The 1,153,433-nt window shown below is 40.5% G+C and overlaps 2 protein-coding genes, 1 long non-coding RNA gene, 2 other non-coding genes and 1 pseudogene across 8 annotated transcripts; 3 read left to right on the plus strand and 3 right to left on the minus strand.

Moving 5' to 3' along the window:
• Nucleotides 1–6,341: 6,341 nt before the first annotated feature.
• Nucleotides 6,342–950,303, plus strand: CTNND2 (catenin delta 2). Of its 3 annotated transcripts, XM_053592979.1 has the most exons (23): nt 6,749–6,973; nt 171,452–171,588; nt 319,904–320,016; nt 470,457–470,491; nt 470,869–470,985; nt 485,915–486,090; nt 497,861–498,425; nt 519,260–519,454; nt 535,327–535,582; nt 647,713–647,845; nt 689,110–689,323; nt 751,561–751,744; nt 791,941–792,058; nt 797,596–797,781; nt 815,075–815,248; nt 829,752–829,826; nt 830,796–830,946; nt 896,488–896,698; nt 904,571–904,655; nt 931,539–931,665; nt 935,532–935,663; nt 940,355–940,428; nt 949,499–950,303. In XM_053592979.1, exons 1-23 carry the CDS (start codon nt 6,937–6,939, stop codon nt 949,757–949,759), a joined length of 3,756 nt encoding a protein of 1,251 aa, XP_053448954.1. In that variant the 5' UTR covers nt 6,749–6,936; the 3' UTR covers nt 949,760–950,303. The 3 variants fall into 3 exon arrangements, with proteins under 3 accessions (XP_053448955.1, XP_053448954.1, XP_053448956.1); XM_053592980.1 differs by lacking the exon at nt 829,752–829,826 and having other exon boundaries at nt 6,342–6,973; XM_053592981.1 differs by lacking the exons at nt 6,749–6,973; nt 171,452–171,588 and adding an exon at nt 296,220–296,500.
• On the minus strand, nt 38,764–38,879 carry LOC128591949 (U5 spliceosomal RNA). The gene has a single exon (XR_008381713.1). It is a non-coding gene; the product is annotated as a U5 spliceosomal RNA (small nuclear RNA).
• LOC128587034 (60S ribosomal protein L26-like) lies at nt 833,316–833,804 on the minus strand. The gene has a single exon (XM_053592982.1). The coding sequence runs from the start codon at nt 833,779–833,781 to the stop codon at nt 833,344–833,346; it is 438 nt and encodes a 145-aa protein (XP_053448957.1). The 5' UTR covers nt 833,782–833,804; the 3' UTR covers nt 833,316–833,343.
• On the plus strand, nt 886,207–886,324 carry LOC128591757 (uncharacterized; annotated as a pseudogene).
• Nucleotides 950,304–1,095,138: 144,835 nt separating the features above from the next.
• LOC128589838 (uncharacterized) lies at nt 1,095,139–1,116,983 on the minus strand. 2 transcript variants are annotated; one of them, XR_008381137.1, is made up of 5 exons: nt 1,116,826–1,116,983; nt 1,109,060–1,109,265; nt 1,106,866–1,106,980; nt 1,098,137–1,098,262; nt 1,095,139–1,095,417 (listed from the first exon to the last, which is right to left on the minus strand). It is a non-coding gene; the product is annotated as an uncharacterized LOC128589838 (long non-coding RNA). The 2 variants fall into 2 exon arrangements; XR_008381138.1 differs by having other exon boundaries at nt 1,098,087–1,098,262.
• A 7,045-nt stretch (nt 1,116,984–1,124,028) lies between these two features.
• Nucleotides 1,124,029–1,124,218, plus strand: LOC128591693 (U2 spliceosomal RNA). Its single transcript, XR_008381628.1, has one exon. It is a non-coding gene; the product is annotated as a U2 spliceosomal RNA (small nuclear RNA).
• Nucleotides 1,124,219–1,153,433: the final 29,215 nt, after the last annotated feature.

The following is a 1,153,433-nucleotide window of genomic DNA, read 5'->3' on the forward strand; positions in this document are numbered from 1 at the left end:
CTCCCACAATAAGCAGCTCTGGAAGTGGAAGTCCCACAGTGGTACAGGCAATTTTCAGTTTTGAAGTCTCCTTCTACCTTAGGCTTAGACACTTCTTTTTGTTTTTTTAGAGACAGAGTCTCACTTTATTGCCCTCAGTAGAGTGCTATGGTGTCACACAGCTCACAGCAACCTCCAGCTTCTGGGCTTAGGCGATTCTCTTGCCTCAGCCTCCCAAGTAGCTGGGACTACAGGCGCCTGCCACAACGCCCGGCTATTTTATGTTGCAGTTTGGCCAGGGCTGGGTTTGAACCCACCACCCTTGGTATATGGGGCCGGCGCCCTACTCTCTGAGCCACAGGCACCGCCCCGGCTTACACACTTCTGATTCTTACAGTCCTTTCACAACCTGAATTGCAGTATACTTTTCAGATGTAGGAAGAGAGAAGAAAGAACCAGAAATGGGAAGCTACTGTTTTGCAAAAACAAAGTGCTCTCTAACTACCTCATCAGATTCTTGTTTTTGTCTCAGTGACAGATTGCATGTAGCTGAAAGGGAGGCTGGGAAGTATTAGAGCTGGTCCCATGGCATGCTGAAAAAAATTTAAGTCCTGTAAGTAAAGAGGAAGGGGAGCATCGATGTTGACAAGCAATGCTATTAGGTTTGGGCTTGATCAGAATAGTGAGTTAAGAAAGGAGAAGATAGGCTGGGTACAATGGTTCAATCCTAGCACTCTGGGAGGCCAAGGCAAGTGAATTTCTTGAGCTCAGGAGTTCGAGACCAGACGGAGTAGGAGCCAGACCCCATCTCTACTAAAAATAGAAAAACTAGCAGGCTTTCATGGTGGGAGCCTGTAGTCCCAGCTACTTGAGAGGCCGAAGTGGGAAGATCGTCTGATCACCTGAATCCAGAACTGAGGAGTTTGAGGTTGCTGTGAGCTCTGGAGCCACAGCACTCTGTCCAGGGTGACGGAGTGAGACTCTGTCCAAAAAAAAAAAGAAGTAGAAAATACATTAAGTTAAAAGGTCAGATGAGAGTTTTGAAAGAAAGCAACACACTAGGGAAATGTCTAGAATTAAGGAGAAAACCGGGCGGTGCCTGTGGCTCAGTCGGTAAGGCGCGGGCCCCATATTCTGAGGGTGGAGGGTTCAAACCAGGCCCAGGCCAAATTGCAACCAAAAAATAGCCGGGCGTTGTGGCGGGCGCCTGTAGTCCCAGCTGCTCGGGAGGCTGAGGCAAGAGAATCGCTTAAGCCCAGGAGTTGGAGGTTGCTGTGAGCTGTGTGAGGCCACGGCACTCTACCGAGGGTCATGAAGTGAGACTCTGTCTCTACAAAAAAAAAAAAAAAAAAAGAATTAAGGAGAAAACCTATAACACTGAGAAAAACCTCAACATTGATTTGTAGATTATTTTCAGAGACCCAGATTGATTTTGAGCACTACATATTTGATTAACCATTAATTTTCTTTTCTTTTCTTTCCTTCTTCTTTTTTTTTTTTTTACAAACAATCTGATTCTAAAAGACTGTTGGGGAGGTAAACTTTTGTTAATGAATCCAGTTTTTCTTCTTCCTGGAGCCATTAGTACAGAGGATCTCAATATATGCTACTGATATTCCAAAGAGAATCTTGTGGGTATTTCATTCTCAAACCTATTGAAACCCAATGTCCATTTTTTTATAACAAATATTGTCACTTTGCTATTCTGAAGAAAAAGTTCGCAGATACTGATTTTTAAATATTGACATACTACTTCACATAATATTGAGAATAAAAGGAAAGTTATTTAAAATGTTATGTTTTTCTTTTTGTAAATGCTTGGGTGCAACTATGATAGAAGAGTTGACCAAATACTCATATACTTACCCCAAATGCAGCATCAACATAACCATATGGCCATAAAAACAGATTGATACAGAAGTGTTTATTGATTGAGGTGTATACATGTATTGCTAATAATGGGAACAAATTTTAGTCAATCTCTGAAAAAGCAACATTAGAAATGTCCCATAATTTACATTCTTATAATACTCATGTGTATTAAAACAATGCAAACATTTTCCTTGGTTGTTTATAAAATAGAGTAATTAGGCTTAGATACTGATGAACAAGTTCTTCATAATCATTAATGGCTAATGGGCGCATAAAGTTGGGAATAATGCAGATATTCACTCTTGTTTAATATTTGTGGTTAGTGACCACTAAATGTTAGTGACAATCAGAAAATTCTCACGCATTTCTAAAATACCTGCTGTGAAGGCAGGAATGCTTCTATTAAGAACACTGACCTAGATGTTTGGTACAGTAACTGAAATTTTGCTGATGAAATTATTCTACTAAATCAAATCTGCCTTATGTTTCATCTAGAACTTCTGAATGAACCTTAATAAGAACTCTCCTCTTCCATTCTTTGGATCTCATTTTATGCAGTCTCTCTTTCCTATTCCTTTTTGTAGGCCCCAAGCCAACCAATGTGGGGAGCCAATTCCTTCTTCTAGAAGCCCTCTAAGTCTATAAGCATTGCTGATAAGTCAGGTCACATTCTCCTTACACCAATGCCTGATATGAAGATTCTGTGCCCAGATTAAGGTCTGTAATTTGATATTTTTATTCTGTATATGTAACTCATGAGTGCCTGCTAACCTAGATCCAATTCTGATCAGTCAGTGTGCCCTTCTCTATGTCTGATCAGATCACATTGAATTTAGACCTTTTAGTACCAGGTTGTGACCTTTGACACATGTAGAGGCCTTCATTGGACCCTCACTAATCTCTGAGCCCTCCGTTCAGGGTAACTTCTGGCTTCAGTGTATCTGCAAGGACTTCAACTGTTACCAATATGGTTTTTTTTTGTGTGTGTGTGTGTGTGGTTTTTGGCCGGGGCTGGGTTTGAACCCGCCACCTCCGGCATATGGGACCGGCGCCCTATTCCTTGAGCCACAGGTGCTGCCCTGTTACCAATATGTTACCAAACGCCCTTTCCTGACTGTGCTTCAGGACTTCACATCCTGTTTCCTCATCATGCTATCTGTGTCCTGGCATAAAAGACAAATCCCTTGAAAAGGAAAAAAATCATGAGTAAACATTGGAAGCAAAAGAATTTAGCAAACAAATCCTCAATACCCCAAAGCACGGACAATTAGAAAGAAAGGAGGATGTTTGAGTATCATCCGCTTCTGGTGGTTATTTCTTTGGGGTGCTATATTTTCTCCTTCTGCCCAGTATCCCCAATTCATAATTGAACTCTGTGAGGCCAGGGAATTTGTCATCTTTATTGTTCACGTTTCATTCTTGAAATTTATCCCAGTACTGAACCACTGAGTTCAGTGGTTCAATTTATCAAGTAGACGCTCGATAAATATTTGCTGAAAGAATAAATGAATGATACCGTTGTAGCAGTAGAAGAAAGGAGTCTGAGTGAAAGAGTGAAGTTTTGAAACAAATAGTGAAATGCCCCATACATTGTCTAAACGAAAAGTATTAATTCAAAATAGCTACTTTTTATACGGCTTTCAAACACACAGTAACTGTTTCAAGTAACAAAGGCCATATCTTCTATGATTAACAGCAGAATGTTTATAAGTCTCCCAAAATATACACACGTCTAGTTATGACAACACTACTGGGTTAGTATTCCATCTGATTTGATTTAAAATTTAAATTGTGAATGTTAAAGTAATACCACTATTCTCCCTATTTAAATGCTAGACAGCAATAATAATCACTCACATAGTTTTATTTCCCAATTTGAAAATTGTTCTTACTTTTTAATCAATGAGTAATTTACCTCAAAATATTTAAAATATTATCTTCTATTTGAACCTGAAATTCAAGATACAATTTAAGCAGCTTTGACGCCAACGAAAATGCCATTCTCCAAACATTGACTTACTTTGTAAAGTATAACACATTAATTTATAAACACTATTTTGAATTACTAGATCTCATTTCCCCAAACTAAGTAAAATTTCCATATAAAATATATTTGCTTCAGATTTGAAAAATCAAAAGGTAAACCCACAAGGTTTTTGACAGGATTTCTGTATCCCAGAACTCTACTGATGCATACACAGAAGAAACGCGATACAGATTTTTCATTTAGCATGTAGCACTGTAATTTGAATATAACGCACTGACCATTTTCTGGTCTATAGAGAATGAGAGGTTTCAGACTATCCCTTTTTACAGGAACTATCCAAAGCAGGAGGCAAAAGATGGCAGCAGTGAGTCGTTCCAAGATCTAACATTACATACGATCAGTTCACTTTTCCGCATTATCTAATTGTGAATTTAATAATATCTTAAGTTACAAATCATTGTAGAAAAATAGAAATCATAAAGGTTTCAATGAAATGGGGCACTAAGCAAATTAAATGAAAGTAGTCCACAACCTTAGCTGCCACTGCTCTGCTTGCTGCGTAACCCCCTCACGCCCTCCCAGGGGAATCTGTAGGGGCCACCTGTAGGTCATTCCCAGGCACACAATTAGTGAGTGGTATTTGCCATCACCCATTTCAAAAATAGCTCTAAACAGCTTTAGAAAATTATTTTAAATTACATCTATTTAAGCATAAAAGACACATGTATTTTCTATGCATAGTATTTATGCACTTCCTTCAATTTTAATCTAAAGCATAACTGATATTGCCTCAATATTTCCCTCCCCACTGGCTTCCTGAGTGAAAAGATAGAAAGAGAAGCCCAAACAGCAACAACAAACTGAGTAACGCCAAGGTTGGAACAAAAAGCCCTAACCCTAACCCCGATCTCTTAAAATATAAGGTAGCCCAATGGACATGGCACAGCTAATTCACCTTACACCAAGGATACACCACTGTGGAATTGTCTTCCTGAGAACTGAAATCAAAAATAGAGTTCAACATGTGCTGAAAAATAGCCCTGAATGTCTTCCCTAACAGGCATCAGGATATTTTAATATCAAACTGGCTTTAAAACGTGGAGCCAGGTTGCAGAACTCCTTTTGCTGCTGAGGCCAAGCTTGTGCACATGCAGGCAAGCCCTAGATGGCAGGAAAAAGTGAACATTTGCACTCTGTCAATAGTCCTGCCAATCTGCTCCTGGCATTTATTTTTCACCCATATACCTTGTTTATAACTTTTGTCTTTTACTATTACTTTGCTTACATTTTAACTTGCTCCAAAGCATAAGAGAAACTAGCCTTGAATTAATGTTCACATCATTTAACTTTGTTGGAGCCTGAAGCCACGAATCCCTCGATTTCCTGTATTCTGCCATGCTGGTCTGTGTCTCAGAAACCAGCTCTGGGGAGGATCACGACCCCAGACAGTCTGGGGTCTCCAGGGTTAGGAGCCGCTGCATAATTAGGTGAGACTTCACCCTGGTCCCCCAGCAAGCCGTGTCTGGTGGATGCAGCAGAGGTGAGCCCCCTCGCGACTCCTGAACCCGGGAGGCGGGCGAAGGCCCAGAGGACTTCCCTGGCACATGGCAGGGATCTTGTCATCCAAGACTTCCAATATGGTGTTCTGCTCGCTGTATTTCACAGTAGGAAACACACAGGGAAGTCCCGACAGAGCCAAAGAGCAGACAAACCGCGAGGTGACATGAAAACCAACCTGAACAGGGAGAAGGGAGCCATGCCGGGTGGCCAGGGGTTCCCTATTGGCCTGGGAGAGAGGGGAGAGCAGGAGGAAGAGAAGCTGCTGGAGGCTCAGAAGACAGAAAGAAGGGAAAAGTGGCACCAGAAGAAGAGGCCGAGAGGGATCACTGTAATCTATTCATGTTTCACACAGGACAAGGGGCTTTCTTGCAGAAAGATTAATATATTCTAGATCCCAAACCTGAGTCGTTTTACCTAAGGAGAACGTCTCACCACACGCAGAAAAACATAATCTGAACACTGGAGGTGATGGTGAAACCGGGCGAGCTCTGTGGAGTAGACTTCTGCTAGACGTCACGCCTTCTTGGCTCTAGAACCACAGGGTCTGCCAGAGCGCCCACCTCCGCCCACCAGCAAGGACTGTCAGCCCGTGCCCTTCTCCCCACCCCCCACACAAGCTATTCTAGAACCCTCTCCACTTCTGCCCCTTTGTTGACGGCCGACACCTGCCCCACCAGATTAAACTGTCAGCAGCTTGCACGTGAATGAGGCACAGGTCTAACCCGGAGTCGCATCCCTTCCCCGGGTCCCTTCCAGCTTTCGCCTGGCTCCGGAGCATCCACCCATCTCTGGTCCAGGGTGTGCGTTCCCAAGGATGCTCGGCCCTCTCCCAATCCGCGGCCTCCTCCCCTCTCGCTTGCCGCTGCCGCTGCTGCCACTAAAACCAGAAGTGGAATGCGCGTGGCGAGACGCCGCGCTGTTGCGGTGGCACTGGGCATGCTCGGCAGCCAGGGCCGGTCTCGGCGGCGGGGCGGACGCTTCCTCACTAGCCGGGCGCCCGAGCCGGCCGCCGAGGCATAGGTGGACGCCAGGGCAGCCGCGCGCCGCGGGAGGAGCCTCGCCCTCGGCGGCGGCGGCGGCGGTACAGGTGGCGCGGGCTGCGCGCGGGGCGCAGCACGGGAGCGCTCGGCACCGGGCGCCGCGGCGGCCCCAGGCTCGCGCCCGCGGCGGCAGCCGGCCGAGCGGAGCGGCGGGCGCGGCGGCGGCTCTGCCAGCCGGGCTGGCGGCATCGGCGGCGCCCGGAGCCCGGAGGAGCCGCGAGGAGCCCGCGGAGCCCGCGGAGCCGGGCAGGGGGCGCTGCGCTCGCCGCGCTCGCAGGGGCCGCCTGGGCGGGCGCCGCGCACTCGCGTCGGGAGCCGCCTCTCGCCCGCGGCGCTCGCCCCTGCTCCCCGCCAGCATCACTTGTCCCGCGGCCGCGCTCAGACAACAAAAGCGGAAGATGCTGCTGCAGTTGGGCAAGGTCAGGACCTTGCCCTGAAACCGGGCGGCGGCGCGCACGCCTTTCCCCGCACTGAGGAGCTGTCGCCGGCGGCGGGTGCATGTTCGCCAGGAAGCAGTCGGGCGCTGCGCCGTTCGGTGAGTTGCCTTTGCTGGGCGGCCGGGGCCGGGCGCATCCACCTCCTCGGCGTCGTCCTCCTCCTCCTGCCGCCGGTGGGGGTTGGTGCTCCGCTCCCGGCTGGCGGCGGCGGCGGCGGCTGCTGCGTGGTCCTGCCTGCCGTGGCGAGGACCACGATCGCGCGGGGCCCCCTTGGAGGACGGCTGTGCCTGGAGTGGGGTCCAGGGTTAGTGCTTCCCTCGGAGCGGGTACCAAGTGGTTTCTCTGCGTGCTCCCCCTCCCTGCCACCCGTCTCCCCCGAGGCAGCGTATATAGGGCAACACCAACAATACTGCTCCCCGCCACCCTCCAGAACATACCCGGTGCATTCACGACGTCCCTAATATAAGGGAGAAGACGGGGTGGGGGTGGGGAGGACTTCCCTCCAGTCTTCTGCCCTTATGTTCAATGTCATTAGGATGTTTGGCTAGAACAAAATGGAAAGACTTAGTCATATGCGTCCACGCACGTTTCTTCAGTCTCCCGCGGCTGGCCAGACCCAGAGCCCCCTCGGTCTATATTTAGTGGCTTCAGAGGAAGGCTTTTCAGCTCGATTCACAGGTTTCGGGGGCTTCTGCGTCCTGACAATAGAGAGGGAGGCTCTGGAAAGCGCAGCCTGAAACGCAGTTTTGGAAGACTGTGCGTGTGTATGGGAGATCGCGATGCGAAATTTGGGTATCGTAATTCATGGCTGAAGGCAGAGCTGCCTTTCTCCCCACACCCCCGACCTTCCTCTTATTCTGGTGTGTGATGTGTTTTCATCGATTCCTACTCAGCAGGTTTGAGCTACTACATTTAGAATTAAGTCACTGGAAAGGTGCTGCAGCCTCCCTGGTCTGTGTGGTGGGAAACAGACTTAGGGATTTGGTGTGTGTGTGTGTGTGTGTGTGTGTTTCTCACAAAGAACAGTTACTTCCAAAATGCTCAAAGTTGTGTTTTGCTGTCAATGTGGCTCCAGTGAAGGGTGTGGATCATGAGAAAGGGAAGGGCCAGTTAGGATCCCAAGGTGTTTTTTAACCGCCTCATGTGCCTCATTTGAACTGAGAGGATTTGACAGGTGTTATTAACATGTGTGCCTAATGTTCTTGAGAAAATGTGTTGGTTTGGAAAAGAGGTATGTTACCAGCCTAGTATCAGGCCTGCCAGGCATAGATTTTCACTTTTCTGAACTATGTGACCAATATTTAAGATGCTTGGAATTTTCTGCCATGACTTCCATGAAAATAGGGAGGTGCTGAAACTCCCTAGGAGTTATCTCATTGTGCACCCTTATCCTTCCATCAGTGGCTGAGTTCAGCTCATCTCTGCCGTTAGTCATTCACCTACATAATTAAAAGGCTTTGGAGCTGCACCACTTCTGAAATCCCAGGGAGAAGTGTTTGTATGGCTCATGGTGAATTATGACCATGGACCTGTACAGGATTTGGGGAGGTTGCTCTTTTGAGAATGACGATTGATTGAGGAGTGAATCCTCACATATGGACTAGACTTTAAGCTGCCCTGAAATCTCTTTGCTGAACCTGTCTTTGCCATATGCAAAAACCATGCTTAATGTTATTGGCAAAAACGTTAAGTCGAATCCTTACAGGTCTGTGGATTTACAGGGTCTCAGGGCTTGAATGAAGACGATTACATTCAGAGTTCGATGTTGAAATTTAGGAGGCCTGTAATTATACTAATAACAAGTCAGCATTGCAAGATCTAGCAAGATCTGTATAGCTCAAGTTAACGGAACCCTGTGATTGGTTTACCAATATTGTTTTAGCTTCATCTTACCCACATTCAGAGAACTTGCCAAGAATACTTTGAGCACACTATGGGCTCCTTGCATTGTTTTAATGTAAAATTTCTCTCAAAAAGAAGCAGTGAGATATCCTTTCCTTTTCTTTTTTCCTTTGAGTCTGATGTTCAGTCATAAACATGATTCTCAGAGAGCTAGTCCGTACTGCTCTGTGCCTAAGAAAAACTACATACGCTATCATATGTATGAGTTTTATGTGATATTGTGTGTTTAAAATGGTATTACCTGATTGAATGGCAAATGTAGGAAGTACAAGAGATTGTTGTACTAATAAAATTGTCATAGTCTTGGAGAAAGGACTTATTTAATTTGCTATACCTTTGTATAGTTGTATAACCAAATCATTATAGATGTCACTAATGTTTTCATTGTTTATAATAAAATTCATGCACTGACAGATTACAGTAGTCCTATCCACATCTTTCACAAAAAAGAATGCAAGCCAATTCTTTCTCCCAGTGAAATGGTTTGTTGCAGAGAAAAAATGAAATTAAAATGATATTAGTTGGAAAATGCAATTTATAGTTTTGTTAAATAATTTCCGAGGGTAATATCACTATCATTATAGCCCCTAAAATTAAAAATGAAGTTATAATATTCTCAAATATAATATTACTTTTGGCATGTAATTGAATAAGCAGTGCCTTTCCCAAAAATGTTATAGAACTTGCTATTTTCTGTTATGCTTTACCAAAGTTCTCTTTTATAACGTACGCATTTATGTGGAATTGTTAAAGGGTTTTGGAGGGTAATTTAATCAGCTTGTCTTTATATAAGAAAACATTACTTTTGCATTTGGAATAATTTGTTGTAATTTGTCTGTGGATTCAGATATACTGGGTATGGACCATGATATATCTAGTTGTAACAAACCAACTGAGCTCCAACAGGAACTGTTAAATTTTGAACTTACAAAAATGTTTTTGTTTTCCCTCATGATTATCCATGGAAGATGGGAACACCCATTTATGGTTGCTCATCTATGTGAATGTTATTTTCACTTTCTTAGAGCAAAATTGGCAATGATGGTATCACTGTTTCTAATGTAGTTTTCATTTTTAAAAGATCCCATATAGTTGAGAGTACTTAAACTTGAATGCTGTAATTGATAGTGATCGATAAACAAGAATAGTTATTTCGAAGTCCAGTACTTTGGTTTAAGGTATGGTACTGTGGTCTTTTCTGGCAGATTCACATGTCAGAAATATACTTTTGAGCCAGATTTGGCCATTGGCTTCCATGATGGTTTTCACCATCCATATTCTGAAGGTGTTCTGACATCCACAATACTTTCATAGTGTGGGGGTAAGTGCTATGTGTGGTTGTGTGTAAAAAGTTAATTTCAGTGGGAACGGTTCATGATACTTGTTGCTGTCTTCAAGTTTATCTGATTATGTGCCAAAGCAACAGTTTTTTATATTAATATAAAATATTAAACATGTCATAGATGAATTGGTTCTATCACATTGTCTGCCAATCTAGCCTGCTGATTAATAAACTGCCCGGTTGGGTTTAATGAATCCAGTTATATTCACAAACAGTACCTCCAACACGGGAAACTCACAGCAATATTTTATCATACTGTGCTTTTAGTCCATTAAATGTTGACTCAAAACAAGAATGTGTAGTTACGTACAGGTGTTTATTTTTTGATCACATAGCAGTTAAGTGTAATTTCAAGCTCTGTATCATGATTAATTGATTTGTAGGAAGTGCTTTATGTTTATTAGAATACTGGAGTTATTATTTGTATCAGTTAGTTTTTGAAAAATGGAGATACTGACTAAATAAGTCAACCATTGCTTTCTAGAAGTTTTCCACCTTAGACAGATATTCACCTGTGTTCCTTGGAAATTACCTGCAAGTTGAACTACATGTATTGAAATTTATGTTCCTATATTATGTATTCCAATATTCATACAAATATAAATAAACACAGGATAAAGGGTAGAGCCCAAATACTTCTCTAACAATGTATTTCTCATCTGAAATGACAGCTATTTGCAAAATAAATTTTAATAGTGTAATGCTATTTTTCATTTTACTTCCTGTGGGTAAAGAGATGTGGAGGGAGCACTGACTTTGGTGAGGTCCTGGCTCTGTCTCTTCTTAGCTGTGCGTGATCCTCAGATGTTAACTTAGTTTTTCCAGCTGTAAAATGGGCACAGCAACATAGTATCTCCAAAGATTGGTTTGAGGTTAGAGTAAGTGAATGCGTGGGTAAGTGGCTTATAAATTGTAAATACTATGTAAACACAAGATATATACTTATGTTTCAAATATGTATGTATTATTAAACAGGTTATACAGGTCATCACCCTCTCCACCAAAGGTTTTTTACGTGGTTATAATCTTCTTACTCTTGTTGGAATATTGCTTTATTGTGTAGATTTGCCCATAAAATATGCCAATTTTTCTATTCTGAAACGTACCAGTCTTTTACATATTAAAACATATAATACTAAAGCTAAAAGAGAAGTAAAATATATCTCCTAGTGCCATTGTTAAGAAAAGATTCTAATCTAATAGTCAGAAATTGCAAAACTTTGGTATTCTTTATTAGTGTATTAGTTACCTGATTAAGATCAAATTCTGCAAAGATTAATGTTATACAAAGAATATTATAGACAGTTTAATAAGCGTCACTCTCTGTGGGGTCAGATATTAAACATCTGCTCTGTTTAGAGCCATTCAGCATGAATCCCTTCATAATGTCATTGTGACAGAGAATGAGAGACCTGGGACAGCTAAATTCCTGGCATGAAGGGAAGACCTCCCCCCTTATTAACATCAAATCCCTAAAAAGAAAAAGAAAGTCTGTGAATTGGTACATTTTTGAGAATAAACAGTCCTTTTCACTTGTCATTTTCCTCTTAGGAGCTCAAGTGAAGATACAGACATACTTCATGGGCCCCCAACTCCCTCTCAATGTACCCTGCTCGTTGGGCATCATCAAACCCACAGGAGTTTGATGTGGAACTGTGATCTTCAGCTTTGATGTATGTTAGAATTTGTTAAAGAATATGGCCTGTGTAACAAGGGACTAATTGATTTTTCAGCCAGAGAAAACATTTTGATAATAAATATGGTTATTTCTATTCAAGTGTTTGGATGGTGGGAACTGCCAATGATAAGTTATTAGAGTGAAATACAAGTTATAATAAGAGGTCTTTCTGTTTTGTGGATCAAAGTAAGCAGGTGAACCAATTATATTTGTTTAGATAAATATGTGTCAAAATTTCCAAAGGATTTGTATAATACGGCCATCTTACTAAATGGGATGATTAGTTTACATAATTAGATGATGAGGAGGTGTTAATTCTATCATTGCAATTAATAAATACATTTATCCTGCATACATAAAGGCCAGGGCTTTTTTGCTGGTATCATTTTTTGTTATTATCACAACTGCCATTAGAAATTTTATCCAATGAATATGTAAATACATTTTGTATAGGTTTTACATAATTTCTTCTTTTGGTTCAGGAACCCCTTGATAAGCATAAAATGCATATCTTAGTATCTCTTCTCAAATGTGGTTTATGGGGTTTGATAGTTAAGTTCATGAACTCATCCTAGAAGAAGTGCTGCATACCTCATTGCTGAATATCTCCTTGGAAGTACTCCCCTTGGGAAGCTATGCAATGACTGTAAGTAGTGCTTAGTCTACTCTTCAGAGCAATTTTGGAATGTTTTCTGGAATGACCATCAGAACTGCCATCATATGGCATACAAAACCACACAGCAACAATGATGAGTGAAACTCAGCAAGATACCACCACATACTGGCAGAAACACATCTTTGAGATACTGATATACCAAGGTTATGAAACCCTAATGAATTGTTTGTACAGTGCTGCCAATGTGCGCACGTGTTGGCAAGTTTGCAAACTTACTGTCAGATCTTGTATGACAACATCTCTGATGATCATTTCTGAAAAAGTTCCAAAATTGCTTTGAAGGGGCCTAGGTGCTAGCATCGGTGCATAGCTTCCCAAGGGAAGTGCTTCAAAGTCAACCATAGTGATATTCAGCAATGAGGTACACAGCACTTTTTCTAAGACAAGTTCACAAACTTAATTGTCTGACCTCATATATTTACCTCAGAAATTGTAAAATGTGGATTGTTGGTATTTTTAAAGAATCAAATAGGCAGTACCTCATTGTTTACAGAGCTTTTGTACTTATATTTTTCAGAGGAAAAAATATTACTGTAAATTGTAAATAGTCAATACTTAATTGTATTGTATGCAAATCTGTGACTGTTGGCAATGTCATCTTGAAGGAACCGATAAATAAAGCTTATTTACTATATATATAAAAAAGAATCAAATAGATGTCAAACACTCCAACAATTGCCTCTTCCCCTTGAGTGAGTTGAAATATTGGAAGGTACTTAAGTGGCTGCCATGGATTAAAATATCAGTTTTGATTGGATGTGGCTCAGTGTGATGGCTGAGTGACACCCCAAGTCCTCAGCTTTCTTTGCCTCCTCCTTCCCCAAAGGAAAAGAGCTGCCTCTGAGCTGGTAGGACCAATCATTGCTCTTTGCAGGCAGGATGATATCCAGAGGAAGAAGGAAGAAGCAAGGCAATCTGCTCCTATATTCCTCAGAGACTGAAAAAAATGAAGAGTTGGAGAAAGGCCAGAAGTGTTACATTAATTAAGTTCCCTTTACCTGAAGGAAATACCAGAATAGGAAAGAAGAGTTCCCCATTGACATGCTTTATAAAGAATTCTGGTGGATAGAATTCTGGATAGAGTAGCTTTCACAGGACTCTCGTTAGTAGTTGAGCTCTTTAAATATTTCATGGTATTTTGACACTGCATAAAGAATTTTCAGAATTGTGTCTCATGCCCTGGTTGATGTATGGTGAATATAGTCTGTGAAATTCAATTGATTTATATAGAGAGAACTTTAAAATAACTCACCCTTGATGTTTCTTCCTTATTTTCCATGTAAGTCTTTAAGTGTCACTAATTGGATGGCCTTGTAAGTGGTGAGAATTGGGCATAAAAGGGACAGTGTCAAAAATGACTTCCTAGACCATATGCAAGTGAACATCCAGGCAAGCTATTATCCATAGCACTTTCTACCTCAGTGTAGGTAATTAGAGTTTGGCTGGTGTTTAATGTTTCACTATTAATGGGCAAAATCATGAGCACAGTCAAGAAAGAGAAAGAACGATTACATTTCTAAACAGATATGATATTTTATTTCACTCTGAGCATGACTATTCAACCTAAAAATCTTACTTCTTAAAATAAATTTTATTCTTCACCATCAAATATTTTATTTGAACTTTCAAATATTAGAGTAACATAGCAGTCATTACCTTCAGCAATATAGAATAATTTATATCCTGAAAGAGCAACTTCTTTGGCAGTTCCAAATATTAAAAAGGCCTCCGTTCAATCTCCCATCTATAAAATAGCCCTCACTAGTGTGGAGCATGGTTGCTGAAGTCATGGAGAAGCTGGATGAGGAGGAAGAGGAGTTCTCCAGAAAGGCAGGCAGGTGAAATGTAAAGTCTCAGAGGCAGAACAAATCCCCACATTTGCCTAGGACCTGGTGTGTGGTGCAGGAAGGCTGGGGCTTGTAACGTGTAGATCAGACTGAGTAGCTTGAGTTCAGTTGGGAGAGAGTTATGTTAGAGCCCTAGAAGGTACATAGACATATTATGGTACCTCTAGCAAAAGAAATATCATGCAGCCATGAGTTATCTTTTCAAATAATTGTTAAGTACATTGGAAATATTCATGATGACTAAGGCTAAGAAGAAAATCAAGGCAAATAGCTTCACTGAATGTGATAACCAGCCCATTATACCCACGAACACACCCGTATACCCACGAACACACCCGTATACCCACGCACACACCCTTGACAGTATCTATGTCAAGGTTCCTAATGTTTTATTCTTTATATACCATTTTCCCACTAAATATATCACACTTTAATATTATGTTATATCTGTAGAATGAAGAAAAGCATGCCTTTACATTCTTGAAAATATTTGCTGATTTCATTAATTAGCTGAATGCATGACTTCAAGTTAACAAGATTTGTTCTTCATAGAATGTATATTCTAATCAGCCTTGCTTATGTAGTCTCTGTTTTACATTTGAGATGTATGGAATACATTTAGTGAGTTGGTACTTTCTTAAGAACTCTAGAGCACTTTAGTGAAATGTTTTCTTATTTTCAAATAATCATTTTTTTAATTTCAAAAGTCATGCATGTGCATTAACAATTTGAAAATATAGAACCGATAAAAAGAGGTCAAAGTTCATGCATTTTCTCAAGCCCCAGCAATGACTCCATTTTTAGCAAAAATGTCAGTGGATGTAAATGTTTAAATTTAGAAAAAGATTGCTCACATTCTATTTTGTTACCTATTAACACGTAAGGCAACATTTCTCTTATGATTAGTATTCATTTTTAGTTTCTGTTTCCTATAACTTTTATAACATTATTTATTTAAATAGCTATTTTTGGAGACTGACGGGATTTTCATTTTTTGAAAGTTCTATCTGGTGCTGTGATTAAGATCCTGATAGCTAAATAGTCTTCAGGTTATTTACTCTAGATTATGTCCTAGAACTGGGACTTTACAAGGCTGTTGATACATGTTGACAAGTTGTCCTCCAGAAAGGTTGTGTAATTTATTTTTCTCTGTAAGGCAAGAGTGTGCTCTTATTTTCCCATGATATCAACAACACTGAGTATTGGGGGAAAAAGACTTTTCCAGTTATAGAGAGGAAAGGTTTGTTTTCCTCTGATTTATTGACTTCTCTTTGAATATTTTAAAATGTCTACTTCTAATTCTTTTCATGAATTGTCTTTTCATAACTTATGTGTATTTCTCAATTGATCCATTTGCCTTTTTAGAAATTGGTATTTATTCTTTGTCTATAATAATTACTTCACCCTTTGTTATGTCTTAATAGTTTATTCCTTATTTTATTATTATTTGGGAAACCTAATTCTAAAGCCAGAAGTTAAATTTATCCACCTTTCCTAGAGGCATTCTTCTTTAAGGAAACGTTCCATGGCTCATGCGTTTTGTGTGTCTCTGTATTAAATATGGCAGTGGAGCAAATAGTGGAAGGAAAAGCTTGAACGTCATACCCCCCAAACTGACTGAGTTAATATCCCAGCTTTACCATTTTTTATTTTTAGCACATGTATGTATTACTACTGAGTGTCTTTGTCAATACAGGGGAAATAATAATTCCTCTGTCTTCAGGTTGTTGCAAGTGCAAATTAAAATATATAGCAGAGTACTTGGTGTATTAGGTATTAAAATACACATTAGCTATTTCTACTGTGAAAGAATAAAGGTGCCAGATACCTTTCTGTCAATCTGGTCTTTATTTCCTACATGAAACATAATTAGGCAACTGTGCAGATTCAGGGACCCCTGTGTCAAAAGGCAAGGTGTTTGTGGCAATCTGGGGCTCACAGGTGGAAGCACTTTGTATATGAGATAGACACTTCACTGTGTGTTCTCCAGTGGTACCTTACTTCTCCAGTTCAAGTTCCTTGGGAAGAGTCAGCTAGGACTCCAAGACAAATATGTGATTTTCTATATTCTGCTCTCACTCCCAAGTACATGTACCTTCATCCCTGGTCACATAGGACTGTACTTCTCCCCAGTCCCACCCTGTATTGGCAGTCTGTCTTTTTTAGTGTTGATCCCTAATCCTAAATAATATTGGCCACATAGTGAACACTCAGTTAATTCTTTTAAGCTATGTGTATACTTTTGCTTTTATTGTCAAAAATGATTCTCAACCAAGGTTTATTTGTTTTCTTTGGGTTGGTTTTGGGTACCAGGCACCGTGGCACTCTGGAAGAATATTAGATTGGATTAGAATTCCATGTTCTGGGATCCAAATTAGCATTAGCTTTGTCTTGTGACCTTGAATCTATGTCAATTTTGTCATTTTCTCATTGCAACCAAAACTCACAGGGCTTTTGTGAATGTGATCCAATGAGTCACATGAAAATGCGCTATCGTATTAGGAAGGATAGTCATGACAAACATTTAATTATAAGATAGGATCACTGTAGCTTTTGATGTACTTCAAAAATAAGCTAATTTTTTTTTTTTTGTATGAGTTGGGATCAAAAGATTTTCTTGCCTGTAAAACTAAATCTCTGAAGTCCATCACTAATATGGTTATAGAATGTCCACTATCCTAATGGTTGTGAAGATATTGCATGCTCTGTTTCATGCTATCGGGCATTGCCAAAGGAAGAATTCTCCTTTTTCCACCAGTGAATGTAATTCTTGTTATTTCTTTATACCACTTCAGAAACTGTAAGTTACACCAGATTGGCTCGGAAATGTTCCCTGCACGTTTTTCTTCTTGCACAGATACTGCTGCTCAGAGCAGGGAGAAGAGCGAAGCTCTATTGTTCCTCAGGAGTGAAGTCTGTACAGATGTCTCCAGAGGATCATTTCCTCTCTTGGTGGGCTGCCGAGTCTGACACCTAGGAGGTTTTATCAGAATGATTTTAGAAGTGTGAACCATAGTTGGCTTCCATTTTTTTGAGTATATTTTCTTCAATACTTTGAACAAAATTATGGAGAATTCTTATCAGTCTAACGGTAGCCTGCAATAGGAAGAAATCTGGTGTAAGTTACAACAATTGTATTTGTTCCCTGTTCTCAAAACTTCTCAGGGAAGTAAAGAAGAGAAGTTAAAACTCTGTCACTGCGTTTGGGGCAGGTGGTGTGATAAACTGTGTAGAGACACCATATTTCTTGCTTCAGAAGTTGAGAGGATACGTGGGGTGCTCTTAGCCTATACTAGTGTACTCAAGAAAGAAGAATGTGGGAGGAGAGAGGACAGAGATGGGGAGAGCGATGCTCAGGTGACATCTTTCCTCCTCTGCAGATGTACACACAGGAGACTGAGCTTCCTCTCGTGAGCTCTGAGCTGGGGACTGGACTTTCAACCAATGGGAAGGAGCAGGGAGCTTATGCTAGTTTTGGCCATACAACTTTTATAACGGGCTGGTTGGCTGTCCCTTGATTTATCCATCTATTCAATAAGCTTGACTGAATATAAGTTTTAGAGAAGCAAGAAGTTTTAAGTAGTAGAAACAAGACGCTCTGTGTGTGCTCCTTCAGAGCTAGATAGCCTGACTCTCTCTGAGTGTGAGTGTTTTAGCCTTTTCCTCTAGTTGGAAGGTGGCTACTTCTGTTCTTTTCAAACTTGGATTTCAGACTTAGGTGGCTTTGCAGCCTTCATTCCTACTATCCCATCTCAAAGCCTTCCCTGTCTCTGGGTACCAGTTCTCCAAAAATGCATTAATTTCTACTAGGATTCAAGATCTTTTGGTACTGAAAATAAATGCTCCTCATGGCCTGACAAATTGTGCATTTTACAATGGTGCAGTTAAACCTGCAGAATGGCGATTGACACAGAACTGCAGGTGGGAGAGCCAGTGACAGGGCTGGAAGCCTTGCTGCCTTGACTGGAACAGAGTGTGGGAGGAAATATCAGGCAAGTTATTCCTTTGAGTTTTATAGCATGTTAGTCTTTGCAAGTGCTTTCTCATATTTTATCTCTTGAAAGTTAGGATAAGAACTTTGAAAGCAATGTAACAGATTTTTGGAAGAACAGTAGATTTTCTCGTGTTCGTTGATTCTTGGAATACCCTTGGGTGATAGTCATCTGATTTTAAATATACATGCTGTTCCTTACAGCTATTTATCATTTTAGCTAATTGAGATGTGGTGGGCTGGGATTTGGTGGCTATATGTTTTTTTTAGCTCAGACTCAAAGAAGAGTTAACTCTGAAGAGTTATTTTCGCAGTTCCTCTCAAGATTCTTTCTGCTTACACAGTTGTGTTTCTTGCCCGTGGCCTTTCCTCCTTCTTAGTATTATTTAGAACAAAGTTGCTTTGGGGACTATGAGAGAAAATTTGGCTTCTTTGCTGCAGCTTCTCAGTTTTCAGCATATATACTAATGATTTATGTTAAATCACTGCTTATATACTGTGGGAATGATTTAAGTTTTTGTGCTGAATAGTTTTTATATAGGTAGAGCCTTGTTGCCTATATGTTCATTGCTAGTACGCCTTTGAAGGTACGTATTGCTGATCAGTTGGAGACATGATGCTTCTCCATCCATGACAATTCCTTCAGAAGGGCAATTGAGGTGGGCTGGACATCTGTCTATCTGTCTATCTATCTATCTATTTATCTATCTATCTATCTAAAACACTTTGCAATGATACGGCTGTCATGTACAAAAGTTGAACATTGTCATATCAAGAAACTAAGCTGAGTATGCCTATTGGGCTCAAAAATAGCAACACAACATGAGACTTTAGGTGTTGTGATGTTCAGTTGTATGCTTATTGAGAGTATCATGATGTCCGAAGCTGTTTACAAATCAACAGTAAAAGATGGCAGAACAGTTTGACAACAGACGGGTCGACTCTTCTGTAGCACTGAGTAGATAATTGAGCACCATACTGAATGGCATGAATGTTATCTAAGTCCAAATTTGGGAACCGACTTTATTCCCTTTTACCGTAGGAGTCAGGGAAAACTTGTCCAGTAGCAGGAGACAGTGCAACCTGGCTTTGGAAGGATTTCACTAAATTCTTCCAAGGCTGTCTTAGTCAGCTGGGGCTCCCGTAACAAAATACCAGAGTCTGGGTGGCTTACATAACAGACATTTATTTCTTGTAGTTGTAGAGTCTGGAAAGTCTAAGAACCAGGTGCCAGCACACTCAGTCCCTGGGAGGGCTCTCTTTCTGGCCTTTTAACTCTTTCCTCACATGGCCTTTCCTGAATCTCTCCATTTTCTTCTTATAACACCACTAATCTGCTTTCGATGGCCTCATCCTTATGATTCATTTTAACACGGTTTACCTCCCAAAGATCCCATTTCTAATTACCCTCACATCATAAGTTTGGTGGGGGATGTGGAGAGGACTCAGACATTCAGTTTGTAACAGAGACCATTACCAGGGCAAAACCATCATGGTCCCCAGTGTCTAGAAGTGCCAGCCTGTGGTGGCAGATTTTAAGTCTTTGGTGTTGAATTATTTTTTAAATGGATGAGAATTTATGATAAATAATGTCAGTCATTCTTTGAGCTATTTTAAATGATTCTTCAGTTCACTTTAAATGTTTTGCTTTGATTTATAAAATACCATCTGTGACATAGAGAACAATGTGCTATATAAAGTACCTGGACACACATGTCTATATTTGCTGACATAATGGCGTTCCAGAATTCTTTTCTATGCATATTTTTCAAAATTGCATAGATGCTTCTCATGTTGGTTGGACCTCCCACTTCTTGTCACCATCACTCTTAAAAGGCTGATCCAGCTGCCTCATCACTACCCAGAATTTCTACAACAGGCTCCTGGCAGCCACTTAGCCCTCCCTGCGCCTCCTGTAGCTCATTCTTAGAGCTGCTGGAGGCTCCTTCCAACCCACTCACGTCTTGCCTTTGCTTATAACCCTGGCAGTGGCAACCAGAAAAAAGTGTAGCTCTAGAATAAATCTTCTCTCCACTCTCTGTCCCCCTGGTTTATCAGGCTGCAGCTACTTTGTCCATCTTGCTGTTTCTCCCAATCATATGGCTAAAGCAGACGCTTCTGTCCTAACAGTCAACCTGTTCTATCTTCTTCATATCATGTATGAGCACTAGAAATCCTCTCATTTAGTAATCGGTTTACAAGTTTGTTTTCTTGTTTCCCTCTGTTAGATTGCAGACTCCTTGAAGGTTGATCATTAAAATGAATTTAACATTTATCATTTAGTGATATGGTACAAATAGGAACTCATGTGCATTAGTGCATACCTGGCTTCTGTGTAGATGCCTTTTAAAGAGATGATCATCAATGAATCCTATCATAGATGCATGTTGAAATGACAAGACAGGATAGGAGACAGATAATCTATCACTGAATGGATGTGTGAAATCATTGTGAAGGTCCTTGTGCAGATCTACGGGAGAGCCTTTGCCTCTCGAGTCAGGGGCGGTGGATTTCCTGGCATCCTCAAACAGAGCAGGTTGCTTCTGAAAGCCAGGCTATTGAATAGTAAATGGAAACTGCAGCAGGAGAATATTTAACATACTTTGAACAGGAACCGAAATAGAACCGAAGAATAGAACGATGCCAAGTTTATGTTCTCATGGACCACTAATTATCATCTCAAAGAACAGTAGTGGACTGTGAAACACTGGTAAGTGCTGATTAGGTGAGAACTTTGAGGTTATATTTTTCAAGACATCATAAGAAGAGATAGTATGGGTGAATCACAGCAAAATTAGAAACAACAGCATACATAATTATCAAAAGTAGATTTCTTTTCTCAGGTTTAATTTATATTATACTTCCTATTATATTTAAATCAAAGGTACTGCCCATGATTTGGAATATTGTAAACTGAAAGAAAAGTACATTTTTAAAAATTACTTCAAAATCATGCAAATGTTAATATTGGCATATGCACTATTAGGTTGAATGGTGTATGTTGAAAACATTGCAATGTCCTGTATAAAGAATAATTACTAACCTGTTCCGACTATAGAACATTTAAAAAAATTTTTTTTAGAATATTTTTTTAACTGCTACCTAATAAAATGTTGGAAGCTCATTTATATGACTTTAAGAGTGGTATTTTGGTAATTTCATTTTTAATTTTATCTCACTTAGGCTATCTGTAATTCAGAGTTAATATAAAATGAAATATTTGCTTTTTTAAATTTTAATACCTCTCTTTTGGACTCCATTAACACAAAATCTCCTTATTTATTTAAATTAACTATGCATTTAGTGAATTATGTCTTTAAAATATAAAACCTGCACAGAGAAAATGCTTGAAGTTATCAAAAATATTAGGCAAGGAACATTTCTCTTGCCTCACGAGAGTATTTTAAAGTGGTTCCTTTTTGATGTTGAAATTGTGGCTACCCACTGAAACAGTAATTTAGATTAAGTTGTTTCTCTCTTGGAACGTTGAATTGGCTACAGGTTTGTGCATCTTTAAGTTTTGAATCATCTGTAAATCATTTCTTAACATTAGTGACTCAGTTGAGTCTTAGAGAGCCATTTGGAGGTTTGTAACTGAAAACATGTCATCCGTGGTGTGTCCAGATGCTGTCGCCTCCGGGCTCCATGGAAGGTAGCCTTCTGGCCACTTCTCACCATCTTCAAATGCGTTGTTGATATTTTGCATGTTGTCCAATTATTTTAGTGTTTGGCTTTCAGTCTTACAGAAAGAGGGAAAAGTGACCCTCATCTGATTATTTCTCAAGGGTAGTACATGACTTGAAAAGGTTTCTTTCTGTTAAGAGTCATCCCGGAAATTTGAAAAATAAACATCTGGGCCGACATTACTATGTTGCTGTTGAGACTGTGGGATAGGCTTCATGTGAAATTCCTGAGTTCCGACTTTGACTTACCAAAATGACTGTCTCAATCTAATCATTTTCATTCTCCTTAAGAAGCTAATTAATAATTGAAAAAATAACATTTATGCTTCCCCCAAAAATAAAATCTCCATTTAGTGGCTTAATAAATAAGAGATTTGAATTCTCATGTGTTTTCAAGTCCTAAGGGAGATGTGCCAACTCTTAGGTCATGGGGGAAAGGATTGTTTGGATTGGATTAAGACTGGCAAGGCTGGAAGAATTAACTTGAGTCCCTGAGCAACTTAAAGAACCACGGGCTGGAAGGTTAGGCCCTGGGGAGTGGGTTGCAGGCAGTTGCCATCTGCCTCAGGCAGCTGTTCCTCGCCTTCAGCAACAATTCTACCTTTGCTGAGTTTTTTTCACTCTAGCTCTAAGGTTCTGACTTTGGTCTTTAAGCTACAGAAGATTTAATTAAAGGACAAATATACAGGCTGTTCCCAGAGCTACGAATGAGATAGCCTCTGTCGGTTAGTTCTTAAGCTGAAGGTGTATGTAAGTTGGAACATGAACACTCACCTATTACTATAAATCACCTCTGTTCCAAAGTGTGAGTCGTACATTAGTCAGATATTTGTAACTTGGGGGTTTATTATAATAGTCCCTGGTGGTAAGTGCGGGGTATTTTTAACTTGGGGACTACCTGTAATGTTAGAATACCTGTCTTTGCATGAGGCTATTCTCTAAGATTTAATAAGTCTTTTGTGTTTTTACTTTAAAATATAGGGTGGCCATAAAGTCCACTATTTTAAATTGCACATGAACTTTATAGTCGCCTGTATTGTGTGATAATTCCAAATGAGGTTAGAATTCACACGAAAATGTTATTCATTTATAAAATTGAAGTCCTGAGTCTTGTTCAAATGTTTACTTCAAATTGTATGTGCTGGTAATGCCAAGTTGGGGGCTTTAAATTATAATTTAATATCCATGACTATGAGTAAGCAATTCATAAAAATTTTCAATTTAAAAAATCTAGTTTATACTCTCGATATGATATGTTGAAAATGATACTTTATACTTATGGCCTCCTCCTCAAAGCCCATAACCTCAGTCTAATATTGTGGAAAACATTCCAAAAAATAACCAACCAGTATGACTTTAAACTGTCATGGTCATCAAAAGCAAGGAAAGTCTGAGAAATGGTGAGAGGCAGGAGGAGCCCAAGGAGGTTTGATGACTGAATGTAGGGTGATATTCTGGATGGGGAAAAATCAAGTACAGCCTTTAGTTAATAACCCTGTGTGGATGCTTGTTAATTAGTTGAAAACGAGTGTACCATACATATGTTAATGTGAGATGTTTATGATAGGGAAAATTGTGTCTTAAAGGATAAAAATTGGTTTTTGGATGTAATTTTTAACACTGTATGGTTTAAAATGCTTGCTCAAAGTTTGTAAACACCCGGATAAAGGAAAGGATGTTTTTATTCAATTTTAATAGGCTGGGACTGTGTCCTAATATTTTATAAGTGTTATTCAAGGGGATTTGTTTGTTCTTAAGTAATAAAACATCATAAAATATTTGTATTTTATGTCATAGGCTTGTGGCTAAGGTGAGGGGAGTGAGAATAAGTACTCAAAATTGTTGTAAAATAAATAAAAAATAAAACTATTTACAGTAGAACCTCCATAGTTGACCACCTCCCTACATTGACTACCTCCTTAAGTTGACCTAATTTTCGTAGACAGGACGTGCACCACAGTTATGTATCAGCACAGTAGGCCTCGTTCCTTATGTTGACCAGTTTGTGACAGCCCCTTAGGTTGTCACCTTACAGAGCTTCTACTATATCTTGTTTGATGATGGTTTTGAAACTTAAAAAGCAGATAACTCAAAATTTGCAAAATGTCTCAGGTATGGTATTTTGTTTAGACAGAGTATAGCTTTTATAGAAGGAAGGGGCATTTTTATAGCTTGTTTGATATATTTTAGGAAATGAGTAGGAATGTTTTCTTCCATTTTTAAGACCAAAAGTGTAATTAGTCTTTATTTTATGAACCACCTTACTGCTATCTGAAGATAAATTTTGATACCTCCCACCAACACTTATACACAACCTACACAATCCCCAGATTGTACACAGAGTTAGGGTAACTAGATTTAGAAAATCAAAATGCCTACTTTGAATTTCAGACTTTTTTTTTGTTATTTTTGCTCAGTATAATTGTCTCTCAGTGTTTTCATAGGACACACTTAACACCCCCAAATTATTTGTTGTTTCTCTGAAATCCAAATGGAACTTGATTTCTTCATGGTTCAGTCTTGTTTATTTAATGTCTCAGAATTTATCCTTTTCTTCTGTTTTCCAATTTTTTGGCCTGTAGTTGTTCATAATAATCTCTAATGATCCTTTGTATTTCTGTGGTACACATATCAATTGTAATGTCTCCTTTTTTATATCTGAATTTATTTTTTCAGTATTTCCTTTTTTCCTAATATAACTAAAGGTTTATCAGTTTTTTTAACTTTTCAAAAAAACCAATTTTTTGTTTCCTTGATATTTTGTGTTTTAATTTTAGTATCAATTTCATTTATTTTTGCTCTGATCTTTGTTATAATTTTCCTTCCACTATTTTTGGGTTTGGTTTGTTCTTGCTGTTATAACTTTTTTAGGTACATTTTTAGCTTATTTATTGAAATTTTATACTTTTTTGGTGTAGGTACTTATTGATATAAACTTTCTTTTTAGTACTGCTTTTGTTGTATTCCATAAGTTTTGAGTACATTTTTTCTATTTTTATTTATTTCAAGAAATTTTTATATTTTCTTCTTTATATCTTTACCATCCCATTGGTCATTCAGTAACACATTTTTAAGGTACGTATATTTGTAATTACCTCATATTTTTGTTTTCTAGTTTTATTCCATTGTGGTCTGAAAAGATGCTTTATGTGATTTCAGTTTTTAAAATTTTGTTGAGAATTGTTTTGTGGCCTAATATATAGTCTGTCCTGGAACATGTTCCATGTGCTGACGAGAAGAATATCATTCTGAAGCTGTTGGTTGTAGAGTTCTGTAAATGTCAGGTCCATTTGGTCTGGACAGTGTAGTTGAACTCCAATATTTCTTTGTTGATTTTCCTTCTGGATGATCTTTCCATTGTTGAAAGTGGACTGTTGAAGTCCCCCACTCTTATAGTAGTGCAGTTTATCTCTTTGGTTAGATTTGTTAATATTTCCTTTACATGTGAGGATGCTTCAGTGTTACACACATATATATTTATGATTGTTATATCTTCTTGCCGAATTGACTCCTTTATCATTACATAAGGACCTTATTTGTCCGTTTTTGTGGTTTTCTACTTATTCTATCTGATATAATTATTGCTAGTCCTGCTCTCTTTTGCTTTCCATTTGCATGGAAAACTTGAACATAACAATAATGAATAATCATATTAACTCAACAATAAAACATTCTCCCCAAAAATACAGGTCCAATATTCAATGGCCACACTACTGAATTCTAGAAGACTTTTAGAGATAACTAATACTAATTCTTCTCAATCTAGTCCAAAAATTGGATGGGAAGTTATTTTTCCAAACTCATTCTACTATATCAGCTTTACCCTGATACCAAAGTCAGACAAGAACACAACAAAAAAAGAAAATGACAGGCCAATATCCCTGATGAAGATAGAGTCAAACATTCTCAAGAAAATACTAGCAGACCAAATACAACAGCGCATCTACAAGATTTTGCACCATGATCAAGTGGAATTTATTCCAGTGATGCAAAGATGGTTCAACATTTGGAAAGTAATAAATGTGATACATACTATCAACAGAATGAGGGATAAAATCCTTATGATTATTTCAGTAGATGAATAAATATATTTGAAAGAATTCAATATCCCTTTATTATACAGCTCTCAGTAAACTAGAGATGAAAGATTATGCCCTAAACAATAAAGACCATGTATGACAAACCCATAGCTAATATTACACTGAATAGGGAAAAGTTGGAAGCCTTTTCTTTAATATCTGCAACAACACAAGTATGCCCACTGTTACCACTTCTTTTTCTTTTTTTATTTTCCTTCACCACTTCTTGTAAACATAGTGCTGGAAGTCTGAGGCATAGAAGTTATGCAAGAAAAAATAAATACACAAAAGGCATCCAAACCAAAACTGAAGAATGTGAAACTGTCCCTGTTTGCAGATGATATGATCTTATAGTTATATAAACCTAGATTCCTCCTCCAAAAAAAAAAATAATAACTCTTGGGTCTGAGAAATAAATTCAGTAAAATCATAGGCTACAAAATCAACATGTAAAAATCAGCATGTTTTTATGTGCCAAATCTGAAAAGGAAATTAAGAATGTAATCTCATTTATGATGGGTACAAAATAAAATCCTAGGAATAAATTTAACCAACGAGGTGAAAGATCTTTATGATTAAAACTGTAAAACAGGGCGGCGCCTGTGGCTCAGTGAGCAGGGCGCCAGCCCCATATACCGAGGGTGGTGGGTTCATACCCGGCCCGGGCCAAACTGCAACCAAAAAATAGCCGGGCGTTGTGGTGGGCACCTGTGGTCCCAGCTACTCGGGAGGCTGAGGCAGGAGAATCGCCTAAGCCCAGGAGTTGGAGGTTGCTGTGAGCTGTGTGAGGCCACGGCACTCTACCCGAGGGCCATAAAGTGAGACTCTGTCTCTACAAAAAAAATATAAAAAAAAACAAAAAACAAAAAACTGTAAAACAATAGCAAAAGAAATTGGAGAGGTCATGAAAAATAGAAATATATCCCATGTTCATGGATTGGAAAAATTAATATTGCTATGTCCATACTATTCAAAGCACTTCATTGCCATCTTTATCAAATGTTCTTCAAAGAAATAGAAAATGATGCTAAAGTTTGTGTGAAACCACAAAAAACACCAACTAGCCAAGGTAACACTGAGCAAAAAATACAGACTGGAGGCATCGTATGCTTGATTTCAAAATCTATTAAAAGTTATTATAACCAAAACAGCATGCTATAAAAAGAAACACAGAGGCCAGTGGAGCAGAATAGGGAACCAGAAATAAATCCATGCATCTCGACCAACTGATCTTTTACATTGGTGGGAATGTAAAATAGTACATTCATTATGAAAACAGTGTGGAGGTTCCTCAAAACCCTAAAAGTAGAACTAACCTTTGGGTGTGTATCAAAAGGAAAAGAAATCAATGTGTTGAAGAGGTATCTGCACTTCCATGTTTATTGTGGCACTATTCACAATATCCAAGATATGGAATCAGCCTAAATGTCCATCTGTAGATAAATGGTTAAAGAAAATGTGTTACATATACACAGCAGAATTTTATGGAGCCATCTAAGAATTAAATCTTGTCTTTTGCAGCAACACGAATGAGCCATGGAGAGCATTATGTTAAATGAAATAAGCCAGGCACAGAAATGTAAATATCTCATGTTTTCCCTCACCTGTAGGAGCTAAAAACATTGATCTCGTAGAAGAAGAGAGTAGAATAGTGGTTAGCAGAGGCTGGGAGGTGTTGCAGGGAAGGAAGGCGTAGGGAGAGATTGGATAATGGGTACATTATAGTTAGATAGGAGGAGTGTGTTCTAGTATTTTACAACACAGTAGGGTGACTATAGTCAACGATAGCATTGTATATTTCAAAATAGCTGCATCAGGGGATTTTGAATGTTACCAGCATAATGAAATCATAAGTATTTGAGGCAATGATGTGCTCATTACCCTGATTTGATCAGTGGGCATTGTGTACACTTATGAAAACATAACTTTTACTCCATAAATATGTACAAGTATTATGTGTTAATTAAAAAAAAACAAATTTTAATTACCCATGCATAGCTCCTTGGACACAGTGGGACCATCAGTCCATGCCCTTTAATAGTGGTGATGGTAATAATAGTGATAAGAAGACTGTTTGAGGTTGTATTGTTTGCTGCTGACTGCCACCCCTCACTGTGATAGAATGCCTTCTTCTTGGTCTACTGATTTCTCAACATCACTATCCTAAATTCCACTCTTGCTGTGCTAAGCCTTTCAGTCTTAAACTCAGCCCCCAGTGAATTCCTAACAGAACTTTCATTTTCCGTTTCCCACGGAACACTTCATATCTAGCCTTCTATAGTCGTCATTTCTAAGTTTGTAGACACTGAAGAGAGAGTCTATAATAATTCTCTGGATGCCTAATAAAAATGACCATAACGATTGCAAGAGGGACTTTGCCTAACTGTTGCAATCAATGTAACCTGGCTTATTGTACCCTCAATGAATCCCCAACAATAAAAAAAATATATTTTATAATTGAATAAGGGGATTACTAAATTATTCTCCTTTAGCAAATAATCCCCAGTTTCAGCAGCTCCAAAGCGTACATTTTTATCAAGGTTTGGCAAAAGGGGTCTTGGCTAGTTCTGGTCACTTGGGGCCTCAGGCCAGTGGATCCTCTATCCCCAAATGGTTTTCCTGACTACTGTGGTAGGAAAAGGAAGTGGGAAATGAGTCATGCGTCACTGAGTTTATTTCATCAGGAAGTGAACTACACAGCCATGCCCAACTTTAAAGGGAGAGGGAAGTCCAGGCCTACCATATGCCCAGGGGACAGGAAGAAGGAAGAGCATTGGAGAACATGTTTTTGTGGAATTCTTGAGAGTTGGCTAGCTTTCATGTATTACATGTGTGTGTATATGTATATATATATATACACGCACTTTACATAGACGTATATATACACACATACTGTACGTACACATACATGTACACGCTTTCACTTTGTGAGCCTATGCTTGTTTATTAATAATATAAATCTCACTTCAGAATTCGTGTACATAAGGTAGAAACTGAGATTATTGGATAAGAGTAAATGAATGTCAAAGCCTCATTAACAGCACAGACTAGGACGTGAGTCATGACTGGGAATAAATATTATGATAATATGCTCAAATAAAATGATAGCATCTTCCAAAGCCATTTTGCTATTTTTTTGCTATTTCCATGAAAATTAACTTTCCTAAAAATACTGTTCCCAGAAATCAAGAGAAGGCAGATCAAACTTTTCTTACATTTTGTATATATACGTAGGCAGGTATGTGTGTGTGTGTGTGTACACATAAAATAGACAAAATAGTCATCTATTTTGTACATGCACTTTATGGACACCCTGTGTGTACAGAGAGAGAAAGAGAGAGGTTTTCATAAACTTGAAGAACGGAGTTTTGTTTCCTTTTGGTAGAAACAGTGACTCATATGCAGAGAATTTCGCCCATTTTCACCATCTTTCTCATCTCACTTTGCCCTGCTTCCCTGCTGCTCCGGCCTCCCTCCACCTGCCTCTCCTTGCCGACACTTCCATCCTGAGGATTGTGGAGGTCGAGGTGCTGCAGTCATGTTCTGCTGAGCCACTTGGCATCCGTCTCACCCTTCCTCTTCCACGGAGCACTGTCTCCATGGTAACCGCGGGGTGCTCTGCAGGCAGCTCTGCCATGTGGGGCGGCTGGAGCTGGCAGAAGCAATCAAAGAGTGGGGAGGCCTTGAGGAGCCCTGGAAAAAGCTTCCAGTGTAATTGCAGAGACAGAAATGAAAAATGGGATTCATTTGAAACATCCAGGCTAGCGGTGAGACTCCCAGGAGGCCCCATCTCTCCTCCCCACCTTGCAAATGATGGTACTTTCATGTCCACATGTTTCTTTCCCCCTGGCTTTTCTCTGCTGGAGTCTTAGGAAATATGGGTGGGCAGGTTTGAGTCTCAGCTTTGGGCCACTGCTAACTTCATGGAACAGCAAGGGCTCTGAGGAGAAAATCGGAAGAGGTGTAGACACCCAGTCTCGAGTGTGTCTTACCTTGCAAACTTGAGCTCGGACTTCTGGCAATAACTTCTAGACACTTTTGTAGCCATATGAGCTTTGCAGCAGGCTTCCGATGCAATTGTACTCAGTTTGAGATTATGGAACACTGATAAACCTTTGCTTCGGTTTTGTCTAACCATCGGTCTATTCTGAAGATGTGAAGTAAACTGAAGTACGGTTTCTTTTCTTCGGCTCCTGTGAACCCTGCCTTACCTTGGCCTGACCTTTTCTTTAGAGAGTTCATCAGAGAGAAGACAGCAAACTTTTATAAGAAATAATACACATATGTACGTAGGCAGGTATGTGTGTGTGTGTTGCCAGAGTGAAAGCCAAGAAGAGATGGAAGAAATTTTTAGGAGCCAGAACCAAAGAAAATGTGTGATGTTGATGGTAGATACACACACACACACACACATTTTTATAACACACTTTATTAATGTACACTGTTGACGTTGTTCAAAGACACAATGAAAAACAATTTAGAAAAGATATAATTGCATTTTTGAGTATATCTTTGATTGCTTCTAACATTTTTGTTCCTCTGTGTGTGCGTTTAAATTGTTAAACTGTTCTATATTTCACTTTAGAAAAGAAAGCTTAGATGGAAGATAATTGTCTTCTGAATTTCTTGTTTTTGTTTTTTTTTATAATTGAGATTTATTTACTGGATTCTACCATATAGGAAGTCTCAGAATTTTGCATGCTAATCTTTGGAGCTTAAATATTTTTTGATATTGGGTGGATTTCTGTACACTTTTATGAAATTCGGTATTTACAATTTGAACTTTTATTTTTTCTTTGTACCATAGCACTACTTCCCAAGTGAAATAAAGTAGCAGGTCTTTAGATCTTCACATTCTGATACTCTTATATCTTTGTCTTAGAGATAAGCAACAGCCCCCATAGAATCTGGTGATGATGATGGAATGACATTGAAGATGGTGATGACCATCATTACCGAAAGTGAGGACATTTTTTCCCAAACCTTTGATGTTCTTGCTGTAGATTTAGGCAGAAATATTAAATAAAAGCTTCTGAAAACATTAAACATCAGAGATCTCCAAGAACATTCAAATATTGGTGATATAGATAGTTTAAAAATTATTTCCGTATCTTTTGAGTATTGTTTCTTTTACAAATTAAAGATGACTGATTTCTTATTTGCTTGATTTATCATGATCATTCAAAAGGGTTTACTTTTAAAAGTTAATTTTGAGACATAATAATGAATTTTAGAAATTAGTTATAACTGAATGCCAATGTAAACAACAAAGAGCCAAAGGCAAAGAATATAGCTAGTGTAATAGGGAGAGTGCAATTTACTGGGAAAGAATAATAATGATAATTTCAAGAAATTAGGGGGAAAACATGGAAGAAGAGGAAAGAAAGCAGCTGAAAACCAGCTGTTATAAACGTGTACATTGCAGTTGTTCCTAAGAGCCCAGGTATGATTTAGCAATTGAAATTCATGTAATCACAAACCACTTCAGTGTTTACAACAGAGGAAATTTAATGCTGGTGATAGGTTACACCTTTGATAGAAAAGCTGAGAAGTTAAACAAAAGGACAGAGAAGTAACTCAAGGAGGAGCCTCAGGAAGGCACTATCCTTGCCTTAGAGAGGTGGAGACGAAGTTGACACCCCCTGCACCTCCTAGAAGACATATTTGATTGTCACGACTGGGCAGAGGGTACTACTGGTGTCCACACTGTGGAGGGCAACGGTGCTGCTGGACATCATGCAAGGCACAGGTCAGCCCTACAGCAAGGAATTATCTGCCCCCCAATTGTCTGCAGTACTGAAGTTGAGAACCCATGGCTTAGAAAGGTAAACTGCAGGCCTGGGCTACTCTGGGAGAATAGCCCATCCCAGGAAACTCAGAGCCATGGGAGGGAAGGAACAGCCATCAAAGAGTCTGTGGTCACAGAGTAGGAGGGAGAGCCATCTTCTGGCTCCTGCCTCCTCCCATCAGGCCAGGGCCTCCCAGTGACTGAAGTCAACCTAGAGGCATTTGCTATAGATGCACAGAAAACGGCCAGCAGGGCAGCCCCACACTGCAGGACAAGCCTGGAGAGAGAGGCCAGAGCTGGGGTATGCACAGGAAAGGACCGGCCAACAATTACTGTAATTCACAGTGCTGAAAGATTAAATAGAGAAAACAAAGATCATTTCAATCAGTGCTTAAAAAATGATAAATTCCACTCCTGATCATGATTAGTTACATCAGTAAACTAGGAATTAAAGGAAATATTATAATCTAAATGATACTGAAGTCTTAGGCTTATCAGTATAGTCACAACAAGCAAAAGCATCTGCTAACACAGCTTCTTTAACCAGTCATTACAATAAGGCAAGATCAGAGATGAGGAGCGAAGGCTGGAGAAGGAGGAACAGCCTAGAATCATGTGCAGTTTATATGAATACTTGTGTACAAATGGCAAGGGACTCTTGGGATTAAGATTAAAAATTTTAAAGGAAAGAATTTAGCCACGTTTTGTGGATTAAATATGGTGATATTAGATACAATTTATTTCTTTGATGTTTAATTTATACTGATAATTTAAAATTACTTTTAAAAGTTAACATAGAGATGTCATAGCCAATGTTGGGAAATGTCGTAACTCAATTCCAATTTGTGAAGGTGTAAAGCAAAGCAGCGCTAACTTTATACATTTGTTTCAACCCCATGCGATTATCAAATGCTTATAATGTAGCAGGTCTTAAAAAAAAAGAAAAAACTTTTATTCAAATTAGGCTATCAGACTCTTACTCTAAGCTTTCCTCGCCATGCAAAGTTGATTCTGTTTCATTTAAATGTTTATATATTTTTAATTATTTGTATGTGTATGTGTATGTACACACACACCCCCCTAGTGAATTTGATGTGACTATGATTATATAGATTTTTGTTAAATGTTTACATGGTAAGCCTGTTGATTTTTAGGTGGAATTCTTCTCTGTGAAGTATATTTGTGACTTAAGTCACCTTGTGGGAAGATTGTATATACAACCTGTTTTCTGTCTATCTAGTCTAGATACCTATCTAAAATCATAACATGACACCGTCTGCCCATCTCTCGAGGGAGTAGCGATAGAGACTGGATCTTGTCTTCTGTTTCTTTATATGAGTAGCACCAAGTTGACTCTCTTATAAATGGGAGCCATTCAGTAATGTTATTCACGCATGATGTGGCTGTGATGAAAATAGAGAGTTTGTACACTTTCTACACAATTTCATCTGGTTCATTCCTTGGCAAGGATAGTCCCAGTGAGATTGTGCGGAAGGAAAAGTAAATGTGATGGTGAAGCAACACATGGTCTTGAACTTGACTGTGTTCTCGCCAGTATTGGTGGGTTGGAAACTCCGTGCCCCATGGAATACTTGGGGTAAAATCTGGAGTGTATTCAGGGTCACTGTGTTAGTCTGCCTAGGATGCTCTAACAAAATGCCATAGACTGCATGGCTTATAAAAAGCATCATTTGTTTCTCACAGCTGTGAAGGCTGGAAAGTCTAAGACCAGGTACCAGCAAGGTTGGGCTCTTGATGAAGGCCCCGTGCTGGCTGGTAGACTGCTGCTTTCTCACTGTGCCTTCGCAAGGGAGGGAGAATAAGTCTTGGGGTCTCTTCTTGTACGTAGTATAGTCCCATCGGGGGGCCCACCCTCATGACCTCATCTAAGCTTAATTTCCTCTTAGAGGCTCCACCTCTAACATCCTATCACCTTGGGAGTTGGGGCTTCCATATATGAAGTTTGGGCTGGTATTCAATCCGTGATACTCTCTAATCCTAAATGCTCATCCACTGCCTTGGGCAGGGTATGAAGATTTTGGATTGAGCTACATATTCATAGAGGAACAGCCATAAAAAGCAAAGTGTACTTATACAAATTCAATAGTGAATTAGGGGGTAAGGGAGCACAAAGTGAGGTTGGGGGGTAAGAGAGGGAGGTAATTTTGAAGCTGAGGAGCTGAATACAACAGTAGGCAAGTGTTTGAAGCTCAAAAGAACACAGGTTAGAAACTTTTGTTTCTAAAAGGGTAAAGCCTTTGTTATTTTATAGGAAAATTATTTTTACGTTATCCACCTAAGTGCACGGATATAGTTATGAATACTGTGTAAGATCAAAATTCTTATTTGTTCTATTGTGCAAACCAATTCGAGATTGGATAATTTACATTTTTTTCAGATTTGTTTTAAAGTATCAATGCCATCACTGGTATATATCCATTGTTTCATAGCTAACTTAATGTGTGTCTGCCCTATATTTTCCCTTGGAAATTGATGGTGAAATTTACCTGACTTAGTACAGCTATCTGGGTGAGGGATCATGATGCTGATTTCCTGAGTTAAATGGTATCATATTTCCCTTATACATGGTGTCATTTTTCAGGTTTGGGTTATCCGGAGTCTACCTCAGTCTGACAATATTAAATGGAAAATCTTAGAAATAAACAATTTACAGGTTTAAATTGTGCACTACTCTGAATAGCATGATGGAATCTCACTCTTCCTGTGGTGCCAGTCACCCCTTCATCCAGTGTCCTCATGCCGTCCCGCTGCCCACCCATTGGTCACTCAGCACTAGATTGGCTGTCAGGATATTGCAGTGTTTGTCTTTAAGTAGCCCTTATGTTACTTCATAATGGCTCCAAAGCACTACATTGGTGGCACCTTGTTATCCTTGTTCTATTTTATAATTGCTGTGGTTACTCTCTTCCTGTGCCTAATTTATAAATTAAACTTTATTGTAGGTGTGTATAAAATAAAACAGTATATATAGACTTCAAGACTATCCCTAGCTTAGGCATCTGGGGAGGACCTGGGTCATGTTCCTGAGGGTAAGGGGCCCCTGTGTTACAGGGTTTGGCTGTGTGATATTTGGTATCACTTGCCTTGTCTTGTCCAGCACAGAGGTTATGAAAAATTGCTCACAAAGAGGTCATAAGATGAGAGAATTTTATCCTTAAAAGTCACTGTTTTAACTTAAAAATAGGATAGGATGTGAATGTATGGTTAATGAATTCCAAAGTTTCCGTTTATTTTTCTTTTCCCTCAAAGCAAGTCTGTAAAGATGCTTAAGACTGCACTCACCCCTGAGTAGGGCCTGCCCGTCCAGGTGGGAAGGGAATGCCCCATCCTGACCGTTCCCCCTTAGGCAGCAACATTAGATTGCCTTTTCTGAGTCCCCTCTCCCTTGCCTTTACTTTTCCTTGCCATCGATGGGGAGGGGGGTGTCACTTGTCAGTCTGTCTTTTGGCTTGAATGGGTATGTTGAAGGTTAGCATTCTCGGCAAGGCAGCTGGCAAGCCCCACATGTTTTTGTCACCTCCTCCCTGGGCAGCTGTCACAGGGATGGCCTCCCGTCCAGCCCTTTGCTAGCTGGGAAGATTTCACGCAGAAAGTGCAGTTGCAGGGCGGCTGTTTTGGCATCTATCCCAAGGTGATAATTCACCCTTACCAGCAACAAAGTGGATGCCGTATTTTTAATTCCATCTGATATTTCTTAATTGGTTTAGAATGAAGAGGTGACTTATACACACCCTGTGTATATTGATTTTAACATTATGATAAAGTGGTAAACTCAGATAGTCAATAACATCTATTTGTGACCCAATTCACCTTGAAAGATAAATCTATAGGAGCTAGAAAGAAGGAACATCCGCCCTCCCCAGAGGCACCTTTCTCACTAGTCTTAGAAGCAGATGCACTGGACTTTAACCTCTGTGCTACCTCGTTTGATTTGGAAGTCTGGTCCTGTTTGGGGGTGACTGTTTCCCTCTATCATTTAGGTCATTTCAAGCAGATTCATGCCATTGATGAGCTTTTAAATACTTGTGCTTACGTGTGCTCTGCTTGAACACTGTAAACATCTTAGAACTACCTTTTACCCTTTTTGTTATTGCATCTGTGTTTTGGTTAACTATGTAGAAATTAGTAAGTTTTCTGCAACAAATAATCCGGGAATTGTCAAACCAAATTTTTCTGCATCTTTACCCTTCTCTCCTCTGAAAGTGTTTAATTATTTTTCCTTCTCGGTAATAGAATCAGAAATCTGCCAGTGAAAGCTCTTCCTGCTATAATTGTGTCTCATACTAACCTAATCTCAAGTCTCAGGAGGACTTGTGAAGAGTTGCTTCATTTTAAGTGAAATTACTAAAATATTACATTACTAAAATATTAACAACATCACAGGGAGGAACCAAGTATTCTTTGAAGATCATTTGGAGACAAAAGGAAAACCTCTAGAGGGTGCCAGAAAGTCTTTCTTTGGTACAGGGATAATAATTTGGTAAACTGTCAGTTACATTTCTAAAGATTTTGCCATCTTTTCTTTTTCAAATGAAAGCTTGTTCTGAATCTTATAGTTCTGAAAGGAATGAAAGGTTAACAGAAAGGAGGGAATCCTTGAACCAAATGACCAGCTTAATCTGGTCTTACTAATTTATAGCATCCTGTCTACTCAACTTGTGGGTTTGAGAGTAAAGTCTATTATTGGTCCATACATTTCAGAAATATTTGTTTGACATTGACAGATCTCTGTTAATTATTTCAAATTATTTTGGGTTTATCTCTCTACTTGTATATGACATACATTATTGATAATTTCGGTAAAAAGTAAATACTGTTTTTAATGGTAAAATATTCCTCCCCCCAGAACACTTGGAATGCTTTGATGTGATGCTGCGAGTCCAGTCCCTGAGCAGCCAACATTTTCATTTTCAGCCTGTCCTGTAGGACCTGAGGTCTTTTGGACCTCAGCTTCCTTCTCTCTAAAGTGATGAGATTGGCTGTCTCTAACATTATAGCAGTTTAATGTCTAGATTTTATAAACATAGATGTAATGCTTCTCATGTGTCACCTGTTATTGTAAACCCTTATAGATATTAATGTTAACTCCCTGCATCCCACCAATAATCCTACGAGACAGGTACTGTTCTTATCTCTGTTTTGCAGAAGGGGAAACCGAGGCACAGAGAAGCAGAGACACTAAACAACTCGTCTGCCTTTACATGACATCTTCTATAAACCAAACCATGTAAATATGAGAGGTGGCTTAGAGAGAAGCTGTCTTGTTCAGTTTGCACTGCTGTAACAAATCACCACAGGCTGGGAGTTTACACGTGGCAGAAATTGATTTCTCACAGTTCTGAAGGCTGGAAGTCTGAGGATGGGGCTCTCTCTGGGCTGCAATCAGCTGACTTCCAGTTATATTCTAGTGGGGAAAAAGCTAGCTAACTCTCCAGCCTCTTTTTATAAGGGGATTAATCCCATTCATGAGAGCTCCACCTTCATGCCTTCCTCTAACCCCAAAGACCTGCCAAGACCCCCATGGCCAGATCCCATGACGTCAGGAATTAGCATTTTGGCATATGAATGGGAGGGGTGCAAACATTCATTCTGTTGAGTCTCCAGCAAAGGTTCATTTTCCACAAATTGATGTTACAAATGCATATCTTGATCAGTAATGAGAACATTTGGCCATTGTTCCTGACTGTTTGCATCTGCAGAAGTTTCCCTGCGGGCTTTAACTTCCATTTTCCTGGCCCTTGTTGCCCCAGTGTATGCTGAGGCCTCATCTGCCTGGCTGACTTGAAGGAGGGGGGGGAGGAGCCTCCTCTGCCCTTTGCGGGGTGTGTTGAGGACAGGTTTTCTTTCTCTGCCCTACAGGAGCCCGCCTGGCACCTGATGCATTTTAGCACTTCCCTCTTACAGGGAATTAAGCCAAGGAAACCTCTGTTTATTTAAACCTCAACAAGTTCAAGGAATTTTGCAAAAGCAAGTTCTTTGTAAGCAAATCTGGGTCTCCAGTTTTTCTGACTGTAGGGCTCCATCACATGTGCCAGGGTCACTTCATTTTCTCAGACTGGCCCATGACAAGGCTCAGCTTTCCAGGTTCCTCCACCTGGGCACGATTTTGACTGGCATTATGGGCTGGATAGCGGTTGGTGGGAGGAGGCTGTCCTTTGCATTGTAGGCTGTTGGTGGCATCCATCCCAAGTTTCTGCCCACGAGAGCCCACAGAACCCCATCCCCTGGTGTTACAACGATTAATGCCTCCTGGGCAGAGGGGAATAGTATCTCCTGTGTTTGAGAATCACTGATGTAGGTTAGTAGAGGCTTCACATGGCCCCAGCCCCTTCAGGAGTCCTGCGTGTGCTGTCCCTTTGGGTCCTTCCTCTTGTGCCACAGTGCCGGCTGTAGTGGAGGGACACGTGACCTCTTTCCATTCCAAGTCGCTCTGCATGTGACTATTTGCCAGATGGTTTTCATGCTCCATCAAGGCCTCCCTCATGTTCTCAAGGTGCAGGCAGTTTGAGATTTTCGTCCTAACACCCATCAGCTGCTTTGTCAAGGGGATCAGACTATTACCTGCTTTCTTATTTGATTCTTACTTTGATTCTAATACTTCATTCTGGCACTGGAAAAGGAAACCCACTTGTACGTGTATTTTGGCCAAACTGATCTGTCTCCTCACCTCTGGTGCACCTCTTGGGCAAAATGCTTTTAAAAAAGACATATGTTTTAATTATGGTGAAATATACATACCATAAAATTTGCCGCTTTAAACCAGTTCTATGTTTACAAGGCTGTGGCATTTCATACCTTCACAGTGTTGTACAACCATCACCACCATGCGTTTCCGGAACTTCTTTGTTTTTTTTTGTTTGTTTGTTTCTTTTTTAGTGAGTAGCCTTGCAAATACAAGACCTCAAAAACTTGGGTAAAGACTCAGAATTATTCCTCTCCACGGAAATCTGTAGTAAAAGGCAAAAGATTTATGCGCTATGAAGAGAAACCAGAGTATCCTGGAACTTATTTCAAATAGCTTAGTACTCACTAAACAACTCCCTATTCCCCCTCCAGCCCTGCAAAGGGCGTCTACTATTTCTGTCTGTGAATTTGGCTGTTTTGCTCCTTCATAGATGGAATCATATCCTGTTTGTCCTCCTTGGCTAATTTGACTTAGTGTAATATTTCAAGGTTTGGCCATATATCCTGTATCAAAATTTGGTTCATTTTTGTGACTGAATAATATTCCCTCCTTCAAATGTGCCATGTTTTGTTTATCCATTCAACCATCTACGGACATGTGAATGCTTCTATCTTCCAGCTATTGCCAATAATGCTGCTGTGAATATCGGTGTACAAATATCTATTTGAGTCCCTATTTTCAGATCTTTGAGTTATATAACTAGGACTGGGATTGCGGCATCATATGGCGATTCTGTGCTTAATTTTTTGAGAACCAGACTGTTTTCCATGTTACTTGTCCCATTTTTATATTCCCACCAGTGATACATGAAACTTAACAATTTCTCTGCATTCTCGCAAATGTGTATTTTCTATTTTGTTCTTATAGCCATCCTAATGGGCCTCAAATAGTATTTCACTATGTTTTGATGGCATTTCCCTAATAACTAATGATGTTGAGCATTTTTTTTTTAATTTGCTTTTGGTCATTTGTTTATTGTTGAGTATATTTTCTGTTGCCCACAACAGAATACCTGCTATTTGTTAATGTATAAAGAAAAATAATTTATCTTGTACAATTATGGAAGTTAAATCCAAAGTAGGGAGTTGTTTTTATTTTGTTTATTTATTTATTTTTTTGTTTTTTTGAGACAAAGTCTTGCTCTGTTTCCCAGGCTAAGGTGCCATGGCATTAGCCTTGCTCATAACAACCTCAGACTCCTCAGCCTCCTGAAGAGCTGGGACTACAGGCACCTGCCATGACACCTGGCTAGTTTTTCTATTTTTAGTAGTAATGAGGTCTCACTCTTGCTCAGACTGGTCTTGATCTTCTGAGCCTAGAGTGCTAGTATTACAGCACAAGCCACCATGCCTGGCCACGTTTCCTCTACTTATAAAACCACCAGTCACACTTTCATGGTAACCTGTTCATCTTTAATCCATAAGTGAATTAACCCATTTGTGAGGATAGAGCTGTCCTGAGTGCCTCTTAATTGCACTCTCTCTCCATTTTAATGTCACAATGAGGATTAAAATCTCTCAACATGAGTTTTGGAGAAAACAAAAATTCAAGCCGTAACAACCTTTCTTGGAGTACTGTCTATTCAAGTTTTTTGTTCATTTTGAATTTTGTTTTTATTGTTGTAAATTGGATACTTTTAAAGAAAAGATGAATTCCATGATCTTCGTTCTGAATATCCAGTCATTTAATATCAAAGGCCATTAGTTTGAGCCACGGATTGTAAGTCCGTTTCACCCTCATTTGAAGGTATAAAGATGCTCAAACTGGTAGCTTTGTACTGTCATTAACATGTCCCGCCTCAGATTCCCCTAAGATGGAAGTTTCCACTACAGTCAGACGTCCCAGGAACTCCTGAGGACTGTGCTGACACAGCAGGGCAGTAGCCCAGCCCCAGGTCTGACATGTGGCCAGTGTGGCAGTCAGCACCATCCCAGGGATCGTCGTGGCGGCATCTGACACCAGGGACACCCACCTGCCGCACCGGTGTGCCTGCAGGTGCTGTGACCTGTCCGAGGTCACATGTGATTATGAACAACAGCACTAGCACTCCACCTCGGGGCTCTGTTAGTGCTGCCTCTGTTTCCCTAGCGTGGTGTCCTTCATTAGTGAGATGGCACTGGGGCCCAGCTCCAAGATGGCTGGGGAGAACAATCTGATGAGCCTCATGTCGTGAAACAGGGAGGAATTTCCATGCCCAGTACCGCTTAGATTCTATTTCTGTTTTTGAAATATTCTCTATAATTTAGAAATAGTACATTGACTTTATTAAATCACAATATAATTTCCCATTTTCCTAGGTATGTCAATTGCTGTGATCTGTCAAACTTCTTGGCTTAGGATCACAGCTTTGCCACTGATTTGCTGTGCAATTTGGGGTCCACGTCTTTGACGAGTTGAGACGTGTACAGGCCCTAGAGAGCATAGGTGTGATTAAACAAAGGAATGCTGAGTCTGCCTGTCTGTGACTAATGGCAAACCTGATGGGTCTTTTGCATTACTATTAGCTCTAATACACAATAATTTTAGAAGGGATGATGAATCATCTCTTAAACAGTAGCCACCGAGTTTTCTGCCAGTGTGACTCTGATTGAACATCTTATTAGTGACACAGACCTGCCATCTTCATGTGGAAGAGAAAGAGGAAGTCTGAAACAGCCTGTTAAAGTTCTGATTGGTTGATGATAATAATCTGAGATCTTCCTCTTTGCCTGTAATGTTTTCTGAAATTTTATATCCTCCCCACCAATTAAAAATAAAGACTCAAACCAGCAATTATTTCTTGACTTAAATAATTATTGGAAATTTTTTTCTGAAATCAGTCCAGAGTCTGAGCAAAGGACAATTTTTCTGGCTAGAGTTAATGTGATATAAAATTAGCACCACAGCCTCTAGCAAATTCATGTTTTTCTGGAATAACTTGACTTGCTGAAACTGTTGCTGGCTTCATAGTATTTTGCATCGGCCAACCAGCTGGGTCTTTTAGGCGAGGTCATTATGCTTTGGCAGTCCAGAGAGTATTAAAATGTGAACTTGGATCAGAATCATGTGGTGTTACATACTGAATTGTGATATTAAAATGAGTCCAGGAAGAGAAAATGGAATGCCACACCATGCGTTTGTCACAGTGATAGATGTGCTTGCAGATATCCAGAAAAATTGTTGCAGCTTATCTAGTGCCGATGATAAGGTGTCAGGGAGGCAGTGACTTGGAGTGAGTTCATGATGACTGGAATCGTGTATTGATCTGGACCACGCAGAATAGTGCGTAGTTATTGATCATTCTAAGAATTCTGAGAGAGGCCTGATAGCACGTGATTTCTCTGTGTGTGCATTTCCCATGAGCACTAGTGTAGTTTGTTATTAGACCAACTCAGTGAAGGTGAACACTGGAAAAGCTTTTCTGTTTGCATAAAGGGAAAGTGCGGTAGAGAATCTATGAATAACTTATTTAGCACTAAGGATGTGCCAGGCACTGTGCTGCACATTTGATATATAAAATCTCCTAACATTTGGAGAATTTAATCCTCTGAGATGGATTTCCTTTAAAAATTTCCTTTAAAATGACATTTATGACATTTTCACTGATGTTTAACCTAGCTCCATGCCCTCATTCATACAGCCACTGACATTTTAGCATCCTGCATGGTACGGTTTCTGATAATTCCTGGTAGTTCACTTGCTCAGACCTCCCTTTTGCCAGGCCCTGTGCTTTCTTATGCTGCTTTGGTTAGACCTGATTATATCAGTTTGCAATTGCTTCTGTAACAAATCACTGTAAATTCAAGGACTTAAAACATCACAAGTTTATTGTCTTAATTTTCTTCATATTTGAAGATTGACATGGGTTTTACTTGGCTAACATCAAGGTGTGTCAGCAGGGCTGTGTTGCTCTCTGAAGGCTCCAGGGGATAATCTGTTTCCTGGCTCTGCTGGCTGGTGGCCCCTCCCTTCATTCAGAGACAGCCGTGGTAGACTGAGTCCTTTGCTCATCCCATTCCTTTGACCTCCCCTTCTTCCTCCTTTGTTCAATTCTCAACACCTTTGTGATTACATTGAGCCCACCTGAATAATATCCGGTGTAATCTCATGATCTTTTGTTCAGTTGATTAGCAATCTTCATTCTGTCTATAACCTCGGTTGCAGGACATAACATATTTACAGGTTCCAGGGATGTTGAGGTGGTATCGTTCTGCTTCCCATACTAATTCAACCCGCAAGTGGAATTCTAACTCCTTTGTTCACCTCTAGTAATAAAGCCATGTATCTCGAGTCTATCAACCGTTTACCCAGTTTGTCGGAGCCTGGAGAGATGATTATTCTCTCTCGCTGATTAACCCGGCTTTTCCTTTTCTTCCTGGAGTTACTGATGGACTCTCTACCTTTCTCAAGCCACATACCTTTGCAATGTCTTCTTCACACTGTAGCTCCCAAAAGCAAACACACAACAACAATAGAAGAAAATTCAGAGCAGTGTAGTATTTGTGCTGATCCTGAAAGGAACTTCCGTGATAGGATTGTGAACGTGCTTTTCTGCATCTCATATTCATCCATGTCACAGATTTAAAAAGCAGCAACAAGAGGAACTGACATTAGGTAGCTTGGTGATTCATCATAAAACAGTGGTCTCACCTAGGAGGATTTCATCACCTGAGGGACACTCGGGACTGACAGGAAGCATTTTGCATATCACAGATGGCAGAGGCAGAGTGCCAGGGCTGCTGGCATCGGGGCTGTGACGTCCTGGGATGCTGCTGGTATCTTACAATGCACAGGAGAACCCCCCCACACATGCACACCAGTAATCGGATCTGTAAGGTTAATAGCCCTGTGGTTGATAAAGCCTGCTGTACACCAGGCAGCTAAACAGCGGATCCAGGAAAGTCCATCTGAGTGCTAATCCCAGGCCAGCCAGATAGCCAGCCTGGTGCTAGGGCCAGTTGTCTTTCTAGAGACAAAGATGATACTTTTGGGTAAAATTCTGACTATTCTTGGTTCACGGGTAAAATTCCTTTTTCATGAATCATGTTCATAGAATTTGCAAATACATTCAATTGTTTTGCCTATGCTTGTGTGACTTCTGCATTTCTTGGTAGCATAATCATGCTTTCCACTGAGTAACTTTGGTAGGAATTTCTAAGAAGAACAGCAGGATTTGTCTTTAAAATTGAATGAATATTTGCATGTGTCTCTCTTCTTCAGGAATCCATGTCCACAAAGATCTGTGCTGGTGGTATCCTTTAGGTTGGCTTTGGAACCAGACCTGTCCTCTGGGGGGAGCGTCTTTCTGTGGTGGATGAAGACAAACCAGGAAGAAATTAAAAAGTGGAAATGCTGACCTGGACAATGCAGCAAAATAAACCTGTCTGTGGTCATGATCAAGTCAGGATCTGGTGACGGTGAACCAGCCAAACAGGCCCTAGCTGTTGAAAGAAGTGAGAGGTCCGTGTTTTACATGGACCAAAAATAAAACTTTATCTACGTAGGTCTTACTTCTAGGTGTCCTGCTGATTTCAAGTATCTGTTACTCCTATTTCATGGAGAATGTTGAAGCGAATTCTATAATTTTGGGGGTGAAAAACCATGTTTTGTCTCACAGAAGCTTAAATCAGACTGTCCTTAATTGTGTCTTAACACGTTCAAGTGCTTGTGTCATCCTCAGATTTAGTTTGGACAGAAGTGGTGGTTTGACAGAAGAGAAAGCACGGATGGTGATTATAATCTGTGCTGATTATGTGCTTTTAGCATATTTGCCTCACAATTGTTAAATTAGGCTTCCAGCATTCAGATTAGATTATTTCCATAAAAATCAGCATTAAAAAGGAAGAACTTCTTTCATTTCCTGACTTGGCCCAAGTAACACATATAGAAGCACCTCTTATCACAATAATTGAATTTACTGCTGGAAGTTATTAATAATCTTATTGTCTCAGTAGCATCTGTCCATGTAATGCTTGCACCAATCAAAAATAATTGGTTCCTAAGCTAGGGAACCTGTTGTGTTAGGGGGTGTGGTGTGATATATCTGGTTCCGTAATTGGATTTATTCCCATTGAGTAAAATCCTTTGAGACCTACAGCCCTCAGTTCTGAAGGAATATTTTCAGGATATGTGGTTTATGCTAAGAGGTAGCAGTTGTTTGGCAATCAACAGTTTTATTATTGAGCATCTATTTGCATAACAATGTGTAGGTACCATAGAGAAGGCAGATGAATATGATTTATATGATTTACTTTCTTAAAGAAACAGTTTTCAGCTTTATTAGGAAGATACAAACCCAACATGTGAACATTTTCATACATATTAAAAGTGTTGAATGAACGATGAGAAAATAGACGTGATCAGGTTGTCTTGGTAAACTAGGGAGGGCAGTACAGAGCCCGCACGTGGAATTCTGAGCTGCATAAATTGAGCCTTGACATCTAACTAGTTTTTCCTTTTCATTTGAGCCCCAATTTTTCTACTGAATGGGATACAGAAGATTTTTTGTTTTTATCTTGTGTCTCTTCAAATGACATTCACTCTATTTCATTCACATTCAATTTAACATAGCTCTTGTTTGTATCACCTTAAATGTATTCAGAATGGATTGGCAATAAATACAAAGCAGTTTGAGAACTGTCAAGAGGCCAAAAGTGGAAGAGTTGCTAATGTGTGAAAGGAAATCAGCTAGAGGAGAGCCAATCAACAATGTTCAGTAATGATGCTAAAACAAGGCTGCTTTGCAGGGAAGGTCGGGGAGTGAGGGAGCAGCTGGAGTGGCAGAAGTTCATTATTTTTTGAGCTACTCTTTGGAATGCCAGTGTTTTGGGATTTTAGGCTATAGCCCTGAAATGCCTGCTTTAGTGCTAATGATAAGAAATGCATCGATTCTTTTCAGTTTCCTACAGCCACAGTCTACAAATGCACTTTTGGGGGGAGCCCTTTGAATAGATAAGTTTGTTCCAAAACCACAGTATCTTCTTAGTGAATACTCAATTCTAGGATTTGAAAGGGAATCCTCCTAAAATTTGACCAACTGTCCTGAAAATACTGTAGAAGTATGAGTTACTACAGCAAATGGCTTCATATTTCAAATGGAAAATTAAAAGAAACAATCTTTGAGAAAATTTGTGTGACAATTTATTTACATGATATAAATGTGGAAATCTGGTTAAATTAGCAGTTGAAAGAAGTCTTGATTTTTATTTCCATTGATTCCATTTCAATCCCTTTGATTCTAGAGTAGTTTAGGCTATGATAAATGTTATGGAAAAACACAGAACAAGTTTAGTGGGACCAGGAACAGGAAGAGAGGGCAATGCTTGAATTCTCAATGGAGTGGGCAGGGTGGGCTGAGCAGATGTCATTTGTGCTAACATTATAAGAAGGTGGTGACAGTAGCCTTTGTTTAAGTGGGTGAAGAAGGAAACGGTAGGTTAGGTCCCTAAGGTATGAGAATGCTGAGTATGCTCAGGGATGGCCAGGGAGGTGGATTGTGGCTGGAGCAGAGGAAGAGGGGCGAATAATAGGGAAATATAGTCATGATTTCAGAGTGGCAGTGGGACAACAGAGCAAATGAACTTTCTAGGGCAGTGGGAAGGCTCTTTTGCTTTCATTGGGTAGAGTTAGGAGAAGAGAAGTGATTTGATCCAGCTCACATTTTAGAAGGGTTCTTCTGATTTTCCTGTTCAATTATGTGGGGGTGATGGTGGGAAGTTGAGTTAGGAGGCTTTTACAGAGATCCGAATGCAGTTTCGGTTTGGACCGCGGTGTTCAGAGTACAATGGTGAGAGAAGTGATCGTGTTCTGGATATGTTCGGAAGGTCAGAGGATTTGATGGCAAATTGCACAGGATGTATGAAATAGAGGGATAAAAGATAACTCTTAAATTTGTGGCGTAGCAACCGGAAAGGTAGAGTTACTGTCTGTGGGTAAGGGAAAGAGTGAAGTCTCTGGGGGAGGGCGTACGGTAGGGCACTGTGGCCATGCTATTATTCCGCAGTCCTGTTACGTTGTGTTATGTTGCAGGATTCATCACATATCCAAGAGGAGGTGCAGTGGGCAGAAGGTTCCGCCCGTCTGCAGCTGAGCAGAGAGGGCTGACAGTGATTCTAAAACATGAGAGCCTGTGGTTGGTGATTATATCATGTAGACATATTTTAAAAAATGGACCATAGATGTGGGCGTGTGTGTATGGGAGTGGTGGTCTTCCCCGTTCTGTCATTTTCTATGGTCTACAACTTGGGGGACAGTTAACAGGAAGCGAGTTCCAGTAAACTGTAGAACACTGCGCTTAGATGATGATTGCAGTAGGGAGATTTCTGGAAAAACATTATGTCTATTTACCCGTTAACTTCAAAATTAAAGTAAGTCTTTTTTTTAATTTACTTCAAAATTAAAGTAAGTCATTTTTTGTTTAGAGAAAAATTCTACTGAAGTGGTCCTATGTAGATGACCATTGGGACAGATGCTGTGGGGTGCTTTCTGTTTACATAATATACGGGCACATTGTGATGCTTTACTGGAGATTTGGGTGTATGGAGATTTGCCAGCTTTCTGCAGTAACTGTTGTACTTAAATGCAACATCACAATGGCTAAGGTCACTGCTTGAATACAAGTAAATTAAAAGTTCTAATTGGCATCTAAATTACCTAGTTTAGCTTCTTTATAAATGTTGTAAGGTAAATTATAGCCCTTGTGTAAAAACAAACAAACAGCCTCTGGCTTCCGTAGGATGTAATTGTTATAAGCAGTAAAATTGTGTGTGTTTTTAATTTTTTCGTACTTTGTAAAGGAACACTTCTTATGTGTATTATAGAATTTTAGCTATAATTACTAGAAACCCAATTAAGATATTAAAACAGTAAAATTTACAGATGAGCTTAAGGGTACTTAGCTCTAATAGAGAATTGGTTATAAACCTATGTTAAACATTAGGGATCACGTATCTTTTGAAATGTTACAAAGTATGACATTATTAAAAGAATAGAATTCACAGCTGAGCTCTAAAATTTTCTGAGAAGGGAGTTATATGGCAAATGTGATTACAGAACTGTCCAGTGCTTAAAACATGAGTAAATCTGCAAAAAAGCGGTTGCATATTGGGAAATGTGAATGCTGTTTTGCTTAGAAGATGAGAAGCTTCTTGGTAAAGGAATTGAACATGAGATTAAAATAGGTTCATAGCCAGTGAGTCTTTGTTATGAAGCATCCTTATTAAAAACATTCATTGTGTATTATTATAAACATACTTTATATATTCATGTTATATAATTCAAAAACATCGCAATAGTATGTAGCACTTAAAATCACTTTCTGGTTAATTTCAGTGTAAGGGAGCAAGTTTAATAGAGTTAAGAACACCGCTTAAGAAAATAAGCTTTGACACTATTTTCAATTGGTTGTAAGAAATAGCAATTTTTCCCTTCTTGATACTTCTGCAGTTTCCTGTTTTTATGGGAAGTTGGATTGGAAGTGCCAAAATACTGATGGAATCATCCTCTCTCTGGCATTTACTGGTAGAATAGAAACCCAAGACTTACAAAGAAAAGTCCAGTTTTTGAATGAATTTGTACTTCAGATTTACTGTCCCATTAAATTGTTGCATTTTCACATTTTTTAATTGTAGCATAATCCAATTGAACCTTAACTATTACAGAGATTTAATCTGATTGAATGGGATTCATGTGACAAACCAACATAGGATTGACAGTTATATAAAAATACAGCATCGATTCAAACTGCGTTTTTTTTTTTTTTTTTCTTACAGTGACAGTTCCATAAATAAATGGCAAATAAAGGTTTGGGGAAAAATCCGTCAGCCTATTTCTGGTGGTATCTAAATTGTTCTTACACTGTGGTTAAGTATAGGCATTCAGGACAGAGGACTGAATACATATTAGTTATGGTGACTGCCCTTGTGGCCCTGAGTTTATGAAGAGGCAGATTTCAACACATTAATGAATGCATTCTGCTACTTGAGATAAAGGTAGAGCTGGAAGAAAGCAGGAGCTGAGGGGGAGAGTGCTGTGACAAAGCCTAAGACTGCGTGAGGTGAGTGTAAGTGGAGCTAATGGATGAACCACGGTTTTCAAGGTGAGAGACAGTAACCCTTCCTGGAGAAGCAAGTGCGGAGACTCTGCCAACAGAAAAAACACCAGACCCTTCCCTGAACTGAAAGCAGATCAGTAGGCCGCAAACCGGTGACTGATACAGGTTATCCACGTCCGTGTAGACAGATGGGGGGCCCAGGCACGCAGGTCCTGGTATTCTGCTAAGAACTCAGTATTCATTCTTGTTCATATAATTTCATGATCATTGGGCCTGGTCATTGATGGAAGGGTATTTTAATTACTGTTGTTGTTTTGTATGTTTTATTTTCTTTGGTTCTTTTAGAACTATTCGTATGTGGAACTCTCAGCATGTAGAACTTCACTCCCGTGAAGATAATGTGAATCTTCATACCCTGTGTTAAGTATAAGACGTAAGGGCACAGAAGGGGACTGCTTCAGTCATTCATAGGAAAGATACATCAGCGTTAAAGGGACGCACAGACTCCTACAGGCTGGAACTTGGGCTGTGTCTCAGCAGACAGTCCTGAGGGGATGCTACTGCCAAGGTTCCAGGTGTGGGCTCGGGGTCAGGCTGTATGCTAACAATTAGCCACGTGACCTGACTACCACGGAACCTACTTCACTGGGTTTTTCAAATGAACCGTGATGATGCATCTAAAACATTAAACCCAGGAACAGCATGTATAAGTTTGTTGAGATATTAGCTATTATTCTTATTGTTGTTGCTTCTCTACTACTTTTATTATTATTTTATTTTATTGATTATTTTATTGATCTGATTAGTGTTAAGTTGGTAACAAGAAGGGTGTGCAGGCACAGATGAATGAATTCTTTGGAGCTTACAATACATACCCATGATACATAAATCTGTAAGTTGTATGCAGGGTATGTGTAAGGCAATATAGGTAGGTAAGAGGAGAAAGAGTGGGACATATTTATTGGTATTTCATTGCTTATATTTCAGAGAGCAACATTGGATTCGCTCACTTAATAGCACTTCAAATTCCTCCCTGCTATCCACCCACCACCTGCTTACCACGTTCCTGCCAACCCGGTATTTGCCTGTAAAATTCTGGGAATTTCTTTATATGCATATATATGAACAGCATTTATAAGGAGGTATTAAAACCAGCCATGCCACTTATGTCTGTGGTTGGCTAGATAGAGTTTAAGGTTGTGGAAAAGGTTGGAAGGCTTCTAGGGATGCCCTGGTAACAAGAAACATGAAATTAAAACCAAAGGGAAATTTAAGAGTGAAAAGCAAGCGGGAGTGATGCCAGCAGAGTTGCTTCAAAACCTGGTGTAGCTGGGTTGAAGCCACATTGTCTGTGAGTTCATTCGTATCACAATCACTTTGGGGGAGTAAGCCCAACAGCAGATGCCTGGCGTGAGGAGTCGTAGACTTGCTGTGGTATTCCTAACCCAGGATTCCCAAGGAACCCGCAGGTTGTATGTTTCCTATCGGGAAGGTTCCCTTTTCCACTTCATGGCTGTCATGATCATAAATGGCTTTGTCAGCCTCTTGCAGCTCCTGGTCGGCAGGTTCCTGTTGAAATTGTGGTCTGTTTTGTTTTAGAGGCTTCCTTTTCCCCCATGCACGTGTGTGGTCTGAAAACACACTGTAGAGCAAACAGGCATAATTTCCCAACACAGAGATGTCACTTCTTCTAATGGCCTGCGTGGGTAGTTCCTGATCAAGTATGCACATTTGGAGTGCAGCTCACATTTATTAAATGTGACACTAAGTAGGTTAACCCATACTTAACGTGTATTAGCTCTTCTGCTGGCTGACCCCAGAGATCACAGACAACCCTTACAAGTCAAGAGCTTTATGTTATCCTGGGTCTGGATGACAAGATTTACATGTCTCATTAGAACACAAGTATAAGTTCATTGGCAAAGGGTAGTCAGATTGTGTTAACCTTTTGCTCACAGCCCTCCCTGGCTCTTGTGTGCGCTGGGAAGAGCATCTTACTGGCATGCAGACACAGTGTCATCGACAGCTATGCCCCAGTCACATTGGCATTTTTGTTCCTTGTTCAGGCTTATCATTCCTGCCTCAGGGCCTTTGCATGTGCCATACATTCCACCCACAAGGTCTTTGATGGGAACCTCATACCCTAGTGCAGCTGTCTTACTCTAGTCATGCCGGGAGCCCACAGGGAGGCCCATTTCTCTATCTCCTTTCTTACTCGAGATTTAGATCAATCACATGAGAGTAGGGAAAATTGAAAGATGAAAACCAAAGTTTTATAGTGTTTAGTATGAACTTTAGAATTTAGGAATCTAATCTTAGTGTCAGCAGTAGTAGAATGGATTTTAAGCTGTCAAATGTGAAGGATATGAAATTTTAAAATTGTATGTTCTCAGTTCAACTAATTGGATATCGATATGTTTTTACAGACTGATTTCAACAATGTAAGTGAATTGTTTGGGAATTCGATAACTTATAAACAAACTTCCTTACTATTCAAGGGATTTCCATAATGATGTTGCCATATTGGTTGGACACGCTGCACTGCTGTGATTTTGTTTTTACTTCTTGGGCTTGTAGCGCATCACATGTAGTTCAAGTTTATTCCAGTCCAAGTGTACATTTAAACATATTTCATGGCTCAGATTCAGCTGTGTTATCAGTAAGTGAATCATACGGCATACCACTCACAAGTTGAAGGTAGTTGTAGTTTCTGGTGTATTTTACTTCTATTTCTTTAGTTTCACCTCTCACTTTAGGGTCAGTTGCCTATTCTATTTCTAGCCTCTGTCTTCTCTGACCATCAGACTGCTGCTCAACTTTAACTTGCACTGAGTTGGAGAAACAGAGCCTAAATCTAAAACCTTCAACAATTTGGTATGGAAGAACCATAAAGGCTCAGCTCCTTGGGCTGCCACTCAGTTTTAATGACACATCGGCCTCTTGTTCCACAACATCCCTGTTATCACCTTCTCGCTGGTTGTGCCAGATGAGCTGATGTTTTGATCACGCCATATATATTTATATATATAATACACATGTGTGTATATATGTGTATATATGTGTATGTGTATATATATATTGATATATATACATACATATATATTTTTTTTCAATTTTTTAACTGTTGACACCAGGAACTAAATATGATTTTGTATTTTTGTTAGTTTTTTCTGGATCTGAACACCTTGTGATATAAACTACCAGGTTATAAGGTCCATGTTTTATTCTTTTTGTCTCCCACAGTTAATTGCCTGGTGGCTTACACATGGTTATTGCTGGATAGGTAATTGTGAGTTGAAGAACATGCCTCCTGCCAAACCAAATTCAATTTCTTAATGAAATATTATATTCACTTAGGGTTCTCTTTTCTTTTCCCTCCTTCCCTCCCTTCCTTCCTTCTTTCCTTTCTTTTCTTGTCTCACTCTGTCACCCTGGGTAGAGTGCCATGACATAGCTCAGAACAACCTCAAATTCTTGGGCTCCAGCAATCTTCTTTCCTCAGGATCCTGAGTTGCTGGGACTACAGGTGCCTGCCACCATGCTGACGAGTTTTTCTATTTTTAGTAGAGACAGGGTCTCACTCTTGCTCAGGCTGGTCTCAAACTCCTGAGCTCAAGCAATTCACCCGCCTTAGGCTCCCAGAGTGCTGGGATTACAGGTGTGAGCCAGCACACCTGGCCCACTCGGTTTTATAAAGGCATTTTCCTCCAACCAAACTTTGTAAAATTGTACCTTAGACACTAAGCAGTGAAGAATCAAGGTCAATTCCCCATCACTATCTTTTATTCTCTCTCGAGAGTCGATGACTTACAGCTGTACTTCTTAGCATTTGGATCACATCCCCATCATCAAGAAGGCTTGTTAAAATTCTGGGTTCCAGACTCAGTTTCTGATTCATTAGGTGTGGGTGATGCTTAAGAATGTGCATGTCTAACAGGTTGCCAGGTGATGTGAGTGGTGCTGTGTCAGAAGCTCATTTAGAGAGCCTCAGTTTAAGTGAGCTGGAGTTACTGGCTCCTGTGCTCTTAGGTTAGCACTTACCGGGTGGATAATCTTAAGACAAGGGTTAAAAATGGCTTGGAGTCATGTATGTTTCATATACCTCCAGGTCTTTAGATGTTGTTTCTTCACCTAATATAAAGGTTCTTAGGGGCCTCCCCTCCACTGGCCTTTATTTAATTGGAAGGGAAAACGCTTTAATCTTTTGGAGCTATACATTAAACTTTTATTTTATTTCCCCAACCTCACTTGCCACTAAGTATTTCTGTTGAGCATAAATGTAAGTGCTTCATACGTTATAGCTCATTTAATCCCCATGCTAAGCCTGTACATTGTCTCTGTTTTTCAGATAGGGGGAGGGTTAGATCATTGGTGCAAGGGTATATACTCAGGAAAGTGATGAACCAGTATTTGAACCCAGGGAGTCTGACTCAGGAGAACACACACCTCATCACTCTAGGTAAAACAAGCTGTTGTTGCCCTTGTCTGAACCTGGGGGTTGATGCCTTTTCCACAAATTCTTTTGGCATCTCCAGTTAATCCCTGGTTTAAAGCTGCCCTCCAGCATTACAGGATTTTTTATGCTTGGATGCGAAATCCGAAGTAACCATCACTTTTTAAGGAACTGTGTCTTAATCAGATTTATTTTGGTCTGTGAGTGCAGCTGTACATTACAATTACAGCATATTTTTATCACTTGCTTTACGAAAAATGACAGCATACCACAAATGGCCAGTTTGGAAGGGAATAGTGGGTCCTCCTTATCATACGATCTTGCCCTTTTGAATTTGCAGTTTTACCTGCATCTTAAAAACCAAGATAACAAAAAACTGTGAAACATTATCTTGATTTTGCAGATAAAGGAATGAGAATCAGGGAGGTTGAAGAAATTCTTCAAGGCCAAATCATAAGAACAGAATCCAGACTCAAGTCCAGGTTTTTAATTCCTGGTTCAGTGTTGATTTTACTATTTTAGATGGCGTAGTATTTGTGTTAATATGGAATGTACACTTGCTATAACCTTTAGGAGAGATTTGCAAATATTAAGTACGCCTTTGGAATTAGTTTTTGGAGTATAATTTACTTAATAAGTGTTTACTCAGCCCTTTCTTTGAGCCAGGTGCTTGGAGTTTATCAGTAAACAAAACACACAGACCCTTGTTTCTGTGGCATTTACAATGTAAGGTGGGTGAGTGACAGTAAACAGTAAATAGAAATTAGTGAATTATATTGTATCTTTAAAGCTGATATTTGCTACAGAAAACCAAGTAAAAGTAGAGTGAGGTCAGGGAGAAAGGATTCCAGGCATGGGGATGCAGTGGAAGTTGTGCAGTAGGTGGTTGCACAGAAGTGTGAGCAAGAAACCCGGGAGATGAGGACTTAGCTGTGAGCCTGCCTGGGAGGAGACTGGCCAGGCACAGCCAGCTCCGAGGGCAAAGGACCACATACAGCGTGTTGTGAGTGTGGTTTAGGAACAGCAAGGGAATAATATGGCTGTGAGGAGAATACAAGAAGGCGACCTCAGAGAACGAATGCTCAGCCTGATTTTCTACGGCCTTGGAAGGTTTCGAGCTGGGCTGTGATATGATCTGCCGTAGACATAGATGGGTCTAGTGATTCCCCAAAGAGTAGCCTGTAGGTAGCTGTGGTGGGTGCAGGGAGACCGGCTGACAAACTGGGCTGTCACTCAAGTGACTGATGATGGCAGCTCAGACCAGGGAGAGAGAACATGGAGGTGGTGAGAAGTGGCCAAATGCCAAATACGTCTAGTGGGATCAGCGACATCCACTTGATGACGCGGGTGGACAGTGAGAGAGAAAAGGCTGAGTTAAGAATGATTACCAAGATTGTGAGTCTGGGAAACTGAGGGATGGAATTGGCACAGATGAGCAGGAGAACGTGAGTGGAGCAGGTGTGAGAGCTGCATCCACTTAACACGTGAGTTTCAAGTTCAAAAGTCCTGTGGGGGCACCTGGGTGTCAGGGCTGAGCAGGCAGGTGGCTGGAGAGTGTGGAGCAGGTGAAACACCGACTTGAGATCACCATCGTGTGGATGACATTTAACTCCACCAGACTGGAAAAGATCCCCAAAGATGCGAGCGTAACAAAGAACAGGATGTAAGATCAGGGAGTCGGGGTGCAGGTGAGATTGGGATGTCAGGGAAAGGGGGAAGCCACAGAAGAGTGAGGTGGTGAGGCCAGTGACATAGGAGCAAAATTGCGGGGCATCCTCAAAGGCAAACACTGAAGACCCACCAGGAGTCCGGTTGTGCCCAGACTCGTCAAATGCTGCAGGTAAGGAAGGCAGGCCTGGAAATTGACCGCAGATTTAGCAGGAAGGTCCTTGGGGGACCCTGACAAGAGCAGTTTTGACACATCAAGGAGAGCAAAGGAGTGAGTTTCCTGTAGAATGAGACGTGGAGAGAAGTTAGGGAGCAACCTGCCCCCTGGTAGAGTCTTCTCAGAAATTTATTCATTTTCTAGTATTGAGAGACTTTGATTAAGTTTCTTGGGTTTGAATATGATTCTATTATTTTAGGGAGGTTTCAAAAGAGGGAGAAGAAAAAAGCAGCATTATGAGAAACACAGGAAAGCAGGTAAGAAAAAGACACTCGAAGCAGAGAGAGGGAAGGAGGGATTCTCAGAGGTCACCTGGAACTTTCAGCTGCTAAAGTCGCAATCTAAGGGCAAACTCCTTGTCAGAGGGTTTCCTCCTCCTCCCACCTCCAGCTGCCCCCCTGCTTCCTCATGAATAATTAACTGGGTCTTCTGGGAATGAGTGATTCAGCTTGTATGTCGGCCCTTCATTACACTTCCTACCTGTGTGCTTTTGTTTCAGATGCATAAAGCCCTTCACCATTTCTATAATTGCAAGACCTAGGAAACTGCCCCACTGTCCTTGTCACAGAAAGTGTGAGGTTTCAAAGTTTACATGCACAGCATCTTTTTTAATAGTTATATATTTTTCCAAAAGTGAATGTTGCATTTTATTTTATTTTTATTAATTTATTTTTAAATTTCAGATTAATACGAGGGTAACAATGATTGTGTCACATTGTTTGCATTTGTCAGGTAAAGTTCAAGTTGTAGAATGTAAAGGCACTGGGCACACCCCCTGGGCGAAGGGCTCAACGACAGGTATGTTTTTGAACTTGATAGCATTTGGATCACGCAGAGGATGCCTGTTTCCTTGACCACTGATGTTGTCACAGTCACGATGTCCTTCAAGGCACACTGAGCACGTGGAAGTGCCCTGAGTGTTAGGTTTCCTTAACTAAAGTTTTCTCAGGGAATCTTCTTATTGCTTCTCTATCGATTTTAGTCATTTGTTCTTGCTGCTGTTAGACCATCACTCAGGGTCAGTGTAGAAGATGAGTGGCTTGGAATTGTGCTGATCAAGTTTTGTCTGTAAACACTTAAATAAGGATTGTGGGTTGTTTTTTTTTTTTTTCTAATTTTAAGAAATTTCTTTTGTCAGTCTCTTTTGGACTTTTTATAATCACCGTTGGCTGCGATGAATGCCTTTACTGTGAGCATTTTGAGGTCAGAGTCTGGGTGGCATTCTTGGAGCTGAACGCAGGATGGTGGCCCACAGTGGGCCCCGGAGAATGCAAAGTGAGCAGCTGAGAGTTCAGGTACTGGAAGAGTAGGGGCGGGGGGAGAAGGCGAGTGCCGCTGGGTGTGGTGAGGGAGGCAGGAGCTGAGTGATGTAAGCTCATTCTAGATGCATAGAGGGAGGATGGAAGTGGTGGGGCAGGAGGAAGAGAAAGCTTGTGGCTAAGTTGAAGAAGAAGGAAAAAGTACTCCATGACTGGCCGACTAGAAATGATACCAGAATCTTTTACTTACCCTTCCTGGAAAGCTGGGATTCATTCACCTGCCCTCAGTCCACCTAACTACCAATTAAAATAGAAATAGTTTGTCCTGGCCAGGTTTTTTAATATCATGACTCAGCTTTGTGGACTGACTTTTACCATCAGCATCCTCTGAAACATATTGTGTTTACCAAAGTCACAAATGGGATTATACATGGCCAACATGGAGCCTTGGCAGCAGCAGCCAGGCCAAGCAAACGCCCCCAAGATAGAAACACTATCCCAAGTGATTCAGTTCTGCGGGCAGAATCCAGCACTTCTGTGGGGAGGTCCTGTGTGTAGACGTGGTTTAGTGACTTTAGAAGTAGGATTCCCAAACAGGCCCTGTGTCGATTAACAAAGTGGCATAAAGGCCAGCTCCTCCTGAGGACTGCGGATGGGTGAAACCAGTTACTAGCAGGTCTGAGGGGAAGCCAGGGAATTCCTCTGAGAACTAACGGGTTGGGTGCATAGACCTGGGATGAGCCTGCGCCGTTCCTTTCAATCATGTGGAATAAAGACCTTTCTTCTCCTGCAGGGTAGAGTTTAAGTTAAGATCTTTTCACTGTCATTTAATACTGTCATTTAAGTATTATTCTAATAAGAGAAGTCTGCTCCAGAGAAACAGAATATATATCTATATATAATTGACTGACTCCCTACATCGTCCGCCTCCTTAAGCTGACCTAATTTCCATAGATTGGACATGCATCGGATGTATGTTTCAATATGGAATGCCTAGATCCTTATGTTAGGCACCTCATACATTAACCAGTTTGTTATAATCCCTTGGTCAACGTATAGAGATTCTACTGTGTGCTTGTATATTTATAATACCTACATAGTATACACATACAGACACATGTTATATATGTATATGTACATACACCCCTGCACAAACATGCATGTAATATGTATGACTATGAGGATGATGAGCCCAAAGTCGGTAGGGATGTAGAGAAACCTGAGGGACCGGAAGCTCAGGTAGGAGTTGAAGTTGCAGTATGGCCACTGACGTCTGCAGGCCTAGAGGTTGGGCACTCCAGCAGAGCATTTATATTATAGTCCTCAGCCTTTTCTCTTAAGTTCCTCAACTGGTTGGATGAGGCCCACAGCATTATAGAGGGTGATCTGCTTTAAAATTTAGCCTATTGTAAAAAAAAAAAAAAAAAACACACACACACACAAAAAAAAACTTAGCTGATTGTAAATATTAACAAAATTCACACAAACAACTTTATAGCAACATCTAGACCAGTGCTTGACCACACGACTGGGCACCATAGCCTCACCAAGGTAACACTTAATATTACCTGTCACAGTAACTGTGGAAGCTTCAGCTATTTATTTACTTTGTAAATTCGTAGTATGTTTGAACTATTGCGAAGTGTATTTGGAATAGTACAAAGTGTACTTCAAATAATTATTATTGAGATGCAAGTATGTGTGAGTTAAATACCGTGACCTTTCATTGGCATTCTGGGTGGTAGTGTCTCGGTTAGTGTTCAGTAGCAGAATGAACTTGGAAGTGAATGAAGAAAATGATTCCCATTATTTTTAGAAAAAGTGTTTTTATTTATATTCTTTGCCTTCTTTCCCACTCTCCAGCACAATGGCTTCTGAGAATTTAATAATTTAATTATCAATATGTAATAAGAATAATACTAGTGTTCATAAAGGACAGAAAAGTGTATTTTTGGTATAAATAATACAAATGAGTCCATGCTTTCTGGGTCAATGAGAAATTGATAGTCTATTACTTCTGTATTTCATGTCTATATATGTTTTTATAAAACATGTTAATCGTTTTTAATTTGCCACAAAACTTAAACATACTTTTTTTCACCTATATTTCTCATTTCCTTGGTTTTTGGCAGAGCTTTCTAGCTCAGGGATTTTGAGTTGGTATCCATGGGTAGAATGCGTCCCTCTGGTCATAACTTTCTTTTCTTTTCTCTCTGTCTCTCAATGTGCCAGTCTGGACATAAGATTACATGTCCCTGAAGGAGCTTGTGAGAATGACCCAATACACCCCCATCAAATCCTCAAAACCTCCAGCCTATGGTCCAGTTCACACATAGGAGTTTGGTATTTGCTTTGCTAACAGAGAGTGAATACCTACCTTTTCAGTCAAGGGCAGGGATTTCTCTCTACCTAAACTCTGCCCCCAGATGCACCAGCTCTGTATTCCAGGTCTATCCCTGACTGCCAGGGACAGTTTTCTGATTTGTTGGGATTCCCTGTGCAAGCCCTGGAAAACAAACTGAACTTGGGTTAGTGGGAACTGTGAAATTTGTTGAGTGCCTTAAGTAACAGTTCTGATTTAGCCCCACAGGCTATGGGTTATGACTCATTTTTCTCTTTGTGTCTATTAATTCTACTTTCTTCTTTACTGACTTTCTCTTCAGTGGGCTTTAAGTCGTGCCAATTCACCAATGGGAGCTCCAACATTATATCGTAGGAGTCTGAGCAACCACCAGGAAGAATGTACCTGTTCATGATGGTTCTAAAAGATGCTCAAGGATTCATTCTGCCTGGTCTAGCCTAGATCTCACAGGAGTCACCCTGACCAAGAGGGTGGATTATTCAGACTGAGCAAGTTTTGGTCAGGATTTGACTCACACGACCTTCACTCCACGCATGTCATATGCCTGTCTCAGCATCTGAAGTCACGCTAGGTGCAGCATGTGCATGGATGGTGTTGTAGCTTGAGCTTTGGGTGTGGATGAGATGCCCAAGCCAGTGTGGATCACAACATTGTGTTGGTCCGAGATATCTTAATACTCAAGGATCTGACAGGAAAGGAAGTGCTGGTGAAGGAGGAGGAGGAGGGGAACCAATGGGGTGGGGTGTGCCCTTGAATCCAGAGGAGAATGTCTGAAGGGTACATCTGGGGAACACCTAGAGCTTCCAGGGAGAGGTGTGGAGAGGATGACGTGCCCCTTACTGACCTGGCGTTATCCTGGTAAAGTGATGTGGGGGAAGCCAGCCAGGAGTTGGCTAACAGGCAGTCACGCCCAGGGTTTGCATCAGTGTTGTTAAGCCCTGTTGTGGTACGAAGGAACAAGGACAGCCTCAGTCCATTCATGAAGGATTTATGCAAAGTGAAGGGCAACATGTTCTTGGGAAGAAAACATTGCCATTGTTGGATTAAGTAGGGGGAAATTGAGTCATCCTCTGACAAACCAAATTCTAAAAGTCCGTCAGTCACAAATTCATGGTGTGGATGGTAATTTATTTTCCACGGTAGCATCATCAAACACACTATAATAATGCTGTTAATTTGACTTCTATTCGTTCTCTAATAGTGTTTACATTTATTTTATATTTTACAGTTTATTAGTATGTAGTTTCTATAAACTTAAGGACTTCTGGCCAAGTTGTATAGTTGTCCGTTTTTAGGTAATTATAATAAACATAATTCGAAAGTGGATAATCTTGTTTTTTTTTTTTTCGTAAGATAGACTTTTTAGCTCAGGTTATAATTTTTCTCTCGTAGAAAATAGTGCTTTTTGAAAACAAGGAAGCAATTTGGCAAAATTCTGTCTTGCAAAAGATAAAATCTATAAAAATATATGTGTAAGTACATAAGATCCTTAATTACTATAGGAATGTTATTGGATTCTCATTGGTATCTCAAAAAAAGAGATCTCTGGGTTTGGGTTTTTGTTTTTTTTTTTTTTTTTTTTGGCAGTTTTCGACTGGGGCTGGGTCTGAACCCACCACCTCCGGCAACTGTTTTAGATTGCACAAGTAAATGTGGTCATGTGCTAGATGTTGTTCTGTGCCTGAGTTATTTCACTTACCCCACTGTCTTCCAGTTTGATCCATGTTGCTTGAATAACAGGATTCCATTCTATTTTATGGCTGAATAGTATTCCACTCTGTGTGTGTGTGTGTGTGTGTGTGTGTGTGTGTGTGTGATGTTTTCTTTTTTTTTGGCCGAGGCTGAGTTTGAACCCGCCACCTCTGGCATATAGGACCGGCGCCCTACTCCTTGAGCCACAGGTGCCACCCATGATATTTTCTTTATCCACTCGTCTGCAGGTGACATTCCAGTTGACTCCCTATCTTGGTTATTGGGAGTAGCACTGTGATGGATATGAGTGTGCGGTTTTCTCTTTGACATACCGATTTTATTTCCTTTGTTTATATGCCCAGCAATAGGATTGCTAGATAGTACTGTAGTTCTATTTTTAATTTTGTGAGGAACCTCCATACTGTTTTCCATAATGGCTATAGGATAATAATTTGCACTCCCATCAAACAATGTATTACTATTAAGAGTTTTTATTTCCCTCTACATTCTGGCTAGCATTTTTAATTTTTTATCTTTTTGGTAAACGCCATTCCAGCTGGGGTGAGGTGAAACATCTCACTGTGATTTTGATTTGCATTTCCTGATAATTAGTGATGTTGAGTGTTTTTTCTTACATCTTTTGCCCATATCTGTGTTTTCTTTTGAAAAATATCCATTTAGGTTTGTTGCCCATTTTTTTTTTTCAGATTAAATTATTTACTTTTTTTTTTTTTTGCTATTGAGCTGACTTCCTTATATATTATGACTATAAACTGCTTGTCAGATACATAATGTGCAAATACTTTTACCCATTCTGTAGATGATCTCTTCACATTATTATTTCATTTGCTGTGTGGAAGTTTTTAATTTGATGTAATCACATTTATCTATTTTGCTTTTATTTGTGCCTTTGAGATTTTTTTTCAAAAAATGCTTCCCTGGGACAATTTCATGAAGCATTTCATGTAAGTTTTTTCAAGTAGTTTCCTAGTTTGGGGTCTTACATTTAAGTCTTTAATCCATTTAGAGTTGATCTTTGTGTGTGGTGAGAGACAGGGGTCTAGTTTCATTCTTCTGCATATAAATATCCAGCTATTTCTAATCACTCCTTTAAAACACAGCAACTTTGCCATCTGTACAGCATGAAGCAAAATTTGATAGTTTGTTGAAATGTTGAAAATGTCATTGTGCTTGTATTTTTCTCAAGCTGACAACATATGGCATATTTCTAATTTTTCCATTAGGATTTCTTTTTTAGTGACTGACATACACTTGATTGAAAAAACTCACAAAGCTGTTCAAGTAGAAATGTTAAAAAAATTCTTTTTAAAATGATTTCTGGTTTAAATTTTTAGCTTGTCATGTTTAATTAAGCAAGGTCAAAAGGACTGAAATACAAGAACTTTGTTCCTGTATTTTGAAATCTACTTTCTCTGTATTAGCCATTCATTCTGTAAAAGATCGTTATGGTCTCTGGCCATGGGTTAGGCTGCATTTTTTGTTCTGGGTGTGTGGCAGTGTACAATTCAAAAGTTTTTTTCTCAAAGGGTTTATGTTAGATATCTGGATTTAATTTAGCGGATCTGTTCACGCTTTTCTAAATATAGACTTGGCGTCATTCATTAGGGATCTAAACAATAAACATAGTGACACACATCCCTTGGAAATCTTTTCTTCACTTTAATATTCTGTTGACTTTACTGAGGTTTAAGCTTTCTATTATTTGTTTATAACATGCAGCCATTGACCGTCTTGACCAGTGTTTAGTTTCTGAGGGCTTCTGTAACAAAGCAGCATAAACAGTGTGGCTTAATTAACAGAAACACAGTTGTGGAGATGAGAAGTCCAAGACATGGGCCTTCTGGGGCTGTGAAGGAGAGTCTGTTCTGGGATTCTGGTAGTTCTTGGCCACCTTTGACATTTTGGGGCTTCTGAGGCATCACCTTGAGCTCTGCCTTCTCATAGGGACACAGTGATATTGAATTAGCGGCCCACCCTACTCTGGTATGACACATCTCATCACGTCTGCAATAACCCTGTTTTCAAACAAGGCCACCTTCTGAGGTATTAAGGGTTAGGAAGCCAACACATAATCTGAGGTGTGGAACACACCACCATCCATTACAGCCACCCTGGAGTAGTAGAGATTTATTTTTTCATCTAAAAATATTTACGTACATATTAAGTATTGTTTCTAGGGATGAGTCCTGTAAGAGATATTATGTTTTACACGTGAAAGACATGTTAAGGCCCTGGTTTCTGAAAGCTGACTGGCTGGTCACTTGCATTCAGGATAGTGGTAAAAGAGGCTTTGATATCCTGGCAACTCCATGTCCTAAAAGTCGTGGTGAGAAACCATTTTTCACTTTGAAGCTGCTGTCCTAACAGAGCTGTGGCTGCTTTTAGTCCTTGGGCATAGAGCCACTGGAGAGTCAGGTCTCCTGCCACATGACATTAGGTGACCCCTGCTACAGACACATGCTAGCTCCCGTTCATGAAAATGATGGCTCCCTGCCCCCTCAGACCTGGTCAGTAGCAGGGTAATTCCCTGCTCTTCACCTTCCTGCTTCCTGCTTATAGACAACCTGCAAATTCAACTCAGAAACTCCCTATGAAGCTTGACTGAAAGTACAGCACTTACAGGGGTCCTCAGACTTTTTAAACAGGGGGCCAGTTCACTGTCCCTCAGACCATTGGAGGGCTGAACTATAATTTTTTTAAAAAAAACTATGAACAAATTCCTATGCACACTTCACATATCTTATTTTGAAGTAAAAAAACAAAACGGGCACAAATACAATCACACCGCCTCATATGGCCTGCGGGCTGCAGTTTGAGGACCCCTGAATCTGAAATTTACTCTAAAAAAAAAAAAAATAGTTACCAGACAAGTTTAGTTACTTTTTAGAAAAATGAACTGGTTATTGAGATTTTGTAAACCATCAGTTCATCAAAAAGCTGGCAACAGGATATGGACATGGAATCTCTAAAAGAGCTGAGAGTAAAGTGCTGCCTGAATCCAGTAGTTCCACAATGTTAAAAGTGATATAGGAGTTCTAGGCTATGCCACTTTGAGCTATGACAGATCTCCCAGTTTACAGAAAGAGTGAGATAATTATAACTGCTTTCATTTTAATGGGCATTTGCAAATGCAGATCCTAATTTGGCTTGAGGAGTTGCATGAATGGACTTCAAAATCTGGCAACAGGTGTGTGTGTGTGTGTGTGTGTGTGTGTGTGTGTGTGTGTTTTGGTCTGTCCATCCCTTACTTGGGGGGTGTTCCTAGTGCATTCAAGATAGATGCTTTTTAAGTTTAAAAAGTCTTCAGAGAGCTATGACACAGACTGCTTAGAAATATGTATTGAAACCTTTCTGTAAAGATGTTCATCACTATGTTTTATTTAGTTAAATTTGGTTATTTGGTTATTTCTATTTGGATAGAAATGTGTTTTATTTGGTTAAATAGGAAGTCCTTTTACCCCCTTCCATTACAAACCAGAACCAATAATGTCATCTTTTATATTTCCCTTTAAAATCCTGGCTCTGTTAAAATCAAACAGCTCTAGAAAAAGTTTACTTTTTCTGATTTCATTCATCCAAATAGGGTCAAAGTGTCAATCTCTCAGGACCATGATCATTTAGTACCCTTGTAGGTTCAGCAGATGAACTACTTAGAACTAGTGGAGTATGAGCCAACATATTGTAGCTTTGGCTTGTAATTAAGATAGGATAGTTATGTTCTTCAGTATTGATTTTCAGCATTAAAAGGTGAGATGCATATTTCTTGTTAAACTCTTGTCAGTCTGGATGATGTTTTGTTGCGATCAGGTTTATGGACACAGGGAGGCTTTATTTGCTATTCTTCTGTGATACTGAAGCAGGCCAGCTGGAAAGCTTGACAGTCTCACGATAGCAAATATTTGTTCCAATAGATGATTTGTAATTTATTCACCAGGAAGTTTAACGTAAGTGACATCTTCAGACAAACGTTCGTCTGCAAGCCAGCATGTCAGTGAGTCTGATGATCCTATTGCCTGCCTGGGGATTCACCCATCGTTCTCTAAAGAGAAAGTAAAATGAGTTGTAATTCTTCACTAGAGGGAGAGAGATTACACTGGGAATTGTTCTGAAGCATTGCTTTTTGATAGGTAGTTAGGTTTTCTTGTTTTATTTTCGTTGCCATATTTTCAGATTTTTTTTTTTGTAAGACAAGAAGTGTTACCTTTCCATGAGTCTCACACTCAGTGATGAATCTGTGGGAGTGATCTCATTCCCTACTGGGCATTTCTGGGGGAAAAAAGATTTGTTACCTGCCTTTGCTCAAAAGACAATATTAAAAGGCAGGGCTCTTCCTTGTCTCTGGACTGGGCCAGGTTAATATTTCTTCCATACAACAGTGCTTCTCAGAGTTGGAAAAAAAAAATCATACCTGTGCTGGTTGTCCTTAAAGCGACAATGTCCCGTAGAAATAAAATGTGGGCCATACATTTTTTCATGGTTACATTTAACTACTGTTTTTTAGTAGTTACATTTAACTACTACTATTAGAAATAAAATGTGTGCCACAGATTTTCCAGTAGTTACATTTAACATGTGAATGGAAACAGGTGAATTCATTTTCATAATGTTTTTGAGTTAAACTCTTACAGCCAACATATTATTTCAATATATTCAGTATAAAAATTATTAAAGAGATATTTATTTTTCTAATTGAGTGTTTGAAAATCTGCATTTGTATTCTGCATTGACAAACATCTTGATTCAGACTAGTCTCGCTTCAAGAGCTAAATAGCCACATATGGCTGATGGCTGTTGTATTGGATAACACATTCTCAACCAAACGCGCCTAGCCTTTGAATATTCCTGATGGTTGTAGAGGATTGAGTTTGTCCATGCCCAGGCCTAGCTGATCTGTGTCTCATTAAATGCATTGCTCTTCTATTGCAGGTGTGGGCTCTCTGGGCTAAGCTGGACCTATACCTGATCGGATGAGGATAAAACTTAGAATGAAGTTTAGTGAGATAGCTGGTCCACAGACTACATGTTAGGTAGCAAGAGCCCTGGGTGACTGTTTGGGGGAACCCCTTATTATCAGTTATTCCAGATTATGCTTAATTCTAAAACTCCTCAGAGGATTTTCTCTGTATAGGTTACAACCAATTCTTGGCTCTCCATACTGTTTTTGTCCATTAGTTTTTCTAAAGCCAAAAGTAGAGGTTTGCATTTGTTACTGATGCATCTTCCTAAATTCAGCCCACCAAGCTGGGCTTGAGATGTCACTGTGTTTTGTTTTTCAATCAATGTATTCAGAATCACCTGACCTGCCCTTAAGTGATTCCTATATCCTGATACAGTTTACTAAATATAATTCAAAATACTCAAAATAATAAACAATTAAAAAGTGGTGTGGGTTTTTTACCTTGAGATTAATTCAGCAGTATTTTTCAGGCTATGAGAATTTCAGTGGTCAGTAATTTACCAGATTACAGCTCTTTCCCTATCTGGTCAACAAGATCAGCCAGTGTGGAATCTTAATAAAAATCTTCCTGATGCTCAAAATAGTATACCTAGTGCATTGCAGTATTTACTAGAAAGGCTTATCAGAATAAAAAGAAGAGTGCTGACCTTCACCTCCAGAGGGGAAAGGTAATATTCACAAGGGAATGCAATTGATTAATACTGTTGTTTCCATTGGAATCTGGGTACGATTATTAGATGAACTATTAGAGCAAAGTTTTAGTTGGAAGAGTGAATGAAAGGTCTGCTGGTCATAGAACTTCAGAGCTCTAAGGTTCATGAAAAGCCATTCTAGCCCAATCCCTCATTTTGCTGGTCAGGATACTTGGATACACAGGTTATGTAATTTGTATGGACAAGTTATAATGTCCCTTCTGCTGAAATGTCTCCACCCTGGAAAGCCCACTCTCTCCAACCATGGTGTGTTTTATTTTTCAGTCTCATCACTAGCTGATTTTTCTTAGCTTTGTGATTTATGTTCTGCCTTTTTCAAGATTTAGAAAGTAAGCTCCATAATTTTGTTGTTTTAACTGTTTTGTGCCTGGCACAGAGTATGTGTTCAGAAAATACTTCTACTGATGTAATCAGATCATAACTTAAGTGCAGTGATCTGTATCCCTCATTTGGATAATTCTTTAACATCTTATGGTATGGGAGGTGGGAGGCATGGCTGACTGTATTTTTTATTGTTATATTTTTGGTCTGGGATTAATTAAATGCTGATTTCTCGAGGCCTTATCAAGCTGGTGGTAAGGCTGAAATTTAATGAGACTGGCCTGAGGAAAAATGGTGTTTCTGAACTGGACTAGCAAGAAATGTGAGGCCAAAGATTGCACATTGGAAAAGTAGTTTGCTTTTATGTTCATTATTATTTGTTGTGAGGAACTGAAATGATTCCTTGAACATTTGTAGAAAAGTGAGTTATTTGTAAGTGGGTGTCTCAGATCTAGAATCAGGAGAATGTCATTGGCCTTGTACGTATCCGTGAAAAATCAGTGAAATAATGTATTCCTGGCAGTCGGCATTCTGTTTGAAATGAAGTTTGTTATGGTGCTACCATTAACCTAAGCATTTTTATTTATTTATTAATTTATTATTATTGATTTTTTTGAGACAGAGTCACACTATGTCACCCTTGGTAGAGTACCATGGCGTCACAGCTCACGGCAACCTCAAACTCTTGGTCTTAAGCAATTCTCTTGCCTCAGCCTCCCAAGTAGCTGGGACTACAGGAGCTCACCACAAAGCCTGTCTATTTTTCCATTGTAGTTGTCATTGTTTGGCAGGCTGGGGCTGGGATTGAACCTGCTAGCCCCAGTGTATGTGGCTGGTGCCCTAGCCACTGAGTTAGAATTGTCGAGCATTTTTTTTTTTTTTTATTTTTGAGACAGAGTCTCACTTTGTTGCCTTCAGTAGTGTGCTGTGGCATCATAGCTCACTGCAACCTCAAACTCTTGCAATCAAGTGATCTTCTTGCCTCAGCCTCCCAAGTAGCGGGGACTACGGCTGCCCACCACAGCATCTGGCTGTTTTTAGAGATGGTCTCCAACTCCTGAGCTCAGGCAACCCACCTGTCTCAGCCTCCCAGAGTGCTAGGATGACTGGTATGAGGTATTGTGCTCAGCCCTTGAATATTTTGATTTAGCTATTTTGTGTTACCAGTTTTTCTGTTACACAGAAAACAATTACTTTTTAGAATTTTCCTGTGATGCTTAATGGGATGAGCATGAGAGTTTCTGAATCTGTTACCGTGTAATACATAGGCAGATTTGGGATATTTATTGTTTTTACATTAAATATATTTTGTACCAATATTACTCCCATGAAATGTGTAATTTTCCCTTGTGGCTATGAGTCATTGAAAATAACCCTTAGAATGCTAATTATTGAGACGCTTACTTTAAAGAGCATAGTTTCCTATGCAAACGTATTCATGATTTTTAAATGACATGAAGAAATACAGAATTATTTTTGTGGGTCCAGTTTGCAGCATTGCCATGTAAATGTGCAAGTTTTCAAGTTGAGGCAAAATCATAGAAAATGGGCATCACCATGTTCAATGACTGTTTCTTTGAAAAATATGCAAATACAAATCATCTTTGTGGTCTTAATTATCCAGATCAGTAGGCTTTGGATTTCTCTGGAAACAGTTCCTGGATAAGAAATAAAACCACCCCTTAACCTGAGATAATTAATTTTGAGGGACGCAAATCCCCTTGAAGCATATTCTAAAAGTGATTTCAGTACATTCCACTAAACAGTGTTTCCTAAGGAAATCTCACTTTTGGTCCTGGAAGCAACTTTGTTAAGAGATGTTTGTGTTCCTCCAATTTGTGTTTAGAAAGACGTGCATCATGTTTTTGTGGGTTTTTTTCTTTTCCTTAATGTTGTTTAGAGTTCTGTTGCCCTCAGCATGGCATTTACATGTAGTTATCATTTTTTCCTACTCATTGAAAATATTGAGGTAATTTTTATAAAATTTTTAAGAATTGAAAAACAATCAGATCTTGTGATTAACTTTCAAATGATCTAAAATGGAAGGCTTGAATTGATAATAGTATTCAGAGAATGATTACTAATGACTACGAAGATGCTTCTTTGTGGCACAAATTCAATTATATGTCTCTTGAATATAGATTGGTTTTAGTGACTTAATTCCAGGAAATATGATGCAATCGATTCCTGACTCCTAGGCTGAGTCACAAAGAGCTCCATGATTTCCATAGGCTGGTTTCTCTTCTTATCTCTTTTCCCCTTCTCTCTCTCTTTCTTTTTGTGTTTCCCCCACCACCTCCCTTTCTGGAGATACTTACCTTCGTATTCTACATACAAGACTTGTACCCACCCTGACTGTAACTAGCCAGCCTTGTGGAGACACCTCACAGACAGGTTGCCCTTTGACTGAGAGATACCCCAGGAGTTCATATGTTCTAGCCACCATTGCATTTTCCCATCCAGGTATCAAACATGTGGTTCACCTAGAGCCCCAGTCACTTGCTACAACCACATGCCACCCTCTCAAAAGAACTCTCCTTAGCTAAGCCCAAGTAAGCCCTAGAGCAATGACAGATAGCAATAACGGATAGCTATAATAAGAAATTGTCATTGTTAAATGCCACTAAGTCTCAGGTAGCTTGTTACACAGAAATGGATAATTCTGGAATGCTCTTTTCTAAAAGGTTCTCAAGAGGAATTTGAATTTGGTGACCCACAAGCCAAGAAATAATTCAGAATTGGGGTGTGGTCCAAGCTTCCAACTATATGGCCCCCAACAGACCGAGTTGATTATTAGAAGGAGTAGGCTTTCGTTCCCTTGTTGATTAAACACTAGATCACTATGATGCCAATTGCCTTTTTAAACTTTAATATTTAAGCATCACGACAGAATTAATCATTTATCATTGCATTCGTTTGCCTCCTCATTTCCGTAATATTAATTGGCTTGTTTAGTTACTGCTTCCCTTTAATTTTGAGTAGAATTTATCTATCTTTGCTACTATATTTCATCACATCTATAAAGTTTGATTGTCAGACGCACCTTTATGTGATGTTATGTGCTAATATGAAAGAAAAGAGGCTGACAAATAATTTCAAGTTTTCATAAATTTTAAGACATGACCCAGTTTCAAAGACACTAAAGTGTGAAAAAAGTGTCTCTTAACTGAATACAACATAATATTTAATATACCTTTAAGTACTGTCAAAGTATATTTTTAAAAAAATCAGGATTTTAGGCTTCGAGAAATGGGCATGAGTTGGATGAATCTGACCCATGGCCTGACCTTCATTCTAAAATGTAGAACTTACTACCCCAAACTGGAGCTTTCTCTTTACTCGTTCAGCAAGCCTGTGTCTCCTGAGTGGGCGTGCAGACTGTTAACACTGAGTGGATGTGAGAGGTGCTGTTCTGCCTTGCTTCCGCTCTGGTGTTATTGTTTAACATGAGCTCTGAGCTTTAGCTTTTGTGTGGTTTTACACTGGTAAGTGTCTATGTACTGATCCATGTATGATGCAATTTTGAGTATTTCCTACAGGTCAGATCTGGGCTTAACAAATTCTGTCACTGTTGGCTTGTCTGGAAAAGTCTTTATTTCTCCTTTATATACGAAAGCTCGTTTTGCAGGATACAAAATTCTAGGCTGCCAGTTGTTCTCCTTAAGGAGACTGAAGACGGGGCCCCAATCCCTTCTTGTAAAGTCTTTGCAGAGAAGTCTTTGGTTAGCCCGATAGGTTGCCCTTTGTGAGTTACTTGACGTTCTTTCCTCGGAGCTCATAGGAGTTCCTCCTTCACGTTTATGTGTCTTGGTGGTTGCCTGCTTGCTGCTAATCTGCTAGGTGTTTGCTGAGCTTCTTGGGCCTGAATGTCTACATCTCTAGCAAGACTAGAGAAGTTATCCTCAAGTATTCCCTCAAATAGGGTTTCTAGCCCTTTTTCTTTTTCTTCTTCACCCCCAGGGATGCCTATGATTCTTATATTTGGACATTTTACATAATCCCATATTTCTCACAGGGTCTGTTCATTCCTCTTAATTCATCATTCTTTATTTTTGACTCTCTGGGTCAAATCAAAAGAGTTGTCTATAAGTTCTTAGGTTATTTCTTCTGCCCCATCTGGTCTAAAAACTTTCTACTGTGTTTTGTATTTCCTTAAATGAATTTTTCACTTGCAGAAGTTCTATTTATTTTTTTCCCTTGATATGGCTGTCCCTTTAGTAAATTGTTCATTCATTTTCTGAATTGCTTTTCTGGTTTCTTTGTGTTGGTTTTCCATTTTCTCTTGGAGATCACTGAGCTTTCTTACAGTTTATATATGGAATTCTTTATCTGTCATTTAAATATTTTCATTTTGGTTGGGATCCATTACTCAGGTTGGTGTGCCCCTCTGGGGATGTCCTTTCACTTTGATTTTCATACTTCCAGTGATAAGAGTTTGTCTGTAACTTATGCTGGGTAAGAACTTTTGGCTTTGCTTATGGGCATGCTGACGGGGGTCCAGGTTCTGGATGGTACCTTCGTTATAGATGTCCTTGGTGTGGTTTTCTCAGTTGCTAGTTTGTTTATCAGCTGTAGCAGGGGTGAGCTCTGTGCGTGGGCAGATTCTCTGTATCTTTTTGATGACGGAAGATGGAAGTCTTTGAAATACTTTCTCTTTCTTTAGCACTGTGATTCCTAATAGCATGAATTATATTGAAGCCCCCGGTTTAATCTCTTAGCCAGTGGGTAGCACTTGTGGGTATGAGTCAGCCATGCCCTGTATGAGTCAGTAAAAGCTGTAAAGCGCTGTACAAATTGATCTCCATGAAAATGGGTGGCCCTTGCCAGAGGAGCAAGCTGAAGTGTTGTTTTCCAGAACTGTGACTGGCTCTGGCTCTAGCCCCTCAGGAGAAGTACTCAGATGCCCCAGGTGATGAGTGGGGCCCTAGAACTTGCAGGTGAGTCCTTATTCTCCACCACAGCAGAGTCAGATGGGGGAGTGAGGCTGGGCAGGGCTGGGCTGGGAGAGCCTGCCCTTGGATCTACAAAAGCTGTAGGGCTGTGGTATTAGCACGGATTGAAGGTCTCACATTGTCCCACAAAGCAGATAGTTTTCTCATGGTGGCAGGGCCATCTGAAATCTGCAATGTGGACATCAGGAGTGAGTTTCTCTCTTCTCTGGCTCTCTTGCCCTGTGATCTTCTTTTGGCGGCTGCTAAAACTAGCTGAGCTCCCGTGATGGTGTTGTAGGCTGGGAGCTTCCCTGTTCAGGATCCTGTCCTGTGCTCAGAGCCTGGCCTTCTTGTGGTGCAGGGGTGGTCCATGGTGTGCTACAGTGGGGATGCACCCTGCACTCTCCTCTGGTGGAGGGGGTGGTCCACGGTACACTGCAGCAGAGACCCATACTGCACTGTCCTCTGGTGAAGGGGGTGGTCCACGGTGCACTGCAGTGGGACCCACACTGCACTCTCCTCTGGTGGAGGGGGTTGTCCACGGTGCACCGCAGCGGGGACCCCCACTGCACTCTCCTCTGGTGGAGGGGTGGTCCACGGTACACCGCAGCGGGGACCCACACTGCACTCTCCTCTGGTGGAGGGGGTGGTCTACGGTGCACCGCAGTGGGACCCACACCACACTCTCCTCTGGTGGAGGGGGTGGTCCATGGTGCACTGCAGTGGGACCCACACCGCACTCTCCTCTGGTGGAGGGGGTGGTCCACGGTGTGCCGCAGTGGGGTCCCACACTGCACTCTCCTCTGGTGGAGGGGGTGGTCCACGGTGCGCCGCAGTGGGACCCACACTGCACTCTCCTCTGGTGGAGGGGGTGGTCCACAGTGCACTGCAGTGGGGACCCACACTGCACTCTCCTCTGGTGGAGGGGTGGTCCACGGTGCGCTGCAGTGGGACCCACACTGCACTCTCCTCTGGTGGAGTGGGTGGTCCACAGTGCACTGCAGTGGGGACCCACACTGCACTCTCCTCTGGTAGAGGGGGTGGTCCACAGTGCACTGCAGTGGGACACATGTAGTCTTCTCCTCTCAATTCTGCCCATGCAGCCTCCCTCACTTCCCCATAGTGGTTCATAAGTCTTCCTTCTGTGCCACCAAGAAGTACAATTGGGACCTGAGAGTATGGATCTGGCCTGTGGTTCTATACCTGGGTCCCCCAAGTTCAAAACTCTGACCATGCCAGGAAGAAGCATCTCTTGGTCCCAAGTTGCATATGAGGTGCTCAAGTAGGTTGGATATGCCTCCACTTCAGTGTGTGCCCTTCTGTGATGGAACAACTGGGCAAGCAGCACCAGGGAGCTCACAGTCTGAGCACTCCTTCATCTGTTGTTTGCCTTAAAGAAGACTGGTGTGGGCCCCATACCCATGGAAGGTTCACCGTGGTGGGCACACCAACAGAGGGGAAACCACTTCTGAGACTCTTGGCTTAATCTTTTCTGTTGGCAGCTGTGGGCTGGGGAGGGAAGGGGAGGAAAAGAGCCTGAAAAACAGAAATCTCAAACTCTGGTTTTCTCTGTCCCTCTCTCTGCAAGGCAGTCAGTCTACCTAGAATGTCTAGGCTTTGAGGTCACACTGCAATCCCAGCTCCCACAGTCTGGGCTGGAATTGGAAAATGTTTGTGTGGATACGAGAGAGAGAGAGGAAGAAAGAGACAAAAACTGAGGAGCTGAGGCTCCCTGGGGGAGGACAAAAGCACACAGTGTGTGATGGTGCCTGCCATCTCTGTTCAGGTCTGTGGTGACAAGGAGCGCCCCAGGAAGGTGGGCAGACTGATGGTTGCTTTGACTTCAGAAAACTCCCAGTTCACTGGCAGCAGCCACATTTGGTCTCATGAGGGTAGAAAGGCTCTACAGCAGCTCCAGAGCCTCCTGACTGCCAGAGATGTGTAATACAGAGAAACAGCCCCCACCATCTACCCTTGTCCTGGACTCCAAGCCTCTCCCGAGTTGATCTTGCTTCTTGTCTACAACTTCTTCCCGTAGAGTCTCTGGTAGGTTCTGATGCTTTCCATAGAATTGCACTTGCTCTACTTTTTTTTTTTTTTTTAAGCTAAAACTTTTCCACTTTCTGAAGTGATCTGGCAGCTGATGTCTCAAGTCAGCTATCTTTTTCTTCCCCTCTGATGATCTTCTCAAAACTGAATATTTCTGTGACAGTTAAATTCTATTACCCTAGACCCCAGTAGTGCCTTCCGAATGCTCATGTATGTCCAAGTCCTTACTTGGGCAGCTAATAAATCATAAAAGGCTGAAAGTCATTTAAGGAGAGAGTCTGGACCTCTGTATTTTTGCCATATTTCCCATATGACTCAAATACCAACGTTTGTGAAGCACCACTGTGGAACATACTTACTTTGCATATGACAGAGAAAATGGAAAATAAATGTACCTGTTGTGTCTGCAATTTTTTTCACTTTGAATAACAAAGGAAATTTAATTAACTGTGGCCTTTGAAGTACAACCATAAAGTAAGACCCAATTCACAAAAATCTAACGAACACAAATATTTTCCCCGAAAACATCAACTGTGCAAAGAAAGGCGGTGAGTGGTGCCCCACTCTGGAGGCGACCAAACCCAGTGGGGCCAAAGGGACAATGTCAGTTGACACTTCTCAGGTATTGCACCAGGCAGGAGGGTGGAGAAGCGCAATTTTTAAAGGACAAGGAAGGGACTCTAAACACACAGAGCTGGAAGGAAAGGAACCCCATGAAGCGCCAATGTAAATCACAGGAATTGTGATGTTTGGTGGAAGCAAAATGCCAGAGTGTGAGGAATTAGGAAATTCCCTTTGAGGGAGAGGAATGCATGAATATCAGACTCGGGGGATGCTGAGAAGGGCAGGTTGAGACAGGCAGAAGGGAGCATGAAGATACACGGGAGAGAAAGTACCAAGAGCTTTTGGTGCTTCTAGAACAGAAATTGTGTGTGAAAAATTGATTTTCCTGGCCTAGATGTTAGCCTGGATTGGGGAAACCAATTTTATGGGCCTGGTGATGTTCCGTACTGACATTATTACGTTTATTACATACTCTTTGAGCAACACTGATAGTCAAAGGTAAAGGGGGGCTTTGATCCCAGGTCTTTTGGTATAAAGGCTTTATTCTTTCTCTTCTCTGACTAGCTTTTTTCACGTCCTTTGTAGTAAACGTCTAATAAATGTTGGGATCACAATATCATAATTTTTTAATCTGGTAGTTCCTTCTGTTTCAGAAGTAGGGAAATGAAGAATCTGAGAATTGTGGTGGTTTAAACCAGAGTCAAAAAAACAACTTAAAAAGTAGCAGGTCCACTGCTGATTTCCTGATTATTCTCCTAAACCAAATCTCCTTCCATCTATAGCAGCAACCCACAGGAAGTGTATTAAAGGGCCGCAGCATTAGGAAGGTTGAGAACCGCTGATTTACAGACTAATAACTAATCTCTGTGCCAATTCATTTAATGTTGCGTATCACCTTTCCCAGAGCTTCCCTGCTGGAAGCCATGGGCTTTTGAGATCGTCCCGCTGGTGGCGATGGATTCCCGGGATTCCTCTTTCCCCATTTTCTCCAGCACAGGAGCAGAAGCACCACAGGTCATTTGTGAGCTCTCTTGGGATTTCTGTCTCACATTTTTCCATTGCCAATATCTCTACTCATTGTGAAGCTAAATTCAGTGTTGCAAAGAAGTATGTTCCTTTAAAATAATTTGGTACTTTTATGGAATTTTTCTTTTTTTTTTAGCAAGTTAAATTTCTTTTTTGGTTTCTAATTAGCATATGGTAAGAGATAATGTATTTTCCTTTTTGAAACACAGAGAACTTTAATTTTTTATTTATTTTTATTTTTATTAAATCATAGCTGTGTACATTAATGTGATCATGGGGCACCATACACTAGTTTCATAGACCGTTTGACACATTTTCATCACACTGGTTAACATAGCCTTCCTGGCATTTTCTTAGTTATTGTGCTAAGACATTTACATTCCACATTTACTAAGTTTCACATATACCCTTGTAAGATGCACCACAGGTGTAATCCCACAATCCCCCTCCCTCTGCCCACCTCCCGAGAACTTTTTATAGATACTTTATTTCATTGCTTGAATTTAAATCGCATGTTTGTTTAATGGAAATATATATTACAGGTGATTTTTTTTTTTTTTTGGTAATTTGGTTCCCTTTAGAGATAACATCTCATTTTTAAAATGAAAGCCAAATGAGACTCTGCAGAGTCTGTCATAGTATCATGAAATCTATAACTAGAATGTGATAAAAGGTCCATGTGCTCACTTGTTAATCTCCAGGCTTTCTGATTGATTAAATACTCTCTGTCAAAGGGAATATGTGGTTTTTTTCAATTCTCATATTTTACCAAACAAGCCCATTCTCCTCATTCTATAGTTGTTATCCCTTAGAATCTAGGGAAATCATTATCATGTTAAAACTCCTTTGTGGTCTCCAGTGTTTTTCAGTGTTCTTCTCTATAAATTACGCATGAAAAGGTTTCCATTTCTAAAACATTTTGATCTGTGCCTGACATGGTCCAGCAAACACAGAATGGTTCTTTGTTGATTGAAAAGGGGATGATGTCTCCAAACATTTGGAAACGAAACAAAATATTTCTACATAACTCATGGCCAAAGTGGAAAGCTCAAGTAAAACTAAAAAAGTATGAAGTGAATGAAAATAAACGTACATCATATCTCAATTTGTGGGAAACAACTAAAGCAGTGCTGAAAGCAATATTTCTAGCTCTAAATAGAAAAGAAGACAGGTCCCAAATGGTATTCTAATTTTCCCGCTAATGAACCCAGAGAAAAAGATATAATGAAGCGAATCGCAAAAATCAATAAAATATAAATGAGGCAAATATTAGAGAGAATCTGTGAAACAAAGGTCTGGATCTTTGGAATATCAATGAAATTGACAATTTTCTAATAAGACTGCCAAAGAAATAACTGGCAAAAGATACAAATTACCAATATGGGGAGTAAAAACAGCAAAAAAAAAAAAAGAAAAGAAAATCATTACCTACTATACAGACATTATACTATACAGACTATACAGACATTAAAATGATAATAAGGAAACATATGAACAACTCTATATACATATTTCAATTTAAATGAAATGGAACAAATTGTCAGAAAACACAAAATACCAATACAAACTTAAGATTAAATAGATAACCTGAATACTCCTACATCTAATCTACTAATAAGTTGAAGTATAGTTTAAAACTATTCAAAAAAAAAATTTCCAAGCTTAGATAGTTTCACCAGAGAATCCTATAGAACATTTGAAGATGAAATAACAACAGTGCTACATATTGTCTATTTGTGCAGAAAATAAAAGGAAGCACATACTTCCGAACTCATTTTATGAGGTCCTGTTACCTAGATAACAATTCAGACATAGACAGTATCAGCAAATAAAACTATAGGCCAAAATCATTCATTAATATAGGTGTGAAAAATCCTCTGAAATTGATCAAATCCTGAAGTATATCAAAGGAATAATTTCCCATGGCCTACCAGAAATTATTCTGAGAGGGTTGGTTCAATTTTTTAAAACCAATTGTTATCCACTACATTATTGGTCTAAGGAGGAAAAATTACATGATTATATCAATTGATACAGAAAAATGCATTTGAAAAATTCTAGTGCCTTTCATATTAAAAAGTTTCATGAATAGAAGTGAACTTCCTCACTCTGCAAAAGAGAGGTGTGCAAAAACCTACAGCTATTTTACTTAACAGTGGAAGTTGCATGTCTTCTCCTGAAGATTAGCATGAAGAAAAGAAGTTCATTCTTTCCAGTACTAGTCAGCGTTGTACTAGAAATTCTAGCCAGTGCAGTAAGGTAAGAAAAAAATAATTAATGCTAAACAAATATTTAAAAAAAGAAGAAGCAAAACTATTGTGGGGGACATGATTATCTATGTGGAAAAATCTCAAAAAATGTATAGAACCTAAGTGGATGTAGTAAAGTTATTGGATGCAAGGTCAGCACACAAAATTAGTCATATTTATGTACAATGAAGAATTGGGAACACATTTTTTAAAAATGATAATAGATTTTAAAAAGAAATATTTAGGTATAAATCTAACACAATATACATTGCATTTGTGTGGTGAAAATCACAAAAGTACTTAGGAAAGGAGTCACAGAAACCAAAATAAATAGAAGGACAGAAATAACCATGTTTGTGGATTGGAAGACTCAGAATAGTAAAGATAGCAAATTCTTCCCAAATTGATCTATTTGATCTATTAGAACTCCAGTCAAATCCTAGCATAAGTTTTTACAGGTGCTGATTCTAAAATGTATATGAAAAAGCAAAGTAACTGTAATGGCTAAGATGAGTTTTATAAGATTCATTTCAGTGTTAAGAGAATGAAAAGACAATTTACAGTGAGAAAATATTTGAAAATCACTCAACAAAGGATTTGTATCCACTACCTATAAGTAACTGTCAAAACTCAACTCTAAGAAAACAAATAATCCAATTAAATACTGAGCAACAGACTTGAGCACTTCATTGGAAAGGATACATCATGGCAGAGAAAATGCAGGAGGAAGCCTAAACATGAAACGATGTTTAAAACCATATGACATTAGGAAAGGAAAGTTAAAACCATGATTCATCACACTATGCCTCTATCAGAATGGTTAAAATAAATAATACGGATAATACCAAGTGCTGAAGAGCACGCAGAGTGCCTGGAACTCTCATTTGCTGCTGGTGTGAATGCACAATGGTGTAGCCACTCTGGAAAGCAGCTGGGCATTTAAGAAGAATATAATGTTAAAGATACAAATTATCATATGATCCAGCAAGCGCCCTCTTAGGTATAGTATTTACCTTAGAAGAATATAAACTTATGTTTATACAGAAAATTATTAGTGAATATTTATAGCAGCTTAATTCTTAATTGCCTCAAACTTTTAACTGCCTGTTGTTCAACTTTTGAAAGAATAAACAGTGTATAGTTTACTGAAACAATGGAATATTAATCAGCAATAAAAATAAATGAATTGCTGGGTGGTGCCTGTGGCTCAGTGGGTAGGGCACCGGCCCCATATACCAAGGGTGGTGGGTTTGGACTCAGCCCTGGCCAAACTGCAAAAAATAAATAAATAAACAAAATAACCGGGTGTTGTGGCAGGCGCCTGTAGTCTCACCTACTTTGGAGGCTGAAATAAGAGAATGGCCTAAGCCCAGGAGTTGGAGGTTGCTGTGAGCTATGGTGTCACAGCACTTTACTGAGGGTGACAAAGTGAGACTCTGTCATAAATAAATAAATAAATAAATTGCTGAATTCATTTATTTGGATGAACCTCACGTGTCTTTTGCTGGATGAAAGAAGCCAGACTCAAAAGATTTCGTAGAGTGTGGTTCCGTTTATGTGGTATTCACAGTAAGCGTGTGAGTGGAAGGGACGTGTCAGCGTGGCCAGTGAGAGAGGACAGATCACAAAGGGACACACAGGCAGTTTGGGGCGATCGGGATATGTTCTGTGTCCAGATCGTGCTGGTTGTTTCACAGAATTGATAGAACTGTATATATGAAAGGTTAATTTTGCTATCTATTAATTTGAAAAAAATTTATTTTAAAATCTGAAACCTAAGCGTAAGAGAGAGGATGGATTTGTGGTGACCAAAACATAAAATCTCCTTCTATAGAGAGCATAGGATGTTTGTGGAGAAAAACCCACAATAGGCTATTTCTAAACAACTTCTTTGAAGTTAAAGGAAATAGTATACTTATTTTGTGTGGATACATAAATGTATGTACTTATTTATGCATACATGTATATCTTAGTATATATATTTATAGTTGAATTTACAGTCGCTGAAAATGGCACGTAACCTACAAAATTAAAAATTTTACAATCAGTATCATCTAAAGAAACTTCTTCATATATTTACAACACGATTACATGCTACATAAAATTTGGTTTGTGTACTAGGAACCTATCTATACAAAACATACACTAATATCACATGACAAATAATTATTTAAAAGTTCTATGCTAATCGCAAAGGTCACAACAAATAGGAAGTGCTGAAGAAAGAATAGTAGTGACTGGCTTTGGGTTGCACTTTTACACAAATACACAAGAAATTCTTCACTGATGTCTGTCTTAAAGATTTGATTAACTTAATTTAGTAAGTGTGCCATTATTATTCTCCTAGAACAATTGATTGGAAACAAATTGTTTATAAAAAGGCAAATGAATTTATCTCCTAGTGGTAGTGTTATGTTTCTATTGTTATCAATTACCGTTTTTAAATTGTCATTTGTTGAATGGCTACTGTGCAGTTAGTGTATTCTGTGAGTATAACAGCTGCCTTGGACAGCAGCGAGTCAGGGAGATCACTGAGGATTAAGTGAGATGCTGCAGGTGGGGTAGGCTGAGCAGCGTGCCTCGTACAGAAGCAATCGATGCAGGGTTTTTTTCCTCTTTCTTGTCTCTCTTTCCTCATCTGTGTACATTAAAATGTTCTTTAGTCCTGCATCGTCCTATGCTTTCTGTGAGAGAGTCTCACCTTGAAACAGGGTAAATTCAAAGACCAGTCAATTAGGAGATTGAAAAGTGGATGGTGACTTCAGTGGATGGGAGTCAGACTTTATTATTTTGTCTGCGATGTAATAAAAGGTACATTCCCAATAATAGCCAGGCCAAGATCCTGCAGGCTACAGGTGTTCATGCATTCAATTAACTGAAACCATTTAGAGCATTGCATTAATCTGGTTATTTTAAATTGATAAATAAAATTATACATATTGTGAGGTATAGTATGATATTTTGATGTGTGTATATATTAGTATGGACATCATGGAATAATCAAATGATTAATCTAACTGATCTATCCATCTACCCCATGTGTTTACCATTTTTTAGTTTAAAAATTGATTGATATGAGTGTACATAAATTAGGCCTATTGCTTGCATTTGTGAGGTGAAGTCTAATTGCAGCTGTGTCCTTCATGTAGGAAGCGTACCACCACCCCCACATTGTTCCCACTGGGAAGGAACCTGCTGACCCCACCACCCCTGTTCTTGAGTTTTTCTCTCATGTGAACATGTTGTTGTTAATCTGCAACCTTCAAATTAGTATCAAGAACATGTGATGCTGTCTTTTCATTCTTGTATAGTTTTCCCAGGAGAGTGTTCTCCAAATCATTCAAGTAGTAACAAAGGTTACAAAAGACTCCATCTTTTTACGGCTGAATAGTATTCCATAGTGTGTGTGTGTGTGTGTGTGTAACGGTTTATTAATCTATTCATGTTTCAGGGGGCACTAGAACTATACTAATGTCTCAGGATATCAAATTAAAGCTCGCAAATCAGTAGACTTCATATATGACAACTCAGCATAATGCGTTTGTTCTATCATACATATGATGTATCATACCCACAACAACAAGCAAGCTGAGAATCAAATCAGAGATACAAAACCCTTCACAAGAGCATCAAAGAAAATGAAATACCTGGAAATTTACTTAACAAATGGTGTGAAGGATTTCTACAGAGAGAACTAGAAAACACTGAGAAAAGAAATAGCAGACGATTTATCATTTTTTAGTGGTACAACCTTTATATGGTTATTCAGAAATCAACCCTGTACCATTACTTGTTTTGGCTTCTTCTCTTATCCAGGGAAAAATAACCAGAATGCATAGCAAAAATCTGGAGATAACCCAGTGGTTACCTGTGTTGCAGATTAATAGGTAGAAAGGGGGAGGGAGGGGGAGGCCACGGTGTTATTTTGTAAAGCATTTATTTTCATTTTTGCAAGCAGCTGGATGGCGCAGTTATTGAGTGTCAGCTCTTTCTCACTGGGCCTCAGCTTCATTAGTTCTCTTTGTCTTAGCATTTTAGCTTAAGCTACTCCCTCCTGTCCCCTCCCAGGTCTTACCTGCCCCTCCCACAAAGTATTCTTTTGTCTTGGCCTTAGTCTCTTTTTTTCTCTGCCATGAGACTGATATTTTTTAAAATTTCAGTTTATTTCAGGATATGTTGAGGTTTTGATGTATAATTTGAATACAACAAATCTTAATTATTTTGGCATATAATTCAATGAGTTGTGGCAAATTCATATTGTCATGTGATCACAGCCAAAAGGGAGATATAAAACAGTTCCACCATCCCTTCAAACTCCCTGCTGTTTGTGGTGACCACCTCGCCTAGACCGGCTGACTACCCCATCTGATTTCTGCCCCAGAGAACGCTGCCTTTTGTAGAATGTCATATGGATGAAATTGTACTGTGTGTAACTTCATTCACTCAGCATAATGGGTTTGAGGTTCACGTATGTTGTAGCATACATACATTCATAGTGCATTAAAAATTAGTGGTGTCATGGTGTGGTTTGAGCACTGTTTCTCCACTCACCAGTTCATAGACTTTTACATGGTTTCCAGTAACTAGCTAGTCTGGATACATGTATTATAAACATTCGCTTCCAGATATCAGACCTGTTTCTCATGTAAATGAATAACAGTGGGATATACTGATCATCACAGAAATGTTTAAGTGTTTGTTTAACTTTTTAAAAAGCACCAAACTCTTATTAAAAATTACTTTGGCACCATGGCACTCTCTCTAGGGCAACAAAGTGAGACTCTGTCTCCCAAAAACAAACAAACAAAACTAAAAACAAAATTACTTTGCACTTTTCATCTTTTCATTCCCCATACCTTTAAGTATAGGGGTTTGTTCCAGTTTCTTCACATCCTTGTCAGCTCTATGTGCTTTCCTATTATATTTTACCCACTAGAGTAGGTGGGTAGTGGTTTTTCATTTTGATTTTGCTTTGAGTGAGATTCTCTCATTCCTACTGATGTAGAAAATCTTTTTATGTTCTATTTTCCAACAGTACACTCCTTGGGTGAAGTGTCTCTTTAAGTCTTCTGCCAATTTTTGCCCCTATCTCCTGGATGCAAATCCTTTATTAGCTATGTGCTTTGGAGCTAAATTCTCCTAGTCTGTGACTTGTTTTTTCATATTCTTGACAATATATTGCCAAGAACAGAAATTTTATATTTTAATGAATTTCTGTTTTTACACTTTTTCTTTGATGAATCATTCTTTTTGTGTGTCATATAGATGAAATGTTTGGCTCTTACATTTTCTTCTGGAACTTTTACATATTAAATTATACATGTGATCTTGGCTGTTTGATTCTTGTATGTGCTGTGAGGTTCTTTTTAGTCATATGTCCAAAAATGTGTTCAGTTGTTCTAGTATCAGTTGCTGGGAGGACTTTCCTGTCTCCAATGAATTACAGTGACATCATTGTCAAGCAGTAACAGAACCTCATTTATTTTATTTTTCCTTTTTTTTAGATTGAAAACCCTTTTCTTTTTAAAAGCTATTTTATAAAAAAATTAACGCATAATAATTGTACATGTTCGTGGTGTGCATAGTCCTGTTGCAAAGCACGGTGTGTCGTGATGAGGTTATGGTAATGCATATCCGTCTGAAACATTTATAATTTCAACATTGGGAACTTTCCGTATCCTCCCCCAAGCTATTGAACCTTCATCCAGCTGTAATTTTGTGTCCTTTGACAAATCTTTCCCATCTTCCTTTTCTTCTCAGAATCTAGTATCCTCTGATTTTTTACTTCTATGAGATCAACTTTTTTAATTTATAAAACTTTTTAGATTCCACATATGAATCAGTGCAGGTGATGTTTAACTTTCTGTTCCTCCATTTCCATCCACGTTGCCACAAATGACAGGACTTCAGTCTTTATCATGGCTGCATTGTATTCCATTGTGTATATACACGACAGATTCTTTATCCATTTCTCTGTTTCTGAGCACTGTCTTGATTTCATATCCTGGCTGTTGTGAATACTGCTGCAGTGAACAGAGAGGTGTATAGCTCTTTCTCATCGACTGATTTCTTTTCCTTTGGATAAATGTTCAGTAGTGGGAGTGCTGAATTGTAGGATGGTTCTGTTTGTAGCTTTTTGAGGAACCACCTTCCTTTTCTCCCTAGTGGTTATATTCCCACTAACAGTATTTAAGAATTTAATTTTCTCTTCACTCTTCCCAGCATTTTTTACTTTTTGTCTTAGTAATAGCTATCCTAACTGGGGTGAGATGATAACTCACTGTGGTTTTGATTTGCATTTCTGTGATGATCAGTGATGTTGAACATTTATTCAAATGTATACAGTGTTTTCTTTTGAGAAATGTCTGTTCCGATCATTTGCCTATTTTTTAAAGCAGATTGCTTATTTTTATTGCTGTCAAGATGTTTGAATTCTTTGTATATTCTGAATGTTAATCCCTACTCAAAAAAATGGTTTGTAAATATTTTCTCCTATTCTTTGCATTGTCTTTTCACTCTACTGTTTCCTTTGCTGTGCAGAAGCTTTTTAGTTTGATATAAACCCATTTGCTTATTTTTTCTTTTGTTGCCTGTGCTTTTGAGGTACATTCATAACCTCTTTTCCCAGAATGATGTCTTCAAGGGTTTCTCTTATGTTTTCTTCTAGCAGTTTTGTTGTTTTAGGCCTTTCTTTCAGATCCTTTATCCATTTTGAATTGATTTTTATGTGCAGTGAGAGGTGTGGGTCTAGTTTCATTCTTCTGTTTTCCTAATATCATTTACTAAAGAGACTGTCCTTTTGCTTATTTTTGGTGCCTTTGTCAAAAATAAGTTAGGTGTAAATATATGGATTGATTTCTGGGTTCTCTATTATGTTCCATTGGTTTATGAATCTTTTTTTCATGTCAGTACCATGCGGTTTTGATTAATACAGTTTTGTGTATATTTTTGGTTGGTTTTTTTTTTGTAGAGACAGAGTCTTACTTTATGGCCCTCGGTAGAGTGCCATGACCTCACACAGCTCACAGCAACCTCCAACTCCTGGGCTTAAGCAATTCTCTTACCTCAGCCTCCCATGTAGCTGGGACTACAGGCGCCCGCCACAATGCCCAGCTATTTTTTGGTTGCAGTTTGGCCAGGCCCGGGTTTGAACCCGCCACCCTCAGTATATGGGGCCGGCTCCTTACCGACTGAGCCACAGGTGCCGCCCCAAGTATATTTTGAAGTATGGTTATGTTATGCCTCCAGGATTTGATTCAGCTATGCCAAAATGTCACTGATATTTGCATGTTGATTTTATGTGTCCTGTACCTGTATTGAATTTGCATATCATGTTTTTTTTCTGCAAACAGAAACAATTTGACTTCCTCCTTTACACGGATGTATTTTATTTATTTCTCCTGACTGATTGCTCTAGTTGGGACTTCCTGTACTGTGTGTTAAATATGATTGATGAGAGTGGGTAGCCTTGTCTTATTCCAGTGCTTAGAGGAAAAGCTGAAAGCTCAGTGTGTTATTAGTTGTGGGGCTATTACATTTGAGAGACCCCTAACTCTTATGTTGAGGTTCTTGCCATCTATGTCTTATGGAGAATTTTTATCATTAATGAATGTTATGCTTTATCAAATGCCTTTTCTACATCCATCGAGATGAAAATGTGGCTTTTGTTGACATAATGGTCATGTTTACTGATTTACATATTTCCGACCATCCTTGCATTCCTGGGACAGATCCTACCCAATCATTGTGTGTTATCTTTTTGATAAGTTGTTGAATTTGGTAGTATTTTGTTGAGGATTATGAGTCCATTCATTAAGGATATTGGCCTATTATTTTCTTCTTTTGTTTGATCCTTCTCTGGTTTTGTTGATGGGGTTATGCTGGCCTAGTGAAATATGTTAGGAAGATTGAGAAGAATTTATATTAATTCTTCTTTATGGGTTCTATAGAATTCAGTGGTAAAGTCATCCATTCTTGAACTTTTCTTTTTGGGGGAACTTTTATTATTGATTTGATCTCATTGCTTATTTTTACTGGTTCATTCAAGTTTTTTTTTTTTCTTCTTCTTCTTCTCCTTGGTTCAATATTGGTAGGTTGGATATGTCCAGGAATTTACTCATTTCCTCCAGGTTTTGGAATTTATTGATGTATCTGTTCATGGTGGTCTCTGTTCTCCTTAAATTCTTTGTATTTATTTGGCATTTGTTGTTACGTCTCCTTTTCAATTACTGGTTTTATTTTGGTCTTGTCTCTCTCTTTGGTTAGTCTGGTTAATGATTAGCTGATTTTGTTTATATCTTTCATAAAACAACTTTGTAGATATTTTGAATTTTGTATCTACTTTTAAAATTTTTGCTCTGCTGTTTATAGTAATTTTTTTGCCTTGTTTTTGTTTTTCTAGTTCTTTGAGATGGGTCATTACATTGTTTATTTGAAATATTTTTAATTTTTTGATGTAGTCATTAATTGTTATAAACTTGCCTCTTAATGTTGCTTTTACTATGTCCTGTAAGTTTTGTTATGTTATCTTTCCCTTTTCATTTCTTTCCAAGAATTTTAAAATTTCATTCTTAATTTCTTTCTTCACCCACTGATTGTTCAGAACATGTTGTCTAATTTCTATGTACTTGTATAGTTTTGAATGTTCTTATTATTGATTTCTACTTTTCTTTTGTTATATTCATATAAGATACTTGATATAATTTTTTATGACTTATTTTGTGTCCCAGCACATGGTTGGTGCTGGACAATATTCCATGTATCAATTAAAACAGTATGTGTTCAATAGCTGAAGTGTTCTGTAAATTCCTGGTAGGCCCATTTGGTCGATGCTGAAGTTTAAATTTAATGTTTCTTTGTTCATTTTCTATTTCGCTGATCTCCCCAGTTTTGAGAGTGTGGTGTTGAAGCCCTCAACTGTTACTATGTTGGCATCTGTCTCTCCCTTAGATCTTACAATATTTGGTTTATACTATGTGTACCTGTCTGGTGAAATATTCACTGTGTATTCAGTATATTTATAATTGTAATAATCTCTTGCTGAATTAATCTGTTTGTTATTATATAACATCCTTCTTTGTTTCTTTGTGTAGCTTTGGACTTGAAGTTTGTATATAAATGTACCGACTTCTGCTTCCTTTTTCTTCTCATTTGCTTGTAATATCTTTTTCATCCTTTCACTTTCAGCCTGTTTCTTATAGGTGAGGTGAGTTTCTTGTAGATGGCATATAGTTGGATCTTGTTTTGTTATCCATTCAGCCAGTCTATATCTTTTAAATGGGAATTTAATTTATTTACACTGAGGGTTATTATTGACAGTGATGATGTACACTTTTCATTTTATTGATTGCATTCTCTTTGTTTAGTATATTTTTTCTTCCTTACTTCCTCCCTTATTGTTATTTTTGTGGTTGGCTGGTTTTCTATAGTGATGAAGTTTGATTCTTTCCTCTTTCTGGTAGCACAGTGCCTGTGACCCCCAATTATGGGTATGGTATTTCTAAACTCTTTTCTGCCCTCATTCTGTATATCTAGTCTTATGTCAAAAAAGATACTTACTTAATTACTCAACTTCATATGTCACATCAAATGAGGACGTGTAAGTCCCCAACTTTGTTCTTTTTATTTTTTTTTTAAACTGTTTAAGTTCTTTCTCTTTACTATACAAGACTTAGTATCATCTTTTCAATTTCTACAGAATTGCCTTATGGAATTTTGATTATGATTGTATTAAATGTAAAGATTAAAACCTTGGAGCACATCAACATGTTGATAATATTGAGTCTTTCAGTCTAACACAGACACAAACACACACACATACACAATTTGCTTTAATTTCTTGCATAATTGTTTTATAATTTTTTCACTGTATAGGTCTCCAAGTTTTTTATTACCTAATACCTTGTGTATGGCATAATTTTTGATACTATGAGTGGTATTCATTCATTTTAATTTCCAAATGTTTATTGCAAGTATATATTTTAAACATAGATTTTTTTTTTCTGTATTGAGCTTCTATGCTGCAACATTCTTAAGGAGACTTATATGTTGTAGTAATTTGTTTTTATAAATTATTTGTGAATCTGTACTTCAGCAGTTATGTTGTAAATAATTTTTATTTATTTCTTCACTAAAAATGTATTTTTAATTTATTTTTCTTTTTTTATTGTATTGGTAGAATGTACAATAAAATGTTAAGTAAGAGTTGTGAGGCTGTACTTGCTTGCTAAATATCCACCCATAGAAGACATTTTTCACAATTTTTCCCTTATCATCTTTTCAGGATGAGAACATTCCATTTTATTCTTTGTTTGTGGAGAGTTTTTATTATGATATTGTATTTGGTTGATTTTTTTCCTTCACCTATTAAAATTATCATATTTTACTCTTTTTCGGGGGTCTCTGCATATTTTTTATTACATTTATTGATTTCTGAGCATTGAAAAGCTATTTCATCCTGAGATAAACCATTGTTAATCATAATATATTACCCTTAGTATATGTTTTTTGATTCAGTGTGCTAATTATTGTTTAAGGTTTATTTATTTACCTAGATTTTCAATTTTGGACTGGAGTTTTCTTTTACGTCTCTATCTACGTTTTAGTACCAGAATAAAGTTTGTCTCATAAAATGATTTAGGAATTGTTCAATCCTCATATGCATATGGAAAATATTATATACAATTGGTAGATTTTCCTAAATATTTGATATTGTTCACCATCAAAGCAAACTGGGTATTTTCTTTGCATGAAGAATTTTCGATGCTTTCTTTAGGCAAAGAATTTAACTATGACTTCAGTCTTCTGAGAGAGAGTAACAGATTTTTGTCACGTAATTCTTCTTGAGCGAGCTTTATAAGTTTGTGTCTCTCAGGGAGTATGCAATTTCATAATATCAAAAATAGCTACAGTAAAATTGTTATAATATTTTATTTTTTAAAATGTTTTTGGTATCTGTTCTGATACATGTTTCTATATTTCAGTATTGATCATAGTTCTCTTAAATTCTCTGTGTGATAGTTTCAATACTTACATTTTTTTCTGAATCTGATTCTTTGATTGCTTTATTTCTTGACAGTTTTTTTTTTCTTTTCCTCTCATGGAAGAACAGTAAAGTCAAAAGTAAATACTATATACTTCTAGAAGTGGAAAAGTTTCTGAGAGGCATTGGTGTTAAGGGATAAGTCAATCATCAGAGGTAGCTGGGTTGAGTTTTGTTTTTGCTATTATTATCTTGGTGCTAGACAGACTCAAATTTCCCTAATGACTGAGTCCTATGATCTTATACCTATTATGGGGACCTACTCTATACTGGGTGTCTAAGGGTTGCTCTCACCTCTCTTGCTTCATTTTCAGCCTTCCACAGGCCCTGGTCACCTGCACTGTAAGGGGTGGTCCTTCTCCGTGTTTTGCCCTTCCTTAGCGGTTGTGTGTCTTTGCTTGTCATTCAGTAATAGACAAGGTAGGGATAAGAAATATTCTCCAAGTCTGGTTTTAGTCCTAGATAACCTATTCTCCTGGGTCTAGAATTTAGGATCATTGCAGCATCCCTCTCCACTGATGCATACAACTGAACTCTGCCTTGCACCTCTACTTTCTATTGGGTAGGAATTTCCTGCACCTCCCCTGGTGGTAGATGACCTCTGCTTTATGTCAGTGGGAATTCATTGCTGTAGAGATTTCCCTTCCCTTCATTTCCCTCTACCCTCAACTCATAGGCAGAGGATATTTCCTGCTTTTTGCTGGTGAGTTGAAGAGTTTCTTGCCTACCTCCTCATGAGAGAGACACTTGATGTTTCTACCATCTCTTCCATCAGGCCTAGAGTTAAAGCACTTGCTGATTTTCCTTAATACCTTTGCTTTCCATGGCAAAAGTCTGGAGAAGAGGGCTATGCTTTACACCAGTGGTCCTCAACCTTCCTAATGCTGCAATCCTTTAATACGGTTCCTGTGAGTCGTGACTCACAGGTTGAGAACCGCTGCTTTACACCTTTTGATTGAATGTATAACTCTGGTACTATGGGCATTTGTGAAATGATTTCTCATTGGCAGACACAGCGTTCATGTATAACTCTTTCTAAGACTGGGCATATATTGAGGGACCTGGTGAACAACTGTCTAATAATTTTTCAAACATTTAAATTTGTTATCAGTATTTAGATTTGGCTCACATTGGGTATTATACTTTTCATATAATCGTTTTCCTGGCTGTCATTTATAATTTCTCCTCAAATTTTCATTTTTAAAGTACTATTACACAGTATGTTATCTGCTTGAGACCCAATGGCCTATAAAACTTTTAAAAATAATTATGAAGAATAACTTTCCCCTAAATTCACTAATGTGAGAACATTGCTTTATGAAATATAACACATGGATTTGGTTAATGAAAATGATCTCCAAAAGAGCTAAAAATTCAATTGTTTTATAACGAGTGATATTTATGCTTTCATCATTATTCTATTCAATGTGAAAATATTCTAGTGATTAATGATTTGTGTTGGCCACTAGTATGATTTTGTAACTTTGACTCTGTAGCAATTTCAGAGTCAAGCTAAAAATTAAATAATGAGACATTTTCTTTGAAAATATTTGAGAACAAATTTGAGTCAATAGAATTCCTGATTAACTGTAATAATCCTCCCAATGAACAGCCAGCAGAAATTCAAAAACAGAGTAATTGGAAAAAATTGCATGCATCATTACTTGTTCTACTTAATTTGATCTTTTCATCAGCTTTCTGGAGGATACCAAATGTCAGAGCTTGAAATCTTCACTATGTATCACTCTTTAATCCTCATTTTATTCAGTGTTTTACTTCTGAACACAATTACCATTATTTTGGAATATATATTTGAATTGTTGACATGAATCATAAAATATGCACAGAATATGGATTCATGGAAACCAGAAGTATGTATAGATGTCCAATGATAGAAGAATTGAGTCATTTTGACACAGGCAATTGAATGTTTTAGTTATCTGTTATTATAGAGCAGAAATACTGCAGAACTTAGTGGTTTCGAGCCACATGCATTCATCATCTTGTGGTCTCTGTGTGTAAGGAATCATAGCTTAGATGGATCCCCTGTTTCATGACCTCTCTCAAGGCCTGAGTCAAGGTCTGCAATCTCATCTCAAAGCTGGTGTGGAGGAGGATCCATTTCTATTCTCACTCAGTGGCTGTTAAGAGTGTTGAGTTCTTCACAAGTTGTTGAGCTGAGATCTTCACATCCTCCGTGAATGTTGGCGGGAGACTTCCCTCTGTTCCATGCTGTGCTGTTTCTCCAGCATAACAGCTTATTTCATGAAAATGTGTAAGACAAGAAGCACTAGAGCAAGAAACTCTACTATCAAAATGGGAGGCATGGTATTTTGTAACCAAGTGAGGGAAATGATATCACTTCAGTGTTGTTATGTTATTGGTCAGAGGGAAGTTATTTAAGGAAAAAGTTTTACACAAGTCTGTGAATATCAAGATGTGAGGATCATTTGAGGCCAACTTCAAGAGGGCTTATCACATTGAAATACTCATTTTTCACACACATTGAGTACTGTTTAAATATTTTGTTAGACTAACTAAAGTTCTTTATCTTAGAATTACACTACTTTAAAGAATTTGAAACTTACATGTTTAGTTTTTTTACTATGTCACTAAAATTTCTTTTCAACAAAAGATATTATTGTGTCATAATTTGTGATAATCTGTCTAAACATAGTGTTATAAATACAGACCAATAGCCAGTTATTGGAAAGATAATAGAAGAATTATAACATAGAAATCAGGATATAATTTTATTTAAATTATTGCCCCATCATTTATTTTGTATCTGTGAGACTCAAGTTATTTCACACTCTTCTGTCTCAGGTCAAGTCATCGTCCCTGCAGACTCTGAGCCAAAAGGTACCATCCGTTATTGGGAAGTTGGAATAAACCCAGGCCAAAAGAATCTTTTCTGCATCCTTTATAACATGGCCCCTTTGCCAGGGCCAAGGCAGTACTCTTGGCGAAGTCTCTAAGCACAGTCTCAGCAAAGTAGTGGGCCATATTTTGGCAGCTTATGACTTTCCCTGGTAGGAAAATCTCAAGGTGGTGTGGATACCTAAATACTCTGATCTAAAAAGCCCTGAGAATTTGTTAATGATTCTGTACTTACTGCATCACATGCAGAGCATGGAGATAACTGTCCCACATGGCATATATTTTCTGATTTCTTTGAATAGGAGATAAGACCCAGTCCCAAAGTGCATATGTAGCCTCCGGCTCAGGGCCACCTGCCGAGCTCTCTCAAGAATCCTTTAACTGCACTCTGCTGGGACACTAGGGTGGACTATGGCAGTGGAGGTTGGAGAGGCTGTCTCCATTCTCACAGGCAGGCTGATGTACTTCAGTGGGTATCTTAGAGACCCTGTGAGTGGCATGAGATGAAGGAGAGCCACGTTTATCTCTGCTCCCCGAGGTGGAAGGACCCGATCTCCCACCTGTTAGTAAGAAGGAGGAGACTGATGGTCACTCCTCTCAGCTGCTTTTCCAAGAATGTGAATCTGTTTTTCTGAAATGCCCACCTAACAAGAAGAGTCTATCCCTTGTCCAGTTTTACTAACAAGTTGTTAGCAGAAGCCCTATTACATGAATGGTACACTTGGCCAAGTACCACTGCTTTTATGCATCAGTGTTTTGTTACCATTTAATAATTTAAATAGAAAAATATATATTGAGATTGGAATCCAGTTAATGTTGATTGTGTAGCATAAGGAACAATTGATCTAGAATAGGAAGAACTTAGTTTGAGTCTCAAGAATTTTATAAGAGAAAATTCATTAAGAGCTCTCAATTGGTTCCAATGACATCTTTCATATATGTATTTGCTTTATTATTATAATTATTAGGATACAATGATACAGTGCTTTTTCTGAGTTCATTATGTTGAGTAAGTAAAATAATATAGGTGAAAATTCTATATTAATGTTAATATTAATGAATATTTAATGTGAATTTTAATTGATTGGTATAGGCACTTCACTTTTCTCTATGGTTTTGAATTAATTTAAACTCTTTTTCTACTTCCACTTTGTTTTTTGTTTTTTTTTTTCGTGGTTTTTGGCCGGGGCTGGGTTTGAACCCGCCACCTCTGGCATATGGGGCCGGCACCCTACTCACTGAGCCACAGGCGCCGCCCTCTACTTCCACTTTGTACATGGCAGTTTTCATATAATTTCTATGCCTTAGTGATACCTGTTCTTTCTTAATGAACCTTCCTTTTGTGGGGATTTGTGTTTTTAGGTATTTCTTATAGATATAATGCCTTTACCAGATAAATAAGATCCTGACACCCACAAAATTCTCATTAATGAGAATCCTATGAAATAAAAGAGCTTAAAAACAGTTTTTCAAATAGTGTTAAATTAAATCTGCCGTGGTCAGTTACAACTTAGCTCTTGTTGATCCTGATAATGGAGACGCTAACTCAGTTATCTTGTTTAGAAATCTTTAGTATAGATTGTGTATTAAACAAGCTCACAACCAGCAATATGGTGCTAGTTCTGCTATATTTTCATTTGATGTTTTGTTTTGTCAAGTGGAGAAAGGTTTCTTTGCATATGGGCAGCACTGCAAGTCCTCTTCAGAGTAAGACCTAGAGATTGCTAACAAAATCCTTGACATTTGCTCATTAAAGCCCGAAGCTTGGAAATAATTCAAAGCAGCTTTGTCTTCAGCCACAGTGGCTCATCACTTGCTGTGTGGCTTTACCTTTCAAGTGGTTGGTACCATTCACTTTGCTTTTTCACGTTCTGTGCTGCTCTCTCTCCCTGGCAGGCCTCGTGCTGTCACCACTGCTTACAAACTTTAAGGTGAATTTTTAGACAGATCTGCAGTATTGTCACAGAACTACTTAAATTACCAATTCATTACAATGTTAATATGTCCATCAATGATGTCCCACATGGACTTGAACTGTCATCTTCAAGCACATATTTTAATTAAAAGTGTGTCCACTGAGAATTCTATGTTCTGTAACATCAGGATGTCTTCACTCTTATATATGAGATGCCTGATTGCTCTAAGTATACAAAGATTCTATTTCAAATTACATATGCATTTCATATTCATTTAAAAATATCTGCATTGACATGATTAAAGTGTTTTAGGCACTTAATTGGACTTTGAACATTTGACTTTCATCATTATTAAAATGACATATACTGGAAGAAATAGTTACATAAAGAAAATAAAATATGTAGATAATGAAAATGTGTCAGGCACATGAGCAAGTACTAAGGAAAAAGCATCTCAAAATTGAAATAATAGCCTCACCATATTAGCAATTTTATAGTAGCTATGATAGTGTATATTCCCAAATAATTATGCAAAGTTTTACAGGATTTACCTGGAGCAGAAAATATGCCCATCAATGCCTTGTGGTAAAGCATGAAAATTATTGCTTCGTTTTTAAGTCTTGTTACATTTTTAGTTGAAATGCTTGTTACAGTATTCTAAAACAGATGTGGACTCTTTCAGACAGTGAATGCTGACATGGAGTGAGATACCTGTATCACCAAAATAGCAGTCGCTAAGGAAATATTTGTACATGCATTTCAGTTTATATAAGACAAAATTAAGAGTAAAAATTGTTGAATACTTTTCTGTAACAAGTAGTGGTAGTAGGAGAAGGATTACTCAAGCTTCTACAATGAAAAATTAACAGAGATCACTTTGGATTATGAATATACAAGACTTCCAGGCTTTAGATGGCTGAGGTGGAGCTATACTATCTCACTCTGTTCTGGGAAAATATAGAATAGTCCTGCGTGGCTTAATGGCAGGGGTGCATTTGAGATACGTGTTGTTGGGTATTGTCATATTGCGTGAACATCTTAGTGTATACTTTTACAATCCTATGTAGTATAGCCTACTATACACGTAAACTATATGGGCTAGCCTCTGCTCCTGGCATGTTACTATACTGAATACCTTAGGAGCTGTAAGACAACAGTAAGTACTTACGTATCTAGACACATCCAAACATAGAAGAGGTACAGTAAGGATATGCTACTGTACTCTCAGGGGATATCTGTAGTATGTATGCGTGGTCCATCACTGGCCAGACTATTACGTGGTGCATGACTGTGCAATTAAAATTCTAAAAGTACCCCAATTGTGTGACTATACGACGTTGTGTATGTGAGTATTTGTGTATCTGGGTGTGGGAGCAGTAGTTCAGGTTGCTTTGGGTTTCCCAAAGCAGGACAAAACACAACATTAATTAATCATGGGAGTTAATCATTGGATGTATCTCGAAAGTGTACTGGTCTTGTGGGCTTCAGTTACGGTTTGAATAGGGCTCCCATAGCTTTTCTGGGTGATTGCCTTCACTCTATCCTTTCCTCAGATTCATCTGGATTTGAGGCTGGCTGTCTTCCTTTATCATAAAGCAAAGGCTACGACAGTTGCGAATCTCACAGAAGTGCTCAGCTTTACTTTTATTTTCCTGTCTCAGGTTGTGCCCACATCTAAGCTGTTAATTGTGGTTAATGGAACAATCTGCTTAGATTTGTTTAGACCCGGGATACCGGCTGCTGCAATATGGTGATCAAGTCAATTCAATGCAAAAGTCGAGGTCTTTGAAAAAACGGGATAAAAAAGGAATTGGCACTGGGAGAACTTGGGGGCCTACTCCAGGAGAATGTGGAATAGGAAGCTGGAAGGATAAATAGCGGTCATGTTACGTCAGCCTTAGGATAGTTTCAAAGTTTGCAGTTGTGAAAGGACAGAGGGGGTTTGGACCTATTTCCAAACTGACTCCTTGCCCAAAGACTATGTTTTTCACAGAATTAAAAATGTTCTAATTTGGGCGGCGCCTGTGGCTCAGTCGGTAAGGCGCCGGCCCCATATACCGAGGGTGGCAGGTTCAAACCCGGCCCCGGCTGAATTGCAACCAAAAAAATAGCCGGGTGTTGAGGCGGGCGCCTGTAGTCCCAGCTACTCGGGAGGCTGAGGCAGGAGAATCACTTAAGCCCAGGAGTTGGAGGTTGCTGTGAGCTGTGTGAGGCCACGGCACTCTACCCAGGGCCATAAAGTAAGACTCTGTCTCTACAAAAAAAAAAAAAAAAAAATGTTCTAATTTAACCTGCAAGTAAAAATAGGGCCGGGATAACAATGATTACATACAAAAAGTAATGATAAAAATACTCAATGGTAATTAATGGATTCCTTTTATTCCTTCCCCTTTGGTAACTTCTCATCTTTATTGAGGTATCATTGTTCTCAGGGAGGCCCTCTTGATTCACTCTGTGTTTCAATTCCTATTTACTTTCTGTGTTTCAATTTTCCCTGTACAAGTGGACATCTGCATTTTACTAACTTATTTCTGTGTTTGTTATTTCTTTCCTTTAAAAAACAAGCTGCACAAGCACAGGGATTCTGGACTGTTTGGAACATTGGTAGGAGTTGGCTAAATATTTGGTGGATAGCTCACCATGTATCCATACTAATGTGACAATAGCATTCAAAGTTTATGAAGGTAGCCATTTTAATAAAGATTTTTCAAGATTCTTGAATAAAAAAAGGACTAACATATCTTTTTCGGGATGCTATCTGACGCCATTGCTAACCTAGAACATTGCCCACTTGCCACTGTTCAGCCAAGAACAGCTCACCTGTAGACCTGCTGTCTAGAGCGAGTCTGGACTACCAAGCTGGAGATTACAGAGCAACAGAGGAATTCAGTGTCTTGTGATCTTGCTAATCAGATCCTCACATTAAGGAAATGGAGAATTCATGAATAGTTGTTCTACTGATCTTTAAATACCCAAATTAAAATAGAAGCTTAATTCACTCTCTAGCACTTAACAGGCAGTGCATGATATAAAACTGGGACATCGGTTGGACCCAGTCCAGCCTAAATTAGACTCAGATGGATCTAGATCTTAAATGCCTGAAAAGGAAACATTTACCACCTTTACAGAGTCTTGCCTTATGCAAGAGAACTTGTGATAGCCTAGTAGATTTATTTGTAAATATGCCATTTTATTTCATGATAGTCTTTTGAAGAATCTAATCTTGGATGAGTACGTTGTATTAGCTATAGGTATGCTTAGCTGGGGAGATCAGGATGGTCATAAAAGGGACAAATTCTATAAGCAATTTCATTGTTTCATTATACTCAGGCCTGGAGTTGGTGTTTTAAGGTCCCAAAGCAGTATTTAATCACCTCCTTTGTATTTGATACTCCAGCCAGGCGTCCTCAAACTTTTTAAACAGGGGGCCAGTTCACTGTCCCTGAGCCCATTGGAGGGCCAGACTATAGTTTAAAAAAAGAAAAAAACTATGAACAGGGCGGTGCCTGTGGCTCAGTGAGTGGGGCACCGGCCCCATATGCCGAGGGTGGCGGGTTCAAACCCAGCCCCGGCCAAACTGCAACAAAAAAATAGCCGGGTGTTGTGGCGGGCGCCTGTAGTCCCAGCTGCTCGGGAGGCTGAGGCAAGAGAATCGCGTAAGCCCAAGAGTTAGAGGTTGCTGTGAGCTGTGTGATGCCACGGCACTCTACCTGAGGGTGGTATGTGAGACTCTGTCTCTACAAAAAAAAAAGAAAACTATGAACAAATTCGTATGCACACTGCACATATCTTATTTTTTTCCCCATGAACAATGATTTGTTTTAATAGCTTTGTATGCAAATGATTAACACAAAGGTTATGTCCACTGAAAAAGTTACCCCCAAGGTAACTTGTAGGAAATTGGGGAAAGAAATTTCTTTTTTTTTTTTTTTTTTTGTTTTTGACCATTTTTTTTTTATTGTTAAATAATAGCTGTGTACATTAGTGCAATCAAGGGGTACAATGTGCAGGTTTCATATACCATCTGAAATATTCTCATCGAACTGTTTGACATAGCCTTCCTGGCATTTTCTTAGTTACTGTATGTAACCATTTGTATTCTGCATTTAGTAAGATTCGCCTGTACCCATTCTAAGATGCACCATAGATGTGGCCCCACCCATTACCCTCCCTCCACCATAACCTCCCGCCTCCCTTCCCCTTCCTTGGCCCTTTCCCCATAGTCTTGTGCTATAGTTGGGTTATAGCCTTCATGTGAAAGCTATAATTTAGCTTCATAGCAGAGCTGAGTACAAAGGATACTTTTTCTTCCATTCCTGAGATACTTTGCTAAGAAGAATATGTTCCAGCTCCATCCATGTAAACATGAGAGAGATAAAGTCTCCATCTTTCTTTAAGGCTGCATAGTATTCCATGGTATACATGTACCACAATTTGCTAGTCCATTCGTGGGTCGATGGGCACTTGGGCTTCTTCCATGACTTAGCGATTATGAATTGGACTGTAATAAACATTCTGGTACAGATGTCTTTGTTATATTGTGACTTTTGGTCTTTGGGGTATAAACCTAGTAAAGGAATTATGGGATCGAATGGCAGGTCTATTTTTAGGTCTCTAAGTATTCTCCAAACATCCCTCCAGAAGGAACGTATTAGTGTGCATTCCCACCAGCAGTGTAGAAGTGTGCCCTTTCCTCCACATCCACGCCAACATCTCTGGTTTTGGGATTTTGTTATGTGGGCTACTCTTACTGCGGTTCACACATCTTATTTTGAAGTAAAAAACAAAATGGGAACAAGTACAATTTACACCGCCTCATGTGGCCCATGGGCCACAGTTTGAGGACCCCTCTCCAGCTGGCTATCAATTAAGCAGCATTGTGGTGCTATGGAAACAGCACGATTTTTGGAGAGAGAAGGCAGAGGTTAGATTTTTGCTCAGCTTCCAGCTGTGTGAGGTTTGCACAAGGTAGCTCCTTCAGGCCTCGATTTCTTTGGTATTTCTTACAGATCCCAAGGGTGACTGGTTCCTAGGAAACCCAGTACTTGTTTGTTGACTGAAGGTGGAGTCCTCATGATTTAAAGTAATGTTTTAATGTTTTTTAAATACAAGCATTTCATTTCTAAGATGACTTCTTGTGGCTAAAAGTGTGATGAACATATATAACTCATAACACAAACTATAGTAAAGTTGATGTGATGTGAATAAAATACGACCTTATGGAGATAGATATAAGAACTGTTTTCTCCATTGCATGTCACAAAGTATATTTTTCTTTAAAAATAGGTCCTTAAGTGCTGACACCAATGCTGACTAATTTACCTTCATATTTTAAGCTCACATTTAAAGTGTTATGACAATACCTTTTTTAAAATTAAATCATAAACATGTAGATCATGTATACATTAATGCCTTTATGGGGTACAATGTGCTGTTTTGATACACAATTTGGAATGCTTACATCGTACTGATTAATATATCCCTCACCTCATTTACTTAATTATTGTGATAAGACATTTATACTCTATACTTAATAGATCCGACATGTACCCTTGCAATATGCACCATAGGTGTGATCCCACCATTCGCCCTCCCTCCATCTAACCTCCCCCTTCCTCTCCCACCCCCCACCCCCTCCTTCAACCTGGGCCATCATTGTGATCTATTCTTCATATGAGAGAGCCCCACCCCCTCCTTCAACCTGGGCCATCATTGTGATCTATTCTTCATATGAGAGAGTAGGTGAGTGTAAATTGGTTTCATAATAGTACTGAGTACATTGTATACTTTTTCCTCCATTCTTCAGATACTTCAGACTTTGAAGATCTGGAAAAAATAGTTTTATATGGAACCAGAAAAAAACTCAAATAGCCAAGACATTACTCAGAAATAAAAACAAATCAGGAAGAATCACACTACCAGACTTCAATCTATACTATAAATCTATAGTGATCAAAACAGCATGGTACTGGCACAAAAATAGAGAGGTAGATGTATGGAACAGAATTGAGAACCAAGAGATGAACCCAGACACTTGGTATTTGATCTTCGATAAGCCTATCAAAAATATAAATTGGGGAAAGATTACCTATTTAGCAAATGGTGCTGAGAGAACTGGCTGGCTACTTGTAGAAGACTGAAACTGGACACCTTTCACCATTAACAAAAATGGACTCTCACTAGATAAAAGATTTAAACGTAAGACATGAAATTATAAAGATTCTTGGAGAGAGTAGAGGGAAAACCCTCGAAGAAACTGGCCTAGGAGAATATGAGGAAGACTCCCCCCAGGCAATCAAAGCAACACCAAAAATACATAACTGGGATCTGATCAAACTAAAAAGCTTCTGCACAGTCATGACGATACTTGGTAAGCTAATTGAAGAAGTTCATTGCTTTTCCTCTTAATCAATAGAATACCTGTATACACACATACACCCACCAGTAATCGGGTTTCTTTCCAAATTACAATCATGCTTTATAGTCAGCATTAGAAGCAAAGTTGTCTTTCAAGCTAATGATTTTTCTGACATGCCACAATTGATGTAATTGCAAATTGTATTTTATGGTAAGTGGGAAATACGCTCATTTTTAATTTAGAAGTTAACATTGTTAAAAGTAGCAATCCACATTTAAGCATTTAATGCAATACACATTTAATTTTCAAAACATTGCTTGATGCATTGGTTTGACATTTTCTTATAATTTATCAGCTTGATTTTTAAGAATAAGCTAAAAAATTAGTGTACTATAATGAATCATTGAAAAAAGTTATAAATATCATCCCCAAAGTTACAACTATCTTGATGAAGACCTTTCTTCTTTTTCATAGTCAGTGTCATAGTTAGTGTTAATTACTTTTTAAGCTTATGTCATAATTGTAGCAATTTAGCTCAAATGAACATCATGGCTCAGATGGCAACTTCAGCAAATGCTCAGGAAATGTACTTGACACCATTTAAATCTACTGCAGTATATGCCAAATGTGGGTTGTCTATATAAAAATGGCATATTTAAATATTTAATATATTAAGGAATATGATTTCACTTTGGGTGCAGATGGTCTTATATTTAAGATGCTAAGTTTGTCAGGGGACATGGTTTTCTCAGTATTTAGAAAGTAATGTATTGTCAGTTTCCATACTTTTGCTTTAGGGACTGACTCTTTGAGTTTACTGGATCGTTAGGACCAGCTGCTAAGTTGATATTGTTTCTTAAGTCTGACTCTTCTGTTGAGTACTTGTACAAGTCCTCCCTCCTGGTGTAATAATTTTATTTTTATAATGGGGCCTCTGTAATCTCCCTGATAATCTGATCTCTACCTTTTTAAATCACTGCTGGTTGCACCTTGCGTTTGATAAGATACCAGAAAATGTTGTTTATGGTGTTTTGTTTTTGTTTTAGGTTATATATATATTTTTTTATTAAATCATAGCTGTGTACATTGATATGATCATGCGGCATCATTCACTAGCTTCACAGACCGTTTGACACACTTTCATCACACTGGTTAGCATAGCCTTCCTGGCATTCTCTCAGTTACTGTGCCAAGACACTTACATTCCACATTTACCAAGTTTCACATATACCCTTGTAAGATGCACCGCTGGTGTAATCCCACTAATCCTCTTCCCTCTACACACCTCCCTCCTCCCTCCCCTCCCTTTCCCCCTTCCCCCTATTCTTAGGTTGTAACTGGGTTATAGCTGTCATGTGAAAACCCTAAATTAGTTTCATAGTAGGGCTGAGTACATTGGGTACTTTTTCTTCCATTCCTGAGATACTTTACTAAGAAGAATATGATCCAGCTCCATCCATGTAAACATGAAGAGGTAAAGTCTTCATCTTTCTTTAAGACTGCATAATATTCGATGGTGTACATATACCACAATTTATTAATCCACTCGTGGATCGATGGGCACTTGGGCTTTTTCCATGACTTAGCAATTATGAATAGGGCTACAATAAACATTCTGGTACAAATATCTTTATTACGATGTGATTTTTGGTCTTCTGGGTATATGCCCAGTAGAGGGATTACAGGATTGAATGGCAGATCTATTTTTAGATCTCTAAGTGTTCTCCATATCTCTTTCCAAAAGGAATGTATTAATTTGCATTCCCACCAGCAGTGCAAAAGTGTTCCCTTTTCTCCACATCCGAACCAACATCTCTGGTCTTGGGATTTTGTGATATAGGCTAGTCTCACTGGAGTTAGATGATATCTCAAAGTAGTTTTGATTTGCATTTCTCTGATGATTAAAGATGATGAGCATTTTTTCGTATGTCTGAAGGCCACATGCCTGTCTTCTTCAGAGAATTTTCTCTTCAAATCCCTTGCCCAGCCTGCGATGGGATCCCTTGTTCTTTTCTTGCTAATGCATTTGAGTTCTCTGTGGATTCTGGTTATTAAACCTTTGTCGGAGACATAACCTGCAAATATCTTCTCCCATTCTGAGAGCTGTTGGCTTGCTTTACTTTCTGTGTTCTTGGCTGTGCAGAAGCTTTTTAGTTTGATCAAGTCCCAGTAGTGTATTTTTGAAGCTGCTTCAATTGCCCGGGGGGTCCTCCTCATAAAATACTCGCCCAGACCAATTTCTTCAAGGGTTTCCCCTGCACTCTCCTCTAGTATTTTTATAGTTTCATGTCTTAAGTTTAAATCTTTAATCCAGTGAGAGTCTATCTTAGTTAATGGTGAAAGGTGTGGGTCCAGTTTCAGTGTTCTACAGGTTGCCAGCCAGTTCACCCAGCACCATTTGTTAAATAGGGAATCTTTTCCCCACTGAATGTTTTTAATTGGCTTGTCAAAGATCAAATAATGGTAAGTAGCTGGGTTAATCTCTTGGTTCTCTATTCTGTTCCAGATATCTACTTCTCTGTTTTTGTGCCAGTACCATGCTGTTTTGATCACTATCGATTTGTAGTATAGTCTGGTAGTGTAATTCTTCCTGCTTTGTTTTTATTTCCGAGTAATGTCTTGGCTATTCAAGGTTTTTTCTGATTCCATATAAAATAAAATATTGTTTTTTCAAGATCTTTAAAATGTGACAGTGGAGCTTTAGCGCCCGAGGTTGTCAGGTCTCACCTCCTCCTGCTAGAGAGAGGCAGAGTGCAGCGGCCTGGCAGACTTCCTTGTTTATGGTGGTTTTGGTTCTTCCCAGCTAAATTGGGGGCCTTCCGTGATCTGTGACCAAGTCGTGTATCATGGTATAGAACAGAGCTATCACTGGTCCCTTGTAGGTGCCAGGTGGTAAATCAGTGTTTGGTGATGACAAGGAAATCCATTTGATGTTTGGAAACCTGTGGCCCAATCTGACTCAGTTATTCCTTCTCCTGATGTGACATATCTGTTTCTAGCATGACTTATGCTTTACTTATCATTTATTAGATTCATACTTTATGGATATTCAATGGCAGTGAGTAAATTCAGAATTGAGTAATGAAATTATCAGCATCTGTCTTGATTTAATGTTGTCTGTATATAGTCTGACGAAAGATCACTAAGTTAGAATCCCACCTATTTATTGCTACTCGTATATGCTTTTAGAATTTGGAGCTTGAAAATTCCATAAGTCACTCAAAATTCATCCATTATTGTATTATTATGCATGGTTTTACATCACATTGAAAGTGGTGTAAATTCAGTAGAATGCCAGACTAAAAAGGGATAGCATATCCAGAATCTGGCAGTTGGTTTTCCTAAGAATTTTAAAATAAGGTAGCTGTTGTTACAAACCCCATTATGAAATCATTCAGATTCCCTGTCCTTATCGCAAGCAGAAGTTTGTGCTTTCACGTTTCATACACACATTTAGAATTTATTGCAATGCTCAACCTGCAGCATTACCAAAGAATTAAATCCCAAGAATGCTCTTCCCATTGTAGGGAGCCTGAAGCATCCCCCACGCAGCCTCAGTGTTGAGAATTCTGGGAGCTTTCCATGCTGATGGGACTTGCTCCGTTAGTGGCTCAACTTAATTTTCTTGGTGCATATTTTATTTGCAGGTGTCAATACTCTCATTTCTACTTCCAACATCTTTTTTTTAAGTAATACATGTAAACTCATTTTTAACCACTGAGTTTCTGGTCAACTGAAACTTCTGATGAAAACACAATGTGTATTTCTGTACAAATTCGTTATACATAAATGTTTTAAAACCATATTCTGATGGGCCTGTGTTCTGAGTGATTGGCATAAATAACTAAAGAAGGATGTAATTCTTTTAAATAATAAATCCTGATGCCAGATTTGGTGATATTGTACGGGTTATTTTTCAGAAACTAACTTGTATGGAGAATGCAAGTCCCTGACGCCGTATTTGGAGATGCAGAATACTCTGAAAACCATGAATACTCTTTCATGGGCTCAGGGAAAGGTCACTTGGAGTAAAGTTGACCTGGGATTATGCACAGTTCTTCATAGTCATTGTTTTCCCCAGGTAATGTGAAGGTTCTTGTTTTTGCCTCAGAAGTATAAAAATGTTTGGTTATGAGTTCAACCCCAGACTCTGCTGGGATTGTTATATGAACATGGTAGAAACATCTTTCTAAATCTTAATAAATTTGACTATGGAAACACACTTGATTCCAGGGATTTACATAACCAACTGAGGAACCTGTTACAGGAGAGGGTTTACGTTTGTTTCTGTGTACTCAGAAAATGATGGGGTCATGATCAGGCTTAGAGAGACCTTACTGTGGTTAGAAAAACACAGACATTCTGGTTCTTGCTGCTGACTCTCGGGAATGGCTGTGATTTATGTTTCTCTCGATGTCTGTGCCTGTGATAGGGAGGAGGGAGAAAGCAGGTGCAGGAGAGTCCAAGGTGATGGGATGGACCAACCTGCAAGGGAAAATATTATCATGGCAGCCATCTGGTTTTAACAGAAATCGACTTCTGGCAGTTGTGAAAAGTACCATGAAAGTGCTTAAAAACCCAGAGCCACACAGAAGAGCTCTAAGAGCTCTGATTCCAAAGAAAGAATTCCTAGTTAGGGCTTGGGTGGTGGCTGAACTTTGTCCTGATTGCTCTGCCTTGTAATGGCCAGGTCCCCTCTCTGTACCCTCTGATCTGTCACCTCTGTGAGTGGAGCAGTTTTTTGTTTCTGCTGCTCATTATGTATCTGGCAATAAAGCCAAAGAAGCATGTCTAGTTGTGGTCCAGGGACTACAAGCCTGCACCTCACATTTTAAATCTGTGATGGTTAATGAGGAGTGGTAGAGTTAGGAGAAGGGAAGGAGGCGGCCGTGTGCTTCTAGAAGTTGTAGCAGAATCTCTTTGGATAGAGGACTTTGAAACTATGGTGCTCATGCCATCCAGTCCAAATTCCAGTATGTCTTGGGGCTCCCTTTCTCTGATGAGAATTTCTGCCACAGGGTGCCGTTGTTACTGACGGAGTGTTTCCTATTTCTCATTTGTATGAAGTGAAAAAGAAGGGTGAGAACCACTGTTACAAACAGTACGTACACTATTCAAACACAATCACGGATAACACAAGTTAATTTATAGGCTTAGCAGTTCTAATAGATGGCTGTTTTAATATATATTTGAGAGAAAAAGCATGTCATGCATTTGCTTCTGGATAAGTGGGTCTATGGGAATACGCGGGCATTCTGTTCATGGGTCTTAATGGATGCAAATGACAGACAGAGTCCTAAGGGGACATGCAGAGTATTTTAGAGCTGGCTTTGAAACCCCAAGCCTGCAGTGTTCACACAGTTCACAGTTCTAAGGAGATATTATAAATCTACATTCTTTCCATATTGCCAATAAATTCTACCATGCAGAATCAGAGCTTCAAACAGCATGTTATATACTTCTGCTCCTTTGGACTCAATAACCTTGGGACCAAGGAGCATAAGTAATACTGGGAATTGTTGGTGGCAAAAGAAATAGAGGCTTATGAATATTATTTCAATTAAGAACCTGCCCAGCACAGGGGCTTAGAACTTACGAGGTAAGCACCCTAACTTTGGAGGCAAAAGGTAGTCGGGATGGTTTGAACAAGCTGAATCCTCACTTATCGTAGTTGGAAGTCAAAGGCAGTGTTTAATTGGATACTAAGAGCATTTTTGATATTTGATATGTTTCTTATTTAGATACATGGAGGTAGCCAGAAAGAAAAACAAATGGAAAAATGTTACCGTGTCAGCACTAATGGAGGAAAGAAATGTGAAAAGACATGAGAAAGGAAGGAGTTGTTTTCAGTATAAAATCCCTTTGAACGATTTAGCAATTAACTATGTGCATGTATCATTTTAATAATACAAAATTTAAGAAGAGGTGATGTGAACATTGATGTAATATAGCAAATTGATTCAGGATGTTAACTATTTATTTTGATCGCAATTTAATACATATCCATTAGCAACTTGAGAACAACAGAAAAGCACGTCTTCACTCACCTCAGCCCCCTGGGCTTACTTCATGAAAATAGAATTATGGCCTGAGCGTGGTGGTGCATGCCTGTAATCCCAGCAACTCCAGAGACTGAGGTGGGAGGGTCACTTCAGCCCAGGAGTTTGAGGTTGCAGTGAGCTAAGATTGTGTGACTGTGCTCTAGCCTGGGTGGTAGAGGGAGAACTCATCTCAAAAAAAAAAAAAAACAAAAAACAAAGAAAAAGGCATTAAAGGAGCAATTGCATTACTGATTACAATTTTTAGGGGGTTGGGGGTTCAGGATCACTTACTCATGATAAGAAACGGTTATGATGACAGCTAACATTTACGTTCATTATGACTGCATCCTCCTTCGTACTTTATATATGTAACCCTTTTACTCCCCTGATGTCATCATGAGGTAACTGCTGGTACAGGGCCTGTGTTACAGATGAGGTAACCCAAACCCAGAGTGTTTAAGAACTTGTCCAAGACACATTGCTTACAGGTGGCTGGCTTGAGAAATGAACCCTAACATTGAATGGATGGGTGTGACAAAAAGTTGTCACCCAGATTTTGATTATATTCTACCTCATTAAAGGTAAATGACATGCTACGATACCTTCAGTCCTTGAAAGGTACTTCCGGTTTTAGTCTGTATTCAGAGTAACATGTGCACTCTGTTTATCAGTCCTAATTCACCTTAATTTGCTCAAAATTATTAGAGATGAAATGAATTTTTAAAATATATTTTTAAAAGAAATTTTGAACAATTTTATATCTGCAGAAAAATTGAGACAACAGTACAGAGAGTTCTCATATACCCTATTCCCAGTTCCCCCTACTAGGAACATTTTATATCACTCCCAGGTCCTTGAGTGTAGGCTGAGCTTGGTCATGTCCTTCCAAAACTGCAGAAAGGGAAAAAGCTGCATCGAATTTGTAATACTCAGGTCATGTTTGACTTATGCAATTGCAAGAAGTTCTCACTGTGACTTGTGTTCACCTTTTGTTACTGGTACATATTGAGTATTACAACTTGAATACAGTTTTTTTCTTTCTTTATATATATAAATGTATATACACACATACATTTTTATGGCATCCTCTGTATATAAGGTTTATAAGGTTGTCTCCAATTCTAGCCCATTACCAGCTGGATCATTCTAGCCCCCTCCTCTTAAATGAATCTTTTCACTCCAAAAATGATAATCCTGGCTCAAACAACATGCAGTCCATTTCCTCAGTTGTTACAGTGTACACGTGGATAACAGCAGAATCATACCTGTGTGGAAAACTACACCACCAACAGGATTACAAAAATTAAAATAATTTATTTTCCCTTTAGTTTTATAATCTTTACAAATTTCCAGATTTACTTAGGTCACCATCACGTCCCCCCGTCCCCCTTTCCTTTAGTGTGGTGGTTTTATACACTCATATTGCTCTGTTACAGTCCACATTTTATCCTCAGGTCCCTCGACCTCCTAAATGGCATTTTAAAATTTGCACACATTAAGCTTCATTTTTTGTTTGTCAAGTTTTGACAAATGCAAGATGTTACATATCCACCATTACAGTTTTATGCAAAATAGTTTCATTGCCCTAAAAATCCCCTGTGCTTCACCTGTTCGACCCCTTTCTCCACACTAGTTCCTGATAACCACTGATCTTTTTGCTGTCTCTGTAGTTTTGTCTTTTTCAGAGGGTCATGTGATTTGAGTCCCACAATATTAGTCTTTTCCTTTTCTTTTTTTTTTTTTTTGCATTTTTTTGTCCAGGGCAGGGTTTGAACCCACCACCTCCAGTATATGGGGCCAGCACCCTACTCCTTGAGCCCCAGGCTCTGCCCAGTAGTAATCTTTTTAGATTGGCTTCTTTCTCTTGGTGGTATGAATTTGGGGGTTCTTCCATGCCTTTTCATGGCTTGCTAGCTTACTTATTTTTAGAGTTGAATACTATTCCATTATGTGGGTGTACCACAGTTTGTTTATCTGTCCACCTTTGAAGGTAATCTTGTTTCCAGTTTGGGCAATAATGAATAAATATACTTTGAACATTCACATGCATTTTTTTGGTGGATAGGTTTTCAAATTACTTGGGTAAATACTTGGGAATATAATTACTGAATATCATGGTAAGACTGTATTTTAGCTTTATAATCAAGCCAAGTGGCTGTACCATTTTGAATTCCCAGCAGCCTATTCTGTATCCTTGACAGAAGTTGGTATTGTCAGATTTGGGGGATGTTAGCCCTTCTAAAGTTGTTTAGTGACATGTCATTGTTATTCTAATGTATAATCATGTTTATTAGAGACCATTTTAATGTATAATATTGTTAAATTTCTATTTGAAATGGTTTCTGCCTAGAAGTCTCTGACTCAGAGTCTACAAATCTTATTCCAGAAAGTATGAAGACTTTGAAAAAGTAAAGAACTCATAGGAATCCTCAGAGCAAACGCAATAGCTAGAATGGGAAGGCTTTTTACTGAAAAGTTTGGAACAGGAAAAAAAAATGAGTGAAAAAAGAAAAGAAGCATAGCAATGGAGCAGACGGAGTATGTGGGGGGATAGATGCAGGCGATAGGACCCTGAGTGTTGGGAAGTGTGTTATAAAGTTATGGGGTCTTGGAGTCTCCCTTTGAAAATTGAGAAAAAATGGGTTGTGGACTGAGGTTGGAAATAAACTCATCTCATAGTGGAAGATCACTGGCCAATGGCAGATGATAAAACTCTGGAAAATGAGCTGTGTGAATCACGTGTGACAGGCAGAGAGTTCCCTTGTTTAATATTTAAACAGTCTTAGAATGCGGTGAGTATTATCTTTCTTTCACCCCCATATCAATGGCTCGCCAAGAAATCCTGTCGGGTGAACCTCTGACACATCCCTCAGTGTCCCTTTCTGTGGCACCCGTTTCTGAGTGTCTGGTGGCAAGAGCCCACTCGACTCAATCTTGTAAACTTCAGATCCATTTTTCTCATTGAAGCCAAAATGATCTTTAGGAAACACAAAGTTAAATTTCTCAATGGCTTCTCTTCCTGTGAACACTGGACATTTTTCACAGGGTTTACAGACCTTGAAAGGACTCACATTTTCTTAACAAATCTTCCATACCTTGAGGACATGTCCTAACCTTGTTTGTAGTATCTGGTTGTCTTGAAATGTCAAAGTCACTGATATTTAGTGTTCATGACATCTAGGGTGTGTAAGTTGTGGAGAACAAAGGTTATATTTTGGATGTGCCCATTCACAGAAGGGAATTAGATGTTATTATTTGAATGAATACATATTTGATAAAATTATGTTCATTACAATACCATTTATAATGAAAAAAATTCAAATGATGGGAAATTGTTAAATAGATTAGTATATAGCTACATAGAGGACTGTCATACAGCAATTAAGTACTTGCCCTGTAATAAGTTATAATAAACAAAAATGTTTATATTCTGTGCTTCAAAGATTATTAATAGGTATACACTGGGCCTATAGAAGAGTTTGGGGAAAATGTATCAAATCCTCAGAGTAGCAGAAGTATTTTTTTTATACTTTTTAGATTATTTTTCATATATCACATGATTAATAATGAAGTTGCTTTTATTAAGAAATCCTTGTAAAATATGCATTTATTTTTAAGATTGTGATACACAACTCAGAAATCACTGGTGATTGCCCAGTTATTTGATGTAGGACTACTTTTCACTCTGACAACAAAAAGGTACTAGTTGTGTACGTATGCACATAGAATCAAAATTCCAATTCTAAATAATACAGTGTCACTAATGGTAAATGAGCAGCACAAACAAAAAAATCATTTGCTGCCTGTGGAGTTTCCCCACTTCCATACCTGGAGTGCCTGGAGGTGCCAACCATTCTCATTTCAAATGCTCTTGGCTACATGTCCCCCAAGAAGCATTGTGAAAATGGATAAGAGTAAGAAAAAGCTAGGGTTAACTTTACCCATCTCTACTCAAATTAGGTCATTCACAATTGAGGAAAAGCCCAGGTTTTGTTAGACACAGAGCCAGAAACAGCTGTGAGATTTAAAAGTGATCCACAAGCAGCCGTGTCATCAACTCCAGGCTTTGCCCTCCGTGAGTGACACTGTCACTGTTCTCACCCTAGATGAGTTAAGAGTTTGCTCATGATTACATTTGTTCTGCCCTGGCTCAGAAAATAAACCACTGTGCAAACTTACACAGAATCTCCATGGTTAACTGGTACCTATCAGCCACCGAGACATTCTGCCAGCATGCTATTCAGCTCAAGGAACAACAACGACAAAAGAATGTATTCATTTCGGAAGATAGAATTGTAAAAGATAATTACAGAAGAACAGCCCCCTAAGTGTTTAAACCTTATATTATTCCTGCAGGAAATTCGCTTCTTAAATCCCTTCTTTTTTTTTAAGCCTTGATAGACTCAAGGAACACCCTCCCGAAAAACAGCCACGAAGCATTGTGCCTGCCTTCTCATTAGGAAATTAGCGTGCTGCTGCCTGAAGAACAGTGCTTCCTGAAAGTAATGGAAGCAAGAGAAGGGAATTCTAAAATGTGTCTTATGATTGATAAATGTGACTTACAATGTATCTGCTATATCATCGGGCATCAAATATAATACTGAATTTTAAATGTGAATAATCAGATTCCCCAATATCTGAAAATCTTATGAAAAATGCTATTATTCTGCCTAAAGGAACTGTTTCTACCTAATGATGTCAATTTATTTCACTTTTTTATTCATTAAAAAAGAAAAGTCAAATATAAATACTGTTATAAAAGCTTCTGTCTTGTACTGAAGGGTAGGAGGTTTTCTCCACGGTCACCTGGTACCCAGTCTAGAACTGGATAGCACCACAACAAAGATAAGCTGCGTGGGAGAATAACTTAAAGGATTTATGCTAGTCACCTTCTCTTCATTAGTCCTGCTAATTAGATCATGAGGTCCATAAACGTCTTTAATACATAGGTACAATGTGATTTCATGACCACTGTACTGAGATCGCATCTGTATTGAAGAGTATGTTTCCAACTGTCATTAAGCATTTGAATTACACACACAGTATCCAGTGTTTGGGATCCAGACGTTTTTAAGCCGTACAGATCAAATCATCTTTGTTTTCAGCCCTTTGCAAAAGTTCCCTCTCTGTTAACAGGTGACTAACAGGGAATGCCACAACTGACATTTATAATGGGAGTAGTTAACATGAAAATCTCCATTCTATCAACAAAAAATGCACTCCATACCTATTACGTGTCAGGCTTTTGACATCCTTCATTTCATTTCATCATTTCTAAAGCACATAAAGTTGATATTATCACTCAAATTTTGGACAAAATACAATTGAGGCTGAGAGAAGTTAATTCAGTTGACTTAATAAAGTAGCAAATGGCTGAGGGGGAGCGACTCCAAAACTCTGAAACGTCAGACTCTACCACCCTACTTTATTCCTTCTAGAAATAATTTAAGAGAGAGTTTGGTGTAATAGGATGTACATGGGCCATTTTCAAATGGGTCCAAACCTAGCATTGCTGTTTGTTGTCTGAGTAAACTCTGGAAGCTTTAGCGTCATCTGCAGACAGTACCTTCCCTGACACTGTTTAAGTGTCACATAAACAGTTCCTATTACTACTTACACTTTTAGAACATGGGTTATATTTTAAAATATTGCTAGCACATATAAAACATAAAATGTTTTCTCCAAGTAGAGCTTTGGAAGGAGGCATATTTCACAGTAGGGTGGTAAGAACAGCTAATTCTTTTCCCCAGTAAATTCTATAAAAATGTATATGGTGTCTCAAATAACAGAAATACATTGAAAATAATGTAACAAATAGAAATGGGGATTAGAAATGTATAAAAGGCTGTAGGTATAGGAGATGACAAAATGTTTGAAAACACATACACTGCTCAAAGGGGGGATGAGGAAGAGAGCTTTGAAGATGAACTCTTTAAGCCACGAAATTCTGCCACAAAACAAAGACATGGAAACCAGCACGGAACTCAAATCTTCACTCCAAGAGCAAAAAAGAACACAGCAGGTGGCAAATAAAAACAATATGGGATTAAAAACATCACCAATGACATAAAACCCCCTAGAAATTAGAACTAGTTACAAAATAGGAAATTAAATAAATAGAAAATAAAGTCATGGAGCAACTGGAGAATGGGCAGAAACTTGTCGAAAAGATGAATAAATATGTAAAGAATGATTTAGGACCTAAAGGAAAGGACCTTTCCTTTAAATTCACCTAAATGATTCTCCAGAGAGTCAAGGACCTGAAGTCCAAACGGGTATACTAGTTTTTGAAGTGAACAGATGTCTGTCACATATTAAATAGCTCGGTGTTTCCAAAGTTGAAAGAGCAATTAAGCTTTTAGTTTGGGAGACATTACAGAGTCCCAAGAAGAAACCAAAAAGCACAAACCAATCTACAGAGAAGGATTATATGGTTGTTGAAAAATGTGCAGTATATGCAAAGCAACTGTTTTGTGTGTTTTCCTTGTCTAATTGAAGGCGTGACATGCATACATATTACAAATATCATGACATATGCATATCACTAAGTAATATAGACATATATAAGTAATAAGATATATGGGTTGTATATACATATATAGCCTAGTATTATTTTACTGAAATACATTAATGTGGTAAAAGTGAAAAATTCACCTAAAGGATTCTCCAGAGATTCGAGGATCACTTTTATTTTTGAATGGCAAGCTGCGGAAATACATGCATGATGACTATTGTCATCCAGGCAACTTCTCTAAAGGCACTATTCATTATATAAGTACTTGGGGAGAGAACTATTTACAAAACAGAATACAACTATGCCATAATTTAGCAATAGTCTAATGTTAATGCTCAACAGTAAGTCAATGTCATTGTAAGGCAAAGGTGGAAATTCAGTACGTTACCAACTGGGATTTGATAATGGTGTGACAACTGTATAGTTTCTTTCATGCAACCGAAGCAACGTGATGTGGTGACTCAGTGGACATACTATGTGTGAAAGAAGGAAAGATTGCTCTTCTCTAATGGCCACTATAGGCCACTTGCCAATGAAGCAATTGGTAATAAACTGTGTTGATACATGGGGAAAGAAAACCAAGACATTTTATTGGAGAATCTGTGTATGTTTTCTGTTCAGTAATACTTTCTGGTGGTCAGTAGCGTGTGTCCTGGAACCCAAATATTCTGTGCACCTGTTATATGCCTCGAAGGACAATATAATATTGTGTTCAAGAAATATTTCTTGAATGGCTGAATGAAGCTGTGAGTCCCACCTTCCTCTGGATAGCATGTCTGCTAGAAACCACAGAGGATCATCCTTCTTCGAATTCCTTCGAACTCATTTACTTACAGCACACACAGTCCCACACATTATTAGTGATTCATCCTTGTTCATAATAATGATTACAGTTGTAAATACCTCGTTTATAATACTGATACAAAAATGGAGATCTTACTTATTTGAGTTTTAGAACATACTCATTATATTGAAACTAAAGTGTATTAGGGAAGAATTTTATCTTTACTATTAACGTAACCATCTTAAAATGTGCAATCGTCCTTTTAGTGCTAAGTTTCTTGGGAAATAATGATAAAATGTAGAAAAGCTGGCACACCAATATCTGAATGCTGCTATTAAAGGTTTTATGAGAAAGATTTTTATTTCCCAATGGGTTAAAAATATGTTGGTTTTACAAATAACGTTTTTAAGGTTAAGATTCTTTTTTGGTGGCAACGCATTTCTAAAGTATGAGCCATGTTGTAAATATGTTGACCAATTTCTCAGAAATATCTATCATAAATTGAAGACTACCTTTGATGTATTTTATTGAAGACAAGTTATTTTTAAAATTGTGTCTCTTCTGATTTTTTACTTAACATTCTATATTTTAAAAGATCCAAGTCTTCTGGTTAACTAATTTATAGCCTGGCCATTTGTCATTTGACCTGCGTACAAAGTTATGTTGCCCATCTTTGTAGTGATATACTTATTAGAGTACATTTTTAAGATACATTGTGAAAATATTAAATTACAAACATAATTTTCCTCTTAATTTAATATATCAGGGTCATATATTTCATCATTTATATTTCCTGTTAACGGTCCTTTGAAATAGTTTTACATATTATTCAAATTTACAAATAAATATTAATATACTACAGCTTTTACAAATGAGTAAATTGAGGTTTATAGGGATTAACTTGTTCAAAGAACATTTAGCAGGAAAAATAATGATTGAAAAACCTGGATTCATCCTCAAGTATTTCAGGTTTTTGAGACAAGGCTCTTATCCATGAATGAAACTACTTGTTACCTCCCTTCAGCTCTGCAGATTATTGGTACAAATGGTGGTTATTTATACCAAGAAAGTTGCAAACATTTTATAATCATGACTTATACTGTTTTATATGCTCTGAAAAATATGTGCAGTATGTTCTAATATAAAACCTCTTAAAACAAAATTTTCTCTGCTGAATACTTGTTGCATGGAGAAGTTTGCAACCAAATAAATGCATGTCATTTTGTACATGTTGTACAAACAGGAAAAGAGACACTTTTTGTACAAAACGTGTACAAAAAGAGACACATTTTGAGTGTGTATAAAAGAGTACAGAAGAGACACATGTACAAATTTTGTACATGTTTTTGTACAAAATGACTTTTAGGCATGTGATGTGACTTTACACAGGCATGCACACACAAGTAATGTGGTTGTCGTAAGAGTTAAGAACAGTCTAACATGGAAGAAAATGGTCACCAGTGAAAGAAAATATCACTTAAAATATTTAAGGAAGTAAATTAATATCTCAGTTTGAAGAAACACAAGCTGTTAAAACACTATCTGTTTTCACTGCTGTTCTGTGATACTTTGAAACTATATCCAAAGTCATTTTTTGAAAAGTTACTTGTAAATCTGCAACAAATTGAGTAGTTTCATGATTACTGAGTGGGAAGCACAGTTTATGACACTATATTTTTAGACAGAAAGTCTCATTTATAACTGGACTATTCAGTTCAGCTATTAAAATGTGTAAGTGGAGGAAAACAATATTTAAATCCAAAAATTACATCATGTTAAATTTTTAGGATCCTAGCAAATATTTATTGTTAAAAACATTTGAACAAAGTTTATTATTTTCATAATACTCCTGTAACATTTCCACAGGTAGAAATCTAACCGCATGCACTGGTATTAAAATTATTCAGATATAGGATGAGGAAGATGTGAGTTTAGAGCTGACTTCTTTGAGAATAACCCTTCATACTAGACATTTTAGTTTGGAGTAGTATGCTTACAGTTCATAACACTGTGCAAAACATTTGTTTATACATTTTTTATTAAATCATGTACACATAGATCATGAATGCATTTATGTATGTGTGGGGAACAATGTGTTGATTTTTTTTTTTTTTTTTTTGTACAATCTGACGTGGTTATATCAAACCAATCCACACAGCTTTCACCTCATTTACTTGATGTTCTACAATTGACAGATTTGACTTGTAATGTACCCTTGTCATATGCCCCATAGGTGTGGTCCCCCCGTTTACCCTCCCTCTATGAAACCTCTCCCCTCCCCTCCCCTCCCACTCCATTTCTCTCCTTCATCCTGGGCTATAGTTGTGTTCTATCTTCCATAACAAAGTGTGAGTAAATATAAGTAGGTTTCATAGAAGTACTGAGTACATTGGATACTTTTCCCCCCATTCTTGAGATACTTTACTCCGGAGTGTATGTTCTAGGTCCCTCCATGTAAACATAAAAGAGGCAAAGTCTTCATCTTTTTGTTTATACATTTTTATCTTTGATCAGAATCTGATCCTGTAGTAATCATACCACCAAACACTGAATCTTGGTACATTCAAAATGAAGGAAACATTAATCCCTCATTTCCTTTCCCCATTTGGAAGCCCTGGCTGGGGACCAGGGCCTTTCTCCAGTCTGTATGAGGGCACAGCTAAGTGCAGAGCTGTGGCAAGGACAGGAATGCAGGATGTCCCTGTTGCCCTGTGTCTGCCGTCAGCCTGACCACTTATTCAATTGTGGTGCATGGAGGTGACTTTCAAAGTCTTTTCCTAGTTATTTCCTTAAGAGATCTCCTCTAGAAAAATATTTGTAAAGTCCATTTTCATTTTAAAACATACAATTTATCTCAGTTAATTTTGTCATTTTCAGGAACTTTAAGGTCTCTTTTCCTGTTTTATTTGCCCTTTCACTGATATTAGTAATGAGATCAACGCATCCATGTTCATCCAGGGTTTGTGGGTGCTGCTTCTATAAAAATCTTCATTGCTTGGCTAAGTCAAAGATGGAAACTAGTCATGATTACACACTACTCTTTGATAGTTTGCTTTTTTTACGTTTTATCGATAGATGTTGCACCAAATGTGTTCTTTTCTGTGAATACCTTTGATAATGTCAATACCTATTAAATTTTCACAGCGATAGGTTTTGTTTCCATGTTTTGTTATAAAATATAAGGAAATGCATTCATGAGTCAGTGTTTAGTCTTTATGTGGGTTTCTGTAACACTTGAACCATCTGAAGCATTAAGACAATAAAAGCTGTGGTCTCCACTCCACTGGCCATGGGCTGGTCCAGGCAAGTCCAGGACCTGTTATAAACTGGCCAGACAGCAGGATGTGCATGGCAGCCAGCGAGGGAGGCTTCCTCTGCATTTACAGCTGCTCCCCAAGGCTTGTGTCACCTCCTGAGCTCCTCCTTCTGTCACATAAGTGGTGGCCTTAGAGTCTCACAGGAGAATGAACCCTATTGCGTATGTGAGGGATCTAGGTTGTGTGTCTCCGTAGGAGAATCTAAAGCCTGATGATCTCAGGTGGAGATGTAATCTTTTGTCATCATCCCCTAATTACCCTCATCTGTGGAAAAACTGTCTTCCATGAAACTGGTCTGTGGTGCCAAAAAGGTTGGGGACCACTCTTATAATGGTCCCTAACAGACATGATTTTAAGTATATTATTTCATTAAAAAGAACACAATAAGATTGGAACCATTATTTGAAAGCTGGAAAATGTTTATGTGTAAAAATTTGTGTTCCCATGAAGGAAAGCTAAAAGAAGTGAATTACGGAGGTCACAGGATGAGGCGAGTTCTTAGCAATGTTGTGGATACAAAAGAACACAAATTCAGGTTATGCGGAAATTATTCTTGGTAAGCATTATGCTGAAATACTACCGCAAGTGAAGACCTCTCAGACAAGGCTCCAGGGGAACAATGTAACCCAAAGTCTGCTTTGTTCAGGAGAAAATAGTGCAAAAATAATTCCTAAGGCAGACACTGGACTGGGTGTGGACTCGGTGGAAGGACGGCCTCCAGAGATGTCCACGTCCTTTCGTGGAATCTGTGAATATGTGGTGTTGCAAAGCAGAGGGGAGTTAGTGTTCCAGATGGAAAGAAGGTTGCTACTCAGCTAACGCTCAGAGGGACAGTTGAGCCTGGCTGTTCCAGCTGGGCTGAGTAGAGTCACATGACTCACTAAAGGCTGAGAACCTTCCCTGGGTGTTCTCAGCCACACAGATGGGTCATGATGGAAGACAGTTGACAGCAGACTCCATCCCCACTGCTGGCTTTGAAGCAGGAGGTAGGAAGGAGGCTGCCAGCCAAGGAATGCAGGCAGCCTCCTGAAGCAGGAAAAGGCAAGCAAACGGTTCTCCAGCGGAAGATGTGACCTCACGATTTACTCTGTTGTAACTGTGTTGCGATTCTGACCTGAAGAACTACAGTATGATAAGTGTGTTGTTTTATGTCACCAGTCTGTGCTAATTTTGCCCATAGAAAACTCAGTGAGGAAGGTACAAGTGTCAGATCCTCCAGGGTAAGTGGCCGCCTCTCATACAGGAATAGCACTGTGGATTTTGAGACAGCATGTTCTCCTTCCCGGGACGTCTGTGACTCCTTTGTTCTTAGCCGTCACGTGCCGTCAGCTGGTGCCTTAGTCTGTCTCAGTGCGGTTCTCTCCTTCCCCCCGCCTGTCCTTCCTCTTTGAGTTTAAGCTGCCTGCGAACGGGTCTCCACTATACAGTTGCACCCTCCTGTCTCCCACCTATTAAATCTAGAGTCACAGGGTTGGGTCTGAACTTGAATTTGGTCCTATCAGTTCCTTTCCAGTGAATACTTGTCAGTTATTTCCCATTACCCACAGGATAAAACTAATCTCCTGACAGCATGTTCAATCTTGCTTCTAGACATTTGTATCCTCACCTGTTATTTTGGCTTCTCCTCTTTTTTATCTCAGTTCTCAGGTTAAGGGTCACTTCCTCCAGGGACCTTGCCCTTCACCTTCTAAACAAAGATGTCCTTGGCACTTGTTATAGTTAATTCCCTGCACTGGTGGGCAGTGAGGCTCGCCCGCTCACCCCCCTATTCATACCACCTACTGTGTTGTCCAGCACCAGAGGGTTGCTCAGGGTTTGTTTCAAAATTGGATGAGTTGATGAATAAAAGAAAGAATATTTATGATCCATGAAGAGCATTTTAAGATATCGCTTTTTATCTGATTGAATACATTTGTGAAAAGGGAGAAGTCAAAAATACAGAAGAAAATATGGCTGCTAAGTATTAATACATTAGTGTTTGGGCAGGGAGTGAGAGTAAATTTGTTTTCTGTGGTGCTAGTAGCATTCCTGTGTTGAGCCTACTCATCACGAATGCAAAAGCTTAAACTATTCCAGATGCAAAAGGGCATCCAAGTAGATATTCCTTACCCAGAAAGACTTGGCACCTCACAAATAGGGAAAAAGCACCTGCTGTGTCCTAAGCATTTATTTCATATCCTGTCAATCACCCGTACACTGGAGAAAAGATGGTATAAATTCTAATTTTGTAAATGACTGATGTTTATAATTCTTGCTCCCTACTGGTTTACAAGTTATCATCTTTCAGTCCTGTTGAAAAATCAGCACTCCTTGTGGACAAAGATGTTTAAATGTGCTTTTATATTGTAAATTAATTCTAAGTACTTAAAATAATACAAGATAGAGAAGAATCTACAGGTGACAAACCAAACCAAAGAGGGAAACACAGACTGACACAGCAAGACCCCGGACCTCTGGTGAGTCCTCACCGAGCTCGTTCAGCATGTAACTTCAGTGTGCACAATTTAGCACTTAATTATATGGCTCCTTCTGTCAGCAGCTATTGAGTTTTAGGTTCACAAACCATTTCACCTAAGGGTAACTCAGTTACTGCATATCAGTAGATGGAAGGAAAAACATATAAACACAGTGGATGTATTAAAATATGCCAAGAAAAAATAGTACTTGGTAACTTTGAGGATCTGCAGTGGGACTCATCCTTCTCCCAGAAGTAAGACTTCTTGGGAAAGAGAATTAATATTGGGAGCTTGACTGTGAATACATAATACTGGTGGTAAGAGTTGGAGTAATTCAAGGGCTAGCCTCTCCGAGGTGTGGCTGCATGGTGCACCCATACGCAGTGCGTGGGCAGGCAGCCCTGTAGTGGGTCAGCTGGGGCAGGGAGAACAGCAGAGCAATGCCCTTCTTCCCGCCTTACAATACTGCTTGGCAGTAAATTTGAAATAATCACATACTGTGAACATCGGGGTCAAGGTAAAAGCAGTGCCAGTCCTATGAAAACATTATTGTGAAAAGTAAAATCTAGAAATAACCCTCTAGAACAGTGGTTCTCAACCTTCCTAATGCTGCGACCCTTTAATACAGTTCTTCATGTTGTGGTGACCCCCAACCATACAATTATTTTCGTTGCTACTTCATAACTGTAATTTTGCTACTGTTATGAATCGTAATGGAAATATCTGATATGCAGGAGACCCCCAAAGGGGTCATGACCCACAAGCTGAGAACTGATGCTCCAGAAGGTTATCCATCTATTGTCAGAAAATGTTTTCTAGTATGCATGTAAAACTGATAGTGTGGGCTAATGTATTGAATACTCTGGGTTTACTAGGGTTGCTGTATCAAATTACCACAAACCAAGCAGCTTAGAGCAGCAGAACTTACTTTCTCACAGTTCTGGAGGCCAGAAGTCTAAAATCAAGACCTCAGCAGGGCTGTGCCCCTTTGAAGGTGCTGCAGAGGGAGCCTCTCCAGCCCTGTGTCTTAGCCTTGGTATTGGCTGGTGGCAGGATAATTCCAATGTTTGCACTTTGTTCTGCCTATGCACATGTGTATCCAAATTTATCTTTTTAAGAAGGACACTTGTCATTAGTTTAGGGGCTCATGCTGCTCCAGTGTGACCACATCTTAACTAATTACATCTGCAGTCCCCCATTTCCAAATGAGGTTACCTTTTAAGTTATCTGGGTTTAGAACTTCAACATGTGAATTTTGGGGGGAATGATTTAACAGATAAACCAAAATCATGTCTAACAACAAGAAAAGGGTCAAGGGTGAATCTGGATTTTTTGGGCTGAGAAATTAGAAGAATGGAATTGCCATTTACTAAGAAAGGGAAAACGTAGAGGGCCCAGTGGGTGGGGAAAATAAGCTGTGTGGACTTGGAAAGACTGACATTGCTGGGCCAGTGACGTGTATTATTTATGCCAAGGTCAGGGGTCCCCTGAACCAATAAAACAAAAACCATACAATAGTCATCTGATTCTCTGTCTCTGGAAATTTATATCAATAACTCAATGTCTGTCTCCTATGTGAGAAAATGTTATGAAATTGATTACATAAGATAATTTTTAGCTAACTGTGGCATTTATAATTTTACTTAAAATGCCTCACTGATAAATCATGATACGTAGTAGAGAGTAATGAAAAGGAGAAATTTTTTTCTCCTCCCTAAATAAATGTAGCTTATGCATTTTATCTCTGAGTTAGTTTATCATTTCAAGCCTTTTTTTGGCAAGAGTTTATGGATTGTGGATGGGGCCTGGCAAAGAAGCTTTCCGTAGGGGAAGAGGAAATGGAACAAGAATAGGCGCATTGTGCGCTGCGAGACTGGTTTTTCTTTTAAGAGGACATTGCTGTTTTATTGGTAGAAGTAACCATGGAATTTGACAATTAAAAGAAAGAATAAGTAAAATTCTAGGTGACCAGAAGTGAAAGTCTGTAAAAAGCCATGTCAAGCATGAATAATATCTTGAACACTCAATTCATCGGCCTGGGTGCGCTTCCTCCCAGACCCCTGCTGTAATCGTATTTAAATGTTTGAAAGCTTTCACGCTTGCACAGAGAGGCACGGGAAGGACCATCACAGGACTTGCCCTCTCTCCTACATTTTCAGACCATGTGATAATGAAATACTCATCATGTATTCATCGATCTAACCAATATTTTTGAATTATCTCAAAATGGAAAGCTAAACATAAGTCTCAGAACTAAATTTGATAGTTACAAATTTGTGCTAACAGTCATTAAATGATGGATATTTTTGAAATGCACATATTTAGACAATTTTAAAAGCCTATGGATGTGTATATGCTTAAAAGAAAATTGGATCTTGGTATCTAAATCATTCAGCACTGCCTGGCGGCTTTTGAGAGTAGAACATTGCGATAATTATTATCCGTCCTTCTTAACTATGTAATTAGAGCATCGAGTTTGACAGTCATGCTCTCATTTGAACTGATTATCATTGGAGAATAAAAAGTTTGAGACCGCCTGGTCTAGAGAAGAGAAAAGAGAATTGATGGTGAGAAATTCTGGTTTCATTCCCAGAGTTAGAATAGCTCCGTCATATGACTTGGAGAGCAAGTCAATTAATTCTATTTGTAGAATGTTAAATGCAGTCACCCACTTTCTTGGCATGGCGTCCACATCTCTGATCCTGTTTGACCAGAGTGAAAGCAGAATGAGTGCATTTTGCCCGTCCAGAGATAGAGCAACACCAGACATTTCATCATTCAGCAATCAGAAAATAGGGGTGATGAGGAAGGTGATGTTCTGAAGACTGAGATTGGTACTATGCAAGAAAGGTATGAATCCCAAGGTTAGAAGTGATGAATTGATTGGACAAATGTGAATTAGGAGGCCAGAAAGAGTTTCCATGTCCAAGATGTGTTTTCATGAACCACATGCATGGCAAAAATGACATTGAAGATTAAGGTGGCATTGCTGTGCACTATGAAATTGTGTTTCTATGGCAACATTTGCCAAATACATTATCCAATATACTTATCAGTTAAAATTGCACCCGTTACCCAGTGGACTCATAAGAATATTCTCTAATTTTAGTGACTCTTCACCGTAATTAGCCATCATGGCAGAAACGGCTGTATTCTCTGTTCCCTTCCAGCTATTTCATTCCATTTGTTCTACTGATATGCAGTTCAGAACATACACCTGCTTTCACAGTCACGCATATAACAATTTTACTTCATATCCACATTTTCTTATAGCTGCACTATCTTTCTCTTGTTTTGCTTCATTTATAACCTCTAAAGCCATTTCCTGGCTCTCATCCATCAGACACCCACTCCTGTGCCATGGGGGTGCTATAACGAAAGAACACCAAGTGTTTGGTTAATAATAACTGAAATTTATTATCTCAGCCTTCTGGAGGCTGGAAGTCTGAAGTCAAGGTGTTAGCAGAGTCATCCTCCCTCTGCAGCCTCAAGAGGAGGATACATCTGTAGCTCTTCCAGCTTCTGGTGGCCAGGCATTTCTTGGTTTGTGGGAGCATCACCCCAGTGTCTCCATGGCTTTCTCCCTGTGCTCCAGTATCTTCACACTGTCTTCCCTCTTCTGGTAGGAACTCCCATCATATCAGATTGGGACCCTTCTACTCCAGTGTAACCTCATTATATCTGCAAAAACCACTATTTCTGAATAAGGTCACATTCTACATATCTACTGGGGACACACACTTCATTGCATAACCCTTGCATTCTGAGACTCCTAATCCTACCACGGTCAGACTGTCCAAGAGTCTGTGTCTAATTTCTGGCACCAGTTTTCTTTCACAGGACTACCAGTCAAACCCTTCTTTGAAGTGTGATATTTGCACATTTCCTGTGTAAACCCTATGCATCACTCAATATGCAGAGACCAAGGCTGACATATTCAAAGAAACGAATGTGTGCATTTGAGTTTATCAAGAAAAATTGTCACTGTCATTGTTTGTAGAAAACCAAGTGTACTCTAGGTACTTTCTGAGTATTCCTGTCTTCCACCATTCAGCAGCACATAAAGTAGGAATCGGATCCACTTTACAAAGGAGAGCATAGGTCTAAATTCACACAGTCGTAGGCCACATCAGCTGTGACTCAAAACTTGCCTGTTCTCCACTCAGCCCCCAGGCTCCAGGACTGCACATTGAAATGTCCTTCTAATGAGCCAGTAATAAGTATATGGCTAAGTGGGGAAACCATGATCTAGAGTGGGGGATAATGGAAAGGCTGACAAAGTAGGCACATGCTATAATTCTAGTTGGTTTACCAAGGAAAGGTTATTTTTGAGAAACTTAGTTTTTATGCAAGCAACATAGGACCCCAACCGGAAACTTAAAGCAGCAAATGAATGATGGGTCAGTGTCCATTTTAAAAACTGGAGTGAAATGTCTAAATAACATTCAAAAAATAACATTTTTATGATTATTAAACACAGTCATAGCAAAGTGAGTTTTGTTTCAGATATGCAAGGATGGCTCAATATTAGAAAGTTAATGAATAAACCTAATATATTAGAAGTAAAGCTTCATGGCTATCTCAATAAATGCTCAAAATATACTCAATAGAGTATAATGCCCAATTATCACTAAAATAATTCTCTGAACAGAATAACATAGGAGGGAAGTTATTTAACTTTTTAAGGGGTTACCAATGAGAATATTATCTTACTAGTGAGATATTTAAAGTATTTCCATTAAAATCCGGGATATTATGGTTTATATCATAATGACACAATGGTATCAATTCAATAGTGTATTTGACATACTAGACAATCCTTAATTTAGGGAGAGGGTTAAAAGGATATGAAAGGAAGAAACATGCCATTATTGTAGATTTTATAATCTGCATACCCAGAAAACCCAAAGGGATAACTGGCAAGCTATTATAGCTAATAAAATGAGTCCATTGAAATATTCATATCAAATCTCAAAATACAAAAATCAATAGCTTTCTTTTATACCAGCCATAAAAACACTAGAAAATAGAATAGTAAATGCAATCCCATTTGCAAGAATAATAAAATGATAAAAGGACGCATAGGTAATATTCTAACAGAAATAGGTAAAACTTTTTAGGAGAAAACTATATGATTTTATGTAAGTTCTTAAGGAAGACCAGGGTAAAGGAGACATGAATGGAAAGGGCCACTAATAAACATGTTTCATGTTCTCCCACTCAAAAACTCAAACAAGATTTTTCGGCAAAAAAAATTTGATTTAAAAAAATTGCATGTAAGTGTTAAGTGAACAAAACCATCTAAGGCAGTTTATAAAATATCAGCAGTGATAATAAGATGTAGTATGCACAGGCACTGTGCTGGGTTCTGTTTGCAGGGGTTGTCTTGTTAAATTCTTTACTCAATAGAAACAGACCGCTACATATATGAGAATTTCGCATATAGGAGAGAGAGAAAAAAGAGACGTTGTTCCATAAGTGCTATTATCTTAATGTTGTATCTTTGGCTGACTAAATGGAAAAACATAATAAAATTAGATTTTTGTCTGCACACCATTAACATGAATTCCGGATGGATTAAAGCCCTAAATATTTTAAAAGTATAAAGTATTAGGTAAAGTTACTATAACTTGGTCATTCCTGGAGTTAAAGACAGCCTTTGATTTAGCAAAGGAAGAAGGGTCCTTAGCACTGTCCTGAGCAAAGACAGGCTGATTTAATGTTAATATGTAGGAATAACTTTAATAGCCAAATTGGGAAAGTTCTGAGTCCTGAATATCTTAGACATGTAAATATAAAGATATGTGTGTGCGTGTGTGTGTACCTTTACATATTTTTACTTAATCAAAGTTATTTAAGGCTAAAATTACTTATAAAAGTAGATGATCCAGCAGGCCAAACCAACTATAAATTAAAAATTAGAGGTGGTCATTATGCGATGATTTCTGCTTTGAAATCATCTGAAAATCACTTTTAAATAGCATTTGAATACTGAAATATCACTGGATTTTAAGTATATCTTCTTCAAAGCAGTGTACTGGGAGGGAGCAGTGTCTCCACGTGAACACATATGATGCATTTGTTGGGAAATCACTCTTGCTAATTGATAGGCCCCTGTCAATACACATTCATTTATTTGCACTTGCAAGTAAAAGCACATTAAAAATTGAACATATTCTCAATAGGAGATAGAAATGTTTCCCCAACAAAATGCAACTATATTTCGCCTTCCAAATTGAAAACTTGAGAGTAGCTGTTTAAAATAATCTAAGAAATAATCTCTTCGCACTCATCCTAAACCTGGAATCCATCCTGTTCAGGCATTTACGCATGTGTGCACATGTACGTCCACACACACTGAGAGTCCTTTTTTTAATTATGGGAACTTGGGTAAAGTTCAGTGATTTCTAATATAATCAGCCACGTATTTCAAATGTGGAGTTCATATAATACTTTTTGCACTGCTGGTGGGATTGCAAACTAATACTGTACCTATGAGAAGAAGTATGGAGAATCCTCAAAGGGCTAAAAGTAGACCTTCCATCTGATCCTGTGATCCCATTACTAAGTAACTTCCCAGAAGAAAAAAAAGCATTTTACCATGAAGACATTTATACTAGAATATCATTGCAGCTCAACTCACAATTGCTAAAACACAGAATCAACCCAAGAGCCCATCAACATACGAATGGATTAATAAACTGTGGTACATATATACACTATGGAATAGTATTCACCCATAAAAATATGGAGACTTTACATCTTTTGTATTTACCTGGATGGAATTGAAACAATGTTCTTAGTAAAGCATCACAAAAATGGAAATCCAATGTACTCAATATTTATATGAGACCAATAGATAAACAACTACATGCCCACATGAGAAAAAAAAAAACAAAAAACATTTAAGTCAAATGTGGGAGTGGAGAGGAGGGAAGGGGGAGGGAAAAAAAGAGGAAGATTGGTAAGCTCTTACCTAGTGGGTACAGTGGAAGGGACAACCCACGGGTGAAAGGTTCCACTACAACTTGAACTTTACCTAACAAATGTGAACAATGTAATCTAATCATCTGTACCCATATATATATATATATATATATTTTTTTTTTTTTTGGTTTTTGGCCAGGGCTGGGTTTGAACCCGCCACCTCCAGCATATGGGACCGGCGCCCTACTCCTTGAGCCACAGGCGCCGCCCTGTACCCTTATATTAATCTGAAATTAAAAAAAAAAATCTCAAAATGCTGAAAATACAACCTACTAAGAAATTAAAAATAGACTTTACAAATGCTCTACATAGTAAGTACATCAAATTGCAGGTAGACTTTGGAATAGTCATAACTGGAGGACCTACCTCATGGTCTGGCCACAGTAGCTGAATGCATTGGTGTATACATTTATAAAAATGGCTGAGATACATTGTTTAATATATCATAAATCACGGTTATTAGCATTTTTGCATTTATTTTACCTATGATTTATGTTCACTTTCAAATCTTGCTGAGTTGGTAATGTAGTTGGGGATATTTAGCATCTCTGGATTATGGACAGACTGTTGGATCTATGTGTAGGCACACATAACAATTTTGCTTAGCTCTATTTATCTAGAACATTTGATAAATAGATCATTGCTTAGATTAAGAAAATGTATAAATAGTAATAAGGACTTGTTCTTTCTTTCCCTACATTTCAAAAATAGTCTAGAACTCCTATATCAGGATTGTGGGATCATTCCATCCATAACATCACAGCCAACTCCAGCTCAGTAGAATCTAAGTTGTTGGTGTGATGTGACCTTATTGTTTAGGCAATTTTTCATTCTTACAGATGCCGCCCATTAGTAAGGTGGAATTCTTTTCTGTGACATTTTCATTACCATCCTTTATGGGCCTATTTGAATGCTTTGAGAAAATGTTTAACTCCAGTGCAATAATAAGAATGCAGGTAAACCCTAAAGTCTCCCTGGGGATCACAAGCTCACTATGTTAGCACAATAGGGAAACGTCAGATAATTTAAGACAAATATATATTTATGGAAATGATTAAGGAAAACAAATGCCAAACTTTGAAGGACTAAGAGCTTCAGGCAAATCTCTTTATTTTCTTCATCATTTCATTTTCTTTAGTCTAAAATAAGCTACTAATTTGCTTTCATGATCCCAGCATAGGTTCACATTGTCTTTGTTATTTTATTTTTGTGTAGCATCTGAAAACATTTGGTCTCCCTGTCTTATTCTAGCCTTTCCCGATTTTAGGGAAGAATTGAATTATCGACGTCAACTCATTTTCATAACATCTCCCTGGAAAATCAGTAGCGTTATTTTTCTGGGTTAGGTCTCAGGGGGTGTAAGGTGTAATGCTTTATTTATAACCACCTCAATGATATATCTGACAGAGAGCATCTTGGGAAGCCACATCACTTTACAAAGTGTTAATAAATTAATAGAGTCAGGGAAAGAAGTCTCCAGAAAATATGCAAATTGAAGAATTCCCCTTCTGAGAGCAGTCTTACACTTTACTTTTCTAAAAGGGAATTGTGACAGCTGTGGAAGTCAATTGTGGTGACTGAGAAAGAAAAAGTAGCCCCCTTCTTGCTGGGGCTGGCCTGGGACTGCACACGGGCCTGGCATCTGCAGCTCGGCCTTTGTGCCACCGCGTTGTACATATACAGTTGCAGAATGGTGGTGCTGGTTCAGCAGGGCGAGGTGGGCCACATGCTCAGCATGGAGCCTGGCAGCGAGGCAATGCTCCGGAGATCACAGCTCAGAGGGGCAACAGCAGCCTGACCCCCAGCCATGACTTCCTGTGGCAGCTCCCTGTCCAGCCCTAGAGAGACTGTGGAGAGGGTCTCCCCTGCTGCAGGCCAGTTCCCTTCCATGACAGGCATCTGGAGCCAGCAAGCTCAAGTTCAGACACCTGTCCTGGTCTCACCTGTCTTTCTGGAGGAGAAAAGCAGGGGAGGAAATGTCCCCTTCTTGAGAGAGTTGGGGAGATGCTAATAGCCCGTCCCTAACTCTCAACCGATGTACTTCTTTCTGTGAGATAAATTTTGATACTAGGTGTTTAAACTTTTTTCATTATTTAACCTGCAAGACTGGGATACTCTTACACATCCTGTTTTACGGTTTCCTTTTTCCCCTTGCAACAATATGTTAGTAGGATATTACTCTGTCATTCTACTGTGTTAAATACTGTAGATTGTTTTATACAGTATGCATTATACAACCAAATCATATTTTATTCACTTTTAATTGGAATTTACATTTTCTGAAATAATTTTTCATATTCGATATTCAAGCTATTGAAAAGCATTTAAAAATGGTTATTTTTAAAATCCTTTAAATTTTTTTTGTCTTTCTTTAGTCATTATTATTTATGACATTTCCTTTTAAAATTTCTACCTGTCTTACTTCCAAAGAGAGCCTTAGAGAATAACTAATGACTATTTTTGACCAATGCATCATCTGATTTGTCTTCAGGTGTATGGGAATACTGTAATGCTGGAATGCATTAATTGTGTTTCAATGTATTATAATTTCCAGTATATACCACAACTCATTTATGTTTTGTTGTGAGGAAAAAAAGAAAATTACTGTAAGATGTTACAATTAAATAGGTAACTGTAATCAAGATGAATTTTTCATTTTTATTTTGTGTGTATATATGGGCAAGATATACATGCCTGTAGTCACTTAATTTGCATGAACAATAGAAGGAAACTGTTGTGCCCATTATCCCCAAATCATCCCTTGCTGCGTAACAAATTGCCATAGCTTAGCAACCTAAAATTGCCATAGCTTAGCAACCTAAAATAACATCCTCCCAGGGTCTCGTAATTTTTTAAGGATCAGAAGTCTAAGCATTCCTTAGCTGGCCCTCTGTTCAGAGTGTCATCAGACTGAAATCAAGGCATCTTCTAGGCGGCAGTCACATCTGGAGGCTTGACTGGGAAGTGACCCACTTCTGTTGGCAGAGTTCACTTTCTGCTGGAAGTTGGATTCATGGGCTGTGCTCTTCAAATCCAGCAATGGGGGAAGACAGTCTGTTGCTTCAAGGCTTTCATCTCTGGACTTTTTTTTTTTTTTTTTTTCAGTAGTCCACCTGATGAAGTCAGGCTCACAGGTTAATTTCTCTTTTGATTATCTGGAAGTTGATTTCTTAGGGACCTTAATTCTACCTGGGAAAATTCTTTTACTTTTGTTGTCTAACATTGTGCCTTCACTGGAATGGCACCCCTTATATTCGAAGGTCTTTCCTATGATGAAGAGGAGAATATGATAAAAGGCCATGAATCATTAGAGTTCATCTTAGAATTATGCCTACCATATCTCCATTTCCAAGAAAAATATCCTAAAATCAGCACCACTGACCATTTTGGGGTCACTAGTATTATTTTCATCTATTAAGTACTTAAAATGAAGTTACTTTTCACCAGAATATTAAATGTTACATATTTTTCCTTCCCTTATGTTTTTCCCATTGTTCCCTAGATTGTTCATGAACATTCATTTGATGAACATTCATTTGTTCATTCATTATAATGAATGAACATTCATTCATTCATAATAATGGTGTCTACCATTATTATCATTTTGCTATAGCATATGTTGTTTTCAACAAGGTACTAACTCTTTTGCAGTCTCCAGTATGTATTTATCTATCAATTGCAACAAAAAGTCAATGTATTCTCCATTAAGTCTTGTAAATGGTTGTCTTCTGCTCTGCTTTGCAACAACTTTGAGGCTGTGGTGAGTGATCCATCAGTAGAGCTGTCTCCTCTCACTTCCCTGTGGTGGGTTCTCTCACCCAAGGTTCCATGCAGAGACCCTTGTGTTGTCCTGCAGAGGGGACATATGACACGGGTGGGCAGGGCCTTACCTCCTCCCGTGATGGCTCTGGGAAGGAAACGAGGAATCCTCTGAGTATAGGGCAGGGTAATGTTTTCAGAAACAGAGCTAATCACACATTGTAGGTGGTAAAGGGAAGAGCTACCAAGATGAAATAATAGTTTGTATTGAATAGTTATCAGCAGAGATCACAAGAGAGTCCTCAGTATACTGAACACCTGTATACAGTAGGTGAGAACTACTTTTCCTTTCTTTCCTTTTGTTTTTGGTTTTTGTTTCTCTCTTGGCTTGGCTCTCTCTTTTCTCCTGGTGGTGCTCCAACCAGGAAACCCTCCCTGGTTCTATCAGTCCCCTCAGTTATCTGTCCATGGCCTGACTAGAGGGTTCGGAGAAGGAGCTGGGCTTGTGTAATCTCGCCCATCTCTCTTCTCTGTGGGACCTGCTCCCGCATCACCCGACTCCAGCGAGTGGACCAAAGGCAGGCTCTGTGGGTGGCCCAGCAGCACATATACTTCACCATCAGGATTCTTCTGGGCCACAGCTACAGGCCACAGTCTCCAGGGTCTGCCTGACCAGCAGTAAAAGTGAACCGTTCATGTCCATCTGTGACTCTCTCTTCAATCTCTTACTGAGATCTGACTTGGGCAGGGAACATCAGTGCAGTCCTCCAAATAGTCACATCACAGATTTGGGGAATTGATTATAATCCTATGAAAGAAAGAGCAACATGGAGAAGGAAGTTGAAATCCGCATATCATACAATAATATGATAATGGGATGTGTGAAGGATATTGAGTTTTTCTTGGTGAACCCAGACAGTTGAAAAAAGGAAAAAGGTTGAATTAGGCCCAGGCAAGTGAAAAACCATTTAGAATTTCTATTGAAATAATTTTTTGACAACTATGACATTTAAAATGGTGATGTAACCATTATTAAAATATTCCAGCACTAGATCATCAAGGAGGAAATTTTACGGGAAAAACATACGGACAGTAGGCTGGTCTTTATGCCTCTGTGTGGATACCAGAAGCACTTGGATGGAATTTAGGTAATGAGTCTGTCCTGGTCATTTTCTCCAACTTTTATTGCCTTCATGTGTGTGCATTCACATATCTGGACAATTATGTTTAATTAATATTTTTGAATTTATTTTTAATTTTTTTGAGACCGGATCTCACTCTATTTTCATCATAGCTCATTGCAACCTCATATACCTGGTCTCAAGCAATCACTACCTCACTCTTGCAAGTAAGTGAGACTTCAGGCATACGCCACCCTAGGCCTGACTAATTTTTCTATGTTTTGTAGAGATAGGCTGTCATGTTGCTCAGGCTGGTCTTGAACTCCTGGCCTCAAGTGATCCTCTTACCTTGGCTTCCCAAGGTAATATTTCAGGAGTGAGCTACCACAACTGGCCTCATTTTTTAGAAAGTAAATTCTCAATGAAGGAAGTTTAGAAAAAGGACAAAATTTTATATTTACTATTTAAGCAGTGCTTTTCAAGCAAAGATACAGAATCAACCTTAGAGTTTAGCATGAATGAGTGTGTAGAGAAAATGTGGGATATATACACAGTGGAACGCGATTCAGCTGTGAGAAAGAATGAAATCATGTCTTCCGCTGCAATGTGGATGGCACTGGAGGTCACGCCTTAAGTGAAACAAGCCAGGCACAAGAAGTTCAATGTCACGTACACTTGCGTGTAAGTGTGTGCTGCAGCAAGTGTACACATGGGCTTGTTGATGGAATGGTAGACGTTGGAGACTCCAAAACTGTGGTAGGGCTAGGGGTGGATGATGAAACATTACTTAATATGCACATTGTATGTTATTTGTGTGATGAATACCCTAAACGCCCTGACTTGACAACTATGAAACCTAGACATATAACAAAATTGTGCAGGTACCCTATACTTTTGTGCAAATTTTTTTAAAAAGTGAAAAACATTACCTCCCTAAAACCAGGACACACCTTAGCCCATTGCATCAGAATCTCTGGGGGATGGAGACCTTGATATCAATATATTTTTAGAAAACTCAGGTATATTCAAGTACAGGCAAGTTTAAAAACATCATAATAATCATAATTTAAAAATAATGCATTACAGGGAGTTAGCATTTAGACATTAGAGATGATGGTCCCCAAATTCATGGGGTGAAGTTCAAGTGGTGGTGTACTATGAGTATAATTCAGTGCGAAGAAAATCAAAGGAATAAAGGTCGCGAAGTCGATGTTTATTTGAGCTGGTTCACAGTTGAGGAAATCGGTTGTAAATGTGTAAGTTTTGAAGTATATATGTTATTTGAAATATTAAAGAAAAGCAGAGTTTTGCTTTTATATACTACTATTCATTTCAAAACCTATCTTAACACAGTTTATGTTCAGAGAGCATCCTACAATGTTATTGTACAGTCCACCCTGTATATATTTCAAATTATAAAATGGATTTCAAAATGCTAAATTGCAATAAAAAGCAAAACCCAGCCGCCTGGGTGAAATGGATCCTCACCATTTGATTTTAAGCTTCCTAAAATGTGGGGACTGGTTTCCTCAGAAACCTCAATCTGGCTTTGTGGTTTTGTTAAAGTTAGCATTGGGAAAGTGATCCTGTTAGGGAATTTATAGATAAGCATACCATCATGGAAAATCGCAGCATGAAATTGGAAAGGCACAGACTTTTTTTTTTTTTTTTTTACTTTCAAAAATTGATGTGGGCTGAAGCTCCAGCTTGGATCTCTATAACGTTCCTCAGCTCCGTCCTCTATTGGATTAGTGTTTTCCCTCTGGTTTGCTTGCTGGGGAGGTGAGATAGATCGTGATGTCAAACGCCTGGTGATGGGGACTGACAGGTGTGTGGTACTGATGGTGCTCCTCTCCCACACCTATCCTGAAAACAGTTTATCTGTGTCTTTAGTTAAAGCAGTGCCTCTAAAGAGGAAATAAAGTAGTTGGCTTGGAACAAAGGTTAAAGAGCCTAAAACATTTACATTTTAAGGAAATGGAGATCCCTCTTTGGGGGTAAAGAAATTCTTTTGGGAATCCACTGCCCCAGACCCATGGATCTACTGATTTTTCCACCTTGCCCTGGCATCACGGGCTATCTGGGGTGGTCCTGGGATTCCTGGCCGTGCCCGGGCTCAGTGTCTCCCACCAGGCTGGCCTGGGTGCAGTTGTGCAAAAGGCATCACCTGTTTTAAGCATCTCCAGGCTGTAGCTCTCTGTGCTGTGTTCATTACTAGATAATCCTGTGCCAGCTTCTCCCACCCTCCTACCCCCACTCCTTGTAGGTCCCAATGAGAAGATGTCTGTTTCCTGGGGATGGGATGCTGGGCTCTTCTGGTTTCTGGACTTGGGGTGGGGGCAGTCACAATCCAGCTTCAAAGGTTTGCCAGCTGTGGGCTCTAAGTAGGAGGTGCTGAAAGAATCACTTCACCTCAGTACTCCATAGGTGAGGGAGTGGAAGGAGGTGGCCAGGTGGAGTGTGGGCGATCATCCCTCCCATCGACACGCTCACTAGTACACTTGGGGCACATGGGCATTGAGCGGAGAGCCCTATCTTTTCCTTCTTGCTTGCTGAAGTTGACAGGGGAAGACACAGTGTGGCCTGCACTGCCCTAAATCCCTGGTTTCTGAGAGGTAAGGAAGATGGGTGGGGAGGGGAGGTCAAAATTGGGCGGCAGAGGGCAGAGGAGTTTGGAGCTGCCCCACTCTGGGAAGGGGAAGGGGAATGGTCATGTGAAGGCTGCAGAGGTGATCACTTCGGCACTGGACCTTGCCTGCAAAGCATCCCTGATGTCAGACGCTCAGGTTCAAGTTCCTCCCATCAGGAGAGGAGGCCTCGTCTTCCAGGAGGGGGCTGCATGGACGCCCTCCCAGGAAGGGGCATCACACTCACCGGGAAGGGGCTCGCGGAGGCCCCTCTTCAATCTTACTCTTGTCCTTTTCCAAATCTAGGAGGGGTAAGGCAGAGCAGAGAGAGAGGGACATTGCAGGCCTGGGACCCTTTCTTCACCTTGTGTGTGCTGGCAATGGGGAGATGGGATTGAGAATAATGCTGCAGTCGTAGAATGAACAAGCATCAAGTCCTATGGACTAAAATGAGATTTTTAGTAATGAAACTCACTGAAAATCTAATAAATTGAACTGAGGTGTCATTAAGGAACCAGACCCCCAGGAGGAAAGGGAAGTTTGACAAAGAATAGCACGTATCAATTACTGGAAAAATATAAAACAATTTGCTATTTATACACCCAACAAGAGGTGACTCCTCATACAACCAAGGTAGATATTTCAAGTGCAGACGCTGTCTAACACGGGACCCCTACATGTGACTTTTCATGTGTGTCAACCCACGGTCGTAATTCCTCTTGTGGTCCATGAGGTACCCTTAGACTTTGTGAGACTGATAGCTGCGTCTGACTGGGTTCCCACACGCTCTCTGTACAAGGCAGGCTGCAGTTCTGGCCCCAGGCGGTTGGGGTCACCTGTGCTTCCTTCCACTCCTGTTAGTTGGCGTGTATTGTGTTTCAACTACATAGCACTGAACCAATGAAAATTGGAGGTGAAGTGTGAAAGACAGCTATTGTTCTAGTGAGAGCTGTAATAAGCACTTGGGGGTGGGAATAAAAAGATCACTGTTGGATTAGACTGTGTGAGAAAGAGTAAAAAAAAAGTCATATAAATTCAGAATTGGTTGGTGGTCAACCTGTTTCAGAGTTTGCCTTTTTTTTTTTTCCCCTCCTCTTTGAATTAACTGAAATGTGAATTTACACAGGATGTAGCGCCGTGAGGGCCATGTGGCCTTGTGACTGGAGTAGGGCTGTTTAGATCCAAAAAACCTGTGTACCATGCCAAGATGGGGGATTGGAAGTATATTATGTTCTGAATTTAGAAAAATGGTTAAAGATGTGTCAATTTTTCCAATTTTTTTTGGTTTACAATGACTCAGGGGGATATGTTTAGTGGACTTTTATATTGTAGAAAAGTTTTAGACTTACAGAATTATTGAGAAAATGGTACAGAGAGTTCCTATGTGGCTTACACCCATTTTCCCCTGGTATTAACCATATTAATTCATATGGTATATTTGTACTGATTAATGAATCTAAATTGATACAGTATTGCTAACTAAAGCCTGCAGCTGATTTAACGTCCTCAGAGTTTCCCTGATGTCCTTGATCTGCTTGGGTCCCATTGAGGGCATCAAATCCCATTTACTTGTGACTTTTCCTTCGACTCTCCTTGCTGTGACAGTTTCTCAGGCTTTGCTTGTTTGGGTTTTTTTGTTTGTTTGTTTTGACCTTTTTCCTTGTATTTATTTATTTTCTTAATTTCAAATTAATATAAGGGTACGTATGATTAGGTTACATTATTTGCATTTTTTAGGTAAAGTCCAAGTTGTAGTTTAGCCCTTAACACAGGAGGAGTGCCATCACCCCTACATTATACCTGATAGGTGAAAACTACAAATAGACTTTGCTGGTTCTGATGACCTTTGGGGATTTGGGGAGCACTGGTTGGGTATACTGAATTGGAATTTGATGTTTGTCTGATGCTTAGATTAGGATTATGGATTTGGGCAAAAAGCACCAAGTGTCATTGTCAGCACATTATACTGTAGGGAGGCACGGTCAACATGACTCAGCTCTACTGACACTGAGAGGGTCAGCTACCTGGGACTGCTGGGCTGTATCACCTGGAATCCATGCTGGCAGTTCAGAACCTCGGGTCTGGGAATTAAAAGATTCAGTTGACAGGTTGTCTGGGACAAACAGTGCAGGAAGTGGTACTCAATAAACATTTAGGATTTTTCAGCCCTGAATGTTTAACTTGTTCCCAAGCATTTGTGTGTCATGAATCATCAGAGAGCTAATAAAGAGCACGGGGTTCTGGGGGTAACTGAGAGAACCAGGCCTTGGCAGTTGTATTCCTTTTACCAGTGTCCAAAGGAATTCTAACAGAACCACTGTCTGAGAACAAGAGGTGAAGATGCTGGATGCAGGGCAGCTTTGCTGTTGCTTTTGCCCACCAAGCATCCAGTCCCCTGCTTCAGGCACAGTCCCCAGCATTTACTAGAGAAAGGTCCCTCCCACTTTCCAGTTTTATGCTGGCCTTTGTCTAAGATTCGCAAGTGGGCCTCTTACCCAAGCCTTGTCATTCAGCCAACTCCAACTTTCTGGTCTCAGAATTCAATTCCAGGTGGAGACATGAATGAAATAAACCTCACTAATGGAAGTTAAGCACATGCATAGAAAATACCAATATAAATATTGAAAGTAACAAAGTCAGTGAATTGAATGTTGACATGTGATACGGTGATTCATGGGTAGGATGACTTAAGAAGTGTTTTGTAATCAATAGTCAATGAACTAGTGATTTCTCCAGTCGTGGGCAAAATGCCATCTTTAGAAGAACGATAGATGGCTATTATTAAGGTGAATGTGGACAAAGGTCCTGTTTGTTGAGCAGAACACTGATTCATTTGTAGCTTAAAGGCAAATTCACATGCCAAGAGATGTTCCTTCACATTTTGCTAGTTTGAAGGTTAATTATAGCGATGTATTTAAATAATTTATTGAGTATATTAAAACAAAGTAATTGAAAGTGTGTTTTCTCTCTCTCTCTCTTTCTTTGTTCTTGTTGTTGTTAAGACAAAGTTTCACATTGTTGCCCTGGAAGAGTACTCTAGCATCAAAGCTCACAGTAACCTCAACCTTTGGGCTTAAGTGATCCTCTTGCCTCAGCCTCCCAAGTAGCTGGGACTACTGGCACCCTCCACAATGCCTAGCTAGTGGGGCATTTTTAGTAGAGATGGGGTCTTTCTCTTGCTCAGGCCAATTTTAAACTTGTGAGCTCAAGCAATCCATCTGCCTCGGCCTTTCAAGGTGCTCTGATTCCGGGCATGAGCCACCATGCCTAGCCATGAGTGTTTTTTTGTACGATAATTATTTGAAAATTTTAAAAAAATGTCATGAGTACTATGTGTTTATTGAAAATTACTTAATTACCATGCATATTTTTAAACAAATAATTATTGTAAGCTTGGATCTCCACTAGTATAACTTTCTTAATTGTTTATTATGGAATGCCTCTTAGTTCTCAAAAGAGTATAACATTTTTCAATTATTTTGATGGTTATTAAGGATTTATAAATACAGAGCATTTAACAATAAAATAGTTCTACCTTCTGCTAATCAAGAGTATTCCTTTGTTAAAATAATTGTGTGTGTGTGTGTGTGTGTGTGTGTGTTTAAGTAAGTTTTGTTTGCTAGATGAGGAACTTGTGGATATCTAACAGGGATCACACCTGTGGTGCATATTATAGGGGTATTTGCGAAACTTGGTAAATGTAGAATGTAAATGTTTTGGCACAGTAACTGAGATAACGCCGGAAAGGCTATGTTAACCACTGTGATAAAAATGTGTCAAATGGTTTATGAAGTGAGTGTATGATGCCCCATAATCATATCATTGTATACAGTTATGATTTAATAAAAAAAAAATTAAAAAAAAAAAAAAAAAAAGAATCCTAACAGCTATAATCACATGAATCCTGAGCAGGAATCTCAGATCATTCACTTATCAGCTGTTAGTGAAGTTGAGGATATTAAGTCATCTTTCTGAGTCTCAGTTTTCCCCTCCTTAAGGTGGGCTTTAGTGACATTGCCTTTCTGATTCTGTGGGCAAAAATAATATGTGCACATGAGGTTCTCATGGGCGTAGGGACTACTTTTTCCATCTCTGTCCTTCAGTCAACACCAGCTCCCTAAGCAGTTAGGATTAGAAATACATTTAATAGGGCCGGGCGCAGTGGCTCATGCCTGTAATCCCAGCACTCTGGGAGGCTGAGGTGGGTGGATTGCCTGAGCTCAGGAGTTAGAGACCAACCTGAGCAAGAGCAAGGCCCTGTCTCTAAAATACAGCCAGGTGTTGTGGTAGGCATCTGTAGTCCCAGTTACTCAGGAGGCTGAGGTAAGAGGATCACTTGAACCCAAGAGTTTGACATTGCTGTGAGCTGCGACACCATGGTACTCTACCTAGGGTGAGACTTTGTCTCAAAAAAAAAAAAAATAGAGAAGAAATATAAGTAATAGAAGATGTTACATGAGAGGCATTGTTGGTGGGTATCAGTGGGATAGGCAGTTCTACCTGCCAGTGTTTTCAATGTTTTTTTCTTGCTCACTGGCTGATAAGGGGGGCATTTGCCCACCTGAGTCCTCTGTGACCACAGTGAAAACAGGATTCTGTGCCTTCCCTGTGCCCCCTGTGTTTCTTCCTAGGGCTGCCGTAACCAGTCACCACAAATGGAGTGGCTTGCATTAGAAGTTATTCTTTCCCAGTTCTAGAGGCCAAAAGTCCTAAATCAAGAGGTCAGAAGGGCCATTCATGCTCCCTCTGAAGGTGCTAGGAAAGAACCTTTCCTTGCCTCTTACTAGCCTCTGTGATGTCAGCTATCCTTGGAGTTCCCTGATAAGTGGCCAGATATCCCAGTCTGTGCCCCCATCTCCGCATGACCGCCTTCTCTTTGTGAGTCTGTGTCCAAATTTTCCTTTGATGAGGATGTTAGCCATTTGATTGACACCAGCTCTAACTCAATATGGCCTCCCTTTAACTTGATTGTATCTGCCAAGAGCTTATTTACAAATGAGGTCATATTTCTAGGTTCTTGTGGACATACATTTTGGGGGACACTATACAGTGCAGCACCCCAGGACTTCAGACACATGTTCTATCCCTGCCCCTGAATGAGTCCAGGGTTTTGTCCCTTTTCCTCCTCTGAATGCAGCAGCTCCCATGAGAACAGCCCACACACCTCTATGTGGCTCAGTGAGTAGGGTGCCGGCCCCATATACTGAGAGTGGTGGGTTCGAACCCGGCCCCAGGCAAACTGCAACAAAAACATAGCCGGGTGTTATGGCAGGCGCCTGTAGTCACAGCTACTCAAGAGGCTGAGGCAAAAGAATTGGCTAAGCCCAAGCCTAATGTTAGTTAGTTTAAAGCCTTTAGCATTCTCGGTAACCTCTTTAATGGGCCCCATGTTAAGAACTGTTACCTAAATTTTATATTATTTTTAGTGTTAATTCTACCACCAGAAAGACTGAAACAAAAATCCCTACTACCTATCCTTACATATTTTGGCAAAATGAATTCAACAGAGATTAATTTGCATCTAAAAATGAAACTTTAGAAATAGATAAAAGGAAATGAAAGTAAAATATCTGGGGGAAGCAAAGGCATAAATAATAAAGAAAATGTCAAAGATTAAATAAAATTGAAATTTCAAACTTCTACATACAAAACCATCATGAAATGTAGTTTATATCAGAAATGAAAAATCATGACACATGCTAGTTATAAAATTAATCTCTCTCTTATATTAAGAGTATTCCATAGGAAAATCACTGCACCCTAGAAGAAAATGCGCAGAAATTATGAATGTGCAAATGGCGAAAAATAAAAATGACCAAGATATGGGGAGATGTTATTTTTTCCTTAGTAATTAAAACAAAGAAGTAACTGTTTTTCAGATGAGAAAATTTTTGTACCTAACATGACTTTGGGGTGTTTGGACTAAGCTCATAAATCCAATAGCCTTCCCAGGATGAAATATTTCAGTTTTTCAGGAGCCTTAAAATGGCGCAGAAATTTAAGGCAATAATTCTATATACCAAATAGTTTAGATCAAGTGGATGAATTATTAAGTTATCAGCTAATAGACATGAGGGAGTCATTAAAATCAATGAATAAACAATTACACATCTAGAAGAGGGTCAGGAGATGATATTAATTGAACACTACATGTTATAAAACTACATGGTAGAATTTTATGTCTGTAAAACAATATCAGATATATCTCTCAATAAATTAATATGGTTTTCTCTAAATGTCGGTGTTCTAAGTATTTTAAGTCTGTCTTTTTAAAATTTCGTTCCTTATTTATTTTTGTTTTCTACTATAATCCTGGCCTAATTAGATAATTTTAAAATTTAAAAAAGTTCAAATAAAATTCTTAAAATTATTCTATCAAGACTAATCTATGAAAAAAGTAAATATTTCCAGGATGGTCTTTGCTTTCATATGTATTTTGTAATTTTATGAGTATCTTAGTAGGAATAGTAGATTATAACAGAATTAAACTGTTTCATATGTTTAAGAAAAGTATAGTTTTTTTATATTGTTTTATAAGAATATAGTCATTTTTCCTATAACTGAGGAAACATCTAAACACCCCTCTCTCCTTTTATTGGTGCCTGCCATGGAAAGCTCCTGCTCAACCCAAGTCCTTGTCTGTCTGTCTGTCTTTCTCCCCCTCTCTTTTCTTCTGATCTATAGTAATGGGGAAGGCAAGCACTCACTACTCTCAAACTTTACATATTACTATTGTGGTCATTGGAAAAAGATCAGCTAACTCCTCTGGGGCCCAAATCCAACAGTCCCGGTGAGGCCCAGTCTGTCCCAGCATGGGTCAGATGGCCATGGCTGGGTATTTGGTTCTGGGGGAACAGCACAAGGTAATATAATAACATGTCTGTTGCTGCGTTCCCATGGATCACACATTCCCTGCATGTTGGGAAATATTTAGCCATATTAAAAATACATCCATCGTATTGAACAGTCTTTTTTGTTTTTGCATAACGTGTGACAAACTAAGTTTGAATCTTTGAATCTTCAATAGTATTTCAAAATTCTTACATATTCTAATTCTGTTTATTTCATTATTTCATTTCACATTGGTTCAGGACAGTATTCACATTAAGATTAGAATAATAAGTTGCTGTAAAATTTCATGAGTGCTATTAATAGTTCTGCCTTTTGAAAAACATAGAGGAAAACAGGATCCTGGGCTGCTTCTGCTGCTACCTGCATCTGTGATGCTGGTAATGAGTGCTCAAGCCCAGAGTTTTTCTGGTTCTCCCTTTCCAAAGACTTTCCCAATCCTAAAAGCTTCTGTTCTTCTGAACAGTTTTAGCCTCTGGTGGTATTAGTTCTCTGAGGCTAATTGCATTTTTTTATTTTAGATTCATTAACCATTTTGAATTTCATAATTTCCCCTCGAATTCTAGCAGAATATATTTCTGAAAATATACAGAAAGCTATTAAACCTGGAATTAGGCTGCCAACATATTTTCAAATCAAATGTTTAATTTTATAATTGGAAAATGATACATCTCCCTGGAGAAAATCCATGGGGTTAGAAAACCAATTAGGTGTTGACAGTGCTGGTGCAGAAAAAATATACATATTTATGAATGGCCAAACCATCATATTACTGGATTAAAAATGTAATTATTAATTCTTTAGAATGTGATGCTTTCAGTTGAATGCCTTATCTGTGTGTGTGAATTTGCTAATAGATACTGCCAACTGTTTAGTTTCTCTAGTTACCATCTCATTTGACCTTTAAACTTTTATTAATATAATTCCGATTTGAGTGACTTAAGTATCTGCCTCACTAAAATAGCAAATGGCAGTGCTATGTAAAGCAATTAGAAAAGTGAATTGCCATTTTTATGTTCTAGAAGAATGCCGTGTTTTATAGTGTATAAGACACACTCTAAGTACATTGTAGGAATAGTTTGAAGACCATATTAAATGAAGTTCCTTTCAGGAATTGGTTTTTGTAATTGTAAATGTAATTGTAGATGATGGTCTTCTATTGATGTGTTCTTATTTTTATTATACATACGAGTGTGTTATCCACGTTATTTCTGTTAATTATATTGAGGAACTAGTTGCAGCTGCCTTCACAGAGTCTCTCTGGGGGCTCCAGGACCACACCCCTCAGACTTACCTCTGGAAACTCTCCCTCACTGCAGTTTTTATGTGTAGGTTGTCAAAGTGAGGTGCAGGGCAGGTTGTCCCTGAAGTGACCAGGGACGTGATCCCTGAGAGAATTCTGGAACTTATCAGTCAGTCTAATTTTCTGAATGTGCTGTCAAGAATTCTGTGTTTCTAACAAGGTCCCCAGAAGATTCTGATGTATATCGAATCAGTGAGAACTACCGATTTGATTCTGAGGGGAAATGCATGCACTCTGCAGTAGGGAAATCAAAGAGTAAGAAAATAGCCTTCTTTCTCCACTAAGAGAAATTGACTTTATTATGTTAATTGAGGGATCACTTTCCTACAGGAAACAAATTCAAGCAACATTCCATCACTGAATTCTCCAAAAGTCCAAAGGGTGGGAGAAGGAATTGGACCAGGATTGTGAAAACACTGCAAATCTGAGTCCTTAGGGATGGACTCTTTCCAGCGAGAGCTTCTCAGAGATTCATCCTGGCACAGGTCTGTCCCTGGGAATGACTGCAGATAGCTTTTGTCAGCAAGCAAGAGATGTTATGTGTTTGCAAGATGCAGGGTCGGTCTACCTTATTAGCTGGTTATTCATGAACTTCAGCAATGTCTTCAGAATTCTTGCCTCTATAATACCATCTCAAGTAGAAGGGAGGCTCTTTGGGTCTTGGGAGCCTCACCACCCACAATGTATAATACACCCCTGAGAGTGTGGAATGGTGGTAAAGTAATGTAGAATCCACAGAAAACCTGCTTCATTTATTTAGTTTTGTGAAGCTTCATGCAAGAGCTTTTTTATGCTGAATACTGTAATTATGGAAAAAATTGGTATGACAAGCCATGTCAACTCCCATTTTGGATTATTAATAGAAATGAAGGAGTTTGTCATTTCAACCCAGAATTTTTGTATTCTAGATAAGAATTTAGTGAAACATTATTGGAATGTTCTCTTAGTTGACAAATACAACTATGGGATATTATGCATAATATTTATATCTGTCACATATTTTTCTTTTTACTTAATTTGACAAATATCATCCTAGGAATGTACAATGAATCAGCTAGAGGGCACAGCAGTGGCACAGTGGACCTCCTGCTGCCATTTATCTGACGTTTGCCAAATAGCAAGCTTATTTCACCTGCTTTCAGCCTGTCCTTCAAAAGTGGTCATCAGTTTGGTCAGTTGAAAATTAGCACAGACTCAAGAAGATGGTGCCTCCTGCCAGTCTGCTTTGGTAGACTTCCTCTAGGAATCCATTTGCAATATGCTTAAAGGGAGGCTGAAAACATTATACTGGAGGTTTATCAGAAGACCCTAAGGAAAAACAGGAATACAGCCAACTCATTCATCAGAGAAAATATGATGATCCTCGGTGGCTCATTTCTGAAGCATCTTTTGAGTACGGTCGGTGCTTGTTAGTCTCAGAGACAGGTGCTCAGGCATCACTCCCGCATTTCTAGAAGTGGGGTGGGAGAGAGGTGGCGGGTGTGTATGGACTGATGGAGACATAGACACGTGCCCACCTACAAGCTCACACCTGCCTGCTGGTAATTAATGACATCATGTAGCTGATAGTTATTCTACCATCAAAGCAGTATTAAAATACTGGTGGTAATGGAGTTTTCATACACAGCTACTTAAGTTGTGCACTGCACAATTTTAGGAGATCCTAGAGTACATGCCAGTGCTCCTCAGCTGTGCTTACTATATTGTCACAATGCTGATTCCAACCATTAGGTCTGGGGAGAGGTGAGATTCATTGTAATTAACGAGCTTCCAGATGATAGTCAGTGCTGCTGGGGTACTAACCACGTGGGGTTTAGCTAGAGCCCGGAAGACAATGTGGATGGTACCTTCCAGAATTATGTGGTGAGCAGCCCTAGGGCTAAGCTAGGCATCTGAGGCGATACTACATTTCTGGCCACAGCTGTGGTGATCAGTTTCCTGGTTCTCCTTTCCTGAGGTATGGATTGTTGTGAACACTTCTGACTCAGAAATGTTGTCCTAAAATTCAGGATAGGTTTGAGATTTTATGTAACTATACTATAAAAGTGGGGAGAGGACATGAGAAATAGAATTCACAAAACATCAGTCCTGTAAGAGATGGGTCCAAGCCTTATCTGGATTGGTGGTCTGTTAAGGACCCACCAGGCCACCCCCATTATGAGCATTAAATGGCTCTGAGCCACCCGCAATGTGATTTAATTATTCAATGTGAAATTAGTGGAAAGATAAAAATCATATATATAACTTGAGCTCTCATGATAGAAGCTAAATAGTTTAAAATGCCTGGTTATATATGCTATGAGATTTCCCAAAATTGAATATCATAGAGCTGACTTCAGCCTTTGTTTTCTGTTAATACTCTGTGCCAACTTTCGTTATTAAGAACTGATGCAAAATCCACAGCAAATAATGGATCCATTCTGATGAATCACAGTAACAGTTTACTAAAATTATTTTAATTGAAATATTTTAACATAAATTTCAATAAATTATTTGTATTGTGATCTGGCTTTAAGCAGTTTCGAGTCAATTTGAAAAACATGTCCATCCAATGGGCTCCTGGGTGCTGATTCCTGGTGTCTCTGTCCATGGCTTTCTGTCTGTCTCTGTCTTTGAGCCCCTTGAGGGCACAGATGACCACAAGGGCCCTGTAACTGGGCTCTACTGCAAGTCCTATACTGATTTTCAAAGTAATTTTCAGGCTGTCTCTAGAATAATATTTCAAAATGTTAAATTTCATCTTGGGTGTCATTGGTCTATGTATGAAATTTATTTTATTGCCAGATCCTTCAAGATATCTAAGGAGTACAGAAGCAAAATAAGACACAGACTCGTTCTGGCCTAGACTTGCCCTTCTTTCCAGTCCCATCTTCAAAGATTATTTTTTTATTGGGGGTGGGTTTTTTCTCAACTTGTGTTGATTCCTTTGGCAGCCTGGAAACTTGATGTATGTTTGACTATCTGATCCAAGCTCACAGTTCCCTGTGACTGGGACGCTTTCCTTCCACCTTCTCACTACCAACTTCTGCCTGTCTCTTGAAACTTGACTTAGCCTTGCATTCTCCAGGCACGCTCTTGGCCTTGCCAATGCTGGCTACCCATCAGAACATTTGCCTCTTGAGAGTGTTCCGAGCAGCGGTGGTGGCGACATGGCAGGGCGGCGGGTGAACGTGAACGTGGGCAAACAAGATTAACAAAATGGAACTAGGAATTCGTGGAGAAATTCAAAAGCTGTCTCAAGAATTTAAAGAATTTAAAGACAAAACCACCAAAGACTTAGACACACTGAAGTAAGAATTTGCAGCCCTCAAAGATATGAAAAATACAGTAGAATCCCTTAGCAACAGAATGGACCAAGCAGAAGAAAGAATCTCCAACATTGAAGATAAAGCTTTTAACGCTCCCAAACTCTCAAAGGGGAAGAGAAATGGAGAGCAAAAATGGATCATTCTCTCAGAGAGCACTGGGATAACTCGAAGAAGGCAAATATCTGACTCATAGGAATTCCTGAAACAGATGAAGTGGCCTCACTGGGTGCAGAGGCCCTTCTTCATGAAATTATGAAAGAGAATTTTCCAGACATGCCTAGAGAACCTGAAATTCAGATAGCAGATAGCTTCAGAACCCCAGCACAACTCAACCCCAATAAACATCCCCAAGGCATATCAAATTAACTTCACTAAAGTTAATATGAAGGAGAAAATGCTCAAAGCGGCCAGGTGAAAGAAATCTATTACCTTCAAAGGGAAGAACATTAGAATGACTGCAGATCTCTCTGCTGAAACTTTTCAAGCCAGAAGAGGGTGGTCATCAACGTTTAATCTCCTCAAACAAAATAACTTTCAACCCCGGCTCTTGTACCCAGCTAAACTGAGTTTCATTTATGATGGAGAAATTAAATAATTTAATGACATTCATATGCTAAAGAAATTTGCCATAACCAAACCAGCTCTTCAGGATATTCTCAGACCCATCCTCCATAATAACCAACCCAATCCTCTACTACAAAAGTAAACTCACTCAGAAACTTCTGATCAAACTCCAACTTCCACAATGGCAAAAGGATTAAAAATGCCCACTGGACTTTCAAAAAACTCAATACCCCAAATTTCACCAAACTTATCAATACTCTCCATTAATGTGAATGGCTTAAACTGCCCTCTAAAGAGACATAGGTTAGCTGACTGGATACAAAAACTCAGGCCAGATATCTGTTGCATACAAGAGTCACATCTTAACTTAAAAGACAAATACAGACTCAGGGTGAAAGGATGGTCATCCATATTTCAGGCAAATGGTAACCAGAAAAAAGCAGGAGTTGCAATTTTATTTGCGGATACAATAGGCTTTAAACCAACAAAAGTAAGGAAGGACAAAAATGGTCACTTCATATTTGTTAAGGGTAAGACTCACTATGATGAGATCTCAATTATTAATATCTATGTACCCAACCAGAATGCACCTCAATTTATAAGAGAAACTCTAACAGACATGAGCAACTTGATTTCCTCCAACTCCATAATAGTCGGAGATTTCAACACTCCTTTGGCAGTGATGGATTGATCCTCCAACAAAAAGCTGAGTAAAGAAATTCTAGATTTAAATCTAACCATCCAGCATTTAGATTTAGCAGACATCTACAGAACATTTCATCCCAACAAAACTGAATACACATGCTTCTCATCAGCCCATGGAACTTACTCCAAAATCAATCACATCTTAGGTCACAAGTCTAACCTCAGTAAATTTAAAGGAATAGAAATTATTCCATGCATCTTCTCGGACCATCATGGAATAAAACTTGAGCTGAGTAACAACAGGAATCTGCATACTCATACAAAAACATGGAAGTTAAATTACCTTATGCTGAATGATAGCTGGGTCAGAGATGAGATCAAGAAGAAAACTGTCAAATTTTTGGAACAAAACGACAATGAAGACATGAACTATCAGAACTTCTGGGACACCGCAAAGGCAGTTCTAAGAGGGAAATTTATAGCACTGCAAGCCTTCCTCAGGAGAACCGAAAGAGAGGAAGTAAGCAACTAAACGGGATATCTCAAGAGACTGGAAATGGAAAAACACTCCAACCCCAAATCCAGTAGAAGAAAAGAAATAACCAAAATCAGAGCAGAACTAAAAGAAATTGAAAACAAAATAATACAACAGATCAATAAATCAAAAAGCTGGTTTTTTGAAAAGGTCAAAAAAATAGATAAACCTTTGGCCAACCTAATCAGGAAAAAAAGAGTAAAATCTCTAATCTCATCAATCAGAAATAACAAAGATGAAATAACAACAGACTCCTCAGAAATCAAAAAAATCCTTAATGAATACTACAAGAAACTTTACTCTCAGAAATATGAAAATCTGAAGGAAATTGACCGTTACTTGGAATCACGTCACCTTCCAAGACTTAGCCAAAATCAAGTGGAAATGTTGAACAGGCCCATATCAAGTTCGGAAATAATATCAACCATACAAAATCTCCCCAAAAAGAAAAGCCCGGGACCAAATGGTTTCATGTCAGAATTCTACCAAACCTTTAAAGAGGAATTAGTACCTATATTACTCAGCCTGTTCAAAAGGTAGAAAAAGAAGGAAGACTACCCAACACGTTCTATGAAGCAAACATCACCCTGATCCCCAAACCAGGAAAAGACCCAAGAAGAAAAGGAAATTATAGACCAATATCACTAATGAATATAGATGCAAAAATATTCAACAAGATTCTAACAAACAGAATCCAGCAACATATCAAATAAACCATACATCATGACCAAGTTGGTTTTATCCCAGGGTCTCAAGGCTGGTTCAATATATGTAAATCTATAAATATAATTCAGCACATAAACAAATTAAAAAACAAAGACCATATGATTCTCTCAATTGATGCAGAAAAAGCTTTTGATAACATCCAACATCCCTTCATGATCAGAACACTTAAGAAAATTGGTATAGAAGGGACATTTCTTAAACTGATAGAGGCCATCTACAGCAAACCCACAACCAATATCATATTGAATGGAGTTAAATTGGAATCATTTCCACTCAGATCATGAACCAGACAAGGCTGCCCATTGTCTCCATTGCTCTTTAACATTGTAATGGAAGTTTTAGCCACCACAATTAGGGAAGAAAAGGCGATCAAGGGTATCCACATAGGGTCAGAAGAGATCAAACTTTCGCTCTTTGCAGATGATATGATTGTATATCTGGAAAACACTAGGGACTCTACTACAAAACTCTTCGAAGTGATCAAGGAATACAGCAGCGTCTCAGGTTAAAAAAATCAACATTCATAAATCAGTAGCCTTTATATATACCAACAATAGTCAAGTTGAAAAAACAATTAAGGACTCTATCCCATTCACAGTAGTGCCAAAGAAGATGAAATACTTGGGAGTTTATCTAACAAACGATGTGAAAGAGCTATATAAAGAGAACTATGAAACTCTAAGAAAAGAGATAGCTGAGAATGTTAACAAATGGAAAAATATACCATGCTCATGGTTGGGAAGAATCAACATTGTTAAAATGTCCATACTACCCAAAGCAATATATAATTTCAACACAATCCCCATTAAAGCTCCACTGTCATACTTTAAAGATCTTGAAAAAACAATACTTCGTTTTATATGGAATCAGAGGTAGAAAACCTCGAATAGCCAAGACATTACTCAGAAATAAAAACAAAGCAGGAAGAATTACACTACCAGACTATATTACAAATCGATAGTGATCAAAACAACATGGTACTGGCACAAAAACAGAGAAGTAGATAATCTGGAACAGAATAGAGTACCAAGAGATAAATCCAGCTAATTACTGTTATTTAATCTTTGACAAGCCAATTAAAAACATGAAGTGGGGAAAAGATTCCCTATTTAACAAATGGTGCTGGGTGAACTGGCTGGCAACCTATAGAACACTGAAACTGGACCCACACCTCTCACCATTAACCAAGATAGAGTCTCACTGTATTAAAGATTTAAACCTAAGACATGAAACTATAAAAATACTAGAAGAGAGTGCAGGGTTCTTCAAAATACTTGAAGAAATTGGGTTGGGCAAGTTTTTTATGAGAAGGACCCCCCGGGCAATTGAAGCTGCTTCAAAAATACACTATTGATCAAAGTAAAAAGCTTCTGCACAGCCAAGAACACAGTAAGTAAAGCAAGCAAACAGCCCTCCAAATGGGAAAAGATATTTGCAGGTTATGTCTCTGACAAAGGTTTAATAACCAGAATCCACAGAGAACTGAAACGCATTAGCAAGAAAAGAACAAGGGATCCCATCGCAGGCTGGGCAAGAGACTTGAAGAGAAACTTCTCTGAAGAAGACAGGCACACGGCCTTCAGACATATGAAAAAATGCTCATCATCTTTAATCATCAGAGAAATGCAAATCAAAACTACTTTGAGATATCATCTAACTCCAGTGAGACTAGCCTACATCACAAAATCCCAAAACCAGAGATGTTGGCATGGATGTGGAGAAAAGGGAACACTTTTGCACTGCTGGTGGGAATGCAAATTAATACATTCCTTTTGGAAAGATATATGGAGAACACTCAGAGATCTAAAAATAGATCTGCCATTCAATCCTGTAATTCCTCTGCTGGGTGTATACCCAGAAGACCAAAAATCACATCATAAAAAAGATATTTGTATCAGAATGTTTATTGTAGCCCTATTCATAATTGCTAAGTCATGGAAAAAGCCCAAGTACCCATCGATCCACGAATGGATTAATAAATTGAGGTATATGTACACCATGGAATATTATGCAGCCTTAAAGAAAGATGGTGACTTTACCTCTTTCATGTTTACATGGATGGAGCTGGAACATATTCTTCTTAGTAAAGTGTCTCAAGAATGGAAGAAAAAGTACCCAATGTACTCACCCTTATTATGAAACTAATGTAGGACCTTCACATGAAAGCTATAACCCAGTTACAACCTAAGAATAGGGAGAAGGGGGAAAGGGAGGGGAGGGAGGGGGGAGGAAGGTGGAAGGAGGGGGATTAATGGGATTACACCTGTGGTGCATCTTACAAGGGTATATGTGAATCTTAGTAAATGTGGAATGTAAAGGTCTTAGCAAAATAACTAAGAAAATGCCAGGAAAGCTGTGTTAACTAGTGTGATGAAAATGTGTCAAATGGTCTATGAACCAAGTGGTGCCCCATGATCATACTAATGTACACAGCTATGATTTAATAAAAAAAAAAAAGAACATTTGCCTCTCAACAGTGACTGCCTCTTAATGTATCTGCCCCTCACTCAGGACCACAGAACTCCAAGGTCCTCTGAATTTGCTTCTCTGCCTTCATTGTCCTGGCATTCCCCACCCTCAGGACACTGCATAGAGGTTTCATGAACACTTGCTGTATGAGGAAATTGAAGGAAAGTAGGAAGGAAGGAGTGAAAGAAGGAAGCAAAAAAGGAAGAAAGGAAGGAAGGGGAAGAAGGAAGGCGAGAAAGGACCTACCTGATGGAAGATTTAGTGACTCAGTTCTTGAGGACTCATCTTACTATATTTACAGTGTCCCATGCCAGTAGAGTCTTGGTAAATTTGTACTTAGAGTTTGTTTCACTTAGATAATAGTCCTTGATTTTTTATGGACTTTTTTCCCCTTAGTATGAGTTCAGTATTCATGCAAATTGAATCTGCAGTATTGGCTGTTCCATTATTAGCACTTTGTGGTAGAAGCTGCTTTTGTTGTTGACATCTAGATCCTGAGAACCCAGGACAGTATCTGGCCCTCAGAAACATATTTTTGATAAGCACAGTAAGCCAGTGGTATTGCTTCTAACCAGGTGAAGTAGTTGACTGAACAAATTGTATTAGTTAAAGCCTTTGGTTAGAAGTCAAAGAAACCACTGATTTGACAAAGGGGGAAAAGAAGTCATTTCTTGGAACTATATAAGATGCTTCTAAAAGACAAGGAAATGTCCATAATTCAGGGTTTAGGAAGAGCAGGACTCATAAGAATTCCAGGGATATAAGCAACAAGGACTAGAGGACAGTGACTCTCCAAAGAGTGTCTCTTTCAGGAGAATCAAATTTGACTCCTTTCTTCTCTTGTATTGATTTCTTTAAGATTCAGATCTGAAGAGGAGCCCACTCAGAGATGTGCCCACAACTGTCAGTTTCCTATAACTGTCATAACAATTATTACAACTGTAGTGGCTTAAGGCAAAACAAAGTCACTTTTCATACTTCTGGATCTTAGGAATATGAAATGGGTCTCACTTGTCTTAAAATCAAGGTGTTGTTAGGGTTGTGTTGGTTCTGAAGATTCCAGAGGAGTATCTGTTTCCCTGCCTTTTCTAACTATGGGAGGCTGCCCACATCCCCTGTTTTGTGGACCCACCCCTTCCATCTTCAAAGCCAGCAATCATATCACTCCAGCTTCTTCTGTTGTAACATCTGCTTCTCTAACTCTGACCTCTCTGCCTCCGTCTTCTACTTATATAGAGTCTTGTGATTACATTGGGTGCCCCCAGATAATCCAGGATAATTGCCCCATCTCATCATGACCAGCTAATTAACAACCCTCCTTACCCCTGCACTCATTCCACTCATTTGGTAGCAATGATGTCACCAAAAAGAGGAGTGTTTGTTTACTTATTGTCCTAGGATTCCAACGTCTTAGGTAACTGGGTAGAACACACAATGACTAAGTGAAAGAGTGTTTTCCCCACTCCTGTGGCCTTTTATACGCTTTTACTAATAGCAGTGGAAAGGGGTTCTGTACTCTAGTTAAAAAAAAAAAAAAATTGTCCAGGCAAGATCCAGTTGATGGATTTTCTTTCTTTTGTGGACTCAAATGTGAGATTTCAGATTCAAACTCACACATAACCATGAGAAAACAGTTAGACAGAGGTGGGTTTGACTGGCCGGTACAGAAGACATACTTCCTGTGAGGAGTTGGCTCCAGGCAACTCCAAGACTGATGCACATATAATTCACAAAGGCCTAGATTCAACCTACAAGGTCGTTACAGAGTACACAAATAAAAATACATGCTTGACCAATGTTATTCATCTTAAAGCTAGCTTTCATTTCGAAATTGAAATGCACCTTTATCTTGTTTTTTATTTACTTTTCAGAATAATTCTTTTTGAGGTCATTTAGCATCTTGGATAAGCACATGTTTCCTATTACACATATGAGGTTTATCCAGTGCCAGATACTTAATTTTAGTTCATTTTGCAAGAGTGCAAGATTGGAAGCATGCTCTAGACATCACAGTATGTATCTAATAGCCGAAATTTATGATTTTATTCTCAGCTCTATTAAAGACTCAAGGTCTGACCTTGAAAATGCTACTTAATTTCTTTATACTTCATTACCCTCTCATTTATAAAACATCCAGGCAGAGCATCCTTGCTCTTTCTTGAGCTGCTCAAGGGCTACTCATGTACCTCCATAGTTTTTGCTTTGTGCCAGGAAGAAATGTCTAGAATGGATGTCATTATTGTAGGGGACCCGAGAATTGAAAAAGCAAAATATAAATTTCACCTAGTTATACCAATGACTATATTTTTTTAATATTTAAAGGTGCAGTCTTCCAGATAATAGGAACTAAACATGTAGATGTGGATAACATAGATTTCCCCTTACCAATTTGACCAATAGTACTTAATCTATGCAATGTGTTCTCCCCATTTCTCAATTCCTATGTTTTTCTAATTAAGATAGAATCCAGTTTTCTAAAGGTTTTCCTACACTAACCAATGTGGTCAATTTACTTTTTCAATTGGAAGGTTTTTTGTTGCCAGTGCAACCTACACATATTTTTGGTACATAGTAAGTACAGTATATCGGAGAGAATTGGTTTTAAACCCTGTCTGTGTTACATGGCAACCTGATGAGGTCTTATGCAGCTTGCACAGAGTTTCCTGTGTTCCATCCAGGGTTAGCACCTGCCCTTAGTTTTTGATAACTTGAACCAGTGATGTATTTGTACAGCATGATACAAACTTAATTCTATAAAAATAAATGTTTCATTGTTCATTTTTCCCTAGGTACCAATACAATAATTACACCATGAGTAGGAATGGTGCTATCTTGGAAATAAAATCTACACATAAATTTCTGATTAATGTCCTTTCTATTTTGTTCGAATTGTTCAATATGTCAATAGAATTTTAATCCTGTGTTCAAAGTTCAGAAAGCTGTTTCACTTTTAAAAATAGCTAATTGAGAGACATTTTTTTCTCAGTTATGCAAATTGTGTGGTACATAGAAATTAGATAATGATTTTTCCAATAAGATGGTTTGTGGATTTGTTGTTCTGAATTGAAATCTAGTCCCTTGTACAATTTGAGTTTGGCATCGTTCTCAGAGTAATTGCTGTTTCATAAAATCAGTCTATCTGACGGCTTTGCCTCATGGGGATGCCAGGCACGGATACAGTCACCAGGGAGCAGAGGCAGATTCCAGGAAAACAAAAGGGCCCTTCAAAACCCAGCATCGTTTTCTTTGTGGAATTATTGACATCATCAAGTACCAGTAGCCACTTGTTTCTTAATTAAATTAATAAATGACTAATTGATCCAGTAAGTAAATGATTCCAGGAAAAACAAATACTCATACAATAAAAAGATCAACTAAGCAATCACATGACAAGCTGAGCAGGTTGGACATTATCAGTTCACACGGTATGTGTTACCTGTTCATTCATTCCACAAGTAAGTATTGAGACACTGGTAAGAGCTCTTTTAACTAAGAGTGAGAACAGTCCATTAAGAAGAGTTATTTAAGATAGGGAATCATAAAAAAATTAAAGCTACAGACATGCTGTATTCATTTTATTTTATTTAATTGTATCTATGTTCACTGACCTTATAGGACCTTGGTCATTTGTTTAAAAAACTAATTTATGGGAGAGGGAGGGTGATTGGTGGGATTACACCTATGGTGCATCTTACAAGGGTACATGTGAAATTTAGTAAATGTAGAATATAAATTTCTCAACACAATAACTAAGAAAATGCCAGGAAGGCTATGTTAACCAGTGTAATGAAAATATGTCAAATGGTCTATAAAACCAGTATATTGTGCCCCATGATCGCATTAATGTATACAGGTATGATTTAATAATAAAAAATAAAAATAAAAGTGAAAAAAAATTCATGAAAGTATATTAAAGAACTATAAGTCTAATTAAAATAAAATTCTGGGATTCTGTAAAAAATAAATAAATAAATAAATAAATAATGAGAAGTTAACTGATGACTCCATACTGAACCTCAGAGTCAAAGCATTCTATGATAGACATACTTTTCTCTGACAATGTGAATGTTACTTTTTTTGCATTATTATTATTATTATTATTATTGCTCAGTATTACATTGCAGCAATCATCTGATTTCTTTTCCAAATGTAATTTATCTTCCTTCATTCTTTACAAGGTTTTTGTTTCTAGTTCTTATCTTAAACATTGTTATTGTTATTAAATTTTAAGCCTCTTTAAAAAGTAAGTAAATAAATAAAAATAATAAAGTAGGAATTAAGCAAAAAAAAAAAAAAAAAATGAGTCTGCTCAAGTACCAAATGAACATTCTCGCTGCCAACCCTCCACCTGCCCCCTTTGCATTCTGTATGATTCGTATTTTCTCTTTTTTCAAAGTAAAGACTCTAAGACACATGTGAAGCTTTTAAAGGAAGAATATCTAGATCTTTATTTTTTTCCCTTTGCCTTTTACAAACGTCTCAGCTACATTTAAATCCATAGCATTTCTTGATGGTTTACCTTAAAGTAGTTTATGCAAAAAACAAATTTAAATTTAAGCATTTGTTACTCTGCTTTTAATTACCTTTGCATGTAAATTCAGTTTTCACACTAGATAGAAGAAAAAATTGTTTTTTACTTTTTAAAAAAATAATATTATCCTTAATTGGTTGATGTTTCATCTACATGTATTAGTTATCTTTTGTAGATGATTAAAGTTTATTGATAAAAAAACAAAGACTTACAAAAATAGATTATAGTCAAGTATATACCTGGTCCTCTTTCTGTAGAAAGACTAATAATGCTAAAGTATTTATATTAAAATAAAGTAAAGTAGTAGGTGATTTCAACATAATTGAGAAAATTTTGTTGTTTATCTGGACATAAAGCCACAATTTCTTTCTCTAAGGGTTATATTTGCTTTCTTGCAATTTTTAAAATATTTTTTAGGCTCGGTGCCTGTAGCACAGTGGTTATGGCACTAGCCACATACACCGAGGATGGCAGGTTCGAACCTGGCCCTGGCCAGCTAACAACTGCAAAAAAATAAAATAAAATAATGAAGGTAGCCAGGCTTTGTGGCGGGTGCCTATAGTCCCTGCTAATTGGGAGGCTGAGGCAAGAGACTCACTTAAGTCCAGGAGTTTGAGGTTGCTGTGAGCTGTGATGCCACAGCACCCTACCTAATGCAACACAGTGAGATCTGTCTCAAAAAATAAATAAATAAAATATTTTTTAAAAATATATGTTTTTTATTAAATCATAGCTATGAACATAAATGCATATGTGGGGTACAATGTGCTGGTTTTATATACAATTTGAAATAGTTTCATCAAACTTGAATATTTATAATTGACTAGTTTTATAACCATAAAATATTAAAATATTTGACATTTATGTAGGAATAATTTGTATATTAGAGAGTGGTAACTGCTGATCATGTGAGGCATGGTAAATATTCTGAACAAAAGAAAGAATTTAATAGAAATTGGAAAGCTTAATGTTGGAAAGAGAGTTTTCTCAAACAGAATAATTTAACCAGTCAAAGAAGATATTTTTAAAAATACAGCAGAAAAAAATGGTATGAACAAATTTTAAAATGTTAAGTATTATCATTTTTTAAATGGGAATATGATATCATATTAAACAATCCTAAAAACTCGTATCTAAATTTTAAAATATGATAGCTTGTAAAAACAAATCATTAACATACAGAACTATTGCTTTACAGACAGCTTTTCTGAAATTTGCCATTGCAGTTTTGAATGGGCACAATCTCTTAGAAGATGATTGACTTTATAACATAGCAAAAAGAAACTGGATGTTTACCGGAGACTGGAGGAGGAGGAGACAAGGAAAGGAGAGATGGAAATGATGGTCGAAGGAGACAAAGTTTCACTGAGACAGGAGGAATAAATTTTAGTGATCTATTATGCAAAAGTGACCATCATAAGTAACAATCCATTATATATTTCAAAATTGCAAAAAGAGTATGTGTGAAATATTTCCAGCACAAAAAAATAAGTATGTAAGGTGATGGATTTGTTAATTAGCTTGTTTAATCATTTCACATTGTAAACATATAGCAAAGCATCACATCGTACCCCATAAATATGTACAATTAGTATTTCTGAATTAAAAATGCAATTAAAAAACTTAAAAAGGTGGCATCCCATCTTCATGATCTGAAAAGTAATTAGAGTCTCAGTGACAGAACGTAATGATTAATCTAAAATTAGAGAGCAAATTTCCTTGAAACTAATCAATATTAATGAATATTGTATTATAATAGGATTAAAAATGCAAAAGAACCATTAAATCCAAACACTGACAATCCTGTGATATAATCAAAATAACATATGACAAGAAGACAGAAATTTGGTGTAAAATTCTTGACTATGGGTGACTACCCTTGTGAGACTAGACTTACTGCTTTTTTAAGTTTCTTCCCCCACCCCACCCCCAAAATGAAGTTGTTAGTAATAACATTTGTCATGAAGGTCAGAATATTTGTATCTATAATTGTAATAAAATGAATAAAGTTCTGAAAGAGAAACATACACTGAGTTGACAAGTCATAGAGTGAAAAATGGCCCTTTTTGTGATTGATAATCACCTTTTTTCTAATGGGTTCTACAGTTTAAAATGCCGTTTTATGCAAAAGAAAGCCATTATAAATTCTGTATTAACTAGCATATTATTAAAAATGTAAATGATGACACATGTTGATGTTTGTCAAAGTGCATGTAAATTGGCATTTTTAAAGTTGTTGGCATGGTAACCATGGGAAAGGCTTTGGGGACAGGATGGTAACATGCATCACAGCTTAAAAAGTTTATAGTCTTAGACCCAGCAAATTCATTTTTAGGAATTTATTCTAAAATAATATTCCCACATATGTGCATAGACTCTCATGAAGTGAACCTGGTTTTAACATTTATGCATGAGCAAACTAGAAAAAGGAAACAGAAAAAACTATGTAAATTTGTGCGATTGTAGAAAATTTTAAAAGATACATTAAAAGAATGAAATACTCATGTACAGAAAAAATCATGATAATTTCATGAGTAATGATCTGAGATGGTTTCCGAGACATGACTGGAAGAAAAAGTTACAGCGTCTATATATATTCTGCTATATGTATATATATAGCATGATCACATTTCTGTAGTATGTAGATACTGTTTGTGGATTTCTGTATCTGTGCATGTCTGTCTGTGTGTGTATATATCTTTACATATATATATAAATTTTTAAGTGCATGGGGAAAAACTGGCAGCATTCTCAAAATGTGACCACCGAGAAATGTATTTATGTATTGTTTTTGTTTTACATTGTTTTAGCATTTGACAATTGAATATTATGTAATTTTAAAATGGTTAAGCAATATTTTATAATAGTAGTATGAATTGGTGTATAGCAGTTATATTTCTACTAGTTTAAATATATTCTGAAAATGTTGAGAGTTGATGTATTAACATTATATATTACGAGTAAAAGCAATGCACTATTTTATCCAGTTTTCAATTTTTGAATACTGTATATATTTTCACTCAGATCATGTAATATAGAAGTTATAATTTGAAAAATGTTTCTATACCCCAAATCAGCCTCTTGTTAATAATTTTATGGTTGCTATAGTGTAGGCTTTAGAAACTCTTTAAAATTCCTTTAAAATTTTACCCTGAACAAGTGAGTGTCTATGTGATATGAATTTTATCACACTAAGAAGTTAAGGCATACATTTTGGTTCTTAAGAACGCATTACTTATGTCACAAATGGCAATATAGTATAATATAAATACTTACAATCATTGCTCAATTTTTATTGATCACATCCTAGTGTGTAAGATGACTTAAAAGATATTTAACAAAAGACAATTAAAAATTAAAATCTAGTTTATAATAATTTTCCAATGTCTAGTCAAGAGCTTCATAACTTTTAAAGTATAATAATAAAAATTAACATTTTTGAATCTTCACATAAACCCGGAATTGAGAATGTTCTGTGCACTGATGAGGAAACTGAAACACAGAAAACTATTTACTCTTTAGTTTGCTGTTCTTTGGTTGCTTCAGGTTTCTAGTGCCTCAGAACAAAATGGAATAAATGAAAAATAAAGCAGAATAAAATTTGCTTTTCAAGAAAAATTCACACTACCATGGTCTTTTTACTGAGAAACTTCTGTACCTTTACCCATCATGCACTCTGGGGAGTGTATTAGTCAGTGTGGGCTGGGTATGTCATAGTAACAAACAATACCTAAATCTCAGTGGCTTACTGCACGCAGTTTAGTTAATCACTAATGCAACATGTCCAGCGCAGGAGGATGAAACCTCTTCCACATAGTCACTCTCCACCCGCTTATGCCTCTGCCACCCTAATACAATGCACAGCTTTTCTAAGCAAGGAAAAGCAAAGAACGAAGAATCATGCCGGGCTCGTAAATGCTTGTACTCAATCATAATTCATTGACCAAAACAAATCATAATAGCAAGATTGATTCTAAGTGAATGCTTTACTAGATCAAAGAGGAAAATGGATACTGAGTGAGCTGTACTAATATCTCCAAAGATAGAATTAGCTCACTCTAACTTGAGTAGCAGAGACTTCAGTTGTTTCATACCAAGACCAGAAGAGGAAGAGGTGAAGAATGGGAAGAAGTGAAGTACTAGAATTCTTGAATGTGAGCATTAAAAACGAAGAGGATTTACCCAGAGAATCTTGCAACAATTGTACTAGAAAATGAATCATTGGAAACTTAGCACCAGTCATAGCTATATAATCATGGACTATGATGGGCATTTGCTAACAGAGGATAGTGGAAATATGAATGCACACAAATCTATTCTTTAATCCAATGAGGTGGAGTATATTAATAAGATTAGATCATCTTAGGACATCAAAACATTCTGTCCTTATCACCATTTACACATAAGCGACTATGGCTTTATATTTTATATGTATAAACTATAGAGAAAATATAGAGAAAAGTCATCCAACTTAACAAGAGGTCTAAAGCTAGCATCTTAATCTGCAGCAATAATTGAGATGTTTACTTCTTCAATGTCTGTGTGTACTATTCAGTAAACTATTTGAACAGCCTTAAAAATCTGTGGCTCAGTGAGTAGGTTGCCGGCCCCATATACTGAGGTGGCGAGTTCAAACCTAGCCCCGGCCAAACTGCAACCAAAAAATAGCTGGGTGTTGTGGCGGGTGCCTGTAGTCCCAGCTACTCAGGAGGTTGAGGCAAGAGAATCGTGTAAGCCCAACAGCTGGAGGTTGCTGTGAGTCCTGTGATGTCATGGCACTCTACTGAGGGTGGTAAAGTGAGACTCTTGTCTCTAAAAAAAAAAAAAGAAAAAAGAAAAAAAATCTATAAACAGACAAATCCAAAAAATACAGTCATGGTTACACTCATGCTAAATCTTTAATAAATTCTTTTCCCTAAATAGAGAAATATTTAGGGGACAAAATAATAGGAAACCTGTATCCTTTAATACATTCTTTTCCCATCTCCTTTCTTGGAGACAGCTGCCTGAAAGCAACCAGGGGTTTGTGATAAATTGTAAACTCCAAAGGATTATATCAAATAAATCTTAGGGATGGGATTAGAAGCTCTTGCCTGGCTTATTTTTTATTCATTTTGTGTCTCTAAAAGATTATCATAAAATCACTGTAACTACAGCATTGGCTAATGAGCCCTAAAAGAACCTATAGATTTTCAGTATACACAGTATTAGTTACCTATTGCTACATAACTCATTGCCTTGGAATTTTGCACATTAATACAATAATTATCTCATAGTTTCTGTGAGTTAGGAACCCTATCAGGGTTCTTTATAGTGTTTCAGTAACAAAGTTAGCAAGGGCTGTATCACTTGAAGGCACGCCTGGAGCTGGAAGATCTGTTTTCAGATTGGCTGACTCATTTGTTTGTTGGCTGTGTGCATCAGATCGTTGCTAGTTGTTGGCAGGAGGCTTTAGTTTCTCCTTACATGGACCTCTCCATATGGCTGTGAGAGCATCCCCAGCATGGAAGCTGACTTCTCCAGACTGAATCATCTGAGATCAGATGATTGGGGCGCCTCAATGCCTTCTATGACCTAGTGTCATAAGTCTTAGGTCATCACTTCCACCATTTCTTTTGGCAAAGTGTGACTAGGTCTAGCTCACACTCAGGGTGAGATTAGTTAATCTTCACTTCCTAAAGAGAGGAATATCAAAGAAACTCTGGACATAACTAAAAATCACTGTACTTCCCCAGACCCAAGTTAACAGAGATAGTTATAATTAATAAGCAGATAAGACATATATGCAGAAAAGAGGTAAAATATTTTCATTAGGAGGTAATTGAAATAGATATCTTAGTCTTGAGAAAAAGGAGAGTTTATAGTAAAAAATACTAGAATTTTGGCTTGAAAGGGATAATGTAGGGGTAATGTTTTGATTTGTTCAAACTGAAAATTAAGGGAAAATAGAAAATAAGTTGGCAAAAGTAAGGTTAGGGATTGATAACTAACTTTCCATAATGTCCTTATTTGTCCCTTATACTGATTCATTGACCACATACCAGGGTATTTGAATCCCTAAAGTATGATGTTTAATGACTGTATACACACACACACACACACACACACACACAAAGAGGTTTTCTTATATGAAACCTTCACATTTCCAATAGTACAGTAAAACCTCTTGTACACATGCAAAGTATGCAAAGTATAATTTAGATTTAATTCTCTAACCTGACTTTTTTTGTGAAGTGCATTGTAATCAACAAATGTATCAACATACGTTGGCAGCTATCAAAAATAATTCTGGCACTGTTCAGTTGTTTTATATTTTTTCTTTTATGCTCAGAAGAGAAGTTTATTTGAAACATTTTCAAGTCAGTGGCAGCAAGGAAAATTGTATACAAATCATCAAAACTCTATTTTTGATTGTTTTTTTGTTTTTTGAGACAGGATCTTGCTCTGTCACCCGGACTAGACTGCACTGGTATCACTCACTCTCCTGGGATCCAGTGATCCTTCTACTTCAACCTGTTCAGTAGTTGTGACTACAGGCATGTGCCACTACACCCTGCTAAATTTTCCATTTTTTTGGTGAGGGTCTTGCTCTTGCTCAGGCTGATCTCAAATTTCTCACCTCAAGCAATCCTCCCACTTCAGCCTCCCAGAGTGCTAGGATCACAGGCCACTGCTGTTGGCCTGAAACTCTCTCTCTCTTTTTTTTTTTTTTTTAATCAGTTATCCTGGTCTCTACCTATTTTCTTTTTTTTTTCCTTTTATTGTTAAATCATAGCTGTGTACATTAGTGCAATCGCCTGTACCCATTCTAAGATGCACCATAGATGTGGCCCCACCCATTACCCTCCCTCCACCAAGACCTCCCCCCTCCCTTCCCCTTCCTTGGCCCTTTCCCCATAGTCTTGTGCTATAGTTGGGTTATAGTCTTCATGTAAAAGCTGTAATTTAGCTTCATAGTAGGGCTGAGTACATTGAATACTTTTTCTTCCATTCCTGAGATACTTTGCTAAGAAGAATATGTTCCAGCTCCATCCATGTAAACATGAAAGAGATAAAGTCTCCATCTTTCTTTAAGGCTGCATAGTATTCCATGGTATACATGTACCACAATTTGCTAGTCCATTCGTGGGTCAATGGGCACTTGGGCTTCTTCCATGACTTAGCAATTGTGAATTGGGCTGCAATAAACATTCTGGTACAGAAGTCTTCGTTATATTGTGACTTTTGGTCTTCTGGGTATAAACCTAGTAAAGGAATTATAGGATCGAATGGCAGGTCTACTTTCTTTTCTATAATTAAATTTAAAACATTGGCATTTTTCCGACTGCAAAGGGTTAGATGTATTGGGAGGTATTTATTTACAGTGTAAGATTTTGTCCTTGACTTCCCATTGATAGCAATTCTGGAAAAAAATATATCTGTCATCCAGCTTCAGTATCTTGAGATATTGTGAAGTGGCAGATATGTATTTGTGATCAATATGAAGGACAAATTGCCATAATTTGAATGGACACGTTCAAGTGCTATGAAGTAAGAACATGTTGTGAACCACTGTGTGGCTGGCATTTTGGAACCTTCTGTTTAATAGGTTCTGACAGTGAAAGTTGGTAATTCACAGTGGTTAAATTGCCGTGGAATGGCTCTGGAGTATGATTTTTTGTACCAAATTATATTGTGTAAATCCATGATTAAGTAAAGAATATAAACTGTAAAACTGCATAATTATTCAAAATATTACCAGACAGAATATTTGGGAAGACAGGTTGTATTAAATAAGCTTAGATGCTTTTTTTTTCAGCATCTTGTACAAAAAAGGACGTATTAGACGGACTCTAAGTCTGCAGGAGCTGTGTGAAAGGGAACCTCGGTGTCTGGGATATTTGGCAGTGACAGCATGTTCTGGACCCTCGCTGTGTGTGATGAATACCATGTTAGGAACTGGAATGCTTCTTTGAAGTTTCAGCCAGAATAGTCAGTTCACTGCTGAGCTTCTATTTTATGGAATAAAGTAGAACTTCTTCTTGTATTCAGAGATAGTCAAAATTTAAGGTAGTGGGCCTATTTCAATTTCTGTTTAATTGATCCTGTGAAGGATTTATAATTTCAAATTCTAGACTTCATTTTTCTGGCATAAGAATAAATGTCCCTATGGCTCAGAAAACATGTCAATCAGCTGTTGAAGCGTATTAATGGTTTCTGAGGGAGCTAAGACACGTAGCGACTCTAGAAGTGAGTCACTGTCTAATTTGCAGTAAAGATGAACTCTGGAACTTATGCTGTCATATCATTATTGAGAGTTTTTTTTTTTTTTATTTCATTATTGAGACACAGTATCACCCTATCACCCTAGCTCGAGGCAGTGCTATGATCATAGCTAAGAGGAACCTTGAACTCCTGGCCTCAAGCAATCCTCCTGCCTCAGTCTCCTGAGTCGCTGGGACTACAGGCATGGGCAATGAGGCCCAGATATTTCTTTTCTATATTTGGTAAAAATGGGATCTTGCTTTTATTCAGGCTAGTCTTGAACTCCTGACCCCAAGCAATCCCTCTCACCTTGACCTTCTAGAGTGCTAAGACTATAGGTGTGAGCCGCCCACCCAGACAATAGTTAGTAATTTTATTAATGTCTAGACATTTTTCCATGGTAAATGTAGTCATATGTGTTGTTAGTAGAAATATACATAGTTTTACTACTTTTCTATTACCCCCAACTCTTTAATATCAATATTTCTAGTTTTATGGATTTTTATTTAATAGATGCAATATAATAGATAAAATATTGCTATTTATTAACCTGGGAGATTTATAGGACGATTATGTACCAATCAGTGTTTTAAGTGTAAAATTCCTTGACATTTTTAAATAAGACTGATGATGAATTATAAATATTCTTTCCCTTGGACTCACTCAATAAGTATTTGGTAATGCCGGATCTTTATGAGACAATATTCTAGGCACTGAGGTTATAAATATGAATAAGACACAATTTCTGTGCTCCAAGAATTCAGGAACTCATTAGAAGACATAAAATGTAAATGTATTTCCATAGATCGAAGATGTTGTGTGTGTCATTGATTTAATAACACTTTTACTTACAAGTGACAAAAAATCCATCCTAAATGGCTTAAAGGAAAAGGGGACCACGGTCATATTAAATTTCAAAATTCCCAATTTCAAAAACATTAAAAGATGTTTTAAAAATCCCGGAAGGGGGTAAGATCATTACAATTTATGGTGATAAATGCCATGCTTGAAGAAAGTTCAAGTTATAAAAGTAACAATCGGGAGGAAGTGATTCATGGTGTCTGGACTTGTCCGGAAAGGCTGCAGAGAGAAAGAAATACAGCCTTTGGGCTATGAAAGGGGAAAGAGAAAAGGAGTTTGGCAGCCACACAAAGCTTTGGGCTGATAAAGCCATGCAGGAAGAGAATGTTGTGTGTGCAAAATCCCGTTCAATAAGATGTACTGGGAACTCCAAGGGGCTAGTTGTATCTACAGCAAGAAATGTGAGGGGAGAGATGGCAGTGTCGGCCAGGGCAAGAACATCTTCTTACAGCATGCAAAGCATATGGGACTTCATCCATCAGTGCTTTCTAAACTGATTTGCATCATTCGCTTTAGGGGTAACCACTAGCATTGTTAATGAACTTGAATAAAATAGAATAGCAAATATAATGCATCTCATGTTCTATAGCTTTGTTTTCTTATTTTGTTTCGGTTAAAATATGTTGCTGTATGTCAGTGGGCCATGGTCTATAATACATTTTTTTATCTCAAAAAAGGTTAGAAATCTCTGATCTGGGGACTGAAATCCACTCGGGTACCTTTAGGGGAAAAGCGTGTTGTGTCATGGTGTTGGTGAGGAAGATTGACTCTCCCAATAAACAACGCAGAGGAGTCTTTGGAGGAGGCAATCCTGTCGGCATGGGAGGCGGTTAGGACATTTTTGTGTGTGTGTCCAAGCAAGAGACGAGGGGCCATTAATAGCCGGGAGTCGCCTGTTAGATATCAAGTGTGAAATCTAAGCTGGAGGTAGACGCTGATTCATTATTGGCACAACCAACCTCAGGTGTATGTGGTTTTGCCAAAGAGAAGTGTGGGCAGAGAAGAAATAGAAGCTGTGGACCCCTTGGAAACTGATTTGTAAGGTGTGGATTTCAATCTCATTGTACTGACCCACTGGGATCACACAGACGGGTATAGGGAACACCTCACTTCATTTTTTTTTTTTTCTCACTTCATTTGTTAATAACATAGTGAATGTTACACATTGGTTATTTTTGTAAATGAGCAATTTTAAGATCATTAAAAAATTCAGGGTCATCATTAAACATCTTCAAATTCTTTTCCAGGATCTCCTGACAGCATGGCTACTGCCTCCAACTTCCTTCTTGGTATTTTAGGGCTCACTTTTGGAGCCCCAAATCTCCGCCTGGCTGCTCATGATTCTGCCCCTTACATCTCTGTGTATATGTTTATTCTGATCCTTTCCTCTCTGCTTTCAGCCCTCCGCTTTTCCGCTCACACCTTAGGTTCTAAGGGAGGCTGAGGAAGCTGCATGCTCACACCGTCAGAGCCTTACGTGTGGGCGGCCGGCAGACATTGTCCTTGTTTCACCCCAGTGTTGGCTTAGCCTCCCAGATGGCTAGGACTACTACAGCTATGCCCAGTTGCCACCTTTTCAATGTATGGTTTTTAAGATAGAGAAGTTGCTGGTGCGGTGTTTACGAAGACTAGATGACGGTGCCTGAGATCATGCTGTTGCAAACAGGACTGCCAGACTTTCAGAGAAACCAGCCCACGGAAAGGCCCTCTGCCATCCTCAGTGGCCGTATTTTGCATCTGCAAAGCGTGAGCACCACCATTCGATCACAGTCTGTGTTAGCTTCCACAGAAATTTCTATTTTTACCTTTAGACACGATTCTTATGGCTAAGAATAATAGTTCAGGCAGCCCCGAATTCCACGGTGATATTCAGGTTGGTCGCACTCCCCTCCGTGATTAACAGTGCAGTGACACACAGTGGGTTTCCTGACCCACCAAATCACTGTTCTGGCTTCTCTGACACACAGGGAGAACGCCCACCCCCCAGGGTTTGACACATGAACTGGATGCTCAGACTTGCAGCAGCGCTCCACCCTCCAGACAGCACATCTTCCACCACTGGGCAAATGACCTTGTGTCTCTGACTCCATGAGTAACATCTAGCACCACATCTTCCTCTTCTCGGGTGGCATTGGACGTTTCTCCTCTCCCGTCTGTGCCTGCTGGCACCAGGACTTGCATGTTCTGACCATGGCTGGATGCTGCTGCTTCCCAGTCTTGCATGGTGTTCTCCAGACATTTTGCTAGATTGTTCCAGAAGGCTGCTGGGTTGATGGTTCTATCTTAGAAGCCACTCACGGAGGTTATACATTCTTGCACAGTTAACTAGGGCAAAAGGCTTAGACCTGTCTTAGGAAAAGCATCTTTCTTAAGTCAAAGTAAAGGGGCATCATTCTGAATAGGGTACAGAGAAACGCTCCTAATGCAAAGCCCATTTTACTTACGTTACATGCTCTACTAAGCCGCCAGTATTGATTTTCCTCTAATAGTTGGTACATTACCTTATCAGATTTGTATTAACTGGCTTCTAAGTGTTAGATTCTGAACTAGATGTGGGAAATTGAACATAGACCAAGACAGATTGAGTTTCTGTTCAATTTTTTTTCTCATTTTGACAACTATTAATGACTGTATTATTTATGATAAGCAGCAATTTTAAATTTCTCTGCATAAAATAAGAAGTGAAGACGAATGTTTGTTTCTGTGTGTGTGCATCTGAATGAGGATGATGCTGGGCATGTTTCTTTGGGTGCATACTCGTTAAAAATATAGAATTACAGTTTTGGTGACCAGAGTGATTACATGAGTGAGATGCTCAATATTGTCATCCATGTCACTAATTTGTACTCATTTATACATTCTGTGTACACTAATATTAATAAAAAGATTTTTGTACTTATTCTTTAATTTTACATGGTAGTCTTTTAAATATTGCTGATGGAGTAGGTGGTTATAAAAACCAAATATGTTAAGATACATTAAAACTTTAAGACAATAAATTTCTCATGTTTATATATCTTTAATAACAGTAGTTAGTATTATAATGCCCGATTTCATTGTTGACTTGGGCATAGGGTGGTGGTAACTTATGAAAATGATGCCTCATGATGACAGTAAAGGTGAAAGTTCCTTTACTGAGCCCCTGTTTTGTGTTTTGGAACACAGAATCAGGAACAGAGGTGGGGACTATCTTGAAGAGGTGGGAATATATCGTTGATCTAATGAGAGAAAGAAATAGGCTAAATGGGGCTGCATGCCGGGTTCTCATGCTTGTCAGTGTGAGGAGCAGGGAATTAACCTCAGAGTCTCTGGAATTGAAGTCATTGGCTGAAGATAAAGGAGAAAATGTGAGGGAGAGTTATAGACGTTTCTAGGAACTCTAAGGTAAAAGGTAAAAAAGGACCTTCCTGAAAGGAAGGAGAGAGAGAGGAAACAAGATTTGACCATGAGCATTTAGAAATCATCCATCTTTATACTCCCTGATTCATATCAGAGCCTGGTTTCTGGCTAGAGCGCCCAGCTGCCCAGGTGTTGGCAGTAAAGAAGAGTCACAGGTGAGTGCATTCTAGGTGTTCGGACAAGGTTCTTGCCCCTGCCCCAAATCTGTTCCACCCACAGTCTCCACCTCTTGGTGGATGGTCATTTACTGAGGCCAAACCCCGGGAATCATCTGGACTCCTCTCTTCCTCTCACCACATGGAATCTATTAGCAAGTTCTGCTTTATCCCCATAATCTGGCCACTTCTCATGACCTCTGCTGCCCAGCATTCCATTTTATGATCCCATTTCAGATCCTAAAATCATTACATCTGGATGCAAGAGTCCCAATTCAAAAGGAAGTTTTGCATCTGGGGTCAACCTGCTTTCACTATTATTGGCATGCCAGCCAATTTGTTTCTGAATTTCTTATTGCATCATATATGAAAGGGATAGTATTGTGGATGTGTTTAAGGTAGTGTTTTGCTCTCCAGAATATTTCATACCAATGGGACACATCCTTTTGTAAGCTTCGCTTTATCCAGCTGTACTGATTTGAAGCAGAGGATGGGACCCTCACCTTTTCCTGACATCATAATTTATCATAGGCGGAGGGGTCACAAAAGAGCTATAACAATAGTACCACCCTGCTACTGCCGGTTCCCAGACTCCCCTGCAGACTCCTCAGAGGAGTTAAGGGAAAGAAAGCTGAGAACAATTGAGCTCTCCTCCTGTCAGTATGCCTGGACTGCCACGACGGAGGCTGAGTGGCTAAACCAACAGAAATTTATTGTCTTACAGCTTTGGAGATGATAAGTCCAAGATCAGGATGCCGTGAGGATTTGTTTCTGATGAGGCCAAGGGTGCTCTCTCCTGTGTATATACCTTTGACGGTGTGTACCAGACGGCGAGAGAGACCTCTGGTATCTCTTCCTCTTCTCATAAGAACCAGTCCTATGGGATTAGAGACCTATGCTGTGACCTCCTGTAGCCTTAAATATCTCCCATAGGTCTCTATCTCCAAATAGAGCAGCAGTTCTCAACCTGTGGGTCGTGAACTCTTTGGGGGTCTCCTCCATATCAGATATTTAATATTTACATATTACATTACATTTACATATCAGTAGCAAAATTATGGTTATGAAGTAGCAACGAAAATCATTTTATGGTTGGGGGTCACCACAACATGAGGAACTGTATTAAAAGGTCGTGGCATTAGGAAGGTTGAGAAGCACTGCAATAGAGTCACATTAGGGTTAAGGCTTCAACATACAAATTTGGGGGACATAATTCAGTTCATAATACTGTTTGTGGAGGGGGGCATAGAGCAGTGTGACTTGGGCCCAGAAACTTCTGGAATTGCTGCAGTTTTTTCCAGACATAGGATTTGTTGGTACCAAGTTCTACTAGACCAAAGCCTCCCAAGTTTAGAGCTGTTCTCCCCTCCCTACTGTCTCTCCTTCCTGTGTGGAAGGTGGATCTGTCTAAAGTGGTGGCTTAGTTATTTGTGGATTATAATTATATGCACAGGAAGACTTGTTACTTAGTGATTGTTTTGAAGGATATGAAGAAGTGTTGTATAGGATGAATAAGTCTCTGGTAAATGTCCACTGTGCTCATAGTCAAATAAAAGAGAACTCAAAGGAATACATTTTACTGTATCACATTGGTGAAAGTCCAGGAGGATAACTGAGGTCATTAGGGCTAATGTGGGCATGTGACTCTCATGACACCTGCTGCGGGAAGGCATTTGGGCAGGCCTGGTAGCAGGACTTTGGCTATCACAAGTCTGAAAAATACCCTGATTTCCTATTCCATCAGTTCCATGGCTAGGAATTTATCTACTAAAAATGTCATCAGTGTAAAATGGATTACAATTACTAATAAAAGATAAGTAACTTTTGATGTATACAGATTATTAAATACTAAGTACTCATTACAGTTAATTTGTGGAATAATGTTTATTGATGTAAGAAATTGTTCATGGGATATTATGGAGCAAGAAAGAAAAAATTCAAAAATGTTACCCTAATACCCCATTATTTACAAATTTCTATGCAAAAGAAGTTGTATCAGAAAAAAACAAATCACCAAAATCCCAGTCAAAGCGAATATACTTATCTAGGATGGCAGAATTACTAATAGTTTCTCTTCTTTTTTTTTTTTCTCCTTTTATACTCTTTCCAGATATCTTGGATTTAGCATAGATTAAATACTAATTTTTAGTGGATTAGCTTTGATTAAAACTAAAGTATTTGGCCACATTACTACGACGTCAGGGGCTTAAGGCTTTTGTATACTTCCTGTAAAGCAATCCAGGGCTTGGTTGGGGCGGGTCTTGGCATGACTCCTCATTTCTCTGCATGCTCTGAGAGGAGAAGATCGGCATGGGGGGCGACAGTCTTCCCTAAGCAGATATAGTGGGGACCGATACTTAAATTAGATCTGAACGTTGAAAATCATGAATGATGGGAATTACCCCAAGTCATTTGCATTCAGGAATAGAGGTTGCCTCAGGTAGCAGGAGCTCTGTATGGTGGCATAAGCCTTGAAGATTTCATTTCTCTTTTCATTATTGCCAGAAGGAGGAAGGAGGTAGATAAACAGGCCTAATTATTCCTTATGCTTGTGGGTCAAACTTGTCAAGTGCCTGAGGATAAAGCCTGATTCAGTGCCTATTAAATACCATATTTTATTCTGACAGGTTACTGTCATACTTTTAAGAGTTACATTTCATAAAAACTAGTGTGCAGACTAGCATTTTGAAAGGAGTACAGGTGAAATAGGTTGACAGATCAAAAAAAACACTAACATCGAAATAAAAAGGTAGGTAACCTGATTGGCAGAGGCACTTCTGCTACTTAATAACTTTGGGCCCTTAGACAATTTCTTTGTCAAAACGTGTACTGGTAATAATATTGCTTCAAGCCTGAATTCACATGGACCCAGTAAAATTTAGAAGACACAAAAATGAAAATAAAAATTAAAAATAGGTAAGACTCCTTCTTTTCCAGTATTTAAGGGACTCTTGTGTAGAGTCTGCTGGGAAAGCCACTGACATAGATATAGGTGGATATACAAGGGCCAGAGTGGCTCTCTCAGGGACTCAGGTGACTGTGCTCTTCCTGCTTACTTTTTACACCTGGCCTTCCTAAATCAAGATCACGGCTTCACCTGTTTACCTGAGCATACTATTTGCTGATCTGTTTGTCTACATTCTGCATGATTACGAGACTTGATCAACTGAGAAAACCACATATGAGAGACCTTTGAATGCATAAGTATACTTTATTACGTTCTTCCCAGCCCCACCACCATCATTCCCTAAGCTTCTTCCTTTCATCTCGTTCATATCCACCACCTCACACACTTTGAGCTTTCTCATCGGCTATGTTACCGAATCATATTTATCTGATCCTATTTGCTCAAATTCTGCTTTGTTAATATTATTTCCCCAATCCTGTCACACAGTCTGTGTTTGTAACTGATTTACTTTTCTAATACTGATCTAATCCCCATTGGTAATATTATAAGTAATTTACTTCAGAAAATAAAAACAAATCCAAAATTAGTTGGAACGTTCAATGAAATTTCCATTTTTATCACAGATTTTAAGTGAAATTCTGAAATAGAACCTTTTCAGTTGGCATATCTCTAAATTATTAATTAAATTGAGCTAATACCATAAGGCAAGGTCTTCTATGAAAATTACATCACTTAATCTAAAACCCAGGATGCTAAGATATAGTATTATATATAGGACATATGTTTTAATAGTCATACAACACTGGTTCCTGAGGGACATGTAATATGATAGCTTTAGGTAAGAAAATAATTCTTTGATAACCCTCGCAATTTAATTGAGAAGGGGATTGCCCGCAGTTTATTGCTTACTCTATTTATGATCATTGCTAGATAATAAAAAATTTATCAGTTTGGGCTGCCATAGCAAAATATGAAAAATCTGGGTGCTTCTAAACAATAGAAATTTACTTCTCACAGTTCTAGAGGCTGAGAAGTTCAAGATCAAGGTGCTGGCAGACTCAGGTTCTGATAAGAGCTAGCTTTCTGGCTTCTCAATGGGCCTTCTTGCTGAGTCCTCATGTGGTGGGAAGAGTGAGCCACCTCTCTCAGGCCTCCTCCATAAGGGCACTAATACCATCTGTGAGGGCTCCATGCCTATGACCCCTCAAAGGCCCACATGACCCCATCTCCTAATACTGTTACCTTGGGAGTTAGCATTTCAGCATATGAATTTTAGGGACATAAACATTCATACCATTGAAGTCTTATTTATTTGTGGGATAAAAATAAGTCCAAGAGAGCAAAATGACTTGTGGGGATCTTATTTTTCACCTGTGCACATATATCCACTTATGCATTGGGTTTAATGTTATTTGAATTTTTCTGTTCATTGCAAATAAATAAACTCAGACAAAATAAACTGTGGCCAATGGCCCTTGCCTGCTTTTAGGTGTTTTTGCCTGCCATCTGTCACAGAGTCAAAGCCTAGCAAACTTGTGGGCAGTGGACTGGTTATGTAGTGTATTTCACGATACCAAGTAACCTTCTTATGTTAATTCAGGCATCTCTTAAGTTGATGATAAATTATTAGTTATTTATTTTGTATAATTACTTCACAAATAGGATTATCTGATAGATTTTTCTTTTGAGTTGGAAATATACCAGCAGGCAAGAAATAAATTTAACTAAAACAAATATAAATATGTAGTTGGTCGAGCTTCTTAGGCCTGATTCTGCTTTGCCTCTTTATTCTTCTTCATAATCTCACTTCCCTTCTCTTTCTCATCATTTCCTTCCCCGTTTACCTTTAAGACAAAGCACAAAGCTGTGAGTGTGTTGCAGAATTTGTTTGGGGTTGACATAAGGAGAAAGTATTCTATTTACTTGTGCTGTCCCCTTCAGTAAGTAGGTCACATTCTTCTTCTGAAGTTGGTAACTTTCATTTTTCTGACATGTGGTCCTGAAGTTGTCTTACGATGGTGCCTGTTTGAGTGACAACACCCAGTTGGATTGAGTGTGCTCTCTTGCCTTGCAGGAGCTATGCCTGTCCCAGACCAGCCTTCTTCAGCCTCAGACAAGGCCAGCTCCCTGAGCCCAGGCTTAAACACCTCCAACGGGGATGGCTCTGAGACGGAAACCACCTCCGCCATCCTTGCCTCCGTCAAGGAACAGGTAGAAACATTCTGTTTTTGTGAAATACGTTTGGGGGCATTTAAAAAATTCTTTTTCCAGATGAACAATGAGGATTAATTTATGTTTGAAGAAATGTCGTGATTTCCTAGCAAAATGTTGGTGCTCATTATATAAATATGATTATAATGGCTTTTGAATCTCTGTTTTCATTCATGACTTAGGCCATTTCCTTTGAAAAAAGATTCCATAGAGGGAAAAAAGAGGACCTTACATTCAAAATGTCCTGTAGGTGAAGCATTGCCAGATTTGTTGACAGATCTGGCATTTAATACTCTGAACTACATGCAGTGAAATTAATTGGACTTCAGAAAATAATAAACTCGGGTAAACTTTCAAAATATATCCAGGAGGCTAACAAATTAATGTATATGACAAAAATGAATATCACCTTAGGCCAAGGCAAATTAGTCTTTCAAGTGTCTCTGAAATGAATCTGGAAGGATAGAAGAACATTCTCAGATTAATCAAGGGCTGCACGAGTCTTCATCCAACATCACTTTGCCGTAAAAAAAGATAAAAAAATGAACTCTAAATCTTAGATTTAAAAGAAATTATTTCATAAAAGGCATGTTTCTTATAAATAAAAAAGAGTAAACAATCAAAGGCAGTTGGGAGATCAAGATTCTTTCATTTACTTCTTCCAAGCATGTATTAGAAAATAAATCAATATTTTTTAAAGCAACAAGGCCCCAGTGTGGGTAGGTGATTTGCCGATGCTGAATTAGCCAGCCTAGCAAGGTGGGGGTGACATAACTTAGCCGACTCCGGAACCGTCTCAACAGACCAACAGCCTAAAATGGAGCAATTCGGCACAAAAAGCAGTGCTGCAGGGGACACTGATTCTGTTTAATAAGGGGGAACTGATCTAAGGTAGCAAACTACCTGAACAGTCCACCCACTGACAGGGAGAATCAATGCTGCTCTCAGTCAAAATGTGCCACCTCGCCAGGAAATGTGCCGCTGAGTAGGTGCGCAGAGGAATGTGGGGTGGACTCAGTGGGCAGGGCAGTTTGTGAAAATAGTCAGTAAGCAGGAAATTGGGTTGAGTTTTAGGCTGTATTACTTGATTCGTTTGCTTCCAAACACTCACTCTTGGGCGTTAGCTGCTTATTTTTAAGGGGCAATGGAAAGGGAACTAGTCAGAGTGTTCTCCTCTTCCTGGACTCCATGCAGGGACGGCCTTGTTATAGTCGGGGTGTGTTGTACTCTTTTATTGTGGTACCATCAGGAAGTCTTGCTAAGCTACTGACTTCAGAGTAGGGGTAACGGTTAAAAAAAAGAGGAATACGTTCATCAAGAAAACTACCAGTTCTGTCTGAGGAAACTGTCATGTCTTTAAAGGACATAAAGTAATTCAAACTAAAAGAAAGTATTTACCATGGTCCTGTGTATAAAAGCTTACATTATTCTTTCCCAAATTAATATATAAAATTTAGGCAGTTGTAATCAGGATTCTGTGGCTGGTTGTTTATTTCTTTGGCAAACCGATTTAACTGTGTTAAAGAGTGCATGTTAAACAGGATGCAAGGAAAATTTTGGTAGATGTTAGCTAATGAAACATCAAAATAGAGTGATCGCTATGTTTCAGACATAGAGTGGTTAACAAGCAGCAAACATAACTGAGTGTTCAAAACAGATTCAAATATGGAAAAAATTTAAAGTTACTATTTGGGTTTAGCTCAAGGAAGTGGTGTTAACGGTATTAGCATCACTAATTCAACATCCGTCGGAAAATTAAAGTCATTAACTTCCACCATATATGGAAATAAATTGCAAAGGGAAAATATTTTAACTGTAAAAATAAAAGTATAAACTTCTTGGAAGAAAGTTTTGGAAGCGGTCACATAAACTGAACATGGAGAAGGCTTTAAGTAAGACAGGAAGCTCAGCAGCCATACGTGAATGGTGGATGCATTTGGCAATATGAATATTCACCGTAATAGCAAGGTGAAATGCAGCGTAAAGAAGTAGAAAAATAATCCAAAAGCAGTAAGTGCCCCAGGTCTGACTAAGGGTTGACAAAATGATGAATACATGAACACTCCCTAAAGGGATGCAAAAAAAGAGATATAAAAGATGAGAAAATTAGGCAGTGGATATATGAGTTTGACCAGAAGGAAGAATGCAAACAAGGAATCTATGGAAATAAAAATTTTAAATAAAAATAAGACAGCTTTTGAATCTACCAGGTAGGCAAAAGTTAAAGAGTAATATATAGTATGCTAACGAAGGGTTAGGGTTGGGGAAATCTACCTTCCTTTTCACTTGAAATGAGAATATGAGTTGCTATAATTGTTTTCTAAAATGATCTGATTCTATGAGTTAACATTTGAAATGTTCAATAGCTTTTGATTTAGTCATACTTGGACATATGTTTTATAGAAATGACTGAACTAGAACATAATATTTTATGGATATGGACATTTATTACAAAACTAATTGAAGCAGCAAAAAATGAGAGAATTAGAAGACTTGCTTGAGGAGGAGCTGAAAAATGATATATCCTTTGTGTAAAATATTATGCAGGTATTAATAAAAAAGAGAGTTTTTGAAAGAAAATGACAGGATATGGTATGATTTGTTTTATCAAATCAAAATAGTAAATATACTTTTGGTTTGTGCATGTTTATGAGCATCTAGAAAGGTACAGAAAGGAATGAAACTATTGATTACCTGTGTATTTACAATTAGGAGGCGGTGGGGATGGACTGAGGAAATTGAGGATCAGAAGGAGAATAAAAGTAAGAAAAAGAATTGGGATGCTGGAATAAATATTAGTTGGGGTTGGATAACGGGGAACATTGGTTCAACTCAAAGAGTGATATTTGAATGCTGAGAGTGGATAAAGCTGTTTAAGGCAAAACTGTGCTGCTGTAAATACACTAACGTCTCAGAATCCTGGATGAGATTGCAATACCAAGCCTGTGAAAAGTTCTTTTTAAAGTAATGAAGACACTTACTGCTCACTTCTGGGCAGTGAAGGTGTGAGTCTTTGTGGTAGGTAGCTAGTGTGAGGAGGCATGAACACCTGTACAGGGAACCTGAGACGGAGCTACCTGAGGTGCCCATGGTGGAGGCTGGGAGCTGTGCCCTGGCGCAGCATTTGGCCCTGGGAAACCAGCAGTTAACAAGCAGCAAACACCTTGAACCTCTCTGGGGTGGTCTGATGTAAACAACCAGTCTCTTCCTTTACTGGGGAATTTTGTCCAAAATCATTATTGCTATTTCCTGCTTTTTCTTTTTCTTTTCCCCCCTCAAATTAAGGCTGTTATTATCTATGGAGCTAAAGCTAAGTTAAATATATTTTTTAAAAATACTATCTGAGATGAAGAAAAAGTGCCTTGAAAAGTCGTTGACTTCAATGATTCTTATAGGTACAATATATTGACAAATCTATTCACTTAAACAATATTTTCTTTGCTCTCTTTAGGTACTCATGAAAATAGAAATCTATTTATTCACTTAGGGAATTCCAAGTAAGAAAGGTTAAGGCATCACACAATGTACTACTGTAGTCCTCTCTCTTTGGAAGTCATTGCTGCAGGAAGGAAGCTATTCTTTTTTAGAGCAGGCATATATTCTGAGCTGGCTCCCACTTCAGAGGTGGCACAACTTATTTACTCATTCAGGAAACGTTTTTGAGCACCTTATACAGGCAAGGCACAGGAAAGGGTACTGAATATGTAAACACAGTCTGATAGAGTGTGTTAGAATAAGTTGCTAATGAGATGAAAAATACAAGTGGTGGAGGGAGTAGTTCATGTTGCATGGAAATAAATTCTAATTTATAACCACAGACGAAACCTTAAGTCATGTTAAATTTTTAAGTCCTGTGTAGCCTGGGGATGATGGTGAGACTGTAATATTTGTAAGCTGAGTCTGAACACAGCAGCCATGGATACCTCACTGAAAAGGCATTCATTGATTTTTTTGCTTGAGCTGAATTTTCCATCTTCATAGTTTTTTAACAAATGAATTTCACCCCTTTATAATTAATACAAATAGAGCCATGATTTATACTACACTCTATGGGGAATTTTCTCTGTTTCAGACCCATCTGTCTCATGTCTAGCAGTTTTCAAGTCTCTCACCTCTGGGGCTTTAAGAAAGAGGTGACATAAGCCCATCTCTTCCTTGTGAGTGTCCCTTACCAGAGGAGGTGGGAAGGACAGAGATCAGGCATGTAATAACTCTGGTCATATTATTTGGATGAAACCAAGTAAATTTAATAATTAATAGAGTAAATAGAAAATTCCTACATGTGTAGCAATCTATGTAAATGTGTCATTTCTTTCCATTTATTTGATAGTGTTTATCAAGCTCCTACTGTATGCATAAAACTGTTCTTCCACAGGTGATTCTCAAATTTAGAATTTGCTTTCAAGTAATTAGTTGAGAAGTTAAAAATATAGCACTGGACTGGACACTGTGATTCACGTCTGTAATCCTAGCACTTAGGGAGGCCAAGGCAAGAAGAGTGCTTATGGCCAGGAGTCTGAGACTGGGTAACACAGTAAGATCTCCATCTCTATAGAAAAAAAAAAAGTTAGCTGGCCATGGTGGCATGTGCCTGAAGTACCAGCTACTAGGACGACTGAGGCAGGAGGATTTCTTTAGCCCAGGAATTTGTGGTTGCAGTGAGCTATGATGATACCACTGCATTCTAGCTCAGGCAACAGAGTGAGAACTTGTCCAACAAAAATAATTCATTAATTAAATAACAAAATGAAAAACAAGACAAACATATGAAAAAGTTTCAAAATCAAGTTGTAGATGAAATTTTAAGAAAACTCTCCAGTCAGTGTATTAATCAAAATCCAAATGATTTACACAGATAAAAAACACTCCCCAAATTAAAAGCATTTATATCCCCACTCTATGGCTACCCTAATTTTTCTTGTTCTTTAAAAACTACAATATTTTTAAATTATAATCTTGATTTCAGAGAAATTTTTACATGCCATTATTTAGGATATTGATGACTTCTATCTTTTCCTTTGGCCTTTCTTGTTATTGTACTGAATATGGGAAAGGAAGAGTGTGAGGCATTCCTGGGATTTCACGATGGGGAAAACCATCGTACTGAGTACTTTGCATAAGCTGTGTCATATGAAAACGCTAAGAAAACATTTTAAAATATTCATCTTACCAAAAAACTAATTTTGATCTTTTATGTGGATTAGAAGATAGCATGCCTTTCTTTTTATTTATTGTCTACATTTGTGATTTAAAGGAACTTGGCTCTATATAACAAGAATAGTATTGGAAGGAGCTCATTATAAAATTTTCTCTTAATTAGTATTCTTCCACTGCTACATATCATTGCAGGATCCTTCAGCATTATTAGGGTTACTATAATCTCCAACAATAGTTTCTGATAACACAATGAGTTATCAGGAAAATGACCTGTAACTATTAATCAGTTTCCAGATGGTATTTTGGAAAAGGATTTTATGTAATTAATGACAAAATTATCATCCCATGAAAAAAGGAAATGAAAACACCTAGAGGAAAGGTCAGGAAGATAGAGGATTATCTGCAGAGACCAGTGAACTTTATATTCATTTAGTCAGAGAAGGAAAGAGTTATCCATAGCCTAGTGTTACCAGGTCAACTTTTTCCATGCATCAAAATTAGAATGAGAATTATTATAGTTGATTGTTGGACTTAATTTTTGTTTCAAGCCAGGTGTGGACTGAACAATTTAAAAAGTTGGATTCTGACCTAATTTTCATCAATTGTGTTTGGAGGGGTGTGTTTTGAGATGTGTATCGAGAGGTGAATGTGCAAACTAGGAGTGCCCAGAACTAAGTCGTGATACATGATGTAGTTTGTGACAAAGAAGGAGTAGAAAGACCTGTGAGTATCATATACAAAGCATGGGGGAGAGTGTGGATAGATTTACCAGATTGTGTGTTTAGACCTCTAGAAAGACAAAGAAAGGAACGAGCGTGTTTGTACAGTTCTGAAGTCAATGAATGAGGGAAAGCAATGACGAGGTGACATGAGATTGATGGGGCGACTTAGTTGTGAAGTGGGTTTGTTGCTTTCTTGAGGTTTCACCCCCTAAAAATGATAGGTGGAACTAGATATCAAGCGGGGGTGGAAAGGAGCATAAAGTAATCGTTCTAGATTTGGGGAGTTAATTCTGGGCATTTCAGTGATGGGAGAATAATTCCAGAAGTTTGGAGGAACCAGCTCCTCCTCTCCAGTATCCTTGTTACCTATACTGTCTGACGTGTATTCTGTTATTTTCTGTAAGATATGTTGATTTTGTCCCTCAAAGTTGATTTTTTTCTTACAATTTCAGTATGTAACTTTGCTCAAGACTTTTACATAGCTATGCATCTTTTTGATCACCCCTAAGTCCATTCCAAGAATTAGGTAATTTGGTTGACTTCTCTGTTCTCTGTCACTGTGTCAGTTGTTGGGTCTGTAGGGCACAGGAGGATGCAATGGGAAAAATAAAATGGGACTAAGGGTTTAGACACTGAATTAGAAGATTAGCTTTTAGAGTTTACGGTTTTGTATTAATAACATGATGTGGCGTGGTGCCTGTGGCTCAAGCGGCTAAGGCACCAGCCACATACACCTGAGCTGGCAGGTTCGAATCCAGCCTGGGTCCACCAAACAACAACGACTGCTGCAACAAAAAATAGCTGGGCATTGTGATGGGTGCCTGTAGTCCCAGCTACTTGGGAGGTGGAGGCAGGAGAATCACTTGAGCCCAGGAGTTGGAGGTTGCTGTGAACTCTGATGCCACAGCCCTCTACCCAGGGTGACAGCTTGAGGCTCTGTCTCAAAAATAAATAAATAAATAAATAAAATAAAATAAAAAATAACATGATGTTACATTTCTTGTAGTGTTTTTGCTTTTATTGCTAGAATTCATTCTTAAATATTTAATGTGAAATCATATTGAATATTTTAAATGTGATGTTTTAGTAATTTTCATGAATTTTCCATTCTAAAGGTAATTCATGTACATTGTATAAAGTTTAAAACATTTGAGAAATAAAATGAAAATTTTATTTGAAATTATACTACACTCAGAGGTAGCTGCCAATATTTAAGGCTGTATCCTTCCAGGATTTTTATATGAATATAAGATTACTTTTATACTTTTTTTTTCTTTATGAATATTTTATCCTTCTTTGCACATTTAACGTTATATCAGGAGTATTCTTTAGTGGGCATGTGCTATAGAGTCACTGTGAATTATTTAATATCATAATTTTATTTCATTTTTCTGCCTTTGTTGAACTCTTCTTGAATCAACCGAGTTGATTCAGTTTTCTCAGTATGAAATAAAAATAATATGTCATACTTCTTCTTACATAAATCATTGGGTCTACTTTGACAGATGTTGCCTGGAGCAAAGTTTTGAAAAAGAGTTTAAGGACCCTTACAAACTCACTTGGAAAATATGCCGTAATTAATTACTGACAAGAGCTCCAGGCAGAACAACAAAACAGGGCCCAGTGCAGGGTTTGCACAGAGTATCAAAATGACAGAGAGAATATTCGAGGGGAAGGAAGGGCTGAAAACATTGATTATCCAGAGAAATGGGACCAAATATGGTAGGAGTAGTCAAGAAAAGCGCAAGAATTATCATAGAGCAAGGAAACGAAGATGTTTTTTAAAAGGACAGATATCCCCTCTCAAGTTTATATATTTTGTAAAATATATTTTTTTCTAAAATCTACACATGGAACATTTCTTCAGGTAATTAAGTCATTACTTTTTCCCTCAGTAATTATTTTGTTCCATATATTGTTAGGACCAAAATAGTAGACTTTAAAAAATACTCACTTGAGCTAGTGAAAGCCATTTAGAATTACAGCTCACTCCCTGCTAGCTGGATAGAATGAACAATATTTAATAGCACAAGGAAGTGGCTGTACTCAACAATAAGTTAGGTTCTACTTTAAAATAACGAAAAGGGTGGAATCAGAATGTTTCTAAGGTAAAGAAGTGATAAATGCCTGAGGTGATGGATACCCTAGTTATCCTTACTTGATTAATTCACATTGTGCGCCTATATCAAAACATCACAGGTACCTTAAAAAGATATACAACTATTGTATATGCTAAGAAATAAGAAAAACAAAACGTAAGAGAGACACATAGGATATTGCCGTAGAAATGAAATGAAAAATTAGATTGTTTTACTCAGAATACAGGTGTTTTTTATTAGACTGCACTACATGATCTCATCCTTTAGATATAATAATGGGGTTATAATATGTTGTCCACTATTTTTGAAAATTTTCTGCCAACATTTTGCTAAGGTCAAGTTGGATGGCACCTTTGCCTGTCTCATCGTAGTTAAGTAGGAAAAAGGGGAAACTACCTCAATTTGATCTGTATCATGCTTTGGGACTCTTAAGGAATCATATGAATCCAAATAAAAAATAATTCAAGGAGCTTCTACACCTCATTTTTAGTTAGTAAGGTCCATAAGAAAATGTGATTTGAAGGGAATACTGTGGGTTAAGTATGGTCTTGCTTTAGTAGAAAGTCCCCGTTGCTGAGAGTCCTGGCCTGGACTGGAGTTATCTCCAGCACACATCAGCAACACAGGTAAACAGGCCCAGGCTGCCCATCCATCTTGTTGCTGTCACTCTACCGCGGTCATAACAGGCACGTGCAGGCTCCTGCCCTTGGCTCTGAGTGAGCAGGCCCTGTGGCCTACCATGGAAAAGCAAAAATCAGCACCCTCTTCTTTCTACTAATGACGAGTTCTAACTTTTGCATTCTAGTCATAGCCTCAGGAAGCAGCTGGGCCACTCGCCTAATTACTATGAGAAAGAAAGACAGAATATCAATAAGGCAGGAAAAAAACCCAAATTACTTCTGACAGGTAATCTTCAGCGCTGAGGTGGACAATGCTAAAACAGCTCCATTCACCAGGCCCACAGAGGTGGTCATCTGGAGGTGCGTTCTGCAACTTATGCATCCTGGAAGGTCTGCTGGATAAAGAAGTTATGCACAAATTAAAAATTAAAATGACCTGAAAGTTTATCTAACATTAACCTGTGATTGTTCTAGGCAATCACAAACAGTTCCATGTACAAAGTTTGATACCGCCAGCTCTTCTATTTTGGGAGGTAGAACTCTGACATATCAAACAGGTCTAAAGACATTGACTTATTTCAAAGCTTTCGAAGTACCATTGCAGTCCTGTTGGCCAGCACCCACACCCAGTGTCTCCTCAGCACAGAAGCCCCCTCACCAAACACGATGTCTGCTTTATATCCAACCCACCTATGCGCTCAAGCTTTTATTAATACGGTGCGCTCTGAGTACTTACCAGAGACCTGAAGTTTCCCACTGTAGACCTCCTGCCAAAAGCCAGAGGCAATTTATTCTTCTAATGAATCTTCGGAGTGTAAATACTCAACTCTTTTGGGAGTCCCACTCATAGTGGGAACAGCACCTCAGCCCTCCCCAAGAAGGCCCTCTAAGAGCACAGCCTCAGTAACCCTGCAGTAATATGATGATCCCCCACTTTGTGGATACTTGCGATAAGAAATAACCATGCCAGGAGTTTTCCTGGTTTTTTTTCTGGAAGCGTGATATTTGAAAACATTTCCCACAAAGTAGTCAATTGATTTAACATAAATGAAATATCTCAGTACAGGACATATTACTGTTACTACTGGTGATAATAATCATCTATAACTATAATTTTTTTCTAACAAATGCCCCAGCTTACTGTTAATTTGTGGAAGAGGGTCCCGTGGGTTGTAGCCTTATCTCGCTTCCCGACAGTTGTGTCCCATCTCCTGGAGCAGGGCTGACCACCGAGGTGTGCGGTCATGTTTGTATTGAGGCTATGACTTAGGAATGAACTTGCTGTCTTCTTGTGTGCTAGTTTAGCTCAGAAGTAGATTCTTTGCTTAACTGTGATAGAAATCCTTAGTCTAGTTTTGTGGTGTAGGGTTTTCATCTTCATTGTTTTAATGGTTATATTAGATCTAGGGCTTCTGCTTGGACCACCTGCACCTTGCTTCAGAATTAGCCCAGAGACTTTGATGAATCCCAGGCCCCCAAACTGCAATTTCCTCTATAAACAACTTCAATCGAAACTCATTTAATCAGGTGGAATGAGGCTTTTTCAATTTAAAATGAGGCTTATTAACTACATCCTCCATTAATAAAATATGACTTTTTTTTTAGAGTATGTGCCTTGTTTTAGCTATAAGAAAAAACCAACTTACCATGTTAGTACATGCATCAGCAACTTCATATATTAAGAAACACACCGGTACAGTCCGTTGTCTTTGTTTGTGTATAATTAGGCGAAGTTTATCATATTTGTTGAGTATCTCCTTCAATGATTTTTAACTGCTCTTTTAAAGCATACTCTTCCCCAGAGTCTCAGAGCATTCCAGCTATTTGCTTTAGTACTTATTTTATAATCTTTTATTTTTTTTACTTTGGGACTTTTTTTTTTTTTTTTAAGAGACAAAGTCTCACTCACCCTTGGTAGAGTGCTGCAGTGTCATAGCTCACAGGAACCTCCAGCCCTTGGGCTTAGCCAATTCTCTTGCCTCAGCCTCCTGAGTAGCTGGGACTACAGGCTCTCACCACAATGCCTGGCTATTTTTTTGTTGCAGTTTGGCCAGGGCCAGGAGATTTTTTTTTATATACCTGTGCTTGCTGAAACACTTAATGTTCTCATAAATGTTCTAATTTTTAAAGATTTTGAAGCAAGGCTTTTCTCTTTGCTATTTATCTGTATATTGGTTTAATGGTGGAATGGTGTATGTATTGTTTATGTGTGTGTATTTTTTAATTGTTATCTTTTTAATATTTATTTTAGTACAAAGTACCTTTTGAGCACATTTCTGAAGATGGTTTCAGAAGAAACTAAAAGTTTGCTTCCCTGAAACAGATACTTTGTATCAGAATAATTTCAGTGGTTTCTTCAAGATACAGGAAATAGAATCTTCATAGAAGAATGATTTCTCTTGAAAAATTACAAGCACTATTGTAGCAAATTATCTGTTATATTGCTGGCTCATTTAAGGTTTATTTTTCAGCATTTTTCTTGTGAAGGTGGTGTATTAAAACAATCTATTATTGAAAGCCATTTCAATGAAACATAAAATGTGAACACAGTTATGTCAACATAGGAAGCAAATAGAGTTTTTTGGTGTTTTTTTTTTGTTAGAAATGTGGAGCCTGTCTAAACATGGCAGCATGGTGATTCGGGCGGTGAATTTGAACAATGTGCAGAGCCCCAAACTCACTGTGGCAGATCATAGTATTGCAAAGTGACTAAACATTATTTCTTGTTTCTATTTCCTTCCCATGATGTGACCCTGGCACTCTCCTATAGATGAATGGTCTCTAAGGCCTCTCTCCTTCACTTTAGCTCATTTGGGGACTATGGTGGAAGTGACAGCATATGACTAGGGCTTCAGGCCAATAGTCCTTCTACCTGGTCGTTGCAGGATGCTCATCTAGAAACCAGCCACCATGAAGTGAAGACACTCAGGCTCCTTGCAAGGAGTCTGAGTGCCTGGGGACGGGCACTCAGTCTGAGCACATACCTGAAGTCCCAGCTGACGCCAGCACTTGCCAGCCTGTCATTGTCACTCCTTAAGCCCCAGCTGGTGCATGTGATGCACAGATGACCTTGAAGTAGAGAAGACTAGTATTTGGACATGGATGACCAATAGGTTTTGAGGTTGTTACATAGCATAACATAAGCAATTCTTTCATTTTTACATGTTTATAAAAAATCCATCATGGTAGACTGTCTCCATGGTTTTCTCTTGCTTCTAAGTCTTAGATTCTGTGTAGTCCGATGTGACTACTTAGCAGAATAGTTTACTGAGATGTAACTCACATACCATTCCCCCATTAAAGTCTTAGATTCTATGTAGTCCGACGTGACTACTTAGCAGAATAGTTTACTGAAATGTAACTCACATACCATTCCCCCATTTGAGTGGTTTCAGTATGTTCAGTGTTGTGCAACTATCAAGTTTCAAAATATTTTATCCCCTTTGAAAGAAAGCCTGTGTCCATTAATAGTTTTCCTCATTCTCCCCAAACTCCACAGCCACAGGAACCCATTGAAGTACTTTCTAGCTCTATAAATTCTCTCATTGTGGCCATTTCATATAAATAGGATTGGAACGATGCAGTCTTTTGTAAATGGCTTCTTTCACTTACCATGATACTTGAAGTTTCCTCTGTGTTGCAGCATGCATCAGGAGTTCATCACTTTTATTGCCAAACAACCCTCTCTTGTATTTATGAACCTCATTTCATTTATCCTTTCACTTATTGACGGCCATTTGGATTGTGTTCACTTGAGGCCTATTGGGAGTAATGATTCTGTGAATATTTGTGTACAGGTTTTTATGTGGACAAGTCTTCTTATTTCTCTTGAGTAAATTATCTAGAAGTCGATATACCAGGTATTATGATGACTCTGGGCTTGGAGGAACTGCCAGACTGTTTGGAAAGAGACTGCCCCTATAAAGATGCTAATTTCTTTGCATTCTTACCATCACTTGTTATTGTCTGTCTTCTTGATGGTGGGCTGAGATAACTCTAAGATGAACTTCTGGACCAGAACCAAAGGACATACACCAAAAAACAAAACAAAACAAAACAAAACAAAACAAAACAAAACAAAAACCTATGTATGGCAGATCAATAATAAATTTTAGAATATGTAAATATTATTTTTTAAAATATCTACTATTTTTACTTAGTAGGCAAAATAAGTTCGCAAATATGAGTTGTGGTGAGTCCCAGTGTTCTTGGGGAGACACACCCATGCCTGTGAAGAGTTTAGAAGCCAAGTTACATGTTATAGAGCTGGGAACACCAATGATGTTTGACTTGCAAACTGTGGTGGTGGGATGTGGAGGGAAGGAGGGCTTTCGGGGCCTTCTACAAACAAGGTTATGCAAAAGGAATAAACTTTTCCTGGATAGCGGTTGTACCACAGAGAAGAAAATTAGGATAAAGGAGCAAAATTTGGGGGAGGCAGATTTCAATTTTGCATCAGCCATGATTTTTAGTTACAAATTGGAGCAACTTGAAGCTGAAAAGAAAATCCAAAGACTTACCCAACCCCCAAGTACTTGGAAGAACCAGATGGGTTAGGGGTATACATTCCTAGATGCCTCGGGTAGATTTACTGCGGATCTGCCTTGGGGACATATTCAAAAGGTAGAAATTTTTTTAAATGGAAGAAAGATTTTCAAAGATGCTAGTCAATGACAAATTTAGGAAAGTTCTAACAATTACAGGTGGATAGTGCTGGTCTCTTCAGGAAATTCACCAACAAGTGGTGATCATTAGCAGGCCTTTTGACCAGTGGGTGGTAGCACGGAGATGCCCTGTCACCAGTGTGAGCTGTGGTCATTGTCTGCATTAGATGTGGCAGGGCGGGCCCTTTGCTTCAGATTCATCAATTAACTTTGCACAACATGCTCAAAAAATGTTGCCCTTTTCTACCTATGGTATGAAACTATGATTGGATGGCAGGAAATGAAAACAGTTGAGAAGGAAGTGTGCTATAGCATGACTTCACATAATCAATCAGTCAGCCCAGCAGGGCTGCCCATCAATTCATGGAAAGGAATAGTGAAGTCCTGGTTACTAGAATTAAGCAAGGAGAATCTGAGTGAATATCTGTGAGGGACTTAAACTGATGAGAAGATTTAACTAAATGATCTAAGGTCTTCTCTAAATCTTAGATAGTTTTATATTCAATTTGTTCGTCAATGAATTCTTATTAGTATTTCATCACTAAAAATAAATACTGCAAATTATTTTTTAATATTGGAAACATTTAGGACAGCCATAAAGTTTGTGTGCAATTTAAAATATATAGATTTTTCATTCCTTCTAAGAGTCTTTATTTACTGGTCTGAGATACTCATAATTTATAAATACTTGGTATTTATCAATAGACCAGATATTATTGTGTAGCATTAAAAACTATTGTCTCCATGGAGAGTCTACTTAAGAACTCGAAGTAGGACATCTGATCATTCTCTGTTAGGGGAAAAGTCACTCCCTAACACTGGGCTGAAAATGGTTCCTCTAGGTTTAAGGACAAATTAAATTTTCAGATCTTTTTATAATGGTGTAGTATTGTATCAGGCCTGGTGTAAAGAATGCAGAAGTTGGTAGCACCATACAGGAGGCTGGCAAGTTCACCATAATCACCTGCTTGAGGTACAGCCCCAGATGCCCAGTGCTCGTGATGTCATAGAGGATTGATGGCCTCAGAGTTCCTTGAATGATGGGCACATATCCACACAGTTTTCTGAGTCTTTTTGTCCCAGAGTTATGTATTGAGTGGAGTCCGCTGGTCAACATGATGGGCAGTGTGGATAATTGGAAGCCTTGCTTTCTGCCCTGTGGAGAAAGACAGTGTACGTGGTTGTTTCACTTTGTGGATTCAGTGGGTGGTCCTAGTAGTATCCTTTCGATCAATTCTCTTTTGTTGTTTGGTCTTGCTTGTTTGGGGTCATTTTTATTTTTTACTTTAGTTCAAATTGAGCTTCCGTCACTTACAACCAAGTGAGTTGTAGCCAAATCACATATTTGGAACTTGAGTGGTAAATCCCTTTATAGGCAGACCCATGGCATTTCTTTTCCTAGTGTAACACATATACAAGATGCTTTTAAAAAGGTATTAATGAGTTGGAGCATTCTGGAATATTAAATCCTGGCAAAGCCTCCTAGAACTGAATTTCCAGTAAAGAATAGGGAAGAGGAAATCTGGTTTCACGTGTATTTGTGATTTGGACAACATTATGCCGATGGGTAAAGGGTCTTTTCCTTCTGCAAAGAGGCTTCATTGACTAACAAGAGTTTTGGAGTTAACTGTTAAGTCAGTTATGTGTGAACACAGTGTACAACATTCTCAGAAGGAGCCAGTCTGGACCCACTAAGAAGGAACTGTTACAAATTGCTTTTTTTTTTTTTACTTTCTTCCAGCAGATTACTACACAGATAAAGCAGTGACAAAGTGAAGATGCTTTCTGATTTAAGTAAAGCATTTGGCAGCCTCTTGTGATACTCTTGTATAACATGAGTAGATGAGGAATTCACATGCGATAGTTTCATTCACATCTGCTCTAACTGTGGAACTAGACTCTTGCCCGGAGAGTACTGGAAATTAAATTAAAGAACTCCCCCCTGCCCCCAGCCCCAGCCATACCTGGCCTGATGGCCATGTAGAAAAATTCAATCTGGGACAAAAACCCTGTCTCCCAAAAAGCTTAAGGTATTTTATTTTCATATAACTGCAATTGTTACTTTTAATATAAAAGCAAAATCTAATAATAATAATGTGTCATAAACAAGTTTTCATATTTTTCTGAAGCCCTGTAACTTACATTGAAGGAAGGTTGCATTATTCTCCTGTTAAAATGAATCAGTTGGGTCTAAGAGAAATTTCGCAACTTATTCAAGGTCATACACTCTTAAATTCCATGGAGGGGGAATCAAACCTAGATTTCCCTACCTTTGAAATGAGTTTTTTTCCCCCCACATTACTCTCTAAATGTACATAAATGAAGTAAAACATCAAGGCAACCAATATTATGCTCTGTAACTTTGCCTGAGTAAGATATTGGCGAGGGGAGAGAGGAATTCATGCAATAATCTGTAGCAAAATGCAGATTGTTCATAAAAAACATGTCATTATCCCTACAAAGATAAAAAAAAAAAAAACATTTAAAGATTTGTTGAGACATGTGTTCCTCTGTCTGGGAGATCGACTCCAGTCAATTTTGCTGTGGTTTTCCTTTTTTATTTTCTACCAATTTTAGCTCCACAGGAGAGCACTTTCCATTAAACTCATTCACTTTGTTTTCAGATACAGTCGCAAGAAAAATCTTTCAAGTTCTCTTTAAAAATAAATTAAGCTGTCAGTCACAGCAAACATATACTCCCCATGTAACAAAATTAAATGGAGAGTGTAATTTACAATTAAACCAATACTGAACTTGCTGTCAAAGCTACAATCTTCTCACAGACCTGCCATGTTTAAATGATTGTAACTTGGGGTCCTCAGAGCACCCCAGGTCTCCTGTGCTACATTTTCAGGAGAATAGATCAGGAATCCTTAATTGCCAAAGATAGTGCATTTAGAATTTATTAATGGATTTTTTAACCATTTCTATCATCCTCAAATCATTTACACATTTCACTGTACGTTATACTCTAAGAAATGTATAGAATGATAAATTTTCTATGTTAAATTTCATATTTTCCTATTGAAAATGAAGCTGATTTATAAGTGTTCCAATGGTATTGAGGTTGTTAGTGGAGAAACATTATCTTTATGATGAAAATAATAGGATAAGAACTGTCCTTTATGTCTGCATGCTTATATTACCAATATAGGTAGATGCTAAATATCTCTATAAGGGAATAATTCATGTGTAACTCAGCCCTTATAATGACACATAAAGAACAAATAATGTTTAACCTGGACCTTATTATAACCCACGAACAGTGATGTTTAACCCAGCCCTTATGATAATAATAGTAATATTAACAGCAAGAACAAATGGTGAAATTGGTGAAATTGCCCATTCATTTTTATTTTTTTTATCATAGATTAAGAAAATAAAATGCAAACTATATTTAGTATATCTGCATGGTCAGAGTCAATATTATTTATTACAGGAAGATACAGATATCTTAAGTTCTCATTTCTTCTGCCTTCCACACAATTTGCAGCATTGTGGACTCACTATTTTGTGGGGGTGTGGCTTTATTTCTATTTCTCTGTAGTACAACTCCCAGGCTAATACAAAGACTTTGTTATCCAAGAAATAATCCTACTTTCTTGGATTATTTCTTGATAATGATGCTATTCAATACCATTTCCTCATTTTCACTATGGTATATATTTAATCAAAAAATTGTGCTCTCAAACTAGTGTATTTGGTTTCCTTTGGAAATATCAACTGTGGTAACTGGAAAGTTACTAAACTCCAATTTCTGGAGTGAATGGCACTGTTAGTGTTATTTTACCTTTTGTTTACTATTTGCAAAAGCAATCTTTATAGCGACTGGTTTATAAAATATCACTGCAATTACACCCATTTATCCAGGGTCATTGGAAAACATGGAGTTTCAAATAAATAAGAGAATTTAAAGTTAGACTTTGAACTTTTTAAGTACTATAATATTTTAAATTATTTTTATAAAATTATTTTTATCTTAACACTAGTCTGTGTCTATGTAAATTAAGAACAGAATACTACGAACATTTCTGAATTTCCTTGATTTTAGTGGGAATACTAAATTTACTGGGTTTGATCCATAATTATAGAAGCAAGGGCTGAGAACTTTAAAGAGACAAGTCTAATGTATCCCAAGAAAATCTCTAGAGTTGCTTTGTTGAAAGTATTCCTGAGAACTGTTTTTTTAAGGTTAAAACAGTTTTCTCCCTCTTTTTTTTTTTTATTGTTTGGGATTCATTGAGGGACAAAGAATTCAATTACACAGATTGTATTTGTTAGATAAACTCCCTGTTTTAATTGTGTTCTGCCCCCAAGAAGTGTGCCATACACTGTGATCCCCCCAGGTCCCTTCTGCCTTGCCTGTCCCCATTTGCTCATTCCCCTACACGCCTTGTGTTAGCTCATCTACCTCCTTCACATTAGAATAGAGTATTGTCCCTAATCATCTGAGAAATGCAAATCATAACTACTCAGAGATATCACCTAACCCCCGTGAGAATGGCCCACATCATAAAGTCTCAAAGCTGCAGATGCTGGCGGGATGAGGAGAGAAGGGAAACACTTGTACACTGCTGATGGGACTGCAATGTAACACAACCTTTTTTGGAAGGAAGTATGGAAAATCCTCAAAGAACTCAAATTAGACCTCCCATTTGATCCTGCAATCCCATTACTAGGCACCTAGCCAGAAGAAAAAAAAATCATTTTCTTATAAGGACATTTGCACTAGACTTTTTAATCACACCTCAATTTACAATTGCCAAAATGTGGAAACAGTCTAAATGCCCACCAACCCAGGAATGAATTAAAAAGCTGTGGTGTATGTATACCATGGAATACTATTCAGCCACTAAAAAAGATGGAGACTTTACATCTTTTGTATTAACCTGGATGGAGGTGGAACCCATTCTTCTTAGTGTGTGGAGAAGCCATTTTCTCCCTCTTGATTCAATAAAAGTAATAGTTGTTTGTGTAATTCTTTACAGTTTACAGACTATTTCTGTAAACATTATTTGATTTGACCTTGAACCGCGTGATGTCCTCAGCCAACGACATTGAGTTATTCTCATTCCGCAGTAAAGGCAATGGGAAAACAGAGAGCTATGTCTCTTCTCAAAGATTATGCAAATGGTAAGCTCCCATTCCAAGAACAGAAGTATGTGTCTGAACTCCTAGTTATAATATTAACTAAAAATCCTGAAGGACATGAGTCTCGTCCATTACCTGATTAATGCTCCCCATCAAGGATCATTCGACAGATGAGTAAACTGAGGTTTAATTAGTTAACATGCTTAAAACCATGTGACTTGTATTGGCAAAGATGAATGTTCAAGATGCGAAAGTTATTCTTAGGTGGAGCTATGCATAACTTCATATTAACAATAACTGGAAAGTTGTAAAATAGATTTCATTAAATTATTTAACCTCTCTATATCTCATCTGGGAAAGTTGGGTAAATTATAGCATCTAGCTAATAGGATCATGAGATGTCAAAGTTAAATTATAGCTGTTGGGTAAGTTATAGCATCTAGCTAATAAGATCTGAGATTTCAAAGTTAATATATCTACAGAGCTTAAGACAGTGCACGTGACTAAACACACAATCTGAAGTATTATAGTTCATGTATCTTTCCAGGCTTGCCGCAGCATCTTCTGTGGCAAGAAGATGTTTCTGCAGAGTGTTTACAGACCCAGCAGGGATGTTTGTGAGCTGTATTCCCAAGAGGCCAGAGCTCTAGGAAACTTGTTCAGATAAGAAATGTAGTAGTGTGTGGTTTAAAGGTAAACTAGCTGACTATTCTTTGTCATGCCTCCCTTAGCTGACTTTATTTTCCCCGTTTTCTGGGGGTGTTTTCCCTGGCCAAGAATGGGGTCTTTGGTCCCCCTTGGGCCTACAGAAAGTTTAGACACCTTCCTGCCGTATATGTTCTAGTATCTGAGATCAGTTTTTAAGGAAAATATTTAGGTTCCTACACAGGTATTTGGTCAGAAACTCCCCTTTTTAATTTTTTTAATCTCCAGCAGTTAATTCAGTTTATCACATAGGTACAGTCTTAAAATTTATATCTCCAAGTGGCAAATAAATTCCTTAGAACTATTGCAGTTGCCACATGGTTAAAATCAGACTTAACCCCTAGATCCCTTCAGAGTTATTGTCTTAGGCTTTGGAGAGCATCTGTTTGGAGAGCCTTGCGAGGGACAAGCCAAGTGAGATCATTTACATCAGGTTGGAAAAGGAGCAGCAGGCTGGGTATACAGGAGGATCTTGAGACCACCCATCTATTCATTTATCTATATGTAGATTCACGGAATCAGCTCCTATATTCCAAAACTGGAAAAATTCATGACAAATTGTGCCTCTTTCATGAAGTTTATAGCAGGAGAGCAAGAAAACATTTAACGACCAAAGTGTAGGATGAAAACTATAACATGTGCTGAAAGACGGTACAGAAAGGGAAATTACTCCTAGCCTGGGCGGAAATTACTCCTTCCAGACCTGGAAGTAAGCACACAGTAAGGAAAGAGCAGGCAGGAAGTTGTCAAGGTGTGTTCCTGATTCATTTACTTTACTCGCCATCCAGATCACATCACTTGCGTTTTCTTCTTGATGGTTTGCCAAAATCAAAGAAGCAATTCTAGCCAAGTTATTTGAGGGATTTACTGTTTTTACCTATAAGCAAACCTGTTACGCCAATAAAGCCATATGTGACTTTGATAGGTAATGTTCCCTCCTGGAGAAAAATTGGTTGACTACGAAAGTTTCTCCAAATAACCCTTGTCCCATGTGGTCATTAGGCTGCAGTGTTTGGCCTTCAGAATAGAGCCACTGAGGGAGGTTTGCATATTGATAATCTGAGGATGAGGTCAGGGAAAGTCGGTAGTCCCCAGAGAGAAAGCATTGGCTCTGAAGTTGCCGGCAGGCCCAGTGCTGGAGTTCACTCTTGGCATCATGGCGTTTGTGACTGAACGATACCACGCTGGTGTTCTGTGGTGTCACGGACAGATGGGGACTGGGGACGTGGAATTACCCAGGAGAGAAGGCTCTCACCCACTGCCTCTCCCTTTTCTGTCTCTTCTTTTTCTGGGTCTTTCTCTGTTTCACTCTGATGTAAAATCTGGGCCATTTCCTTAGTCCTGGGGAAAGACAACATATTCAAGCATAAGGAATTTTCATTTTGTTCTGTAGACAATCAAAAAAACCACATTTAGAGGCAATGGTGGTGGCAGTGGCTGTGTTTTAAAGCAAGGGGATGCTGTACTCAGGTTTTCCTTTAGGAAAAAAGTGCCCCCGCAGCCTTGTTGAGGATCAAATAGAGAAGTTAAGAGTTTTTGCAAAGTTCCTGGAGAAAGAAGTAATATCTCATCTTGAGGAAGTCCCCTGGGCAATGGTGGAGGGTGAGGGAGCTGCATGTGACAGGAGTTGGTCACTGGTTGGCTGTTGACAGTCACGTGAGCAGTCAGGGCCTCCTTCTAGTCTAAAAGGCCCAGGGGTTCCTTAAACCTGTTTCTGTCTTTACAAGATAAAGACAAAGGGAAGTAGGTCAAGACCCAAAGGAATTGTTCCTGGCTACTTAAATCCAATGAGCAATCATGTCTCCTTTGCCTGCCCCTCTCCTGGGACCCTTAGCACTCTTCCTAACTGGTAGTAGAGTTATTGTGTATGTCTGTTCTCATCATTAAATTGAATATCTCGATGGGCTTATGTTAATCTTCTACAGTGAAAATGTTTGTGTATTTCCTATATTACAAAATACATAGCATTCATGGATTTTAAGCAAAACCCTACTGGTATTTTCCTAAGTAAATATCTCTTTGCAATAATCCACAAACATGATATTTCTAGTATCCTCATTTAACTTTATTAAATGAACATATTTTTTATTTTATTTTTTTTTTCTGTTCCTTGATTTTCTTGCTGCTTTACTTTTTTTTATTATTAAATCATAGCTGTGTACATTCATGCGATCATGGGGCACCATACACTGGTTTTATAGACCATTTGACACATTTTCATCACACTGGTTAACATAGCCTTCCTGGCATTTTCTTAGTTATTGTGTTAAGACAGTTATAGTCTACATTTACTAAGTTTCACATGTAGCCTTGTAAGATGCACCACAGGTGTAATCCCACCAATCACCCTCCCTCTGCCCATCCTTCCCTCTCCCTTCTCTCCCTCTCCCTCATCCCCATAACACCATGGAATATCATGCAGCCTTAAAGAAAGATGGAGACTTTACCTGTTTCACGTTTCCATGGATGGAGCTGGAACATATTCTTCTTAGTAAAGTATCTCAAGAATGGAAGGAAAAGTATTCAATGTACTCAGCCTTACTATGAAACTAATTTATGGCTTTCATATGAAAGCTATAACCCAGTTAGAACATATTTTCTATTTTAAAATATATTTAGATGACAGGTTCACTCTAAGGTATGTTGACTAATAAAACACAGATTTAATATTAAAATTTGTTCCATATAAAATCCATTGACGTTATAAGGGGCCCAACCTTATACTTTCTGCTCTTCATTTGCATTCTTTTTAAGCCATATGACTACTTTGTCCTTTAAGTTATGGAAGCAATTCTCTCTGACTGCTCCTTTTACTTTCTGTATAACATTTGATTTTTGTTGTTGTTGTTTTTTGAGAATATTATATTTTCATAGCAAGACAGAAAAAAACAAAGCGGCATTATTGCATACAATTTTAGAATACAGTATTAGTTCATCATCATATTTTATTTGACATTTTGACAAGTGTCTTGGTGTCTTAACAGATCAGAGGAAAGAGATGCTGTTACATGATTCAATTCATCTAATAAAAACACACATACAAACCATGACACAGCATAGCCGAGAGTTTTCCAAGAGTCATTAGTCCCTGAATAAGAGATCACTCATACCTCCCTTGAACTGCACCTGGAGTTAACTAAGGATCATAAAGAATAATAGCAATGTGAGCACTTTGAACTTGTAAAGTCTCAAGCAGACACTGCCTGTTGGCCAAGTTAAGTTAAACTGCCTTCTCCATTCCTGACTGCAACTATGGAAATGGGAAGGCTAAATTTTATATTCCCAGCCACTTCTGTAGCCAGGTGTGTCCTAGGGTTTAGGGTTTTTTTTGCCCCCCCCCAAAAAAACAAAACAAAACTGGAAACCTACAGTTCTTATCTTCCTGGAAACTGTTGATGCATTATCCTTTCTCATGATCCTTGCGTTAATTGTGAACTGATGTCTGAAACTACAACAGCAGCTTATGGCTCTGAACTGATCAGCAAACACTCCCAGGATGAGGAAGCCCCTAGAAAGTTAGAAGTCTTAGCATCCGTGAACCAGTTTGTAGAGGTTCTGGGCTAAACACTCCCAGACTCATCATGCAAGAAAAATAAACCTCAGTTTTTTGACATTGTATTTAGGTTGTGCAGATGGATATATGTTAGCAGATAAAATATTATATATTATTTCAGTATTTCCAGTAATTGTAATAATACTAGTGATTACCCTTATATATAATTAAACCCTTGCTGAAAGATGGAGTCTTTCCCTATTAAGGTTTTTCACTCAGGGAGATCTCCTGGCCTCCCTTGAGAACATTTCAAGGCTTTCTTTCCTTACGGAGTTGGGGCACGTTTTATATTATTCTAGGAATGTGATTCAACTATTTACTCTCTGCTGGATGTTTTCACATTTTATCACTGATAAATCTATTCAGCTATTCCTTAGGTTTAAAGAAATCATCTTTTGAAATATTTTAATTATGTTAGTGTGCTTCTTATGAACACATGTGAGTTATCCACTCAGTATCATAGCTGATGTCTTAGAATTAGCGAAATACAGAAATTTCAGGCTAGGTGTGGTGGCTCATGCTTGTAATCCTAGCACTTTGGGAGGCCAAGGCAGGCAGATTGCTTGAGATCAGGAATTCGAGACCAGTCTCAAGCAAGAGTAAGACCCTGTCTCTACTAAAAATAGAAAAAAAAAAATTGCTGGGTGTCATGGCAGGTGCCCATTATCCCAGCTCCTTGGGAGGCTGAGGTAAGAGGATCGCTCTAATCCAGGTCTTTGAGATAGCTGTGAGCTATGATACCAGGGCACTATAGCAGTGAGACTCTGCTTCAAAAGAATTTTAAAAATACAGCAATTTCATTTGGAAAGTTCTTAGAAATATTTAACTTTGTTTCTTTTAAGATGTAGAAATGGAGAGTCCAAGAGGTTAATGAGAGTCAGTGAAGTTGTCTCCCACAGTGACATCAGAAGACCTTTGAGGCTTTTTGAAGCTGTTCTTCTTTTATTTTTTTAACTGACTTTGTAATCTTAAGTGATTGCTAGTCTAAAATATATAAGTGATTTCCATAACAGAGAGAGTTGGAATGAAATAATAAAACTTCTCTTTGTATTTTGGGCTATGCTAAAAAATAACTGAGCTTTAAGCGTCCGTCATATACCATGGGAGTTGACTGCAATAAGCTCCTCATTTGGGAGGTCATGGATTGTCACTCCTCATCTGTTGAAGTCTTTTCCTAGAGTGTCTTCCTGGGCTACAGAGGCTGGAAAGGTAAAAATACATCTTCCAGGTTCTTTTTCATTCAGGTTTCTGGATGTGTTTGCGATTTTACCAGTTGGTTTGCTTGGGTGAGATTAAGAAGGCAGAGATAAGATGAAACGATCCTGCATCCATGTGACGCTGGGGGAGTTGTTCTACAGAGCGGCAGGGGGGTCTGTGAGACAGGAAGGTAGGTCTCACAGCACCTGCTGATTTTGGAGTCACAAGTTGTCAATGTCACAGTGATGGGATGCCTAGTTTTCACCTTCTTACTGTAGTAGCTTTCTTAGTAAGAAAATTCATGAACAAAAGCGAAGTATTGATACAAGACAACAACTTGTATCAATCTCAAAGTATTACATTAAGTGAAATGAACCAGGCATATGGGGCTTTATAATATATGATTCCATTTATATGACAGTCACAGAAATATAAAATTATAGACAGACATCATGTCAGGGGACGCCTGGGGGTCGAGGGAGGAGGCTCTTTGGTATTCTGCATTTTGATTTGGTGGTGTTTACATACTGGTACACATTCACCAACATTCGTTCAACTTTATAAAAGTTCAACTGATTGTAAATTTTCCCTCAATAAACTTGACTTTCAATAAGTGTTTGGAAAGCACAGGTCTTGAGAAAACCTCATCCCTGTCCCCGGCCCTGCCCATATTTTACCACTGTGATTCAGTGATCACACCAATTGAAATGGTTTCAGGGTTTTGTTTTTGTTTTGTCATTGACCTAAAACAACACATATTTATTATTTCACAGTTTCTGAGAGTCAGAAGTCCAGGCACAGTTTAACTGTATCTTCTGCTGAAGATCTCCTACGTCTGCCATCAAGTTGTTGGTTGGGTTGGTTTTTCAGTGAAGGCTCAGCTGGAGAAGAATCTGCTTCCAAGTCTACTCACGTTGTTGGCAAATTCATTCAGACCTATAGGCCTGAGGGCCAGGGCTGCCTGCTGGCTCAAGGCTGGAGACTGCCATTAGCCCTTAGAGGCTGTCTGTGATTCCAAAAGATGACTCACAGTTCTTAATCAGGCAGACTTTCCCAATGTAGCTGCCTCCTGCCAGGCTCAAGGCACACATAATTTTATATAACATAAATGTGTATCATGTGGTGTGATCATAGGTGTGGTGTCCCATCACTTTGCCATTCTGTTGGTTGGAAGCAAGTCACAGGTCCTGCTCACACTTAGAAGGGGGATCACATAGAGGGGTGAACAGACTTCATAGGAAACACCCTTAAGTCAGTCTGCTACAGTCAAAGGGAACAGTTCAGGGCATGGTGGTAGTGATTAGTAAATGGGGCTGGGTGGGAGTGGGAGCTAGGTGAGGGGCAGTAAGGAGGCTGGATAGGGTAAAAGTTCAAGTTTGACCCGGCAGTGCAATACTTCCTTAGCTGGATGTCCACTTTCTCTGGAAGCTGAACGTAACTCCCATTTTTTTTTATGACACTTCAAAAGAATCAAAATGTTACCTCTGTGAATAAATAGTAGAAGTCTGACGTCCCCCTCCTTCGCTCTCTACTCACTTATATACTATTTATGTTTTCAGATGTGTCATCCCAGGTTCATTTTATTTATATGCCTACACTTATATATATTTTGCATAAATGGGATCTTGCTATATATACGCCTTTGCAGCTTGTTGAATTATTTCTCTCATCTTCATTTTGCTTTTTCCATTTTAAAGTACTCTGATCTCTTTTGTTCTAATAGTTATTCTTACTATCTTTTGAATAGAAGTCTGACACATAATTTGTACGAGAATGCAGTTGTGTGGGGGGACTCATTTTGGCTGGCATGAGGCTCAGACACATTCTCTCTCTCTGCACATGATCTGCAGCAGCCTCTGCATGGAAGATTTGCCTCTGGACAGAGGAAACAATCACCTGGAAGAGGGTCACTGTGGTGTTTGCCCCTTACTAGCATTGGATAGGCTACTTGGAGATGATTTATGCTTCCATCATTGACACATGTCAGCTTGGTAATAGCTTGTGGCTATTTTCTCTTTCCCTTCTGGCTTCATCTTCAGACAGGTTTTCCAGTTTAATTGTCAGAAAATGGATCATTGGTTAAGACACTCAGGAGTCTCTCATTTAATTCCAGCAAAATCTGCCTTCTGCCCAAGCTCTAGAGAGAAACATGTTGCCTTTGTATGTCCTCAGGTGAGTTTCACTGGGTTTGAATTTTATTTTATTTTAGATGTTTTCCATTTTTATTGCATATGATAATATTACTTTCCTTCATTCTAGTGGGTTTCAGGGAAGAGAACCAAGCAAATACAGTGTATGTAGGCAGCTTTCTCCCATTCCCTAACTCTGATCCCTAACTAAGTTGCAACAGCTGTATCATAATTGGGCTGGACATAGGGTCCTCAAAGGAACAAGCTCAAGATACGTTCTTTCGGTGTGAGCTTCAATATATTTGTCTTATCACGGGTTAAAGGTAAGGATGCGTCCATTAGAGGACTCCCTCAGGGCAAACAATGTAAGTTCTAAACCTAAGTGATGTCCACTGATGTTGGCTAGAACTTCATCTGGAAACCAGAACTTGAGCAGAATCCCTGATGTTCAGGGCGTGGGTCCAGGATCTCTCTGTGTGACTGAGGTGTCTTCCACACTCTACCAGGTGGACTCTGAGAGGTGCTCACTCATATTCTCATCAGGCTCAAGTTAAAGTTAGCCATTTGCTAGTCTCTGTCATCTGTTCCTTGACCTAAGTGAAAAATGGTACGTGTCACTTCAGTTCTCATTAGGTGGGCATCTGTATTCTGAGAAGTCTTCTTAATTAATCTTCCTGTAGTGAATGTCAGCTGAGGCCGTGCATCAAATTGTTCAGAAGTCTGAGCTGTCTTCACACCTTTGTAGGGAGTCCTCTGAGGTCAAGCCCCAACAAGATTGATGGGCTGAGCACTATTGAGGCTTCTTAGATAATTAATTTCAAATGACTTTCACTGCCTCTAGTCTTCTAGTCACTGCTATCAAAATTGCATGTTCAAACTTTTGATCAAGAATTATTTCCTTTCTTTTTTTTTCTGTCTTCTTCATGAAAGATGCAAACATGGTAAGATTGTAGACTGTCGATGCTTTGTGATCATTCCAATACATGTGCTATTAAAATAACTCTATTTGGTCTCTTTAGGATTGTATGAGAATGCCTCAGACAAGAGATAATTCTTTCAGTTTTCTCCCTCTTGGATACTAATTCTTGTACTCCTTCTTAACTATTTCAGTTACTAATTAATTCTGATCAGTCAAATTACATTTTAGATCTTTATTTTAAATTATAATCCTTTGGCAGGTATACAAGATATCTAGATCCATAATGCTAATGTTTTTTGAAATGTTTTTTGAAGGTAGTTTTATCAGAGACCCCAAAGATTGAAAGTCGTCTGTTCACTTATTTATCAAATACAATACTCCTGTGAAATTATCTATTTGCAGAGATTAGAGAAAGGAGAAATGGAGGGAAGCATCTCAGGAAAAGAGGGGCTCAGTCTCTGTATAAATGAGTAGAAACTGAGTTGACAAACTCTGTTTTCAAAGAATGCCCAGGGGAAACTCCTCATATATGAAGAAATTGGAAAATAGTGGGACTAGTTCTTTCCTTTAGATTTTTACCCCCAGGATCCAATGTAGCAACCTGTGACTTCCAGAGAATAGTTTGGAATTGGTAACATGTCATTGTTTTTGCAATCCCGTATAGAAGGAGAAAAAGGAGGAGGGCGATGTTGACGTTGGGTAAACTTACGTTGGGTAAACTTACTAATTGATATAGAAAAAGAAAAGCATAGTTGCATGAGAAGGGTGACTCAGCTGAACATGTGACATCTTAGGGCAGGAAAAGGAGGTCTGAGCAGCTCCCCCGTGGATTCCCTGCAACTCCTGAGCAATGGATTGGGAAGACTGACATGCGCTTGTGGGCTTGAAACTGATTTAAACATTGCCCATTAAAACAGGAAAATAAACTGAGAGCTCCAGTCAGATGCTGGATCCTTGATAGATGGATCAGCTATCTCCTACCATAGTTATGTTGTGTAAGGAACAACCACAAAACCACAGTGGTATATGATACCAAGATGCATTTGTTTTGCACAAGACTGGGGTGGAAAGCTTAATTTTGCTGATTTTGGGTGTATATAATTCTGTCTAGGGGTCACCTAGATGTCACTGGGGACAACTGGACACACGTGTTCTGTTGGCTGTGTTTCTTCCTGCAATAGGCCAGTCCTTACACAGTGTCACGGTGATAGTTGAGTCACGAGGGAGAAGACAAACCCAGCTGTGCAAATGCTTTCCAAGCCTTTGTTTGTGTCATGCTTCTTATCATGAGTTGTGTGCTGACTTCAGAGACAGAGTGGGAGGACATGGCACAATTAATTCTCATTAAATTCTTGTTGACCTAAGCCACTGATATTGGGGGTTTTACTGCAGAATAATCCAACCTCCTTTGATAAAAATCCTTACTATTTTCTCAGCATTATTGTTGTGTCACAGCTGATCTAAAAATTATATAACTAAATACTTCTTATCATGTATTTTATAAGTCTTTATAAGAGAAATTCTATACTTAAGCCACAAGGGGCTTATATTAAGGAATATTCTATAATACTTCTCCCTTATAGTTTCATTCTTGTAGATATATACAGGTGTTTTCTTTGAGGTTTAAATATACAGATTAGGTTTTAATGAAGTGGTAAAATTATGTCCTCATACATTTTCATATGTATATAATAATGTTGAAAACTCATCACTAATTGTTCTATATTTTGTAATTCCAGAAATTTAGCTGAAAGAATAAATAGAAATATTGAATATAGAAATCCTTTGAGAGGTTTGTATAATCACTTGTTGAAAGATGTCTTTTGACTAATTTGATATTATTATTAGGCTGTTAATTAGGTTCACTTTGGATTTATTTATAATACACATATTTATGCTGATCATGTAGCAGACTGGTTGAAATGCAGCCATCGTTTCTGACATCTCATGGAATTCTCTGCACACAAGGCTTCTGGCTGATGGGGCAGTGCTGAGAGTCTTTTTAGGTCATAGGAACATAGATCTTATCGAAGCAGAAATGGATACTGAGAAAGTCTATTGTACTTTCAAAATAAAGTGGAGAAATCTTTACCCGTAGTCCATGATTATCCTGCAAGCCCTCTTTTCAAACTTTTGACAATTTCCTTAGACACCATAAGAGATTATTCTATGGAGAATGGCTCTCAGGTAATCACAGAATATTTAACTAAAATAATTTTCATTTGATTATGTATGATGCCATTAATGAAACAAAGACAGTCGTTTCGGACTAACTCTGAGTTATCACAGATTCTGTCTTTCCTGGCTTCTTACCTTCTTAAGTAGTCTCTCAACATGAGAGGCTTAAATTGTAGCCTGAATCTTCAGATTTCAAGATCACTTTCTTTAGGAGGCCTCTCTTCCTTTTAACCTCAGTTGTTCAAACAGATTCTTATTTCAGGGTCTTATCTCTTCTTTTCTTCAGCTACCTGGCACTGTTGCATTTTTTAGAAATTTCCTGAGACCGGAGAGTATTCTCTAAAATAATCTTGTATTCACCTGGAGTCTCTATTGACTATTGGCCTCAGAGAGTGGATAGATACAGACAAAAGGCTGCCAGCCCAAGAAGACAACATGGGACACAGCTGCAGGGTGCAGACTAAAAGAGCTCACAAATGTGTGTCACCCTGTGGCAAATTTTCATTGTAGATTATTTTCTAAACACCTTAAGAAAACCAAACAGCAGTTTGATTCTTTAAGTCATTGATCATATAGTAAACTTTAAGTTCACGGTTAGGGGCAGTACCTTTAATAATTGAAAATTTGAATCAAAAAATATTTTTGGTACGTATTGATATGTTAAAAGCATATATGAGCACGCACACACACCCAATATATAAGTCTCCACAATCAGTAAAATGGAGCTTCTGCAAAAGACCTGACTCCTTCTGCTGTAAGGGAAGCCAGACCAGAGGGAAACCACCTCAAGGGATTTGATTACATTTACAGTCTGGTGCATGTTCACCTTTGTAATTTCTAGGTTCGTAAAAAAGTCATTAAAATTCCTAAGACTGGTACAAGTTCAATGCTTAAGTAAATGTTTTCATTTTGCAAGGAAGCTCGTGGACTAGCCATACACGTAGTAGGTGGCAAGAATTCAGAGAGATGGAGTAATAGGAAGGGGAATCGGGCCGCTGTATTTTTGAAGTCCTCTCTTTCTCTTCTTGTCTTTGAAATACTCCCTTCATCTTGGCCCTTTCCTTTTCCTCTCTCTGTCCCTGAAGACTAGTAACTATCCCTGTTTTCACTTAAATGTTGAAAATTTTCAGAAGTGGGTCTAGTTTTCTCTTCAGTCATTTAGACTTTCCGTTCGACCGGGCACGCTCATGACACACTCTGCACACCCAGAGACGGTCTCATTCCCCGCTCACTTCCAGCCTTCTCCTCCTCCTGTCAACCTAACTGTGAATCTTCCCATGAGTCAGTCATTTTCCCAGGTCCCAAGAAGGCCCTGCTGCTGCCCGGTTCATGCTTTCCTGCTTCCCTCTTCCCCACTCCCTTTCTGCCAGCTTCCTGGCCTCTACTCCGATTTGTTCTAACCTTTTCATACAAAGACCAAGTGATGCTTCTGAAAAGTAAACCTGACCCTATTCTCCCACTGCTTAATGTTATGACTGAGTGTGTCAAACCTATCTTATAGCTACTCAATAAAATGGACATGGTTAGTGGCAAATTTTTAAAAGTTAACTCTCATTTTCAAAGTACAGAGAGATATACCTCTTTCTACTTTGTGAGTTTACATATGAGTGTGTGTGTATATATATATAATATAGTTGGCTAAAACTATAAACTATGAACTATAGTTAGCTAAAACTGTATTGTATATAATAAATATATTATATTTATATTATCATATATATTATATTTATATCCAGTGTTTATAAACGTGAGTGTATATACATATATAATATAGTTGGCTAAAACATACATTGTAAAGTATTTTAATCTGTTCCAATAATAGCACAGAATAATATTATGGCAATAGGCCAAAAACAGAAATATACCTATTGATGTTAATTGTGCTTGAATTATTATAGTACCTATTTATTATTTATAATAAATGGCTGAATCTATTAATAAATTCTCTAAAGCTTTAATTTTCCAAAAATAAATAATTTGCATAATAGATTATACTTGATGGTTCTAATGTTAAACTTGTTGTGATACAAAGTCCATTGCATTTGTAATTTTTTAACTGAGATTATGTTTATCTCAGTTTGATAAGAGAGGAACATTTCCTCATATGGAATTTCAGTCTCTGATTCATTTTCAGCATTTCATGAAGAGAACAGTGTAAGCTCAGGGCAAGAAGGAAGTGTGTAATTTACTTTAGAAAGGTGCATTGCTTTAATATGAGAAATACAGTTATCTCCGCCATTGCCTAGATTTCATGGAGGGTTGGGGTGGGAGGATTGTTGAGCTTCTCAACTGTATATTAAATGGGCTGAGGCTGTTTTTCTTTCTCTGTAGCATTTAATTGTTCCTGATTTCAGCAGCCCTAGTTTCCCCTTTGACATCTTTGCCTCCTCAACCCTCATTCTCCAATCTCTACGCAGAAACCAGAGTGATTTTCAAAATAAAATGACTGCAATTCTCTCACTTTAAATTCTGCACACTGCCTTTTCATTGCCTAAGAGCCTGTGGCTTCCCATGGTCCAGGCACGCCAGCCTCTTTTTGGCTGTAGAAAGAGAAAAATCTGCCAGACATATGGTGTTAGACATGCCAGACATTCTACTTTTCCCACAGTAGATCCCTTCCTGTCCTTTAGGCTTTCACTCAATGTATTCCTGCTAAGAAAGGCCCTCCTTGACCATCCACTCCCACTCCCCACACCAAAGTCAGTCTACCGCACCTGCAAATGTAGAGGTGAAGAGCATAGACTCTGGCCTCAGACTGCCTGGTTTAAAGTCCAAATCCTCTACTTCAAGGTTGTCTTAAGTCAGGAGTTTCCTTAGTCCATCTGCCCCTCAGTTTCCTCATCTGAAAGGTGGGCATAAGAGCAGTACCTCCCTCATAGCAGTGGGGATGGGAATAGGTGGAGATATGCCACACACTTAGGACAGTGCCTGCCTAGCACATAGTAAGCCCTATAGTTAGTGAGTACTACAGTACATGGTTATTCACTTATAAAACACAAAGAAATGTTTCATGCATTTTAATTGCTTGTTTTTTTACTTTCTCTCCAGCAATCACAGTGAGTTTCAGGGCAGGGAGCATACCTGCTTTTCTCTACCACTGTGTCCGCAGCTGTGCCTGGCGCATGGGAGAAGCGCAGTGAATGTTTTGCTGAAGAATTGTGAATTGAGACCAAACTTTAGTGAATTAAATTAAAACACTGTTGAGTCACAAGTATCATTATTATATTTAGCAGTAGGAATGGCATCTGCTAATGGTTAGAATTAGGTGAGGCTTACACACTTTTAACAACCTCCATAGAAGAGGTAAAAGTGAAAGAATTCTCATACCAGATTCCACCATGACTGCTGATATTTATAATGCAAACATTTATCAGAAGCAAGCGCAAAAGAGTTCATTCAACTGTCTGTAAGATCAGATAAAGCTCCTTAGGCAAGGCTAATCTCAGTACTATGGACTAGTACAACCACATTGGTGTTAAATTCTAGTTGTTAATACTTGTTGATAGATAATTGCTGTCTGGATTACAGAGTGTCTCTGACCTTTCCATAGACTCCACAGTTACTTACCTGAACTCCCCCCCCCCCAAAAAAGGGGTAAAGACTGTCTTTGGATACTACTTTAAACAATGAAAGCTCATTTCTAATCTCTTAATTATGACCACCATCACAAATTTCACTCATTAAACATTCTAATGCAGATTATTAAAAATAATCTACTGCAAATTTGATATAAAATAGCCTGATGCCTATGTTTCCATGGCCTATGAACTAAGAATGATTTTCACTTTTTAGGTAGTTGGGCAAACTTCAAAAGATGAATAGTATTTCATGACATGTGAAGAACATAGGGAATTAGAACTTTAGTATCTATAAATATTTACTGGAACACAGAACACTCATTCATTCATACATTGGGTATCACTGAATTGGCACTAATATGGCCACCTTGAGTAGTTGAGGGAAAGATTGTTACCCCAAATTCCAAAAAGTGTATACTATATGTAACTTTATAAGAAGAGTTTGCCATCCTGGTCTGAATAAACACATGGGTTATTTCACATTATTCATGCTAAATATTTTAAAGTAAATTATAGATATTCATAGAAGTATAAAAATTTTTATAATAAATTTTAGAAAATGTTTAAATAATTCAGGCATTGCAGGTAATGTAAGCTGCTTTTGAAGACTAAGGAATTGGACAATATTCATGTGTTACATGATTAAAATGATGCAAGGCTTCATATACACGCATAATATCACAATTTTAGGGTAGGTACGGTGTCTCCTGTCTATAATCCTAGCACTTTGGGTGGCCAAGGCAAAAGGATTGCATGAGGTCAAGAGTTAGAGACCAGCCTGAGCAAGAGTGAGACCCTCATCTCTGCAAAGAATAGAGAAATTAGCTAGCTATGTCTGCTTGAGCCCAGGAGGTTGAGGCTGCAGTGAGCTGTGATGGCATCACTGCACTCTAGCCAGGATGACAAAGTGAGATTCTGCCTCCAAAAAAAAAAAAAAAAAAAAATCACAATTTTAATATTTAACATATGTCTATATAGTAATACATGTGCTTACTGTGAGAAAGAAATGGAACAGATTAAGGGATTGTGAATAACAGTGTTTTTACTTATCGCCTCATAATTCTGAATAAACCTATATTCCTTTTAAAATAATGAAACTGCATAATAAGGTAAAGGACTATCAGACTTATGGAAAAGCTAAATAAAAGGAAGTCTGGATTATGTTCTTCGTGAGTGAATTAAATGTGAATGTGATGTTATAGAATAAAAATATTTTGTTCTTCTGAAATAGAAAAGCATTGTTATAATACATAAGTAGGAAAACATCTCTGTATAGCTTATTATTTCCCCATTCTGTCGTAATAGAAGAAAGAGAAGTGGTCGGGCATTCTGTCCCTGGTTCTTTTTTTTCATTGAAAAATCTTTTTTTATTAAAAAATTATTTTTTATTGAAAAATGCATTACTACATTTATGGGGTATAGTGTGCTGATTTTATATACCATTTGGAATGTTTACATCAAACCGATTAACATAGCCTTCCCCTCACTTATTTCCTTGTTCATTCACGCTACTATTAATATTTGACATGTACCCTTGCAATATGCACAGTAGATCAGGTCCCACCCATGACCCTCCCGCGGCGGGGGTGGTTTGTCCCCTAATTCTTGATGATTCTACAGAGAAAATGTCAGCTCTTGAGCTTCAGTGGAATGAGATACTTCTCAGAAAGCCATACCTGGACCAGAGAGTTGTCAAAACAAAAAAGGTTTCCCCCGCTTGCCACTGAACAATAGATGGGATAGGTTATGAGAGGGTATGAATTTCCTCTCAGGCCAGTTGCTAGATACTTGTTTCAAACAATCAGCTACATGAGAAGATATAACAGAATGAGCATTTTTAATAACATACTATATAAATTGACTTCCTCCAGTGCGTGGTCCCTCTTCTTCTGTCTGTCCCTGCCTGATCTGATCTTTCTATGATTATAGCCTACGATAGCTCCTGATTGAAGGTCGTGGTTTTCTATCTATTTTCTGTTTACTCAGCCTCATCTAGCGTATTTCAGTTTCTTTGACTATACACCCCAAGAACATTCACTGAAAGCCAGGCCTTGAGGGCAACGTGGTTGAATAGGGCCTGGTATGTACAATATTTTTTTGTATAACTACTCTATTGTATGTAGTTTCGATGACAAAGTAGTGAAGACCTCAGTTCTATTGTGCATTTAGTCTCCATTGGACTGAAAATCCTCAAAACATATGCTCATTTGCCTTTTCAGCAAGCACCAATGGGACATTTGCTACTCTAAAAGCAGGATTTATGATGGTGTTGAATAGGGAGGGAGAGATGCAAAATTAGAGGGCATAATTCTAATGCCCCCACTAGTTATACAGTCTATCCTCATTGTTCGAGAACTCCACGTTTTTGACCTTGCCTCCTTGCTAAAATGTACTGGTAACCCTAGAAATCAATACGCAAAATGCTGGCACTGTCATGCCCCATACACAGACCTGCACATTCCCAGCAGAGGTCTAACACTGTGAGGCTGTTTTCTTGTTTTTTATTTTGTTTGTTATTTTTTTTGTAGAGACAGAATCCCACTTTGTCACCCTCTGTAGAGTGCTATGGCATCTCGACTCACAGCAAACTCCAACTCCCGGGCCTAGGCGATTCTCTTGCCTCAGCCTCCCAAGCAGCTGGGACCGACAATGCCTGGCTATTTTTCCCTTGTGGTTTGGCCGGGGTGGGTTTGAACCCGTCACCCTTGGTATATGGAGCTGGCACCCCACCCACTGAGCCACAGTCTTGTTTCTTATAAACAAGTGTCTTTTTCACATTCTACTTTGTGCCCCATTTTCCTTTTCTTTTCTTTCTTTTTCCTTTCTTATTTTCTTTTTGGTGCCTTTTCTTATTGATATCATTGTTTAAAAGTAGCCCTCACACATAATGCTGATGTGTTAGCTAGTATTTCTGAGTGCAAGAAATTAGAAAGCTGAGATGTATCTTACAGAAAAAAATGTGCATTAGCCATACTTTGTTTGGGTCTGAGTTAGGGAAATGTTGGCGGTAAGTTCAGTGTTAATGAATCAACAATGTATATTAAATCAGATTTCTTTATGCAGAAACCCACATATAACAAGGTTATATGTTGATCGTTTGATGCAAGCATGTGACCAGAGGATCACAGGAACCTAACTCTTTTGTCACCTAAGAGCAGTGGTTTGCTATTAGCTAATTTAGGGTTCTCGGTGACTACAGATCATGACTACCACACTTAATGGAAACCAACTTTGCCCTGTTTAGGCTACTATTGAGGTTTAGGAAAAATTATTAAAATCATTATCGATAACCACACTAATGTTTATTCATCCATTCACCAAATAAATATTCATGGAGCAATTGTGTGTGATAGACTTATGGCCACGGCCAAAAGACACCTGTCTCCCTGCCTTCACTGAGTCTTTATTGCAGGTGAGATTTACTGATTTCTAAGTGCCTCTGTCAAGCTCTTCATGTGTATCATATAATCTTTTCAACAGTGCAGGTATTTTTTGCCCCATCATAAAGAAAGTGAAACTATGATTCAAATAATTTAAATAACTTGCCCAAGGTAAAATTGAGTATCTCATAAAACAGGTTCTCAAACCCAAGTTTACTTGAATCTAAAGTTTATCTTAGTCTGTTCAGGTTACCCTAACAAAATTCCATAAACCACAGAACTTTATTCCTCATAGTTCTGAAGACTGGGAAGCGTAAGATCAAGGGACGGGCAGATTCACTGTTCAGTGAGAGTCCACTTTCTTGTTTGTTGGTGGTTTCTCACTGTGTGCCCATGTGATGGAAATATACATCCTTGAACCTCTTTTATAAGGGCACTAATTGCATCCATGAGGGCACAGCCCTCATGAATTAATCACCACACAAAGATACACCCTTCTATATTGGTGGCTTTCCTTGGATACTAGGAAAACATTTAAACCAATGGTATAGCCATATAGTTTTGATTATAACCAATAAAAACTTCACATTTTAGAGAACCAGTAAATGAAAATGTTAACATCAAATGTGGAAAGGGCATTTAGAACATTTTAAAAATAGAGTTATATAATTGGGAACCAAAATATTTCTTACTTTTCTTTATTATATATTTAAAGTTTCTTTAAAAATAATTTGTATCTCAAGTGTGTATCTTTAAGGCAAAGTTACTTTTGAAGACATTAATGCTTCAAAACTTAGACTAAAAGGTACTTTGTGTGATCTATTAGCAAAGAATATTATTTCTTTCAAAATGTTGGTTTTATTCCTTGCATTTGTCCATATCTTGGGGAGACTCACTGCCGAATGGACTTACAAAAAAAAAAAACAATACAGCTGTTACCATGGTCAAAATCATTACATTTTATTAACTAAAATTTCACTTTTCTATTTCAACATGATTCTTCTACATGGACTTACAAATTTCATATAAACCCATCAGACATAAGCCATATTTTATATAATAAATATAAGCAATCAAGCTTGTTGTTTGGGAAAAGGGTGTATAGCTGAAAGCATAGATTGCTTGTGGCCAAGCCCCTGCTTGGTGGGGTGAGAGGGGCTGTGGGTCTGGAGGATCTTTTCACTTTGCTTCATTTCTCTGTGCTCCTATAAAAATGAACCAGCAGAGGAAGGGTGATTGGTGGGACCACACCTACGGTGCATCTTACAAGGGTACTTGTGAAATTTACTAAGTGTAGAATATAAATGTCTTAACGCAATAACTAAGAAAATGCCGTGAAGGCTATGTTAACCAGTTTGATAAAAATATTTCAAATTGTACATAAAACCAGCACATTGTACCTTATGATTGCATTGATGTACACAGCTATGATTTAATTAAAAAAAAAAATGAACCAGCAGACCAGGACTATGTAGTTTTTCAACAAGCATGCTTGCTTATTTGTGACATTGTTTGACATATGTTTTTATGTTTTTATTTTTTATTGTACATGTAAGCTGATGTGATGCTGCTTAAATGTCTGTCCATAGTTGCCCCATTTTGAATTCCTGCGCCAGTGGGTTGATGCATTGGTTTCCATTTTCTTCCAGCCCATTCCTGGAACTGATTTTATTTCCAGATCAAAATGCAATTTTCTTTGACTCTGTCACTTCCATTTAAGTCATTTTACAATTGCAGCAATTTGAAAGTCTCCAAACTTGGAATTAAAATCTTTTAAAATTTATACCTAGGTTATTATTTTTAAAAGAACAAGACAGATTTCCCCTGATGTTTGACTATTGCTCTATATTCATCACAGTTTTGTGTAGGAAGGGAGAAGCATGGCGATTCATTTGAATTGTTCATTTACTATCCCAGACTCAAGGCCAGGGATTGTAGTGCTGCTGTAACAAAATAGCTTCCTCTGTGTTACAATACGCACTATTGAAAAGATATGGTGGCATTAGGGTTCTCATATTAAGTTGGAGGAAATCCATTTCATTACTTAAACTTTCAAGGTAATTTGGTATAACAGATCCCTTATTTCTTTATGATGACAGACTCTTACCACTTTTTCTTGTCAAATGTCACAGTATCACCATAATAAATACAGAAGCAGAGTTGCTGAATAAAACAGCTATTAGACGATTTCCACAGTATAGTGAATTTTTAGCTGCATGATGCTATGGCATGGTACATGTGGAAATAAAGTTAAATCATGACCTTTGCAATAAAATTTACAAACTCATTTATTTTCTAAAAAAGGGACATTAAGATATAGGTATAGAGAGTGATTCTGTTTTTAGGTATTGATAATCATTTAGATATTTTATAATTATGACATATTTTATATATATGTATTATGACATATTTTATGTCATAATTATATTTTAATATATATTTTATGATTATAATAATGTAGACTACTACTTAATGTTAAGTAGATACAGTTAATTCACAAATAGATATGTAGAGAAGGGAGATGTTAATTACCTTTTACTTTCATAGAGCACGCCATCATTTTCAATATTCTACAGCATTATTCATCCTGTAAGAAATCTTTAAATTAGACATTGTCATCTCCATTTTTACAGATTAAAAAACAAAATCCTAGGATTAAATAAAAAATAAACATCTGAGATTGCAGAGTCTCTCCTCGATCCAGGTAGAGTGTTCCTTAGCTTTTGGTGGGTTCTGTGTTCCATATCATAAATAGCACTGCTACTGGAGAATTAGAATACAATCCATGAAAACAGCAGTGTGGAGAATGGACATCACCTGCGGTAACTCTGATGTAAACACTCTTCATTCCAAGGCATCTTGTGACCCTTGCTGCCCCATTCATTGAAAGGGTGACTCTGTCTGTCATCAGATGTCTATAAAACCAGCACATTGTACCTTGTGATCGCGTTGATGTACACAGCTATGACGTGTACAACTTCCTTTCTGCCACCGTGCTTCCTCTCACCACCGAGAGCTGCTTCCTCGTCTCAGTCTGTTGACACACACAGTCTCTCTGCTTCACTTCAGGTGCTGGGCTGCGGCCACTTGGACAGGGGTGATCTCTGTACTATCAGCAGCCACAGTTCCCATCCAGGCATCAGGGCCCGTCTCACAACAGCAGGTTTATGAATTATGGGGCTGAATCTTCCGCTAGTCACTGGTATTTTGGGCCTCAATTTCCTTATTTGGAAAACGAAGATGCTTTAAATCTGAAAAGCATAGGGTTATTTTTGAAACAGATTGAGATACTGCATATAGGAATTATGAAGATTATAAAATGAAATAATTTTAGCAAAGTAGTCCAGAATTGCTGAATCTTGAAATTGCTGAAAATTCAAACATGATTTTAGGGGAAGACATGTGCTTATTTGCCATCACTATTTTCAGAATCTTACAGCATGAGCCTGGCGCGCGGTGGCATGGATACTCCTTGTGGGCCTTCTCAAAGCGCGATGCTATTTTTCACTTGTTCTCTCAACGTTTATTCTGTTATCCTATGTTGAACCCTTCCTGCTGCTGAGCAATCCTGGGGACACTAGGTGAACCCTGAGCCTTGTTCTCCAGGAACTGGGTGGGTTAGTCGGAGGCAGGGACTCTAAACACAGCAGTAATAGAGTCTCACGTGCCCTAAGGCATCTTGAATCAGTTTGAAAGATGTGGTGAAACTCTCCCAGGAAGATGAGTAAGTAATAATAGACAGTGGCCGTCATTCACTTTTCCATTTCACTCAGACTAAAAGCCACTACCCTTAAAGTGGCCCCCAAACTACACACAATCTGCTTTGCCAGCTCACCCAGGCAAATTTGGTTTCTGCCACACTCGTGTCCCTTTTGTTCCCCAGACTGTCCAGGCACACTGTTTTCACTGCCCGGAATTTTCTTCCTCAGATTTCCATGTGACTCACCTTCTCACCTCCTTTAAATCTTTGCTCAAATGTTCTCTTCTCAAGAAAGTCTCCTCTGCCTGCCGAACTGAAAATGACTCTCTGGGCCAGCCCTCCTTTGATTTTCTCCACAGGAGTTTTTACTTCCAGCACACTGTGTATTACACTGTGTCCACTGCAGGATGTGCTGGGATTTTTTTGTTGTTGTTGAATGTGATGCTTTTCTAGCTCTGGGTAAAGGCCCTGAAGTGTTACCTCTGTGTGTGAGCCAAGCACTGTGTGGAAAGCTTTGCACAAATGTTCTCATATGATCTTACAGATAAGCCACCAGTTAGGTCCAGCCGCCTCCTCTGTGTCACACCGGAGGCTGTAGTTCCAGTCAGTCTCAGTAGCTTGCCCCAGGCCTCGGCTAGGGATTGGTGGAAGTACGTTTCCATCTTGGTGCTGCCTCTAGACAGCACAGAGCACGTGGTGTGCTCTCAGCATTGTGAATCCTTCCTGTGATGGCCTGACGTCTGTCGGTGGAGAGTGCGGAGCTCAAGGCCCGCAGAGTGGGCAGGTGGCCGACGATGAGGGCCCTTCCTTGTCTCTGCAGTGCAGTGTTATTGAATGGACAGTGATTGAGGGAGATGAAGGGAAGGCGGACGGGCAGGACATGATTAGACTTCAGTTTCAGTGGAATCACCCAGGCAACAGCATGAAGAATAAATTGGAGGGAATCAGTGTGTTTGGGAAGCCAGTTAGGTTGTTATCACAGTTTCCCAGGCAAAAAATTGGCAGAGAACTTAACCTGGTAAATGGTGAGATGGGCCGAGTTTCAAAGACTTTTTGCAGACAAATGTACTAAATTGTACTAAAAGTACCTAACGAGGCCAAGTGCGGGATAACATGTTTCTGGGTGGGATGGGAAATGAAAGATACCATTTTCTTACTTTCCTAACATTTTCTCCTTTTCTCTATATTAAAAAAATTAAAATATATTGTAGATACAGTATAGATGTAGTATATGTACTCATGTATATCTTATACATATAAACATATAATTTTACATGCTACAGAAACATGTATGTATGCAGTACACATGTGTATTCTATGTGTTTATTGTGTGTGTATATATAAGTATGTAACGTGTATATTCTTAAAATATATATTGTGCATTACTTCCAATAATAAAAAGTATATTGTTAAATATTTTAATGTGTTAGCATTTAGGAATTTATTAGCATTTCTTCCTCTCACACGATTATTAGCAAGACTCGTAACTTGATGAAGAGCAGAAGCCTCTGTGGGAGCCTCCTTCTGGAGCTCACGGGTACTTCCAGGAAAGCCCTTTGAATATGTCCAATATGATTTATTCATTATAGTATTATTGCCATTATTATATAATTTAGTAGCACAGCCCTTCCTCTCCTTCCCTCCCTTCCAGCTACCAGCTCACTCCTCCAAAAGATTGATTTCCTAAATCTGCTGGAAAAGATTATTGAAAATGAAAATCACTTGCTTTTAACAGCTAATGCAGTGGCACGTGGCTGGCAGTGCTCTCACTGTGCCTAGCAGTTACCTGTGGTTTCATGTTAGACACTTACACTTGATCTTTTGCAGCACAGGAGAATTTTCCAAAGTATACTGCTTCACACAGATTTTACCTTAAATAGCTAAGCTTACTTACGTAATGAATTTGAATACCAAGGGGGCTTCTTTTTAGGCAACACGAGGAGTCAGGACAAACAACCTCTATTCTCATTTTTCATCTTTAAACTGGAAAAGTAACTCCTACGCAGGTTTGACATGAAGGAATTACATGAGATATTGTTTGTGGAGTTTCTTAGAACAGAGATCAATAATAGTGCAAGTGTTCCTGATATGACAACTCACAGTGATAGGATGGGGGTTATCATTCAAATTATTATTGTATTATTTATTGATGGAATTTAACCTAGAGAAACCTTTCAGCTCATACATGCAATCGATCCACGAATGGATTAATAAATTGTGGTATATGTATACCATGGAATACTATGCAGCCTTAAAGAAAGATGGAGACTTTACCTCTTTCATGTTTACATGGATGGAGCTGGAACATATTCTTCTTAGTAAAGTATCCCAAGAATGGAAGAAAAAATACCCAATGTACACAGCCCTACTATGAAACTAATTTGGGACTCTCACATGAAAGCTATAACCCAGCTACAACTTAACAACAGGGGGAAGTGGGAAAGGGGGGGGTGGGTAGAGGGAGGGGAATCGGTGGGATCACACCTGTGGTGCATATTACAGGGGTATTTGCGAAACTTGGTAAATGTAGAATATAAATGTTTTGGCACAGTAACTGAGATAATGCCGGAAAGGCTATGTTAACCACTGTGATAAAAATGTGTCAAATGGTTTATGAAGTGAGTGTATGATGCCCCATAATCATATCATTGTATACAGTTATGATTTAATAAAAAAATTAAAAAAAAAGAGTTCTCTATTAAGAAATGAAAGATTGAGTTTAAAAATATCTTTATGTTCAAAAACGTGAGTCACAAAAGTTTTTGCTTTACTTAAATTAATTCTTATATCTATAACCCCAAATCTATGTTGCAGCAAGCAACAGCCCATTATGATCCTAGTTAACATACAATTGGATATTATCTGGCACTCAAGTCACCAGAAAGCTCGCATGATTATGTTGTAAATGTGGAATGTAAAGGTCTTAGCAAAATAACTAAGAAAATGCTACAAAAGTTATGTTAACTAATGTGATGAAAATGTGTCAAACGATCTATGAACCAAGTGTATGGTGCCCCACGATCATACTAATGTACACAGCTATGGTTTAATAAAAATAAATAAAAATAAAAAAAAAAGAATTTTATGACAGGTGAGACTGTGAACTGCTTATGGGTTTGGCATGAAAGATGCCATTTTGCTTTCCTTTTTAATGAAATTGAATGAGTTTCCTCTAAATATGGGTTCACTGTCTTTGTGACTTCCTTAGTTCTTATGCCCAACTATTTCACCCATACATTTCATCTGTTTCCCTTTATTTGAGTCTCTGATTCCAGGTATAGTTAAAGGGAAATGTCTTAAAATCAGCATAGTATTGATAGTTCTTTATATTACCATCTAGGTTTTGTACAATTACAATCCAGTTATACTAAACCATAAGGAATGGATACTAGACTGTTTTAGACCACATAATGTCAAGTTTAGTAGGTTATGTCACTAATAAAATGAAGTTCATAAACTCTGGAACATCAGCTTAATGATCATTTCATGAGGATGATAAACTCATCTTCACATAAACAGGTGGAGGGACGAGGGGACAGATCATTCTCTTTATTCCTACTTGTTTGTTGATAGTGGGAAGTATTCTAAAGAAGGAATAGAGGAGCTTCAGGAACAAAGTCTTAGAGCAGTTGAGGAAGGAGCTGAGTCCCAGGAAACCTTGGGTGAGATGACTTCCCCAGGAGACTGAGCAAGTGCCCAGTGATGACGGAACAGTCAGGGTCTCATCACGGAGTACCACAGTCAAAAGGTCCTGGGGTATTTCCTTCTGCTTCACAAGAAGCCTTTTTCCTAGCCCATTTTGTGCGTTAGCTCCCTAAGCTTAGCGCTCTGCGCTTTCTTTCGTGACTTTACGTGGTTTGTCATTCTTTGGTGGGATTCTGCTCAAGTCTTCATTCTGTCTTTCTGCTCAGAGGTCCTACTGAGCGCAGGCAAACTTTGAAATGTGAACATGTTGTTAGTCACTCCTCCTAATCACTCCCGGGGAGTACAGCAAACGTAACTGTGATTTTGAAAGCCATCTTACTGGTTGTCACCGGAAGGAATGTGTCTGGAAAAAAATAAATAAAACATCCGTCTACCCAAGAATGATTCTTGTGGCTTCACCCAGGGACTCTGAGATGGCAGAGTGCCACAGCGTGCCACCTGGGGGTGGGGGCATGTGCTTCCCAGTGGGTAGAGCACAGGTCAGCTGGAGGGAGGTGACCAAAGGGAACATGCAGCAAAGGTTATGCTTGTTCCTTTCCCTAGTATATTTCTATGTGAATAAGGTAAGACACAGCTGGTGCAACAGCTGCAGAAGCCTCCCCACACCCTCCCCTTTTCAGTCACTGTATATAAATTGGTCTTTAATTTGCTTTCAATGTAGAACATTTAGGTGAGGGCCATGGGGACTGGAACAGCTACCAAACAGTTAAGGAAAACAGACGAAGAACCTCCCAAGTGTGCGTTATTGCATAGAAGGACATCCTTGATTCTTCAGTGGCCTCCACATTCACTCTGTGCTTCAGGACATGCTATAAAACTTATATTTAATGTTTTCTGTTGAAGCATCACAGCACTTTTTTCTCCCCATTCAGAACATTAAATTCAGCCCACAGTGTGATTATTGGAGGAAGCAGATATGATGAGGCTAGATTCTTGCTATTCCTGGCTAATGCATGGACTTCCTGTAGAACCTTATGAACTCCGAGGGTCTCGGTTTTCTAACTTACTGAAGCAGATAGTGGGGGTTGGAATAGTCTGTAATCTTAAATGAATGATTACATTTTGACATAACTGAGTAACTTGGTTGCTCAGGGAATGCTATTGATCAGGTTTTTAAAGACCATTAAGAAAACCACTTCATACTTTGACTTTTATTTGGACACCATTGTTTTCTTATTCACATAGAAATATACTATTCCTACATGACAGAATGTCAGACTCTCATTCACACTCATGTTAGAAACTAAGACTGTGGAAGACAATGGTCACTGCCTGAGAGTGAGTGGCAGGCAGTGACCACGTGCTAACCCACTATACTGTGTGATGTTCTCAATCTCATCGGAGGAAATGGAGTTTGGATAAGAAAATATGCATTTAAAATAAAAAAATGCATTGGATGTTCCACCCTAATTTAAAATAAGTAGTCTATTTAATGAAACGATATCTTTGGAAATATTTCTCATTAGATATTTGGGCTATTTCTCTTTTATTAAAAATAATAAAACATAATAGTGACTGCCCTTTCGAGTGGATCGACACTGTAGTGGCATATTAGGAAGACTTGACTTCTTTTTATTCTCGTGTCTGAAGTCGCACAGTCCTACCACTTTTACTGATATAACATTTTAGAACTGTTGAGAAGTTAGACAAAGTTTATTTCCTCGAAATCCTTCAAGTTCCGACGAGGAAACAGAAACAGCAGCAGGACACAGGGACTCGGGGCTGCGACCTGGAGGGTGTTGCTCGGTCGTGGTGATGGAAACACAGGGTCAGGCTCCCTTGAGCTCTGCGTGCTGCTTTTCTACCAGTTCCAACAGAGATTTCTACTTTTCTCTGTGAATTCAAATGGTTTTTTGAAAGAAGGAGATTGGAAATGCACCATCCAGGGTGTATTTATCTTCATTTAAAAGTCTAAGATAGACATTCATTTTCTCTCTGAGTACTAGAGCAATCTTGTAGAAAATACACGAAGAATGCTAATTGCTGCCAAAGTGTCCCAGGTAGCTGCAAAGGCAGTCTTCAACAATCAGAGGACCATTGACTTAGGCCTATACTATCAATTATTAAAAATGATAAATTTTGAGTTATGGAAAAATCTTTGTCTTCCTACCAAATTATGAGCATTCTACTGATGATTGTATCCTGGGTTATGAATCAGGATTTAAATGTGTGATTTAAGAAAGAGTTAACATTTAGAGTAAATTAAACCTGTTTATTATCTGCTACTATTTGATAAATATTCTGTGCAACACTCAGAATACTTAACATTCTTTCAGTGAAATTTTTATCACCTCGTTGGAGTTTATATTCTGACACGGAAGCTTAATATTCTACTTTATGTGCTGCTTTTAAAAGAATATTTACATGTCTTAAGTCTCCAACTATGTGTCTGGGGATTTCTAAGTGAAGGGTGAGATAGGTTAGAAACTGGTTAGAGAGAAAAACCATTAGCATACGATCAGTTAGCTCAGAGTGAACCATCAGACAATACAGAAAAGATTGCAAATTGATGCATGATTGACAGGCAACGAAGGAATGTGGAAAACGTGGTTTAAATTGTGCTGCGGAGCTATGTATTCTGTTTGAAGAAACTTAGTAACTACCTCTTTAGATGACGTTTCCTGTGCATTTGGTTTGTAAATTCTAGTTCCAGCTCTTCTAGCTGTCTTCCTCCTCACTCCTAACTGCTCACTCCTGCAGTTCTAGAGGCAGGGCTTTTGACTTTGTTGCCTTTGTTTCTAATTCTATCGAAAGGGCAGACTGCACACCGACATATTAAGCCTCTGGGTTTGATAGTTGTTGCATTTCTATTTAAGAGCAAGGATCCTCTTTATTACCTGCCATCCCGTGATCCCAGGTACATTACCGGTGCTCAATAATTTGGATGCTGCCACTGAGTGCAAAAACTGTGTTTCCCTTCACTGTCCAGCTTCTATGTGTCATGAAATGGATCATGGTTAACATAGCTCCAAATCTCTCCAAAATATTATTGAGGAAGAAATTAAAGTACCATTCTATTCTTTTCTCTGACTTTATGCGAAGAAATATCCCTTCAGTATGCATTTCATGGAATTCTTTTATTTTGAACACATTCACCGTTGAGTGCAAATATTTTCACATTTGTATGAGTCTATCCAGATGTTGTTGGTAGAATGTGCAAACGGCTCCAGGTAGATGGTGTCTGGATCCCCTATGGAATATTGCATATTAGGCTGCGCAGCCAGTCCTCAGCAACCGGGCTGCCTCTGTCATCTTGCTTCCATCTGTTGGTTTCTAATCAATATTTTCCCCAGCCCAGGACAAGGGCCCAGGGCCTCAGATACAGGGCATAGGAAGGGAATATGAAACTGCCATAGGTTGAGACTAAAGGGCAGACTGCATGCCAATGTATTAAGCCTCTGGGTTTGATAATTTGTTGCATTTCTATTCCAGAGCAAGAATCCCCCCCCTTTTTTTTTATTGTTGGGGATTCATTGAGGGTACAATAAGCCAGGTTACACTGATTGTATTTATTAGGTAAAGTCCCTCTTGTAATCATGTCTTGCCCCCAGAAGGTGTGGCATGCACCAAGGCCCCGTCCCCTCCCTCCTTCCCTCTCTCTGCTTTTCCTTCCCCACCCCCATAACCTTAATTGTCATTAATTGTCCTCATATCAAAATTGAGTACATAGGATTCATGCTTCTCCATTCTTGTGATGCTATGGTATATGTATACCATGGAATACTATTCAGCTATTAAAAAAAATGGAGACTTTCCTTTGTATTAACCTGGATGGAAGTGGAAGACATTATTCTTAGTAAAGCATCACAAGAATCCTCTTTATTACCTGCACATCACACAGTCCCAGGTACATTTCAGGTGCTCAATTTCAGAGTGCAGCCTATGCGTGTCTTTCCCATAGAAACCAGAGATTATTCAAATGCTACATGACTTTGTACAGCAACTCAAGGTTAAGAAGTTACAGGTAGGGATGTCACTGTTTCCAGGTCCTGGGGGCACAACATGTGGGCTGACCTGTGCAGAAGGACGGCATACTGTTCTAGACATCTCAAACAGCTTATCTGTTTCCTGCTATATTGTGATAATTACTTAAAATAGTGACCCCAGGAATGCTGCTGACGATATTAACCCTTTCCTGATAGGTCAGTAGATTCTTCCAAGCAGGTAATTAGGAAACTTGCAGGTAGCTGGCAAGCACGGTCTTCCTGACAGGTGCGAACCAACTTGTTTTAAGGGAATACGCATAAAATTATACTGTGGATCCACATGGCATGGTCAGCAGTCACAAGGTAAATACTACATTGTGAGAAGTGACTACAAGTAAGATGACTGTGTAGGTATAAAAAATAGTTTTTATATTAATGATTATCCCTTCATTAACTTTCCCTGTTGGGAATGCAGAGAGAATGTTTCTGTTTCCCCAGGAGCCAGGATTGCTTAGTTAGAGTCCTTTGGCAGATTTGTGACAGGAGCCATGTGTATTAAGTACCAAGATCAGGTCAGTTTAAGACAAACTTCAAAAGAGAAAAGTAACCTGAAGAGACAGCACACATGACTCTACAGACACAAACTTCAGAGTTAAGTTAAAAAAACAAAACAAAACAAAACAAACTTGTATTATGTTCAGAAGGCTTGAATCTGCAATGTCTTAGATTCACTTGAATTCTTCCGGAGTATGAACGATGGACGTGGTTCGGTCTCATTCAGATTTTTTACAGGTTCATCCAGGCCCTGGGGACACACGTGGCCTTCCGCATCCTTGAATGTGGCCTTTTGACTAAATCCAAACTTTACGAATGAATCCTTTTAGCTGTTCCTTCTATTTTCTTAGCCAGTTTATTCTTCCCTAAACAACTTTTCAAGGTGGAATACGTCATTTCAGCTTTCCTCTCGTCCCATTCCATCCTGCCTAGGTAAGCTCATTCACTGAAATCTCGAAGTTTACAAGCACAGCTTAACCTCCCTCTCTCCCCTCTTCTCCCTCTAAATTTTCACGCTTCTTTTTCACATCAGTGCCTGGAACTCAGCGTGTCCAGAACTGAATGTGTGTCTCTCTCAAACCCAGCCCTCCTCTAGCACCCCTACTGTTAGTGAGTGGTATTTCTACTTACCTAACTGCCAAAGCCAAAACCACAGGAGTCATTCCTGGAACCTGACCTTCCCTGCTTCCTGTGGCTGGTTGTGAAGGAGCCTTCTAGTTTGTTCTCCGCAGTGTGGCCTGGGTGTGTCCTCTGCAGCCCCCAGGCGGGTCTGGGCCATTATTTCCATCCTAACTTCCCAATTTCTTCTCTGTTCCGCCTCCTCATATCCACTCATTCTCCCGCTATTCGCTTTTTCTAATGGAGCACCCACATCCGTCTTGTTTTAAGTGCTTGTGACGCACATCTCAGCGTGTTTCTTCTCAGCTCTGACCCTTTCCAGGGCTTTCTCATATCCAGGCCTCCTGGAGTTCCTTGTTGTGGGACTGGAATGGGGGGATGTCCTGTGCCCCGCAGGGTATTTCACCTGCCTTTGTCTCTTCCCACTGGAGTCACTAACATGCCTGCCCGGCCACCAACCAGCATGTCTCCATTCGATGCCAAACACTGTGGTGGCAGTGGTGGCGAACATTCATTTTTGTTTGGAAACCATCATTGTAAGGATGAAGAGAGAAATCCTTCCCAATAAGTCTTCATTCTTACATTAACCCCTGGATGAGGTCATCAGGCTTATTTCTAGATCCCTCCCAAGCCATTGTCCCCAATTTTCCCGCTTTGGCCTTCTCACTATTTTTCAGTAACCGTGTTCTTTACACCCCAGAATAAGTTGTCTCATTTCTCTGGAACTGGAACATTCTCTCACATTCCTCCCCCATATTCTCTAGCAAATTCCAAAGTGTCCTTCCCCCTACATTTCCAGTATCTCTTTATCAAATAAGTGACAAATAAACAAACTTTCCCTAGTCTCCCAGATTTAGCCATGTACCCACATTATACTCTTTTATAAATCTAGTAATTGTGCTTGGAATATTCATCACTGTATAATACTTAGTGTGTGTGCAAGTGGTTTTTTAACATCTGTCTCCCTCACTAGAACGCAGGATTCATGAGGGAAGAATTCTTATTCTCAACTATTTCACCAATGCCCACAACAGAACATGTTATAAACAGTATTAGTGGCCACTAGTAGGAAAGTATTATTTGGTTAAATTTAACAAATAATCAGGCTGTTTGTTAGCATGTTTGCTGGCATAGTGGAGAAGTTAGTAGGAGAGAGACTTGACCATATTTGGGTGCATAAAGTGCAAGCTGATGGTGTGATTTAAGAAAGGGATTGCCACATTGGCCCACTTGATTGCAGCCAGTGAAGCAGTGATTTCAAAATCTAGCCCTAAAGCTTTGGGTCGTGGTTAAAGTTATTAACACCGAGGGAGTAAGAACCTGCCTGGTTGACACTTCCTAGACTTTATGACATTCTGTGTTTCAGAGACACCTGCTAATAATATGATCCAGCATAATGGACCTAAAGATGTTATAAAACTGAGATGTCAGTGAATTACCACATTTTAATTCTTGGCGTGGAAGGCAGCATCAATTTTAATTCCCTTTTTTCTGTCCTTGTGAGGCTTAATTCAAAGCCTGGCCTAGTCTAGTTTACTCAATAAATACTATATGAATGAATTGAATCAATAATGTGTTTGTAATAATACATGTGGTATTTTTGCAGCCCCATTGGTAAGGTACTAGTTATTTCATTTTGTTGTTTGGGTTGGTTAATTCCCGTCCTCAAGGAAGGGGAATGACTGATGACTGGCCAATGTAGAACCTCAATTCCCTGGTCATATTGGTTCCTGGAGGGGCTTCAATCCAGGGAGAATCAGTCAGAATCCTTTCTGGAATATGAAAGAGATGCTGAGGAACGATTGATTTCCTCTGGGATCTCAAACTTTAGGAATGATGCAGCCTCAGAACTATTGCCATCCATCTTGGCACCACAAAGAATATGTGTATTCATCAGTGTGACCAAGCAGAGCCAAGTAAAGAAATGAAATGGCAGTGAGGGATGTGGAGATGGGGGCCTCGTACCCCGTGCACACGGCCCTTCACTCCTGAAGCCACGTGTGCCAATAACTCTCCTACTCTGCACATTTCTCTTATAGGAGCCAGAAAAATCTTCATTTTTTTCCCTTAAGCTAATCTGGAACTTGTCACAGATACTTTCAAATAGTCTTTGTTACTTTTTTACTAAAGGAAGATCAGCCTTAACTCCTTTCTTGATCTGCAATATTTGCACTATTTCCGCTAGATTCATTAGTGGGTGGACAGTGTTGCTCATGTTAAACTCAATTCCCTGCTTATATCAATGGTCAGTAGTACTAAAGGGCTTTGTCTTAAGAACATTTAGTTTACTAATCAAGGCCAATGGTTGTCAGAACTTTAATTAATTCTCCTTATTTCAATTGACACTTAACAAAGACTCTGCCATTGGCCTTATGGCCACATGTACAATCCAAATGAGAGATTTCTGATTGGGTAGTTTTAACTATGGACTTAGCCGGTCCATAGGTCTATGTAGTATTATTAATGTAAAATACAGTTCTAAAGTACTGAAGTTTCTACTTCATAAAACCTTAGTCTCCTCTTGGTAGGTATTGGAATTATTAAGCTGCAACAATTTGAATAGTGAGAGCACATTTCTGCTTTCAAGAACAGGTAATTTCAACTTGGCACACCGTGGATTGATCTGATACTTTAGGTACCTAAAATACCTACCGAGATTATTTTCCTGGTAGTGAAGGGAATTCTGACATTAATATCCCTTTCCTGGTCAGTGCCAAGTAGTGTTTCACTGCTTATTCTCAAAGTGCTGTCCGACGTGTATTATTCCTTCATGGGCTGTGGGAGGGTGGATGTTTTTCTTGTTATCAGAAAGGAAGCTTATCTCCCTCTTTTTAGATGACCACCTACTCATGGAATGATATTGTGACTGGATAAAAAAATAAGGACAAAAATACATTTCCAACATGAACAGGACCTCTGCAGAAATCTGCTGGACATTTCCTGAATCACATTCAATGGACCCCTACAACAAATCCGGATTTCTTGTTGAAAGTGTCATTAATGATACTGGATGAGCAACAATGAAATCTAGGTATTGTATGTAGCACCTAAGCACACATATGTTGAAAATAGAATTTACTTATGTGTTCCCTTTTACAATTTTGAATGACTGAAAACAAAACACAGTGAAACTTGAATGTATAGGTTTGTATAACACAGTATGTACATTTTTGAATTTCATGATTTTAAATCCATATGTTGTTCACATTTCCTAAATACATTAATATACATTAGAGTTTTCAATATTTCTACTCTAAGCCAGTTTCCTTTCTGCCTATTAGTATGTCTTTATATTAACCCCTGTTTCTAGGGAATGGCGGTCACTATAGCAGTCCATCTGGTGTCACCTTCCTGGAAAACCACTTAGAATAGTTAAAAGAAAAACTTCAGACAAATTAAATATAGCAGAGTTTATTTGCGTAAAGAATGAGTCATGAATTTGGCATCCCTCAAAACCAGGTGAGGTTCAGAGAGCTCCATCGTCAATGCAGGCATGCAGTATTTATAGACCGAAAAAAGGAAATGAGGTACAGAGATGGCTAGATGGGTGACAGCTCTGTGTTGCCTTATTTGGGCATGGTGCATGGAGGCATTTGCCTTCTTTGGACATGGTCTTCTCAGTTAGCAGCCTGTGATTGGCTGAAGCTTGGCTACTGTGATTGGCTAAAGCTTGGCTGCTGGGATTGGCTAAAGCCTGGCTTCTGTGATTGGCTGAAGTTTGGCTGCTGGGATTGGCTGAAGCCTGGCTGCTGTGATTGGCTAAAGTTTGGCTTCTGTGATTGGCTAAAGTTTGGCTACTGGGATTGGCTGAAGTTTGGCTGCTGGGATTGGCTGAGGCACAGACACTTGTTACAAGAATATACTGTTCATGTTAAGCTGTGCTTTGTTTACACACCAAGTGAGGTTGCAGTTTACTGTATACAGATGCAGCTTTATGTCAAATTTAATGTAATAGAACCAAAAAGTAAGCATGCAATCAGTTAGATAAGCCAGTACAGAAAGAAAAATTGGGTCACAATGGAAGCAACTCATTGAGGACTAAGTTGTGGATAATCTTTTTGAAAGGATGAAGTAATTTTGAGAAATGTTTGAAAACCTAATATCATTTACTAATATTACTTTACACAAAAGAGAAACAGGTTCAATATTAATAAAAGTCATACTTTTCCTAAGACACTTGCTAGGCTAAAAATTAGAAGTCAAGAAGAATGGTTAAAAACTGTAGTAGAACATAAAATGTAATTTATCTTTGCCAAAGAGGAATGGCTTAACAGTATCCTAACCTTGAGTTGAAAGTTCTGCTAGAGAATGAAAAAATATGGCACAGACCAATATGGAATTAGATGACTTTTTCCAAGTATTGAAAAAATAGCTCTGAATGATATATATCTTGTTTTCTTTGACTTTTGTCAGAATTCAAGGAATACTAGCCAGGTTAGTATTCTAATTGGTATTCTTAAGCCTTAAAGATTTTGTCATTCATAAATACTCATCTACTTTGTGAGATCTTATCTCTTTTATTAGTTCACTGAATTTCACCCCACTTGCCTCCTCCTTAACCCCTATTCCTATTAATTTGGCTCTAAAAGCCCAGATTGACAAGGCTGAGGATGTGTGACTCTCAGAATTTCTCACCTCTTTTTATAGCATTTGGTACAGAGCTGAGAATGACAAAATAATGATGACAATATTAAGTTATGATGTGGACTTTCATATCTTATCTAGTAATACCTTTCTCTTTGAAAGAAAACTGTTACATAAAGCTGTCTTTAGACCTGGAAGGCAATAGAGATAAAGTTGGGGAAATGATATGTAAGCTATTGAAAACGCTATATATTTGTAAGATGTAACAGTCTTAGAAAAATCTGTAGTTAGTGGATTTATGAGGGTTTCAGTGACAAGAAAAACATTTTGAGGGTTGCTGCATTAAAATCTCTTCAGGGTCACCTGGGATTTGAAGGACTGGCAATCACAGACTTCAGGGCTGAAAGGAGGGGAAAGCAAATGAGTTTACAAATTGACAAGGGGAGGGCCAAACAGTGGTGGTGAGAGAAGATGATGCAGTTATGAGTGAAACGAGGCCTGGCTGGCGCTGCTTTCTCTCCCGTCACTCCTGTTGCCTTGGTTGCCTCCCATCACAGTTGCTGACAAATGGCATTTGTCCCGGTTTGGATTCAAAATGTCTGTACTTGCGGGAGGAACATATGTTCTATACAGATAAGTCTCTATGGCAGTGCCAGTGGGTGTTTGAAAAATGTGTATCCAAGTTAAAACAGGAGCTGGGGTTGACACTGGGGAAGGAAAGTTTCTAGCTTGCTGCACGTTATTTTACCTGCTTGGTTGATTTCCCATTTTGAGTGTGAGTGTGGTATGCCAAATGCCTTTTCTCTACCTTTTTTTTTTAGTCAATACTAATACTGTCTTCAGCTCTGTGTCTTTCAGAACAATTCCATCTGCAGTCTTAACTTTTAATTACTTCAGTCCCCTCAAAACTTCTGCCTTTTTAAAGTAGCTTACAGAGCCCTTCATGGAACTTGGTACATGTTGTCTCAAATTGACTCACTTTTGAACTGGTTGTAATTTTGAAAGCTGATAGATTATTTCATTAAGAAGAAAGATGATAGATATTGTTTCACTGTAACATCTACTGATGTACTTTGCTTCCGGAATTCAAATGTGTTCAAAGACTCAGCACTTAGACTAACCAAATTGCAGAGTTGTTTAGGAATCAAAAAGCCACCAAATTTACTCATTCTCATTTAGGGATGACTTTTTCTCATAGTGACTTACATCTGTTTCCCAAATGTGTGTGAACAAATGAGACAGATGAGACAAATCAGGTCAAGATGGTTTAAATGAAATGATCTCTCCTAAATCTTGAATTTATGTCATCATGATTCTCATCTAGAGGACATGCATAAATCAAAAACCCTGCCTGGAAGGCCACTCTGAAGACACTGCGTTCTCCCTTGTGATGGGTCTGATTCAGAACTCACATACTGATAAATTTTAGAGACTAAAGTGAACATTGACATACTTTTTTTGTAAGTTCTGTATCTCCTTTTCTCTTTTATCAGAAGTTATGGGGCGGCACCTGTGGCTCAGCGGGTAGGGCACCGGTCCCATATGCCGGAGGTGGCGGGTTCAAACCCAGCCCCGGCCAAAAAAGAAGTTATGAACAAAGTCTTGACCAAAGTATCTCTTTACTTTTCATGTACAAGTTGGCTAACTTACAAATACTAAATAAGTAAATCAGCATGGTAATTCCAACTTTAATCCATGATGCTTTTGGCTTGTGGCTATTGCAACATTTATAAAACAATCACATACAACCATTAGCATAAGAATTTGAAGTATGAGAAAAAGATTAGACTGAGTTCCCAAATTAATATGTGTAAAACAACACATACTAATTTTAACACCTAAACCCAAACATCTCCATGATTATTTACATTTCAATTTCAAATTTCAAATTTCAAATAAGATTTTGCTCAACTTTTCACGTAGCTTCCGAAAAAAAGTCTGCAAAAGCTACAAACGTGGTTATAATACAGTGCCATTCGTATCTGGGTCTTTAGCTATCTAGTGACAGTTATCTCTAGACATAGATTGAGAGATAAATATTTAGATAACTGCAGGCAGCAAAAATGAACATTAAGTACTTCCTGCCCTCGCTGCTGCTTTCTACCTGGGTGGAAAAATCAGACAGATCCTATGAAAGGACTACATAAGTTCCAGAGTTTCTGGAAAATTTAAAAGGAGCGGTATGTTCCTAAAACAAAGAACCTGAAGGAATTTCCTGATTGTACAACCGGTGAGTATTAAAAGTGATCAGTTGAAACATTAGAAGAGATTTGTCTTTATTTGCATGGCAAGTTTGTGGACTTTATGTCCTGTCCTAGAAACCAGATTCTCTCGATTTGAAGAGAGGATGAATTAATTCAGTTTACATCACGAAAGAGTTAAGAATCTCAGATGCTTTCCTTCTTTTGTAGATTATAGAAACAGGCAAAGCTCAGTCTCCACTACAAGCAAAAAGAACAATTCCAGTGATGAGGCATAATTAGTTCCATTTTATGATCACATTACAATGTATTTTTATTTTTATCCAAACACATCCTTTCAAATGAATTTGTGGGAGACTTTTTTATTTTGTAATTCCTGACTATTGCAACAATATTATCTACGAAAACTCTTTAAAAAAGCTCTCTCTGAAGAATGCATGGATCTTTCTGGGGAAAATAATTCCTTCCTTACCCCTCCCCATTTTTTTCCCTTAACTGTACAGGGTAGACATCAAGTTCATGTGCAGTTTAAAATAGTTTAACAAAGTAAACGGCACAAGAACTTTGTGTCCACCCTGTATTTTTTGCCTCTAAGGTTTGGTTTCCATGCTGGGCTGACAGAAGCCTGCAAGTCTGGGCTGGGGTGCTCTTTCTTATCGGAAGAGACAGCCCTAGACCAGGGTGAGTAGCGTAGCTAGTAAACGCAGGGGCAGATTTCAGCCCCTAATGGTCTCTTCTTCCACGGGCTTTTGGCGGAGCACAAACTTCGCACCTGGCCCGGACGCTGTGATTTTATTCCAGGTTGCGATTTGTGTGCGTGCCTTTATCCCTATATGGCCTGGCGTCTTATCCTTCTTCATCCTTCTGTTAATTCACATTCAGTTTGGTTGAAGTAAATGTCACACTCACGGTCACTGCGTGCAGGTCTGCTGAAGAGTTCACACCCTCGGGACTTGCTTTGTATTTCTTTGCTCATAACACATATGGTTTCTGATTATGAATCAAGAAAATTATGATGTATTTTGTTTTCCACTACTGTATTTTGGCGGTCACATCTTCGGCGTAGTACTGTGTGTGTGAAGAGGGGGTAACTCACCTGGCCCGTATGGAAGGACAAGGCAAGGGCATTCAGGAAAGGAGAGGAGGGGAAGGGCCAGGGGCTAAACTGCCCCCACCCCCACTCAGCTGGTCCCCTGGATGCACATCTTACTTTGTTCTCAGTTTCACATCAATATTTCAAGAGAGGGAAGAAGTGGATGTTGTTTATTTAATATATGAGCAATTATGTAAATCTATCATTCTGGAATGTTGAAACTCTCAGAGAAGTAGCCATGCTTGAATGTAATATCTCTTACAGCACTGAACTATAAAATTAAATTACAGCTTCTGAAAAAGAGTGAAAACCCGTATGTCACTTAGTCTGTTTTCTCCTCAAGTGAATCCCTACGGACAGTAGCACTGTGGAAATGTAGTAAGAATTAGACGAGAGTCCCAGGAATTCTGTTTTGATTAAGTCACTTGCTGTGTAGTAGAGCTTGATGCTGTTCAGAACCATTTATAGAAACCAGTACAAGAACTCTTGAAGGTACCTAGGTAACACTGTCCCTGTTCCAGGAAGGAAGCTGGTGGTGAAAATAACTGGATTATTGTGTCATAGCTGTGAAGTCGTGAGGCTGAGATACTCAGGGAGGCTCCCAGCTAGCCCATGGGCTCACCACCATATACCTTATACACAATTTCATTATTGAGCTTTGAATTGAGATACACTTTGTGCAAATTGTAAATATTAATTCAGCTATCTATAAACTTAACTGTGACTTTATTTGTTCATTGGAAATAGAGTGAAGGTAACTGATTTTCAAGTCAGCCTAGTGTTCAGCTTACAAGGTAAACCAGCACCTTGAGTACCAGCATCCCAGGTGACACCAAATATAAAAATTTCAATGATTTCTCAGGGAGCCATTCTTTCCACTGGGTTCTTTACTTAAAGCAGAGATTTCACAGTGCAATTCGTTTGTTTTCATTTTTCAATTATATGCTTAATCTGATGATAAAGAGTGACTTTCAGTTTATTCTCTGAAAATGAACTATTGGAACAGTCCATTCTATGGAGAACAGAGGGAGCAGTTCATTCTCTAGAACAGAAGATTAAATAGTCATTTCCAGCTTCTCCTGATAATTATCCATGGGGGTAAATACCAAGTCAAATGAATTAGAGCTAATAATTTGGATGAAAATGATCTCAGTCCAAAGGCCATCTGCCAGCTTGGGAAAAGAATGAGGAAATGCTCTGTAATAAATTATTAGGGTACTTTCATGCGTTTATGTTACAAAATTTAAAGTGAGTTATTTATTTTAATTTTTAAAAGTCCACTTAATACAATCATCCCTGAGAACTATGTTTAAAAAAATGTTTCTCAAAGTATAACACAGAAGTGATTAAAAAAAAAAAATGCTGTATTAGGCAGGGAGCAAGGAAGGAGAGGGAAAAGAGGATATAGGTCAACTGGCACAGAGTTGCAAATATGTAGGATGAGTAAACCTTGAAGTCTAACGTACAGCATGACTATAGTTAATAATGTTGAATATACAAGACATTCATTCAGATAATATGGCAAGAATAATAAGAATAAGATGCTCTTACCAGAAAAAAAGGAAGCGACGTAAGGTGTTGGATATGTTAATATTCTTGACAATAGTAATTATTTCTCTCTATATATTTGTATATCAAAGCATGTAGTACGCTTTAAATATACACAATAAAAAGTAAAATAAATTATCTTTAAAAAAATCAAAATAAAAAATGCCGTTCATCCCAAGAATGGAAAAGCAAGAATCCCATGTACTCAATTCTAATATTAAGACAATACATGACCTAATAATACATGGTGGGGGTAGGAGACTGGGGTTCGGGGAGAGGGCAGGAGGGAGGGGGGTGGCAGGTCACGGTGTGTGGCACACCTCTTGGGGGCAGGACACAATTATAAGAGGGAATTTACCTAACAAATGCACTCAGTGTAACCTAATTCTTTATACCCACAATGAATCCCAAACAATAAAATAAATAAATAAATAGTGTATTGATAATTACATGACATATAATATAGTGTTTGATAGATATATGACATTTTGAGTGACGCTATCCACGTTGGCAACCAGTGTATGTTATTATGTATTAGCACTTTCATTGGCAGCTGCAAGCGAGACCTTCAAATCTGAATGAATTTCAAGACTAAACCTTCCTAATTAACTTCTCTGTAGCTTTGAGCTACATTGGCACCTAATGGGATTTGAAGGTGGAGTAGTATCTGGTTTTCAGACGGTGTCTACCTTCTTGGCTCACTAGGAAATGTGGCTTTGGAGTATTGCCAGTCAAAACCTTCCTACCAACATTAAAATGAATTTCACAAATGAATATAATTTAGGAGCATAATAACTTAATATTCAATGCCATTAGCCATGAATACATTAGTAAAATAAAATCTTTAAATATTACTGTATTACATATCTAACACCTTATAATTATTTCATTGTTTTTCCTGGGTCACATCATAACTTCTCCCTGGATTGGTTTATTTGCAACAGTCTTTGATTTATAATTAGTATGTTTGAAGGCTTTGTATAGGTTTAAAAATTGACTTTTTTGGGGGGGGTCTACAATTTCTAAATACTGCATTAGAATATGTATTTTAGAAGGATAATTAAGAAAATTTTTAACTAGTTGAAAACACATGCATTTTATACAGGCTTGTGACTTAATCCATGGTGTCAGGAGTATGTTGTATTTTAGTAGGTTTCTTTATCATTATTGTAAAGAAAAAGACAGTTTGTTTTCTAGTCACAGATATCTTTTGCCTGAAAATATCTCCATCCAACTCCCTAAGCACTGTAAGAGTTATAGGGCTGTGTTTTCTAATATACATATTGACAAGCTCTGTGTGCATATTAAAATGTTGATTGCAGATAGGAATGGGGGTTTGAGTTCATGCTTGAATACCTCCTTCTTAATGGGATATTTTGATTGTCTTTTCAATACAAATCAATCAATAGACAAGTGGAGAACATTAAGATGCCCTAATTTTTGTTAGAGTTTTAGATTTCAAATCAAATATATGGATAGTTTTTGTCTGTTTGTTTGTTTTTACAATGGCATGGCCACTTTATCTCCGAAAAGTACAACTAAAACAGTGCATCTGCAGTGACTTTATGGGTGCTGTGTTGAGTTTTGCATTCCCCTAGGTACACATTAAAGGCATTTCTTTTTTAGTTTTTTATTATTCTTTTTTTTTTGTCTTTTGAGACAGAGTTTCACTCTGTCACCCTGGATAGTGTCATGATGTCATAGCTCACAGCAATCTCGAACTCAAGTGATTCTCTTGCCTCAGCCTCCCCAATAGCTGGGATTACAGGCACCTGCCACAAAGTACAACTAAATGGCATTTCTTTAAAATAAAAATCCTAAAAGTATCAAATCCATTTGATACTTTCCTCACTTCCATAACTCTCTTTAATTGGTGACTTACTATAGTCTTGGCCTTGATATAATGCTGTGGTGCTTTCCATATCAAGAAAGTACAGATTGGAAATACAGAGGGGGCCAAAATAAGCACACATATTTTTAAGAAAGGAAAAAACTATATTAAGATTATGATACCCAAGTCACATTTGACTTCAGCAATTACAAGAGGTGCTCAATTATGTTCATCTTTTGTTATTGGGTATATATTGGGTAGATTTTCTTTTCTCGTTGTGCACATCAATTAGAAGGACTTATTCTGAACTGTGAATAATTTATTTTTGTCTGCAACAGGTAATAGGTAATGGGAAAAGAAAAAAGTATGTATTTTCATCTCTGAACCATAAATCTAAAATTTTTTCTTACTTTGTTTTTCTAATAAGAAGGAATTAATTACATTTTAAAGAGAAAAAATAGGCCTTTTTCCATTTTTAATGACCATAGTGACTGGCTTTCTTTTTTTTTTTTTTTCTTCTTTTTTTTATTGTTAAATCATAGCTGTGTACATTACTGGGATCATGGGGCACCATACACTGGTTTTATAGACCGTTTGGCACATTTTCATCACAGTGGTTAACATAGCCTTCCTGGCATTTTCTTAGTTATTGTGTTAAGACAGTTATATTCTGCATTTACTAAGGTTCACATGTACCCTTGTAAGATGAACCGCAGGTGTAATTCCACCTGTCACCCTCCCTCTGCCCATCCTTCCCCCTCCTTTCCTTCCCTCTCCCCCTTCCCCCAATTCTTAGGTTATAACTGGGTTATAGCTTTCATGTGAAAGCCATAAATTAGTTTCATAGTAGGGCTGAGTACATCGGATACTTTTCCTTCCATTCTTGAGATACTTTGCTAAGAAGAATGTGTTCCAGCTCCATCCACGTACACATGAAAGAGGTAAGGCCTAATAGAGATACAACAACTTACCATCAACTTTCGATGCATACTTCTATAAAGCTTTCTTGTCTGTATATTTCTAGCAATGAATTAAGATAATTTTGAAATGATTTAATTAGATTTTGGGAAAATAAATTTTGATAAATATAAATATATGAAGAGAACATATTAAAGTCACAAAATTCGAAAACGCTGACATTTGAAGAGAAACTCGGTACTTAAAATCATCTCTAGGTTACTTTAAAATACTACTACAATGCAAATGGCATGCAAATGATTGCTATACTATCTTGCTTTTCTAGTTGTATCTTGTTAATTGTATTATTGTTTTTTTCCCAAATATTTTTGATATGTGGTTGGTTGAATCCATGGCTATCGCCCACGTGGATACAGAGGGCTGACTGTATTTGTAAGAAAATAGTTTTCCATGAGAGCACCATCTACTGAAATGACTTTTTAAAGCTTTTATTAAACTGCTAAATGACTGTTAAATGCTCTCTAGTTATATACACTGCTTTACAGTAATATTTAATTCGTAACAGATCTCTAAATTCTTCTCAATGATCCTTTCTAATCTAAATAAAAGTACGACTTGTGTTTATTAGACAAGAATGTGATTTAAAATTTCAAGGTCTGTACATCTTTTTGAAACTCATTTTAGCAGCCAGTAATGCTGATTGTTAGGAAGTGTATTCATACAGTGCAGTGTAAATTTTTAATTCACTAATCTGTCACTTCCTGCCATCAGCAATCAGCTGTCGTTTATGGAGGACTTACAAGCGGAGTGCATGGAGCCAGTAGGCTTAAGTGACTTTAAGACATTGCCTGTAATGTTTTTATGGCTTGACAGAGATGAGGGATGTCAGGGTTTTGTCAGTTTAGTGAGTTTTCATGGACTACAACAATACAAATAGCACAGGAAGCCAGGACATAAGAGCTTTCCAATAATGGGTGCTGATTATTCCTGGGTTGTCAGTAATTTGACGTGACTGCGCCCGATCCTCTTTAGAACAGCACATTGATTCGGAGCCACCAGGCTGCTTGTAACATCCCCGGTGTTCAGAGGAGCTTCCCTAATGCGCGTCTATTTCCTCATTTTGCTTTCATTTCTCCCCTTTTTGTGCTTGTATTCTCCACGGTCTGTGGAAGGTTAGCTGGACTAGTTCATGTAGTGAGGTCAGGGGTCAATATGAATGCACACACATATGCAAACAAGATATTTTTAGAGAATATCGGTTATTTTCACTTGATGAAAAAATATAATCATGCAAGTTTGACATTCTTTTTTTATTGTTAAATCATAGCTGTGTACATTAGTGCAATGAAGGGGTACAATGTAGTGGTTTCATATACAATCTGAAATATTCTCATCAAACTGTTCAACGTAGCCTTCATGGCATTTTCTTAGTTATTGTATGTAGACATTTATATTCTGCCTTTAGTTAAGTTCCGCCTGTTCGTTCCCATTCTAACATGCACCGTAGGTGTGGCCCCACTCATTACCCTCCCTCCACCCGAACCTCCCCCCTCCCTTCCCCTTCCTTGGCCCTTTCCCCATAGTCTTGTGCTATAGTTGGGTTACAGCCTGCATGTGAAAGCTATAATTTAGCTTCATGGTAGGGCTGAGTACATTGGATACTTTTTCTTCCATTCCTGAGATACTTTGCTAAGAAGAATATGTTCCAGCTCTATCCATGTAAACATGAAATAGGTAAAGTCTCCATCTTTCTTTAAGGCTGCATAATATTCCATGGTATACATGTACCACAATTTGCTAGTCCATTCGAGGGTCGATGGGCACTTGGGCTTCTTCCATGACTTAGCAATTACGAATTGGGCTGCAATAAACATAAGCTTGACATTCTTTATAAAACTTAGGAAGTTTACCATTATTCATCAATACAGAGACTCAGGAAATATTTGTTGTACTACTAATACATTGAATTATGAATGTAAACATTAATTTTTGAATAATAAATATTAACAGTAGTCTCCTGGATGATTTTTGAGAAGACGATTTTCAAACACTTTGAAGATCATTACAAAGAACTATATGACGAAAGTCACATAATCAGTAAGAAACAACCTGGGCTTTTCTATCTCATTTAAAATATTTAACATAAAACCTAAATTTATGAGTATTTGAACTGTATGCACAATAGGCTTATGAAAATGATTTCTAAAAGTATTTTGATTAGTGTGCCAATGGAAGTGAAGTCATTGAGAAAGTACATGTGGAAAAATGTTAACCTAAAAAACTGCTGTCTGTATTGTTAGTCTTTGGAATAACTGTCACTTATTGTTTGACTAATCGTCAGAATCCCTAGCACTATTTATATTGATGCCAAATTTCATAAAATATGAGACACTTTGAAGTCAAGACATACTGTAATTTTATGTACTTCTAAGAGAGAAAGGAAGAAAGGATGGAAGAAAACAGGAGGAAGGAAAGAAGGAAGGAAGGAAGGGAGGGAGGGAGGGAAGGAGAAAGAGAAATCAGAAGGGAAGGAAGATTAAAGAGAGAAAGCCAAGTTCAAATAAATCGGGATGCCAAGTAGAACACAGGCTTCTTTGTTACCAGTTTTATTTTATACCTATTGGAAAAGCTCTTTCAGAATTATTTAGATATAGGTTTTTTATCATAAATTATTATTGTCAAACATTTTTAAAAATGGAAAGAACAAGCTAAATTTAAGTATGTTATTGTCTGTCTTAGGGGGCGCTGCTTCAAAGCTCCCTTGTGATAAAAGGGGATGAGGCTTTCCTGCGCTCATACGTCAGTAGGAACAGAAGTTATCTTTTAAGATGGAGAGTGGAACAGCACAATCAGGGTTTGGAATAACCCCTATGATGACTTGGAGAGAGAGTTCAGGAAATAAAAAGTAAAAATTCAACAAATACTCTGAGGGCAAAAATGAGGTTGCAGAATGGATCTAGTTCACCATAGTAATTTTTCTCCAGCAGTGTTCAGCAGAGGATACAGAAGTAGACAATGGTATAGGATTCGGCTGAGCATAGGCAAAGATTTTATTGAGTGAGCTTAAAATTTAGACTGCTCTAAATTCCTCCAGTGTTTTACAAGGCTATTGCAAAGAGTACCGTTGCAAACAGAATTAGAGAGTAGAAACATAAAACCACTTATTGATTACATTTCTGGGTAACATATATATGAAATAAAACTGAAAAAGCATGCATAAATAAAGATCTGAAAGATCCAGGTTCGTCTTGCTTGCTGCAAAGGTCTTCCTCCCTTGACCATGAATTATACGCTCATGTCAATTTATTTGATCTTACTTTGTGTAACTATGTCTGATTCTAAAATCCTAAAGCAGATTTGGAATGGAGTTATGCAGAGCTACTTTAAAACTAAAATGATTTACTTTTAGATGGAATCAAGGAATAAGGTGCTGCAGGTACAACCTTTATGACTCTGTAATGAAAGTAAGTCAAAGATCGCTGGCTCAGTACTGCTGATATTAGACACCAGTAAGTATGTGTCCTCACTGAAAGACAAAAGCAACGGGGGAGGCCTGGAGCCACATTAGCTGCTGCTCCAATGACCAAAACCACAAGTGTGTGTGCTATTTACTTCCTGGGTAACCGCACGTGAAATGGGTGAAGGCTGCTTAGGGCTGCCTTGGGTGCATTGGCATTGATCTGATTTGATTTCTAAACTCAGAGTGAAAAATAATCAATCAATATAGGAAAAGTTTTTTGCCATTTGTGCTGTGATTTATTTCAGTTAAAAACCCATGACCTTGGGCCAGGCACAGTGGCTCTCGCCTGTAATCCTAACAATCTGGGAGGCCGAGGCAGGTGGATTGCTTGAGTTCATGGCTTCAAGACCAGCCTGATCAAGAGTGAAACCCCATCTCTAAAAAATAGCCGGGCGTTGTGTTGTGTGCCTGTAGTCCCAGGTACTCAGGAGGCTGAGGCAAGTGAATCGCTTGAACCCGGGAGTTTGAGGTTGCTGTGAGCTGTTATGCCATGGGCCTTCTACAGAGGGTGACAAAGTGAAACTTGGTCTCAAAACAAACAAATAACAACAACAAAAAAACCCCTATGACCTTAAAAGAAATGACCTTGAGTCAAGCCATGTATTTTTCCTTAGTATTAAGCTATTAATATAACTTATTATGGAATAATTTTAGATACATTTGGAAGAATAGAGCATGCTAAGAATAACAATAATTAGTTTCTCTTCAATCCTGTTCTTTATATTTACAGATACTAATTGTTATGAAAGCACATCCCTACTCATGAATGCTCAGTTTTCGTGGATGGGGGATAGGTTTTGCACCTTGACTGATGATAAATCCAGAAAATGATAGTAATTGATTGACTATAAGAACCTCCATACCCAGTGTCTCTTTGATAAATTGGAAGTGTCCACAAATATCAATAACATGTGAATATCCAGGATATTGTCAGTGATTTGGGAGTTAGTCTGAGAGCTTACTAAGTCATGGGTCTGAAGCCAAGAGGATAATATAATAAATACAATATTATAATCTAATATAATACTACATAACAATAAAATACCAGTTTTGTCACACATCAGCTATATGTTATTTAGTCATTTAGTTTAAAGTGACATTTCTGTGCCTCGGTTTCTATCTGTGAAATGAAAATAATAGTAATGCTAATGTCATATGACCATAATGATAATTAGAATACTAAATTATTGTAAAGTATTTGAAAGCCCCCACAAGATAGTAAGGGCTCTGTAACTATTAGGCATATTAAAAACGTAAAACTTTAATCACGGGTGTAAATAATTGAATCAAGAATAATCACAACACTGAGGAGGAAGAGTCAGTATTCAACACTGTCTGTTATCCAGGTAAATAAAACTATATGATTAACCTGTATCAAATCCCAGTTGCAACAAGAGTTTCTTTCTTTAATGAAAGTGATACACTGTAGTCATATAGGGTACAGACAACTTGTGTTACTTAATGCTTGCAACTTTTATTCTTGTAATCCTTAAGGCAAATACGCTATTAAAGCATACTCCCTAAGATTAAATTTTACTACTCACGTAAATCAAGCCTTGAATGTAGTTCCTGGCCCATAGAAAGTGATTCCTAAGTGATTTTTTTACTAGTATTTTACTAAAGAAATAATTGCAAAGAGTAGCAAAGTATTTTTTAATGGAGGAGGAGAAGTGTGCTCCTAGTCATAAAATTGTGTTCTCCATGGACAGCAGTTAGGGTGGCAAAGATTCAATGATACGAAAGCCAAAAGGAGCTACAGATAAAATAGAAAAACAGATGACATTAATGACATGCCATAACACATAAATGTAACCTTACTTAATAGCAAACTAAAAATCAGATAACGATTTCAGAATGTTAAATGAATATAAATACATTTGGTGAAAATAATTGTGGGGCAGAATTTCCAAGTGTGTAAGACATAAAGCTGAGTCCACCTGAATTTGTACATTTCTTTTCCTTGAAAAGTGGATAAGGCGGTAGATTCTTTGGCACCAGTTAGCAAGAGTTGTTAACTTTGGAGAAAGGGGTTTTAGAAGAAGATGTGTATGCAACCATCCCTAGAAAGTGACAGCTGAGACATGGAGATCAGGGCAGGACAGAACAGCCTAGCTTTGGTGGCCTTTGTCTGGAGAAGGAACTTAGGCAGAATTAAATTCCTCTGACTCCAGTGCATCTGAGTATGATGAGCCACCTACTGTGTGCATGGTGCAAAGTTGGGTCGATAATAGAAAAATCAGTGTTCTCTGTTTTCTCATGGAAACAGTTTATAGACAACTGGAAGAGACAAAGTTGTATGAGAAATTATAAGACAGTTAACAGAGTGATGAAAAGGAGTTCAGGATGCTGTCAGGTAGGAAGTGTGTTTAATCCAGATTTAGTGTGTGTAGAAGGCTTTCCCTGAAAATGCAATATCTAGGCTAATACCTAAAAGTTAAGTAAGATTTAGACAAGTAACTCTGCTCCTTTTTCTATTTTTATTTGTAAATACAACTATACTTTAGTGGATGAGGATAGAAATGGGGATTTCTAAGGAAATAGGCAAATAAACAGTTAGATGTGGAGATTTGAAATGAGGAGTAGGGTCTTGGCTGGATGTGTAGGAGCAAAGTATCATCAAGGAAGCAATTAGTGATGGGAAATATTGGAGAAGGTAAGACATTTCAAGGAATAGAGTGTGGAATTCATCCAGGGCCTAAGGCAGCACCCTGAGGGTCAACAAAAAGAAAAGCCCAGAAAGAGCAGTGACAAAGGGAAAAATCATATTGAAAGAGAAGTGGGAGGATGAATTGTTATAGAAAGCAGAGGAAAGTTATTTCAAGCCTGTGACAGAGAGGATGCACCATCCTCACCGACAAGCAGGTGGATGGTCAGGCGGGGGAGGTGCTGTCATCACAGTGGCTGGAATGGAAGCCCCAAATCACAGAGGGTGGAGTGATTGGTGTAGATGAGGGACAGGGGGTCGGGAGATGGACATGCTGTAACCAGCATTGAAAATGGACCAGTTGAGGTCAGATTCCATCTGTTCAGTTGTGCTGTTTTTCCAGCAGAAGTCATTTTGGCAGAACTTAGGCATGGGGAAGTCAGACAGCTCCATTAATCCAGGCTTGTGGGCTTTTGTGTTTGTTTGTTTTGTTTTGTTTTTCCCCAGACTGGTAAGGAAAGGAAAATGAACAAAGGAGTTGAGGATAGTTGAGGAAAACCAGCTGAGCTCCACCTGAGGAAGGGAGTGAGGGGCAGTGGAGATTTCTGGCTGAGCAGAAAGAATAGTGAGGATGGAGCAGTGGTCACGGGTCGAGTACTCTGTAAGCCCGAGGGTAATTTTACTTAACATGAAGTGCGTGACTGCAGCTGCTGGGTGAGGGAAAGGCTGGGATGAAGTCAAAGACAGAAAAGGGGAGGCCAGGTGGGGAGGAGCCCCGTGAGAAGATAGGGCTGCTTTGGTGTCCTGAAAACATTGTGCAACTGATGGGAGGTTCCGAGGAGGACAGCACCGGGTGCCCACAGCAACTGAAGACACCCCAAGTGTCAACAGCTCCATTAGCACTTGGGGGTCAGGCTGCACCTTTTCCCCGAGGGCTTTGACTGCAGCAGGAGGTCAGGCTACGAGACGAGACTCACCATACACAGACATCCCAGGAGACGACATCAGAAGAAGGCTTGTTACCCTGGGATGCTCAGGAAGAAGGGGGCCTTGGGGCCTTGGGGAAAGGCGCTGACCTTAGCATAGAAGAAAGAAAAGACAAATTGAACAAAAAATATATATTTTTTTAAAATATTGAGTAAATGTTCCTTTTGGGAAGATATTTGGAGAACACTTAGGGATCTAAAAATAGATCTGCCATTTGATCCTTTAATTCCTCTGCTAGGTATATACCCAGAAGACCAAAAATCACATTATAACAAAGATATTTGCTCCAGAATGTTTATGGCAGCCCAGTTTATAATTGTTAAGTCATGGAAGAAGCCCAAGTGCCCATCGACCCATGAATGGATTAATAAATTGTGGTACATGTACACCATGGAATATTCCGCAGCCTTAAAGAAAGATGGAGACTTTACCTCTTTCATGTTTACATGGATGGAGCTGGAACATATTCTTCTTAGTAAAGTATCTCAAGAATTGAAGAAAGTATCCAGTGTACTCAGCCCTACTATGAAACCAATTTATAAACACCCACACTTTCATATGAAAGCTATAACCCAACTATAGCCCATGAAGAAGGGGAAAGAGGAGAGGGAGGGAAGGGGAGAGGGAGGGTGGGTGGAGGGAGGGTAATTGGTGGGACCACACCTATGGTGCATTTTACAAGAGTACATGTTAAATCTACTAAGTATAGAATATAAATGTCTTAACACAGTAACTAAGAAAATGCCAAAAACACAGTAACTATGTTAACCAGTTTCATGAAAGTATTTCAAATTGTACATGAAAACAGCACATTGGACCCCATAATTGCATTAATGTACACAGCTATGATTTAATAAAAAAGAAAGGAAGAAAGAAAAATAAATAAATATTGAGTAAACCGAACTGGATCCTAAGAAGTTGAAATGTAGGCGGACTTTGCAAGCATCATTGGAAAAATCTTTACCAAAGCTCATTATAAAGAGTGTATCAAAAAATTTTAAACAGTCTATGAGTAGTTCTGTCGATGGAAATGTATTCCAAGAAAATGTTCAGACTTGAGAGGATGTGTGTCAGGGTCTGTTACCATGAAGGGCTCCTGGGCTCCGGCCCTGGAAACAGACTCTTTTGAATTTGAAACCCAGTTTTGTTGTCTACAGTCATGATGACCTTGGGTGAGTCTTCAGTCTTTCTAAGCCTCATTTTCACTGTCTGTAAAATGGGTGCACTAGGAATGGCTACTCAGAATGTTGAGGGAAAGGGGTGATGCACATAAAGACAGAACATGGCAGCTAGAACGTAACGTGTTAGCCATTGTAAGGGAAGGAAAAGGCCAGGTGGGGAGAGGGGAGAGGAAAAGCAGGCAAGAGAAGAAAGGAGCAGAAAAGAGAACAAAAGAGAGAGAATTCACTGCTGAGATAAATAAAGTGTATCACAGCATGTACATAAAATGGAGTAGGATGCAACCATCATAATCATGTTGTACACGTGGACATGCATAGTGACGAGCAATTGTGGAAGATAGGCTTTTTAATTTAAAATTTTCTGAAACTATAAGACTAAATAAATAATAAAGACCCCCTTTTGTTTTAAAATGAAACATTAATTTTTATAAAATAATAAACACAGGTGAAATTTTATACTGTATTTTTTCCACAGGTAATGTTACTATTTTCTCTATTTTTTTTCTAAACTTTTCACAGTAAGGAAATATACTTAAATAATCAGTGTGTACCAGAAATCGTTATGTCCCTATTTTTGAAAAGGAAACAATTGCAAGTATGCAAGTAAAACAGTAAAAGTATTTGGGAGTGCTGTTAACTCTATCTTAATTATTGCACTAAAGGAGGGTCCTAATTTGTTGAAAGATTGCAATGATTATTGGCATATTTAAATATCTGGTTAAAGTATTAATTATTATTGTATGGTTTAAATCAGTGTAAGTAATTATAAAAACTATGTTAACATACTTCTTTTAAATAGTGTGAAGATAAACAAAATTTCTAGGACATAATTTTATGTTATTCATAATATAGTAAATATATGGGAGGGATCATCACAGCTAGAAGTTTATAATTATATATTTAAAAATTCATTAGCCTTCTGCCACTTGATGGATTTAGAACGTAACTACTCAGCTTCTGCCATCGAACCAAATTACTTCTCTCATTTATCTTCTCGATAAAAAGTGTCCCTTAAAATGAGTTTATTTTTGTATTTATTCTCAGTTCGATTTATAGGTAGGAAGCAAGCAGCAATTGTTCAATTTTATACATGAAGGACCCAATTAGGTGATTACATAATAGATAACCATGATTGATGCCTCTTCTGTTATATTTTTATAAAACCTGAATAATATAAAAATGTATATTCTTCATAATATTAACCTAATTTAACTATTATGATAGCTGGAAATAACAATTACTGTTGTTAGCCTAAAACATGTTTTAGATGTCTAAAGAGAAAAAATAAGCTAATTTTTTGTGAACCATCTTACATCAAGGGCAACCCTGCTATCTGTGTCCTATATATGGCATGAATTGGTCCTATCAGCCTTTCAAATTCTATCATCTAAGTTTTTTCCATATTTTCTTATTGATCCATTTATTGCTTCAGCTATTCATGAAACTTTCCACTTTGGAGAACAGCCCAAAGTAATAAAGTTGGCCCCCAGACTTGGTGATTTTATTATACTATGTGCAGTGAATATTTAAGAAATAATACTAGGGGTTGCTTCTGAACGTTGGCCTACCTTACATATTTTACAACTGGAATGGGTCGTTTTTTAACATCTTTATTTTTTTTAAAAGCTACTCTCAATCATAATTATGAAATCAAGTAAATAATAATAATGACCAGGAAAGAACAAGGCAAAAATGAAATTTTCTTTGATTTTACTTTGTATATCAAAGAAATGCTTTGATATACATGCTTTGTTCAAAGCATTAAAAACAAACAAAAGGTATTACCTTACAAAAAAGGAAATAAATAATGACTTAATATTTCTTAATTAAACTAGTGTACTTATTGGGAAACAAATTAGAAAAAAACTTATAATTACTTTCTGGTCTCTCACAATAATAAGTTAATAGTATTACAGTTTCATAAATTATATCAGAAGAATAACAATTTTAAAATAACAGTTTTCAATTGTAAAGGTATAGTTGAAAACAAAATATTGCACATGTCAACTAAAATTTGCATAGTTCATGCACAAAACATTTTACCCTATAGTTTGCAATGCATTTCCCTGGTTTCATTTTGAAATACAATTAAAATGCTAGGTCCCTATGTAGAATACAACTCCAGATTTATTTCTCTGCGGTTATAATCACTGTGCTATCATTACTGTGACTCTGAAGGCAGGACTCTGCAGCAACTCAGGGTTTGCTGACACAGCGCCAAAAGCAAGTTCAAATGATTCAGGACCATCACAGACTTCCTCTTGACCCAGATACATGTAGATGAGTCTGTATGTGTTAGGGGCTGGTCATAGAGCAGGAAGTTATCTGCATTATGGGCAATTAAAAAGCTTCACAGTAGCCACAGCAATTATTTAAAACTTAGACCAACAAAAAATTCCGGGTTTGAGTATTTTATCTGATGTTGCTTAGAATTGCTGGCACATAGTGATAAGAGCAGCAGACTGAATCCCAGTTGGTTTATTCTTATTATTAAATTGCTCACACAAGGCACACTGTGATTGCCTTTGTGTAGGAGCAGTGTCCCCAAAGCCCCATAGTAGGCACCCTCTTTGTCCTTCTTTGAGGCTTGGTGGTGACAACTAGGACAACTAGCCTTCCTGTCACTTCTTGGCCTTCCCCTCCCAGCCCTCCTCATTCTCTCAGGCTGGCTCCTCGGCTCCTGAAGACATGAATTTTTTTCCTACTCAGGCCTCTGCTCCCCTCCCCCTTCTGCCCAGCTAGTTCACCCTCAGAGCCCAAGTCACAGGCTTCATCACCTGTCACAATTCTCTGCCCAAAGTCATCTTCTCAGAGACACCTGCTGTGATTCTCCTACTTCAAACTGTAATCCTTTCATACTCTCATATTGCTTTTAAAAATGCAAGATTACCATCATCCACCAGAATATATAATTTATTGATTTATTATTATATTCTTTCTTTATTTTCTGACTCCTATTGCAAGAATCTAAGTTCCATGAGACCAGGTGTCCTTGTGTATTTTATTACTGATACACTCCAAACACCTAGGCTCTCCCTGGCACATAAAAAGTGCTCGGTACATCTTGATTGAATGGATACACCTCAATTTTTAGTATCTGTATTTGGTGAACAAAATTAGTTTGAAACTTTTTTTTTTCTTTTGGAGACAGAGTCTTCTCTGTGTCACTCCACATAAAGTGCAGTGTATCACCACAGCTCACGGCAACCTCAAACTCCTGGGCTCAAGCAACCCACATCAGCCCCCCAAGTAGCTAGGACTACAGCTGCCTGCCTCCACGCCCTGTTAAGTTTTAATTTTTAGAAGAGACAAGTACTGTTCCTGCTCAAGCTGGTCTCATACTCTTCAGAACAAGTGATCCTCCTGCCTTTGCCTCTCAGAGTTTTAGGATTTCAGGTGTGAGCCACTAAACCTGGCCTTTTTTCCCTTTTAAGAAACAGTTTTGCTATTTTCACCTATCAAGCTCATATGATTTAATATTCACTGAGAAAAACAAACAATAACCCTAAACCTTAATGGAAGAAGCCTGTGATTATCTTATGCACCGTAAAGATAGGGCCATTGAGAATATAATGGAATCAATGAACAGCTTTATCAGTATTAGACATATAAATTGTTTTATGTTACCTAAATGAATCCTTTCAGTAACCTTGCAGGTTAGGCAAAAAGAGATTTCCTCTTGTTCTTGGTTCTGGAAAGGAAATAATGCTAAAAGAGATTAAATGTCTTTTCCGATGGGAAATGAACACTCCTAGTAAAACTGAGATTAGAGTATGGTTTATCTTGTTCCTGCACCAGTGATGTTTCTAATACATGCGTTTAACTCTCACATTGCACACATTGAACAGAATATCTTAGAGAATTAAAATGTGCATATCTGATATTTCTATAAAAACAAGGTTTAATAGCTGTTAAATGAACAGAGTTATGTCATAATTTCATATAGACTCATAAAAAGCAAGGCTGACTTACCTTTTCTCAAATCCTGTCCTCAGAGTCTGGAGTGGCCACGTGAATGGCCACGTGAAGAGAAACCTCTTCCCAATATGTTGAACTTGCCCTGTGTCTCATAGTAAACACTTGGCTTTTTTTTTTTTTTTTTTTTTTTTTGGCCTGAATGATGACACACTCAGTAAAAGTCAAGTACTTTAAGGGGTGCTTGTAATGCCATGTGACCTGGCATTTATCATTCCTGTTGGTCAGCAGGGTTGATGGGGCTCTGTCCAGGAAAATGATTTTGGTAGAACAAGATGAAATGTTTTTTTTTTATCAAAGGATATCTGAGTAGCAATACAACCTTAACAATGACAATCTTAAATATAGCAATAGTAATTGCTCACAGAGTGATGTGATGAACCTGTCCCATCTTATGTGAATGTCATGTGACTCATGCCACATTCCGTGAAAGTGTCTGATGAGGGATGTGTCTGTTTTCAGGGATTCAGGCATGGGGAGGCTACAGGTTCGAACCAAGGTATGTGTGATGCCAGTTCTGTTGTCTTAGTCAGTAATCGCATTTATAAAGTAGCTTTTGGCTGCTTTTTCTTCTTGATAGTGTAGCACCACATCAATGTGTAGATATCTACATAGCAACATACAGGCCAGATATTCAAACCCACTCTGTGGCAACCCAAAGGAATTGTTAGGTAAGGAAATGTTCATAGTTTTACAAAGCTGTTCACACCAAGGTGATTCTATTCATTAAGTGAAACCTGAATAACCCTTAATGCAATTGGCGATGAAAAGAGACAGTCTGTGACTCCATATAAATCATATGTTTAATAAAGTCACCAATGACATTGAATTACTTATACGTGTTTTTTTTCTATTTTGCAATTGTTGCCAAGAATTGTGTGTTCAGTGATTTTTTTTTTCCTTATCACATACTGAAGAAAAGGTTATGTTGCTAAAGTGGTCCAATAATGTGAGGAAAGAATGTATTTATTCAATATGAATTCTGTAAGAGGGGACTTTGTCTCCAGCTCTAAGCCTTGTTCTTGCGACATGTAACAATACCCCATGGGTTTTTCTCACTGGGATTTTTGTATGTAAGAAATTTTCCCTGGCAAGTTTCAACATGGGCATGGTTAACACTTGATAAAGGTTTTCTCTTGTTGAAGTTGCATGGGATTCCAGCCAGTCTCTCATTGTCAAGGCAGGCCTTGGGGTTTGTCTTTGTCTTTTGTTGTTGAAACAAAAATGCATTATACGTAATAACTAATTCAAGACTCTGTTGAGAGAGATCTCAGATTTAATCCCTTCCTGTTTGCTTTCCATGCTGATAAAAGGAAATGTGCTCTATGAAACCTGAGGCTTGTTAAATGCTCTGAAGAAAAAAAAATACATCCTAGAGTTAAATAATTTGGGGAAATGGTACATACTACATCCCTTTCTTAGAGATTCTTAAGGTACATTAGCCTCTTAGAGGTTGTAATATTCTGTTTGCCCTATGTAGAATTTTCCATGTTTATTGAGTATTAGAATTTTTTTTTATATGTAGCACTAAATATCCATTGGAACTAGTGACAATATTGAATTACAGATATGGTGTCACAGGGAGTCTACTATTTAGATTATGAGTATTTTGAGGGTCATGTTTGAGATAGATGCTGTTTTAGAAGTTGTAAGGATTTCCTTCCTGAGTGTTGGATATTTAGTACTTCTCAAACTTGACTACCCACAGTGAATCACCTAGGAATCTTGCTAAATGGAGATTGATTCAGTAGGTCTACGCTTGTGGAAATAACAACGGATCCCACAGAGATTCAAGAGATCATCTCTGAATACTACCAGAAACTCTATACCCAGAAATTTGACAATGTGAAGGAAATGGATCAATATTTGGAATCACACCCTCTCCCTAGACTTAGCCAGGAAGAAATAGAGCTTCTGAACAGACCAATTTCAAGCACTGAGATTAAAGAAACAATAAAAAACTTCCAACCAAAAAATGCCCTGGTCCAGATAGCTTCATGCCAGAATTCTATCAAACCTTCAAGGAAGAGCTTATTCCTGTACTGCAGAAATTATTTCAAAAAATTGAGGAGGAAGGAATCTTCCCCAACACGTTCTGTGAAGCAAACATCACCCTGATACCAAAACCAGGAAAAGACCCAACTAAAAAGGAGAATTTCAGACCAATTTCACTCATGAATATACATGCAAAAATTCTCAACAAAATCTTAGCCAATAGATTACAGCTTATCATGAAAAAAGTCATACATCATGATCAAGTAGGTTTCATCCCAGGGATGCAAGGCTGGTTTAACAGACACAAGTCCATAAATGTTATCCACCATATTAACAGAGGCAAAAATAAAGAACATATGATCCTCTCAATACCCTGTTTCCCTGAAAATAAGACATCCCCCCAAAATAAGACCTACTTACAGGAAAGGTAAGACGTCCCCTGAAAATAAGACCTAGCGCATCTTTGGGAGCACACCTTAAAATAAGACACTGTTCTAATTAGAAAAGGATGCTGGATTTTATCGAATGCTTTTAAAAGGATGCTTTCGATAAAATCCAGCATCCTTTTCTAATTAGAACACTAAAGAGTATAGGCATAAGTGGCACATTTCTGAAACTGATTGAAGCTAACTCACAGCTAATATTTTACTGAATGTAGTAAAACTGAAAGCTTTTCCTCTTAAACTGGAACCAGATAAGGTTGTCCTCTGTCACCTTTACTATTCAACATAGTGCTGGAAGTTCTAGCCAATACAATTAGGCAAGACAAGGAAATAAAAGGGAATCCAAATGGGAGCAGAGGAGATCAAACTCTTTCTCTTTGCTGACGACATGATCTTATTCTTAGAGCATCCCAAAGTCTCAACCACAAGACTCCTAGAAGTCATCAAAAAATACAGTAATGTCTCAGGATCTAAAATCAATGTCCACAAGTCAGTAGCCTTTGTAGACACCAGTAACAGTCAAGATGAGAAGCTAATTAAGTACACAACTCCCTTCACCATAGTTTCAAAGAAAATGAAATACCTAGGAATGTACCTAACGAAGGAGGTGAGGGACCTTTATAAAGAAAATTATGAAATCATCAGAAAGGAAATAGCAGAGGATATTAACAAATGGAAGAACATACCATGCTCATGGATGGGAAGAATCAACATTGTTAAAATGTCTATACTTCCCAAAGCCATCTACCTATTCAATGCCATTCCTATTAAAATACCAACATCATACTTTCAAGATTTCAAAAAAAATGATTCTGTGTTTTGTATGGAACCAGAAAAAAAAAAAAAAAACGTATAGCTAAGGCAGTTCTTAGTAATAAAAATAAAGCTGGGCGCATCACCATACCGGATTTTAGTCTGTACTACAAAGCCATAGTGGTCAAGACAGCATGGTACTGGCACAAAAATAGAGACATAGACACTTGGAATCAAATAGAAAACCAGGAAATGAAATTAACATCTTATAACCACCTAATCTTCGATAAACCAAACAAGAACATACCTTGGGGGAAAGACTCCCTATTCAATAAATGGTGTTGGGAGAACTGGATATCTACGTGTAAAAGACTGAAACTGGACCCACACTTCTCCCCACTCACAAAAATTGGTCCACAAATTTCTAACAAGTTCTGAGGAGAGGCCACAGCTGCCTGTGTGAGAACACTTTAAGTAGAGAGTATTTAATGCGGTGTTCTCTCCCTTGGCGTTGCTGACATCTTGGACTGGCCGATTCTCTGCTGGTGGGTCTTGTCCTGTGCACTGTCAGATGCGGAGTAGGCTTGCTGGCCTCTGCCCACTGAGTGACTGGCTGTAGCCCTTTATCACCCTGGTTGTACAAAACCAAAATATCTCCAGGTATTGCAAAAAGTTCCCTTGCAGTAAAACTCACTCCCTTTTGAGAACGACTGATAGAGATGGCTTGCATTGCAATGTTCTGTCTCTCTGATTTGTTAAGAATTCTGTCTTGGTTCTAATGGAAAAGGTAGACCAAAACCATTGTCATGGATCATGGATTTTTTTTTTTCATTTGAAAAAGTAACTATCTGGCTCCAGTCAAAAATTGGGGATGCTGAAAAGAAAGTAATGGGTGGGCATCTGTGGTTCTGTGGAGTTACAGGCACAGTTAATGTGCACTTGTTAATTTTTTTCCATGAAACATCTATAATTTAAGGAGAATTCCTAGAAACAATGAAGGAAATGAGTTTCAGAGAATTTAAGGGCCCTGGCAGAGGTAAGAAGAAGAGTTAAGGCATCGTGCTTCTCTGTGATGTTTATATAGCAATGTAACTGAAACTATACCATAAATAAAAGATCGGCAAATACAAATAAAATGCCAAAAATCATTGTAGCTAGCTTTCTGAAGACTTGGAATCTCAGAGAGCCACTGGAAGAGTATTTGGGAATGGATAACTCACCTGAAGGCACATTCACTATAGATCTGTGGGAGGAGACAAGCCGCAGACAGGTGAGGGCATGAACAGTAGTTTCCCAGCGGAGCAGTTAGTAATAGGAAAATGTTACCCCTTTGTCTGGCACAACTAATCTAAAAGTTCTGAGACTCTATTAACCAAATTTAAATAAATCTGAAACTCATTTACTTGAGTAAAAAAGAGAGGCTATTATCTTTTCTCATTAAAATCGGCGACTTTGGAGACCAGTCTTTACATTAGATTTTACTGATGACTGATAGGGTGTTAATTTTCTTAAGCAAATTAACCCTATATTCAAGTTATGCCACTTCACTGGGCCTCAATATTCTCATCTATAAAGCGAAGCTTAAATTAGATGGTCTCAAAGTCTTCTTCTCATGCCTTGGTAATTCTGTAACAGGTTTTGAATGAAAGGAGGGGAAACCAAATTAGGTTTGAAAAATGAATTGCAAATACTATTCTTTTTAAAAACACAAGTGTGTATATTTTAAAACCAGTTGTTATTCGGCATAAGATTAATGGTCAGGTTTTTGAGGTGTACCTGTTTTATTAACAAAATATAAAAGTCATGATTATCATTTTCAGGATGAATGAGAGATTTATGCTGCAGAATATTGATTCGCCTGTGCTTGTCTGATGTTCACGGGTGCTGTTCTGAGATTAAAGAAGTGGAATTCTATACTAAGAGATTTTGATGAACAGGAAGCAATTCGAAAGGAGTCATTTTATCATATAAACTTTTACACTAGAGGTATCTGGAGGGAAGGTATTGTTTTACATGTTTACAAGATGAAAATATTCCTAACGTACATTCTGTTGGGGTACAGGCCAACTTCCCAACAGCGTTTATGCACATGCACTCATTTTTTCATGGGAACTGTTAGCAAGACCGTGTTTTAATATAATCCATCTCTAGACCTCTCAGCGGTGTGGTCTGTTCAAATGGCTCATGGACAAGGACTTGGTTTCGCTGGGAGCATATCTTTCCCTGTATTAGTATTTAAGTGCTCAGTGGGTATTTAGAAATAGAAAATAATTAGGTAAACATTTTCCAAGGTCATATTTTGAAGGCATTATTTTTCTTTAAAAACTTTGCTATCGCTAAATGAAATTGCTGTCTTTTTATTCTGAAATGTCCATCTCCTGGAGGTAGTAACTCCTTTTACAATTGGTAGCCTCCCTGCCTTTTCCCTCCCCCCCAACCCCCCGCCTGCGATGCTTTTCTGGGTCTTGATATTATTTATTCCTATTACAATCTGCTTGCACCTTGGAACCCAGTGAAATAAATTCTTAAATGCATAAAAGCCGGTGTGAGGAATTGCCTCCAACTTCCAAAGGGAAGGTCATTGTTCAATATTTATGTGATCTCCACTGTCCCTTCTTCACGCTCCATTCAACTCCAACGTGCAAGTCTTAAACTTGCTCTCTGCACGTACTGATAAATAAATCTGCTCCAAATGGTTGCACTCCAGCTGGCTGCTAAGATGACACACTTTATAATGTTTCAGAAGTGTCTTCAAGACTCATATGTTGGACCTGATTTCCTTTGATTCACAGAGATCCACTTTTTCAGGCGGCCAAGGTAGCTTGCCAAGTTGTCCCAGGGGCGGGCAGGCATCAGGAGAGGGCAGACTTCCTCTCTGGACGTTGTCTGCACTGCTGTAACTGCCTGGCTGCTGAACATTACCCATTTACACAACTTCCTCACTCCAATGCTATATTTTGTTTTTAGTGAAAGTTTTATTTCCATAATTACTGTGGACATGAAGGATATAGCAAAGCACTATAATCCTCCACAAAATTACTTTCTACTTTAATAGAGATTTTATCCCAGAATCAGAAGAAGACAAGGCTATTTCCATGTGCAGTTTCTTTACAATGATCCTGGGGCAAGAATAGGTTTGAGATTGCCAGTGGCTACAGCTATAAAATATTTTAGAACCACCTTATAAACAACATGAGAGAGGGTGTGTGTGCGTGTTTAGTGTCTATCGGAAGAACAACAGGCATACAAAATAGACTGGGTTTCAAAGGCTCCTTTGTAGTTCTTATTTAAGGGGTGTTTTTTTTTTTCTATCCTCTAAAGTGCTAGTAGAATCATGAAAGGGTGAGGATTAAACTGTGATGGGTAGAAGGCCCCAGAAGATAAGGCAACACATTTCTGGAAGACTAGAAATTATTGGAAGCATTTAGATTTGCAGTGTAAATAATAAGGGACCCCAAAGATGTGCATGCAAAGAGAAGCCAGCAGTGAGGAGCCGCGATGGGCACTGAGCTCAGGTGGAACCCGCCAGGGCTTTGCTGCAAGCCGTGGATCTGCAAGGTGAGGCTGAGAAGGACCCTGGAAACAAGGGGTTAAAAAAATAGCCTGTTACAAGGAACAAGCGTCTCTTTCCTATGTGGAATGCTGGGGACTGATTTACTACAGTACAAAAATAAAAGGGCACAGAAAAAGTAAGTTAGACAGTTTGAAATAAGACCTGCATATTTAATTTGGATGTTCAGATGTGGTTGAGGAGTTGCAATGATCTGAACAAAGGTTCAGAGCCATGTGGGAGAGGGGTCGAAGTTCATAGCAGAAATGGACATGCCGGGTGCCTAACATCCCTTCAGAAATGACCAGTTTCCATTCGTAACTGGTCTCTGGACATCCCAGTGAAGTCGTGTCCTGCTCCTGCTCAGCCACATTTCTGCTCCACGTGGTACGTTCCTTTCAGCTTTCTGCCTGTTTTGCTGTCCTCATTCTCGGGAGGTGACCTTAGGACTCCAGTTTCTCCACCCTCTCTCTGGTCATGACTCCTGGCCTATCCAGGGTGCCTTCTTCCTTCTATAGATCATATTTAATCACACACCCCACACGCCCTTTCTTCTTTCATATTTTTCTAAATCATGGTCCTAATCTATGCTTTTTCTCAAACTTTTAAAAACTCTCTTCCCACTGCTCCACGGTCTTTACCAAAAACATATCCAAATCGTTTCCTCCATCCTAAATTTACAGGGGAAACAAAGTCTTGCCTTTCTATTTTCATTGTTCAAGCTGTCCTTCCCTTCCCTTCACCTCCAAGTGCCTTGAAAGAGTGTACAATCTCTACCTCTAATTTGTATTGATGTTTTGATCAATTGACTACACTATCCACCTTCTGTGTTATTAAAATTGCTCTACAGATTTATAATCTCCAGACTGCCAAAACTAATGGCCTCTTTCCAAATCCTAGTCTACTTGGAGTAGTCACAGCTGTGGAAATTGTTAGCTGCACCTTTAGGAAACGGGTTTACACTCCAGATGCCGTCACATCACTTTTCCTGTTCTTCCTCTTTCTTAAACCCTTCTCATTTCCATCACTGGCTCCTTTCCTTCCATCGTCCCTAAAATGTCACAGTGCCTGTAATTCTGCCTCGAGTCCCCTTCATGCTCCACATACTTTTCTGGGCCCCTTCTCTCTAGCTCTGTCATTGCTCTTGTATTTAACTACCAGCTATTTACAACTGTAAAATATTCAACTGCCCTGACCTGTCTTTCAAAATTCAGTGTGGGATTCCATAAAAAGAGCGACCCATTGAGAACCCCCCAGTTCTTTTTTCCTGTGAGGGACTCTGTTTGTCTCCTGTCCTCTCTCAGAGCAAGAGCTAGAGGAACAACTGGAGAAAAAGTCCGTGGGACTGAAAGTGAGAAGAAAGGGGTTATCTGTTCCCTTTATGTCTCCATGGGGCAGACATGTCTGGTTTCTGCTCTCCAGAGTCAACTGTCGATCCTCAAGGGAATCCATTATGGAATTTAGGTCTCTTCAAGAAGGGGAGACGGCCATCCTTCCCCAGGGCTGTGTGTGCTCATGGTTCACTCAGGTTTCACTGGGTTATGTTAGAAAAATATAGCATTATGTAGAGTCAGATAAAGAAAGGGTGAAGTTCTCTGCTTCTGATGAGGGCATACGTATGATCCTTTGAAGGTAAACTAAATTTGCCTCATGGTTGCCAAAGGTTCAAGGGTTGGGAAAAGGGTAGGTGAGTTCGAGGTGGTCTCTCCCAGGTGCCTGCAAAGCATGGGGTGTGAACAGGAATGTACATGGGAAGTATGAGCCTGATTCTGTCAACTGAATATTGGACAGATAACATGAGCAGATTCTCGAGGCACTGCCAATGGACTGTGCTGCCTGGGCCTGGGTCCCTCATGAGCTCTCTGCTTCCACAAACTTGCACAGAGCTTTTTTTCAAGTTTCTACAAGTCATGATAACCGGCACGGTGGGAGTATCCATATTCCAACTTCCATGGTGGAATTACTCTCGTGTTTACAATTAATGAGAAGATCACCCACTTTCAATGATGGTTCATAAACACCTCTCTCTTCCTCTCTCCATGGTCAATTCCAAGGAGAAACGTCTGGAAGTAGAAAATGGACTACACCCCTGTGCACTCCAGATCCCTGTAGCCTCAGACACACGTCCTCTCTGGGAGCAGGAAGATGTGTTATTCCAGAAGGTTTTAAAAAGAGGATGGAACAAAGTCTTAAGCTGATAGCTATGTTAATAATGTAACATAACTAGAAAGTTATGGATTCAGACTGAAAACCCTGTAACCAACAGAAAAAGGGGGTTATACAGAATTCCGGAGAGAACCCTAAGTGTACAGGTTTATTTCTGGACTTTCTATTTTTTTGCACTGATCTGCCACGTTCTATCCATTATTTTAAGTGGGGTATTTAAATCTGCAACGATTATGGCTGAAATGTCTTTATCTCCCTTCAGTTCCAATGGCACTTGTTTTGTGTACTTTCAGGCTCTGGTTAATTTTCCAGTTAATTTGTAATTATGTTTAGTTTGAAAACTGCATCCCACTGCCTCCTTGCCTTCGTAATCCTAGTTACCAGTTAACTGTTCATTCTGTTAGCACTGACTTGTAAAGGACCAGTTTTCTCTTGCTGCCTTTGAGATTTCATTGTCTCTGTCAACATTTTAATTATGATGTGTCTGAGTTTGAATCTCTTTATGTTTATTCTGTTTGCACTCGCAATCATCTTTGATAAATGGGTTAATTTTTCCCATCAAATTCTGGACATTTGCAGTCATTATTAGATTATTTCCACGCTTTTTTTCTTTCTCTCCTGTTTTTCTGTTACTCCCATTACATAGTATATTGCAATATGCTGAACGGCTGCTCACATTTCTCTGAGGCACGGGGTCAACTTTCCTCTTTCTTTTCCTCTCTGTTCTTCATGTGGCTTGATCTCTGTTGCACTGTCTTCAAGTTCATTGAGACTTCCTTCTGCCAGCTTAACTCTGCTGTCAATTCCCTATAGTGAATTGTTCATTTCAGTCATGACACTTTTCTTTCTTTTTAAATAAGGTCTCACTCTGTTGCTTGGGCTGGAGAGCAGTGTTGTCATGATAGCTCACAGCAACCTCAGATTCCTGGGCCCAAGGCTTCCTCCTGCCTCAGCGTTCTGAGTAACTGGGACTTCAGGCACACACCATCTACTCAGCTAATTTTTATACCACATACCCAACTAATTTTTCTATTTTTCGTAGGGACCAGGTCTCACTCTTCTGCAGGCTGTAGTTATGATAGTTTTCAACTCCAGAATTTTCATTTGATGTTTTTATAATTTCTGTTTCTTTATTGATATCCTGCTTTTGGTGAGTCATTGTCATCAGACATTTCTTTAATTCTTTAAGCTTGATTTCCTTCCAGGGTGTCCAAGCTGCAGCTTGCAGGCTGCATGTGGATTATGTAAAGACTGTTTTTGCTTATCTGTAGTATTAGATATTCTGAAAATTATGTATGGACCTTTTTTGGCTCATCAGTTTTTGTTAGTGTTTGTGTATTTAATGTGTGGCCTAAGACAATTCTTCTTCTTCCAATATGCAGCAGAGAAGAAAAAAGGTTGGACATCCTGCAAGTTTGAACATACATGTAATAGCTGCTTTAAAATCTTTATCTGCTAAATTTGCCATCTGGGCCCCTTCAGAGGCAGTTTCTAATGACTGCTTTTTTTGTTCCTTTATATGGGTCACACTTTCCCATTTCTTTGAATGACTCATAACTTTTTTTGGTTGAAAACTAGACATTTTAGACTATACATCGTGGGACCTCTGGTTGTTAATCACCCTCAGTCTCCATTCCCGCTTGCTCCTGTTGTTTGCTTGTTTATTTCTTCAGCAACGTGACTAGACTAGTTCATCGAGGTCTGTTTTCTCTATTCATTATTTCCCTTAGTGCCCCTCCTCCTCTCTGGGCTGCCCTGGGTTGGCTGTGGTTTCAGCCAGGCATTCATTTCTCTCTTTGAGCTCCTTGTTAAGATTCTTACTCGTATGCTTCTGTTGATAACACACAAACTTAACATTCACTGATTGCTAGTCTTTGAGCTTTGCTCCAACCATAGGAGAGATCTTTTTTAGCTTTCTTACCTGGATTTTCTTTGCAAAACTTTTAGGTGGTTTGTTATTTCATTTATTGCTATAATGGGGATGCCATCCTTCTCTTGGTTGCTTAAAATTAAGAGCTTCGTTTTTTCAACAAACCCTTAGGCCTAACTTCTCCATGTTGTCTTTCAGATATAGTCAGTCCCATTAAGGATAACACTGGAGCTCTCTTTTCTTACACCTTGCATGGCTTTTCTTGTAGCAAATTAGCACCACTGCTCTGGGGGTGGGAGCCACTTCTTTTGGAGTGAATCTCCTGGTCTGTTGAGAGAGGCATTGATCTGGTATGGTAAGCGTACCTCTCCAAGCACAAAATCTCCTCCTTAGGACCCAGCTGGGATGAGGTCTCAGCTTGCTATAGCTGAGATAGGAACTTCTACCCTACAAAGAGATTGAATAACGGAAGGGTCTCCTAGACCCTCAGTCACATTTGCCTGCAAGGGCTTCTGCAACATGAAATTGTGGGAGTGAGAAGTGCTGGAGGTTTTCCACACCTAAAACACTATGGCCCTATCCTCAGAGGTGGCAAGAGGGGAAGCCCTATCTTCCTGACTCAGCTACTCAGAGTAGAGTTTCGATGACATTCATCAGTGAGGAGGGGGATGTGTCCTGGTGCAGATGCCACAGACTCTTTTCACTCTGAGATGGAGTCAATTATCTTGAGTGAATGTTTTTCTATTTCCTGTATGTCCTTAAGATAATTTCCAGAAATTTTAAATATTTTTTTAAATTACCCTTACCAATGATGGTGTGCCATTAGGGAAAGGGTCCTGACTGTCTCACACCTCCATCCTCGGAGGTGATTTTTCACCTGAAAAGTTCTCATATTTGTTTTCCAGTTAATCCCTGCTCTCATCCTCGGTTTAAGCAGTCATTTATCTGCTTTCTATAAGTAACCTTTTCTAGATATTTCACAAAAATGAAATGGTACAATGTATGATCTTTGAGCTCTGGATTCTTTGCCTTATAATAATGCTTCTGAATCTCATCCATGTTTAACATGTATCAATCATCCATTTTTCTCCATGGCTGAATTGTACTAATATTCCATTGTATGGATAGGCCAGGATTTGTTTACCTAATAAACATTGATATTTCTAGTTTCTATTATAAATAATGCTTTTATAAAAATTTGCATTCCCCTCTTCATGTGGGTATAAATTTTTTATTTTTCATGAGCAAATTCATAAAAGTGTGTATTGAGTTTGTGTTTAAGACACAGCCAAACTAATTTTCAAAGTGGCTTTATTATTTTACATTCCATAAGTGTTATTGATTTTTCCCACATCTTGGGCAATGTTTGTTATTATCTGTCTTTATGGCAGCCTTTCTGGTGAGTGTGTAATGTCGTCTCATTTTTAAATTGTGATAATAAAATATTTTCTTAATTGATTATAAGTAAGATCTCGTACAGTTTTGAAAAATACAATAATTTCCTCAAAAATACCCGAAAAAACTCAATTTTGTCTCAGGGAGAAACTGGCATATCTATAAGTTACCAGTATTATTTTAAGTGATAGTACATACAATATTACCAAAATAACTATGTGTACCAAAAATGATGATCTCATATGAGAAACACTAAGTTTGTTTGGTGAGGTATATCTATCTGTCCAGCTCATATTTTGTTACATATCTTCAGTCTTGAAACATTTATAGGTATTAGCATAGAACTTCATCCTTTTGTATATTCTAACTTTTAAGTAACCTACTTCACCATGCAGGATGGTTCTCTGTCCTCAGTGGGTCCATATATGATGCTTGAGGCAAAGCATGAAGGTGACTGCACAAGTAAAGCCTACCATCTAGGAAATTTATCCAGAAATAGAGACACGTGAATTGCCTTTTTTCACTAAAAGTTCTATTTGAGTGATTTTTATGGGTGCATAAAAATTTTAGAGCTTAAACAGACCTTCAACATCATCTTGTCCATTCATTTTATTTTAGAAATGAGTATCCTCTGTCCTGGCTTCAGATTTTAGTGGTAAAAAGCTTTGACCATTATAACATTTCTTTATATTAAAAATAAAAGTTCATTCTTCAGAGCGCTTATGCTGAACAGAGTCTTTATGGCAATACTTATCTGTCTTTGTAGTAACTGAATAATGTGGCTTTAATCCAGCTCAAATATAATCAAGAACTTATTGCTTTTTATTGGATATTGTAAAAAATATTGAATGGAATGTTTGGAACTTAAGTATCTGACCTTCAATATATAATTAAAATAGTAGGACCTCTCCTTAGCAAATACTAAGAAAATGTTCCTAGTAATAATATGGTGTATACTCTTCAGGAAAAGAAAACTAGATTCTTGCTGTGGAAGAATTTAGAAAGTATCCCCATCAGGAAAAGAAAACTGTATCCCCATGACTATATGTTTCCATGATATGTGATAAAGGTGGCGTATCTTTCAGGGAAACTTGGCTAATAATGGAGAGATACTATGAAACTTTAGATATTTCAAAGCCATAAATGTGAAAGGCAACCCTATAACATATAGAGAATAATTTGGACAATTTCTTTATTACAGCAGGATAGGAGAAGCTTTATTGAACAATATGGGTTTTTTATTAAAAAATTGTTAAGAAGAAAATAGTGACATTTTGTGACTGTGTCAAAATTAATATTTCAATGTAGTGAAAGACAACGTGGAGAGTTAAGAGCTGTATGAAGCAGGTAACTGGGAGAAGGCATGATAGTTGCCAAAATAGAAGCCAGAAATACTTCTTAGATTTATGCATGCAATTTCAGAAAAAGATGACTTCTATAAATCAATCATATTGGCAAAGGTCAGGAGATACCAAGCCGAAACCCACCTACACTCCTGGGTAGGGGATGTGCTGGTCAGCCCTTCCTTAAGTGAGGGGGACTGGACTTGATGAGATTAGGTCTGCATGTTGCCCGGGGTCCTGTATTGTACCCTGGCACACATTGCTAGAGACATTCTCCTACAGCTTACATGGAAAAGTGTGCAGCGAGCATTCGGCAAAGCACTGTGTGGGTTTCAAAGAGAGGAAGAGATCCCTCCTTGGAAGGGTAGGCAAAGTGTGCATGGAGCTCTATGAATTGGTCCGAAGCAATGAGCTCTGTTTCTGTGTAGGCATAGAGACTCAGAAGGATCACGTTGAGGGTGAAAAACAGGGAATAGATTTAGAATGAGAAGTCACAATACATCTTTTACAAAGATGCATGTGTAAGTAGAAAACTCTACAGAGAATGATTTTGAAGGATGCACGTGAAATACACTAAAGTTAATTATTCAGGAATGGTGATTGAATGTTAGGATAGGAAATGAAGAGGAAGATGACCAAAACACACAGACGAACAAAAGCACACAGACCAAAAAGCTCACCTTTCATAGACCAACAACAAGATTTGAACAGGGGAAAAAGCACAGATTTCTACTTCTTTCCACATAAAATGAGTCATTTTAACTTTCAATTAATTTTAATTTCGACTTTTTTTCAACAATTAAAGCATGATGTATCATAGCCTGTTTGATTTGAGCACCATTGGTATATTAAAATAAAAGTTAAAATATTGTTCAGATATAAATCATGTTTGCCTGCAAATAAAGCACAAATGGATAAAACTGGAAATGGCCAAAACCCATCAGCAGTGTCCTTTAGTGCTTGGCCACTTGCTATATCATCATCTCCCCTAATTGCTGGTAGTTTTTAATTGATATTTCCAAACTTTTCTAAACATTTTAGGGATTTATGCTTAAATTATTTCTAAACAAATATTATCTTTTTTACTCATGTGAATACCCTGGAGAATTTTTTTTTTTTATTAAATCATAACTGTATACATTGATATGATCATGGGGCATCATACACTCGCTTCACAAACCATTTGACACATTTTTATCACAGTGGTTAACATAGCCTTTCTGGTGTTATCTCAGTTACTGTGCCAAAACATTTACAGGGATACAGTCTGGGGTCCATCAGCCACCTATGGAGAGTAGCTGTCATATTGTGCAACAGATAAATATGTTGCATCTTCTGTGTTTTTATCGGGTCCAGGCTTATGGAAAAGTAAAATATTTTACTTTTCTGGGTTAAGCAGGAGGCACAAGGCGAATATTCAGTAATTTCAAGAAATACTTGAAGTACAAGCGCTGACAATTAAGTTTGCACACTTGCCACCATGTGTGTTGGCAGCGCTGTACAAACAACTCGGTACGTTTTTATATGTCAGTGTTCACATTGATGTGTGGCCTTGTCTTGCTAAGTGAGATTTGTTATTGTTGTTGCATGTTTTTGTGTGGTGTTGGGGGAATGGTTGAAGCTCGAATTAGAGCAATGAACAAACATTAAATTTCTTTTTAAACTTGGCAAGAGTGGAAATTAAATCAGGGACATGTTAGTCCAACCATAGGATGATAATGCCATGAAGAAAATGGCAGTATGCAAATAGATTAAATGTGTTTCTGAGGAGAGAGAAAGCACCACTGATGAAGAGAGGTTAGGGAAACCAATAATGAGCAGAAATGATGAGACCGTTGCAAACATTCATCAAATTGTGCATTAAAATCATTGGCTGATTGTGAGAAGCATAGCACATCTTGTCAACAGCCATAGACAAAGCGTTAAGAAAATCTTAACTGAAAATCTTGGTATGAGAAAGGTGTGTGCAAAAATGGTCCTGAAGGAGCTCACCATGAACAAAAGTAAGGCAGAGTTGATATTTTCCAAGACCTTTTGGAGAGGCAAGATGATGTTTTTGGCTATGTTATCAATGGTGATGAAGCATGGGTGTACCAACACGACCCTGAAAGAAAGTATCAAAGTGCACGAAGGATGTCAGTCAATCCTCCATAACCAAAAAAAGTTCCGTTAATCCAAATCAAGAGTCAAAATGATGTTGCTAACCATTTTGTCATCAGAGGGATTGTTTGTTATGAATTTGTACCAACTAGAGAAATAGTTAACTGAATTTACTATTTGGGGGTGCTGAAAAGGCTGCATGAAAAAGTTAGATGAAAACGATCTGAACTTTTTGCCAACAACTCATGGCTCTTGCATCACAATGCACCAGCTCACACAGCACTGTTTACAAGGTATTTTTTAGTTAGTAAATACATAACTTCATTGGAATACTCTTCCAACTCATCTAATCTGGCCCAAGATTACTTTCTTCTTTACCTAGAGTTAAAGAAAATATTGAAAGGAAGACATTTTGATGGCATTTAGGACATGCAGCATAAAATCTTATAAGTACTCTTAGAGGCCGAGTCATACCCATACTGCCTTGGGATCAGCATATCATGGTGACCAAAAGTATGGACCTTAAACCAAGACAGTCAAAGATCTCACTCTTGTCATCTCGTATGCTCTTTGTGTGACCTTGAGCAGGTTACTTATGCCCTTTGAGTTTCAATTGCCTCATCTTTTACATGCAAATTCTGATATCAGTAACTTTTAGTGTTCCAAGGGTTGGATTATGTGATACTTGTAAAATGCTTATCACTTAAACTAATGCAGAACAGTTGCTCAATGAATGTTATCCATTATCGTGTGGTCTTGTATGCATATTATAATTTTAAACTTTAGTGTCTTGATCCTGGACTATAAATATTTTAACCTGAAGTTAACTATTTTAGTTTATCCTGATTAAATTTCCTCTTTTACAATTTACCCGTTGTTCCAGCATGGTGAAATCGTTTTATATTATTTCTATCATCCAAATAATAGCTATCCCTATGCAGATCACACATTTGATTAAAGGTCATTTGGATGCTATAAAGGGAACTCCCCATCATTTGAAGTAGCAAATACTGTTTCCATGTTGTCATTAAAATATCCATTTATATCTACCGTTACCTATATATAGTAAGTTTTTTTATTTTGTCTGTAAGACTTGAACTATACCTTTCAATCAGTATTTACTGATATCTTCATGTAGGCCAAACATTATGTTTTATTATGTAATCATGTTATAATAGAAGAAGATGGTGTTAGAACCATACACAACCGATAAAAGGGCATGACAGGGAACAGATGTTCTGTGGAGCCACTAAAGATTTCCTGGTGACACTACCTGGATTGAATAAGGTCTGCTTTGCAGAGGTGAGGACATCTGGATAAGTCTTAAAGAACGATCAGCAATGCTGACAGTTAGAAGGGCAGTTTGGGAGGCTGTACCCAGCCCTCTTAGATGCTTGGCTGGAGTCCAGAAGCATTGTTTCTGCAGAATTCCCTAGTTCTTTCAGTGCTAATAAATCTATCCAAAAGACAAAAGATGTGTCTTACGGGACTTGCTCTTTCTGACCTAGTTTTGGAGCCTAGTGATCACCAGTAATTTTTCAAATGATTTCAGAACACCTCTGCAAATTAACTCAAAATTTATTCATCATCTATCCTCTACCTGGCAGCTGAAAATAGATGAAAGCAGCTCCTGGCTTAGCAGAAATAAGGAAAGAGCCTCCAGCACACCAAAAAAAGGAAGGCATCAGAACAATTTTTCACAATTTTTAAAACTTAGAAATTAAACACCAATCAGTTCTCCTGTGTTTTATGCGTGCACTTGTGTATGTGCACACGTGTCTATAAAACTCTTCTCTACTTTTATTCTACTGTTTGCATGTGGAGTTGAATATTTCATTTTAGGAAAAAAAAAAAAAGACACATGAACTGATATATTTCGGTGGGTGGAATACATAGTGTCATGGCTTCCTACATTTGGAAGGATGTTATTCTATCTGCCTTTGCTACCCTAAAAAAAAAGAACATTAATTACACAGTGGCAGCCTCCAGAGGCAGAGTGTCTAGCAAAAATGAAAACACATTCAAAGACTCGATCACTTAACCACTAAAGTGACTTAAACACGCCAACTCTTCATGTCGTGACAGTTGATGGAGTATACTTTTGCAATTAACAATGTGTACATTCCTAATATGATCGTGTTTCTTATAATCTCAGTGAATTATGTAAATCTTTTTACCTGTAAATTTATGTTTTAGTTTTTACCTTATTACCAAATACAACGTGTGATACAGTGTTTGCTTTTCAGACAATGCAATTAAAACCTTTCAATGAGGTCATCAGTAGGCCACAGCAAGCAATCAGCCTTAAAAATGCAATCAAATGGAGTGAGAGCAGACATGTTTGGTGTTTGGGAGAAGGTTGATAAGTTTGTTTCTTTGTGCAAAAGACATTCGGTGGAAGAAAAGTGTCTCTTTGCTGAGCTTATAGGGGAAAATTAGAACCAAATGGGTTCTGGCATTTTAGTTGGGTTGCATGTCCCTGATGGCATCATGGCTGACTTCACACGAGGTATCTGACACACCTGTTATTTTTACACTCCATTATTGAATGAAGCTGACAATACCATTCTATACTTGTTGACGAAAACAATATATATTTGGAGTGAAAATGTTGGAAGAATATTACTATGTTCATGATTTTAGGAAAAGTTGTATTTACTTATAATCTGTAGCCAAACTCTATAGCAAAGACCTATCCTATTAAAATTTTGCATTGGCTTTATGAGGACTTATGGCCAATTTTAAGATGCTGATTTATCATCTGTGCATCTTACTTGTTGACATGATCATTCAAATAATATGCACTCTTTCTTATCAAGCTGTCTTATTAGTATTAATGAGTTTTGAGAGTTCTTCATGTAGACTGGAGACAAGTTCTTTATCAAATTTGTGTTTTGCAAATATTTTCTTCCAGTCTGCAGCTCCTATTTTTATTTTTGGAATAGTGTCTTTGACAAGCAAAAAATTTGTAATTTTCATGAATTCCAGTAATGTATATTTATTTTAATTATAATTTCATGTTTTTATGTCATTTTAAAGAATTGTTTGTCTAACCCAGGATTGCAAAGATTCTGTTGCTTTATTTTCTTATAGACAATTTATAGTTTTATAGCCTATAGTAAGTCTTATGATCTGTTTCAAGTTAATTTTTGTAAATAGTGTTATACAAAGGTAGGATAGATATTAATTCTTTTTTCCTTGTCTTTTTTATAGTTTTTTTTTAAAATATGGTTACTCAGATCTTCCAACATCTTTGTTGAAAACATTATCCTTTCTCCATTAAATGAGGTTGAACTCTTTGTTGAAAACCAGTTGCTGTGTGTATGTGATATGCCACATGTTAGAAAAATGTTTTCTGCCAGTCATACTAACAAGAGTTGCCAGAATAAATTGTTGAGGACCAAGTCACTTTCCTATAGAAGAAGAAGTAAGAAACAAAAGACATCCCAACTCATAGCAATGTCATGAAATGTCATTGATTAAATATTTTTATCGCCTATTATCTGCTAGCAATTTCAGCCATGTGGTCATTACATGCTACTTATAATACGTACTGCGGAAGTGAATTTAAATCAAGTTTTTAAAAATATCGTGAGGGTCTTTTTTTGACAGTTGTTGCTGGATTTTGGTTTCATTTTAAAGATAGCAGTCTCCAAAATATCGATCGCAAGTTACAGTGGATGGCATGCATCTTAAAGCATAGCACTGGGCATGTATGAAAGTCTAAGAAAATAGATAGAATGAGTATACAATTGATGGGTACAGCATTAGCAGGTGAGTTCTATCACTTCTCTTTAGTTTGGAAATGTCTGGTAAAAAATTGGCAGAAACAAAGGAGCTAATGCCGTGGGGGTTCTGACCGTTAATTTTCCTCACCCGGAGAAGAATCATTTTTATTTTCTCTTTGTAACCTCTTAAAAACCAGCATCACAAAAGCCACTTTTTACAGAAGTTACTCTTGATTGGATTAAATTATTTTGAGTGTCACCGCTCCGTTTGAGTCTCTTTACTTTTGTATTTGAAATGACACCTTTTGAACAAAATTACACCTGAAATTGAATCTGTTTAATAAAATACAACCTACACAGTATATTTTAACAGATTGTTCTTGATGAATATAATAACATCATTGTCACCAAGTATTAGAGGTATTCCATACTGTCTTACGTAAATGAAAGCAATGAGTTATTCAGTATTTTTATTGCCCAGTGGAGATACTCACATTTCACGTGTTCATCTTCCCCTCTAGGAGCCAATTGAACTGAGCAAATTTTTATTTAATTTTATGTTTAAGTGATGATGAATATTCTCTTTAAAATTAGTATATTTTGTCTGTATATTGTATCTGTCTTCAATGTGCAAAGCTTTGCAAGGAGTAGGAAAGGTACTTAAAGGCAGCTGATAACAACAGCAGGCAAACTTTCATGTTTTTTTTTTTTTTTTTCATATGGCATTTTATTTTATTTTATTTTTTTAATTTTTTTTATGAAGTGAGTGTATGATGCCCCATAATCATATCATTGTATACAGTTATGATTTAATAAAAAACTTTCATGTTTTTGATGAAGCAATCCTTAGTATTAGGAGATAGCTAAGATGTTTAAAACTCTGGAATGGAAAACATCATATAGCAAAGACAGTACACGTTTTTATGACATTAATGTTAAAAGATGGTAGGAAAGCTGCTTCCTACCTTCAGTTACACTTTAGAGCACATTTTCTTCTGTTGGGTGAAGGAGGCTAGGTGGATTTTGATACATCATTCATACACATCTAAATAAAATAAGCTACATTATATCATTTTGCTTTGTATTACTATTTGATATGTATTGTGTTTATATATTATTTAACTTTTATTTTTTTTATATTTTTTTATTTTTTTTTAAATATATCTATATTTTTTTATTAAATCATAACTGTATACATTGATATGATCATGGGGCATCATACACTCGCTTCATAAACCATCTGACACATTTTTATCACAGTGGTTAACATAGCCTTTCCGGCGTTATCTCAGTTACTGTGCCAAAACATTTACATTCTACCTTTACCAAGTTTCGCAAATGCCCCTGTAAGATGCACCACAGGTGTGATCCCACCGATCCCCCTCCCTCTACCCACCCCACTCCTTTCCCACTTCCCCCTATTGTTAAGTTGTAGCTGGGTTATAGCTTTCATGTGAGAGTCCCAAATTAGTTTCATAGTAGGGCTGTGTACATTGGGTACTTTTTCTTCCATTCTTGGGATACTTTACTAAGAAGAATATGTTCCAGCTCCATCCATGTAAACATATACTTTTATTATAATGTATAATATATTTTTATTTACATTATAAATTTAAACATACAACCTTTCAATTCACTCTACACAATTTTATCAACCCCAAATTTAAAATTCTAGAGCAAAGTAAATCTATGATCCAAACAAGAATCAATAAAAATATAAAGTCTATAAAAATATTTTTGCATTTCAAAAAATATTTCAAACCTGCTAGCAAATAAAATAGAATGATTAATATAATAAACATGAAACTTGCCTTTAACAGATTTATACATATTGCAAAATTATTTTAAGAAGTGCAAATATTTTTATTGATATTTAAAATGCATTTGACACATTATTTTAAACATTTATTGAGAACATATTTGTAAAGAAAGCTAGAAGCCAATATTTGGCCTGAAATGCAAATGAAAATAAATGGAAAATAAGCTGTGTCCCCAAGGAGAGTACACCACCAAGAAGCAAGCTTCGTCACGTGAAATAACAGAAATGTGAAGCCACTGAGGAGCAGGGTATGATGATAACTTCACATTTCACCTGTTTTAAGGTGAATCACATGATATTCCTTCTTTGAAATATCCAAATACCAACCAATTTGGATGCCCATTCCTTTGACACCAATAGATGGCACCAGTAGTTAATAGAGAAGGGTTAGGACTCCCGCTGAAATATGTGCAGGGATTGGAGATTTCTGTCTCACTGTCCAGCCCTAAGAAACTGAGATATTTGGGATAATGTCATCTTTATATACTCAACTGAGCCAACATGCTTACACCTTCTGTTTGGAATGTTTAACTAATCTATTTTCTCTGCCATCATGGAAACAAATACAGAAATTTAAAATATATTCATGACAACCCATGTGGAGAGTGTAGATTGCTTCTAATCAACAGAGACTCTCGCACGTAGGATTTAAAAAAACTAAATAATGAATAACAAGCCAAGACCGCATATTAACTCTACTTTTGGACCACACATGATGCCAGGCAAGGAAGGGAAATATATGGAGATTAGATTTTGAATTGTTTTGATTTTTTAAAACACTTAGGTCTGTGGTATGGTATGTATAAATAAAAGTCATATACCAGAAAGCCCCAGAAAGAAGACAACAGTTTTTAAAAATGATTGTCTCTTAATTTTTCAAAAGACTTGAATTCACACAAGTTCTGACGTTATATAAATTTATTTTAAAAAGTGAAGAGAAACCTAATCTAGCTTACAGTTAATGTATGTGTTTCCTAGAATGTATATATATTTTTAGCTAAGAAGTTAAAATCTGAGAGAGAAAATAATATACTGATAAAATAAGCACACCAGACAACGCTCATCTAATTTCTGGAGGGTGACTTGGGTAACAATCATTATCGTTTGCTTTACCTGGAATAGGCTATAATTATTTGACAATGAAAAAAATTTGGTTTATGGAGAATTGTACCACTGAATGATAATTTTTTCCCTGGCAATAGTCAGAAACGTGGAAAAGGTAAGAAGTTGAGGTAGTATTTTATCAAAGTACATTTACCATAGTCATTTGACTCCACATCTGCCAGGTATCTGTCTGCGTGCATGTGAGATGTGTTTGTGTGTATGTGGTGAATGTTCTGAAGACGTTTCCTAGAAACAATTCGCAATGTGTTGTCAGCAAGGTGTTATAGGGACAATTTGGCCTACAGCTTTTCGGATCTAAACGTGACCTGAATTGTCATACAGCTATTTATTTGATATCACTGAGTGAGTCATCACACGTGATTTGCCAAAACTTTAATGTGTTGATTCTGAGGATGTCTCTTGGACTCCACGGAGTAAGGATAGTACCTTTGTATTCAAAAATTTCAGAATTCCCAAACACATCTAGCTCCAAGTGTTCTGCAGAGGGTTATGCCCCTATACAGACACTCCCCAAGTTACAAACGTCTGACTTTACATACAGCTCCCACTTGCAAACAGAGGCTATGATACAAGTAATAGGTAAAATGTAACTGTTCCAACTTACATACAAATTCAGCTTAATCACAAACTAACATAGCCTTTCTCGTTGGTAACTCGGGGACTGTCTGTAAGTGGTGGAGAGTTTGTTTTAAGATAAGATTTTTCAAATGATATAAAATGGACATCACAACTCAAGGAACTAGAATGGTCAGATATAAAAGGAATTTTTTTTTAAATAAAAAAAAAACTGACAGGGTTTAGAAAGAGAGAGGTAGAGAATTTAATTAATAGTAAGGCATGTTGTCAACATGGTAAATAGTATATGCTTCACAAAGAACTTTGATCAAATTTTGAAGGATAGATGTTAGCCATTATTTTACAGTCTGTTACTATGAATACATAATTTTTCTTAACATCAGTTTCTCCATCTGTAAAATGGGGGCAAAAAGATGCACCTACTTTACCAGTCTGCCTAAAAGAGGCAAAAACCATTGGTAGAATAAGGTGGTGGCTCTAAATCCCCCTTCCTTTTCTGGGAAGTGTACCGTGGCTTTATGAATCTAGTAATAAAACCTATGTTTAACACTGACCTGGTGTATGGCCATATTTATTTCCTCATAACACTTGTGGATACTGTTTCCCTAGAAGATATTTTGGGAAATGGCTCATATTCCTCAATAACCTATATTACAGAGGAACTATGGTCAAGGGCCCTTTTTCTTTCTTAATTCATTTTCAGATAAATGTGCTCCTGAGCTAACAAAGAACCTAGCATAATAGCTGTTCCGTATGTGTTTGTTAAGTGATCACCTGAAAAAATAATTGTAGCCATGCACCTGTTACAGTATAGATACTCAACGACATATGAGCTGAGAAATGGTGACAGAAGGCAAAACCTAGATCAGGTTTAGGACCATAAGATCAGGTGCCTGCTTGGTGTTAGATGACTTAGAATAAAATGGGATTCCAGGGATCTGGCCGGGGAGGAAGCCCTGAGGGACGTCTTACCAGGGGTGAGACATAATGAAGATGTTCCAACCAGAGGTAAGTGAAGGGTCCTTCTTGACAGATGCTCTTGGTCTTGGAAATAAATATAGTAGGCAGATGAGCAAGAGCACTCTAAGCATTGTGATTTTGAGCTTGGATGGCAGGAAAAATGTAGTATCATAAATCAAGAAAGAGAAGTCAGAAATCGAAGTCTTTATGTCAGGGAGAGAGACATGGTTATGCACATGATTTTTCGTAACCAGTTGGCCACCCATGGCAGTAATGGGTAGTTGGAAATTTATTTCTGGAATTTTCTAGAAACCCAAAAATGGTCACAAGTCTGATACAAGTAGGTATGTTGGACGAGGCATTAAAAGGAGACTAAATAATGAAAGGAAACATCAGAAGAACAGTCAATCCTTGTAGGCAAAACCTAGGAGAATAGCTACATTTTGAGGGAAATAAAAGAGGGCAAAACTATTGTCAAAAAGAAACAGCAAAAGAGGGAGAATTTAGGGAATTTCTCACAAGACTGGGGTATGTGTCCTGCATCAAGAAGGATGGACAGTATCTCATATTCTGCAGCTGTGAAAATAAGGGTCTCAGGGAAGCTGCTGAACATGGAAATAGGAAACCATTGGCCACAAAATAGTTATAGTGTGAGATATAGAAATAATCTCCCTGCTGGGTGCATGGGTGGGGCCTGCAGTCCTAGATACTGAGGAGGCTGGGCAAAATCCCATCTCCAAACAATAGAGAGGTCAGGGGGAGAGGGGGGTGAATATTGTCTTCTACATGTGCTTAATGACTTTGAACATGAAATATATTTGATTATTTGCTCAGATCTTACTGTATTCTTGTTTAAGATGATGTTTAAATAGTGACAGCAAGTGCATATTTGGCTTGTGGCCCATTCTAATTGCTGTATGTATCTTCATTTACTTCCGACAGTGAACCTATCAGATAAGAACTATCCAGAGATGGGGACACTTAGGAATAAAGAGGTCACAAAATGTTGCAGGGTCATACCAATATTGGGGCCATGGCTGGTCCCCCTTCCTGCGTAGACTCTCCCTGTGTTATGTCCTCCTGCTCAGGGATGAAAACACAGGTCCTGAGGCCAGCTGTACCATCACTGCTCTAGAGGATTCTGTCATGGGACTGTGCCCATGATTCATCCATTCTCCCCTCAGCCAGTGTTTGGGATGCTTCTTAGATTTTGCTATTATAAACATTACAGCCAGGAACAGCCTTGTACGTGCCTCTGGGTTTACATGTCAGGAGTTTCTGTTCATCATACATGTACACAAGAGTATGCCTCGGAGCTGCAGTTCGTCTTAATAAGTTAATGAATGCCAAGTGTATCTTTCAAAACAGTTATATAAGTTATGTTTCTAACAGCAGTAAAAGTGATTCTGTAATTTCATATGTTCTGCAACACTTGGGCTTCTTAAACTTGGTAGACTAAAGTGAGAAAAGAGTAAAACTTCTGTAAGTTGACCGCCCAAGAAACTGTAATAAACTGGTCAACACCACCATTTAATTCAACCCTGAAACAATATAGTGCCTGAAATGGAAAGCAGAAGTTAATATATAGAAATTAAATTCAGAACATGTCTATTCATGTCTTTGAATGCCAGGTTGGGCTTCCAATTTGGCTAGTTGTTTATATTGTCACAGGGATTTATTTATTGAGTTCTGAATACCCCAAAAGCAATAGTTCTTGTCACATTTCTCTTTCCTATCACTTTGATGGAAGCATCAGGATGTGCTTAAATCTCTCATGAATGTCATAAGGGGTTTTAATAAAAACTTCAGAAAGATTATTTTAATTTCAGTGAGTGGTATACACATACACACATACACGTATGTCTACGAAATTGTGGGAAAGAAGCAAGTTAAGCTGTAATTTCATTACTTATACAAACCACTTGAAACAAGATAATTACTATTTGAAGGCCATCTTGACATTAAAATAAAAGCAACCCCAAGGCAAAATGGATTTTGATTAAGAAATCTTGACTTTGGAAAAAACTTGTTAGAAAATGTCATTTAAAAAGCTGACGGGTATTACCCATGGATCCATTCGTGACATTATTTCACCCAGAGGGAAAGAATATGCTCTCAAGAAATAGGAGCCAGGGCGGCGCCTATGGCTCAAAGGAGTAGCGCACTGGCCCCATATGCCAGAGATGGGTTCAAGCCCAGCCCTGGCCAAAAACTGCAAAAAAAAGAAAAAAGAAAAAAGAAAAGAAAAGAAAGAAATAGAAGCCACCACAGAGGAAAGAAATTCTGTGACTCTGTTACACGTGGGACTTGATTTAAGTTTCATTTAAGCTATTGTTAATTGATTCAAAAAATGATGAAAGTTTTAAATTTTTGTTTTTAGAAATAATAAGCACCTTAGTAAGTCATATAACCTTTTATTTCAGCATTTGCAGCCATATTTTCAGTGAGTCATTTCCCTTTATGTTCAAAGTTATTCAGTAAATTTACCTGGAGGAAGTAAGAAGTTACATAGCTAAGAGCCAGTGTATCTTGGCATAAATCTGTGATACCAAAGTGTTTGATTTTATTCTTTAGAAATTTTTAAGTATTTATTTCTGAAAATTTTTGGTTTCTATAAATACAAAACTTCCAGGTCATAAAGCATGAGTCATAATTTACTGAAGGAAAGGAAGTATAATAAAACAAAACTTTTCACTTTGAAATGTCCCTTTTGTAAAATCATGTCTCTTAATCCCCAAATTCAACACTCAAGTGATAGATGGGATGTCCACTTTCTTTTATTTGGGGTTTCCTATCAGGCATGTTATTGCTGTATTCTCTTCCTTTTGTGATTTCCCTTTACGATCTAGGTTTACCGAACACCTGATACTGGGATTTGTGTAAATAGAAATGAAATCAGTGGGATGTTTTGCTTTTAATATCAAATATCCCTTGATCACTTTTTTGTATTGAAAACACAGCTAGAAATAAGATACAATACTAGCCACCAAAGGGCTCAGAGTCTGGAGGGGACTGATGGTTAAAGAAACAAATGTTTATAATACATTTAGTGAGAGGTGGAACCAGGGGTGTCCAACCTGTGACCCGCAGACCATACACAGATTATTTGAGGATTATTTTGCTTATCTGTAGTGTTGGATTCTGCGAAAAGTGCACACTGACCTCTTCTTTTGCTCATCAGGTTTCATTGGTGTTTGTGTATTTACTGTGTGGCCCAAGACAACTCTTATTCTTCCAATGCAAGGCAGAAAAGAAAAAAAGGTTGGACACCCCTGGAGACCATCTGCCTTGGACATAAGAGCACAGGTGATGTGTCTCCTTGGAGGACAAAGTACATCTTCACATGGCAGTTGACTATTGAGCTGGAGATGAAGGAAGGTTTGCCAGACCAGGACTGTGGCTGGGAGGGATTCCGGTTAATGGAACAGACATTTGCTTGGCTGAATCCTCTGGTGTGAGATGCTGTTACGGAGATAGGGATGGATCCTCAGAGCTTGTGTGCTGGGCAGGGAACAGGAAGGGAATACCTGGACAATGTGTCCATGTACTTTATCTTTTGTGGGTTCAGGAAAATCTTTAGCATTGCATCCTGATAAACACTGTATAACATTAAAATACAAAGACTCATGATTAAAGTGAAAACTAACAATGATAGTTCTGACTCTCTTTTACAACAAAACTTTGAAGGCTGTAAGTGGACAGGTTTTGCTGTTAGAATTTCCCCAATAATTTGGACCCTAGATACATATCCTAACTCTTGACTCCAAATTACAGTCTATCTTTAAGCCTTAGATAAAGTGTCTTCTCATTTCAGCAATCAGAGGTCCCCTTAATAGCTCACAACGTTATTTTCTCCCTAAACAAATATGCAGCTAAAATCCAACAAGGCCGCCCTGTAGCCAGACCTATAATGTATTAGTCCTATCAGAAACATGAATTGATCACAGTTCTTTGAGAGAAATCTAACTCTGCAGATGGTGTTTTAGGATCAACAATAAACATATTTTTGCTATAATTGATTTAAACAACATTTATAATAACACTCTATTCCTTAAAAGTCATGGGCAATCAGCCAGAACCTAAAGGGTTTACTTTCATGGGCAGAGGAAGGAGACTGGCTAAGGAAGGTGGGTGCCCCTGGGTGAGAATAAAAATCAAAGAAGCTTTTTGGCATTAAAGCTTAGTGGTGTATAAATCTGGGCCTGTCAGATCACTTCTCAAGGCCTCAATTTCTCCCCTACAAGATGGAGGTAGTATTGAACTTTCCATGCCTTTCATGCCTTTGGGGGTTATTATGAAAATCAGCTATTCTAAAAAATAAATCTTCAACTTATTTTCAATGAAAGAGTTTGAAGTAATTACTCTTTCCCACTGTAATATACGCGGGAACACGAACCTTTTGAAGGTCAGTTCCTTCGTGGTGCAAACTAAATGTTCTCCGTCCCAGCCTACACAAGGCTTGGGTTTTGCTGAGGATCCACTTGGGAAGGTCGTTCTGTTCATGAGATGGCCAGGCATTGCGAGGCTCTATGCCCATGGAATGGCCAAGTGACTTTAGTCTGTGCATGTAGAGGGGAGTCAGTGTGTGTATGGGGAGCAGAGAGGGACTTTGTGTCTTTGTGCCCAGAACAAGTCATAAAACTCTGTGTCATTGGCACTTATACTGTTACCATAAATCAACATAACAAATACTAGGACTCAAACCAAATTTCTGTCAAATAAATCAGGTCTAAATTTCTCCTCATGTTTAAGGGAGGTCATTGTGTAGGTTAAAAGATTCTCAATGTGATTTTGTTCAGAAGAAACTATAGTGATAAAAGGTTAATAGAATCTGGCCAGGTGGAAGTTTATCATCATTTATTTGGTCATGAGGTCCAGTTCCCAATGCTGGAGGTGAGGGTGGGAAAGGCTTTCAGGTCCAAGCCCCCTCTGGGCAGGCGGCCTCAAACCCACCTGAGCTCAGGTGGGCTTTGTCTAGACATATTCTTCCAGGACTGGAGAATGCTCAGACCCTCAGACAAGGCTTTCCTTCTATTGTTTCACTGGTCAGTGTTGGGTCTTATTATTCTATCCTGGAGACTGGCCAAAAAATAAATATTGAGATTTTTGCTATCATAAAATATTGTTCTCCAAAAAGTTCAAGAAATGTCATTCTCCCATTAGGGTGTCAGGGAGTGATTAATAATTCTTCCTTAGTCAAGACGGACGGTTACAGTGACAGAGGGTCCATTGAGAGTCACTGGTTTGGAAAGAAATTCATACTCTTAAAGAGCATACATTTTTGATGTTCAGTAGCAAAAAAATAACTGCAACCTTAGATAAATTACTCATAATTCATCAAGAAAAGAAAAAAGCACCCTCAGCTTTTGCAGAAAGTGAGTGGAGAGGCATATTTCTAAACCACAATGACTTACTCGGGGAGACAAATGATAAATAGGCGAGCAAAATCAACCAAAGATTAAAAACAAATGCAATGTATACAGTTTCAGATAGAGATGAGTGGTTCAAGGAGAATGAAATACCTGGGGCGATGAAATGGAGAGTGAGTTGGGGACAGCTGGAAGTACTAGCCTGGAGAAGTGACACCCATGCCCGCATTCAGAGGAGAGCAGGGTATGTGTCCTCCAGGCGGAAGAAGTTGCTTTATGGGAGGAAAAAGAAGGCCAAATGGTCAGGGCTTAGTAAAAAGGGGGAACAGTAGAAGGTAGGCAGAGGCCTATCACATCCAGCCTCTGGGCAGGATGACAACGATGATGATGATTTGAATAGGATGCCATCTGAACATTTCAGCCAATGGAGTGAAATGCACTGTGGAAAATAAAGACTCTGGCGGTGGTGTGTGCGTGTGGAGGATGTAAGAAAGGAGGCAGAGAAAGCAACCCATTCAGCTGCTGCAGAAATTTAGACTGGAGGTGATGGGCTGGTTGGCATCAGCAGAGAGGAGCTGAGTGGAGGGTTCAGGATACACTTTGCAGAATCAGCAGAAATGTGCTGACGTACTTTCTTTGTGATGTAAGAAAAGAGACGGGCCTAGAATCTCTTCTGGGTTTCTTTTTCCCCTACAGCTATGTTGCTGGGGGTCCTGTTTGCAGAGAGGGGGATGCCTGGGAGAGAGGAAAGGCTGAGTGTGATGGGATGGGGGAAAGGGGAGAAATAACAGATTATGCTCTGGGTGAGTGAAATAGAGAAGTCTGGTAAGTAAGTGCCAGTGGAAGTGGGAAGCAGACAGTTACCTGGAGGAGTACAGAGCTCAGGGGGGAGGGCAGAGTTGGGGATGAAAGCCTAGAGGACCAACTTGTATATATGTTTAGAGCCTTGGGCCTGGCTGAGAAAACACTGCATTTATTTTTGACTTTCAAGTTTGTGTGTTTTGGGTTTCTGTGAATCATAATGTTTCAGAATTTAGCAGCTCTTCAGAGCTTCCATTGCTCTGGGTAGATTCACATTGCATTTAGCATCATACACTAAATGGAAAGCATCTGTTTCTAGATTTGTTGCAAATTATTGATAAAATTCTGAGGCCATATATTGTATATGACTTAGGGGGAAGAATATTCCCCCTTCCAGGTTCTTTTTACTTATGGTTGATAATGAACTTGAGAATTTCTTGTAATGCACAGTGTCAACCTTAAACACATTCGTTGCATGGGACCTAATTATGTATCAATTTCTGCTTACAGCAGAAGGTGTTCTTCTTTTAAAGTTGGTGGGGGTTTGAATACCTGCCGTGTTCACAGACTTTCTGTATAAATTTTGAGTTTCTTTTATTTGGAATGCTTGACAGTTTGACATATTTAACAGGTCTAAGTTAAATAAAATAGTATTTGAATAAACACAAAAAAAATCATGACTAAGAATGGTGAGCACCTTTTCATAATTTTTCATGGAGGATTGATACTCAAACAGCAGTAATTTGTATCAATTGAGTTGCAATAGATTTTCAGATCATCTAATTAAAAAAACTTTAACTTAGAAGTGAATTTATTCTCAATAAAAGTGTGTTTACTATTTTTTTAAAACTGAATAAAACCATATGATTACTGTTGTGATTATTATTTATTTATTCTTCTTGAGACAGAGTCTCACTCCGTTGCCCTGGGTAGAGTGCTGTGGCATCATAGCTCATAGCAACCCCAAATGCTTGGGCTTAAGTGATCCTTTGGCCTCAGCCTCTGAGTAGCTGGGACTACAGGTGCCCGCCAGAACACTAGGCTAATTTTTTTTTATAATTTTTATTTTTACATATACTTGTGTTAATTAGGTTTCCATTTTTTTTGCCTTCACAAAATTAAAAAGACTTAAAATTTAATAACAATAACAATGTCTAAGATAAGGACTAGAAACAAAAACCTTGTAAAGAACGAACGAACATAAATACATTCAGAAAAGGAATCAGACAATTGCTTCATCAAAATATTAAGCAATAATAATAATAATAATGCAAAGAAAGTAACATTCACATTGTCAAATAAGAGTATGTCTATTATAAAATGCTTTGACTCTGAGATTCAATATGGAGTCATCAGTTAACTTCTTATTTTTTTAAGTATCAAAAAATAGGCAACTAATATTGATAAATAAAAGTAAAAGATAATTTCAAAGCACAGATCATGCTAAATCTTACAGACAGTAGAAAAAGAAGAAATACATCAAAATCATTCTACTTGATTTTTTTTTTTTTTAATGGTAGAAACCTGGTCTTGCTCTTGCTCAAGTTAGTCTCAAACTCCTAAGCTCAAACTATCAACCCACCTTGGCCTCCCAGATTGCCGGGATTATAGGGGTGAGCCACTGCACCTGGCCTGTTGTAATTACTTTAATAGATTATTTTTCTTTACCATAATTTCATTTATTTTAAAGTATTATACATGCCTGATATGGAGCCAATACTTTTCAAAATATATCTGTGCAGCTTCCTCAGGGGTCAACTTCATAGAATGGCAGAAGCTCTGTAAGTTGATCACCAAGGAACTATAACAAACTGGTCAATATATGGTGGTCGTCAACATAAGGAACTAGGCCTGCTGCACTGATTTGTACCTGTGCTGCATGTCCAGTTTATGAAAATTAGGTCAACTTCAGGAGATGGTCAACTATCAAGGTTCTGTTCTATTATGTGTATGAATTAGTTTATTGGGATTGTTACAAGAAAACACCACAAACTCAGTGGCTTGAACAACAGAAATGGATCGTCTTACCCTTCTGGAGGCCAGAAGTCTGAGATCAAGATGCTGGCAGAGTTGTTTCTTCTGCGAGCTGTGAGGCAGAATCTGTCCCATAATCCTCTCAGTTCTCGTGGGTGGCTGGTGATTTTTCACATTTGTTCACATGATGCTTTCCCTGAGTGAGTGTCTCTAAATTTCTCCTTTGTACAAGGACACTGGCCATATCAGATCAGGGCGCGCCCCTGACCTGACTTTAATTTGACAACACCTCTAAAGATCCTGTCTTTAAATATCATCACACTCACCTGTTCAGGAGATTAGGCTGCTGACATATTTTTTGCAAGGATACAGTAGAACCCATAACATTATATATCTCCTGTCCTTCTTAACCCTCCTGGTTTCCCTTAGACACTGTTAATAAACAAATCCTGAAGACATTTTATCTCTCTAGCCCTAGGAGCTTCTGAATAGCCCTGTTTTTAAATACACCAGTTATACTATGTATGTTTATGACACATTTATGAAGCCAATTTATGCCTCCGGCCCTGACCTTTTCATTGAGCTCTCAACCTGTGTTTTTCTAGCTGCCTTACTGTCACCTCCACCTGGATGAATGACAGACACCTCAAGCTTAATGTGTTCAAAACAAAACTTTTGTTTTCTGTTTGCTTCCTGAAATGTTCTTCCATCCGTCCTTCCCTTCCCTTCCCCTCCAACCAGAGAGCGGAGTCTTCAGAGCGTACATCTTTCCTTTAGTCCCAGGGTTCATTTTGTACAGCTGCTGCTGTAGCCAATGACTGCAAACTCAGCGGCTTAAAACAACACACGCTTATTTATCTCACTGTCTCAAGTCCGCCGTGAATCTCACTGGGCTGAAATCATGTCAGCAGCCTCGCCTTCCTCTCTGAAGGCTCTAAGGAAGGATCGGCTTCTAGGTTCATTCTGGTCATGGCCAGGTTCAGCTCCGTGCCAGCCCATGGGGGGGTCTTTGCGTCATTCCCTGCTGGGTCTGAGGGTCTTTCTCAGCCTCTGCAGCCTCCCTGTACTCCCTGGCTGCTGGCTTCTTCCTCTCTGGTGCTGAATCTCCCCAGCCCACTCTGCCTCGTCCCTCCCCTCTTCTGATACATTGCTCCGGCTAGAGCTGGATAATTCTCCCCTGTTACCTGCTTGTGTGATTAGAATGGGGAGCCTGGATAATCCAGCATAGTCTCCCTGTTTTAGGGCACCTGACTGGTAACCCCAACTCTAACTTCAGAATGCCTTCTCCTTTCAGAGGAGAACCTCAGTGAGATTGAACAAACCTGGGCCCGGGATCCTGCGTGCGCACAGGACATCTTTAGAACTCTCACTCTCTGAACCGCCACATTCTCTTAGCTGCACTTCAGCACATTTTTCCTCACTCCCTCCACCGCTATCCCAGATTCCCAGACACCACTGCTTCTGCATAATTATTGTCACCTCCTCACTGGTCCTTCCCATGATTTCTGTGAATCATGGTTTTTCAGATCCAAAAAGGCTATTTCTTTATAACTTCTGTCGTTCCAGATAGATTCCCATTAATTTTAGAATGATAGATCCATCTCTTAAAAATGGCTTCCCATAGTACTTGGAACAAAATCTAAAACATCATATGGTCTGCAGGGGTCGGTCTGTTCCCACAAAGGCTCTGTCTCAACAGCCTATTTTACGTCCTTTCTAGGAATTATCGCCATGAAAAACCATCTTGTTTATTTACTGTGGGTGGGTGTTACTTCCCTGTGACTCTTCATTAGAATGTTAAGACCCTTGTCTGTTTGCTTCAGGTCAGATCCTCAGCCCGTGTAATGCACTGACGCTGTGGCCGCATCTTCATGTCCCTGTATAATTTAAGTCACTTTCGTATATTCACTCCCCAGGCATGCGGGCCATGTGTGCCGCTGCACTGGTGTACTGTGGGGAGTGTGAATATGCATTTGAATGAACCCTTGGCTTTGAAGAACTTGCATCTTCATCTCTTTGTATTTCTAGTAGCACTTCTTGAACTAGGCTGCACAGGAGTCGTCCCCACTTTAAAAATAGAAGAACTTTTTGAGTCACTTGAGTAACTTAAGACAAGTTGAGTAACTTCCCTTAAAAAAAACTGATACTCTAACTAGAACCCAGATTCCTTTCTGCATCACACCAAACTTTTAATTATTCCCAACATTCTTGAAGCAGAGATAAATAAATAAATGTCTATACCCATACCAGCATGAATGCACCCAATTTTATCTGATAAATTATTAAATATTTTTCTAAGAGTGAATATGTATCATCTTTGTGTTATTGTTTAATGTCTGTTCTTGGCATTTTTATTAAAGTTTAAAAACATGTATGGAAGATGCCCCCAAACAACTGGCATCATAAGGCCACACAAAATAAAACTTCCCAGAGTGAGAAGGAAGGGCATTTAGAGCCGGAAGGTGATTGGATGACGGATTTGGGGGGGAGGGCACCTAAGGTTTGTCCTTCCTTTCATCACTGTACCCAGGGTCCCAAGAAGAGGCAGGTGTCTGATCCTTTACCACTGGAGACCTAAGCCTGACTGTGGCTCCTGTGTTTTGCATTACACATTTCCCAGTCCCTGTGGGGACAGATGTGCAGGTAGGTCTCCAGTCGCTATAACCAAATGCCAACAGGCGTGCTCGTGAAAAGCCCTCTCTCATCCCCCCAATGATATACTTGGGATATGGTCTGCAGGGGTCGGTCTGTTCCTACAAAGGCTCTGTCTCAACAGCCTTTTTAAAGTAAAATAGGCTGTTGAGACAGAGCCTTTGTAGGAACAGACCGACCCCTGCAGACCATAAATGCTTTGTGTAGTTTCCCACTAACTAGACTAGCACCACAGTACTGTTTTAATAAGATCACTTTTTATGATGTTGGGACATGAGAGTTTAATGGGTCCAGGCAATATCAGACCATTATAATCATTTGGAAAAGGTGAGCCACAGGCTTTCCAGGGGAGAAAAGAATAAATAGGATTTGTAGCACCAAAGGACATCAAGGCAGGTGGCAACAGAATTTGGACTGCCAACAGAAAGCAGGGTTGGGGGTTGCGGGCTGCAGGAGAAGGCTGAGGCTTTGAAGGCAGAACTGTGCTAAGACTCTTGCTTCAGTACACCTGTTCGGTGGAATACTGATTTTTTTCCAGACTCTCCGCATTAACCACATTCCAGCATCGGAGACTTCAAAGGTAAAAGGAGAACTGGTACCAATTCTCACAAAACATGTAAGAATACATTTCTGTGTTCGCATTTCCACCCTCTGTGTGCTAATAAAGTAACCAGTAATGTTGAAGATGCAAGATGAACCTTAATACTAGACACATCAATTAAAAAGGAAAACACTAATTTAGCCTGTCAGGCCGTGATTACATGTTTACTATATGCAAGTCAGTGTAGGAATACATACGCTGATTTGTTTGAGATAGAAAATTGAGTTTCTAGGAGAAGCAGAAGCAGACATCAGATATTAAGTGTTTCTAAAATGAAGCTGACCTGTAAGCTGTGTGGGGTGGGGCCCCATCCATCTCACTGCCCTTCAAAAAAATGCTCGGAACAAAATAGGCATTTAATAGCTATTTGCTGAATGAATAAATGAATGATAATCAAAATGAGATTTCTCTAATAATTTGTTGAGCTATGTAACAGACTTCTCTGCAACATTTGTCGTTTATCATGAGCTCAAGCTCTGTATGTGTGCATAGTCTTTCCTTTTTAGGGAAATAATCATCCTGGGTTTTGCATTTTATATTAAAATAATATGATAATAAGGCAGAATGCAGTGAACTCTATAATTAGCCATTTACTCTGGATTCCTTTGGGGCCTTCAGTCTATTTCACTTTCAAAGCAGGTATATGGCAGGGTAATCTTGGCTACTTGAAGACAAGCAAGGTTATTTTAATTATTTTTATTTCAAGATATTATAGGGGTACAAATGGTTTTGGTTATGTGGATTGATTTTATTATTCTTGAGTGAGGATTAAGTGTACCCATCCCCCCTAGTGCTCATCATACCCCTCAGGTAGGCTCCCCCCACTTGATTTTCACTGAGTTTTACCTCGCTCTGTGCTCATGTGAGCTTATCGATTAGTTCCAATTGAATAGCAAGTACATGTGGTGTTTATTTTTCCATTCTTTGATACTTCACTTAGGATAATGTTCTCCATTTCCATCTAAATTGTTGCAGAAGGCCTTAATTCATCCTGCTTCGTGGTTGGCTGGCATTCCGTAGCATACATATACAAATTTTGTTAATACACTCATGAATTTATGTACAGCTGGGTTGGTTCCACATCTGTGCAATTGTTAATTGTACTACAATGAACATTCACATGCAGGTGTCTTTTTGATAAAATGACTTCTTTTCCTTTGGGTATATACCCAGTAGTGTGATTACTGGATCAAATGGTAGGTCTGCTTTTTTTTTCTTTTTTTTTTTAATTGTTGGGGATTCATTGAGGGTACAATAAGCCAGGTTACACTGATTGCAATTGTTAGGTAAAGTCCCTCTTGCAATCATGTCTTGCCCCCATAAAGTGTGACACACACCAAGGCCCCACCCTCCTCCCTCCATCCCTCTTTCTGCTTTTAATTCTTTGAGGAAATCTCCATCCTGTTCTCCAAAAAGGTTATATTAATTTTCAGTCCCACCAACAGTATACAATGGTTCCTTTCTCTCTGCTCCATGCCAGTATCTATTGTTTTGGGGCTTTTAAATAGTAGGCATTTTAACAAGGGTAAGATGAACTATCTCACTGTTGTTCTCATTTCCATTTCCCTGATGATTGATGACATTCAGTATTTTTCCATGTTTATTCACCCTTTCTCTGTCTTCTATTGAAAAGCTTCTGTTTGTGTTTTGGCCCACTGTTTATTTTTTTTTCTTCCTGATTTGCTTGAGCTCTTTGCATATTCTTGTTATTAGCCCTTTATCGGCAATTGTGAATATAGTCTCCCATGCTGTAGGTTGTTGGTTTGCTCTGTTAATTAGTTTCTTCACTGTGCAGAAGCTTTTTAATTTAGTTAAGTTTCATTTATTTATATTTGTTGTTGCTGTGATTGCCTTTGGGTTCTTTTTTATAATTTCTTTGCCTAGGCTGATATCTAGAAGAGTTTTTCCAACATTTTCCTCCAGCATTGTTATGGTTACATTTAAGTTTTTTATCTAAATTTTTGTGAGTGGTGAGAGATACAGGTCCTGTTTCATTCTTCTGCTTGTGGCTGTTCAATTCTCCCAGGATCATTTATTGAACAGGGCTTGTTTTCCCCAGTGTATGTTATTGACTGTTTTGTCAAGATCATTTGGCCCTATGTGGATGGTCCCGTATCCAGGTTCTCTATTCTCTTCTAACTATGTGTCTATTTTTGCACCAATACCATGCTGTTTTAGATATGATATCCTTGGAGTGTAGTTCAAAATCTGGTAATGTGGTACCTCCAAGTTTCCAGGGGTTTTGTTTGTTTGTTTGTTTGTTTGTTTTTGTTTAAATTTGCTTTGGCTATTTGGGGTCTAAACAGAACATAAAATTATTTTTTCTAGATCTGTGAAATCTGACCGTGGCATTTTGACAGGGATTGCATTGAATCTGTAACTCCTTTTGGGTAGTGTGGTCATTTTAAGGATGCTGACTTTGCTGATCTGTGAGCACAATGTGTTTTACTGTTTGTTTGTGTCATCTGCAATTTCTGTCCTCAGTGTTTTGTAGTTCTCTTTGTAAAGATCTTTCACCTCCTTGGCTAAGTGTATCCCCAGGTATTTTGTTTTCTTTTGCGAGTCCTAGTGGATTCCTGATTATGACACCAGCAATGAGAAGTAAATTTGAAACCCATCAGCTGCTGCAGCTGTGGCATCAGAAGTAAGAATGTGGATGAACTAATTGCGTTTGTTTCGTTGATGGCTCCTGCTAGTGTGTGTTAGACTTGGTTTAGGAAACTAGAACTGACAAGGTTTATATTGCAAAAGTAGGTAGCCACATTTTCAATATGCTAAATACAAATAAACTTTGCTGAATAGATTTACAAAGCAATGACATTTATACATGTATCCCGATGATGAGTGCGTGTCACAGTTTGGAGGCAAAGGCGCAAAGGGTCAGCAGTCTGTGGTGATCGTTGACTAAGATGCACATGGTCAACTCCCCTCTCCTCATTGCCTCTTTTTCAAAGGACAGAGCATAACCTAAGGTGCACCTGTACTTCTGAATTACCAAATGATTCATTTATATTTATCACAATATTTTAATAAAGCATTTAAATTTATAATGTTATAATGTGCTGTACCTATAGATTTTCGATCACCACTCTCATAGGACAGTTAGAGGAGGATTGCTTTAATCCATCAGAATGCTTTAATATTAGCTTGAAAAATGAAAAGCAGTGTTCTAGGTTGTTGATTTCTTTTTAATGTTTAAGGAGAAAGTGGAGTTGTCTATTTTTCTTTTTCTAAGTGCTGTGTTTGGTACCAGTGAAATTGTCTTTTGGTTTTTGTCTTTTTCAAACATGAATACTGTAAAGTCATTCCATTAGTGCCCCCAATGGCTCAGTGTGTCACTCTCCCATCTGGACGATGACTGGATGAGATGCTCTGGTCCCTGTGGCCAAAGGGCAGTGCCCTCGTTGCTTGCTGTGACTGCCAAGAAAGTGTTTGAATAGCACGATCTAATGTCATCACGTTTATTATGCATACTGACACGTGTCCGTGGGGAGCTTGCCTAGAGAGAAATGTTCGTTTGGGTCGGTTTTAGATTCTCAAATCTTCCTAGATGCCAAAAATCATGGAATTCTTCTTGGTGCCAACAATGAAAAACTCTAATACACTATTTCTGCCTGTAACTTCCTAATTATGATAATATTGAAGCAGTGATGCTACTGCTTGGTTATGAGCCATTTGCATTGTTAGAAATTAAGTAATAATTACACCATTGATTTCCTTAAGAAGAGAAACTAAATCTCATGTTACCTTACATACCTTTATAACGAAGGGAACCTAATTACCACATTTCTGAAGGCTCTTCTCCTTATTTCCTGAACTTTGGAAATAAAGACTATTAGGGAGGAGGCTACTTTTTGGCCCTTGGCAAAACCTTCTAGAATGTTCCAGGAATATTAAAAGAGGTCTGGTGAGTGATTTGAGACATGGTACTTGTGCCTCGGTGCTTTCTTTAATGAGTAGTACCTAAGTGTACCTTAATGTGCACCTGAGCATTTTCAATAATTAGCCTGGTAATTTAATTTCCCAAATAAGAATTTTGATATAAATTAGCTTTTTGTTATTAAATACATAATTTCTTTTCAGTTTTAGATGTTAATAGCTACTCAAAAGATTATTAAGAAAATCAAAAGTGATCATTTATTTAAACTGTAAGGCAAGAAATATGTTTCTATATTGTATGATGGTGTTTTTTGTTACTTAGAAAAATATGTTATTAAAATCTTAATGAGTTGTAAGAAGTGAACAATTAAATATTAACAATTAACTATAATAAAAGACATTTAGTAAATTTCAAATGATTAAGGATTTTCAAATAGGCCACATTAAAATTTAGAGATCTAAATTTTATTTTTAATATACCGAATTAAATCTGTTCTAGTGATTTATGGCTTAATATGGTATGCCTTCCTTTTTTTCCTGCACACAAAAAATAAAACCATATAAAGTGATAGACCATTTTCCATAATACCATAGGAAAGAATCTGTGCAATATGGAGAGAAATAGAATCTGACCATTCTAATTAGCTCATAAAGAGCCAAAGGGGGAAAATGATGCTTTGGAAGAAAAATAGAGAATATTTATGACAGTATCTTTTCTATAGTTTTTGAATAATATATTGCTCAACGTTATGTATACACGCAACGTGTGCCTGCACGTCCTTGGTTACACACACGTTAACACAAACACATATTTATGTTTTTTCAGTTACACTTCCATTTTAGAGATACGATATTCTAAAATATTTCTGTAACCATATGTGTTATTACCAAAATACTGTATCACTCATCAGAAGGTCCTTGCTGCTTTATAGCAAGTTGAGTCACACTGTTTGTGAGATTTAGAATTCTTCACATTTTGTTTAATTCACGTCTTTGCCTGCAAGCGTGCAGGCTCTTGAGCAGACGTCCCTTCCTGGGTGAGTTCCCACTGCCTGCTTGGGCCTTGCTCCCATTTCATTTTTACCACCAACACCATCATTACTGTCTGACTTCCTGTGTTATCTATTACTGCTGAGCTAATTGCTGACATTTCTTTCCAGATCAAACCTTTCATTATTAACATCATTGTCTGGCAGTGTTGTGCCCAATAATTTTGAAATACAATTTTCTGGGCTAGTCTTCATTTTCAAAAGATGTGCACATATATGGGTTCAATTGTTGGCATATTTCGTCAATTTAGAAAAATAAAACACAAAATGTACTTAATCTATCTTTAGAAAAATATTTGATGCATATTATACATAAATGGGTTTTTGGTTTTTTTGCTCTCGTGTTTTTCTGATATTGCTTCGAATTTATCTGCCAGCGAATACTTTTTTCACATCGATACAAAATAAAGTATCCACATATTTGCTGTATCACAAGTAAATACTTCAGTATTTGTCCTGGACCATCCAACTGTGTCAGCTGAGGAAAGCATAGATTGTAGATGGACAAGTGAAAGTCTGAGTCTCGTATTTTAATCACAGACCATTTAAATTCAAATCCATATTTATAGCTATGCTAGAATTGGATAAAATGCAGTTGTGGTCTCAGGACTTTTGATTTCCTAGAAGTAGGTACACTGATGCACTTTGGAACCACTTCTTAATTTTGGATTTCCTTGGCAGATAGCCCAAGCATCCGCTCGACGGCCACAGCATACCGAGGCAGACCACCAGACACTCCTGCCTTGAAGCTTCCTGGGCATATGATTAGACTCTCAAGAAATTAGATAAGCATATCTGCATGTCATTTCTCATCATTGAAATAATGAACTTTGTGACCTGAAAACCCCAAAAGGAAGTCTAAACTATACTTTCCTTCTTTCTGTCTGTTGCTCTAACTCATCACTGAATTGTACTCCTGAACATAGAGCTTACTATTTTTTTTTTTGGAGTTAGAGTTTCACTCTGTTGCCCTGGCTGGGGTGCTGTGACATCAGTTTAACTCAAAGCAACCTCTCAATCCTGGGTTCAAGCAGTCCTCTTGCCTCAGCCTCCTGAGTAGGTGGGATTACAGGCACCTGCCACATGCCTGGCTAATTTTTCTCTTTTTAGTAGAAATGGGGCTGATCTCCATCTGCTGAGCTCAAGCAGCCCTCTTGCCTTGGCCTCCCAGAGGGCTGGGAATACAGGTGCGAGCCATCGTGCCAGACCTAAATCTCACTTTTATTCTTCAACTACATAGATAAGTAGATGTCACAACTTGGTTTTTTGATTTTAGGAACTAGCAAAAAAAAAAAAAAAAGAAAGAAATAAAAGCAAAACAAATCCAAAAATCCTGAAATCCTTTGCCAGTCATGGATGTCATATTTAAGAAAAAATACCACATATGACAAAAACTGTGATTGACAACTCATGATTTTACACATAAGAGTTAATGAATAAAACTCCAAAAATGCTATTAAAGAATTATACATGACGAATATGTTTATACCTACAAAAAATTCTAGAATGCACAAGCTTCCAAAAAGATCTGTTAGACATAAGATACGTGTTCAAGTTCAAATTCACTAGAATAGTTAAATGTTCTCCATTAATATTTTGTGTGTTTTGTTTTGTTTCATTTTGTCTTTTCAGTTTTCTAGGAAATATTTCTGTGGAATCATGATTTGCTAAAGCAGATGGGCCCATACATTTTGTTGTTATAAGCACTTCATGTTGATGTTTTTGAGCTAGTTGCTAAGAAATATTAACTTTAATAAATATTACAACTTTACATTTGTACTTGAAGAAATGTTTTTGTGAAGTCTCATACTTTTTCAAAGACTGTCAAGGGTAGTAAAGACATGTTTTCTTAGCTCTTCATCTTTAATTCCTATATATATATATATTTGGGGGGGTTGAAGAAAAAAACCTTTTTTTATTTTTTTAATGTTTTAAAATTGTTCTAAATCTTTTTTTTTTATATTAAATCATAGCTGTGTACATTAATGCGATCATGGGGCACCATACACTGGTTTTATAGACCGTTTGACCCATTTTCATCACACTGGTTACCATATTAAAGGATTGTAAGTGTTTCTATAGGAGGTTTATTGAGGGGAAGATGACATGTATCCTTTTATTTAAGTAGGTGCAATTATAACGTTTAAATGTAACCAGATAAAAGATTTTAAAATTTTGTGTATAATACTGACTTTATTACCTTTAAAATGGTTGTCGAAGCCACGACTGGTAAATTGTCTAGTGGTGGGGGAGACTCCTTGGGCATTGGCAGTCCTGCGAACTTGACTGATTCTCAGGAAGTTAAAATTTCTTCTTATCGGAATTTTCTTCCTTGGTGGTGGGGAGAGGGCTGAAAAATCTCATTTATCATTAGCATCCAAGTGCCATAAGAACATGATGTTGCGGTTAAATGCCCAGAAGTCAAACTTAAAACCTTGGAAATTATAGATCTCTTCCAGGGGTTAGGAACACGAGTTCTGAAGTTCAAATACAGATTCTACCACTTAAAATCTGTGTAGTTCGTTTGGGCGGCGCCTGTGGCTCAGTTGGTAAGGTGCTGGCCCCATATACCAAGGGTGGCGGCCAGCCCCGGCCGAACTGCAACAAAAAATAGCCGGGCGTTGTGGCGGGCGCCTGTAGTCCCAGCTACTCGGGAGGCTGAGGCAAGAGAATCGCCTAAGCCCAGGAGTTGGAGGTTGCTGTGAGCTGTGTGAGGCCACGGCACTCTACTGAGGGCCATAAAGTGAGACTCTGTCTCTACAAAAAAAAAATAAATAAATAAATAAAAAATAAAATAAAATCTGTGTAGTTCGGGGAAAATTATTTGACTTCTCCTATTGTTTCCTCCTCTATAAAATGAGATAATAACTTGCTCTACTGAATGTGCACAGAATCAATAGTGAAATTCCACTTTTATGCCTCAGCTGCTTTTTTGATACAAAACATACAGCTATTTCTTATCACATGAGGATAAGGGCAAAGGGAATTTTAGTGTTGTGGGAAGTTAAGTTTTTGTATCCAGTGGTGAATTACCTACCTAATAAAATACCAGGTTTTCTTATCTTTGTATTTCTTTCTCTTTTTTTAAATTTTCTGTCCAGTAAACCAGCAGGCAGAGATTTATCTTCTTCATTTTTAAAAAATGTTCCCCATCCAGGGTGGTCATTTGTGAATTAAGGAAAGCACATTATTGGCTGAGGCTAAATTATAAACTTAGAGAAAGAAATAGAGAACATAATTTAAATCCGCAGAGCTAAATGAGCCTTACGTTTCATCAGATGATGTGAGCAGTTTTGATAATGCCGAAGAATCATTTAATTCCAGATGAACTGAAGTCTTAAAGGAGCAAAGTCAGTATTGAGGAACTTTATAAACCTATAAGCCAAGCCAGTGGACATCCAGACACTAAATTCAAATTACACAATATCTATTCTAGAACCAGCTTCACGTCTAATATACACTAAAGGACTCCATTTTTAAGATACTCACTATATGGGAAATATTAAAAAATAGAAAGGTGTATTGAAAAAGTCTTGATGAAAAGTTTTCAGAATTCTTAAAGGATAATACAGTATTCCAACAATTAATAAGACTCCAAGCCTTATCCTAGGGAGGTAACATTTTGGGGGCAGAATGTTCCAACCTAAATGTAAGGAATTCTGTGACAAATACCCAAGAGATTATATCATATAATAAGAGGAATAATTATAGAATAATATTTTTATAGTTATGATTTCATGTTTTGAAATGTAGTGGTTTTCAAGAATTTACTCATTTGCTTTCAGGGCATGCCTCTGTTCCTTTGAACCTTAAAATTTTTTTTTTTAGTTTTTGCAAAGAAATGTTTTGAAAGTAGTCTCTTTGGCTAGTGTCTTAGTGGGATTGGTATTCCTTAGGTGTCTCGGCAGGGGGCGATGACATAATACCTAAGTCCAGCCAAAGAAACAGGGCCCACTCTGTTTTGACAAAGTATTATTCATGGTTACTACTTTACATAAATGTTAAAGGATGTCAAAGAAAGACATGAGGCAATTATGCCAAAAAATTGAAACACACACCACTCTGAATGCTTGGAGATTAAGATGCAACATTCTTAGTGATCAGCTACATTGATTTATTGCTTAGAAGATGTGGCCTTAAATGTATGTTTGAGATGTGTAAAAGACTAAACTATCATAGACACTTTCCATCCGGTAATAAGCAGAAAATAGTTCCTGTTTAGACAGAAGGAATTTAATTTAAAATTTTGCATTTTGCAAAGGTGTGCACCTGTGTGTGTGTTTGTGGTGTGTGTGTGTGTCAGAGAGAGAAAGACAGAGAGATTGCTCTGAAAATAAGAATTCCGCACTTTAGTTATTAATATCATTTGGAAAGAACTGTGAAATGTGCGTTGTGGCATTTTAGGAGGCATTTCTAAGTGCTTCCTTACCTCTAATTCATTAACACACGTTTAAATGTATTCTGAATTCATCCCCTTGCAATTGTTGCCATTGTGTATCTGATAACTGAGGATTGCTGTCTCCAAGCTTCGTTTATGCCAAAAATGTAAAATCACATGGATTTCATGGATTGAAAATTCACAACCTCAGGAATGCCGAGAGGTTTGTTGAACTATTACCAGGGTGGTCAACTGTTATACGTGTCCTATTTGAGAAGCCACGCGTGCTTTGAGTGCACTGAAATTCATTTCATGCTGCAGGAGATAGCTGCCTCTGAAATTGCTTGGGCTTCTTAATCTGTCATTGCATGAGCTTTAGTTTGAGCCCTTGAGGGAATGCAGGTGTTTAACTTTCCTGGAGCAAGATCCCAAATAAGACACCACGTAGACCCGATAGAACTAAGAATAACCAGAACGTATCTTATTAGTGGCGTTTAGTTTACCCTCACTCCCATCGTGGGGTTCAGATTTACACGGATTCAGGAATAAGAGCTAGTGTGCGCTGACTTGAACTTCCATTTCTGAGTCTGAGAGTGGGTTTGGAGAGTTCAGGATGGCAGCAGCCCGCGCTGGGCTTTCTGAGTAGTTTTCCCTCCCAGGGCCCTCGGCAGAAGCCCAGCTTTGTTTGACTTCCTTCCTCTTCCCCCTCTCCTTCCTTTCTTTACTCCTCCTCCAATCCACTTTGGCCATGGACAGCAGGGATAACTGCTGGACTACAAGTGAATAGCTGAGCTGGCTCTAAAAATATTACTTCTTGCAACTATTTAATTGCAAGAGGCCTTTTGTGCTGGAGCTTCACTGTGCCCCTTGGAAGGCAGAGTCCGTAATTTGGCTGCGGATCGCATGTAATTTAATACCTGAGAGTCTGGAAGGATAACAAACAGAATTATAGAGTTTTACCCTGGAATGCTGATTCTCCGAAAATAAAAAAGCTACAATTTCAAGAAAGAGTCAAGTCTTTCAAAGAAGCTCACCTAAATATCAAGTTTTATTAAAATATAAATTTTAAATATTCATGTTAAACTTGTTTGTAAATCAGTACAAAGTCACCTATTTATAATATTAAATTTTATAATATTAAACTATGCTAGCACTAATTATTCTTCCACTTCGCTGTCGGTGTTAGTAGATAACAATGTACAACAAGACATTACAATGTAGCCTTTTTTTTTCTCCTGAAAGAGAGAATAATAATCTCCTGGATTATTGGTTCAAGAGGCCTACAACAGAGTAAATTATTCTAAAGTTAATGATACCACATTCATTTTTCAGTTCTACTTTGATTTTGTAAAACCTAACCATTCTTTATTTTCTTTTAAAAATAAAATTGGCAATGGTATTGCTGGAAACCTCTGAAATTAAAATGTTTCTTGTTTTAAAATCAAGAACATTTTGTAGATAAACAATGTTTCTGTTTTCATACATGCCTGTTATATCCTCAAAAATCTAGGATTGGAAATACATAATTTAGGACTTTATTTTTTAAAATAAAACATGCATAAAGAAAACTGTGTATGCCAGTAAGTATGACTTTTTCGCTGTATGTGTGGGACACTCAGTTATAATATGGTATGTGGCCATCCGTAGTTCATTTCCTTATGTACGTAAACCATACTGTATCCATTCTCATTATGGACAGTTTCACTGGTGTCCTCTTGGGACTGACAGGAGGATTGGAGATGTCTTCTGCTGTCCTTATGTTGATGGTTCTGTCGTGTTATACATGGGGTAGAGTTGCCACGAAATAGAATGTTCATATAAAGAGCTTTTGAAGAGATGAACAAACATCACATTTATTTTACCATTTTCCAGTGTTACAGTTTACAAAAGTTCTGACAGCAACTTATACTTGCCAATATTTGGCACTGTCTCCCTCTCTCTCCCCCCCACTCAATATTAACCATTCTACTGGCTAAGTATTGGCTCCTTCACAGTTGTATATCTGAATGAGTAATGAAGTTCATCATTTTTTTCATTTACTTATATGCCATGTGGGTCATGTGGATGTTCTCTTTTATGAAGTACTAGTTCAAGTACTTTGCCCCTAGTTCTATTAGCTTGCGTATTAGTTTTATATTTTGTCATTCCAGATGTACACATTCCAGAGAGAGAATGAAAATATTTTCTTCCATAAGTGTACTTTGACTTCCTTAATGGCATCTTTGGTAGACAGGATTTCCCCCATTTTATTATAATATGGCCCTATTTATAACTTTTTAATTTCCTTTCATGCTGAGCACATTTTATGCTCTACTTAAGAAGCCTTGGCCTACAAACACATGAAAAAATGCTCATCATCCTTAATCATCAGAGAAATGCAAATGAAAACCTTGAAATGTTATCTAACTCCAGTAAGATTAGCCCACATCACAAAATCCTAAAACTATAGATGTTGGTGTGGATGCAGAGAGAAGGGAACACTTCTACACTGCTGGTGGGAATGCAAGCTAATACGACCTTTTTGGAAAGAAGTTTGGAGAACACTCAAGGAACTAAAAGTAGACTTACCGTTCGATCCTGCAATTCCTCTACTAAGTATATACCCAGATGATCAAAAATTATTTCACAACAAAGACATTTGCACCAAAATGTTTATTTCAGCCCAATTCATAATTGCCAAGACATGGAAACAGCCCAAGTGCCCATCGACCCATGAATGGTTTAACAAATTGTGGTATATGTACACCATGGAATACTATGCAGCCATAAAAAAGATGGAGACTTCACATTTTTTATGTTTACCTGGATGGAGCTGGGACATATTCTTCCTAGTAAAGTATCTCAAAAATAGAAAAAAAAGTATCCAATGTACTCAGTACTACTATGAAATCAATATATAACCACCTACACACTCATATGAATGGCAAAACAACTATAGTCCAGAAAGTAGGGAAGAGGAGAGAGAGGGCATTTGGGGGGACCTCACCTAATGTGCATGATGCAATGGTACATTTCAAAACTATTAAGAAATGAGTATAATTATGATGAATGTGTTAACCAGTGCAATGTAGGCCTTCCTCATGGTGTATCAAATCAGTATAGTGAACTCCATAAATGCATCAATGTACTAAGTTAAGATTTAATAAGAAATAATAATAAAAAAAGAAGCCTTGGCTACTCCAAGGTCATGCCTGATGCTGTGTATGTTACTCTCGAAGCTTTTGCATTTAGTCTTTCACATCTGCTCCTGCACTCCACATGAAAGTGATGTATTTATATATAAATTTTTTTTTTTTTTTTTGCTATGGAGTTTAAGGTGCATTTTACCAATAGGCAAAGGCACTGTCCTTCCCTCCGGACTGCAGTATTGTAACTTTCACAAAGTAGTTGTGTGTGTGGCACGTGTGCATTCTCTTCTGCTCCACTGTTCTGTTTGTTCCTTCTAACTCGGATACCGCATAACCTTAATTCTAGTTTCATAATTTGCCAGGTTGTCTGGTAAGCTCAGTCATCTGGCCTCATTCTCTCCCTCCAAGACTACATACTCTTCTATGCCCTCTTCACTTCCACATAAATTTTAGAATTCACTATTCCTTACTTGAACCCCACTACCCAGCTCCAAAAAAAAAAAAACAAATGAAAAAAAAAAAATGAAGTAGACTGAGGCTTTAACTGGACTGTGTTAAATCTATCAATTATTCCGAGGTGGTTGAAACCTTGTTTAACCTTTTTTCTTTTCTGCTGCACATTGAAAGAATAAGAGTTGTCTTGGGCTGCAGAATAAATACACAAACACTAAGGAAAGCTTATTAGCCATAAAAAAAAAAGTCCATGCACCACGTATACATTATGTTACCCTATGTGATTCAAACACCACAGACAAGCAAAAAAAGTCTTTACAAAATCGGCATGTAGGCCGACAGGCCTTAGGTTACACCCCTGCTTTATAATCTTGTCCTGCTGATCCAAAAGCTTGGTATTTTCCTCCAGTCATTTAGATTGCTTTAATTTTAGTAGTGTGGTGCAGTGTTTAGTGAGAAGGTCTTACCTCTTTTACAGAATTGTGTATTTGTGTATATACATGGGGTAGAATTGCCACAAAATGGAGTATTCATCTAAAGAATTTGTTTTTCCATAATGTTTTTTATAATGGTCTTTTATTTTTACTTTTTTGCTCAAGATTTCTAGTTAAAGTAGTATCAATGAATGATATTCATATTTAAGGAGAAGTTTTCAGTGTTTAACTCTGATTCTTACTTCTAGGTAGACTTTTTAATTTTCAAATTAAGAAATTTTTCTTCATTCCTAATTTGCAAAATTTATTTATTTATTTTTGCTCATAAACGACTGTTGAAATTTGTCAAGAACGTATGTTTATACCTCTTCAGGATTTTGTTTAAAGCATTATTATGGTTATCTCACAATGTCGAATTTATTCTCCTTCTTTCTTGGGAACATGAACATGAACCAAAAATCGTACCTGTTAGGAAATCAAAGACACCAGCTTGAGCCAGAGCGAGACTCTCTCACTAAAACTAGCTGGGCCTTGTGATGGACACCTGTAGTCCCAGCTACTTAGAAGGCTGAGGCAAGAGAATCCCTTGAGGCCAAGAGTTTGAGGCTGCTGTGATGATGCCATGGCACTCTACTGTGGGTGACAAAGTGAGACTCTGTCTCAAAAAAAAAAAAAAAATTGGGAATCAAATTCCATTTATAATAATACTGTGAACTGAATGTAAAGGAAGTATGCAGAGTTTAGATATCTCTTTCCAGATACCATGCAGTTTGCATGTTTCATTAAAAAAAGAAAAAAGAGGAAAGAGAGAAGGAAGGAAGGAAGAAGGTAAGTGTGTAGGTAGGTTCCTGATCTAGATTCTCAGGTGGAGACAGAGTGCTGCAGACAGGTGAGGACACGGGAGAGACAGGGAGCCCTGTGGCAAACAAGCTCCCACAAAAGGATCATTTCAGGGGGTGGGTGGGGCAGCCTCAGACCTACATTTTTGGTTACCACTTGCCTTTGCTTCTCTTATACTCAGCACTGCTCCCCTCTCCATTCTATTATTACGCAAAAGTCAGGGCAAGGTAAGGTTGCCATCATCCCAAAATAGGCAATAAACAGAAAAGTTTCCATACAAGACAGCCGATTGACGTGAAATGAGGAAGAGATAAAAGGAAGGCAACGATAATGTGCAAAAGGCAGAGAAAATATAACTCCCCCAAATAAAATTACCCCTAAGAGATGTAAGGGAAAGTTAACCATTCTTTTTTATAGCCTAAAAAAAACTTGAAATCGTGAAAAATAATGAAATCAAAGTAAAGATCATGAGAGTAAGAAGATAGAAAGGAGTAACAGTGAGCTGCTGACCTGCTGGAAAATGGGGGGAAGGAAAAGATGAAACCGGAAATGAAACCATATTAGAAGTGAGAAGCAGAAGGAAAGTCCAGAAACAAAGAGGGCTGGAGGGAGGAAAGAAAGCGAAGAGAGGGGTAAGGATGTGGAAGCAGCTACGAGAAAGGCAACAGACACGGCAGAGGGGTAACCGGGAGCCAATGTGTGGGTTGTTATTTTTACAGCTCTCACCTGGGAAAATTATTTTTTTACAAGAAGAGAAATAAAGATTTGCCTTTTAAATTCTCTTCTACAATTTTCAGTGTCAGAAAGTATCTGAATGATTTCTACAGAATTAAGAAAAGGGAAAGGTGTGACACCTAAGCTGTATAAACTTCTAAATAGGGCCCAGTTCTGGAGACTCCTTCCCAGAGCAGGATGGTGAGTTGTCTTTCTACTGGTATCAGAAATGCCCCATTCCAGGTGACTAAGGCCTCCTGGGGTTACATCATGGGGACACTTGCCTAATTTGCAGGCAACCTAAAATCTTCATAAATATACAGTAATTAATAGGAAATACAGGTACCCACGAGCCTTTCTTGCAAAATTGTCTAAAAGACAACATAGAATCAATCAAGACCCGTGTTAGTCACCTTGAGTTAGGTCTAGACATGCCAGTTATGTTAAAAGGAGAGTGGGACTTGTGTAGAAAGTGTGTGAAATAATAATCCTCTGCACTTCATCAAAATATATAGTGTTTGGGTTTTTAATAAGAAGTGTGCATTGTTTTAAAAATAATCAAAACTTTGTTTTCTGAAAGTCACCCTGTTTAGTTCTTATTTGAGCTAATACTAAATACAACCCTTTTAAGAGAGTGAATAGCAGTGCTTTCTTTCAACATCACCCACTGTTAAACCTACCAATTTATATTTTCTATTGTTTTAGAATTGGAAAAGGCTTCAGTAGGGATCATCGTATTAATACCCACAGCAACCTAATTACATTGGGGGATCTCTGTTTAACTTGTCCCTTGTCATCTAATGATTAATTGTGAACCTTGGATCCATTTGGTACACAGTTCAATGAAAAGTATTTGAAAGACTTTGCTGAGTTTATGTTTTTGGAAGTTGTGTCTGAAATAGAACCACGTAAAAGATGCAAAAGAGTTGTTTGAGCAAGTATGATAGCTGGAAGTAGGTGGGGGTGGATAGCATTATAAAAAAATCTAGCTTCAAAGTCAGCACTTAGACAAGTTCTATTTTCTGTGAGGTTTTGGGGTTGGTTAGATTTTTATGTTTGCCCTTTGAATTGCTGTCTCATTTCAAAAAATAAAATAATTTAATAAACGTATTTTCCGAACGACTCTCCATCTTTGAAATCAAAACTAGATTGGCTTTGAATATGAACTCTAAACCATCTTGAATCCATCTCTCACTTTTGAATTCACCAAGAATACAAAATGTAGATTCACTTTGAGAATCTGTCTCCTGATCTCTGTTTTCTGGTTGCTGTTGCTTTTTTATTTTATTTTTTTATGTTGAGGTATAGATAGCTAAGAATCCAGATACAAATATAGGGCAAAGAATTGGAAGATTTGAAAACTAGCATTTGCTAGGCAAGCTAGTGGGAGGGTCCTTTTGTGATGAAATGTTGCATAAATAATGCCAGAGGGGGTCTAAATTCACTGTTGCCATGGAGACCTTTGTGCCTGGCTGAACTCTATTCTTCTCTTTTTTAAGAAGGCAACCACTAGGCTTATGGTATCTCAGATGAGTCTTGCTTTGCTTTCTCTTAAACTGTTTGTGAGTGAAAGCAGAAATTAAATTATGATAATTCAGCGTCTTGACTTTCCTGAGGCTGTTCTTCGCTCCCTCTGCGGTTTTTGAGCGCCTCTGTGGTTCCTTCCACCACGGTGCAGGGAGGGAGGTGCCGACGGGTGGACTGGAACCGCCGGCCCCACCGCGGCCGGCCGGGAGAGAGGGAAGAGTAACCTTTCATCCCTGGGACTAGTGGACTTGTTTGCCTAGACCACAGTTTTCAAGTGTTTAAGGACCATTTATTCTCAAAGGTACAACAAAGGTAAAAGAAACAAAGTGGAAACTAACTGTTTTGGGTTTCAGTGCTTTCATGATTGTTGTTTTTGTGATGATTTTAGGTAAAGTTTTAAAATTGCAGGTTGACGCGAGGGGTGGGGGACACAGTGGGCACGGATCGCGCCTCCTCCACGGCTGCCCGTCTGCTCAGCGTGCGAACACTGAGATTGCAAAAGTCGGATGACCACATCATTCTGGAGGTGGCTGTCAGGATCATGTGCCATTTCCCTATGAACTCATGGTTGGAAACTAACCTTTTAATCATTGTTTTGAGTGAAGCTTGGTGTGTCATGGAGATGTACTTTAGATTTTATGAAAGTTATGATTTTCCATGTAAATAGCCTTTCGTAAGTAAGAATTAAGTTACAGTGATTGGAAATTGTGGGTCTTCTTCTCCTTCAGTGCACAGTTAAAGGAATGACCCCACCCAGAATAAAATTATTTATGAAGACTAAAGTCATAAAAATCACCCCGCTAGTGTCCCTGTAGAAAGTCACGGTAAGAATGCAATGTGCTGGATAGCTAACTTGTCGCTTTCACTCCCTTCCTCACAGAGATTATTGGGTTCCCAACGATGAGTTTTATGTTAGGACTAGAATACAATAATTACATGTTTTGATCATTCTAAATGGCACAGGTGTAAATAGGATGCATACAGCCTGTAATTATAGAAAACCTTTACCATTCAAGTATTTCCAGATTGTTTTTATTCAGAAAGCTTGCGGAGAGAATCAGTGACCAGAATTCACAGTGACTTCATAGATTTCATTTGTGCCTCCCCTGTACTTAAAAATATTTGTGATTCAGAACAGATTAAAAAAACTTCTTTTTACTTCAGAAAACTGGTCATTTAACATGATTTAAGGATTTTTTTTAAAATCCAGATATTTATATCACGTGTATACATCTTAAAACAGTCTGATTAGGTCTTTTAGACGATACTTTATAAGCAGAGGCTCAAACAAAATGTGATTAAAAAAATACTTCATCACTTCTTAGCCTTTTGGCTAAGATCACACATGCTGAAGATTTTCAAATGCCAAGTTGCGAAATCTTTTTTAGGCTGTTTTGCTTATATGTTTTATCCTCACAATTAATAAAAAAAAAATGATTTCAATTTAAAAAAAAATGTATATTTACTCAAAAATTTTGTCCATACATTTAAGAAAAGAAATAGTTGTTCAAGAAATACATTTGCCCAGACAATTCCATCTGTAGTCCATTTCTGTGATCGTATTGTCAAGTTGGAGAATCCTAGCCAGTACATCTGACCAAAGTTCCAGCTGGAATTGCTTAACAACAAAGACTTATGTTTGTGTTTCTACAAGCAGCTTCCTACGGCATGAATTCTGGTGCAGAGTTCTGTTTTGTAGTTCTTCTATGATGCTTGTCTTTGCAGCACCTTGTATCAGCAAATGTTTGTTGAGTCCCTTCCATGTGCTAAACATCATCTGAGGTGCCATACACAGAAATGGAAAGAGGCATTTCCTAGGGGTTAAGATCTGAAAATCTGGTGGGGACCCCGCTGTAGGAACCACCACCTGTGATGTCGTAACAGATTTGCAGATGTTGGCCCGGCCAAGCAGAGCAAGCCCAGGGCAGCTGTTTACACAGTGCCTTTAAATAGGTGTTTGTTCCTCATGGAGCTGAGATGAAGAGAGATTAAGTAACTTGTACATAAGAACCATTAATAATTGGATATAAAGATTATCTTCAGAGGAATCCTATGACAATGTAAATCCTCTCACCACTTTATTCAGGGTAAAAGTCAAAGTCCTTGTAGTGACCAACAAGGGCCTCCATAATCTGCCACCTGCCACCCGTTCCTCCTTTGTCTCCTAAGAATCTTCCCTCTTGTTCACTTTGCTTCAGGATAAGACTCTTCTCGCCTTTTTAAGAACATGCTGCCAGCACTTGGCCTTTACATTTGCTGTTTTCTTTTGCTTGAAAGACCATCCAAGCTCCCCTTTCTCCCCAGCCACCAGCCCTGATACACACGTGCCTCACTTCCTCCTTTCAGATCTTTGCTCCGATGTTACTTGGTCAATGTTATTGATGCTGTCACTTAATTCTCCTCCCCACCGCCTTCTTTTCCTGAATTGTTTCTCTCCATTGCCTTTACCACAGGGCGCCTTTCATTGTGTTGACTATTTTCTCCACTAGAAGGTAAACTCCCTGAGGGCAGGGGTTTTGGTCGATTTTTTCACTGATGTGTCACCAACAACTAGATCAGGCCTGGTGTATTTGTTGAATGAACACATGAGAATCGGAAAATACAGAGGATGCTAAAAGAACACATACACATTGTACGAAAGGAAAAAACTGTATTAAATTTGTAATATTCAAGTCACATTTGACTTCTGTGGTCATAAGAGGTGCACAACCTGATTTGTGTTCATCTTTTATTATCAGTATAGATTATGACCATTTTAATGTAGGTTTTTCCTTTCTTAAAATGTGTATACATTTTAATACCCTCTGTACATATATAATATATGTGTAATATTTTCTGTGTATTTCCTAATATCAAATGTATGGTGTTCCTTTTCTTTCCCCAGACTTTAAGAAAAAATACAGTGGTGATTATTGGAAATTGTCACTTGCAACCCATATTCTGTCTTAAGTAGAAGAGAAAGTAAGTGGTCATTTACAGGCAGCAGATTAAAAATTCCTTATGCACCAACACTCTTCACCAAGACTCCTGTGCTGTGTAGTGAAGGGGACTTGAGAATATCCTTTCTATGGCATGGTATATGTCATCAGAGGAGCTGTAAGAAAAATGAAAGGCCTCTTTTCTTGTCTTTTCCCCTCTCTATCTGTAGAAACTTGACAAATGCCTTCAACCTGTGTGTTCTTAGCCTTTTCTTCCAACATAAAAAGCATGAGTGTTATGGTGATACCCCACCTCTCCCTAACGGTCTGTGATTAATCTGCACATTCTCCAAAGTCCGTTTTTCATAAAGAGCACATAAAGAAGTATATACCTCTATAAAGATAGAGGTATAAAGAGCACATAAAGAATTATATTGTGTTAAGACATTTACATTCTACATTTACTAAGTTTCACATATACCCTTGTAAGATTAAAAAAAAGAATTATATACCTCTAAGATACCAAATCATGTCTTTCTTCATGTTTCTGTCCTCTTTTAACATGGGAAAAATGATTCCATGGCCTAGAGTACTGATGTGACCATATTCCACTGGAAGCTCCATTAAGTTCTACTCAAAAAACAAAATAAATCCGTAAGATCTTAAAAATTACCAGTGAATGGAGTGGCGCCTGTGGCTCAGTCGGTAAGGCGCCGGCCCCATATACCGAGGATGGCGGGTTCAAACCCGGCCCCGGCTGAACTGCAACCAAAAAATAGCCGGGTGTTGTGGCGGGCGCCTGTAGTCCCAGCTGCTCAGGAGGCTGAGGCAGGAGAATCGCCTAAGCCCAGGAGTTGGAGGTTGCTGTGAGCTGTGTGAGCCACGGCACTCTACTGAGGGCCATAAAGTGAGACTCTGTCTCTACAAAAAAAAAAATTACCAGTGAATGTTAATCATGCTCATGGTGATATTATTTGACCATATCTTACCTGGAAAGCAGGATGACAATGGGTGTAATTTTGTTATTTGTGGATCAGATCACCTGTTTCTGTTTCATTTCATTTATCTTCCATCTGACAAGTTGAATTGAACTCAGCACATGAGATTTTAAATGTGAACTCTGCAAGCTCTAATAATTTCATGAACACCGTACTGCAGGCAATTACGTTGTGACCTCCTGTGTATAAATATTTTTCAAATGTAGGAGAGTTACTTCTAGAAATAAGAATACTGAGTTAAACTGAGTTAGTCTGTGGCTTCCAACAGGACTAGCTTTTTTTTTTTTTTTAAGGAGAAAGGCCAAGTTTAAGTGTCAGTCAATTCATCGTTTGAGTATAAGGAGAATAGCTGAGTTTTCTGCACCCTGTGCACCTGGGCCACTGTTTAGCAGGTAGAGCAGAGCGTCTGACTGTGCGTTCCTACAAGGACAGGAACTCGGAAGATGATTACTGACTGCATAGCTTTCACATTAGTCACACGCTCCTCCTCATGAATTTCAGCTGCTTCTGTTCATTCCAAGCCCCATGCTCTTCTGAACCAATTTCTGGTAATTTTCATTAGCATTAATAGGGTTTCTTGGAGAGATACTATATTCAGCATTGAAATGTTAAATGTAATTAAACTTATTTGCTGAGGTTGGGGATTAACTGCACTCACATTATTATGGAGCACGTCTCCCAAAAATTGGAAATTGTAAATACAGAATCGGAGATGAAAAAGAATGAAAGAGGGAGGATTTGAGTTAACTATGAGGCTGTGGCCGTGGAATGGGTCAGCCGTTTGACCCAGCCAACGCCAGGCTCTGCTGGTAGTGCCCGGACCTGGGGCCACAGCCTGGTGCTGCCCTGGACTTCACATTAGTTTGCAGAGTCTGTTTGTTTCCAATCATCACCTACAAATAGAAGCAGGTGATTTGATCCACAAATAACAAAATTACACCCATTGTCATCATACTTTCCAGGTAAGATATGGTCAAATAATATCACCATGAGCATATATTTGAGCATATATTTGGTAAATTTAATGTGCATGTATTGGCCAAATGTCATTTATTTTCCATCCAGGAACTTATTTTATCTCCAGGTCTATAAAATTATGCAGGAAATTTGCACTTCTTCATATAAAAATTTATAAATTTGATCCTTCCTTTTATTTTGTTGTTACTCTTAAATAAAAAATTAAAAAATTTATTTTGTACACCCAGTACACTTCTGATTATCTCCTTACAACATCTCACTGAAGCTGTACAGGGTCCCCAAGTGTTACCTATGATTCCTGTATGATAGATGTGAAACTTTAAGCTGAGTACTGATTTTATTACATGTTATTTCCAAGATCCCAGAAATAAATTAGTGCAGGATTTTGAACTATCTGTGCTTAACTGAAGCCCACCCTCCTTCAGCCTTCTATCGGATGGTACAATTTCACCATCACTCTTAGATTTTAGAAAACCTTCTAGATTTCTGCCTGTTCAGAGACACTCCCTCACTGTACGCCCCTCTCTCTGTCTGGCTTTGCTGCTCACCTTCATCCAGGTGCTCAAAGAACTTCCCCTCTTTGCTACAAACCCTTTGATCCACTGATCAGCATGTTCTAATTTGGAATCCCACAGGGCCTGGAGTTTAGGGCTTGGTGATGGGAGATTGTGGGAACTACCCATGTCAGAATCCCCAAGGCAGTTGTTATAAATGCAACTTCCTGACTCAGCTTCTCAAAGACAGGGCTGCACACCCGCATTTCTAATAGGCTCCCTGGAGGATTGTTAGCACCACAGTTTAAAAAACACGGCATCCTATTTTACAGATACAGACACTAGCATGAGGGAGGCAGAAGGGCAAGTCGACGGCTGATCTGAGAGTTCTCTGCAGGGAGTTAGGCCAGGGTGGGGGCTGGGGACACAAGCACATCACTTGGAGACCAGTGCAGGTGATGGGTCCAAGGTGAGAAGAGCTGAGCGGAGTTGAAGGACTTGTGACTGATCTAAGTCTAATTTTTTCAGGCCCATGCTCTGCTATCAGCCCTTCCTTGGTTCTTTATTTGTGGCAGGACAAAAGGGAAAATTCATTCAGTGCTAAGGTGAATGTTAGACGTGTGGGTCAAGGTCAGATCTTATGACATCCTCCCTGTTTTCCCCATCCATTTTTTTTGTCTCTTTTCACTACTTTCATCTACAGCCATTGTGCTGCTTCGTGTTTTTCGTGCACCCTCACTTACCATTTCCATTCTATTTGTTGAGTCTTTAGGTGTTTACAATTTCCAAAGCATAACAATGTTTTTCGTAAGACCCTGTTTTTCTTAAAATGTCAGTGTCATTATTATTATATCCCTATTTACTGAGCATCTACTCTTTAGCAGTTGCTATTTTAAAAACTAGAAATAAAGTGATGACAAAGTCACTTCCCTCAGGGAGATGTCACTCTAGTGAGCACAGATATCCATTACATACCCATTTATTTGTCTATGATATAAATATACTTCTGTACCAAAATGTACACGTTAGAAGATATAATAAAACCTATTTTTTTATAAGCACAGTACATTTAAATATAAGACCAAACCTTTACTCTCCATAACCCCCTGGGTTCCCTTGTGCACCCCCCACTTCAAGGGCAGCTGCTGCCTCCAATTAACTGAGCTGCACACCTCAGTGAATTCTAGGGAGGTCGGCAATCAAATTGGAAACCTGAGGTAGGAGAAATAGATAATTTATGAAGTTTCGAGATTTCTCCTTGTAAGACTCTATGTCTTGATTATAACTGTGTCTGAAATTACTGAAGAAGACGATCATGTAATTGTGAATGATTGTCCTTCATCTGCAAATAAGTGCACACTCAGACACCATTCTACAGACAGGGGCAGTGGGACAACACTGACAGCACAGTACCGGCATTGCCTCTAGGAGCTAGAAAACACTCCAAGGTATTTGCTGATCTTTGCTGATATGGGAGTTAGACATATGTTTATCCCTTCAGATACACTATTTAGGGTATCATTATCAACACGGAAGAGGGTCTGTGTGACACACTGGATTAGGTACATTCTTTTCAAAGCTATAGTCAGAGAATTGGATTGATTTCTTCAAAACAAGCAGGTCCCACATGGCTAAGAAAATTTGCATATGCTTGATGCAGAATTTGGTTTCAAGAGGAATGTAAAATGCTGAGAAGAGATGAAAACAAAAAGAAAAAAATGTAGAATACGTGTCTAGCCTTATCTGTAGATTCAAAAGTATCAGTTACAGAGGTTGGTAGTGTAGGGACGTCGGGTTTGGCAGAGGTTCAGAACAAAAAGTAGTTGAAGTCTAGTTAAATTGAAGTTTCATAGAAGCACCTATTTGGCAAGATTATGAAAGTTACCATAGCCTTAAGTGACATTAATGGAAGTTCAATTTCAAAGTTATAAGAAAAGCAATGGCCTTTAATAATACTTGGCGCTTTTCATACCATATTTGAAATATTGTATGGAATGTTGTGATATGAATTGGGGAAGGGAGGCACCAACAAACAGCAGAGACAGATGTGGTCAGAGTGAGGGGAACCTCTAAAAACAATCAGATCACCCCGTTTGAATCACAGAAGAGAAGGCGTGGTTTTCAAATGCGGTAATCTACTCTGTCAATGAAAAACTCAATGTACGAATGACCACCAGTCAGAATCAGAATCAATTATTCATATTAGATTTTTATAGAAAGGCATACTATAATTTTGATGACCAGAGTTGATTTTCAGTGGAAGGATAAAAGATGTGTGACTGAGCCACCCTTCTCGGTGACTTTCGCTCAGGCCTGAGCAGTGACTCTGGAAGCAGAAGGATCATGCAATCAGTAACTTTCTAGATCCCATCCACATGTAAAATTCTGAAACATGTAAGACACAGTATTCAGGTTGATTAGAACTAGATGAAGTTTGGGTGTGTAAAAATCTAGAAAAGCCATAATATATGTAGTACATGTTTTTCTGCTCCTGAGGTTTCTGAACATAATATGGGAATTCTGAAAATACTATTCAAGTGATTAATGTACACTTGCTATTTAAGACAGAAAAAGAATAGGAACATTAGATTATTCACATATTTATTTATTCATCCTATATATAAAACTCCATGGAAAATATCTTATGCTATATATCGAATGCCTGTTTCTTTACTAACATCTGGTTAAACATGAGTGGTCTATTCCTCTGTTTCCTCATACGTAAAACAGAAATAACGGTTGTAATGGTGATGATATTGTTTCCAGAGTCCCTACAGAGTATTTACTACACTGTGGAAAAGGAAGGAGGACATTGATTTTTGTGAAGGAGAAAAATGGCCTGGGTTTATTAAAATAGAAAGGTTCTCCATGCTGAGTGTAGCAGGATACAATTGAAGTCACTTGGATTAACTAAATACCAGGTCTGTGGTATTTATCAGATACACATGTCTTGTTGACTGTTTAATTGATGACTAGACTATTGCTTTTCCCACTGTGTAGCACAGGGAAATTGTTTGGGAAAAAATTGGCTTAATCTGTACAAAACAGCTGCCAGAATCAGGAGCAGTTTGCTGCCCAGAGCTGTGGCCAGAGAGGCTCCTGTTGATCAGTCCTGGCCACCCCATCGGGCAGAGCCTCAGTGGAAGGAAATTACAGTCCCTACTTTCAGGGGACGCAAAACTAATTTGGCTGTTCCTGAAAAGGCATAAACAAAATATCAGCTAAGCACAGACAGATGTTAAGGTTATACTTTGTACATGAATTCATGTACTCAAATTCACTTTAATGGAGTTGAGCTTATGGTGTAAAATCTTGCAGCTCATATAACTAAGTTGTTATGGGCTGCTAATTTGCTAGAAGCTGCTGGATCATGAGCTAGCCCAACTGCCTTGATGGGTCTCCTGGTAGTTAATATGGATTAAATGTGAATCTTTTATTTTCCCCCTACCATGGTCTCACATAATGTTATTAGCTTATCTACAGTGTGACAAATTCAGTGTACCAAGAGCATCTGGTACACTATTCTTTATGACTGAAAAAGGGCCCGCAAACTTGATAATCCATGTGCACTCAGAAGCTTCCACACACTGGAGAGATGCGGAAGGGTGATGAATATGGAAGGAATCAGTTGGTCACGGTTTGTTTTGCTCTGGCATACGTAAACTATTTCAACAGTGGTATGTTCGTCATCACTACTTTCCTGCAGGTTCTTATTTGATCATCAGGGTGCAAATCATGGCTGTATCCCTTGTTAGGCTGTACTTCATTCCCAGCAGAGGAATTTCTAAAAGAAAAAAAAAAAAAAGAAGAAGAAAAGAAAGAAAGAACCCAGAATCTTCACAGCTTGAAGACAGGTTTAAATTTAGTCTTTTGAAGTTGATCTGAGAATAGATCACACTGAAATGTTCAAATCATTAAGCTGCTTTAGCAAAGAGAGCATTTTCTTTTAATTGAACGTACAATATTCTAAGAAGTGAACAGCAGACTCAGATCCTCTTGTCCCATATGGATTTTAACAAGTTAATGTAAGAATGTTCGTGTTTTGAATATGTCACTACCAAAGCAAGGGGGAAATATATTTCCTAGATGAAACAAAAAAGTTGACGTGCATATACATATTGCATAGCTTATCAAGAAAAGGCGTATGCATATTCCATACCTTATGAAGACCAGTAGGCCACCTGTCACTGTCTCTGCTGTACCACTAACTTAGTGATCTTGAATTATTCACTTAACTCCCTGACTGCCAGTTCACTCTTCTTTATACAAATGGATTATATTTTACATCCTAAATCCTTCACTGGACCAGAGTGAAGATAAAATAATGAGAGTAACATTATAGCTGTTTTGTAGAAATAATAAAACTATTACACAAAATCTTACGGTATCATTTTAACAATCACTCCCTCTTGCCTGATATCAGTCCAGTGGTAACCTCGGGTGCATCAGTAAACAGTGGATGTGACAGTAAGAATTAAAAACCACTCTGGAGGCAACGAGGCACAGAAGCTCTGAAAGACACACACACACACACACATACACACACACATACACATACATACACGTACACACACACACACATACACATACACACACATACACATACACACACATACACGTACACACACACACATACACACACACATGCATGAGGGGGAAATGTCAGCAGCAGATGAAGCAGTGGAGAGTTAGACTACTTATTTGGTTGTAAGAGCCTGTAGCTCTCTGTGTCCACAACCCCCCCACAACAGACTTCATTGTGTTTACTTAATTATGAAGAAGCTCTACAGTTGACAGGGACATTCAGTGACAAATTCACATCCTGTAGTGCAGTACGGTACAAGATCCATATTTACACTCTTGACCCTCAAAGGTCAAAAAATGAGTTAAATTTTAGTAACTATTTTCTTGTATGGAAACAGATGAGATGTGTATCAGATTCAATAAACGAATAAAATCAGGATCATTTCTGCATTTTGACCTTTTACTTCTGTCGGGCTCCTAATTTATTTGCCTGATATTGTCTGGCCTTACACTTGAATCAGAATGAACTCTACTTACTTCCTGAAACAAATCCATTCACATTCAGTATTTGTCCAGTTCTGGGCCTTAAGTAGTGCTGATGTTCTTCCCAGCTATAAGACCTTGGATTATAGCCAACAAATGGCATCTCATTATCTCTGATGAAGCATTGCCTTGATTTCTTCTTTCTCACCAGCCCTTTCTGTTTTTTTTCTAATGCGAAATTGTCTTTGGCATTCCTTTATGTGTCTTACATCACAGTTTAGCATTTTATTCATATTCTAGTTAATAAAGTACAGATTTCAACTCTTTTACTCGACTTAAAACCATCAGCAGGATCCGTACCTGCACTAATTTTGTGCCCGTTTCTTCCTTGAACCTTGAAGAAGGCTTTGCACATAAATATCTGTTGCCCTGTTGTTATATTAGTCATTCATTCCATAAATGTTTATTTGATACCTAATAGGTAGTACATACTAGCGATTTGGTTGAAGAAAATACATCATTCCTGCTTTGGAATAAACATGATACTAACTCTAAAATATTGGGATGTGTGATTTGCTGCCAGGCAGAGGAGCAGGAACAGCTCTGTGCTCATCCGTGGTTGCTGTTAGGGAGAAGGTGGTGCTCCTTTGACTTTTCATTTATGTACCAGAAAACTCTTATATTGTGATACTGAAAAAAAAAAAAAACCAGCAACATCACCATATTGTTGATTTCTAGTGATCAAATCATAGAACTCTCTGGGGAATATAGAGCTGCTGAGGAGACTTCCTACATTCTTGAAATGCTGACAGATGCTCACATCTCACAGAGCTACCGGTGAAATTCATTGGAAAATTTTATGTTCCAGAGAAAGTAAAATAATGGGAAAATAGATTACTTTTCTATTCAGTGATGTAGGATGAACTATTAAATCGTATCTGAAAATGTCAATTTTATGATTGAGTTTATTTTTATGTAGATTTCACAGTTCAGACAAGGCACTTGGGAGGGGAGGTCAGTACAAAGCAAACCTCTGCTGATGCTTTTCTCAGAAGTCAGAACAGTGTTTTTCCTCCCATGAGAGCTGCCACATACATTTCTTAGGGGGCAAAAAAGGAAAGGTATCTTCAAAGATGGGGAGAACTGAGTAACTAGTAGAAACTATTAAATGTTAAACAATCATTTGAAAGTTGTCTTAAGAAATTGTAGTTGTCTCGGTTATATCTATAATTTTCAATTAATAACACTATATTAAGATTTGAAAGTCTATTCCTTTATGCGAATGAAAAAAATCTATTACTTGGGACAGCTAATAAGATTTGCTCAAATTGATATCAGGTTTTAAGAGAGACAGATGTTGATGCCTGTAGTAAAGCATATTCCCTTTAATGTTATAAAATGTTGAGCCGTTGAAGGGTTAAACATTAAGAACAAATCATTTTTATCCTTTGAAAATGAAAAGCCACTAATAGTTTCTGAATAAATGAATAGCATAACCACATTTGTTATTTTTAAAGGATTTTTTTGGCTATATTTTGGAGAACAGATTGAAAATGAGTTTGAACAGAGCAGATAATCTAGTGAGGATGCTAAGTTTAAGAAGTCAGGCAAGAGATAATGGTGGTTTGAAATTGGAGCTCTGTCCATGGGTTTCTCAGGGGATAGATTAGAAATGATTTGTTATATAACTCTGGAGAGGACAGAGTCCAGAAAGCTACACAAGTTTTAGGATTAAGCCATTTGGATAAATGATGGTGTTATTTCATGAGATAAAAGCAAAATAACATAAGTAAATTTGCATATTTTGGTGGATTCTGGTTTTGGATGTGAACCTCTGGTTTGGGGGACTGCATGGCAAGTGGAATAATTGGATAGAGACCACGAGCCAGTCGTGGGGGCTGTGGGAATGGATAGAGACCACAAGCCAGTTGTGGGGGCTGTGGGAATGGATAGAGACCACGAGCCAGTCGTGGGGGCTGTGGGAATGGATAGAGACCACGAGCCAGTCGTGGGGGCTGTGGGAATGGATAGAGACCACGAGCCAGTCGTGGAAGCTGTGGGAATGGATAGAGACCACGAGCCAGTCGTGGGGGCTCTGGGAATGGATAGAGACCACGAGCCAGTCGAAGAGGCTGTGAGAATGGATGAGGTTATTCAGAGAAAGTTCAAGAAAATAGAGCCTTAAAATAATCACAAGTAAAATGGTGGCTTAAGATAGAAAGAAACACTCAAAGAGGAAAATGAGGTGAGAAGAGTATCCAGAGAGGTGGGAAGGAAGGCTGGAGATGGTATCATAGAATCCACCAAAAGAGTTTGTTCCAGGAAGGAAGACAAGACCTTCAAAGGAAAATGCTGGCAATCAGTTGAGTAAATTCCTGATGATGTTTGGTGATGAGAGCATGTACAATTATTCCTGTAATATGAAAACTTAGCTCTTGAACTTTCAACAAAGAGTATTGAACGAGAAAGAATAAATCTTATTATTTTGTCACTCAAAGATGTCTGTTTTGAATAGCGTTCTTCCTAAAGCAGATTATATATGCAGAAGATATATAACATGTAGAGTCATGTGATTGTGTGTGTGTGTACGTGTGTGTGTCACGAATGTGCAAGAATGAGAAAGAGCAATTTATGAGAAAAGATCATAGAAATCTTGCTTTAGAGAATACAAAAGTAAATATAAAAGTAATTTAACCTCATTTTCTACATTTTCTCAGATACATTTTGTAAGCTTGCTGTACACTACTCTACACTTTGTGGTATTGATCCCAAAATTTTATTTGTTGAGGTCCTACATTAAGGCACTCACCTATCCTTCCATTCATCATGTATTGGGTTTATTCTATCCTAAGCAAGAAAAAAGTGATAATGCAAAAGTGTGGTTCCTGTTGTCCATGCATAAATGGCCTAAGAGAGAGGACAGGCATGTGAATCAAGAGGATTCAAAAAAGTGTCGTTGGTGCTGGGAGAATGATCGTCAATCCTTCCAGGTATAGAGTGAGGAAGAGGTCAGGAACATGCTCATGCAAAACCGATGGCAATCAAATGAAGTGCTGTTGTGCTCCCTCTCTGGGAAATTGAAAGCAAAGACATTGAACCTAGACTTCAGGAAAAGAGAGAAAGTGGGGAAGAGGAAGTGGATACCTCACACTGTGAGTGCAGACCAAACCCATGCAAACTCCACTGGAGGGAATGCAAGCCACCAGTTTGGCTGAGCCTGGGGTGATGCTGCTTCCATGTTCACTATTCAAATGTTGGAAGACTGCTCTCATGGACCTAGGCAAGGGTGATGGAGGATACCTCCTCACTATCTTCATCGCCCTTGTTGAGTATACCTGAGTTCAGCATTGCCCCTCCTAAAAGTAAAGCACCATTATTAGAAGGAAATATTTCCATTTTAGTGTGAACTTGAACAGTACAATAAGGATAATTCTCTCCATGGTTGTAGATTTTAATATTTTATCTCCAGGCAGGTGGAGGAAAGTAAGATAAAATCAAGCATGAAATGATGAGCTAGAATCCTTCTTTATTAATTAATTTATTTTATTCTTTTGTCTGTGTTGTTCCTGGTTCGGTAGAGTTTTAAAGCAATGGGATTCTAGGCAGTTAATCTGAGTTAGACCTTGAGTTCCAGTCCCAACTGATTTCTAAGGATGCTACTTAACTTTTTTAAGTCTGAGACATTTTAGACAATCAAATGCCTACCTTATTGGGTCAAGGTGCAGAATTGATGTTAACACATAGAAAGTACTTACCAGAGTAGGGTACATGGTAAGTGACTATTTAAAATATTGACTGCCATTATCATGTCATATTGTTGTAAGGGAAATAGTCATCCCCCAGCAGGTGTGTACATTAAAAAATAAAAAAATAAACTAGTAAAAAGTTTCAAAATACATATTATGGAGCTCTAATTACCTGTAAATTTTTATTCTATAGTTCTGAATGGGCATTTAAAAAGTTGTAGAGATCACTGTTATACAGCTAAGGGTCAAAATATAATAGTGCTATTAAATTTTTAATGAAACCTAATGGAATTTTACATCATGTTGAAATGACAAGAAATGTAGTCTCTGTATTCCATGGAGTCCTATCATTTAGATGAATTAAGTAACTGTGGTAAACACAGTTTATTTGGCTAGCAGGGCATTTAGCAAGATAAAATGATAGCAAACCCAGACGGAACCTTGCAGAATGAAGGAATTGGTTACGAGAAGGGATGTTTTGTTATATTTTTATTTTATTGAAACTGTTTTGAAAAGGTCCCTATGATTCTACTTCAGAGCGCTGATCCCTGTCAGCTGCTGTCTTGCGAGGTAACCCAGGATGACACTGTAGTTGTTTAAAACATTAGTCTGTCAGTTTTGTAAACTTTCGTGGACAGATCTTTGCCATAGTTTTTGACTCACCAATGAATTCTATACAGCTTTACAGTTGACATTGATTTGTTCCATTCTATCCTGACATCATGGTTTGTTCTTTCCAGATTTGTCGGACAGTTGGCTGTAGGCTTCCGATTATTACCCTGTCATTTTGCACTACCTTCCCTTCAGACTTGCCTTGGCAACATGTCTCAGTAGGATAAAGTTAACATTACCAGGGGGTGTGGCTATGAAGTCATCTCATTCATCTGAAATGAGAATTAAAAGTGATGTGAGAGAAAGATCACCCAGGATTACTTAGTGATACGAATTGTTGATTGGTGCGAGAAGGGAGATGCCAGGGAGCAAGAGCTCATTGGTACAGGGACAGAGAAACCACAGTCCTATATTCTGACCCTTTTGAAGGTAGAAGAATATCTGAGGAAAATTTTTGGACACTGATAATGACCATTATTTACTTTCTAATAAAATGGTTCAAAACACTTGAACAGTCATTTTGCTCCATGGTTACTAAGTCAGACTCCACTAAACTATTGAATCTTAGCTTTTAAAGAAGAAAGAGCAATGATCCTCCATTCTCTTATTTTACATATAGCCAACTTGATTGTGTGGCATTGCTGCTTCTTAGAACCAGGTCTCATCTGCAGATGAGATGGGAAGGAGAGAGTGAAAGGAATAGTGGAGGTGGTGACAAGCCTCTGGAGGAAATAGACAAATTGCTGAGACTCTGACAGGAGCCCGTGGATGTATCAGTCAATGGGCAATCAAGGTGGGTATAGATTGAGTGGATGGCTCACCACTCGGTTAAAGCGACCATCAAAGGAGGCCAACATTAGGTACAGTAATGCTGTGGAAACATCAGTCTCCAAGAAAGTTGAGTTAATGAAATGCTCCTATGAGGGCCCCAGGCCTAGAGAATTAGCCTTCTCACTGACCCAGGGATTTGCTAAAAATTAAACTAGGTATAAACCAAAGTTCCAGAAGTAGAGGGCACAACAGGAAATTTGACTACAACTTAAAAGTATCAGACATCAGCTATTCTTAATTCTTTCCTTTTGCTTTTCTTCTTTTTTTCTTTTTTTGCATGTTAGGTAAAGTCCCTCTTATAATGCATCTTGTCCCCAAAAGGTATGTCACACACCAAGACCTCTTTAACTCTTTCTAACTGGGACCATGACCAGCACCTTGGTGTGGAATATGGCTACGCTGGGAAGGAGAACAGAGGGACCAACTTAGGCAAATGAGGACATTCCAGCTCAGGGAGTACAGCAGATGGTACAAAGACCTGGGATATGTTAGGCTTGCCCTTTTTCCTGAGATCATCCAAGTTCTTTCACAAGATGATCTGACCTCCAAACAAAGAAGATAGTTTGAACCCCCTTGTATTAACTCTTGCCTGCTGGAAAAAATGGCAAGGAGGGCCTGTAACTCCATAAACATAGAGAGGAGGGGAATAAGAACCATATTTCTGCAAGTTTGAGTGTCATCAATTGTTAGAAATACTTAAAGTCCTGAGAAAAACAACAATACTTCCAAAAAACGGTCATGTCCTGTCAAATGAATGTCATCTCAATCCGAGAGCTAGTAAACACAGATAGAGTAAAAAATACAAAATGTATGTCTCAGAACTGATAAAATATTGTAGATGGACAAAGTAGGAAATGACTCATCACACCCAAGAGAATGAAATTCTAAAGAGTGGGGTACATTAAAACATAGGCCAATTTATACAGGAAAACCTGTCAAAGATGTTGGGGGGAGGGGATGGGGCATCAATACAGCAGCAAGCTAGATATTGGCTGAAAAACCTGTTTAGAATATTGGTTAGACCCAACATGCCCTACACACTATGCGAAGACCAGAGGTTGATTATTTGGAGGCAGTGAAATGAAAATTCTCTTGACTTGAGGACCCTAAGACGGAGTGTTTAAAGTGGGGCATTGAATAAATAAAAATTTACATGCTAAATTTTGAGATGCCTACTTCACCCTCACACAGCTCGCAGAAGAAGAGCAGTCAAATGTTCACATTCAAAGCTGGAACTTGAAAGAGTCTTTTCTGCAAAATTTGCATGGTGCTCTGCGTGGACAAACCCAGCAATTCTCTTCGAAGGACACTGCTAACAAGCCCCACTAGCGAGGGTTGGATCAACTCACCTCCACACTCAAATGTGAACAGACTCCTAAGAACGTGAGGTAATTTTGAAGAGTCTATAATATGAAAGGTGAATTCTAAAACAGAAGATCATCATAAAGTTGGAACTATGCAGAGAGAAGAAAACTAAAACAATATTAATATCATGGAGAAAGAAAAGATGATTTTGCATCTATTAAATAAACACCAAATGCCAATTGAAAGGAATTCTCAGAGAATAAAGCTAACTCTTAGAAATGAAAGCATAATAAGAGCAATGAATCATTCATTAGATATGCAGATGTCTAAATTGTAGAAATCTCAGAAAGTAAAGATAGAAAAGTACAAAAAGAGAAGATTAGAAGAAAAAATTTGAGGACCAGTGTATATTTTAGCATCTGAATAATTAGAATTAAAGAGAAAAACAGTAATGAAATGTGTTAAAAGGGGGAGAAAAGCATTAAAAAATTTCAATAGAATTTTCTAAAACTAAACAACATATTTCTAGGTTAAAATTCCCACTAAGGTCCTGCAAGATGCCTAAAAATAGTTCTATCAACACACAGCACCATAAAAGCTTAAGGAGGATAGAACAAGTTTTCTGGGAGAAAGCAAGAGAAGATTTCATTAAAAGACATCAAATCTCTAAAAGTTTTCATACTTCTCCACAGCAGCTTTGGAGGGTAGAGGATAATGAAGCATCGTCTCAAAACTCTTGAAAGAAAATGATTTCTAACCTGAATTCTTCTTTACTTCTTTACCCAGCTTATTAACTAAATGTGAGCGTTGACTAAAAAAATATAAAAGAACCTGTGGCTCAAAGGAGTAGGGCACCGGCCCCATATACGGAAGGTGACAGGTTCAAACCCAGCCCCGGTCATAAACTGCAAAAAAAAAAAAAAAAAAAAAATTAATTAATTAATAAAATAAAATTAAAATTAAAAAATAAAAATATATATATAAAAGATGTGCAAGTCTCAAAAAAAACAAAATGACTCCCATTCACTCTTTCCAAATGGAAAGACATTTTGCACTAGGAAAGCAAAGTAGGAAGGTTAAAAGCTGGTGGAGATAGCCGGGCGTTGTGGCGGGCGCCTGTAGTCCCAGCTACTCGGGAGGCTGAGGCAAGAGAATCGCCTAAGCCCAGGAGTTGGAGGTTGCTGTGAGCTGTGTGAGGCCACGGCACTCTACCGAGGGCCATGAAGTGAGACTCTGTCTCTACAAAAAAAAAAAAAAAAAACTGGTGGAGAAGACAAGGAACCATGTAAGAGGGACCCAGGGGCAATCCCCCAGGGAGATGAAGGGAGATTCCCAGGAGACAGCTGTGCAAAGAAGGCAGCCAGGCCAGATTGGACCACGTCAAAAGGCTGATATACACATATTGTTCTGTGTGTTTGTGTTGAGAGAAGATTTATACAAACTGGGGACTTTCAGTTTAAACTACTGATAAGTGCATAGAAGACCATGCAAAGGAGAAAAAAGATGCAAATTGTTAACCTAGGGAAATGTGTGTTAGTGGAGATGAGACCATGCAATCCAGAGCGTGTGGACTGTGTCATTGTTTTGGGGGGCTGCTGTCACAGAATTCCATCAACTGCATAGCTTATGAACAGAAATGTATTTCTGACAGTTCAGGAGGCTGAGAAGTCCAAGATCATGATGCAGATTTGGTGTCTGGTGAGGACCCATTTCTTGATTCAAAGATGGGACTTTCCCTTTGTGTCCTCACATGGTGGAAGGGGCCAAGGAGCTCCGTTGGTATCTTGCATAATAATCTGATCACCTATAGACACCTCCCCCACCCGAATATAATCATTGAGGGGTAAGAGTTCAACGCATGAATTTTGGTGGGGAAACAAACATTCAGACCATAGCGGTGAGGAAGGCTCACTATAGTTAAGATTTAACATTAAGTGTTTACACTTCCTCAGATTTAGCTCATACCATTCTAACTAATGCTACATCACAATGTTAAATAAAACATATATTGAAGAAACTAATAAAACTGTGAGTATGAGTTTTATGATTTCAGGTTTCATACTGAATTAGAGCCCTCAAAAGAATTTACATGCTTTTAAATGCTAAAAATGTTAATAAATTACATTTAATTAAAGCCAATAAATCATTAATTTATGCTTCTTATGAAAAAGTTATAAAACGATATGATAATTTTTCTTATAATAATCCTAATGCATGATGACTCAACAATATGCTATTCTAGGAGTGAAACCAATTGAATGTGGCTCTTTGTAAATTCTAATGAACTTTGGCATAATCTGATAATTTTATGAATTTTTATGATCTCTAAAACAAAGTAATTTCCACACAGTGGGGAGATTTAGGTTCTCTGACAGTTTTCTTTTCCCTAAAATTTCTTTTGCCATAGAATGTTCTCCCTAAAACACCATGTACTCTAAATTCCCATGAAGTCCTAATGACTCTGGACATTTCCTGCATCACGTTTCTTACAGCCTGATTTACATCACCACTAATCTACTGGAATGACTCAGGAAAAGGCCATATTAGTGGCCTTCTGCCAAAGGATTATTCACCTATTTACTTTCCTGGTCTATTATTTCTTATACCCTCCAAATCTAGATAACCTTTAAAGATCTTTCCTTCCTCTTTTTTCTTTATAGTCTCACCTTCACTGAATTAATTTAATACCACACGTGTACTTATAACCAGTATTGTAAATTTCAATGACTACCTCTACACTCTTCTATTTTTCTGGTTAATTTCTTTCTTTCTTTTCTTTTTTTTTCTTGAGATAGAATCTCACTATATTGCCCTTTGGTAGAGTGCCGTGGCATCACAGCTCATAGCATCTCAAACTCTTGGGCTTAAGCAATCTCTTTGCCTCAGCCTCCCGAGTAGCTGGGACTACAGATACCCACCACAACGCCCGGCTATTTTTGTTTGCAGTTGTCACTGTTGTTTAGCAGGCGTGGGCCGGGCTCGAACCTGCCAGCTCTGGTGTATGTGGCTGGCGCCCTACTCACTGAGCTACCGGTGCCGAGCCTTTCTGGTTAATTTCCTGTGTACTCACCTTGCATGCTTAGCAACATCTCCCTTTTGACTCCTGTTCATCTCAGATTCTCTAAGAAGCTCACGGGCTTCTTCAGTTCTCAGCAGTCTGTTCTCCCAACACCGAACCATGTTAGAAGAGCGGATTGCTATGTTTCTACCCACACCACAGTTTAAGGAACCCCCGGGGGCAAGAGAAACTCTTGTGAAGAAACTCTGACTGCTCTTGATGCCTTCATGCCACAGGAATGGCCCCTACCAAAGAGAAAAATCCATCCTCAATTGAAAAGCCAATTATGTGTCCCAAGTATGAGGCCCTCAGTTCCACTCCGTCTTACTTCTTATCATAACCTCACTCACCAGTTCCAAATATGATACCTTGTCGGGGTGGAGTCTTGAGAGTTCCCAGCTCCACTGGTGTGCTGAGGCTAAAACAACCCTCCCTGTAATCTTTATGCCCTTGATTTTGGGTGAGGTAGGAAATTACTGCCTTAGGAGAGTTTCTTCCTTACAGGGCAGAAGGGGAGAGAGCCTGACTGAGTCCAGGCTGGAGGTCACAAGTCCAGATACCAGAAGTACCATCTGCAAAGGGCCCCTTGCTCATAGCAGAGAACCAAGCAGCGCCTGTTTGCAAGGAAGCTACCAGAGGCCGGGAAAATATTCCTGGCCTTGACACAGGGCTGGGAATGGATGCCAGCAAGCAAGGAGACCCCATAATTCACCAGAGGTCTTGCCTGGCTAGTGCAGGACAATCAGCTCTGGACTATGCACTGTTCTTTTCCCACTAACAAATCTAGAAACCAAGATTTGAAAGTATCTAGTTGTTTCCAAATAACTAAAATGTGCCCGGGAACAGAATTAAAGATAAGTCTGTGGGGGAATACAGACATATCCAAAACCTACCAACAAGGTAAAATTCCAAATGTTCATTTTTAAAGATTACCACTTGTCCAGAGCAGCAGAAAATATGACCTGTACTGAAGAGAAAATCAATCAGCTGAAACGGGTACAAATGTTAGAATTAGACAATAAGAACATTCAAACAGTTCATGCAGGTATATTCCACATATTCAAAACGTTAAGCAAAGTCATGAAAGTTATAAAAACGACTAAATCAATCTACTAGAGATCTGAGATTCATCAATGTCTGAGATAAAAATACACTGAATGATATTAGTACCAGATTGTATCTTGTAGAGGAAAAGGTTAGTTAACGTGAATGCACCTATAGAAACGACTGTTCTTCTCAATGAAGTTTCACAAGGCTGGAAAGACAAAGGCCACACGAACTCACTCACACCCACGTGCACACTTGCTGGTAAAACTCAGCAGAAAGCAAGTGGTGGTGTGGAGTGGGGGAATTCATACTGTGCACCCTACCCAGGTGAGAGGCACACTTACAACTTTGCCTCAAACTGTACAAAAGCAATTCGTGCAACCAAAACATTTGTACCCTTCTAATATTCTGAAATTTTAAAAAAGATACTACCTAAAGTGAAGCATAAAGAGAAAACTCCATGGAGAAGAGAGTCCGTGAGCTGTGGCCACGGTTCCAGTGGCCTGACGCACACGGGACTGAGGTAACTAAGGGGCTGGAGCTATTAGAGAAGAATAAAGCCACATTTTTTTTTTTTAAATAATGGTGAAAATACTCACATGTGATGGAATCTATGAATTCAGAGATCTAAGAAGTTCCATGAACCCCAAACCTAGGGAACATTATCATCAAATTGGCCGTGATAAAGAGAAAATCTTCAAAATCAGAGACAAAACCCAGCATCTGTGAACACAGAGCAACACAGGGAGGGGGTGTCCGAAGATGCGTTCTAGTTGGAAACAGTGCAAGGGAAAGACAGTGGAGCAAAAATATCTTTCTCAAATGACGACAAGATAAATACCTTTTTAAGGTCAAACTAAAAGACTGCTTCACCCAGAGAACCATGGTATAAAAACAATTAAGGCCCATCAGACAGAAAGAAGATACAGCCAGATGGAAATGCAGATCTGCACCAGGGGACAGCGGAGCACGCAGGGAATTCCAATTGCATGTTAGGAAGGCAGTTTGCAAATGAAAACATGTCTCTTATCACTTCCCTCCGTGGAAGACTGACTCCCCATAAAACCACGGGACCTCACAGGTCACACCATGAAGCAGAAATGCCCAAGAGCAACACTTGTCCCAGCAGAAGCAGGAGGCCGTGAATTCTGAATTGGATTTCTATACTGTCCCACCACCTTGAACTTGCACAAACCCCAGCACTTCAGATAATACAGATAACAAAGTCCCTGCTCCTGGAACGGAGTTCTTTTAGTCTTCAAGTGTTAAGTTTTTTTTTGAGGTATTATCAACTAAAAGTTATGAGTTTGTTTCCTGTTACACAGACAGATTTAAAATATAGTATGTTTCAAATCCTTGAAATGAAAAATCTTCTAGAACTAGGAATGCTTGTGGAAAGGAACTGCAAAAAAAAAAAAAAAAAAGTAGTAGAACTTTTTTTACTACTAGTAAGAGAGAAGAGGGAGGTTAGATCATGAGATGCGTTAGGTAGAGGTCTTGATTTTAATTTCTTACCAACAGTATGTGATGTCCTTCAGAATATGTAAGATTAAAATTTCTATCTTAAACTACAACATGCTCTCTCAGTTTTAGTATCTTGAAGGGAAAGTGTAGCTGTCATTTATAAAGTGTCTCTTAGATTCCTAAAATAATGTCAACATAAAAAAAAAAAAATCTGCTTCTGTGGGAAAGAGCCAGGATATTTTTAATGTATGTAAAGGACACACCAAATCCTACTTTTTAAAGATTTCACCCAAGTATGTCCCTGGGTAACAAGTGATTAAAATATTTTCTAGAAAAATACATGCCTGCAACTTTGAGAGTTTCTGTTCTCTAAAACTGACCCCTATTCTATTTTCATAAGAGAAAACATTCTTGTTTTCTCATCCCCAAAACATAACTGTGCAGATAATTTATTTTTGAGAAGTTAAATATGATATTGTTAAAACTTTTTCCCCAGAATTTATAGTTAAAACCTATGATTTGCTATAATTCTGTTTATTAAAAACCTCAAGTATAGGGGATAATAAAACAGAAGGACTAAAATATGGTGCAAAAGTTCTATGGTTAGAACAGCTGAGATCCTTGAAGTTCTGGCTAAATAATTTTTCATTAAAAATCCCAAAGGATGTACACTTGTAATTAGGCTGCAGAGAATTTCCATCATTGACCTTCAGCTGGAATTTAAAGCATGAAAAGCAAAGGTTTTAAACCACTATGTCTTCAATCTACACTATGTGAGAAATTTGAAGAGTAAATTAGTATATAGTAGAGAGGCAGCTAGAAGACCAGGAAGGAGTAAACACATTATTCCAGATGATAATAAAAAATTATTATTTTCTTATTAAATGTTACACTGCTAACGTCAAGAATATCAGTATCTTTTGGTGCTGACCGTCTGCCAAAGACAGCACAAGCTGACTTTTCATGACAGTTTCTCATTTAATCTGCATGTCCATCTTGTGAAATAAGGGTTATAAACCTATTTTACAGATGACAAAACAGATACTTAGATTACACATGTATTCAAGGGTCTCTAGCCAGTGGGCCACAGTCTGTGTGAACGTCAAGTCCCGGTTTTAGTGCACGTCTTCCATGTTTCAAATTTGGCAGCTTGGTTAGTCCTGTCCCCACCCCGCCTCCTGCCATGCTGTTATTCTGGTCTGAATTCCACTTTCCATGTGGATGGTAACATTGATCTTGTTGGTGGATTTCTTTCAGGAATTACAGTTTGAAAGGCTGACGCGAGAGCTGGAGGCTGAGCGGCAGATCGTAGCCAGCCAGCTGGAGCGATGCAAGCTTGGATCCGAGACCGGGAGCATGAGCAGCATCAGGTAGGTGCCGGCGCCGCCCTGGTCTCTGTGCTGAGCGGCTGCTGAAGGTAAATGCTGGCGTTTCTCTTCCCCTTTCAAGCCTGGCAATGGGATTGGAAGCCTCACTCAGATGCTGGAAAGAAATTGGAACTCACTTGAGTTCAGATGTTCAAAGGTATCCAAAATGACCTGGTTTGTACTGGAAACGCTTTTCACAAAATTGATGCCTGCCCTGAATGCAAATTATGCGTGATTTTGCACAAAGGGAGGCTTTGCATTCAGTTAGCTTGCTGGGAATCAGGAGATGCCAAATCACAATCTCTGAGGCTCTCTTGTTTCCTTTCTAAGTGTTCTCAAGTTACATATTCCTGAAATGAAAGAGAAAACATTTTGGGTGGAACCTATCTTGTTTGCTAACATGCAATGTTAAGTTATAAGATTGCCCTATGAATATCAACTATTTGCACAATTCTCTGAGTTCAAAACTATATACCCATCCAGAAATAGAAGTGATTATTCAATGAGTGGTTTATGTGAGATTATAAGATATTAAAAAACAAAACAATTTTTAGTCACTTAACGACAAAAGAGATTATCCTCCTTAGAACCGAGCTTTCACGTTTGAGCATTTGGGGACATGCGTCTGTTGATGTTTGTGTGAGGGACATAACTGAAGCTCCATAAGGTTTAACTTACATTTCTGAAGAGCCCTGTGTGCTTTCCTGCCGTCTTGTTTGATGATGTATCTTGGGCCCTCTGCATATTCTGGGAGAAAGCAATAGCTACTGTGGCAAACCACAACATCTCAGTGGCTTAACACAGTAGCATTTTCCTTGTCCTCATGCAACAGCCTGAGGCAGTTGCTTGCTCGGGCTATTTCTCTGCGTACAGTGATTGAGGACTCAGGCTCCTACTGTCTTGAGGGCCTTGACATCCTTGATGGCCCCGTTCTCAATTGCATTGTTTTTTGGGTCACTGTATTCATTGGTCAGAACTGGTACTTGGTCTCTCATACAGGAAAAGGGGCTGGTATTTGGGGTCCAGAGACAGAATCTCTTCAAATACAATAGCATGAGTTTGTTGTAGTTTTACCTCCCTGTTGCCTAAAAAGAATGAAAATACCTTTGTGTCCATTGCTCTAAAGTATTTTATTATTTTAAGAGTAGATTTGCAGTCAGAATGTTTCCTATTGAAGTCAGGCACCATTAATCTTTTAATATTTGTCGGACAGTGGTAATCACTTCTTTCTTTAGATGGAAACTGTTGCCCCCTGTATTAACAGCATGGAAGGAATATCATATTCCATTACAACATCTTTTTTAGGATTTTCATAAGCACCTGCTTCTGCATCCAAATGTCTGTTGTATGTTGCTGCAAATAAGTGTATCATAAACTCATTACAACGTGTTTAAATATCCAGATTAACCAAAGAAAGAAGAATACAGAAAAGGAAAATTAAATTGTGTTCACTTCAAATTTGTTTTATAAAGTTGGTTGTGGGTGGTGAGTCTAAGGGAGGGAGGGAAATTGTATTTGTAAGTGTGTGTTTGATTTGCTGCATGTGGTTGTACATACCTGAAGAGCTTTCTGTTAACGCTGAACACTTCAGGGCCTGCTCTGCCCATCACACTTTATAGGTCCACACGCATCACTGATGGACATCTAGTTTGCTTTGAAGCCTGTTGTTTCAATATTTGCCTTTACAAGCCATATTCCTAGTCTTTCTGGGTGTTATTTTTGCACATTGTATACCTTTTACAGTCGCTTCACCCACCCCCAGTCTCAGGTAACAGTAGGTTTAGGAAGCTGTATTGTAACCTGTGCCTCAATTTCCAGTTCCCAACTGGACCACAAATGGATCTGATCGGCCTGTGAGAAATTAGACTTTTACTCTTCAGAATGTGAAATAAATGACCCAAATCTGTGACATCGGTGGGGGGTACTATGTGATAGGGGTGGTGGCCAGGGGGGCTTGCATGCTAATGGAGGATTCTGTGAGGACAGAGAGCCACCCAACAGAGAGACCATATTTTCCCCCAAATTCAATAAGACTGGTTCAGTTGCCGTTAGGACTAGCTGCGTTTCATCCATTGCATCCATGAGATGACCTGTCAACTTGTTAAAATCTGTCTTCTTGCCTCATTTGACTTGACTTGATTTTTTTTTTTATTGTTGTGAATTCATCGAGGGTATAAGAAACTAGGTTACACTGATTGCATTTGTTAGGTAAAGTCCCTCTTACAATCCTGTCTTGCCCCAAAAAGGTGTGGCACACACCAAGGCCCCACCCTACTTGCTCTTTTCCTCTCTCTGCTCTCCCCTTCTCCCACCCACACCGTGTACTAGGTCGTCACTTGTCCTCATATCAGAATTGAGTACATAGGATTCATGCTTCTCCATTCTTGTGATGCTTTACTAGGAATAATGTCTTCCACGTCCATCCAGGTTAATACGAAGGATGTAAAGTCTCCATTTTTTTTAATGGCTGAATAGTATTCCATGGTATACATATACCACAGCTTGTTAATCCATTCCTGGGTTGGTGGGCATTTAGGCTGTTTCCACATTTTGGCGATTGTAAATTGAGCTGCAATAAACAGTCTAGTACAAGTGTCCTTATGATAAAAGGATTTTTTTCCTTCTGGGTAGATGCCCAGTAATGGGATTGCAGGATCAAATGGGAGGTCTAGCTTGAGTGCTTTGAGGTTTCTCCATACTTCCTTCCAGAAAGGTTGTACTAGTTTGCAGTCCCACCAGCAGTGTAAAAGTGTTCCCTTCTCTCCACATCCACGCCAGCATCTGCAGTTTTGAGATTTTGTGATGTGGGCCATTCTCACTGAGGTTAGATGGTATCTCAGGGTGGTTTTGATTTGCATTTCTCTAATAGATAGGGATGATGAGCACTTTTTCATATGTTTGTTAGCCATTCGTCTGTCTTCTTTAGAGAAGGTTCTATTCATGTCTCTTGCCCATTGATATATGGGACTGTTGGCTTTTTTCATGTGGATTAATGACTTGATTTATTGTAAATTGATTTCTTAGGTCCAAAGTGTCTTGAATAAGATATATCAGAGAACTACCAAAGTAGACAGAAAAATGATCTCATGATAACTTTTGATTCTATACACTGTATCTTGCATCTGTAGCTCACAGTTCATATTACATAATCAATAAAAAATCTGTGTTAAATGATAGTGTTGAATGCAGTTAACACAGCCTGATTAGTTACCCTTGCCCTATATAACATCAGTCTTCATCAAGCTTGACTATTTTGTATTTTGGAAATCTCTAACATGTGAATCCACATTAGTGTAACACAAGCAATTTACTGATAATTCACCAGAGAACACCCTGTGCATGGTTTTCATGGTTCTCTTTCTTTCCCTCTTTTTTGTTTTTTTTTTGTCATAACCTACTTGTTTGCTTAGATTCAGAAAAACATTTTTTTTTTTTGAAATTCAAGTCTTCATTAAAGGTGATAGGCTAACCTAGTTAGCATGTCAAAAGGGGTATTTAACCCAAAATAGAATAGCAACAATTTTTTAAAAAAAGAAGACAGTTAAAAAGGTCTGATCATTTAGATGCTGGTTCGTACCTCTTAATGATACTGGCAGGTAGATGAGAGAGATTCTTAGAGGAAACAAAACAAAATCAAGTAACATTTTCCAGATATGTTTGTATATCACATGCAGAAATGGCTAATAAATATAATTTGGTTTCACCACTGCCTTTATTGATGGTAGGAAATTGCTTCATCTGATTCCTAAGATCGCTTTCCTGGAAGTCCCATCAACATTTCAATTCACTGAAAAAAATGTACTTTGTATGCATTTTTAATAATTAACCCGATAGCCGTTGATTGGCTGTGAAATGAGAACACTGGGATAGGGAGAAGGCGAATCTGGAGAGACTTACTTTTATAGCAGATCAACTTTTGGGTCCAACTGTCCAGGTTCTATATAGCTTTAAATAGAAACACTGTGATCTCTTATACCCTTTATAACCAAATTTATAAAATTCTAGAGGTCAGCCCAGTTAATGGTGATCTAAATGTTCTCGGTCATGTGAAAAGGAATAGTTGGTGCTTTTTTATAAGAGCTACAGGTCCACCTTTTACCTTTTTCCTTCCTGTCTTGGCTTTCCTCACCTGTTTCCAAGCCAAACCTTCCCAACCTATTGGATCTTTCTTCCTTCCTACAAATAGTCCAGTTTCTTAACGTCTCCATGATTTCAAGAACGACTCTAGGCCAGAGGCTGCAACATCGGATTTGTGGTGCTCTGACAGGTGAATCCTCTGGGTGAGACTGGAGGCATAGGAGATAGAGGGGCAACAGTTCTGCTGTTGGAGGGATCATGGTTTAAGGCACTGTGCTAAGTGCTTGCCTGTTGTGTGAGTGGAGAAGCAGGTCAATAGCGTGTTGTACTAAAAGGGCCTTGAATATTGGACAGTTTCTCAGTGAACATGAAGTGTGAAGGTAGACAGGGTTTTAGGGTGTGTCAGTGGCACCGTGACACAATGGCAACCTCTCTGTGAGTCCCCTGACGTGCCCCTGGTGGCTGTAAGATTGTGGCCTCAGCTCTAGACTCTGCAAACTCAACCATGAGCATGCTGAGCTATAAGGGCAGAAAGGACTTAGTTCCTATCTCCCCGCCTTCTCTCCATAAATATCCACATATGTATATATAGCTATATGGTGTATTATACTATGAATTACTAATGATCCATAATAAATATGAATGTATACATATAAAATACATTTTCCAGAGGTCTCCACATGGTCAACCATGACTCTAGGGGAATCTCACCAACTCCAGACTCCTCCTCAATGGTTGTACACATTGAGGTAATTGATGCCAATACCAAATTACATGTTTAGTAGCCAGAAAAGGGAATGGGGAGCAGGGTTTGGGGTTGCGCTAGGGTGAATCCTAACAGCTCCCAATTGCATGTTGCCCATTTAGTCCTCACAGCTGCCTGCAGGGGATTATTTCTCTCATTTGCAGATGAGAAAACAGGCTTGAAATGTCAGGTAACTTGACCAGGGATGCTTGATGAAGCAGGAAGAATTCTAAGGTATCCACCAAGGTTCCCAGCATCAATGGTGCTTCATAGTCTGTGTAATCCTGGGGATGTGAGTAAGAAAGGGTCTCACTCCTGTACTTAGGTTTTGCTATACGGCACCGCTGACTTTGAAAAAGAAATTATCTGGGTGGGACTGAGTGGATCACACAAGCCTTTTAAATCTGTGTCTAGAGGTCAGAGACAAAGGAAATTAGAAACTCACTTCTAAGCTAGAGAGATTTCACACAAGATAAAAGAAAAAATCCCTGTTGCTAGCTTTGAAGATGGGAGGGCTAGTGGCTGACAGTGCAGATGGGTATCTGCCTGCTGAGAAGAGTCCTGAGCCCACAGTCATGAGGGAGCTGATACCGCAGTCCTGCAGCCCAAAGGAATCAAATTCAGCCAACAACCTGAATGAATAGAAAAGTTTGTCCCCAGAACCTGCAGAAAGGAAAATAGTCCTGCAGAAACATAACTGACAGCTTTGTAAAATTCTGAATAGAGAACCCAGCCATCCTTGAAATTTACAAAATGTAAAAATCTGTTAGCCAAAACAATGGGTATTGCTTGTAATAGTTGGTCGTGCAGTAATAGGAAGCTAATACAATGCTTTTTAATTGATATATACATAGATAGATACATACATACATCTACTACAGTATAATAGATATATACATTAAAAGGTGAATTATGAACGTTTTCTAGAGAAAACAAATTTTGTCCTATGACAATATGTATTCTGTTCAAACATTTACTATGGATAGCCTGTTTTATTTTTTATTCATATATGCATGCGTTAGGACTCTAAATTAGTTGGTGGGTTTGATTCTGAGCAGTGCAATGGACTGATGGATCTCAGGAGAGTAAGGACAACCAAATGAAGCAATCATCTTCACCCTTGTCATTTTTATAACATAGATTCCAAGACTCTAACTGGTATTACTGATATCTAAAAGGACAAAGTGTAATAAATAGAAAAAATTGCTTAGCCCAGATAAGGAAGAGTTCTTTCTTTCCCACATATAACTATTGAATTCTTTGCAAACAAAAAAAAAGTTTGCACCGAAGTCTGCCATATTTTGAAGAGTGGGATACAAAAGCAATAAATGTTATAAATGTCATCAAAAGTTGTTTTCTTTATTAACTAACTTTTGTGAGCCCAAAGGCCAACAGTTCTACAAATAGAATCTAAAAAGTGTTTGCACATCTACAAAAAAGGCTTATTTTAGAGAAAATGCTGATATTTGGTTAAGATAGTTACCAGTATTTAGTGAAGAAAAATAAGTCAAGTAGTCACATACATTTTTGTGAAATTTATTTATTTAAAAGCATGATCAGTGCATTTTCTTAAGGAAATAAATCATATATGAATATAATAGCTGCCCAAAGCAAGAAATTTTGTGCATTTTACATTATTCTACGGGATATGATATTTAAACAAATAGTTACATTTATTCTTTTTAAATAAAGAAGTAATAAGTTTGCCAGAACATTTACTTTTGAAAACCAGAAATCTTAAATTTTAAAGTAACTGCTTTTTAACTTTTTTAAAATAAAGTTTTTTTTAATGTATGTATTTCTATATGTACATACATTGCCAAACATTCATTTAGTTAAAGTTAGTTAAAGGTAAAAATCGCATATAACCATAAGATTTTAGAACTTTACCATAGAGAATACATGCTTGACAGCTAGGGGAAAAAGTTAGATACTTTTTAATATTTTTTTTTAGAATTTTATTTTTTATTAAATATAATTTTCATTTTAAAATTGGAGAGTAGTTGCAAGTTTCCATGCTAGGAAATAATCGTTTCTCATGAGTCTAAATTATTACTTCAACAAAGTTGTACTGATTTATTTAAACATGACAACTAGTTATTGAATTGTTGTCAGAGTAAACATGCAGTCATCATTCCCAAAGTCTCAGACTGTCAACTTCTCTATAAAAACAGGGGGAAAAAATCATAGGAACTATAGACATATTATGGAAATCCCCCCCACCTTGTCAATTTTGTTTTTTAAAAGTTTTTCTGTTTTTCCTTTTGATCTGAATTCCAGAGCAGAAACTTCCTCATGAATATTGCTAATTTTCTTAAGTCCCTCTAAGAACGACTGCAGTTCTTAGGCCTTTGCCAGCATCTCTCTCACAGTTCTCTTTTTAAAAAGTTTTCTCCCTGGGTAAAGAGCTCAACTCCAACTTGAACTTGGCCTAACAAATTAAAACAATGTAACCTAATCATTTGTAAGCTCCGTGGGAAATAAAAGTGTAATCCTTAAAAAAAAAAAAGTGTTCTAGCCTCTTGGAGTTTTTCTTTCCATGCTTAGATTATTCCGCTAGGACTTCCTATTACAATTTTTCTTTCTTTCTAGTTCTTTCTACATAAATTGGGAGAAATATCTAGATTATTTTCTTGGCCCTCAAGATTTACCTCCAGCTTTCCCAAGCATCATCAAATTTCTGCTCAGGTTTCCCCTCTCTTTATCCTCTGGAAATAGCATGAGTTTTTACACCACTGCTCCTTTAATAGGGAAGAACTTACTTCTCTAATCCTCTCTTTTCTTCTGGTCATCAGCTTTCTGAGATTTTCTCATCTAGCCTAGAGTCCATGGTCACTATATTGTGACATCTCTATACAGCAGTCCGGATTCCTTTGATCTCCTAACCCTGAAGCAAAATTTACAATGTGGATTAAGGCTGCTGCCTCCTCCTGCCTACTTTCAGGCTTTGCTAAACCTTCAGAACTGTAGAATAGATGTTTCCTGTACTAGTCTATAAGTAGTTACTCCTTGATAAGGACTAGGGGTTTATGGCAGACCAGTGGCCCGAACACAGTAACTATTCAGTCAATGCTGAATTGGCGAATGAATGAATATCAACCACTTTTATTACTGTTCTCATTGGTATCATGTTGACAAAATCACCAATCATATTAATCTAGAGATATTTCCATATTTATATATTTTAGAATACATAGTACATGTCTGTTTCATATTTATCTATTTTATATATTTATATGTATTACCTATTTATATAGTTTATGATATATAATTAATATATTATTTGATATCTAATAGATGAATATATTATTCTGACTTTACCAGAACAGAATATTCATTAGTTAGTTTTTATGAAAAAATATACTTGGTAAAATGATACCCTGGATTCCAGGGCCAGTTGGCTTGATATTTCCATGTGAAGAACTATGGATTACTTTGTTTTATACTTTCATTCTGATCCTAAGAAAATAATGATAATAGCGATCACATAATAATTATAGTAATTATATATATATTTTTTATTTTCTGAGACAGAGTCTCACTCTGTCACCCATGGTAGAGTGCCATGGTGTCATAGCTCACAGCAACCTTAAATTCTTGGGCTCAAAATATCCTCTTGCCTCAGCCTCCGAGTAGCTGGGACTACAGGCATGTGCCACAACACCTGGCTAGTTTTTCTATCTTTAGTAGAGACAGGGTCTTGCTCTTCCTCTGGCTGGCTTCAAACTCCGGAGCTCAGGCAGTCCACCCATCTGGGCCCCCAGAGTGTCAGGAACACAGGTGTGAGCCTATAGTAATAATGTAAACAATAATAATGGCAGAATATTAAATGGTTTAGATAGATTATACTATGACCTCCTAGTTAACCTTACAAGTTAAGTTCTTTTTCACTTATAGGTGAGAACATTGAGATTTGAGGAAAAAATTCACTTTCCCCAAATTTGAGAGTGTCTAGACATTGATTTTTGAACCTAGGCGTCTGTATGCCCTGGGCACCTACATTAAAATGTCTCACGGCCAGGCTGTCATTCAGTGTCAGACACTGTCTTGAATCAAATCATGTTGTAAACAACCCTCTTAATGTCTCCAGTCTGCTTTCACCTTAGGGATGCAAATATTTTTATACTGATTTGTTGTTTCTTCCCCTCTCCATCCATTGTGATGATTACAGCTAATTTGAGATTCTTCATATGAATACATTTCTAAGATTCATATTTACACAAGTGAAATAAAGAAGTTAGTAGTATATGTAATCATTATTATTAAATACATCCATAGTAACTATTCAGAATTCTCTTGAGAATTGCTGATGGGAAAATTATACTAATATTTATAAATTAATAGTCATAATATTAAGCAGATTCTTCTAAATTTATTTGGAAATAATAAATAGCCAGCTGACGTAAGGATTTGAAGTAGGACCCTAAAAGATTAAATACTTATTGCTTATTATTATTTGACATATTTCTTGTATCAGGGACTATCTCTTAACACCTTTCTATCAATTTTGAAGCCTGGCTTCTTTCAAAAATGCCATCTGATTTCAAAGTACTAATATTAATTTTACACCAAAATAATCACTATACCAAATTTTATTTAGAAGTATTACATTATAAAACAGATGATTTAAGAAAACTAACACTAATGAATTTTGAAATTTAATATTCTGATTGGTAGAGAACTGAAAATCTTTATAAATTTAATGTCTAGAAGATTCTTTGTATTTTCTCCTATCCACAGAGTATATTTTTTACCCATAGATCTGAAAGTGGAATTTTGTAGTCCCATAAATTGTAGCTAAAATTCACCATTGTGTTTTTTCATGGTATTGTCTAACTTTGCCTTAGAAAATATTCTTAATTCTACGATATTCATTTTTTTATCTACAAAAATGGAGATAGTATTCTCTTGTAGTTTTCTAAGATTAAATGAGAAATATAAGTCAATCACCTCACATACCAACTATTACTAGAGAACCCTATGTATTTTTCCTTCTTGATGAATATATGCACAAGGAATCTTTTCACTGAAGTCTGTTTCCTGTTTTTCTACAAAAGATTTTTAAATTTTTCCTCTATGGTCTAAAAAAAGTGTGTCAGAATAGCTGCACATTTGTCTCCTTCATAATATAGACTAGACAGCTATACAGAAATTGATGAGATAAAGTGAAAGGAAGTTTAAATTGATTTTCCCTTCACATGGAGCAACTTCAGAGGGCTCTGGACCCACTGCTGCAACTGAAGATGGGACTTGGATAGTGTGTGGTTGTACAGAGAAGTGTTAGTACACTGACACCGAGTGTATGAGGAGAAATGCACAGAAAGTTAAGATGTCGACACCAGACACTCTGTGAACAGATGTCATTCAAACAGGGAATAGCAAGGGATACATGTATTGGACGGAGTCTGCATGTTCTGTTCTTCTCTCCGGAACGTATAAATGGATAAACATGATGAGAAGCAGGAGGGTCTGTTGACGAAGGTGTTGGTGTGTCCCTCACATCCCTCTCCGTTTGTTCAGATGCTGAGGGGACACAAGCTTTTACCAAGTTACAGATTTATATTTGTTTGTTTTTTAATGATCATGATAGAGGATATTTCAACTGACAAATAATAATTAGCTCACTTAAGGGAAAGAACTTTAGTCGATCAGCACTGAGAGATGACCACAGCTTGGTGAGCACCATGAACTGTGTGATTCCCAATGTTCACATTATTAAGATGGAAAAGGAAGGTAGGGCTATAGCAAAAAACTGAGTGTGGTGAGCTCACAGGAACACAGTTAAGATGTGAGTAGGAGACAAGTCATTTGGGATTCTGGGCCTCAGTTTCCTCACCCAGAATATGGAAAACAAGTGCCTTGGTTTGTTCCGTGTGCTGAGGAATTTAATAAGGAGACAGTATTTGAACTTGAGTACTAAGTCAGTCAAAGTAATGGAACAATGAGATTTGGTGCTTCAAAGGAAAGCACATTAGATGTCTGTATATTTATTTGCACTTTTTTCAATATAAGAATTTACTCTTTGGGGGTGGTGCTTGTGGCTCAAAGAAGTAGGGCACCGGCCGCATATGCCAGAGGTGGCGGGTTCAAACCCAGCCCTGGCCAAAAACTGCAAAAAAAAAAAAAAAAAGAATTTACTTTTGGTTAACACATGGAATTTAATCACCTCTTACATGAAAGTATAGTCTTTATGTTAAGGAAATACAGTCTAAAAGAGGTTTATAAACTACCTTTAATGGTCTAGATGGTTTCTAGTTTGGCTAAAAATTAAGATAGGGAACCGGAATAGAATGGTTCCCATTGAGAGATCATTTGAGGTGGGCCTTTTCAGAAATAGTGGTTGGTTTTCCTAAAAAGAACCTGCTGTGAAGACTTCTCCCTCTGCTTCAAAGTGACAGTGGTGTGGCTCTGACCATCTGCGGTTTACTATCACATACAGAGAAAGGAATATAGACAGGTAACGTGATGGAATATGTTGGTGCTGTGAATAAAACAGGAAATGATGGACTGTTTGCAGAGGGATATGTAGTCTGTGTCAAGGGTGTGAGACTTGGGAGAGGCAAGAAATGAAGAAGGACCTTGCTCGGACGAAACGTGCAGAGTCAAAAAGATAAGCCTCAATTTGGGATGCATGTGGTTGGTACACAGAGAGCACTGGGTGGGTGGACAGGTGTTGGGTGAGGCTGGAGACTGAACACATTTGGTCTCTGAACGTCCCCATTGTTTATGTCAAGCTAGAGAGGGTATTTTGATGATTAGGTGATAGAATATTGGAAGCAGGTGAGCAATCCAAGTTAGAAATGGTAGCCCCTATCTAGAGGATTGGTCATGAAAATGTAAACCAACGTAGTGTTCCCTGAGGCTTCAGAATTAGAGTTGAGAGGATGGGGGGCCCACTGGTGTCAAAGGACAAGGGGGTAGGATTGGGAAATTATCATTTGCTTCTAAAAAAAATTTGGTAGGCTCACTCAATTCTACAAGCTTAACTTTTACCACAGGCATTACCCATTTCCAACCAAAGCACTTTACTTTTTTAAATTTCATCACATGTGAATGTATTTTAATTCTCTTTCATCCAGGAGCAACTATCATAGAATTTTAAATTTAAGAGATTGCTGTGTTAGCAGCAGGCGACAAGATGCCGCCTAATTAGTTGACAGTAAAGCAGTATTCATAAGCCCCAGTCTTCTCAAACATCTGTCTGTTCAGTACCTCAGGAGCTGAGGAAGTTTAAAAATGGTCCCACATTGTTGTTTAGTCTTAGGCACTTGTTTGAGAATGTAACTCTCAGCAAGATTTTATTGAAAAGCTCTATCCAAGGAATTGACTGCCAACTTCACTCAAAATTTAGCAATTAACCTTCTCTCCCTAATGCATGGATGAGGGTATCCACCTGGTGGGAACTCATGATTATTGTCACTCACCTCATTTAAGGTGAAGAGTTTAATTCTGTCTTTTGGGAGCCATGTTTTGCTTGTCATATCATAAATGTCCAGCAAATACTGAAGCTCTAATTTAAGGAGGTGATGTTAGGTGGGTGGCGAAGACAATGGATTTTGGAACCAATGTTCTGGGTAGTTGAATTTAGCTCTGCATAGCACTGTGTGCAGTTGGGAAGTGCATTGGTCCTTTAGAAACCCCATTTACCTGTCCATAAATTAGGGAGGATAACACTTACCTTAGAAGTTTCTTATAAGGATTAATGCAGAAATGCTTTTAAACAATTAACAGTGTTTATCACCGAGAAAGTATTCAATATATGTGGGCTAGTCTGCTTAATAAATTTCTATAAGTATATGTATTAAAATTATGAATCCCTTTTCAGATATAGGAAAATGTATTTCATAATGAGGAAATTTCCTAATTTCACAGGGAAATATTATTTATTTATGTTTTCACCTCTTTTTCTTTTACTTGACAGTTTATTATGATGATATTGAATTACCTTAAGACAGGGGCGGCGCCTGTGGCTCAGTGAGTAGGGCGCCGGCCCCATATGCCGAGGGTGGCGGGTTCAAACCCAGCCCCGGCCAAACTGCAACAAAAAAAACTAGCCGGGCGTTGTGGCGGGCGCCTGTAGTCCCAGCTGCTCGGGAGGCTGAGGCAAGAGAATCGCGTAAGCCCAAGAGTTAGAGGTTGCTGTGAGCCGTGTGACGCCATGGCACTCTACCCGAGGGCGGTACAGTGAGACTCTGTCTCTACAAAAAAAAAAAAAAAAAAAAAAAAAAAAGAATTACCTTAAGACAGAGCATTGTGGCTCTTGCCATTTTCTGCCAGAGGCCACCACAGAAAAGCAATGTTCTTAAGTCGCTGTGTGAGTAGCAGGTGCGTGATAACATGGCCATGACGCATTGACTATCATACAATCTAGGACTCAGTCTCATCACTATGAACATTGTACTTGTCCTGAAGTGGATAGTCACTCAAGGTCACTGCACTTTTCAGGTTTATATTCTGCTACAACTAAGTTTCACTTAATTCCCTGGTAACCTGATACTAGAAAGGAACTTTATCGGAGAGGTTAGTGTGGGAATTTGACAAATTCCTCAATGTTCCTTAAACATTGGAATGGTTACCATTTTTTAAAGCTTCTGGGGTGTTTGAGGGACTGTGGAAATTTGTTGCATCTTAAAAGCTGGACTTTGCCTGTGGCCAAGTGGCTGGACCCTGGGGCCAACCCATCAAGGGCAAATGTAGAGGACCATCTGTGATGCCCTCTGACAGGGAGGGTGGGTAAGATCTCATTCATTCATTTAAACATTGGTTTGTTCAACACATGTGAATCGCAGGCAAAATGTTACAGCCATTGGGAATATATCTGTATTAAAAAACAACAACAAATTACCGGCCCTCAAACAACCTACAGACTTAAGGATGTTGCATTTCTTAGCAAGGAAGATAACAAGATCTTTCCCTGGTTCTCCTAAGTATCTATAATGATATGTGTATCGAGCTAACCTTTCTGTGTGTGATAGACTAATACTTACAATACTAAGGTAAAACAGCAAGTGCCTCATTGAAACTAAAGAGAGGGAATTAAATGGGCTCTATTCTGTTTAAAGCACACTTCAGGGTAGGGATACAGAGGTATACTTTAAGCTTAAGCCTGGCTGTTTCAAACAGTTATTATGTTTGATTAATGAACTAGCATTTCAGAGAGAAAAAAATGAATCAGAACTTAGTTTTGTGTGTAACTCTTAAAGTCAGAACACAGGAATCATAAACTAATGAAGAAATAATGCTCCGTAGAATATGTGAAAGGTTTTCAATAAATATTTCAAACTTCAAAACCAGGGAATTTTAAGAAATAAAATATAAAAGAACAAGTACTGCTCCTATCAGAGGATGGGATTTGCCATTTTTCTCAGATTTAACTTGCCTCATGATTCCCAGGGAGAATAATTACATTTAAGTCACAAGAGGACAAAGCTAAATAAATCTCTGAGATGCTAATTAGACATAATGATACGATACTTGCAAACAAAAGTGTTCTATTATAGTGGACTCAATGATAGACTTTTAAAAATGTTACTATTTATTAATAGGGGTTTAATTATAAAGCAAAGACAATTGGTTTGAGATTGTGCTATACACATATCATTTTCAGAAGCAAATCTTGCATTTTAAGATAGTGGCATATACAATAAGGTTTATGATATGTACAATTTCCAGTATTCAGTGTTTATATATTGGTGGTTTTAAAAAAATTCTGTGGCTCTGCTGAAGAAATAGAATTTGACCAGTACTTGCTGGGGATTCCTCTGGGCCTTTTTTTCACTGTCTCTCTGTCACTATATCAAAAATAAACACTTTTCTGAAGTTTGTATTTATTGGTTCTCTTGAGGTCTTGATATTTTCCCACATGAAAGCTTCCAAATAAGCAAAGCATTATTACCTGTTTTTGAATTGCATGTAAAGGTCACATCATCTTTGTAACTCTTTTCCTGAGGCTCCCCAGATTTACCCATGTTGGCAAAGATGCCGTTAGCTCAGGCAGTTTCTTCACTTACACCCCTATTCCATCATGGGAATATCCCACCAGACATTGGAACTTTCTCCTGAGAACATGCGCAGTGTTTGCAGATTGTGGCTGGAGACACTGTCACGAGACTTTGAGTGCTGTGCAAGTGGTTCCCTTGGGCTTGCACGAAAGAGAAGTGATGGAGTTGCAGGATTAGAACATCTTTAATTTCTCCCCCTACTTTCAAGAGTAGTTGTATAGATTTACATTCCCACCAGCAATATGTACTTCACTGCTCCGTGGACTCAGCAAAACTTACTATTTTCCAAACTATTTTGTTGCTGTTTTTGGCAGTCTGGTGGCTTTGAGGTTTACATTTTCCTCATTTCTGCAGTAAATAGGACTTCTTACACGCAGATTAGTTATTCACATTCATTCTTCTATTAAGTATCTATATTTGGTTTTTGCATATTTTTCTATAGGTGATTTGCCTTTTCCATAGTTAATTTCATCTTCGATATATTTGAATAGTGATCTTCGTTAGCTGTGTGGGTTACAGCTCTGTTCTCCTAGTTTGTGGCTTGTTTTGTCCCTGTCGAAGATGTCCCTGGATGAACAGGAGTGTTTAATTTTGATGTTGTTAAGTTGGCAAATTCCTTTTTGTTATGATTTGTGCTTTTCAGAATTGTATTTAAAAATCTTTCAACAATTTTAAGAATTCAACATTTAAACAATTTCCTATGATTTCTTCTATTAATTATAAAGCTATTCTTTTTATATTAAATTCTTTCATCTGTTTGTAGTTGAAATTTTTCTTTTGGGATGTAGAGATTTCATTTTCTTTTCATTCATGTAAATAACCAATTGTTTCAATACTTGCTATTGAATAGGCTGTCATTTGTCTCATAAGCTACACCACCATCTCTGTCTTCTGTCAATTTTTCATGCACATGTAGTATACTTCTGGGAAACTGGGAGAGAATTAATGTAATGCCTTTCAATGATATTTAGACATTCTTCCTTAAAAGCTTTGCAGTATTCCCTGTTTCATTTATTCCTAGGCTACTTGGAGTTTTTCTTTCTCTTGGAAGTGTTATCTTTTTTTAATAAGAAGTACATTCTAAGAATTTTTTTTTACAAAGAAGTGCAATTAATTTTTCTGTATTGATCTGATACCAAGCAAAGCAAACTTTTAAAACTTTCTAATTACTCCTAATAATGTATAGCTCCTTTAGGGCAGGCGTCCTCAAACTGCAGCCTGCGGGCCACATGAAGCGCTGTGAATTGTATTTGTTCCCGTTTTGTGTTTTTACTTCAAAATAAGATATGTGCAGTGTGCATAGGAATTTGTTCATAGTTTTTTTTTTTTTTTAAACTATAGTCCGGCCCTCCAACGGTCTGAGAGACAGTGAATGGGCCTCTGTTTAAAAAGTTTGAGGACGCCTGCTTTAGGATATTTGTGTGAGCAGTCTGTGAAAATGACCATCTAATGTGTTCTCTTAAAATCTTACAATTTTTATTTTGGTTTGTCCTTTTGTGTTTGTAAGAAGTGAGAGAGACTAGATGACCTTTTTTTTATTTAATAAAATTCCCATTAGTCTTTATCACAGGACAGTGGCTGCAGATCTTTTAATAGAAGCTTTATTGAGATATATTAATTTAGGGCGGCGCCTGTGGCTCAAGGAGTAGGGCGCCAGTCCCATATGCTGGAGGTGGTGGGTTCAAACCCAGCCCCGGCAAAAAAAAAAAAAAAAAAAGAGATACATTAATTTATATGTCTTGCAAGTCACCATTTAAGGGTAAAATGTAATGGGTTTTAGTATATTCATAGAGACATGCAACCATTGCCACATCGATTTTATAAAATTTGTGTCACCTCCAAAAGAACCCCCAACCCTTTCCAGCCCTAGACTTTTGGTCATTAGGTGTCCATTCTGGTAGTTTCATATAAATATTGGAATCATGGGACATTTGGTCTTTTATTGTTGGCTGCTTTCACTTAGCATAATATTTTCAGGGTTCATTAATGTACTAAACATTGCCGTGGATTAATCACACTTTTTGTATCCATTCATAAGTTCTCAGGCATTTGGATTGTCCCACTTTTGGGATATTAGGAATAATGCTGCTGTGAAGATTCACATGTAAGTTTTAATGTGGGCATATGTTTGCATTTCTCTTGGATTTATAGCTCCAAGTAGAATTGGTGGGTCATGCTGTTTTTAATGTAACTTTTTTTTTTTTTAAAGAGACAGAGTCTCACTTTGTCGTCCTCGGTAGAGTGCTGTGGTGTCATAGCTCACAGCAACCTCCAGCTCTTGGTCTTAGGAGATTCTCTTGCCTCAGCCTCCTGAGTGTTTGGGACTACAGGTGCCTGCCACAATGCCCGGTTATTTTTGTTGTTGTTGTTGTTGCAGTTTGGCCGGGGCCGGGTTCGAACCCTCCACCCTCTGTATATGGGGCCAGCACCCTACTCACTGAGCCACAGGTGCCGCCCAGAATGTAACTTTTTTATAGGCTCATTTTATTTAGTAGTGGTCATTCATTTTAGTTCCTACTTTGCTAAGTGTTTCATTATAAGGAACTACTAAATTTTAGTTGCAGGGGTCAATAGTTTATTTTATCATTCCATTGTTGAATGAATTGTTTGAATTGTTTATAATTATTTGCTGTTTACAAATGAAGCTGCTATGAACAAGTCTTGTATACACCTGTTTGTGTGGTGTAACCTTCCTTTCCTCGGTGGTAAATACCTACATGGGGCATACCTAAGATGTATGGCAGGTGTATATTTAACCTTTAGAAGACACTGTCAAATTATTTCCCAGTCCTATCAGCAGCATATCAGTGCTCTACAGAGCTATTGCTAATTTGCCAATTTAAGGTTTTTTTTTTATTATTTCAGAAGTTCAATTTGCTATTATTCAAATCTGCTTTGCAATATTGGATGATCTCATCTTCATTTTAATTTCAAAGTCCTCTTTTTATTTTTAAGCATATTAAATATGCTTTTTTCCCCCTGAATCTGATCATTTCACTCTTCATCAATTTGAATCTTTTATTTATTGTTTTTAATGGAAGCCAGCTCACTGAGGTCTATTTTCTCATATGTTTAAGATTTCTGATAGGGGTTCGTGCTCACCGGAACTTATTTGTGGGAATGATATGAGGTTTGATTTAAAGGCGTGGTCTTCTAAGAAAGTTCAAGTTTTCATCTTTCTTACACAAGGAGTCCTACTGACTCAGGGCCACTTAGAACTAAATGATTAGTTTGCAGTGGGGAAAGCAGTGTAAGTAATATAAACGCAGCGTTAAACACGCACAACAAGGGCTTTTCTATTTTGAAGTGCCTACGTAGATTGAACTATTAAAAGAATTCATGTGATCTTCGTTTCAGTTGCTCCATACTTACAGCTTCAAACGGGAGTTGTTGATATCATTCATCCTTACATGGAGGAACAGGCAAAGTGCGACAAAACAAAACAAGACAGTAAGGAATCCTCAAATTATCTAGATGTTGTAAACATGAATTATACAAGCAATATCGGGGTGATTTTCTATTTGTTGGTACTTGTATTTAGTTAAAATAAAGCTCTTCTGCCCTGAATCCCTTGCTAATCTCGCTAACTTCAGGGAATGCCTGCGTACGTGGAGAATGCTTACCTTAACGGGGAAGCGCACTCACGGGCATGAACTTTCTGAGCAGGTCCTGTTCTATTTTGACATAAAGAAGCCTGCAGATTTTACCTACACAGAAAATGATGAGGGCACCCTGCCCAGGTTGGCTGTCCCTGAATGATTTCCAAAGCCAGACTTGAGAAGAATGAAATGATTTTGACTGCAGTTGGTAGAGCAGTCTCAAGGATGGAAGGTGACTGCGCTGACTTGCAATACCTGTTTGTTGCTCCTAGAGCTTGGGTGGGAGTGGTAAACACGTTTCTCCAGAGGCAGGACATCCAGTGCCCTTGTATGTATTGTTCATCTGAGAATTGGATGTGAAAATGCAGTGTTAATGAAGGAGGGGACTGGGATGCAGAAGGGACATGCAGGAAGAGCCTGTGCCCTCCGCCATCTCCAACATGCAGCCGTCCTTTCCTGTTGCTTCTGGCTCCACAGGAACCACATAGGCTGGAGGTGGGGCGATGCTTTATTAAGGCCTTGTGATGGTAGAGAAGTGGGAGAGGTTGTGATTGACAAGTGAAGGGTAAAAATGGAAGTCACCACCATATGTTTATTGAAAAATTGCCTGAATTAACGGTGTATAGTGACCTTTTCATTTCTTTCAAAACCACAATTATAATAAATTGCTTGGATTATATGCCTTCTTAAGTATATTATTGAAGACATACATCATTTCACCACTTTCCCATTATTTCAATAAGAATGTACCCGACAAGATTTTGAAATGGTAAAGCACTATGTAAATGAGAGTTTAGGAATGAAATTTGTGCATTGCTGGCCTCTGTATATCACCAACTTGTGTTGGCAGCTGTAGTCCTCCAATCATTCATTGGAAAGCTAACCAAAGTTAATACTCAGAATTCTCATTCTAAGAGTTTGCGCAAAAAATCAGCAGACAAATCTGGAATGATTCATTAAAAAGGACATTTGAAATAATGAATAAGCAGGATCATTCTTTTTATCATTTTTCACATTCTTACCTACCTTCAAAAAAAGGTGATTTTACATTCTTATCTTCCTTCCAAAAAGGTGGTTTTGTCTGAAGAGGCCATGACTCTCTGCACCGAGACACAGGGAGAGAGCGGTTACACGCTGACACGGTTACTGATGGCCTTTACTGATTCGGAGGTGAGAGGGTGGAGTCCTGTAGCCTCTGAAGTGTGGAGAGCTCATTGCCTTGGCTGAGAGAGCCATGTAGTTACAGGGTGCAGTCTCAATGAGGGATGAAAAGGGGGAAAGAAGATGTCCCCAAAGAGAAAAAAATTGTTTTTTATTGGAAAGGCAAAAAAACTCTTAGTATAGTGGTTTGTGATCTTCCAAAGGCCACAGCACAGAAACAGATGTAGGGGGTACCTGTGGCTGTAAAAAGGCCTGGGGTGGGGGAAGCACTTTGGAATAAAAGTTGAAAAAAGTCTTCTTTGGGAGCTGATAGTGAAGACTAGTTTGACAAATATGAGAAGATCTGGAGATTAATGTCACATAGAATGCAGAATCCTGGGGCCTGATAAGCATTTTTGGAAAAGTTTATTGTGGGCAAATAATAGAATCAAGTTAGCTTCGGTGTCATACCCGAATGTTCCCTTAGCAAAGATGAGAAAACTGTTTCCTTTCCTTTGTCTGTAGCCCCTAAGAGAAAATCGCAAGTCCAGGTGAGTTTGTTATTCTCTATGACAAGAAGCTTCTACACATTCATACAAATGGCAAAACATAAGTATAGTCCAGAAGGTAGAAGGGAAGAGGAGAGCGAGGGGAGGGGAGGGGGGATATGGGAGGAGGGAAGGTATTCGGGGGACCTCACCCAATGTGCATGATGCAATGGTACATTTCAAAACTATTAAGAAATGAGTGTAATTGTGATGGATGTGTGACTTAGTTCAATGTAAGCATTTCACATTGTATATCGAAGCAGTACCCTGAACCCCATAAATGCATCAATGTACAAAGTTATGATTTAATAAAAAAAATTAATTAAAAAAAAGAAAGAAGCTTGATTACAGTTTTCTCCTGATCCCCAAACTCTTTGCCTTCCATTTCAGTGTGATTTTGGAAATGTGTTGCATCCCTTCATGACCTTTTATTGGGAGCACCACATGAAGAAATTAAAGAAACAGAAATGTTGCTACTTTCCTAATTGGGATTATTTCAACCGTGGAAGATAACTTTTACTCTGAGTGACTTTTCTTTGTTGCTATTTACCATTTTCCTAGCAACTGACACCAGACTGCTAAAAGTAATACTAAGTGAGGTTCAAAACTCACTTAATGAGTCCTCACCCTGACTGTGCTATTAGAATAAACTGAGAACATTTTGAACACACTCACACTTGGCTCGGCCTCAGGCAGTATGATTTGATTGTTCTGTGGAGGAAGGGATCTGTAATTCTCAGAGCACCCCAGGGGATCTGCTGTGCACAAGGGGTATCGGGCTCTGCTCAGTATTCAAATGCAGCCTCTCCTTGACTGCTGACCCCCACTGCCTGTGCACAGGGCTTCGCCTCAGACGGACAGCTCAGTGTTATGTTGTCTGGTTTGTGGTATCCCTGTCAAAAGCTTAGGCCCAGAGTCTACCAGAGACTAGTTTACAACATTTGTCATCTTGAAATAATGACCATATTATCTGATATCCACTGAAGCACTTAAAGCCCTTAGTGAGGAGTTAATTTATGCAACTCTTACACCAGAGGTAGATTTAAACTATTATCTTTCCATTGTCAGATGGGGATAAACCCGTAGGAAAGACTGACATCGGTATTTTAATATGGCCAGTTGACTGTAGGTCTGGATCATTACCATTTACTCCACTCCCCGTGCGATTCCCACTGCCTCTTGGAAAAACTGACTAAGCACTTGCAAGGAGTGAAGGAAGCTGAAGACATGACAGTGAAGGGAGCAGGTGCACCCTTCAGGAGGACCACACTCTGCTGCCTCAGCTGAGCCACATATTAGCGAGAGCCATGCTGGCACTGTCAAAGTGCCCTGCAGGGGATGTTGGGGAGAGAGAGAGATTTCTTGCAACTGAAGTGAGCAGCAGGACTGTGGACTTTGAGTACAGTTCATCTTAAACTGAAGTCAGGTAATGCAAGATACAGATTTGCAGAAATATTATGTTGAACATAAGATATTTATAACATCCAACGAGTTGACCAGAAGCAATAGCGATTTCAAATGGTTTGGCCTCTGAGGGAGGGTGATCCAGGAGGAAGAGTGGGCACATGGTGGGGCCATGAGAAGCCCCTGGACATTGGCAGATCAGCATGAGCTGTAGGAAGACGGCAGATCCCACTGCCCATTGGCATGTGGCTTACTGATTGCATCAATGGCCATCAGGACAGTCCTGGCTCATCTAAACCACGTAACTGTATGGACAGCTCCCTAAACAGCAGCAGAACAGGGCAATTATCACTAAGCCACTTGGAAGGGACAGGTTACAAAAGTCGATGAGAAAATAGGCGGAGACCTCCATAGCTTCACTGAGGGGTGGGAAAGACTTACAGGACTGAATCCATAAAGCAGGCCTGGGGCTGGGACACAGGCCTCCCAGCCCATGGAGCTCTTTCCTTCAGCACCATCAGCGGAAATTCAAATGTAGATGAACTCCAGAGTCAGCTAGAGCTACTCGAAAATCAAAGAACACTCTTCACATTTAAACAGTGTTTCAAGAATTTCATGTCTCCCATCTGCCTTGAAGGGCACCCGAGAACATTTATCATCTGAACCCCCACAGTCTGAACATGGGACACAGTGTGGATTGTATACGAACATGTAAGTTGAATGGACCTGACGGGTACACCATGCATCTGGGAACAACAGTTAATATTAAGGGCAATCATTTTACTTAATCTTGATTGTAAAAACTTAGAGATTTTGAAAAATTGAGTGTTCATGCTACTCATCATTTTCATAAGAATTTTGTAAGGCTTTTGTTGATTACAGTTAGCACATACTATAGAAAGCCAGGTGGGAGATCTTAGTCTACTGGAAAACCGTTGAGAATTGTCCATGAGGAATTTCGCAATTAAAAACAATATCCTGTGACTTGCTGGAGAGCTCTATAAAGCAGAAAGCATCGACCAAAGTGTTCCCAGCTAGTATGATTAGAAAAAAGCTCTTCACAACAAATAACTAACAAGATATCCCAAATGGATTACTTACATTTCTCTTCATTAAGCTTCTATCCCAAGTAGAGCATCGCTGAATAATGAGGTAATAGATGGAATAAAGTTGCTCTATCGCCTTGTCTCTGGGTTCCTGGGCGTCCATAAAATGTTATGAAAATAGCAGAAACAGCCGCAATAACAGCAGCAATTAATCTTTGGAATTAAGATCAGCAAAAAATCATTACAATAAATCTTCTTTTCCCCTGTTTCTACAGCATTCCTCTCTGTGATATGCTAAGGATACCATTAAGCACGGTGGCTGGCCATTGGTTACATGAGCAAACTATCATTTTAATTAAAAAGTTGAAATGAATTCTAGTTACAGCTCTACTCTCTTTTGACGGGCATTGCTTGTTGATGAAAAATTACTACGCTACAAGCCTACGTTGTTTGCTTTGCTGAGTGTCCTGCCAGATCCATACATTTTTCTTCTTTGCTTTTACCTGAATGTTAGATGAACTTCATGACTTCTAAAGTATTGAAATGAAATTGGAACCTAATTTCTATGAAATCTGAAGCTATGATCGATTGGCCAGTCCTAGAGAAGGAGTTAGTTTATGCTGGTATCTTGCTATTTGGAACAAGAAAATATAAAAATGAAAAAAAAAAGAAAATATAAAAATGGATAATGAGTTTCAAAATGGTATTCACGCAGGAAGTTTTTCTTTAGGGTCAGTCCATGATGAATCTACCAGCTGGTAGACAGGCTCTTGAGTTGCCTCTGAAGATTCCTAGAACATGGGTATAAAGAATCTAAAATTGATGATTAATGAGCTCAAAAGTTGGGATTCCACACCCTATAGTTTTTATTATTCGTTACTATATAATTTTTGTTTTATATATTGTTATAAATAATGTATTATTCTATATATTTATAAAATAATATTTATATCACTTAATTAATATTTAATACAATTTAAAATAAGTAAATAACATTAATTATTTAATATTGATATATAAAAATTATATTTTATATCTATATAAAATACATTAATAATATATTAAAATATATTGTTTTATACATTTATTATTATATTTTCTAAGAGAATAAAATGAAGGAACTTTTATAAAATAGTTTATGAGTATTTTAAAGAGTTTACTTTTATTTCATTTATACATGAGATAAGATACGCTTTTCATAATCTTGTTTGCTGAATTCAGCTAGTGCTGTGATTTATGCAGCTTTCTTCTTGCTCTTGGGAAGAACGCCCTGCTTCTATGTTCCTCCAAGCCCCAGCGCCCTCTCCCCAGCCTCAGTGAGTGTCTTTACCACCTGGGCATTGCTTTCATCTTTCATGACACAGCAGAAGAGCAAGGAAATAAACCTTTAAAATAACTATTTGTCAGTATTGGTAGAAGACTAATGCCAAGAATCACACAGTATCTTCTGAGAATGAACAGATTTTCAAAGTCAGTTGTATTGGCCAGCTTTTTTTAAGTGGCACATGAACTTTATGGACACCCTCTCTCTACATGTATATATATCAATTCTATTCAACCTCATAATTTTTTAAATAAGATTTTTTAATATTAATTTCTGTTCTTAGTTTCATATGGAGCTAGAACAAAAGTGATGATTTCAACATTAGTGTTCAGATGTTTAACTTAGTAATCAGAGGAAGGATTTTGTTTCGGAATGGTCAAGTATCATAAAGATTATGAGCCAATGTTACAGATACCTGAATCATCTCTAAGTAATGATTTATAGTTCTTAACCAGCCTTTCCCAAATTAATACGTGGAACAAAAGTGATCATTAGGAGTTCATCTCTTCAAAAAGAGTCAATAGGGGTGGCACCTGTGGCTCAAAGGAGTAGGGCGCTGGCCCCATATACCTGAGGTGGTGGGTTTAAACCTGCCCCTGGCCAAAAACTGCAAAAAAAAAAAAAAAAGTCAATGGAATATTCTGCTTTTATCCTAGTGGTTTGCAAACTTGAGAGTATATCACAATGACCTGGGGGAGTTTATTAAAGATTAAACTTCTGTCCCCCTCTTCCCACTCACCTGTTTCTGATGTGGTTGGTCGTAGAAGGTGCCCAGAAATTTGCATTTCTGTGTTCTCAGGTGGCTGCCAGTAGTGCTATTCTGGGAACCACACTTGGAGATTGACTGGTCTGACCTATAAATGCAGGCTAAAATACACTATGAGCTAATATTTATTGAGTGCCTACTATGGACCAAGTGCTTTTCTAAACACTTTACATGTAAAATTGCGCTGAATTCTGTAACAAGATTTTGAGTTAAGATCTGGTTTTAGCATCATTTTAAAGATGAGGCAGACTCTGTTTTTCAGCCTGTCTTATAGATGAGGAAAAGGAAGGTCAAGGAATTTAAGACACTTTTTAAGTTCCCTGATTAGTAGTAAATGCAGATCTGTGATTTAAACATAGAAATGTAGGTCTAGGCCTCATGCTTGAAACACCAGGTGAAAAATGATCTTTGTAAGTCAACTCTTTTACATATTTACTAATTGTGTAATATTTCCACTGCACATTTTTTATATTTTGCCAATTTTACTTGTCTGACGTATTTAAAGCATGAACATACCATATTTTAATAATATTCTGTTCTATTTTAATAATATTCTGTTCAGCAGTTTCACTTCAAATAAGCACTCGAGGAATAAACAAGGAAAAAAATCTTAAAAGGTTACACTTACTTAAAATGCTCTTGTTATAAGGCAAATTAAAGAAAGCAAGTAAGAAATTTGACACTTCCCGTGACCTACCTATAGGAAAACAATTATATATAGAAAACACACAATCTTGAGAAGAAAATAGACCACACTGCTAACACCCACAAGGAAGAGGGGTATGTTTTGAAGCCTGTTATACCATAGTACAGGCTGTTTGTACGGTAAGAAGTGAGGACACTATATTTGAGTAAAATGGGAAAGTGAATCATTTGGACTTTTTTATATTTATTTTTTTTTCACAATTATAGCCAATTTTATTTCAAATCGTGTATAATTTATTCTTTTTATTTTTTTTTTCTTGTTGGGGATTCATTGAGGGTACAATAAGCCAGGTTACACTGATTGCATTTGTTAGGTAAAGTCCCTCTTAAAATATAAAGTATAGGGGTATTGAATTTTCCACTTGTTGCTTTATTGTTTCATACATGAATGAATGTTCCATAAGAAGTTTTTTTTTTAAGAGTTTAATCTTCATCCAAGTTCACCCCAGAACAAAGGTTAAGAGTGGAGAGAATGTGTTGTTAAGAAAAACCTCTGAGGAAACCCCACCGCACCTGTTGCTCTGAATACTTGTTTCTCGGCTCCTTGTCCTTCAGGTCATTTTATTCAGATGACAGCCTTCTGCAGAGGGAGGCATCACTCCCATTTGTGAACAAGGGACCAGCGATTCAGATTTTAAGGAGATGTCACTAGAGACATCTGTGGCAGAGACTCAGCCCTAGGATTTCTGTCTCCTGTCCTTAGGGGCCACACTGTTCCCTGATTTCCTTTCAAGAAAATGAGACTTTGTGTCTATAACAAGCTGGGGAAACTGCGGGAGTCATCAGTGATTTACAACAGACTTGGGGTTTTCAATGTTTCACCAAGATGTTTCTACTCATCAAATTAACTAAGAAAGGTGAAAATAGCTTCAAAAATATAAAAGTGCAGGAAGGGAGACTGCTTTTGTATTCCTGACATTTAAGAAGAAAAGGATGGATGCTCATTTTTTTTTATTTGGGTGGATAAGGGGGCAAATTTGAGATAATCCTGTGAAATTCACTGCAGCACAGAAAGCCATGTGCTGTGAATTATTGATTCTTGCAGGCAGTGGGGGTACAGGCTGTGTGCACCAGGCTGCACACGCTGCCCACTGGCAACTATCTAGACCACTAAATCCCAGCACCGAAAAGCGACATCCCTGGCCCAGGAACATTGACAGGAGAACTTTATTAGATGCAGAACCTCAGGTCTCTTCTCAGAACTGCTGGGTGGGAATCTTCCTGTTAGCAAGTCCCTGAGGTCATATACATAGATGTGAGGATTTGAGAAAAGCCGCCCTGAGTGGTCCACTGATTGTAAAAACTGATGCCTTCAGCCAGAGAGGTGGAGATATTTTAGATGGGGATGCTGACTTTGGGAGAGGAGTCCTTTGGGGATGCAGACTTTGGGAGAGGATTCCTTTGCCAGGGACAAATTGTTTCATGGGCCACCGTGGAAAGGAAAGCTTTCCTGGGGCTGTGTTTCCTGTGCCTGCGACTCATGCTGAACCTCTGTGCCATAGTCGGTGCTGAAGGGAGCTTGCTGCCTGAGGTCTGGCCAGCTTTCGCTCATACTTCCCTATGAAGTCTGCTGGTGAACATTTTCTTCTTGGGCAGCTGTAGGCTACCAGGTTCCACCCTGGAGGGAAGGAACTCCCTTAGAACTTCAAGGGCCATTCCTTAGTATAATTTCTATTATAGGACTGATGAGGGCCATGACCTGATGACTCAGAAATGTAAGCACAGATTATCAAGTTGTTTCCTAGGGAATATGATTAAATATTTATTCTAGAATTCTTACATTTGACACAAGAATTACTGTAAACTTGATGTGTCTTAAAAAGGTGGCTGACCTCTCATGCCTAGGGGTGGGAGCTCCTGACTCCCCTTACCCAGAGTGTCTTCCTGAGCTTCATTTTCACCTTTCCCCTTCTCTGCCCCCCGGACTTCCACTTCCTGGGAACACTTAATGGCTGGTGTTTGTTTCCACTCATTGCTTTATTGTTTCATAACAGGCATTAATTGTTAACGTTAATTTCACCTGCTCTGAATGGCACGCTCCTTTTATGCAAACGGACTACTTCTAGAGCTCTCTCCTGCCTCTCCCTGCTTCCTTTTTTCCAGTCAGTGGAGAGACAACCAACAATCCTTCTATGGTGACGGTAGGAAGCCTCTTACTGCAGCTTCTGATCCTCATCCTTCCTTGATCATGTAAAAATGTATTCAATGAAATATTGATTAAAGTTTATTTCCTGAGCTAGCAGATGGCCATTTTCTCCAAGCCCCTCTTGATTTCTTTTTTTTCCTAATTTGAGCCTGAAGAAATGATTTGAAATGAAAGAACAAAATATTTTCATACATAGTAGTTTTCTTACAGTGAACTATATAATTTCACAGTATATTTTATATTGTTCCAGTTTCTGTAGACTGCTCACACCAACACACACACACACATACACAGAGGAATCTCCATAGAATCTACACATCAAGGACTAAGCCTGTTTTATTCATCTCTTTGCAGCCCTGGGTGAGATGGATGGCCTAAGGAGGTGCTCAACAACTCAATACAAATTTACTCTATAACTCAAAATTTTTTAGTATCTTTTTGATGAAGAGCAATTCTTAAAACTGTGGAATGGAATTTGGCTTAAAGAATGGTTCCTCATAAACAGTTGGAGATTAGATATTTTATGTTTCTAGTAAATGTTATTTGAGTTCCCTGGGAAGCCCACTCCGACATGGAGAGAACAGCATTGTGCAGGGGGCTACTTGGGGATGCTCTTGAGGCCAGCACTGTGGAAGGGGAGGGAGGAGAGGAAAGGCTGAGGCATGGGAGAGGGAAGAGTTTGGCTGTGGTGCAGTCAAAACCAAGCCTTCAGTTGAGATGCAGGGAAGCTCTGGAGCTGGGAGAGCCCTACAAGATTGTTTGGAGGTAGGGGAAGGGGGCTGGGCTGGTCCATGCCCAAAACTAACCAGTCATAGATGTAGTGGCTTCAAGAAGGGAGCCTGAATTCAGGCCACTCCTCAGGGGGCTGACAGCTGTGTACCCCACGCCACTTGGGGAGCGGCATGGACGGTACCTCCCAGTACTCACTACAGTTTGTATGTCTCATAATAACGTAGTTGATAGACAAGCCTAATTGATGATCAAAATCTTTGTTAAATGAAATTAATTATAATGCTTGGTGAGCCCAGTAGAATATAAATGTCTATGTTCAATATAGCAACTGTAAACTATTCATAGAAAAGAAGTCTGGAAAAGCATATATCAGAATTGTGAGTATATCTTGGACGCTTTTAATTTTGTTCTTTACTCTTTCCAGAGTTGCCCATTGTAATAATTAAAATTTTCTACCTTGTGATAAAAATCTCCTATCTGTGGCTCAGTGAGTAGGGCGCCGGCCCCATATACCGAGGTTGGCGGGTTCAAACCCAGCCCCGGCTGAACTGCAACCAAAAAATAGCCGGGCGTTGTGGCGGGCACCTGTAGTCCCAGCTGCTCGGGAGGCTGAGGCAGGAGAATAGCGGAAGCCCAAGAACTAGAGATTGCTGTGAGTCCTGTGACGTCATGGCACTCTACCCAAGGCAGTAAAGTGAGACTCTGTCTCAAAAAAAAAAAATCTCCTATCTTTTTGACTTCACCATGGGTGTGGGGTGTGGCTTCCTCCCCTCCCCTCCTCCCTCCTGCCTCACCTGCACAGATTCCTTCATTTAATTCCTTCCTACTCACTTTTGTTCCTGCACTTGACACGTTACCATAGCCCCATTTCCTTGTTCCTTGCCCACACTGTTGTAGAGACACTTGTATCAACCATCCTTGCCTGGATTATCCCCTTCTGTGAGTTCAGAATGATCAGTTCTAACAAGTTATTAACATTTCCCATCACTTTTTCTCCTGTGGGTAGAGTGAACCTGTTGGATGGTTGCATCTGTAGGATGTTTTCATCGCCATGTGTTATATTGTCTGAGAAGTAATTTGCTTTAAAGATACTTCAGTGTAAACAGGGTGCTGCTGTTTATGTGGGTTTGCAAATTAACATTATTTTTTTCTCTCTGAACTTAGATAATTAACAGCTGAAAAATCTTATCCAAGAGTCCATAATCTTAGTATGGCCATTGAGCCCTCAAAAATTGGGTCCAAAATCCTTGCCATTAAGTTTGATAATTGGTGAAAGGGATGCTGGAGACGTGTAGCCATTGATGAAATCAGTGGTATGAAGTTCAATATGTGGTTAGCAGTGGGACTGGGTCTATTGGACTGACTTGGAGATTGGCTGTTCCTGCCACGTAAATGCCACTGACTCCACTTTGGAGTGAACCTCGCTGCCCTCCCAGAAAGCGAGGGAGGAAAGGTCGCAGGGACTTCTGCAAATCACAAGTACAGGCCATGTGACCTTCTACTAAGTAATGAATATTTGGGCATGAGGCTGGATCTAGGTCTAAAGCTGGATTCTTTTAAACCGCATGATCATTGTAGAGACAGGCTTACTCAGGTCTCTCCCATTTCTCTCCAGCTGGGGATAATGGGATTCACCTCCTGAGGCTTCTAGTTGGTGGGACGCGCATTCTGTATTTAGATGGTGTAAGCCATTCTGGAATCCTGCTTTTTTGCTAGAATTGTACCAACTACTTTGATAGTGAGATCTTCAAGGTGGGCTCTTAGGGGATTGAAACCATAGGAACTGCTGGGCCTGAGGAGAATCTGCAATGCCAATTTAATAGAAACATTTTGGTATCCAAAACAAAGCTTACTACAGGGTACAATATTGCTTAAAGCCCAGAAAAAGTGTGGCTTAAAAAAGCAATTTTATAGCATATGGTATGTAATGTTCAAGATAAATTACTATTTCTAAATAATATAGGAATGATGGAGTTATCAGTACAAAAGGATTTTGATAATTCTGTTCTAGATAGCTAAGTGCATGTAGTTCTGAATAATTCTAAAGACAATAAACCAAACCAAGATCGTTCAAATCCACAATTTTAGATCCTTTGAAAATACCATTAATCTCTTTGCAGCCCTTTTTTATGAAAATATTCCTAAATCTATTTGAAAATTTGCCTTGAATAAAGCTTAAGCCATCTACATAATCTTGGGTTAAGGCAGAAGTCTCCTTTTGTATTCATAGTTATGCTAAAGATCTAGTAAATCTAGTGCATATTTTGTATTGAGGAGACTACAAAACCAGTTTCTAACCTAAGCTTTATTTGATTATGCTCCCATGAGAATATTGCTTTTTATGAATTATTTTTTTCCCTGTGAATTTTCTCTTGGGCACCAAAGCAGAGTTAAAAATAGATCAAAGATGGCTCAAATTATGTAGAACCATACTGTGCATTTCTTATTTATGAACTATGAAAGAATGTCTCTTCTTATTTGTCTCCTTTTCTGAATATCTACAAATGAAATGTAGTTTATGGAAGGAAGCGTGGTTTTGCACAGCATTTGATTTTTTAACCAAAATTAAATAATCCATTTAGTATCATTCCCAAACACAACAACGCATCTTTTCTGAACCTGTGTTTTTCTTACATAGCTAATGGACCATTAATGCTAAGTAGGATGAAAAGAATGCTGCCTTCGGGACATGCCTTGGTTTTAGTTCCCTCTTTGGCCGTAGGTAGGAGCCTTTCCCTCCCCAGATCCCACAGCCGATGCCTACAGTGCGTGGCCACGTGTAACTGTTTCCACATCGCCGTTTCCAATAAGCACCCATCTGTCCAGGTTATCCTGGGGGTTCCCTTCACAAATATTTTCATCATGTCATGCATGTTAGCTCAGCTGTGTCCCCTGAAGCCACCCAGACAGCTGTATCCTACAGCCTCTGTGGCCACCTCCCTCTAATGTAGAGAGCAAGCCTGACGTTCCCAGAATGACTGGGACCTGGAAGGCCCGACTGGAAGGCCTTCTTCTGCTCAGAGCTCTGAGCTTCCTTTGTGGCTCCTGTTTGAGATCCTGTACGGGAAGTCCAACCTGGAATGACCAGCACCTGTGGCTCCCCTTCTGGGATACATGGAGCTGGGAGGCAGGGGTTGGCATCCATGTGGACATTTGGGGCAGAGTCGCGTGAGGCCCTGGGCACTGCTCAGAAGTCCCTGACATGAGCCTCTGCACCTCCCTTGCCGTGGTTACTAAGAGATCTTATTTCCCATTCCAGTCAGGGATGCCCCAATCCCGCTGGTAATATTTCAATCACTTTGACTTTTGAAAATCTCCCTGAGATGGAGGATGAGCCCCTGAATATATGTAATAAGAAATTTCATCTTTTTTCTTTTTTTCTGTGACCCACTGGAAATAAAAACTCTTCATTTCGTGGGTTGCTGTGTTTTCCTTGATGAGCTTACAGTGAGTATACAAATGAAAAGCAGGGAGTCATTCTTCAAGATCACATATTCGAGGCTCTAAAAATAATCACCCTTGTAGAAAGCTTCTGTGCATACAGCTGGTGTGGCCTGGCTTTAAGTTACCTCGGTGGCACCCTGATGGATGATACTGTCATTTGACACCAAGTACAATTGCGGGCATAACAATATGTTCATTCTCTCTGAACCCTGTACAAGATTCCCGGGCTTAGAGACCGATTGTGAAAATGACATTGATTGATAAAGCCCTGGTGAGATTTTAAATGTGCCTCTCTTTACATGTCTGCTCATACAGCGTGGTTTTGCTTATGTTGACTCTCTTAATATTATTGTGTTCTTGTGATATTGTTCTAGTTTATTTAGTTTCCTAAAAAAATCTGTTTAGAAAAACACCCTTAATGCATCTCCATATCCAAGTCGTAAACCACTGCCATTATCTTGACAACACCCTAGGGCTCCTGCTAGGAAGCCATTCATTACCTGATGTTTGTCCCAAGCTTCTGTGACCACTGTTCTCTGTTAAAGGCCAAAGGAAATATAAATCATAAGATCACCCTCTCTTGTTAAGAGTATCCATTAATTTTAAAGGACAGGTATATATAAAATGTTAAAATGTGGTGACAGTAGTTTAGAAGAGTGTCATCTGTGACAAAGCTCTTGGGACAAAACTATAACCAGAGGAACAATAATTAAAAGTCTTAAATGCATTGGAATCCCCACGGACTCCACCTCCCCTCCCATCTAAACTGAGCTTTAGAACTTGGAGATAAAAGGAAGGGGCCTACGAGTTTATTGAGGTAGAGCAAGTGTGGGGAGGCCTCAGGTCTGAGTCACACCTGGATGTGGTTGGGAAGGGGACAGAAGAGGAGGGTAGGCTCGCAGATGGCCTTACGGGGGGGTCCAGGGGAGACTTGCAGGTGTGCCCAGTGTGAATTGTAGTTGGGCATGCTGTGTCTTGCACGTGAGCATCTTGGTTCATTTGCACGCCCAGCGCTGATGGCAGGCGTGGGTGCAGCCCCGGCGCGAGTGAGGCCTGCGGTTCTTGGGAAGAGCAGGGGCTCTGACATCAGCCACCAGAGTTCAAGCCAAACTCTGCTGTTCACAGGCTCTGGGATCCAGAGCAGGACATTCCAATTTTTTCAACTTAATGTCCTTTTTCTTTTTCCTTTTTCTTCTTTAATTGCGTAAAATATACATAATATAAAATGTACCATTTTAGTAATTTTTAAGTGTGCGATTGAGTGCCATTAAGCACATTCACAATAGTGTTGCAGCCATTGATCACCGTCCATCTCCAGAATGTTTTCATCTTCCCAAAAAAACTTGATGCCTGTTATACCAGAGCTCTTCCTCCTTCCTGCAAATGCGTTCGCCAACTCTGGGTACCTCATGTAATTGGAATCACACAGTATTTGTCTTCCTGTGTCTAGCTTATTTCACTTAGCATAATGTCTTCAAGATTTATCTACATTGTAACATGTGTCAGAATTCCGTTCTTTTTTAAGATTAAGTAATACTCCATTGAATAGATAGTGTATTTTAGTTGTTCATCTGTTGACGGACAGCTGGGGTGCTTCCGTTTCTCGGTGACTGTGAATAATGCTACCGTGGAACACTGGGGTGCAGGTGCCCATTTGCGTACCCTCTGCTTTTAATTCTGGGGGGATGACCTAGGAGCAGAATTGCTAGACCAAAAGGCAATTCTGTGTTTAGCTTTGTACCTTTGTTTTCTTACATATGAAACCGGATCTTTATAGCTCCTAACACAGGGGTGCTGTACAGGTTATTAATACGTACAGAGTGTTTAGACAGGTTTACAAGACTGCTGGTAGGGGCAGAAAAGGAGGCATGTGCTGGCTGGTACGATTCTGAAGGGGTGACCCAGCTCTGTGTTCAGTCAGCTTGGTGAGCCCCTGAAGGTGAGACTGAAAAATCAGCGCTATCTACAACGAGGCTGCATGTGGAGTAACACCCACTAACGTCCTTGACAGGTTCTTGGAAACTGCAGCTTCACTCAAAACTATGTATGACATGGAAAAAACTTTTTTCCCCTAGGCTTACTGACAAAGGTAAGAGTTCAGTTCCTTTGGTATAGTTCTGATCACAGAAAATCTTCAAACTTCGAAATATGACCAAAACACTTCTAATAGTAACCATGAGAATAAATCTGAGTTATACATACGTTTAAGAAAGATTAATAAATACAAGTAGAATAATGATTTACCCTAGTATTCTAGTTCAGGGTGGCAGGTGGCCTGAGCCTATCCCGGCAGCCAAGGGCACATGGTAGACGGCAGTCCTGGACAGGCCACCATGCCATCCCAGAGCGCCTGCACACAAATCCACACTCACCCCGGAGCCACTTCACCTCACACGCACATCTTTAGGATGTGGAGGGACACTGGAATACCAAAGAACCCATGCAGATATGGGGAGCACTTGTAAACCCTGACACTGTGGTCCTCAACCTCCGGGCCACAGACTAGTACTGGCCCAAGACTGGTTGGAAACAGGCTGCACAGCAGGAGGGAGCAGGCAAGGGAAGCTTCATCTGTGTGCACAGCCTCTCCCACCACTGGCCTTCTGTGTGCACAGCCTCTCCCACCACTGGCCTTCTGTGTGCACAGCCTCTGCCATCACTGGCCTTCTGTGTGCACAGCCTCTGCCATCACTGGCCTTCTGTGTGCACAGTCTCTGCCACCACTGGCCTTCTGTGTGCACAGCCTCTGCCATCACTGGCCTTCTGTGTGCACGGCCTCTCCCACCACTGGCCTTCTGTGTGCACGGCCTCTGCCACCACTGGCCTTCTGTGTGCACAGCCTCTGCCATCACTGGCCTTCTGTGTGCACGGCCTCTCCCACCATTGGCCTTCTGTGTGCACAGCCTCTCCCACCACTGGCCTTCTGTGTCCACGGCCTCTCCCACCACTGGCCTTCTGTGTGCACAGCCTCTTCCACCACTGGCCTTCTGTGTGAGCAGCCTCTCCCACCACTGGCCTTCTGTGTGCACAGCCTCTCCCACCACTGGCCTTCTGTGTGCACAGCCTCTCCCACCACTGGCCTTCTTTGTGCACAGCCTCTGCCATCCCTGGCCTTCTGTGTGCACAGCCTCTGCCATCACTGGCCTTCTGTGTGCACAGCCTCTGCCATCCCTGGCCTTCTGTGTGCACGGCCTCTCCCACCATTGGCCTTCTGTGTGCACAGCCTCTCCCACCACTGGCCTTCTGTGTCCACGGCCTCTCCCACCACTGGCCTTCTGTGTGCACAGCCTCTTCCACCACTGGCCTTCTGTGTGTGCAGCCTCTCCCACCACTGGCCTTCTGTGTGCACAGCCTCTCCCACCACTGGCCTTCTGTGTGCACAGCCTCTCCCACCACTGGCCTTCTTTGTGCACAGCCTCTGCCATCCCTGGCCTTCTGTGTGCACGGCCTCTGCCATCCCTGGCCTTCTGTGTGCACAGCCTCTGCCATCCCTGGCCTTCTGTGTGCACAGCCTCTGCCATCCCTGGCCTTCTGTGTGCACAGCCTCTCCCACCACTGGCCTTCTGTGTGCACAGCCTCTCCCACCACTGGCCTTCTGTGTGCACAGCCTCTCCCACCACTGGCCTTCTGTGTGCACAGCCTCTGCCATCACTGGCCTTCTGTGTGCACAGCCTCTGCCATCCTTGGCTTTCTTTGTGCACAGCCTCTGCCACCACTGGCCTTTTGTGTGCACAGCCTCTCCCACCACTGGCCTTCTGTATGCACAGCCTCTGCCATCACTGGCCTTCTGTGTGCACAGCCTCTCCCACCACTGGCCTTCTGTGTGCACAGCCTCTGCCATCCCTGGCCTTCTGTGTGCACGGCCTCTCCCACCACTGGCCTTCTGTGTGCACAGCCTCTCCCACCACTGGCCTTCTGTGTGCACAGCCTCTGCCATCACTGGCCTTCTGTGTGCACAGCCTCTGTCATCCCTGGCCTTCTGTGTCCACAGCCTCTCCCACCACTGGCCTTCCGTGTGCACAGCCTCTGCCATCCCTGGCCTTCTGTATGCACAACCTCTCCTACCACTGGCCTTCTGTGTGCATAGCCTCTGCCATACCTGGCCTTCTGTGTGCACAGCCTCTGCCATCACTGGCCTCCACCTGAGCTCTGCCTCCTGTCAGATCGGCAGGTTCTCCAAGGAGTGCACAGCCTGCTATCAGCCACACATGTGAGGGATCGAGGATTCCTTCCTCATGAAGTCTACTGCCTGATGCTCTGAGGAGCTGAGGTGGTGATGCTAGCGCTGGGGAGCAGGTGCACATAGAGATTATCATTTGCAGAGAGGTATGACTGCGCAGAGACCGTAATAAATGAATTGCTTGCATACACACATCAACATCACCCCACCCTCAGGTCTGTGGAAAAATTGTCTTCCATGAAACTGGTCCCTGGTGCCAAAAGGGTTTGGGGACCAGTGCTCTAAGGCCCTAGCTATGAATCAACTTTTATTATTATAAAGAAATGACTTTGAATGAAACAACCTTATTCAAGGGCCTCTGTACTTACTTTGGTGTCGGACAGTCAGTGCTCACGGTTCAAAGTAACACTGTTTTTCCTCCAAATTTTGATATTTCTTGTCTTACAGGTAGGGGATGGAATAGTATATGCCATTATCTATATAATATCTCAGCCTACAAAGGCTGAGATCTGAATCAAAATGTTTAAGTGTAACCTCTTCCTAAAGACTTTGAGGAAACAAGGTATGATTATTTGTTTTTAACTTGAAAATGTAATTCCTAGTGTGAAAAGACAGTGTCAGTTGTGCAGCCAACCCTGGGAAACATCCCTTGTGTTGACAAGCGCCTCCTGGTGAAAGAGAATATTCAAAGATGCAGTTTCCCCTTAAAAATTCAACACCCAGGGCTCCAAGTGCTATGAGTCGGGGTAAATATGAAAAATCTTCTTTGATGTGTAACTCAAGCGTGGATGTTTGGCCGTAACTAAAAAACCCTAAAGCTCTCGAGAGTGTATTTTTTATAAAGAAGTTAGTACCATGACATGTTACTCACTGCCACTAGGGAAAGGTCATCTCACAATAAATATAAAAACTACCACCAGCCTTCTTGGGCAACCTGCTTTTCTAAATTACTTAAAATTAGCTAACTATTCTGTGTAGAGTCTTGTGTCCAATGGTATCGCAGAGAGTATTTGAGAATTGTGAGTGAGCTATGGATCAATGGACACAGAATATGAAGGATTCAAGGGAAGGGACAACATTGTACTCTTTTTGATTAAGTGTTTTGTTCCTTCACAAGGTAAGGAACAAAATCAGTTTTGTAAAATGGATTGATTATGCATACATAACGATGTGTGGTGTAAGCTGATGCGTGTTGTAACCAGAAACACATGTACTGCATTTATTTTGTTTTAGTCAATAATTCTGTTGAAGTGCCACTGGTGCTTTATAGAGTAAAGAAAAGGTGGACCTTTATTTATTTATTTATTTATTTTTATTAAAACATAGCTTTGTACATTAGTATGATCGTGGGGCACCATATACTTGGTTCATAGATCGTTTGACACACTTTCATCACACTAGTCAACACAGCTTTTGTAGCATTTTCTTGGATTGCGCCTGCGGTGCATCTTACAAGGGTATATGTGAATCCTAGTAAATGTGGAGTGTAAAGGTCTTGGCAAAATAACTAAGGTGGACCTTTTTAGAGAGAAGAACTTGGTGAGGAGACTTGACAGAGGTATTCTGCTCCGGTTTATCCCCAACATTGGTCTTCAGAATTGCCTAAAATCCTTTTGAGGGGGCCTTTGTTGGGGAAAGAAGCTGTGTTAACACAGGGTTCTCCAGGTCACCATGACTGCCCTCATTCCCCACACATGCTGCGTTCATGCGGCGAGGACTGAAGGGTCCCGTCATTGGTCCTTCCATCCACAAAAGAACAATAAAAAGCCCCTGTTTGCTGACACTTGAAATTCCATTAGCTGAAGAACAAAAGCATTTCAAGCTGCAACTTAGGACAGAAGTACTTTAGGCTTTAATGCCTTCGTGTGGTTGTGTCTGAGTCAGGGTGTAATAAGGCAAGAAATAATTCAAATGACTCTGTTTTGTTAGGAGGCGAAAGGGCACACATCCTTAGTGCCTGATCTAGGGGAGGCGACCTGGGAAAGTGGAGTGACAGGTGCGCATGTGAGGGGCAGGGGCCAGTGCCCAGGTATCGAGGGAACAGGAGATTCCAGTCTCACCACTCACCCCGTCAGCCGGTCCTCTTGCCTTTATCTGGGCCAGTTCCAAAAGGAGCAACCTTTAAGGAACTTTTTTTCTGAATGAGCATTTCTGCCCATCATGATTTATGAGGATAACTTTTTAAATGAGGCTGAATTTGTATAACCAGGAGATTAATTAGCTGAGGAGTTGCTGTGATAGTAACATAAGATAAAGCACCAGAACCCAGGGCTGGGGGTGGAGGCCTGTGCTCAGATGTGGGTGGGGAGAGGATGAGAGGCACAGGCCACCTGCCCCTGGTCACGGCCAGGGGTCTCACTGTGTGCTGGGGAGGAGCTGACCGGACTGAGAGTGGTGGCCAGGGCTCTGATGTGTGAAGGGATGCATTTGGGCCGTAGATAAAAGAGATAAGAGAGTGTGAGCAGACGCAGAAGTCTTCCAGACGCCAGTGGAAGGGCCAGTCTGTTCTTTCATTATATTCCCCTTGGAGACGGAGTGGGGGTATCACTTTTTTTTTTTTTTTTTGAGACAGTGGCTTGCTCTGTCACCCAGACTAGAGGACTGAGTATCATCCTAGCAACTTCAAACTCCTGGGTTCAAGTGTTCCTCCTGCCTCAGCCTCGCAAGTAGCTGGAGCTGTGGAAACGGGCCAGCACATGTAGCCGAATTTTCTTTTTTGGTAGAGACAGCATCTTGCTCTTGCTCTGAGATCAGGCTGGTCTGAGCTAAAGAGATCCTCCTGCCTCAGCCTCCCAGAGTTCCAGGATTATAGGTGGGAGCCACTGTGCTGGGCCAGACTGCCACTTTCACATGTTCAACCAGAGTACATCTCTCGAGAAGTGTAGCCTGCAGCCCGTGGGACTCCACTGAGCCAGTAGAGCTGTGCACACCTGAGCAAAGCTCCTTCGTATTTGTGATTGTCCTGGTATAGGTAACAAAATAGAAACATAACACTGGAGGGTTCTGTCTTAGGTGCTGGAGTCCAGGGTCACTCACTGTGGAGGAACCTGATGGCCGTGCTCCTCTGCCTCAATCTGTATTCTCTGTGTGCTCAGATGGCACAAGGCACTCAAGCTACACTTATGGGGTTTTTTTGTTTGTATTAATTTTATATTTTTTTTTATTAAATCATAGCTGTGTACATTAATGCAATCATGGGACACCATGCGCTGGTTTTATATACAATTTGAAATATTGTCATCTCACTGGTTAACATAGCCTTCCTGGCATTTTCTTAGTTATTGTGTTAAGACATTTATATTCTACATTTAATAAGTTTCACATGTACCCTTGTAAGATGCACCGTAGGTGTGGTCCCCAAAAGTACATAATTTGTTAAAGCACTGAAACAAATTCAAATCAGAATCCATACAAATCCAAAAAATAATCTCATGCGATTTGAAAATAACACGATTTTACCTCCACATATTACCACAGATACAGTAGAATGATTTGCTTTAGAGTTGGAACAAGCCTTGGGAAAACCTAATGGTTTTCTCCCATATTGTATTACATTTTCAGCTTTCAGCATGGGTCCTATTATGGAATCAGCATGAAATTCATATTGATTATGGGTTTTGGGGGGAAAAAAACCCTACATATGTAATCACCTGATGAGGTGAAGCCTAACATTGCATATAACCAAGCCAAATAGATCCACTGTAACTTTTTGGTACCAGACATGTTAGGCAGCATATGTTTGAAATGTCCTAGTTTTTCTACCAGAACTTTACTTTAAAAGTAATTAAATGCATGCGTGCTTCTGTACAAAAAAAAAAAAGTGTATGTGTAGCTTATAGAGATAGTACTTATCATACAATATTTTTCTTGTGTCTAAAAATTTCTCTCTGCTCCTTTATCATCCAAGAATGATTCCTGTGTCTATATGGAACAACAGGATTTAATTAGTCCCGAAAATGCCATCTGATACCTGCTGTGGTCCTGTCTGCCATCTTGTCATGAGTAGGCAGTGATAGGAATGAATGGAAAATACTGTTTATGATATCTCTGGATGATGTGCAATTTCAATTTACACTGAGAAAGTCTCATTCACATGGAAAAAGAGTTGGTTGCAGCAAATCATCGTTGTGAGCCCTGATTTGTTATTGTCTCCCTGTAGATGGAGCCTGGGTGGAATGTTGATTTCCAACATGGATAATAGAGTTGATTGTAGTCTGTGGCAATGCTTTGAGAGAAATGATATTAACAGAACTCCAGATTGTGATGTGATGGGTTTATTATTAGAAACTTAGGGCTTTACAGCTGGAAGGGAACCCGTAGGTTTCAGATAAAAACTAAAGCTTGAATGTGAGGTACTTGTGCCAAATTCCAAAGCCAAGACCATAGGTTGATTCTGGGGACTCCAGTTCAGGACCCTTTCCGCTAAACCACACAGTGTGGAGATTGAGTAATAAATTACACTTGGATCCTTTTTGTCATGCAGAATTTATCATCTTTGTTCCAATACATAAAGATGTAAAAATCTGCATAAGTAACAATATTCAATAGTTTGCTCTCTATTTAACATTTATCTACTTAATATTTAGTATTTTTTAATCCTTCCATTCTGCGATGAAGTGGTTAATAGCCAATTATCCTGTTGTGTCCTCTTGACTTAAGATGGACCTCTGTTTTTGCTGTGCTTTATGTTTTTTGTGTGAAGCTGATGTCAGACAGCCAGATAGGCCCTATAGGTTATGGCCATGTTCTTCAAATATGCAATTGGTTATCAGCAAAAGTCAGGACAGGAGAGCTTATAAATTGCTCTTGGTGGTGGTACCTCCATTGTCCCCTGTTAGGGAAGGCATTGATTGCTCTGTCTCCTTTCTTACTGGGTGTTTAAAAGTGACCATAGGCCATTTATTCAAAGAGCATCTATTGTGTTTACCGTCCCTGACACCATGACTAGTCTCAGAAGGGATGCAACACCATTTTGCCTTAGTGGAACTGCAAAAGTGGATAATATATGACCACTACTTAGTACCTCTCCCAGATAACCATGTTAATAACTGTGATAATATATGATCACTACTTAATACCTCTCCCAGATAACCATGTTAATAACTGTGATAATATATGATCACTACTTAATACCTCTCCCAGATAACCATGTTAATAACTGTGACAATATATAATCACTACTTAATACCTCTCCCAGATAACCATGTTAATAACTGTGACAATATATAATCACTACTTAATACCTCTCCCAGATAACCATGTTAATAACTGTGACAATATATAATCACTACTTAACACCTCTCCCAGATAACCATGTTAATAACTGTGACAATATATAATCACTACTTAACACCTCTCCCAGATAACCATGTTAATAACTGTGACAATATATAATCACTACTTAACACCTCTCCCAGATAACCATGTTAATAACTGTGACAATATATAATCACTACTTAACACCTCTCCCAGATAACCATGTTAATAACTGTGACAATATATAATCACTACTTAACACCTCTCCCAGATAACCATGTTAATAACTGTGACAATATATGACCACTACTTAACACCTCTCCCAGATAACCATGTTAATAACTGTGACAATATATGACCACTACTTAACACCTCTCCCAGATAACCATGTTAATAACTGTGACAATATATGACCACTACTTAACACCTCTCCCAGATAACCATGTTAATAACTGTGACAATATATGATCACTACTTAATACCTCTCCCAGATAACCATGTTAATAACTGTGACAATATATGATCACTACTTAACACCTCTACCAGATAACCATGTTAATAACTGTGACAATATATGATCACTACTTAACACCTCTCCCAGATAACCATGTTAATAACTGTGACAATATATGATCACTACTTAACACCTCTACCAGATAACCATGTTAATAACTGTGACAATATATGACCACTACTTAGTACCTCTCCCAGATAACCATGTTAATAACTGTGATAATATATGATCACTACTTAATACCTCTCCCAGATAACCATGTTAATAACTGTGATAATATATGATCACTACTTAATACCTCTCCCAGATAACCATGTTAATAACTGTGACAATATATAATCACTACTTAATACCTCTCCCAGATAACCATGTTAATAACTGTGACAATATATAATCACTACTTAATACCTCTCCCAGATAACCATGTTAATAACTGTGACAATATATAATCACTACTTAACACCTCTCCCAGATAACCATGTTAATAACTGTGACAATATATAATCACTACTTAACACCTCTCCCAGATAACCATGTTAATAACTGTGACAATATATAATCACTACTTAACACCTCTCCCAGATAACCATGTTAATAACTGTGACAATATATAATCACTACTTAACACCTCTCCCAGATAACCATGTTAATAACTGTGGCAATATATAACCACTACTTAACACCTCTCCCAGATAACCATGTTAATAACTGTGACAATATATAACCACTACTTAACACCTCTCCCAGATAACCATGTTAATAACTGTGACAATATATGATCACTACTTAATACCTCTCCCAGATAACCATGTTAATAACTGTGACAATATATGATCACTACTTAACACCTCTACCAGATAACCATGTTAATAACTGTGACAATATATGATCACTACTTAACACCTCTCCCAGATAACCATGTTAATAACTGTGATAATATATGATCACTACTTAACACCTCTACCAGATAACCATGTTAATAACTGTGACAATATATGATCACTACTTAACACCTCTCCCAGATAACCATGTTAATAACTGTGATAATATATGATCACTACTTAATACCTCTCCCAGATAACCATGTTAATAACTGTGACAATATATAACCACTACTTAATACCTCTCCCAGATAACCATGTTAATAACTGTGACAATATATAACCACTACTTAATACCTCTCCCAGATAACCATGTTAATAACTGTGACAATATATGATCACTACTTAATACCTCTCCCAGATAACCATGTTAATAACTGTGACAATATATGATCACTACTTAACACCTCTACCAGATAACCATGTTAATAACTGTGACAATATATGATCACTACTTAACACCTCTACCAGATAACCATGTTAATAACTGTGACAATATATGATCACTACTTAACACCTCTACCAGATAACCATGTTAATAACTGTGACAATATATGATCACTACTTAACACCTCTCCCAGATAACCATGTTAATAACTGTGATAATATATGATCACTACTTAACACCTCTCCCAGATAACCATGTTAATAACTGTGACAATATATGATCACTACTTAACACCTCTCCCAGATAACCATGTTAATAACTGTGATAATATATGATCACTACTTAACACCTCTACCAGATAACCATGTTAATAACTGTGACAATATATGATCACTACTTAACACCTCTCCCAGATAACCATGTTAATAACTGTGATAATATATGATCACTACTTAACACCTCTCCCAGATAACCATGTTAATAACTGTGACAATATATGATCACTACTTAACACCTCTCCCAGATAACCATGTTAATAACTGTGACAATATATGATCACTACTTAACACCTCTCCCAGATAACCATGTTAATAACTGTGACAATATATGATCACTACTTAACACCTCTCCCAGATAACCATGTTAATAACTGTGACAATATATGATCACTACTTAACACCTCTCCCAGATAACCATGTTAATAACTGTGACAATATATAATCACTACTTAATACCTCTCCCAGATAACCATGTTAATAACTGTGACAATATATAATCACTACTTAATACCTCTCCCAGATAACCATGTTAATAACTGTGATAATATATGATCACTACTTAACACCTCTACCAGATAACTGTGTTACAATCAGAATACTAGAGTGTGTCTGACTATTTGAAGAAAGCTACAAGCATACCAAGTGAGTGTTGATGGCATTTCAGTTGAATGGCTAGTCATGATATTGATGACAGCACACATGCATTGATCAGGAACTGACTGTGAGTCGAGCATTGTGTGAAAAAGTTTTCCTGGATTATGCGTTCAGTCTTTGGAACAATGCTCTATGGTAAGAGCTACTGTTATCCCTTTGTAAGAATGGTGATGAGAAAACAGAGGCCACGATAGATGAACTAAACCGCCTGAGAATAAGGACGGACGGCTCAGGTGCAGAAAAGGAGCCTCAGACATGGGCCTTGATGTTAAGGTAGGATTGTTTTTGACATTGTAGAGGTTTAGGGAGAGGGTAGAATGGAAAGTATTCTCAGAAGGTAAATGAGGAATGTATGGCCATTTTAGTTTGAGGAAAAAAAGACAAAATAAACCTTTGTGTCATTTGTCTGAAATGCTAAATTTTCCTTTTTTTTTTTTTTTTGAGACAGAGTCTCAAGCTGTTGGCCTGGGTAGAGTACCCTGGTGTCACAGCTCACAGGAACCTCAAAGTCTTGGGCTTAAGGGATTCTCTTGCCTCAGCCTCCCAAGTAGCTGGGACTACAGGCGCCTGCCACGACACCCAGCTATTTTTGTTGTTGTTGCTACAGTTTTGGCCTCTTAGGTTTATGTAATCACACTATTTCATTTGTCCTCTTAGGCTTATGTAATCACACTATTTCATTGCAAAATGTAAATTTTTATCATCATTACCATTTCTCCTAAACAGAGATCCTGATTATTTATTGCAAATTGTTAGGTGCTAAGCTCCGGCATATGGTAGTTGAAATAACACAGCTTCTCCACAAAAGCTGCTGAGAAGTTGGGGCTGCCCGTCTGACGGGGAAACACAGGAAACACAGTGATTAAAGAGTTGGCACCTGATGAAGGTGGCCAGAAACAGGAGGGCATCTGAGTTCACGGCATCAAATGGGACTTGAAGGATATGAAGTAAGGACTTGGGGAGTCCCGTGGATGACAGGTTGCAATGACTGAAATCAAGGTCTGATGGTAAACTTCAGGCTTCTTGGAAGCACTTGTGAAAGAGATTCTGCTGCTATGAACCTTATCACGTTAGGCCCAATACAACCCTCACTTCCCCCCTGTGAATTCTGGTATTCTTACTCAGTGAGGGAGGGCGTGGTTGGAGCCAGCCTGAGTCCACCTGTGGAGGATTTGTACTCATAGCAAGGAGGATTGCAGGCTGGCCAGGTCCTTCTCTTTAATCTAAGTTAATTTCAGGATTGTGTAGTGGCAAGGCCATGGTAGTACTTGGAGTCAACCATTCTGATGCAATTGGCCCCGTATGTGGAATACAGTGGGATGTAGAACCCAGACAAAGTACACCCAAGCCTTTCTGGAAATAGAGAGCCCTAAGGTAGCAATATTTCCATAGTCACTCCTCCTCAGGGCAAGTCAAAGTCTTCCCAGGAGGAAGGATGAAAGTTTATACCCACACTAGCCAGCAAGCCTGCCTGCCCCTCTTCCTCCTCCCTCCCGCCCTCTCTCCCTCTCTCCTTTCCTTCCTTCTTCCCTTCCTTCCTTCCAGAAAACACAAACACTTCCTATCTATTGTGACTCATGGATCTAGTGCAAAGGCTAGTGCAAAGAGACAAAAAATTAAACCCATGGGGGATGCGGGAAAGAAAAATTAAACCGATAAATAAGGAAATAAATTTTCAGTAATATCAAACAATATCTCAAGTTACTTTAGAAAGTAGAGATACAGAAAGCAATTGTCAGTGGTGTGTCCTGAAGCACTCTGATATTTAGCATTTGACCAGAAAGAAAGGGCCCACAAATGAGAATGAAAAGTAAACTGTAAGAGCCTTTAAGTCACGGAGGTCAAGAAGAGATGACTTCAACAAAGTGGCTGTCAGCTATGTTTGATGCCACTTAGCTGATGTGTAAGATGAGTCACGACCAGTAAACTATTGGGTGTGCCAACATGGAAACCACTGGTTATCTTGGTAAGGTCAACTTCAAGGACGTGACGGGGATGAAAGTCCATTTAAAGTAAGCAAATGTTAGTCAAAGAAGTGGAAGTTCTTTGGAAGTTTTGCTGTAAAAACAAGCTATAAATTGTTGCTGTTAAGAATAGGGCCCCTACCTACCGCTTTCTGTGAGATGGTGAAGCCAAGGTTGGCAGGTGATTTGCAACATGTTGTAAAATTACCACCACTCAGAAATGTGTCTTTGGGGATTCTGCTGCTGTGTGAAGATCACAGCATGCACTTACACACACCCAGATGGTGCAGCTCACTACCCACCTGGGCTGTGTGGGATAGCCTGCGGCACCCAGGCCGCACACCTGTGTAGAATGTTAGTGTTCTAGCAGCGCCCGTAGCACAGTAGTTATGGCACCAGCCACATACACCAGAGCTGATGGGTTGGAACCCAGACCAGGCCAGCTAAACAACAATGACAACTATGACACACCAAAACAAAAAAATATAGCTGGGCGTTGTGGCAGGAGCCTATAGTCCCAGATGCTTGGGAGGCTGAGGCAAGAGAACTGCTTAAGCCCAAGAGTTTGAGGTTGCTGTGATGTGAGCTGTGACATCAGAGCACTTTACTAAGGGCAACATTGTGAGACTCTGTCTCAAAAAAAAAAAAAAAAAAAGAATCTTAGTGTTCTAGTAGACACTGTAGGCAATTGTAACACAATACTTATGTATCTAAACATTTAAAACTGAAAAGGTAACATTAAAAATACAGTATAAAAGATTAAAAAATAATTCACCTGTGTAGGGTGCTTACCATGAATGGAGCTTATAGGACTACAAGTTATTCTGAGTGAGTCAGTGAGTGTTGAGTGCATGTGAAGGCTCAGGACATCACTGTCCATGGCTGCAGACTCTGTAAACGTTGTACACTGAAGTTACAATACTTTTGTATGTATTTTTATCAATCGTGAATTAACCTGAGCTAACTATAACTTTTTTACTTTTTAAACTTTTAAATTTCTTTTAACCTTTTGATTCTTTTGTAATAACACTTAGCTTTATGCACATTTTGATCATTGCTTGATAGCTTTTAACTATTTTTAATTTTTTTTTTTTTTTTACTTTTTCAACTTTTTGTTGGTTAAAAACTAAGATACAGACACATCCATTAGTGTAGGCTTGTACAGGGTCAGAATCAACAAGACATCCCAAGGTGACAGGATTTTTGAGTTCCATTGTAATGTGGGACGACCATCAAATGTTCAATCTATTATTCACCAAAATGTGGCTGTGCAGTTTAGAACTGTAACAAAAACTTTATGCTCTTTGACTAACATCACCCCATTGCTCCATCCCCCAGCACTTCATAACCACCATTCTACCCTCAGCTACGAGTTTGGCTATTTTAGATTCCACATAAAACTGAGATCATTACAATATTTTTCTTTTTGTGTCTGGAGATATAATATACGGCATGGGAACCATACTTAAAAATACTGTATGTATACTTAAAATTTGCAAAAAGAGTAGATTGTAAGTGTTTTCACCACATGTGAAAATAAAAAAATGGTAAACTATTTCAAATGGTAGATGTGTTCATGTGCTTGATGGTTGTGATCATTTTAGAATGTATAAATAGCTCAAGATGTCAAGTATACTTTAAATATGCAAAATTGTGTTTTCAATAATGCTTCAATAAAGCTATTAAAATTATTTAAGTGATAGAATCACTTAAATTAGTATGAACCTTATTGTAGGGAGAAGATGTTCAACACTTTGAGAATTACCCTAGCTTGATTTTTACATGTATGCCATTTGGTTTTGGTAGGGATACATAGTAAAACTTGACTTTTTAAAGATTCACAAGCTTTCACAGAGTAGTTACATTCAATATAAAATTATGAAAGTCAAATTAAGCCAGGGACTTAAAAACTTTGTGATATGAATTTATTTTGTGCTCTGCACGTAGCAGGGTGTCTGTCACATGTCTCATGGGGAGTTTAAACACAAGGGTCAAATGTTGCCTATTTAGAAACTAGAACTTCCTGAAATCAGGAATATTGGAATTTCTTTTGATATTGGAAAGTAATTATAATAATATACTTCCTCAAGAAATTTGTATTTTGTGTGCAAGATTTATTTTAGATTGAAGTAACTACATAAATATCAACAAATACATGTTTTGAAATTGGGAAGTATAAATTCTCCAAACTTGGTTTTCTTTTTCTAGATTTTATAGCTTTTCTATATCCTGGCCTTTCCATATGCATTTTAGGATCAGCTTGCTAGTTTCTGCAAAAAGAGAAAAAGTAAGTAAAATATTTTGGTAGAGATTGTGTTAAAACCGTAGATTGATTTGCCACGACTGTTGCTAGCTGTACATATTAAGTGTTCTTATCTATGAACATGGGCTATTTTTACATTTATTTAGATCTCCTTTAGATTCCTTCAACTTTTTTTATTTCACAGTGCACATTGTGCACTTATTTTGTTAATTTATTCCTGAATAATTTTTGAGGCTATTGTAAGTGAAAATGTATATTTAATTTCACTTTTGGATTGTCTGTTTCTGTTTTATTTTTATTTTATTTGTTTGGAGACAGGGTTTCAAGGTCACCTTATATTGTTCTCGGGCCCTGTAGCCTTGCAGAGGTTGATTATCAGTTCTAAAAGTTGTTTTTTGGATTCCTAGGATTTTCTATACGTAAGATTATCTCATCTTTAGATAGACATAATTTTATTTCTCCTTCTCCCGTCTGGATGCCTTTTACGTCTTTTCCTTCTTTCATTGACTTGGCCAGGTCTTCCATTACCATAGAGGTGGCAAGAGTGGACATTCCTACCTTTTTTTCTGCCTTTAGTGGTTATGATTTAAGTTGTGATTACTTATAATGAGACGTAAGCAATTTGTGGTGACTCTGAAAATTCAGTTACTCTTCCTCTATTTCTTATTTAATAATAATGCAATTACTATACATAATAAACTAAGTAAATATTGTGAACTGAATTGAACCATGAACAGCTTTTCTAGTAATTGTACCAAAAAACTTTATGGTAGGTTCTATAACACTTTAGAGCCTTTTCACAGAAAATCGTGCCTTTGAATATTTAAAATTTCTATGTGTATAACACATACACTTCTGCTATAATTCAAATATGTCATTCTATGTTCATAAAATGACTGCAGTTTGAACTGTTATAAAAATCACGCAGTGTATTCTTGTGGTTTACTTTCATGTCAAAGATCGCCAGCTACAAAGAAATTCAAAGTTGTTTTATGGTGCGCTTTGCCTGTTGATTATAACATCTTGAATCTTCTTAACCATAAATTAAATACCTATATGCACTTCTACAGACTACCTAGTTCAAGTGGAGCCCCTGCTGGTTAAAATACATCTTAAACCGAATTTCCACCTGACATTCTATTCCTCTCATTGTAATTTTTCACATTGCATTACTATGGTCTTGTCAGCAGAAAGAGGATAGTACCTTCATTTTGTCTGCAGAGTTTCACATCATTAACCTTCCCGTGTCACTTTTATTATACAAGGGAAATGAATAGCCTAATATTTGAGGAAAATCACTGCGGTATTGCCCATGCTGAGAAAATACACTTTCAGAGGGTGATGACCATGATGCTTCAGCAAAGAAAAGTGTCTTCCTTTCCATTATAGAATTTACTTATTTTTTTTTTTCGGTATGAATTAATGGGATACAGAGTTTTGGGTCTCTTTGTTGGCCTTGTCTTTAAGGAAACTTGATTGGTTCCATTTTATGTTCATACATTCTTTTGGTGGCTGTGGTGTAAAAACAGATTTGAATGTATTTTATAGAAATATCGCTGCATATGCTTTTTTGAGATGTGGGTGGTGTGTGCACACGTGTTTGCATCCTATGCAGAAGTTCAGCGTCGGAACGAATGGGTAGTTTAGAGGTTTGTTTTCATGTTTCCTGTGCAGATGCCCAACACGCCAGCTTCTGTGCATAAACTGTCACCGCACATTCCTGCGTGAGGTCACACTATGACATTTCAAGAGGAGAAGATTTTTATATTGTAGACAGTTTAAAGGACACAGTAAAATAAGCTTGACAGCTGATCACCGTTGAAATGTGTTGCGCAATTACATGTAGACAAAATGGTTTTTAAATATTTGTATTACATTCACACTCTTAAGCATATTAGTAACTCAAAAATCCATCATGTGAAGGCAGCCAGCTGCCAGGGTAAGAAACACAACTAACTTCTCTCCAGAACAAGACATATATTTACATGGCACTGTTTTTTAAAAGGCCAGATTATGTTGCATGCATAGCCAGGTGGCAGACTTTATCTGAAACCTCTCAGGGTGTGTGTGTATAAGATGTGTGTGTGTGTATATATATATATATATATATATATATATATGTACATATGTTTATATATAGAAATAAAGAGACGTGAGGTAAAGCCTACTATCTATCTATCGATCTATCTTTCTATGTATAGTATTAAAATTATTGTAGCTAAATGTGAATGCATTTCCTAAATTACTCCTTTGGTATAAATATATGACAGTGGAATAGCTGACTCAAAGGCAGGTTTCTCCTTAGTGCCTTTGATGTTGAAATAAAGAGCTGAGTGTTCTCAATGTAAAGGTGTTGGATGAAGACAGAAGCCCACGGGACACCAGAATTAAAAATGGGAGAGGATTTCTTGAGATGTCTTTTCTTCTCCACATTCCAGCCTTAAGTTCAGTGCTTGGCATATAAAAGAGAAATTAATAGGCAGGATAAAAATGAAAGATAAAATGATTATGTAGGACAAGATGCCTATTACACCACAAAGCTAGAAGCTAGATGATCCATTCACCAATATTCCCCAACGGGCTTGTTTATCACTCCCAACGTTTGGGGAAAATGGAATAGAATGGGAGGTTCTTGAAGTCAGGGATCGTGGGTTTTTTCCTTGGCTCCCCACTCCCTGACCTTGAACTTCCCATTTATCTTTCCCAGCCCCGGCTTCCTCCTTGGTACAACTGAAGCAGCAGTTTAGAACACGTGCCATCCCGCCTCTTCCCCAGGGCCACAGTTCTGTACCCGTTATTCTAATTTCCTGATATATGCTGGGTTAAAACTTTTCTCTTGATTTTTGCCTACAACAGACAGACACCAAGTGGAATCGTATGTCTGTGACTCATTAAATGTTAAATGTATTTTTCTTAAGAAAATGAAATGACCTTTAACATGTTCTAAGAAAACACGACAGAAATGCTCAGAGTCATGATTCCTTTCAGAAATAACTCCGGTCAACTCTAAGCAAGATGATGTGAAACGCCACAGGACTTCTACCATGCAAAGCCCTATTATCATGAAGTTCAAATTCTCGGACATGGAACCACATTATCAGAGTGTCTTGTTTCGTCATTTGAAAAGTCGACTCTATGTATCTCTTAAAAGATATGCTGAGGAAAGCTAGAGACAGAAATTCTATTCAAATGCATTTTAAATACGAATGCATTTATTTTGTTATCATTTTGAGTTATGTTTCTTACATACTTTTTCATGCCACTTACAAATATGTACAATTATAGAGATTGCTAGTAATAAAGAAGAGAGGGAAAAATTAAGGTTATTCAAATACACAAAAGTAACCACAAGATACAGTTGTCAGTAGTGAAACCTAGACAAACTCAGTATTACTTCTCAAACTTTAAGGAGCACAGGGATTCAGGGATCTTATAAAATGCAGATCCCAGCTGAGTGGTTTGGGGAAGGGGCTGAGATTCTGCATTCTTAACAAACTCTTAGAGGATACTCAATTATGGTCAAAGATCACAATTTAATTAGTGAGGATTCAGGTCTTAGAGTAGAATGCGGGATTTTTTAAAAGTCATTGTCTCTTTCCTGGGAAGCTTTGATTCTATTCCTGAAATTTACAAAAAGCTCTTCTGCGGTGGTGAGAAAAGAGAGCCCTCTTGAGAAAAGGTGAGAAGTTTGAACACATTCCCCAGAATTCCTGTTTGGAGCAGCTGTGTCTGTGCTAAAATTTAAATTCATTTCTCTCTAAAGAAAGGCAAAAGGCCTACATCCACTTTCAGTATTTTTCCTGCTTCTGAGATTCCATATGAGCTATACATTAAAGTATGCATATATCAAGAATACTCATTTTAAATTTATTTACCTTTTTCATTTCTTGTTTTCTTTATTTCTCATTTATTTTACTTTGAAAATATTGTGGTTTCTTGCCCCCAGGGCTCAATTTCTCCATCCTATATTTTATAAATATTCTCTAGCTTTCAAGCTTCCATTTATAATCTATCCTTTAACCTCATACTTCTCTGACATTTTTCCATGATCTACTTTCTTTCCTTTTCTTTATTTTCCTCTAAAAGTCTACTATTATCTCTGAGAAACAGGAGAAATATAAAGCTGTTTTGAACTAGATAAATGTTATAAAACATCCTATGGGATGGCTTTTTAAATAGTTTTTTTATAGTTCCACAATATGTGCAATTTCTGGCATCTTCTGTCTGTTTTATAAGCACCTTTTATAAGTCTAAATGCCTGTATTTACAGAGAATTGTTCCCTTTAGTCAATAAAACTCACATCTGTTCACCGATACAGTGCCTTAGGGAAACCAGGGAAATGTTGGCCCTCGGAGTTTCCGGCAACCTGTTCTTTTCTATTAACACTTGGTAATTTGAACTTCATGGTACTATTTCATATTTCAAAGCACTTGATGGGTTATTGGCTCAAATAAATATCAAAAGGTATCAAAAAGTCACTTAGGTCAAAGTAAATAAATCATGTTTAACATTATTGTGTTTCTGTTTATTGCCTACCATGTAAACATTAACATTACCTCTTCTATAGGTTTAATGAGAACATGGAAACTGTTGCATCCTAGGAACATTTTTTATGTCACTTTTATTTTTTCCTAATGCTAAGCATTTGTTTTATTCCTGCATGAATATTAAAAGTTTTTCAGGGCACAACATACAAGTGATTATTCCACTTGATAATGTGTTGATATACGTATGGTATTGGGGCTGCCTTAAAGAAAACCAGTTTTCTCATTTGCATTATCAGAAGCAGAAGGGAAACACCGCCCCTCTGGCTGTGCAGCTGTTGTTTCAACCTGAAGTCTCGGGAAGGTGGTGGTTGTTTGCTTAGCAGAATGTCCTTGGAAATACAAGGAAAAGAAGTCAGATCTTACATCTGCCTAAAACTTTGTCTTCAAATGCAAGTGTTGAAGAGAGATCCTTTATTGCAAAACTGATTTCTGGTTTTTTCCGTAAGAAAAGGAAATGTTTATAAGCAAAATTTTTTTGGCCAGAGGAGATATGAGCTGTTTCTAGTAGCTGAATTATTTCCTTAGAATAACTCCTTAGAGATAATAGAATATTATTTCATATACTTAAAGCAATTTTAAATCCTAAAACTGTAACAGAAAATTGAGGACCTCAGGAGAAAGATACAATATATAGTCAGTTGCATAACCGTGCATTGCCTTCCTCAATAAAATAAAACTCCACTTCTTTGTATGTCCAAAGCATCATGGCAGGAGACTTGTCCAGCCCACTCGAGGAGTTACCCCTGGGTGTTTCTGAACACTGCACCTGGGACCTCCGGGCCAGGGCTACAGAATGTGCTGCTTGCCCTGAGACTCCTCAGTCATTTGCTGCAGCTGTCCCTGTGGTCTGGGGACAGTCATCTGTCCCGTCCTGTTCATAGCCACTCATCCTCCCACTCCAGGCTGTGGGACAGGAACCTGCGCCGTCTCGTTTCCCACGACACAGGGCCCTGGAAGTGGACTGTTACAAAGACTAGACAGAAGGCCCACGAAGGAAATGGCTTTCACCTGTGCTCACGCTGGCTGCTTACAAGGCAGGAGCCCACTCCAGACTTCTCAGCAGCCTCTAGTGTGGGAGACGCCTGTCCCCTCTCACCACCTCAGAACCCACATAGCTTGTACCACTGAGGAAAGAGGAAATCCCTTTCCACTCAGAAGCCTCTGGTGAAGAGGGTGGCACATTGCTCCCTGCAGAGAGAATGCCCGGTCTGCCTCTGCAGGGAGCACTGAGTGGAATCCCCTCAGCACCCAGCAGTACATCCCGTGTGGCCTGTTCTCTGAATCACAGCGCATGGGGCTCCTGTGGTCCAGTCCAGATCACGTGGACCAAACACAGTCTGATTTCTAGTTTCATGTTTCCTTTGATGAGAGGTCACGAGAGGATCAGACCCACCTAACACCTGCCCCCAGTTTGAAGTATTATGGACGTCTCCCAAACACAATGATGATCTCAGGCAAAGGGTGCATTCCTCTCTCTGCCTGGGCATAATCTGGCTAAAAATAGACGCAATCTCTTTGACTAGAAAGCACTAAAGGTTCTGATCTGAAACACCTTCTAGGTTCACACCTACCCATAATCTCCATGACTGAAACAACTCCCCATGTTGACGTGTTCCCACCTGCTGAGGGAGAGAGTGCGCGGAGAGGTCAGGGTTCATCTGTCAGTATCAAGGGCAGGGCAGGCCGTGCCTCCAATGGCAGCATCTCAGCTTCCAAAAGTCTGAGATGCTTCCCCAGCGGCCCTCCCACGTGATGGAAGGAGAGCATCTTCAATAGCTCCAAACATTAGTCAGCTATAGCGGGAAAGGACTGTGCTTCCTGGAGGTGGCTGACATGTCCCCCAAGGAGGAATCAGTAATGTGAGAGTTCTAGAACAATGGACAGAAAGAAGAATAAGCAGTCATGTTCCGACCGAAGTCTAGTCATTAGGGCGTATCTTCATTCTTTCAGTCAGCCGTTCCATAAACGTTTGAGAGCTGAAGGCTCTGTGCTGGGGACTTTGATGACTATAGGAGGTATATGTATTAAAAAGAAAGGGCTTCTGTCCACTGAAAGCTCAAAATCTCCAAGAGGCGGAGAGAGCTAAGTGTATAATTCATACGTAAGTGAACAACATTACAATCAAGGTGTGGAACACAGCACCATGAGAAGAGCAGGTTGGTCCGGCTGTGGTCTTTGGGGGGTGCTGCCTGGAGGGGTGTGGGGAGGCAGGAGTTCTCCAGGTAACAGCCTCCAGCTTCAAGGCACATGGGCATGGCCTAAAGCCACGGTTCTCAAGCTGTGGGTCACAACCCACAGGAACGGTATTAAAGGGCTGCAGCATTAGGAAGGTTGAGGAACAATGGCCTAAAGAGAATGGTACCCTGTTTCCCCGAAAATAAGACAGTGTCTTATTTTAAGGTGTGCTCCCAAAGATGCGCTAGGTCTTATTTTCAGGGGACGTCTTATCTTTCCTGTTAGTAGGTCTTATTTTCGGAGGATGTCTTATTTTCGGGGAAACGGGGTAGAAATGTGGGATCAGGCCAGTGTGTGTGTGTATAAAATATTATATATACAATGACACATACACACTGTATGCATCCATGCCTGTATATATGCACCCACATCCACTCACACACACTCCAATAACACAGCGCATGTTCACTGAACCCCACACACACATTGTAGCCGGCCTCTCCTTCTGCAGGCCTCTCTTTGGATGGGAATTCCAAACCTCTCTTTTACATGGTTTTAGTTAAGCAAATAATCTAAACCTTGCTTGTCTTTTTTTTTTTTTTTCTTTTCTTCTGAGAGTAGGTTTCTAATCCGATTGTCCCTAATTATATATGAAAGTGAGATCACTTCCAAACACCAAGCTGTTGAGTCTCTCAGGTTACCAGGTTCCAGGCCGTCAGGGAAGGGTATCAAATTCCTGGGGAGAAGGCGGCATCTGGAAATTAGAGCTGCACGACTGGCTTGATCTAGGACTGCGGTGTCTGGAGGCAGGGACTGCACCTCAAAACTAGTTACTGATGTAGAAACGGCAAGTAAAATCACCAGCGGCGCATCCCCAGATTGTGCGCCTGATGGCTGTAGAGAGGGAGAAACTACCAGAAACTCACTAAGGCTGAGACACAGGGAACAGGACATAAGGCCATGAAAGGCCCTCAGATATTGTCCAGGATTTCTACCCCTGTGAAGGGGTTCTGTGGATAATCCAGTACAGATGAGCCTAATCCAAGCTCATTTTAAGTATCATCTTGATTTTTCTGAATCAACAAGTTTATTTAGATGATACTAAATTTATAGTAGATCATGAATAAGACAGTGTTGGGTAACAACTTTTAGGATTCATTTTATATGATTTTGAAAGATGTATGTTTCCTGCCAGGTATTTTATTATACATTTCAAAATGCCATCACTCTTAGTGAGATTATATCTCATACAGTACATTTACGCATTTATTTCTAGTTTGTACTCACTGTGTTAAGTAAAAATAAGTAAAAATCCTTCATGAGCATACAGTCTGTTAGAGGAGACAGAGATACGCAGCATTATCATTAAACGTTGAAAAATACCTGTTTTAAGACTGTCTTTGAGGATCAGCAGAGAAGAAAGCCCATCATTCCAACAACATGTACCAAGGACAACATCAGGAAACGAATGGGCCTTGAAATACAGATAGGATCGTTGTGCTGAGAAATTATAGTGGAGAGACCAGAGGAAAGGGGCAGGTGGTGGGAATGGGGCCAGGTCAGATCATCAGGTGCGTAGAAGCCTGGACTTGATTCTTTAGGTAGCAAAGAGCCACCTGGTGTTTCCAAGCCAGTTAAAGACCTGATGGGGTGGGAGGACAGCAGGCAACTGTACTAAAAGCGTATTCAGAGGCCAAGGAGAACTATTATGGAGAAACACTACAAGATAATCTCTGAGTCCAGTATCCCGGTTTGGGGCTGACTGCAGTGGTCCAGGTGAAAGGTGATGAGGGCCCAAAGTAGGTCAGTGATTGTGGGAAGAGAAAGAAGGCCACAGGCTGCTTTCAAGATTTAATGTGTGTCTCTCAGGGATGAGGCGGAGGCAGAACTTGGGAACTGACTGGATGGCTGGGAGGTTCTTTGGCTAATGCTGGGTTAAATTTGTTACTGACACAGAGCTTAACTGAGACTGATGCAGAGTTTAACAGAGGGAAAGCACTGAGTTTAAGGAAATGGCTTATGTTTGGACAAATCTGAGGTATCAGGACAGGATTAGTGAGGTTGCTATGTAGCAAGCTGTGAAACAAAGTTACATTTTAGGGAGGACTTACTATGTACTGAGTCCTTGGTGCGCCTTAGGTTGTTTACAAAACAATGTTTATCTGTTTTTAGAATAACAGTATAGTGTAAAATGTGATGTTATGGGATGCATACAGGTAATAAAATGAAAGTTGTTACTACAGCGCAGCACTTTTCAACCTTTTTTTGTCTCCCAGCACACTTGAACCTAGAGTTAAACTTGCACGGCACACTTAAATTATATGGGTCCAAAAGAGAGTAACAAAAAATGTATTTATTGTGCTTTGAACTTCTTTCAAAAATAATTTAATTAATGGTCTTTAAAAATTTTCAAGGCACACTGGTTGAAAATCACTGCTATCGGGGAACAAATTAACATACTCATCATCTCATTTAATTGCCCTTTTGTTTTGGGGGGGCAAGATCAGGTAGAATTTACTCATTTAGTAGAAATCTGAAATGTAGTCTAATTTTACGAAGTGTAACCCTCACTTCTTGTGTTTATATCTGGTTTTGGTCTTCTCACATTATCTACTGCTCTCTGGATCCTCTGCCCTACATTATGCCTACGTGGAAGGTTTGCCATGAATGTTAATGATAATAGAGTTTCTAGAATAAAAAGAAAACGAAACATCAAACAATCTAATGCTATCATTTTGTTGCCATCTCTGATATTTTATCATCACGACGTTATAGATAGAAGAGCCATGGTGACGTCACTTTCCCCGAGTCTCGCAGTTTGCTAGTGCAGGAGGCAAAGTGTGGACCCAAGCAGTCTGACCTGACGGCCTCCCTCGTGTCCAGGCCTCTGTGTAGCCCCCTAATGTGCAGGTTGGAGCTTGGGAAGAAGTCAAGGCCAACAGTGAAGATGTAGGCATTAGGCATTTGTCCTGCAAGCCTTTGTAGGCCACCCCATCGGTGGCTGAGAGCAATGCTGTCAGCACCACCCCGTAAGTATAAGGTCAAGTCCAACAGTCTCTCATCAAGGAGCTGTGAACGAGAGGAAGAGAAGAGGTGACAGGGGAGGATCTTAGGGTTGGGGTTAACACCACATGAATTAACACCACAGAGAAGAGGAAAACCCAATCCGGGCAGCTCAAGAACTGAAGAGGAAGGTCAGGTGCCCCTCGTTGTGCAGTGTACGAGAAGGAAGTGGCTGAGGGAAGACGTGAGTCCTATAAGTTGGGGTGATGTATTTATTGCCTTCCCGGGAAACGGTCCGTGGTGAAGTTCTGAGGGATTCTGAAGTGCAAACGTAGAGATATAAGTAAAGTATATTTAGAATTTCTGGGCATGAACACCACCACCAACAGCAAAAAACAGATATGGGAGGATGGGAGAAGCGAAATTGAAGAGAGTGTTTTCATTTTGTTTTCTGCTTCAGGGTATTTTTGGAGGCGTTGTTTGTTTATTTGTTGACTTGTTTTGTTTTCTGACTCTCCATCCTGGAGAAAAGAGACATATGATAAATAGAAGCACTTGTTCTAACAAAGGCAGAAATGCTGGGCGGTTGTCAGTCAGCTGAGAATGTTGGTTCAGACGGAAAATTACAAATGTGATGTATACGCGCAGTCAGCATTTTAACATCAGCCGAGCACGTGGTGACGTGTTTCCCAACTTTCTGCTGAGGATCCCGTGCTTTGCACATGGCCTGCTGACGGAGCTCCCTTGCCACCTGGCCTCTGCAAACTCACAGGTGAGAAGACTCGGACGCTTCCAGTTTTGATTTCTTTAAAGAGAAGCGGAACCTGGAGTTACTTGTGAAGCAATTTGAATACAGAGGGCTTCTTGACTTTCTTTTTTTATCATCCTTGCCATCTTTTGTCATTTTCTTTTTTTTTTTATTTCAGATTAATATGAGGATACAAATGATTCCATTATTTGCATTTGTTAGGTAAAGTTCAAGTTGTGGTTAGACACTTCACCCAAGGAGTGTGTTGTAGGACCTTACATCGTGCCTATTAGGTGAGAGCTTACCAAGCCCTTTCTCTCCTCCCATCTCCCTTCATTCCTTCCCCCTCCCCCATTTGAATTTAATTGTGTTTTTCTCTCTCATGTGGGCATATGGTTGCTTATCTATTGGTTTCATGTTAGTATTGCATACATTGCATACTTTTTCCCCCCCATTCTTGTGATACTTTGCTAAGAAGAATGTTCTCCAACTCCATCCAGGTTAATATAATAGATGTAAAGCCTCTACCTTTTTTAGGCCTGAGTACTATTCCATGGTGTACATATACCACACTTGATTATTCCATTCATGAATTGATGGGCACTTGTGTTGATTTAACAGCTTAACTATTGTGGATTGAGCTGTGATGAACATTCAAGTGCAAATGTTCTTATGATAAAAAGATGTTATTAGTAGTGTCTTGGGATACAAAGATCAATATCCACAAATTAGTATTCTTTACATATGCCCAAAACAGTCAAGTTAAGAATCAAATCCAAGACACAATACTCTTCAAAGTAGCTTCCAAGAAAATGAAATACCTGAGAATATACTGAACAAAAGACATGAAGGATCTCTACAGAGAGAACTATGAAACACTGAGAAAAAAACAGCAGAAGACATTAACAAATGGACGAGCATCATCCGTGCTCTTGGCTGGGAGGAAACAACCTTGTTAAAATGTCCATCCTACCCAAAGTGATCTACAGATTTCATGCAACCCCCATCCAAGTACCAACTTCATACTTTGAAGAACTTTAAAAAGTAGTACTTCGTTTCATACGGAACCAGGAAAAACCCCGAATAGCTACTACAAGTCTAAGAAATAAAAACGAATTTGGAAGCATCATGTTAACAAAACTTAGGTTATACTACAAATCGACAGTGATCAAAACACCATGGTATTAACACAAAAATAGAGAGATAGATCTATAGAATAGAATATAGAACATAGCGATGAAACCAGCCACATTTTGCCATCTGCTCATCTATAAAGCAAATAAACTCATAAGTTGCACCCTATTTAATAAATAGTGCTGGAAGAACTGGTTAGCCACATGAGGATGACTGAAAATGGACCCCCTCCCTTCCCCACTTACAAAAAGTGACTGTCTCTGGATAAAGTGTTTACATTTAAGATAAGAAATGATAAAAATTCTCAAAGAGAATGTGGGAAAAACTCTTGACAGTATCAGCTTGGGAAAAGATTTTATGAAGAAGACCTCTCGGCAATTGCAACAACACCAAAATAAATAAATAGGACATGTCACTTTCTTTCTTACATGTTATTCAGCCATTTTTGATGAGGTCTTTCCAAAGCATTTGACCTAGTTTTCATAGAAGCATTAAGTCTCCTTTCGCAGAAATTTTTCACCTATTTTTACTATGACTCAGGCCTGCAACGGCCTGTAGGCAGGAGACTAGCTGAAGTTGGGCATGCCCTCCCCCCACACCAGGCACAGGAGACAAAATGGCCCTTCAGACTCCAGGACAAAAAGGGGCCAGGCTTGGGCTTGGTGGATGAGACTTACTGGGGCATTTGGAGAAAAGAACCTACTCCAGACATCTGCCAGCAGCAGGAAATCTCAGCAAGTAAGGCTGCAGGGCCACTGCCACATGCCAAGACGCTTAGGAGAGCGTCTTAGGGAAGGAACAGCAGAGAGGTGTTGGCCACTTCCCAAGCTCAGACAGTGGCTGTCACGTGCTGTCTGTGGGGGAAACTCTAGGAAACTGTGAAAAGCATCCCATGGGGGATGTTGGTTCCTGTCATTTCCACCAGAAGCATCAGGGCAGGACCAGGACACTGTTCCTCCAGGAGGACTTGCCCACCCCAACACTTAGACCTGCCCTGGCCACTGTGGCCCCGAAGGAGTGGAAACCCCTCGCGGTGGCAGCTCAGAGTGGGAGGGGGAAGAACAGCCAGGTAGGGATCTGATCTGAGTGAGCTCCGCCTGCCTCCTGCTGATGAGGGGGCTTCTCTACTGAAACAGCTCCTTGTGGGCTCAGGAATGGGATGAAATTATACATACATTTTAGAATTTTGACTCTTATAAAGATTAGAATTTTGGTTATTGAAATTATCTTGCTTCTATGATTAGGAGTGACCACAGGACTTGTAAAATCATGATCTGAGTCTTCATCATCATCATCAGACCGGACCACAGTTTTATCCAGGGAGTGGGTTTAAGCGGCAGAGAAGTGAAGGTAGGAGAGGAGTCCAAGTCTGTGTCTGAACCCTGGTGGTTGTCCTGTTAACAGGTGGAACAGGTAACTTGTTAAAGATACAAATAGTGGCCAGAAATTTTGTTTAGCTGCCAGAGAATGTCAGTTATAAATAACAATGATTTTTTTGCACTTCCATTCATGTTTCTTGTGCTTTGATAATTACCTTCCAGAATGAGGTAACAGTAAATGCATTTAAATGGAAATACTGATTTCATATTATTTGATTTGGAGAGTCCTTTCTTTGTAAGTGATTGCCATGTTGTGCTGCCCTGAAAGGCTCCAAGATCAGAGATCTGAAAAGAAGCCACAGGCACAACGTACTTAGGTGGAGATGTTTTTTTCTACCTCTTGTTCATTATAACATCTTTGTTTGTTCTACAAATAATCATCCAAGTATGAACAAGGCTTCGTAGAGTGTACAAGCATAGATAAACCAGTCTACAGAAAGAAAATACAATGCCTGATCTAATTGCAAAATTCACTGGGCTCTTCAACTTGCTCCGGCTTCTCTGGAGTTTGGATGAATGTGTGTTGTGTGTGCACCATCAAGACTGAGGCTGACTTCATTCTAGGGTAATAAACCTTCACAGAACTGATGTTTTCAAGCACAAACAATATCATAAGGTACCTCCTCATGCCATTTGAATCCCTAACAAGGATGCATTCATTGATTGACTGATTGATTAAAACCTATGACATCATGGTTGACAGCTCATGAAATTTGTTCACAATAAAAGCTGAAAGCAGAAGTTTAAAGAATATAAAAACCTCAAAGAAGTCATTTGTGACAATTTGGAGTCACATAGGCAATCATGGTTTTAAATGAGGCTACCAATCCCAAGCTAATTGTAATAGCCTAGAAGATGGCATGCATTGAGTCATAGTTTTGTTTTTGTCAGACTAGTATAGTAAAAGAAACCAAGATTTGCAACCCCCACTGTGCATAACAATAAATCCTTACTTTGTTCAGCCACCTAATCGTGAGAGGGCTTTGGAAGCTTTGGGAACTTTGCCTCCATGGCAAATGTGGGTGGCAAGGTGTCTTCTGCTGATGAGACAGATGCCAGCTGACCCCAATGAAATAACAAATATTCCATCACTGTAAATTTTTAGGCTGTTTTTTGTTGCCACATGGAGTTTCATTCATTGATAGTATTTCTTTTCTTTCTTTCTTCTTTTTTTTGGCCGGGGCTGGGTTTGAACCCACCACCTCCAGTATATGGGGCCAGTGCCCTACTTCTTTGAGCCACAGGCACTGCCCTCATTGATACTCTTTCTGATGTGACTATAATAATCTACATGTCAATTAAATTTTTATTTGCTAGCTATGAACCTTATGAAAACTTTCAATAGAGTTCATATTTGATGTTCAAATACAAATCACATCCTTACACTTGGATTCACATTTCCAGTACTCTATTGTTTTCCCATAGTGTGAAATGCACTTGGCCTCGATTTCTACATGCATTTCTAGGTCTTCTCTTTCATAATATTTTCTTTAATAAACTCCTTTGGGACCAGTAACTTTCTTATTTGTCTTTTCATGAGGACACAGTGGAAGAGAATACAGTGGGAGGCTTTCAAGATTTGACATGGGTAGAAGATGAACTTAATAGGATTTGCAAAACTCTGTGGGGGTGATTTTCTGGGGGCTGAGAGTCGAGGGTTCCTGGAATTATTATGGTGACCCAACGTGAACAAGAATAAAAACACAGAGAAGTTACCCCTAAGAGTCTCAAGATGGGTGGTGGTGAGTGCTACCACCAAGGAGGTTAGTGAGGGTCCCACTGTATACACATGTAATTAGTTTATTTATCATAAGTTTTTGACTTTTATTAGTAATTCATGGACATGAGTGATCTCAACTGACCTCTTACCATCGTAGCTAAGGATCTACCCCAGTGGTTCTCCACCTTCCTAATGTCATGACCCTTTAATACAGTTCCTCATGTTATGGTGATCCCCAACCATAAAATTATTTTCGTTGTTACTTTATAACTATAATTTTGCTACTTTAGTAGCAACCATAGTAGCTAAGGATCTACCCCTGTGGTTCTCAACCTTCCTAATGTCATGACCCTTTAATACAGTTCCTCATGTTGTGGTGACCCCCAACCATAAAATTATTTTCGTTGCTACTTTATAACTATAATTTTGCTACTGTTATGTGCCTGTGGCTCAGTGAGTAGGGCGCCGGCCCCATATGCCGAGGGTGGCGGGTTCATAGCCCAGCCCCGGCCAAACTGCAACAAAAAATAGCCGGGCGTAGTGGCGCGCGCCTGTGGTCCCAGCTGCTCGGGAGGCTGAGGCAAGAGAATCGCGTAAGCCCAAGAGTTAGAGGTTGCTGTGAGCCGTGTGACGCCACGGCACTCTACCAAGGGCGGTACAGTGAGACTCTGTCTCTACAAAAAAAAAAAGAAAAAAAAAATCGTAATGTAAATATCTCATATGCAGGATGGTCGTACACGACCCCTGTGAAAGGGTCGTTCAACCCCCAAAGGGGTTGCGACCCACAGGTTGAGAACTGCTCATCTAGACATTGCTTAGATTCCACCAGCAGCACAGCTGATAGTTAATATCTTGACCAGTCATCCATCTTGCACATCAACCAACCATCAGCTGGAGATAATTGTGCATTAAGGGCCATGTAGAGTTCTGTTTCTCCTTGAGTTTAGTTTCCTTGAAGATGTGTCAGTTTGCTTATCACTTGTACAGCCAGTACCTAGAAAAATGCCCAGTACATAGTACTTGGATAATAAATGTCTTAGTTTAGGCTGCTGTAATAAAATACCACAAATCAGGTGGCTTAAACAACAGTTACTTCTCACAGTTCTTGAGGGTGGAGGTGTGAAGTCAGGGTACCAGCAAGGGTGGATTCTTGGTTTATAGACAGCTATCCTCTTCTCACTGGGTCTTCACTTGCAGAAAGAGAGAGCTGACTGGCTCTCCTGCCTCTTCTTGGAAAGGCACAAATCCCATTCACGGGGGCGCCACCCTCATGACTTAATTACTTCCTGAAGGCGCCACCTCCAAATACCACGGATTAGGGTTTCACTCTTTGAATTGGGGGATGGGTCATATATATTCAGTCTATTGCAATAAATAATCATTGGGTTGGATTGAACCTGTGACAATGACATTTAGTTTGTGGTTTGAGGCTCTCTCAGTGTTCAGAGGCAGGGCCTCCGTATCTTCAGTTGATGGTCAGGTAGGAGACCCAACAGTCACTTTCCACTAACAAGGAGTATGACCTCTAGCCAAGAGCAACCTGTTCTAGAATGTCATTCTCACTCTTACTGGGGTGGGAGGGATCATATCTAGAGATTATCATCTTAAAGTCTTCTGCCTTGTTCCTGGAGTACTTGAAGCTCTGGGCCTTCTGCTCAGCCCCCAGGCACAGGTTGAAGAGACAAAGGTTTACGGAAGCAGGTAAAACTTTGAGGGCAGAACTGGGCCTTTTCATCTTTTTTCTCTAGCATTAGCCAAACATGTAAACATATGCTTTCATGAGTTATCTAATGAGAAAAGGAACAATCAGATGTCACCGTATTCCTAAGTGACTCCACTAGAATATTCTGTTTTTGAGAAGTTTTTAAAAATACTCCTGAGAAGCACTAAAAGTTAAACAATAATAAAATACAATAAAAGCAGTATCATGAAACACTCATTGATTAATTGAAAATTAAGAGGTGGTGACAGCTGTTAGGCTGATGTTCTGCCAAGTGCACTCTTTACATCAGGGTTTATTATGTTCTGTCTATATAGTAATGATAATAATGCTTAGTTTTTTCTTAGAAGCAGATTTTTGATACTACGTGAGAGAGTCTAAAAAATCAATTCTATTTCTGTTCTTCAGATAAGATCATAATCTACTCTAAGATGCATTTAGCACTGCACACTTCACTGCCTGATGTTCAATATATATTTTGGAATATATAGCTATTGCAGTAATAAACTGGTAAATGTGTATAATGACAGATTGCTGATAATTATGTAGAGCATTCATTTTTCCTGTGACCATAACTTCTAAGCCGACTAAGATACTGGTTTCACCCGTCTAGGTGGTGTTCTAGGTCTGCAGACTTTTGATTAGGTATTTCTGGTATTATTATTTATTTTGATTGTCAGCTTTTGGTTACCAGATAAGCACAAAATTGTGTAGAATTTCATATCATCTGTGACAGTGAATAGGAAGGCGTACTCTCATCTCATTGCCACTACAGAAGATATCTTGATTTATGTTGTGGTTGATTATGAAAAGCTTTCTTTACCTCAATCCAGAAAGTGATTATTCATTTTAATAACTGATGTACAGTTATTGTGAGTGAGAAATGAGCTATATTTCAATTCAGTTTCCTTTAGCATTTAAGAGTTCCCTGTGTGTTTGGGATTGTGTAGACACTTCCAAGCATCTTGTCTCAGGGCAAGATTTGGGATACATCTGATTACAGCCTACCTGCTCTTCAGAATAGGATCATATGCAGAACAAAGGAGATGCCTGTATCAGGAAAGGCCTTTCCTTAGCAGGGAAATAAATCAGTGGAACAACACATGTAATAGATTCGGATTGAAAGCTAACAGTGTGTCTTGTTGATCCTACCCTGCATGAGAGGATTCTCATAGAATTGTCTCTTTTTATATTAGACAGAATAGAGCAAAATATAAAGATCACCTGTCTCTACCTGCCAGATTTTAGGGTGTACGTGACATGGAGGAATGAATTAAATGAGAGCACAAGAAAGTAACTGGCCAAATCCAGAATGTGGGAGATTCTCCAAGAAAAAAAAAAAAAGTATGTAGAACAAAGCAATAAAAAGAATTTTGAAAGGTGTTATTAAATAAAGAAGCTTTAATAAATATTAAAAAAAAAAAAAAAGAAAGAAAGAAACAGACCAAGCATAGTGGCTCACAAAGTACTCCTAGCATTCTGGGAGGCCAAAGCCAGAGGGTCACTTGAGGTCAGGAGTTTGAGATAGGCTGAAGCAAGAGTGAGACCCCGTCTCCCCCACCAAAAAAAAAAATCAGGAAAAACAGCTGGGTATGGCGGTGCGTGTCTTTAACTACTTGAGAAGCTGAGGCGTGTGGGTCAGCTGAGCCCAGGAGTTTGAGGTTGCAGTGAGCTATGAGGACCCCACTGGACTCCAGCCAGCATGACAGAGTGAGACTTTGTCAAAAAAAGAAAGAGAGAGAGATAAAAAACAAATATGCAGTTTGAACAAACCAACTGTAAAGAAAAATCTTTGAGAGAAGGGAAATTTTAATATGAATTTGGAATTAGATATTATGTAAGGCTTTTCTTTGAGTGGCCCAGGCACATTCTTATCATTTCTGGATGCACACGCAGAATTCATGGGTGATATGTCAGCAGGCCTTGTTTTAAAATACGTCAGCAAAAAAAACGGGAGAGAGAGAATAGATGAAAAAAAGGTGGCCAAAATGTGAGCAATGATTGAAGCCTGATGGTGGATGCACCCAAGTTCCGTAAGCTTCTCTCTATGGATATTTATAAATGTCTGAAATCAACCAGAAGCAAGTTGATAAACAGTTGTCCTGCCGTCATCTGCCGCGTGTCATGATTTCAGCCACCACCAACTGTTGCAGGGCACTGGAGAACTAGACGGGTAGGACAGGAAAAATGATTCTCGTCTGGAATGTGCATAAGATTAGAGCTCTTATTTGGGGCACCATGAGTTTATATGATATCCATAGATGGGTTTCAGGAGGATCTGAACTTTCTGTAAGCATACACTAGTTTTGATTTGAAATTTGTTCTAGGCAGGTATTTCATAAGTTTCACTAGATCCTCAAAGGCACTTATGACCCATAAAATTTGAGATACACTGTATTACAAGAGTTCTGAAGCCTTTCTGAGCTCTAAAATTCTATAAACTCATATATCTAAGAACAAGAAATTTAATTGTCCTATTTTAAGAACTCCCTGCACAGTGGAAAGGACTCCAGATCTCATGAAGCCTGCATTTTAATATATTCAAATTCTTAGAAGATGAGAATGCTCAAGTGTCATCAAATACATTTTTAAAGAAAAAAAATCCTATTGAGATCTTAGACGGGTTCAGACATTAACACAATGGCCAAATACATCGATGCAATTTTTTCTCTGTTAGAAGCCGTCAATGTCATTCCATCGTCTGTGTAGCAAAAGCTCACTGTTAAAAGATCTGCTTCAAAAAAAAAAAAAAAAAAAGAGAGAGAGAGACTGAGAGAGAAAACTTGTTTAAGAAGTGGGAAGCATTTTTGCAACATGAAAATTCCCCCACTATACACTAGGGAGCAAAGCAGGAGCTTTTAAGTGCCAGGATTTTATTGGCTGCAAGGAAAAAAATGGTGCTAAAAAGATGGAAGTACATCCCTAAGCCAGACACTGAGATCACCCCAAAAGGTGTGTCACACACCATGACCCTCCCACCCCCTTCCTGTTTTGTTGTAAAGCCTGGGGCCGAGTGCAGGCAAAGACTACGTGTATTTGCAAATGCATGTGTGTGTGAATGTGTGTTTGGGGAGAGAAGGAAGGCAATTCTTAATGTGAAAATTTTCTGTTAGTTATTGTGGCAACAAAATTGCATAATGACCACCCTAAAAGTCAGTGGCCGATAATGCCAAGCGTTCACTCACACACTTAACAGTCACGCACATGGCGCATGAGTGAGGATTTGCCAGTTCTTGGCCAGAGAGCCTTGATTCAGGAAGCTTGTGGACTGGGCTTGACTCCACAATGCAGACAGAATCGAGAGCCTTTCCGTGTGCAGTCCTTCCGGGCCCAGGGTGAAGGGGCATGGACTTCTTGTGATGGATTGCCAGGACTTAGGATGTCTTGTGTCACATAATCTCACATCCTATTGCGTGAATCATGTTACCTGGCAGAGTCCAAAGTCAACGGGCACAGAAGCCTATTCCATGACAGTGGGGAGAAGGAAAGCTTGTATATGCTGAATGATAATTGAATTTATCGCAGAACCATTTCCCTACATTACACAAGCACATTATTAATTTTTCTTGCCCAATTTGTGGTTAAGTTTTAACTTAAACACACTAGATTTGTGGATGACTCATATATACAAATCAGTGTCTAAAAAATAAGCCCCAGGATCCAGTGTACATCACCCAGCTTTTATTCCCAATACAAAAGTCTCTGCTAATTCAAAATTGTTCTTACCCTACCCTTGCCTACTTCTATAAATCTTCCCCTTCCACTGCCTCCCAGGAGATCTTTCAGTTCTTCAAATTGCCCCTAGATTTCAGTGCCTCTGGACCTTTGTTCATACTATCTGCCCTGCTCTATCATTTTTTGCCCCACAGATGTCAGCTTATCATTCTTGTTTCCACTGAAGGGTTGCTCCCAAAGTGGTTTTCTGTGACCACCTAATCTCACACAGGCCCCTCCAGGCTCACACCTGATGCCTCTTTCATAGCCCAACATGATTTCCATTTACATACAGTAGAAGCTCTATAAGTCAACCACTGAAGGGACCATAGCAAACTGGTCAACATACAGAGGTGGTCAACGTAAGGAATTAGGCCCACTGTACTGAAACACACATGTGGTGCATGTCCAGTCTATGAAAATTACGTCAACGTAAGGAGGTGGTCACTGTAGGGAGGTGGTCAGTGTAGGGAGGTGGTCAGTGCAGGGAGGTGGTCCGTGTAGGGAGGTGGTCCGTGTAGGGAGGTGGTCCGTGTAGGGAGGTGGTCAGTGTAGGGAGGTGGTCAGTGCAGGGAGGTGGTCAGTGTAGGGTGGTGGTCAGTGCAGGGAGGTGGTCAGTATAGGGAGGTGGTCAGTGCAGGGAGGTGGTCCGTGCAGGGAGGTGGTCAGCGCAGGGAGGTGGTCAGCGTAGGGAGGTGGTCAGCGTAGGGAGGTGGTCAGCGTAGGGAGGTGGTCCGTGCAGGGAGGTGGTCCGTGCAGGGAGGTGGTCCGTGTAGGGAGGTGGTCCGTGCAGGGAGGTGGTCAGCGTAGGGAGGTGGTCCGTGCAGGGAGATGGTCCGTGCAGGGAGGTGGTCAGTGCAGGGAGGTGGTCCGTGTAGGGAGGTGGTCCGTGCAGGGAGATGGTCCGTGTAGGGAGGTGGTCCGTGCAGGGAGGTGGTCAGTGCAGGGAGGTGGTCCGTGCAGGGAGGTGGTCAGTGCAGGGAGGTGGTCAGTGTAGGGAGGTGGTCAGTGCAGGGAGGTGGTCAGTGCAGGGAGGTGGTCCGTGCAGGGAGGTGGTCTGTGTAGGGAGGTGGTCAGTGCAGGGAGGTGGTCAGCGTAGGGAGGTGGTCAGCGTAGGGAGGTGGTCTGTGTAGGGAGGTGGTCCGTGCAGGGAGGTGGTCAGTGCAGGGAGATGGTCAGCGTAGGGAGGTGGTTCGTGCAGGGAGGTGGTCAGTGCAGGGAGGTGGTCCGTGCAGGGAGGTGGTCCGTGCAGGGAGGTGGTCAGCGTAGGGAGGTGGTCCGTGCAGGGAGGTGGTCAGTGCAGGGAGGTGGTCCGTGTAGGGAGGTGGTCCGTGCAGGGAGGTGGTCCGTGCAGGGAGGTGGTCAGTGCAGGGAGGTGGTCAGCGTAGGGAGGTGGTCAGCGTAGGGAGGTGGTCTGTGTAGGGAGGTGGTCGGTGCAGGGAGGTGGTCCGTGTAGGGAGGTGGTCCGTGCAGGGAGGTGGTCCGTGCAGGGAGGTGGTCAGTGCAGGGAGGTGGTCAGTGCAGGGAGGTGGTCCGTGCAGGGAGGTGGTCCGTGTAGGGAGGTGGTCAGTGCAGGGAGGTGGTCAGCGTAGGGAGGTGGTCAGCGTAGGGAGGTGGTCTGTGTAGGGAGGTGGTCCGTGCAGGGAGGTGGTCAGTGCAGGGAGGTGGTCAGCGCAGGGAGGTGGTCCGTGCAGGGAGGTGGTCATTGCAGGGAGGTGGTCTGTGTAGGGAGGTGGTCCGTGCAGGGAGGTGGTCAGCGTAGGGAGGTGGTCCGTGCAGGGAGGTGGTCCGTGCAGGGAGGTGGTCAGTGCAGGGAGGTGGTCCGTGTAGGGAGGTGGTCCGTGCAGGGAGGTGGTCCGTGCAGGGAGGTGGTCAGTGCAGGGAGGTGGTCCGTGCAGGGAGGTGGTCAGTGCAGGGAGGTGGTCAGTGTAGGGAGGTGGTCAGTGCAGGGAGGTGGTCCGTGCAGGGAGGTGGTCCGTGTAGGGAGGTGGTCAGTGCAGGGAGGTGGTCAGCGTAGGGAGGTGGTCAGCGTAGGGAGGTGGTCTGTGTAGGGAGGTGGTCCGTGCAGGGAGGTGGTCCGTGTAGGGAGGTGGTCCGTGCAGGGAGGTGGTCCGTGCAGGGAGGTGTTCCGTGCAGGGAGGTGGTCAGTGCAGGGAGGTGGTCAGTGTAGGGAGGTGGTCAGTGCAGGGAGGTGGTCAGTGCAGGGAGGTGGTCAGCGTAGGGAGGTGGTCAGCGTAGGGAGGTGGTCTGTGTAGGGAGGTGGTCCGTGCAGGGAGGTGGTCAGTGCAGGGAGGTGGTCAGCTGTGGAGGTTCTACTGGATCATGTGGCTAAATGGCATCCACCTGTTACATACTGCCAGAAGTGTCATTGATGCAGGAGTGACATATTTGATCCTTTTTGTACTAGATGCACCCAGTCTCGTTTTCAAGATTAGTTGTCAAATGAATGAATGACTGTGATTAAGATCCCGGATGGAGAATATCCTCTTTTCAAATGTACTGAGTTTACCAGTTTCAAGACACACAGACCAGCATGAGTTTGAGCCCCAGTCTTAATGGCTCGCCAAGCCTCCATCCTTCACCTCTGTGCCTGTGTTTGCTAAAAGGTGCTCCCTAATTCTGGCCATGTTAGGGGGCTGCGTGGGCTCTGTGTCCCCATCCTCCACACATATGTTGGATCAGACTTGGTGATTTTCTATTGCAAAGGGAGGGAGAGAGGCAGAGTGGCAGATGTAAGCCCTGCCCTGCCTTCCCTTCCAGAATGGGAAGTTATCTGGGATGATTCAAGGGTCCAAAGCCCTGTCATGTAAGGGACAGTGATAGTCTCAGCTTCTATCTGACCTGTTCACTGAAGGGCACTTCAAGGTTGATGCTGGTACAAAAACCGAATTAAAAATCTCAGTTGCCTTGAGTCCTTTGGAGTTAGCCCAGGGTTAGACCCTACTGTTTTAGGCTACAGGTACATTTTGGAAACTCTCCAAATCTTTGTTTTTTAAGTTATTGATTTGAATAAATAATTATTTTAAAGGAATGGAAGCAATACAGGAGAATGTCTATCACTAACCACCTCCCTACATCGACCACCTCCTTAAGTGGACCAATTTTCGTAGACCAGACCTGAACCACCTGTATGTATCAGTCTACCAGGCCTAGTTTCTTATGTTGACCACCTTTATATTTTGTCCAGCTTGTTATAGTCCCTTGGGTGGGCAACTTACAGAGATTCTCCTGTACTTTTTCGGCAATGCTACTCAATAGTCCTTAAAATGAGTTTTTTAAATGATTGACATTTAATAAATCATAATTAACATTTTTATTCATTAAAAATATTTTCGTAAGTAATAAAGATGATTATTTGACTCATAAATAGTGTGAGCCATCCACATAACAAATTATGACATAATGGAATTGCTTATTCTCCAGATATTCTCACAGTGTTAATGTTTATTGAGTGTTTCTCCTCCGCATATTATAAACTTTCAGGAATGAAACGTCTGCTTCACTGAGGAGCAACCAAAAGGTGGCAGCAACTCTTTGGAAATTATTTACATTTATTTCATGTCAAAACATTTTTTTTTCAATTACCATTTACAAATATTTGATACTTGAGCTATGTTATAGTAGGCATTTATAGATGAGAAATCTTTTTTCCTTTGCAAACAAGATGAATGCAGTAATAGCTATAGATAAAAATGATATTCAAAAAATGTTTGTTTTTCTAGAAACAAACTAATGTTTGTTTTGGTGGAAAATGTGTCCTTCTCTTTATCCATGTAAGACCAAACATGGTCCATCTTATAGCAGCAAACAGACTCCATCTTCAGAATCAGAAAATATTCATGGAGCCACCTAATCTGTCAGCAATGATTATAGTAATCATCCACCAAAGATTGGGAATCTTGCTTGTCAGCATTTTGTAAAAGACTACAAATGGGTCTCTTATTCCCGATGGATACTCAGTGCATTCACAATCTTTTAAATATAAATAATTTTCTTGAATACAAGTTTTTTTCATAAAAATGTTTTAATCACTGCAATATTGACCTCTTTAGTGTCATGTTTATTAAAATTTATATTCAAAAATTAATTGAGGCATTCATAATTTTAAGTTATTCCAATTACAAATATATACTTATCCTAGGTTAACCTGTTTTAGAACCTTAATCCTTTTTGTAAGGTAAATATGTATAGGAACAATTAGTAAAACTACATTTCAAATTTTCCTTAAAATAATAATTTGGTCTTTTGAAATAAGACATTAAGTAAAACCTCACTGATTCAAGTAAAATGAAGCCTGAAGATGCAGATTCTGTTTAATGGAACTTGATTCCTGTTGGGTGCTTTTAGTTAACTGAAATTAAGCTAAGGCAACAGCTCCTGTCATAGTCACATTTGATACATAAATTATGGATGAGTGTAAGTGACTTCTAGACAATTATATAGCTCCATTAAAGCAGCAATATCGTACTTGTCTGCGTTTTGCACAGATGTATAGATAATGAAGATGCCATTCTGTATACGAATGCAATAAATTTAAACATTAATGTGTCTCTTTAAGGAATTAGTGACAAAAATGTATAGCTAGAAGGTGCCTTCAAGAGCAGCAATTTTCATGTCTGCTTTGGTCTGGAATTACTAGTGAAATATTGCTCAGAAGCACAGCCTGTAATTTAGCCCAGAGAGGTGAAGTTTCCCTGGCTTGGGTGTGTAGCCTGTGGTCTCACCTCCTTCCAAGTACCCGTTGTCCTTAAGACTTAAGACCCAGGGATTCTGCAGACTAGGCTGAAAAACTCTGAAATAGTCTTAACCCAAGTCTTCTGCTTCCCAAATGGCAGGTTGGTATGTGATCGTCTGACCAACTGGTCCAAGGTCATGGAGGTAATTAATTCAAACCCAATAATCGTCAGTGTACAAGTAAAAATATATATTGATTTTTATTTTACTAATTTTATATTGCTCTATGTCTTTCTTCACTCACAAAAATAATGGCTAGCAGAGGAACAAAGTCTAGACCTAGATGTACCTGTCAGTATAGATTTCAGAAGATCAATTCACAGAAAGCGTATACATAGACCCATGGACAAATCTCTGCATACACACTTCCTGGCATTACACATACTTACAAATATGTGTGAGACACACACACACACCAAAGAATATAACTTCCCTGGTACCAAGGCCCCAGGAAATTCAGAAGGCAGAGCGTTCATTCCCCACACAACACTGCGTTCATCCTTTAACAAACTCTTCAAGCCTTGATGACTTTTTCTGAAGAAAACAAAATTAAAAAACATAAAATATGGGGCGGCGCCGGTCCCATATGCCAGAGGTGGCGGGTTCAAACCCAGCCCCGGCCAAAAGAAAAAAAAAAAAAAAAAACATAAAATATGTATTTGCCTTTTGTGGTGGTGGTTGTAGACATTATGTGCAGTCGGTGGATGTGAGAGGTTTGTTCACGTCGTAAGGAGCATGTGGGCTGTGTGCAAGGAGGATTCTGTGTCATGAGCTTCGAGATGAATGTCTCGGGGCTACACTCAGTCTCCATCTGACACGAAAAGATGACCCAGTAGCTTCTTTCATGATGCCTCACACTGCAAAGGTTATGATCATTTGGGACAGCTGTCCTCACTCTTTTTGGAAATATTTCTGCTGAGCAAGTTCTCAAGCAAGAAATAGCATCATTTTGGTGACAGCAAGAGTGTCGAACAAGAACCGAACACTCTCTGGTAATTAGAAACAGTACATCATGAGCAGATGCCGCGTCTCTGCATTGTGTCTTAAACATGTGATTTAAAACATCGACTGGGTATCTGCTTGGAAATCAGCCTCCTCACTTTAGCGTCTTTCCATTTTGGCATCAATCACTGCTCCATGGGTCCCGCTTGCTGACAGGGAACCAGGACCCTTGCAAAGAGGATTTTACCTGATGGGGGCATGAAGGATCCTCAGTCATTCCAGAACATCCATTACAGAAGCAGAATTTGTCCTTCTTCTAAGAATTTTCTGTGTATCTGTCTTTTTAGGAGGTTGGGTGGGATTAAGATTTTCAACTCTGGGGTCAGACTGCCTGGGATGAAGTCCCATCTCTGAGACCCAGCTGGGACTATCAGTCAAGTATTTAACCTCTCTATGCCTCAGTTTGCACATCCACAAAATGGGGATAATATTAAGAATGTTACATTCCTGTTAGTGTGGTTGAGAGGAATGCACGGGATAACACATAGAAAACACTTAGAACAGCGCTCAGTGTCCAGTAAGCATTACTCAGCTGTTCTCAGTTCTTACAATCAATGAGCCATTCCATTAAACAGCACAAGTCCTGTCATTACCGTAAATTGAGACTTCCCCAAGAGGGCTTGGAGGTGGTCGTGTGTCACTGGGGAAGCTGCCTAGCAGGAAGCACAGAGTAATAAGTAGTAATAACAATCCTGGTGACAATCGTGCTGTACATTGAATTTCAAGAGCTTTCAGACCTTCTAAAACCATCCATAAATGCACTCTGTCCTTTCAAGAACAGAGAAATTGGTAGTCAGATTCATCTCACTTTTTGATTTCTTAATCATGGTTACAGTTTCCATCATAAACAGTCTTGTCTTTTTATTTTCATGGGCATTTACTTTGCATATCATATCTCAGGGAGAAAGCTTACTAGAAATTAGTCAAGGCTCTGGATGAAGTGTGGTCATGCATCCTGATATATTTATTTATTCACGTTTAAGAATATGTCTGCACCTGTGTGTGTGTGAGTCTGTACAGGTGTAGGTCCTCTTTGTTGTTTTCATAATTAAAAGCAACGTTTGTTGTCAGGCACAAAAATTGGGATATTAAATTCAAAATGCATATGAAAAAATGCTCATCATCTTTCATCATCAGAGAAATGCAAATCAAAACTACTTTGAGATATCATCTAACTCCAGTAAGATTAGCCCATATCACAAAATCCCAAGATCAGAGATGTTGGGTGGATGTGGAGAAAAGGGAACACTTCTACACTGCTGGTGGGAATGCAAACTAGTACGTTCCTTTTGGAAAGATGTTTAGAGAACACTTAGATATCTAAAAATAGACCTGCCATTTGATCCTACAATTCCTCTGCTAGGTATATACCCAGAAGACCAAAAATCACATTATAACAAAGATGTTTGTACCAGAATGTTTATTGCAGCCCAATTCATAATTGTAAATCATGAAAAAGCCCAAGTGCCCATCGATCCACGAATGGATTAATAAATTGTGGTACATGTATACCATGGAATATTATGCAGCCTTAAAGAAAGATGGAGACTTTACCTCTTTCATGTTTACATGGATGGAGCTGGAACATATTCTTCTTAGTAAAGTATCTCAAGAATGGAAGAAAAAGTATCCAATGTACTCAGCCCGACTATGAAACTAATTTATGGCTTTCACATGAAAGCTATATCCCAGTTATAACCTAAGAATATGGGGAAGGGGGAAAGGGAGGGGAGGGAGGGGGGAGGCTGGGTGGAGGGAGGGTGATTGGTGAGATTACACCTACAGTGCATCTTACAAGGGTACATGTGAAACTTAGTAAATGTAGAATATAATTGTCTTAACACAATAACTAAGAAAATGCCAGGAAAGCTATGTTAACCAGTCTGATGAAAATGTGTCAAACGGTCTATAAAACCAGTGTATGGTGCCCCATGATCTCATTAGTGTACACAGCTATGATTTAATAAAAAAAAAAAAAAGTTAAAAAAATTCAAAATGAAATGGTCTGAGAGATCTATGTATCTTCATGAAATCTGCCTGGCATTTGGTGGACTTTTTAGATCTTTTATTCAGTGTCTCATTCATGTTTTCCAAAGAGTCAATGTGTGATAAATGTGCATTGAATTTCAAAAGCTATGGAAACAATTAAAGCCACAGAAACAAAAGTTTTATTTTGTTCTAAGATTTATGTTTCATAAATAGCACATAAAGGCTAAAACTCATCATCTATCTCAAAATATACTGTATTTTATCATTTTTGATAGGTAAAACAACATCGTGGAGCATTTTTCTGATTCTTTGACTATTAATATCTAGATTAAAAATGTGTGCATCATTATTTTTTCATATGAAAATTTTTAAAATCTCATTGAGTTAAAAGTGGTGCTGTTAAGTTTTGTGTAGCAAAATGTCAAATGTTAATACAAGAAAGGTAGAAAGGGAAACCCTGGGGAGAAATATTTTACTTTCCTTTGAGATGTGCCTGCACCACCCATCGATATCAATTTCCCTCAGGGATTTGATGCTCCATCCGTACGGGCAGGGTTACACTGGGCTGGCTGAAAAGCCCTTTCCCTTCTAAATGTGAATCTGAGCCATGACTAGAGCAGGTGGAGCCAGGAAGCATTGAAATAAAAACAATAAACTTGGAGGGAAATGGGCAGAGAGTGCCTTGTATGGATTCACTAAGCTGTCGTTTCACACACAGCTGTGTCTGCAGAGGATAAATGCTTTCCTAATAATAAATCTAGCAAAAAAACTATAAATAAAACGAATAACAGCTGACTGTGTATTAGGACACCTCCATGAGCAAGCATGGAGAATAAATTTGTGCGAAGGTGAAAGTCATGTGGGCCGGGGTGTCGATGCTCATTCACTGCTCTTTGCATGTGTGGTCACATTATCACAAATGTTTTATCCTGCTTTCCTTTCACTCCAAGGAAGTATAGCTATGTGTTGAAAAGCTCTTCTATTCACATGGGTTTTCCCTTTGAATAATTTTCAATTCACATGTATTGAATATCTGAAAAGAAAGTGGGTGGACAGCCTAAGAAATTCAAACAAACTGCAAAATTCAGCCACGTTTTTAATATCCTATAAATTTAATCAAGGAAATATGGTCAAGAACAAGTATCTTGGTAGCTAGAAATGGAAAGGTACACAGAGGACTTGCATTGACATTGGATCAAAGAAGATGTGAAATAAGCACGATGTTAAAATAAGACGATGGCAAATAGCCGGGCCTTGTGGTGAGCGCCTGTAGTCCCAGCTACTTGGGAGGTTGAGGCAAGAGAATCACTTAAGCCCAAGACTTGGAAGTTGCTGTGAGCTGTGACGCCACAGCACTCTACCAAGGGTGACATAGGGAGACTCTCTCTCAAATAAAGAAGAAAATGGCAGAGGAGCATATGGGAAGATGTTCAACATCATTACCACTGGGGAAATGCAAACCTGAACCACAGAGAGATCACTGCACACTTACCGAAATGGCTAACATTATAAACAACAGGAATAACAAATAATACCAGGTTCTGGCAAGAACGTAGAGCAAGTAGACTGTGTACATGGCTGGAGGGAGAGCAGAACACAATAGCCTCTAGCAAAGAGTTTGGCAATGTCTTATAAACGTATACTTACCATATACCCCCAAATCTAATTTCTGGGGGTATTTACCCTAGAAAAATGAAAACTTACATTTATCCCACAACTGCACGAGTGTTTATAGTTTGTGTGTGTGTGTGTGTGTGTGTGTGTGTGTGTGAGACAATCAAAAGCTCAGAATAACCAGAATGTAACTGGTTAATTCTTACAGGGTGTGCATCAACAAACTAGAATACTAGTCAGGAGTGAAAAAGGACAAATTGTTGCTACATGCAGCAGCTTGGAGGAAACTCAAATTTTCCTGTGTGAGAAGAGCCATTTGGATAAGACTGCATGCCGTATGATTATTTTATCACATTCTTAAAGGACAGAGTCCCTGTGGTGGAGAAAGCTGGTCCATGATTACTAGGAGTTGTGGGCATGGACAACGATTGTCTAAAGGGGTTGCCTAAGGAAGGATTTAGATGATAGAACTTTTCTCTCCCTGATTATGCTACTAGTTACATGACTCCATATATGTGCTCAAACTCATAAAACTGTATACCACAAGAAAAAATCACCAATTTGATTGTATGATAACTTCAGAATAATTTTCTCAATCATTTTTATCTAAGCTGCTTAAGAAGCTAAACTTTCATGTGGAAAAAATCAAGTTAACATCAATTTCAAAACTTCAAAATATGTAATGATGTTATATTTTGAGATAACATGTCCTTTGCCAACTTTGTGAAAGAGGAAACTCTGCCTTTGGGCAGTATTTTCTTAGGTTGGGGGAACAAAATGGTGTGATAGGAGATGGCTGCAGGTAGCTCCTGGTTGAACATTTTCATTTTAACACTTAATATTGATTTTAGTGGGTATTTAAAAACTACAAATAACATATCAGATCCATAATTGCATGGATAGTGTTTCTTCAAAGTAGGTCAACTGTAAAAATGGTAAAATAATTTAAAGACAGTTTTTAAAAATATACAAATAATGAGTGACTCAGGGATCACCAAGAAATTGATTAAAGTTTAAGAAATGCTGAGTAGGTCTGTTCTTCTGAGATAACCAGCTTTCTAGATCATGTGCAGTAGGAAAGAAAAGATTGTAAGAAAATGATCATACAGCTGGATTTTAAGGTACAGGGAGAAAGGTAGTTTGTTTCTGAAAATAGAATAGTACATTACACCAAGGATTTCCATTATTTAAAAATAACTGGGTCTGTGTGTACTTGTATTAGAACTAAAAAACCCTAAGGTGAAGAACAGGCAAAAGAAATTCAGTTTATATTGTATAAAATAGAAACTAATAAGGCAAAAGGGATTTTTAAAAATGTTCGGCCTTAGTTTTCTCTGTTTTAAATTAGTTCTGACATGATTATTTATAACCCTCCATTCGGTATTTGGTCATGGGTACTTCAGGAAAGAAAATGAAATCTTACTAATATACAGTGAATAAAAATGTTAAACTTGTTTCATGTTTTCATTGAGCCAAATAAAGAATTGATGTATGTGAACATAAGTATTGACATTGGCATAATTAAGCAACTTTACATACTATCCAGTGCTTTGGGCTATTACTATAAACTGCTTCCAAATAAACTAGGGGCATGATGAACTAATTACAAACTGTTCATAAGCAACAAATGGGAAAAAACATAGCCATTCTTGGGTGGTGCCTGTGGCTCAAGGAGTAGGGTGCTGGCCCCACATACCAGAGGTGGCGGGTTCAAACCCGACCCCGACCAAAAACTGAAACAACAACAACAAAAAAAAAAAAGAAAGAAAAAAAGAAAAAGAAAAATAGCTGTTCTACAGTTGATTATATTTATATTCAATTTTAAATTATTTGGTAATTATTACCCAGTCTTGATAAGAGTTTCCCAAATTAAAGATGGTAAAAAGATAGTTTCACATTGCAGTGATGCTGTGAAGACTGTTTAGGGTTGGTGTCAGTGGAGATTAATTATTTGGTGGATTGTTGAATTTCTTTTTTCTCTGTCTCCTTTTTCTTCTCTTCCCTTTTTTTTCTCCTCCTTTCCTCCTCCCCATTTCTCTCATCATCTTTGTTTTTCTTCCTTTCTCCCTCATTCCCTTGTTCCCTTTCTCCTTCCCTCTGTCTTCCCTTCATTTTTCCTTCCTTTTTTCCCCTCTATCCTTCCTTCCTGGACAAGGAATTTCTGAACCAAAGTGTATACATATTTTTGAGTTTCCGTGATTACTTGAACATGGATTTTCTCAAAGGTTTGCCGACATAAACCAGGGTTGTACATACAAGTGCCCCCCCCCAAGCAGATGAACACTGGATATTATCAACCAAGGGTATCTCCTATTTTAATTTGATTTACTCTTACTTATGTTAATAATTTCTGCCTTTTGCATCTTGTTTAGGAAGAACTTTCTCAAATATTATAAAATAAAAATAATGGCCTCGTATTTTTATAACTACTTTCATAATTATTTGTTTTCTTATCTGGGATTTTGTTTGCTTCAAATATGTTGATATTCCTAGAATATATTTTCAATATCAAATGAGACAGGGACCCATATTATTTTCCAAAATAAGTATACAATTTTCCTAATACTTGTTATTTACTAAATGTTATTATTTACTAAATAACAGCATCTGTTAAGCTCTCAGATACTTACGGGTTCATCTGGACACTCAGTTGTATCCACACTGATACATATGTTTATATTTGTACCAGTAATAAGCTAGGTCTTCTTTTTCAAACCTGTATTTGCTGTTTTGAAGATAATTTTTCATATTAATCTAGACATAAATTTGCAGGTTAAAAAAATCAAAGAGATATTTTGAGGAGTTGCATTGAATACCACACATACACACAGAATACTCCACACGCACGGATAATCTGGTGGGAAGTAAAATACTGTATGTTCCCATCCAGGGCTATGATTCTTTTTTCTAATTGTATAAACTGTTTCCATTTTGTTTTCATTCCTTCCTTCAATAACATGTTCATATTTTATTTTTATATTTCCTTCACATTTTCTGTTACATCTGTGCTACACATTTTGTAATATTTGCTGGTACAGTGAATTTTTCCCGGAAGTCATGCATATTTTTGGTCAGTTGATTAAGAAGCTATTGATTTTATGGTGTATTTTATGCAGCCTGCTACTGTAATGATTTTTTTGAAGGGTGGTTCTTAAATATTTTTTTCAATTGATTCTTTGGAATCTCCTAGCTATGTGAGATAATCAAGGGCAAATTTAATAAAAAGTGAGGGTTTTACATTTTTCCTTCTACTTCTTGGTATGCCCTCCGGAATAGGGTGGGTTCCGTCGGTGAAGATCAGATTGCCAATTTGCTGAGCACGCAGGCCTCTAGCGCCCGCTGCTCTTCCCCGAACACACTGCTCTGTGTGGTTTGCTGCTGTTGTGACTAGAATCTCCGCTTTTCTTTTCATAATCAGGATGATTTTTATCTGTCTGGTTTCATGAGTTCACACTTGCCCCATTTAATGCACATAGAAACTTTCAAACATTCTTCAGATTCTGGAATTGTTAAAGTAACAGGATGTAATAGGTAGCACTTTTGCTGATAACTGAAGTGCCTGGGATATGGAATTTCCTCCGTGAACTAGAAGGTGATGACTTAAGAGCCTACAGTGTGCAGACAGATTTGGGTTTAAATTTCAATTCAGCCTTTGACTGGTTGTTGGCAGAGAACAGATGGGGCATTTAAAGTTGGAGTGGGCCCAGCTGGAAGCCCACTTGCTGCCTGGTGTCTTAAAAAGGGAGCATTTGCGTGTGTTTGGATGGAGCACGTGACCTCCTGGGAGTTGCCTTTGCTTTAATCCTTTCTGGGCACATCCATTTTCTATACCTGAAATCCATTCGTTTGTCAAACATTTTCTGGGAACAACACAGTTACAAAAATATGCATGATGGAAGATCTCTGCTGAAGAGAGCTGAAGATCTCTGCGCCTGAGGAGGTGTACGGCTGCCTGCCGTGGGGGAGGACAGTGACAGCGACTGGACAGCCGGTGCCTCGTCAGCGGGGCGCTCGGACTCTTCACGTGGACTGATGGACCTGAATGTGGGGGGCTGTTCTGCTCCTTCCGTGGGGGTGCCGTCTTGCTTTGTTTTATCTCTTGTGCTGTTGGTATATATGAGCTCTGATTTTTCTTACTTCTGGGTTCTTCCCTAATTACTTCTCATCTGGGGCAGCTCTCATTCTTTTTGGATTTTCTTTTGTTCAGAGGGGATTCACTCACTCGTAAGTGGGGGTCTGTAGCATAAGTAGTGTCAGAGCCTGTGGCTCTGTGTAGGGCGGCTTTGGTTTTCTCGTGCCAGTTGTTTGTAGGTTGTCGTGGTATTGAGCTCGGTGTGGACGGATTCCCTGTCTCTCCTTGATGAGGGAAGAGGGACATCTTTGAGATCCTTTTGCTTTCCCCTGTCCTGGTCTTCTTAACAGGCTCAGAAGGTGACAGCAGGTGGCGCCTATGGATGAGAACCAACCATGCCCCTATATGACTAATTCTGTAAGTGCTGTGATGTATGGGCAGCCCCACCCCCCTGTCAGTGTGGGAAGCTTGCTGGAAGGAACAAGCTGCAGGGTTGTTCTGGGGACCGGTGACCAGCTCCACACCCCCAGGAGGAGCACTGGCAGGCCCCAGAAGCTTCCAGACGAGCTTTTATTTTCTACCATAGCACAGGCAGGTGGGGGAGTAGGGCTGGGCATTGCTATATCAGGTGAGCCTGCCCTCAGGGTCCCCACAAGCTGTCAATGCTACTGCTTGGCAGGGGTCAAAGGTCTGCTCGCTGCTTCTGGGCAAAGTTGCCAGGGAGGAGCTGCAGTGGCCTCCCCCTGCCACAATGTCTGCTTGTGTAGGATGGGCCATCTGAGATTTTTCCCTCCCCTTTTCCATGGTCTGCCTCTGGTGTCTCCTGACAGAGGGGAACTCAAGGTAGCTGAGCTTTCTCAGGATGACACAGAGGGCTGGGAGGTTCTGTACACAGGATCCCACCCTGGGCTGAGAGTGCAGCCTTCCTGTAGGGAGAGGGATGCCCACAAATGCACTGTGGCTGGGACCCACACTTTGCTGTCTTTCAGTTCTGCTCACGTGGGCTCCCTCACCTCCTGAGTTAGTTCACAAATCTCCCCTCCAAACCCATGAACAATACAAGCAAGTTCTGGGGTACAGCATCTAGCCTCTAGGCTCGTTCTTGAGTCCCTAAAGGTCAATCCCTAACAGCCCCAGGGAGAAGCGTGCCTGTCCCGGGAGGAGCATGCTGGTCCCAGTTGCCTGTGAGGAGCTCGAGCAGGTTTGATGTCCATCTGCTTCAGGATATGCTGTTCTGATGGATGCCAGGCGAGTGGCAATGCTGAGGGCTGGTGCACAAGGAGCTCACAGTCTGAACACCCCTTTGTCCTCTGCATGTCTTTAAGCAGAAAGGTTTGAGCCCCACCCTCTGTCCAATCTCCAACTGAGGGGAGCAGCAGCTCCTGAGAGCCCCAGCTTAGGTGTCTGTCTTGGTAGCTGTGGGCAGGGGAGAAGGAGATGAAGAGTCTGGATGGAGGAAAGCCAGCACTCTGGTCATGTCTGTCCTTCTTTTGGGACATCAGCCTGCCTGGAATGGCCAGGCTCTGAGGTGAGGCAGATCCCCCAGGACCCACTGGCCCTCTGTGGTTCCCGTACACTGGGCCAGAATTAGAGAGTGTTTCTGTGGGAATAAGCAAGATGAAAACTGAAGAGTGGAAGCTGTGTGGGAAGGGCAAAGGCCTGGGTTCAGTGGAGAAGCAATATGACCCCTGCCACATCCCCAAGGGTGTGTGGTGATTGTGAGCACCCCAGGGGGCTGGTGTCCTGGTGCTTTGTCCTTAAGAAGCTGCCTGTTCACTGGTGGTAGCAGCTTTGGGGCTTGTGAGGGTAGAAATGCTCTCCAGCAGCTCAGGAGCCTGCGGACTGCTGGACACTGGACACGTGCAGAAAGGGAAAGAAAGCACTTCCCCTGCCTTCCTGCAGGGCTCCAGCCTGGGGGGCACCTCTGCTAAGATGCCGCTCTCTCTTCTTGCACTCCACAACTTTTTCTCCTAGAATTTCTTGTAGATTCTGGCACTTTCCCCTTGCAATTACACTTGATCTATGATTTTTGTTTGTTTTCTTTCTCATCTAAAACTTTTCTTTCCGAGAGGATCTGGCAGCTGATATGTCTGGTCAGCCATCTTCCCTGATCTCTCTAGCCATGCTTTTTGAGTATAGAGTTTTTATTAATATTTTGTAATTGGTTCAAAATATGTAACTGAATTATGGTGAGTATATAGGGGCACAATTTCTCTGTTTCCCTATTCTCCAACAGGGCTCAGCAGGACAATGCTGGTTGACACCTCTTCCATTTATTTTTCATCATAACTAATCAGAAAAAAAAAACACCCAGCCCTCACGGTTGCTGTGCCCTCCTCGGTCCTGTGCACTTGCCCAGCGCACCTATGTGGACAGCATCCCCTCCCAACCTGCCCTCTGGACATGGCACGGACCTGCCTAGCACTCTGTGCAATGCCTCTTTTAAAAAAAAACTAACCTAATTATATATACACACATACACACAGAGAAAAAACCCATAAACACACACTTATTTTTAAATCAGAACGGAAATTTGGTGAGGAGTTAATTAACAGAAACCTTTCCAAGGAGTTTCATCAGCAAAGAGAGCTATTACTGAATCCACCTTAGATAATAAAATCCTGGGAGTCGGAAGGGAGTTTTTTATGTACTTCTTTAAGCATCTTAACTTACATCATGGGAGTAATGTGTGGGAGAAGAAAGTTCCATAATCAGCTGTTTAAAATGATAGCACGGGAGATACAAAGTTAATGAAGTTAGGGTGGTCTGTGTTTTACCAGTGGAAATCTTCAGTCATGGAGAGGCAATTACCCTGGATTGTTCTTAGGGACCTACCTGTGGTGCATCTTACAGGGGTATTTGCGAAACTTGGTAAATGTAGAATGTAAATGTTTTGGCACAGTAACTGAGATAACGCCGGAAAGGCTATGTTAACCACTGTGATAAAAATGTGTCAAATGGTTTATGAAGTGAGTGTATGATGCCCTATGATCATATCAATGTATACAGTTATGATTTAATAAAAAATAAATAAATAAATAAAATAAAATAAAATAAAATTTCAAGGTGCTTGTCCCCTCTGGTGAGGGATAATAGAATCCCTTCTGGTATTTTTTAAACATTGATGTTGTTAAACTTATTTTGACAACAGAGACATTTTAAGCAAAGTAAACATTAGGCATACAGTGTCCATTTGATGTCCCCTAATTTTCAGTCTAATCATCAGCACGTTTCTTTTTATTCACGTTTGAGTTTACCAGTTTGGGTAGAAGAGTTCCAAGTTCACAATTAATTGCATTGGTGAAGACTGACATATTGTTTTCCGGAGCTGTAGTTCTCAATGACCAGTGCAAATTTCATTAAAAAAAAAAAATCAGTATTGTAGATCAGTGATAAGTTCAGGCTGCCAAGGGAACAGTGGTGTCTACCTTTAGGATTTAATCAAGCAGGAGGAGGTATGATTTCAGAGGATCTTAAAAGAAAAGCTGTTGGCTTGGTGCCTGTGGCTCAAGTGGCTAAGGCACCAGCCACATACACCAGAGCTGGCGGGTTCGAATCCAGCCCGGGCCCACCAAACAACAATGCCAGCTACAACCAAAAAATAGCTGGCCACTGTGGCGGGTGCCTGTAGTCCCAGCTACTTGGGAGGTGGAGGCAGGAGAATCGATTGAGCCCAGGAGTTGGAGGTTGCTGTGAGCTGTGATGCCACGGCATTCTACCTAGGGTGACAGCTTGAAGTTTTGTCTCAAAAAGAAAAAAATAAAGAAAAGAAAAGAGAATTCTTAAAAAAAAGAAAATCTGTTTTCTCTGGTTTAAACAAATGAACAGATGTGGCTAGTATGATGTGTTTTGACAAGTGCTCCAAAGACGTGGTGCTTAAAAGGCTGAGAAGCCACCACTCCAGCAATCCCCCTCTTCTCAGAGCCACACTACCAGATTTCATAGTTCTCATGTAGGAAATGAAAGCAGTTTATGAAAGTACAAGGGACATGAGCAATTTCAGAGCCCTGGGTAAAATGCAGGATTCTACATTCAATCAGCTGTGTTATAAAAACCGCTTTGGTAAAATAAAGATCAAATTCATAGGTCCCCCAAGCACAGCAAAAACAGTAGGGGCATGAGAAAATGGAGGAAAATTGATAAGATAAAGGGAGATAATTTAAAAATAAATTACAGTCTTCTGTGAAATACAAGAAAAAACACCCACATACACATATACGTATCCATCCAGCATATACAGGGTGGCCATAAAGTTCGTGTGCTACTGTAAATTGTCAACTGTTTTAAATCACACAGACACTTTGTGGCCACCCTGTGTATGAGAAAAGAAGTCAGGAGTGAGAGTCTAGTATTAGAAAATGATGACAAGTAATTCCAGCAGACTGGTTAATGACCATTTAATTTTTACACAAGTCATATTGTTATTGTTTTGGTTGAGGGAAGTTGAGATAAAACTTTATCATCAAGGCTAAATGATTTCCAATAACTTCTCACTGTTTGGCATTAGCCGCATTTATTTGCTTGATTTCAGATCCCCAGAAATTGGATGGATCATAGAGGAATTAATAGCCAGTACTTCATGGAGTATACCAACGTTATCTCCATGGCCCCTTCCTTCCTCAGCTTTTCTAAGGAAAAGTGAATGCTACGGCCTCATGAACAGAAATTCGTCATAGAGATTCTTGTAACCTTTGCAGAAAGACAGATGTGTAAGGGTCCGTAGTTTTGGGGTGGTACATATTCAACTCATAGACGTTTCTCCGTGGATTGAATCTCCTTAACAGGTGTATGTCTGCTTTGTCCAAGATCACCCTCATATGGTTATTAAAAAACAAAACCAAAAAACTTGTCTTTCTGAGAAAAAACCCTGGAGAACTGGGAGTTAATAATGGTTCTTGAAAGTTAATTATCATGATAATTGTCAGATAAATCATGACCTGCTAATAAGACATTGAGATGTAAAAGATCTTCCTATAAAGCTAGGAGGCTGAATCCACAAAAATATCTATTCAACATAATCTTGTTCTTTTTGACATTCATCTTATTCCCATTAATTTAGAAAAACATGAGTGAGGGCCTATTATTTTCTTATTAAAAGAGTCTTAACTGTGAATCCCCATTTTTATGTTAAAATTAGATCTTTATTCAAAGTTTACTAAGACCCATTCCCTTCCTGTACAATATTATAATTAAGTTGGAGGGGAAAGGTATGCAGAGAAGTGACTAATCCCACAAGCATTACTCGAGTAGTACACAGTATCATTTTTTACTATAAGGGGTGTTCAAATACCTTACGTTTATACAACATTTTACATTTTTGGAGTGTTTTGGACTAGTATAATAGTTCTAATAACAGGTGAGCAAATTTAGCAAATGTCTCTTGCTCTACAGAAATAACTGCCTCTGGGCATAGTCCCATACTCAGTAGCAAATAAATGTTATTAGAGAAAAAGAAACTTAAGGGAAGATGGTGGCTTGGGAAAGATTGTTGGTTGTGTGGGTGTATAGAGTTTTTACTGTATAAAGGTGGTGCTGAATCAGCAAGGTTTGTGCTCAGCTTCACCTGGCCATCGTATTACTGAAAAGTTTCCCAAGCCATCAGGGCCTCCGTTTCATCATCTGAAAAGTGTGACCAATCTTGCATTGTTACAGAAAAGTTTGAGTGAAATTGTGCGTGTAACTCACATAGCACGTTGCCTGGCACCTAGTGAATCATCCGAGTCATAGCTCACGTTGATAAGGGTAGGTGAGCAAGGAATAATCCAATGGGAACTTAAAGACATTTTGAAATTCTGAAACTAATGAATAATGTAAGTCTGCTAATGAGTCCTTGAATGAATTTTCCGAGTACGTGAATCTCCAGAATCATCTAGTTTAAGTCTATCCAGGTTTAGCAATGTGAAGTCAACTATTTCTTTCCATTATGTGAACATGGCACGTAACATGCCCAAAGCCACCTTGAATGTAAATATAAAAGTAGAATACAAGGATCCCAGTCTCTGCCCTTCCACATCCGCTGACTGTCTTTGAGAACTGGACCATGCTGTAGCGTCAGTTCCTCAGGCTTCCGTTTTTCCAGTTCACAGTTGCCTCATTAGCATAGGCCAATCTCCACACATCCAAGTTTGGACATTCATTCTGTTCATTAGAGTTCACTCTTTATATGTGTGTCTCCCCTAAATTTCTTAAGAGTGAGAGTCTAATGAAATTTTTTTGCCTATCCACATTAGGTCACATAATAAATATTATTGAACCCAAACTGATTCAAAACAGCGTGCTGGAAATTTTGCTCTTATGCAATGATTTTCATACTTTCTGGGAGTTGGGTAAATAAAGGCTGGGTGAGAATTAGTTACCCTCTGCTACTTGAATGCCCCAAATCCTAAATTGGATTCCTAGTGATATGACTACTCGAGCTAGCTTTGACAAATCATTTAACCCCTTGGTCTTGCTGGCAAAAAACAACCGTCATCAATTGTAATTTCTCTCACTTTCTGCCAATATGCAGCGTAGCTCACAGACTATAAATGTGAAATAAAGCTGCTGAAGCAAATTGGCTTTCTTGCGGTATAGGCAGAATGGCCGTAATACCTGGGACATGCCTAATTTAGAACCTCTATCTAAAGAACTTTCTATAGAAGTCTGACAGATGGGTCAGAAATTTTTCTCTGTAGAGGCAGCAGCAGTTCCACTTTGCCAGGCAAATGTAAAAATAGGGACTGTGATGATCACCGAAGCGTGGCTCTAGCAGGCTGACCCCATGAAGGGTCGGTATACATGAGGCAGGTGCTGAGAACTTCAGGGGCACCGTGCAAGGTAATTGGTAATAATGATGACAAGAGCTGGGAATAGCAAGAGGCAACTTGCTGTGCTAATGGGACTCAATCTAGTGGCTCAGTTTGAATGCACATAATGACATCAGGCCCAAGAAATTGCCATTATCATGGTCTTCAAAAGTGTTTCATAAGAGAAAAGTTTATTTTCCCCATCGAATATTTACAATGGTGCTTGAAGCCAAAACATGTTTTTTGCTGTCCCTAAGTGGATGCGCACCCAGACCTCTCCTGTCTTGGTGGCTTCTTTCTGATTCATCCTTCAAGAAAATGGCAGTTCCCACCTCTGCTTTTTGAAAGCTGCCCCGTGTCAAAGGTGAAGGTCAAAGTGCCTTCACAGAGGTCAAAATTTGCTTCTCATTTCCCTAGTCAGCCACCGTTCACTCTGGGATCTCATAGTGTCGTTTTTAAACCTCTTATAGTATCATTCAAAATCCTTTTTGTATTATAATATTAAGTGCTTTTCTGCCCCCTCCCCCAATAGATTGGAAGATTTTCTAAGCCTTGCTCATCTGGGGGGAGTGAGGAGACCGTGGTCATGACACCTTGCCCAGCGCGTGGAGGCGAGGCTGACAATTAAATTGTCCAATGCATTGATAACTAATAATTATCTATATAAATAATTAATTGAAGGCTTAGCCATATAAACCATGTTGGATCCTTTTTTTGCTAATCACATATGGGCAGAATGAAAAAATCTGTGATTACAAAGGTTCCGTGATTGTCTCCAGAAAATTACAATGTAAACTGAATAGTGATCACACAGACTTTCCTTTTGTGGGCTCTCTGCTCCAGAAGGCATAGCTAGTGTTCTTTCGGCTCTTATTCACTGCTCCTTAAAGAAGAAAGAGCCCTTTAGTTCCAGCCAGACTTGGTCACGAGATTATGCAGAATCCAAAAATTATAAGAGAAAAAAGGAGAATGTTGAACTTGTCACATTAGTTGGACTAAGACCCATGCAACTCCTTTTCACCCTGAGGGTCATTCCCAGCACCCCCACTGGAATAGCAGTGGCTCCTGTAGGAAGTTGCCTTAGATACTCTGATCATGACCCCATCCTGGTGCTGGTCGGGGCCCCTGGTTGACTCTCTCCTCTGTCCCTGGCCCGGAAAGTGTCTTGTAGTGACACTTTGCTTGTGCAGATGTCCGTGGTGTCCTTTCAATCTGTTCCAGGACAGGTTTTCAACCTTCCCTTGATGCAGAAATCTTTTCTGGGAATGGTGATGAAATCATTTTGCTCCTTGAGTGTACCCATGGCTTCTCAGCATTAGTGAGAGAAAACTTGCGTGGGCCTCCTCTTTGTTCTGGAAGCCACCCAGTGCTTCTCCATGCAGCTGCTTGGATGCCCCTGGGATGCTCTGTGTGGCTTATGTCTTTATTACGTGGCCTAGGGAAAGCCTTGTGCTTACAATAAACTACATGAACATTCAAGGCCAGGCCTGGGCTAGAAGATGCTTAAAGCCACTGTTACTTCTTATTGATTGGGCATTTTCTCCCTGTCCCTTGCCAGTGGCATTTCTCTGTTGGGTTCCATAAAAATCTTTGAGAATGTAATTGCCATCCATTCTCCCTAAGTCTTGTCGTCAAAAGGTCTGACTACAAAATAAATCCTCTTACTATGGCTATTGAAGAATCCCAATCCTATTTGTATTTTCTACTGAAGATTTTGATCTTCCACTAAATTTTGAAGCAAAATGACACTGTTCAAAATTAACCAGTAAAGGTCTTCCTTCCTCAGCAAGATTAGAAACATTTGGGTGTTATCAGTTTCATTCTCGTGCTGAACTTGATGTCATATAACTGCTGGTCAGTCTGACACTTTCATACTGTACACCTTTTCCAAATTAGAGAATATACTGTAATACAAAAATCAATAGTAGTCCAACTAGCCACAAAAAGTTGTCAGAAAGTTTAATAGTGTACTATCTCAAAATGTAATGGTGCAAAGATTCTTACAAGTTATTTCAACCAAAATGCTTAGTATGTACGTGTAGAAACTTATAGAAGAGATTAAAAAGATAAAAGTGTAATTAATTGAGAGAACTTATATAAATACTGACCATTGAAAGGATGTAAGTTGTTCCAAAATACAATTTATAGATTCAATACAGTTTCATTATAAAAAAAAAATTGGAGATGAGACAAGAATCTATTAGTTTATGTGAAAAAAATCAGCAGGTAAAACTAAAATTAACAAAAGGTTAATGAGAGATAAAACTTCCTTTCCATCCTAAAAGCAAGACAATAAAATAATTAGATGAATATGGTGTTGATGCCAAGAATGTTCTACAAAATCATGACAAAGCATTCGATAATTTTATTGGAAGATATTGGTGGTTATCTCATCAACTATAAAATAAGAATTTACAATAGTAAAGGTTCTGTTAAATTTAAAATTGTTCAACCATTATAAGACTTACATAAGAATCTGCCTTAAAAAAATATTGATAAATACTTGTGTAAAATGAGAACCTCACACACCTGTTGCTTCTTTAACACTTGGTTTTAAAGGCCATACATCAAACTGGCTTAAGGATATCTTAGAATATTATAATATTTGCTTCTGAAATTAAATACTGAAAATTGTTCCACATTTACGAACGGGAAGGACAGCAGCTTTGCCAGTCTGTATTTTGGGCATCATGGAACCAGACTAGATTTATTCACCTTAACAATGTTAATATTAAATAGTTCTACCAAATTCCAGTACCTTTTGGCTTTACTTTGGGAACTAACGCTAGATGTACATATTCTAAACTTAATTCTTATTCTTGAGTGTGGTATTTATTGATTTTGGCATGGGTAAATCCTACTTTGAAATTAAGTCTTGCCAACAAGGACATCAAGCTCCTGCATCAATTTTTAGCCTGATGTTTAACGAGCCAGTTTTTGGCCTGTATAAGATGAACTATCTGAGATGTTAGAAGTCATGGTCAATATGTGGCTGCAGAAATGAAACACTGATTAGCAGCACGTGCTCCCGGTTTACTGTACATAATACCTTTATCAAAAACTTTATTCTGGTGGCACCTGTGGTTCAAAGGAGTAGGGTGCCGGCCCCATATACCAGAGGTGGCAGGTTCAAACCCAGCCCTGGCCAAAAACTGTTAAAAAAGACAAAAAACAAAACAAAACAAAACAACTTTATTCCCTTTCTGGAATTTGTTATTATAAGCATTGGCAATATCATTAACTATATTTTTTTCAAAAGTAGGAAACATTAAGTTCTGAGTATAATCAGCCCTAAATTCTCCTTGCTAAAGAAGAAAAGCATGGAAGGAAACTTTTTTTTATTTATTTATTTTTTTTTTTTTTTATTAAATCATAACTGTATACATTGATATGATCATGGGGCATCATACACTCGCTTCATAGACCATTTGACACATTTTTATCACAATGGTTAACATAGCCTTTCCGGCGTTATCTCAGTTACTGTGCCAAAACATTTACATTCTGCATTTACCAAGTTTCGCAAATACCCCTGTAAGATGCACCACAGGTGTGATCCCACCGATCCCCCTCCCTCTACCCACCCACCCCCTTTCCCACTTCCCCCTATTGTTAGGTTGTAACTGGGTTATAGCTTTCATGTGAGAGCCCCAAATTAGTTTCAAGTAGGGCTGAGTACATTGGGTACTTTTTCTTCCATTCTTGAGATACTTTACTAAGAAGAATATGTTCCAGAAGGAAACTTTTAAATGCAGAATAAAAACTTTCAAATGTGGGCGGCGCCTGTGGCTCAAAGGAGTAGGGGTCCGGCTCCATAAGCTGGAGGTGGAGGGTTCAAACCAGCTTCGGCCAAAAACTGCAAAAAAAAAAAACTTTCAAATGTGTTCATATTCATGTGTTAGACTAGAAAATATGCACATGTGTTAAACTTGTGTAACAAGAACATAGAAAAATAAAAGTTAGAAAATACATTAAAATTATAAACTTTGTATCAAATAATAGGTAAATTGGAAGTACGTGGAGACAGAGATATCAGAGTTGAAACTCAGCTGTGCCCAGAGTAGCTGTGTAATATGGGGAAGTTTTTGATCTAGCCAGATCTGTTTTTGGAAATAAAAGTACCTACCACATTGGAATTACAGCATTAAATGAGCTAAAGAATCCAAGTACTTAGCACAGGGCCTTGCAGAAACTGTCAGCCCTCAGTACATGGGAGATGTTAGAATTTTTATGCTTTCATTCAAAGATGGTGAACCTTCTGTCTCTTATGTGGCATGCCCCGGGGAGACGGCCTGTGACAAAGCCACTGGGGCAAGCTGAGGTTGCAATATGAGCTTCTCTGTAGTCCAACTTTAAGGAGTTGAACAAGAAATAATCACTGAGAGTTAGAGAAATACTTTATACACTTCACCAGGTCCCAAGGAAAGAATACAGAATGATTATACACAATGGGTTTTATCCTTAAACATCCTGGGTTCAAATCCTTTCACTTCCACCTACTTACAAAATGTGCCAAATTGAACAAGCTTTGCATTTTGTCTATAAAATGAAAGGAATAATCTAATCTTCTCTGCTTCTTAGAGTTACATAGAGGATGTGCATAAATGTCAGTTAAAACTGCCATTTCAACTTGCCACATGAGAAGATCTCTGGGCTCTGATGGCCTGTGTGGGCTGCTGGTGTTCTTGTAGCTAGTAAGAGGCAAAGCTTTAGCTTGAGTCTCTGAGGTCTAAGTCCTTGCCTCTTTTTCTCTGCTTCACTCTCTCTCCTGGGGACAGCATGGCAGGGGAGGTAAGGTGCCCAGACATGCAACGAATTAAGCAATTAAATTCAGATGGATAGTTGGGAGGATTTCATAGAAAGGTTGGCGTCTGAAAGATAAATAAAATGTGGATATAGGGGTTAGGAGAAAACATTAGCCCATGTAACTGTAACTTGTCGAATTTTATTTATTATTATCATTTATTTTTTCTTTTTTTATGAGACAGGGCCTGAGTGCAGTGGCATCATGGCTCATAGCAACTTCAAACTCCTCTGCTCAAGTCATCCTCCTGCCTCAGCCTTCCTAGTAGCGGGGACTGCAGGCATGGGCCACCATGCCCAGCTGTTTTTATTATTTCTTCCTTTTTTTTTTTGGCCAGGGCTGGGTTTGAACCCACCACCTCTGGTATATGGGGCCGGCACCCTACTCCTTGAGCCCCAGGTGCTGCCCCCCCCCATTTCTTCTTTTTATAGAGACAGGGTCTTACTATGTTGCCCATGTTGGCCTCAAACTCCAGGTCTCAAGTGATCCTCCCACCACAGCCTCCCAAAGTGCTTGGTTTATAGGCATAATGATGGTTTTTATTGGGATTTGCATTGAGTGTGCTGACTATTGGTGGATGAATAGACAGATAACCAAACAAAACCCTGGAGTACAGAATCAAACTTCGGCACATAGGAAGCTTCCTATTTGGTGGTCTTGGCAGTGGAAATCATAGGCTAATGGATGAGTAATATTTAATATATGATGGTAAAAATACACTCATTACATGGAAAAAATTAATTTATCATGATATCAAATCCTATAAATTCATAATGTAGAATAGTATCTAGTGACCAGGAGGAAGATCAATATTTCTTGAACAAGACAGCCAATTGCCACATTCTAAGTAGAGAATTTGATATGCTTGACTCCGTCAGAATAAGACATTATTAGTTGAAGGAAGGACATGGTGACAAAGGCAGCAGGTGGGCCAAGGTGACCACAATGTGTAAAACTGATGAAAGATTAATCAGAATGCACAGAGAAGTTTTGTTCACCCACAGAGGGCCAAAGGGCACAAAATACAAAATAAACATGGACAAAGGATTTGATGAGGCAATTCACAATAGGAAAAAAAAAATGCCAGGCTTTGTAAAAAGAAGTTAGTAAAAAATAAAAAATGCAAATTAAAACAATGGTAGTGTTACTGTCTATTTATGAATGTGGAGAATGTTGGAAGTTAAATAATATTAAATGCTAGTGAGGATGTGGGCTAAGAGGAACTTAAGTCTCACGTCAGGAGCTGCGGCCGCCCACTGGAGCCGGCTTGCAGCTCCCAGTATGGGCAAGTAAGGAAAAGCATTCCCCCTCAGAGAGGCTCATCCCAGGAATCCACTCCAGCATTCCGTGTGGACATGGGAGCTGGAAGCATTCTAGCCTCCTTCATTTGAATCATGGATAGAAGCATAAGTGGCTGACGCCCCTCATGGACGATTAGGCAGCCATCAGAAGCAGTGAGCTGGATGATTCCCCAAAACATAGTGTTGTTAGAAAATAAGTTTTTAAAAATGTATTATCACATACATGTATTTTTAAAAATTTAAAAATACAGTCTTTTACCTAATGCATATAGCAAAGATAAATATGTAGTTCTGAATAGAGGGTGTGTCTGGGGCATGAGGCTTGCATCATCATTGTGGGGATAGAAGATGAAGGGAAAACCAAAAAATATAATTTGACAAGGGTAGGGAAGCTTGGGCGGGGTTCGAGGACCCAAGTGCGAGGATCAGTGGAGTTGGTGCCAGGAGTCCTGAGAGGAGGGGCAATCCTGACCAGCCAAGTGGGCAGGGCTGCACCCACAGTGACAGGCCGAGCTGGTAATTTGTGCTCTTGTTATGATAAGATGAAAATGTCATTTTACTTCTATGGTCTTTCTCCCCCAAACTCGTAATCTCAGTCTGATCATGAGAAAAACATCAGATGAATTCCAGTAAGGGGGCAGTCTACGAAACACTTGACTAGTACTCATCAAAATGCTCAGGGTCATCAAAAAACAGGAAAAGGCTGGGAAACGTGTCACAGCCAAGGACAGCTAAATGTGACATGGAATCCTGGATGGCATCCTAGGATGAAAAAAGAACATTAGATTAAAAAGAAAGGGTATCTGAATAATCCAAGGACTTTAGCTAATGATACTGTTTCAGGATCAATTCAATAATTATGACAAATATACCATGTTCATATGAGATGATGGTAATAGGGGATAAAAACTAGGTGTCAGGCAAGGGGATCCCCTGTACCATCTTCTCCATTTTTCTGTAAATCTGAAACTATTTTTTAAAATATAGTATATTTAATAAAGAAGGGAGAGAAAGAATAGACTGGAGTGACACAGAATTACCATGCATTATAATATGAAGCACTGTAAAATATGTCTGGATTGAATCTGGGAGCCTCTGGGATTGTACTTGGCTGTGCCGTGTGCACGGTGGCACCTGGTGGTGGCACAGAGCAGACCAGAGGGGACAGGCCAAGGCTCCGAGCCAAGGCAAGTAAATGGGTGTGGAGTGGGGTGGTAAGAGGTGAGGAACGTCTCCCACGATGGGTTTCAAGATGAACATAGAATGTTAGAAGAAGTTTGCAGAAGAAAGAAAAATGGTCTAAGTATTTAAAATACTCCAAGAAAAAAACAAATCTGTTGAGAAAGTCTTGAATGGAAATCTACAGAGGTGGAGAATTTTCCAGGGACCGTGCTGGAATGTCTGGCTATGGTTTCCTGGTCTTCAGTAGATGCCACTTAGCGCTCGTCTTGTGTCGGCCACACTGGTGTGGTAATTTCTGTTTGTGAGGAACTGTGTAGGTTGGTTGACTCTTCTGAAAGTGAATCCGGGTTTCAGTGCCCTGTTGTGCCAGTAAATGCAGCAACTTTACACATTTCTGTGTGGAAAGTGAATTAAGAGGATGCTGGGATTAGTCTACTCCCTTCCATATGGATTTATCCAACTTGCCCCAGTGTGGCCAATGGAGCTGGCGTTAGCTGGTCTTCTTCCTGAACAGAAAGAAATCATCAATATAATATGATACCCCCCCACACACAAGAAAAAAATATTAACACACAGCTGATATCTAGGGAAAGAAAGGTAAATTTCCAGGCACCAGAAATGGAGAAATCAAAGCTGATGCAATGTAAACTCGAGGTTTTAGATCTAGATGCAATCAGAGTGAAGACAAGTGGTTGCTAGAGGCTCACCAGGCAGAAGGGCATGATTCTAGGCTGGGTAAGAAATGAGCTAGAAGAAGTTTCTTCAAAATGCCTGGAGGCAAATGGAAGCCCCAATGCTGGAAAGAGCTGGAAACTCTCTGACAGGTAGTTTGGGATTAGCTGGTCAGCCTGCCCTCAGGGGCCTTGGGTGGGGGAAAACATTCTCCTGTGAACTCCAGGTCTGCTTGAGGGGGAGTCCTGGTTTATGCTGGCAGACAGCCAAGCTGAAAAATTAAGCTGAAGACTTATCCGGAACCCTTAGTCCCACAGCACAGGCCAATGTGACACTTCTCTGGAGGTTCACATTCAGAGCACATCATGCAAGATTCTCACAGGAAAGTAGAGAAAACCCCATTGAAAATGAGCTCAGAGTTACAAATTTCAAGAGACAAGATGAATGAGTCACCATTAAAGAAGTCAGCAACTTCAACAAACAGAGTGATTAGCAAGCCAGGAATTCAAGTTACTACAGCAAGATGAAAGATACAAGAAAATAAGAGACTATAAAATTTTTTAAAAGGGACCAAATAGAATTTCTAGAAATGAACGGGCATGTTCAAACAGGAATATTTGAGTAACCTCAGCCTTGTCTGAACATGGTTGGACATTTCAGGGCCTGTCGAACGTCTGGGTGTTCTGAAAGAGCTTTTTGTGTGACTTCAGTGAGACCCATGTGTGAGTAGCACCGTCTTCGAGCCTGGACACAGGAGCTGGTCTTGGGCTCTGCGCTTTTGCTGTGTCCAGGCCCCACTTGCAGGCCGTGTTCAGGATACTGGGTACCCTGCAAAAAATGCCATGGCACAGTATTCTTCAGTGGTTAATTGTACCTGTATAACATGTTTACTGCAGTGCACTTGCATTTGAGAACTTGACCATCACGTAAAATATAGTTTTCCCAAAAGAAGTGTTTGTTGAAAGGAAGTGACTTGGTGTAGGGAGGTGTGTGAGAGTGTATATGGGATAAGATGGCATCCATGGCTTTCCCACTAATGGTCCCACAGGTCCAGCACTAACAGGGGCCTTGCAAATGTCACCTGGTCAGTATCTCAGGACACTGGAAATGGGTATATGCTTCACCAAATGATTTTGATTGCCATTTATAGTGGTATGATTTTTTTAATAGTTATCTAAAATAAAATGAGAGAAGGTTCCTGAAAATATTTAACTTTTTGGAAAAGGAAGAGAATAGAGATCACATTTTTTAATTGTTAGTGTTCTTGCACATTTGGGTTTGGGGACTTCCCTCTGTATGTCATACTCTAGGGTTGATTTGATTATAGAATTCAGAAGACATTAGTCTGTTTTCCATATTTCCATGTTTTTTCCAAAGAAAATAGATAAAAAGGAATTCAGTAGTAAATTGAAATGTAAGTCTCAGGGTATTGAAGTCTAGAATGGTGGTGAGTAGCTCTTCCAAACGAGCTGCCTTCCAGGCAAATGGTTATAGGATGGCACAGGTGCTTGTGTTTAAAAATGGTTTTATCTTTTTTTTTTTTTTTTCAGATTACTATGAAGGTACAAATGATTAGGATACATTGTTTACATTTTTCAGGTATAGTTCAAGCTGTAGTTGAGCCCTTCTTCCAGGGGATGTGCTGTATACCCTCACTTTGTCCCCATTAAGTGAGTGCTTACCAATCCTGCCCCCTCCCCCCACTTGAATTTAACTGTTCTTGTCTCTCAGGTGGGGGTGTAGTTGCTTATCTATTAGCTTCATATTAGTGTTGAATATATTTGGGTACTTGCTTTTCCATTCTTGTGAAACTTCACTAAGAAGAATGTTCTTCAACTCCATCCAGGTAAATATAAAAGCTGTATTAGTTTACAGATCTCCAGCAGTGTAAAAGCATCCCCTTCTCTCCACATCGATGCCATTGTCTGCAACTTTGTGATGTGAGCCATTCTCACTGGGGCTGGGCGATATCTCAGGGTGGTTTTGATCTGCATTTCTCCTGATGATCAGGGACGATGTGCATTTTTTCATGGTTTTATCTTTTTAAATTAGAAAATAAAATTTTCATAAAGTTCATTTTTAGTTGGACCACTAGCTGTTTTCATGAAGTGTGCCACTAGGGAAGGTTATCCGACAATGGCCATCCGCATCTTGCACTTGGACGTCAACTGTTGTCTTCTATGGTATTCTGCTGGGAGGAAGCCACGTGATTTCAAAAAATAAAAACAGGAGAGGCTAACATGGACCAACCCACTAAGTTGGAGGGACCAACCCACAAAGGTTTTAATATTTTCAGGGTCTGAGCCCTTTGGATGGGGGAAACTGATGTTGAGTTATAGTTATAAGTTTTTTTAGTGGCTGCTGCTTCCATAATTGCAGATCAGAAACCACACAGTCAAAAGTGATCTTCCTGGGGATCAGTAAGGCAAAAATAAAGCTGACAGGAGGAAAACCTGCTCACTTACATGTGTCTACTTAATCCTTGCCTTTCAAATCTGGGTCACAGAGTGCATGAGGATGTCCAGGTGCACAGTTGCTGTGTTTATTATGTTTCATATTTTTACCACTTGCCAAAACTTGCCGACTCATCTATGACAATTGGAAGAAACCCATTCACTGTATTCAACCTGTGACAGTAACAGTAAGGATAGAGGGATAGGAAGAGAATGCAAAGAAAGGAAAGGCTAGTTTTGGAGATTCTGAACTAGTTTAAGAAATGAATTGTATATATACTGAAAGATGGGGGGGGAATATTTTGATAATTGGGAAAAACATTTAATGCTTAATGGGACAAATTATGCAGATTAGTAACAATGTGAACAATAACTATATGAAAATCTAAAATATTTTGTAATTTTAACATAGTTAAGAAACAATGTGGGGTTTTTTGTTATTTATTTTTTGAGACATTCTTACTCTGTTACCCTGGGTAGAGTTCCATGGTATCATAGCTCACAGCAACCTCAAACTCCTGGGCTCAAGTGATCCTCTTGCCTCAGCCTCTAAGTAGCTGGAACTGTAAGCATGGGCCACCCACCCAGCTAATTTTTCTATTTTTAGTAGAGATGGTGTCTCACTCTATTTTTTTGGGGGGGGGTACAGAGTCTCACTTTGTCGCCCTCTGTTGAGTACTGTGACATCACAACTCACAGCAACCTCCAGTTCTGGGGCTTAGCCAATTCTCTTGCCTTAGCCTCCCAAGTAGCTGGGACTACAAGTACCCGCCACAACACCTGGCTATTTTTTTGTTGCAGTTTGGCTGGGGCTGGGTTTGAACCCACCACCCTTGGTATATGGGGCTGGTGCCCCACTCACTGAGCCACAGGCGCCGCCCCAGCATCTCACTCTTCCTCAGGCTGGACTCGAACTCCTGAGCTCAAGCAGTCCACCTGACTTGACCTCCCAGAGTGGTAGGGTTACAGGTGTGAGACACAGCATCCAGCCAAAAAATGTGTTTTCCAAAAGACAAAAATCATTTATGAAGATCATAAACTGTAAAGAAAAATCTCTGGAGTGTGGAAGAAGAGAGAAATACCCTGTAAGTTGGGAACTATGAGGCCTGTACAGAGAGAGCATTTGGGATCTCTACAGATGCTCAAAGTCATTACGGGGGGTGTTTTCTCTTCCATGTAAAAATGAATTTAAAACAAATATGGTCACAATGATGGAATGGCCTACCTCAAATACATCATTGACTATTTCTAGAATTTTAGTTAACGGAGTATATGAGTCAAGGTTGGCTCCTTTTATCTTGTAAAGTCCGTATTCTACCCAGCAACCTATCTTGTCACCTGTGTTGTCATAATCTAGCCAGGATCACCACTTGTCACCACCTCCTCGCCTACCTGATCCACTGTGCTGTCACTGCCTCTGCCCCATTAAATGGTCTGCTGGCTTCAGTTCCCTACAGAATATCTCAGTGCAAGCGTCACCATGAGCCTCAAAAACTTAAGTCATATCATCTCTCTAGTCAAATATTTCTCAAGGCTTCTCTGGATATTCAGAGGAAACTTAAAAGTCCTTCCAATAACCAACTGTGCTCTAACTGAACATAGCCCATTACCCCTGGAGTTCTCCTCCTGCCCTCGCTGCCTGCAGGGCCGCAGAGACACTGCCCTTGGGGAGTTCTTCCTTCTCCCCAGGACTTTCTCCTCACAGTGATATGCTTCCTTTGCTCCCTCCCAGATCCTGCCCAGGGAACCCTCCACCAGAAAACTATATTTAGAACTGAACCCTTAACAATAATATCCCTGCGCTCGTTTCTATTACCTTCCAACATACTGTACATTTACTTACCTGTTAAGTTTGTTTATTAACTTTCTCACCCAACTAGAAATGGAAGGATTCCATGGCTGAATGCTCTAGTGCCTAAAAGAGACCAGGCACATTATAGGGAAGCAATAAATAACAGAAAAATAAATGAATGAATGAAATATCCAATGTATTTACAATTTAGGTTTTAATCGTATCACTCAGATGTACTTTCAAAAGTGAATTTGGCTTTTGGTTCATCATTAGTTTAAAAAATGTTAACACAAAGCAATCCATTCAGGTTACTTTGAAACTGGCACTACTTTTGACAATCTCTATACAGCTTGCCTTACCAATTAATTGAGAATGGAAAAAGAGAACCAGAAATGTATCTTTCTTGTTTTCAAATAAAATTGTATTATAAGGAACACTTTTTCTCAGCTGCCAAAGCTTAGCAGACCTGCAGTTCATAACCCCCTTGTCTCCCTTCCTCGGGGCTTTTCAAATTCATTAACAAATATACACAAGAAATTGAGTTAGTGTGTTTGCTTTTGGCATCACAAAGGGGAAAAAAAGAGGATCCTCTATTTTTTATATTGAAATACACCTACATCAGCTTTTCCAGGTATCTGGTATACCCATGCCAGCGGGGCTACTCTTTAATTAATCATACCCCTCTCCTGGCAAAGAGGAAGCCAAAGTTGGGGAATGGAAAATGAAGCCCAGTGGCCTTTTCCTCTCTAACTTATAGAGATCGGGTATAACAACAAATGATTGCTATTGTTAACAGTCACATCACTGGGAATCGCATTACCATCACGTGAATATTTATAACCTGAGAACACAAAGGACTGAAATCTTTTGGTGTAAAGTATTTTTTAGTAAAAATACAAATTAAAGATAGAAACGTGGTTGTGCAAAAAGCCAAAACTCCCGAAGAGTAAGTCATTATCCCTCCTTATGAATTCATGCATATTCCTATAGCTGCACAATTTAAGAGATGGATGGATGGATGGATGGATGAGTATATTTTCAAGTTTTGTACATAATTAATATGCGGATTCGTGTTAAGAGTGTATCGTATACCAAAAATAGGCTTATTATTTGAATCTACTTTCTAACTTGGCCAGAAGCAATATAATATAATTACAGTACACTTGAAATGAAATGTTAAAGCGGGAGCGTTTAAATTGGCAAAGCTATTATGTTGGACTGGTGTGATTAATCTTTGAGAGGAATGGCAAACAGATTTTTAATGAGTTTTAAATGTAAGACTAAGATTGATGGATAGTCAATGCTTGGTGTTAAGGCTTAGAAGTATGTAAACGCATGCAAAGAAGTTATCCAGGCCAAGTCCGTGAGGGACAGAGGCAGTTTCTGGATGATAATTCTGTTGTCCTTTTGCTTGTTTCTGTGCATGGTGGTTATTTGCTGCAAACCACTGTTAAGAAACACGTAGATTAGCATCCCAACAGCTCATATCTTAGTTGACCTCTGTAATTATTAAAAACAACAATGACATATAACTTCCAGGTAAGTTACTTTCCAAGGTTCTAGAAATGGAATTTATTTCCCATTTATCATTTTAACTTTACTTTTTACATTTAGGTATTTTTTCTTTTGCTTTAGATTTCGTATTGATAATGCCTTTTTCTCATCATAACCTATTTCTATATCCTGCTACTATTCAAATAGAAGAAAAAAAAGTGAATGGAATCTTTAATAGAAGAAAAAAGGCTGTTTTTTCTTCAATAGAGAAAAAAAAGTGAATGGAATATTTGTGTTATAGATGTACCTTAGGTCATTAAAATGACCTAAGACTAAAGCCTGAGGCCACCAATGAATGGTGACCTTTGTCACTATGAGACTTCTCTCTACCTCGACACCAGGAGTTGGGCAGCAAAGAACGGGGACCTGGAGAGACCAAGGCCAAGACTACGTTGAGAGGAGATGTCTGGCACATGTTGGAGCCTTACAGTAAGTCCCGTCCAAAGTGACGGCCAGACTTTCCATCCTAGATGAGGAAGAGCTGCTCCCTTGGGTCCTATGCCTGAGAGGTCATCAGAAGCAAGGAATATACAACCTAAACCTTAAAATTAAAACTGTGACCTTTCTAATCCACAGCTCTTTGCCCTTGACTAGGAATTATGCATTGTGCTTGATCTGATGGGCAAAGAAGAAGAAATAGTGAGTTTAGATGCCACCATTTTATAGTAATGGGAAGTGGCACTCAGTCTTCAGCACTGAGGCCAAATCTCAGTGACCTTTGGTGGAGGCCTTGAAACCTCCATGGTCTGGTCACCACCGGAGGTGTCAGTCACCCTCCTGCCCTTGTTTTTCTGGATGACATTTTGTCAGTTCAGTACAGACCACAGGGTTCAATATGCTCTGGGTATCAAACACTAATTTAAATGTAATAATGAGACGATGGGGCAGTCCTGTGGCTCAAAGGAGTAGGGCTGCGGCCCCATATGCCGGAGGCAGTGGGTTCAACCCCAGCCCCTGACAAACACTGCAAAAATAATAATAATAATAATAATAATGAGACTATGATACTAATGCCATTTTATTCTCGTGGAAATTTTTAAGCTTTACCCAATGTTTATACAGAAGTTATATACCTGTAGTGCCTCTCCAAGGCAATCCCCTGATCATTATTTCTTTCTAATCCAAAATTATTTCTTGGAAAATAATTTCCACAAACCTTTACTGCAACATTTGAAAGTTCCTTAAATGTCTTTCTGTTGTTTCCTTATTTAAAAGAAATGTTGGCTGAACTGTGTTTTTATTTTTTTATTTCAGAATATTACAAAGGTACAAATGTTTTGGTTACATGAATTGCATGTAGGCAGTCTGAGTCAAAGTTATAAGTGTGCCCCTCCCCCAGACAGTGAGAATTGTATCTGTGTGAATTTATCCCTCTTCCTCCTGCCCCTCAATGGAAACCTGCTGGCTGTCCGTTGAGTTTAACTACCAAATATGCACCTGGGTGCTGACCAATTAGCTCCAATTTAATAGTGAATACATGGGTTTGTTTCTCCATTCTTGTGATACTTCACCTAGAATAATAGTCTCCAGCTCCATCCAGGTTGTTACAAATAGTATTTGTTCACCATTTTTTAATGGCTGAGTACTTAATGGTACTACATGTTATTAATACACTCATGTATTGGTGGGCACTTGTGTTAGTTCCATATCTGAATGATTGTAAATTGTGCTGCAATAAACATTTGAGTGCACATGTCTTCTTGATAAAATGACTTTTTCTTTTGGGTAAATTCCTGGTAGTGGAATTGCTAAATCAAATGCTTTTAGTTCTTTGAGTATCTCCATATGACTTTCTACAGAGGTTGTTCTCGTTCTCAATCTCACCGACAATGCTGAAGTTTCCCTTTCTCTCTGCAGCCATGCCAGTGTTTGTTGTTTGAGATGTCTGTGTAAAAGTCATTCTAACTGGAGGTAGGGGATTGTGCTTTTGATTTGCATTTCCCTGATGATTAGAGATATTGAGCATTTTTTCATGTATTTGTTGGCCATAGTTGATCATCTTTTGAAAAGCTTTGTTCATGTCTTTTACCCACTTTTTTATAGAGTTGTTTGATTTTTTTTCTTGCTGATTTGCTGAGTCCTTTGTAGATTCTGATTATCAGCCATTTATTAGATACATAGTGTGTGAATATTTTCTCCCATCCTGTAGGTTGTCTACTTGCTCTGTTGATTATTTCTTTGGCTGTGCAGAAGCTTTTAAATTAGTTTCAAAGCTGAACTGTACTTAAAATGCATTCCAGCTTTGAAAGTCACTGATTTTATGATACATGCTCATTGGAGCTAGAACATGCTCAAAAGTCTTAGGTCAACCACATCGAAGGGGCACCAGTCAGCTTGACGGGGTGTCTCTAGCCTTAGACTCCCCCAAGTAAAAGTCAATTGCAGAGTCCATGAAACTTACTGGATAGAGACCTGCCTGGTTACATAGCTGAGAATTCAAGGGCAATCCCTGATTCTGTGCCTAATGGAACTACTCCCCAGGCCTATTTCTCCCTGTGAAAGGTTTAGGTTTGAAGTGAGATTGGGATTGTTATTTTCTGGATTCTGTACTCAGACCTAAGTCCATACGAAGAGGAGATGTGGAAATGCGTCACTTAATCTACACATATTCACATCCATTCAACACATATTTATTCAGGCATTTGTGTTCCACGAACTTCTAGAGGCTCAAAATTCAGCAGTAAACAAAACAAACTAAGTCCCCGCCTTCACCAGCAGTACACCTATTGACAGGAGAAAGAAAATAAAGAACTGTAAAGAACAATGAAGCAGAACAAGGAGGGAACAGTGAAGGGAAGGCCGCCATTTTATACACAGCAGTCAGTGAAGGAAAAAGGACATCTGGGCAGAGCCCTCTAGGAAAAGAGAGGGAGTGAGTGGTGTCTGAGGGAAAGTACTGGCTGTGGCATGAGCAAAGGCCCTGAGGTACTGGTAGGAGACCAACCTGACTAGAATAGCCTGTGTGAGAGTCAGATCCAGGAACAATTAGAGAAATGCAGTGAGGCCGCCATTGGGTGGAGAGCATCTCGTTCAACTACTGGGGACAACCGAGTAGCAAACTATAGAAAGGGCATGTTTCTGGGTCTCATACACAAACACATTTATCAGTACTAAAATATAAGCCACGTCCAGTGACTAAAATTTAGGTTATGCAGATGTAAATCAAATTTACAATTTAAATGGACAATTAAGAAAATAGGTGAAAACTATTAGACGTTAATTCCAACCTTTGCTCTTTGTGTTCTTTCCACTGAATTTCTTCCCTAAGTCTTCCATTTGGTCTTTCTTCGTGGAGTATTATTTCCCGAGATAGCTCCGTGAATGCTATACAGAGCCCTGAGGCCCGAGTGAGATATGGCGTTTGGTAGGCTCTGGGCAAGGAATCCCATGGTCTCATCTAGGAGACTGTTGGGGGCAGAATGGACGATGGCAAGACCATTAAATCCATTGCCAAAGGGATCCAAGAGCCCTGCCCATTTCAGACGAGTGATCTTGTTGAAATGATGCATAAGTGTTATTGTTTTGGAGATGTTAAGCTTCATTAAAAATTGTACGCATGCATTTTGCCATTTTATTAGATTGTTCAAACTTTTAACCATCAGACACTTAATCATTACATTGACGCAGGTTTGTGAAACGTGAGGAGAAAAATGGAGGGTCCAAATTCATTTTCAGGTACTTGCAACTTGGCATTGGCCCAAACATATTTGTAAAATCACAAAATATTAAACAGAAGAAACTCAGTACTGAGTAAATATACTCAACCCGTACTCACAACTTCTACCCTGTAGAAATTTGTAAAGGTTTTGAGTTGACCTTTCTACAATTCATCCATGTAACAAAAAGCACTGTATCCCCAAATATATTGAAATAGTTAAAGAAGAAAATTTACAAAGGTTTTATTGTCATTTGTTTCACAGTTTTAAATGAGGCATATTTTGACATCTTTCTGCAAGTTTGGGAGATTCTTGATATCCTGGGAAGAAGCGTTTTCCTTGCTTGATAGGGAAGTAGAAGATCTGGGAACATGTTCCATTCTCAGAACAGAGGTATTGAGCAGTATTGATGATGCAGCACCTGAAACTCAGGCAACTTTAAATCTATCACCATATATGGTGCTTCTGTTTTCTATTTTAAAAAGGAGCAATAGGAAAATTTCTTTATCTTTTAACATATTGTATTTAATAAAACAAAACGATACTTTTCCATTGCATTCTGCCAAGTAGAATTTTTGATGATGGGGCTTTAATATTTTTCAACTTAAAGTAGCAAATTTAAGACTGCCACACTGTTCAAAGACATTAAGATCTAAATGAAAATCTAGGGCTTTGATCATTGACATTTTGAAGACAGTGACTTTTATCATCAACAACATCCTTGTACGAAATTTTTTTTTCAGCCTTTACCTCTGTAAACTATGTAGTAAAATAACATCAATCATAGAAACAAAACTTGGAACAGCCACTTAATCTCTATCTAGCACTTTCCACCTTAATTTTCACCTTACTTATTTCTAATTTATAGCAGATTTTTGAGCTAGACCAGCACCATAATCTCTGCTAAAGTTGAACCTTCTCAATGTCCAAGAGCCAGGCAGAAGCTGTATTATTTTTTGAATGTGCACGGGGATATTACGGTGCAACACTCTTTCTAATCCTACCTTGGGAGACGCCAAACTTGTTTTTTTTTTTGTTTTTGTTGCATTTGTACCCTGCTCTGATGGAGAAAAAGTACAACCTCGCCTTTCTTACAGGAGAAATCTATCACTCAGTTTGTGAGCAATGTAAGGAACAGAAATTCTAGAAAGAGGGAAGACCATCATCTTCTGACATTGAGGAAAGGCTAAACGGGAAAATGGCTTTTATAATGCAAAATAAAAAATCAGCAGAGGCTTGCATGGCTGGTAGCTGCAGAAATGAGAAGGTGGAAGGAGAGAGACCAATTTCTACTGTGAGACATGCAGGGGGAAGCCTGGACCTCATCCTGGCGATGTCTTCAAGAAGCATCACACCCTCAAAAAAATTATAACCAAAACATTTCAGTATTTTATGTAAGTTAAGATAGATAATAAAATTATCATGTGAGTTCATATTTGTGTTTTTCTCTTTTAGAACTGTAAGAGACACCAATCTCTTTCCCACTCAAAATAAGTGAGAGCTGGGGAGTATGTGGGTGGCAGAAAAATTGGATTGGAAAGTGGTAAATTTTTTTTTTGTTTGTTTGTTTGTTTTGAGACACAGTCTCAGTATGTCGCCCTCAGTAGAGTCCCATGGCATCACAGCTCACAGCAACCTTAAGCTCTTGGGCATAAGCAATTCTCTTGCCTCAGTCTCCCAAGTAGCTGGAACTACAGGCGCCTACTACAATGCCCGGCTATTTTTTTGTTGCTGTTGTCATTGTTGTTCAGCTGACCCGGTTTGAGCCCACCAGCCCCGGTGTATGTGGCTGGTGCCCTACCCACTGAGCTACGGGTGCCACCAAAGAAAGTGATAAATATTAACATCTTGGAGACCTACTGTTCTCCTAGGCCCATTCAGAAAAATAGTGAACTAGAGATGCAGGATTGGCTCTCTCCCTGGTTTGCTTCTCGCCTTCCCAAGTGGGTCTGCTCAGACACTAAAGTTTCATGAGGGAAATTTCTGTTCAGGGTGTATCTGAAAGTCCCCCAGCTGGGAGACCTGTATGGAAATGGGCTTTGGAGCACCTCATCCCTACATCTGTTCTCCAGGGTTGCAGTGCTCCTAGTTTTCTCGCGCCCTCATCAGCTGGTTTGACATCAGGCTTACCCCTCTATGCATACAGACCCCACAGTCCTTACCTCAATTGGTTATGGAGCAACTCTGCTGCAAGTTTCCCAGCATGTTTCCCACAGTGACTGTCTCTCCCTTACACATCCACAGCCACATTGTTGAGCTTTTAAGTAAGCAAATTCCAGAGCATTCCCTCGCCTGCATGTTGGTGAAGGCTGGAGAGAATGAAGAGCTCAAGAGTTCAAAGACTGAGCAAGATGCTCCTTATTAAGCAGTAACTGAATACCAGGGACTATCTGGGCTCTTTGCCGATACCGATTCACTTAATAGCTCCTTTAGATTCGCAATATTATCATGATGTGAAAACATACGTAGCTAATAAGTAGCAGAGCTGGGATTGGGTTGAAGTCCAAGGGCTGGACTCAGAGCCCACGCGAGTAATACTGCAGTGCTCTGCCTGTCATCAGCTACCCTGCTTGCTGAGCTTCTGAGGGAGTTGGGAACGGTGGGGGTTACCATCAGAGGGGGAACGCTGGGCTCCAGTGGAACCATGTGAAATCCCAGTGGTGGAGGCAGGCAAGGAAGTGAAGGGCCATGTTGTTGGGTCTTGAAGTCACCCACAAAGATGGCAAAAATCTGCTGTGAAGGATCTCACACAACCATGTTCTGAGCAAGAACAGACAGGGGCCCCCAAACACCTTCATGTTGGGAATAATCTGGAACAACCCTGAGGAGCTACAGATAATTAACCTCTTCTATGCCAATGAAGAATCACAGACTATTCATATTTCTTAAGAAGGTAAAGTGGAAAGAATTCCAACTATGAAGATAAGAGTGCTGGCCCTGCCATCACTAGCTCTGTGATGTTGCAAAAAATTATGTCACCTCTTATTATCTTAAAAATATGTATCATGCTTCAGAGGGTGTCACGCATTAAATGATGACTTAAGTCAATTGTCATGTAACTATACTGTGCTGAATTCATATTGTTTCTGTATTGTGCAGAAGATATACATCTAGGAATTCTACTTCTAGAAAATTCCAGGGGTTAAGATTATCTATACAAAATAATTTTTAAGACTTTTACCTTGAATATATTTTTTAAAGATAACTTGTGAAAAAAATTTTTTATTTTTTTATTATTAAATCATAGCTTTGTACATTAATGAGATCACGGGGCACAATACACTGGTTTTATAGACTGTTTGACACATTTTCATCACACTGGTTAACATAACCTTCCTGGCATTTTCTTAGTTATTGTGGTAAGACATTTATATTCTACATTTACTAAGTTTCACATGTACCCTTGTAAGATGCACCGCAGGTGTAATCCACATGTTTGAGACTACCTTCCCAGGTATTGGGATTAAAATGTAGGAATATACAGGGCAGCGCCTGTGGCTCAGTGAGCAGGGCGCCAGCCCCATAGACTGAGGGTGGCAGGTTCGAACCCAGCCAAACTGCAACAAAAAAATAGCCAGGCATTGTGGCAGGTGCCTATAGTCCCAACTACTTGGGAGGCTGAAGCAAGAGAATTGCCTAAGCCCAAGAGCTGGAGGTTGCTGTGAGCTGTGATGCCACAGCACTCTACCAAGGGCAACAAAGTGAGACTCTGTCTCTAAGAAAAAAAAAAATTGTAGGAATATACAAATAAGTGCACAAGAAGAATCTCCTTCACTCACATGGGACATAGCTTCTCTGCTCAGTCACAGGTGTGCAACCATAAATGTGTACCTAGATTTGCGTTGATATGAATGGAATCCCGGGGAAAGCTGGAGGGTATTCCTGAAATGAGCCTCTGTCCCACCTCCACCTGGCCTCCTTTTCCGCAGCAAAGCACAGAGCTGAGTCTGTTTACGTGTGGTTAAAGCCTATATTGTTTCCTTGGTGCAGGGAGGAAAACTAAACACAGTCCTTCTTCCCTTGGGGCACATGAAGAAGTAGCATAACACATTAAAATCTATTGCCCGGATGATTAAATTAGATTGTAAACGAGTGATGGTAATAAGTACGTACTTGCCCGAGTGGGTAAAGACTGACGTATAATTTACAGTCTGTAGACGCTGTACAGCAAAAAGACTAATTCATAGTGAGGGATAAAAGTTCTGCTGCCTTTAATTGTATTAATTTAGGAGTATTCATTCTCATGGCATATGAAATGTTCCATTTCCCCAAAATAAATAAATAAATACATTCCCACTGCCAAGGGGGAAGATTTATGCTGACAGAATCTAATAGCATAAGGAATCTTATGTTATTTCTCAAGGTGCCTGAGCAAGCGTTCTTAGTTGGGACAGAAAGCAAGATGCTAAACTCTTATTATACATGATCACTTTAATTCTAAACAGAACAAATCTTCCTTGATAAGCATTAGTTACCATTATTTAAAGCAAAAAGTCATCTTTTCTCATGCCCTTATTTTCTCTCCTGTCAGAAATGTATGATCATTTCTTGAATGACAAAAATGATTGATTTTAAACCAACGCATCAAACACCGAAAGGCAGAAAGGGAGAAAAAGGAGAATCTGTTTCCCAGAGAACTTTCTAACCTGCCTCTGAAAAGAGACGTTAAAGGTCACCACCTGCCATTTAATCTGAAATTCTTGGTGCATACTTGGAAATCTCAACCAAGATCAGCCCCATCGGAGGAGAATGGGGTGTGCCGACCGTCTCCGGCATTGAGCTTCACGCAGACATACATGATTCAGGCATGTTATCTCCACCTACAAGGAGAAAATCGTGATCACAACATACATACCATATGATTAAGTGAGCTGGAAATAAATGAGGAAGGGGTCCAGAGAATGGTAAGATCAGCATACTTCCAGAGGAAGAAGGATTCTTCACACGTGCTTTATCTTGAAAACAAAAGTGGAGAATAATGCTGATTTTTCTCTTCGCATCCTGCATATGAATAAAACAGTTTCTGTATCCACTTCAATTCCATTTTTCTGTTCCTTAGATGACCTTTTTTTACCAAAAATCTTTGAAGGGTTTACGTAATCTGATGCCAGGCAGTCTTCCTAAGCCAACCAAAAAACAAACAAACAAAAAAACCAGAACGTCAGGCCTCGCTAGTCAAGCTCAGACTCTGGACAAGTTAAGTACGTCCAACTTCAATGTCATGATGCAAAAAGCATAGTTAAATTATTTGCCACTGCTCAGTTTCCTAAACTCAGGAATGTTCTCCTCTTTTTAAGAAAGAATCCAAATTTCTCTTGTCAAGAAAAGGAAAAACATTCTGTTACAGATATTCTATTATATTCTGTCTTCACAGCGTATAGTACAGACAAGTCAGAAGATTCCTCTCAACAAAGAATAACATTCACTTTGACTAAATAAAATTAATTTCAAACATATAAGAACAAAATAATTATTATGCTAGTTATTTGATTTCTTTATTATGTTTTGTAAGTAGAGTCCTAATGCCATCCAAGAATTATTATAGAAAATATAGGAAAATTCATATGGAGAGAGACAACGTAAATAGTTTGGAAAACAAAAATTCCTAAACTGCAGAAATGCAATTTTGAATTGAATGAGGGTTTTCTTTTTGGAGAGTATATCATGGCTGATGATCTGGTTGCACATTCTTTGAATATCCTGGAATTGCAGTAGAGCTTTCACATTGAAATCTCTTCCTGTTTGTTATAAATGATTTCTGAGCTCCTCCACTGTCTGACATTCTAAGTCCTTGGAATCTTGGCTTATGTCTCCTGTGATTTACAATAAACAATGACAAATTTTCTGGTGATTGGAATCGTGTGGAATAATGAAAAAGAAATTGTCATTAGATCTCAACAAATTTAGAAATGGAAGAGTTTTACATTTCTTTTAAAATTTTTTTTAATAAATGTAGGGGTGGAGGTGGGGAGTATGAGTGTTTTTGTTACCTGGGTATGAACTGTATCCTGCTGACATCAGGGATTTTTGTGTACCTGTCACGGTGTATCTGATAGGTAGATTTTTATCCCTCTTCTCTCCTTCTTAAAGCGTCCTTTCTCCAAAGACAGCTAAAATGTTTTGCAAAACCTTGGGGCAGCTTTTAGTGCTCTGGCTGCTGATGTCACTGTCAGTACATAGTTTTTAGTGATGGAAATCAGTCTGCTATTAGCTATCACCATCATACGCATATTAACTTGTGATGGTGCTGGTGACTTATTAACAGAGAAGTTGCATCTGTGAAGAGGAAGGGTTGTGCTTCAGGAGAAAGGCATCTTGCAGAGCCCTTGGAATCTGAGTTTAAATTTCAGCTTCCTCTGCCACTTTCTGTGGGCATTGGTGAGTCAGTTTAGTTTCCTGGAGTGTGAGATGGAGAGGGTGCCACTTGCTTTTCAGAGTGGCTGGTGAGTGTGAAATGCATATGCAAAGTACCTGAGGCTTTCCAGGAGCTCATCACAGCAGCAGCTGAGGAGCGGCCCTGCTGAGCGCGACGTGAGAGCCCTGCTGAGCGCGATGTGAGAGCCTCCTTGGAAGTGTTTTCTTCACCCTGAAGTTGATCAGGGTAATATACATATATTATGATGTATTTCAAATGTATCTGCTTTAAACAAGCGTGCACATATGATATGTGTTTTACATTCCAGAATTCTTCACATTTAAATGAACTGCTTCAAAAGAAGTTTAGGTTCTGTGTCTGAGATTTTTTTATTCCTGAGACCAGCCCATTTGGTGTAAATTACTAAGTACAGAACAGAATGCTTGTTGGTGAACAGGCTACCTAAAATGAGTAAAAGAAAACCATGAGTGGTCTCAATGTCACTTAATGTTTATCTGGTTCTAGCTCCTGATTATTAATGTTTCCCATCACATTGTGTAAGTTTACTTTTTGGATTCTTTTAAGAAAAAATCATAGAATGTTGTCTTTACTTTGGGGCATGCTTTCCATAGCAACTCAATTTCTCTTTGTGGAATATGAATCTATTTCTATTAACCAGTATGGTCTCTTCATTAATTCACAGACTCTCAATAAAACTGTATCAGCTATAATAGTTGAAAGAGTAGGATTTAAAAAAGCAAGTATTGAATTTCATTTACCCTTTTTATTGATGTATTATAGCCTGCCATTTCATCTTGTCTATGCTAGCACTGGGGATTTAGCCACAAGGGATATAATAATTCTTATCCATGCAAACATATGACATCATTAAAATAAGCTAATCTGTTTTTTTAAAGTTTCTTCCTGAAGCATGCTTGGCCTTAAAATTTACAATTATGCTGAGAATTATACTTGTAATCACCATGGAATATATCACTCTTAGGGTAAATAAGAGGAAAATGGTCTTTGGAATTCTATGCTTGTCAGTCATGTTTATTTGGGTATAAGTAACTAAGGGATAACGTTGCCTAGAAGGGTATGCCACTACATTTATTTTTTAAATGAAAGAATGACTTATTTAAGCTGAATAAATTTCAATCCATTCTCTCTTTCAAATTAAAATCAGGCATATTATAGGAGTTAGATCTTGAATGCATGAAATGTGTAAATAAAAATAATGTTGAATATGGCTTTCATAATCAATAATGTGCCATTAGAACTTCACATTTTAGTCTGGTGCTTGGGACCTGAAATGTTTCAGATTTCAGAGCTTTTTTGGATTTCAGAATATTTGTATTATACTTAACAAATCTTGAAATTTGAAATGTCCCAAGAAGCATTTTCTTTGAATATCGTGTCATCACTCAAAAAGGTTTGGATTTTGGAGAATTTTGGAGTTTGGATTTTATGTCTGGGATGCTCCACCTGTATTACCATCCCTTATCACAGGCATCCTCAAACTTTTTAAACAGGGGGCCAGTTCACCGTCCCTCAGACCGTTGGAGGGCCAGACTATAGTTTAAAAAAACAAACAAAAAAAAAACTATGAACAAATTCCTATGCACACTGCACATATCTTATTTTGATGTAAAAAAACAAAATGGGAACAAATACAATCATACCACCTCATTTGGCCCGCGGGCCGCAGTTTGAGGACCCCTGCTTTAGGTAATCACATGTGTCTTTGGGATATGGCTAGCTGGTCGGGAACAATTACACTGTGATTGGGATGGTTTTAGAGCTCCTGGTTCTAGCTGTGGTCCTGCTACAGCAGTAGGGTGATGTTGGTGCCATACAATGGCCTTATCTGTTGTATATAGCTTTCAGGAAAAATACTGATGATAATATTAAGGGATAATAGCACACATTCCAATATGACATGAAAAATAACTTGTATTTTCTATGTCTGTCTTTTGGTTGTGGGATATGGTTAATTTTTATATAGAATATAAATTCATAATTTCTAAAATTTCAATGATCGCACATCATAATTTGAGAGCCTGAAAAAGAAACTGCCTAAGCAAAATTCCCTCTTAATAATAAATGATTGAACATATTTTTGTCCCAAATCATGAAAGAACCTTTTTGTGAAATGGCTGCTTTGGGATGCATTTTTAAGATTGACATCAATCTCTTTCTAGACACTCCTGTGTACTTTTGAGGCTGTAACACGAGGCCCCGCTCAGAAGCCCCCTGTGCACTGTCAGTGGAGGAGGCTGGAATCTGCTGGCTTCGCCTCCCTGTACTAACATGTTAGATGAATGGGTGTGATACTGCCAGTACCTCTTCCCAGTGTGAGTCATTTTTAAGAGACTTAAATTCTACCCGTTGACACCATCAGTGGAGGCGTGACTGTTCTGTAGCAGAGTGTGACATACACCTCAACGCTCTAGTCCTAGGCACTTTCAAGTGACATATGGAACAATATATTTTTATAGGTTTTATGATAGAACTTACCAGTAGCCACTTTGACTGATCCAGGATTCATATGAATAGCGGCCCAAGGGAAATTTGCTGGTGAGATTTACTGTACGTGGCACAGAAATATACACACATGATAGGTAGAGAGAGAGATGTTGGCAGCAGGCTCCGTAGAAGGCCAGGAGTGTGGGCGTAAGTAGATGCACTGCTCAGAGTCCTCACACCATCCTCACTCACACTGCAGAGAGCTTTCTAGCACTCGGTTTATACTAATTCCAAGAAAGTACAAGGGCTTTTTCAAAATCTCTTGGGATAAAAACTGTAGCAGATCATACTGTCTGGCAACTGTACCAAGGATCGATTCCTTGGACTGACGTTTTATTCAGATCTCATATGTAGCCAACATTTATGGAACGTCTAGGTGCCAGACACAGTGGAAGATACTGGGAGTACAGCAGCAAATGAGTTGGAAACCTTCATTCTCAAAGCGATTATGTTCTAGTGAAGGAGACAGATCATAGGAAACTGAGCAGTAAGTCATAATATAGTCTAGAAAGAAAGGGCATCTGAGAAAACAATTATAATACCACCTACCATATCAAAATTCTTTCATCTTTGAGTAACAAAGAAACCAACAACATTAATTAATACATTACTTTACCTGGCTTGAGTGACGGCGACTGTGTGGACCTGGCACTTGCAGAGTGCGTGCTGTCTCGTCTCCATCTTGTGACGTGCATCCCACCTCCACTCTTGTGCTCCCAGATGGCCCCCAGCCTCTCCAGGGCCAGCTGCCATGTGCTCATGTTAGGTGGAAGAAGCCAGCATCTTGATGAAGGGCTGATGCAAATCTTGCTGGACATCAGAACAGCTGATAGCAATGTGGATTTTGGCTGGGACAATGTACATACGTGCTTTTTGCCAAAGTCTGAATTCTACCATGAATTCACTATTCATTTAAGAAAGTTGACAGTTAATTTGTTCAAATACAGGGGCAATCGTCTTATTTCTGTAAATGCTCTTAAAGGAATGATGTTTTTATAAAAAGGAGAACATTTATTTATATGACCTCATAATATGCAAGAAAATTAAAAGGAATTGTTTGTGTTTGGTTAGAATTCACTGCTAATGAAAATTTTAGATCACTTGGGTGGCGCCTGTGGCTCAAGGAGTAGGGCGCCAGTCCCACATGCTGGAGGTGACGGGTTCAAACCCAGCCCCAGCCACAAAAAAAAAAAAAAAAAAAAAATTTTTAGATAGTTAAATAATTGTGTCTCTTTATCCATGGAGTTTTATTAGCAAATGAGTTAGAATTCTAAGATTTTTTTAAAAAGCTCTAGTACAGCAAGAGAGAAATGAGAGCATAAGCATGTTCTACCTTTCAAGGACACTTTAGTATGTGAAATAAAAAACTTAAAAATTGAGGTCATTTCCTTGCATTCACATAGTAGCACTTGAACCATCATAAAATTCTTTTATTTAAAAAACAAAAACAGGGGCAGCACCTGTGGCTCAACGGAATAGGGCGCTGGCCCCATATGCTGGAGGTGATGGGTTCAAACCCAGCCCTGACCAAAAAAATTGCAAAAAAAAAACCAATAAAACCTGAAATCTAACCTCTCTGCAGAGCTTGGAAGATCATGATAAATTTTTTTTCTATGTGGTTCGTGGGTAAACCCCTCTGTTGGCTATGAAATTATTAAGTAATTTTAACTAAATTTTAAATAGCTTAAAGTAATTATTTAATAGAGATGTGTGTAGGTAGCACACAAATCCATAAACTCAATATTCAAGTCTTGGCACCCGTAGCTCAGCGGTTAGGGTGCCAGCCACAGACACTGGGGCTGGTGAGTTCAAACCTGACCCAGGCCTGCTAAACAACAATGACAACTGCAACCAAAAAATAGCCAGGTGTTGTGCAGATGCCTGTAGTCCCAGCTACTTGGGAAGTTGTGGCAAGAGAATCGCTTAAGCCCAAGAATTTGAGGTTGCTGTGAGCTGTGACACCATAGCACTCTACCGAGAGCAACATAGTGAGACTCTGTCTCGAAAACAAAACAAAACAAAAACTCAGTATTCAAATGAATGGTATTCTAATTCACATCTCATTATTAAAATTATACATCATGATTAGTTGTGTGTAGATTGTTGGATATGAGCAAGATCAACAGTGGTAACAGTTAAACAGTTTGGCTAATCCTTGGATGTGCACAGTTGGGGAAAACTGCAAGTTTGTGATTCTGCAAACTGGTGCCTCATCTTCATTTCCTTCACTCAAAACATCTGCCTCTCCCTCCCCACAACACTTTCCCAAGAAAGGGTCGGGAGCCCGTTTCACCTCCCAAGGTCTATACCTTCATTGTTAGGAAAATTGAATGTGATATAGCTGTGTATATCGGGCCTTCTCTAGGCAGCTTACGTGGTTAATTTACATAACTAGTTCATCAAACAATCAAGATTAATAGGATGCAATCACAAAGCAATTTTCTTTAGTTCCCATTGGTCCCCTAAAATGTATTGGTGGGAGATTCTTCCTTGATCTCTGCTTCTCAGGCAGCCCATGTTAACATATCAGTATGCTTCTGTCTTAGTGGGCAGCAGCCGTCTGCCCTGAGTTCACCTCCTCAGCCCCCCTCTAGCCACAGGCCACCCAGACTTCTCTGCAACTGCTTCCCAGCTCTCCAGCAGCAAGAAGGTCCACAGTCTCCCACACTGCTAGTGCCCATTTCATTCATTGGTTCCCACCCTACCCTGGTTATTGACGATTTTGAATATTTGGGCTATAAATATTTTCTAAAGTTACTAAAATTTTTAAAATATAGTCTCAATTTGATACCTGTCATTCCTAATAATAGTCGAAGCTTGGAATTTCATCAAAGTAAGAGCAATTCATTATCCCTCCAGATAAAGTGTCTAGAGGAACTTTTTTTCTCTACATGGGAAGGGAGTTATGAACCCCTCCAGACAAGTTTGTGCTCAGTTGAGGATTGAGGGGCAGAAAACATCAACAGAGAGATGGGAAGAGCCGGAAAGTTCTAAAACAGCTGGCACTATTGTAAGCTGTCCTCCCAACACCTGCACTCCCCCATTTCCAGTGCCATGACCATCATCTCTGAGGAACTCTCACCTATGATTCCTGGCTTGGGGGACAAAATCTCCAGCCTACCACCTGCTCCTCACATAGCCCCCCTTCTCTCTGCTGCTGTCTGCCTGCCAAGATGCCCCTCGTATCTTTTGCCCTTTATAGATTTTCCAGTTCTCCATCAGGATCTGAGGTCCCTGTGGCCCCTCAAATGGGCTCCATAGGCTAGAGGAGAGGCACCCCCAGAAGGACTATGAGCATAGCAAATCTTAAGCCACTCTTAAAACTGCTTCCCATGACAGACAACACCCCTACCCACGTGTCATGGGCCAAAGACTGTCTGGTGACTACTCTTCACTCTGCTGGACTCGGAGACCCCAGTCCTCCCACAGACCTGGGAGGAGAACGGGAATCCTGCTGGCGTCATTCATGACGACCATGGATCACACAACTGGTTTCACTGAAGATTTGTGTCTAAGTCTGCACGTCATTTTGGCATCCGATACATGCTGTCTGTGTCTGCACCCAGCTTCCTGTCACGTACCGTCCCATTTACATTTCATTGTTGAGAATGACTGTATCTCAAACTAACAATTTATTTTTGAAAACTGGTTTGTTACTTACAGAATGTACAATCTAACGAAAACTCCACATGTGTTGTAACGTACTCGCCTTGATGTTTCAGCTCTGATGTCCAGCAGTCCCACCTCGCCAGCCCTGGGTTGTGACTGTTTTGTCAAAATTCCCTCCTTCTGAAGGCTCCTGTAAGTGGGTCTTTATTGGTGGGGTTTTTTTCCTGTTTGTTCACTGGGTGAGAGTCTTATTTTGAGGTGTCGTCAAGGCAGAATCTCAGGAATGGGTGGTAAATCTGGGTCCCTGGACTCCATAGCCGCATCTGGGAGAAGCCGTTTTGCTTTGAGGTTTTCCAATAGTCTCATAGCCTCAGAGAAAGGAGAAATTCAACTGCCACTTGGTTCCTGGTGTGGGTTGAACTGTGTCCTCTATAGAGGTGTGCTGAAGTCCTAACCTCCGATATGTGTGTGATCTTCTTTGGAAGTGGGGGCTTTGCAGGTGTAATCGAGTTAGGATTGGGTCCTGCTAGCTTAGGCAGGGCCCTAATCCAACGTGACTGGGGTCCTTATAAGAAGAAGGGAATCTGGGTCCCCGGACACACAGAGGAGGATGCCAGATGGTGACAGGAGATAGAGATTCAAGTGACACACGTGTGAGTAGAAGCTGAAGAATGTTCAAGATTGCCGGCAGTCCCTGGAAGTCAGAAGAGAGAAGGGAGCGTTTTCCCATAGAGCCCCCAGAAAGAACAGGGTAACACGGTCCTGCCAACATCTTGGTTTCCTGTCTGGCCCTCTGCATTCTGAGATAATATATTTCTGTTGCGATAAGCCACCTGACTTGTGATGCTTTGGGAAACTGAGACAGTTTGCTCACCTCATACCCACTGGGCCTGAGTAGACCTTCTCTGCACAGCTGCTCTTCCCAGATCAACACGTCCAGTCCATGACCCTGGGTCCTGAGGCCACTCAAGGCTTGATCCACACCTCAAAGTCCGAGGGTCCAAGCTGCCACCCAAATCAGGAGAGGGTAAGAGACAGAGGCCCTGCAGGCTGCCCAGCTCCCAGATACCCTGTTACTTACCTTTGGTCTGCAGGGAACACATCATGACCCCTCAGCCCGCACTTCCTCTTTCCTATGGCTCTTGGCATAACCACTGACACCTGAGAGCAACTGAATTTGTAGATATTGAGCATTTGAATGACCAGTTTTTCAAAGAACCGCTTTGTTTACCTAGGGGTACATGATTTTCCATGGATTTTTTGTTTGTTTATTTTTTGCTTGGCTCATAGAAGGCTACAGTTGTGGAAAATATTCATATTTTTGTCATCACTTTTCAGAGTATGAACATTTGAAGGAATGAAAAGTTCTGTGTGTTCTTCACATCAATCCCAAAAGTAATCAAGTGACACTAGCTCTTCGGTGGCCCAGTAATGTATTTAGGACACTGTCATTTCCACAGTGCATTCGATCAGTTGCTGAATTGCCTGTTACTTATTTCCAAGTGTCTAATTCTGGCATTAATTCAATGCTAGGGTAGCCCACTTAGCTTCTTTCTCAGCTTTTGGAGCTGAGTTAAACAAAGCCAACATTCTGCACTAATGATGCAGAGTAATTAATCACTTTATTTATCCATATGTATAAGTGAAATTGTGCCATTGTTAGGCAGCCAATTAATGGTTGGACTCAGTGTGAGATAAAAGGATCAAGTGCAAGGAAACTACTGTTTACTCTACACCCACCTAGTACGGTTGATATTTCAGTGGCTTTTTGGAGAAGAAACCTGAGCTTGCAGAGTTCAGGTTTATTCTGTTGAGCAATAACAGAGATGGAATTGGAACTGGATTTTATATGATTTCCAAAGGAAAAATGTTCCTTCTATGCCATAGTTTGTAGATTTTCATTTTTGTTTTGTTTTGTTTTTGGTTTCATTATTTAGAGTGCTGGTAAATTTCACGTTTGCTTCATTTCTTCATGGAGTAAAAGTACAGAATGTAAGGGGATGTAAAGACAGAGGCCAGAACCTCAAAATGTAGAAGGAATTCAATATAATATTTTAAAGAGAATTTTTACCTAGGGAATTTAAATGGACTGTATTTATCTGTGCATGCTTATATAAAGACATATGCGCATATAATTCAACACTGAAATCAAAGTCTGCATTGATTGTAATAAACAAAAGTGACCTGTGTTGTGCGGTGGTTAAAAGTTTAATTAAAAAGTAGTCGTATCAGTGAGGTTTTTTCAGGTGTACTGGTAATAAATTGCCAATGTAAACCTATCTACTCTTGGAACATATTTTTCATGGTGTGTAAATATCATGTTGCGATCTCATAAAATGGACTGCTTTCCTCCTCCCTATCATGCTGATTCAAGTCTCTTTCTTTCCTTAAACTTAGAAATGATTTGGATTCAAAACAGGCAACAGCACCCAATGTATCTGTACTTCAGCCTAGAATCACCTGAGGACTGAGAAAGTTGTCAGCAAAGTGAATTACACTTCCCAAAACTACCTTTTCAATTCTCAAAATAAGAAAAACTTTTAGTACAAACTAGTGCTTCTTTCTAGAATAAACAAATAATGTTTTTATTTATTGTATCAAATGTTTCTAATCAGAATGAGCACAGTTGGTGGCGCCTGTGGCTCAAGGAGTAGGGCACCAGTCCCATATGCCGGAGGTGGCGGGTTCAAACCCAGCCCCGGCCAAAAACCACAAATAAAAAAAAAAAAGAATGAGCGCAGTTAACTCTCTGTGCTTGTTTGTTCTATGTCAGTGTTGCCTTGTGGTATTTTCATGATACTGAACCACCAAGGCAAACCTGTAAACTAATAAATGACTTTTTGTGTGTATGTACAAGGGGCTCTGATTTAATCTGTCCAATATGTCTCTACATAGGTATCTGTATCTATAGACATTTTATGCAAAATGAGTTGAAAAATATCAATGTACAAACTACTTAGTATCCATGAAGTTGCCACACAGACAGAAAACATCAAATGATAGCTACATGTAACTTTATGCACAAAATATTCTTTATAAATTTTTTTAAAAAGGTGGCCAACATGTAAAGAACATTTGTAAATATTTTGTAAAAATTTTGTATCAAATTCATTTTGTAAAAAAGGTACAGTTAGGAATCATTTCCCATTCTCTCCCCACCCATGTATAGCAACTTTTCGGATTTGTTATATTTTAATAATAGCATCTACTTATTTTCCACACTCTATTAAACAGAAGTATTGGTGCCCACATAGAATGTACAACTTTGGTAGAGATGTACTACCTTTTATTGGTTATTTCTTGGAAGTTACAGGGGTATAACGTTATCTCTTAACCAAAATAAAGAGAAATAGAGCTATTGTTAACCAAAAGATGTGATTGGGGAGGTTTTTCCATTCAATAATCTAGATTCAAATTTAAGATATTTTAAATTATAAAGACTATATAAGAACAGAAAGATTTGAACAATTAATGGCATTATGTCAAATGTTTGCCTATATGAATACAGAAGGAAACAGTAACACATTAAAAAATCCAGCTATTCTTTCTTGCTAATTTAAATTGAATTTAATCCGAATAAGATAAATGAAGTCAATAATATATAAATGTGTGGTTTTCAATATTTAGTAAGACTGCTTTTATGGTTCTCTTGAGGCAAATAGAGATAACAAAGATTTATTGTGTAATTTATAAGGTGCAAAGTTTTGTTCAGAATTCTATAGATAGCTGTTTGGACTTAATATGTCTATAATTTATTGATCTTTTTATTTCTATATCCATGAAATTAGGAAGACAATTTGAGAATTTCAAGATTATATTTGACTTATTAAAAAAAAACCTTGTATGACTTGAACTTTAGTCAACCATATGTGAACAACATTTTTTGAAAGGAACTTGTAAAATTAGTCAAGAATATTAAAATTTGTTCAAAGGAAAGAAAGTTTTGCAAAGATGTTTATCACATTAATATACATGAATATGCATATATGTAATCTGCTACATATACTGATTCTACCTCATTTATTAAATTAAGCATAGATTAAAAATAAATTGGAAATAAACTACATGATAAAGGATCAGATAACTTTAAAATATTATAATGTACAAGGTCTGACACTGAAGTTCATGAACTCATTCTAGGAAAAGTGCTGCATACCTCCTAGCTGAATATCACTACAGCAGCGCTGTCGTGGTTTGATACAAAAACATGTGACAAAAACGATGAACTCCACTCAGCAAGACTTTGCCACATGTCAGCGTGAACACAGCTGTAAGGCACTGACATACCAAAGATACGAAACCTTACCGAATTATTTGTACATTGCTACCAAAGTAAGCAAAGGGAGGCAAGTTTGCAAATTTACTTGTCAGACCTTGTATGATGAAGGCTCTGATGCCCATTCCAGGAAAAGAGTTCTGGAATTGCTCTTTATGCTGGACTAGGTGCTGGGTCAGTGCACAGCTCCCCAAGGGCAGTATTTGGTAGGTGACTGTGGTGATATTTAGCAGTGAGCTAAGTAGCACTTTTTCTAGGTTGGGTTCAAGAACCTCATTATCAGACCTGGCATTTCTAATGGCCTGGTATGTAGCCATCACAAATTACTTCTTCACAATGCATTTGAGTTCTCTGTGAGATATCATCTAACTCCAGTGAGACTAGCCTATATCACAAAATCTCAAGACCAGAGTGTTGGCGTGGATGTGGAGAAAAGGGAACACTTTTGCACTGCTGGTGGGAATGCAAACTAATACATTCCTTTTGGAAAGATATATGGAGAACACTTAGAGATCTAAAAATAGATCTGCCATTCAATCCTGTAATTCCTCTGCTGGGCATATACCCAGAAGACCAAAAACCACATCATAACAAAGATATTTATACCAGAATCTTTATTGCAGCCCTATTCATAATTGCTAAGTCATGGAAGAAACCCAAGTGCCCATCGATTCACGAATGGATTAACAAATTGTGGTATATGTACACCATGGAATACTATGCAGCCTTGAAGAAAGATGGAGACTTTACCTCTTTCATGTTTACATGGATGGAGCTGGAACATATTCTTCTCAGTAAAGTGTCTCAAGAATGGAAGAAAAAATATCCAATGTATTCACCCCTACTATGAAACTAACTTAGGACCTTCACATGAAAACTATAACCAAGTTACAACCTAAGAACAGGGGGAAGGGGGAAAGCGTGGGGAGGGAGGGGGGAAGTGGGTAGAGGGAGGGAGATTGAAAGGATCACACCTGTGGTGCATCTTACGAGGGTACATGTGAGCCTTGGTAAATGTGGAATGTAAATGTCTTGGCGAAGTAACTAGGAAAATGCCAGGAGGGCTATGTCAACTAATGAGATGAAAATGTGTCAAATATTCTATGAAACAAATGTATGGTGCCCCATGATCATATTGATGTACACAGCTATGATTTAATAAAAAAAAAAAAAATTACTTCTTCAAAGAATAAAGACAAGATAAAAATGCAAACAAAACTGTGGCTAAAAAGGTAGTATGATTCTATTTTTGTATTATAATGCAATGAAAATTAAATATATGCTAACCTATAATAATGGAATAAAACGTAGGGAATTACAAGTGATTGGAATGTTTTTAATGTTACTGAATGTCTATTTTTTTGATAAATATGTAGTTTTTTTAATTTTTTAACATCTTAAGAAATAAAAGAAACTAGATTAAAAGGCATATAAAAGAATGTCGTCTCTGACAAGTTTGGGAAAAATGGGAAAGCCACACAAGCTTATTTGCTACTGCAATTTTTATGTCAGATTTTTGATGTTAAAAAAAACATAAGGCAATTAGGGCCCAAAATTATGCTAATGGAAGCACATATTGGAGAAAATATCTCGTTAATAGTCACATTAACTGATGATTAAGGGAGAAGACAGTTTGACGGATGCACTTCCCTCCAGACACGGTAATGGAGCTGAGACACTGCCCGGGAGCTTCCACATGCAGTTAAAGAGAATCTCAGCCCCATGCTGGAGATTCGAACACTTCTCATCTTTTTGAAATTTTAAACATAATGAGTTCAATAATAAAAGGGCTTGATGAGCAATTTCTATATTTACATCAATGCTGCTCAGTGCCAGTGAAATTATACATTGTGAGATTATACACAGTTGTAAGAAAAATTCTACAATATCAGGAGTTTATTTGGTATTAATGCTATGACACACATTTCAGGAACAAACAGAAAGTAATTACCAAACATGATCCAGATGTAATATGTGTTTTTCTAACTTTGCCTTGCAGTGACACTATCATCCTAATAAAAAAGAATTGAATGGTGATACAGTATGTTTTTAGCTCTGTAGATGAACAAAAATTCATTTTTCTAAATCCAAAGTTCTGTCTCTCTGGCAACTAGGAATGTTTTCTGTTATGGTTTATATTTTTCATGAAAGATGAGACACCAAGAAATATATATTCATCCTTGGCATAATTATATTCACATTATATTTAAGCTCAGCATATGAAAGCTAAACTATGGTTTGACAATTTTACAGATAGTAGAGCTTTTGTAATAACTCTCCATGTTGTCTGGATGTTAAATTTTAATTTTGAGAAGGAGTATATATTCATATGAGTATATGTTCGTATATTCTATTTATCCAACATATACCTATCTTATCATCATATATAAAAGTACTCACATCCACCCTCTGGCACTATTCTAGTGTTGAATATTCGTGCATACAGTATATTTTATAATACTGGTACTGTAATTTCAAATAGTAGTTCGAAAAAAAAGATACTTTAGTCTTCTCAATTTCTGAGTATAAGACTACGTTATTTCTCAGGACTTCTCACTAAGGGATCTCTACAATCTGTTCTTACCAAATAATAGTATCTAAGATTTTCAACCTACATTTTATTTGCTCACAGCTATTCAGAATTGCCTGTCTTATTAAATTCTTTTTAAAAATTCACATACTAAGATCATAAGCTATCACAGTTAAAGCCTTCTATCGCAAGTTGGCTAGAAAAGTAGAAATTGACCTTGCGAGTAAAAGTATCATAATTTCTTTTTAAGTTTAAGACAGAAAGAAACATCCATCACAGAGAATTTTGGTGCCTTGAACAAGCCCGTCCATCAACCAGACTAGCTGCAGAGTCACTATTTAGTACACGTTAAAGTTGGTGAGAGAATAAGTGGAGATGAAGGGGTGTTGCTAGGGTGAGCAAATAATTATCTGAATTTGGGGGGGGGCACTATTAAAAATGGAATCTTCAGGTTTCTTGGTAGTTGCAGGGAGGAGAGGTCGTCCTGGTTTGCTCAGAACCATTCAGGCAGTCGGCCCAGCGCACCTATTGATATGACTCCTTTTCCCTCAGTTTTCTCCCTTAAAAAGTGTCCCATTTTGGACCATAATTCAAACTATTCATCAGGAACTGGTCATGTTCATTTATCCCATTTTCTTCCATGGAGCTCATTAATGGGTAATTAAAGGAAAGAAAGGAAGAGTGCGTGACTTCCTTTTTATGACTAATGAGGGTGCCACAGGGCTGGCTCAGTCATGGTCTGAATATCTGGGGTCTGCAACCACTGTAGCCTGGGGACCCGCCTCACTTTCACCCCTAAGCAGTCTCCTCTGCCGTCAGTGTCTGTCCTTGAGGAAGTGATCCGATGCCAGTGGGTCCAGCGGGATGAACAGTGACTGGGCTTGACTTTCATGTTAGGCAGTGTGAGAATGTGGGCTGGCCGCAGAGGCCTGAGCAGCTTGGCCGTGGAGCTGACTACCAGGGCTCTTGTTACTGAGCTGGCTGCCTCTTCTCCAGGAGTGTGAAAAAAGGTGTGCCTTCTGCTTGTTTTAGGGACATACCAGTTGTAGCAGTGTCAAATACACCTCAAAAATCAACGTTTAGACAGTTAAAGGTATTTTTAAGACATTGAACATATGTAATTTTTGTAAGTTTCAAATGTGACCACTTTTTCATAGCCATGTTGACTTGCTCTGGGGAAAAGAATAAAGAGTAAAGAGAAGAATGACACATATATTATATTTTTTATAAACAAGAAGCAAGGCCCTTGAGCAGGACTCTGTAACAGTATCTCTTATAAAGTTAAAATTGAAGTGTGTCCTTTAGAAAGGACTAAATCGTGTTTTTCTGGATGCTGATTGAATCATCTGATTCTGATGGGGCTAAGTAATTAGGATGTCAGTAATAATGTAAAGAATGCCTTTATCTTGTATGTGAGACCATCCAAATAGTCTTCCTACACTGCAGATCACAAAGATTAACGACTGAGTTCACCCTTACTAGTTGAGTAATTTCTTTCTTCTTACATTTGTTAAACTTTAAGGCTCCAAGTGTGACTGTCTATTTATTAGCCTTTAAGAACTCAGACACTTCATCAAAGATGACTGTGAAATTAGATTTTTAATATGGGACCATATGCTAATAGTAGAACTTGGAAACTCCCTAAAACCTCTTGGAACCTTCCCAGATGTCTCACTGCTCCTCCACATTGATTCTAGAGTCACGGTTCTGTTCCTGTGTCTTGAACGTTGACTCCTCAGCAGCTTAAAGAGGGCCTGGTATGTTATGGGCGTTGATGTGTATTGACTGGTTGACTAAATGAAAGTGAATTATAAACATGTAATTGACTCTTCATTTGTAGTTGTATTTTTCTTATTGAATTGCCTTTGCCATACTGAAAGTCCTTTGAAAATGAAGACCTTAGTTCTCCCAGTTTTATGTATCTACAGCAAGAATACGTAGTTGGCTATTTTTGTTACCTTTGAGATCCTGTTAATATTCCTTTTCAACCAAGACGGTCATCAGCGTCAGTTTGGGTCAGACTGTCAGGGTCCTCCTCCATGTTGCCATGCACACCCTGAGACGGATGAGTCGAGATACCACAGAACAGACTCTGCTGGCTTGGCAGGGAGCCGCAAGGTGCAAACTTCGAGATCTGGTACCTCAGAAGACTTCCAGCCACCCCAAGCTTGCAGTGTTTGTGTGGAGGTGCTTGTGGGAACCTCTTCCTCCCACCTTCTTTAATGGAGCCCTCCTGGTGCCCAGAAACTCCCAGGGAACCCAAGTCTTTCCAGAATAAATGATACATGCTGACATTGGGATATCTGCATTCTCCTCCCAGGTCATCACCTGGGACCACCTCCTATTATACCCTTCTCTTTTCCTTCCTGAAGGCGCCTGCTTTGCCCCCAGGCATGCCAGGATGTCGTCTCTCCCACACCTGCCTTTGGGCTCACACTCCTGTCTTCCTTCAGCCTGAAATACTCTTTCCTTCAAAGCACCCAATCGCACCTCTAACCACACTCCAACTCCTGGTTTAGCAAAATCTCCTCAATCTTTATAGTTTAGCTCTCACATCGCGTCTCCTTGGGCATTTTACCATTTCCTCCTGTATACAAAGTCATCCCCAACGCTGTGTCTGATGTCGTCACATCTTAGACCTGGTCCCCACCCACAAACCTGTCCTTCCCTGTGTGAACTGATGGCAGGAGGATGGTTCGTCTGCTGTTTCCCGCCAGTGAGGAGGTGGGCACAGATTAGGCACATAAAGATGACACTAGGTAACCCGAGCTCTTATTTGTTCCTGCTTCAGAAAATACTCTCTTGGGAATGTTGTGAATCTCTTACATCCAACTTGATTTCTTTTACAAGGAATTGAGAGTTGCTGTCGTGAATATCCAGGGTTTCAAAAACTCACAAAGATAAGGAGGTAACTTAATTGTCTCAGTCTTGAAGACTAAAATACATAATAATTCAATAAGTTTTACACTTTAGTGACAAATGCATCTATTGCAAAGTACATTATTAGGTTTAAAAACTACTTCACTGTGTCCGGTTAATACTGCAGAATGGTTCTTAGAAAATGGTGAGTTTATTTCAGAATATTAGAAAACCCATGGCTTCAAGCATACTTAGATTTAGTAGAGTTGGTTGGCTTGTATTTTTAGATACTCATCATTTACCTTTGTAAATTATGACCATTTTACATCATGACCAATTAACTAATAAGTAAAGTAAAATAATGTGGCTGGGCACAGTGGCTCATGCCTATAATCCTACCACTTTGGGAAGCTGAGGCAGGTGGATTGCCTGAGCTCAGGAGTTTGAGACCATCCTGAACAAGAGCGAGACCTCATCTCTACTATAAACAGAAAAACTAGTCAGGCATTATGGCGGAAGCCTGGAACCCCAGTTACTTGGGAGGCTGAGGCAAGAGGATCACCTGAGCCCTAGAGTTTGAAGTTGCTATGAGCTATTTACACTACTAAGGGTGACAAAGTGAGACTCTCTCACACACAAACACACACACACAAATACAATAATGTCAATTAACCAAGATGCTATAAGTATTTCACTTCCATTGCATATACCTTTTAATTCATAAGGGACACATCATAAAACTAAAAGAGATTAAAGTAATCAGTGTTATTTGTCCTATTTTAAAACTGTCAGCAAAAAAATCATGGGTGAAATTTTTAAAATTTCATTTTTCTAAATAAAATAGCTTATGTCTTAACCATTAATTTGAGATAAGAGATAGATAACTTTACACATTTTTCATTCTTTTTATAACAAAACCTAAGGAAAAAAGTAGTAAACATCTTTGGGAAGGCACTGACCATGGGAATCTGCTGAATTCTAGGCAAAAAATAAAGAGGTACACACAAAAACATTTTAAAATATTTTCCATAGTGAATACATATTCTGTACAACCCAATATTTTCTCTCTTCCAATGTCAAGTTGAATCTGCAAATTGTAATCTTGTGCATCAGATTCTGGATTTCTTCTAATTGAAAAGTTGCTAAGATAAATTACTCTAATAATTTTGGCCTTCCTTGATTTCTTCTAGAAATCGTATACTTTCTCTGTCTTTAGATGTAAAATTCATCAGAGCTCCAAATTTTGAAAGGTCTTTGTGATGAGTGGATTTTTCTCCCATTCTCCTGATGCCAATCGGTCCTCTTTCAACAAGTCCATGAACAGTGTAAATTCCTGAAGACTGGGGAACTGTCATGGTTGTGCTTGGCTCACCTGCGGGACAAGCTCTTCACATACTCAAAGGCACTACATCCATCCTGCCAAGTCCTCTTTCTCCTATTCCTGTTCTTTCTACACTCCTCTTAGTTATATTCACAGCTATTATTTTAGCCTCACCACTGTCTGTGAGCGCTAAATCCTCACTAGTAAACACTCACGTAAACAGATCATGTAATTGGAACAAGTGAATGTGTGACACAAGAGCTGGGCTTCACAGCAAATCCCAACCCTAAATCCATCCCGTTTAAAAACTTGCCATAGAGCTGTCTTTAGAAAGTCACTTGAATTGGAAGACGGGAAAAGGTAAGGTTGACATACTAGTCGAATGTATTACCTGAAACCAACCATCATGTTATTCATACTATAAAATCTGTGATGTGAAGTTGCAGGGTAATTTATTGTGAATGCTGTTTAGTCAAAACAGAACCGGAGTTGACAACTACAGCTAGAAGCCCAAATCTGGCCTGCTGCCTGCTTTCATAGATAGCATTCAATGGGGACTTGGCCGTGTCCATTTGTTCAGGTTTTCTGTGTGGTTGTTTTTGCCACACGACATATTGAGTAACTGCCACAGAGACCAGTGGCCTGCAAAGCACAAAATATCAGGCTCCTTATAGAAAAAGTTTGCCAACCCCTAAAAGAATATGGATCGAAGTAGCCATTCCTTTCATGATACTAAATATCTCTGATATTTCTGTAGTAAAATAAAATGTTTTATTTAGATAATTATCGGAGAAACACCCCCCCCCCAGGTATTTTGGCAATTACCGTTTCTGCGCATGTGACACTTATATGTGATCTGTCTGCTATACACTCATCCAATTAGATTACCTTACACCATCTGTTTACTGGGAGAATTTGTCTTTTCTTTTCGGACATATCACATGACATGTTTACTCTAAGAATAGGGGATTTATTCTCTCCCCCATGTCGTTAATACAAGAGGAAATTCTTTTCTAACTTACATGAAAACATTTTAAACTTACAGAGAAGTTGAAAGACTTTCTCAGGGAACAGCTACACATTTACCACCTACGTTCGACCATTAAGAGTTTAGTATCCCTGGGTCACGTACTCAGTGACCTGCCTGACCTCATGGTATTCGTTGCTGCATTTCATAGAAGGTCACAGGCATTAGTACACTTCCCCAAAATACATCGTCATGTTTACCAATAACTAGAGTTTATTATGTATTTATTTATTTGAGTTGGGTGCAATTGGTATACAACAAAATGAGCCAGTGTTAAGGGTATGATTCAACACATAAATCTAAGCAAATGTGTAGCCTAAACTATGTCAAGAACATTCCACTATCACCCCAGGCAGTTGGTTGATGTTTCCTCCAGTAAATTCCCCACCTTTCTCTCTCAAAGGCCACCACTTCTACCAGAGAAGTGGTTTTGCTTGTTTGAGAATTCCATGTTAAATGGAATTGATAGTGTGTATTATGTTGCACAAGGCTTCTTTCACTGAGCGTGAAGCTTTTGAACTCCTGTGGGCTATTGTGTATATCAGCAATTGTAGCCTTTCCATTGCTGAGTAGCATTCCATCGTATAAATGCAGTATAGATTGTGTATCCATTCAACGATTGATGTACTTCTGGGCCCTTTCCAGTTTGGGGCAACTATGAATAAAGCTGCTAAGAACATTCTTGTACAAGTCTTTTTATGTATGTATGTTTTGTATTTCTTGGGAACGTATCTTAGATTGGAATCACTGGCTCATTGGATAGATGCTCGTAGACTCTTAAGAAACTGCCTGACCTTTCCCCAAACCGGTTGTACAGTTTTATATTCCTCCAACAACCTATGTGAGGTTTTGCGGCCTTAGAGGCTTGCCAACCTTTGATAGTATCAATCTTTTTAAAAGTAGCCATTCAAGTAGAGGTGAAGCAGCCTTTCATTTTGGTTTTGATTTTTATCTCTTTAATAACTAATGATATAGGGCACCTTACAATGTTATTGTAAGTAATTATAACATAGGTGCTACTACTGACATGGTGGTCTTAAAATAAAGCTCATGTGAAAAGCTTGCTGAGGAGTAATTACACTCACACTTTGTGTCTGTTTTATAGAAGGTATTCTCCCCCTGTGAAATCGCAACAAATAATGAATTACCATCCCTCTCTTTCTATGGGTCCCAAAGACTGTAAGTTATTTGCTGTTGCAAAAATTCAAACACAGAATTACAGTAATGAATCCAAAGCCTGGTGCTCCTACAGTCATTTTTCATTACTTTAGAAATTTTTTGTTTATCATTTTATTTGGATTATCCTCTCAAAGAGAATCTCTTTTGCTGAAAGATGCCCGGATATCACTGTTCACTTGAAATCCTCACCCATATCCCTCCTCTTCACCATCACAGCAGAACTACAAGAAATGTTTCTTCGGCTGAGTTTTATTCTGCCCGGTTATTTTTACCTAGCTTTAGGGTTTTCTAAAATGTAAACAGAATTAAATAAATTACTGATTTTTATTTTCCTTACATCTTTATCTCATACTAGTAATCTGCCGTGTAGATACTTTCCAGGGTTCCCTAACATTCTGGTATCTAACTTTATCCCATCATTTCTTTCAAGAGCTGGCTCAAACCACATCTCTGTCCAGATAGCTTCCCTGATAAATGTCGCCTCCTTTGGATTTTCTTTTTTCATTCCGGGTCCTCATCTGCCCAGTTTACATTAACTTGCAACACTTTCCTTGTAACCAGATATTAGAGTTGATATCTTGTTTCTATTTCAAACTATGATTTTCTTCAAAATAACAAACCTTAAAGACTTTTTGTTTAAGTCTCAACCTCAGAGATTGATAGTATGAAGTACATCTAAGGTGTGTTGAGTATGTTATTTAAGAACTAAATAAAAACAGAAAATGAATTTATCCAAGATGCAACGAGGCAGATAGGTAAATGTTTAAGTTTGCATTTCTGCCAGTATCTTTTCCTTCAAAATTAAATGCATACATATAATGCCTTGGGTATTTATTTATTTTATGAGACAGTATCTTGCTCTGTCACCCAGGCTGAAGTAGGATGGTATAATCGTAGCCCACTGCGGCCTTAGACTCCTAGGCTCAGGCAATGCTTCTGCCTCAGCCCCCCAAGTAGGTAGGTTCATGCCAGCACACTCAGGTAATTTATTTATTTATTTATTTTATATAGATGGAGTCTCATTGTGTTGCCCAGGCTGGTCTCTAGCTCCTGAATTTGAACAATTCTCTGGGCTCTGCCCCTAGAAAGCTGGGATTACAGGTGTGAGCTACCACACCTGGCTGCCTCGGTAATTTTTAAAGTCACTCATAGGATCAGTTCTCTTTATTACCATGGTCTACCAGGGAGTGCTGTGTATTGTACAGATTATTTTAATTACCTCTTACTCTTTAGCCCAAACCTTAGTGGTTTTAACCACATGATTTTACTTCCCCAGGATTCTGTGGGTCACGAATGCAGGCAGGGCTCATCTGGATAGTTCTTGTGTTTCATCTGGCACTGAGGCCAGTCGCTCTACTGGCTCAGAAGGAAGGTCCAGGAGGCCTTCACTCAGGTGTTCCACCTCTCAGTGCTCTTTCCTGTGGCCCCTCTCTCTGCATGGCTGGCTTGGGCTTCCTCACAACGTGGTGGTCTCAGAGTAGCTAAACTTCTCATATGGAGGCTGGCTGCCATGAAAGAGCGCTCTATCCTGATAGGGGATTTACATTTGTAGATCTCTTAAGGCCCCACCTTCAGAAGTTAGAAAGTTACTGAACATCAACTTCTCCTGCATTTTATTGGTCTAAGCAGGTCTCTAGCCAGTCCTGATTCCAAAGGAGGGAGATAAATTGATATCCCTCTCCAATGAATGAAGGGGCAAGAATAAACCCTTTAACCCGTGAGGTGCATTGCTGACTCAAGTGTGTCTAGGTTAACGAGGGAGACTTGTTTAGCCAGAATTAGTGGTTGAATTGGAACTATAGGATGTTAATCTGACAGCTATTGGTTGTTTTCCCAACCTGTCTCTGGATTCATGGTGGTATAAGCTGAGTTTGCCTCTAATAGCTCTTTGTCACCTTTCACCTCCAGTTGCAGAAGATAGGATTGGGGTGTGCAAGCAATTAAATGCCTTCTGCCAAAAGAGGGTCAGGGAGAAGATGACAGTCCATAAAATTCCTCTACTAAATGACGCAGCCTCAGTAAAGAATAGCTGCCGAATGCCATTTTATTTTATATGAAGACATTTCTACAGAGTAATTCTCAGTAAGTAGTATAGGTTCATTCTTTCTTTCAAATAGTCATGATACCCTTCAAAGTCTCAGACACATTAAGCTGCACAATTCCTTGGAAATAAACACCATTTATTTACAGCATGATGGGTTCTTGATTGAACCTTTTAAAAGGAAAAAAAAAGGGAGAGGACAAAAAGTATGGCCCTTATACATAATTTATTTTATCCAGAAACACTACAATTGCATTTTCCATATATTAACCTGAAGGTTAAATACTGGCATTTCTGTCTCTATTTTCTGATGAAAAATATTGTCTTAACTTCCAAATTAGGTTAAGAAGAATGATATTGGTTGTGGGGCTGGTGGGGCATATGTGTGTGTGTGTGTGTACACATTAGTGAGTACATTAATCGGAAAGCAGGTCTAAGCAGATGATAGCAAAATAAATATATTTTCATCAGTTTACTAAATTGACATTCTGACTCTAACTTGTTCAGTCACTGTAGGAGAAGATGCTGTTATTTTCCAGGATACCGAATTAATTGTGTAAAATTCTAACTTGGTGAGGGACTTGATTTTGGGGGGCATTTATCTATATTTTAAAGATCAAGGAAGACAAAGGAAAAGTAGGGTTTTTATTCTCTTTAAGTCTTTTTGTTAAATCATGTTGTTGTCACCTACACCATTATTTTTGCACCAACTCTTAACAGAAAAAAAAGAAAGTCAGTTTATTTTCTAGGGATGAAAATGCAGGTAAACCTCAGAGAAGGCAACTAAAATAAAAGAAAAATTACATTTGTTTATCTGGTTGTTTCTTCCTGAATAGGGAAAGGATATCATTTCCTCCTGGGTTGATAATGGCCCATTTTTAGAGGGGTGTATGTGAAAACCTACTTCCTAGAAACTCTTTCATTTACTTCACTTTTTTGATGCTTTCGGAAAAATCTATACAAAATGCCAAAGTCTAATCTCCTGTGGTCCATTTTCTGAGAGAAAGTGCTCATTAGAGCAATTTATGGGGGATTTGTATGACTAGAAATGGGTCTAAGAGGAGCTTCACCAACACCAGCAACTCATTTCATTTAGACCATTAAGCACATTAGGTGGTGAGGATTTTGTCAGTTCCTCTCTAGCCAGATTAAATCAACAAATTAAAAATGAGGGATGTCCTTGCTGCCTGTGAATTTCCCAAGCTGCCGCATCAAGGCTCTCTCTGGGTCCTTCTCTGCCCTATTGCCTTAAACAAACATGTAGACATGGGAAGCAGGCCGGGGACGTGCTACTGACAAGGGCTGCTGATGAGTTCTGATTTATCTCTTTATAATTGTGCCCAATTAGAAACCACTAGGAACATATCATGGAACATTCATAAGTCAAAATAATGTTTCATTTAACAGAACTTGAGAGAATGAATTATGGCAATGGGCTTAATTAGAAAGAAGAAAACTAGTGTGCCCAAATCTATAAGATGGACAGAATTAACAATTGGAAAACAAAAGAGGTTGCTATGAAGTGGTGTAACCTTTAACAGTACTTGAAATGTGTAGATTTTCTTTATGTATGTGAACATCACCTCCCTCCCCGTCCAGAGGAATTAGTTGGTCCAGCATAGCCGAGGCTTTCTCTTGAATAGAGATATACCCTGATTGTAAGGAAGAAAGCCATATTTAAATTTAGATACATAAAAATATAAATTAATGTGTCATTGTTTTCATAAAAGGGTTTTCTATAGTGTGTGGATGAAGGTGTGGTCGTTTACCAGCTGATTTGTAAATGTTCTTATTCTAAACGAGGCTATACAAATTGAAATCCTCATCAGTAGTTTACTTATTCTAGTGAAGCTTTACAATGGAAGTATGATAGAAGAATTGCAGTCCTCTTTTGTCATAGAGCAATTCTAAAGACAAAAATCAGCAAGGTAAGTAAAGGGTACTCTCAGAATGTGAAGAGGAGATCCTTCCCTGTGCTGTGTGTGCTGACCTTCCTTCACGAACAGTTTTATAAGTACCGAGCACGGAGCTTTGCACTGTGAGGTACAAAGATGGATGCTGTTGGGTCCCCATCCTCCAGGACAGTCCAGCAAAGACACGTGTTCAGAAACAAATCATCCCACGTGTTGTGGCTCATGGTCAAACTTCTGTGGGTTAGTCTCAACTGGCTTCGTGGAAGGCTGGTGGCTGAGGGGATCCACAAGGTCGCTCCAGGGGGCACGTGCTTTGCAGTGGACCTACGGTTTTATCTCACAGGCAGTGGACACCCACCAAAGGCTTTGGAACTAAGGTTGCCAGGTTCAGATTTCTGCTTTTGGATATTGATCTCATTGGCATTGGAGGTAACTGATGGGAACAGAAAAGACTGCAGGTTTGAAGCAGGAGAGATGCAACTGAGTGGAGCCTGGGAGAGCCGGGGGAGCATGTGTTCACACCCTCTTTGTGCTTGGGACCTTCATATACCTTATCATTGAATCCCACTGGGGCTGTCACAGGTGGATCATGTTCACATGTTTCACAAACTCCCAGGCAACATAAAAATATGGGGCAGGTGAGAAAATGCCACCTAAGGGACTAAAAAGATACTGACGTTTTTCCTTTCTTCCCTGGTCTCACTCTTGACTTGTCATGGTGTTTTTTACTTGCTATTTAATGTAATTTTAAGTAAAGAAAAATGAAAATGTTGAAGTATTAGCATGAATTTTACTATTCTTCTTTATATTGTGCTATTCCAGATTTAAAGGCAAATAGAAGAGCATTTACCTTATATGCAGAAGCTGAAATTACCCAGCTCCTATTTTATAGCTCATGGTTCGTTCTCAGCAGAAGAGTGGAAACATAGCACCAAACTGCCCCAACTGTTCTTATCCACTCCTTGGTAGCACATATTCTCCCAGCATTCTCTTACTAGTAAGAAACAACAGGTAAGACGTGGCGCTACGGACTGCCGTGACTTTCCCTTCACATGTAGGTCATCATTTGCAGTCGGCTAACCTGAGTAAGAAAGGATGTGGTAGGGCTCCTGGATCATTCACAGAAGGTCATTGCTTTCTTCATTCAAAGCAAGTTCTGGTTTGAAAGGAAGTGTGGTCCCTTGGAGCTGTGGGCACTCCTGCTTCCTGAGTCGCAAACATAACACGTTTACCTTATGCTTACACGAGTCTCCTTCAACTCCCAGCACACACCATGGGTCCAGTAAGGCACTGCAAATGCTCTATGTGGACATGGCAGCAAGAAGCAGCAGACACCTGTCTTCTTCACCGGTGCGCATGGTCCATGGACCTGTCAGATTTCACTTGCAATATACAAGTTCAAAGATAAGGTTGTTCAGAGTTTCAAGAAGGCAACAGTCGAGCAATAAGCCAAGCAGGAGGCCTCTGAGCCTGGGACCCAGTGCACCCGCTCAGGTCTCGGGCCAGGAAGTCAGACCTGACAGCGTTGTCTCAGCACCCATGTGGAGACTGAGGCTAAAGAAAGGTTATGACAACTTCTTTCACATTTTTCTTGGGCAGGAGGGCATCCGTAATGGTGTTAATGAAAGAATTATTCAGTGGCATTTGTTGAAGAATGGCAAGGCTGACTTTTCCTCAAGAATGGCTGTTATAAAAGAGATTTTTAGTGGAGGAGGAAGATTGGGCTTAACTCTGAGTACAATAGGAACAGTGGACATTTATAGGTAAGGAGAAGTGTGGGGGATCAGTGGATGGAAAATTTCTAAGAGGAAACATTAAGGGTCAGGGGCATTCTAGCTAAACCAACTTTATAGGATTCTTGCTAAAGACAGGCCAGGATGATTAGCTGTCACCTGGGGGATGGTGGAAGTTGAGGAACCTGATCAGATTTGGAAGATGGGGGATTCGGGCTAAACTGACTTAGCAAGGTTATTGCTGGAACCATACTCTACAAGGAAGGTCATGAGTGTCAAAAAGAGAGCTCAGATTATCTCATCCAAAGTGTGGCCAGTGAGAAGAGTTACTCATACTATCCAGACAAGCAGGTCTTTTTATCACCATGTATGAGGCAACAAGAATCTCCAAGCAAGGCTATTGAGGGGGTGGGTTTCCAGGGATATTTACAGTGGAAAATGGATAGATGGATGTAAAGGATCTCAGCACTGATTTCTGGGAAGATGTGTTTTAAATTTCTTAATACTGTTCAGTACATTAAAAAAGATGGAGACTTTACATCCTTTGTATTAACCTAGATGGAAGTGGAAGACATTCTTCTTAGTAAAGCATCACAAGAATGGAGAAGCAAGAATCCTATGTACTCAATTTTCATACGAGGACAGTTGACGACCTAGTACATGGTGTGGGGTGGAGGAAGGGGAGAGCAGAGAGCGGGAAGAAGGGAGGGTGTGGGGGAAGGGGAGAGCAGAGAAAGGGAAGGATGGAGGGGTGGGGGGTGAGTGATGGTGAGCGACATGCCTTTTGGGGGTGGGACACCACTATAAGAGGGACTTTACCTAAAAAATGCAATCAACGTAACTTGATTCTTTGTACCCCCCAATGAATCCCCAACAATAAAAATGTAAAAAAATAAAAATAAAAAACAGAACATTAGCAGATATTTCAATTCATGGCTTTTAAAATGATTTTACACATTTCATGACAGTACAGGTGTTGAGGGAAACCTCACAACCAATTCTCATTCTTCCTTGAAAGGAAGACTTCAGGACACTTACAGCTGCTGTGTTCCTGGAGAAGGTAGGGAGGTGATTCGTCTTTTCAGTGTCAAATGTCAGATGATAAATGTTCAAAAGAAAGTAATTTTTCTTAATATGTGTGTGTGTGTTTACCACAATAAGTATGGAAGGGTACCGGTCTGTGGCCTGTTAGGAAGAGGCTATACAGCAGGTGCGTGGCAGGTGAGTGAGTGAAGCTTCCTCTGTGGTTACAGCTGCTCCCCATCACACATCCCCACCTGAGCTCCGCCTCCTGTCCCCTCAGTGGCAGCTTTGGATTCTCGTAGGAGCGCAGACCCTACAGTGAACTGCGTATGTGAGGATCTAGGTCGCATGCTCCTTAAGAGACTCTAAACTGCCACATCCCCCCACACACACCATCTGCGGAAAAATCCTCTTCCATGAAAACGGTCTATGGTAACAAAAAGGTTGGAGATTGCTATGGAAAGTGACAGATACATGTCCTTACTCACAGACACCAGTTTCCCGGAGTCAGAATAGTGGGGTGGAAGAAGATTGGCACCACAGTAGCTACCCTGCGGATTCCTGCCAGGCAACAGCCTGCCTTTAATGAACATGGTTTTAGAGAGCCAGTGAAATACAACGTGTGAGGCCTCCTGAAGCCACAGAGCATGCATGAAAAACTTGCGCTGTGCTCCAGTACCAGAGCCAAAATGTTTTTAATTTTCCCTGGGAACATATGGCAATGGAAGCAAATACAAGACCTCGATGAGCAGAGAAGCTGAGATTCAACGGACTAGTTCTCCTCCCACTGCAGCATGGTTCCTCGCCGCTGATGGCCATGGGGAGTATGAGTGGTGTATTATGCTCGGGGTTCACGCCTTCGTTCACAGAACAAAGCAGACATGAGCCAGGTCCAGGTCACCCGACCTCTGGCTGAATGAATGAAGAACAAAAGGATAATCAGAAGTGAGAGATGGTTTCATCTTTTTTCTTTTTCTTCCTTCCTTCTTTTTTTTCTCTTTACCCCACTGTTGGCAATGTGCTCTTAATTCTAGTTTAATTATTATGTGAAATAATTGTGTAACAAATTGCATATTAAAAAAAAAAAGTTCAGGGAAAAGGAAATAACGTGGTATCAAACCACACTCTACTAACTTCTTTTTTGTGCTTTTTATTTTGAATATAATACAGGATGTCCATAAAGTTCATGTGCAGTTTTAAGTTGCACACTATTTTAAATTGCACATGATCTTTATGGCGACACTGCTCGTATAACAGATTCATATGAAGATGCAAATGTTAGAGACATACATGGGGTGGTCGCAGCCTATGACCACCAGGAAAGTGACGTTGGCATAATCCACAGATTTTTCCAGTTTTACATGCACTTGTGTGCGTGTACATGTGTGTTTAGTTCCTTACAATTTTATCACATAAGTAGTTTTGTGTAACCACCACTGAAGTATGTAGGACTTTCTCATCACTGCAGGCCTTCCCTCTGCTGCCTCTAGGTAGCTGCGTTTCTCTTTCCCAGCCCTAAGCCCTGGAAACCCCTTATTTGTTCTCCGGTTTTGTGATTTTGTATTTTAAGAATGTTGTTTTTCTTTTTCATGAAGCATAATTCCCTTGAGAGTCGTTACTTTTTGCATAGATATTGTCTTACTACGGATGCATTACTTTGTTTAAGCATTCACTTGTTGGAGGGCATTTTGTGGTTTCTAGTTTTAGGCAATTATGAAATAGACCTACGATAAACATTTGTGTACCTGTTAAACATTTAAATCATACCTTCCGATGGTTTCACATGGCTCAGGTGGTCAAAAGGCCTCCATTAATCTTGAGGAAGTAAAGATTCATAATATATGATTATTCCATGGTTTCTACTTTGTAAAGGCATAAAAAATTGAAATTTATTTTTACAAATCATGTGTTGGTACTCATGAAAAAAAACCCCAAAACATGCTCGGCACCTGTGGCTCAAGCGGCTAAGGCACCACCCACATACACCTGGAGCTGGCGGGTTCAAATCCAGCCTGGGCCCCCCAAACAACAATGGTGGCTGCAACCAAAAAATAACCGGGCGTTGTGGCGGGCACCTGTAGTCCCAGGTACTTGGGAGGCGGAGGCAAGAGAATCACTTGAGCCCAGGAGTTAGAGGTTGCTGTGAGCTGTGATGCCACAGCACTCTACCCAAGATGACAGCTTGAGGCTCTTTCTCAAAAAAAAACAAAAACACCAAACTCTTTTTTTTTTTTGCAGTTTCTGGCCGGGGCTGGGTTTGAACCCACCAACTCTGGCATATGGGGCCAGCGCCCTACTACTTTGAGCCACAGGCGCTGCCCCAAAACTAATTTTTTATCTTTCCTGTGAAGAAGGCAGTGGTTATTTGCATTTGTTTTTATTAAATATCTAACAGGTGTTAGCTTTACTTATGTGAATAAAACCATATCAATTGCAGTCAAATCCTATATTCCAGGTTTAATGGTATGTCTGTAACAGGTGACATATTAGGAAGCAAATGAAGAGAAAAGGAAAAATGGGAGCAAATCAGTGGGTTTTAGAGGAACAGAGAGTGAGGCATGTGTACACACCTACATACCTTCACACACACACACACACACATCACCACACTCACACACTCATGCACACAATCTCACTCATGCATAACAACCACATGAGCTTTCACCCTCTTTTCACCCAGAGATTTCCCCAAAGTTAGGGAACTATTTTGACTGAGATGACCTAACAAAAGAATAATTCTGTGAACAAAAAGATAATGAATGCAAAAGACTGAAATTTGGAATGTCCAAGAACCTTGACACAGGTGCTGCCTCCATGGGCAAAGGCTGATATATCATAGTACTCTGAATACACTAAGAATTCTTCTCCTGCAGACAAATCAGCTGTGAATGATCCAACTGCAAAATATACTGAGCTTTCTGTTTACCCCTGGGATCAGGGAATGTTCAAGTTAATCGACTTCTAACTATGAATTATAAGAATCACCAAAAGAGAATTATCAGCTACAATGTATAAACACCCACACTTCCATATGAAAGCTATAACCCAACTACAACCCAAGATGAAGGGGAAAGAGGAAGAGGAGGAGAGAGGATGGGGGAGAATGGGTGGAGGGAGAGTAATTGGTTGGACCACACCTATGGTGCATTTTACAAGAGTACATGTCAAATCTACTAAGCGTAGATATAAATGTCTTAACACAATAATTAAGAAAGTGCAGTGAAGGCAATGTTAACCAGTTTGTTGTAAGTATTTCAAAATTTATATGAAACCAGCACATTGTACCCCATAAATGCATTATTGTACATATCTATGATTTAATAAAAAAAAATCTACAAAAAAAAAAATAAAAACAATGTATAAGGTCACGGCATGTATTGAGCATGTGAACTACAGTTTGGCACTGGAGAACACTGCATTGTCAGGTACACCAGTAAATTGATGAACAGGATCCCTGGTCATCTGGAATCACAACTTACTGCATTCTAATTGACGAAATGCCAATAGCAAAGATATTATGATACATTAATTTCTGACATAGATTGTATTTGGAAATGTTAGTTCAACTACTAAAAATTTCCTGTGTGCTAATATAAACATTTAAAAAGTAGCACCTGGGCCATGCATGAGAAGTTTTCCATAATACTATGGATAGAAGGACAGAGAGAGAACTGGAATTCTTGACTTTATGATGCCGTTTATAATACTGTTTCTGATGTGGCATTTTATACATAATGTGTCTCTTGTAATATAACTACAATCAGCTCCAAAACCATAAAAGAATGTGAAGACTAGAAATGGGACTGCTTTTCTTTCCCATGGTAGGAGCGTGGCTTTTGTGTAGATACCACATTTAGGATAGTTGAGCCTCTGGCTAGTTCTTTGTGGTTGTTAGAAAGTAGAGTATTTATTTCAAAGAAATTAAAACAGAATTCATGTTAATTCCCCCTTGTTTAGCAGTAGCTGGCTAGCTCCCAGACATGATGGTGCCGTGGAACGCTGTGATCAGCATAGGAGCCTGGTATACAAGCGGCAACGTGGAGGCAGCTACTACTCTGCTCTGTCAATTGCTTAGATAATTTGTCACTCACCACTGCCAGCGAAATTAGCTTAGGAATATGAATTTCCACTGTCTCAAACTAAAAAAGAAATTAATAAAAGTGATTTGGTTCTGATGATTTCTCCCACAGTCTTGAAAATAGCACATGGTCTTTAGAGTTTTTATATGGTGAGATGGGGGCTACTGCCAGGGGAGGCTCCCTATGTGAAACTGGTCCAAAAACAAAGGATTTAAAAGCAAATCATCTCTCTTTATAAAATCAAAGACTGCCTTTCTTCTTCCCATTTTAGTGGTGGGGGAAAAGGATAGACGCTATATATTCTGCAGAACCAGTAGCTTGCTTGTGTGATAATACTCTTTGGTCCCTAAGCAGAGACAAATTGAATTAACTCCGTATCACTGGCCCCCCTGAACTTCCTTTGGTTCTGTGAATTAGCTGTCCTCTCTCGGGTGTTTGTGTTTCTGCATGTGATAACCGTGGCTGGGCTGGCGTGTTGGTTTTTGTGATACCTCCTTTGTTCCTGGCACCGCCCTATGGGTTTTACATACTCTGCACACTTAACTTTCCTAAGATCCATATGGAGAAAATTCTAATAATATCCTCGTTTTACAAATGAGGAAATGGAGGCTTAGAGTCGGTGACTTGCTGATGCTTCCAGGACCTGCAGAAGTGTCTCAGTCAAATCTTTATGCAGGGACCCCTGGGTTCTGTGTGAGTTCCCAGACTTGCAAAGTGGGTCCCTGCCGACTGCAAAGTCACAGAGAGTGGGACAGTGTCCTCTGCATCCCCAGAGCCATACTGCGCACTCGCCATGTTTGTGATGATTGTGTTCTACCGTGTTCTCCGGACACGTGACTGACAGCTTCGGTGCAGGTGCTGCCGTGCAGGGGTAAGTTCCCAGTGCCCATTATTTCCACTTCCCACGTCTGCCCTGACAGTGATTCTGCCACCATGGACCAGAGGGCACCCCAGGGAAAGAAATAGATTAGAGCAGGCAATGATCAATAAGCCATATACGTAGGTGAACAATTACAGCACATACATGGAAGCAGCTCCATACTTCCTCAGGAAGGACCACATCCCTGATCATCTGATCTAATTAGTTTGTTTACTCCCCACAGTGCCTCCATTAGAGATTATGTCATTTGCCCAAAGTTTTCTAGGTTGAAAGCGTCCAAGCTGGACTCCAGGCCCAGAGAGTCTGGTTTCAGAGTCTGCACAATTGACCTCTACACACACGTGGCCTGCTAGCTTGGGAGCTGCTAGCTTTGCAACCCCATGAAAACACTTAGAATAGCTGCCAAATTACATTAGATGGAAAGAGTTAAAGCAAAAAGATGTGTGATCTAAGAAGGAAGCAGACATTCTAATTGTGTGCCAGAGATCTCGTGATATTCACTTGGAAATACATCACGCATGGGTCCAGAGACTCCAGGGTCGCAACCTGAAGGGAAATCATCTCCACGAGAAGATCTGGGGAGGTGGGTTATTCACCAGCCCTCCCTAGTAAGTGCTGATACCCTGTTCTGCTGGGAGACAGCAACAGCAACCCAAAGCAAAGCTGCCTCGGGGCCCCTTCTCACCAGTTCACTAAATACGTTACCTTTCCACAGTATTTGAGACTTTTGACTGGGGCCATTTTATTTGGCAACTAATGCCTATTTTTTGAGCTGCCGTATGCAAAACTATATACTAAGAATTATTTTCTGCCAGAATATGAGGTCCAGTCACACAGACATCATCAATATAGAGACTCCTGTTCCTGTAGGCTAGAGTCAAAGATCAGGTTTGAAGCTATTGCACAGCAGTTTTTCTGGCTTATGTTTTATATACATTGCTTAACTCAAAAGCAAACTAACAAAAACTCATGCTTTCTGTATCCTCATTTCATTCTGAAAGATGCTGTGAGCAATTATATGCCCCACGACACGGTGCAGAGACTGGTGCTTTGGGCATCAGAAAGTTGAAAAAGACAATGAGAGAGTGTATTTGAACAGATTCATAACACAAGAGTTTCTTTAGTAATAGTTTGCTTGCTGTCTCTTCCTGATGTTAGGAAAGCTCTCTGAACTTTCAATATACATTTTTTATTAGCAATGCCCTGCAGGTGGGTAAGGAGCCTGTCATGTTGGAAATGAGGGGAGAAATCACTTCTCAAGGAACTCAGATTATCTCTTGGTTTAAACTGGTTTTTCCCCTTCCTCGTGACCTGCAAACTTGAAAGTTACTGCTTGTTTACTTGAAATGTTCTAACTATATCAAACTTGAAAAGTGATGCTGACATTTTTCTCACATGTGAAGTGAGAAAAAAAAGTTAATAGATCTCTAAAAACTATTTTCCTCTATTATTTGTACTTGTGTATTTCAGTTCTGTGTCATCATTTGAGTTTCAACTGTGAGTGATTCTAACAAGAAGAACATTCAATAGAATAAAATCACAGGCGTTTGCTAAGCATTTAATTTAGCACGTTTCTACATGCAAGAATCATTTTTTTCCTATTCAAAACATGAAAGGCATTTTTAAATTAATGTTAATGTGTCGTGATAATAACATCACATCATTTGTTTCATAAAACGAAACATTCAAGATAAATAAAAGACATTAGCCCTCCTCAGACTTCTGTCCACACGCCACAACCATCATAAATTTGGTAATTGTTTACTTCATACATTTATATTCTCTCTCTAAACACACACACTACAGTATTTATAAATAATAATTCACAAAATTCACAAAATCAGGGTCCTGCAATGTGTGTCTGTAAGTTGCGTTTTTTTACCCTATATTTTATTTTTAAGAACCACATATGTATCTGGTTAACTTAACTGTTGAGTAGTGTTTATACCATATGTCTTTCATATAGGGTATGTAATTGTATTATTGTATTTGTTCCCTTCCCTGCACTAGTCGCTCAGGATATTTCCATCGTTTTTGCTACAACAATGTAGACATGAACAGTCTTGTACAAGTCTCCGGGGCGGCCATGCAAGGGTTTTCCTGGAGTCTGTCCTTAGAAGCAGCATTGCTGTATGATTAAGTATTAACAAGTACAACATTATTAGATTTTGCACCTAATAGGTTTTGCCCACCAGTTACACAAATTTACTCTCATACCTATAAAATAAGAGACTTTTTCCCCTGTCCCTTCTCAACACTTTGTATTCCCAGGTTTTCAAACTGTGTGACGTCTATGGGGTATAAAGAGATATTTTGTAAGCCAGAAGCCATGACACATACTGTAATCGCAGCTACTCAGGAGGCTGGGGCAGGAGGATCACCTGAGTCTAGCCTGGGTAGTGTAGTGAGACCCTGTCTCTTACATAGATAGATACATAGATAGATAGGGAGATAAGACAGATAGATACCCAGTGTTCAGTTTTCATTTCTATAATGCTCTTAATGTGCTCAGTGGCCATACATTCTGGACTTTTCTATCATGTGTTAGCTTTGCAAGTGTGTTAACCTCTCTTCTATTGGAGTTTCTAATCTCTCACATATCAATTTATTGGGGTTATTCATGTTCTGAAAAGTTAACCCTTCGTAAGTGATATGTATTGCTAATATCTCAGGATGTAGCTTGTTTTTCAACTTGGTTTATATTGTTTTTTGGTTTACTTTTGTTTGTTTTTGCCACACTGGAGTTTAATTTTGTTGCAGCCAAATGTGTGACAAGGGCAGTGGTTAGAATGTGGACTTGGGAATGAGATATCCAAGGTTGTAATTCTGACTGCACTACTTGCTAGCTATGGGACCCCCAGAAACTTTCCCAGCATCTTTGTTCCTTGTTTTATTATCTGTAAAATGGAAAAATATTACTCCTCTCAGAAGTTTTACCATGAAGAATAATTGTAAGTCCCTTAGAATATTGTCAGGTACAAAGTGAGAATAATGTAATGATTAGATATTAAAATTTGTGCTTTTAATATAATGTTTTCAAAGTCCTTTCCTAGCATCACAGATGTCTGTATATGTTTAAAGTTTTAATGCCTTTTTTATGGTTGTTGTAAGTATATTTTCCTCACTGGGCTCTGAAACATAACATATCTGAATATTTATGGACTGAATTACATCTATATTTTTCTTAAATTTAGTTCTTTAGGGGTGATTTCTATTTCAAGTAATAACATTTCAGCAGTGAAAGCAAACCTTATTTCCTGAAATTGTACATGCATTTAAGTTACAACAGCTTCAAAAAGTGACTTTTCTATCATATTACATTGAATTAGGTAATTGAGAGAAAGTTCACCACAGGTGATTCCTAGATGCCTGATATGAGATTGTCTGAGACACAGGCATAATCCATGTTTATTGAATAAATAAATTGTTTGCTTTTTAAAAAGTGTCTACCTTACAGCAATCTTTAAGAGAAGGAATCAAATACATAAAATATGCAATTGCGTGGAATCCAGAGATGTTAAAGTGGGCACTTAAGGGAAATAAGATCCAAACCATCTGTCTCCTGAGACTTCTGTTCTCTGTCAACAGTTATAACTTCGATGCATTTTATCCATACTATAGGAATCAGGGAAGCTTCTGAAGTGATTAATGCTTTTTGTCTGCCTAAGAGGAAAGTGTTTCTGCTTGATGTTCACGGCCAATGGTACATTTTTCAATTATAATTAAAAAAAAAATTATTAATTTTTTTGTTGAAACACTTTTGAAAGAGATGAACAGAAAAGTAAATATTATGTAATAGTATGAAGTGTAGTCCTGCACATAAAATCACCCATTGTTGTAGACAGACAGAGCCTAAAGGATGAATAAAATCTAGGGCACCACATTATCTGTACTAAGGTTAACCTGGAACATTTTCTTCTAACCCCTCACTACTGTGGAAATGGAAGATCCGGAGGTAAGAATGCCTTCTTAACTCGCATTTCCATAGTGGTCATTGTGGCATTTATTCTGCAGAATCAAACAACCCTCCAACTTCAGAGTTTAGTTCTCACTGGTTTCTTCAGGCTGAGAGAAATCGCTCTTCCACATTAGTTACTCAGGGACCCATCTCAATGGTACGAGAACCTCACGTCTGCCCTTCCAGGCTTGGGCAGAAAAGGGCATATGTCACTTCCACCCACTGGTTTTGCATGGCCTCATCTGTCTGCAGGGGGCTGTGGGTTTTGTGTGGCTGGACTTTACTAAGCCAGTGGCTTCCATTGGCCCCCTCACTCATACTGCTTTGTGGTCAGTAACTTAAATAAGTTTCCCTGCACATTTGGTTGTGAATCAGGAGTGTGTGTCTGGGAGTTGGATAGATTAAGTTTAAATCCCTGCTGAGCTCCTTATGAGCTGTGTGGTCATGTTCTTCAACATTATTAAACCTGTTCCTGTAAAACTTTTCGACTTGAAAATCAGATTTGTGATTGTTGCGAATTAGTAGGGCCTTGGTACACAGTTACTTAAGAAATGGATATAGTGGTAAAGGAATGTCCTAGTAGAGAGAGAGTAGCAAATTTTGGAGGTTGTAACATCAGAACTTTTTTACTGTATCCATTCCCTATAACTGCCATAACAAATTACCACAGTCATTTCAAATTACCATAGAAATATTGTGGCTCACACCTGCACTCTGGGAAGCCCAGGCCATTGAATTGTCTGAGCTCAGGAGTTCAAGACCAGCCTGAGCAAGAGCCAGACCCCATCTCTACTAAAAATAGAAAAAGTAGCTGGGCATAGTGGCAGATGCCTATAGTCCAAGCTACTCAGAAGACTGAGGCAAGAGGATATCTCAAGCCCCAGTGTTTGAAGTTGCTGTGAGCTATGATGCCAAAACACTCTAGCCAGTTTTGGAAGCCCCAAGAGCAAGATCAAGGTGTCGGGAAGTCTTTGTTTTCCACACCTGCTAGGGGAAGGTTTCTTCCCCGTCTCTTCTGGGTTCTGATCGCTTGAGGCATCCTGGGCTTGTGCCTGAGTAACTGCAGTCTCTGCCTCCCCCTTCAACTGGGCTTCTCCTCTGTGTCTTTATCTTCCCTTTTCTGTCTTATAAGGACAATCATCAGTGAATTTAGGCCTCATAGATAATCCAGGATGATCTCATTGGAAGATCACTAAAATTAACTACGTCTACAAAAATCCTTTTTCCAAATAAGTTACCCTTCCAGGTAAGTTACGCATGAACAAATCTTTTGAGGGAGGGTACCTCCATTTAGTCCACTACTGGTATGAAAATATTTTCTACCTCTGTATAAATCCATGACATACAAACACAGAATATTTTACCACCTCGAGAGTGTGTCTAGTCTTAAAATATAGAAGAATATAGTTGTGGAGCACCTCTAAATTCATTGTGGCTTATTAATGAAAATACCGTCTAGTGGTTTTCATCAGTTACCGGCCTATGAGGATCATCATAACACACATTCCTCCCTTGACCCCTAGACTTCCTGATTCTGCAAGTGTGTAGCGGGTTCTAAAATGCATATATTGAAAAAGGTTACAGATGTTTCTGACACAAGTAAGGATTTGGAAATACTCAGATGTACTTGGGTTCTAGTTCAGTTTCTTCAAATGAACAATAAGACTGATCTTTAAACATTAGTATTTATCTCCTTGAAAAATAATAACTAGTAGGCTTCTTAGAGAGTTAAAATAGCCAGCATCACCATTACCATAGAACCATCTTAAATTCTAAGATGGGACTGCCTTATATTAAATGCCCCTTATTAAGTTAACCTGTCTTGCAGTTTTTACAATATGCATTTTAGAGTTACATTTCTATTTTAAGGGTTAAACTTTATAGTTTGACTTTACAATATACTGTATATAATGTCACTTTTTTTTTTTTTTTTTGTAGAGACAGAGTCTCACTTTATGGCCCTCGGTAGAGTGCCGTGGCCTCACACAGCTCACAGCAACCTCCAACTCCTGGGCTTAAGCTATTCTCTTGCCTCAGCGTCCAGAGTAGCTGGGACTACAGGTGCCCGCCACAATGCCCAGCTATTTTTTTTTTTGGTTGCAGTTCATCCGGGGCCAGGTTTGAACCCGCCACCCTTGGTATATGGGGCCGGCGCCCTACTGACTGAGCCACAGGCTCACATTTTTGATGCAAGAAAGAGTTGCGTTGGACTGAACTTGTAATGTTATTTCATGTATCTAATCTGTCTTATAGCTTTTATCATTGTAAAACTGCTTTCCAGTTTGCTAATATGGATTGGCTGAAGAGCAAGACTTTTATAAAGTCACCTGTCTCTTAAGGGACTACTCTCGTGTTCATTTACATCAATCACAGCTTTTCTGAACATTGATTTACAACGGAATTCCCTTTTCCCTGTAAATGTATTCAGAAGCCACCTCTAAGATACAGATTAAAGGTCTAAAATCCACTTGCTGTTGTGAAACTGATGAGCTATTCATAGAAACAGCTTGATCAGAGTATAAGGTCTAGTGAATTACATACAGAAAATCATTCTCAAAATCATATCTGTCAGTAATTGGCATCTAGATTTCTCACCAATTATTGCTATATAAAAAGAAAGCATGTAGCAACTGTTTGCATAAAACAATGAAAGAGTTCATCATATGTAGAAACTTCAAAATTATATATTTTGAATTTAATAAATCATTCAAAAATCCATGTTGTATGCATACAGTCACACTATACAATGTCTTTGGCATATGTGTATGAACAACTCTTTCTATCTGGATCATTTTATAAGATGTATTGTGGAGTGACACTTTGGGAAATGCATATTCAGTTGGTGGGAAAATGTTACCATTTTTAAATTACCTAATTTAAAGTATAATAATTAATTGAAAGGAAATATTTATAGGATATGCTTAAACAAAGTCAGATTTATTGTATCTTCTTCGTAATAAAAAGGAAATAGTTACAAAGTCTACATGACACATTCTAACTTGTATTTTAAAATAACTAAAATTGGATAAAACTGACATGGAGAAGTCATGAGTGTAATACGTTGGGCTTTGTTAAAACATGAGCTGTTCTGAAAATTGCTGAACGGTGTCCATTTATGAAATGCTCATAACACGTGGCTCAAAAGGGATATTCAGTATATGGATTAAAAGTAAGGGTATATCAAAACAGGATACCTTTTCTCAGTAAGAAATTAAAGGAAACACCATGGAACCACCATAACTACCATAATATATCTTTGTGACTGGTAGGGTAGAGCCCTTTCTTTTCTAATCAATGAGTTATATCTATGTGTTTTCCTTTTTTACAGTTCAGCAGAAGAGCAGTTTCACTGGCAGTCGCAAGGTAATTTATATCTTCTAGATGAACACTTACCCTTAATTCTGTGTATCTCCAGTAATTTTCTTAGGAACTTTAGATTGAGATTTATTAAAGTGAATAGGAAAACATCATGATAGTAAAAACTAAATAACCTTGTTATGGCAACTTACCATTACTGGGAGTTAAGTTCTCTTCATTCTCTAGTAACTTTTATGTTCTTCAAAGATAAATGGGATTGGCTGACTGTTGCCTTAATGCTGGGTGACAGTGGATTACCAGGTGATAGCTAAGGAGAACTTCATAGAGAATATATTTGGCTATGATATTTTTAATTATTAAATGATAATTTAAAGTTTTGATATATCATGTTTGTTCATCATTTTAAATTATTTTCATTTCAGATGGTCAAAAAGATATCGAAGATGAACTTACAACAGGTCTTGAGCTGGTGGACTCGTGTATTAGATCACTGCAGGAGTCAGGAATACTTGACCCCCAGGATTATTCCACAGGTGAAAGTAAGTCATGTGGCAGTTATGCTTGACAGCAGGTAAAATATAGGAGTATCATGCTGTTACTTTTTCTAATACAATTAGTATCCTGAGTCCTATCTAATTAGGACTTCAAGACACTTTTATACTTGTTTTATCCATTTCCCTCCACTCCCATCCCACATTACATCCTCAACTCACATTAGATTATAAACTCTGATAAGTCAATAATTGGCATCTTGCTTTCTCATTAATTACTGACATGCTGGTGATTTTGACCAGTTCTCTAATAATCTCTTCAGCATCTAAACTAGTACATTTTATGAACTCATCTATTTTTAATCGACATAGTATTTGCCTTAAAATTAAGTATTGATACTTTACTCATACACATAATTTATGGTTAGAGATCTTCAAAAGCAGCAACCATATCACAAAATAGAAGAAGAAAGTTGATGAATGAGGCATTGTGTTAACTGTTTAGTACTATGCTAGCGGACTACGCAGTAACTCCTTATGTTTCTATGCATAACCATCTTGCATAGCTTTGCTAAATATTAATTCCAATAGAATATTTAAAGATTACGTTATCTTCATTTAATTATACATTTTTCTACCAGAGTGGTTGAGGCTTAGAAATAAAAAGTTCTGGGAGTTAAAATGAGCCTCTTTTTAATAAATCATAAAATTCTCTTAGCTTATTTTAATAAAATACCACAAAAGGCTAAAAATTAAGTCATTAAAATAGGCATTACCCTAGTTATTTCTACATCAAAAATCAGTGAACCATTTTATTCCTTAATTAAAAAAAATAAAATTTCCTCCAGTGCCCATCAAGGTTTGCCATGTAAAAGGAAGACAGAAGAATAAAATAGCACACTTATCTTGGAAACTATTTAATTTATGTATTTGCTCATTCTCTCTGTCTTTATAATACCATTTCTTTTAAGATAACATCATTATGAATATCTAGATTTATTTAAACCCATATAAACATCTAGAGTAAAAAGTATGGTTACTATTAGCCTTGTTCTCTGTATTTTATGTTTTAAAAATACATAAGTGTTACCTCTTCTCCCTCAGAGTTAACTAAATTTGTTTCTCTTGTAGTTGTAGTTAGAATGCATTTAATTAGTATTTGAGGCACATCTACTCATCTTAGTAGAGAAGAAGAAAAACGGGCAGGACAGTGTGTCTTTCAGAGAGTGGGGAAATGATACTGGCTATCTTACATTTTTATAGAATGATAAAGTAATGTACTTGATTATAAGTTTAAGAGAAAGGCTAGCATTAATAAATGGAAAATATAGGAAAAAAGGAATAGAATATAGCAGATAAGCAAATTAAAATAAAATAGATTAGTATATAAATCAAAGTTTACATGTAAGCGCACTGAATTCTCCTCTAAATAGTATAAAAATCGAAATTTGTAGTAAACAAAGATAAATTAGTTATATGATATTTGTACAATACACACATATTAACAAAATAAACATTAAAATTAAAGGACAAGTTAAACTCATGCCAGCAAATACAATAAATGGTAATAATGGAATTGGAAGACTAATTTAAGATGAAGTAGAATTTAATAAGCAGTTTCAAAGAAGGCTGTTATGCAATGAAACTCATAGGAAAATGTAATGACCATCTATGCACCAAATAACATGGCATCTGGATATTAAAACAAAAATTATTAAGAATGCAAGAAGGTGATGAAAAATATTTTTGTGAACATTTCAAAGCACATTTGTCAGAATCAGATAGAATTCAGAAGAAAAAGCCACAAAATGTTGGAATAAAATTAAAAAATCAATATGAATTTTGCAAAATTTTATATGTCTAATAATAATAACAATATGCATTGGTTATATATGTTCAAAGAAAATTTACCAAAATTGACCATGTACTGGAAGATAAAGAGAATCAAAAAATTAAAAAGTAGAGGTCATATTCTTTAATAACAAACACCAAAATTAAAAGTAAATAGTAAAATAATAAGCAAAAATATAATAATATATGTTCAAAAATTACCTAGAAATGGTATATTTTTATTAAAGGAAAGTTAACACATAGGATTTTTTCAAATATATTTGGTAATTGACAAATGTTTACTTTTCAGAAAGATTATATTGTGTTATTACATACTAAATTATCTTATTGAAGACTCCTGTGATATTAGTTGATTATTCTTTTTGAAAGCCCCTGCATCCTGCTTTGAAGACAGGCAAAGAATCTAAAAAAAATAAACAAAAATAAATAGGTGATTAAATCATGACTCAAAGTTTTATGCCAGAAAGATTCTGAACCACAGTGAAAAGAGACTATCATGATCCTTCTGAGATGTTTGCTTTTAACATTTTTCAGAGCCACTCTGAAACGGAAGTAACTGAGTCAAATTTAGAAACAGACTTTTAACATATTAGCTAGAAAATTACCATTGGGGGTTTAATATTATAATTTTAAGTTTTCAAAGGGTCATAAAAACTAAAATCTCCATTGCTAAATGTGTTTATACTAATTAGATTCCAGATGGGATATTGATCAGACTCAAGAGTTTCACTGAACAGAATTTAATTAATGGAGTATTTCCAAAAGGGTGGACGAGATTAAGGAACAGGATATAATGAGGTACTCAGGGAGTTGGAACAGACAGAAAGCAGCCCTTACCACGTTTATATCTGAAGAAAAATCAAGGAGCAAGGACCAGGCGGGTCAGACAGCATAGAGGGAAGAAATACCCTCCTCCTGGGCCCCTTCCTCTGCCTCCCATGGGCCAAACCCAACCAGAAGCCAAAGGGCAAGGCACCCTTGTCTGTGTGGAGGATGGGTAGAGAATAAACATGAGCAACAGAAAGAACAACCAGCTGACGTTCTACCAGATAGCAGAGCAACGCACCATGTTTATCTGTCCTCAACACAAAAAGTCAGCAAGTAGATACACGGTGGCTTTTTGACACATTTCATCCAATTAGGAAAAGCCCATCAGATTCTACTAGTCCCTTGTGATTTTTCCATCAATGTATTCATTAGCTACAACAGCCATGAACTAGCTAATGCTAAATTGGACCTGGCAACCTTCCCTTGAGAACCAGTTTCCTAATTCTCACTCAGAAGGGACCAAAACAACACTAAATGCTGTCTAAATCCAGCCTGGAAAAGTTCTAAAATGGAAACCAATCTCCACCCCTAAGCACTTAGTACTTAATTTGTTATATTTAAAGCTTTGCTCTATTTTTTCCTTCCAAGATCTGATTAAAATAAAATTTGAATCATAGTGACCCTGTCTTTGGACCCAAAGGCAAGCAGTAAGGGATCCTCTATGCTGACTTCATAGTGACGCAGAGTTACCAACGTTTTCCAACACTTTGCATTTCTAAAAGTGCTACCCTAACAGTTTGTAAATCAGGTGTCTAACCTTTGCTGCCCTGGTGCATTTTTGTGACTACAGGCTGTGTAATGTCAGTTCAAACAAATACGTGTCACCAAGTCATTAGGAGAATTGCTTCAGAGATTCGTGTTGCTTTACTGAAATAAGATGAAACAAAGCGACAACAACAAAACAATTTACTGGCAGATGCTGGGGGCCATTAGCTTCCCACATAATGTAGAGTGTGGCCAGAACTGCCTGGTACTGAGTACTTTGTTTAATCAGTGCAATCCTAGGAAATATAAATTCATAAATAAGGGTGATTATATCTTGCCAGTAATTAACAAAGTATTATCAAAGTCAGCAATAGAAAGAGCAACTTGAAAGAACTCATATATTTAACCAAAGATTGTCATTTGTTTCAATATTGCATTTTGAAATAGTAATTCTTTTTTTACATAAAATGCTAACAAATCAAAATTCTACCATATTTTAGAAAATGTTATCATTCAGTAGGAAGAAAATCTTAGGAGCCAATATATTCTGAATGTTATGGCAAAAAAAAAAAGGTACATGATATCTTATTCTGAGTTTTCAAACAGAACACATTCAAATGTCAGGAATCAATCATGAAGGTTACCATTCTGAGCAGGTGAAATCCAAATAGAATAATCATATGTAGTTTGACAGAGGTGAATGTATTATTCAGTGTTGATTTATAGTCTGTCGTTTTCACTTAATTACTGTGAATATACTTAATTCACAAGAGAATCTTTCAAAGATCAAATTATTAAAATGCTATGAAATGTAATTCCATATATTCTTCTGCATTAATAATAACAAAGGTGAGAGACATCCTTGTGAAGTGAATGTTTTCATAATTCCTGGAAAGCACAACTCCAAAAGATGCAAAAGTGGTCGGAGAGTATAAGGCTTTCATAAAAATTATAGTAATGAAAATGATAAATCTGTGGATCAAATTGGCTCAGAACATGGAAGTCACGGTCAGGAAAAAGGACTGGTTTGTTTGTTCTGCTTTCCATTATGGTGGTCCTCAAATCTACCAGACAAGATGGGAAAACCCTTCCTCACTACACAAGTGACCAAGAACTGTCAGCTGGTCTTGGAGTCCTCACATTCAAGAAATTTGTCTAAAGTTAGTTGAACTCACCTTGAGATTGTTCATCTCCTGTGAAATTACTTTATCATATGCTTTTTGGTCTATGTTTTAAAATATACGAACAAGACATTCTCCTTTCCAGAAGCTTGTCATGGTATCTGGATCTAAAGTTGTCTGATGCAGCCATCTCTGTGATTCCTTTTGAAATTCATGTACACCTATTTCCCCCACCGCCAGCGGTACATGGGGGCAGAGGCCAAATGGAAGGTGTGAGCAAAAGCCAGAGGAAGACACACAGCTGGTTCAGAGGGAGTAATAAAATCTTCCAGAAAGCTGGAATTATCTTCCCTTCCAAATACCAAGTCTACCTGTTTTTCAGCTAATGTTCAATTTATTTTTCTTCATTTTCACTTAGATTTCCTTCTATCACATGGACATTTAAGTAGCATGCTAGGCCTTCTCCAAAGAGATCTCCAGCTGAGAGGTAAACAAAGAACCGAAGGGAACAGCAAAGACCTAGGGAGGGAAAGTTCTACGTCCATGTCCTAAACGAGAGAATAATGTGGATTTCTCACACAGCACGTCATTCTGGGTTACCAAGATCTTCTGGGAGCACAAAGTACAGATCCTGGTGGAAATGTGCTGGCTTTGAAATTGTCAAGGCATTGTAGGTACCTGAAATACAAAGATGGGGAATCCCAGCAATGCTGGTAGGAGGAGGACAGTGTCAGAACTGATGTAGGGAGGAGGAGAAGGGAGAAGAAGAAGAAAAGGCTTTAAGCCCCAACGAGAAAGACTTAGAAGAAACTTTCTTCCCCGGGAAGCAGTGGAAGGAGAGGGCTGTCCAGGTGACACCTTACAGAGATGTCTTGTAAAACATACTGAAACTGGGCAGTGGTCAGATAATAAGTCACTTCAACCGCAATGACATAACCAGCTCTTCAGGAACTGGGTTTCCATTATATGTCTGTAGGCACAGGCAGGTGGGTGTCCCAGTCATTCATTTGGTTAAACACATTAAGCACTTGTAACAGTCCACACAGAGTCCCTATCCTTGCGGCATTTACATTCTAGTCTGAAAAGCTAAAATCAACCTTCTAAACACCGTTAGGTCAGGCAGATATGGCTCTGAGGAAGGACCAAGCCTGGAAGAGAGTAGAGTTGGGCAACTTCTGTCCAACTGAACTTGGGGATTCTGGAGGTTCCTAAGCCCCAGAAGGGGACCTTCAAAGTCAAATGGTCTTCACAAGGATACAGAGAGATACTTGCCTTGCCAAAGTGCAGTTTTCTAGAGACTACCAGGCCAGGGGTAGTGTCACTGCTCTGACAGCTCAGGGAGCACTTGCTGTGTGTCCTTCTGTGAAACACTCCCAGTAAATGAATAGCATGACACACAGCCCAACAAAGCAAGAACTGTTTGCAGTCTTCAATAATTTTTTTAAGAGTACAAAAGGGTTCTGAGACCAGAACATTTGAGAACCACTGTAATAGAGAATGAACAAGAGGCCAGGAGCTGCTCCCTGGTGAGAAGACTGTCAGAGACGTGACTAAAACACACAACAAGCCGTGCAGACACCTGGGAAGGGCTTGGGATTTGGGGCACAGCAACAGCTGGGTCTTAAAGCTAGGTTGGTACATGAGTTGTGTTTTCTGGATTTAGCTTTTTCTTTTTTTCTTCAAGACAGATTTGTATTAATTTTCCATTTTCTTCCACAATTATTGATAGTGGCAAATACGGATATGTCTTCTTTCAACTATTAACTTATAAAGAGATATGTAACAGTTTTCTTCTGTTTGTACTACGTTAATTTTTAATGATAAATCATTTAAACTTTATAAGCACATAGTTTAGAACCGGAGGGAGAAATAAAAAGTAGTTCTGCTGGGCACGGTGGCTCATGCCTGTAACCTCAGCACTCTGGGAGGCCAAGACGAGTGGATTGCCTGAACTCATGGGTTCAAAACTAGCCTGAGCAAGAGCGAGACCCTTTCTCTAAAAGTAGCCAAGCATTATGGTGAGCACTTGCCAGGAGGCTGAGACAAGAGAATGCTTGAGCCCAAGAGTTTGAGGTTGCTATGAGTGGCCACAGCATTCTACAGAGGGCTACCAAATGAGACTCTGTCTAAAAAAAAAAAAAAAGAAGAAGAAAATAGCGTTCTGTGATTATAATATCATGTACCTCCCCATGCACTATAACATTCCTTAGTTATGTATTTCAAACTAAAGTTATATGCTTGACAGTGTTTCATGACAAATGTCATTTTACTTGTTTCTTCCACGTACCATACACAAATGTAAAGAAACAGAGTGAATGGTGGTGTAGTAGGAATGAGGGCCTCACCAGTCATCAATTTATCCTTCCACAATAATGAAAGTTGAAAAAGCATACTAATTAAACCAATAACGTTTGTTGGATCTAAATGATTTTAAACCTTAAGTGGTTACTTCTCTATTCCTAGGGCCACTGAAATTTTAATTTTCACATAAAGCATTTCATGTTGAAAGCAACTGACCAGATAAGATAGATATTCTGGATATAGAAGGTTAGAAATGAAATTTAAAAACACAAGTGCCCATGGACAGTTCTAATCTTCCTTGTGTAACAAGCCTGTTGGGCTCTTTCCCTCAGTTAGTGTTTAGAATGGTGGATGGTCTGAACTGTTTTCAAGGAACCTCCTCAGTGAAACGTCCCCAAATGGGCTTTGTAAGTTAATAATGAAGTTCAGGAGAAAACACCCTGCTTTTCACCATAGCCTACCTCTTATTCTAAGTTTGTAAATTGACAAGTTCTTCCAGAGCCATAAAGAAGCATCTGCTGCTATAAATGAAACTGATTAGTAGTGCAATTTAAACAAAAGTCAGTATTAATATTTTCATTCTGCAGAGTTAATTTGTATTAATAATTAGCTATGCCAGAAGTGCTCTGAGCCAATTTAAATCAGTTCAATAATCTTAAATAATCAATAATTCATTTTAATTTCAGAATATTACAGGGGTACAAACAGTTTAGTTGCATAAACTGCTTTTGTACAGTTTGAGTGAAAGTTACAAGTGTGCCCATTACCCAGATAATGAGCACGGTTTCCGTCAGGTGGGAATTTGTCCACCCCATTCTCCCCCCTCCCACCTACTTGATTTCCGAGGAGTTTTATTGCCATATGTGCACAGAAGTCCTGATCTATTACTTTCAATTTAATAGTGAGCACATATGCTGTTTGTTTTTCCATTCTTGCAATACTTCACTTAGAGGGATGGTCTCCAGTTCCATCCAGGTTAATATAAGAGATATTAATTTAATTTTTTTTTAACCTCAAGGGATTAATAGTAGACCTACCATTTGATTCAGCAATTGCACTTAATTGCTGGATGTTTATCCAAATGAAAAAAAAAGAGAGAGAGATTTTGTCAAAAGACACCTGCACTCGAATGTTTATCGCAGCACAATTCACAATAATCAACAATTTTTCTCATTGATTTTTGTGATCTATAATAACCTTTTGTACATAATCTCCACTACCTCTTTCCTTTATTTATTTATTTTTATTTATTTTTTTATTGTTAAATCATAGCTGTGTACATTAGTGGAATCAAGGGGTACAATGTGCTGGTTTCATATACAGTCTGAAATATTCTCATCAAACTGTTCAATGTAGCCTTCATGGCATTTTCTTAGTTATTGTATGTAGACATTTGTATTCTGCATTTAGTAAGTTTCGCCTGTACCCATTCTAAGATGCACCATAGGTGTGGCCCCACCCATTGCCCTCCTTCCACCCTAACCTCCCCCCTCCCTTCCCCTCCCTTGGCCCTTTCCCCATATTCTTGTGCTATAGTTGGGTTATAACCTTCATATGAAATCTATAAATTAGCTTCATAGTAGGGCTAAGTACATTGAATACTTTTTCTTCCATTCTTGAGATACTTTGCTAAGTAGAATTTATTATTATTATTTTTATTTATTTATTTTTTTTTTTGGAGACAGAGTCTCACTTTGTCACCCTTGGTAGAGTGCCATGAGTTCATAGCTCACAGCAGCCTCAAACTGCAGGGCTCAAGAGATCCTCTTACCTCAGCCTGCCCAGTAGTTGGGACTGCAGGTGTTGGCCACAACACCTGGGTATTTTTAGAGATGAGGTCTCACTCTTTCTCAGGCTAGTCTTGAACCTGTGTGCTCAGGCAATCCACCTACCTCGGCCTCCCTGAGTGCTAGGATTACAGGTGTGAGCCACCACGCCTGGCCTATACTATTTCCTTTATTCTTACCTAATATTGTTTATAAAAATATTTCCCCTTTATCTTTATTTGATGTTGCTCTAAGAATTTATTCTTACTTAAAAGCAAATAATACTTACCCTTCAAACTGTTTTCTTTAATATTCCACAAAGTTGACTAGTGAGGTGAAGGAAGTAAATGCAAATTCCCTGTCAGATATGGTATGATTATTTTTCATGGCCTACATAAAAATAAGTTTTAAATCATTTTGAAAGAATCCATCTAGCCTAAGAGTAAATAATGTTTTTGTAATTCCTGACATAAATTTAAACAAAGCGTCTGCTAGGAAGTGTCCAGTCCTAAACATGTCCCTATCAATTTGTGTGTTTATTGTTCCTTTGATTATCCTGAATTAATTGCCTCAGGAAATATTTCTTGAGCTCCTATTTGAGACATCACTCACTTCCATTATGTGGAAATTATTAATACCAAGAAGGATTGCTTTTTAGGTTCTATTTCAAGGAATATTAAAATCAACCCCAGATTCCCTTTTAAGGTTAAAAATAAATGCCAATGAAGGTTTTATTATCAGATTATGTGGCTAGGCAATTATATAATTAGATAATAATAACTGATATTTAGATAATTAGATAATATTAATTGATATTTATGTAGAAGTTTATATTTTTCCACAATTTCACATCCTTTATCTCATTAAGTGCTCAAATTTGGAGAGATTAAACTTTGTAGAGACAGAATAATGAAGTGTGGTTAAGAACACTCAGTTGGAAGCCACATTGGTGGTTTTGAATTCTATGCTCACTGCTATCTGTGAAGTCTGTCAGTGGATCCTCAGGTTCCTCATGTCACTGGGGGTGATAGTACCTTCCTTACTGGGATGTTACTAAAATTCAGTGTGATAATATTGGCTGGACAATTAAGTTTGTAAGCTCATCCTAGAAGAAGTGCTACATGCCTCATTGGTGAATATCTCTCTGGTCACCTTCCAAGTGCTCCCCTTGGGAAGCTGTGCACCAAGGCCAAAGCCTTGTCCACCCTTCAAAGCACTTTTTCTTGGATGAGTTCGCAAACTTACTTGTCCGACCAGGTAGATACAAGCTTCTCAGGACAGTCCCTGGAACTTAATGAGTACCCCATACAGGTTAACTGGTATCACTGTCATCAGCATTGCCATCACCATCATCAGTGTTGTCATCCTCATCTATGGTCACATAAACAGGGAGGATGACCAGAGCCCAGGTTTGCTGACATCTTGTCCTGGATTTTTTTTTAAGCCATACCCAGATACTCTGTTAGTGTAGTTATGTCTTAGATAACAACTTGGAAATGCCAGTTTGTAGGCCTCTGGCCTCTTCTGTACTATCACCACGTATGTATTTTAATTAAGGTTTATTGCGTTCTGTAGCAGATGTTCAGCTAAAGCGGACAAGAATCAGCAATTCCATTAGGTGAGATCCCACCAAATGCCCTCCCTCCTCCCTCCAATCGGATCTCACCTAATGTGCACAGTGCGAGGGGAGTCAGCACACCCCTTGGGCAAAGGGCTTTTCTGCAACTTGAACTTTCCTTTGGAAGTGACAACATTGTACCCTAAAAATTTGTACCCTTATATTATTAATTTGAAATAAAAATAAATTTAAAAAATAATTAGCACTTCCAAATGCAGTAGCTTTAAACCTGTACAAATGGATGTGTGCACATGATCATGGAAACTAAAACATCTAGTTCATTGGATCAGAAGAAACTGACTATATTGCAGTGCTTATATTGATAGGACCTGTAAGTGGGTCTAGATTTTTATGCATAAAATTAGCATTTCTGTCTCCACACCTGCTGAGAGTGACTTTGTTCCACTGAAGTAGACAGTAAGTTTCTCCTTGTTAGTACCTGGAATCTCTAAGCAATGGTTCCCTGGGGAAGTACCGTAAGATTTCTCCTGCAAACAAGTTGACCTCTATTTATAGAAGACGTTTTCCACCTTAAAATGGGGAAGGGAGGGGGGAGGTTAAGATGGAGGGAGGGTAATGAGTGGGGCCATACCTACGGTGCTTCTTAGAATGGGTACAGGCGAAACTTAATAAATGCAGAATACAAATGCCTACATACAGTAGCTAAGAAAATGCCATGAAGGCTACGTTGAAGAAAATGCCATGAAGGCTACATTTGATGAGAATATTTCAGATTGTATATGAAACCAGCACATTGTACCCCTTGATTGCACTAATGTACACAGCTATGATTTAACAATAAAAAAAGATAAAAAAATAAATAAAATGTTGATGTGTATATATGACTTAATAAATAGTGCTTTGATGTTAAACAACTACTCTTGGACTTACAGACAGAAGACAAGGAAACAGGTGTCATCTTCACATCCCCAAGTGGCTGGCACTGGCTGGCTGATGGTTCAGCCTCTCTGTGCGTCTCTGCATACTTTTAGGAATAATGAAAATGCACCAGAACCCCTGTCTTCACATGTTGCTGTGTGGTCTCTAACCAATTCGTGTATTTGAAAACACATGGTGCCACTGCTGTGGTCTTCAGGGCCCTTTGCTTCATGTGTCTTCTTAGGATTCATAGGATCAACTTTGTAGTTACCTTAGACTTTCTCCCCTCTGTCCAGTTGGATCTAGTGGGTTTTGATCCCACTGAGGACAAAGGACTGTCTTGAACATTATCAATTTATCAGGAAATGGCTTCGATTCCTCTTCCCCGCCCACAGAAGTGAGTCATTTTGAGCAGACCCTTAAGGTCAGTCCAGTGGACTGTCCCATGATGGAGAAGGTCCAGGTGGTTGAAGAAGTCATCATGACCCCCCATGTCAGTGTCCTGAAGGCAAACCAGAGCATGCCTTCTGCTTTCTGTGGCAGAGAAGAACATGAGACTCTACTGTTGCTCAGAGATTAGATGACTTCTGGAGAAATTAAACTGCAGACAACGTTCCATTTCCCCAGGTGGAGTTTTCTGGCCAGGATCTTCCTCTCCACCCCTCTCCCGGCCACTTCTTCCCAGGTCAACCTCTCAACCTTCCCATTAATCTCTGTATCCTCAGAACTGCAGCCTGATTTTACTTCTAGTCCAAGCAAGACTTGATGTAAAGTCCAAAATTCTGGAGAAAGTCGTAATTTCTCCAAAAGCCCCCAAACTATAAACGCTTCTTAAATCTTTGGCAGATTTGTATTTTCTACCTCATGCACAGTCACGTTAATAAAGCTAATAGCAAGGTAGTTATAGGAATTTTGGTTCCATTATAAAGTAGTTAAGAATTGTCTTATCATTTTAACTGTTTTCATATTTTGACTTATCTGTGCCCTGTAAAATTGGAATGAGTAAGGATGCTGATTTGAAACCTAGTGAACAATGAAGAAAGAAAATCATTCTAAAATGTGTGCCCCTTTTTTGGCTATTGTCCTCTTTTGTCCTTGCCAGGTGACCCGTCACTGTTGGAGTATTATATGCAGCTCATTGTTGCAATTACTGTTGTCAGAGTACATCTAGGTTTCAGAGCTCAAGATGTGTGAACCGAGTAATGAGACAAAGTATCTTGGTTTGTTTTCATTGAGTATTGATCAAGTTCATGATTGATTCTATAAAAGATGAACAGATTAGATTATACCAGGATATATATTCCAGGAGCAAATAAGTCATATTTTTAATTGAAATTCTTTTGAAAAGGAATTTTACACTGTCACCTCAAGGTTCTGCGCAGACAGTATTTGTAGGTTTCTGGAGATAATTGTGTGACTCTATGCACAATATATAAACTGATTTAACTTGCTAACTTTTTACTCGAGAACTTTCACCGGAGTAAATTCACACAATTTTCTTTGAAAGGCAAATATTTAGGATATGCAACTATTTTAACCTATAGATTATGTTAAGCTGTTTATATGAGATTAAAGCTTTGTTTATTTATGTATTTATTTTCATTCTAGTGATATTCCCAAAGGTCTGTGCACTGTCATTGTATCTGCTTTATCCTTCTTTGCCGTTGAGATTCCTTTTCATGGGTGGGAAGGAGGGTGTGGCCAGTGTAAGCCATTACTTCTGGGTAGACTGTCCTGAAAAGAATAGGCAAGGAAGGCTTCATGGCAGCCTCCTGTTGGTGGGTGGGGACCACCAACCTGAAGAGGCCTTCGCTCTTCCACCATGGCTCACTCTGCTTCATTAAGCTGTGGTTTACAGTAGGGACGAAGGGTAGAGTCCCTAGCCACAGTTGACACTGTCCCTCCAATACCTGTCTCCTTCTCCTCCTTATGGTTAGTCCCCATTTACCCACCCCCCACCATCAGAGTCCCCTTCTGTCCTTCCAAAGGCTCCCTTGTGTCGCAACCTCCCCACCACCGGGCTTCAGAGACCTCTCGACTGCTCTGCCTGGCAGTGATGCAGATAGTATGGTCCTGGCATCCAGAATGAGACCCCGAATGTGTTTCCTCACAGAGCACCGTGTATCTGGTGCTCGGGCCTATAATACCATCAATACAGATTAAATGAGCTTTTTTTGCAGGCTATTGGAAACTTTGACATTTATTGTATAGGGTGGCCATGAAGTTCGTGTGTGAGTAATTTAAATTGCACACAAACTTTATGGCCACCCTCTGTGCAATACAGTTTTCTCAAGATTATGTTCTCTAAATTTAAAAGGAAGGGATTGCAGGCATTGGTTATACCCTGCATGATGATTCTGGGGCTGACAGAAATTCTCCTATTTCCTTGCTTACCTTTTTTGCAGGAATGGTATAGATTTCGTAATTCTAAGCCTTACCTATGCTAATTAATTGGCTTATTGTTCAATATCCAGTGATGAAAAAGTATGTGCATGTTGTTAACATGTTGCATCAGAGAATCAAAGGGAGGGGGAAGATTTTATTTTTTAATTTTGTATTAATATGCATACAATTAGGTTACATGTTTCATTTATTAGGTAAAACACAAGTTGCAATTGAGACCTTCACCCAGGCAGTGTGCTTTATACTCCTACATTGTACCCAGTAGGGGAGAGCTCACCACACTCCCTTTGGGAAGGGGAAGATTTTTAAATGGCAGAGGTTGTGTGAACCAATGCTATGTGAAAGAGAGTGTATTATTTTTATGCAAAAGTGATCCATGTCAGGCTAAATCTAGGGCCTCGTTTGAAATACAAAGCTATGTTCCATTCTTAAAAAGAAAGAAATTCAAGCGTAACATTTTTTTTTTTTGCAATTGTTAGAAATGGTACTATTGCCTAAAATAGCCAAGAGGGGGGATCAAGAAGGGTTTAATGGTTATACTATAGTCTATGTGTGTGTTATTAATAACCTTGCAACCATGATACAAAGGAGGAGGAGGAAATTGTGTTGCCAGGTTTTTGCCCCCAACATACTCTTCTTAACCGCAGTCTCCTCTCAAACACACATAATGGAAAATAGCAAGGATATTCACAGTCCTCTATAGTCTTTTGATCTTATAAGTATTAAATTTGATTAAAGACAATTCACTTAAAAAGAAAATGGGCAAACTCTTCTAAGGATCCCATCTAAGTAGAGTGTGAGAAAAAAAAACACAGTTTCAAATGCAAAGTATAATTAAATTACAAGGCCAAGACCTGATTCTGTATCCCTGGTAATATCAGCCACATTAGCAGCTGGAATCTTAACACTGTTTCTTCTCTTTTTTCTCCCACGGTGCATTGCTATGATAGTAACTAGTCATCAGGGATTATGTGAGATGAAGGTAAATTCTACATTGTACGAGGAACTATTAATATTTTAAACACTGTCTACCCTTCGGGCACAGAGATATTGCATCACTAGTTGTACAATAGAATTTGTCACTGATTGGAAGGTTTTGAGTGTTTTAGCATCTCCATTATTAAGTAGGAGATATAATTATATTATTGTGACTAACATGTGCCAAAAGGTAGACTTCTAAATTATTTCAAATGTTTCTGATATTGACTGACCCAAAAATAACTGCTTGATTAACTAATTTGTCTCATAAGAAATGTGTCTATGTAGGTCAGGATGAGATCATCTGAAAAATCTACTCCTTTGAGAACTTTTGAACCACCAAAAAAAAAAAATCTCATTTGAGAGCTGGAGTCGAATTATATGGTCATTTTAGTTCTCAGAATTCAAAGCATAGATGGCTGGAATCATGTGCATGTGATAATTCTAGGCTACTCTCAATAAATAATACATGTCATCTCTGCTTCACTGAGACTGTCACTGACTGCTCTAAATGACTTTCAATGCAGGGTCCAGCCTGCTCTCCCAGAGTGCACTTCAGCTCAATTCCAAACCTGAAGGGTCTTTCCAGTATCCGGCCAGCTACCATAGCAACCAGACCCTGGCCCTGGGTGAAACCACCCCTTCCCAGCTCCCAGCCCGAGGCACACAAGCCCGGGCTGCTGCGGGCCAGAGCTTCAGCCAGGTAGGTGCCCTTTGCTGTGTTGTGTCGGTGACCCCAAGGGAGAAGGTGGGGGACAGGGGTGTGTGATGGGCATGGGGTGCAGGCTGCCTTTCGGTAGGTGTGTCCTACAACTTAGCAAAGATGCCCTTTGGTGGTGCTGTGGATGAAGGAACGGAATAATAAAACGCGGTTAGAGAGGAAACGGAATGAGAAAAGTGTTCTTTAATACTAAGAGTTGCTCCTGCTCATCTACCCGGCGTGTGTTTATCTGTGTGATTATGTGGACGTGCATCTAGTTCCTGTCTGTGTTTACATGTGATACAAATGTTACACACATTCTGAGTTTACGAGTATACCTGGAAAACACGGGGTATTAAAAGCACGCAATTATTCTTTGGGGTTCGTCAGACAAAGGAACACAGTATAAATGTATAACCAGTAGATACAGCCGTTCCGAAAATACTTGTGATTAGGAATACTTAAGCTTGTCGAATCTGGTTTTTAAATGTGCCTTTGTTTCTTTAAGGCTTGCGCTTATTCTCATAGTTTCACGAGACAGATTCACTAGCTGCAGTTAGGATTAACTCTTCGTGAAAAAAAAAAAGAAGCTACTCATCTGAAAATGATGCTTTTTAAGAAAGATGTAAATATTGGGATACATATATATACAAACATACGGAGAGAGAGTGTGTGTGTATGATGATATTCTGGTTTATACAATTTGGGGGATAAGATATATCTGATCAACCCACCAGAGTTAATATACTGGAGAACTAGCAATTGAAAACATATTTTCAGCAACCTGGGCCCTTTCAACATCTGTGCTTTTGCTCCTGGAATGAAGAGCCTCCAAACTGTCCTTTCAGCTGGTGAGACTGATTGCATCCTTATGCCTCGATCGGGCAGTACCTGTGCCAGGAACCGTTCCAGCACTGGCCCCTGTCACCCCCAGAGCCATCTCTCTCAGTTGATTGTCATTTATCCCTGTGTCTTTCCAACTCAACTGAAAGCTACTTGAGGTTGGGGGCCCTTTCATCTTTCTCTCAGTGACACCGTGTAGGGCCCACGGCCCCAGGAAAGGAGCACAGAGAAGCAAAAGGCAAGGAGTGTGAAAACCGCCCTGTGCAGGTGCGACAACACGCTCACTTATATGGCAAGGATGTGACTGAAGCGAAAGCTGAAAAATTTCATTACATTTCAATTATTAAAGTTCAATTATTATCGCAGCATATTTAAAAAACCTGGGCAAGGGCAATGCCCTTTTCCATCCGTGGCGTTGTGAGTGTTGCCTTCTCACGGTGCCAGGCTTTTGGAATTTGGATAAAAGGTTCCACTGAGATGAAGGGCCTATCCCTTCGCCTCACATTAAAAGTCAGCTTTAAAGTTTAATCAGAAAGGGTTACCAACTTGTAAAGATATCAAAGTTATGGTTTTAAAGTCATCAGAGTTATAGTTTAAAGATATCAATAAATGTGAATGTTCAAGGATATAACTTAAGTTTGAGGCAAAGGTTCCTGGCAGACTCACTTACCCGGCAAGTGGGTAGGATGAACAAATCGGAATATTCAAACCAATAGTTTAAATGTTGTTCTAAAGCACCTACTAAGAGAATGGAGACACTTGTTGAAAGTCTGAACCCTAATTTATGTAGCTCAGTGGTGGCTTTAGGCACTGTGATTGACTTCAGCTGGGTAGTGTGGAACCCTGTGTATCCCCATAGGACCTGTGAATTTAACATAATGTCAGAGAAACATTGAACAAGTAAACCGGCATTTTAATTCTATATTTAGTGTTGTATCCTTGAAAGTAGGGAGGGCACATTCCCGTTCCAATGTCTTCCTTGTTCAGATTCCTTTCGGAACCCCTCTATTTAACTGGCTTTTCAAAGCCTGTGACACGTTCTTTTCAATATTTTGAGTAATGTTAAATCCCATTTCTTCAAGATTGGATTAATTTTTAGAATTTCCTGTAAACATAAAGTGCTTCCAGGTGTAGTGAAATTCAAATTGTGGCTAAGAGATTCCAGGCCACGTGAGTGAGGTCAATAATCAATCAACACCAAAACATTCCACGTTATTTCTGGTCTTTAAGAGAATGTGTGCTTCTAAAGTAAAGCAAATGGTTTTCTCTCTGGCTCATAAATCATGTCTGAATGCAATTGCAAAAGAGTAACATAAATGTTCAAAGATTCTAATTTTAGTGTAAAAAAGAAAAAAAAACTCTAGTGTATTCAACATGATAAATGTTTATTGGATAATCATCCCCAAGATCTAGGATAAGTCCCAGTGATGTGGACATAACCTATATTTGCCTCATTGTATCAGTCTGAAAGTAAAACTGTAAGTAGCAAAAATTGCCCTAAAATATTTGCTCTCAGGTGCTACCCCAACTGTCATCCTTGGACTATAGGATGAGTTCATGGGGCTGGTCCAGAGGACAGAGAAGACCCTCTCTGTCTTCTGACCTCAAGGCCATTCCAGAAAATGACATGAGTAACTATAATTATCCTTTTCCCCAGTCCCAGCACTCTGCAGGGCTAGGCTGCATGCTCCCACCTAGCCTCTAAACAGTGTAGATCACCTTCCATAGCTCCCTTCTCTTCCACAGCAACCTTGACCTTTGTATTGGCTCTTGTGAAGTAGCCCATTCAAAGCAGAGCTACATTTTCAGATGTATTTATTTATCTTTACATTATTCTTTGATGCACTCAAGATGTTTATTGTGTGCCCTTGGGTGCCATAAGCCTATGTGCTTGGGATGGAGTACCAGAAAAATTGGGCATGATCTCATTCCTCAAGAATCTTATATTCTAGCAGCAAGGATGGGGACCCAGAAAATCAACATAGTAAGTAAGTTGCACAGTATATTAGAAGGGATGGTTTCTGTGGGAAGGCAATGGCAAGATCCAAAGTTCAGGGTGGTGTGAAGCACGAGAGAGTCTCTGGGAGAAGGAGACATCTGAGCAAAGACAGGAGGAGGAGAAGGAGGGAGCTACATTGCTGTCAGGAAAGTGGCAAATACAGTGGCCCCTGGGTGGGGCAGCCTAGCATGTTACAGAAAATCAAGGTGACCAGGGTGTCTAGAGCCGGGTCCAGGGGTTTGCCAGGTGATGGGAGGCCACGCTGATCATGGTGAGGACCCTGCCTGTCACTCAGAGTCAGGTGAGGAACCAGAAAAGAATTCTGTAGTCAGTTTTATCTAAGTCTGTCCCCAGCCATTAGATTGCTTCATTGCAGCAGTGGAAACTGTGCAGAATTCATCTGCACATCCCTGGTAACGGGCCCAGCACTCACCAAATATTCATCAGTTTCCACCAATACCAGCCTGATTTGTTTTAATTATATTGTGCAAGTTTGTGGGTGAGATGGAGGGTAAAGAAATTGGCTGTCCTCCAGGTTCTGCCTGCTTCCATCAGATTTCCACTGGATGGTATGAAAGGCTGAACATAAAACTTCTGGCAGAGAAGAGCCACACGAAAAATGTTGGTTTCTCCCCATGTCCAAACCTAGTCTCACCAAACATTTTGTCCCACAAAGAAATAAAATGCGTAGGGAACATGAAAGTATACATCCGTAGACAGAGTCTGGCAAAGGAGAACACAGCCCAGAGATGTGAAACATGCTTGATCTGGAGTTGGTACACCAGTGTCATCCTGGGGAATGGCCTGCTTGCTGCAGGGAATTAAGAACTGTTGGATAGCTCTCTGAACTAAACCTGAACACTGGTGCATATTCTAGAAAGGCAATAAGCTTTCTGAGAAGCAAAAGTGCCAATTCTTTTTGATCCGGCCTATGTATTTAATGTTGTGCTGAATTTTATGTATCAAAAGTCCACATTTGTGCTATATCATAACTATGAATATGCCATCTGCTCACTTCTCTTGGGGGCCAGTGTGGTCGTTTGGAACTTTGCTTCTTGGCGCACGCTCACGTCAGGTAGATGTGATGGACGAGGGTTCCCCAAAACGCCCATTGTATTGAGTATTGAATGGAGAGAGTTAAAGAGACGACTGCTCTGACATTACTCCAGTCTGCTGGGTTATTAAAGAAGTTGTTTTTAGGTAAAAACAGATAAAAGTCACCAGTAAACTTGGAAAACAGAAAAGTTGGAGTTGTATTGTTTGTGCAAGTGTGTTCATTCTGCAACATTTAGAAGATCATTCATGTTGTTTTGCCTATTTTTCTTGGCATATTTGTGGGAAACTGGTAGTGTATTTGTTTTTAGGATAGTTTTAAGATGACTACCTAGTGTAAGTCCCTACTCCTTGCTTTGCTTTAAAATGTTCTTCCCACATTTCTCTTTTCAGTTATTCGGTCTGGAATGGACGTATTTCTCACTGCAGGGAGGGTGTGTACGTGTTTTGCTTCTCCACTTCCTCTTCTGAGCAAATATTTTGATTATCAAAGTTACACTAAATGAGCCACTTGCTGAAATAAAAGTTTTATGTAGGTTTTTTTTTTTTGCCAATGTTTATGTACGTTTTAAGAAAGGGTTACCATAAAGAAACCCCTCCTTCTTTATTCTTTAAGATAAATTTATATAAAATACTTATATCATTTTTTAATATTTTTTCCTTTTCCATTTTCTTCCCTCTGGTGGACACAGGAATGGGCGTATGAACCACCTTCCAGAATACGTATCAATATGGACCTTAATCAAAGTCTCATTACAGGGAGGTCAAAAAGAAGGAAAAATCAAAACCCAAGGAGGCAAAGATCTATGCCACCATATTTGTACTTGGGACTTAGAAGCCTTGGGGAAATGAGTCCATTGCTGCTTCCTTCCTGCTGAAGTGGCAGGGACAATGTGGCTTGTTCAATCTCTCTCTCTCTCTCTCTCTCCCCCCCCTCCCTCCCTCCCTCCCACTACCCCATAATTCTGAGACCTCTAACAAAGAGAAGGCAGTGAGGGTGGTCTTCATTATTACTCCAAGGTTATAACTGCTCTTAAGGTCCTTTTCAATGAGCTGTTCTCATCTGAGGAAAAGAATTTCTTCTGAGTACCTTGGTTTTTCAATTATTTAAATTCAATTTAAGGTGGGCACCTCCTTTCTGAGTTAGTGGGACCTCACCAACAGGTAAACCCAGCCCTTCTTTCCTCACCAACAGTAACAATCCCAGTGCTGATTACCTTAGGGAAAACATATGACTGTGCATAGAAATTGTCTCTGCTGTTTTTGTTACATATTAGTCACCAGCCACCCGTGAAGAGAATTGTCAAAGCACTTGGTGATTTTATTTGTTTCCAAAATCAAAACTTTCTCACAGTCCCAGGATTATCTTCCATTGGAATTTTAAAGCGGCATTCTTCTGAATACAGTTTCAAAAGAGAAGTTTTCCACTTTTTGTGAGCAACGGTTGCAGTGCTCAAGACAATCTATGACCTACCAGGGAGTGAGTTCAAGGGCACTTAACTTATTTGGGGATGTAGTTTCATTTTAATTGCCTTATATTATAGGAGCATTTCATGTAACACCTAAATAAGGTTGTTTGCCTTTTGGAGTTGGACATTTCTACTTGTTTTGAGTTGTGAGAATAAATGGGCTTGTTCACATTTGTGTGTAAGCCCGGGGTTCTAGACAAACTTGTGTCGGGAAACTATAGCAATATCTCAAAAGTTTTTAGAGTAGCACAGAGCTGGTGCTGCTCGATCACATCACCAGATTATTCTCAGTTAGAAACATACTCCTTTGCAGATGTCATCTGAAAGCCTTGCTCTGAATTTGTTCCGGCATTTAAACTCATGCAAAGAGGACGTCTCCGATGTGGCCTTTACTTTCTCTTGGCCCTGTCCCTTCTGCACCACCAGACTGTTCCTTCGATCACTAGCCCCAAGTCCTTCCTGCCCGTGCTCCGTTCATGTGTTTTGACTGTTCTGTGGTCCTGGCCCTGGGGTTTCCACCTGCCGTTGAAATGGGCCCTCCAGCTTCACCCCTGGACCCTGCACTGACTCGGCACGATTCCCAGTGGGACCTTCTTCACCCACAACCAGTATTATCTGAGAAGAGGAGACATTGCAGGGATGAGGTTTGCCGGTCTGATTATTGTCCCAGGAAAATAGAAAGGGGTTAATGCAGGGTGAGCAGAGTGGTGATCTCACCTTACTGTGCTCGCCTCTGGGACACCACAAAACAGGGACTGCTGTGCTCCCTTCCTGACATGGTCAGCCTGGCTGCCCAGCATTCTGGGCAAATATTCCCCCCTCCCAGAATCAGGGACCTTGCTGACAATCTGAAAAAACTTGGCAGGTCTAAATGCATCCTCACAGGACTGCTCATAAATCATGGACCTGCTCTAAGAATGTGGTTTTGCTTAGTGACAGACCTTACTCAGGACTGGAAGTCAAGATTCCTGAGCCATTACAGGCTGTCAAGTCTCTTGTTGACCGGCTGTAAGCATTGGGGGTGTTTTGTTTTGTTTTGTTTTGTTTCATTCTGTTCTGTTTGCCCTGCCAGATCCCCACTGAGTGCAGATTAAATAAGTTCCAAGTTCCAAGAATTTTCTCCTATGACTCCTCTGCCATCCCTACTCCCTCTACACAGCAAAAAGAGATGGGAAGGCAAACGTGCTCGGCCTCAAGGCCAATGCTGCTTTCTGGTCCAAGAGTACCATATTCTTAGGGCCCCATACTTCCAAAAAAGAACAGTGTCATAATTGTGAGCCAGATAGTATTCTGTACAAACAAAAAGACAACAGTGATAGATCTCCAAAATAGCGTGAAAGTAAAACACTCCACAGATGGGAATTGCTGAGAGCACGTCAAGAACGAACTCCTCAACAGGCAGGTTTAGCATCTCATTCCAAATGCTCAGGTCCAGGACTGCTTTAGAATTCTAAGGTCTTTGGATTTTAGAATATTTGCACATATATAATGAAATATTTGGGAGAGGAGACCCAAGTCAAAACACAGAATTCATTTGTTTCATATATGCCTTGTACACATAAAGTGAAGGTAATTCTATACAACATTATTAATAATCTTGTGGCTGAAACAAGATTTGCACATGGTGAACTATTAGAACACACAGGGGTCAGAGATGGACTTTTCCACTGTGGCCGCATAGTCAGACTCACAGTGTTTGAAATTTGGGAGCATTTTGGATTTGGGGTTTCTAGATCAGGGATGTTCAACTTGTATGAGGCTCTTATTTGTGGCTTAATGAGTTAGTGAGTGAAATTAATTCATGGAACTTGAGTACTGGTAATGAATGGCTGTTGGGGAAAATATACATGTTGCCTAACTTCCCATTTCAATATCTTTTCTATTATAGTTCAAAAATACATCCACCTCTTAAATAGTTCTATAAACTAGGTATAAATGCACTCCACAGTTACCAAGAGGCCTCAGTGTACCACTAAGTATACACATATAAACACACACACAACTAACTGTAGTATATCCTAAATCTGACCCACCTGAAGCATACGTGTATACAGATGAAATATTTAATTTTGATTTATAAAATCTTTGATGAATTAGTTTTCCATATTTTTCTTCATGCATTTCCCTTAATGGAAAGAAAGACCAGAATTACATTTTAGTGTGCACCATACTCTGCCTGTCAGAAACTATTTAATCAGAGAATCTGCTTGAAAAGTTCACTTATCTATTAATGTCCTGTTTGTGGGTTTGGCTTAGCTGGGTCTCCCATTGGGAAGGGGTGGAAAGACAAAGTGTATCAGGCTGAGACTGATACAAAGAGTTGAGAGGGAAGATACCAATAAGAGTTATGCCTGCCAGCAGCCCATAGTATGTGACCAAGGACGGTACTGGGGCCCAATCTGTCCAAGTATTTCTAAATTTTTCATATCATTATTTTTCTTTTAAGAATGTCATCATCAATAAAAATATTATTTTAATTCTCAATGCATGTACATGCACATTTCCAAATATCTCTGGGGAAAGAGTATGTAGTCTTCAGTGTAAAAAAAAAAAAAAATCAGTGAAATTTTACCTGAATTCTAATTTTAAAATTAGATTTATACTTTTTTAATGCTAACATACTCCTAAGGTGGAATTGAACTTCCAAGACAGTAAAGTGGATGAAATTCTGCATGTGTCGAAATGTCTTTATAGTATTCCTAATGCTCTGTTAAGTGGTAATAAACTAGGTTGTAAATTGTGCAGGAGACTTGAAGGAAAGCCTTATATCTCTCTATCTGGCCAAGAGTTACTAAAGGCAATTACAAAAAGAAAGAAAAAACAGCACAAAAGGGAAAACAAGCTCCTGAAAGATTTATTATTGTCCAAATCATGCTACAAAACAATTTCTCTGTTTAGTCAAAGAACTTAGGCATTTATTATTCCCTGAACCATTGCATATAACAACCTTGGATTATTCACTGTGAACAGCAGAAAAATTTAGACACCTATGCTATCCACTAAGGTGGCCGCTAGTCACATAAGGCTCTGTAAATTCACATTAATTTAAGTTAAATGCATATTAAAATTTAGTTTCTGAATTGATTAGCCACATTTCAAGGTCTCAATAGGTCCATGTATCTGGTGGCTGCCATAGTAGACAGTGAAGATTGACAACATTTCCAACATGGCAGGAAGCTCTGCTGGCATCTCACCAGGAGAGCTGGTACCCCTAGGAAGGCTCCTTGACTGAAGGTGTTAAGACAAATGGATTCAGGAAGCTCTTTTGGAGTTGCATTTTAGCACATAACAGACAATACCACTTAACACTTTATAGAGTATATAAAATTTTATTGTTTATATTTTCTTTGTTGCATCAAAATCATGGGCAAAATTTCACCCAGCTCCTAACAATATCTAAAAGATTTTCTAGTTGGCTACTGTAGCTTGTCAAAGTGTCTGGAATGAGTGTGGCAGTTCTCAAAACTTCTACAGATTTAGGGTCCATTTAAGGAAATTTAGGAGACAATCATATTCAGCAGAGTTAGCACTCCTAAGACTGCACGTCCCACAGAGTAACAGAAAAATGAAATGTTAGTAAAAGTCATCAAGGTTTTCACGGGCTTTGTGCCATTCTAATATTTCAATATTAGAATGAAAACTGTCTTAATATTATTTTAATTTCCATTGGTATGCTTTAATTACTATTTATGTTATTAAAAATCTGCTATCTTATAATGCATCATTAATATATTATAAGATTATTATTAATGTTGTACATCCAAGACATAACAAGTATTTGTTATAAACAAGCAATGTAGCTAAGGCTGCCTGGAGTTCTTTCTCTCCATTATTCTCCTGCAAGAAGGGTTTTCAGAAATTTCCATCTGAGGATTTTACATCACTTGCCAGCTAGGTTTTGCATGGCTGAAAGTTGCCCAGCCCTTCGTTGATAAGGAATCCCAGAAAGGAGCTTTCAGAGGAACAACCTGTGCAGCCTAGTGGTCGGTCCCAGACCGGTGGGATCCCTTTTCTAGGAAGAGTGTTAGTAATGCAGGCTCTGGAGCCCACTCCAGACTCCCTGAATCAAAATCTGTTCTAGAATAGTGGCTGGTAAGCTTTGGAAGCCCTCCAATCACCTGGAGAACTCATTGAAACACATATGCTGGGCCTTCTCTGGGGTTTATGTTGGGTTTGAGGTGAGTAATGCTGATTCCGAGGCTGTAAAGCAGCTCCTGGAACAGGGACCTCTATTGAAGCCCCGGCCCTGGAGAGAACTGGTTCTCCTATTTGGTCACACCATGCAGTGACCTGATGAACTTCCAAAAGGCCTGAGGCTTAGGCTCTGCCTTCAGGGATCTGAATTAGATGGCTATGTGAAGTCATGGGTACTGAGATTTTTTTAAAAAAGGCTTCCCTAGCAATTACAACATATAGCCAGATTTGAGAACCCAAGTCTAAATGTTTCATGCTCAGAGCTTCTCCTGGGAAAGAAGCATCATCAAATTTGAGCCATCCCCTCAATGACTCTGGATGATGCAGGACTATTTTTCTGGGGTTCAGGGTGAGTGCACCAGTTCTGTATTTTGTATCCTGCACATAAAAACCCTCATTGCCAAAGCTACAGGACCAGCTGTAGGAACCATCCTTCATGCATGTCACAAATGTTGGTGAAGTCTCGACTATCAGTCAGGCCCTGAACTATTTGGATACGTATCATTAAATGAAATCATGGGGCTCACATTTTATTTGCACTTTTGCTGTTTAACTCAAAATAGCTGCTCTATAGGTTGAGTGTGTGTCACACCACACACATATACAAGAATATATAAAAGTTATGCCTCATCTGTGAACACCTATGTCCATGCACGCCCGTGCATGTGCACACACATACACACACACACACACACAAGAGCACAGAGAACGTCTTTCACCAAAGTGTGGATCTTTGCCAGGCTGCTCCTCATAGAGGATTTTCATGTTGCTCAGTTAACTCCTCAGATCTTCACAGGAACCTGACATCCCAGATAAAATTTGGAAGGCTGGGTATGTGTGGATAAAAGTGCCCGGTCTATTATTTGCCAATTGCCATTCCCAAACAGTGGAGAGGCATAATTGAAACTTTGAATGGGCAGCATCTGTTCCATCTCTCTCCCTGGCTTCCTCCTCCCCACCCAGCTCCAGCTTCCTGGTTTCAAAACCTTCCTTCCCGGTTTTTTCCCCCACCAGTGTACACTCCTATTCCCTTTTCACACCAGCAGGCTCTCAAAACCCTGTCTGCTCCCTCGGGGAAGCCTGGAAGATCTAAGACCTCCTGCCTGGAAGTTGGTAACAGCGCAGTGTTTTCATTCTAATGCAGATTTGTCTCTGGACAGGATTCAAGGAAAGTGCTTTTCCCTCCAACTGTCTCCCCAGCCCTTGTTGTCTTTTGCGTTCTCCTAAATAAAGGAGAGGCGACGGGGCTTTCAGTGTGAAGACACAGCTGCGGGGGGCTCTTAAAAGGGAGCTAGAGGGAGCTGCTGAAAGATCTGGAGCCCAGTGTTAAAATCTAGAAAAGCGAGGCTTTTTTTTTTTTTAAGCCATCTCATATGCAACTGCTCTGATTTCTCTAGCGTGTATTTTAAATACTGAAAAGACCAAGCGAATTCATTCTGACTTACTATTTTTCCCTCCGTTTAACTTTTCTTGCCCCCAAAGAAGAATCACGCGAGAATAGCAGCAGAATAAACTGTAAGGAGTATGTTTATTACTCTTGATGTTCTCCAGATAAGTATGTAACTTGGCGGGTCTTGGAGGTAGAAAGTGTATCCCAGGAAATGACCTTGGTGTGGGGGGGGGGAGGGGGGAAGGGGGTGCGCAGGATTTACTGCCCGAATTTGTCATTACAACTAACAGATCGTGATCGCCCTGTCGGGGGTCCTTTTCAAACCTTTATGTGACTAAAGCCATGTCTCTGCCATTCCCGAAACGTCCGGGGAACGTAAGCCAATACAGGTTTCATTTGTCAAGCGTGCCTTCCGTCCCTCTGTCAGCCGGCGGCCGCCGGAGCGGGACAACGGCCTGCCCGAGGGGACCCGGGTCGCGGGAGAGCAACCTGCCCGCGGGGACCCGGGTCGCGGGAGAGCGACCTGCCCGAGGGGACCTGGGTCGCGGGAGAGCGACCTGCCCGAGGGGACCCGGGGTCGCGGGAGAGAGACCTGCCCGAGGGGACCCGGGTCGCGGGACAGCGACCTGCCCTCGGGACCGGGGTCGCGGCTTGGTGCGGGCGCAGCTGCGCGCGCTAAGCCGCCGGCGGCACCTGACGCGCCCGGGTCCTCCTCCCCCCCCCCCCTTCCTCCTCCTCCTCCTCCGCTCGGGGCCGGGCCGGGCTGGGTGGGCCAATTGCTTGTCCCTCGCTAAGTGCGCGTGTTTTCTCCTCTCCCGGGCACAGGGCACGACGAGCCGCGCCGGCCACCTGGCGGGGCCCGAGCCCGCGCCGCCGCCGCCGCCGCCGCGGGAGCCGTTCGCGCCCAGCCTGGGCAGCGCCTTCCACCTGCCGGACGCGCCGCCCGCCGCCGCCGCCGCCGCGGCGCTCTACTACTCCAGCTCCACGCTGCCCGCGCCCCCGCGCGGGGGCTCCCCTCTGGCCTCGTCGCAGGGCGGCTCGCCCACCAAGCTGCAGCGTGGCGGCTCGGCCCCCGAGGGCGCCGCCTACGCCGCGCCGCGCGGCTCCTCGCCCAAGCAGTCGCCCAGCCGCCTGGCCAAGTCCTACAGTACCAGCTCGCCCATCAACATCGTGGTGTCCTCGGCCGGCCTGTCCCCGATCCGCGTGACCTCGCCCCCCACCGTGCAGTCCACCATCTCCTCCTCGCCCATCCACCAGCTGAGCTCCACCATCGGCACGTACGCCACCCTGTCGCCCACCAAGCGCCTGGTGCACGCGTCGGAGCAGTACAGCAAGCACTCGCAGGAGCTGTATGCCACCGCCACCCTCCAGAGGCCGGGCAGCCTGGCAGGTAAAGGGCTCGCTGTCCCCTGGCGGGGCGCACCTGGGCGCTTGGTGGGGGAACCCAGGAGCAGCTGGGCTGGAGCAGAGAGCAAGCTGGGAGCGTCTTTCTGGCCCGTTGTCAGAATTTGCGGGGTATAGAGAACGCCAGGGCTTTCCTGGAACCTGTCAGCATCTTCCCTGAAATGTTCCTTCTTTTTGACATTAAGATGGTCTCTCCGTCCCTGCCACCTCCCTCTCTTCCGCCCCTCCCTCCCCCCTCTCTTCCCAGTCTGAACACTAAACCATGTGAATAAGGCAAATTTAGCAAAGAATTACTTAGACCTGTTGATTGTACACCACCCAGGAAAAAGCAAGTAGCACTCGCAGTATTTACATGATAACGTGGCAGACACTACCTTGTCAGAAAAAGTAAGGGATTTTCCCAAATCGGACATTGAAGTGACATAGGTTTCAGTAGTAGTGGGAAACTCACCAATAATCAATTTCCTTCAATTATTACTCTTGCATTTGGCTTGAACTTCATTATATCTTGTCTAAATTAGTCTTTGGGAAAAGTAGAGGACTCCTCCTTACCTATCATTGGATTCACATAAATTCCAGCTATGGGGACAAAGTAACTGAAATTGAAGTCCTTGAATTTCTACCTGCTGTATTATAGGGAGCCAGGGCCTGGGCTGGGGAAAAGCAGCCTGCTTTTCTCTGCCAATTCCGAGGAGGTGACATTTTCTGTGTCCATGAAAGACCAGGATGAGCTGGTGATTCTCTGCTGTTAGCACCATATGCTCAGCTTGAACAAGGCACCAAGATTGAAAGACTAATGTTTTGTTCCCTGAAACACCTGACAACCAATCCGGATTTATTGTTGCTTTTTTCTCCTTATAGAAGTATTTGGGTGATTGTGTCGTTCTAGTAACAGATGCTGTGCTCATATGCTTCCTTTCTTGACACAAATAGATGACTGTGAAGATAAATAGGATTAAAAAAAAAAAAGGAACTTGTTGCATGCGCGAGGCAGGTGGCCAAGTGCTTTCTTAATTCAGCACAGGAATTGCCCCTGAGGACTGGCCTGGCACAGCAGGACCCAGGCTGGGATTCCACTGCCCACACTGTTATGCTGGGTATGTTTACCGAAATGAAAATATTCTCCCACCAACTGCTGCTCTCTCTTCAATGAAGTTTTAGAGGGTGACAATCATTAGTGCCACCTCAGTACCAGTACCAAGATATCCATGATGCAGGGACTCAGGAGTAGCAATTTGGTTGGACAGGGGGCTAGGAAACAGGTGCAGAAACTTTGTTTATATAATTTTGTAAACTATGTTACTAGATCATGGGGGGGATGGGTGGAGTTTGTGGGAGAGTCCAGGACACCCTTCTTGGCTACCCCAGACCCTGGAGAGAAGAGGAAACAGGCCCAGCAAGTTCAGAGAGCTTAGTAAAGGCCAATCCTTTCTTCTATTTCCTTCATTAAGGAAATCAAGAGTCTTAGCTTCCAGCTCTTTCTGCCATGGGTTACATGTGGCAGACTTTTGCATTTCCACAATATCATTCCAGTAAAAATAGGGAATATGTCCACAAGAATGAAGATAATTGGGTCTGGTGGAGAGGTTGGAGAGTGGGAATAGAGCGGAAAAGAACCCAGCATCTCCTTATTTCATTGAATCTGGGAAGGAGTTTTAAAAGTAAATACATTGTGAAAATAGCTTGTGTTGCACTTAAGTTTCATAAAATCATGTATCCCATTTAGAAATTAGCAACCTATGGCCCAGGAATGGTGTGGGAGACAGACTTGATACCCTGGAAAGCTCATGAATATTGGCCCCTTCAGACTGCACCCTGATGCTGTGGACCTGACAGGCATTGTAGAGTTTGTAACCACCTGGTTTGCTCCTTGAAAGAGCACAGTTAAGTCAAGATTGAAAACCAGCTTTTGGAATTGCAGGGTTGTGATTTTGGAGATTTGTCACTGATAATGAAGCATGAAATCAAGATAGATAGGGATTTTTATGAATCCATCCATTCATTCATTCCATTATTTTTAAGCACCTCTTATGTTCCACCCCTGATATTGTTTCCTGGCCTTATTTCAAATGGAAAAGCAGAGAATTATCAAAATACTTTTGATAAGGGAGCAAGAGGAGGCTGTGATTAGAAGGTGATTTTTAAATCCTTCCAGAAGGAGGTAAGTAAGAAAGGTGTAGATGTCTGGGCAAGGGTCCTCTGAGCGGAAGGAGAAGCAAGTGGAAAGGCTCGCAAAGGGGCCCGTGTCTGATGTGTGCGCAAGAGCAAGGAGGCGGGGATGTCAGAGCAAACCAGGGCAAAGACATGCTATGGGGTCAGGGGGGTGGCCGGCAAGGTGGGACTAGAAAGCTAGGCCAGGGAGGACCTGCAGGTCTTGAAGGGGGCTTAAGGATGCTGGCTTTGCTAAACCCACAGGAGCCATTGAGGATTTGAGCAGAGGAATGAGAGGGTCACTGTGGCTGCTGTGTGGAGAATAAACTGTCTGGATTTAGGACAAAAGCAAGAGTATCAGTTGGGATGTGATCGAAGTAAGCTAAGCAAGTGGTGATTATAGTGTGGGACAAAATGGGGACATTAGAAGTTATGGAAAGCAGGGTCAATCTGGGCATGGATAGATGGTGGAGCTGATGGGATTTTCTCACGGACTAGTGATGACGGTAAGACAAAGAGGACTCGAGGATGCCAGCTCAGCACCAGAAGAACAGAGTTGCTGCTGACTGAGATGGGGTAGGCTGCAGAGGGAACTCAGGTCGGGGGTACTGCTGGAAATACAAAGATCTTGGCTTCGAACATCAGAAGTGGGGGGCACTTGGGAAGGAAACAGCCATGTTTTCCACTAGATCATCCTAATGGCCAAGCTTGAGAATGTCTGGTGAAAGATTTCAAAGTTTTACCTCTCTGGAAAATGCCACAGTTCAGATTAAAGCTAGAAAAGTATAATTTTTCAGATATTGTTTCATATCATTAATAATGATTGTTTAATATCATGCTAACTTTGGCTGTTCAAGGAGGACATCTGACATTTTTGCATCAGAAACAAAGCAGGCTTATTAAGGCCCCAGACATTCATGTTTCCCTGTTGGGTGTGTGCAGGTGAGCGAGGTATAATCCCTGCTGTCACGAGACACAGTTTCAGCACAGATGCAAGAATGGGTAAGTTTAAACCCAGTGTGGGGTGAGATAGGAGCTAGTGACTGTGGGAGCACTCTAGGGGAGCCTCTCACAGCGGGGTTCAGTGTGTGCCCCACATGCTTTCTGGATGAGGGGCCCCAGCGCTGAGCTGGAGAGGAAGAATGGAGAGAAATGGTAGCTGGACAAAGTCTCAGAGTTGAGACAGGGCATGGAAGGAGGAAGAAGAGGAAGATCACTGTTTCTTGAGCAATGACTGAGTGATGGGGGGTGGTGAGAAATGCAGGACCAGAGGGGACATAAGGCATTTGGGTTCCTCGGTTAAGGGCTTAGAACTTCATCTTCCTAGTAGTTGACTGACACAGTCATATATGCACATTAGAAACTTTGTTTGAGGAACCCTGTGGAGGATGGATCTTCAAAGAGAATATGGGCAGGGAAACATTTAGGAAACTGGTGACAATCCTTCCCCGTTCCCAGGCCGGTTGTTAGAGCTCCCTCTTATTTGTTTTGAAATGGGACCGTTTGAACATTATCACTTATAAATGGTAGAGAAATAAAGTAGGCTAAATAAATGACATGTCTACTTTTTCCATTTTTCCCCGGCCTAATATGTTGCTTAATTTGATGTCTTTATAAATTAATAGTTAAATATAGCCATCTTAACAAATGAGTATTTACTGAATATTCATGGAAAATAAAAGTAAGTTAAAACATATTTCAATATAAAACATTGTATCTTTTTTTTTTTTTTTTATTGTTGTTGGGGATTCATTGAGGGTACAATAAGCCAGGTTACACTGATTGCAATTGTTAGGTAAAGTCCCTCTTGCAATCATGTCTTGCCCCCATAAAGTGTGACACACACCAAGGCCCCACCCACCTCCCTCCCTCTCTCTTTCTGCTTCCCCCCCATAACCATAATTGTCATTAATTGTCCTCATATCAAAATTGAGTACATAGGATTCAACGCTTCTCCATTCTTGTGATGCTTTACTAAGAATAATGTCTTCCACGTCCATCCAGGTTAATACGAAGGATGTAAAGTCTCCATTTTTTTTAATGGCTGAATAGTATTCCATGGTATACATATATCACAGCTCGTTAATCCATTCCTGGGTTGGTGGGCATTTAGGCTAAAACATTGTATCTTTTTAATAGCTATTCTAGGCATGCCAAACACTTTGCAAACTGTATCTCATGTAATCTTTAGCAACTTAATAAGGTAGGTAAACCGTTAGCCCCATTCTTCAGATTCGGAAAACGAGGCTTAACAATGATGAGTTCCTGTCTAGAAGTGACGGGAATGTGATCTGAGGCTGGATCACTTTGAGTTCAGACTTTTATCGTCTTAAACATACAGAACACATGACGGGGGTCATTTTGTTGTTGTTGTTGTTGTTGTTAGTGAAGAAAACCATCAAGGATGTAGAAATGCAATGTAAGTTTTCAGCTGACTTAACTGACTAGTGATTCTGAAGAAAGCAGAAATATCTCAGACACTCCTGATGAATCTGTGGCTGTGACTTCACCATACCAATTTTTGTTTGCTTTTATAAAGAACATAACACGATCCTTTCCCTTTGTGGGTTTTGAGCTAAATTAATCCTATTTAGAAAAGAAATCTGAGTTGTAAACATGTATTAAAGTTAAGTCAAACATCAGAAGCTTATTTTGAGGTAAAAATGACATGAATGATATGAGGATTCTTACCAAAGGTTGCAACCAAAATTGGCCTAATATGGAGAGGAATTTGGACAAAGCACGTCAACTTGCATACCTGCCAAATGAACGCAAAACTCAGTATTTGAGTGGATTATGCACTGTCGGTGCTAAACTCTGACTCGTTGGAGGTTTCAGATGCATTTCCTGCCTTGACAAGGCGTCCAGGTGCACCTGGGAAGAACCTAATCCTCAATGAAAGCTTCGCAGTCTCTGCTGTCAGGTTCCCAAGAGACATGGCGTCTGCTCAGGTAATGAGCGAGTGTGTTTCACTCTCAGTGCCTGAGATCGTGTCAGAATCCCACACCATCTCTGGCTTCCACTGCTCCTGCACGTTCACAGCCATACACTGGTCCCTCTCTGCCGGCCGACGGGCACTTGAACAGTTTCTATGCATATTCTGCTCACGCTCATGCTAGGCAGTCCCACCATTACTTAAATTAAAAAAAAAAGAAAGAAAAGAAAATCCCCCAAATAAGTTTGATAATTAGAATGAGGAAATTCCCCCCACATCCTCTCTCTCTTACAAAAATAGCAAACCTGTAGCCAGTGCTTACTCTTCTTCTCTTAAAGAAATTGCACAAACCATCAGAAAGAGGGAGACTTCTGTTGTGGATGTGGTTAGGTTAGATCAAGTTCATTTTACAAAGACCTATGGGTGGTAGGTTCCTGGGGCTGCTCTCCACCCACCTGCTCCTTCTGCAGGAAGACTGGCCGGCCCATGCACCTCGCCCCCTTTGTCATCTCTGACGTGACAGGGCAGGTGTGGGAGTTGTGTGCTGAACAATGAAGAGAAGTCCAAGGAAGCAAAACCTCCGCCAGCTTCTTCTCCAAATACGATAAATTACCAAGGATTACTGAGGAATTGGAGAGCATTAGCAGCATGAAAAAGAGAGACTGAAATAGAAAAATAAACCGTCTCTCAGAAGAAACAGAGAATTTGTGGAATAAAAGAGATTAAAGGAAACAAGCAAAAACTTTAGGTTCCGTATGGAGAAGGCTTTAGAAAGATCTCCTGTTCGTTAAATGAAACTGCAGAACACGTGAAAGGATCAAAGAACAAGTCTTTCTGGACTGTAAACACAAAACTGCCGAAACTAAAACTCTGATAGAATGACTGGGAAATAGTTAATGAACTCATACAGAAGGTAGAACATGTTGGGAAAGAGACAGAAGATGAGAGAATAATTCAATAAAAGCCACAGAGGACATGTCCAGGACATGTGTTATATTTTTTCAGTCTCAGTGGAGAGAAGCCAGTTAGCAAAGAAGTCATAAAGAAAAACTCCTTAGAGCAGCGGGAATTTATAGGGAATATCCAGCACTTAGAATAGAAAATATTCTGTATTCTACAACATGAAATTTCAAAGCACGAGATGAAAGAAGACCTGAGGCCTCTGGAGGGAAACACAACAAACTCCACCAGCTTAGCGCGAGCAAGGCTGGGTCAGGGAGAACAAGGGACACGCTCTCCAAGTTCTGAGGGAAAATAATTTTCAACCTGACATCTACCCATAGATGAAATATCCTCTCTCCAGGGAGAATGAAATTTTTTTCAGATTTGCAAGTGTACTTAGGAAATCTATCTCCTGTGTACCACGTCCTACGAAGTTACGGTACTTAGAAGATGTATCCCAGCTAAATAAGGGCAAAAACAAAAGGAAAAAATGGAATGCAGGAAACGGCATATACTGAATGGAGGGCAATGAAGAGCAGTCTCAGAAAAACTGTCATCTACCAGGCTAGCGAGCTGGGAAGGCTGGGACCACACAAGGATGTGGACACTCACGAATTCTGGTGTACATCCAAAGAGTCTGGGTAATTTCAGTATCTAAGGGCAAAAAAGTAAAAGGATGATGAGTCTAGTCACAGATGAGAATGGAAGAGTTGTTGCGTTTCACTGAGTCCAAGCAGAGCAGAAGACCGAGGGGCTTCCCAGCCGTGGGTGGGTGCCAGCTCTGTGAGCTTGGACTGTTTGGTTCAACTCAAAACGTATTTCCCAAGCACCCATTTGGGGCCAGGCACCCTCCAAGTGACTTGACACTCGTTAGTGAACAACAGAGGCCAAGTTAGTCCTCTTGGAGCTACTGTTCCAATAGGGATGAGATGTCGGATGGTAAGAAGACCAGTGGGAAGAAAGATGGAGGGAATCGGGGTGTCAGAGGGCAAGGGTGGCTGGAAGGGCACTCAGAGATACGATGCCTTTTGAGGAAAAGAGGGTGGAAAGTGTGAGATTGTCAGAAAGAGTGTCCCAGGCAGAGGGAACAGCCAGGACAGGGGCTCTGAGGTGAAGTCATGTGCAGCCTGTTTGGGAAACAAAATGAGGCTTCTCTGGGGTTGTTTGCTTATTTTATAGTGGGGTAACAATACTGCAGCAATATGAGAGTCATTACATAGATCGCATTTCACTTGGGCATTTATTGGAATGCCCATATCTTAAAGGGGACCAAATAAATTATACCTCTTATTACTATGGAGGAGCATCATGGCAGCCAGGCTCTCCTGGAAATTCAAATGTAAATAAGATCAAACTCAGGAATGAAAGGGTCTCCTCTGATTGGAAGGAAGGAAGGAAAGCAGTTTGCAATTCACTGGTAATACAGTGTAGTTGTGACATGGGCTACAGTGGAGAGTCCAGGCCACGGAGGGTCAGGGAAGAGTCACAGGGAGAGGCAGCATTTGAGGTTGGGTTTAACAGAGCACACTTGTGACAGGTGCATTAGAGGGAGGGACGCAGAACAAGGGAGGGTCACCTGCCTCTGGTGAATGACGTCCCAGGTGCTATGAATTTTGGCAGGTTTAAGATAGAGCTGGGAGCATTGGGATACACATGAGATTAGGACTGAATCTAAAGTGAAATTGTGATCCAAACCGCCTCTGAGGAGGTACGGTGACATTCTAGAGGTACTGGGACAGGTTTCTCAAGGAGAGATCTTTATCCCACTTTTTTTTTTTAAGTAGGGGCTCATAAGATTATTTTAGAAAGAATAAATTATTTTAAAGCCCATATGAACTTCTTTTCACCTGGGGTTAAAGAGCCTCACAAATATATGGGTGAATGTTTGAGACGTCAGAGACTGGAGGTGAGGGACCACTGTGCAAGAAGTTAGAACAGTAATGGATGGACACGGGGCCAGTTCTGGGACCCACAACCAAACCAAGTAGTTGAGAAATGGGAACAGCCCTGTGGTTTGCTACTACTGAACTCTGAGAACCTGCCTTGTTTTCTTTAGCTACCAGTCAGGTGCCTGGCTGGTAGAAACCAGATTCTACTGGAAAGCTGCTGTTAGTTACAATCTAGAATCACAGGAGGAAATGACAGGGTTCAGGGGGTGAAAGACGGAGACACACACTGTCCTGCTTTTGTTGGCTTCGTCGATGGGTCCCCAGTACAGAGCAGCGAGGTCTGGCTCAGGTTCATCCCAGTCTCCAGGACCATTTGCTTCTGACTTTAGAGTCAGTGGAGCACTGAGGATGAGCTGTTCCCGGGCCTCTCATCAGGGATGACTCATATGTGTAAGCAACAGTTCAATGAAGGTAGTTAACTAATGTCTCTGCCTTAATAAAGATAGTGCTTTTTAAATATTTTCTTTTTACCTAAGCCACGGGGATTATGTAGAGACCAACTGTTTTAGATGTATAAGTAACCTTAAATAATTAATAATTTAAAACCTTTCTAAATGAAGTTAATTTACAACAAACCCTGCATCAGAATCCCTCCTACCAGTGTGAATTTTGTAATTTTAAAAAGTTTGTCCTGGGCGGCACCTGTGGCTCAGTGAGTAGGGTGCCGGCCTCATATGCTGAGGGTGGCGGGTTCGGACCCAGCCCCGGCCAAACTGCAACAGAAAAATAGCCGGGCGTTGTGGCGGGCGCCTGTAGTCCCAGCTGCTCGGGAGGCTGAGGCAAGAGAATCGCGTAAGCCCAAGAATTAGAGGTTGCTGTGAGCCATGTGACGCCACGGCACACTACCCGAGGGCAGTACAGTGAGACTCTGTCTCTACAAAAAAAAAAAAAAAAAGTTTGTCCTATATTTAGTCCATAATAAACAGAATATATAATACAGGGTGGCCACCCTGTATAATATAATGAATATATAGTATGTCTAATGCAGTGTTTTACATTTTTTATAATCTATATTTATTACATATTACAGAGAATACATATACCATAAATATACAATTTCTGCATGTTATATATTCTAACCTATGAGAAAATATGACTGTATACATACATACCTATATATATTTATACATATACACAGGTCTATATGTGTATTATAGTCACACACGCTTCTATACATGTATTATATATACACACATATTTGTATATAGAAAGCATTGCAGTCACTGTGGGTTAACCAAGGTGAATTATCTAAAATCTGTAAGGGCTAACCCAAATTATATGTACCATTGTACTATGTGTCACCAAAGCACTGACTTTGATACAGAATATCAGAGACACAATATTTGAATAATGGGCATGTGGGCTCCTTGAGGGCAGCTGCTAGGAACTTCACGAGTTTCGGAACTCTCCACCATGGCTTCCCTAGTAGACATTCAACAGTCGAGAGGGGGTGAACCCTTTATATTCCATTGATAACCAAAAGACATTGTTAGTTCAGAGCAAAGTGTGAATACAAGGAAAACACCAGATTCTCCCCAAAGTTTGCAAAATTTGTGAAACTACCAATAGTTAACAGAAAAACTTGGTTCATTGTGTATCACAAACCTGTGAGAAAAAATCCCTAATCCCTTGCCTTTGCGTTTCCCAGCTCTTTGCAAAGTGGCTTTCTGTTTTTCCTGAGTCTCAGATGCAGCACGAACAGAGACCTGGAGAGCAGTAGGCTCCCTGCAGAACTGCAGCCCCCTGTGTGAAGGAGCCTTGGAAGAGATCATAAAACCAGACCAGGCCTGTTCTGTGGTCTGCCAGGTCTCTACCTACAGATTCATGTGAACCTAAAGAAAACCATTAATGATTGGAACAAAACAAATTTCTGCTTGCTATGTAAATGTCTTCAAAGACATTTGACAGCATTGATTTTTCCTGTTTGGCCTCCTAGATGACATCTGGGCCCACAGGTGTCATGTCATTGCAATGAGGGACCCACCCTGATACTTGAATACACCTGCGTTTGCCAAAGTTCCTAACTTTAGCCTTACGTCTCTATGTGGGGACTGGCAATGTGGTAACAAACTCAAAACCCCCCATAGAAGATAATCTGCTGTTTTAATCTTTCATGTAGAAAAGGGAAGTCAGTGTTTATTTCTCTTAAGAATAAAAATATACAGAGAAAGAAAAGAGAGAGAGGTATTATTCAAGTCTTAAGCTCAGCTGTTGAGAAGCAGATGAAGCCACAGTCTTCTCCATGGCTGAGCCAGTGCCTTAGTTGCTTTGGAAGCTATGATAGAATATCATAACTGTATAGCTTATAAACAACAGAAATTTATTTCTTATAGTTCTGGAGGCTGGAAAATCTAAGACCAAGGTGCTGGCAGATTCAGTATTGAGGGCCCACTTTCTGGTTCATGGATGGTGAAATCCTTGCTGTGTCCTCACATAGTGGAAAAAGTGAAGGCTCTTCAGTGCTCTCTTTTAGAAGGGCACTAATTCCATTCCTGAGGGCTCCACCCTCATGACCTAATCACTTAAGAAAGGTCTCACCTTCTAATATCATCACATTGGGGGTAGTTTTCAGCATGAATTTGGGAGGAGGCACAAATACTCAGATGGCGATAGTCAGCTTGTTGTGTCCACGTGTTTCTACATGGACACAGACAGGCCCCTCCACTGTAGCCTTTTGCAAACATGTAGTATTTACTCTGTACTGAAAGAGTCAACACAAATCAACTTTCTGTACTAGAAAAGCATTGCTCACATCTCTAAGATGTGAAACCAATTAATGGTTAAGTAGTATCTCCCTGGGATAAAGACATTTGAAAAGAGGTAGGAGAATCAGTGTAACCTGGCTTATTGTACCCTCAATGAATCCCCAACAATAAAAAAAAAAAAAAAAAAAAAAGAAAAGAGGTAGGAGAATTTTCCTGTGCTTTAATTTCAACAATTGGATAGTATATTTTAGGAAAGTAATGTTTTAATGAATGTAACTGGTATTCAAATGATATGTATATACCACTAAGTAATTGTAGTTTAAAAATAAATGTGCATATACACATATTAATGATTACAAAAGGAAAAGAATCAAGGGAAAATGTTAATCCTATTCAGAACTGTTCAGTACCACAGCACAATTCCTCTCTTCTAGAACTCTTTTTGTGCATGCTGAATATTATGTCCAGTGAAATAGTAACAATTAATAAAATGTTGCTGTCAGGGAGTGAGCACAGGGAATGACTGGCCTGTGAGGCGGCTGGCTGTCTTCTCCATATAAACCATGAGTGTTAACGGTGTCTTCATCATCTGGGATTAGCACAAAGGCCACTCTGTGAATGTTGGCAAAACACATAAAGCAGGAGAAAATGATATAGGGAGAATGCATTGTATGTTTGCATTTAGAAGCTAAATGTCTGATTTCTGAAGGGGAATTCACGTAGCCTACCCAGGATACATCCAACACAACTTTGAATAAAAAGGCCTGTGTTTAGGATGCTGAATACAAAGCATCTTAGTTCCCATGTTTAAAAAAAAAAATATATTTAAACCAGTTTATGAAGACAACTGCATGTTTAAGACAACTTTTGTCTGGTAAAACCCTTCTTCTTATCCAGACATTGAGAATTTCATCTGTGACCTTAGATGGGCAGAAGTCACATCATCCAAAATGAACACTGAGTGTTAGTTCCCACCACAGTCAGCTCTTGGGGAAGCAGAATGAAGATAACTGGTCCCCTTCAAGCCTCAGCCCACAGGTCTGGCCTGCTTTGCATCTCACGATGACAAAGAAGATAGGGGAGGAGCATCTTGTCTGAATTCCTTCCGTAGAAATATCCATAATTATCCATAATAATGACTTCTGGAAGCCGGATTCCAGATGCACTGTTTGAGCTTTGCACTAAAGGGGTATTGAGAAGCCGCTGTTGGGAAATAAAATGTCATTGAATTTTATCCCCCTTGTTGATAAAGAAGAGGATCTGTATGTATATGGCCATAAAAACTCCAACGACTGATTAATAAAGTGCCGAATCATAGATTGCTTTGCATCAGCAGTTACTTAGGATAATCAGAAGGTAGAGGTGAGCCAAACTCCCGGCCCACTCCCCCCAGCACCACTGCCAAGAGCTACTCCCAGGGAGGGGACGTGATTTGAAGCTTATTTTAAATGCAATTAAGTGTATCTCCTTTTACATGTGCGTGCCAGAGGACTTTAGACTTTAATAATCACAAGGCTAAATCGAATTATGTTGCCGTTCGGTATAAAGATAACAATCCAAAATTCACCCTTACCTCAATTTCTTATGTTACTTTGTCTCAGCTGAGCAGTGTTTGGGGTGCTTGGGTGGCATCCTTCTTAGAGTCCTTTCGCCAGGTTCAACCTGGACTGTCTCTCACTTGAACGCTAGTAGTTCCATTCAAGTTCTTTTTAGCAACAGGTCAGAGGACACACGTGAGTTTCACCGCACGAATCTCCACCCTTAGCAGACTTTACACCTTATGCTGCCCAAAAGCCTTTTCCAGAGGCGTCCAGAAGGGAAGGCAGCAGGGAGTGTCCTGCAGTCTGTGCCTGGCCAGGGATTGCCCAGCAAGAGGCTAATTGCAGCAGCGTGTAGTGCTGGGAGCAGAAGCCATCCTCTACTTTCTCTTCTCTCACCAGATTACTGCCTTCTTGCAAACTTCAGAAACTAAACCTCCCTATACGGGGAAGTTCCTCCCTTCCCCTACATTCAGGAATGGATGTTTCTGGGGATTTTCTGCAGTTCCAGCTTTCATGAGCCTGCTGAGGACCAAACCTTGTCACTTTCTTCTTAAGATCCTACATCTATGCCCAAAATCTACTAGCTTCAGCCCTAACCATTCAGAACTAGGCTGCTTCTTAGAGGCCCCAGGAGAGTGAACATTGCTTGGGCTGATCCCCTGAATTCCTAGACTGGAGTGGGGCCACAGTGTCAGTGCTCTTTATGAGGTCTTCCAGCTGAAGGCCACACATGTCCTGCCGGGGTTGAGAAGCACCGTGGATGTGTGTGCTGTGGCAATGCAAGGAAACCCAGAAACCTGGGGCCCAGAGTCAACCGAGAAACACCATCATCTCAGCAAAAATCTTCCAGACCACCCACATCTAAAAAGTCCATCCTGTAGACAGAAAGGTACTTTTTTCTTTTTCCCTTTAGAAATGACTTTGGCCCCAGCTAACCTGCTCAGTGAGGCCTGTGTGACCTTCCTGGAGTGGGGCTCAACTACCTGGAGTTTAGTTAGTCCTTCTGCAGTCCCCAATAGAATGCCCAGCTGTCACTGTGGCCTGTGCTGTGTCTGGGCTGGTGTGTACCTGGTGAGCTACCTACGTGGCTAGCATCTAACTACACCCTTGACCCGTGCCTTAGTTGAGGCCACTCACGTTTGCTTAATAAGAGGGAAGCCAGGGTGTGGATATGTCTGTCTCCAGGGCTCCTAACAACCAGATACATATTCACAGCTACACCAGTAGCTTCTGGCTTCTCAAAGGGTGATCCACGAGCCAGGAGCACCAGCTCTGCCTGAGAGCTGGCTGGAAACGCAGAACCTCAGGCCCCTTCCTCAAACCCACTAAATCAGAACCTGAATTTCAATCAAGTCATTTGTATGCACATGGCATTTTGGCAAATACTGAAATGCATGGCTAGTATGTTCAGGGCTGCTCTCTAGCTAGCCTGAGATAAGAAACGCAAAACAAATACTAGAGACAGGTGTCAAATTCCCACTGTCTACCTAGTGTGTTTCACTAATATCAAAGCTCCTTGGACAGTGGGTTCCTACCTGCTCTTTACTAAACTGGAGCTGAGTGTGAACTGTGGTGCAATTCACACCATCCGTGTCTTCGATGACACACAACCTTCTGCTAAAAGTAAAAATGCAAAGATTGATACGAGCCTCCCCATTACTCACTATCCCCCATTCCCAGGATCTCATAAATTTCCTAATGCCATCACAAAAGGAAGTGAACCAAAGTAGCCTGTTTTCCTAGCAGTTGGGAAGCAATGCCCGGGGTTAGCAAGAAAGCACATGAACAAGGGGCATACACTTCACAGAGGAGCAGGGCACATGGGCCCACTCACTGGGCTGCCCTGAGCGGTAATCCTGTTCTTTAAATTACTCTCCCTGAAAAGTATTTGAGTCCCGACAGATTACAGTCTTCATTTGTTAAAAGGTGCGATGAGGTTTTATGATGACGTTGCATTGGAAACCCCATCCAGAAAGTCACAAGTACAAATCATCTCGTGGTTTCCTGCACTGCCGGAGACTGCGTGAGTAGTCACTATTTCTGATAGCAACCACGCTGTACTTAGTATGATATGTGAAAATCTGGGCTTTATAGAGTAGGCTGAGTAGGAGCAAAGACCATTCTCCTGATATCAAGGTGTCCAGAAAAGAAAAGAATAGTGGAAATCTGTGTAGGAAAAAACCGGCTTCTGTTCCAGGCTCCACCCTCCTCTAGGGAAGTTCTTTTTTGCCTGTCAAGGGTATACTTTCATTAATAACTAGCGATGGGTGGACTGATTGCATCGTTTTTTCAAAAACCTGAATTCCTAGAATCTATTTGGGACTTTCCTTCATAGCATAAGAAATGTACAGCTTTTCGTTTTTTTGTTTTTTTTTTTTTTCTCATGAAGACAGCAGTTTATCTTAGAAATGAAAGGACTGTCTCTGCCCCCTGTTCACAAACACACTCATCCTGCTGCCTGGCTCAGTCAGACCTTTCTTTTTCTCCTTCCATTTCTTTGCAAGTGAGCATTTGAAACCAGCTGTCAAACTTAAAGAGATGAGTTAAATGGGAGTATGTTTTTAATAGTAGGGGTATCTCAAGGTGTAAACATACAAAATTTTATTTCTTTGTAGAGGCAGGTGAATTTGCATTAGATTAGAGAATCATGGATCAAGGAGTATAGAAATAAAAGAATATAAATGAGGTCTAACAAAATCCATCCTGGGCCTGTTTTGTTCCATTCAGTAATTGGCATAATCTGGTAATAAATAGTATTGTTTCAATAAGGAAAGAAATAATAAATTGAGGGTTGTAAAACAAACTTATTTTTTTTTCTTTTAAACATGTCTGTCTCCTCCTTTTCTCCTTTATTGGGGACACGGTGGCTCACAGTGTGATCAGAGGCTTGGTATTCACATTACAAAGCTGCTGGACGCCCCCCACTTGGCTGGGCCTGGGAGAAGCTCTTGGGGGCTAGAGCTCCTGGACACCCCCCACTTGGACAGGCCTGGCCAGAAGCTCTTGGGGGCCGCACAGAAACCAGCTTGTTTCCCAGATGATTTTTAAGGAAAGAAACTAATATTTGGGAATTAATAATATTCTAACGAGCAAAAATTCAGATACAAAAAAGAAATCTAAGAAGGCAGAGCTGAGTCTTTAGCCAGGCAGTTCTCACAACATTGCTGCCGGTGATCTCCCTCTGAATGTTTCAAATGCTTTTGACCAAAAACATGGTTGCTATTAATTTTGAAATGTTGAGTTTAAAAAATATAGCTTCAGTTAGCACACTTCAGTGTAGTGTGAACTCATAAAGAGTTCATATACTTGTGTTTCTTTTGAGAGACAATATGGACAAGTAGCCACCAGTAAAATCACGTCTGTAAATTTTTGGCTTTTGACCTCCTGCAGGCAGAGCCCTGACCTCCTGCAGGCAGAGCCCCGGCCTCTGCTGCTGGTCCCCTCTTCCCGAGAAGTGTGTTATTCCTCCTCCAGTGGGGCTCATTCTCACACAGTCCACAGCTCTCTGTTCAACAAACGTTCTTGACCACCTTGTGCAAACAGTACAACCTCCGGACCCTTTCTCGCCTCTCCTTCTACTCTGCCTCATTTTTCTCCAGTACCCTTGTCCCTGTCTGCCTGAATGTGATGTCTCACTGATCTGCAAAGCCAGGGACCTTGTCCTCCTTTAGGGCAGATGTCTTAAACTCCTGGAATTTCCTCCAGGCACTAGGCGTCATGCACAGTTGTCCACACATGACCAAGTGAATCCATAAATGACAATATCAATCACTACGAATTAATTGGTACATATAAACCGTAGATGTAAAATCTGGCACACAGAAACTTAGTTGCAAATCATTCTAAAAATAATGTCATTTTGCTGGTCAGATGAAAACAGAGCCCGTTGGGTTCTCTAACCCAATGTAAATATGGTGTGCTGTTCTTCACAAGTAAGGCACTGACCGATGCATCAACCCTTTTCGCTTCAGGATTATTTTCCGTGTCAGGAACTCCCTGCCAGCTTCCTGCTGGATTAACAAATAGCTGTTATCTTCAGTTTGAAGGTTTAATTTATGCCCTATCCTGTTCTAGGATTCTTTCACAGTCACATCCGTCTTTACTTCTCCTTTAAACTTCATCCATTCCTGCTTTCTTTGCAATTGTCCATTAGACAGCAACCCAGTTTTCTTAAGAAAAAGTAGATGAAACCGTAAAATTTACAAGTTTGCACTAGTATTTCTGAAAATTATCAGAAAAATCGGTATCTTTTAGATTATTTCAAAATGAAGTTTCCAAGTTATTTTTGAAATTTGGATGGTTTTTGTTAAGAAGTATTTGATCATTTTGTTCAGCTGAAAGCTATATATGCCTGAGTTGACATGATTTCCTGATTCTAAGATCAAGTAACATGAGAACACCTGTTTTTACCTTGCTTAATCCATGACAGAGCAGGTGCACACGTGATCCCCTTCGTTCTGATCTTCCAGTATCCAGTGTTGTACAGATGCATAGATTATTATCTCTGTGTTTACACCTAAGGAAACGAGGGATCAAAGAGTTTAAATGACTTCCCTTGGTTCATCCAGCTGGCTGGAGACAGATCTGGGACACAATTCACATCTTCTTATTTCAAGTTCTTTAGACAAAATGGGCACCAGAAACAGCAGAAAAATTACTGCTTTAGATACATTTATGTCTCCTGAGAGCCTTGCATACCAAACACTGACACCCCAGACCTCCCTTTTGTGTGCAGGATTTGATAGTTAACTGTGACTCAGGCCTCATCATAGTAGTCATGCCTGTGAATTATAGCCTTGGAACAAAGGTGCCAGCATGGAGGCAGGGATGCCTGAGGTTTCATGCCCCTCCGTCCTCCAGCAGGTCACTCTGCTCACCTCCCTGAGGCCCTAGAATCCATTCTTCTCCCTCTGTCACAGGACGGAACCCTTTCCTCTCTGCTGCCATTCCAGCCCCACAGCAGAAAGGTCCGGGGTCACTTGGGTTCTGAGCTGTCTGAGCACCCACTAAAGTCAGCTCTAGTGGCAGTAAAAATGTCTCTGAGGTTCCATGAGACGTGGTAGCTCTTGTGCTGTAACTGGCTCAGGCCCAGCCCCAGATCCACCTGTAAGTTCTCCCCAGTTGCCCAGGGCTTCTTGGACCCATAGGAATCATGACTTGCACAGAGCACATGTGGGGGAATCCTAAGGCCCCTTATCCCTCCTGCATCAAAAGAGCTCTATTAGCCAGCAGTCATGTCTCAGCTGTGAGTCTTGAAGCCATTTTCAGAAGCTCATTATAGATAGAACCTGACAGTGCCTGAGCTCTCTAGACGCCAACTTTGTCATGTGAAGAGGAGAAATAGGAAGAGCAAAACCACATTGTAAAACTGAAATAGTAATGCTAGATGATGTTGGAATCATTGCAGTCATTGGTCATGAAATGCTGTGCAGACACAGGTTTTACGCTTGCAGGACGCCATGTCTGCAGGGGCAGGGAAGCCGCCGAGGCAGCTGGTCTGGTCTCTTGGGTCTGCTTCCCTTTTCTCTTTGACTCCTCCATGTTTTAATTGAGCTTTGCTGTGCTGTGTGATCCTGTCAAGGTCAGGTTCTCAGAACTGTTCTCCACCGATGCATTGGTAAGAACACTTGGCCTTGACATCGCTGACATTTTCTCCAGTAATTTTCTTGTTATGATAACATAGTTCCAGTTCTGGCAAAGATGTAAATGCTTATGGTGTTTTGAGTCCAGTGGAATGCTTAGGACTCCCTGTCAAATAGATCAGAATGGTGAAAGAAAATTGCATTTTCTTTAAATCAGCAAATATATACACCCTCTGATGAAATACTTGAGCATATTCCCTGAAGAGCTTGCATGAGAAATTTTTTCTAAAAATTGCCCAAAATAAAATAGGCTTTGTTAGTATGGATCTGATACGTTCTTTCATGAAAGAGGGTGACAGAGCACGTGAATTCCAGCAGTGGCACTGTGAACTTTTGTTTCCTTGGCCTCTGCTTTCCCCTAGCTTTTTTCCAACTCTCTTGCCAATAATGCCCCCCCCCCATGAGCAACTGAAACTTGACCACAATGGATAAAATCTCTCATTCAGTGCTGTGCATAACGTGTGAATATGCAACTGGATGTTGTACTTTTTTTTTTGACAAGGAAACACTGAGCTTATGGTTTTACTAAGAACATGCTAGAAAGTATAGTATACTTTTCCAAGAGTTGATAATCGTGATATTTTTATTAACATCAGCACACTGCAAGTCTAGTAACCACAGAGGAAGACTTTACCTTAAATTCCTTGCTCCCTGGATAAGGACTCTTGGTCATTGATTTTATTTATGGTGCTGCTGAAAATTCCCTAATGCCAAGTACATGCTTGTAATGAGAGCATTTTCACACGTGCACTAAGAGCATGTCACTTAACAATTTAGTAGGGGCCCTTATTGGTCATCATTAGATGTTTGAAGCTTAGAACGAAAAAATATTGATTAAGTTCCAACTCTAAAGCTGCTGTGATGGGTAAATTTTACTTAATGATATAACATTTGGATAGAATGACTATTATTTTTTTTACTTTTAAATTCTTGGCAATATTATTGAAACTTTCAGGAGTGAAAATTGACAGCAGGGACTCAAGACGTATTGTACTTACACATGTTCCTGGAAAATACCAGCCGGAGATGATATGCCGTGTGATGTTGGCATTTGATAAATCAGATGCAATGAACCTAATTATGCAAAACAGTTATTTTGACTCTATCACTCATCTGAATGCTATCTAAATCAACATTGATTTAATTACTAGCAAAGGGAAAGGTAAGGAACTTGTCTGCCCTGTTCCGTTCCTTTCCTCAAAACGCTCGGTGATTTTTATCAACATTGAATTCATAGAGCTCTGAGCACTGCCCCATCACTCAAAAATGCTGTTTTCTATTTACTTACATTTAAAGCAGCCTGTGATAATTATTATACCCGTAGGATGTTTATCTGTTGACAATTTCAAATCTTTTGAATGGCTTTTTCCTCCAATATTCTAGATGAGAATATTAACACTCTTGGGCCATGTGTTCCAGATGAAACACCCTGTCTTTGAGCATTTGAAGACTTTGTCTTTAAAGTGACGATTGGTGAAGGCTGGAGCACTGGAGAGAGAACTGTTAAAAGACCGTTCACAGTTGAATCCCATGGTGCCGTGTGGGCATTGGTTTGAGGGACTTTGCTGAAGGCTCATTACTAAAATCAGCGCTTGTCTTCACTGGCTCTTGTGTCTCTACCCACTGTGGACAGATGCCACCTCACCGTGGTGCCTCACATCCATCTCCTGAGCCTGATGCAGATAATTCCCCAGACACTCTGCCCCAGTAGTTCTGACTATACCTGGGATGAAATATTGACTCTTTTTTTTTTTTTAGTCTATAAAGTTTTTTTGTTATAATCTTTTTTTTTTTTATTGTTGGGGATTCATTGAGAGTACAATAAGCCATATTACACTGATTGCATTTGTTAGGTAAAGTCCCTCTTGCAATCATGTCTTGCCCCCAGAAGGTGTGGCACGCACCAAGGTCCCACCCCCCTCCCTCCTTCCCTCTTCCCTCTCTCCGCTTTTTCTTCCCCTCCCATGACCTTAATTGTCATTAACTGTCCTCATATCAAAATTGAGTACATAGGATTCATGCTTCTCCATTCTGTCTGCCCACTCAGCTTCTTAGTCCTCATTAAAATCTTATTGTCTTCAAATGCTCAAAGACAGGGTGTTTCATCTGGAAGCTTCCTGCCTTTAAAGACATTCATATGGTTGTGCAGTTCTGCAGCATTGCCTCAAAGCAACACCCCTTCCTGTTCAAAGCAACACCCCTTCCTGGGCCATGCAAAGTGACACAAGTAAGCCACACATGTAAGGCTTCACCAGTAGTATAAGTGATACGTAACCTCCATTTAAAGATGAAACCAGTTAGTGACAACCATTTTTACCTTTACAGAGGGAGTTATACTAAATGTAAATGCTTCAACGTGGGGCGTCAGAGAAAGGAAAATGTAACATGGAAACTTTTTTCTTTAACCTCTGCTTCCCTTGGGGACTTAAGCTGCTGTAAGTCTAAATACTTGGGTTTATCCATGTTCAGAGAAAAACTGCCAATGGGAACAAATTCTAGTTCTCTTTTCAGGAATGACAGACTTCAAAATGTTTGGCCATCGTGTCTTGTTCATTTGCTCATCATTTAAGATACTTTTTTTACAATTTAAGGGACAAAGACTATGGGCTAATAAGATGTTTTTAGGATTGACTGCCTGATTCCTTTGGGGAAGAATACAGCTACGTGCATTAGGCTGTGGGGAAAACGGCGTTCCCCTGGTCTTGTTCCGGGTGGATTTATCTCAGAAACATTGTCATCCATAGAGTGAGATCAGGTTTGGTGCAAAGCCAGGCAGCTGGGGGAAGCCGATAAGCTGATTAGCCTGATGTATTTCTGCTATTTCATGTTATTCCTTTGGCTTTGGGGGGGATTTCAACAGTTCTGTGCAAATAAATAAATTAAAAAGTCCTTGATAAAAATAAATTCTATCTGAATATTGGAAGCCTTACTCTCCCTCCTGTTCATTTATTTCAGCTGGGTCCCGAGCCTCATACAGCAGTCAGCATGGGCACCTGGGCCCGGAGCTGCGGGCACTGCAGTCACCTGAGCACCACATAGACCCCATCTATGAAGACCGCGTCTATCAGAAGCCCCCTATGAGAAGTCTCAGCCAGAGCCAGGGGGACCCTGTGCCGCCAGCACACACGGGCACCTACCGCACGAGCACAGGTGAGCATTCAGGCCGGGGCTCGGAGGCCTGTCCCCAGGGGCGGGCCTGCGTGGGAGCTCATGTGATGCTCCCTAATGAAGAAGGGGTGTGTGTGTGTGTCACACTTCTCACAGACTTTGTACCCTGCCTCTGGCATTAATGTCTGTGATGATGGTGGTGGAAACAGGCTGTGACTCCAGTTTTGCCACCTGAGTCTATTATGAAAGAAAGAAGTGAGTGGGGTAGGAAGTTCCTTTCGTCAAACAGAAAAATTGAAAGAAACAACACCAGTGTTTTATACATTGTTATCAACTTCTTTACTAAATGGAAGTACTCCAAGAAAGCAAAGTCCCTTCTAGGACATAAAACACACATGTTCCATAATGGTAAGTGATTTTTAATATGGAAAAAACCATATTTACTAAAATTGTACCATCCTTTGAAAGGTAAGCTTGGACTTTATTTAAAACACACTAATAGGTTGAATCATAGGAAATTCTTGCTGGAAGGTCACATGTTGGCAATTGCATAGGGTTCAAGTCACTCTATACCACTTCTGGATTAAATATATATGTTTGAGTAGAACACAACTACGGGCCACATGAAGAAAGACAAGTATTTTTCAGAATACATAGTATGTAGCCATTTTCAAAATAATTGATCAAATGTCATGATTAGATTGTTAGAGAACACTTAACTATAAGATCGATATAATTACAACCATGTTGAGAATTGCACGTATCATAAAGTTGTGCATTTCTAAGTAAACAAACGTGTGTGTCTGGGTTGCGGACAGTAGAGCTCTCTCCTCTGCAGATGACACAGATTAGCCCCAGCAGGGCTGAGGCGAGGCAGGCATTCTGTGCCAGGGCGTCACACGGATCTCTCCGTCCTCAGACCATTGCAACGTCTAGTGACCACTAAGCAGAGCATAGCAATTTTCTCAAACTGCATTATGATACTAAATTATATGTTTTGAAATCAAAGCAAGCTAAGCTGCTTTTACAGCTGATTATTGATACTTACATTTCAGTATTTCACTGCATCCTAGGAAGAAAGGCACAAGATACTCTTTATTTTAATTTTGACATCATAAATACCATCCAATGTTGGTAATACATGTCTTGGATTAAGTGAAAACGAATACCTATTTATTCTTCTGCCAGAATTTCTCTCCCCTTCCGTCTGCTAGATCCATTCCTGTCTAGAGCTGGGCTACTTTAGTGTTTAGTTTTTGCATATTATTAACTAAGGTAATTTTATTGCCATGACACCCACCCCTCATAAAAGAAGAAGATAACAACCCCATTTAATTTGAATAAAAACTGACAACAAAAGAGATTATGTTGATTCTCTGTTCCATATTCCTGTGCTCTTACAATTATCCCTTGTTAATAAATGGGAACTTAAAGAAAAACTACCTGCAATAAGAAAAACAAAACAAAACTTAATTTGCCTATATCACATTTATGGCAGGGAAGATGTCCACACTTAAAAAAAAATTAAAAATGGAAACTATAGAGTACTCTCTCAGCCAGGGGTCAGCAAACAAAGGGCCCCAAAGCCAAATCCAACTTTCCCCTTGTTTTAGCAGTGCTCTTGCGCAGGAATGATTTTTGCATTTTTAAGTGGTCAAGGAAAGAATAAAAAGGATGAATAATTGTTTGTGATATGTGAAACTTACATGAAATTCAAATTTCAGTGTCCATAAATAAGTTATTGGGAGACAACCACACCCATGTGCTGTGTATCATTGTAACAGCAGAACATGGGCAGGTGACAGAGACCATATGGTTGGCAAAACTGAGAATATTTACTATCCGGCCCTTTCCAGGCAAGGTTTGCTGACCCTCTGTCAGCTATCAGTGGAGAGCCACCCTGAATAACAAGTGTTTCTCTTTTCCTGCCTCCTGTGAGGTGAGGCCACAGAGCCTTCTAAGTGCCTCAAAGGGAAATCTGGTTGTTGGGGTTTTTCCCAGTAATAGTCATGGCCGAGATCCAACAAAGGTTTGTGATTTCCAAGTGTCCAAGACTCTATCCCAGCCTGCAGCTTTAAACTTGACATGGTTTTGAGGAAGTATGCTGAATCAAATAATACCACTAAAATTTCCAGAAATGCATGGTTGATCTCTTGGGAGTACAAGTGGAGAAGGGAAGGAACCTCTCCCCAGCTCCCAAGCACAGACCCACATGCTCTTTCCCTGCTGCACCTACACCAGCTGCCCCGGCATCTCCCCCTAGTTCATCTCATTTCAGGTCCTCACACGTTCACAGCTTTAGAAACTGTCTCTTTCAGAGCCTGCATGTTTGGACAGATGCCACTATTATGTAGGCACATCTTTTATGTAGATATCATAGGCACATAATATTACTAGGTCATATCTTCTATAACATACATAAAGATGGAAAATCGTTTCAAATAGCTATAAAGAGACATTCTGAGTTTTCTTCCCCACACTGGGAGGTCATTCACATGCCCTGTGTTGAAGGCACCAGTGCATGCATATCACTAGACCTTACAAGGCTTCCAGGCAGATATTTAGAGCAGATACTCTAATTTACTGGGAGAAGATGACAGGTTCTCCTGAGGCCTGTTAGGCCTGAAGCGTTCAGGACCCCTGACCATTAGCTCGGACTGGTGGCCGAGGTGATCTGAGCATCTCCCCCATCTTCCTGCCCTTGAGTAGCCTTCATTCAGCTGCATCTGAAGTTGCTTCCGTTCAATCTCTAAAGCATATTCAGATGATACTTCAGGGAAAGTAGGGCAGAAAGCAAATGGCTACTTTCAAGGATGGTTCCAGATGTTCTGAATATGTTCTCTTGTCACCAACAACCCAGGGAGGAAGAGTTGCTCATTTTACAGATCAGAACTGAGGCAAATAGATGTTGTGTAATCTGTCCCAGGTCACACAGGTCGTGTGGAGCCAACCTTCACACTTGGGCAGTCTTCTAGAAGCTGTGCTTATTGAACCCCGCATTTGTAAAAATCATCATTTAAAAACAAAATAAATACACAGGATGGACATAAAGTTCATGTGCAGTTTAAAATAGTTTAACATAGTAAATTGCATGTGAACTTTACATACACCCTGTATATCCATTTTCATTTACGGAGCTTAATAACATCCGTCGGACACTCTGTGCTGGATGCTCTGTCAGGGTCATGGAGGCTGAAAGTCTACTCTGCATCCTCAAGCATGTTCAGAGAAGGGCATAAACAAATGAGAAGTGAACTGGTAAGGGAAGGCTAAATGAACATTCCAGACAGAATTGAAGTCATTAAGGTATTGATGAAAACACTAAACCACTATGTGTGTCTTGTCTTTGCTTGCAATCATGTGACTCAAGATTGTGCTACACACAGAATAGTCAAGTTGCCCCACTTTCTCCTGCTCTCATCTTTCTGAATTTAACTTCTCTTTTGTTTATGGAGTGGAGCATGGGAAGCTATGTTTTTTGTTTTTTGTTTTTGCAGTTTTTGGCCCGGGCTGGGTTTGAACCCACCACCTCTGGCATATGGGGCTGGTGCCCTAGCCTTTGAGCCACAGGCGCCGCCCGGGAAGCTCTGTGTTTTCATCCCCATCCGCCCTTGGCTGTTCAGTGCTGCTGCCCGCATTCCTCCTGCTTCGCCCGTGCTGAGACCATCCCTGATCCTCCCTTACCCCCAAACACCACTAAAATTCACCAGAGTGATAGAGTCTTTCAGAGCTGAGAGAAGTTCAGGATGACAGCTGCAAAGAAGACTAGGAGACAACTTCAGACATGGAAGATGAGACGTGTTAGGGCTCCGTTAACTTCTCCACCAAGGGGATTTCTCAGTTGGCTTTTTGGCTGTCAGTTCCACCATCCCTCCTGCAAACCTTCCTTCTCCATCTCTTTTTCCTTGGTGGTTGCCCTAAGTAAGCCACATATGCCTGCTTCTTTAGTACAAAGACTAATTTAAACCTCAGATACCAACTCGGAGGAGAGCCATAGTCTACCTTTGGGTTTCAAAACACCCTCAAGGCTTTCTAATATTTAAAGCTGGCTGACCATAGTGTTAGGACCTCAAGCACATGTATTTAGGAATAGTCATGGAATGTTTGTGAATCAGGGTGCTGGAGTCTTCCCTCACTTCTCCTCCACTCCAGGCTCCTGGATGGTGTAAAATACAAACAAGGGTCACTGTTCACCCAGGAAATCAATAGACTCTTATGAAGCAGAATAGGCAGGGGAGAATGTGGTCGGAAACAGGCCTCCCGCCCACTGGAGACTTAACTCTGGCCACTGCAAGATAAGAATCAAAGACCTCTATCCCCCTGCCAGACTTACCAGGTGCATACACGCTCTGAGGGCAGCCCCAACTGTCTTTTTGGCTCTAGAAGTGTTCTGAGTAGGATGGCAAGAAAAAAGTACAAAAGCCACCCACCTGCCTGCTAAGGACAGCAATGGGAGACAGAAGCCACCATGATGGCTCCAGAAATATGGCAGCCGGAGAGAAGGGGAAAGAGTCACATTGAAATTGAGCAGTGGTCCCTGGTCAACAGGGTGCCCAGAGAGTACCAGTCACCATACACGACAGCCACTCCTTTCCTGCAGGACCAGAGTATATGAGGGGGGGTGTAATAGAGAGGGAGTCCACCAGGGTCCCCTCCCTGGTGGGAGAGGCAGAAATGTGTGACCCACAACTGAAACAGAAGACTTGTTTTACAGGACATCAACCCAAAGTCTGGGAATTTATTTTCTCCTGCATGATGAAAATCTAAAGAGACACGATTTTAACTAAGGTGTCTATTTAGATAAAATATACATCTCATTTGGGATAAGCCTTGTCAAAACCAGAGCTTGTACAAGGAGAAGTACAGGAAAAAAAAGGAATGTGTGGGCCTCATGAATTGGCTTATGGTAAAGTCTCTTAGGCAGAAACTAAATAACATGAGTTTTTATTCCAAACTCAAACACATGAGTGACAGTCAACATAGGAGTTATTTGATCAACACAAATGTTTGACTCTGACAACCCCGTAAACACATCTTTATAAACTATCAAAAATGGCCAGGGTCTGCTGTGGTGGTAGTTACATGAATTTTCTTTTGGATAAATGTTCTTTTAAATGGATGGTGAAAACAAGCTTCCTATGATGCATGTGTCAGCTTGTAAAAAGGAAAGAATTATCATAGATACACTGCAATGAGAAAGACCACTAAATATCTTCATGAGGTTGACAAGCACCACAACCTAAAAAGAAGAAAGAATAGGGTGCAAATATTTGCATGTGTGGAGAAAATATTATTTTTAAAAAACTTAATCCCTGCAAGAATAGCCTTAAAAAAAAAACAAACCTCTAATTACAGCTGAAGGAGGATAGTGTTTGATGGTAGAACAGTTCATTGGTAAAATTAAAAAATAATGATAAGTGTCATACTTTTGTACAAAGAAGTAAGGAGGACAATGTTGATTAATATCAATTCAGGGTCCTCAGACTGATAAATGGTGTGACTGACATTTAGCCTAGAAATACACCCCACCTGCTGGAAGATAGGCCACTTGTCATTTCATACTTTGTTGTAGGATTAAGCAGAGTGATGTTGAGAAGAACAGTAGCCACAGATTATATTTCATCTGCACATTGAATGGGGCTTCACATAATACCAAAAATCAGAATTTAAGAAGAATGAAAATATCATCAGAGGCTGCACTACCCTGGACCCATAATTACTACCCATTAGCAGATTCTACACACACGACCCGGCATTTCCTATCAGTTAAAATAATAATTTTAAAAGTTCTGGGCTAGATTATTTTGTTTTTTCCTTATTTATATTTTAAACAGGCACATTTCAATGCTGATGCATGTACGTTTATGGGGTACAATTTGACATTTCAATACGTACCTAAACATTAGTTCATACGTATGTCTTCTTTTAGGAAATATCTATTAAGGGCTTTTGCTCTTTAAAAAAAAATTTTTTTTTCTGTTTTTCTGGGCTCTCTATTCTGTTCCATTGGTCTACTTATCTGCTTTTATGTCAGTACCATGCTGTTTGGGTTACTAGAGCATCAAAGTGTGTTTTGTGGGTAATGTGATACCTCCAGCTTTGTTCTTTTCTTTAAGGATTACTTTGACTAGTTGGGGTGTTTGTGGCTCCAAATACATTTTAATAGTGTTTGTTGTACTTCTGTGAAGAATGTCCTTTGGTATTATCATAAGGCTTGCATTAAAGTTGTGGATTGCTTTGAATATTACAGCCATTTTAACAATATTAATTCTTCTCTCCATGAACATGGGATATATTTTCATTTATTTGTGTCCTCTTCAATTTCTTTCATCAAAGTTTTATAGTTTATAGTTTTCACTATAGAGATCTTTCATGACCTTAGTTAAGTTTATTCCTTGGTCTCTTACTATTTTTTGTAGCTACTTTTAATGGAATTGGTTCCTTAATTTTTTTTTTCAGATAGTTAACTATTGATGTATAGAAATGCTACTGATTTTTTTGTTTGTTGCTTTGTTATCTGTGAATTTGTGATTTGTTTATTAGTTCTAACAGTTTCTGGTGCAGTCCCTAGGGTTTTCTATATGTAAGATCATGTCATCTGCATAAAGAAATAATTTGACTTTCTTCTTTCTGATTTGAATGCCTTTTATTTCTTTCTTCTGCTAATTGTTCTGGTTAGGACTTCCAGTACAGTGTTGAACAGAAAGAAGTGTTGTAAGGGGGCATCCTCATCTTGTGATCTTAGAGGGCAAACTTTGAACTTTTCCCCATTCAATATGATGTTATCTGTGGGTTAACAGATACAACCTTTACTGTGTTAAGGGATTCACCTTTTATACCTAGTTTGTTGAGATCTTTTAGCATGCAAGTGTGTTGAACTTTATCAAATGCTGTTCAGCGTCTATCAAAATTATGTGGTTACAATCCTTGATTATGTTGAGGAAGTATATCACATCTATTGATTTGCACTTATAAAACCTATTTGATCATAATGAATGATCTTTTTAACATGCTATTGAATTTGGTTTGCTAGTATGTTCTTGGGAATTTTTGCATTTGTGTTCATTTGGGATATTAGCCTGTGGTTCTTTTTGGTTCTGTCCTCATCCAGTTTTGGTATGTGGATAATTCTAGCCTTATAAAATTAGTTGGGAAGTATTCCTTCCTCTAATTTTCTGGAATAGTTTGAGGATAATTCATTTAGTTCTTTCAGTGTTTATGAGAATTCATCCATCAGGTCCTGGGCTTTCTTTGATGGAAGACTTTTTACTACTTATACAATTTTCTCACTTGTTATTGGTCTGTTCAGATTTTCTATTTCTTCATAATTTAACTTTGGTAAGTTATCTGTGCCCAGGCATTTGTCCCCATTTCTAAGATGCTATCGAATTTGTTTGTAAGTATTAATAATAGTCTCTTATGATCCTTTGTCTTTCTGTAGTATCAGTTGTAATGTCTGCTTTTCCATCTCTGATTTTATTTATTTGAGTCTTCCCCTTTTTTCTTAATTTAAATATTTGTCAGTTTTGTGTATTTAAAAACAAAACAAAAATTTATTTCAGTTTTTGGCCGAGGCTGGGTATGAACCCACCATCTCCAGTATATGAGGCTGGTGCCCTACTTCTTTGAGCCACAGGTGCCACCCAAAACTGTATTTCATTGATCTTTTGAATTGCTTTTTTAGTTTCTACCAGCTCTGAGCCTTATTGTTTCTTTTCTTAGGTTTAGTTTGCCTTTGTTTTTCTACTTCCTTGAGGTTATTAAAAGTCTTTTTTTTCCTTTTTTGATGTAGGTGTTTATTGTTATAAGCTTCCCTCTTAAAAGTGCTTTTGCTGTGTCCCACGGGTTTTAGTATGATGTGTTTCCTTTCTCATTTGTTTCAGGTAAGGTTTTAATTTCCTCATTAATTTCTTCATTGACCCATTGGTTGTTTAGGAGCATGTTGCTTAATTTCCATATATTTGCAAATTTTCCAGAGTTTTTCTTGTTGATTTCCAGTTTTATACCATTGTGGACAGAAAAGATAGGAGGTCAAACCATTCAGTTTGCGAACTCATCCTAGAAAAAAAAATGCTACATACTTCATTGCTTATTATCCCTATAATCACCTTCAAAGTGCTTCCCTTGGGAAGCTACGCAGTGATGCACACACCTAGTCTACCCTTCAAAGCACTTTTTCAAGGATGAGTTCATGAAATTGTCAGGCCTCTTATAAAAACACTTCTGGTGGTCATTCCAGAAAAAGAGTTCTAAAATTGCTTTGAAGGGAGCTGACATTGGTGCATAGTTTCCCAGGAGAGTACTTCAAAGGTGACTATAGTGGTATTCTGGCAATGAAGTATATAACACATTCTTTAGGATAAGTTTGTGAATTTTATTGTCTGACCTTGTGTTTGATATGACCTTTACCTTCTTAAATTTGTTCATCCTTGTTTGATGGCCTAACATGTGATCTGTCTTGGAGAATATTTCATGTGTAGTTGAGAAGAATGTATTTTGTGCAGCTGTTGGATGGAATGTTCTGTAAATGTCTGGTAGATCTGTTTGGTCTAGATTCAGTATAGTTTGTCTCCAATGTTTCCTTATTGATTTCTGTCTGGATGATCTGTCCACTGTTGAAAGTAGAGGTTATGTTCCCTGCTATTATTGTATCACAGTCTCTCTCCCTTTAGATCGAATAATAATTTGCTTTGTTCTAAAATTTATTTATATGACTATTCTCATTCATGGAAACATCATAAACAGATAAAGAGATAAATACATCAAAGTCATAGCATGGAATACACTTCCCATGGAAATGCTTATTTCTACAGAATAAAAATGGTCACTGCACCTATGGTTCCAAATCCACCAGGTGCCAGGCTATGTCCCTGAATTTTAGTGCCTCAGCCAGGTAAGGTAGTTTGAGCACTTAATCTTCTTCAGAGTTTCTTTTTAGTCTCCTTCTGTGGATGCATAAAGAATGCAACACACCTTTTAGGCCATAACCACATATTGCCAAGTATTTGATGTAAAGTCATTTAGTGCTTAAGGAGGTGGAGCAAACTAATTCTGTTCCTTAGCAAACGAGTCCTTGATCCCAGCCTGCTCCAAGTGGTTACGCCTCCTGCAAAGCCACATAACTAATGATCCCACCTGGCTCTCTAGAGACAGGCTGTGCAGCAGGGAGACCTGCTGAGGTCGCCCTGTGCAGCCTCTCCTTCCCGCCTGTCTCATCCCGTGACAAGTCTGCTCAGCCCCTCCTTCTACCTGAGGTGAATAGAAAAAGTGAGTGCCCATGGATATGTTAGCATGCTCCACCCAACCACCCCATTTCCATTTGTTCAAGGACGTTTAGCCAACAGCCTTCATCTGGGTTCCTTTCCTCTTCAGTTGAAGGTGATTTTGCTACCCTGTTTCCCTGAAAATAAGACATTCTCTGAAAATAAGACCTACTTACAGGAAAGATAAGACGTGCCCTGAAAATAAGACCTAGTGCATCTTTGGGAGCACACCTTAAAATAAGACACTGTCTTATTTTCAGGGAAACAGGGTATTATTTCTCTCTGAGGAAGAAGATGAAGAAAATGCTTCAGGACAGGACAGGACAGATTCTGAGGAATATTGAAAAGGAGCGAGTTATTTCCAGGTAATGAGGATTTAACCAGGGACACTATATAGCACATTAATTTTTAGTCTTCTTTGGCATTTCTGCAAGCGTATGATGCTTTAAAGTGTGCAAGGCAAATTAACCAGGCATAAGGTATCTAACAAATTAGCCAGGGGGTAAAACACGCAGGTCCTTTCTAAATTTTCCTTTCAGCTCTGCACAGTGTTCTCTTTGGGTGGTCAGGGGAGTGTTGGTCGTAATACTACCTGCCACATAGGCTGTTGCAAGCATTAGATGAGGTAGTGTGTAGAAGCTTCTAACATGATGCCTGGCACAGCAGGAAGCTGTAAATAGATAAAGCGTCTATTATTTACCCTTTCCTAATATCTATGCAACATAAGCTCCCCCATTACCATTTGAAAATGTGCTAAGAAAGGTAAAAAAGCATGACTGTTTCATCATCCTCATCATCCAGGGATCATGACTCCCATTTCACATATTTTAAATTAGAGGGAAACCAAAAGGTACGGCATTAAATATACATATAAATATGTATAAATGCATACATTTGTAGGACTAAATGTGGAGTCTTTTGATTTCCATTTTATCTATTCACTTATTTACATTTTAACTTTTACACCAAATTCTACAAACCTGCTTGAGTCCATTACTCTGTGCTATAGCACTAATGGCAATGTGGCGATTGCTGACAATTGAACAAGATCCTATTTTTGGTAATCGCTAATTGAATTTTTTTCTGCTAATTTATATTGTACAGACCTAATGAAGAGGTTATGATTTTAAATTCACTGAGAGAGATAACAAGAAGAAAACTGAAAGTTGTTTGAGGATAGGGTTTACCATAATTTTCTCTTTGAAAGGCATCTACAATATATTCCTACCCACACTCCCACATTCAGTTGGAGAACCAGTGTTGTAAATACATGTTCAGTACCTTCTTTTCCAATAAAAAATAGTGTAAATGACAATGACATCAATAACAATGATTCCATCCCACTAATAATCATGCATTCAATGCCTCTCCCCCTAAAGATAATATTATATGACTTCAAAAGATTATGGTAAATTTATCCTTGAATATTTCTCCACTGAGTTTAGTGTGAATCAGCCTGTGCTCAGTGCAGAATTTTGGAACACATTTATAGTTCAGTTCTTTATGACACTGTTGGGAATACGTAGGGTTGGGTGCTAAAGATTCCTAATTCCTAAAATAATGAAGTTGAACTCTGTTTAAGAGGGCATGGGGCATGTTCTTGGACTCATTGTCGCCTACACTGTTCTAACTTCCCGAGCTTGCAGAGGGAGCATTCTTATTATATGTTTATTTTATTTATATATTATGTATAAATATATTTTGTTTTCCTATTTAACCCTGTACATATATATAAACAAAGATAAATAATACAAAAACAAAACTAGTCCTTTTTTCTTCCACTTTGTTGAACTGTTTTTATTTCCCCCACCAAGTTTCTTACTGTTTACCCAGATTCTTATGCATTTTTTTCTGTTTTTCTTTTTGCTATACTCCACTAATAATGCACGTAATCATGTATCATAAAGCAGAAGGCTTCCTTTTATTAAAAGGGATGTGCTTTCCCCTCTTTCAAATAAATATAGCACATAAAACCTGTCTTTATTTTTCCTTTATAAACTAGCCCTTTATTTGTAGAGCTCTACAGAAAACAAACAGATAATTTCATCAACAGCATAGGTGTCTGTTGAAGTACCAAGTCAGCTACTGAAGAGGCTACTTGTTTAGTCTCCCAAGGAGACCAGTGGTACAGTTCATTGAGTTCTCACAACTTATTGAAGGGAGACAGGGCTGTTTGCAGAGCAGGTGAGAGGAGAGGAGTGTTTACAGAGCTGATGAAGCACCTTCCCCCTCAAATGTTTGCCATGAGTATTCTCACTTGGATAGAGCAATCCTACCAGGAGACAATTTGGTCAACTGAGCTCTAAAACTCATTCAAGGAAAAGATGTTCAACAGGACAGAAATTAAGGGGAAAATTGCACTAAAGGAAAGTCTTTTAATACTGCAGCCAATATTCACTTACCAATATTAATGGAGAGCCATGATTTGCATACATGACATCACAGTCTAAATAGTCAGTGCAAAAAAGGGAGGTGAGAACCCTGAATCTTTGCACTGCTTCACCTTTATGCCATAGCACAACCCCCTTCTCTAGCATCAACTGATTTCAACATTGTTGATGGTAATAATAATAATAGCTCATTTATTTAACATTCTCTACATATTAGTTATTTAATGCTTTTCATGCATTTAAACTATGATCCATTTAGGCTGCGGGATTGTTTATTTTGTACGCTTCAAAAACACGAATGTGTTACCTTGTTATATTACCGATGATGGATTTGGTATCTTAGATTCTCACGCATTTTCTTGCTCGTGATTACATAACCTGGTCTCTAATGAAGTATGTTTTTCTCTCTGTTTGTATTGATATTTTACATTATTTTCATTGTCTTGTAATTTATTTTAATATGGGATGCCAAATTTGAATTCTAATTTTACGTTTTGAAGTTTTCATCATCTATTTTGTTTATCCAAAAGAAGTTTAAACCAGGGATTCAGGATTGATCCTTCCGAAGGGCCGTTCACCAAGGGCAAAAGTAGCGATGCGGTCGTGATGCATTTTAATGTGTTCATCCTAAAACTTGTTTGTCTGTCTCAGATTTCACATCCTTCTCTTTTCGTAATAGAGATATCAATGATAGGGTGATTATATGTATTGCTATTCTTTGATTTTCCTAGAAATGAATAAAGGTGGGTTTTTTCCATAGATTTTTCTGTATTTTTTCCTGCAGATCTCAGTAAATTCACTTTAATGAGAAATAGTCTAAATTAGTTAACACACCAATTTATAATAAGTTTTTTCAATGTAATATTGTCTTAATTCCTTTTATTAACCAATTTCTTCTCTGTACATTTAGCAGACATTTTTCTTAATTTTAGGCCTCTGGTCATTTTTCTAAGTTTTATTACCCTATAAGGTAATTCAGAAACAGGTATGTTTGAGGTTTTAAACAAAGTGCAGTAGCCATAGTTGTTATAAGTGTAAACTCTAGAAACTGACTTTAGGGGTTTGAATCCCTTTTATACCCAGACATCAGTAGACCCCTGGTAAGTTACTCAATGTCTCTGTGCCTCAGTTTCTTATTTGTAAATTGAGAATGACATGTTTCCTCTTTTATAGGGTAGTTGAGGGAAACAACTTTTATACAAATGAAGTACTTAAAACATCACCTGGTACCCAGAAGGAAGGACCATTTGTTCTGACGACATTTGTACAAAATTCTTTTCCAATTATCAGTTGTTTTCATCAACACTAATAGTAACAACAATAATAATAATAGCTCTTTTTTTTTTTTTTTTTTTTGCAGTTTTTGGCTGGTGCTGGGTTTTAAAACCCACCACCTCTGGTATATGGGGCCGGCACCCTACTCCTTGAGCCACAGGCACCACACAGTAACAGCTCATTTGTTTAAAATTATTTCTATATTAGGTATTTCACAATTCTCCTGCATTTAAATCAAATAGTGATCCCCTGAGGCCATTCCGTTCTCTTCACTAACCTTGAAACTGGAGCTTGGAGAGCTCACTTACTGTGTCCAATGCCAAGAACTGCCCCAAAGGTCAGGAACCCAGTTCTCTAACTCAGAATTCAGGCTCTGAATGTGATCTATGACATTTCCCTGAAAAAGACCAAAATAAAACGCAAATAGCAACCTAATACCATTCATAAACTGTCTTCAACCTTCTCTTCCTCTTCACCTACCAGATCTTGCCTTTCTGTTTCTGCTTAATTAATTGTATTTCCCACCTTATTTTCACATTTGGCTCTGACTCCCCTTATATTATGCATAACTTTTTGTCTGCTACTTGGCAGTGTTTTAATTAAATTCCTCCCCCCCTTGTTATGTTCATTTAATTTATGGTCCTTTGAGAGATTTTTTGTGGGCAGATTGTTCCCCTTACTTACCCTACTTTTTAAAACAAATGTTTCTTTATTTCAGTGTTCCTGATCTCTGTCACTTTGTCCTTCCTGTTAATCATGGTATCAAATGTATGAATAATGAGTAATTTTGTATAGAAAATAGGTATTTACTGAAAACCATTTTCAGCAAGATTAAATGTGGATATTTTTATTTCCTCAATGGAAAAAAATTGTACATCTATGAGAAATGGCAGACGTACTTGGTTTTCTCCTATTGCCCTTGATTTTCTGGCTAGTTTATTACAACTCTTATAGAAAATGAAAGTTTGTTTGCCCGTGTACATTTGTTCTTCCATGAGCAAATTTATGTCTTGCCTGAATTTTAAAGCTCTTTCCCCATAACACAAAGCATATGGTTTATAAATTTTAAAAGGTGAATTGTAATTAGGCATACTAGTAATATTCTGGAGGAAATATAAATCCCCCAAAACTTGCACAAAGTCATAAGGCAGATATTCTGATTGTTTACTTAGTGCTTTTTTTTCTAATATGATTATTTCAAGCCTTAACACAAGGGCAACCCTCCTTTTTTCAAAATACTTCGCCTGTAAAAATATATGCCGTTTTTGTTTTGAAAGATTTTCTTAAATATTTTTCCAGTTTTCATTGCGTCTCATAACCTACTTACCTAATTTTTTGTTATTATAGTATCTTCATCTTATTTAAAGATCACTGGAAAAAGAAGCCAGGAGCTCTTAATTAACAGTCCTCAGTGATGGAGTATTCCTCCAGTTTACTTTGCAACATTTTGTCATTTTGACACCATTTTCCTAACCTTTTTTTCATAGTTATTTTCTCAATGTGACATAATTTCTTTTGTGTTTGACGTGGCACATGTCCTGTAATGTAAATTAAGTCCTATCATTATCCACTAAGAATTGTTCATAGAGTTAAGAGTGGTGAGGCGTGATTTATATTTGGAACCTAATTCCGTGTAGAGCACCCATGACATAAATGGTCATAGGTAGATCCTGCCTGTATTATGGTTCCATTCTGATCTGCAGTGCCAGAAAGCAAATGTCTGCTATTGATCATGGCTAATAATTGTTGGAACAATTAATAACTGGTCACATTCTATTGGTGTGGAAGATGCTATTGTAATTCTGTGTGTCAACCATCCCTTAGATGTCATTTCGAGAACTGGATAAAAATAATGACATGAAATGATCTAAAAAGAATCCAGGAAGGAAACAAAAAAATTGAAATTCAGTTTGAAAATAGTCAAACTGATTTTAGTAACTGGTGTAACATCTTCTCAAAACAATTTAGACACATTGAAAAGATGCAAATAGTTTTGGAAAAGCCAAGTCAGCTCCTTATTTTGCCTGCCTTGCAGTTGGGCTGCTTTTTGCCTTTTCCCTTCACCAAATGTTGCTCCTCTGACAGCTTTCCTTGAAAAAGTGGTGTATTAAAAACCTTTCGGGAGTTACTTTACAGAAAGTAGAAGAGGCCTGCATGGGATGTTCTGGGCTCTGATTATGGAAATACTAACCCCACCCCACCCCCACACACATAGTCCCTCTCACTTTTTCTTATTTTCTTCTGTTCAATAAATTTAACTACATTTTTTTTTTTTTTTGAGACAGAGTCTCCCTATGTCACCCTCAGTAGAGTGCCGTGGCATCACAGCTCGCAGCAACCTCAAACTCTTGGGCTTAAGTGATTCTTTTGCCTCAGCCTCCCGAGTAGCTGGGACTACAGGCGCCCACCACAATGCCCAGCTATTTTTGTTGCAGTTGTCATTGTTGTTTAGCTGGCCCGGGCTGGGTTCAAACCTGCCACCTTTGGTGTTATGTGGCTGGCACCATAAGCACTGTGCTATGGGAGCCGAGCCAAATTAACTACATTTTTAAGTTTGTTTTACACCCTTAATAAAACTAATGCAACATTACCTGAACACATTTGAATTTTCTGAGTTTGAACAATGAAGAACTAACTTACTGCCTTCTTTAGAAAATAGTCCCTATATTTCTTCTGGGTTTTCCTTTTGCACAGAGTTTGTATTTCAGATGAACACACCTCCTGGATGTTGGTAAAGAACATATATGCAACAAATGCGTTTATTCCCACCCCATACCTGAAAGATTTATTCTGGAAATAGCATGCTAATTGTCATTTTACTGGTAATATTGAATACATTGGTTCAATATGATAGATTAATTTTTTATTCTTTCAAACCCCTATTTTTGTGTGTAATTCCCCCCACCTCACCCCTGCCTAGACCTGGTGAACCGTTTCTGTGAGCAGGTCCTCAATTTTTTGCTTTGTCCCTACTTTCCTGTCCTAGCCCCATCTTCCCCCGGTGTCGACTCCGTCCCCTTGCAGCGCACAGGCAGTCAGCATGGACCACAGAACGCCGCCGCGGCCACCTTCCAGAGGGCCAGCTACGCTGCAGGCCCCTCCTCCAATTACGCAGACCCCTACCGACAGCTGCAGTATTGTCCCTCTGTTGAGTCTCCATACAGCAAATCTGGTCCTGCTCTCCCGCCTGAAGGCACTTTGGCCAGATCCCCATCCATTGATAGTATACAGAAAGATCCCAGGTGAGTATAAAACTTTTTATTTGCCGGTATGATGTCTAAAAAAGTTTCATAATCTCTTTAGGCATTTGTTGTTGTTATTATGACTTCTTCCATTACGCTGCATTCATGTCACTGGCTGAGTATGAAGAGTTGCCTTTCCTTTGGTTTTGTACTTTTTTGTTTGGTTTGGAGGATGGATATTTACGATGAATCTCTGGTATCTTCTGTGGTCCAACACTGAAAAGATAAGATGATCATTTGATGAGAGTACCTTTAGGTGTGTGAGGTGGAGCAATTTGATAAGATCCAGGACAGACCCAGCCCTCTTTAATGCAGTGGAAACTGTGGATTGAAGATAATGTCATCTGCCTTCAAAATCATGGTCTGAGTAAGTTATTGTCTTGGTGGAAACATACTCAGTCACCACGTATATTTCTATTTATCGGATTGTAAAGAGGGACAGCTACCAAGTTATACTAAAATTGAAAATTTAGAGGCTCCATATTACTTGCATTTCTCTATGTCTGAAAACAAATACTAGGATGAGGTTGTCTGGAGACTGAAAACTCGACGATACTATAGTGAAGGAATCGTTGTTGAGGTGTGCTTCCTTTTCACTTTATTCCAGCAGCAGCAAAGGGTTTGGTAATCCTACTTCTGAAGTTGGGCTTGAGTTCCTATAGAAGTAAATGATGTTTTACTCTTAGCTATTGGATTTATGCTGACAGAGTCCCATAAATAAATATGTGCATCTGTGTATACAATAGGTACAGGTCGGAGTTCTGGTTTTTTCTTGTGGTGGGGCAGGTGGCTTGATTCTGCTGGTGTACTCAAAATTCCTCTCAAGGAATTTTCACTGAGGGAGTACACAGGTTCCTATGTACTGTGTTGAAGAGTTTGAATAGATTCTTTTGCAAAGAGAAATCACTTCTATAAACCTAAACGGCAAAATGGGATCATTTACAGTATTCTTTGAGATAGCTACTTTAGTGCAATTCAAACCTGTTTGGAGGTTCAATGTTAAATATTGAATTTGGTGTAATCTCTGCTGTAAAAGTGAATTGTAGTAAGTGTTTATTGTTAACTACTAGAACTCAGAAGCATACTCACATTTACAATGGATGGTGTCCTGGTTATTTAGGTTTTCAGTAGACTTCATAATCTTGGTCCTGAAATCTTTCCAAGTTCTTTAACTGTTGACAATATGTGTGGCTAGAATATTCTTCAGAAAACACCTCAGCACTCTCTATTCTAAAACAACATTTCTTAACATGCAACTGAAAAATGTATAAAAGTAGAATAGTAGTAAAATCTTAAGAAAACCTAAAATAGAAATATATATATATATATATATATATATATAATGGAATTGGCATTGCTTATATTTAACATTGTACAGTTCAACTGAGAGTAAACATTTTATCTGTAATGGAAAGGTTTTAAATTTTCATATTAAGGGAATTTAGCTGACTAAGAAAGCACATTTATGTTTCTGTAGCTTCAGGCTAACCTCTGTATTTTATGCTGTGTATTAAATGCATTTTATTTCATTTTATTAAGTGGCATATCCTTTCCATTTTACGTTGCCATCACTTTTATAGCCTTTTTCCTTCTCTCAGTACATTGTCACGGCTCTTACTTTTTCAAGTTATGGATTATGTCACTTATATTGAGTGCCCAATGTAACCACCCCCCAAAAAAAGAAAACACCAATAAGAAATGTTAGAATGAATAACAGAATATTGGTCACTAATATTTTGTCTATGTTAAATCGATAGGCAAGTCACTGTTATCTGAATTACAAGTTAGTTCAGGATATTCAAGAATACTAGTCTTTGACTATAAATATGTGTTAATTCTGAAAAATAAGAATATCTAGATATCTATTTATCTAGAATAAATAAGCAAAGCAGCTCTAGAACCAGAATTAAATGGTTGTGGCTTCATATAGAAGGGCCTAATTATTTGTCATCATATAAAAGATATAGAGTATAACAATAATAATACCTTTCTTATAGGATTTTCTTAAAATAAAGGAACGTGCTCAGAATGGTCTCTTTTAATGTAGGGACATGTCATATTTGAAATTCAAGTCCAAAATATAATACGGCTTTTAAGACAATACTTTTGCATCTTCCTTCAAATAATGAATTTTGATTTTTCCTTGGCGAATATTGTCAGACTACTGCATCTAACCTCTAAAGCTTACAATAATTTATTTTGGTATTATGACTTCTAATTTCAACTTTCTCAGTGTCTTGACATCTTTTAAGCTTTTGAAATATACGTACATATACTTCGGAGAATTTATTGAAATTTTATGCAAGTCCCCTTGCATCACATACATATGTTATGGCACATTGCAGGGTTCAAAGTATGTTTACCTTCACCTGTGATTAACCCTCCTTTGAAAGAAGAAACTCATATCTCACATCCAGTGCCTTAACTAAGGGGACAATGAGAACGTTAAATGACTTCACGACGACGTTGCCACCGGGTGGATACAGCAGCTACCATCTTCATTTTTAGCACATATGGAATCCACATTGGGGACCATGTTGCCATGAACATTTTTATTTCTTTAAAAATGAAAAAGTGAAATGAAAGAGTATATATACATTTTTTATGATTATCTTCAGCAGATGAATGGTCATGCTGGGTAACTGTGTGGGAGTTGAGAGAATGCTGGAGACCCATACACACTGGGAGGCGCTCGCGTCCCTGGGACTAGCCCCTAGATATCTAGTCTTTGTTGCATTTTTCATGTCTTTCCCTTTCTGGTAGCGACCTCATTCTGCAGAACAGTATATTTTCTCCATTAAAGTGTTTTATTGTCATTCAGTGAGAAGTTTTTAAGCAAAAAAATAAGAATTTGAAGTTATGATGGCCCCAATTCAGGGGAATGAGACGAGACCAGAAAACCCTGTTAGCTCTCTGTTACTCTGAGCCACAGGATATGAAAGAATTGGGTTTTCAAGGGTTGGAGTTTTCTGGTTGAAAGTTCAGTCATATGGATTGTGGCAAAACTTGGCTGTTTTTGTTTCTAACTGGTCATTATGTATAAACAAAGAGCAAAAACGTTTTAGCCAAAGAGATGGTAAAATCCAGTTCCCTTTATAAGGTTCAGCAATCACTGCCAAAAAAATGTGTTTTTATAAATAAATATATATACGTGTGTATATTATATATATATAATTTACTTCACAGTCATATTTGCTGAAAAGTTTAAATTTGAATCTCTTAAGGACTGTCATTATCTCTAACACATTTCGGGGCGCTATACCAAATATCAAGTTCTACATACTGTTGTTGTCAAACATATAAGTCAAATATAAATCTTCAGTTATTTGAGATATGTCAGTATCTGTAGTGATAAGTCATAATAGCATTCATATTTTTAAAACTTAATTGATGAAACAACCAGAAAAAAAGGCAAGACATATCTGGGTATAATATAAATGTTCTTGTCTATGAAATAAGAAAAATTATGGCTAAGATATTTTATTGGTGTAATTTAATGTATAAATTGTAACAGTAACAGCATCTTTTAATCATGTTTGATTAATTCCTTTTTAGGATATTGTAAGCCTGGATATGCACTATCTCAACAGCTATTTTTCAAAAATGCTAATGTGATCTGCAGTAAAACTCTGATCTTCTTTCATTGTTCTTCAGCCCAGCAGAGAAATACATAGAATGGCACATTTTTAATGCTCATATTGGGCCCAAATTAGCAACAGCATTTTTAATTGGCTCCATACGTCCTATTACATGGGGTTGTTTTGTTTCAAGCCACAATATTTGACCAGTAATAGAAGTAGGCACTTTTTAAATAATTATTTGTATGTTTCTACTATATTTTATCTTCTGTTTTGAGATATTACCAAAAATTATTTTATTGTTGAACAGTATGTTACTAGATTTCATCAATAAGTATTACTTATAAATATTTTATCATTAGGTAAACCTTCCTCGGTAAAAATGCTTTTCATTCTTTTATTGTTTACCTGCTCACAACACACAGACACACACACACACATACACACACGCGTGGGCATGCATGTACTGAATTGAATACTCAGAAAACAAAATAGGCTGTAACAGTGCTTTTAAAAAAGTGAAGATTTGCAGACATTTTAAAATCTTAATGTTTCAACAGTACTAAATAACTTCAGTTATTATGAAACTTAAGTAACATGGCTAAAGTGTTTGCATGTATATATTTTTTATAGTCCAGTTCTTCCGGATTGATGAATTTCTGGAGAGTTTGCTTTTAACTTTAAATCTTCATTTAAAGTTAAATCATTTTTTTAACTGTGGAAGTGTCAGAGAGGGAAAAAATACTGGATTTAAAGACTCTTAGAGTTTGATGAGCATTTGGAGGCCATTTGTCATTTAGGCTGTTAGGGAGCCCAGTACTTGGCCCTTTGGCCTTTGTTTGAATGCCTCTAGCTATGGGCCACTCACCATCTCTTGAACCATTTTTGTTTTCTTTGAATAATTCAAACACTAATTTATACTGATACAAAAATCTGCATCTCTTGGAAGTTCATTCCCTGATTTTGTTTCTGACCTTTGAAATCCCGGGAGACTATGCCTGTCCCCTCCTCACAGGGTAACTGTCCCTCTCTTGCCAGTGCTTCAGACTTGCATTCCTGGGCTAGGTCTAGCTGTTCCAGGAGCTGCCATTCCTGGCCTAGGTATAGCTGTTCCTGGGCTAGGTCTAGCTGTTCCAGGAGCTGTCATTTCTAGCCCTGTACAGGCCATCGCCCCTCACAATTCTGCTTCACACACCAGTAGCAAGTGTAGAAAGAAAACAAGTGTTACCTTCCGCTAGCCTTGCTGTGAATATTGATACAGTATTGGATGTAGAATCTAACAAAATGCCAAGTCTTTTTCACATGTGACTTCTGCAAAGCTCTGACTCCATCATCTTTATTATTCATTTTCTTTTTATCTTACATGAGGGACATTACATTCCCATTGTTTGAGGTGATTCCATTACTTGACACTGTAGAAATATTTTTTTACCCAATTTTCTTACCCAATATAGCTATTGTTACCACTGCTCCATGTCCTTTAGAAATTTGAAAGTCTTGTATGTCAGAGAGGTTTTATCAAGTGTGGCCAGAGCCAGCTGTAGGATGGAGCCCTGGAGCCCGCATTCCTGTGGACCTCTCTCTCCAGGTGCATCTGAGGACACTATAAATATGTCCTAGGTGACTTTTCTCTGGAAGATTCTAGAGTGGACTCTGCAGGTGTGAAAGCCTGAAAACAGCTTAATTCTTTAAGGAGTTTTCATAATTCTGTAACAGAGAAAGGTGCATCTGCAAATGACCATGGTGCTTTAAGGAAAATAAGACAGACGAGACCAAAGAAGTGTCTTCTCTTTCTAGGAAAGGAGTTGAGGGGATGGCACAAACCATGGAGTAAGTGGTAAAAACAAGATAAAGCTTTCCATGCTGCACGAATAGTTAAAAAGAAGAGAGGGTTGGGAATGGAGTGGGAGAACCAGGGTGAAACACGGAGGCGTGCTGAAGGCAGAGCCCGGGGGCCGCCTGGGGAGAAAGATGGAGGAGACCCACTAACAGCCCCCGGCCATGGCTTTCCCTGTTGGGAGGCCTGGAGTTGAGAGGACCCCGTGAGGGTCACGGGAGCAGCAGGGAACAGGGAGGAGAGGAAGCTGACAACTCGGCCCCTGTGGCCAAGAGAGAGGATTAGAAGATGGAAGAGAAGGTAGCAACCAAAAGGGTTTTTCCATTTTACAAAAGGCTCCTTTTCACGAGTCCTTCTGTCAGTGGAAAGGCCTGTTCACACACAATACTTGTCTGTGCTAACACTGATTCTTGTCCATACACAGAATACTATTTTGCCAGCCATCATAGAAACCACTTGGAAGAGTAAACAATTGTGTTTCCAAACTAACAACTCACCTCCAATGCTACACCCCCACTTCCTTTATACCAAAACAGGCTCCAGCATAGGGGCCGAAATGGCATTATGAGAAATGAAATTTGGACAGTCATGACCGCTGAATGTCTGTTCCCAGACTACTTAGTAGTTAGTTAATTAACCAATTATTAGCGGGTACTCTATCAGTTGTTATGATGGAAACCTTTTTCTGTGTTTCTCTGGTATACAGACTCTTCTCTAAAAAACCAACCCTTTTTGTTTCCTCCCTCAAGGGCTGTCAGTAAAACAGACTGTCCCCCAAGTTCAGTAGGTGAGCATGAAGCATGTAGCTCACACTTGGCCCAAGAGCTGACATTTGACAGGATTTCCACTTCGTAGCCAGGCCTGCAGGTGTCTGAAAGAGTGTACAAACCATGTACAAGGTCTCTGAAGTGGGTTGTGTGCTTTCTGGACTTCCCTACATCAGCTGGGGCAAAAGCCAAATCCAAGCTAGCTAGAGCCAACATACGGGAGCAAAAGCTGAAAGTGTAGCCTCTCCTTTGCCTCAGTGGAGCTCACTGTCCCTCAGGCACTTGACACACACAGGTGTCCCTCCCCACCCCTCTCTCTGGAGGTGGCTCTCTGGTAGTCTTACTTGTGTTTGGTTTCCATTATGAAGCCAAGAACTAAGATGTTCTCCATCACGTAACTTGCATCTCTAATACTTAGGAGTGGCTCCGTCATACATGTTTGTAGTATCTTTCCAGAACTTTCCTTTTTAACTTTTCTCCCTAAAGCCAACTACTCTCCCTGATTCAGAAACAGAGATGTTTTCTCTCCCCTGAATCAAAGCAACTGAGACGTTTTGTACTAAAATGAAATTATCACAAAATATTTACCAGATAAGCTTAGTGGAGAGACTAAATCTGATATCATCCACTATCAAAGGTATCTTGGATCAATACAAGTCAGAGCTCTGTGAGATTTCAAGCACCTTCAGTCATAATTTAAGGTACCCAGTACAGTGACAACACATAAAAGCGTTAGTGGTTGACACCTGTGCCCTCACTGAGGCCCTTGTGTGATGCGTGTGTTATGCACCTGTGTGGTGTGGGCGATCCGGGTAACTCAGACTGGAGAGGGAGTGGGCCGTGCAGGTGCAGGGGTTCACCATTTTGTGATGTAGCAGCCATCAAAGATGACAAGTGAGAGGACAGTTTCATGGTGGAGAGATCTCGCTCTTCACTTTCATTGTAAAGAAATGCTCAGAATATCTGAAAGCACAAAAGAAGTATGAATGTTAACAAGGGTGCCCCTTGGAAACAGACCGAGAACCAGAACAAGGAGCTTCTTTCTCTAAAAGAGGGATAGAGAGGCCTGGTGGCCAGAGAGGGAGCTCTGGAACGTGAGTGCCCCAGAGTCTGGGGACTTCCATTCATTTCCCACTTGATAACCATTAGACTTATAGGAAGTGGTTTTGAAGGAATCAAAAGAAGGTTTTGTGGGTCCAGTCTTCTATGAGATTAGAAAAATGAAGGAAAAGACCCCCTGCTACCCAAGGTTGGTTCCTATGAGTGAGAGCTCCCACCAGGAAAGGGGGAACCAAGAAAATTCAGGAGACAAAATTGGCTTATTTGGTCAATCATTCCTCTGGGACTGTCTTCCAGGGATAATCTTGACAGTCCTGGACTTGACTTTATCAAAGAAAATGGTGTGTGTGTGGTGTGTGTGTGTGTGTATAAAGTCTTCGATAAAGTCAAGTCCAGGACTTTATCAAAGTCCTTTGTGTGTGTGTGTATATACACACACACACACATACATCTATACACACACACACACACACACATATATATATACATTACCACATAGATTAGGAGTGCATGTGTGTGTGTGTATATGTATATATGATTAAATGTGTGTGTTATATGTGTATCTATGTATACACAGATTATGTGTGTATATAAATTATATGTATTATATAAACATTCACAAAAATCTATGTGGCATACAGATAAATATATATTGTGTACATATATTACATATATGAAAGTATGCTTTAGCAGCCACTTAATTCTATCAAGGAGACCAGAAAGAGGTCTCTAAGGAGGGGAAGGGGGCGTGATGAGGCTTATCTGATTTCCTTTCTCAGGGCCAGCATCTCAGTTTTAGGGATCCTCTTGGCCAAGAGGGCGTCTAGTCAGTCAGGCATGGAGGGGGAGAGCCTTAAGATTTTATTTTAGTTCACAATAGCATAGTATTATTCTATAGAAAACTATGGCATAGTATTGTTCTATAGAATGCTATTATTCATTTTATTTAACAAATGGTGCCAATGATTTTAGATATTTTCATTCATTTATTCACTCAACAAATATTTATTAGTACAAATAGACAGGTTTTGTTATGGACCCAAAAAGCTTTTACCTGGGGAGATGAGATAGAAATGTTAGCTAGGAAATCAATATGAAATCATCATGTTTAAAATTACCTAACTTAAAATTAGATCAAATTTAAATGAAAACTACCTGCTGTATTTTTATTAAAAATTACCCTGAGTGACTGATTATGCAGCTTCCACATAGTTCTCCACGTAAACCTCAGGCCTTCCTACTACACCTTTAGCTTTTTGGAGTCAACGCTGTATTTCATGACTTCTGCTGGGGTTCATCTCCCCTCCCATTGAATATGGAGGCAGTCACTCCTGCCTCAAAGGCCCTAACTCAGAAAGCTTTCAACCAACCCAGGGAAAGAGGACAGGAAAAAAATATATCCCATTTCTTCCCAGGAGCCACCCTGCTCCCTGTCTCTTCCTGACAAAGAAGTTTGCTGTATTTCAAGCCAGGCTCTGTTATATTAAAAAAGAATTCATCAAGATTAAGTGGCAATTAACATCTATATCGCAGTAGAAGTGCTTCTGACATTAAAGAAGAAATCATAAAGCCTGGGCTTTTGTCGATCAGCTGGAAATGTTTCTGCAGGGCTCCTTGCTGTCCTTTGTTATGAAGGTGATTGAAACATGAGCAGATTTGAAGATGTAAGTTTACTATGAATCAGCTTGAAAGTGATAGCAATGCTAACGTGGTAAAAGTGGCTGCTGGGAGCACACACACCGTGTGTCTGCCGAGCCGTGTGCACACACATACCCACATGCACACGCACACACACAGCTGGGTCTGCTCTGCATAAGTGATTTTGAGCCCTTGATACCTACACATTTCTATTTTTAGAAAGGGAAGGAGTTTCTGTTCAGTTATCCTACACTGTTGATTTAATAAAGATGAAGGTAAAACAGGCAACCTATGACCAGACCCTGTGCACGTCCACATGTGATCTGCGTGTCCTTCACGTTGTGCTGTCTCCCAAAGCATCTGTGTGTAACACTCTACATTTGCTCGTTCACTGCAACAATGCTTACAAATTGCAGGAATGGAAATGCACTCGGTTATCTCAGTCAATGGGAGCTTGTTGTAAGTTTTCAGAGGGGTATGAAAGAGGCAGGAAGCTGCTTCAGCAGCCTCAGCCAGGCTGGTCTCGTTGAGAACCAGATCACGAGCATGGTCCTGACACCAAAGCTGCTTTGAGACCACAGCAGGAACTCAGAACACGGGGCTGAGAAGGGTGCGTTTGCTGGGCCCCTCTGCAGAGCCCTGTAGCTCGGGTCTCAGCCACTCTGCCCTGGCCCTGCTGCCCCCCTGCCTCCCTCTGACCTCCTGCTCCTGTCTTGTCTCAGAGCTCTGACCGGCAGGGCTGTGGTTGCACGGGGCACGTGCCCCTCTCCTCTCTCCGCCATCTGTCTCCACTTATGTGTTACTCTTGCGCCTTGAATTTGATCTTACTGGAAGAGTCATTATGGGCTGAATCCTGCCCCCCAGATTTACATGCTGAAGTACCTCATAGTGTGGCTGTATTTGGAGATAAGGTCTTTAAGAGGTGATTAAGTTAAGACGAGACTACTGGCTCTAGTCCAACAGAAATGGAGGCAACGCCAGGGATGTGTTTGTACAGAAAGACCTTATGAGGACAGTGAGCATTCAGTCACCTGCAGGCCAAGGAGAGACACCTCAGAAGCAAAACCTGCTGGCACTTTGATCTTGGTCTTCCAGCCTCCAGAACTGTGAGAAAATAGCTTTCTACTGTTTAAGCATCTAATTGGTGGGTATTTCATTATGGCGGTCCTAGCACACTAATACAGGGGGCTGTGTTTGCAGCCATGAGTGGATGTCCAGGGTGTATGTGAGTCACTAGGTAAGCTTTGAGATAGACAGTGTTTATGGCCCATTATTTCACCCCCAAGAAACACAGCCAACTGTGTCCTTTCCGATTCAGTTGTGCTAAGTTTCAACTTGCTCAGCTCCTCGGTGCTGCTGGGAGGACATCAATTGTTTCCATCTGCACAGATTTTACATTTCTTGATTTTGTGTCTCAAAACTTTTGTAATGACCCACATAAAACACACTTGACAGAGCTCACTCATCAGACTATATCGTCTGCCACCTGCCAGGCAGAGCTGCCTTTGGGTCTGCGGGAATCCCAGTGGCATTCAGCTGTGGTCAGTTTCTACACTGATCTAGCCATTAGTGTCCCCAAAGGAGGGATATTGTGAGGGAGGCAGCCACTCTGAGAAGGCCTACATGTGGCAGGTTAGCTGGCCAGTCATTTTTTTTCATATAGATATTCTTTTTCTGAAAAATTTTGAATAGCGTTTAAAATTTAACATGAAGGTCAACATGCGTGCAATTATCTGCTGTAAATTTGAAAAGGTTGTGGAGGTTATAGAAAATGAGCTGAAAAAAGGTAGATTTATTAGTTTTCCAGATAAATCATTAAACATGAGTAACTCCACCTGACAGAAGAAATCACTAGTGCTTCGATAAATTGGACACCTGTGGAAATAAAATGATGTCCTCAGAATAAGAACTACCGTCTTTTTTTATTTCATTCTTCCAGTTTTAAAATCACTGAAATAAAGCATTCGGATTGTATTTTCAAAATTACAAACATTAGAATGACTGACACTTACACTCAGTAGCCCCTTCTGTAGATCCTTGCTGTCCACAAGGTCCTGAGTGAGACTTGAGTGCTGGATAGAAACCTGTCAGAACCCCAGACCCTGCCTCACCCTCAGTGCCTGAGAAAACTTCAAGTCGGAATCACTGATTCCGCAGTCAGACACATCTCTGAACTACCACATGTAGTTTATTGACTTTTGCAGTCTTAGAATTTTCTCTTATTGGATCAAAAGTCTGAATGTGAGAACCTAGGTGTTTTATATACATAGTTGATAATGTGACCAATGAAATTTAAACTCTCTTCTCAAAATGCACAGTATAGATTTTTAAAGACATAATTTACTTTTTAAAATGTTTCCTGCAGTTATCCATCCCCTTTAAAAAGTCAAAATTTTCAGCTTGTGTTTCTGAGGTTTGGAACAATCCTGTCCCCTTCCCTTTCCCTGCCCCCCTTATCCCCTGCTAATACTCCAAATGGCTCTTTTGGTTTTTTTTTTTACTGAGCTTTCTAATCTCCCGAGGGGACCTAGACAAGTCGTCCCCAGAATTTCTACACCTGCTGAAAGCCTTACTTCCATCAGACCCAGTGAAACAGCCACATCTAGACAGTTTTCTCTGATTAACTTCAGCTGGTAGCATCCGCCTGTGGGCTGAGATGCCTCCATGCAGACAGTGGACATGGACAGGCACCTGGTGCCATGTCAGTCATGAACAACTGGGACTGTGCATTGTGCGAGCTCCTTGGAGCATTCAGCCCACAGACCTTGCCAGTTCACAGACAGATGCAACTGCAGCAGACCATTCACCACAGTCAACTGCATCCCAGGTGGTGTTTCCATGTTATTTTCTACTTGGAGCTCCTTGTTAAAATGTGGAATCCCAACCCTGCTCCCTGCACTTTCCTCCCCCACCAAATAAGAATCTGTGTTTTAACAAGAACTCCAGTGGTGATCCATTTCATTAAAGTTTAAGAAGCTCTGATCTAAAGGTCCATGTGGCCCAACCCTTTTCCTACTTTTCATTACAAAAGGCCTTAACATTTTACAGCCCCAGGAAGGGAGCAGAGAGAAAGCCAGACAGCCCAGGAGGCAGCAGTGATGAAGCTCTGTCCTTAGGATGCCTCAGGCTTTAGATAGGATTTGGACTCCTGAACCACGGGGCCAGCAGTTTGGGGCTGAGGCCGTGTGCCCCCATGGGAAGCGTGCTGGCAATCATTGCCATGATGGCCGCCTTCTAACGTCTATCTGTCTATCTGCCCTGTCCCAAATCTCCTCCCCACCCTCTTCCCAGATAGAAGGCCAGCCTCTTCCTCCTGCAGAAGCCCACTGCGTATTTCCGAGGACTAAGTTTCTCAAGTCTGGCATCTATCAAAACGCCAAATAGCAATGTTATACCAACTTGTCTCAAAACTAACTTTTAAAAATCCACACTCATGAAAAGATATATTTTCAACAAAATTATGTTTCATGCTTCATAATTGCATATTAAAATGTGTATGTTTTACTAATTGTATAAGTTTTAATAAGTTGTGCATTAATGTCCATGATGATAATTCTAAAAGAAAAAATTAACAGTAGTAGAGTCACAGAAAATGAGAGATATGTATATATGTATGAATATGTTAATGTGTTTGTTCATTGCAATATCAAGGCTCTACTTTATGGCCTATGTATGATTATAGGGAAAAAGCATGGACGTTTCTTTAGCAGCTGAGAGTGCTTCATAATCTAAAATTTACTGGGTCAAACTCTGAGCCTTTCATTAAGCCTGCAAAGGAAAGTGAAACTTCTGCAGTATTCCATTAAGCTTGACCTTTGAACCAGTTTCTGAGACGTGTAAAAAAGGGAATGGAGAGTCTCGGCTGGCCTTAAACGCCAGTCCGGGCGAAGAGGGTTAGTTCTGTGCTGAAGACTTTGATTTTCAGTCTTTTGAAAAAAAGGATAATGCATTAGGTGGAAAGCTGGAAAAATTAAACTTGGCCTTAAATTTTCTGAGAAATCAGCACCCATTTCTTAGCAAATTCCAGAAGGAAACTATTTTAGCCAAAAAAACAAATGGTTTCTTTCAATCAATACACAGCAAATAAGGATGTCTGGAGTCCCTTTTAAACAACGGACCAACTATACACTTTCCCATTGTGCTGCCTCCTCCACGGTCAATGGCTCACTGTCCTGGAGGTGGCAGGTTGCCCTCGGGCTGAGAAGACTCCGGGCATTTCATCTTTTCAAGAAAGCCAGAGTTCTCCCCTGCCAGTAACCTGATGTGCCCCGGACCTTGTTAAGACAGATGCCATTGAGTTTCTTCATTGTTATTGGAGAAAGAGAAGACGAGGGAAATAGTCTCAAATACATGCCAGGCTGTTAGTGCAGGTGGAGGGCACACTTGGTCCTGATGGTCATTGCCCCTGATGGGGAAAGTTTCACAGGTAACTTTCACCCAGAGGTGAATATAATGACTTACTAAATGTGGCCTTTGAGGTTTTTTGTGCTCTGTTTCGAGTGGTGTCATTTGGAGAATGGCAGGCAACCTGATTTAGAAAACGTTCTGCCCTGTAGGGGGAGGAATCGTGGCAGCAGGGTTTGGATTAATCTGATAGGGAGGATCCCTGTGATGTGACATGGTACTCTGGGAGTTGTTTGGGGTCCTTGTGGTGTTTGGCATTTAAATGTGAGTAAAGGGTTAGCAGGACCCACCCGGGGTCACTTCCCCACCCGCAGACTCAACCCTCTAGTCAAGCCAAACCAGTCAGAAAACATCAAAGCAGTAAACGAGAAAATGCCACGAAGGCTGTGTTAACCATTGTGACGAAAATGTGTCAAACGGTCTGTGAAGCTAGTGAATGATGCCCCATGATCATATCAATGTACACAGCTATGATTTAATAAAAAAAATTAAAAAAAAAAAAAGAAAAGAAAACATCAAAGCAGAGAGGCTCAGTCTTACAAGGACCTGACATCAACCTTGTGATGTTCCACCTGTCTCCTAGGCCTGAGCTTTGGCCAGTGTCCCTCCGTCATAGTTCCCAGCCTCTCATGGGCAGGCAGTGTTGTCCTGCCCTGGGCCTGAGCCCCACCGTGACCACAAAGCACCTCAGCACCCTTGAGGCCAGGTTCTTACCCTGTGACGATGACCCCCACTCCTCTCCGGGGACTGGCTTTCTGTTCTCACCTAAGTCTTCGCTGCTTGCTAGTTAGAATTTCCTGAAGACATCGCTTACCTGGCCATTGCTCACCTGCCCAGTTCCAGATCTCTAATTGGAGGCTCCTCTCCTGAATGCCTTATTTGCACCAGTAGGATAATTGTTTCAGACACCTCAAACCCAACTAAAAGAGAGCCCATTATATCCCATAACCAAAGACCCTGAATCTGGTCAGCTCCCTTGGTCCTGTACCCTGCCTTGGATCTCTGTTTCCTAAGCTAGAAACATCCCAATGAGTTGGCCACAGATTTATCTCCAGAGTATCTCGCTCACCCGGACTTCCTGGCCAGCCCCACTGCATTTCCCTTCGTGTGTGTGCTCCCCATCTCTCACGGGGGTGAGATGGAAGAGCCCCCACACCTGGTCCCACTGATGCACCTGGTCCCACTGACGCCACTTGCTAGGCTCTAGACCTTCTCCTAACTGCCACCAAAACCCCATCCTCAGAATTAGTCTCATCCTGTCATTCTGCTTCCTGATGTCAACTGTGCCCTGTCGCCTACAGAGTAAAGCCGAAATCCACCCTCTGAAAGCAAGACTTGACAGTTTTGTCCTACCTTGAATCTTGCTCTAAAATTCTCTTCCGTTTTCACTGACTCTGTCCGTCCGTGTGGTCCAGGGCACTGCCCTTGTGGAGGCTGCCTCTCCTCTTCAGATGCTACATACACTTCTCTTTCCTGAAATGCCACAGCCCCTTTTACTCCTGGGAAATTCAAATCATCCTTCTAAGCCAATTTTAAGAATAAGCTGTTTGCATCTCTTTCTTCCATGTTCCCCCTAGAAGATGTGCAGAACCCGAAGATCTCCTGAAGGGTGGGGAAGGGGCGGGGAAAGGGAGACAGAGTCTGTAGATTTGATGAATCTTGAAGTGCAAAGCTGGGCCAGAGGAGTGGGCAGAGAAAACTGCAAATGCCCAACTGTTTTCAGAATAGAAACCAATGTGTTTGAAATTCTTCTTTTAGAGGAAAAGGGCAAGAAAATATTAGTAAACATGTCAGAACATTGAAAAGAAATTAAGGACCATTAAAAATTATGTCTTTACCTGGATTAAGTAATGACAAGCTCGTCTCGTTTTGTTTTTTAATGATGTTATTAAGATTTAAACATTAAGCAATGTTCATAGACCTCCCACATGTTTGCTTCAAAAAAAGCCCTTGCAAAATGTTTCTTCTGTGGTTGTAAAGAAAATAATAAACCGATCGATTACCTAGTTAGATAACTCAAGTGTCTGTGTTATAGCCTTTAGACTACCACTGTCTCCTACAGAAACTTACTTCTTGTTGCTATCTCAGTCCTGTTCCTAACAGTAAATGCAACCTTAAAGCTTCTTTTTTTTACTTTTATTAATCTTTCACTTGGCATCATTTGTAATTTGAACAATGGAGTAATACGTAGAGAGTCTGATTCTTTCCTTTAAGCACGTGATGGTGTTACTAGACAGGAGTAGGTTAGAGGATATTGGAGAATCTCATTCTCAAATTCAAAGTTCACAAAGACTTTTCTGAAACATTTATGTCTAGTACAGAAGAAAAATTGGGCAGTGAATTCAAAATCTTTGAATTTAAAGAGAATTATATTTGCTGTCTAACATCTTCTTCCTTCTCTAATAGACGAGGGAAGCGTCAACACAAAGTGTGACTTATTTGAGTAAAATTAATGCATCAACTCTGAACCTCATTAGTTGTTCTTAGTAAGTTGTCAGATGTGATGTTTCCTTGGGGGGGGGAGAGAACAGGTTCAAAGCCAGTTCATTCACAATCCTTTCTGAGTGGTGACGTTTGCAGGGAACGGTAAGAGCACAGTGACATACCTGTCACCCGTTCCTCACCCACCGCACAGGGATTAGTAACCTGAATCCACATACTTCCTCAGCGTAGATCATGTGACTCAGTCAATTCCAAGACACTTTGAATTTAAGAGCCAGTGTAAGGGTGGGGTGGGGGAATAAATCACAGGTGCTGAGGTTATGGCTTCATGTGACCAACAAATAAGCTAGGTCACAGACATCAAGAGTTGGCAGATGACCACGTCTGCCCACAGAACTGAAGACAATGTTACGTTTGGCCTTCTGGTCCCTAAATCTACATCACTGTCCTTCAGCACATGACCCTTCAGGCAGCCTTCCTTTTAGTGCAGGCATCTCCATATACCGAATAGGTATTATATAGCTTTCTGGAAGTATTTACGTAAAAAAAAGCTACATGCATGTGCTTTGCTATCTGGCAAAAAAGAAGAGCCATACTCAGGTAAAATTTACTTTGACTTTGGATGTAGGTTTTGTTCTATACTATGAACTTTTTTTTTTTTTTGAGACAGAGTCTTACTATGTCACCCTGGGTAGAGCATTGTGGCATCATAGCTCACAGCAACCTCAAACTCTTGGGTTCAAGTGATCTTCTTGCATCAGCCTTCTGAGTAGCTGGGGCTACAGGCACCAGTCACAATGCCCAGCTATTTATTTTTTAGAGGCAGGATCTCAGTCTTGCTCAGGCTGGTCTCAAACTCCTAAGCTCAGGCAATCCACCCACCTCGGCCTCTGGTCTCAAACTCCTAAGCTCAGGCAATCCACCCACCTCAGCCTCCCAGAGTGCTAGGATTACAGACATGAGCCCCCAGTCCCAGCTTCCATCAACATTTTTAAATCCCTCATTTGTTATTAAGTACTTTTTATCCCATAGTTGTCAAAATGAAAAAAAAAAAAACTTAATAAATGCATTAAAGAGGCCACACAAATATATATCATAGAACATTAGAAACATGAATCAACCCCTGTTTTTATGTATATGTATACAGAAATGACACTTCAACGTGACTCCTGTGTGGGATAGTACGTTTTTATCACCAGTCTTTTTGGAGGCAATTCCTAAATGCTTATTATATAACGTTGTTATGCAACTGTGCCTTCATTATGTCAACAAAGATTCTCTGCAGCAAACACGGCAATAGCATCAAAATTACCAAGATGAGTAAGAAACGTCCACGTCTTGGAGAAACGTTGTCTGTGGGAAAATGACAGAGCAACAGTTTCAGGCCTGTAACGTGTGAGGTGGACGTGTTAGGCCCTGATGTTGTGGGTGTACTTCAGGAGCACTTAGTGTGCATGGGAGGGAGGAAGCTTTCTAGAGACAGCTGCAGGAGGTGATTGGAGGACAGCCAGTTCTCAAGTGATGCCTGTGGTGAGTTTCACGTTAAATGAAAAGTAGAATGAAGTTACCAAGTTACCCAGCATGGAAGCTGCCGGGGCGTGGAGGGGAGGACAGAATAGGACACGCCAGCGGCGGGCACAGTGTGCAAAGCCCTGTAAAGGGCTTTGACCTAGGAGATGGCTCAACCTGGTGTCTTCATTGGGTTTCCAATCACAATTGCAAAGGTGGGGGAAGGGGGCTGAGATTTGGGAAGCTCCCCTCTGCATTAGACAGGCATGAGAGGACAGTGCTGTGAGCCAAGTATCACGCTCAGAATCTCTGGGGAGAAATTACCTGGAACCACGTTGATTACATTTCTGTGTGTGTTTGTTGCGGGGGGGGGCCTCCGGGGTCGGGGGAGTGGGGGTTGCTCTTTATTTTTCCCATGTCTGAAATTGGGCAATCTGTTCCCTCATATTTCCTGTCTTGTTCTTTCATTTGTATTACCTCCAATTTTTATAAACTCATCACCATAATGTCTTACGTGGATAGGAACATAATTTACATCACTTTTGCAGTGATTACAGGACTTTCTTAAGTAGCGGTATGTACAGCCATGATGGAGAAGGTGGTGTGTGGTGTTAGTAGTAAGCCCACGCTGTTTGTCTCTGGGTTAGTGCTGCCTTTAAACCTTCAGACTTTGTCTAGTTACCAGCATCACCTGGGCAAAGCATGGAGCTGACCCCAGAGCTCTGTCCTCCGTAGTATACAACACCATGGCTGTTCCGGGGAGTGTTAATATTCATGGGACATAACAATCTTTGTTCTCAACACAATGTCTATAAGCGGCTGAAATGGAAGATGACGTTTCTTTTTAATGCAGCAAGATGCGTGTAGAAAATCGCTATTTTGTAAAATATCCATTTTTTGGTCAGTTTTTCTCATTGTTCAAGCCGCTTTAGTTCCTTTTTGCTCAGTGGTGGATTTATTACAGTTTTATATCATATGCATTAGAAAGATGATAAAAACTAATTTTTAGAATGAATTTCTAAGTTTTGCATTTATTTGAGGAAAAATGGATAATATGTGTAAATTTTCAACTTAGAATATAAAATTTTAAAGACATCTTCATGTTTATCAAACTCAAAAGTAAATTATATGAAGCAATGTCTGTGTCTTTAATCTTAGGAATCGGTGTCATTTTCGGCATTTTTGAAGATAAAACCGTGCTTATTTTAGGGTTTTGCTTTAAGATACTTTCCCCTTTCAATTCTTCAGTTGAGTAAGTGTTTAGTATTCTGTACTATTTTCTCGCCCACAGAGGTTTTTTGAAGCCATGACATAGTCAACTGTCTTGTCTGAGGGCCCCAATATTTAAATAAATAAGAAACCTAGTTTGGGGGGAAAAAAACTAAAGCAACTTTGTTTATGTGAGTGAAAGTATTGAAATACATTAATATTCGCAAAGAACAACTCTTTCTCCTGCCAAAACCTGTCAACTGAATTTCCAAAAACCAAGGAAAAAAAGAGAGTTAAAAAAATGTTGCATTTGAACATCAATTTAATTTCCTTTTGATATTTGCTTGCCTTGTACGTGAACTGTGCCAGTTGAACGCAATTGAGCAAAGCCTATGACTAATGAGCTGGGATGTAAACTCCATGTAGAATGGTCAAAACTACTGGGCATCATTTCCATTTCAAATCTGATTAGTGTTCTAAAAAATCAGCTCAGCGAATGTGCATCTGAAGTGGGCCTCACAGCTTTACAGGGATGGGAAAAGCGTTACTCACAGCAGAGCAAATGGTGTGCTAAAATATTCTGATCATGAGTGAGAGAAAATCCCTCCAAACTGAATATATGAAAAGTAAAATATTCACGGTGGACTTATTCTGTGTTTGTTACACACTTAACCATTCCAGATGATGTCACAGGATTATTGAAAACACTGTGTCCATCAAAGATGCATTTTAATTTCAGATATTTATTTTGCATATTATTAAAAATCCCTAATTACACAAAATCATGGTGTAGGTCAATAACAGTCTTTATTCAACGAATTTAAATACAACGTTGAACATCAACCATAGACTTAGCACTGTCTCAGATATTGGACAGCAAGACAGTTTCTGTTCTGTGGGAGCTTAGGTAGCAGTCAGAGGAGAGAGACATAAACACCAGATACAATCATAAGAAGATAAAAAGCTTCTGTAGAAAACAAAGCAAGGTCAGGAGTTTGAGAATGAAGACGTGTGCCACCTTGCTCAAGGGGGTGAGGAAAGTAGAGACCTGGGCAGGAGGTGGGTGTGACCCAGCAGACACCTGCAGAAGAGTCTTTCAGCTGTTGGGCATGGAGGTGCAAGGGCCCTGAGGCACAAACCCAGTTGGTGTGTGACTTGACAGCCCAGGAATTGGAAAACAAGGCAAGAGTTGGGCAGGAAATTTAGCCCTAACCCAGCAGGCCATTGTTACTATTCTGGCTTTGTGATACATAGATTGTGAGTATCATAAAGGTCTCAGTCAGGTTGGGGCATCTTATCAGGTGCACGTATTAAAAGGATCTCACAACTTCTACAGAAATGGACAGTAAGAGGCCAGGACAGAGGCAGGGACACTCTCTGGCATCTCAGCTTTCTGGGCTGGAAGAAAATTATCTGACCACGTGCTGAGTCAGCAGGGTGAGGTTTCATGAGATGTCATCAAATTTGGGACATGCTGAAGGTAGAGCCCACAATATTTGTGGGTATGTTGAATTTGGAGTATCAGAAAAAAGCAAAGAGGCCAGCACTCAGATTCTGTCCTGAGTGGCTGAAAGAACCGGAGTCTGTTTCCTGAGATGGGCAATTCCAGGACATGTGCAGGTGGGGAGGCAGGAGGAGGCTCAGGTGGAAACAGTTTGAGCTCAGCCTACCCCTAGATGCCACGAGCTTGTGGTCTCCCAGCACAGTAGGCAAGATGCACGGGGCTCCCAGAGCTCACGAAGGGTTTGAAGAGAGAAGGACTCAGATTTTGCAGAGAAGACCGAGGTGGGGCCCATGATGATGCGGGAAATCTGGCAGAGTGCGCGTCCTGAAGGCAGGCGGGGAAGGCGGCTGCAGAAGAGGAAGCCCTGTGTGCCCTGTGCCCAACACTGCTCGGAGGACTGGTGCAGTGAGGTCTGAGAACACATCACTGGATTTTACAGCACTTGGTTTGGGGAGTGGGAAGCAAAATCTCTGATTTAATACACTTCACAGAAAATGAAGAGCAGGTAAAATCGAGAAGGGCAGTGCAGCGTGCAGTCCAGGACAGGAGCGGCCTCGGTTCAAACCTCATCTGCCTGGGTCCCAGCTGATGCGATCTTGGACTGAACCTCTCCATGACTCAGTTGGCTCCAATGTAAAACGAGGGTAGAACAGCCCTTGGTGTATTAGCATTTATAGGATTATTGTGTGGAGTAATTCAGATAATATGTGCAAAATACTTAAAACAGTACATGACATTATACAGTGTTTGCTATCATTATTAATATCTTATTATTATTATTATTATGGTGGCATTTCTATGATTTTTTTTCTAAGTGTGGCAAAGAAAGAAAACTGGGACAGAACCTACAGTTAGAGAGAGAGATTGCTCACTTTGTTTCAAGTAAGAGATTTCACAGCATGTTTTATGCTGGTGGGAATGCCCCCAAAGGAAGATGTAAATTGGTGGTGGGAGAGAGAGTAGACGACCAGAAGTAAGGCTCCTGCCTAAGGGAGAAGGAATGGACTTAGTGGTGTCACATGGAAAGGAGCCTGTTTATTATAACAAAAGCAAAGGCAGAAGGGTGTGGACAGACCCAGTCTGGTGGAGGGATTTTGTGCAGGGAGGGTGACTTCTTTGGCTCTTGGTTGAACATGGGGAGGGTCCAGGGACCTCAGGACTGAGGAACAGGCGTGGGCTGACTGCATAGGATTGCCATGAAGGTGGAGCCTGCTTGTGGGGAATAGTGGTGAATTCAGGTGAGACCTGTCAAAATAGTTTAATGGTTGTCAGGTTCAGGATCCAGGGCAGAGGAGGTAGCACATTAGGTGTTGCCAAACTGGGCTAAGTGTGGTGCCAGGTGAAGGCTACAGAAGGGTGGGAAGAGGGCGTGATTGCAGCTGGACCCTGAGTCCAGGCTGGTGGCGAGAGCCAGAGAATGTGGGAGTGATGGATTGTGGGAACAAAGAAATAACTGGCATCTGTGAGTCTGCCCAAGTCAGGGGCAAGCAGCTCAATGGTGTACTTCTGCCAAGGGTGCTGGGGTTCCCTGAGAACCTCAGAACACAGCAGAACATGCTGCCAGGTGCTCACTGGCAGGTGGGAAAAGACTTGGCCCAACTCTTAACTCTGGGACTCTGCTCGGTGTGGTAAAGGCTGAAATAGAAAGAAGCAAAATCCAGGCAAGAGTTCAGTGCCGCGATCCACCTGGAAATCCAGGCAAGAGTTCAGTGCCGCGATCCACCTGGTACTGCACTGCCATCAGGGACTCTCTCAAAAATCACATGGACACTTTGGGCATCTTCACATCCCCACTCTTCTGCAGATTGACACACTTGTTGAATTCTGTGTATAACTTCAGTGTTACTTGGAGACCAGGGAACCCTAGGAAACCCAGGTTAAAGACTCATGCTTTAAAAGTCTGTGTTACTAAAAGACAACAGTAATTTTAATGAAATAAATGGTCATAGTTGGAACTTGAAAATCCTTTCTTTAAAAGTACTTTTCTAAAAAGAATCAGTAAACATCAAAGGGAGTTAAAACATACAATTGTCCTGGTAAGGTGGCTCATGCCTTTAATCCTAGTACTCTTGAAGGCTGAGACAAGAGGATCCCTTGAGCTGAGGACTTCAAGACCAGCCTGAACAAAGGGGAGACTCCATCTCTATTAAAAATAGAAAAAAAATTAGCCAGCTGTCATGGTGGAAGCCTGTAGTCCCAGCTATTTGGAGGCTGAGGCAGAAGGATCACTTGAACACAGGAACTTAAGGTTGCTGTAAGGTAGGCTGAAGCCAGGGCACTCTAGCCTGGGCAACAAAGACTCTGGTTCAAAAAACAAACGAAAACCTCCTTACTATTTTAGCCCAAGAAATATACTTTAAGTGGACAAAGTACAATTCAGGGAGACATAAAGGTTTGTAAAACATTCAGAATTCAATGGAGTGGATAATTTTGAGTTTATTGTAGAGAAAAAGCAAAATGCAAAGTACTGATCTTTAGAGATCATGCAGAATGCACCTCCCTACATGTGTTTTCTGGCTATTAAAGCATTATTGGTTGACTGCTACCTGAACCACTGTTCAGTAATACTGTGGTGTCTAGGGCACAACTGAGTTCAAATCCTACTTTTCTACTAACTAGCTTTGTGCCCTGGACTAGGTCATCGCCCTCCCTGAGCCTTAATTTTTTTAACTTGACAATGTGTCTGTAAAGTGCTTAGGTAGAATATACTAGAATATACTCACCAGGTAGTTGTTCTCAGTAAGTAGTTTCTATTAATTCGAATTTCCAACTTTTTAAAAAAATTTACCCTAATTTACCCTATTCTAAAGATAGTTGGAGTTTTTTTGTTTTGCTTTCTTTTTAATTTTTTTTTCTTAGCTGTAACCTTTTAATTAGGTCTAGAATCAGATTAACAGTTAGAAGCCTTATCAATAAAATGTATAATAGAAGAAATAATAGTTAATGGGAAAAGTGCCACTTTAGTCCAGGTGAATGACCAAAAGCTGTTCTCTTTAGTAACTGCTTAGGAAGTGTATGAAATGATTTCTGTCTACTGGCTCTATGGCGTCTGAGTATTATGACCCAGTGTGACTTGTATTTTCGTGCAAGTTGAACTCTTCTGTCAGGGTTACTGTGTAAGACCAACCGAAGAAGATTAAGAATTTTAGTCATCCATTTCCACAGTGGGGGCGTCTGCAGATTTGGGCCAATGACCACTACCCTGAACTGAAAAACTGTAACAATAATCTCTTCTCCAAAGTTGACCAGTTCTTAGAATTATTGAGAGTTGGAAAGTTGAATAGTTTTATGTCCAGATGCAAAAATCAGTTGACCCTGAGTTTTATGTTTAACATAAATTCATACCCACATATATTTGCATATTAATAATTTGTTTCAAGTAAAATAACATTAGTTGCAGTTCCCCAGTTAATTGTACAAGGTTGTGCTAACAATGAAAATTGTAAAATAAAAACTTCCACGAAATTAGTTTTTACTGACAAAAGTTAAATGGAGGAAAAAACAATGAATTCAACAGTATAGAATTATTTATAAATTAATATTTTTCAAATGTAAAATATAAAGTGATTTAAGATCTCCACTATCTCTGAAAATCCATCATCTTTAATAAAACACTGGGAAAGGCCAAACCCTCTTCAGTTACGCCTTATGACCAGTCTCTCTAGGTCAAAGTTGTGAAAACACAAAACTGATGCTTCATTCCTGATGAGCTGTCAGCTCCTAGGGTTGCCTGTTTAGAATTAGAGTGCTTATTTTTAGTGTAACTCAATGTAAAAACTGGTAAAGTGTAATTAATATTTGAGCAAATTAAAGGACATTACTCCCAGTTAAATTGGAATTTTAGATAAACAATGAATAACTTTTTAGTATAGTATGTTCCTTGCAGTAGTTGTAACGTACTTATATTAGAAAGTTACTCATTATTTAGCTGAAATTTTAATTTAACTAAATATCTTATCTTTTCCCTACCAACCACCCCTGACTTCCCTATACCTCCTCCCCCCGGTGCCCCTAAGGCATTTACTTGTTTAGGGGAAGTTCATCGCTCAGCTTTGAGGTTCAAGCAGAAATTTAAAAATGGTCAGGCAAATGTTGATAAGAATGCGAGAATCTTTGCTGCTATCAACTGGGGGACCCCAAACCACAGCATGAAGGCTCCTGAAAGCAGGCAGGAATCAAGATGTAACAAAAAGTAGGTTTACGTTCCAGAATTTAGGAAAAAAGCGGAAAGATCCTGCAAAAATTAGAAAGTCAAGAAATTCAGAGGGGACAGTCCATCGTTTAGCTGCTGCCCCTGCAGATTTGAGCTCCCAGGTTCAGTCAGGATGGTTGGGAAGAGTGCTGAGGCCTCAGGAGCTCCCCAAAGAGGTTGGAGGCAGCTTTCTGCTTGGACGGCCGGCAGACCATCCTCTCCAGAGCAGCAGCAGCAGCACCAAGGAGGTGGGAGAGGAGGGCAGCACCGGGCAGTCTGCCCGGAAACGCCTCCACTGCCCTTGGGGCTGCACTTCATAACCAGTCTACTTGTTTTCACTGGATCCCCGCAGAAGGGCCGAGAGTGTCAGGGGCTGGCAGAGGATCTTAGGACCAGAAGTCAGGGAGTGTGCTGACCTTGTCACTGGAGCCTGGGAAGGACCTTGGTCCTGACCGCTGTGGGCACTTGTGGCAAGGCTGGGGTCCCCGCTGAGGCCTGGCTCTGCCTCCTGCTGACCACCCAGACCCTACTTAGGGAGCAGAAGGAGGGAAGAGAAGATGGGCTACTACACAGCATGAGGGGCTTCCTTCCTTTGACGGAGTTTAGAAGTAGATGTGTCTGTAAACATTGACTCTAACAGGAATTCGCTAGGTTCTGAAGCGCATGGAGGAAAATGGCAGTCCAAGCAAACAGAAGTTCTGGAACAAACGGGAGTTTAGTGAGTGAAAAATAAAGTCACCTTTCTGCACCAAAAACGAGTAATGCTTAGGTTTCATCTTGCTCTGGTGGGATGTGCTATGGGCCAGAGGAACAATAAACATTAGGTACCATCAGGGCCCCTGATTTTCCTTTGAAAAAGTCAGTTTAATTTGATCTCTGTGGTTGTTGAAATGGAGGTGAAGGTATTCTGGAAGGGAAAAATCCTGCAAGCAAAAACTCACATAGAAAATAGAGTATATGAAAAAGTCAAGTTGTCCAGGGAGTGTGTGCACACGTGTGTGTAAGTGTATGTATGTGCGTGGGTATGAGTATGTGTGTGAGTGGGGGACGAGTGTGTAAGGGAGCGTGTGACTGTGGGCGCGTGTCTCACAGGCGAGAGGCCTGTTGGGAGGAGTCACAGGGGAGAGTCAGGGAAAGAGGATGTTTGCACATTGGAGAGCAGCACGGCCTTTGTTTTTGAAGGTAAAGGACAACTCCCCAGGTGTTATGAACGAGGATTGACAGAATCAGCTGAGTCTGAGGAAGATTACAGTGATTTGAACATGTAGGATGGAGTGAAGGGATAGATCCATGAGCTGTCACAAAAGATGACTTCGGAGTTTTAAACCTTAGAGAACAGTGTTATAAATAGAATCGATGAAGACAGAGGAGAAATGAAGTTTGAGGGGAAAATAAGGATTCACTTTGGAAGTGTCAAATAGGATATGGCAGTTCACTCAGCAAAGATTTTTGAAAACCTACTAGGTGCTCAGCACCGAAGCTAAAGCAACTGACTCCCTGGGAGTGTGAAGTTGACTTCTGTCCAGCCAGTGCCTGGCCCAGGACCTCACCCATTGTGAGGACCCAGATATTTGTTCATGACTAAAGACAGATACAGATCAGCTGTGCTGGTAGGAATGGAAAGCTGTAAGCAGTTAAAGGTGTTGCCTGGATTTGCATCACTATTCACCGTTTCTGATGGCTTTTGTCTTGAATTGAAGCTGATGTTATTTTGAAAAATGAAACCAAAACCCATTTAAAAAATTAACCCAAACTTCTTGTTTCACGTTGGACTATTGCTAATTTTGAGTTTATGATTGATGGAGGAGCGTTGGAGGACGTGAACTTACTTTCCCTAAATCAGGTTTGGCAACCTGTAAAATCTGGCCTGCAGGCTGTTTTGATAACAGGTTTCATTGCTGTGCTTGTGTGTTGGTGGATTGCTTATGGATGCTTTTGTAGCACTATAATGCTGGAGATGACTAATGGGAAGGGACTGTCCCCAAAGCCTAAAACAATATTGACTATCTGCAGATTTACAGAACAAGTTTGCCAACTTTTGCTTCTAAACCACTATGTGGTAAGTGAAGAGCTTTTTTTGCAAATGTCAATATATAGCTTATTCCAAAAAACAATGTAGTTGTACTCTAAGCGGAGGCTGATCTTGCTTAGGCATACTGTTTAAAACGTCTTCATCTGTTTAGGCTGGTGTAATAAAATGCCATCAGCTGGGTGGTTTATAAACATAAGGAGGACCAACTTCATAGGCTCTGGACAGCACCCTGTGTCCTCACAGTGGAAAGGGGCCCCTGAGCCTCTGATATGAGGGCTCTGACCCACTCGTGAGGGCTCTGTTGTCATGACCTAGTCTCCTCCCAGAGGCACCATCTCCAACACCATCACCTTGGGGTTAGGATTTCAACAATGAATCTGGTCATGGGCACATACCTTCAGACCCTAGTAAACACTAGTTACACAACCCCACTATCATAATTAAAGCAGGACCTTTAATAGCCAGAGCTATGCATCTAACATAATGAATATTTGAACTTAAAAGTAATAAATTCCATTTATTCTTAAAATCATCTCTAATTCAGGCTTTTTTCATCATTAGACTGTGTTAGGGTTTGGGGGTCATGGGTTGGGGTCCCAGTTCCCCAACCCCAGTTGACCTGGCTCCATTACTCAGCCAAGCTAGAAAGTTCAACCAGGCATGGCCAGAATTGAAGGTGAAAGTGGGTGAAAACCCAGAGTAGAACTGGAGCAGCACAGACAGTGTGAATAGAGAGCAAGAGCCACCTGCACAAGCCTCAGTGCCGCAAAGGGAAGTTTTATTTAAGAACAAAGAGAAAGCTTAGAGCGCTTCCAAAGAGAGCTGGAGGTGGGTCCCTTTCAGGAATGAGAAGAGTTAGTAAGAGAGACCAGAAGCAAAGGCCAGCAGTGGTATAAATAGCCTGTCTCTCCGTTTGAAATTGGTCTCTTTTCATTGGTCTCTCTGCACCTCCAGGCAGCTTTGTGCTTTCCTATTGGTCAGTGATTGTTGCTATTTTTCTATTGGTCGTTGGTTGCCTAGGTTACCTCATCCTATTTATCCCTGTGGGCCCTCTAGACGCCTTCCTTCAGCAGGCCAGGCTTTCCTCCCTTTCCCCTTGAAGCCCCTGTCTCCATATCCCTTCTCAGACTGAAGTTTTCTCATAGAATCAAGATTTTTTTTTCTAGAAAATTGCTTCGTGAATGCTAGAAAAATAAGCATTAAATGATCCCTTTAGACATCGAGTTAAGATAGTACACATTGTTATTAGTGAGGATATATCAGAAATACAGCCAGTGCTCAGCTGGTGAATCTTCCCTCAGCCCTTTGGCCCCCGTTAAGTGTTTACAGCCTGTCTCCAGCGCAGGCCTCATGGGGCTGTTTCCTCTGAGAATAGGAAGGTCACTGCCCACCACTCTGCCTTTCCCTCAGCTTCTCCCTACAGCTCTTGGGCTTACACACAAGGCAGGCACATGCACCCCTCTGCCTTCACAGTTTGGAATTATCTCAGGGGGCAGAGCCCTCTCATCTATCCTCACTTTATCACTGATTCAAGAACAGAGGAAGGAAGAGGGGAACCTTCTAGATATGGGATGTAGAAAGAATCACTATAGCCATAAACACTCGTTTGTTGTTGGGGACTGAGAAATGATTCTGAAGCCATTCAGAAAAAAAGCTTTTGGGTCACTCTTGAGCAAAGCAACCTCATTTAATAAGCCTGTCACCTCCTCAGGGGGCCACTCTGAAGGGCAGTGGCCACTTTAATATGGGCTGTTAGGACCTTGATAAGAACTCTGCCACAGGCTGCAGGGAGGGAAGCCCTACTCCTGGACCATGAGCATTCCCGGCCCTGCCCTCAAGCCATGAGCATTCCCTGCCCTGTACCCGAACCATGAGAATTCTCTGCCCTACATCCAGCCCATGAGAATTCCCTGCCCTACACTCAGCCCATAAGAATTCCCTGCCCTACACTCAGCCCATGAGAATTCCCTGCCCTACATCCAGCCCATGAGAATTCCCTGCCCTACACCCAGCCCATGAGAATTCCCTGCCCTACACCCAGCCCATGAGAATTCTCTGCCCTACATCCAGCCCATGAGAATTCCCTGCCCTACACCCAGCCCATGAGAATACCCTGCCTTACATCCAGCCCATGAGAATTCCCTGCCTTACATCCAGCCCATGAGAATTCCTGCCTTACACCCAGCCCATGAGAATTCCCTGCCTTACACTCAGCCCATGAGAATTCCCTGCCCTACACTCAGCCCATGAGAATTCCCTGCCCTACACTCAGCCCATGAGAATTCCCTGCCCTACACCCAGCCCATGAGAATTCCCTGCCCTACACCCAGCCCATGAGAATTCCCTGCCCTACACTCAGCCCATGAGAATTCCCTGCCCTACACCCATCCCATGAGAATTCCCTGCCCTACACTCAGCCCATGAGAATTCCCTGCCCTACATCCAGACCATGAGAATTCCCTGCCCTACACCCAGCCCATGAGAATTCCCTGCCCTACACCCAGCCCATGAGAATTCCCTGCCTTACATCCAGCCCATGAGAATTCCCTGCCTTACATCCAGCCCATGAGAATTCCTGCCTTACATCCAGCCCATGAGAATTCCCTGCCTTACACTCAGCCCATGAGAATTCCCTGCCTTACATCCAGCCCATGAGAATTCCCTGCCTTACACTCAGCCCATGAGAATTCCCTGCCCTACACCCAGCCCATGAGAATTCCCTGCCTTACATCCAGCCCATGAGAATTCCCTGCCTTACATCCAGCCCATGAGAATTCCCTGCCTTACACTCAGCCCATGAGAATTCCCTGCCCTACACTCAGCCCATGAGAATTCCCTGCCCTACATCCAGCCCATGAGAATTCCCTGCCCTACACCCATCCCAGGAGAATTCCCTGCCTTACACTCAGCCCATGAGAATTCCCTGCCCTACACCCAGCCCGTGAGAATTCCCTTCCCTGCCCTACATCCAGACCATAAGCATTCTCTGTCCTGCCCTTGGACCTGGAGCATTCCCTGCACTCCAGCCACGTGCATTTCCTGGAGAGGCACACAGAAGGGAGGCAAAGCACCATCCCAGGGAAGGTGGCTGTCCTCTGTTTTGAGGCAGAATGTGGGAGTTAGGACACTTAGTTCAGAAAATGGATTGTACGAATTAAGATCAAACTTGATTCTGTGTGCTTCTTCACATGGGCACAGTGCAAGCCAAACCTTTGAGGCCTTTTGGCATTTTGACTTAGCAACATGGTAGAAGATCAAAGCATTGAACATTCCTCTGCATATGTGTGGATAAAAGCACAGCTTTATGGTTTAAAGATAGCTGGGCCTTACATAACAGTACCCAAGGTCAACCTGTGAATTTTGAAAAGATGGCAGATCAAGAAAGCAAAAGTCTTTGTGTTTCCAAGGCAACAGAATGACAAATAACTTGATTCTTGGCCAGATTGCTGATAGGATGATTTCAGCTCCTTTTCAGTTGGAAACTGCTATAGACAAACAGACATCCTAGGATTCCCCCATGCTGACCAGGAGCCTGTTGTCCTAATAGTCTTTCCAAAAGATACCCCTGACAGTGTTAATGGAAGCAGCCTCCAACTTCTAATTTATTGCTAAAAAAAAAAAAAAAAAAGCAAAGAGATTATTCCTTAATTCACTTAACAAATACAATTGTGTGCTCAAATACCCTGTCTACATTTATCTCAAATCCATTTGTTCATCTTCAACTACATCTCTGTGTCACTGTTCTAAGCCAGCATCATGTCTTGCCTCTGCCACTATGAAATCCTCCTACCTGGCCTCTCTGCACTTCTGGTCTTTCTCTCTTCTAATCCATTTTTTTTTCTCACAGCAGAGAGAATATAAATTTCTCATTTGTGGGAGTCGGGAGTGCCAATCCCCTGCTCATATTCCTCATTGGTTTCGTATTGCACTGAAGATCACATCAAAAGTCTTCAAAAAAATATCTCAGATGAACTTGCACAGGCTGAGTCTAGCCCCTTCCTACCTCCCATCTGGCCCTCCCATCAGAGCACCTGTCACTTTGCATATTCTAAACCAGCTGTGGAGGCCTTTGTTCAGTACTTTCCATGGGCCAACCCACATCACCTCAAGGCTTTCTCGTGGGATTGTCCACCTGGCTTGGATAGTCCCAGCCCCAATCTTTCTCACTTGGCCAACTCTACTCATCTCAGAGGTGCTCAAGAAAAGCATGTTCTTAATTCCCACCAGCACCTGCCCATCTGACTCAGGTTCTTTATTAAAAGCCCTCCTGGCATCCCACACCTTTTCTTCCTGTGACTATGCATTGAAGTGTGAGTGCTCATCACTGATTTTTGATTTCCCGTAGTGGCCTTGCTACCTAAGTCCGTGGCTGGGCCCCAGCAGACACTGAGAGGCATCTGAAGAAGAAGGAAGTGTGAGAGGGAGGGTGCTGAGCATGGGCAACGGGCGTGAATAATTCAGTAAGACACAAGGAACGATGCAAGAGCCGGTGAGACTGGATAATTAGGGACTGACTTTGTTTTAAGTTCAAGAGCCATAGTCCTTCTACCCACTGAAGTCTCAATTTATATAACTCCGAACTGAAGCTCAGCACAGCTGTATGTTGGCAGGTGTGGGGATGAGCACTGAGTGGAGGAGAGAGGAGGCGCTGGGGAGCTCTTGGCTGAAGGCCATTCACACTCACCAAGGGAAGAGACACACATAGCCCAGTGACAGTGAGAAGAGCCACGACATGCTGAGGGGGTGACTAAGACAGCAGGTCCCCTCAGAGCTCCAGGTCTGCCTACCCCTGTGGCTCTGGACACTCAGGGGAGACTCCTTGGGGCCCAGAGGCATAGGGGAGGGGGGACAGGAGGCTTCTCGGAGCAGAAGGGGCATCGGATGTGGTCCTCCTCCTCCTAACTTCTTCCTGCATTTGTGAAGCCACCTAAGGTGGTGCCTCCTAAGCAGAGTAGACGTTCTCATTGTTCATTTGCTCAGGAGGTCATTTTCCATCCTGCTGCTGTCAGCTGCTTCCGACTGCTGGCCACTTTGGAAGGCGTCCAGATTAGAAAGTGCCCAGCGGCTCTGCAGCGTGGTTTCTTCTCCCTCCTGTCAGTGGAGAGCAGGTGAGCTATGGTCAGAACCAGGAAGATGGCTCTTCTTTGTCGCCCTTTCTCTAAGTTGGCCTTAGCCAGCCTGCTCAATTCTGGACCCTACATGCAGTGTTGCGGGATTTGCCATATGCCGCCAGCATCAACCCCCCTGTTCACTTCCATGGCCACCTTTCCCTAAGCAGCACAGGGAGTGGACTGCAGGCCGCAAGAAGACAACTTCCTCCTCTGATAGAGGGCATGTACCCCTCCATAATTTAAGTCAAGAGGACCCCCAGGGTCGAAGCTGTGACCAGGTGGGGGAAAGTGCTAAGGAACAGCACCCTTCTGTCTTTCCTTGATGGCTCCCTGTCCCCATGGCCTGCCTTCTGACTCGCCCCTGTCTGAGAACTGCAGCCCCCTCCCTTCATCCCTCTCAGGACTAATGAGACAGGCCAGTGTTGGGGGGAAGAATCTTACTCAAAACCATAGAGAGCAGGCATCAATAAATGACGAAGAAAAAGCCAGAAGCACAATCCCGGGAAGCCAGATGGGGTGCAATTTTCTAATTCAACAGTCCCTTCCAGTTCCAGCTCCAAGTATCCCCAAGGCCTGACTCTCCCTTGTCCTTGTCCCTTGTAATAGCCTCCCATGTCCTCTGCTCTGCCCCCTCTTCCTGAGGACATAATCAGTCACTCAAGTGGAAACCAACCCAGAAGAGGAAATTTCAGAGCAGTGAAGAAGAGTCAAAATGTTCTAGGAATGTGTCATTTCCATAGTAGAGATGAAAGTCCAGGTCAACCGAGTCTCCAAAAAGTATACTCTTTTCTTGTTCCCTGGGGTAGGAGAGGCCAAAACAAAAGGATAAAATGTCCAGTGCTTGTGACAGAGACATAGTGGGCGACTTTCATATAAAAATGTACATTTTAGGATTAAAACAAAAAATATATTTTCGCCTACTCTGCCTGCTCACAAACCACCCTGTATTGTAGTAGTGCTGAGCAGAGAATAAAATACTTTAGAAATGTAATTCCTTCTCCTCATCAAATAAACTGCAGGGGAAAAATACCCTTTGATATTTTGGAGAGTGTTGAAGAAGGGCAAAAAGAGGGAATGATCATAAAGTTTGAAGTTCTCCAAAACCCAGCCATTTATGGCCATTCATATACAATTTGAAGAGTAATGTTACAAACCTTCGGTAGCCCCCACCTCATCGTACAGTGTAGGACCCACACACGTCAGAGTTTATGTTGTTTTTTTCCCAAGTTCATTTCCATCCAGTCGGCCGAGGGCGTTGCTGGAGAATAAGCAAGCAGGTGAGGAGGCTTATGTGTTAAGTTCAGTTCCTATTTTGTTTTATTTTTTCTCCCTGAATGTCTTTGATGCCCTGTAGTCCCAGGAGAGGATTGTGCCCCATGCCCATATTGTCTCAAGACATATTCCCTTTCTATTACTCATTTCCAAAAGTTTGCAGCCTCCAGGGGAGGGATGGGGAGCTGGGCTTCTCAGAAGAACACAAGTCGTGGGCTGGGCCTACGGTTGCAGACAAAATACAGGAAGCGCAGCTAAATTTGAACTTCAGATAAACAATGAATACATTTTTACTATAAGTACGTATGTACCAAATATTGCACGGAGCACACTTCCACTAAAAAAAAAAAATAATAATAATGTTGTTTGTCTGAAAGTTGAATTTAACTGAATGTCCTGTATTTTTTTTTTTTTTTTTTTTTTTAATTTTTTTATTAAATCATAAGTGTATACAATGATATGATTATGGGGCATCATACACTCACTTCATAAACCATTTGACACATTTTTATCCCAGTGGTTAACATAGCCTTTCCGGCGTTATCTCAGTTACTGTGCCAAAACATTTATATTCTACATTTACCAAGTTTCGCAAATACCCCTGTAATATGCACCACAGGTGTGATCCCACCGATTCCCCTCCCTCTACCCACCCCCCCCTTTCCCACTTCCCCCTATTGTTAAGTTGTAGCTGGGTTATAGCTTTCATGTGAGAGTCCCAAATTAGTTTCATAGTAGGGCTGTGTACATTGGATATTTTTTCTTCCATTCTTGGGATACTTTACTAAGAAGAATATGTTCCAGCTCCATCCATGTAAACATGAAAGAGGTAAAGTCTCCATCTTTCTTTAAGGCTGCATAGTATTCCATGGTATACATATACCACAATTTATTAATCCATTCGTGGATCGATGGGCACTTGGGCTTTTTCCATGACTTAGCAATTATGAATTGGGCTGCAATAAACATTCTGGTACAAATATCTTTGTTATGTTGTGATTTTTGGTCTTCTGGGTATATGCCCAGCAGAGGAATTACAGGATTGAATGGCAGATCTATTTTTAGATCTCTGAGTGTTCTCCATATATCCCTCCAAAAGGAATGTATTAATTTGCATTCCCACCAGCAGTGCAGAAGTGTTCCCTTTTCTCCGCATCCACGCCAACATCTCTGGTCTTGAGATTTTGTGATATAGGCTAGTCTCATTGGAGTTAGATGATATCTCAAAGTAGTTTTGATTTGCATTTCTCTGATGATTAAAGATGATGAGCATTTTTTCATATGTCTGAAGGCCGTGCGCCTGTCTTCTTCAGAGAAGTTTCTCTTCAAATCCCTTGCCCAGCCTGCGATGGGATCCCTTGTTTTTTTCTTGCTGATGCGTTTGAGTTCTCTGTGGATTCTGGTTATTAAACCTTTGTCAGAGTTATACCCTGCAAATATCTTCTCCCATTCTGAGGGCTGTCTGCTTGCTCTGCTTACTGTGTTCTTAGCTGTGCAGAAGCTTTTTAGTTTGATCAAGTCCCAGTAGTGTATTTTTGAAGCTGCTTCAATTGCCCGGGGGGTTTTCCTCATGAAATACTCACCCAGACCAATTTCTTCAAGGGTTTTCCCTGCATTCTCCTCTAGTATTTTTATAGTTTCATGTCTTAAGTTTAAATCTTTAATCCAATGAGAGTCTATCTTAGTTAATGGTGAAAGGTGTGGGTCTAATTTCAGTCTTCTACAGGTTGCCAGCCAGTTCACCCAGCACCATTTGTTAAATAGGGAATCTTTTCCCCACTGAATGTTTTTAATTGGCTTGTCAAAAATCAAATAGCGGTAAGTAGCTGGATTCATCTCTTGGTTCTCTATTCTATTCCAGATATCTACTTCTCTGTTTTTGTGCCAATACCATGCTGTTTTGATCACTATCGATTTGTAGTAAAGTCTGAGGTCTGGTAGTGTGATTCCTCCTGTTTTGTTTTTATTTCTGAGTAATGTCTTGGCTATTCGAGGTTTTTTCTGATTCCATATAAAACGAAGTAATGTTTTTTCAAGATCTTTAAAATATGACAGTGGAGCTTTAATAGGGAGTGCGTTGAAAGTATATATTGCTTTGGGTAGTATGGACATTTTGATAATGTTGATTCTTCCTAGCCATGAGCATGGTATGTTTTTCCATTTGTTAACATTTTCAGCTATTTCTTTTCTTAGAGTTTCATAGTTCTCTTTATAGAGATCTTTCACGTCTTTTGTTAGGTAAATTCCCAAATATTTCATCTTCTTTGGCACTACTGTGAATGGGATAGAGTCCTTAACTGCTTTTTCAATTTGACTGTTGTTGGTGTATATAAAGGCTACCGATTTATGAATGTTGATTTTGTAACCTGAGACGCTGCTGTATTCCTTGATCACTTCTAGGAGTTTTGTAGTAGAGTCCCTAGTGTTTTCCAGATACACAATCATATCATCTGCGAAGAGCGAGAGTTTGATCTCTTCTGACCCTATATGGATACCCTTGATCGCCTTTTCTTCCCTAATTGCGGTGGCTAAAACTTCCATTACAATGTTGAAAAGCAATGGAGACAATGGGCAGCCTTGTCTGGTTCCTGATCTGAGTGGAAATGATTCCAATTTAACTCCATTCAATATGATATTGGCCGTGGGTTTGCTGTAGATAGCCTCTATCAGTTTAAGAAAAGTCCCTTCTAGACCAATTTTCTTGAGTGTTCTGATCATGAAGGGATGCTGGATATTATCAAAAGCTTTTTCTGCATCAATTGAGAGAATCATATGGTCTTTGTTTTTTAATTTGTTTATGTGCTGAATTACATTTATAGATTTACGTATATTGAACCAGCCTTGAGACCCTGGGATAAAACCAACTTGGTCATGATGTATAATTTGTTTGATGTGTTGCTGGATTCTGTTTGTTAGGATCTTGTTGAATATTTTTGCATCTATATTCATTAGTGATATTGGTCTATAATTTTCTTTTCTTGTTGGGTCTTTTCCTGGTTTGGGGATCAGGGTGATATTTGCTTCATAGAACGTGTTGGGTAGTCTTCCTTCTTTTTCTACATTTTGGAACAGGTTGAGTAATATAGGTACTAATTCCTCTTTAAAGGTTTGGTAGAATTCTGACGTGAAACCATCTGGTCCCGGGCTTTTCTTTTTAGGGAGGTTTTGTATAGTTGATGCTATTTCTGAACTTGATATGGGTCTGTTCAACATTTCCACTTGATTCTGGTTAAGTCTTGGAAGGTGGCGTGCTTCCAAGTATCGGTCTATTTCCTTCAGATTTTCATATTTCTGAGAATAAAGTTTCTTGTAATATTCATTAAGGATTTTTTGGATTTCTGATGAGTCTGTGGTTATTTTGTCTTTGTTGTTTCTGATTGATGATATTAGAGATTTTACTCTTTTTTTCCTGATTAGGTTGGCCAGAGGTTTATCTATTTTATTGACCTTTTCAAAAAACCAGCTTTTTGATTTATTGATCTGTTGTATTATTCTTTTGTTTTCAATTTCATTTAATTCTGCTCTAATTTTGGTTATTTCTTTTCTTCTACTGGGTTTGGGGTTGGAATGTTCTTCCTTTTCCAGTTGCGTGAGATGTCCCATTAAGTTGTTAACTTCCTCTCTTTCCGTTCTCTTGAGGAAGGCTTGCAGTGCTATAAATTTCCCTCTTAGAACTGCCTTTGCAGTGTCCCAGAGGTTCTGATAGCTTGTGTCTTCATTGTCATTTTGTTCCAAAAAATTGGTGATTTCTTTCTTAATCTCATCTCTGACCCAGCTATCATTCAGCATAAGGTTATTTAACTTCCATGTTTTTGTATGGGTATGCAGATTCCTGTTGTTACTCAATTCAAGTTTTATTCCATGATGGTCCGAGAAGATGCACGGAATAATTTCTATTCCTTTAAATTTACTGAGGTTAGACTTGTGACCTAAAATGTGATCAATTTTGGAGTAAGTTCCGTGGGCTGATGAGAAGTATGTGTATTCAGTTTTGTTGGGATGAAATGTTCTGTAGATGTCTGCTAAATCTAAATATTGGATGGTTAGGTTTAAATCTAAGATTTCTTTGCTCAGCTTCTTTCTGGAGGATCGATCCAACACTGCCAAGGGAGTGTTGAAATCTCCAACGATTATGGAGCTGGAGGAAATCAAGTTACTCGTGTCTGTTAGAGTTTCTCTTATAAATTGAGGTGCATTCTGGTTGGGTGCATAGATATTAATAATTGAGATCTCGTCATATTGAGTATTACCCTTAACAAATATGAAGTGACCATTCTTGTCCTTCCTTACTTTTGATGGTTTAAAGCCTACTGTATCTGCAAATAAAATTGCAACACCTGCTTTTTTCTGATTACCATTTGCCTGAAATATGGATGACCATCCTTTCACCCTGAGTCTGTATTTGTCTTTTAAGTTGAGATGTGACTCTTGTATGCAACAAATATCTGGCTTAAGTTTTTGTATCCAGTCAGCTAACCTATGCCTCTTTAGAGGACAGTTTAAGCCATTCACATTGATGGAGAGTAAGGATAAGTCTGGTGGAATTTTGGGTATCGAGTTTTTCAAAGGTCCAGTGGACATTTTTAATCCTTTCGCCAGTGTGGAAGTTGGAGTTTGATCCGAAGTTTCTGAGTGAGTTTACTTTTGTGGTATAGGATTGGGTTGGTCATTGTGGAGGATAGGTCTGAGAACATCCTGAAGAGCTGGTTTACTTATGGCAAATTTTTTCAACATATGAATGTCATTGAAGTATTTAATTTCTCCATCATAGATGAAACTCAGTTTAGCTGGATACAAGATCCTGGGTTGAAAGTTTTTTTTGCTTTAGGAGATTAAAAGTTGATGACCAGCCTCTTCTTGCTTGAAAAGTTTCAGCAGAGAGATCTGCAGTTATTCTAATATTCTTACCTTTGTACGTTATAGTTTTCTTTCGCCGGGCTGCTTTGAGAATCTTCTCTTTCATGTTAACTTTAGTGAAGCTAATTATGATATGTCTGGGAGATGGCTTTTTGGGGTTGAATCGTGCTGGGGTTCTGAAGCTGTCTGCTATCTGAATTTCAGATTCTCTAGGCATGTCTGGAAAATTTTCTTTCATAATTTCATGTAGAAGGGCCTCTGTGCCCTTGGCTGCCACGTCATCAGCCTCCGAAATTCCTATAACCCTTATGTTATGTTTTTTCGAATTATCTGAGAGCTCTCTGAGTGAGTGATCCGTTTTTGCTCTCCATTTCTCTTCCTCTTTGAGAGATTGGGAGCGTTCGAAGACTTTATCTTCAATGTCAGAAATCCTTTCTTCTGCTTGCTCCATTCTGTTACTGAGGGATTCTACTGTATTTTTCATATCTTTGAGGGCTGTAAGTTCTTGTTTCAGTGTGTCTAAGTCTTTGGTGGTTTTGTCTTTAAATTCGTTAAATTCTTGAGACAGTTTTTGAATTTCTCCACGAATTCCTAATTCCATTTTATTAATCTTGTCTGCAAACCAAATTCTGAATTCGACTTCTGACATCTCAGCCAGTTGTTTATGAATGGGATCTTCAATCACATCTGCCGTATCTTTTCTTGGGGGGGTTGATCTATTCTGGTTATTCATGTTACCAGAGTTTTTCCGCTGATTCCGCCCCATGGTTTACTCCCTTTGGTTTTTCCCCTGGGGTTTTATCGAGGGCCCGTACAGTGTTGTGGCCTGAGAAACTGGGGCCCTGTCTGGTGTGGTGGAGCAAAGTGGTTCTGTCTTGTTTTCAGCTGGTTTCTGTTCTATCCTATTGCAACTTCTACTCTGGCTTGAAGTCTCAGCTGTGTGGAAAAATCAGCAATTAAGTCACCCCGCCTGCCCACCTCTGGCCCCAGTTGGAAAAGGAGAATCAAACCTTCCTACAATCGCACACCCAGGGTACCACCTGAAAAGTCCTCAGTCTATTAGCCCAGTTCAAAAGGTCCGAATCAACTGTCTCAATCGGCACTTGTCTCAGGTGGAAGGGTTCAAGAGGTCTCTGGGAACTGGATCACAGGGGCCTGGTGACTCCTCTGAGACAGCTCACTCCAGTGCAGCGTGGAGTCAGGAGGAGCCACCCCGCAAACAGAGCAGTCTGGGAAGGTTGACGTCTCCTTCCCCACTTTGCCCCTCCGTCGGACCCAGTCACTGGTATCTCTGCAGATGGCTAACCCAGTTGCCTGCAGTGAACAGACACTCCAGGGGTTTGCACCTGCCTGAATCGCGAGGAAGTCTGCCAGGCCCCCGCAGACTGCCGCTATCTAGCAGGAGGAGATGGGGCCTGACATCTTTGAGTGTTTGATGCAGGTGATGGGAAGGAGGTGTTCACTCAGGCTTAGCCCCGTCCCTGATGGATGCTGCTAACAGAACAGAACAGAACAGACAACTTTGTGAGGTTCTGTCTCTGTTCCTGTCGTCGCCTACAGGAGACGGGCTGTTTTGAGTTCAAACGTCTTTGCTGCTGGAGAATTGCGTCTGAACACCTCTCTGGGTCGGCCCCGCCCTGGAGGCTTCTGGGTTTGTGAGTCGTGACACAGGTGGCCTCCTCTGGTTGCCCAGGGAGACAGGGGGTGTGGCCTCAGAATATCCAGAAGTGAGCGTTCTGCCGTTAAAGAAAAAACGGCTGTTGATCTACCTCCAGGGAACTGCTGCTCTGGTGTGGGCACTCAGGCGACCCTTTTCTCCTCTGTCCCGCGCCCCAGAGTCAGCACTGAGCGGCCGCAGTTTGTGCTGGGTCCACACCCCTTAAGAGATCCCCCAAAAATCAGAACTCTTGGGGGATGGGCGCCCAGACCCGGATTGGGAGTGGGGCGGGGGGAAGCTAGAGTTTCATTCAGTTTCACGCAATACTACGGTCCGGGGAGGGCTCCTGCACTGCACCGCAGGGAAGTGCCGCCAAGGCTTGATTTCCCCTCAGCGGAGTGCCCTCTCCTCGCTCACGTATCCCAGAGTCAGCGCTGACCTGACGCAGCTCCGGCACTGTGCACTCCCCTCGAGAAATCACCCAAGGAGCCGAACTCCGGAGGGATAGGCCCTCAGACCCCGAGTGAGAGTAGGGGCTCTCAGCTCTCAGCGGGGAGGCCAGAGTCTTATTCAGTCTTGTGCCCGGGGAGGGCTCCTGCACTGCACTGCAGGGAAGTGCCGCCAAGGCTTGATTTCCCCTCAGCGGAGTGCCCTCTCCTCGCTCACGTATCCCAGAGTCAGCGCTGACCTGACGCAGCTCAGGCACTGTGCACTCCCCTCGAGAAATCACCCAAGGAGCCGAACTCCTGGGGGATAGGCCCTCAGATCCCGAGTGAGAGTAGGGGTTCTCAGCTCTCAGCGGGGAGGCCAGAGTCTGATTCAGTCTTGGGCCCCGTATGCCCGGGGAGGGTTGGTGCACTGCACCGCAGGGAAGTGCCGCGAGGCGTGACTCCCCCTCAGCCCGGTGCCCTCTCCTCACTCGGCGCGCCTCAGAGTCAATGCTGACCAGACGCAACTCGGGGACTGTCCACTCCCCTTGAGAAATCACCCAAGGATCCGAAGTCCTGGGGGACAGGCCTCCAGACCTCAGTGGGCGGGAGGGGAGCGCCGGGGATTCAGGGTTGCCGGCAAAGGATTCCCAAAGTTTTATTCAGCCCTATGTCCGGCAGGAGAACGCCACGGCACCCCAGTAGGGGAGGTAGGTCCAGTTTTTAGAAGGTCTCTCCCGTGGAGTGTAGTGGGAGGGGCTTTAATTTCTGCCCACTTGTTCAATTGTGGGGCTACAGAGCCGGTCTCATGGGGGAGGGGGACTCCCGTCCGCTTGGTGGTGGATTTTGTACCTTTTGTTTGCGTCCTTGTGATCACAACTTGCCTCAGCGGTGTTGATGTGCGTTCTTCAGCCTTCTCTCTTGGTGAGGCTCAAGTCCACCAGGATACTTACTAAATTCCTGTCCCTTAACTCTCCTTCTGGACGGGAGCCTTTGTTGAAAGCTGGCTTCAGTCCGCCATCTTGTCTCTCAGTCCCCGAATGTCCTGTATTATTTGCTAAATCTGGAAACTGTTTGAGAAGGATGGGAGATCTGTAGTCAGTGGAGCCCACAGGTTGGTCCTGGTGCTGGGAGATGAAGGTGACAGAACATGCAGGGGACAAGGAGCCCATAGAGAGGCTGGAACAGACCCAAGGGACTGTGAAGGTGTGAACAACGGGCATTTCCGAGGTTAGCAGAAGCAGAGGGCCACCAGAAGAGCTTGCTCTGCTGCCTCTGCCATGCCGCTAAGTCACCTTGAGCTGCCTCTACCACCCTGCCTGTCAGTGGGGCAGGGTTGCTTCCCAACCTCATCCCCTTCTCCCAAGACCCATTTCCTGCTCTCTTCTGCTGGAGACAAAACGGAACTTCTTCTCCCAAGAACAGGAAGTCTCATCTGTTGTCCATATTCAGGGGATCTGGTTCTTAACCACAGGATTGGCCATGCCATGGATGTGGCCAGTTGAGATCTCTCCTGAGAAAGGGGCCGTGCTCTCCCAGAGACCACAAGTCCATAGCAAGTGTGATCATCAGACTTAGATGATGACAAATGAATTACTAAGCAGTTTGGGTAATGTCTTCACATACATGTTTTATACCCATCAATTAGCAAACATCAGTGCCATGAGGCTCATGTTTCCTTGGCATCTTTGAAATTGGGAGTCAAAAGCTACCCTTCTCACTAGGAGTTTTGTGACCTCAGCGAGACACTTCACCTTGCTAAGCCTCCTTTGCTCCAACCTTGAAGGGGGCGGGCAGCAGCAAGGTCTCAGCTTATGCAGAGAGCTGGGCATATACTTGCCTAAGATAAATATACACATCATAGCTAAACTCCCTAAGCAGGACATCCAAACAGTAAATTTAGACCAAGCAGTGCAGAAAAGTTAATCTAAGCACAAAGTGAACAAAATAGGTCCTTAACTAACCTTCAGGAGAAAAATCAGTAGAAATGCAACCTCAAGCATTGACTGACAGACATCACTGTCATTTTATTCTCTAATAAAATGGTTTATCAAAGGGATTCTTCTCCAGTCATGTCCAGAATGAGCATAAATACATTCGTACCACAAGGGTTTGTGTACATCAGTAATAGAAAAGTGACCCAAGTAATATAATTGTCAACTGTATTATAATCATAATCCACCACCATTCACCAGGCCCTGTTCTAAAGCATTTACCAAATATAACTCACTTTAATTCTCACAGAACTCTCTTAATTGCCATCCAGCCCAATTTCATAGCTGAGGAAACTGAGAAACACAGATGACTATAACCTGCTAAACGTCACTCGGATGGCAATTATAGGCCATGCTCCGAAGTCCATTTCTGTACTGACTAGGTAAACAGGCAGTGCATGAGCAATTTAAGAATCCCCCAACGCCGGCAGCAGCATCTGGGGCGGTAGCGGCAGCACCAGCCAGCCGTGAAGGTGCCAAGAAGCCTCGGAAGCCCAAGAAACAGGCCAAGGAGATGGGTGAGGAAGATGAGCTGTTCAGACAGAAACAAATAGATGAGCGGAAGAAACTGGAGGAGCTAAAAGTGAAGGGTGTGGGGAAGGGCCCCCTGGCCACAAGTGGAATGAAGAAATCTGGAAAAAGCAAGCTGTTCCTTGTGCCTGAGTCGATGATGACTTCCATTCCTATTTACACATCTGTATTCCCTGCCATAACATCTTTTGCTACCTGTAACTGAAATGAACTGTTGTCTTGAAGACTATTGCACATTTAAGAATAAACTTTTCATCTTTAATCATCAGAGAAATCCAAATCAAAACCACTTTGAGATATCATCTAACTCCAGTAAGAGTGGCTCACATAACAAAATCCCAAAACTACAGATGTTGGCGTGGATGTGGAGAAAAAGGAACACTTTTTCACTGCTGGTGGGAGTGCAAGCTAATACGTCCCTTTTGGAAAGAAGTATGCAGAAAGCTTAGGGATCTAAAAGTAGACCTGCCATTTGATCCTGCAATTCCTCTATTCCGTGTATATCCAAAAGGCCAAAAATCACTTTATAACAAAGATATTTGTACCAGATTGTTCATTGCAGCTCAATTCATAATAGCCAAGTCATGGAAGAAGCCCAAGTGTCCATTGACCCATGAATGGATTGATAAATTGTGGTATATGTATACCATGGAATATTATGCAGCATAAAAAAGATGGAGACTTTACCTCTTTCACATTTACATGGATGGAGCTGGAACATATCCTACTTAGTAAAGTATCTGAAGAATGGAAGAAAAAATATCCAATGTACTCAGTACTATTACGAAACCAATTTACAATCACTCACATTTTCATATGAAGAATAGATCACAATGGGCGGTGCCTGTGGCTCAAATGAGTAGGGTGCCGGCCCCATATGCCAGAGGTGGCGGGTTCAAACCCAGCCCTGGCCAAAAACTAGGAAAAAAAAAAAAATCACAACTGTGGCCCAAGATGCAGGACCGGGGGTTGAGAGAGAGGGGAGAGGTCAGATGAAGGGAGGGTGAATGTTGGGATCACACCTATGTTGCATAATGCAAGAGTACATGTCGGATCTATTAGTATAGAGTATAAATGTCCTAACACAATAATTAAGGAAACAATATGAGGTATATATTAACCAGTGCGATGTAAGTGTTCCTAATTCTATATAAAATCAGCACATTGTACCCCATAAATTCATTAATGTATACATGATTTATGTGTTTATGATTTAATAGAAAAATAGAGACAAAAAACAAATAGAGGATAATTTAAATAAGAGATCTTTATGTTTACAAAAAAAAAAAAAAAAGTCATACAGTGGGTCATCATCTCCTTAGCTGTTTTTATTTAGCCATTCCTACCTTGGCTATGAATTAAAGTAAAAACAACACAGAAAAAATAATTAATTCCCCCACAGAAACCAAAATCATGAAATTAATAGAACTAGCTCAACAAGAGACATAAGTAAATGAGAAACAACCCAACTATTTAGATATTTGAAAAGCAATATATGAAGCGTTTAGGAGAAAAGGAATTTTACTATCCGGATCAGCACATTCATTTCCAACCTTTGGTATTCACTTATGAGCAAAAGACAGCCATTCATTTCTTGAGGATTTTGTTATCACTTACAAATTGTGTTGGAAAGGCATAAGATTTTGGCGTCCAGACGCAGTTACAGCATCCTGGTTCCTTAGGTAAAGCTTTCTGACATTGAAATGTCATTTAGAGAAAGTAGAGAAACAGGACATTGACAAGGCATTGTAAGGCTCTGCTCACCACTGCTGTGAATGTAACAAATCAGCCCAGGGGTGAATGGTGAAGGTACTAATTGGTATTTTATAATAACATTAAGGGCCGCGCCTGTGGCTCAGTCGGTGGGGCGCCAGCCCCATATGCCGAGGGTGGCGGGTTCAAACCCGGCCCCGGCCAAACTGCAACCAAAAAATAGCCGGGCGTTGTGGCGGGCGCCTGTAGTCCCAGCTGCTCAGGAGGCTGAGGCAGGAGAATCGCTTAAGCCCAGGAGTTGGAGGTTGCTGTGAGCTGTGTGAGGCCACGGCACTCTACCCAGGGCCAAAAAGTGAGACTCTGTCTCTACAAAAAAAAAAAAAAAGATGATGTTTTCATTGTCTCATTATCACTGTAAATTTTAAGGTGAAAACTAGAGGTGTGACCTCTTAGAAATCTGTTAGACAGTAGTGCGTAGAATAAATTTCTGCCTCCTAGGATAAAATTCAAGGCCCACAGCTTAATTATCCACTCTCCTCCCACTCAAACCCTCTAAGATGGAGGTTCTTAAACTTTTGGGTCTCCTGGCCTTCTCGTACACTCTTAAAAATGACAGAAGCCCTCAAAGAGCTTTCGTCTATGTGCTGTAACTAATAATATGTACTGTCTTGGATATTAAAATTTAAAAATGCTTAAATATTTAATATACCAATGAAGTATTTTAAGTTATGATAATAAACTATTGATACGAATATTTTAAGTGGCTATATTTTTCAAATTTGGAAGACTGGTGTTACGTTATAACTCTACAAGTATCTTTAATATCTGGCTTTATAGAAGGCAGCCTCATTGTCCTTTTCGCCTCTGTACCCAATTTGTTGCAGTATCGTTTATTTGAAGTACATGAGGAAAACCTCAAGTTCTCACCTTGAAAACTCTTAAAAGGAGTCCAGGGGCTCCTGGACCTAACTTTGAGAACTACTGCGCTAGACCAGCCCTGGTCTGTGCTGGTTCAGTTATTGCTTCTGGTACGAGGAAATAATTTAATAGAGCAACTCCCAACTCTACCCTAGAAAATGCTGCTTTAAGAAAACAAACATCTGGCTTCACACAGATAGTTGGAAAAGGGAAGAATATTTTCAAAGCTTTCTAGATTATCATGGATATTCTTTGATATTACACCAAAACTCTACAAGTTATGGCTTCCTAAAGGTTAGGCAAAAAGTGGAATTTAAAATTATAGCAATGAACTTTTTGTTCTGTTACTTAAAGTCTATGGTTCTGTCTTGAAAAGGCCTTGAAGATTGTAAAGAAATCTTTTGAAACTGTTTGTGATGTCAGCACATATTGCAGTGAGTTTCTTGCAGATCTTCCAAATGGGGACATAATTCGTTCTACAATATATTTTTTAAGTCACATTTGCGAAGGTTATCAATGATCACATTAGAAATGTTCAGGTTCAAAGTGACAGATCCAAGTTTTCCAACATTCAATGTTTGCATGAAGGTTTAAACTTTGTCAGTGACAACAGAAGCTGTCAGTTGTTTCCCATGAAGTAAGAAACTCACTTGGTTCCTTTTGAGGAAAATGACTTCCAGATACTCAAGACTAAATAACCATGTCTCATGCAGAATCAGCTAGTTCATTTCACAACTCAATACACAAGTGCTTTTCCAGGGGAGAACCATCATAAGGCAGAAGTGTTTTATGGGTACCCCATTTCATCACCCAGCGAATTAAAAAGACATGCATTCAAGGGTCAAGATTTCATAAAATTAGTCATTTTTACTGCTACATCAAGGGCGTTCTTAATTAGATCTGGCTCTCTCCATTGAGATATGCCAGTGAAGAGTATAATGGCTAGAATTCAGTTGAGGTCACTGGCTTGATTCATGCCTCAGCACTGACAGTTTTATCCACCACTGCTTCTACAGCTTTGGTGCAAATGCCAAGAAAGTTGAAAGGGCAAAGAATGTCTTAGTGTCATTATGCAAATAGTCCTCACCTCGAGAACTCTTAAAAGGAGTCCAGGGGCTCCTGGACCTAACTTTGAGAACTACTGTGCTAGACCAGCCCTGGTCTGTGCTGGTTGAGTTATTGCTTCTGGTACGAGGAAATAATTTAATAGAGCAACTCCCAACTCTACCCTAGAAAATGCTGCTTTAAGAAAACAAACAAACAGACATGTCCTTGAGTCATGTTTGACTAGATTTACTCATTAAAGAAAAGGCGGTTGTGTTCTGTTGTCACTAGTTTATATGATTCCACTCTATGAAATAGCTGAAGAAATGTCTGGGTTGCTGAATTTTTTTAATTTTTTTCATTCAGTTGTTTACTACATATTAAGAATAAATACAAATTTTGAAATGTTTACAGAATTGAATTTTTGTTATTTGTGCACTGTGTGATGGTACAATTTTAATTGAACAATAGTAGCTTTGTTTGCATTTTAAAATAAATATGTATTTCAAATATGTAAAAAATGTGTATCCATGCATTTTAGCTTTATTTGTGAGTTATTTGATTTTCTATAACACTTCTGATAAATTAGATCAAAATGAGGTCCCCTTTGGGATCTTTTTATGAACATGGTCTCATCTAAAATAAAATGAATTATATTTAAGTTTTTATTTCCAAGGAGCAGCTTTTAGAATATCTTAAGTGGGAATTCTGTGCATAGTGCACTGGAATTATGTGAGGACTTTCTGTATCACCTCATCCCAGACTTGAAAGGTATCAAGGAGAGGCCTTTGGAGTATAGTGGTTATGAACATGGGCTTTAGAATCACAGATGTTTTTGTTTGCTGTGCTGTTTATTATCTAGGTGACCTTGGGCTAAGTACTTAATTTTCTCAGACTTTCTTCCCATGGCTGTAAAATGCGGTAATAATTACATTACCCTCTAACTATAGATGGCTGCATGGCCATTGTGAGTGTTAGATGATTCTAAGTCTGAAAAGAGGTTTAGCACATGCTGGTACTTAACGCATTGGTTTCCTAGGGCTGCCAAAGCAAAGCACCATAAACCGAATGGCTTAAGCAATAGAAATTGATTGCCTCATAATTCTGGAGGCTAGATGTCTAAGACCTAGGTGTTGATAGGTCCAGCCTCCCTCTAAGGGCACTACAGAAGGATCTGTCTGGGCCTGTTCCTTGGCTGTGGCAGCATAACGCTGATTTTCACGGAGTGTTCTCCTACTATATGTTTGTGTGTGTGTGTGTATGTGTGTGTCCCATTTCTCTCCTGTATAAAGACTGTAGCCAGTAATATTGAATTAAGGGCTCACCCTACTGCTGTATGACCTCATCTTACCTAAAGACATCTGCAATGACCCTCTGTCCAAATAGGGCCATATTCAAGATATTGAAGGTTAGAACTTTAATATAAAAATTTTGTCAGCATGAAGGTAACAGTCTAACCCATCACTTACTAAATCCTCAATAAATTTAAGCATTTTTTATTGCATTTTATGGTTGTATGACAATGCAGATAAAGATGAGAAAGAAGTTGTGTACACATGTTTTCATCCATGCAACAGACGTTTATCAATTGCCTATTTTGTACCAGGTAACAAGTAATTTTTGTTGCATGTTATCAGATAATGGGGAGATTTTGGAAGCTGACAAGTCATATAACTAGAGATATGTTTGGAGAAAAAAATGAGAAGACTAGTTTGACAAGAGTTTAGAGGAAATTTTGGAGACATATTCTAGGACAGATAGAGGAGACTAGAGGATTTTTTCTTTAAGTTTAGTTTCCTGAACTAGCCCAGGAGCAATAGGAACCCACTGAGAGCTTAGAGCAGGGTAATGGCCTGTGCAGGCTGTATGTTAGGGAGACTCATCTGAGCATAATGGTAGCTGGGGTGCTGGCATAGGGAACCAGGCAGATGATTAACTTCACCTACTGGAAAGGGATAAAACTGGGGATCAATGAACAGGAGAACTATTGTGGAGGAAAACATGATGACATTTGGAGATGACCATAAGCAGTGAAAGGGCAAGTGCAGATTTAATTCAAATTTTCAGCCTAGAATGATCAGAAAATTTGATACTGTTGATAAAAATAAGGAGAGTGAAATTTGGAAGGAGAATGGATTTGTGGTAAGCAGTGGTTCCAGTGTTACACTGCTTGTGTTCAACGACAGCACCAACCAGGTGGAGAAGTCTGCAGGGTGGAGACAGGCTCGAGTCAGGAGACAGCACTTGGCCCCAGCCAGGAAACATGCCATTTCTTGATCTCTGACCTCCCCTCCTCTCCATGTGCCCACCTTCTCTCTCTCCCTAATAGCCAGCCTTCATCTGTCAGGACCCTAAGGTAGGTGACGTGGGATTCCCCAGGACTCTGCTAAAAGCAACAATTTCTTAGACTTCACAAAACCAGCTGCCATCGCACATCCCTTGTTACCTTCCCTGGGTGCCCTGCTTACTATAGGAAAGTAAAGAAACCATTGAGGTTATTGTTAGGGTGGGACTCACAGTGCAGGCTGAGAAAGACTTTTCAACATGAAAGGTGGAAAGAAGTAAAAAATTTACTTTACTTTCCCCTAAAGAGGGAAGTTGGGGAAAGGACTTGGCACACAAACAAAAAAAGAAGTAGTGCTGGCTGAGAGAGTAAGCGATTCAGGATTTTTATTAAGGGTAAAGGGGGAAAAATCTGCTGTGACGTGGCTGTGTTTTTTCTTTCTTTCTTCCCCCCTCCCCCTTAGGCTGGCTTATCAGTTTCCCTGGAATGTGGTCTGAGTGTAGCGGGTGGGGAGAATTATGCTTCTTCTGTCTTTTAAGTTCTTTTCAAGTACTCTAAAAAACAAACTCTCAGATAAAACAATTTGAGTCTCAGGTGGTTAATCTTAAAAACAATAGGTTAAGCTCCAGGTAGGTAATAATAAAAAGAAAAGGTGACAGTTTGTGCTGTGATCTTTCTCTTCAAAGGGACAATTATGTGTTATGAGTTTTCTCCTCTCTTTATTCTAATAGTTTATTTTTCTCTGTTGAATAGTTTCTTAGTAATGCCATCCCATCAGTTACTTTGTGTTAAAACCATTAGAGTCTTTTAAAAAGACATAGATTGTGATTTATCTCTTTTAATGTGAAAGTGGGATCTGAGCATGAAACTTAGACCAAAGCACCAAGTTGACTTTGGAGATCGTGTAAAATACCTGATGATGGATACAACAGATATTCTCAGTGACATGTATCCTTTAAGACACTTCTCTTACAAGTTTTAAAAAAGCTTTTTCAGAAGGTCAATTATAGCTATATTCAAGGTCATTTTTCGGCAGATACTGCAAAATGATGGGTATTATGAGGTCATTCATAGATGGATAAAATATAATTCTCAATATAAAAATGAAAATTAAAGAGAAAAAGTCACAGCAGAGCTAGAAATGTGAAGTACACTATCATTGACCATGTTGTAACAAATCCAAAGTGCTAAGAAAAAAGACATGATCACATATGTGTTAGGTTTAGCCTGTGCTGTGTGTCAAGTGAGAACCTTGAGTTATTCTTTAGGGGCACGTGGTAGACAGCCTTAGTTTATGTGTCCAGAATGGACCTCCTTTTCTTCTGGAAAGTGTGTTTCTCCGTACCATGTACCTGCAAACAGAGCCATTTTTGTTTTGCTGTTGCATGCTCGTGGTGGCTTATCCCGAGGTGACAGACCCTAGTGGCCCACCATGTGGTGACAATAACATGTCTGGAATTTATCACCTTGCCCCTTGTGAGAGCTCTTCCATGGAAATTTTGGACTTGGGCTCAAAAAGGCGGCTCTGCATTATCCATGGTGGTGAATTATGAGGAACCAAATCCAGGAGGTAAGGGTAACTTCAGAGAGTAGTTTGGACGGGAGCCATGGAAAGAGGCTCTCTGAGGTTCTTTCTGAGCTTACTGGGGTAATTGTTGGTTTGTTTGATGGTTTCCATCTCGGGTGGTTGTCACTTGAGTGTGAAAGGATCTAGAACAGGCCTCAGCACTCTGATCGCAGGAGAATCCTTCTGGTCTCAGGCCGCACAGCACCATTTTGAGGGTGACGAGTTGTTTTTCTGTGAATAGACTGAGAATAACTTCCCCCGGGGCTCAGTTGCTTTTCTTTTGGACAAATCCTATTTGATGAGAGAAGACACCATATGCAGCCTGATCAGAAAGCAGAGAATGTTTTGACTGAAGGGGCCCACGTGGGTTCTAGGCTGGCAGGCTGTGTGTAGCTGGCTGAGGGGAAGAACAGGATTCTGTTGGGAGCCATGGGGCAAAGGCACAGGTTCGGTTACTTGCCAGGCACTGGAACAAGAAGAATGTGCAGTAAGAAGCAAAACCGATGGGAAGGAAGAAAAATTTTAAAAGCCTGGAGTGAATAAGAGGTAAAGAGATTACATGAAAGCTCTCTCTTCGCACCTGTTTTATGACTTTTCGTGTTTATTTAAAAAAACTACAACATCTTAATGAACATAGTATATTTTTATTTACGTTGCAGCATTCATTGCCTGTTAAAGTTTATAGCATTTGGAGCATATGACCAGATATTTTACTATGAATTTGGCACCGAATGCTAAAACGTTTTGAAAGGCAGAAGGTATTTCCATTGCCGTCTCATCTCCTCTTCATGATTTTCATGATTTGATCATACAGCATCATGGGGCAGAGACGGGATGAATAGTTTTACTAATTCTTAGGAAGCTTAATTTAGACGAGTGATTTCTACACTGTGGGCTGTGACCCCTTAGTAAGGGTTGTGAAATCAATTTTGTAAAACACAACAAACATTCAGGGAGGGAGGAAGAGGGAGAGAACGTGGCAGAATGAAAAATGTTGAAGTCAAGCACATGTAAAAGTAATGTTTATGGCCTTTTGTTACTTTATATATCAAAAAATATTAAGTAAATACACACGTATATACATATATGTGTTCTGGCTGCAAAGTCAATGTGCTTCTCACTATATAGATTGCAAGAAAAAAGTAGGTGGGAGGTGCTTTCTGGACACTGTGACCTAGAGTCCCTGCTGAAGTGTGCTCCACTGGCTACTCTGTGGCCTGAGAAACACCAGGCTCCTCGGGAGTCCCAGTTACTGCTTAGGGCCCCGCCGTAGACGCTGGCCACCTCAGGCTGGCACCCCAGGCCCCCTGGACTTACTGCTTCCCGTCCCGCCTCCTCTCCTGCAGCTTCCCATCCTGGAGTTGTGCTCTCTACCAATCCTGCTTTTACTACATAATCTTGCCAACTGGTTTTGGTGATCTTTCACTAGTTATACCCCAATTTGGGATCCTTAAAATAGAACCTAAGAGAAGAACTTAAGTGCAGGTTGTTTATTTAGGAGGTGATCCCAGAAAGTAGGGAGAGTGAGACAGGGAAGAGGAGGAGTAACCTAAGTGTATGCCTGGGGGGCACCCCACAGGCAATGGCTGAGGGGTTGATCCTGCTAGTTTTTCTAGGAAATAAGTTAATCCTCCTGGCGTAGTTCAGGGAAACAGGCTGTTGATCTCCCTGCTCCCAGTGGGTGAGGGTTTCCTAGGGACACTGACTTGCCTGCACTTCCGGGCTGTGCCTTTTTGCAGCCTGATGGGCCCCCATGACTTTGGGGAAGACCCTGGACAGAAAGCTCCCAGGAAGCTGCTCAGTGTCCCTCTGAGCTCACAGGAAAACATTCCCTGCAACAGCAGCTGAAATTAGAGGTGGACCAGCAGCCACCCAAAAGCTTTTGGTCTGTTCCCCTTTGGCACTCATAATGTCTGTCACACAGTCTGATATTGAGTGAAATAACAAAACCAAGAGTAGAATCCAGGAACTTAATTCTTAGAACAGCCTTCTGCTTCCACTGCCCCATACTGCTCCCACGCAGATTTCGGTTTAAAAACTTTTATCGTTAGGAGGCTAAGGTGGAAGGATCACTTGGGGTTAAGTGTTTGAGACCAGCCCGGGAAATACAGAAAGATCCTGGCTGTACCAAAAATATTAAAATCAACAGTGTATGGTGGTTCACACCTGCAATTTCAGCAATGTGGGAAGCTGAGGCAGGAGGATCGCTTGAGACCAGGAGTCCAAGGCTACAGAGAGCTATGATGATGCCACTGCACTCCAGCCTGAGTGACAGAGGGAGACTCTGTCTCAACAAAAAAAAAAAAGGGAAGGAAGGAGAGAGAAAAGAAAAGAAAAACAAAAAACCCTGCACACACAAAAAAGCAAACTTTTATCTTCTTTCTCTTTGATTAGACTAATTTACCTGATGTTTCCTTCAGTATCCACATTTTGTGATACAGAACCCTGTATTTACATGTGAAAATTATTTGTTTCTTACGTAGGAAACCCTTCTGTCTCATTTGAATTATTTTCCTTTGAAGAACATGGAGTGGAAAGTTTTGTTTACATGCCTGCCTTCTCATAGCTGGTGGCTTTGGGAATCTGGGAGCAGACATAGCATGGGAATGACATCGCTGAGGAGAGGGCAGATGGGCAGGAGCGTTGCTTGCTCATGAGGAAGAGGCCATGTCCAGCTTTCCCGGAGCACACGTGGACCAGGCCTCTTTGCTTGTGAAATGAGCAGATTTAGTGCTGTAGACTCTGCCTCTCCTTTTGTTTAGGTTTCCAAGTTAATTCTTCTTTCTCTGGTGGAATTTAGATGTGCAACGTTCTAATTACAGACTTTTCGGATTTATAAGCAAATATGTGTCGTGGGTCATTCTCCAGAGGGCGCTATTTTGGACATAGCCGGCTTTGCTGATCGCACACACATAACGGGAGAGGCCCGGGATTTCCCTTGTCCTGATCCTTAGTTTCATTGTCCGAGTCTCCTGGGAATCACGACAAGCTAACGTCTCCCACTGAGTTCTGTTGTAGACATAAAAAGGAGTCCTTTTCCCATTATCCATTTGGATACTGATCAGGGTTTGCTTTGGGAGGTGCCAGGCCCTCTTTCCACTGTTCCCACCCTTTCTGCTCCCAACTTGGTGAGGGTAGGAACTCAGTAGCCTGAAACCAAGGGCAGTGGCTACTAAGAAAATGTATTGGAAATAAAATAAATGTTTCAACATCTAATCCTCACTCTTTGTGATGAACTTCAGGTCCAGCCTCCGTCCTGTTCCCGCTTCTCTTTCTAGCTGCCTCTTTTGTTAGCACCCCACCCTTCCCCCAAATCTAAGCTCCAGTCACAGACTGTAGATGTTCCCTGAATAAACCCACTCTCCTTCATTTAGGAAACTTTCAGTGTTCTGCTTCCAGATCTGAAATGACTTCCTACCCCTCATTTGCCCGCCCCCGTTGGCAGACGCCACCCCCTGCAGGAAGTCATCCTTGATTCTCCGTCTGCATGAGGTGCCTCTTCCCAGCACAACACACTCCGTGTTGTATTTTCCAATTGGCTGCTTCTTCCCCACCAGGTAATTGAGGCAGGTTGTGCCTTTTCTATGTGCCCAGAAACTGGCACAGAGCCTGGTAAATAGTAGGGACTGAAATGAGCATATGTGCGGTGCTGGAGTTTCCGCATTTGGCAACAATTGGAATTACAACATCCTGGGCCCACCCGTAAGGAGACTTATATCTTGCAGCACAGAATCTGCTTTGGGGTTTTTGTTTTTTTTTTCCTCTCTTTCTCATTGTACAGCTCATGTAATTCATGTAAAGTTAGATAACTAAGGTACAAATTGCCCTAGCCACGATTCCTTTTAGAAAGCTGCTTCTTAACACTCAGTCCTTTTCTGCATTTGCATACTAAATGTCCACTGGCCTACCTTTTAGATACTTTAAAAATTATGCTATCCCCTTCAACTTGTTCCAGCTACGGGAGCCAGAGATAAATATGTGGAGAGATGTATATACAACCACACCCACCCTGTAGGCTCCTGGTGAAGCTAGCTGATGTTGGATACAGCCTACGTACTAAATTATCCCTCTGCTTCTGTGTACACAAACACATGCACAAAGAAAGACTGATTTATATCACAAGGATTTTAATTAGAATTTTATTAGCATAATTGGCATGGTGTTAAAATTAATTAGCAATTGTTTTTCCAAAGTCCAAAGTCATATTTAAAGAAATGACTTGAAGGTACACTAGAAAACATTTTATGAACACTTTCTGCACAAAAACAATGAGAACGTAGATGATTTTCAGTAGATCAGTGTCACTTAATGTTTGTGTTACTTTCGGAATCCTAATCTCATAGGACGTTAAATATACAGCAGGCAGCACCCAGGGCACATCACCTTAAAATACAGGTATAATATTTTATGCTAAAAGAGGAATAGCCTGTAGCAATGGAGCTGCCTGCAGGGGCATAATAACTTAAAATGCATTGAATTATTTATGTGTCATACCTGAATGATGTCTGACGTGGCCCAGAAACCAGTACAGCACATTTTTCCCTAATTCATAATGAAAAAGCACATTGTAAATTATAATACACTTCAGGATATAAATTATTTGTTGTTACAAAAGAAAAATAAAAAACTACATGTCAGGAAAATGAGATGATTTGCATTTATTGTATCAACTGACTGATGTGGAGTTTTTATTTTGATGTAACACTTCCGTGTCGTTTTCAGAACTGGTCCAGTGATTGAAATTATAATTGAGGAAATTCAACTCATTGTCTCTTTATGCCAGAGAAAAAAGCATATTCGCCTTCCTAAAAAAATGAAATTCACTTTAAACATAACTCTCAGAATTGTCAGCCCTTGCATGTTAATACAGTTTTTCAGGCCATCCCTTTACCATGCTGTGAAGTCCTGTGAAGGACTAGTATTTATGCATGTTGAGAATTAAGCAGGACACCAAGTTGTATAGCTCTAAGGATGCATTTCACACATGTGTTTGCCCATAAGCCTCTTCGTTTTAAACATTTACATCATTGGTGTCTGTGTTAATCAGTGTTTTCCAAAGAAACAGAACCAACAGGATGTATACATAAAAGAGGTTTTGTTTAATGAACTGGCCCATACAATTGTGAAGGCTTGGCAAGTCCAAACTCTGCAGATCAGCAGGCTAGAGACCCCAGGAGGAGTTCAAGTGTGAAGGCAGTCTGCAGACAGAATTCCTTCTTCTAACGAGGGCAGTCTTTCTCTGCAAGGCCTTCAACAGACTGAATGAGGCCCACCCATATTGTAGACAGTCTGCCTTCCTTAAAGTCTACTGATTTAAATGTTAATTTTATCTCCAAAATACCTCCAGAGAAACATCTAGGATAGTGTTCAACCAAATCGCGTATCTGGATACTACTGTGGCCTACTTAAGATGACACATAAATTTATTTACCACAGCATCATCCACCTGAAACTTAATTTTTTTATTGACTCAACATTGTTGAGATTTATCCATGTGGGTATGATCTGCATTTTCCATTCCTTTTTCCTGCTTTGTAGTATTCCACTGACGGATAGGTCACAGTGCATTTATCTGCTCTTAGGTTGATAAATATTTAGTTAATTTCCATGTTCTTGTTGGTGGACGTTTAGCAAGTAATGACTATCTTTGTGCATGTATCCTTTGGCAAATGTGGAAGAGTTTCTATGTTACATTAGAATTGCTGGATCAGAGGAATACACATATGAAAATATAAGAGTCGCCTTCCATTTGTCATCTAAATATGCCCGTTTATGCGGCCACTCTCAATGTACAGAAGTTCCTGCATCACCCAGTGCCCTGTGTGTGCCAACTCTTGTCTGCCATTCACATTTCTGCCAATTGGATGAGGTGATTGTTTCAATCTGCATTTTCCCAGTTACCACTGAATTTGAGCATGTGTTCAGAATTGTAGTCTGTGAATTGCCTGTTCCTCCTTTTCCCCATTTTACTATTGGGTTTGAAAGAGGGTGCTGGAAGCCACCAGACTTCAGGTCTCACATCTACACAAATTTAATCTTTACTGTCTATAGTCTTTTTTTTAATTCTTAAAATGAGAGTAACACAAGTACCTACCTATTAAGATGTCCTAAGTTTTTAATAACTTAATACATGTGAAGTACATAACTGGGGTTGGTTGCGTAAGTGAAAGCTGTCATGGGTATACACAGGAGATATTTCGACATTCTGATGGTTCCCTAAATTCTAATGTGTCTCCCAATCTATAGCATGTCTCTGCTTAATGTTTTTACTTTTTATCTTCAAATTTTAATGTATTCAAATTTTATTTTTTATGTGTCTCATATATTCTTACTTATGCTAGGTTCATAGTGTCATTTTCCTTTCCTGTCTTATTTAAATATTTAAGATTTAACCCTTCATATTTGTTGTCAACTGCACCTTCAACTTATTGGTGTGTGTAGTGTGAGGTAGGGATTGGTATTTTTTTTCATATGACTATCAGTTGGTGGGAAAGCACTTATTTTTCCAACCATTTGTCACCAGCATAAACTTTCTTGCTAATGTTGCCGAAAGGAATTTCAGGACTGGCACAAAATTGGTCTTTGGTGGCAAGTCTGTTGAGTGACAGCAGACAGGTTTGTTTAAAAGAGGCTTATGCAGAAGGGAAGGTATACTCCCCCCAGAAGGGTGGGTAGGCTCAAAAAAAGCAACTCCCTGGAACCCCAGCTGGTCACTGTTTCTATCTTTTGAAGTCAAAGGAGGCTAAGCAGTCAGTGTTTATTCTGTTCTTACTGATAATTTCAGTTTTTCCCACAAGCGGGGTCAAAACCACAATGTTAACTTACTACAATTGTGATGGATTAGGGACAGGTCACTTTCTACCTGTGCAACGCTGGGAAATTAATGGCCCTTTTCTTCTCTTCAGCTCTGTTCATTCAAGGGCTATTTGTTCAAGCCAGTTGATTAACTTTTCTGTTCCTTCCTCCCTTGCTCATACCGAAGTGACTATTTGCACTAACAGCTTTGCACCTCTGATGTATAATATTACTTCGCCTTTGATCCTGTGGCATAATTATTTACCTACATCTACCTATGCTATCTTACTAACCCTTACATAAATGAATGATTTTTTAAATCATACTGGTTTTAACATATATAGGTAACCCCCACATCTCCTTCCGGAAATAAACCGTGGACTTCAGATTCTCAACTGCCCTTGACTCCTATGGGTGGCAGGAAAGGCTGTCGGGGCTTATAGGAGTTCAGGATGACTCTGGTTGGGAGGAATGAGTGGGAGAGGACTGGGGCGAGAGGTGGGGGGCCTTTATTCCAGGCTCCCTCTGCCCAGATCTGCCATCCCTTATTCTCTTTTACTGCAGTCACACCAGGTTGTTACAGAGTGGCCAGGTGTCTATTTTCTGGAGAGAAGAGGAAAAAAATATTATTATTCTATCCTATTTACATCACAAGATTTTCTGAGAGTTACCTAATAGATTAGGCAGTCTGGTTAGTAATTACTCAGAACTACTGATGTAAATATGGCAAAGAATAGGGGCAGTGGTAAAAGAGCGTAAACAACAATTGTAAAGGTATCCAGGCATTTCAGGGAAAGGTTTTAAGACTAGTAGTTGAGGATCAGATCAAGCTGAGCTTGTAAGTTTGCCTTTGGAGTCAGTCTTCCATCTTAAAAATATCTGAGGAAGAAGGAGTGCTAGATTGGGACAAGTTTTAACATGCGTTTCCTGAGTTTTGAATGAAAATTCCCCAGGAAAGATATATCATTCTACAGATGGCACAATAGCAAGGATGTTACTTGTTTTCAGTTAAAATTGCTAAACCTACATGAACAATTAAAGATAAAAGTAATAATTTATAAGTATCACATTATTCATGGTTCATTGTTCTGTAAATATTAAATGCAAGACTTAAATTTACATATGAAAGCCCAATTTTTATCACAATTAACTGATTCAAAAAGAGATGTAAATCTCACTGAACTGAGTGATGTAAGGAAATTTGTTTAGCAGCTACAGAAAGACAAAACAGTCATTCCTTGATAGCATATCAGAACAGGGTCCCAGCCAATGCCATAGTATTCATTTTTGTGTATGTTTGGAGCTTATCAGAACCACTTTGAAGTGATTTTAAAAAAACAAAAAAAAAATACATGATTTTCTTCCTATGTCATGCGTAAAATCAGAAGTTTCATTATACAAGAGAGAATGTGTCAATTCCTAACCCTCTTGAGTCTCCTTATTAAGTACACTTTCTTTGCTCACTTAAAAACTGGTAATTATTTAGCATCTGTTTCATGCCATTCTAATTGGTACTGGGATAGAAAGATTAGAAACATCAGGCAAGAAGCATGAATTTTCTTTTTTTGGACACCCAACAATGTTGACTACTCATCCTCTTAGGGACAGAGATTCCCAACCTGTGTCCTCACTGCTGAGTGCCTGGTTGATGACCAACCAACATAACTTGCTAGCCATGGTAATGAGCTGCCTTGAGAGTGGGTTCTCCAACCCCCAACATTGCACTGCCTGGAGCAGAGATAAGCCATTCCTGCTGACCCCTGCCCAAATTAGATGTAAGCAAAATAAATGATTGTTGTTTTAAGCCACTAGGTTGGGGGTTAGTTTGTTAAATGCTGGGTTATAAAGTGAATTGTGTTGTGCCAAAATTTATATGTAGAAACTCTAGTTTCCAGTACTTCAGAATATGTCCATAGTTGGAGATAGGGCTTATAAAGAAGTGAATGAATTAAATTGAAACTGTTAGGATTGCCCTTCATTTAATCTGACTTATGTCCTTATAAGAAGAGGAAATTTGGACACAAAAGAGACATCAGAGATGCACACACTGAAGAAAGTCCATGTGAGGGCAGAGAGAGAAGGCAGCTGTCCACAAGCCAAGGAGAGAAGCCTCAGAGAAACCCAGCCTGTGGACACCTTGATCTTGGACTTCTGGCTTCCAAAAATGGGAGAAAACAAATACCTATTATTTAAGTCACCCAATCTGTGGTATTTTTGTTATGACAGATTTAGCAAACTAAGACACAGTAGAGGAAAACAGATTTAATCCACAAGTATTAACTTACATCAGCACAATCCTTCAAGGTTTTGCTATTGGCTATTGCTTCATGGATTTCTATGGCTGTTGGCTTTTGCTGCATGAAATACTGTTTCCTATGATTTTTTGCTGTGTAGCACTAACACCTTTCATGTCAGAAACAACTTCCCTTGCCCTCAGTTTGTTGGTTGTATCCAGGGAGTTGAAGACACTCAGCGGAGGAGGCGTCTGTGGGAAGAGGAGACAGGGCTGGATAATAGAATTCTCAGGGTGATGAACATCCAGGGAAAAACTGCGGGGAAGGCAGAGGCCCCTGAGGCAAAACAGAAAGCATTCAGTGATTGTAGTGGTGTGTGTAAGAGAAAAGTGTGCCTGTAAGTGCTTCAATCTATTCTTTTGGACTGAATTTTGTTTCCCCCAAATTTGTATGTTGGAGCCCTCCTTCATACTCTATTGGAGATAGGGCATTTCAGGAGGTGATTAAGGTTAAATGAGGTCGCAAGGAGAAAGCTCTGATCTGATAGAACTGGCATCCTTACAAAGGGGGAGACAGCACTATCTCTCCACCATGTGAAGACACAAGAAGAAGGTGGCTGTCTGCAAGCCAAGAAGGGAGCCCTCACCAGAAATCAAACCCTGCTGGAACCTTTGGACTTTCCAGCCTCCAGAACTGGGAGAAATGCATTTCTGTGGTTTAAGGCACCCAGTCTATGGTACTGTGTCTGGCAACCAGAACAATCTGAAGAATCACTATTATCATTATTGTCATTATTACTTTGCCATGCTTATTTTAGTAGGCTAACAGTGGCTGTCATATACCCCTGTTCATTTGAGGTAAGACATTGCTGGATTTTAAATGCTCTGAGCTTTACAATAAATGCTGCTTATAGACACAAAGTGGGAAAAAGCAGAAACAAATTTCATAATTTAAGATATCATGCTTTTTAAATTGACATTGTTGGAAGGGATGTCATAATTTTGGTCATGTTCAGTTTTCAAAAGTCTCTTAGACATTGGGGTGGAGATGTCACAGAAGCTCAGCTATCAGCTATCCAAGTCTGGAAGCCAGAGGGAAGTTCTGGATTGGTGAAAATCGAGAGGTGTTTGTTTATAAAATCAACAACATACATTCTTCCAAGACAGTCCAAGGTGTGCCTTTTTCTCCAGTGTAATCACTTACAGAACCCCATTTAAGTCTCTTAAGTGCCCGGTTTTGACAAATTGTACTGTCACCGTAGTCTACACCTTCATCTGATCAAGGTTATGAGCCTGGAAGGAACATCATAGGAGTAAGTGAAGCATAGAGGAGAGGAGGATGAGGATGTGCCCAGGACTGTCATCACTTAGAAGTCAGACGATGAGGGACAAAAGAGACAAAGAAGGGGACTGTGAAGTAGCAGGAGACCAGGAGTGGGTGAGTCCCTATAAAAGACTGTGTCCAGGAGGAATATATAGTGTCGGATGCCCCAGACACAGTCCTTGTGTCTCTTCTCTGTCCATCCCCCACCTGTTTTATTGGTGAGCTGACCCAGCCATAAGGCTTTAATTATCAGCATTGCAACAATACACGTGTTTATGTGTTGAGCTTCCTAACTGGCCCCCGTGTTCAAGCCATGCACCTCTGCCATACATGTCAACAGCCATGGCAACATTTTCACGAATGTCCCTTCCTGGTTGAGGTCTTCCCCAGTCAATAGCTTTTCCCACTCCCCCTTTCCCCTTGTAATTTCCATGCTCTTTTCCTGTAGCGCTTGAAATGACAACAACTGACTTTTTCTTGTTGTATCCTCCATAGGATGTAAGCTCCATGGAAGAAAGATGTTTTCTTTGTGGTTTTCAATGTCCGGCCCCTAGGAGGTGCTCCTTGCATATCTATTGAATAAATGAGTGAAAAGAAAAGAAACAGGACCTGTGAAGGGAGTGAGCAGACAGAGGCAGAAGTAGAGAGAGTTCAGGGAAGACATGTAGGAGTGAAAGCTCATCCGTGTTGATGAGAGGTCCAGTAGCGTGACCAGGCCTTGCGTTAGCGCATCCCTCATGACCACCGATGGAGATGTCTGGGCAGTGAGGCACAAGAAAAGCTGAGCTTATGAGAAGTAAAGGAGGGCATCCTAGTTGAGGGATCGCGCTCTTTTTTGAGATGGTATTAGAGCAGAACAGAAGCATTGGAACAGAGATTAAGTCCTTAGGAAAAGAAGTACCCACTGAGAGGTACCAGAAGTAAAGTTAAGGCTCTATAGCAAGGCTACTGATGGCTTGCTGGGAAGAAGGGAGCTATTAATGGAACCTAGGGCCACTGGGTGTCTGGGGAGGAGGGCATACTTGGTGCTGCTGTCCTCCAAGTCAGACAGCATCAAAGCAAAGAGGCCCACCCCAGTCACATACCCGTAAAGACGCTTTGGAAACTGGCCCTGGGAGTTGTTTGCAGGGGCTTAGCTGTGGTGCATTCCTTTCATTTCTTTATTAACAAGTGAATTCAATTTTTTTTCCTAAATCAATTATTTACTCTTCATTGAATATGTAAATTAGGAAATTGGGGAGAGGGAACCCAGCAACTTTTGTTGTTTTCAGTACAAGTGACTGTCTTGCAAATTTACATTTTCTTGAAAATATTACAGGTCCAAAACTTTGAGTAATTTGTGTGCTTGGATTATGTTCTGGGTGTTGTTTTAAAAATATTGTCTCTCATTGCTTTTAGAAGGAAAAAGAAAGGCAGAGGATGGAAGAGGCATACTTTCAAATTGTTGTGTACAATAAGGAGTTTTTTTCATTCTGTGCTTTCCTTTTTCTCTTCAGAAACATAATGTATTAGCTTCGTAGGCCTACAGGAACAAATTACCACAAAATTCATGATTTAAAGCCACAGAAATGTACCCTTATATATTATACACCAGAAATGTATAAGTTCTTTAATAAGAATTAAGTAAAAAATAAAATAAAAATTACAAAATGAAATAAATACATAAAACAAGCCACAGAAATGTATTCTTTCACAGTTCTGGAGGCCAGAAGTCTAAAATCCAGACATCAGCAGAGTGATGCCCACCACAGGCTTTAGGGAAGGATTCTTCCTGCTTTTTAGCTTCTGATGGCTCCTGACATTCCTTGGCTTGTGGCTGCATCCTCCACCACCTTCACCTGGCCTCCTTCCCTATGGGTGTCTGTCTCAAATCTCCCTCTTTTCACTTTTAAGGACCCATCATTTGGATTTAGGCTCCACTCCAAATCCAGGATAATCTCATTGTGATCCTTAACTGCATTTGCAAAGACACTATTTTCAAATAAGTTCACGTTAACAGGTAGCTTGGGGGGTATCTTTTTGGGAGTCACTTTGCAGCCCACTGCACATATTTTTGTAATTTAAGATGTAGTTTATTTGGCTTAAGTCAGCACATCATTATTTATACTCTGGAAAAGGCAAATTACTTAAAGTAAGTCTATAAATAAATAAAGTTGTTTTGCATTTCGAAGAAACAAGTAAGACCAAGTTTTAATTGTATTTTTTTTTTTGATCATGTACAAGTAATGGATAACTTGGGAATTAAAATCAGATATTCAGCCATCTACAAATTGTATGTTCCTCTTGCCGGCATTAAATCGTCTAGAAAACACAATTAGTAAAACGTCTTTTGAAGAAATACATTTTACTCAATACATTCCCCCATGGATTGGCACAAAATAGAATCCTGATTAATTTGAAGTCATGTCAAACTTCAATTCTAGCTGTCTCAAAGTCTTGTTGCCCTTGAATTAGAGCTGTAGGAGTTTATAAATAAGCAGGGAATTGACAAAGGTTTGAGATATGTTGTGGAAGAGAGAGAAATGATGTTTATTACACATCTGCTTGATTAAAGGCGCTCTTGCAATGAGACCTTGTTCATTATCAGAGCAACCCAAAGGGATGGATTGGACCTTACCCCTCTTATTGTGGAAGAGACTGAGAAGACGCCTGTACCTAAATGGCCCACCACACGGTAGGGAGCCCCAGGGCCAGAACTTGCACCCTGGTGAATCCCATCCCACCCCCATGTCAGAGGCCCCTTCTCAGGAGCCAGTATCAGGAGGTGGTAGGACCAGCTTCCAGTGCCCAACGCTGAGCTATGACAGCAGGGTTTGAACCCCGACTCTGCTGCTTGCTAGCTGTATAACTTTGTGCCACTTACTTGTGTCTTTGTGCCTTGGTTTCCCCATATGTAAAGTGGGAATAATAGTAACACAGACCTCATAGTGTTGTATGAGAATTAAGTGACATGATTTCTGTATCAAGCACCTGCAACGGTGCCTGGCACTCAGTAAGGCCTGTTGAGGACACCTGTTCCAACCCACGTATAAACACAAGCAGCTTTATTTATGGAGAAAATTCAGGAGTCAGCCCTTTCACCTTTCCAGCCAACCCAACGCCCATAAGGAGTTTTCTAAAGTTGGTGAAACACCCTAGGAGAACCAAGTACCAGTTGCGCCCCAAATTTACTGTTTTTCATACAAGAGAAAGATCTTTGAAATGTGCATTAATGACAAAATAATGTAACACCTTTTAATAACTTTTTTGTAGAGCTGTAGTTCTAAACATACCTCATTCTTTGCCCTTGGAAAACAACTTGTTATTTCAATGGAAAACCTTTGCTTAGATAGAAACCATTATTTTCATCAGCAGTTTAAAAACAAAAATAAGGTATAATATTTTATGCAGGGAAAAGATAATTAATTATTAGACTTGATTGTTTGATAATTTATTTCCAGATAGATATTTAATTATTTTATATGGCAGAGTCCTGCATGTTAAATAAACCTTGAATAAATCTTGTTCCAGGGAAATTGTAATGTGTGTTTTTTGTTTTGCTATGGATTTTGTAATTAACTTTTGAGAGAATTTTTTATTTGTTTTCTAATTACTCTTCCTAAATGTTTCTAATGTGACATTGAAAATGTTTTTTTTTTTCTACCTTAGGTTTGTCTAATGTTTTTACCGATGAAGGTTGCTTACCACACTGTGTTCTCATAAAGTGGAGATTTGACACGATGGTAGTTTCACATACAAAAGTTGTTAGCTATTGCTAAAATAATTGTACATTCAAAAAATATTTAATAAGGGCCCAAAGCAGTCATACAAATCTTCATGCAGCATAAACCCATAGGCTTTAAGGAACAGGCTTTGGTTAATATATGTCATTAAAATTAAGTAAGATTTTCATAAAGATGTAAAATATTACTTACAGGATTGATACAATCATCAGACAAATAAGATCTACCTTGATCTGACTAATAGCCATCTGACACCCAAGGTCTACCCTGGCTCAGCCCTCAGTCTGTCTGAGAATGGGGGATGAATATTGATGTAGATTGTTGTTCCAGTGAGGCATGTTCTGAAGAGAAGTATTTATGAGAGGAGAGGAGAGTGAGCAAAAGCAGTCAAGGTGAAACATGGTAAAATTAAAAGCAGAAAGCATAAATATTTCTCAGGAAATCTATATATGCATTCACGTTGTGTTTTGCCAGTGCTACATTTTGAAATCTTAATACCCCAACAAGCAAAATATCTTTTTAGGGAAACTTACTGTATATCAGGATAGAGCAAAACTTTTTTTTACCCCCTAGGAGAAAACATATGAAGGGAATCAAACCCTGCTGCTTTGTGTCAACCTGAAAACAAATTAGAATTGCTTACGTGTAATAAACATGAGATTGCCCAATAATGTTACTTAGCTGGGCTTACAAGGAGCAGTTGTTCAAAATGCAGTTGCTGTTGCAGGGAAGACGGGCACTACTCATTTTACTGAGATATTTATTCATTTCCGTGTCTCCTGCTGCAGAGCTGTGCACTGTCCCGTGACATTGAGGGAATTAGGTGAAAAGCAATTTCATGAACAAAAAGCTCAATTTTCCTTTGAGCTTATGGCTCTTAATAAAACAGATGCAAAGTTATTTTTAACAAAGGCATCTGAGTCTCCTTGGCTCCTCTTTGGAAGAGCCGTTTGTCCCATAGCCAAGGGGACAATTTTGTGTTTAGAGAACAGGAGGTGTGGCTCACGCCTTAGCCATTTACACACCTGTGTGTCCACCTGTGCATCTGGTGCGGTTAAGGGCGCAGCCAGATCACACTCTGGTTTGACAGGTGCATATGATTAATTACAACAGTTTACAAATGACAAGATATACGTGGGTCAGCAAACTTTCTGTGGAGGGTCAGAGAGCACGTATTTTAAGATTTGTGAGCTCAGAAGCAAAGGGAGAATATTATGTAAATATTTATATAACTGGAGAGAAAATGAATTTCTACAACTTTTATAATTCATGAAATTTTAAAACAGTTAATAATGTTAGTGATGATAATGTCTTATAATACATTCTACCAATAAGAATGGGATTATTTTGGTGGGGGGTAGATAGCGTTTTGCCTAACTGGGCTTCAAAGTTTGTGCTAAACTGATTGTAAGTATTCATCTGTAAAAGCCATTTTTACTTCCCAGTTCATACAAAAGCATGAAGTGGTCCAGATTTGGCTTCAGGGCCAGATTTTTGACCTCCATGCTAATGTATCATTAATTTTATGTACTCCTGGATATAATTCTAGTATTCTTCTCTGAATTATAAAATAGATACTGTGTTCTAATGCGTTTTAGTAAGGTAGCCATTTGAGTCTTAAGTGTTGCCAATGAACTTTGATGATATTTTTACGAGATAGCCATACTATGCATAGTTCAGGAATCTACCACCTGATGGTTGTAGGATTTTTTTTTTCCATCTGGGGACCACCCACAAATGAGTAATAAAACCAATCCAGACAATTAATAACAATTAAGGTTATGGCGGGGGGAAGCAGAAAGAGGGATGGAGGGTGGGGGTGGGGCCTTGGTGTGTGTCACACTTTATGGGGGCAAGACATGATTGCAAGAGGGACTTTACCTAACAATTGCAATCAGTGTAACCTGGCTTACTGTACCCTCAATGAATCCCCAACAATAAAAAAATAAAAATTAAAAATTAAATAGAATGACATAGATCATAAACCTCACAATTAGGCAAGTTTGGTTTGGTTTGGTGTTTTTAGGAAAGGATCAGACTTGAGAGTGAGGCATGGGTGGATTTAAGATATGTTTAAATTTATTGTGCATCTCAATGCTAAATATATGCAAAACACTGATTTGGAGATATTTTTTCCCCAAATAATACATTCAAGAATATATCTCCTAGAATTTGACAGAGGAACAATATTAGTGGGCGCCTCTAGCTAGTCAATGCTAGTAAATATGTCATAAGTGATGGATGTAGAATAATTTGAGTAAATATAGAATGGTGTTTCATAGTAGATGGCAAGTGATTAGATGTAGAAATGACATGATTCTATCATGAAAATCATCTTGCGTCGCTTTAATTGTTTTCTGAACTGATCCACAGATTTTAGTGCAAAAATATAATCTCTCTGTTTATTTGTCGGGAATTGGTATTTAAAAAAATTATGGACCATATATTTTTATAACAACAAATTAACATTATACTTGTAAAGAAAGTATTTTTATAATTTATAAATATTTTATGAAATACAGAGAGTACCAAAAAATGTATACACATTTTAAGAAAGGAAAAAACTATGAAGAGTGTGATCTTCAAGTCCCCTTTGCCTTCTGCAGTTACGAGAGGTGCTGAGACGTGACTTGTATTCATCTTTTGTTATGGATATATGTTGAGTATTACAATTTTTTAATACAGTATTTTTCCTTTCTTGCATTTTTTGCACCCTCTGTATTATTATATTTTACTTTGCATTAGGAAAAATAAATTATAGGTGAGGATACACAATTTTTATCTTAGTCAAAGCTGTCTCTTCCTTCTGTAAGTGGGATGAAGCATATCTCAGAATGAAGTCTCTGTCTCCCTCTCTCTTCTCCTCTCTCTGCCCCGCTCTCTCTCTCCCCTCCCTTCTTTCTTTCTTTCTCTCTCCCCCTTCCTCCCTGCCTCCTGCTGCTCAGTTCTCATTCAGCCAGCCCTTGGTGATTGGAGCCAAATTTGCAGATCATATAAGATACTTAAAGGTACAGCACAGTCCTTTGCTATCATCTAAGCCCCAAGTTCTCTCTTTATCTGAATGTAAAATATTTCACAATGGCAGTGGGGCCCCTGGGAATGGAGATTAGTGTCCAGGTGAAAACAGTATTATAAACCCGTAAGTCTTGTCATGTTCACACATCTTTGAAAAGTATACAAATTTGTAGAGGAAGGGAAGGAGGAAAATGCTAAGGAAACCAAGCATTTAAATTAAATTAAAATCATCAAAGAAAACTTTTTTTCTCTTAATTTTAGCCTTTAAAGGTAATTATTACCTAATTGTCAAAAAATATTGTGTATGCAATATACTATATGTGATATGTATTAGATAGTTCTCATTATTAATATATGCATATGTGCGTATAGTCATTTTTTAAATTGCATATTGTGATCCATTAATAGGTCGTATGAGCCATTGATTGACTGTGAACAGTGTTTTTAAAATAATGTAATGGACTAGAACAGAATAGAATAGGACAGAACCTGTTAAAATGCATCTGTGTTAATAGGGTAACTTGTTTTTCCCTGACGTATGCATACACATACATGTGTGCCTGGGTGTGTGTGAACTGAGTTGCAGTGTAAATATTTCATATTGAGGCTCATTATTTAAACATTTTGAAAAATTATGCTGAAGTCATAGCGACAGTAATGATTAACATGTTCCTTTCATTCTCCTAGCCATTATGTATTTTATTGCCAAGTCCTGAAGCATACTAATTAGGACGTTACCCCATACAATTTAATTTTAATAAGTATTTTTATGTTTGGTTCCACATGGCATTCACACGAAATAACTATTATTTGGTTAGCTCTTTCTGTATGCTGGTTATTGGAGGTTTCTTATCTGTTCTTTTAAGCTTTCTTTCAATAATAAGGCTAAGGATTGGGTTGCAATAATCCAATAATGCCAACCAAAGAAAATATTAAGAGACATAGCCTAGAGGTATAATGCTGAACACTGATTTAGAGAGAAAATAGCTTGATCCTTTCTAATGCTTCTTTGGAGGGTACCATGTGTTGAAGCAGAGATCCTGTATTTTTTAAAAGCATTGCATAATCTATTGTCTTGCTGTTGAATAAAAATCAATCCAGCCAAGAAATCTGACACTGCAAAATTAAGGAAATTCACACAGACTAAATACTACGGTGGCTGGATTTTTTTGTCAGCACATTGTCTTCCTTTGAATGTATACTAAGAGGCTTATAGTGTAGAGCCCTGCACCTGCCAAGTCACCTGCCTGGAGTGTTGTATTTCACTAACTGTTATTGGCCAATGTGTGTTAATTACATGTAAATGCATTACTTAATGTATAGGTTTATATATGCATAATTAGTAGTTGCATAGTTGGACTTTCAGAGATAACATAAAGGGAAAAACCCTACCATGCTCACACCTCTTGTTTGTAAGAGAAATAAAAATAAAAGCAGCTATAGGGATTCTCTTCTAGAATAGCGGTTCTCACCAGGTGGGTCGCGACCCCTTTGGGGGTTGAACAACCCTTTCACAGGGGTTGCCAAAATACATCCTGCATATCAGATATTTACATTACGATTCATAACAGTAGCAAAATTACAGTTATGAAGTAGCAACGAAAATAATTTAATGGTTGGGGGTCGTCACATGAGGAACTGTATTAAAGGGTCACAGCATTAGGATTGTGGATTAGGAAGGTTGAGAACCACTGTCCTAGAAGGAGCTAATTCTAGTAAATTTCAAAATTCATGGAAGTGTGTTTGAAATTCAAGGTTTAGATACAAATTAAATACGAGTTTGTCTTGAAGCTTTGTTTACAACTTGGAATTCAGAATTGGTGACATGTTTGTGAATGTCGATGTTCTACAAACACATAAACTTGTGAACAATAATTGTCATGTGATTAAACTCCAAAGGTTAACAAAGCATGCATGTCAAGGCTCCATCTTGTACAATTTGCAATCACTAGTATAATTTTTGCAGATAAACATCTAACTTCATGAACAGGTCTGGCCTTTGGTTGCTGGTATGTTAGTGTGAATATTGATGATGTGCTTCATATTCTGAGGGGGAGGGCTTGCTCCTGTAAAGATAATTCTGCAGGATTCTGAAGTGCAAGTCTAGAGAATAACCTTGGCAGCAATTTCAAAAAGATCCACCTTTTTGTGAGTATTGATATTTAGGCCAACCATATATTGTGAACTCATGTTACATGTGGTCTCTGGGAGACCAGGAGTACTGGTTCCTTTATAGGAAACATGTAAATCCACAGGTTCATTCAATTGACCATATTAAATTACAGTGAGATGACTATGTACTGTGATCTAGTTGAATATGAAATATGAACACAACATAAATTGAGGTTGAAATTTAGTTCCATCTAGAGTGAGTAGAAATTGTGTTGTTTTTAAATTAAAGACTTTATTTTGGTCAAGATTAATACATCAAAGAAAACTATTCTCTGGTATTTCCATTGTAATAGACTAGAATAGACTTCAGATGAGAAGTTTTTCAGATTTAAGGGCCTCAAAGTGTTGTAAAACTGTTCTCTTTATATAGTGAAGGCTAAGAGCAATTAAAGATGAGTGATTCACACGTACCTGAGGTAGGTGCTGCTCTAAGCACATTGCCCCCCTTCCCTCATTCATTCTTTTGCAATTCTGTAGGCTGGATGCTGTTATTGTCCCACTTTACAGACTGAGCAGACTGAGTCCCAGGGTGCCGCTGTAGCTTGCCCACAGTGTCACAGCCAGTGAGGAGAGAGGCCGGGACTAGCAGTCACACTCTTAGCTGTGAGGCTATATTTTTAAATGATTAGAAGAAAGAAAAGGAACAGAGTGAGCATTTGTGGCCTGGTTGACATGAGGACACTTCAGTTTTGTTAGCACCCCCTCTCTTTGGACACCTATGAGGATACTACTGAAAAGCCTTTGCAACCGTACAAAAGTTTAAAAGGGGCACTGCGCACCCTGCTCACTGCAGTGGAAATCCTATTTTCAAAGAACTCTACCTGTTGTTTTGAAGACAGAAATACAAATGTGGATACCTGTGCATAGACACATGAGCTTTAAATGGCTGAAAAATGTTGCTGTGAAAAAATGGAGATTGTGATGACGTGAATGAGGCTGCGCTCTATCACCTTCCATCGTGTTCCGTGTAAATAGTGTGATAAAGCTTTATACGCATTCCCTACGTTATTTTTAAGTTGTACCTTTGGTGGCTGAGAAAGTGGATAGAGACCTTACTGAGATTGCTGTGTAAGCTCACTCAGAATGTTTTTTACCAGTGCTTTAAGTTTTTAAAATACACCTGGAAAAGGAAATGTTTGACACTGTGTTGTGTCTCACTGTATCTGCTTGGATGTCCCAGAAATGACGCCGGCATCCTGCTTCTTTCAAGATTCCTGCTTCTCCCCTAACACCATTGCCACTTTCACATTTGAAACAGCATCTTTTGGGCTTTCAGGGTCATCTACCTCTTGTCCAGTTTTCCTGATTAAAATGTCTCTGCAGGACGGTGACGCTGCCTTAGTCTCTTCTCGTTTTTTTTTATTACATCATAGCTGTGTACATTAACACGATCATGGGGCACCATACACTGGTTTTATAGACCGTTTGACACATTTTCATCAGAAGAAAGAATGGAAAACATTTGGCCTCTTAGGAGTTTGCACCATTGAAAGGGACGTTGACAGTGTCACGCACAAGAGCATAAGCCTGCCCTGCCTTATTCTTTTCAAGGCTTATGCTCTTGTGCATGACACTGTCAACGTCCCTTTCAATGGTGCAAACTCCGAGGAGGCCAAATGTCTCCCATTCTTTCTTCTGAGCAACAAATCCATAAAAACAATAAGGATCGAGTTAAAAAGTTAGCACCCCAAACAGGCTTTTTGTGGATTTTATTTTAATAGTTAGACATTTACACAAAATATAATGAGCTATTAGAAATGAAAACGTTCCTTTATTTCAGATCGTTTGGAGTTATTATCAGGACAAATTTGTAACCCTTGAGAAGTGTGTGCAATCCTATTAAATCACACGGTAGGCATTTGCCATTTCAGGGCTGGACAGACAGACTGGTTCTCACAGTGAAGCAGTTCACCACAGGGGAGTTGCAGAGACCCAGTTACTTAGGGTCTTTGAAGTTAATTAAAAAAAAAAAAAAAAAATCAATGAAAGAGCTCATTTATCTGTGTCCCGGCTAATGACTGGTGACATCTAGTGGTAGTTGGATTCCAGGCACTCAAATGGGCTATCCCGTAGAGAGGGGACTCTAGGAGAGTTATACAAATAAAGTGTAGAAATGTTTGCACAGCTCTCATGCCAGACATTTGCAGACTGATGGGGCCAAATTGCCCCTCACCAGCTCCCTGTAGTCAGTGAGGGTGAGCCCTTAGCTGCTCATGCCCGTGGTGGGCAGTGGGAGATTGGGAGACTCCATCGGGCCCCTTCCTGAGAAGCTCACCCTTCCCACGTTCGCCGTTCATGGAGAGTCGCTTCTGATCATCTTCTTGTATTTGTGGTAGCTCATGAGTAGGAGGCATTTGCCTCTCTTCACGATGTTCCTTGGAAGAGTTTCCACATGGGAAGCCAACCCATAATGGCAGGTTCTTTATTAAAATATGTGCAGTGGAAATTATGCTAATTAAGCTGGAGTGTAATTATAGACTAGAAAGATTCTCTCGCAGTCTGAATTGAATTGTTGTAGATAAATGTGCATTAACTTAATAGTGTACAGCTAATTATGAAAGGTAAAGGGGAGGAAGAGTTGTAATCAGCTCCGGGATGTTGTGGAGATGCCTCTCTCCCAGGGAACTGGCCCGGTAAAGCCCAGGTAACCCTGTCATGAGAATTCTAGCGTTCCTGTCTCATTTTCAATACTGCAATTAAGATAGCCAGCGGTGACTAATTAACCCATTTAACTCTATTTGTCTGTGGCATTTATTATAGCAGAGAGGCAAATTCGGTGGCACTCTGCAGCTTTATGCCCCATTCTAAGTATATTTTTGGAGTTTATTCTTTATTTATGCTTTTGTGTGTGTTTATGATAATTGTGGAAATGAGGCAAAGATCATCACCCGATGCAGTTTTGCTAGGCTCAACTGAAGCTATATTCTGGGAATTCTTTTACGTAGAACTCCTGTGTTTATGGATCAAAGCCACCCCAACCAGCTCAATGAAAGGTACTTTAAAAAAAAATAAAGAAGTACGGCACCGACCCCATAGCCGGAGGTGGTGGGTTCAAACCCAGTCCTGGCCAAAAACTGCAAAAAAAAAAAGAGAGAGAGAGAATGAAATAAATAAATAAAAACTAGAGAATGATGCTACCTGATTTTCAACTAATGTGGGAAAATTTAGTTTCACATGTCTTCTGAACAGAACAGTCTGAAACCCAGTCAAACAGTACCAGAGGGTTTAGGGAGTTTTGCATTAGGGAAAAAAAAGATCCACAAAAACACTATGAAGGGTGAAAAGAGTATGATTTGGTGGGAGGGAAACTTTGCAAAGGATGAAACTGTCCTGCAAAGGGAGAACATGTGTTGTGACCGTGGCCCGCACCGTATATTCTGTGTTTGTAGGGCACTTGAACAATTCCTTTCATTGCTTTTTGAGATGGGAAACCTAACGGAAGTGCCGAGATGCACATCAAGGTTTTACTGATTCCTTAAATTTCTGTTTTCTCTCTTCTCTCATTTATATTATTTCTCAGGTCTCATATGCATATTTGAGACAGTAACAGTGAATGAGGCTGAGTTTTGATTTTAATTCCTAGATCTTTTCTGACATACATAAATTCTTTGGAACACTTACAGCAATTTCTTTTTTGACTTAATAAAATTCAGCCTCTCTTTCTTTTGCAGAGACAAGATAAGTATCAGAAAATGTTCTTAAAGCTCATTATTTAATCAATATATTTTTGATGAAATTGCAGCATTGTTCCTGCCTGTAAAAATAGCATTGCTTAGTGAGTACAATAGTGGGTTCAGGAGATTCTGTGTCAGTGTTAACACAGTACCACTCTGTGTTAACTGTGACTTCCTACAAAAAAAAACATTTTTTTTTTTTTTTTGAGAGTCTCACTGTTGCCCTGAATAGAGTGTCATGGCATCATAGCTCAGAGCAACCTCAAACTTTGGGGCTCAAGCAATACTCTTGCCTCAGCCTCCTGAGTAGCTGGGACTACAGATGCCTGCCACAATGCCCAGCTAATTTTTCTATTTTTAGTAGAAATGGGGTCTCTCTCTTATTCAGGCTGGTCTGGAGCCCCTGTGCTCAGGCAAGCCAGCTACATTGGCCTTCCAGAGTACTAGGATTACAAGTGTGAGCCACGATGTGTGGACATAAGATTTCAGCCTCAGCTCCTTCACCTGTGAACCAGTAAAAAGATCTCCCTCAAATAGTTCCAGCAATCATCGGGAAACTATAGGCCAGGGGCCTAATTCAGTCCTCTGTTTGTTTCTGTAAATAAAGTTTTATTGGAATACAGCCCTGCCCACTTGCTTTACATATTGTATGTGGCTGCTTTTGTGCTGACAGTGCTGAGTTGATTAGTTGCAACAGAAATAATGTGGTGAGCAAAGCCTAGACTACTATGATCAGACCTTATCAGAAAAAATTTACAGATCCCTGGATCAGAATATTAAATTTATAGATGTGTAAGAACATATAAAAAATATATTTGCAGGCGGCGCCTGTGGCTCAGTGAGTAGGGCGCCGGCCCCATATGCCGAGGGTGGCGGGTTCAAACCCAGCCCCGGCCAAACTGCAACAAAAAAATAGCCGGGTGCTGTGGCGGTCACCTCAGCTACTCGGAAGGCTGAGGCAAGAGAATCGCTTAAGCCCAGGAGCTGGAGGCTGCTGTGAGCTGTGTGATGCCACGGTACTCTACCAAGGGCCATAAAGTGAGACACTGTCTCTACAAAAAAAAAAAAAATATATATATATATATATATATTTGCATGTGTCTAACATAAGAACCCTATGTGTGTGCATTTACCCACATAATGTGCATATAAAGTAGCACAATGCTTGGCACGTTGCAAGTGCACATATATGTTGGCTGTTATAAATATTACTTTCATTTTGTTAAATCCAGTTTTAATTGTTAGAAAATTAGTTGTGAAGAAGACATTTAGATGAGATAGCATTAATTAAATATTCAATAAGTATGACAGTTAAAATATTTTTTCTTTATAAGTATTTTCTAAAGTGAAGGCTATGTTTGTAGTTTCAGTGAATGTTAATTATAAGAATATATATCATGGTACCTTTCTAAGTGTATTAGTTTTCTAGGGTGCTTAAAAAAATCTACCACCAGTTTGTGCCGCGGACCGCCAGTCGAATGAGTCTCAGTCCGAGGGCTTTCAGGGCGAGAACGGCTCAGGTTGATTGAAAGGGCGACGCAGGAAAATGACAAACTGCCACACACCAAGGATGATGAAGAAAGCAGTTGTACTTTACTGATTTTTAGGCATGGTATTTATACATTTTTGACAATGTCTTACAAACTACAAAAGATATTTTTATGACTTGCTGATGCTTACAAAGTTCTTATCGAGTTTTGTAGATGGGAGTAGTCAACTGTCTTTTCTTAGACAATGTTTCTGCCCGTAAGGGGGAACAAAGGACTGCTGCTTATCAGCAGTTACTCTTTTACTTCTCTTTATCTATGTTTAAACCTTCTTTCTTTGTAAAACTGCTTTGTTCACATTTTGTATTTTTATATTTTTATATTTGATTATGATTTTTATGTTGTTAGTGAATTGATAGTGAATTATGTATATGTTTTAAGTGTATAGTGACAAAATTATAGAGAAAGCAATTTCATAGAAAACTTATTTCAAAGAAACAGTTTCAAAGGGACATAAGGTAGAGATAAGAGACCGGAGGGAGCGGGTATCTGGTAGGAACATCTTAACTTATCATCCCTGCATTCTCTTGATACATTGTTTCAATTAACTGACCTTTATGGTGGGAACGTGTTCCCTTGGAGACATTTAGTCTCCATTGTATAGATGAAGTCATGGATTAGTAAGTCATTATGTTTATTCTTAGTTTCTGAGGACATTCAAGCAACAATTAACCATTCAACTCAACAAACAAGTTTCAAACAGGTTTCAGGGTAAAGGTTATTCAGGCCTTTATGCCGCACCTCATGAATTCTTACGTTCACTAAAAGGCATGCTAGGCAACTTATGCGCTGCTGTTGCAGGCCAGGGGGACCGGGGGCAACGCTCCGGGGAGCACTCACCGCCTTACCACAGTTTTTACAACGCGGACAGAGCCATCCCGCCACGGCTTGATGCCGGGGGTGCGGCATTTCCCCCTTTTTTGTTAATGAAACGTAGTTCAAAGAGGTCTTGGCGAACAGCCTTTAAGGAGGAAAAGACACAACGAAGGAGACAAGGTAACAGTAAAACAACACAGAATATCAGGCATCCAATAACGACAATAAACACAATGTACTGAATCCAAGACACAGGATTTAAGGATTTAAGATTGTCAGAGAGGGATTGAGCCAGTGAATCAAGAGAAGTGCTAGGTAAATGAGCTTCACTGATGGCAGTGATATCCTTTTGGAGAGTATGTAAATCATGTGTAATATCATTGTCCTTCCAGACACCCTGTAGATGAGCTTTAGTTTTGTCCCAGGAAGTGGACATATTATAAGGTAAAGGAGTGACACAAATAGCAGGAAAGGCAGAATGACATCTGGTTTGAAGTTTATGTTGTATAAACTTTATATCTTGTCCTAAGGCTAAAACTACTTCTTCTAGGATGTTAAGTTTTGCTTCAAGTTTATTATCTATGCTGGCTTGAGTCATTAAAGGTAGAGTTATGTTGCTGCTGAGAGAATTAACAAAGTGAGCTGTGTGAACTTCTTGAACCAAAGCAGTAGTGGCTACCGCAAATGTTGTGACTATAGAAATTAAAGCTAAAATACCGAGAATTAAAGCAGCTACAAACCTCTTAGGTCGAATTAACTGATTAACAGTATGTAAAACTTGTAAAGCAGAATTATCATACCAAGGATCATCTTGTAAATCAACAGGTAATAGTACATAAGAGGGTCTTTTAACAATTAAAACAGAATTAAACAAGCGTTCATTGAATAAATCAGTAGAAGTAAGGCAATTTGTAACTTTACAAGCGGTACAAGAAATATGATAAGAGTTTTTAGATTGTGTAATAGTTAAATACTTATTTGGAGCTAAAAGTAGAGCATATGGATATCCAACACAAGTTCTTACTGACATTGCATTTGGTTTTGGCATATTAGGTTTCTTTTCTAAAATTAAGTTGGATGCAGCAACAAGTCTAAATAAATCATAGTGTATTTGAGTTTTATTTTTGTCTTGAGCTACCCATATGGGCTCAACTAGACCAGGTGTGAACCATCGTCGTATTGGTTGGGGAGTACCAGACCACTGATACTGATGAAATTTATCTAATTGGTTCGAGAAATATTTATTATGATCAAAACAAGAAGTAGGAGAATAATCCCAGATGACTGTGTTTGAATTTATAGGAGAATGCTTGTTGGCAGCATTTGGGAATCCACAGGAAAGCCAAGTAGGTGTTTTAGTTAATGATGATTCCCAGAATTGATTTTTATTTCTATATTTTTCTTTACAGTTAGGGAGAGGTAATGAGTTAACAGATAAACAGGTTTCATTATAATTAGGACTTCCAATAGTTTGTAACTCATATTCCCAAACATAACGTCTATTTGCATCATGAGGATCTGGAGCATCAGTTAAAAATACCCTGTAGCTAGTAGGTAAACAAAAAGGAGGTGTGTTGCCTCTTAAAGTAAAGCAAATAGGCAAGGAGTCGGCTTTGCCAGTGAAATTAATTAAAGCCGCAGCATGATGTCTGGATTCTGAGTCAGTTAAACCTCCTAAGCGGATAGAATCATTAGAAAGAATTTTTATGGGGTCTGGATCTAGCCAGCCCACAGGGTGTAGCAGAGGAGGATTAGGCACATAAGACCAATAAGCTGCAGTTTCTACCTTAGGAGTAGAGATTAGTGATAGAAACGCAAGAAAGTACATTGTAGGAGTTAGAGGGTTTCCTTGAGATATGAGAAGTTGTTTAGCTTGTTTCACCAGGGCACGGATCTGTGTCCACGTGGTCTTGGAGGGTTTCGGTGAAATTTCCACAGTCGTCCTCATTTGTGCAGATAGGATCTTCATCCGCCGCAGGCGTTGTCTTCTGCGCCGGGGTCTCCGGAGGAGCCGGTTTGATGAGCCGGTCTGGAATCCAGACGGGAGAGTCGGCATCCTGTGGAAATATGCAAGCATAGCCTCGTCCGGAGGTTAACAATACATCAGGGCCTTTCCATTGGCCCGATAATAAATCTTTCCAAAGAACTTTAGGAAGGGTGGCAGCCGATTGTGGCTGCCAATGGGAGAGAGCAGGGGTTAAATTATTGGAGTTTACATTAAGGTGATTTAGGACGAATAAAGCATGGGTTAAAATATGATGAGGAGAAAAATATTTATGAGCTTTTTGTAGGCGTTCAATTTGTAATTTTAATATTTGATTAGTTCTTTCAACAATCGCCTGACCCTGAGGATTATAAGGGATCCCCGTAGAATGAGCAATTTTCCACTGTATACAAAATTGTTCAAATGCTCGAGAGGTATAAGCTGGAGCATTGTCTGTTTTTAATTGATGAGGAACACCTAGCTGCTGAAAGCAGTAAAATAGGTGTTGTACAACATCTTTGTAGGCCTCGCCAGATCTTGCAGAGGCACAGATAAAATGAGAAAAAGTATCAACAGTAACATGTACATATTGTAATTTTCCAAAACTAGACACATGTGTTACATCCATTTGCCATAATACATTGGGGCGTAAACCCCGAGGATTAACACCAAATTTTAAAGGATGATGAGTAACAGGACAGGATTTACACTTCAAGACTATTTGTCTTGCCTGTTCTCTAGTAATTTGAAACATTTTTCTTAATGCGTTAGCATTTTGGTGATGTAAGGCGTGGCTTTCTTCAGCGTCGGCCACTGATGCCACTATAGTACGTGTTAATAAATCTGCAGTGGCATTTCCTTGGGCCAAAGGGCCAGGTAAGTTAGTATGTCCTCTTATGTGACCAATATAAAATTGATTATTCCTTTGCTGAATTAAAGTTTGTAGTTTCTTTAATAAAGGTAGAATAGTTGAGGTTCCTGTTAAAAGAGCAGTTTCAAGAGCTGGAAAAAGAGAAGCAATATATTTTGAATCTGTGTACAAGTTAAACCTTTGTTTGAAATTATTAAAGGCCGAGATTAGAGCCCATAATTCTGTTTGTTGGGCAGAGGCTTGTGTGACCTCTTTAATAAGAGGAGACAGGCCTGGGCTAAAAACTACAGCTCGACCTGTAGAGGAGCCATCTGTGAACAAGGTTATTGCGTCAGACAGAGGCTGTTTGGAACACATAAGAGGAAATATAAGTGAAATTGTTTTTGTAAATTCAATTAAAGGATGTTTAGGATAATGGTATAAGATTTGACCTGCATAGCCTTGTAAGGCCAATACCCAATCATCATTATTTTGAAATAGTTGTTCCACTTGAGTTTTATTATAAGCAGTTACAATTACATGAGGATCTTTACCAAATAATTCCCGTGATCTTTTTCTTCCTTTATCAATTAATAAAGACACCAGGTATGGATAATCAGCAACAATCTTTGTCTGAACATGTGGTAAATGAATCCATTCTAAAATACCTTCCTGCCATAGGCAAGCTGTAGGAGTATACTCAGTAGAAAAAATGAGTAAAGACCATGGGTTTTGATAATTAATTTGTTTAACCCTAGCTTGAGTTAAAGCCTGTTCAACAACTTGTAAAGCCTGCAAGGCTTCTGGAGTTAAATGTCTAGGGGAACGGGGATTAGAGTCTCCCTGTAAGATAGTAAACAAAGGACTAAGGGTTCCCGTAGTAATCTTCAGAAAAGGTCGAATCCAATTTATTTCTCCCAGTAATTTTTGATAATCATTAAGAGTTTGTAATTTATCTCTCCTTATTTGCACCTTTTGAGGTGCAATATAGTCAGAGTGAATCCATTGTCCCAGATAACTTAAAGGTTTATCTCTCTGAACTTTCTCTGGGGCAATAACTAAGCCAAATTTAGTTAATTGTTCTATAGCCTTTTTTAGCATTAGCTGTACTTTTGGTAGCTCAGGATGAGCTAGCAAGATATCATCCATATAATGAATTATGTAAGCACTAGGAAATTGTTTTCTCAGTGCTGCTAATGCAGCCGCCACAAATTTTTGGCATAAGGTAGGGCTGTTTTTCATGCCCTGTGGTAAAGTTTTCCACTGATATCTTTTAAACGGTTCCTGTAAGTTTAGAGAAGGAACACTGAAAGCAAAACGAGGACAGTCCTCAGGATGTAAATTAATAGTAAAAAAGCAGTCTTGCAGATCTATAATTATTAGTGACCATTGTTCTGGTACTGCTACAGGAGACGGAAGCCCAGGTTGAAGGGAGCCCATGTCTTCCATAATGGCATTTACTGCTCTTAAATCTTGTAAAAGTCTCCATTTGCCAGATTTTTTCTTAATGACAAACACAGGAGTGTTCCATGGACTAGTGGATTCCTCTAAATGACCTTTATCTAATTGTTCTTGTACTAAAATTTGTAATGCCTGTAACTTTTCTGTTGTTAGGGGCCACTGACTAACCCACACAGGAACATCTGTTAACCATTTTATTTTACAGGCATAGTTTTCTGCAGTGGCCCCTATGAAAAACACTGATCGTTAAGTTGATCCCCTGTGACTAGTTTCATGTCTAGGACATGTAAAAGATCTCGTCCCCATAAAGTATAGGGTAGAGAGGGTAACACATAAGGTTGAAAGTAAATTTTCTTGTCCTTATATTCACATAACAAATGAGATGTACTACGCATGACACCAGAAACAGAACCGAGACCAACTAAAGAAGACCCAGTTCGATGAACCGGCCAGGATCTCGGCCAGTCGGAGGCAGCAATGCAGGTTACATCAGCGCCTGTGTCCATCAGGCCCTTAATGGGCCTGCCTTCTATTTTCATTTTTAACATCGGTCTATCATATAAATCATGTATAAGAGCCACACAATCTTTATCAGTAAATCCAAACTGTCCCTCTCCCCTGGCATCATGTAAGTGATAAGTGGGGAGTGGTATATATGGCAACAATAGTAACTGAGCAATTCTTTGTCCCTTATGAATTTGTGTAGTTTCTACTAGAGACTTTACCATGACTTTAATTGTATTTTCAGTATCAGAATCAATTACTCCTGGAACAACTTCAAAATGTTTGGTGTAATTGGAACTACGTCCCAATATAACACCAACAGTACCTGGTAATAACTTTCCTTTTATTCCTGTGGGAACTAGCACAACACCATCATGTTTGGATATGATTACATCTTTAGAACTGGCAAGGTCTAAGCCTGCACTGCCAGGAGTCCCACGTGGGAGATCATGAATTGTCCATTCAGGTGGTATACAATTAATAGTAGATGTGGGCTCTAACTTAGGTCGTACTGCGGTAGAAGCAGGAGACTCTCCCTTGGAGTCGGGGCTAGGAGAACGCCCCTTATCTAGTTTTTTGTCTGGTTGGTATCAATAAAGTTAGCACCCTTGTCTGACAAGGGGGTTCCATCTTTATGAAATTTAGATTTACATTCATTTCTCCAGTGCCTGCCCTTCTTACAACGAGGGCATGGTCCCGGGGGTAATCCACGGGACTTATTATTATTATTATTAGCACCGGTGGATTTCTTACAATCCTTCTGTATATGACCTGGCTTCCCACAGTTATAACAAGTGGGCAAGTCATGTGGGGGATTACACCCAAAACATGTATTACTGGGGTCTCTATCAAAAGCACCTTTAACATACGAACTAAATTTCTGACCCCGCATAGCTGCAGCAAACGCCATTCCCTGGACAATTGCTGGTGAGGCATCCATGCATGCTTTAATATAATCTTGTAAGGTATTTGTTTTCCTGAGTGGACGTATTAAGTCCTGACACAGCGTATTTGCATTTTCCCAAGCCAATTGCTTGAGTAATAATTCTGTGCCTTCTGATGGTGGAAGCATTCTATTAATAGCTTCTTCCAGGCGAGAAATAAAGTCAGGATAGGACTCTTCCATACCCTGTTTTATGCCTGCTAAAGTTGTGCCCTTGGTTCCCGGAGGAGGTATTTTTCGCCAAGCGGAGACTGCATTATGGCTGACTATCTCTAAAAATTGTCGGGGTAGTTTAATTTGATTTTCAAAAGAAGCAAATTCATCTGTCCCTAGAAGCATGGACAGCGTGGGCTGTGCTTTTCTTCCTACATGTTGATTAATACTTTCTTTACATCTATCTTCATACTCTGTTCTCCATAAAATATAATCACCTGGGGAAAGCGTGGCTTTGGCCGTTTGCTGCCAATCATACGGGGTAAGCCATTGACTGCTAATTGATTCCACAATTTGTAAGGTATAAGGGGCAGAAGCTCCCGATGTACGGACAGCCTGTTGCAGTTCTTTAAGCGTCTTTAACGACAGAGGTTCCCAGGTGGGTGGTGCCCTATCCTCAGTGGGAAAGCGTACCGGGAAAGCAAATGTAAAATCTCCCTGCTGACGGGCTTCTCGCACCGCCGCTTGAAAGCCCGCGGGCGGCGGAGGGAGACAAGGAGGTACGCGGGGAAGCGGAGCTTGTGAGGTTGTCTTAGATGTGACTTTTGGGACACGAACAGCCGGGTAAGCTCGGCGGGGGTGAATAAAATCATTCATTCTGTCCCTCTCATCTGGTTTAGTAAATTCATCGACCACATCCCACTCGTCACTGTCTGAGGAATTATCGACCGGTGGGAGTGGTGGTAGAATGTCTTTGAGCGTTGGAGCCGAAGGGACAACGCTCTCAGTGTTTGGTACCGGTTCAGGATCTTTAAGAACCTCGGGGGGAACCTCATCAGGAATCGGTGCCCCTTTAGATTCAGGATCACCAACCTCCGAATCAGTTTCTCTTATAAATGCTTCTAAAAAGGTATTGTCAGCTAAAAGTTCTCTAACTTGTAACCATAAAGGAAAAGCCTGAGGGGGCAAGACCTTCTCTCCATGTTCTTGCATGTATTTCCGCATTTCGCGTCCCACCCTTTTCCAATCGGAGAGAGAGAGAGAGCCTTCCTCCAGAAACCAAGGACTTACCAACCTTATGAAATGTATAAGCTCCTCCAACCGTTTGAGAGACACATGAAAACCATTTTTCTCTAATAAACGCTGTATCATGACACTGAGCATGTGTTCTTCCTTACCCAATGTATGCCCCATGTTGTCCTGCGGATTACTCACACTTAACCGGTCAGCCTTTACCGGCGGGACTGCAGCTCCCTGGTGAGAGTCGCCTTCAATCTGAAAAAGAGAGGAAAGAAAGAAAAAGAAAGATCACCTGTCCTTCAGGTCCCTGTTCGAGGCGCCAGCTGCCGCGGACCGCCAGTCGAATGAGTCTCAGTCCGAGGGCTTTCAGGGCGAGAACGGCTCAGGTTGATTGAAAGGGCGACGCAGGAAAATGACAAACTGCCACACACCAAGGATGATGAAGAAAGCAGTTGTACTTTACTGATTTTTAGGCATGGTATTTATACATTTTTGACAATGTCTTACAAACTACAAAAGATATTTTTATGACTTGCTGATGCTTACAAAGTTCTTATCGAGTTTTGTAGATGGGAGTAGTCAACTGTCTTTTCTTAGACAATGTTTCTGCCCGTAAGGGGGAACAAAGGACTGCTGCTTATCAGCAGTTACTCTTTTACTTCTCTTTATCTATGTTTAAACCTTCTTTCTTTGTAAAACTGCTTTGTTCACATTTTGTATTTTTATATTTTTATATTTGATTATGATTTTTATGTTGTTAGTGAATTGATAGTGAATTATGTATATGTTTTAAGTGTATAGTGACAAAATTATAGAGAAAGCAATTTCATAGAAAACTTATTTCAAAGAAACAGTTTCAAAGGGACATAAGGTAGAGATAAGAGACCGGAGGGAGCGGGTATCTGGTAGGAACATCTTAACTTATCATCCCTGCATTCTCTTGATACATTGTTTCAATTAACTGACCTTTATGGTGGGAACGTGTTCCCTTGGAGACATTTAGTCTCCATTGTATAGATGAAGTCATGGATTAGTAAGTCATTATGTTTATTCTTAGTTTCTGAGGACATTCAAGCAACAATTAACCATTCAACTCAACAAACAAGTTTCAAACAGGTTTCAGGGTAAAGGTTATTCAGGCCTTTATGCCGCACCTCATGAATTCTTACGTTCACTAAAAGGCATGCTAGGCAACTTATGCGCTGCTGTTGCAGGCCAGGGGGACCGGGGGCAACGCTCCGGGGAGCACTCACCGCCTTACCACAGTTTTTACAACGCGGACAGAGCCATCCCGCCACGGCTTGATGCCGGGGGTGCGGCAAGTTTGAATAGCTTAAAACAACAGACGCTGATTGTCTCACAGTCTGGAAGCTGGAAGTTAGAGATCAAGCGGAATGAAGCTTTCTCTTTGGCTCTAGGGGACTGACCATCCTCCTCATTTCTGGGGTTGCAGTCCAGAGCTGGGCAACCTTAGCTTGCAGGTGTATCACTCCAATTCCTCCTCTGTGGTCCATAGGCCATCCTTTTTGTGTGTGTCTTAATATCTTCTTCTCTCTGTGAGTTTCTCTGCACCCAGATTTCCCTCTTGTTTTAAGAGTGCCTCTCATTGGATTAGAGCCCAGCCTGATCCCATATGACCTGATATCAGATCTGCTTATATTTGCAAAGACCTGTTTCCAAATAAGGTCATAATTATAGGTTCTGGATTAGTAGGTTTAATGTAGTTTTTCAAAGAACAAAGTTCAATTCATGATACCAAATATCTATCCTTTGGAAAATCGATAATTCTCTTTGGATGTTAAACTATCTTAGATCAAAACAAATGGTTGAAATAGTACTTAGTTATTTTGATGACCAGAACTAGGAATAAGGACTGATTAAAATGCTGTTAGCAACACTTTTTTTTACATGTGTAGTTGATTCCAAGGAGAATGTGAGATTACAGATGACATGCCACCTGAGGGAACAGGATTTCAGGCACATGAATAGAAAGACCCTCTCGTCCAGGGTGAAGAAGCCTCAAACCCCCTCCCCCGAGTAGTCCCAGCACACCTGGGACACTTGTACAGCTGTTGTCGATGCCTGTAAGCGACACAGGCACAGACTGGAGAGTGTGAAGGATGGAAAGGATGAAGTACTCAAAATCTTGCCAGGTGAGGAGGTATTTGATGAAATTAGCCGTGAAGAACTCGGGATGGAGGTGGCAGAGAGACACAGGTGATAACTAGAAAGGCGTGAATTCAAGGAACATGTTGGAAAATACGAGTAAGTGTTTTTAAAGTGACAGTCACGGTGCCACAAGTGGTAACAGTATTTTAATTTATTCTCTTGGTTTTCTTATCCTTTCTCTCTCTCTTTTTCCACCCTATACTTGTACACACAGACACACATTTATGGTCACAGTTCCTCTGTCGATTTATATCTTGTTTTTTTCCATTGACTGTCACTTCATAAACATTTTTTCATTTTAATAAGTATATTTTAAAATAGCCTTTTTTTCATGATACGTTATTCTTTTCATTAACAGCAGAATTAAATCACTGATGTTTTATTTAGGACATTTATAAGTGTTAATACATCCATATTTACAATTCCTTTGATCTATAAATTTTGCTATTTTTATGGATCTGAAATCTGGATTATAATAACCTAAAAACTGAACTGGTAAGTGTCCGTGTTTTCTTATATTCCCAAGCAGTTTAATAACACAAAAATTGCCAGATTCTTTAAGGTTTGAGAGTATCCTCCTATCATACCATCTTTAAGTTATTTAAATCTTTTTCTTCTTTTTAAATTTTGGATAAATATGAAGGTATATATGATTAGGTTACAGTATTTGCATTTGTAAGGTGAAGCCTGAGTTGCTGTTGAGTTCTTCATCCAGGAAATGTCATTCTTAATGGTTTTAAATATTCCATTCTGTGGATGTAGCATTCTTTAACCATTCTCCTTGATTGTTGTATTTAAAGTATAATTAAATTAAATACTAAAATAAGTACTAAGAGAATTTTGGATATGGTAAAAGGTTTCAGAAGTCAGAGATAAAGACCAATGAGTTGAGATGTCAATGTGGAGTCCATGGAAAAAGAAAATTTAGAATCAAGTCATCCTTACCTGGAAGTGGGCTACCTGGAAGAGGCGTGTGCTCATCAGACACACATACTTAGCACTAGTCCACAGTCTGAGCTCACGTTTCACGTGAGAGTTGCACTGTGTGAACATCAGGGTTTCTTTCACCCCTGAGATGTTATGATTTTGTATCTAGAACATGGTGGGCCATATTACATACATTAAATGATTCTCTAACAGGAAAGTCTTGCTTCCAGGAACAGTTTTTTTTTTTGTTTTGTTTTATTTTTTTTAATTTTAGATACTTTCTTTTTCTTTTTTTTTTATTAAATCATAGCTGTGTACATAGATATGATCATGGAGCATCATACATTACCTTCATAGACTGTTTGACATATTTTCATCACAATGGTTAACATAGCCTTCCTGGCATTTTCTTAGTTATTGTGCTAAGACCAGGAACAGTTTTTTAAAGCCTTGGTCATTGAAAGGAGTTGGAGGGATCAAGAAAATCAGGAGTTAGCCCATGAGAGTAAAACAGGAGGAGAACTAAATTTCAGCAAGTTCAGTGCTGAAGATATAATTGTCTTATACTGGTGATTCATGAACTAGGCAACATAGAATCCGCAAACCAGCAAGGGGCTCCGCTGGCTGTGTCAGAGCTGTTGGCTTTGTTAAGGCAGCTGTGATGGGAAAGGGCCCACAGACAGCACAGTGCAAACGCAGACCAGCTATCACGGGAATCCTTTCCCTGGATGGAGTTAAGCAGACCCGGCTTCCCTATTCTGTTGCCTCCAGTCGACTGGGCCTCCTTGGATGAGTTGCTATGAATCTCCTGATTTTTTTTTTTCTTCCTGGGGAGCTGGCTTGTTTAGAGATTTGGCTCTAATCATTCCTGATTTCTTGGAAGGTCGGATCTTACAAGTAAACGACTCAGATTTTGGTTCAGCAAGGTGCAACTTTAGCACAAGTGACTCCATTTGGAGGCTGGTATCTTTTTTTAAAACACATGACTATGAAACGTCTTTCATAGATAAATTATGAATTAAATAAATCATGTAATGTTTTAACACACCTTGACTTCATGAGTAGGTTAGACCTTTTACATGAAATTTTTAACCTTATACTTTTACACTGCTGGTCTGGATTGCTTTATGGGGTATCATTCCATTATTTCAACTTCAGATTGACTTTCAGGAAGGTGAAATTCTGGACTCTTTTGCTCATAAATATAGCTATAAAATCGCTTTGATCCCGTGTTTACTTACTTTTACTATTTACCAATACTCATTGTAGGTTAGAGACACCAACCTTTTCACGTGAATCCCTGCACTCATCCCAGGCAGATGAGACCCACAGACACTTGGTCCTCAGGACATCCCACCATCTTGATCTGAAGATACAAATGGCCCTTGGTTTGTTCCACAGAATACTGAGAGGCTGATTTAAAATGCTAAGTGACTGTCCTTTGCAGAGTTAACTGCCTTTTCATCTGGTGAATTTTATAACTGGGTATTTGTCAGTCTCCTTTGCAAACCACGTGGGAGGACACTGGGTAGCTTGCCAGGTCCTAAACACAGTGTCAGCATGTAACAAATAACAAATGAAGTATTCTGTCTGAAGGTTTTGGAGGAAGGAACTCCCAGAATATAAAGAGGCTCAAGACTTCCCCCTTGTCTGTCTTTGGGACCAGACCAAGAGATGTGGCTGAGACCAATTAAAGGTGGGCCAGCCAGCTAGTATCACTGTCTCTAACGCTGTGTCACTTGCTTCCATATTAAGAGCCATCATTTTAATTTTTAAGTTTTTATTAGAGAAGAAGCCACCACCTCAAGGTCCTTTCTGTGCCAACATGCAGTATAAGCACACACAGGCCTGTAGGTGCGGTGGCTATGTCTGGAGTTGGAAACGCCAGCTCCTTGCCTGGCATCAGCCTGCACACACAGAGCCAGACCCATTCTGCCAAGATGTGTGTGTGAGCTCATGACAAGTACATTCCTTAAAGTTCTGTTCTTGGCCCCATTGTGATTAGAGATACATCAGATTTAATTTAATATCCTTTGTATAGATGCTTATCCACTAACTCAGGTATTATACTTACCAATAGTACTAAAGTTTATGTTACTTCCTTATTGCCAATAAAATAATCATCTTTATCACCTTGATTTTTTTTCATATTATTGATTGCTAAGGTTTGAATGTACCCCCAAAGCTCATATGTTGGAAACCTAGTCCCTAATGCTTTTGATGAGGGGGACTGGCCAAGGACTGTAATCCTAGCACACTGGGAGGCCAAGATGGGTGGATTGCTTGATCTCAGGAGTTTAAGACCAGCCTGAGCAACAGCAAGACCATCTATACTAAAAATAGAAAAGCTAGCTGGGCATCATGGTGGGTGCCTATAGTCCCAGCTACTCGAGAGGCTGAGGCAAGAGGATCACTTGAGTCCAAAAGACTGAGGTGGCTGTGAGCTATGATGATGCCATGGCACTCTACCCAGGATGACAGAGTCAAACTCTGTCTCAGAAAAAAAAAAAAAAAGAGAGGGGAACCTTAAAGAGGTGATTAAGTCATAGATCAGTGTCATATTATGGGAGTGGGTTCACCCTTGTGAAAGTGGGTTTGTTGTAAAAGTGAGTTTGGCCCTCTCTTACTTTCTTTCCTTTCTACTTCCTGCTGTGGGATAATTCGGGGAGCAGGCCCTCACCCGATGCAGGCTTCTCAACCTTGGACTTCCCGGCCACTAGAACGATGAGAAAGAAATCACGGTTTCTTATACATTATTACCCAGTCTGTAGTGTTCTGTTAAGCAATAAATGAAGGGACTAAGGCCTTGATTGCCCTCCTTTTACGCATTAAAATACATATTGCATGAAATCTTTAAGTATTTTGATATTATAAAAATAATTTTATTGTTTTTTATTGGGTTTTCACAAGGCGAGACGTTGTATTTTTAAGCCCCCTTTCTTAGTGTATACATTTGGCTCATTAGGAGAAGTAAAAACATTAAAATGTGACATTATGTATTTCAGTGACAGTTTTATATATTTCAGGAAATCCACCTTGTACTCTTAACCTCCCTGTGTGAGTCTTTATAAAACACATTTGGTTTACCTGTTTTTTCCTTCTCATTCTCACTCTTCTATTCATTTGCATACCTACATCACTTCAAAGCAGTAAATTTTAGACAGGAACATGTCGTTCACGGAAAGACCATCTCAGCTTGTAACCAAACAGCCTGATGTATTATTTTACTTACTACGTGCAAAGGTGCATGGCGGAAGTCATAGATGAGTTGGAAAACTTGGTAGCATTTTTATATCTCCATTTTAGGATGATTTCTAAGTAGCTTAAAATGTGTTTACCTTTTTTTTTGTTAAACATTAGTGAAAAAGCCTAGGAGATGAACTCCCCTCTTGGGCCTCGGTCTTGATACGGGTGAACTAACTCCACTTAAGGCTGTCTTTCTGCGTTGTTAGCAACAAACTGATGGTTTCTAGGTGGTTCTCTTCTTTTATTCCTATCTGATGGGAAAGAAATAGTAAAATCCAGATGCTGTTTGGACACACTGCACTCTCTTCTTGAATAGCTTCAATAAGAAACCTTTGAAGAGCATCCTTTGTGGAAACAAATGCGCACGTTGATATAAGAACAATGGAACAAAAGCTACTTTTGTATTTCCTGGTTATCTATTGCTGTATAATGAACCACTTCAAAACCTAGTGGATTAAAAAGATGATGCCTCGTTGCCTCTCCTGATTCTCTGTGTAGACTGCCTTATCTGGGGGTTCCTACTCAGGGAATCTCATGAGGATGAAGTGAGATGTTGGTGGGCTACCGCCATGCACTGGCCCCTTAGGGTAGATGTTCAAGATGGCACACTCTTAAGCAGGCCGTTGAATTTGGCTGTTAGCTGGGAGCACAGCTGGGCAACTGACCAGACACCTGCTCTGTGTGGTTTGGTCTTTGCGATGCATAGTGGCTGGAATCTGGGATCTAAGAGGGAGTGTTCCAAGAGTAAACATCCCAACAGACCCCTGTATACACACATATATGTGCGTGTATGTGTGTGTGTGTGTGTGTGTCATATAGAGAGAGAATAAAAGAGACAGAAAGATTTTGAGGAATTTGTTCCTACAGCTATGGAGGTTACTAGTCTAAAATGTGGCTGGCTGGCTGGTAGGCTAGAAAATCTGGCAGTTGATACTGCAGTCTTGGAGCAGAATTTCTTCTTCTAAAAACTTTTTTTCCTCTTTCAGTTGATTGGATGAGGCTCACGCATATTGTCAGGGGCCAGAACAAGACCACCACACTATCTGTTTGATTTAAAATCAACTGATTGTAGATGGTAACCACAGCTACAAAATACCTTCAGATTAGTGCTTGATTAAATCCCCGGGTGCTGGAGTACAGCCAAGTTGCCACTGAAGTATAACCTCCTATAAAATGGGTGCGCTGATTCACACGCTCGGGATAGATGTGAAGCAGGAGAGAGACACAGGCCTCCTAACCGGCTGACCTTTTGTATACAGAGGGAAATCAGAAGGAAAAAGGAAAAAAGGTTATGGAGAATGTACGGAAACATTTGCCTTTAAATCAGACTGTGGGTCGCGACCCCTTTGGGAGTCGAATGACCCTTTCACAGGGGTCACCTAAAACCATCCTGCATATCAGATATTTACATTATGATTCATAACAGTAGCAAAATGAGTGTTATAAAGTAGCAATGAAAATAATTTTATGGTTGGGAGTCACCACAACATGAGGAACTGTATTAAAGAGTCGCAGCATTAGGAAGGTTGAGAACCCCTGCTTTAAAGGCACCTAGGATGAGACTTTATGAAATCTAAGAATAAGAATGTTGTTTCCAAAATCTAAAATTTTTAGATTTTTATTTTATTTTTCTTTTATTTCTCAACCTCAGATAAAATCACTTTCTTCTTCAAAGATGAGAAAAACTACTTATTAGCATCTTTCATAACCTCTTCAAACTTAAAAAAACTACAGAAGAACTTCTTGGTGTGTGAAAGTGCAGAGTAGACAGAGTGAAACTTTGGGTTCCTTTGAGATGAAGTGATGACCAGATTCTCTTGCTTTGGAAGGAGACTAGGAACTCAGAAGTGTTTTCAGTTTTGGAGATTTTTCTGTGTGACCTTGAGTAATTCCCTGAGCAGATTGGTGCCTGAGCTCACGCTTTTGCAGAGTAGTTGCGGTGTTGAGGAGTGAATGCTTCGAAGGATTTTGAGGATGAGCAGATGGAGATCACAGTGCTGCTGGGGAGAGAAAATAAAGGGGTGCCCACGCCCAGCCAGCCCTCTGAATGCCGTCAGCCTTGGACCAGATGTCTGCCGCCTTCCTGGCCTGTGGACGCTGTGCGATGCGGTCTGTGCCATCCGCTGATGGGAAGGGTTGTGCACTCCTCTGATGTCGGGGGTTTATTAGAGGAAATCCGCTTAGCCAAGGTGCAGGTCTGGCTTCCCGCCAACGCGGCACCCATGATGCTGTGCTGCCAGGCTCTGACTGTCGGGGAAATCTGAGCCTGGCTGAGACTGCAGATCAGGGGAAGGGTGTGTTCCCCCCAGGAAGACAGTGATTAAAAGCACTCCACTGCTCTGTTCCTTGACGGAAGAGGACTAGGAGGATGGCAGCGATGCTAGCAACACAAGAAGAGTTAATTTGGCACAGGGATGACCAGGGGCCTTCCTGTGGAAATGGATGCTGTGCAGCTGCCAGCGCCAACTAGTCACCCAGTGCCGAGAGGCTCCTGGAGCCCTGGGAAGGCAGGGCGTGCAGTTGAGAACCTGCCAGCCATCAGGCTGCGGTCAAGGTGACCGATGGACACTGGAATGTCCACACTCCTCCCTCCTCAGCCTCACTGTGCCTAGTTTCCTGCCCCTCCAGCCACCTTGGTGGCTCATCATTCACTTTGGTGCCTGAAGCAAAGGCGGCAGGAGGAGCTTACTGTGCAGCCTGGCTCTCTCCTCCTGACCTTCGCACTCGCGGGTCTAGACCCCAATCAGACCCCAGTTGCTCTATCATTAGGCAGCAGCGTCAGTGAGCACTAAGTGGACGGAGGCCTGTGTAATATGACCAGGGTGATTTGTTTCTCTTGCTGTGTCAGAAATACCACTTTACAGGAGTGATTCTCAACCAGGGGTGATGTCGCTCCTCCTGCCCCACTGCCAAGGGACATTTGGCAATATCTGGAGACAGTTTTAATTGTCAGAATGTGGGAGGAAGGGTGCTTTTGGCGCCTAGGTGGTAGAGGCCGGGGATGTTGGTAAACATCTTTACAGTACAGGGCAGCCTCCCCTCCCCAACCAAGAATTATCTGGCTCAAAGTTTTGGTGGCACTGAGGTGACCATACCATATTCACTATGCCTCAGGCATTCAGTACATGCTGGGAGAGTGAATGAATGGGGTCAGGGAGGAGGCATGTAAGCAAGAAAGCAAGTCGCTGATGTTATCACATACACTACCGTATAGATATTCTTTGTCTCATCATTATTGTTTTTATCTTGGAGTTGTCTTCACCTGGGAAGAGTTCCATTTGTTCCTGGAGTGCTACTATGCGCAAAGCAGCGTGCCACACACCGGGAACATGAGGCTGAGTTAAAAATAGCATGAACTCCACTGTCTGGTGGAGGAAATTGTCATTACCTAGTTATACCGATGAGTGTAAGGTCTCAATGCAACAGTGCTACTAATGCTGTTTGAGCAGCCAAAGAAATGTCCCTGGCATCCAAAACCAGACAGCACTTTCTCCCATGTGGTCTGGCCAACAAATAATACTTTATGAATAAGCATCTCTTGTCACACACCGATATGGCCTATAAATATTGTTGACTTCTTGGTCATTGGGAAAGGATATTTGCAGGTGCTAAGGCTGGTGCAGAGCCAGCATCTTCCAGGTGGGTGGGGGATGGGCCAGGTTAGGCAAGGAATTGGTGGCACAGCCAGCCCTGAGTAGGGAGTACCAGTAGTCTGCTGCAGGCTCAGGATATGAGCAGAAGCACACACGGAGCAAGCTGTAAGCCAGGGAGAAGTCAGGGGCTGGAATCTGGGGCCTTCCAGAACAAAGTACTATGAGTGACAGCACAGTGGAGGGTTGTCAGAAGGTCACAAGGTGCTGTGGGTTGCCTGTAGAAGCCTTGCAGCCCTGATAATATGGGAAAAACTGAGGGTGACAGAGTCCATTAGGAAACTATCACAGTTTTCAAAGCAAAGATGTCACTTCCCATTGGGAATATTACAGAAAGCGAACTTACAGTTCTTCTGACTGATTGGCTATTGAGAGAAGCTTCAAAACCATTCTTTTATTCCCAGTATTTTCCCCCCAACAGTTAATGATGAAAAGCTCCTTTATAAATATTTGTGTCCTTCCTAGATACCCTGCCCACCCCTCCCCTCATCTGCGCCCTACTAGAGTGCGTGACTTTACGGATTTCATGTTTCATAGAAAATGGCAATATGAGACAAGTTTGAATTTTTCTTTGTGTTACAATAACACAGTGCTTTGAGTTTTGAGAAAATATTTTTCAAAAGTATTTGAAACCTCCCTAGCTGCTAAATGAACAGAAGAAGTGCTGGGATCTCAAGATGCTTCTGTGTCGCTCACTTGCCTGTCTAAAGTTCTAGTTGGCTTCTGTGCAAAACCAGCGTGGAAAAAGTCTGCTCTCTGGGAATGATGTTTGGAAATAGCTGGATGCCCAGCTGTCTCAGGAAGGGGTCCAGCCCCAACAAGTCCAGGCTGGAATTAGGATGCAATGGGCATTTCTCATGAAGTATGATTTAGTTTGGGTTTTTTCCCCTGTGTTGTTAATTAAAATCTCTTTCTTTTTAACCACAAAGGAAGTTTAAATAACATATAATAGATAGTAAAGACAAAGTCTCAAACATCATAAAGTCTTAAGACATAAATAGATTAAGGGATATTTAGAAACAACTCACAGACGACACATATATAATGGAGAGGGGGGGATAGTGTCTTAAAATGCATCTCTACACTTTTAGCTCTAGCATCATCCAGAAGATAAATTTTAAATAACAACAACCACCCACACAACTTGGTCTTCCTCAGAGAAATAAAGATATTGGACTGATTTCATGGTCTTTTTGGCCTGATGCCGTATCTCTTGCATTTTATGTTCTGGGCTATCAAAATGTGCATTATATTGCAATCAATCATAAGTATTTTCAAATCTGCAAATGATGATGATACCTACTTCTAACTTAGACAAGTATTTTGTAGATTTCACACTTCTTGAAGTTTAAAAGAAAAAATTCTGGACCACACCTTCTGTTTTGTGGGTTTTACATGTGCACTGGTGTAGGATGAATCTGAATCATAACTCTAGGAAATTTACATTTCCTCTGACTTAGTGGAAAGAAAGCCTCCTTTGAGGTCTGGCCTCTGAGCACAGCCTTCATCTCTGATATTTACTCACATGGAGGCAGACGCTCGCTAAAGAAAAAATCTGAGTGTGTCCGATTCTGTTGTGCAAGGTAGGAATAGTGCTGTTTGTCCTACTTAGGATTAAATTACTCCTCTGTGTCCAGATGCATTCTGTCAATATGTCCAGCTTCTGTTACCATCTCTGAGATCCACAGCCAGCATAGGGTGGACTGTGTTGCACATCTTTAGCAGAAAGTGTGGATTCAAGGAAACCCAAAAGCAACTAGAGGCTGCTTTTACCAATTTTAGACAAATAACTTAAGCTATCAAAGCTCAAGCTCTTCATCATCAAACTAGAAAGACTCATAGAACCTGACACACAGAGTCTGGGGGAAGGAAAAGTGGATTAACTTTTATTGAACATCTGCTAAAGCCTACTATGTTAATATTGGAGAGAATTTTGTAAGTTTAAAAAAATCCAGTCAAGATTTTAGCTTTCTGCATTTGATGACTAAACAGTCATCATTTTCTGCATATCCACTTGATATAAAACATATTTCTGGTCATCATGGCGGACTTCAAATGACAATATCAATACTAAATAGTTTGGGGACAGGGCAATGTATTACACTAAGTAAAATAGCGATAAATGAGTATACTGAGCATACAGAGGAGTTTCTGTGTAGCAGACCTCGTTTAAAGACAATGTCGGCCTTCCATCTAACCAGCAGATTTTGATTACCTGATCAAGTCCCTTTTGGACTGAAACCAATAGAATGGGAAAGTTAGTAGAATAACACGAATTAGGGAAATGTATTTTGTCGGGAAGGTGTTATTTTATTGCACCAACAAATACCATATCTCTGTATCAGGAAGGTCTATTTTATTTGTACATAATAGTCACGAGTTGAATGAATCACAGGTGATTTGAGAACATACCAAATTTCTAGATTGTAGAAATGGGCCGAGTACGCAGCCAAGTACAGTTTAGAAGATGGGCCATGAAAGAAAAGAAAATGACAATGTGTAAGAACTGGTTGAAAGCGATGATTCCTCCCCCAACCCCCCAGCTCCAGGTAGGACCTTTTATTTTTTGTTCCATCATCACCTGACATCAGGGCCCAGAATTCTTAAATTGAAGTTGCCCGAAAGCATAATAGAGATGTTTGTTTGAAAATGGTGTCATTGGTTTTTAAAAGTCAGTGACATAAAATGTCTTTGTGTGAGTTACTGATGTTTTTTAAATTGCACAACTCCTGATTTAAAGGGAGAAAGCCATTACGGTTGAGAGGAACATAACAGATGCCCAATGTTGGTCTCGCACTGGATTAATTTTATTCTCCTCCTAATGAAATTTCGGGGGTCGGGGGGAGGGTACACATTCATTCCTGTGCCCATCTTACAGTGGCTTGCAAAAATAATAACCAAACATGTTTGATGAGACAGTGAGCTTTCTCTGAGGAGAGGCAGTCTGCAGTTAATCCTGCCTGGACCAGCTGATTATCTTCTGAGACTTCAGGCAATTTGCCGGAGTTCTCTGTGCTACAGTTACTGCAACTATAAAATGAGATGGTAACGGCATCATCCTGGTTGGAACATGGTGAACATTAAGTGGCTGAGGAATAAAAGCAGCTCCTGACAACACAGTGCTTGCTCAGCCAATGTGAGCTCGCGCCACATTGACTTCTGCTTGTGTGAAAGGAGGTTACTGTGTGAGTGCTTATTTTATCACGTGACGCTGGCTACAGGATATAATCTCTCTGATTATTAAATCTATAAATGTAACAACAAAGTTATCATGTTTGTCCAATTTCCGATCACTCCAGTGTAGTGAAATCTAGAAAAAGGTGTTCGTGACACTCACCAGACAGCGGAGTTTTCACGCCACCGAATTCATTTGCTTTCTCTCCTGTCCCTCTGGTGATTTCCCGCTCTGCATTCTGAGTACAGAGGAGCCCAGCAGAAGCGAGAAAGGGCAAGAAATGGGTATGAAGAAGGCCCCTTAAGAGCAAGTGTAAGATTGAAGATGTTCAGAGCAATTTGATACAGTGGAGTATGCTGAATATAATAAAGGAAGCATTTTCAGTAATGGTACTGCCACTAAACGGGTATTGTTCTCATAAGCATTTCATGATCCTGTTGTTCTATACTGTTGGTAAGGTAAAGAAATACAAAAAGTCATTTTATTTATTTATTTAGAGACAGAGTTCCACTTTATCGCCCTCAGTAGAGTGCTGTGGCATCATAGCTCACAGCTACCTCAAACTCCTGAGCTCAAGCAATTGTCTTGCCTCAGCCTCCCCAGTAGGTGGGACTGCAGTCACCCACCACAGCACCTGGCTATTATTAGAGACAGGGTCTTGCTCTAGCTGATGCTGGTCTCAAACTTCTGAGCTCAAGCGATGCACATGCGTCAACCTCTCAGAGTGCTAGGATTACAGGTGTGAGCTACCGCACCCAGCCTAAAAAGCAATTTCAAATGTTGCCATTTCCCCCAAATCTTGTATTACTTTTAAATGTGTAAAGAACTGTTAAGAAATGCTGTGGTTTAGGTATTTCAAAGTCCTAAAATGATACATTTCAAAACATTTCCAAAAGCAAATTGTTTAGAAATGATTGAAAATCTATTTTCCCAGATGACAAGTATTTATGTATGTTTGACTTATCTATTCGTCACTTAATGGAAATTTGAAATTTAAACAAGACAGACTCCCTTGGCTGGTTCTGTGGCACAATCAGCATGTTTGGCTGTTAAATTAGGCAAACTTCCTGTTCATGTGTGAATGATTTGCCCTTCCCCCAGTAATTTTGCTGAATCTTTTCATTGCGGTGCATGTTTTACCTTAGTTGGTCCCAAAATGTGCACCAGGTTAGCCCAAGGAGACACAGCAAACTCAAAGGGACTCCGAGGGATATTTTAAATTTTTGAGAGAAATTCAGCAATATCTGTCAGACACCAAGTGAAACATGAGCTTAAGTTACCTCAGTTTCAAAATTTGGTTGTGCCTCATTTCTTTTAATGATGTCATAACTTTGCAAACTGGGATTTTCAAGGGTTTCTGTGATAAAAAGTAAGTACCAAGCAAAAATCAATATAGGAGAGGAAATGAAGGTGCTCCATGGCTAAAGAAGTCATGCAGTGCCCCAAAGCACTAACTTGTCAGTGCACAGGTAATAATTCTTCAGCTGTATGGGCCTCACAGCTTAATAGATGGAACTGTCAGGCATTGCCTTGTCCCAGGAGCACTGTTAGAAACCCATGGAGATACAAAGGTCCCGTAAACCAATAAACTTTGGAACCCTCTGATGTTTTTACAACATGAAGCAGCTGAAATGTTCTGACCACTTAACTGTATTCACTCACTTATCACAAGAAAAAAAATGATTTTTAAAAAATAAACCTGTACAACAACACTTAAATAATAACTTGAATTTTCATAGATCCAAATTCTTTTTTTCCCCAGTGGCTTCAGTTTGATGCTATAGAGACAGGACTTAAAATAACATTTTGCTAGAGGCTGAAAAATGCTTAATAAAGAATCCATTGTTCTTCATTAGTGAAAAGACAATAAAGACAACAATGTTTTTATTATTTGCATAAATAAAATCATATCTATCACTCCCACTCACTCTTTTTTTTCTAGTCTACCCTCTTCTGTCTGCCCTGTCCAGCCTTTTATCCCATATTAAATTATAAAGGTCTGTGGTACCAATGAAAGAAAATATCTTTAGAAGTCATTGCAAACTGTCTTTGGTTTGTTTGTTTGCTTTTTTTTTTTTTTTTTGAGACAGAGTCTGACTCTGTGGCCCAGGCTGGACACAGTGGCATCAGCCTAATTCACGACAACCTCAGACTCCTGGGTTCAAGATCCACCTGCTTCAACCTCCCCAAGTAGGTGGGACTATAGGCATACACCACCATGCCCAGCTAATTTTTCTAATTTTAGTAGAGATGGGGTCTCACTCTTGCTCAGGCTGGTCTCCGAACTTCTGAGCTCAAGACAACTTTGTACCTTGGCTTCCCAGAGTACTAGGATTACAGATGTCTGCCACCATGCCCAGCCTATTGCAAACTTTCAGTTAATTTTCATATTAATCACAAGCATTCTACCAAGACTTAGGCAGACACTGGCACAATAAAGACTAATCTAAGACTTCAACAAAAGGTAGAAATGAAAGGTATTTGGATACCTTGAAATTATTTTGAAATAAATATTTTTTAAAAAAATATTATTGCTCTTTAAAAAGAAGCTTGCTAATGTCTTCAGTTGCACAGATAGGGAATCATCCATGATAACGGTATACAGTTGGCCTTTCCACACCACTTCTATCCATATCCATTGTTAGTTATTTTATTCAAACAAAGGGGTAAAAATAATCTCCATATTTTATGTTTAGAAAAATGTACACATGAAATGAAGATAAATTAATAATTTGGTAGCGTAAGTCCTGTAAATATGACCAAAGAAAATGCCTGAGGAATTCCTTTGTATTTTAATGTCTAGTAATGACCTACAACTGTGAATGGCCACTTAGACACTGTCATTCTTTTTTTCTTGTATTATTATGTGCCCAAGTACTCCTATCTCCTTTAGAATGCCTTTAATAACTAAGTAAAACAACACACTTAGATGAGTGTGCGTGGGTTGTTTTTTCCCATGGTCACTAGTAACAACACGGTCACTAGTAACAACAGGCCTAACAAAGTGGTTGTAGTTTTTCAGTTTTGTTTGCTTGTTTGTTTTCCTATTATGGCACCTAAACAACAGTGATCAAAAACTTTCCACCCATTTCTAATGTATTTCAGGTTAATATTATATAATCTGAGAAGTCATTCTTCAGTAGTTATATTTGAACATTAGACTTGCTGTCTCCAAGATGTCAACATACAGTGATACCAAAAAAGAAAAAAGAGTATAACTTTATGGAGACAAAGCAATTGGCTGATTTTATTTTTTCATATCCTTTTTTTAATGTGCACTTTTGTTAACATGTTGATAGAGCTTGAGAATGGGATTTGAAGCCCCAGGATAACATTCCCACAGTGGCAATGAGAGTTAGGATGTGAAGTTTCTCTGTGACATCTTCCCTTCCCTTTCCTTTTTTTTTTTTTTTTTTTTTGTAGAGACAGAGTCTCACTGTACCGCCCTCGGGTAGAGTGCCGTGGCGTCACACGGCTCACAGCAACCTCTAACTCCTGGGCTTCCGCGATTCTCTTGCCTCAGCCTCCCTAGTAGCTGGGACTACAGGCGCCCGCCACAACGCCCGGCTATTTTTTTTTGTTGTTGCAGTTTGACCGGGGCTGGGTTTGAACCCGCCACCCTCGGCATGTGGGGCCGGCGCCCTACTCGCTGAGCCACAGGCGCCGCCCTCCCTTCCCTTTCCATGTCCCCTGGGTGTCCTCACTGGGTAGCCCATGCCACTCAGCAAGAAAGAGAAACGTCACCTGCAGCCAGGACCTAGCTGGCACCGACAGCCTGCTCTTGGTGTTCTGTTGAACATAAGTACTTTTGCCCATCCTCAGCTGCCAGCAAGGTCAGTGTGTCCGTGATGGATCATAACTAAATCAGGACCTCCCACAGTCATCTTCAGACGAACATGAATGGCACCCAGACCACAAGAATGACCACACAGCTCAGAGCATCCTGGCTGATACAGGATAGAAGTTCTTGGTTTGCTGAGGTCCCACCCTGGGGCCAGGGTCCTGTAAGACCAGTGGGTCTGGCAGCAATTGACTAAAGAAAAATAAAGTTAAAGGCAGTTAGAGATAAAGAGACAGGCCACACAGAATAGAGTTTTCAAAGGTGGGAAACACAGGAGACCAGCACTATCTTGTGGGGTTTTAGCAAGTAGCCCAGAGTGTTTATTCCACTCAGCTTTTATTGAAGGTTATTATCTCATTTAGCCCAGAGGGTAAGCTGAGGAAGGGAACAAAAACATCAGCAGTTTCTCTGAGTAAGCATGTTAGTTCTTATTCTACCTATAATCTTTAACTTTAAGAGTCTGAGCAGCCTTGAGACATCTGAAACCTGGGCCTTGTGTGGGGGCAGCCTCCCTTCTGTGGTCACACACACAGGGGAAGGTTAATCCTCTTTAGTTCTCTGTGGAGTAGACACCACAAGCTGCAGTCTTCTCTGAAGAATCGGTGGAACAGAAAAATTTTCCTCTGATCTCTACCCCAGAGGCGACTTTCTCTGTTGATTAAGGTATAAGCCCCACTGTCTATATTTCAGGGCTTGAGCTGTTCCCTTCATCTCTGCCCTGGCCATAATAGAAATCCCCACAATGGGTATTTGCTTTGACTTTTATCTGGGCAGGAGACAGCCTGTCGATATTCCCTACCAGGCCTTGCACACAGCTTCCTTCTAGGGCCGTTCTCTTCTTCGGAATTTTTACAGACCCAGCAGGGGTGTTTGCAAGCTGTATCCCTTACAGGCCAGGCTTCTAGGAAAAGCAGGAACTGCTCAGGTAGGTAATTTAGCTGCTGGTTTAAAAGTAAACTAGCTAAACTGTTTTTATTCCACCTTTCTCAGCTTATTTCTCTGTTTTCCCCTTTTTCTGGGGGTGGTTTCCCTTGCCAAGAATGGGGTCTTTGGTCCCCATTCTGTTTGCATTAGTTGGTGGGCAGTGACATGGGTAGCAACTTGTTTCTGAATACTGTTCCACATGACATCAGTCCCTCAGGAGATTAATCCAGAAAGCAATAACAAGTACTCTCTCCCTTCTTAGAAAACATGCCTTTTCTCTTAGATAACTCTGCTCCCACTGTATTGCTCACTACAATCCAAGGGCAGGAACCAATGTTTAGAACTAGAGGCTGAGAGCATTGGAGAGCAGAGTGACTAAAGTGTTAGACCCAATGAGACCAAATTTTGTTAGATTCTATTAGGATTTTCTTTAAACACAGTATCTCTGCTCAATATCATCTGAAATAGAGCTGTCATTCTTTGGAAAACCAAAATAGGGGGACAAAGGTGAAATTGTACGTGTGAAACATGCTACAAACAGTTTCAGGACTAAAATCAACAATGGATATTTTAAATAAAGTTATCACCAGAACCATATTTTGGTAACTATTGGCCCTCAAGTATGTGTTTGAAGTTTACATGTAAAGACATTATGACAGGTGCTGCAGGGCAGGTTTTTGGGTTTTGCTCAGAAACACAGAGCCTCATATGGAATCTTCATATTTTTTTTTTTCTTGTAGTGGGAATACATCTACCTTATCACTGTGGCTTCAACCCAAAGTTTAGAAGTTTTCATAAACAGGTTCATCAAATGCCCCTTTTTGTTTTTTTCACTGACAATTGTCGAATGATATGGTCCCTTAATTTATTTATTTTTACTCTTATTTACTTATTTACTTACTTTGAGAAAGTCTCAAGTTGTCACCTTGGGTAAAGTGCCATGGTGTCATAGCTCACAGCAACCTCCAACCTTTGGATTCAAGGGTTCTTCTTGCCTCACTTTTTCTATTTTTAGTAGAGACAGGGGTCTCGCTTTTGCTCAGGCTGGTCTTGACCCCATGAGCTCAAGCAATCCACTCACCTTGGCCTCCCAGAGTGCTAGGATTACAGACGTGAGCTATCATGCCTAGACTGGTTACCTAATTTATAAGAATGTGTGCTCCATTCTATAGTTTGTACACAGTTTATTTCTAGTCTAAAATTATTTAAGTTCCATGTAAAAGACACATCTATGTATATATTATATATGTGTATATTTATACACATGTATACACATACTCTGATACATATTATGTATTCACACAATACATAGATGCCTAAATATTATAGACACACATATGTGTGTATTTAATAAAATAAAACATCTTGAGGCTGATCAAGGCCTTTATGAGTTTTTCCCTCTAATTTTAATCTAATCCTATGGCTAAATCCTGATTTTCTAATGTTGAGAAATTAAAAACTATTAATGAAACATTCTTAAATCATGTATTTCTAATCCAAGTATTTTAGGCATCAACTCCTTTCCTGTTATTTCCATCCAGGGTTCAAAGATACTGGTCATTTGCCATGAAGCATTCTGGACTGTTAATTTTAAAATGGTGATAGAACAGAAACATTTTCCATAAAGTCATTACAGTTTAGAAGATGGAGTTTATGAGTACTAATTTGTACTTTTCCCCTTAGGCCAATGGTTGTCAACTTTCCTAATGCCGCAACCCTTTAATACAGTTGCTGTGGGTCACGACCCACAGGTTGAGAACCACTGCCTTAGGCTATTATCACCAAACAGAACCTGTTAGGATTTCCAGGGCTACCAAATTCTTATGTATGTGAAGTGAATTTTTCACTGTGGAGCATACTTTTATTGGAAAAGTCTAATCTAGAAAAAATACATGGTATTTTCAAGTTAAGTGACACTGCATTTATGATAAAACTAATATTACCCCTTGTAATCTAATGGTCTTCTAGAACATTTACGTCTTTAATAGAAGCAGGAATACATTGATAATTAAAGTATATATGATGAAAAATGATAAATAATCGCATAAATTGGGGTTAATCATTTTATGTTATTTCCTCCCTCTACTTTTAGTAAATTGAATTCAGAGAAGCCCGTTGCTTGGCTAAGATTAATGGAAGGCACTGAGTAGCTGCAATGGTTTAGAAATAACACATTTTCTTATTATTTCATTGTTTCTCTCTTCATTTTAGTACCAATAGAAAATTTTCCAGTTTAAATTGTTCCTTCTTATTCTGAAACAATGGATCCCAGTGCCCAGGAGGGTGGCCTACCCCCTCCAAACTGACCAGCTGGCATGGCCACCCGTCATGTGGGTGGAGGCAGCGCAGGAGCTTAGGGGAGGGCTCTGGCTTTACTCACGGCTCATTTGTGCTCCACTGGGAGTCTCCCGGTCCTGCCTTTGAGATGCATCCAGGCTCCCCTCTGCCCAGACCTAGGCCAAGCCACCAGCCTCTGGTTTCTCCACACCCCACCAGACCACCCCCCTACCTCTCCCTGATGTCACATAGGAGGGAGCCCTTTTTTAATGCAGCATATAGGGGTATAATTAGCACTGTTTCCAGGGATGCTCAAACTTTTACTGTCCCTCAGACCGCTGGAGGGCCGGACTATAGTTTAAAAAACAAAACAAAACAACGAACTATGAACAAATTCCTATGCACACTGCACATATCTTATTTTAAAGTAAAAAAACAAAACAGGAACAAATACAGTCACACTGCCTCATGTGGCCTGTGGGCCGCAGTTTGAGGACCTCTGCAACCTACAGTTTATGAATTTTGGCAAATGGCTACGTCCACATAACTACTATCCAAGTGATCCATTGCATTCTAGTGTCTTTTTTTTTTTTTTTTTTTTTTTTTGAGATAGGCTAGACTGCTATGGAATCAGCCCAGCTCACAGCAACCTCAGACTCCTGGGTTCAAGTGATCCATCTGCCTCAGCTTCCCAAGTAACTGGGACTACTTTATGCACACCGCAGTGCTGGGCTGTTTTCTATTTTTAGTAGAACCAGGGTCTTGTTTTTGCTCAGACAGCTTTTAAATTCCCCAGAGCTCAAGTGATCCTCGCACCTTAGCCTCCCAGAGTGCTAGAATCCTGGATGAGATTCAGTGTCTCCTCTCAGTCCTTACCCAGTTACGTGCACAGATTACAGGTGTGAGCCACGTGCCCTGGGGCCCCTGGTGCCTTCCTCATCCTCCTTGCAGCAGAAGCCACAGGCCTGTGACAGCCACATCCTGGCAACCTGCGCCCCTGTGGCATCTCCCAGTAGGGCCCTGGACTCACCCCACTTCACCCTCTGGCCTTCTCACCTCTCTTCCGACCTGTCAAGCACACTCGTCCCTCAGGATCTTATCACTCCCTTTTTCTGGAATGTTCCCTCCACCCAGCACAAATTCAAGTGGGCTACAGTGTCATCTTCTCTGAAGAGTCTTCCCTGGCCACTATGCTTATTCTAAGACCTGTGCCCCCCCCACACACACACACAGACACACACTCACACTCACACACACAGACATGCAGACACACACACTCTCACACATAGACACACTCTCACACACACATACACACTCACACACACAAAACCCATACACACTCACACAAACGCACTGTCACGCACACGTACACAGACACACTGGCATTCTCTGTCTCTATGCTTTATTTTCCCATCAGCTTTGTGAGTTTCCTGGGGTGGGCATGACAAAGCTCCACGGAAGAGCGGCAAGCACACCGGGACTCTACTCTCTCTGAGTTCAGGAGGTCAGAAGCCTGGATCCGGGAGGGCGGTGCTAGCTCTTCCAGAGGCTCCGAGGGGGATCCGTCCCCTGCCTCCTCAGTTCTGGGGTTTGGCCTGTAGATGTGTCACTGAAGTCTCTGCTTCCGTCTTCTCATCGCCTGCTCTTCATATCTGTGTCTTTTCTGTCTCTATTAGAGCATTCTCTAGGCTTAGGGGACACCCAAATTCAGTGCGATCCCATCTCAGTCCTTACCCAGTTACACGCACAGAGACCCTATTTCTTTTTTTTTTTTTTTATTGTTGGGGATTCATTGAGGGTACAATAAGCCAGGTTACACTGATTGCAATTGTTAGGTAAAGTCCCTCTTGCAATCATGTCTTGCCCCCATAAAGTGTGACACACACCAAGGCCCCACTCCCCTCCCTCCATCCCTCTTTCTGCTTTTCCTCCCCCCACATAGCCTTAATTGTCATTAATTGTCCTCATATCAAAATTGAGTACATAGGATTCATGCTTCTCCATTCTCGTGATGCTTTACTAAGAATAATGTCTTCCACTTCCACAAAATCTCAAAACTGCAGATGCTGGCGTGGATGTGGAGAGAAGGGAACACTTTTACACTGCTGGTGGGACTGCAAACTAGTACAACCTTTCTGGAAGGAAGTATGGAGAAACCTCAAAGCACTCAAGCTAGACCTCCCATTCGATCCTGCAATCCCATTACTGGGCATCTACCCAGAAGGAAAAAAATCCTTTTATCATAAGGACACTTGTACTAGACTGTTTATTGCAGCTCAATTTACAATCACCAAAATGTGGAAACAGCCTAAATGCCCACCAACCCAGGAATGGATTAAGAAGCTGTGGTATATGTATACCATGGAATACTATTTAGCCATTAAAAAAAATGGAGACTTTACGTCCTTCATATTAAGAGACCCTATTTCTAAGCTAGGTGACCCTGCAGGTTTGAAGAGGACGTGCATTTGGAGAGACACTCTTCCACATCCTACTCACTACCCCTAGCAAATACTGGATTTTACTCTCTTAAAGATTAATTACCAATTATCATTTGCAGGAACTTACCCAAAGACAGGAACCTTTGCTCCATATCTCCACTGGCCATACAGACAGTGGCCACCCAGTGAACATTGGTGGGGGAACACGTGAGCTCATGGCTGAAACTTAACACACAGCAGACAGCCAGCCAGGCTGCAGGAACACAGCAAGAAGCCAGGGCTTCTAGGCCCTGCTGAAATAAGCTGAAGGTCAGGAAAGCTGCAAATCCAACTAGACAAATAAGGTAGTCAGGAAGTCTGTGAATCAATGGAAGAGTCGGCCTGATAATCAGAAGTCACACCCAAGACTCTCGGCACTGGAATTAAGGGTGGTACCTCTTGGAATATGCCCAGCAGCTCCTCCACCTGCTTGGCCAGAGGGATGGGCCCTTCTAGGCTTACCAGGGCCATGTTCTGGGGTCATGTGGGCTTTGGCTTACATTTCCTGCAGCTGCTATCACAAATTAACACAGACCTGGTGGATTAAAACAGCCCACATTTATTCTCTTACAGTTCTGGAGACCAGAAGTCTAAAATCAGGTTCGTTGTTTCACAGACAAAGTCTATAATTCCATGCTCCCTGTTCCCTTGCCTTTGCAACTTGTGGACCTGCACTTCTTCAATTTCTTGGCTCACAGCCTCTTCTTCTGTCCTTCGCAGGGTAACCTGGTGCTTGAGTGTTACATCGCCTTGTTATGCGTCAGATTTCCCTCTGCCCCTCTCTTCTAAGAACAACTGTGATGGTATTTAGGGCCTGCTGGACAGTCTCCCATCTCAAGATGCTCAATCCCATCTGCACAGTCCATTTTCCATCTAAGGCCACATGCACAGGTTCCAAGAATTAGGACCTGGATGACACTGGGGGCCGTTATTCAGCCTCCCACGATGTCCTAACTAGAGACTGACCGCAAATGTTGGGGCAGTTACAGACTTTCCCAGCTTTCCCAGAGGGGATTCTGTCCTTTCACTCAACCAACAGCAATAGCCCCTTCTATCCTCTATTAATTCCTCTCATGTTGGCAAAGCTACTTGTGAGGAAGCTGAACTTGAAGCAAATATACAGATGCTTACATTTGCAACATTTGAGTTCTATTTCGGGTACTTGATTTTTCATTCTGGTTTATCACGTCATCCTATATGGTTTGTCTTTGTCAAAGAGATGAGGATAGCTAACAATACAATTTTCATGTGAGATGGGGATCTTCTGACTGGAGGGACGGAGGGAATAGCCACATGGTGGGTGGTCCCAGAGCATCCTTTGCCCCTGTGGGCTGAGTGCGTCTCTATGGAGTCCGTGGTTGCACCATCATGAGACCGAGTCCACAAGCCACCTTGAGGCATTATCACTTACGGTGCAGTTTGGGAATTATTTTTATTTTTCTCAACATGTCAAGTTTGGAGGAAGCCATTTCTTTCTGAAAACTATGTAACCATTGAGCTTGCTTTCCAGACAGTCATAATACTAGTTCTACTGTTTATATGAAAGCAATGTTTTGTTTGTGGTTTGTTTGTTTGTTTAAGTGTGGTCGTTGTAGAGAGCAGCTTTTTGGTTTTGGTTACAGACTGCCCAGGAATGGGGATTAAGATCTTAATATTTTCATGTGGTTGTCACTGGATAAATTTCCTTTGTTCAACGAGGATTAAGTATCTCCAAGTTGTCATTAATAACGCCTAACTTTATTATGACAGCCATGGCAGCACCCATCTCAACTCCATCAACAAGGCCAAATGAAAACAAAACAGCCTGCTCATGGCTCTGGACATAAAAGTCAAAGGCAATATGGTCTTTACGGCTTCTAGAGTTCAAAAGTTTATAAACGATGGAGATTTTCATACATGTCACTAATGCCCTGCTCTCCATGGAAATTGTTTGGATTGCAGTCAACGTGAGCCGTATCCCCTACACAAAGCTGTGCTGAAAATCATATTTCTAAATCCATGAGGCTTCTGGTCGTCCTAGGACTGTTTTCAATGGAGAAACCAGATCAAATGTTTTGACAGTGCATTAAGTCTTTGGTTTTGGTGCCAGTAGCACACAGTGATGAATTTCAGACTGTTTGCTATTTAGCTCTGTGAACAGCGCCGTGATTTTAACAACTCAGATAGTCCATATAAGAGTGAGGATTCAGTCACAATATTGGCGTCTATGTGACACGTTTTAATGGAGAAAAGGTTACATTTACATATTCTCCAGCTACATTAACATTTCTAAAGTGAAGCCCAGTAACAAATGGGAGTTATGAGTTTGGCTTCTGTAGGAAATTATAGACGGTTGTTATTTTTATTCTTCTGTTCTTCATCTAGTTATGGTAATGCCTGACATTTCTAGAAGGCCCACTCTGTGTGCCAAGTCTTGCTCTAAGGGGTTCACATGTGTTATTTCTAATCCTCCCAACAACATTCCAAGGTAGGAATTATTATCTCAACATGATGGACGGGCTCAGGGTGTGTCTCTTCCCTGAACAGCTCCCTGCCAGCCAGCAGAGACTCCGGCCTGAGGCAAAGCCTGCAGAGACGCCATGGTGGAGCAGGAAGTGAACCACGCCTGGCTGCGTCCAGAGAACGCTGCCCACGGTACCACACTGCCTCTGAAAGAGGGAGAAAGGACATTGTTACAGAAGAGCAAATTTAATATACGCTAAAGCAGTGTCTCTCTTTACACTTCTAGTTTTATTAATGAATATAATGTCCAAATTAATACATATCAGTAAAAGGTTATGAGGTTTTAAGAAATTAAGTAGTACTACATAAATTTTAGAGAAAAACACATTTCTTATAGCAGGATTAAAATAACCACTACTAGAATATATCCAGCTCTTCATAGCGTACTAAGGACTTTCACGTATATTATTTTACATTGTCATTTAGAAAGAAATATCAGGAAATCGGTGGTAATAGTCTCTGTATCAGATCCAGTGAAACCAAGGCCAATAAAAACTAAGAAACTCAGAAACAAAGGCACTGTCCTATATTTATGGGATAAAGTATTGGTCCCCATCCTTTTTGGCACCAGGAACTGGTTTCATAGAAGACAATTTTTCCAGGGACCAGGGTTGGGGTGATGGTTGCGATATGCACCCCCTAAGCAGCTGATTTAGTGTGGTCTCTGTGCCGTCAAATCTCTCTGCTAACGGTAAGCTGTATTTGCAGCCACTCCCCAGTGCTAGACTCATCCTCTCAGCTCCACTGCAGATCCTCAGGCAGTGCATCTCATAAGGAGACAGCCCAGGTCCCTCGCATCAGCTTACACCAGGGTTCATGCTCATGGTGAGAATCCAACGCTGTTGCTGCTCTGACAGAAGGCAGCGCTGGGGTGTGATGGTAGCCGTGGGAAGCAGCGGTGAATACAGGGGAAACTTCACTTACTCACCCGCCATTCACCTCCTGCTGGGCAGCCCTGTTCCTGGCAGGCTACAGGCAGGTAATGGTCCAAAGCCCAGGGTTAGGGACCACAGAGATGAAAAAACAAAGCAAGATGTTCAAGTTTGAACTCCTTGCCAGTTATTCTGATGCCGAATCCTGTGCTCATTCTACTACAGTAATCAAGGAAGGAAATATTTATAGTAGGTTTATTCAACAAAAGTGATCAAACACAGGCCAGGTTGAGGCCAGGCCTTGTCAACCCTGGCTCTGATGACCTTCAGCAACCAATAATTGCTGAACTGTCCTATGAGCTGGAAGATGTTCAGCAGCCCCCTGGCCTCTGCCCACTAACTTCAGTCATTGCCAGTGGTCCTCTAGGAAACACTGTTTCAATATGTTTTAGACATTGTACTTTAAAAAGTCACTGTTGTAGCCATATATAAAGAGCATGATTACAGTAGGCAGCTTAGGTACCTGGCCGAGTTTAGGGATTTGGAAGCAGACTGCTGGAGTTTCAGCTCCACCAGTTAAGTGTGTGACCCCTCTAAGTTTCTTCCCCTATACAATGAAAATAAACTACATAGGGTTTGCTGAGGATTGAAGACATGTCGTGTGTGACTAGGGAACCTTGACAACTGACATTTAGTGTGTGCTCCCCTTATTACTGGAGATGATTATTCTGCCTGTTCTGTAAGTCTAAACAGATCTAAGTTTCCTTATATTCCTTTCTTTATACCCATAAACTAAGTCCAGACTTTTTGTTTTTGAATGAAAGACATTCCATTGTTTCATCCCAAACTTGCTTTGGAGTCCCATCTCCAGCTCTCCCTGAGCCCCAGGTGGCCCCGCCGCCCTGCAGCCATGCCCTAGGCACCCTGAATGGCTCAGCTTTCCTGAAGAAGGACCTTTCTTATGACCCCATATGGCTGGTGCTGTTCCCTTCCCCACATCTGTCCTTCCAGAGCTGTTTTCTCTCTCAGGTTACTCCTTGTCCTTACAGATTAAGACCTTGTGTGAAGAAACTGATATCTGAATTCTGACCGAAGTGAGCTGGACAGGTTATTTTCTCCAGCCCTCTTGCTGTTTCTCTGTGGTGTATCTCCATGAGCAGCAAAAAGTTCCAAAACAGAATCTCATCTCAACGAAACACAACTGTTCTGGAAACAGAGACTTGGACATTAGTCATTCCCCCAAACATTTTGCTGGAAGGTGCTCCCTTAGCATCTGTTTTGTGAAGTTTGAAAGGAGAACATTTGAAAACATCAGTATTTTCTGAGAGGGTAACTGCTGCCCTGGCCAAGTGCCCAGGAAGAAGTAGAGTAACTCAGAACTGACTGCCTGGAGATGCAACCACCTCCAACCCAGCGCCTGGGATGCTGGCTAAAGGCGGAGGCACCAGGGAGTCATTTTGAGCACTGACTCAGTTTTGTTTTCTGATCTGATCTGCTTTGTGATCTCAGCTTTTCCTCCCTTGTCCCCCTTCACTCTGCCCCAGAGTGACCCCCATGAATGTTCCCCCTCACAGGTATCTGTCACAGGGCAGCGAGAGGGCCCTGGGGAATGGGAGACCATTGTAGTATAGAAGATCTGATCAATGGACAGAGAAGACTGCTCAGGATAGCAGCGTGGAGAATGACTCATGACTGTGTGTGTGGTGGGGGTATGTTCCCGTGTTGGGGTGGGTGTTCTAGGAATAAACCAGTCAAGGGGAGCAAGGACCCTCGCTTTTCCAAAAATCACCAGTGGAAGTGCAAACGCCTCCTTTCCAACCCCTTCCTTCCTTCATTTGCTCCTTTCTTCCATCATTCTTTCCAGGCACCTTTACATGGCATCTATTATGTGCAAGGAGTTGTTTTATGGGCCAAGTAACAAAGATGACCAAAAGATTTGTGACTCTAGCTTCCCAGAGTGGGGAGAGACAGTCACCAGTCATGGCCCACATCATGACTGTGTCATCACCACAAGGCACTGGCCAAGGAAGTCAAAAACTGCTCCCAGAGGCCTGAATTTGAGTGAGAGGCCACTGTGCCAGGCAGGCCAGGAAGCAGGGGCAGAGGCTGGAGAGACTGAGGTCCGTGGGGAGCTGGCCGAGCACGGGGGCTGCAGGAGTATCCTAGATTCTTTCCCAAGGACAGTGGGAGCCACTGAGGTGTGTGAAACAGCAAGTAGCACAGTCAAGTTTGCTTGTCTGTGACCGTTTGGTAACTTGAGAGGGAAGAGTGGTCAGTGGGAGGTCAAGGAGACTGACAGAGGCAGCCAGTGAAGGGTGAGGAACTAGGGCTAGGAGGGAGAGATGAGGACGGAGGGGGCGCCTGGGACTCCAGAGGTTGGGGGTGGGGGAGAGGATAGAGCTGGCAATCACCCGTGTTTTGACCTGTGAATTAGGAGCTGAGATTCCTCCTGGACCCGTGATTCTCTGGGATGTTAACTCCTCCAGTCTAAGTTTAGGAAGGCAGTGCACATGTGTAAATGCGCACACACACACACTCACACACACACATATATGCAAAGGGCCCCTGAGTCTGTTCCCTAGAGCTCTTGTTCAAAAGGTGCTGTTGATATATGTCGTATAGGCTATTGCCTAATAGAGCAATTACAATCTGGTTAATAAAATAGACTGAAATGAATTCTTTACTAATCACTTTCTAAAACCATGGGCTCACCTGAATCCATTTTAGCCATTCCCATGTCTTCTCACTTCTAATTTTAATTTACAGGTATTCAGTAGATTCTGATTTAATTTGTATAAAGAATGTAATTCTAGAGGGCTTACTTCTGTAAGAAGCCCTGTGCTATCTCAATGTTGCAGACGAGGTTTAGAATCATGCAACAAAAGGAAATTAAATTAAAAAGAAAAAACAGCCTTCACATTTTAAAACCTCTAATTGTTTTCTGCTGTGATCACATAGCCAAGAAGGATTCAATAGTTTCTCCAATATTAGCCATCACTTAGGTATGTTTCTTAGCAAATGTATTATTTTACTATACGTCTTTTAGAGAAAGTGTCCATAGCTGCCTAAAATCATACGTAAATTAGTGAAATACTTAATGCTCATTACATTGAATGCTTTATCTTTCCAATAAAAACTAAGCCACTTTGAGAGTGTCCTACTTCATGTAGCTGTATGGCATTCAGTTGCTGTAAAGGAAGAATCAACCTGTTTCAAGGTTTGCTCGACAACCTCTACCAGTTGCGATAAAGAAAAGATAAAGAGAAGAGGTTAGAATCTACGAGGAAACTTTGTATGCCTTTGAGTTGTGTCACTGGAGATAGAGGGTGATTGCTGCAAAGCCATCTCATTTCTCTTCTGCTGTGTCCTTCAGATACATAAACCCTTTTGTAACTTATGGGGTGAAGTTTTTGCCTGTGGTCTCTGAGGTTGCCTTTTTATTTCTCAGTTAAAAATTGGCTCCCTGGTACAGGGATAGAATCGCAGTTGGCCCTGTTGGCAGCTTGGTCTATCTGTTTGTGCTGAAGGATTCTGTAATAGAATATTCACTTGCATAATTGTACAGTCAAGCATCTGTTTTAAAATGGACTTAAATATTTTAGCGCATATTTCTTAAGATTAAATGGACAACTGGTTTCTCAAGAGTAGCTCACATATGAAAAGGAGAAGACAGGACAAAAAAAAAGGGACAATGCGTAAAATTTATTAATAAGACTAGCTCTTTAAATAAGTTCTTTCCCTTTACAAAGTCATCATGTCGCTATACATTTATCCCCAGAGACTCTTGTAGCGAATCTGTCTATATTTGAAGAAAAGATTATAAAAATAACAATGATAATAAAAATAATAATGCTATCAACATATTGGATTAGACCCTTCCAGTTGTACTTTTTCTTGTCTGATAATTGAACTGAATATAGTGTTTAAATCAGACCGTTGAAATAATATGTTAAAATAAATATGACTATAAATAATCCACTTAAGCCTAAATGAAAACTGTATATGTTAATAAAATCATGTGCCATTTGAAGTTATTTTTCATCAGCTTCATAAACATGTAACTTTAGTTGACATTTTTAAGATTATCTGCATATATAATCAATGTATAATATATGTATATACTTAAAAACTATTGTATTTGCTCAAGGAAATCTCTTCAACATCCTGTTTTAAATGGATCCACGTGTGAGAAAAACTAACCAAGACGTATTGCCTTGTAGCTGGGGAAGTGCGTTTCCTAAATGAGCTAATGGTGTGTTAACAGCGTGGTCGGAGATCTCTCTCACATTTTCCTTCCTTTTGTTCAGAGAATTTGGGTGGAGAGACCCAGAACTGCCTGAAGTGATTCAGATGTTGCAACATCAGTTTCCTTCGGTCCAGTCTAATGCGGCAGCCTATTTACAACACCTCTGTTTTGGAGACAATAAAATTAAAGCTGAGGTAAGTGCCACTTGGATTCTCAAATGAATACTGTCAGATTCGTAAGCACTTATATTTTTTTAATGTTGAAGGGTACAATGAAGAGGAAAAATAAAGTAGTAGTCTTTTAATTTCGATCCATATTTATGACTCAAACGTAGTACTTTCATCTAATTAATCAGCGTGCCTGTGTATCATTCTTCATTCTTTTCTCCTGATGTGTGAATGCTGAGGGACAGAGGGCCAGCAACACCTGCCAGTGTCAACAGAGGCTGGCTTGTCACCTGCTGTACTTTGGGTGTCATCTGTCCTCCTCTTCCCAATTCTATCTCGGAATCATCTCTTCCCCTAGATCCTAAAGAAACACAAAGCGTCAATTGTTATCTCCTCAAATTATATGCAAAAAATGTTTATAGTCCACATATGCTATGACCTTCTTGGAGAACTCACTGCTAGGATGGATAATGTAGGCAATAAACTGATTTTGTGTTATAACCAAGTGTGTGGAGCCATTTACAGAAGTAGTGGTGGATATACTATGTATAACTACTTATATTACACATAATAGATCTATGTGCCCCACTAAGAAGACTATTTTGTCCATCAGGTAAATAATTGTTAGCGTGCTGTGTATTTTTGGAATGCCATAAAGGGTATACATCACAGTGTGTGATATTTCTGGAGAATAACTGTGGTCAGCACAGCTAATTGATATATATTTTTTTAAGACGGGACAAGCATTTGCATATAAGCAGCTGAGTAATCAAATTTTTTAAAAACAGATTTCATAAACTATAACAAGTCATCTTCATAGTATGTAAGCAATTTTGAGGATGAATCTAAATTCGTTTAAGGATGGAAGGAAGTGATTTGAAGATATAATTGCAATTTATTATAGATTCTGCTTACTTGCACTGGGGTGGATATAGTCTAGGGGATTTTTCATCTTTTTTCCATTTTTTCCTCAGGGATAGCAAGGACCTGGCCCATGCTCATTTTTATCAAGAAAGCCATATTTTTTGTGGAATGAATATAGAACCATGGTGATCAATCAGGTGTGATTTTGTCCCCAAGGCACATTGGACACCCAGAGACAGCTTTGCTTGTCCCAGGTGGCAGTGACTGTGGTGGTGCCACTTTCATTTACTGGGTAGAGACCAGGGATGCTGCAAAACATCCTGTGAAGCAGGGTGCCCACCAGAGGGCCAAGTCATCTAGCCCCAAATGTCGATAGCATCGGTGTATAGATACAGAAAAATAATGTCCATGTAAGAAAAAATCTAAAATGTGAAAGAATACCAACTGTTAAAATGACCTAAAAACACATTAAAATTATGTCACTCCTGTCCCCAGTGGAAGTTTATCTTAACCATTCTCTGTTTCTAACAGAAAATAAAATGTCTGTGCAAAATGAAGGGCAGATTTCCAATTAGGGGACCACATAACAGTTTTTGAGAATGAACACTTTGAAGATTTCTCTTAAGGTCATGAAAGTATATCATTCTATCATTGGCATGGTTTGATACAGGCACCCCCTAAAGTGGGATCTGCTGTCACCCACACTTTGGTTCTGACGTGAAGACTGCTGCGGTCACTCCCACACCAAAAGAGTATGCCGAGTTGTGGTTCTCACGCAGTGAGGCTCTCGGGGGTGAGCACGGTGGCTCCCAGGCAGGTCTGGGGCTGACTACAGTGGCTTCCAGGCAGGTCTAATGATGCTCGAGAGCTTGGGGAAGGAAAACTGGCTTCAGGTTTTTATGGTTGGTAGGAAGTGGGTTCTCCCACGTGGACAGGGCCTTTGGGAGTAGGAACCACCTGCTGGTAACAATAGGAGGGACCACCAGGCTTCCTTATCAGCTTGCTCAGATGTGGGGCGGAAAGGGAATGGGACCAGGTGAGGCTGAAAAGCTATCGGAAGTCAAATATCAAGAAATGCAGTTGAACCACTCATTATAAGGGGTCCCCTGATCTGGCAGTTCAGGTATCGTGGCCCAGAGGATTTGAACTCACTGGCCTGACTGGATCCTTATTGATGCCCCATGAACTGGCCTTGAGACTTTTCAGTTACAATGATGCCACCCAACACCAGCCACAGACCTGTTTGAGTCTACATCAGAACTGCCCCCAGGGCCCTACGCCAGAGAATGAGAGGCCACGTAGAAGGGGACCGGCACGTGCCCTGTGTCAGACAGCTGAGCTTCTGAGGCCGGCATCCCTGCTCACCACCTGGGTCACTTTGAACCAGTCGATTGTCCTCTGGAGCCTCCTTTTTTGTCCTTGAAATAGAGATGCTGATACCTTCTTTGTAGAGTCTTAGTGGGGATAACTGATTTAATGTATACAAACTGCTTAGAAATTCTCATCCACTTTATTTTTGGCCTGGAACATAGTAAAGACACAAAGTTACCGTTTGAGTATGCATCTGTGCCCGTGTGTGAGTGTTTGTCAGTGTGTACCCATGTGTATACGTCTCTGTGTGTACCTGTGTGTCTGCCTGTGTTTGTGTGTGCATGTGTATGTGTATTTGTTTTGTTATTTTGATGTGAGTGTCATCAAAGTTGCCTATATCACCTCTCACTGTTTAGAGTGTCCCCCAAACGTTGGCACTTGGAGCAGCAGACCCCGTTATCCATGGCAGCTCTCAACACCACCTCCTAAAGCCTGCGAACACTGCCTGGCCCTTGATAATACTCCTCGGGTCCTGCGAGCCCGGATGAGAAGGAAGGGAAGGGTCATATAAGACTGAGGGCGCACCCTGGTCCCAAATTGACAAAATGAGATCAAAATTATTAAGTGTTAGCCAGAGGGACAGGGAAAGTACAAAAGGCCTAAAAAACATACACAGTGGATGTTGCAGAGTTTCCCTCGCTCTCTCCCCTCCTCCAGGCGCAGAGGGAGGCGTACGTCTGCAGATGCACACATGCTCACATACACACAGAAACTCCGACGTGGATTCTGTGCAGACCTATTTCTCTCTCTCGTCCTAAGTCAGGACCCAAAGCATTGGTAATTGGTTCTCCTTTTGTGACGGATGGCTGCCTGTCGTGTTTTCATACACAGGTATTGATTCTTGTAATTACCTCTTGTCCAAATACTAATCTTGCAGGCACTAGCCTTTCTAAATTTACTCAGTCCTCCAGTCTTTCTGTTGCATTTTATTGAACTGATTTAGCCCTTCAGTCCACATTTCATTATTGGTATTGACTTTGCTCACACAATGGATAGGCCATTGAGCAAAAGGCAGAATTAAATCTTCTGTATGCACAGGGTCATAAATCATGCCTTTTGCATTCCTTATTACTGTGCTCTGTACAGTTTCAAATAATGAAGCCAAGAAATTCAGTTTTTTTCAAAATGATGCTGGACTTTATAGGTACAAAGCTGAGCATCCACTTCCATAAATCAGGAGATGAGAGCCCTGTCCCATCCCTAACTTTTCTTACTGGTCTAGATAACATGGGCTGAGACAGTCAGTCTCCTAAGTCCCCTCCTGGCGGTGAGGCAGAACTGAAGGCAGAGGCTGGGAGAGTCTCACTGGGCAGCTCCAGGGACTAAAGTAGAGTTTGCCTCCCACCACGTGCCCCAATCTACCATAGGACATTGAGTTATAAATACTTTGAAGTCCAGTGAGTGTCCAAAAATTGGGGTAGGAGATAATTCAGAGCCAGATTGAGATAAGATCAGAAGAAGATCAGTTGAAAATTTTAAGAGCATGGAGGAAGACGGGATAAGGGAGGCTCTGAGTGATTGCCACAAATACACAGCCAGTGTCTGAGGTTTCTTCTCATGGGCTGGGGAATATCTGATACATAGCTTGGTCCTCCTGCCCAATAATACCTGAACAACGTCAGCCAACTATGCTGTCTCCAAAACGTTGGGAATGTCACAGTAGACTAAGCTTTAGATAGAGAAATTGTTCAGACTTGGAAGCTCTCTCAGGTGGATGGGCTACACCGTCTTTCAGGAGATGCCTAAAAGTTTTACAAATCTTTTCTTCATTCTTTTTGGAAGTTCCTCCTCAGTTAAGGAAGTTAAGATTAATAATGCCATTGATCTGGGGATAATACTAAGTGCCTTTCATGGATTATAAGGAGTTTAGTTTAATAATGCTCTTCCCTCCTGTTCCCCCCATCTCTTCCCATGGCCACATGAGGGTCAACATTCAGGTGGCACCTTACACACCTGGACAGTCTGACAAGAGGGAACATGTATGCATGTGTACACTATTCGATGGCATTCAACACAATGCATTGCTTAGAAATTAAGAAGTATTTGTATATTTTCAAGTGACAGATTCCTTTAATTTTTATAATTTTATTATAAATTAATAAATTAAATGTAATAAAAATTTAAATCAATAACAATTTCACACATTTAAATGATTTAAAGATGTATTTTTATTTAAACATAAAACCATTCAGTTAAACAGCAAGCCTTGTTTTAAAAACTTGAACTTTTAACTGATCTTACATGAGAGGGAAGATTGACTTGGATTCATTTCTTTGTAACAGAAATGAAGATTTAGTTTAAGGTTTTGACCTGATCACTTCTTATTATATGAAAAATTAGCTTTAGCTGTCAAATATGCAACCTAAGTGTTTGTAGTCTTATACAGTAAACGTACACAGTCCTAAGACAAAAACAGTTGCCCCAGGAAACCAATGTTGATTTTATTTTCCTATCAACAAACTCTTTCCAATTACCTCATCATCCAAACTCCTATAATGAATTTTTGATTTTAAAGAAATGGAATTTTCAGTTTGAGCAGGAAAAACAAAACAGTATATCCATAGCTTGCATTGTGTTAGTAGGCTGATGACTACACTGAATTTTAAATCAAAAGTTGCCAGAAAAAATATACCTTAAGGCGTACCCATTTAAGACCTGATGGGAGAGGGATCACATTTAAGGATGTGGGTCCTTTAGAGTTTTCTATTTGTATAGGTGTCTGTGTGTCTGTGTCCATATAGTTCCAATGTATTTGTATCATTTATATTAATTAATTGGCATTATATGTGTTTATCTAGAACATAGAAATTAATTTTGGTGAATAAAAATATATATACTTTTCTCCTCCCCTATAATTTTTATTTTATTCAGAAAAATTTCAGACTTTTCACATTTAAAATAATTGATACTTATTCCTGTCTACTGCACTTAATGTGCCTCATAATTTCTTTTTTATTCTTGGTTCTTTCTACCTCATATAGTTCCAGAGAAGGCGCTATTCATCTTTTCACTTGATTACCTTTGAATCATTTCTTGTCTTTTCTTCATCACAAATTGTTCCACATTTTAGGGAAAAGAGCATATATTTAGTTGTTAGGTATCCGTAGACAGTATACTACCGAGCTTGTAGCAAGGCTCTGGAGCCAGGCTCCTACATCTGAACCTTGGCTGTATACTACCTTCTAGCTCCATGACCTTGAGCAAGTTGGTTCAGCTCTCTGAGCCTCAGTGTCCCAGACTATAAAATAGTATGGAGACTGCAGATCACTGCAGAGAAAACACGGATGGAGTGAGGGAACATCAGTTATTATTAGCATGTTACAAGCATAAATTAAGGAAATCTCTTCCTAACAGTTAGACGTAAACCCAATCTCATAGTGTTATAGTCAGAATATTGTGTCGTTTGTCATTGCTGTTTTTGAGATGTCCTTTTTTTTCTTTTTTTTTATTGTTAAATCATAGCTGTGTACATTAGTGCAATCGCCTGTACCCATTCTAAGATGCACCATAGATGTGGCCCCATCCATTACCCTCCCTCCACCAAAACCTCCCCCCTCCCTTCCCCTTCCTTGGCCCTTTCCCCATAGTCTTGTGCTATAGTTGGGTTATAGTCTTCATGTGAAAGCTATAATTTAGTTTCATAGTAGGGCTATGAGTACATTGGATACTTTTTCTTCCATTCCTGAGATACTTTGCTAAGAAGAATATGTTCCAGCTCCATCCATGTAAACATGAAAGAGGTAAAGTCTCCATCTTTCTTTAAGGCTGCATAGTATTCCATGGTATACATGTACCACAATTTACTAGTCCATTCGTGGGTCGATGGGCACTTGGGCTTCTTCCATGACTTAGCAATTATGAATTGGGCTGCAATAAACATTCTGGTACAGATGTCTTTGTTATACTGTGACTTTTGGTCTTCTGGGTATAAACCTAGTAAAGGAATTATAGGATCGAATGGCAGGTCTATTTTTAGGTCTCTAAGTATTCTCCAAACATCATTCCAGAAGGAACGTATTAGTGTGCATTCCCACCAGCAGTGTAGAAGTGTGCCCTTTCCTCCACATCCACGCCAACATTTCTGGTTTTGGGATTTTGTTATGTGGGCTACTCTTGGGTTAGGTGATATCTCAGAGTACTTTTGATTTGCATTTCTCTGATGATTAAGGATGATGAGCTTTCTTTCATGTGTTTGTAGATTGTGCATCGGTCTTCCTAACAGAAGTTTCTCTTCAAGTCCCTTGCCCACCCTGAGATGGGGTCATGTGTTCTTTTCTTGTTAATACGTTTGAGTTCTCTGTGGATTCTGGTTATTAGACCTTTATGGGAGGTATGACCTGCAAATATTTTCTCCCATTCTGAGGGCTGTCTGCTTGCTTTACTTACTATGTTCTTGGCTGTGCATCTGCTTTTTAGTTTGATCAGGTCCCAGTAGTGTATTTTTGATACTGCTTCAATTGCCTGGGGAGTCCTCCTCATAAAATATTCACCCAGGCCGATTCCTTCAAGAGTTTTCCCTGCACTTTCTTCAAGTATTTTTATAGTTTCATGTCTTAAGTTTAAATCTTTTATCCAGTGAGAGTCTATCTTAGTTAATGGTGAAAGGTGTGGGTCCAGTTTCAATCTTCTACAGGTTGCCAGTCAGTTTACCCAGTACCATTTGTTAAATAAGGAATCTTTTCCCCACTGAATGTTTTTAATTGGCTTGTCAAAGATCAAATAATGGTAAGTAGCTGGATCCATCTCTTGGTTCTCTATTCTGTTCCAGACATCTACTTCTCTGCTTTTGTGCCAGTACCATGCTGTTTTGATCACTATGGATTTATAGTACAGTCTCAGGTCTGGTAGCGTGATTCCTCCTGCTTTGTTTTTATTGCTCAGTAATGTTTTGGCTATTCGAGGCTTTTTCTGATTCCATATAAAACGAAGTATTATTTTTTCAAGATCTTTAAAGTATGACAATGGAGCTTTAATAGGAATTGCATTAAAATTATATATTGCTTTGGACAGTATGGACATTTTAACAATGTTGATTCTTCCCAGCCATGAGCATGGTATGTTTTTCCATCTGTTAACATCTTCAGCTATTTCTTTTCTTAGAGTTTCATAGTTCTTTTTGTAGAGATCTTTCACGTCCTTTGTTAGGTATACTCCCAAATATTTCATCTTCTTTGGCACTACTGTGAAAGGAATAGAGTCCTTGAGTGTTTGTTCGGCTTGCTTATTGTTGGTATATATAAAGGCTACAGATTTATGGGTGTTGATTTTGTAGCCTGAGACATTGCTATATTCCTTGATCACTTCAAAAGTTTTCTAGTAGAATCCCTAGTGTTTTCCAGATATACCATCATATGATCTGCAAAGAGTGAAAGTTTGATCTCTTCTGACCCTATCTGGATACCCTTGATCGCCTTTTCTTCCCTAATTGCAATGGCTAAAACTTCCATTACAATGTTAAAGAGCAATGGAGACAATGGGCAACCTTGCCTGGTTCCTGATCTAACTGGAAATGATTTCAATTTAACTCCATTCAATACGATATTGGCTGTGGGTTTGCTGTAGATGGCCTCTATTAGTTTAAGAAATGTCCCTTCTATACCAATTTTCTTAAGTGCTCTGATCATGAAAGGATGCTGGATATTATCAAAAGCTTTTTCTGCATCAATTGAAAGAATCATGTGGTCTTTATTTTTAAGTTTGTTTATGTATTGAATTACATTTATAGATTTACGTATATTGAACCAGCCTTGAGAGCCTGGGATAAATCCGACTTAGTCATGGTGTATAATTTTTTTGATGTGTTGTTGGATTCTGTTTGTTAGGATGTTATTGAGTATTTTAGCATCTATATTCATTAGTGATATTGGTCTATAATTTTCTTTTCTTGTTGGGTGTTTCCCTGGTTTGGGGATCAAGGTGATGTTTGCTTCGTAGAATGTGCTGGTAAAATTTCTTCTTTTTCTATATTGTGGAAGAGGTTTAGTAGTATAGGTACTAGTTCTTCTTTAAATGTTTGGTAGAATTCTGACGTAAAGCAATCTGGTCCTTGGCTTTTCTTTTTAGGGAGATTTTGTATAGTCGATGCTATTTCAGAACTTGATATAGGCCTGTTCAACATTTCCACTTCGTTCTGGCTAAGTCTTGGTAGGTGGTGTGCTTCCAGGTATTGGTCAATTTCTTACAGATTTTCATATTTGTGAGAGTAGAGTTTCTTGTAGTATTCGTTAAGGATTTTTTGAATTTCTGAGGGGTCTGTTGTTATTTCATCGTTACCATTTCTGATTGATGAAATTAGAGATTTTACTCTTTTTTTCCTGGTTAGTTTGGCCAAAGGTTTATCTATTTTAGTGATCTTTTCAAAAAAAAACAGCTTTTGGATTTATTGATCTGTTGTATAATTCTTTTGTTTTCAATTTCATTTAATTCTGCTCTGATTTTGGTTATTTCTTTTCTTCTGCTGCATTTGGGGTTGAAGTTTTCTTCTTTCTCCAGTTGCTTGAGATGTCCCATTAAGTTATTAACTTCCTCTCTTTCCGTTTTCTTGAGGAAGGCTTGCAATGCTATAAATTTCCCTATTAGGACTGCCTTTGCAGTATCCCAGAGGTTCTGGTAATTCGTGTCTTGATTGTTGTTTTGTTCCAAAAATATGGTGATTTCCTTCTTAATCTTTTCTATAACCCATATATCCTTCAGCATAAGGTTGTTTAGCTTCCATGTTTTTGTATGGGTATGCAGGTTCCTGTTGTTATTGAGTTCAACTTTTATTCCATGATGGTCTGAAAAGATGCAAGGAATAATTTCTATTTTTTTAAATTTGCTGAGGTTAGATTTGTGGCCCAGGATGTGGTCGATTTTGGAGTATGTTCCATGGGCTGATGAGAAGAATGTGTATTCAGTTTTTTGGGGATGAAATGTTCTGTAGATGTCTTTTAAATCCAGAAGTTGAATGGTTAAGTTTAAATCTAAAATTTCTTTGCTTAGCTTCTTTTTGGAGCATCTATCCAGGACTGCTAAAGGGGGTGTTAAAATCTCCAACTACTATGGAAGTGGAGGAAATCGAGTTGCTCATGTCTGTTAGAGTTTCTCTTATAAATTGAGGTGCATTGTGGTTGGGTGCATAAATATTAATAATTGAGATCTCATCATATGGAGTATTACCTTTAACAAATATGAAGTGTCCATCCTTATCCTTAATTATTTTGGTTGGTTTAAAGCCTATTGCGTCTGCGCAGGATTGCAACGCCTGCTTTTTTCTTCTTTCCATTTGCCTGGAATATAGATGACCATCCCTTAACCTTGAGTCTATATCTGTCTTTTAAAGTAAGATGCAATTCTTGGATGCAGCAGATATCTGACTTGAGTTTTTGTATCCAGTCCGCCAATCTATGCCTCTTTAGAGGACAATTTAAACCATTCATATTAATTGAGAGTATTGATAAGCCTTTTGAGAGACCGGTGGACATTTTTAATCCTTTTGTGACTGTGGAAATTGGAATTTGATCAAAAACTTTTTGGGTGGGTTTACTTTTGTGGTGGAGAATTACACTGGTCTTTATGGAGGATAGGTCTAAGAATGTCCTGGAGAGCTGGTTTAGTTGTGGCAAATTTCTTCAACATGTGAATGTCATTGAAGTATTTAATTTCTCCATCATAAATGAAGCTCAGTTTGGCTGGGTACAGGATCCTGGGTTGAAAGTTATTTTGTTTTAGGAGATTAAAAGTCGATGACCATCCTCTTCTAGCTTGAAAGGTTTCAGCAGTGGGATCTGCAGTTATTCTGATATTCTTCCCCTAGTAGGTAATGGTTTTCTTTCGTCTGGCAGCTTTCAGAATTTTCTCTTTCATATTAACTTTAGTGAAATTGATTATGATGTGTCTGGGTGATGTCTTATTTGGGTTGAGTCGTGCTGGAGTTCTGAAACTGTCTGCTATCTGAATTTTGGAATCTCTTGGCATGTCTGGAAAGTTCTCCTTCATAATCTCATGGAGAAGAGACTCTGTGCAATATGAAGCCACTTCGTCACTTTCGGGGATCCCTATAAGACGAATATTAGTTTTCTTCAAATTATCTGAGAGCTCTCTGAGAGAGTGGTCTGTTTTTGCTCTCCATTTCTCTTCTTCTTTGAGGGTTTGGGAGCGTTCGAAAGCTTTGTCATCTATGTCAGAAATCCTTTCTTCTGCTTGCTCCATTCTGTTACTGAGGGATTCTACTGTGTTTCTCAGATCTTTGAGGGATGCAACTTCTTGTCTCAGTGTGTCGAATTCTTTGGTCATTTGGTCTTTGAATCCGTTGAATTCTTGAGATAACTTTTGGAATTCTAATTCGATCTTATTTGCTATCCAGATCCTGAATTCAATTTCTGATATCTCAGCTATTTGTTTGTGCATGGGGTCTTGTGGTGTTTCTGCCCCATTGATCCTTGGGGGAGTTGATCTACTCTGATTATTCATATTGCCAGAGTTTTTCTGTTGATTTCACCTCATGATTGTTTTTCACCGTTGCCTCTGGCTGTCCTCAGAGTTGGGGAGGTGTCTCTCCAAGATTAGACCCCAGTGGGATCACTCTATTGTTGCTGGGTCTTTGTAGGGAGTGACCCCGTGTAGTTCCTCTGGGGCTGCTCTAGCTAGGGAGTTCTGGTTGTGGAAGCAGCTCCGGTTTGTGACACACCCGGATCCAGCAACAGGGCTGTGGGTGGTGCACACGGTTCTGGGAGTGCCAGGCACCCAGTGACTTTGGCACAGAGAGCCCAAGGCTCCAGCAGTCTCTGGCCAGGAGAAGAGCTCTGCACAGAGGCAGTGAGGGCACCAAAGGGCATGCAGCTACCAGAGTCCCTGTCCAGATGAACGGCTAGTGTGGAAGCTGGGAGGACACAGGAGGGAGGACGCAGGGTTGTGTGGCTCCCGCAGTTCCTGGTCAGGGAATGTGGAGGCCCAGTAGGTGCGGGTCACCAGTTGGGGGTCACTGCACAGCTCTTTTGGAGGTCTGGGCAGCGCCAAGCCTAGGAGTTTGAGGTTGCTATGAACTGTGATGTCATGGCACTCTACCCAGGGCAACAGCCCAAGGCTCCAGTGTGCCAAAACCGTCTCACTCTGCCCCTAAGGATTAAGGCTGTAAGGCAGCTCAGCCCCCGCCTTTAGGCTGCTCAGTCAGTAGGTTACTTTGACCCACCAATCCTTGCTCTCAGACCCTGAGGGCAGAGCTTGCCGGGGCAGTTCTTTTGCAATGGCTTCCTGCGCCCAGCTCAGTGGCTCAGTCTGGGGCCCCAGACAATGCCCAAAGTTCTCCACACTCCTGCTCTAGCTCTCCCCAAGGCAGTTCAACTGAGTGCCAAGTCCAAGAACACCAAAACAGTTCACAGGTAAGGCCTTTCCAGTTTGCAGTCTCACTGCTGCTTGTACTTACGGTTGCCGGCGTGATTAGGTTGATCGAACAGACGCAACCACTTGCTAGTTTTCCACTGTTTTTGTCCTCCTCTTGGGGTCCAGAAGTCCCTTGCTGGTTCCCTGTATCCTCAAAGGGATGATTATAGGCAGGTCCCACTGGCCAGAGATGCCTGGAGTCTTGTCTCCCCAGACTTGCTGTTCCCAGTTGCAGGGAAGCTGTTACTCGGCCACCATCTTTAATCTCTCAATCGAGATGTCCTTTTGTTAGCTAAGGGAAGTTGAGTGCACCCTTCCTGCAAGACTCTGTGCTGACACACTGTGCAAACAAGTAAATTCAACCCCTGGTCTTTAGGAAGTTAGAACCAAAGAACCATTTGCACGTGCCACCATAAAAGAGCACACAGACACATCCAAATGCCCAGTGTGCTGATACTCGGCGAAAGTGGAACTGGTGCGTATGTGCATCCATCAGATATTCATTGAGCAGCTGTGCAGTTCCAGGCTGTTTGGGGCCTCAGTCATGCAGCAGTGGGCATAATAGACCCCGACAAGGAGGAGGAGGCAAGTGAAGAAGCAGAGACACACAGCCCTTTTCTGTCACATGGTGACACTGGTCGCAGAGGAAATGCATCATGAGGAAGGGGTCGAGAGTGACAGGTGAGGCGGGGGGACCCCCCCATCCACATGGGGGTCAGCAAAGTCATCTCTGAGAAGAGACATTGGAGCAGAGACAGAGGAAGGCCAGAGAAAGCCTCGGAGCTCGTTCTCCCAGGGGAGTGCTTGTCCAGACATCAGGATTGTGTGTGTTCCCGAGGGCTAACCAAGTAACTGAGCGTCTTAATCACACAGCATGGATTTATTCTTCACAGTTCTGGAGGGTAGAAGCCCCAAATCAAGGTATCAGTGGGGTCATTTGCCTTCTTAGACCCTGGAGAGGATTCTTCCTTGCCTGTTCCTGGCTTATGGTGGTGGCAGCCAGTGCTCGGCATCCCTTGGTGTTCAGATGCCTTCCTCGGTCTCTGCCTCCACCTCGTGTGCCCTAATGTGGCACCCTCCTCTCCATGTCCATTTGTGTCTGTAAATTCTCCTCTTCTCGTGAGTACATCAGTCCTCTTGGATTAGGACCTACCTGAATGGTGCTAATCTAACATGGTTACATCATGGAAGACCCTATTTCCAAATAAGGCCGCATTCGCAGGTACCAGGGGTTAGAGTTTCAATATAACTTTTGGGAGAACAATATTTAACCCAAAACAAGGAGTAACAAAGAGACTGCCTAGAACCTAGCAAGGGAGGGGTCTATGGGGAGGAAGGTGAGATCAGAGAGGTAAGCATCCCGGGGTGGGTCAAGTAAACTGGGTAGGCTGAAGTTTCTTATCAGAGGAGAGAAGAAAGCTAGGCATGCTTATTGGCAAAGTGGCCTGGTGAGATTGTGGAGTCCATTAAATGGTTGAAGGAGAGGATAGCTGGTGGTGTAAGAGAAGGGAGTGGATAAATGCAGTGGGTGGTGCCGCCAAAAAGAGGTGAAAGGCCGGACTGGACTGTAGGGCAGTGAGATGGGGCACTGTCTGGAAGCCACACTATGTTCTGAGGAGACGGAGGAGAGTGAGGTGCATAGCAGAAAATCACAACGAAGCTAAGGGGATTAAAGAACTTGCTTAGAAAGAATCATCACCAGTAGAGGTAGTTGGCTTAACACACGCGTCCGTGGCTCACTGGTTGCCCTGTTCAGTGTCATAGCGCTGGTCAAGTTCAGCCATTTTAGAGGGTGTGGTGTTTGGTCCAGTTCAAAGGTTCAAGGTAAGTTTCCCTTTTCTTTTTTTGTAAGTTTGCAGGACGTGCAGGCAGCCCTTGTTACAGTGGCTTCTGGCCTCCATTCATGAGCACCAAACCAGATTGATACCATTTCCTGTATCACATTTCCCAGTAGGATTGCCCAGAAAAATGTAAATGAAGCCAGAAGTGCATGACAGGTAACCCAGGGCAGCCTCTTGTAGTGATGCCCAAGTGACTGAGAAAGGTGCTGAGTGGTGTGGTTTATTGATCCGAAGGCGACATGGGTGATTTCTGAGAGGACGTGGGAGCAGTTGTCGGGAAGGGCTCTGCTGCAAAGGAAAAGGATTCAGAAATTAGAGGATCTGGGTACGTGGGAGGAGTTGGGAGGGTTTGACTAAGAACCTCCCAGAGCAACACTGAGGTAAAGAGTCTGGGAGCCCAAGGCAGCCGAGGGCAGCACGAGGAGGCCCCGCTGGGGCTGGCCACCAGGATAGCACTGGCCGTGCGCACAGCCTGCAGGAGACAGCTGGTGCAGCGGACACGGAAGGTCTGTGGAAGGAAGGAAGGCAGTGACTTTAACAAACTGAACCATAAGTCCTGTCTCCAAAAAGACAGGTGATTTGTTCGTGTTTAAATATAGTCAGGCCACGAGGAGGCAGAAAGTGAGGGTGTGGAAGGGCTGGTGTGCAGGGTCTGGGTGGAGGCCTTGACTCTGCAAAAGCTGCAGCTTCAGGGGCTATAACCTTTGTGAACACTGGAGATACTTGACGTGTGATCCTCAGTGAGCGTCCTGATCAAAGGAAGAAAATGGCCCACTATGTTTTTTTTTTTTTTTTTCATTTTCATGAACGCTTAGTCCTTCACATGCAAAGAATGATGGAAGAGGCAACATCAAGAGATAATGGGCCAGTGCTTCAAATGGAAACAGGCAGGAGCCGCCCTCCGTGGCCTCATGTAGTAAGTAGGCAACATTGTAATAGGCCGGGACGGAATTATAGCTGACGAGGCCAAGGATGATTGCATATTGTTGTATATCTACCTGAAGGCTGGGTCAGAATCACAGACTTGTGGAACGTGGGGGAAGCCCAGTGAGGATTTACTAGGCAGCATTGTTACTGAGCAGTAGATGGGCCTGGTGGACTGGCAGGGCCACCCCTGGGCAGAGGCATCTCCTCCTCGCACATGTTATCGCCCCACTCCTGTCTCTGCCGCCGGCTAAGCTTTTCTTTCTCCTTCCTTCCCTCGACCTGAGCTGCTCACGGCATCGTCTAGCCATCTAGCAGCTTTCCGTGGCCTTGGCTGTCTTCCGCAGGGCTAATGTGACCAAGTCCTCTTCACCAAATGTCAGGGAGGTATCAGATATGCACATGACAGGTCTGTGTCAGGAGCCAAATGAATGCTTCCCTTGGCTCCAGAGGTCACCGAATAGAGACATCAGCACATATAGCACCTTGTTAGCAAATAAGCCAGTGATTGCCAGGACCAAGTTCAGTTCTTGATAGAAGACCTAGTCTCGCTGGTGGTAGTAGAGGCTTCCCTGGCTTGGTGGCCTTTTCCACTGAGAAGTTAACAGGTGAACTGGGATCGAATGGGAAGCCACATTGGGGAAAGGCTGGACATAAGGATGGGAGCAGCCTCCAGAGTTTGTGGGAGGCAGCAAAAGAGGAAAACTGACATCTTCTCCCCCGGCTGGCTGACCACTCAGTTTCAGAGCTGGTGACTTGCCTTGTGCTGCCAGAGCACAGAGCAGTCACACAGGGATTCCATCAGACCTCATGAGCAGGAACTGAACACTCATGTTCCCTCAAGTTTAAAGTCCCCCCTAGGGAGATGGAATGTGGCAGAGTCAAGGGGAGAGAACAGACTGGCGGGGGAAGGATGGAGATCTATGCCCCTGCAGGTCTGTGGCAGCAGAGGGTGAAGCAGGTGGGCACCAGAGGTGCAGAGCCAGGCTGCCCACTACTGGCCACAGGGTGCTCCTGCACCTACCCGACCCCTTCTAGACCCCACAACCCACAGATGGTGGGCTCATGGCCCGTGCTTTTGTAAGGACACACCTCTACCTTCTCTTACCTACCTCCAACAGCAAACAGGAAAGCATGAGGAGAAAGGGGACAGTTGGGATGAGCACACTGGGGGCCTGGGCTCGCTGCAGCCTGCCTCCTGCCTCAGAAGGGTGGGGCGCTGGAGACTGGGGCGAGGGCCAGGGTAGAAGTTGTCAAATTCACAAGCTCATTCTTTGTAACCGGAAGGAGACCATTTTAATAACCAGAAGTGAACGAAAGTTAAAGAATCCAACGGATATTGAGATGAAATGCAGCTGCCATGTCTAGAGACATGGCTCCTAATTAAAATCACCAGGTGCGCGAGGTTCACTTTGCCAAACAGGGACGAGTGGAGAGCAGAGCCATCTCTGCGGAAGCCGGGTCAGGACTTGGGAGCAGTGAGCAGCAAGCGTTTCTCTCTCTCTGTAGTCTCTTTGCTGGATTTGCCAAATTTCGCTTTGGGTTATTTTAACTTTGTTTCTTCTTTGGGCCACGCTTCCCTTCTATTTTAATAGATCTTCTTTTATCTGCCCACCCTCCCTTACCCCCAATGGTTTGTAGTCTTTCTAGAAATGAGCAAAAGAAACAAAGGGCCTGTGTGTGTCGTATTTGCATCACACAGGTGAGGCCCTGGCCCTGCCCTAGGGGTTTCCTGTGCTGACCTGGTGCATTTCTGAAGATCTACATGTATTTGAGAGAAGAGCTATTCCTGGAGAACTAGTCCCTCCTCAGGGACATAGTTCAACTTTATATCCAACCTAAAGGACGTCTCCAGCTACAATCTGGTCATTTCTCTTCCTTTCTGTGCAGGAGAGGTGGCAGGGAGACCTTGGCCCAGCTCCTCCTGGTGACACTTTTCTTCTTATTGCTCCTGACTCACTACCTGATACCTGTGTCCAAGTTGAAAATCTCTTAAATCATTCAACCAAAGAATGATCCTGTTTATCTGTCATCTTTCTTATTTTTTGCCTTCTAAACCTTCTCCAGATTTTCCTAGAGAGAATATTTTGTAAAAAAAAAAAAAAAAAACACAAAGAAACAACACAAGAAGGCTGTATATCCTATTCTGCTATTCTGGCCATGTGCAGATTATAAGGCACTCCCTCCTGTCTAAGATTTCATCACAGCTTTGAGTTTTCCTGTATTTTGGGGATCTCTGTTTCATCAGTCCATCCTATGTAAAGGATCTTGGACTCCTCTCTTTTAAGCCTCTGACCATTCTTGCAGCTTTATTGCAAGATTATTTTTCCATCTCATTCTAAACCTAAAGGATTAGACCTCTTCAGCCTGCTGACGCTGCATGTGCACAATGACCTTGGCCTCTGGGCCTCTGTGTGCCCTGTTGGAAAGGATTTACACAGGGGAGGAGACTCCTGATTGGCCCAAGAGCCCCATTGCCTCATTTGAAGTGTTTGCAAAGGTCTGGCCCAGCCACATTCCTGTCATTTAATATCAGATTCCTATTAGAAGAACTATGTCTTTGTGCCCAAACTATCTCATAGACATTTTGTCACATCTTTTTCCTGTGGGGTACACTTCGTCCTTACAGATGTTTCTTAAATCTGTCAAGAAAAGCCATAGGTGATCATTATAAGATGGCTATTCTGGTGTGGGAGCCCCAGTGCTCTTTGTAACCAAGCCCCAGATGCAAATAAAAGTAAAAAAATTTATTTTGCTCAGAGCTCTTAAAAACTCAAATTGCTCTCCTGCACTTACAATCCTTCTTAATTAATTTTCCTCTTGCAGAACAAGTAAAACACAGAGTCGGCATCAATTCTTTTGTTATTTGTATTTAATTATACTTCGGGGATGATTTCTGTATTTCCTGTGGATCTGCACAGGTTGTGATGAATTTCCAAAGATTGCTTGACAGAATAAATCTTGTGATCGAAATGTATTTTCCCTGGAAGCAGTGATATTATAAGGAGACCAGGTTCCCAGGCAGTTCTCAAAAGCCTTGTTACACCAAAATGTCCCTGGACTCTGACAGTGGGTGGATAATACTGTAATATCCAATCTCTGTGTGCTCGTGGGGACAGGCAAAGAGGGTTCAGCACGGAAGCTGGGACTCACCCCTAGCACTGTGCTGCACAGAGGAGCACGTTCCCTCCACAACCTCCTCCCAGGCTGTGGAGTGGGAGTGGGGACCGCCCTTGCTACAGACCCCAGGGGATGGAATCTGTTGTTTGGGCAGGGCTCGGAGAAAATGTAGACTAAATGAGCAGAAGACAACAACAGTACCTTGTTAGGAGTGTTGGGGGAGCTGTAGGACTCAAAGTGTGAGCTGAATGAAGGGGGCAGGGGACAGGGCCAGGAACTGGGTTCCAAGAGATGGGAAAACACTAAGATGGGAGAGGTGCCTGCCCATTGTCTGCTTACCCTTGAATGCTAAGGAACCATCAACCCCTTACCCACCATCTGGCACTCCCTTTGTTTAAATCTGCTTAAACCAACTGCTGTTCTTCCTGTTGGCACCACCTGTGACGTTTAAGCCAGTTTTCTGAAAGAAGGCATAGCCTACCAGCTGTTCCCTGTTCTTTTACATGTAATGCAACACATGTCAATTTTGATGTTTTATACAGGTTTCTGCCACCTTCACAGGTGATGGAGAAGCATCCTGAGAACAGCATTTCCCTCATAAATAATACTTCCCTGTTTTTCTCTTATATCATGAAGACACAAATAATATCCCAAGTGAATGACAAACTGGAACATTTGAGCAGAAAGCTCTATGTTGCCTTCCAGAGTTGCGCTTTCGAGACAGAGCTGTTGAGGGACTGGAGAAAAGCAGGAGGTGGGGAAGTAGAAAGAAGCCTGGGTCCCTAGGGGTTCATGGGCTGGGATAACCCTACCCCCTTCTAAGTCATACTTAGTTAGAACTCTTTAATTTTTTTTTTTTTTTTTTTGTAGAGACAGAGTCTCACTTTATGGCCCTCGGTAGAGTGCCGTGGCCTCACAGCTCACAGCAACCTCCAACTCCTGGGCTTAAGCGATTCTCTTGCCTCAGCCTCCCGAGCAGCTGGGACTACAGGCGCCCGCCACAACGCCCAGCTATTTTTTGTTGCAGTTCAGCCGGGGCCGGGTCTGAACCCACCACCCTCGGTATATGGGGCCGGCGCCCTACCCACTGAGCCACAGGCACCACCCAGTTAGAACTCTTAAATAGAGTTAGAACTCTTAAAATAGAGACTGCGATATTTCAGCACTGAATAATTTCCACCAAAGTTCTTTCCCTGGACTAACATTAGGTGTCCCTTGGGCCACACTCCCTCTGAGGCTGTAGGAGAGAATCTGGTCCTCTGATGTTGGCGCCCTCTGGTGGTGGCCATGGCTCCTTCCTCTGTCTTCGAAGTCCACCATCCCGACTTGGGTTTCTGACGTCCTATTCTGTCTCTGGCATCCCATTCCGTCTCTGTGACTCTGACTCTCCTCCTTTCTTTGTATGATGTCTTCTTGTGATGACATTGGGCCCACAAAGATAGTCCAAAACAATTTTTCATCTCAACTTTCTTAACCACAGCAGCACAGTCCTTTTGCTGTGTAAGGTGATACATTCACAGGCTTCAGGGATTCAGATGTGGACACATCCAGGGAAGGAAAACCACTCAACCCACCACATCAGTCCTTGTCCACTGATGAGGAAACTGAAATACATGGGAAGAAAAAAGAACCCAGATTTGATGTTCTCTCTCCAGCAATGTTCTAGAGAACTTGAAGTGTTTAATGCTGAACTTCACTGATTTGAAAAAGACCCTGATGGAGGCTCAGAAAGAGATGAAACATGGCAATCTTGGAAAAAGATTTTGATTCAATTCTCGTAATGGTGGGAGGAGGAACAGACTGAGGTGCTGCAGGAGTTGCAGTGCAAGAGGCGTGAAGAGGACCAGCCGTTACCCTGCCATGAGGAGAGAGCTGCTCACGCTCGCGTCACTCCCAGCTGAGAGGCCACGTGCTGAGGCAGGTATGCCAGTTGATTGGGAAGTCACATCCTGAGTTCAATCAATGTAATTATCCCTGGTCATTGTACTGAAGAACTGAAGATTGCTCCAAAAGACAGTGAAAAGGGGGATATTCAAAAGTAAAAGGTTTCTTCTCGTTTCCCGCTGTTCTGAACACACCACATGTGCAGGCCACACTGAGTTTATACCTGACAGGACAGATGTGCCCGTGGTGGCTTAGGCCCGGTGTCATTGTGCACACTAAATGAGAGCCCCTTGGTCACTCAGGATACAGAAAGTCCCAAACTAAAATAAGACAGATTTCCCAGGAAGGTCTTGGCAATATTTACATCAGCAAAGGAGATCAGAGAAATTGGTCTCCTGGCTTACAACACCTCTCTGTACAAATGACTTATTTTACCAAAGCAGTCAGTCAGCTTTTCTGGGTTGAGTTTATAGATTATTAAGGTCTCAATAAAGTGGTACTCCCTGTGACTTTGACAGTGTTCAATATAGTTCAAGTTAATAAGCTTGGTGAGCACCAGGGGGTTATAGTGCTGCCATCGGTCTCAAAAATTCCTTTTTTCCTTCATTCCCAGTCCTGAGCAAAAGCCAATCTCAATTTGCCTTTATTTGTGAGACCATACAATCTTTATAAACATTTTTCAGGTAAGAATATGTTAATTCCCTTAGTCGTGGCCCCAAAACTTCCATGAAGGGTTGCAAAGTCACTAGTGATAAAAGATGCTTTGATACCTGACTTTGATCAAAGAGAAAGCAGACAGAATGGGAACCAGCATGACTTACCTGACAAGGTTTGGCTGGCTGGTCAATTCTGTAGCCTTATAAGGGTGATCCCACAAGGGAAATTTGAAGAATCAGGGATATTTCTCAGTTGACAAAAACATATTTCCCTGATGCCACCTGAAATGAATAAGAGACATAGCACTTGGTATAACTACCTGGATCCTGCAGATATTATATCTTATAGTTAGGGATATTATTAAGTGCCAACCGAAAAAAAAGAGAGAGGAAGAAAAAGAAATAGAAAAAAAAAGAAAGAGAAAGAAAAGATGGGAAGGAGAGATGAGAGGAGGGGAGGGTGGCAAGGGAAGAGAAGGGGAAACAGAAAAGGAAAAAAAAAGAGGAAAGAAAAGAAACAAAAAAGAGAAAGAGCCATTTTTGAAGGCTGTACCAAACAACAAACTCTCAAGGCCTTCAGTGGCTAAAACACCCAACACAACTGGGATTCCCAAGATCCACAAGCTGCTTTATCTGAACAGCAACAAATACCCAATGACACTGGAGCACATGGCAAAAGCAAGTTGGGGCAGCAGAGAGACAACCTTAAGATTTTGAACATACTAAGTGCCACGCTTTGCCTCACCTTTCCGAAAGTGATTAGTGAAGTGCTGTTGGGCACTAACAGGGATACCCTGCATCCCTAGGGGATACATGGCCTGAAATTCCAGACACACCTCAGGGAATGCCGGACAGCACCAGGGTAAGAAAGGGTCAGCCCTGACACTCTCTGACCAACTATGGGGATTTGTGTAAGAACTTCCTAAGTTCAATGATGCCTGAGATGCCCTCTAACTTCATGAGCCTCTCTTGGAATTCCTTCTGATACTGCATCTCCTTCTACAGTGAAACCACAGGCCTAACCTGTGATGCTGCATCTGAACAAAGCCACAAACACAGGAGTTGTGGACAAGAACACCAGATACTAGAGAAGAAGCAATTTTAAAAAGATACCTCCTTCTACCCTAGTTCATGGAAAAGTTAATGTTTGGGCAAAACCCCAAACCAAATACTAGAGCACATCTTCCCAGTTGCCTAGGTTATGTTCTCTTGAACGTACCACCTAAAAAGATGCAAGTTATAGTGAGCCATTCATTGCAACCAGCCATCAGACAGAGCCAACCATTCAGTGTGTGGTCAGCCATGTTGAGAAGACACAATTTGTCTTTCTTCATTGAAATGATCTGAGAAGAGAATCATATAACATTGACTTTAGGGCAGTGGCCAGTGGGTTGGCTGCCTGCTGAGCCAAGAAAATAAATAAAGAGCAATCATTTCCCTGTCCTTGGTACTTTTTTATGCAGAGCACAGATTGACATGGGCTTTGTCCTACCCAACTTCAGTTTGCCCAGGTGATGTGTGTCTCACCCAGCAGCCAAAAAGTAAGCCCTGGTGATTAGAGCAAGAGAAGGATGTATTGGTTATGGCCTTGAAACAGCACCTTGGGCCTCAGGAATGAGTGGGCACAGCAGCCCTCTGTGTCTACCGTGGACAGGTAAATGCACCTGCCTTGTTATCTAGCGACTCCCAAAGTGCTGCTGGTGGGCCCATAATTGTCAGCTTATGTGTTCTCTCCCTGTTGCTGCTATAACAAATTATAGACTTAGTGGCTAGATACAACATAAATTTATTGCCTTATAGCTCTTGGACTCAGAAGTCCAAAATTGGTCACACTGGGCTAAAATCCAGGTGTTGGCATGATTGTGTACCTGTCTGGAGGCTCGAGGGTAGAACCTATATTCTTGGCTATTTCACCTTCTAGAAGTTTCCAGTATTCCTTTGATCATGGGCCCTTTAATCTTCAAACCCAGCACACCTGAGTGAGTCTTTCTCATGCTATTATCATCTTTCTGATCTTCACTCACCTGCCTCTCTCTTCCACCTTTAAAGGAACTTTGTGGTTGCATCAGGCCCACCCAGATAACCCATGATAGACTATTTTAAGATTAGATGATTAACAGCCTTCATTCCCTTTTATCATGTAACATGAAATATTCACATGTTCCAGGAATCAGGACATAGACATCTTATGGGGCAGAGGTAGGGGCCATTATTCTACCTACCACAACCTAAGAAAGCAAAGAAAATGATCTCCTAGCTCTTGGGAGCTCTGAGAAGCTGCACCTCTGACTCAAGGATGCCACATCACCTCCTGCTCTGCAGACATGTTTTCCTTCAGATGAAGTTCTAGATCTTTTTCTGCCACTGACAGAGCATTATTCTGTTAACTAGTTGGTTGGCTTTATCACATCAGTCCATTCCATCCTGATGAAGGTGCAGTGTTAACAGCAAGTACATTGCTGACGGGTTGAGCAAGTCCCAACTCTAGTTATAAAAATCCCCTTTCAAAAATTTCAGTGTAAATCATAATTTGCTTGATTTGTCATTCAACTTGCTATTTCCTTACCCAGGCAAGCATATCAATAATTAATAAATACCTCTCATTTTTTCATGTTATCTCTGAGAGTTTCGAAAGCTAATGTTTTTTTCCCCTTTTTGCTAGGCTTCCAGGCTCTAGATTTAATTTTTCCTGCAATGAACATGCTAGAAATGAATCAATAGATGATAATTTGTTTTGCAATTTAGATTTTTCCATTTTAGTATCTTAAATCCTGAAGAGTGACAGCAGAATGAGAAGATTTTGAATTATGAATAATCTTCCTTATTGTTCTCAACTTTTATCTGTCTCTTCACCATTTAACCCAAGTTTGTCTACTGGAAATTGGATATTCAGCTGTGGGCCTGAGTGCTACACTATTCCACATGCTTTTATATATTTTTGCATTAAGGAAAACAAGACATCTGCATATCTATAATTAGCTAACATATTCAGTATTGGCTCCTACCAACAAGATGCAGGTGTACAGGGTGCAAAAGCGTTTAATACATAGCCTTGGCTCTGACTTGTGGGGAAAAAATTACTCTCACTTCATGAAATAAAGAGATAAAGTTATAAGAAAAACATTTCTCAAGGTGCATAATGTTTGCCAGACCAGTGTCATTATATTCACAGTTGCATAATATTCTAAGTTTCTGTGATATCTCCTAGGCACCAGAAAGCTTTGTCCTCAAGTGTGAATTTACTTGACACATGACATTTCTTCTGAAGGGTGGCCTCACTGCAAAATGTTGAAGTCCACAATCAGAGCTGCATTCAATCAAAAGATAAAACAGAGCATCTGCCAGGTGCCAGGCACTCCTCCGACCCTGGGGTCACAGCATCAAGCAAGTCAGGCTAGAAAACATCTGTTACTTACATCTCGCTGGGTGGGGGTAGGAGCAGATGATTAACCAATGAGTACATGAAATATGATCAGATGGGAAATGGGAAAGACTTCAGGATGGGAGGTGGGCCAAGAGAGGTATAGGTGGATGTGCTGTTCTTGATGGTTAATCAAGTTGAGGGATGGACAGGCAGCCTCTCTGTAGAACACCTGGGGGATGGACAGGCAGCCTCTCTGCAGGACACCTGGGGGATGGACAGGCAGCCTCTCTGTAGGACACCTGGGCGATGGACAGGCAGCCACTCCAGAGGCTTCATTGGGAAGCTTGGGAACTTCGAGAAGCACAGCAGTTGAATCCAAAGGTCATTTGGAGACCCAATGAGAGACAGAAGCAAGAAGGGGCAGGTTACACAGATGGGGTCAATGATCTGAAAGTGAAGGAAATCATTGGAGGAGTCTAACAGAGATGGAGATGATCTGATTATATGTATTTTTAAAAACAAACACTCACGACTATATATACTATATAATACATATAATCATATATAATAAATTTATGTATGTATATGTATGGAATGAAGTCTGTTAATCATCTAATCTTAAAGTAGTCTTTCATGGGTTATCTGGATTATATATAATCATATATAATACATATATGATTATATGTATTTTTAAAAACAAACACTACTGTGCGTGCAGAATTTAAAAGCATAACAAAAATTTATCCCTTAAGTCCTGGTTTGTTACTGGTCCTCAGCATCTACCAGCCTGTTAAAAGCTGAGAGTGTAACCACTGCCTTCCTTCCAGTATGGGGAACAAATTTATTCAATAAAATGCATAACTTATTTGAAACTTCTTAAAGAATTTAAAATGCAAACCAAGGTATGTCTATAGCTGGTATTTCAAATGCATAATTACAAAATCAGTAAATGAAACAGAAAATAAGGACGCTCGCTATTTTTTAACCTGAGATCGCATGCATTAAAGATGTGTAAAGAGTTTATGAGAAAGCCATGCTGAGAACTAAACTCTGAAAAAAGAGTAAGATCAGAGCATCTGATTATTTATAACTGGGGTTACAGCCAGGTTATCTGGTACACTCCAGAACTGAAAATCTTTGAACTGAAATTGTTAATTGAAAGAAAATAACCATCTTCTCAATCTCTATAGCTATTTTATTTATTGGAAAGTAGGATACCTACAGGAGATTCTTTAAAACCCAGCCCTGGCCAAAAACTGCAAAAAAAAAAAAAAAAAAAAAGATGGAACGTGAGAAGCTCAGCTGAAGCAGCACAGCTGACCTGCTCTGTTGAGCTCCCATTCTTTCCCACCCCCAGGCCCATGGTTTCACTATGATTGTGAGGATGTTTGTCTCTGGAGACTCTGAGGAGATAGTCACACCCAGACAATAGTTGTTGGGATATTGGTAGAGTAAAGGTTACTTTGATGATATGATGTGTTCTTTGATAATTCTCCTAGATATTTTGTTAAAGTAAAAATCAACTTCTGTTGATTTTGCATTTAGAACAGAGACTACTTCGATGTTATTTCCTATCAGATAAAATTTTCTACGCTGATTTCCTTGTATCTCATTATAAAACTTATTAGAATTATAACTAATATTTATATTAGACAGAACAGAATTGAGAGGCTATGCTCACTGTTCTCCAGAATCACTGGTCTTCTGGCATATGAAGTCTGGTGGACCTATCCCTATCTCTGTATATTGGCTGACAGTGACAGGCGGCCAGACCCTCTTTGTCCAGTAATAAATATGTTTACAAAAAAAAAAAAAAAGAACAAAGAAAATTAATGCTAGAAGTTTTAAATTAAGAAAAAATAATCTAAAGAACAGAATGAATCCCGTTGTGATGGTGAACCAGGAAGAGACCTTTCTGAAATATTTTCTTTTTTATATATGCACATTCATTTATAGACAAATGTTATACATTATTGTACATGTAGAATGTGCCATATATACACATGTCTATAAAATTATGGACATGTGTAATTTAGTTCTACTAACTTTAAAATACTAGCAGAGTTGTTACACCATCAGAATTTCTACAGTAACCTTCCATGTGACACCGAGGATCAAATCTTCTTCTCCGTTAGGGGAGACACAGGTTTGGGAAGCATTTCATTGCTCTTGATGGGATTTCTTAGTACAGAATTATTTAAATTCCAAAAGTCACAGATGTACCAAACAAATGCATTTTCTTCTAGCAAGATCCAAGTGTCATAGAAATGTTCTGCTTGGGATGATGGACAAAACGAAGAGTGAATAATGTTTAATCAACTGAACAGCTCCACTGAATGAGTCATGTTTCGGGATGCCTTGTTGCAGATAGACTTCCCTAATAACAGCTTTTTTTGTGTTCAGTAGAGACATGTGAGAAAATAAGCTTGACATGTTCCATTTTACAAATTCTCAAAAGAATTGGTCACAGTGCTTGAATTGGGCAGACTGCTGAGGGGAGTTCTAGGAAACTCTAAGTGGTGGAACTTTGCTCAGCCTCTGTGACCACGGCATCCTCCACCTCTCTGACTGTGGACGCAGTGCTAACTGCAGAATCCTCAGATGGGCTGTACCTTGCTGGGACTCCGAGCACAGAGCTGTTAAAACCAACATCAAAGTTAATTCAGAGAAATAATCGAGAGATGTGGAAAGACCTGCATGCATGTTATCCCTTTTATAAATTTCTAGATGTCAGGAAACTAGTCAAAAATGTTTAACATCTAAGGTAAACCTTTATGGGACCCATAATGCTTTCATTTTAACCATCTCTCGAATTCCTTCTCTAGCCTCTATTCCCACGGCTTTCCAGACACTGCATGTGGGACTACATGTCCTATCACCTCCAGCGTTTTCTCCTTATGTGGTTTTCAGTACCAGGTCCCGTCTACTCTCTTTCCAGCATCCTCACACTCCCTGCATCCCTCCTCCAGGAAAGGCTCTGTGCAAAGAGGGGGCCAGCAAATTTCTCCTGTCCCATCCCCCTCGGCCTTCCACTGCTGCTCTCTCTGCCTGACCAGCCCTCAGCCACATGGAGAAATCAGGGGCTGTTGGACAGAGCAACTCTTTGTAAACAGCTCATACCTTTAAATTCCATGCTTTTTCTTTAAAATTCTTGCTAATCTTATATTCTACTCTATAAAGTATCCATGTCTTTATTGTTATAAAAAAAAATTACCTCCCCCACTATCTTTGGGCGAATTTAAAGGCCAGGCAGATGTACCATTTGTCTAACACCTGGGATCCTACGCTTTCCCCCAGCACTCCGATACGTGTACCCCACTTAAAAAGCATGGGCCTACTGTACCCCAGGCACTTGAGAGTTTACCCTTCTACTACATTGTGTGGGTCACCAGTTTTCCAACTTCTGAGAAAGCAGTTCAGCTGTTATTTCTTCAAGAAATAATTTGCCTACCCCATGTTTGAGGAGGCTGGTTTGAGGCTTCACAGCACCTCATTTTGCCTGTGCAATTCTCCTTCACAAAAGCACAACATCCTCAAGGAATATGGACAGAAATATTAATAAATATTAATTCAGTTGACCCAAACTGGGATTCTTTTCTCAGCCAGAGTTTAGTCTGCTTAAGTATTGGATATTACTACAACAAAGGAGAATATACCTTTAGAACATATAGCAGACTTCATGATCTAATACAACAGGAGAGGGTGGCGCCTGTGGCTCAAGGAGTAGGGCACCAGCCCCCATATAACAGAGGTGGTAGGTTCAAACCTGGCCCCAGTCAAAAACTACAAAAATAAATAATACAACAGGAGAGAAAGACAGCACACCAAGAGCATATGATGTCATTCATATAATAAAGGACATTTTATATTCTGTACAATTTTTTCAAGTTTAATAAAAGTCTCCCTTGAGATGACTTTAGTTTTTTAAATTAAGATATTTGTAATTTAAAAATATAATACATACATTGGAAAGTTTTTCTCTATATATCTGTCATAACTCCTTTTGGTGGAAGATACTACCTTTCCTTTACTATCCATCATTTGTTATAACCATAGGCTTCCTAACATACAAAACAACTTCTCTGTTATTTCTCCCATCCTTGGTATAATTTTATATATTAGAAAAGATGTTATTTTCCATTTTGTATGAACAAAAGAATTGCAATTTTTACAAGTATGGGCTTGTAATGCCAATAACATAGGAATTTAAAAGAGGGGCTGTGTCTCTGGTAACTGTTGCCATCTGTCACTCAAGCCCAGACTAGCACTGTGAGGGTTATTGACACGCTTGTTTCTTAAAAGTGAAACGCTAAGAATCGTAGTCACTCAGGATTCCTCTCTGAAGTCCGACCTGATGTCACTGTGCTCCTTGTAAACAGATCTAGAATTTGGCCACTTGTATTGCTTATGCTCCAGTCAGTTGGACAGAGCACAAGTTGCTGTGTTTCTGTCAGCTGGACAGTAGGAGAGGCCCTACTTTGTGGCCAGTCTGTCACCACATGGCACATTTAGTACTTTTTCTTTTTTTGCAGTTTTTGGCCAGGGCCATGTTTGAACTCGCCACCCCCGGTATATGGGGCCAGCACCCTACTCCTGAGCCACAAGCGCTGCCTGCACACTCAGTACTTTTTACAATAATAAGTGGGGCAGTTCCATCCCCGCCTTCCTCAGAGGAAGCCAAAACCCTGCAGCAACGCACGGCAGCTCACGCCACCCCTTCCCTGCTGACTCTCTCCTCTGCTGCTGCAGCATGGCACTGTCTCTGCGCTCTTGTCCCCTGACCCAGCCCCCTGAAACTACATTCCACACCACCCACCCTTTATTCCCTTATCTTTGAAGTTCTTATCACCTGGGTGGACCCAAGTGTTGGTGGACCTAAACCTCACACAATTTGGAGGAAGAATACAGAATAATAACAAAACCATCTCCGGGTCCTCTTCCAGATAAAGCTGCCTCTCTTTTTCACTATTGAAAGGGTCATATTTTCCTCATGTTGGTCTCTTTACTTAGCTTCTGGCTCCTCTCAGGCACCTCGGCTCCCGCAGGGAGGCAGTGTCCATCCCACCCTCCTCTCTCCATCACCCTGAGCAGACCAGGCCCCCCAGAGATATCTGCCAAATGAGCAACAGACCCATCCTCTTAAAAATAAAAGCCTTGTGGGTAATATTCATGGGCTTCTTATGTTCACATTCTAAATATTTTAATAATTTTGAAATCATTGAGTTCTATATTGACCTTTTGGGATTTGTGTTTTCAAGATTTATGCGAACTCATCTCCAATTCCCTTTGAGATGTTGAGCAATATGTGAATTTTGCTTTGCTGCACATAACTATGTTAGACTATATCTTTTCCAAATGAAGAAGTAAAATATTAGATTCATAACCGTTACTCTAAAAAGTAGATGTTTGTACTCAAGGGAAACAGCTAATTGATAATTTTAAAAATTAAGACCAGAATTTGAAGAGTTATTGTTTAATCTTACATCTTTATTTAAATTCTCTCTATAAAACTGTTCGTTGTTACAGGCTACCTCATTGTGGGGGATTGGGGTGGGGAAGGAGATAAAGAGGAAGATGAAAAAGGAAGTGAGTTCCCAGCTACTCGGGAGGCTGAGGCAAGAGAATCGCTTAAGCCCAGGAGTTGGAGGTTGCTGTGAGCTGTGTGATGCCACGGCACTCTACCGAGGGCCCTAAAGTGAGACTCTGTCTCTACAAAAAAAAAAAGGAAGTGAGTATTGGAACCATCTTTTAGATTAAGACATATCCTAACTTCAGTATGACCATGTGACCCCTATGAGGAAGTAGCAAAATTATATTTGAACTTTAAAAGTCAGCATAACTACAGTATTAAAACTGGGGAAGTATTTTATATCTGTACATGTTTATTATATTTGGAAATAAATTATTGCCATTCTTGTTTAGGACTCCTATTTCAACCTTAAAATCATATCGATGTTAACTTATCTTTGCCTTTATTTGGAATGTTTAGTTCTTCAACTCTTGGAATATACATGGTCTATAGCCAACTCTCTTAAGATCTTTCTCATAATTCAGTCCTTCATCGTTGATTTATAATTCCTTATCACACAGTAGCTGCTAAATATACTAAACTCTATCTGTGGTTATCCATTCTCCTCTATTGAACCATGATGACTCAGCACCGCAATGATTACTTTGTTAGACTTTATGTAATAGTCATAAGATAAATTAATTCCCCCCTTGTATTCTACCTTATTGAAATATTCTTTTTATTCCTTGCTTAAGGAATTTTGACATGTTCAACAAAAACCTTTTATGAATTTTGATTACAACTGTGTTGAAAGTAAAAATAAATTTTGGAGAATTTATAGGCTTTTCAATATCTACTCTCATTGATGAACAAGGCATTTCATTGTATTTATTAATGTTCTGTTTATAATGTTTAGTAAAATACTCTAATTTTATTCATACAGGTTTTTTTACCTCTTTGGTGAAGAGTTTATTCAAAAATTCAACCTCGCTGATAGTCAGGAAAATGAAAATTAAAACTTAAAAAAGAGCATTTTGCATTCAATAGATTGGCTAATGTAAAAGAAGAATTTAACAATGTCCACAGATCTAAACTTTTTGTCTATCATGTTTATAGCCAATAATTTTTCTAGTTCTTCCCTGTCTGCTGAGGTTTGTTTATAGCATGTGTGTGTGAGCATGTGTGTATCTGTGTATTGGGTATTGTGTGTGTGTATCTGTGTATTGTGTGTGTGTTGTGTACGTGTGTGTGTGTGTTGTATGTATTAGTCTTTTTCATTATGACTTTCATTGGCTTTTCAACCTTAGGTCTTTCCAGTAATATATAAATGTACATTTGTATATCCCCCTTGTTAGTTCTTGTTTTATGTTTCACGTTAACATTTCTAATCCATCTGGAATTCACTTTGTGTAATGGTGAAGAAATGAACTGTCGTCTTTTCTCTCACCTGGTGAGCCTGTTGGCATTAATTCTAGGTATTGAATCCCCACTGTTCCGTGAGGATACTCTAGAATCTCGTAAATGTCAGTCTGCTCTGGATTCCTTTCTTGCCTTTCATTGTCCTCTATTGATTTCTTGGGCCATTGTCGTGTTACTCTAAGTATTGGTGCTTTAGAATATGCTCATCTTTCCACAATTCTTTGTGTTTTTTTTTTTTTTGAGTGTGATTTGTTCATTTCTCCAGATGAACATTTTGTGAATGTTCATTTTTCCAGATGAACTTTAGTGCCATTATGTCCAAAACAACTCTGAAAAATACTGTGCTTTAGATTGGAATAGCCTCAATTTTTAAGTTTTCTGGGGATCAAGGCAAATCTTTATAATAGGAAAAGAATGTGGTATTCCATTCACATTCATTTACGTCTGCTTTTCTGTAAATGTTTGCTATTTTTCTCATTTAGAAACTCTCCAATTCTTATTATGTTTTTTTCTCAGTGTTTCATGTACATGCTGGGTTTTTTGTTTTTTGCTTTTTGAAGAGGGTAATTTTCTTTTTAAAATTCTGACTAAATATTTTTAGTATATAAAAGAACTAGGGCTTTATATATATATATATTCATTAAAAAGCTTTTATTTTATAAATTCCATGCTTGTATTTCACTAAATTTTCATATTAATTCCCGAAGATTTCTGTTAATTTTGATCTTTGTGAGTCTTTTCTTGTTTTCATGGACTTACCTCCTTATTGCACTTTTATGATTTGACTCTATTGACCATCACATCCATAGCAAAATTAAATAATAAGACTTGTAATTGGTGTCCTCGCTTTATTCTGGATTTAACACATTGACTGCAAACTAGAAAAAAAAATTTTCCTTGTGGTTTCAGTGTTCTAAGTCAAAACTAGAATAAAAATTTCACAAATTAAATAATCCTAAAACACACATCAATTAATAACTAATATAAAAACTTGAAAATTAGTAATGTAATGAGGTTATGAAACCTTGAATAATAGTTCATAAACGTAAAGTGTTTTCTTCAACTCGTCAGTCTTACATGTAATTTAAAGGTAAACGTAAATAGAAAAACAAAATTAATTGACCTCTGCTCATTTAACCCACATTTTTAGAATTATATCATCAATCAATTATAACAATAAGAGCATCAACAAATAAGATATTTACAAACCAACTTCAGGGTTTTTTCCAGGAGGTCAGCTATCACGTAATGTGTAAAAGAGTCTTATGAGTTATATATGCTTCACAAGGCCCCAGGTTCAAAACTATCATGAGTTAAATACAACTCATGGCAGTTAATGTGTTAAAATTGGATCATTCTCATGTTAAATTTTTTAAGAGCCATACTAGTGGCAAGTTTTCTAAGAGTCAGGTTGAAGGTCAAACAGTCTGCTCAGTTAGCTGTACAGCAAGTATTAACATAGGCTAGTTGAGGGTTTGGAGTCCAGATAAGGAGACATTTGCTTGATTAGTTAGGTTGGACAAAGGCTGTCGACTAACATCAAAAAGAAGCCAAAAGAATAATAGTTCAATGAAATGGAAGAGAAAGAAGGTGTTGGCCCCATCCATTCATCTTTAAATATTTTAAACAATACCCACCTTTGTAGACAGTGAATATTTGTTTTAGGCTGTGGTGCTGTCATTGACTCAAGTAACATGCACCGTTGCATGTGGTACTATGTGATAGATGAAATTTCCTGCTGTGAAATAGATAATCTGCCCCAAGAGGCGGTGTGTGCAGCCCTGCAGATCTGGAGTTGTAATAAAAAAAATTAGGGAGAAAAATTGTAGCTTCAAACTTGGGAATATGGCCTTGGGAGAAGTCTACCCCCAAATGAGGCTGTTGCAGTTACTCAAGGAAAGCGTGATTCAAGTTACTCCAGACCCTGGAATGATGCAGTGCTCTCTGATCTCATCTCATCAACTTGCTCCGACTTAGAGAAAACTGTTGGATTTTGACATTCAACATCTAATGTGGAAATGGAACGTAAACTTGTGGGTTCAGTTCGGAAGCGGGGAGACTTCGTAGGGGCATTCATTGTTACTGTCACTGCTTTGTGATTTCCATGTCCAGCATCATGTCCAGCATCTGCAAGGGCAGCTGGACACTTACACCAGGTGACAGAAACTGTTAGACTCACCCGGATCAGTTTCCCAAGCGATGTCTTTAGAAAAGGACCTGTGGAATTGCTTGATAGTTTTTTAAAGGAGGGTTTTTTTCTTGGGTGCATGTATAGAATAAAGTGGAAACTTGTTTTTGGTGTTTAATATCTCTGAGGACTGACCAGCGTGTGTGGAAGATGCTTTTAGCTGCCAGAGAAAAGTCGGTGAGGCACATTTGACTACCTTGGGTGCTTTATTCTAAGATGGGGTGAATGCCCAGAAAACTTCACTGGTCATGATTATGGTTAGCAAAAGAGGAACAGAAGGGCCTGGGTGTGGAGTATATAACTCGTGTTGATGAGGGTTCTCTGTTCCTTTTAAAGCATCTTGTAAAATGCATTGCTGTGCGGAAGCTTGATTCACATTCAAACCAAAATAAAGGAATTTTCCCCCCTCCTTCCATTATCTTCTTAAATGATGAGACTAGGAAAGTGAGAAGAGAAAGTGAGAAGGAGAACTTGAAAGTTTGCACTGCTATGAAATAAAGCATTTCAGAGATATTCATGGGAAACCGTTTTCTTTAACCAGAGTTATAGACAGAACCTTTTGCTAATACTGCGTCCACTATCAAATGCTTCTCTTAAATTGATGATAGTTTAAAAAAGAAAAAATAAATGATTGTCCCCTCCAAGATGTTTGTTTTGTTGTATGTTCAGGGAATTACATCCGTGATGGTCATGTCTAACTTCAATGCTAGCTGAAGGACAGCAGATTCAAAAAGGTTTTGAAATCGATACAGGTTGACAAATGTGTTAGAGATTGTGGGGGCTTTTGGGGTAGTTGAAAGAATAAGAGAAATAAAATAATGGTAATAATGTATTTATAGACTTCCTTGTCCTTTCCATTTGTTCCATTTGTCTTTCTTAGTAACTCTTTGGGGTAGGCAGGGCAGAAATGCAGGATTCAAAAAACAAATAGCTAGACATAAATGGAGAAGAATCCCAGACCCCTCTGCATCCTGCACCCCGGACAAGCAGCATCTGGGGAAGTCTGCATGAGAGTAGAACCTCTGAGGCATTTAAGTTGTCACTGGTCGCATCATTTGCTACTAATTTCATTTTTTCATCTATTTATTAGAATCTACTTGTTAATAAAATCAAAAATGGTTCTCTCTTTTGCCTACTAATACTCTATATATTTCATAAATGCATTAATATTTCCTCTTAAAAACTAGTATTACCTCAAAATTGTTATGTTTTTATATGCCTTTTTTTGTGGTCAATTAAGTTACCATAGCAAAGAAAAATGACATTCTTTTTAGAGCGTAAATGAATTAATCAAGTGTAGATTAATTAATTTGTAGTACTTCATTGGAAATATGTCTATCAGACTATCCCATTGGTACAATATGGATGCAGCACACTTTGAAATTATTTTGAAATGACCAATACAATTTAGGCAGTTCATTTTAGGATAAAAATATCCCATGTTTAATCTCATTAGTTATACACCAGATGGGATTCATGATCTAATAGATAATATACAGTTGACACACTAGTTCTAATCTGTGAAGTTATAACCCTAGATTGTATTCCTTTCACTAGGTTGAATATATATCAGCATATAGTTAAAGCAATTCATATGTTGACCAGGTAATAATTAAGAATAAGCTTTAACAGGCTGATAACAGTGAGTATTTTGTGACAGGTAATATTCACTGAGCATTTTGTTGAACAATTCACCTTTGAAATCTCATTTAATCCTAAAAACAACCTATGAAGTAGGTTCACATTTTGTTCATACTTTATAGGCATTTAGGTGACTTGCCTGAAAGGACACAGGCCACCGGCTTTAAGAAGAGTATCTATAATTTGAATCTAGGTTTAAATTTGACAACCCTAATCACTGTAGCACAATTAAGAAAGAAACACAATTTAGAAAGAAACAAAACTCCTCCTGCTTCATCTATCGAATGGAAAAATCAGGCTATTTTCCACAACTGTAGAAAGAGAGAGATTATCTTTCAAAATTCTCACAGATAATTTCAAACATAAAACTAAATAAAAAAATTTTGGTCTTTATGAAGTATGCTTCTGTATTACTCAGAGGACATACATCAACTCAGATTTTATGGAAACATTGATTCTTCAATTAGCTTTCCAATAAGAGCAGGGGGTGAAATTTATTGAGGTGAAAGTTTACAAACTGATAAATTTGCAATATGTACATTAAAGTTGAAAAGTGAATAGGGAATCTTTTCCCCACCAAATATACCAACAATAGTCATGCTGAAAAAACAGTAAAGGACTCTGTTCCATTCACAGTAGTGCCAAAGAAGATAAAATATTTGAGAGTTTACCTTAGCAAAGGACGTGAAAGATCTCTATAAAGAGAACTATGAAACTCTAAGAAAAGAAGTAGCTGAAGATGTTAACAAATGGAAAAACATACCATGCTCATGGCTGGGAAGAATCAACATTGTTAAAATGTCCATACTACCCAAAGCAATATACAATTTTAATACAATCCCTATTAAAGCTCCACTGTCATACTTTAAAGATCTCAAAAAAATAATAATAATACTTCGTTTTATACGGAATCAGAACAAAAACCTCGAATAGCCAAGACATTACTCAGAAATAAATACAAAGCAGAAGGAATCCTGCTACTAGACCTCAGACTATACAATAAATTGATAGTGATCAAAACAGCATGGTACTGGCACAAAAACAGAGAGGTAGATGTCTGGAACAGAATAGAGAACCAAGAGATGAACCCAGCTTGTGTATAAAACCAGCACATTGTACCCCATGATTGCATTAATGTACACAGCTATGATTTAATTAAAAAAAAAAAGTTGAAACGTGAGATTCAGTTACCTGTGGCTAGGCTTCTGGTTTGAATCCACTAACATTGTATCTCCCTGTAGCTTTTAGGTAAAGTATTTAAATTCCTAATATTAATGAGGAATATATAACAACTGTGTTACTTGTTTTTGTTTTTTTTCAAACCAACTCTTCAATTATAAAGTAACAGTTAATTGGAAATTTAATAAAATCACTAAGTAGAAGCACTTCTTTTTAATCAACTCTTTCTATAAACCAGTTTCTCAGACATCATGACTTAAGTTTTCATAAAAAATTCTTTAAAGTTTTTATTAAAATTTTATTGAGATGATTTATTAAAATTTACCATGAGTCTCCAATCCAGACTTTTAACACAAACCCAGAAGCCCAAGGATAGATCTAGTTTGCTCAGAATGAAAGCTCCCTGAGGGAGATAGAAAAGGATACCCAGGCCCTTACCTGTTTTGAGGTTCTTATCTTACCTTCCAATAGGTTGACAAAAGCTCCTCTGCCTTCTCTCTCTTCTACCTCCAGCCCCAAATCCTTCCCCCTTTCAGATGCAGAACAGATGAGCAGTCTCCTCAGCGGCCCTGAACACCTAGTCGGCCAGGCCTCAGGGTCTCACTATCTTCAAAGCAACTTGTCCCAGTATTTTTTAAATGAAGACAGGTACCTCCCAAGAGGAATTCTGTTGCAGGCTGTTAAAAGTAATTTTTAAACCCACTATACATCATCGTTATCGTTATCATTTTATGAAGACTATCATGAACATCCCAACACGGCTGTAATTGGATAGGCCATAAATAATTCATTAATGTAGATATCAATTTAGTGATAATAGCTAATCCATTGGTAAATATGTTATTCTCAATAACTGCTGGTTATGTTAAAAGCAATAAATCCTTTCAGAGGTGAGGCCCCATGTTTGCAGTGATACTACCTTAATTGCCTTATTCTTATATTTAATTTAAATATCCATTTATTTCCTGATTTAAAAGGCTTAGATATATTCTGTATCATAAGGAAAGAGCATGAAAGAGATCTGCTGTCTTCTATTCTTGAATGATTTTTATATATTCTTAGTTCTGGAGTTTAAATTGTAAAGAACCTCATGGTAGTAGATTGCACGGTAAAGGTGTGGAAGCTGTTTTCATTCTCCCCTGATGCAAACTGAGTGAGTGGACCTCAGGGGTTTTGCACACACATCCCCGCACTCATTCCCAGGAGACAGTCTACATCGGGTTCAGAAAAGCCCTCACTGTAGACAACATAAAGAGACAGTCAGTAGGGCATGGCTTTGCTTGGATTGGTTAACTTTCTTTTTACTTCCCCCAAGCTTGGGGTTCTCCACCATCCACCTTCCTTACTCCTTGCGGACTCCTGTCACCATCTGATTCCCTAAACTTTACACCTAAGCAGAAAAAGAAATGCGAGCTGTTGACACAGGAGCAATTGACTAAAGCTGCATCTCTCAAAAAAATCTCTTAATAAATGAGTTTAAGACTTTCTGTTCAGGTTATGTATGAAAAGCCCTTTCCTTTCATAAAATAGCAGATTGGAGATTTGTTCAGTCCACATGCAAACAAAATTACCATTTTCTCTGTATGTATTTCCACATTGTTTTTGTTCAGTCATTTGTAGTAATGTAGATAGTCTGAACAACACAGGCAGCCTCCAAAGAGAAGGAAACACAACAGTGAGACACCACTGTGCGCCTGTTAGAACGGCCCAGAATCCACGTACTGACAGCACCAAATGCTCGTGAGGATGTGGAGCACCAGGAACTCTCAGTCCCTGTGGGTGGGCTTATGGAAGGGGACAGCCACTTGGGAAGGCAGAGTGGCAGTTTCATACAAACTAAACATACTCTTATCGTATGATCCAGCCATCACACCGCTTGGCATTTACTCAAAGCAGTAAAAAGTTTATACCCACACAAAACCCAGCACACAGATGTTTGTAGCATCTTTGATGTGTAATTGCCAAAATTTGGGAGCAACCACGATGTGCTGTCCTTCAGTAGGCGAATAGATGAATAAGCTGTGATACATTCAGAAAATAAAATATTTAGCACCAAAAAGAAATGAGATACCAAGCCACACAAAGACCAGGAGAAGCCATAAATTCCTATTACTAAAAGGCCCATTTGAAAAATTATGTACTGTCTGCATGTGATTCCAACTATTGACATACTAGAAAAGGCACCATCATAGAAACAGGCAAAGGATCTGTGCTGTCAGGCTTTGGGGAAGGGAGCACGGAGGATTTTTAGAGCCATGAAACTACAGTAGAAACCCTGTAAGTTGTTCACCTGGTCAACAGGTCAACATATGAAAGTGGTCAGCACGAGGAACTAGGCCTCCTGTACTGTACACATGGTGCATGTCCTGTCTATGAAAATCAGGTCAACTTAAGGAGGTGGTCAGTGTAGGGAGGTGGGAAGCTATGGAGGTTCTGCTGTGTGATTGTGCAATGGAAAATACACACCAGGGTACGTTTGTTAAGACCCACAGAGAGCACAGCCCAAGAGTGAACCCTGTTGTAACCTTGGACCACCAAACTCTGTGGTCTCTTCGTAGTTAGGATGTGTCATTGAAGGTCCATCCATTCTAACCAAAGTACCACTGGGGTGCAGAGTATTGATCTAGAGGGAGGCTGTGTCTGGGGCTGGGGGAAGGAAGTACATGGGAATTCTATACTTTCAGGTCAATTTTGCTCTGAACCTAACAACTGTCTTAAAACTACTCTTAAAAATAAGGTCTATTGAAAAATAGCCGAGAGAGAGAAGGAAATCCGCGGCACCATGCTTCTATTCCTCCGGTGTATCTTCACTATCTGTGACAGACGCCCTTCTCATGCTGTTCATTTTATTGCCATATTCTATATACATACTATCAGATATAAATTAGATATAAATTGTTGACTTGTTTTTAGTAATATTAAAGCTGGAATCTTTTAAGATTTGACTTGTAAAGACTCTGCACACAGATGAAGGAATGGAGGTGACAGAGTAAACTGCCGTGCAGTGATGTGTTGTCATCAAAACCCTGGGCTCAGCCTGCTGGAAAGGGAATGATGAACACGGAGGGTAAATTGGAACCAGATCACTCACCACTTAGGAAGAGAGGAAATACAGGTGCTGTTTCAAAGAAGGCAGGTTGCCCTCATAGATTCTCAAAAAGTTATACTTTGTTAATGTTTAAATAGGTTTCTTTAGAAGAAGAAACTAGAAGGTTGGGTTATAGGAGAAACTCCAGGAATAAATCAAAACAGAGGGAAGTGCAGAGGAAAACATTGGACCATCCATGGCCACGTGCATGGGAGGGAGAGGACTGAGGGCCACTGCAGGGCTTCCCTGGTCCTGCTGGGAGAGGGGAGGCCGGAGGAAGAGGAAAACAACCTGGCCGACCCATTTCATAAATGTGCACAGTCAGATATTCTCTCTGACTCACGTTTGGCTTCAGGAGCTGAAGTGGGAGTCTCACAATCTTAGATAAAAATTGAACTGCCCCCAAGCCATAGTTTTTAATATAGATGATCTGGTGACTCCAAATAACAACAGAGAAAAGAAATTATGGTCTTATTTGTGTTTCTCTAAATAGATTAAAATAGAACTTAAGATCTCATTATAAATTTGGGTGTATATCATTAAATAGGGTCATACCAAAAATATTGTGTTCTCTTTATAGCATTGAGAATTTATACTGCATTCGTTTTGAGTTCATTTTCCATTTTAATGTTTTGGAAGAATACTTTAACAGCTGAATTCATTAAGCCATATGAATGGAAAATGTATTATCATAAATTAGGAATATTAATTATAATACCCAGTATAACCAAAATATATACACATAAATAAAATACAGATTTTGATACATCTGCTCTTAACATATAACTGCTAGAGTCACTGTAAGAATGGATTTATTTTCTCTTTTTTAATGGCTTTGTCATTATTACAAAGATTAAACCCAGAGAATTTTGAAGTAAACTGCACCTATGCAGATACACGCTGATAGAGAAAATGATGTTCATAGTTTAGCCTTTTCCTACAGGTGGAATATCCTTTCTGAAGGGTTATGATACGGTGGAGGTGGTTATAATCCAGGTCTGTGTACAGCACACACATATGTCGTCTCTCGTGGGTCAGTTCCAAGCAAGCTCTGAATAGAACTAAAGTTGGGAAAGTTGTTTTCTGCTTCCCTTTCCCTTTTTAAATTAACTCAGTCGTCCCTTGAGCCCCCGTGCCCAGGTGCTCTCACACCCCACACACAGGCTGTGCAGACATGACCTGCTCAATGACACTCCATTGAAGTCCTTCCTTCTCTCTCCCCGGTCCTGTTGTCACAGGTGGTGTGACATGTGAAACATTACATTCATGTTTTTCAAATTAGGGACTTAGAGTCTGTGACTTCTCTGAGGATTCAAGACTTTCTGCTTTCCTTTGTTGATGAATGAAAATAATTCCTGAGGGCACAGTCTGTGTGGTCAGTGATCCACCTGTATGCCGGAGGCACCCTCAGGTCGTGAGCTGGTGCAGGAGGAGCTCTGGGCTGAGCCCTCTGTACATTCTTGGCTGTTCACAAAAAGGTTTTGATTTTTCTTTAAAGAGAGATAATATTCAATTTTCAAAAGCACCATTTAAGCAAATCTAAGAAACACTAAGTCATGTATTAATTAAACCTCCCCATTCCATCAACAAATATGTAGTGACATTTATGATGTGTCTGGCATTGCACTGGGAATAGGAATAGGGACTTATCAGTGATCAAAACAAAGAGACGTGCCTCTTAGAACACATGGTTCTAGTAGAAGACAGATGATAATGATAAAACATGATGAGTTAGAGCAAGTGCCATAAAGAATTCTCGAAAAAATGAAAGTAAACAGCAACGTGGGCTTGGGAGGTAAGGTGGTTCAGATTGCAGTTTGAAATGACGCGGTTACTTTAGAGTCATCTCTTAGAGAAAGTGGCACTTGAGCACCATTGAAAGAGCCAAGGGATTTATCCCTGCATCCCAGCACATCTGCGGGATAAATGAGTTTTCTGTAACAAGAAAATTAAGTAGAGAAGGTGCCAATCCTCCCATCCCTGAGGAACACCAAAGTACAAAAAAAAAAGAAAAAGAGAAGGGTATTGCCAAATGAATCCTGTTATTTTTCTATATAAAGGCAGAAAGTATTCAGATGCAGCTTTGCTAATGAAAACACCATGAAATAGTCTGTATGTTAACCAGGCACTTTATTATGTTTTCACTGTTAAATTGTTCCCAAGATCAAAGAATAAGAAGACCATGCATCTGGAAATATACTACAAAATTTTTATTTTTTATATTAACTTATAAAAGATTAAAATTTTCTTAATGTATAAATACTACTAAAATTTAATGTGATTTTTTTTGTTGTTGCTGCTGTTGTTGATCAAATACCTAAGTTAAGTATGATGTGGTTTGACCAAGCGTGTCCTCACTCCTCTGTGAGTGACATTCAGATTTTCTCAGGTCTTCTGAGGTAAAACTCCTTCTGTCAATTCTTCCAGGTTCTCACTTAGCTTCGGGTTCCTCGGAAATGTTTGGAGCATTTCCTTATTATGCAAAATTTTAAGATTTTGTAAATCAATTCTTGGCTTTTTAAGACAGTGGTTCAATTTAATGTCTGAGGAATGAGGATCCTTCTTAAGCCTTTTTCTCCTTCATCTGCTTCATGCTATGAGTATGTGGCATATTTTTATAGAGAGAAATGTCTGAGATACCCATGATGAAGTTAAAATCACCTGTCCAAAATTCTATAGCTTGAAGGAAATAATTTGAATTTTTATTGGTAGGATATTAAAGCAAGTATAGCCAATAAAAATCTAAGGAGAAGACTTGTTTTCTTTTCCCCCTTTGTTTGCCTTAATCCAGTTCAGTGCATTTAATTGTAGCAGATACTTCATGTGAAAACTATGTTGTGGATGATGACTCTAAGGCCAAGATTTTGTGCTTTGCTCTTTCAGATAAGGAGACAAGGAGGCATACAGCTCCTGGTGGACCTGTTGGACCATCGCATGACAGAAGTCCACCGTAGTGCCTGTGGAGCTTTGAGGAACTTGGTGTATGGGAAGGCCAATGATGATAACAAAATAGCTCTGAAAAACTGCGGTGGCATCCCAGCGCTGGTGAGGTTGCTCCGCAAGACCACCGACCTGGAGATCCGGGAGCTGGTCACAGGTTAGAGTGATGATTAAATTATTACATTTCATCTCAAGATAAATTTTACGTTTTCCAGCATGGTAACAAATGGTAGCAACCAAATATTATGGTCTGGGGCCTCTCCCTGTACTAATAACATAGACAGTCCTAATTGTGTATTCAAGTTAGTAAGTACATGATGAATAAAATGGTACCCAATATAACACACATAGATTGAGCATACTATGTATTAAATAATTAGGATCCAATAAATGTAACCCTCACTGAAATTCTATGATTTTAGAAGTAGTTGCACATCTTAATATACCCATGGGCCTACATGATAATAACAGCATTAATAATTGATGAAAGCATGGCATGTGAGTTGCTGGTAATAAGGTATATACATATTTTGATTTAGTGTGGTTAACACCAGAGGGTTCATCTACAAATCAGTTAATTTCTTGAGTAAAATATTTATACCTATTCAATGTAATAGGTATAGGCCCAAGGTAATATTATTACTTATTAAGGGATGTTTCAAAAGTGAACATGAGAGAAAGCCTTTCCATGATCATGACCCTATTGGGTTTTATAAAGTGAAGATAATTTTAGTGCCTAGCTCATAGATTTGGCTTTAATGAATGAGACCATGTAAAACATTAGGTAACATACCTTTTAGGAATACTCGTGGACATGGTAACGTGGTAAAATTTAGCTGTCATCCCTCGTGTTTTTGGATACTGCTGATGTAGGGGGCCTCAATATGGAATTTCCAGTTACTCTAATGCTTATTCTTATAGACTGTGATTACTACTGTTATAAATTATATTTGACTTTTGGTTCATCAAAGTACCCCTATAAGCAAGAATTTGGCAAATGGATTGCAAAATTGCCTTTCCAAAAAGATCATGATTATCCAAGATCAAAAAGATGACTGACCTTCTGTCTCAACTCTAAAACTTCCTTGCAGCTATGCTGATGAAATATATGTGAATGTGTTTAAGGTATATGACACAGACTGGAGTCATAAATATTTGTTCAGTCCTGGGTCAAGACTCCCAAGTTGCAATGTATGTTCTTAAATTCATATTTTTTTAAGGTTATTATCACATTTCTTTCTCACTCTCAGCTAAATTAGAACTACGTTGAAATTGCTTTTCTTTTCCCCCTTTTCTTTCTATATGTGGAGAATTCTTTATGGAAGAAAATAATGATTAAGGGTTACCATCTTATGAACATAATATTTCACACCAAACTAACATGAGGTGACATGGGCCAGGAAAGGTAAAATTTATTATCCACGTATGATGTCTGTAGGATAGCTTTAGGGTGAGTTATATAACTAAAAATATTCCCTGCTGTAATGGTTGTTGAACACCCATCCTCATTTTTATGGGTTGTGTTTAAGCTGAAAATGCATGCAAGAGAAAAGTCTGAGCGCCTGTGAGGGGAGCATGATGCTCCCTTGCCAAGGGACACATGAAGCCACCAGAACTGAGGGCCAACAGGGCACCTCCTGAATGCATTCATTTCATGTTTTGAAATGAATTATATTTCACTAAAATTTGAATTTGCTCCAACTCAAAACCCTTATCTAGAAACATTTTCCATGGTAGCTTATCTCATTGCCAAAGTAAGTTGGCCCCATGCAAAATGTTGAAATGAGTGAGGGCTTAAAACAGAAAGGAAATGCAGTGCCCTGTCCTGGGATTTCCTCTGCAGCAGTGTGCCCTGTGCTGCTGCTGCTGTTTGAAGTGTCTCTAAGGGACCTGAGTTTCAGCACTGCTTCTGACAGCTCCTGGGTGTCACCCATGACAGGCACCTGGGCAACATCAAAACTTCCTATGTGAGCCCCATATGGAAACATAAAAGCAAATAACTTTTTCTTTCCTTGATGTAAGTCCTTGATATGCAAAGAGGATGTTGCTTTTATTCCACTTCTTTTGAATAGAATGAGTTTTGAACCCACTGTGATGTCATGAACCCAGTGTGTTTTCATCAGCATAAGCTGGGGTTAGAAGCTCTCTCCGCATCTTCTCTAGAAGAAATTGTCTCCTGCAGTGATGGCCCGATCGATTAAGACAGACAGTTGCTCCTTCAGTGGATGTTTTCTGCCTTGTCAGAGGCAGGGTCATAATGTGAACTTAGGGTATGAATTGGACCTTTCTCAAAGAACATACCAAAATATTTTGACAAGCTGAAGTTCATGGTTTCTGGAGTTGCTGACATGGATACTTTTAAGTGGCAAGCCCCCTTGGCCAAGCTTCCACTCTAGAAAAGGAAATGGGAGGAGAGCAGCTAAAAGAACATTCCAATGTGGAAGCAATTGCTGCTGTGAGCCAGTCGGGTTTCCACACTGGGAGAAATCTCAGGGCCCCTGGAAAGCAGCAGGGCTCAGCTGATTCTGTATAGCCATTGTGTCAATGATGCAAATCTAGCCAAAGCCAATTCCACTGCCTGAAGCAAAAGTAAAATAAAGCAAAATTAATTGACTTCAGAGAGCCCTTGAGAATCATTTGCATTTTCAGCACCAGCCCATGGTCATCTGCCAAAGTTGGCTATGAAAACTTGAATTCTTTTGGCTCCTGAAGAGCCTTGGGAATCCAGTGTTTTAGGACAGCTAATCCAGTTTAACCTCAAGGTAATCAAATCCATTTTTCTTGTTTTATCCTCTTTCCTCTCTTCCACCTATGAGACTCAATTCTTCAGCATAGCAAGCAAGCCTTCCTGTGCGAGCCCAAGCATACCATCCACTCCTTATTCATTCATTTCTCAAATACTTTTGAATTTCTGCAAGTGGAAGGTGCTGGGCTCAGCCATGCATGCCCTTGGCTGACCACACCAGTGCGGCTACATCACGACATATACCAGCGCCAACTGCCCTGGTGGGCTCTGTTCTGAAGGGTCAGCACTCAGGCAGTACTTACTGGCTGCTGACTATTTAAAGAGATTCCCAAACATGTCCACATTTTAGAAACTTACTAAATAAGCAGCAAGGGAGTGGACAGCTCCAAGGTTCCCTTCACTTCTGTTGTCACAAGGAGCAGCCACAAATCCATTTTGCAATTAGGTTAGATGTCCCTGCATGGATTAAACAAGACAATGAGCCCCTACGTGTAACAATGATGCCTTTTAATTCCTTTGCACTTCTCCAGAGGCCCTAATCCAGAGCTTGGCAAGGAATAAGGGCACAGTACATTATTGGATCCTCCTGAAATAGGGGAGTGTTTTCTCATGCATCTCTTCCCTTCCTATTGTTAATATCTCATGCCTGTGAATCAATGTCTGTTTAACAAAAAATTACAGGGGGAAGGGAGATAAGGTCCCCCTTTGAATTCCTTTCTAAATATTGATAAACTAGGATGTGTTCTGAACATTCAAAAGAACAATTTGAGTGATTTTGTTTTTTAAATAAAGCATGGTTTATAGACCAGATTTTAGTTTAGACCTAACTATGTATCAGGAGGACCTAATGTTTGCAAAGTGCCAAATTATAAATGATAGAAGACTAAAGGAAGAAATAGTCTTGCAGAGCTCTAAATTATTTATCGAATATTGCTTGGCAAACTGAGCGATAATAAAGTGTTAAAATTGAGATATTTACATACATTTACATTCAACACATAAACATGCATGCTAAAAACAAACCCACTGCCTGTTGGCACTGTAGTGTCTATTAACAGCAAAATATATTCTGCTGCCTGTTAGGCCTAGCAATAAATAATTGTCTTCCTATGTAATGATTACTAGGAGATGATGATCAGAATTTTATTTAAATGCAGTTGAAGCTATTCTATGCTAGCCATTACTTCAAATGCTCCTGAGTAAATAAACTTTGATTAGAAATGCTGCCTGTCCTTTGGGCTTGACTGATACCATGTTTCTCTCTCTAAATATGGAAATAATTGACCTACATTTTAAGATGCCAACTAAAGATTTCAGAATGCTTTACAGATCATAATAAACCAGTTTTTATTAAACCATAAAATTTAAAAAATCAGTTTTATTTCGGTTGAAAACAAGTGTCCTTGAGCGCAGCACTTCTCCAAGAGCAGAGTGTATTCTGGTATCCTCTGCTTCACAGACCCAAATGGTCTTTTCTTTTGACTAGTGAGACAGGCCACTGACCCACTGTTGGCTGTAATTTCCATCATTATTAATTCCTTCTTTTCCCGTAACCTCCCACCCAGAATCTTCTGTCTTTGGACTGGTTTGATCTATACCTACTGCAACAATCCTGATAAATTAAAACTGCTGTCTCTGAGCTGCTGTGTTCTCTTCTCTCTTGATTTGCTCTCTGACAAGTTCCTAGAAAGGAATCCTTGTGAAATTAATGCTAAAAAGATCTATCTTTACCCTCACATGTAATGATTACTAGGTCTGGAATTCAGGATAGAAAATTATTTTTCCAAGGTATATTTCTATAATTGCATCCTTGATACTATAAAGTTCACAGATGATGTATCTTGTTATGAGCCTTTAAAACACTCATTAGTATCAAAGATTTTCAATTTAAAGGGTCATGACCCTCTTCAGGGCCAGTAAATTATCTTTTTAAAAAGTGTGTGTGTGTGTATTTCCCATAGTTCCATTTTCTCTGTTGTCTCTTTCTGGATTTAGTCAGATTTTGAAGCTATTGTATTATTACCATCATATTTTCTTACACAGCTATGGTGGTTCACACCTATAAGCCTAGCACTATGAGAGGCTGAGGCAGGTGGATTGCTTGAGCTCATGGGTTCAAGACCAGCCTGAGGGCGGCGCCTGTGGCTCAGTGAGTAAGGCGCCGGCCCCATATACCGAGGGTGGCGGGTTCAAACCCGGCCCCGGCCAAACTGCAACAAAAAAATAGCCGGGCGCTGTGGTGGGCGCCTGTAGTCCCAGCTGCTTGGGAGGCTGAGGCAAGAGAATCGCGTAAGCCCAAGAGTTAGAGGTTGCTGTGAGCCGTGTGACGCCACGGCACTCTACCGGAGGGCAGTACAGTGAGACTCTGTCTCTACAAAAAAAAAAAAAGACCAGCCTGAGCAAAAGCAAGACCCTGTCTCTACTAAAAATAGAAAAACAGGTAAGAGGATCGCTTGAGCCCAAGAGTTGGAAGTTGCTGTGAGCTATGATGCCACAGCATTCTACCCGGGGCAACAGCTTGAGACTCTGTCTCAAATATATATATATATATTTTTTTTTTCTTACATAATTTGGAGCTCCTTGCCTTCTCATCAGACATCCTGAAAGATTTATTCAATATTCAACATATATTTATTTTTCCCAACCTATCCATGAGAATTTGTGAAATTTGGTTTTTCAGTTTCTTTGGTTTTTGCAGAGGCCCAAGAGATATCATCTTTTTTTTTTAATTGTAAGAACTCTCTTTTATGTTTTTTTTAATTGCCTCTATTTTTGTTTTATGAATGTGAACTATTCTTGGATTTCTCTAAGGATATTATTTAGAACTAAATTTTTTTCTCTCTAGCCTGAATTATCTCTATTTTTTCTGTTGTCATTTTTTTCTGTTTCCTCTATTTTTTAATGGTAGCCTTTCTCATTGACTTTGTAGGCTTGCTTTAAATATGTGGCAGTCCTCAGTTTTCTATTTATTTTTAAAATGAAAGAAATAGAGTTTGTCTGAGCTCTGTGCACACTGATGAACCTTCTTGGCTGTAAGCTTTATTTCAGGATGAGCAGGTAGGAGCTGTTGTTGTGAAGAGTCCTTTAAGTATCTTAATGAGGAAGACCCAGATGTCCACAGCAGCTTTTTAGTTCTCCCCAGTGCAGTCTCTGGTTTTGTTTATTTGTGTGGCCTGGAAGCAGGGACAGGACTCTCCTGGCTGCTGGGTGGGAGTGGAGAATGAGAGGGTGGATGACTGTTTCCTTCCAATCAGTCACCCCTTCAGAGCCTCCCTTCTCACATCTGCACCCTACACAGCTGCCTTCTCTGAGTATGAATCTTTCCTAGAGCTTCACAAGTGAGTATTTCTGGGATAGAGACCCCCTCCACATGTACCCTGGCCTGTGCTGGCTTCCCCTTCAGCTCCACCTCCCAACTCACCTGTTTTGCATCTTGTAGAAACATGATGAAATTTCTCATCTGATGAATCACTCCTTCTAATCTCTTCTTAATTCTATTATGTCCCTAATAAATAACATCTTCTACCCTGCATGAACAGTTTGATAGATAAAATGAAGTGTAAATATTACTAAATATTATCCCTGTTGCTGATAGAAGCCAGGTTAGAAGCATTGCCTTCTGTCTGTCAGACAAATGAGCTTGCCAATTCAAGAGAAGTTGGGGAATAATATTAATTAAACACTCTGTGTCCTGTGTGAAAAGAGACCTTGGAACAGAGGGGAAGCAGTTCTCCCATTAACATCCCTAGCCTCATTTTGTCTTTGTTAGAATCATCCAGAGGCCTGGCTCCTCTCCTCAAAGCAGTACCTAAGCAGTTTGTCAAGAGACTTTTCCCTCCATCTTCACAGTGCTTTGCAGGGACCACCTGGAATTCCAGATAACAAGTTTATATCTTACCCCAGGAGAAACTAAAATGGGCCAAAGGAGCAAACCATTTAGATCAGATTCAGGGTCATCATGTCCTTGAGATAAAAAATTAAATCCCAGTTTTATTCCTTATTCCAGATAATGTTCATCTGTGTTGTCCAACATGGCAAATCAAAGGTTCTGCGAGCAGATTAAACAACTTCACACAAAAAAAAATGAATAGAGACATTCCAATAATGAAATGCCAGCAATGTACAGATGATCAGAATTTGAACATAAACCCCACCAAATATAAAATTCCCAAGGAGAAATTAGAAGTCAAAGTTTAAATCCACTTTCATGTTGAAGTCCAAAGACATTAAAGTTCAAAGGAATTAAAGTTGAAAAATCAATATCTCTTGCCATTGTGTGTTAAAGTTCAAAGTCCACCTGAAGTGTAAAAATCATCCTCCCCAACTTTTTGATTCTGCACAGTCTTGGCCAGTAGGTTTCCTGCACCTCTGTGGATGCTGGGCCTTCCGCACTGTGTCCTGGGCTGCTTCACACTGGAATTGGCAGCATAATTTTTAGGGCCTCAAAAAATACATGATTTCATTGTGAACTGTCACTCACCTCACTGTTCAAGGGTGTGAACACTGGCCCCTCTGTCCACCAAATTTAGAAAACAAGCTGTGGTAACCACTAAGATAAGTTATTCCAGGCACATGTGGGTGCCCAGAGGACAGCCCTGGCCAAGGTCCAGGTTGTGATAGCCCTCAGAGGAGTCTATATTGGCTACCTACTGCTGCAGTTAGAAATCACCACAATTTTACCACTCGAAACAATGCACACTGCTTACTTTACAGTTCTGGAGGGCAGAAGTCTGACACAGATCTCACCTGGCTAAAATCAAAGTGTCAATGGGGCTGTGTTCCTTCCTGAAGCTCTGGGTAAACAACTTTTTTTTTTCTCATCATCCCTTTCTGCTGACTTCAAAGCCCGCAGCCCTGCACCTCTGATGGTTCATCCATAGTCACACTTCCCTTTGGCTACCACTGAGGATTCTGTTTCTAGGAACCCATGTGATTAGACTGGGTTCACCTGGTTAACATAGGACAAGCTCCATGATAGTCTTCCCATCTCAGATTCCTCCCCTTAATCCCATCTGCAAATCCCTTTTGCCCTGTAAAGGAATGTGTCCACAGATGCTGGACATCAGGATATGGACATCTTTGAGGGACTCTTATTCCACTAACCACAGGGTCAAGAGAAGAGGGACCACATGGAGAGTCCTTGGATTTAGGCTGGGGATGCCAGTCTGGTGATACCTGGCTTTTGGGATCTGTAGATTCTAACTGAATCAGGCAGAAAAAGCCCCCCACAAAGTTAATTTTGGCATTATGCATTTCCCATTTGAAGGGAGATCCATCCGTGCCAACTGTTTGTTCTTTGGGAAAGTGGAAACATGGACATTACTGCAATGTTGAGATGCCGGCAATGGAGGCAGCCCCTGGCTCATGTTTGAGCAGGAAGCAGAAGCGACGTGGAAGAGGGCACGTGTCATCCAGGTTGGATCGGAGCCCTGACTGCCATGCAAGCTGGTGAAGAAGTCTGTGGGAGGCTTTGACTCTGTGTCTGGGGATGGGCCTGAGGCAGGTGGGCAGCAGGTGGCAACCCAGAGCCAACTGGCACCCATGGGAACAAACTGCTTCCTTCTTCTGCCTCTCCCTGGCTCTGCATCAGCCCCACTGGTGAAATGCAAAGCCCAGAAGGCCCTAGTGAGCCTGGGCAGGCCCCAGGGGAAAGGGAAAGAGGGGATGTGAGGGGGCTGGCTCACGGGAACTGTACGTGAGAAGCAGCTCCTGGTGCCTTCCGCCCAGACCATCTGGGGTCACTGCTACACCTGCCTGGCTTCTTACAGATTTCTCCAGGAATAGCTCAACCTGGAACCAAGGAAAGGAAATTATGGGACGTGTAGTTCTAGCTCAGCTAGGGTGGCAAAGTACAAACCCAGCACACCTGGCCTCATGGGAGGTGACTACTTTCCCTTCCTGCATGTTGGAAGCCTTTGGTTTGGAATTTCCCCTGTGGGAGTGGGCTGAGCTGCTTTCCAAAGCCGCACAGGGGGGGCCGTATGTGCTGCCTGGTGACACACCTTCCATGGTTCTCTGACTTGCTGATGGGTTGCTGCTCTGTTTGTTTCTGTTCCGGACCCTGAGACACATGTCTTGCTAGAACCTCTTTCCCCTGCTGGGATGGGAAAACCTTCTGCAGTTAATTTCCCCCTGCAACTCCCTACAGTCCTCGTGAAAGCTCCGCTGAGTTTCTAGCTGCTGCACCTGCTCACGTTGAACACTTTGCTTTTTAGCATATATAGCAACAGCACAGTTTGCTGGAATTGAGCCCTGCCTGCCTTTACTTTCCTTTGCTTTCAAACCCAAAAGCATGGCTCTAGAGGCAGCATGCTATTCCACCATATTCCTTTATATTCTAGGACAGGAGTTGGCAAACTTTTTCAGTGAAGTGATAGATAGAAAATATGTTAACTTGTAGACCCCAGGGTCTGTGTTAGAACTACTCTACCTACACTGGGTGGAAATGCCACAGAGAATCCACTGATGGGTGTAGTGATGTGTCAATAAAACTTTATTTAATGAAGCAGGTAGCCAGCCCTCAGGCCATAGGTAGCCTAGCAACCCTTTATTGCACACTCCCTTCCACAACCCATTCTGACAAAATAAGAGGGAAGCCTATTTTCAACTCATTACTGGTAGGGGTCAGGTTGCAGGCCAGGCTGTGGGCCTGTTTTCCAAGTGGATTTACCCGTTCGAAACCCTAGAGTTAAGTGGACTGAGGTTCTGTTCACGGATTACAAAATTTCACTTAGAGTCTTGATATACTTTACGCCTTTACAAATGAATCAACTGAAGCTCAGAGCCTCCTCTCAACTGTGCTCCTTTTTTTTGCTCCTGTCCTTCTATCTGCCTCCCTGAAACACAGGCAACGTGTTCTTGGCCAATGAGGAGAGAACAGTCTCCTAGGGAAGGCCAGTGCCTGGCTGGGAGATGCCTGGATCTTTATCCTTGTACCCCAAGTACCTACATCTCACATCCATAAGCAGCTGACCTTGGACAACACAGTTCTGAACTGAATGTGGATTTCCTTCTATCTCTGCTAACCTCCGGACAGCAAAACCAACCTCTCCTCTTCCTCCTGCTCAGTCTACTCAACATGAAAACAACAAGGAGGAGGACCTTTATGATGATCCACTTCTACTTAATAAATAATAAATATATTTTCTGTTCCTTATGACTTTCGTAATAACATTTTCTTTTATCTAGCATATATTACTATAAGTATACAGTAGACGACACATATACAAAATACATGTTAATGGACTGTTTTGTTATCAGTAAGGCTTCTAGTTAACAGGAAGCTATCAGTAATTAACTTTGGGGGGGGTCAGGTTATATTTGAGTGTGGCGAGGGGTTGGCACCTCCAACCCCTTCATTGTTTGAGAGTTAACTATAGTAGGCTCCCAACAAAAAATTATTTGATAAGTGAATGAATTAGGCCCCATCTACAGAGCTGCTTCAATCTCTATGACTGGGGATGGGGTGGGCAGGAAGTTAACAGTATGGATTCCTTAATTCAATTAGACTCACCCTGGTTGGGGAGGAAATTAAGAATCAGAATTTCACTGAAGGCTGTGAGTTTTTGCCTTTTGCTTGCACAGATAGCTGGGCCCATCTCTACAGAGAAATAATCTCAAAATGGTCAAAGGGACAAGAGATAAGAATAGGCATTATCTTGGTATCAGTGAGATACCAAGCTGGTTAGGAGGCTGCCTACAGTCAAGAGGAGAAACACACACACACACACACACACACACACACACTTACCTTTGCCCCCCTCGGATCTGCTAGAATTATCAGCAGTGCGTCAGACGGGAAAGAGTCCTCCCTAAGCCTGATATTTTCCTTCCATGAATGAAACACAACAACTGTGACACAGGACTCTCCCAATCCTCCACTCTCTCTTTCCCTGGGAGGTGGAGAAACAGACCCAAGGCATCAGTGGATGTGCACAGCTTGGCCCAGCTCTGCCCTTCCTCCTCTTGGGAACGAGTGGCCATAGAGGGCTCTGGTTTGCTTGGTGACTTATAGAGGAGGAGGGAGGCTGTCCTGATGAACTGCTGCTGTAGCTAAGTCCATATTATATCCCTTCTTTGTTAACTATGCCACAGGGTAGGACATGGCAGATGTTTCTAGCGACAATAGGTCACATTATTTCCTGTGTCTTCTGTTTTTATTGTTTCCCTGTGTGCCTAGCCTGAGAACCAATCCTTAGGGCCTGGGAATGCCCATATTGGCATTCTTGTGATCACAGGGCAAACAAGTGCCACAGGCTGCAGAGTGGTAGAGGTTTAGGAGACAGGGGTATGTTTTGTGGCATGCCAGAATGCCTTGTTGCTAATCATAGCTACATTTTCCAGTCAAAATATGTGGTTCACTCATTATTTTTGAAAAAATAGAATGACTATGAGGTTGCCTAGCATTCCAGGGTGTTTCCTAGAGTAAGAGAGGAAAAAATGGAATAGCAGAAATTTCCTGTATTAGCCCCCTAACTTACAGCTAGCAGTGAGAAACTGTTCATGATGGCGTTGAGGCCGTGCAGCTGTTGTAATCTTCTACTTGCCAATGAAACCTCTTGAGCTTTTATCAAAACCCAGCCATCAGAGTGTGTTTTGTGACCAAGATACATTTTACATACTTCCAAGGCAAAATGCTGTATGTTCTGGAATCATCTAAGGTTGCCTTCACAATTTTGATCAACTTCATCATTGGGGCTGGTAAACGCGAGAGGTATCTGTGCTTATCTACAATTAAGTTTCAAAGCAGGTTCATATTTTGTGAAGGTTCAAAGGAAAGTATTGCTGGGGCGTTTTTGTTTTGTTTTGTTTATTTGCCAAGATTGAAATGTACAGCAAGCTCCCCTTCACTCGTTAGATCTGACAATGCATAACCGATTTGTGGCTTTACTTTGTGACTCACGAGTTACAAGTTAATTGGAAACACTTTTCCCTAATTATATTTGAGAGTTTGCTCTATTTGCTCTACAATTATCACAAAAATTACATTAACTAGTGTTAACTAACACAACATGGAAATCCCCGTTGGATCCAGGAGAAGCACGGCAAATTAAGGAATGTCTGCATTCCTGCCCAACACCTGGTTTCCTTTACAACAGATGTTTTTATTTGTTATTCCTGATGTAACATTAGAAATAAAATTCCTTCCTGAGTGTCCCTTAGAGGGTGAAACTCAGCCTAGCAGAGGAGAAACCTCAGCTTCCCACATGCTTCACTATTTTTGTTTATCAACTTGTTCTTCCTGTGGGCTGTCTCTCCTGACTGGTGGCGTCTTTGCTGTCACAATGGTTGTGGGCCATCAACTTTGTTCCCTTTGGGGGAATGAGGAGAAGAAACACCATGAGGTGGCTTCTCAGCATAGGAACCTGTATCCCCAGACACCTGTACTCCCAGAGCCATAAGGAAATTGTGCTGAGCACTTGGCCCTCCTGCGTCTGCCTTCTGTCTTTCTTGTGTTCCTAATACGTGTCCACACAACACTGCAGTCAAGGTGCGGTAGACACTATGGAAATTATATGGATAAGGAGCAGTAAGTCAAGTATGAGAGAGGGCTGGATGACTGTCCTACAAGATAAGTGCTGAGAAAGGACCAGAGGAGCTTAGAGGAGGAGAGAGAATTTTGAATTAAGGAGACCAAGAAAGACTTCATGAGCAAAGCAATATTCAAAATGGGTTTTAAAGATGGATAGGGGGGTGGCTATTACATAATAGTAGCAAGAGAATAAAATATGAGTCAAGAAAGTTGTGAGGGCACACTTCCACTTACACACTCCTTGAATGGATTGACAGTAGAGTCACGCCTGTCTGTGCAGGGGTGAGTGTGTGCATTCTTGCACACGTGCTCAGACTCATTCCCAGACAGTCCTACGCAAAGTAAGTCCCTTCTGCAAATCCACTTACCTGCTCCAAGCCATTTATTCTTATCTCCCCATCCTTATTTGTCTTTAATCTAGTTTTCGTCTATGAGTCATGTGTTTTCTGAGGAAAGGAATAATGAGGATAGTGCTTTAAAAGTCTTTACATAACTTGTTTCGCTTCACACAAATGTTGTCAGGGGCAGTCCCAGAGTCAGCAGTGTCCTCTTTGAGAAGAAAAATATTCCACAGACTATTAATTCACAGTAATGAACAAGGATTAATCTACTGTGCAAATGACAGTTGGCCAACTGAAAGGTTTAGAATTTTTTTCAAGTAATTTATAAGGCATGGAACTTGGAGCATAGAAGTATTCAGTACTTCAAGTACAGAAGTCTTTAAGGAACACATTTAGTACTTAAAATAATGATACATATTAATTAAAACAGCCACTTGCCCTGGCTTTCATGTGTGTTAGACATTTTTTGGAGGAAATTGTTTTTAATTCATAAGCTCAATTCAGTTTTCAAGTGGCATACCTTTTCTGTTCATAAATACAGTTTCTGAAGCTTATCTGTGCAGTCATTTAATTAAAAGAAAACATGAGTGTACACTCTTATCTGGTTTCCAGATATCCTGAACAGTCACACCACATTTTGCATTCACAAGTATCAGTAGTGAAAAGCCTACTTCCATTCCTTACACTTTGTGTGGAGATTTTTATTTAGATTTGAAAGATTATCCTCCATCCTTTATTCTTTACTCAGAATTATTCCCCTCATAACTAGTGATAGACAATAATATGCCTGGAAATCTATATTTGAGAAATACTGATTTCAAAGCATTCAGAATATATGTATGTATATTTAAAATACATATATATATTTTAGGTATCGTGTACTTTTGAATTCTTCTAATTTTTACAGTAAGTGTTTTGGGTTTTTGTATTGTTGGGGATTCATTGAGGGTACAATAAACCAGGTTACACTGATTGCATTTGTTAGGTAAAGTCCCTCTTAGAATTGTGTCTTGCCCCCAAACGGTGTGGCACAACCAAGGCCCCAGCCCCCTCCCTCCTTCCCTCTCTCTGCTCTCCCCTTCTCCCACCTCTACCACATCATTAATTGTCCTCATATCAAAATTGAGTACATAGGATTCATGCTTCTCCATTCTTGTGATGCTTTACTGAGAATAATGTCTTCCACTTCCATCCAGGTTAATACGAAGCATGTAAAGTCTCCATTTTTTTAATGGCTGAATAGTATTCCATGGTATACGTATACCACAGCTTGTTAATCCATTCCTGGGTTGGTGGGCATTTAGGTTGTTCCATATTTTGGCGATTATAAATTGAGCTGCAATAAACAGTCTAGTGCAAGTGTCCTTATAATAAAATTATTTTTTTCCTTCTGGGTAGATGCCCAGTAATGGGATTCCAGGATCAAACTGGAGTTCTTTGAGAGTTCTCCATACTTCCTTCCAAAAAGGTTGTATTAGTTTGCAGTCCCACCAGCAGTATGGAAGGAAGTGTTCCCTTCTTTCCAATCTGCACCAGCATCTGCAGTTTTGACATTTTGTGATATGGGCCATTCTCGCTGGGGTTAGATGGTATCTCAGGGTGGTTTTGATTTGCATTTCTCTAATAGATAGGGATGATGAACATTTTTTCATATGTTTGTTAGCTATTTGTCTGTCTTCTTTAGAGAAGGTTCTATTCATGTCTCTTGCCCATTGATATATGGGATCGTTGGCTTTTTTCATGTGAATTAATTTGAGTTCTCTATAGATCCTAGTTATCAAGCTTTTGTCTGATTCAAAATATGCAAATATCCTTTCCCATTGTGTAGGTTGTCTCTTTGCTTTGGTTGTTGTCTCCTTGGCTGTACAGAAGCTTTTCAGTTTAATGAAGTCCCATTTGTTTATTTTTGTTGTTGTTGCAATTGCCATGGCAGTCTTCTTCATGAAATCTTTCCCCAGGCCAATATCTTCCAGTGTTTTTCCTATGCTTTCTTTGAGGATTTTTATTGTTTCATGCCTTAAATTTAAGTCCTTTATCCGTCTTGAATCGATTTTTGTGAGTGGAGAAAGGTGTGGGTCCAGTTTCAGTCTTTTACGTGTAGATATTGAGTTCTCCCAGCACCACTTATGGAATAGGGAGCCTTTCCCTCAAAGTATGTTTTTGTTTCGTTTATCAAAGATTATGTAGTTGTAAGATGTTAGTTTCCTTTCCTGGTTTTCTATTTGCTTCCAAATGTCTATGTCTCTATTTTTGTGCTAGTACCATGTTGTCTTGACCACTATGGCTTTGTAGTACAGCCTAAAATCTGGTACGCTGATGCCTCCAGTTTTGTTTTTATTACTAAGAACTGCCTTCACTATACGGGGTTTTTTCTGGTTCCATACAAAATGCAGAATCATTTTTTCCAAGTCTTGAAAGTACAATCTTGGTCTTTTAATAGGGATGGCATTGAATCAGTAGATTACTTTGGGAAGTATAGACATTTTAACAATGTTGATTCTTCCCAGCCATCAGCATGGTATCTTCTATTTGTTAATACCCTCTGCTATTTTCCTTTCTTAGGATTTCATAATTTCCTTTATAGAGGTCCTTTACCTCCTTTGTTAGGTATATTCTTAAGTATTTCATTTCCTTTGAAGCTATGGTGAAGGGAGTTGTGTCCTTAATTTGCCTCTCATCTTGACTGTTATTGGCATATACAAAGGCTACAGACTTGTGGACATTGATTTTATATTCTGAGACATTATTGTATTTTTTGATGACTTCCAGGAGTCTTGTGGTTGAGTCCTTGGGGGTTTCTAAGTATAAGATCATATCGTCAGCAAAAAGGGAAATTGTGACCTCCTCTGCTCCCATTTGAATGCCCTTTATTTCCTTGTCTTGCCTAATTCCATTGGCTATAACTTCCAGCACTATGTTGAATAGTAATGGTGACAGTGAACAACCTTGTCTGGTTCCAGTTCTAAGAGGAAAAGCTTTCGGTTTTACTCCATTCAGTATAAAATATTAGCTGTGGGTTTGTCATAGATAGCTTCAATCAGTTTAAGAAATGTGCCACATATGCCTATGTTCTTGAGTGTTCTAATTAAAAAAGATACTGGATTTTATCAAAGGCTTTTTCTGCATCTATTAAGAGGATCATATGGTCTTTGTTTTTGAGTCTGTTAATATGGTGGATAATGTTTATGCACTTGCATATGTTAAACCAACCTTCCATCCCTGGGATGAAACCTACTTGATCATGATGTATGACTTTTGATGGTAAGCTGTAATTTATTGGCTAGGATTTTGTTGAGACTTTTTCCATCTATATTCATTAGTGAAATTGGTCTGAAATTCTCCGTTTTTGTTGGGTCTTTTCCTGGTTTTGGTGTCAGGGTGATGTTTGCTTTGAAAAACGTGTTGGGTAAGATTCCTTCCTCCTCAATTTTTTGGAATAATTTCATCAGAATAGGAATAAGCTCTTCTTTGAAGGTTTAATAGAATTCTGGCGTGGTGCCATCCAGACCAGGGCATTTTTTTGTTGGAAGCTTTTTTATTGTTTCTTTTATCTCAGTGCTTGAAATTGGTCTGTTCAGGAGCTCTATTTCTTCCTGGATAAGTCCAGGGAGACGGTGTGATTCCAAATATTGATCCATTTCCTTCACATTGTAATATTTCTGGGCATAGAGTTTCTGGTAGTATTCAGAGATGATCTCTTATATCTCTGTGATATCAGTTGTTATCATTTCTGATTGAGGTTACTAGAGATTTTACTTTTCTATTTCTAGTCAGTTTGGCCAAAGGTTTATCTATTTTATTTATTTTTTAAAAAAACCAATAATTAATTGTTTCATTAATTTTCTAAATGATTCTTCATTAATTTTCTAAATGATTCTTTTGTTTTCAATTTAATTGATCTCTGATTTAATTTTGGATATTTCTTTTCTTCTGCTGGGTTTAGGCTTAGATTGTTCTTCTTTTTCCAATTCCATAAGATGGCTTGTAGGTTTGTTGATGCTCTCTCTTTCTGTTTTTCGAATGTAGGCATCTAAGGTGATAAATTTTCCTCTCAGAACTGCTTTTGCAGTATCCCACAAGGTTTTGATAGCTTATGTTCATTGTTGTTACGCTCGAGGAAGTTAATGATTTCCTGTTTTATTTCTTCCTGCACCTATCTGTCATTCAACAGAAGGTTGTTTAATTTCCATGCCTTGGTGTGGAGTTGAGCGTTTTTGTTGGAGTTGAGTTCCACCTTTAGTACCTTGTGGTCTGAGAAGATACAAGGTGAAATTCCAATTCTTTTGATTCTGTTGAGTTTTGTTTTGTGTCCTAGGATATGATCAATTTTGGAAAATGTTCCATGGGGCGATGAGAAGAATGTATATTCTTTATCTTTGAGATGCAGTGTTGTATATGCATCTATCAAGCACAGTTGTTCTAGGGTCTCATTTAAGTCCCTTATATCTTTGTTTAATTTCTGTTTAGAGGATCTGTCCAGCTCTGTAAGAGGAGTGTTAAATTCCTCTGTTATTATGCTGTTGTAGGATATCATATTGCTCAGACTGAGTAAGTCTGTTTCAAGAATCTGGGAGCATTTAAGTTTGCTGCATAAATATTAGAATTGAAACATCTTCTTGTTGTATTTTTCCCTTGACTATGTGCATTTAAAGCAACTAAAGTCTTTTGCCTGAAAAATTGGCTTCCAACCCTTAACTCAGAGTTTTAATTTGTCTTTTGAAGCCAGGTGTGTTTCCTGCAGACAGCAAATGGATGGCTTGTGTTTTTTAATCCAGTCAGCCAATCTATGGCTCTTCAGTGGGGAATTCAGGCCGTTAACATTTATTGAGATAATTGATAAGTGTGGTAGTGTTCTATTCATCTTATTTTGTGAGAGTCCATTGCTTAGTTTTATCTTTTGCATCAGTGTGGAAGTTAGGTTTTGTCCTTTAATTTCTGAGTTCTTCCTTTGCTGTTGATCCTTTGTGATGGTCATTGTGTAGAACAAGTTGAAGTATTTCCTGTAGGGCTGGTCTTGTTTTGGTGAATTTCCTCAATTTTTGTATATCAGTAAACGATTTGATTTCTCCATCAATTTTAAACCTGAGATTAGCAGGATATAGAATTCTGGACTAGAACGTGTTCTGTTTAAGTAGATTAAAGGTAGATGACCATTGTCTTCTTGCTTGAAAAGTTTCATTAGAGAAGTCTGCAGCCACCCTGATGGATTTTCCCCTGTAGGTCAACTGGCACTTACTCCCGGCAGCTTGAAGAATCTTTTCTTTTGTCTTGACTTTGCACAGGTTCATCACAATGTGTTTTGGAGAACCTCAGTTAGAGTTCGGGTGACCTGGGGTCCGATATCCTTCTGAAAGGAGTGTATCAGTATCTTTGGTGATATTTGGGAAATTTTCATTTATAATATTCTCTAGTATGGCTTCCATTCCTCTGGGGCATGCTTCTTCTGCTTCTGGGATGCCTCTAACTCGTGTGTTTGAATGCTTCATAAAGTCCCATAATTCTGTCAGTGAACATTGTTCTGCTTTCTCTCTCTTTTTTCCTGCCTCTTTAACTGTCTGAGTTATCTCAAGAGCTTTGTCCTCTACTTCTGAGATTCTTTCTTCTGCAGGGTCTAATCTGTTGTTGATACTATCTATTGCATCTTTAAGTTCCCTAATTGACTGCTTCAGTTCTTTCAGCTCTGCTATATCCTTTCTATATTCTTCATATCATTCATCTCTTATTTGATTCTGTTTTTGGATTTCTTTTTGGTTATTTTCCACTTTTATCAGCAGTTTCCTTCATTGTTTCTATCATTTCCTTCATGGTTTTCATTATCTGTATTCTCAATACCCTTTCTGTCATTTCTAATATTTCTTTATAGGTTGAATCCTCTGCAGTAGCTACCTCACAATCCCTTGGGGGGATTGCTCTAGGACTGGTTTTTCATGTTCCCAGGATTTTTCTGCTGATTCTTCCTCATGAGTCTTTTCTTTTATCTGTTTCCTTGCCCTAATTTTCCTTTCACTTCCTTTTGCTCTTTAAGTTACCGTGCCTGTGGACTAGGGTTTCAATGAGTCCTTTTGGTACAGGACCAGAAGGATGAGAAGCTTGAAGAACAAGAAGGGGAAAAAGAAAAGAGAAAAAAGAAAGGAGAGGGTGTGAGTAAAAGGGAATATTGATGAAAATAGGAGAGGCACAGAAAGAGGGAGACAGAGCAATATAGGTGTACAGTAGGGTACTTTGACCCAACCTTAAAAACCCCCAGCCTCTGGGGGTGCCAGGTTGGGTGGTTCCCTTGAGGTCAGTAGCTCTTTGTTAGCCTGTTTGGACACAGTACCCCACCTCCACCAAGTAGAGAAAAAATACAAAAATGCTATAAATTAAACCAAAACAAGCAAACAGAAAATTTTATGGGATAAAATCGGGGGGAAAACCCAATAATAAGTGTAGAAACACTAGCAAAAATGAAGTTCTACTTGTTAAAGAAGGGAACAATGGAAAATTATATTTAAACTAGAAAAATGAAGACAGAAAAAAAAGAAAAATCTAGAGGGAAAATGTTGAAATTAAAAAACAAAACAAAACCAAAAACAAAGCAGTATATATATCTTGCTGAATATTATCTGGGCAACAGGTGATCTTCTGGGGTATGAGATGTTAGTCACAATACTGATACAGCTATATAAGATGGAGATTGGAGGCCTCTGCTGATTCAGAAAACATTTTTATTAATAAGGAGAAGCCTCGGGCATCAACTCTAATGCTTTTGGTTTGGTTTCAGTCTTTTGTTTGCTTTTTAAGTGAATTAATAATTTTGATGTAGCAGATATTTAATTTTATATTGATTCTAACCATGTTCAGGGCAATGGAAGAAAAGAATTTACGAGAGAGAACACAACTAAATACATTAGCTCCTGCTTGACAGTGGAGCCATGGCTGCTGGGTACTGACATCTGGGGTGTGTTCTGCTAAGTATAATCTCAAACAATACGCACCAATCACATGCATTCTTTGTAAGGGTTTGTGGGGGGGGGTGGTGTTAATGTGCTTTACCTTCCATGCCATTCTCAGGAGACTTCCTAATGCTTCATTAAATTAACAGGAAGTAGTAATTTGTATTTAACACACAGTTGTGATTATGAGATGAACATAGATCATTTAGGATTTTCTAGCAGTTTATCAATTTAATAATTTTCTGCTAAACTGCCCTGCCTATTAACTTAGTTATCAGAGTGTGTAAACACAGATGTGAAATTCTATTGTCATGTATTAACTTCACATTGAGCATGGCTAGGTAGTTATATATGGAATCCAATGAAAACGTGATCAAAAAGAAAGAAATGCTCTTGTGAGCCCAGACTTGGAACTCTTCCCCAAAGCAAGCATGAAGTCTGATTAAATAAGCTTCACAATGAGTGAAGGGAAAGGAATACCTCTCTAAAGTTTGCCAATCAACCTCCAAATACCAGATTTTATTTAAAAAGTCCCTCTGCCTCCGGGAGGCCCCATACCATCTCCAGGTAGCTTTGCCGAAGCTTCCATTAGGACTGCAATGTAATGAAACACTAGCTAAGTTGCTATGGAAACTGCTATATCTATGCAAATTACTTTTTCAGAAATCATTAGTCTACAGAATGTCTGTCAAATGAAATTTGCAAGAACTCCAGCCCACAGCTACCATTGGCACTCTTCTCCCCTTAGCTGTCCCCAATTTCTTTGGCTGTATCTGTTTTATACAAAGACACTATTGCTGAATTCTTGGGGGAGATCACCAGCAGGAGAAGTTGAGGGTGGGAACTTCAGGGCTGTCTCCTGCAGTAAGAGTTGAAAGAGGAACTGTGGGTTTGTGAAAGAGCAAAGCTACCTAGACATGGACGAAGGGAGAGAGAGGTTGAAATTAAGGCAAATCTACTTGAAACACCAACTGTCTCCTATCTGTTCCTCTCCTCCAAAAAATAAAATCCAGGGGCTTGCATGCAGAGGCATGCACACATAGGCAGGTATACACACATGCACATGGGCATATACACACACACCCCTGTGCAGGAAGCCTCTGGGTCTGCTGCTGATTTGCATCCCTCACATCCCTCGCTGCTGCTCTGCTTTGCCTAATGCAGATCTGCACGGGAAATACTGCTGTCTCAGCTCCTTTTCTGGTTGTTTACACTGGGCTTGGCAGGAACCTCCACTGTGTTCCTGGAGAGCTCCTGGTTCTCCCCCATTGGTCACCACTGGTCTCCTGGGTGTGGTGTGTGCTGCTCTGCTGGTTGTTGCCATCTCACCTGCTGATCCCTGGGCAACATGCCCCACCCCACGTGTCTGCCCTGAGCCTCTAGGAGGTTGTAGCTACAAGGGAGTCTGTGACCCAGAAAAAAAGAATGGCCCACTGCCCTTTATGTTACAATTTGTACTGGAATCCCTCTAGACTGCTTCTTGTGCCCTGGGCATCACAGAAATAGCTCTTTCCATCTCTGCCTCTTTCCCTGTCATGGAGACATGCCCTTCTGGTTGCTGGGCTATGGACAGAGTCAGGAATGGCTCTTACTCCTCTACTTGAGTCCACCTTCTCTGTCACTGCACCCCGCTTTTGGTATCTGGTGGCTGGTTTTCATCCACCACCGTTTTCTCCTAGGTTTTCCTGCCCCACCAGACAGGCTGTGGCCCAGTCTGGCTGACCTGCCCCTCATATAACCCAGTCCCTAAGAACATAGGTTTGAGTTCCCCAGGGCTTCCTGGACCCACACGCTTGTGGCCTCTGTCAGCTCCACGACTTTGGGCTGAGCGAGCTCAGGCCTGTCTGAACTCAGCAGTGGACAGAGGCATCAGATGTGAGCTGCATCCCTGCTACGTGTGACTACTTCTTCTGAGTCACCTGTTACATCATTATAGACGCAGGTACTTCAGTTGGGTTCTCTAAAGAACCAGATCATATTGTCAGTGGTTGCTTCAAGGTAGCAAGACCAACAGAGTGCTGCCCAGCTAAGCCTTTGGGCAAAAGTGGTAAAGGTACACACATCACCTGCCTATCTCCTACATCATGCCTGAGGGTCAGGACCAGCCCATCTCCTTGCAAGCACTGTGATATTGACTAAGATCCTACAATATATGAGGCTCAATGGCTTCACTCCTGCTTTCCATGTATGAAATTTAAAAGTGACTTCTCAACAAATTATAGTTATCTTTCTTTCATTTTAATGATTTAAATATTAACCTAGAGTTTTGCTTCCAAAATAATGTATTACATTTAAGGCCATGTGACTTTACTTTTATTCCTAGTTGCAAAATTAGTGCCCTAGGCTCAGCTTTCCCTCAGTGATGGTCAGTGCTGTGAGTTATTTCCTCACAGAGCAGAGCCCTTAGTTCATTATTCCTAGCAAATAAAAAATGTGTCATTGTTACTATCCTCAGTTTGAGTTGAGAAGGAAACATGAAAAAGTTAATGTCATATGACCCAAACCAGAAGTTCTTTCTTGTTAACAAGGAATCATTTTTGAATACAAATATATATTTCTCTAAGCCATGTATGTATGTTTTTAAAATATTAGTTAATATCCAGATTTACATATTCTGAGATTAATTTCAGCCTTTAATTAATGGAGAGAGTGTAAATTAAACATATCCCCAGACCTTAAACCTACTAACTTTCAGAAGTGGAGATCTGACTATGATTTGTGAAAACCATATAAGGTAGCCAGATGGTTACCAAGAGACCATTGCCAAGAGACAATGCCAAGAAACAACTCCTTGCCAGCCACTCTTGGTGAGAAAGGGGACAGAGGATTTCAGCCACCTCTGGCTGGGGGAACCTACCCAGAAACACCCCTTCCAGGGCATAGGGAAGCAATAAGAGACTCCAGGAGCTAACAAAGAGGTCTGGAGTTGAGGAGGACCAGCACAGAAGGCAGGTGCCACATATGGGCAGGGGTTGGCCAGTGGCCCTCCTGTGGAGGACTGGATGTGTGAAAGAGCTGTCAGCAGTTTTTTGTTTTTTGTTTTTTTGGACTGGACTGTTCCCTGAGCTGCCTTGGAGGAGCTTAGGCAAGCAAGGGAACTTGAGCAGTATCAGCAGCTGAGATTGAGTGCCAGCCAAAGTGAAGCTACCATCAGCTTGGCTATGGGTATCCACCATTGTGGAAAAGCTACATAGGCAGAAAAAAGTCTGTGGGGTCCAAGTGCACAGCCAGCTCTGGTGTGCCTGCTAAGCTCAGGCAGCCATCTTTGGGGTGAATTTAGTGCCTCTTGCCTCTTGGGGAAAACCACTTTGTTATCAGGGGACACTGTTTGAGAGGTGAAGATGAGAGCTTTGGGATCCTAATTTCATGGGGATTGAGTGCTAGCGAATTAAGCAAGCTCTGACTGGGCGCAAGTAGGTCAGGAGGACAGGGCTGGATTCTTCTGAACCAGGTCTGGACCCCAATATTATACAGGAAAAACAGCATTTGTATTCTTCATCTGCTAACACCACAGTGTCACCTGGTGTCCAGGCAATATATTGCAATTTATATATGTGTGTGTGTGTGTGTGTATCTTTTTTCTTCTTTTCTCAAATTTTTTCCTTATTTTTTTTCTTGTTTTGTTGTTGCTGTTGTTTTTTTTTTTGTTTGGTTTGGGTGCATTTTTATTTTTTAATTTTTACTTTCTTCAATAGCAAGGTCTCTTCCATTTTGGATACAGTTTTTCAGCCACTTTTATTCTGTTTTATTTCTCTTCTTTTTTCTCTCCTTTGGTATAGATTTTTCTACTTTTCTCATCTTCTTTATATAAATACCCTATGCAACAACTAAGTTATCTCTTTTTTTCCCCTTCAGTTTATATAATTGCATTTTTTGATTTTTTAAACTATCTTTATTGTTATCATTCCTTTTCTCTGAGGGCTCAGGATCGTGGCATTGGTCTGGCTCAAGGAGGCCATGAGTTCATAGTCTAAAGCATCCTTCTAGCTTTGGCCTTTGGAAAGCTGGTATTTGTAGGTCCCCACTATGACATACTGCTGATTTTTTCTATATTTGATGGAGGTGGGGTCTTGTATTTACCCAGGCTAGTAAAGAGATCCTGACCCCAAGGGACCCACTCAGCCTGGCCCCCCAAAGTCTTGGAGTTGTGGGTATGGGTCAAAGCACCCTGCCAAATACCACTTTTTCTGTTCCCTCTTTCCCTCTTTCTGTCCTCCTTCTCTCCTTTTCTTCAACTCTTTCCTTTTAACATCTTTCTTTTTTTCTATATCTTTTTCTTTCCTTTCTCCCTCTTGCTTTTTATACTTCTCTTCCTTTTGGCCTAATACCTAAAGGCCACTTGTACACCTAAGCTCTGAGATAAGGTAATTTAAGCAAAGGAGGCAGTGAGAGGAAAGAGTAGGAGAAGGAAGTGAACAAGAGGAAAACACACGAGGGAGAACTAGCATGAAAATTTTGGCCATATGAAAACCCAGAACAGAGCAGCCCCTCCAAGGGATCATGAGGTAGACATCACAGAGGATTCTACTTGTAAAGATTTAATGGAAATGACAGAAAGGGAGTTTAAAATATGGATGACAAAAGCAATAAAGAAAATGATGAGAGGGCGGCGCCTGTGGCTCAGTCAGTAAGGCGCTGGCCCCATATACCGAGGGTGGCGGGTTCAAACCCGGCCCCGGCCAAACTGCAACCAAAAAATAGCCGGGCGTTGTGGCGGGCACCTGTAGTCCCAGCTACTCGGGAGGCTGAGGCAGGAGAATCACTTAGGCCCAGGAGTTGGAGGTTGCTGTGAGCTGTGTGAGGCCACGGCACTCTACCAAGGGCCATAAAGTGAGACTCTGTCTCTACAAAAAAAAAAAAAAAAAAAAAAAAAGAAAATGATGAGAAAGTGGAAAAACAAAACAAAAAATGGATGAAAGATATGAAGAATATAGAAAAGATATGGTGGTGCTTAAGGAATTGAAGGAGTCAGTCAGGAAACTTAAAGATGCAGTAGAAAGTATCAATAACAGTTTAGACCATTGAGAAGAAAGAATTTCAGAATTTGAGGATTAAGCTTTTGAGCTAACCCAAGTCGGAAAGAGGCAGAAAACAAGAAAGAGAAACCTGAACAGCCACTCAGAGAGTTATGGGACTTCATGAAGCATTCAAACATAAAAATTATAGGGATCCCTAAAGGGAAGAAGAATATTCCAGAGGAATGGAAGCCCTACTGAAGGATAGCATAAATGAAAATTTTACTGAAGATTCCAAAACACTCCTTATAGAGGGATATCAAACCCAGGGTAATCTCAAAATGAATACAGCATCTCCAAGGCACAATGTAATGAACTAGTCCAAAGTCAAGACAAAAGAGAAAATTCTGCAAGCAGCCAATAGTAAGTGCCTACTGACACTAACTGACATACAGGGGCAGATCCATCAGGGTGATAGCAGACTTTTCAGCTGGAACTTTCCAAGCCAGAAGAGAATGGTCATCTACCTTTAACCTTAGTAAACAAAGAAATTTCCAGCCCAGAGTTCTGTATCCTGCTAAACTAAGCTTCAAAATTGATGGAAAAATCAAATCTTTTGCTGATATGCAAACACTGGGGAAATTTGCCACAAGACCAGCTCTATAGGAAGTACTTAGACCTATTCTCCACACTGACTAACACAATGGACCACCAGGAAAGTAAACACCCAGAAACTAAAGGACAAAACCTTGTGTCCACAGTGACACAAAAGATAAAACTAAGCAATGGACTTTCACTAAATAAGATGGATAGAACTTCGCCACACTTATCAATTCACTCTATTAATGTAAATGACTTGCATTCTCCACTGAAGAGGCACAGGCTGGCTAATCAGATTAAAAAGCACAAGCCATCTATATGATGTCTCCAGGAAATATACCTGACCTTGAAGGACGAAACAAGACTCACTGTAAAGGATTGGAAAACAGTGTTTCAGGCAAATGGAAATCAGAAGAATGGAGGGATCACAATCTTATTTTCAGATACCAATGGATTTATAGCAACTAAAGTTATGAGAAATAAATATGGTTACTTCATAGTGGTCAAGGGGGGGAATAAGACAAAAAGAGGACATTTTCATTCTAAATATTTATGCACCCAACTTAAACGATCCCAGATTTATGAAACAGACCTCAAATGGTCTGAGCAGTATGATATCCTGTAACACTGTAATAGCTGGGGATTTTAATATCCCTTTGACAGAACTGGACAGATCCTCTAATTATAAACTAAACAAAGATACAAGGGACATAAATTTGACCTTAGAACAAAAGGGATTACTAGACTTATACAGAACACACCATCCCAAAGATAAGGAATATACGTTCTCATCAGCTCATGGAACATACTAAAAAATAGATTATATCCCAGGACACAAATAAAACCTCTACAAAATTTAAAAAATTGAAATTACACCAGCTATCTTCTCAGACCACAAAGCCATAAAGGTGGAACTCAACTACAACAAATATTTTCATGCCCACATATGGCATGGAAGTTAAACAATCTTATGCTGAATGACATTTGGGTTAAGGAAGAGATAAAGGTAGAAATTATTAAATTCCTTGAACACAACAACAATGAAACTGCAAGATACCAAAACCTGTGAGACACTACAAAACAGTCCAGTCCTAAGAAGGAAATTTATTGCATTAGATACCTATATCTGAAAAACAGAAAGAAAACAAATCAACAACCTAATGAATCAAGTTAAGGAAATGGAAAAGAAAGAGCAATTCAATCTGAAGTCTAGCAAAAGAAAACAAATAACCAAAATTAATTCAGAAATAAATGAAATTGAAAATGAAAGAATCATCCAGAAAATTAATGAAACAAAAAATTGGTTCTTCAAAAAAACAAATAAAATTGATAAAGCTTTGGCCAGATTAACTAGAAACAAAAAAGCAAAATCTCTAATAACCTCAATCAGAAACAAAAAAGGGGAAATAACAGCAAGATACAGAGGAAATTGACTTATACCCAGAATCACATCATCTCCCTAGACTTTACCAGGCAGAAACAGATCTCTCGAACAAACCAATATCAAGCATTGAGATCAAAGAAACAGTAAGAAATCTTTCAACAAATAAAATCCTTGAACCAGATTGCTTCCCCCTAGAATTCTATCAAACCTTCAAAGAAGAGCTTATACCTATACTGCAGAAACTGCTCCAAAACAATGAGAAGAAAGGAACCTTCCCCCAACAAATTCTGTGAAGCAAACATCACTGTGATGCCAAAACCAGTAGGAGAACTACAGACCAACTTCACTAATGAATATTGATGCAAAAATTGATGCAAAAATACTCAACAAAGTGTTACCCAATAGATTTTAGCTACACATTAAAAAAATATATATATCATGATCAAGTAGACTTCATCCCAGGGATGCAAGAATGTTTTAATATATGCAAATCCATAAATGTAATTCACCATATCAATAGAAGCAAAATCAAAGACTGTATGATCCTCTCAATTGATGCAGAAAATGCACTTGATAAAATTCATCATCTTTTTCTAATAAGACAACTGAAGAATATAGGCAAAAGTGGCACATTTCTTAAACTGATTGAAGCCATTTATGACACACCCAAAGTTAACATCATAACAAATGGAGTAAAACTGAAAGCTTTTCCACTTAGAAGTGGAACCAGAAAAGGTTGTCCTGTATCACCACTACTATTCAATGTAGTTCTGAAAGTTCTAGCCAATGCAATCAAATAAGAAAAGGATGTAAAGCGCTTCCAAATAAGGGTAGAAGAGGTCAACACTCACTTTGTGCAGATGATATGAATTTATACTTACAGAACACCAGAGACTCAACCACAAGACTCCTGGAAGTGATCAAGAAGTACAGAAATGTCTCAGGGTATAAAATCAATGTCCACAAATCATTAGCTTTTATATACACCAATAACAGCTAAGTTGAGAAGCTAAACAATTATATAATTCCCTTCACAGTAGCTTCAAAGAAAATGAAATACTTAGGAATATACCTTAAAAAAGAGGTGAAGTATCTTTCCAAAGAAAATTATGAAACCCTAAGAAAATAATTGCAGAAGACATTGACAAGTGGAAGAACATACCATGTTCTTAGCTGGGAAAAATCAACATTGTTAAAATATATATCCTACCCAAACCAATCTACAGATTCAATTCATTCCCCATTAAAATCCCAACATCATACTTTGATGAACTGGAAAAACAGTTCTTCATTTTTTATGAAACAAGACAAAACCCTTATAGTAAAGGCAATTCTTAGTAACAAAACAAAGCAAGAGGCATTACTCTACCAGACTTTGTTATATTACAAGTCTATAATAATCAAAACAGCATGGTATTGACACAAAAATGGAGACATAGACATATGGAACAGAATAGAAAACCAAAAAGTGAAACCAGTCTCTACTTGCCGTCTGATCTTTCATAAACCAAACAAAAGCATACACTAGGGAAAAGAATCCCTATTCAATAAATGATGCTGGTAGAACTCAATAACCACATATAGAAGGTCGAACCCACACCTTTCACTATTTACAAAAATTTACCCAAGATGGATAAAATATTTAAATCTAAGACAAAAAACTGTAAAAATCCTGGAAGAAAGTGTAGGAAAAACTCCTGAGGATGTCAGCCTGGGAAAAGATTTTATGAAAAAGACTTCTGTGGCAATTGCAACAACAAAAATAAACAAATGGGACTTAATTAAACTGAAAAGCTTCTGCACAGCTAAGGACATAATAATTAAATCTAATAGACAAACTTCAGAATGGGAAAAGGTATTTTCATGTTACAGATCCAACAAAGGGTTGATAACTAGAATCTACAGAAAACTCACATTAGTCAACATAAAAAGAAGAAATGACCCCATCTATAACTGGGCAAGAGACACAAATGGAACCTTCTCTAAGGAAGACAGACGAATGGCTAACAAACATATGAGAAAATGCTCCTTGTCCTATATCATCAGAGAAATGCAAGTCAAAACACCCAGAGATATCACCTTACATCAGAGAGAATGGCCCATGTCACAAAGTCCCAAAGTTCCAGATGCTGGTGCAGATGTGGAAAAAGGAGAATACTTTTACATTGTTGATGAGACTGTAAACTGATATAGCCTCTTTGGAAACATATGTGGAGAATTCTCAAAGAATTCAAATTAGACCTCTCATTTGATCCTGCAATCACATTACAAGGCATCTACCCAGAAGAAAAAAAATCAATTTACAATTGCCAAGATGTGGAAAACAACCTGAATGCCCATCAACTTAGGAATGGATTAACATACTGTGGTATATATATATCATGGAATACTATGCAGCCATAAAAGATGGAGAATATACATCTTTTGTATCACCCTGGATAGAGTTGGAACACATTCTTCTTGGTAAAGTATCACAAGATTAGAAAATAAAATACCCAATGCACTCAATACTAATATGAAGCCAGTAGATGCTCTAAAACATCCCCACATAAGAGAAAAACTCTATTCAATTCAATTTGAAGAGGGGGAATGAACGGGAGAAGGGGAATGAATGGGGGAAGAGGGAGAGGAGAGGCGGAGATTGGTGTGCTCCCACTTAATGGACACAGTCTAAGGGTATTGGTACACCTTTTGGATACAGAAACAACTACAAGAGAGACTCTACCTAACATATGCAAATATTGTATCTTTGTTGTTTGTATCGTCACATTAACCTAAATGTTGTTGTTGTTGTTGTTATAATTTATGAGACAGAGTCTAACTCTGTCACCCTGGGGAGAGTCATAGCTCACAGCAACCTCAAACTCTTAGATTTAAGAGTTTCTCTTGCCTCAGCACCCAGTGATGTCATAGCTCACAGCAACCTCAAACTCTCGGGTTTAAGAGTTTCTCTTGCCTCAGCTTCCCAAGTAGCTTGGACTATAGGTGCCCACCACAATGCCCAGCTATTTTTAATACAGGTGGGAATCTCAGTCTTGCTCAGGCTAGTCTCAAACCCCTGAGTACAAAGCAGTCTACCTGCCTCAGTCTCACAGAGTGCTAGGATGACAGGCATGAGCCACCACACCCAGCCCCTGTTAAAAGCGTGTCTTTTTTTAACAATCTCCTATTTCCTTTGTGAAAAGAATTGGAAATGGAGACATTGTAGAATATCATTGTTGCATATAGGTAAATGCGTATGTATATTTAAAGGCATAGGGCCAATTTTAAATGATATAGCCTTGTTTTAGTAAATATAGTACAGTGATTTGTTTTATCTTTGAAAATAAATGTCCATGTGATTTACTTTGAAATATGTTCATCCAGGAGAATGTAACCTTTAATTTAATCGAGCTATGAAAAATTATCTTCTCCTTTCTGAACATACCATCTCCAAAATTAAGGAATAGTTGTAAAAATATATAAGTTGTCATCTCAGCAAAGTAATTTTAAGAATTTTCTAGCTATTGTAGTTCCGTAGTCTCAAAAAGATCAATAACACATATGTCTTTCTAACAGTTAAATTTTAATATAAGGTCAAGAACATACTGTATATGTCTTCCATGTACACTACCTTGATAAAAATCATTACATTCCTTTCCAGCTTGAAATAATTAAATGTCGTGAGCCTTCTGGGTCTAATTCATTTTAACAACAAAAACTTATGTACAATAAATTTCCAATCCTATATATACTTTTAAGTGAGTGAAATTCTGCTGGTTCCACTGATGTCTCCTATCTCAGGTATTCTAGATTTCTTTAACTGCCTTCCTTTCATTTTCCTTAGTACTGTCTTCCATTGTGAGGCTATGTTAACCCCCCTTGGTGTAACAGGCTTCCCATTCAGATTGTGTCCGAATATTTCATAGAATCTCTATCAAGATCCTTAACCTGCATGGTCCTTGACAGCAGAGACAATTCCAAGTCACTTTTGTATCTATGATGTCTCACAACCCAGCAAACCATAGGAGTTTATAAGTCCTTCTTAGATTAATGTGTTGGAAACTTTATTAAAATTTTCCCTTTACTGAGCTGCATATCTGGGTCTCAGCAGCACTCCTCAGCTAATACCCACTTTTATGTTCTCCTTTAGCTTAGGGAAGAAAAAGGCTCAGGCCAGTAGCAGACTTTCTGGTGTAAACTGATGCTCTTCCATCTTTGATTTCATAGCAGGACTTTGCTCAATGTGTGAGTTGTTGGGGGGTAGCAGTATGTTAATGTTTCCTTAGGGAATGTCTTAACACTATTGCAAGAATTGAAATGAGCATCTGAAACAATATAAAACCAGCTTGAATCCTAAGAGTTGAAACTGTCTTCTTCAACCAGTACCAGGAGTTACTAGGAACCAACAGGTGCCACCATATGTACATTTGTCTGATATGATCAACTTGATACAGTTTTTCAATTGATTGATGGGTGTTTTCTTGCTATGGAAATGAGGATATTTCTTATCTGATGATATGATTTTATCATCACAGATTGCTATTCACTTGAAGAAATAATTGGCACTTCCATCAAATTATTGCCATAAAGAACTCAATATCAAAAATCACAAAAATTATTTTTGTAAAATATTTTTCAAAATTTATATGAATAGTGTACACTTTTCCATCTAACATTAATTCCATGTAGTTTAGTGAGGACATATTATAGATCTAATAGCACTGAACATAATAATGATGGTCCTCAAAATCTCTCTTCCCATAAGTAAGTTGTTGGTCCCTTAAAGGTGATAGTTAAAAGCTGCTCTTAATAATTTGCAATGCATATATGTATTTGTACATATGTTTGGATTAATTTTTCATGTTAATAAAACTCTGAAGTCTCAAATAAGTGGTATGCCAGATCCTTGAGTAGACTAAGAATTTGCTGGCTACTTTTTTTTTTTTTTTTTTTAAGAACAATGGGCCAGTGTTAGATAGTACCATGTGGGAACTGTAGAGTTACTAGGAAATTGAAAACTAAGTGCCTTAACTTCTATAATTGAATGTTAGTTTTCCTATCTGTTCACCTAGAACCAAAAAGCATCAGATTCTCCCTTTAGCATACAGCACAGAATATCTACACCTTACTCTCTCCTTGAATATTTAACTTCAACTTATGTAGTCCCTGATGAGAATCTAAGTGCACTGGGATTCTTCCAGTTAGCTGAGAGATGTAATACTCATCAATCTTTGCAGGTGTTTATAAACTCTATATGTTTATAACATAAAGTCATAGGATTATATGCCTGGACCTCATTAGTTCAGCTCCCAGGAGAAAGGTTATATTTGATTGTTATTAACTTTACTCTTATTTAGAGTTTATATAAGAAACTTATACAGGCAGTTCAACCAGGAGGAGGGAACAGAACTAAATTTGGGAAGCAGCTGCCTGCTATTGCTGAAAACCCCTGGAAACTGGCTAAGGAGCTGTGAGGCTCCCGTCCAGAAAGAGAGTTAAAGGACATAAATTTGGCAAGTAACTCAGTGGATTAGAGCTGCACCAAGAGAGAAGGTTGAAGAACACACATCAACCCCACAGAGGCGAGCTGTGAACCCAAGGATACAAACAAAGGGTACAAAATCCATCACCAAGCAGACGGGAGTCCCCTCCCCTATGAGAATGGCTCAGAGTGCCCCACAAACAAACGAGCAGAGTTCAAAGTTCCTCACACTACACTCCATGGGAGAGACCCTCTAAAAACTGGACCTACCTCCCCTACTAGGGTGCCACAGCGTTCTCCTGCCAGGCATAAAACTGTATAAAACTGTATATATTCTCTACTGGCAATTCTGAGCTCCAAGCACTCCCCTCCATCTCTCAGGCTCTGAGGTCTGGAGGCCTGTTCCCCAGGAGTCCAGATATTTGGGTGACTTCTCAAGGGGTGCAGACAGGGCCTAGACTGCAGCTGGTCAGTGCTGATTCTGCAGCACGGGAGTAAGGAGAGGACGGTCACCTGAGAGGGAACCATGCTGCCGGAGCGGCAGTGCCTCAAGGCACAGAGCAGCAGCTGTTTTTTGGCAACAATAGGGCTCACTCCCAGATATTCTGAAGCCACACCCCCTGTCTCCCTGGGCAACCAAAAGAGGCTGGGCATCTTCTCAGTTGGCAATGACCAAGGAACAGATCTGAGATGAAAATGCAGGCCCCTTGAGTAAAGGGTTTGCCTCAGGTGGTAGAAAACGCACATGCAGAGCCGGGAAATTCCCAGGGGGTCTGACCAACAGGACCACTTTACTGAGCCTAAGACACACCCAGCCCACAAGGGATCATCAGCATATAGACAAAGGAAGGCAGGAGGCTAGAACTAACAGCTAACCATGCTGTGAATACAAACCTGCAGAAGCAAAGACAGGGCCTGAGGTGCAGGTTCTGGGAACTCAAAACAGCTTCTCTTCTGCCGGGGAATTTAGCTGGGACAGAAACAAAGTCCCGCAAAGTTGTTCTGTTCTATCAGTAACATCAATCAAGGGCAAGATTGGAACTGAGTGAACACCCCCCAGCCTCCATCAAGCGCCCTAGGTTTTCAGGCCTCACCTCCCCCTGCTGGATAGAGGTATAGAGGGTGGATAGTGGCCTGGGGGAGAAGATGGAGATTTCCTTGTGATTTAGGCAGGTGCAAACACCAGGAGAGGCCTTCTCCATGAAATTATGAAAGAGAATTTTCCAGACATGCCAAGAGATTCTGAAATTCAGATAGCAGACAGTTTCAGAATCCCAGCATGACTCAATCCAAATAAGACATCTCCCAGGCATATCATAATTAACTTCACTAAAGTTAATATAAAGGAGAAAATTCTAAAAGCAGCCAGGTGTAAGAAATTCATTACCTGCAAAGGGAAAAATATTAGAAAGACTGCAGATCTCTCTGCTGAAACTTTTCAAGCCAGAAGAGGCTGGTCATTGACTTTTAATCTCATAAAGCAAAATAACTTTCAATGCTGGATCTTGTATCCAGCTGAACTGAGTTTCATTTATGATGGAGAAATTAAATCCTTTATGACATTCATATGTTGAAGAAATTTGCCATAACCAAACCATCTCTTCAGGATATTCTTAGACCTATCCTCCATAAAGACCAGCCCAATCCTCTACCACAATAGTAAACTCACTCAGAAGATCAAACTCCAACTTCCACAGTGGGGAAAGGATTAAAAGTGTCCACACGACTTTTGAAAAACTTGATACCCAAAATTTTACCAGACTTATCAATATTCTCCATTAATGTGAAAGGCTTAAACTGTCCTCTGAAGCTGACTGGATACAAAAACTCAGGCCAGATATCCGCTGCATACAAAAGTCACATCTTACCTTAAAAGATAAATATAGACTCAGAGTGAAAAGATGGTCGTCCATATTTCAGGCAAATGGTAATCAGAAAAAAGCAGGTGTTGAAATTCTATTTGCAGACACAATAGGCTTTAAACAAACAAAAGTAAGGAAGTATAAGAATGGTCACTTCATATTTGTTAAGGGTAATAATATGATGAGATTTCAATTATGAATATTTATGCACTCAACCAGAATGCACCTCAATTTATAAGAGAAACTCTAACAGACATGAGCAACTTGATTTCCTCCAGTTCCATAATGGTCGGAGACTTCAACACTCCTTTGGCAGTGTTGGATCAATCCTCCAACAGGAAGCTGAGCAAAGAAATCTTAGATTTAAATCTAACCATCCAATATTTGGATTTAGCAGACATCTACACAACATTTCATCCTAACAAAACTGAATACACATACTTCTCATCAGTTCACGGAACATACTCCAAAATCGAACACATCTTAGGTCACAAGTCTAACCTCAGTAAATTTAAAGGAATAGAAATTATTCCTTGCATCATCTTAGACCACCATGGAATAAAGGTTGAACTCAGTAACAACAGGAATCTGCATACTCATACAAAAACATGGAAGTTAAATAACCTTATGCTGAATGATAGCTGGGTCAGAGATGAGATTAAGAAGGAAATTGCCAAATTTCTAGAACAAAACCACAATAAAGACACAGATTATTAGAACCTCTAGGATACCACAAAGGCAGTCCTAAGAGGGAAATTTATAGCACTGCAAGCCTTCCTCAAGAGAACGGAAAGAGAGGAAGTTAAGAACTTAATGAGACATCACAACCAACTGGAAAAGGAAGAACCTTCCAACCCCAAACCCAGTAGAAGAAAAGAAGTAACCAAAATTAGTGCAGAATAAATGAAATTGAAAACAAAAGAATTATGCAACAGATCAATAAATCAAAAAGTTGGTTTTTTGAAAAAGTCAATAAAATATATAAACCTCTGGCTAACCTAACAAGGAAAAAAAGAGTAAAATCTCTAATTTCATCAATCGGAAACAACAAAGACGAAATAACAACAGACTCCTCAGAAATTCAAAAGATCCTTAATGAATATTACAAGAAACTTTATTCTCAGAAATATGAAAATCTGAAGGAAATTGACCAATACTTGGAAGCACATCATCTTCCAAGACTTAGCTAGAATCAAGTGGAAATATTGAACAGGCCAATATCAAGTTCTGAAAGAGCATCAACCATACAAAATTTCCCTAAAAAGAAAAGCACAGGACCAGATGGCTTCACGTCAGAATTCTACCAAACCTTTAAAGAGGAACTAGTACCTATATTACTCAACCTGTTCCAAAATGTAGAAAAAGAAGGAAGACTACCCAACACGTTCTATGAAGCAAACATCACCCTGATCCCTAAACCAGGAAAAGACCCAGCAACAAAAGAAAATTATAGACCAATATCATTAATGAATATAGATGCAAAAATATTCAACAAGATCCTAACAAACAGAATCTAGCAACACATCAAACAAATTATACATCATGACCAAGTCAGTTTTATCCCAGGGTCTCAAGGCTGGTTCAATATACGTAAATGTATAAGTATAATTCAGCACATAAACAAATTAAAAAACAAAGAACATATGATTCTCTCAATTGATGCAGAAAAAGCTTTTGATAATATCCAGCATCCCTTCATGATCAGAACACTTAAGAAAATTGGTATAGAAGGGACATTTCTTAAGCTGGTAAAGGCCATCTACAGCAAACCCACAGCCATATCGTATTGAATGGAGTTCAATTGAAATCATTTCCACTCAGATCAAGAACCAGACAAAGCTCTCATTGTCTCCACTACTCTTTAACATTGTAATGGAAGTTTTAGCCATTGCAATTGGGGAAGAAAAGGCAATCAAGGGTATCCATATAGGGTCAGAAGAGATCAAACTTTCCCTCCTCGCAGATGATATGATAGTATACCTGGAAAACACTAGGGATTCTACTGCAAAACTCTTAGAAGTGATCCAGGAATACAGCAATGTCTCAGGTTACAAAATCAACATTCATAAATCGGTAGCCTTTATGTATACCAACAATAGTCAAGCTGAAAAAACAGTTAAGGACTCTATTCCATTCACAAGAGAAGATGTGCCAAAGAAGATGAAATATTTGGGAGTTTATCTAACAAAGGATGTGAAAGATCTCTACAAAGAGAACTATGAAACTCTAAGAAAAGAAATAGCTGAAAATGTTAACAAATGAAAAAACATACCATGCTCATGGCTGGGAAGAATCAACATTGTTAAAATGTCTATACAACCCAAAGCAATATACAATTTTAATGTAATCCCTATTAAAACTCCCCTGTCATACTTTAAAGATGTTGAAAAAATAATACTTCGTTTTATATGGAATCAGAAAAAACCTCGAATAGCCAAGACATTACTCCGAAATAAAAACAAAGCAGGAGGAATCACCCTACCTGACCTCAGACTATACTATAAATCGATAATGATCAAAACAGCATGGTACTGGCACAAAAACAGAGAAGTAGATGTCTGGAACAGAATAGAGAACCAAGAGATGAATCCAGCTACTTACTGTTATTTGGTCTTTGACAAGCCAATTAAAAACGTTCAATGGGGAAAAGATTCCCTATTTAACAAATGGTGCTGGGTGAACTGGCTGGCAACCTGTAGAACACTGAAACTGGACCCACACCTTTCACCATTAACTAAGCTAGACTCTCACTGGACTAAAGATTTAAACTTAAGACATGAAACTATAAAAATACTAGAAGAAAGTGCAGGGAAAACCCTTGAAGAAATCGGTCTGGTGAGTATTTCATGAGGAGGACCCCACCCCCGGGCAATTGAAGCAGCTTCAAAATTATACTACTGGGACCTGATAAAACTGAAAAGCTTCTGCACAGCCAAGAACACAGTAAATAAAGCAAGCAGACAGCCCTCAGAATGGGAGAAGATATTTGCAGGTTATGTCTCCAACAAAGGTTTAATAACCAGAATCCACAGAGAACTCAAACGTATAAGCAAGAAAAGAACAAGTGATCCCATCACAGGCTGGGCAAGGGACTTGAAGAGAAACTTCTCTGAAGAAGACAGGCACACGGCCTACAGACATGAAAAAATGCTCATCATCTTTAATCATCAGAGAAATGCAAATCAAAACTACCTTGAGGTACCATCTAACTCCAGTAAGATTAGCCCATATCACAAAATCCCAAGACCAGAGATGTTGACATGGATGTGCAGAAAAGGGAACACTTCTACACTGCTGGTGGGAATGCAAATTAATACATTCCTTTTGGAAAGATGTTTGGAGAACACTTAGAGATCTAAAAATAGATCTGCCATTCAATCCTATAATTCCTCTACTAGGTATATACCCAGAAGACCAAAAATCACATCATAACAAAGATATTTGTACCAGAATGTTCATTGCAGCCCAATTCATAATTGCTAAGTCATGGAAAAAGCCCAAGTGCCCATCGATCCATGAATGGATTAATAAATTGTGGTATATGTACACCATGGAATATTATGCAGCCTTAAAGAAAGATGGAGACTTTACCTCTTTCATGTTTACATGGATGGAGCTGGAACATATTCTTCTTAGTAAAGTATCTCAAGAATGGAAGAAAAAGTATCCAATGTGCTCAGCCCTACTATGAAACTAATTTATGGCTTTCACATGAAAGCTATAACCCAGTTACAACCTAAGAATATGGGGAAGGGGCAGAGGAAGGGGAGGGAGGGGGAGGATGGACGGAGGGAGGATGATTGGTGGGATTACACCTATGGTGCATCCTACAAGGGTACATGTGAAACTTAGTAAATGTAGAATACAAATGTCTTAACACAATAACTAAGAAAATGCCAGGAACTCTATGTTAACCAGTGTGATGAAAATGTGTCAAATGGTCTATAAAAAGAAAAATAAAGAAAGAAAAAGAAACTTATATGAAAAACGTATCAGAAAATCCTGTAGACTTGGTCTTTTAGAGGCACTCTATTAAGTCATTTGTTTGTTCTTGAAACTGGTGGATGACGGGGGACAAAAAGATGGTTGTGGAGTGGGGCAGTGACACAGATCCTCCTGCAGGGTAGAAACATTAATCTGTGGCAGTGACATGATGAAGTGGAATGAACAGACTGCTGAGATAAACAGAGGTATTGAGGTATTCAAGCTAAAAATAATGTGGTATTTTAAACTAGAAATAATAAATCAGAATCCTAACAATAAAGTTCAATAGGATCATAATGGCTTTTCAGTCTCATTATTGCATGTTGGGGTCAGGAAGTGGTCTTCACATGGTAGGGTGGTTTGGAGAAAGAGATGGAAATTGCTAGATGGATCAGTAGGTGCTCATTCCATTAAGGAATTCATCATGCCTTTAACCGTTATCAATGTAACAGAATCAATCTACAAACACCATAAGATGTATATACTTAATAAGTGAATGGCTAAAGCTTTGTATCTGTAGACTCTTCCCACAGAAAAAGGAGCTTGCCGTGGACGCAGTGCGTAGATGTTATTGTCCATTGTCACCAATTTACATGTCCTCTGGCTACACATTTCCAAAGCCTTTTTGCACCTTGTGTTTATAATTGTTTACTCTGGCTTTTACCAGGACACAAAGTAGAAGAAACACATCAGTGGGAAATAGCAAAGATATATGTCCCCTGGATTTTTAAAAATAAGATTAATTGTAGAAAAGAAATGAATAAAAAATGCCCTGAAGAGTAAAAACATCAGAAAGGGAAAAATAATGATTGTGGCATCGTTGCCAGTTCTGATACCTTCTAAATTCTGTAAGGTCGCCACACTGAGCAAATGTTAGTGTTTTTACTTGTGTGTTTATTCCCATGCATGACCCAGTTCTGAAATAAAATAACAAAACATGAATTGGCATTTAAAAAAACAATATTCAGGCAAGTAATAATAGGCTCCTAAGAAGAAGTTTAATTAAAAAGAATGCTCATGGGTAGGAAACAACACATTTGCTATTAGCTCTCCAAAGACGAAAATGATTCCTGGCACCCAGGGTTGGTAAGGGGCAGCAGAATCCATACTATTGGGTGAAAGTATCATGAGAGTAATCTTTCTGAAGAGCATTTTGGCAATATGCCTCAATATTTAAAATGTGTGAACTTGGCGCAGGTGGCTCACACCTGTATTCCTAGCACTCTGGGAAGCTGAGGCTGCAGGATAGCTTGATGTCAGGACTTCAAGACCAACCTGAACAAGAGGGAGACCTTGTCTCTACCAGAAAAAGAAAAGAAAAATTAGCTGGGCCTGGTAGCATGCATTTATAGTCCCAGCTATTTAGGAGGTTGAGGCAAGAGGGTCACTTGAGCCCAGGGGTTTGAGGTTGCAGTGAGCTACGATGAAACTGTGCACCCCTTGGGAGGCTGAGGCAAGAGAATCACCTAAGCCCAAGAGCTGGAGTTTGCTGTGAGCTGTGACACCACAGCACTCGACCAGATGTGACAAAGTGAGACTCTCTCTCAAAAAAGAAAAAAAAGAAAGAAACTGTGCACCCTACACAGGGTGACAGAGCAAGATTCTATCTCAGAAAGGAAAAAAAAGGGGCAGACTCTTTACTCAGGAATTTAAGTTTTAGGAATTTATATTGAAGGCAGTATTAACGACATCTTCAAAACATGAGTTAATCTATGGAAAGCATTTAAAACATTCTGGTATAAGGTAAGAACCAATGTCAGTTTAAAAAAAAAAAAGGAAAGAAGGAAAAAAAGGAAGGGAAGGGAAGGACAAATAAACATCCATCAATATACAATTGAATATAAACTGTCAAATAGAGCATTACCAGGCATTAAAAATTAAGATTATAAGTTTTTTGACATCAGAATATATCCATGACATACATTGAATGCAAAAAGAAAGTTAACACACAGCATGCGCACTGAGATTCTGTTTCTGTAAACTGGCTTGTGAGTGTTCAATAAGAACAGAGAGGTAGGTATACAGAAGTGTGTCCCCCAAATCTGATCATCTCGGGGCGGGGGGGATTTCTTTTTTGCTTTGTTCTTCATCCCTTTTTAATAGATGGACATTTTTAAGGCTATCATATGTTAATTGTATAATTAGAGAAAATAGCACTGTCATCTTAGAAAACTTTAAAATATATACCATAACCATGTTCTTTTTGTGAATCTAAAATTTGATAAAGATTAATTAAAATATAAAATGGAATTTATTTTATACTCTGTATATGCATACAGAAAAATCTCTAATGTCAAAAAATAGAAACATTCTAACATTTGGTTTGAAATAGACAAAGCAAAAGATTCCAAAGTTTTGGCATAAGGGCTCCGTAAAGTTGCCTTCAGTTCTCAAGAAACAATAGGTTTCTACCCTAAGTTAACTGTTAGTCAACAGATACTATATTTTTGCCGTATCTAATGTGCTCCCATGTATAATGCACACCCACATGTTTGTCCCAAATGTGCAGGAAAAAATATCTTTCCTTTTAATTTTCTAAAGGAGGGCAGAAGTGGCGTGCAATGGCATTTCCTTCTCTCATGAGAGGCACGAGGTGCAGAGCCGGCCACTGCGGAGAAGCCAGGAGAGAGCCCAGAGGCAGGTGGGATGGGTCTGGGTGACCTGAACGCCCAAGCTCCCCAAACTGTCCCCTCTTGGGCCACTCTCGTTCCCACATCCTCTCTCTTCCTGTTCCTACCTGTGTTTGTTGGTGGGAACGTGGCCATGGCCACTCTGCTGAGAACCCCAGTGGGATTATTTCCTGGGAAGTTGGTGTGACGGGTCAGGGCCAGCCCTGCCTACCCTGGGCTCCTGAGGGTAGAAACCTGCCCTCTCCAGGCTGCCCCGTCTCTCACACAGCTGCCCCATTCTCAGGCCTCTGGGACCCTGCACTGAGGAGGAGGCTTCCCTGTGACCCCCCAGTGAAGCATTCTGTCTTTACATTTCTGTGGAGTGACTGGACTGTGACCTCCTGGAGCCATCTAGGCCTTGGGCTCTCAGTAACATCAGAGTGAATGACACCAGCCTTTCCTAAACTTGCAAATCTTATGCATTGCCTGGGGGACCAGTGAAAGTGACTCCAGAGCCACACCTAAATATGCTGAATCAGCTCTCCCAGAGGAATACCTGGGAATCCATTCCACTAACAGGCATCTTAGATAGTCCTTCCTACTGGCAAGATTGGGAAATTATACTAGCCAAACACCATGGGGGTTTGGAAAAGTCATAGGGTCAAAATTATAATCTATGGACTCATGTACCCCCGAACTTTTGTGCTTCACTGCCAGATACCCTCACAGACAAAAACTTCATGAGGACTGAGGCCCAAGGTCACAGCAGTGGATTACTAGTAGAGTCAGCCAGCACTCAGAACCCAGGTCTCCCAGACCCCAGCTTGTGATAGATCTTCCTCTCTAAAGATGGGGGGCTTTCCAGCAAAATACGGTAAATGCATTACATCCTTTTGCATTCAACAATATCTCTAAAAGTCATTTATCAATTTTATAATTTTACCTGAAGCGGTAATGCTGAATGTCACATAGCACTTAAATAAGCAAGATTGTTACTTTTCCTAAATTGTTTTCTGAAAATCCTATTACACTTTAACATTCAAACCATAATAGAAGTTTCACCATTATGCATGCTTTGCCATGCTCTGATTATGCTGCTACTGCTTTGATTCAGTAAATTCTTAAAATAAGTGATTTTATTCCCTTCTGCCATTTATTCTGCTTGTAGTCGCTGAGTACATGTCATAATGATCAACTGGCTAACTCGTTTTTGTTAATATTTGTCCTCAGTCAGTCCACTGATGGTCCTAAAACAGGTGCATTTAAATAGGAACTAAAGGCCATGTTTTTCATGAATAAAAATAGAGCATATTGCAAGTACAAGTTGGATCTATCAGGTGTAGAACACAAATGTCTTAATCCTGTAATTGGGTAAAAGAGGTGAAGGCTATGTTATTTAGTAGGATGTGAGCACTCCAGTTTGTACATATAATCAACACATTGAATCCCATAATGACATAAACGTATTTATGATCTATGTACAAATGACTTAATAAAAAAAAAAATGAGAATTTACACTTTCGAATTACCTGCAAAATTCTCGGCAACTAACGGAGAAAAGTGTCAGCTGACATTCAAAAGTAGTCTGTGGACTACATTTTTTATAGTTTGCTTCTTTTTTACACCAATCTACCGTCTTTGCCAGAGCCTTAAATGTAAGGCCAGCCAAGGCTCAGCTCTGGGCTGACGGTTTTTTATTCAAACTCTCTGTCTGTGACTTCATCCAGTCCTGAGGTTTTAATTACCACCTAAATGCTGAGGACTCTACATTTCTATCTTTAGTGCTGTGCTCCAGATTCCTGCACCCAGCTGCTTTCTGATATCACCGTTGGAGGGCTAATTGGCATCTCAAATTTAACACATCCCAAATAGGAACCCATAATTTCCCGCCAGACCTCGCCCTCTTCCCGCTTCCTCACCTCTGTGCTCAAGGCCAGAACGTCTCTGTCTCCGTCCACCCCCACATCCAGGTGAGCAGCCAGTCAGACAGGGTTACATCCCGGTGTGGTCCAGTCTTGACCACTTCCCCCTCTGCTGACCACGTCTCCTGGGGCTCTGACCCAGCTGCCTCAGCTCATCTGCTCACTTCTTACCTCCTTTCAGCCTGTTCTCTGCTAAATGCCTCTGGAATGATGTCCTTAAAAACCAGCCATCCTTTGGGGGTGATGAAAATGCTTAGGAACTAGGGAGAGGTGCTGGCTGTACATTTTTGTGAGTGGACTAAGTGCCACAGGAATGTGCACTTTAAAATGGTTATTTATCTGTCATAGGAATTTCAACTTATTTTTTAAAAAATTTAAAATGCTACCCTTGTAGCCAGGTGGCCAATTAAGAATTCACCTTGTACATTATTATTTAGTGCTGTTGATCCACCACGAAGGAATGAAACATCATAAAACCAAAAGAAAAACCTAGTCATGACGGCTACCTGTTTATTGATGACCCTTTGTGCTTATGGATGCTGTGGAAACTTTTTGTGGTGGCCTTCGAGCCCTTTTATAGAAGGCATTTGCTGAACCCCAGCTCTCATCAGTGTTCCAGCTGGCCATCCAGGAACACTCCGCTGGGGTTCTCTAAAGAGTCTACTGAAGGGACCCATTCCTGAGGTGGAGGCAGACTGGTCCCAGGGTGATCAGGCAGCTGGGGTGTAACAGTGGGATGCAGTGGATGCCAGTGGGGTCTACAGAGCCCAGAGAGGTCAGAAGCCAGAGGAAGGGGTCTCTAGCTTCAAGGTCCCCGGCTCCATGAGCTTAACTGAGGAGTGGGCATAACCCCCTCAGCTCTCTCTCCTCGTGTCCTCTGACCTCCCCTTATTCCTCCATTGGCTCAACCCACCCCCCAGAGCACGTGGGCTCCTGGGAGATTCAGAAGAGAGCACAGCTGATATTTTTTTAAAAGAACAATCTGAGTCCTGACAATAGACAGGGTCAGACATTATGTTGTAGATACACAATTGGTAGGAAACTGAAAATCAAATGCCTTTCATATTATAATGAAACATCAGCTTTCTTATCTAGATACTAAGAAACAAAAGTTCTATGACTTCCCTTGGGTACAAAGCCCACACCCTGCCGTCCACTTGGCGTCTTCACTTGAGCTGTGTAGTCCTTGCTGAAAACACAGTTAAGGGTGGAGGGGGCAGATGTAGTGTCCAGCACACCTCCTCAGCACTGTCCCACTGTCCAGACCTTTGCCTCAGCAGAATGGGACACTTTCTCCCAGCCCTGGTGACATCCTGGCCTTGGCAGTGCTGCGTAGGTCTGCCCTGTGTCTTCTCCCAAAATCATCACCCGTGGCGTTTCCTCCCCGTGGCTCTTCTCCATCTGTGACGACAGACCGTGAACATTTCTTGTTTGCCTCTCTCTCACCCATGGAAGCTCTTTGAAGCTGGAGACCCCTTCCCTCCTTTCCCATCATTGTCTCCCCAGCTCTGAAGAGAAACTGAGCCAAAATTGCTGAATGTTTGTGGGATTGAATTCTCAGGCGGTTTGCTCACTCTGAGGCGTGGAACAGTTCTGCGAGACAAAGAAGATTCTGTTTGCTGAATGGATAAATAATGAAATGAGTGAAACAAATCAATAAGTGAATGAAGGGCGGCGCCTGTGGCTCAGTGAGTAGGGCGCCAGCCCCATATGCCGAGGGTGGCGGGTTCAAACCTAGCGCCGGCCAAACTGCAACAAAAAATAGCTGGGCGTTGTGGCGGGCGCCTGTAGTCCCAGCTGCTTGGGAGTCTGAGGCAAGAGAATCGCGTAAGCCCAAGAGTTAGAGGTTGCTGTGAGCCGTGTGACGCCACGGCACTCTACCCAAGGGCGGTATAGTGAGACTCTGTCTCTACAAAAAAAAAAAAATAATAAGTGAATGAAGTCGGTGAGTCATGATGATGTTAAACTACAAAGGCCTCACGGAGGAAGCTCAGGAATCACTTTCCTTTAGTCATGACTTGTAATTTCTCTGTGTTTATCGGAAGGAATTCACAGTGGAAAGAGCTGACTGTGATGAGCTCAGTGAAATTGACCAGGGCTGAGACAGAATACCCTTCAGCCATGGAGGTTCCTCACTCTCGCTCCTTTTTTGAAAATAATTCTCAGTGACATGCCCATGCACATCATTTAGTCCAGAATTTCCAGTGGCAGAGCGAGTCCATAGCTGCCTTTCTTAATTTCCCCACAGTGGCTCAGATAAGGACTGCTATTCTAGTGTAAGATCATAATTGTCCAAATGATAAGTAGCCTGACTGTTGAGAAATGTGGACTGTTTTTTAACTCCATGAACATTTTAATTGTCATCTGCAACAGAATTAGATCCATACTCATTAGCTCTGTTAAGCTTTACCCATTCTTATCTGCAAATTTTGAAAGTCTCTCTTTTATTTTATTTTATTTTATTTTATTGTTAAATCATAGCTGTGTAATTAGTGCAATCAAGGGGGTGAATGTGTTGGTTTCATGTACAATCTGAAATATTCTCATCAAACTGTTCAACGTAGCCTTCATGGCATTTTCTTAGTTACTGTATGTAGGCATTTGTATTCTGCCTTTAGTAAGTTTCACTTGTACCCATTCTAAGATGCACCATAGGTGTGGCCCCACCCATTACTCTCCCTCCACCCTAACCTCCCCCCTCCCTTCCCCTTCCTTGGCCATTACACCATAGTCTTGTGCTATAGTTGGGTTATAGTCTTCATGCAAAAGCTATAATTTAGCTTCATAGTAGGGCTGAGTACATTGGATACTTTTTCTTCCATTCCTGAGATACTTTGCTAAGAAGAATATGTTCCAGCTCCATCCATGTAAACATGAAAGAGGTAAAGTCTCCATCTTTCTTTAAGGCTGCATAATATTCCATGGTATACATGTACCACAATTTGCTAGCCCATTCATGGGTCAATGGGCACTTGGGCTTCTTTGATGACTTAGCAATTATGAATTGGGCTGCAATAAACATTCTGGTACAGATGTCTTTGTTATATTGTGATTTTTGGTCTTCTGGGTATAAACCTAGTAAAGGAATTATAGGATCAAATGGCAGGTCTATTTTTAGGTCTCTAAGTATTCTCCAAACATCCTTCCAGATGGAATGTATTAGTGGGCATTCCCACCAGCAGTGTAGAAGTGTGCCCTTTCCTCCACATCCACGCCAACATCTCTGGTTTTGGGATTTTGTTATGTGAGCTACTCTTACTGGGGTTAGGTGATATCTCAAAGTAGTTTTGATTTGTATTTCTCTGATGATTAAGGATGATGAGCTTTTTTTCATGTGTTTGTAGATTGTGCGTCTGTCTTCTTTAGAGAAGTTTCTCTTCAAGTCCCTTGCCCACCCTGAGATGGGATCACGTGTTCTTTTCTTGCTAATACATTTGAGTTTTCTGGTTATTAGACCTTTATTGGAGGTATTACCTGCAAATATTTTCTCCCATTCTGAGGGCTGTCTGCTTGCTTTACTCAATATGTTCTTGGCTGTGCAGAAGCTTTTTAGTTTGATCAGGTCCCAGTAGTGTATTTTTGATACTGCTTCAATTGCCTGGGGAGTCTTCCTCATAAAATATTCACCCAGGCCGATTCCTTCAAGAGTTTTCCCTGCACTTTCTTCAAGTATTTTTATAGTTTCATGTCTTTTTTTTTTTTTTTTTTTTTGTAGAGACAGGGTCTCACGGTACCGCCCTCGGGTAGAGTGCCGTGGCGTCACACGGCTCACAGCAACCTCTAACTCTTGGGCTTACGCGATTCTCTTGCCTCAGCCTCCCGAGCAGCTGGGACTACAGGTGCCCGCCACAACACCCGGCTATTTTTCTGTTGCAGTTTGGCCAGGGCTGGGTCCGAACCCGCCACCCTCAGCATATGGGGCCGGCGCCCTACTCACTCAGCCACAGGCACCGCCCTATAGTTTCATGTCTTAAATTTAAATCTTTTATCCAGTGAGAGTCTAACTTAGTTAATCGTGAAAGGTGTGGGTCCAGTTTCAATCTTCTATAGGTTGGCAGCCAGTTCACCCAGCACCATTTGTTAAATAGGGAATCTTTTCCACACTAAATGTTTTTAACTGGTGTGTCAAAGACCAAATTACGGTAAGTAGCTGGATTCGTCTCTTGGTTCTCTGTTCTGTTCCAGACATCTACTTCTCTGTTTTTGTGCCAGTACCATGCTGTTTTGATCACTATTGATTTATAGTATAGTCTGAGGTCAGATAGCGTGATTCCTCCTGCTTTGTTTTTATTGCTGAGTAATGTTTTGACTATTCGAGGTCTTTTCTGATTCCATATAAAATGAAGTATTATTTTTTTCAAGATTTTTAAAATATGACAAGGGTGCTTTAATAGGTATTGCATTAAAATTATATATTGCTTTGGGTAGTATAGACATTTTAACAATGTTGATTCTTCCCAGCCATGAGCATGGTATGTTTTTCCATTTGTTAACATCTTCAGCTATTTCTTTTCTTAGTTTCATAGTTCTCTTTGTATAGAGATCTTTCATGTCCTTTGTTAGGTACTCTCCCAAATATTTCATCTTCTTTGGCACTACTGTGAAAGGAATAGAGTTCTTGACTGTTTGTTCGGCTTGGTTATTGTTGGTATATATAAAGGCTACCGATTTATGGTTGTTCATTTTGTAGCCTGAGACATTGCTGTATTCCTTGATCACTTCTAAAAGTTTTCTAGTAGAATCCCTAGTGTTTTCCAGGTATACTATCATATCACCTGTGAAGAGTGAAACATTGATCTCTTTTGACCCTATATGGATACACTAGATCATCTTTTCTTTCCTAATTGCAATGGCTAAAACTTCCATTAACAATGTTAAAGATCAATGGAGACAATGGGCAACCTTGCCTGGTTCCTGATCTAAGTGGAAATGATTTCAGTTTAACTGCATTCAATATGATATTGACTGTGGGTTTGCTGTAGATGGCCTCTATTAGTTTAAGAAATGTCCCTTCTATACCAATTTTCTTAAGTGTTCTGATCATGAAGGGACGCTGGATATTGTCAAAAGCTTTTTCTGCATCAATTGAGAGAATCATATGGTCTTTGTTTTTTAGTTTGTTTATGTGCTGAATTACATTTATAGATTTACGTATATTGAACCAGCCTTGAGACACTGGGATAAATCCGACTTGGTCATGGTGTATAATTTTTTTGATGTATTGTTGGATTCTGTTTGTTAGGATCTTATTGATTATTTTTGCATCTATATTCATTAGTGATATTGGTCTATAATTTTCTTTTCTTGTTGGGTCTTTCCCTGGTTTGGGGATCAAGGTGATGTTTGCTTCATAGAATGTGTTGGGTAATATTCCTTCTTTTTCTATATTTTGGAAGAGTAATAATAATAAGTTTAATAATAAGTTTAGTAATAATGGTACTAGTTCTTCTTTAAAGGTTTGGTAGAATTCTGACATACAGCCATCTGGTCCGGGGCTTTTCTTTTTAGGGAGATTTTGTATAGCTATTTCAGAACTTGATTTAGGCCTGTTCAACATTTCCGCTTCATTCTGGCTAAGTCTTGGTAGGTGGCATACTTCCAGGTTTTGGTCAATTTCTTTCAGATTTTCATATTTCTGAGAGTAGAGTTTCTTGTAGTATTCGTTAAGGATTTTTTGAATTTCTGAGGGGTCTGTTGTTATTTCATCATTACCATTTCTGATTGATGAAATTAGATTTTACTCTTTTTTTTTCCTGGTTAGGTTGGCCAAATGTTTATCTATTTTATTCATCTTTTCCAAAAACCAACTTTTTGATTTATTGATCTGTTGTATAATTCTTTTGTTTTCAATTTCATTTAATTCTGCTCTGATTTTGGTTATTTCTTTTCTTCGGCTGGGTTTGGGGTTGGAGTGTTCTTCTTTTCTCCAGTTGCTTGAGATGTCCCATTAAGTTATTAACTTCCTCTCTTTCCGTTTTCTTGAGGAAGGCTTGCAATGCTATAAATTTCCCTCTTAGGACTGCCTTTGCAGTATCCCAGAGGTTCTGATAATTCGTGTCTTGATTGTTGTTTTGTTCCAAATATTTGGTGATTTCCTTCTTAATCTCATCTATAACCCATCTATCCTTCAGCATAAGGTTGTTTAGCTTCCATGTTTTTGTATGGGTATGCAGGTTCCTGTTGTTATTGAGTTCAACTTTTATTCCATGATGGTCTGAGAAGATGCAAGGAATAATTTCTATTTTTTTAAGTTTGCTGAGGTTAGATTTGTGGCCTAGGACATGGTTGATTTTGGAGTATGTTCCGTGGGCTGATGAGAAGAATGTGTATTCAGTTTTGTTGGGATGAAATGTTCTGTAGATGTCTGTTAAGTCCAGGTGTTGAATGGTTGAGTTTAAATCTAAAATTTCTTTGCTTAGCTTCTTTTTGGAGGATCTATCCAGCATTGCTAAAGAGGTGTTAAAATCTCCAACTACTATGGAACTGGAGGAAATCAAGTTGCTCATGTCTGCTAGAGTTTCTTTTATAAATTGAGGTGCATTCTGGTTGGGTGCATAAATATTAATAATTGAAATCTCATCATATTGAGTATTACCTTTAACAAATATGAAGTGTCCATCCTTATCCTTCCTTATTTCAGTTCTTTTAAAGCCTATTGCATCTGTGAATAGGATTGCAATGCCTGCTTTTTTCTGCTTTCCATTTGCCTGGAGTATAGATGACCATCCCTTCACCTTGAGTCTATATTTGTCTTTAATGTAAGATGCGATTCTTGTATGCAGCAGGTATCTGGCTTGAGTTTTCGTATCCAGTCAGCCAACCTGTGCCTCTTTCAAGGACAATTTAAACCATTCACATTAATTGAGAATATTGATAAGCCTTTTGAGAGTCCGGTGGACATTTTTAATCCTTTTGCAACTGTGGAAGTTGAAATTTGATCAAAATTTTCTGGGTGAGTTTACTTTTGTGGTGGAGGATTATGCTGGTCTTTATGGAGGATAGGTCTATGAATATCCTGGAGACCTGGTTTAGTTATGGCAAATTTCTTATTGTTTTTGTGGATTTTTTCCCAATGTGCTCTTAATTTCGATATCTAGCTCAGCCATGCACTGTGATAATTTGTACTTGTACTTTATCATTTATTCATTTGATAAATAATGAAAATTTGTCCAAATGATTCACTCTTTCTACTCTGCCTCGATATCCTCATCAAGACTGTGTTTCTTTGAGAGACATAGGAACCAAGGGATGTAGGAACCGCTCTTTGAAATGGCGCCAGAGGGAGTATGTCTAGTTATCCTCTTTCTAGAGATTCTTAGGTGAGATGCCCCCACAAATTCAACCAGAGTCCTTTTGTTGTCACCAACAGGACAAGTGAGGTGGATAACAAAGTAACCCCCAGGCAGTAGCCATTCTGCACAAGGCCACGTGCTTCCACATCTTTACATCTTTCTCCTCACTCTAGACCGCTTCAATCTTTTTTCAGTCTTTTTTATCTCACAGGACTCTTGAACCTATAGTTAAACTTCCAAAACTCATTGAAATTATGTTGATTAAAAAAAAAAGAGAGAGAGAGTAAAAAAAATAATAATATACTTACTATGCTTTGAACGTCTTTCAAAAATAATTTAGTGATCTTTAAATATGTTTGCAGCACACCAGTTACAAATCACTGCTGTAGACCCAGAGAGTTTGGGTGGCGGCTTAAGGCCTGCCAACATGTGTGTGGGCTGCGTAATTTCTGGGTAAATGTACTTAATGGAACTGCAAACTGCTTACTACCCATAGTTCTATACATGTAAGGTAATGACTTTATGGTGAATGGATGCCCCGCACATTCTGGAATTTTCCAGACACTGTGTTTACCAAAGATGACGTTAGCTATTCACCCATTTTCACTAATTTATATGGTTTTTCAGCTGTCATCTTCCCCCAAATCTACCAGAAAAACCTGTTGATGAACAAAGCAAAGTTTATTAGACTTGCTACAACAAGCATTCTCTCTTACTGCAATAGGTCTAAAATGCTGCCTTGAAAGAGTCTTAATAGAGTCAAAAGGGAAAATTAAGGCAGGATATTTACAAGGTGATAGAACCTTGGCGAAGTAATTTTCAGTAGAGTTTTGCAAGGTTGGGAACCACTGGGTTAGGGGCAGAGTTTTAGCTGTTGGCACAGTGAGGAGAGGGTCTTGAAATGGGTCTTGATAAGCAAACTGTTACCCTGGATCACCCAGCTTTCTAGTATATGGTTTAAACTGCCACAGGCAGACATTTACCATCTTTGTTTCACATAGGGATGGGAAAGCATGTCTGTCCCAGTGTCATTTAACACAGGGCCAGAAATTATGGGGATTTCACCCTGTGAACTTGTTTTCTTAACTCAGATAGTGGAGGTATTTATCTTTGAATCTCCCTTTCTGCCTTTCTCTCTTTCTCCGTGTCTGTCTCCCTCTTTCTCTCTGCCTTCCTCAATCACGCCATTTATAGAAAAGGCAACCTTAAGTTATGGTACTTAATACATGTAATTTGGGGCATACAATTATGAAGAAACACAACAAAGTATAAGAAATCATTTTTGTTAACACATACAAAAGGATGACAGTTGTCAGATAAAAAGCCATAATCTCTGACTACAGTAACTTTTAAGAATAAGTGCCCCAGACCACATTCCATGGATTATAAACCTCAGCCTGGGTATATTGGTGATAATTTTTCAAAGTTCTGGCATGCTGAAGGTCATGGGAGAAGGCTGTATTTTTAAGGAAATGTAATTGTATATCCCTAACTGAAGATCTCTTAGGAATTGATAAATATAAAATTCTATGTGTGGTTCATTTATAAAATGCTGTGATCAAAGATGAACCCATAACTTTCACAGATGGCCATTACCAGACATTGACAAATTATTTTCAAGCGCAATTAATTTTCTTTAAAAAATGCCTTGGGAAGAGCTTTCCCCTTCTTAGATAGTAGCTACACTACAAATTGAAGACAGGCATCCAGTTGGAAACAGATATCATTTTCTGTGAATAGCACCTGCTCTGTTATGCTATGATTATAATCATTCAATAGAAGAATTGAAAAGAAATTAGGATATGCTTAGCCAATTTAGAATGGAAAGAGATCATAGGCATACCTGAGTTTTGATTCTTTCATTCTTAAAAAGTCAGTAGTTCTTGTCTCTTGTCTATAAAATGATTTAGTCTTAAGTAAACTAAATTCAGGGTCTGAAATCAAATGTGAAGATGTTTTTAAACTAATCAAAAATTAGGTGAATATAGCTTCTTGCCATATAATGTGTATACCAACTTGTTCTAAACTTTTAATGTATGCTGCTGGTGTTGAAATTTTAGTATCAGAGTGTTGATGGAGTTAGTTTGGGGTTTAAAACAAGACATCACCCCAGTACTGATGGCTGCATCTTGAAACAAAATTGTTTTAAAACTTTGGGAATTAAAAAATCCTATAGGGACCTGGTCAATTTATCAAGTTTAATCAGAATTTGCCTGGTATGTAATAGCAAAGATCTGAATAACTTTCAGATAGAAAGAACATCCACTCTTCATTCATTCTAAGCTAAAAAATATTCTGTACATATTTTGTATTTTGAAAACAAACAAGAATAAGTCTACTTAATTCTCAGCATTTGTGCCTAAGTTGTTATTTTGAAAACAATTCTGTATTTGGACCATAAGCCTATGTGGGATGGTGGGGTGACATTGACTCTATGGTCTGATCCATCCCCTCTTTTCCCCCCATCTGGAGGGCTCTTTCTGGCATCACCATCTCTGTGAGTCTCTCAACTTCCAAGGCTGAATCAGTGAGCTGACATCCTAAAACCATTAACCTTCAGATGGTCTCCACTGAAAAGGCCACTGCAGTTTCCTCTGTTTGGATATTGAAGAGGAGAATTTAGAGGTCATTTGGTCTGGACAGTGAAACCCTAGGACTCCTGAAAGAAACCTTAAGGAGATTTAGCCCAAGGAGCTACCAGTTTGTTATCATTAGCACCATTTTGGTAAACTTTAACTTAGACTCAAGAATAAACACCTTATTTTTAGAAGCATTAAGTGAATGTGGTATGTGAATCCTTTCCATTTGGAAGGACTGTGAAGGCTATCTCAGTTCATAGCCATGACTAGGGGTTACTGCTTCTTGGATATCGGTAGGGGATGATTAGAAGCAAGCACCAAATACTCACTTGCACAGCAGGTGCACACAACACAAAGGTAGTTCAGTGCATCCTAGGCTGCGTATTTTAATCAGCTGCCCTCTGCCCACCCAGGCCCTGCAGGTAGGAGACGGTAACAGTGGGCACCTCTCCTTCTCCCTCCTATCCCCAACCCACCTAGACCTAACTCTGACATTTTTACAGGATGAAAATTTTTTCCCCAGTTCTACTCCCATTTCCTCTCCTTTTCTCCAGGTATACAAACATTCACTCTAAAATTAAAATAAATGAAAGTTTTGTTTAAAATAAACACTCCTAAATACATTAAGTTAATTTTTAATTCACTGATTAATCTTTAATAAATTTTTAAAAACATTTGTTTCTAATGAATTAAGCCCAGCAATCCTTTGCATTTTTGTCTGAGTCTTACCCATGTGGAGGGACTGAGTTGAGGTGTAATGACTGAAAAACAAACCAGGAGGGGTCTAGTCAAGTCTTGCAGAGCCACAAGGCAGTAAATGGTGTTATCAGCATTTAAAATGTACTTTCATTCCGAGGTCTGTTTGCTTGCTTTACTTACTGTGTTCGTGTAAGCAAGAAAAGAACAAGGGATCCCTTCACAGGCTGGGCAAGGGACTTGAAGAGAAACTTCGCTGAAGAAGACAGACGTACGGTCTACAGACATATGAAAAAATGTTCATCATCTTTAATCATCAGAGAAATGCAAATCAAAACTACTTTGAGATACCATCTAATTCCAGTAAGGTTAGCCCATATCACAAAAGCCCAAGACCAGAGATGTTGGCGTGGATGTGGAGAAAAGGGAACACTTCTACACTGCTGGTGGGAATGCAAATTAATATATTCCTTTTGGAAAGATGTTTGGAGAACACTTAGAGATCTAAAAATAGATCTGCCATTCAATCCTATAATTCCTCTACTAGGTATATACCCAGAAGACCAAAAATCACATCATAACAAAGATATTTGTACCAGAATGTTCATTGCAGCCCAATTCATAATTGCTAAGTCATGGAAAAAGCCCAAGTGCCCATCGATCTATGAATGGATTAATAAATTGTGGTATATGTACACCATGGAATATTATGCAACCTTAAAGAAAGATGGAGACTTTACTAACTCTTTCATGTTTACATGGATGGAGCTGAAACATATTCTTCTTAGTAAAGTATCTCAAGAATGGAAGAAAAAGTATCCAATGTACTCAGCCCTACTATGAAACTAATGTATGGCTTTCACATGAAAGCTATAACCCAGTTATAACCTAAGAATAGGGGGAAGGGGGAGAGGGAGAAGAAGGAGGGGGTAGGATGGGCGGAGGGAGGGTGATTGGTGGGATTACACCTGTGGTGCATCTTACAAGGGTACATGTGAAACTTAGTAAATGTAGAATATAAACGTATTAACACAATAACTAAGAAAATGCCAGGAAGGCTATGTTAACCAGTGTGATGAAAATGTGTCAAACGGTCTATAAAACCAGTGTATAGTGCCCCATGATCGCATTAATGTACACAGCTATGATTTAATAATAATAAATAAATAAATAAAATGTGCTTTCATAGGGCGGCACCTGTGGCTCAATGTGTAGGGTGCTGGCCCCATAAACCGAGGGTAGTGGGTTCAAACTGCAACAAAAAATAGCTGGGCATTGTGGCGGGCACCTGTGGTCCTAGCTACTTGGGAGGCTGAGGCAAGAGAATCGCCTAAGCCCAGGAGTTGGAGGTTGCTATGAGCTGTGTGATGCCACGGCACTCTACCGATGGTGATAAAGTGAGACTCTGCCTCTACCAAAAAAAAAAATGTGCTTTCATTAAAATATGTCTTTTGTTCATTTTTTTTTTCCTAAGATAGTCTTCTTCTCTTTCAGGGAAAAGATCCCCAATTACCCTCTATTAAAACAAAGTAAAAGATAAAATGAAAGTAATTAAGATTTTATTAAAGAAATTTTAATAAATCCATTCGCTGCTCATGAAAATGGATACTCTCAAGGAAAAGAGCCATCCTATGCCTGAAATAAAAATAAACTACATTTTAAATATATTTAGTATACATAAGTAGTACAAAATATATTTGAAATATAGTCTTCTCAACTAAACCTACTATCAAAATTATACTTGGAACAGCAATAATTTTATACTGATAAGGGAAAACTATTTATGAATATAATTAAAGGAACAATGCTATAAAACTATTGTAGGTATATTGCAGATTATATTCTGAAAGAAATTAGCATATTGGGCGGCGCCTGTGGCTCAGTGAGTAGGGTGCCGGCCCCATATGCCGAGGGTGGCGGGTCCAAACCCAGCCCCGGCCAAACTGCAACAAAAAAATAGCTGGGTGCTGTGGCGGGCACCTGTAGTCCCAGCTACTCAGGAGGCTGAGGCAAGAGAATCTCTTAAGCCCAGGAGCTGGAGGTTGCTGTGAGCTGTGTGATGCCAGGGCACTCTACCAAGGGCCACAAAGTGACACTCTGTCTCTACAAAAAAAAAAAAAGAAAGAAATTAGCATATTTTCATCAGGTAAATTATAATTTACTAATGACCATCAACCAAAATACTAAACCACTTTTGTGCTGCCTTCAGGGAAGAGTGAGGGTGATAACTTGTTTTGAATGCTGTATACTAGTGTGAATCCAGTCTGCTTCATAGTTTTTCCATGAATTTAAATTTTAGTATTACCTTGGCTAATTTAGAATTACCAGGGAGTTCACATAAGGCAATTTCCCAGAGGAAGCCCCAGAGATAAGCTGTCTAATGCATAACTGATTAATGTTTTTCAGTGATATAAAATGTTTCTCTGCTAGCTGATAGTAGAATTTCTGTAGATTATAAGTATATAATCCAATTTAAATAACATTTTTATGTTCTCATTTGGATTTGTTATTTGCCAAATTACATCTCATGTATGCTATTTTATTTTGTTAAGTCATCCCCTTATTTTGCTAGCACTATACTGAAGAGTGTTTGATGCCTGAGTACATGGCATCCTATCAGGGTGACACCATCCAGTTATTAACTCTTATTTTTATTTAGTGCCTATGTAGGGAACACCTCGTGTGTATCAGAGCATATTGTATCCTGGGTGTTCTTTGCTATGTGTGTTCTGCATACAATGAATAATCAGATAACTGCCTGCTTTCATTTCATGGCTGGGGACCCTGTGGTGAGGAGTACACAGAAAATGACAGAATTTATCACTAACCAGAATGAGTTAGCGATAAGTTTTCTGCTGAAAATTAAAATAGGAGATCTGACAGCAAGTGTCCCATAAGGTAGCTTAGACTAATGCATACAAGTCTCTGAGTTTAGCACAGTTATGGTGACAGGTGAATGAAAGAATGGTTAGCCATGGAAAGATCTAGGGAAGAGTGTTCCGAATGAAGCAGTCACAAGTCTAAGAGGCCTCTGACACAAACAAGCTTGTATGGTCTAGGAAAATAAATGGCCACAATGGCTGGAACATAGCAACTGGGTTATGGTTTAGCACAGCCCGTGAGCACAGGGGTTTTGTTCACTGATACCTCTACTTTGCATCAAACAGAAGCAAGCATATAGTAGGTCCTCAATGTCTATGGGATGGAGAAATGAATGGGTGGATCTGATTCAAGATGAATTTAGAGATTTAGAAAAAGGCTTGATCATGAAGCTACCATAAGAAGTTTAACTTTAAGTGTAACAGAACATTTTTGAGGGGATTTGTGGTAGACTGGATAATGCTCCGCTTCAAAGATGACCATATGCTAATTCCCAGGGCCTGTAAAGTTTACCCCACATGGTGAAAGGGACTTTACAGGTGCGACTAAGTGAGGGATTTTGAAGTGAAGTGATTATCCTGGATTATCCATGTGGGTGCAGTGTGATCACAAGGGTCCTTATGAGAAAGAGACAGGAGGATCAGGGTCAGAGGAAAGATGTGACAGTAGAAGTCAAGGCTGGAGGAGTCTGAAACCACACGCCAAGGAAGGCAGGCAGTGGCGGTCTCCAAAAGCTGAGAAGACAAGGAGACACCTTCTGCCTGAGAGCTGCCAGAAGGAACGCAGCCCTGCCAGCCCGTGGTAGACCGCACATCTCCAGAACTGTGAGAGAATAAATTTGTGCTTCTTGAAGTCACCGTGTAGTGATTTATCAGAGCAGCAATTGGAAGCATTATTATTCCACATTAAACAAAGTGGCCACTTACTAAGTTGCAGATATGAAGCATGATACATTTTTTAAAATGAAACATTTGTCACTTAAATTAAAATGCATTTTCAGTGTAGTTACAAAGTTTATCTGGACTATGTTTCTTATACCTTGTATACTGTAACAATAGAATTTGGAAAGAACAAGAGAACAAATGGAAATGGGGGTTAAGATCAGGGTAACTAGGGAAAGGTGTTTTAGAAAATAAAGAGGGGAAAAATGTGAGTTTATGCATTGTATTAAATAGAAAGGGAAAGGAAAGGCAGGGAGAAAGGAACAAAAAGAGTGGGAATTTGAGAGAAAGATAAAGTATATCATCTTTTTAAAAAGGTATATGTTTTGCACAACAAATTACCCCAAAATTTAGCAGCTTAAAACAACAAACATTCATCTCACACAGTGTTAAGTGTCAGGAAGCCTGGCTCGGGATTTCTCATGAGTTTTCCATCATCTGAAGGCTCATCTGGGGCTGGAGGCTCCATTTCCAAAATGGCACTCTCAGTTGGCTAAAGGTCTCAGTTCTTTGCCATGGTGGGTCCTTCCTAGAAGGAAAGTCTTCATGGCATGAAAATTGCATTCCCCTCAAATAATAATCCAGGAGAAAAATCTTGGAGGAAGCCACCATATCTATTTTATGATCTAGACTCCAGTCACCCACATCACTTCCACCATATTGTGTTGGCCAGAAGTAAATTACTAAACCCAATCCTCACTCACAGGGATAAGGGTTGGGTTCCGTCGTTTGTAGGAAATGTCAAGGAATTTGTAGGCATGTCTTAGACCATCATGGAAGAAAGGGAGGGAGAAGTGAAGCGAAATTTAAACAAAATGCCTATTCTTCATTTGTTTAGGGAGCACGCCTAGATATTTGCAGTTTTCTCCACTAATATCTTTTCCTTCAGCCAAGACTAACGGGTTGTGTTTGTGTATGTGGAGCAGGACAGATGTGGAGTTCCAGCTGTTTCTCATTTTTGACACCTGCTGGACATACCAACCTTCTTCTCAGTTTTACCCAGAAACTGAGGTAAACTGCTGGTCTCTGTATCCAGATAATGTAACCAATACTCACAATTTTGAGAATTCCCTACAACTGATTTGCTAAATTCACCCCTCCTAAAAAGTTCCGCCACATTACATCTGCTTTGCCAAGTCATCATCCAGAGGTGATAAAGTTGTTCCTGGTACAGATTCACTGTAGCTCTGAGAAGTTCAGGAAGCACTTGTGGCTTGTGGCTATAAATTAAGATAGAAGGTTCAGAGATAGAGCTGAAGCCCTGTGATGAATTCACTGGAATGTGACTCACAGATGGAGCTGGGCTGGAAAGCTGGAAGGAATGTGAACTTCTGTCCCCGCATGATTCTGAATTAGGTTACGCTAATTAACAAATCAACAAGAAAGACGAAGAAGGTAGAACAGCCCGGTAAGGAGACGTCTCAGATTGCGTCTTCTTTTTTTTTTTTTTTTTTGTAGAGACGGAGTCTCACTGTACCGCCCTCGGGTAGAGTGCTGTGGCGTCACAGCTCACAGCAACCTCTAACTCTTGGGCTTACGCGATTCTCTTGCCTCAGCCTCCCGAGCAGCTGGGACTACAGGCGCCCACCACAACGCCCGGCTATTTTTTGGTTGCAGTTTGGCCGGGGCTGGGTTTGAACCTGCCACCCTCGGCATATGGGGCGGGTGCCCTACTCACTGAGCCATAGGCGCCGCCCAGATTGCCTATTGTCTTCTTTTCTTCCCCATTCTTACTCTCAGACTTTAGGCCTTAGTTTTACTTCCACACTCCTCCTGTCCTTCTCTGTCTCCTTTGGCTTCTTAGGAGACAATAAAACTGGCTCTATTCTCATGGAAAGCCTGTACTTTATAAGATGCACCGCAGGTGTAATCCCATTAATCCCTCCGAATCCTAGTAAATGTGGAATGTGAAGGTCTCAGCAAAATACCTAAGAAAATGCCAGGAAGGCTATGTTAACTAGTGTGATGAAAATGTGTCAAATGATCTATGAACCAAGTGTGTGGTGCCCCATGATCATACTAATGTACACAGCTATGATTTAATAAAAATTTTAAAAAAGGGAAAAAAAAAAAAGAAAGCCTGTACTTTATTTTAAATTCATTGCTTGTAAAAGTACAAAAGTTGCTCTTTTGCTATTTAGATTTTAGAGGAAATGTATTGTGTGGAAAAACATATTACCCTCTGTTTTCAAGTATTGGTATTTTCAAATCAGGATTGGGGAATGAAAAACTTCATGTTTTCCTTCTGTATCGTTGTGTTGTACGCTTAGGAGAAGACATAAATGCTTTAATATGATGCTCTTATTTTTTATACAAACTGATGTTGATTTTTCATTAACCTTACTTCCTTAATATGATATTCTTCAAAGTTATCCTCATATACTCAGTAGGAACTAGTTTCTTCTTAAAGTGCTTTTGTAAACTGAAAAATCAATTATTTTACTATAAAAAGATAACATTTTTCAAAATGGCAGATGAGTGAAAGTAATGATTTTGGTTGACGGCATTTAGTAAAGCTTTTTTTCTTTTTTTCTTCTTTTAGAGAGTCTTACTTGTTACCCTCGGTAGAGTGCTGTGGCATCGTAGCTCACAGCAGCCTCAACCTCTTGCCTCCACCTCTCCAGTAGCTGGGACTAATGTGCTGGCCCACAAAGCACAGCTGTTTTAGAGACAGGGTCTTGCTATTGCTCAGGCTGGTCTTGAACTCCTGAGCTCAGGCAGTCCACGTAAAGCATTTCTTAATGGATGAATAACAACTTTGCATCTTATTTAAAACAAGGCAGAGGCATAAGTCAATAGTCTTAGTATTTCATATTGGCCGCCGTAAGTCAGTGGTTAGCGCACCAGCCTTGTACACAAGGGGCCGCAGGTTTGAGCCTCGCCTGGGCCTGATTAAAAAATACATATATTAGTATTTCAAAACATTCCATTCAAGAATATATTCTGAGCACCTTCTGTGCACCATTGAGTAGCTTTTGAATAGCCAGTTTAGGATACTACAGGCAGTACAGATGTGTATTAGTTGATGTGCTGTAGCAAGGTTGGGCAAAATTGTTACTAAATTCTATAGGCTTCGTGGACTACACAATCTCTGCCACAAATACGCAGCTCTTCCTTTGTAGGACAAAAACAGACATGGAAAATATGTAAATGAACATTCATAGCTTCGTTCTACTAAAACTATATTTACAAAAACAGGCAGGCCAGATGTGCCCTTAAGTTATTAACCCTCTGCATTAAAGAATTGATTTATACAAACTCGACACAAAAAAAAAAACATTTTGTTTCCTTTGCATCCACTTGAATAAAATTCCTAGTAAATATTATTTCTAAAGGCAGTTGAAAGAATTTGTCTCTGTAGTCACATTTTTATAGAACTTTATAGTATCTTTATTTTTATAGTCACTTATATAGTTATTAACAGTCATATTTGTATTATTCATGCCCTTGAATAGTTTAACATGTGCAAGGCAAGGAACCAGTAAAACAAATTTAGAAATAAATTTGTTAGATTTATTCATAACACAGTAGATGGGACAACATTTCATCTCATTAAAATACATTGAAAGCTTATTAAACCGAAAAAGCTAGAAGTCCTCTTTCTAAAGACAACCACAGTATTTTATTTCTAATATTTGCAATGATGGGGCTGGTTTGGGTTGAGGGAACATACAGGCTTTCTTTCAAAGGAAAACAGAATATTATTTCTTTCTTTTTTCTTTATGCTGTTCTAAACAAAAAAAAATAGAAAAATTATTTTAAAAGCATTTTCGAATGATTTTATATTAATACATGCAATGCTTATGACCTTTTCTAAGATTAGTCTCATTTTTTTCTTTTTATTTTTTTTTTTTATAAAATCATAGCTGTGTACATTAATGCAATCATGGGGCACCACGCACCACACAATTTGACATATTTTCATCACACTGGTTAACATAGCCTTCCTGGCATTTTCTTAGTTATTATGTTAAGACATTTATATTCTACATTTAGTAAGTTTCACATGTACCCTTGTAAGAATACTAAGAAATACTAGGAAATCAACACATGCCTCATATCCAGTCTCCTTTTGAAGTATATTTAAAAGACCTAAAACATTGTCCATTCATAACATTTTGCTCTTCCCTGCCTGTGCTAATCATTGTCACACTCCGTCCGTTCATTTGCAGACACAGCCTCTGCCTCTTACTTCTTACTTTGTCACTATTTGAGGAGGAGCTTTCTGTTGGCCCTCAGTGAACACTGGCTTCAGAGAAAAACTGATAAAACTGTCACAAATGACAGTCCGTTTCTATTGCTTGTTGAGCCAATTGTTATCAGACCCAATGCTGGATGCTCAGAAGGTCCTGCCTGGTGGTGTGTGGTTATATATGGAAGCTAAGGGAATCAGACAGACCGTCAGGGCACACCAAGGCCTCGGATAAAACACAGGTGCTCTGCCAGTCCACTTCAAATAGCTTCACGTCCATTTTTTTTTAATGGCTGAATAGTATTCCATGGTATACATATACCACAGCTTGTTAATCCATTCCTGGGTTGGTGGGCATTTAGGCTGTTTCCACATTTTGGCGATTGTAAATTGAGCTGCAATAAACAGTCTAGTACAAGTGTCCTTATGATAAAAGGATTTTTTTTCCTTCTGGGTAGATGCCCAGTAATGGGATTGCAGGATCAAATGGGAGGTCTAGCTTGAGTGCTTTGAGGTTTCTCCATACTTCCTTCTAGAAAGGTTGTACTAGTTTGCAGTCCCACCAGCAGTGTAAAAGTGTTCCCTTCTCTCCACATCCACGCCAGCATCTGCAGTTTTGAGATTTTGTGATGTGGGCCATTCTCACTGGAAGTGGAAGACGTTATTCTTAGTAAAGCATCACAAGAATGGAGAAGCATGAATCCTATGTACTCAATTTTGATATGAGGACAATTAATGACAATTAAGGTTACGGGGTGGGGAGCAGAAAGAGGGACGGAGGGAGGGGGGTGGAGCCTTGGTGTGTGTCACACTTTATAGGGGCAAGACATGATTGCAAGAGGGACTTTACCTAACAATTGCAATCAGTGTAACCTGGCTTATTGTACCCTCAATGAATCCCCAACAATAAAAATAAAATAAAATAAAATAGCTTCACGTCTTTTCGGTCTTGATTAGCATTTGGGAACTTGGATCCATTGTATTCATAGTGAACAGAAGCCTTGTCGGTAGCCTTCATTCAATCAGATCTCTCAACCTTGGTTAGTCTCCATGATGAATTAAAGGTAATCATGTCCCAGTTCCTCTGCTCACCCCGCAGGTTTCCCCTGCATGTTCTCACAGATATTCTATTACAGAAATCAGGGCAAGCTCTAGGGCTGTGATTTTCAACTGCTATGCTGTGAAAATTTTTAAAGATCATTAATAAAATTATTTTTGAAAGACGTTCAAAGCACAGTAAGTATATTCTTTTTTTTTTTAACTCTTATTTTTGATCAACCTAATGCAAGCATGCCGTGGAAGTTTAACTATAGGTTCAAGTGTGCCGTGAGATAAAAAAGGGTTGAAAAGACTGCCCTATGGTGGGGGTCCACACCGTCTTAATCCTTCCTGCCAATGCTGTTAACTTGTACAGGGAAAACAGTTTTGAAATGAGAAAAAAACAGCAGGTACCCAAGCTCTCTCTGTGCGTCTCTTGCAGGAGTCCTTTGGAACCTCTCGTCATGTGACGCACTCAAAATGCCCATCATCCAGGATGCCCTCGCGGTATTGACCAATGCGGTGATTATCCCCCACTCAGGCTGGGAAAATTCACCTCTTCAGGATGATCGGAAAATACAGCTGCATTCATCACAGGTGCTGCGTAACGCCACTGGGTGCCTAAGGTCAGTCCCCTGTCAGGAGCACTGCCTCCTGTGTCTTCCCCTGGACAGACATTGCCTCTTGCCAAGACTATAATTTCTGTTTTACTAAGGATCAGATTCTTTTGCAAGATGAATGTTGGCATGACAAGGGAGGGTCAGATGCTCATAAGAACATTTCTAACCAGGTATTCAATACGAATAAGCATTTTCCACTCTCCTGTACCTACCCCAGCATTTGACCAGTGATTGCTTAGGTCAAGGGCAAAAATAAACATCTGCATTTCAACCAAAAATAAATTATTTTCTTTTTGCTAAAAACGATAGTTCTTGGCAATTTCACTGTATATTATACCAGGCATGTAGAATATCCATGGAGGCTGATTGATGGGGGAGAGTCTCTGATAGATACGTAAGGATACAGTTAATAGCTATTTTTATTCTTTTTCTTTTTTTTTTTTTATTAAATCATAGCTGTGTACATTAGTATGATCATGGGGCACCATACACTTGGTTTATAGACCGTTTGACACATTTTCATCACACTAGTTAACATAGCCTTCCTGGCATTTTCTTAGTTATTTTGCTAAGACCTTTACATTCCACATTTACTAAGATTCACATATACCCCTGTAAGATGCACCACAGGTGTAATCCCATTAATCCCCCTCCCTCCACCTACCTCCTATTCTTTTTCTTTTAATTCTCCATGTGACCGTAAGAACTTAAAAGTATTAAGAAAAGCGCTTTAATAAGACCTGTTATAATTAATGTGTTTTTTTTTTTAATGAGAAAAGTAGCAAATGTGTTGTAATTCTCTCCTGATGCATTTTTACAAAAATCATCCCCCGGGAATCTATTTAGATTTCTCTGAATCAACTTTATGTCTTGTTTAATTTTTTGCTCTTAGGAGAGAAAGTAATAATCAAGATGAAATTCTTCTAAACTCTAGAAACTGTGCTCCCAAGGGTATTTCATAGTTTGTACCAAAGTTGGAACTCTCTCCTGAATGAAGTTAATGATGGAATGGGGACAAAACGGTGATTAAAAGCACTTAGTCAAATAATCTGTATTTTGAAAGTAAAATGTATAGATCTGCCTTCTCTAGACTGGCTCAAAGCTGCCATTTGTCCTAGACTTGATCAATTCCTAGGTATAAAACCCAGCCTCTCCTGAGAGGGAACAAAATCACCCTGGTAACATAAATAATAATCATCTTATAAATATTTATAACAATGCACTCAGCCTTCAGTCCAGAGGGGGGCGTGTATGTTTGTGTGAATGTGTGTACATACAGCAAGATAAGAGGCTGCCTCCCTAAATATCTACACCCATTCATGGGCAGGTATGGGAATCCTCTGACAATTTTGCTTTTCCTTCAGGTCATGAAATAATGAACGTTTGACATGATTTCTTGGGTGAGGCTCTTCTGTAAGACAAATGTACAATTCTCCAAAGCTCCCTACTGAGGCATTTGTTTTATAACCTCATAAATTCTGTTATCCTTTAGAAACCTTCTGTCCCACCAGAAGAAATATGACTCTTGCAAAGCTGAAACTGTAGGCATTTTTTTTACCCCTTACTTCTATGTAAGTTATTTGCAACCACTGAAAGTGTTGTTTCCATTCCTGCGTCCTCTGTAAAGAGTGTCATCATTCCTAGTGAAGAGATGGTAGAAAGTGCCCAAATTCAAGTATAGACGTATAGACCTGGTTGGCTGTCCGTTAAAATTATTTCTGGATTAATATAGTAGCATAGTTATGTCTTCATGATTTTTGAAAGGGTACAGGCCACCACCACTATGAACATATACCCAACATCCTTTTATAAGAAAGTGGACAGAGAAGATAGACCAGTGTAGGTTCACGGCTCCCCTCTGCTTGTCCTCTGGCTGAGTTTAGGGTCTAAATGTCACCCAGAGCACAGTTAGGGCAAGTTAGGATTTTCGTTGTCAATTCTTCCAGAAGCTTGACCCTTGCAGTATCTTCTGGCTAGGAGTGACCACATCATAGGAAAAGAAAAAAGGAGAGATTGGGTTTAAAAGGAGTTTTTATAGCCAATTTGGGTTTCCTTAGCCAGACTGCAGCCGACTTTAGTGATGTCACGCTTTTCTGAATATATCATGTGAGCAACAAAGCAAAACCCATCAATATATACTGAAACTTTTTCTCTCTTAATTCATTAGACTTTTATATTCCTATAAACAGAAATATGATTTCTGCTCCCTTCTTTGAATTTGTGTATGACTCATTCCTTGTGTTGAACAAGTTGGACTAGGAGAAAAAGAAAACAGCCCTGGGAAGGGCTGACATGAATTTGTCAAAGACTCTGAGATGAAAGTGTTCAAGGAATTTTGACTATTGTTCACTGTTTACTGAGAAATAGTGTTGGCACCATACCAAAACAGTCGCCGATGTCTATTTCACGATAGAAGACTTTATATTTTAGTGTGTGAGTGTATTTGCATTCTTGGTTTCCAGCAGACTCTAGCTCTTTATCCATACTAAAGACATTACTTCCTATGCTGTTGCTGCCTTCCAGAATTTTCCTCCCATGATCATTTGCTGGGTACCTGCTATATGCAAGGGAGGGCCCAAGAAGTGGAAATGGACAGAGCAGCCTCCACCCTACAGAAACTTGTAACATAGTGAAAGAAATGACACCCATACAGTTAGCCCAACATAATCTCCAAGTGACATTCCCATGTTATTATATGATCAGGGCAGTACAGGAGAGAAAATTGCAGAAGGAGGGACTAACTCAGCCAGATTTGGTCAAAAAAGTGCTCAAAGGATCAGGTGAGATTGGGCTGAACACAGAAAGGGCTTCACTGCAAGATGCAGTGGAAGGGAATTAATGCCAGAGTGAGTGGCCAGCATGCCCTACACAGCCCTGGGAGGACTTCAGGAGAGTTTGGGATGCATTGTCAATAGAGACTAGTTTTCTTAAATAAAACTAAAGTGTTACTTTTCATAAAATCCCTATCGTCCAAAGGCCTGAAAGTTCTGCTTCAGGTACCATTTCCATAAAGATCGTGTGCTATTAAAAAAATAGACTATTTTAAGTTGCACACGAACTTTATGGACACCCTGGACGTTGTTTATTCTTACATGTATTACAACTTCAATAAGCTCATGTTTATTAAGTCATGTAGTCAGTGCTTGAACAACACCCTGACTGTAGACCCAGATCATTCCCACTGTACCACACAGAGAGGAAATGGGAAGTTATGTGATAGGAGACTATTAATAGATCTGTGCTTAATATAACAATACACAACCAACCAGTGAAGGAATGGGCAACAGTCTCCTTTGCTTCTTGAGATTTACTGATCGGTATCCATTTGGCCAGCATTCCTTTTGACAACTGGGCCAAATCCCAGTTGTCTTTTCCCTCTTTTTCTCCCACCCTAAAGCCTGAAATATGGAGTGATTTGGTTGTTCGGACAGTTTAGGCACACAGCCCTGCAGAACTCCCTTCCCTTCACTTCCACCTTTAATCTTCATGTACATAACTAGAGCTATGGGGGCTTTGTTTTTGTTTTTTTTTTTTTTTTTTGAAGATAATACTAGGCCAGGCACAGGGACTTATGCCTATAATTCCAACATTTTGGGCAGCTGAGGCAAAAGGATCACTTGAGGCCAGAAGTTTAAGCCCAGACTGGGCCAAATAGCACAACCCTTTCTCTACAAAAGGTAAGAAAGACTAGCCCTATGTCATGGTTGCACCTGTAGTCCCAGCTATTCTGGAGCCTGAGGCAGAGGATTGCTTGAGCCTAAGAGGTGCCGGCTGCAGTGAGCCAGGATTGTGATATTGTGCTCCAGCCTGGGCAATAAGGTGAGACCCTGTCCCTAAAAGGAAAGAAAAAAAAGGTGGGACTACATGGAAAGGCATATTCTAGGTAATAATGTTACACTGTTTGTCCAGTACTGAGACTCCTCCATTCTTTTATGGATGACTTTAAGATGATTTAATATTTTTTGGCTTGTTTCTATAGCTATTGTTTCAACAATATATAAATAAATTAAAATGGCAAGAAAAGAAAACTCTTTTCCTAGGATAGTTTTTCGTGAACCAGTGTGGTTTACAACTCCAGTGGAGGGGAGCATGCGGTAGGTAAAAGGACATCTTCCTTCTCTTCGTCAGAAATCTTTCCTCTGGTGTTTTGTTCCTAACAAGACTCAGTTTTATTTATGTCATTTCAGGATGGGAGGCCGAGGTTCAAAATCTACGCGATTGCTATGTAAGGGACCAACATTTTATTTTTCAGGCAAAGAAAAAAACTAAGGCCATGCATGAAAATTGTTCTTCAATGTTCAAAAGCTTAACAGAGAGGAATGTATGTCAACAAAATATGCCCAAGCCATAGTAAGCCAGAAGCTGAAAAGCGGATACACTTTAGACAATTTCATGTGGTCTAAATGGCTCTGTCCATCTTCTCGGGCCACCCACGTGGCAATGGATAGTGTACCGAAATCCACGGTGGCCTCACCTCCACCGCCAGGTCTGGGACAAGAGAAAGAGGCTCACTCTCGGGGTACAAGCTGGGGAGAGGGGACGAAGCCTTCTCGAAGAAGGATGGTAAATCTCCATGGAAAGATAGCATATCATGTTGACATAGCAAAGATTTAAGCACATAAAAAAATATATAAAATGAAAAGTTAATGCCCTTAGTCCTTTCCATTTAAAATTCATTTGGGGATAGGAAATGGAAGTATCTGTCCCTGAGGAAGGAGGATAGAGATGGAAAAAAAAATCTCTCTTAAATCGTGTTGGAGGTACGAGTCGCTAAGACTGATGACAGGCTTATGGGACTCCAGGCCGTGGCAGCGGGTGGGGATGGTGGGGTTGGAGCTGCCGTGGTCAGCCCCTGGGAAGGCTCCGCCTCTGCCTCTTCCTTCCCCACCCCACGCAGACTAAAGCTCCTGCCTCGGTTCTTCCTCGTCTTGCTTCTTCCTCTTGGCTGCCTCCTTTTGCTCCTATTCTGCCAAATTCAACCTTTAAACTCATAAAACCATTAAAAATGTGGCCCAAAATAAATGTGGTAAAATGTTAGAAAGGCTCAGGACAGAAAGATGAGTGAGGTTATCCGTGAGGCTTCTTTCTTCATTTTGTGATGCAGTCCTCCAGCAAAGTCAGACGGTGCAGACCCTTAAAGAGATTCGGGTCTGTACTCAGGATTGTTTGTCGTGCCCTGTGTAATACAATTCCTCTCTTAACCTTTGGATGATGTAATCATCATCTTCAGCCAAAAATGTGTATTGATGCACCACAGCCTGAGGCTGACCAGTGATGATAGGCTTGTCTACCTGTGGACAAGTTCATGTTGGCTGAGGTCAGTGTGGTGGGTTGAATAAATGTCCCTCCAAAATGCATGTCCATCTGGAACCTTATATGGAAATAGGGTCTTTGCAGATATAATTAGTTAATTAAGATGAGGTCATACTGGGTAAAGGTGGACCTTAAATCCAGTGAATGGTGTTCTTCCGAGAAGAGGAGGCACACACAGAGACACGGGGAGAGAAGGCCGTGTGAAGGTGGAGGCAGAGACAGGAGCCACACGGTTACAGGCCAGAGGCCACCAGGAACTGTGGACCCCCCAGAACGAGGGGGGCAGGGGAGATTCTTCTCTAGAGCCTTTGGAGGGAGGATGGCTCTGCTGACACCTTGATTTGACCTTGATTTGGCCTCCAGGACTTTGAAAGAATAAATTTATGTTGTTTTAAGCTACTTGGTCTGTGATACTCAGTTCTGGTAGCTGCAGGAAAATAATACAGTCACTCTAATAAGAAAATGAAAGAGGACCTGCAAAGCTAGTGGAGCCACCAGGGAGCTGTCTGAAGATGGGGCAAAAACAAAGCAACGGACACAAAGATGCGGCCTGTCCCCACATAGAGCCCACCCACTGGAACAACCCAGAGAGAGAGTTGTTTTTCTCTGTGCAGAGAGCTCTTCCCTCCCACAGCTTAGGCACTAAGAAAACATTTCCTCTAACAAGACTGAACTCTACAAGCCCAGATGTGGCTGCATTAGCCAAAAAAGGTTCAAATCCAAACTCTTGACCAGATGGCCTTTCCATGAGGGTCTTCCCATGCATGGATCTGGCTTCTGTGTGTTCCGCTCTCATTTACGAGCTGATCTCCCTCCTGACCGTGAACTACCTTGTGAACGTTGTGTGGGTTTGTCTGACGCTGTGGACAGCCAGAAGTCACTCTTGTTTCTTACACAAGGGCTGTAACATGAAATTAGCATCACTTAAAGAAGGCAGCTTCCACAGCTGCGTATAGAGCAAATGCTTTCTGATTTACTGTGAAACATGACTGCATTTCCCGTTTAAAATACCACAAATCAGTATCCTAAAGATATTGTAGCCACTATCGTCAGTTCAGAGAGAACCGTAGGTAAAGCCTTGCTCATCCCTTTTTTTCTTTACCTTTTAGTGTAATCTAGCAGCTAGCTCAGTAAAACAACTCTGATCTACATTCCTGTACAGCTGTCTGTTCAGCTCCAGGCCAGTATGTGCATGAGGCCAGCTTTGCTAACTTCCACAACTCATTCCCCATTGCCACTGAGTCATTTATTTATTTTTATTATTCTGTTCCCACTTCAGCATCTTCTACTGAAGGACAACAATGTACAGCCCTAATTTTTTCCATCTATCTTTGTGTACACAGAATGTTATTAAGCCCATCAAAGTATCTGCACTGCGCCTTTGCTTATGAGTATAATTAAACGCAGTCCCTTAATTAGTCATTTTAACCCATATAATGGATGAGCACATGGTCCCACGGTGCCTCTAATTCTAGAGTGACCTTGAGAAAACCCCATCACAAAGTCATGTTAATAATCATCACACTCTGGCTGGAAAGCTCCAAGGACAGTTATTTTATCTGGTTTATTCTCGTATTAGCCACAGGTAAGAAGAGGAATTATTACGATTTTTATGTTAAGTTTAGTTGGCTATCAATGCTATTCATCTGTTTGAAAGAATCTCTTTTTAAAAGTAATTTTAAAATGTCAAGGCTAAGTGCACTGCCACTGAATTGAGTACTCTTTATCCAGGTTCTTAAAAGAGAAAGGACTGTGTGTGGATGCATGAACAGATGAGACTCCTACACTCACCCTACTCTCTCCCCATCTCCTCACCCCTGGTCCCAGGGCAGAAGAAGATTCTTGCCTGGGCCATTCTTCACTCCTGATCAGTGTGTCTAATAGGGATGTGACATGGTTATGCTAAGTTACAACTCAGCAATGAAAGTCCACTTCACAGGGAGGGAACAGAGGTCAGTAGGGAGCAGTAACCAGGGATGTTAGGAGGTCCTCAGTGAGGGTAGTTGGCTGCCCAGCTCAGAAGCTCCCTTGGTGATAAGGGTGCAAAGCTTCCATGGTCACCCTAACACTTCCAGCCCCATCAGAAGGAGGTGGTGGCTTACACAGTCAAGTATTGTCTAAAAACAGGGACACAGTATGAGAAATCCACCAGTAGGCAGTTTTGTGGTTGTGTGGACATCCGAGAGCAGACTTACAGAAACCTGCAGGGTGCAGCATGCCGGTTCCATGGTCTGCAGCTCCCCTCCTAGGCCATGAACCTCCACCGCATATTCTTATATCAATATAGTAACACGATGTAGGTGTTTGTGCTTGTAAACATATCTAAACATAGAAAAGGGAACGTGTTCTACCACCTTACCAGGTTGCTCGGTAATAGGAATTTTCAGCTCCCTCAATCTCATGGAACCACAGTCTGTCATTGACTGAAGCGTGAAATGCGTAACTCAGAGCATGAATGGCCATACGTGAATCCCAAACATCTTCACAGTTCTAGAGACTAGAAGTCCAAGATCAAGGTGTCATTGGGGAAAAAATCATAATAATAAATAAAAAATTTTAATTAAAAAAAAATGGTGTCAGCAGGGATGGATGGTTCTCTGAGCCCCTCTCTCCTTGGCTTGTACGTGGCTGTCTTCTCCCCACATCTTTACGTGGTCTTTCTTCTTGGCATCTGTGTCCAAATTTTCTCCTTTTGAAAGGACACCAGTCATACTGGAGTAAAACTCACACTGAAGATGTCATTTCAACCTAATCACCTCTTGAAAGATGCCGTCTCTAAACAGTCTCATTATGAGAGACCTGGAGTTAGGACCCCATCAATTTAGCCTCTGAGGATACCATAATAATTGACCTTCACTATTCTCACTTTGGGAAATAATTTTTAATGAATTAAAACATTCTTCTAAGCAAGGCCTTGTTGATCAATATGAAACGTATTTTGATTTACTGCACAGTATAAGCAAACGTCATGCTTAAGCCCCACTCTAAAAAGGCTAATGTCGACTTTAGTCTGTTTTCAAGGGGAGGCAATCATGAAAGTATTCTACAGAAAATATTCCGCACACTGTCTGACACCTTCCCCCTCTCACCTAACAAAGAGAAGGAGAGTCAGTCACTCAGACAACTTCAAGTAGCTTCCTACATAGAAACATGAAAGTTATACAGGCCAGTAAATGATCTGGTTCTTGATTTGGAGTTCACATCATTAACTGTATTAAAGTCTTATACTTTGATGAAATCAGTAAAATCTTTTAGAAAACCTCTGTGCAAATCCCACAGACCAGCGGTTCTCAACCTGTGGGTTGCAACCCACAGGAACTATATTAAAGGGCTGCAGCATTAGGAAGGTTGAGAACCACTGCCATAGACAGTCCTAATTGTTGAATTGTATATGAAAAGACTTGTGATTAGGGAGGTCTGCGTTCAATTCTGCATTAGAGGCCCAGCTTTGCTACGTCTTGCCCACTGTCATGAGGGAAACTAGGTTATGTTTTCTAGTAACCTTAAGGCCCTTCATGAGAACCAGATAGAGCATGGTAAGGCTATTAGCTAGCTGACCTCAAGCATTCCCTAAGTCTGGGTCTCCAAGTGGGCAGCCTTTTGAAGACCACAGACTCTAGGGCCTGGCTTTTGGCTTTGGTCAGAAACTGAACCTTAAGGCTGAAAGGCCATCAGGGGGAAGGCGGCATTCGGTTTAACGCCTACTAAAAGCCTGATATTACACTCGTGAGTGCTGACTAATGTAATTGTCCCAGTAATTGAGTCATGTAGGAATTTTTATCCCATTTTACAAAAGCAGAAGCTGATGCCCCCAGGGGAGAGTAATTTGCCCCAAGTCATATGGCTAGTAAGGCTAGGTAGGGAGGTGCAGGGCTCAGCTGCAGGGGGCTCCAGCTGTGTGTCTTCTGCTCTGCCGCCTCCCACAGACAGACAAGCACCAGTGCAAGTGCACACGCCTTTACCTACAGTGCCGTCAGGCCTGCGGCTCACTCTGGACCCCACCCCCACCCCACCCCAAGAAGCAGACACAGGATGGAATTCGCAGTCTGTGCAAGATATCAAATTCAGAGCAGCATCTGAGCGGAAAAATGGGAGGCAACCTGAGGGACTGAGAGAGCCGTCAATCCCTGCAGGTCTGACCCCCAGAGAAGGAAAGAACAGAAGGTGATAAGAAGAAGAAGAGAGGAAGGGAGGAAAGGAGGAAAAGAGGGAGGGAGGGGATAGGGGAAAGCAGGGAGGGAAGAAGGAAAACAAGAAAGAGAAGGAAGAGGGGAGAGAGGGGAGGGGGGAAGGAAGGAAGGAAGGGAGTTTACCATTGTCAGCTCAAGTCATCCCTCAGGAGTCCTGTGTCCACCAGGAATGAGTTCGTCTTGTCACTGCTGCCGGCCTCAGTCCCCGGCTGGAGCAGAGGTGGGAAATGAAGCCTCAGCACAAAAGCGGACACAGTGTGGATTTCATTCCATCGGCAGCCAGAAGTCTCTCTTTCACCAGGTCTTTCATGCTCTGTAAATGAGCTTCCTAATACACCCATTTCTAATCAGAAAGCTGCTTGGTGGGATCCAAACAGGAGAAAGTTCTATCAACACAAAGTTTTGTTCTCTCAGCATATAATCTTTTGAGCCCCTCCTTTGTGACAGTCTGGGCTATGTCTTCCCTGATGAATCCCCACAGAAGGTAATATTCCTTTTTTTTTTTTTAATATGTCTATGACTGATCAACCTCTTTCCTATTGTCATATTTGTTTACCTCTGGCTTATTCTTTATATCTTGTAGCTTTTGGACTTTCTTTTTCTTCAGGGTTTTGTGTCTCTGTTACCTTTTCCATTTAGAGAAGTTTGAAAAAATCTTTATTTTTCAATTCTTTCCTAAGGCCCTTCTACCCCTCAAAGGGAATAACTATAATTGTGCAAAGTTCTTCCAAAAACTTTTGTTCCATGAAGTAGTAATGGGGATTATTTCTCCCCCAAACATTATTTTAAAAAGTGAGCATATAATGATTTCTTCTTAAATATAAATGATTGATATAAAATACTCCATCGTGCTATTTCCTTTTAAAGCTTTCATCACTTATTTCTGCAAAGGTTGATCTACCTAATTATGAAAATGTACAGGCTCTAAGACTTGTTTTAAATTAATGCATTCTGTACTTTGGTTGCAAATATGAGCTTCTTTTAAAAAGACAAACATATTTAATTTTATGTTTTCAGTGTAAATAGTCATTCTTCCTATTAGAATGTGAATATTCAGACTTCTTTATTAGTATGAATGAATTACCTCCTTAAACAAAGATTCAATCAAAAAGCTTAGTTAATTCCCAATTGGTATAAAATGATGTTTAACATTTATTTCTAGAAAACACTGGGTTATAGGTATTAGCTTCCTGATAAATAAAAAGCTGATTCATTCTTAAAATTCTTCTTTTTAATGTTAAAGATATAATTTTTCTTACTGCTGCTTTCCAAATTATATTACATTGCATAAGAGGTAGCTTCCCTTGAGGAGAAACAAAGAAACAAGTTTATTAAACGTAGATTGAAAAAGAAAGCGCTGGCCAAACCATTTCGCTAACTGCTTACACACCAAGCCTCTGTGATATTTTAACACGTCTATTTTCATGCTGTTCCTCCTGCCCCCTTTCCAAGTGGCATTATTTTACTACAAATAAAGCCGGCATCTACCAGAATTGGAGCAAAACAACCCATGTGTTGAGTGCAGCTCACAGACAAACAAGCAGGGGTCTGGTGGGGTCAAGTCCCCACTCATTATGTGAAGACCTCCAACTCGCAGGTGTGACTCCTGTCGGAGGAAGGGAGGCATAAACAGTGAGAGCCATAGCAGGTGCCAGTGCCGAGCACCGCCGGCTGCCCACTGCCCTGCTAACGCAGAGCGGAGCTGGCTGCCGAGTCTGCTCTGCGCGGTGGGTCTCTGCCCTCTGTCGCTCTCCATTCTCCTCACTGGAGTCTGGATGATCCTTAATTTGTCAAGAATATTTGAAATAAATTGTAGTTGTTTCTTAGGTGGCCAAGAATATTTGAAATGAAAGAGTAGAAAAGTCTTCCTGTGCCATTCTGTTCTGAGGGGCCTGCTTCTCGGGGTTAATGACTATGTCATGTCATGGGATGGTCTGTAGGGACATCCGTGATGATCTGCTGCAGGTATTTGACAGATGGCTGAGGGGTGAAAGCTGAGCAGGGTGACGGCTGAGTGGGGAGTCCCATTCCCTGACTTCCTCTCCATCCCCCGCTGGAGCTATGATATGAAATAGTGAGGAGCAGGGTCTGCGAACACTGCCCATGGCGGCGTGGGGTCTCATCCAAAGCAGGTGTATTTGGGGTGAACAGAGAGAGTTAACAGTCGGTTCCCACAGGGCATCGCGGAGCCCCCTGTTGCCTATCTGGCATGGGACCTTCATCATCTCCTAGAGACTTAGTTGCTCATTCCGGAAACAGAGTGGAAGTAACAGTCATTACTCCTTAAGTCTTCTCAGTAAGTTCTTTTACTAAGCTGACAAAAACTTCTAGAAATACCACCAAAAAGGTTTTTCTATGGCAGAGAAAAGCCAAAGAGAGGACAGCCCTGTTCGTGCTTCAGGCTCAGGCCCCATGTTTTGGCCTCCACCGGGCTTACGTGAAGAAGCGTATGTAGTGTTAGCACTGCAGACAGGTGCACAGCCTTCCATGCTGGATTTTCATTTCCATTGTGCCATAAATTCGTTTTCAGTTTTGCCATCTGCTAAGTAAAAGGACAGACCTCCAGGACTTCAGACGCACCCTGTGTCCTTCATTCCTGTTCAGCAGAGGTGCAAATACACCATTATTCCCATGAACAAGCACTGAACTAGCAAGGAGGATGTTGAGCTGCTGATGCTCTGACTGACTGGAGCTAATGAATTCCAACAGCTAATTACACTTCTCTTAAGGTAACTTATTACCAGAAGGTAGCTGCGTTAGCACACGGATTTTATGTGAGAATGGCTGTGCCCAGGAAGAGCCGAGCTGATTAATCATCCCCCATAATTCTCCATAATAGCCCTGTCTGGACCTCCATATACAGGCCGTTGTTCCTCCCGGGGTTACAAGTTTCCTGCCCTTATTGTGGACCAACAGTGTAATTGCTAATTGCAGGCTAATTTATACAAACAAACGAGGGTCCTGCCAAGGGAAAGTGTGTCACTGTCACTAGTAGTTACTGCTCACAGAGCCCTCTATTTTGTACAAGTTTGGGTTGGCTGGTTGCCTCAAATGAAACTTACTGCAAAAAATAATGATTTCAGGTAAGCAAAGCATCACATCCTTCTGAAGCCTGCCAGGAGGTATGGTGGTGGCCTGTCTCATTGCTCAGAGCCAGACAGGGCCAGAAGGGCAGCACTTCCCCTTAGGGTGTGTAAAAGCAGTGCTGATAAGTTTCTTCCCAGAACATAAAGGAACTTTGCTTATTTCTCGTTGGCAGGCAGCACTGTCGTCCCGGGTAGCAAACATGATTAGATGTCATTTGTCCTTGACCCCTGTCACTCCTAAGCAGCTGAAACAGATGAAGAGGCTGCACTTTCCCAGTCAGATGCAGCACTGTCCTCTGCAGAACTCACAGTATCAGGTTCACAAAGGCCCTGATGCTGAGAGGCTTATAAGGATTTTCCAAGGCTCCTTCCCATCTGGGGAGATCACTGAGGCAGATTAGGCTCCCTTTCCTCTCAAGCACCCAGCTGGGATCCCCTGTGAGCTCAGATGGAAGGCAACCTGTCTGAGCACCCCTCACCCCAGGGGCCCAAATGTAATACAGGTTAGAAAAGCAGTGCCTTTGTGGCCCCCAGGGGCAAGGACTCTGTTGGAGAATGGGGTCGTCTTCTTAGCACCGCTAACCTGTAAGCCTCCTCTTCCTCTTTGAAAATGTATTGAGTTATGAAGATTCTAATTCAGGTGAAGCCCGAGGCCACATTGTACAATAAACCTTCGAGATGAGATTAACCTGGTGAATGTGACCAGCAGCACCTTCTATTCTGACTCCATCAGAAGCCTCCATCTCCCAGGCATTTTCTTCCTTACCCTTTGTCTTTTCTTTCACTTTTAAAAAATGTAGATAAAATTTACATAATATAATATTAACCGTTACAAATGAACAAGTCAGCGGCATTTAGTATATTAAAAATGTATTGTGAACCAACTCTTTCTAGCTCCAAAATATTTTCATCACCCCAAAAGGAAGCAGGTTATATCCATGAAGCAGTCACTGCCTGTCTCCGTTCCCCAGGCCCCGGCAGTCATCGATGGGTGCTCTATCCCTGTGGAGTTACCTTTTCTGTATGTTTCATACAAATAGAATTGTATGAACATGGCCCTTATGGGTGACATCTTTCACTTAGCACAATGTGTCCAAGGTCTGTGTGTGTTCTGGCGTGTTTTAGTACGTCACTCCTTTTTATGGCTGAATAATATTCCTTTTTATGGATATAGTGCATTTCATATATACACTCACCAAATTGATGGACATCTGGGTTTTATCTGCTCTTTGGCCATTGTGAACAATGCTTCTATAATATCCACGTGCAGGCACTTGTCTGTGTACCCATCTTGGATTCTTTTGGGTGTATACCTAGGAGCAGTTGCTGGGTCGTGTGTCAACTCTATGCATAACTTTTTGAAGAACCACCAGCTGTTTCATATGACTACCTTCATCACCCTTTCTGGTCTACACTCCTGATTTTCTCACATCATCTACCTTTTCTTTTGTCCCTTCATTCCAAAGAAGTTTTTCTCCACCTGCTATATTATTACGGCCTTTAGTCTTTATACCGCTCTCCCCAAGTCCTTAAAAGAAAAGTACTACACAGTTGTTGCAGTTTTATTTTAAAACTCTGAGCACTGGTTTCAACCTGTTTTGGCTATGTGGATAAAGTGGCCAGCCCTCTGACGTCTGGTGTGGGATGCTCTGCCCTCTGTCCCTGTGTTTGCAGAGCTGGCTTCCTTCCTGTAGTTCTACACACTGAGGTTCTTTCTCTCTGAGGACTTGCACATGTGACTCCTCACATCTAGAGCCTTTTAGTCTCTCCTCTTTGCCTTTATATCTCTCCTTAAAGTTCTCCTATTCAAGGGGCCTTTCCTGGTCACTCCCTTCTCATAGAAATCAAGCTTTTCTACGGCCTTTCCAAAGCATTCTTGGATTTTCATCCAGACCGTCTCACACCTTGGAGTGATGACCCTGCCTGTGTGCATCCCTCCACAGGCTACATTTTTCCATACATGAGGATCATACCTTTTATCTTTACCAGTTATCTTTCCCGAGAATAACATCTGGCACCTGACAGACCCTTGTGAGTAACTCCCACCTGTATGACTGAGTGAATGAATCAATGTGTGGCCCTTCTCTTTCTGCTTTGCTGGCTGATAATGTCCTGTGCTAATTATCAACAAAGCAAGGAACCTTTTTACTCTCCTGGTTATTCATCACATCTTCCCAGTTGCAGTGATAGCTTTCCTTGCGTGATCACCAGTTTCCGTGTGATGCAAATTTTCTTGATTAAAGTCAACCTATCTACTTATTTTCTGCAGGGAGGGGTCTGTGATATCCCTGCTACATGAAACCACCACATCATTTCGTTTTATCACACAGCAGAGGATCTTTCCTCTTGGACAGCCTTCGTCTGCGGGCTGAGCACATTTCATCCTCCCACTTTGCTCACACCACCCTGGGCTCCTGCGATACTAAATCCCTCCTTTACTTTGTTTGAAGGAAGCTTTCGGACTATCAGCTTATCTGCACAAATTTTGAAAATCATTTAATAATTTCCCTATAGTTCTTTAAGGATGAAAATGCCTCTTTCATAACCATAATCATCACTTCATTCTCAGGACAACTTTGTAAGTGCTTTTTTATGTTATTCTCCAATTTTAAATATAAAGAACCTTGAGGCTTGGAGAGGTTTAGAGTTTTTTCCTGTAGCTCATGATAAAAAGCCACAAACCATGATTCAAACCCAGGTTTTCAGAATCAGAACAGGATGCTTTTCCCAGGCTGCTGTTACTCTGGCGTCAGCCCATTAGCACAAAACCCTGCAGCCATCCTCCCCCTGCCCATGAATAATTAGATTAGCCACAGCCCTGCCATCATCTCCTCCTTGGCCAAGTGCTAAATCAACAGCTTAGATAAAATGGGTGACATCTCTTATTCCACATGGACATACATTGAATTTCTAGCATGTGCCTAGGACTTTGCTAGGTACCATAAAAACACAGATAAATAAGACATGACCCTTATGGTCTAAAAGAATAGAAGGAAACCTGAATTGTATTAAATAATGGATGTCCTTACTGCTGATAAAAAAAAAGAAATAAGAAAAGATCATGCAGAATTGCTAAAGGTCCCTGGGGGGGAACCATGAATTCTATCGGAAGAACCTGGGGATGGAGGAGAGTTGGCAGGTGGAAGGACAGAGAAGAGTGGTCCAAGTCAAAGGGTCCACCTGTAGCAGGGTCATGATGCATGTTGGGGGATACTAGGTGGCTCAGTGTGGCTAGCCAAGGAAAGACCTGAGGAGGGACAGGTCTATTGGGAGCTGGTGGTTAAGAGTGTCAGGGAAGGAGGGGTATTTGGAGGATGTTTCTTTATTTTTGTAACCCTATGGAGCCATGGAAACTTAGCTGGAGGAGACATGAGGCTTCTTATGCTATATAATTGCAGCTGTGCAGAGGGACCAGAGGGCAGGAATGATGGAGCTGGAGAGAGGCAGGGGCACCTGTGATACGCTGGCCTCATTTGCAGACCTTGGACTATGACCTCGCTATCCCACTGGGCACCTCAGTCAAATACACTATCTTTGAAATGGGTGTGATGTTTATACAAGGTCTTTGTAAATGTAAAATGCAAGCACAGAGGAGTAGCATTCACCTTAGATCTGAATGGAAGCCCACAGGCTGTGTGATCTTGGGTCCCTGCAGTAACCTCTATGAGTCTCAGTTTTTCCACCCGTGAATGAGATGGGCCAGGCTTGCAGGGCTGGGATGAAGGAGAAGTCAGGGAAACTGAGCTGTGTGATGTTGGATCCATCTTTAAGTTTTGATTGTATGTTCTTCATGGATTTTTTGCATTGATTTTGATTTTAAAAATACAGCATTAAGAATCTGCTGATTCAAGCCCCTTGCCAGTGTTAGACCTGGGGCTGGCCCCTATGGAAAAGCTGGGATTTGAAGAGCTGACACACCCACCCCAGATCATTGCCTCCAACAGTCTCTGGGTGCACCTGTTATAGATCAGCCCCCACGAATGAGAAATTGCAGCCAATGGACGCCAAGGCTTCATCACCCAGCAGTCAGACAACACACTCTTTCTGGTGGGGACTCTTATGACTTGAATTATGGCTCTTCCTCTAAAATTCTTATTTTGAAGTCCTAACACCAAGTCCTTCAGAATGTGACCTTATTTGGAAATAGGGTAATTGCTGATACACTGATACACTTAGTTTAGATGAGTTTGTTAGGGTGGGTTCCAATCCTCACTATAAAAAGGGGAAATTTGGACACAGAGACACGCACACGGGGAGGACACACTATGCAAAGATGAAGGCAGAGATGGAGGGGAGCTTCTATAAGCCAAAGAGCACCAAAGATTGCCAGCAAACCACCAGAATCTGGGGAGGGGCTCAGAGCACATTTTTCTTTACCACCCTCAGAAGGAGCCAAGCCTGCCAACTCCTTGATCTTGAACTTCTAGCTCCAAAACTGTGAGACAATACATTTGTGTTGCTGAAGGCATGCAGTTTTGTGGCATTTTGGTACCACAGCCCCAGAAAACTAAAGCAGGGGAGAAAGTGTGTGGGAAGGTCAAGACAGTTTGACCTTGGAGAAGTTCACAGATAAGAGAAGCCAGGAAAAGACATTCCCTCCCTCCTGAAGCTGTTTCAGCATTAGACAAATTGATATAATAGCCCTCTGTACACAGCACTAGCTTCTTTACAATTTTTGCTCCTTTTTATTTCTTTGAAAATACCTTTATTTTTATTACAAATTAATATGAGGGTATAGATATTTAGGTTACACTGTTTTTAATTCTAAGGTAAAGTTCAAGCTCTAGTTGAGCCCTTCACCCAGGGTGGGGTGTGCTGGACACCCTCACATAATGCACCTTAAGTGAGATCCTGCCAAATCCCCTCCCTTCTCCCTCCTCTCCCCTCCCCCTTGCTAGACTATATTAGTGTTTTGTCTTTCATGTGGGCATGTAGTTGTTTACATATAAGTTTCATATTAGTATTGAGTATGTTGGATTTTTTCTTTCCATTCTTGAGGTCTTTACTAAGAAGAATGTGTTCCAACTCCATCTAGGTAAACACTAAAAATGTGAAGTCCCCATCTTTTCTTACTCCCTGGTAAACATACCATAGTTTGTTAATCCATTCATAGGTAGATGGGCACTCGGATTGCTTCCATGTCTTAACAATTGTGAATTAAGTTGCAACAAAGATATTGGTGTAACTATCCTTGCGGTAAAATGATTTTTGGTTTTCTAGGTAGATACCTAACCAAAAGTTGGTCCTTTACAAAGATTAATAAAATTGATAAACAATTTTTGTTCTTAATCCCTCTGCCCTTTGCACTCTCTCATATGCCTGGGTAAGCAGAAGTCAAAAGTGAAAGAAGAGTGGCGTGTTGGCTACAGGCCTGGCTCTTACGTGCCTCGCAGGCGGCCTCATCCAATCTTCCCAAAATACTAGGCCACTTTACAGATGGAGCAACTGAGGGTCAGGGAGGTTCAGTGGATTGCTCAAAGCCAGGCAGATTATAATAAAAGCTTTTCTACTACATCAGGCTATCTTACAAAGTCTAAAATACTTCTGTCATTTAGAAGGGAGGAACAATATTTATAAACGTTATATTGCACAAAATCAGGACCTGCCAAGGTGAGGCCATGGAAGCATTCCTGGTGTGCTCATCTTCTGGCTCTTTGAGAATTCTCATGGCATTCAACTGTAAGCTCTCTTCCTTGAAATTCCTATAACATGCTTGAGATAAGAATGTTATCTGGTCTGTTTCTAATTTCTCTGTGGAATAGGGCTAAAGAAAGAGCAGGCAGCAGGAGGCTGTTCTGTTGCTCGCTTTCAATTTTATTTCCTTTCTGTGGCTAGAGTGCATTAGTATTGGCATCATTTAGTCCCTCTGTCTCCTTTTCATTCTAGCAAGTTATCATCTATTTGACAGGTGTCTTAGACTGTTTTGTGCTGTTATAACAGAATACCACAGAGTGGGGAATTTATAAAGAAGGGATTTTTTTTCTTACAGTTCTGGAGGTTGGGGGATCCAAGGTCAAGGGGCTGGCACCTGCTGACAGCCTTCCTGCTGGGTCATCCTGTGGCAGAAAGCAGAAGGTGGGAGGGCAAGGGAGAGCAAGAGGTGGCTGAACTAGGTTTTATAACAAACCCACCCTTGTGATAACAAACCCACTCCCACAAAAGGATCATTAATCCGTTCATAAGGACAGAGCCCTCATGGCCTAATAACATGTAAAAGGTCCCACCTCTCAAAACTGTTGCTTTGGGAATCATGTATCCAACACATGGACTTTGGGAAACACATTCAAGCCATACCAACAAGCAAAAAGATCATTGACAAGCAGCCAGGCATATTCATTCAAGACCAAATTTGGCTCAAACCTTTGAGGGCTGCCTGCTACCAGCCTGGGATCCTGTGTGCAGGTGCAGCTGGCCGAGGGCACCTGTCTGGTTTCTCCCAACCCTAGTTAGAGGTTTTCCTCCCTTTGTCTGATTACATAGCTTCCTGTTCTTCCCACAGCTTGCTTCCTTGCATGTTCAAACTCAGTCTATTCAAAAGCAATCTGTGCAAAAGGAATGTATTAATTTGCATTCCCACCAGCAGTGCAGAAGTGTTCCCTTTTCTCCGCATCCACGCCAACATCTCTGGTCTTGAGATTTTGTGATATAGGCTAGTCTCATTGGAGTTAGATGATATATGGAGAACACTCAGAGATCTAAAAATAGATCTGCCATTCAATCCTGTAATTCCTCTGCTGGGCATATACCCAGAAGACCAAAAATCACAACATAACAAAGATATTTGTACCAGAATGTTTATTGCAGCCCAATTCATAATAGCTAAGTCATGGAAAAAGCCCAAGTGCCCATCGATCCACGAATGGATTAATAAATTGTGGTATATGTATACCATGGAATACTATGCAGCCTTAAAGAAAGATGGAGACTTTACCTCTTTCATGTTTACATGGATGGAGCTGGAACATATTCTTCTTAGTAAAGTATCTCAAGATTGGAAGAAAAAGTACCCAATGTACACAGCCCTACTATGAAACTAATTTGGGACTCTCACATGAAAGCTATAACCCAGCTACAACTTAACAACAGGGGGAAGTGGGAAAGGGGGGGGTAGAGGGAGGGGGATCGGTGGGATCACACCTGTGGTGCATATTACAGGGGTATTTGCGAAACTTGGTAAATGTAGAATGTAAATGTTTTGGCACAGTAACTGAGATAACGCCGGAAAGGCTATGTTAACCACTGTGATAAAAATGTGTCAAATGGTTTATGAAGCGAGTGTATGATGCCCCAAGATCATATCAATGTATACAGTTATGATTTAATAAAATAAAAAAAAAGCAATCTGTATTAGATCTACAACTACTCTTAAAATAATTAAGCATCTCAGAGGGGGGTTTTACTGCAGACGCCTTCCGATGACTGCTGTCTCTAAATTTTACCTTTAGCTTCTTTGTTCACCAAGAACCCTCTAGAGGGAATTCTGAGGACTTAGATGAGAGATAAAGTCAATCACTCTAAACATGCAATTATCATTAATTGCTCTGACCTTTTCTATTATTGTGTGCACTAACACTTTACAAAATGAAAAAATGATAGTATTGCATGTGTGTGGTTTAAAGAGCAATTACACAATACAAAACCTTCACCTTTCCAACCATGAGGTTAACTGTTCTTATCAGTTAACTGTTCTCTGTGTATATTTCCATAAACTATTTTTTTGGTAAGTCTTATATATAATACTTTCAATCTATCAACATTTTCTCTCAAACATTATACAAAGATGGATTCTCCTATACATTGCAGGAGCTTTTGGCACAGTCTGTTTTTCCAGACCTTTGTCTCTATTACATGTCCCAAGTGGCATCAATAATTGTTTGTAGCTGGGAATGAAGTCTCTTGCCTTTTCTTCCCACTTGAGTTTGGTATCACACCGGGAACTGGAAGAGTTGGCAAATATAGATACAGATGTCTTCTTAATCCTTAGTCCTAGAGAATCATTATTTGATTGTGATGAGTAAGTCTGAACTTTATTGGTACATATAATGTTAGAAAATAACTCAGCACTTGGTTTGCAAAAATAATCATAAAATGTGATCAGCGAGCATTGCATTCACATTAATCAATAGAAGATAATAAATAAGTGAACCAGACAATGTGTTAACTTTATTTTTCTTTTGAGATAAAATCATTCAAAGAAGACCTCAGGAATGCTTGTGAACATACTTCCTGAACCTGTCCCTTTCCCCTGGACAGGTAGCAGGAGGCAGTAGAATTATCATGTTTTCTTTGGATACCAATTTATGGCCAACTATGATGAAAAAAATAATCTGGTAGGTCAAACCCTCAATGATGTCCATATGCTAATCCCCCAAATCACAGTTAGCATATGACCTCACAGAATTGTGTACATTCACATTGCTTATGAAGAGAGAGACTGTGGTGGGCACAATAAGGGTTCCCCTAAATGTCTACACACTAATCCCTACAACCTGTGAATACATTACTTTTTACCTGTGCAGAATCACACATTCTGCATATGTGATTAAGGTCAAAGGCTTTGAGATGAGTAGATTATTGAAGATTATCCCAGTGGGGCAAATCTAGTCACATGAGCCCAGAACATTCTCTGGCTAGAGTCAGGAAGATGCAACAGAAGGCAAATTGGAACATTCCCAAGCATACAAGATTCAATGTGTCGTGGCTGGCTTTGAAGATGGAGAAAGTGGACTACAAGTCAAGGAGTACAGAAGCATCCGGAACAGCGGGTCTCAACCTGTGGGTCACGACCCCTTTGGGGGTCAAACGACCCTTTCACAGGGGTCACCTATGACCATCCTACATATCGGATATTTATATTATGATTCATAACATTAGCAAAATTACAGTTACGAAGTAACAATGAAAATAATTTTGTGGTTGTGGGTCACTACAACTTGAGGAACTATATTGAAGGGTCGCGGCATTAGGAAGGTTGAGAATAGTGGTTGAGAACCACTATTGTAGAAACTTGGAAAAGTTTTCATCTGATAGGCAGCCAGAAAACAGGGACATCAGTCCTATGACCACAAGGAGCCAAATTCTGCCAATAAATTGAATAAACAAGAAAATATTGTTCCCTAGAGGCTCCAAAAATATAGCCCTGGAGACCCAAACTAGACTTCCAACATGTAAGAAGGGAGAACTATAAGCTAATAACTTTATATTGTTTTAAGATGATAAGTTTGAGATAATTTGTAATAGCAGAAACAGAAAACTACTATGGCATCATTTTGGCCATTAAACATCTCCAATCCACATAAATACCTAATTTGGATCTTACTATTTTTCATGAACAATATTTGAGAAGAAGTTCCATAGATAAAGGACACTCTTGCTGCCAAATATCATTGTTTTGTTTGCTAGGAGATCTATCCCCAGCATTTTTGCAAGATCTGGCCAGTCATCAGTCACCTGCCTTCTTTTCCAAAAGCATTCTTCTCCCCACACCAAAGTCAGAGAGTGCGTGGCAGCCCTCCTGCTTACCTGACTGTTCATAACATATTTTGCAAGAACATGGAAACAGTAAAACAAAGTTTGGAGAGGTACCCTATTAAGTTTATCTGGATTAACCTTATTCTTGGACATGGAAAGACATAAGCAAGAAAAAGCAAGACAATTCCTGAACACTTTTGGGTCTATCCACTACTAACAGTCTTTTCCAAATAATAATGTACCTTAGATTATTAGATACAGATTCTTAACTGAGCTGGCATTTAAAACATCAGATTTGTACATTCTATATATCAAAGTTAATAAGGTTCCTCCATTTAGATCAACATTTCCCCAGTAAAATTGAGACAACTTATATTAATAAATAAGGAACTGCTGAATGGATTCATTCCCCATATATTTTCTCTATCATCCAACCCATCCAGATAAATCTATGATCAGTGTATTATTTATGGGGTTTTACTAGAGATACAAAATCAGGCACTGTGATAAATGGTAGTGACATGTGGGTGACAAGAAAAGCACATCCCTATCTCCATGGGTTTTGTAGGAAAGAAATAGCAAGCAAGTAATATAACCAGAGTGAGGGTAGTCAAGGAAACCTTGAATGAGCATAGAGGGCAGGGATTTAACCTGGTCAGGGGGACAGAGAAATCCCTGCAGAGGAAAAGACTTGGATGATGAGTGAAGGAAAAGAAAGAGTATTCCAAGCATGTTCCATAAGTAGGACTTCAAGTTTGACTCCGTCGAATAGAAGACCTTGAAGTGGAAGACTCATCCTCCAATGTACATTTTGGAAGAATTACTGGGTGCATGGAGCTTCCCAGGGAACTGGGGAGAAACAGGGAGAAAGTAAAGAGAATACCTGAGGGACAGGGGATGGTAGTGGTATAAACAAGGCAGTGGCCATGGAGGAGATTCTGGAAATGCCTTGAAGCTACAGCTGACTGGTTGTGTGGTTGTGTGTGGGAAAGAGGGAAATCTCAGATGAGTTTTGCGAGGTTCCAGTGCATAAGGACATAATCATTAAGAAAATCCCCGAAGCAGTCCCCAGCTAACACTACTGATCCTTTCCCCATTCCAGTTTTGTCTCCTTTTTCCCCTTTGCTTTTTTAATTTTATCCTCTTTTGCATCTCTTAATCACTGTGGCCACAAATACATTCAGTAAAGGCCTTTTTCACTCTTTCTATTTCCATTCTGTTCATCACTAGTTTAATTCAGGGTCTCCATGGTGAAGAAATTTCAAAACAACCCCACACACACAATGAAAAAAGTCCGCTTTTGTGCATTCAAGCTGCTGTAACAAAATACTTTAGTATGGGTAATTTATAAATACCAGAAATTTATTACTCACAGTTCTAGAGGCTGGGAAGTCCAAGACCAAGGTGCTAGCAGCTTCAGTGTCTGGGAAGGGCTACTCTCTGCTTCAGAGATGATGCTTTCTCATTGTGTCCTCACATAATACAAGGGGTAAGCAAGTTCCCTGAGGAATCTTTTATAAAGGCACTAATCCCATTCATGAGTGCCCACCTCTTTTATTTTCTTAACATCATAGCTTAGGAGGCCCTATCTCTTAATTCATCACCTTGGGGAGTTAGGTTTCAACTCAGTATGAATCTGAGGGGACAGACAAGTATTCTGACCATAGCAGTGACCAAGACTAATTTAAAGTTAGGTATCTGCACCCACCACTGTGATACACACCAGATGGAGAGCAGGGGGCAGCACTGTGGCTAGTGTGCTTGCATGTAACCTGCAGCCTGCCACATCTCACCGTGCAGTGATGGGCCAGTGCTGTTAGGCCAGCATCAGTCAGGGGCTCACTATCCTTAAGTTGTGTCCCTGTGGGAAAAAAGATGGGAACTGCTGCCTTCAGATAGCAGTGATTCTAAATTTCTTTGGAGTTAAAATAACCTAAAACTATATATTTGATTTTTACCAACATTCTATAAAAATATTCCATAGTGAGTATTGTGATTAAAATTAAAATACTACCCTGTGTTTCTTTGAGAATTTTGGCAAATAGTTGGATTAAATGGAGCCATTCAATCACTGTACTACTAATTTAATGACCCAGGATACACTCTCCACATTCATTTTCTATAAAACTTGCATCTACTCAATCTTTTCTGTAACTGTTGTTTCTTTCCTGATCAACAGATCTCTAAAACTTTTCCATGTTAGTAGATAGAGAAGGATTCATAAGAGTAATGATATGAAGATGAGCTTTAGAAAAATCTTGCAGTTCTAGATTATTTCTATGGAGCATTGGTACCTTGGCCTTTTCCCCAGGAGGTCATTTTACACAGTTTGGCCCAGAGTTCTAAGAATCATCCTTATTTACAAGGAGCAGTGAAACCCGAACACCGGTTCTGCCCTGGGCTGGTGGTTGGTGGTGAGTACAGGTTCTCTCGTTTGTTTTCCAATTATTCTCAGGGTGCCTGCCAAGCTGGTTAAATACACAATTTTTAAATAAAACCTTAATACTTGCTCAAATGGAAAGAATGACACACGTGCTATAAGAGATTAAAAGTCCTTTCATCCCCTATTGTTAGGTTATAACCAGGTTATAGCTTTCATGTGAAAGCCATAAATTAGTTTCATAGTAGGGCTGAGTACATTGGATACTTTTTCTACCATTCTTGAGAATATGGAGAAGGGGGAGGGGGGAAGGGAGGAGGGAGAATGGGCGGAGGGAGGGTGGTTGGTGGGATTACACCTGCGGTGCATCTTACAAGGGTACATGTGAAACTTAGTAAATGTAGAATATAAATGTCTTAACACAATAACTAAGAAAATGCCAGGAAGGCTATGTTAACCAGTGTGATGAAAATGTGTCAAACGGTCTATAAAACCAGTGTATGGTGCCCCATGATCACATTAATGTACACAGCTATGATTTAATAACAAAAAATAAATAAATAAATAAAGTCCTTTCACTGCAGCACACACTTAGCACAGCGAGAATACAGCAGAACTAAACTCTACATGGTCAACCTATGACCAGTTTTTAATAATGCTCTGTGCCCCTCAAAGTGTCTTTGCTATTTGACCTTTCTATGTAGCTTTGTAATTCTTAAATTTTTGAATCATTACTCCCTTTACATCCAAGGCAGTAAAAGGAAATTGTGCGCCCAGGGGTGCCGTTATCCTATGCTCACATTGCATGCAAGCCATCTAGTGGTAGTAAAGCAGGAAGAGTCACTCTTAGGTGTTACCTACAGCTGGTGAGAAGCTCCTTAGCTTACCACTCCTGCAACCACAGGCCTCCAAAATCCTAAAGACTAATCCTGAATCCTAAATCCAATGTCCTCTCGTCATTCAGAGCTGCTGAAACACCCTCGTCTGAAGAAACAAAAAGTTGATCCAAAATTTTCAAAATACTTTAGCATAAATGGAAAAATGAACATTTTTAAAAAAATATTTTGGTTTCCTTTTCCTCTGTTTGTTTTCCTCTGTTAATGTAGTAGTTTTCTAATGCTGCCATAATAAGTTGTCACAGTGGTTTAGACCTTCACAAATGTATTACTTTGGAGTTCTGCACATCAGAAGTGAAAGGGGCTTGGCTGGTTTCTGTGCCTGGAGTCTCCCAAGTCTGAAAGCAAAGTGTCTGCCATGGGGCTTTTATTGGGAAACTCTGGAAAGAACCTTTTTCTCAGCCTGTTTGGCAGTTTGCCAAATCAGTTTTGTGCAGCAGACTGAGGGCCCCATTTCCTTTTAGGCTGTTGGGTGGGAGTTGTTCTCAGATTCTAGAAGCCACCACGTCCCCTGCCCCCCTTCCTTCTTCTTTCTCATCTCTTCTGTGTCCTCTTCAGCCATGTCTCTCAGTCTGACTCCTCTGCCTTCCTCTTCTACTACTGTGATTACATTGAGCCCAGAAGAGCAAACTAGGGTCATTCTCCTGCCTTAAGTTCAACTGATTAGTAACCTTAACTCCATCTGCAAATGCTCTTCACGGCAGTGCCTAGGTGAGTGCATGACTGACCACCAGACAGCAGGAATTTTGGAGGAGTGTCCTTAGAGTTCTTCCCACCACTATGAAGGGAAAAATATGTAGTTGTGATAATAACAGGGCAGAAAAACTACAGAGGTGCTGCAGCAGCTTTGATTTTAAAATGCAAAGACTTCTTGAAATGCTGTTACTGTCGTTCCAACGTTATTCCTAAGTAACATCAAGACCAGTACTTCTTTGGTACTTCTCTTCAAAAGATTTGGCTTCTGCTTTCTCGTAATAATTTCCATAAATTTCTTCCAGAAATTTAAAAATGTATTTTAGTAATTTTCTCCCTTTCAGAAAAAAAAGCCAAGAAATTCTTACTTTTACTATTTTCTCTATTTTTTCTTACATGCAAGATAGTTGTATTCTTATTGTTTTTATTCCTTCCATCCCCCATCTATTTTATTCTCTTTTATGTGTATAGACAATTTTATTCTAAGACAAGGAGAATGGTCCATAGCATTCTTAGAAGTTTTTACTAGTTGTTCGCCAAAAATATCATTTGTTTCCCAAGTATAATATTCCCCAAGCTAGAGCTACATGATAAATAATCCCAGGCCAAGATAATTGGGGTCTGGATTTTCTATTATTCATTATGTTCTTTGGCCCAAGTAAAAGACTACTAAGTGAATTGTCAAAACTTCCAAATTTATGAGATAACAATTAGCAGAGATGGGTACATTTCTGAAGGAATGTTAGTTTTTATTTTTAATCACTTCTTTCCAATTTGGACATGGGGCTTAAGCTGTTTTGATCCAAAAACTGTTTTTATTTACATTTTTGCTACAAATTTCTCAAGAAAAGAAATGTGAAGAAGACTGTTGTCGTCAGTCTGAGCTATCATAACAAAGTATAGCAAACTAGGTAGCTTGTAAACCACAGACATTTACTTCTCAGTTCTGGAGGCCAGAATTCTGATTCCAGCATGGCTGGGTTCTAGCGTAGACATTCACTATGTTGCAGGTGGCTGACTTTTCTAGGCAGAAAGATGGCAAGAGAGGGTGCTGGACCTTCTTTTAAAAGGACACTAACCCCACTCATGAGGGTTCTTACACTTATGCTAATCACCTCCAAAGGGTGCACCTCCTACTACCATCACATTGCCGATTAGAATTTCAACATGTGAACTGAGAGACTACATAAAGCTGGGGGAATGTGAATATTCAGTTTGTAACAAAGACCAAAGTTAAGCAGAGGGGGATTGATAGCAGGAGGCTGACCTGGAGCAGCAGAGTGGCACAGGCCTTCTGTTCCACCTTCCCTTCTCTCCATATTACGATCACTTAAGCCCACCTAGTTGGGCCAGAACAGTGAACAGCGCTGTTCACTGTTAGGGAAATGCTGATGGTTGCAGTCCAGCTGTGACTCCTCAGAATAGAACAGCATTGGGATGGAGAGAAGTTGCTGGAAAATTGCACGAAAAAAGAGGGCAAGACACAAGAGCATTTGCAGTTCTTTGCTTCTTTCCGTTTTTGGTGGTGGTTATTGGTATTCAATACGCTATCAGCCAATGATCAAAGCAATCATGACAACAAGAGATACACCTCAAGGAAAGCTTTCCATCTAGATAGTGAGCTTTTTAAAAAATCACATTGATTCCCAGCTTTAATAAGTCTTTGAAGTACAATTTGTTCAAATTTCCTGCAAGTAAATAAATTGAAAGATTATAAGACTGCATATGGGGAATTAGGTGATGAAGTGAAATGGAAGTTAGAAAGGTTGTTTTAATAATAGCTATTAATAATCCAGAGCATAATACCGAATGTTGAAGATCTTCAAGCCCACAATCTGACATTTAAAAGGAGGTAGCCAATTACCTGTACTCCCTTATTAGCCTGTTTTGTTCTCCTACTTCTTAGAAGATGGAGGACTCATCATGCAAAGAATTGGATCAGACGGTTTATTGTTCATTATTTAGCCACGTGATGCTCACTTTCCTCGAAGCCACCTGCTTGGTGAAGTCAATATTGCATCTCCATTCTGCGACATTTCTTACGTATTTATTTATTATAGATATAGTCTTAAAACCCAGGTTTTGTGTTTGCGAAGTCACATGACTTCCTGGTTGACCACAAATAGTTTGGCTTAACTAGAGAAAGAAGAAAACACTGGTTTGCATTCATTTTTGAACTTAATTGGCCTTTTCTCACATGACATTTTCCTTTTGCTGTTGTTGCATCTGTAATTGGGCCGGGGCTGGCAAGTCTCTCAGCAAGTGTGGAAATCCTGGCTGTAGGCAGTGGGTGGACTTGATGGGACACCCTCTTGATGGGCAGCCAAGGTGCCAGCATGAAGCCTGGGTGTGGGGGGCGTCCAATGTGCGCTGCAGCCACAAATGTGCCAGAGCAAAAGTTTTGGGGCATTGGCCCAGAGATCAGACCACCACGCCATCCTCCGAGCCCAAGAAGTGGGTTAAAACCTTAAGGCCTTGTGATTACAGCTCACAGCCCAAGTACTACAAGTTAGGGAAGGACAACTTTGAACAACGTGTGAGTGTTTGACCCCACGAGTGATTAGCTTCACAGTTTTAGCCACACGGCAGCCACCCTTTTCTTCCCTCTGATTTCCTTGTAATTTAGCCCAATGGGAAACTTCCCACAGATGTTTCATAGAGCAGTTAACTCTGTGGCAACCATCAATTTTAATTGGAATCATGTAGCGAAAACCCTAGGTAGTGCTTGACAACGAGAGGGTGTCTTTTATTTAACTCAGGTATTTGTGGTTCCGCTCTGGGCTTCTCTGGAACAATGTTCCCTGATGCATGGCTAACTCCAGAAGGCCTGGATCCTAGCAGCCTTAAAAAGGGGCAGTGTTTAACAGTCAGTGAAAGAAGAGCTCATCTGCCTCTTCCTGATGGTGTACGCTGATGAGCGTGTGTGCGCGTGTTAGGGGGGGTGAATGTAGTGACCAGCCGTTTGAGTTGAGCGGGGAACAGGAACGGTGCTCACCGCTGGCCCTGGTGGGTAGTTGGTCTTTAGCCACTGAAGCATTCTGTCCCTGCAGCTCAGAAAAGCAATTACCAAGCCATCATTGTCCTGATTCACAAAGAAATTGCCTTCCTTGGGAGAAGACAGTAAGGTGCATAGTAATCCAAACAGCAAGACTGGGCTAATCTTGTAACCAATAAAAAATTAAAGAACCTTGTCTCTTTGGAAATTGTTCTGACTTGGCTGTGATGAGGGACCAGCTTGAAAAACACATATTTAGAGAGAGACATCAAGAGATTTTCAAGTAAATTCAGCCTCCCATTATACCTACCCTATAAAGTTTACAGAAGTGTAGCTAATCCTGATGTTGTTAATACTGCTCGGTACTTGTGGTTGGTGTTTCAGACAATGTCCCGAGAATTCACCTGAAATAATGAGGCTGCCCTGCAGACTTCACTCAAGCAGGGTAGGGAGCTGCCTCATTTCTCTCGCTTATAATCCGACATACTTATTTTTCAGGCAGTACAGGGTACCAATACTTTCTGTTCTCTGGAAGCTGTGAAGACTCAGGTTTTCAGGGGCCTCTTCTGGGAGAAGTGAAAGCTGTCACCCACGCAGGAAAGCCATCTGGATCAAGCTGATGCCTGCAAATTTGGTGGCACTCTTATAGCCAGAGGTCAGGGGTAGGGCAAAATATATTGAAGGAATATGCTTTTGCCACAGGAAGTACATCATGACATGACATCGTTCCTTGTGCAGAGGGTCTTTGCATGCCCTGAGTTTCACGAATAGTAGCCCAGCCTTGTGGAGCTGAGAGAGATATATCGTATGTTCCTACCTCACACACAAACACACGCACTCCTATGGGAGTTTTGATTCTCTTATATGTAAGTATATTTTGGCCTTGAGAAAAACAGTACCATTATTTTGGAATATTTTCTGAAACTTGCCTGAGCCCACTACCAGATGAGCCCTTTTGCACTGAGGGAGTGGGATTTGAAACAGGAGGTATGCTGCTAGGAAGAATTCCATTTGCCCTTGAGCAAAGCAAGCAGCTGGCTCTGTATTAGTTTCCACAAAACTAGGTGACTTAAAACAACACAAATTTATTATCCCATAGTTTCTGTGGGTCACAGATTTGGACACCAGTTTCACCAGTTTGAAATCAAGTTGTTGGTGGGATTATGCTCCTGACTAGCAGCTCTGAGGAAGAATCTGCTTCCAGACTCCTTCAGGTTTGGAGCAGAATCCAGTTGCTTGTGGCCGTGGGCCTGAAGGTCTCCTCTCCTTGCTGGCTGTATCAGCTGAGCTGGCCTCAGAGCGGGTCCACTCCTTATTTTACGTGGCTCCCTGTGTGTCAGAACCAGAAACAGGGAGTTGACACCTTTCTACTTGGGATTTCTGTGATTTCTTCTGCTGTCTCTGACACCAGCTAGAGAATGCAGAGGATGTTCTCTGCTTTTAAGACTCATGGGATTAGATTGGGCCCACAGGGATAATCCCACACGATCTTTCTTATTTTAAGGTCTGGAAACTTAATTCCTTCTACAAGGTCTTTTCTCCCCCCCATTCTGCCCCCCCCCACCCCGCCACCAAAGGTAATTTATTCACAGATCCCAGGATTAGGGTAGAGACATTCTTGAGGGGCTGTTATTTGGCCTATGACAATCTACCCTATGGTCCCAAAAGATTCACATCTACCCCACATATTTTCACTTTATCTCAAGGTGCCCAAACACTTCGTCCTATTTAGTATTAACCCAAAGTCCTAAGTCTCTTCAGCTCAACATTCCAAAATCTGGATCACAGATCTAAATCAGGAGTGGATGAGAAATACATTAAGTGCAGCTCTGGGGAGTAATTTCCTCTGTCCCTGCAACTATAGAAATAAAGAAACAAGTTACACGTTCCTAACATGCAGTAGAAGGACAGACACAGTATAACAGTTATAGACATTCCAGTTAAAAAAAGGAAGGACGTGGAAAATAAAATGGAGGCACAGAGAGGAGGTCCAGCCCAGCCAACCTCCTCCAGCTCCAAGGCCAGGAACACACCTGGTGGCATCCTCAGCTCCACTTTCTGGGTAGGACATCAGAAACAGGTGACACTGGACATGCCTCTTAGTCATTGAAGAGGCATGTCCAGTGTCACCTGTTTCTGATGTCCTACCCACACTTAGAGATCTAAAAATAGATCTGCCATTCAATCCTGTAATTCCTCTGCTGGGCATATACCCAGAAGACCAAAAATCACATCATAACAAAGATATTTGTACCAGAATGTTTACTGCAGCCCAATTAATAATTGCTAAGTCATGGGAAAAGCCCAAGTGCCCATCAATCCACGAATGGATTAATAAATTGTGGTATATGTACACCATGGAATATTATGCAGCCTTAAAGAAAGATGGAGACTTTACCTCTTTCATGTTTACATGGATGGAGCTGGAACATATTCTTCTTTGTAAAGTATCCCAAGAATGGAAGAAAAAGTACCCAATGTACTCACCCCTACTATGAAACTAATTTATGGCTTTCATACAAAAGCTATAACCCAGTTATAACCTAAGAATATGGGGAAGGGGGAGAGGGAAAGGAGGGAGGGGAAGGATGGGCAGAGGGAGGGTGATTGATGGGATTACACCTGTGGTGCATCTTTTTTTTTTTTTTTTTTGCAGTTTTTTGGCCGGGGCTGGGTTTGAACCCACCACCTCCAGTGTATGGGGCTGGCGCCCTGCTCCTTGAGCACAGGCACCACCCACCTGTGGTGCATCTTACAAGGGTATATGTGAAACTTAGTAAATGTAGAATGTAAATGTCCTAACACAATAACTAAGAAAATGCCAGGAAGGCAATGTTAACCAATGTGATGAAAATGTGTCAAACGGTCTATTAAACCAGTGTATGGTGCCCCATGATTGCATTAATGTACACAGCTATGATTTAATAATAAAAAAAATGACTTGGATTCACGAGGCAGGTGGAGGAGGAAGTCTTGCTTCTGCTACTTCTTGGTTATTGCCCAAATGTCATCCAGTGTCATATGCACATTGCCGCAGAGCTGCCAGAGGCAGGAGAGGCACCTCTGGTGATGGACTTCCCAGCTACAGGCAGCCCGGGTGGGTTGCCATGAATGCCTTTGTGGATGTTCTGAATGAGCGGTTGCTCCCTTTTTGCAGAAGCTATCAATCGAAAGGACGAGTCCTCGTGGTTTTGTGGCGGCAACTCCTGTGAGTGCAGAGTAAAGAGAGTGGACAGACATGGCAGGGATCACGCTGCCCCCTGACTCCTGCAACCTCTGCAGCTCAAGAGAGGGGATCTGGCTGGACAGCTGTCACTGTGCTGATGTCCAGGGGAGTCAGCGGAGCCAATGGCTGGGCAGAAGACCCTTCCTTGCCTCCCCCTGCACACTCAGCGAAGAGGAGGGTTTCCCAACACAGAGGGGAAGTATGGGCATTGAGGACAGAGATTTTGGAAGCCACAAAGTCTCCCAAGGCCTTTCGTGAGAGACAGTTCCAGGCACAGCTGCTGTTTACCCACAGAGGCAAATACATGGAATACATAGGAATTTGTTCCTAAGTGATTCCTGACACCCAGACTCTACAGTAAGAAAGGCAACGTGCTGTCCAAACCAAGGATTGCTCAAACCAGTTATTTGGATTAAAAATTCTTAGACTTTTTTGGGTCCTGGCCTCAGAATATAATAGTTCTGTACCACTCTTGCAGAAAGAAAAAGCACATTTAATGTATACCTAAAAATACACAAAACTTTGATGGAAGTATGAGGTTCAGAGACACGCTCCTGAATTGGATGAGAATGTGGGGCAGAGGTTAATCATACCTCTGACCTCTTTTCTGTATAGCTTCAAGGAAGAATGGGTTTTATATTTTTAAAAAAATGTTTTGAAAGAAGGAAGAAGAGAAATAGAAGTAACACAAGCCCTATGTGGTCCCTAAAGCCTAGAATATTTACCCTCTAGGCTTTTCGTTGAGTTGTTAACCTCTGATTTAGATGTTCATGGATAGGAAGATCTCTTTAAAATATAGTGTTTTTGATTGAGGCAAAAGTGAGCACATTTCATGGAAGAAAAGCATGGGGGAATTGCCCAGGCCCCTGTTGACTCGGGTCAGATACTCGTGGTAAATTCATCAGTTCCTGAGTGGATAATTACATGGTTAAGAAATCAAGATGACCTGCATTTACAGTCTACTTAGATCTCCCCTCACACATTTAGTGTTGTTTACAGCCATCTACGGGTTGACTATTAGTAGCCTTATGGCCCCTGGTCTAAATGCTATCGTGCTGTTCTGCATGGGCCACCATGTCCCCATCCTGTTAGGACAGGCCATCCCAGGACCGTTCAGAGCCTTTATGTTATAGCACACAGCAGACAGTTATGTGGCTTCCAGTCATTCACTAAATATTTCTACCCTCCACTGCTGAACGTCCTACTATGGGCTAAGACAGGGGTTCTCACAGTCTGGTGAGTGTCAGCACCACCAGGATGCTGCAGGACACCCTGAGTCTTTGGCTCATCCAAGCAGGAGAAGGACATGTGCCTTAGTGTTTTTATCAAGTTCCAGTAGTGATTCTGATGCAACAGAGGCCTGAGAACCTCTGGGCTAAGCATGCATCAGGTGTTGGGGAAATACACCCAGATGAGACCTCAGAGAGCCCAGCTTCCTAGAGAAGGCTTCTTACCCCCAGAAGTGTCGGTGTTCTATGCGGTGGGGGCCTGTTCCCAATGCTGTAGGATGATAGCACCATCCCTGGCCACTCTGTCCACTAGACACCAGAATTGCCCCCTAGCACTCACCCAGTCGTGACAACCAAAACTGTCCCCAGACAGCTAGATATTGTCAAATGTTTTCTGGGGGCAAAATTACCCTGGTTAAGAACCACTTGTCCAGAAGGAGGCAGGCTGTGCTGCACAGAGGGTAGTAAGGGGCAAATGACCAAGACACTGATTCCCCAGCAGCCCCTCAGAGTCATATGGGACCAGCCTTAAACATCAAGTGAAACAGGTGCTCTAAAAGAACCTTGTGCCTGAACCTAAGAAGAAGCGAGTGGAAGAGCCGAGGCAAGACTTAACTGATGGCCAAGGGGGTGCTCTGATTGAGCCCTGGCAGCTGCAATACTTAAAGTCAATGGCGCAGGCGTCCTCAAACTTTTTAAACAGGGGGCAAGTTCACTGTCCCTCAGACCATTGGAGGGCCGGACTATAGTTTAAAAAAAAAACCTATGAACAAATTCCTATGCACACTGCACATATCTTACTTTGAAGTAAAAAAACAAAACGGGAACAAATACAATCACACCGCCTCATGTGGCCTGTGGGCCATAGTTTGAGGACCCCTGGTTAGAGGTAGAAGTAAGGACATTCCACAGGGAGGGGTCATTGTGACCTGGGAACCCCCCTACAGGCTCTTGTCTCTGCCCTAAGGGTTCCAGTATCCCAGACTCAGGGCTGGCACCCTGGCCCGTGCCATCCTCTCTAGTGGCTTCTGCCCCTCCCCCGGCCCGCCTTGTTGGTCTGGCATCAAGATTGCACCAAGTGTGTGCCTTCCTACTTCAGCTTTGCCTTAAGACTATCTATAGTTTTTAAAACAAGTTCATCTCTGCTCTCCCATCCCTCCAACTGGTGTCTATTCTCAGGAATCCAGCCCAAGCCCTGCAGAGAGGCAGAGTCTGGGCTCTGCTGTTATGAATTGGGAGGTGGAACACAGGCACCCAGCAAACACCTGCCCAGAGAGGCAAAGGACTGGGCCAGCTGATGGACATCAGCCCAGAGCTCAAGGGCATAGGGGTGGGCTCGGTGTGAGATGACTCCACTGGAGGTCAGATCATGAAGGCCAAGGAGCAAGTCAGATGGAGAGGGGAGGAGGTTGCAGCACACAGGAAGAGAAGCTAAACTTGACGACAGCATGAAAGCCTTCCCTGCAAGCCCGGGGGTGCCAGTGGGTGTGGCCTGGGGATGTCTGACTGGCTCCAGGCTGCAAAGCTATGCGACTCTCCCCAGCACCCATTCCGTATTAGGAGCACTCGTAAGAATGCTCGTATCTCAAGCTGAGTGATTCTACTCTCCCTGTTATGCACTACCTTCAATTGCTTTTTCTTTCTTTGCAAATCAGGACTGTCCTGAATAATCCAGGATGGGGGTTGTAGGAAAAGAGCACAGACAAGAGCAGAAGCATCCTAGACTCAAATGGTGGCACCAACGCATGGTGCTGACCCTGTGCGCATGGAGGTCAATCACTCATGGAGCAGACTTTGCCCCTGGGGTCCTGCACTCCAATACAATGAAAAAGCCAACCATGTACCAGGCACTCCACTGAGTGCTAGGTATACACATGAGAATGCCATGTTTTCTATGCCCCAGAGAGTCCCAGAGCAATAATAAGTAACAAGCCTAAAAGAGTTCTAATACAAAATCAATGGTGATCAATAACAGAGGATCAATACCAGAGTTAAGTGGGTATAAAGGAAGAGACTAATTATAAACATAGATTGATTCCCCATTAATGCCATCCCTTGGTTTCCTCTGAGGTTTGACCTCCCCTATCTTGGCCATCTGAAGCAGACACACATCTTTTACCTCGCAACCTCACAATCTCTCTGTTGAACAGATGGTGCAAGTTCCAGACGCTGGGTCCCATGAGAGCACTGTGTGTCGAATTTGTTTTAAATTACATACAGCAAGTACTGTAGATGCAAGGAAATGAGAAGTCAATAGCATTGAAGACAGTGGAAGGGGAGCAGCAGAAGCGAGTTCTATTAGAAGGAGAGATTGGTCTTTGAATTGAAAGATCTAAAAATGAATTGTTCCATTTTCATCTATTAGATAAAAAGATTATAGAATCTGCTTTAAACAGAAACTTCCACAACATATGTCAACTGCCAATTCAATCAAAATTATAGAGATTGTTGTTAAATATTAAATATTATACACATCTTTGTGCTTTTAACAAGTACACTACAGGTATTTGTTTGAATGCTATGTTTATGCCTAGAATTTTGCTGCATTAGTTTCTAGCCAAACATGGAAACCATGTTTCACGTGATGGCCAAAAATGGCTTAAGCACAGTTGAGAGGGAGGAACTTCCTAGACTGGACATTGGCTCATTGTCAGACATTTACTCAGGTCCAAGATTACAACTAACCATTCAGTGATCAACACAGAAGATTATTGGGTCGTTTTTTTTTTAGAATCTTATGGGGGTACACACGTTTGTTTTGGTTATATAATTAGCTTCTGTGTATTGTAAGCCACAGTTATAAGTGTGCCCTTCACCTAAAAAGTGCACGATACACCCAACCAATGAGTCCTTTAATTGTGAATTTACCCCTTCCCTAGTTCTCCCTCCCACCTTCTTGAATTCTGTTGAGTTTTACCTCTGTATGAGCATGTAAGTGTTGATCACAGGTTACAATTTATAATTTATGGCATGTGGTGTTTCTTTTTCCATTCTTGTAATACTTCATTTAAAAGAATCGTTCCAATTTCATCCAGATGTTACAAAAGATACTGGATCACCATCTTTTTTATGACTAATATTCCACAGAACACAATTTATTAACCCATTCATGTATTGATGGGCACATAGGTTTTTCCACATCTTTGCAATTATGAACTGTGCTGCTATAAACATTTGAGTGCAAGTGGGTTTTTTTTTTAATCAGGAAAGCCTGCTGCTAAGTTTCATAGTAAATATGTAGACACCAACTTTTCATCTGTGTTTCAAAGTTGTGATGCTTATAGCTTTATAATGTGCTGTTAACATGACTATGATGTTTCAATCCTAAACTGACATGACTTTACCTTAGCAAGTTGATCAAAAGTCTTCAACAACAATAAAAAGCTGAACTACCATAATTGAATGAATAGATCTTGTGTTTGGGGGGAAGAGGGAGTAACAGGAAACCCTCTTCTTCTCCAAAATGAAAACCAAAGATTCCTGTAAGATATTTCATACATTCGAGAATCATTGATTAAAACTGGAAACCCAAGCCCGAAAGCTCATAGGAAACAGTTAAACTTTGAAAAGTGATAGTATGTATGAAAATATATACTGAACCTCAGCATACCTGCAGGCACAGTTATAACGCCTTTCTCTGCTCTGAATCATCGGCGTGTGCTTGTGGGGGGGGCACACGCGCGTGCGCTCAGTCATTCCCCTTCTCTGCTGGCACCCCAAGTTATTAATCTTTCTCATTTTCAATATCTTACACATTTTAATATACTCGTCAATTAGTACGTTTTAAAATTGTGGAGGAGACTGAACTAGAATCAAATACAGAATAGAATAAATAAAAATGCTGAGGTTAATATTGACAACTTCTGCTGACTAAGGTGTTCATTCTAGTTATTTCCTATTGATTGGTCGTGCACATTTATCGATTACCAATGAAACCAGGATTCATTATTATGAAGTCCATTGGAGAATCAGGAGGCAGTCCTCCTCCATGGTAAGGAAACTCTAACGAATGACCAAGCACATCCGTCAAGCAGAGCACAAAGGGCGTTTCAGACTCAGGTGTACACACCTTCCCCTTGCTTTCAAGCCTGAATCCCTTAATTCTACATTTGGAAAAACTGCCTACCCAAGTGATTAATATAAAGAGTCATGCATAATCACACACTGTCATTCCGTATTCTTCTGGCCAAAGAGATTTGATTGAAATTTTTGACAGACTTATTATTTTAATAACTTCAAAGCTCAACCTGGTGAAAATCGTTTCAAGGAGAAATAGAATAAAATATTCTCTTAAAAGGGCACCTTCTAGCTTCAAGTAACACCAGTATGCCTCTGACCACTTTTTCAGCAGAAAGTTAGTTCCTCCCTCTCCCCTGACCAGATCAGAGATTGTGTCAGAAACAAAAGTTGGCCACCGCAAGATGGGATTGATAAAATTTTATAAAAAAATGCTGTCAATATTTGCCTTGTTATATTATCTATGAAACTGAAAAGCCTTTGTTTACATTTGAAGACCAGCAAATGCCAAAACGACTAATTTGAATTGAATAACCTTTCCCAGTGTTACATGAAAAAGCTGATAGATACTATTTTAACACATCCTGTGGAACTTTTTAGATACCAAAGAAAACATTTAAGTCCAGTAGCATTTTAGCATTAGGCATACTTTATTTGATTTCTTTTTTTAATACTTAGCAAAGCAATCCACCATGTTTCCCATCAGACCTGAGCTGGCTTTCCCTCTCTTCCCTGACCTGGGTCCCCGCCATCACCCCGCTCCTTCAGCAGTATGGCCTAGGCAGTCCCTAAAGCTCAGTTCTCAGTTTGCTCATCTGTGACACAGAATTAAGTACAGTAGCAGAAGGTGACTTGTAAAGGGAACAAGTGTGTCTGTGTCGATCACAGTGGGCTGGAGGCTCCTTCCACGCAGCTTCTCCCTGCGCTGTGCAGGAGCAGGATTCTTGGGATCTGGCGCAGCTGTTGGCAAAGGACACCACCCTCCCCAGCCACGCCCTCCCCAGAGAACTGGAGCCCCTGATGAGAATGTAAGAGTCAGCCTATATTCATCTGTGTCAGCAAGGATAAGAAAGTGATCTGATTCCACCAGACTTCGAGTGGGAGACTCCCGGGCTGAGCCCAGCAATCTGTACTTCACATTTCCCCTGGGGATGCTGACCGTCCCAAAATTTGAGAGCCATTGCCTTCCTTGGTCTCTCTTTCCCAGGCTGGAGTGAAGGGCCCAATCACAGCTTTCTTTAGCCTTGATCTCCTGGGCCAAGGTGGTCCTCTCACCTCAGCCTCCCCAGTAGCTGAGACTGTAAGTTACACTGCCATGCTTGACTAATTTTTTTTTCTTTTTGCAGCAACAGAGGTCTGTGTTTGTTTTTCTGTTTTGTTTTGTTGAGAAAGAGTCCCACTCTGTCACCCCGGGTGTCACCACAACTACATGGTGTCATCATAGTTCACAGCAATCTCAAAGTCTTGGGCTCAAGAGATCCTCTTGCCTCAGCCTCCCAAGCAGCTGGGACTACAGGTGCCCACCACAACACCTGGCTAGTTTTTCAATCTTTGGTAGAGATGGGGTCTTACTCTTGCTCAGGCTGGCCTCAAACTGCTGAGCTCAAATGATCCAGCTGCCTCGGCCTCCCAGAGTGCTGGGATTACAGGTGTGAGCCACTGTACCTGGCCAGAAGTCCTGCTGTGTTGCCCAGGCTAGTCTCAATGTCCTGGCCTCAAGCGATCCTCTGGTCTCAAGTGATCCTCTGCCGTCAGCCTCCCAAAGTGCTGGGATAGGCTATGGGTAGGCACCCCACCTGGAGGCCACTTTTCCTGTCATTCTCCTCCATGGTCTCTAAATTCTTTCAGTCTCTTATACCTCCCATCAACCTCCCTCCTGCAACTTTCACAGTCTGTGTTATCCTTAGTCAGTCATTGTAGAAATTCACTACTGTAACCAAATCCCAACCGTGGGTAGGAGAGGAGGTTCATACTGTCAGGTGGTGGAGTAACTGAAATCACCCCGAAGATTCACCTCTACTAGGTTCACCTTGAGTCTTTAGTGGGACCAGATGACGGTCCCTCTGCTTTGTACCACGCATTCCAGTACCCGAGGCCCCTCTGCTGCCCTTAGCTCACCTCGTGCCAGCACAAGAAAGAGCTCAGAGCAGCACCTCCCACATGAGGTGCCCTGCACATGCCAGGAACTAAGTTGTCACAGAAACCCATAACTGTGTTCTTAGAACGAATTCCTAGAAGGCTACTTCTGGCTTTCTGGCTGGGTCAAGATAAGTATATTTTTGTGACAGATGAATTTAGATCTCTAACATGTTTCAGTAAGTTGTAAGCTCTGTATTTGAAAACGTTTCAGACTTCTCAAAGAAGAATTCTTTGAATCAAAAAGGTTCTGATTATAAATGACATAAACCCTGAGGACTGTGGAAAGTCTCCCATTCTCAGCATTCACAGGACTCAGATCACGTGGAAGGAATTCTGCGCTGTCCATTTCAGGAGTTACATTCCAGATCTCTGTGACTTCTCCAGTTCTAGGATGTGTTGATTGAAGCCATCCCTACTCATTCAAGCTGCACACTTGATAAACATTCTGAAAACAAACAAACAAACAAAAAGCATGTGTTGTCTAAACCTCTGAAAGAAGACAAGCATGGGAGGACATTCTTTAGGAGCCAACTGTAAAGGTTGCTGATATGGCCTTTTGCTTTGCAGGAACGTCAGTTCGGCTGGAGAGGAGGCTCGCAGAAGGATGCGGGAGTGTGACGGGCTCACAGATGCCTTGCTGTATGTGATTCAGTCTGCGCTGGGCAGCAGCGAGATCGATAGCAAGGTTTGTTGCACTTTCATAGATTAACTGTGTTCGAGCATAAAGACGCCCATGGGACTAAATGGCAGCTAGCAGTAGCTCCATTCTGAACGCTTCTTTGGTGCCCACCAAAATCCAACATTCTTCTTGTGTAAGAATCCAACATTTTCTAGATAGAGATTCTAATTCCAGCCTTGAACTTAGGCATCTCACTTTTAGTTTGCAATGAGTGAAAATTTAGATCAGACATCCTCAAACTTTTTAAACGGGGAAGTTCACTGTCCCTCAGACCGTCGGAGGGCCAGACTATAGTTTAAAAAAAAAAAAAAAAAAACTATGAACAAATTCCTATGCACACTGCACATAGCTTATTTTGAAGTAAAAAAACAAAACGGGAACGAATACAAGTCACAGTGCTTCATGTGGCCCGCGGGCCGCAGTTTGAGGACGCCTGATTTAGATTGTTGTACATTACTCAAACGGCAGGTGTTCCAGATGAGTGTATAAACTTTTGTATAAACATTGTTGACAAGCTTCTAGTTTTTATTTAATACAATCCACTCTCCAAAGAAAAAAAGGATGTTAAAACTTCCTGAGATGTGAATAATCCTATGTTCTTATAAGTTAGTCTTTTAACAACTGTTATACGTATTAGTGCCATTTAAAAATGCTTCAAGCTCTAAATAAATGTCACTGTGCTATATAAGTAGGCTGCCAAATTGTTGACTCCTCTGTGCCCATTCGATGTGTTAGTTCATAAGCCAAGTAGAATGGGCTGGGCCTTTCTAGTGTTTGAACCATTTTGTTTTATCTTCTTTCAATTAGTTGTTATTTACCCTAAATACACATTTGTAAAGTAATTTTAAAATATCCTAGTATAACATAAATTTTACCCATACTTTTAAAGTAATACATTCAATAAATGTGATATTTTAATCGAGGTTTCTCAAGAACCATGTTTATTGACATTTCGGGCTATTGTTTGGGGGCTGTCTATATATTGTAGGATAGTTAGCAGAATCCCTGGCCTCTGCCCACTGGACACCAGTAGCTACCCCTTTTCGTTTTAACAAACAAAAATGTCTCCATTCATTGCCTCATGCCCTATGGGGGGCCACCTTGGCCCTGATTGTGAACTGTGGCCTTCGTGTTATGGTCCTCAACCCAGACTCTTCATCAGAATTGCCTACAGAACATGAGTGAACACATCTACTCCCATCCCGTGATGATCCTCTAACTCTGAATGTCTGATTATAGCATCAAGTTTTTGTACCTTTAAACATTCATCAGATGGTTTCATTAAGAACAGATTAAGAACCTGTGTTGGAAGATGAAGCTTTGAAATGGACTCTCTCATCAGGAATTTGTTGTCATATAATTTAGTTGTAAAGTTAGATAAGGAAAAGGCAGGAGTGATTCTAATCATGTAGTTATTATTGGCTTTGGGAGTAAGTTAGCCTAGTACCTCACAACCTTAACTACACAAAAGAGTTGCCAAGAAATTTAGAAAATCATTGATGCCCAAGCCCTACTCCCTACATGTTTGACACAAAATACCTTCTGGAACTTGCAGCCCTCTGAGGACTAGTCTGCCCCAGTTATGGGCAGCGCTTGTCATCTTATTTCTGCCACTTGATTTGTTTTGCCCCATGTCATTAATTTTAAAGATGAATATGATGTAATAAAGACTAAGCATTCCCCTTTCATAAAAGCCCTTAAATTACCATTTTAGACCTTTTCATATCATGGAAAGGAAAATTAAATTTCAAAAAAAGTGACTAGTCAAGATGTCCTGAGTGTTTACAGCTGTCTGTTAGCAAACTAGACACATAGCTTCTGATAGAGCTGTGGAAGGGATGTCACTGAAGACAGCTTCCTAGCATCCGGGCTGATGAAAGAGTGAGGCCGTGGGAGACTAAGGCTCCCACCATGATGGACACCAAGAGAGCTCTACTAGCTGGACCTTGTAGGTGAAAATAAAATAAAAGTCAACAGCCTCATACCCCGCCCAGGTGTCCCTGCTGTGTCCCTGGAGGTTAAGGCAGCCTTTAGTGGAACGTGTCAAGACCAGTGTGCTTCAGATAACTGCATTTCCAAAACTCTGGGGGGATGTCGGAGATCATCTCTTTTAATATCCAGATTTGCCCCTGAAGACACAGTAGAAATTATTAGGAATATTCAGGGCTGGAATCAGAAGATCCAGCTATCCCTGATAAAGTGGGAAGAGACTGAACTGGCTTCAGGATGGGGCCAGTGGACTGTGCCATGTCCAGCTCCCACTAGCTGGAGGATCATACCCAAGTGACCAGGAGCCTCATCATGGCTGAATGCCAGGGCTGTTGAAAGGATCAGATGTGACAAATTACTCAGCAGCGCCCTGCTGGCCGGATGGTGCTATTGCATTTTAACGTGTTAGTATTGTACTATACTTTTCCAGTCACCCCTCTGCTTGGCCACTTCTGAGCTTTCACAATGACAAGTTAGAAGTGGTAAGAAAAAAATGAGTACACATTCTCTTTAAGGCCAGAGAGTTAATGAATAAAAGAGCCTGGATTCCATCCACGCTGCAGCTCTGCTTCTATAATTGGGACTGTTTGTTGAATGGGCAACATATGGTTGAGCACTCTGCAGACAACTTCGAAATTAGCCCTTTCTAATAGAAACGAAGGAGTCAGAATGACCCTGGTGATGAAGAGGAGCTGCTGAAAGCACTGTTGACAGCAATGATGTCCCAAGCAAAGCTACCAGCTGCTGCACCAGCAGGAAGATACCAGCATTCCAAGACTTTTCCCCCCTATCCTTTTTGAACAAAGCCCTTGAATTGGTAACTCACTAGACTGCTAAACTGCGGGAGACTAACAAGAGACGAGCCCTATCCACGTGACCTGCTCCCCCATTTCTCCCTCCCTCCCGCTTCTCCCCACATGTCTCCCCAGCCGCAGGCAGATTATAAATCATTGCTCGAAACTGCGGATTTATTCCCCAGTAGTCGTTTGTTAAACAGAGGAATGGCGATGCCTTGGGAAAGATGAAACAGCGGGAAGAAAAAGAATTTTATTCTCCCAAGTCTTTGATGTAAGAAAAATCAGTTTGAGCTGATTTAAAAATCGTTCTGACTTATGCCACGACATTTTCCTGCCGATGAGAGACTTCTCTCCTCCACGCGCTGTTCTGTGTTTACCTTCTTTCTTGCCAGTTCCTTTTTTGATGCTGTGAGGATGCTTGAAATAGAAAATCAAGTTGACGCAAAGCCTGTGGGATTAGCAGCCCATGAAACCTTGAAGCTCTGACAAGAAAGGTCTAGAAGGCAAAGGCTCCAGAAACACATCCTGAAAACTGGTTTTCCTAGGTGAATTTCATGCTGCACGTAATTGCTAAGAGGGTGCAGTCTTCCTTGTACCAGATTCCATTTAAGGGAGGGAATCAGAGCAGGCCGGGCCAGCCCTAACCCAGGACTGCAGAGGAAAGGTGCCATCTGGTACAGCCACGGACACCTGTGGGCCTCCTTTCCTTCACCTGTGTGATGGAGTTCTGTCCCCTGCATTGAAGGGTGGCTGTTACAAAGTAGATGCCTGAAAGATGGTAGTTGGTATGCTCTTTAAAATAAAACTTAGCTCATTTCAATTTTTTCCCATCCTTATTTAGTCCTTTTTAAAAATTAGGTTTTGGGCAGCACTTGTGGCTCAAAGGCGTATGGTGCCAGCCCCATATGCCACAGGTGGTGGGTTCAAACCCAGCCCCGGCCAAAAACTGCAAAAAAAAAAAAAAAATTAGTTTCTTTTCCTCTCTGTGAGCTGTGTAGCATTGGGCAAAGTGTTTACTCTCTGTGCTTCTATTTCCTCAAGTCCAGAACAAACGTCAAAGGTCAGTTATGTCTTAATTGGCCAACTTTTCTGCACAGGGTCAAAGAGGAAACACTTGTGCTTTGTGGGCCATACGGTCTCTGTCACAGGTATTTCATTCTGCCATTGTGGCATGAAGGCTGCCACACACAGAACGCGAGCAGATGGGCCTGGCCATCTTCCAGTAAAAGGCAATGCCCAGCTGCAGGCTCAGGATGGGTTGGGCCAGGGGATTGCAGCTGGGTTAACAATCAGAAGTTAGTAGAACTGATGTCTTGGCAAACTTTTGCCCAGGCACCACTGAGAGAGCTGTATCTCTGAGCTCCCTGACTGCAGCCCTTCATGGCTGGTACAGCTACCATCATGCCTGTTTGCAAATGAGATAGGAGCAGAGAGAGGAAACACTTTGCCCTCTGCTACATACCTCATTAAGTTGCAGACCCAGGAGCAGAATACCATCTAGCCCTAAGGAATCACGTGCTGGGAACCTCCGAGCTGTCCTGTCTCCCACCATGGGCATTGGCCTGAGCCTTGTACAGCATTCACCATGCCCAGAGTCCACCTGGCAGCTGGAACAAATAACCACAAAGTTGGATGCTTAAGATAGCACAAATTTATCATCTCATAGTTCCAGAGATCAGGTCTGAAATGGATCTCAAAGGGATAAAATCAAAGTGTCATGTGGTCTGGTTCCTTCTGGAGGCTCTATGGGAGAATCAAATTCCTGCCTGGGGCCAAGATCTAGAGGCTGCCTCCTCCATCTTCAAAGCCAGCAATGGCTGGTCATGTTCTTCTCACATCATGTCACTTTCACTCTGTCCTCCTGCCTCCTGCTGTAATTTATAGGACCCATGACACAAGGACCTACTCAGACAGTCCAGACAGCCTCCTCATCTGGCTGTCAGCTGATTAGCAAACTCAATTCTGTAGTCCCCAGATAACCTAACATAGTCACAGGTCCTGGAGATTATCCTTCCTACCACACACACATCGTGCCTTAGCTCACCTAACATATGCAGCAGCCTGAGATGTGGGTGCTATTGTGATCATTTTATAGAGGAGGAAGTTGAACCCCAGGGATCTTGGGTGAGTTGTACAAAGTCACACAGATAATACTCAGAGTCTAGCATTCTGCAGATGTCCAGCTCCCCAACATGTGCCCTTACCTACTGTTAAAACTTTTTGCTAAGAACATAAGCATGTCAGCCATCTCAGAAACAAACAGTAGACTGAAGACCTTATGCCCCCGATGACCACACCCCTCACTTGCCTGGGACAACCCTGGCTTGCACCTGTTACCTTTTCCACACCCAGAAAGTATCCTGGTGGATAGTAAGTGTGTCACCCACCAGAGCTTTCCAAAATCCAGTATCTGTATTCTTCATGACCTTGGCCCCTCAAGCCCCTTCACAAGCGAACCTCAATCAACAATGGCAAACATTTCATAGACTCTTCCCCACTGAGAATCAAATTCCCTGAATCACTATTGATAAGTAGCACCTTTGTGGGGGAGGAGTGATCTTAAGACCTTTCCAGGTTTCTCTGAGTTCTTTCTGCTGTGGCCATCAGAGGAGCCCTTAGAAGCCAGTAGCTAAATGTTTCCAAGGAGAAATGTGTACGTGGAGACTGGTCGCCTCTCCAGGGTGGAGGGTTGGAGTGCTGCTTTGCTTTTTTTCACTTCTCCTCTGTTTCCCTTTTTGTTTTATTTGGGTTCTGCAGACCGTTGAAAACTGTGTGTGCATTTTAAGGAACCTCTCATACCGGCTGGCAGCAGAAACGTCTCAGGGACAGCACCTGGGGACAGACGAGCTGGACGGGCTGCTCTGTGGGGAGGCCAACGGGAAGGACGCCGAGAGCTCCGGGTGCTGGGGCAAGAAGAAGAAGAAAAAGAAATCCCAAGATCAGGTGATGTGGGTTGCTTGCAGCTGCGCGCAATTATCCCCTCCCCTAATTACGGCGTTAATATTTCATCTGCGTGTAGAGAGACGCGGCTCTGCACTTTCAATGCCAGGTAAAAATCACTGACGCGTCATCTTCCTGCGGGAGCTCCACAGCTGAGACGGTGGAACATCATTAAATGACTTCCCCCACGTCTTGCAGCTGAATCAAGACAGGAAACATCAAAAAAAAAAAAAAAGAGAGAGAGAGAGAAAAAGAATAAAAGAAAAAAGCTACCGAACTGACATCCCAGCTCTTAGAGTGGAGGTAGAACCAGAGGTCGATTTCTCGGTGTGTTCTTCCACACATTTAGTGAGGTTCTTGTTGGGGCCGGGATGACCCACAAACAGGAAATGTGGCCGAGGGGAGGCAGCTGAGAGAGTGAGGCACAAAACCCAGCATGGATTTCATAGCAGGTTGGAAACGTTTGATGTGTCGTCTCACACTTCCTCTTGGAAGTGATGGGTGGCAGGCTAAGAATTCACAGCCCTTCCAAGAGGATGACATTAGAACCTTGGCTTTGGGGGACTATTCAGATGAGTTTGGAATGCTGTCTAGCTGGAGAAGGAGGCCTCTTGAAAATAGAACAGCCCTCACTCCCTGTGGTAGGGTCCCCTCTGGGAGACAAAGGCCCCAGGCAGCAACTCCCATCCCGGGAGCATCAGAACAGACGCCACTTCTGTCCCCTGGAGCCCTGAAGACCAGGCTGATCACACACAGGCCCCACCTGCACAGGGAGTGGTGACAACAGGCTGCCTATTGTGCAGCCAGCCCAAAACCCTGCCAGCAAGGATTCCCCCATTCCTCCCAGACACACAGTCACAGCTCCAGCCTTCCCAAGAGACTGAGGTTACTTAGCCAGCCTTGCTCAGACACTGGTCACAGCTCCAGCCTTCCCAGGAGACTGAGGTTGCTTAGCCAGCCTTGCTCAGACACTGGTCACAACTCCAGCCTTCCATGGACACTGTTTATACATCAGCTGCTTAGGGTCGTGCAGACCCAACATCCCACTGTCTTGAGAGTGGACCACTGGGAAAGAGGGTACAGAAGCCACACCACTCTATTGCCAGGCTTTGTATTCAAAATAAATATACAAATATTTTGTGCACAGCACAAAATTTTCTAAACTATTTTAGATATATTTTTATTTCAAGTAAAAGAAAATATTTTATGTAGAGTTAGGATCTATGGGGTGAATTCTGAAATCCAATTTCTGAATCTCCCTCAAATCCATCCATGTTAACATTTTTTAAGGTTCTGCTTCTCTAACCATTTGCAGCCCCTGGGGGCTGCCCCAGGGACTTCCCACAACTTCTGGATTTCCATGTTTCAGCTTGCACATGCCTATAATTTAGGAGATTCATGCTCACTGCCTTTTTGAGGGCAACCTTCCCCCCCAGAACTAAGTTCCCAGCCCCACTTTTTCTCCTGCCGTGGGTCAGTCTCCTCCTTCCTGTCTCTGAACTAAAGAGCCTTATAAGAAGGATTGAACTGTGGCTTCTAAATCAGCCACTTAAAATCCTGCCGTGGGAGTGCAGTGGTCACCTAGCGGGCATTTACTGGACACCTGTTGAGTACCAGGATTATGCTGGGTGCTGTCTCATACTTCAGTGTCACATCTGGTACTTAGGGGGCCAGATCATCATGGGTTTCTGAACAGTTTCAATTTCAAATCAAATGATAAGAGCTAACAAAAGTCTAACGGATTCTTTTCAGCCTTTCTTTTGCTGTACCCTATTACCATGGGGCCTGCTCCTGCCCTGCCTTCTCCTGGAAATGTGGGCAAGTGCAGTAAAAGTTCAAAGGAAACAGACCGTGTAGGCAGGGGCCTGGTGCTTCCCAGCTTGGTGTGATGATAATCACCCAGGTCTCACCCAGGACCTTAGGACTCAGAATCTCTTGGATGAGCTCCAGGCAATGCCTGAAGGCAAATTTGGGAAATCAGGACAATGCTTTATACAGCATCAGCCTTGGCTAAAAGAAACTGAGATTGGATTCACTCTGAGTTCAGGGTTTAATCTCCAGAGTTCAAGCTGTTGCTCTCAGATCCCAAAGTGGGCCGCCTCCCTCTCGTGGCCGTCCCGCCTCTCACTGCTGTCTCATTTAGGAAGATTCTGACCCTAACACCAAGCCCTTTCCCCAGCTCTGCCAAGATGTGTTTGCATGGATTTAAGTCTTATAAGTGACAGATGAGGTTGGGGGTTGGTCAGGTTTGGAGTACGAGGTCGCAGAAGGAACCTTCATGGAGTTCAACTTATGATAGAGCCCTTCCTTCCAGGTGTCAGCCACCTCCACAAAACCGTGAGTGAGCAGTTTTACAGACTCAGAAAGCTGAATTTTAGACTGTATTTTATGATGTTGTTGAGCTCCTTTCTAAGTCGAGCATGATAAAGAAGTGAATAGAATTTCATGATTTTTACCAAAAGCCTAAATGAAAATTTATATGGCTCATTTGTCATATTTTTTTCTTACCATATTCTTTAAGGAAAAAAAATGATTTATTTATTTAAGAAAGTGTTGACAAAACATCCAGAAGTTAAAATTCAGTGGAATTTTTTTTTTTTTTTTTTTTGAGACAGGGTCTTGCTTTGTCCCCCTGGGTAGAGTGCTATGGCTTCATAGCTCACAGCAACCTCCAACTCCTCGGCTTAAGCGATTCTCTTGTCTCAGCCTCCCAAGTAGCTGGGACTACAGGCGCCCACACAATGCCCAGCTATTTTTAGAGATGGGATCTTTCTTTGGCTGAGGCTAGTCTCAAACCTGTGAGCTCAGACTATCTTCCCACCTCGGCCTCCCAAGTGCTGAGATTACAGGCATGAGCCACCTCATTTGGCCCTGGAATATTATTTTTTATAAAGAAGTTTTGAGGTTATGCCAAATGATAATGTTTAAAGGCTTTTTAAAATGTTCTGAATTGATACAAAAAAAATTTATAAGTGCCAGAAAATTCATTATCAAACCTAATGAGGATGTAAACAGCAATTATGCTTATTGGAAAAGTTACATGTAAAGTTCAATATGTTCTGTCAAGTTCAATGTATTTAATAACAGTCAGACTAAAACCTATTTTACATTTAAAGATTGATAGAAGGAAAGCAAAGCTGAAAGGCCTAGTGATGGGAGGAGAGTGAAGGCAGAGGAGAGGAATAGAAAGGTGCCATTAAAGCCAGCAGGCCACCTGGCACCACCAGTGCCCCTGTACAGGGTACACAGGGAGAGACCTGGGTCTATGTGGCACCACCTGCTAAAGAAGATTGGCATTGGGGCCAGCCTGGGGTCCAGGCCAGTACTTAGCCCCAGGCGTACCTTCTTGCACCTGGGAACTGCAGCCACATTCCAACCAGGAGTCAAGGAGTCCAAAGGAATTACAGTAGGACTGCTCCAAGGAAGGGAAGGTCTCAGGGCCCTAATTCATCACTGTTAACAGGTTGCAGCAAGGTAAGCAATGGAGATGTTCCAAGGCCTTTCCAGGATAAAACATCCCCATCTTTGTTAACAGTGAAACAGCAAGTCACCTTCAGGGCCCAGAAACCGATTTGTCTCACCAAGAAGCAATGGAGAGCTCTAAGTTTACAGCTTTAAAGATGACCAGGTATCATTCATACCCTGGAATGTCTGCTACACATAAAGGCAGGTTTTGAAGAGTATTTAGTGGTTAGAGAAAATATATAATACAACGGAAGTGAAAATAGCAATATAAAAACAGTGCATATAAATATAGAGATAGGTAAAATTAATAGCGATAAAATCTGGCCTATTTTGTAATATACATCATATGCAAATATAACATCCTATATGCTAGTAGAAAATGAATGTCTTTCTAGAAAAAGTAGAATAACTTCAAAGACAAGATAGTGATTCTTTTCGTACTTATGTATTTATAATTTTTCTACAATGGAAGTTACATTCATAATCTTCTCAACTGGCATTTAAATTAGTGTTTAAGAAGTCATTAAGTTAATATATGCTTATAAAAATGTATACCTTTTTTTCTCTTCAATTTAAGACACTTCAGAGAAAGGTCTGAGGGACTATGCAAAGGGAAATGTTATCTAGTCTACAACACAGATCTCCCAGGAGAGAAGAGCCGAATATTGTAAAAAGCAGTAAAAGTGATGAAAATCATAACTGTTTTAATTTTGGCTTCTGGAGCTTTCACTACAGCATATTTTGTTGAGTCTTACATTTGGCATTAATATTCTGGACCTTAAAATACTATACCAATCTGCACATCAGAGTTAGTTACAACAAAAATCTCAGAAACTTTTTCTGTTAAGTCCCAGACAGGGATAATTAATGAAAATATGCAATAACAAAGATGCATTGCCTGCAAACTCTTATCGCAAGAATGGTTGCTATTGAAACATTCTAGAGGCATCAGACTCTGAACCCCCAGGTGCAGGTGTGTTGGAATCTCTGTGTTTCATATTCGGGTTTCAAAGGATCTTGTGAACATCCATTTTTTACTCTATTCTGTGTCCGTTGATGAATTATAAGCATCACTAATTTCTCTTGTTCTCTTTGGCCACATCCTCCCCCAAAGTCATCTGCATGTCATGTGCCACCGAGGCACAGCTGTCCCCACAGGATCCTCCCTGTCCTCCAGCAGGACTTTGTGCCCACAGCCTATCACCGCAGGATGGTGGGGGGTGGGGGGGGCAACCTAAAAATGGGAGTCCAGGGAAAGAGGAGATAAAATTGATTCATTTACTTTTTGCGTTATTGTGGAAATAAGCATTTTTGTTTGTTTTTCAGTTGGGGATGTGGCCAAGGATCTTGTGACGGTGTCCTGGGGTCAGGACTGCTCAAACATGGTTTAGAGGTGACAAGACACTGCCTCCTGCTGGCTGCTGCCCAGGGCAGGCCTGGTCTTCTAGACCCGCCCAGCGTGAGCTTGACCATGTACAGAGAACCCACTGAGAAAAACAAAAATTAAACTAGCAGGAACTCTTGAGAATTCAAAAGCTCTCTTTTCTGCTCAAAAATCTATCTAAGGTTATTGCATTCAAACGGGTAAAATGTATACACATATAGAGATTTACTCATACACACACACACACACATAGACATAAGTGAGGACATCGTCCTATCAAATTAAAACATCGTTTCTATTCAGGAGATCGTCTCTCATGGTAATCTTTATTTCAAAACTTAGTGCATTGTAATCAAAGTATTTTTGCTCTTTTTCCCCTCTTTCTTACATTGCTGATGTCACGTGTAGATTAGTGGGAAGTCTTACTTACGATACTTAGCGTGATATTTTGTGTACAGCAAGAGTGGTGGGCTTCTGTGTGAAATCTGTAATGCCCCCTTATTTTTTCCATGAAGAAAGGCGAGTCTGGGCAGAAACTTTCAGGCCACTCCTGCATACTCTCCCGGCCCGTCCAAGGGGCACACTGGTCACCTCTTTTGCTCACGCAGTCCTTCTGTGTGGCATTTGCTCCCAACTTCTTCTGCTGTGTGAGCATGATTCTTCAAAACCAAGTAAAATGTCAGCTCCTCGTTTTCAGGACTTCCCCACGTAAAAATCACTCACTTCCTCATCTGCTTCTCCCTAATTTTACTTAAGCTTCTCTTCTAATCCTTAGCACGTTGTGGGTTAGATACAGCCGTTGACTCCCACCGAGGGTGGATTTTCTGAGGGGCAGGGCTGTGTGGGTCAGACTGCGATCTGTGACTCTAGTCCAATGCCCGGCACCAGTTGCAGGGAGTGGCCATCAGTCAGTCTGTGTCTACGGTGGCCCCTGGCTCTTGCTGTGGGTTTATTTCGGTTGGTTGTGAGGCAACTGCGTCCCACAGCCCTTCCCCTTCTCCTGTTTCACGCTGCCCTCCAGCTTCTCACGAAGGGGCTGCATTTTATCACATTGTTACTCAACATTCTGAATCTGTGGTCGCCACCAAACCTAATGCACATTCCAAGTTACTAGTATCATCCAGAGCTTAAAATTCACACGTGCCAAGTGTGGATCTGTGAGTCTCAAAGTATCCCTGCAGTATTTTTGATCATGCCAGATGAAACAAACACTTTGTTCTGAAGGTGTTAACACGTGACGTACATAAACGGCACCAGGGATCAGGAAATCCCATCACCGACAAAGTTTCCTTGGGTTTTCAAGACTTTTGCTATTGTCCACCACTTCACCAAGACCCTCACACATTTTCTTCTGTATCATGTGGATGTTACTGGTCCAAAAATTAGACTTTAAGGCTAAATAAATACCATGGAATGTCCTAAAGCACAAACATGGATTATCTTATTTGTTCAAATCACCACACTGGAGATGTGAACTTTAAATAATAGTTTATCCTTATTTTAGACAAAAATGATGTCAATTATGTATGTAAATTTATGAATATGCACGTAACATATAAATGATCTGTGCGTATAATAGCAATACACTAAAAGAGGAAAATCATATACATATCTCCGTGCCTCCTCCTAGAGGGAGTCACAGAAATAATTTATACCTGGGCATATATTATTTCAGATCTTTTTTCTGTTAGTGGCCATATCAGACAACCAAATTCATAGAGTTTCATAGTATGTAAGTGACTTCCATTCATGCAGAATTCTGCTGTAATGTGTATTCAGAGGCCGGGCTCGCTGTCTCTTTCGGGGGTCTTATCTTTGGGGTGCTGCCCTCCTCCTCATGGTCCAATGTGGCTCTTCATGTCCACAATCAGGAGCAGAAATGGGGAAAGAAGACAGGAGTGTCGTTTCCTTTGTGATCACACCCCAAATTTACACACATGCCTGTTGCTCACATCCCTGTCTCACAGTAGCTTCCGAGCTGCAAGGGAGGCTGGGAAGTGTAGTCTTTTTGTGGGACTGCCATGCCTGTAGGTGGATTTGTGGGACTGCCATGCCTGTAGGTGGATTTGTGGGACTGCCATGCCTGTAGGTGGATTTGGTGCATCCTCTTAATGAAGAAAAAAGGATCCAGAATTCTCTTTGGGAAGTGCAGTAAGTCAGGGCTCTCTGTCCCTGAGAGGAGGAGTGTCTAATCACTGAAACTGCCTAGCATTGCAGCGCACAGTAATAAACAAAAACCCAACTCTTACTCATTTCATTGTCCAAATTCTCTGTGAACAGTGGAGCCTCTTATTACCTACAGCCCCTGCCCACCTTGGCTCCCTCCTGAAACGGTGACAGGTACAGGCACAAGTCCCCTCTGCTTTGCTCTGCCTACTGTTCCATGGCATCTTCTCTCTGAACACAGCATGACCTCTCTCCTTGCCAGTAAATTGTTCCTTCTACCAGAGTGGGGGAAGGCTTTGGAGAATTCCACTGCACAGCTATTCCACAATGTAGTGGACCAGCCCCCTACCAGTAGAAATTAGGTCGCTTCCAAATTTTGACTCCTGTAAGCTGTAATAAACATCTGTGTAGTTAAATCTCACTTACATCCTCAATCACTTCTTAAGGACAAATTCTTAAAAGGGAAGTAGCTAGGACAAGTGAGTGTTTTTAAGGCTTTCGGTACACAAACCAAAATTTATCTTAATCACTCTAAATGTCAGTGACCGTTTAAGTACATAGAGTTATTTTTTTTATCACTATGGCTTTTCCCTTCACAACATTCTTGGTGCTCTTAGGTTTTGATTTCTCAATATCACGGGTTGTTTTTCTTTTTTTCCAGACAGTTTTTGTTTTCTCATTAGTAACCGTACTTTTTCTTTCGCTGCTTAATCCCACTTCCTTTCCAGCCATCTGCTTGTTTCAGCTGCCGCTCCTTCCTTTTGGCTGGTTCGGGGATAGTCTCGCTCTGCTTTCACCTCGCCATATGCTGGGAGCTTGTTGACTCAAGGCAGGATATTTCACGTCCTGGAAGCAACAAATCTCATGAGCCTGCAAAGATCGAAGCCACTGTCCTTTGCCATTATCTATGAATGAATGAGATTCTTCTTCTCTCTCCCCTCTGATGGGAACTATATCCCCTCACCTGAAAGTGCTGCTCTTTTATTTTCAGTGAGTTTGTGGGCTTAAAACTCTTCAGCATTTTCATTTATTTTAATGACATTTTATCACTCAGGGTTCCAAACCACCAAAACTCGGTGTCTTATACCAGCAGACCAGGCTTTCTCCACTTCAGCACTGATCATGTTTGGGACCACATAATTCTCTGTTGTGGGGCTAACCTGTGTGTGTACTGGAGGATGTTTGTCAGCTCCCTGGCTCCTAGATGCCAATCGCCCCTTCTCTTCCAGTTATAAAAACCACAAATGTCTCTAGATATTGCCATTGGTCCCCTTGGGGAGTGATTGCTGGTTGAGACCAGTGTACTTGATTGGCTCTGGAGGGGCACATCACCCAAGATCTAAACCAATAACCAAGACCACAGGATTGTCTGAAGGCCACAGGATTGTCTAAAGGAGGTTGGTGTGTCAGGGACAAAGCTCCTTTAGAAGTAGTGAGGAGGACCATGGCCCAGGTTTCCCTGGATGTCAATGGGAAAGTAGGAGCAGAGAGGACTCTACAGGACTGTTAGTACTGTCCAAGTTGGTTCCATCACTGTGACTAAGGGTCTGGCAAGTCTGGGCCTCCCTGGCAGATGTCCTCTGTGGGGCACGGGCAGTCTGTGGTGTAGGCAGCATGGCCAGCCTCACTCCCACCCCTTCCTGAGGGAAACCTGCCCCTCCGCCCTTCGGCCCCATTTGCAAGGAGGCAAATCAGCAAGGCTGTGCCTGAATCCCTTTTGTCTTGATGTTTTGTTCAGAACCTCCCCACTTCTGGCTCTTTAATGTGGGTTTCTAATTTCTCTAATGCAAAACCCCTCCTCTCCTCTGAGGAGAGCCTGGAGACAATGTGGTACCACATAAATACAGCTAATTAGCCATCCACTCTGTCCCTACTTTCACAGCCTCAGCCTCAGCTATAGAGACAGCTTCCGAACAGCTCCTCGGGGAATCCAGACACGAGCCACCCGTTTCTTTGAAATTCTCAGGAATCAACACAAAGAATCATTTTTCTTCTGGCTCTTTACAGTGAATTGGAGTTTTTAAATACCCTTCACCTCTATCCCCACACCCTTACCCCCGCCCCGCCCCCCGCCTCAAAAGCTGGAAATGGCTCTGAAACACTACAGAGGAAAAAATCAATTAGGAGCTCTGCCGTTCAAACCAAGCCAGGCAAGAGCAGCAGACGATGGATGGACTTGGGTTTTGAGTGTTGCTTTTTAAAGTATTTAGTGCTGACGGTAGCCTAATTAAACCAAATCCTGTTTGCAAGAACATTCCCCGACAGTTTACCTCCTCAGAGCCATCTTCCCTTCCTTGCGATGTTCTCCTGACAGTTTACCTCCTCAGAGCCATCTTCCTTGCAATGTTTTCCTGACAGTTTACCTCCTCAGAGCCATCTTCCCTTCCTTGTGATGTTCTCTGACTGTTTACCTCCTCAGAGCCATCTTCCCTTCCTTGTGATGTTCTCTGACTGTTTACCTCCTCAGAGCCATCTTCCCTTCCTTGTGATGTTCTCTGACTGTTTACCTCCTCAGAGCCATCTTCCCTTCCTTGCCATGTTCTCCTGACAGTTTACCTCCTCAGAGCCATCTTCCCTTCCTTGCCATGTTCTCCTGACAGTTAACCTCCTCAGAGCCATCTTCCCTTCCTTGCGATGTTCTCCTGACAGTTTACCTCCTCAGAGCCATCTTCCTTGCAATGTTTTCCTGACAGTTTACCTCCTCAGAGCCATCTTCCCTTCCTTGTGATGTTCTCTGACTGTTTACCTCCTCAGAGCCATCTTCCCTTCCTTGCCATGTTCTCCTGACAGTTTACCTCCTCAGAGCCATCTTCCCTTCCTTGCCATGTTCTCCTGACAGTTTACCTCCTCAGAGCCATCTTCCCTTCCTTGTGATGTTCTCTGACAGTTTACCTCCTCAGAGCCATCTTCCCTTCCTTGCCATGTTCTCCTGACAGTTTACCTCCTCAGAGCCATCTTCCCTTCCTTGTGATGTTCTCTGACTGTTTACCTCCTCAGAGCCATCTTCCCTTCCTTGCCATGTTCTCCTGACAGTTTACCTCCTCAGAGCCATCTTCCCTTCCTTGTGATGTTCTCCTGACAGTTTACCTCCTCAGAGCCATCTTCCCTTCCTTGCGATGTTCTCCTGACAGTTTACCTCCTCAGAGCCATCTTCCTTGCAATGTTCTCCTGACAGTTTACCTCCTCAGAGCCATCTTCCCTTCCTTGCGATGTTCTCCTGACAGTTTACCTCCTCAGAGCCATCTTCCTTGCAATGTTTTCCTGACAGTTTACCTCCTCAGAGCCATCTTCCCTTCCTTGTGATGTTCTCTGACTGTTTACCTCCTCAGAGCCATCTTCCCTTCCTTGCGATGTTCTCTGACTGTTTACCTCCTCAGAGCCATCTTCCCTTCCTTGTGATGTTCTCTGACTGTTTACCTCCTCAGAGCCATCTTCCCTTCCTTGCCATGTTCTCCTGACAGTTTACCTCCTCAGAGCCATCTTCCCTTCCTTGTGATGTTCTCTGACTGTTTACCTCCTCAGAGCCATCTTCCCTTCCTTGTGATGTTCTCTGACTGTTTACCTCCTCAGAGCCATCTTCCCTTCCTTGCCATGTTCTCCTGACAGTTTACCTCCTCAGAGCCATCTTCCCTTCCTTGCCATGTTCTCCTGACAGTTTACCTCCTCAGAGCCATCTTCCCTTCCTTGTGATGTTCTCTGACTGTTTACCTCCTCAGAGCCATCTTCCCTTCCTTGCCATGTTCTCCTGACAGTTTACCTCCTCAGAGCCATCTTCCCTTCCTTGTGATGTTCTCCTGACAGTTTACCTCCTCAGAGCCATCTTCCCTTCCTTGCCATGTTCTCCTGACAGTTTACCTCCTCAGAGCCATCTTCCTTGCAATGTTTTCCTGACAGTTTACCTCCTCAGAGCCATCTTCCCTTCCTTGTGATGTTCTCTGACTGTTTACCTCCTCAGAGCAATCTTCCCTTCCTTGTGATGTTCTCTGACTGTTTACCTCCTCAGAGCCATCTTCCCTTCCTTGCCATGTTCTCCTGACAGTTTACCTCCTCAGAGCCATCTTCCCTTCCTTGCCATGTTCTCCTGACAGTTTACCTCCTCAGAGCCATCTTCCCTTCCTTGCGATGTTCTCCTGACAGTTTACCTCCTCAGAGCCATCTTCCCTTCCTTGTGATGTTCTCTGACTGTTTACCTCCTCAGAGCAATCTTCCCTTCCTTGTGATGTTCTCTGACTGTTTACCTCCTCAGAGCCATCTTCCCTTCCTTGCCATGTTCTCCTGACAGTTTACCTCCTCAGAGCCATCTTCCCTTCCTTGCCATGTTCTCCTGACAGTTTACCTCCTCAGAGCCATCTTCCCTTCCTTGCCATGTTCTCCTGACAGTTTACCTCCTCAGAGCCATCTTCCCTTCCTTGCGATGTTCTCCTGACTGTTTACCTCCTCAGAGCCATCTTCCCTTCCTCCATCTTGCAGTGTGCAACTCTGCCGGGAGGGAGAGGCAGATCTTAGAACCAGAATACCCCCTGTTGATGCACATCACTCCCTTTATCTTACATTATTTCTGGTCTGCTGTTTATTTTACCCAAATCTCTTAAAAAATGAAAATGACCTTGTGCACGTGTAATGGTTATGATGCTGCCTGATTGGTAGAGAAACAGAGTAACAGGGAGGCACCCAGCTGGCCAAGCCAGACTCTTCTGTTCACGTTCTGACAGACGGCTCAGCAGGAAAAGGTCTTCCCTGCACACAGACTTGACTGGCTGAGACCATAACAAGCCCATGGCGTGTGGGATGAGACACTGTATTTCAGCAATTCTCCTGAAATAAAAATCCCGCTCCCTCCATCCCGATCGCCTTTTGTTGGCACCTCCATGGTACCCAGCCCAGGGCATTGGAGATGTAAGTCTGGCCAGTTGCAGGCCATTTCCAAGGGAGGGTCCAAGGGAGGGTCTGAACTTGTGATTTCCTCATTCAGGAGGTGCTTTTCCTGAATGCCATACTTAAGAGAATTCCAGAAATCTTCATACCTTAAGTCCATGTTTACAAAGTCTCTTTCTTTTTTTATAAAGTAAAAGATCTGTACTTCCTGGTTTTTATCCCTAACTTACATCTTTCTCTACATATAAGGAGCAAATGGCGTCCACCATTCCATCCTCAAACCAACCGAGACAGAAATCTTTTAAATAGAATTTGAGCCCTCCAGGGAAACACAAGTATTTAAAGCAAGTTGAGAGAAAGACTTCTTTCTGTCTTTTTTTTAACCTGCTCATTGAACACATTCCTCACACATACACTGTTTTCCTCCTGAGCAGACCCATTTTAAAACACCGCCTGTAGGTAGTCTCTGTGCTGACAGTGACCATATTAAAAAGCATCACTTATGAAGTGAGTGTATGATGCCCCATAATCATATCATTGTATACAGTTATGATTTAATAAAAAAAAAAAAAAAAAAGCATCACATCTAAATCTCAGCAATCCTTTGGCTTCTCACTAGGTAAGCTTGACATTCTTCCTTTCTGAAAAGATTTTGAGCATTATCTTCTTAATGAGAGAATGTGTATTTTAAATGCTATACAGTGTCAACAATTGAATGATATAAACTGTTGGCTGATTTTTGTTGATATCAGTCATGCAGACTTGCATTTGAAACCTGTGAAGAAAAGTACCACCAATTTGTTATTCAGTGAGGCACTATTTGGAGTGGCCAGAATCAGCAGAATCTCCCATCCTGAGGCTGCCAGCCTGTCCAGAGCAGAGTTTCCTGGCAGAGAGCGACTTTCCTGGGGGAGTCGCTAGAGAATCGCCCCATGAAGTTTACTTAGTGTTTACTATGTCAAAACTACAGTTATAATTCCCCAAATCCTTGGTTTCTTGAACTCTATATATGTAAAACACTTGATTTCTATAAATAAGACAATGACTAAGCGGATATTTCCTGTTAGAAACGAGATTTCTGTTGTTTTTCAATGTTCCATTCTCTAGAAAGCAATTTATTGAACTGAAGCCAGTAATTATGGAAAGTTAAATAGTAATCACCTAAATTTTGGAAATCAATAAAGTAGGAACTTATTAAAAAAAAAAGAGAGAAACGTATTCTCTGGTAATTTTTTCCTGTTTAACAGCATGTGAATGACCTTCATGAAGTATACTTTGCACATGGAAGTGATTCATTTAAGAATCAAGAGCTCCTAGAACTTTTGCAAGTTTGAGTTGCTAAACTATAACCAATAAAAGTAAAAATGTTACACAAAGTTGTGGAACATTTATTTAATGCTCAAGCATCAGGAATAAAACTGAAGAAGAAAGGAGATTTTTGTTGAAAATTTCACTGAAGCTGGAACAAGATGAAGCCCACCACAAAGTTTTTTAAACCATAAATGCTCTTCTCCTCTCCCTTCATCTTTCCCTTTATTCTGCTTGACTTCTAGACTGTACTTGAGGAGTGGAGATGTATGTGTGTGTGAGAGAGAGAGAAAGAGAGAGCCAGAGAGATAACATGGTAATAAAGCAGATAATATAACCAAAAAATACTCAACAGTCATCGCCCTCACTGACTGCCTGCAAATACTTTGTTGGCTGGGCAATCTCTTCATTACATAGAAAGTTCTCTCTCCCAACTTGCTAACACTTTGCTTCTTTGTATATTACTTTTATGTTTCAAACTCTTAAAGAATTTGTGGTACTACGTCCTCAAGGAATAAGTCTAAATGAACACAATTTGCACAATGTTTGTAAGTTTACTGCCGGATTCTTAAGGACCAGCCAGCTGTCCGCCCGGTATTCTGTGTTAATATTTAGCCACTGGCTCAGAGCCTGTGGCTCAGGCGGCTAAGGCATCAGCCACATACACCTGAGGTGGCGGGTTCGAATCCAGCCCAGGCCTGCCAAACAACGATGGCTGCAATCAAAAAATAGCCAGGCGTTGTGGCGGGTGCCTGTAGTCCCAGCTACTTGGGAGGCAGAGGCAGGAGACTTGCTTGATCCCAGGAGTTGGAGGTTGCTGTGAGCGGTGACACCACAGCACTCTACCCAGGGTGACAGCTTGAGGCTCTGTCTCAAAAAAAAAAAAAAAAATATTTAGCCACTGCTTACTTTCAGGTGATGTACCATTTTCAGAGACATTTTAGTGTAGAAACATCTTATATTTAAATGTATAAATGATGCACTTCCACTCTGATAAAGGAGTAGTAGGTCTCGTTCTTCCTCACAGTCAGTGTGAAGGATTTCCATGTGCTGAACTGTGTCATGGATTTCTGTCTGATCCCGACCTCATCCCTGCTCTGTTATCATGTTGGTGTTGATTAGCTGGGCAAGTATGTTAATTGATCTCTTAAAGAAGACTTCCAGTCATTTTACAGGGGTTGAAAACCTATTTTTAAGGGATAATTGATACTTTTCCCCATATTAACTCAATAAAAGTTTGAAAAAAGTACCAAGATAAAGGTCTGGCAGATACATGGACAGGCTTTGAAATAATTCTTTTTCTCCAATATCAACATGCCGGGGCGCCATCGATGTGCTGAAATAGCAAAGAATCCCCTTTGAACTCCATCTCTAGTGGCCATCAAAGATTATCTGTGTTCACATCAGTTGTCCTTTTATTCCCCTTGGATTCTCTCTGTAGCCATTAAGAAAAGATTGCAGTAAAAGGTATTTAAGAGCTACAGAGTTGATAGGCCAGAGCTGAAGAAAACTGTCTCCTGATTTAACCATTTATCCTGCTTCACTGTGCAGAAGTTAGAGGAAAAGAGAAAAAGACAAAACCCTGCAAAAGATGACACAGCTGCCTTTCCCTCCTCCCGTGTATCATAATAACCATGCAAATGTCACTTCTGCACAGCCCCCGCTGTTAGGTCAGCTCTTCTACGGCAGGAATATCTCTTCCCTTTTGAGTAGGAAACTGCACGTGTTGGTTTTTTTTGAATATTATTACATCTTTATGTGAAAGTGATGACTTAAAATTTTTAAAGAAATGACAACATAGAAAATGAACCAAACAAAAACCAAATGTCCGCTTTCTATTACTCCAGCAGATCAATCCACTACCCCAGATTGGTTTCATTTAAGAAGCCAATGTCGCTACCGCTACATCCCTGAAACTGACAAACCTACAAATGACTGCTCTCTTTACCCAGCGCTAACTTCCTGTTCAGTGAGCCAGGCTCCAGTAATGACTAGGAGCAAAGTGACAGGGCTACTTCGCTTCCTTCTTTTCTTTTTTTAATTTAAAAGAGATGTACTTGTTTTATTGGTAGGCTGTCCACAGGTGCAGAGTCATCTTTGGTTGAGATGTGGCTTTGGTTAAATGAACAAAAGCTTCCCATATGGGGTGTCCTTGTTATGAAGTTAAAATTGAATGACTCACTCATTGAAAATGGCCTTCAGTAGGATGTTTCACTCACCTCTGAGCGTTAGCCTTGACTTAAACTAGGCAATGTGAATGAGAAAAAGAAGCCATGAATTTTCAGTTCCTCTCTTAGAAAATAAATAATGAAATTCTTGAAATTATTTATGATATTTAAATAACATTACAGAGTCTCCATCTACTTTTTCATTTTTATGTATCAAGGATATGAAGTAAGCATATATTTTCTTCCAGTGAACTTTTTAGAATTAAAGAACTTAATAAGATCCTGAAATACAGTTTTTGTTTTCTTCTTTATACACACGTAAATACACAGGCACATATATCTGTGTACATAAATAGCTGAAGGAAAGATTGGTGTATATCATTTAGACCAGTGGCCCCCAATCTTTTTGACACCAGGGACCGGTTTCATGGAAGACAATTTTTCCACAGACCCAGGTGTGGGGAGTGAGACCAGAGGCAGAATTGAGGCAGTGATGCCCCAGCGGTGGGGAACAGCTATAAATACAGATGAAGCTGCATTGGCTCACCTACCATTCACCTCCTACTGGTCGGCCTGGTTCCTAACAGACGATGGACCAGTTTTTTGACATCAGGGACCAGTTTCATAGAAGACAGCTTTTCTCCAAGACGGGGAGGGGGATGACAGGATAGGACAGGAGGTGGGGTCAGGTGGTGAAGCTATGGGGCCTGATTCCTAACAGGCACAGACGGGTACCGGTCTGCATCCTGGGGGTTGGGAACTACAGATTTAGAAGATATATATTTTTAAGTAATCATGAATAAACACAAGCTAAATAGCTTAATAGCTCACACCCTAAAACCATAATGAACCTGTTTTATTTTACTATAATTCATCTCAGAAGTGAATACAGGTATATTTCTCTAATCATATAGTATATTTCATTTTCACCCTTATACTCATTGCCTTTATTTTTCACAAAAGAAAAAGGATTTATGTAATCAAAGATCAGAATCATTATTTTAATTTTTTAATATTTTTTAAATTGTAAAAGTAATAGGACAAAAAGTTTAAAATGTAGGAAAAATGAAAGGCAAACATTTTATTAATTTTCCTGTGATCATTATAGGTTTTCAGTGATGCGATTTACTTGGGATAAAGCACAAGCCCTATATACTTTGCTATCTGCTTTATTCTTTTACCTTTTATTATCATGTGTCCACATTGCCAATAGTCCTCATAACTATCAATTTTAATGATTGACTGACATTCCTTTGTGCATCTAGCCATAATTTAAAAATGACGTGTAATTAATTTTCAATTACACATTCTCCTGTTATTCATTAGATTCAATTCAGAGCAAATTTAACTATCAGAAGTGCTATGCAATCTAGATTTGCTTATAACTTATGTCAATGTGTCTCCTAAACCATAACAATTTTCTCTCTTTTATCCATTCTGTCATCTGTTAGATGCCACAATAGTACTCGATTTGTATGTGTTTTACAAATTATATAGAAATGTATCCTAATTAAATAAAAAGCTGAGGCATTTGAGTGTTGGTAACTACTACACATTACCTTAGCATGCTAACTCTAAAATATTCTACCTTCATCTTTAGCCTTCTACCCTGCCCAATCAAAATCAATCCGTCTCTTCCCCTTCCTTCCTATAGCACTGTGTTAGCGTCATTCTCAGGGAGCTTGTCTCCTCTGTCAGTTCCCTTCTCTGTCATGCTCCAAAGCCCTCTCCACCCTGGAGAATAAGCCCTTGGGGGGCAGACATGACTTTCCTATTTTTGGTGGTCCCTGGATTGCTGTGGTCCACGCAGTCAGGCGCCACCAAATGTCATTATGTTTGCCTTTGTTTTTGTCTGCAATGTTTGTGGAAGGCGATACTGTGAAGCATAATGATGTTAAAGAGATATACTCTCTCGTTTTTCTTCCACCAGTGGGATGGAGTAGGACCTCTTCCAGACTGTGCTGAACCACCAAAAGGGATCCAGATGCTGTGGCACCCATCAATAGTCAAACCCTACCTCACACTGCTGTCTGAGTGCTCAAATGCAGACACGCTGGAAGGGGCGGCAGGCGCCCTGCAGAACTTGGCAGCAGGGAGCTGGAAGGTATGGCCAGTTCATTACAATAAAAAAAGAAATCTGGAATCATGAGCAAGTCCTCAGAAAATAATACAAGTCCAGTTTAGAGAAATTCAATGCTAATAAAGATTTTAAGGATATTAGAGAAAAAACAATTGTATCAAACTGTTGGACTTAGAAAGGTACTCCTTGTAAAAATTCTTTTTAAGGGCTCAGGAGTCCTTCAAGGCCACTACAAACAGAGGGGGATAAATGGGAATGATTTTCTACTCTATTTAGGTAGCTGAGCTACTTTGTTTTCAGGGGAGATTGTGACATGTTGAACATTTTCAAAGCACTATCATTAACTGTTAAGGGAACTAATCCTCAAACACTTTGTTTAAAACTGTATGCGACACTTAAATTGTTATATCAGGTCCCAGACCCCAAAGGAAAAAATAAATTCTTGCATTAATAAATTATGGGTTAATAAAGAATAACAGTATTTTCAGTTGTCTTTGGCAACAATGTTAAAGATAATATAGGATAAGACAGGAAGGCCTTTTTCTCTGAGTCCTTATAAACCGACACTGTTCCTGATAGATTTTCAGGAAAATTCTCACCACTCTTATTTTGGTAGACAGAGATTCACCATAGCAATGAATTCTTGAGGTTAGCCACTAATGTTACATGAAGTAATATGCTTTGTTGCACAGAAAAAGCACAACCTCTTAGAAGAATGAGGGGGTGTGCAAAAATACTGAGGAAGTTTTCCATTCATTTCAAGCCATCCATGTTCCATTCATTTCATATCAAATCCTGAGATTTGGAATATTCATCAATCACTCTTTTGTTTACATCTATTTTCCTTAGAACCATGTTAATGTTGGTGCATAGCTACAGATAATTTTCAGAAGCTCAGCGCCATGGGCATCTCACACTCTGACCTCAGCATTAACATGTAACAACACCCTCCCTTTTGCTCGCACTTTCTGATGTCTGCCTTCCTGCCACTCTTCTCCTTGTCTGCCATCCTTTGTTTCCATGGCTACAGTTTGAGCTGCAGGACTTCCTTCTTTCCTGGGTGTGACATCTGAGCTCTAGGGGCCCAGTTCCTGACAACTCTTCACATAGAGCCAGCTGATTCATGGACAGGCCCACCTTTTACGAATGAACATAATTGTCTTCCCTTCCCATAAAACATCCCTAATGTTGTACCCAAAACAATCAAGTTGGGCTGGGCTTAAAGTGAAGACACATCTCTTGCTTTCAGAGATACACGTAGGGAAAAGTTTCAAAAGTAGGGTTTCACCAGGCAGGAGCTCAGAACATAGCCTTACATGACTAGGAAAGAGATAATAATGGAAATCACTTCCTTAAATGAGCTCTTAGATCTTTGTCTCTCTGAACTCAGCATGGCCTGGGAAGCTTTGACTCAAATTACAATCCAAACCTCCGCTCTACCTTTCCTGAGTGTGGTGAGCCTGAACGAGGAACAGCACCTCCTTGAGTTAGACCTATGTCAGTTTTAGACAAAGATCGGGGCTGCCTCACTCTACATCATGCACATCAATCACAAAGTTGGATACAGAGATGGGAGCAAGATGTAATAGGCCAAGGGATTGTCACTGTTGTCCCAAGAGCACTCACACCTGCAGATCCCCACCCAGGCCCTCCTGCCTTGGCTCGCTAACTGGACTGGCATAGGCTTCAGGCGTGAGTCTGACCCAGACACGCAGATCTAGATGGTAGCAAAGAAAGGGTGCCATCTAAAGGTACAATTTCTTTTTATTTTAACCAATTATCATTTTCCCTGAGAAATATTTAGGTTATTATCATAACGACTTAAACATGGAGAACTGGGTCTTTGGGCTGTAGAAGATTTTGGAAATAAGTCTTCAGCCTTTAAACTCCTATATTCCATATATTCAAAAAGTTAAGTGGAAATGGAAAAAATATATAAAAGACCCAAATCAAACTTCTGGAGTGGAAAACACATCTGAAATAAAAAGTATAGGCAATGAGATTAACTGAAGATTAAATAATACAGAAGAAAAGATTAATGAACTTGAAAACAGCAATTGAAACCATCCCAAATGAAACAGAGAAGAAGGGAAAAAAGTCCTGCAATCACTGACCGTCAAGTAGCCTGATACACGTGCAAATAGAGTCCTCAAATGAGAGAGAAAAGAGAAAACAGAAAAAAATATTTAAGGAAATAAGGGTGAAATTTTTTTAATTCAATGAAAACCATAAATTCACACATCCAAGCATCTCAAGAAACCCTCAAGCTCAAGAAACATGAAGAAACTATACTAAGGTGCATGATGATCAAATTGTACAAAATCAATAATAAATTTTAAAAAATCTTAAAAGCAACCAGAGAAAAGACCTGTACAAAGAACTGTGTGCCACATCTAAACACCAAATTTAAGAATCAGTGTCACCAATTATTACTTCTTTCATACAAGTTCTTCTGAGCTACCAAGACTGTCCTGCAGAAGAAATCTGGTTTCTATGCCCCTTTTAGGCAAAAGCGAACTCCCACTTACCTCTTTGTACCCACTGTTCAGCCCTGTGCTTGGCTGAAAGTTTAACCAGCATCTGTGTCCACACGTCTTTCCTGTGGACAGCAGTCTGTCCTATTTATAAATGTCTACCAATAAATAAGAACTTAGAGCATGTATTATGTACCAGAACATCCTGAGATAGTCACAGTTGATGAGGCTTTATTTGGTTCTTTGCTTCAGATGTGCTGTGAATACAATAGGAAACTAACAGAAAGGAGTTGCACAAGTTTTCTTTGCTGTCCAGACTCAGCAGTGCTTGGCAGGCCACAGGTCTTGGTAGCACTGCCCAGTTCTGCAGACCCTACAGCTCTGGATTTCCTGAGCAAGTTACCAGGTTCTATGTCTCAGAGACAACCAGGCCACCTAGGATAGCTGCTGAGACACAGCCAAGTCTTTGGGTGTCTGGAGTAAGAAGATAAGTTTTAAAAGCTTTACTATATTTATATTTTAAAATCTCTTCTATTTTGGATTAATATATCATGAGAATTATGGAAGAAGCATCATAATTCTAGGTATTTTCTGGTAGTAAAATCTTGCTGACTGTTTTCAGGACGTAAACCTATACATTAGTTCAGCAAGTTAGTCCCAGGGTGATATCTTTCCCCACATATCCAGAGGAATTTTATTTGGTAAATTTTTCTACTGCTAAAAAGAGTAGAGACTACTAAGAATGAGGCAGAAGGGTCTATATTATCCAAAATCAACATGACAAAAGCTTCCCAGTGTTTTACACAAAGTTTGACAACTGTGCTCTTTGGCTTTTCCAGTCTCCATTGGATTTCCATCAAGTTAGAAAATGGGAAGAACATTTCTTTTTTTTTTTTTTGTAGAGACAGAGTCTCACTTTATCGCCCGCGGTAGAGTGCCGTGGCCTCACACAGCTCACAGCAACCTCCAACTCCTGGGCTGAAGCGATTCTCTTGCCTCAGCCTCCCAAGTAGCTGGGATTACAGGCGCCCACCACAACGCCCAGCTATTTTTTGGTTGCAGTTCAGCCGGGGCCGGGTTTGAACCCGCCACCCTCGGTATATGGGGCTGGCGCCTTACCGACTGAGCCACAGGCGCCACCCTGGGAAGAGCATTTCTTATAAGCAGACATACACATCCATTATCAGAAAAGTAGATGCCCTGGTGGCAAATAGAAGAGGTAGAAAAATTAAAGCCAAGAATGTCAGAGCCAGGGGCGGTTCCATGTGTTGGCTGTCTCAAATCTTCTAATAACTGATAGTCATAATGCTGACCCTCTGCCATTAAGGAAATGTGAAATTGTTACTAGTAATTTCAGAATACAGAAAGTCTTTGAGAAATATTTCAATCCCAATGCTCAAAGTGGAATTTTGACTTTAGAATGTCAGTCTTACTTATGAGAACCTCTGCTTCCCTAATAATTCCAGATAAATAGGATAGATCTTAGGCAAGGCAGGAAAATGCTAAGGAGTACTTATGAATAGTTATAAATATTATATACTTGTAGTTTTCTCAGCCACATACAATACAGAAGCACGTGTAGGAGACAATCACATTATCCTCATCTCTTGTATAATTTATTAGTTTGCCAAACTATATGGGAACAAAGGGAGAACAATTCTTAGTGAAGATTTTAGAAGACTATTATTAAGCCAAGCACTGATAAATTATTATAATTTCAAGAAAATAAAAAATGGATTATATGTAAACCAAGCAGAAAAATTCTTATTTATAAAATAAGATAATTTTGAGAAATTAAACTTTTTTAAGTTTATAAAAAAGATAATTTTGAGAAAAAATTTAAAGTAATTAAAAGATGGATTTAGTATATACAACAGCATCAAGTTTTATACAGTGTTACCATCCAAAATCTAGAGTTCCAAGAATGTGTTTTTATAGCAAGTGTTGAAATTTAGTGGTATTTCTTTAGTGTTCTTAACTTTTTATAACCCAACAAAAACAGAAATGTGGAGGTAAAGCACCAGAATTTTGCATGGAGACAGCTTTTTATAAGCCTCATCATCGGAAACAATAACTTCTTTTTATGAGAAGATCACGAACACTCTTCTTCTGTGACAAATTGACTAGCAAACTAGATCTTTGTAATGGTCCTAAACACTTTTTAAACTTTAAGACACTCATTACTTGGTTTATGAGCATCAGAAAAACAATGGTATTATGGCAGAAGCAAAGTGATGAATGTGTTTCATTGCCAACAGGGACTTCAGTTACCTTTTCCTCATTTATAGTACAATGATTTTGTTTGTGGTGTATATAACAGCTTCCATCTTTTTAAAATGTGAATGGATGTTCCTTTAATACCATTTACGGATGTCTATTGTACTTGAACTTTATGAAAACCCAGAGTTTGAACTATAGAAATATATCTGAAGTTGCTACAAAACCAAATGTTATAGATATCTTTGTAAAGTCTATTTCTCCCTTAAAATGTCTCAAAGAGTCTTTTATTTGTTCATTTATTTTAAAGTAAGATAGTACAGAGAGATATGTGGATATTAATCTATTAATATTTAATGAGCTAACATAATAGCAACAAAGACTTAGTGAACCAAGAAACAGAATCTCTGGCCATGTGGCCCAAATGAATGAAAAAAGATAAATAAAAAATATAAGAGAGCTGTAAAATTTGAGACTTTTCCTTAGAGACAAGGACAATAGCCTTGAATTTAGCAGAGCTTAGCGGTTAGTGTATCATGTAAAAAGTGAACCAGGGCAGATTAGTGGATTACAACAAATGAAAGGAAGAACCATGATATGACATCTAAGACAAAGTGAATTGTCTTTGATCTCTTGAAAGCATATGATGTAAATGCAAAGAAATGAAGTTTTCAAAGTTTTTGATGAGAGTGAGTTATGAAACATCATGCCTGATGAATTACAAACTGGCTCAGAATAAACAGAGGCTATCTGAGACTCTGTGCTGTAAGGCACCTAGAGACAGTGAACACAGGTGAATGTGATGACCAGCCTGAAGCAGGATGAGACTAGACCCACCCTAAGTAGCAGGGGATGGGGAATAACCCTAAGGACTTGGAGCACTAACCAAGTCATCAGCCCTAATCACTCAGGACTTGGAGTCACTTTCCTACAAGACCTAGGAAGTGGGAGTGATGGCAAAGACTACATTTGTGCTGTAAAAGTCTGTGCATTCAAAATGACTAGATCAAGTAAACCTATTTTTTATAGTTTGGCATTAGTTTCATCACTATCTCTGGATAATCTGATTTCTGACATCCTGAGGTGCAGAATTCCATTCTAAAGTTGTAGAAATAGATGAACCCAAGGGATGTCCACTCCAGACAAGATGCCAAGATGGAGTTAACAAGGTGTAAATTTACCCTCCTTCAAGGAAAAAAAAAGGAGATCCAGAAAACAGAAAATATGTGAAATGATGGGTTTTTAGTAAGTCACTAACATTAGTTAAAGAAGAACTGTGACCTCTGAAAGACAGGGAATAAACAAGATGAGCCCTGTGACTCAGTTGCCTACCTCAAAAGAGTTTCCAGACCATGGCACAAGGATTGAGAGCCCTGGGGAGCATGACTGACTTGCCGCGTTGAGGAGCTGGAACTGGGAACCTGGGGTCATCCAAAGGGCTGGAGTTCTTAGGACAGAGTACCAAGGAGGAGAGAGACACACACGGGACCCTCAACATATGCTCAGCAGAGAGACACCTGTGCGTGCATCTGAAGCAGATACTCAAGGCTTAGGAAAATCTGCCTGAAGTTATTAGAATGAAATTTGGGATTCACACAGGAGTGTGTGCAGTTTGTGTTCCTGAGAACCCCACAGGAAAACCTCCTAATTCATGAGCCATGGGTAGAACATCCAGAAGAGTCTGTTCTCATCACTGAGGAATAATTAGACCTGAACTAAATAAACATGCACTTGTCTTTTCTATCAAATCATAAAAGTAAGATCCAAAAGGATCAACCATTGCCAAATAACATACGTGCATCCTAGAACAAAGCTTTAAAATATCTGTAGGAATACAGAAATATCCAGCACCCAAAAAATCAACAATATCTGTCGTCCAATTGAAAATTAACCAGGAGGCACAAAGGAAAACGCAATTCATAAGACAGAAAGAATCAACCAATCAAAGCTAACTTGGGAGTGACACAGATGCTAACACGGAATGAATCAACCAATCAAAGCTAACTTGGGACTGACACAGAAGCTAAGATGCTAAAGAATCAACCAATCAAAGTAACTCAGGACCGACACAGATATTAAGATTAGCAAAAAGTTTATAACTGTATTCCGTGTGTTTAATTTTTTAAGTCACACATGGAAAATGTATAAGAGATCTAAATAACACTAAAGTTAATAATGCAATATCCAACATGAAAAACATGTACAATGATATTAAAAGCAGATGCAGAAGAAAAGTTCATGAAAACAACAATAGAAGCTATCCAAAATGAAGCACAGAAAGAAGAAAAAAACAAAAAAAGTACAGATCATCAGTGAGTGTCAAGGGGCCTGTTGATATGTGTAACTGGAGTCCCTGAATGAGAAGAGAGATAAAAGAGGAAGAGAACAACACCAAAAACCATGACGACATAATGGTTGAAAATTTCAGATCCAAGAAGTTTATACACCAAGCGCAAGAAATGTGAAGAAACTCTACAAGGGTGCATCATAATCAAATTGCTCAAAGTAAGCAATAAAAAGAAATTCTTAAAACAGCTAGAAAACAAAAGAAAAAATGAACAACAGCAACCAAAAACCACATTCCACGCAAAGGTAAGGAAGCCGACAGATTGCATCTCATCACCAACCACGCCTATGAGAAGAGGGGGAGGTGACATCTTTAAAGCCCCAGAGAAACAGCTGAACCTTTTGGGCTCAAACATACATTAAGTTGATTTTAGTTTGGTATCTATCAGACACAACCTGTCCTTAAAGGAGAAACCCAGGCCACCCATTACACTTAGAGCAGTTGTCAAAGTATCTATAATTGAAACCCCTTTATAAGCCCAGCCAAAGACACAGCTAACCTGGGAACTAACATCTTCAATCACCTGGGGCAGTCATGCAAGAGCAGAATTCTCACATAAAAACTCAATTGAATTGACATAGCGTGATGACAACTATGACATTTCAGGACATGTCACCTCAATAATTTTCTTCTTTTAGTCACACAGACAAACACATATTTAAAAACCCTAAGTCAAAGGTTCTAGCACCACACACCAGGGCCACAGAATGAAGAGATTAGTTTGGAGTGAGAGAAGACTCCAAAGGACCACGTGATAGCTCCAAACTCAAACAGTACTTTTGAAGTGGTTACAATGTGCTGGCCCATATATAATTGCAGTGGCTTTGATCATTTTTGATCACTTTGTTCTCCTTTCAGTGGAGAATGGTATTCTCAGATCATAAGCACTTGATACTGTAAATCAATGTTCTTTCATCAGTTAAACATTTTTCTTTTTTAGTCTCCAACTATGGACTAGAAACTAGAAGACAATTGAGATAAAGACAGGCAAAAGACTTGGTCTCTTACAATATAAAAAACATGTAAATGAGAAGTTCAGAATGCTGAAAATATTCATGTCATTCCAGAGGTTCTGACAGGAGGGTGCACAGGCATGAGGTGTCTATGAGCTCATTTTTTATGAGGAAGTGGTAGGGTCACTAGTTAAAACCTTAGGGCTAGGAGTCAGTGACTTAAGAGTTCATTTTACTCTTAGATTATTATTAAGGGCCATGTTAGCTGCTATGAAAAAGAGATCCCCAAATGTGCAAGGGCTCAAGCAAGATAGAAGTTACTTTCTCCTGATGTCACAGTTAAGGGTAAGTGTTTAAGGCAGGAAACTCCCCTCTGTGAACCAATTCACCCCGCCTAGCAGGTGTTACGCTGTCTTCAACATGTAACTTACGAGAATGCTCTTGTCATCACCATCCACCAGCTGGAAAGAAAAAAGAAAAAGAAGAAGTAAAATGAAACAAGTCCACAACAAGAAGTGTTCTCCTATGAAATTCAAGATCACACCTGGGTGTCTTCCCATCTAATCTTGACCCAGATCCCAGCTACTAATAGGCAAATACTTCCACAAACTCAGACCCCACCAACGATAAACATTGATTTGCAGTAAGACGATCTAAATCAAGGTTTAAGAAAAATAAAGTTCTCTCTTCTATAGAGACAAAGATTTGATAATATATGCAATTCATGTTATAGAAGAAAACAGTAACTTAGTAAAGAGTAATTGCATTCAAGTTACTGCACTACCAGTAGGGTTTCAACAAAAACTGTGCTTTCTACTTGCAGGGGCCATCAGTATGGTCCCTCCAGACGGTGTCATATAGACAAGTTTCAGATTCCTCCTCCCTAACACCAAAAGGAAGAAATTGCTAAAGATCACAAAAATGGCATGTTTTCTGGCTCCCAAAGAAAGCCCGGACCCCCTTCACTCATAAGGCACCATGTTTAAAAGAATGAAATAAGATACATTAAAGAAAAATTTTCTGATGTGGTAACTCACGAGTTAGAACAAGAAACAAATGAATTACTTTTTTTTTTTTCCTTATGTCAGATAAAAAATATTGCGGAATCTGCCATGGCTGTGAACACAGAGGCTCAGAGCCTAGCCCCCTTAATCATCCTTGTCGTCATTTAGAAGGCAGGAGTGTTAGTGGGTGCATTTTGAACCCCCACGGTGGTCAGTTTCCCTCTCCCTGTGGTGTGTTCACAAAGATTTTGTTACTAAGGAACATGTGGGGGCCTTGTGGTAAGATCTGTGGGCCTCATGGTAAGATCTGTGGCAGTGCGGGCAGCCTGAGTCTCACACCCTGCAATGCCTGTGATCTACCAGGGTCATACTTAGTTCTCCAAATGACATTTCTAAATGAATTTGCACACAGCAATGATATCTCTAATGTTTGATTGCATTCACAATTTAAAAAAACTTTATTCAAAAAGGTTTATTCTTTTTTTTTTTTTTTTTTTTGGTCGGGGCTGGGTTTGAACCCGCCACCTCCGGCATATGGGACCTGCGCCCTACTCACTGAGCCACAAGCGCCGCCCCAAAAAGGTTTATTCTTAAAGACATTTTTAAAAACTGAAAATTACTGATCCTTGCGATCACTTGAGAGTTGGGGACAGGAATAATACTTGCCATTGCTCATTTGCCGAATGCTTCCTCTGGGTCACTCTTGCTTTTGCACTGACCTTTATTTGTTCTCACTGCGAAAGTGCATCTCCATGTGTTTTCCTCCAGGAAAATCTCTTGCTTGGATATTAATATTTTCAGCATCATGTGAACACGTGCAATAAAACTGTCTTTGCACAAATGTGACTTACATTTTTAGAACACAAACAGCAAATAAACCACTTCAATATGCAATGGCTGCCATTATCTTGATGAAAATTTTTATTTGTTAAATTGATTTATGGCCCTGTAACATAAGAGAATTCTTTGCTAGTCATCTTGATTGCAGATAATCACTTTTTAAAATGAATTTTGAAATTTTGGAAAGCAAAAATATATAAATAATTCTATAGCAAACCTCTGACTATAAGGAGCTGACCCCTGCCTGCATCCTACGTTTGTTGTGGAGTAACCCCCTGTGCTAACACCACCCAGCTGCTTCATAAATCCTACTGTGGCCACCAACCACAGTTCTTTCCATCCAGAAGGACTTGGTAATTCAGATCATAATACTCTATAGAAAGAAGAAAATGAAGCACACCACAAAATCCATGGTTTCTGAATATTTGCAACATTCTTTTTGTAATAAACTTCTGGGAAAATATAACTGATTAAGTTTTTTGGAGGGTGGGATACTTTCTGCCCTCTCATCATGAGACTGCAGTGCCATGGTAAATAATGTGACATTGTAAATAAATTCAGGAACAATTTTCAGAATCTTGCGCAATCTGAACCAAACCAAACTAATTGGATACATTTTTCATTGTATAGCTTTTTGTACCCATGCCACACTATAACATGGTAAAATGCTCTGAAAGATGAAATCATGTTCGGAAGAGTTTGGTTTTAAAATGTGACTGTTTTTTTTTTTTTACCATGTCAAAAAAAAATGAAGAATAGCTAATTTGATAAATAAATTCAATGGGAAAATGATCATTTAACAAAACCATTTCATTGCAGACTATACTTCTAAACCATGGATACTTTTAAAGTATATAGCATTAATCAACACATTCAGAATTTTAGCACTATAGTGGGCTCAGTCTCAGGAGTATTTAGGACTTAAAGGACCTAAAGGAGAATACTATCTTTAGTAATTCAGCAAATTATTTGAATTTTAAAGAGGAAAACTAGTTAACTTACAGTGTTAATGTCCTTGAATGTAAATCAGCCTTAATGGAATTGCCTCAGTGCCAGCAGGGGAGAATATTTTGGAAAAGTTATAGCCATCAAAAGTGTTTATAGCTGGGATGGGATTTTTTTTTTTTTTTTTGAGACCAGATCGCCTCTGTCACCCAGGCTGGAGTGCAGTAGCACAGTCATAGCTTACTACATCCATGCTCAAGTGACTCTCCTATCTCAGCCTCCCAAGTAGCTAGGACTACAGGCACATGCCACCATGGGAAGCTACTTTTTTTAATTTTTTTGTAGAGATGGGGGTCTTGCTGTGTTGCTAAGTTGGTCTCAAACTCCTCAAGCAATCCTCCTGCTTAGGCCTCCCAAAGTACTGAGATTACATGCATGAGCCCCTGTGCCCAGCCTCTAAAGCTTGCTTCTTGTCTCTGCCAGGTTTGGGCTGGGATTTTTAAAAGTCAAGTGCCAGATTAGAATGAGGCATCCTGGGCTTAAAGAGGTAACCCAAATCCTTAACACACACAACCAGGAACTTTAATGGATACAAACTCACATGCAAGTAACTGTTTTATTAATTCATTTTAGGTTTGTCTCTGAGCCCTTGTTTTGCCAGATTGAAAATAAAAGAAAATAAGAACACTAAAGCTAAATGTATCTAGGTAAACCCTATCTAATTTAGCCGTTTCCCAGTCCCTTCAGGTTTAGAACATGGCTACGTATATGTTCATCCTCTCCCCCAGTTGATGCTAAACTGGCCTCTTACAGGCATATCCCTGCACAGGGATGGGGTATCCATGTCTCAGTCTGGAGTCATCGCTGTTACCTGCTGCCTCTTGTCCAGGATAAGCATGGACATGGTGACTGGGGATTAGACCATCTCTGGTCCAAGGTGCTCTCTTGGCCTCCTTCTGCCTCCGTCCTCATCAAGTTCCTCTGAGATGCAGCCATATTCTTTCTTTAACCCTGGAAATGATGGGCACCATCCACACCCACCATTCTGATGTGTCACCTCCCTCTAGCCAAGTAACCCCTCTGCAGCCCTGAGTCCATAACTTCTCTTTCACAGCTAACTTATCCACCCACCCATCCAAACCTTAGAAACCCCAGGGGACTGCTCTCTGCTACTCTGGGGCTGCAGGAACCCTCCCAACCCTCCCTAGCCCTGCATCTGGGTTGCCATTTCTACTCTGCAGGCCCTACTCCAGGTTGGTACAGGAGACACTGCTAAGTCTTACCTGGCAGCTACCATCATCCAAGAAGGGCATCAGAGATTCCCTTGACTCTGCTCTCCCATCTTTAAGGGGAATTTGGTTATCAGCCCTATAACTCACAGAGGGGGACTAATACAGGAATTCCAGTAGTCCAGTGCAACCCCTCTGACCCCCGATGTTGCTGCTACATGTCTAGCTCCATCTCCAAATTGTATCCTTTCCCTCGCCAGCTTGAAAGCTCTGTACAAGGAGAGGGCAAGTTGTCTTCTGCCTGTTCTGCTCCTAGTTGAGAATCTCCCATCTTTTGCCTGGGTCTGTGCCCCCTAGGCTTCAGCTCTAACCCTTAGCTTTCTGTTCCATTCTGACAACACCTTGATGGGCCAAATAATGGCCTAAGCCTCTCCCCAGAAAGAGGTATGAACAAGAAGGAGAAGGGGACATTCAGCATTCAATGTCCCAAAATGTTGTCCTGTTGCACACCAACTCATTCCAATTACACCTGACTTCTTGTATCAGACCTACTAAATCTGGGCAAGTTGATGTTAGGAATCTAGAACACAATGCCCAGTAGCTCTATTAACTACTCAAAAGGTCTTTAACTCGGGAGTTTAGAGGAGCACCAAGTGGGTTATTTGAAATCTAAAATAAGGACCAAGGTTAATTGGTGAGTTCATAAAATATTGTATCAACTATGATTTCAGCTACTCAGTTGATACATTCCCCCATTTCCCAAGCTGGGGAGGGAAAGAATGCAGTTTGGAGAGAAATCAAGGATGTAGCAGCATCTTTGGGGCCAGCAGCTCACTCCCCTTTGGAAGAACTTATTGAGCCTTGTGTTTCTGCACTCACCAGTGAAACAGTCCCCATTTCCTATATCAAGGATTCCTTTCTATCAGCCTCTTTTAAAACCCTGAGTGCTGCTTTTTAACTCCTTCTTGCTAGGTTACACATGTGGGTTATACTTCACTTTATCCAAAACTGGTAAGCTGCATCCTTAAAAAGCATTATGAGCACATACCTACAAGTGACAAGAAAACTTGTGCAAACTTGCACCATCTTTTGAATGAAATGTAAATAATTCTTTCAGAGTTGTATATTATGGTAATATTGGAAATTTTCTATACACACAACTAAAAATTTCAAAATAAAAATTATATTCTATCTATCAATCCTATAAATATCAAATCTTTTATCTGGTTACTCCTTTTCTCTTAGGGAGAACATGTCACTGTTGACCATTTTCTCATATCATAAATGTGTATCTGTAACCCATACACATTCTTGGCCAAACATAGCCATTTTTTGTTACTCTCAAACCAGTTTCCAGCAAAGGTGAAGGATTCCTACTATTCTTCAAAAACTAATTGATCTTTTCCATTAAATATAGGAAGGATATATAAAGTGGACTCTAAGAAGGACAAAGTTTTATACATTTATTCTTGGCTTATTTCAGATGTGGCCAGGTTCTCTTCTCTGGGTGTTTGGAAGGACAGAGAGGGAGGGCTGGGCACTCTCTGGGAGACTGAGCACAGAGGATTAGGGGAGACACAGGATTGGGGCGTGAGGAATGAGATGACAGCAGAGGGAGATAATGGCAATAGCACAAAGAAAGTCAGATATAGATTAACAGAATCCAGAGTCAGGGACACAGGCAACTCCTATGGGCAGGTTATTTAACATTTTTGTGTCTACATTTACCTCATCTATAAAATAATGCCAGTGCCCTCAGAGTTTGGAGAATCAGAAGAAATCACATATGTATAAGCAGGTTCGTGGAGGCTGGAATGGAGCAGTACTGGGAAGAATTCATCTTTAGGGCTCATGATTCAGCCTATCTAGGTTTCCAGGTATATTTCTCAGGTCTCTCAGAAGATCAAGAATCTCTCCCCAGAGTTATAATGTATTGTTGATGGTCACTTTGCAAATATCAGTGTTGACCCCACACTCTGATTTCCATTCTCTTCCTTTTTCTAGCTTCTCTCCTTAGATTTAGGGAAGAGCCCAACGATGATTGGGCTGTGTAAGCTTAAGTTTCTAGACTTTTCCAAAAGGGTACCAGGAGCAGGGGAGGCAAATGTGTCCAGAGGAAATCATATTTCTCCCTGTCGGTCGAATGCATCAATGAAGTTGGCATTTAGTACAAGAAGAAAGGGCTTCCTCCCTGGGAAGGCACATCAGTTCCAGAAATCCAAATCCCATTAAGTGGTTTCAAAACCTCAGTGCTTTTCCATGTCTAAGCCTTCCTGAACATTCATTTCTTTGCTTCCTGAAAGTGGAGGTTGTTAAATAGGTCACTGCAGCCAAGAAATGCTTCAGTGAGTTTTATTTTTTCCCTCTCCCCTCAGGCTTCCTAGAGCTTGAGGCATAAAGTGGGGGCAAGAGAAAAGCCTCTGGTATAAGTTGATGGTGATAAGAAACTATGTGAATGTGACTTCTAACGTAGGACAGGATGAAGTTGTTTGTTTTTTTAATCTCATATTTCATGCAGGGCTGGGCTGAGGATGTGGCAGGCATGGCGTATGCCCTACGTTCACTGCCAGAGGGGGCTCCCTGCCTGCCACAGGTGAGAGCCAGCTCTGGGGTGCCTGCCCCAATGGGGATGGGGGGTGGAGAGGGCCCGGTGGGGGGTGGGGTGGGGAAGGATTGGTCCCCAGGAGGACCTTGCCACAGATTCCACAACCACATTTCATGAATGTCATTTTATCAGATCATAAATGACATTGTGACAGGTTTTAAACCCTTATATTTTTATGTCTTATGTTCCCTTCTCTGGGACACTATAGAATAATATAAAGCATATATACCAATGTCAGAAATTTGGGGCTTGCATTCGGTTAAGTGAATTGGAATGCTTTACCATCTTGATATTGCAAGTGTATTTTAATATGAAGTGTTAGCTGTGTCCCATTAAGGCCAGCAGCCACCAACCCAAAACAAATTACATGTCTTATTTTACAAATAAGACATCGAATTATGGTCCTGGACATGATCTATTTTTACCTTAATATTTTTGAAAGATTTTGAAATTCACAATCTACCCCTACCTTTTCCTGACTCACTTGGTCCATATAATCTGGCAAACGACTTATTGACAGCATGTATCGCAACTCTTCTCTGCGCCCTCACCCCCATGCAACCCATTCTCATTTTCTACTTCTCCAGGGTTCTTTTTAAAAATTTTTTTTAATATCACTGGCCAGACCTGCCTGTCCCAAACCTCCATATCATAAAGAATCACGTTACGTATATGTCACCCAAATAACTTTCAAATTCAAGTACCAAAAACACTATCACAAGAGAAACCAAGGGTGATTCACCAGTTAACCCTGAAACCATTATCATATGTTGAAAGCAAAAAAAATTTAAAAAGTTTAAATGCATGTCTAACCTACTCAACCTATTTTGCAAATAGGTCTTGATACTCCAACCTCTTTGGCTCCTGTAAACAGCATCTGAAATGCAAACATGCTATCTGCATACGGGGTTCTCCTCCTTTTTATTGTTACATCCTTTGCCTTCCCTCTTTTTGCAGTGGTCAGTATACATCCGAGCTGCTGTCCGGAAAGAAAAAGGCCTGCCCATCCTGGTGGAGCTGCTCAGAATAGACAATGACCGCGTGGTGTGTGCAGTGGCCACGGCTCTCCGGAACATGGCCTTGGACGTCAGAAATAAGGAGCTCATTGGTATGTGGCCTCTAATGCACAGCACCTTGGGTTTTAAATGACAATGTTTTCTTGCGTGGTGCATGTGGTTGGAACCATGTGTGGGTCATATGCTCATATAGAATCTGCATTGATTACGGGCCTCATTCTTTTCCCAGCTCTTCTCCTACGTTTAAATTGAATGCACTGATTTATCTTTTAAGATTTAGAAGAAATTGCAATGTATGTTGACATTTCTAATCCTTGCAAATTAAAAAGGACCACAACGCTCAGCTCTTGATACTGTCTCCCATCCTCTGAGTCTCTGTCAGGATGTTTGTTTGCTTCCCATGTGGTGAACAGAGAAATTCTAATGAGACACGCCTTACTTTCCTTCTCCTCTCTATTTTTAGTTTGTGGGTGAAACCATACTGTGACTCCTTAAACATTTTTTAAATCATCTCCCTTTCATTTGGTATTCAAGAAATGCAGAAGATGTTTTATTAATGAAGCACTAAAAAGGTAATACATTCACCCATCTCTTCAACAAATATTTATCTGTGACCTCCTTTGCTCCACGCCTCTTCTAGGCTAAGAGATTATATCAATGAGAAAAACAGACAGAAAGCCCTGCCCTTGTGGAGTTACATTTGAGAGAGGGGAGATGAGCAAATGTGTTACATGGTGTGTTAGAAAAAATCCTATAGTGTAAAAAATGCAGGGTAAATAAGCCTGTAATTGGTGAGGTTGTGGGCCTCTTTTTTTATTTGAAGTGAAATTCACATAACATAAAATTGACCATTTTAAAGACTACCATTAAGTGACATTTAGTATAAATACACTGTTGTACAACTATCACCTATATCAAGTTCCAAAACATTTTCATTGCCCCACAGGCAAACCATGTACCCATTAGTGCTCACTCTCCATACCCTGTCCTGGCAGCCACCAGTCTGCTTTCTGCCTGTAGATTTCCCTATTCTGGACATTCCATGTAAATGAAATGATACACGGTAGAACCTCCCTTGTTCACCCCCTCCCTGCATTGCCACCTCCCTAAGTTGACTTAATTTTTATAGACCAGACATGTACCACATGTACATATTGGTATAGTAGGCCTAGTTCCTTATGTTGACCACCTCTGTAGATTGGCCAATTAGTTACAGTCATTTGGGTGGTCAATTTACAGTAAGCTGGTAAATTATAACATATATAATTATGAGGCAAAAAGTGATGTTATGACATACAGGTTGAACATGCCTAATCCAAAAATTATAAATCCAAGATTCTCTACACTCTGATTTTTTTTAATACTAACGTGATGCCCCTGGGAGCATTTCATATTCATAATTTTCAAATTAAAGATGTATATATTCTACAAATATTCCAAAATCTATAAACATCTAAAATCTCAGACACTTCTGGTTCCAAACATTTTGGCTAAGGGATATGCAACCTGTACATATACAATGTGCAATGATGAAATCAGCCTAATTAAAAAATATCTTTCTCCTCAAGTAATTATCATTTTTGTGGTGAGAACATTTGTCTTTTAGTAATTTTGAAATATAAAATACATTATTACTAACTATAGTCACCACGCTGTGCAATAAATCTCAAAAATCTTATTCCCTCTAACTGAAACTTCTTACTCTTTGACCGACATCTCCCCATTCTTCCACTCCCAGCCGCTAGTAACTACCATTCTACTGTGCTTCCATAAATTCACTTGTTTTATAGTCTCCCTATATCGTATAACTAAGACCATGTAGCATTCATCCGTCTATGCTTGGCTTATTTCATTTAGCATCATGTCCTCCAGGTTCATCCACATTGTTGTAAATGATGACAGGATTTCCTTCCTTTGTATGGCTGAGTATTCCATTCTGCATGTACATCATATTTTCTTCATCCATTTTTCCATTGATGAACACTTAGGTTGCTTCTGTACCTTGACTATTGTGAATAATGATCCAATAAAACATCAGAGTGCAAGTCTCTCTTCAACATATTGATTCAAATCCTTTTGATATATACTCAGAAGTGAGATTGTTAGATCATATAGTAATTCTATTTTTAGTTTTTTGTAGAACCTTCTTCATACAGCTTTTATAATCAATACAGCAGTGGGTTAATAATTAATACACATTTCCACTAACAGCGAGTAAAGGTTCCCTTTTCTCCACATCCTCACCAACACTTGTTATCTTTTGTGTTTTGATAATAGTTATTCTGACAGGGGTTAGGTGATAGCTCATTGTAGTTTCAATTTACATTTATTTAGTGATTGGTGAGGTTGAGCCTTTTTTCATATATCTATCTCTTGGACATTTGTCTGTCCTTTGGGAAATGTCTATCCCTGTCTTTTGCCCATTTTTATTTTTTTATTTTTTTTTTTCATTTTAGCAGTGTTTAATGAAAGTTGCATATAAGATTATTTTATTCCTGCATCTTCTCGATTGTGTCTTCCTTGTACTTGCCCTTTTCCTTTCCTACTTGGCGAGATTTGGCTTTTCGTTCAAGGATCTTTTTGCGGTCTTTGTCCAGTTTAAGCCTAGTCATGACCACCTTGCTGGGGTGAATGCCCACGTGGACAGTTGTGCCATTAGCCTTTTCCGGCTGCACCCGCTCAATGTAGATGACGTATTTCTTCCTGTAAACCTGGACTACTTTGCCAATCTGCTGACCTTTATAATGCCCCCGGACAACCTGAACTTCATCATCCTTTCGGATGGGCATGGGTTGAACATTGTACTTCTGTCTCAGCTCTTTGGAAAGAGGGGAAGACATAATCTTCCTGCGAATGTGGGAAGGTGCACTGAAATGCCTTTTGCGGTTCTTGCTTCGGTCCGAAGTCACAAAGGGATTGAACTTCATTTTGGCCGCTGCCTCTCCGGCGATGGCCGCAAAAGGGAAGGTTTTGCCCATTTTTAATTGGATTGTTTGGATTTGGGCTATTAAATTGTTTGAGTGCTCTATATATTTTGCATATTAGTGCCTTACTAGATTTATGACTTGAAAATATTTTCTTTGACTCTGTTGTTTCTTTTGCTGTGCAGAAGCTTTTTAGTTAGGTATAATCCCATTTGTCTATTTTTGCTTTTGTTTACAAAAGCCTGAGTGTTTACAATCAGATCCAAAAACTAATGCCCCGACCAATATTGTATAGCTTTTTGTCTATATTTTCTTCTGGTAGTTTTGCAGCTTCCAGTCTTATGTTTAAGTCTTTAATCTATTTTGAGTTGATTTTTGTGTGTATAGTGTGAGATAAGGGCCTAGTTTTAGTCTTCTATGAAAGTGAATTCTTTTACATGTATATCCAGTTTAAGGTTACAGTTTTTTTTTTATTATTATTATTAAATCATAGCTATGTACATCAATGCAATCATGGGGTACAATGTGCTGGTTTTACACACAACTAGAAATATTTTCATCACACTGGTTAACATAGCTTTCATGTTATTTTCTTAGTTATTGTGTTAAGACATTTATATTCTACATGTTGTAAATTTCACATGTACCCTTGTAAGATGCACTGTAGGTGTGGTCCCACCAATTACCCTCCCTCCACCTATCCTCCCTGCTCCCCTCTCCTCTCACTCCCCTTTCCCCATATTCTTGGGCTATAATTGAGTTATAGCTTTCGTATGGAAGCTATAAATTGCTTTCATAGTAGGACTGAATACATTGGATACTTTTTCTTCCATTCTTGAGATACTTTACTAAGAAGAATATGTTCCAGCTCCATCCATGTAAACATGAAAGAGGTAAAGTCTCCATCTTTCTTTAAGGCTGCATAATATTCCATGGTGTACATATACTACAATTTATTAATTCATTCAAGGGTCAATGGGCACTTGGGCTTCTTCCATGACTTAGCAATTATGAATTGGGCTGCAATAAACAATATGGTACAATATCTTTGTTATAATGTGCTTTTTGGTCTTCTGGGTATATACCTAGTAGAGGAATTGTAGGATTGAATGGCAGGTCTATTTATAGATCTCTAAGTGTTCTCCAAACATCTTTCCAAAAGCAATGTATTAGTTTGCATTCCTACGAGCAGTGTAGAAGTGTTTCCTTTTCTCCACATCCATGCCAACATCTCTCGTTTTGGGATTTTGTGATATGGTCTAATCTTACTGGAGTTAGATGATATCTCAAAGTGGTTTTGATTTGCATTTCTTTGATGGTTAAGGACGATGAGCATTTTTTCATATGTCTGTAGGCCGTGCTCCTGTCTTCTTTGAAGAATTTTCTCTTCAAATCCCTTACCCACTCTGAGATGGGATCACTTGTTCTTTTCTTGCTAATACGTTTAAATTCTCTGTGGATTCTGATTATTAAACATTTGTCGGAGACATAACCTGCAAAGATCTTCTCCCGTTCTGAGGGCTGTCTGCTTGCTTTACTTACTGTGTTCTTGGCTGTGCAGAAGCTTTTTAGTTTGATCAGTTCCCAGTAATGTATTTTTGCTTCAATTGCCCATGGGGTCCTCCTCATAAAATATTCACCCAGTAGGATTACAGTTTTAAATGGTAGGTCAAGACAGGAATGGTTGGGAAAGTAACAGCTAAGACTCAAAGGAGATGAGACAGGGGGCCACATAGATATTTGGGGAAGGAATCTAGGCTGAAGTAGCAGCCCTTGCAGATGGCCCCTGGAGTGGGGGCTTGGAGGGAACCAGTGCAGGCCAGGTCTCCAATGGGCCTTGTGAGGCTGGCAAAGTGTGGGGGCAGCCAGGTCAGAAAGGCCTTCTTTTGTCCCCCTCTGTAGGTAGGATGATACTCAAGCCAACACTTGTTAATATCCTGGTGAAGCATGAACCTACAGGGACGTCAGGGAAATGGTAAAAGTTCTTAAAGACCACTGTTCTGACTGGTAGGCATCTGGTACTCAGGAAGTGATTTCTTTAGGGTCATTGGTCAGATAATAGCATGACATCGAGAAGCTTAACTACAGGTAACAGGTGTCAGTGGGCAGCCTCTGGAGGCCAAACAGCAGGGAGCTAGACCAGCCAACATGCAAAGGGCCAGGGTCATCTGGGGAACTGGGAGAAATGAGGTGACTCTAGCAGACGGGCAAGACTTCCTTCCTGGGGTAAATGGAAAAGTGGGCATGGGTCCAAATTCCAGACACAAAGTTTTCATAGATACTTGGGTTCATCCAAATTTTAGAGTGTGGTGTTTTCCTTAGGTTTGTTATCTCTACACAAATTTTAGAGTGTGGTACACTAAGCCTTTGGTGATCTTGGAAGCAGATACTTTTTCTCCTGGCATTTTGCAAAATCCATTATATCTCCCAATTAAAAAAAAAAAAGGATTTGCAGCTCTTCAGTCATTTATTTATTCACAAAACCAGACAGCAAATCTATGTCTGATAAATGAGATTATTCGTCATATTTGCAGTACATCATAAGGCAGGAATAAATTCACAATAAGTCATATGTACTTAGTTTTCATTTAATTTAAATGTTGTTTGTGTATTTTATATCTTTTATATATGTAAACTAGATCTTTAGTTCACAAGATCAAAGTTTCCTCTCCACATACTCTTTTTTTTTTCCTTGCATAATTGTTTCAGACAGAATAGTGCTGGGGCTTCCAATAAAATCCTATACCTCCTTTATAAAATGAAAGAAAAATCAATAGCTAATCAGTCCACTGCCTGGATACTAACTACTAGGTTTTGTGTGTTTGTGTGTTTTATTTCTTTTGGTGGATTAAAATATACCAAAATAGTGAACTATTGATTGGTTTTCTAGCTCGCTAGTCGTCTTTTCTTTCTCGAAAGCCAGTTATCTGGTCCTCTCTCTCAGGCAGGAACATTTGGACATCCATATTGCCTGTGTTAAATTAAGCCCTTTACTAGCAAGTATTACCAGACAAGAAATGGAGGCAATTGTTTAAAAACAGAAGTGACAATATCTAAGTCATGGACTTTATGAAATCAATAACTTTTTTTTTTTACTAAGAGCAGAATTTAACAAAAACATTAAATTCTATTTAGGAGAATGGAAATGCGACTTTTACTAACTCTTGTACTTTGATGCTATGCAGAACTTTATACATTGAAAGGAAAGCTGCAGTGACTTGGAACTAAGAACAACAAATAATTTGAACCTCTTCATTTTTCTATTAACTCTCACAGAAAGCTTTGGTGATATCATAGGATTTCATGGCTGTAAAGATGGTCTATATTCTGGTGATTCTTTAATATCTATCTCTGGCATGAATCCCAGATCCCATCTCCAACTGTCTGTCCACCATCTGCCCTATACATGTCTAACAGGCATCTCACATATAGTGTCCAAAGCTGAGTCAGTTCCTCCCTAACACCTGATCCTTCCATAGTCTTTCCCCCATAGGAAATGCCATTTATTCTTTCAGGGGCCCAGAAAAAACCGTTGGGGGTCTCCTTTGTCTTATACCCAGTCCATCAACAAATCTGGTCTTCCTTCTGACTATTTCCAGAATCTGACACTTCTCATCATCTTCGTTGTTTTCTCCCTGGTCCAAAACACCTATTCTCTCTCCTCTGGCTGATTCCAGTGCCCTCTACCTGGTCACCCAGCTACTGCTGTGTGATCTCCTGTCATAGAAGCCTCCAGATGGGGAATATGTTAAAACCTTAGTCATCGATGTCATTTCTTTACCCACAATCCTCCTCATCTCCCTGTAAAATTAATTCTCAATCTCACCAACCCAATCTCACCTGCTCCTCTCAACACCAATACATTTACTGCAGCCCCCAATTCTCTGGAGTTTGGGCCTTAGTGCCTTTGAACTTTCTGCTTGCTGGGCCTAGAATCTTCTTCCTCCAGGTGTCAATGAGCTTGAGTCCACCTGGATCACCCCACTCACATCATTACTTTCCCAAGCGAAGCTTCTCTGACCACATCCTTAAATTCTATCCCCAACTCCCTTCCCTGATTCACCCTCTACTATGTAACATATCCCTCACTGGTCTTGCTTCTTGTCCCTTTCCCCCTGCTGGAGTGTAAGCCTGTTAAGAGCAGGGTCTCTGTCGTGTGTGCCTGTATCTCTTCGATACAGAACAGAGCCTGATCATAAATATTAATGACTGAACTAAATCATTTCTGTTTTATCATCATCTTAAAATGAACTCCACAGCATCAAAACATGAAGCAAGCAAATTAAACATTAACTGAAGAAAAGGATGTCCTATTAAAAGTGGAAATGATTTTTTTAAAGGCAATTTGTTTTCTCCTTGAATTTCCTACATGCATGCAGACACTCCAGAATTTCAGATGGAATCCAGTTGTTTTTTTTTTTCCATTACTGATTCTGGGATTTCAGTTTAAATGACAGCTCCCCTTAGATCAGTATTTTAGTTAGGGGTAAGGGTGTGCAGGCTGCTACAGCCGCAGTTAAGGAATGGTTCATCTTCCTTAGGGCCTCTCTGTCACTGGGAAGACTCCAAATACCATATTGAACAATAGTCACCTGACCCCATTAGGTCTAGTGAGAATATTCCAATAGCACTAACAGAGTGGGGCACATTCTCCCCTCCTTTGCCCTACCACTTAGGCTGTTCCCATGTGTGTGTCTCTGGCGAGTGGCGATAAGTACGCTGTAGGAAGATCTTCACATTCTTCTTAATGACATGGAGCAGTAGCCGAGGTTAATGCACATTCATACGTTTCTGTGCAACCTTCAAAAAATCTTAATTATCTTTCTGAGTAGGAAAGGTAGGGAGAAAAAGGAATTATAATAATTAGCTTCAACAAAAAGAGCAAAAGACACCACTACAAAGGGTTCAACAAAATGTCATTCATTTCAGCATGTGTATAGCGCCTGACAAGACAGCAGACACTTATTTTAGGCAAATCCCCATCCTCTCTACCAACAAACAAACCAACCAAACAAAACCAAGCACTACCAGCACACCCATTGTATACACTGATCTCCCACCAAATCTCAGCTCTCAATGGCCTTTCCCTTGAACTCAGAGCTGAGATGGATAGCATCTGCTTGGTAAGCAATCTTCTCACCTATCTTAGATTTCCATTGCGTACTTTTATTTTGCACTGTTTTCTTTTCCTTTTTTTCCTGTATGCATTGCATCTTCTCAAATGAAACAATAAGCAACGTTCAGGTGATGTATTTGTTTTTATGTCCAACAGTGCCTAGTACTTTACTGTGCCCATAACAGGTCCTATGTACACAGTTGCTGAGCAAATTAACTGATGGATGAATAACACAGGTTGTTTATTCTGAAGAACAGATCTGGTGGAGATTTGGGGGATCCCAGTTAGACAGGAAGGGGTAGAGAGGAAATGTCTATGTCAGCCTCTTTCTATAATGTCCAGGAAACAAAGGAAAGAAAGACCCCTTAGATAGTTCTCAGATCCACTGTGGAAGGGGTTTGAGATTGGGAAGAAATAGTAACACTTTCCGTGTGTGACTCAATCATTGTCAAAGGTTCATGTTGGCAGGGCCGCTGCAGCCCTGTGCACATTGACGGAGCTCACAGAGCTCCCTCCCTCGGCTTCCCTGGGTGGTGGCTGCTTGCCATGCTCCTCAGAAGGCAAACCAAGGCTAGGATGCTGTGAGCATCCTCTCAGCTCCCTGCATTCCTTCCTAGGCTGAAGAGGAGAATCTTCCTGCTGCCAGGTCTGCCATGGTCCCTTGGCTTCATCCTTCTATGCTTTGCCGGACTCTTCCTGGGCTTTGTTCCATTTGGATGGCTGGTGCCATGTTTGGAATGACCCGTAGGAACCTTCCTTTGACTGATGCCCCCACATGTTCACATTCTTCAGTCTGGTCTTCACATGAAGCTAGCCATCTGTTCACTTGATCCACTAGCTGAGCTTCTATCCAGGTGATTCCCTCTCTCCCCATTCCAACCTCAAAAGGAGCAAGAGACAGAACCTGACTTTCTCTGGGTTCAGGGTGGGCCTGTGTCCTAGGGGATTCAGCATCTTCCCCAAGACAGGTGTCCACCAGGAGAGACAGCAGAGGACTGAGTCCATGATTGCCCTGTGTAGCCAGCAGCACATCCTCACCCTTTCCCATACTCATGAAATTATAAACGAAATGAGGGTGGTTTCTTGCCTGAGAGTGTATTGTTTTTTTAAGCAGTAAATTCTTCTCCCCATGTGGGTCTTCAGAGCATCCCTTTCATTCATTCTGAGGGTTAAGGAGGTAGGGGATGGATAGAACAATACTTCGGAGTTTGTTTTCTTGCCACAGCCTATTTTAAATATTCAGATAAAAGATTTCATCTGCCTACTTTAAAGACTGTTTATGGGCAAAGATTGCTGGTGATATTTAAAGGAAAACATAAAAACATTCTATCTTTAAGCAAAAATAAAAACTGAATATAGAAAATGGTAGTGAGAAATGTAGTTTCCTTTGGAGTACTTGGGTAAGAGTTGAGAAGGGTGGGGAAAATCTTCATTCTATCAATATGGTAGCATACCTTTGTAAACATTCCCTATTATTTAGTGATCTTGTAGCTGAATTTTGGAGAGGTGTATCCATGAAATTCTAGGGCTGGAAATACTGATTGTTATCCAAACTTTGAGACACAATTTTAGCCAAACACTTAATGATGACATTAAGTGGGGGATAATCAGGTATCTACTCTATCTCCACTTCCATGAAGAATCATTCCAGATGGTGCTCAGGAGATTATTTCTCAAAATGTGTGTAATTTCTGCAGCCTAAAATATCAGAACGTATCCTAGTCAGCATATGACACTGCACCCACAGCATCTTCTGGCAACATTGGAAAACAGTGGGCTCTAAAACCTAATAGACTGCTATCAGTTAAAATAGACATGTGTGTGTTGTATCGTTTTTTGTCTCTCCTGCCCACGGCTTGATGTGGGGGATACAGCACCCCCTTCTGGGGAGCAGATGTATTGAAACCCACTGCAGACCTGGCACCATAGGCACCTTCACCTGTGCTCTTCACCCTGGCAGATCCCACCACGGCCCAGGGAAGAACCCGGGGCTCTGTAAACCTTCCTAGTGCAGCTCAGGGAGGCGATGTGCTATTTTTATTCCTAGGAATGTGTAAGCTTCGCTTTATTAAGTAGAAATTTGAAAGGCATACCTTCTCTGCTTTTCAAAATACATTTCTTCAGACCAAGGCAGATGTTGTTTTAATTAAAACACATGCAATTTCAATTAGTATTTTTAAAAAGTAGCCTGATTTCCCAGACAAGATGATTTATCAGAGCACTTTCTGCTAGCTTGTTTTAAGCCACTTGATTTCATATGCCAAATTTTAGATAGAAGGAAAGCTTTGCATTTTGGTTGAAACTTTGTATCTTCAGATTAGGTGCCAGTGTCAGAGCAGGCATCTCCTAAATCCCAGAACCTAATCTCACGAATTCTGCCTCCCTTCTCGGTGAAGCCATGGGTTCTGTGCTAATTAACTTCAGACACCTGTTGGGGAATGTTGGCAGCTGGGTCTGGCAGATAAGAATTCCTTGGAAGGGAAATGCTAAATAAATTCAAGGGCTGATAATTATTTTATTAAATAAAACTTAATGATTTTTCCCTTAGGAATACTCCGTGTGGGGAAAAGGCAAAATGAGAAATTTACAGTTTATTTAAATTCAGGACCTCTGCTTCAAGACCTTACAGGAGAGAGAGAGACCTACCTAAGTTAGTTTGGACCATCTAGGTATTCATTTTATGCTTGACCAAACAGTTTCAGGACAAAAAGCTTTAGATAAGAGGATGCATGAGAAACGAAATGGCTCTCCTCAAATGCCAAATCAAATCTTGAGAATCTAAAAATAGAGAAGAGGATTTCAGCAGGATAAAAGTTGTATTCCCTTTTAAGTGACTGCCATCTTCTCCCCTTGTCAAAAAATAATAATAATAAGATTTAATCATGTGGAAAGAAATTGAAGAAATTGTTATTTTTACTCTCTAGTACTAAAAAGAATGGATTAGGAAAAGACTGTAAAAGTTCACAGGTGACTGCTCTTTTGGCCCTTCTGGACCTGAGGAAATACAGACCAGGCAAGGACAACTGTAACTGGGGGTTCAGCTAAAAAGAAGGTGTAGCTGAAGTTATAAATCAGATGGGCCCTGGGGGCTAGTACAGTAGTAATAGGAGCTGAGGTGGCCATTTCGGGGGGTGGGAGGGTATGGGCACAGCAGGGACCCGGGCAGGAGGCCCGGAAACCAAGGAGGAGCTAGAGACTTGGAGACACCATCAATCCTCCAACTCTAGGCAGCTAAGGCCAAACAAGGATGCAGGTCTGTGACGTGGCTCAAGCGGCAAGCACAAATTTTGTTCCTGAACTTAATGCCTTGAGAGGAAAAGGCTCACCTCATTCATCTTGCCAGACTAGAGACAAAGGGACATTCAGGAAAAGTACAGGGTAAGAATCAAGCACTTCCCTGCCACTCCTCGTCAGAATATCCTAAAAGTTCTTTCAAGAAACTTAGTTAAAATTCAGACATTTCTTTTATAACTAGAAAGTTCATGAAAATATGCTATCAGAAAAGCCTGGGGGTTTTTTAATTTAAAATAAAATTTTCCTATCCACTTTTGTGTATACAATGTCTTTAGCAATGTTAGGCAGGAAACATGAATGTCTTTGCATAGTACAATGATAAATAGCAAGAGGCCTGTTTCCTAAAGCACGTAACAGACTTCGCATCCTAGATCACGTCACCCTCAGCATCTTGCATAGCCAACTACACATGACACAGTACAGACTAGGCTGTTGCAGACAGGGGTTGATATGCAATGTGTTGCTACTGATTAGGACTCACTAATATTGCAAAATCAACCTTAGAGGTTATTCAATGTTCAAGATAGATCAAAAGATAAAAATTCCTGTGGGGGTCACCTTGGTACTTGAACAGTTTAACTTACTTGTCAGAAAGAAAAGTTATAGCCAGGGAATGAAAAGTGGTGGTATTAAATTTGTAATTGAATATTAACTCCACAAATGAATACCCCTAGCATCTCTGAGAGTCTGGTCCGTTGTATGGGTGACCTTATTACTTTTAAAATGTGAAAAAAACAATAGGATTAGCTTTCAAGTCATCCTCTCTTTTAGTTGTCAAATGCTAACTAAAACCTTACTTGGCCTCGTTTTTTCAGTGATAGAAATGAATAGGAACTTTGGTTTGTTGTTTGTTTGTTTGTTTTCCAACACAGTCAATCCATCTTGATGTCTTACTGGTAATTCTTCGGGGAGATTCTTGGGTCCTCTTTACTATTCTGTTGGGGGCGAGAAAGGACCACATGGCCAATTTAAAGGTGTCCAAATGGAGTCTTTTCTTAGCCGACCAGTAGCTGACTCAACAGTCTCAGAAAAGGACCAAGAGAACAGCCCCAACTTAAACATTTTCAAGGTATATGTAGGGTGGGCTGATACAAGCTGGCAGCCAGCCGATTCTAACCGTTCAGTTAACAGAAGCTGATATGGCGGTTAGCGAGTAGGCAGCTGCAAGATTCAAAAGTTTATCAGGAGGTCGCAGCCTCCTGGGTGATGTAACCAACTTTAACAGAAGCAGACTTTGTATTTGCAGTTAGCAGATAAATGAATAATTTTTCACATTACAAGCTCAGTAAGTTCTTATCCCATCTCTCCACTTTTCCCCCCTCCCGCCCTGGGTCTGAGGGGGTGATGGCTGGAGCCACTCAGGCCCTGGGTGCGGTATCACTCCTTCACCCCATTTCTCCACTCTTCCCCCTCCCCCGTCCTGGGGGGTTGGGGGGTGGAGCCGTGTGGGCCATCTCAATCCCTGTGGGCCATCTCAATCCCTGTTCATCTCACCTTTTGGTTTCAGCTCACAGCATAGCAAGCCCCGTGCTCGCCCACGGTACCCTCCCTGGCTCCCCTCCCTGCGCCCCTTCTCACCCATCGTGCCACCCACCTCCCTGTTGCCACCCTGCCCTTTGGGAAGTACTCCAGTTAAGCACAAGTCAGTGGTTCCCTGATGCAAACGACACAAAATGAACTCCGCTGCCTGATTTTTTTCATTAAAAGCTTTTACTGAGGCCTCCAAGAGCCTCTATACTTAGTACAGGGGCATGTCTGTTCTCCACATCTCGCGCAAACCTGCCATCTGCATTCAGCATCTTTATGTATCTTGGTTTGTAAGATGCACCTTCTCTGGTTTTTTTCTGCTTCCCTTCTTTCCTCTTTCTTTGCCCATGTGGGTTTTTCTTCTCCACGTCCCCTCAGGGCTCTGTCCTGGTCTTTTTCTTATCTCTTGCCCTCACCTGTGTGTAAGGCCCTCTCCTCCACTTCACCCCTCGTGTTCTCCTGTCTCCCTGCGGATCCACTATACACTCAGATCAAACTGGTAGAATTTCTCTTCTGTCTGAAGAACACCCTTCACATCCTTCAGCACTTCTTACAGTGCAGGTCTGATGAAGGTGAATTCTCTCAGCCTTTGTTGTTGTTTTTTTTTTTTTGGGGGGGGGGGCTGAAAATATTTTCACTTACCATGAAGGATATTTCTGCTTAGCACAATTTTGAAATGATGGTGTTTTTCTCTTTTGCAACTTCAGAGATGTCTTTCCATTGCCTCAGTCTCCTCCATTGCTGTTGATTCATCATTTCCTGTTGTTGTTGTTTCTCTGAGTATTTTCATGCTATCTACATTTAAGATACTTGGTCATTACATATTCTAATATTTCTCTCTCCCCTCTCACTTCCCTCTCTTTCTGGGACTCCAGTGAGATGTGCGTCACATTACATGACATTGTCCTGCAGACACTTATTACTCTGTTCAAGATGTTCTAATTCTTTTTTGCTTCGTGCTTTACTTTTGATAATTTCAAAGTCACTAGACCTTCCTTCTGCTGTTTTTGATTCTCTGTAATGGCCATTATAGAAAACCTGCATTTTTGATAATTGTATTTTTCATTTCTAGAATTACCATTTGGTTCTTCCTCAGAGTTTCTATTTCTCTGATGACTTTGTCCACTTTTTATACATGTTTTCCTATTTCCCACTAGATTTTTGTTTTGTTGTTTGAGATGAAATCTGTCACTTTGGGTAGAGTGCCATGATGTCATTGTATAGTTTAACAAATATGTTGTAGATAAAGTCCTTATCTATATATTCTAACATCTGGGTTATTGTGGATTTTCCCACAATGACTATCTTTTCTCTTAATTTTTATTCATGATGGCTTGGCGCCCATAGCACAGTGGTTACGGCGCCAGCCACATACACCGAGACTGGCAGGTTTAAACCCAGCCCGGGGCCAACTAAACAACAATGACAACTGCAAGAAAAAATAGCCAGGCATTGTGGCAGGCGCCTGTAGTCTCAGCTACTTGGGAGGCTGAGGCAAGAGAATTGCTTAAGCCTAAGAGTTTGAGGTTGCTGTGAACTCAGATGCCACGACATTCTACTGAGGGCAACATAATGAGACACTGTCTCAAATAATAATAATAATAATTTCTGTTCATGTTTTCTTACTAGTTTGCATGTTTTATGATTTGGTATTGTATACCAGACATTTGTGTTAAGAGATGTGAATGGAATGAAGTAGATAATTCCTTCCACCCACAAACAAAAGGACACACATTTCTTCTGTGGGGTTGCTAAGGTAGAGACAGCTGAGTCAATCTAACACGTACTTTAGCTGTATCTGGGGTTTAGTTCAATTCGGACCATTTGCAGCTTCAGTGAAATTTAGTTGATCACTGAGTTCAAACATTTCAAGAGCATGAACAGTAGTTAACCTGTAGTTGGGTTTGGAAACTGAGCACCTGCGGATTCCAGACATTTCACGATGCATTACAGCTCAGTCACCAGTTTTTTGATCCATAAGAAATCTCTCTCTGTGTCTCTGAGCTCAGCTGCCAGCTTATTGGATCATGCAATGCCTACATTTTTCAGGCCTCATATAATTTTACTTCCATGTCTCTGTCCATCCTCAATACTCACCATTCCTGGGCTCCTGGCCTTCCTTCCAATGGGCCACTGTGATTCTCGTTCCAGCTCTGTCCCTTCAGCCATTTCCCTACCCTGATGGCTCTGTCACCTCCTTTTCTATCCACTCCTGACCCATCTTCCCAGACATTGAGGACAAACCCTTTCACAAGCGAGTGTTCTAGATGTAACATTTTGCTCTGCTTGAATTTTCTCATATTAATTTACATACCCCCGTCCCAAATCCAGCGTTTCAGAAATGCTGTGTACACCCTCCCGTAAGTTCTTAATGATCTACGCGTAGTGGAGTCAACTCCTTAGCCGAGTTGGTAGCTCTTTAGCAACAAGGACAGTATCTTTTCCTACCTTTACTTTGTAGGCTCCTTTTGAACACCCTGACTGCCTGGCCTTGTGTTAACATGGTGATGATGACCCTGTTGCATAGTCCTGGTCCTGCGAGAGAACGAGCTTTCCAGCATGGACACTGTCCTCTTGGTTTGCTGCTATGATGCCCAGAGTAGGGCTGTCCCATAGAAACGTAATAAGATACGTTAGAATGCACGATAGGATGAAGTCATGATATTGTGGCTTTATAAACCAAATTTCCATTGTCATGCATAGATTCTCCTAATTGTTTTTAATCAGTTATCACCCACACCAGAGCATTTTTCACAGCTGAGACCCACTCACCCTCACCCTCTGTCCTCACCTTGAACACACCACCACCACCACACCCTATGAATAGAACTACATGCTTTCTTTTTACTATGCAAACCAAAGCAGAAAAATGTATTTTTTTAAAAAAGAACATCATTCTTAACCTTGGATGTACATTGGAATCACCTGAGCCCATCCTCAGACATGGCCTGAAATTAGCACTTATATTAAAGCTCCCTAAGGGATGCTACAATATAGCTAAGGTTGAGAACTGCTGTAAGACCCATGGTAAATAAAAACAGCCTGCTGATCTCCTGGAATACTATCTTCTCCTAATTTTGAAATATTTTATAATTCTTAAAGTTTAAACTTCAGTGTTTCTCTCTGAGACATTCCATGTCTTTGTTTGGAAAAGACAAAATTTTTGTTCAGAAATTATCATGATCCACATGTTCTCCTTACCTGGTCATACATAACAGATAATTGTTTCTAATGGAATAGCCAATTTCAGCCAACGTTGACACATGGAGTCAAAACAAAGCTTAAATTGTTGCCAGTACTGTGTATAGAGAGAGCAGCTTGATCAAGTGGGCATTAGTCCCTTATTTTAACATAATCTTTCATAACACATACTTAGATAAAGATATCACGCACCTCTTCAGTTCAGCAAAGAGTTCCAACTTTACCTTTCTGCTTAATAAAGCCCCTGAGATTCAAAGACCAATTTAATGAAGAGGATACGTTTAAAGAGCTTGTGGAAATGTTAAATGCAGTATAACTTTGATGGTAGTGTTCGGGGTGGGAAGGCTATAGGGGACGTCTGAATTCTTCCAGGAGAAGAATCCTTCTCCAGCCAAGGTGTCTACGCCCCTCATGGTTCAGGCTCGTGGTCAGCCTGCAGGGTTAAAGGCGCAGCTCTCTTCTTTGCTGCCACCTTTTCTCAGCTCCAGTCTGACCTTTGAAACCTGAAACCTGCTCCTTCCAGCAGCATCCAGATATTTTTCTCTTGTACTTTGGCCCACGGCTTCTTTGAAGTTGTGTCTCTCCTTAGGTATGAGGTAAGTAAGGAAAGAATGCCTTCAGCATTTCAGTAAGCAAGAGAAAATAAGTAAATAGAAAATATATAAATTAACACTTTGAGCTATAACCTTGCCTCAGCCATTCTCCAGAAACACCTGGAGAGAAACAGTCCAATTATACAAGATACTTCTCTTGAATTAAAGCTACCTATCACTTCCCAAATATTCTATTCTTTGGCGCTACCTTATTCCCCAATGATTTTAGAACTATGTCCTTCTTCGACTGTGGAGGGGATATGAGGCAGTGTGCACCTTGAATTGCTTTTGTGTCTTTGTAAGATGATTTTCCAGAAGCTCCTTCATTTTGCTCCCTTCTTCACCCCCTGACCACCAGCATACGTCCTGTGCATGATGACCCTAAGGCTTGGTTTGAAGGCTGTGTCAGGTACTGGGAGAAGCTAATCAGTCCCTTGAAGATCAAATCTTGGCCTGGCTCTTTAATCAGATTGCTAATCTACTGAACCAGGGAATAGCTGAGAGTGGGGATACCCAAGGAGTAATTCTGTTGTCTGCGCCAAACATTCCCCAATTGGCCTGATTCTGTGCACCGCAGGGTTAAGCGTCACTTTCTCCTGTGACAGCTCACTTCCCCAAAAGAACATGACTTGCGTTGTATTTCTTTCTTGCTGATTCTCACCATTGGCCCATGCGGGGAGCGAAGAGGCAGTAGATAAAAAGAGAGAGGGTGGGTGATGGATATTAGCAAGGAGGTTTGCTGAATGGAGAAAAGGGAGTGTTGTTTCTCAAGCATCTTCATGGGGGAAACAGAGGAATTATTCGCTTAGCTGCTTTCCATTAGATAAAGGACTAGCTGTGGCTAAGAATATTTGCGTTGCAAATAGAGGATCAATGTTTTAAATTGCAAGCTTGTGACTGCACTAGCTGATTGGGTGGCAAAGAGTAGTGAGTAACAAACAATGAATACAGAACGTTCAGGAACTGAGTACAATTTGCAAAAAGCCCATCTTAGGTGAGCAAGTGACTTTGGGTGTATAAACGTGGTTGCATCCATGGTAATTAGGCACCACCGGGAGGGACGGCGTGAGCAAGTCAGGCTTTGTCCTCCCCCAGGGCCGCTAAGGCACCACTTTTGGCAGCATCACTTTTCAGTTTCCCAGTTGGCTCCGAAGGAACCTCCACCCCATCGTGGGCTCAAATCGGGGAAGGAGTGGAAGTCTGGAACTGCTGCAATGACAGTGACTCTTCTGAGAGCAGTCCTGGGCTGTGCTGGACCAGACAATAGTAGTGACAGTAACAGCCACAACCACCCACTGGTTAATCTGTAAACCACAGGCTCCCAGGGGCACTTGGAGGAAGCTGAAGGACCAGCTTGAACTGGACACCGAAAAAACAGATGTACAAATAATCAACACATTGAAATGGCATACATGTACAAAAGACTTAATTAAAAAATTAATTAATTAATTAATTAAAAAAATAAAAACAGATCACAACTGCCTAAAATCCCAGTTAGTCAAACTAGACTAAGAGTCTACATAGTTTAACAATGTGGTTGACGCATCACCAGTCTTTACTATAAATTTGCTTAATTTATTACTTCCCTCTAAGTTATAAAGAAACTCTGACTGACCTCTGACCTCTGATGACCTCTGAGAACAAATACAGCATTTCTGTTTTCCTTTGGCAAGAGAGAGGAATGATTTCAGATGGGAAAACTGGCAAGGCGGGTGGACCCACACTTGGGGTAAGGGACACAGCCTGGTGTTGGCAGGTTTGGTCTTGGCTTCTGGGAGGACAGAAGAAGGAACAATTCCAGATGTATCTTACAGAATGAGAAGCCGAGACAGGCAAGGGCAGGGAGGGGGAGCCGCAGGTGGGATGCACTTGCCTGTAGCTGAGGCTTACCTTCCGGTGACTGCTCCACCCACGCTGAACCCTGTTCTCACTCAGGGATGGTGGGACCAGCCTCTGTGATGCTTTGCAGTCTCAGGTTCAGGGCTCTTCGAGCCTGACATTTGTTACTGGGTCTGCTCAGTTATCCATGCTGAGATGCTAGTTTCTGCTCAGTTGTCTTTCTAAATGCAAAGGCATGTGAGATTCCTTGTTTTAAAAAGGGCCAGCCTCACATAAGTGCATAACAATAGTGCCTTGACTGGGCTGATAGAAGCTGGTATCTTGACTTAGAAGAAACAGAGATGAACACATCTTGCCTTTGCCTTCGTTTTAAGCCTTCCGATGAATGTCAGAGGAGGGACTCCATTGCCGTTCCTCCACCAACCACCCCCTATCCAGCTCTCTGAGGCTCTGAAGTCATTTGTCTCCGTTGCTGGCATCACCTGGGTCTGGTCTTCCTGCCCTAGTCCTCTCCTGGAGAGAAGGTACCATGTTCCTCGCCAGGATCCCCAGGACTCCCTGGTGGGGTCTGACCATACATGGCTGGAGTAGGTCAATGGCAGTTTCTTGATGGAACCACTGATTGTGAATCATTACTGCAATCATTTTGTTTGCTTGCTAACTTTCTAAAAGATTTTTGAAAATCTATTCTCACCATTATATTATGTATTTTTAAATTTAAATTATTGCCAAGAATATAGTATAATTTCCTGTGTGGCATTTTGAAAATAAAACTGACACATCCCTCTTTTAAATATATCTTAAAAATCTGAATACCACAGTGATTTAATACCCACCATCATCCTCTTTAATAACACATGGACAGATTATTCATCAGTGTTAGAAATGCTACATCATTTCTTTTGCTCCTTAAACATATGAGCTTTCCACATCCCCTGAAAATTTTGCCCTGATTTATGTGTTTTATGCTTTAAAGTTTTTTATTGTTAATTCTCTCTACAAGCAAAATATACAAATATAAATACAAATTTATTTTTAAAATACTACTTATGCTATTAGGCTTTAAATTAAAATTTTCTTATGGATCACATGAAGTTATTATTAGTTATGACTGGAGTGCAGTTGATCAAAACAACGTGTGTGCCATTTATCTTGATTATAATTGTTAAATATAAATAGTAATATTTTATTGGAAATGTATTCGTGAGATGAATGAGCCTTCCCCCCAATCAATTCATATATTCAAAAATGAATATTACTTATTGCTTGAATGAACAAGGTTCAGGGTCATTTTATTCTCATATTTTTGTTTTGTTTTTTTTTAATAGATTTAAATAATGAGAATCATCACTCACATATATAAGGTCAAGGACATAGAAGGTCTTTCCTTAAAGCAATGACACTAGATTCTTTGAAATTCTTATGCATATAATTTCTGAAAATTTCACTGGGATCATCATTAGACGTTATTCTTAATTATCTATTGACCGACAAGTTGGTTCAGTCTTCTTTCAATTTTGCTGAAGGTTAAAAATTAGAAAGTACCTTGTTTAAAAAAGTAAAGATTAAGCCCCCGTTATGAGGGTAGTTTTCTTCTCAACCCAGGGGCCAGCGTCGGGCAATACCCTCCGTTCCATCTCAGAGAACATTTGCCGTTCTGGAGCAGGGAGGGAACTGAATTGGTTTTGTGAAATAGAAGAGGGGAAACCGGGAAAGGCACGCAGACGTGTTTCCAGGCAGCTTAGATTTGGTCTAAGAGTTCATAGGGAAACTGAGGATCTGAAAATGGATTCCCTTCAAACCCCAAATCCTGGGTCCTCTTATCAAGACCTGTGTGGCCCCAAGGCAGTCTGGTTCTGATGGAAAGATGGCTGTGACCTTGGTATTGTCTCACGTAGCCAAGGGTTAGAGGACTGTGCTTCTCTGATGAATGAGCCCTGGCTTTCCCGAGCCGTTTCCGCACGTGCCATTTTTGAGCTGCTGTTCCCCCAAGGGAGCTCATGCAAAGGGAAAAAGCAGCTAACTGTGTGGCTAACGAGATTTAAGGATTACATTTAAAGCTAATTAAGACTACAGCATGAATTTTATGCTAGATCGTGATTTCTTATCTGCATATAGAGTGTCATTACTGGGACAATGAGTGCAGTATTTAAAAATTCCTGGGAGGAGGGAGACAAGATGGCGGACTGAAGCCAGCTTTCAACAAAGGCTCCCGTCCAGAAGGAGAGTTAAGGGACAGGAATTTAGTAAGTATCCTGGTGGACTTGAGCCTCACCAAGAGAGAAGGCTGAAGAACGCACATCAACACCGCTGAGGCAAGTTGTGATCACAAGGACGCAAACAAAAGGTACAAAATCCACCACCAAGCGGACGGGAGTCCCCCTCCCCCATGAGACCGGCTCTGGAGCCCCACAATTTAACAAGCGGGCAGAAATTAAAGGCCCTCCCACTACACTCCACGGGAAAGACCTTCTAAAAACTGGACCTACCTCCCCTACTGGGGTGCCGTGGCGTTCTCCTGCCGGACATAGGGCTGAATAAAACTTTGGGAATCCTTTGCCGGCAACCCTGAATCCCCGGCGCTCCCCTCCCGCCCACTGAGGTCTGGAGGCCTGTCCCCCAGGACTTCGGATCCTTGGGTGATTTCTCAAGGGGAGTGGACAGTCCCCGAGTTGCGACTGGTAGCATTGACTCTGAGGCGCGCCGAGTGAGGAGAGGGCACCGGGCTGAGGGGGAGTCACGCCTCGCGGCACTTCCCTGCGGTGCAGTGCACCAACTCTCCCCGGGCATACGGGGCCCAAGACTGAATAAGACTCTGGCCTCCCCGCTGAGAGCTGAGAACCCCTACTCTCACTCGGGGTCTGAGGGCCTATCCCCCAGGAGTTCGGCTCCTTGGGTGATTTCTCGAGGGGAGTGCACAGTGCCTGAGCTGCGTCAGGTCAGCGCTGACTCTGGGATACGTGAGCGAGGAGAGGGCACTCCGCTGAGGGGAAATCAAGCCTTGGCGGCACTTCCCTGCCGTGCAGTGCAGGAGCCCTCCCCGGGCACAAGACTGAATAAGACTCTGGCCTCCCCGCTGAGAGCTGAGAGCCCCTACTCTCACTCGGGGTCTGAGGGCCTATCCCTCCGGAGTTCGGCTCCTTGGGTGATTTCTCGAGGGGAGTGCACAGTGCCTGAGCTGCGTCAGGTCAGCGCTGACTCTGGGACACGTGAGCAAGGAGAGGGCACTCCGCTGAGGGGAAATCAAGCCTTGGCGGCACTTCCCTGCGGTGCAGTGCAGGAGCCCTCCCCGGACCGTAGTATTGCGTGAAACTGAATGAAACTCTAGCTTCCCCCCGCCCCACTCCCAATCCGGGTCTGGGGGCCCATCCCCCAAGAGTTCTGATTCTTGGGGGATCTCTTAAGGGGTGTGGACCCAGCACAAACTGCAGCCGCTCAGTGCTGACTCTGGGGCGCGGGACAGAGGAGAAAAGGGTCGCCTGAGTGCCCACACCAGAGCAGCAGTTCCCTGGAGGTAGATCAACAGCCGTTTTTTCTTTAACGGCAGAACGCTCACTTCTGGATATTCTGAGGCCACACCCCCTGTCTCCCTGGGCAACCAGAGGAGGCCACCGGTGGCTCACAAACCCAGAAGCCTCCAGGGCGGGGCCGACCCAGAGAGGTGTTCAGACGCAATTCTCCAGCAGCAAAGACGTTTGAACTCAAAACAGCCCGTCTCCTGTAGGCGATGACAGGAACAGAGACAGAACCTCACAAAGTTGTCTGTTCTGTTCTGTTAGCAGCATCCATCAGGGACGGGGCTAAGCCTGAGTGAACACCTCCTTCCCATCACCTGCATCAAACACTCAAAGATGTCAGGCCCCATCTCCTCCTGCTAGATAGCGGCAGTCTGCGGGGGCCTGGCAGACTTCCTCGCGATTCAGGCAGGTGCAAACCCCTGGAGTGTCTGTTCACTGCAGGCAACTGGATTAGCCATCTGCAGAGATACCAGTGACTGGGTCCGACGGAGGGGCAAAGTGGGGAAGGAGACGTCAACCTTCCCAGACTGCTCTGTTTGCGGGGTGGCTCCTCCTGATTCCACGCTGCACTGGGGTGAGCTGTCTCAGAGGAGTCACCAGGCCCCTGTGATCCAGTTCCCAGAGACCTCTTGAACCCTTCCACCTGAGACAAGTGCCGATTGAGACAGTTGATTCGGACCTTTTGAACTGGGCTAATAGACTGAGGACTTTTCAGGTGGTGCCCTGGGTGTGCGATTGTAGGAAGGTTTGATTCTCCTTTTCCAACTGGGGCCAGAGGTGGGCAGGCGGGGTGACTTAATTGCTGATTTTTTCACACAGCTGAGACTTCAAGCCAGAGTAGAAGTTGCAATAGGATCGAACAGAAACCAGCTGAAAACAAGACAGAACCACTTTGCTCCACCACACCAGACAGGGCCCCAGTTTCTCAGGCCACAACACTGTACGGGCCCTCGATAAAACCCCAGGGGAAAAACCAAAGGGAGTAAACCATGGGGCGGAATCAGCGGAAAAACTCTGGTAACATGAATAACCAGAATAGATCAACCCCCCCAAGAAAAGATACGGCAGATGTGATTGAAGATCCCATTCATAAACAACTGGCTGAGATGTCAGAAGTCGAATTCAGAATTTGGTTTGTAGACAAGATTAATAAAATGGAATTAGGAATTCGAGGAGAAATTCAAAAGTTGTCTCAAGAATTTAACGAATTTAAAGACAAAACCACCAAAGACTTAGACACACTGAAACAAGAACTTACAGCCCTCAAAGATATGAAAAATACAGTAGAATCCCTCAGTAACAGAATGGAGCAAGCAGAAGAAAGGATTTCTGACATTGAAGATAAAGTCTTCGAACGCTCCCAATCTCTCAAAGAGGAAGAGAAATGGAGAGCAAAAACGGATCACTCACTCAGAGAGCTCTCAGATAATTCGAAAAAACATAACATAAGGGTTATAGGAATTTCGGAGGCTGATGATGTGGCAGCCAAGGGCACAGAGGCCCTTCTACATGAAATTATGAAAGAAAATTTTCCAGACATGCCTAGAGAATCTGAAATTCAGATAGCAGACAGCTTCAGAACCCCAGCACGATTCAACCCCAAAAAGCCATCTCCCAGACATATCATAATTAGCTTCACTAAAGTTAACATGAAAGAGAAGATTCTCAAAGCAGCCCGGCGAAAGAAAACTATAACGTACAAAGGTAAGAATATTAGAATAACTGCAGATCTCTCTGCTGAAACTTTTCAAGCAAGAAGAGGCTGGTCATCAACTTTTAATCTCCTAAAGCAAAAAAACTTTCAACCCAGGATCTTGTATCCAGCTAAACTGAGTTTCATCTATGATGGAGAAATTAAATACTTCAATGACATTCATATGTTGAAAAAATTTGCCATAAGTAAACCAGCTCTTCAGGATGTTCTCAGACCTATCCTCCACAATGACCAACCCAATCCTATACCACAAAAGTAAACTCACTCAGAAACTTCGGATCAAACTCCAACTTCCACACTGGCGAAAGGATTAAAAATGTCCACTGGACCTTTGAAAAACTCGATACCCAAAATTCCACCAGACTTATCCTTACTCTCCATCAATGTGAATGGCTTAAACTGTCCTCTAAAGAGGCATAGGTTAGCTGACTGGATACAAAAACTTAAGCCAGATATTTGTTGCATACAAGAGTCACATCTCAACTTAAAAGACAAATACAGACTCAGGGTGAAAGGATGGTCATCCATATTTCAGGCAAATGGTAATCAGAAAAAAGCAGGTGTTGCAATTTTATTTGCAGATACAGTAGGCTTTAAACCATCAAAAGTAAGGAAGGACAAGAATGGTCACTTCATATTTGTTAAGGGTAATACTCAATATGACGAGATCTCAATTATTAATATCTATGCACCCAACCAGAATGCACCTCAATTTATAAGAGAAACTCTAACAGACATGAGTAACTTGATTTCCTCCAGCTCCATAATCGTTGGAGATTTCAACACTCCCTTGGCAGTGTTGGATCGATCCTCCAGAAAGAAGCTGAGCAAAGAAATCTTAGATTTAAACCTAACCATCCAGTATTTAGATTTAGCAGACATCTACAGAACATTTCATCCCAACAAAACTGAATACACATACTTCTCATCAGCCCACGGAACTTACTCCAAAATTGATCACATTTTAGGTCACAAGTCTAACCTCAGTCAATTTAAAGGAATAGAAATTATTCCATGCATCTTCTCGGACCATCATGGAATAAAACTTGAATTGAGTAACAACAGGAATCTGCATACCCATACAAAAACATGGAAGTTAAATAACCTTATGCTGAATGATAGCTGGGTCAGAGATGAGATTAAGAAAGAAATCACCAATTTTTTGGAACAAAATGACAATGAAGACACAAGCTATCAGAACCTCTGGGACACTGCAAAGGCAGTTCTAAGAGGGAAATTTATAGCACTGCAAGCCTTCCTCAAGAGAACGGAAAGAGAGGAAGTTAACAACTTAATGGGACATCTCACGCAACTGGAAAAGGAAGAACATTCCAACCCCAAACCCAGTAGAAGAAAAGAAATAACCAAAATTAGAGCAGAATTAAATGAAATTGAAAACAAAAGAATAATACAACAGATCAATAAATCAAAAAGCTGGTTTTTTGAAAAGGTCAATAAAATAGATAAACCTCTGGCCAACCTAATCAGGAAAAAAAGAGTAAAATCTCTAATATCATCAATCAGAAACAACAAAGACAAAATAACCACAGACTCATCAGAAATCCAAAAAATCCTTAATGAATATTACAAGAAACTTTATTCTCAGAAATATGAAAATCTGAAGGAAATAGACCGGTACTTGGAAGCACGCCACCTTCCAAGACTTAACCAGAATCAAGTGGAAATGTTGAACAGACCCATAACAAGTTCAGAAATAGCATCAACTATACAAAACCTCCCTAAAAAGAAAAGCCCGGGACCAGATGGTTTCACGTCAGAATTCTACCAAACCTTTAAAGAGGAATTAGTACCTATATTACTCAACCTGTTCCAAAATGTAGAAAAAGAAGGAAGACTACCCAACACGTTCTATGAAGCAAATATCACCCTGATCCCCAAACCAGGAAAAGACCCAACAAGAAAAGAAAATTATAGACCAATATCACTAATGAATATAGATGCAAAAATATTCAACAAGATCCTAACAAACAGAATCCAGCAACACATCAAACAAATTATACATCATGACCAAGTTGGTTTTATCCCAGGGTCTCAAGGCTGGTTCAATATACGTAAATCTATAAATGTAATTCAGCACATAAACAAATTAAAAAACAAAGACCATATGATTCTCTCAATTGATGCAGAAAAAGCTTTTGATAATATCCAGCATCCCTTCATGATCAGAACACTCAAGAAAATTGGTCTAGAAGGGACTTTTCTTAAACTGATAGAGGCTATCTACAGCAAACCCACAGCCAATATCATATTGAATGGAGTTAAATTGGAATCATTTCCACTCAGATCAGGAACCAGACAAGGCTGCCCATTGTCTCCATTGCTTTTCAACATTGTAATGGAAGTTTTAGCCACCGCAATTAGGGAAGAAAAGGCGATCAAGGGTATCCATATAGGGTCAGAAGAGATCAAACTCTCGCTCTTCGCAGATGATATGATTGTGTATCTGGAAAACACTAGGGACTCTACTACAAAACTCCTAGAAGTGATCAAGGAATACAGCAGCGTCTCAGGTTACAAAATCAACATTCATAAATCGGTAGCCTTTATATACACCAACAACAGTCAAATTGAAAAAGCAGTTAAGGACTCTATCCCATTCACAGTAGTGCCAAAGAAGATGAAATATTTGGGAATTTACCTAACAAAAGACGTGAAAGATCTCTATAAAGAGAACTATGAAACTCTAAGAAAAGAAATAGCTGAAAATGTTAACAAATGGAAAAACATACCATGCTCATGGCTAGGAAGAATCAACATTATCAAAATGTCCATACTACCCAAAGCAATATATACTTTCAACGCACTCCCTATTAAAGCTCCACTGTCATATTTTAAAGATCTTGAAAAAACATTACTTCGTTTTATATGGAATCAGAAAAAACCTCGAATAGCCAAGACATTACTCAGAAATAAAAACAAAACAGGAGGAATCACACTACCAGACCTCAGACTTTACTACAAATCGATAGTGATCAAAACAGCATGGTATTGGCACAAAAACAGAGAAGTAGATATCTGGAATAGAATAGAGAACCAAGAGATGAATCCAGCTACTTACCGCTATTTGATTTTTGACAAGCCAATTAAAAACATTCAGTGGGGAAAAGATTCCCTATTTAACAAATGGTGCTGGGTGAACTGGCTGGCAACCTGCAGAAGACTGAAATTAGACCCACACCTTTCACCATTAACTAAGATAGACTCTCATTGGATTAAAGATTTAAACTTAAGACATGAAACTATAAAAATACTAGAGGAGAATGCAGGGAAAACCCTTGAAGAAATTGGTCTGGGTGAGTATTTCATGAGGAGAACCCCCCGGGCAATTGAAGCAGCTTCAAAAATACACTACTGGGACTTGATCAAACTAAAAAGCTTCTGCACAGCTAAGAACACAGTAAGCAGAGCAAGCAGACAGCCCTCAGAATGGGAGAAAATATTTGCAGGGTATAACTCTGACAAAGGTTTAATAACCAGAATCCACAGAGAACTCAAACGCATCAGCAAGAAAAAAACAAGGGATCCCATCGCAGGCTGGGCAAGGGATTTGAAGAGAAACTTCTCTGAAGAAGACAGGCGCACGGCCTTCAGACATATGAAAAAATGCTCATCATCTTTAATCATCAGAGAAATGCAAATCAAAACTACTTTGAGATATCATCTAACTCCAATGAGACTAGCCTATATCACAAAATCTCAAGACCAGAGATGTTGGCGTGGATGCGGAGAAAAGGGAACACTTCTGCACTGCTGGTGGGAATGCAAATTAATACATTCCTTTTGGAGGGATATATGGAGAACACTCAGAGATCTAAAAATAGATCTGCCATTCAATCCTGTAATTCCTCTGCTGGGCATATACCCAGAAGACCAAAAATCACAACATAACAAAGATATTTGTACCAGAATGTTTATTGCAGCCCAATTCATAATTGCTAAGTCATGGAAAAAGCCGAAGTGCCCATCGATCCACGAATGGATTAATAAATTGTGGTATATGTATACCATGGAATACTATGCAGCCTTAAAGAAAGATGGAGACTTTACCTCTTTCATGTTTACATGGATGGAGCTGGAACATATTCTTCTTAGTAAAGTATCCCAAGAATGGAAGAAAAAATATCCAATGTACACAGCCCTACTATGAAACTAATTTGGGACTCTCACATGAAAGCTATAACCCAACTACAACTTAACAATAGGGGGAAGTGGGAAAGGGGGGGGTGGGTGGAGGGAGGGGAATCGGTGGGATCACACCTGTGGTGCATATTACAGGGGTATTTGCGAAACTTGGTAAATGTAGAATATAAATGTTTTGGCACAGTAACTGAGATAACGCCGGAAAGGCTATGTTAACCACTGGGATAAAAATGTGTCAAATGGTTTATGAAGTGAGTGTATGATGCCCCATAATCATATCATTGTATACACTTATGATTTAATAAAAAAATTAAAAAAAAAAAAAAAAAAAAAAAAAAAAAAAAAATTCCTGGGGACTAATTAAATATAGAGAAGTCCAGCTTTCAGACAGAAAGCTCCACAATTCAGCTCTCCCACTGTAAAAGTCTAATGTGATTGGTACAGTTGCCAAGATACTGTAATAAATAGTTGGCTATTTCAAGGGTTTCGCCTGATTTTATCCTTGTCCATTATCTTCCAAGAGGTGTAGTTATCTCCTCATTCATTCATTCATTTGAATGACTTTATTTCTTAAGTACCTATTATGTGCCAGTCTCGGGACAGCATCAAAGTTTCTGCTTCATGGGACATATGGTTCAGAGGTGGAAAAAAGTCTCAAAAGTAAGCAAACAATATTTTCGGCTTCAGATATGAATAAAATAGGGTAAGGGATTGAGGTCCTCAAACTACGGCCGGCGGGCCACATGAGGCATTGTGATTGTATTTGTTCCTGTTTTGTTTTTTTACTTCAAAATAAGATATGTTGTAACTGAGTTATAGCTTTCATGTGAAGGTCCTACATTAGTTTCATAATAAGGGTGAGTACATTGGGTACTTTTTCTTCCATTCTTGAGACACTTTACTAAGAAGAATATGTTCCAGCTCCATCCATGTAAACATGAAAGAGTTATCATACTAATGTACACAGCTATGATTTAATAAAAATAAATTAAAAAAAAAATAAGATATGTGCAGTGTGCATAGGAATTTGTTCATAGTTTTTTTTTTTTTTTAAATGATAGTCCGGCCCTCCAACGGTCTGAGGGACAGTGAAATGGCCTCCTGTTTAAAAAGTTTGAGGACCTCTGGATTAGAGAGTGACAGGGAGGGGAATGTTGAATGCGGTGGTTGGGAAAAGCCATTAGGAGGTGAATCCTGAGTGACGGATGGAGCCAGGTATTGAGGTATCTGGGGAAAGAATTTTCTGGGCAAAAACAGCAGCAAGGGCAAAACTCTGCTGCAGGAAGCTGGCATGTGCCAAAAACAGGAGCAAGGTTAGTGCTGTTGCAGCCGGCAAATGAGGCAGGGAGAGGTCAGAGGTGCTGATGGTAGGTGAGGGATGCCTTTCAGCCTAGAGAAGGAATTGGAATTTTTCTCTAAGGGTTTTGGCTGGTGAAAGCATGATCAGATTTACCTCACTTCAAGTCCTCTCTAGCTGCTGGTTAGCAAGGAGACTGTAGAGACAGAGGGAGATGAGTGAGGGCTTGGTTTTAGGAGTCTGAGAAGAGCAGAGGAGTGGGAAAAGTATTTTGAATGTGGGACTAGCAAGGCTTGCTGACGGATGCTTTACAAAACACTGTAAATAGGAAAGGGGTAAAGGGGGAAAGGAGCTGGCAGAATTAGGAGTGCAATTTTAGAGTACAAGTTTGAAATGTCTATTAGGCATGAAAGGGGAGATGCCAAGTAGGAAGCTGGCTCTTTGTTTAGAGCTCAGGACTGAGATATTAATCCATGTGTCATCCATAGGGAAAAAAAGATAAAAGTCCTGGTCCAATTATGTTAATCCTCTAACTACAGAAACATCTACAGGAAGCCTTGTCTTAAAATAAAATCCCTATCCTCAGGTAGACAAGCATTTCTTGGCTCATTAACCAAAGATATTTTCTTACGTAATTTTCCTCTTCTTTTTACTTTTGAATAAAGAAGAAAAGAGATAATGTTTCTTTGAGTGCTACTGAGAAAACAAGACTACATATGTTCAAATTATTTTAGGAGGACCTGTAGGACACAGTGTAAAGCACTTTTAAGTTCCTTCTTACCTGTTTAAGTACAAAATTTGAGCATCAGCCTATTTAGACCATCACAGTTGAGGCATCAAGGCTGTTTGTCCACCTCCAAAAAAAATACAGGAGATGGGGAGAGGGTTGATCATTTGAGACTGATGAGAATGCTGAATTTCCACCTGCTGGTCTAGTCTCTCTTGTTGGGTGTTATTTGTCTCACTTTTATTTCCTTAGGCTCATTATTCCAGATGGCTGTGTTTGACTACTGAAATTTTCATCTGTCAAGTAATTTGTGTGTGCGTGTGTGTAGTCATCCCTCACTATATCACTTCTGGGCCTTGATGAATCCCCATGAACAGGCCAGTACACCTACTTATTCCATCTCAGGCAGTTTTCCAGGTGGCAGAAATTGTTCTAGGAGCCCCCGTGTGAAGTGCCAACTTATTTATCTTTGGAATAGATTATAATGAAAATGAATGGAAATGCTTCTTTCCTAGTACCTTTATAAACACAGTAGGGGTAGCTGCCTCTCCTTGAGGCCATATCTACAAATGGTCTGGCAGGGAACGTGTCTTCCATTTTTCATTTGTATACAGGTCTTGGCAGGAAACTTTGTCAAACATTTAGAAATGAGAATAGCCTACAGGGAGGCAAATGCTTACAGGATATATAAATCTACTTGATAGAAGATGATTACAGATACCATGTAGTCAAGCTCACCTTATTTTACTGGAAAAAAAAATATTTTGCTTCCCCCTTCTTTTTCAGATCCTAGCCAAGGCTCGACAAATTATAATTTTGTATATAAATATGTGTATGTATGTGTATATATGTGTATATCTATGACAGAGTTTCTGTGATACTTCTCATAAATTGAATACTTTTTTTCATTCATTTGAATTTTAGCTGACTGTGGGTGAATGATTTTTTTAATCTTATATATAACTTTGTAAGCACAGGAGTTTTCATAAGCAACATGATTTTTGTCCCAAGCTATTTTCAGAGATTTATATAACTCACATGAAATGGGAAATAGTGGTGGTTTTGCCTTCAAATTCTTAACAGAGTTGTTTTTTTTTTTTAACATTTGTTCTCTCACAGATAAGTCCCAGCTCCGTAGTACTGAGGATCTATACTACCTCCCTTGTTAAATCAATCAATATGCCCCCTTTAACTTCCTGTTTCCTCTCATGTCCTGGCTATTCCATCAATGAAGCCATTTGCCGGTTTTGACATTCCAGGATGCCAGTCTCAGGACAATTGTTTTATACTTAGAGGCATGGGCTGAAAAAGCAATGTTGGCAAAAGTATGTGATTTTCTATGAGGCAGGTAAAGGGTCAGCCCCCGATGGCTGTCACAGCACTGTAGGATTTTACACACAGTGATTAAGTGGAAACGCTCAGCATGGAGCAGAGGTGTCCAGCCTGCAGTCCACAGGCCACATGATGATTTTGTGAGGACAATTTTTGCTCACCTGTGGGGTCAGGTATCATGAAAAGGACACTCATCAGCTTTTGTTAGCATTTGTGTATTTAATGTGTGGCCTAAGATAAATCCTCTTACAATGTGCAGCAGAGAATAAAAACATTGGGTCATCCCTGACAGTGACACATGCCCTGACCTGACCCCAAACCTCATGAATGTGAGTCTCTGGCTGAGGCCTAAGCATCTCTCAGAAGTACCAGAACTCTCCAATGATACAGATACACAGGCCAGCGGGAGAATCATATCTCCCTTATAGAAGTTTAGCCCCACTGGACCAGCCACCCCCTCTTAAAAAGGACACTGCCCTTTTCACTCTTATAGGGCTCCTTCATACAGGGCTCTAAATCCTTCTTTACAATGTTTTTTAGGACCTGCAAACTAAAGTCAGGTGCCATCAAGATTGTGCAGCAGGCCCGTGAATTTAAAATACATAAGCAATTTGCAGGGGAAACTATGTCATTTTAAAATAAGTTCTATGAGTCACATCAGGTTTTATTACATACTAGACCCAGAAATAAGATAAACATTTTTCCCAGTTTATTTCAATTTATTTATTCTACATTTCATTTTTCAATATTTCTTTAGTAGTTATCAAAGGTAAATTAATCAGTGAATTTTATCTAAGCAGTCACTACATTCAAGGCATCATGCTAGGTACGGGGACTCCATGCTAGGCTTTTATTTAGAGTCTTGATTTCAAAGAAGATTCACTAATAGTGTTAAAATGAGAAGGACTTATTCTGAGAAATGAAAGCCATTGTTCAAACATCAAATTTTGAGTCAAGCATGTACTTAGAAAAGGCCCGATGGTGAGACACCCCGTTCCATCTCCAAGGTCCAAAATCCTGTCAAAAATAACTGACTGGAACACAGTACTCCTAAACAGGTGTATCTGAGAACCCACGCTCCCATGTGTGCTACGACCACAGGAGCTGACTTTTTTTTGCAGCCAGGACATCAGCTCCTACCCAACTTTACATTGCAGGTTGACTCCCCTGTCCTCACCACACACAGATGTCCCACCATGAGCCAGCACTGTCTGGTTATGTGGCTTATGACAATCCCCACTGTGATTCCTATCACACATCGCCTTCCACAACAATGTCAGGTGTAGGCCTATAGCAGCTCCTTCTCTCTGTCCCCTGTTCCTCCTTACCTGAGCCAAAGGAACTTATCACAGCACCCACCAAGAACCACTGACCTCCATGGCAACCCAGCACTGGCTGCCTTGCACAGCACCTACTCAGCACACCTAGCTCCAGACTTTAGATTGTAGGGAGTTCAATATTTCCTCTCCTAATTCGGGTTCTAATGGTTCAGGGGTAGCAGGGAGAGATTGTGGATTAATTGGCAATACAGAGATTAACAGGAGAAAAGACAAAGTTTACTCATCCACTTGTGGGAGTACCTAGGTAATGAGCAACTCGCTGAATAGCTCAGGATGACAACTTATAGTCCAGCTGAAGAGGGAAAAGGTGGGGAATAGATGGCGCTTCTGTAGAAACAAATGGGCTTCTAAGGGAAAAAAGTGGAGGCTTAGCAGCAGCTGCGAACGTTTGTTTATGCAACTTCTCAGCCCAGAACTAAGGAAGGGTATGGAAACCCAACAGTCTGTCCTGTGGCTGGGGCCCCTCCAGGGGGAATTTATGGCACTTTTGTTCTCAGAAATTAGTCTTTAGTCAATAATGGAAGCTCAGAAAAGGCTTCTTTAAAGTTTAAAATAATTGTTACACCATTCTGGCGGGTCCATTCAGGATCTCCACATAACTTCTTTAGGTGACCTTGTTCATTCCTTACCTATACACTGACCCTGCTTCCTTGGACATTTAACTTCTGTCATGCCTCAGTCAAGCCCATGATGGAAAGAAATAGACTCCGTCTTGCCAGCCTTCAAGCCGGCCTTCCCAAGAGAGTTGGTATGTGATGACCCTTAGCAGGACTGAGCATCAGCCAGGCCTGCCTGCAGCTGTCGGGGATCCCACACAGTGCCCACAGAAAGCACGTCAAGGCTTTCAGTCCAGAGTTGACCATTTAGAGAGCACGCTGAGAGTAACAAGCCGCAAACAGACAGGCAGCATGAGAGGGCGGATGTGCAGCAGCTCTTCCTAGAAAGATAAAGATGAAACCACCTGGAACAACTTAGTGTGGGGCAGAAGCTCTTCAAGAAAATATTATCATAATACAGGAGAATGCTGAAATTATGCTTACCCCATAGGAAGGCTTTAACTTTTATAGAAAATGCTCTAAAACTTCACTTCCACCCTGCTTCCTTCAAGGAGAAGCTGGGCAATGTGATGGGGGAAAATGTGGAGGCGAGAGAGGTGATCCTGTGGGCTTATACTGCAAGTTGGGGCTTGCAGGGAGCCCCATCATGGTGAGACTGTCTAGGACTGTCATGAATGTACTCTAAATGAAGACATATACAAGTGCTTAGAGTAATATTCCATATGAAGTACATATAGAGCACTTAGACTAATGCTCCATATGAAGGACATATAGACCACTTAGACTAATGCTCCATATGAAGGACATATAGACCACTTAGACTAATGCTCCATATGAAGTACATATAGAGTACTTAGACTAATGCTCCATATGAAGGACATATAGAGCACTTAGACTAATACTCCATATGAAGGACATATAGAGTACTTAGACTAATACTCCATATGAAGGACATATAGAGTGCTTAGACTAATGCTCCATGTGAAGGACATATAGAGTACTTAGACTAATACTCCATATGAAGGACATATAGAGTGCTTAGATTAATGCTCCATGTGAAGGACATATAGAGTACTTAGACTAATACTCCATATGAAGTACATATAGAGCACTTAGACTAATGCTCCATATGAAGTACATATAGAGTGCCTAGACTAATGCTCCATATGAAGGACATATAGAGTACTTAGACTAATGCTCCATACGAAGGACATACAGAGTACTTAGACTAATGCTCCATATGAAGTACACATAGAGCACTTAGACATGCTCCATACGAAGGACATACAGAGTACTTAGACTAATGCTCCATATGAAGTACACATAGAGCACTTAGACATGCTCCATACGAAGGACATACAGAGTACTTAGACTAATGCTCCATATGAAGGACATATAGAGTACTTAGACTAATGCTCCATATGAAGGACATATAGACCACTTAGACTAATGCTCCATATGAAGGACATATAGACCACTTAGACTAATGCTCCATATGAAGGACATATAGAGTACTTAGACTAATGCTCCATATGAAGGACATATAGACCACTTAGACTAATGCTCCATATGAAGGACATATAGACCACTTAGACTAATGCTCCATATGAAGGACATATAGAGTACTTAGACTAATGCTCCATATGAAGGACATATAAAGAATGTAGAATAATAGTCTAATGGAGACATATAGAGTACTAGAATAGTGATTTTCAACTGGTGTGCCGTGAGAGGAGCTTAGATGTGCTGCAAAAATTTTTAAAAATCATTAATTAAATTATTTTCAAAAGAAGCTCCAAGCAGAGTGTGTTCTTCTACTCTTTTCTCTATCAACATGATTTAAGTTGTGCCACAGAAATTTATATGTTTAAGTGTGCTGTGAGGTCAAAAAGGATGAAAAGCACAGCCATAGAATAATGTCGTGTGTGAAGTACGCATAGAGGACTTAGAACGTGGAGCATGGCAGCCTCGCATGAATCCACTGCTATTATTATTACTCTTCGGCTTTGCAGCAATAGCGGCACCAGTGCTGGCCGCGCGTGTTCTTTGCAGGCCTCTGTTCTTTCATGAACTTCCCTTGGTTCAATGGAAACTCCAGGCAAATGTTATTCTGCATCTCTGTTCTGTGAACAAGAGATTAAAAATGTTCAGTATGTTTAAAGTTATCTCAAGTCTATTGTGATGATGCCTTTCCTCCAAAGCACATTTTTCCCATTTTATTGTGGGCACAAATCTTTTTTATGCAGATGCTTAATTTTTCCCCAAAAGAAACTTATTCCTTCCAACAAGGTTTTATATTTCAGTATCACATCTCTATTCTTCCAAGAAGCCCACTGGTAAATAATGGAACAATGAAGCAAACTGTTGGCACTAAAGAGCAATCTGCAACAACACAAGTGGCTGGAATCCCAAGTGCCTGTAATTATATCCCATACACATGTGCAGAATTTGATAAAAAGAACAAACCCGTTTTGTTACTCCTTAATTTTAAGAGGAGAAAAACTGCCAAGAACTGTAGGCTTTAATTACAAAAAACAAGCTTGCCTTAAACAAATTCAAACACAGGACACAAAGATCAAGCACACGCTGTGACCCCATGGGTGCATCGGCCACGGTTGTCTCTTTCTAGGCAACAGTGTCCTGTCTTGGATATGCCAGCGACTCTGCACGGTCTGAATTCTGCACACCAGGAAAGGGCATCTCTTGGTGTCTCCACTGAACCATGAAAAATCTCAGGTAAATCGTATATTTTTAGGCAAATCTTTTGAGATGAGGATTCTCAAGAGGGATTTGAGTGCATTATCCGATGTAGTTGAATTTCTGCTTCAATATTGAATATGCTTTACTTTATTCCAAAGAGCTCAGCCTCTTCTTACAGACATTGAAATTCGTCTAGTTAACTCGTGGCACCATTTAAACTTTCTTTTTTTTCCTCTCAGTCTTCTCTGATAAGCTTCCCTCCACTTACAAAAACATCAAAGCTTGTAGGGTGAATTATTAGACAAGAAAAGAGAAAAGCACCTCTAGTTTAAGCTTCAAATGAGACCAAATTGATTAGTCATCTGAGATTAAGTTGAGCTGGCAGTAAGCTTACAAGTCATGTCTATCACCCTTTCCTTATTGTAATTTCTCTTTGAAACGTTAAATAAGTTACCTACATTAAGTCGTATCTTTAAGAGACTGATTAAATCCAAACCTGAACTGGCCATTGCCCTATTTGAGTTGTGTTTGTTCCAATACAAGGAAATAAATCAACTCAAGAGGAAAAAAAATCATAGATCAAAAATAAAGTCTCATCAATGAAAATATACAAACTTTAAGGATTATCCAACAATTTTTATAGTGTAACTAACTAATGAGGGACCAGCTAGCAGGTTCCTCCATTGCCCTTATCTACTTGGATTTCTAGTGAAAAACAAAAAAGGTCCTCGCTGGTGCCCATGGCTGGCTTCCTAAAGATCATCAGCTCAACCTGATGCTAGAACAGAGCTGAGTTTGCTGCTCACCATGATGAGAGTTGCACCACGCAGGGGGCTTTGCAGTGCCCGGGAGGGAGAAAATCTCACTGAAGAGAGATTTTTTTTGAGAATTTGAAGGTTAGTTTAAGGTAGGTCTTGCAATATTGGGACTCGCCATCATTCAGAATTGGTAGAAATAGGAATTCAAAGAGTCTCAAGGCACAAACCATCTCTTAATTTCCATTGAGGAGTCAGTGGGTCTTTTGACAAGTTTCTATGTCAGACAATCCAGTTATTTGCCTGGGCAAGAGCCTTCTGGAATAGTAAGTGATATTAATGGGAACAGTGGGTATGGAGTGATGTTACTAAGGATAGTCACGTGCATGTAAATTTGTTGTTCAGCTATGTGTGTGGCAGGGGGTTGGGGACAGTTCAGTCGGGGGATACGTCGTTTGGGTTCTCCGTGAACTGGAAGTATACACACCCCAGGAATTGCTCTGTTTCATCATGGACAAGAGTAATATGATATTGAGAGGAAACGGGAGCTCAGGTGGTACAAAGCTGTTAGTTATCTACAATTCATTTCCACTGAACCTTAACAGCCTTCGAGCCATGGTGTCCCTTCCTTTATACCTCTGTTCAACTTCTCCCTCCCAACTAAGCATGGAAAGTATATGGAGATCTCTGCTGTCAGGCAGGCCATTCATCCAGGGACTGAGCACTGGCCCATTTAAAACCACACTTATCACTTAAATATTCACAAACAATGGGATTCTTGTGCCTGCTTTAAGTGGTGTGGGAGCTCATAGGAGATGGGTGACAGTGCTTATTAAATGCCCAGCTTTGAGTGGTGAAGGTAACAATAAACAGAAATTGCATGTTTTTAATAGCAAATTTTATTTTGAGGTTTATTCTCAGTTGCTTTGGGCTGCAAGGTCAATAATGTCACTGCTATTTGCCTTTGAGTCAAGGCCAACAAATGTCAGACTATCGATATGTGTGCATTGAATGAACAAACAGTTAATATTTGGGCTTTAAGTTCATACAGAACAGGGATTACAGGTCTGTAGCTAAAACAAAGTTCTAATTCAAAAAGAGTAAGGGGAATGACAGGTCTCATAAAAAATCTTTTGCAATTTTTATTTCCTAGTTATTGGAAGAACATTTTTACATATCCTACAAATTCCTTTATTAGTGTCAAATGTGTGTATTTTTTAGTGTCAAAGGTGTGTATTTTTCTCTTCCTTCCTTCATGACTGAGAGATGTTCCAAACACACAAGATGGAATCGGTGGTTTACGATGTAGCCAAAGCTCTTGTGAATGAGGGTAAGGTTCTTGTCTTGCCAATTCATCTCCAATTTTCACCAGGATTAGTACAATTTACCAGGAAGCTGTATCTCTATTTTTTGTATGTTTGTTGCCCTGGTCAAATTCCAGTATGACTAATTGCTTGTCTCTTATCCAAAATTCTTTTCTATTTCAATTAACCTTCACATCTCTTTGTATGTTCTAAGCTTTATGGGTGTCCACTGGCATTCTAGCCGTTGGGCGGTTGCGCTCCATTCTAGAGATGATGGTATTTTTTAATAAAGAGTCTCTTTAAGACCCTTGAAAAGGAAAGCCACCAGTCAGTCTGGGTGGTCTACGTAAGAATGGATGTGCTCTCATGCTGGCAGGGTGAGTGTTGTGGAAATAAACAAATGCCAGCCAAATGAGACAAGCAAGGGCAACCTAATCTTAGCTGTCCCAAGGGAGTCAGCCACTATCGCTTGCATTTTGGCAGAGACTCAAAGGCAGAGGAGTGGGAAATATTTCAGTGGGGAAAAGGGAAAGCTTCAGGTATGCCCTAATCAGAGGCTGTTGGTGAGAGGAGGTCAGGGCCAACCAGAAGTGGGGAGCCCTCTGAGGTTGGTCAGGGGCATATCTTGGGTTTTCTCTAGTTGATCCTAAGTTACAAGCAGGGACAAAAATTCCAGAAGCTGTCACTTGTTAACCAAGTCCTGACCATCTAGGGCCAGATGTTACAGATTTGAGTTGTCACTAGAGATACCAATCTGGCTTCCTGCAATACTGACTTACAGCAGGTCGGCTTCATGGGTTGCTTATTATAAATAAGGCATTGTTTCCGTGGGCAAGTTACTGCGGGTTGTGGGCCAAGGTTCCAGTTCTGTATTATATATTGCCTGGCCATTGTTCTTTGCGGGACATAGCCCATCTTTCAGTGGGGATATATGTATGAGAGTTACATGCATTGAAGTTCTGATTCTAAAATAGACTATATTTTAAATTTGTTTTTGGTTCCAGTTGTAACAAAACTAAATAGTTGTCAGTTGTTTATGGTAGGTATTTCTCCTTTTAGCATTACATATGAAAGCCAGTTTGTGGCAGTAGGCACATTTCACGAAGACAAGCTTTGTGTAACTATGAGAACCTGGAGGCAGAGCGAAGGGGAACAGCTAACTTAGCTCAATCTCTGCTTGGATCTACCCCTCTGGGCCCTGTGGTGCTGCCTATGTGTGTTTCAGGGAACTGGTCATGGACTCTTGGTGGAGAGGCCTGGGGACCCATGGACCTGGATGAAGAAAGAACATGTCTTAAAAACCAAAGGAAATTCATCAGAGATTGGTAGGAAAGGAAAAAGAAGAAGCAACCCGTTAAAATTCCATAAACTAAAAAGTACACATAAAACTTTAGAAGCTAAACTATTTTAAAAACAAAATGCCAAGAATAGATTATTGATGGTACTTTATTCAACTTGATAGACTCTTTCATTGACATTTCTTAGGCCCTCTAGGAGCCTGGCACTGGAAATAGCTCCATTACCATATTTTGTTAACAGTAATCTGTGACAACATTGAGAAAACAGCACATATCCTCCCTAAGTGAGTTCTGAGGGCCTACAAACCTAGTATGAGGTAGAAGTGATGAAATATTTACTCTTAAGGATGAACAGAATACTTTTTATGTTTCTTTTGCACAAGTGGTATAGAACCCAGTTATTTATTGAACACATCCTAGGCACAAAGGGGCTGATGTAGATGTCTGGAAAATGCATAGTGTTTCCAGACTTGATGGAATTTCAGAAAGCCTGATGAGGGGGGAGAGGCACCCACCTAAAATTCAGGTGTAGATAGCAAACACATTCGTGAGTGATATAAACTCAAGGGCTCACCAGTGTCTCCATAGGGAGGGTGATGTTTCCTTGCCATGAGAGTTATCATAACACATTTGACAAGTCTTACATTTTCATTCGTCAGGTTGAAATTTAGTGCTCCGTCTGTGCCAATGCATGTTTAGACATTTATTTTTCTCTGAGTACATGCTCCTACCATTGCACTCTGCAGACAAGTGAGAGAGGAAATCTGACAAGCAATTTGTATTATGTCAGTTACACCAAATCACATCCCTCGCCTTCCCCTCTAATCACAACAGAGCCTCCAAAAGCCCATGAGGCATGAAGTTCCCAGGAGCTTAGGAGGTTATTGAGGCCATGTGAGAGGCACAGAACAGACATCAGGAGACTTTAGCAGAAATCATCCTCCCTTCAGCTCCTTGAAATGCCCATCACATGCCTTTCAGAAAGTGATTTACCTCTTCCCACTTCCAGCAGTGGCCCGGTCTCACCTCTGAATCACTAGAGCAATTCCTCTCAACAAGGGCCAGTTTTGTCCCCCAGGAGACATTGAGTAATGTCTGGAAACAGTTTTAGTCACAACTGGTACAGATAGAAGGTTTGCTACTGGCCTCTAGTGGGTAGAGGCCAGGGCTGCGGCTAAGCATTTCACAAGCGTGCAGCAGCCCCATGAGAAAGTATGGTCCAGCCCAGAATCTCTGCAGTGCTAAGATCAAGGAGCCCCTCTCCTGAGCTTGTACAGACATCTCCCAAGAAGCCATAGAACCCTGCCATGTTCCTTCTTTCTCTGAAAGAAAGCATTTCCTCCAATTTTCTTAAGTAGGCATAGCTTATGAGACTCACAACTAGGAGAGGCATTGAACTCTATGATGTCAATTAGCTGGAAATAGCACTGGTGTGGCCCCTACAAATCTGTGCTTGAGTCACCACAGATGACTCTACCTGTCAGCTCACCATGGGAGTGGTGCAGGGTGGGAGGTTTCTAGCTGTACATCCATGAAGCAGATAGTTGTGCAGAGAGAATATTCCAGAAATAATTCTGTGGCTAGTTCCCTCTGAAGCATTTCTCTCATTCTGCACAGACCCTCTGGTTTCCCAGGCAACTAAATGCATTATCCCAAAATATATGCAAACAAAACTTTTATGGGGGAAATAAAACAACAGTTTTAAATTTAGGACTAATATTTAAGATCACTTAAACCTCTAAAGGCAACTACCCTAACTGAAGAAATAGCTTCCACTTCAGTCTTAGAAACTACCTTGGGACACTGGCTACTGTCTGCTAGGGCTTGGATTCGATGGGGCTCTGGTCCGCTGGCCAAGTAGATGCAGAGATGGGATTCTGCCTTGCTTGGCAGTGTCTATGAACACCAACCTGATCCAGCTAGCCCTGGACTCAGGGAGCTCAGGGGGTAAAGGGTCTACAGCCTTTGCCTCGAGGAGATTACTGAGGTGAGCAGGCCCTTTTGCTACCTACACTAGAGGCATGCCTAGATTCAGGGTGGGGAAGGGGGAGCAGAGAAACTACGCTGCTAGATTCCAGTGATTGGAAGGAGGGGATTTAGGAAAACCTCCCTAAAGGGTGGAACCCCTGCCCTGAGCCTGGGGCAGTGGGAGTCACAGCAGTGCAGAAAGCAAGAACAAAACGAGTTAAACCTGAAGGCCCAGCTTCTGTGCGTCACTCACAAAAAGCAAGCAGGATCACCTGCTCGGAGAAGAGCAGCTCCCTCCATCTGCAGGGGTCCTGCCAGCCAGTCCCAAAGAGTTTCATCCCATTAGCCAGAAGGAGCTACCGATGTGATCAGCAGAAGAGGGTCACACACAGCCTCATGTTCCCGGTTTAATTCTGCTAGGATTAAAACATACATGATTTGTATTTATTAAGGAGTCTCCGGACCCTTACCACAGGACCAAGCAATGAAGTATATTGACCTTTCTAGGTTTTTATTGACTTGCCAATGAACAAAATTCACAGCGTATGTCTATACTTTAAGCACAGCGTATGCCTATACTTTAAGCATGTGTGTGCACGCGCGCACGTCTGCAGGAGAGGCCACACACCCAAATATGCATATACTCTGTCCCTCCCTCATGTAGACAGCACGGGAGTCCCCATGGTGCATAACCATTTGTTTTAAACCCAGAGTCCAAAACAATGCATTTTATGTAGAAAAAACACAAAAAGTATTTTTGCCTTTGCAGTGGGTGGTGAACTGTGGAGATGTGATTTATTCCTGTATTCTTCTAGAACCCAGGGCCCAGGCCCCCTTCTGTGACGTCATCTTCCCAGACAGGTGGACATGCACACGGGCGTGTTGGGGGCTTTCTGAAGCCGCCGGATACTGCCTGCAAGTCATCTTTCATTTCTGTGATGAGACCCTGTGCGCACACTCACTTCCTTCAAAGAGGCCTGCACAGAGGTGTTCTCGGTAATGTCACCCAGCTCATTAACCCTCCTGAAATTCATGAGCAGACTCAGGGGAGAGGAGTCACTTATGACAGAATTTTAGACTTTGTTTTCTGTTCCCAGTAATGACGGAGATTATCTCCATGAAAACACATGGGCTTTCTGTCGCTCTTAACGACTTGCTAGAGAACTCGGTCTTGAGCGCACTTTTCCCTCGGTGCTGGGCCTGTGCTCAGGTGACCCAGAGAATGCAGAGCGTGTTTCTCTTTAACAGACCAGACAGAGCAGAATCCGGTGATAAGGCCAGTAACAATAGCAGCCCCCACCACGGGCTGAGAGGCAAATTTTACTCAAGCACCATTTGTTTGCTTTGCCTTAGTTTGTCTTAAATTCTGGTCTGAAATATTTGAGACCTAGAGGGTTTGCATATCATTCAAGGAGATTTCAAAGAGTATTGAAAACTAACAAATTACACGGAATTACACATGACAGGTGAGACATGACTGTTCGTCAACTAAAATTGGACTAATTGTGATGTGCAGCCTCCCCTTCAAAGTAGCAGCTCTGAAACATATGTCTCACTCAACTGTTGGGCTGTGTTCCTTTTCTAGGGCTGCCACAACAAAAGTGGACAGGGCACAGACAGGTGTTTACTGCCTCGCAGTGCTGGGGCTGCAAGTTTGGGACCAAAGTGTAGGTGGGTTCCTTGGGGAACTTGATAGAAAACCCAGCCTGTGCCTGTGCCTGCCTCCTAACTTCTGGGGATTTGCTGGCAATGTGGGCTGTTCTTTGGCTTGTAGAGGGGTCCCACATCTTCACACAGTGATCCCCCTGTGTGCGCCTACCTCTGTGCTGAATTTCCCCTTTCCATAAGGATACCATCCCACCCCAGCATGAACTCATTTAACTAATTACATCTGCAGGGCCTCACTGTTATATCAAGTCACCTTCTAAGGGACTGGGAGCTAGGATGTCAGCATATGAATTTGGGAGGAACCCTCAGCATCCCTGTTTTCACCCCATCCCATACCAAGTAGCCCCATTGACAGCTAGGCAAGCAGCTGCTCTGCCCTTCACCATGGGGGCTGGGGGTGAGGCTAAGCCCCTTCATACTCCTGGTTAAATCCAGCAAGAATGAAGCCCCTGGGTCTCCATCTAAACAAAGGAAGAAAAGGAGAGAGGACAGAGAGGGAAGGGGACACTCTTTAAGAAAAATGTGGGGGGTGCAGAGAAAGGGAGGAGGTGTAGCGGGTTACTTGGTGGCTCCAAAGACATCTGCCCACATCCTGATCCCCAGAACCTGTGAGTGTGACGTACTCAGTAAAAGAGTTTTGCACTGAAGTTACAGATCTAGAGAGCATCTTGGATTACCCAGGTGGGCTATAAATCTAAACACGAATGTCCTTATAAAGACGGGAGAGGAGGCAACACGGATACAAAGGGAAAGGCCACAGAGCTGGAGGCAGAGGCCAGGGTGGTACAGCACCAAGCCAGTAATGCCAGGGGCCACCAGCATGTAGGGGGAGACTAGAAGCCCCACCCCCACCCTGTAGAACCTCACGGGGGATGTGGCCCTGACCCCTTCGTGTCTGGATTTCAGACATGTGGCCTCCAGAACTGAGAGAGAATAAATTTCTGATTTTTAAGGCACCCTGTTTGTGGAAATTTATTGGAAACTAATGTGGACAGGAAGACATAAGTGCCATTTGCAGGGGCCCTGATTGTCCCCAGTGGTGGCCTGTGGGGGCACCCCCTGAAGTCCCACATTCCTCTCCCGCTCTGCTGTGGCTGGTTGGTTTGAGGAATTGCAGAACCACCAGCTGACCCTGTGCTGTTTCCCAAGTGAAAGTATTTGCCACCTGCCTTCCCACCTGTATTCACGCACACACTCCCCTGAACCTGACCGTAGCAATTCGACTCTAGAAGGAAAACATTTGCTGTGTGAACTCGGTTTAGCTAATAAGATTGTGTTAGGCCAGAGAAATATCACTGAATCTTCACACTTTCAAACAAGGCAACAGCCTGTACCTTTTTGTATGCATACTCCAAGTTTCAAATGACTTTAAAAATAATATAGCAGGGACTGCTTGCATTAGATTACAAAACATGCAGGAAATCTCTCCATAATATTGAGACCACTAATTGTTTCTGCTGGAAGTGTGATAAGGAGTTGCATGGTTTGGTTTGGTTTGATGATGCTGACCACAATCATTGCTTAATAATAATTAAGCTATTTCTAGATCAACCTGTAGGCTCTTACATGATCTGCATTGCAAATAATCACTTACTTTGCTGTCATGTGTCAGATCACCCAGAACAGGGCTTGACAGAATGCCAGGGCAGTGTGCCCGGCACACTTTGGTATCTGTGCTTGAGAAGGTGACACTGCTAAGTCTTTCTCACCAAGGGAAAGGAGCTCCTGTCATAGTACCTCATTGCAGAAGGAGAGCAGACAGCCAGGAACATCAGATTCCTGCAGGGCCGAGGCTGCCCTCAGCTGTACAGCCTGCGGGAGGAGGCAGGGTCCTGCCTACTGGCCAGTCCTCTGGCCAAATCTGAATGGCAGCCTCCCTCCCCGGCGTGGGCTCCCTAATGCGCTAGACAAATAGTGTTAAAAACTTCAACTGTTCAGATAAGAAAATTCAAACCCAGTACCTTTGCTGAGCTTCAAGCCAGCTGGTCTAGAGAAACTCTGTATCCAATACTTTCCTGCTTTTGGTAATCTTCAATTGCAGTCCACTCACTGAATCTTTCTTCTTTGCTCCAATCCCATCACAATAAAGAAATCTCCAAAAGACTTTCCAGTTTCTTTTCTATTGCAGTATTAAATATTGCTTGTAGTAAGTGGGTCATCAGCGAGGCTCACCCCAGCTAATATTTAGTCATTTCGATTGAGTGAAATTTGTGGAAATAAACTTTGGTCCACATTTGGTCTTCTAAGCTCACTTTTTGCCCCTGTTTTTATATCCCTTTGGTCACTTTTTACACTGTATCTCCGTGGCTTATCTTTTTTCTGCCAATCTATTTGTGAATATAGTCAATATAATTCCAATACTTATTAATTTTTTTCAGGACAGCATAAACACACTCAACAAAATTTTAACCTCATCAAAGATAAATTCCATAAGTATTCGTTTTACACACACAACATAAGCCTACAATATAAATTCTGCAATTCCGGGTGGATTTATAATGCTAACAGTTCTATACAAAATGTCCACTGTGGTCAGTTAACAAAGAAACAGCCAATATTACATAAACCATATAGGTGTACGTCTACAATAAATCCTGGTGCTGGAAAAAAAACAAGATATTTTTACAGTTCATAGGAGCAGTGTTTTTACCAGCTGGGGAATGTGGAGAAGTATCTAAAACACAAACTGCTTTTATTAAAATACTTGGTCAATATGTTTGGGTTTTTGTATTCTTTCTCTTGAGATAGAAATTCTATATGCTATAAAAACACAAAGATGGCAAATTTCTTTATCCATTAAAAAAAAAAAATTCAGGGACAGAAATTTAAGCTCTAGCCTAGAAATCAAGTTCATAAGCTAATACTGTTAAAAAATCAATCTGAGAAGATTTTTTTTTTTATGAAAAGGTATTGCTACTTTTGTTGGTAAGGACTGCTCTAAATCCTCTTGTATCTAGGAAGGAGATTATCTCCTAAGCATAGGGGGACAGAGATTTTATAAGATTTTAAAAGTTCAGGCCCCTGGCATGTAATTTAAGGCCCTTAAAGTGCATAAGAATAGAGATTTCATGTTGGTCCAACTGACCCCAAGATGCATCGGGCTACCTGGCTTCTGAGTTTTATTTCAGCGTTAAAGGAAATTCTTGATGTGTATAAGTTGTCTATAAACAAAGTCAGAACATGGGGAACCAGTCATCCAAAACCATGTAAGACTCATTTAGTACCTAAAGCTCAGTTCCACAATTTATATGAGAATTAGAGTTGCCTAGTGGAAATAAGAGCTTGGCTTTGGCTGGTAGGTCCCAGTACAAAATCAATTTGGGCAACAAAATTAAGTGAGTGGCAGTGAACTTCCTCTACTTAAGAACCTGTACTGGAAATTTTTTCATAAACATCTTGTTGGTTAATGAGAAAGATGAAGTTTTAGGCAAATAATTATATATCCTTCTTTTATGCCATTTATCTTTCTAGTTTATAAGTCCTCTGTGTACAAAGTATACTGTATGAAATCAGAAAAAGATGGATGCATTTAGGAATAGGGTGTACTTAGGGCGAGCTGCTCCTATCAGCCAAAGCTTCAAATAGACTACCATGTTCTTCTCTGAGCAGCCCTTTTTTATAGTAGAGTGATCCTTTCAGCACTGGTTTTTATCAACATTAAATCAACTTTTTATGAAATTATGATTTCTTTGTTGGTAAAGACCTGTAAGCATTTGGTGATACATCAGCAGTAATAGGAATAGTCACATCAGGGCTTCTCCAGGGTGAGTCCCTCAGACTCTGAGTTCTCTGGAAGGGGACTGGATGTCCTGCACAAAACATCTTCTCTGTTCAAGTAAGTTGGGAAAACCTGGGTTAAACCAAGCTAACCAGGGGCCTTCATTTCGCTTGTTAGATTGCGCAGAGCCTTTACTTTGCCAATTCAAAGTAAATTTGCTAAAGCATTATAAATCTCTGAGTTGGGTAGCAAGTACAGCATTTCCCACACTTATGTTGAAAGGAAATGCTTCTTAGAGCACAGCATCTTTATAAAACTAGAATTCCCCCAACCCGTCAGGTCAAGTAATAACAACAGTAGAATCAGTGTGAGTGCAGTTTTCAGTGGTCAGAGTCTGGTTGCATCTTCTTATATTGTGTGGTCAAAAGGCGCATGTAAAGTGTTTATTAATGTATCAGTAGACCTAGGTTTGACAGACAGCAGTCTGTCCTTGGTTTATATTATTGTTGGGAAAATAAAACACATACACCTGCTAACTAGATACAACTTCAATGGATGTTTATAGAATCTTTGGCTAAAGAAACAGATGGTAGTGAAGGTGCCACAGAGGTGGGAAAGTGTCCAGATCTACAATGAGCTCAGAAGACGGCATGAGGAGGACTAGGCTGAAGAGACCAGCTTCTGCCCAAGAGACTTACAGGTGCAAAGTTCAGGAGACAGCTCTGTGACTTGTCCCATATTGTTTAACCTCTCTGGATTGCATTTGTCTTTTATATAAATGGGAAATTATAACTGCTTTTTTATATGCCTAAGGTGATGCAAAATGAAAACGGAAATAATAAATGTGAATGTTCTTAAAAAAGAGCACTCGTAGGTAAGGTAACCTATGACTAGCCACAAAGAAAGAAAGAGATGACTTCCTCTCTTAGCATCCTTAATTGAGGGTAATTTTTATTTTGGTGTAAATCAATTTGAGAAAGCAAGAGGGAGAGAATGCAATTTTATAATTCATTGTGAGGCTGCTCTCTCTAATCAATGTATTACTGTTTTCCGAGCATGCCCAGGTTAGAGAACTAATTTCTGTCCCTGAAAACAAACGTTTCTCATGGAAACTGAGCTCTTCCTCTCTCAGACAGGCTATCATCTTCTGAAATTTTCATCTTAGGAAGTGCTTGGGTTTTTGTCAGATAGCAATCTTCACATAAAAATCAAAGACTCCCTCCTAGGTTTCTCTCCTGAAACTAGAATCAGAAAGTTTAAATTTTCATCTTTACTTCTTTTCTACTAAAATTAGGTAATGAATTAAAGTAATTATTTGGGGGCTTAATAGTTAATCAAATTATTCAAATCCCGTTAAAATGTATCCTATCAGTTGCTTGCCTCATTTTCAGTATTTCTCAAAAATCAATTTATTTCTAGTTCAAAAAGGTGCTTCAGAAAATCTCCTGTTAATTAACTGCCATTTTTATTTTTAGAATCATTCCTATACCAGTTAAATATGCGTATCCTAGCCACCTTCTTCTTCATATGTCTACTCATCTCCTTAGTTCTTGACATTTCAAGAGTGTAAGAATCTAATTCAATGTATTCCTTTGGATGAGACCTCAAGGTGCTGAAAAATACAATTCCTTTTTATCTTCCTAACAGGTGGAATAGGTTATTTATTTGGGTGTAATACCTCTTGAGAGAACTGCACGCCATATTCCATAAACCTTTAGGACTCTCCCCATTCACTGTTATTTCTTTTCAGAGGGTTGAGTTACTCTTTGAATCATTTATTCAGACCAACTGCTGACCAATTCAGGCATATAAAATAGGTTTTTATATGGGTCATAAGTCTGTATTTGTTTTATAAAATAATTATTATTAGAAAAAAGCATAAAGAACTTTGATATGCCTTCTAGAATTTGTCACATTCTTTGTCCATAGTGACCATTTGTTTCCCCAGCTCCAGCTAATTGTAATTACGTTTTTTCTTTTCTTTTTTTTTCATTTCTCTCTCTTTATTTGGATAAATCTCTAAACAATTAAAACAACAGGCAGACACATTAGAGTAGGTTCATTTAAAGAAATTCAATGCATCTCATAAGATATTTATTCTAATCCAGTAAGAGCAAAGGGTCAGAGATGGAGACAAACACAGCCCATGCTTAGTAAAAAGGACTGGCATGAGGAAGGCAGAAGGTGGTTGTTGTTGCCACAGCCGTTTTCCAGTCTGTGAAAGGAATACATGAAAACAAAGCATCAAGGACAGAGTTTTTTCCTTAGAAATTATAGCAAGGAAGCCAGGCTTAAGAAAAACCGGCCCTCCACATTTAAATTTAAAAAGTACAAGATTACCGTGGTTTATAAAGTTGCATTTAGTCAGGTCATGGTGGGCAAAAATTAGTTTTCTTAAAAGGTAGTCACACTGTCACCTATTGGCCTTGCAAATGTCAGAGATAAGTTGACTGGGATTCAGTGACTATGAGGAGATGGCTCAAAGGTTCATTATTTGGGACTATAGCTAAAAAAAGACATTCCTGGGTTTTATTAGCTTTTCCCTTTTCTTTGCTTTGTTTCCCTGAGCTCATCTTAGTCTAGGTTATTAATTCCTGTCCGTAGATTTTGGATTAGAGGGCAGTCCAGTTTCTCAAAGTTGTCTCCTTCCAGTATAAACACACTCTTCTTTGTGACCACTAATTTGACGTGTTCTCTAATTATAAAAATAGGTAAGTACAGCAGACAGTATTGATTCACTCACAAAGACGTCTGCATGGTTATCAACATGAGAGTCATGTGGTATTAATGAGCCTTCACCTTTGTTTTGTGATCACTTTTATGTGGCAGAAATACTTGATTCCATTTCTACTCATCTGCTGGGATCAGTGATCCATAGCTGTTGTAACTTGGAGATGATTCCATCACTCTGAGCTCCATGTTTTCAGCTCTCCTGGCCACATGGCCTGTAGGTTGAGAGTCCTTAAGCCACACAAGCGTGAACCAAGTCAGTTTCCTGAAAGGACAATGTGGACATCAATCCCACATATAAATTACACTTGCTTTTTAATGAGCTTGTCATACCTAATTGTATTTGCCTTTAAATGTAACGTCTCAGTCATGGTCATGGTTACAGATTTGATTTAGTCAATTACATTGTGATAGGAAGGAAGGTAGATTTTAGTTCATTCAATACCATAAAAACCTATGGTTGAAGAAAGGACAGTGATTAGTAAAGGCATTTTATATATTATTTAACAATTGCTTTGTTATATAGACCCAAACCAATAAATAGATGTTGTTTTATTTACAGCATATGTTGTAAATTATTATTAGCTTTTTTTTTTTTTTTTTTTGAAACAGAGTCTCACTATGTCGCCCTTAGTAGAGTGCTATGGCATCACATCTCACAGCAACCTCAAACTCTTAGGCTTAAACAGTTCTCTTGCCTCAGCCCCAAGTAGCTGGGACTACAGGCGCCCACCACAATGCCCTGCTATTTTCTTGTTGCAGTTGTCATTGTTGATTTTAGCTTACCCAGGCTGGGTTTGAACCCGCCAGCTTCAGTGTATGTGGCCAATGCCCCACCCACTGAGCTACGGGCACCGCCTATTATTAGCTTTTCCTGATAATTTTTCTTCTCATCTGTTTTAAGAACTTTAAAGGATTTTTTATAAATTATGAAGGATTAAGTAGAATATTCTATTTAGAGAATGTTTCATTCTAGTTTTTATAAGCATAACCTGTTAGATCAAGTATTAAAGACAGAGAAAGTAGAAGGAAAACTTTCATAACATGCTCAATTCAAAACAAAACATTGACCATAATTAAATTTATTTCCTTTAGTGTAGTGATTAATCCTTGCTTTGTTGATCTTGGATTAGTAAGCAGTCCACTTCTTAAAGTTGTCTGTGTCTGGTGTAAGCAACTTTCAGAAATCCTGAGTCAATGTCTTAGTTGTCTGAGAGATGTTCGTTCATGGTGATGACATAAGCTTACAGGGGTGCCTGTGACCAAGATCCTATTGTCTGTCATACCAAGTATCAGGAACACATGTTATAATATTTTAATCATCATATTTTGATGTTTTCTTCCAGCAGGCACAATTACTGATCAAGGGATTTAGCAGGGGTCTTTAGGCAAGTATGAGAAAAAAACAGAAACCACCTGTTGGTGATAAGGCTGAATAGCTCTGGTTATTTACTCATTATAAACATTAATAGTAAAAGTTGGGGCAAGTTTAGTTTCATGTAGAATTTGTCAAGGGGAATCAAGATGGCTGACTAAAGACATTAGTCACCAGATCATCTCAGAAAGAAGACAAGTTTTAGATAGAAAAAAGCATAGGTTGGGTGTAATTCTGAGGGACTGATTCCAGAACCTACTAGAGATTGCATGAGAAGAAATTGCAGAGCAGAACAAGAAGAAGCAAGATTTCCTCAGATATCAAACTCCAAGGAATGTGGAGCCCTGTAGAAAAGTTAGATAGGGTAGAGAAGAGGTAGATAAGAGTCTTTGCTCTTCCGCCCCTCACACTTCTTGCAGACTACAGGCTCCCAATCTGTTGGAGAGCTTCTCTGCCATCACCAGCCGCAAAACTGCTGCTACCAGTGAACTGAGCCCATTTTTTTTTTTTTGTTAATTTCTGACCAGGGCTGGGTTTGAACCCACCACCTCTGGCATATGGGGCTAGCACCCTACCATTTGAGCCACAGGCACCGCCCCTGAACTGAGACCTTTTTGAGAACAATGAATGGCATTGCTAGACCCCTTCAGGGTCGCTCCCTGTTACCACAAACCTTAGCCAACATGGCAGGCACCATACTGCTTCTTCACCCACCATGTGCCTTTGTCCTGCCCTGGAGCTTCTGTCCTTCAGTTATCTTGTCTCTAGTCCCCACTTAAACATTTCCCAACACCTGCCAAGACTGTGGTGGCCACAGGGGCCAGTGAATCCCACTGAACCGTGTGATCCCAGAGCTTAGACATTCAGGGTAAGCTGCCTTCTGAGGAAGGGAGAGTGCAGCAAGCCAGCAGAGTCCCAAGGGATAAAGGGAGCCCAAATGCTTCATTCAGACTCTGCTCTGTCTCTCCTCCCCTCCCACAGCTGCCAAAACAGCTGGGTAAATTCCCACATGAGATAACACAAATGCCTCAAGGAGTGAATGGTAAGGGGCTCTCAGGAGTAGCTGCTTGCCTTCCAGCAGGGTGCCCACCACACCCAGGCTTCCATAGGGAGGCTTATACCTTTCCTTTGCAGTAGGCAAAAGTGTGCTATGTCCATAAGCATCCTGCTCAACAGGCCTCCCTGGTGTTGCCTGCCTGCAGAAAAAGCAAAGCATTCAATAAAATCCAGCACACGTTTATAATAAAATCCATCAACAAACAAGGAATACAAGGAACATACCTTAAAATAATAAAAGCCATATATGAAAGACCCATAGCCTACAATACACTGAATCAGGGAAAAGTTGAAAAACCATTTCCCCTAAGAACTGGAGTAAGGCCAGGGTGTCCACTGTCACCATTTCTATTCAATCTGGTGCTGGAAGTCCTAGCCAGAGCAATCAGCAATAGAAATAAACAGTGGTATCCGAATCAGAAAGTGGAATTCATATTAGTTAATCTGTTTGCTGATATGATCTTATATCTATAAAAACCTCAGAACTCTACCAAAAGAGTCCTAGAATTGATTAATAAATTCAGCAAAGTCTCGGGTTGCAAAATCAATATACATGAATTTAGCATTTCTGTAGTCTAGTAACAGTCAAACAGAGAGTCAAATCAAGAATAAAATACAGGTTGGGTGTAATTCTGAGGGAATTATGGTGTTTTATATATGGCATATGAATTATTTAATTATGGTATCCAAATCAGAAAGTGGGTCATATCATCAGCAAACAGGATTAACTAATAATATACCATAAACAAAATACCTAGGAATATATTTATACAAGAAAGATCTCTACAAGAACTAGAAAACAATGGGGAAAGAAATCATAGATGACACAAACTAATGGAAAACAGCCTCATGGATTAGAAGAATCAACATTGTTAAAATGTCCATACTGCTCAAAATGATTGACAGATTCAACATGATTTTCATCCAAATACCAATAGCATTTTTCATAGATCTAGAAAAAATGCTCCTCAACTCTCACATGGAACCAAAAAACAGCCTGAATAACCAAAGCACTCTTAAGCAAAAAGAATGAATATATCTGGAGATATCACATTATCTGACTTCAAATTATACTACAAATTTATAGTAACCAAAGTTATAGGAACCAAAGCAGCAGGATACTGGTTTAAAGGTAAACACATAACAGAACAGAATAAAGAACCCAGAAATAAGACCATATAGCTATGTCCACCTGATTTTCAACAAAGCAGAAAGTGACGTACCCTGAGGAAAGGAAGCCCTATTCAATAAATGGTACTAGGAAAATTGTGTAGCTAAATGCAGAGGAATTAAACAGACACCTATCTCACTATATACACAAAAATTAAGTAAAGATTGATTAAAAAATTAAGACCTGAAATCATAAAAATTCTGGAAGAAACCATAGAAAAAACTCTCTGGACTTTGGCCTTGGCAAAGAATTTATGACTAAGATCCCCAAACAAATACATCAATAACAAAAATAAATAAATAGAACTTAATTAAATTAAAATGCTTCTGTGCAGTAAGGGAAATAATTGACAGAGTAAATAGAAGAAAACCTACAGAATGAGAGAAGATATTCACAAACTACACATCTGACAAAGGGCTAATATCCAGAATGTACAAATAATTCAGACAGCAAGAAAAAAAGCAATCCCACTAAAAAGTGGACAAAAGATATGAACAGAGTTTTTCCAAAAGAAGATATACACATGGCCAATAAGCATGAAAAATAAAAATGCTCGCTATCAATAATCACTAGAGAAATGCAAATTAAAACCACAATGGTATTACCACCTTAACCCTGTCAGAATGGCCATTATTTAAAAATTAAGAAACAATAGATGTTGCATGGATTTGGTGAACAAGGAAAGCTTCTACACTGTTGGTGGGACTGCAAATTAGTACACGGTATAACCTCTATGGAAAACAATAGGGAGATTCCTCAGAGATCTAATAGTAGACCTACCATTTGATCCAGCAATGCCAATGCTGCATGTCTGTACAACAGAAAAGGACTCATTCTATCAAAAAGACTCTTGTACCTGAATGCTTACGACAGCACAATTCACAAATGCAAAGACGAGTTATCAACCTAACAGCCTATCAGTTGGTGACTTGTTAAAACACACGTAGCATACACATACCATTGAGTACTACTCAGCCATTAAAAGGAATGAAATAATCTCATTTGCAGCAACAGGGATTGGAAATGTAGAAAATCAGCCTAAGCGAAGTTTCCCACCAGTAGAAAACAAACACCACCTGCTCTAACTAATAAGTGGGAGCTAAACAATGGGTGGACACGTTCATAAAGTGACGCAAAGGGCATTGGAAACCAAGAAGCAGAGAGGGTGGGAGGGCAGCGAGGAATAAAAACTTCTTTGTCACATACTGTGCACACTGTTCTGGTAATAAACCCTCTAAAATCCCTGATTTCTTCATTATAGAATCCATCCATGTAACAAGAATATTTGTAGCCCCTAATATTTTGAAATAAAACTTATTTCAAAAAATAATAAACAGTGACTACCATGAAAATAAATAAATATTATGAGGAGTGAGGACCCTGAAGCATCTCCTGGGTGTTTTAATTTATCCCATCAAATGCATTAGAATTACCACCAGCTAAAAATGCTTTTAAAACCTTGAAATGGAAACTTTCTTTTGAAAATTTTTGACCATTATTTCACTATCTTTAATGTGAAAAGGAGCATGCTTCTTTCCATAGTGAAAGAGTCATCACTGCTAATGCATAATCATAATGATAACATTTCACTTGTGATAACTGAATGGAGGTTGAGCCTCTCTTTTGTTCATTTGTCAGGTCTTTTTGTATTGGATTCTTGATGAACAAGACAGCTCTCATCATGTAAACCAAATATTATAAAAATCTACAGAATACTGAATATCTCTATTTCAAACCTTCCTTTTTTCATACAGTGAGGAAGAAAATCCTTTGGCATCACCCAGAGGCTTTCTGGGAAACCCCAAAGATGGTTTAGATATAAAAGATTTTTTTTTAAGTTTTATCAGTTTGACTCTGAAGTATGGATTTGTGGAAGCAATTTTAAAAAGAGTTACCAGGGAATGGAAGATAGTACAAATCCTGAGTGGCTGGAGACAAGATGTAATTTCAGCTTCATTCAGAGTGATAATATTTAAAATAAAGCAGCAACAAAAAAATAGCAATTAGGAACGCTAACATTTTCAAAAGCAAGGTTCTTTGGCTAAATGTTAATTAAAAAATTAAAATTGGGTGGCTCCTGTGGCTCAAAGGAGTAGGGCACCGGCCCCAGATACCAAAGGTGGTGGGTTCAAACCCAGCCCCAGCCAAAAACTGCAAAAAAAAAAATTTTAAATCTAGCATTCTCACAAGTGAAGAAATTGCACTATGAGGTTAACAGAATCATGAAAGCATTAACAAGACCTCAAGTAAGAGTATTTTGGTGATAAAAGATGCGCTGGTGTTCAGACACTGATTGGTCTTCACAATTTCTTGGTGAAGACAAAGCACATTCTCAAAGTTAATTTTGTCATTTCAACAAAGAGAAAACTCAGTTCTCAGTTTTGGCTTGTGTTTTGGTACACTTCAGGTAACATTTGCAATAAATAATTTACACATCTTTTCTCTATCCCGTAAGTAAACTTGTCAATAATCGCTTCTCGGCCTTTTGGCTAAGATCAAATGTAGTAAACTCATCACTATTAGGCAAACTTTATAACAGATCTCATTTTCTTTTAAATTCAATGTTTGTAGGCATTATGAACCAAGACAAATAAGGTTCCTCTCCTCTGAACCTTTCTACAACTTACCGAACTTCCTCAAATGTATTTTATATTATTTGCTTTCACATATTAGCACACAGCCAGACATTTTTACCTTAAGAAAGCTTTTCTCCCTTGAGAAGCAAAACTACATTCCATGACCTATAGACACATTTGTACTACTTTATAACTACTGTGCCTCGTACAGGGGGGTAGGCAGAATAATGGCCCTCCCAAAGGCGTCCAGAGCCCCATTCCCAAAGCCTGTGAATGTGCGACTGTACGTGGAGAAGGAAACTCAGGTTGCTAATCAGCTAACCCTAAGACAGGAAGAAGACCCTGAAATGGGCCCAGCATAGTCACAAAGGTCTTTAAAATTGGAAGTGGGGGTAGTGAGGGGCAAACAGCAGAGTCAGGGTAATGTGGCACATGAAAGACTCAACCCACATTGTTGCTACATTTAAAGATGGAAGAAGATGCTTATGCGACAAGGGAGTTGGGTGGCCCTTAGAAGAAGGAAAAAGCAAGAAAGCCCTTCTCCCCCAGAGCTTACAGAACACAGCCCTGCCCACACCTTCACTGTAGCCCAGTGAGACCCATGTTGTACTCGTAACCTGCATAATTGTACAGTAATAATTTGCATTTTTTCAACCACTAAATGAATGGTGATTTGTTACACCAGCAATAGAAAACTAACACATACAGCATCAACTCCTCATATTAGTTGTAATTTTAATGCAGAGTAACTGAGTTTTGTTTCCTCACTGACAGAGAAGCCCCAGAGACAGGTATTTGAAAATTATGTCATAATCCAGTATGTACTTTATAGCTGTGGTCCCCAACCTCCCAGGCCAGGGACCAGTACTGGTCCATGGCCTGATAGAAACCAGGCTGCACAGCTTCCCCATCAGAGCTCAGCCCCCTGTCCCATCCGCTCAACTCCCCATGTCCTCCATGAAGTCGGTCCCTGGTGCTACAGAGGTCCTGGTTTGTGGCCTGTTAGGAACTGGGCCTCGCAGCAGGAGGAGAGAGTGGGCAAGAGAGCAAAGCTTCATCTGTATTTACAGCTGCTCCCCATTGCTCGCCTCACCATCTGAGCTCCACTTCTTGTCAAATACTACCCACTCTGGCCACTGTCTATTGAAGAATTATCCTCCATGGATGCAAAAATGTTGGGGACCATTGCTTTGTAAGATTAGCTGAGATCTGAGAAAGTTGCCTGCAGTTCACAAGCTCACACTGTACTTCTTTTTTTTTTTTTTTTTTTGTAGAGACAGAGTTTTACTTTATCACCCTCAGTAGAGTGCTGTGGCGTCACAGCTCACAGCAACCTCCAGCTCCTGGGCTTAGGCGATTCTCCTGCCTCAGCCTCCCGAGTAGCTGGGACTACAGGCGCCTGCCACAATGCCCGGCTATTTGTTTGTTGCAGTTTGGCCAGGGCCGGGTTTGAACCCGTCACCCTCGGTATATGGGGCCGGCGCCCTGCCCACTGAGCCACAGGCGCCGCCCATGTACTTCTTTTTATAGTCTGATATATTGTCTATGTATTTCATAATGTGGTACATGAATGTACATACCAAAAAGTGCAAGACATTTGCAAATATTTGAAGTATATGTGTATGTGTGCACACATGTGTATCTGTGTTTTTAGTAATTGGTGTTTTTTCAAAAAGAGAACATTAGGCTGAGCAATGATTCAGCCTAATGAACTAGCTGTAATGCCAGCACTTTGGAAGGCTGAGGCAGGAAAATCACTTAAGGTCAAGAGTTTGAGACCAGCCTGGCAGCATAGCGAGACCCTGTCTATATAAAAAATAGCATACACCTATAGTTCCAGCCACTCAGGAGGCAGAGATAGGTGGATTGCTTGGGTCCAGGAGTTCAAGGCTGCTATGATTAAGCCACTGTACTGGCCTAGGTCACAGAGTGAGACCCTATCTCAAAAAAAAACAAAAAACAAAAATATATATATATATATTTTGGTTCTATTAAAAAAACAGAAAGCGAAGACATTCATCAGTTTACTCAGAGAACTCAGAGAAGCTAAATGGAACAATTCAGTTAAGAGATTTTATAGAATTATATAGGATTAAGAATACCAGCCCCTTTATAAAACATTGGTTATTAAAATTCAATCTAGTCAAATCTTTTTATAATTTTAAATAAATAACATTGGCTTATCTGCACAATAAAACCATAATTTGAAATTTAAATAATTCATATTAATTAGAAGTAGGGGAAATAAACTTAATCTTACATGTACATATAAAATAGTTCATGCTAATGAAAGATTATGATGTGATAAAGCCAAAGAAAAGACATTTCTCTATTCTTACCCTAAAATTACCAAACAAGTCTAATTTTTGTATGGATTTACTTTAGCTAAAAATATTACATTAACTCTTTCTATCTTATCAAATATTGAAACCTCTTTAGATGTCCTTAAAGGTCCTGAAACTCTTCATACTATTTTCCCCATGTTTGCTATCAACTTCTTTCAAATATTTTAATCTAGTAACTAAAGGCATTGCTTTAATTTATCACTAAGCTTTTCTGTTTCTTTTTGAAAGAAGCTTTTGTGTTAGAATATTATTATTATTATTTTTTTTTTTTTTTTGGCCAGGGCTGGGTTATCAGCACATGCTAGCTAGTATACTTCTATATTTTTGTAGTACTTTTCACATTTTTAACTTTTTTAAAAAAATTATTATAGATTCACAGAACATTACAAAGATAATGAGAGGTAACCATTTATCCTTCACCCAGTTTCCAGAAATAGCAACAGTTTATGTAACTAAAATACAACATTAAAAGCAGGAAATTAACATTATGATATGTATGAATAGTACAGTGTTATTTTATCCTTTGTAAATTTGTTAACCATCATTGTCATCAAGATACAAAACTATTCCATCAACCCAAAATATTTCTCATACTAGTCACACTTCAAAGTCATACTTTGCCATTATCCCAAACTCCTGGCACCCACTAACTTGTTCTCCATCTCTGTAATTTGGTTATTTCAAGAACCCTGTATCCAGCATAATGTTTTGCAGAAGTGAGGGAGAAATCAAGACATCCCCAGAGAAACAAAAGCCTTTCTGATAAGGGGAGTCCAACAGGTTGAAATGAAAGGATGCTAGACAGTAATTTAAAGTTGTAAGAAGAAATAATTACGTCATAAAGATAAATACATCAGCAACTATAAATAGTAGTATTTTAACAATGGTTTATAACTCAACTTTTTCATTTCTACATAATTCAAGAGATTAATACATTTTAGAAAAAAATCACTAATCTACTATTATTATTACAACTTTAGCTTTAACTCCATATTTTGTTTTCTACATCATTTAAGTGACTCACATATTAAAAAATAAATGTGTTTGGACACAATGTACAAAGATATAATTTTGTGGCAACAATAACTGAAAGGAGTGGGACGGAACTGGAAATGAACAGATTGTATGTTATTGAAGTTAACCTGATATAAATTTAATTATGATGTCATAACTTTAGGCTGTCAAATATAATCTTCATGGTAACCACAAAGAAAATAAAGTAGTATAAAGTATAATAAATATCTGATATTTATTATATATATTATTATATTATATTTAATATATAATAGATATATTAAATATATTTAGAATGCCTTACTGATAACTATTTTATATATATTTATAATATGCATAAATTATGAATAGATATAATATTAGATATACTATATACAAAGTATAAATATATAATAGTTATACTATAAGTAAGGTGTTATAAATCAATATAGATATATGTGTATTCATGTATATATAAAAAATAAAGTATATACACAAAAGAAAATGAGAAGGGAATTCAGACATTTTACCATAAACCAAAAATCAACTAAACACAAAACAGACGGTAACGCAGAAACACAGAAAAGCTATGAGACATATAGAAAAGAAAACACAGCAAAGTGGCAGTTAGTGATAAGAAGTAAATCCTTTTTATCAGTAATTGTAATCCTTATATAAATAAATGAACTCTCCAGTCAAAGAAATTGTCAGAGTGCATTAAAAAAAATGACCGAGTATACATTGTCTACAAGAAACTCGCTTTTGGATTAAAAACTACAAACAGATTATAGGTGAAAAATATTTGCACACTGATGTTCTCAGCAGCATTATTAACAATAGATAAAAAGAGGAATTAACTTAGTTGCCCATCAATAGGTAAATGGGTAAGCAAAATGTGGTATATACATGCAATGGGATATTATTATTTAACCTTAAAAAGAAAGGAAGTTCTGACATACGCTACAATGGATGAGCCTTGAGGACATTATGCTGAGTGAAATAATTCAATCAGAAAAGACAAAGGGTGTGTGATGCAACTTACATGCAGTTCCTAGAGTTGTCAGATACATAGAGACAGAAAATACAATAGAGGTTTCCAAGGGTTAGCCAGAGCGGTTGAGGAGTTAAGACAGGTAAAGTTTCAGTTTTGCAAGATAATAAAAGTTCTGGAGATGGTGGTGGTGGTTGTACAATGATATGCAGGTACTTAAAACACTGAACTGTACACTTAAAAATTGACAAGATGGGGCGGTGCCTGTGGTTCAAAGGAGTAGGGTGCTGGCGCCATATAACAAAGGTGGTGGGTTCAAACCTGGCCCAGCCAAAAACTGCAAAAAAAAAAAAAAAAAAATGGATACGATGGTAAATTTTATGTAATGTGTATTTTACCACAATAAAGAAATTTTGTGGACAGGGTGAATTCAGAGCATCTCTGTAAAAACTCAGGGGTCAGTTTCAGCAGCTCAGCTGAGCATGAAAAAAATAAATTAAAAAAAAAAAAACTTTCTCAAATCAGTTTGAGACATTGATTTTATAATGGTGGACAACAAAGACCAGCCACAGAGAAGACTCTATCAATGATCAAGAGAGGTGTAATCAGAAGGGACTCCACCTACTTTCCTGTTGTCTGCTTCCTGACAGGGCACAAGTTTTTAGACCATGAAACCACCGCTCAATATTCCTGCCACCAGCAGAGAAACTAAGCAGAAGTGTGCACATCCAGACTAGAAATAGAAACGGTCACAAGCAAACACAATACGGAAACACCAGAAGCAAAGCCCTCTTAGCCCATCATAGAATTCCCACCAGCTCCTCTCTGCACAGGAACACTGCAAGGAGGACCTTTCTGGGGCAACACGGTTTTTTAAGTGTCTCGAGTGAATCCATCAGGGCACCTTGGGTGCCCAACGACTCCTAATAGAAGACTCCCAAAAGGGAGCACTATACAGACAAATAATTTGTATTTGCCCATTTTTTCAAGACAATCTGTGCTTAGAAAACTGATTCACTAACTTCTAAATACAGGTATTTGGAGGAAACACTCACAAAGGACAGCAAAGTTACAAGGCTACAGTCAGTCCATCATTGATGGAAACACTTTAGTTTTTCCACTGTCATTACTCTGAAGGCTGTTTCGTATCAGCAAGTCAGAGATAAAATCACATTTATTAGAGATTAAGTAACTTAGGAGAATGGCCCAAGGATTCATTTCTATTGGGAGCTTTAGCAAGACAGATTGATCTGTTTTTTGGTGGTGGTCGTGGTGGTGGTAGAGTTGTGTTTTATTTTACTTAGATCTGAGATAACAACAGACTTTTAATTTCTTAAGATGTGATTCCATGATAGTGGGTCATGTGATATACGTTTGTTCCAATGGAGGCAGGGCAAGGTGTCCCCTTGGCTGTCCCAAATCTAGGTGTTCTTTGAACCAGATGACCTGCTTGCTTTTCTGATGGGATTTGGGTGTGTGATTCTCCTACATAACTAACATAACTACTTTTGTGTTTTTCTTTGTGTGGAAAAATAAAATCTATCTTGTCTATTATCATTAAGCTTTAAATTTTACTTGTTTTTCACTACTCATTTTGTTGTCCCAGCTACAAATCTCCGAATCCTCTTTCCTTCCATTACTTCAGTGTGTCACTGGGCTGCAGGCTCCATCAGGTGCATCTTAGGTATTTCCCTCATGGCTGCTGTCCTCTCTTTTGCTTCTCACCATGGCTATTTCTTTGTTGTCAAAAGTCCTTCTTATTTTGGTCCTGAAACATTACAGTTGCCTGCCAAATGGTAGCATCAGCATGAATCACTCTATGACTTTCAGTTTGTGTCATACATTTTGCTTATTTTGAAACCAAATTAAATACAGAAGAAGGAGAAGTGGTCGTCCATCTGGAGGGATTTCTGGGCCTGTCCCCTGTGCAGGCCTGAGCAGTTCATTCTGAGACAGCCACCTCCTCTGCCACATGTCCAGCTGAACCCCATGGTGAGCATATGCTCCTGTATTCTCCTCTTCATCTGCACAGGGTCCTGGGTACCACAAGGCCACTGCTGAGCTTTAGGTGTCCTTGATGTCCTCAGGCGTGTGTAGAACTTGCAACATGTTCCTGCAACAGGTTCCTAGAGAGACAGCCTCCACCTGGTGGTCCAGCTACTTCCCTCCTTAGCCCTGAAAAAATCTACTTCCATCCATTTCTAAAAAGAAAAGAAAACCATTTGATTCCTTGATGGTGTTAAGCTGTGGAATGAAAGTTTGGATCACTTACCTTACAGCTTCTCCTTATTGCCTCTGTGACCACAGAAGGGAGTTAACTCCTTTTACCTCTGAAAAATCTCAGACCACAAGGACCCAAAAGTCTGACCAAGAGGTAGAAAGAGGGGGCCAATATTCCTCCTACTCGGTGGTGGAAAGACCTTTGTAGCTGTTTCAGATGGTTAGAAACATAGATAAAAAAGAAAATTTGGGACAGGGAGTAGTTATAGGCACAGACTCCCTTGAATTTTACACCTGATAATTTCAGAAGTTTGGAGAGAGAGAATATATTTTCAAGAGAAAAACTACATATTTATCTCAATTTTAATTTTATCATTCTGAAAACTTTCTTCTTTTTATATTTCAATAGATTCAGAGGATACAAGTGTTTTTGTGACGTGGATGAAATGTGTGATGCCAAAATCAGGGCTTTCAGTGTACCCACAGAATAGGGTACACTGTCCCCAATAGATGTGTATCCCTCCCCTCCACCCTTCCTCGACCTTAGTTTTCATTGTCCATCACCCCACTTCATGACCTTATGTATCGCTCATTCAGCTCCCACTAAAAATTGAGAATGAGGTGTTTGTTTTTTCGTTCTTGAGATACTTCACTTAGGATAATGGTCTACAGTTCACTCCAAATTACTGGAAACAATCATTATTTCATCATTCCTTTTTTATGTCTGAGTAGTACTCCAGGGTGTGTGTGTGTGTGTGTGTGTGTGTGTGTGTGTGTATGTGTATACACATGTGTATACATACTATGTACACCACATTTTCTTTATCTGCTCTTCAGTGGACGGGCGCTAAGGTTGATTCCACAGCTTCACAATTGTGAACTGTGCTGCAGTAAACTCTCAAGGGCAGGTGCCTTTTTGATTAAATGACTTCACTCGTTTGGGTAGATGTCCCGTGGTGGGACTGCCAGATCAAATGGTAGGTCTACTCTTAGGTCTTTGAGAAATCATCACACTGTTTTCCATAGAGGAAATTTCCCTTCTTAAGGCACCAGAAGTCTCTGTATAAAATATCAACTTGATTTTGTTGCTCCCCTCACCAACAAAACAAATCCTAAAAGTCTTCTTCCTGTATCAAGCCTTCCATTGCAACCTATTCCAGTTTAATTTCTCTCTTCCCTGAGCTGCTGTTATAAACATGCCAGACAAGGCCACTTGCACTGTAAATATTCTATGTCCTGTACTTTTTCCCTCCCAATTAGCTTCAAAGTTTCTAAACACTAGAAAGGGCTAAAAAGCTTTAGAAATCAAATTTCGGTTTGAGAAGATAGTTTTGTTCAGCTTATAACCAAAGGCTAAAAAATAAAAACTTATATGCCCAGAGGTCTTTCTTCCTATGGAATAATTTTACTTGATTTGTTTCCCCAGGGGGATGGTCAGAAACATAGAGACTCTGTAGACTGATAAATAGACTAAATGAAAAATCCCCAATTACCTCGTAAAATGTCAGTGAGCTATATTGGAAATATATGAAGTAAAATAATTCCAATGAATTTCCTTAACAGTAAGGTTGTGATAGGTTAAATAGAGCACTGACTCCTGTTCTTTTCAATGTCTTGGGGTATGTGAAAAATGATAGTATGTGTATAGCACACTGGCGTGAGTGAGAGAGACTGCTCTGCGACGGGGTCCCCGACACCTGAGAAATTTCAGGGACACCGGTATCTCATTCGGGGCTCATGGGTGAGGAAGGCATGGAGGATGAAACCACATCTTCATATTTATCTGACATAATTTTTAAAATGTTAATAGTCACAAAAACTAAAAAATGCTGCAGCCAAGTCCTCTCTCTCTCCTTCCTTTTGTTTTCAACCTTGACAATGTCCAAGGTCGCAAGCCAGCCTTCCATACTGTCAAGAGTGTAAATGTCTGAGTATGTACAATGATTGAAATATTTTTCAATTCTTTTGCTCTACTTCCATTACCTTTCTTAAAAAGAAAGGGAAAAAAGAACACATCCATCTTCCTACTTTTATAAAACTCAGATTTGTCTCCTACTGGTTTGTGGGGGTGGTGAGCTGATAGAATCTCCAGCGTGCCAAGCTTAACAAAAGTCAACTCTTAGCCAAGAGTTGAGTCTGATTTAATGATTAATTAAGTAAGTTTCTCAGAGGACTACCCATGTACCAAGTATCTTCTATCCTCTCCATACTATTTTAGATGCTGTCATTAGGTGATAAATTAGAGGATACATATGCTACATTTGGGGGTTTGCAGCCAAATTATTTTTGTTAGACACTTCCTCAGCTATCATCAAGTGAATAAAGGCATTTCTATTTCAGTAATTTAAACATTAGCATATTCTGTCCAAGCTAAAATAAGCCACCTAAACATAGGATAAGAGCAGATACCAAATGACAAGGGCCCGTGTTTTATTTATTACTGCCTGGAATTAAGATATCATCGCCTGCTCCCACCAGCTTCCTTTCCTGTTACCAGGCACTATACAGAGAATTAAATAGTAGAAGATATAATTTATAGATATGTGTGGAGGTAAAATATGTTAAATAGCTTTTAGGGGCTAGCTAACTATGTCTAATTGGGGGAAGGAAGACAAGGAAGAGATCTAACTTTGGTCACTTGCCAATTCCATCTGAAAAATTTAAGAACGGCCAACTTTGCTATAGGCATTCATTTACTCCCACAAGTAAATTAAAGGAACAGAATTGGAAGCTGCAGGTGGGATAAATTAATTGTCTTTCAGGGTTACTGGTAATTGCCTAGAGTGTTCTGTAAACTAAAAGTACTCTATGAATTTGTCATTATAAGTACCTGTATCATTGAGAGTAGAAAGATTAATAATGATAAAGTGATTTAAAGAAGCAGAGGCAAATTCTATTATTTTGCGCACAAAAACATGCCAAAGTAGTAAATGTTATCTAGTAGAAGCACACAGTAAAATCCTATCAGAGAGACAAATAGATGATTGGTTTACCCCAGTTCAAAGGACACTTAGTTATGTACCTTCCCCTCTGGCAGTTCTTCTCTCTTCTTTACAGGTGTCGGAACTTGGCACTCACATATATGATCATCCTCTCTATATATTTGTGGTTTGACTCTTACTTGTTAAAAGAAAAAAGATCCCAACATAACTCCACGAAGGTGTTTTGAGAGTCTACATTTTCTAAACTTCTGTGAACATTAAGTAGGAACCTAGTAACAGCTAAAAACTATCAAGTCCTGTGTCCTTCTTAATCCCCCATATTACATGCTGTCCATACATTTACTCCTGTAGTCTTTACAATAGCTTTTTAAGGTACGTACCACTATTATCTTGCTTCGCAGATTGAAAAAAATAAGGCTTCAAGGCATGAAATAATTTGCCAGTGATTTGATCCCACCGCATCAATCTAGCACCAAAGTGCATGCATTTGACCTGAGGAAATACTGTTTTGTCTCTACCTGTGTCCAAAATTACCAGATGGAGAACTTTCAGGGCTGAGAAACAAACACTATTGACTGGGATGTGGGTTCTCGCATCCTCTTCTCCCCCAGACCCACCTCTCCCTCTTTCCTCTTCCAATCTTGGCCTCCTTTCAGTTATTCCTTTCGTTTTCTTTTCCAAAGGCAAGTACGCCATGCGAGACCTAGTTCACAGGCTCCCGGGTGGGAATAACAGCAACAACGCAGCCAGCAAGGCCATGTCCGACGACACCGTGACGGCCGTATGCTGCACCCTGCACGAAGTCATCACCAAGAACATGGAGAACGCCAAGGCCTTACGGGATGCGGGTGGCATCGAGAAGTTGGTTGGCATCTCCAAAAGCAAAGGAGATAAGTAAGTTTGCTGGTGACTTTCCATCTGCCAGAGGAGTGCTGGCATGTGTCGCTGTATTGGTAGAACTGGTTCTGAGAGTGTCATCTCCTGGTTAGGGGGTAAAATTGTTAAATATCACCAAAAAGCATATGTCTATGATGATCAAGAGAAGAAAAATAGCAAACAGCTTCCAGTTTTCCCACCGCTCAGTGAAAGCTAATATTCTTGCTAATTCTGATCTGATAAATAATGATTTGGCGACTAGGAACTACTGCAGTCTTGTTAAGGGGGACTTGGCAATCCGGCATTTGTGCTAGTATGTCCCTCAGCATGAGAGAGTGCCTCCTTAACCAGCACACATGAAAGTATCTTGTTGTTTTGGTTCCTCTGTGGTTGGAAGTCCATGTGTTGATGTCCCACATCCTCTGGCTCTGTGACTCTCCAGCTCTGCATACCAAGTCAGGACCACCTTAAACATCACAGTAGCCCCCAAGTCATAACAAGTCCTCACTCAAGGACAGGGGAGTAGACAGTGTGACAGAGTCAGAGAACTTGGTTCTACTCCAGTACCCTCCCTTACTAGCTATGAGATTGGTGCAAATTATTTAATTCAACAATAACTATGCCTACACTTTCTAATCTAAAACTAAGGGCCATCATAATGTGCTTCTTGGAAGAAATGATAATCAAATCTTAAAGAATAAATAGATATTTCCAAGATAGAGGGGTTAGCAGCAAGGAAAGAGGGTGTTCATGCAAATGGGAGAAAAAGAGATCAGACTTGTTGGAAAAGTAGCTGCACCACCTCAGATAGGAATATCCCCCAGTTTGATTTAAGAACCAATGATAACTTACTGTATACAACCAAAAACTATCTTCACAAGCTGGGGTGTCAGTATGGTAGCAGCTGTCAATTTTATGGAAACCTTCACTAGCCTTAATTAAATTTTGTTTCCTGGATGTCCCTCAGTGTAATCAAATAAGATTAGGAGGGTAAACCTTTGGTTATCAGGGTCTACTTCTTGACTTTTCACTCCCTGCCCCCCCACCCCCCAATTTCTTCACATTTAAATGCTAAATATTTTTCTTTTGTTATTAAATGCTACGTGGGATGCATTTTGAGGCTTTCTGGAAATTCTACCTCATCATTTCACTTAATTCAGAATATCACCAATGTTTTATAGAAGATGATGTAGGGTTTCTGTTTAAGCACCCTGAGACTTCCAAACAGTTCAGTCAACACTTCAGCATTTGCATTTGATTTTTTCTTATATCAAGTAAAACAGCCCCACTGGACTCAATGTAATAATTGTGCAGCATAGATTGTTGAGTTGAATTGTATCCTATGATATTGTGTTTACAGTAAATGCTATCCTACACGGACAGGAAGCCACAGGGTTTTCATCTTTCTATAGATTCAAGTGACCTTTGGAATCTCCGATTGAAGTGCTTAACTGTTCTGAGCATTAAGAGCTTAATATGGTAATGATTTTTTGAGCACACACACCTACACGCAGTGAAGTCATAGTCCACAAAAACAATCAGATGTATTTGTCTACATTCAAAGATTAAAGTATTTTCTCTGAATTAGAAGACTACAGAGCTTTGAGGAATAGTTTGGCGTGTATTAATCCCCTCCAAATGTGTGAACATCTCTACAGCTGTAAGCATTAATAAATGGACCTTAAAGAGAAAGGATGCTTTAATCAGTCCTGTGGTCAAAGAAAATTATTTGAGGAACAAAATTTTAATAGCATCTGAGGAAACCATTTATGAAATAGTATGCATCCACATTGCCAATTCAGAATATGGTCCTGTTAGGCCTGGACCAACTTTTTCTTTTTTTTTTCTTTTTTTTTTTTTGAGACAGAGTCTCACTTTGTCACCCTCAGTAGAGTGCTGTGGCATCATAGCTCACTGCAAACTCAAACTCTTGGGCTCCAGTGATTCTCTTGCCTCAGCCTCCTGAGTAGGTGGGAGTGTAGGTGCCTGTCACAACACTTGGCTATTTTTAAAGACAGGGTCTTGCTCTTTTTCACGCTGCTCTCTAACTCATGAGCTCAGGCAGTCCACCTATCTTGGCCTTCCAGAGTGCTAGGATTTACAGGCATGAGCCACCGCACCCGGCCCTGGTCCAATCTTGATTATTATGAATGGGAAGATTTTTTTCACTGCAGATGATCTCATAAATTCCCTTTAATTTGATAGAAAGTTTTTTTATGGAGTAGTCATTTGTTTTATTTCATTGTCCCTTTATCTGTTTTTCTAACACCAACATCCTGGATTTATGAGTTTAATAAGAAGTGTTAAATTGGGTGGAATTCAGCATCTTCCCAGTTATAATTCTCCTGCTCTGTCAGTCTCATCTAGTTTTCCATGTAGTTTATCTGGTTTTTTGTTTTTTTTTTAATACTTACTGAATTAAGGATCAAAACAAAACAAGATCTTTATAACAACGTTCATCCTCATCTTTTACCTACACTTCAGTTTCATTATTGCTTTTCACTGCTCTTAAAATGAATCCAGAAAAATTTCTCCAAATCTTAGCATGAAATTCCAAATTTATCTCAAAATTCTATTCTGAATGTAGGTGGTGAGATTCTCATGGACTTCTAAGCATGTTTTAAGGAAATGTAAATTCTTTATTAAAATAGAATTTTTAGAATTAGTGATAATTTAATAATTGGGAATGGCAGGAATATCAATGCAGCCTAGTTAATTGATCAAATGTGCACAAATCGGTCCACCCTAAATTGTCCTCAAAAACTTATTTTCAGAAATAAATTTGGTTCAAACCTGATTTTTATTTGAGATAGCACGGGAAAACACAGATCGAAGCAGCAGTCCAGATATGCCCTTCCATTTTCCATATTTATACTTATTTATCCTGTATTTATATTTATTCCTCAGTATAGACAACCTTATATATATATAGTGATGTTAAAGAGTGAGACTGGTAAGTTTCCAATCACAGTCTGTGGAACTACACGCTCAGTGTCTGGGGAACATGACCGGTGGGACTTGGACTCTGGGACTGTGTTGCTGGCAGAGCAGTGTTGAGCAGCCACAGTGAATTGCACTAACTTCAGCCACCCCTAATCTGACAGCTTGGGTGAAGATCAGATATTGTGTAATTGTTATTAACTCTTAGAGGAGTCTTATACTCACCAATATGAAGTCTTGATAACTTATTCTTTTCACATCATTTTAAACACTCCTTATGGACCTCGGATGGCATTCATCTGTTACAAGAATACATTTGTTTTTTCCAGTTTTAACAGTTATATAGGAAATAGTGTTGAAATGTGTCACTGTATTTTGTCATAAGACAGAAAAGCTATTAACAGTCTCGACTGTTACTGTCAGTAAAGAACTGTGTATTGTGGCTTAGGTTGTAATCACTTGTCACATGAGAAACGCTCAATTGTTCAAGTCCTTCAATCAGGAGTTACAGTTTTTCAAGTAGAAGTTTCTATGGTACCAGGAAAGTAAATGGATCAAAATGAAAGTCTGAAAAGAAAGCAACGTTTCTCTGACCTTCGCGTGTTAGTGTAACGCTGTGATGTGCTGGCATTTTAATTGAGGGGTTAAAGCCTGCTAGTCATTACCCATTCACAGTCTCTATTTTGTAACTAAGGTAGAAACAAAAAACCATGCAGTGTCACAGGAATTTTTGCATCCTAAATATGTTTCAAGTACACTATCACCACCTGAATATTAATATACGTTCCTCGAAAGTTCCTTGACTATTGTCAGGAACAAATATCTAGCTAATGATGATAAAATACAACAAAACATAGCATTTACTCTTTGTTCAGCATTGATTATATAAGAATAAAATGTACTTTATTTGTATTCATGGAAAGACCTAAAGTTCTCTGTTTATAAGTCAAAGGAAATACAGGCAGACCTCAGAGACACTATTGCCATAAAGCAAATATTTCAATGAAGTGAGTCACACGAATTCTTTGGTTTTCCAGTGCCTATGAACATTGTGTTTACACTATATTGTAGTCTATGAAGTGTATAATAGCACTCTAGCAAATATAATAAACTTACTTAAATTTAAAATATCTTACTGCAAAAAAATTCCTAGCAATCATCTGATCCTTCTGCTGGTAGAGGGTCTTGCCTTGATGTTTATGGCTGCTAACTGGTTAGAGTGGTGGTTGCTGGCAGTTGGGGTGGCTGAGACAATTTCTGAAATTAAGACAATGATGAAGTTTGCTGTATCACTCGACTCTCAAACCACCCTGCTGCTTTATCAGATAAGTTTATGTAGTATTCTAAATTCTTCGTTGTCATTTCAACAATGTTTACAGTACATACATGTATCTTCACCTAGAGTAAATTCCATTTGAAGAAACCACTTCCCTTGCTCATCTATAAGAAGCAATTCCTTATCCATTCAAGTTTTTTTGCAATAGTGTAATAATTCAGTCACATATTCACATCCCACTTCTAATTCTGGTTCTGTTGCCTCTTCCACCATATCTTAAGTGAGTTCCTACACTAAAGGCTTGAAACCTTCAAAGTCATTCACGAAGTGAGAATCAACTTCTTCCAAACTCCTGTTAGTGTTGATGTTTGACCTCTTTCCATGAATCACAGAGTCTTAATGGCATCTCAAATGGTGAATTCTTTCCAGAATATTTTTAATGGCCTTTACTCAGAGCAATCAGAGTTATCACTACATATGGCAGCAGCAGCCCTACAAAACGTTTCTTAAATAATCAGACTTGAGTAAGTGAAGACTATTTCTTAATCCATGACTACAGAATGGATGTTGTGTTAGCAGGCATGACAAAAACATTAATCTTTGCACAGCTCCATCGGAGTTCTTGGGTGACCAGGTCCATTGTCAATGAGCAGTACTATTTTAAAAGGAATCTTTTTTTTTTTTCTGACCAATAGAACGCAATTGTGAAATCTAAAATATTCAGTAAGCCATGCTATAAACAGATGTCCTGCCATCCAGGTTTTATTGTTCCATTTATAGATCATAGGCAGAGTAGATTTAGCATATTCTTAAGGGCCCTGGGATTTTTAGAATGGTAGAGCATTGGCTCAGCTTGAAATCACCAGCTGCATTAGCCCTTAACAAAAGAGTCAGGCTGTCCTTTCACGAGTTGAAGTCAGGCGTTGACTTCTCCTCTCTAGCCATGAAATTCCTAGATGGCGTCTTCTTCCGATAGAAGGCTGTTTGATCTACATTAAAAATCTGTCATCATTACCTTAGCCCGGTCTTCTGGAAAACCTGCTGCAGCTTCTGGATCAGCACTTGCTGTGTCACCTTGCAGTTGTACCTTGTGGGGACATCTCCTTTCCTTAAACCTCATGAGCCATCCTCTGTTAGCTTCAAACTTTTCTTCTGTAGCTTCTTCACCTCTCTCAGCCTTCCCAGAACTGAAGAACCTGTAGGTGCTCAGTCTGGAGGTTAGGCTTTCACTGAAGGTAAAGTTGCACCTGGATGACTGTCTGTCCAGACCACTTGAACTTTCTCCACAGCAGCAGTGAACCTGTTTTGCTTCCTTATTATTCATATGTTTTGCTGGACTAGCAACTTTTAATTTCCTTCAAAAACTTTTCCACTGGATTCCACAATGTGGCTATTTGACACAAGAAACCTAGCTTTTGGTCTGTCTCAGCTATTGATAGGCCTTCCTCACTAAGCTTAATCATTCCTAGATTTTGGTTTAAAATGAGAGAAGTGCAACCATTCCTTTAACTTAAACACATAAAGTCCATTGCAAGGTTGTTAATTGGTCTAATTCCCATATTATTGTGCCTCACGGAATGGAGAGGCCTGAGGAAAGTGAGAGAGAAGGAGGAAAGGTGGAGAAGTCAAAATACACAACAAACATTATGTTTTCTGTCTTCTATAGACTGGGTTCATCCTACACCAAAACATTACAATACTAGCATCAAAGGGCATTAATCATAGGTCACTGTAATGGATATAATAATAATGAAGTTTGAATATTGTGAGAATTACCAAAATGTGACTCACAAAGTCAGCACATCCTGTTGGAAAAATGGCACCCAGAGACTTGTCCAAATCTTCATTTGTAAAGCCTTCATTTACAAATGCAGGGTTGCCCAAGCCTTCATTTGTAAAAAATACAGTATCTATGAAACACAATTTTTAAAAAATGAAGTACAATAAAATGAGGTATGGCTATCCATTTAGACCATGTTACTATCATAAATTATGAAATTATTTAGCAACCATTCATTTTAGTAAAAGTAAATATGTCATTTAAATATAGCTAATCTTTTATAGAGAAAAAATAGAATTTATAAGAACTCTATATTTTTTCTTTTTAAAATATGTGGTATAACTAATACATTTCTATATATAGCCAAAGTTGAATTCCATCTCAGTAATAATAGCAGACAGAATGACTGTTACCATTGCCCATAGACGAACAGGTAAAACAACCCTCTAATTTAGTTGGTCTAAATGACAAATATGAAGACCCAGGAAAACAGCAGCCATTTTATCAAGTTGGTATACAGTTGGCATCTCATAACTTCATTGTGAAGTGCATGTCCTCATAGTATTCATTTACTTTGGCTCTCAAATCCAAGCACAGTCTGACCCATCTATCTACTGACCTTCTATTTCAAAGGCCATCTTATTTTGATGCCATCTTTGATCCCAATGTTGTATTCTCTTCAGTGGGTCTATGGGCCACAACAGGCCACTGGTCAGCTTCAGTGTTTTCATCACAGTGAAGTCTTCATAAACAATTGTACCCTGGTCGACCCCAAGAGCCACCATTCACGTGGACCATGACCTGCAAACTGGCCCAGAGGCCAAGTTCCACCCACTACCTGTTTGTTGTAGTTCCTAGGACACAGCCACACCTATTCGTTTGAGTGTTGTGTTTTTGACTCTTTTCATGCTATAGAGTTGGGCAGGCCTCCAAAGCCAAGAATATTTATTATCCAACCCTTTAGAGAAAAGGGTGCCAGGCCCTGTGATAGCCCACAGATGTCTCTGTCAGCCACTAGAGCCATGCAGTTAGTTGAGAACCAGCCTGTGAGAATCCAGAACACACAGATAGCCAGTATTTCCTTGCCCTCCAGTCAACGTGACTTCCTAGAATCTGGCTGACTTAAATCGACACTGATGTATTGACATAGCCTCTGTTTTGAGGTGCAGACTGGCACTGAACCAAAATATATAGTTATATTTTCATAGAGATCTCAAAGACATGAATCAAATAAGGATGAGAACCCCTATTCCAAGGCTTTATGTGACCTTGACTTTTCACTATGGTCCAGAGGGCTGAACTTTAAGTGTATATAGGGCTTTATTACTGATGCTCGCTGTATATATTTAGATGTGCATTCATCTAAATACATGCGACAAGCTGTGTACACACTGGCAGTCACTGCCAGTCTCCCGTGCTTACATCAGCGGCACACGCAGATCTAGTCTCTGCAGTCACGCAGGTGTGGAGAGCAACACTCCATATGCCCTTGTTCTTCACTGGGGACAGTGAAGTTCTTTTTGCTACACAGGTGCATGCCACCTCCATTAAAACTCCTCAGTCTGGCCCTTCCCACTCACTACTTTTTTCTTCTCTCTGTTGCATTTTGTAGTCAAATGCTAACTCTGCATTTCGACTAAATGCCACTGCTCTTATGTCTGCAATTTGAAAACGACCTGCCAAACTGTCACGCATTCACGTCGTCTCTCACCCTCCTGGGTGCGCTGATGAGAATGGGGCTGGGGGTGGGCAGAGCACTCCTTGCAATCCCCAGGCTGAGAGAAAACAGAAGAGACACATGGATGTTTATTGCTGACCTTTCCTGAGAAGTCGGCATCAATGTGAGGCTCAGCCGTTCACTCACATCTGGCATTTCCTGTCTTTTCTTTATCAGACACTCTCCGAAAGTGGTCAAGGCTGCATCTCAGGTCCTAAACAGCATGTGGCAGTATCGAGATCTGAGGAGTCTGTACAAAAAGGTAAGGTTCGCTTTACCTTCTTGCTCATCAGCTGCGCGCAACCCGCAAGTTCAAACACACAGCCTGGGGCGGTGTGCTGACACCACAGTTATGGGGGACACTCGTCCAACAGCCTCAGTCATGGAAACAAAGTGCAAAGAGAATCAACGATGATACGAGAAAAGAGGCTGAGTGTTCTCTGAGTATCTCCAAGACCACGGTGTCTCTGGACTGGACAGACCCACACTCTGGTCTTGCCCTAGATCATCTGATAAGGAAATAAGCCGTGCTTTCCTGAGCTTCTATATTTTACAATAGATTGGAAAAAAATGAACATGGGTATTTTGAAAATATATAATTTGAGACAAGAAAACAAATATAAAGTAATTCAGGAAGTCAAGAAGTATAGCCTAGGATCATTGAAGACTCAGCAGTGTGACCCATGTGCCTAAGCCCCTGAGAACCTCACCGAGTTACTGTCCAGGAGGAAAAGATGTTGTTCTCAACTGACAACTGTAGATGATGGAGAGGTCAACCTTTGCTCTGTACCCTCCCTCCACCCCCAAGGCAGGCAGGCAGGCATTTCTGTCACACATTTGAAACATTTCAAAGGAGTCTTCACCCCCAATGTGTTTCAAAAATACCTTTAGAGAAAAATATCATATATAGAAATTTTGATTTTACACTTCATTTTCAAGTGCTGCTAAATAAAGAATGCATAACATTTCTTTTTTGGGTTAGGAGGAGAGAACGTTTTAATAACGTTTCCCAGAAGCTGTTTTGTTGTTATCAGACCAGGGAGTGTGGGTGGTTTAAATTCACGTTAACACACAGGGTAGAAAATGCTGCTGAAAGGCGGGAAGCCCAGGCGACGGCTCGGTGCCAGGATTCAGATAGCCTGAGCCGGCCTGGGGAAGGGAGTGTGGTCTTCCCTGGAGAACAGCCCAGACCACTACCTTGCAGGGGATGGGAGAGAGAGCTGAGGCCATCACTGGCTCTGTCCCCCTTTGACCAGCCTGGCAGGGACCAGCTCGTGACAGATGAACATGGGGCCACAGCTCTCTTAGGGAATGAGACTCATCTTGCCGTAGGGGAAATCTGTCTTTTTCTCTAAGCCAGGCATCCTCAAACTTTTTAAACAGGGGGCCAGTTCACTGTTCTTCAGACCGTGGGAGGGCCAGACTATAGTTTAAAAAAAAAAACTACAAAGAAATTCCTATGCACACTGCACATATCTTACTTTGAAGTAAAAAAACAAAACGGGAACAAATACAATCACACCACCTCATGTGGCCCAGGGGCCGCAGTTTGAGGACCCCTGCCTAAACCAATGGGAAAAAGTAAGTATTTAATAACTGTCTCTACTAAGTTATTATCTATTTCCAGATTCCCCCAAGGCCTCCCTACGTCCCTTATATATTCACCACTTTGCACGTTAGGTTTACAAAATTTAGCCTATTTATTTCTCTTTCAAAATTTTCCTATTTTCTAATAGGAAGAATGTTAAAGTTGAAACAAAGAATGTAAAACTAAGTGCTAGAGGACCGTTCTAGATGAACTCAGGGTCTCCCTAAGTGTTTTGCGTGTTAGGCTAGGCCCCAATGGAAAATGCTTTGGCTCCCCTCTGCTCTGCCTGAAATCCAAACCCCAGGATCTCCACTTAGTTCCTTTCAGGCTCCTCCAGGAGCGGCATGAAAGGTGTCCCAAAAAAGGGTCCTTTGGCTTCATATGAAGATGGTGCTATGAATTAGAAAGGAGCTGGTCATTCTGATTTGGTGGTCCCAGAAGCTCAATGAAATATAAACCCCACTTTTGCTCTGACCCTGAATGTTTCCCCTTTGCTGAAACGTACCTTCCCATCTATGGGTGGCATCGAAAGGAGACGGGTGTTACAGACTTCGCAGTAGCAATATGAGTTTCCCATCTTTTTCTATGTTGGACAGAGAGTTCAAAAAGTGTCCTTGCCTTTCTATTTCCATAAAATAAAATAAAATAAAGAATGTGTTGACAGGAATTTAATGGAGCTAAAAACTCAAGAGCTAAAGATAGTTTAAAGTGTGTTTCATGTGAGGAGATTCAAGCAGGAGGGCTGAACAAATTGATGGTGATGTTTTTAGGTGACCCATGATTAAAAAATATTGAGAAAGAGCTATTCTTAATAATCTCCAAATTATGCAGTTGTGAAATGAAAGGGGGGCCTTTGTGCTCAATGTCACAAGAGCTGCTCATAGCAAAGCTCAAAATTCAAAAAAAGCTTTTCATTTGAAAAGTCCTTTTGTGAGAGAAGCAAACTCATTCATCCTTATGAATTGTTTTTAATCAGTGGGGAAATAGGTTTCTATTTTCTTCTTCACTGCTAATTTACATAGCATTGGGGGAAAAGTCTGATCCATATCTTTCAATTATCCGTGCTTCAAATCTACTTACTAAACACCTATTATAGGCTTAACAAAAGAAGAGTTCTAAGGAAAACAGAAAATATGGGAAGGAGCTACTGAGGGTAAAGATGAAATATGAAATAATCATTAGCAAATTCATTAGGTTCTCAGTTATACACTCCAGATTTTAAAGCACGGGCTAAGGGAGAGAAAAGTGGAGACCCAAATCTTGAGGAATTTATAGAGTCCACATAATTAGGAGGTAAAAGTAAGGGCATTGGGCGTAAGAAGGGGAATATGAGGGGACAGTGGGAAATTAGGATGAAAGCAACACATAGTCTATGAGGCAGAATTCAGCCCATCTGTCACTGGCTAATTTTCTCCAAGACTCCAAGCACAGAGGCTGGGGTATTATTTAATTCGCTTGCTACTTTAGGTTACTTGGAGAGATACAGTCAGCATATTCTTCTGGCTGGAGGTGTTGAACAATACAAAAGTATATTTGATTCACGACATATTTTGAGCCAAAACATATTTGTATTATCAGAATCTTCAACTTTCCTGAGGTCTCCTCTTCTGGGTTTCGCCCCCCTCAGGGAACATAAACATTTGCATAATAATGTTAGTGCATGCAGGATAAATAATGTGTCACCCCTTTTTTGAACAAATCTTTAAATAGATAGCCACCAATAGAATTTTTAAATTTTGTTATGATTTGTATCATTACAAAGGATATTTTCTAAAGGACAAGAAGATGAACCTTAGGGAGAGTGGACGGAAGAGTACTAACGAAGCAAGAGAGGGGACATTCTTGATGGCTTTTAAGGCTTGGGGCTTTAGAAAAACTGAGGTCACTGTCATAGTGGGGGCTTATGTTGGACCATGGTGGGGACTGCTGGGGTGACTTGTTTTGGAAGAAAAGACATAAATTAGAGCAGGGGCATAGAATGTAAAGATTATAGAAATTATTGTGTACAAATGCTCATTTGATAGCTTAATAATCTGAGAGATAGTTGTGTTGGTTGGGACACAGCCTAAGTCTCTCTGATAGACTTACTGAAAGCTACTGGAACTCCAACCAGAAAGATCTCCTTCCCTCTTGGGAGCCTGCATCTGGTCAGGCAGGTGGCCCAGGGCCAGCAGGTGACCATGGGGCCCATCATGCTGCTCTACCTTGCCAGTGTGGGCAAAGCTTCCTGGCCCTGCCCCCTTCTCATTCCATGCTAGAAAGGGAGAATAGGAGGAAGGGAGGGAAAGAGAAAACAGAGGCTGCCAGACGCGGGCTGACACGGTGAGAACAGAGCCGCATGGCTGCAGCCAGCTATGAGGAAAGATAGGAAAAGTGGGCGACATGACCCCTACTAAACGTTTGTGGTGAGATGAAACAGGGGTAGCATTTCCTTCTGCCTTTAATATCTTCAATGTCAGCCGCAGTCATGACCTAATGAGGCATATTATTCCATTCTGGAGTGGCTGTGACTATCTGAAATGTCTTACTCGCATTAAAGGAAAATCTCTTTCTCTGCAACTTCTGCCCTCCACAGCCAACTGGAAATGCCTGATTTCTCTCCTCTGTGATTGCCTTCCTGGTGTTGACAGTAGGAGGCCATCCCTTCTCTAGGCCTGACGTGTAGAAGGGAAGGAAAAAAGAAATCTTCCCCCAGCCATCACAAAGCTCATAGCTGACACCCTATGACAAAATATAGATTAGCAAGGAAAGCATAAAAAATCATCTGCCAATTGGTGGGATTACACCTACGGTGCATCTTACAAGGGTACATGTGAAACTTAGTAAATGTAGAATATAAATGTCTTAACACATCAACTAAGAAAATTCCAGTAAGGCTGTGTTAACCAGTGTGATGAAAATATGTCAAATGGTCTATAAAACCAGTGTATGGTGGCCCATGATTGCATTAATGTACACAGCTATGATTTAATAATAAAAAAAAATCATTGCCATGAGGCTATGTGACATGAGAGCTTCAACAAGGAAATGAAGAGCCAAAGACACAGTCCAATGTGTGTATTTTTTGTTTAGGTTTGATAGGTTTGATGAACAGTGGACAGTCAAGAAGAAATGTGATTGGAGGATAAAAGGGTTCGAGCTAATGGTCATAAACTGGAGGGGCGGGGGTTATTAGCAAGGCCTGCTTGTTCAGATTCATTTTGTGTCCCTGTGTCTTCAGAGATAGGGACATTCCTTTCTTCCAGGCATAGGAAGAATGGAATAGGGAAAGGTGGGAGAGACTGGGCTACAAGGCAGAGATGTCATCATAACTCAGGGCATCTGAGATGATCTCAGATCATCATAGTTCTCTGCAACTTTAAACTCCTGGGCTTGAGCGATCCTCCTGCCTCAGCCTCCAGGCTCACACCACCACATCTGGCTAATGTTTCTATGTTTTGTAGAGACAAGGTCTTGTTCTTGCGCAGGCTGGTCTACAACTCCTGGCCTCAAGCATTCCTCATCCCTAGAAAAGACAGGGATTACAGATGTGAGCCACTGCACCCAGCCAGTATCCCTCTTGTCATGTGGCACCCCAAGATGAATATATTCCCCCAGGCTTATTTGAAGTAGAGAATAGAGTGAGACTCTGCTTTGCTTGTGCTTGGAATTCAACTTCTAAAAAAACTTGAAATCAAACTGGTATTTGAAAGGCTTGTCATACTATTAGTGAAACACAAAGAACAGATGGCCAAAGGTCCAAGTTGCAGCCCTGCCACACTCTGGAAGCTTGACCTTCATCATGCTACTTGAGACCCTCCGGCCATCAGTGTAAGCATCAACCTCAGCATCCCTGTGGCCCACTCCTGCAGAGGGATGGGACCCAGTGAGTAGACTTTGATTCTCCAGGTGTCACAGACCGTGTCAGGGATGCCCTGGGGTTGCTGTGGGTCTAGTTCTCTGTCCCTGGTGAGCAGTTATTGCTAATGTAGAGTCCCCAGAAACTAAATGGCCTCTTAAAATGGTCTATGGAAGTTCTTGCACCTGGCAGAATGATCTCTCTAGGCAGCTGGATGTGCCCTGGGGGCATGCTGTTTTGCAGGCCTGGGCCTCTGTGATGTCTTTCTTTAACTTTGTGTAGCCAAGTCGGTAGCTTTCCTCAACCCCTCATCAAAGAACTTCACCACCTTTCATGGGGACTGTGGGCATCCTCTCCCTCAACCCCACTGTAGCCCTTAGTTTTCTCATCCATTGAGGAAAGCTGTGCAACCTGCCTTGCTGGGCAGCTGATCATCTCAAATGGAACAACAGTCATCAAATGCTTTGCAGACTGGGAAGAAACACACCATTGGAAGTTGCTACTCTGAATTCTAGAACATTTTAATGTCATTTGGCTGACAACTCCACAGGCAGCTGAAAGTGTGGGCCTGAGAGTTTCATTTAGGCATTGTCATTATCCCTGCTCACTTTGTGTCCCCACGCCTCTGTCTCCTCCAGTTCCTAGATGCCCATCCAGTCCATGTTATCCAGTGGAAGACTACTTTTCCCATGTTTTGCTCATGGTCCTGAAGCTTATTATTTTGCTCTATGGAACTCAAAGTGTTTCAGAGACCATAGCATCTACTCAGTATCTTTATATGTGAACCAAAATCCTTAGTTCACAAATGCAGGGTCCAAATCAAAGACAGACCAAGTGTCAGAATCAAACTCTTGTTGACAATCAGTGGGGTTAGAAACCAGATGGATTCTTTCCCACTCACATTCATGGCCTGGTGTTTTTATGGCTACAGTCCCTTCAAATATGAAATATTGTTCTCAAAGACTGCCACTCTGCCTGTGCTTGATAGTCAGGTTTCTCTGAATAGAGATGCTATATCGCTATTGCCATTTTCATGCAAGAAACAAAACATAAAACTAATCTTTCAGAAAACAGACTCTTGAGTTGCACATAACAGACTCTTGGGTTGCACGTGTCACTCAGCCAGAGAATAATGAGCTCTGATGGGGGCAGAGTCCTGCCCTTCACGGCCTGTCTCACACGGGGCTCTCTGTTCTCACTGCTGTTGTATTCATTTCATTGGTTCTTGCCACCATTGCACTCACAAAACAAGAAATCAATAAGTAATTATAGATACAGAAGAGAATGCTTGTAGATTTCCTCAAATGTCCAAACCAAAGTGGATGAATGAGTGAACACAGCCCTCATGTTGACTTTCACAGCTTGTGGGAGATTGACCAGGGTCCATGGATGAGCCAGGAGCCCCGGGCGCTCCCAGCAAACTCAGCAGTGCACCCATGCTTAGCATAACTTCCTCACCTTCGTGTGCTGGACAGTTAAAAACAGTACTAGGCTCCAATGAGAATGGAAAGATGTTTTGAATATTGTCAAGGAAAAACACAGTATGGTCAAAATGCACAATTTCGATCTGTAAGCTCTGCAGTAAGAAAAGCAAAGAATACTTTAACTTCCTTTAGTAGGTTAGCATTTTGAAAATTAATGGATTTTACTTTCCAGATATCTAAGCAGTAAATTACCTATAGTAATATATTAAACTATTAAATGTACAGCTGTCCTTTTTCCAAGGAAATTGCTTCCCAAGAATGTATTTATTTATTTATTTTTGAGAGTGTGGATATGTTTACTGTGCGTGACATTGTGACATGACACTGTCATCTACAAAGTTCACAGTCAAGAACTGTGCAATCTCATTCCACCAAAAAAATCACAGAAAAAGATCTCATAATTTTTTAAGTAAGTTTACAATTTTGTATCGGGCCACATTCATAGTCATCCTGGGTTGTGAGTGGCCCATGGGCTATGGGTTGGACACTCCTGCAATATGGCAAAATTTTATATAAGCCCTTTTCAATTTCTACTTTTTTTTTTTTTTTACTGTTGGGGATTCATTGAGGGTACAAGAAACCAGGTTACACTGACTGCATTTGTTAGGCAAAGTCCCTCTTGCAATCGTGTTTTGCCCCCAAAAGGTGTGGCACACACCAAGGCCCTGCCCCTCCCTCCTTTCCTCTCTCTGCTCTTCCTTTCCCCACCTCTCTCTTCTTCTTTCTCTCTCTACTCTCCCCTTCCCCCACCATGTCCTTAATTGTCATTAATTGTCCTCATATCAAAATTGAGTACATAGGATTCATGCTTCTCCACTCTTGCGATGCTTTACTAAGAATAATGTCTTCCACGTCCATCCAGGTTAATACGAAGGATGTAAAGTCTCCATTTTTTTTAATGGCTGAATAGTATTCCATGGTATACATATACCACAGCTTGTTAATCCATTCCTGGGTTGGTGGGCATTTAGGCTGTTTCCACATTTTGGCAATTGTAAATTGAGCTGCAATAAACAGTCTAGTGCAAGTGTCCTTATGATAAAAGGATTTTTTTCCTTCCAGGTAGATGCTTAGTAATGGGATTACAGGATCAAATGGGAGGTCTAGCTTGAGTGCTTTGAGGTTTCTCCATACTTCCTTCCAGAAGGGTTGAACTAGTTTGCAGTCCCACCAACAGTGTAAAAGTGTTCCCTTCTCTCCACATCCATGCCAGCATCTGCAGTTTTGAGATTTTGTGATGTGGGCCATTCTCGCTGGGGTTAGATGGTATCTCAGGGTGGTTTTGATTTGCATTTCTCTAATAGATAGGGATGATGAACATTTTTTCATATGTTTGTTAGCCATTCGTCTGTCTTCTTTACAGAAGGTTCTATTCATGTCTCTTGCCCATTGATATATGGGATCGTTGGCTTTTTTCATGTGGATTAATTTGAGTTCTCTATAGATCCTAGTTATCAAGCTTTTGGCTGATTCAAAATATGCAAATATCCTTTCCTATTGTGTAGGTTGTCTCTTTGCTTTGGTTGTTGTCTCCTTGGCTGTACAGAAGCTTTTCAGTTCAATGAAGTCCCATTTGTTTATTTTTGTTGTTGTTGCAATTGCCATGGCAGTCTTCTTCATGAAGTCTTTCTCTAGGCCAATATCTTCCAGTGTTTTTCCTATGCTTTCTTTGAGGATTTTTATTGTTTCATGCCTTAAATTTAAGTCCTTTATCCATCTTGAATCAATTTTTGTGAGTGGGGAAAGGTGTGGGTCCAGTTTCAGTCGTTTACATGTGGATATCCAGTTCTCCCAACACCATTTATTGAATAGGGAGTCTTTCCCCCAAGGTATGTTCTTGTTTGGTTTATCAAAGATTAGGTGGTTGTAAGATGTTAGTTTCATTTCCTAGTTTTCTATTCAATTCCAAATGTCTATGTCTCTATTTTTGCTGTCTTGACCACTATGGCTTGGTAGTACAGCCTAAAATCTGGTATGGTGATACCCCAACTTTATTTTTATTACTAAGAACTGACTAAGCTATACAGGGTTTTTTCTGCTTCCATATAAAATGCAGAATCATTTTTTCCAAATCTTGAAAGTATGATGTTGGTATTTTAATAGGAATGGCATTGAATAGGTAGATTGCTTTGGGAAGCATAGACATTTTAACAATGTTGATTTTTCCCATCCATAAGCATGGTATGTTCTTCCATTTGTTAATGTTCTTTGCTATTTCCTTTCTGAGGATTTCATAATTTTCTTTATAGAGGTCCTTCACCTCCTTTATTAGGTATATTCCTAGGTATTTCATTTTCTTTGAAACTATGGTGAAGGGAGTTGTGTCCTTAATTAGCTTCTCATATTGACTGTTATTGGTGTAAACAAAGGCTACTGACTTGTGGACATTGATTTTATATCCTGAGACATTACTGTATTTTTTGATGACTTCCAGGAGTCTTATGGTTAAGTCTTTGGGATTCTCTAAGTATAAGATCATGTCCTCAGCAAAGAGGGAGAGTTTGACCTCCTCTGCTCCCATTTGGATTCCCTTTATTTCCTTGTCTTGCCTAATTGTATTGGCTAGAACTTCCAGCACTATGTTGAATAGTAAAGTTTGAACCTTGTCTGGTTCCAGTTCTAAGAGGAAAAGCTTTCAGTTTTACTCCATTCAGTAAAATATTGGCTGTGGGTTTGTCATAGATAGCTTCAATCAGTTTCAGAAATGTGCCACCTATGCCCACTGTCATTCAACAGAAGGTTGTTTAATTTCCATGCCTTTGTGTTGGTTGAACATTTTTGTTGGAGTTGAGTTCCACCTTTAATGTCTTGTTGTCTGAAAAGATACAAGGGAAAATTTCAATTCTTTTGATTCTGTTGAGGTTTGTTTTGTGGCTTAGCATATGATCGATTTTTGAGAATGTTTCATGGGGCGATGAGAAGAATGTATATTCTTTATCTTTGGGATGGAGTGTTCTATATGCGCCTATCAAGCACAGTTGTTCTAGGGTCTCATTTAAATCTCTTATATCTTTGTTTAATTTCTGTTTAGAGGATCTGTCCAGCTCTGTAAGAGGAGTGTTAAAGTCCCCTGTTATGATGGTATTATCAGATATTATATTGCTCAGACTGAGTAAGGTCTGTTTCAAGAATCTGGGAGCATTTAAATTGGGTGCATAGATATTTAGAATTGAAATGTCTTCTTGTTGTTGTTTTCCCTTGACCAATATAAAGTGACCATCTTTGTCTTTTTTGACTTTAGTTGCTTTAAATCCACATGTATCTGAAAATAAGATTGCAACTCCTCTTTTCTTCTGAATTCCATTTGCCTGAAAAATTGTCTTCCAACCCTTAACTCGGAGTTTTAATTTGTCTTTTGAAGCCAGGTGTGTTTCCTGCAGACAGCAAATGGATGGCTTGTGTTTTTTAATCCAGTCAGCCAATCTATGTCTCTTCAGTGGGGAATTCAAGCCATTAACATTTATTGAGATCATTGATGAGTGTGGTAGTGTTCTATTCATCATATTTTGTGAGAGTCCATTGCCTAGTTTTATCTTTTGCATCAGTGTGGAAGTTAGGTTCTGTCCTTTAATTTCTGAGTTCTTTCTTTGCTGTTGATCCATTGTGAGGGTCAGTGTGTAGAATAGGTTGAAATCTTTCCTATAGAGCTGGTCTTGTGGCAAATTTCCTTAACGTTTGCATATCAGTAAATGATTTGATTTTACTATTTTAAAGCTTAGCTTAGCAGGATATAGAACTCTGGGCCAGAAATTGATCTGTTTAAGTAGATTATAGGTAGATTACAATTGTTTTCTTGTTTGAAAAGTATCATTAGAGAAGTCTGTAGTCACCCTGATGGATTTGCCCCTATAGGTCAACTGGCATTTACTCCTGGTATCTTGAAGAATCTTTTCTTTTGTCTTGACTTTGGACAGGTTCATCACAATGTGTCTTGGAGAAGCTTGGTTAGAGTTGTGGTGACCTGGGGTCTGATATGCCTCTGAAAGGAGTGTGTCAGAATCTTTAGTGATATTTGGGAATATTTCATTTATAATATTGTCTAGTATGGCTTCCATTCCCCTGGGGCATTTTTCTTCCCCTTCTGGGATACCTATAACTCCTATGTTTGAATGCTTCATAAAGTCCCATAATTCTGTCAGTGAACATTCTGCTTTCTCTCTCTTCTTTTCTGCCTCTTTAACTTTCTGAGCTATCTCAAGAGCTTTGTCCTCTACCTCTGAGATTCTTTCTTTTGCATGGTCTAATCTGTTGTTGATACTTTCTATAGCTTCTTCATTCCCTAATTGACTGCTTTAGTTCCTTCAACTCTGCTATATCCTTTCTATATTCTTTGTATCATTCATTTCTTATTTGATTCTGTTTTTGTATTTTCTTTTGGTTGTTTTCCACTTTATCAGCAGTTTCTTTCATTTCCTTCATTGTTTTCATCGTGTGTATTCTAAATTCCCTTTCTATCATTTCTAACATTTCTTTATAGGTGGAATCCTCTGTAGTAGCTACCTCATGGTCCCTTGTGGGGGTTACTCTGGACTGGTTCTTCATGTTGCCAGGAGTTTTCTGCTGATTCTTCCTCATGAGTGATTTATCTGTTTCCTTACCCTAATTTTCCTTTCACTTCCTCTTGATCTTTAAGTTGCCATGCCTCTGGACTAGCATTTTGATGAGTCCTTCTGGTACAGGACCAGAAGGGTGAGAAAGTTGAAGAGCAAGAAGCGATAAAAGAAAGGAAAAAAGGAAGAAGGAAGGAAGGAAGGAAAAAAGGAAGGAAAGAAAGAGACAGAAAGTAGAGGGAGTGGGTAAAAGGGAATACTGACAAAAAGAAGAGAGGTACAGAAAGAGGGAGACATAGCAATATAGGTGTATAGTAGGGCACTTTGACACAACCTTACATAACCCGCAACCTCTGGGGGTATGGGTTGGGTGGTTCCCTTGAGATCAGCAGCTCTTTGCTAGCCTGTTCAGATGCAGTACCCTACCTCCACCAAGTAGAGAGAAAAGACAAAAAATGCTATAAATCAAACTAAAACAAGCAAACAGAAAACTTTATGGGATAAAATTAGGGGAAAAACCAAATAATAGTGGTAGAAACACTAGCAAAAATGAAGTTCTAAATACTGAAGAAGGCAACAATGGGAAAATATATTTAAACTAGAAAGATGGAGAAAGAAAAGAAAAAATCTATAGGAAAAAGATTGAATTTAAAAACAAAACAACAAAAAAAAAAAAAAGGAAAAGAAGAAAAACCAAAAACAAAGCAGTATATATATCTTACTGAATATTGTCTGGGCAACAGGTGATCTTCTAGGGTATGAGATGTTAATCAAAATGCTGATATGACTGAAGGCCTCTGCTGATTTCTCAAACCCCGCAGGGTAGAGACCCTAAATCTCTCCTCAGCCCTCTTAAAAGACACTTTAAAATGCTAAAATTGTCTAAGCAGAAGCTTACCCAGGAAAGCACTTGTCACTGGCATCACTGCTGAACTGGCTATCCACTTACCCAGTGTGCCAAAACCAGTCTCACTCTGCCCCTGAGGGCTAAGGCTTTAAGGCAGCTCAGTCCCTGCCTTTAGGCTGCTCAGTCACTAGATTACTAGCTCCTGCCCAATCTTTGCTCTGTGACCCTGAGGGCAGAGCTTGCTGGGGCAGTTCTCTCACAGTGACTCCATGCAGCCCACAGCTGAACACTGTTAGCTCCATCCAGCTCAGCGGCTCAGTCTGGGGCCCTAGACTATGCCCAAAGTTCTCCGCACTCCTGCCCAAGGTCTCCCAAGGCAGTTCAACTGAGTGCCAAGTCCAAAAACACCAAAACAGCTCACAGGTAAGGCCTTTCCAGTTTGCAGTCTCATGGCTTCTGTACTTATAGCTGCCGGCAGGATTAGACTGAACGAACACACACAACCACTTGCCAGTTTTCCACTGCTTTTGTCCTCCTCTTGGGGTCCAAAAGTCTCTCGCTGACTCCCTGTGTCCTCAAAGGGATGATTATAGGCAGATCCCACCAGCCAGAGATGCCTGGAGTCTTGTCTCCCCAGACTCACCATGCCCAGTTGCAAGGAAGCTGTTACTCAAACACCACCTTGCTCCTCCCTCTATGTTTGTCAATTTCTACTTTTTTTAAATTAAAAAACATATCTTACTTTTCTTCATATACTTTGTATATGAATTGTTTCACATATAAAATTGTTTATATATAGAATTGTTTTTCTTATATCTAGCAATTTTAATCACATATTTTAACCAAACGCCAATTTTTAGTAACTCTCATTTTTGGTGAAAAACTTAGGAGGCAAACAAATGTAATTATGTATCAGGTAAAGAGCCTACTCCCAAGAATTTATTAATCTTTCTGCTTTTGCTAGAAAATTCTTTACCAAGATATTATTGGAGAAACATAAGGACATTTGGCCAAATTCTGAAGCAATACCAAGACTAGTATCCTCAAGATCTATAAACATAGCTCCTCAAGTTCTTTCTTTTCTAAATCACTTGTTGGCAAGTTAGGGCAGAAAACAAAAAAGCTAAAGTTAAACTCAGCCCTGATGCCATCCTCGATAAATCTGGGCATTTACTCGTTGACATTTGGTATCGACATAAAAGGTCTTTCTTCATGAGGTCCCCTGACCTCTCTGAGACAATTCGCAGACACTTATCATATGATATCTGTTCAAAAACAAAGGCACAAGTTAAAACAGAAGCAAAAATCAATTGTGCAAAAGTGGAAATCAATGCACATGGCAGTTACTAAACCAGAAGTGACTAAGTTAGATCTACTGCTGGGATGGCTCTCCCAAGTCCAGGGAAATCTCGCATAGCAGTGCCTAAACAGAACTCTTCCTCTGTAATTCTACTCTCTTATAAGGCTTCCCCAGTAAAGTTCTAAATCCAAAGTCTATAAAAATATTCCAGACAAGAGAGGCAGAAAGAAAGAATTGGGTCAGGAACTAGAAAACTCAGTAAGTTAAACATGCATCGCCATCCAGACTTGTTACTTGCTTTGGGTGATTATTTCAGAGTGACCCCTTATTTTGTGGTGGATCTAGTAGATCAGTAGATGTTCTCCTGAGATAAAGCATGACCAATTTCTTCTCTCCTCTTGGTTTCATCCTCCCTACCTTTCATAAGCTATGTCCACCCTCATCCTAGTGACCCCCAACTAGGTTGAGCTAGGGAGAAAGGGGACCCAAGAAGAGAAGAACAGAGCCCCCAGCGTGGCCGTGACCTGGCTTTGATATACCCTGCTGATGAGACATGTCCATATACCAGGTCCATCTCTCATGGGGACCTGCTAAGAGGCACTGGCCCCCCAACTAAGACCTCCCCAGTGGGGGTTGTCCAGCCTGGACCTGCTGCTTAGAACTGCCCCAGCGTGTACAGACCAGAGTGAGTTTGGATTCTGTGCCCCAGTAGCGTACATAGTTTTGGAAGTCTTGTTTAAGAAGAATACACCTTGTGAATATAAAATTATGTACAGGCCCTAGAAGGGACCCACCCATGTGGTGGGTGGGCCTGAAACGTGAGCTCCATGAGCTCCGTGGTCACATCACCACTGCTGTGAATTTGTGTAGCACCCATCTAATGTCAGTGAAGACACTAGTCCATCCAAGCCCCCAAATGCAGGGAGCTCATAAGCAAGTTCTTTACATCATTTGCTCCCTGGGCTTCACAAGAGGAAGGATGTGGGATGGCAGCCAACCGACTAGCTCCACAGGGCTGTCACACCAGCTCCGTCTACCCTCTAGTGAATTCTCAGCCTGGTCTTACATAATCTGGAGATGGGCCATACGCTAATACTGCAGAACCCTATTTCTCCAACACTTTTGCTACTCTAAATACCTTAAGAATTTGGGGCAATCGGGCACCTACTTTACCTGCCTTGCTTGGGACCTTAGCCAAAACAGAGACAGCAGGCACAACCACATTAAAATCCTGTCACAATACCATGTCACAGATATTTAATCATCTACCAGTTCCCCAGAATTCTAATAAATTGTATCTGATAAGCCAGAAACATTCTCAGGGCTTGAAGAAAACTAGAAACTCATCCTCTGCATATTAGATTCTTATTGCTATGCTAACAAATTACCACAAACTGGGTGGCTTAAAAAGCATCACACATTCAAAATCTTATAATTCTTAGAGATCTAAAGTCTAATGGTGTTTACTGGGCTAAAAATAAAGTGTTGACAGGGATGGACCCTCTCCAGGAGTTCCCTAGAGGTTGTTTCTCCTGGCCTTTTCCACCTCAAGAAGTCACCCACGTTCCATGGCTGGTGGGCTCCTCCTTCCTCTCCAAAGCCAACAGTGTAGCATCATTAAATCTCTCTCCACTTCTCTGTGACCCCATGGGCCTCTTGTAAGGAACAATGCTTGTGATTACACTGGGCCCACCTGGACATTCAGAATGGTCTCCCCTTTGAATATTTTTAATTTAATCATACCCACAAGTCCCTTTGACCATTTAAGGTCGCATATTCATGGGTTCTGAGAATGAGTAAGATGACATCTTTGGAGGGGCTGCTTTTCAGATTCCAAGGCCCTCTTGCAAAAATGTGCAGTGCTCTAAAGTCAGATAGGAAGCTCCTGAGTCAGGGACTTGGCTCCCCTGACTGGATACCCCCATCTGAGGAGGGTCACCTTTGTTTGCAGGATCCACACTGGCTTTCACTCTGTCCACATTCCAGACCATTCCAGAGCTGGGGAGGGTATAGCTTTTTCTTTTGGACACATGCCCTTGTAAATACTTTCAGCTCTCTGTCAAGTGGCCAAATCTCCCTGCCTAGGGGCCTTGCTGAAAACCAGTTTCTAGTAGAAGGTCCAAAATGAGAAAAAAAAAAAAAAGTCCATGCCCTAGACACTCATGTTACATACCAAACAATACATAGTCCATTTGAATATCTATACCCAGTTTTTATCAAAGCTAAAGATCCCTCAGCACTGTCATTTCACTGAAAATTACAGTGATTACCAATTGTAATCCATGACTCTTGTATGGATTACAAGAGTAATCACATCCATGACTCTTTAGTCCTACATGGAGAGGCCAGTTCAGAGAGAAAAGAACTGTAAATTTTCATAATTTATAGCATGAACAATGTTAAGAGCGCTGAGCTTGGCAGTTTATGCCTATAATCCTAGCACTTTGTTAGACTGTGGTAGAAAGAACGGTTGATGTCAGGAGTTTGAGACCAGCCTGAGCAACACAGCAACTTTGTCTCTACAAAAAGTATGAAAACCCAGTGGGGTGTGGTGGGACTCACTTGTAGTCCCAGCTACTTGGGTGGTTGAGGCAGAAAGATTGTAGAGCCTAGGAGTTGGAGGCTGCAGTGAACTATAATGACACCACTACACTCCAGCCTGGGAAACAGAGCAAGGCTCTATCTCTTGGGGAAAAAAAAAAAAAACATTCACAACAACCAAGGGAAGAGTGAGAGATGGCAGAAATATAGTAGAACCTCTGTAAGTTGACCACCCAAAGGACTATAACACACTGGTCAACCTGTGGAGGTGGTCAACATAAGGGACTAGGCCTTCAGTACTGATTGTACACACGGTGCATGTCCTATCTGTGAAAATTAGGTCAACTTGAGGAGGTGGTCAGGGTAGGCAGGTGGTCAACTGTGGAGGCTCCACGGCATCGCAGATGTTTCTTGGTGTTGCTGTGAGCCCTGTCATACCGCAGTTCCCTGGGAAACTTCACAATTCCCATATATTCCTCTGAAAGAACCATTCATCCTATGCTCACCTCAGGTGCTTCAGTAAAATATGTAGCATCAAAAAATAAAATAAAATACCCTTCACTTGGGTTTTTCTCTATCCCAGTCTGTGCTGAATTACCCCCATTTTCTCACTCTTTTTGTTAATACAACCTGATGTCTCTTAGAACAGTCCTTGTGATCCTGTTAGCAAACAGCCATTGCTTACATTCATTCATTCATGTGTTCATTCATTCGGCACTTACTCCCTGACTCCCTGTCACCTCCACACCCTCTTCTGGGTTCTGCACATACAGCAGTGAATATATCCATATGGGTTTACTCTTCCCCAATTATGTGATAGCATGTATTTTAACAACTATTCATTGATTTTTAACTTATTGTTTATCGGGTTCTAGTCTAAAATACAAATATATTTGCTTTTCATTCTTTGGGGTCCGGGTCTGTTGTTAAGTCGTTTTTTCTAAGCAAGAACCTTGTTCTATTTTTCTCCTTGTCTCCTCGGCCTCCCCTCAGGCCGTTACACCTCTCTACTTGCTCATTCTCTTTGTGTTTCTGTCTGGAAAAGAGAAATATCCTCTCTCGACCACCCTTCTCCATGTTCTGCCTTCTCGCTTTCCGCCCTCTCATTTCCCACCCCACCCCCAGTTGTGTTTCTGTGAAGACTGGACTTTCATGTCTTTTTCACTCTCCAAGCATCAGTCCCTCAGGCCTCCACTGAAAGTGCTGCTCCAAACTGTAGTGTTCAGCCAGCCCCCATCATCCTCAGTGAAGGAGGGCTCCCGGCTCTATAACATCCGCGGTTGGACATCTAATGGGCCAGCTCCGTAGACCTTTTCTTGCTCATGTGACCACCCTAGACAGGTGTCTGGATAGGCAGGTAAGCTGCTCCCACTCAGGCACTCAGGACCCAGGCTCCTGCTTCCTCCTGTGTCTGCAGCAGCCTGCACGGTGGCAGTTACTCCTGGGCAACAGCATGTGTGTGTCACATCATGTGTCCCTGGTCCTGGTGCAGTTGCTGCCTAACTGGTTTGGTGGAATCAACTTTACCATCTTCAATCTATTTTCATTAAGAATTCAAATACACTTTTAAAAGTCTTAATCTGACATCGCAGGGCTCCTGATTATCAGGGCCTGGGACTGGCCAGGTCTCCGGCCCCCTGCTTATCTGGTTCCAGACCCATGGGGCTATGCTGTTATCTCGCTCAGGAACCATTGCTCTTAGGTGCCTGAGGGCTATTTACTTTAGCAGAAGAGAAAGAGAGGGTCTTTGAGAGTGAAACAGTCTTCTTAGAAGGATAGATTTTAGCAATAGAAGCCTTTCATATAGCTTAGTAATCTTCAGCAGAGAGACGCCATGCTGGCGTTCTGCAAGCAGGAGAGGAGACAAAGTCAGAGTGAGCCAGTCCGTGACAGCATGTGCACGCTCCCGACTGCCTTCTCCCGCAGCCTAACACAGAGCTGATCTCGTGACTTAACACCACAGAGACTGCCAATTCACCAATGCTCTCATCTCACAAGTTCTCATGCTCGTAAGAGAACTAAATCCCTCCCCGGGCCCTTTTCACCATGTTCCATTATTGAGCCGCAGGTGTTCCTTACAACTCTCACTCCTCCTAGCCATCCGCTACACAGGCTGCTACACCTGATGAACACCCTTTAGCAGCTTCCTGTTTCTCCAGAATTGAGACCTGCCCACCTGTCTGAGCTCATCACCTGCCATCTGCCCCTCCATGACATGGCTTCAGCCACCCTGTTCCTACCCTTCTTTGTTCTTCCTCTGCAGTCAGACTACTATGCCCACCCCCAAGCCTTTGCACCACCTTAGCCAGGAATGCCTTCCCTCCTCTGGCTCCAAGCCTGGCTACTTCTGGGTCAGTTGAACTATCACTTCCTCCAGGAAACCTCCCTGACTCCCCAGCTCTCAGTCTTTATAACCTGCCTTTTCCTTCATGGCTCTGACTACAAACTATACATGTGGTCATTTTTTAAACACCCATCTCTCCTCCATCTTCCCCTCAAGAGCCAGGCCCATCTCTTTTTCTCTTCTCTCCCTTGTTCCCAGCATAATGCTACTACTTATGAATGTTACTGAACAGGAGGAACAGCGTGGTCACCCCAGAGCGTAAGCTGGCAGGGGACACATTCAAAGGCTCTGCTTCCGTTTTCACAATATGGGGAACCCAAAGATGAAACCCAGGGTGAGCGTTGGATGTACATGTGTTAAACATCTGACTTGTCAAATGTGCAAATGATCTATTAGATGCTAGACGTTTGGATTTGTACCCTGAAGACCAGACGGCTGAGTTTTCTCCAGAATTTCACTTTGCAGAACTAATTGGAGCACAAAGGACATTATTAAAGCTCATCTGAGTCAGAACTTTGTTTTAAGCTTCAAAAACAAAACCAAGGAAATAAAGGGACTGATTTAGTCTTATTTCAATTACCTGAGTGTTTTTGTTTCTTTGGTTTTGTTTTCGGCATTCCATTGGTACCAATTAACTGCCGGCAGTTAACAGTGGAATACTTTCTTCAGCAAAATCATCAGTATTTCTTCCCATTTGTCAAATCTTCTTGGTGATACTGGTTCTTTAGAATTAGGCCAATGGCAATAAGCTGAATTTCTAAAGTGGATTTACACAGTATTATCCTTACATATATACTGTACCTTTAAGTATCCAAAGCCATTTAATTGAATTTCATTAGAAGCAACTGAGGTGAAACAAACTAATGAAAGTAACTGGTGTGTCAGGTGGTATTTACTTGTACATTAAACTGCAAATACTCCCTTTTGGCCCTTAAAATTTAGTTTAAATATTTAACTTTAATAGCTTTTGGAATTGTTGATGGAATTAGTTTTAATGAATCTTTAACAAACAGTTTACCTTAAAAATTGACGGAAGCTTCTTTTATTACAGCAAAGAGGAGTCGAAGGTTCCATTGTTAAGCTTGGTGTTTAGTCACACAGATTGTGCATCAGAATATTCTACTTCAGCTTTTTCTATTTAATTCCTTTTATTGGAATAAGGAGGATGCGCATATAACAACCACTAATTTGGAATCTTTTCTTTCTCTGCCTAATGTGATTACATTAATAGGCTTATTCCACTTTAAAAATGACTACCAAACTGGCATCACTTTGAGCAATCACGTTTTTGATACGTGAGCATTCGTGTCTTCTCTGGTTACCTTTTTCAGAGGATGGTGACAGTTCATGTTTTGACTTTCATTTGAAAAGTAGGTCTCTGATGGCATCTTGCTTGTGAATGTAATCCCAAGCCCTAAGTGTTCTAGGCTGATGCATGGGTCAGCTTGGGTTGCTAAAAGCACAGTGGATTTTTGCCACACTTTTCTTTATATCTCAAGTCACTCAAAGAAAATTTGAATTGACAAGCTTCTTGGGCTCTAGAGCCTTCAAGGACAGCTGAGGCGAAAAACTCGCATTTGTTACTTCACAACAAATAGTCTCTTTAATACATGTACCCACAGAGAAACTTTGTCTAGAGGCCAAATAAGTCTCAACAGACGAAGGAAGTTCCAGAGCTATTTAAAAACCACAGAGAAAAAAAGCAATGACCACAAACTGTCCTAGTAATTATATTGCATTCTAACTAGTATCCCCAGTGGAAATAAACAACCATTGTTCATTTTCAAGGTTAACTGTTTATCTGAGTTAGAGATGTCCTTTATTATAATATTTATTGAATCTCAACTTCAAAGGATGGAAAACAAAACTTTTAAAACTCTTATTGGCAGTATCTTCAATAGGAACAATTGTCAACACTGAACTTATTAGCACAGCTGTAGTTATTCACCGTGAATAACTACATGGGGTCAGTTCTCTGCAGGGTGTCTTCTTCCAGAAGCAGAGGTCAGTAGCCACAATAAGTAACTCAAAATTCTCTTTCCTGTTAAATCTCATCTGCTGGAGCACATTAATGAGGGTTTGGTGTTTAACCCTGTTCCTGTCCCGCTAATTACCAAATCCTCCCAACTCTCTTCCCTCCTGACTTGAATGCTCCTCTCCATCTTTTCTCTGATTCAGCAGGAGAAGGAGAGTGTTCTCAACTTGCAGTGCCAGGCTTGCTCTCTGGTGGTCAGGGAGACGGGGGTGTGCATGCATGTTCCATGGTGGTCAGGGAGACAGGGTGTGTGCACACATGTTCCATCCCCCTGCATTCTCTCTTGACATGCTCTGCTTGCCTTCTGGAGTCCCAGCTGGTCACCACTGTTGCCTGCCCCGTGATGTTCCCACTGGTGACGTGTTCAGTGGGCACATTCTGGAAGTAAATGCAGCCTGCTGTACCCAACCCTGGAAGAAATGGGGGCAGATCAAATGGGAAATCTGATACATTATTTCTTCTCATCCTTCTTTTCCTGCTTCTCCTAAGGATTTGTGTCTGGAGAGAACTGAGTGTGTTTGCTATGGGCAAGTTCTAATGTTTTCTGAGCTGCGTGACGCAAGAAGCCGCAGAGATGGAGGGATGAGCTACATGCTCTGACTGAGTCAGCACAAATCTGGGGCCAGATGTGGCAGAAATAATGACGCTGCACAATTATTTTAGAGATTGGTTGAAGAGGAGGCAATTTTGTATACCTCACTGGGAAGTGTAGGCAGCTGAGAGAAATTACCATTTAAAGAGCAGGCAAATGGAAGGCCACTTCTTGCTGGTGTTAGGTCTATTTTGCCTAAAGGAACACTACCTTCAGCTTAGTTGCAACTATGGGACAAAAGGCAGATGCACCAGCAGCAGATGAAAAGCCATGAGGCTCTGATCATCTTTATTTATCATAGAACAACAGAGTAGGGAAAGTATAGAGCCTAGCTATAAAAACTGAGAAACAGATTCTCATTTCATTGTCTGATAATTAAACTGTCATCTTAGATCATTGACTTCAACTAGAATGTAGTAGGCACCTCTGTGTCCAGGTGCTATGCTAGATCTCAGGGCTTCAGGTGTAAACAAAGGGCCACCCCTGCCTCACAGCCCGGGAGACAGAGGATTGCCTGAGTCTGTGGCATGATGCAAGAGCCTGTGTTAGTAGTGGGGGAAGAAAGGTGGTCACATTTCTAAAATCCTCAAACTTCAGAAGCATCATTCGTTGACAGTAGCAGTGTAATGGACACACACCTCCTGCCTATTGTTCGTGTAACATAAAACCAGGCAGGACAAGGTTTAACAGGTACAAAAAGGAAAAGCGCCCTGCTTGGTCTTGGAACTGCCCCAGGGAAGGTGTGGGTGTGTGAACTTGAGTCTCGTGGTCAGGGAATGTTGGGTGACAGGTGTGATGGGACTTAGCAGGCGTGTCATCTCACTCACCTGAGGTTGCAACATTATCTTTGATCCTTTAGAAATCACTTTGGCAATGGCATCTGAAGGGCCTCCTGAGATTTCACTTTAAAAATGTATTCTTGTACCCCAGCCTGTCTCTGCCACCTGTGCAAAGAAACTCCAAGCCACAGTTTCCCACCATAGCTGTTTATTTGCATCAACTGGGGGGAGAAGGGGAACTTTTGAAAAGAATGGTGCCCAGCTTCCACCCAGAACAATCTAAACAGAAGCTCAGGCTGGGGCCCAGGCATTACTATTTTTAAAACTCCTGATATATAAGTAATGGGTCATGTTGTCCTTAATGTCTAGAAAAGAAGCTGAGTCAGAGTCAGGGCGCACCAGTCCTTAGAGTACTCACATGCGCTGGCAGAGAAGGGCTGACCATCTCTCTGTGTACTAAGACACCTGGGTAGGGCGGCGCCTGTGGCTCAAAGGAGGAGGGCGCTGACTCCATATACCGGAGGTGGCAGGTTCAAACCCGGCCCTGGCCAAAACAACAACGACGACACCTGGCCTCAGCGCATCAGGTGGTGAGACGATGTTCCTGAGAGCAGCTCTGAGCCTGGACAAAGGGTTCTAGCTCATCCTCTGCACACCAGCCTAATAAACTCCTGTGCTGATCTGAAATGAACATCGTACACAATTTCTGGAATAAGAATCTCTGGCATAAGCGTGTGTGTCTTCCTCACCAGGTCTCCCGTGTTGACCAGTCTGAAAGCCACTTGGTCCCTTCATCTAAATTCTGCTAATAGAAATGTCTTTTGTAGTACATGCTTCTTGGCAATGCTTGCAGGATGTTCAAAAATATAAAATGAGAGTGTTATAAATTCAGGGACCTCAGAATACATAAGGGGAAGCTGCCACTAACTGGACTGGCCGTGTCCTAGACATAGCAGTGAATACCAGTGGTACTGAGGCTGCTGTGGGCGGCAAACACTACCTGATTCTCGAGCCCTCTAAACTATTAGAAATGCCCACGAGGATGATCACAGCTTTGGGGAATAATACAGTTTCATAAAGAAATGCTTTGGAAACTTTAACATAGAAGCTGAAACTGGTGGAAGGACAGCTAAAGGGTAAGATAAAGAAAATCAGATTATTCCTGGTGGCAATTTAAAGTTCAGTGACTTTGAACTCCTCTTCCTTTTTGGATTTCTATCTCTATATACTTGGAACAATTTAACAACCTCCAGTTTTAAGCTTAATGTGTTAAAAATAAAAACCAATCTGAGGCGCAGATATCATATCACATTTTTGACCCAGCTTAGCTGGGTCTTGAGCTGAAGGGCACAACTTCTGGGTCATTTTGCTGGAGGTGAATGGTAGATATGGAAAGAGTTCCTTATCATCAATGGGAAGGAGTAATGGCCCTTCCCTGGTTGTGGTGGCTATTTTTCATGTCCCCTTTTTCTTCCCTGAGCTTTCTTATCTAACCCCTATAAGTTGTAGTGGTGGCACAAAGGGTTAAGCACTCAATATAATAGAATTCATTTTTAAAACATCTTCTGGCTTACAGTCAGTTAAAATTTTACCAAGAAAAAATAGTGATTAAGGAGGCAAATAATAATTGAAAAGATATGTGCCTGAGGTGGACATATTTATGCAAATACCTCCAAGCCTTTCTGAGTGACAGCGGGAAGTAAATGAATAAGAGATTGATTGCTAGCTGGCTAAATAGCAAATGTGTACGTGGCTGGTGAGACAGAGGGAATGGCAGAGTAGTGCTAACCTTGCCGAAGAAAATGCATCTTCATTTCTTTTCTTATTGGGACAAAGAAAAAAAAAACATTTTTTTCAATTGAATGACCCAAAATTCTATACAATAGAAGATGTGAAGGACTGAGAGATTTATCCCCAAGGTAACTAATTATTCAGCATAACTATGTAATGAGTATTGATTGCTCTGTACCGCAGGCCAGCTGTACCCCGGTCTCTGGCATCTAGTGTTACACAGTTTCCATAACACTCGGGATCCACGGGGGATTGGTTCCAGGACCCCGCACACACACACAGAGAAACATCACTGGATGCCAAGTCCCTGATGTAAAGAGGCACAGTATTTGCATGTAACCCATGTGCATTTTCCTGCATACTTTAAATCATTTCTAGACTAATCGTAATACCTCACACAATGTGAATGCTGTGTAAATAGTTGTTATACTGTATTGTTTAGGGAATGATGACAAGGAAAAAAGTTGGTGCATGTTCAGTACAGACACATTTTTTTTCCAAATTTTTTTCATCCACGTTTGGTTGGATCCATTGATGCAGAACTCGAGGATACAGGGGACTGACAGTGTGCACTAGCAGAACGAAAATGTTCAAGTCCCTTCTGGTCATTGTTGGATTCCATAGTTTGGCCATTGCAGCTTTTACTGTGTGGCAGTCAATGGAGGGAAGATAGAGAAGGTCACCTCCTCCCCCGGGTCCTCCTGGGGCTCTCCAGCTAGGGCACAGGAAACAGCTCTTCTCAGGAGCCTTAGTTGGGTCCACTCTGCCGCATTCTCTGGGACTCCCTGTCCACATCTCCCTTCGAGGTGTCTGTGCCCACACACTGCAGTGGCTGGCTGCGTGCAGAGAGCTCTGACTTGGGGTTGTGTCCTCCATGTCTCTCACCACGGGCCTCTCCTTGGGGCCTGCCAGTCCCATCACTGCGAAACAAGTCACATGCAAGGTCATTCGTTACCATCTTCAGAATTGACTCTTATGAAGGATTGGAAAGGATTATTTTGCTATGACCATGTAGGAGTTCCTTTGTAAGCAAGTTTGTTATTACATCCACTTTCCTGACACTTCCAGAAATGGGCATACTAAAATGGTTGCAGGACACCTAAACTGCGTGAAGTCTGAACTCCGGAACAACAGACGTCCAATCATCTGCCCACGAGAGATGCTGAGCCACCCAGGGCCGCCCCACCAAGTACAACCACACCTGTAGTTGTGCCCCATTTACAGCTGGTGTCCCCTTGGGTCCTAGAACATCGCAAATATAGTTAGGCAGTATTCATACTATAAACGCCACGTTTGCCTTTAGCAACACACAGAGTGTCATCACTTATTCAGAACTGAAGAAGCCAAAGGTTTAAGTAAAGCAGTGCCCCAACCCACCCCTCAGAACCTCACAGCACACCTTCTCAATTGCAATAGGACAGACCTCAAAAGTTCTGCCCTCTGTGTGGTCATATGCAAGGTTTTTAGGCTAGACAAAGCATTTCCTTCAAAAGTAAGGCATTTATTTTTCAAACAATTTTTAAAATTGTTCCCATTCCAGAGTAATACTCACATGCACTTTTAACCATGTTTCATCCTGCAGGTGTTTTTGGTAAGACTGCCCCTCCTGGCTCAGCACCCATAGCTCAGCAGTTAGGGTGCAGGCCACATGCACTAGGGCTGGTAGGTTCAAACCCAGCCCGAGCCTGCTAAAAACAAACAAATAAAAAAATAGCTGGGCGTTGTGGCAGGCGCCTGTAGTCCCAGCTACAAGGGAGGCTGAGGCAAGAGAATCTCTTTAGTCCAAGAGTTTGACGTTCTGTGAGCTGTGGCACCATGGCACTCTACCAAGAGTGACATAGTGAGACTCCATCTCAAAAAAAAAAGACCACCCCTCCTCTGTCCTAGCCCCCACCCTCCAGAGGCTCTTAAATCACACAAAATTCAATGGAGGCATTTTCTCCTCCACCATGATACCTACCCTCACCATGACACACCCCACCTGTCCCTAAGGAGGCAGTTACACCTCACACCCTGCCGCACTCCTCAGCCATCACCAGTTGGCCAGGCCTCGTGGGCTGCCTGTCATTACCTGGACTCTGCTCACTCAAAGGCTCTGAACAGCCCACAGTCCCCCTACTCTGCCTTCCGCTACCTCCTGGTCCTTTTCCTCTTTGGTCCATGGTCTTCCCTCAGCGACCCCTCATGTCCATTACCTGCCTTCTCTTTCTCTCACATCCTGTGATGTCCAGCCTGGCCTGGCCCTCTCAGCACCTCTGATCTGCTGACTAATCTTCCATCTCTGTCTCCTTCCTCACATCTCCATTTTCCTCTCTGCCTGGCTTAGACTCCATGGGCTTCCACAACATTCCCTGTCCCCTGCCCACTCCACTGACTCCTCCTACCCTAGGGCGCCTGAATGTGGCTAGAGAAAAGCCAACAAGCTTGCTGCTTAGTCTTCTAGTTTCCTTTTCAAAGTATTAAGGGAGTACAAATATTTTTTATGTTTTCAATGATTCCTTTTAAGACATTGAGCTCCCTACAAATCTAAATATTATTGAAAAAGCAAAGTTAAATGAATGGAAAACAATTGACGCTGGGAAGGAGGAATTGGGGTTTTAGGCTTGTGCCTGCTTTTCTTTGCTATGTCAATACTCCAACATGTTACGTTGATAGAAATAAAATTGAATTTAAAAAGAGAAAAGAGTGGAAGGAAATACTTGTTAACAAATTAACAGGGACTCTCTGAGTGGGGAGGGTAGAATTATATGCTTTCTAAATTCACACAATAACCCCTAATGTATTTATTATGGTTTTTATGATGAAAAGTAATATATTACATATATGCTTTTTGTATTAACTAGACATTAGAAGGCTAATGGATTCCTGGTAAGACACATTTTGAATTTGCTCTAAATTGAAAAATAGAATTCCTGGGGAAAACTAGAGAATGTACCAGCTTGGATGCTGGTGGAAGGGGGGGTGGTATTTGCATCAGAGAAGGAGGTTGGAAATGACCTCAGAGAGAGAAATAGGAAGGGAGATGCTTCCTGGTATGGGGACCAAAAGGTGTGGGAACCAAAGAAGAAGCACTTTGGGAAGATCCTGAAGCGAGAGAACTGGAACCAGGTAAGCAAAGGACAGAAAGTTTCAAGGTCATCTGACATTCTGAGCATCATATTTTCATTTAAATAAAAGCTTCTGAGCCAAAGCAAGTGTGTAAACAGACCATCGATTCAACTCTGTGAAGGAAAGTGGGCACTTAAAGCAAGCCCTGCCTTGCCGGGCTGTCTGGAAGGGGAAGCAGGCATCTCTCTATTCACACTCGTGTCTGTTAACCTTTATGATGGCACAGGGCTCTGTAATCTCTACTGATGTAGAAATGTTCTGCAAATCTGAACACTTGGAACTTGGAAATGCCGGGAGGTGAAGAGTCACACTGTCTGCCCTGTGTAATAGGCACACTGTCTTTTGCAGGATGGATGGTCACAGTATCACTTTGTAGCCTCATCTTCAACCATTGAGAGGGATCGGCAAAGGCCCTACTCCTCCTCCCGCACACCCTCCATCTCCCCTGTGCGTGCGTCTCCCAATAACCGCTCAGGTAAGAGGGGCCTTTACAGCCCTGTGAGCAGGTCCCGTTACCAGCCACTACACAAGGGGGACCCGGCTCAGTCAGACTTCTGCTAGAAATATGAAATGAATCTGTTTGCTTTTTACTGCCATGACCCCTTCATGTTATGTACACATGGACTCAAAACAAATCTTTCTCTGATGAGTTTCAAATGCATGAAATTCGTATCCCAAACCTGCACTCCATGAGGAGCAAGTATAAAGAAAATTATCAAGCGTCTGCAAATCCATGTTTTCCCAACTTGATATAGTTTGAGTTGCATTGTATTTGTCATGATTGGGAGAATAGATTAGAGGGGGTAGGATGTGCTGTTTCTTCCTTTAATATGACTTACATTAGGCCTGTAATGTAATATGCTCTAAATTACATATTACATCACTCAGGGTTCCATAACTATTCCGTGTCTGATTAGCTTTTTATTATCACCTACCCACCAGCAGATACATCACTGATAGGTCCTTATTATAACTAATTGTAGCTTGTAAATCATCCCATTTAATTTTTTCCTAGTTTTATCACATTCTTATTGCTTAAATTTTGAGCTTTTTTTATTTACATGCAAACATATACCTTTTTGCAGTCACATGAAATAAATGCCAAAGATGATGAAAAGCCAACTATGAAGTCATCATTGAGTCATATACATGCCATGGGTTTTATTGTTTTACTCAAAGTTTAAGTTTTGAAAACTTCTCTTATTATTTCTGCATTTTTATTTTTGCCCTGAGAGTGAAGGATGGATAAAGGATTATATGCACTCGCAGATACAGCTCCATGAGCTTTGATTTATGGAAGCTTTCTTTCTCCTTACTCTCCTCCCACCCGTCACTGAGGAAATCATGTTTACTGAACCAGCCCACGGTTGGGTAGGGCGGACCTGACAGAGGGCATTGCCCAGTAGACTGGCCTCTCTAGCCTGAGGACAAGTATATAACTTTACACCAGCCTTTGCTATCAGAATGACATGGAAAATCAGAAATAGATGGAGAATGTTCCCCAGCTCCATGAAAACTTACACAGTTAGAGAAGCTCTATAAGCTGACCACCCAAAGGACTGTGACAAACTGGTCAACACTAGAAGTGATCACCATAAGGAACTAGGCCTATTGTACTGATGCGTAGGTTGATGCATGTCCAGTCTATGAAAATCAGGTCACCTTAAGGAGGTGGTCAGTGTAGGGAGGTGGTCAGCTATGGAGGTTCTACGATTTGTACTGTTAAGTCCAACCCTTTTAACATTCAGTCCAAACCTAGATGAGCAGGGTTGACGTAGTTTAGTCCCCATGTACGTGGCTGGCGTCTACCAATCTCAGAAGCCCAAAGGTAGTCTCTTATGCCTATTTATTTCCATAACTCTAGCAGGCTTTGAAAGATAAAGAGCTCTGAGCCTAGGAAGCATAAGGGCAGTGTCTTTCTAAAAGCTGCGATTATTAAGAACAGAGAGCCAATCAACATGAGACAGATGAAATGGAATAACAGATCGGCAGGTGCTGGGGTGAAGAAGCAGCCCCTCTCAGGAGCAGTGGGGCCGTGGATGTCCCGCCAGCCGTTCACCCACCACACTGCCTTGGCATTTCCTAGGCCAGGCACATCCGGACACCCGATAAACACTTGTTTGCATGATTTGATTTTTCCCAGAACTTGATTCTGATTTATTGGCGACTCAGAGTCGCCACATGTGAGGTCTCAGGAGATAATTACACACTTGATATGGTTTAATAAACACCACCATCTGTGCAATATTATATTCTAATTTTAAAAGATTCAAGAGGCTCCAGAATATTGTCTCTTTGTGACTGTATAGCAGTAACTCATAAAAGGCCAACCTTGGTGCAGGAAGACCCGGAGCAAAGGAGCAAGGGGGCAGGAGAGAGGAGGGGTGGGGCTAAGAAGAGGAAGGCGGGCAGGACAGGGCAGGTAGGAGCTTCACATGGAACCTAGGTACGTCCCGGGCTTGGTAAGGATTCATCTGTACGTAAGATGCAGTGGCTGCCCCTTCAGCCCTGATCCCTGTCCGTGTCACAGGCCTCCTTCCTAATGGCAGTGCCTGGGTGTTCTCTCCTCCCCCCGCACAGGCTCAAGGAGGCCCAAGAGAGGCAGCACGAGACCCACTTCTTGCCACTCCTGGGTCGTCCTGGCACCACGAGGGTGTGGTGGCCGTCAGAGCTGCAGTGATCCCTTCCTTGTCTGCCTGCTGGGTTTACAGCCAGAGCTTCTGGCCAGCCACTGCTGAGTAGGGCTCATGCCTCAGTAGTTTTTAAAAAGGATTCTAGGTGATTAATTGTAATGGGTAGCAAGGATAGAAACCCTCTGAGGGCTTCCAGAGCTGAATGTTGAGCTTGATTTTTTTTTTTTTTGGAAGGTTTGGGGTAGCTTAAGAGCCCCTCCCGAGGAAGGGCAGGCAAAAACCCACTCCCAGCATTTGACTGTGACTTCTCTTGAGCCTGTCTGCCTCTCGTTCTGGCTTATTTGCATGTCCATTTTCCCCACTTGATGGAGGACTCCTTGAGTTCAGAGAGTGCGACGTCCCCCTCTGTGGCAAGTGTAGGGTTTGTGCATAGAAGATGCTAAGCTTGAGAAACCTGATGAAGTGACTCAGTGAAAAAAGAGGCACAGTAGGGAACCCCAGACCCGGGGCTAGAGTTGAAGGATCCTGCAGAGGTGCAGACGATGGGCACAAAGGCAGACTGAGGCTTGGCTGGGTGGACTGGACACCAGCAGAGGAAGGAGGGCTTGGTCTAGAAATCAGAGCTCCCTGGGACACCAGCCTTAGTCATCCCCAGATGAGCTCACTCACGTGGATCCTGAGGCCCCTCTGCTCGCCACTCAGACTCAGAAGGTCCAGGGTGGGGCCCTGGAATCCATAAATTCTCAGGTGAGTCTTCAGGTTGGACAAGACTAGGAAGCATTGCTTTGGGGCACAGGAAGCTGAGGAGAGCCTCAGGACGGGGCACAGGAAGCTGAGGAGAGCCTCAGGACGGGGGAGCCCAGGCCTGAGCGCGTAGTGAGTTGGATGCAGGGAAGGAGCTCCCCTTGGCACCAGCAGGACTAGTCACTGCCCACCCATGGGATCTTTCAGAACTAAACGTCATGTTGTTCACTTCCCACCTCCGAGTTCAGCTTTTCCTCTGTTCTGGTACCAGTGTGTTGAGACTCCTGGATTCCCCAGGGGGATCCTCTAATTACAGCCCAGCCCTTTAGAAATGAGCACACACGGAGATAGCAGGGTCTTCCTCCTGGTCCCAGGAGCAGTGAGTGGCCGGAGCGTAAGTGCGACTGAGAGACTGCTGGGTGAGGATCCGGCAGGACCGGGAGCTCTCTGACAGCCTGCCCCAGCTGCTGGCCCAGAAGATCCGCTGAGAGGAGAGTTGCTTTTTGAAGGCAGTTCTAGGTGACTCGGAGTTCACGTCAAGCTGCATTTATCTTAATCAGGGGGTCTTCAGTATCAGTAGTAGCCCTCCTGAAACACATCTAGTTAAAGGAAGGAAGGAGGGAGAAGGGGAAGGAAGAAAAGGAAGAAGGAAACTGAGATGAGCCTCATTCTTAAAACCGCTGATACACCCTGGGCGGCCATGTCCCCACCTGAATGCCTCTCTGAGGAGGGTGGCCCCGGGACAGAGCCCCAAATCACCATGCCCTCTTAACTCTAAAGCACCAGATGTCACAGCATGAGGGAAGGGGAAGGACACAAGCCCACACTACCAAAGCATCAGCAGGTCCACACGCACGGGGACAGATGCTGGGCCATGCATATCCGTGGTGTTAATCGTTCCTGTGTAAAGGGATCCGTGCTATGAAACGAGACACAGAATCATCACTTTGATCTCTTTATATAGCAAGTGCCCCAGCTTCACCTCGGGAAATGATCAGCCTCAAAGAAAGGAAAACAGACTATGAGTCCACCGGCAGCAACGCCACGTACCACGGAACTAAAGGCGAACACACCTCCAGGAAAGACACCATGACAGGTGAGCACAGCCCGAGCCTCTTCTGCAGAGGAGCACAGGGCACCAGGCAATGCTCTGTGGCCCAGCCGGAGTCTCAGCAGCTGACAGGTCACTTGAGAACTCGATAGGGATAATTCCCAGGAAAGGAGATGCAGCCAGAGGTATAGAAACTGAGCATCTTTCTTCTTAAAAGAGCTAATAGAAAATGTTTTCTATACGCACTTCATCTCCATCTTCCCTTCGCATTCTCCCAGGACATAATCCCTCAAATTCGAGGGTGGAGTCTCCATAGATCTCTTCCCTGCTGGCATAACCCATAGTGGAGGGGATTCTAAAATAGTGGAGACAGTATTGCCACTTTACCCCTTAAGAATGGGGGGAACAGAGAGAGGAGGGAGGAGGGGAAGGAGAGGTTGGGGGCAGAGGATGTAAGGGAACCCCAGAAGACTCCTGTTGACCATTCTCCTCTCGCTGTGATACCATCCTCTTACCGTGACAGACTCCCAAGTAGCTTCCGTAAAGCTGATGGCCACAGTTCCTGGAGGGAGGCCTTGGTCTCTTAGCCCTCATCCCTCACCATCATGCCCACTGTCTGTCTTTTCTCATCTGCTCAGACTCTGTGGAAGCCAAAACTGTTGCTTGTCCTGCTCCTTCAGCGTGCCCCGTGCTGCCCGGCTCGTAACCAGCTTGCCTGATTGGCCACAGTCCCTGTACAGTTCTTCTTGGGGCTCCAGACTTCCCTTGTACCTCAGCCCCACCCCACATGGCTCCTCCTCCCAGAAGCAGGACTTGGCGATATTGCTACAGAGAGGGTCATTACCTTAAAAACAGAGCTGCCAAAGCCATGGGGACCTGTAATAGGGGACTCCACTCCTATTTTGCCACATGGGTCCCTCCCAAAAACAGGCCATTAGGACACAAGGCTTTAATAGATCAAGGTGGGATTTTCAGGGGTGTTTATCCAGAGGCCATGACTGTTCTGCTTAATTATCTCTGGTGTTGGATATCTCGAAAAATATGCATGGGTCCCTTGTCTTTGCTTATCACCTTTGCTTAGTATTTGTGTATTTAATGTGTGGCCCAAGACATATTTTTCCAACATGCAGCAGAAAAGAAAAAAGGTTGGACATGCCTGGATTAGATCATTCATAAAACCAGGCTACAAAGGGCACTCCACACAGACACTGAGCCCCTCTAATCAGAGGAACCTTAAAGCATGACGCAGCGTTCTCTCATGATTTAGGTACAGACCTGCAGGGAAACAGAATAGAAAAATTGGATGATTTATTAAAATGCCTTCCAAATCCAGGACAGCTAAGATAAATTTTTCTAATAGCAAGTGTATTTACCCCAGCGGCAGTGTTTTCTGTGTTCACGACGTACAGCTGCATAAAGAAAAGCATGATAAACAGATGTTGTGTGTCCCACCCCCAGCATGGCCTTCTGCCTCCACGTGCAGACCCTACCAGGGAGCAAGTGTCTCGCTCTTGCTCCTGAATTGTCTCCTGAATGGGAGATCTGGACTTGTTATGTGAGCCGTAGTTTAGTATTCTCATTCACTGTTTTTTCACAATAAATATGGCTCCAATTATAGGTGAACATGAACAAAGAAAGTTATAAATCTGAGTGCTGAGTTCCTGGAGTAGGCGCGTTCAGTGGAGAATCTAATTTGCACTGATTATGCTGAAGTGGTAGTGACACCCAATTCAACTGACCCATTCAATTTGCAATTATTATTGCCCTAGGTAGCCATATAACCAGCAGTCCAGGATGCTAAATTGAGATTATAGTTACAAGAATAATTGTGAGGTTGACTGCATTCGTATTTAAGCTGAAAACTTCCCTTTCACTCTCTTGCCCAGTAGAATCATTCCAAAGGCCTTTGAATGTGGGTGTGTGAGTTTATGTTGAAGTGTTCCAATGGTACACGATTGTGCCTTGTATACATAGTAAGATAACAAATAAAGTCTAATATGTTTCTGATGTTTAATCTTCCTAGAAAATTCCAGAGATCGTGACAATGGCAGTATTGAGATATGTCGTCCTTCAGCCTTATTTAGAGATTTAAATAGCTTAGTTCTAACTTATTTAAAAATACAATTTAGAGCTGCACTATCAATCATGAGGCAAGCTTAGAAGAGCAATTACATCTTTATTTTATTATATGTTTATGTATCAATAGGACGGTTCCTCAGAAGCCCGTGCATGCTGGGTAGAAGTTGGTGGTTATTATCACAGCAGCAGCGATGGTATTAGAGGTGACGGTGTTGCTTTTGGTGGTGGTGATGGTGAGGATGGTGTTTGCCCCTTCCAGTAGTGGTATGAATGAGTCCCCAGCCAAGCCACATGGCAGCCAGGCTTTCATGTAAGAATGGAAAGGTTGACTTGCCCCCCTCCATCCACTCTGTAGCACAGTAGCAAATGCTCATCATTCAGGGTTTAGTTGCAAAAATCAAATTTCTCGAGGCCTCCACATCAAAAGCAATTCATTCTCATTCAAGATTAAATCTAGGGGATAAAGTTCAGTGCCTTGAAAGGTATCTGGAAAACTGCATTCTTCCTTGTTTACAAGGCAGCAGGGGACATTTCACTATTCCTCGCCAAGGAAATGTCCCTGCCACTATGGGAGAGACCCAGGAGGCTTCACCCTCAAAAGACGCAGCATTTGGAAGCTTGAAATGGAAGCGGTTCCCTGCCTGGGCTGTACTCTCTTCTACATAGCTCTTAGAAATGTAGATCCACATAAGTTTTTATTCTAGCACTTCTCTGGCCCTCCTTTTCTGGCTTTATTTTCTAGCTTAGATGCATGGTCTCCTTCAAACAGGTAAGTGAGTCAAGGAGGACAGAGGAGAAAACTGCAGTAGGAACATCTTCAGCTGAGAAGCCAAGAGGAAACAGGCAGGGAGGCCAAGCCTATTAAACAGCAAATGTTCTGCCAAAAAAAAAAAAGCACAATATATTTTGAACAACTGGAAAATCAAAGTTGAACCTTGTTTTTGAAGTGACATTTTCCATCAGAAAATGATAGCTCTGAAAGTCAATTTATCCAGGGTTTGCTCACTCATTTATTCAGCAAATGGAGCACTCACTGCATGAACAGCTCTCTGGACTCCAGGGAGACATGCAGAGGCGATGTCCTCATGGAACTTCACTCAGGCCAAGGCGGGCAACACACCAGGGGAACAGCAGAACACGCTCACCAAGATAATGCAGCACCATGTTGAGCGGGATGAAGAAACGGCACAGGGCAATGGGACGGAGGGGGCAGTGGGAGGAGTCCCCTTGCCTGACGTGGGCCAGGAGGACATATCTGAGCTGGAACCTCAACATGATCAAGGAGGCAGCCGAAGTCCAGGGGGAGAGAGTGTCAGGGTGACGGATCCCTGAAGCTATGCTCACACGGCCTGCTGGATGGAGGCAGGAGGGCCAGCATTCCAGGGCCCCGTTAGTAAGAGAAGAGGAGTGAGCAATGCTGTGGGGAGTTAGAAAAGGCCAAATCACGGAGGACCTCACAGCCATTATCAGCGGCAGTCTCCGCATGAATGGCACGTGGAGAGACATGATCCAATTTCTGGCTTTGGGGGACAGGATAGGCCAAGGAGTTGAGCCAGGCAGAGTGGACATTTGGCCATCAAGTAGGATTTCCTAGCAGTGGTCCAGGAGAGAGAGAGAGACTTGGAGGTTTTTATAACAATACAGAGACAGGAAGGATTGCATCGAACCAAAGAGAATAATAAGAGGGTCTTCAAAATTGAAAATGGGCTCTCAGTTCTCACTTGCTAAGCAAAGTTTTCCAAGAGGAGTTTTATCGCACAGCTATTATGTGCTTTCTAATAAAAATCGTGGGTGGCGTGAACTTAAACCTTGATGTGTTGTCCTGACCTGTGTCTGCTGTGAGAGAGGGTATGGAGTGTGATTCTATTTCCTTATCCCTTAGAGACTGCAAGCAAAAGACAAAGCCTTTTCAGTTCTAGAGTGTTTTATATCCTATGGAACTGGACAGGCAGCATCCTCCAAAACTTTCTTAATTCATAGACCTTGCAGCAGCTTTGAGAGAGTGGTGTCACACCCTTCCTCCAGTCTGCAGCATAAGGACATGGGCAAATGGATCTCCTGTGGCTGGAGGAGACCTCTTTCCTTTCAGCTGGACCACAGGCAGGCTGGAACACAGAGCCGGGACTCCTGTCTTTGCATCTAATAAGCAGGATTCCAAAGCTGCAGCCTCCCAGGTCACCGGGGAGATTCAGGTGGTGCTCCCTGCCCAGCCTCTGGGCCCTTGAGAAATGCACTGTCTGAAAGATGACCCAGCACCTCTGTGAGCCAAATTAGAAATTTTATTCTTGTCATTCTCCAGCCTCCTGCATGCTTCAGTGCAGGTGACAAGCTTTTATTATCCACCAGTTTTCCCCAGAAAAGAAGGCAATAAAACTTGCACAATGACCATCTGTTTGCTGCACCTGCCCTGACCCTGTCTGTAATGTGAACATTTCTACAAGAGGCTGACATGCTATGGGCATTTTATAGAATAACTATTCTTCATTCTTAATATCTGGATGTAAAATGAAGTGTTCAAGGCCAAAGACTTTCTTCCACTTGGAATGGTTTCTGAGAAACCAAGCTTTGTTAGGATAAGAACTTGCCTCATTAACCATTATAACTCATTTGAAACCTTGTTTTCTTTGTTAATATTTTTCTTTTCCTTTTGCTTTTAGCTCAAAACACTGGAATTTCAACTTTGTACAGGAATTCATATGGTGCGCCCACTGAAGACATCAAACACAACCAGGTAAAGTAAATGTAACACGGTGTTCATTTTTCCATTTGATTCATGTGAAATAAATTGGAATTTTTTTTATATTTACCCCCTCCCTTTTTATTTTTTTGCTCAGCAACTGTTGTTAGTGTTCGTTTATTTTTTTTTGAGACAGAGTCTCACTATTTTGCCCTGGGTAGAGTGTTATGGCATCACAGGTCACAGCAACCTCAAACTTTTGGGCTTAAGCAATTCTCTTGCCTCAGCCTCCCAAGTAGCTGGGACCACAGGCATCTGCCACAACACCTGGCTATTTTTTTGTTGCAGTTGTCATTGTTGTTTAGCTGGCCCTGGCCAGGTTCAAGCCTGCCCCGCTCTCTGTATGTAACCACTCCGTAACCACAGTGCTACAGGTGCCAAGCTGAATAAATTGGAATTTTAAAAACTAGATCAGGCTAGTCTCAGTGGCTCATGTCTGTAATCCTAGCACCCTGAAAGGCCAAGGAAGGAAGATCAATTTAGGTTAAGAGTTCAAGACTAGCCTGAGCAAGAGCAAGACCCTGTCTCTACAAAAAACAAATAATCATAATAATAATAAATAAGTAAATAAAAATAGAAAAATTAGCATGGCATGGTGGCTCAACCTATGGTCCCAGATACTTAGGAAGCCGAAGCAGGTGGAGTCTGTGAGCTCAGGAGTTGGAAGGTGAAGTGAGCTAGGATGATGCCACTGCATTTTAGTCTGGGCAACAGGGTAAGATGCTGTCTCAAAAATAAATAATAGATTAATTTTTTTTTTTTTTTTTTTTGTAGAGACAGAGTCTCACTTTACCACCCTCGGTAGAGTGCCGTGGCGTCACACGGCTCACAGCAACCTCTAACTCCTGGGCTTACGCAATTCTCTTGCCTCAGCCTCCCGAGCAGCTGGGATTTTTTTTTTTTTTTTTTTTTTGTAGTTTTTGGCCAGGGCTGGGTTTGAACCCGCCACCTCCGGCATATGGGGCTGGTGCCCTACTCCTTTGAGCCACAGGCACCGCCCAGTAGATTAATTTTTATCCAACATACATAAACAACTGAAAAAGAAAATCCTGTTCTCCAAGTCCCTGTCCTGTTACAACATACATGGGGGGAGGTTGGAATCATCAGAACAGCCTCAAATTTGAAAACAACCTTTGACTTCACTGTAACCTCATGCCTGATCTGCAAGCAGAAAGCAAATTTCCTACTAAAAAGCAGAACTAAAAGAAAGCCCCAGATAGACAAGTGTAAGATGCCAGTTATCAAATGGAATTGTCTGGTCCAATCTACTGGACATGGATTGAGCAGCTTCTGTGACTCAGACAACTCTCATTAGGAAGGGAGCGTTTGTTAGATGTGATGGTGATCAGTAAAATAGACTGGCAAGTTCAATGTAGAGCTTGATATAAATAGAATAAATGAGTAGAATAAATCCTGTGATTCTACAACAAATGGAATGCCTCACGGAGGGTTTTGCTGCTGAAAGTCTGGTTGGGTCAGCAGCAGCTTCAGCATCACTTGGGATCTTGTTAGAAATGCAGGAGAGATTCCTCTCTGGCCCCAGCCCTGCTCCATCCAAGAAGCACGGTCACATTTTAATAAGATGCCCTGGAGATCCAGGCGCAGGCTCAGGTGTTAGGATCGTTGAACAGCAGATACATAAAGAACCGAGGTCTCAGGGTGTGTGTGTTTGTTTTATTCACAAACATTCACTGGCAGCTCGGCTTCTCTGTGGTTCTGCATTAACTATAAAAGCCAGAAGGCACAGCCCATGCCCCCTCGTTGATGGACAGCCGTGTACTACTCTCTCCTGTGGGGGGCTTTACCTTGATACTCATGTAGGGCTTTGGAAGACATCAGTGTTATCTGCTGCCCTCCCTCTGCACCGTGAACAGCCCAGCTGCATGGCCTGTGGTGACACATTGCTAACACTTAGTCAGCCTCCCTGGATTCCAGTCTTTGCTGAGAGCGGGAAAGCCAATGAATAAGTAAATCGGGTCACAAACCCTAGACAGGAGGTCACCAAGATGGCCCAACTATTCTCAGACCAATATGCCTTCCCAGACATGAAGGAAAACAGAAACAAAATGCATCGGAAATGCCAACACCGTTTATGGAAATTGACCATTTTTCTTGTTACCAGCACGATGAAATTTTGTAGGTACTGTAAGCAAACTGCCTCCAGCTCTGAAAGATTCTGGTGGGGAAGTAATAAGAACCTGATTGTGCAGCCACGAGTGCAAGATGCCTCTTTAGTTTCCCCAGGCAGAGAAAAGGTCCTGGCCAGAGTCAGCTCAGCCCACCCCAGCCTTCCTCTCCATGGAGTCTGCTATTGTTGGCAATCAGGAAATGCCCTGACGTGGCTCAGGATCCTTGGCATCTCACAAGCTTCCAAAAGACTTCTTGCTATCTGGATTTAGAAGACAGCCCATTGTGATTCTAAGGAGCATATTCTTTTTACTGAAACACATCCTGAGCATTTAAGCAAATGAGAATTAACGTGCTAAGATGCATCCTGGTCAAAAGAGAAGCACAGCCTGGCACAGACTTTCTCCCGGTGTGCTTGAGAATGTGCTTGACTCAGTCTCAGAGGGAGATGTCAGGGCCATGGGGTCTCAGCCGAATGCAGACTAAACCCACCCAAGATGGAGAGCACACTCTGAACCTCTTGCCAGCACGGGGACACGTTGCAGGTGGACTCCAGCAGAGCTGGCTCCTGCAGTCACAGCTCAATGCCCTCATTATTCCCTGAGACCATGAAACATCAAGCAATATTTTAAAATATCCACCAAAGAAAAGTTTCTTTCCCCTGAAAAATTTCCAGGGAAATCTTTATGACACTCCAGTGAACTTGGAGAGAAAAAAAAATAAAGCATTTCACTGATTTTGGACTATGTTATTGGAATAAACTTTGTTGTTACCGGCAGCTTTCCCTCTTGGGGACTCAATACCATTTCAAAGAGGAAACATCCATTTGGGTGATTCTAGTCATAAGGGCCTCATCATCAGCATCCGTTAGTTGTATTCTCTGGCCATGGGCTATAGCCAGCCCCTCAAGACAAAATGCTTTCATTTGGGGAGCTTTCCTGGGCCAAAAATGACCTCAGACCTTCACACCTGGAATGATATAACCAGGAGATCTGGGTTCTATCCAGTCTTAACATCAAAGTTTGTTCTCTGCTGAGTGCTCTCATCTCCTGGGAGCTTAGTCACCAGCTGGGCCTCACAAGCTTCACAGAGGAGGCTGGACAGCAAATAACCTTACTGGAGAAGTGATTCCTGGAGGAAAAGGAGTACCAGGTGGATCTCAAGGCAATGCAGAAGACAAGAGCTGAGAATGAGGCATCAGTATTATGAGCCAAGCATGGCGGGGCAGCAACCAAAGCTCTCAGCCTGGCTTCTGCGACTCAGCCTGGTTTCCATGTCTCAGCTGTGGCTCTCCCCCCATGACCACCTGGGACTCCAGTTACATTGTCAGGGAATTCTGAACTCTTAGAATTCCCATACAATAAAGCTTGTGACCCTTAGTTTTTATGTTTGAGGTCAATGGACATGGTTTTAAGAGTTAATTATTTATACTCTGCAAACATGCTTTGAGCTTCTTCAAGTCTACGTGATACTTACAAAGAGAAATATCATTTTTAATAGTATAGATCCAGCTGACAACAAGGTTTTTTGTTCATAAACTGGAAACGAAAGGATTTGGTGTTTTGATGACCAGTGTTCAAATTATTACTAATGATTATAAAACAAACATCTTGAGTTCTTTTTTGGTGTCCTCAGCCCCATTATCACAGGAGCAGGGCAGATGTAGTTGTCCCAAGGGATGAAGAGACTGAGATTCTAGGAGGATAAGTTGTGTGTTCAGTCACATGGCTAGGAGGAGGCAGAGACTCAACCCGGCTCTCTGTATCCTCATCTCCCTGTCCCTCCTGTGTACCAGGGGTTCTTGGTGGGTGTGAGTCAGAATGTCCCAAAGGCCTCTTAAAATACAAGTGCTGGGCCCAGCCCCAGAGGTTCTGATTCAGGAGGCCTGGAGTGGGGCACAATCATTTGCATTTCTAGCAAGTTCCCAGGTAAGGCTAATGCTGCTAGTCTTGGGGCTGGGCTTTGAAGACCCAGATCCTCACACTTGGCCTCTTAGGTGATATGTCAACACCCTGAGTCTTCATTGTTCCCAGTGTGGAATGTTTAAAGATCTGCAATGGGCCACTGTTTCCCTTGCATGCAAACTAAATCTAGTGTGCTGGCAAATTCAGTAAGTATTAAGCCCAGAAATGTCGTCTGTCATTATGCAAACGGAGTTGCAAGCGCCTGTGACACTGTCCTTCATAATTTAGATTAAACATTCTACTGTTGAGGAAAGAGTTTAGCAAAGACGACTTTATGGGAGCAGAAGCTGCAGGACACAGCACAGAGTCCATCAACCCCACATTAGCCAGCTGGCAGCACCTCCCTTCCAAGAGAGGACACTGCTTTAAGGCAGAGCAAAATAGCTCAGGCTCTGGGGAGTTTCCAGGCTTCTCTCAACCACTGCAGATGCCCAAATTCAGAAATCCCCCTGCTGAAAGGGAGCAGCACTCTACGTCCTCCATAAAATTCTGATTTATGCAAACTGTGCAATATTTTTAAAATGCATTTATTGTTAGCTCTTCTATGAAAGGGCTATTTTGGGAGGAATTTATTCTGCCAAATTTTCCACACATCAGATATTCCCTTAAATTATAAAATGCATCCAACACTCCCTCCCCCATGGTGTGTTTCACCAGCAGACCAGTGAGCCAATTCAGTCCCTGCAAACACTGCAATGCTGCTCACCACCCGTTTGGGATCATTCCTCCACACATGCCTGGGAACCGGGACACCCAGTCTCAGAAGGGGTTGTGTCAGACTTTATGAACAAAATAGGTGAATTGAAGAAGTTATTTCCCTCAGGTAAGAGATGCAAATAATAAGCTCATACCCAACTCTAAAACGTCCATCAAGCAGAAAGAACATGACAATGGTAAAAAAGAAAGAAAAAATGAAGTAGGTTGTGCAAAAAAAAAATGAAAGCAGCAGCCACTTTGGAGGAGCGCCAGGAGCCTCGTGAAGACTCCCTGCCTCCTGCATGGCCTCCTCTGCCCCTGACAGCAGCACAAGAAGTCAGGCCTCTTCTTGACCTCCACTGACCTCCTCTCTTATCAAGGAACCTGAAGCCAACTCCATGGAGCCTGCCCTCTGAGGTTTGGCCACCTTGACTCTGCTGAGACTGGTCCACCTTGGTAGAGCAAACATCTGGTTTCAGAGTCAGCCAGACGTACATTCAAATTCAACATCGCTAGTCTTGGAGAAGTTTCTTAACTTCTCTGAGCTTTCGTTTTTTCATCTGCAGAGTAAGAATTGGGTGGATGGGTAGGTAGGTGATAGGAAGATAGATGGATGATAGATAAGACAGATGCGTACATACAAGGTCAGACAATTAAGTTCATGTACTCCTCCTAGAAAAAGTGCAACATACCTCATTGTTGAATATCACTGCAGTCAGCTTCAAAGTACTCCCCTTGGCTATCTGGTGACCACATGACTATTATGTGATTAAACAAATAATGATTTGTTAGATGTTGAATATGGTGCCTCGTGAAATAAGAACACGAAAAATTCTAGTTTCCTCCCTGCGTTATTTTTCCAAATCTCCGTACTCCAAGCCTTTGCACACCGTGCACTTGAAAGCAGCACGGTGTCAGAATAGAGAAGTTCAACATCACACCCTGCTCTTCAGAGGATAGCCAAGGGCATCCCAGCCTATTGACAGCCTTGCAGACCTGGTTTTGGCAACACTGAATTGTAGATGTCACACAATTATTCTAAACGTCCCTCTCACCCCAGGCTCTTTGGGTGACAAGGGTTTATAGTCTGCAGACTTTTAGGCTTCCACGGATAGACAGAAACCTCATTCGTTCAGCCACCACTAACTAGACACATGGGACACCCTGGACAGCAGCTGTGATGAAGTCCACCACTTCCAGGAAGAGCAGGTCGATTACTAGTGTAAATCAATGACATATAAAACAGGGAGTTTCATTTACGCAGGAGAATGATGTGTGGGCCATTAAAAGCATTCATTCACACACAACGTGCTAATTACAAATCATTATCTATTAACTAAGGCCAATTTCTAGAGGATGTTCCCATGCTGAACCTTAATTAAATTAATAGGGAATTACTGAATCCTCCCCAAAATGATCAAACTGTATTTCGTTCGAGTGTTTTATAACTCACACCTGACCCCCTCCCCAGTTACTGCACACTACCAGGGCTTTGCACACCCTGTATGTGCTGTTGTGGGGGTCACCCTCACCCCACCCCATTTCAGGGACAGGTGCTTGCAAAGAGACCCCAGATGCAGTAAGAAGCCAAGGAGAGAATTCAGCCCCTAGATACAAATGATAAATAAATATATTGTCAACCCATGAACACACTTTGTCGTTCTGTCCCTAAAACCATGCAGAGGGAACTAATTCCTGACATCCTGTGTTTCTCAGACTCCTGTGATCCCTTGAACCCTTCAAAGCCCCTGTATCAGATAGTATCCTGCAGAGGATGAAAATGGAAACAGGCGATACTGGGAGGGGCTGGCAGACACCAGACAATTGTGAAGACTCCTGCCCCGTAATCATAAAGCCTCCTAATCCCATAGCGTTCTTGAGTTCAGTCAGTTCTTAAATGCAGCAAGTTAGGGAACATTTTGGTCCTTTGGTCCTCCAGAGTACAGAATATTTGGAATGTGCATCTGTGTAAGGCTGTGATAATTGGCCACTCACTTAGACCCTGTGATGGAGAAGCCTCTGCCCACTACATGCAAACAGGGATGTCTCGATGGGCTGTCAGGAGAATGCCTTAGTGACCATTAGATCTTGTACATTGTCCCAGTCTCTTTGAGACTTAAGTGCAATTCAAAAAATGCAGAAAAGAAGAAAATAAATTATGTTCTGTAGCTTCTAGTCTATACCTCTTTAATTAAAAGAGATGATCTAGTAAAATGGACAAATGAAATCACATCAAGCTGAGATGAGAGATGATCTAGTAAACTGGTGCAGCTACTGTGGCAAACAGGTTGCTGGTTCCTGGAAAAGTTAACCATAAAATTACTGTATAACACACTGCAAGGTATACAGAGGTACCCAAAAGAATCAAAAGCAGGGTCTGTAACAGATACTAGTACTCCAGTGTTTATTGCAGCATTGTTTACAACAACCAAAAGGTAGAAACAGCCCACGTGTCCATCAACAGATGAATGGATAAATAAAATATAGTCTATCCATGCAATGGAATATTATTAAGCCATACAAAGGAAAGAAGTTCTGACATGGATGGACCACAAAAATCTTCATGCTATGACAAACGAGGACAAATAATATGGAGGTCCCTAGAGTAGGCAAATTCACAGAGACAGGATGTAAATGGTGGTTGCCTTGATTGAGGAGAAAAAGGATGGGGAACTATGTTTAATAGCAATAGAGTTTCTGTTTGGGGTGATTTAAAAAGTTGTGTGAATGGAGGGTAGTGATGGGTGCACAGTGCTATAAATTGTCCTTAATGCCACCTAATTATGCATGTCAAAATGGTTAATGTGCTCAGTTTTGTGTTATGTATATTTTACCACAATAATGATAAAGAAAAATGTTATGAAGAAAGGAACTCATTTGCAAAAGAAATGGCAGTTGGCCGTTTCAGGGGAGCAGTCCCACTGCAGTGAATGCCTGGGCACAGATGGTGCCTTTTCTTTGTTTTGTTTTTCCCATGAGATCAATTTTTATTTAGGTCCTACATACGAGTGAAAACATGCAAGATTCATCTTTCTGTGCTTCCCTTGTTTCACTTAATGTAATGATCTCAATTCCATTCATGTTGTTCCATGTGGCAGGATTTCTTTCTTTTTTTTTTTTTTTTTTTGGTCACCCTCAGTAGAGTGCCGTGGCCTCACACAGCTCACAGCAACCTCCACCTCCTGGGCTTAGGCGATTCTCTTGCCTCAGCCTCCCCAGTAGCTGGGACTACAGGCTCCCGCCACAATGCCCGGCTATTTTTTGTTGCAATTTGGCTGATGCCAGTTTGAACCCACCACATTCAGTATATGGGCCGGTGCCCTACCCACTGAGCCACAGGTGCTGCCCAGGATTTCATTCTTTTCTGTGCCTGTATAATATTCCGTTGTGTCTATGGACCATAATTCCTTATCTGTTCATCTGTTGATAGGCACTTGGGTTGCTTCCAAATTTTGGCTATTGTGAGTAGTGCAGAATAGACAGGGGAGTTTGAAGATACCTCTCCAATGTACTGATTTCTCTTCCTTTGGATATATGCCTAGCAGTGAGATTCACTGGCTCATGTGGTAGCTCTATTTTCAGTTTTTTCAGGAAACTCCATACTGTTCTCCACAGTGGTTGTACTAATTTACATTCCCATCAACCATCCACAAGGGTTCTCCTTTCTCCACATCCTTACCAGCATTTATTATTGCCTTTTTGAGAAAGCCATTTTAACAGGGGTCAGATAATATCTTACTGTAGTTTTAATTTCCATTTCTCTGATGACCAATGATATTGAACATTTTTTCACATACCTGTTGGCCACTTGTATGTCTTCTTTTGAGAAATGTCTATTCAGATCCTTTGCCCATTTTTTAATCAGATTATTTTATTTTTTTCCCTATCGAGTTGTTGGAGCTCTTTATGCAGGTTTATTCTAGTTATTATCCCTTGTTAGATGGGTAGTATGAAAGTATTTTTCTGGTTCTATGGATTATCTCTTCCCTTCATTGATTGTTTCTTTTGCTGTTAGAAGTTTTTTAGCTTGATGTGATTTCATCAAGTCCTGGGCTTTTCTTTGAAGGGAGATGTTTTATTAGTGCTTCTCTCTTTACTCGTTATTGGTTTATGTGGATTTCAGACTTCCTCCTGATTCTATCTTAATAGGCTGTTTATGTCTTGGAATTTATCTATTTCTCCTAGGTTTTCCAATTTATTTCAGCCTTTTCTGGGCAAGAGGGTGGTCAGGTCAAAGGACACTAACTAACCCTGCATGGTGCCTCTTTCCCACACAGGTTTCAGCACAGCCAGTCCCACAGGAGCCCAGCAGGAAAGACTATGAGACCTACCAGCCGTTTCAGAATTCCACAAGAAATTACGACGAGTCCTTCTTCGAGGACCAGGTCCACCACCGCCCTCCCGCCAGCGAGTACGCCATGCACCTGGGACTCAAGTCCACCGGCAACTATGTCGACTTCTACTCAGCTGCCCGTCCTTACAGTGAACTGAACTATGAAACGAGCCACTACCCCGCCTCCCCCGACTCCTGGGTGTGAGGAGCCGGCGGCACCAGGCGCTCCGGGGACAGTGCATGTGCATGCATACCACGAGACATTTCTTTTTTCTTTTTTTCTCCTGCAAATTTAGTTTGTTAAAGCCTGTTCCATAGGAAGGCTGTGATAACGAGTAAAGAAATATTAAGAGCTATTTTAGAAAGCTAAACGAATCAAAAGTTAACTTGGAAATCAATAGAAAAGCGATCCTAAATACAGTGTGTGACACTTTTCTAGTTTGAGCTGTAGAGGATAAAAAGTGCTTTATATGGAATGTGGCTGAAGGCGGGAGAGAGCAGGCGGTCGGTGGCGAGGCGGGAGGGTCATTGTGAAGCACAAGACGCAGAATAGTTTACATGCTTTACGGGGAACGGCTTCTCACGCTTTGTTTACCCTTCATCCGTTGTGACTCTAGGCTTCAAGTTGCATTGGGGTTCCTCTGTACAGCAAGATGTTTCTTGCCTTTTGTTAATGCATTGTTGTAAAGTATTTGATGTACATTACAGATTAAAGAAGAAAAGCGCGTTGTGTATATTACACCAATGCCGCCGTGTTTCCTCATCTATGGTTCTAAATATTGCTTCGACTTCAAACTTTTGAAAGATGTATGGATTTCCAGTTTTTCTTTTCTTTCCTTTCTCCCAGTATGTTTTAACAAAAAAGAAGAAAAAAAGGAAAAAAAGGAATATTTAGCAGTATTGTTCGTTCTGATATGTGAATTTGTTTGTGGCAACTAAACAAGGCATTCAGCAGTTTCTGACAATTAACATACATCATTCCACACTCCTGTCAACAAAGTGCTTTTTCACTGCCTAAAATTTTAGATGTAGATATTTGAAATAGATTTTTTCATTTATACCAGTTTTCTTTATGATGATACAGTGTTAAAAGAAAATAAATTACAATTGATCTGTCATCCATATTTGCTAAGAATGTCTATTTCCAAGGACCTATACACATTCTTGCTTGTGTGTCTGTGTGTGTGTGGGTGTGTATGTATGTCCATGTATGTACAGAAATGACCTGTGTGAGATTTTATTTTGATAGGAGTTACTTCATTTGCTGTTCATCTTGTACGAGCATTGTTTTTGGTTTTTAGCATAAATGTACATCAGTTTGTTCCTTTCATGCTGTTATCTACTCTTCTGACCATCTAGTGACTCAGGACATTAGGCCAGCTGAAGTGAAGTTATAGGATTTTCACACATTCACACATTCTTGGACACCAACTCTTTCTCCAGGTCAGTTTCCTTCCACATCTTACGCCCTAAGAACATGACAAACCATGGCCGACTCAGTAATTTCACTTTGGGGTCAATTACTTGAAGTATCCACAGAAAATGTAAATTGCTCGCCTTATTCTCCCCAAAACTCTTTTGTTCATGTGGCAGGGAGCCGTAGACAATTATGGGTTAGATTATTAAAACTGAACTTGAAGCTAATGTTAGAATAGTGGTTCACAGAGCTAAGAAATAAGGCTAACCATTTCAAAGAACACGGGCTGTGGGTAAATTAGCTTTGCTCTTTAGATGCAAGTGACTGAGGCCAATAGGTGCCTAGTAAATGTTAACTGTTCTTGGAAAAAAATAAAAACATAAGTAACAAAAGAAATTGGCTGCATCGTCCTTTAAAACTGGCTCCCCTTCACTCTGCCTAGTTTTAATTCAGCTCAAAGCCAAAGATCAATGGTTCTTTCTCCAAATTTAACAGCAATCAAATGATTCATGCATATTTTTTGGAAATGAAAAGTTAATTTCCAGATTAGAGCAGGAGATTGAAATTTATGTATGGATTTCCCCACAAATTACGTACAGGCTGGACCTTGTCTCGTTGTTTACTGTTGGACTCAACTTTTCTGCACGTCCTCATAGGCAGGCCCCAACCCCAATAGAGAGAGGTAAATATGGAGCCCCGAGGACAGCATTTCCACATCATTTCTGTCATGGAATGCAATGGTAGAGTTCATCAAGGCTGAAAGTGCCGTATAAACATAACTCACCTATAACCTAATAGCTGCCTTAACCTTGCCAAAAGTAAACAACAGGACTTAGAGTTATGCAGGGGAAATCAATGCATGTGCTAGAAAGTCCTCCTCCCAGGAGAAACTCCGTATTTCCTTTATGAGTTTGAGTCTCAAGGCGTGCCCTATATTTGTGATTCTTACAGGCCAAGAATGTCTTTGCTGCCCATGACTCTTTGAGAGCACATTGTGCCAGGCTGTGATTAGATAATTCAGCCAGGAGCCTCTGGTATAGGAGATAGAGGTAGGAAAAAGAAAATTAAGTGTTTGTAGTTATCCAAACCTGTCCTTTCTTCTTTTTCATACACATACACAGATAGCAAGCTGTGTAGACAGGAAGACACAGAGCTAGCAGATAGATGGATAGATGAGAGCTAGTTGGATGACAGCTTAGTGGATGGATGATAGCTAAGTAGACAGGTAGGTAGGTGGGGCTTTGTCAGAACTGTGAACTAGTCTAGAGACCCCACAGGCTCCCTTGGAAAAGAAGGCTGGTCAGCTTTGTTATATTCAAAACATAGGATTTGATGGATAAAAGCCCCAAGTGACAAGAAACCTTTGTTTTTGCTTTCACTGTACTGAAGTGACCCAGTAAGACCCACTTTCCCACGTGGCTGCTTCACATCCGCAAAAGCCTCCAGACCATGGATTGTCCTACTGAGATGGGAATTGTGTGTTTCAGGAAAAAAAGGGGAAAACACACATGCACACCTAGGAAATGTCTTTTTCTGTTCACTGCCTTTGGTAGACCATAAATACAACCAATGCACTTAAAAGGACATAAAATGTGGGTTCTATGTATGAAAAATAGACACTTTTTTTTCATTTGAGATTGTTGACCACCAGTGACTGATTAAGGAACATTTAAACTACACCATTATGAATAATGTTAACATTTTAAAATACAATTTTTTAATACTGATTCAATTTTATTACCCCATAGTAATGCTTCGATCCTCATTAGCAATCATGAGTTAGACAATAAAAAAACAGGTTTTTAAGAACTAGGGTGATGTGAGCTGTCCCATCATACCTGGATCTAACCTAAGTGACGTTTAACCAATGGTAACCTATTTCATATTAACAAGGCTCATGCATTATGAAAAACTGCTGTTTTAAAAAAGTATTTAAATTCATTAGGAAAAAAAAAAACCAAACCTCATTGTATTTGGTCTGTCTTGTTTCTCTGACTTCAGCTCTTCCTTAGTGTGACACTGTCCCCCTCTGTCCCTGGGAAGTGAAGTGTGGCTGTCTAAAGACACAGCATTCTCATTCACATGGGAACTGGGAGAGGAACATGACCCTTGTCTGAGAACTCACAGTTTACCAAAGTTTCCCTGCAGGCTACCAAGGTCTCTCATCAGCCAGCAGGGAAGTGGATGGCTGGGCTCTCCTCCACACAGAGAAGACAGGAGAAGGGAAGCTCGGTGGTTCTGAAAACCTCGCCTTTATCTCAGGATCAAAATGCTGCACCTGGAGCCTCTGCGTGACAGAGGAGAGCAATGAACAAGCCATCAGAGGAGCCACAGTGTGCTGGAGATCTGCGCCGGACCCTGGTGACAGCCAGCAGGACTGTCCACTGAAACGTGTCCTAGACAGCCCTCTGGCCCTCCTGTGTGCCTGATGCTTCATTAGCAAACTGTGGTCAGGACAACATTGTGATGGAAACTCACACTGCGCTGATCATCCTACCATCAGCCTGATATCCCAAAACTGTTTCATAACTCTCTTGGTGGCCTAACCTGACCTAAACTAACATTACAATATCAATGTTCCTTATTTATTGCACCTGGTGGGGCTCCTCGGGTATCACTCACACGCAGTGCATTTGGTTGCTGGGTTCTGCCCAGACCCCCACCCCCCCTGCTGTGGGAGCCATGGCTGCATGCCTGAACTGCCTTCTAGAATCTAAGCATTTCCGAGTTCAGTCTGCTCCACGGGTTTTGCACAGATGAACTGACATCCGAGTACCAAATAAGAGAACTGGACTTGGGCATTCCAAAAGCCTGCTTTAGCACTTAGAGCCAGTTTCTTTCCCACGGGGTATCTCAGATCAGAATCTGCCTTGCAGTGTTCTGGTCTCAGTCCTCCAGAGAGGGCTCTGTGGGCAAGGGAGCTGTGTGCAGACCCTTCATCCCAGCGCAACCTGCAGAATGAAATAGGTGTGACAGTCTGGGGTGTGCTGGACAGTGCTGGCCTTACAAAGCACCCCAGACCTCCAGCTGCTTACAAGCAACCACTGGAACACTCCCAGGCAGTGGATGCCTGCACACTTTCCCCAGAAAGTCCCTAATGCAAGTGCCCAGTTCCAAATGATCACAGCAGGCACCCAGACCTCAGTGCTGCCATCAGTGTAATCACAGTAACTTGTCTACACCTAAAATCGCATCAGAGAATGAGGGAGAACTAAAACCCACCCCGACTCCCTAAGCACACTAGGAATTGATAAAAGTACCATTTTAAGTCAAGTTTGGGCCTTAGTAAGACAATGGAATTCTTGACATAAACATCAATGACCACATTAGCCCTGATCATGCACTTTTGAAATTTTACAATATTTGGTTGCTCAGTTTCTCAGTGAAGTGAAGACAGTCCCCTTATGCGAGGTGCCAGGAACTCTGTGCTGGAATGTGCACGCACAACAAGGACATAACCCCAGGTGGTGCTGACAATAATCGGTTAGAGGAAACGGAAGATCCCATAATGCTCAACTGCGTTTCTTGACCAATGCACTATTGACTTGTGGCTAGATGATTCTCTGGACACAGAGAGATGTTCTGAGAGGTATGAACACTTAGCAGCACCCCTGACCTCTGCCCACTTGGTGCCACACCAGCACCTCCACCATGACGAGCAAAACTGTCTCCAGATATTACCAAACGTCCCCTGGGAGAGGCCCAATTTGGCCCCCATTGAGAACCACTGCTCTGGTGCAATGTACAGTGTGCTCACCAGGACTGGGCAGGAGGAAGGGGAAAGATGGGCTCCAGCTAGGTGACCTAAGGGTCACAACACAGAGGAGACGGTGCTCCCACAAATAATAATGGGGGTGTTTCAGGGGAAAAAAACGTATGGAGAAGATATAGGAAGCACAGGGGATGGACAGGGAACAACACACAACAAATCTCACTCTATAATTAAGGGTAGGAAGAGGGTGGAGAGAGAGAAGTGTCCGCTGGGGTAAGGCTTGAGGCTCTTGAAAGCTATTAATAAACAGTGAAGATGTTTTACAGCATCTTTGCAAGATTTGGCTGGGGGTGGTTTGTAAAGGAAAGATCTAGATCAATGGTCTCAAACTTTCGCATGCATCAGAATCACCTGAAGCACAGCATGTGGGCTGCATGTTCAAACAGAGTTTCTGATTGGGCAGGGCTTGGGCTGGCCCAGAACTTGCATTTCTAACAAGTTCCCAAGTGATGTTGATGGTGCTTGTCTGGGGGCCACATTTTGAGAAACCCTGGTTTAGAAAGAGATCACTTGTGAGCCTGTCATCGTGATTAACCTGGAATCCCATCACTCAAAGTGCAGTCTGGGGACCAGCAGCATCCACATCTCTTAGGAGCTCATTAGAAATGCAGAATATGAGGTCCCACACGAGAATCTGCATTTGCACAGGTTCCCCCAGGTGATTCTAAGTAATATTAAAGTTTGACAACCATGATCCAGAAAACACATAAGGGTCTGAGCTAGAAAAATGACAGGTAAAACAGGCGAAATTAACGTGAAACATCATAGACATAAAACTAGTAGCACATGGCTCAGTGAACACTGGAGACAACTAAAGCCCCCTCTGAGATGTGCACCTGGCTGACCAGCAGCCTGGTGGTAGCCTGTCCCTGAGAAGGAAGAAGATCCTTTCCGGTAAGGAAAATCCACTGTTTTGGACATGGGAAGTTGCCACGCTGCTGGTAAATCCGGGAGACTACTGCAGGGGGCAGCAGGGAACGCAGCTGGCGCTCTAAACTGGAGACTGGAATTCAGCACTGTGTTTGTGGCCTTGAGAGTTGGAAAGTGGGCATGTATAGAGCATCAGTGAGGATCCAGGGGGAGGAGAGTCCCAGGACCCAGAAGGCCCCTGGGGAGGCAGCGTGATGCTGGCAAAGAGATTGAGCAGAAAGCAAAATGGATGGGAGGGGAGGGAGACCGTGTACTGTTATCCAAACCAGGGAGGAGACAGTTTCCCATAGAAAGTAGAAATGCCATTGGTGGGTACAGAAGCCGACAAAGAGTAAGATGGTGGAGAACACACCTTTGCACGTGGTAGTGTACAGACCGCAGTGAACTTCAGAGAGCAGCTCCAGGGGCAGGGGAGGCCGAGTGAACAGAGTGTGGAGGCAGAGGCCATGGGAGGCTGCCAATGACCTAGAAGAGAAGATGAGACCCTGGCCTGAGACAACTAGAGTTGACATGAAATTTTGGAGAATGTGGCCCATGCTTGTGAAAATGGCTTAAAAACAACCCCTTACAGCATTTATTGCTTTGTACAGCATTTTATTACTTACATAGCATTGTAGCATTCCCCTTGTCCACCTCACTACCAAGTGGGCTCCTGTTACGGGCACCCCATTTTTATGTTGAGGGGAGTAAGATGTGGTGGTATCGCGTATCTAGCAAATTTTAATGCTGAATATAAAATTGGGGCTCTTTGGCTCAAGAGATGATTAGGAGTCTGCCAAGCAAAGAGGCCCTAAGGGGAGAGAAGTCTGCTTCCTCAGCACCACCACCACTTCCTTAGCACCTTGACATATGTGTAGGGCACCGTGGAACAGGTGTAATCCTTGGCTCGGGGTGTTGGTGTCTGTCTACCGGCGTTCCCCATACACCCTGCACCACCAATGCCTGCCACATCAGCTACTGTCGCCATTGATTCTCTTCCAGACTTTCCTCCTTAGCACCCACCATGCCCCATCTGCTCCAGGCTACTTATCCTCATTTCTCACATGCCAAATCTCCCCCGAGCCTGGCCCTTGACGGAGCAACACTGTGTTTTTTTATTCTGGAAGTTCTTGGTTGGAGAGTGTCTGTGCCATTGCCACAGCCTCCTTGCTCACATGTTCAGCAGAGAAGCCAGGTGGCCATTTCCCAGCGGCTCCCAAGAATCTTTCCAAAGATTCTTCATGCTTTCCTAACTGACAACAGACATCCATAAGATAATCACACAATGGGCGGCACCTGTGGCTCAGTCGGTAAGGCACCAGCCCCATATACCGAGGGTGACGGGTTCAAACCCGGCCCCGGCCAAACTGCAACCAAAAAATAGCTGGGCGTTGTGGCGGGCGCCTGTAGTCCCAGCTACTCGGGAGGCTGAGGCAAGAGAATGGCTTAAGCCCAGGAGTTGGAGGTTGCTGTGAGCTGTGTGAGGCCACGGCACTCCACCGAGGGCCATAAAGTGAGACTCTGTCTCTATAAAAAAAAGATAATCACACAATGAAGTCATGGAACGGGGGAAACTGGGATTACACCCAAAACAATGGCCAGGCTAAAACTGCATATGTGCACCTGAGCTAACCTGTCATCAATGGACAAATGATTACAACACATTGCCCATTCGTATACACAACTCTTTATTTATCAAAGACAATTGTGAAATCACAACAGAATTTGTTGAACTAGATTCGTTCTGATTTTTTATCACTTTGTAACAAATCACTCCAAAAGTTTTGATTAAAAAAAGAGAGAGAGAGAAATGAGAGCAAAGCATTTATTTTGTTAAAAAAAAAAAAAAAAAAAAACTTGTAATCTCAACTAGGCTCCACAGAGACAGCTCTGCTCCACTCAGAGTCAGCTGGGGAGGTGCCGAATGCTGGAATAACTTAAAGGCTCAACCCCTTAATTGCCTGGCACCTGCACTGCAAACACTCACTAGCTGGGGCAGTGACAGCTGCAGCTCCTCGGGCGTCCTCTCCACGCGGTGTCTCCAGCAGGTAGGCTTCAGGGTAGTCCAATTCTTACGTGTTATCTCAAAGCTCCAGAACTCTTATGCCCAAGCCAAAGAGCCTGCTGCAAACCCAGGAAGCAGTCATCTAGTCCTAGTCAGCAGTTGCAAAATATTGCTCAGTTTCAGGGGCCAGGGTGCAAAACAGACTGCATCTCTTGACTGGGGATGGCAAGATTCCAGAAGAGTCTGAGGGGTTGGAAATACTGCCAGGGTCTTTTTGATACAATCTACCACAAAACCGGTAACGTTCCACAACCCTAGAATCAGCTACTTGTTTCAAACTCTTAGCCAAGATTTCTTAACAATGGCAAAGTGGGGGCGGCGCCTGTGGCTCAGTGAGTAGGGCGCCAGCCCCATATGCCGAGGGTGGCGGGTTCAAACCCAGCCCCGGCCAAACTGCAACCAAAAAAATAGCCGGGCGTTGTGGCTGGCGCCTGTAGTCCCAGCTGCTCGGGAGGCTGAGGCAAGAGAATCGCGTAAGCCCAAGAGTTAAGAGGTTGCTGTGAGCCGTGTGACGCCACGGCACTCTACCTGAGGGCGGTACAGTGAGACTCTGTCTCTACAAAAAAAAAAAAAAAAAAACAATGGCAAAGTGATAGAGTATAGTAAAGTACACTGAGAGGTTAGACAACTAAGGTTGTGAACTTCTCCTAGAAAAATTGCTACTTCCCTCATTCCTGAATGTCACTATGGTCACCTTGGACATCTGGTGACCATAGTGATGATATTCAGCAATGAGGTATGTGGCACTTGTCCTAGGATGAGTTTGTGGACTTAACTGTCAGGTCTCGTGTAAGAAATGAAAAACAAGGGCGGTGCCTGTGGCTCAGTGAGTGGGGCGCCGGCCCCATATGCCGAGGGTGGCAGGTTCAAACCCAGCCCCGGCCAAACTGCAACAACAACAAAAAAAAGAAATGAAAAACAAATAACGTCACTAACAGGAATGGGAGGGAAAGCCACGTTGTCACGTCAGAAGCAAATGTTTGCTGTGTTAGGATTTTATTTCCCTCCAGCTGACGGAGAAGGAAGCGAACAGCAGCTCTTGCTCCTGGCAGCACCTTATAGGCTAAACTATAGCTGAAGGCAGCAAAATAGAAGGCAAAAGAGCCCCAGGTCCTCAGAATGTTCCGCAACAGACAGGGGCTAAGTACTCGCGCCCACCTGCTGAGGACCCTGCTGAAGACTCTCCCCTGCCCTCCCCTAGGAAGGAAGAGAAGGCAGCAGCCTCCAGGTGAAACTGACTTAAATGTGTCACCATTTTATTCTACATAGAACATACTTTTCTGGAAAGTTAGAACAATAGAATTATAACATAATAACCCTATCCCAATTTGGTAAGTGTAAAAGTATTGCACAGACACTTTCTGTAGTCATCGTTCTGACATCTTGCTCCTTTCAACGGACAGTAAAACATGCTAGGGACCAATAACTAAAAGGGGCTGAAACTGTATAATTGCCTCAATACACTACCAATGGTAAGAATAATTATAGGTTCTTAAGCCATTAGGTTCCCCAGGTGTTCCCAATCAACAATCAATGAGAACAATCATTTAAAGATGATCAAAGCATGAAAACAACTAAGGAATCACACAGGCTGGTATACCGAGTCAGGATGCAGCTTCCTTCTGGGTCAGGCTGTCTTTGGGAAGACCTGGTTTCAGAGTGAGTATATTTCCCTTTAACACCTCATTTTCTGCCAAAACTCACTGCCTAAATTACCAGTGCAAGGTAATTGTCCTCTCCCAGCCCCTACGCCGTCTGAGGTGAGCTCACCACCCCTGGCCCCTAGGCCCTGAGGAAAATAAAGAATTTCCGTAGCAAATGAAATCTCTCTCTGGGTGAATGGCTCCAGCTTCCAACTGCCTGACACCTAACAACAGATGAGAAAATGGATCCACGGACAAGCTCACTGGTGCAGACACATTCATGAGCTCCGTGAGAGAGGTATTCCAACAGATTCTCTGTTCTCCCAAGATCCAAGGTTCTGAAGGACAGCTTTACTTACTTTCCCGAGAATTTAATTCTTTATTTTTATTGTTTGAGATTCATTGAAGGTACAAAGAAAGGTTACACTGATTGCATTTGTTAGGTAAATTCCCTCGTATAATTGTGACCTGCCCCCAGGAGGTATGCCATAGGTATCCCAAGAATTTTTAAACACCAAGGAAATAAAAACCACTTCCCACGGCAGAACTGATGCCCTATTATCCTAATGAACTCAAGAGAGTCTGTCAGGATGTCCCCTACCTCCCTCAGAGATGACTGTGAGGACATTAAAAACTGTGTTATAAAATGCTTCTGTGTTTAGACTGTTTCAGAGATTTCTAAAAAGTCAGAAAGGAGATTGGCAGTCCCTTCTGGGTACAACTTCAAAGACACCAGGGTATCACACTTGTATTAGGAATAATACGTGATTTATTTGTGCAATTGACTTTGACCCTAGCAAAGATTTGAGAGAATAGACCTGAATAATTGGTTAAGAAAATATATTTTTTAAAATAATTTTAGTGAAATACGGTAAGAAACCTTCCTACCTTGTTAATATAAAAACATAGCTAGTATTTCACTGACATTGAGTGAAACAATTTTTTAAAAAGCATAAGTGTATACCTTGCAATATTTGAAACATATGCTAAAGTAGTTTTCATTGTTTATCTGAATCTCAAATTTATCTGGCTATCCTAGTTTAACTTATATTTCTGCCATTATTTTTCTAAAGAGCAATGCTTTGCAGAAAAAGTAAAAATAGATTTTAAAATGTATTAATCTCAATTGTCACAGATGTGGCAAAAACTGTAACGGTGAAAATACGGATGCAGGACGCAGACGCCTCTTTGGATAAGCTAGTTAATTCCTGAGTCTCTCTTTCCATATTAGCAAACTGCGGGTATTACCTGTTCTGCTTTTCCATTCTGGAGTTTCTGTGAAACAACACAATAGGCTTAAGAATGGCAGTGTCTGGGGAATGTTGAACTACTGACTCTCAAAAAAAAATCCTTAATCTATACCATTTGCCAGTTTCTGTGGTGAAAGTTCACATTCTGTGACCCATTTCAACCTGCTAATGTGATGCCATCCAGTAAGTCAGTCGGTTATTCCAGGGTATAGGTAACATGGGCAGAATTAACCTCAGGATAACAGTAAGATCTAGTAAAATAAGGAGATCATGATGGATTTTGAATATTTGTTACCTTTATTTTCAATGTAAATACAAGTTTATTTCATTTAATACTTAATAATGGCTATATTTAACAACCACCAGGCAAAGTTCCTGAAAATTTAACCATCGGCTCTGGTGAGCTAATGCAGGCCAGCTGTAGCACACCACTGCTGACTACAAATGTCGGTCTGGTTTGGTTTGGTAGTGGTGGTAAGAACATTTAACATGAGATCCGCCCTCTCAAATTTTTAAGTGTATGATACAGTATTGTTAACTGTAGACACAATGTTTTGTTTTTATTTTGTTTGTCTTTGTAGGCACAACATTGCACAGCAGATCTCTAGAACTTATTCATCTTATTAATTGAAACTTTATGCCTGACAATGATTCTCAGCTGCCCATTTCGCCCTCCCTGCAGCCCCTGGAGCCACCGTTCTACTGCCTGACTCTGTGAGTTTAACTATTTTAGGTTCTTCACACATGTGGACTCGTGCAGTATTTGTCCTTCCCTGACGGGCTTATTTCTCCTAGCACGATGTCCTCAAGGCTCACCCAAATTATGTCATATTGCAAGATTTCCTCCTTTTTTAAGGCTGCATAATAATATTTTTGTATGTATATACCAGGTATTCTTTATCCATTCATCTTTCAATGGACAATTAGATTGTTTCCCCATCTCATCAAGATCCCATCTCAGTTCTTTCAGATAAATGCTCAGAACTTGGATTGCTGATCATATGGTAGTTCTATCTTTCGTTTTTTTGAGGACTGTCCTGCTTGTTTTCCACATTTTGCTTCCCCACCGATGGTGCACAGGTTTCCCTTTTCTGTCCCTCCTGGCTGACACTTGTTATCGTTCCTCTTTTTAATGACAGTCGGCCTAACAGGTGTGAGCGATATCTCGTTGTAGTGCTGATTTGCATTTCCCTGTTGATTAATGACACTATCATCTCTCACGTAGCTGTTGGCCATTTGTGTGTCTTCCTGGGAAAAATGTCTATTTAAGTCTTTAGCCCATTTTTAAATCACATTGTTAGTTTTGGGGGAGTTTGGGGGTGAGGTTTTGTTTTGTTTTGTTGGTTTGCTATTGAGTTATAGGAGTTCCTTCACATTTTGAAATTTAACCCTTTATCTGATGTATGATTAGCAAAGACTATCCCATTGCGTAGGTTGTCTTTTCACTCTGTTGTTTCCCTTGCTATGAGCATGGTTTTTGTTTGACATAATCTCGCATGTCTATTTTTGCTTTTGTTGTCTGTGCTTTCAGTGTCTCAACCATGAAGTCATTGCCAAGGTCAATGCCACCAAGCTGTGTCCTCTGTTTTCTTCTATGACTTTTATAGTTTTGGGTCTTGTGTTTAAGCCTATAAGCCATTTTGAGTTGATTTCTCTGGAGTGGTATAGGACAAGGAGTGGTGGGCTGAGCTGGACACACATGGTGAGTTTTTCAAGTAGAGGATTGCAAATGTAAATACAAGTTTATTTCATTTAATAATAATGGCTATATTTAACAGATGTCAGGGAATCTGGAGGCAGGAGGGAGGCCTTCCAAGTGGACACATTTTAGGGGTTGGGGACAGGTGATGTGCAGTGGAGTGACTTATAAAAGGGGAGAACAATTCAACACCCTCCCTGCATCCCCTTGACCAGTCTAGCCAGGGGCAGCAGTGGTTAGAACAAGGGTAGTGAACTTGGAGCCCCCATTTCTGCTGGATTCTGGAAACTTCAGATTCTGGATCAGCCCAAACAAGACATAATCCACCATGAAAATGACAGATATTGCATTTCTTATTTTAAAAATTAAAGACACAGGACACTGCACCATAGGGACACTATGGCAATTGTTCACATTACCCAGAGATAATGTTAACCAGCAACTTTGGGCTGCTCTAGATACAGGAAATTATTTACCCTGATATTTTAGTGCCTGATTACTGTTACAACAAATTACTGCATGAATGGCTTAAAAGTATTTTAAGTATTTTATAGTTCTGGAGATAGCATGGTAGGGCTGCGTGGTGGTGCTCCTCTGGGGGCTTTACAGAAGAGTGTGTTCCCTGCCCTTCCCAGCTCCAATGGGATGCCTGGGTTCCTTGGCTCCATCTTAAAGCCAGCAGCATCGTTGAAGCTCTTTCCTTCCTCTCTCGCTCTCCTCCCCAACCCATCTGCCTTCATCTCCTCCTTGCCTCCCTCTTTCCTTTCTAAGGACCCTTTGATGCCATGACGTCTACCCAGATAATCCCAGATGATCTCCCCACCTTAAACTCTTTAATTTAATCACATCTTCAGAGTATCACAGGTCCTTGGGACTGGGACATGGATGTCTTTGGGGGACCGTTCATCTACCTGCTATACCTGGCTTTTGCTCTAGCATCATTATCAGAGTCCATGCAAAAAAAGAAATACCTTAATATAGCTGCTTGCTGGATCTAACTTCCTAGAACAAAGCCCTCAAATAATCTAGCTCAGTGGTTCTCAACCTGTGGGTCATGACCCCCAGGAACTGTATTAAAGGGCCACAGCATTAAGAATGTTGAGAACCACTGATCTAGCTTGTGTTAAATTTTTCTCAGTAGAATTAAATTATGAGACCTCTCATGTTTTTAAGCGTCATGCTTAGAAATAAGCTCATTTGCAATCTGAGCCACCAGTTATGTAGGTGGGTAGAAGTCTCCAGAATGGGTGGAAGCTGAAGTCTAGAAATCATGGAGGGGATCCCTGAGGACTGGGAGTCTCTTGGGGTCTCTCTTGGGGCCTCTCTCAGAGGTGATGAGGCCAGCAGGAATGCACCCCAGCTCACATTGCTCCTGTAGCCCCGCTCTCTGCATCGAGTCATGACTCTAAAATTTCAGCCTGACTGTGCCTCCTGGCCCTGTCACCTAAAGTCTAAACAGTGCCTGAAAGACAATCATACCTTTCAGAGAGAGAAATGTGTTGAAAAAGAAGGATGTGCACTTTGCTCAGTCTGCACAATGTGAGAGGGATTGTTAAAGGCTGAATTAGGTCCCTCAGAAATTCACATGTTGAGGTCTTAACCCCGTACTTACAAAGAAGGAATCAAGTTAAAATGAGGTCATCAGGTGGGCCCTAATCCAGTAGCGCTGGTATTCTGATGAGGAGAGGAAACTGAGACATACACAGGATCAGAGAAAGCCCATGCAGGGGACACAGTGTGAGGACGGCCATCCTCAAGCCAAAAAAGAGAAGGCTCAAGATGACATCAACCCCAACAGCAGTACCTTGATCTCGTAGCCTCCAGAACTCTGAGAAAATTAATGTCTGTTGTTTAAGCCACAGTCTGTGGTACTCTATAGTACCCTAGCAGAGAAATGCAGGAATATGGAGGACACCACTGGATTCAAACAAGCTATAAAAAATTGTTAAATTAAACATACCACCAAATATCCAGTATCAGTGTTGACCTCATGGCATTGGCCATGACAGCAGTGTTTAACAGCACTGGTGAGCATGCTCATCCTGGGGCCATGACACTTGTCAAACGCCACACTATTCCTGACTTAGCTGTGTCTCTGCTGAGAAGGAAGTCAAGGCAGGGCAGTGCTGTTGTCTGCCCACAGCCAAGGCTCCCCTAGGTGGTTGTCAAGCCTGTGGCATCTCTGTGGCATCCCTGTCCTATTCCTTCCCTTTCAGCTCTGCCTTTGGGCACTCCCTTTCTTCAGGTCTCAGCCCTCTTCAGGGGTTCTGCCTTTTCTGGGGGCACCACAGCCTATGAAGGTTCTTCCCAATTCCATTTGGGGAAACAAAAAATTCAGCAATATGGTAAGTGTGATAAAGAATGTAATTTTTAAAAAGTGATAAAGTTCATTTTGTGTCCTGGGTTGAAGGGTTTCCCCTCAAAATGCATGTCCATCCAGAAGCTCAGAATGTGAGCCTATTTGGAGAGAGATCTCTGCAGATGTAGTCAGCATAAGAGAGGAGGCCATGATGGATTAGGGTGGGCCCTGAATCCAATGTGAATGTCCTTTAAAGAGACAGACAAACCAGGCACAGAAGAGATGGCCATGCGAAGATGGAGGCGAAGATGATGTATTCACCAGTCAGGGAAGGCTGAGCATTGCCAGCAAATACCAGGAGTTGTATAGGTGTGGACTGTGCCCCCTCAGCCTCCAGAAGGACCCAACCCTGTCACCATCTTGATGTCTGGTTTCTGGCCTCCAGAAATGTGAGAGCATACACCTGTGTTGTTTTAAGCTTCCCAGGCTGTGTTAATTTGTTATAACAGCCCTAGGAAATTAATACATTTTGTTGAAACAAGATTCTCTCTGATTGAGGCAGAGCCTGACTTCATCCTCTACCTTTCACCCCTGACTTCTCTTTAGGTCTCCCCCTATGAACAGGCTAATCAGGCCCTGAACTTGCCTCCTTCACTGGTGCCGGTGGGAAAGTCAAACCTCCTGTGAGTGGGAAGTTTTTTTCCACACCCCACATCCTACCCGCTTATTTTAAAGCCCCAAACCCATTTTCTCTGCTCTGCTCAAGCCAACCTCAGACCTGCTCTCACCTGCCCAGCCCTACCCTGCTGTTCCTCGTGTGAATAACAAAATTGTCTCTCAAACTCTCTTGTTCATGGAGAGTCATCTATCTCAGTTCCCAAGCCAAAGTTTCGTTGGATTTAGCCCACTGTAGCACAGGGAAGAGGCTTCCTCTAGGAAAAGCAGCAGAGCTGGACATCTAGGAGAACACGTGGGGCCTTGGAGCTCTGCCTTCCTTCTTGGAGTTCCTCAGAAGACTCTCCACAAGTCAATAAGACAAGCTGACGTCAGAAAGGGCCAGAGTAGTCACTCTAATCTTGCTCGACGGTGGCACCATAACTTCAGTGTTCCTTCACTTCAGGCTTAACCCAATTTTTAGCAGGTTTTGATGGTTAATGTAATTAGCAAAAAAGGTGATGGCAGAAGTCTATTTAAAACAAAAAAAAGGAAAACTCCTTTGAATCACACTGACTAACTAAGCCTGTCTCAGCATTTGTTTTTCTTCCAACTTTTTCACCTGCCCTGAGACCCAGGCTCTGCATGCCCCTCCCCAGGCCAGATGCTAAAGTAATTTTGAAGACATTTTAGGTATTCATAATTGATTAGGCTTTTGGCACCTGGTCGGAGGGACGACTAAGGGAGACACAGCTGTGGTTTTATAGGTACAGTCTCTAAGCTGAAAGCTTCCAAAAATAACAAATAACAAGTAGACTTTTCAGGTCAATGCGTCTTTGATGTATCAAAGTCAGCTGCCCCAGGGCTCTAGGAAGTGGTAGATAATAAGAAAAGCAGCTCTCTCCCTGCCTCCATAGCTCCTTGCGTGGAGGAAAGGAAAAGCAGTTGCCAAGTTGGGGCACATTAAATTGTAATATTAAAACTATAAGGATATGACAATGTCTTTCTCAAGGACGGCATCTGTCACGAATCTTTTGCTGCATTTGACTAAATGCAGTCCGATTCTCGGACTGCAGGAAGCAAAATGGAATCAATTGACACATTGGAATGAACGGTCTAGAAATCATTAAATTTCAGGCACAATTGGATCTGGACCAAAGTTATCACAGGACTGTTTCTCTCCAGGTCTCAACTGTCGCCAGCTGCCTCGGTTTTAATCTCTGAGTTCAGATGTCATAAGATCTCCAGGAAGCGTGTCCTCTCAGCCTTAAGTCCATTAAGCAAGAATAACCCTAAGAAGCCTCAACCAAAGTCTAAGCATATCTCATTAGTTGCTATGGGGTCAAAGGCTCGCTTTGGAATGAGTTGTTACAGATGGAAGCATGGACAGTTTCTGATGACACAAACATTTTCTTAAAAACTTATGTATAAAGCACTGTCCTTCAGGCTTAGCTGTACGTTTCTTAAATTGATTTTTTTTAACAGTTTCTGGGAGATGTATTTGATCTTTCTGATCTTACAGCCAAGGAAAGAGAGGCTTAGAGAGGTTAAATAACTTGTCTAAGGTCAAATATTATATGGTGGGATTTGGAAAGTAATGCTGGACTTTGGACTCAGGCACTTGAGATAGAGTGGAACTTGGCAGTCATCTAGTCCAAAGCAGAATAAAGTTTACAGCATCCCTAACAGATGTTCACAAAGGTGTTCACACAGGTGTTCACAATCTTCCAGAGATCTGCATCAAATTGTCAGCCCAATTTAATGCTTAACTCAAATAGCAAGACAATTGAACTCACACCTATACCCTCTATATCCCCACTGGTTCCTCACTCTAGGTCTCTTCAGCCTAAGTTTTCTTTTAGTATATTCAACAATCATCATGCTCTTGCTGTATCCTAAGCTTGCATAAACTAAAATCTTTTGGAAGTTTTTGTTTTTGGAAGTTTTTGTTTTTGCTTTTACAGATACGGATTTTTATTATCAGAACCTCTCTTCTTGTATCTATGCATTTAATCTCTTTAATTGCACTTGGACTTAATCTCATTTCAACCTCTCCAAGTTGCATCTTGATTCAAGCATTGAGACAGTGGTCCAGGCATGAGCCTATCATTACATTAAAGTCTCATGATCAAAAGGAGCATGCCCACTCAGATATTTAGAAAGCCAGGGCGGCACCTGAGGCTCAGTCAGTAAGGCGCCGGCCCCATATACTGAGGGCGGCAAGTTCAAACCCGGCCCTGACTGAACTGCAACCAAAAAATAGCTGGGCATTGTGGCGGGCGCCTGTAGTCCCAGCTACTTGGGAGGCTGAGGCAAGAGAATCGCTTAAGCCCAGGAGTTGGAGGTTGCTGTGATCTGTGTGATGCCATGGCACTCTACCGAGGGCCATAAAGTGAGACTCTGTCTCTACAAAAAAAAAAAAAACAGGTAATGTTTCAGGCTGAAACAATTTTATCAGTGGAAAATACTGCTCAACTGGCCCCATTCTTAGCATGAAGGAGCGAGGTGCTCCTTATTTTGTAAATATCTTTCAGATGTTTACACATCACAGCAACTACTCAGTCATCAAGTTGTCATAGTATCCTGTCCTCTGAGACAATCTTCTAAATTTACCTTCTCTGTCTTGTCTGTTTGGGCTGTTATAACAAAAATACCAGACACAAATAGGAAGCAGAGGCAAGATGGCCAACTGGAGCCAGCTTTCCACAGAGGCTTCTATCCAGAAGGAGAGTTAAGGACAGATGTTTAGCAAGTAAGCTGATGGTTTGAAGCTGAGCCAAGAGAGAAGGTTGAAGAACACACATCAACCCTGCTGAGGCAAGCTGCAACCCCAAGCATACAAACAATAGGTACAAAATCCATTGCCAAGCAGATGGGAGTGCCCTCCTCCATGAGAACAGCTTGCAGTATACTTTCTACAAACAAGTGAGCAGAGTCCAAACATCGTCCTATTTTATCCCACAGGAGAGACCCTCTAAAAACTGGACTTCCTTCCCCTACTAGGATGCCATGGCACTCTCCCACCAGGCATAAAACTGTATAAAACTATATATTTTCTCTACCTGTCATTCTGAACTCCCAGCATTCCCCTCCACTCTCACCCCAAGGTCTGGAAGCCTGTCCCGCAAGGAGTCCAGGTTTTTGGGCATTTTCTCAAGAGGTGTGGACAGGGCATGGGCTATTACAGGTTTGTGCTAATTCTGCAGCAGAGGGATAAGGAGAAGTTGGTGGACTGAAGGAACCACACGGGAGAGGGAGAGGCGGTGGCCCACAGCACAGAGCAACAGCAGCAGTGGAATAATAGGGCTCACACCCCTGGTGATATTGTAGAGAGACACTCCCTGCTTCTCTGGGCAACCAGAGAAAGCCGGGCATCTTCTCCACTGGTGGCCCCTGGCAGAACAGATCTGGGACAAAAACATAGGCCCCATGAATAAAGGGTATTTCTGAGGCAGGCAGGGATGGAGAATAGAAGACACATGTGCAGAAACGGCATACTCCCAGGGCAGGGCTGAGCCAGAAGGACTGTTTTAGAGAGCCTAAGAAGCACCCAGCAACCACAGGATCGTAGCTAAGACAAATGAGGGCAGGGAGGGGCTGGAATTGAGAGCTGAGTGTGAGCCATAACTGTGCCCACCCCAACATAGACTGCAGCTGAGACAGACATACCAGCTCTGGGCAGTGGCACAGACCGGGACTGAGTCGCAGTTTCTGTGAATGCAAACAGCACCTGGTTTGCAAGGGAATATAGCCAGTGCAGAATCACAAATTCTGTGAAAATATAAGTATCAGCAACATCAATTGGGTGGGGCTGGAACTGAGTGAACCACCCCAGCATCCATTAACCACCCAAGGTTGTCAGGCCTCAGCTTCCCCTGCCAGATGGTGGCAGAGTGTGGAGGCCTGGCTGAGGAGACATAGATCTCCCTGTGACTCAGGCAGGTGCAACCCTTAGAATATCTACTCATTGGAGGGACCGGGGTCACAGACTTACAGGGTTACCAGGGACTGGGTGTGACAGAGATGCAAGGTGGGGAAGGAGGCATCAACCTTCCCAGACTAATTCATTTTCTGGGGGTGTCCTTCTGACTCCATGGAGCACCAGAACAAGTCATACTCGAGCTCCCAGCAGACCCCTGCTATCTAGTTACCAGACACATTTGAATTCTCCCACTTGAGACCAGGTGTTGACTGGGACAATCACCTGAAAACTGTCCAAAGTGGTACGCTGGGTGTGTGGTTGTGGGAAAGTTTGATTTTCCTTTTCCAGTTGTTGCCCATAGGCAACAGTCACTGTTGCCACAGTGATTTAATTGCTGGTATTTCTCCACAGCTCAGACTTCAAACCCAGAGTAACTGATTCAGTAGGGTTGGACAGAGACCAGCTGAAAACAAGACAGAGCCTCTTAGCCCAACTAGACCAAACAAGTCCCCAGTGTTTCAGGCTGTAGCACTGTAAGGGTCCTTTGCAAAGCTCTAGGGCAGGTATCCTCAAACTATGGCCCGTGGGCCACATGAGGTGGTGTGATTCTATTTGTTCCCATTTTGTTTCTTTACTTCAAAATAAGATATTTGTAGTGTGTATAGGAATTTGTTCATAGTTGTTTGTTTTTTTTAACTAGTCCAGCCCTCCAAAAGTCTGAGGGACAGTGAACTGGCCCCGTTTAAAAAGTTTGAGGATGCCTGCTCTAGGGGAAAAGGTACAGACATCAGTCCCAGCTTTTGGGCAAAGCACTGGTTAATCACTACTCCAGGAGCCCCCCAACCCAACTTAACCTTATCTGCTCATCTAGCCAAATGGTATAAAATAATCATGGGGTGGAATCAGCAGAAAAACTCAGGTAACATGAATAACCAGAGTAGATCAACTCCCCCAAGGAATGATATGGTGGACACAACTGAAGATCCTATTCATAAACAAATGGCTGAGATGTCAGAAATCAAAATCAGAATTTGGATTGCAAATAAGATTAATAGAATGGAGGTAAAGTTGGAATTAGAAATTCAAGGAGCATTTCAAAAGTTGTCTCAAGAATTCAATGAATTCAAAGACAAACTCACCAAAGATTTTGACACATTGAGACAAGAACTTGCAGCCCTCAAAGATCTGAGAAATGCAGTAGAATCCCTCAGTAACACAATGGAGCAAGCAGAAGAAAGGATTTCTGACATTGAAGACAAAGCTTTTAAACGCTCACAAACACTTAGAGGAAGAATAGTGGAGAGAAAAAACAGATCACTCTCTCAGCTCTGGGATAACTTGAAGAAAACTAATATTCACCTCATAGGAATTCCTGACGGCAACGAGGTTGCTTTGCAAGGCACAGATGTTCTACTTCATGCAATAATGAAAGAGAACTTTCCAGACATGCCGAGAGATGCTGAAATTCAGATACCAGACAGTTTCAGAACCCCAGCATGACTCAACCCAAATAAGACATCTCCTAGCACATCATAATTAACTTCACTAAAGTTATTATGAAGGAGAAAATTCTGAAAGCAGCCAGATACAAGAAAACTATAACCTACAAGGGGAAGAATATTAGAATAACTGCAGATCTCTCTGCTGAAACCTTTCAAGCTAGAAGAGGGTGGTCATCGAATTTTAATCTCCTAAAACAAAATAACTTTCAACCCCAGATACTGTATCCAGCTAAACTGAGTTTCATTTATGATGGAGAAATTAACTACTTTGATGACATTCACTTTAATGACAAATATTTTAACAACGTTGAAGAAATTTGCCATAACTAAACCAGCTCTCCAGGATATTCTCAGAACTATCCTCAATAATGAGCAGCACAATCCTCCACCACAAAAGTAAACTCACTCAGAAACTTTTGATCAAATTCCAACTTCCACACTGGCAAAAGGATTAAAAATGTCCACTGGACTTTCAAAAAACACGATACCCAAAATTCTACAGGCTTATCAATATTTACAATTAATGTGAGTGGCTTAAATTGCCCTCTAAAGAGGCACAAGGTGGTTGACTGGATACAAAAAGTCAGGCCAGATATCTGCTGCATACAAGAATCTGATCTTACCTTAAAAGATAAATATAGATTCAAGGTGAAGGGATGGTCATCTATATTTCAAGCAAATGGAAATCAGAAAAAAGCAAGTGTTGCAATTTTATTCAAAAATACAATAGGCTTTAAAACAACCAAAGTAAGGAAAGATAAGGATGGTCACTTCATATTTGTTAAGGATAGCACTCAACATGATGAAATGTCAATTATTAACATTTATGCAACCAACAAGAATTCACCTCAATTTATAAGAGACTCCAACAGACATGAGCAACTTGATTTCCTCCAGCACCATAATAGTTGGAGATTTTAACACTCCTTCGGCAGTGTTGGCTAGATCCTCCAAAAAGAAGCTAAGCAAAGAAACTCTAGACTTAAACTTAACCATTCAACAGTTGGATTTAACGGATATTTCATTCTAACAAAAACATTTCATCCTAATAACACTGAATACACATTCTTCTCATCAGCCCATGGAACATACTCCAAAATTGATCACTTCTTAGGTCACAAGTCCAACCTCAAAATTTAAAAGAATAGAAATTGTTCCTTGCATCTTCTCAGACCATCATGGAATAAAAGTTGAACTCAGTAACAACAGGAATCTGCATACTCATGCAAAAACATAGAAACTAAATAACCTTATGCTGAAGAATAGCTAGGTCATAGACAAGAATAAGAAGGAAATTACCAAATTTTTGGAACAAAACAACAATGAAGACACAAATTATCAGAACCTCTGGGATACCACAAAGGCAGTCCTGAGAGGGAAATTTATAGCACTGCAAGCCTTCCTCAAGAAAATAGAAAGAGAGGAAGTTAATAACTTAATGGAACATCTCAAGCAATTGGAAAAGGAAGAATATTCCAATCTCAAATCCAGCAGAAGAAAAGAAATAACCAAAATTAGAGCAGAATTAAATGAAATTGAAAACAAAAGGATTATACAACAAATCAATAAATCTAAAAGTTGGTTTTTTGAAAAGGTCAATAAAATAGATAAACCTTTGGCTAACATAACCAGGAAAAAAAAAGAGTAAAATCTCTAATTTCATCAATCACAAATGACAAAGACGAAATAATGAGACTCCTCACAAATTCAAAAAATCCTTAATGAATATTACAAGAAACTTTATTCTCAGAAATATGAAAATCTGAAGGAAATCGGCCCATACTTGGAATCACGCCACCTTCCAAGACTTAGCCAGAATCAAGTGGAAATGTTGAACAGGCCTATATCAAGTTCTGAAATAGCATCAACTATACAAAATTACTCTGAAAAGAAAAGCCCAGGACCAGATGGCTTTACATCAGAATTCTACCAAACCTTTAAAGAGGAACTAGTACCTATATACTCAACCTTTTCCAAAATATAGAAAAAGAAGGAATACAACCAACACATTCTATCAAGCAAACATCACCTCGATCCCCAAACCAGGAAAAGACCCAACAAGAAAAGAAAATTATAGACCAATATCAGTAATGAATATTGACGCAAAAATACTCAACAAGATCCTAACAAACAATCCAGCAACACCTCAAATAAATTATACACTATGACCAAGTGGGTTTTATCCCCAGGTCTCAAGTCTGGTTCCATATACATAAATCTATAAATATGTAAATCTACAAACAAATTAAAAAAACCATATGATTCTCTCAATTGATGCAGAAAAAACTTTTGATAATATCCAGCATCCTTTCATGGTCACGATACTTAAGAAAATGAGTATAGAAGGGACATTTCTTAAAATGATAGAGGCCATCTACAGCCAACCCACAGCCAATATCATATTGAATGGAGTTAAATTGAAATCATTTCCACTCCGATAAGGAACCAGGCAAGGTTGCCATTTCTCTCCACTGCTTTTTAGCATTGTAATGGAAGTCTTAGCCATCACAATTAGGCAAGAAAAGACATCCGAGGGTATCCATGTAAGGTCAGAAGAGATCAAACTTTCACTCTTCACAGATGATATGATTGTATATCTGGAAAACACCAGGGATAATACAACAAAACTCTTAGAAGTGATCAAGGAATACAGCAGCATCTTAGGTTACAAAATAAACACTCATAAATCAGTAGCCTTTATATATACCAACAATAGTCAAGCTGAAAAACAGTCAAGGACTCTATTCTATTCACAGTAGTGCCAAAGAAGATGAAATACGTGGGAGTTTACCTAACAAAGGACATGAAAGATCTCTATAAAGAGAACTATGAAACTCTAAGAAAAGAAATAGCTGAAGATATTAACAAATGGAAAAACAGACCATGCTTATGGCTGGGAAGAATCAACATTGTTAAAATGTCCATACTACTGAAAGCAATATACAATTTTCATGCAATCCCTATTAAAGCTCCACTGTCATACTTTAAAGATCTCAGAAAAATAATACTTCATTTTATATGGAATCAGAAAAAAACTCGAATAGCCAAGACATTACTCAGAAATAAAAACAAAGCAGGAGGAATCATGCTACCAGACCTCAGACTATACTATAAATAGTGATCAAAACAGCATGGTACTGGCACAAAAACAGAGAGGTAGGTTTATGGAACAGAATAGAGAAACAAGAGATGAACCCAGCTACTTACCATTATTTGATCTTTGACAAGCCAATTAAAAACATTCAATGGGGAAAACATTCCCTATTTAACAAATGGTGCTAGGTGAACTGGCTGGCAACCTGTAGAAGACTAAAACTGGACCCATGCCTTTCACCATTAACTAAGATAGACTCTCACTGGATTAACTTAAGACATGAAACTATAAAAAAAAAACACTAGAAGAAAGTGTGGGCAAAACACTTGAAGAAATCGGCCTCAGCAAATATTTTATGAGGAGGACCCCGTCGGCAATTGAAGCAGCATCAAAAATACACTACTGGGACCTGATCAAACTAAAAAGCTTCTGCATAGCCAAGAACACAGTAAATAAAACAAGCAGACAGCCCTCAAAATGGGAGAAGATAATTGCAGGTTATGTCTCCAATAAAGGTTTAATGACCAGAATCCATAGAGAACTCAAACGTATTAGCAAGAAAAGAACAAGTGATCCCATCTCAGGGTGGACAAGGGACTTGAAGAGAAACTTCTCTGAAGAAGACAGGTGCATGGCCTGCAGACATGAAAAATGCTCATCATCCTTAATCATCAGAGAAATGCAAATCAAAACTACTTTGAGATATCATCTAACACCAGTAAGATTAGTTCATATCACAAAAATCCCAAAACCAGAGATGTTGACGTGGATTTGGAGAAAAGGGCACACTTCTACACTGCTGGTGGGAATGCAAACTAATATGTTCCTTTTGGAAAGATGTTTAGAGAACACTTAGAGATCTAAAAATAGACCTGCCATTCAATCCTATAATTCCTCTATTAGGTATTTATACAGAAGACCAAAAATCACATTATAACAAAGATATTTGTACTAGAATGTTTATTGCAGCCCAATTCATAATTGCTAAGTCATGGAAGAATCCCAAGTGCCCATCAACCCACGAATGGATCAATAAATTGTGGTATATGTACACCATGGAATATTATGCAGCCTTAAAGAAAGAGGGATACTTTACCTCTTACATGTTTACATGGATGGAGCTGGGACATACTCTTCTTAGCAAAGTATCTCAAGAATTGATGAAAAAGTATCCAATGGACTCAGCCCTACTATGAAACTAATTTATAACTTTCATATGAGAGCTATAACCCAATTATGGCCCAAGAAGAAGGAGAAAGGGGAGAGAGAGAAGAGGGGAATGGGAAGATTTGGTGGAAGGAAGGTAATTGGTGGGACCACACCTACGGTGCATCTTACAAGGGTACATGTGAAATTTACTAAATGTAGACTATAAATGTTTTAACACAATAAAAAAATGCCATGAAGGCTATGTCAACCAGTTTGAGAAGAATGTTTCAAATTACATATAAAACCAGCACGTTGTACCCCAAGATTTCATTAATGTACACAGCTATGATTTAATAAAAAATAAAAAAAATACTATTGACTATGTAGCTTAAACAACACATTTCTTTTTCATAGTTCTGGAGGCTGGGAAGGCCAAGACCAAGGCCCCAGCATATTTGGTTTCTGGTGAGGGCCTATTTCCTGGTTCTGAGATGTCCATAACATCACCATGCCCTCACATGGTGGAAAGGGAGGCAAGAGCTCTGTGGGTTCTCTTTCATGAGGGCACTGCCACTTTCGAGGGTGCCACCCCCATGACCTCTTTATCTCCCAAAGTCCTACATCCTTATACCATCCCACTGGGAGTTAGGATTTCAACACATGAATTTGGGGAGGACAAAAACATTCCATGCATAGCATCCTCTCCACTACCTAATAAGTGACCATCTGTAGATAACTGTCTTGTCTGGGCCTCAGTTTCCTCCACTGGCAATAGACAAGTGTTGAACTAGATGAACTTCTAAGGTTCTCTTCAGAAATTTCATTCTCTGATATCTACAGTTTTGCTTCTTACATCACAAAAGGTTCAATAAAGCTTTCCCTTCTTATTATATAATGGCTTGGTTTTGCATTTAGACACTATTTTGAAAACACTCTCAAAATTCCTTGCAAGGATAAGTAAGAGCTAGTTCAATGTCTCACCTGTTAGTTTCGTAGCCCATCCATTTATTTGCTTGTTGACTTTTTTTTATTCTCTCTCACCCTCATCAAAGATTTACACAACAAAGTAGCTTCTTGACTGTCTATAAAAACTCTCAGCAAGCAATTTAGGTGAGATTATGCTATTGTAGGCCAGGAATAAATTACTTTCTTTTAAAAAGACAAGGAGTCAATGGGACTTTGTTAAGCTAGCATTTCCTGTCTTCCACACCAGCTCTTATCTAGCTGGCTCCTGGGAGCTACTTTTTCTAGTAACATCCTGGCTCAGTTGACATGTTTTAAAGGTGGTCAGGATTTCCACTCTAAGCCATCACTCCCCATACTGCCTTAAAAAGATGTCCACTTTTCCATAGCATTGTCCCTGGTCTTTGCACTAAGCAATGAGCTAATCTCGCAACAGATGAATTGAAGCATAGTGGCTACAAATACAAAGGGAGTGAAAAGTTATAAAACTTATAAAATCAAATGTTTCCAACTCTTCTATTAAAGAAAGACATTCATCAACTGAATGTATCCTACATCTTGATTACAAATGTCCATCTCTGGAACGATTGACAAAGCCTAGAAATGTGTTCAGAAGATGCATGGTTTTATACAGTGCCAACATGCATCATTTAAATACCCAGTAACAATCACTAGAGTAACAGAAGGCTTTGTCTCAAGTGGAAAAATTATTGCTGTTGACAATAGGAAGAGTAAGACCTGGTATAATTCACGCCTTTGCTTTTTTGTGGTTTTCAGCATTGGTCCATGACACACGCAGATGGCATAGAAGTGAGGACTTAGATCTGCCAGAAGCAGCTATTTAAATTTGGCCTTTCTTTATTCGACAAAGCAATATCCTATTTTTCAGTTACCTCTTTGATGATAATTTGCTACTCAGTCAAATAACAGTGTGACAGAAACAATGAGTCTTCTGAAAAAGAGTGGCTGACTCTGGCGGAGCAGGAAGAAAAAGATATTTACAGGATTGTTGGGAGGAATGACAAAAAGACTAAAGTTCCAGGCCCAGTGGCTAAAACCCAGTCATCAGCTGCCTGAACAGGGAGCCAAGCCTCTGCGGCTGCCCACTGGGCCTCAGAAGGAACAGCCATGGTGGCTTCCATCAAGCCACTTCTGTACCAAAGAGCATCTTGCCAGCCTGCGTGGGGACCTCGAGGACCACACAGGAGCTGGAAGCTCCAGGCTCTGCCTTGGAAAGACTGGACTCAGACTAAATCCAAGTGAAGATGTCCTAACAGTGTCACACCTCCAGAAAACAGGACAAATGCCCATCAGGACATCCTCGGGATTCAAATCACATTTACCCACTGTCATTCATCAGAGAACCAGGAGGAACCGTGAAGAAGGCATCCAGCAGTCAGAGCCCTGTGGACAGTCGTGTCCTCCCAGCTTCCTCTATCTACCCCACGTGTCCCCATTTGGCCATAACCCCCAGCCAGACACAGTGGTTAGTGTAAATGTGAATGGCCAAGACAGAGCAGCAGGGGCAGGACCTACGCTTCCTCCTTAAACACCGGAAACATGGACAAAATATATGTGACAGGGGTTTGGATAAATGGCTGCACAGGACTGTGGTCCCTGAGTGGGAGGAAACAAAAGGATGAGCTGAGCCCTGTGATCTCAACAGCACACCACCTGGGGGACAAGGAGGGACCCCACACAGAGCCTGGAGAGAAACTATGGGAGATCAGATATACAAGGGAAGGAATATGTGCAGTTAAGCTGGTGCTGGGGTCTCAGTGTCTGTCCCCCCCTCCCCCCCCCCCACCAAATTCACATATTGAAATCTCAAGGCCATGTTTTAGGGGATGGGGCCATTGGGAGGTGATCAGGTTGTGGGGGGAAAGCCCTCAGGAATGGCATCATAGGCCCTAGAGAGAGACCCCTCGTTCCCTCTGCCAGGCAAGGTTACAGCGAGCAGCCTGCAGCCTGGAAGGTTTTCACCAGGACACACCTGGGCTGACACCCTGATCTCAGAATTACAGCCCTCAGCACTGTGAGGCCTAAGTTCCTATTGTTTGTAAGTCACCCAGTTCTATGGCAATTTGTTATACAGTCCAAACAGACTTACCTGGATAGGGCTCCTACCCCCATGATGAAAAAAACTTCTAGTTCTTTATCCTCCCTTCCTAGACTCCCCCAGGCCAGTACCCACATTTTCACACAGTCTTCAGACATGTCAGGGAGCGACTTACTAGGTTACATGCTTTCTCTCTTATCCCAACAGTGTTCAAACTAGTTCCCCTTTTGATTTGACAGGTGTGTTTTCCAAGCCTCCTAGGACATACATTTTAAAAAAACCCTCTTGAATTATTTCTGCAAATGTATTAATTCAGTCAAAAACGCACTTCAAACAAGTTCTTCTGTGCCAGGAATCATGCAGAGTGATGGAGGGGGAGATACAGTCTTTACTCTTAGGGAGGTCAATCCGGTAAGGGCAGAGCGCAGATCCTCGCTGTGGGAGGTGAACTCTGATGGTCGTGTTTCTGAGGCTCACCTTCGCTTCATGTTGTGGGGCTACCTTCTTTCTCTAGCTTTTTCTATAATAACTGCAGGTATCTTGGCTATCTGTAGAACACACTTGCTTGAAATGCACAGAGACAGAGACACACACTAACTAATGTTTTCCTCTCAGCTTACCTGGGCAATTGTGGAATTATGGCCACCAAGTGCCCATTCACTCTACTTCTGGTAAAAATTCCACAATTTTTCTCTGATAATCTATCCTCTGATCATGGGCCTGATCCCAGGACTCAAATTATCATACCTCCCTGGTCACCAGGATTGGTTCAGAAAGGATCAGGTCATCCAATCAGAACCAATGAAATGCAAGGAGGCTTATCTAACTTTTCCTTAGCAGTAAGGAAGATGGGAGTTGGGGCTGGCAAAAACTACCATGTGGCATCCTAAGAATGAAACCAAGGAGGCAGAAGTTGTAGCCAAGAGACGGAGAGACACCAAGCCCACAACCATGTCAGGATGCCTTGGCCAGTCCTCACTTTGGATTTTTTAGTAAATGGACCAACAATTTCCCATTTTCTGCTTACATTTGGTATGACTTTCCTAACACTTGTTATTGAAGGGCCAAGCCCCACCTGAAGCAGATCTACTCTTAAGTAACTCAGCAAATGACCCAACAGTTTCCCTTCCTCTGCCTGAGTGTGAGCTGAGTTTTCTAAGCTTCCTGATAAAGACCCTTACACACTGGCTGGGTAACTTCTCTGCTTCACCTTGTGCTGATTCTTTCCAGAAATGCTTGCTACCCATCCTGTGGAAGACATCCTTAAAGATCTTTTCTTTCTAGTGTGGTCTCTGATCCCCTCTCCCCTGATTTTGTACAATAGGTTGTTCAATGACCCTTGACAAATTATTCAGAGTATTTTATTTTCACACGTGCTAATGTACATTATGAGTTTCCAAGGTTTATTTGGGAAGTGAATGCATCTCTCATGTGGCAACTATTAACACAGCAAGAACATTCATTTCTAAGAATTCATCCTGGGAATATCCTAGTACTCCGTCTCCAGCCATCCCAGAGAGGATGACAGAGGAACACTGGTACTTGGCAAGAACTGGGCTATCACATGGAGGATGGCTGGCCGAAACCTGATGACATTGCTCTGACAAAAAGGTCATTGTCTAAACTCCATGGAAGGTGCTGAGAGGGAGTGAGGGTTAAGGACAGGATGTCCAGGAGGAGCCCCGCATCGCAGGGCTCTGGAGGGTCTAGAAACTGCATCACAGTATTGGGCACCCAGTAAAGTGGGAATTAGGGGTGAGCAAACACAGAAGGGCCAAGAAAGGGGAGACAGGTAAATGCTTCACAGCATTTGGGGATAATAGATGGGGAAGACTTACCCTGCTCTGTGGAAATCACTGCCAATGGGAAGAGCATCTCTCGATTTGGATTTAAACGGTTTTTTAAACATTGATCAATAGCAGTCCTTCTCTTTCCCAATAGAAACCCTCACATCTTCAAATAATCGCTATGGGAAGAATTTCCCACATGCAGCCTTTGTACAATTTCAAAAGTGATCGTCCTTAAATGGGGTGAGAGTAGCTTACATTGTTTGCTGAGACCTGAGAAAGACAGAAAGGATACCTGAGAAAAGTGATGTACAAATAAACTTACACATAGTTAACAATTTGCTGCAGCTTTTTTGTTTGTTTTGTTTTGTTGTTGTTGTTTTGAGGCAGAGTCTCACTTTGTCACCCTTGGTAGAGTGCCATGGCATCATAGCTCCTGGCAGCCTCAAACTCTTGGGCTCATGCGATTCTCTTGCCTCAGCCTCCCAAGTAGCTGGGACTACAGGCGCCCACCACAACGCCTGGATACTTTTAGAGACGGGGTCTTGCTCTTGCTCAGGCTGGCCTTGACCCTGTGAACTCAGGCAATCCACCCACCTCAGCTTCCCAGAGTGCTGGGATTACAGGCGTGAGCCACTGCACCCGACTGCTGCAGCTTTTTCAACATAGTCTAAGATTCATTTTGCCTGTTGGAGTTTTCACTTACTTTGGTTGTTCTTGAAACATTAAATATGCTACTCAAGCAGGAGAGACTTTTGAACATAAAAATCAATAAAATGCATTTGCTCCAAGACTGTGAGGGAGACGTGGCATCCAGCTGCCCGTCCTGGCTGCAGCTCTGCACAACAGGGCAGTTTTCAGGCTGCCACGATCCCTTGCATCTTCCCCCATCTTGTCTCATAACTCATCTGGAACTGAAAGCTCATGTTATCATGTACAGGCTGTGTCGTCCCTTGATATTGTAAAGGTCTATAATCTTTACTCTGCTGTGTTCCTTTTACAATGACTAAGAACAGAGCGTGTGCAAAATAAAAGGGGAGAGATGGAGAAATGTGCAACCTTGGACAGGAAGTGGTGAAAGGACTAGGAGACTCAGTTAGACCTTGAGTGGGCTAACTTAGGGTAGAGCCTCAGGCCAGTGGGCACCCTTTGTCCTAAAGACGCTGTGGCAGGCTGAATAACTACACTTCAAAGATGTCCACACCTTAATTCAATTCTCAAAACCTACAAATATATGAGCTTAGACAATTAAGTTTGCAAACTCATCTTAGAAAAAGTGCTACTCACCTCATTGCTGAATATCAGTATGATTGCCTGATGGCCAAGGAGAGGACTTGGAAGGTGACCGTAGTGATAGTCAGCAACAAGGTATGTAGCACTTTTTTCTAGGATAAGTTCACGGACTTAGTTATCAGACCCTGTAGAACCAAAAGACACCGTAGGTATAGGTCTATCAAGGTGCCGCACTTTCCTTAGACTCAGAGCCAGAGTCTGTCATTACAGGGAATATTCACCAAACTTGGGAACTTGCATGGTGGAAGTAAATATTTCCATTCTTCCTGAGGAACTCACAAGAGAAATGAAAAGGCAGCCGGTGGCAGTGAGGAGAGGAACACGGGGACCCACTGGGCCATGATGTCAGGATGCAGGAATAGTCCTGGTTCTTCCTCCACTCTGACACTCTGACCACTCCTTTCCTGCTGTTCCCTTCAATTCCTCTTCTTCCTCGCGTGCCCTAATGTTGATCTCCCTCAGCTCTCTCTGCTCCTTGCTCTGTGTCCCCCCCTCATGTAAATCAGTAACTTCAACCATGCCACTGGCTGGGTCCCCAGAGGCCATCCCTCCAATCAAGACCTGTGTCCCAGGTCCACAGTCAAACATGACAGCTTCTCCCAGGAATCTGTCGTGTCCTCATCACACCGTGTTACAATCACTTACTTGTTTGACATTCTAGAAGACAACAGCAACTGGAGGGCCATCATGGGCATCGCAAAGCCTCGAGGTCCTGGCACATACGGATGCTCCATAAATGCAGTGACTTAAAAATGTGCTATGTCATTATCAGGAGGGAAAAGTTACTCAGACAGTGGGCTGCTGACATAAGAACAATGAGGCAGATATGTACTCAGCATTGTCTCACACTTGGAAAACACTTGGACATATCAAAGATGAAGAATTTCATTATTGAATTGCAAGTGAAGTTTGTAGGATTTAGGAAATAAGAGAGGCATTTGTCAGAGATATTCCCACAGGGATAGTCCAGGTGATAAGCCATGAACCCCTAAAATAAGAGAAATTTTAAGCAAGGTAATGGTCTGAGACAATAATCATACTAAAATGATTAGTATTAGTACTAATATCATGCCTTGGTTAATTTGTTTTAACTTGTCCTTCATTTTACCCAAACCATCTATCAGCAATCATATGTACAGGTAACACCAATAAAAGTGGATTCTATTCTATGAACTGGGTGTTTTATGAGACTCTGTAAAGTAATAAATTTCATGTGATGAAAGGACACATCTTCCCTTTTTGTTTTTTACTGTTTCCTGATTTACAATGTTTTGTCACCCATAAAATCTTTAGTTCCTTTGACATAAATATTTATCCAAGAACATCTCAGTGTACCTGAAGTCTGAAGATATCACAAAAGCCTACATGCTCTGTGGCTACCAGCACAGGTTTAGTGGTCTGGTTCTCATTTAGTAAAGAAAAAGTCACAAATGTTCCACCCTCCGGGGCATTTTCCAAATCCCAATAAGCACCAGACATCAAAGTCATTTCTTTTATCTATGTGGTAACCTCGCACATAAGAACAGAAGAGTTCAGACATTAAAATGCTGTTAAGATCACTTTGGTTGTAGGATTCCCACAGGCTCAGCAAATCAGGGTCTAATTATTGCAGCTTTAAAGGTGAAAAGGGGCCATTCTGCAGTTGCTTACAGGAAGGTCTTATAAGATTAAAAATTAAAAATCAACAGTGAGACAGTAGACAACTTCAACTTAATTAAAAAATAGCTTCTGGTGAGAAAAACAAAATGTACTCAGGATTGCTGATACTGAAAACACTGAAATACCTGAAGTGGCCTGGAAGTTAGATGAGCAAAACTCTTCAATGTGTCTGTCTTTTCTACCATTACAGGAGGGCTAAAGAAGAAAGAAAGGGAGTGAGGGAAGGAGGGATGGAGGGAGAAAGGCAAGTGGGAAGGCGGGAAATAAAGAGGAGAAAGAAAGGAAAACACATGAAAATGTTTTTTGGTTTTTTTTTTTTAACAAGAATGGTGGCAGGAAAGGACCCATGAAGGAAATATATGACACTTTTTGAGATGAGTGACCACAATTCACTTCCCGTTAAACTGGAAGCTCTTCTTCAGGCTCCCAGGCTCCCAGAAAGACCTCTCCTCCCTTTCATCCCATCTTTCTAATCTTTACTTTTGTACTTATCTACCCCTTCATTCATTCTTTATTCTCTTTCTTCCTCCATTGCTGTTTGTGATACAAATTGGAAGGTTGGACTATGGAGTCAGAGGTCAACACTTGTGGATTTTCCCGTATTCACATGGCCTTGAGAGGAATAGGACAGTCTGAATGAGTCAACACCCTCACAGAAGCAGTTCTACCTCAGTGTACCTGAAACACCTTGTACTTTGAATTGGAATTATGTTGGATGTAGAAAGAAGTTGAAAATACATTTGAATATCGTCTCATATCCTCCTGGATCTCACTTGCAGACCTTTGTGTGTCTCTTATTTAGTTAGGAGCCAAAAGCATTAATGGATTGGAAGAATACACAGTCCCTGTACAACTTGGAATTTACCAGACCCTGCCTTTTCCCTGTCAGGGAGTAGCTTTGGCTAAAGAAGTTTTAATCTTCTCTCTGAGCTTCCTCTAGACCTCTCTAGTCTCCCCTGGGTGGGTCTCAGAGCTGATGCAAATATCCACACAAGAGTTTACATTGTAACCACCCAAAAGGCCAATACCTTCCTATCCCATTTTCTCTTCAGGAACCCGGAAAAATAGTGCAGTGTAGGCCTGTCCCTCTATGGTCCACTGAAATCCCCAAAGCCTGCACACCAGACTAGTATGTACGTAGAGATGGATGACTTCCAGCCATAAGCTAAGGTGTTCAAGAACTAAAACTGATTTGCTACACCCATATTAATTTCAATTCAAAGCACTCCTCAACTCATCATTGGGCTTGGGTGGAGGGGGAGGTCTCAGTCTTTAGGCTGCAGAACTTTGCTGTTCTCCTCTGGTCTGTCTTGGAAACAGGTGGAACCAAAGATGGGCACTAGAATGGCAAGGAACAGGATTCCCCATGTCTAGTTCTCCATCTCCAGTGGTGAGAACTACCCACCAACTCATGCCCTTCTTGGTGGTCTATGGAGTGAGCTGAGCTTACAAGACTAAGCTGAGGTCTCCACATGTGCAGCAGTCCAGTCCTGGCTCCACTTTGAGGAATGGTCCACACCAGCCTTGGCCAAATAAAGAATGACCCCTCCAAGGGGAAGGAGATGATGTAGGTGGAGGATAGCTGAGCTCCATGCCTGAGAGATCTTTTGGGCTCTGTGATGGGGGCTCCTCTAGTGAGCTCAGGCCACAGCAGCACTGAGTCATTCATCAAGTCTGTGTGCACATAATCCGGCCTGTCCAGCATTGCTGTTTGGGAGGAAGGGCCAGCAACTGGGAGAGAGGACAGTCGATGCACTGCCCACCCCTGCAGCACCCTGTGCAAAGCTCTAGGCCCTCACACCCTTATGCCAGCATCCCAGAGCACCAAAGCTAAATAGGAGACTTCTTTTTTATTTTACTGAGGAAGCAAAATCAAAACCTTTGTGACAAAACAAGCTAATTCACAGAGTGGATAAGAGCAAGGATTTTAGAATCAGAAGGACTGGGCTCAAATCCTGTCCCTAACAGATTAGTTCCTCCATTATTTTGCCTCTGGAAGCCTCAGTTTCTCCATCTATTAAATGGGGGTGATAGTAGTATTTATATCCTAGATATAAAATGAAATAATTAATGTAAAACATCCAGCATCAAATGCATAGTAAACAATAAATAAATCATAACTCTCCTTAATAAATAAAAAGATCAGAGATTATAAGAATGGGTACCACAATTTTTATTTTCTTTTAAAATTAACTTTAGAGCTAGGACCAAGATGGGCACTGGACATAGGTAGTATGTGCTTTCTTCATGGAGAGGAGCCAGAATGGTATGTAGATTCTCTCATTGCAAACAGAGAGTCTAGGAAAGACTTCCCCCACCAAGGAAGCTATAGGAAGCACCAAAAGTGGGTAAATTGCCCATCCAGGGTCTGGCTAACAACCAGGAGAAGCTCCTGGGTGCAAGGAAAGAAAAAGAAGCCCCCAGGGCACCACTCTCCAAGATAAGATTTAAGTCTTGGCCACAAGTGAAGCCCTGGACCCACACAGGTCTTGAGCCTAACATAGGGAGCTTCTTGGTGATTGCACAGACATGTTGCTCCAGAAGGGGAATCCATGTGGAATCCCACCAGTATCCAAGACTAGAGCAGCTTGGTGGGTGCCCTTCTGAGAGCCTGGACACCAGAGAACCACAGGGGCAACTGCAGCCATGGTGCAGCTGTGAGGAGGGGTGGAGGAGCCAGCTGCTCCCATGTACCCCTGAGAAGGTCCCAAACACTCTACTGTGGGCTGATACTGAGGCTGAGACAAGAGTGGATGGTGTTTTCCATAGTTTTTTGCCTATGCTTCCTGCCTAGGTGGGACCCCAGCCTTTCTGGTTGCAGGGCCAAGGCAACACTTTGAGAGTTTGACACTGGCCTCCATTTCAGTCTCAAGCTGAGTTTGGGCTGAGGCTGCAGCACCTGCCAGGCTGGAGAGAGGCAGAGAAACTAGACTTTCCAGCAGCACCTGGGAAAGTGACCACCATCTGATGGCTGATTGGTATGGGACCAAGTTTCAAGCAAACTACATTCCCCACAGTTTCCTGCCTGCCCAGCCTACCTGAGAAGGGACCTGCCCTCTCTGGTCAAAAGTCAAGGGTGCCATTTTGGGATTTGGAAGCCAGACAGTGACCCTCCCTTGGCATGAATTGAAGCTGAAGCAGCTGCGACCTTGCCCAGCTGAGGAGGGCCAGGAGAAACCAAGGCCTCTTCTCCCATGTATGCTTAGGACAATTTCCACCACCCTGCTATGGGTTGCTGTGGAACTGAGTTGTGGGGGAACGGCACTCCCCCAGCATGTCACCTACACTGTTTGCCTGAGTTGTGGGTGAATGGCATTCCCCCAGCATGTCACTTACAGTTTGAAGGGGCTCCACACTCTCTGGTCAGAGGCCCAAGGCACTATTTTGGAAGTTTATAGCTGGGCAGCAATAAATACTTGTTAAAGGCATAAACATTGAACAACTTCACATTCCGTGACCTTGTCCCTATTGTTGCCTTCATCATATGTTTTCCCTCTCAACCCCACCCATCACGCCATTCTGCACGTTGCCCAAGATGACATCAAGAGTTTCTCTTTTACAAAACCTTTGTCTCCAGAGCAGAATTAACAATCATCTCTCCCAAGAGGCCTCAGCATTGGTTCATTTCTGTATTTAACACTTACCTCTTGATCCACAGGGATCTATAAAACTCCCAAATTGCTCATGAGTCTTGCTTAAAGTTGACACATATCACTGCTGAGGCAAAGAAGCTAAATCTGGAATTAACCTACCACCAAGATGTGCCCCCTTTTAAAACCATGACTGACGTACCATTTATCACTGTGCCAAAAGGCAGAAAATTATGAACAATATGTGTGAAGACAATAATGAAAATGGCAAGCCTCCATTTCCACCCCTAATTAGTTAATAATTAAAACTGCCTTCAAGTTATTGGAAGAGTAACGACTCTTATGGACCTGAAGCTTCACCTAGAAGTAACATATTGGTGAGTATTTCACTCCTGGTCCTTTTCATCACTCAAAGAGCTTCTAGCAGTATGCCTACATTCTAATTTCAATACCTCATTCCCCAAAATCTTATTCCATTGCATTCTGTGTTAGGCTGAATAAAAGGCTAATAAAAATGGAATAATAGGGCTTGAAAATACCTAAAGAAGTCATGGGGTCCACGATTTTTATCTTGGACAAGCTGAAGGAGGACACACTTTAGCTTCTGTGACTGAAGGAATTGACTCCATGTTATTCTTTTGTTGGTTGGTTGGTTGGTCAGTTTATTTTTTAGTTTCTTACATAATTTTTATTTCAAAATAGTAGGGCATACGATGTTCTTGTTGCATGTTCTTGTTCATGTTATATAATGCTAAGACCAGAACTTTTAGTATACCCATCACTAGAAAAGTAAGCATTATACCCAATAGGTAAGTTTTTACCCCTTGCCCCTCCCAAGTTCCTCCCTTCTTTTTTCCAGTATCCTTTATATCACTTTATGACCATGTATGCCTATTGTTTAGCTCCCACTTATTAGTGAGAACATGTGGTGTTCACTTTTCCATTCCTGAGATACTTAACTTGAGATAATGTTCTCCTATTCCATGCAACTTACTTTATTCCTTACTTATTTTATTCCTTTTTATGACTGAGTAGTTAGTACTCCATGATATATGCCACATTTTCTTTATCCACTTAACAATTGATGGGAATTTTAGGTTAATTAAGTATCTTTGCAATTACAAATTGTACTGTGATAAACATTTGGATATAGGTATCATTTGGATATAATGACTTCTTTGCCCTTAGTCACTCAGTAGTCAGATTGCTGTATTAAATAATAGTTCTACTTTAAATTCTTTTAATAATCTACATATTGTTTTCCATAAAGAGTGTATTACTTTATAGTCCTACAACAAAATGTAAGTGTTCCTTTTTTTTTTTTTTTTACCACATCCACACCAACATTTATTCTGCTTTGATAGTTTAATAATGGCCAGTTGGGTGGGTAATTTGTATCCCATTGAGGCTTTAATTTGCATTTCCCTGATGATTAGCAATGTTGAGCATTTTATTCATATGTATGTTGATTGTTTGTATATCTTCTTTGGAAAAAAAACTTTGTGTCTCTTGTCCTCTTTTTTTTATTATTAAATCATATATACATAGATCATGAATACATTTATGCCTTTGTGGGATTCAATGTGTTTATTATTTGTATTTATTATTTGGAGTGCTTACATCCTACTAATTAACATAGCTTTCACCTCATTTACTTAATCACAGTGTTAAGACATTTGTGTTCAATACTTAATAGATTTGACTTGTACCCTTGCAATATGCTTCATAGGTGTGGTCCCACCTTTAACCTTCCCTCTATAAAACCATCCCCTCCTTTCCCATCTCCCTCCCCTTCCCTCCTGGGCTACAGTTGTGATTCATCTCTCATATGAAAATGTGAATGATTATAAATTGGTTTTATAGTAGTACTGAGTATACTGGATTTTTTTTCCATTCCTGAGATACTTTATTAAGAAGAATATTTTCGATGCTGCTGCAAACAGACCTGCTAAGCTGCCAGTCATATAAAAGTAGTCGGGAGGAGAGATTAAAGATGGCGACCGAGTAACAGCTTCCCTGCAACTGGCAACAGCGAGTCTGGGGAGACAAGACTCCAGGCATCTCTGGCCAGTGAGATCTGCCTATAATCATCCCTTTGAGGATACAGGGAGCCAGCAAGGGACTTCTGGACCCCAAGAGGAGGACAAAAACAGTGGAAAACGGGCAAGTGGTTGCGTGTGTTCAATCGACCTAATCACGCCAGCAACCTTAAGTGCAAGCAGCAGTGAGACTGCAAACCAGAAAGGCCTTACCTGTAAACTGTTTCAGTGTTCTTGGATATGGCACTCAGTTGAACTGCCTTGAGGAGAACTTGAGCAGGAGTTTGGAGAACTTTGGGCAATGTCTGGGGCCCCAGACTGAGCCACTGAGCTGGTCGCAGGAAACCATTGTGAAAGAACTGCCCCGGCAAGCTCCACCCTCAGGGTCTCAGAGCAAGGACTGGGGGGGTCAAAGTAACCTACTGACTGAGCTTCCTTAGAGCCTTTATCCTTAGGGGCAGAGGGAGACGGTTTTGGCACACTGGAGCCTTGGGCTGTAGCCCTGGGTGGAGTGACGTGACGTCACACCTCATAGCAACCTCAAACTCCTGGGCTTGGCGCCGCCCAGACCTCTATAAGAGCTGGGCAGCGACTCCCGACCGGTGACCCTCCCCCACTGGGCCTCCACATTCCCTGACCAGGAACTGCGGGAGCCACGCAACCCTGCGTCCTCCCTCCTGTGTCCTCCCAGCTTCCACACTAGCCCATTCATCTGGACAGGGACTCTGGTAGCTGCATGCCCTTTGGAGCCCTCCCTGCCTCTGTGCAGAGCTCTTCTCCTGGCCAGAGAATGCTGGAGCCTTGGCCTCTCTGTGCCAAAGTCACTGGGCACCTGGCACTCCCAGAACCATGCGCACCACCCCCAGCCCTGTTGCTGGACCTGGGTGTGTCACAAACCGGAGCTGCTTCCACAATCAGAACTCCCTAGCTAGAGCAGCCCCAGAGGAACTACACAGGGTCACTCCCTACAAAGATCCAGCAACAATAGAGCAATCCTGCTGGGGTCTAATCTTGGAGAGACACCTCCCCAACTCTGAGGACAGCCAGAGGCAATGGTAAAAAACAATCATGAGGTGAAATCAACAGAAAAACTCTGGCAATATGAATAATCAGAGTAGATCAACTCCCCCAAGGATCAATAGGGCAGAAACACCACAAGACCCCATGCCCAAACAAATAGCCGAGATGTCAGAAATTGAATTCAGGATCTGGATAGCAAATAAGATTGAATTAGAATTCCAAAAGTTATGTTAAGAATTCAATGGATTCAAAGACCAAATGACCAAAGATTTCGACACATTGAGACAAGAAGTTTCATCCCTCAAAGATCTGAGAAACACAGTAGAATCCCTCAGTAACAGAATAGAGCAAGCAGAAGAAAGGATTTCTGACATTGAAGACAAAGCTTTTGAATGCTCCCAAACCCTCAAAGAAGAAGAGAAATGGAGAGCAAAAATGGACCACTCTCTCAGAGAGCTCTTGGATAATTTGAAGAAAACCAATATTCATCTTATAGGGATCCCCGAAAGTGACGAAGTGGCCTCACAAGGCACAGAATCTCTTCTCCATGAGATTATGAAAGAGAACTTTCCAGACATGCCAAGAGATTCCGAAAATCAGATAGCAGACAGTTTCAGAACTCCAGCATAACTCAACCCAAATAAGACATCCCCCAGACACATCATAATCAATTTCACTAAAGTTAATATGAAGGAGAAAATTCTGAAACCTGCCAGACAAAAGAAAACCATTAATTACAAGGGGAAGAATATCAGAATAACTGCAGATCTCTCTGCTGAAAACTTTCAAGCTAGAAGATGGTGGTCATCGAATTTTAATCTCCTAAAACAAAATAACTTTCAACCCAGGATCCTGTACCCAGCTAATCTGAGCTTCATTTATGATGAAGAAATTAAATACTTCAACGACATTCACATGTTGAAGAAATTTGTCACAACTAAACCAGCTCTCCAGGACATTCTTAGACCTATCTTCCATAAAGACGAGCATAATTCTCCACCACAAAAGTAAACCCACCCCCAAAATTTTTTGATCAAATTCCAACTTCCACAGTCGCAAAAGGATTAAAAATGTCCACCGGTCTCTCGAAAGGCTTATCAATACTCTCAATTAATGTGAATTGTTTAAATTGTCCTCTAAAGAGGCATAGGTTGGCGGACTGGATACAAAAACTCAAGCCAGATATCTGCTGCATCCAAGAATTGCATCTTACATTAAAAGACAAATATAGACTCAAGGTGAAGGGATGTTCATCTATATTCCAGGCAAATGGAAAGCAGAAAAAAGAAGGCGTTGCAATCCTGTCCGCAGATGCAATAGGCTTTAAACCAACCAAAATAAGGAAGGATAAGGATGGACACTTCATATTTGTTAAAGGTAATACTCAATATGATGAGATCTCAATTATTAATATTTATGCACCCAACCACAACGCACCTCAATTTATAAGAGAAACTCTAACAGACATGAGCAACTCGATTTCCTCCACTTCCATAGTAGTTGGAGATTTTAACACCCCTTTAGCAGTCCTAGATAGATCCTCCAAAAAGAAGCTAAGCAAAGAAATTTTAGATTTAAACTCAACCATTCAACATCTGGACTTAACAGACATCTACAGAACATTTCATCCCCCAAAAAACTGAATACACATTCTTCTCATCAGCCCACGGAACATACTCCAAAATCGACCACATCCTAGGCCACAAATCTAACCTCAGCAAATTCAAAAAAATAGAAATTATTCCTTCCATCTTCTCAGACCATCATGGAATAAAAGTTGAACTCAATAACAACAGGAACCTGCACACCCATACAAAAACATGGAAGCTAAACAACTTTATGCTGAAGGATGCATGAGTTACAGACGAGATTAAAAAGAAAATCACTGTATTTTTGGAACAAAACAACAATCAAGACACGAATTACCAGAACCTCTGGGATACTGCAAAGGCAGTCCTAAGAGGGAAATTTATAGCACTGCAAGCCTTCCTCAAGAAAACGGAAAGAGAGGAAGTCAATAACTTAATGGAACATCTCAAGCAACTGGAGAAAGAAGAACACTTCAACCCCAAACGCAGCAGAAGAAAAGAAATAACCAAAATCAGAGCAGAATTAAATGAAATTGAAAACAAAAGAACTATACAACAGATCAATAAATCCAAAAGCTGGTTTTTTGAAAAGATCAATGAAATAGAGAAACCTTTGGCCAACTAACCTGGAAAAAAATAGTAAAATCTCTAATTTCATCAATCAGAAATGGTAATGATGAAATAACAACAGACCCCTCAGAAATTCAAAAAATCCTTAACGAATACTACAAGAAACTCTACTCTCACAAATATGAAAATGTGAAAGAAATCGACCAATACATGGAAGCACGCCACCTACCAAGACTTAGCCAGAATGAAGTGGAAATGTTGAACAGACCTATATCAAGTTCTGAAATAGCATCAACTATACAAAATCTCTCTAAAAAGAAAAGCCCAGGACCAGATGGCTTTACGTCAGAATTCTACCAAACATTTAAAGAAGAACTAGTACCTATACTACTAAACCTCTTCCAAAATATAGAAAAAGAAGGAATATTACCCAGCACATTCTACGAAGCAAACATCACCTTGATCCCCATACCAGGGAAAGACCCAACAAGAAAAGAAAATTATAGACCAATATCACTAATGAATATAGATGCTAAAATACTCAATAATATCCTAACAAACAGAATCCAACAACACATCAAAAAAATTATACACCATGACCAAGTTGGATTTATCCCAGGGTCTCAAGGATGGTTCAATATACGTAAATCTATAAATGTAATTCAACACATAAACAAACTTAAAAATAAAGACCATATGATTCTTTCAATTGATGTAGAAAAAGCTTTTGATAATATCCAGCATCCCTTCATGATCAGAGCACTAAAGAAAATTGGTATAGAAGGGACATTTCTTAAAATAATAGAGGCCGAGGTGGAGCAAGATGGCAGCCGAGTAACAGCTTCCTTGCATCTGGGCACCGTGAGTCTGGGGAGATAGGACTCCAGGCATCTCTGGCTGGTGGGAGCTGCCTATCATCACTCCTATGAAGATACAGGGAGTCAGCGAGAGACTTCTGGACCCCAAGAGGAGGACTAAAACAGTGGAAAACCGTCCACAGGCACAAGAACTTAAAGAGCAAGAGGAAGTGAAAGGAAAATTAGGGCAAGGAAACAGATAAAAGAAACCACCCATGAGGAAGAATCAGCAGAAAACTCCAGGCAACATGAAGAACCAGTCTAGAACAACCCCACCAAGGGACCATGAGGTAGCTACTGCAGATGATTCCACCAGTATAGAAATGATAGGAATGACAGGGAATTTAGAATACACATGTTGAAAACAATGAAAGAAATGATGGAAACAATGAATGAAATTGCTAATAAAGTGGAAAATAACCAAAAGGAAATCCAGAAACAGAATCAAATAAGAGATGAACGATATGAAGAATATAAAAAGGATATAGCAGACCTGAAGGAACTGAAACAGTCAATTAGGGAACTTAAAGATACAATGGAAAGTATCAGCAACAGGTTAGACCATGCAGAAGAAAGAATTTCAGAGGTAGAAGACAAAGTTCTTGAGATAACTCAGACAGTAAAAGAGGCAGAAAAGAAGAGAGAGAAAGCAGAACGTTCACTGTCAGAATTATGGGACTTTATGAAGCGTTCCAACATACGAGTTATAGGAATTCCAGAAGGGGAAGAAGAATGCCCCAGAGGAATGGAAGCCATACTAGAGAATATTATAAAAGAAAATTTCCCAAACATCACCAAAGAGTCTGACACACTGCTTTCAGAGGGATATCGGACCCCAGGTCACCTCAACTATAACCGAGCTTCTCCAAGACACATTGTGATGAACCTGTCCAAAGTCAAGACAAAAGAAAAGATTCTGCAAGCTGCCAGGAGTAAGCACCAGTTGACCTACAGGGGCAAATCCATCAGAGTTACCGCAGACTTCTCTAATGAAACTTTCCAAGCAAGAAGACAATGGTCATCTACCTTTAATGTACTTAAACAGAACAATTTTCAGCCCAGAATTCTGTACCCTGCTAAGCTAAGCTTCAGAATTGACGGAGAAATCAAATCATTTACGGATATACAAACATTGAGGAAATTCGCCACAACAAGACCAGCTCTACAGGAAATACTTCAACCTGTTCTGCACACTGACCACCACAATGGATCAGCAGCAAAGTAAGAACTCAGAAATCAAAGGACAAAACCTAACCTCCACACTGATGCAAAAGATAAAACTAAGCAATGGACTCTCACCAAATAAGACGAATAGAATACTACCACACTTATCAATTATCTCAATAAATGTTAATGGCTTGAATTCCCCACTGAAGAGACATAGATTGGCTGACTGGATTAAAAAACACAAGCCATCCATTTGCTGTCTGCAAGAAACACACCTGGCCTCAAAAGACAAATTAAAGCTCCGAGTCAAGGGTTGGAAGACAATTTTTCAGGCAAATGGAATTCAGAAGAAAAGAGGAGTTGCAATCTTATTTTCAGATACATGTGGATTTAAAGCAACTAAAGTCAAAAAAGACAAAGATGGTCACTTTATATTGGTCAAGGGAAAAATACAACAAGAAGACATTTCCATTCTAAATATTTATGCACCCAATTTAAATGCTCCCAGATTCTTGAAGCAGACCTTACTCAGTCTGAGCAATATGATATCTGATAATACCATCATAACAGGGGACTTTAACATACCTCTTACAGAGCTGGACAGATCCTCTAAACAGAAATTAAACAAAGATGTAAGAGATTTAAATGAGACCCTAGAACAACTATGCTTGATAGATGCATATAGAACACTCCACCCCAAAGATAAAGAATATACATTCTTCTCATCACCCCATGGAACATTCTCCAAAATTGATCATATCCTGGGACACAAAACAAATATCAACAGAATCAAAAGAATTGAAATTTTACCTTGTATCTTTTCAGACCATAAGGCACTAAAGGTGGAACTCAACTCTAACAAAAATGCTCAAGCCCACCCAAAGGCATGGAAATTAAACAATCTTCTGTTGAATAACAGATGGGTGAAGGAAGAAATAAAACAGGAAATCATTAACTTCCTTGAGCATAACAACAATGAAGACACAAGCTACCAAAACCTGTGGGATACTGCAAAAGCAGTTTTGAGAGGAAAATTCATCGCTTTAGATGCCTACATTCGAAAAACAGAAAGAGAGCACATAAACAATCTCACAAGACATCTTATGGAATTGGAAAAAGAAGAACAATCTAAGCCTAAACTCAGTAGAAGAAAAGAAATATCCAAAATCAAATCAGAGATCAATGAAATTGAAAACAAAAGAATCATTCAGAAAATTAATGAAACAAGGAGTTGGTTTTTTCAAAAAATAAATAAAATAGATAAACCATTAGCCAGACTAACTAGAAATAGAAAAGTAAAATCTTTAATAACCTCAATCAGAAACGATAAAGGGGAAATAACAACTGATCCCACAGAAATACAAGAGATCATCTCTGAATACTACCAGAAACTCTATGCCCAGAAATTTGACAATGTGAAGGAAATGGATCAATATTTGGAATCACACCCTCTCCCTAGACTTAGCCAGGAAGAAATAGACCTCCTGAACAGACCAATTTCAAGCACTGAGATCAAAGAAACAATAAAAAAGCTTCCAACTAAAAAATGCCCTGGTCCAGATGGCTTCACTCCAGAATTCTATCAAACCTTCAAGGAAGAGCTTATTCCTGTACTGCAGAAATTATTCCAAAAAACTGAGGAAGAAGGAATCTTCCCCAACACATTCTATGAAGCAAACATCACCCTGATACCAAAACCAGGAAAAGACCCAAACAAAAAGGAGAATTTCAGACCAATCTCACTCATGAACATAGACGCAAAAATTCTCAACAAAATCCTAGCCAATAGATTACAGCTTATCATCAAAAAAGTCATTCATCATGATCAAGAAGGCTTCATCCCAGGGATGCAAGGCTGGTTTAACATACGCAAGTCTATAAACGTTATCCACCATATTAACAGAGGCAAAAATAAAGATCACATGATCCTCTCAATAGATGCAGAAAAAGCATTTGATAAAATCCAGCATCCTTTTCTAATTAGAACTCTGAAAAGTATAGGCATAGGTGGCACATTTCTAAAACTGAAGCTATCTATGACAAAGCCACAGCCAATATTTTACTGAATGGAGTAAAACTGAAAGCTTTTCCTCTTAGAACTGGAACCAGACAAGGTTGTCCTCTGTCACCTTTACTATTCAACATAGTGCTGGAAGTTCTAGCCAATACAATTAGGCAAGACAAGGAAATAAAGGGAACCCAAATGGGAGCAGAGGAGGTCAAACTCTCCCTCTTTGCTGACGACATGATCTTATACTTAGAGAACCCCAAAGACTCAACCACAAGACTCCTAGAAGTCATTAAAAAATACAGTAATGTTTCAGGATATAAAATCAATCTCCACAAGTCAGTAGCCTTTGTATACACCAATAACAGTCAAGATGAGAAGCTAATTAAGGACACAACTCCCTTCACCATAGTTTCAAAGAAAATGAAATACTTAGGAATATACCTAACGAAGGAGGTGAAGGACCTCTATAAAGAAAACTATGAAATCCTCAGAAAGGAAATAGCAGAGGATATTAACAAATGGAAGAACATACCATGCTCATGGATGGGAAGAATCAACATTGTTAAAATGTCTATACTTCCCAAAGCTATCTACCTATTCAATGCCATTCCTATCAAAGTACCTACATCGTACTTTCAAGATTTGGAAAAAATGATTCTGCGTTTTGTATGGAACCGGAAAAAACCCCGTATAGCTAAGGCAGTTCTTAGTAACAAAAATAAAGCTGGGGGCGTCAGCATACCAGATTTTAGTCTGTACTACAAAGCCATAGTGCTCAAGACAGCATGGTACTGGCACAAAAACAGAGACATAGACACTTGGAATCGAATTGAACACCAAGAAATGAAACTAACATCTTACAACCACCTAATCTTTGACAAACCAAACAAGAACTTACCTTGGGGGAAAGACTCCCTATTCAATAAATGGTGTTGGGAGAACTGGATGTCTACATGTAAAAGACTGAAACTGGACCCACACCTTTCCCCACTCACAAAAATTGATTCAAGATGGATAAAGGACTTAAATTTAAGGCATGAAACAATAAAAATCCTCCAAGAAAGCATAGGAAAAACACTGGAAGATATTGGCCTGGGGGAAGACTTCATGAAGAAGACTGCCATGGCAATTACAACAACAACAAAAATAAACAAATGGGACTTCATTAAACTGAAAAGCTTCTGTACAGCTAAGGACACAATAACCAAAGCAAAGAGACAACCTACACAATGGGAAAGGATATTTGCATATTTTCAATCAGACAAAAGCTTGATAACCAGGATCTATAGAGAACTCAAATTAATCCACATGAAAAAAGCCAACAATCCCTTATATCAATGGGCAAGAGACATGAATAGAACTTTCTCTAAAGATGACAGACGAATGGCTAACAAACATATGAAAAAATGTTCATCATCTCTATAATTAGAGAAATGCAAATCAAAACAACCCTGAGATATCATCTAACCCCAGTGAGAATGGCCCACATCACAAAATCTCAAAACGGCAGATGCTGGCGTGGATGTGGAGAGAAGGGAACACTTTTACACTGCTGGTGGGACTGCAAACTAGTACAACCTTTCTGGAAGGAAGTATGGAGAAACCTCAAAGCACTCAACCTAGACCTCCCATTCGATCCTGCAATCCCATTACTGGGCATCTACCCAGAAGGAAAAAAATCCTTTTTATCATAAGGACACTTGTACTAGACTGTTTATGGCAGCTCAATTTACCATTGCCAAAATGTGGAAACAGCCTAAATGCCCACCAACCCAGGAATGGATTAACAAGCTGTGGTATATGTATACCATGGAATACTATTCAGCTATTAAAAAAAATGGAGACTTTACATCCTTCGTATTAACCTGGATGGAAGTGGAAGACATTATTCTTAGTAAAGCATCACAAAAATGGAGAAGCATGAATCCTATGTACTCAATCTTGATATGAGGACAATTAATGACAATTAAGTTTATGGGGGGGGGAAGCAGAAAGAGGGATGGAGGGAGGAGGGTGGGGCCTTAGTGTGTGTCACACTTTATGGGGGCAAGACATGATTGCAAGAGGGACTTTACCTAACAATTGCAATCAGTGTAACTGGCTTATTGTACCCTCAATGAATCCCCAACAATAAAAAAAATAAAAATAAAAAATAATAGAGGCCATCTATAGCAAACCCACAGCCAATATCGTATTGAATGGAGTTAAATTGAAATCATTTCCACTTAGATCAGGAACCAGGCAAGGTTGCCCATTGTCTCCATTGCTCTTTAACATTGTAATGGAAGTTTTAGCCATTGCAATTAGGGAAGAAAAGGTGATCAAGGGTATCCACGTAGGGTCAGAAGAGATCAAACTTTCACTCTTCACAGATGATATGATCGTATATCTGGAAAACACTAGGGATTCTACTACAAAACTTTTAGAAGTGATCAAGGAATATAGCAATGTCTCAGGCTACAAAATCAACACCCATAAATCTGTAGCTTTTATATATACCAACAATAACCAAGCCGAACAAACAGTCAAGGACTCTATTCCTTTCACAGTAGTGCCAAAGAAGATGAAATATTTGGGAGTATACTTAACAAAGGACGTGAAAGATCTCTATAAAGAGAACTATGAAACTCTAAGAAAAGAAATAGCCGAAGATGTTAACAAATGGAAAAACATACCATGCTCATGGCTGGGAAGAATCAACATTGTTAAAATGTCCATACTGCCCAAAGCAATATATAACTTTAATGCAATTCCTATTAAAGCTCCAAGGTCATACTTTAAAGATCTTGAAAAAATAATACTTCATTTTATATGGAATCAGAAAAAGCCTCGAATAGCCAAAACATTACTGAGCAATAAAAACAAAGCAGGAGGAATCACGCTACCAGACCTGAGACTGTACTATAAATCCATAGTGATCAAAACAGCATGGTACTGGCACAAAAGCAGAGAAGTAGATGTCTGGAACAGAATAGAGAACCAAGAGATGGATCCAGCTACTTACCGTTATTTGATCTTTGACAAGCCAATTAAAAACATTCGGTGGGGAAAAGATTCCCTATTTAACAAATGGTGCTGGGTAAACTGGCTGGCACCCTGTAGAAGATTGAAACTGGACCCACACCTTTCACCATTAACTAAGATAGACTCTCACTGGATAAAAGATTTAAACTTAAGACATAAAACTATAAAAATACTTGAAGAAAGTGCAGGGAAAACTCTTGAAGGAATTGGCCTGGGTGAATATTTTATGAGGAGGACTCCCCAGGCAATTGAAGCAGTATCAAAAATACACTACTGGGACCTGATCAAACTAAAAAGCAGATGCACAGCCAAGAACATAGTGAGTAAAGCAAGCAGATAGCCCTCAGAATGGGAGAAGATATTTGTAGGTTATTCCTCCGATAAAGGTCTAATAACCAGAATCCACAGAGAACTCAAACGTATTAACAAGAAAAGAACACGTGACCCCATCTCAGGGTGGGCAAGGGACTTGAAGAGAAACTTCTCCAAAGAAGACCAATGCAAGATCTACAAACACATGAAAAAAAGCTCATCATCCTTAATCATCAGAGAAATGCAAATCAAAACTACTCTGAGATATCACCTAACCCCAGTAAGAGTAGCCCACATAACAAAATCCCAAAACCAGAAATGTTGGCGTGGATGTGGAGGAAAGGGCACACTTCTACACTGCTGGTGGGAAAGCACACTAATACGTTCCTTCTGGAATGATGTTTGGAGAATACTTAGAAACCTAAAAATAGACCTGCCATTCGATCCTATAATTCCTTTACTAGGTTTATACCCAGAAGACCAAATGTCACAGTATAACAAAGACATCTGTACCAGAATGTTTATTGCAGCCCAATTCATAATTGCTAAGTCATGGAAGAAGCCCAAGTGCCCATCGACCCACGAATGGACTAGTAAATTGTGGTACATGTATACCATGGAATACTATGCAGCCTTAAAGAAAGATGGAGACTTTACCTCTTTCATGTTTACATGGATGGAGCTGGAACATATTCTTCTTTTTTTTTTTTTTTTTTTTTTGTAGAGACAGAGTCTCACTTTTATGGCCCTCGTAGGGTGCCGTGGCCTCACACAGCTCACAGCAACCTCCAACTCCTGGGCCCAAGCAATTCTCTTGCCTCAGCCTCCCGAGGAACATATTCTTCTTAGCAAAGTATCTCAGGAATGGAAGAAAAAGTATCCAATGTACTCATAGCCCTACTATGAAACTAAATTATAGCTTTCACATGAAGGCTATAACCCAACTATAGCACAAGACTATGGGGAAAGGGCCAAGGAAGGGGAAGGGAGGGGGGAGGTTTTGGTGGAGGGAGGATAATTGGTGGGGCCACATCTATGGTGCATCTTAGAATGGGTACAGGCGATTGCACTAATGTACACAGCTATCATTTAACAATAAAAAAAACAAAAGACTGAATAATAAAAAATAAATAAATAAATAAAAGTAGTTGACACACACACACACACACAAAAGAATATTTTCCAGCTCCATGCATGTAAACATAAAAGAGATAAAGTCTCCATCTTTTTTAATGCTGCATAGTATTCCATGGTATACATACATGATGATTTATTAATCCATTCATGGGTCAATAGGCACTTGGCAGTTATGAATTGAGCTGCAATGAACAATCTGATGCAAACATCTTTGTTGCCAAGTGATTTTTGGTCTTTTGGTACAGATGTTGGCATGGATGTGGAGAAAAGGGAACACTTCTGCACTGCTGGTGGGAATACAAGCTAGTACGTTCTTTTTGGAAAGAAGTTTGGAGAACACTCAGGGTTCTAAATGTAGAGCTGCCATTTGATCCTGGAATTCCTCTACTAGGTGATATCTTGTCCACTTTTTAATGGAGCCATTTGTCTTTCTCTTGCTGATTTGTTTGAGTTTTTTGTAGATTCTAGATATTAGCTATTTGTCAGATGGATTGTTTACAAATACTCTCTCCCATTCTGTATCTTGTCCATTTACTCTTTGGATTCTTTCCCTTGCTCTGCAGAAACCTTTAGTTTGTTTAAGACCCATTTATTTATTTTTGTTGTTGGTCTGTTGGCTTTTGGAGTTTTAGTCATGAATTCTTTGCCTAGGTCAATGTCTCAAAGAGTTTTTCCTACAGTTTCTTCAAGAATGTTTATGGTTTCAGGTCTTGCATTTAGGTCTTTAATCCATCTTGAGTAATTTTTTTAGATAGCAAGATATAGGGATCCTATTTCATTTTTCCACATATGGCTATCTAATTTTCCCAGCACCATTTATTGAATAGGGTGTCCTTCCACAAGAGTACGTTTTACCTGCTTTGTCAAAAATCAGTTGGTTATAGCCATATGGTTTTATTTCTGGGTTCTCTATTCTGTTCCACGCGTCTTTGTATCTTTACACCAGTGCCAGGCTTTTTTGTTTACAATAGCCTAATAGTATGATTTGAAGTCAAATAATGTGATGCCTCCAGTTTTGATCTTTTTGCTTAAGATTGCTTTGGAAATTTGGGCTCTTTCTTGGTTCTATATGAAGTTTAGGATTTTCTTTCTAGATTTGTGAAAAATGGCATTAGTATTTTGATTCAAGCGGTGTTGAATCTGTCAATCACTTTGGGAAGTATGAATATTCTAACAATGTTGATTCTTCCATTTCATCAGCATGAAATGTTTTTCCATTAGTTTGTGTCCTTTATAATCTCTTTCATCAGTATTTTGTAGTTCTCCTAATAGAAATCTCTTTCCTCCTTGGTTAGGCATATTCCTAGGTACTTTATTTCCCTTGCAGCTATTGTAAATGGCATTGTATTCTTGAGTTCACTCTAAACTTGACTGCTGTTAGTGTATAGAAATGTTGCAGATTTGTGTGTATTGATTTTGTAACCTGAGATTTTGCTGAATTTATTGATCAAATCTAGTGTTATTTTGGTGGAATCTTTAAGGTTTTCTAGATACAACCTCATGTCATTATCATAGGGACAGTTAACCTCTTCCCACATTGGAAGCCCATTATTTCTTTCTTTTGCCTGATTCCTCTGGTTAGAATTTCCAGTATTATGTTGAATAGGAGTAGTAACTATGGACACCTTTGTCTTCTTTCAGTTCTTAACGGGAATGCTTTAAACTTCTTCCCATTCTTGACTCAGCACCTGTAGCTCAGCTGTTAAGGGCACCTGCCACATACACCACAGATGGTGGGTTCAAATCCAACCCGGGCCCACCAAACAACAATAACAACTGCAACAAAAAAATAACTGGGTGTTGTGGTGGGCACCTGTATTCCCAGCTACTCAGGAGGCTGAGGCAAAAGAATCACTTGAGCCCAAGTGTTTGCTGTGAGCTGTGACACCACACTACTGGGGGTGACATAATAGGACTCTGTCTCAAAAAAAAAAAAACTTCTTCCCATTCAGTATGATATTGTCTGTGAATTTCTCATAAATAGCTTTTATTATTTTGAGTTATGTTTCTTCTATCATAAAATTTGATGGATTTTATCATGCAGGGATGTTGGCTTTTATCAAATGTTTTTTCTGTATCTTTTGAGATTATCCTGTGGTCTTTGTTCTCATTTCTATTGATATGGTGAATCACATTTGTTGATTACTGTTTTTTGAACTATCCTGCAGTTCAGGGATGAAACCACTTGATTATGGTATGTAAGGCAAGTGTTCTGATTCAGACAGACCCGAGAGCCCCTAAGGGCAGGTGCATCATCTCTTTATTCAACTCAAGGCAGCTGGTGAGCTAAATGGAAAGCCCACCCCTTATCCAACTCATGGCAGCCAGTAAGCTGAGCTACATGGGAGGTCTGCAGCACTTACATAAGCATGACTTCACTGTGTACATCTATGGATATCTAGGAAAAGCATAGTAACTTCCTGTGGCACGGTGGGTGAGAAAGCCCAAACGGTTTTGTCTGGCCCTACGTGGTGGGTTATATTTTTGAAGTGCTATTGAATTCGGTTTGCTAGTATTTTGTTGAGAATTTTTCATCTATGTTCATAAGGGATATTAGTCTATAGTTTTCCTTTTTTGTTGTGTTCTTTCCTGGCTTCAGTATCAAAATGATACCAACTTCATAGAATAAGTTGGAGACGGTTTCTTCCTCAATGTTATGGAACAGTTTTACTAGAATAAGTACCAGTTCCTCTTTGCAGCTTTGCTAGAGTTCAACTCTGAATGTATCCAGGACAGGTTTTCCTTTTTATTGCTATTTCAGTCTCTTTACTTGGTATAGATCTGTTGGGGATTTCCATTTCTTCCAGATTCAGGCTTGGGAGGCTGTGTATTTCCATGAACTTATCCATGTCTGCTAGGTTTTCTAGTTTGTGTGTATAAAGGTTTTCAGAGTAGTCATGGATGGTATTTTGTGGTATCAGTTGTAATGTCTTTTTTAAATTTCTGATTGAACTTATTTGAGTCCTTCCTCTTCTATTTCTGGTTGATCAGGCTTGTAGTCTATCTTTTCAAAGAAACAACTTTTTGTTTTGTTGACCTTTGTATTGTCTTTTTTGTTTTCATTTCATTTCATTCTGCTCTGAGCTTTTCTATTTTTTCCCTTTGCTAGCTTTGTGTTTGGTTTACTTTTCTTTTTCTATTTCCTTCGAATTAAGTTACTAATTTGTACTCTTTTTGTCTTTTTGATGTAATTATTAAAGCTATGAATTTTCCCCTTAGCACTGCTTTCTCTGTACCCTGTATAATTAGAAGTCTGTGTCATCTTCATCAGTCAATTAAAAAATTTTTTTAATTTACATTTTGATTTCATCAATAATTTCCACCTTGATTGTGGAAATTAATTTTCACATATTTGTGTAGTTTTGAGAACTCCCCCTTGGAATTGATTTCTGGTTTTATTGTACTTTGGTCTGAGACGGTACACAGTCTGATTTCAGTGTTTCTCAAGTTGCTGAGACTTTTTTGTGTGGCCTGACATACGATATTTCATGGAAAATGTCTTATGCTGATGAGAAGAACGTCTATTCTGCAGTTTTTGTGTAGAATATTCTGTAAATGACTGTCAGGTCCATTGTTTCTAGAGTCTCATTTAAGGGTAGGGTTTGGTAATCTGCCTTGATGACCTGTCTCTTTCTGTCAGTGGAGTATTGAAGGCCCAAGCTATTATGATGTTGCTATTTATTTCTTTCCTTAGATCATGTTGAATTTGCAAAGTAGATAAAGGGCCTTACAAAGCTCTCCACCCTTAACTCTTCACCCTTCCCTTCCTCCTTTCTTCCCAGCGTACCTTCTTTCCAGCTGTATCAAATACTACCTGTCACCCTGAGGTACCATGGTGCTGCTTGCCTCTGATTCTTTTCATATGCTTGGCCTGGAGTTCTCTTCTCTCTTGAAGGAAGAGTTCACCATTAGCCATCATTATGTCCAAGAGCCCCAATATTGTTTATGTAATGGCATCCAGAGAATGATACTATTTGAATGGCACCAAGTAATGCAGGGACTGAAGAGAACTGAGAGGCCACCTAAGAGAATAAGACCCTGCCCCACCAGTCACTCCACACCCCACCCAGTGGCTCCAAAGGTGGAGGAAGTCAGTCACTAGGGCCCTCTCCAACCTGGTGCTGGAACACCCACGGAGCAAGCCCTCACCACTGACTCTGAGGAGGAATAAGTGCTCCTCATATGTGTTTCTGTCCTCCCCATCATTGAATTTAGCACACAAAAGGAAACTGTGTAATTATCCAATACAATAAAACACACGGCATCTTCTATAGATTCTGTGAAGCCAGTGACTATATTCTTCGAGGACACCACAGTGACACCAGCATGTGCATGGCTGGCATCAGTAGGTATGTGTTGACGTCTTTAAGGTCATAAACAAAGGCAACAGCTAACAAGGAATGTGGTACCAACTCTTTCCTAATATATAATTTCACATATATGTGACAGGAGACACAACCTAGCAAAGCAACCCTTATGTCCAATTCCCTTTATTTTTGTCTGCAAACCAATTATTTCCCTTGCTGGTATAAGGGACTGGAAAAATTCTAAAGGTCAACCCAAAATGCATAAATGGAATTTCCTTTTGTTGTTGTTGTTTTAGTGGTAAGATAGTATCTTATTGGACAGAAAAGAATACATAAGGAGTAAAAAAGCACCAGAGCTTCTGGCAAAGGGAAAGACCCAAGTCAGAAGTCTCCCTCTGCATTTCCTTTACATTGTAAATGTGAGAGTTACCCCTTACACAAGGAGACTGATTTTTCCTTTTTTATATTCAATGGACTAAAAATCTTAAACTTTAAAGAGTCTCCTGTAAATTGCCAGAGCTAATTCGCCCTCCTTGGAACATCCACTTCCACTGGGGTCTCTCTGGGAACCTGAGATCAGACTCTCATTCATACAGATGCCAAAATCAAAACATATCATTCCAGAGAAGCATCATTATAATATATTGCCACAGTATGTTCTGTCTCATGTATATTATTACTAAAATATATTTTGTGTGTCCTATGCACCACAGAACAGATATTCTTACTAGACTGTCCTCATAATTTTTCCTGAGAGGTTTAATTTAAGAGTTAATATCAAGGAACTTTATGTAGTTCCAGGAAACCTAAGCACATTTGAACAACAACATTGAGATGGGTTTGTCTAAAATAGCATGAATTCAAAAAAGACAGACGCTCATTTATTTTTACTTACCTTGAGCTGAATACTATTTTCAGAGCTAAAATTACAGACTTACTTTGCTGCAGGCCATGGAAGCAAATGCAAACAAAAACTTTCCTGACAGCCCCAAAGCAAAAGTGTTTGACCCCAAGCACCTTTCACTTCTGAGGGTTGTCATCACCACTTTTCTCTAAGAAGCAAATTTAGAAAAGGACAAAAATAGGCAGGTAAAACTATCAATCATTTTAATTCTTCACTTTTCTGAATGGAAAGTTTTTCTTGGTCTAAAAAATACACAGCCACTCACTGAGAATCCCTTCATTAATATGAGGCATTAAGTCTAATCCATCTTGCCATTTTGCAGAATTGTCTTCTTTTTATTTTAAAGCCTGCTCTCATCATGAGGTTAACACCTGTACCTCTCAATACTGTTTCAGTTTGCTCAAACACATGACTTCAATTAAACAAAGCATTTTTATGATGTCACCACAATTTATTTGAGGGCAGAGCAGGCATCATACCCAAGAGGTTGACATATGCAACAGCATTTATAAGCTCTAAAAAAGAGGACAAACATCCTTCTCAACCCTTCAGCACCTAATACATAGCAAGGACCCTGTCTGTTGAATTAATCTAAAATGTGGACAAAAACACAAAGGAAGTATTTCATGAAAATGAAAGGAAATTCAAAATGTAAGTCCGCCATGGTGCCAGCATTGCTGACTCTAGGATATTGGGGAACAGATATGCCTGTCATCCTGTGGAGTCACCTTTCGGCAACTTAAAATTGTACTCAAGGCTCACACACCGCCCAAAAGAAAATTGACGGCATGAGGTATTAGCAAACCAAGAGTTTTACTGATGTTTTCGCAGATAGACTGAGAACGTCATGTCGCACACTGAGTCTCCCTGCAAGCCAGTCTCAGTCCTGCTGCCCTGGCCAGTGTCCTCAAGTTCGTCATTTTTCTGTCCCCAGAGGGGTAAAAGGCAGTCAGACTCAAGATATCCATCAGAGTGAGGGTTTCCCACATTGGGGGTGGAAAAAGAGAGGTGTGGATGTGAGAGAAGAGCGGAGAGGGCCTGTCTCAGCGTAGACATCCAACAATTAGGTAGGTCTCTATGATGATGTGGAATGGGTCGTCACAGGCTGTGATCGCCTGGACCAGAGGCAGCAGGAGCCCGAAGTAAGGGTGGGCTACGCGCAAACCCCGCGAGAGACGGCGGCTGGTGCCTTCCTGCAGCCACTTTCAGAGACCACATCTCCTTCCCCAGTCGGTCTAAAGTAAGAAAGTGCTGTTGGGGTGCCTCAAGTGACATTTTCATTCTCTTATTTTGTTGTCTTTGAAATGGATTTGGGCACAATGTTGCCAGTAAACCCGACTATCAGACCAAAGAGAAAATCCCCAAACATGCTGAGTGGAGCGCTGCTCCGCGGAGTCAGGGAGATGCACCGGAGGGTAAAGGAAGCCCCGGGGTGAGAAAACAGCCCCTGTGATCCGCACCCAAAAGGAATGAGGAGAGCTGCTGCCAGCAGCCCCGGCACCTCTTGGAATTGACCACAAAACTGTAGCCCTCAGCCTTTCAGACCAGACAACAAGCCGCTCTGGTCCCGCCCTTCCCACCAACATGTAACTTGCTTCCGTACCACCCCGCCCAGCTGTGTTAGTCCGCAAGGTGGATTTCTGCACACTACTAAATCCAGGAAAAGGGAACAACCGACTTCACAAAGTTTTGTTCTCTTTCTCAAAATTGGTCTGAGACCAGCAGAATTAACATCCCTGGGGACCAATATAAAAATATTCTCTGGCCCTGCCTCAAACCCATTGCATCAGAATTCTGTTTTCATAGCCCTCCGGGGGATTCTGATGCGCATTCGAACATGAGACCCATTGGTGATGGTTAAGCTCACAGGAATTTAGAAGGTGATGGCACTTGTCTGGACTCAACCACCTTGAGGCTGGGTGATTGGGGCAGACCTGACTCCACTGCCTATGCCCCTGAAGTAGAGGCTGCCTCCGTGAGTGGGAAGTTGTAAGGACATCAATCAAAAATGAGGAAGGGGAGATGAAGAAATGGAAGGAGTGGGGGGGAAGAGGAGAAGGAAAAGGGGGTTAGCTTGTATAAAGCAAAGCCAAATGTGTTGGCGACCTGGGGCAGAGACCCCCGTGGCTGCGTTGTGTTTCCCAGACCCCAGGGGTCTGCACCTGGTCAGTGAGTCTTGAGCAGAAATTTCCCTCCTGGGTGGACATGTGTCAGAGTTGGATGGTGACACCCACTCCTCCAGCTGGCTCCTCCTTGCCGCAGCTTCAAGGAGGGCAGGGTTGGGGTGGCAGAGGGGCATGGTGGATACAGCTGCATGGTGAATCCCTGCAGGGAGCAAACTGTCCTATAGGGTCACTTGATTCCCAGAGGCCTTGAGCAAGAAGCAAACTTTGATGTTAAGGTACTGAGATCCCAGACCTTGATGTGCTCCCACAGTGCAGCACAGCACAGCCCAAAAACACAGCCGAAGAGGAAACCACGCAGGGGAAAGGGAGGAGAGACAGGGCTGACCTGCTGAACCCTGGAGGAAGGATCAATTGAAAGCTGCTATCTCCTGGACCAGCACAATCAGACCTGGCATGATGAGAATGTGCCCTAGCTAGCATCATGTTAAAATGCTTATAATCATTTTCTAGATGATTGGAATGAATAGCACAGGGGACAGATTTGTGCTGGTCAGAGTTAGCCCCTTGGCCAGACATATGCATGAGAGGGAGAAGCAGAGGCCTCTCAGCAAAGGCAGCTTTCTGAGTCTGCGCTCTTGGGAGGCAACCTGAAGGAACCCACTGAACACATCAGCCCCCTTCATGCTCCTAAACAGGCTTGCTTCTCACTGAATCACCTTGGCCCCATAGTTGCAATCGCTTTTTTGGTGACTGCTCATAGGCTCTTGAAAGCAGGAGTTCAGGAGCCTCAGGAGCACAACCTGGGGCCTGACCCCTGAATTTTACAGCTGTCTCCTAGACACAGAATTCTACCAAGACTGTGTGACACTGGGGGGAAATTGGTATTATGAGGTTTTCCTTGACTACTAAACAGTGGAAAAAACTGTTTCCATTGATTCAGCCTTGACTAGTGCAGGAAAGTAATGTACACTAGCCGGTGGATGGATAGTGTTAGGACTTGACTGACCCCTTACTCAACCTGTGAGATAACCTAGGTCTGTGTTCACAAAATCAGAAGCTTGACATTTCAAAGTGCTCCTCAGAAAGGGAAAATTATATATTCCTCTGTCACAAAGGATAACCAGATAACCTTGCCCCACAACTCTGTCCTGCTCTCAAATGTTCCTGGATATCTATGCAAATATCCTAGCCAACAGGGAGAAAGTTTCTGCTGAGATTGGGGAACCATGACCCAGCTGCCTCTGTCCCCTCCAGGCCACTTTTGCCAGGCCTGGGCACAGGGTGCAGTAAATGCTGATGAGAAAGCTTGTTTAGGTCTGGCGATGGTTTATCAATACTCCCATTAGGCTGTCTTCCTTGAGGACAGCGGATATGTTAGCTATTCTGGGTATATTAGAAGCTTGATGAGGCGGAAAATTTCCACAGAAAGTCTGTCTTCAAGCCCAAATAACTAGTTAAGAAAGGTTTGATGTGTTATTATTTAATAATGTTATTTTATTTATTTATTTTTATTTAATTTATTATATAAGACTCATTCATTTGTTGTATTTATTGCCATTGTTTTTCTTTATGAAGCATTAAGCCACAAAAGTGGAAGAAGAATATTGTTCACCCATTTCATTATCTCCTGTCACTTAATAAAGTGTCAAGAAAAAAAAATGTGGAGAAATGAAACAGGGAGAGGTTGTGGGCACAGCATCAGCACTAAAAGTGTTTCATCTTGTTTACAGGCTCCCTGAGCCTCAATGTTAGGAGATTTCATTGGCCAAAGATGTCCGTGGCCCAAACAGATTTTAGAAATAAGATAAATAAACCTTAAAGGTAATGCAGGCACATCAGGTCCTGAAATCCAGATGGAGAAAAGTGACTCCTTAAATGGTCTTCACAGCCTTTCATTCTGTGTGAAAGAATTACTGTGCACAAAAGTGTACACCTCTAATTTTAGGATAAATGTCTTAATGTGTCACAGATAGATTTTCACTTCCATGGCTGCTTTTGTGAATCTCCTTGCCAGCTTCTTCACAACTGTAGCTCTTAACTTTCAGAGATAATTGCCAGTCCAGTCAATTTACAGTTTATTCTGCAAGCAGCTATAAACCATTACAAGCTTTGCCTGAATGTGATTTTCAACAAATAATGTAGAAAGACTGAATTATTTTAATTACTTGTCTTCTACTCAGAAACATATCATTGGCAATAAGAGACAGCTTTTCAATGTTATTGGAAATGTAACCTATGACATAAACTGTGTGCCAAATTCCCTCATTTCAAATTTTTGCAATTGGTTAACCTCCAGAATTGCAAATTCTGCACAAATTTGCCTGGGTAGACATTCTCCTACTTTATTCATTGCTGGGGAATGTGAGAACTCCGGGTTCAGGTGACAGCTACTAGAATAGCACCTGGCAAGTTCTTGGCATGATGTCAACAATGATAACATGTTGCCACATCAGAAAAATAAGCCTAAACGACTAAATGATGTACAGAGGGGCAAAAGCACATTTCTGCCTATATGGTCAAGTGTCTGATCATTAGATGAGGAAAAAATAATGGTTACTTGTAGAGTTAGAAAGAGAAATGTAGGTATATTAGTCTCCTACAATACACAAACTGGTTAGCTTCAAAACAGAAATTTATTTTCTCAAAATAAATTTTAGGGGCCGGAAGTCTGAAATCAAGGTGTTGGTAAGATTGGTTCCTTCTTAGGGATGTGAAGGAAAATCTGTCCCATGCCTCTCCCCTAGCTTCTGACAGTTTTCTAGCAATTTTGATGTTCCTTGGCTTGTAGAAACATCACCCCCATCTCTGTCTTCATCTTTACACAATGTTCTTCTATGTGTATCTGTCCTCAAATTTTCCCCTTTTATAATGATGTCATATTGCATTAGGGATCACTTTAATAACCTCATTTTAACTTGATTGTATTTGTAAAGATCCTATCTCCTAATAAGGTCACATCCTGAGTTACTGAGTGTTAAGATTTCAACATTTGAATTCGGGAGGAGGATACAGTTTAACCCACAATGGTAGGAGTTCATAAGACGTAGAGTGGGAGGTTGGTTTTATTATCCAACCATCGTTTGAGGCTTGCCAGTTCCTTACTTCTTGGAAGAAATAACTGCTCTGGGTAGCAAGTGGTGAAGTCACATTCCAGCCCTGTGATGGACCATCTCAGTCTGCAGTAGATGAGGCTGAAGAAACCCTTCCAGAGGACATGAGACCAACCTCTTAGTTCAGCTAAGCTGAGTAAGAAATAAAATACTGCAAGAGCCTTTCGTATCAGACATTCAAGTTTCTGTGGACAATTCAGGGGAGGACAATTCATTTTTAGACACATTCCGTGTTCATCTAATTCAGATATAATTAAGTTAAAGACATCAGAATAAGATCATCTTCGATGGAGGGTGGACCCTTCCAATGGCTAATGTGCTTACATGAAGAAGGAGAGAGAGATTAGGCAAACGGGTCTAATGTGGTCAGGTCTTGAGACCAAGCTCCTGAAGTGAAGGAAGTGAAGACTACTAAACTTAATAGTCCAAGCTACCTTTCCCTCAGAGCATTCTCTGCATGTATGATATGCAGGCTAGTAAATGTGGGAAAATTGAGACCAAAAACAAAAGTTTTCAAAACAAACTGAACAAAGCTATTGTCATCATTTTGTCTGGTTGGAAATGAATGCCTGGCACAGTGGAGGGATCCTAGAAAATATTCCAGTTTTCAGGAGAGACCTCTGAGGGACTATATTCTAGAAGTGAGGGTAAACTGGAAATAGACTAGACCTTACAAAGACTGAAAATGAGACTGTAATCAATTCAGGTGAACAAAATCGATCTATTCCTATCCTAACGATATCACGAGCTAAAGAAAATCCTCTTTGGAGGATTATCCAGAGCCTCAGAAATTTCTTATGATGTGTACTAATGTATGGGAATTTACTGCATTCAATGAAAACTTAGCAGACATATCAAGAGACAGCATATATCAAGAGGCAGGAAAAAAGCCAATAGAAACATACCCGCAGATGATCTAAGTTCAAACAAGTTAAGAGACCTGGACGTTAACTGTTATTAACAGAGTTCAAGAAAACTGACAAGATGGAGAATTAACCTAGAGAACTAAAATATATTAAAATAAAATCAAATGGGAATTCTAAAACTGAAAATGCCATAACTGAAATTAATACATATAAAATAGATGTGTTTCAAAGGAGATTAGATACCACTAGAAAGAGGTTAGTAATTTAAAAGACATCCCATTTAAAAAATCTATAGTAAAGCATAGAAACAAGAAAAGAGGAAACAGAATTTTTTAAAAGAGCATAAAACAGGACAATTATGGGACAAGATGAAAAGATCTATCATACGAGTTACTGAATTGTGTGTGTACTATGTATGTCTCAGAAATGGAAGATAGACAAGGACAGAAGTAACATTTGATGAAGTAATGGCTGGTAATTTTTCTGAAAGTAACAAAAAAATCAAACTATGGATTTTAAAAAATACTATCAATACATTAAATATAAATATATTAAAAATTACTAATACATATAAATACATCACAGCTGAAAGTCAAAGACTAAGAAAATCTTAAAGCAGAGAACTAAAAAAGCACATTGTATTCAAAAACCTACGAGCAGATGGAAAATCGACTTCTTCATGGAATCAACTGAAGCCAAAGTAGTAACATATTTAAAATAATTAAAGGAAATAATTGCCAACACAGAATTCAACACTCAAGAGTGTTCAAATTAAGGGTAAATAAAGATTTTTCACCAGAAGACCCGTACTAAATTAAAAGGACTTTTTCAGGAAGAAAAGATATGATTTTGGTCAAAAGCACAGAAATACAAGGAGGAATAAGAAGAAAAAGTATGAAATTGAGAATAAATCCCAATGAATACTAACTGCATAAACAATAATAACGATACCTTACAAATTTTAAAACATGTAAAATTAAAATTTATAATGACAATAACACAAAAAGCATTATGTAGTATATATTAAAAGTTAAAGTTCTCTAATGTATTTACATTGTCCAAGACATGAACTAATGTAATAATTTAGCACTAGTAAGTAATTTTAGAACTTAACAAATTAAGATTACACCTGTGATCTCTAGAGTAACCACCAAAAAATAGTAGAAAACATACACCTGGAATGTTAATAGAAAATATAATAAAATAATTAAAAATACTTTAAAATTCAAAAATAATGAAGAAAATACATTTAAAAAAACAAACAGCTGCTACAAATAAAAAATCAAATAGAAAGTGGTAACTATAAATGCTTTAATAAAAAGAACTGTTTAAGGCGGAACTCTAACAAAAACCTTTGACCCCCACAAAAAGGCATGGAAATTAAACAACCTTCTGTTGAATGACAGATGGGTGCAGGAAGAAATAAAACAGGAAATCATTAACTTCCTTGAGCATAACAACAATGAAGACACAAGCTACCAAAACCTGTGGGATATTGCAAAAGCAGTTTTGAGAGGAAAATTTATCGCTTTAGATGCCTACATTTGAGAACCAGAAAGAGAACACATCAACAAACCCACAAGCCATCTTACGGAATTGGAAAAAGAAGAAGAATCTAAGCCTAAACCTGGTAGAAGAAAAGAAATACCCAAAATCAGAGATCAATTAAACTGAAAACAAAAGAATCGTTCAGAAAATTAATAAAACAAGGAGTTGGTTTTTTGAAAAAAATAAATAAAATAGATAAACCTTTGGCCAGACTAACTAAAAATAGAAGAGTAGAGGAGGTGGAGCAAGATGGCAGCTGAGCAACAACTTCCTTGCATCTGGGCACAATGAGACTGGGGAGATAGGACTCCAGGCATCTCTGGCTGGTGGGATCTGCCTATCATCACCCCTGTGAGGATACAGGGAGTCAGCGAGAGACTTCTGGACCCCAAGAGGAGGACTAAAACAGTGGAAAAACAGCAAGTGGTCACGTGTGTTCAATCCGCCTAAACCCACCCGCAACTGTAAGTTCAGTAGCAGCAAGATTGCAAACCAGAAAGGCCTTACCTGTGAACTGTTTTGGTGTCTTTGGACTTGGCATTCAGTTGAACTGCCTTGGGGAGAGCATGAGCGGGAGTGCGGAGAACTTTGGCCGTTGTCTAGGGCCCCAGTCTGAGCCACTGAGCCAGACGGAGCTAATAGTGTTTGGCTGTGAGTCCCAGGGAGCCATTGTGAGCGATCTGCCCCGGCAAGCTCCGCCCTCAGGGTCGCAGAGCTAGAATCGGGTGGGAGCTGGTAACCTAGCGACCAAGTAGCCTAAGGGTGGGGTCTGAGCTGCCTTGCAGCCCTAACCCTCAGGGGCAGAGTGAGACCAGTTTTGGCACACTGGGTAAGTGGATAGCCACTTCAGCAGTGATTCCAGTGACAAGCACTTTCCTAGGAAAGCTTCTGCTCAGCAAGTTTACAAGTTCAAAGTGCCCTTTAAGTGGGCGGAAGAGAGATTTAGGGTGTCTACCTGCTGGGGTTTGAGAAATCAGCAGCCTCCAGTCGTATCAGAACTGTGACTAACATCTCATACCCCAGAAGACCACATGTTGCCCGGACAATATTCAATAACATATACATACTGCTTTGTTTTTGGTTGTGTTTTTTTTTGGTTTGTTGTTTTTTTTTGTTTATTTTGATGTTGTTGATGTTGTTTTGTTTTTTAAGTTCAACCTTTTCCATACAGATCCTTTTTCTTTCTCAATTTTTCTAGTTTAATTATAATTACCCATTGCTGCCTTTTTGAATAACTAGAACTTCATTTTTGCTAGTGTTTCTACTGCTATTATTTGGTTTTTCACCCAATTTTATCCCATAAAGTTTTCTGTTTGCTTGTTTTGGTTTGATTTATAGCATTTTTGTCTTTCCTCTCTACTTGGTGGAGGTGCGGTACTGTGTCTGATCAGGTTAGCAAAGAGCTGCTGACCTCAAGGGAACCACCCAACTGGGCACCTCCAGAAGGTGGGTTTTTTTTAAGGTTGTGTCAAAGTACCCCGCTGTACACCTATATTGCTCTGTCTCCCTCTTCCTGTGCCTCTCTTCTTTTTGTCAATATTCCTTTTACCCACCCCCTCTCCTTTCTCTATTTTTCTTTTTTTTTTTTCTTATCACTAGGTCCTCCTTTCTTTCATCCCTTTTTTGCTCTTCATCCTTCTCATCTTTCTGGTCCTGTAGCCCTTAGTCCACAGGCACGAGAACTTACAGAGCAAGAGGAAGTGAAAGGAGAATTAGGGCAAGGAAACAGATAAAAGAAATCACTCATGAGGAAGAATCAACAGAAAACTCCAGGCAACATGAAGAACCAGTCCAGAACAACCCCACCAAGGGACCATGAGGTAGCTACTCCAGATGATCCCACCTATAAAGAAATGTTAGGAATGACAGAAAGGGAACTTAGAATACACATGTTAAAAACAATGAAAGAAATGATGGAAACAATGAAGGAAACTGCTAATAAAGTGGAAAATAACCAAAAGGAAATCCAAAAACAGAATCAAATAAGAGATGAACGATATGAAGAATATAAAAAGGATATAGCAGAGCTGAAGGAACTGAAACAGTCAATTAGGGAACTTAAAGATGCAATGGAAAGTATCAGCAACAGGTTAGACCATGCAGAAGAAAGAATTTCAGAGGTAGAAGACAAAGTTCTTGAGATAACTCAGATAGTAAAAGAGGCAGAAAAGAAGAGAGAGAAAGCAGAACGTTCACTGTCAGAATTATGGGACTTTATGAAGCGTTCCCACATACGAGTTATAGGAATTCCAGAAGGGGAAGAAGAATGCCCCAGAGGAATGGAAGCCATACTAGAGAATATTATAAAAGAAAATTTCCCAAATATCACCAAAGATTCTGACACACTGCTTTCAGAGGGATATCGGACCCCAGGTCACCTCAACTCTAACCGAGTTTCTCCAAGACACATTGTGATGAACCTGTCCAAAGTCAAGACAAAAGAAAAGATTCTGCAAGCCACCAGGAGTAAGCGCCAGTTGACCTACAGGGGCAAATCCATCAGAGTGACCGCAGACTTCTCTAATGAAACTTTCCAAGCAAGAAGACAATGGTCATCTACCTTTAATGTACTTAAACAGAACAATTTTCAGCCCAGAATTCTGTACCCTGCTAAGCTAAGCTTCAAAATTGATGGAGAAATCAAATCATTTACAGATATACAAACATTGAGGAAATTCGCCACAACAAGACCAGCTCTACAGGAAATACTTCAACCTGTTCTGCACACTGACTACCACAATGGATCAGCAGCAAAGTAAGAACTCAGAAATTAAAGGACAGAACCCAACCTCCACAGTGATGCAAAAGATAAAACTAAGCAATGGACTCTCACAAAATAAGATGAATAGAATACTACCACACTTATCAATTATCTCAACAAATGTTAATGGCTTGAATTCCCCACTGAAGAGACATAGATTGGTTGACTGGATTAAAAAACACAAGCCATCCATTTGCTATCTGCAAGAAACACACCTGGCTTCAAAAGACAAATTAAAGCTCTGAGTCAAGGGTTGGAAGACAATTTTTCAGGCAAATGGAATTCAGAAGAAAAGAGGAGTTGCAATCTTATTTTCAGATACATGTGGATTTAAAGCAACTAAAGTCAAAAAAGACAAAGATGGTCACTTTATATTGGTCAAGGGAAAAATACAACAAGAAGACATTTCAATTCTAAATATTTATGCACCGAATTTAGATGCTCCCAGATTCTTGAAACAGACCTTACTCTGTCTGAGCAATATGATATGTGATAATACCATAACAACAGGGGACTTTAACACTCCTCTTACAGAGCTGGACAGATCCTCTAAACAGAAATTAAACAAAGATATAAGAGATTTAAATGAGACTCTAGAACAACTGCGCTTGATAGATGCATATAGAACACTCTACCCCAAAGATAAAGAATATACATTCTTCTCATCACCCCATGGAACATTCTCCAAAATTGATCATATCCTGGGACACAAAACAAATATCAACAGAATCAAAAGAATTGAAATTTTACCTTGTATCTTCTCAGACCATAAGGCACTAAAGGTGGAACTCAACTCTAAAAAAAATGCACGACCCCACCCAAAGGCATGGAAATTAAACAATCTTCTGTTGAATAACAGATGGGTGCAGGAAGAAATAAAACAGGAAATCATTAACTTCCTTGAGCATAACAACAATGAAGACACAAGCTACCAAAACCTGTGGGATACTGCAAAAGCAGTTTTGAGAGGAAAATTCATCGCTTTAGATGACTACATTCGAAAAACAGAAAGAGAGCACATCAACAATCTCACAAGAGATCTTATGGAATTGGAAAAAGAAGAACAATCTAAGCCTAAACTCAGTAGAAGAAAAGAAATATCCAAAATCAAATCAGAGATCAACGAAATTGAAAACAAAAGAATCATTCAGAAAATTAATGAAACAAGAAGTTGGTTTTTTGAAAAAATAAATAAAATAGATAAACCATTGGCCAGACTAAGGAGGAATAGAAAAGTAAAATCTCTAGTAACCTCAATCAGAAATGATAAAGGGGAAATAACAACTGATCCCACAGAGATACAAGAGATCATCTCTGAATACTACCAGAAACTCTATGCCCAGAAATTTGACAATGTGAAAGAAATGGATCAATATTTGGAATCACACCCTCTCCCTAGACTCAGCCAGGAAGCAATAGAGCTCCTGAACAGACCAATTTCAAGCATTGAGATCAAAGAAACAATAAAACATCTTCCAACCAAAAAATGCCCCGGTCCAGATGGCTTCACTCCAGAATTCTATCAAACCTTCAAGGAAGAGCTTATTCCTGTACTGCAGAAATTATTCCAAAAAATTGAGGAAGAAGGAATCTTCCCCAACACATTCTATGAAGCAAACATCACCCTGATACCAAAACCAGGAAAAGACCCAAACAAAAAGGAGAATTTCAGACCAATCTCACTCATGAATATAGATGGAAAAATTCTCAACAAAATCCTAGCCAATAGATTACAGCTTATCATCAAAAAAGTCATTCATCATGATCAAGTAGGCTTCATCCCAGGGATGTAAGGCTGGTTTAACATACGCAAGTCTATAAATGTTATCCACCATATTAACAGAGGCAAAAATAAAGATCATATGATCCTCTCAATAGATGCAGAAAAAGCATTTGATAAAATCCAGCATCCTTTTCTAATTAGAACACTGAAGAGTATAGGCATAGGTGGCACATTTCTAAAACTGATTGAAGCTATCTATGACAAACCCACAGCCAATATTTTACTGAATGGAGTAAAACTGAAAGCTTTTCCTCTTAGAACTGGAACCAGACTAAGTTGTCCTCTGTCACCTTTACTATTCAACATAGTGCTGGAAGTTCTAGCCAATACAATTAGGCAAGACAAGGAAATAAAGGGAATCCAAATGGGAGCAGAGGAGGTCAAACTCTCCCTCTTTGCTGACGACATGATCTTATACTTAGAGAACCCCAAAGACTCAACCACAAGACTCCTAGAAGTCATCAAAAAATACAGTCATGTTTCAGGATATAAAATCAATGTCCACAAGTCAGTAGCCTTTGTGTACACCAATAACAGTCAAGATGAGAAGCTAATTAAGGACACAACTCCCTTCACCATAGTTTCAAAGAAAATGAAATACCTAGGAATATACCTAACGAAGGAGGTGAAGGACCTCTATAAAGAAAACTATGAAATCCTCAGAAAGGAAATAGCAGAGGATATTAACAAATGGAAGAACATACCATGCTCATGGATGGGAAGAATCAACATTGTTAAAATGTCTATACTTCCCAAAGCAATCTACCTATTCAATGCCATTCCTATTAAAATACCAACATCATACTTTCAAGATTTGGAAACAATGATTCTGGGTTTTGTATGAAATCAGAAAAAAAAACCCACATAGCTAAGGCAGTTCTTAATAATAAAAATAAAGCTGGAAAAAAAAAATAAAGCTGGGGGCATCACCATACCAGATTTTAGGCTGTACTACAAAGCCACAGTGGTCAAGACAGCATGGTACTGTCACAAAAATAGAGACATAGACACTTGGAATCGAATAGAAAACCAGGAAATGAAACTAACATCTTACAACCACCTAATCTTCGATAAACCAAACAAGAACATACCTTGGGGAAAAGACTCCCTATTCAATAAATGGTGTTGGGAGAACTGGATACCCACATGTAAAAGACTGAAACTGAACCCACACCTTTCCCCACTCACAAAAATTGATTCAAGATGGATAAAGACTTAAATTTAAGGCATGAAACAATAAACATCCTCAAAGAAAGCATAAGAAAAGCACTGGAAGATATTGGCCTGGGGAAAGACTTCATAAAGAAGACTGCCATGGCAATTGCAACAACAACAAAAATAAACAAATGGGACTTCATTAAACTGAAAAACTTCTGTACAGCTAAGGAGACAATTACCAAAGCAAAGAGACAACCTACACAATGGGAAAGGATATTTGCATATTTTGAATCAGACAAAAGCTTGATAACTAGGATCTATAGAGAACTCAAATTAATCCACATGAAAAAAGCCAACAATCCCATATATCAATGGGCAAGAGACATAAATAGAACCTTCTCTAAAGAAGACAGACGAATGGCTAACAAACATATGAAAAAATGTTCATCATCCCTATCTATTAGAGAAATGCAAATCAAAACCACCCTGAGATACCATCTAACCCCAGTGAGAATGGCCCACATCACAAAATCTCAAAACTGCAGATGCTGGCATGGATGTGGAGAGAAGGGAACACCTTTACACTGTTGGTGGGACTGCAAACTAGTACAACCTTTTTGGAAGGAAGTATGGAGAAACCTCAAAGCACTCAATTTGATCCTGTAATCCCATTTAATCCTGTAATCCCATTTGATCCTGTAATCCCATTACTGGGCATCTACCCAGACGGAAAAAAATCCTTTTATCATAAGGACACTTGCACTAGACTGTTTATTGCAGCTCAATTTACAATCACCAAAATGTGGAAATAGCCTAAATGCCCACCAACCTAGGAATGGATTAACAAACTGTGGTATATGTACACCATGGAATACTATTCAGCCATTAAAAAAAATGGAGACTACATCCTTCACATTAACCTGGATGGAAGTGGAACACATTATTCTTAGTAAAGCATCACAAGAATGGAGAAGCATGAATCTTATGTACTCAATTTTGATATGAAGAGAATCAATGACAATTAAGGTCATGGTGGGGGTGGGGGTGGAGGAAGGGGAGAGTAGAGAGAGAAAGAAGGAGGGAGAGGTGGGGACAGGAAGAGCAGAGAGAGGGAAGGAGGGAGGAGGTGGGGCCTTGGTGTGTGCCACACCTTTGGGGGGCAAGACATGATTGCAAGAGGGACTTTACCTAACAAATGCAATCAGTATAACCTGGCTTATTGCACCCTCAATGAATCCCAACAAAAAAAAAAAAAAAAAGAACTTTTTAAGACTGAATTTAGAAGAAAACAAAATCTAATTATATGCTGTTTACAAGAGATTCACCTGAACCATAAAAACATCCAAAAGGTGGAAGAAGGGGATGGAAAAAATATACCATAAAAATACTGACCAAAAGAAAACTGATGTAGCTTTATTAATATTAAAGAAATCTTTAACGTGTGAAGCATTACTGGAAACAAAGAGAAACACTTTATGAAGAAAAATTAAAATGTTAATTCACTAGGAAGATAAATGGCATGCACCTGATAATATAGCTTCAAAATATATAAAGGAAAAATTGACAGAACTAAACAGAAAAATAGACAAATGTGCAATTATAGTGAGAGATTTCAACAACCTCCCTCAGTAACTTATAACACACATGGAGGGAAAGGTTACAGAAGATTGGAACAACATGATAAGCAAACATGAAGTAATTGCCATATAAAGAATCCTACACTTGGCAAAACCCACACTTATTCGTGTGTATGAGAAATATTTGCCAAAAATGTCCATAGGCCATTTCATTAAGAGCATCTCAACAATATCAAACATCAAGCTTATATAACTTAATGGTCTTTGGCCCCAGTGAAATTTAGCTAGACATCAATAACAGAAAGTATCTACAAAATCCTAAAATTTAAAAAATTAATCAACAGAAGTATAAATAATCCATGGCTTTGCTATATTGTGCATTTACCTAATTGATGTAGTTAAGGGCCTTTGATAAGCCAAAAAAAAATCAGAAAGTCTTTCATTTACTTCTTACGAATTACAAATAGTTTAAAATGCTATGAAATCACCCCAAAGATGTTTATTAAACTATACTTTAGGTATCTCTTTTTTCCTTTATCAGCATTTAAAGATCATGGTGTGATACCTACTACAGATAACACAATATTATTCTTCTAGTTCCTCTAATTAGAGATGAAGGGCTAACATTGTAAAAATTGACTTTGATTATCTTTGTTTATATCAGCACATGAACTTCAGCACCTTTTCAAACAATTCACTATTTTTAACATTTGGTCTCTATTTACTTGAACTGTTTGGACTACATAAGACTCACAGAAGCTGCTGCCTTATAGATTACAACAGAATTCTTCTGTAAAGAATCTTTTTTTCTTTTTTAACAAAACAATCCTACATTCTCAAGGACAACCATAAAAGGAATATTGATAAACTAGAGACTGGAGTAGATGACCGCCACTTGAAGGTTCTAATTATCCTCAAATCCTAATTTGACCTACTTCTGTTTCTTGATTAATGACCAAGGTATTAAATGTCTCAAAGCCCCATGCTAAAATAGTCAATAATATAAGGTTAAATTTCCTTTAAAAAATCTTAAGATTTGGGTAGATAAGAGTGCATTCTTTGTATTTGAATGTTGAAAGAGGTTCTGCTTGTTCTAATTCTAATTTCATAGGGCAAAACTAGAATCAAAGGTAACCAATACTGGGAAGATTTCAAGTCAAAATAAGAATTTTCCATGTTTATATAATATTAAACTGATCACTGTAGTGTAACACTTATTTTATGTCTTTTTTTTTTTTTTTTAAAGTACTGGAGTACAGGAAATACTATTAAGGCAATCATAGGAAATTGCCAGATTTTTTTTTTTTTTTTTTTTTGTAGAGACAGAGTCTCACTGTACCGCCCTCAGGTAGAGTGCCGTGGCATCACACGGCTCACAGCAACCTCTAACTCTTGGGCTTAGGCGATTCTCTTGCCTCAGCCTCCCGAGCAGCTGGGACTACAGGTGCCTGCCACAACGCCCAGCTATTTTTTTGTTGTTGTTGCAGTTTGGCCGGGGCTGGGTTTGAACCCGCCACCCTCAGCATATGGGGCCGGCGCCCTACTCACTGAGCCACAGGCGTCGCCCTATTTTATGTCTTTATTTTCCCTTACAACCAATATTTTCGCACACCCATACTTAGTAGTTGGTACACATTTATAACTTTCACAGTGCAGAATCTGTCACTGGACCACAATGTTTCTCAACCTTTGACAGTCTGAATTGGGAACAAACTGCTATTGGTAGAAATGCCAGAAATATATGTCCTGCATCTCCAACCGTAAATCATGGGTTTGCCCTTGAGAAAGATGCTCTATTTCATTTCTCTGAGTAATTATATTCTGAAAGTTTTAAATCAAGTACCTCTTTGTTGTCCTTGAACTTTGGGAAATATTACGAACATGCATTGTGCAGGCTGACATGTTAAACTTTCATTGTGTTAATGTCAAAGGCTACTTTCATCATAGGCATCTTTAGAGGTTCCTATAACGTAGGTGAGAAGAAGCACAAGGAGGGACAAATGGAGCCCCTGAGAGTCAGGAAGAAGGGAAGGTGACAAAGTGGCCTATAAATGGGAGAGCTGGGCTCAGCCGAGTGTGGTACATAGACTAAGGAGGGAGATGCCATAAGCAATGAATAATGTCATCTCCTTTCAGATTGTCCTTACCCACATACCAATCCCCTTATGTTACTCTCAGATCTTCAGTAAGATTTTTTTAAACACCACTGCCTTGATAATGCTATGCTTTGAAGATTAAGATAAAAGTCAAATGGGAATTCCAACATGAGGTGTTGTGAAGCCATGACAGCTCCACCTGTGTGGTAAGGAGCACCAGCACGGCATGTGGAAATGGTGGAATATGAAGCTGGGATGTGAAGCAGGAAGTGAGAAGTACAGTTGGAAGGACGTGAGCTATCCCAGTGTTTCTCAGAAAGGAACTTAGACTCCTATAGTCATGCCAGATAGAGTCCTGGGTTGTGGGTATTTGGCCATCGTAGGTAAAAATGGCCCTGGGAGTCAGGAACTGAAGAACTTGGGAAGACTTGGGCTCCCAAGTGCATCTTTTGGGGAAGCCCATTCTAACCATCAAGTAATAGACTTTTCGGCAAGAGACAGGTTTTCATCATACTGACCAACCAGAAGCTGGTGGCTACAGTTGCTGAGGAAGGACTTTCTACTTCCAGGTAGAGATTTCCCAGGTAAGCCTCTTACATTCACATGCTGAACATTAATAGAATTCTAGGCTTTTAAACTGAAGAGTAGAAAAGTGTTTCTGAAATAGTAAAAAGTAGGACAACTATATGCTTCAAGGAGAACTTCCATGACAAAGTCATTCAGTGTCTAACCTGCTGCAACATGGGAACACCTTCAGTCCAGGGCTACTCCTCAATGGGAACAGAGGACATATGAGGACAGAAGACAAGATCATAGGACCCCAGGGCAGCTGTTTTTCTGAGAAGTCAGGCCAGTCATTCATGGATGCAAGAAATGCTGCCACCACGGAGAAGCCAATAAAAAGGATATATCCCAGGTTTTGGAAATAATGTGTCCTGAACATGGAGGAAAAGAGAGATTAGAGAAGACTGAGAGAGCAGCTTTTTATACGTAATATAACAGCCTATCTGGCTTACGACATTCTGATTTCATAGATGGTAAATTTTTTAACATAGACATTTTTAATTTTTTTTTTTTGTATGTTTTTGGCCGGGGCTGGGTTTGAACCCGCCACCTCTGGCATATGGGACTGGCGCCCTACTCACTGAGCCATAGGCGCCGCCCAACACAGACATTTTTAAATCCTTTTCAATGACCTATCGATATTTTAATTATGAAATTAGATAAAAGGCATTTAAAACCAAGAATTGAGGCTGGGAACGGTAGCTTAAGACTGTCATCCTAACGGTCCTGGAGGCCAATGCCAGAGGATCCTTTGAGCAAAAGTTCGAGACCAGCATGAGCAAGAATGAGACCCCATCTCTACTAAAAACAGAAAAATTATCTGGGTATTGTGGTGGGTACCTTTCAGCTACTGAGGAGGCTGAGGCAGGAGAATTGCTTAAACCCATGAGTTTGAGGTTGCTATGAGCTAGGCTGATGCCATGGAACTCTAGCCTAGGCAACAAAGTGAGAGACTTTGGGTCCAAGCCACAGCACACTCACAGCAAACCCTCCCCCCACATTGAGTTGACAGAAACGTGGCTGTTCCCACAATGTAGTGCCTCCTAAGAATTCTGTCTCTTCAGAGACAACGGCCATAGTCCCTTGTCCTCAGAGGAGTATGTAACCCTCTCTCCAGGGGTCCCACAAAAAGGGATTAGTAAATATTTTTTGGGGGGGGAACCTCTTTATTTCTCAAAAGAGTAGAAAGACTTCTTTCAGAGTAAGAGAGACTGGTAGGTTTCATCTGGTACACCTGGAAGACAACACATTAACAACATGACCTGACGTATGGTAGAGGAAAAGGAAGGCTGACTCGCACGCATCTGCTTCCAGCCAGCATCTACAATCATATATCAGCAGATTCACTCTCCTGTCATGTTTGCCAATAATCAGATTGTTTCTTATACAGGATATATCTGTGAAATTTTTTCCCACTTTCTCTGCCATCCTTCCTATCATATAAAAGTAAAAACTTGGTAAGGCTGAATGAATTATTTTTCACATGATCTGAAGAAATTTTATGCTCTACCATTACTTCCGACAATTATATGTGCTGCCTACCGATATGCTTTTAAAATTGGGATTATATACCACCCCGGGTCAGCATGAGTTTCCAGGGCTGGTGATAGGACATTCTGCAGTCTTGGAATGTTTCATGGCAGGTTAACATGCTCAATGCCCCTAAAATGCTATGTGGGTTACAGGGCCATGCAGTAAGCTTGTGTATCCAAAGAGTCTCCACGTGCAAGCACAAAGACAAGGAGGAGTTCCCAGAAAACACACTAAAAAGGAGAATTCAAAGTGAAAAAAAAAAAAAAACTGAACTATTGGAAAAACAGAGGGAAGTAAAACCAGCCAATGAATGATTGCCTTCCCTACCATTCTCCCCAAAGAAGGAGCCAACTAAGTACTAAATTGGAACTAAACTAAAATACAGAAACTGTAAACTCCTTAGGCCAAATCAGATGGGCGGGATGTTTTAGCAGGGGTATTTCAAACATTTCCGTGATGTCTTCTGAGACCTCATCATGCCCTTTGATGCCAGACGTGTGATCTTTGGGAACTCAAGTAGCTGCACCAGAGGCCAGGTACCTTCCTGGCTAAGAAGAGCTCCTTTAAATTGAGTCCACAGGTTCTGGATTGCCACTGGAGACACCTGCAATTCTAAAATTTAGTGTTCTGGGCAAAGAGAAAGAGTTTGAAGACAGGACTGCTTTTTCACACTTGACTGCATCTTTTTTTTTTTTTTTTTTTTTTTATAGAGACAGAGTCTCACTTTATGGCCCTCAGTAGAGTGCCGTGGCCTCACACAGCTCACAGCAACCTCCAACTCCTGGGCTTAAGCGATTCTCTTGCCTCAGCCTCCCGAGTAGCTGGGACTACAGGCGCCCACCACAACACCCAGCTATTTTTTGGTTGCAGTTAAGCCGGGGCCGGGTTTGAACCCACCACCCTCGGTATATGGGGCCGGCGCCCTACCAGCTGAGCCACAGGCACCGCCCAGACTGCATCTTTTATACATGGGCCTTTGCTTTTAAAATAATCTTCTGCACACAAACTGGGGAGGAAACCAGAAATCGAAGCAAATATTCAGAATATTCTTTAAAATAACTAGCAAACAATATATCCAATGTGCTTAATACTAATATGAAACCAATATATAAACAATCACACACCTTCATGAAAGATAAAACAAGTATAGTCTAGCAAAGGGGAGGGAAGGGGAGTGGGAGAAGGGAGGGCCACTGGCAGGATCTCACCCACATAATGTGAGAGTGTTCTGCCCGCCTCCCGGGGGACGGGCTCAACTACAGCTAGAACTTCACCTTAGAAGTGAAAACAATGTAAACTAGATATCTGTACCCTTATATTAATTTGTAATAAAAAAAATCACTAGCACATTATAGCCCCTTTGCAAATAGGACAAATGATAGAGATTTTGTGATCCACTCATTTAAACCCATCAGTTTAGGCTGAGATGCATCTTTTTATGTAACCTTTTACTTTCTCCATCGTATGAAAACTTTTGGCTCATTTTCAAGTGCTTTAAGAACTTCTGAAAGTGCCATTTTATAAAGAACATTTTTATATGTTATTGCTATACTATATCTTGTTATGGCCACACTGTTGAATTGGTACTGGAAGCTGTCAAAAAAAATGAACGCCTATATCTGTTCTTAAAATTTGTGAAGGTGAGCTGAGCGTTTGGGCAAACTTAACTGTTAAGAATATTGGCTTTAAAAAATAATACTGATTATAGCAATAAATTTTCAAACTTGTGTGCCTAATTAAAGTCAATAGAATGAAAAACGAGACCCTTACACTATCTCATTGCTTGGGGCCTACAAAACTTGTCAAAATATGATATATGTTGTGATGAAGGCATTTACTTTGCAAGCATATTTATTGTTCAATCTGTCTCACTTTTCTTCCATCCTCCCTGAAGTTAAAGGAAGGTTAGAAACATTCTTAAATTACATCCTTCGTGGTTTGGACTGAATATATGTTTTTCCTATGCTTTCCGCATGGACTCTCGGGGTCTAGCTAACTGAAAAGAGTAAGCTGTGGGAACAGACACTCAATCTCTTCCTGCCCCACCAACAAACAGAGAAACTAGATAAAAACAGAGGTGCCCATGGCCTACAGTGTCTCCAATCATTTTCTGAATTTTGTCTTTAGCTCGTGGGTCTTTATTTTGTTGTTGTTGTTATTTGTTTTTATTAAATCATAGCCGTGTACATCAATGCATTTATGGGGTACAATGTGCTGGTTTTATATACAATTTGAAATACTTTCATCAAACTGGTTAACACAGCCTTCACCGCACTTTCTTAATTATTGTGTTAAGACATTTATACTCTACACTTAGTAGATTTGACATGTACCCTTGTAAAATGCACCATAGGTGTGGTCCGACCAGTTACCCCCCTCCACCCATCCACCTATAACCCAATGTAGTTGGGTTATAGCTCTCATATGGAAGTGTGGGTGCTTAAATATTGGTTTCATAGTAGGGCTGAGTACATTGGATACTTTTTCTTCCATTCTTGAGATACTTTACTAAGAAGAATATGTTCCAGCTCCATCCACGTAAACATAAAGTTTATTCTGACCCTATGCTCATCCCCTTCCATTTGACTCCTCCTTGCAAGTACTTTGATTGTTAAAGGTTTGTGTAGGTGTTTTAGGGAATAGTAGTTAGTAGCTAGGCTAAATTAGTGGTCTTTGGGGAAGATACATCCACAAAAGCCAAAGAGAAGAGAAAACAGAGACTCTATTTTAGCATGAGGAAGGGCGGGATCAAAACCTAGCCATGTCCTCACAAATGACATTCTTCCTGTTTGCCTCAGTGTAGTACCATTGAGGACACTTTCCAACTTTCAGTTTCCCAACACTATAAATTTACTAATCCAAGGGCTTTTTATTCTTTTTTTTTTTTTTTAAGGGCTTCTTATCCTTCCTTCTTATTTTCAAACACTGTCATTGTCATCTTTCTAATCACCAATCTCTTCTTGTTTTCATTTCTATTTGAATGTTCTTCCTCTGTATATCCTGAGCTGAACATGTCATGCATTTAAAAGAACGTGTCTTTTGTAAACTAATGTGCTAATCTTTAGAAGGAATGGAGTCTTGGTAAAAATTAGGCTGTCCTGGAGTTTCTACATAATGATCCTTGACATTTGAATAGCAGGTTGCAGTCTGTAACATATTTTCATACCCAACATGTTGTTTGATTCTCACCACAACACTATGAGATAGACAAGAGAGCTACTTGGGAAACTGAGGCACGTTTGTTTAGGACCCACTGGCTGCCTGATACTCCTTTTGCCCTTTCTGCTGTGCCTGTGTCCCAGCACAGGCAGTAGAATTATCTACTTGTCAACTGCTGGTTATCGGTGCCCTCCGAAGGCCCAGGAGCAGAGCCTGAGGGGAGCTCTAAATTACTATATTTTAAAGGCCTTTATTTTGCTTTCCCCAAACCTAAAAATAACTTCTCCTTTTGGTGGGAAGAATTTTCTCAGGTAAAAAAATTAATATAAAGTTGTATTTATTTTTAAAACATGCACATACACAATTGGAGTCAGCCGCTTATGACATAAAACATTTCGTAAACATTTAGTGGAGTATCTGCAGCCTCTTCAAAAAGTCTTTGTCTGTAACAAAAGGCCAAGTCATAGAAACACAGAGAGAAAGGTTGGTCACCAGAGGCTGAAGAGAGGAGGACTGGGGGAAAAAAGGCAGAAAAGTTCAGTTAAACAGGAGGAATTCGTTCAAAATTTCTATTGTAGGACATGGTGACTACGGTTACTAACAATGTATCGTATACAGGAACGTGGCTAAAGAGTGGATTTTAAACATTCTCATCCCCCAAAAAGTTAAGTCTGGGAGGTAATGCCTATGTTAATTAACTTGATTTAGCCACTCCCCAGTGCACACATGCGTGTATAGCAAAACATCATGTTGTATTCAATAAATATATGTAATTTTTCTTGTCAATGAAAAACTAATTTTAAAACTTCACCACGATCTCTCTGTATGCTTTTCACTGGAATGAACCCAGCCTGGCCTAACAGGAGGAAGCATTATATGGATGAACATAAGCTCCGAGGCTCCAGAACAGCAACAGCTCCAACACAGGAGAGGAAGACGTGGGTCTGCAGGGGAAAGTCGGAAAGCAGTCTGGGCCTTCAAACTGACAGTGCGTGGGCAGGGAGAGCGGCCTTCGGCAGGCCCCTGCAGCCTCGGCCTTGCTGGGTGGGAGGCACATGTCCTAGTTGAGGAAGGCGAGAGTTATTTTCTGCTATGACTTGACCGAACTATAGGTGATGACTCAGTCCACTTCGAGCCTCCTGTTTTAGCAACAACATAGATAACACAGGAGGCATTCAGAGGAAAGTAACCAAGTTAGGGAAGCCATTCAGACCTTGCCAGGCACACTGGGGATTAAATAAATATTTGCCAAATGACTGAATGCATGAGGAGTAAATAAGAGAACGTGCAAAAGGAATTGCACCTGCTTTCTCGGGAAGAAACAGACTGGGGGGTTGGATGGCGCCTGTGGCTCAATGGAGTAGGGTGCTGGTCTCATATGCCAAAGGTGGCAGGTTCAAACCTAGCCCCAGCCAAAACCTGCAAAAAAAAAAAAAAAGAAAAGAAACGGATTGGGGTAAACTGAATAGACAGGATGCACCTGCAGGGATTTTCTTAGCGAACTCCTCTTTTGAGCCCCGCAAGGAAAGGATCTCTGCAGGCCTCTTACTACCCCCGTATTTCCCTGCAACCCAGACACCTTCCCTGATGGCTCAGTGTCACCTGAACGCCAGCAGAACACTGCTCACGTGCTGGGCCCACTGTGTCCTCCTGGCAGAGCCCAGTGGATGGGTAGCCCTGCTGGTCCGAGTTTGGAACACAAAAACACCAAACTCCCAAATAAAATTTTACCTTAACACTTCGTGTTCCTAAGATATTTGTGATTTTCACATCATAACAATACATTTTTCCTAAGCTTAGAATGTTAAAACGAATGTTCCAGAAATATGTGTAATTTATAGGCAACTTTATATGTCTCCACACAATGCCAAGAGTTTGTAGCCACAGTTTGAAAAGCACGGAAATTGGGAACTTCAGTTCTCTGTCTCCCTCTTTTTCTCTAAATCCCTAATCTCCATTGCAGGTTCCTGGGTCACGGGCTCCACATCGTCTTTGCCTCATCCCCCTTCTTCTCTCCAGCCCCCCTCAGTCCAGCTTGTGACTCTGCTGCACCCCTGCCATAAGTCCATCTCCCTCCCAGCCTCCCCTGGTTATTGTCTGCACATCCTCCAAATACCCCCAGCACGGTGTCACAGTTCTTTCCAGTCCCATCACCTGCTCTGGAGAAGCAACAGATTTCCTTCTTTGAGTTCACTCCTGTACCTCACTCCCAGAATAATCTCACCAAAGCTTGTACTTACCAAACTTGTTTTAAAATCAACAATGACTCCAGGCAATTAGTACATCAGTAATAAGATTTGGGGCTTGACTCCTTCATTTTAGAACCAAGATTTCTTTTCAAAGCTTATTTTTCTTGACTCTAAAATATTCAGATGGGTCGTGACTGTGAATGTGCAGCGTGTATTAGGTGCTGCCTGCTATGAGACGGACAAGACAGAGCTTACCATAGAATCAGTGCCATGACACGTGCACACAAAGAACTCTAAGATGAAAACGAGCATGCTTTAGGAGAGGTGCAAACAGCAGACCAAGAGGGCTCCAAGGGGGACCTGTGTCTGGCCTTGAGGATGACAGGGGCTCTGAGGAATATTGTATATTGAATATGCTTGCTGGGGCAACCGAAGAGGGCAAAGTTAGGAAAGAGGGCCTATGAGATCACAGGCCTGTGTGTACAGATGTGAATTCTACATCCAGCAGGGCTGAACGCAGAACACGAAGAGCAATGTGAGGAACAAGGAGAGGAAGTAGGTGTGGGTAAAATCCCAAAGAGCTGCACAGTCGTCTTCAGACAGAAGGAATCCAGTGGGCGGCACGCTCTCCTTCCCAGCTCAGAGGACACTCCTTGTCCTCCTGGAGTGTTCTTAGATAGCCCACACACTCTCCAAGTCACATTGAACTGTGGATTCTTTTCTAGCTTCGCTGACACATATGCGGCTGCATCAAACAACAGCAAGCAGCCGACCAGCCCGGGCTTGAGTCCCAGCCCCCATCACTGCCTCATTGCTCAGCCTTGAGCAAGTTCATCTTAAGCCCCAGTTTCGTCATCTACAATGAGGGTGACAGTGGCGACTTCCATCGGGGGTTGTGAGTCTGAATGAGCTAGCTATTCTCAATGAAAGTAAATGGAAGATATTGTTTTCAGTGATGATATTAAAAATATCTTACATTACTACAAATCGATAGTGATCAAAACAGCATGGTATTGGCACAAAAACAGAGAAGTAGATATCTGGAATAGAATAGAGAACCAAGAGATGAATCCAGCTACTTACCGCTATTTGATTTTTGACAAGCCAATTAAAAACATTCAGTGGGGAAAAGATTCCCTATTTAACAAATGGTGCTGGGTGAACTGGCTGGCAACCTGCAGAAGACTGAAATTAGACCCACACCTTTCACCATTAACTAAGATAGACTCTCATTGGATTAAAGATTTAAACTTAAGACATGAAACTATAAAAATACTAGAGGAGAATGCAGGGAAAACCCTTGAAGAAATTGGTCTGGGTGAGTATTTCATGAGGAGAACCCCCCGGGCAATTGAAGCAGCTTCAAAAATACACTACTGGGACTTGATCAAACTAAAAAGCTTCTGCACAGCTAAGAACACAGTAAGCAGAGCAAGCAGACAGCCCTCAGAATGGGAGAAGATATTTGCAGGGTATAACTCTGACAAAGGTTTAATAACCAGAATCCACAGAGAACTCAAACGCATCAGCAAGAAAAAAACAAGGGATCCCATCGCAGGCTGGGCAAGGGATTTGAAGAGAAACTTCTCTGAAGAAGACAGGCGCACGGCCTTCAGACATATGAAAAAATGCTCATCATCTTTAATCATCAGAGAAATGCAAATCAAAACTACTTTGAGATATCATCTAACTCCAATGAGACTAGCCTATATCACAAAATCTCAAGACCAGAGATGTTGGCGTGGATGCGGAGAAAAGGGAACACTTCTGCACTGCTGGTGGGAATGCAAATTAATACATTCCTTTTGGAGGGATATATGGAGAACACTCAGAGATCTAAAAATAGATCTGCCATTCAATCCTGTAATTCCTCTGCTGGGCATATACCCAGAAGACCAAAAATCACAACATAACAAAGATATTTGTACCAGAATGTTTATTGCAGCCCAATTCATAATTGCTAAGTCATGGAAAAAGCCGAAGTGCCCATCGATCCACGAATGGATTAATAAATTGTGGTATATGTATACCATGGAATACTATGCAGCCTTAAAGAAAGATGGAGACTTTACCTCTTTCATGTTTACATGGATGGAGCTGGAACATATTCTTCTTAGTAAAATATCCCAAGAATGGAAGAAAAAATATCCAATGTACACAGCCCTACTATGAAACTAATTTGGGACTCTCACATGAAAGCTATAACCCAGCTACAACTTAACAATAGGGGGAAGTGGGAAAGGGGGGGGTGGGTAGAGGGAGGGGAATCGGTGGGATCACACCTGTGGTGCATATTACAGGGGTATTTGCGAAACTTGGTAAATGTAGAATATAAATGTTTTGGCACAGTAACTGAGATAACGCCGGAAAGGCTATGTTAACCACTGGGATAAAAATGTGTCAAATGGTTTATGAAGTGAGTGTATGATGCCCCATAATCATATCATTGTATACACTTATGATTTAATAAAAAAATTAAAAAAAAAAAAAAAAATAAAAATATCTTACAATCAGACCGGCACAGGCCCTGAGTGTTCACAAAGAGCACCATCAACAGCTGGCGGGCGGCCACAGCACATCCCAGGAAGGCCGACCCAGACCGCCATCATCTTCATCTTCATCATCCTCATCCTTATTATCAGTCCATTGCTTTTCTTTATTTCTCTAAACTCCCAGTAAGAGTTGTGTAGTTTAGCAGTTAGATGACAAAGGTAACAAAATTTAGAGGTGTACGAGGAGAAGTTGTGTCTTACCCAGCTTTCTATTTTCTAAAACCTCAGCATCATACTTGGAAATATTTACCAATTAGTTTGGCTTAAAAGAGATTCTAGTTCCACAAATTCCCTCAATTTTTCTAGACTGTTCCATATCAAGCTCACAAAATTTGCCAAAAAAGGAAAAAATAAGTTCAAAAAGAACACAGAAGTGGTCATTAATGTGAAAAATGCCTGGAAAGGTGTTGCTTGAGTTCAGGAGTTCAAAACCAGCCTGAGCAACAGCAAAACACCCTACTAAATCCAGTGGGCGGCACTCTCTCCTTCCCTTTCTCTACTAAAATAGAAAAATCAGCCAGGCATTGTGGCAGGCACCTGCTGAGGCAGGGGGTTATCTTAAGCCCAGGAGTTTGAAGTTGCCGTGAGCTAGTGATGCCTCAGCACTCCAGCCTGGGCAAAAGAGAGATTCTGTCTCAAAAAAGAAAATGTGAAAAATGCATATACCTTTCAGCAGGCAGCATTACCACTTCCAGACACAGTCTGATAGGAATAAGAGGAATCCAGGATGCTCAGGAAGGCAGGCAAATAGGTGATCATTGAAACTTTGTCCCAAGTGGCAAACTGCCAATGTGTCCTTCAAAACCCGATGGCTAAGGCCCACATGCTGCTCTGCAACTGTTAAGAAAGAAGCTACTGGGCGGTGCCTGTGGCTCAGTGAGTAGGGCGCTGGCCCCATATGCCGAGGGTGGCGGGTTCAAACCCAGCCCCGGCCAAACTGCAACAAAAAAATAAAAAAACTGCAACGCCCGGGCGTTGTGGCGGGCGCTTGTAGTCCCAGCTGCTCGGGAGGCTGAGGCAGGAGAATAGCGTAAGCCCAGGAGTTGGAGGTTGCTGTGAGCTGTGTGACGCCACGGCACTCTACCCGAGGTCCGTACAGGGAGACTCTGTCTCTACAAAAAAAAAAAAGAAAAGAAGAAGCCACCAACATATGTTCAAAAGATGCCTACCGTACTGCCAAGTGGAAACCAGCCAGCTGCTGACCACCATGTGACCTGTGTGAAGTGGCTGATGTAACGAGTGCACATGACAACGTGTATACCTACACACGCGCGGACGTCGTGTGTGTGCATGACGCAAGCAAAGAAAAGAGTGGAATAAATATGTCTACATCAAGGGTTGACTTAAAAGGAGGATGGGAACATTTTCATTTAGACTTTAGAGTCTTCTGCAGAGTCTGGATTTTTACAAGGAGCAGGTATTACTTTTGAAGTTCCAGTGACTGACTTTTAAGAAAATTATGAATGTATATTGCACAGCAGGAGTGCTGCTCGCTCCTGACTGCTGAGTAATACAGATATACGCCACACTGAAGCACTGGCTTCTAAGACCAAAGAGCAGTGGCTGTCTGCTCTTCCAGCACCCCCTGAAGGCTGGAGGGGGAGGCAGGGGCCTCATTCTCACACCTTGTTGAGAAGGTCCCTCCCTTCTCAAATGGAATTGCAGTTCCAGTCTTGAGATGGCCTACCCTGTCCTTGTAGTCTTCAAGCTTACTTAGAGTCCAGAGGTAGGGCTACACATCTCAAAAAGAAGTACCCGCTAAAAGTTGACCCAGAGTTGGGCAGTGCCTGTAGCTCAAAAGAGTAGGGCACTCGCCCCATATACCGAAGGTGGCAGGTTCAAACCCAGGCCCGGCCAAAAACTGCCAAAAAAAAAAAAAAAAAAAATTGACCCAAGACTTTCCCTATGAAAGAACTTAGGTAACTGCAGATGGCAACCCATTCTATTTATATTCATGGCTGACTCATGATTGGAAATGGTTGGCTATGTAATTACAAAGTTTGGGCTCTGAATGATAAATTAGAGGCAGTAGCTTCATTTTATGCAAGTCCTGCTTCTAGCCATGGTGCCTTAAATAGAGCCCCTTTGGAATGAATCATACCGTACACAAGAGACTGGAAAAACAGACCACGTCAAAAATGAATTTTCTAAAATCCATTTTTTCCCTCAGACTGAACTAGCCAAAATTTTAAAACTTGTATTCATATGGGACTCCAGTAGTATTCTTGGTCTCAAAATATAGGCTACAAGTCATATTATAAAAACCCTTTGCATTCGGGCAGTGCCTGTAGCTCAAAGGAGTAGGGCGCTGGCCCCATATGATGGAGGTGGCGGGTTCAAACCCAATCCTGTCCAAAAACTGCAAAAAAAAAAAACCCTTTGCATTAATTGAATTCTTTTCAAGTAAGTGAAGAATCCTAACATTGTAATCTTGTAGATCCACAAAGCTAAAAGTGACTTTGAGCAGTCTTTTTTTAGGACCCCCTCATCTCAATGCCCTGCAACCTTCCAGCAGGGTTACATCTCTGAAACAAAGCCAGTTAGCAGTCTCTCCCCCACCCCTTTTCCCTCTCTCTGTTTCTGTCCCTTCCTTTCTTTTCCCCCCCCTCTCTCCTTCTTCCATGCCTCCCTCTCCCTCCCCCTTATATTTTATATTTGTTAATTTCTTTATTTGTTATTTATTGTTTCAGGTTCATTGCAGCACAAAGAATTAGGTTACACTGTGTGCATTCGTTAGGTTAAAATCCCTCTTATAATTGTGTCCCATCCCCAAGAGGTATGCCACACACCGTAACACCCCATCCTCCTCCCACCTCCCCTCTCCCCACTCCCTCAGTCCCCTGCCCCCACCTGAATTGATCTGAGTTTTTCTCTTATGTGGGTGTGTATTAGATCATCTACTGGCTTATTATTAGAATTGAGTACATTGGATTCTTGCTTCTCCCCCCCACACACCATTTTTCCTTAAAATTTTAATTGTGGTAAAAATGCACACAACATAAAATTTCCCATCTTGATGCTTCATAACTGTACAGTTCAATAATGTTAAGTATATTCAGCTGGGCAACCTCTCTTCAGAAATTTTTCTTCTTTCTGAACTGAAACTCTACACTCATTACATAAAACTCCCCATTTCCCTCCACACTCCAGCCCCTGCCAATGTCCATTTTACTTTGTTTCTGGATGTTTGATCGCTCAAGATACTTCACATAGGTGGAATTATCCAGTGCCTTTCGTTTTAGGGGTGGCTAATTTCATTTGACAGAGTGTCCTTTAAGTTCATCAATGTTGTAGCAAGTATCAGAAATTCTTACCTTTTTAAAGCTAAATAATATTGCATTGTATGAATGTAACACATTTGTACATTTCATCTGTCAACAAACTCTCAGGTTGCTTCCACCTCCTGGTCAATGTGAGTAATGCTGCTCTGAGTACAGGTGTACAAATAACTCTTTGAAAGGCTGCTTTCAATTCTTTTTACATATATCCAGTAGTGATATTTCTGGATTATATGGTAATTCTATTTTTAATTTTTTGAGGAACCACTATATTGTTTTCCATGTCTTTTTCTTTCTTCTTCTTAGCTTTGTTTGAATTTTATTCCAGCTATGAAAGTTATACATGTTCATGGCAAAAGCAGTCAAAAGAGAAAAATGAATATGACCAGTAATTCCTCCATCCAGCAAAAACTAATGTTAATGTAGTATGTTGACTTCCAGACTTCATATATATTTTTTCCTAGTTTATTGCCTAAGTCCTCATAATCAAAATTATTTCCAAGGAAAGCAAATGTCATGACTAGCACTAACAATACAATCAACTGAGGAAATGACCACTATCGCTGCCTTTGCTATATGACAATATACGAGTGTCCAGCTCACAAATGATCACTGCTGTCTTCTGAGGACACAGAGGTCTTTATTTATGAAAAAACGGGCCCTCCTCGGACACAGAAATGATTGACTTTGATCTTGGGCTTCCCAGGCCCCAGAACCAAAACTGATGCCAAACCTGGATTTTGTTACCTTCTCTGGGACCATTAGGAATATCCCAAGTTTGTGAACCAGTTTTTGTACATCATTCTGGTTCGAGACACATCCATGAAAGCCTGGAAGGGGAGAGAGAGTTGTCCTTTTAAATTTAGCCACTTTAAATAACATAGTTCAGGTAGTCCCCGGGTTATGAATGAGATACCTTCTATAGGTTGGTTCTTTAGTTGAAATTGTATGTAAGTTGGATCAGGTACATTTACCTATTGCTTGTGTTAGCCTCTGTTCATAAATGCAAGTCATGCATCAGCCAGATATCTGTAATTCAGGGACTCACTGTTGTAGACTCCATTTGGAAGCACGAGTTGTACAGAAGTTGAATATTTGTAACTGGGGGATTGCCTGTAAATGTGTTATCTAGCATGTATTAGAACTTTTATTAATGCATTGAATCATTTCACTAAATCATGGTTTCTAGTGAAAAAGAAGGAAAGCAGAGAAACTGGTGTTCTGTCGGACTCCCCACCCAAAAACACCGTCCGTAAAGTGAGCATCTTTGCTAGGCAGCCTCTTTCTCTGACTGTGGGATGCTCAAGTTAAATACAAATTGATATTTAAGGAAACCTGGTAATATGTCAAAAAATGACTAATTGCATTCAGTTGGTGCACTTATTTAAATATGTGTTGTGTGTCCTGGGCATGGACATCTTCCCCAATTTCCCCGAGTGCTTTGATTGTGAGGTCCAGGTTGGGGAAAATGCAGTTGGTGAACTGTTCGCATCACAGCCAAACCCAGCCAACCCTGGGCCCTGGACTGGTCCCTTGCAGCGACAGGATGTGACTGCTGCCATATTCTTGTCTGGCTTCATCAATTTCCTTCCCAACTGGATCATTCCCATCAGTATGACACAAGCGGGCTGCTATTTCTCCCATCCTTACAAAACCCCTTCCCCTGACCCAGCCTCATCTCCCACTTCTGTCTCATTTCTCTGCTACTCTTGGTAGGAAAACCCATTAAAAGAGTCCTCTGCTCTTGTCTCCAAGTCTCCTCTCTTTGCTACCGCTCCAGGGAAGCTGCCCTTGTCCAGTGACCTCCCACGGCCCACCCTCAGGGATTTGACCTCTCAGCCCTACGCTCACTCACTCTCCTTCCTGAGACGCTTCCTCCACTTGATGTCCAGGTGACAGTTCTCTCCAGGCTTTCCTCTCCTCGGGGCTCCTTCTGCTCAGGTTACTGTGAGCACTCCTGTGTCTCCCCAGCCCTGAGACAGCCACGGGGCACTGCTGCTGTTCCTCCAACGTGTCAGCACAACTGCGGTTCACCATCTTTGCACCAGATGTTCCTATGGCGAGAGCTCTCTTCCCTCAGACACCCATCCCAACTTCCGGAAGGCCTTCCCCCCATCAGTCTCCCCACCAGAGGGCCCTTCCCTTCCCTTCCCACTCCCTTAGAGGCTCCATAACCCCCACCTGGGCCTACTTGGCCTCAAGCACCTATCTCTGTTGATTTACTTTATATCCAACAAGTAAGACTTTCTTTTGTTCACTCTTGCTGTGTCCTCAGTACCTGCAAAGAGCTTGCACATAGTAGGCACCTAATAGATGTTGTTTATACAAATTTAGCAAGAAACATTATGACAAAAAATTATTCAACAGAGTTTATTTTTCATTTATTGTAATAATTAGTATTCGGTTGCCATTACATTTCATTTCAAATTTTGTTAAGAATAGAATATACAATTTCTCAAAATTTTTGTTTCTGTCTTCAAGGTAAAGTCTTAAAATACATTTCTTTCTCCCCATTTAGTTTCACTACAACATTCTTGTGCCTATGTAGGCGAAGTTACCTTAAGTAGCTACTGTCCAGCATTTCTGTCCTGAGATTAGGGAGACGAGCTAGCCAGCTCGGAAATAGACTCACATTACAAATGTTATATATAAATTACATTTTCATTCAATACTGAATCTTAGCCATCCTCCTGTATCAACAAATATAATTCTGCACCCTCCTTTCAGCCACTAAAGGGCTGAACAATATGGATAGACCTTGATAGTAATGACAATGACAATAGCTCAAATTTATAGAGCACTTACCGTATGTCAGGAGTTTTATTAAATACTTAACATACATTGCTTCATTTAATCTCCATGACAATCCTAAGTGTAATTAATTATTATCTGTTGTAGTCATGAAAAAGCCAAGATTTATTTTATTTTTATTTATTTATTTTATTAAATCATAGCTGTGTACATCAATATGATCATGGGGCACCATACACTTGGTTCATAGACCATTTGACACATTTTCATCACATTAGTTGATATAGCCCTCCTGGCTTTTTTTTTTTTTTTTTTAAAGGTAACATGCTTAACATATAGGGAGAGCTCCTGGCATTTTCTTAGTTACTTTGCTAAGACATTTACATTCCACATTTACCAAGCCTCACATATATCCTTGTAAGATGCACCACAGGTGTGATCCTTTCAACGCCCCTCCCTCTACCCTTCTCCCCCCTCCCTCCCCACCCTTTCCCCCTTCCCCCTATCCTTAGGTTGTAACTGGGTTATAGCTTTCATGTGATTTAAAGAGTTACTGACCTGAGATTCAGACCCAGGCCTCTGGTAATGCGCACTGTCATATACAACCTCCTGCTGCCTCCAGAAACAGTCTCTGTATTTCTATTCTAGAAATAGAATTTCTATGTCAAAGGTATACACAGTTTTGGCTTTTGACACATAGGCAAATTTTCCTCCAAAACTGTGTTATGAGGTCATATTGCTTATTTCCTACAACCTAGCCATCCCTGGGTAATTCATTATTGCTTTAATATGCATTTAAATTACTCATGTGTTATATTTCTACTTTTATAAATTGCTTTTTTGTGTGAACTTGTTTATTTTTTTATTAAGGTATATCTTCTTATCTCCATGGAAAGTCTTTGTGTTTGGACTTTTAATTCTTGTAACACTTTTCTATTTATGTATAGATTTTATCATACCATGGAAGTGATGATTTCCATTTTGCTGCAGTCAAATATCTCCTTGGTGGTTTCTGGCTTTGTGTCCAAGATTTTAAACATAGTCTCCAATATTTTTATCCAATCATTTTAATTTTATTTTTTAAATTTAAATATTTAATTCTCCTGAATTACGTGTGTGTGTACACTGTGATCCAAACTGAGGATCCAAATTTGTTTTATTGCAAATTGTTAGCCATAAATAAAGGCTTACTTTATAACATTTATAATATTCCAATGATTTGAGATGCCACTTTTTTCATTTATATCATATTTGAGTTGTAAGTTTTTTTGATCAATCTTTTTTTTTTCTATTTTTAGAGATAAGGTTTCACTGTGTACTATGTTTCCCAAGCTGGACATGAACTCAAGCAATCCTCAAGCAATCCTCTGCCTCATCCTCCTGACTACCCAGCACAACAGGTATGCACCTGACTACCCAGCACTACAGGTATGCACCTGACTCGTCCTCCTGACTACCCAGCACTACAGGTATGCATCACCACTCCTGGCTTTGGAGATAAATCCTGTTTTTTTGCATCAGCACTGAACTCTTTTAAATATGTTATAAAATAATTCAGTATGTGATAGCACTAGTTATAAGCCTTTCATATTTCTTTTCTTTTTTTTTGTAGAGACAGAGTCTCACTTTATGGCCCTCGGTAGAGTGCCATGGCCTCACACAGCTCACAGCAACCTCCAACTCCTGGGCTTAAGCGATTCTCTTGCCTCAGCCTCCTGAGTAGCTGGGACTACAGGCGCCTGCCACAATGCCCAGCTAGTTTTTGGTTGCAGTTCAGCCGGGGCCGGGTTTGAACCCGCCACCCTTGGTATATGGGGCCGGCGCCTTACCAACTGAGCCACAGGTGCCACCCTATATTTCTTTTCTTTAAAAAAAAAAATCATAGCAACTTCCCCATATATATATATATATTTTTTTTTTTTTTTTGAGACAGAGTCTCACTATGTCACTCTGAGTAGAGTGCTGTAGCATCACAGCTCACAGTAACCTCAAACTCTTGAGTTCAAGTGATTCTTTTGCCTCAGCCTCCCGAGTAGCTAGGATTATAGGCACCTGCCACAATGTCTGGCTATTTTTTGATTGCAGATAATGAATACAAGCCACGTGTAAGCACCTCTTATAATTATAGAAGTTGAATGCAGAACTTGAGTATTATTTTAATACAGTTTTTTCCTCTCTTAAAATGTATATACATTTTTTGCCACCTTCTGTATTAAAAAAAAAAAAGATCAACACCAAATTCACAGCATAGATTACCTCCAAAGGAAGAATGTGACCTGGAGGGAAACACACAGGGCTCAGCTCCACTGCTAAAGTTTAATTCCTTAAGTTACTGGTGGTTCTACGTGGGCTTATATTTTCTTCTTACATTGTTCTGTGTGTCTAAAATATTTTATACTAATTTATATATAAAAAGCACTGTTGCTTTTTTCATGTTCATTTTTTTAACCAGACAGCTAATTTAATTTTCCTGTTCTTTCCTCTGGATTTTATTGAGTTTTCCAGGTAGCTTAACCATATCATCTGAAAATACTGTCTTTCTCTTACCAGGGAAGAGGATCCAGATTTCAATTTTTTTCCCTAGCTTTCCACTTCTACTGCAATGATAGGTAATAATGAGAAAAGTGGTCTATTCTAATGTTGCACCGTCAAACATGATGTCACCTCTTACTCCAGTGCAGTGATGGAACATGTGTACTCAGAGGGGTGGAGTATGATGCATACATACATGTGAGAGATATATGTATAACACGCATGACTTCTGTTTTTTATTATATATCTTACTACATAGAATGTTTACTTCTGATAGAAATGTTAGCCTGGCATATGTGTTAAATACTATCATCTTTTGATAAAGACCATCAAATAATTTTTCCTCATTTGACCTGTTAAAAGACCTGTATTAATCTGTATTACACTTTTTCTTTCTTTTTTTTCTTTTTATTGTTGGGGATTCATTGAGGGTACAAGAAACCGGGTTATACTGATTGCATTTGTTAGGTAAAGTCCCTCTTACAATTGTGCCTTGCCCCCAGAAGGTGTGTCACACACTGAGACCCAGACCCCCTGTATTACATATTTTATCATGTTAAACCATCCTTACATTCCTGGAGCCTGACCTTTGCACATTACTTTTTGAAACACACACTTGTGTTTTATTGGCTGGCACTATGTTGAAGACTTTTGCTTTTCTGTTCCAAAGGTGGATTGGATTAAACAGTTTTCTCATTTGTATTCTGCTCGGCTGGTAACAGGGTTAAACTAAAATCAGGAACAAAGAAGAGAGCTTCATTCTTTCTCTTCTGGAGTATTTCTAGAGTCTGGGATTTATCGGTTCTTTGAAGACATGAAAGAACTCTCCAAGTAAAGCACAGATTTTAAGAGTGGAAGTATGGGATGCTTTTTGACAGTTTTCTTAATTTTTACACTTTTATGGTTTACTTTCCTTCTTTAGACAAAGACATCATTGTCTTAACCACTGCAGTTACAATGTCCCACAGTCTCGTTCAAGTCTCCTGCTGCAGATGAAGTGATTTTGAGGTAGACTGGGGACACTTTTGGCCTAAGTCTCCTGCTGCAGATGAAGTGATTTTGGGGTAGACTGGGGACACTTTTGGCCTCTGCCTGTAAAATGTATGCTTTATCTGTGGGAAATGTTTTTCTCTTTTTTCAGGCTTCCCTTTCTAAACAACATAAAATGGCCTCTTTCTATTTTTCCTCTTATGATTATCCAAGTGAAAGATAGCAAGAGGCCTGGTGGGGAGGGGAGAAGGCCTGTCTTTTATCTGAGTTAGGACAACTCAAACATGGCTCACAGTACATTCCCAGAAAGTCACAAAACATTACAGCAACAAGCCACCTTTCTTACTAAGAAAAGTAACAAAGAGATTGGGAGACAAAAAAATAAAAGTAAAAACCATGTTCTTTACAGCAGGACTTTGAGAGGGCAGTAGTAATAAACCTCATCTTTCCTTCTTGATGCTGTCAGGTTGATGTCTTCACAAGGTACACAGCAGAGGGCAACTAAGATTATTAGTTGGAAAAGTTTTAGGCACAGGAGTAAAAAAATCCAATATCTCAGTTGTAGTATCAGGGTCAAAGTCAACTGTAGAAAATTCTGAACACTGATTTTCTGTGAAGTGGCAGAAAAATATCGCTGCAAATATCTTTTCACTTTTAAAGGCAGGCTCACGTTGCTTTATAGCTGATTCAACACAGCCATTATTCCCAGTAATTATGGTTGTTATTGTTTTATACATGTCCTTGGTCAATATTCCCTAAAAATCATTACCTGATCATTTTGACTATTTGAAGAAGTAATAAGCTCCGAGCTTTGTGTCAGCTCTCTTTCAATATGTATTTCTGCAGTACGCCCTGGGAGCCTTAAACCCACATGAACAGCAGTGGTGCTCACAATGGCATTAACTTAAGGAGTTTCTCCTCCCCTCCTCTACCCTAACTCAGATTTGGGGGTTCAGCTTTCATCTGACCAGTACCGTGGGATGACAATGAGGGACTTACCTGCTGGTAGGCAAATGCCAAAAATAGCAGAAAGAGCAGGTTTACTGCAGTCTTTAAACCCAGGTTCATGCTTATGTGGCACTTTAGGTGTCCTCGTCCTTCCCAAGAGAGGCATTAAAATGACAGGCAAGAACTTGGCTTTGCAGGCCAAGAACATGAAGGACCTAGGTTCCTTCATCTACTTCAATGACACTTAGCAAATTGATCTCTAAACCATAGTTTCTGCTATCATGAAAATGTCCCCACTATAGTTAAGTCCTAAGGATTACACAAGATTTATAGAAGGCTAAGCGTGGTGTTTGGCATTTTGGATGGTTCTCAGGCAACATTTGAAAGGCCTTGTCTACTTACCCCATACAGCTTCTTGCTCTTTTGTCAGATTCCTGCAACAGTGTATTTCAAATGGCATCCAAGTTTAATAAGAATTTTATATTCTGGGGCGGCGCCTGTGGCTCAGTCGGTAAGGTGCCGGCCCCATATACCGAGGGTGGCGGGTTCAAACCCGGCCCCGGCCAAACTGCAACCAAAAAATAGCCGGGCGTTGTGGCGGGCGCCTGTAGTCCCAGCTACTCGGGAGGCTGAGGCAAGAGAATCGCTTGAGCCCAGGAGTTGGAGGTTGCTGTGAGCTGTGTGAGGCCACGGCACTCTACTGAGGGCCATAAAGTGAGACTCTGTCTCTACAAAAAAAAAAAAAAGAATTTTATATTCTTTTTTTTTACATATACATGTATTTATTAGGTTTCCTTTTTTTTTGCCTTCACAAAAATTAAAAAGGCTTAAAATTTAGTAACAATAACAATGTTTAAGATAAGGACCAGAAACAAAAACCTCGTAAAGAACGAACAAACATAAATACAGTCAGAAAAGGAATCAGACACTTGCTACATCAAAGCAATAATAATAATGATGATGATGTAAAGAAAGTAACATAAAGAATTTTATATTCTTGTTATACTTAAAATCTTTTTTTAACAAACAGTATTATTATCTGGATCATGATGATGATGTAGGACCATGAGCTTTTAGGCCATATGCTATGGTCTGAATGCTTGCAACCCCCCAAAACTCATCTAGTAAAACCCTGACTCTTGAGGGGATGGTATTAGAAGGTGAAAAGTACTACTGTTTCATCCTTATTTTATAAACTAAAAGAGCCAGGGACAGAGAGCTTAAGAGTTAAGTAACTTGCCCAAGGCTGCACAACTCTTGAGAGTCAACCTCATGCTTTATGGTCTGTGGTTTTAACCACCGCGCAGCTGAACTTTCACAGAGACAGTCACTCAGATGATGGCCCATCCTCAGGAAAGTCATAAGACTAACAAGGAAAAACATAAACCAATTCTTAAGTCTGTTTGAAGCAATTTATTAATAGATTCAGGAGAACCATACCCACTCAGGGATGGGGCACCTGCAGCCTCAAGGTAACATGTGGCCCTCTTAGTACTTAAATGCAGCCTGGCCTTTGGACTGAATCAAAAAAATTTTTTTTTCACAGAAATTCTTTTTTAAACTCTTAAGAAGACACATTAATTTCTTTTTTAAAGAAACACAGACATGAAAAAATAGTACATAGTATGAATATAAATATATATGAGTGATCCTGGTGAACACCACAGAAAGACTGTGTTTCAATCTTTGTCATTGCTTTCTCGTTTTCTCTAATCTGACAGACTCCACATTTTTCTTCCTGTCCTCCTAATCTGAATTTTTTTAAAAGACACTTCCTGACATCATCTCTTTAAAATATACAGCAGCTTCCTAAGATAAACTACCACACATTATTTACTGTTTCTGGGCAAAGTTGACTAGTCTCCTAAAGTAGAGATGTTCTCATTGAGGCAACACATATACTACAAGTTTACTGAACTTCCTTTAGCAAAATACATCTATAAAATAAAACCCAGAATCACAAAAAACTGTCATTTTGGAAAGCCTTAATATATCAATACTTCAAAATAGTACTTGGATTTAAATCTTTGAAAAGATGTGATTTGAATGGAATCAAACATAACATAGCTAGTCCAGCTGACACTCATATTTAATCAACATTTTAATATTCGTTTGCTCAGATGTTAGTTACACTACAGGTGTTAGTAACACTATATTCAGCACTGTTGACACCTTAACACTCCTTCAACAAATTATTTCTTTTTTTTTTTTTTATTGTTGGGGATTCATTGAGGGTACAATAAGCCAGGTTACACTGATTGCAATTGTTAGGTAAAGTCCCTCTTGCAATCATGTCTTGCCCCCATAAAGTGTGACACACACCAAGGCCCCAACCCCCTCCCTCCATCCCTCTTTCTGCTTTCCCTGGACTGAATCAAAATTTTACATGATAAATCCTTTTGTTAAAAGGGATGCAGCAGAGAAAAATGAATCTTTTTTTGCCATTTTTGGTCCTTAGAATAATCTTAAGTAAATGAGATGATGGTTATATTAATCAGTTTGATTTAATCATTCCATATTATATATCAAATCATCACATTGTACCCCATAAATGTATACAGTTATGATTTAATAAAAAAATTTTTAAAAAGAATGATCTTGAAATCAGAAGGCTGCAGGTTTCCTGCTCCTGTATCTTTCTCCTCTCATCAAGCCTGGCCCTAGAATACGTGGAAAAAGCCACACTCATGTTCCAGGATGGGAGCCCAAAGTTTTGAGTCTGTGAGTTTTCAGCTGTCCCAACTCACACCCTCAATTCCATTCCTTGTCTTTGCTTCACTCCTTTGTACTGTGTGTGTCCATCTCCTCAACAAAACAGAGCTCCACTCTCCTCACCTGTTCATACCCTCTACACAGAGTTCAGGAGTTTTGTGCATAGTAGGTACCCAATGATGTCTCTTAAGTAGAAAGAAACCCAACTAAACACTGAGACTACCCTGCATTGTCAATCCACTTGTTTGTCTGCTTCCCAGCACCTTAGGGAATTCAGTTGAGTCCTGCAAACCAACCACAGTGTCCCTACCAGGCACCCGCCTCATCTGCACATGAATGCCCAAGTCGTGGAAAGCTCACTTTATGGTGAGGATGTTTGTGATGGTTCCTTGGATGATTACCTGGTCCCTTCTGACTCTGTGTTGGAGAAACTGCCATTGTGCACCACCTGGTCCCGTTCTGCTCTCTCTTGTAAATCAGTCTGAACACGGACTGCCCAAGAGTTCAAGAAGGCATACAAGATAGCACTTTTCATCCCCATTTTTCCATGAGGAAACTGAGGCTCAAGGGATTTAAAAGATTTGCTTAATAAAGTCACTCTAGTGAGGAGAAAAGCAGAGACCAGTTTCGAATGCTTTGCTGGTGAACTTGGCCATCTGTATTGAAAGCTACTAGAAGTCAGGACCCATGTCTCAAATCTTCTGGAAACTTCCTTACTACTTGGCCTCGTCTATAACAGATTTACAATAAATGCTTCTTCAATGGGTAAATAAGTGCATAAATTGATGACTGAGATAAATAAACACAGGCTAAATACCCAAGTACTGTGTCCTGCATTTACCAAAGAATGTAACAATTAGCCTTGCTGCTTTGTGGAATAAAGCCAGAGGTGATTCATGAGCCTGTTTGGAGGACTCTGGTGAGAATCTTGCCAAAAATGGACCATACAATATGCTCTGAAAGAGACAGTAATTGGTATTTTGGCTCCCAAGGCATACAACATAGGAATAGCCTACAGCAATCCTTGGCTCCAGGCTGGCATTTTCCTTCATTCCCTGAATATGCGTAGTAAGATCCCCCAAAGGAGAAGGGTGAGATTTGGCTCAGTCAGATCACAGCACAGACTCTGCCCACCAGTTCCTGGGAAGTCAGGTAGGCAATCACTAAAACAGTGGAGGACGATCTTCTGTCACTTACTCTGCTGAGAGGCATGTGGAACTGGGCAAGGGGCAGCCCTGCCTGTGCCAGTTCAGATGGCTACAATGGTGCAGTGGCAAGAGCAAAGAGGGGCTAGTGCCACAGCAGCAGAGGCCAAGTGCCCAAGCATTCAGCAATCAGCCATGGGTAGGCAAGGTGCCTATAAAAACAACCAATCGCCCATTGTCAGAGGCAAGGCTTGTCCATGACCACAGACACTATTGGTTTTGTAATTCCCCTAAACAGGAGAGAAGGGCCTCCCCGCTGCTGGAGGGTGGGAGCTAATGCTCAAGCTGTGGAACCCTGAAGGGAAGGGGAGCTCTCCAGCAAACCAGCCGCTTGCCTGAAAAAGCTTTCGCGGATCAGGAATCGTCGCCTGGTGGCAGTGGTTCAGTATCTTCAGGAGGGAATTCATGCTTACCCAAGCGGTTGACCTGATCACCATAGCCTGCCTGTCTGTCAGGAGCGAGACCTGGCCGCCTTCGTGCAACCATAAAATAAAGACCATCCAGGATTTCTCCTTTTTTTAGTCTTCTGAGTTGATTCGCTTCAATTCCTAAGCAGCCTACTTCATTTGAATTACTTTTGGAAATGTCTCAAAGTCACCTGAGTGAATTTCTGTCTCTACTAATGAAGGAAAAGATGTTTTCTTTGATTTACTTTTTCTCTCTCTCCTGGTTTTCCAGAGCAGTGTCACACAGATGGCAGAGCTTTGCTGACCTAGGAATGTCTCAGACACATCAGATCTGATGGCTAAAGCACAGACACCCAGGCTAACACCCTGCATGGCTGTCCTGTGGCCTCACTTGGTTCTTTGGCCACCCCACAGCTAACCTACATGTCCCTCAGCTATATGTCCCCTGTACAGCAAGGTGTCACTGAGCAAGCATATGTCACAAAAAGAAAAGTCAGCTTTGATTGGAATTAATACCTTTTTCTTACCATGATCTTATTTTAAAGAAGTTGCTTTCATTTTTTCTTTGTTTAAGAATAAAATGTGCCATTGAACTAAAACAGAGCCTGGTTAACAGTCACATCTGAGGATCCTGGACTTACATTGAAGCCAAGGCTCATTTCCACCTGCTGCTCCCAACTCTTTAATGCAATGGTGAACCTGACTCTTAACTTCCTTTCTGCAAAAACTCCTTTAATCTTGCTTATTAAAAAAAAAAAAAAAAAAATCTCATTAGCACATTTTATCTTCCCCTAAGAATGTTACTGAGTATTAGCTATAGCATAAGGAACTCTGAAATCAGCCACAATCTTTCACTATTCTCCCTTAGTTTGTAGAAGGAGCAAGATTGTCAAAACAATCCTTGACCCCAGGAAGAAGACAACAATCAACCTAAGTAGAGTCAGAGAGATGAGTCTGGTGGGCAGGTCTTCCTGCATCTCAAGCAAATCCATAAGCCACTGTTAAAGAAGAAAAAGTCCAAATGTTCTACAGATTCCATTAGCTAAAAAAAAAAAAAATCATCACTCATCACATACACATTCCTGGGCCCTGTTCTTATTTTTCAATGGTTCACTTGAGTATCCAGAGATACCTGTGATGTGGTATTTCAAAGTTGCCATCAACGTGTCAGAGTTTGTGGGTCTGAGATTAGGTCAGGTCTCAGCAATGGTTACCATCTGCCCCCTCTGCTTCCACCCAATCAATCATCACCCAAGGAATTCCACAATCTGTGGCTTCAGGGAAATCCTTCCATGTGTTGAAACACATTCTTCTTAGTAAAGCATCCCAAAAATGGAGAAGCAAGAATCCAAGTACTCAATTCTGATATGAGGACAATTGATGACTTAGTACGTGGTGGAGGGGGTGGGGGACTGGGGGAGCAGAGAGAGGGAAGGAGGGAGAGAATAGGGAGTCACGGAGTGTGACACACCTCTTGAACATGGGACACAATTACAAGAGGGACTTGACCTAACAAATGCAACCAGTGTAAACTGGTTCTCTGTACCCTCAATGAATCCTCAACAATAAAAAAAAAAAAATCCCTCTATGTGTTGAAAATGCGTTTCAGTTTGTTTCTGGACCAAATAGGTGGCCCTGAGCAAGCCCCTGGCTATGGCCAAGGACCCTGGGATACTACCCACTGGCATTTAGATGTCCTGAGTCTGCCCTGAGTCTGTTGGATGTCTTGTTTCTTTCTCAGTCACCTCCAATTCACCAGGACTCATTTATGGGTAGCCATTGACAACTAAATACCCAATGAGGTGTGGGGGGGGGGAGAAAGCTTTTTTTCCTTCATAAATAATTTATGTGTATAGAAAGTCTTATAACTACATACACTTTTAAGCTTTTGTGGCAGGTAGGCTTTAGTTAACATAGGAAAGTAAGCTCAATTTTATTGTAATCAACTGTTTTAAAGCAACCCATTTATTTGTTGTTTATGTAAGAAATGTTTTAGTGCTGTGAAACAAAAATTTTTAAACATAAAGAATTTTATAACATATGTAAAATTTTCCCCTCAATTGCCTTTTGTTAATTTCATTCCCAGAAAAAAAGAAAAAATCACTGCCAGCCAGGTAACAGGCTTTCAATGAAAAAAAATGAAATTGCATTAAATGAAACTGTCTCCCTCAACTTTGGGACCTTTGGGGGGTAAAAAAAAGATATCAAGATGCACTTATTAACTTGCCATCATTCTTGTCTGCCTTTGCCTTTGTGTCTGTGGTAATTAGTATAATAGGAGCATTTCATGTTGCAGGTGCCTGGCTCACCTGTGGTTTTGCCCAATCTTATACATTCTGGACTCACCCACATGCACTTGCTGATCAGTTCTTATACACTGCAATTCCTGCCCAAGCCTCACCTGTGTGCTGGACACACAGACCACTCCAGAGGTACCACAGGCATCTCGGGCACATCTCAAAACTGAAAGAGTCCTCAGCTTCTCCCCCATTTGTGGATAACTGTGCCTCTGTCTATCCAAGTTACTGAGCCAGAAAACCAGAAATCAGCCTAGGCTTTACCCACCCTGTCCTACTTTCCATACCATTCTCCATCAAGTCCTGTGGATTTTCCTTCCTATGCCTCTTTCAAAGCCAAGGTACCTCCCCCTGAGTTGAATCATCTCTTCTCAGCAGACTGCACAAGTCCTGCCAACTCTGTCTCCAAAGACACACCTCAAATCAGCTGTATGTCCCATATTTCCAATGCCATCTCCACTGCATTGCTGGAGATAAGGGAAATAGCTTCCTGACAGGCCTCCCTGGCCTCCAGCCTTTCTTTGCAGAAAAACAGGGTAAAAACTCCTCATCCTTTTGGTCCCAGAATAAATGCTACTTCCTTAAGGAGGCCTCCCCTGGATCACCCATTGAAACAAACTCCCATACTTGTTCATAGCATCCATCGTGGAATTCCATTCATTGCTCAGTTTACAAATACATATTTACTCTAGTGTCCATTTAAATCCAACTCGCCTATTAAATTATACATTATCTTTGGTTACTATACTGTATACTGTACTATATATGATAAGCCCAGCACCATCCCAGCACCTGGCATTCAAAAAAAATACTTGTTGAACCAGAATTCCCGGGCTGAGGCAGCCCCAGAGGAGCTACACAGGGTCACTCCCTACAAAGATCCAGCAACAATAGAGTGATCCCACTGGTGTCTAATCTTGGAGAGACACTTCCCCAACTCTGAGGACACCCAGAGGCAATGGTGAAAAACAATCATGAGGCAAAATCAACAGAAAAACTCTGGCAATATGAATAATCAGAGTAGATCAACTCCCCCAAGGAACAATGGGGCACACACAGCACAAGATCCCACACACAAACAAATAGCTGAGATGTCAGAAATAGAATTCAGAATCTGGATAGCAAATGAAATCGAATTAGAATTCCAACCAGTAACCCAAAAGATGTCTCAAGAATTCAATGAATTCAAAGACCAAAAGACCAAAGATTTTGACACATTGAGACAAGAAGTTGCAGCCTTCAAAGATCTGAGAAACACAGTAGAATCCCTTAGTAACAGAATGGAACAAGCAGAAGAAAGGATTTCTGACATTGAAGATAAAGCTTTCGAATGCTCCCAAACTCTCAAAGAGGAAGAGAAATGGAGGGCAAAAACAGATCACTCTCTCAGAGAGCTCTGGGATAATTCAAAAAAACCAATATTAGCCTTACAGGGATCCCCGAAAGTGATGAAGTGGCTTCATAAGGCACAGAATCTCTTCTTCATGAGATTATGAAAGAGAACTGTCCAGACATGCCAAGAGATTCTGAAATTCAGATAGCAGACAGTTTCAAAACTCCAGCATGACTCAACCTGAATAAGACACCCCCCAGACATATCATAATCAATTTCACTAAAGTTACTATGAAGGAGATAATTCTGAAAGCTGCCAGACAAATGAAAACCATAACCTACAAGGGGAAGATTAGAATAACTGCAGATTTCTCTGTTGAAACCTTTCAAGCTAGAAGAGGATGGTCATCGACTTTTAATCTCCTAAAACAAAATAACTTTCAACCCAGGATCCTGTACCTAGCTAAACTGAGTTTCATTTATGACGGAGAAATTAAAAACTTCAATGACATTCACATGTTGAAGAAATTTGCTATAACTAAACCAGCTCTCCAGGATATTCTCAGACCTATCCTCCATAAAGACCAGCATAATCCTCCACCACAAAAGTAAACCCACCCAGAAAATTTTGATCAAATTCCAACTTCCACAGTCGCAAAACAATTAAAAATGTCCACCAGACTCTGGAAGGGCTTATCAATATTCTCAATTAATGTGAATGGTTTAAATTGTTCTCTAAAGAGGCACAGTTTGGCTGACTGGATACAAAAACTCAAGCCAGATATCTGCTGCATACAAGAATCGCATCTTACATTAAAAGACAAATATAGACTCCAGGTGAAGGGATGGTCATCTATACTCCAGGCAAATGGACAGCATAAAAAAGCAGGCATTGCAATCCTATTCATAGGTACAATAGGCTTTAAACCAACTAAAATAAGGAAGGATAAGATGGACACTTCATATTTGTTAAAGATAATATAAATATGATGAGATTTCAATTATTAATATTTATGCACCCAATCAGAATGCACCTCAATTTATAAGAGAAACTCTAACAGACATGAGCAACTTGATTTCCTCCAGTTCCATAGTAATTGGAGACTTTAACACGCCTTTAGCACTGCTGGATAGATCCTCTAAAAAGAAGCTAAGCAAAGAAATTTTAGATTTAAACTTAACCATTCAACATCTGGATTAAACAGACATCTACAGAACATTTCATCCCAACAAAACAGAATACACATTCTTCTCATCAGCCCACGGAACATACTCCAAAATTGACCACATCCTGGGCCACAAATCTAACCTCAGCAAATTTAAATATATATAAATTATTCCTTACATCTTCTCAGACCAACATGGAATAAAAGTTGAACTCAATAAGAACAGGAATCTGCATACCCATACAAAAACATGGAAGCTAAATAACCTTATGCTAAAGGATAGATGGGTTATAGACGAGATTAAGAAGGAAATCACCAAATTTTTGGAACAAAACAACAATGAAGACACAATTTATCAGAACCTCTTGGATACTGCAAAGGCAGTCCTAAGAGGGAAATTCATAGCACTGCAAGCCTTCCTCAAGAAAACGGAAAGAGAGGAAGTTAATAACTTAATGGGACATCTCAAGCAACTGGAGAAGGAAGAACATTCCAAACCCAAACCCAGCAGAAGAAAAGAAATAACCAAAATCAGAGCAGAATTAAATGAAATTGAAAACAAAAAAATTCTACAACAGATCAATAAATCCAAAAGCTGGTTTTATGAACAGATCAATAAAATAGATAAACCTTTGGCCAACTAACCAGGAAAAAAGAGTAAAATCTCTAATTTCATCAATCAGAAATGGTAACGATGAAATAACAACAGACCCCTCAGAAATTAAAAAAATCCTTAATGAATATTACAAGAAATTTTACTCTCAGAAATATGAAAATCTGAAGGAAATCAACCAATACTTGGAAGTACACCACCTACCAAGACTTAGCCAGAACAAAGTGGAAATGTTGAACAGGCCTATATCAAGTTCTGAAATAGCATCAACTATACAAAATCCCCCTAAAAAGAAAAGCCCAGGACCAGATGGCTTCATGTCAGAATTCTACCAAACCTTTAAAGAAGAACTAGTACCTATATTACTAAACCTCTTCCAAAATATAGAAAAAAAAGGAATACAACCAACACATTCTACAAAGCAAACATCACCTTGATCCCTAAACCAGGGACAGACCCAACAAGAAAAGAAAATTATAGACCAATATCACTAATGAATATTGATGCAAAAATACTCAATAAGATCCTAACAAACAGAATCCAACAACACATCAAAAAAAATTATACACCATGACCAAGTGGGATTTATCCCAGGGTCTCAAGGCTGGTTTAATATACATAAATCCATAAATGTAATTCAGCACATAAACAAACTAAAAATAAAGATCATATGATTCTCTCATTTGATGCAGAAAAAGCTTTTGATAATATCCACCATCCCTTCATGATCAGAACACTTAAGAAAATTGGCATAGAAGGGACATTTCTTAAACTCATAGAGGCCATCTACAGTAAACCCACAGCCAATATCATATTGAATGGAATTAAATTGAAATCATTTCCACTTAGATCAGGAACCAGGCAAGGTTGCCCATTGTCTCCATTGCTCTTTAAAATTGTAATGGAAGTTTTAGCCATTGCAATTAGGGAAAAAAAGGCAATCAAGGATATCTACGTAGGGTCAGAAGAGATCAAACTTTCAGTCTTTGCAGATGATATGATCATAAATCTGGAAAACACAAGAGAATCTACTACAAAACTTTTAGAAGTGATCAAGGAATACAGCAATGTCTCAGGCTACAAAATCAACACCCATAAATCTGTAGCCTTTATATATACCAACAATAGCCAAGCTGAAAAAAGTCAAGGACTCTATTCCTTTCACAGTAGTGCCAAAGAAGATGAAATACTTGGGAGAATACCTAACAAAGGATGTGAAAGATCTCTACAAAGAGAACTATGAAACTTTAAGAAAAGAAATAGCTGAAGATGTTAACAAATGGAAAAACATACCATGCTCATGACTGAGAAGAATCAACATTGTGAAAATGTCTATACTACCCAAAGCAATATATAATTTTAATGCAATTCCTATTAAAGCTCCATTGTCATATTTTAAAGATCTTGAAAAAATAATACTTCATTTTATATAGAATCATAAAAAAACTCAAATAGCCAAAACATTACTCAGCAATAAAAACAATGCAGGAGGAATCGTGCTACCAGACTTCAGACTGTGCTATAAATCGATAGTGATCAAAACAGCATGGTACTGGCACAAAAACAGAGAAGTAGATGTCTGGAACAGAATAGAGAACCAAGAGATGAATCCAGCTACTTATCGTTATTTGGTCTTTGACAAGCCAGTTAAAAACATTCAGTGGGGAAAAGATTCCCTATTTAACAAATGATGCTGGGCGAACTGTCTGGTGACCTGTAAAAGACTGAAACTGGACCCACACCTTTCACCATTAACTAAGATAGACTCTCACTGGATAAAAGATTTAAACTTAAGACATGAAACTATAAAAATATTTGAAGAAAGTGCAGGGAAGACTCTTGAAGGAATTGGCCTGGGTGAATATTTTATGAGGAGGACTCCCCAGGCAATTGAAGCAGTATCAAAAATACACTACTGGGACCTGATCAAACTAAAAAGCAGATGCACAGCCAAGAACATAGTAAGTAAAATAAGCAGACAGCCCTCAGAATGAGAGAAAATATTTGCAGGTTATACCTCCAATAATGATTTAATAACCAGAATCCACAGAGAACTCAAACGTATTAGCAAGAAAAGAACAAGTGATCCCATCTCAGGGTGGGCAAAGGACTTGAAGAGAAATTTCTCTAAAGAAGACAGATGCACAATCTACAAACACATGAAAAAAAGCTCATCATCCTTAATCATCAGAGAAATGCAAATCAAAACTACTTTGAGATATCGCCTAACCCCAGTAAGAGTAGTCCACATAACAAAATCCCCAAACCAGAGATGTTGGCATGGATGTGGAGAAAAGGGCACACTTCTACACTGCTGGTGGGAATGCACACTAAAACATTCCTTCTGGAAGGATGTTTGGAGAATACTTAGAGATCTAAAAATAGACCTGCCATTCGATCCTATAATTCCTTTACTAGGTTTATACCCAGAACACAAAAAATCACAATATAATAAAGACATCTGTACCAGAATGTTTATTGCAGCCCAATTCATAATTGCTAAGTCGTGGAAGAAGCCCAAGTGCCCATCAACCCACTAATGGACTAGCAAATTGTGGTACATGTATACCATGGAATATTATGCAGCCTTAAAGAAAGATGGAGACTTTACCTCTTTCATGTTTACATGGATGGAGCTGGAACATAGTCTTCTTAGCAAAGTATCTCAGGAGTGGAAGAAAAAGTATCCAATGTACTCAGCCCTACTATGAAGCTAATTTATTACTTTCATATAAAGGCTATAACCCAACTATAGCACAAGAATAAGGGGAAAGAGCCAAGGGAGGGTAAGGGAGGGGGGAGGTTGAGGTGGAGGGAGGGTAATGAGTGGGGCCACACCTACGGTGCATCTTAGAATGGGTACAGGCGAAACTTACTAAATGCAAAATACCAATGTCTACATACAATAACTAAGAAAATGCCATGGGAGGGTGATTGGTGGGACTATACCTGCAGTGCATCTTACAAGGGTACATGTGAAACTTAGTAAATGTGGAATATAAATGTCTTAACACAATAACTAAGAAAATGCCAGGAAGGCTATGTTAACCAGTGTGATGAAAATGTGTCAAACAGTCTATAAAACCAGTGTATGGTGCCCCGTGATCGCATCAATGTACAAAACTATGATTTAACAATAAAAAAAAAAAGAAAATGTCATGAAGACTATGTTGAACAGTTCCATGAGAATATTTCATATTGTATATGAAACCAGCACATTTTACCCCGTGATTGCACTAATGTACGCAGCTATGATTTAACAATAAAAATAAATATATATACTTGTTGGATGAATTTGTGAATCAATGGTGTTTTCTAACTGGTCTCCCTCTCCCTCCCCTTTCAACTGTTATTTCATTCTCAAGCTAGAGAAGATTTCTAAATTGGAAATATAATCTTGTCACTCTGTCACTTAAAATTTTTAACAAGGGAATTACTAGAATCCATTCAAACCCCACGTGCTCTGCTGCTTCTGCACTCTGGCCTCCCCACCTGTACCGAGGGGTCCTGTGAATCTGCATCCCCCACATGGAACAGACAGTTGGTGGAGCAGGCGGAGTGGGAGAAGAGGCCATTCATGACTGGGTGACTTCAAGAACGGTGAACCCACATACAGGATAAGATTAAAGTAAAACCACACCATTCTAATTCGTGTACATTTATCCACTGTGAATAGCCACCCTCTGCCCGCTGGACATGCTCCTCATGGTTCCGCGCCTCCCTCAGCCCCCTTCTCTGTGCAGCCTGCAGCCCCCTCGGCTGTCCCTGCGTCAGACCTGCCTGGCGCTTCCACCTGCATGATAGTGTTTTAATTAAGCAGCTAGTCTCTTCCACTCATTTGTATACTCCTTAAGGACAAGAAACAGGCCAGTCATTTTTATATTCTAGCACTTTCTATTGCACCTAGAGAATGATAGGTGATTTTGATTAACAGGGTGATATTTGCAAGAATTGGCTTCCTGTCCAGCGATGGCACCAGCAGTCAGCACAGACCCAGCGGATAGGGGCTGGCTGTGGACCCAGGCCACCCACAGGGACACGTGCAGCTACCCTGGCCCATGAATGAATAAGCCAGTGAGGGAGTGAAAGCTGCCAGCCCTCCACCAGAGCTCATTCTCTCCACTGCTCCCCAAGGCAAATAGCAGCGCAGGACAGGCAGACCCCTCACTCTCCAGCAACCCTGCAGTGGCTGTTCTTGGAAGTTCCCTCCACCCCGGCCTTCTGTGCAGGGCCTGGCGCAGGCCTGTCTGTGTGACTGTCTAAGCTGTAATCACTGCTCTCAGCACCATTTGTCTTGAGTGTTTCCCTCGAAAGGCGTTCATGCCCCACATCGAGGTACACAGCTCAGCGGCAGAGTGATTTATTGTTCAGGGAGCCATTATCAGAACTTCTTGTCAACTTGGCTCTATTTTGCTGAAAGGGAAAAAAAGATATATTTTGAACAAAACAAGTCCAGGACACAGGACCTGGAGGGAATTAGCTGATGAATGAGAGAAGAATGGCACACGCGGCCCGTGGGCAATGTACCACTCATCACATGAGTGGCCCCGTGGGCAATGTACCACTCATCACATGAGCTCCGGCCAGCCCGCCTGGGAATAAGCAGGGCGCTCCACCGTCTGGGCTCAGGCTGGGGGCTCGATGGCCAGCTTCAGACGCTTTCCTTCCCTGCTGCCCCAGCTCACAGTAAACTGCAGCCAGAGTTGTATTTTTACCATTTTCCCCTTCTTGATGTTGCTCAGCTCAGCCAGTAGTCCTGCTGCAAAAGTGCAGTAGAGCTTTGGACCACATGGGTTTGAACTGAGCAGGTCCACTTACTACACACGCACGTGGATTTTTTTCAGTAAAACTTGCATCGAGTGCACCGACCTTTCCTGCCTCCCTCCCGCCTCTGCCCTCTCCCCAACAGCAAAACCCATCCCTCCTCTGCCAACTCGATGTGAAGATGGCGAGGATGAAGGTCTTTACAACAATCCACTTCCACTAAATGAATAGTAAACATATTCTTTCTTTCTTTCTTTCTTTCTTTCTTTCTTTCTTTCTTTCTTTCTTTCTTTCTTTCTTTCTTTCTTTCTTTCTTTCTTTCTTTCTTTCTTTCTTTCTTTCTTTCTTTCTTTCTTGACAGAGTCTCACTATACACTATAACACACTTAATAGAGTGTCATGGCATCACAGCTCACAGCAACCTCAAACTCTTGGGCTTAAGCAATTCTCCTGCCTCAGCCTCCCAAGCAGCTGGAACAACAGGCACCCACCACAACGCCCAGCTATTTTTGTTGTTGTTGTCGTTGTTTAGCAGCCCCAAGCCAGGTTTGAACCCCACAGCCCTGGTGCATATGGCCAGCTGAGCTATGGTGCTGAGCTAACCACTGAGCTATGGTGCTGAGCCCCTTATGATTTTCTTAACATTTTCTTTTCCCTGTCTTACTTTATTGTATGAACACAGCAGATGTCACAGACAACATACAAAGTATTTGCTATTGACCGTTCACGTTACTGGTAGGGCTTTCAGCCAAGAATGGGCTATTACTAGTTAAGGTTGAGGGGAGATAAAAAGTTATATGAAGATTTGAAACTGCACAGGGAATCAGCATCCCTAACCCCATCATTGTATGAGGGTCTACTGTCATGTCCCCATCTCCAGGAAAGAACTATTTCTTCTCTGCAGCCCTAACTCTCTCTGACACCCCTGTTTCCTAGTTTTCCCAGGGAACACTCACCATGGTCAGAAACACAACTCCTCTGCTGCACAGTGAGTTCTCTGTCTGGATCTCACTCTCTCTGTATATGGATCCATCATTCTTGCAGCCACCAGTCGTCAACAGACATCCTCTCCCTGCTCTGCTGGGTCCCATGAGCCCGCCCTACCCTGCTGGGTCTTGTTCACAGCACCCAGTTGACTTTAGTCCCACTGCAGCTTCCGTGGAGCTCCTCGGCCTCCTCCTGCTGACTTGCACCTCCAAATCTCGATGATATTCGTCTTCCTCAGATGCAGCATTTGTCCAGTTATGTCTCTGCTCAGAGCTATTCACAGTCTGCTTGTCACAGTGGGTGCTTCCCAAACTTGCTTAAGGTATTTGCCTTGATTGATTGGTTGGTTAAATTTTTAAATGAGAATCCTGGTGATTCTGATTCAGTAAGCCAAGACTAGTGCCCAAGCAGTTTTTACCATTTTTTTATTTTTGTGTTTTCTTTGATAAGTAATTCTTAGGATCAGCAAATCTGGGCAACATCAACCAGCAGCCCAAACATCAGGGCTAGTCCTGGAGAGATGCTCCTCAGCCTGGCCCAGCTCCCCGTTCTTCCTCCTTCCACCACTTACAAAGAGGTGAGCTGATCAGGCTGTGTGGTCTGCGCAGAAGGGGCTGAACACAGTCCCTGTACCTTCCCTCTTCTGGGTTGCTTGTCCTTATTTCTCCCCTTGAAATGTTACTTATGCCTCAAGGCCAGGAATCCACTCGACTGCTGCACGACCCTTCCCCATCTGTCTCTGATCTTGCTCCCTGGTCTTCTCCCACCTGCTTTGCCTCTTGCCCCACGACATAGCCCCATGCCATGAAGTCTGACCTGGCCCTTCCTGTTTCCCTGCCTTGTCCTGGCTTTCTTTTCACTCATCATCTTCCCATCTAGATTTTCAACTCTCTGCAGACAGGACCCAGGTCCAGGGCCTCCTGGTGTCCCCAGAGAATGTAGCTCTTACACAACAACAACTTTCTGACGTGACCAACGCCTACTACTCCCAACTAAAGCAAACTATTTGTTTACTGATCTTAGAACTTTGAACCTATTGATAACATGTGGCCCCAGTGCTTCAACTGAGTTGTGAATCACCCATTCATTCAATAACTATTGGAGAGATGATTGTGTATCGGGCCACCTGCTAGGCACTGCAGACACAGCAGTAAATTACAGTGGTACCTGGAATAAATGAAATGTCCATTCCAGAGCAAAGGTGTGGATGATACACCAACAGAGAGCAAGTAACTACATGATCAGATGGTGACAAGTGATATATTTGCTACCTGATATATGTCACATCAGCAACACTGAGGTGAAAAACATAAATCTAAAATGAGACTCTATAATAAACTCAAGAGATTTCTAGCAATCTGCACAATGCTGAGCCCATCAAGCTGGATGATGGTGCAGTCCAAAGAGTTAGCATCTCTGTGTCTGACCTTCTACAATCCGATCTGATGCCTGAATAACAAAACTGGATTCCATCCACTGGGCAGGAAGGAAAAAAAATGAATCGGAGATAGCAGAAAAATGTACCTTGTAAGATTTGCTTGGACCCATGGGCATTCTGCTGCTCACATTATCTTCACAGCAACCTGAGGAATCCACACATGAGCTGGCAATCATCACTCCCACTTTACAGATGAACCACATGGGACCCTGAGGACTGGGGAACATACTCATACTCACGTCAAATATCCGGGAGCATCTCCAGTGCCCTGCCCCAAAGTCCCTGCCACCAGATCATAGAAAGTTGCTTCTTAGTAAACTGGGATACAGGATGTCTAAAAAGCTAAGCTTAATAATAGCAACTCAGAGTCTGCAGTATCCGTGCTCGCACTGTTCTGAGACTTTGCATTAACTCCTCTGTGCCTTCCAGCAAATCCAGTTGGTAGATCCTACCTTATTCCACACACCAAGAGGATATGCATCTCAAAGGGGCTACTAAGTTGTAGGGCTAGACTTTGAAACAAGGCGGGCTGGCTCCTGGTACCAACACCCAAATGTATGTGAGACATCCCAATCCAGGCCAAGGGAGCCCATCCCAAGTTCAATCAATTCTACTTAGTCCAGAATATCCCAACACAAATTCTCAGAATGAGCCCTGAGAACTGACCCGTATCACTGACCCCTGACAATTTGAGGCCAAAACCCAAGGCTGATGTGCTTGTCCCCCTCGGCCTGAGGGAGAGAACCCAGAGCCCTCCCAGTCATGGCTGAGGGTGACATTGGGGAAGGGTGCTGTGACTCTATGAAAGGGAAGAAGCTGTTCTTTGGAGACAAACTATTAGAGCTTAGGGATAATCTTTTCAGTTTATTTTGCTTCTCTGGCTGAGGATCCACATCTATTCTAATTTTATTTTTAATGTTTATGTGATGGGCTAGCTGAGATGTCCCTCCCTGCACCACCCTGACATATCCTTTTCCTCCATCCATTCTATTTCCCCGAGGGAGCCTTAGGTTGAGCTGTGAGCTTGTTATTCAGAATTTATTAACAGCCATCTCTGTCCAGCAGCATGCTGTTGTTCCTCTAATGCAAACACAGAGAGAACAGGGAACACAGCATTCTTTCCGGCTGAAAAACATAAATGAAAAGCTAGCGTGTGGGAAGTGTGAAGCATCGCATTAAGGCAGGGAGAGTGTCATAGGTGTCATATAGAGTGAAAACACACCGGCCTCCTGAAAGCGGGGATGAGCCTGCCCCAGAGCGTGCACCCTGGCCCTGGCAGAGGGACAAAGCTGCGGGGATTTTTTTTTAGCTACTCACTTTGTGATATGAGATAAAGTCCAGAAAAATACATTCTGTTCTGTATCATTTTGTGATAGTCATGTCTGGGCTATTTCCAGGTGGCAGGTGGAGATGGAGAGGTAGAGTCTGAATTCTCCCACGCTGGGATCCTCCAGGCATTTCCACGGTTTATGGAGATGAGGAAACTGAACCGAGGAGATCAGTAATCTAGGGCATGTCACTAGGACAGGAGCAAACAAAGAGGAGGTGAACGTGTTTAGCCATGGTTAGAGCTTGGGCCAGCCAGGTGATGTGGTGAGCTGGGGAGGCTGCCAGCATCAGCCTCCTCCTGGCTGCCTGCATCCTGCATTGCCCTGTACAGAAGGTTGGTTGGAAAACATTAAGTTGTTTTATTTTTTTTATCATTATTATTATTAATGAGGTTTCCCAAGTTATTTTTAAAGGAGTTTTTCTCAACTCCCATTTCCATCCAAAATGCATCCATGTTATCAGCCCCTCATCCTCTCCCATGCCCAGGAGGGACCAAAGCTCCCTGAGTTTCTACTTCCTGCTGCACCAGGTACATGGACAGAAACACACACGGACTGATGGCCAGAAATGTTCACAGTGCCCTAAATTGTTACTATCTCTACTGATAGATACGTTGTCTGATCAGCATGGCTTGAGAAAGAGCCAAGCTCTTTCTGTCCCCGCCCTGCTCCATCACTGCTTGGCCCACGATATTGAGATCTCCAGGTGGCCCTATTCCTGAAGGGCCTCTGAGCTTTATAAATGGCACAAGGTTTTCTTTTCTGGGAAGGAAACTGGTGAGTAGCTAGTGCAGGCTCTGGGGTTGGTTTACCCAATTAGAACCAAGTATCCCCTAGCGTGCTGGAGTTGGGTTCCCAGACCTGGCTACAAGCTGGTGCTAGTGGAGCGCTGGTTCAGAGGCAACTCCCAAGCTCACCTCCCAGAGCTATGCCAACGGGTCCTCTCAGGGTGGGGCTCAAGTACATATTTTATTTCTTTTTTTTTAAAGACAGAGTCTCACTCTGTCACTTGTACTAGAGTACAGTGGCATCAGCCCAGCTCACAGCAACCTCAACTCCTGGGCTCAAGCAATCCTCCTGCCTCAGTCTCCCAAGTAGCTGGGACTATAGGCACTTACCACAATGCCCAGGTATTTTTAGAGATGGGGGTCTCGCTCTTGCTAGGGCTAGTCTGGAACCCATGAGCTCAGGCAATCTACCTGCCTTGGCCTCCCAGAGTGCTAGGATTACAGGTGCGAGCCACCATACCTGGCCAGGACTGATGTTACAAATAAGCTGTCTGGGTGATCTCTTGTGTAGTCAGGACTGGTAACCACTGGCAAGAGTGGGGGCCTTGCATTGAGGGAGTGAGACCCTCTACGGGAAGGTTTTGATGATGGAAAAATGACAAGACAAGGGCTGCAGGCAGGAGTTGGTGGAAGGTCACATTAGGACCCCAATAAGTGAGTGGACGATCATGGAAGGGGTCCTGGGACACCAAGGGGGATTTTGGGCTCTTGAGCACCAAAATTAAGAATAGAAGGCCCCCAAACAGACAACAACTACCTGCAGTTTTGCCCAAGAAGAGTCAGTCAGTACAGACGGCCTTGCTGTGTGAGCCAAGGCACGGCAGGAACATTCTCCCAGCAGCCCTGCCCAGTGCCAGTCAGTCGGAAACCCAGGCCGGCCTACAGGCAAGCCAGCTGATGGCCTCAGCCCGTCCCAGAAGGGCTCTGCCCCCACCCCTACCTCATCTCTTCAGGTACAGTCAGAGCAGAGGCAAACCCACCCACAGTGACACTGCCTGTTAGTGAAAGCTTCGCCTTGGTGCACAAATGTCTGGGCCTCCTCTGTGTCAACCTGCTTTTCACCTTCAGTCGAATGAACAGCTGGGCTCTTGGCCTCTGGCTCTCTGATAAACGAAACTGTAGCTCAATAGCGCCGGTCACAGGGTTGTGGCCACCTGCATGAGCCCAGCTTTGCCAGAGGCAGCTCCGGCCAAGCTCAGCTCTGCTTTCTGGTGCCGTGACAAAACCCAGTGAACAGCTCAAATACATCAGGCATCCAGGGGCCAGGAAGACCCCTCGCCTCTTGCTGTCCCAGGACAACAGTGGCAGCCGTTTACCCAATGTCTTCCACTGCTGGGCTTTTTGTCTAATATTTTCACATGCATGATTGTTCATCTGGATCACCCTACAATATATGTTACTTCATAGTTAAAAAAAGTGAATTTCAGAAAGGCCCAAGACATGCAGCCAGTAAGTGTGTTTTTGGTGTTTCAATATTTCAGTAAACTAGACTATTTTCAAGTACTGAGGTATGAATGTATTTGTTATTATAAGACATTTATTTTTATCTTTTAAAAAACATGAACTCTGAATCATTTATGTTTTTTGCTAAAGATTAATGACTCAGTTATTCAATTAAGCAAATGATAAGCAAACAAAAAATACCTATATCCAAACTAAATCTAAACAGGTGTTTTTCTGAGCAAACCAGAGTAAGCGAACATATTGAGGTATTGGCAAAGTTTCTGGTTCAAGAACAATTCTTACTCTCATTTTTAATATTTACCAACACGTGGGATATAAGTGATAGTTGAAAATTGATATGGTCATCGTGCATTGGACTGAGCACCTATACCCGATGAGAGCGAGGAGAGCAAATATCAAACAACTCCTCCCTTAGAAATTACCACAAAGTTTGTGCATTCAGCTCCTGCTTTAATCAGCTGGAGCTGCTCAAATCAAACACCTGGGCTGGATGACTTTGCCAATGGAAACTTATTTTCTCCCAATTCTGGAGGCTGGAAGCCCAAGACCAACATGCAGGCAACTTGATTTCCCCTGAGGCCTCTCTCTTTGGCTCGAAGATGGTTGGTTTCCCCTGAAGCCTCTCTCTTTGGCTCGAAGATGGTGCCGTCTCCCTGTGACCTCACACAGCCTTCCCTTTGGGTGTGCATCATCCTGCTGTCTCTTTACCCGTCTCATAAGGACACTAGCCATATCTGGATTAGGATCCCGCCCTTATGACCTCATTTAACCTCAATTCCCTCTTTTTTTTTTTTTTTTTATTGTTGGGGATTCATTGAGGGTACAATAAGCCAGGTTACACTGATTGCAATTGTTAGGTAAAGTCCCTCTTGCAATCATGTCTTGCCCCCATAAAGTGTGACACACACCAAGGCCCCACCCCCCTCCCTCCTTCCCTCTTTCTGTTCCCCCCCATAACCATAATTGTCATTAATTGTCCTCATATCAAAATTGAGTACATAGGATTCATGCTTCTCCATTCTTGTGATGCTTTACTAAGAATAATGTCTTCCACGTCCATCCAGGTTAATGCGAAGGATGTAAAGTCTCCATTTTTTTTAATAGCTGAATAGTATTCCATGGTATACATATACCACAGCTTGTTAATCCATTCCTGGGTTGGTGGGCATTTAGGCTGTTTCCACATTTTGGCGATTGTAAATTGAGCTGCAATAAACAGTCTAGTACAAGTGTCCTTATGATAAAAGGATTTTTTTCCTTCTGGGTAGATGCCCAGTAATGGGATTGCAGGATCAAATGGGAGGTCTAGCTTGAGTGCTTTGAGGTTTCTCCATACTTCCTTCCAGAAAGGTTGTACTAGTTTGCAGTCCCACCAGCAGTGTAAAAGTGTTCCCTTCTCTCCACATCCACGCCAGCATCTGCAGTTTTGAGATTTTGTGATGTGGGCCATTCTCGCTGGGGTTAGATGATATCTCAGGGTTGTTTTGATTTACATTTCTCTAATATATAGAGATGATGAACATTTTTTCATGTGTTTGTTAGCCATTCGTCTGTCGTCTTTAGAGAAAGTTCTATTCATGTCTCTTGCCCATTGATCTATGGGATTGTTGGCTTTTTTCATGTGGATTAATTTGAGTTCTCTATAGATCCTGGTTATCAAGCTTTTGTCTGATTGAAAATATGCAAATATCCTTTCCCATTGTGTAGGTTGTCTCTTTGCTTTGGTTATTGTCTCCTTAGCTGTACAGAAGCTTTTTAGTTTAATGAAGTCCCATTTGTTTATTTTTGTTGTTGTCGCAATTGCCATGGCAGTCTTCTTCATGAAGACTTTCCCCAGGCCAATATCTTCCAGTGTTTTTCCTATGCTTTCTTGGAGGATTTTTATTGTTTCATGCCTTAAGTTTAAGTCTTTTATCCATCTTGAATCAATTTTTGTGAGTGGGGAAAGGTGTGGGTCCAGTTTCAGTCTTTTACATGTAGACATCCAGTTCTCCCAACACCATTTATTGAATAGGGAGTCTTTCCCCCAAGGTATGTTCTTGTTTGGTTTATCAAAGATTAGGTGGTTGTAAAATGTTAGTTTCATTTCTTGGTTTTCAATTCGATTCCAAGTGTCTATGTCTCTGTTTTTGTGCCAGTACCATGCTGTCTTGAGCACTATGGCTTTGTAGTACAGACTAAAATCTGGTATGCTGATGCCCCCAGCTTTATTTTTGTTACAGAGAACTGCCTTAGCTATATGGGGTTTTTTCTGGTTCCACACAAAATGCAGAATCATTTTTTCCAAATCTTGAAAGTATGATGTTGGTATTTTGATAGGAATGGCATTGAATAGGTAGATTGCTTTGGGAAGTATAGACATTTTAACAATGTTGATTATTCCCATCCATGAGCATGGTATGTTCTTCCATTTGTTAATATCCTCTGCTATTTCCTTTCTGAGGATTTCATAGTTTTCTTTATAGAGGTCCTTCACCTCCTTCGTTAGGTATAGTCCTAGGTATTTCATTTTCTTTGAGACTATGGTGAAGGGAGTTGTGTCCTTAATTAGCTTCTCATCTTGACTGTTATTGGTGTACACAAAGGCTACTGACTTGTGGACATTGATTTTATATCCTGAAACATTACGGTATTTTTTGATCACTTCTAGGAGTCTTGTGGTTGAGTCTTTGGGGTTCTCTAAGTATAACATCATGTCATCAGCAAAGAGGGAGAGTTTGACCTCCTCTGCTCCCATCTGGATTCCCTTTATTTCCTTGTCTTGCCTAATTGTATTGGCTAGAACTTCCAGCACTACGTTGAATAGTAAAGGTGACAGAGGACAATCTTGTCTGGTTCCAGTTCTAAGAGGAAAAGCTTTCAGTTTTACTCCATTCAGTAAAATATTGGCTGTGGGTTTGTCATAGATAGCTTCAATCAGTTTTAGAAATGTGCCACCTATGCCTATACTCTTCAGTGTTCTAATTAGAAAAGGATGCTGGATTTTATCAAATGCTTTTTCTGCATCTATTGAGAGGATCATGTGATCTTTATTTTTGCCTCTGTTAATATGGTGGATAACGTTTATAGACTTGCGTATGTTAAACCAGCCTTCCATCCCTGGGATGAAGCCTACTTGATCATGATGAATGACTTTTTTGATGATAAGCTGTAATCTATTGGCTAGGATTTTGTTGAGAATTTTTCCGTCTATGTTCATGAGTGAGATTGGTCTGAAATTCTCCTTTTTGTTTGGGTCTTTTCCTGGTTTTGGTACCAGGGTGATGTTTGCTTCATAGAATGTGTTGGGGAAGATTCCTTCATTCTCAATTTTTTGGAATAATTTCTGCAGTACAGGAATAAGCTCTTCCTTGAAGGTTTGATAGAATTCTGGTGTGAAGCCATCTGGACCAGGGCATTTTTTGGTTGGAAGCTTTTTTATTGTTTCTTTGATCTCAGTGCTTGAAATTGGTCTGTTCAGGATCTCTATTTCTTCCTGGCTGAGTCTAGGGAGAGGGTGTGATTCCAAATATTGATCCATTTCTTTCACATTGTCGAATTTCTGGGCATAGAGTTTCTGGTAGTATTCAGAGATGATCTCTTGTATTTCTGTGGGATCAGTTGTTATTTCCCCTTTATCATTTCTGATTGAGGTTACTAGAGATTTTACTTTTCTATTCCTCGTTAGTCTGGCCAATGGTTTATCTATTTTATTTATTTTTTCAAAAAACCAACTCCTTGTTTCATTAATTTTCTGAATGATTCTTTTGTTTTCAATTTCATTGATCTCTGATTTGATTTTGGATATTTCTTTTCTTCTACTGAATTTAGGCTTAGATTGTTCTTCTTTTTCCAATTCCATAAGATCTCTTGTGAGATTGTTGATGTGCTCTCTTTCTGTTTTTCGAATGTAGGCATCTAAAGCGATGAATTTTCCTCTCAAAACTGCTTTTGCAGTATCCCACAGGTTTTGGTAGCTTGTGTCTTCATTGTTGTTATGCTCAAGGAAGTTAATGATTTCCTGTTTTATTTCTTCCTTCACCCATCTGTTATTCAACAGAAGATTATTTAGTTTCCATGCCTTTGGGTGGGGTCGAGCATTTTTGTTAGAGTTGAGTTCCACCTTTAGTGCCTTATGGTCTGAGAAGATACAAGGTAAAATTTCAATTCTTTTGATTCTGTTGATATTTGTTTTGTGCCCCAGGATATGATCAATTTTGGAGAATGTTCCATGGGGTGATGAGAAGAATGTATATTCTTTATCATTGGGATGGAGTGTTCTATATGCGTCTATCAAGCACAGTTGTTCTAGGGTCTCATTTAAGTCTCTTATATCCTTGTTTAATTTCTGTTTAGAGGATCTGTCCAGCTCTGTAAGAGGAGTGTTAAGTTCCCCTGTTATTATGGTATTATCAGATATCATATTGCTCAGACTGAGTAAGGTCTGTTTCAAGAATCTGGGAGCATTTAAATTGGGTGCATAAATATTTAGAATTGAAATGTCTTCTTGTTGTATTTTTCCCTTGACCAATATAAAGTGACCATCTTTGTCTTTTTTGACTTTAGTTGCTTTAAATCCACATGTATCTGAAAATAAGATTGCAACTCCTCTTTTCTTCTGAATTCCATTTGCCTGAAAAATTGTCTTCCAACCCTTGACTCAGAGCTTTAATTTGTCTTTTGAAGCCAGGTGTGTTTCTTGCAGATAGCAAATGGATGGCTTGTGTTTTTTAATCCAGTCAACCAATCTATGTCTCTTCAGTGGGGAATTCAAGCCATTAACATTTATTGAGATAATTGATAAGTGTGGTAGTATTCTATTCGTCTTACTTTGTGAGAGTCCATTGCTTAGTTTTATCTTTTGCATCAGTGTGGAGGTTGGGTTCTGTCCTTTAATTTCTGAGTTCTTACTTTGCTGCTGATCCATTGTGGTGGTCAGTGTGCAGAACGGGTTGAAGTATTTCCTGTAGAGCTGGTCTTGTTGTGGCGAATTTCCTCAATGTTTGTATATCTGCAAAGGATTTGATTTCTCCATCAATTTTGAAGCTTAGCTTAGCAGGGTACAGAATTCTGGGCTGAAAATTGTTCTGTTTAAGTAGATTAAAGGTAGATGACCATTGTCTTCTTGCTTGGAAAGTTTCATTAGAAAAGTCTGCGGTCACTCTGATGGATTTGCCCCTGTAGGTCAACTGGCGCTTACTCCTGGCAGCTTGCAGAATCTTTTCTTTTGTCTTGACTTTGGACAGGTTCATCACAATGTGTCTTGGAGAAACTCAGTTAGAGTTGAGGCGACCTGGGGTCCGATATCCCTCTGAAAGCAGTGTGTCAGAATCTTTGGTGATGTTTGGGAAATTTTCTTTTATAATATTCTCTAGTATGGCTTCCATTCCTCTAGGGCATTCTTCTTCCCCTTCTGGAATTCCTATAACTCGTATGTTGGAACGCTTCATAAAGTCCCATAATTCTGACAGTGAACGTTCTGCTTTCTCTCGCTTCTTTTCTGCCTCTTTTACTGTCTGAGTTATCTCAAAAACTTTGTCTTCTACCTCTGAAATTCTTTCTTCTGCATGGTCTAACCTGTTGCTGATACTTTCCATTGCATCTTTAAGTTCCCTGATTGACTATTTCATTTCCTTCAGCTCTGCTATATCCTTTTTTTATTCTTCATATCGTTCATCTCTTATTTGATTCTGTTTTTGGATTTCCTTTTGGTTATTTTCCACTTTATTAGCAGTTTCCTTCATTGTTTCCATCATTTCTTTCATTGTTTTCAACATGTGTATTCCAAATTCCCTTTCTGTCATTCCTAACATTTCTGTATAGGTGGAATCCTCTGCAGTAGCTACCTCATGGTCCCTTGGCGGGGTTGTTCTGGACTGGTTCTTCATGTTGCCTAGAGTTTTCTGCTGATTCTTCCTCATGGGTGATTTCTTTTATCTGTTTCCTTGCCCTAATTTTCCTTTCACTTCCTCTTGCTCTGTAAGTTCTCGTGCCTGTGGACTAAGGGTTACAGGACCAGAAGGGTGAGAAGGTTTAAGAGCAAAAAAGGGATGAAAGGAAGGAGGACCGACTGATAAGAAAAAAAAAAAAGAAAAATAGAGAAAGGAGAGGGGGTGGGTAAAAGGAATATTGACAAAAAGAAGAGAGGCAGAGAAAGAGGGAGACAGAGCAATATAGGTGTACAGTAGGGTACTTTGATACAACCTTTAAAAAAAAACCACCTTCTGGGGGTGCCCAGTTGGGTGGTTCCCTTGAGGTCAGCAGCTCTTTGCTAACCTGATCAGACACAGTACCCCACCTCCACCAAGTAGAGAGGAAAGACAAAAATGCTATAAATCAAACCAAAACAAGCAAACAGAAAACTTTACAGGATAAAATTGGCTGGAAAAACCAAATAATAGCGGTAGAAACACTAACAAAAATGAAGTTCTAAGTATTGAAATAGGCAGCAATGGGAAATTATAATTAAACTAGAAAAATTGAGAAAGAAAAAGGATCTGTATGGAAAAGGTTGAACTTAAAAAACAAAACAACAATCAACAACATCAAAATAAACAAAAAAAACAACCAAACCAAAAAAAAAACAAACAAACAAAAAACGCAACCAAAAACAAAGCAGTATGTATATGTTATTGAATATTGTCTGGGCAACACGTGATCTTCTGGGGTATGAGATGTTAATCACAGTTCTGATACGACTGGAGGCTGCTAGTTTCTCAAACCCCAGCAGGTAGACACCCTAAATCTCTCTTCAGCCCACTTAAAAGGCACTTTGAACTTGTTCACTTACTGAGCAGAAGCTTTCTCAGGGAAGTGCTTGTCGCTGGAATCACTGCTGAAGTGGCTATCCACTTACCCTGTGTGTCAAAATTGGTCTCCCTCTGCCCCCGAGGGTTAGGGCTGCAAGGCGGCTCAGACCCCACCCTTAGGCTACTTGGTCGCTGGATTACCAGCTCCCACTCAATTCCAGCTCTGCAACCCTGAGGGCAGAGCTTGCCGGGGCAGATCGCTCACAATGTCTGCCTGTGACCCAGAGCCAAACACTATTAGCTCCGTCTGGCTCAGCGGCTCAGACTGGGGCCCTAGACAAAGGCCAAAGATCTCCGCACTCCCGCTCAGGCTCTCCCCAAGGCAGTTCAGCTGAGTGCCAAGTCCAAAGACACCAAAACAGTTCACAGGTAAGGCCTTTCTGGTTTGCAATCTCGCTGCTACTGAACTTACAGTTGCGGGCGGGTTTAGACGGATTGAACACACGCGACCACTTGCCGGTTTTCTACTGTTTTAGTCCTCCTCTTGGGGTCCAGAAGTCTCTCGCTGACTCCCTGTATCCTCTCAGGGGTGATGATAGGCAGATCCCACCAGCCAGAGATGCCTGGAGTCCTATCTCCCAGACTCACGGTGCCCAGATGCAAGGAAGCTGCTACTCGGCTGCCATCTTGCTCCGCCTCCGAGACATGTATATATCCCTCAATTCCCTCTTTAAAGGCCCTGTCTTCAAATACAGTGACGCTGGAGTTTAGAGCTTCAACATAAGAATTTTGTGAGGGCATAATTCAGTCGATAACAGCTCCTTATCAATCAGAGTGCGGCTCCAGAAAAGATTGCTCAGACCTATCTCTTTAAAATTATCAAATAGGAGGTAAAATTATTTGAATTATTCTGGAGCCCAAAGATGTATTTGCAATTAACTTGGAGTGAATTCCACTACCATTTCTTCAACTCATATAGATTTAAAAAAATATTTTTCTTCAATGGCTGGAAAAATTTGCCCCCCACTGCAGAAAAACTCATGAATGAATAATTGATGCAACTTTATTTTTTAAAATGACACTTCAAAAAAAGGGATCAAATATTTTATAATCATGAATCAGAATTCATGATTACTTGAATTATTTTCACTTTGGGTCAATAGTTATTTTTTAATTAATGCTTTGTTTGTATTCATGTAATCCACTGAGGATTTATAGGGGGTTGATAATACATTTTTAACACTTACTGTTTTATAAATGTACATTTTACTGGGTATTTCTGAAAGTGTTTGCAAATTTTTGTATTTGCAATGTCACTGAATGCTCAATATCACCGACTTTTTAATGAATTGGGGACATTGTTGGGATGCTGGCTGTCTGCTTCCTGCTGCAGTCACTAGGAGCTGGCTCTGACTCCCATACTATTAGCTACTCTCAGTCTGTTCTGTTCTTGCTGGGATAAAAACTCTATGTTCCCCAAACTCAACACACTAGCCTTACCTGGCGTCCAGGTAGGGCTTTACCTGGACAGTTCCTACAGCCTGGATTGCCCAGCCCAGGAGGGCAACGTCAGGGTCTGTCTTGTTTACCAGTGTGTCCAATGGGTAATAGGGGAGTGCAGTGAACATTTCTAGATAGCTCCAGAGCCCATATTCTGGGTGTGAGCCCTCGGCTGCTCTGCTCTTGTTCTTGCTCCTCGGTCTGTTCCACTTCTCCAAATCGCACTCTCAAGCCCACCCACCCCCGTGGTCTACACTCACCTATAACTTCATGGGGTATGGCATTTCTGGGCATGCCTCTCAGCACCCATCCCACCTCCTGGGCAGCTGCCAACCCCGTCTCTCCCTGTTTGGGTCAGGTGGATAACAAAGCTTCTGAGTGACCCACCCTCCCTTGGCCACATCCAGAATGAAGATGACTGACAAGGGAGCCCAGGAACGCTCACTTTTGCTGACTCAACTTGCCAGCCCACCTCCTCCTCATCTTTCTGGGTCTTTTCAAGGTATCTTTGTTGCAAACTTAAATACAGTCTACTGCATGTTCAGAGAATGGATATTCCTAATTTTACATTTTAAAAATGTGAAGTAAGATGGGAAGGGGGCATGACAGGGGTTCTTGGGTCCCAAGAAAGTTCTATTTCTTGATCTGGGTGCTCATTACCAAGGGGCTTAGGTGTTAAAATTCAGAGAGCCATATACTTGTGATTTATGCAGTTTTAGTATATAACATTCCACTAACAAATACCCTCCACCCCCATGAAAATACACACCAAGAAGAAACACTAAACATAATTTTGAAAATGGAAAAAAACATTTTTTTAAATAACCCATAACACCACTATCCTCACACTCTTTCTCTCTGTGTACTTAACTAAGGATTTTATGGATATATATTTCTATTTTTATGCAGACCTTTTTTTTGCATCCTGCTTTTCCCACTTAACATTATGTAATAAACATTTTCGCATAAGTTAGCTACTGTGATTTTAATTTTAATGGTTTCATTTTCTCCCACAGTTAAATAAAATTTATGAGAGGCCCTAGATTTGGACTGAGCTCTTGCACTAGGCCCCAGCAAACCAAACCATGATGGATTGGCTGAGGTTAAAGTTCCACATCACCAAACCACAACTAAGTTGTTTATCTGACCTTCTAGGAAATTAGGAGTGAGATGATAGCTAAATCCCCAACAGGCCATTTTCAGCCAGCACAATAAAGAAGTCCCCTCTGCTGGAACCCTTTCAAGTACAGTAACTTGATGTCTACCAATGTGCTTTTAGAACTATGCATTTTCTTTGTTCTTGTTCAGGCAACCTTATAAAAACTGACTATTCTGACACACCCAGTGGAGCACCTCTCCATTTATAGATGAGATGCTTCCCAACTCATAATTGTTACAAAAAGCCAATTAGATCTTTAAATTTGTTAAAATTGTGTTCTGTAACACTGCTGTGCAGTCTATTAAACATAGCAACTACACAACAGTTCTCAGAGAGAGAGAAAGTTATCTTCTGAGGCTGGTTTGAGAGAGTCTAAGAAAAGAGCCAGGCCTTTAGGACAGCTCCTTCCTTCTCATTGAGCCCCTAGGAACATAATAAAGAGGTGGGTAAATTTGGGGAAGCGTGGGGTCTCTCAATAAAAACAGATCTTTGATGAAGCTATATCTATCTTCTGATGCCCTTGGATTTTAATCTTTCATCACTCACTTACTGGCAAATGACCTTGGTGAATAATTTCACTGCTCTATGAAGTGGGATCCCATTTTTTGTAAGGTGAAGAATGCCTGCCTACATTACAAGATTCAGGAATAAATGCAGTAACATATGCGGTGTCTAGGACATAGTAGGTGCTCAAAATTCTTATATAAATCTTAGAGAAGTGGTTAAAAAAGGTGAATAATCATTAGATGCCCCTTTAAATACACTTAATGTACAGGCTTTGGGTGAGAAAGACCCATATTCCAGTGACTACACCCCAGCAACTGCCTACTAAAAGCTCAACTCAGCTAACTCATTTACTAACTAAGAGAAATCAGGCAAGTCACATCAGCTCTCTGTGCCTCAGTTTCAAATATTAATAGCTAATAATGGCATTCTAGTGAAAACTGCCATATGATCTGACATGCTGGGACATGATCAGAAGATATTAAATAGTTCTTTGAGTTATATTTAATTTGTTCAGACAGGATATTGAAAACCAGATCTCAGTTTCCTTCTGGCTGTGTGATGCTGAGAAAGTTAGTTAACCTCTCTGAGCCTCAGTTTTCTCATAAGTAAAGTGAAGATGTGATAATAATAGGCTATATTATTGGGTATATAATAAGAATAATCCCAGCAATGGTTGGTTTTAGAAAAAGAAGTAAACGGAATATCCTAAATCCTAACACAGTGCCAGCACACAGTAAAGTACTCAATAGATCTTTTCTAAATGGAAGAAAAAAGACTTGAGAAAATAGCCAGAAGTCCCATTTCACTGATAAAAGGGCATGGAGGCTCCTGTAGACCCAGGTAGTGTTATTTCGGGAATTAACAATTTAAGGATCCCTTTGCTGAAGCAGGCCACTTGGGCTCTTCTTTCTGAGTGCCCATCACCAGCTCTCTAAAGAAAGCTCTCAACATGGTGAGGGCTCTTTGAATCTGACATTTTGAGTCTTCAAGGTATTTTTCCATCATTTGAGGTGGCTGTCCCCTTGTCAAAAAAAAAAAAAAAGAGGGGGTGGGGGAATGTGACTGCCCTACTCTAACCAGAAATCTTTTCATGTAGACGAAAGAGAAACCAGATCAGAAATTAAGCTTCAATTCTGTTTAGCCTCTCCATTCTCTAATTCCTCCAGCACAAACTGGTGAAGGATACATCTTTCTAAAACCCAGCCCCAAAGAGCACACGTTCCAGCATAGAAATAGAGCTTGTTTATTGAATAGCAAATTATGTTAGAAAAAAACAAAAAAAAGTTAGACTCCACATTCAAAACCCTCCAGAGTCTGACCCCCATCCAGCTCTCTGGAGTTACCACCTGTGAATCTCCAATGCTCCCTTTACGTGCTGCCCCAGCTCCATTGCTTACTGAGCCTGGATCACTTTCTGGTGAGTTCTCATCTCTTGTCTGTCCTTATACTGTTCTCTCCACCTAATCCATCTCCCTCTGTCAAAATTCTACCAATTCTTCAAGAACTATGTACTCAGGGAAGACCTCAGTCTTCCCTATCTGGTATGTTTCTCATTCGTTTTAATGTAATTAACTATTAGTCGTTCCTTTTATTTTACTCTTCACTATGATGGTCATTTCTGTGTTAATCTTTACCCGCAGGTCCTTACCACTACTGGACTATCGTATCTGTTAGGGCTAGGAGGACCCTGCCTAGCCTGTCCTTTGCACAGTAGACACACCCAAATATTTGTTGAATTCAGTGATAGCTACCTGGGTCTAGAAGTCAGTTCAAATGATTTTTAAAATGCTTTCTTCAGTTTTAAAATCCAATTTAAATATTCATTCAGCAATCATTTTCTGAACTTTTATTTAATAGCAAGATCTAATTTTTTTTACCTCTCTTGATACAATTTTAAGATGACATTAACAAAACAATGGTAGAGACGTGACTGGGAAGTCAGTTGCACAGAAGCAGGGTACAGGGAGCTCACAGTTAATAGTGTCTACAAGAGAAGGTCTCAGGGAGCTAGTGGGACCATATCCCATCTTGCTGCAGGAACAGCTCACGCTACCTTGGTATGGAGTCTTGGAAATAATGACCAGATCCAAGACCCGGTCACATAACAGCTTCAGATCACTGCATACATATTTGTTCCCCAATAGGCCTGACTCATTTTTCTCTTCTTGACATTAGGAATATTAATAGTGATTATGTTTCTCATTGGTAGGACTTATCATCATCCAGGAAATCTCATTGTTAAGATCTCAGTATTAAGTCTTATAGGAAATACTATGGAGATCTTTGGGAAAGTGAGAATGTAACTTGGTTACTTTCTGTTAAGACCTATATTCCAAAGTTGGACCCTTCTTGACAAAACCAGATCCTCAAAATCCACAAACCTGAGAAATCCCATCAGGAAGACTTCCTAAGTCATTTACAGAAAGAAGGGCACATGCAACAGAGTAGCGGTTGATAATGGGCAATAATTTACCAAAATGACAACTAATAGTGAAGCCACTTTATAGTAGAAGAACTAAGGATGCACTTAACTCCACGAAAGATGGCCTCTCTTACAGGGTGGTAGATTCCCTCATCCAAAGGCAAAATGTATGAAAAGAGTGAGAGTGTGTGTGTATTTCTGTGTCAAATAAGTATTTTTTAGGATTCTATTTTAATATATCGTTTTTTAACTGCATCCCTTTGCATATTAAGTAGTTGTTTTAGGGATGAGGACATACATCTTTTTGCAGTCCATTTATTGGTAATGCTGTACACTTCGTGTAAAGTAATGAATCTTTGAATGCAAACTTACAGGTTGATTGATCCCTACCTCTCGTCCCATATGTTGTTCATTATCATATATGTTACGTTTACATACATTATAAACTCCATACACCATGGTATGTTTGCTTTAAATTAGTCACATGTGATATTTTGAAGACCTGTGATTTGGAGCATACACATTTATCATTTTTTTAACCTCATGATTCATTGATCCTTTATCATTATGAAATGTCCCCCTTTATCCCTAGCAATAGTTTTTGTTGTGATTTCTATTGTCTGATATTAATATGCTGTATGTATGGTGTATTTTTTAACATCCACTTACTTAACATCTTGCTTTTTTTGATTGGGCCTTGCTTTTTTTTAATCCCTTCAGACTATCTCTGCCACTTCATTTTAATGTAATTAACAATTAATTGTTCCTTTCATTTTATTCTTCACTATGATGGCCATTTCTGTGTTAATCTTTACCCACAGTCCATACCACTACTGGACTATTATATCGGTTAGGCCTAGGGGGGCTAGTCCATTTATGTTTAACATAATTTTTGATATGGTGAGATTCATGTCTACCATTTGTTTTCTATTCATCCATCTATTTGTAGTTCCTTTGTGCTTCCTTTCCTACTTTCATGGAGGGAAACTGAAAACATTAAAAATCACTGTGTTTTTATGATTATAGATGATATCACTGATTCCTTGTCTCTCTCACTGTCTTTGGTTTCCAGATCCTCATCACTCTCTAGTTGCTTCCATCTCCAACAGGAGATATAGAGCATCACATGAGCCTCCCGTGTCCCCACCCCACTTTCACATGGTGAAACCTCCTTCCCTGGCTCAGAAATCCTCTTTTGATTAGACAAATGCACAAACCTACCTCCCTGCAGAGGGAAGGGAAGGGGAACCCTCTAAGAATTGCAGCAAAAGTCCATTTATGATGCACTGGGATCTTCTTTGTTCACTGGTTGAGCCTTTTTTGTGGTTAACTGAAGGGATTCCTAAAGTGGCCCATACAACATTTAGAATGCCAAGAATCACGGCTTTGAGAATTACCCTTTTTTGTTATTGTTGTTATCTCAAGAGCTAATGGACTCTGGTAAGATAGAATGAGAGTACTTGTTTAGGAAAATTCAGGAAGGCACAGCAGATGTCTTCATAGCCCAGCTGACAGCATCACCAAGCTCTGGGCACTGTATCCAAGGAGGTCTGTCTTATCTGGTGGTTCTCTCCCCACACATTAGAATCACTGAGAAGGCTTAAGAAGAAGAAAATACTGTCTCAGGGCATAGCCTCACCATGATTAATTCAGAATCTTGGGGCTAAGTTCAGGCAGTTGATTATTTCAGAGCTCTTCAGGTAATTCTAACATGCAGCCAGAGTAGGCAACAAATGAATTCCCTAGTCTGGGGCTCAGCAGAGGCTGAAGCGCCCCAGAGTCCATCTGCTTCCTGACTTCCTGCCATCTCCTCTTTGCCTTCCCTCATTCATCCCAACCCTCACTCAGGGAACTTTCACTTGAGAAACACAGGGGACAAGTATTAACTGGGGACAATTCTCCACTACCACAGGGGATATTTGGCAAGGTCTGAAAGCATTCTTTGTTGTCACCCCTGGAGAAGTGGTGCTATGGGCATCTGATATGTAGACTCCAGGGACACTGCCAAATATCCTGTAATGTACAGGTCGGCCCCCAAAGCAAATGTCAACAGCAACAAGGCTGAGAAATCTCAGTCTATAGGGAGGGAAGATGTGCTGCTGTGGCCGTAGGCCAGGGCTTCTCACCCTGGACACAGCCGGGACAGGAGCAGGCTGTCCACAATCTCTGGGCTCCAGTCCAATGCATCAGTCACTTACTCTGACCACTGGACCCTATCTGCAAAGAATTTCCTCATATTCCACACTGGGGAGTTCATCTGCTCTTATCAGAATAAGCCAGATAGGAGGAAAGGCTAAAACTGTGAAAAACCAAAATTCCAGAGAGACTAGGGATGGCGGAAAAATAAATAAATAAATGAGAGTAAATAATATTTGCAAAATCCATGAACTCAGCCGGTACACTGTAGTTGTGCACAACTATTAGCCCATGAAAAATTAATTCTCGCTTGCATTCGGTAGTAACTGACATTAAAAAAAAAAAAAAAAAACTCAAGTAATTTTGAATAGCACCATCACAGCCAATGCCACTGGCTGACTGTCTTGGGGGAGGTATTGTCAATCACCGAGGCTGTGAAGTGGAAAAACAGTCATTCTGGAGAGCTTGCAAGTCACCCAAGTGGCGGCCTGTTTTGAGTCTTCTTTCCATTTAAAAGCATTCAAGAAACGGCTGGATGGAAAGCACTCCTCCGAAAATTTGAAGATAGCTTTATTTGTTCTCTTCAGACCAAAAGAGGGATGAGGAGGCAGTGGCCATGGAGCAAACGGAGCATGCATGTCCCTCGCTCAACACCTGATGAATGGAATAGTCAGACGAGTCAACCTCGGCTGAGAAGGGGAAAATGAACTGTGCCTACTTGATCTGCAGGCTGCAAGTGGTGGGTGTCAGAGTCAGAGAGAAGGGTCCTGATTCCTCGACAAAGAAATATACCTGCCTTTGAGAAAATGTTGAGATGTGTTACTACAGGCTGACACTGCTGCACTGGGGAGAGATGGAGCCTTTAATTCGTACCAGCCTCAGCCAGTTCCCGGGAGGAGTGGGATATGTGTGGGGAAGAAGTCCAGTTCTATCTCACGGCAGGGCCCTCCTGGCCAGACAAGTGCTAACAGGAGTGGCCAGTGGTTATGAGGAACATGCTTGTTAAGGTGTCACCTCTTGAGTTAGAATGTGAGCTTCTTCCTACAAAGAAAATTTTAAAGCTGAGTTCAAAACTACATCACGCTTTTTTCTAGTTCCAAAAGAGCACTTATCTAAGGAAGAATTATCAGTGAGAAGTGTCCAAACACGGGGGTCGTTTTTTCTGCGTCGGGTTTCTTGGTGTCACTTTCTAAAATTTCTCTTCTCATTGCATCTCTCTAAAGGCCATTAGCTCCTGAGACAATAAAAAAAATGTAAATGAGTATCAGTTTGATGATAAAATGTACATTATTCCCACACTTGCTGAGGCAGGTCAGGAGTCCAGCTGCCAGGACTTCAGCTGTTCTTTCACTGGCCCCACTGCTCTTACTCTAAGCGTTCTCTTCAGAATTCCTGCATTCATTTTTTTGCCCATTTTATTTTTTTAGTTAAAAAATAAAAATGTTTATGGATTTGTGGTATATTTTGATATATGTATACATTGTGGAATGGCTGAGTCAAGCTGACTGGCATATGCATTTCCATATGTGTTATTAAATATAGTCACCATGTCGTACACTAGAGATATGGGACTTATTCCTCCCATCTCCCCAATCCCCCTCCCGGCCCCCTCATTCCCTGGGAACCACCATTCTATCCCCTGTTTCTGTGTTCAACATTTTTCGATTCCCCATATAAGTGAGATTATGCAAGACTTGTCTTTTTGTGTCTGGCTTATTTCACTTAACATAATGTCCTCCAGCTTCTTCCATGTTATAAATGACAGGATTTCTTTCATTTTTATGGCTGAATATTATTCCATTGTGTACAGACATCACATCTTCTCTGTCCTTTCATCCATTAATGGACACAAGTGAATTCCATATCTTGGTGATTGTGAGTAATACTGCAATGAAAACAGCAGAATTGCTACATTCTTAACTAAAAATTTAGATGGAACAGTTTCCTCTTGTCTCCTCCTTGGTCAAGAGAACAGGAGCCAGAGCTGGTGCGGAGAATAGGTCGTACCAATCCCATGTGAAGTCCAGCCTGGGATCAACAGCCACTCTCTTGAGATGGTTTTATGAAATAGGCCCCTGACTCTGTGTCTTCGAAAAGGAATGAGACCGACTGCTGCATATGAAGATCAAACCAGGATTAAGCCCATATAGGATTTTTTTTTATTAAATCATAGCTATATACATTAATGCATTTATGGGGTGCAATGTGCTGATTTTATATATAATTTGGAATGCTTACATCAAACTAGTTAACATAGCCTTCACCTCACTTTCTTAATTATTGTGTTAAGACATTTATACTCTACACCTAATAGATTTGACATGTACCCCTGCAAAATGCACCATAGGTGTGTTTCCACGGATTACACTCCCTTCATCTAACCTCCCCCCCAGCCCCTGCCCCCTCCTCTTCCCCCTTCATCCTGGGCTATAGTTGTGTTTTATCTTTCATATGGAAGTGTGGGTGATTATATATATTGGTTTCATAATAGTACTGAGTACACTGGATACTTTTCTTCCATTCTTGAGATGCCCACGTGCCCATCAACACATGAATGGATTAATAAACTGTGGTATATGTACACCATGGAATATTAGGCAGCCTTAAAGAAAGATGGAGACTTTACCTTTTTATGTTTACATAGATGGAGCTGGAACATATTCTTCTTAATAAAGTATCTCACACATAGGATTTTAAATGAACACTTCTTCCATGGATCGATGGAAGAGTGGTAGATGCATGGATGAATGAAAAAATAAATAAATGGATGGGCCAATGGATGCATGAAAGAGTGGATAATGGCTAATGGATGGAAATGGGTAAGTACAGAAAAGTGTGAAAGTTGCATGATTGTATCATTAGAAAATCACAGAGAAAGCATTCTTTCTGGCAAAAAGTAATACAGATACAGAAGACTTGGAGATAAAGCCTTTAAATGTTATCAGAAAAGATCACTTAATAGAAAGTTTTGGAGCTTTTAGAGAAGAGTGACCAGTATGTGAAAAACATAGTTCAAGGTGTATTCAAAGAAGGGCGAGTAATCTGGGGTGGCAAAGGGTACGGCAGGGGGTGGCGGGAGATGAGGGTGTGTGCATGAAAGGGTAATTTATAAGCTGCTTCTATCACTACTTCAATGAAGTCTGGGTTTCTTTACCCCTTGATACCACTATATTGCCATTGTAAAGAAATCCCCTTGAATTTTGCATTTCTTTCCACATTTTTTGACTGGCTGCTCCACCATTCTAAAATAGGGCTAGCGACAGTTCTTGCTGAGGAGTTTGGACTTTGTCCTACTGGTGAGGGAAGCTCCTGGAGGATTTTAACGCAGGGGTGGCTTGCTGACTCTAGTCACAGCCACTGAGGACCAGCAGGTGCAGGCTCTCTTTGAAAGAGACAAGTTTCCACTTGGACTGATCCACTCTCACCTGAGCTTATCTCATTTGAGAAATGTTCCCTGAACTTCCCAGGTTGCTGATAACCAGGTAAATATTCGCTCCCTCTATCTGTACTACAAAATTATAAGAAAAGCGTGTCAGAGAATGAAGATCAACGTCAACCACAGAGCTTCCTGCTCATGTTGAGGTGACTTCACTCTCCAACACTCTACGTTAATATGACTTGACTTTTCCAGGGAATTGTTGCCCAGAAAGAGTTAGTTTCAGGAACTTCTTAAAAATCTATTGGTTTATAAACAACTGCAACAACAAAATAGCCGGGCATTGTGGTGGACACCTGTAGTTCCAGCTACTCGAAAGGATGAGGCAAGAGAATCGCGTAAGCCCAAGAGTTTGAGTTTACTGTGAGGTGTGACATAGTGAGAATCTGTCTCGAAAAGAAAAGAAAGAACGAAAGGAAAAGAAAATCTATTGGTCTAAACAAGGGACTACTCAGCTAGCCCTTATCAGGATAGTAACCCATGTCTCAGAAAAACAGATCACTGCTGGACTTACCAAAAACATCTCTTTACCACTCTAGTCTGCTTCAAAACTTTTACCTTGCTTTTTACATCACGCCTTAGCTATTCCATCACAATTTTTGCCCAATCACAATCAATACCTCCCTTCCCTGCATTGAAAGAACTACCTTAAACTAAACTTAAAAACTTTACAAATAATCTTCCCTTGTCCCCATCCCCCTCAGGATAGTGGGGAAATCATCAGTGTGGTGGTTTTGCTCCTGCAGTAAGCAGCACACAGGGCTTCGCTTGGTCACCTTCTGGGAGTTGGCACCCTCTACCAACAGGAACAGCTGCTCGGATTAACCTGGGCTTCTCTGTTCTCTGACCATGAGCAAAGCTGATAAGAGACTCTGCACCATAACCTAGTCTTTCCTTTCCCTGCAAAGAATTGCTTTCCGATAACTGCTGTTCTTGGTTCATAACTAAAGATCAAAAATAACAAGACTGCCTTAAAACTGGCTCTGGTGAGTTTTGATAGTACGTATTTGGCAGTCTTGGGGAGAGTTCATGTTGAGAGAGGGGCACAAGGCACCTGTTGCCTGGTCTAGGGCTTGGGCTCTGACCCAGAACCAGAGGGGGTGGGGTCTGGAGTTGTATGAAGAACCAGGAGCTGGGGGTCCCTGTTGTGCCTAAACCAAGCTCCCTGCCCTCTCTCATCCTCACGTTTCCTCTCTGCCGGCATGGGCTCAGCAGCCTGTCTGGGAAGACAGAGAAGCTATGCGGAGTGTGGGATCCCTGTGGGGTGACACATCTCTCCACCCAGGGGACATTGGGGAGAAGTTAAGGTTCAGGCTGTTGAGCCTTGAGTCCTGAGCTGTTGTCATCCAAAACACATTAAGTCATATACTCTTACTTTCATTCACCTCTGTTTGGGGACCTAAGGCATATTCAGGAGGACACGATGGATGAGTTCATCAAGGTGTTCCCAAGAACAGCAGACAGCAAACCACCATCGGCAGATGGGTGACTATGAATGATTCACATCACCCCAAAACCCAGAGCAGAGGTTTTATTTTTCCACCACACACTTGTTAGAAATCATTCAATCAGAGAAGACCGAGTTGGCAACTCTTCAGGCTGGGAAAATGTTATCTTAAAAGGAAAAACAGAGTACAGATCACCTCCTCGCACTCTGCCAGAAACCTCAGGGATGTTAAAAGGAGAACATCTGTCAAGACCCAGGGACAAAAATCCACAATAATCCATCTGGAGTAAGTGACAAAAATCCCCCAAACAACTGGCATGTCTTTCCACATTTGCCTCGCTTCACCTGCCGCCCAGCAGCTTTCTCCAGCATCAGCCAGCGCACGGTTGATCATGACATTACACCGAGGCACGTCACGACCATCTTGTTTAACATGTATTTCAGGACGTCCCATCCAGCAGGTGTGCTGGTTTATCTATGCAGATGACACGTCTTTGAGCCTTCTGGAGATTGTCCCTCATATTCTGACAGCTTCCTGGTGGCAGGCTCACTCTCAGAGGGAAGAAGAATGTCGATGTTCCTTTCACTTTCATCTGAAAAACAAAAGTAAGTTCCAAGTCCCCCTGAGCCTCATGTAAGAGTCTGAGCCAGCCTCTTTTCTGATTTAAACATTTGGAAACATGAGGCAAGGGTTTAGAGCAATTCTCAATAAACCCACACCAGTGTTCTGGGGTGTCTAAGCACCAGGCATCCAGAATGTGGGGGGCAAAGTCTCAACTCCCCATGGGCATTCCAAAGCATATCACTCCCAGTGGTCCCCCCGGCCTCTGTGCTCACTCTTTCCTTCCTCCTGGATGAAATATTTATTGAGCAACTGCTTTGAGTGAGACATGGGCTCTGACCCCCTGCTGAGCTGCACATCCAGCCAGAGAGGCAAGACGGCCCATGAAATATTTAATAATGAGGCAAAGGCCAGAACGAGCAATTCAGAAATCACAGCCACTGTAGGGCTCTGAAGAGAGAAAGATCAATAAGGGCCACCCTCATTAGGAGAGGCTTTCTAGGAGACAGCAGACTCCGGGACAAACTTTATATAGACCAAAAGCAGGGAATAGGCCCTCCCTAGAGAGGCACCCAGAGTGATGAGCCAAAGTGAGAATGAGCAGATGGGGTTTTGAAGACAGCTTGGGGAAATGTCAAGGTTATCGTGAGAAGGAAGAAATGTACAGGTGGGTAATAGGAAGAGGATGGTGTAGCAACAGGCCCTCAGCTGGAGGAGCCCCCAACCCCAGCAGGCCCACCCCCAGTGCTCCCCAGCAGAGCCTTCACCAGGGCATCCCACCCCAAAGCTGCCACTGGCTTATTTCCTCCTAAGACCTGGAGAAAGGATAGGACATCTAATTAAGATTAACTTAAGCATTTTATCTTACTGAAAGGAACAAGTTAAAGTACTCAGAATACCCTTTAGGTATATTCTGATCAAAGCAAAGTTGTCCACATAGTATAAATTTGCTTCCAGGCATGCAGATGCAAGAAAGGTCACAATTCTTTATTTTTCCTAAATCAAATTATATCTAGTGAAACTGAATAGAGAGTCCAGAAACAGACTCTCAGACTTGATTTATCACAAGTAGCTCTATAGAGTGGTGTGAAAAAGATGGTGTCTTAGGATGGTGCTGAGTCAATTAAATGGTCCAACTTTTAAAAAATGAGTTAGCTCCTCATAACACATATGAATTTCAGGGAAATTATATACCTAGAAAATCACTTAAAAGAACATCTATCTGACCTTGGAACAGGCAAACATTTCAAAAAATGACCCAGAAGGACTACAAGAACATTGACCATGAAAAAAGTTTGATAAACTAGAATATCAAACGGATTTGAAGAGAAACTTCTCTGAAGAAGACAGGCGCACGGCCTTCAGACATATGAGAAAGTGCTCATCATCTTTAATCATCAGAGAAATGCAAATCAAAACTACTTTGAGATATCATCTAACTCCAGTGAGACTAGCCTATATCACAAAATCTCAAGACCAGAGATGTTGGCTTGGATGTGGAGAAAAGGAAACACTTCTGCACTGCTGGTGGGAATGCAAATTAATACATTCCTTTTGGAAAGATATATGGAGAACACTCAGAGATCTAAAAATAGATCTGCCATTCAATCCTGTAATTCTTCTGCTGGGCATATACCCAGAAGACCAAAAATCACAACATAACAAAGATATTTGTACCAGAATGTTTATTGCAGCCCAATTCATAATTGCTAAGTCCTGGAAAAAGCCCAAGTGCCCATCAATCCACGAATGGATTAATAAATTGTGGTATATATACCCCATGGAATACTATGCAGCCTTAAAAAAAGATGGAGACTTTACCTCTTTCATGTTTACATGGATGGAGCTGGAACATATTCTTCTTAGTAAAGTATCTCAAGAATGGAAGAAAAAGTATCCAATGTACTCAGCCCTACTATGAAACTAATTCAGGGCTCTCACATGAAAGCTATAACCCAGTTACAACCTAACAATAGGGGGAAGTGGGAAAGCGGGGGATGGTGGGTAGAGGGAGGGGGATCGGTGGGATCATACCTGTGGTGTATCTTACAGGGGTATTTGCAAAACTTGGTAAATGCAGAATGTAAATGTTTTGGCACAGTAACTGAGATAACGCCGGAAAGGCTATGTTAACCATTGTGATAAAAATGTGTCAAATGGTCTATGAAGCGAGTGTATGATGCCCCATGATCATATCAATGTATACAGTTATGATTCAATAAAAAAAAAGAAAAAAGTTTGATAAACTAGAATATATTAAAATTAAGAATTTTTATTTATCGGACGGCACCTGTGGCTCAAGGAGTAGGGCGCCGGTCCCATATGCCAGAGGTGGCGAGTTCAAACCCAGCCCTGGCCAAAAAAAAAAAAAAGAATTTTTATTTATCAAAAGTAACTAACTATCAAGAGAACAGAGGGGAATCCAGAGAGAGAGATATTATTTTCAAGCCACATTTCTTAGTTCAGGCTGCTACAAAGAAAAAAAAAAAAAAGAATCAAAGACTGGATGGATTATAAGCACCAGAAATCCAGAAATTTATTTCTTATAGTTCTAGAGGCCGAGAAGTCCAAGATCAAGGAGCCAGAAAATTCATGTCTGGTGAGGGCCCCTTACTGATCTGCAGATGGCCTTCTTCTCATTGTATCTTCACATGGCAGAGAGCAGAGAGGTGCCTTCATAAGGGCACTAATCCCATTCATGAGGGCTCCACCCTCACAATCTAACTTCCTCCCAAAGTCCCCACCTACTAATTTAATCACCTTGTGGCTTAAGATTTAACCTGGGGCAGAAGACACAAACATTCAATCCTTTGTAATCCAGAAAAGGAGTTGTGTCCACAGTATATAAAGAACTGCTTCAAATCAATAGGAACAAGGCAGGTAACACAACAGAACAATACAAAAAAGGTATGAACAGGCAACCCATTAGGAAGAGAACCAAATGCCCAATAAACATATGAAGAATCATTCAAACTTACTTGTGATTAGGAAAATGCAAATTGAAACTATAATGAAACACTATTACATACAACCAGAAGGGCTAAGATGGGGAAAACTGACAATACCATGTGTTGGCAAGAATGTAAAGCAACTTGTACTCTCCCACAGTGCCAAGAAGTGAGTAACTTTATACAAACTCTATCTGGGAGGATTTTCTAAAGTTGATCCCAGGCAAACCCCATGACCCAGCAATTCCACTTGATATTTATCCAAGAGAAATGAAATATCCACACAAAAACTTATAATCAAGCATTCATAGCAGCTTTATTCAAAGAAGCCAAAAATTGGAAACAATAAAATATTTATCAGCAAAAGAAAAAATGAGCAAATTTTAGTATTTATACAATGGAATGTTATTCAGCAATAAAGAAACTTCTGATATATATACATATATGTGTGTATGTATATATGTACATATAGAAGGTATATATCATACAATTTATACAATGATATAAATTACACTATAGTGACAAAGAAAATCCTCAGAATCTAAACACTTATAATTTAAAAAAGAAATGTTTCGATAAATTCTGGTATATTGATTCAAGAGAACAGCACACAACCGTTAAAAAGAAATAAGATAAAATTGGATGTGGAAAACTAGATACAGAAAGAATACTAAAATAAAGTAAGTGAAATATTAAGTTTGGAACAGCACCTGTAGCATTTTTCCATGTGTGTTAAAAATCTGCGTTATTTTACATAGAAACCTTCCACAAGAATATATATGAAACCAGTAACTATGGTTATGTCTAAGGAGCTGAGGGGGGTCTCCTGTGATGCGGTGCTTTCAGTTTTAAAACAAGGATCAGAAGACCCTCTGGAGTGAACCACCCACTCACTTTCAGTGTGCATCATTTGTTACTGCTTGAATTGTATTTACCATGTGCACAGCATTTTCTTAGTTTAAAAAATGTAATTAGGCGGGGCGGCGCCTGTGGCTCAAGGACTAGGGCGCTGGCCCCATATGCCTGGGGTGGTGGGTTCAAGCCCATCCCCAGCCACAACTGCAAAAAAAATAAAAATGTAGTTAGGCAAGGAGGGGAGACTTAGGCCTGTAATCCCAGCAGTTTGGGAGGCCAAAGAGGGAGGATTGCTTAAGGTCAAGACTTCTAGACCAGCCTGGGCAGTATAGCAAGACTCCACTTCTTTAAACAATTAATTAAATAAAAAGTTAAATAGTCTAGGATGACTTTTAAAAGGACATAGGAGTGATCCTAGTCAGATTTCATAATTTGTATCTAAAATGTAGTTGGCTAAATAATGGCTTCAAGAGATAACCAAGTCCTCATCCCTGGAACCCGGGAATGTCACCTTCTGAGAGAAAAGTAACTTTTGCAGGTGTGATTAAATTAAGGGTCTTGAGGTGGAGAGTTTGTCTGGGTGGCCCCTAAATGAAGAAGATTAGGCAGTAGAGGCGAAGATGATGTGACAGAGGCAGAGACTGGCACTTTGAAGGAGGACGGGACCACAAGCCGAGGAGCTGGGAAAGGCCAAGAAAAGGATTGTCACCTGGAGCTTCCAGGGGGAGTGTGGCCCTGCCAACAACTTAGTTCCAACACAGTGAAGCCCCCTTCAGACTCCAGAATGGCAACCAAATAATTTTGTGTTATTTTAAACCACCCGCTTTGTGGTAATTTGTTAACAGCATTCATAGAAAGCTAATGCACAAGAAATTTTAACTCTAGACAGAAAAAGTCACCTTTTGTGCATATGATTGTGTTGGCAAAGCCTCGCCAGGTAAGAAGCTGAGCAGCAAGCTCACGTAAATGAAACGCACAAGGTCGGGCCACTGCCAGGTCACACTGCGCATTTGTTCTTGATGGGACTGCATCTGTCTGGCCCATTACCTCCCACACTGACATTTACTGGGCCCTGGGTAGAACATCACAGAATTCAAAGATTGGATTCTGTGACTGAATACAATTTCTCTGCTTGGGAAACAGTCCAGCATAGGGTCATAAATCAATATATTCATGCTATGACTTAAGATCAAACTTTGGCCAGCGTCTGTGACATGGTAGGTCATTAGTAAATGTGGGTCTTAATGAGGCTATTTTTAAATATCAACTACAATCACTTCTATGTTCAAACTGAACTCTCCTTTGTGTAACCCCATTTTCACCACACACTAACAAGAGATAAGTGGCAATTTTTTTAAACAGATGAATTAAGCAGTTGCACACTCCTGACATGACTCTTAATTTGATAGGATCAGTCATTTTGAGGAATACTCCTAATTGTCTGATTGGTGATATTAACCCTAACTGATCTTTTTCCCCAGCAGAGGATTATTCTGAGATGTGTTACATACATGTATGTGTCAAACATTTTCAGAGATGCATTAGAGAGGATGCATGAACACTCTAAGATTTCCCAATTTAGTTTAGAAGCTTTTCCTTTCAAAGCATCAGGTTTTCACCTCTGTTTTTAGAAACTAAGTCTCTGGTTCAGTGGGTACAGCGCCAGCCTCATATACCGAGGGTGGCAGGTTCAAACCCTGCCTCAGCCAAATTGCAACAACAACAACAAAAAATAGCTGGGCATTGTGACAAGCGCCTGTAGTCCCACCCACTTGGGAGGCTGAGGCAAGAGAATTGCCTAAGCCCAGGAGTTAGAGGTTGCTGTGAGCTGTGATGCCACGGCACTCTACCCAGGGTGATAAAGTGAGACTCTTATCTCTACAAAAAATAAAATAAAATAAAATATAAAAACTAAGTCTAGGAAAAGAAGCAGCATATGAACCCAGACTTTCTAGGGAGGGGGTTTCACTGTTTCCTTGTGATTAATTTGTGCATCATCTCCCCACCCTGGGTATTCTGATGTGCGAATTTCTGGGGCATCCCCTTGCAGAAGGGCTATGGTTTTTACAACAGCTTAGAAGCTGGGAGGTGTGTATAAAATGAGATGAAAGAGAAATCAATGAGCCAAGAATTCGTTCCACCAATAATTCACTTAGAACATTGGCCACGAGATGGAAAACGTGTGTATCGATGTTTTTGCAAGAGTTTCAATATCCACGCAGCTTCCAAAGCTGTCGGCACATCTGACAGAGCTCCCTTTCCTACATCTTCTCACCTTCCTGGGTCTTTATTGTTCTTGTCTCCAGCTCACAAAGGCCAGACTCACCCTAAATCCGTAAATAGAGCCACAGGAAATAACTTCCATTTCAGATACCAAACCCTGACTGCAGACAAGGTGAAATAAGATCATGAAAAAAAGAAACAAAACTCATATCTTGGTCTTGTAAAGACTGTTTGCTTAACCTGCTCCCATAAGAGAGGTTATTCTAGACTATATTTCTACTATATATCTGACGAGGAGAACTATTTTAAAATAGTTTCAGAAATAAGAGGGTTATGTAAAAAAGAAGGCAAGGAGGAGGAGGAGGAAGGGAGAAGAAGGAGCTGAACTGGGGAGGAAGCTGGGTTGGAGATTAAAATAGTTGCTGCTAGAGTTGACTCCCACCTCCAGGTCCAGTTTAGCAGACACTACTAAGGGGAATTCTCAAGGATGGGGGGTCCCAAACACCCCTGATGTGCTTGGTGGTCAGCCCTCACCCCTCCAACCCATCTTCACATGCAATTTTCTGTCTACCGCAGACTCAAAAGAACCATTTCAATTGCTCTGTTCTGAGCCTACATTTAAAAAAAATCCTTTATCTTCCCTTTTCTGTTCCCAGCCCTAACTTCCTTGCTTATCCAAGCTTATCTCATGAGATTGGTAATATCTTTTACTAAACATCTATCTTTTACTATGCTCTTATTTTATGCTAGTTTCATGTAAGGGCATTATCTCTTTTCTTTCTACCCCTCAGCATGGTAGGCCAAATTATCACCTTTATGCATCTGAGCAAACCCAGATAGGTAGGATTAAAGTTGCAAAAAGTCAGATAGCTTGCAAGTGAAGGGCAGGGTCTTGCCCTCACCACAAAGCATGAGGCTTCAACTTTTCTTTTCTTTTTTTTTTTTTCAGATTAATATGGGGATTAAAAAAAAAACTGATCAGGTTACATTGTTTGCATTTGTTAGGTAAAGTCCAAGTTGTAGTTGAGCCTTTCACCCCGGGGGTGTGTTGTATACCCTCCCCACTTATAAACATTGACTCTTGCTGGATAAAAGATTTAAATCTCAATTCCCAGGAGATAAGCAGCAGCCCAGAATGGCTTTAATGGAAGAATTTATAGGGTTATGCTGCCAATTGATTTCTTTTATTTCTATAGAATTTTGATAAGTTTGCTTCTGAATTCACACAAAATGTAAGATAGAGTTAAGAGCAAGATAGAGGAAAGAAGCAAGAGAAGGGAAAATGTAGGATAATTGTTATTTTAAACACAGGAGAAATTTCTACAAATGTTCTAAGTTTCTACCCACCTTACCCTAACACGATTTCAAATTAACTGAATAAAGGAGAATTTCTCTGTTATAGTTTTTCCCACTGGTTTTACATCTCTGAAGCAAAAGCTGTCAAATTGTCAGAGGATCTAGTCTGTGTGGTTTGCTGAGCCTGGGGCAAACGGACTCCAGCTAAGGTCTGTTAAATCAAACCAGTGGCCAGCGTGGGACCAGGGGCCAGGGCAGCCAGGATGTTATGTAAGGGCTGGAAGACTGGGAGACAGACTGGAGTCTGATTCTACCTCCTGCTCTCTGAAGACTGATGCCAAAAAGTTAAAATAACTGTCTCACATGAGAACTTTCTGAGTTACTGCTTTCCCCTCCTGTATTCACAAAATGGAAAAACCTCCTTCGAAGAAATTATTTTTCGTTAAGTTTTAGGAGTTGGGCTTATAAAACAAATAGCTCTGAGGTAGTAAGCAAAGTGCTAAGATATGAGGCCCCAGGAAAGCTCCACGGGCCCAACAAAAACTCCAAATCACAGAGTAAAGGGGCAGGATTTGTCAGCAGATTCAAGAATCTGTTCCCATTTGCACCCAGGTGGAATGCTAGGCACTGAGGAACCCAGGAGGAGGGCGAGGGGGAAGAAGGGAAGGTGGGAGGAGGAGAGAGGGAGGGGGAAGAGGGGAGGAGGAAGGAGATGGAGGAGAAGGGATGTAGTCTGTTTGAAAAAACAGTTGTAAATTGGAAACAATAACTGCTAACACAGTCCAGCAGCACTTTACAGTTTGCAAAGTACTTTTATGTGCCCGGCACCTTCATTTAACCTTATCTTTACAATTCCTCAACACACAACTCTTATGGCGCTTCTTAAGAGCCCCTGTTCTGATGGGCCCCATGTTTCTCCCAGAGAGGGGCCTTGTCTAAAGACGCGGGCAGCAGTGATTTCCAAGGACCACCAGGTGCACAGGGCCCAGAGGGGTGGAGGAAAAGCAGCCAAGGCAGGGGAGGTCCCCAGCTCAGCTTCATTCCCAGGGGGCTCTGGAGCGTGCACTGTGCCTTGGGACTTGTCCCTCCTTTTAGCGAGGGAGACTGCTAGCTTCTGTGTGACAGGCCACCCTGATGGGAGCTGAGGGTAATGTCAGTGTGCAGGCACCTCCATCTCTCTGCCTGGGAGTGGAGGACTAGCCCACGGCACTGGAAAAGGGGTCTGGAGGGCCCCAGAATCATCTATCCATGTGCTCCCATGTAAGTGTTCTCCCTGACATTCAACCTGAAGACCTCCTCCTATTCATCCTTCAAGACCCTGTCCAAGGCCAGCGCCTGTGGCTCAGTGGGTAAGGCGCCGGACCCATATACTGAGAGTGACAAGTTCAAACCCGGCCCTGGCCAAACTGCAACAGAAAAATACCCATGCATTGTGGCAGGTGCCTGTAGTCCCAGCTACTCGGGAAGCCGAGGCAACAGAATTGCCTAAGCCCAGGAGTTGGAGGTTGCTGTGAACTGTGACGCCACAGCACTCTACTGAGGGCAATAAAATGAGACTCTGTCTTTAAAAAAAAAAAACCCTGTCCAGATATTACTGACACATTCTTTGATTTCCAGTAACCCAAGTACAAAACCTCTTCTTTTATAATTTTCCTTTACCTGGAACATCCTCCTAAGAGTAGCGCTTGTCATTAAAATTTCAATAACTCTTTCTCCAAGGTCCAGTGGAGTTCCTGTTAGTAAGTTTAATTCCAGGGAACAGATATTATCCCATTTATTTAATTTTTTATTGATATATCATAGTTATACATATTTAAGGGATACATATGATAGGTTGATATGATGTGTAATGATCAAGAGTCAGGGTAATTGGAATTCCCATTTATCTTTTCTTTGTGTTGAAAATATTATAATTCTTCTAGCTATTTTGAAATGCTGTATATAATAAACTATTGTTAATGATAATTTCTCTATTGTACTTTCAAATACCGGAACTTATGCCTTCTATCTAACTGAACCTATTAACCAGCTTCTCCTAGGGAGCAGATATCAATGCCTCTCTAAGACCCTAATTAAACCCAAGGAGGCCATGGGGGAAAGTGAGCTCCTAGCTGCGATCACTAATGTAGCACTTAATGACCTCCAGCTATACTAAAGTTCATTTGCCACATTGTTCCTCTGAAGATACAGAAGGGGGACATCTGAACAAATCCCCAAGAACACTTCCTGTCAAATAATAAGCATCATGCTTTGGAAAATAACACATCCTAGACCAAGAGTTTTATCAAGAGATTTTCTCAAAAAACCTAATCTTTTCTTATTTTCATAGGTAATTATGTAGTGATCATACGCATTGCTCTAGGGATGTTGTGGTTTTCTGAAGAATATAAAGTACTGAAGATTAAGGCAATGTCATGGTCAAGAAGATTCCCTCACTTCCACCCCACACTTAGGTGTGCATTTCACTCATGTTCAAAGTAGAAGCACATTTAGCAAATAATTCTGGTCTTTGAAGAAGTTCTCTTTTCAACTTATCAGGCAAGTTCACAGATGCATTTCATAAGACACACAGGAAAAAAAAAGATCAATTCTAGTGCTGAGAGAGAATCTAGGTCAATCTTATAGATTCACACCCACATGAAGTCCACTTAAGTACAAAATTGGAGAGACATTGGTTAAAAGAAAAATCATGCCAAGTATCAAAATAAGTTAAATTGCTGTATGTTTACAGTTCAATAAATTCAAAACAGCCTAAATCCTTACCGAAATCAATTTCTTTGGAGTCTTACAGAAGCTTTTGTGGTTTTCCAGCAGTACTTTTAAAAATCTTACACAACAGTATTTCTAGGAAAAGGAAGTAAACACTTGCAACCAGAATTTCCTTCTTTGCTCATCAAGATTTCAATTGATTTTGCTTGCACAAGATGTTTCATTCAATTCACACTGATTAACCCTAGCCCAATCACTGAAAACTTTGTGGGTTTGGGATATGGGCTTTAATTGTCTTCCTAATGTATTTGGAAGGTCACTGGGGAAATTGAACACAGAAGGTTTCCTATACAATGTGCTGAGGAAGAGCCGGAGCCATGTTTATTCCAGGAATCCTGATCTCAAATAGACCTTTTTCTTTTCTGTTAGAGCAGTGGTTCTCAACTTTCCTAATGCCATGAGCCTTTAATCCAGTTCCTGTGGGTCGCCACCCCCAGGTTGAGAACTGTTGTGTTAGAGGCTGTTTCTCACTATTTTATCTTTCTATCAGTGTTTATGTAGATGTCAAATATATTCCTGCCTCTCTGTACGTATTGCTTTTCTCTAGGGCTCTATCAGGAAAACAAGATTTCAGTGAAAATTCTAATTTTTTGTTGTTGTTGTTGTTGTTGTTTGCAGTTTTTGGCCAGGGCTGGATTTGAACCCGCCACCTCTGGTATATGGGACCAGCACCCTACTCCTTTGAGCCACGGGTGCTACCCAAAATTCTAATTTTGTTTATCCTCTTTCTATGTGCAGTAAAGATAGGACTTTAGGTGCAAAATTTGTGGGAGTGCCAAAACTCAGTACTCAAGATTAAGAATGTCTTCAGGTGATGTTTTTAAAAATCAAAATGAATGGCGGGAAAAGGAGTTCATAATAAAGAAAATATCAAAATTTTAATGACCTGGCCCCCGTGGGGGCTCTGCCGTGGTCACAAGTGGTCATTAATGAGAGAGGTGTGCTTTCCCGGCTCCCTCATGCACGTCAGTGGGGGCAGGTGGCTACTCCCCACCGATGCCTTCAAAACAGAAGTGATGAGTGTTACCTCTGGGCAGGAGCATCCAGTTCCCCGTTCAAGACCCTATTAAATGTTTTCTTTTTTTTTTTTTTTTGCCATTCACAGAAACTGGCAAATTTCCAGACCAGCAACATTGTGTTGACCAGGTCCCTGAACAGCTGGATTAAGCTGAATCTCTCCCCACAAACCCCCAAATGAACACGCAGCATGAGTGGAGAATATATGTTTGTTCTTTCAAGTCACTTAGTTTCTGGAGGGCATTTGTTACAGCAGCTAAGTGAGTCTCCCCTGACTGACAGGCACTGTAAACAAGGTTCTCACAGCGGAATCCTCAGTTTCTCAAGTAAAAGAAACAAAGTGGCCCAGGGGTGGTGCCTGTGGCTCAGTGGGCAGGGCGCCAGCCCCATATACTGAGGGTGGTGGGTTCAAACCTGGCCTCAGCCAAACTGCAACAAAAAGTAGCTGGGCATTATGGCGGGCGCCTGTAGTCCCAGCCTACTCGGGAGGCTGAGGCAAGAGAACCACCTAAGCCCAGGAGTTGGAAGTTGCTGTGAGCTGTGATGCTATGGCACTCTATTGAGGGTAACAAAGTGAGACTCTGTCTCTACAAAAAAAAGAAAGAAAGAAAGCTGCCCTCACATCCAGTAGTCTCACAACTGTAGCCTCCTGCTTGTCAGGAAGAGCAAACTGCTTCTTCTCTCATTCCCTACTCTCCTGTGGACTGAGAGCCTTGTAGACAGACCAAGATACACTGAAAGCCTGTTTCACCTCTTATGAGCGCCTAGAATTGGGCATAGCTCCTGAGCAGAAACTTTAGACCTACAAATAAGGTTAGATCCTTCCACACAGGAAAATAATGGAATTAAATGAGATAGCACAGAAAAACACCTAAACACAGCCTATAAGTAAAACATTTTAATCCAATTGTACCCAAATTGTGCCCCAGATGCTCATTAGAAAACAGGTCCCCATATCACCCTCTACTTGGGACACTCAGGACCCAGGTGTCTGCGTGTTAGCAGCGTCCCCTGGTGCTCTTGTGGAGAACTACCTCCAGAAGCCTGCGTTCTTCCTTTCCCCAGATCATTCCTACCAGGCAAACCCTAGGACATTGTTGCATGTGTAAATTTACTTTCTTCGCTGAGATGACCCCAGGAGGAGATTCACAATGAAGTTAGTTTGCAACAACCTAGAAAAATGGAAGAGAAAAAGTGTGAATTTGAAAAGAAAGAGTCCTGCCAGACTATTATTCCTGGATATAATACTATGCTCAGAATATTTGTGTCTCCCCAAATTCATATGCTGGAATCCTCACACACACACACACACACACACACACACACACACACACACACACACACACGTGATGGTATTAAAAGGTATGGACTTAGGAGCCCTCATGGATGAGATTAATGACCTTATAAAAGAGGCTAGAGGGAAACCCCTCAACCTGCCCTCCATGGGAAATGATACACGGGACATACAGGAAGTGTCAGCTGCAGACCCAGGAGCAGCCCTCCCCAGACACTGGATCTGATCCACTTTGATCTTGGACCATCCAGCCTCTAAAACTGGGAGAAATAACTTCCTTTCTGTTTATAAGCCACACAATCTATGGCAGTTTATTATACAAGGTATCCCAAAACTCACCATACATAGGGAAAATGGGAAATTGTAGCTTAATTGTAACTTTACTTGAAGAATATTCATTACAAAATTTTGCAAAATATTTACAAAATATTCTCTATGTGTTGACCACTTCTTTGTAAAATTTTGTAATGAGTATTTTGTAGACAAAGGTACACTCAGCAACAACATTCCATTTTTCCTGTGTGGTGACTTTGGGGATACCCTGAGGCAGCCTGAACAGACTGAGATATGTAAATATTCCAGAGACTAGCAAATATTATGGCTTTGTTGAGCTAATTAAGATTTATTCTTATAAGGAAACCCATAAAATATGCCCACATGACTAATAGGTCAGTGCCCAACAATTTTGGGTTTTTTTTATTATTAAGTCATTTGTACATAGATGATGAATACATTTATGCCATTGTGGGATTCAGTGTGTTGGGTATCTGTACAAATTGGAGTGCTTACATCCTACTAATTAACATAGCCTTTACCTCATTTACCCAATTACAGTGTTAAGACATTTGTGTTCTTCTCATGCTAGTACAAAATTACCGCTTTCCATGTTGACTGAAGGAGAATGAAGTTCTAATGAATCTGAGCAACAAAGGGGCATTTCAGGACCTGCAGGCTTTCCTTAGCAGGCATCATTCAAATCTTATTCTAATTTGGGTAATCACACACCTGTCCTCATTCAAACACCCACACCTTGAATTTCTAAGGAAGTCAAACACCAGCATCTACTTGGATTAGCTATAGTGCCTCTTCACAGGGAGGTACTGGTGCAGGAAAATGGGATGTGGGTGGGACAGGACTTAGTTGGAGATCAGAAATGTGGGGTCAGGGACACTGACTTAAATGACAGAGAATACTACTGAGGAGCAGAAGAAAGCTTTCGTTTTATGTCAACAGGTTGGTGTCATCATATTTCATTGGCCATTTCCGTACAAATTAACTGCAGGCGGGTCTTCTTGTGACCTTCAAGGCCCTCCTTTATAATTCAGAGCACAGAGTTCAGGGACATGAAGTTTTAAGGTATAAGCCTTAGAAAAATTACATGCCCAAAGAAGCAAAGTGGTATAGGAGCAAGGTTGCTGGCCTGAGGCAGTCTGGAGATGTCCACAGAGAGCTGAGATGGTAGCCAAGGCTGGCTGCCAAGTCACGGAGAGAGGCTGTCCCCCAACTGCACCGCCACAAGTCAGGTGGCAGCCATGAACGTGAGCCATAAGAATTTGGGGTCACAGAAAAAAAAATCATTTTACCACAAGGACATTTGCATTGGAGTGTTTATTGCAGCTCAATTCATAATTTTCAAGACATGAAAGCAACCCAGGTGCTTATCAACTATGTCAATGAATGAATTAACCAACTGTGGTCTATGTATACCATGGAGTACTATTCAGCCATAAGAAAAGGTGAAGACTTTAATCCTTTCGTGTTTAGCTGGATGGAGTTGAAACACATTCATCTTAGTAAAGTGTCTCAAGAACAGAAAAAACAAGTACCCAATGTACTCAGTACTAATATGAAACCAATATATAAACAACCACATGCCTACACAAAAGAAAAACACAAGTATAGTCTAGCAAGGGGGAGGGGAGAGAGGGGAGAGTGGAGAGGTGAAGAGGGAGGGCGATTTGGGGAATCTCACCTAATGTGCACAAAGTGAGGGTGTTCAGAAGTTGGCGGGGCTTCTGGAAAGTTCTTCCAATAGAAACAACTCTGTTTATAGGTGTGCCCCACTTTGACCTTGCACTGTCCTCCTTTCTGCCTTCTGAAAAGTGAATGCCACCTGGAGCATAAATCTAATAATTGATCTCCAGCTCCCACGTTGAGAAGGGCCAACATATGGTAAGAATAGGGGGAAGAGACAGAACTTGAAAGAGCCTACGTCTCGGATGACTGGAATTTCCATGCTACTATGAGATTAAGGTGGGAAAAAACCTTCCATCTTGCATACATCATCATCATTGTGTTTTCCATTATTTGCAGCTAAATTGGACCTTAACTGACTTATATGCTGAGGAGAACACCCCCCTTCACCAAGCCAACACCCACCAGGTAAAAGAAGATGGGGCAGAGGACATGGGTGATGGTAGGAGGGCTGCCCCTGCCCACCTGGCCACACTGTGAGCCACCACCCCAGAACTGCAGCAGCCTGAGCCCCAGAGTCCAGTGCAGCCACGCCGCGGTGGAGCAGGGTAGGAGGCTCAGGGGGTCGCTCACCACAGATGGGCAGATGCAAAGAGTGGCAGGGCCAAGGCATCAGTACGTACCCCTGCTATCCGGGGCTTCAGTCACAGCTAAATCTAACCAGACCTCACTGTCAGCAGGGCAGACAGCAGGTCTTAATCCGATTCTTCCCTTCTCTGGGGCTTTCCCATGGGGCTCATCCAAGGTTTCTGAAAGGGTCCAGAGAGCAGATATTTCAGGTGTGGGGGGCAATACTGTCTGTGTGGCAGCTTCTCAGTTCTGCCACTGTCACAGGAAAGCAGCCACCGACTGTATGCAAAGGACGGCCACCACTGTCCCTATGATTTCAGTGTGTCCCCTCCAGTGTTGCCAGTGTGACGGTAACCAGAGGCAATTAGGCCACAAGGGTGTCACCCACAACATGTGCATAGGATCAGGAGCCCTCATGAAAGAGACCCCACAGTGTGCACGGCCGGCGCACTCTCCCTCCAGGAGGGCCCGGGGGGACACAGCCTCTGCTCCTCTCGCCCCTCTGCCTTCTGTCACATGAAGACATGATAAGAAGACCCTCACCACACACCTTCATCTTGGACTTCTCAGCCTCCAAAACTGTGAGAAATAAGTTTCTTCTCCCTAAAATTACCCAGTCTCTGCAGTTTTCATAACAGCTCAAATGTATTCAAATAGCTGTGCTGGGATCAAACTTTACTTACAAAACACAGGAGTTGCTCTGGGTTTGACCCAGGGCTGAAGTTCATTGAACTCTGTGCTAGGGCCCCACCCTGACTCCTTCCTTCACCCTGGAGAGGCCACCAACCTGCTCTGTATTTCCTACCAACCAGGCCCAGCTTGAAGGAATAAAAATCTCACCGAGTCAGTGGCAGCACAGCCTGCCCCGGGACATTGGGTCAGGGCAAATTTAAATATGAACTATTTCCCCTCTGGCAGGCAGCCCACGCCCCTTTGCATTCTGCACCTTGCCCTGGGCACTCCATGATACATTAGATACAATCAAGAGAGCCTAAATAGCATCCGAATCCTGCTCCAGTTGGTGTCTGGCTGTTGCCTTCCTCCAGCCAATCCCAAGCAACTAGGTAGCGCAAGAGCCCTTTGCAAGTATTAGCTCCACCAAAGGCACACTTGACAGCAGAGGCCAGAACTTCCTCAACAATGATCTACAGACTGAATCTGGCTTGTTTTGTGAATAAAGTTTTACTGGGACCCCACTCGCTCCTTTACACAGCATCTACAGCAGCTTTCGTGCAGAGTAGGGTAGTTGTGGCAGACCCTGTGAGGCCAGCAAAACCTAACATACTTGCTCTCCAGTACTTTACAGAAAAAGTGTGCTGCTCCCGAGCCTGGGCAGTCATCCAGGCTGAGGACCAGCCTTGGAGGTCATGCCCTCCCTCCTGCTGCGCCGGCAGCCCGCCAGCCCACTCGGCAGCCTCCCATAGTCATTCACGTGGGAAAACAAGCTCAGCCCCTCCATTCCTCTTCCTCAACCTACCCACGCATGAACATGTCAGTGAGAGCCCACCAGGTGACCCCACTCAATAAAACCTTCCTTCTCCACCCTGGGCAGGTGGATTGCACGGTTGCGTACCCCAGAGCCTCTGTGCATCCGCTATAATGTCGTTTACTCACCATTAGAGCAGCAGTGTATGACTGGAGACCTTTGGAGACACACAAAGATGAAAAGTTCCTCTCGAGAGGGGCTGTGGAGGAATTAAACTCTGTCCTTTACAAGGCAGTGGGTCCCCCTCGGCAGGCTAACGCGCATTCTCTACATGGCGTAAGGGAGTCACGGTGCTCCAGGGTTCAGAGGGGTGGCCCATCACAGGTCCCTGTGTGGGAGGGACTGAAACCAGAGAGAGGACTCTCGCTCACAGAACAGGGGCCTGGCACATGGCACACAAGGAGGACTCCAGGTGGCCTTTATCACAGCCCCCTGTGGACTCATACCAAGTCCTGGATGGGGAACTGCAGAGAAGGCGGTGTGAAATGTAAACAAGCTATTTCCTCAAAACCTCCCTGGGACAGTGAGAGTCTAAGGCGGCTCTGAAGGACTCCTGCACGATGCTTTCAGGCGGCCAACTCAGACAAGATGTTGTCATTGCAGAAAACAAGGGATGCGTGTCTACAATAAACTAAGACATTCTTTAAATTGTTTTTTTTTTTAAGACAGTAGGTGGTTTGCAAGTGGGGAAGTACCAATGCCCAGCCAGGACATGCAGAGATGCTGAAGTCAGTAGCAATGATAAGAAGGATCGGGGGAAACTAACCTCAGAATGGTAAAACCTGGAGGCCCCCTGCCCTGGCTGCAGTAGAGGACCCGGGAGATGGCTCGGCCTTGTGTTGCTGTCTGGGGTGTGGGCAGCCCTGGGGGCTCCACGAAGTGCAGTGTGCACGTGCCCTACGCACTCCAGCAGGCCATCCTGGGATTTTGCCAGAGGAGTCCACTGGGCCAGGCACAAGGCCATCTCATCTCCGGTCATGTGGAGGAAGAGGCCACCTAGGCATTCATCACTACTGATGTGGCTGTACAGGACATGGCAGGGGTATGGCAGGAGGACACTGCAGACTGGACACTGCTAGTTTCAGGGACAGCCACCAGACAGACAGGGCTCAGACACAGGGAGAATGTGTGAGTGTGTAGAACAGCCCTACCCAGATAGCTTACACACACGGGCACGCATGTACACACATGGGCACGCGTGTGCACACATAGACCGTGTGTTCTATGTAGATCCGCTCCTCATCTGGGTCCCAACAGGCATCGCTGGGCTGGGGTGATTCAGATGTGAGCCCTGAGGGATGGGGGACATTCAGGAGAAGGGAGGTAAGCAGGAGGCAGAACAGGGCAGGGGAAAGACTCAGCAAGGACATGGGCTAGAAAGATCCCCAGGGAGCTCTAGGCACAAACCACCTCCCAGCCTTGACCCCACCTTGAGGCAGGAGACTGGCCTTTTGTCCCCTTTATCACACAGGCATTGGCTGGGGGCTCCCCGACCCCGGATGTGTAAAGGTAGCAACCAGGTAGCTCTGTTTGTAAGAGCAACTTTCACTTTCCAGATGGGCAGCTGTGAACACTCGCAGCAGCAGGGGGTCAGGTTCATCACCTGGGAAAGGGCTCTGGGTGGGGCTGCATTTGTGTCTCCTGAAGAACAGACACCCATCAAACATGCTAGAGCACGGGAGGATGGAGAAATGGGGAGCAGGCTGGTGAGAAAGGACAAAACTAAAGAGTTGTACCAGGAGCAGCGTCTCAGAGTGCTGATGGGAATGTGATTAGCTCATGCTCTAAACCTGAAGCCCCTCCCGTGCAGCTTGCATCAGAGAGGAAGGCACACACAGGCCAGATCCCAGCCTGTGAGGAAGATGAGAAGGATGGGCCCCTGCACCTGCTGACCCACAGCGCAGCACAACACAGGCTGCCAGGAGGTGGTGGCCGTGCCGGGGTTTGTTTGTGAACAAAGAATCAGAAGAATTCAAACCCCACTCTGCAAAGTAGAGTATCTGTAGTGATGAAACAACGGATCATAGAGGTGAAGAGAGCCGCAAAAGCAGAGATTCTAAACTACTCTCTGTCTGATGGGCATAGAACAGGCGGAGTGAGAGAAAACACAGGCAGGCGGGCTTCACTAGGTGGGAGAGCAAGGTTGGAAAAAGAAACTCCAAATTCTCGAGAACCACAAGTGAGGAGACAAGGGCTCTCACACAAAAATAGATCACTGCCCAGGAGAGGGAAGAATTCAGATAGGAACGATTCCCTCCTGTGTGTCAGGGCGGGGCTGTGTCGGCCTCTGCTGGAAGCCACTGCTGCTGCCGGTTGCCCTGTTTTGCCCAGGCAAAGTAGGCTGAGATGGCAATGTACACGCGTGTGCTTGGGCGCAGGCACACGTGTGCACACCCGCACGCATACATGCACGGACACAGGTGCACACAGGCAAGCTCTTCTCTATGCTGAGTCAAGCTTTATCTCTTCTGCCAATAGAATGGGTTTGGGACCTCTCAGTCAGATAGAGACCTCCAGATAAACAATCCCTGGGGCTTCTGCCCCTGACTGTTCACTCCTGAGGGCTTAGATGCAGACCAAGGGACCTGGCCCAGGAATCGGTGTTTGAAAACACCAAATTAGCTTCTTCAACTCCTACCAATACCCAGCATGCAGACTCCTCACCTTCCTTGCCCATCCTCAGAGATCCTGCACACAGGTGTGGTCTGCAGGCATCTCCAGGCAAGCCTGTCCTCTCCAGCCTTTAGGTCTGCCTAGACCCAGCAAGTGCCGGTGAGTCCAGGGAGCTTAAGCCAGGGGGCCCCAAAGTACAGTCCTTGACCAGCAGCCACTGTAGCCCCCCGGGAGCCTGCAGAAATGCCCCCTTCTCAGGCTTGCCCAGACTTTCTGATCTCTCTCTGGAGTTGGGCCTGGGAAGCTGGGTTTCCACAGGCTTCCAGATGGTTCTTATATACACTAAAGACAGAATCACTGCCCTGGGCCCTGCCTTAGCCAGAGAGAGCCCTCAGGGAGTCCCGATCTTTGGTCAGCTTCCCTGGAAGCCAAACCTGAGGATTTGAGAGCTACCCAGGTAAGGGAGGGAGGGAAACAGAAGAGTTGCTGAGTCATAGCTGGGACCCTCCGCCAGATCCCACAGAGAGCTCTGGAGCAGAAGAGAACTGGCGCAAGGGGAATAGCCTCTGTCCCTCATCAGTCATTGGTCACAGGCTGTGGGCTGCCCTCCCCACCAGGTGCTGCAAAACCTCCTGGGGGCAGCTTCCATTCCACAGAGGATGGGGGCTCTGAGCTCCAGCAGCCCAGACTCACAGCCCCTGGGGACAACAGTCCAGGGAGGAGCCTCTAGTGGGGTGTCATACTCTACATAGCAGCCTCTGGATTCCTAAAATGTCCCAAGCCTTCAGGGTATCCGACCCTGGGATGGAGGGGACAGAAATGAGCCATGGTTGAGGCCCCTGAGTGCATGTTTTTGTGTCCTCTGACCTTCCGTCCTGAACCTCTTGTTCACCTCCATCACTGCACGGCTTCCCTGGCGTGTCTGCCTCTCTGCGTTTTTTCCTTTTCTTCTGCGGACACCAGACATTAAATGTAGGGGCCACTCTAATTCAGTAAGATCTCATCTTGATTCTTACTTCTAAAAAGACTCTATTTCCCAACAAGGTCACATTCACAGATATCAGGGGTTAGAACGTCAGCGAACCTTTTTGGTGGACACAATTCAACCCACAAAACTGAGGATGACTCAGAGTTACACAGGGGCCACCACCCTTCAAGCGGACACTGCAGGGAACTCAGTGCTGGTGTCTTGATGAGGACGCTGCCCACATGAAATACTAATGCCAATTTCGAAGGCTGCAAGAACAGTGATCACCCTGGGGCCACCTGGCCTAAAGGAAAAGGACATCACGCTCAAGAAGGGAAAGCTCCCTCTACCCGTGGTACTTTGCGGTGCAGTTGCTGGAGTTCTGCCGCAAGATGTGAAACAGCAGCCAAGCCAACGCCTGTCTCCAACCCACGCGGGCTGCAGGGCCAGGGCGCTTTCCTTGGCTGGAGTAAGAGGCGGTACCGAGTGGTTTTCCCTCTCAGTCACTGTCTTGTTAGTTTTCTTTTTTTGCCCTGCAGCTCCTCCTCCGCTAACCCAGGACAGTGAGCTGAGGCCTCAGAGAAGAGCTGGCCGGAAGAGGAAGCCAGAAGAAATAATCAAACTCTGGAACTGAGATCTGTGGGCTGAATTTCTGGGAATTTGAGACCCTGGTTTTCATTTGTAAGCGCCAGATAGGTGAGAGAGAAAGGATTGTTGTTGTTGTTGTTGTTGTTGGATTCCAAGTAATATTGAGAACCAACCTGGAAGGCCCCAGAGGAAAGAGTTCAACCCACGATATGCGGTGAGGACCAGAGTGTGTCCCGGGCTGAGCAAGTGATGAGGAGAGATGAGGTGGGGCCCTCTGCCCTGCCTTGAGATCTAGCCCATTCGGTTTAAGGGCCCAAGAGCAGAGCAAATGTCTCTCAATACCCAGAAACTATCTGCCAACTGGCCCAAGCCACTTATGGTGGTGTGTTCCTTAGGGTCTTCCAGAGAAACAGAACCATTAGGCAATACCTGAAAACATGTAGATGACAGGTGGATGGACAGAAGGATGATGGATTGATCATAAGGCATTGGCTCATACGATGATGGAGACTGAGAAGTCCCACGATCGGCAGTATGCGGGTTGGAGATCCAGGAAAGCCAGTGTTGCTGTTCAAGAGGCCTGAGACCCAATGATGTGAGTTCCAATCTGAGTCCGAAGGCCTGAGAAGCAGCTCAAACAATCAGAGAGAGAGAGGCTTCCTTTCCTCTACCTTTTTATTCTATTAGGATCCACACTCATGAAGGAGGGCATCTGCCCTGCTCAGTCCATAAATTCAGATGCTGACCTCTCCCACACAATCACAGATGCATAGAAAAACAGCGTTCAAATGAGGTATCTGGGCATCCTTTGCCCAGTCAAGTTGTCACATAAAATTAACCATCACAGGTGCCTCTTGTACAGCAGAGATGGGAGCAGAGCTTCTGTAGGCAGATGGGGGGCTAGGATGACCCATCCCCAAGTCTCCTTCACTCCTGCAAGATGCAGACACCCATGAGTCCTCAAATATGGAGTGGGCACCAGAGGGAGCTGAGAGTGGAGAGCTGGTGTGGCTGGCAGGGAGGTGACTGTGTTAGCAGCCCAGGGACCATGGTGGCAACCCATGCGGGGGACTAGATGAGAACATGGCTGAGTCTGCAGAAGCTCAACTAGGAGCTGGGCAGGGACAAAGCCAGGAGTGGGGCTGCCCAGCTCCACTGGACCAACGACAGCCTGTTGCTCACTGTGGCCAGAGGTCAGCTCCCAGCCCAGATGTTTCGCTTCTTTCCCATGCTTGCTAGAACATAGATCATCCCCTGGGTAAAAGAAAGGAGCTGAGGACTGGGAATTCTCAACTAGTTGAGTATTCCCCCAAAGACGCTGAGCTGTAAACCAGGACCAACAGAATTGCCTAGAATTGGCAAGATTAAGTTCTCTGCCATTAGCAGAAATGAGGGTTTGTGAGCTAAATTAAGCTCAATTATAAAACAATAAAGAAAGTTACATTTCTGCACACCGGAGTTTTATGGTTGTGAAATTTGTTCCTACCATACGAAAACTGTAATCGCAATTTAAGGCAATGTGTGATACATGCCACATTGACTGTGGAAGCCAAGTGTTTTATGATTTCAAAGACAGGACAGAGTGTGCCCACTGGAGTTTGAAAGCCTGTCTCTGTCTGTAACTCAGCCTTTCCATCTTACGGATTACCTGACACCTTTCCTCAAGCCCCACTTCCCATAACTGTATTAGTTATGATCCTTTCTGCTGCAAGTGACAAAACCCTAACTCACATCAGCCTAAGAAAAGCTGAAGGAATTTATTCACTCACAAAGCTAAAAATCCAAAGGGAGCTGCTGCTTCAGGTTCAGCTTGATCAGGGGTCAAAGGACTTCACTGGGATGGAGCTCCCCTCTGAATTCGTCAAATGAGCTTCCCTGGTGCTCAGTTCTTGCAAAGTATCAGCCACAGTTCCAGCCCCATAGACCTTTCACGTTCATGCCAACAGAAAAGGAAGCGCAGTTCCCTGATAGTTCCAATAAAAAGCACGGAATGCAAATCTTCTTAGCTGTGATGGGCAGGATTTGTTTTTTATTATTATTATTAAATCATAGCTGTGTACATTGATATGATCATGGGCCATCATACACTAGTTTCATACACTGTTTGACACATTTTTATTACAATGGTTAACATAGCCTTCCTGGCATTTTCTTAATCATTGTGCTAAGACATTTACATTCCACATTTACTAAGTTTTGCATATAACCTTGTAAGATGTGTATCATGTGGCCATCAGGAAGCCAGGCTGTCTGGTCACCAGGGTGGATTATGCTGAGTGGCTGGCACATGGAGTCAGCTTTACCTGCTGCAGCCCTGAGAACTGAGGAGCAAAGAGAGGATGCCGGGGGGAAACAGCGCATGCCCAGCGTTCTGTCTCTGATTATGGCACACAGTTCAGTTGCTTTTCCTTCCAAGGCAGATAGGCTATTCCTGAGCCTGGATAGGTTCCGTTTGTTTTCCCATCACAGAGTTAAGAAAAGCTCTGGTGAGCTCCTCAGATTAGTTACTGTCATCAGCTATGAGTAATGTAAACCATTGCGAGAGAAAAGGACATGCGATTAAGCGGCTGGGGGTCTTGCAGACCCTCAGCAAGAGGTTCGTGTGACGTCTCAGGAAGAGATGGGACTCCACAAGAACCGGGGAAGCGCCCTCTCTGTTCTCGGTCTCTTTCTGCAGGTCTGTGTCAGTCTTTTCTCTCAGTTTGCTCACAGCTTCCTCTGCTTCTCTGGCCCACATGTGGCCACCCATGGCTCTGGTGGGTAGTGGACATTTGGTAGCTTGGAGCTGTCTCTTGCTTTTACTTTCCCTGTTTTTCTAGATAAATCCTCAGCTCTACCCCTGGCTTCAGGCAAGCCACAGTCAGAACATCACATTCCCCAGCTACACACATTCAGCACCCAATTGAAGCAGTGCTGAAGAGATGCAATGAGCCTCTTGGGGGCGCTTCAGGGAATAGAGCATGCACTTGAACTTGGAAGTTGTAAACTGGAGCTTCTGCAACTTTCTTGACACATAATTTGAGACTGTACCAACTCAGAGGAAACAATATGGAGTTAAGAAATGGAGACAGGATCTGGGTCCTGAAGTTTAGGTCTTTGGATCAAGCTAAACCTTTATTGAGTCTTACCTGTAGACATTTCAGTCACAGAGTCAACACATCCATTTCTGTGGAAGCCAGTTTGACTGGGTGTTCAGCTGTGTTTGATCCCAGGGTGTTTGATGCTTGCAAGCCTTCCCTGCACCTGGGGCAAGAAGAATAATTCTGCCTGTATTCTCAGTGTGTTGATGCACCTTTCTGCATCTGGGACTGAGAATATAATACTACGATATGATATGATTAGTATGATATGATATAATAACATACTGGACTAATAATATAATAACATTTCTCTTTGCCACCACCTCCTCTACCAAAGAATATGGTAGTCACTCTTTGAAGAGTTGCCAGGCTTCATTCCATGTCATCAGCATATCCTCCTCTGGTGTCCCCGGCTGCAGGGGTGTCCTCCCTAGTGAGGAAGCTTCACAGTTAGCACCTGACAGAATCCCTATTATATGCAACGACATACTGATGGGAGAGTGACTTGCATCAGTCACTTGGACCACAGAGGACCTATAGACGAGCTTCCTCAAGGCTACCCCTCCTGGTACCTGTCTGGTGCACAGAACCCACCTTGCAACGGCCAACTTCCAAACACCCAGCCACAGGCAAACATTTAAATTCCTCAGCAGAATCTCCATAGGTTAATCGGATTTGTTTCTTACCCTGTGTAAGGAACTGAATGTCTGTGCCCTACATAAATTCATATATTGAAGACTGAACCCCTAATGTGGTGGTGTTTGGAGGGGGCCCTCTCAGAGGTAATGAGGTTTAGACGGGGCCGTGAGGTAAAGACCCATGATGGGTTTAGCATCCCAAGAGGGAGAGACCAGAGATCGCTCTCCACCGTGTGATTACCCAGTGGGAAGGCTACCATCTGCAAGCCAGAAAGAGACCATGCTGGAACCTTGATGTTGGACGTTCAGCTTCCAGAACTGTAAGAAATAAATGTGTTTTTTGTGAGCCACCAGTCTATAGTGTGTTGTTTGTTTGCTTGCCTTGTCTTTTGTTAAAACAGACTGAACAGACCAAGACATCTTGGCCTAAAAATTTGGATGAAGCGTCAGCCAGAGAATGAGGAGAAAGAAGCAAGCCTTTTTCTTAATGTGAATATTTTCTGGATTCAATGTGGATATAAATCTATTCTTATATACTCAGGAAAGTTCTTCTCAGACACAGCTTGCATTGAAAGGTTATTTACATCATCAGAATGTACTCAGATTTGCAAATTAGCGAGGATTGCAGCCGTTCTAATGTAAACAGGGAACAGGTGCAGGCTGCTCTGAGCAATAACTAGAGGCAAGTGGCACGCAGTATTGAGTGACAAATGGGAGAGGAATGAAATGAAGCAGAGGAAAGCTGTTTATTGAGTACCGTCTGTACCCAGTTACTATGGGTATCAGCCGGAGTTCAAAGGAGCAGAACCTTCTAGACATATAGACGTACATATATGTGTGTGTACATGTGTGGATATGTACATTATATGTTACACATTATTTATCACATGCTGTCTCGTATCTTATATATTATGCATTTTACATTATGCATTATATTATTACATTTTCTGTAATTAAATATCTATTAGGTATTATATATTTTTCAGAGTATAAACAGCAATTTGCCTGATCTCTTTGTGAGAGCTGGTTAAGTGGCAGCTGCAAAGCCGTTACCCTGGAGTCTGATGCTGGAACAGGAGGCCGTGTGGCTACTGCTCATCTCCACTCCCCAATGTCTTACAAGCTGGAAGGAGGGCACAGGCAAGCTGCCACCCACAGGACAACCAGGACCCCATCATGTGCCGGGTCTCATTGCCTCTAACCTTGATGACACTGGTGTTCTGGAGAAGCCCAGCAGAGCAGATGAAGTCCAGGTCACTGACTCATGACAATGTGCCAACAGATGGGTGAGGACACGTGTGAGCTCCCCAATGCCTGCTGCTTCCTGACCTCCAGCTCACCACAGGAATCTCCCCTTGAGGCCCACCCTGACCAAAACATCATAAAGAAGGGAATTTGAGAAACGCAGTTCTGCCTAGCCAACACGACACATGGCAGATGACCTCACTATGGCTGCAGAACAAATTCCCCTAAAACTCTGTGATGTGAGGCAACATTTGCCCTTCTCAGGAACTAGGTGAGGCAATGTGGCCACCGTTCATCTCCACTCCCTGATGTCTGTAACCTTGAAGGCTGGGGGCTGGAGTGATCACCCTATCACATACCTGGGGGTGATGCTGGTGGAGGCTGTGGGCCCAGCTCCTCTCCTCATCTGTCCTGAAAGGACAAGCATCTGCGGGGAACCCAGGCTGGAAGGTCACAGAGTATCATGTCCACCACTTCCTCTGGGTTGGAGCAGTCACAAGCCCCACATATGTTCACAGGCAGGAAACACAGACCCCACTTCTCAGGAGGAAGAGGGACATTCACACTGAAATAAGAGCATGTGAGGAGTGTGTGTACCATGTTGTACCCGTCACTGGAAAACACAACCTGCCACCTTGACAATTATGAATAGTGTTTGCAATTATCCTGGTGTTATTCTAATTTGGAAATCAATTTTATTCTAACAGTGCAGAATTTAAAAACTCAACCAGCTCTTACTGAGAGCTTACCACGCTCCAGAAAGCTCTAGCTCTGGAGAAATCTCAGGCCACCAGGGGCCATGAGGAAGCAAACTTTAATAAAGATTATATAATATTACAGATATATTAAAACACTTTTCATTGTAAGTGTCAAATACCCAACTCACACCAGCTTAAAGCACAAAAGGGAAATTACTGGTTCACTTAAGTGGAAAGTCAAAGAATATTTCTGAGTTCAGGATGGGTTTGACCCAGGGACTAAGAATTCTGACAATCTCTGTACCTCCTGCCCCAGCTTGGCTCCATAATTTTCAGTAAAGGTCCCATCCCAAAAATTATGAACTGGCCTTAGAAATTCTAGTTCTTTATAAAAGGACCATTTTTTTCTGATCATCCCAGCAAAATTCTTGGGGAACACTCTGACGTTCTAGCTGGAATCATTCTTCTCATCACAGAACCAGTTGCAGTGACCACAGAAATGAAGACATTTTACTGGCTGCCCCTGGATGAGCTAGAATACATCATGGTCAACTCCAACCATATCATGTGGACAGAGGAGGACCAGATAGTGATTCAGAGATGTCTCCCAAATGGGGACATAGGAAATAGGCCAAAGCGTTTGTGTCACCACCCAAAGGAGAAAGATGTAATTATGACTGATACTGCAGTGGTCAACAGCTAATCACTTGTGTGTGGATATGTCAGAATTCACTTTTAAATAGTCAATCCATTTCATTCCACAGGAACTCAAAAAAAAAAAAAAAGAAAGCTCTTTGATCAAATATATGGAAGACTAATTCCACTAACATTAGTTGTAACCCAGACACACATAAAACATTACAGCCCACATCTGCATATACATAAGCTCAGGAAGCTGGCCTGGGTGTTCATTTCCCGGAGGGGCCACAACCATACACCACTGGCTTACGCAACAGAAACTTACTGTCTTCCAGTTCTGGAGGCCAGAAGTTTAAGATCAAAGTGTTGGCAGACTTGGTCCATTCTGAGAGCTGTAGGGAGAATCTGTCCCAGGCCTCTTCCCTGGCTTCTGGTGATTCAGGGCAATCCTTGGTAGCCCTCAGCTTGTAAAACCCATCTTCATCTCTGCCTTCATCTCTACACAGCATTCTCTGCGTGTGTGTCTCTCTGTCTAAATTTCCCTTTTCCTGCTGCGTGTGGTGGCTCACACTATAATCTTAGCACTCTGGGAGACCAAGAAGGAGGATCGCTTAAGGCCAGGATTTTGAGACCAGCCTGGGCAATATAGCAAGACCAAAACCATACAAAAAATGTTTAAGTAGCCAGGCCCAGTGGTGAGCTCTGGTAGTCCTGGCCACTCAGGAGGCTGAGGTGGAAGGATCCATTGAGCCCAGGTGTGTGAGGCTGCAATGAGCTATTATCATGCCACTGAACTCCAGTGACAGAGCAGGACTCTGTATCTTAAGTAAATAAACAAATAATTATCCCCTTTTTATAAAGAAACCAGTCATATTGGATTAAGGCTCACCTTAATGATCTATTTTAACTTGATTACCTCTGTAAAGAGCCTGTCTACAAATAAGGGCACAGTCTAAGTTTCGGAGGCTTAGGGCTTCAACATATCACAATTTGATCTGCCTGATTTCAGATTAGAGAGGTTTCATATCAGATATTTTAAGTGCACTTAAAATACAGTTGGTATGGCTCGGCACCTGTAGCTTTGCGGCCAGAGCGCCAGCCACATACACTGGAGCTGATGGGTTCGGACCCAGCCCCGGCCTGCCAAACAACAATGACAACTACAACCAGAAAATAGCCAGGCGTTGTGGTGGGCACGTGTCGTCCCAGCTACTCGGAAGGCTGAGGCAAGAGAATCACTTAAGCCCGAGAGTTTGAGGTTGCTGTGAGCTGTGATGCCACAGAACTCTACTGAAGGCAATATAGTGAAACTCTCAAAAAGTAAAATAAAATACAGTTGGTACTCCCAAAAACTAGCAAGTTATACATATGTAGAAACTTCTTAGCAAAGACCATTATGTCCTCCTGGAACATTTACAACCACCATTAATGGTACTGGCTATTCTTTTTTTTTTTTCTGTAGAGACAGTTTCACTTTATAGCCCTTGGTAGAGTGCTGTGGCATCACACAGCTCACAGCAATCACCAACTCCTGGGCTTCAGCAATTCTCTTGCCTCAGCCTCCCGAGTAGCTGGGACTACAGGCGCCCGCCACAACGCCCAGCTATTTTTTTGTTGCAGTTCAGCCGGGGCCGGGTTTGAACCCACCACCCTTGGGATATGGGGCCGGCGCCCTACCGACTGAGCCACAGGCGCCGCCCGGTACTGGCTATTCTTAAAAGCAAAAACTAATACTTCCTCTAAGTTTAGCACAGTATTATTGAGTATTTCTTGGTTATTTAGATACTCTCTCATAAGGTATTATATTAACATTTTCCTCTATCTGCAAATACTAGGAATGACCAAACAGTTCCAAACTGGGAAATAAAAAAAGCAAACATTTCCTGTATCAGAGACAAGCTGATGTCAACCATTATTGTCAAAGTAATCAAAAATGTCTTGCTACTCACAGTAAAATTTTCAATTAATCAAGTATAAGTGAATACTTGGAGGATAATACATGTGTTACAAAACTATATTCAACAGGAAAAGTCCTAAGATGCTAGCTGACATGGAAGAAAAGTTTACATATTGTTTTCTCAAGATGGTTAAAGTTAACATTTTTCTGTGGTCAGCAAAAATAGTGATTTCTTTCACAAATGGAAGAAGGAAGCCATAGTCTGTTACCAGCTCACCAATGTAATTAAATCCGTGGCTGGCACATGTTCTTGAAAGTGGAGATTGAAACCCCATCTATTAACTAGTAAATTTTAAAACTGTGTATGGCTTCTTATTTATTAAACTGTTAAATCCCTTGATTAGAACTTGCTTGCAGCTTGAATTATTGATTAGCTCTAAGTTTAACTGGACTTTTTGGGAAAAATCCAATGTTCTAATCCAGAAAGACTGCAACTATTTATAACTTTCAGTCTTAATTTTCCCAATCATACCATCGGCATGTCCAGGTTTACCATATTAAGAGAATGAAGTCCAATTTCCCATCAAAGTATCAAATGCTTTCCAAGAAAGTAGGAAAACTAACTACAACATTTATAGGTAAGCCAGGATATGGAATACTAGATTGTTAAAAACGTAAATTCGAAATGTTTTTCTCTGTTGCCCTTTTTTTGGTCAAATAGACAAAGATAAGCCACATTCAATTTTATTGTTAGTTTGCTTATCAGTATTGTGTTTATGCAAGAAATGGCTCTCTTATTTTAGGGAGGTTCAGGCTGTCGTACCCAAGGGTGAAATGTCAACATATCAGCAACTTACTTCCAAAGGATTCAGCAAAAATACGCTTATAAGATATATGTATATATAAATTATACATATATATAGTGTCATGTTAGCAATTGTTGAACTTAGAATTTGTTTATTGTACAATTCTTCTCATTTTTCTATATATTCAAAAAATTTTATAATAAAAAATTGAGGGGGGGAGGGATGGCAAAGACATGGAAGATTTTCTCCTGCTGGTAACACTTACTCTGTGCCAAACAGATCCAAGGTTCACTTCATCATTACCCTGTCTGCCGCCCCAAAGGACATCATAAGGCTCACAGGCCTTTCAAGTGTTACCAGGGAGCAAAAACATTTCCCTTGCCATTTACAATTATTGTCGACTTCATGGTGTGTCTTGAGGATGCAATGAGCTCTTTTGAGTAAAATGCTTGGGATGGCACCTGGCACAAGTAGGTCCTCTAAACAACTTGGTTCTTGTGACTTTATCATCTAAAATTACAACACACACTGCGTGGTGCTGGCAATTAACTAACTACACTCCTAACACGTGTAATTAGTGCTACTAGGAAATTATAGACATCCTTGAGAAGATAAGATCCCTTCTGGCTGTGGTGGATGGGGGAGGCGAGACATGGCAGGTGGGATTGGAGTTTCCATTTATAGAGAGGTGAGAATCCAGATGTGGAAAGGAGGGCTCAGCTGTTTCACACCTTTGAGGAAAGGAATGTGCAAAACCATGGAGAAGTGAGTCCTCAAGATTCAGCAGGGGACAGAGAGTCAAGAGCCCATGTTCTGAAAGCAGAGGACTCCCCTTCCCATCGAGCGTTGAATGAAGAAGATACTTGTATCAGGATACACCATGGCTGAGACGATTGATAATATTTGCCAAACTCCAGTCTCTTGCCCCTTACTCCCACACCCCAGAACACATGTTTGCACACGTGCACACAGTTGCACACACCCTCGTACACAAAGTCATTCTTCATCAGTAATTCAGGAATGAAAAGGAACCCTTCTGCTAAATTGTGAATCTTTAATTAGACCCACCCTGACCCCAACCAAAGCTGCAAGAGCACTGTGGTAAACACTGGTTACGGTTAAACCAAGCAAGCATACTTGGAGCCAGAAAAACTACTTTCTAAATGTTTATTGACTTGTGCTATTAGATAATGTCTGCCCTTCTTTACATATGAAACTTCACATTTTCTCTATGAAACTTTAAGGAGTTGAAAGTTTCTGTGTGAGCCAATGTCACATTGGCAGGCCAAGACACTACTGAGTGAAATAGGAATGTATTTTACAACTAAAAACATGGTATGTTACAATATAGAAAGGAATTCTCCATATTATTCCTCCTTTGAGCTTCCAAAATTCCTAGGGGGGCAGTTGAGAGGTGAGCACAGGTTGTCTGATGCTCCTCTGTGAAGCATTTGCAAGAGAAAGTTAGCATGTGAATCCCTGGGGCCTGACTCTCCAAATTCCCAATTGGAACATCTGGAGGGTGATTATATTCCAGCCAGGAGATGGATTCCATCTGTGAGCTCTATTGGCTTAATAACCTAGCTTGAAATGTTTAACATTTCTGAAACTCACTTTTTGCATTCCTGTTTACTGCCCAGATTATTCTGTGGATCAAAGGCTCAAGTTAAGTATATGAAAGCATCTTCTGAATTGTAATGTACTGTAAGATTATTATCACTTGCTATAGAAGAATGTTTGCGTCTCTCCAAAATCCATGCGTTGCAACTCTAATCATCAATGGATAGTATTTGGAAGTAAGCCCTTTGGGGAGTAATTAGGGTTAGATTAGGCCCTGAGGGTGGGGCTCTTGATGGGATCAATGACTTTTAAGAAGATACGGGATAGCTTGTGCGTGCACACGTGGGTTCTCTCTCTTCCCTATCTCTCTCCAAGCACCAAGGAAAAGCAGAGAGGACATAACCAGGATGAGGGTCCTCAACAGAACCAGCCAGTGGCACCCTGACCTTCGACTCCCAGCCCCATGAGGTGTGAGAAGCAGGTGTTTGTTATTTAAGCCCCCTATGGTATTGTGGGATGCCAGTGTGAACTGACCGAGAGACATCAGTATTGCTCTAAATGACCAATTCTCTGGAGAACCGGCAGAGAAAAACTTAATAAAGAGCAACGAAGGGTTTCACTCCTCATTAATTAATTTCTCTCCTTGCTGAGAGCTAAGTAGCACTCTGCCCGCTTTTTTCACATATTACTTCAATATAACCTTCAGAATGAGTCTGCGCAGCATGTGTTATTATTCCCATTTTATAGGCGAAGAAGTAATAACCGCCTTGCCCAGGACAGGGCCTCTAGGAGGTGGAGAACCAGCTCCCACACTGGCTGTCTCCCCTGCTGTGCTGCCGTTTCAGTCCACCAGGGTTTATGTAGATAAGATGAATTTTACTGAAAGCTTATCTCATGGAGCTGCATCTCCAACCACCACGGATGCATGACAACAAAAGCACATTATTGCGTGCCATGTGCAGGAGAGCCATGGGCTACTCAAGAGCCTTAACACAGCTCACCCACCCCCACCACATGCGGCCCTGCTCTAAAGCTTGTCTCTACTGGAAGTACCTCCCCCGCTGCCCTCTCTCCTCCGCCCCTGCTCCCCGGCCACTTCACACTCTTCTCCTGGGCTCCCAGGGCACCAGACAGTCTCCCAATTCATTGTGCAACAGATGGAGAGAAAGTTTATTTTTAGGAAGTGGTAGGAGAATTCTCTTAAAAAGAAAAGCTGACTTAGTCACAAAAGCACTCTGCTAAGCCAAGGGGCTGGATAACAAACAAGAGAAAAGGGGGTTCTTGGCGAGAAAGAGCTGGAAATAACCAGCCTCCCTGTTTCTAACTTCAGGAGAAGCATTTCAGTGGGGGAGGGAGAGGACGGGCGTGTGGTGGTCCCAGATACCTTCCCCAACCACAGAGCTTTACAGCCCATGCCAGGGGTGTCTTGTGCAAATGGCCTAGTGAATATTTATACACAGGTCTTGTGCAAATGGCCTAGTGAATATTTATACACAGTTAGGATTGTTTTTTTACCCATGTCCTTCCTGATTCATTGGGAAGAAAGTTCTACATTCTGATAAGTGTTCTGTGCTCATCTGCAGGCTAGATTACTACCAAGGCCAGCACTACCTCTAAATCCAGATGACTTGAAATCACAGAATGTGGCAGAACTTGGAAGTTGACCATCGTAAGGATGGCTGACTCAAATCTGCTAGCAAAGTTCATTATTTTAAAGGGCACTTTCTTGGATACATAGTTTTTATTTTTAGATAAGATCCATTTGTAATTATCTTATGAGCTATATACGTATTGTAGTTTCCGAAGTGTTTGGAAATCAGATTTTGAATCTGAAATATACCCCTCATATTTAAATATAAGTTGGCCTCTATGGCCATACCACCCTGAACACGCCTGATCTCGGAACCTAAGCAGGGTCGGTTCTGGTTAGTGTTAGATGGGACATATAAATTGACATTACCTTTGACGAAAATGTTTTCTTAAATAAAGGAAACATCCACTGAATCCTAGTCTGAATTATTGCAAATTTTAAACTGACGAAGTATAAATAAATGAAGCATGTTTACTATCAGAGATCTTCATTCCTAGAAAATGTGACGTACATTATTAACGTAAAATATATCAGTAGAAAATTATGCTCTTTATATATTTTTATTTCTGCCAGTGAAAGCATGTTTGGATCCAAAACCTTAGTCATGTTAACCACAAAAACTATCTACTTATGTTCATCAAAAAACCCTGTACTGTAATGTTTGGGTCAAGATGATTATAACAACAAAACTGAAGACCACCCAAACTTTCATCAACTATAAAATGAATATAGTTGTTCCAGAACGTGTGTACAGCCTATCAATATTCTAACATATTATTTTATATATAATAATATTTTAATAAAATAAAGCCCACATGATGGAATATTATGCAGCATTGAGAACAGAGATCAGTTAACTACCCTCTAGGACACGGAGGAGCCTCCCAGGCACACTGTCGAGCAAAAGGAGCCAGACACAAAAGATTTCACTTACCAAAGCTGTATACACAGGCAGCAGGCCAACAGTCACCTTCAGGCTGGGTGGCGACAGGGGGGACATGAAAGAGTTTTCGGAGTGCTATTGCTGTTGTTTCTTACTATAGGCCTTGACTATATGAGCGTGATCCGTTGCTGAAAATGTGCTGGGTGGGGTTTTTTTGTAAGCATGGTATGCTTCAATACAAAGTTTGCTTTTTTGGTTTTTTTAAGTTTTGGGGGTTTTAATGGAAGTAAGAAAATAATACCCAGATTGGAGGGTAGAGGAGAGGGCAATGGGGGAAGGGCCAGAGAACTTAGCCCAGGAGATGTTTACAGTCCACCGTTGTTGATGTTGCATCAGAATTCTGTTTAATAAGAGGAAATTCAAAGCAAAAGACTGTAAACAAATGCCAGGGCAGCCAGAGGACGCAGCACACTTTGAAACGCTGAGACTGCTAGAGGAGCCCCCTTGTCTGGCTTTGCCGGCCACCGTGAAGAGCAGGTGCATGGTGCATGTGAAGGACCAGAAAATCACTCTGTGTGTGGTAGGAATCCTGCATTTGCAGGTTCTGTAACCTGAGAAATTATAAATCACGATTTCTCGATTCCTTCCTGTGCCAGATGAGGCTATCTGCCACGCAGGTTTCTTTTAAGGATCAAATGAGGGAAAGTATGGGAATGTTTGTCAACTGCAAGGCATGACACAAATGGAAGTTATCAGCTGTGAGTGGTTTTCTTTAGTGCCTTGTATAAACCAGACACAAAGGTCATGTCATTCAAACACACCCTCTGTTCAGCTTACAGACTGAATAGAGAGGTGTGTTTTTATACCTCAAGTCAAAATTATTCATCTAGAGCAACACAGTGCCAGAAATTGGAATGCTGTTTCATTATTCATTGAGTTAACTTTTATTTAAAACACAAGATCTAAGAACTCAAAACAATACCATTTTAATTCAGAATTATTCCTCGTAATCCTTCAGAGGATAAGAGATTGCCTCATTACCTAGTGTTGTATGACCAATTTTATCACTTTGTGATCAGCCCTACTTGCACTGTTCATTTTTATGAGGGTTTCCTTCCAATTCCTGTGACATCTAACTCTAATTTTGTCTAATTTGGGATCCTCAAATATAGTATAAACTTCACGTAGCATTTTACTTCTCTCTGAAATAAAGCTATTGCTCTCATTCTAAATTCCTTCCTTGATCACATTATTGTTTGTTGAATTATTGATCTTACTTGGAAAATTAGAATATTAGCTTTCAAGTCCTTTACATTAAAATGCCATTTGTTAATTTGCATTAAATAGCTGGCATTATGGGCCCCCTGAGAATTAACTTTGCTTCTAGCTGTTACTAATTATTAACATTTTTTATCTTTGGCCTTCAAGCATTTGTTTTGATACCCTACTTTCCTATCTGTTCCAAGTCATAAGTCATCAGGGAGGAAGCAATTAAGTCGCCAGATTGCCCTAATGGCATTTTATCCATGGAGATCATTTATATTATGAACTAAAGTTTGTGGGGGTTTTTGTTTTGTTTTGTTTTGTTTTTAAGAGGCAGAGTCTCACTTTATCGCCCTCGGTAGAGTGTCAGGGCATCACAGCTCACAGCAACCTCCAACTCCTGGGCTTAGGTGATTGATTCTCTTGCCTCAGCCTCCCAAGTAACTGGGATTACAGGCACCCGCTGCAACACCCAGCTATTTTTTTGTTACAGTTTGGCCAGGGCCCGGTTCGAACCTGCTACCCTCGGTATATGGGGCCAGTGCCCTACCCACTGAGCCACAGGTGCCGCCCTAAAGTTTGTGTTTTAATAGCTGGTGAAGATCAATCAGTTTCAGTGTTGAGGATTAAAATACACAGGCTTCTTGATTTTAAATAATCTTATGTATGAATGTCCAGAGCTTTCTCCCTGACTTTGAATTCCTGGCAATGGGGGAAACTGAGCTGATGGAGACATCCACTTTTTCTGAAAACACAGATAAAATTTGGATAAATATTACAAAATTATTAAAAATACATACTTAAGGTCAAAAGTAAAGGAAATTTTCAGGTGCTATCAGAAACTAAGAGGCATGCTGGGAGATACTGCCCTGAGTCATGGGTCCAGGACCCTGGCCCTAACAGCCCACAGCCAGGGTTCTGATGCCCTTGTTGGGAGGGTGATGAGGGGCCAGGCCTCGGGAGCTCGAGAGAACTGGACCTGCTAGGCTTAAATGTAGCCAGCACCTTTGAAGACCTACCTCTGATAAAAAGTCACTCTGTTATCAGAAGTAGGTTGTTTTTTTTGTAGAGACAGAGTCTCACTTTATGGCCCTCAGAAGAGTGCCATGGCATCACACAGCTCACAGCAACCTCCAACTCCTGGGCTTAAGTGATTCTCTTGCCTCAGCCTCCCGAGTAGCTGGGACTACAGGCGCCCGCCACAACGCCCAGCTATTTTTTGGTTGCAGTTCCGCTGGGGCGGGGTTTGAACCCGCCACCCTCGGTATATAGGGCCGGCGCCTTACCGACTGAGCCACAGGCAACGCCCTCTGTTTGTTTTTTTAAACAGAGTCTCACTCTGTCCCCCAGGGTAGAGTGCCATGGCAGGTCACAGCAATCTCAAACTTTGGGGCTCAAGGGATCCTCCTGCCATAACCTCCCAAGTAGTTGAACTAAAGGCACAAGCCACTGCACCCAGCTAACTTTTCTGTTTTTAGTAGAGACAGGGTCTCACTCTTGCCCACTGGTCTCTTACTCCTGAGCTTAAGCAATCCTCCCACCTCTGTCACCCAGAGTTCTAGGATTACAGGTGTGAGCCATCATGCCCAGCAGCACCTTGATCTTCTTGACTTTGAAACAAAAGTAGATAGATAAGTTATGATGTGAGGATTGATTCTCATACAACATGGAAGTATTTTTGAGTGTGGAGGCCTAGTTCCAAAGTGGTGTGTTTCTGAGGCACATGTGGCAGCCTCCTGATTTGATTAACTCATTAAAATAACCCCAAAATGGGAGCTCCTGGAACAAATGGTTGGTAAAAATGGAGAGCAGCTTGTTTACCATCTCATGAGTAGTCCAGTAAATTGGTCATCCACTCCACAGCACCGCATCAATTTACTCAGTCTGTTTTAGCACCCAGGGGAGCACAGAGCAATAAGCAGTCTTATAACAATTATACTCCACGAGGGCAGAGAACCACTAGAACATTCTAAAACAGAACCATTCTCCTTTACTTGAAATGATTTTTTTAACATCATGAGATTTTTTAAGTTAACTTGTTTTCAAAATAAAACCTGTATTAAATATAACAGTTTTTTGACAGATCTGTGAGACTCTTAAAGAATGAAACTATGGAGCCAAGTTACACAGGTCTAGTACTTGTACAGAATGTTTTTAAACATTTCAGAATATTACAGGGATGCAAATGTTTTGGTTACATGAATTGCTTTTGTACAGTTTGAGTCCAAGTTATCAGTGTGCCCCTTCCCTGGATAGGGAAGTCCCTTCAGGACTTTTAAACCTTAAAATGTGCTGTGATGCCTCCATTTTATCTTCACAATGCTGTATGTTAAGAGTTACCCCAGCTACTATCATTCTTAGATGAAGAGACTTGGGTATAGAGAGCTATGCTTATAGCTTATAGTTTCAGATCACAAAAAAAAACCATGCTGAGATGAACACACACCTGGGGTCCTCGTCACTAGAACATATGTTGTCTTGAGAGGGATCTTCATACACTCTGCAGGGTCAGCTCTCCACGGTATGTCTAGTTACGAAGCCCAGCTGTTCAATATAGATGGAGGGGAGTGGGGAAAGAGGTTCAAAAACAGTAGATTTTTTTTTCTGAATTTGAAAAAATGGTATCTAAGGAAACAAAGAAGGATGAGAAAGATGAGGCAGACCACAATGGCTCAAACGAAACTAGAATTTTTTTTTTTTTTGAATTGTTGGGGATTCATTGAGGGTACAATAAGCCAGGTTACACTGATTGCAATTGTTAGGTAAAGTCCCTCTTGCAATCATGTCTTGCCCCCATAAAGTGTGACACACACCAAGGCCCCACCCCCCTCCCTCCATCCCTCTTTCTGCTCCCCCCCCCATAACCTTACAAAGACAAAAAGCCAATTAGAACAAATATTCTCCAAATGTAGACAGATATTAAAGCCCTGAAAACTTTTAAAGTTTACAAACAAGGTCACATTAAGCCTTCAGAGGAGTTGAAGGTGCAGGACCCTGGGAGGGTTCCCAGGAAAATGTAATAGGAGAGCAGCCTAGGGCCTGTTCTGCGTCCTTTATGGCTTCCAGATTTGTGACCTGCCACCTGTCATCCCCACTTGGTCCCCTCTGTGCAGAACCCAGGCAGAGAAGACGACCCAGGCCCTTTGTTTTGCCTCACGGACACAGGGAACAATGTGTTGTGAGGAAGAGGGGGCCGGACTGCACTCCCACAGACCTGGTCCAAGGCTCCCTCCAGCCACCTGTCAGCTCCCTGACCCTGAGCACAGCCTTGACCTCTGGGGCCAGACCTTCCTCACTTGTGAAATAATGGGATTGAACTATACCACTTTTAAGGTCACATTTTTGCCTTGACCTTCAATAAATTCATCCTGATTAAGAGAAAATGGTTAAGTCCCCAGGTTTAACTAAGATCCCTAAAATCTCTTGCTTTTCTTTATTCCCCTTTGTTGTCCAGGCCAGACCTTTATTTTCCCAACAGGGTAGGATCTGATTCCATCGTGTGCGCTTTGGCAGAAAGTAGAACGTCTTTTATACCAAGCTGCTGTCTGCCTTGTGTTGACATAGTGAGACTTTGAGTCTACATCCATCTAGATGAATGGGGTTTCTGCCAAGACTAAGAGCAGAGATTTGATGTGACACAGGGGGCACCAGAAAGACCTTTTAGTTCTTGCTAAGCCTGTCCTGTGGGTAACATGGCTCAGATCATTCCAGAAAGTCTGTGGGGTTGAATCAAGAGCAGAAATGTGCAGGAGAATTGCCTCCCCGCCCACACCCTGCCCTCGCTCCCTTCTCTTAACCCCATTCCTCCCCAAGGAGAGGCCTGGCACATAGCACGCGTGGGAAGAGTTCTGGAGACCAACATGTGAGAAGAATCCTCTTGCCATTGGAGCCTGAGCCTGCCATTTATGTCATCCCTGGTGTCCCCTCCTCCAGGAGGCTGAGCCTCTCTGAAATGCAGGAGCTAGCCTAGTGTGGAATGGCTATTGCAGGCAAAAAATAATTTCTGGCAATGTCATTCTCACATATGAGACCTAAGAGTTATTTGGGCTTCACAATAATTAGGAATAAATAAGAAACAGTCCACTGGTTTAGTTGTGTTTGTTCTGTGGCTTCCCACTTTGCTGACTCTCTGCTCTGTGAGATTTCCCAGGTTCTGGCCCAAGTGGCCAGGTCCCACCTCTCCCATGACCAGAACTAAGCCCACTCGTCCTTCCTGCTCATCCTCTGCCACCTGAAGACTCTCTGATCCCTTCCTGAGTTGGGAGCTCCACCACCGACCAGCACAGCAAGTGTGAGCTTTGACTAGTACGTGAATGAGAAGGGAATAACGAAGGTCAAGGCAGGGAGGGAAGGGAAGACCCCAAACACTTGGGGTGCAGAGTGTTTATCTTCTCTGATTCTCCCAAGGCCATTTCACTCATCTTCATTTTATTTTGTATCTCTCCTTTTTCCTCTGAATACAATGGCTGAAAGTTAACTGAGGAAATGTCTAAATCAAAACACATGAATACGTATCAAGACAGTGGAACAGAGGCTCTGACTCTAGAATCTGACAATTCCTTTGAAAACTGTTCCTAACAGATTGTCCTTTTAAACACAGTGACTCAGCCGGGCCATGACATTCCAAGCTTCTCTGTTTGTGTAGGGTGAATTGTCTATCCACCTGGGTCAGGAAGGCATCCTTGCAGAAGAGGGGCCCAAGTTCACAGCTCAGATCAAGGTAGGTTCATCTGCAGGAAAATTGGGAAGTCAGGGAAAAAACAAACAAAAATCCCCAGAGAGAATGGAGCAGAAATTTCAAGAAAAACATTTCTTCACTAAAAAGGCAAGTCATCGAGTCTAGAAGTTCTTGTTTGTCATTTTAAGACCTGTCACAATGAAAATGTCTAAGGAGGCTGCTGGTTGTAATCAACCGGAACATTTAAATAAACTGCAAACAGCACTTCCTCCGGCTGGAAATAGAATTTTCAGTGCATCCACTCTTATGTCAGGAGAGGGAGAAAAAAGAGATGTAGAAAAAGTAAATATCCAAAATTAAAGCACCACACAGCATGATGCTTTAAAATAAAGCAAAAATATTAACTCTGTGTATTCGCCAGCCAAGGGGCAGCCACAAGCAATTTCCAAGTAGTTATGGCTGCTGCACTTTGGAAAGCAGGAGTGGAGGGGAAGTGTCACTTTAGATAACTGCAATTTAAGCAAAACAACAGCTTAATAAAGTGTCAGCAGCTTCCTCCCGGTTTAAAACAGATGGGCTTTGCTACCCAGGAAGAAGAAGAATTTGCAGACCCGCTGTGATTTGGAGAGTCTGTCTTCACCCTTTACTGAATCATTAAAAGTCTGAGAGCATCAATAATGATACAGTCTCCAGTTCGCTTCAGAAGCTTCAGTGTTGAATGTCTCATTTTGCCAACAGTACAAAACCGTCATCAGCTGCAAATTGTGATACACAGAACAGTCTTGGTTAAGTGGGCAAACTTTGAACAGGGTTTCAGTCAAAATATTTTCTATAATCTTTTTTTCTCTTTTTATGATAGAGTGTCCATGAGGCTGCTTAATGAGGTGGCTAACATATCAAGGGCAGAGCTTATCAATCATATACCATAGCTCTCTATCTATCTAGACATATGTTTTAACCCATCTCTTTTAAATAGACATATCTCACGTATTTATCTTAATGTTATGTACTTCTTCCCATTAAAATTTGATTGTTATTGCTTCAATTATTAATCCCATATAACATTTTATTTTAAAGGTATGTTCATATCACACCAGCGTAAAAATGTGACATTAAGATAACACTGTGTCCACCACGCCTAGTTACCAAAGTTGCAGATCCTAATAAACCGAAGCTCTTTTCCAGACCGAAACAGCAAATTGGTCTCCCTCATCTTCAGTTTTTGATTCTGGAAGGGACTGCCAGCAAGCCCAATTCTGTATATGTCCACAACTTTGTTAAAGAAGACGTAGGCCAGAAAAAAATTATTTAAAAGAGTTTATCGGACTTTTGGCTAAGATCAAGTGTAGTGTCTGTTCTCATCAGTTTAATATCTGATACATCCTCTATCCGAGGACAATATACTAAACCGACTTTTGGAGCATGGAGTTGGAATAGGAGCTTGCTCCATCACTCCACACATCGCCCTGGTATTACAGTATCTCCAGGAATGGCGCACTCCCTCAAGAGATCAAAAAAAAAAAGGAGTTACTTAAGCAGAAAAGAGAAATTTACCAAGCAATTTCCCACTTCTTGATGAAGCCTCATCCCAGGCCACAGTGCCTCCTGCACAAGTGGCTCTATTTTGTGATTTAACAGTAGGGTATTTCTTAGCTTGTCCCATCTGCATCCATTTTCGCAATGACTGAACAAATGCAATTAGCTTGCAGTGAGCCAAGTAATGGTTTTCTTAAAGAACTGGGGATGCTTTCTTAGGCTCTAATATGTACGGACGTCTGCTGCAGCTTCTTCCAGCCAGGTCTCTCATTACCAGCAACCATGTCTTTTTCCAGGATACCAAGGCAGAAGTTTTGCCATAAGAAACTACACCATGAGATTGAAGAGCTGGCTGAGAGTGTGCGTGGGGCGAGGCTGGCCTCCCTGCTATTCCTGGCTTTCACTCCTACCTGGTGCCGGCTTTGCACTGATGGTCTGCACATGTTAGGCCAACATTGTAGAACCGCGGTGCTGCAGAGCAGAGACCTCATGTGTCTGTCTCACCACTGTGTCCCTGGTGCACTTGAGAGGCAATCAAAAGAATCTGTTTTGGAAGGTTGCCTGAAGACCTCTAGGAGTCATCTTCAGCCTTGGACTCAGTATGTTGTCTCTCTTGGATATTCCTAGAAATCAGCTGGCTTCCAAGGAGGCATACCTAGGGATGCTCTGAGAACCCAGTATTGTCCCCAAGACATTCAGATTTAAGGGAACTGGGAAACATTTTAATGGGTTTGTTTAATTCACCATCTGATGGAGAGGACATGAGTTGACAGTACGTGAACGGCCACATACGGATAAAAGTATTTAAATGACACTATTAGTCTAACTCAGACAAAAAGCCTTCCATTTGAACTGACTAAACTGGCTAACAGTACAGTTACTGGTCATCCAGAATAACTTACCCATATTTCTTCAATATTCCGTGACAAAACTATGTCTGTATGAGGCAAGGTACTAGGGACAGTGGAGACGCTCAGTGAAAACGGGTATCATCATAGTCAATCAACCTGACCAGCACTAAAACTCCTGCATTATAGCCCACTGATAACTTCATTTTATCAAGTCTAAGACAGGGCCTGTCAATAGTAAGATACATTCTGACTTCAGAGATGGTAGGGTGTGACATACAATACAGGCATATTTCAGAGACACAACAGGTTGAGTTCCAGACCACCACGATAAAGTGGATATTGCCATAAAGCCAGTCACACACATCACACAGTTTCCCAGAGCACATAAAAGTTATATTTGTACTGTACTGTAGTCTATTAAGTGTGCACTAGCATTATGTCTGAAAAAACAGCATACATACCTTAATCTTAAAAAATTCACTACGAAAAAATATTCCCAATTTTCTGGGCCTTCTGCAAATCATCATCTTTTTGCTGGTGTGAGGGTCTTGCCTCAGTATTGATGGCTGCTGACTGGTGGTTGCTGAAAGTTGGAGCAGCTGAGGCGATTTCTGAAAATAAGGCAACAGTGAAGTTTGCTACGTCAATTGCCTAGTCCTTTCCTAAAAGATTTCTCTGTAGCATGTGATGCCATTTGACAGCATTTGACCCACAATCGAACTTCTCTCAAAATTGGAGTCAGTCTTCTCAAACCCTGCCACTGCTTTATCAAGTTTCTACAATATTCTAAAGCCTTTTTTATCATTTCAGCAACGTTCACAGCATCTTCACCAGGAGTAGAGTCCATCTCAACAACCACTTTCTTCAATCATCCCCGAGCAGCAACTCCTCTATTCAAGTTTCATCATGAGATTACAGCGATTCAGTCTCATCTGCGGCTCCACCTGTAGTTCTCCTGCTGTTCTCACCACCTCTGCTGTGACTTCCTCCACAGCAGTCTTGGCCCCCTCCAAGTCATCCATGAGGGTTGGAATCAACTTCTTCCAAACTCCCATTAGTGTTGATATGTTTAACTCCTCCCATGAATCATGAATGTTCATAATGGCATCTAGAATAGAGAATTCTTTCCAGGAGGTTTGCAATTTATTTTGCCCAGATTTATGAGAAGAACCACTATCTACAGCAGCCATCACCTTATGAAATGTATTTGGATGGTGCCACTGTAGAAAGGGCACCAATGGCCCTGGGTGATGTAGGGCTGCCACAAGCCTTCAACTTGTACAGAACATCATATCTGCAAGAACAATAAAGCCAAGAACAATACAATGAGGGACTCCAGTATTTTAATGCTCCCTGCAGTTGGCTCTGCTATTGTCATTGCTACTTTGCCACTGACCCACAAGGAGGATGAGATAAAAAATATTAGTACTAAGTACATTGGATGCTTGCTTTTCCATTCTTGTAATACCTTACTAAGAAGAATGTGTTTCAACTCCACCCAGGTTAACACACCTTCTTCTTAGTAAGGTATCACAGAATGGAAAAGCAAGCATCCAATGTGCTCAATTCTAATATGAAGCCGGTAGATGATCTATTACACACCCTCATAAGAGAAAAACTCAATTCAATTCAAGTTGGGGGGAGGAGGAATGAGGGAGGGGCAGCGGGAAGGACAGAGGGAATTGGTGTGCTCCCACTTAGGTGGGCACAAGGTGAGGGTATAGTGCACACCTCTTGGGTGCAGGACACAATCACAGGAGAGACTCTTCTTAACAAATGCAAACATCATAACCTAGTTGTTTAAAAAAATTTTTTTAAATGATGATGGAAATAAAAAAATATATGAAAGTACATGATGGTTTAGGATACAAAGGGGGCAGGTTTCTATCAAAGCACTTTTTCTAGGATGAATTTGCAAACTTAATTGTTAGACCTTGTATGACAACAGCTGTAACAGCCATTCCAGATAAAGAGTTCCAAAATTGCTTTGAAGGGTGCTGGCATCAGCTGTTCTGGCACAGAACAGCTTCCCAGGGGAAGTATTTGGAAGGTGACTGTGGTGATATTCAGCAGTGAGGTAGGTAGCACCTTTTCCAGGATGAGCTTGTGAACTTAATTGTCCGATCTCATATATGTCCGATCTCCAAAAAGGAGGAGTGGATGCTGGGTTCACAGCATCTGGCATGTAATAAGCTCTTAATAATTGTGTATTAATAGAATGAATGAATGACTCGCACGTGGAAGATGCAGCTGTGATAAGCAAAGGATGAGAGTTACAGGACTATAGAATAGCTCCTAATAGCTACACAAAACCAGGAAACCAGCATGGAGTTCCACTGGCTTGAAGGGATGAATTAGCTGAGAACAAGCTGGCTGAGATGAAGGTCATGGTTTATTTCTGGCAAGGGACATGGCTCGGTTTATGTTCATCTGTAGAGCCACAGAGAGTACACATGTTCACACAGAACAGGGGACAACCCTAGCAGGATACAGATGGACTTTCTCCTATGGGGATTTTAGGAGCTGCAAAGCCCAGGTGTGGGTGTGGTGGCTTTCCTTCATGGACTCTGCAAGACCCCAGTGGAGCCCAAGTGGGGTGCAGGAGCCTCGAGTCCCTCCTGGCTCATCCCCTGGAGAGTGTGCAGTCCATAGGCTGGTAGTGACACAGGAAGATGTCAAACCCACGTGCTCTGAATCTTTATCCAGGGCCAGTTCTCCTAAAATGTGATGCTTTCCTGAGTCTCCTGCAGGAAGGCCAAGGGCGTGACTGTCTGGCTCAAGTCCTGAAAATAATTGAAATAGTGGCCAAAGGTAAACAGACCAGTCTTTTGACTCAACACTTGCTATTAAGCTTTGTCACATGTCCTTGTCAAAGTGAGAGGGGCAGATGCTGATACAGAACATTGTCCACTGTGAGGGAAGCTGCCCCCCAGCGAGAGGTGGGGGGCAGGGCAGAATCGCCTTGCTTTGACTAACGCCAGGCCCCAGGGCTCAACTGCCACAGAAGTGCTGAGCTGGTTTTTACTTTGCCTCAGGTGTCAATGACAGCACTGTCAGTTAAGCAAGGATTGCTGAATCTTTATTCCTGGCAATGAGGCGAGAAATAGAAAACGGCACAGCTGGATTTTCTGATCACAGGTTGGGTTTGCAAGGCTTAGGGCTGGGGAGGGAGGGAGTCATCTTTTAATGTGCTAACTGAATAGTCAAGCTGGAAGTCAAAATCTATAAAACTGAAGAGGGAATCCCAGATTTTGTCTACTTCCAGTTCTTGGCTAGGGCTGTTCTCTAAAAAGAAATAACAATTCTGCTTTAGGTAATTAAATGACATAAGCAACAACCCTCCAAAAGTGAAAATCATGGGATATAAATAATTTAAATACAAATCCTGTCTCTGTCTTACAGCTAGTCTATAAATTTCTTGCAGGAAAGGACCTTGCTGTCTGCCTCTTTTATTCCCCACAGTGCAATTTATGGGGCCAAGCACACAGCAGGGAAAGAATACATATTTTTGAAATGAGTGAAAGGATACAGACCAGATGCAACTCAACTCTCCAGCAAGCAGAAATGTACAGGGCCGAAAAGGAGGCATAAAATAAATATATAAATTCATAAATGAACAAAAGGTTTGCAACTAACATATTAGAAAGGAGGCGTTCCTACCAGCTAAAGCAAGGACTTCAGAGTAAGAGGACATGAGCTCAAATCCTGCCTTCCTCACCTTCTGTCTGTGTGACCAACAGGAAATTAGTTAATTTCCCCATGCCTGAATTACTGACTTAGCCGGTTGTCATGGTCCTGTGAAAACATGAGTCAAGTTATGTCACTCCTGTCTTATGCCAAGTAAAAACCGATCTCTTTCCAAGAACTTAGAAGGTTCTACATGATTTGTCCTCCCCCTCCCTCACCTCTCCACTCTCGTGTCTCTACCTCTAATAGACCATAAGGTACTTTGGGTCACAACCCAACACCTTTTGTTCCCCTCCTCAGCCCCTTTCCTTCTTTCTCCTGGTCAGCACCATGCCCCTGCTGGGTCCCCCTGCTACCAACGGACTTGGGGGGACTTGACTTTCTGGTAGACCACCACGGGTCCAGAAAGCACAATCTGGATGTGTGAGGAAGTTAACTCCCTGTGGGGTGAAATTTCACCAGTGGGAAAGAGAAAATGGGAAAGATCCAGACTGATAAATTCATACCCTTTGTGAATATACCAAGATGAGGCTCCACCTTGCAGTCCTTCCATAGAACTCTGGACAGGCCCAGGAGCACGCACCTGCTGTACCAGCTTGTGGCTCATGATGCTGCAGCCAGCTCAACCAACATTCATTGCATTGCTTCACAACTCCTTATCTCTCTCCCCTGATTTCTACATTCTCCCAACCCTGGCCTCGCATCTCCAAATCCTTGCCACAAAGATTACTTTCTGGAAGAGGAAACACAGGTTCTATGTATTTTGTTGATTTACTGTATTTATGTTCTGTCTTCCTCCTGGAATTAAGCTCAATGAGTTCATCTATTTTATCCACAGCTGGCTGACTGTTACCTGAAACTCCATCATTATCTATTGAGCTTATGCATGAGTTTCTTGTACAGTATCTAGCACTTAGGAGCTGCCCACCAAATGGAGATTTTCACCATTATTCTTATGACGTATGACCTTCAGGATAAGCTACGGTACTTACTACGTCCTTGACACAAAAAATGAGTTTTCCTGGGAACAAAACCATGAACATATATAGTGAAATTTTTTAATGTAATATTTTTAAGACATTTCCTACATTGAATATTTTTCCCTAGTCCTAATTATAAACTCCAATGTTCATATGAACAGAAAATAAACAAAAGCAAATGACAAAAAAAGAGGACTAAAAGGAATAGCAGATCCAGGCAAAAAAGGAGCTAAAAGAGGAAGCTAAAAATGTAGAAAGATGCAGAATCTGTGAGGAAAGAACATTCTTGAATGCTGTGGAAATAAATGTAAGAAAATGGAGTGAGGGACATGAAGAAGGAAGAGTAGGCCACAGAAAGGAGAGAGAAAGATAATTAATTGTGTGTTAATTAGACAATTAATTAATATTGTATGTTTTTCTAATGTCATCAACCTTATAACTTTCTGATTGCAACTAGAGCACTTAAAAAACTGTGCTTTCCTTGCAGATATTTCCCCCAACAAGTTGCCAAAAAGTTGCAACAACTGTGTTGACTGTGTTCAGGTGGTGCAGGAGAGGTGCGTGCTTTCTCTGACCATCAGATTTCAAACATTTCCTTACAACTTCTAATATTAAAGATGTTTGACTTTATGATTGCATATCTGAAAAATTCAAAAGAATCAAAGGAAAAGATACTATGACATGAAGTGAATATAATAAGGGATTAATTTTTTAAATCAATCAATAAAAATACTCATCCTATGTCACATATATGCAAAAACACTCATGATATATATAACATACATACAAAAAACGGTAAGAAGATCTAATGGAAGGTCATATTTATAATACCAAAACAAGAGAAGGGAATACTTAGGTATACATTTTACAAAGGAGTGCCCAAAACCTATGTGAAGAAAACAATAAAACACTCATGAAAGATACAAACATAGACGTGAAAAAATGAAAAGACATACCATTCTTGTATAGGAAGACCCAGCATCAAAAAAGTTTAATTGCTACTTGCTAAGCTAATATAGAAATTTCATATATTCTAAAGTTGAAAAATTATCAGGTTTTCAATCTGGGCTAGAGAGGCTGGTGATGGAGCTATTTGGAATAAAAATAAGCATGACATTCTGAGAAAGAAGAGCAGAGAGGGTGGGTGGCCAGACCACCTAGATATCAAAACATATGATGATGTTCCCTTATTGAAAAAGCTTTATATTGGTGCTTGAGTGGGTAGATACAATACTGAAATGTACATAATCAATGAAAATTTAATATGCAATAAAGTCATCTTTAGTCACTAGGGAAAAGATGAAAATTTGCATAGCCATTTGGAAACAAAATAAAACTGAATCTTTACTTGTGCTGTATACTAGGATAAATTCCAAATAGCGTATATCTAAATGTAAAAACAAAACAAAGCTACAAGGTACTAGAAGAAAATATAGATGAATTCCTCTTTACTGGCAAATGAAGAAAACGTTCCTAATTATAAGTTGAAGTCTAGAAACAGTAGGTGTAAAGACTGATCAATGTGACTACCAGAAAAACCCCACTTTGTATGAAAACAAAAAAAACACAAGCAAATTAAGAGAGAAATGATACACTAAGAAAAAAATAGATGTGTCAGTAAATAAGCCTAATTTATAAAGAGGTTCTAAAAAGGTTCTATAAAGAGGTTCTAAATTACTTTTTGGTATCAAAAAGATACCAAAAAGTAATCTAAAAATATGAGCAAATCATTTACGGAAAAATTAATGTGATTGACTTAGACAAAGAAAAGAAGCTTGACCTCATTTATAGTAAGAGAAATGCAAATTAAGATTATACGAAGATACTATTGGATTTAAACACATCAGATATGGTTCAATCCATATGTTCACAAAGATGAATACAGGCAGAGGCGGAGCATGATGGTGGATGGGACCGACGTGTAGCCCATCTCTCCCAGGTCATCAAGTGAGATGAAGGGGGGTCTGGACCTTTTCCCCGCGTGGATTGTTGGTGTGGACAGACAGCTGGAGACGTGCAGCAAATTGGCAGATTGTTGTATATGAGGTGTAACTTAAAACCACGGACTCTATTGTAGAGCTTTTCCCTGCTCGGCCGTGCTGGCCAGCAGGCCCCTCCCTCACGGAGGACAGCAGCTTGCAGTTCCTGGCAAAACCCAATTGACAAAAATTTATTCCTGAGCAGAGTTTAATGACCTGAAAGGGGTCCTGCTCAGAGCCACAAGGGACTAGGCCACCTGATGGAAAATTGAATGGAAGGGATCCCACCTGGGAAACAGACATTTTAAATTGTCCGAAATGGCAGACACCTTCCCCCAGAACAACAGAAGTGATTAAATAGACTGGACCATTCCTGGTGGGGAATATTGGTGTAGGCTGGCAGTTCAGGCTGTGCGGTGAACTGGCAGGTGGCTGGACTCAAAAGTCCAGATTCAAAAGTGAGACTCTGAGCCACAAAAACTGAGGATAAGGTCTCCGTGTGCTGCAGCAGCCGTGAAACTGGCAGCAGCTAAAGCCAGCAGCAGCCAGCACCCTCCCCCACAGCCGATTGTAGTTGCCAGTTTACAGGAGAAGTGGGAGCAGAGTGGAAATATTTGTGAAGCGTGGACCCCTGCACCAAGTTGGGAGGTCGGATAGGAGTGCTGTCTGGAACAGAGCAGCTGAGGTTGGACAATAATTAGGTAATAAACTTTTACAGAAACTCCAAAATGGCGATTGGCCAGGTAGGGTGGTTACCATGATAACAGTGTAAACTGTGAACCAGGTATAAGTCTGGGAAAAACTCACAGCACCACCTGGTGTCCAGAAAGTATGTTGCATTATAAATATATTCCTACAAAAGTTGTATATTCCTATGAAAGTTGATCCCTATGTCATACATATAGATATATATTTCTACATATATACAAGAATAATATTTTTGTGGTTGGTGCCTTTTTTTTCTTTTCCTCATCACTTTCTTGGAGGAACTATTGTTAATTTTCATTATTATTATTATTTTATATATTTTTTATATTTATTGTTTCTATTTTTAATTTTTTCTTTCTTCTTTTTTAATTTTTTTATGAACACCAGTATTTCTTTCTCCTTTTTCCCTTCTCTCTACCTCTTCTTCCCTTCTTATGGTTTCTGAGAGTACTTACATCAGATTTTTAGAGGTTTTGTTTGTTTGTTTGTTTTTTACCCTTTTCTTCAATTATCTTACGATTATCATTATCTTTATTGTAGTCTTTTTGTTGTTGTCTGTATGTATATGTGTTTCTGACTGTGCATCTGTGGGCTTGTGTGTCTGGTAGCCTTTTTATCTGTCTATTTCCTCATTTGGCCTCACTGAGTTTGGTGTTTTGCAAAATCGTCAGGTTGGCTATTTTCCCTAACTCCAATTTCACATTCAACAAGAACAAGCAGAAGGCTAAAGCTGACAGCTAACCATGCTGCAAATACAAACCTGCAGGAGTAAAGACAGGTACTGAGACACAGGTTCGGGGAACTTAAAACAGCTTCTCTTCTGCAGGGGAATTTAGCAGGGACAGAAACAAATTCCCACAAAGTTGTTCTGTTCTGTCAGTAACATCAATCAGGGGCGGGGCTGGAACTGAGTGAACACCCCCCAGCCTCCATCAAGCGCTCGAGGTTGTCAGGCCTCACCTCTCCCTGCTGGATAGAGAAAGCGAGCAGTAGCCTGGCTGAGCAGATATAGATTCCCTTGTGATTCAGGTAGGTGCAAATCCCTGGAGTATCTGCTCACTGGAGGCAACTGGGTCACAGACCTTCTGGGCTATCAGTGACTGAGTGTGACAGAGGTGCAAGGTGGGGAAGGAGGCATCAACCTTCCAAGACTAATCTATTTGCTAGGTGGGTCCTCCTGACTTCACGGAGCACCGGAGCAAGTCATATTTGAGTTGTCAACAGACCCCTGTGATCCAGTTGCCAGAGACATTTTAAGCTCTCCTGAGACAGGTGCTGACTGAGACAATTGATTTGGACCTTTTCAACGGAGCCAATCACCCAAGGACTATTCAAGTGGTGCCCTGGATGTGTGGTTGTAGGAAGGTTTGATTTTCCTTTTTCAATTGTTGCTGGTGGGGGGCAGGGTGACTTAATTGCTTATATTTCTCCACAGCTGAGACATCAACCTAAAGTAACTGGTTCACTAGGGTCATACACAGACCAACTGAAAACAAGACAGAACCACTTAGCCCCAACACAACCAAACAGGTCCCCAGTTTATCAGGCCATAGCACCATATGGGTCCTCGACAAAGCTCCAGGGGAAAAGTCAAACAATGTAAAATAATCATGGGGCATAACCAGCAGAAAAACTCTGGTAACATGAATAACCAGAATAGATCAACACCCCCAAGGAAAGATATGGCATATGTAACTGAAGATCCCATTCATAAACAGCTGGCCGAGATGTCAGAAATCGAATTCAGAATTTGGATTGCAAACAAGATTAATAAAATGGAAGAAAATTTGGAATTAGAAATTTGAAGAGCAATTCAAAAGTCAGAATTAGAAATTCGAGGAGAAATTCAAAAGTTGTCTCAGGAATTTAACAAATTTAAAGACAAAACCACCAAAGATTTTGATGCACTGAAGCAAGAATTTGCAGCCCTCAAAGATCTGAAAAATACAGTAGAATCCCTCAGTAACAGAGTGGAGCAAGCAGAACAAAGGATCTCTGACATTGAAGACAAAGCTTTTGAATGCTCCCAGACTCTCAAAGAGGAAGAGAAATGGAGAACAAAACCAGATCATTCTTTCAGTGAGCTCTGGGATAATTCGAAGAATTATCTGCCTCATTGGAATCCCTGAAAGTGATGAAGTGGCCTCGCAAGGCACAGAGGCCCTTCTCCATGAAATTATGAAAGAGAATTTTCCAGACATGCCAAGAGATTCTGAAATTCAGATAGCAGACAGTTTCAGAACCCCAGCACGACTCAATCCAAATAAGACATCCCCCAGGCATATCATAATTAACTTCACTAAAGTTAATATGAAGGAGAAAATTCTGAAAGCAGCCAGACATAAGAAATCTATTACCTACAAAGGGAAGAATATGAGAATGACTGCAGATCTCTCTGCTGAAACTTTTCAAGCCAAAAGAGGGTGGTCATCGACTTTTAATCTCCTAAAACAAAATAACTTTCAATCCCAGATCCTGTATCCAGCTAAACTGAATTTCATTTATGATGGAGAAATTACATACTTTAATGACATTCATATGTTGAAGAAATCCGCCATAACCAAACCAGCTCTTCAGGACATTCTCACATCTATCCTCCATAATGACCACCCCAATCCTCTACCACAAAAGTAAACTCACTCAGAAACTTTTGATCAAACTCCAACTTCCACACTGGCGAAAGGATTAAAAATGTCCACTGGACTTTCAAAAAACATGATACCCAAAATTTTACCAGACTTATCAGTATTCTCCATTAATGTGAACAGCTTAAACTGTCCTCAAAAGAAGCACGGGTTAGCTGACTACATACAAAAACTCAGGCCAGATATTTGCTGCATACAAGAGTCACATCTTACCGTAAAAGATAAATATAGACTCAGGGTGAAAGGATGGTCGTCCATATTTCAGGCAAATGGTAATCAGAAAAAAGCAGGTGTTGCGATTCTATTTGCAGACACAATAGGCTTTAAACAAACAAAAGTAAGGAAGGATAAGAATGGTCACTTCATATTTGTTAAGGGTAATACTCAATATGATGAGATTTCAATTATGAATATTTATGCACCCAACCAGAATGCGCCTCAATTTATAAGAGAAACTCTAACAGACATGAGCAACTTCATTTCCTCCAGCTCCATAATAGTTGGAGATTTCAACACTCCATTGGCAGTGTTGGATAGATCCTCCAATAAGAAGCAGAGCAAAGAAATTTTAGATTTAAACCTAACCATCCAACATTTGGATTTAGCAGACATCTACAGAACATTTCATTCCAACAAAACTGAATACACATTCTTCTCATCACATCACGGAACATACTCCAAATTGACAGCATCTTAAGTCACAAGTCTAACCTCAGTAAATTTAAAGGAATAGAATTTATTCCTTGCATCTTCTCGGACCACCATGGAATAAAGTTTGAACTCAGTAACAACAGGAATCTGCATACTCATACAAAAACATGGAAGTTAAATAACCTTATGTTGAATGATAGCTGGGTCAGAGATGAGATTAAGAAGGAAATTGCCAAATTTCTGGAACAAAACTACAATGAAGACACGAATTATCAGAACCTCTGGAATACCGCAACGGCAGTCGTAAGAGGGAAATTTACAGCACTACAAGCCTTCCTCAAGAGAACAGAAAGAGAGGAAGTTAACAACTTAATGGGAAATCTGAAGCAACTGGAAAAGGAAGAACCTTCCAACCCCAACCCCAGTAGAAGAAAAGAAATAACCAAAATCAGAGCAGAATTAAATGAAATTGAAAACAAAAGAATTATACAACAGATTAATAAATCAAAAAGTTGGTTTTTTGAAATGGTCAATAAAATAGATAAACCTCTGGCTAACCTAACCAGAAAAAAAAGACTAAAGTCTCTAATCTCATCAATCAGAAACGACAAAGATGAAATAACAACAGACTCCTCAGAAATTCAAAAAACCCTTAGTGAATATTACAAGAAACTTTATTCTCAGAAATATGAAAATCTGAAGGAAATTGACCAATACTTGGAAGCACATCACCTTCTAAGACTCAGCCAGAATCAAGTGGAAATGTTGAACCAGCCAATATCAAGTTCTGAAACAGCATCAACCATATGAAATCTCCCTAAAAAGAAAAGCCCAGGAACAGATGGCTTCACGTCAGAATTCTACAAAACCTTAAAAGAGGAACTAGTACCTATATTACTCAACCTGTTCCAAAATGTAAGAAAAGAAGGAAGACTACCCAACACGTTCTATGAAGCAAACATCACCCTGATCCCCAAACCAGGAAAAGACCCAACAAGAAAAGAAAATTATAGACCAATATCACTAGTGAATATAGATGCAAAAATATTCAACAAGATCCTAACAAACAGAATCCAGCAACACATCAAACAAATTATACATTATGACCAAGTCGATTTTATCCTAGTGTCTCAAGGCTGTTTCAATATACGTAAATCTATAAGTATAATTCAGCACATAAACAAATTAAAAAACAAAGACCATGTGATTCTCTCAATTGATGCAGAAAAAGCTTTTGACAATATCCAGCATCCCTTCATGATCAGAACACTTAAGAAAATTGGTATAGAAGATACCAATTCTTAAACTGATAGAGGCCATCTACAGCAAACCCACATCCAATATCGTATTGAATGGAGTTAAATCGAAATCATTTCCACTCAGATCAGGAACCAGACAAGGCTGCCCATTTTCCCCACTGCTCTTTAACATTGTAATGGAAGTTTTAGCCATCACAATTAGGAAAGAAAAGGCTATCAAGGGTATCCATATAGGGTCAGAAGAGATCAAACTTTCACTCTTTGCAAATGACATGATTGTATATCTGGAAAACAGCAGGGATTCTATTACAAAATTCTCAGAAGTGATCAAGGAATACAGCAGCGTCTCAGGTTACAAAATCAACATTCATAAATCAGTAGCCTTTATATATACCAACAATAGCCAAGCTGAAAAAGTAGTTAAGAACTCTATTCTGTTCACAGTACTACCAAAGAAGATGAAATATTTGGGAGTTTATCTGACAAAAGATGTGAAAGATCTCTATAAAGAGAACTATGAATCTTTAAGAAAAAAATAGCTGAAAACGTTAACAAATGGAAAAACATAGCATGCTCATGGCTGAGAAGAATCAACATTGTTAAAATGTCCATACTACCCAATGCAATATACAATTTTAATGCAATCCCTATTAAAGCTCCACTGTCATACTTTAAAGATCTTGAAAAAATAATACTTCATTTTCTATGGAATCAGAAAAAACCTCGAATAGCCAAGACATTACTCAGAAATAAAAACAAAGCAGGAGGAATCACGCTACCAGACCTCAGACTATACTACAAATCAATAGTGATCAAAACAGCATGGTACTGGCACAAAAACAGAGAAGTGGATGTCTGGAACAGAATAGAGAACCAAGAGATGAATCCAGCTGTTTATCTGATCTTTGACAAGCCAATTAAAAACCTTCAGTGGGGAATAGATTCCCTATTTAACAAATGGTGCTGGGTGAACTGGCTGGCAACCTATAGAACACTGAAACTGGACCCACACCTTTCACCATTAACTAATATAGACTTTCACTGGATTAAAGATTTAAACTTAAGACATGAAACTATAAAAATACTAGAGGAGAGTGCAGGGAAAACCCTTGAAGAAATCAGTCTGAGCGAGCATTTTATGAGGAGGACCCCCCGGGCAATTGAAGCAGCTTCAAAAATACACTACTGGGACATGATCAAACTAAAAACCTTCCTCACAGCCAACAACACAGTAAATAAAGCAAGCAGACAGCCCTCAGAATGGGAGAAGATAATTGCAGGTTATGTCTCAGACAAAGGTTTAATAACCAGAATCCACAGAGAACTCAAACGTATAAGCAAGAAAAGAACAAGTGATCCCATCTCAGGCTGGGCAAGGGACTTGAAGAGAAACTTCTCTGAAGAAGACAGGCGCACGGCCTTCAGACATATGAAAAACTGCGCATCATCTTTAATCATCAGAGAAATGCAAATCAAAACTACCTTGAGATACCATCTAACTCCAGTGAGATTAGCCCATATCACAAAATCCCAAGACCAGAGATGTTGGCATGGATGTGGAGAAAAGGGAACACTTCTACGCTGCTGGTGGGAATGCAAATTAATACATTCCTTTTGGAAAGATGTTTGGAGAACACTTAGAGATCTAAAAATAGATCTGCCATTCAATCCTATAATTCCTCTACTAGGTACATACCCAGGAGACCAAAAATCACATTATAACAAAGATATTTGTACCAGAATGTTTATTGCAGCCCAATTCATAATTGCTAAGTCATGGAAAAAGCCCAATTGCCCATTGATCCATGGATTAATAAACTGTGGTATATGTACACCATGGAATATTATGCAGCCTTAAAGAAAGATGGAGACTTTACCTCTTTCATGTTTACATGGATAGAGCTGGAACATATTCTTCTTAGTAAAGTATCTCAAGAATGGAAGGAAAAGTATCCAATGTACTCAGCCCTGCTGTGAAACCAATTTATGGCTTTCATATAAAAGCTATAACCCAGTTATAACCTAAAATATGGGGAAGGGGGAGAGGGAGGGCAGGGAGGGGGGAAGATGGGCGGAGGGAGGGTGATTGGTGGGATGACACCTGCTGTGCATCTTACAAGGGTACATGTGAAACTCAGTAAATGTAGAATATAATTGTCTTAACACAATAACTAAGAAAATGCCAGGAAGGCTTTGTCAACCAGTGTGATGAAAATGTGTCAAACTGTGTATAAAACCAGTGTATGGTGCCCCATGATCACTTTAATGTACACAGCTATGATTTAATAATAAAAAAAAAAGATGAACACAGGCAAAATCAATCTCCACTGGTCACCGCCAGAGGATGCAGAGAACCAATTCATTATTGCAAAATCAGTGAGTAAAATCAATAACTAAAAAGAATCAAGCATCTATCCTGCCTTTCCTAAATAGGCTGTCCCTCAGTATAGTCAAACAGGTGGTAAGGGAAACTTTCTTTTTATAAAACTGTTCCAGTGAATAAAGAAAGATAAAATTGGTCGGTGCCTGTGGCTCAAAGGAGTAGGGCACCGGCCCCATATGCCAGAGGTAGTGGGTTCAAACCCAGCCCCAGACAAAAACTGCAAAAGAAAGATAAAATTTAGGATTGGGTCTCTCTCAACTTTTCTGTTCCACCTCTCTTTGGAAGTGCTCTAAACTTTCTCCTTGTTCTTTCTAAATGAAATCTCTCTTTGTTACCCTGAAAAAAATAAAAATAAAATGAAATAATCTTTAGAATTGGCATGCTTTCGCCTAACAGGCACACTGTAAGAGCATGTGGCTCACCTCTTGGATAAGGAGCACAACTCTACTTGGACTCTACCTAACAAACCCAAACAATGTAACCTAATTGTCTATACTCTCATATTAATCTGAAATTTAAAAAAAGAATTATAAAAGTTAAATAACACCATTTTGCAACCCCTAAAGAATCAAAGCATTAGCAAAAATCCAAAATTGACAAAATATGAGCTCCTGTAGCGTAGCAATTCCACTTTTAGGATCTCACCCAATGATACACTGGCAAAAAATTGGAAATATAAATTCAAAAAGCAATTCATGGCTTGGTGCCCGTAGCTCAATGGTTAGGGTGCTGGCCACATACACCTGGGCTGGTGAGTTCGAACCCAGCCCAGGCCTGCTAAACAACAATGACAACTTCAACCAAAAAATAGCCAGCTATTGTGGCAGGCACCTGTAGTCCCAGCTACTTGGGAGGCTGAGGCAAGAGAATCGCTTAAGCCCAAAAGTTTGAGGTTGCTGTGAGCTGTGATGCCACAGCGCTCTACTGAGGGTGACATGGACTCTTTAACGCTTTCTATGTTACTACACAAAACTTAGTACAACCCAAAAATCTATGAATCAGGTACAAGATATATTACCTACAGCACATCCACAAAGTACTACATAGCACTTTTACAAAAGAATATTAGAAAGATTTCCATCATGAAGTGATCTCTAGGCTCTAACAAAGTCTCTAGGAGACTAACAAAATATAAAGTAAATATAGTAGACTAAGAAAGAAAGGGGATATGAATATACAGAGAGCTTGCTTAAAAAGAAAAAAAAAGAAAAATATTTTTAAGTGTTTATCTTATAGAAAGAAGAGGGCACAGGACTAGAAGGTAGACTTAGTGGTAGATGTACTTTAGAATATAATTATAGAACAAAATTAATTTTTAAACAATGATTTCAAAATTAAAAATAAAGTGAACTAAATGAACTTAAGTGGTGTCCAGTTGATAGCATAACCACAAAGGGGAACTATTCTAAATGCTGTTAAAACACATTTCCAACTGTACAGCTCCAGCGACATGTCAGCAAGGCTAAAATAACTGTCAGCAAATTTCAAAGTTTTCCGTAAACACACTGCTCCCGCAAGTGTTGATATTGTGATCTGAAACGCGCATCTGTGTGTTATGGGATAATGCAGGAGAGGGACTACTTCGGTGTCACTGTGAACCTGGAATTTTAGCATGGGAAAAAAATACAAATGCAAGATGGGTTCAAGTAACGACGCTATGGGCCTAACTTTGAACTAGAAGTTTCAGGATGCGCTCCAGATAAAGTTTAATCTTAAATCAACAAACAAGTAAACAAACAAAATTGTTTGGGGCTCTGTCTACTGCAAGTCCTAGAATCAATGACCAGTAGCCATGAGCAGTCCCAGCACGTAGATTTTGGTTTTGACATTTCATTTCTACTAGAGGGAAAACGTGCTCCTTGGAGAACCATAGACTCTTCCAGGTCTGGGGGAGGGGAGTGAGAAGAATATCTTATACCAGAAAGCAAGAAAGCTGCCAGAGACTGCCAGGGATCTGTCAAAAAGACTCGGGCCAAGTGGACACGATTCACGTCTATAATCAAAAGATGAACAAACAGTAGCATAAGCATTGAATGGAATATTATTTGGTAACAAAAGGAAGTGAAATACTGATACTGGTACATCGTAAATGACCCCTGAAAACATTTTGAAAGCAGTTGGTCACAAAGCACCACATCTTATGTTATTCTACTTATGTGAATTGTCTAGAATAGGTTCATCTCTGGAGATAGCAGATTAGTGGTTGGGCTGAGGGGCAGGTGTGCAGAGGGAGGAGGTGGATGGAAGGAACTCAGAAGTGACTGGTAATGAATACAGTGTTTCTTGGGGGGATGACCGAAAATGTTCTAAAATGTATTACAGTGATGGCTGCACAGATCCGAATATACTAAAACCCATTGATTGTCCCTTTTAAATGGACTAATTATATGTGAATTATATAGCTCAATAAAACTGTTTAAAAATATTTAGGGGCTAATCTGGTCAAAGATGGCAGATTTGACCCTACACACATCAAACATGGTTAAATCCCTAAATTTGTAATCACACTAAAAGAAAAAAAAATTCTTGATTATTTTTGGAGAGCATCTGGGAACCAAATTGTTATTAAAATCAGTGCTATGGGTTGAATACCTGTATGCTCCCCAGACCCATACATGATTATAGCATTAAAAGGTCACAAGGACTCTGCCCTCCCCCCTTTTTTTAAGCAATCATGTTTTATTATACAACTCTATGAACCTGGGGACAGGAGTGCCTCACAGAGGTCTAAGGGACGCTGCCTCCTGCCCTGAGAGGATGTGGTGTTCTTCTCCTCTGGAGGTGGTGGCAACAAAGCCCATCTTGAAAGCACAGGCAGGGCTCTCACCAGACATAAAATCTGCCAGAGCCTTGACCTTGGACTTCCAGCCTCAGAACCATGAGAACTAAATTCGTGTTGTTTATAAATTACCCCATCTCAGGCATTTTGTTATGGCCCTACTATAACAAATGTGCTAAGAAGGTAATTAAACAAAAAGTCAACCATTGCTTCTACCTTTCCTAACTGAACTGCCCCTCCATGAAGCAAATGGGCAGTAACAAGAACTTGCCCTTCAGGAAATAATCCAGCTAATAGGCGGAAGAGTGAAGAGTGAGTTAGCCCATCACTATTTTTCCATCCCTAACAGATTAGTGGATTTAGTCAATCGGGGGTTATTTTTGTGTGCTCCCAAGCCAAAAAATATAACATATAAATTATGGATTTTATCTTTTTAAAGAGTGGTGAAACTAAATCAATACCACAAAAGAATATGTGCCAGAGACTGAATGTGGCCTGCAAAGCCCAAAATATTTACCATCCAGCTCTGTACAGAAAGTGTCCCCTGTTGACCGCTGTCAGTCTCACGGGTGGGACCATATCCGTGAAGAAACACTAGCCAGCTTTGCGGCTTTCGGGGGAAGGAAGCTCACCCCGGCACTCACAAAGCAGCCTTGTCAGATGACCTCACCGCACCCCTGTGGCCAGCGATCAACGACAAATTATGCACATACAAAAAGCCCGTCCTTGACTCAAAGGGACCCACAGTGGGGTCCGGGTCCTGCCGCGAGTCCACCTGGGGTCGGGCAGCAGCTGGTCTCCAGCAGGGCCACGTGTTCACAGCCCCCAACTCAACTGTGTCCTTTCCTGGTCCCCGTTGCTCCTGTGGGCTCTGCCTTCCTAAATCCCCAGCACAGGCTCCCCTGTCTCAGGCTCTGCTTTGGGGGAAGGCGCTGAGCATCAGAGCACTAGGGTTTTGCGTGGGGAGAAGCCCAGGGCCCCTTTCTGGCAGGAAAGCCCCTGCCGGAGCCTGCTGCATAGCAGGTCCCTACTCCACCGCTGCCTCAGCGTCTCCAGCTTGACTTCCTTCTCCCGGAAGCCCATCCGTGGCTTTGCCAGCGGGGGACCCGGGCAGCCCCACAAATGAGGCCACAGAAATGCAAGCACAGCAGCATACTCTGCCCGGGACACAGGCCCATTGTATTCCCAGGCTCCTTCCCCGTCCTCACAGCTTCTCAGCCCATTCCCTGTGCCCCTTCTCTGGGGAAGCCTGGGGCTGCTGCAGAACCTGTTCACGTCCTTGCCAGCAAGCCCCACTCAGGGGACAAGTGAGAAGAGAAAGGGAAGAAAAGGAAGCGTTCCTTCCACGGTCAGAGCCCCGGGAAGTCTTCAGGTTTCCACCACTGGGCTTCACAGGGCTCACGGTTTCAGGTCTTGTTTTTCTCAGAAATGAGAAGAAAGGTTTTCTTATTTTTTCTTTTTTTTTTAATTTATTTATTAGAAGAAAGGTTTTCTGGGGGTTTCCCCCTTATGTTGTGAGAGTTTAGGGGAGAGGCGGCATTTCTGTGTTTTGGTTTGGGGATGTTTGGTCTGATTTGGTTCCTCACTTGAAGGGCAGCCCAAAGAGCAAGCGGAAAGGGAGAGATTAAACAAACCAGCCTGCCTTTGATCACGCTGCAGCAGGTCTGGGCAAAACCACACTTAGGATTTGCTAAAGATTTCTGCATGTTTGCATAGCCAATAATTCTTTTTTTTTTTTTGAGACAGAGCCTCAAGCTGTCGCCCTGGGTAGAGTGCTGTAGCATCACAGCTCACAGCAGCCTCCAAATCCTAGGCTGAAGCGATTCTCCTGCCTTCACCTCCCAAGTAGCTGGGACTACAGGTGCCTACCACAATACCCAGCTATTTTTTGGTTGCAGCCGTCGTTGTTGTTTGCGGGCCGGGCTGGATTCGAACCCGCCAGCTCAGGTGTATGTGGCTGGCACCTTAGCCGCTTGAGCCACAGGCACTGGGCCATAGCTAATGGTTTTTAAGGGTAATGTTTGCACTTGAAGGCTTGTTCCCTGCTGAATACCACAGCTCTCGTTCTACCCATACATCTCAAAGGCAAGTCAATTCCAGAGGAAAAAGACTTCAGAAACCCCCCCATCTAAGCCAGCTTTCCCAGGTGAAGTTTCTGTGGGCTGCCCCTGGGGATGAGACGTCTTTCCTTTCAGCAAACATTTCAGAATATTCAGCCAAAATATTATCTTAAGTAGACTCAGAATTTATTTTAAAATATAACTACAGTATCAGGGGAAGCAATGAAATCTTTCTCCGACTCAGGGTTTCCCCCACCCAGGACTTCACATCTTCCTCCGGGTCATCCTTGGACTGACACAATTTTAGCCTCTGTTTACTATTTATTTTCTATGGATGTAGTTTCCAACTTTGGCCCTATTTTTAATTCTATTCGCCAATCTGGTCTGTCGTTTTCATTTCACTTATACATGTGAAAATGTGCTGGTTGTCTGGTCCTCTTGCAAGTCACAGGCAAACAACCCAGTTTACCCTGAGTAGGGCACAGGGCAGGTGCCTCCCGTGAGCCGCTCAGTGAAAGAGCCACCTGTCTAGATTTTGGCCTTGCGAAAGCATGTGGCTTTATAAAGATGGCACTTAGGCTGGGTTTGAGAGATGGGTGTGACTTCAGCAAGTAGGAATGGGAGGGCCATGGTATGGGAGTGTTTTCTGTGGCCTGGAACAACCTATGCAAAGGCACAGAGTCAGGGAAGCACAGGCTGCGTCCGCTGCATGGGAACCAGTCGGAGTGAGCTGAAGCCCGGAGTATGGAGACGGGGCAGGCAACACAGCAGAGACAGGTCAGCACCAGCCCCAGAGGTCCCTGGAGAGGGCCAGGTGAGGAGTTCTGCATCACTGCAGAAAAAGCAGAAGCTGCGTTAGTTTAAAAGGGCTCCTGTAACTAAGCACAGACTGAAAGCCTCAAACAACAGCAGTCTACTGTCTCAGCCTTCTGGGGACTGGAGTCTGACATCAAGGTGCAACAGGGTCCGTTTCTCCCTAGGGCTCCCTGCTTGACTGGCAGACGGCTGTCGCCTCCCTGTGTAGTCACGTGGACGTCCCTTTGCCTGTGTCTGTGTCCTGATCTCTTCTGATAAGGACCCAGTCATCTTGGATTAGGCCTGAAAGGCCTCGTTTAAACTTAATCACTTCTTGTGTGTCCAAATACAGTCACTTTCTGAGGTATAGAGTTACAATTTCAACATATGAAGTTGGAGGGACACAATTCAGCCTATAACATAGTCTGGGTTAAAAAAAAAAAAAAAAAACCACTCTTAATAGAAACAGAACACAGAAGGAGGCGTGGAGTCAGGGAGGCCATTGGAGGCTGGCACGATGAGGCCCAGGGGAAATAATGGATAAGCAGGGAATGAGGAATTCAGAGGAGGCTTCAGACTCAGTGCCTATAGATGTTGGGGTTGGGGGGCGTGGGCAGGAAGGAACCAAAGATAACTCCGTAAAACTCCATGAGCTCATTAATAAATAGGAAGGGGGGATTGATGGATTAATGGGAGAGCTGATTTTGGCATACACTAAGGTGGGAGGCAAACTTGCTTTTAACCATACTTTTTATTGCTTGGATTTTTTTAGGAAACTATTTCAAAAATTCCAATTTCAAAACATTGAAAACAGGTGGCACCCAGAGCTCAGTTGGCAGGGCACCAGCCACATACAACAAGGATGGGGGGGTTCAAACCCGGCCCCAGCCAGCTAAAAACAACAATGTAAATAGCTGGGCTTTGTGGCAGGCTCCTGTAGTCCAGCTACTTGAGAGGCTGAGGCAAGAGAATCACTTAAGCCCAAGAGTTTGAGGTTGCTGTGAGCTGTGATGCCACAGCACTCTACCCAGGGCAACAGATTGAGACACTGTCTCAAAAAAAAAAAAATTTGAAAATAAAAATAAACAACCCCATGGAACTTCAAAGGGCTTTCTCTTCTGAGGTATTTTTCACATCACTTGACTCTGTCCCTGACCCCTGGGTGTGTATGTCAAGAACAGCCTTTGAGAAACAACCCAGGGTAGAAATTGCAGTGGTCTAAGATGAGGCCAACTGCTACAAAGAAAAGAAATAGAAATTCACCAGAACCACAGCAAAACAGTTATTTATAGAGAGCAATTTGATCTAAAGAGGATTAACCTTGGACTCTTCCAGGGAGAAGCAGTTATTAAGGTCCCTCCCTCCTGTCCCCAACAAAGCCCACTACACACAGCTTTCAGCTGTTGAAATGATCGAATGAGATGACACCTATAAAGTGTGTCACACCACATAGCACACGGTACCTGCCAGCATTAGCCATAGTCCGCACTAATGGCATTCTATCTGTCATGCCTTACATTCTGAGGACCTCCTGAGTCCTCTGGACCAGAGGGGCAGCAACTAAACCACAGCTCTTCCCTGTGTTCCCTGCCAGCAGAGCCCTCCTGTGTGTAGGGACCAGAAGGCCGAGTGCCCCTGCGGACAGAGGTCCCTCTCCAGCCCCACAGTGAAGTCCATTGCTCCAAGCCAGTGCTGGTCACTTTACTCCTCCTGTTAGTGATGGAATTAGTCTATGTGATGGTTGATTTTATGTGTCAACTTGACTGAGCCACCAGCAGCCAGCTATTTGGTTAAATGTCACCTTCAGGTATGTCTGTGATGGTGTTTCTGAGTGAGACTAACATTTGCATCGGCAAAGCAGACTGCCCTGTCCCTGGGCTTCAAGCCAATCTGCTGAACATCTGAATAGCACAAAAGGTTCAGCAAGAGGGAATTCACTCCCCTGCTGAACTGTCTCTGGGATATCAGTGTCCTGGCTTGGACTCAGACTAGAATTCACACCATTGGTTCTCCTGAACATCAGGCCTTCATACTGCAGACTAGGAGACATCTCAGCCTCCATCATCATGTGAGCCCATTCCACACGTGTGTGTGTGTGTGTGTGTGTGTGTGTGTGTGTGTGTGTGTGTGTGTGTATACACCTATAGGTATATGCAGGTTCTGTTTCTCAGGAGGACGCTGACTGATACAGCCTGGAAACAGGATACAGTCACTGTGACGTGTACTGGGAAGTATAATCTGCTGGGAACATCTGGAAAATTATTACAAAGGGACAGAGATGTGCCATCTGCACGGAAGGGCTGGAATTGCAACAGCCATCTCTGCACCATGAGGGAAGCCAGCCCTAAAGGACAAACCAAGCCAATGAGGAGAGCGAGGAGGGGAGGTGGAGTGAATCCAGTCTTAGTTGATTTTTTTTGAAGTGCTGAATTAATCATTTCCAGTACTGGCCCATCTCTGGACTCCTTGATAAGGGGATATTGAATGACCTTAACCTTGAGCTGCTTCTCTGTTAGCTTGTCTGTTACTGACCACCCAAAGCATCCTAACTGGTATAACACACGTCGGTTCATGGGAAAACCTTTGACTCCTAGTCGTCTGACAGTCTCTCACGGTTTTCTTTGCCCAGACTGTGGTAGAGCGTAGAGGTCCCCATTCCCCAGCATCGCTCATGCCAGAGCATGTCACAGATCCCTGATGCTTCTTTCTCTTGGAAGAACTTGAGCAAACACGTGCAATTACCTGGTAGCCGAAACCCTCATATTCCACGCTGAGTTCTTCACACTGAGCTTCTGTTCCAGAGAAACTACGGTGCTTTCCCTGGACTCCTTCCAATGTTTTCAGCATCCTGGTGCTCATGTTTCTAAACCCCAATACAGAATTCCAACCATGGGCTCATCAGCTTTCTCCAGCTTTCTCCATTTTTTGTGGGTGTTTGCCAGGCTTCTTTTCTGATAGGCATCAGAACGCTTTTTCTACTGCTGCATAAACAAGCCAGCCTCACCGCCCTGCAACCCTGGGCTGTCTGCCATTCTTCCTGGATCTGATCTCCCCTGTGAACTTGAAACAACAGTCATAACAATGCCTCCGTCGCACTGCACAGTTCTCCATAGCTTACAAAGCATTTTCACACATGCCATCTAATTTAATCCTTGCAGTGATAGACGAGATAAGTAGAGCAGACATAATTGTTCCTATTTTATAGAAGAAGAAACACATTTAGGGAGGAGGACCAGTTGTGCCAAGGTCAAGTGGCAGATAACTGGCACAAGTAGAAATCACATCAAGAATTAACCTGTTTTTATTTATAAATATTAGTTGTCTATTCTTTGATACTTTGGGGAAAAAATAAGAAGTTAATTGATGACTCCATACTGAATGTCAGAGTCAAAGCATTCTATAGTAGACATACTCTTTTTTTTTTTTTTTTCTTTGTAGAGACAGAGTCTCACTTTATGGCCCTCGGTAGAGTGCCGTGGCGTCACACAGCTCACAGCAACCTCCAGCTCCTGGGCTTAAGCGGTTCTGTTGCCTCAGCCTCCCGAGTAGCTGGGACTACAGGCGCCCGCCACAGCACCCGGCTATTTTCTTTTGTTGTTGTTGTTGCAGTTTGGCCGGGGCTGGGTTTGAACCCGCCACCCTCGGCATATGGGGCCGGCGCCCTACTCACTGAGCCACAGGCGCCCTTATTTGACAGGGTGAATGTTACTTTCTTTGCATCACTAGTATTATTATTATTGCTTAATACTTTGTTGCAACAATCGTCTAATTTCTTTTCTGAATATATTTGTCCTTCCTTCATTCTTTGTGAGGTTTTCATTTCTGGTCCCTATCTTAAACATTGTTATTGTTATTAAATTTTAAGCCTTTTTAATTTTGTGAAGGCAAAAAGTGGAAGCCTAATGAACACATGTATGTATGAAAATAAAAGAAGAAAAGAAGAAAAAAGAAAAGAACAAATAAAAAAAAGAAAGAAAACTAAGCAGAGTTTCTCCCCATCGCATTCAGGTCCCTCCACACGTATTTAACCAGCCTTACCTTTGTACTTGACACTGCTTCCCAGGAGTTTGCCTCGGATCATCATGAGGCTGAGGATTAATGTTCCTGCCCCTGCATCAAAGAAATAGAAGGAGGTCAAGGATCTGAATAAAAAACTAACAATACCAACTACATTTACCAAATGCTTATTGTGCTCTGGGTATATCAATTATCCATGAGTAAAAGAATGCCCCCAAATCTAGTGCCTTAAAATCACAACCATTTGTCATCTCTGAATTAGCTGGGGGGCAAAGGCGTCTACTAATCTGGGCCAGGCTCAGCATCCTCAGCCTGGCCCGCACAGGAGTCTGAAGTCAGATGGCAGCGGGGCTGGGCCTGGGCTAGTCTGGGGCAGCCCTGGCCAGGATATCATGGCCATACTGCACACAGTCTTCCCTCCTCTGCCAGACTTCCCAGGCCATGCTCACATGAAGCTGTTGCACCTGCTGCGCTCTTGGGGCCAATACAGGTCACAAGGCCAATCCACGCACAGCAATAGGGCTTTCTACACATTATTCTGTGTAATCCTCACAACACCTAAAAGTAGGGAATATGCTGAGATTTGTTATGAAATTTTATTGAGCATTCTTTCGAGAACTCTGAAGGAGACAGCAGATTTCAGTTGTGTCTGAGATGCATTTTATATGCACACTCTTGCAAACAAAAAGAGTCCCCCCACACACCTGGTGTTACCCAAAGGGGACATCATTACTTCCAATTGGGCCTCTCATAGATAGAGATTATTTTAAGACTTGACATTCTCCTATTCAAAACTAAATGAACCGTTAGAAAAATATGCTATCTGGAATATATGATTCTGAATATATTTTTGTAATTAATTACCAATAGTCAACTTTTTATGAATGTTAAAAGTCACATGTGATCTGACACCTAGCAACAGTAAATAAGTGGGAAGAAACAGACATCTCCTATGAATCCACTCACACGCATGCCCTTCTATGGAGAAGAATGGTTCCCTCTGTGAGAAATAAGAATGTCCACCTGTAGAACAACCATCCTTGGGGGAAGCTGTGGAGTTAGCCTGGAGCCCCTGGCAAAAATCGAAAATTTATGAAATTCATAAACTTGTAAAATTCAAGCATATTCCCTTTCCTTAACAAGCAGTGAAATGACAGCCACATGCAGATAAGTGATTATAGATATGAAAAGAAAAGAAACACAACCAAGTCCTGCCTGATCGCTGCTAGGCTCAGACCTGTCAGAAGACACGTGCTCTGGAGAAAGCAGCCACTAATGGCTGCAGTCAACACTGTTGTTTATGTCTCTGGAGATTTACTCTTCCATTATCAAATGTTTTGAGCACCTGCTCTGTACAAGGCAATGGTACCTCAGAGGTAACAAAATAAAATAACATAAGGCCAGGCAAGGGGGCTCACACATGTAATCTTAGCATTCTGGGAGGCCTAAGTGGGACGATCTCTTGAACTTGGGAGTTGGAAACCAGTCTGAGCAACAGTGAGACCCAGTCTTTACTAAAAAGATAGAAAACTTAGGTATTGTGGCACGTATAGTCCCAGCTACTTAAGAGGCTAAGGCAGGATCACTGCAGCCCAGGAGTTGAGGATTCTGTGAGCTAGCCTGACACCATGGCAGTCTAGCCTGGGGCGACAAAGTGAGACTTTGCCTCAAGAAAAAATACTAAACTAAATAGCATAAGGTAACCTAACATATATTTCCCTGACTTTGTGATAGTTCTACCAGGTCCAGGGACTGTGGGGAGCACAGGAGGCCCCAGCCCCAGCCATCAGCCATCTTCACATCACTTTGCTGACACCCACACTTGCATGGGTATCTGCAGCCCCATGCTGCGCCTGGGACATTCCTACAGATCTTCTCAGACATGCTCTGTGCTTCTTGCTGAAGCTCCTCCTGCCCTGTCAAGGGGGTCCCCGTGTACCCACCCTCCACACACCGGCAGCGCCCAGCCTGTACCCTCAGGTGGAGGGAGGACAGGCCCGAGTTGGCCTGGCTGGGCCTGAAGGCCTGCCTCTAGCTTAGGTATATTCCCCAGCCCCCCAACTTTCGTTTCCCTCCAGGTAGAGCCAGGGACTGGCTCAAGGGCTGGACACCTCCTCCAGTGTTCACCTGTGGGCATGGAGGGGAGCCAGGATCAGAGGCCCCACCATGGTAATGGATTCCACACCAAGGTCCTCAGTGCAGCCTGGGAAGGTAGGGTTTCTGGGGTTGGATTTGAGGTACAAAATTGACTGAAGAGAGATTCATATTAAGGATGATGGAAATTAGCAAAGAAACTGAAAAACTGCTTCTGACTCTTGAGAGGCAGCCTAAAGATTTAGGTAAGAACCTGAAACATTGGCTTCCAATCCTGCTTCTGCCATTTGCTGGCTATTGAGACGTGAGGCAAGTTACTTCACCTCTTGGGACCTCAGTCTCTCCAAGGGTAGAATAGGAATGCTCACTGGGTCCTTGTGAGGTGTAAAGAGGCAATTAGGGTTAAAAACTGGACCATTAAGCAGGGCAGCCAAACTGTGAGCACAAGTCAGGCCAGAGCAGCCCAGCCTCAGGCCACAGAGGAGAGGCCAGGGCTCCAGCCCTCAGCTCTAACTCTGTGTGGTGACTCAGGTCACCATCCCCATTGGCTTAAGCAGTAACTGCAGAGGCCAGACAAAAACCAAGAGTTGGACAAAGGCTCATGTATTGAGGCTAGTCTGAGTTTCCACTGGTGAGAAGGCAAAGGGCTTTCAGAAGATTGTACAGGAGCTCCCCGGCTCTGATATCCACAGTCCATTCACAGATTCTCCACCACTGCCAGGAAACAGGCGGCCTTGGCTTCCTTCTACCTCAGTCCTGCCAGCCTCCTAGGCAGCGCATCTATTCTCTTTAGAGTTTCCCAACTGTTAACTTGAAAGGAAAGGAGTGTAGATAGAGAAAGGAAAGAATACCACAGGAGCTGACCCTGCTCCTCACAGTCCTCCAGAGAGAACCATTGCTCGGTCTCCCCTGCACGTAAGGCTCTAGCAGCTGTCTGCCCAGGCCAGTGGAGGCCAGCTCTGGTCTGATGACTGAGCTGGGAGGGGACGATGTGTGGAGAGGAACAGAAATCATGTGGCAGGAGGACAGAGGATGCTTCCAGCACCCACTGGCAGGACCGGCAGGATGTGCATGCACAAACACACACACGGGTACACACACCAACACATATACACATGGGCACAGGCGAGCACACACGCACAAGGGGACGACGCACAGATGCACGCAGGCTCCTGCACACTTAAATACACGCACAGGCAGAATGATGACTGCCAGCTGTGTGATGGCAGAGACAGTGGCAGTCGGAATGCCCAGCTTCCTCACCTGCTGCTGAAGCCCCAGGTCCGTTCCTGGGTGGCAGCTTTCTGTCCAACAATTGTTACCTATCTTGTAAAGTTCATGGCACTGAGGAAGACAGCCGTGGGCACTGCAGGGCTGTGAGTGTTTAGCAATCAGCTCTCTGGAGTGTGGGAGTAGGGGAGAGCCCTGATGTGCAGGGTTCCCCCGTTTCTGGGTTGCAAACACTCCCTGTGGATGACATCACTGAGAGCAGGGCCGGGGAAAGACACTAACATCACCTCTTGGAAACATTATAAGCCAATTCAGGCACCAAGGAATCACAAGCCAGGTGAGTCAGAGGAATGGCTTTTCAAATCCAAAGACCACCGTGATTCCAAACAGCAACAAGAGGCAGAACTAACTGACCCCCCTTCCCATCGACTAGCTGAACGTTATTTGTTCAGTCAACAACATTTACTCCAGTAAACTGAAATAATGGAGAAATCTTAGGAATAGAAATATTCCCTTTTGTTTTACAGTGCAGGGTATAATTAAGAAATGTAGATTTTTTTTCTGTCTAAAAATTGGCAAAATGATAAATATCCCTGGCTAAGCTCCAGGAGCTAATGCTCTGGGGAGATTTTTGGTTGCTTTGCTTAGTTTTGTTTATACCTTTGAACAGCATTATCTCACACTGAGTAAGGAAAACAGGTGAATTTACCAGAAATTCATTCCAATCTAAGGGAGGCCAGTGTGAAAGAATTCACAGCCTCCTAAGTGTAGGATAGTTTTGCAAGATTAACAGTCATCAGAACCCTCAGAAATGACCAACTGGGGTGGGCAGAAGAGAACTCCCCCTTCCAAAGACATCACTATTTCCTTCTGCAAGTGACATCCTTGTACCATCGCTCTGCAAAGTCCTCATCAAACAACTCCTTTTCCTTCCTGTGCTTCTGCCCAGTTGTTTGCAGCTCACACTTTATTAGGTTTTCTGGATGTAAACCTGAAATGGCTCCCAGTGCAAACAGAGAGAACTCCTATTATGGTCCATTTGAAAAACTGCCCACTGGAATAGG

Source organism: Nycticebus coucang, chromosome 1, assembly GCF_027406575.1.
Source record: "Nycticebus coucang isolate mNycCou1 chromosome 1, mNycCou1.pri, whole genome shotgun sequence".
NCBI lineage: Eukaryota > Metazoa > Chordata > Mammalia > Primates > Lorisidae > Nycticebus > Nycticebus coucang.

Coding starts and splice junctions, on each gene's coding strand:
- CTNND2 (XM_053592979.1), top strand. CDS start 6,937: ATGTTCGCCAGGAAGCAGTCGGGCGCTGCGCCGTTCG. Junction 498,426..519,259: donor GAGGCCGGGCAGCCTGGCAG/GTAAAGGGCTCG, acceptor CATTTATTTCAG/CTGGGTCCCGAGCCTCATAC. Junction 904,656..931,538: donor TGAGGAGTCTGTACAAAAAG/GTAAGGTTCGCT, acceptor TGTCTTTTGCAG/GATGGATGGTCACAGTATCA.
- LOC128587034 (XM_053592982.1), bottom strand. CDS start 833,781: ATGAAGTTCAATCCCTTTGTGACTTCGGACCGAAGCAAGAACCGCAAA.